This window comes from Triturus cristatus, chromosome 4_2, assembly GCF_964204655.1.
Source record: "Triturus cristatus chromosome 4_2, aTriCri1.1, whole genome shotgun sequence".
Taxonomy (NCBI): Eukaryota; Metazoa; Chordata; class Amphibia; order Caudata; family Salamandridae; genus Triturus; species Triturus cristatus.
In genome coordinates this window covers 716,394,933-717,357,824 of record NC_140586.1, presented here as the reverse complement: position 1 = coordinate 717,357,824, position 962,892 = coordinate 716,394,933, and the positions used below count along the sequence as shown (strand labels likewise).

Here is a 962,892-nt window from a genome sequence, read left to right as displayed (position 1 = left end):
TCTTTTGGCTGGAAATGTAGCAACATTTGTTTAGTTTTCTAAAATAATTACAGAGCACAACACAATAATATACCACAAAGTAACATAACAACACAGCAAAAACATAAAAGAGGAAAAAAACACAACCTAACACCACACAATTGCAAGTTTTTGTTCTTTTGTGTTGGTGTTGTATTGTGCTGTGTTGGTATGCTGTTATATTGATAATTAGTCTGATGTATTTTGTGCAGTGGCAGCCTATACTTTTGGCAAGGGGAGGTTGGGGAACAACCGCAAAGATGAACACGCATCCACTCACAACACACACTCCCATATATTCAGGCACGCTGGAATGCACCAAACATTAAAAATAAAATCATATCTACCTGCGCAACTCTGCCTTGGAGATCCCACGAGGTTTGGGACTGCACCCTTCTCTCATTGGCTGTCCTTAGATCAGCCAGGGAGGGAAGGCAGCAATCCCTCACTCATCACAGAGTGGGATGGGGTCCTTGAGACTGCTGACCCCACCCCACTCTGTGACAAGATGTGAGTATTTGACACTCAGCCCTGGGCACTTCAGTGCTTAGAACTGCCCAGGTCCAAGGCAATCAGCGATGCAAGGGGAGGTGCTTTGCCAGGCAGAAGATGTCACGCCCACAGGAGCTGTGACTTCTTCAGCCCGGCAAAGTTCTGCTCAGGCAGCCAGGAGCCAGCATATTTAGCACATGCTTAACTCCTGGCTGCCTCACCTGAAAATAAAGAGAGTCTGTCAGGCTGACCATTGCCCAGCCTAGCCAAAAGGCGACTGGTTTTGTGGTGTCAATATGTTTTGTTGGTGCTTTGTATTGTGCTGTATATGTTGTGTTATTGTACTTTTGTGTTTATTCCTGTTAATATTAAGTGGTAGTGTGGTGCTGCTGATCTACTGCTGCAGACTGCCTATTCACATATGCACAAATATTCCTGTCATATGTTAGTACCCCAATAAATCTGCTATTAAAATAAAACAGTAAAAGGTGTTGGCACACAACCCTGATCATACTTACACCCAGGAAAAGCCATGGCATCAGTCAAAATGTTTTGCTTTTGGGCCACGAAAGAGATGTTGATAGCTTCACAAACATGTGTCCTTTGTTTTCATGAAAATACAGCTTGCAGGGTGCTTCCTCTCAGTCTCTGACACGAGAGGGGATTATGAATATGCACTGTGGAACTTGAAAACCATGCCTCAGTGTTGCATGTATATAGGTGACAACATCACGATGCCTCTCTGCTCAAGCTTAAAAAAGTTTAATAAAATCCTGAAGTGTCTGAGAGCAATGCAAGGCGCAGTGGCCATCGAATACCAATGATTTCCCAAAAACGTTAATCTCTTTCCTATCTCTGGCTCACTTCTGATTACAGATCTAAGTGCATTATATAAATCACTCATTCTACCAGCCATGCTAGAAATGCATGTAGACAATATCCAGGAAAACCTTACATATAGGTGTGTGTAATTTAAATTGACAGCAGTAGGACTCCTGCAAGATCGCACTGTGTAGAAGGCTCAGGTATCTGTGTAGAAGGCTACAGTGCATGATTTGTGACTCCAGATCATTACCAGAAGTTACCCCACCAACATTTAGTCGAGCAAAGGGGTGGTCCAACAGCCACTGCTTTTTGTTACATCCCACACACTGCAGATGTTTCCTGATCTTGGCTCTACTTGTGATTTAGAACATCTGTAGTCCAGTCTCGTAATCACAGCATTGTCAGCAACTCTTCCTCCAACAGCAAGCATTTCCCCTTCCAGAAGGTGTCTCTGAACTAAGAATTGTTTCAGCACATTGGTTATGGATTCATCCACCTTTTATATCTTGTCAGATTTATACCACTAAAGCTCCAATCTGCAATCTCCAGATTGAGACAGTTTCATTTTTCTTACATAACAATATGAATGACATAGAAAACTTCTTCAAGAAATATCAACAAGGTTGTATGAGGTTTGAGTATGCATATAAAGATGTCCATAGAAAGATAGGGATAGATTGTTGTGCGAAAAAGCTATATTTTAGTCAAATCTCTTGGCAGCAGTATCATGCTTGAAAAATTAGGAGATACTGTGCAAAATCGATTAGCATTTGGGAGTTACAATTTTGATCTTTTTTCTTTTTCTATCTTGTGCGTATGCTAGATATCTGATCTTATTTACTGTCAATTGGTTTGTCATCTTCTATGTACCACAGCACCCATAGATGTATGCCCTAATTAAGAGTCAAATGGCAAATGCCAACTCTGATCCTGCTTCGGTAAATACCGCAGAGAGAAAATTGCTTATTAGGAAATTTTGCTCCCTCCAACAAAATCAATATTTTACACAGGCACTATATACTTTGCATGCAAAAAAATGAATATGGAACTTATTGCCTGTGATTTTTAATGCGTGCAATATTTACAGCATGTTAAATAGTGCTATTAATACTTATCACTTGATGATTATTGCATGCCATAAAATCACTAACCGTATATACCCATGTGGAAAATATTGCTGCCTATATTTTACATGTATAGTAACTGACTTATGCATTTTCAGTATGTAATTGAGTGAAATGCAGAGGCATGTGGTAATTACCAAGATATGCAGTATGGGAGATACCCCAGGATTCCAAATTGATTCCTTAAAGTAAAATATATACAATTTAGTCCCATTTATAATGTATTCTCCCTGGAAAATCTTTAAGGTAAAGGAAAGTCGAGGGCAACCAAGTTGTCAATAGTGGCAACAGCATGAAACATCACAAACATCAAATTCACAAGGTTTGAATTACTACCTTAATCTTATTTTCCACCGTTAGAAACTGGGTTTCTGAATGGCAGAGGTATGCACCCTGCCCAAGCGGGAACCACAATCCGAGTCAGGGTAAGTCAGAAACACACTTTAAATTACAATGTACTCATCCTCTGGTAGCTTGAAACAGAGCAGTCAGGCTTAACTTCAGAGCCAATGCGCAAAGTATTTGTGCAACACTTCAAATAGTTACACAATGAAACCACCACAAAAAGACTCCACACCAGTTTAGAAAGATAGAGAATAATTTTATAAATAAAACACGACCAAAATGACAAAAATCCAATCAGTATAAGTTGAGCTACGAATTTTTAAAGATTAAATGTTCCTAAGCACTAAGGGTTAATTGGTCACGCAGGCAAAGTCAAGAGTTCACGGGAACGCAATGGAGCGTGGGCCAGATACAGGACCCGCTGATCAAAAGTACCTTAATCCTGGTCACCAGCAATGAGATGTGTCAGTGATCTCCCTGCAGTTGGGGGTGATGATTTCTCCATGCAACAACGGTGATGCCTCGGTTCCGTGAGCGTTGCGCCTGTTTCTAGGTGCAGTGGTTCCAAATGCGATGCTCCGGTTCCCCATGTTGTAAAGACGATGCGGCGATCTTCCCCATGCAGTGGCGATGATGCGTCAGTCCGGAGGCAATGCAGCGGTTCCAAGTGCAATTCATCAATCTGGTTCCCGCAATGGTGGGGATGCATAGCTCCCAGTCGGCACAATAATGTTGTTGCTTGGGTGTTGGCAGATGCAGCACTTTATACTCACTTCCAAGGGCCCAAGACTGGATTGGCACCACTTGGCAAAGCAGAACTCACAGCATAAAGAGTCCCAGTGCTGTTTGCAGGTTGAAGAGAGAAGTCTTTGATATCTCTGAGACTTCAGAAAACAGGAGGCAAGCCAATCAGCGCTTGGAGATACTTAGGTTCTGGAATGTAGAGATGCAGATCTTGTCCTTCACACTTCCAAATATGAAGGCAGAAAGCAGCAGACAAGCACAACAAAGCAGTTCAGAAAAGTGGCATCCCCCTCCAGCAGCACAGCAGTCCTTCTTCCTGCTAGAATATCCTCAGTTCCAGAAGTGCACACAGTTGCTTTTTTTCCTGCCCTTTCTCCAGATTCACTACAGGGGGGAATGCAACCTTTTGTGTGGGGACAGGACTCAGTCCTTTCAGGCGTGTCAGCTTCTCCCTCCCATCCTGCTCAGGCTGACCCATCAGCATGCAGATGTCCACTGAGTCACACCTACCCTTCCTTTGTCTGTGACTTTCTAGAGGGAATGCAGGATGCCAGCTGTCACCTAACCCAGATGTGACCGGCAGAAGGCACCAATTGTTACAGTAAGAAAATGCCAACTTTCTAAAAGTGGCATTTTTAGAATTCTAATTTAAAATCCAACTTTACCATCAGTTGTATTTTTAAATTGTGATTCCATAGACACCAAATTTGGGAGTGTCGTCTCTTCCCAATTGGAACTTACATTTCTCCGATGTATTAAGACAATCCTAGTGTTATCGTATGGGAGAGATAGGCTTTGCAGTAATGAAACACAAATGTAGGAGTATTTCACTGTCAGGACTTGTAAAACTTAAAAAGACATGCCCTACTTTTTAAATACAGTGCACCCTGCCCATGGTCCATGGGCTGTTCAGGCACTTCCTTAAGGGGGACCTATATGTAATAAATAGGAAGGTTTGGGCCTGGCACGTAGGCTTACTTGACAGTGCGACATGGCAGTGTAAAACTACACACACCAGATCTGCAGTGGCCGGCCTGAGACATGTTTAAAGGTCTAATTAAGTGGGTGGCCGAATCAGTGCTGCAAGCCCACTAGTGGTACAAAAGGGGGTGGTGATGGACGGAGCATCAGAACCAATCAAACACTCGCACCCAGTCAACAGATCTGGGTTTGATCCATCATCGTTCTTTAGCCCACTCTGCCACCCCAGTTCAGACATGGCCATATGCAAATCAGTCTGACCCTGTGCCTCATGGGAACAGTCCAGCCCGAACTGCCAAGCCATGCCTTCCCTGGACCGGAAACAAGCTTCCTAGGACCGGCTTCTGGCATTTCAGCCGTCTTCAGCCAGGCTTGCTTGAATCCAGTGGCAAAGTGAGAAAGGGACTCACGTCTGAGCATACCCTGCCAACTTATGGCGAACAAAGCGGTACAAAAGGGGGTGGTGATGGACGGAGCATCAGAACCAATCAAACACTCACACCCAGTCAACAGATCTGGGTTTGATCCATCACCGTTCTTTAGCCCACTCTGCCACCCCAGTTCAGACATGGCCATATGCAAATCAGTCTGACCCTGTGCCTCATGGGAACAGTCCAGCCCGAACTGCCAAGCCATGCCTTCCCTAGACCGGAAACAAGCTTCCTAGGACCGGTTTCTGGCATTTCAGCCGTCTTCAGCCAGGCTTGCTTGAATTCAGTGGCAAAGTGAGCAAGGGACTCACGTCTGAGCATACCCTGCCAACTTATGGCGAACAAAGCGGTACAAAAGGGGGTGGTGATGGACGGAGCATCAGAACCAATCAAACACTCACACCCAGTCAACAGACCTGGTTTTGATCCATCACCGTTCTTTAGCCCACTCTGCCACACCAGTTCAGACATGGCCATATGCAAATCAGTCTGACCCTGTGCCTTATGGGAACAGTCCAGCCCGAACTGCCAAGCCATGCCTTCCCTGGACCGGAAACAAGCTTCCTAGGACCGGTTTCTGGCATTTCAGCCGTCTTCAGCCAGGCTTGCTTGAATCCAGTGGCAAAGTGAGCAAGGGACTCACGTCTGAGCATACCATTGTATGACATTGTTCTGCATTCTCTCCATCAATTGTTGTTTTTGTTTTTTGCTTTTGCTGCAAGCCCACTAGTAGCATTTGATTTACAGGCACAGGTAGTGTGCTTTACTAGGGGTTTATTAGTAAGTATAATATGTAATTGTGGATAAACCAATGCTACCATGTTTTACCTAAAGAGTGCATGCACTTTAGCACTGGTTGGCAGTGGTAAAGTGCCCAGATTCTTAAAGCCGGCACAAAACAGTCAGCAAAAACAGTCAAAAACAGGGGGTTATATGGCAAAAAGTCTGAAGAAACAATGCCAAGGAAGCCAGGAAAGTGGGGAGAGCTACCCGACACCTTGGGAGTTCCCTTCAATGCAGTGGAAGAACCTGGGGAGACTATCAGCATTGTCGTGGTCTGTTCCAGGACGGTGTTCCACCGTAAAGGCCATTCCCTGTAGGATTCCCACCCCTCATTTGTATTAAACATCTGAGAGGCCTTTGGTCTGTCTGAACCCAGAAGTGAGTGCCAAACAGGTATGGCCATAGCTTCTTCAGTGCCCAGATCACAGCAAAGGCTTCCATTTCTATTGCGCTCCACCTCTGTTCCCTGGGAAGTAACCTCCTGATGAATACTACAGGTTGATCCAGGCCCTCTTCGTTCAGCTGTGAGAGCATGGCCCCTATGCCGGGTCTAGGAGGGTTCCCAAACAAGAATGCTTTCAATTTTTAGCTGAAGGGGATGCACCTTGCTGCCCCCAACTTGGCGACCCAAGTGGAGCACAAAACCCTGGCCTATATGGCACTTACTGGCCTTGATAATCAACCTGCACTCTGCAGAGCCCGAAGCACTTCCTGGAGGTATTGCCAAGTGGTCCTTCCAAATAGAAATTAAGACCGCAGTATCATCAGGTAGGCGGCATTAAAGTCCTCCAACCCAGCCAGAACATGGTTGACCAGCCTCTGGAAGGTGGCAGGGGCATTTTTCAACCTGAAAAGACATGACCATGAAGAAGGAAAAATAATATGATAATAATGCAGAGTTATTATCATTTTATTTTTCCTATTGCAGTGGATCAGTTGGTTATGTGCTGTTGGAGCTGGGATCCGTGACACCAGAGCACTGCAGGGAGAGGAGAGGAGTGGTGGGCACACTAAGTACGCAGGACGCTTTGGCCAGCTGTCTTGGGCCGACCAAAGTGTAATGCACACCTTGCATGCTCTTCAGCCTGGGTGGAGAACATGCCCAGGCTCCCACTGTCTGTCTCTGCACTCAGACAGGCAGTTGGAGCCTTGGTATTTGCTGTGGGGTGCTTGGGAGCCCGGGTGCTTCCTGTTGCCGGACTTGAGATTAAGAGGACGGAGGAGAGGAGGTGGCCGGCTTAGCCAGGTAAGTGTGTTTTTAAAATAAAAATCTTTTTCAATTCCTTGCCCCACTACTCATCGTCCGGTAGCAGCCGCTACTGGGTCAAAGCAGGGGATAGGCTCACACCCTCCACTGACCTATCCTGCTCCCTGGAGGAGGTCGGGGAGAGGTTCACTCTCCTCCTCCATCTCATCATCAGACCTCTCGAAGTGGGGTGTGAGGCAATAGACATGAAGGACACTTAAAGGGTTCTTGGGAGTCTTCAGGTCCACCAGGTAGGTGACATCACTCTTGCGTTCCTCACCTCATAAGGCCCAGACCACACTGTTTGACCAGGCTAAAACAAAACCAGATTGGTATTCTGGTCATACCAGTGTTTTATATGCTCCTGGCTAGCTTCCAGATTCTCCTGTGCAAGTTTCCTAGAAGCTGGCTGTCTGGTTGCGGAATTCCAGCATGTAGCTAACTACACCTTGGGGTGGCTTCTTGGGAGCTTGCTCCCAGCCTTCCTTCACCAAACTGAGAGATCCTGTCACAGGGTGCCCAAACAGAAGTTCAAAGGGGCTGAAGCCAACCCCCTTCTCTGGTACCTCCCTGTAGACAAACAAAAGGCATATCAGGAGGACGTTCCACTTACTCCTCATGGGTTTGGGTAGACCCATAATAATGCCTTTGAGGGTTTGGTTGAACCTTTCAACCAACACATTGGTTTGGGGGTGGTAAGGAGTGGAGAACTTGTAGGTTATGCCACACTCCTTCCACATGCCTTCATGTACCCAGACCGGAAGTTGGTACCACGTTCAGATACCACCTCCTTGGGGAAACCCACGTGGTTAAAGATCCCCATCAGTGCCCTGGTCATAGCAGGAGCAGTCACAGTCCCTAGAGGGATAGCTGGCAGGTACCGGGTGGCATGGTCTATCAAGACCAGAACAAATCTGTTTCCATTGCTGTCTTGGGGTTCAGGAGCCCAACAATGTCAACGCCCACCCTCTCAAAAGGGCTGCTAATAACAGGAAAAGATTGTGTTGGCCTTGCACTTCCCCCTGGCTTGACACTCACCTAGCAGGTAGGGCAGGACCTACAGAATGTACCTTATTTGAGGCCCATATAAGTTGGTGAGAAGCCTGTCGAAGGCCTTGTCTTGCTGTGGTAAATAATTTAATTACCGGGACTTAATTTGATACAGAACATAATAAAAATAGCTCAATAAATAAGAGGCAGAATCCGTGGTATTAGAGGTTCGGAATGGGCTTTATTCCAATGGACGATTCGGAATCGTGGCCTCCAGGTTCCATCACCACGGAGGTTCAGGAAGTGAAGTACATACATTATTGATAATTAATCACTTTTATACAATAGGCATTACAGTGAAGCAAATGCGAGAGGCGTAACAATTGATAAGGAAGATAACATTATACATGCGTAATGAAAAATGGGCGTGATTGGGCGTAACAAAGGAACGTCATCAGGCATGATGTCATAATGGGGTGGTTCCATGAAAGAATTTCGCAATGTCAGCAGAAATACTTGGCAGAAATGCGCGCAGAGCAGCATGACGTGTGATTGACGTGCAGCTAGGGGGTGAAGGGGGCTTGACATTTAGCTCTACATGTGGCGACAGATGTCTGGAGGGTCAAGTCAACCTAATCCCAAATCATATCTAACATCCTATGTTTAAAGAACTATGTTATCCAAAAGAGAGGCCTTCTTGGAGTAGAATCTTATTCTATACTGACTATACTGACTGTTAGTGCGTGTACAAGCGTCTAAGTGTCTACACTAGATGCGAGGGCAGGAATCTTCCATAGTAACAGGGCTATGAATTACTTGCATAAAGACAGAGAAGCCGGGCCTTTGCTCGGTAGCTAGCAGAATGTTTACTTAAACTACTAGACAGGAATGCATTGGGCAGGGAGCGGAGCAGATAATTTCGAAGGTGAAATACAGTTCTTGGCAGGCAGCAAGCTGATGTCAGGCATCGTGAGCCGCACAGAGGATGAGACAAAGTTCATGGTCACAGATGCAGGCTCGGACTGGAGCTTCAGAGATAGAAAGCAAGAAAAGCTTGATGACAGAATCAGGGCCTACTCGTCTGAACTGTAAAATGGCATAAGTGAACCATATAAAGGCGGTGGCCTTTCGTACTTGGGAATGGAATATCCGGCCCATTCATGGCGGATCTGAAAGAGGACATGTTAACGGTGGACGCACATGTATTCGCGTCTTCATAACTGGAACTGGAGGGAACATACATGTACTTGTAACATGCACATAGAACCGTTGGGGTCCAAGATAGGGGACATAACTGACCAGAAAAATCCATATTTCCACATTCCCTCCTTGTCCCCTACTTGCCCGTCAAGAGATATCAATCTTCATTAATCCATTGATCTGTTCATATAGCATCATTTGTTCTTCTTTCTTCTTCCGGGATCTTGAACGAAAATCTTGATGTGGAATACACGATGTGGCACACAGACCACAAATCGCTGGTCCACATTGCAGGCATAGACAGCAACTGAATAGTATGAGAAGGCCAATACCTAGGAAGGATAGAACTCTCCATCCCCAGGCTGATAACACGCTCCAAAACCAACCGGACCAAGTCCAGGTGCCTGGATTCTGGTGTATCTGGCTCACAATCTTATGAAGGCGGGTTATAGCTTTATATACAGATGGCGAATTTTCTGGTATGAAAATGCAACAGCTTGATCCGATGACCCTACAAGCTCCGCCCCTATCGGCCAGGATGACGTCAAGGACAAGACGATTTTGAAGCACAACAATCCGCATAGCAGACTGCTCTTCTGTTAAATTGCCTAAGGCGGAAATAGTTTCGTTCACTACTGCTTCAAGGGTTCTAGTTAATCTACGTATCAGCTTACTATTAGTAACGGTACCTATATAGGGAAAGAGACCTTTATTGAAATCTGTGTATTTTTCCCATGCTGTTTCAGTGTAATCGACTATTGGGAGATCTCTCCTTTCTCTATTGTGTACTAAATGAGTATTTCTGTGATAATCAGGAGGAGCTAGAAAAACAGGTGGCAAAAGGAATCCAATGTAGCAGGTACCATCCCAATCTAGAGGCAAACGTACATATGCCGTCTGACCACATATAAAATAGGAATGGCGGGAAGCTCTAAATGTCGACTTGCCTTGATCACTGAATTCTATTACAGTGGTGCATCTACTATGGCCCATATTTATGGAACCATTCTTTCTTACACATAATTCACCTTTTACTGGAAATACTGACATGGCGGGCAAAATTGGAGTAGCTTCGGATTCGATATTTAGGATCATAAGATTAAGCGTAAAGTTACCTAATCCATATACTTCATTTTCTAGATCAGTTCCTGTTCTTTTGGGAAGTCCCTCCTTGTTGGGGTGGCAGACTTTAAATAAAACTAAGTTCAGATTTCCCCATACCCAGTTGTCTTGATAAACTGCAGAATTTGAATCTAAGGAGTTAATTAAACTAAACCATGCTCCACAGGAGCCGTTGTGTGTGAACGGGTATGGAAAAAGAGGTAGAATTCCTTTATAGTTCTGATAGGGAGGGAGTCGGCCACATATCCAACAATCGGTAGCATTGCTAACCTGATGGGAATGATGTAACATACTAATAAAAGTGTTATTGCGCAGCGCAAATCTGTATGACAATTCATGCGGAGGTAATTCACTAAAAGAATGTTCAGCAGTAACATTATAAACATGTCTAGAAATAGGATAATATATGTGCAACAATATACTTGCAATAATTATTAAAAGACTTAAGAAAAACAAAATTAATAACGTCACTGTGCAATGACTACGCAGTGATTTACAGTATGCATGTCGTTTCAACATTTTTCGGGTTTTTTCTCTATTCAGATCTAAGGGATACATGTCAGAGACAAATTCAACCGCTTCACCTTGGAGAGGACTTAAACAATCAAATTGCCCGACTGATTAGATCTGAGTTTTAGTTTATAATGTTCGTGACTACTTGTTTCAACCAAAGGAAGTTTTGAGTCAATGGGTGAAGACACACGAGGTGTGGCCTTTACATCCGATGGTAGTCCATAAAATTTCTTGATATGACTTGAATGTACCCAGCCTTTCCTGCCTTCGATCTTCACGGCTGTCCTTGTGGTGAGCAAGACCAATTGCGGCGACCTCCACCTAGGATCCAGCTGAGTCTTTCGATCAAAGTTCCTCACTAAAACGAGATCCCCCGGAATTACGTCATGGGGTTTCACCTCAGTGTTGTCAGGAAAAGCTGCAGCTACCTGTGAACGACAAGATTGTAGTGCAGACATCAAGGAAGCCAAATAATCTGTCAGCATATTACAGTCAATATCAGTTATTTTACGTGGTATAGGCGTCCCCCACATATTTGGTGGTCTGCCAAAGATCACCTCATACGGGGATAGCCCTGTTCGAGAGTGTGCTACCATTCTCATGTAAAAGAGTGCAACTGGTAATGCTACTACCCAGTCGACACCTTTCTCCCTGCATATTTTGGACAATCTAATTTTCAGGGTCTGATTATGTCTTTCCACGAGACCTGCTGCCTCGGGGTGTCGGACACAGTGGAATTTCCACTGATAGCCTAACAAAAGTGAAACGTGTTTCATTAGTTCGGATGAGAACGGCTGGCCGTTATCTGAGTAGACAGCACGTGGTAAACCGTATCGTGGGAAGAATTCTCGAACTAACTGTTTGGCAGTAGTCGGGGCAGTGTAATCTGAAACCGGGTATGCCTCTGTCCAACGGGAAAGAGCACAGACAACTACGAGAACATATTTGAATCCTCGAAATCGTTCCATCTGGATATAATCCATCTGGAGAATTTCAAAAGGGTGATCAGGAGGCTGAAATCCACCCTGCTCTACGGGAATGCTTTTTCCTGGGTTGAACTGACAACAGATCATACAGGTACGAACTTTTTGTTTCGCTGCTGCTCGTAAATGTTTGTTGAACCAAATGTGTTGAATGCTGTCTAGCATAGCTTTCTCTCCTAGATGCGCTGGACTATGGACAGTGTTAATAATGACTTGGACCATTGAATCAGGAAGGAACCACACAGATTTTTCCTTCGTCATCCATCCTTGATCCGTTTGGATCCCTCCTAATTCAGTCCATTTCCTTATTTCGTCTGGAGTAGCATGTGTCTGTATGTCAATTACATCAAGAGCGGGATCCTTAACCATCATGCAATGTGTTGGTGTCTGGACTATTGTCTTTGTCATGTCGGATGTTTGAGTTTGAGCAGTCTGTTTAGCTGTTCTGTCAGCTAGATCATTGCCTTGAGAAATGATATCAGTAATTTTCGTATGAGCTTTGCATTTCATAATCGATATTGCAATGGGTAGATGTATTGCATCTAATAAGGCATGAATGAGGGGTCCGTGCTGAATGTGGGCACCGTGAGAAGTTAAATAACCTCTCTCTCGCCACAGCACGCCGAAGTCATGTACAACTCCGAATGCATAACGTGAATCAGTGTATATGTTGACTTTTTTATTTGTGGCTTGAATACAGGCTTGTGTCAGAGCGACGAGCTCTGCTGCTTGAGCGGACAAGGTATTTATACACTTGGTTTCAATAATTTCAGTGTCTGTTGTGACTGCATAAGCGGCCGCTAACTCTCCTGTACCTGTTCTCATACATGAACCATCTACATACAACGTCAGATCTGGGTCTGACAATGGGACATCTGTCAAGTCTTGTCTGGGTTTCGTCGTTATTGTAATAACTTCAATACAATCATGAGCTAGTGGGTCTGTTCCATTTACAGGTAAAAGTGTGGCAGGATTCAATGTGTTACAACGTCTGATTTCTATATGTGGCTGAAACAATGTTAATTCGTAACCTGTAAGTCTTGCTATGGTCAAGTGTTGTTTTTGCGTTCGATTCACAAGAACCTCTACTGCATGTGGTACTTGGACTGTCAACGGATGTCCTAACACTATGGCATCGCTTTGTCTGATTGCTAAAGCTGTCGCTGCCACTGATTTCAGGCACGCAGGCAGAGCCTGAGCTACGGGATCTAATGTACTAGAAAAATAAGCACACGGTTTGTGTGATCCTGCTTGTTCCTGTGTGAGTACTGACAAGGCAGTACCTTCTCGTTCTGTAACAAAGAGTGTAAAATGTTTTCTGTAACATGGTGTTGCTAAAACAGGTGCTTGGCATAGAGCTTTCTTTAAGCTTTCAAAAGCTAGTGTGTGTTCCTGAGTCCACGGGAGGACAGTCGATGTGGCTGCCTCCTGTGTTGTCAATTGAATGAGTGGTTTTGCTAGAAATGCATACTGAGGGATCCACTGCCTACAATATGAAGTGAGGCCTATGAAAGCCCGCACCTCCTTTTGTGTCTTGGGTATTGGCATATTTGCAATTAGCTGGATACGATCTGGTGTAAGCTGCCTTCCCTCCTTGGACAGCGAGTGACCAAGGTAAATAACTCGCTGGACACAGAATTGCAGCTTAGAAGGGGACACCTTGTGCCCCTTTTCGGCTAGAAATTGTAAAACCGTCAGTGATGCTTTTTCACATTCAGGTTCGCTTCGGGCGGTGATCAGCAGATCATCGACATATTGGAGCAGAGCAGTGTTGACTGGCATGTGTATACTGTCAAGTTCTCGTTTCAGTGCTTGGCTATAGATGCTGGGGCTTTCTGTAAATCCTTGAGGTGCGCGTGTGAATTTAAAGCTACGTCCATTTAAACTAAATCCGAACAAGTATTGGATCTATTGGGACGCTAAAAAAGGCATTCTTGAGATCAATTACAGTAAAGAATGTTGCTTCGGAATCAATAGCTGTCAGTAATGAAGAGATGTCTGGAACTACGGGATATTGTGGTACAATACATTTATTTAATTCGCGCAGATCAATAACCAATCGATATACGGGGGGAGCCTTTGGATCAGTTCGTTTAAGAATCGGAATTATCGGTGAATTACATACATTGGAGTCGGTCTCCACAACCACTCCTTGGCCAATAAGCTCGTCAATGATTTGCAGTAAAGCCATTACAGCATCTGGGGGTAACTTGTATTGTCGCATTCGTGGTAGTACCACTCCTGCCTTTAGTGTGACTCGATATGGTGTAATGTTCATGCAACCAACATCTGTAGGGCCTTGTGCCCATAAATGTGTGGGTAAAGTCTGCAGTCGGGAATCCATGTCTCGAGACACATAATGACCTTTGAAATCACGCAAAAACAATCTTACTCCTTCCGGAGAACAACATATTATAGCTCCTAGAGCTTTCAGTGTTTTTATACCTAACAAGTTTTCTGGACATGATTTAGTAAGCAATAAATCTGTAGTTCTGGTCAAGGGTCCTATCGTAAGTGGAAGAGGCTGTGATACTTCATTAACAATAGGTTTTCCTGAAAAACCAAGGGAAATATTCTGTGAGCCTGAGAGGGGTGCCCCTGGAACTTCACTACGTTTTATAGTTGTTCGACTTGCCCCTGTATCAAGTAAAAATTTTCTATCTTGGCCTAATAATTCACTATGTACATAAGGTCCTTCTTGGTCTACAGGGACCTCGATAAGGGGTAAGTCAACTTCCCTCTCTAGGCTGGTTCATGTATATCGTTGATAATCAGGATAGTCATACTGTGCGGTCTGGTACAGCTGTCGTGTCGTGGTTTGTGTGGCAGCAGCAGGCAACGCTGGTGCGGCTGGCACAAACTGTATAGACTGTTGTGGAGCTGGCATGGACTGTGCATGCTGCGGTGCTCCTTGTTCATTCTGATCCTGTCTAGGTGGCCGTGGTCTTTCTTTTGTAATACCTGTGGCGATATTACGCTTCAGGACTGGGCAATCGTGTATGTAATGTCCTGGCTGTTTACAATAGTTGCATGTCCCTTTTACAGGTCCTGCTGAATCACCGGAATGTGTCGTACCCTTTTTATGTCCTTCAGCTGGAACTGTCTGAGAGACTAGCATTTTCATTTTCGTGTCTTTCATGCGTCTTTGTTCATGTTCTTGTTCCTCTCTAATTCTATTGTAATGGTACTGTAACATTTGTAACATTTGTGATGGGGTATTACCTTGCCAGGTACTCTCGAATTTTAATACTCTATTCTTCACTTGGGGCAAGGAATTTTCAACTAATTTTGTCACAAACAGATGTGGGTATGACTCGCTACTTGCTTTTATACCACTATTTATACCAAAACATTTTTCGAATCGGGCATAGAAATCACTAGTGTCTTCATCTTGCTTTTGTTTACAGGCTGAAATTGCACCCCAGTCTTCCTTTTTCGTGGTTAATAAACGTGGCAGTACCTGTACTAGTAAACCTGGTAGTGCTTTAGTTTTGTCCCCAAGCCCCGAACCTGGACCTCGGGCCTTCTCTTCATTTTCTAATGCTGTCCAATCTATCTTTTGGTCTCCTACCTCCCACTCTTTTTCCTTGAGTTTTTCATAAATGCCAGCAGGCATTAATACCTTTAATATTGTCATAATGTCGGGATAGGTATACTCTCCCATGAGTAACATGTCTTTAATTTCTCGGTGGAAACCCGCTGGGTCTTTGTCATGACTGGGTACCACCTTCTTCATTTCTAACAATTCTATTTTTGATATGGGCGTATATACAAATACTCGTTTAAACTGATTGTCCTCGCCCTTTATTGGGTGTACTTCTCGTAAGGGATTCTGTCTGTCCATGTAATACATCGGTCTTTCCTTGATGGGCAGTGAATCATGTTCTGGACATACAAAAAGAATGTACTGCTTTCTGGATTCTAGTATTTCCTTAATTAACTTAGTACCTGAACCTTTCCATCTATTCGTGAGTAATTCAGTCAATATATCAGGTAAGGGACCAGGATCTGAATGTTGGCTTTTATATAGTATAAGAAGTTGTTGAATCATATAAATCCCAGCTAAACGCTGTTCATCTGGGGTGAGGTTCAAAAATGTGTGTGCTACTGTATCATCACCATATTTTCCGGGACTGTCAACCCAATGAACGGCTGACCTGGCTAATTCTTGTTCATCCATAGAATCGAGTAAATGATAACCCCTTCGTTCTTGCAGTAATTTGTCAGCGGTTTGGAACGAATGCTCGGGGGATCTCATATTTATTATAGGTGTTTGAAAATTCCTGTTATTATCTGGACATATCGGACGTATCGGGTCAGTAAAACATCTAGTACTATTACAAGATCTTCCTCTACCTACATAGGCTATAGTTTCTGACTGTCCTGTGGACGGTCCTGATCCTTCCTCCTCCTCGTTTTGTTCAAACTGGTCTACCGCTAATCTCTCTTCGTGTAGGCGTTCTATTTCTTTACGGATCTTTCTGCACATGGCTATTATACATTTTTGCCTATCATGTCTCCCTTCTGATATATTCTGGCTCCATCTGGTAAGAGTTTCCATTGTTTCCGGGTCTACCCCCGGTCGGTCTTGATTTCTGATCACACAATTTATGAGGAAACGTAACAGTTCCCCCTGTATCTCCACTTTCTGGTATTCCATAGCTCTGTTAATACTTTCAGAATCTCGCCCTGTTTGGACATAATGATATATATTGTCTAAATGCATAGTCATTCCTGGTAGCTTTCCTAAATACACCGCAGCTCGTCTGATACGTAACGATGCCATGATCATTTCGTCCTCTTTGCCGGGCACAGGGTCATATCTACAATCTATAAGAAGTTCCTTAAGCGTGCGGGAATTTATGAGTTTGGGGGTACGTGAATGTGCTGACTCTTGAAAGGTAAGTTTATTTACTCTGGGTGGCGTAGAAAAAATATTGGTAGCACCTCCAGTAGCCCCGTCTGGGTTATCAGGCGTGAAAGGATTCGTTGAACGCGATACAGCAACTATAGGTGTGGACACAGCTATAGAAGTAGCTGTAGGAACAGATGTGGAAACGGACGTGCTTGCCGGATTTTGTGTCAGGTTTTGTTGTTGTAGAGATACAGATACAGGATCTTGGCGTTGAACCTCCCCGGTCGACGGTCTATGCGGGGCGGGGCTAGCATACTCGGGAGCTGCGTCATCTAAATATGAGGAAAGAAAAACATCTTCTGCGGTTCTAGGATGCCCCTTAGGATGTACCTTTATTGGAAATAACGGGGGTGGCCAGTCTTTTGGTATCCCCGGAGTAGCCTTAGGTAATCCCTCGGCCAGAAGGGGATACATACCCTTCATGAGGGCATTTCTTTGTCTGTCTACTTGTTCTGATTTCACTCGTGTACCTTCTTCAATTAATAGATTTTCTCGGACTTTAATTGAATTCTCTTTACTCTTCTCTTCTTGTCTACGTGCTTTTTCTGTGCGTCTATACGATTCTTTACGCCATAATTCAATGGCGTCTTTCTGTGACTGTCTGGCTTTCCTTTTCCATAACTCTTCCTCTACTTTAACGATGCAATCTGCATCCCAGGTCCCAGCTGCGGGCCACCTCTGACTTTCTGGTAATTCCTTAGTGTAGTCTACCCATAGATCAAGAAATAATATAGCGTCTAGGCCGTGTTTATGATACATGAAGTACCCTGGAGTGTCCCTAGGAGGAATGGGAACAGCTTCTTCGAGTACCCCTTTTCTAGTTGTGATCTGTCTTAGTTTCGAAAAGAGCGGCATGTTGAGAACTGGTCTGATACTTGATCTTGAACAAACTTAATACAATAAAAACACAATAATGAACAGTCATTCACACCACAATATGCAGGACGTATTAATACATTTAACATTTAACATTTAAATGAGCAACGATGATGATGACGATGATCTAAGAAAACTTAATCACTAAACATAATACTCGGCATTAACTGATTTATTCTGAATTTATATACCTGATATACTAGATATACTGCTAAACAGTACAGATACACTGCTAAAACAGTGCAGACCGGATTTGTGTACCCAAACCCGTCTGGACCGGCACAACTTATGTGCACGCCAGAACGCCTCCCCAGTAATGGTACTCACCGGGTAGCTCGGAACGGAAGGCCTCGGAACGGAACTGAACTGAACTGGACCGGACTGGACTCGACTCGACAACTTCGGACACTTCAGGACATCGGAAACCTGGTGGGCCTCTGTATACCTCGGATCTTGCTCTCTCAGCTAGGCTCTGGTCGGGATACTTCGCACTTCTCACCGCCTCGTCTGGGTGTTGATCGCAGCCTCAGTCGCCCCCGCTTGACCGGAGGGAGATACAGGAAATCCTGCTGGTACGCGTTGTTGTCCGTCCAGCTGTGGCAGGAGACCGGGCCTGCAACGCACCGCCGGCGCGTGAGATGAGAAAGTGTCCCTGTTCGGGCGCCATTTATGTGGTAAATAATTTAATTACCGGGACTTAATTTGATACAGAACATAATAAAAATAGCTCAATAAATAAGAGGCAGAATCCGTGGTATTAGAGGTTCGGAATGGGCTTTATTCCAATGGACGATTCGGAATCGTGGCCTCCAGGTTCCATCACCACGGAGGTTCAGGAAGTGAAGTACATACATTATTGATAATTAATCACTTTTATACAATAGGCATTACAGTGAAGCAAATGCGAGAGGCGTAACAATTGATAAGGAAGATAACATTATACATGCGTAATGAAAAATGGGCGTGATTGGGCGTAACAAAGGAACGTCATCAGGCATGATGTCATAATGGGGTGGTTCCATGAAAGAATTTCGCAATGTCAGCAGAAATACTTGGCAGAAATGCGCGCACAGCAGCATGACGTGTGATTGACGTGCAGCTAGGGGGTGAAGGGGGCTTGACATTTAGCTCTACATGTGGCGACAGATGTCTGGAGGGTCAAGTCAACCTAATCCCAAATCATATCTAACATCCTATGTTTAAAGAACTATGTTATCCAAAAGAGAGGCCTTCTTGGAGTAGAATCTTATTCTATACTGACTATACTGACTGTTAGTGCGTGTACAAGCGTCTAAGTGTCTACACTAGATGCGAGGGCAGGAATCTTCCATAGTAACAGGGCTATGAATTACTTGCATAAAGACAGAGAAGCCGGGCCTTTGCTCGGTAGCTAGCAGAATGTTTACTTAAACTACTAGACAGGAATGCATTGGGCAGGGAGCGGAGCAGATAATTTCGAAGGTGAAATACAGTTCTTGGCAGGCAGCAAGCTGATGTCAGGCATCGTGAGCCGCACAGAGGATGAGACAAAGTTCATGGTCACAGATGCAGGCTCGGACTGGAGCTTCAGAGATAGAAAGCAAGAAAAGCTTGATGACAGAATCAGGGCCTACTCGTCTGAACTGTAAAATGGCATAAGTGAACCATATAAAGGCGGTGGCCTTTCGTACTTGGGAATGGAATATCCGGCCCATTCATGGCGGATCTGAAAGAGGACATGTTAACGGTGGACGCACATGTATTTGCGTCTTCATAACTGGAACTGGAGGGAACATACATGTACTTGTAACATGCACATAGAACCGTTGGGGTCCAAGATAGGGGACATAACTGACCAGAAAAATCCATATTTCCACATGATCTGCCTGTGGCACATCATGAGCCAGACCCAGTAGGGAGGCCCTGAAGCACTGGGGTACCACCAACACACATGTTGCACCAGACTCAGGAGCCTTAGGCTCACCATACAGGAGACTATTCTCCCAGTAAATCAGGAGTTTGCCAGAGGCATCGCCAGCTGCTTGGATCACACCCTGCTGCAGAAGACCCACAAGAGTAGAGGACTCTTTCTGTGCCTTGGAGGACTTCTCCCTGGTGAGACCTCAGTTCTGCTGTTAGTTGGACAGCTCAGGCAGGGTCCCCAGTTCGGCCACATCCTACCCTGTAGGTTCTTGGTCGTCCCCCTCAGGGTCAGCTTCCTCCTGGACCATGAGAGTTTCAGGGGTGGGATACCCGTGCCCCTTGCCCTTCCTCTTCTTTATAGGCACATGGGCCATTCTTCCAGGCTCCGGGTCCTCCTTACTACCCTCTCGAGCTGCCATGGACCGTGTGGTCAGGCACACTTACTTAGGCAACCCCAGCATCTCTAAGTGTGACCTGATTTCCACCTCCTTCCAGGCACTATGCTGCAGGTCATTGCCAAGCAGACAATCCACAGGCATGGATGGGCTGCCAGCTACCCTCAAGCAGCCTGAGACCCCCTCCCCCCCCCAATTCAAAGGGAACCAGAGCCATTGCGTAGTGGCTCACACGGTTGTCAGCACCAACAACTTGGTGGAACACATTAGGGGCTACCTGCTCTGAAGATGCCAGATGACACTGGATGGTAGTCATACTGACTCCTGTGTCTCTCAGAGCCTCCACCCTCTGTCCATTAATGGTGAACCACTGCCTGTACTTCCTACTATTACTAGGCACATGGGTTCTCTGCACTATCTCTCAGTCACCTAGTGACACTAAGGTAACTTCAAATGTGTCCCCACCACTAGCTGGGACAAACTCTTCCCCAAGCGCTACACTAGCCAACTCCGTCTGGTGGGGGACTGTGCCTGCTTGAGACACTAGGCATCCCGTTTGTAGTTTTTGTCCTGTTGACACTCATAACGCTTTGGGGGTGCCCTCCCTGCTGATTTACTGTCAGGGAACCATTTTGTTTTCTTCTCAGCAGGGGGATGAAGTCTTGACACGAGAAACTATTTTGGGGCCCTTTAGAGAACTCCCTGCTTTTGTCCCCACCCTTCTTCTAGAAAGGACCCTGCCCACCCTTGTGGTGATCCCCCAGATACTTTCTTGTGGACCCTGGTGCTGACCCAGGGGTCTGCCTCCTTTGCAAGATCCCTGGGATCAGAGAATTTACTAATAATCAAGTGTTGGCGCAGATCTGGAGAAAAAAGACTAAATGTGCTCTTTTTTAATCAAGTTATACAGCCTCTGATAATCCTTAACATCACTGCCCTTCACCCAACCATCCAGTGCCTTGCAAAAAGAATCAGCACATTCCACCCAGGTATGGGGGGATAGTTTCAGACTGCCCCTAAACTTCTGCCTGTACTTCTCTGGAGTCAAACATATTTCCTGGTTACAGATTCCTTCATGGAGGGATACCTCATTCTGTCAGTCCAATCTAGAGCCAGTAGGGTATCCCTTCCCTCAGTAGGGATATGCTTTTACAGACTAGACCCCCAAGTCCCCTCAGGGATCTTGTGCATCTGTAAATCGATCTCATAAACCTCAGACATCTATCTATTTCATCTCCCACTCCATAGTCATGCACCAGACCCTTGGTTATGTTTACTCTCTTGTCAGAGGACAGTGAAGAAGTGTTGCCACCATCTTGGCTGGACTCAGCCCTCCTGGCCTTTATGTCCAGCTCTTTCAGTCTCACCTCCTAAGCCAATCTTTTTTCCTCCAATTTCAGCTTAGCTCCAATTTAAATTGTATCTGCTCTCTCCTGTTCTCTAGCTCTTCTGGGGACAGGCCTCTAGTTCTACCTGCCTCGTGAAGCCTTAAGTAGAAAGCTCAACCTACTTGCAGACATCCTTGAGCTGGGCCTCTCTGTAACTCTTAAGTTTGGCCAGCCCAAAATTCATTTTTGCAGATGCAATTGCTGCTCCTCCAGTCAAGGACCGGATTTGGGAAAAAATGAAAAATGCCAATTAGGGAAAATTGTAAAAGGTTTGAATGGGTCTTTGATTTGGAAAGTAGTGTACACCAATTACTGTATAGCACTGCACAAATACAACTCCTATCCTCACAGCTGATCACCAGTGTTAGAAACTGGATTTCTGGTTAGCAGAGGTATACACCCTGTCCAAGCAGGAGCCACAATCCTAGTCAGGGAAAGTCAGAAACACACTTTAAATTAACCTGTGCTCACCCTCTGGTAACTTGGCACAGAGCAGTCAGGCTTAACTTAGAGGCAATGTGTAAAGTATTAGTGCAACACTTCCAACAATAACACAGTGAAAACACCACAAAAAGACTCCACACCAGTTTAAGAAAATAGAGAATAATTTTAGAAATAAAACAAGACCAATCCTACAAAAATCCAATCTGCAGAAGTTGAGATATGACTTCTTAAAGATTAAAGGCATAAAGAGCACTCGGAAGCAATAAGCGCTAAACGGGTTAATTGGTCGCCCAGGACTGGGGAAATGTCAAGAGTTCAGGCCGACCGCAATGGAGTGTGGGCCGGATGCAGGACCCACTCAGGGTCTTCTGTGCAAAAGTACCTTAATCCTGCTCATGAGCAACAAGATGCATCGGTGATCCCCAGGCAGTAGTGGTGAGATGCCGGCTTTCTCCACCCAACGGAGGTGATGCGTTAGCTTGTGAGCAATGCACTGGTTTCCATGTGCGGCGGTTCTGAATGCAATGCGCCTAGTTTCCCCATGTTGTAGAGGCAATGTGTTGATCTTCTCCACGCAGTGGAGGGGATGCTGCAGTTTCGATGCAGCGGTTCCATGTGCAATGCATTGATCTGGTTCCGACAACGACGGTGATGCGTCAGCTCTGATCGGTGCATAGATGTTGATGCGTGGGTTTAGACAGATGCAGCATTTCATACTCACTTCAAAGGGCCCAGTACGGGATTGGCACCACTTGACAGAGCAGGACTCACAGCCAGGAGAGTCCAGGTGCTGTTTGCAGGTTGAAGAGAGAAGTCTTTGATATCACTGAGACTTCAGAAATAGGAGGCAAGCTAACAAGCCCTTTGATATACTTAGGTTCTGGGATGTAGGGATGCAGGTCCAGTCCTTCTCACTCTCAGGCAAGGCGCAAGCAGGCAGCTGGCCTACACAACAAGGAGGTTCAGCAAAGTGGCAGTTCCTCCAGCAACACAGCAGTCCTTCTTCCTGGTAGAATGTCCTCCGTTCCAGAATTGTTCTGATTTGGTGGTGTCAGAGATGCAGTACTTATACTCAGTTGGGCCTTTGAAGTGGGGGAGACTTCAAAGAGATGCTTTGAAGTGCACAGGGTCCCTTTTCTCCTTCCCTGGCCCCAGACTCACTGGGGGTTGTATGCGACCCTTTATTTGGGGACCGGACACATACCTTTCAGGTGTGTCAGCTCCCCCCTCCCATCCTGCCCAGGATGTTCCATCATCATTGATATTTGATATCAATATTAACAGCTCACGCGGGCAGCCTCAACTTCGTGCACGAAGTTGAGGCTGCCCGCGTGAGCTGTTAATATTTGACGACCGCAGTCATCAGTGGGATGCGCGACCAATAGGTGCGGGATCCTTATAGTGGTGGTGTGCAGGTACGAGAGATGACAGCACCCACTCAGTTCGGTGTGATGTACCAGTGAGGTGAAGACTGGTTCCTCACCAGCCCTGATGAAGTTGTCGTAAATAAATTGGCAACGAAACATGTTGGCCTTTCGTCTTTGAAAATGGCCAAATACATGCCATTCTTTTAACCTGAGGACCATCATGGCATCAAATAAAAATATATTTTTGCAAGTGAGTCTTACCTCATTTTAACTTAGTGAACTAAATCTCTCTTTATGGGGGCCAGTGAGTACTGAATGACACAAGCACTTGATGATGATAACGTGGGCAAACTGGTGAGTACCAACCAGCAGCTCATCTGGTGATGCTTACGTGAGGTACTTTCTGACCTCTCACTCATTTTTTTCACCAATCTTTCATATTTTTCTCTTGACACTTGAAATGTAATGTGGTGTATTGACGAACTTTGAAATTGAACAATTGGACTAATAGGTGAATGGCAGTGAGTCCGTCTCGTGAGGGAAGTTTAATGTTTTAAAACTCCCCCTGTGTGCCAAAAGAGATAACTGTTCATAACTAATAAGGTCTTTTTGGGTTCATAAGTTACTGAGAGGGGGACAACCTGATTATTAACCCCCTGATGCTCCTTTTTTGTGTATAAGTAGGTTATCTTGCCAGGTCGACTTGGCAGTTTAAAACTGCATGCACAGGCTCTGCAGTGGCACACCTGAGAAATATTTAACAGGATACTTATGTGGGTGGCACAATCAGTGCTGCAGTCCCACTAGTAGCATTTGATTTACAGACCCTGGGCACAGGTAGTGCACTTTATTGGGGACGTATAAGTAAATACACTATGCCCAGATTCCTAAAGCCAGTAAAAACGAAGTCAGCAAAAACAATAAAAAACAGGGTTTCCGAAGGCATAAGTCAGGGGAACCCACGCCAAGGATACCAGGTCTAACACACACTAACAAATGTACTATCTGAACCTTTTTCTCTAGTCCCTGCCATCACCTGTGAATGAGACATGAATAAGAGATACAGGGAGTTTGTGAGAGTTTGTATGATTATGTGACTAAATAGCTGGTGCGACACCAAACTGAAATGGTAATTCTCCAATTGATCCTTTGTGCTGGAACGTTATTGTTTTTTTTTAGTGTCTAAGATCGGGGCCATGACAAGCTCATTTGTTGTTGAGATCATAAGCTCACGCTCCTTATAGGCAAGTGTATGGCAGCACTTTGAGTATTGTATGGTGATGTGACATGTTTTTGCCTGGCAAATCTGAAGTCTATTTAGATGAAACCATTATTGGTAATGTGTAATGTGGTACTGTGTGTTAAACAGTATTTGAGAGCTGAAGAGTGCCTGATGGGAGTGGGAGTTAAGGATCAATTAGTACAGAGAGTGTAGGCGATAAGGTTAGGGTAATATCTTAACTTATAAATTTCATGTCTTTGATGTGTTTTGCTGTTGCCATTATTCATTAGTAACATCCTCATCACCCATAACCTCCAACTTTAATTTGTTTTTCGCACAGAATTTAAATGGTTTCTATAGATGCTTAACACCTACAATTGCTGAAGGGAGCTTAGTTTTTATGTTTTTTTGTGTGAATCCAGATGTTTGCGAACAGATGTTGTGTACTGTCTTGAAATAAATAGTTTTTGTGTACATCACATTAAGGCTACCATCTTTCTAAAGCTCGACATTACTGGGATGTGTTTAATTGAAGTTTGCAAAATTCAGATCATGCATCAAATATAACTTGTGGTGTGTGTATGTATGTAAGAGGTGAAACATTTAGACGTGCCAAGGTAAGCACTTTGCGCTTGCTGAATTTGTTGATGTGTTTTTTGCAATGTTCAGGAATATTAAAGTGTTTGTGATTTGCTAGCTAAATATTGCAGGTGTGATAGTTGGGCTGAACAGATAGTTAGGTGCACCTAAGGGTGCACCTAAGCTAAACACCTGCACAAGTTGATTGTTATGTTCACAACCCTTAATGGTCATGACCGTAAATGTTCCTTACTGTTTCAGCTAAGTAGAAGAATGCTTTTGAACTGACTTGCTATATGTGCAGTGTCATCAACTTTAAATTTTTAATGAAGAATTATCTGTTGATCACAAACATTTACTGTCATACAGTGCACGGAACAATTGGTTTCAGATTATTAATTCAAAAACAGCTGGACAGAAATTCTCCAAACCAAGAAAAGATTCCCAATGGACTTTACGGAGTGTTTTTTGAGTTCTTAACATGGAAGGTTGCCTATGGTGACTTCAATTTTATTTGGACATGTTAGTGGATTGAAGCCATCTCCTTTAAACTTTTTACCTCTTTAATCTATATATACCAAATATTTCAAACTAAAAGACTGAACACCATAGGCCAAGTCCCCCAGGTCTGGTTCAAATTCGTCAAGAGGTCTCGGTAGGGCTGGCCTACAAGGCAAACAAACAGTGCCCGATGGGGCTAGTGTACCAGGTCAGTGTGTAGTCGCATTTTACGGCTGTTTGTGGGTCTGTTTTATGGTCTGCTGGGTCAGTTTTTAATCTTGATTTCCCTGATATTTCAACAGACCGCCTGCAGCAAGCTCAAATCCATGCACTCTTCCATACCTTGCAAAATACTTATACAGCCTGTCCCTACAAGTTAGAAACTGCCCCAGTTTGCAAACATGGGCCACTTTTTTAGATATCTAATTCACTAATGGGGGCAACTTGTATTTTTGTATTTTCCCTATGGTTGATAGAAGACTACTGTTACAAAGAAGAGACGTACAGGTAAGTTATCAGGAGTCTTCTTTATTCAGTCTCAACACCATCACAGGTTCCAGTGAGCTGGAGTCAGCTGTGGAATGTTCACACGTTCTAGCCTGGGCTGTACCAAGGGGTGGAAGGGTAGAGGGGTGGTGGGGCATACCAAGAGGAATTACAACACATCTCCTTACCGAGGGAAGGAAGGAGGAGGGAGGAAGGACCGGGGTGCAGGGCAGTAGCAGTACTGCCTAGAGGATCAAACCTATTAAATTGAACGGGGTCAGAAGGACCTCATAACAGAAGGTCAAAACAATACCAGAAAACAGATCACATAAAGTTCTCATGTGACACAGTAGTCTTTTGTCCACTTAGGTGCAACTGTGGGCCTTAATGACCTCCTTGGGGCCACTCTAGTCATACTACACATTTGTGCCTCTACCTGGGGGACAGACACTTTTCTGTGAGGGACAATCCTGTCCATGCTCCACGTATGTCTGTTGGCCAGCTGGACAACATTTCTTCCCACCTTAGTTACCTTCATGGGTTCAGAGAATCTTGTGGCCTCCCTTCTGCGTGGTTTAGGAAGGTCTAGTCGGACCCAGTCGCCTTCCCTGATCGTGCGAGCATTTACATGTTGGTTTGCGTCATACCTTGCTTTGTACTTGGCTTGGTGATCTGTTACTCGCTTACCAATCTCTTCACGGTTTACATGACACCTTTTCTGCCTTTTTATAGGTGGCGAGAGTCTGGTTTTGGGAACCCTCCCTTTTAATGAGCTAAAAGGAGATACCCCTGTGACTAAGTTGGGAGTCGTGCGATAGGCCCAGAGTGTTTCTTGCAGTGTCTCTTCTGCCGAGATGCCTAAAATCTCTGCGTGCTGTATGCACTCTTTCACCAGGCGGTTCATACGTTCCACCAACCCGTTGGCACGGGGACAATAGAGGGCGGTTTTATGGTGGACGATACCCATGTCAGTTAGGAATTCCCTCATGTTTTCTGAGGTAAACTGCACCCCGTTATCGGTGACCAAGATATCCGGGATGCCTTCTTCAAAGAAGACATCCTTTAAGAAGCTTATGAATACCTTTGTGTCTATTTGGTGGACACATTTATAAACCACCCACCTCGTGTGGTAATCCACCATGACCAGTATGAACCGTTCCTTAAAACTCTTGAGGTTGAGGGGGCCAATTATGGCGAGAGCTAGCTTGGACCAGGGACTGTCAGGCACCAACACGGGGGATAGTGGGGGTCTGTTGCATTTTTTCAGATTTGCTGCATTCACTGTGTGTTCTGCCATAGTATCCATCCCTGGCCACCAGTAATCCAGTCTTATCTTGTTCTTAGTGAGGCTATGCCCCAAGTGACCAATGTGGGCCAGGTCTACAATTTTCTGTCTGAGAGATATAGGTGGGACAATTTTCTCTCCTCTATAAACCATACCGTCCTGAATGTTAAGTTCCAGTTTCACCTCCCAAAACCCGCTCAATGGGGTGGCGACCTTACTCCTTTCGTTAGGCCACCCTTTGAGAATTAGGTCTTTTAAGGTTTGCATATCTATGTCATTGCGTAAGCACTCCTCCCACTCCTCCTTGCTTAGGCAAGACAGCTTTAGGACCCTTTTCTCTTCTTCGGCTAGGGTTGCACAATCATTTGTTTCAGTAGGTGAGCGATACAGGAAATCTGCTACCACATTTTTTGAGCATGGCATATATTTTACAGTGAAATTGTAGCCCTCCAGTTCCAAAATCCACCTTGCTATCTGTGGTGTGGTTTTTTCAGGCCCTTTGGTTGTGAACGCATACATGAGGGGTTTGTGGTCGGTCCTCAAAGTGAAGGGAATGCCCCACAGGAAAAAACAGAAATGTTTGATGGCCCATGTGCATGCCAGTACTTCCTTTTCCACCACGGAGTAGTTTACTTCTGCCCCTTTGAGGGCACGTGAAGCAAAGGCAACCACCTGTTCCTTACCATTGACGATCAGGGTGAGGCTAGCCCCTAACCCTTTATTACTTGTGTCAGTGCATAGGACAGTGAATTTAGTGGGATCGAACCTGCCCAACGATGGGGCGGAGGCAATGCTTTCCTTCACCGTGATGAACGCCGCTTGACAGTTCGCGTTCCATACAAAAGGGGTCCTTGTTTTGAGTAAAGCTCTCAAAGGCTCCACAATACTTGCCTAATTTCTCACAAACTTGGCATAGTATTCGGATAGCCCCAAGAATGATTTCAAGTCTTCCACACATGTTGGAGCGACCGTTCCTTGAATGGCCTCCACCAGGTCTACTTTTGGTTTTATACCGTCCTCAGAGATCGTATAACCCAGGTACTCTACAGATCCTACCCCTATGCGGCACTTCTCTTTCTTTAATGTCAAACCTGCTGCTTCCAATTTGGTCAACACTCTCCTCAAGATGGTATTATGTTCCTACAGGTATTTCCCGTAGATGAGGATGTCATCCTGGAAGCACATAGTACTGGGAAGGTCCTTCAGTACATGTTGCATGATCCTCTGGAGGGCAGCGGCTGCTGATGCCAACCCGAAGGGCATGCGAACATACTGGAAGGCCCTAAGGGGAGTTATAAATTAGGTTAAATGGCAGGAGTGTGGGTGCAGAGCTACCTGGGGTAGGCAGACGAAAGGTCCAATACGCTGAAACAGCTAGCCCTCTTGATTAGGGTAAGGAGCTCATGTATGCGTGGTAATGGGTGCCTATCCACCCATATATTACTGTTTAAGTCTCTGAGGTCCACACATAGTCTGAATTCCTTGCTTGATGCTTTGGTTGTAAGGACAATCGGGGCCAACCACTGTGAGCTTTCTATGGGTTCGATAACCCCTTGTGACAAACGTTTGTTTAACTCGGCTTGCAGGGGTGCTTGCATCAAGTGTGGTATTGACCTAACTCTGTGGGCTACTGGTTTGGCATTACTTTTTAATTTGATGGAGTGTTGGTAGTTCTTTAGTAGGCCCATCTCCTTAGTAAAGACTTTGGGGAAATCATCACAAACCTCAGTTCCCCCCCCCCACTGACTGGCCCACCAGGAGTACCTGGTCAGGGCTATTAGGGTCTAGCTTGATTCCCAGTTCCCTTTGGTGCTTCCACCCTAACAAGTTGGATCCTTTCTGTGTTATGTAAATCTTACCTAACGTACTCCTACCTTTGAACCCTATATTCATGGTTGTCATGCCTAATAAGGGTATGGGGTCCCCATTATAACCCCCGGAATGTATGTTGGGAGGCTGCATGCTTTGTTGCCATGAGGGAAACATTTTGGTAAACATCTCAGCTTCAACTAGAGTGTAGGGTTAGCAAGAATCGGCAAACACTGTCACCTCTCTTTTGTCCAAGGTGATAGTACAAGACGGGAATTCATTAGTCTTACTGTCATTTTGTAACTGGAACACCAGTTTGGCTTCTTGGGGAGGTTCTTGCTCAATAGTCAGAACCACTTTGGGTTGGTGATCTCTACAGAGTCTGGCCAGGTGAACCCTCCTCTCACACTTGTGACAGGTGACTAATCTAGCTTGACACCCTGTGTAATTGGCCAAGTGGCTGGGGCTGCCACACCTATAACACTTAAGTTTAGCCCCTGTGGGAAGGACACTGGGTCCCTTATTCTTGCTCTCCTTGGTGACTTCTTGTGTGCTTATGGCATTTACCTCAGCACTTTTCTCCCCATCTCCCTTCATGGCTACCATGCAATCTGCTGTGTGTTCAATACCCACTGCAATGTCAATAGCTTGCTTAAGATCAGGATTTGCAACTAGGAGCCTTTCTTGTATTTTGGTGTTGTTGGTGCACCTTGCCAACTGATCTCTAATTAAAGAGTCCTGCAAAGCATCAAAATCTCAAGGGTTTGCCAAACCCTTCAAAGCCGCAATATATGTCTTAACGTTTTCGTTTTTTCCTTGAACCCTTGAAAAAAAACTTGTGTCTTTCTAGTACGACGTTGATGGTTTTCCCAAAGTGCTTTTCAAGTCTGTTGACTGCAAGTATGTATACATTTTCCTCATCATTGCTATCCTCCTCCGCTTCTGCTGATGCTGTGATGCTGTCATAAGTCTTGCGCCCTTCAATCCCTAAGTTGTGAAGTAGAGTGTGCAGTTTCCGCAGTGAGGAAAACTTCTCCCCACCTATAGCAATAAGGTAGGACTCCAGCAGTCCAAACCACTGCTTCCATGGTAAGAGTGGCCCCCCCACCTCGTTTAGGAAAGGGGGTGGTTGCGACATATTTGTGATGGCCATTATGTGAACTTCACACAAATACACACTCAGATACTCTGAAACAAACTACAGAGTTAGGCTCTACTTTGACGTTATGCTGCCAGAAAACTAGGACGTGAGCGACTTAAAGCCAATTAAAACACTGAAAATGAAGTTACATGTAAGCTGTGCCTGTCAGCGTGATGGGAAGACAGGCGAACTCATTGCTCGTTGGAAAAAAACAACCTGGTAAGTCACATGTAAGCTGTGCCTGTCAGCGAGGAATGGGACAGGCTTATGAGAGCCAGGAAGACTCATGGATGGCCGCCTCAGGAAACGTTGCACCGCCTCATCAGGTTGGGGAAAATGCGGTGAGGAAAGGGTTACACTCTCATAGCTTCACGCTGAGGGAGGCCTCCATTGCTAGGAGCGTCGCCTCAGTCGATGACGGGGAAACGTTGCACTGCCTCATCAAACTGTGGGAAATGCGGTGAGGAAAGGGTTAAGCTTCAGATCAGCTCTCTGAGGGAGGTCTCTCAAGCTAGCAGTGCCGCCTCAGACGATGACGCCCTTACCCGGAAGGTAGAGGCGATCGGGCTCCGTCATGAGGAAACGCCGCTCTCGCTGGGGCCCTTTCTTGAGAACCCCCCCGGGGATGCCACTCACAAAGGCTGCGATGTTGGGCTAATTTGCCCTCCCAACGAACTCTTCAACTGCGCGGGCACTGGATGAGGCTGCCGCTCACCTAAAAAAAACAAATAAGAAGTTTGTGAACCCCCCCCCCCCCTCCCCTCCCCCCGGGGGCTGCTGCTCACAAGGGCTGCGATGATATGTTAAATGTGCCCCCAGCAAACCCTTCAACTACGCGGGCACTGGCTGGGGCTGCCGTAAAGTTCTTTCATGCTGATACTTTGCACAGGGGCACAATGCTTGGGCAGCCAGTACCTACGATCTGCCGGAGGCTGCTCCTTCTCCTTGCCGATCCCTTCATGGTGGAGTACTCACATTAGCGATGCCACTTAATGACCACCGTCTGCCAGACGACCGGCTTACGTCCCCGTCAGAGTACTGCAATTGTGACAGGACCGCTTGCGACACAGGGGTGGCGCTCTGCTTCTCTGTTTACTGGACAGCAGGGCGATCAGATGCTCTGGACGGCTGGAGGGTCATAGGATGAAATCGACTTCCCAGACACCGGTGGGTTCCTGGAGAACTGATAAGAAGCGTTGTGATACCCAAAGATTCAAGTATCATGAGGCAGAGGTCCGATCATCAGCACCAGGTAAGGTAGGAACCTTATAAAATTACTGGCTGTCACTGGAGTACGTATTGGGGGTGATGGTGTACCGTCCCCACACGGTTGTGCGTCGCCAGTGTTACAAAGAAGAGACGTACAGGTAAGGTATCAGGAGTCTTCTTTATTCAGTCTCAACACCATCCAGGTTCCAGTCAGCTGGAGTCAGCTGTAGAATGTTCACACGTTCTAGCCCGGGCTGTACCAAGGGGTGGAAGGGCAGAGGGGTGGTGGGGCGTACCAAGACGAATTACAACAACTACACTGCTTTGTAACTCTTTGCCTGTGACACTGCCTATCTCAGAGCCCCCCCTGGCCATCCTTCAGTATTGAATACCGATTGGGACATGTTTGACTAGTGAGATTAGTCCTGTGATCAACTGTATGTTCTCATTGCAGTAAAACTGTAGGATTTTTTCTCCCTCAATTTTTTCAACAGAAATATCCCAATGAGAAAATATTCCTCTTTTTTATATACTGCTTCTGCATGTTCTCTCAACCCCATGGAACTAGGGTTTATTCCCTAAATAAGCCTCTCTTTAGGATAAGACACCCTCTGATCCAAGGTGTTCTAATTCAGGGATGTAAGGCAATAGCTGTAATATGTTGTTATGATTCAATATGGCACCTCAACCCAGGGATTTATTTTCAGGTCTGAACTAAAGTTAATTGCTGTGTCCAGGTAATTTGATTTGCTGAGAACTGATTATTTTTCGATGATTTAATACATCATTATTTGCCAAATTCTAAGTGGAGCAATTTGTCTATCATTGCCAGAGGTATCCTAGATATTATCTGGAACCTCCTTCTACCCCCAGGCTGGAAAATCTTCAGTAAGTAATGTACTCAATACACTTGATAAACAAGTTCACCTGTTGTAGGTGTCCCACTCCAACAATGCACCCATGGCAATGAGTTATAATGCCATACATGAGCATCATATTCTTTTGTAAATATTTTGGCCCTGTTGGTCCAAATTGAATGGGATTTGTTGCTTCTTTGCTACTGGTGAAGTGCTTCAGACATTTACGGTGCTTTTGCATGCCTCCTGACCCCCCAATGTTTGATGTTATATTACAGATTCTGTACTCCATGCATTGGTCCATCTTTCTTATTATATGGTTCCTCTCCTCTCTTCTCAAAGGTCCTTCCCTAGTGCAAGGGTTACACAATTGAGATAGATTATATAAAGAATCTAGAGATGCCACATCACCCCTCTGGCACTGCCTGTTATTTCTTGGGAGCAGTCCCTGGGCTGCCCACCCCCTTCATAGCATTATGGAAATGTTTGAAGTGGCAGTGGAAGCACAAATATGAATGCCCTCTCCTCTGAGACATACTTACTCCATTCAGATGCGTTCAACCTTCCTTGACTTTAAATGTTACGGCTGTGATGACTGGTTCTAGAGGTCTACTTGAGCTGACTTTGTCTTCTTTGAGAGCATCCTCTCTTGGGTTGGTTGAGAGAGGGAGTTAATGACCTTATGGTGATTTCTTCCTGCCTCTCCTCCTCCCATGAGAAGGCTTATCCCTCCAAACCAATCTATTGGTCAGGATAAGCGTTGAGGTAGATTCTAGCCCAAGATAGTAATTAACTTGGCCCAACAGCGTAACTCACAGCTTGCATTACCTTACGCGTGCTTCAGGGAAGTTTTTACATTTTAAAGAACATAAACAAACGCAAACAGGACAAACCTGACTCTGCATTTAGGACCTAGGATAATATAGGAAAAGCCATGTCCATGATTTTCCTATGTAATACCAATCTTAAGTTGCATTTTAGGCACATTATACCCCTTTTGTAAAAACAGTTGCAAATTACATATTCTACCCTTAAGTTAGGCAAAAACAGGAAATTTTTTCTTGGATGCCCAACTAAATTATAAGGCTGTAGCAGGCCATAATCGCAATTCTGTCTGTAACAGTGTTAGCTGTGTGCAGATACTGGACCCAGACAATCAGTCCCTCTTTCAGGCTCTACACATGTGCGCACGCATGTGGACCTATAATTTTGGCAAGCAACCATAAGTCCCTTTATCCTAGCTGTACCCAGCAGATAATCCTATGTTAAATGGTGGACACTAAGAATTTTAGCTCAGGTCAATTTTAATTTGGTGCTTAAAGTAAGTGGGGTTCCACAAGGGAGACTCACTCAGAGCAGAGGTCCAAAAACACGGACGTTCAAAAGAAACTGGGGAGTTTTATTGGTCAGTGCTACATTTATTCCCCAAAATTAACAAGCCATGCAGTAGCCCTGGTGGATTTCCTTCAGAACTCATAAGGAGTGCATGTGTCTGTACCTACAGAACTCTGGTTTTCAAATCATGCATGTTTAATAGTAGTGAATACTCTGCTGAGGCAGACCCTACTCTAGCTTTATCAACCTGTAGTATTGGTATATTGCCTTTTGGAGAATGTGCATGTGTGTGAATGTTTGTGCAATCTTGGGAATGCACTGTGTAGCCCTAATAACACATTCCACAGTGATTTTCGACAAGGTAATTTATAACCAGCCTGTAGACTGACGGCTTGACAGACCTTCGCTTCCATGCTAGACCACAGTTCATTCACTATCATCCACCAAAATCTAGTTTTTTTTAAAGATATTTTGCTATGCATTCATAGATTCTTAAATAACAACTGCTAAACTGAGTAATAATGCAGATGTTAATGTTATGTTATGTTAATGTTAAAGGTTTTGTGGAATGTGCGGATACCAATAAGGTGTCTTGAGACTAGAGTCCCAGAAACCAGAGCAAAATTGAAACAATGGTGAGAGTTAACAATGGATCATAACTATAGACACCAGGAACCTAGAAAATAAGGTGAAATTAAGCTACGAAGTTTAAAAGCCAGGTTTTTAAACCCTTCCTTAATTTCAGAAGATTGGGTTGGAATCATAGATGGTTGGGTAACAAATTCCACCATTTTGCTGCAGAGTAAGAAAGACGTCTACCACCCCAATGGGATTTTCTTATTCTTGGGACCCATACATTGTTTGCGGTACTAGACTGTATGGTACGAGAAGGGGAGGACCAATTGAAGATGTCCTGCAAGAAGGACGGACTGATGTAATCCTTTGTGGACTCAACAAAGTGCTTTAAATTGAATCCGTGACCAGATGGAAAGCCAGTGAAGTTCCCTGATAGAGTTGGAAACCAAGCAGATTCACCAGAACTCTGGCGGCCCCTTTTTGAAGTGTCTGGAGTTTTTTATGCAGACGGCTTTGAGATCCTATAATAAAACATTACAGTAATCAATTTTCGAAATAACTAGGGCAAGAATCACTGATTTTCTCTGCTTAAGTAGAAGAAACAGTAGCATTTTTTAAAGGATTTTGAGCATGAAAAAGCAGGAGGAGGTAATCTGTTTCGAATGCTCGGGGAAGTCTACTGTGTTGTCAAAAATGACACCCACATTTCTTACCATCTGCACCGGAGCCGGCAAGGGGCCTAGATTCGGTGGTCACCAAGTATTGTTCCAGAAAGAAATATTTTTGCAGAACATTAGCACCTCCATTTTATCGGAGTTGAGCTTTAAAGGGTCCTACTCCTGCTAACACTGATATTTTGCTCGCCAGTGCCACTAACTTCTAGTGATTCATGAAAAGTCAAGTCTATGATAGCACAGAAGTGCACAACTGGCACAATTTGCACAATTTGCCTGTTATTTCCAGGATGGTGTATCTCGGTTGTCTAGTACGACGTTATAAGTATAACTTAGGATTGGTTTTTTTTTTCAGTTTATCTTTTGTTTCCAATGCACATTCCTAAATCTCCTATTCATGGTGCTACATCACAGCCAATCACTGCTAAGAAATTACTTTATGTACAAAACACTGTCACGTTGTAAACCCTCCGCTTTCAAAATCACCGGGCTTGCGACCATAAAGGAGATTTAGGAATGAACTAAACACCTTTTGTGAGTCAGAAAAATCTTTTTATTATGATGATGATTAATATGATGAGGATGATAATGATGATGATGATTGTCATCATCATCATCATCATTATTATTATTGTTGTTGTTTTGTTGTTGCTATTGTTTATTATCAATATTATTAGCCTTTAAGTCATTTGGCCTCAAGCCGTTTAAACATGGAGGAAATAGGTACAACAACAATAAAAAAAAAAAAAAACCTCCATATATGATAAATAGTTCCTAATTACTTACAATTTATACATTGAAAGGATACTAAACTTGAGTATCAAAAATATAATTTTATTAAAACTGTCCATTGGAGGTCATCAGCCCACAAAGACGTTCAGTGCACCACTCCAATGTGCGCAGCACTGACACAGAATCGTGTGACACTAGACCAAAGTCGGTCACCTCAATAGATGCATGCGGATTCCCTTTGGCAATATTGCAGATGGTGAAATTTGCATGCTAGGACTTTTGTCTAGTTTAATGGAAACTTTATAGCTTTAAAAGAGTCCTACTCCTGCTTTAGTAAGTCTTCTATATTCAGGTGAACAGTGCAAATACAGCCAGCAGGCAGGCTTCAGGCCTTTTAAGACTGCCTGCCGATTGACCAAATCGCATGTCAACTGTTGTTATTGACGGTGATACACCCTTTGCTTTCACTCCTCCTGCACACTGCTAGGCAAGCAGGCTATTAAGCATGCATTAGCATCCAGCCACAGTTTCCGGTCCTCTTGAGCACCCCGAGATGTACAGGCATATGTGCATTACATAACATGCAGGCAGAACAAAGCAGCCTATAGAGCACACCACTGGTCCCATGTTTTAAGTTTAGCGGATGGCTGGTCCACCTTTGTTAGATGGGCTCCAATCCCACAAGAACAGAACAGACTTCTTCATCTCACTGAAACGGGGAACAAACTTAAGGTTCCTGAAGAGCTACAATGCTTTCCTCTATAATCCTTTTCTGGGGCCTGCCTTAAGGTATCCACATACTGTATGTACACAAGCCTCTTCACTTATAGGCTTCGTAAATCTAATGTGAGACTTTCCCAGGATTTCAACGCGATGGCAAGATGAAAATGTGCTTAAGACGTCTTTTGCTGTTGTGCCAAAGACTTCTTGGTATATCAAATAGATCTCATGTCTTATGGCAGAACACAGGAAGAGGTTTACTTTTTCTAGAAGGAACAAAATGGCTGACGTATGAAGAATTAATGACAAATGTCCTTCCCAGGTCCTTAATTTCAAGCAGTTTGACCCTCTGTGTCAACTGGTTGTCAAAGTCTCTGAAAGTCTGCCTGCTTCTGCTTTTGAAGAACGCAGCCTCCTTTTTCCAGATGCAGTTTTTCCACTCTGTTTCATCTGGTGCACAACATTTGCATGCAGCTTGTTTACTGATTTTAGTGTAATTAAAGTGGTTGAAGCACTCACTACATCTAGTTATATGTTGTAGTTGTATTCCTTTTATCTCATTGATTTTCCATTTCAAAGTCCTATCTGGTTGTGCCAGACCTTTAACTGTGTCTTTAGCTCTGGTTTCTTGAGAATGGAACATCGTAGCTCACCCTACGAAAGCCCAAGAAACGTTTTGCATAGCACCAATCCTAAGTGTGAAGGGTCAAAGAAACTAGGAGCACCCTAGGCTGCACATGCATTTCCAAGCACTCCCAAGGCTGGAGCTTTTGCTCTACAGCTGGGAATGCAATGCCTTCTAGGGTCTGAGTCTATACTTGCAGGTTATTTGGCCTGAAGGTTGGCACTCCACCCATCCCGACTTCCAAGGTCAGGAATCTGGGAGTTATCTTTGACGACCATCTCAACTTCATGGCTCATGCTAAAAAAGTAGCAGCCACAGCCCACTACAAATTGAAAATGATAAGAAAAATCATCCCATTCCTCCCTGATGCTGCTGTCAAAACACTGGTCAGTTCCCTAGGCCTATCATCCCTGGACTATTGTAATGCACTTTTCTTAAATACCCAAACCAGAGTTATAAAAAAACTACAAAATATACAGAATGCGGCAGCCCGTCTCCTGTCCAGAACACCCAAGTTTGTACCCACTGGTTAACGATCAAAAATAGGATCAAGTTCAAATCTCTCTGCATAGTCTATAAGGTACTCCATGATCAAGGTCCACGCCCTCTTAAGGACCAGCTCAAACTCTATCGACCGACTAGACAACTTAGATCCACGACTCTCAATCAACTAGTGGTTCCACGTTCTAAAACAGTTTCCTGGGGTGATCGCCGCTTTGCGGTAGCAGCACCCAAGATCTGGAATACGCTGCCACTACAAATCAGATCCAGTAAATCACTCCTTCAGTTTCGCAAGAACCTGAAAACCTGGCTGTTTAACCAGTAAATCTTTCTGGTCCCTCCAACGTTGGGGAGAGTCAGCCGCCCAGTCAAGCGCCAAGACGCCCACGGGTATTCGTTCGCGCTCTATAAATGTCAGAAATAAATAAATAAATAAATTAGGAAAACACAGACATATTGTTGATGGTTAAACAATTGTTAGGACAATGCTCTATATAAAAGTATTATTCACAATGTTTTATTCAATCCTTTATTTAAAAAGGTTACTCACCATGCTCTATTTAAAAGAGTTGTTGATATTGATAGTATTGCTTATTCCTGAAGGGCTGCACTACTATATCAAAGATGTGAGTACATTAACACAATCCTTTACGGGCCAGATGTATGACCATTGATGATTGAGACTCGCAAATTGTATTAAATTGCGAGTCGCAATTTGCGAGTCGCAAATATCAATGTGCAACAGTGTCAGAGACACTGTTTGCGATTCCCAATGGGGTCGCAAATTGCATGCCTCATGTGGTGCCGATTACGATCCGGCAAAAACCGGGTACGAACCGTCGGACGGAGCATATTCTCCGTCCGACGCGTACCCGGTCGTCAAAATATACAAACATGGAATTACGATTCGCACGGGAACACCATTTCCGTACGAATCGTAAAAAACCCCTACCGAACAAAATAAACCTACAAATGCGATCCGGGAAAGCGCCGACCTGACGTCGGGGCGCTCGCAGCCTGCCATTCACGAACCAGGAATCACGATTCGCACCGACGTCATCCCGCACGGTGAATATTTTCCGGCAGCCAAAAACTGCCGGGAAATCAGGACGACGCGAACAAGGACTACCAGTACGCGACGGACAGACAGGACGACGCGAACAAGGAGGACCAGTACGCGACAGGATGACGCGAACAAGGAGTACCAGTACGCGACAGGACGACGCGAACAAGGAGTACCAGTACGCGACAGGACGACGCGAACAAGGAGTACCAGTACGCGACGGACAGACAGGACGACGCGAACAAGGAGGACCAGTACGCGACAGGACGACGCGAACAAGGAGGACCAGTACGCGACGGACAGACATGGACCCGAACCTACGAGTCATCCCGGCCCTCATAGCAGTCGACCTCCTCCACAGGTTCGGACGCAGACGCCGCAGAAGGTCAGAACAACTAAGGGAGGGGGGAAAGTGGGGTGGGGTGGGGGTGGCAGGACCAGGGCAGGCCACAAACCCCCCACCAAAGTCACACAGCACACATGCCCTGGACATACCTGACTCCCATGCCCTGGTCACTACGAAGGGGTGGGGGCGTGTCCAGCTAATCCAGCGACCGCCACAACGGAAGTCCGTCACGACGCGAACCGGCAACACAACAGACAGGTACGTCCCGTACCCACGCCTGAAGAGCGTGGGTACGAGTCGAACCACGCCCACACCCACGTCACCCCAACAATGGCGGGACGGCTCGTACCCACGTGGCAAAGGCCTGGGTACGGCCCGCACAAGCATCACATAGCGTGGGGACGGATATGTACGGACCCTACCCCCACCCCGTATGCATGGAGCGTACCCCCACCCCAACAGTGTAAGTACGACCCGTACCCACCCGCGTACGTATGGAGCGTACCCCCACCCCAACAGTGTAAGTACGACCCGTACCCACACCCGCGTATGTATGGAGCGTACCCCCACCCCAACAGTGTAAGTACGACCCGTACCCACACCCGCGTACGTATGGAGCGTACCCCCACCCCAACAGTGTAAGTACGACCCATACCCACCCGCGTACGTATGGAGCGTACCCCCACCCCAACAGTGTAAGTACGACCCGTACCCACACCCGCATACGTATGGAGTGTACCCCCACCCCAACAGTGTAAGTACGACCCGTACCCACCCGCGTACGTATGGAGCGTACCCCCACCCCAACAGTGTAAGTACGACTCGTACCCCCACCCGCGTACGTATGGAGCGTAGCCCCACCCCAACAGTGTAAGTAAGACACGTACCCTCACCTCGAATGCATGGAGCGTAGCCCCACCCCAACAGTGTAAGTACGACACGTACCCCCACCTCGAATGCATGGAGCGTACCCACATCCGTGTATGTCATGAGCGTACAAATTGTGAAATTGGAGAGGTGGGTGCAGAGTCCTCCCAGCAGTGCCCTGAGACAGGAGGGGTGGGTGCCTATCACTCCCAGCAGTGCTCTGAGACAGGAGGGGTGGGTGCCTATCACTCCCAGCAGTGCCCAGAGACAGGAGGGGTGGGGGCCTATCACTCCCAGCAGTGCCCTGAGACAGGAGGGGTGTGTGCAGAGTCCTCCCAGCAGTGCCCAGACACAGGAGGGGTGTGTGCAGAGTCCTCCAGCAGTGCCCTGAGACAGGAGGAGTGTGTGCAGAGTCCTCCCAGCAGTGCCCAGACACAGGAGGGGTGTGTGCAGAGTCCTCCCAGCAGTGCCCAGACACAGGAGGGGTGTGGCAGAGTCCTCCCAGCAGTGCCCAGACACAGGAGGGGTGTGTGCAGAGTCCTCCCAGCAGTGCCCTGAGACAGGAGGGGTGTGTGCAGAGTCCTCCCAGCAGTGGCCAGACACAGGAGGGGTGTGTGCAGAGTCCTCCCAGCAGTGCCCAGACACAGGAGGGGTGTGTGCAGAGTCCTCCCAGCAGTGCCCTGAGACAGGAGGGGTGTGTGCAGAGTCCTCCCAGCAGTGCCCAGACACAGGAGGGGCGTGTGCAGAGTCCTCCCAGCAGTGCCCAGACACAGGAGGGGTGTGTGCAGAGTCCTCCCAGCAGTGCCCAGACACAGGAGGGGTGTGTGCAGAGTCCTCCCAGCAGTGCCCAGACACAGGAGGGGTGTGTGCAGAGTCCTCCCAGCAGTGCCCTGAGACAGGAGGGGTGTGTGCAGAGTCCTCCCAGCAGTGCCCAGACACAGGAGGGGTGTGTGCAGAGTCCTCCCAGCAGTGCCCAGACACAGGAGGGGTGTGTGCAGAGTCCTCCCAGCAGTGCCCAGACACAGGAGGGGTGTGTGCAGAGTCCTCCCAGCAGTGCCCAGACACAGGAGGGGTGTGTGCAGAGTCCTCCCAGCAGGGCCCTGAGACAGGAGGGGTGTGTGCAGAGTCCTCCCAGCAGTGCCCAGACACAGGAGGGGTGGGTGCCTATCACTCCCAGCAGTGCCCTGAGACAGGAGGGGTGGGGGCCCATCACTCCCAGCAGTGCCCATGGAACGCAAAGGGTGGAGTAGTCACAGATACCATGCCCACAAATGTCAGTCAGGTGCACAAAGACCCTGCAGTACATGTACCACATGTGTTCGAGGCTGGGAGTATACGCATGCATAGCGCAGAAAAGAAAACATGTACACATGAAGTCATGTCAATAGGCCACATACACAAGTACAATGACTACCAAGGATGCCACGAATGACGCAGGTGGAGACATCGCTCAGCATGCATGTGCAAAGGTGAAGGACTACGTCACACACCCAGCTAATGGACACGCAGCTCTGTGCCAAAGTCAGGGGACACCCTGCAGGGAAGAAGTCAGGGTACACAGAGGAAGGAATACACCTTGGGACAATTGCAACATGCAGCAAATGCTTACATGAATGGAGAAAGGTAGCTAACACCGTGTGATGGCACACAGATCCCAGGGTCCCCCCTATGAGCAGCACACTACTACATTTCCCACACACCCAACACATGACCAACACCCACAACCATGTAGCAGCCCCACCAACAGCAAGGCCAGCAATGCAGGAGTGTTCCAAGGGCAAAAATAAATAGCTTTATTCAGCATGAGAAAAAAACTAGTATGACGTGAGTCCAATTTTAACAAAGGCCATAGGGCAGTCCAGGAGTCCCAGCTGGATGGGGGACACAGTGGGATGCGTGTCCCCTAGCTTGCCTGCACAGTTACAATCCGTCGTCTTCCACAGGGGTGAGGGCATCATGTGGGGGGGAAGAAACAGGCACCGCAGGGACAGGAGGGTGAAGGGTAGGCGTCGTGGGTGCAGGGATGGAGGACTCCACCACAGGGGGTGGGGCAGGGCCAAAGGCGGAGGCCAGGATCTCACTGCACACCTTAGCAAGGTCCTCCAGGGACTCCCCTGCACCCGAAGGAACCACAGGCCCCAAGGAGGGGGGGGGTCAGAGGGATGGGTCGCAGCGCCACTGTGGGAGGGTGTGGACAGGGGGGGGACTCAAGCACCCTGACCGTGGACCTCCTTGACCGCTTGCGGGGTGGTGTCACTGTGGGGCTCAGGGACAGAGCGGCCATGAAGGAGTCTTTGGGGGAGATGTGGCCAGGAGAGCTGAGGGGAGGGGATTTTGGAGGGAGTGGATTGGGTGGAATGCGGACTCCCACTCTGGCTGCGTGTCACACGTTTGCCCCCCGACCCAGTGGGTGTGCCTACTGCACCCTGTGTGTGCGTGTCAGGAGGTGTGCGGCGGACCTTCCCTGCTGGTGTGGTGCCTGTGTCTGTTGTGGTGGGTGCATGCTTACGTCTGGCGGTATGTTGGACAGGCATGGGAGTGGGAAGTGTGGAAGGAGCAGGGGTAGGGGGTGGGACGTAGCGCTGCAGGAGACCCACTGCTGCAGTCAGTGTGGAGTCTATGGACCTCAGCAAGTTGCGTTGGTCAGCCTGCGATGAATGAATGCCCTCCAAGTATGCCTCCATGTTGTTGAGGACCTGGCTGTGGCCATGGAGGACATTAAGGATCGCAGTCTGACCAATCTGCAACTGCCGCTGGATGTCCACAGACTCAGCATTGGCGGCAGCAGTGGAGACAGGGGCAGGGGGTGCAGTGCCTGGCAGGAAGGAGACATGTGGTGACCGGGCACGTTGGGAAGGGACACGAGCACGTGGGAGGCGGCTGATGCCAATGGAGGGGGCGGTGCCAGATGTAGGGCTGCTGTCAGATGGTGGTGCAGCCACCGCCCACTCGGAGTGATCATCCTCGGACCCGTCCGCTTCATAGTCTGTTGTGCCAGTCGACAGGTCCCCGGGTTCACTCTCCACCGCCTCTGTCCCACTCGAAGTGCCAGCCCCGATGTCACCGCTGGCACTGGTGCTCGGTCCCTCCGCGCCGTCTGTGTCCATGTCTCCCTCCGTGTCCCCTGACGATGCTGTGGGCAGGGTGAAGAGACAGAAAGTAATCATACACCTGTATACATATGTCACATGAGTAAAATCTACGTAGGTTACAGTGCATAGCCTGAAACAAAGGATGAGTTACAACTACAAAACAAGGTACATACGTAGGCCCTGCAAGACACAGTTGTGTGACCCACCATGCCATGGAAAAACTATGGAGAGCATGACACAATAGCAAATGAGATGACATGGCATTCTGACTGAGGAGCAAGGCCCTGGGGACAATACAGCATTGCATCTGCACCACACAGCGTGGCAGGAAATTGGGATGAGCAGGGACAAAATCCAGGAACTAGAGGCACATGCAGCATAGGTAATACTGAGAACATGCCCACCCTGACTGGCACGCTGCACCTTGAGTGTATGTCCAGACAAACATCACACACTGGCCAGTCCGAGCAAGGAGATGACAGGTCTTGACATGTAGGCCATGGCCGCCCCACCCACCCCCTACATGAGACACATCTGTGGAGACACAGGAAGCACTTACATCTCTTAGTCTGGGTGAAATACACATGGGATGCAATAATTCAAGATTGCACACCAAATACCCAAGGTGCGCCTGTCCAAAGAATCATGTACGAATGGGCATCATCAGATGATTGCTACAAGACACACAGGCAATGGCCACCCTGAGTATGTACTTGGAAAATCAGGTCAGGCTGGACAGTGGACACTTGTAATACATCTCACGTCAATAAACATGGTGCCAGGGGACAATGGCACAGAGCACAACCTATGCTGTAGACACAGAGATTGTCGACATTCTCGGATTACACACATGATACCTAGGAAAAGATGCCCCTGGGGACAGTAGTGGCTACACAACTCCATGCTCCTGAATGGGAATGACTGCAACACACGCTAACATCCCTGCACTATGCGTAACGCACACTCATGCACATCATGTCACAGGCCACCACATGGGACATGCCTGCTGGAAGGCCTCGCACTCAAGAGATTAACTCCCATGTCTGAAATCAGCATTAGTGCCAACTGACATGGAACCCACAAGTCCAGAACTGGACAGGGCACAGGCAAGGTCACTAAACCTCTTACACACCACCCCCACACATGATGCTGCAGGCATTGTACACTTGGAGAAGGTGTCAGGCTACATAACTTTGTGATGGAGTGACTACACAGAGACCAGGGAACACATTGCAAGGTGGGGAAGGGAGGCAGGAGAGGCCTGCAACACTGTGGGTAACAGGATCGGCACAGAACCATAAACCCTGGAAGTGTATCCATGGAACAGTGCACTCACAAATGCTGGTGAAACACAACAAACACACACATGTACCTACCCCCTTCCGGCTGCTGCATGTCCTGTAGACGCCTGTCCAAGTCAGGAAAGACCACCGCCAGCACACGTTTCTGGATGTGGGAGAGACGGCGGCGCCCGCGGTTCTTGTGGCTCTCAGGTGAGTCCCCCAGCAGGACCCGTGCGATCCTCCGCGTCCAGCACCGGATATCCTGCCAGCGTTTCCTCACCTGGGACAGGTGCCGCCTCCGACCATCCGCACTCCTCACGGCGCTGACGGCGTCCAGCCATATCTGCTCCTTGGCAGAGGCGTCTACCTGTGAGGATGAACAAGTGACACTACATCAATACACCTTGCACATGTCACGGGGACACAGATTAGAACACATTTGCTGTTTACAACAAGGCATAGTATGCATCCAACGCATTGCACCTTTGTCATAGGGACATGATCCTGTGGGGGAAGGCCAAAAGCAGTACGTGCCATTGAAAGGACACAGGTGGAATGAGGGCAACTACACAATCAATGATCCAGGCTCACACTGTGCATCACACCCACCCCTCCTGTCTCAGGGCACTGCTGGGAGGACTCTGCACACACCCCTCCTGTGTCTGGGCACTGCTGGGAGGACTCTGCACACTCCCCTCCTGTCTCAGGGCATTGCTGGGAGTGATAGGCACCCACCCCTCCTGTCTCAGGGCACTGCTGGGAGTGATAGGCACCCACCCCTCCTGTCTCAGGGCACTGCTGGGAGGACTCTGCACACACCCCTCCTGTCTCAGGGCACTGCTGGGAGACATCAGGCATTCCCCCCCCCTGGCACCCCCCCTACAGTACATAGCATGTGTGTCACACCTGGACACAATGGCAGAAGTCACAGTCACTAAAAAGGGACACAGTCTGTGCCAGTGGACACTGAACTCACCTGATAACCTGGTCGCCCATACAGCATGGGGTACCATGGGAGGATCACATCCACCAAAGCCATGTTCTCCTCCAGGGTGAATGGCTGTGACCTCTCCACAGCCCTTGACATGGTTCCAGGGAATCAGTAGCAGCAGCTGGGTCGTGGAATACAAAGATGTGCAGGCAAGTGCTCCCTCATGGGACCTGGCTGCCTTATATCTGCCTTGCTGGCCCATCTCATGCACAGGAGTACAGAGTGATTGGTCACTCACATTTGCATCCTATGTTTCCTCCAATCCCTTCAAACCTAGCAGTCTGTGTGTTCTCTATCGGTTTCATTCTCCTGCATGATGTCAGCCCCACAAACACATTGCAACAAAGTAGATAAATTCCAACTGACTACTGCTGTGCACCTACCAGAACACATTCAAATTTTGAACTTGGTCTCCATGACAACCAGCATGCAAGTAGGCCTTAATACTTGTCCCTCATGTGTCCCCTATGTAATTTGGAGCTCCACACACAGGTACGGTGCGTTCCGGGGCCCTAGGGCACCCCAAATGCATTTCAACGGCCCGTACACGCGTGCCTACGTTCACTATCACTATGGGTGGCCTCGCGTATGCGTACAGTAGTGATAGGGAGCGTACAGGCGTGTGTACGGCCCGTACCACTACGAGTACGCATACGCGAGGCCACCCATAGTGATAGGGAGCGTACAGGCGTGTGTACGGCCCGTACCACTACGAGTACGCATACGCGAGGCCACCCATAGTGATAGGGAGCGTACAGGCGTGTGTACGGCCCGTACCACTACGAGTACGCATACGCAAGGCCACCCATAGTGATAGGGAGCGTACAGGCGTGTGTACGGCCCGTACCACTATGGGTGTTCTTGCGTATGCCTACTTGTAGTGGTACGGGCCGTACACATGCCTGTACGCTCGCCATCACGATGGGTACACATACGGCAGCACTCCCATAGTGATATGGGAACGTACACATGCCCTCTTCGCAGCAGTACAGCGGTTTTCACACATCACAGTGGTGACAGGCGGCACACAGGTAGGGATAGGGCGGACATACTTGTCCATGGATGGACATACTTGTCCATGGATGGACATCAAGGCATCGTCTGTGCATTACTACATGTGTGGGGCACAGGTGTGACGGCCTGTGATGTGGAACATTACTCCTGAGTGGAGAAGGCACCAGATGTATGATGAGATGTCTACAGATGTACTGTGTGATGGTGCAATGTGTGCCAGGCATGCCCTTGACTCCTTTGACATGTGTGCATGTCGTACTGCACACTTGGGGTGAGCGTCACTGGCATGGCACGGACACCAACACACGGAAGTGTCCCCTGATGCCCGGTACAGGGGTTATCACACCTGACTTGTCACTACCCACGGTGCACAATGTGACTATGTCATGTATGTGTGGGGGCTTCCCATCAGGTTGATGTTGGAGCACCCTCAAAAGCTGCAGCCGTTGCAGCAACCAACATGTGTCTGTGTGTAGATTGTCATTGCACACTGTTCCGCACACCATGCCACATGTGGTATCGGATGTGAGGTGCACATGTATGCATGGGACACGGAGTAGCGTGACAAGGACATGTCTGCATCCTCACAATGAATGTGTGGTGAGTCATGACATGTGCACCTTCATGGCAAGGTGTGTGGGCTGTCCTAGTGTAATGTCAAGTGACCTGTGGCTCTAGTGTTCCGCTACCAGTCTCTGCAATCGGCATCCTACTTCTACTGATGTGTGGGCGTATGTCACTCCTGTCTTGCGTCTGGCTGTTCACTTGCACTGGGACACAGCTATTCCCATGGCATGGCATGGGGAGGTTCTCAATCTCCGTGTGTAGCTGGGTCTTGGTAGGAGTGTCACCTTGCATCCATACGTGTCCTGGGCATGTAGCACATACCTGAATCCCTATGTAGCATATGTGTATTGACAGATTAACATGTGCTCAGTACATATGAATTGTTGTCGTAGTGCACTCACTCTTCCTTGTCACTTCCAAATTACTGCAGAGCGCCGCCTCTTGCCCGACCAATTCCGGACTTGGCTGCCATGCGGGAGAATGACAGCATCCGGCTCTACCGCTTCACCCAACCGTTGATTCTGGAGTTGTCGGCGAGACTGGCACCACACCTGCAACCGCAGCACAGGTATCCTACGGCACTGACACCCCAGCTGAAGGTAATGGCTGCCCTACATTTTCTTGCCACGGGTACCTTTCAAAATACCATAGCTCATGTTGGTGGCATGTCCCAGAGCATGTTCTGCCGTGTGCTGCATGATTTCTTAGAGACCATGTTGATTCACCTGGATGACTTCATCAAGTTCCCAACCCCTGAACAGTTGACTGCGGTCAAGCGTGGATTCTATGCCCTGGGAGGGATGCCCCATGTCATTGGGTCCATAGATGGTACACATGTAGCTTTGGTACCACCACACGCACGGGAGGTGGCGTACCGCAATCGAAAGCACTACCACTCCATCAATGCCCTTGTGGTGTGTCAGTCCAACATGGTGATTTCACATGTCTGTGCTCGTTTTCCAGGATCAGCACACGATGCCTACATCATGAGGCGTAGCAGGATGCCTGAAATGATGATGCAGCTGCGCAACGAAAGAGCATGTGTTGTTGGTGGGTACAGTCTGTCTGTCCTGTAATTTGCATAGCCTACCAGCACGACCGCTTCACCAGTTCTAACGATGTCCATGTGCTTCCCATGTAGGGGACGCTGGCTATCCCAACATGCCATGGCTGCTCACACCTCTCCGCAACCCCATCACGCCGGCCCAGCTCCGCTACAACACCGCCCATGGCCGGACAAGGCGAGTGATAGAGAGGACGTTTGGCCTGCTGAAGAGCCGATTTAGGTGCCTCCACAAGACCGGCGGCGCGCTCCCATATGCCCCTGCAAAGGTCTGCAAAATCTTCATGGTCTGCTGCATGCTGCACAACATGGCAGTTGAGAGAGCTGTGCCACTCATCCTGGATCAACATGACGAGGACCATCCACCCGTGGAGGACGAAGGGCTTGGCAATGGGGCTAGTGATGTGGAGGATGTGGAGCCGCAAGAGGACATCCGGACTCGGCTCATACGCGACTTCTTTGCTTAGTGGTGAGTACCAGTGTCTGAGTGTGCACGCATTGGTCCCCGTGTGTCATGTGTTGTGATGTGTGTCTCCACCTGCATGTATGGCACGTGAGTCAGAGGTGTGTGTGGGTGTGTCACTGGAGTGATGGTGGCAGTGATGGTTGTATTTCCCCAGTCATAATTGTGACCTAGCATGTTGTCATCCATACATGTGTCGAGTAAATGCACATGCAAGTGGCTGTGCTTTTTGTGGCTGACTTCTTGTGTGTCTCTCTTCCCCAGGTACTTGTGCATGCCGTCTGCTGCTTGCATTGTTTTGGCACTGCTATTCCTCATGGACACGTCATCGTGGGCTGACTCAGCGTTACAGGCACGGACACGTTTGGAAGTCTCCATAGGGTAAGGGATGCATCAGGGGTGTATTGGGTGTGGCAGTTGTTCACGATGTATGCACACTGCCCCTGTCGATGTTTGGTTCCTCTGCAGCCATGTAGCATCCCCATGGGACACGACATGCAGCTGTGTACACCTGAATAGATGGTCTGCCTGGTTGACAGTCATCAGTGATGGGATAGTGGATTGTGATGATGGCATCAATGTGTGTGACACTGCCCTCGGACACATACGGTTAGCATTGGCTTGACATGGTGTGCGACTTCCACATCAGCGGATCAATGGTGTATGGCAGTCTCTCCGTGAGCAGCTGTGGGTGTTTAGCTGTTAGCCGACAATTGTGTGCCAGTTCCATGGCTAACACGCATTTGTGCTGCAGAAGGGGGGTGCCAGTGTTGGACCCACATGTTACTCCACAAGATGTGTTCATGTGTACTTCAAGTTGCCTCTGCAATCCCGAAAACATGACTAATAAAGGTGTCCCTATGCCTCCAAGGTGCCTCTTCTCCGTCAATGCTGGTGTGTTGCCACGGTGCATCCAGCATGTCTGGCATGGTTTTCCCTGATAGTGGCTATGTGTCGATGTGTCGAGTAGCAAGATGCAAGCTGTGTGTGTGGGCTGAGACTGTGTATTGGGCATGATGTCCATGACTGTGTGGGTATTGTGACATGTGCCATCCCCATGCATCCAACGTTGGCCAGGCCCCCATTCTCTGCATCCACCTGACTCAAGCTTGCAGGACATGGTTCTGCCACCTGTCTACACATACCTGGGTGCCCCCCAGGACCCTGGACATGATCCCTGACCTCTGCGCATGACTGTTGCTGTACTCAATGTGTCTGTCAGCACGGTTGTGCGTCCACCCCCTCAGCTGGTTTGGCCCATCACGGGTGTGTATGGTGCTCCATGTCTGTCTTGCCTAATACACTGTGACCCGTGTGTCCTGTGCCAGACTCAGGCCCCAGGGTGTGGATGGTTGGAGTCAAAAGAGAGCTCAGGCATGTTTAGACTTTACAACACACATGTAAGGTAATAATTCAACCAGCAGGCATCTTCTCTTCATGGTGTGAATTTTTATTTTGGGGGGTGGGGGGGGGGATGAAGTGAGGTGCTTTCCAGGAGTTTGGAATCCAAAGTTCAGTAGGGGAGTTGGTGTCCTTGCCAATGTAAATCCTCATTAGTCCATGCCACAGTCTTTGTCAACATTGGTCAGACAGTGACCAGCAGGGCCATGTGGCAGAGAATGTCTCTTGATGCTGTGATGCTGTTGCTCCAGTGGGCCAGGTGCCAGGCCAGGTGTCCTGGGAGATGGTGATGTAGCGCCGACCCTCACGGTCCTTTCCGTGGACGACCCGGCCTCCTGCGGGGACCCTCAGCAGCAGGCCGTGACGATGTTTGGGATGCTCCGTCGGATGTCTCCTCCTCCTCCTGATCCCTCCCTGTGGGTGGTGATGTTCTACGCCGTCTGGCACAGGGAGGGTTGCCCATGTTGTCGGCCATCCGACGGAGTGTATCGTGAATCCCCTGGAACACCGTCACTTGCTCAGCCTGTCTGTCCTCCATCCTCCGTTGGTGTTGCAGTAGACAGGCATGTTGCTCGGCATGTTGCTAGGCCTGCTGGGTCTTTATCTCATCGAGGGTCCCCTTGATCTCATTGAGGGTGGACACAACCTGGGCCATGCCCGTGGTGTCCTGCCGGTATGTGTCCATGATGTTACGGACATGGGCAAATACCGGTTCCCCAGCCAACTGGTCAGGCTCGCGCCTCCGCCGTCCTCCACTCCCACCACCCCTGCCCACTTGCACCTGGCCTGCCCTTGTGGGTACATCGGGTCTCCGGGACCCCTGAGGGGTGGCATTGGCGTTGTCGCCTGCCTCCTCCTGGGTGCCCGGGACACCGTGTCCCTCCTGGCCAGCCTGGCTGCATTGTGGTGGTGGGGCAGGGATCCTGGGTGTCTCCTGGGATGTGGCAGGAGTGGGGGTGGTGGTTGGCACAGTTGTACCTGACGCAGGTGCTGCAGGTGGTTGGACACCAGAGGTGCCAGGTCGGTCGGGGTTGTCCACAGAGTGGTGAGAGTCGTCGCTGCCGGTGGAATCGGGCTCCCGCAGATCCGGGTCCTGTGAGTCTTCCCCCCCAGTGTTGGGGGGTGAACCACAACGTTGACCTGTGTGTGAGAGAGACAATGTTAATTTTGGTCCATGCAACATCCATGTTTCATCAGTTTCAACGTTGGCACATTTCCTCTTGGAATTAGGATCTGTCTTGCATTCCACTCACAGTGCACTTGTGCATGGGTGTGTCCCTTGGGCACCACTTTGGCCCCCTTAACTATGTGTGGCACAGTCTTACTTGCTGCGTCAAGTGTGACTGCAGTCAGCAGTGGAGTGGGCAGGTGTGGCGAGCCATGCATTGGCGCCTTCCGTGTAGCACTGTACATGTGCACATGGAGTGGATCCACACACTTATATAATGCAGGTAGCTGTCGTTGTGCTTCTGAACAGGTTGTCACATGGCCCTGTGTTTTGCCATGGTGAAGAGGGGGGGTTCTGGCACTGGCCACCCTTGGCTACATACACGCAGTCTACCTGCTGACGAGCAGACATTCCCACACACCACACGGCTGATTTGCTCTCCCTGTGTCTCCCTCCCTCTCTGTCCCCCTCTCCCTCCCTCCGTGTGTCAGCCTCCTCCCTCTGTCCGTGTCCCTGTGTCTCCCTCCCTCTCTGTCCCCCTCTCCCTCCCTCTCTGTCCCCCTCTCCCTCCCTCTCTGTCCCCCTCTCCCTCCCTCCGTGTGTCAGCCTCCTCCCTCTGTCCGTGTCCCTGTGTCTCCCTCCCTCTCTGTCCCCCTCTCCCTCCCTCTCTGTCCCCCTCTCCCTCCCTCTCTGTACCCCTCTCCCTCCCTCTCTGTCCCCCTCTCCCTCCCTCCGTGCGTCAGCCTCCTCCCTCTGTCCGTGTCCCTGTGTCTCCCTCCCTCTCTGTCCCCTCTCCCTCCCTCTCTGTCCCCCTCTCCCTCCCTCTCTGTCCCCCTCTCCCTCCCTCTCTGTCCCCCTCTCCCTCCCTCTGTGTGTCACCCTCTGTCACCTCAGCCCAGCTTCCTAGACACACACTTTTTCCAGTCCTTTGAATGGCCCTTGGCTTGTTGCTGTGAGTTTGTTTCTGATCTCCAGGCACCCATTGGGTGTAGTGTCTGTGTGTGCGCTGCTGCTGTGGTTGTGTGTGCTGCCACTCTTTCACAGTGTTGGCTGTTCATTAGCTGCTGTCATGTGCAAAACAGTGCCTTCACCCCCATGTGTTGATGCAAGGCGTCCGCCATTTGCTGGCGAGTCTTTCCTGTGTGGGGACACACTGTTTGTCTGGCTGTGACCTGGGCCATATGGGCAGAGGGCATTGTTGTCTGCTTCTGAGTTGCACTATGTGATTTTTAAGGCCCACCCTCCCGCCATCCGGGTTACCATGTCATGTGTTGGTGTCTTCTGTGGCCTGTGACTTGACATTGTCCTGCTGGGTGCATGGGGCATGGTGGCGGCAGTGGCATGTGCGTGTTCATGGAGTGTGGTTGAGTCATGCGATAGGTTGGGGTGGTTGCGTGCCTGTTAGTGATTTTGGTTGTGGATGACGTTCCCCCCATGTGAGGTGCGTTGTTTGTGTACTCACCCGGGTCTCGGAGTCCTCCTAATCCTTCGACTGCCTCCACCGGCTGTATGGCCATCACCCTCTCCTCCCAGGGCTGGTAGTGTACGGGTCTGCGGGAGGGCCCTCCTCCAGTGGCGTTGGCCTGGTTGTGTTCCTCCAGCATCTTGGCTCGGACCCTCCTCCGCAGATCGTACCACCTGGATTGGCATTCCTGCCTGGTCCTTCTGGTGTCCCCAACAGCATTCACAGCATCGATGATGGTCTGCCACATGGCTGTTTTTGCTGCCATGCTGGTGTTTCTGACCAATGTTCCAAAGAGCTGTGGCTCGACTCTGAGGATTTCATCGACTAGAACCTCCAACTCTCGGTTACTGAACTTTGGATTCTTGGTAGTGGGCATGGTGAGGGGTGTGGATGGTGGGGGGGGTGTGGATGGTTGTGGGTGTGTGGGTGTGGTTGTGCAGGTGTGTGTGTGTGTGAATGTGATGAGGGGGTGTTTGTGAAGGTGGTTGTGTGAAGGTGTGCAAGTGTAAGGTGTGGTGTAGCTTGTAGTATGGTTCTGTGGTGTCTGGCAGCAGTGAGTCTGTTGCAAAGGCTCATGGTTTGTGTGTGTGGGCCCTTTTTATTGGTCTATGGGTGGGTGTGGCTGTGTTTGAAGTTTGGGTGGGTGTGTTATAAGGAGTGGTGGTGTTTTGGGCCTCTGTTTGTTTTTGGCAGTTGCAGGTCAGTGGATGTGTTTTTTTTAGTGTTTGTTGGCCATGTTTAGTGGCTTTGTGCCATTCGAATAGTGTATTCTTGTGTTGTTTTGTTTTGTCCTGGTTGTGTCCGTGCGTTTTGAGCGTGTGTACGGTGTGTACATGGGCCATTTGGTTGTACGGTGCTGTCCTTGTGTGTGGCTTGGTACGACTCGTACATGCGGTTGGGATGTTGGGGCCTGGGGTGCGCTCCGTACTTAGGAGGTTGTGGTGGGGGTGCGACTGGAACGTACTGGGGTGTACATAGACGGTGGTACGACACGTACAGGGGTGGGGGGTGTACATAGACGGTGGTACGACACGTACAGGGGTGGGGGTACGACTTGAACGTACTGGGGTGTACATGGACGGTGGTACGACTCGTACAGGGGTGGGGGTACGACTCGAACGTACTGGGGTGTACATTGACAGTGGTACGACACGTACAGGGGTGGGGGGGTGTACATGGACGGTGGTACGACACGTACAGGGGTGGGGGGTGTACATAGACGGTGGTACGACACGTACAGGGGTGGGGGTGTACATAGACGGTGGTATGACACGTACAGGGGTGGGGGTACGACTCGAACGTACTGGGGTGTAGGTACACGGTGGTACGACACGTACAGGGGTGGGGGTACGACTCGAACGTACTGGGGTGTACATAGACGGTGGTACGACACGTACAGGGGTGGGGGTACGACTCGAACGTACTGGGGTGTACATGGACGGTGGTACGACTCGTACAGGGGTGGGGGTACGACTCGAACGTACTGGGGTGTAGGTACACGGTGGTACGACACGTACAGGGGTGGGGGTACGACTCGAACGTACTGGGGTGTACATAGACGGTGGTACGACACGTACAGGGGTGGGGGTACGACTCGAACGTACTGGGGTGTACATGGACGGTGGTACGACTCGTACAGGGGTGGGGGTACGACTCGAACGTACTGGGGTGTACATAGACGGTGGTACGACTCGTACAGGGGTGGGGGTACGACTCGAACGTACTGGGGTGTACATGGACGGTGGTATGACACGTACAGGGGTGGGGGTACGACTCGAACGTACTGGGGTGTAGGTACACGGTGGTACGACACGTACAGGGGTGGGGGTATGACTCGAACGTACTGGGGTGTACATAGACGGTGGTACGACTCGTACAGGGGTGGGGGTACGACTCGAACGTACTGGGGTGTACATGGACGGTGGTACGACACGTACAGGGGTGGGGGTACGACTCGAACGTACAGGGGTGTACATACACGGGTGGGGGTGTACATACACGGGGGGTACGTGTCGGACGTACGGGGGCTGGGGGGAGTGTTGGGCGCATATGCGGGCACATGTCTCCATGGTTGCTATGGGAGTTCGGTGCGGACGGTGTTTTTGCCATACGGTTGTTGCCTCGGACGCACGGGATGGATCGTGATTCCTCGGTCGGACTTCACCTTTCACATTTGTACGGTAAATCGTACGAGGACGTGTCGGACACATTTTCCGACCCGAGGACGTGTGGGGAAATATTCCCAATGCGGTTCGTATGGACTTTTTACCATGCGAATCGTGATTGCCAGTTCGTACAGCACTTGTACGATTCGTACGGTTAAAAGACCGGATACGAGTCGCACGGGGAATTTTTTTACCGGATCGTAATTGGCACCATAATGTTTGGAGTCACTATTAGGAAGGAACGCCCTTGCAACGCCTCTTCCTAATAGTGAGTCGTTAACCCTATTATGTGAGTCGCTAATTGATTAGCGACTCGCAACATAGGGTTGGCGCATGGGCCACGCCTATTTTGCGGTCGCAAACGGGCCTAAAACCCCTTTGTGACCACAATAAATGGTCGTACATCTGGCCCCAAATGCCTAATAAGTGCAGAGGGATTATGGTTACTGAAGTCAGTGATGCAATGAAGCATTATCATGACATGTAATTCTGGTATTGAAATGTGGTAACATTGATCTGATGTAAACTGACACCCCCTACATGGTTACGTGCTGTCTAGTGTTTAGAAGGGGGAACTGTGAGGTTTGGGGACATGACCTTTTAGGGGTCTCTTGTAATGTTGCCAAAGGTTTTTTCCACCAATCTTAGGTATATTTGTAAATTACTGAGTAGTACTGAGTAGTGTGTGTGCAACAAATGTACCTTTCCTTTTCTAAAGAAAAGGCACAGACTGGACAATCATTTATTAAGTGTTATTATTGAGTGCCAGAGAATTGTGGTTACTAGCCCAAACCAACTCCCTTGAATAGGCCTTGGACTGCTCTGCATCGCTACCCTGAGAGTGTCAAGCGCTACAAAGGGATGTTGGTTCTCAGTGAAGGGCTTATGTGGATTCATTACTTGTGCGGGCTACACATCTAATGGCCTGTTTCCTGACACTGCTCTGCTCTGTAGCCCTGTCTTCTGGAAAAAAGGTATCTCCTGACCCAAATACAGTAGCCATCTACTGATTTATCTCCCACCGCCATCTCTTAGCAGAATCATAGAGAGGTAGGAGACAAGTCAGCTTCAAGAGTGTGCAGACCTAACCACCTTCTCTGTCATGACCAGTCTAGATTCATCCCTGGAAGGAGCGCCAAAACCACTTTGGCTAACATGTGGGAAACAGTCCTACTGCACTTCAGTGAGAACTAAGAAGCGTGTGTGATGTCTTCGGATACAGATTTGTATTCTGATGCATGTACATGTGATGATGCTCTCGGAATGGGAATGGGAGGAGAATTCTAAGGAGAGCAGTTGTCTTGTGCATCTGAGCTGGAAGTTTCCTACTTGTTATCTTCTGATGAGGAATAAACCTAGTACAACATTAAAGGAATCTGCGTAGATTGTTGCATATTTTTGGCGTCGAGTGTCTGCTCAGGGAATAGATAATACATGGTGACCTCCACCCCTGGATAGATACCTAGATACCAACTGAGAAGGTATCACGAAGAAGGATTCTAGAACAGGAACAGTGAGTTGCCTTTTGAGCTCCGTAGGGCAATTGTTTAGATTATTCAATCACGTGAGTAAGACATGACATGTCAGCGTTTTACTTGGTAATGCAGCTTCCTTGACTCGATGCCTGGAATTGAAACTGTACTTCCTACGCTAATTGAAATATAGGCAGTGTTGTATTTGTTTAAAATAAACAATGTGCACTCTTTTCTCCTGCACTTTAAAGAAATATTGGCTTTATTGTGATTGTTTAAGGTATGATTGAAAGAAAGTTTTTACTAAAATACATAGTTGTCACATGTGCAACGTTAATGTGCAACGTATTTTAAACTGACACAACATTAAAATATGTAAAAACGCAGTATGTAGTCAAACCTATTAGTGCTCGGCCTTAAAATGTTTAAGCAAACTTCATTTTACAAATGATTAAAACAAATGTGCTGAGATGAGCTCAAAGGGGCTTATTTACAAGCCCTTTACGCCACCAGTGTATCACTTTTTGCGACGCACTGCTGGCGCAATCTCCTGCCCCATGGTTACAAGGACATGTAAAGTCACCCTGCGTGGCTTTTCGTGTCCTTGTAAATATGGTCCATTCTCGCAAAACTTTGAGTGAAAGGTGTGTGACATAGGTGTTGCTGTGGGTGTTCCCACACAACACCCATGTATTCTGTGCACTTCCAGATTGACAAGAATTTGTAAACCTGGAAATGTGTCAGAATGCTACGCCACCCCAGGGCCTACAGCTTAACTCCGGTAAATCAGAGATCCTGGTATTTGGGAAGGACAGGGAGCTGTGGTCCGATCTATATTGGCCGGACCACCTAAAAGCTGCCCCACTTCCTAAGGAAACCGTAAAAAATCTTGGGGTATGGTTTGACCAGGGATTGACCTTTGAGAAACAAACAAAAGCTGTTGCGGGTGTTTCTTTCGGACTCCTGCGGGGTCTAAAGCCTCTGCTCGGGTTCTACCCCCCTTCGGTGCGCCAGACTATCATCCAGGCATCTGTTCTATCAAGACTGGACTACGGCAATTGCCTATACCTGGGAGCAACAAGGGCCAGCGTAAAGCGCCTCCAGAGGGTCCAGAATGCAGCAGCACGGATTCTGGTCTCATTACCCAAGCACTGTTCAGTAGCGCAGGTTCTCCCCAAACTCCATTGGTTGCCAGTGGACAAACGGATAAAATTCAAGGCATTGTGCATCTCACACAAGATCTTGTCAAGACAGGCTCCACCTGGCCTTCTCCATTTGTTGGAGGCCTATGTACCCAAGCGCCCGTTGCGATCTGCTGACCTAGCTATGGTCTGTACTCCTCGAGTGTGGAGGGCTAGGGCAGAAGGGCGCTCTTTCCGTTGGCTGGCGGCAAAATTGTGGAACTTACTTCCGACCCCTGTTAGAACTATCTTCAACCACCTGGCTTTTCGTAAGGCCTTGAAGACATGGCTTTTCCCCACTTCTTCCATTTAATTGCCTCGATTCTCTTAGGTTCTCGTTTCTGGTCCTTGTACTGCGCTGGCACGCCTCGTTGCAGTGGCAACCATGTGCATTATAAATCTGTAATAATAATAATAATAATAATTAGAAGATTAAGAATATGGTCATGCCCATGGGAAAGGAGGTCTAAGAATCGAAAGTTTGAAGAGGCATACAACGTATGTTGTTTTACTTGAGTAGCTTAATCTCTGTTCTTTATCACCCACAACATGAAGGATCCCACTGACAATTGCTATTCGAACCCTTATCAGTGTCCGCTCCATGCGCAAGTCTAAGTTAAAACATAACAATTACACATTACACAGAACAGTGCAGGGAATGTCGACATACACGAGAAGCATGTTCAACACAACATCACATTACATCGCCTTCCCCCTTCAAAACGAAACCACATAAATCATATAGGTGTACCATTTAATAACTATTGAAGTCATCAAACTTTTCTAGGAACCTTTCTGACCCGAAAACTATTCATACTTCTCATACTATTATGACTGGGATCAACCCGTTTGGAACCTGAAGTAACCACCTGTCCGGTGCCATCATCCACACCACCAGGCACCATCTTATCCTCCACAGCAGACTGCAATCAGTGCTCCCAATCTTGGCCATTCAAGCAACACTTCTTCTGTTGCATGATGTTAGCTTGCTCCCAAGTAACCTTCACAAGTTGTCTCCTGTTCCACCAACCTTTACCCACCACAAATGCTGCCCCCTTGCTAACTTTATTCACTTTCTCTGGCATGGATAATGTAGATTCCCCTTTCCTTACTTTGAGGGGTTTCTTAATTAAAGCCCAGTCGCTGACTGACTCTTCCCTGCCCCCAATGCGACACTACTTGTCAAAATTCATAGCAATTTGCTTCAAAGCAACCCTAGAAGATAACTTTTCAGTACTAGACTTACCAATTCTGGGCACAGTTTTCATCTCACTCAACCAAGATTGCAACAAAGACATGTGCACATCCCTGCCCCTAAACAGAGCGAATGGAGCAACCCTGGTGGTGCAGTGTGTTGGCGTATTAGAATTCCGCAACTTCTGTTCAATGAACTCCCTTACATCCAATCTAGAAGCGATGGAAATCTGTATAACCTCTTTCATTCTTTGTTACCATGTTCCACTAGACCTTTGGAAGTGGGTGAGTATAAGGCAACATTTAGGTGTTTTATGTCCTGTGAGCTCATGAATTTACACATCCTTTCTGGCACGAAATGTGTGCCATTATCCTCAACTATGACTTTGGGTGCCCTTTCGGCTAAAAATATTTTACTCAGGTACTCAATGGTTGAGTCCGTAGCTGGTGTTTCCACAAACCTATTGTACATCCATTTTGAGATATAATCAACAGCCAGAATTAAATACCTCATATTTCAGGGTGATACTGAATATGGACCTTAAAAGTCCAAACCCACCTTTTCCCATGCTGTGCTTGGAAATTGAGTTGGGTGCAATGGAGTCCTTACCGTCCTCCAATGTTTATTTGATATTAGACATTTATCGTTTAAAATTTTAACCTGACTATCAGTAGCTGGCCACCAATAATGCTGTTTTATTTTCAGACCAGTTTTTGTGGAACCAAGATGTCCGTGGTGAGCTTTATTTATGATTACATTACGCAGATCAGTAGGTGGGACTAGCCTGTCACCACGCAGCACTTTGTCATTTTCCACAAATAACTCATCTGCTATGTGTGCAAAATGTTTCAAATCCCCACTAATGCATCTTGATTATGGCCATTTGTGAGTAATATACGCGACCACCTTAATAAAAGTCTGATCCTTCTTGCAAGACTCCCTCCAATCCTCTTCAGCTATTACTGAGTCATACTCTGCCAAGGTGTCCAACACTGATACACACTCAATGTCATCAACATGCGAATCATCCTCATCATCATCTTCCATAAGAATTCTGACAAACAATCAGCCTGAAAATTCTTTCCCCCAGGGTGCGTTTGATCACAACTTTGGATTCTGTGAGCTTAGCCACTAATCTTGTGAGCCTGGCAGATATGTTATTGCTGCTAGCCTTACTAAAAATATAGACCAGTGGCTTGTGGTTTGTATATAACTCAAACCTGCGCCCCCATATGTACATTTTAAACTTTTGCACTGCCCATACACATGCATGAGGTACCCGTTCGATCATGCTGTACTGGCATTCAAACTACTTGAGTGACCTTGATGCAAATGCCACAACTCGCTCACGACCACCCTCCGGCTGAGCACAGCACCCAGACCATGGATGCTAGCATCAACAGGTGTAATCCTCATGAAATGCATGCAGAGCTTGTGCCGTTATGATTAACTCCTTCACTTTTCCAAACACCCTTTCTAAATCTTCTGACCAATTAAACACTTGGCCCTTCCTGAGTAAGGTACGCAATGGTTCCACCGTTTGAGCATAATTAGGCACAAACCTGGCATAGTACTCTGCCAAACCCAAGAAATGAATGAAGAGTATTCTTATCCGTGGGTGTCTCAGCATCGCTAATTGCTCTAACAACAGAAAACTTGGGTTTTATTCCAGCGTCCGACACGTTGAGCCCTAAGTATTCCAACTCCTGCAGAGCAAACTTGCACTTGTCAGCCCTGACTGTCTTGTGTCTTTAATATAGATAGCACTACCTTAAATATAACATTACGCTCCTCCAAGGTCTCTGCATATATCAGGATATCATCCAGATATGCTTGTACCCTCTGGTGCCCGGAAATAATGTATCCATAAGTTTCTGGAACACACTGGCGGATGAAGACAGACCAGATGGGAGCCTCAGAAACATATAGGCACCAAAGGGGGCACAAGCATCATCAAAGTCTGAGACTCAGCCGTCAATGTCACTTGGTGATATGCTGACCTCACATCAGGTAAAACCACTTGGCCCCCCGAGATTTGGCAACAACTCATAAATTCTGGGCAGTGAATGGCAGTCGATGATAATATCTTTGTTTAGGGCACGTAAATTAGAACAAAGTCTGGTCCCTCCTGACCATTTACGTGAGACGAATATGGGTGCTACCCACTGCAACAAATCCGTAGGTTGAATAATCCCTTGCAAGCATAAATTTTATAAAGTGATCTTCAATTCTTTCCTGAAACTCATAGGCACAGGTCATACATTCTGTGCTACTGGCTGTGCATCCGGCATCAACCTAATGTGGCATTCCACGCCCTTCACTAGTCCAACCTGGTCACTAAACACGGATTGGAATGCAGATAAAATGTCCTTAATGGAACAAACCACACAGTCCAACTGACAAATCCCACACCCTTACTGGGTTCTCATCCCCCAGAACCAGACACAGGCCCACACGTGCCAAGTCTCTCCAACCAATGATATGCTTTTCCTTCACAGCTTCATATACCTTTGTATTAGTTTCTCTGCCCAAACATTGTACTTTGGTTAAGAAAAACCCAATCATCTCAATGTCTTTTCCCCAAACGCCTTGGGGTTTACATCTAACTGAGACAACGGAAACTCCTTCCCCCATTTTTCATAAAAGGTAGTGTCTCTTAGGATGGTTATAGGCGACCCCGAAACGGCCATGACCTGCAAAGAAATATTTTTAATGATGGCAGTACTTAATAGACCTTTGACTACTTTGGTTCCATCATCACAGTCCAGTGTTAGAACCAAGTTATTAAGAGAATCTGAACATGTATCGATCTCCACATCAACTCTGTCAACCTTTCCTGGTTTCCTATTATCCCTGCAAACATTCTGAAAATGCCCTAATGTTTTACAAATGAAGCAACGTTTGTTAACAGCTGGACACCCAGCAAAATTTCTTATATGACTTTTGGAGCTGCATCTGAAACAAATAATTGGCGATTCTTTGGAAATAAACTTTGACGATTTTCACATCGCGAATCATCCTGGTCCAAGTCTGCCGAAGAAACCAACATGATAAGAGTGATGGAATCTGCGTGCATGTCTTTAGTAGAGATAGCAGACATTTCTATAATCAGAGCCAAATTAATAACTTCAGACAGTGATGGATTTTTGCAGTTTAGTAATCTTTCCTTAAATTTCTGAGACACACAGTTAAATAGAAATTGATCCCAAATGTAGTCATCCGACATAGAGCCAAAACCACATGTAGTTGCCAAAACCCGAAGCGCTGAAATGTACTCCTCTACCTTTTCATCCTCCATTTGCTTTCGTTTATAAAAATTATGGCGTTTCAACATAATGTTAGGCTCATCTGTAAACTGTTTCTTGAGTCTTACTACTGCCTCCAAATACACATTCCGTTGCCTTTCACCAGTTAACATAATCAATTAGCCGATATATTGATAATATGGGAAAACACTATTGCAAACCAATAAGACATGAAAATGCAAGGAGTGTGTTCCATAAAGAAGCATCTTATTCTAAATAAATGAGGATTGAATGCAATAAGGAACAAAGCTGTAAGTTCAGATACCGATGAAGGGTTTTGATGAGAGAATTGAGCATAAGCATGAACCCTTTGTCCAAAACTTGGTAGAATTCTCAGCTCAAGTAACAGCAGCCCAAGAAATAAGCTAAGACTTTTTATTAAGAGATTTCTACAAAAACTCAGTAAAGAGACTCCTTCTCAGAGAGTTAGGAAAGGGACAAGCATGAAATGCTGTTCTCAATCTGAGGAATCCAAAATGAGGCCTGAGCCGTCTTAGTCTAAAAAACGGAAAGGAATTGAGTGGATTTCCTAGTCTCAGAACACTCTCTAATATAAATACACCTGTTGTATGTAGCGTTAGCAGTAGCAACATTTATGTTCTTTCGTCTTGACGTTGACCAATAGGATTTCAGCATGCTCCTGGGAGCAGGTTTACTCCCCATCTTCTCACCAGAGTACAATCTTCATTCAGACATGTATCCGTGAATGTTACAGGCATAACCTCCTTGTTTTCCAAAATTACTTCCCATGAATCATTCTCCCTGTTGTCTGCATCTTTTGCAGTGAGAACCTCATTATCAGTCATCTAGTACAACAAATGTCTATTCATTAGCTAATAAACAGTATCTTCCAAAACTACAACATCCGCAACAAAGAGAAAAAAAACATCCTGCCCAACGGTAATTAAATGCGAAAAACAAGCATTTAAATAATAATAATACTCTTATACATGACATTGCCAGTGATGTCAAACTTAAAATCCAATCCTCATTTCTATGTTATAAGCCTATGGTTTATAAGTATGGTGGCCTACTACAATTTTTTCATTTAATTCCCTTCAATTTTAAACGAAAACTCCGCACATTATGAATTTTAATAAAGCAATCTGGAAATAACTAAATGCGCCTTAGCAATCACATCCAAAAAGTCAGTATCAATCATTTAAATTGTTAATAGGCCCAGTATTTGCAGCATTCCTGAAACATCATCCCTCTCTGTCTTATTCTGACATCTACGTAAGTCCTCTGACAGAGCTACTTGAACAGTATCAGGCGACCTTTTAAATGTATGGTGATGACATACAAATCCCCTTCTGCTTGGAAAGCATTCCAGTGAACCATTCCAACATTTCTTCATGTTTGGATCAAGTGTTCCACTAGATGACGGACAGCTTCCTGTGCATGAAGACCAAGATTCTAGTATTTGCAGACACTGACTGCAACCCACTACCTTTGAGAGGCCCTTATGCCTAGGTACCCCTCCATCTGCCTTGCCTAAAGTAAGGAACCTAGGGTCTTATTTACAAGCGCCTTGCCACTCTAGTACGTCACTTTCCCCCATATTAAAAGCGAAGCACTGGTGGCGCCAGGGGCTTGTAAATAAGCCCCATAGTTTTTTTTTACACCTAATTCACTTTTTCCTCAGTTGCAAAGAAAGAAAATATGCAGCTCTGTCTTCTGCAAAAGATCTTCTTTCTTCTACACACAGACCAGAGAATCAAACTGGTGACAGGTCTCGTTCTGGTATGCCTCGCCTGCTACATTATCATCTACTCTGGTCACCACTCATTCTCAGGCTACAAAGACTACATAACAGGCAGCCAGAATGTGCCCCAACTTTGGTAAGTGAGACCACATCTTGCCCTCTTTAAAGCACTCCATTGACTAACAGGGAATGCCTGCAAGGAGTTTAAGGTTTGTCTACTGGGGAAAAGGCCCTGCTTACCTGCGTCAATGCTTTAAAAAGTTAAAAGGATTGATGCACAGGATCGGGGTTGTGTGAGCCCTTAGAATTATAAATAGAAACCTTTGTTTTACACAATTTGGTCAAAACTATAAAAGTTTGTTAAAAAGTAAGAATGCTATTGCGAGAGGGTAAACATAAAGTCCAATCATATGTATAGTTAATTCAATTCTAAGCAAAGGAATGTCTAAGCACAAACAATCTGACATAGAGACTGCCTTCCAAAAAAGAGCTGAATGAACTTGGGGGCATATTATCAAGAAACTGCGTTAAAATTATCGCCGCTTTAGCGGCAGAAAACTGCTGCTAAAGCGGCGATAATGGGCTTGATAATATGCCCTGGAGAATTCCCATAGAAGCCCATGTTCTGGTGTCAACATGGGCTTCAATTGGAATTCTCTGCGACATATTATCAAGCCCATTATCGCTGATTTAGCTGCAGTTTTCTGCTGCTAAAGCGGCGATAATTTTAACGCCATGCTTGATAATATACCCCTAAGTATAAAGTCAACAGACAGACTAGCACTGTCGTTGCCTTTGATAGGGTAATCGAAAAGGTCTGGCGCACAGACTAGGAAGAGAACAGATTTTTAGACAGTCCTAGGCAACTCTTGACATGGTGTGAAGTGAGATCATAGGGCTAACAACAAATAATAATTCCTATAAACAAGAAACATTTAGTAACATCTCCTTTGCATGCATAATTAAACATTACGTCATGGAAATAACTTTGCAACACCAACCAATAAGAGACTCAGGAAATTAATAGACTACTAAACAAGCCTGAGCAAAAGACCTTGAGTTGAGTTGTAACTGTACTAGTACACCCTGACAGTGCTTCCTTCTAAGGCACACAAGCAAATACATCTTATTCAACACTAGAAAAACAACACCGTAAAACTGATTCACTGGAGGGAAAACATACATTTAGAAAGCTTTTTGACAAAACAATGAACTGACATTTATCTACAGCAGCTTTAAAATGGATGCCAGTGCGAGCAGGCTGATGCCAGTAATGCTAACTTGAGGCCTGGTTATTTCTAAATGTGGCTTATATTGAAATAAGCATTATATTCTAAACAACAAAAGCGCTCTAACACCTACAAAACCTGCACCGTGCTACACCACTACTAAAAACCTTAATTTAACATTTAAACAATTGTTCAAAAGAAAGAAACACAGAGGCAGATCACTGGGCATGGAAGGACCCAGAACCAGGAGCCTCTAACCATTTCACATGATGTTCAGGAACATCTGAAAACGGAACTGTTCAGCTGTCCTTGAACTAACTTCTTCACAGAAGAAGGTTAAAAACTGATGAATTTTGGACTTGGCTCTCTTAACCTGTCCAGTTCGACTCCAATCTCCAATCCAATAAGTAAGCTCTAGTTCCATCCTGGAAAGTGCTCTAAAGAAACCGAAAGCTGACACACAGCTCTCTTCTAAGCTCCCACTAAACAACTAAACACATACACTTGTAGTTCTTCTCATGCATATCAAATTGAGTTATGAACTATTAATCTAAAAGGGTGCTGTACTCAGTGGCTGCAATGAACTCAGCAGCAGCTACTTGGCTGCTGCCATAGAGCATGGATTGGCCCAGGCAGGAATCGTCACTGTGAAGAGGAGAACTGCCCGGGCACTTTTAAAATCGAAAATTTTAACTTAAGGCTGTCCCCTGCATCTCCCCATTTAAGAAAGATTCACCATAATAGCCTTGTTGCCCAACTATTTGCAGTGCACCCTAATAGGTTCGCCTTGGCGGGTAAGTCTGGGGTCCTAAGCAGGCTTAGCGGATATTGTGTAGGCCAAGGCAACCTGCCCCACTCTGTTGAACCTCTTCACCCACTCTGTGTGCATCTTTTCTCAACCCCAGATCCTCCCACATCGTCACATTGTCAAGTGCTGCTGGCTGTGCCTATCTCAGCTCTCCAGTGCACAGATGTTACTGGCCTGGGGGATGCAGTACTCTCTCATTAGTGCTACTGTCCTGTTGGAATCTTGTGGCAGGCTTGGCAGGAAGTAGCTGGTTCAGTGACAGCAAAACATCAAGCACATGCTCCTGGAAAAGGGCACCCCGGTGGGTAGTGCACAGCCATGACCCTCCGGGGTTGGGTGTCTGCATGTTTTTTGGTCTGTGTGAAAATTGGTGTCTGTTGGTTTGGTGGTCGGCATTCGTGGGTGCAAACTGTACGTATGCATTTGTACCTGTTCACTGTGCAGTTCTCTGTTAATGCACAATACAAAGCAAAACCTGATGGCACTGTTATTTTTGGGTCTGGCTTAACATCACAGCTGTCTGCAACATGTATTTGTACTCTTAAAAATATACAGAATTGTCTTTGACTCCACCCAGTGGAGTATTACTGACTCACCTCATGCTATTGGCAATTTAACTTAGAGTTGTGCCACTGTGAAGTGCTTACATTAAAGCACCATTTTACATCTGAAAAACGCACTCGATCAAAAAAAAGTCAGTTCATTATCTCATCCATGCCGTGTATACAGAAAGCAATCCATTTGGGTTGATTTGTTTACTGCAGTAGGCCTCCTTACCTGTTTTGTCAGGACTAAAGTAAACGTTAGGACCACCACCACCTATACAACCGCCATCATTGTCCCCACAATTCCCAACACCACCATAATACCACCTTTGCCACAACTATTGCCATCAGCACTGTTACCACCCATCACCAAAACAATTACCACAAGGCAGACAATCGGCAAAAGTTACCATTTACTTATACCTTTTGGTCCTCTTCCATAAGGCCTCCTTCCTCCAACATAAGCAGGACCAGCAGAGGTAGCGTAACAATTTACTTTAAGCATTTAACTAATTTTAACTAATTTCTTCGGACAGTACAGACTCTAACGCAAGACCACAGTGACACCCTTATATAAACCTCCACCTGCTCCTTGATTTGCACCTTAGCAGCACTCTACTCCTGCGTTCGGGAGGCATCTTCACTCCTTTTTATATTAATCTGTGTTTTAATTTACTCATTAGCAGCTCTTCACCCGATGATTTTGTAAAGTATGACACTGATGCATTTGTATGAATTGTAATTGACAGCCACTGATCACTCTTAGCCAATGCCCTTTATAGCAGATGTATTTTAACTCATATGAGCTGCATAGTCATGGAGTCTTAAAGCCTAGTGTGTTGAAACTAAGTGTGACCGTGTATTTTATTAAGGATGTGTGTTTTTAAGTATGATCTTAGTAAAAATGCTTTATTCTGTTTTGCACCTTAATAGACTTCATTGTCTAAATAAAGTATTTCTCTACTTCCATTACCACCCTTACCACACCACTTATTATCGCTATCACCACCGTTATTACTGCGCCACATTTGTGAAGGTAGTTGTTTGCACGCTTTTCAACATGAAAGCCAGATCAACTGACTTTGTCAATTCATGTTTTGCTTGTATTGTTATATGTTTGACATAATAAAAACATATACCACGTTATAAATAATACCCCTGACTGTCTGGGTCCTCTGAGGGCGGCGTGGGAGACGGACGTGGGCCTCCTGGAAGATGATGACTGGAGGCAGGCCATGCAAAGCCCCAGAGAGATAGCTATACGGGCCAGGTTTAGACTGATTCAGCTCCGCATTCTACATAGATCCTATGCCTCACGGTCTGCGCAATACCATATGGGCCACTGCACGTCAGAACAGTGCATGAGGGGATGAGGGGAAACAGGAAAGTTTTTTCATATATTGTGGGAATGCCACAAGATCCAAACATTCTGTAGACAAGTGGCCCAGGTAATAGCAACGGTAGTGGGCGAGCAAGTCCCTGTAGAGGCGAGGTGGCATATCCTGGGAGTGATGGGAGAGGCGGTCTGGCCTAAATGGGCCACAACGTGGCTAGCTCTTACAGGAGCGGTGGCGAAACGTAGTATTGCCAGAGCGTGGGGCGCCCAGACTTCCCCAACAGTGCGAGCCTGGGAGAGCGACTTGAATTGGTGCCAGCGGGCTGAGCAGACAGCATATCAGAGTAGGGGGTGCCCGCGCAAATGGGAGAAGATATGGAAGGCATGGATGGCCTTCAGAACTGAGCAGTCCACACCTTAATGTGAGCATTGTTGATAACCTATGCTACACGTTTTACGGCCCGACCCTGCTCTCCTTGTGGGAATCGGGGAACACTAGGGGGGGTCTGATTCGCTCTGCTCTTAATGTATCTGTGTATGCTGATATAACCATTAAGTATGATGTAATGATTATTGAAGCAATTGTTATGTTTCTTTATTTGGTTAATAAAAAGAATTGAATAAATATATATATATATATATATATATATATATATATATATATATATATATATATATATATATTCCCAACAGAAAATAGTCACCTTGCTTGAGAACGCCAACACAGTCAGAGGTAAACCCTTCTTTATTGCAGGTATGCCAAACAGCGCGTTACTCCTCCATGACACAAAGCGCCATACGAGTTTCGGGCATCTGCCCTTGATCACTGGCATTAACACAAGCCCCCACAGCTGCTCATACTTATAGTCTCCGCCCTCATAGCAAGTGCATTATTGGTTAGGGAGTTCTTTACCATAATGGAGTGTTTCTTTCCAAAGTGGTAGCGGCAGGTGCTGTGTCCTTTTAACAATATATCCCAAGTGGGCTGACATGGAGGAAAACTGCACAGTCTCGCAAAATAACCACGCCCACAATAGATGGACCTCAGACTCCACAAGACCCCAATGACGGGTCCGTGGCCAGCAGGATATTCGAGGGGCGTTCTCGCGACGAGGAGCGCCGCTTTTAAATTCCCAACAGAAAAAAGTCACCTTGTTTGAGAACGCCAACACAGTCAGAGGTAAACCCTTCTTTATTGCAGGTATGCCAAACAGCGCGTTACTCCTCCATGACACAAAGCGCCATACGCGTTTCGGGCATCTGCCCTCGATCACTGGCATTAACACAAGCCCCCACAGCTGCTCATACTTATATTCTCCGCCCTCATAGCAAGTGCATTATGGGTTAGGGAATTCTTTACCATAATGGAGTGTTTCTTTCCAAAGTGGTAGCGGCAGGTGCTGTGTCCTTTTAACAATATATCCCAAGTGGGCTGACATGGAGGAAAACTGCACAGTCTCGCAAAATAACCACGCCCACAATAGATGGACCTCAGACTCCACAAGACCCCAATGACGGGTCCGTGGCCAGCAGGATATGCGAGGGGCGTTCTCGCGACGAGGAGCGCCGCTTTTAAATTCCCAACAGAAAAAAGTCACCTTGCTTGAGAACGCCAACACAGTCAGAGGTAAACCCTTCTTTATTGCAGGTATGCCAAACAGCGCGTTACTCCTCCATGACACAAAGCGCCATACGCGTTTCGGGCATCTGCCCTTGATCACTGGCATTAACACAAGCCCCCACAGCTGCTCATACTTATAGTCTCCGCCCTCATAGCAAGTGCATTATGGGTTAGGGAGTTCTTTACCATAATGGAGTGTTTCTTTCCAAAGTGGTAGCGGCAGGTGCTGTGTCCTTTTAACAATATATCCCAAGTGGGCTGACATGGAGGAAAACTGCACAGTCTCGCAAAATAACCACGCCCACAATAGATGGACCTCAGACTCCACAAGACCCCAATGACGGGTCTGTGGCCAGCAGGATATGCAAGGGGCGTTCTCGCGACGAGGAGCGCCGCTTTTAAATTCCCAACAGAAAAAAGTCACCTTGCTTGAGAACGCCAACACAGTCAGAGGTAAACCCTTCTTTATTGCAGGTATGCCAAACAGCGCGTTACTCCTCCATGACACAAAGCGCCATACGCATTTCGGGCATCTGCCCTTGATCACTGGCATTATCACAAGCCCCCACAGCTGCTCATACTTATAGTCTCCGCCCTCATAGCAAGTGCATTATGGGTTAGGGAGTTCTTTACCATAATGGAGTGTTTCTTTCCAAAGTGGTAGCGGCAGGTGCTGTGTCCTTTTAACAATATATCCCAAGTGGAGGAAAACTGCACAGTCTCGCAAAATAACCACGCCCACAATAGATGGACCTCAGACTCCACAAGACCCCAATGACGGGTCCGTGGCCAGCAGGATATGCGAGGGGCGTTCTCGCGACGAGGAGCGCCGCTTTTAAATTCCCAACAGAAAAAAGTCACCTTGCTTGAGAACGCCAACACAGTCAGAGGTAAACCCTTCTTTACTGCAGGTATGCCAAACAGCGCGTTACTCCTCCATGACACAAAGCGCCATACGCATTTCGGGCATCTGCCCTTGATCACTGGCATTAACACAAGCCCCCACAGCTGCTCATACTTATAGTCTCCGCCCTCATAGCAAGTGCATTATGGGTTAGGGAGTTCTTTACCATAACAAGCAAGTGCATTATGGGTTAGGGAGTTCTTTACCATAATGGAGTGTTTCTTTCCAAAGTGGTAGCGGCAGGTGCTGTGTCCTTTTAACAATATATCCCAAGTGGGCTGACATGGAGGAAAACTGCACAGTCTCGCAAAATAACCACGCCCACAATAGATGGACCTCAGACTCCACAAGACCCCAATGACGGGTCCGTGGCCAGCAGGATATGCGAGGGGCGTTCTCGCGACGAGGAGCGCCGCTTTTAAATTCCCAACAGAAAAAAGTCACCTTGCTTGAGAACGCCAACACAGTCAGAGGTAAACCCTTCTTTATTGCAGGTATGCCAAACAGCGCGTTACTCCTCCATGACACAAAGCGCCATACGCGTTTCGGGCATCTGCCCTTGATCACTGGCATTAACACAAGCCCTCACAGCTGCTCATACTTATAGTCTCCGCCCTCATAGCAAGTGCATTATGGGTTAGGGAGTTCTGTACCATAATGGAGTGTTTCTTTCCAAAGTGGTAGCGGCAGGTGCTGTGTCCTTTTAACAATATATCCCAAGTGGGCTGACACGGAGGAAAACTGCACAGTCTCGCAAAATAACCACGCCCACAATAGATGGACCTCAGACTCCACAAGACCCCAATGACGGGTCCGTGGCCAGCAGGATATGCGAGGGGCGTTCTCGCGACGAGGAGCGCCGCTTTTAAATTCCCAACAGAAAAAAGTCACCTTGCTTGAGAACGCCAACACAGTCAGAGGTAAACCCTTCTTTATTGCAGGTATGCCAAACAGCGCGTTACTCCTCCATGACACAAAGCACCATACGCGTTTCGGGCATCTGCCCTTGATCACTGGCATTAACACAAGCCCCCACAGCTGCTCATACTTATAGTCTCCGCCCTCATAGCAAGTGCATTATGGGTTAGGGAGTTCTTTACCATAATGGAGTGTTTCTTTCCAAAGTGGTAGCGGCAGGTGCTGTGTCCTTTTAACAATATATCCCAAGTGGGCTGACATGGAGGAAAACTGCACAGTCTCGCAAAATAACCACGCCCACAATAGATGGACCTCAGACTCCACAAGACCCCAATGACGGGTCCGTGGCCAGCAGGATATGCGAGGGGCGTTCTCGCGACGAGGAGCGCCGCTTTTAAATTCCCAACAGAAAAAAGTCACCTTGCTTGAGAACGCCAACACAGTCAGAGGTAAGTATTTTGCGAGACTGTGCAGTTTTCTTCCATGTCAGCCCACTTGGGATATATTGTTAAAAGGACACAGTACCTGCCGCTACCACTTTGGAAAGAAACACTCCATTATGGTAAAGAACTCCCTAACCCATAATGCACTTGCTATGAGGGCGGAGACTATAAGTATGAGCAGCTGTGGGGGTTGTGTTAATGCCAGTGATCAAGGGCAGATGCCCGAAACGCGTATGGCGCTTTGTGTCATGGAGGAGTAACGCGCTGTTTGGCATACGTGCAATAAAGAAGGGTTTACCTCTGACTGTGTTGGCGTTCTCAAGCAAGGTGACTTTTTTCTGTTGGGAATATATATATATATATATATATATATATTCACTGAAAAAACCATAGGTTTCACACACGTTATAGTTAGGAATTAGCATTTAAAAAACCTTAGAAATTCAGTGAAAAAACCATAGGTTTCACACATGTTATAGTTAGCTGGACATTTTACTCGTAAAAAACCAATGAAATTGCCCCGTTATAGTTAGTTCAGCTAACTATAACTCGCGCGCCCGCAATGCACTGCTGATGACGTCACATATTACATCCCTCATGACATGGTCAGTGACATCACTCATGACATCACTGATGACATCTCAAATGACATCACTGATGACATCATCCAGTGAATGTGTTTTTCTGAAAAGTAAATATGTTTTATATATGTATATCTCAAGGTTGATAGAAGAATAAATGGGTATATTACTGTCTAAATGGATGATTTCTTTTTGAAAAATTGATTGTGTAACTGACTGATTAAGTGTATCATAGTGAATACATGGCTTAGTGAGTAATATTTAAATATGTAAATATCTGTATCATTTTTTCACTTTGTGTATAAGTGGCTGCATGGGTTGGTGAGTAGCTACATGGGTGTCTATATAGGTTATTAGTTGGTTTTTTTGAGTATTAGTCTGAGTGTCTGCATGGTTCGGTGGGGGGTATGACGTAGTGCATAGGTGCATGAATGAGTGACTCACTGTTTGTATGTGTTGAACAGAGCATGTGTGCAGGACTGCATGGGTGGATGCGTGTGTGTATTGGTGTGTTAGTGAGTGAATGACTGTCTCAATAGTGTCTTTATGAGTAACTACATATGTTTTAAACTAGTATATGTGACTATTGGTGTATATATGTGAGTATATGTGAGAGGGAGAGATTGAAAGAGTTCCTGTATGAATAAGTATGTGTTTCTATAAGTGATTGTTTAAAAGACTAAGTATGTGTAAGTTTCCGTAGAAGTAAGTGTGGTGGTGTGTGTATAACTGTATATGCAGGTGAATGTATGTTTGATTCTTTATTAGCATGAGTGACTATGTGTGTGAGTAACTCTATGGATGAGTGGCATTATGTAACAGGATGTATAGGTGTATGAGTACATATGATGAGTGAGTACATGTATGAGTGACTGTATAGGACTGTTGGTGAATGAGTGGATGTGTATGTTGATCTTAGAATTACTGAAGAGGTTGTTGTAACTGGTATTGGTATGTCCATTGTTTTGAAAATTTTAGTCTCTATTTTTGAATGTGTGTATCAAAGCTTATATTAAGGTGAGAGGAGGTCTGCCACTCTATCACAAGGATGATGTCATCAGTGATGTCATCAGTGATGTCATTTGAGATGTCATCAGTGATGTCATGAGTGATGTCACTGACCATGTCATGAGTGATGTAATATGTGACGTCATCAGCAGTGCATTGCGGGCGCGCGAGTTATAGTTAGCTGAACTAACTATAACGGGGCAATTTCATTGGTTTTTTACGAGTAAAATGTCCAGCTAACTATAACATGTGTGAAACCTATGGTTTTTTCACTGAATTTCTAAGGTTTTTTAAATGCTAATTCCTAACTATAACGTGTGTGAAACCTATGGTTTTTTCAGTGAATTTCTAAGGTTTTTTAAATGCTAATTCCTAACTATAACGTGTGTGAAACCCATGGTTTTTTCAGTGAATTTGCAAGGTTTTTTAAATGCTATTTTTTTGTTTTATTCTTCATTTTTTTCAAACATATTTTTAATTTAATTTTCTTACCTTTTATAAAGACTATGCTTAAATTTTTAAAATCATTAAATATTTATTTTATATAATTTTTTTAAATTAAACATGTAAAATTTATTTCCAGATTTTTTTTTTTTTTTTTTTTTTTTTTTTTTTATAGTACGCGTACCGTAAGCTCACGGTAAGCGTACGGTTTACGCAACGCCCGTAATCTATCTACGCTGCTTGCGTATAGTTACGTACTTTGCGTACTGCGCGTGGGTCGCGTGCGCGCTTACGCCACACGCGCACGTTACGCGGAAGTGCCGGGGAGTGACTGTTATGCGCATGCGCGCAAGCGCGTGTCTTTTTTACGCGCATGCGTACTTTTTGCCGTAAGCGCACCGTAAGCGTACCGTAAGCGTACGGTAGGTCATGTGATCATGAAACACAACTTTTGATTGGTTGAAAGTACTTTCAGTTCTAGAACTCTCCTACACCACACCCATTCCCCTCATTTCTGCTTGTGATCCCTTGGGAGAAGGAGCTGGTTTGTCTTTGGGATACGATGGCAGAACAGCAGAGCTCTTCTGAGAGTGAGGCTAGCACCAGCAGCACTGTCTTGAGGCAGAGAGCGAGGAAAGTAAAGCCTTCTTATGTTTGGGATTATTTTACTTTTCCAGAAGGCCAGCAAAAGGTGAATGCACCCTTAGTTACTTGCAAGCTGTGTAAGCGTGTACTTTCTAGAGGTAATCCTAACAGGAAGTATTCCTTTGGGAATCACACCATGAAGAGACACCTCCAGGATGTACACAGAAGGACACATGGTCATCTTTTTGGAGGTAACTCTTCAGAAAGACGAGCCAGTACATCCACAGCAGCTCAGCCTGGACCATCACCTGCAGGGCTTACTCCTTCTTCTGCAGGTCAGGTGAGCCCTTCATCTGTGGGGGGAGAATCTCCTTTTGCTGGCCCTCTGGAAATGAACCTTCGATTTCGGAAGGTTGATATTCATTGCACATTTTGTAAAGGTCTAATTTGTCATAGGGAGACCAGTGTTTCCCTAGTGAACAACAAAATAGATCAGCACATTTGTAGCTTTGAATGATTTTCCCATGCTTCCTTTCCTCTGTCCCTGCATGAACACAACGGTTCTTTTAAGAGCCAACCTTATCTTCCATCTTTTTTTTACTTGTTTTTAAAAACTTTTTTTTTTTTTTTTTACCGTACGCGTACGGTAAGCGTACCTTTTTTTTATTTTTTTTAAAAAAACACTAAAAATCATTTATCACATTACAAAGTCCTTGAGAGACTACAATTTTTATTATTGACTTACCATACTCACTCAAAAAAATATTTATTCATTTGTTTTTTTAAAAAATAGTTTTTAAAATGGTTGTAGTTTCCGAAAATTTTCTATATCGATCTGAAAATAAAGAAAAAAGTATTAATATTTTTAAACCATTTTATAATACAGTACACATATTTACATTTTTTACCAAAAAATATTTTTGCCTTATTTTTGCTGTTTTCAGAATATATTGCATTTCACTATTAATTGTGAAAGCAATTGCATTCATCATTTTACAGCGGGCAAAAAAAATTAACAATCACAAAGATTGTATTAAAAAAGCCCAGAATCTCTTCTCACTTAAACTTATCATTACAGAAATGCATATTATTCTAAAAAAATATCATCTAAAAACAATACTTTTTTCTTTAAAATACCATCTGATATGTTTGTTTGAGAAGTATAATCACAATATTATATCTCAAATAACTCCAAAATACATCTGATTTTATTTCCTTTAGGCCAAATAGTATTTTTTTTTTTTTCCTGGAATAAATTTCCAAGGGAAATCCATTAAAATTCTAAAGTTTAATCTGTCCAGATCTCACCGATTCTCTGTAACATTTTGGTTCACGAAAATTTTTTGAATAATTTATTTAGTCCACAATAGAATTGCTTACTTTTCCACATGGCCAAATAGTAATTTTTTAAATCATTTTTGAAAAAAATTTCCAATGGCAGTTCAATAGCATTCCAAAATTTAAAATGTGCAGAAGTTACCGATTATCTCTAAATTATTGGTTTTTCAAAATTGCATTAAAAATTTAAAAAGTCCACATTACAATTGGTTATCTTTCCTTTAGGCCAAATGATAATTTTAAAAATATTTTTTCTACAAAATTGCAATGGTAATCCAGTAAAATGGTAAAATTATTTTGTCCAGATCTTGCCAAGTCTCTCTAAAATTTAGGTTTCAGGAAGATTAGATAGGAATTTGCTAAATCAAAAGGCAAACGTTGTTTGAAAATCAATTGGGAATCATTACACAGTGTCCAGCCTTTTTCACATTTTAGATAAACTGTGTAATGTCCAGAAGTAACAGTAGGTCCATCATGGAAAATTATTGCAACAGTTACAAAAGTTTTTCCTGAAATTGATAATTGCTGTCCTGTAAACTTCTTTATTAAAGTATCCAATTTTGATCCATCAGCTCTACATCGTTGCATCATTAAAATTACATACTGTCCGTATTCCCTTAAAATTAAAGTTGATAACATGTCAGAATTACACTCACCACATTTCATGCTATGATTAGCATCTTTAACTAATTTTGCAAAAGTGACTGTTTTACTCTCTGGCAATGTCAAATAAATAAACCTTTCATTATCAACAATAGAGCCACATATATTATAACAATTATCACAACTATGTTCCCATTTATAAGAGAGACCAAAAAAAATGTCAATGGGAACTCCTTCTTCTTCCACTACCTGAAGAAAATACATCAAAAATTCGTGTGCATCTTGCTGTTCATTTTGAGAAAACTGTGTTCGTCCTGAACATACATCTAAAAGTTTTCTAATGTCAGTAGCACTTTCTATTTGAGTTTTATCTTTACTCAGCTTTTGAAAAAGGAGACTCAGCTCTGAACAGAATCTTTTTCCCTGATTTACTATTATCTGCTCTTGCAAACTTTCCAGATAAAATGCAACATTCAGCACTACATTTGCATAGCAGTTGACACCAGAGCTATTTTCAAAATGACATCCTACAACCTGTTCTTCATTTTCCTTTTTCTTTTTGCTTGCAATTACATCACTCCTCTTTTTTTTCCTCTTCTCTATATCTTCATTACAGATATTCTCATTTCTCCTTTTACGAGAAACTACACGTTTCTCCAACACAGGATACTGACCTAAATGAGGAGCATAGCTTCTTCTTAATCTATTATACTCCTTTACACAGTTTGTATCAGCACTAACTTTTGAGTCATCAAAGTCTATCATGAATAAACCTGATAATGTTTTGACTCGTGACAAAGCTACATATGCCATACCTTCTTTGAACACAGTTGAACCAATGTTCACAAATGCACAATCTACAGTCAATCCTTGAGACTTGTGAATAGTTACAGCATATGCTAGAGAAAACGGAAACTGCTTCCTACGTACATATAAGTCTTTCACAAGCATAAAAAGAACTGTACAACGACAAATATCTTTAACTTCTTCTATCTGATCAAATTTTATTTTTAAACATTCAATTCCTTCTTTTTTCTGATAATTAATAAAACCCACAACTCTTCCCATTGCTCCATTCACTAAGCCTTTCTCAACATCCAAATTTCTCCTTAAAAACACTCTACAGTTCATGCAAACATATAGATTTTTTTCTAATCCTGCTGTTTTGGAGATGTTCTTCTCTAGTGAGTCCAATTTATTTTTCAGTTTGCCTGTTACTGTGACAGTAATTCTTCCATCCTCAATTTTGTCCACTGCTTCCAATTTCCTGATGTCTTCCTTTTCCAATTTCAAAAGCTCCTCATTAAATATTGAGCATTCACGTAGAGTTGGCATTAAGCAGATGACACTTTTGTTTTCTGCAATATTCTTGTATATTTTCTCTGCAACTATTTCTTCCTTTGGAAATAAATTATGTAGCAGCCGACTCTGTAATGCTTTTTTCCCAACTTCTGTGAGTATTCCAATCCTGATATCTTTCAGAATACTTCCATATTCTTCATCGTTTGCTTGCCTCATATTAGTTGTAAGTTCCTTGTACTCAAAGAAGGACCAAATATTTGTATTTCCAATGCTTCCCAATGACTTCTTCGTGTCTTCATGTGTCACAGTATTAAACACTGGTTGTCCTTTAACTGGAGTAAGTTGCAAAAGATCCCCAAAAACTATGACGTGTTTTCCACCAAATAACACGTCATAGTCTGTCTTCAAAATTTGCTGCATTCTTAAATGCACAAAGGCAAGCATTAAGTTCGATACCATGCTCACCTCATCAATAATGAGAACTTGCATCTTCTTCAATACTCTTGAAACTTCCAAGGATGCTTCTCCAGTTAGCTTGTTGAATTGTATTTTGTTCTCATGCTCCACTGGTAACATTAGCAAACGATGTAAGGTGATTCCTTTTATGTTATATGCTGCTAACCCAGTTGGAGCAGTAACCACACAAGACAAAGTAGAATCCGTTTTTTGCTTTAGGTAGCTTCTGATGACTTTAATTAGGAAACTTTTTCCAGTGCCAGCTTGTCCGCTTACATACATCCTGATTGGATGAAATGATGTGCATGAGCACTCTTTTTTGATATGTAGAAATCCGTGATCAATTTTGTTTTTGATCTCTTCATAAATTTGTTGCTGCTCTTGATTCAGTTGTCTTTCCAAATTTTCTAAGTCTATAAATTCTTCTTGACCTTGATTCATAGCCGTTTCCACTTCATTCATGGCTATTGATGCTTCCTTTTCAACGATTGGTTGTCCTAGGGGATCTTGACTGTATGTTCCTGAACTTTGGCTGTCCTGAGAACTGTCTCTAGCTATTTCTGCTGCAATTGTAGTTTCCTGTTCAATTTCTTCATTTAACATTTGCAGATAAGTTGAGAATGTACTGCATTGTATGCTGTCTTTACAAGCATTAAAAGAATCTTCATAGCTCTGGAATTCTCCCAGTAGTTCATCCTCTGTACGCCATGGTTTAAACAACTGTAAAAGAGCCAAGTAGTAAAATTCTTTCTTGTCGGTAGTGTCGCAACTCAGCTTCCGGTGATTTATCAAACTTCCTTTGGTTTGCTTCCCCAAACATCCTTCTTCACCAACAACTTTATATTTTCCACTGTTGATGTCTTCTGCAGCTTTCCGTGAATAAATGTAGTTCTGTAACACTTCATAGAGACACATGTTCTCCAGATGATGACTTCTCTTGGGATAATATGTGTCCAACATGTTTGTTTTCAATATATCTGTACTTTCTGGGTCATTCTCAGCCAAATATTCAATTTCTCCAACAGATTTCAGTACCCGATTTCTCATTGCTGCAAGGCCTAAACTTGCCCAAATTATTCTTCTTGACTTCGAGTAGAGACTTGCAGAAGATAACCTATCTGAACATTCGTAGGATCCAATTTCTCGATGCGATAACATCTTCAAACTGAAACTGTACAGCTTCTTACTGACAGTCTTCTCGTGAGAAATCTCTTCCCACATTTCCTTCAATTCTGTTTTTTCTGATTTCGTAATGTAAGACGTTACATATCGAGCAACAGCAATGGAATTGTCAGCAACATACTGTATATCCATGTTAGCGTTCCACATGGATAAAATGACTGGGTTGTAGTCATTTATATTTTTAGATTCTTCTTTTCTTTTAAGGTTGTAGGTATTCTTAGGTGATTTTCTTGTGATAGTATGTCTCACAGCTGACATAAAACTGTTGACTCTTCCATTTGAAAGAACAGGTCTAGGAAATCCAAATCGACATTTAGTGTAGTATTTTTCTTTGCTCTTGTATTTCCGTCGACAGTATTTTCCACACCGATGACTTTGGAAACGTAGAACTTGCTCCTTTAACTTGTTCTCTTCTGTGCTTTTTGGTATAGCACATGTTGCATATTCTTCAATGTAAGATAACACTGCTTCATCAGTATCTGTTCCAAACTTTGGGGCATCCTTGATCCACAGCAGCATATGAATATGAGGAGCACCTCTTGCCTGGTACTCTTTTCTCCAAAAGAAATCCACTACTTCTCCAAGGGGTGGATTTTTTTTATTGCAGATGAAGGACATCATAGCCTCAAATCTATGATTGAAATATCTGCAAACATTAACCGGATCCAATGAGCACAGTTCTCCTGCTGTCTTGTATTCGATGTTTTTAATGTTTGAATTGGCCTCTCGTAGAAAATCCAGTAAATCATCCCAAGCGTACTCGGCACAGCTTAGGGTAAGGAACCATGTTGGTGTTCCTAAATTGCGTAACATGCATTTTAGTTCACCATGGCGTCGGTACCAATATTCATTTGTCCCACGCTGACAAGCCATCAGATTGATCAGTTGTGTTTCCAAATGATCATCTCGGTGCTGCACTTTCTCCATAAAATCCTTAGCAGACACATTTTGTAAATGTACTCCACTTTTTAAAATGTGATTTACTGCATAAGACAGTGCAGACAAGTCGCTTTCAAATAAAAGATGGAACAAATAAGGAATACTTTGTCGAAATCTGGGATCTTCAGCATATAGTCTTGTAGTTCGATACTCTGAAGCTGGAATCTGTTCTGGACGTTCATCGTATCGTCCTCCTTTTCCTTTAGGAAACAGCTGGGGAAAACATCGAGCTTCCAAGCTCTCCTCCCATACACTCACGGGATTTCCTTTTGCTTTCTTCATCTGAAAGAGATCAATATTGTCTCCCATAACTTCTTTCGAATGGAGAGGATGTATGCTAAAATGTTCATAAATTTCTTCTTCCTTTGACTTGTCCACTTTTTCAATTTGTCCAGTTGGTGTTTCTGTGTCTCCTTGTAAATCTTCTTCTTCTTCTTCTTCTTCTATATAAATTGATTCATACCATTTGTTATTTTTTTTCAAATACAAATTTGCTCTTTGTACTTTCCGCACATCTACCAGCTCCTGCCAAATCTTCTTATTCTTTGTAGGTACACCATTAACCAGAATAATTAATGGTTCAGTTTCCAAAGTATCCGCATCAATAGTTTCCATATTTTTTTTCAAATCCAAGGGCAAATACACCACTCTACCTTTTAAACCTCTCAGTAAATCTGAAGGAGGTAATTTACCAGTTTTGGGCTCCATACGTACTATGGTCTGGAACGGATGAACACATTGAATGAGTATAGACTCATATGTATTTAATTCAGAAAGTTCAGCAGGAATAGCATCCAATTCTAAATTATTATGTACAGCTCTGGTCGGCATTCTATTTTCCTCTAACTTGTTATAACAGTATTTACAAATACGCTGATCTTCACCCAATTCAAAACAATTTTCTAGAAATATATATGTGGCAAAATCCTTCCACTTATAATTATCTTCATTTTCACTCTTTCTGTAGAGATCAACATTCCTAGTTTGTTTTCTATAATGAGTTCTGCGGCAACAAATACAAGTAAAATTTGGTCTTTCATTAGAGACTATTGCAAATTTTGTTATGTGATCATTAAATGTGTTACTTACAGAGGGTTCTACATTCTCTTCCACTTCTTCCTCATTTACTGTGTCCTTCTCTGCACTGTTTTGTTCAGGACCAAAGTAACAAAACTGAATTTCATCAACAACCTTCTCTACATCTGATACCGTTCCTCGGAACAGAGCCCTATTCAATTCATTTAACTTTATTGCTGGACTTTTGGCAAAATACAACCGTCTCACAAACTTTCTCATTTCAGTATGATGAACAGCCAGCATCCTAAAATGATGGAAAACACTATTGCACACTTTTCTAGATAGACAAGCAAGAGAATGACCCTGCAAACCAGTATTCTCTCTCACTCTGCATGGATCCAGACTTTGAAGCACCTTAATCTTTTGTTTTACACTTTTTTTACTATATTCTCTTAGAAACTCTCGAAATCTGTCAATAGATTCCTGACGCACAGTGCAAATACTACTACAATTCCAAGTGTACACTGGGGCTTTAGGACGTCTCCCCATTGCCTCATCTGCCATCACTTGTACCTCATCTCTTGGAACCATTATCTCCTTCTCCATTATGCAACCATTTTTTACTTCGTATGAACGACCTCTGGTGTCAACTGCATGCAGCAAACTATTACTTTGAAAATAGCTCTCTTCATTAAAAAAAGGTTCACTACTTGAACTATGCATCCACTTTCCTAAAAACACTTTACAAAAGTTTGTTCTGTTCACTACTCTTTTGCTTTTGCTTTGTGATTTCAGTACATTAACCATTTTATCTAATGTACGCATCCTATTCAAAATTAATATGAATAGTTTCCTTTTTAATTCTAATGCTTTTGCTGCAATGGCTTCAATTTCTTTTTTTCTCTTGTAATATTTAGCCTTTTGCTTATATTTCTTTATATCCTTTATCAAATTGGACATAACTCTTCTCTGAAACATTTTTCTACGTATCTCTTTAAATGCTGTTTTTCTGTTTATGTTAAACTTTTCAATTGCAGAAGGTATATTTGCATTAACTAAATTCTCAATTTTTTGCTGTTCTCTATGTTTTGTTACATTTTTCCGAGAACAGACATTTTGTACATTTTTCTTTGTTTTAAATATTTTGTTTAGGAATTGTTTTTTTTGCTTACCAGAAGATTTTTTCTTTTTCCCAACATCAGCATCTTCTACTAACTTTGGTCCTCCAGTTGTCTTCAAATATAGTTTTTTTTTTAGCGTTTTTTGAACTCGAGATTTTGTAGGCATCTTAAATTTTGTTCACTGTTCTTCAGCAATACCTGAAAAAAACTAAAAAAAAAATCTGTTATTGTATTTAAATATATTACTACATTTCTTTTCACAATAGTCACAAAACGAAATTTCTTTGCCAATTTGAATGCACACAAACTGCTCTTTTTTTTGGGCAAGTGAAAATCTCTTTTACAAACTGTCACATTATGAAACCACTTTTCAGATTTTTTAAAAAGCCCATGTCCACAGTGCTACACTCCACCAAGGGCAACCAGCCTTAGTGATGCTGAATGTATTTGCATTACAGACTTAAACCTGAAAACCCCACTGGCTTGTAAATACTGTGCATGACTATACACGGCAAGGACATGGGTGTGTGCTAAGCCTCTGCTTCTTCCCCCAATAATTCGCTCCCCCTTTCCATCTAATGCAACTGTGAAATCACCAGAGCAAGACGCAATAAATCTCTGCCTATAATTCTTCTATGCACACAGAGTCATGTTTTCACATTAGTCCCAAAACGAAATTTCTTTGCCAATTTGAAAGCACACTTACTGCTCTTTTTTTTTCGGGCCAAGTGAAAATCTCTTTTTACAATTTGAAATCACTTTTACAGATTGACACATTATGAAACCACTATTTTTGATTTATTTAATTGCACGTGTCCAAGCTGTTTTTTTTTCAGACCACCACCATGTGCATTCTCTGTGACTGCCTACACTCCAGCAAGGGCAACCAGCCTTAGTGATGCTGAATGTATTTGCATTACAGACTTAAACCTGAAAACCCCACTGGCTTGTAAATACTGTGCATGACTATACACGGCAAGGACATGGGTGTGTGCTAAGCCTCTGCTTCTTCCCCCAAAAATTCGCTCCCCCTTTCCATCTAATGCAACTGTGAAATCACCAGAGCAAGACGCAATAAATCTCTGCCTATAATTCTTCTATGCACACAGAGTCATGTTTTCACATTAGTGCCAAAACGAAATTTCTTTGCCAATTTCAAAGCACACTTACTGCTCTTTTTTTTTCAGGCCAAGTGAAAATCTCTTTTTACAATTTGAAATCACTTTTACAGACTGACACATTATGAAACCACTATTTTTGATTTATTTAATTGGACGTGTCCAAGCTGTTTTTTTTTCAGACCACCACCATGTGCATTCTCTGTGACTGCCTACACTCCAGCAAGGGCAACCAGCCTTAGTGATGCTGAATGTATTTGCATTACAGACTTAAACCTGAAAACCCCACTGGCTTCTAAATACTGTGCATGACTATACACGGCAAGCACATGGGTGTGTGCTAAGACTCTGCTTCTTCCCCCAAAAATTCGCTCCCCCTTTCCATCTAATGCAACTGTGAAATCACCAGAGCAAGACGCAATAAATCTCTGCCTATAGTTCTTCTATGCAAACAGAGTCATGTTTTCACATTAGTCCCAAAACGAAATTTCTTTGCCAATTTGAAAGCACACTTACTGCTCTTTTTTTTTCGGGCCAAGTGAAAATCTCTTTTTACAATTTGAAATCACTTTTACAGACTGACACATTATGAAACCACTATTTTTGATTTATTTAATTGCACGTGTCCGAGCTGCTTTTTTTTCAGACCACCACCATGTGCATTCTCTGTGACTGCCTACACTCCAGCAAGGGCAACCAGCCTTAGTGATGCTGAATGTATTTGCATTACAGACTTAAACCTGAAAACCCCACTGGCTTGTAAATACTGTGCATGACTATACACGGCAAGGACATGGGTGTGTGCTAAGCCTCTGCTTCTTCCCCCAAAAATTTGCTCCCCCTTTCCATCTAATGCAACTGTGAAATCACCAGAGCAAGACGCAATAAATCTCTGCCTATAATTCTTCTATGCACACAGAGTCATGTTTTCACATTAGTGCCAAAACGAAATTTCTTTGCCAATTTGAAAGCACACTTACTGCTCTTTTTTTTCGGGCCAAGTGAAAATCTCTTTTTACAATTTGAAATCACTTTTACAGACTGACACATTATGAAACCACTATTTTTGATTTATTTAATTGCACGTGTCCAAGCTGTTTTTTTTTCAGACCACCACCATGTGCATTCTCTGTGACTGCCTACACTCCACCAAGGGCAACCAGCCTTAGTGATGCTGAATGTATTTGCATTACAGACTGAAACCTGAAAACCCCACTGGCTTGTAAATACTGTGCATGACTATACACGGCAAGGACATGGGTGTGTGCTAAGCCTCTGCTTCTTCCCCCAAAAATTCGCTCCCCCTTTCCATCTAATGCAACTGTGAAATCACCAGAGCAAGACGCAATAAATCTCTGCCTATAATTCTTCTATGCACACAGAGTCATGTTTTCACATTAGTGCCAAAACGAAATTTCTTTGCCAATTTGAAAGCACACTTACTGCTCTTTTTTTTTCGGGCCAAGTGAAAATCTCTTTTTACAATTTGAAATCACTTTTACAGACTGACACATTATGAAACCACTATTTTTGATTTATTTAATTGCACGTGTCCAAGCTGTTTTTTTTTCAGACCACCACCATGTGCATTCTCTGTGACTGCCTACACTCCACCAAGGGCAACCAGCCTTAGTGATGCTGAATGTATTTGCATTACAGACTGAAACCTGAAAACCCCACTGGCTTGTAAATACTGTGCATGACTATACACGGCAAGGACATGGGTGTGTGCTAAGCCTCTGCTTCTTCCCCCAAAAATTCGCTCCCCCTTTCCATCTAATGCAACTGTGAAATCACCAGAGCAAGACGCAATAAATCTCTGCCTATAATTCTTCTATGCACACAGAGTCATGTTTTCACATTAGTGCCAAAACGAAATTTCTTTGCCAATTTCAAAGCACACTTACTGCTCTTTTTTTTTCGGGCCAAGTGAAAATCTCTTTTTACAATTTGAAATCACTTTTACAGACTGACACATTATGAAACCACTATTTTTGATTTATTTAATTGCACGTGTCCAAGCTGTTTTTTTTTCAGACCACCACCATGTGCATTCTCTGTGACTGCCTACACTCCAGCAAGGGCAACCAGCCTTAGTGATGCTGAATGTATTTGCATTACAGACTTAAACCTGAAAACCCCACTGGCTTCTAAATACTGTGCATGACTATACACGGCAAGCACATGGGTGTGTGCTAAGACTCTGCTTCTTCCCCCAAAAATTCGCTCCCCCTTTCCATCTAATGCAACTGTGAAATCACCAGAGCAAGACGCAATAAATCTCTGCCTATAATTCTTCTATGCACACAGAGTCATGTTTTCACATTAGTGCCAAAACGAAATTTCTTTGCCAATTTGAAAGCACACTTACTGCTCTTTTTTTTTCGGGCAAAGTGAAAATCTCTTTTTACAATTTGAAATCACTTTTACAGACTGACACATTATGAAACCACTATTTTTGATTTATTTAATTGCACGTGTCCAAGCTGTTTTTTTTTCAGACCACCACCATGTGCATTCTCTGTGACTGCCTACACTCCACCAAGGGCAACCAGCCTTAGTGATGCTGAATGTATTTGCATTACAGACTGAAACCTGAAAACCCCACTGGCTTGTAAATACTGTGCATGACTATACACGGCAAGGACATGGGTGTGTGCTAAGCCTCTGCTTCTTCCCCCAAAAATTCGCTCCCCCTTTCCATCTAATGCAACTGTGAAATCACCAGAGCAAGACGCAATAAATCTCTGCCTATAATTCTTCTATGCACACAGAGTCATGTTTTCACATTAGTGCCAAAACGAAATTTCTTTGCCAATTTGAAAGCACACTTACTGCTCTTTTTTTTTCGGGCCAAGTGAAAATCTCTTTTTACAATTTGAAATCACTTTTACAGACTGACACATTATGAAACCACTATTTTTGATTTATTTAATTGCACGTGTCCAAGCTGTTTTTTTTTCAGACCACCACCATGTGCATTCTCTGTGACTGCCTACACTCCACCAAGGGCAACCAGCCTTAGTGATGCTGAATGTATTTGCATTACAGACTGAAACCTGAAAACCCCACTGGCTTGTAAATACTGTGCATGACTATACACGGCAAGGACATGGGTGTGTGCTAAGCCTCTGCTTCTTCCCCCAAAAATTCGCTCCCCCTTTCCATCTAATGCAACTGTGAAATCACCAGAGCAAGACGCAATAAATCTCTGCCTATAATTCTTCTATGCACACAGAGTCATGTTTTCACATTAGTGCCAAAACGAAATTTCTTTGCCAATTTCAAAGCACACTTACTGCTCTTTTTTTTTCGGGCCAAGTGAAAATCTCTTTTTACAATTTGAAATCACTTTTACAGACTGACACATTATGAAACCACTATTTTTGATTTATTTAATTGCACGTGTCCAAGCTGTTTTTTTTTCAGACCACCACCATGTGATTTCTCTGTGACTGCCTACACTCCAGCAAGGGCAACCAGCCTTAGTGATGCTGAATGTATTTGCATTACAGACTTAAACCTGAAAACCCCACTGGCTTCTAAATACTGTGCATGACTATACACGGCAAGCACATGGGTGTGTGCTAAGACTCTGCTTCTTCCCCCAAAAATTCGCTCCCCCTTTCCATCTAATGCAACTGTGAAATCACCAGAGCAAGACGCAATAAATCTCTGCCTATAGTTCTTCTATGCAAACAGAGTCATGTTTTCACATTAGTCCCAAAACGAAATTTCTTTGCCAATTTGAAAGCACACTTACTGCTCTTTTTTTTTCGGGCCAAGTGAAAATCTCTTTTTACAATTTGAAATCACTTTTACAGACTGACACATTATGAAACCACTATTTTTGATTTATTTAATTGCACGTGTCCGAGCTGCTTTTTTTTCAGACCACCACCATGTGCATTCTCTGTGACTGCCTACACTCCAGCAAGGGCAACCAGCCTTAGTGATGCTGAATGTATTTGCATTACAGACTTAAACCTGAAAACCCCACTGGCTTGTAAATACTGTGCATGACTATACACGGCAAGGACATGGGTGTGTGCTAAGCCTCTGCTTCTTCCCCCAATAATTCGCTCCCCCTTTCCATCTAATGCAACTGTGAAATCACCAGAGCAAGACGCAATAAATCTCTGCCTATAATTCTTCTATGCACACAGAGTCATGTTTTCACATTAGTGCCAAAACGAAATTTCTTTGCCAATTTCAAAGCACACTTACTGCTCTTTTTTTTTCGGGCCAAGTGAAAATCTCTTTTTACAATTTGAAATCACTTTTACAGACTGACACATTATGAAACAACTATTTTTGATTTATTTAATTGCACGTGTCCAAGCTGTTTTTTTTTCAGACCACCACCATGTGCATTCTCTGTGACTGCCTACACTCCAGCAAGGGCAACCAGCCTTAGTGATGCTGAATGTATTTGCATTACAGACTTAAACCTGAAAACCCCACTGGCTTGTAAATACTGTGCATGACTATACACGGCAAGGACATGGGTGTGTGCTAAGCCTCTGCTTCTTCCCCCAATAATTCGCTCCCCCTTTCCATCTAATGCAACTGTGAAATCACCAGAGCAAGACGCAATAAATCTCTGCCTATAATTCTTCTATGCACACAGAGTCATGTTTTCACATTAGTGCCAAAACGAAATTTCTTTGCCAATTTGAAAGCACACTTACTGCTCTTTTTTTTTCGGGCCAAGTGAAAATCTCTTTTTACAATTTGAAATCACTTTTACAGACTGACACATTATGAAACCACTATTTTTGATTTATTTAATTGCACGTGTCCAAGCTGTTTTTTTTTCAGACCACCACCATGTGCATTCTCTGTGACTGCCTACACTCCACCAAGGGCAACCAGCCTTAGTGATGCTGAATGTATTTGCATTACAGACTGAAACCTGAAAACCCCACTCGCTTGTAAATACTGTGCATGACTATACACGGCAAGGACATGGGTGTGTGCTAAGCCTCTGCTTCATCCCCCAAAAATTCGCTCCCCCTTTCCATCTAATGCAACTGTGAAATCACCAGAGCAAGACGCAATAAATCTCTGCCTATAATTCTTCTATGCACACAGAGTCATGTTTTCACATTAGTCCCAAAACGAAATTTCTTTGCCAATTTGAAAGCACACTTACTGCTCTTTTTTTTTTTCGGGGCAAGTGTAAATCACTTTTACACACTGACACATTATGAAACCACCATGTGTAACTACAACAAAAACAATTCCCATTTCTATTATTCATTTCTTAAGTTACCACATACATCCCCTCTCAAACTGTAAACTCACCTTTAAAATTAGTTAGTTGTGAAAGAAATGTGACACTCAAACAGCAGATTATCAGAGCCAGGATCTCTGTTCTGTTCACCTCTCTCCTCTCAGCAGAACCAGATAATGGCAAACTTTCCCTCTATTTTTCCACACATATACATGTAAGTTTCAAATCTCAGTGCTTCCCCCTTTTTTTCACATGTATTCACACATTTCTATTGGTTGAAAACCAACCCTTTTCCAAAAGTACCCTGCCCCCAACTTGACTTCTGCCTAGTACCCTTCCCCCAACTTGACTTCTGCCTGCTACCATAGCAACAGCTCATGGAACACTGCTGTGTGCAGTTAGGTCAGAAGTTCGACACACAATGTTTCAATTCCACAGAGCAAGAGTGCTTGACTTTTCAAACCTTACAGCAAATCCATAGTACTGTTCTTTGGTTACACATTTTTTTGTACCAATACAAAACATGCTTCTATTAATTTTCACATACAGCCTAGTTTTTATTCTAGAATGGTATGAAACAGCCAATCAGTTCTTTTTGTTTTAAAAAAATATGTATGCCTCCATTTCCAAACTGTCTTTCTTTTCTTATTGCCATTCTACTGAAAGACACCTCCTGAGTGCATCCAGTTCTCCTTTGAAGATGTTCACAGTGTGGATTGTAGGGCACAGCTATGTCTTCTGGAGTGAAAAGTTTGCAGAGAAAACAGATATGGTGAGAGACCTTGCTTTGCCAAATGTAGACATTAAATGGATTGGTCAGAGAGGGTTAAAGTGGCACCAATTGATGCCATTGGTGAAATCCTTCATTCAAATCCAACACCCTGACCTCATAATAGTGCACTGTGGTGGCAATGACCTAGGCACTTTGACTGGGGTAGGTCTGGAAATGCTTATGAAGGACACCTTTGCACAACTGTTTACACTTTTCCCTAAAACTGCCTTTGTGTTTTCCAACATATGCCAAAGGCAAAAATGGAACTGGTCCAATCATTTCTGTCCACAGATTGACAAAGCAAGAAAGCACGTCAACAAATCTGTTTCTGCTTTCCTCCGTGACTATGGTATGGGTGCCATTTACCACAACAACTTGCGTTATGACATGCAAGACATTTATAGAGGAGATGGTGTGCACTTCAATGATGAAGGGAACAGAGTCTTCCTCTTGAACCTTAGACTCTGCATCGGTACTTACTTGTAGGTACCACTAAAAAAATGACTTCATAAACACAACAGCTCTTTTTAGAGCTCCCTAATTTCTAAACTCTTAAATCTGCTTTTCATTTATCTATTTTTTTTTTTTTTTACCGTACGCTTACCGTAAGCTTACCGTACGCGTACCCCGTGATTTTTTTTTAAATCAATAAATGTTTTTTTTGTACTTTTCTGTCCTTCTTTGACCCCCTTACAAATGTTAGGGGGTCTGTAACTCTCCTCATTGCCCCCTTTCCTTGTTTTCACTCTTTTTTTTCAGAGTGAAATACACAAAATGGCGGCCGCCGCTTCCTGGTTTCGACCGATTCGAATGTTTACTAAGATCTAACAGCCAATCAGAATCGCGCTCGCGCACGCCGCCGTACGCTTACCGTAAGCGTACGGTAAGCGTACCGTAAGCGGGCTCAGATATATATATTGATTTAAAGGCTATTTTCTCAGAATCTACTGAACAGATTTACACCAAACCTACAAAAGGCACTTCCTTGACCTGAGGACTACCTCTCTGCCAAATTTCAAGTAATTCTGTTCAGCCGTTCGGGCTGTAGCTCGTTCTAAAGGTCCTATGGAAAAATGCATGGGAAAAACGCGTTTTGGGACCCCCCTTTTATCTCAGCCCCCGCTTGACGAATCCCCCCGAGACTTTCAGGGTAGGAGCGGAGCGTAGCGCCCCACCTATTTTGAGAAATTCGCGAGGATTCGTCGACCGGCGCCAAAGTTATTCAAAATAGAATGTTGAGGTTTTCCTATGGAAACGTGGTCCTAACTATAACTACCTACTGGCGACCGCCAGTAGGTAATATATATATATATATATATATATATATATATATATATATATATATATATATGTAATTATTTTTATTAACCAAATAATGAAACATAACAATTGCTTCAATAATCATTACATCATACTTAATGGTTAGAAACTGATCCATCTCTGCATTATAGCAGAGATGCTTCAGTTTACTTGCGTCACTTAAAAAAACCCTTGCGCCACCATGGATGCATCGCATTAACAATGCGGCGCATTATGGCGCAAGGATTGACAGATGCATCACGCATCTGTTGGCGTAAAGGTAAGGCATTGCTGGAGTTGTGTCGCAAGCACAAGGCAACTCCAGCAATGCTTAGGAATGCCTTTTCCTATTGTGCTGCGTCACTCCTTACGCCTGCTTCAAGCAGGCGTAAAGTTTTTTACGCAGTGACATCGTAGAAGTGGTGCAGTGAAATCTTGTAGATTTCACTGTGTCACTTTTACAAGGCTTTCTTGCGTCGGAACGCCCCCCCTGCATACATTATACCTGACGCAGGTATAATGTGGCGCAGGGCTTTAGAACATGACGCATCTCCCTCGATGCTTCACGTTGTAAATGTGTCGCAATGTGGTGCATTGTTTACACCGCCGCTGCGTCACAAAAGTGCCGCAACAGCGGCGTAAAAGTGTCGCAAGATGCCTGTAAATCTGCCCCACATGTGTTATTGTCTCACCAAAAATTGTTATCCATAATATTCAGCAGTAATTTGAGAGGCCGGCACATCATACTTTTTAAGTTTACCAGAGCTTCACTGCACGTGACGGGAAACATCAACAAGCATTTACAATGCAACGGTCTCGGCATTGTTAAAGTTAGAGCTATTGGCATTGCTCATGACAATGCCGTTTCTTTAAATGTTTTAAAAACAAAAACATAAACAAAAATAATTTCATAAGCAATGCCAATAGCTCTAACTTTACCAATGCCGAGACCATTGCATTGTAAATGCTTGTTTACTGGAGTTCTCGTGTTTTGGCAGCTCAGAAACTTCGTGTGCTTGTCTGAAATGGTAATACGAAGGCCAGTAGTGTCCAGACTGGAGGTACTGTCATTTCTGTCCATATCTTCTAAAATCCTTTCCTTGCATAGAAGCGCAGAAGAGTCAGTAGTAATAGTTCTGCCCATCGTGACGACCAATGTTTGTTGTAATTCATACAGACACCATGGACGTAGCATACTCCCCTGCAGCCCCAGCGCTGCGAGGCGCTACCTTGTACAGGGTGGAGGCTTGGCAGCCCCTTAGTCCTCGACCGGGCAGTGTTATTACAACCTGTGGTCCTATTGTGGCTGGTATGGTAGGTAGCATCAGGGGCATAGCTATCAATAGTGCAGCAGGTGCAGCGACACCGGAACACAGCTTACTGAGGGGTCCAGTGCACCTCCAGTTATAGCTATTGTTTGCAGACCCACTTTGCATTAGGCCCCCTGAGACCCTTGCTATGCCACTGGGTGCACAATAATGTTTGATCAATAACACCAAGAAGTGTGAGGGGGAGTGTTCCTTCGCCATACCTGGGACTCCCATCATTCCAAGTTACATCACTGGCGCACGTTTCACCAGGGAGTGATATGGTTTTCATGGTCTGTACTGTTTGTATAGTTAAGAAAGTTCGAGCTTGGTAATCCCAGGTCACGCAGTTGCCAAATAGTGTGAGCCTCGGCAAATGACTTTGTTTTAAGAGGTCCCATTTAGTTATCCAAAACTGGGTGTGCTTAGAAACGTGCCAATCTCCGATGTGAAGTGCTGTATAGAAAAAAAATGATTAACGTTTCCCACACAATATACCGTGTATTGCTACACTTCAATGCTATGATGACACGTACATGGATAATGGCGCCATGAAGCAGAAAAGCTCACGCTACCACCGCTATCTTCGAAATCACACTGAAATATGGTTTTAGGGTTTTATTTCACCCCATGTCAGGGTTTTTTTGAAGGCCTCTTGAGTTCCTATCGAGCTTAGTAAAAAAAAAAAAAGGGCGTGTATGGAATGGGTTGTGTTTTTGTCTGCTGCATACAGGAAATTAGAAGTGTCTGCTCTGGGAGAAGTGTCGCGCTTTGTTTACGAAATACTCGAGTTTTTCGTCACGCCTGGATAAATAAATAATGTTCCTGCTCGAAGGCAGATAAATGGTTGGGGACACCTAGGAGCCACCAGTGACCCCAGGAGAGTCCAGGAAGACGGATGGCCCCCGCCCCTGCCTGACACCCGGCCCGGCCGCTTATCTGCATCTTAAAGTGGCTCAGAATGTTAGCAGCGGTTTATTTACCCCCCTTCTGTGTGGAGACTTTCACTGATTAATCACTTTCTGGTAATTCGCTCTGCTAACTAATGTCAGAGTAAATTACCCCAGACTCTTTCAAGCTCTGGCCAGGGACGCAGGGGTCAGCGGCACCGCTGGGGCCTCCGACGGTCACACTCTGCCCAGCCGTTTGTTTGCTTTCGAGCTGTTTGCTGTTCTTGCAGCTAGGCCTGGCGACAGCCTGCTCGGGCTCACATCTCGTCTAATTGGCCTGCAGCAGCAGCGAGCACACGATTTAGCAATGTTTTCTTTAAAAACTTCTGGTCCTACCGACACTTTGAGATCGGGTTTCCGGCAGCTTAAATCACACCGTCGTCCCTGCGACTTCCCTGAGAAATGCTGTAAGAAAGTATTAAAAAGAAACATGTCTCCGTGGTTCGCAGGGACGGTGGCCAGGGGGCAGTGGCGTGGGAGGCTGTAGCGTAGCGGGGGCGGCATCCGTAGAATCTGCCGAGGATGCCAACATTAACACGCGCGGTATTTGGTATCACAGTTTCAACAATTTGGCTCCACAAACACGATACCGGTTGCAACAAGGCCAGTAGCAGAGCAAAAGGCACACCACCGCCTTTCTCCGAGGCAGAGCAGAAATGCCTCGGAGAAAGGCAGCGTCCTTTTCGGATTCGGGGGCGTGGTTTGCTGTTGTCTCCTCCTTGAGACTTCTTTCAAAAAACACGGCCCCCGATCCGAAAAGGACGGGGCCTGTTTGGAATGACTGACCTCTTCTCCAATGGCTGGCCAGCATTCAAGAGGCCAGCCAATGGAGAACAGGGGAGAAGAGGGGCGGGTTCAAGCCCTCTTCTCCAAGTCATTAAATCTCCAACTTCCGGTTCTGCCTTTCGGCAGACCGGTAGTCCTCGACCTAAAAAGGGGGTGAGAAACGAGGAGGGGTGTCTGTAGATCGCAAGCACTGTTGTCAAATGTACCACAAAGAAAATAACAAGTCCGGAAACAACACAATCCATGTGATTTGGGTTGATTTACTTCCCTTTGCTGTGCTTCTGTTTCTCAACAGGTCATCCTGTACTGATAAATAAAGATGAATCAGCACATTGTACCCTGCTACGTAATTGAATGAATTAATTAATGAATGGCGATTTTTAAAGTGCACAGCTACCTCAGCGGAGGTGTCCCGGTGCAAGCAGAGCACTAAGGTGTGGGTCGTGAGGTCGTTATGTCTCCCCGAAGAGCCAGGTTTTTAAAGCTATCCGAAATTCAGTTTCTGATTCCAGCAAGCGCAGGTGGGGTGGGAGGGAGTTCCAGGGTTTTGTAGATTGTACCGCGAAAGATCTACCACCTGTACCACCCAATCGGGGTTTGCATACTGCACTTGCCTACATCCCGATTCTTCAATTTGTGCTGAGTAATGTCCTAGTGTTTTTAATGTTCCAGTGGTAATGTCCACAAAAGAAAAATACCTTTGTTTTAGCAGTATCAGCAGTGTTCTGCAGAGCTTGGTAAGTTGAGACGCTCCTCAATTGAAAATTTTTGAAAAAGTCTCAATCATTGCTTCCCGAACCTATTTAAATATTACTGCTAAATCACACAGAAATACAAACAAGAAAAATATGCGCTCTGTTCTTCCAAACTGAACAAGCTAACCATTTGGAGTGCAGAAAATGATACCCATTCCTTGTATTCTTGAGAAGGGAAAGTGTCTTTCTTTTATTTCTGCACATGATAGCCCAAGGTGCATTTTTTTCAGAGGGCACTGCAGCTCCCCCCGGTAACTACGATCAATAATTGCATCCAAGGGTCCGGACAGTGGTGCTTAGGGGTGATTAGAACCCTCCTTGCTCCTCCCAGTGTCCCCTAACAATTTGAGAGAGGTGCAAAATGTAGACTTCTGAGCATGGTTTACGGTAAACATTCCATAACACATTAATTCTTGGAAATGTAAATCGATTAAGTAGGCATTTGTTTCTAAATCATGCACCCATGTCTCAATTAGATTCTCCTATTTATTGCCCTTGTCCATCAGAATATTTTGTGACTCCCAAAATACAACTATACAAAATACACATTCAGCTTAGCTCTGATTCACTACTGATCATGGCCCTCATTTATGGGGATTGGGGGTGGGGCAGCAAAACAAGTTTGCTTGCTGCGCTACCCTATGCCAAAGTGAAAGGGCAGGAATGCACCGCATTTATGCAATACGGTGCATTTCTCTTCTGCCATTATGGCAGCCTAGTGCCAATGCAAGCACCCTTGCACCATGGTGCAAGGGTGCCTGTGTTGTCGGCAGGATTGTTTTTGTGCAGGAAGGGGCAGCTTCCTGCACAGAAACAATCCCAAGAGGCATTTTCCTCTTTCTATGTGTGCTGCAAAATGAAGATATTTCTCCTCGTTACGGCTCACCTTGGAAGGCGTAAGGTTTTTTGGCACTTACTCAGGCTTAAATGCTCTCGTCAATCTAGGGAAGTGTCAAACCCACTGCAGCACCCATGGAACACCTCCTGAGTGCAGAGTAAGGCAACGCAGTGATTTGCACTGCGATTTGCACGGCATTGCTTTACTCCATATCCATGATTCCATTCAAAGCGACGCTTTACATCATCATGTACAACTGGAGAAGCGCCAAATCTGAGGCGTGACGAGGAGAAATATGTTTCTTTCTCCTGATTTGTTCCTCTTTCTATGTGTGTGCATGCCTCTGGGGATTGGGGATTGTTTTTGTGCAGGAAGGTGTCCCTTTCTATACAAAATAAATCCTGCATTCAAATGAGGCACCCTGGCGCCAGTGCAGGGAGAAAAGACAGGAATGCACCTTATTGCATAATTATGGTGCTTTCCTGCCCCTCTCACTTTGGCTTAGGGCAGCACAGCAAAGTGCCTTGCTGCACTGACCTATGCCAAAATACCATAAATGAGGGTCTCAGTATTTTCAAATATCAAACAATAAATTTTTGCAGCATGGCTGCCCAGGAATAAGATTAAAAGTCAGGGTATGGTTATAAAAGTTCTGAATATATTCCTTCAAAAGATATTTGTAACTAATATTTATTATTATATATAATTGATTCATTATTCTAATATTCAGATAAGTTGCTTCCTTAACAATACGAGATTCGTTCTTCTATTCAACATAAAAAATAATTATTTAAGTTTTGCTTTAATTTAATTTGTACCCTGACACACTGCCAAATTGTTCTACCATATCTTGAATATCTTGAATAATTTTGTGGTTTGCCAGCAGCTGCGGCTCCTCCGTAATGGTGGAGGAGCGTCGCCCCGCTGCTCAGCGTCAGCAAATTAAAAATAAAATTATAATAAAACAATTTTATTATCATTTTATTTTTCATTCCCTGATTGAGTGAGCCGATGCTATGAGTGTCGGGTGGGGTGTGGTCAAGCCATCCTCCATGGATAGCAAGGAGGAATGGTGGGCATTGTAAGTGCGCATGTCGGTTCGGCCGGCTGCCTTAGGATGGCCAAACCAACATGCGTACTTAGATTTCTCCAAGCTAGCTGTGTTGTACAGCAGGGTGGAGAAAAGGCTCCCTGTGCCTGAGCGAGCGTTAAGCCAGCCTGCTCAGGCCAATCCCAGCGCTGCTCTCATGCTGGGTAATAGCATGAGAGCAGCATCTGAATTGGGTGGGGTGTCTGGGAGCCTGTGCTGTGTGGCCACCGGGACAGAGGAGCACTGAGACGGCCAGCAGCGGGACCAGGAGCGGCAGCGGCAGGTAAGTGTTTTTTTTAATTATTATTTCACCACACGCTAGCCCACTACTTTCTGTTTCCAGCAGCCGCCACTGATGCCAAGACTTTAGGGGAGTATACTGCCACATCATCTGCAGAGACAGAAATGATAATCGGAACCCCGTTCAATTCCACCGACTCCAGTGTCTGAGTGCAAAATATCCATAGAATACATGGCTCTAAATAAATATCAAATGAGCAGCGGAGAGGTGTTGCATCCCTGTCAAGTGCCCCTGGAAAAACGTATATAGTGCAAGGTCGATTCTGTAGATATTATTTGAGCCCTAGGTTGTTGTCTATAATATTGTATAAGCTCTATACATTTTCTGGGGAAAAGACTTTAGTCCAAAACTGCCCGTAAAAGTATTTATGAGACCTAATCAAATGCTGTCTCAACAGCTAATAAAATCATCCCAACAGGATGCTGAAAGGTATTGGCAGCATTGAACATGGCTATTGCCTTATTGAAGCGCTATGAGGTGTCTCACCCAGCAATAATGCTGTGCTTTGTTCCTGGCTATTATCTTCAGATAAAGTATTCAATACTTTTGAATATATGTTAGCATTGGTTTTGATCACGAATATTGGTCAATATGAGTCACATTCAGGTTTTTACTGAAGAATGAGGAATATTGGAATTACTGTGTAAATCACACTTACTTTCACAAGTATTTCCATCAACATTTTCTGCCAGGTTTTACCTGGCAAACTGTACTTCCTTGGAGAACTATGTGTGGTATTGAGTTACCTCACATCTCAGAATTCCAAATAGACCGTGTAAGAAAATGCCTATTTTTGTAAGCCACCTCCATTTTGTGGACTGATGCCGCTGGTCATGTGCTTTGACCCCTAAAACATGTTAAAATTGGCTATATCCCTAATTGGCCTATAGCCCTAATTGGCATATTTAATGTACCTATAAATCCTGAGTATATGGTACAAAGAGTGCCCAGGGCCTATAAGTTAAATGTCACTAGTGGATTACAAGACAGTGGGGGATATTCACAAGAACGTGTGATAACTATCGCAAGAGTAGCGTAACGCAACTTCCAATATCGCAGCCCATCGTGGGAAAATAACCCTGTGTCAACATGGAATTCACAACATGGCGGTACCATGCGACAGTCCGCCGACACCGCATACAATGCATGCGATACAACCACCACAATGGAGATAAAAACACAAACCACAACACCAAAAAACGCGCGATGGGCCAAAGCGCGATGAGGAAATCAGCAATAAGCAGCACCAGGCCTGCAACACACACCTGGCAGGCCGAAAAAAATCACCATAACAGCAGAAAAAACACCTACACCCAAACTGACCTACACCCAAGCACCATGGAGGCAGCTGGAGCAGGCGCAGAGGACGAGCAAAACCCCACAAGCACCCTGGATGACCAGCCCGGGACATTGGGGACACGGAAAGGCAAGGACAAGAAGACGAGGAAGACAAAGTTCAGTCCGCAGGCGAACAGGATCATGGTCACGGAGGTGATGGAACACCATCAACAACTCTTCGTCTCCTCCAACGTGTCATTGGACACCAAAACTGCAATATGGCGGGACATCGTCGACAAGGTTAATGCCGTCGGAGAGCACAAGCGGACAATGGACGAGGTCAAGAGGCGATGGAATGACATCAAGCGGAAGACAAAGGAGAAACTCTCCGCCAACCAGAAGGCAGCAATGCAGACCGGAGGTGGGGGACCAGCGCCATAGCTCGTGCTGGATGACATGGAGGAGCTGGTGTCGAGAGTCATCAGTGTGGATACTGTGGCCGGAGTCGGGGGACCGGACACTGCTCGACAGAACACAACACAACACAACCGCAAGAGGGTGAGTGACCACCAGGTAATGGGGGGATGGGTGGAGATGGGCACGATGGCACACATGCACAATCAAGCAGGGCACAGTACAAACCCACAATGACCCTGACACCTCGCCCAGACCCACAGACTGTCAGAATGTACAATGCCATGCTGTCAGAATGTCAACCTGTACCATGTGGCTACATACATGTGGACACATTGTAATACACCATCTCCCCTTCACATCGCAGGGGCATCGTCAACACCTCCTGCAGAGCAGTCCCAGCCACTCTTCACTGATGATGAGGAGGACAAACACCAGCATCGCGACGCACAAGCACTCCTAGACATCATTGACATCATCCGCGACTCACCTCCAGGATCAGGGCAGCCCAGCTACATCGAGGCGACCCCACCCACCACCCAAACCACCCAGCAAGAGGCACCCACAGCCCCGGCGCCCTCCCCAGTCTCCCAGGAACAACAAATGGCCTTCCAACTCCGTGTGCTGGAGGGCCAGAGGCAGACGGCTGAGCATGTGCTGGTGGGGTTCGAACTCATGGCTGCCAAACTGGACGCCATCCTTGGGTGTCTATGTCCGCCCCATGGTCTCCAACGAGCCCTGACTGACATCGCTGGAGTCATGACGCGGAGAGTAGAACAGCTGTCTGCTCAGAGTGGCTCCAGCTATACCAGCCCTGAGCTGGCACACATGCGGAGGCTCATGGAGGACATGGTGCATATGGAGGCGGAAAGGATGGCAGCCACCGCTGCACATCATCGGAATGTAGCTGGGATCTATCATGCCCTGCAGACCTCCATCATGGCATTGCTGCCACAAGGCATGGCGCTGATAAATGCTGCTGCCCCCACACCATCAACATCCCCGCCCCCTGGTGTGTCAGTGCCTCACATGTGTGGCATACGTATCCACCCAGGCCCCTGATGTGTCAGTGGCACACATTGTCGCAGCCGGGACTGCAACACCCACAGGGGGGGCAGGGCACACATCCGGAGGACGTGGATGGGTTTGTGATCAGGAGGCACTAGCATTCATTTCAGCCACCTGGCCTGTTTTTGCTTGGTGCCGCACATGGCCCCATGACCTTCCACTGACCCCCGATACACTCCGATGCACTCACCTTGGGCAGCGACATGGATTGCCACTTCCTGTTCGACGACCAATGACACAGCGGACTGACAGCGGACTGTACCCTTCCTCTTCCGCAGTATATGTCATGCCCGGATGGACTCTGTCTGGCCCACAGCGGCCCATATTGTGTAGTGGGCTCGGCATTGCCCTGTACCGCTCCAGCTGCAGATCTGCACTGGATGTGCAAATAAACATCCAGTGACGCACTGCTGTGTCATGTCTTACATAATTCAGGTATGGATGTGTGGATGAATGTGGGGACAGTGCCTTCCCTTGCGTCAATGATGTTTATCCTGTGGGATGCGAGTCAGAGGGTGTGACATTGCATTTTGTGTACCTGGTCCCGTGAACACTACAATAGAGACACACGCATCAGTCAGTTCCTTGTCCGGACATGGACTGTACCACACCCGAGCCCACGAGTCATTGTGGCAAGCCCTGCGCTGGTCCGGCGTACAGCAGGCCAGACCACTTCGATGACGCACCGAGGGGGGCCATCATTGCTACCCATCGCAGGTGTACTCGCTGGTGGTATGCAGGTCACTGGTCTAGTCGTCACAGCCACTCCCTGAGGGCAGGTTTGCACACAAACCACACCCTTCCGGCACAGGCGTCACTGGCCATGTGACTCTGCCAACATAAGGGGCTGACGACGTCACATTCCCCTCTTCCGGTGGTGACTGGATGACGGCCGTTCCATGCTTCTCATTCATAAAGGGCCCATGAGTTGTTGTGCACAGGGTTGGTGGCATCTGAGGCCTGATGCACGACACGGGTCTACCGCCACGTGGCGCTGACTGGGCTTGCACAGGGTTAGTGGCACCCGAGGCCTTGCGGCCGGCACGGGCCTGCCACCACGAGGCGCTGACTGGGGTTGCACAGGGTTAGTGGCATTTGGAGCATTGCGGCCGGCACCGGCACCCCGCCACAGGACGGTGACTTTGGGTGCACTGAGTCAGTGGCACCTTAAGCTGCTGAGCGGGTGTGCAGCCTGCGATGATGCCCCATCCTGGCGGTCCGGACAGCTCAGGTTTTGTGTGCCCTGCTGGACCACAGTGTAGGCGAGAGCCAGCGGGCAGAGCGGGCCTACCACCACGTGGTGTCGCTTCCGGGATTCCAGAGTTAGTGGCACCCATTGGTCTGAGCGGGTGTACAGCCGGCGATCGTGCCGGGTGCATTGGTATGTCCTTTGCCATGGAGTAATCAAGACCCAGCACCAAACGTGAGACCTGTTGGCCTGCGGAGCGTGGCTGCATGGTGTGGACGGTGCCATGTTTGCGGGCACCGGGCTTGTGGCTTGCAGCGGCACGTGGTGGGACCTCCCATATAAGCGCCGGTTGCGGAAGGTGATCAGTGAGGCCTGGGTGTGCATGGGTGGGCATGCTCTGAGGGGCGGCGGGAGGGGTGGGGGTGCCTCTGCCTGGGTGTGCATGGGTGGGCATGCTCCGATGGGCGGCAGGAGGGGTTGGGGTGCCTCAGCCTGGGTATGCATGGACGGGCAGGCGATGTTGTCTTGTGCAGGTGTGTGTACTGTGCCAATCATGTATCTGGACTCTGTTTCAGCTGGCGGCTCTGACTCAGATGTGTGACCTGGTGAACTGCGATACATACCTGCACGTGGTAGGAGACACACCGGTGGCAGCAGGTGAGCAGTGTGGCCTGGGTGCGCAGGAGTTGCACTGTCTCTCTCTCCCCCTCTCTTCTTCTCTCTCTCCCCCTCTCTTCTTCTCTCTCTCCCTCTCTCTTCTTCTCTCTCTCCCCCTCTCTTCTTCTCTCTCTCCCTCTCTCTTCTTCTCTCTCTCTCCCCCTCTCTTCTTCTCTCTCTCCCCCTTCGCTCTCTCTCTGTCCTTTGATGTGCAGAGGACACACCTTCTCATCATGATTTTTGTCTTTGCAGGCTGGGACCTACGGATTGTCCCGAGGGGAGCGGCCATGTGTCTTCATTTCATTTCAGTGTTCATTTTAATAAAGTTTCATTTGTTGCTTCGAAAGTGAATGATGGCTGCTCTTTTCTGTGTCGACGCATGCATGTCACCAGTTGTGATTGTGCAACGTCAGGCGGATTATTTTGTGCATGTTTAGGTGTAGCTGATGTGGCATGTCTTTGGTCGGGGGGTTGCCAGGGAGGGGTGGTCCTGGGGGTGGTGTCGGTGGGTGTTGTGGCCCTCTTGGGTGTCCGGGCAGCATGATGGGTGGCTCCATGGCTTCTGTTGCCCTTCGGGTGTGGCCCTGGGCTGGTCTCCCTTTTGTGGTGCAGGCTGCCGTCCGACTTTACACCAGTTCAGAGCAGGTGTAGATTTCCTGGTGCTGACGCTCCTTATCGCCTGTTTTGTGTTTTTAGAATGTTGTGGTGTGCTGTTGTCGTGGATATTGGCACGGGAAACGCCCACTCTGCATCTCACTAGCGATAGTTGTGCGGGTCCTCTGTGGCGATGTTTTTTGCGGCTGCTATGGTGCTGTGGGCTGTTACCACCAGCTTGTGAATGGGGAGATGGATTTATCGCAACTCTGGCTGCGATAAAGTGCTGTTGACTCGGCGATAGTTTCTTGTGAATATGCCCCATAGTGTGCCGCCACTAAAGTAACAATGAAAAACATGGCTGTAGGCCTCCAGTAGCCTGGCTGTACAGGTTTAAACTGCAAATTCAACCAGCCAAAATAACTCCTCTTGACAGGCCTAGACCCTCCTTTAAATATTAATAAGTCATCTAAAATGACCTTAAGCCAGGGTCCATGATATTTAAAAGTAGGACATGTAAATGTTTAATATCAAACGTCCTTACAGAGACAATGCTCTAAAGCTATTTTCACTGTAGCAGAGTTAGCAGGTCCATAGGAAAGCATTGGGATACTTTATTAAAGCCAATAAAGTTATCTTTGCCTAGGAGTCAGATAAAAAGTTATTTCTTGTGCTTTTTAAAATATTCATTACAAATCCAACTTATTGGCAAAGTTGGATTTGTAAGAAATATTTTTCAAAAAATACTTTAAAAAAATCACCTTTTTCTTGCCTAATTCCTCTAAAGCACATTTGCATGAGCCTTCCTTTTGTCTTCCTGGCCAGCCAGGCTCCAATCCCAGTGGGAGAGGAGATGTCCCTAGAACCGGATTTGAGTGACCACAGAGGAGGTGTTGCTCATTTCCATGGCCACACCTCTAGGATGGGCATAGTAGTTCTGCACAGGGGAAGGAAGGCTCTGCCATGTTGGATTTTGTTAGGGAGCAAGACTCTGGGATTGTTTGCAGTAGGGCACACAGGAACTACTGCAAAAGTGGATAGGATTGCCCCTGGGAACATTTTTCATATTGAAACGTTGTCAGGTGTCACCCCCACCCACAGGCTAGTGCAAGGTATAAGTGTGACACACCTGAGCACGCACTTCGGAAGACTATGGGACCTGTGGAAGCAGAAGAAGGCCTGTACCTACTGTTGAGACCTGTGAGAAGAACCTATGGGCTTGACCTGCTCCAACTTGTACCTGGGAGAAAGAAGTAGACTCCAATCGTCAGTTGGCAGACTTCCTGTTAAATTACAGGGACTCAAAAGCTGCAAGAAGCCCACTTTCCCGAAAGAGCCCTGGGGACTATTTTCAACTGGACCTGCCATGGACCCTGCTTTTTGCTTCTGTTTGATTGAATTCTACCCCCAAGTGCTGTTTCTGAGGTCCTGGAACACTTGGCTGGTAGCAGAGTGAACTCCTCCTGCCTGATCTTAAACGATGGAACTTAGAAACTTTTTGAAAACATTTTGTCTGGAGAACCATCTTTAGATGAGGACTAACCTGCCAACTGATCCTCCAAGGCTGCTTTACTGGTGGGCCTGACTTCGCTGCAGCTCTCGCTATGTTCCTCTCTGCAGCAGCAAATCTGATTCAGTGGGCCCAACGTCCATTGTCTGAAAGAAGATATCTTTATTGGGTCCGACAACGAGCAGCATCCTATTGACATAAACAGTTTTACCTGGCCTTAGTTGATGGTGCTGCCCCATCCTTGTAAATATGGGACAGTTGAAAAAGTAATGGCTGTTGTTGAGGAACGCTCACTGTAACTCCCATTGCACAGCCATTTCATGCTAGGTGAAGCATGGGAAGGAGCCTCATTTACAAGGTGGCGTTAACCAACGTTAAGTGGCTTCATGCTGCATTGAAAATAAGGAGAAGGGGATTTAGCCACCAGAACATTGTTAAAAGTGATGTTCTGGTAGCAATATCACCTTGTATGTATGCCCCTGGGTTTGTGGATGAATGCAACCTCTGTACATACACAGAACATGGTACATATGTAAAGTCAAAAGTGTCAGGATGCCAATGCATACAGATTGGTTTGTGTCAACAAGACTCATTTCACAAATGCATGGAAGGGCCATATACACTGGAGTATGTGTCATCCCTGTGCACACCCCTGTACTGCTGTAAAAAGGTCAGCTGTGCAGCAATGCAGCCGTCCTTGAACCTTGCCTCAAAGTTGTCTGTGTTGCTGCTTGCCTGTCTTCATCATTGCCAGTGCAGGGGAAAACACAAGGGGAGGGCATGCTCATTCTGGGTACGGGGATGTCCTGTGTATGTGGAAATATGCTGGGTCGAAACGGAGGTGATGATCGTGGGAAAAGCTCCCACCATTTGGTCATTAAGCCTGGTGGCCGGGGACACTGGGACACATACTAACACCTAAAGCGGAAGTAAAAAGCCTTGGAGTTTGGTTTGACTCCGAATTGACTTTCGACAACCAAATTCGTAAGGTAGCAGGCAAATGCTATGGGACTATGAAAACCCTACGAAAGATCCTTGACCTCTTGCCATCTAATGCAAGGAAAACCATAGATCACACCGTGGTGACCTCGCAAATGGATTACGGCAATGTATTATACTTAGGAGCTTCCAAAAAAGGGTTGTCCAAATTACAAACGGTACAGAATGCGGCTGCTCGCCTGGTATTAAGCCTCCCGAGAAGAGCCTCTGCCAAGAAAGCTCTGGACAAATTACATTGGCTACCAGTGGGAAAAAGAATCGTTTTCAAGGCAATGTGTCACTGCCACCGCATTTTATTAAGGAATGGCCCACGGTACCTGCAACCACTGTTAACACAGTATACACCAGGCCGGGTTTTAAGATCACAGGGTAGGGCACTGGTGTCAGTACCCAGAATATTTAAGGCCAAAATGGGCGCATGCTCCTTTAGATACCTCGCGGCAAAAGCTTGGAACTCACTACCAATGAATCTAAGAACAGAACAATGCGAATCTAGATTTCGCAAACTACTGAAGACCTGGTTGTTCTCAACCAGTGACTAAAACACAGTCTAAGGGTCAGGTATGTAAATGTCGCATATATTCTCTACGGTGAACCGTTTTAGCGCGGGGACACACCGGTGGTGTAACCATGCGCTCTACAAATGGCAAACTAAACTAAACTAAACTTGCATAGATAAAGTTCCTGCTGCGCCATGTCTAGGCAGAATCTTGACAAAAGGACCCTCAGTAGGTACATCTCACCACCCCCCCAAAAAAACATATTCTGGGGTGCTGCTTGACACATGTCACCTAGTAACAGTTTGCGATATCAGTCTGTTGGGGACAGCCACACATGATGCAAGGAAACAGGATACAGGATAAACCACTCATGATGATGGTCACATCACTGTGTGGCAGTAAGTTGGTTGTCTGGACCTTTATCTTGAAAGCACAGACGAATCAATGCACACAGACAAGTGTGTGAAAGGCATGCATACGATGTCTTACACCCTACAGATCACCAACACGGCACACAATGAAATAGAATGTATGTCAGTGATTCTTATATGACTACTTGGATAGGGCTTGGCCACTTAGTGTTGGGATACAGTGCTAATGTTATAATCCTGAATTCTTGACATGTAATATTTATGGACTGTGTAAACTGCCATTCACAGCTTAGTGTAACAGGTGTACCATGTATCACAGGAGAATGGAAAGTATCATGTATTTTGAATGTCAAATGCTTAACAACATGTAAACATGTAGCAGACAAAAACTATAATATTTTCCCTTTCCATTGCAGAGGATGAAACAATTACCTCCTGGTCAGCACCCTGTAGCAGACATCACCGATGATGATGATGAAAACCTACTAACGATCGACCACAAGACCCTCCAAGAGCTCCTGGACTCCATAGGAACACCATCTCCTAACCTGGGGAGGGTAAGAGGTGTTGCAGCATCTCCACATACCCCATCAAACAACCAACAGGCCTGGCACCCAGCCACACCCCAGGACTCCGAAGACCCACAGATCACCTTTCAACGGACTGTGGTAGGAGTCCAGCGTGAGCTCGCACTTCAGGTGCGGGCAGGGCTGGATACCCTGGCAGCCACAGCAGAGGGGGTCAGTGAATGCCTCAGTCCTAATAGGGACAACTCGGTAGCTATCAGAGTCACCTACTCTTTGCTTTGTGGCCTTTAGCAGTCCCTGGCTGACATCGCTGGTGTCATGAGGCAAAGGCATCAACAACTGCCCTGCCAAAGTTGCACCAGCAATGTAGCCAAAGAACTGGGGCAATTCAAAATATCTTTGAGACCATGAAGCAGAAGCAGGACTCCCACATGGCTGCTATGGCTGCCTACCACCACGACTTTGCTGCTGTGTTGCAAAACCAGCAGATCCTCCTCACTGCAGTGATGCCTCATGTGTTGTCACAGATGAATGCTGCTGCAGCCAAGGCATGCACATCTTCTGCCCCTGCTGTGTATGTGTCTCCCTTGCCTGCTGCATGTACACCACCACCCACACAGGAGACACTGCATACATCCAAGGAGGAAGATGTGGACGGTACATCTTTCCAAAGGAAAAGTCTGCGGTAGCATTCATCTGTGTCAAATGTCTAGTTTCTGCTTAGCCCTGTGCTCACCACCATGCCTGGGACCATCATCTATCACTGTCCTCATTTTGACTTTGCCATGTTCACCTTGGACATTTTTGGACTACCAATGTGGCCATTCCTTCCCAAGGACACTGCGGTCATCCTCCTGACTGATATTTTCCAATTCCTCAACATGTCTCTTGACATGTTCCCCACAAGGACTCTGCCTGGACATCCACTGGCTATATACATTCTTTGGGGTTGTTGTCAAATGAACAGTCCCTTTGTGACCAAATGTGTTTTGCACATGTAAATAAAGGCACCTTTAATTGCCAAATGTGTGTTGTCTGTCACCATGAAACAAGAGAAGTGTCAACTATGGCTAATCTGTGTAGCTACTACATCAAATACAGAGTAAATTTGAAACTTTGGGGTCTGCAGACTGTAGGACCTTGATAGGCAGTGAGATGTCAAAACATGTGTAAAGGACATAATGTCAGATATACATTGAGTGCTAAATCTAGTTGGCCACAATAATGTTTAACTGTTAACATGCCCTCAAAGTTTAGGGTAAAAACATTCTATCTACAGGTGTCATGTACAACCATGGTAACTAGTAAAACATACCTCATTGGGGTGACAAGCAAATGTAGTGACTGCTATCGATGATGAGGCAGCAAACAGGGAATCACCCAACATACCAACATTACGTGCAGAAGTAATGAGGTGCACCAATCCTCCAAGACCTATTGCTTTCGTAAAAACACAATAATCTTGGATAGGACAACTTATTTAGCACCCTATCCAGATGAACTGAGAAAAGGCACATATTGAATTCTACATGGTATGCATGTCTGATCATGTCACTCAATAAGCTGTATGATAGTACCCTGTTCCTAGATCATGAAGCTACTCACACATGCTGTGCAACAATTCAAGCTAGGATAAAAGATTAAATCCAGATAAGTCTTAGCTCAATACATCTCTGATACATATTAAATGTTACTAACACCACAATGTAGAAAAAGGTATGTTTATTTTAAACAGAAACTACCTAAATCTAACCCTATCTACCGTATGCTAAAGTCCTAACCTAACCTATACTGCACTACCTTTTCCAAATTAGCCTTAACACTACCCTAACAAACCTTATCCTACTCTACACAGTTAACAACAAATATTAAACATCAACCCCCCACTCCCCTTAAGTCACAACAAAACAGATAGACAACATATACTACATCTAAACATAAACTACACATGTAAGCTAAACAAATATATGTACATATACATATATTTAGGTGCCGATTCCGATCCGTTAAAAAAAATTACATTACGACTCGTATCCGCATTTTTTTATGTACGAATCGTACAAGTCCCGTACAACCGGTGAAGTACGATTCGTATTTGAAAAATACATACGAATTGCTTCGGGAAAAGTCTACGAGACGTACCCGGACAGTTTTACATACAAATCGTAAAACTGAAGTCCGAGCGCGCAAGTACGATCCGTATCGCCCTTCCGAAAACACAAGCGCATGGAAAAGGCCCCGTACAGAGCGAACGCCGTACTACTCGTATCCGGGTAAACTTGTGCCCGGGATACGAGTCGTACAGCCCCCTCCTCCCCCGCATATGTCAGCACCGTACCCCCCCATGTCCGCACTCTACCCCAGCCCCGTACATGTACGCGCCGTACCCCACCACTGTATCCCAGCCCCGTACGTGTACGCACTGTACCCCACCACCGTACCCCAGCCCCATACATGTATGCACCGTACCCCACCACCGTACCCCAACCCCGTACTTGTACGCACCGTACCCCACCACCGTACCCCAGCCCCGTACTTGGACGCACCGTACCCCAGCACCATACCCCAGGCCCGTACTTGGACGCACTGTACCCCAGCACTGTACCCCAGCCCCGTACCCCAGCGCCGTACCCCAGCTCTGTACATGTACGCACCGTACCCCAGTGCCATACCGCAGCCCCGTACTTGTACGCACCGTACCCCAGCGCCGTACCCCAGCCCCGTACTTGGATGCACCGCACCCCAGCGCCGTACCCCAGGCCCGTACTTGAACGCACCATACCCCAGCACCGTACCCCAACACCGTACCCCAGCCCCGTACTTGGATGCACCGTACCCCAGCCCCGTACATGTATGCAGCGTACCCCAACACTGTACCCCAGCCCCGTACATGTACGCACCGTACCCCACCACCGTACCCCAGCCCCGTACTTGTACGCATCGTACCCCACCACCATACCCCAGCCCCATACACCAGCGCCATACCCCAGCCCCATACATGTACGCACCGTACCCCAGCGCCGTACCCCAGCCCCGTACTTGGACGCACCGTACCCCAGCACCATGCCCCAGCCCCGTACTTGGACGCACCGTACCCCAGCACCGTACCCCAGGCCCGTACTTGGACGCACCGAACCCCAGCACCCTTCCCCAACACCGTACCCCAGCCTCGTACTTGGACGCACCGTACCCCAGCCCCGTACATGTACGCACCGTACCCCAACACCATACCCCAGCCCCGTACATGTACGCACCGTACCCCACCACCGTACCCTAGCCCTGTACTTGTACGCACCATACCCCACCACCGTACCCCAGCTTCGTACTTGGACGCACCGTACCCCAGCACCGTACTTGTACGCACCATACCCCAAGACCGTACCCCAGCCCCATACTTGGATGCACCGTACCCCACCACCCTACCCCAGCATCGCGTATGTACGAACCGTACAACAACATTGCATATGTGAGCACTGTACAACAACATCGCGTATGTACGAACCTTACATACGCTAAAACGACTCGTACAAAACCAGGACACTGTAAAACAGCACAAGGAGGGTAAATTCGACTCGCACAACACCACAAAACATGTCTACAGTAGAAAAAACATCTAAATGACTGACCTGGCACATCCAAACAGGCAAACAGAGGCCCAAACTCACAACCACCTCCTATAACACACCCACCAAAATTTCAAACCTAGCCACACCCACAAATGGACCAATAAAAAGGGCCCACACACTAACCATGAGCCTTTGCAACAGACCCACTGCTGACAGACACCACACACAAACAACTGCACCCATACACCTTAACGGACACATCTTCACACAACCTCCTTCACACAGACCCCCTCTTCACATTCAGACCCACACCGTCACATTCACACCCACACACCCACAACCAACCACACCCACACCCCACACCATGCCCACAGACAAGAATCCAAAGTTCACAAGGGAGGAGCTAGACATCCTTGTCAACGAAGTCATCAGAGTCGAGCCACAGCTCTTTGGAACATTGGTCAGACAGACCAGCATAGCAGAAAAATCACGCATGTGGCAGAGGATTGTCGATAAGGTGAATGCTGTTGCGCCCATCAGAAGAACCAGGAATGAATGCCAAGCCAGGTGGTACGATCTGCGGAGGGCAGTCAAGCGCAAAATGAACAAGGACTACGCCCAGAGCAACATCACTGGAGGTGGGCTGCCCCGCAGACCGGTACATTACCATCCCTGGGAGGAGAAGGTGATGGCCCTGCTTCCGCCGGTGGGATTACACGGAGTCCAAGGAGTGGCAGAGCCTGGTGAGTGCACAAACAACTTACGTAACATGGGGGTAATGCCATCCACACCCCAACTACACCAAATGCACGCAACTACCCCCAAGCCCTCACCTGACACAACCACACACAAAAACAACGCTCATGCCACTAACATGTCCATTCCCCATTCACAAAGCAAGGCCATGCCATGTCCCAGGCTACACGAACCACAAACACAAGACTGGATGCCCGTGATGCTGGGAGGGTGGGGCTCAAAAAACACATTGTTCAACTCAGAAGCAGACATCATTGCCCTCAGCCCATATGGCCCAGGTACATACTCATGCACCATGCTCAATGTACAGGGACTGGCTAAGTACTGACAAGGTAGCTGAGACTTAGCCCTGCTGTAGGCAGCACAAGGCCCTCCTGTGACAACTGGAAACTCAAACACCAACACCACAAGCTCAGATATCTAGGACAGGAACTCACACTCACTGTCATGCCAGCATGCTCCATGAGGGGACAGACACATCACCTGGGAGACCCAATGCCAAATCACACTACACCCAACAGCAGGCCCTGTCACACACACCCCTTACCCAAGCACACACCCCCGGGGCAGGCAATGGATTTACCCACTCTAACAATGGACATGTGACATAACAAGATCAATCCATAGCCAAAGAAGCATCACAGCCAAAAATCTACATGCCAAACACTCACGAGAACATATCAATCTGTCCCCCGCAGCATACCCATCCACAAGTGAACATTGAGAGGAATGCTAGGCACATCCAACTACCTGGAGGAACTGTGCCAACTTGAATATGTATGAAACATGGATGTCGCATGAAACAGCATTAACATTGTCTCTCTCTCACACACAGGGCAACGTCACTGGGGGGGAAGAATCACAGTCCCAGGCTCGGCAGGAAACTGATCCCACTGGCAGCGACGACTCTCAACACTCCGTGGAGGACCCCAACCCACCTGGACCCTCTGGTGCCCAAGCCCCTGCAGCACCCGCTTCAGGTACATCTGTGCCAACCACCACCCCAATTCCTGCCACATCCCAGGAGACACCCAGGAGCCCTGCCCGCACTGAACAACTGAGACAGTCTGACCTGGAGGGACAAGGTTCTCCGGGCACCCAGGAGGAGGCAGACAACCCCACAAATGCCATCCCTCAGGGGTCCTGTAGACCCGATGTGTCCACAACGGCAGGCCAAGCTCGTGTGGGCAGGGGTGGTGGGAGTGGTGGCAGGCGGAGGCGAGAACCTGACCAGCCAGCTGAAGGGACCGGTATGTCACACGTACGTCACATCCTGGACACATACCGGCGTGACACCAGGGCCATCAGCCAGGTAGTGGAGATCCTCACAGAGATTAAGAACCAGCAGGCCGAGCAACACGCCAGTCAACAACAACACCAAGGACGGATGGAGGCAAGACTGGCTGAGCTCCTGGCGGTGCAAACGGACATAAGCCGTTCACTCCATCGGATCGCCGACAACATGGGCAACCCTCCCTCTGCCACCAGGTGAAGACCACCACCAGCCACAGGGAGAGAGGAGGATTCGTCCGACGGAGCGTCCCAAGCATCGTCAAGGCCTGCATCTGAGGGTCTCCGGAGGAAGGTGGGTCATCCACGGAAAAGACCGTGAGAGGCAGCGGACCATCCACATCTCCCAGGTCACCTGGCCTGGCACCTGGCCCTCATGCGCAACAGCAGCACCTCATTCAATGACATTCTCTGCCACATGGATTTGCTGGTCACAGTCTGACCAATGATGCCAAACACTGTGGGCTGCACTCTGATGACTTCAAATGACAAGGATCCCATCTCCCCCTGTGAACTTTGGATTCTGTGCACACTGTATAGCAACTATTTTTCAACACTAAACACGCCCCCCATCTAGAATAAAAGTAAATTTCTTTAATTAGATGTTGCAGTCATTTTGCATGAGTACACAACCTACATGTGGGGAAATGTCAAACTATGCCTGAGTGTTGAACTAACTCCAGCCATCCATACCCTGGGATCTGAGTCTGGTACAGGAAACACATGGGTCACAATGTATCATCCAATACAGACATGGCGCACAATACTCACCCGTGATGGACTCAAGCTGCTGAGGGGGGGGCTTGCAATACTGTGCGGACAGACCAATTTTGAAGAGTATCATTAAGGCGTAGAGGTCATGGCTCATGTGGATGTTCCTGGGGAGGGAGTACCAGGTATGTTTGGCCAGGTGTGAGAACTATGTCCTGCATGCTGGAGTACGGTGGATGTGAAGAATGGTGGCCAGGGCAAGGTTGGATGCACCGAGTTGGCCCAACGGGGTCTCGGATGACAGACGTCCAAGGTTTGTTTGGGTTCTGGGGTTGTGGACTGCCTCCTGAGTGTGGTTGAGGAGTCTGAAAGTCATCCTGCAGCATGCAGTGATCCATTGCAGCTATCTCAGGTGGACGGTGATGTGGATGGGGTGCGGGATGTTGAAGCTGAGGTGTGCAGATGCACCCTGGATGTGGACAAGTTTCCCGTAAGTTTGGATGTACTTGCTCCGTAGAGGGCGGGGCAGTAGTTGACACGGCTGGTGTCGTGGACCTGGGGGATGGTCTGTCTTACCTTGGAGTGGATCTATCTGTGGATCATGTGCATCATGCAAAGGGTGTTGCAGCATGAGGTACAGATGCTGGTGATTTGCATGGCAAATGTGAGTGACAAATCCATGATGCACACCATCTTGTGTGCGTGGCCACTGGGTGCTTGTGTAGGGCCCCTGTGGGTGGGACACAAGGAGTTGAGCCAGCTGTAAGGGGACAATCCTCAGATGATTACCTCAGTCCTGTACAAGTCCAGCCTCAGGTGGCTGATGTTCAGCCATTCATCCACGGACCTCATGCCTTCTTGAATGTTGGAACTGGCAAGGCCTGCGTCTTTGGTGAGGGTGAGGAGCACCTGGCTGTCAATGGCATACGACATGATGATGAGGTTGTGTGCGCATGTGATGGTGGAGAGGGGGGTCCTGGACACATTGAAGATTGACACGCTGAGAGATGATCCCTGGGCCATGTGCCAGATGACGCCACTATACTACATGCTGAAGTCCCACTCCCATGGCCTTGCTGGTGGACGGAGCCGGTGTGGAGTAGGAGGGACATGACCTGGTTGGTGTGACAGGGCCTGGAAGGCGGGGCAGCACTGTGTAGGCAGTTAGAGTTGCACACTCAGCATGCAAAGGTGTCTTGTGTGCGCTTAGGGTATGCCTGAGAGCAGGCGGGTGATTTTCGGATGGACATTGCTTGGCGGGTGGCTGCAACATCAGACTGTAGTGTGATGTGGGTCATGCAAGGACATGAGGGTCGTGCAATGTGCACGTTGCATGTGCTGACGGTCCTGCCTTTGGCACCGCGTGTCCGCGACAGTGGCACAGACAAGATGATGACAGCCAAATGAATGGGTGGAGGGCGGAGCATTTTGGAGGCGTGTGTGTTGCCGAATCCCGCTACTTTGTGGGCCCTTGCTGCAGGGGCCGTAGCAGCAGGTGGCATGTCCTGGAAACTATGCCAAAAGTAGCACACAAAGACAAGGATGTCAGAAAGGACAACTGCAACAGGCGTATGTAAAGGGAGGAGTGTCTAGTTACCCATGGCACACCCAGAGAAAATGGATGCACAGTCACCAAAGATGACTGACACAGGATCAGGAAACAGAAGGCCGAGCTGCGCACAGGAGACACACCCTCAGCAGGCGTTGACGGCCCGTTGTGGGGACCAACATGCCCAAATACATACACAACCATGGACTTCATGCACAATAGAGATTCTAACCCATGAAGAACTGCATGCATGTTGCCAAACTACACATAGACTCATATGCACAATCTTTGACAACTATGCCAGAGATGCCGCATGCAAAGTGGCAAGAGACCTGCATTGACAGAGATGAGGCACCTTGGAGGGTGAGGAACACCTTTATTACTCAGGCTCACACTAAGGGAAATGCATCAATATGAACAGACTCACAGGTCATTTGGCTGAACATGTGGGACCTACACTGGACACCCCCTTCACAACACAGATGTTGTAAATCCAAATGGCCTGACACACAAGTTAAGGGGATGAGCCAAACACCCCCTGCTGCACACGGAGAGGCTGCAAATCCCCATTGAGCCTCTTATGGGGATGTCCCACACTATATCCACCCGTAGCATCCCGTATGTTTCTGAGGGAAGTTTTACACACATTGATGCCTTCATCAGAATCCACAAACCATTACAGATGACTGTCACAAAGGTTGACTATCAATTCATGGGAGTCATGCTACATGTCATGTGCCTCATGGTGAGTCGACATGTATGCATGGTAACACAACATGCACAGGAGCAGTCCCCACACACTCCAAACACGTAACACCCCCAAAATGCCTTGCTGCAATCCTCACCCAAAATGACTTTTCCCCATGTCCGTGCATGGAACGCTGATTCAGCACACGTTGCAATACACATGAGGAATAGCAGGAGGCCAACGATGACACGACCAGACAATATGCGCAAGAACCTGTGGATGACAGACACACAAGAAGTCAGCTAAAAGATTGTTATCCGCATACATGGTCATTTACAGGAATAATGTTGTCACCATGCGAATTGAAAATTTAGTGTCTCAGCTAAAATGTGTGGAATGACATCATCACTCGAGTGACACATCAGAACACCCATCTAAGTCACTTAGCATACAGTCAGCTGGACACACACATTGCAACACATGCCACACAAGGCTCCAAGCGTGCACACTCAGACCCAGTGACTCATCATTATGAGAAGAAGTTGCGTATGAGCTGACTCCGGATATCCTCCTCCTCCTCCTCACTTGCCTCGTGACCAAGCCCTTCATCCTCCACGGGTGGATGTTCCTGCTCATGCTGCTCCAGGATGAGTGGCACTGCTTTCTCCACTGCCATGTTGTGCAGCATGCAGCACACGAGGAAGATTTTGCAGACCTTTGCCGGTGCATATGGGAGGAACCCGCCTGTCTTGTGAAGGCACCAGAATCGGCTCTTCAGGAGGCCAAACGTCCTCTCAATCACTCGCCTGGTCTGCCCGTGTGCATTGTTGTAACAGTGATCTGCAGCCGATCTTGGGTTGCGTGTACTACTAGTGCGTACCCGTACGTGTAGGCACTGGTAGTACATGTACGGGTACGTGTACTACCAGTGCGTACCCGTATATGTAGGCACTGGTAGTACACGTACGTGTAGGCACTGGTAGTACACGTACGGGTACGCACTGTACCCGTACGTGTAGGCACCTTTTTTTTGACTGTCACTTGTGGCATTGTGTCCAGGTGTGACAGACATGCAATGTTGTTTAGAGTGGGTCCCAGGGGGGGGAATGGCTTATGTCTCCCATGCAGAGCATGATGTAGTTCATGTTCAGTATGCGGTCGGCGAGGCAGCTTACTAGTAGGTGTTTCCGGCGGGTGGCTGGACGAGTACAAGTGTACGAGTGTCCAAACCCCCCCTCAGTCGACCATGAGGCACAGTTTTGCCTTTTAAAATATTTTCATTAGACGTACATTACGTATGTATTTTTGATCAACGCATGCAAATTTTGCACAGCGTTTTGTGTTTTTTCACTTATTATTGCACCAAATTAGGTCTTCTAGGAGTGGTACTTACACTGGGCTGGTCCCAGTGTAGTCCTGATGAAGAGCTTGGGAAGCTTGAAACTAGTCGACCGTATGCTAGGTACACTCACCCATTATAGTAGTTTTCTCTAGCATATTACCCACTTTTTAATTAATTAGCTAGGAGCAACATTAAAATTTATATTGGCCCACTAGTTGATTATTTTAACTCACTTTAAACCACTCCACACCACAACACTTGCACAACACATAGTCTTGTTTAGTGCTCCTACGCAAATCCGTAAGTCGCAGCACGCCTCAGCCCGTAGAGGACTGAGAGGACCCCAATGATGAAGCATGTCACCGTGGGGAAACCCTGGTGAGTGAGGGGACTAAAGAAAGGAATTGCCCTTTCTTTCTTTTGCTTGGGTGTTCTTTCGGGAAACAAGTGCTTTCCTTACACCCTTTTTGGTTAGGTTCTCATAATCTGAAGACTCGGATTATTTATTTAGTCATATACATTATGGGAGGGTGAACCTAACCGTTAAAAAACCTCTCCTTCCCCCTTCTTTTTGATATATGTAGTTCATGTGTGCACTCCTCACCTGCATTGTGCTTACTGTGACATTCACTGCATAGTGCATGACACATTCAGCCTGGCTAATCCTTTGTGGCATTTTTTGTCTATAGTCCTGAGGTGATTCAGTGGTCCCCCCGGTGTGACAGGTGACTGTACCCACAGATGTGTGTGAGTTGAGTGGAGCTGTGGTGAGAGTGTCCAAGTGATGTGTACACCCCCTGGACATTGATGTGTGTGAATGTTCCTTGTCATGTGGGTGAGTGTCTATGTGAAGTGTTGCACCACAGCTGCATGGAGGAGGCAACAGCTCTACCCATCTGATGTGAGAAGTAAGCCGTGCTGTGTGTCTGACTTGCTGAGCTAGCCCAACACCTGTGACACCCCACAGGCAAGTCGCACATGTGCAGAGTGAGGTTTGTATCCGCTGTTGCCAATGGCAGGTGGTTGATCTGTGCCTGTGTGTGTCTGTGTACTCTGCTGAGGTTGTGTCTCTCTGACATGGAGCAGGTGTAGTGATGTCGTCTCACTTTGTCATCCTCACAGGTAACTGCCTACGAGAAGGGGGAGATCTGGAAGCGGGCAGTCAGGGCCGTGAGATCGGTGGAGGGTCGCAGTCGGCGCCTAGCCCAAGTCCGAAAACGGTGGCAGGACATCCGGTGCTGGACCCGGAGGATTGCCCGGGTCCAGCTGGGGGACTCACCTCCACGTCCCCACGGCGGGCGCCGACGCCTGACCCACCAGATGAGGCGTGTCCTGGCGGTGGTCTTCCCTGACATGGATAGGCAGTTACTGGAGAGACAGCAGCAAGGAGGGGGTAGGTACATGTGTGTTTGTTGTGTGTCACCAGCTTTTGGAAGTGCTCAGTCTCATGGATACACTGCCAGGGTTTATATGTGCAGTGCATATCCTGTTCCTCCAAGTCAACCGGTGCTGTTCTTCCTCCCTTCCCCTCCTTGACATGTGTTCCCTGGTCTGTGTGTAATCACTATTGCACATGGTCATCTAGGCTGCCAGTTAATCCAAGTGCACATTGCTTTCTGCATCATGTGTGGGGGTGGTCTGTGACATGTGTTGGTACCTTGCCTGTGCCCTGTCCTGTTCAGTCATTTGGGGGTCCATATTTGTTGGCACTGATGCTGCGTCTCAACATAGGAGTGTGAGGTTTCAAATGAACAGACTTGCAGCATGCATGACCGATGTTGTGGCCTCAGACATGATGTGCATGAATGGGAGATATGCATAGTGCCAGGACGGTTGCTCATGTTACAGTCAGATCATTCCAGGACCATGGAGCAGTGTGCCCACTACAGTCCCCTGAGACACCCTTGCCTCGTAATCATGTGTGTCATCCAACACTGTGCCCATTCTGTGTGTGTTCAGCATAGGTTGGCTTCTGTGGCATTGTTCCCTGGCCTCATTTGTATTTATCTAAAGTGTGCTACATGTGTCCACTGGACAGGGTGACCCCATTTGGCTTTTGCATACTCACACTGGGCAGTGCCTGTGTGTCTATTCACAACTATCTGTTGATGGTTGTTTGTCACAAATATGTGTTGGCAGCCTCACGAGGTGATGTGGAGTACATTTGGGAATTCTTGATGCACATTTTTGTAAACCCTGATTAAGAGGTTTCACTTCTTGATCTGTCTCAATCACATTGTCTCAGGTATGGGGGGTTTGTGCGGGCGAGGCCTACATGTCCAAACCTTATGTCTCCTTGCCAGGTCTGACCTGTGTGTGATAATTGTCTGGACAGACACTCAACATGCAGTGACCCAGTGATGTTGTGCAGGGTTTAATGTTTGTGCTTTGCAGCATGTGTCAATAGTTTAAATACATGATTCCTGCTCATCCATTTTTGGCACCAGTGTGTGGTCCAGATGCTACGTAGTTTTGTCTTTGTGTGCTGACATCTGTGTGGACATTCTGGCTTGCCATGAGGGTGTCTCCTCAGTGCAGGTGTGCCTTATTCCAACACAATTTCAGGCCCATTAGCTTATGCATTGTCCTGTGTTTGGACATGTGTGCCACTCCACATGACAGGTAGTGGGTCAGATGTGTTGCCAACTGTGTCATCATGGTACGGATGGCCATGTGACAGGTGGCATGATTCAAGTTGTTAGTCAAAAAGTCTTGTACCTTGGCACTCACTACACTTGTCAACATGTCTTCATGTTTTCAATGCTTGACTTTGATGTTTTGTTGTGAAGGACAATAATGTGCCTGCATGACAGACGTCTCCCAAGGAAGTGCACAAGAAACCACCTTTACACTTTCAGGGAACACGCTGGCACATTTTAAAGAAAGGCACAGTTCGAATAAGACTGTTTTTCAGATTATACATATCCATGTTCCCACAGTGTGGTGGCATTTGGGTAAGTCCTTGGTTGTTGGTGATACCAACTTACGAGTGTCAAGTCATCCAGACCGCCGTGGTCCCATGTATATGTACTTTCTGAAACCCCATTTCTTTCTAACAGTGGCTTCTTTGAATAAGGCTGGCAGCTCATACAATGACTGTGTAAATGTAGTTTTGTGTGCACCTCCTTGTGTGACTTCTTTTATACAGGCACATGTGTGTTCTGTTCACAAAGTGGCACATTCACACATTCTAAACATGTAGATTGTGTAAAGTGGTGTGATTCCCAAGGGATCAAAATGTATTTCGTTTGGGTTTCCAAAGTACTTACAGGTCTCTAAGTGTGGGGACACCTTTAGCATTGAGGTCTGTTATTTAGCCTTGGGTGCACCAATACTGTCTCTTTCACAGTAAACAAGAGGTGGCATGCCTTCATAGTTTTGCTGTGCTCAACTGTTCCCAGACACTAGCTTCTCAGTATATTTCTAATTCAAGTTTTTGGCTGTTGTGTCCTATTTTTCCTTGTTTCCAAGTGGCATGGTGGGTCAACCAACTGGGGAGTACAGAGCTTACATATGTGCGGAGTAATCTAGATGTTACTCATGATGCATTGCCTGATATGCACTGTGACCTATTTTGTTTTGACTCATGTGTCAGATGTATACAGGTGACTGATTATTTTCTGTATCTTCACCTTGCCCACAGCATCATCGGAAGAAACCGAGGGAGACACCTGCACGGACCTGGAGGAGGGATCCAGCACCGGTGCCACCAGTGCTGGCGAGTCTGCGGGAGCAAGTGGCACGGAGGGCGAGGGGAGTCAGGCGGAGTACCTGTCTGGTGGCGAGACCAACTACGACGCTAAAGGGTCTGAGGCTGAACTCATCGAGGGGGCGGAGGCTGCTACAACACCTGCTTTGAGGGCGTGGGTACGGTCCGTACCACCATTGGAGTGGTGCCGTAGGGGTACGCGTGGTACGGACCGTACACACGCCCTCAGAGCGTGGGTACGGTCCGTACCACCATTGTAGTGGTGACGTAGGGGTACGCGTGGTACGGACCGTACCCACGCTCTGAGGGCGTGGGTACGGTCCGTACCACGCGTACCCCTATGGCACCACTCCAATGGGGGTATGGACCGTACCCACGCCCTCAGAGCGTGGGTACGGTCCGTACCACCATTGTAGCGGTGACGGATACGCGTACACGTCCACTTCCGTTGTTGCGGTACGCAGGGATTGGTGGTCACGCCCCCGAAGTGACCAGACCCTGGAGGTAATGTATGTCCTCCATATTGTATGTTTTAATTTGGGAAGGGGGTATGTTTCATGCCCCTCACCCCCCCTTGACCCATGGGTGTTGTTCTCACCTTCTGCGGCGTGTGCGTCGGGTTCGGTGCACCAGGTCGTAGGCTAGGAGGGCCGGGATGACACGTAGGATGGAGTCCATGGCTGTCCGTCGCGTACCGGTGCTCCTTATTTGCGTCGTACTCAATTTCCCGGGAGTTTTTGGCTGCCGTAAAAAATGAGCCGTGCGGAGTGACGTAGGCACGAATCGTACTTGCTGGTCCGTAAAACATTGCCTGACTCCGTACGGACGTCACGTACGCGATGTCCTGGATCAGAATAGTTGGTATTTTTTAGCCGTACGTAGTTTTGTTATTTCTGTACGAATCATACTTGCTGGTTTGTAAGGTGGATTTCCCGGGTACGAGTCGTACGGAGAATACGCTCCGTACGACCATTCGTACCCGGGTTTTACAGGATTGGAATCGGCACCTTAGTGGTGTATTTTTGGATTGTTTTAAATTTTTATCTTTAACAACTACTAAAACATCAACACCCTACCCAAACCAAAAGGAAACTTAACCCATTACACTATCAACAATCTACCCATACCTAAAATAACTATCTACACCTAACTCTAAGAATATCCTAACTATAACATCACACAACATTAAAACCCACTTTACAACTATAAGTTTATAAAAACAGGAGTTGGGCCTCCATTCAAATGCTGCATCACAACGGGATGCCCATTGCTCCCCTAATGTCCTCCAAATGGGTGAGTACCTGGTCCATTTTATGCTGAAGTGTCGCAATCTGCAATTGCATCATGGATAGTTCTCTCCTGTCCTCCCTGCTGAAAGCTGATGGCTGTGCTGGTGGGGCAGTTGCAGCAGGTGTGGCAGGTGCAGCTGAGGCAGGTGTGGCAGGTGGTACAAGATGTTGGGTTCCTAAGGTGCTTGGCACAGGGTTAGCTAAAGCATGCTGCCCTGCAGTGGCAGACTCCCTTGTTGTGGTAGCTCTTGGGGCATGTTGGGGGAAACAGTGCCAGCTTCCTTATCCTCCTCATAGAGCATTTGCATTGCACGGTACCCCATGGCCATCTTCTGCAGATGGCGATACCTGTCCTTTCTAAGCTTGAATGCTTTGGCCTCCAGGTATCATGTTGTCTTTAAGAAAAAACATCACATGACAAGCTGTAAGGGACTGGACAAACACCAACTGGTAACAAGGCCATCTCATCACAAGATTACACTAACAGTAAGGTAACAGTTTGTAACAACTTTTTACAGCTAGAAGCTTGGTGGGACCATTCACATGTGTGGTCTTTATCAACTCACAACATCACATGTAATGAACGGAATTGCACATAGGAATGGCAGAGCTCTACAACATCAGTGTATGGTGTCCCAAGTGAAATAATAAGTCAAACGTATACTCAGACTGAGTCGACCAGGGGAATGTACACAAGGAGACGGATTTGTAAGCCCCTTGTGCCCCCGGGGCATACCATTTACCCATACAAATAGGATGCACTGGGTGTTCTAGGGGCATACAACCAAGCATCAAAGTGTTTCAACTGTACAAAAGTCCCTCATCTGCCAGCTACAATGCACTACATTGTCTGAATTGTCTCCACAGCTACATATCCAGGGTTCCTCTCGTAGTCATCTACCCGAGGCCTGTGAGTACTTGTATGCCACAGCGCAGCTTGGCGTCCCACAGTGCTAAGTAAGCTGTGCACATGGAAAGTGATACAGGGTGCAATGGGGAATTGGACACATCACAATATTAGCCCCTTGTGCCCCCGGGGCATACCATTTACCCATACAAATAGGATGCACTGGGCGTTCTAGGGGCATACAACCAAGCATCAAAGTGTTTCAACTGTACAAAAGTCCCTCATCTGCCAGCTACAATGTACTACATTGTCTGAATTGTCTCCACAGCTACATCTCCAGGGTTCCTCTCGTACTCATCTACCCGAGGCCTGTGAGTACTTGTATGCCACAGGGCAGCTTGGCATCCCACAGTGCTGAGTAAGCTGTGCACATGGAAAGTAATACAGGGTGCAATGGGGAGTTGGACACATCACAATATACAAGACAATTCTCAATTTCAGCCTGTTGTAGGTCTGGGGTGGACTAGTCATCCAACCATCAGATATACTACAGGTCCCAACATGTGTAGAAAACATTCTCATTGTAGCAATCGCTGTCACAGACATGTGTAGCTGCAATGCTCAGATACTCAGTTATCCCCACATTCTACCAGTGTGTACATGGCACCCCATCTGGTCATACACATCACCAACCTCCCTTGCTGGATTATGTTGCCTGTATGTAACTGTGAAACACAGATGCAGAGGCAGATGTCAGATAGACCTGCGACTCATTTGTACAAGGTGATGGGGCTACAGGAACTACACAAGGTTACCATACTCCGAGTCACAATGGCCTAAACCATGTGTATTAAGTAATGTCCACTCTGGACAAATGCTGCTATGTGCACAAACTATACTACCAAGCAAGCCTCTTTGCCTAAGGGTTAGCAATGGATTTTGCTGTTGACTTCACAACACTACTTGCTCATTTAAGGTACATGGTGTAGCAAGTGAACACAGAATCAAGAACCGTTGCAGCACCATCAGGTTACAGCATCATTTGTAGTGTGGAGGGATTTGGCCAATGGGAGACATAGTACTGAATATCTGTGTGTGAACTTATACAGGGGCATATTTTCTGCAGAATAACGGAACGCGGTGTCATGACAAAATTGGTTATGCTGCTCTCTGACATCCTGAAAATGTATGCAAGCAATGTATTTACAACAATATGGGGCACCCCTGCGTTTTCTTTAGCACCGGTGCCATATTTAGCTGCCTAGCGCTAACGCAAGCACCTTTGTGCCATAGTTCAAAGGTGTCTGCCATGCAGGTAATGATTGTGTATATGTATGAAGGTGTCACTCCCTGCACATGAATGGACACAAATGCTTGTTTAAGGTGCCCCTTCCAGCACATGTATAATAATAGTGAAATGATTAGTACTTCTACATGTGCTGCATTCTGCAGAACACATCCATCGCTCCAGCCTCATGTTGAAACAGACTCAAAATGCTCGTATATCCTCCTGTGAGCACAAGTCAATGAGATCTGGATCAATGGCAAGATTGTATGTGTTCTTCACAAGATATATCATCCTCCTGGGGATAACCTGGTCTTCATAGAGCAAATTATGTAGTCCATTTCCGCTTGCTCGGTCCTTCACCCTTACCATATCTTTCTCTGTGATTTCAACCTTCACTAGAATGACACAAATTATCCCTTAGTTTGCTCCTTAAAGGCTTTCCTCTCTGACCTCAACTTCATCCAGGCCTGCAATGGCCCCACCCACAACAAGGGTGCTACCCTTGTCCTTATCATAGCTAGAGACCACACCATTCAACTTGATGACATTATACCCTGTGATTGGTCAGATCATCACCAAATCTCTTTTCACATCTTGGAAAAGGTCTTGCTCAGACAAGGTCAACAGATTAAAACCAAACAGCTGGTTCTCAATCTGAGAGACATCAACATCAATAATCTAACTAACATGAGCAAGAACCTTCTTGAACCTCGCCCTAACATGACCAATGTGGACGAGCTGATGGATCATTACATCAACTCTATGTCAAGTATTCTTGACTCTATTGCTCCAAAGCAGCTCAAAAATATTTCGATCAAGCAATCCAAACACTGGTTCAATGGTTCCCTTAATGAGGAACGTTGCAAAAGTAGGCTTTCTGAGAGACAATGGACAAATTCTCCCTCAACTACTAGTCTCAATCAGTTAAGGGGGTTGAGATGCGCTTACAACAGACATATTCGCAGTGCTAAAACAGATCATTTCAGGGCTTAGCTTGACAGCGCTAAAAACCTACCCAAGAAATTGTTTGAAATCATCAAACAACAAGCTAACCACTCTACTCATCTTATCTTGGCACTCAGGACTCCCGGTCCCAGTGAGGTGGACTTCTCAGCTCACTTCTCAGAAAAGTCTAGGATTATTGAACTGGATCTACAACGTGCCACTCCTAACTTGCGGTCTTTGAGCTCCCTTGCAACTGCGGTACCTACTGCAGCGAGTGCACCTTCCTACCCTACAGTTTGCACTCCCACAAAACAATGCCTCTTGGGATTATTTCCTGCTCCTGGATGTTGCGGAGCTGTTACAGTCTTTGGTATTTTTAAAACCCTCCAATCATTTTAGTGATCTCCTACCCACCTAAGCTTCTCAAAGATCTTAACTCGGCCATTCTACCACTCTGGGCCCGGATCATTCAAGAATCTCTCTTGCAGGGGAGGATTCCTGACTGCCTTAAGATGGGACAAGTCACGCCCATCCCATGAAGCCTAATGCCGACTTAGCGGACCCCAACAATTTCCGTCCGATCACCAGCATCATGACTTTAGCTAAATTGCTCGAGAAATGCGTTCACACACAGCTTTGCAACCACATTGAAAAATTACAGCTCCTTGACCTCTACTAGTCAGGTTTCAGGGCGGGGCACAGTACAGAAACAGCTCTAACTCATGTTGTTGATGACGCCTTGAGATCTCTTGACCTAAATGTTCTTTGTCTTCTGATCCTTCTTGACTTGTCCTCTGCATTTGACACCATCTAACATGTTAACTTGATTGCTCTTTTCAACATGGGATGTGGTTATCTGGCCCTGTCTTGAATTGGTTTGCCTCTTTCCAACATAACCGTACCCAAAGAATCAAAGTTAACCCATTGCTTGCTGCTAATACCCCGGTTACTATTGAAGTACCTCAAGGTTCGGCACTCTTGCCCACGCTCTTCAACCTCGTCATGGAACCTCTCTCTGATATTCTGAACTGCTCTAGCATTCAATACGATATGTATGCTGATGACACTCAACTTTATTTGAAGATCTCCTCTCCAGATAACCTTTTGATTCACTCCTATGATCCCTTCCAAGCCTTAACAGGATTCGACAGGAGACAATGCTTCTTGTTGAAATAATCTGTGTCCGATTGCATCATGATGAATGTTGTTAAGCGCTCAGATACCATCGGGTCTGGCCAGCGCTATATAAGACTCTTAAATAAATAAATACAAACTCTTAATGGTGCGCTTCCAAAAACTCAACAATGGCTAACGCATAATCATCGCCTATTAACTACCCTCAAAACAGAATTTCTCCTGTTTGCCCCCCATCACCACTCGACATCTATGCAAGACTAGATCAAACAACTTTCTGAACTCAACTGCACCCCTCATATTGTTGACTCTGCTAGATCTTTAGGCGTGAGCCTGGACAAACACCTAAATATGCAAGTGCACATCAGTGCCACTACTAGGAGTGCCAATCATCAGCTCAACACACTTAGGAAAATCAAGCCTTTCTTACCTCCTGAGGACATCCAGTCAGCAGTCCAATCCCTAGTTATCTCACAACTGGAATATGGTTTGGTGACCCTAGCTTGGCTTCCTAAAGCTAGTTTAGCTCTGCTAAGAGCCACTCTGAACGCTTCTGCCAGACTCATCATGGGCTCCAGAAAACATGACCATATCACACCTGACTTAATTCAACTTAACTGGCTTTCCATTGAAGTAAGGATCTATTTCAAAGTAGCCTGTCGGACGAACAAAGCTATTCGCTACAACACCCCAATTTACCTGGAAAAAAACTTGAGCTCTCCGGCTCTAGTCGGAACTTAAGAAGCTCTAATACTCTACTACTGAAAACACCTAAATTCAAGAAGAAAAGAACTTACAAATGTGCCTTCTCCGGGCTTGCTCCAAGTATTTGGAATGCCCTTCCTCCTGAGATCAGAATCAGATCCAGCCCATTGACTGCTTCATTAAATAAAACATGTCAGGTGGCTCCTCCTGAATGACCTTCATCAGCAATAGCCCCAATGCCATTTACAGTTTACTTCCTTCTCCTGTTTGACAGTCTTTTTACATTGTGTTCAAAATGTATTTGGGTGTCCTTTTGACATTCTGCTCTGCTAGAACTGACAGCGCCTACAAGTTGGGCCGATACCTGTGGATCTCTTTTTTAAAAAAATGTATGTCGTCGTCCTCTTGCTCCCCCATGACCTTTTTATGTTTCAGGTACTTATGTTCCATATTGTACTGCACTCATGCTGTTACCTCATGCCAATGTTCGTTCTGTTGCACAGCGCTCTGATACCCGTTTGGGTCTTGTTCGCGCTCTATAAAACTTTTCAAATAAAATAAAATAAACCCACAGAAGTTACAAGTCAACATTTGTGTCCATTCATGTGCAGGGAGTGACACCTTCATGCACATACACAATCATCACCTGCAACACATGCACCCTTGCACTGTGGTGCATTAGTGCCTGCGTTGGTGCTAGGCAGATAAATATGGCAACGGTGCTTGGGAAAAAGCAGGGGTGCCCCATAGCAATGTACATACGGGGCATCCCTATGTACATACCTAACCTACATCACTTGTATTTCAACCACAGCAAGGTGTTGCTGTTTTCCATCTCACTAGCACATCTGACTCTAGGACATCAGTCTACTATTGTAATTGCATGTCATCAAGGCCTGTAACTCCGGTTACATTGACCCACTAACAAACATGTCTGCCAGTACCATGTTGATTTCTTCCATGTTACCAACATGTTTAGATTGCATATGTTCAAACTCACATTGTAATGTGTGTCATGTGTGGTAAGCTGTGGCCATAGATGCCACTAACGCCCATAAAAATACTTGTATCAGGTATGTTTTGTCATCTCTGACATATCATGCCCTTACTTCACACTGACATGTGTAAATGAACAGACATATGATGAGAGGTCTACTATGTTTGCTATCATGGATGTGTGGTCACATAAGCCTGTGGATTGCACTGCGGTGACATGGTCAATTCCAAGGCATACTCCCATTGTGTCAGTCCCTCACGCATAACTGGTACATAACTTGCAGAGTGTAGTGTGGTTGAGTTACATACTTCAGTGTTAGGTACTAATAAAGGACGAATTTACATTGCACCATGCCATTCTTACTTTGGGGCATATTACCAATTCCCATATTGCCAACGGAGCATCAATTGTTTGACGGTCGGGTGGCGATGTGTCATGTCTAATATTTACAAGGTGGCACGGTGCCACTTAGCGTTGCTTAACTCCACCTTGTAAATGCAGCCCTTACCACTGCAATCCGCTGCTGTTACATGGGGCGGGCAATGGGTGTTTTGGTGGGCGTTCAAACACAACACCCATTTCTTTTGACGCTGCCCCAGATTTGCAAGTCTGGGGCAGCCCCAAAATTAACACCTCAGAAAAGGAGGTGTTAGGGTGGTGATACAAGGAGAAATGTTTCTTTTCTCCACGTATTGTGTTCTATCTATGTGTGCTGCATTCTGCAGCACATAGAGGAACAGCAAATCACAGTGAAATATTGTTTGTGTGCAGGAAGTTGTCCCTTCACGCCCAAAAACAATCAATCCTGCAGTGCAGGCACCCTCTGAACATATGGGCAGGGTGGCTGTGCAGGTGCTAGACAGGTAAGTTAACACACACCGTATGGAATACACATGGGTAGACCTTATCTCATATTCCTGTGCTGTAAAAATGTTGGACTGTGACACTGCCAAATTTGGCACAGCTCCATAGTCTGAGATTTTTGGTTACATATGCCCCTATGTTCTGTATGACATGACACAACACTTTGCACATATCTATTTTCCACAGTAGACATGGAGGTTTCTGGCTGTATCCGGCCTGACATATCAGCATTGTAATATGGTGTATACATGGGACACACAGTGTGAAGGCGGACTAAAATTACACTACTTACCACCTCGTCGGCCAACAATAAGGTCCAGGTTGGCCAGGAGGTCGTCTTCTCACCCAACACAATCCTGCCAGCGATACTTCAGTTGGTGGAACGTGCTGCCCAATCCAAAGATGCATTGCATTTGCCTTTTTATCTTATCCCATTGAACATTCCATACCTTGACTGGGTATCCCACCAACACTTCTCCTCAGCTGTCCACCATCCTGAGGAGGTAAAACTGGATCAGCCAGAGGAATGCCCAAAATGCATCCTCCGACATGCCAACCTCCCTTCCTTCACCATACATCTTCTCCCACAGACCTTTGCACAATATAAATTAAAAACCCCAAACTAATGCTAACTACCCAATAAACAATTATATACCCAGTAGAAAGACACCCGACAAGAGTACAAACGCAAAAACACAACAAATATGCAAAACAGGACTTGGCAGGGACAGTTGGGACAGCAGACTATATATAACAACTACACTTTTACGGCACACAATCACCAAACAACTCCAGACACAACCACGATGCACAAATGAGACTAACAATGTGAGGAAAAGTGAAAGTGTACAACACAATTCCTGGGTACAGGATACATGCTTACATCACTTCCTGGGCGTTTACGGCATGTTTTTGGAGAGAGCGTGAATTTGTTTGCTGCTAACAGTCTTAAGTCGCTTTTCCATTGACAACTCATGTACTTTGCTAGCTTTTTGTATTTCGGCTATCGAAATTTCCTGCTAATGTCAAAAATGTCCAGCTAAATGGTATTTGACATGTAATTGTACAATTTGTGTAGTTGTTGCATGCCTGGCAACAGTCTACGGCTATGGCATGTGACATCTGTTGTGTATTTGGTTTACCTTGGTCATATGCCATAGGTTCAAAATTTGACTAGGCGCTCAACATGAAAACCTTTTACAGATTCATGCTGTGCCATACCTCACAATGTTTGATTGGCAATCCATGCAATTTTACAAGTTAAACTGTATCCCACATGTTTTATGTATACCTATATATGTGGCAACTACTTACCCCATTCCAGTAAGGTGTGTACCACTGTCATGGGGTGGTGACACACATACATGTGTGACATCCAAGCATTTTCTACATGTGCCAAAGATTTGGGGGCATATATACGAGGCACAAACGCCAACAGACCATCACTTTTGTGCAGTCTCCAGTGGCGTTAAAGCCTTCTCCATTTTATAAGGTGGCACTAACCCATTTTACGTAGCATTTTACTGCACTCTAGAATATCGTCCCATAATGCTTTGCAGGGCCTTTGGTTGGGATTGTATTTTTGCCCATAACTGTGCTTGGGGTGGTCCTAGCGGTATGGGACCACCACCGAATCGTTCCGCATAATGTGCTATTTTTGTTCAATGCATCGGCTTGGTTCTCTCCCTAGGTTAGGGAGGACCCCAAAATCATCACCTCTCTCACTGCTTGATATAGTTTCATCTTCACTTTTGTGAGATGACTATATGAATTTTAGCATGTAAAGATAGAATTATTTATTGTTTAACTGAAGGTTACTGCTTGTTATAGTTTCATTTTCACTTATGTGAGATGACTTTATGTATTTAAGCATGTAAAGATAGTTATTTGTTGTTTTACTAAAAGGTTGTGAGATTTCTGTTTTATTAATATGCATTACATTGAAAATACAATATTTCTGTCTTATTAAAATGCATAACATGGAATTCAGGCACAAACTCTGGAGTAAGCTATTGCACCCACAACCCTTTGATAAAACAACTTTACTTTTACATGCTCAAAAGCATATAACCAATTCACAAAAGTGAGCTTTGAAAAATATTAGGCAATGAGAGAGTTGATGATTTTGGGGTCCCCCCTAACCTAGGGGGAGGACCAAGCAGATGCCTTGAACACAAAAAGCATATCATGCTCAACGATTGTGGTGGTCCCATCCTCCTAGTACCACCCCAAGTTATGGGCAAAAATACAATGCAAACCAAAGGCCCAGCAAAGCATTATGGGGCGAGATTCTAGAGTGCTGTGAAAATTAAAATATCGCCACAGAGTATCCCCGCAACTATCGCTAGTGAGATGCAGAGTAGGCTTTCCCGTGGCAAAAGCCACGACAACACCACACCTCAACATTCTCAACGACAAGCTAGATCGGCGACAAGAACACAAAACCGGTGATAAGGCGCGTTAGCACCAGGAAATCTACACCTGCTCTGACCTGGTGTTAAGTCGAACAGCAGCCAGCACCAGAAAAGGGAGACCAGCCCAGGGCCACATCGGAAGTGTAACAGATGCCATGGAGCCACACATCATGCGGCCCGGACACCCAAGAGGACCACAACACCCACTGACACCAACCCCCGGACTACCCCTCCTTGGCACCCCCCCAATAAAGACATGCCACATCAGCTACACAAAAACATGTACAAAATATTCTGCACGATGTCGCACAATCACAACAGTTGAAATGCATGTGTCGTCACAGAAATGAGCATCCCACATTCACTTTCGAAGCAACAAATAAAACTTTATTAAAATGAACACAAAAATTAAATGAAGATACATGGCGGCTCCCCGCACGAGAGTCCGTAGGTCACAGTCTGCAAGACAAACAACATGATGAGAAGGTGTGACCTGCTCGGGAGAATATAATGCTGGGGGAGGGTGAATTTTTGGACTTCACCATTGTCTTTTTGGCTCAATCCACGCTAGTTTACAGGCCCCCGGGCTCTGCGGGGCCCTTTCTTAGTGGATTGGAAGATGTTATTGTCCCCCGTGCCCTGCGTTTTTTGCAATATCTCTTTCTGGGGGATCTTAACATCCACCTGGACCAGACGGAATTAGGAAATACCCGTGACTTATTGGACTCTCTGAACATGGCACAGCTCACCCAGTGGGTTAGCTTACCCACCCATAGTGGTGGCCATATCTTAGACCCCATTTGTTCCAATTTTCCATCACTATCGAAGACCCGCTCCCGGTCCCTTGGTCAGACCATTGTTTATCCTGTTTTACGTGGGCTGTGGAAGGAAAGTCAATGGATCACCCGTCCAGACTTAGCCCTGCCACCGCAAAAATCGATCCGGAAGCCTTTTGCCTTGTCTTGAAAGAATCAAGACCCGCCCTCCCCGCTGACTTGAGAGGGGCTTTGGCCAGCTTCACTGATTGGATCTTGCAGGCAGTGGACAGTCTCTCACCACCCTCGTGCCGCATCCGATGCAGGGATTCCCCCTCTAAACCCTGGTTCTCAGCTGACGTGAAAACACTTAAGCAACACTGTAAAAAGCTGGAATGTTGCTGGCGTATGGACTACTGTCCAGGGGCTAAGAAGACACTCAGAGAAGCCCAGAAAAGATACTACACGGCCATTAGAGAGGCCAAAGGCCTAAGTAAGCCAGAGACCACTAGACTTCCTACATCAGATGCCTGGTGTGAAAAGCTTTCTAATTTCTTTATCAATAAGATTCGGGCCATCCAGGCAACGTTCGCAAGCCAGACCTCACCTAGGCTGGACATTGTTTCCTCAGATGAGGCACTAGTTCCCGCTTCTATGCTGAAAACCTTCTTCTCCGTCGACTTGTCAGAGTCTCTTAAAATCTTGAAATCCATGAAATCCGAGTCGCCATCAGACCCGTGCGCGGCTAGGCTCTTGGCCTTCGTCGCAGAATCGGTCAACCTTGAGGTTATTACACTCATTAATCTCTCCCTCCAAGAGGCAGTTGTTCCGACGGAATGGAAACAGGCGAAGATCCTCCCACTTCTAAAACAAACATTGCTTGACCCTGGGGACACAGGGAATTATCGCCCTATTTCTCTGCTCCCCTGTGTGGCAAAAATCTATGAGAAGGCAGTTAACAAACAGCTCACTGATTTTGTGAAAGGTGCTAGCCTACTCCATCCAGCGCAATCTGGTTTTAGAGCTGCCTACAGTACTGAGTCCGCCTTAGTCCAAGTCTCTGAAGCAATTCGAGACTGTTTGGACTATGGTGGAAGTGCAGCCCTCATAATGCTGGTCCTGACGGCGGCATTTGATACCGTTTCCCCTTCGCTGCTTTTGGCCCGGCTGGCGGACATAGGTATCTCTGGGCTGGCTTGGAGGTGGCTGCAATCCTTCCTCGAGGGGTGTTCACAACAGGTTTGGCTCCCGTCTTTCTCGTCTCCACCTCAATCTGTGACCACTGGAGTGCCGCAGGGGTCCTCTCTGAGCCCCCTGCTCTTTAATATCTATGTCACTCCTCTGGTCCAGTTAGCGGAAGAGCAGGGTGCCAAGATCGTTGCTTATGCCGATGATACCCAACTTCTGTTCACCTGGGGTAAATCGGAGTTATCCACTTTGAAGGCGAAAGAGTGTCTGACAGCTGTTTTCCAATGGCTCTGTGCTGCTCATCTCAAATGTAATGAGGATAAGTCTGAAATCCTTCTCTACGGAAAGTTTCCCCCCCGGTTCAGGGAATCTCTCTGGCCATCCGACTATCCTATGCCATCTTCATCTGGATTACCAGTAAAAAATCTGGGTGTTTGGTTCGACGAGCAGTTGTCCTTCTCAACCCAGATAAAAAAATTGTCTGGGAGCTGCTTTGGGATATTAAAGTCCCTTAAGAAATTCCTTCCACTGTTGCCAAGGACAGCGAAGGAAACAGTGACCAGGGCACTGATCCTTTCTCGAGTTGACTATGCCAATGGGTTGGATCTGGACCTTCCTGATTACACTCTTAAAAAACTGCAGGTGGTCCAGAATGCAGTAGCTAGGCTGGTACTTAACATTCCCATTAATAAGAGCGTCAAGCAACATCTGCGTATGCTGCACTAGCTACCTGTTATGAAACGCGTCAAGTTCAAGGCCCTGGTCATAGCGCATTGTGCTTTGTATGCTGTAGGACCTGCATACCTCAGGAAGCGTTTTGCTTTCTACACGCCTGCCAGACACCTGAGGTCGGCATCTCAGCTGCTTGCTCAGATACCATGTGTGCGCCTTCAAAGAATGGGGGGCAGATCTCTTGCCGCTAGTGCAGCCATGGTCTGGAATTCCTTGCCTTTTTCTTCACGCAGCATCCAGGATCTGGGGCAATTTAAGAAACAGCTCAAAACTTTTCTGTTTTAATCGCTTTTCAACAAGCACCTCATAGGCTCACGCCGGGACACTCCCAGGAGTAGCTGTGCGCGTTATAAAAATCCAATAACATAACATAACATCAAAGGACAAAGAGAGAGCGAAGGAGAGAGAGAGAGGAAGAGAGGGAGAGAGAGAGAGAGAGAGAGAGAGAGAGAGAGAAGTAGAGAGGGAGAGAGAGAGAGAGAGAGAGAGAGAGAGAAGTAGAGAGGGAGAGAGAGAGAGAGAGAGAGAGATGGAGAGAGAGAAGAAGATAGAGAGAGAGAGAGACGTCCTTGCGCACCCAGGCCACACTGCTCACCTGCTGCCACCGGTGTGTCTCTAACCACGTGCCGGTATGTATAGCAGTACACCAGGACACACATCTGAGTTGGAGCTGTCATCAGAAACAGAGTCCAGATACATGACTGGCACAGTACACACACTTGCACAAGATAACATCGCCTACCCACCCATGCACACCCAGGCAGAGGCATCACAAAGGCACCCGCCGCCCACGGAGCATGCCCGCCCATGCACACCTAGGCCTCAATGCTCACCTTCAGCCACCGGCGTATAGACAGGATGTCCCACCACGTGCCGCTGCAATCCACAAGCCCGGGGCCCACGAAAATGGCACCCTCCACACCATGCAGCCATGCTCCGCAGGCCACCACGTTTGTTGCTGGGTCTTGAATACTCCATGGCATAGGACATACCAGTGCACCTGGCAACATTGCAGGCTGCACACCTGCTCAGTTTTGATTTGTTCAGCATTACGTACATCAATTGTGTGTCTTTTGCACACCCAATCAGCCCAATTGGTGCCACTAAGTCTGTGACCCAGAAGCGAGGCCACGTGGCGGTAGGCCCACGCTGCCCGCTGGCTCTGGCCTACACTGCGGTCCAGCAGGGCACACGAAACCTGAGTTGCCCGGACCGCCAGGACGGGGCATCATTGCAGGGTGCCCACCCGCTCAGCAGCTTAAGGTGCACCCAAAGTCACCGTCCCGTGGTGGGGTGCCTGTGCCTGCCGCAATGCACCGGGTGCGACTTACCCTGTGCAACCCCAGTCAGAGCCACGTGGTGGTCAGCCTGAGCCGTACGCAGGCCTGGGTTGCCACAAACCCCGTGCAACCCAAGTCAGCGCCACATGGTGGTCCGCCCCTGGCGTACGCAGGCCTGGGTTCCCACTAGCCCTGTGCGCAACAAAACTCTTGTGCCCTTCATGATTGGGAACCGTTGCGTCCTTCATCCAGTAACCACGGTCATAGGAGAATGTGACGTCGTCGGCCCCTTATGTTGGCGGAGTCACATGGCCTGTGACGCCTGTGCCGGATGGGTGTGGTGTGCGTGCAAACCTGCCCTCAGGGAGTGGCTGTGACATGCTGGCAACTAGACCAGTGACCTGCAAACCACCAGCGAGTACGCCTGCGATGGGTAGCAATGAGGGCCCCCCCTCGGAGCATAAGCAAAGTAGTCTGGCCTGCCATACGCCGGACCAGCGCAGGGCTTACCACAATGACTCATGGGCTCGGGCGTGGTTCAGAACATGTCCGGACAAGGAAGTGAGTGATGCATGTGTCCCTGTTGTAGGGTCCACGGGACCCGGTACACAAAATGCAATGTAGCACCCTCTGACTGGCATCCCACAGGATGAGCAACATTGACGCAAAGGAAATCACTGTCCCTACATTCATCCACACATGCATAAATGACTGATGAAAGACATTACACAGCAGAGCATCACAGGATGTTTATTGCACATCCTGTGCACTTCTGCAGCTGTAGTGGTACAGGGAAATGCCGAGCACACTACACAATATGGGTCCTTAGAGGGCCAGCCAGAGTCCAATCAGTGGATGACAAGTCTTGCTGAAGGGAAGGGTACAGTCCGCAGCCTGGTCGTCGTGTCATTGGTCATCAATCCACAAGTGGCAGTCCATATCACTGTCCAAGGTGAGTGCATCGGAGTGTATCGTGGGTCAGTGTAAGGTCATGAGGCCATCTGCGGGACCAAGCAGAAACAGGCCAGATGGCGGTAATGAATGCTAGCGCCTGGTCCTTCTGACTACAGTCCCATCCACGTCCTCGTCCCTGGGTGTGTGCCCTGCCCCACCTGTGGGTGTTGCAGAACAGGCTGCCGCACTGTGTGTCACTGACACATCAGGGGCCTGAGTGGATCCGGCTGCTTCACTGGGAGGCACTGACACAACAGGGGGCAGGGATGTGGATAGTGTGGGTCCAGCAGCATTCATCAGTGCCACGCCTTGTGGCTGCAATGCCATAGTGGAGGTCTGTAGGGCATGATAGCTCCCAGCTACATTTCGATGATGTGCAGCGGTGGCTGCCATCCTTTCCGCCTCCATCCGCACCACGTCCTCCATAAGCCTCCGTATGTGTGCCAGCTCACGGCTGGCATCGCTGGAGCCACTCTGAGTGGACAGCTGTTCTTCTCTCCACGTCATGACTCCAGCGATGTCAGTCAGGGCTCGTTGGAGACCATGGGGCGGACATAGACACCCAAGGATGGTGTTTAGTTTGGCAGCCATGATGCCGAAGCCCACCTGCACCTGCTCAGCCATCTCCATCTGGCACTCCAACACACGGCGTTGGAAGGCCATGTGTTGTTCCTGGAGGTCTTTGGAGGGTGCCGGGCTGTGGGTGCCTCCTGCTGGGTGGTTTGGGTGGTGGGTGGGGTCTCATCGATGTAGCTGGGCTGCCCTGAGCCTGGATGTGAGTGGCGGATGAGGTCAATGATGTCTTGGATGGTTTGGGTGTCGATGCTGGCGTTGTCCTCCTCATCATCCATGAAGAGTGGCTGGGACTGCTCAGCAGGAGGTGTTGACGGTGCCCCTGCGATGTGAAGGGGAGATAATGTATTACAATGTGTCCACATGTGTGTTGACGCATGGTACAGGTTGACATTCAGACAGCATGGCATTGTACATTGTGACAGTCTGTAGATCTGGGCGATGACCCAGAATCATTGTGGGGGTGCACTGTACTCTGCTTGATTGTGCATGTGTGCCATCGTGCCCATCTCCACCCATCCCGCTAGTACCTGGTGGTCACTCACCCTGTTGCGGTTGTGTTGTGTCCTGTCAAGCAGTGTCCGGTCCCCCGACTCCGGCCACAGTCTCCACAATGATGACTGTCGACACCAGCTCCTCCATGTCATCCAGCTCCAGCTGTGGCGCTAGGCCCCCACCTCCGGTCTACATTGCTGCCTTCTAGTTGCCGGAGAGTTTCACCTTGGTCTTCCGCTTGATGTCATTCCATAACCTCTTGACCTCGTCCATTGTCCGCTTGTGCTCTCCGACACCATTCACCTTGTCGACGATGTCCCGTCATATTGCAGTTTTGGTGCCCAGTGACACGTTGGAGGTGACGAAGAGTTGTTGATGGTGTTCCATCACCTCCGTGACTATGATCCTGTTCGCCTGCGGACTGAACTTTGTCTTCCTTGTCTTCTTGTCCTTGCCCTTCCCTGTCCCTGAGCTCCCAAGCTGGTCGTCCGGGGTGTTTGTGGGGTTGTGCTCATCCTCTGTGCCTGCTCCGGCTGCCTCCATGGTGCTTGGGTGTAGGTCAGTTTGTGTGTGGGTGTTTTTTCTGCTTTTATGGAGATTTTCCCCACCTACCAGATGTGTTTTGCAGGCCAGGCGCTGCTTATTGCTGATTTCCCCATCGCGCTTTGGCCCATTGCAGGTTTTTTGGTGTTGTGGTTTGTGTTTTTATCTCCATTGAGGTGGTTTTATCGTAGACATTGTCCGCGGTTTCGGTAGACTATCACATGCTACCGCCTTGTTGTGAATCCCACATTGTCACGGGGTTATTTTCCCGCGATGGGCTGCGAAATTGAAAGTTGCGTTACGCTACTCTTGTGGTAGTTATCACACGTTCTTGTGAATATACCCCAAAGTCTTTTATTCTAGTGGCAGGCCAAAAACAGCGGATACAGCCCCAAATTAACACTAAAGGGGGAAAACTGGGAGTTGTTGATTCTTTTAACTACCTAGGTATTATGTTTGACCATTAAATTAACTGGCAAAACATGATTGTAAATAGAGGGATGCAGATGGAAAAGAATATCGGGGCTCTAACTAAATGTATTTAAAAAACTAGTTTAAAACCTGTAGATGTAATAAAAACAGTGTATGAAGCTAAGACGATATCTGCTGCCAGTTATGGAGCGGCTGTTTGGGGAACCAGAGATTGCGCGAAATTGTAATCTATTGAAGATAACTTTAAAAAAAGTTACTTTCACTGCCAAAGTCATGCGTCAATTTTAAACCATATGGAATTGAGAGCCTCTTATATATTACAGATAAAATCTCTGTGGCACCTATTTTAATGTGGCACTCAATATGGCGAAAGGAGACCCTCTCACTGACAAGAGACATTGTAAAGGACGTTCTGAAATGACATGGGGTGGGTAATATCTGCTGGCTATGATAAGTCGAATCTACTTTGAAAGCAGGTGGGTTACATCATCTCTTTTTAGACCCTACAACCTGTTGGTCCATTTCTAAGAATGACTTGAAAGTTCATTTGCTATCTGATTTACAGACAAGAAGGGAGGCTCTAATTACCAAGCTGTCGACAGTTAAAACATACCTGGCAGCCCCTAGCACAATGCAAATGGATATAAACTCAACATATCTATCGTTCGTCACTAACCTACAACACAGGTATATCTTGATGAGATTCCACTTACATTATATTCCTTTGATGTTGGGTCTTCCCTGTAATATCTATGTTGCCTCCGATCTCCCAGTTTGTACCTGTGATGAGCGATGCATACAGAATAATATGCACTTTTTGTTTTGCTGTAAATTTTATTGTAATGAAAGGAAAAAGTTTATTATCCCCCTCATGCGCAAAATGAATTTTAAACAGTGTAGTGTGGCCCTTTACTATCTGCAGTTATTATCTGACTCTCTTACATGTTTATCTTTGGCGTCTTTCTTTTTATCTGCCCTAAAAAAGAGACGTTCAATTTGCTGAATTTTTATCTTTACAAGAGGAAGCAATTTATTGCATTGTGTTAATAATTATGTATGTATACTTTCTTAATGTGGAAATTCTGTATAATCCTTTGTATTTTAACTTTATTGTAATGTTGTGGAATGTTTTTACATGTAGCATACTTTTTATGCCTTCATTCTGTTAGCAAAATAAAATTATTCTCACTGACTGCAATATGGCAGGACATCCTGGACAAGATGAATGCAGTTGGAGTAAGGAAGAGGACAATTGGAGAGGTCAAGAGGCGCTGGAATGATGCGAAGCGCAAAACCAAGAAGAAACTTGCTGACAACCTTTAGGCAGCAATGCAGACTGGAGGTGAAAGCCCAGCGGAACACCAGGAGCTGGATGAGATGGAGGAAATGGTGTCCACAGTCATCAGTGGGGAGACGGTGGCAGGACTTGGGGGTCCGGACACTGCTCGACATGACCTGACACAACAGCACCAGGGTGAGTACCGAACAGGGATTGGGGACGGGGGGAGATGGGCACAATGGCACACATGCACAATTAAGTAGAGCACACTGCACACCCACAATGACTCTAGAGAATGTCCCTGATCCCCTTGGCACACTGCAGCACACATACAAACAGTAAGTAGGCCCACGTCCACTATGGGCATAAAGGTGTCTCCCCACACTACTAATCGCACAACCAACCCATGCACATATGTGAAAACCAGCAAATCTGCGTGTCTGTGAGCCACACTGACAATGCACGTGACACTGCATGACAAATGGGATGATTGCAGCCCAATTATCATGATATGCTGCACGCCACGACACTGAGGTGGCCGAGTGTGGAACACATCCAGAAAGGAGCAGGTCACACCCTGACACATCCACGTGCACACACAACCCCTGACGGCAACAACACATCTGCGGATAAACCATGCCCAAGAGCCCAAATCAGCCAAGTCTGCAACATTTCAGCACTGTAGGAGCAAAGAAGTCAAAGGCACACCGCCCCAAAGGGATAAGGGGCAGCAAAATCACAGCTGCAGGGACGACTCACCCACAATGCTGCACACACACAAAGCAATAACAGCACATCAACATTGATGACAATGTGGTACGAAGAGCAACACTTCCACTGCAGAACAGAGGACACAACTGGTTCCGCATGTGCGTAGAAACTGGTCAATCACATCTGGCAGAGCAGGAAACTGTGAGATGATAATGTACGTGTACAACCTCACATCCCTGATTTTTTTTTTGTCAAACCATTTTTATTGCAGGACCAAGTACAACGTACAGCAACTAGGATGCATGTCAATAATGCAGGTTTCCCGTCCTCCCCTTAACCGTTAGTCCGTGCAGTATACACAGCCGTACTGCCCACATCCTGGAGGCCGGGCGGCGTCACATAGACCCATGGCACATTAATACAAAACTGTCAGGAGCATACTTCCGGAGGGGAGCCCCGCTGCCCGCTTTTGATCACTGTCCCTCTGCTCCCCCAGATGCGCTCAGAACTTACACTCTACTTCCAGAAAACCTTAAACTTATAAACTCCCCCTCCACCCACCCCTCCCTAGTGCCCTCCCCAGTGCCCTCCCCATTGCGCCTAGTCAGGAACAAATAGCATGTGTGGTGGGTAGCAGGAAAAATGCAGTAATCCCTAATCGTGTGTGTTTGGCAGGGGGGCCAGTGGCACAACTTCGTCCGCTGCGTCCTCAGAGTTCTCACCCTCCTCCCCACTGGCTAGGCTATCCCGCAGGGCCTGTACCATCACCTCCCATACCATTGCCGCCGCCTGAGCCCGGTCGTCCGGTTTTCGGTGAGCTAGTTGGTATCTGAGTGTGCTCTCGCTAGCCGCCCATTTGAGAAATTCATTCAGCCATCTCCGGTGTGTAGGCCCCGCCTTCGACTTCCACCCTTTCGTCACCTCTCTCTTTGCTAGGAGAAGGCCCATGTCTATGAACTTGCTGGACATTTTATTCTTGGGCGTATGCGGGAACCAGTGGAGTATACAAACGGCCGCGTCGTATTGTAGGTCTCTATCTGCCACGTCATTCAACGTGTCGCCGACCCCCTCCCAGTACTCCTGCAGGTTTGGGCAGGTCCTCAGCATGTGGACCAGGTCCGCTCCCACTCTGTTGCATCTAGGGCACGCGGCCTCCGCAGCGCCGAAATATTTCCTAATTTTGTCTGGGGTAAGGTATGCCCTATGGAGCACATAAAAGCAACCTCACATCCCTGATGTAGTTAAAATGTCCACTGTCCAGCACGAAATAGTCAGCAACTCCCAAACAGTCACAATGCACATTGTCATGCAGTCTGTATATAAACATGTACAATGCGTCAACATACATTGAACACACTGTCAACCAGCATCTCCCCTTTACATTGTAGAGGGACAATCAACACCTCCTGCAGAGCAGACCAGACATCTCTTCAGTGATGATGAAGAGGACTCCCTGGACATTTTCCCCGACACCCTCCAACGGCTCGTGGACATCCTCCGCACCTCATCCCCAGGAGCAGTGCAGGACAGCTGCATCAAGGTGACCCCACACCCTGCACAGATCACACAGCAGGAAGCACCCACCACCACGGCTGGCTCCCAGCACCTCACCCAAGAACAGATGGCATTCCAAGGCCAGGTGTTAGACTGCCAGAAGGAGGTGGCTGAATAATGTGTGGGTGGGCTTCGACAACATGGCAGCCAAACTGGATGACATACGTGGGTGTCTGAGTCACCTCAGGTCACACTTACACTCACTAACGGACACCCACAGTTGGCACCATGATGTCCAACAATCCATGGCCGACACCGCTGGAGTCATGCCTCTGAGAGGAGAACAACTGCCTACTCAGAGTGTCCTCAGCGATGTTAGCCGAGAGTTGGCACAGATGATGAGGATAACGGAGAACATGGAGCATATGCATGCGGAAAGAATGGCTGACACGGGTGCACACCAGCGAAAAGTTGTTGGGATCTTCCATGCCATGCAGATCCTCATCATGGCATTGCTGACACTAAGGCAGTCGCAGATGAATGCTGCTGGTCCTTCCACACACACATCTCCGGCCCCTGATGTGTCAGTGATAGAGATCAGGGTGTATATAATATCCCTACTTCCACGGATAGAGTAATATCACAGTTACACGCACATACATTCTTCATACACTAGGGCCCATTTCACTAACATACGCTCAAATACTCTACCAGCAATAACCTGTGGAAAGAAAACTCCTAAACACCCTGCATCTATATCGGGGTCGATAAGATCTGGTTATTGAGACTGCCCTTAAACATAATTTAAACAATCTATACAATAATAATCAAAATAGGATACTCAATAATTGACAAGAAATAATAACCAACACCATGTTCAAAATTATATTGCTTTATCTAAAATTAGTCAAAGGAAATCAATCAGAATAAATCATTTTCCTCATAGTTACCTATTCTAGCTAAATGTCAGAACGGGTCAGGACCAGTCTCTCGGTAAAGTCTCTCAAGACGAAGTCCTCTCAGCAACGATCCTCACCAACGCAGATTCGGAACGCGGCAAAAGGCAAATGGCAAGTGGCAAAGCCCTCTCTAGGCTAACAATTCTTATAGCAAATCGAACAAAGGAAAATATAATTTGTATTAACTTCTTCCGTCAAACCTCTGAGCAAAGCGAGAAGGAAAGGATGTAGCATCGCTACATTTGAAAATCTCCGCTCAGGAAAAATCACAAAATAAACATAACGGAACAGGAACCAAAAAATACATTTGTATCTTGTAACTTCCACGTCTCCTCGGCAATGAGATCACAGTTCAGAGTCTTTCTTTAAAGCTCCTTTGTTTCCCAAAGCTGCCAAGGACGCTTCACTTCATTTGGAGATCGCCCAAAACTGCTGCTGTCCTCACGGAAAATTTCAACCAGGCAAAGCAAGGACTGTGGTCAGCTGACTTCAGGACCATATTCAGCAAGGCTCTCTCTCGTCACAAATTCTACTCGAGGCCAGGCTCTACGTATCGGCCATCTTTGTTTAGGCCACAATAGGCCACAATAGACCATCTTAATTAAAAGAGACAAAAACAACGTTACCACAGCATAGTGATTGAACAGCGTTAACCCCACTAATACCCTTATGTGTATGCAATTATCTAGCTCTTGCAACATAGAAAAGCATTAATTCGAAAAGCGTTTCGTGCTTAAAAATAAACAGCACTCAGCAACGTTTAAACATGAAAACATGCACATTATTGTTAAACAGCACACTTATGCATTCCCACGTGTAATTCTCTCTTGTTAAAACATACGAGTTGATTAGTAAGTATAAACACTTACACAAGACAAATAATTAATAATTAATAATTAATAAATTAATATAACAAATAGACATGCCAGAGCTTCAAAACCCAGTTGATTTTCAAACTGAAAACTCTGCTCTAGCAATCCCCCCTTTGGTGATTTTATCACCAAATAAACCCAAAAAAAAAAATTAGTGAAAATTTAGTCCCATTTTAGGAGAAATCGGAAATGTCTTTTTTCTCCTTACACAACACTACACACCAGTCACTCTTTCATCATCCCTTTTTGTTTCTAAATAAACACTCTCCCTCAATTCTTCTAATTCAATTTCTTGTGGTTCTCTTTTCAACCTTTTGTTTTTCTTCTCTTTATTCAGTTTCTTCTTCCCTCCCCTGTTTTTACAACACACACACACTAATCTCAGTATCAGTAAAGCAATAATTATGCAAGTTAAAGGAAACAATATTCTACCTATAATAGTACTACCTATTTTTGCAATAAAATCTTTAACAGCTATCATTTTATTAGCTATTTTAGTCCATAAACTCTCAGCTTCAAGTGGTACTAATTCTTCATGCAAATCAGTAATATTTTTGATATAGACCTTCAGGTCTTTGCTTTCGTCTGGAATGTAAGTGCAACAATGTTGAACTTTCAGCATTCCACAAACTCCACCCTCCTTGGCCAATAAAATATCAAGGGCAAGTCGATTTTGCATTGACATGGCACGTACGGCACTTAATTCCGTATTCACTAAAAGAAACCCTCCAGCGGTATTTGTCGATAAGCGATCCACCACTGTTGACAATTTCCGAATTCCATAAGCATTTAAAGAAATTCCCACTGCTGGAATTAAAACCCCAAAAATATCACCCACTATTTCAGACCATGTTTCTCTTTTGAAACGCATTAGTAAATTAATATGTTCTACATCTGTTATTTTATCTATATGAAAAATCTTTGGAAAAACCAAACCCACATAACATGTGCCATACCAATGGTCAGGCAACTTGTAATAAGCCTTGTTCCCACAAACATAATACACTCCTGGGAAAACTGTATCTTCTCCACCTCTAAAACCCCAACCTGTTGCAATGAAGTATGTATCATGGCACTCACTAGTCCCAACAAAATATGTTTCATATTGGGATTTCCTTCTTGTAATGCATAGTTTACCCTTCTGTGGTACATCTAGAGCTAAAGTTGGACTAGCCCCATTTCTCAATTCTTTCCCCATCTCAATGTCCCAAATTGTCTCACTCACTTCATATTTCCCTGCTTTCTCATGCATGTTCAATCTCCTTTCCTCTACCATATCCAGGAAAGCTTTCTCCTCTTCTTTCAAACTGCAAGTTAAATTATTCTTAAAAATGTAATCTAATGTTAATCCTTTCTCTTCAATAAAAATTTCACCAAAAGTGTTAGCTTCTTTAGCTGGATTCAGCTCTTTATTCATTGGCAAATGCCCAAAAATACTTTCTCTGTTAGACATTTTATAATCTACTTTCCCTAACAAATAAAAAACACTACTTAATATACTACATGAAATACCATATGTAGCTGGCAAATGATGATAAGTAACACCCTCTGAAACGGATGCAGGTAATTGCATACAAACGTAGCAATCCCTTACTTCCATTGTTTTCACATATTCGTACAACAACTTCGAAAAAACATTACTAGAAAAATTATTAATTGACCTATCTTTGTGTATGTAAGTATTACTAATTCTATTCAAAACTACTTTTTGCGAATTCTTCTCTATATTTGTCATGTTTTCTGTATGCATCTCAAATGTAACTTTAAAAGCAACTAATAAAACTAAAACTCCCCACAGTAGCATTAATAATCCAGTACAGCAGCAGCACATTCTACACCATTTTTTAAAGAAGGCACATCTACTTTGATTATCCTCTATGCTAGCCATTTTATTACTTTGACCTTGTCTTTTGACTTAGCCTCTACTACTCCACTACTATTATGCTTTGGATTACTTCAGACAACTGAATTTCAGACTTTCTCTTTTCACTTTTCCTCCAAGTGATTTTTCAGTTCACTCAATTTGGATATTCATCAGTTTTCACTCCTTCTTCTTCAGTAACATCAAATTGTATCAGATCATCAACAACATCTTGTGCATCTGACTCTTCTCCAATGTCAGTCAGGATAATTTTTAAGATTCCTTCTTTTTCCTCAACCACTTTTCTCAAGATCCCCTCCGGATTATCTCGAGTCACTGTTTCTTCTTCTTCTTCTTCAGACAGTGCCACATAAGACCATTCCGGTGATCTGTACTTTTGGTTGGGTCTTCTTATTCTTTTTATTTCCTCAGGTTCTCCTGATTCTTCTTGCTCCTTTCTTTTTACTTCATTTTGACTCGATACTTCATTCACTTGTTCAGCTTTCGATGCATTTGTTCTTATTACTCTGTATCTCAATCTCTTTACTCTGTTGTTAGGCCAACGATCTCCTTTTATCACCTTCTTCGGCCTAATTTCTTTATTGTTTCTTTCTCCAATCCAAGTTCTCTTTCTCAGAACTCGACCTTCTGTTTGTTCATTCTCACTCTCATCCAATTCTGTTTCAAGTGCCTTCTGTTTTCGTTTTCTAGCAGTTTTCTTTTCCTCCACAGTTTCTTTCACCACTATTTGAGACTTCCCTACTTCTGTCCCTCCTCGGGTCTCCGACACGCAATCTTCTTGCTGTCTACTTGTCCCTTCACCTAGCTTATTAGAAAAGTTCCCTACACCTCCTCGGGGGTCTTCTGCAATCTGTCCCTCTCTATCTTCTTCTGACCCTACTTCTTCAAGTACAATCTCAAGTGGTTCTTCAGTCTCCTCCTCTTCTGATTCAGGAGTAATCTCTGTGGAATTGCTCTTTTCTTTTCTTTTTTCTTCACTGCTTTTTGAAATCTCAGGCTCTCTTACAGAATCTGATTTCCTTTCTGAGACTCCCAATGGTTCTCTTGGAGTTTTTTCTGCTTCTTTTCTCACTGGTTCTGGGTCTTCATCATCACTGGAATCTGATTCTTCAAAATACTCTTTACCAGTTCCCTCTTTTGGGTTTGGAACTCTCAGAGTATGACTCGCATGCACCCAGTTTTTCACACCAGCACACTTCACTGCAGTTGTCGTAGTTAGAATGACTTGTCTCTGCCTTCCCCACCTTGGAACTAAGCAATTTCTTCTTCTGTGCACCTTAATCCTCACCCAGTCTCCTGGACTCAGATCATGAGCTTGCTTCTTCTCAAGTGTGGTAGCTTCTTCTCCAACCTGGTGAAACACAGAATGAACTGCGTCAGCCAGGCCTTTACAGTAATCCAAAATCATGTCATCAGTTATTGTCATCAACTTATTGACAGGTACAAATGCATGGCGCATTGCACGTCCCATGATTATCTCGTGCGGACTTAAACCAGTAGTTCTATCTGGAGTAGATCTAATAGTCATTAACACTAGAGGCAAGACATCCGGCCATTTCATGCCGGTGGCTAAGCACATCTTACCAATCCTGTTCTTGATTGTGCCGTTTATCTGCTCAACCACACCAGAAGCCTCTGGTCTGTATGCACAATGTAGCTTCTGCTGTATGCTTAATGCTTCACAAATCAAACTCATGAGTTCATTATAGAAGTGTCCACCTCTATCAGACTCAATCGTCACTGGAAACCCGTACCTAGGAATCAACTCCCCTAACAGTAATTTTGCCACTGTCACTCCATCATTTCTCCTAGTCGGATAGGCCTCAACCCATCTTGAAAACAAACAGACTACCACTAGAACATACCTCAGTCTGTTCACTTGGGGCATTTCAATGAAATCAATCTGCATTCTTGTAAAAGGACCTCCTTCTCTGCCTATTGTTCCCAGACTCACCACTGTCTTTTTCCCAGTGTTAAATTGCTGACAAATCAAACACCTTTGACAGATGCTCTCTGCAATTGTCCTGAACTTTGCATTGTACCAGGTCTGCTTGAACGACCTTATCATCGCATCCCTCCCCAAATGTCCCTGGCCATGATACATCCTTGCCATTGACGACAAAATGGAGTTGGGCATTACTGGTCTGCCATCCCTATAGACCCAAACATGGTCTTTTTCTCTTGGGGCACATCCTGCCTTAATCCAATCTTTTTTCTCTTCCTCTCCTGCCTCATCCTGCAACTGCTTCACTTCATCCCATGTCTCTAAGGCATTAGTAAACATCACAGAGCAAAAAGACATTTCCCCCTCTCGTTCCCTATTAATTGACTGATTTGATTTTGCACAGTATTGAGCAATGTCATTTGCATACCGGTTTCCAACCGTGATAAAATCCTCCCCTTGTCCATGGGCAGCACACTTTACAACTGCTAACTCCTTAGGCAGCTGTATCGCCTCAAGTAATTTCCCAATTGCTTCAGCATTCTTTATTGGAGTTCCACTCGATGTCAAGAAACCTCTTTGTAGCCAAAGCTGGCCAAAATCATGCACCACTCCAAATCCATACTGACTATCAGTCATCACAGTCGTCCTCAAATCTTTCCCAATTTCACAAGCTCTTGTCAATGCCACCAATTCAGCAACCTGTGCAGATTTCACTCCTTTCAATGGTGATGCTTCCATAACCTCTGAAACTTTGCACACCGCATATGCTGCACATAGCACACCCTCATCATTTCTCAGGCATGAACCATCCACAAACAACACATGATCACTCTCATGTAAGGGAAGATCCCTTATGTCTGGTCTCGGTTTTGTACAGTACTCAAGCACATCCAAACAATCATGATCATCTTCTGTTTTCACACCCACATTTCCAATATCCGGCAAAAGTGTCGCTGGATTCACATTTACACACCTCTCAAGAGTCACATTTGATGCTCCTAGAATGACTTTCTCATATTTAGTCAACCGACTATGTGACATGTACTGAGTTCTGCTTCTTGTCAAAAGAATTGCCACATTGTGAGGTACGAATACCCTTACAGGATATCCCATTATGATTCCCTCACTCTGTTCTAGACTCCTGCATGTTGCAGCCACAGATTTCAAACAACCTGGTAAACCCACAGCTACAGGGTCAAGTGTCGATGAGAAGTACGCAATAGGCCTTCTCAGTAATCCATGCTTCTGAATTAACACTGAAAGTGCACATCCATTTCTCTCACTGCAGTACAATTCAAACTCCTTTTCGTAATCAGGCATACCCAAAGCTGGAGCCTCACACATTTTATTTTTAAGCTCTTCAAATGCTGCCATTTGTTCCCCATCTAGTTCCAATGGGTCTGTCATCTCACTTTTTGTCAGTTTAATCAGTGGCTTTGCTATCAGCGAAAAATTAATTATCCACTGACGACAATAACCCACCATCCCCAGAAACATCCTCACTTCTCTCTGGGTCTTTGGAGCTTTCATTTCCCTGATAATTCTGATTCTGTCATCAGTTACTTTTCTCAGACCTTTTTCAATATTATGTCCAAGATAATGCACTTCTTTCTTGCAAAATTGCAATTTGGCTGGAGATACCTTTAACCCTCCATCTGCCAGATGATTCAGTAAAGCTATGGTATCTACTTCACAAGCTTCTCGTGTCTTTGATGCCACAAGTAGGTCATCAATGTATTGTACTAGTACTGAACTTTCAGGCATGATCAAACTCTCCAACGATTTTTTCAACAACTGATTAAATATCGAAGGACTCTCTGTATACCCCTGTGGGATTCGACACCATGCTAAAATACGCTGGCCAAACCTAAATGCAAAAATCGGCTGGCTGTCATGATGCAATGGAATTGAAAAGAACGCATGACACAAATCAATCACTGTATACCACTCAGCATCATGTGGAATCTGATACAGGATCACTGATGGATTTGGCACAATAGGACAACATGCCACCACAATTTGATTAACTTTTCTCAAATCCTGTATGATCCTAAATTTCCCATTAGGCTTCTTTAGCCCCATTATCGGTGAATTACACGGACTACTCAGTAGTTCTCTCAGGACTCCCTGCTGAATCATTTTCTCAATTATAGGAGTTATTCCCTCAATTATTTCTGGTGTCATTTTGTACTGAGGAATGTTAGGATATGTAATTCCCTCTTTCACTGCAATTTTCACTGGATCTACATTATTCATCAATCCCACATCCTCTCCAGTAAAATCCCAAACTGTCCTTTCCACTGTGTCCCTCAGCTCTCGAGGCAAATCCTCTGGATCAAACACAGCAAATGCACCAATTAACTCACTTTCCCTATTTTCTAGAGTCACTCGGTACAAAACATCCTCATCTGGTGTTTCAAAAGCTATTCCATCCGGTGTACAGAAAATTGTGCAGTTCATCTTGCATAACAGATCCCTACCTAACAAGTTCACTGGACTCGTGTCACAGACAATAAATCTGTGCATGTCTGAAAATTTCCCTATCTGTACTCTTACTGGTTCCGTAAGACGTGTTCTGATTTGTGTATTGGCTACACCAACTACTTGGATTGCTTCATCCGAGAGAGGAAGATTTCTAATATCTGTTGACCTGACAGTTGATCTTGTCGCACCTGTGTCTACTAAAAAAGTAACACTCTCTTCATTTATTTTCCCATCCACAAATGGTTCTGCCTGGTCTATTTCTAGAGTTGCACCAAGTATGCACTCTTCTTCCTCTCTTCGGCACCGTCAATAATCACCCTCAGATTCACTCCCTTCATTCTTTAACAAGTACTGTTGTACCTGATTAGAACGCCTTGGTTTGTTTACCTGCTCATCATTGTAGAATCCCGAATCCTGATTATACTTTTGTGCTCCTCTATTCTGCGGCAAGGGCGGTTTTGGCTCTTGACTCTGCTGTCTCACAACTTTCTGCTGTTGGTGCTGTTGATTATTCCCCTCGTTCTGCACCTGTTGATTTAAGGTTTTACCCTCATTATTCACTAATGGTGGATTCGTACAATCATTCCTCCAATGTCCCAATTGGCCACAGTTGTGACAAGGAAACTTTTTTTTCGCTTCCTCAAGATTCCCCTTTCCTTTCCCTGCATATCTAGGTCTATTCCCTGCATTATTTCCTGGATTATTCGCCTGTTCCATCAACTGTGCTTCCTGTCTTTCTGCAACTTTCACTTGTGCCCACATTGCTTTCTCTTTCAGCTTTCTTTGTTTTGCTTCAATTTCATCACTGAAGTATTTAGCATGTCTCAGAATCTCATCTATTTTCTTACTCTGCCAATCCACTGTATGCTCACGAATTCTCTCACCAATTTCAGGTCTGAGACCATATACAAATCTGTATACAAAATGACTCAAATCTTTGTCACCTAGGTGTTCATCTCCACTGAATTGTTTAAACGCCAGTATCAGCCTCTCGTAAAAAGCATGAACCGATTCTTTTGCTTCCTGTTGTGTTCTATCTATTTTTACCCAATCTGTCTCTTTTGCAGGTACTTTACTCTTCAGGTATACCATCACCTGATCGTACTTTCTCATTACCTCTGGATCTGGTGCTCCTGTTCTTGGATCTCTTGGATATTCCTCAGTAGGCCAACTCACAACTATTTTACACTCAGTCCACAAGTCTGCTGGAACAATTATATCAAACAGACTATTCAAGTCAATCCACAGCACTTTTGACAATTTCACAAACCTATCTACCTGCCTATACCACTCGACGGGCTTTTCTCTCAATCGAGGGAAATCATTCGTAAATGATAAAATATCCTGTCTGGTCCATGGAACATGTACATATCCTCCTCCAGGTATTTCTCTCATAGGATAATTATCCACTGATTTCTCTTTTTCTCTCACTGGAAAAGCTGAATAAGTTGTTCTATCTTCAGATTCCTCTCTTTTCTTATACCACCTATCCTTCCATTTTTCTACATCTCCCCATCTTCGCAATAATGCAACCATCTCTTTAATCTGTCCTGTTCTACCAGTTGCATTCAAATTTTCAATATCTTTTTCTGAAAAATCCTTCCTGTAGGTTTTTTGCAAAGCTTTAACCTTATCAATGTCAACTCCCTGCTCATTCGCTATTGCTCTTAACCTGTCATGTGTATTTCTCGCTCTCCAGGTAATGTTTTTACACATAAACATTAGTTCACCATCATGATGACTTTTAAGAATTTCTGTTGGAACTGTCCCTGTAACAAGCTCTTCTAATTCTACCCGTAACCTAGCCACATCAATTGCTTGTGAATCTTTATCCTTTTTCTGAAGAACTTTCATCCAATCATTCAAATCTTCAGCTGTTATTGCAGTAGTTTTTCTCACTGGAACCACTCTCTTTTGCGGTTCTAAAATTGGCATCCCTGAACAACTAGCTTCACTAGCATCTAATATTTCACTACATGTGTCATGTCGGGATTGTCTCAGGTCACTATTTTCTGTCCTTTTTCCTGAATCTCCTGAAGGACCAACTGAACTTATCAAATTATTCCCAACATATGGAATCACCAAACCATTTTCACCTATTCTCTGCTTGTCAAACACAGGCATAACCGGACCTATTGTTACAGGCACCGTAACAGCTTCTAGATTTTTCGTTAACTCCCTAATCTTTTCAGTCAGCTCTGTTGTAGTTCTAGCTAACTCTCTTGCATTTTCGTCACCACTTCGATTCACTTTCTCCCTGAAAGAATTACCACTTCTTGATTCAGATGTCACATTTTCTGTCTCAATGAGACAAACTGTATCTCTTATTGGAGAAACAACTGGTGTACTCTCTTCTGGTTCTGGTCTATTTGGAGGTGGTCTTTTGTAAATCATGTCATTCAAGACTTCATCCTCATATTCATTAACTCCATATCTTCTCATTTCTGACTCAGGAACCCTCTCTGCTCCTTCTTCAACTGTTCTCATTGGATATAATCCCTCTGACATACTAGCATCTCGCCACCTTTTCATTCGATCATGATGAGTCTCACGATCATGTCTCCTCCCAAACACATACCTGTACTGTCCTCCAGATCTCTGTTTTTCTCGCTCATGTACTTCCTCTTCCCATTCCACTAAAGCCTCAAACTGTGTAGGTCTTGGTTTCGGGTCAAGACATAACATCTTTTCCCGTAAATTTCTCAACACGGCCAAATTAAATGAACCATGTTCTGGAAATGCTAGAACACCATCCTCTTTAGTATACCTAACCCAATTCTCCAACCATATACAGGTATGATACCCATATCTTGCAGCCATGTAGGATGCAGGTGTTTTCGGTGGAGGTAACAATTCACCCTCTCTCGTCTTAACATCTTTATCCTTGTTAAACCACTTTTTAATTTTTCCAAAGAATGTTTTCTTCTTTTTCTCTTCTTGGTAATACATTTTAGTTTTTTTTCAAAAACTCTCTACTCTTTTCCGTATTATAAATATACAATACAGATTTTCAACCAATAATAGCGCGACTCACACTAACGCACCAATCCTGGAGCGTCTACGTCACTAGAATAGCTCTTCCAATCCTTGCGCGGCTCACACCAACGCACCAATCCCAGCGCGAACACTATTCTGATCTATTATCCAATCAGAGCGCGTTCTTCCTGACGTCAGCAGTCGCTGCAGTCGCTTGTCTCCTGTCTCCTGTCACTCGTCTACCCCTCCTTTACAAAATCTTTTCAGTAGACTTCGTGTCAAAATTTCTACAAAATCTATTAGTTACAACATATAAACATCTCCATTGTCTGCTTCGCTAACCACAGAATAGTAAAAGAAATCTATTTCACAAGAACCTCTCGTTGACACAGTAGCACATCCCTCTACTCTGCCCTTCTAACATACATTCATTAATTGTTTCCTCTAGGACTTGTCCAAAGAGTCTTACAATCAACTAAATGTATATGCATTCACGCACATTCATACAAGAAAAATATAGTACATACATACAGAATCCTGCTTTTCCCGAGAACAGCGAACAACCTGCTCCACTACAGAATTATAACACACATTAAACAAGCAGTCTACCCTGCCCAGTTCCTCAAACAAGCTCAGAGAATACCTATTACTCCTCCCGCGATAAGCTTTAACGGCAAACCTTACGGATCCCTGGGACTTAAGACCAGAGTTTCACAGATAACCTTCACTACCATACACACTCCTTATATACCAGAAATATATTCTAATAGTAACATACAATAATGTCACTGATTCCGAACCCAGACAATGTGAATTTTCCTGCATACATACAGGACCAACAATCCCGTCTTTCCCGAGAGCAGCATATACTTCCCTCTGCCCTACTACGGAACTGCTACCAGCTTCCAAATTCCAGAAGCACTACATATAACTCAACATGACAACTTCAACATATAGTATTAGTACATATACCAACATCAATAATCAATAATCAATATGTAATCTAATCAGATCAAGACAATCATCAATAACCATCCTCTGCTACCAGGAAATTGATAGAGATCAGGGTGTATATAATATCCCTACTTCCACGGATAGAGTAATATCACAGTTACACGCACATACATTCTTCATACACTAGGGCCCATTTCACTAACATACGCTCAAATACTCTACCAGCAATAACCTGTGGAAAGAAAACTCCTAAACACCCTGCATCTATATCGGGGTCGATAAGATCTGGTTATTGAGACTGCCCTTAAACATAATTTAAACAATCTATACAATAATAATCAAAATAGGATACTCAATAATTGACAAGAAATAATAACCAACACCATGTTCAAAATTATATTGCTTTATCAGAATAAATCATTTTTCTCATAGTTACCTATTCTAGCTAAATGTCAGAACGGGTCAGGACCAGTCTCTCGGTAAAGTCTCTCAAGACGAAGTCCTCTCAGCAACGATCCTCACCAACGCAGATTCGGAACGCGGCAAAAGGCAAATGGCAAGTGGCAAAGCTCTCTCTAGGCTAACAATTCTTATAGCAAATCGAACAAAGGAAAATATAATTTGTATTAACTTCTTCCGTCAAACCTCTGAGCAAAGCGAGCAAAGCGAGAAGGAAAGGATGTAGCATCGCTACATTTGAAAATCTCCGCTCAGGAAAAATCACAAAATAAACATAACGGAACAGGAACCAAAAAATACATTTGTATCTTGTAACTTCCACGTCTCCTCGGCAATGAGATCACAGTTCAGAGTCTTTCTTTAAAGCTCCTTTGTTTCCCAAAGCTGCCAAGGACGCTTCACTTCATTTGGAGATCGCCCAAAACTGCTGCTGTCCTCACGGAAAATTTCAACCAGGCAAAGCAAGGACTGTGGTCAGCTGACTTCAGGACCATATTCAGCAAGGCTCTCTCTCGTCACAAATTCTACTCGAGGCCAGGCTCTACGTATCGGCCATCTTTGTTTAGGCCACAATAGGCCACAATAGACCATCTTAATTAAAAGAGACAAAAACAACGTTACCACAGCATAGTGATTGAACAGTGTTAACCCCACTAATACCCTTATGTGTATGCAATTATCTAGCTCTTGCAACATAGAAAAGCATTAATTCGAAAAGCGTTTCGTGCTTAAAAATAAACAGCACTTAGCAACGTTTAAACATGAAAACATGCACATTATTGTTAAACAGCACACTTATGCATTCCCACGTGTAATTCTCTCTTGTTAAAACATACGAGTTGATTAGTAAGTATAAACACTTACACAAGACAAATAATTAATAATTAATAAATTAATATAACAAATAGACATGCCAGAGCTTCAAAACCCAGTTGATTTTCAAACTGAAAACTCTGCTCTAGCATCAGTGGCACACAGTGCTGCAGACCAAACATCAGCACCCACATGTCAGACAGATGACATAGAGGACCAAGATGCAGGTGATTCCACCTGTGTAGTGGTAAGAAGGAGACAGTAGCAATCCTCTCCGCCACATGCCCTGTCTCATCTTGCTGCTGTCCTCTGCATCATGCCCTGTAACAACACCTCAAACTGTCCCCCGAAACACTCTGCGACACTCACCTTGGACCTCGACATGGACTGCCATATTCTGTTTGCTCAACAATGACACAGCAATCACACTGCGGACTGTCCTCTACCTCTTCTGATGTACTTGTCAATCCCTAAATGACTCTGGCTGGCCAAACCCTGGTCTACAATGTAATGTGGTGTTTGCATGGGCGTGTACTGCTCCAGCTCCGACTACCCCAACGAATGTGAATCAAACCTTCAAAATGACACAGATGTGTCATGTCCATAATCGATCAAGTCTGAAAGTATGGATGAATGTAAGGACATTGATTGAACAAGAAGGGACACCGTGGGAAATGAAAGCAATGCGCATGTGTGACCATGACACACATAGGCAGTGAGATGACTGGGAATGTGTGCACTAGCTGTGGCCTCAATGCACAGAAACAACACTCGCGCACTTTCACGACTTGGCCCCACGCAATGTTAGGAATAGGGCTGTGTATGTAGGGCCCGATTCACAGAACTAACTTAAGACAAAATCCTAAACTTACTACCATTTTGGTATTCACAGAAGGCACTTACACATTTTGGTATTCACAGAAGGCACTTACTCATTTCGGTATTCACAGAAGTTAGGAATCGTAACTTTAGGACTCCTAAATGCCTTCTGTGACTACCGAAAGTCTTAAAATTAGGATTTTTCTCAATTTAGTAGTAGTAAATTTAGGACTCCTAGCTTTAGGACTCCTAAATGCCTTCTGTGAATACCGAAAGTCTTAAAATTAGGATTTTTCTCAATTTAGTAGTAGTAAAGTTAGGACTCCTAACTTTAGGACTCCTAAATGCCTTCTGTGAATACCGAAAGCCTTAAAATTAGGATTTTTCTCAGTTTAGTAGTAGTAAAGTTAGGAGTCCTAACTTTAGGACTCCTAAACTGAGAAAAATCCTAATTTTAAGACTTTCGGTATTCACAGAAGGCATTTAGGAGTCCTAAAGTTAGGACTACTAACTTCTGTGAATACCGAAATGAGTAAGTGTCTTCTGTGAATACCAAAATGAGTAAGTGCCTTCTGTGAATACGAAAATGGTAGTAAGTTTAGGATTTTGTCTCAAGTTAGTTCTGTGAATCAGGCCCGTAATGTTTAAGTCGTTGGTAGGCCTAAAGTAGGGGCCGATTCACAGAACTAACTTTAGACAAAATCCTAAACTTACTACTTTTGGTATTCACAGAAGGCATTTAGTAGTAGTAAAGTTAGGATTTTGTCTTAAGTTTGACTTAAGACAAACTTAAGACAGACTTAAGACAAACTTAAGACAAACTTAAGGCAGACTTAAGACAGACTTAAGACAAACTTAAGACAAAATCCTAACTTAAGTCTGTCTTAAGTCTGTCTTAAGGTGTGTGACCTTGTGGCACAGGGTGCGGGGCTGCATGATGTGAAGGCTGCCAAGGTCGCGGGACCGGGGCTTGGAGCTTGCGCCAGCACGTGGTGGGCCCTCTTGGAGACACGCCGTTGGCAGAAGGTGAGCAGTGAGGACTGGTTGCGCTGGGGGGGCCAATCACCGCTGGGCGACGGGAGGGGCTGGTGTGCAGCAGACTGTGTGCGCAGGTGCGGCCAGGCGCTGATGGCGTGTGCAATGATGTAGACTCCACCATTCATTATTCGGTAATCTGTTTCAGATGAGGGTCCTGGTGGACTGCAGTGTGTACCGGCACGTGGTTGGAGACACACCGGTGGCAGCAGGTGAGCAGTGAGGACTGGGTCCGCAGTGTCGGCACACTCTCTCCCTCTCCCCCTTTCGCTTTCTCGCTCTTTCTCTCTCTCTTTCTCTCTCTCTCTCCTTTTCTTTCTCTTTCTTTCTTTCTCGCTCACTTTCTCGCTCTTTCTTGCTCTCTTTCTCTCTCTCTTTCTCTTTCTCTCTCTTCCTTGCTTCCTTTCACTCTCTCGCTCTCCCTTTCATGCTCTCTCTCTTTCTCTCTCTCTCTGTCCTTGGATGAGCTCATGACACACCTTCTTATCTTTAAATTTTGTCTTGCAGGCTGTGACTTACAGATTGTCCAGAGAAGACCCGCCATGACTCTTCCACATAGTTGTATTTGGTTTAATTTGAATACATTGTTATGTTTTGAAATTAAAAGATGAATGACTGATTCTCCTTTTTCTGACCACACATGATTGTTGATTGTTGTGATTTTGCAACATCAGGCGAATTGTTTTGTTCCGGATTTCATACAGTTGATGTGATATCTCTTTTTCCGGGGGGGGGGGGTTCCTGGGGGTGGTTGCAGTGAGTGTTGTGGTCCTCTTGAGGCTCCGAGCTGCATGATCAGTAGCTCCATGGCATTTGTCGTTCTGCAGGTGTGGCTCTGGGCTGGGCTCCCCTTCATGTTGCAGGTTGTCGTCCGACTTTACACCAGGTAAGAGCAGGTGTTAAATCCCTGCTGCTAATGCGCCTTATCGCATGTTTTGTGAACTTATCGCCGATCAGGCTAGTCGTTGTGAATGTTGCAAAGTGGTGTTGTCGCGGCTTTTTGCACGGGAACGCCTACTCTGCATCTCATTAGCGTTAGTTGCCGGTGTCATCTGTGGCGATGTTTTTTGCGGCTGCTATCGCAGGAAAAGTGGTCATATCGGCTGTTAGCACCAGCTTGTGAATAGTGCGATGAATTTATTACACTTAGGCGGCGATAAAGTGCCGCTAACTCGGCGATAGGTCCTTGAGAATATGCCCCTCTGTTTTAAGTGTAGGGAGTATGTGCAAGCATGGTGAGGAAAAGGAAGGGCCATCTACTAAGATTTAATTACCGCCCATGCATGCTTTCGATTGGCTCAAGTCTCTCTGTTGCACAAACTGGAGCCCAGTTGGATTCGCTTCTTGGTGCTTACTTTAAAAGCTTTATTACTTGGGTTGAGAGACCACCGTTCACTTGCTGATATTGTAGAAGGCATTCATTAAACAATGGATTGTGTGACCCACTGGAATTATTGATGCTGATGTCGGTCCATAACAGGAACTCAAATGAGCCAGCCCAAGTCTGCTTCAACTTGTGACACAGGTTAAGAAAGGCCTCCACACTTTGTAAAGAGTAATTTACAAGACCAATCTCTGGGCAAATCTGATGAGGTTTTTGGTAGCCGCTGCACCTTTTTGTAGATTTTATTCACATGTTGGTTAAGTGCAACCCTAAGCTTGCCCAAAGAGATCTCATAGCCATATGACAAGGTAGGACCTATCTTGGCCCACATTACCTCCAGCATTGACGCTAAATAAGGACCTGTCACTTTTTTAGCGAGTTTAGAAAGACTGACTTAAAGTACCTGGGCTTTCATGGCAATTTGACTACGATGTTTTAATAAAGTGTCCCTTGAGTCAATGTAAAAACCCAGATATTTGCAGGTTTTACCCATCCAAATTTGAAAGTTGTTGTATGACCAGCTGCCACTTCTATAACACTTCCTGCCAAATATAACTACTTGAGGTGAACCTCCAAGTTGTTTATGGTGGTGTAGCTGTATAAGGTATTCAGCAGGAGTTGCTGTAATACTCTCGTAAGACTAAAGAGAGCAAGGTCATCACCATATGATAGACTGCTGATCTGTGCACCACCAATCCTCGGAGCGTGGCTATTTGTTGCATCCAACTCTGCTGAAAGGTCAGATAGAAACAGGTTAAAAAGCAGGGGGGCTAACACACATCCCTGTTTTACTCCCCTGTGACGTCTGTATTTTTCTGGATGGCTGTGAACCAGTACCTATCTTAACTGGAATCCAGGTATTGGTATGGAGCTGAATGATTGAATTCAGTAATTTGGATGGATTTCCCCATTTAGTTAGTTTAGTCCATAGAGCCTCCCTTGGCACGTGATCAAAAACAACTTTGAAGTCCACAAAGCAGCACAAGAGTGCCATAGAAGAAGTGTTTGCTTTATCAGTGAGGATGGATAAGGCTAGGAGATAAGTCAGTGTGCCTGAGTTAGCCACAAAGCCTGTTTGATTTTTTGGTATCAGGCCATTTGAATCGGACCAGCTTTTAAGATCTTCAAGCAACAAACTGGTGAAAACCTTTGCCTCAGTACCCATTGGGGCTATCAGCCTATAGCTGCACGGGGCTGATCTAGAGCCAGTCTTATGAATCAGGGCAGAGTGCAGTGTTTCCAATTTTGGCTTAACACTGTCCTCAAACATGTCTTTATATATTTCCCCAGACAATCTGAAAGGCGATTTGAGGAAAACGCAATGATTTCTCCTTTTATCGCCATCCTAACACCTCCTTTTCACAGGCATTACATATCTTGGCGCAGCCTCAGACTTGTAATTCTGGGGCAGCATCATGAGGCTATGTGTGTTGTGGCGGAATGCCTACTGCAACACCCATTGCATGCCCCTTTCATACTAAGTGGAGCCTGTACATGTGCCTAAATTTCAATGCAGCGTTCAGTCATGTTAAGTGGCTTAATGCCGCTTTGCAAATCAGGAGAAGGGGAGATCGCCACCAGAACGTCAATAAAAGTGATGTAATGATGGCGGTATCCCCTTGTAAATATGGACCAAAGTAGTTTCCTCAGATTTGACATGTTCTTTTACATAGGGTAATATGCATATGTGTGTCCTACATGCTGTTGCAAGAGTTGCTTATGTACAACTATGCTTTTGAGGCCATATGTGCATGGATGTGTGGGGAGATGGCAGCATAGGATGTTGCGACCTCCATTTGACACATGATGCCATATGACATGACAATTTCCTAGGAGTGCATGCTCTTACTTGTGTTCAACTATGCAGGTATACATATAGATATGTTGACAGGTGTCGAGCTAACAAGTACCTGGATTACATTCATGAACCTATCAATGTTTACATTGGTTGTGTTGTAGTTTAGATCTATATAATGCCTCTTCATTGTGGTTCCAATTGCACTTGGATAGTTCTAACTACATAGTATTAGCCTTCTATCATTTGAAAAGTTGTATGTCACCTTACCTATATTGTCCATGCTTTTTGGGATCCCTGATGCACTCTACTCATATGACTTTCATCAGATGTTTAGTGGAGTGATACACACAATAAGTGTGCTGTGATGACGATAGCGCCAGTTATCGCTTGTGAGTGCTATTGCATATCATGGTGGTCACCTTACCTATATTGTCCGTGCTTGTTGGGATCCCTGATGCACTCTACTCATATGACTTTCATCAGATGTTTAGTTGAGTGATACACACAATAATTGTGCTGTGATGACGATAGCGCCAGTTATCGCTTGTGAGTGCTATTGCACATCATGGTGATGGCCATAGGATAGCCACACATTGTCATCATCGCATTGTTATCCTGTTTGGGCTAGGTACAAATTGTACTGCAATTGTATTGTAATTGCATTTATATAGCGCTTACTACCCCTGGTGAGGCGTCAAAGCACTTTTACGTCGAGTAGCATGCTGTTGCTTTCTCAGGTATCACATGGATAACCTATTTATCAGTGATTGCCATGAGTGTTGTAGGGCAATTTCATGTTAGCACAGTGTGGAATGATGAGTCATTCACACTGTATTTCAAAACATATGCCAACATATATTTACAGTGACACAGGTGTGAGGTTTAGTGGAAGTATCATCTACAACTCAGGACATCAGGTTAAGAATTGTTGAATGATGTTGTCCCTTCGCTATATTGCTGCAACAGTTGGTCTGGCTACATTATCCTCTACTTCTTCATCCCCATCTTCCGACTGATCCTGCTCACCATTTGTGATGTAGCCATGGCACATTTGTTCTCACCCATATATTATGTAAGACACAGCACACCAAGATGATTTTACACGCCATTGGCGGTGAGTACAGCAGTCTGCCCCCAGATAAATCTATGCAAACAAATAATGGGGGAAATGCTGAATAAATCATACATTCACCCCCAGTGAAGAGATCTGGGTTAAATCCATTGTTCTTTTGCTCACCATGCCACCCCAGTTTAGACCCATCCATATGAAAATCAGTCTTGACCCTGTGCCTCATGGGAACAGTTTAGACCTGTCAAGCCAGGTTCTCCCTGGACCAGAAACAAGCATCCTGGGACCGGTTTCTGGGTATTACCCTTCATCAGCCAGGCTAGCTTGAATCCAGTGGCACAGTGAGCAAGGGACCCACGTCTGGGCATACCCATCACACTAAGGGTGAAAAGTGCTACGCAAACAAATGATGGACGGAATGCTGAATAAATCATACATTCACCCCCAGTCAAGAGATCTGGGTTAAATCCATCATTCTTTTGCTCAACATGCCACCCCAGTTTAGACCCAGCCATATGCAAATCAGTCTTGACACTGTGCCTCATGGGAACAGTCCAGACCGAACTGCCAAGCCAGGTCCTCCCTGGACTGGAAAAAAAGCATCCTGGGACTGTTTTCTGGTTAGACTGATTTATATAGCTGGTCCAAACTGGGGTGGTGTGGTGAGCAAAAGAATGATGGATTAAAACCAGATCCTTGTGACTGGGGGTGAATGTTTGCATTGTCCAGCATTCCGTCCATCAATTGTTTCTTTTGCCCAGAGAAATCTAGGCACCGGAAATGGGATTTCAGGTCTCCAAAATTCCACTCAATGATGGACCTGGTGCTGCATAGGGCACACCACACCAAGATCATAGTAGCTCCCAATAGTACCCCATCTGCATTTTGTAGTAGGCATGCACTAAAATTTACTAATACCAGATTATGTTATAGTTATTGTCATATACTCTGCTAGATGATTAGTCTGTGCATCAGACATGAGTGGATCAAACACGTTATGCCAGAAGTGTAATTCTCACAAGATGTTAGTGTTGTTATTTATATACATTCTCACATTTCTCAATATACAACATTTCTAATTTATGAACTATGTTACATCTTAGACTGTGAAGAAATTGGTGATGGTAGCATTCCTTCGCCTTCTTGCTGCTGATGTACTTGCATGTTGCCTCAGCTCCTCTTCTCCTTCCTCTCCATCAGCTGGAATTTCTGGTTCTACATTGTCTTCTGGCAATGGCACATTTGTCCGGAAACATATGTTGTGCAGGATGCAACATACAAGGATGCTCTTACAGACCAGGGGTGGGGAGTATAACAATCGACCCCCTGATACATCCAGACAGCGGAATTGGGACTTAAGGACAACAAAAGTCCACTCCGCAATAAACCTGGTGTGGCCAAGAGCTAGATCGCAGGTCATCAGTGCTTGGGTTTTTGGATTATTTACCGGTGTCATCACCAATGGCGTGAGTGCATACCCTTGGAGAAAAAGGTGTTAGATTAGTCAGCAATCATGATATGGATGAGAAGTACATTAGTCACCATTGTGTCCTTTGTCCAGCTTTCTACATTCACCTTGCACACTGTCATGTACATGCCATGAAACCGCAGCATCAAATACATCCAACTGTCAATTGGTAATAGCTATGATGTCTCCGTTTCTTGACATTCAGCTAAGTGGCAATGCTTCATACGATTTTATTAGTCACCAATAACAATTTCTTAGGCAATTGTCTAACAAGCTTTGATTGTGTGGATACATGGGTAACATTCCAAAATGTGAACCCTCATTTTTACAATTACATGACACGTGGCAGTAGCTATTGGAGTTTCTTCATTCTGACACACATCTTTAGTGCAATTTTTAGTGCATTAACATGTTTCAATGTGTCAGGCATGACATGAAAGTGGATGTATGTGACCCTGTGACATGTTTATCTACACATGGTGGGGACACTATACAGAAGTTAGTAGATGTGTTGTGAGGTTGAGCAGAACATTTGAACAAGTAGACTGCGTACACTGCAATGCAAGACAGTAATTGGTAACCATTCATTGTACGTCTGCACTGGCAGTAGCAGTGCATATTTCTTCTATGACAATCACAATATGCTCTTGGAAACGTTGCTGTTTGCTGCCATAGGAGATGTGGTGTGTGCATAATGGGGCACCTTGCTGCATAGTCTGAGCGCTTGGATGAGAGCGGTGGTGATTCAGTCACCACAATTCATTACATGTTGTGCACATTGGATGTGATGTGTGTCTTTGATGTGTGATGTGATGCTGCATTGCTGAGACTAACTATTGCAGTATTAATGTATGGCCATTTTTTGCAATCTCACAGAAGTGTGTTATATCTTCTCTCCTTTTGACCATGGGAATGACTTGTGGGACACAGAGATCACACAGGGATTACCTTGCTTTCTTAATGTCTATTTGTACCTGATCATTACAATGTATTGTTACGTGAGTATCCTAGAAAAGAATTGGGTGTGCACATGGGTACTTGTGTTGTTGTTTGGCCACTGTACGCTGATGAGTGTGGAAAAGGCTGATTTAACCTGTTTCGAAAGCGAAGTGGTGATATGTGCATTTCTTTGACATACACCACATCCATGTTGTTCTGTGTCCAATTCATGACATAATGGTGTGTTTTGGCAAAACGTGCAGCCACCATTGCACATGTCATCTTGTTGTCTGGACATAACGTTATGTTTTGATTTACAGATTCCAAAAGCATTGTCATGGTATGTGTGCTTCTCCCTCTTACAATGTGTGCTACCGAATACGGGTCCAAATCATATTGTAAATGAGAATGAGCCCTATGCTTATGTATCCTCTTTGGTGATTCTCTAGGGTGACACACCACTTGCACACTGTAACATGCTCCCTGTATATTGGATGTGTGTAATTATGTTGCAGTCTACATTGTGCTTAACTGGGAAGGGGTAGCTCATTGTCACAGTATGCAATATTGACATTTGAAAAATGTGTGATGTCCTTGTAGTGGCCTGCCTAACTTCATACCTATTAGGCCTTGCAACGTTATGCAGACATATTTCACATGACAAGGTGGACACGACATGGGCATGTGCTCCACCACAGCATCATGATAAATGACAATCCCTCATCCCATTGGACTGGGTAATGTGGGCCACACTGGCTTCATCAGTGTCAACATGTGCGACTTGTTAACTATGTTGCACTTTTGCCGTAGAGAAATGGATGGTGGCACAGCAACAATGTATGTACAGTGGATTAAAAACATGACCTATTTGAGAATGTTTACCAACATGATTTACTGTCTTTTGGTCTGTCATGTGTTAGAGTTGTATTTACCAACAAGCAGGCCATTCCCATAGGTCCTATTTGGAAACTTTGGTTGATGGAAGATTGGCAGAAGATGTAGAAGTCGTACACAGTGCCAGGGTACTTTGTAAGTACATTTATGAATAAGCTCAGATGGTCCACAATTGCCTTAACATTCATGAAATAGGTGTGCTTCCTGTTGCAATATATGTGTGCAGTATCTGCAGGAGGCACAAGTTGCACATGTGTGCAGTCCATTACACTCAACACATGCAGGAATCCAGCAATGGCATAAAAGTCTTGCTTGTTGTCCTGTTGTTCTTGCACAGTGTTGAGGAAATAGAGGCACTGTGGTGTGAGGTTTACAATGGCATCCTTGACAGTGGGAGGAACCTAGAAGGATGCCTGTGATGCTTCTGCCACTCTGGCGGTGGTGGGCTGAAAAGTTTCTGGCGCCAGCATGTGCAGGACAGCGAGTAGCTTGGTCTGCGGAGGGATGTTGGTGAAGTGCTGGGTTGTTGGCTGCAGCTTTGGCGCAAACTGGTTTAGGAGGCAGACAATAGACCCCCTCTTGAGTCCGTAATGAGCTATGACCGCCTCTTGTCTGAGGTCAATGTCGGTGATCCTCTGACGGTATATCCACTCCCTTCTCCGGCATTGCCTTTGTGGTGGTGGTGGTCTCCTTGATGCTCCTAGCTGCAATAGCAGAAGATCAATAGTGTAGTTGAGCTCACCAAGGATGATTCGGGTCTGTTCTACTTTTATACAAGTGTGTTAGCATCATTTTTAAGACCAGCTAAATCCGAGTGGTAAAAATCTGCCGCCAATGAGACTTAGTGGTAGTTTTTCATTTTTAGCGACGTTCAAGGAAATCCTTGTACATATGGCATTGTGTGTTTTGCAGATGTTTTAAAGTGGGAACGCCTACCATGCACATCATTTTCAGTAAGTCATGCTAGCCGAACTGGCGCTGTTAAAAATAGGTACTAACTGTGCGAAAATGTCGCTAAAGTGGCTTTACGACACTTTGCAAATATGGCGATTGAAAAAAAGGTGCCATAGCATCAAAACAATTTTGCTACTGCAGCGTTAAATCCTTGTAAATATGCCACTGGACCAGCTCCCTTCATACCAGACTGCCTGAGTGAAATCAAGGGTCAGTTGACTAACCTCTTGTACTGCACTAGAGAGGCCTCCCTGCAACTGCCCAGCTGACCTGCTGCAACTGACCTGACTGGACCTGGAACTGGACCTCCCTGATTTCTGCTGGCCTCTGTTAGAGTGAGTCCCTGATCGCCAAGAACTGCCTCCCCACGTCCTGGACACTTGGCTGGAATCTGAGTGCACTCCTCTACAAGAAAATGAGATTTCCTAAAGTTCTGGACTCTTTGCCCCAGACTTTGAGAAGAAAAATCCCTAACCCATTTAGAAAAATAGTATACATTTTAATGAAAATGAGACCAAAATGACAAAAATCTAATCAGTAGAATGGGAGATCTGCAATTTCAATTTCAGGTAAGTATAGTGCTTGAAAGCACAAAGTGCCACTCGTGGGTATCTGGTCACGCAAAATAGAGTGAAAGACAAAAGTTTAGGCTGAATGCAATGGAGTGAGGGCTGGATACAGGGACCAGGTAAGTCCAACTGAAAAAGTTACCTTCAAAAAGTCAAGCACAGGAGGAGGAGCCTAGCGCGCAACCAAGATGGCCGCGTAGGTGCGAGGCTCCCGAGGACCTCCGCGACCTCCTACGTTTATCCTGTCTTCATCCTGCATCGGTTGAGGGGACTGTGTCGGTGAGCCTGAGCCGAGGTGGTACCCGTTTCCCGTTCTCGAATCGGACCTCGGGTGCCGGAGTGAGCACCGATTGAAGTTTGCGGCCTCCTTCGCTCCTGACCCCGGACTCGCGTTTGGGGGCGACCCGGTGGCAAAGTGAACAACAACGGCAGGCTGGGCCTGGCGAGTCGCGTACCCCGCACTTTCACTTTCACTTTTGCGCCCCCTTGCCGTCTTTGCAAGTGGGATCACGGCGCTCTTGGTGTTGGGGTGGCCTCGCTGGGTGACCCAGCCTGCCTGCCTGCTGTGGCCCGCTCCGCCGTCCTGGGGTGACCCCCCCGGACCCCGTGGCCTTGATTGCTTATCTTTTACTGCGTGGCTGGTGAGGGGGTGAGACCCGCGACGATGGCCACGAAACAAGATGGCGATCGGTCGAAGAAGGCCAAGTCGACCCGGCGTGGCACCGCACATCAGGCCAACATCATGGACCGCTACACCCTCCCGAAGGGATCTCCCGGTGGACCGCACAAGTCCTCTGAGTGCCCTCCGGATGCCCCGGATTTGCCCACAGAGTTGACTCTGCAAGACGTCATGGGCGCCATTGCTGAGATGAAGGCCTCGGTGGGCCAGCAGTTTGACACCTTAGCCCACAAAATCGACGCGATCCTAGTGGATGTCAACCTGGTGAGGGCTGATCTCTCCAAAACCAACGACCGGATCGATTCTTTGGCCCACACCGCGTCAGGCCTCACGACTGAGGTGGCGGCCCTCCAAACGGAGGTGCGCCGACTTCGTCAGGCGAGTGTGCTTATGGATCGGCGCCTGGAAGATTCCGAGAGTCGGGCCCGGAGGAATAACATCTGCATCATCGGAGTACCCGAGGGACGGGAGGAAGCGGCGGCGGATCTTTTTGTGGAGGACCTGATCGTTACCCATCTCCAGCCTAGGGGACTGAGTAAATTCTTTGCAGTGGAGAGGGCCCACAGAGTTCCCGGGGAAAGGCCGAGGGTCGGAGCCCCTCCGCGGCCTCTCATTGCCCGGTTTTTTAACTTTCGGGACAGGGACGCGATCTTGCAAGCCTCCAGACTGCAAGGGCCGATGAAGCTGGAAAATATGGAGGTGAACTTTTATCCCGATTTCACTCAAGCGGTCCAGAAACAGAGACTGAGTTTCCTGGGTGTTAAGCGCCGGCTCCGGGACATGAACTTAAAATACGCCATGCTCTTCCCGGCCAAGCTGCGGGTAGAGGTGGATGGTCGCACGCACTTTTTTGATCGTCCCGAGGCGGCCGGGGACTGGCTGGACACTCTGTCTGGGGGTAGTGCTCGGGACGGTGGGGGGGGGGCGGCGGGAGGAGACGGCCCACTGGATCGGGACTGAGGGGTGGATATCGGACCTCACTCTGGACGATTATGATGCCACTTTCGACCAAAGCTTCTGTCTTTGTCCTTTCCCCTCTTTTGGAGGTTGTGTGGGGTCTAGAAGGGGTGCTCTTTCCTCCTCTAGGGGGTCTAGCTAGTTTCACTATATAGGGGCGACAGGCACACTGCAAGTTGGGGGGCTGTCTGGGCTCATGCAGGGGTGCAGGGAGGGGGGAGTTTTGTTGGGGTGGGTGGGTTGGGGTGGGGTGTTGTTCGTTTCTACCACAAGGCAAAAACATCGTTGTATCATTTCTAAAGTGCTCTCTGGGGGACGAGTGATGGCTTCTGTTTATGATGGGGGGTAGGGGACTGAGCTTGTTGTCCTGGAATGTTAATGGATAGGGGGACAGGATAAAACGAGGTGTGGTCCTGCAGTTCTTGAAGAGAATCTCGCCCGATATAGTTTTTCTGCAGGAGACACACCTCATTGGCAACTCCTTTTGTGCCATGAATAGACGGGGCTACCGCCTTGTGGCCCATTCGGGTTTCACGTCTGGTTCAAGGGGTGTGGGCATTATGGTTAAGAACTCGCTCTCGTTGGAGATTGATGAGGTGCACCATGACGACAGGGGACGTTACACGGTTTTGGTGGGTAGAATGGAGGGCAGAGTGGTCGTTTTTGTGTCTGTCTATGTCCCGCCGGGGCTGCAGACGATCACCTTTGCGGATCTGGGGCGCCTCCTCCTTGGCCTTCCGGAGGGGATTCTAGTGGTGGGGGGGGACTTTAATGCTGTGGTTTCCGGAACTGTGGATCGTCACCCCCCTAGGGATCTCCCCCGTGCCCAGGCCTGGTTGTCTGGCCTCTTGGATACCTTGGGGCTGGTGGATTGTTGGCGTTTGAAACATCCCACGCAGCTGCAGTACACCTTCCATTCAGGGGCTCATGGTAGTCTCTCACGACTAGATTATGTCCTGGTTCCGGCGGCACACGTTTGGAGGATGGGGGAGGTGCGCCATTTGGCACGGGGTATTTCGGACCACTCTCCACACTTGTTGCACTTTGATATTCTTCCGAGGGGAGAGGGTAGGGTGGTCCCGATTAATCCCTGGTACCTGCGTGACCCCACCATTCGCGCAGAGCTGGTTAAATCCCTTAAGCGCTACTTTGACGAGAATGTGGGGTCTGTGTCATCAGCGATCTCATTGTGGGAGGCGTTCAAGACGGTACTCAGGGGAGAGGCCTTGTCCCTTATTTCCCATTCCCGGAGGCGCGAGCGGGAGGAGGTGACTCGTATTGAAGCGGAGATAACCGAGTTGGAGGGTGATCTAGAATATGGGGTGACGGATGACAAATTACATGTTCTTCGACTCAAGCAATCGGCTTATAAGGCCCTCGTCACGGAGGCGGCCAGGGGCCTCACTAGAGAGCAACAGGGGAGATTGTATGATGTGGGTGATAAGGCTGGTAAATTGATTGCATGGTTGGACAAAAAGGAGAGAGCGAGTCGAGTTGTCCCCTTGATTGAGAAACAGAATGGTGTGTGTGTCACTGAACCAGAAGAAATTGTCGCCTGCTTTGCAGACTATTTCCATGGGGTGTATTCCCCGGTGTCCTCCCGCTCTGAAGAGGATTCCCACGCCCTGCTCAGGGATATCGCGCTGCCTTCCCTTTCGGAGGAGGACAGAGTGTCGTTGGACGCTGCTCCAACTTCCGAAGAAATTGCCCCCGCCATACGATCGGTCGCTTCCGGCAAGGCCTTGGGCCCTAATGGTCTTCCCATCGAGTTGTATAAGTTGCGACCGGATACGCTGGCGCCACATCTCCGTGCTATGTTCCTCGCGGCCCACTCGGCGGGTTCCCTCCCGCTAGACCAGCGTCTCGCTACTATCGTGGTTATCCATAAGGAGGGGAGGCCACGGGACCGGGTCACATCCTATCGGCCTATTTCGTTATTGAATGCAGAGCCCAAAATCCTCGCCAAGGTGTTGGCCAATCGGCTGGTCGGCGTAGTGTGTGACTTGATTCACCAGGATCAGTCCGGCTTCATCCCTCATCGCAATACAGCGCTTAACCTGTGGCGTTTGCATGGGGTGCTCGCACGTTTCCCAGTTCATACGAGAGCCGGCCATTTTGGCGTCCTTGGACGCCACTATGGCGTTTGACACGCTTGAATGGCCCTATATTTGGGCGACGCTCGCGAAGTTTGGGTTTGGCCCAGGATTCATCAGTTGGGTAAAATTGTTGTACTCGGGCCCGCTGGCGCAGGTCGTGGTCAACGGTAGAGTGTCGGCCTCGTTCGAGCTGGGCAGGGGCACGCGGCAGGGCTGCCCGTTATCACCGCTCCTTTTCGCGCTCGCTTTGGAGCCCCTGGCGGAGTGGCTGCGGTGGGAACCTTCTATTCGTGGTCTCCGCTGGACCCCCGAGTATGAGGACCGCGTATCTCTATATGCTGACGATATCCTCCTGTACCTGGCTTCCCCACGTAAATCACTGATAGTGCTGGTTGATGTATTGCATTCATTTGGCCTTAACTCCGGCCTTATCATCAACTGGGCTAAATCGTGCGTCTATGTTCTCTCTGGGGAGGACCCTATCCTTCCGCGGGGCTGTCCTATCCAGATCGCCCCGCAGGGATTTCGGTACCTGGGTGTCTTCATTACCCTGGACGCGGAGGCCCGATATAGTCAGAACTTGCTTCCCCCCCTCCAGCGCCTGAAGGAGGATGTTGCGCGTTGGAGGCGCTTGCCGCTCTCGCCGCTCGGCCGGGCGGCATTGTTTAAGATGATGTCGCTGCCGCGTTTCCTGTACGCTCTGCAGAACACAATGGACGTCGTCCCGGCGCGCTACTTTCGCGAGGTGGAGAGTTTGCAGCGCCGACTGCTCTGGGAGGGTAGACCGCGTATCGCCTTGGCGAAGCTGACGCTCCCGTGGTATGACGGGGGGATCGCCCTCCCGGATATCAAACGGTATTATTGGGCCTCCCAGCTGGCTGCGATTAATCACGGCCTGTACGGGCCCGCTCTAAACCCGGCTTTTGAAATGGATAAGATTTTACTGCCGGGTGGTGATTATAACCGAGCGCTGTACTCCGGCTTGCTTGACGCACGTTTGACGGGCCCCACTCGTGTCATGGTACGAGTGTGGCACGCGGCTAATGTGGCGATGGGGTGGAAAGGTCGTTTGACCCAGGCGTCGCCACTATACGCATCTGAGCAGTTGGGCTCCCTGTGGACCTCGAAGGGCTTTGAAAAGTGGGACATGATAGGCATCAGCAGGGTGGGTGATCTCTGGACGAGGGGGGGATCCAAAACGTTCGAGATGCTACGGACAGAATTCCAGTTGCAGGACAGGGAGTACTTTCGGTATATGCAGATCCATCATGCGCTATGCTCCGTATTCCCGGACGTTGCCTCCATCCCGGAGTATTCCCCTCTGGAGGATAGAGTGCTAGACGGACATGTACCGGACAGCACGATTTCATTGATCTATAAAAAACTTATCAATGACCGCTCGGGACTGCTGACTAACCTTCGTGAGGCATGGGTGGCCGATGGATTGGAGCTGGATGACGAGGACTGGGTATCGGCGGTGGCCTCCCCGAAAGAGGTGGCCATACCGGCCCGCCTTCGCTTCGTCCAGCTCAAGGTACTCCATAGGGTCTATGTCACGGGGCCAAGGCTACTGCGTATGGGATATGCTGTAGACGGGCTGTGTAAGGGGACCTTTTTTCCATATTTTGTGGGAATGCCCGGAGGTGGAGCGATTCTGGCGTGGTGTGCATGAGGTCCTGCGGGTGGTTACGCGTGTGTCGCTGCTGCCCGAAGCGAGGAGATGCCTGTTGAACGTGTGGGAGCCAACCGATTACTCGGTACCACAGACGCGGTGGGTGACTCTGGGATATATGGTGGCCAAACGCGACATAGCTCAACTGTGGGGTTCCCAGAGGTCCCCGACTGTCTCGGCATGGAAGGACAACATGGATTGGTGCATGTTTCGGGAAAAAGTGGTGTATGTTGCGAGAGGTAAGCCTGGGACATGGGTGAACGTATGGGGCCCCTGGAACGCCTACCACGGGGGAATCTGCACCCCGCCGTTATTGCCCGATCCGTCACCGGCCCCATCCCCTTAGCCAGTCTATCTCCCCGGTCCCAGGCACTGAGTCCACCTAATCCCAGTCTTGCCCTTTTTCCCCCCTTGCTACTCATATGGATTGGTAGGGTCCCCCCCGCTAGGGGAGCACATGCTGCTGTTTCCGATTGTGGGTTGCCTTGTGGATTTGTTCTTGTGTTGTTGTTTATATTAAAATGAAACCGTTATGTGTGCTCGGATGGTGTGGCTACCACCGCTTTTAACTCCTGTGCATTTCCCTTCGCCGCGGCATGGGCGCTATTGTTTGTATCCAATGCTCCTCTTGCATGCTAGCGGCCGGCCTGAAGGTTGTAGGCCCATCTCTGTATATTTTTTTAATTTTGTAATAAACGGTTGCAAAAAAAAAAAAAAAAAAGTCAAGCACAAAGAGTTCTCTTCACATTGGAGTAGACTGCGAGGGGCAGGGAGAGCATGGCCGATGGTCATCGCTGTAGCGTGAAGAGCAGGCCGGGTGACATGAGTGCTCATCGCTGTAGTGGAAGTCCTATTGGACATCACGGATAGCCATTGCTGGAGATTCATGTTGGCAGTCTCTGCGAGCTGTTGACAGTGTAGCATGAAGCTTTGTGTTGGGGGGGTGGTGTGGGTCTGTTTCTCAAGAGCCCAACATTTCAGGATTTCGGCTTTTACTCAAGGAAGAGCACAACTGAAGCACAACTGATGCCACACCAAGGGTTCAGGGGTCTGGTCTCAGACCTCTGGTCTGAGAGCAGCCCTCTCCCCAGCAGCTTTGCCGTCTATGCATCCGCCGCTGACTCCGAGGACCTCCAGGAGGAGGCCCAGGCCCAGTATTGTGCCCGTTCTCCTGCTTCGGTTTTCTGCGTGCTGTAATTTGTGCCAGTTTTTACTTTTATCGTGCCTTGTTCTCTGCTTTTGCCATGATTGTTCCAGTGTTATTGTGCCCCGTTTAGTCTGTTTTTTAGTCTGTGCCTTGTTTAGTCTGTTTTTGCTCCTGCCCGCTTTCCTTCCTGCCACTGCTGCCCCTGTGGCGTCTCCCCACCTGCCGGTTCCCGCTCCCTCCTCCCTCCTCCCTCCTCCCTCCTCCCTCCCCTATCTAATGGCAGCAGCAGACACGCGCAGCGGGCGCGCCAAAGGCAAGCCCGTCTGCATCCGTCCGCGACCAGCGCCAGGGTCCCTGGCCCACCGACCATCCACCGCTACGACGCAGCTGCCCTCCGAGTACTGAACCCAGGAAGGAGAAACAACTGCCAGCAGTCTATGCCGATCACCACCCACGGACAACTCAACTGCCGTTACTGCCGCCAGACCTTTGCCTTCAATCATGCCCCCCGCAGACACCACCCCCACGACGAATGCAAACACCTCCGGAGGCCTCAACTGCATCCTCCTTAATATACGCTCCCTGCACAGACATGCCGTGGAGATCTGGGACCTCCTCGACACCCTCTCACCTGACGTCACTTTCTTTACAGAAACCTGGACCAACGCCTCCTCTGCCCCCGACATCACCACTGCCATCCCCAACAGATACAAGATCCAGAGGATGGACCTCCCCAACCGCCCAGGAGGAGGACTCGCCATCGCACACAAGAGCTCCCTCTGACTCTCCACCTCCAACACGAGCAACTCCTCCCCCACCACCGAACACCTCCACTTTCAGGTCCAGACCATCCCGAATACCACCCTACATGGCACCCTCATCTACAGTCCGCCTGTACCCTGTGCTCCATTCTTCACCGTCATCGCGGACCTCATCACACTCCATGCCGTTGCCTCCATGGACTACATACTCGTCAGGGACCTGAACTTCCACCTTGACAACCCCAACGACCCCAACTCCACCACCCTCCTGGACAATCTCGCTAACATCGGACTGCAACAGCTCATCACCACGCCTCCCCATAAAGCAGGACACACCCTCGACCCCATCTTTACGGGAGGCAACAACATTCACTTCAGCCACACCACGCAACCCCGTTGGACGGACCACCAGTGAGCACACTTCCAAGTGGACAACGCCATGCAGCCCAAACCAGCCCCATGCCCTCCACGAAGGAACTGGAGCAAAGTCACTGAAGAGCAGCTCCTCTCCAACCTCAACGACTCCCCCACCACCTCGACCAACGCTAACCTTGGAGACAAAGAACTCCACAGATGGATCTCCAACTGCGCAGACAAGCTTGCACCGCTACGCAACCAACAACGCCCCATGAATGTTCTCCTGGTTCACCACCGACCTCCAAAAGTCCAGACGCACCAGCAGACACCTTGAGAAGAACTGGAGATACAGCAAAACTGTGGAAGACCGCACTACCTACAAAAACACCATGACGGAATACCACCAACGCATCAGATCCACCAAAAGGAGATTCATGCAAAACAAGATCCTCACCTACTCCAGCAACTCAAAGGAACTCTACAGCGTCATCCAGGAATTTACCAAGCCCCCCAGCAAACCAAGGAGACCACCCCCTCCCAGGACCACTGCAACAAGCTTGGCTCCTACTTCCATCTGGAAATCAAAAGCCTCTACGACAACTTCAACGATCAGACACTCGACTCCGAAACCAGTACCCTCTCCAGCAATGCCAGCCAGCCCACCATCTACTCCTGAACCCCAGTCACCACCGAAGAAATCATCTCGACCATGAAAGGCATCCACTACGGGGCCCCCACGGACCCCTGCCCACCACACATCTCCCACAGAGCTGCCACAGCCATCGCTCCAGAACTACGATGCACCATCAACACCACCTTCAAGACCGGCACCTTTCCCGACGACTGGAAACGTGCAGAAGTCAGACCTCTGCTCAAAAAGCCCTCAGCTGACCCCACGGACCTCAAGAACTCCCGGCCCATCTCCCTCCTCCCATTCGCGGCCAAAGTCACAGAGAAGACCATCAATGCACAACTAACCAAATTCACCAAAGAATACTCCATCCTTGACCCCTCCCAATCCGGATTCCACAGTAACCACAGCACCGAGACCGCCCTACTCGCCGCCACAGACGACATCCACGCCCTTCTCGACCAAGGACACACCACGGCCCTGATCCTGCTCAATCTCTCGGCAGCATTCAACACCGTCTCTCACTGCACACTCACCGCCAGACTCCATGATGCCAGCATACAAGGAACAGCCCCCGACTGGATCTGCTCATTCCTCAACAGAAGAAGCCAAAGAATCAGACTACCTCCCTTCCTCTCCGAACCCACTGAAATCAACTGTGGAGTACCCAAAGGATCATCACTCAGCCCCATGCTCTTCAATATATACATAGCCCCCCTCGCCGCCATTGCCCGATAGCACGGACTCAGCATAGTATCCTACGCAGACGACACCCAGCTCATCCTCTCACTCACCAAGGACACTACTACCACCAAACTCAACTTCAGGAAGAAATGAAGGATATCACATCATCGATGAGCAGTAGCTGCCTGAAGGTCAACTCGGAGAAGACAGAGCTCCTCATCCTTGGACCCTTCCCCTCTGCATGGGACATCACCTGGTGGCCCACCGCCCTCTGCAGTCCTCCCACCCCCACCGACCATGCCCAAAACCTCAGCAGCATTCTCGACTTCTCCCTCTCCATGACCCGCCGGGCCAACACCTCACCTCCAGCAGCTTCAACACCCTACACATCCTCCGAAAGACCTTCAAATGAATGGATCCCCCCCGAATCAAGAAAGACCTTCACCCACACACTCATAACTAGCCAACTCGACTACGGCAATGCCCTCTACACCGGGATCAACAAATCTTTACTCTGCAAACTCCTGACCATACAGAACACTGCAGCCAGACTCGTACTTGGCATCCCTAGACACGGACACATCACCTAACACCTGCAGAACCTTCACTGGCTCCACGTCGAGAAGAGATTCACCCTCAAGATACTCACCCACGCCTACAAATGTCTTCACAACACCGGACCCCAATACCTCAATGAAAGAATCTCCTTCCACCAACCCAAAAGAAACCTCCGATCCACCAACCTAGCCTTCACCGAAACCCCTTGCATCTGCAGAGCCGGAACAGGAGGAAGAGCCTTCTCCTACATCATGGCCAAAACCTGGAACGAGCTCCCAATCCACATCAGAAGCGGCCCCTCCCTGAACATCTTCAAGAAGACACTCAAAACCTGGCTCATCGACTGAACGGAGCTGCTATGCCCCCCCCCAGCGCTTTGAGACCCTCACGATGAGGAGTGCGCTTACAATCCCCCTGATTGATTGATTGATTGATTGATTGATTGATTGATTGATTGATTGATTGATGAGACCTGGGAGGCACCTCTTGAGGATCATAAATGCACTCCAGCAGAGGCCAGCAGGGCTCAGGCAGGTCCAGCTGCAGGTCCAGACAGGTTCAGTTGCAGCAGGTCAGAGAGACCTTTAGAGCTTATTGTGTCCCTGTAGCTCAGAAAAAGAGGTAAGTCAGCTGACCCTTGGAGTCACTCAGCCTGGGATGAAGAGAACAGGCCCAATCTTCCTTCTCAGAAAGCAGGGCAGGCCTCAGGCAGCGGGGCAGCAGCGCCTCCTTCTTATGCAGTATCCACAAGTCCAGGTTGATAAGTGATATTGGTATGTAGTTTGTGGCTCTGTTAAATATTTCCTTTTTTGGTATGACCACTATGCTGTCTTCTGCTGTTGTATCCTGTATTTTCCCAGAGAGTGTGAAGTGTTGAAATGAGTAAATCACTTGTTTTCTTAGTTGATATCAATAAGTCCTATAGAATCAAGCTATGAAATTGTCTGGAATTTGTGCTGCCTACATTTTGGAGTTGTATTATGTTAGATAAAGTCTACTGAGGAGTTGGCCTGAGGGTTACAACTTTATACCTCTTGCCCAGTTCAAAGTGGGAGAAGCTTCTGGAGGTGCCTAGATTTTCCTGCCTCCCTTCCTGTGGTTCCAATCTTGTTTGGGAAACATAGGCTAGTGCGAAGTTCTTTGTGTGAGAGCTGAGCCATTGCCTTTGAAGTGCAAGTGTGGCAGGTGACAGGTTTGCCCCCCCCCATCCTGCCAAGACAAAGCCCCTCTATTGTGATGATGTCGGAGAGGAATACATAAAGGACAATTGCCAACTACACCTAGTCATGTGACCCAGGAAACAGGCTGCAGGCACTAAATGGTTTGGACAAGAAAATGCCAACTTTCTAAAACTATTAGTTAAAGAACTAATTATCTTATACAATAGAACAATTACAACAAATGATACTTTATAAACAGATAACATATTAATAATTATCAGAAAGATTAAAGTGAGAAGAAAGAAGAAAGAAAACACAAAGTGAACACGACCCTTATATATACATAATTATCAAAAATACAAATTTATTACAATAAATAACAAAAATTTAAAAGAAAAAAGAGACAATGGAGCTCTATACAATGCCTTGGTAGGATTAGTAAATGTTTACAGACCAAAAGCAGTGGCAGACAAAAATACGTCACAGAAACAAGGAACAACATAAAAACAAATAATGTGTCCTCAATTAATTCACAGGCCATAAATACGTCGACGGCGTTTCAACCGCTTTGTCAATATACGGTCATCATCAGGACAAAGACAAATTGACAGAACATCCAAATTCTAATTTGAGAAGGCACTCCAACGTCGTTTCACAGAACATTTAGTAAAGGACATCCAAAATAAGAAATATATATGGACACAGATAGAAATAAACGGTGTCGTAGCATGGTGTAATTATTCCATGAGGAGAAGATTTCTAAGATGTACTACGTCTGTGGTACAATAGATCCCAAATCAATTAGCCCAATCGGTACTTACATTACCGATCAATCAACGGTCCCCATTAGGTGCAGGCACTGCCTCCTTGCTCGACACAATCAGGTGGGAAGGTAACACACTTGGTTAGCCGGACGGCTTCAGTTTTTTTGGCGGTAGGGGTTCTAATCATCACCCCGATCAGGAATGTTTAGTATTGTTTTTTCCATAAAGTATTGTTGGTAATCGTATTATAGTATTTTATCTGACAAACAGAAGTCATAGGTCGTTTTAGTTTTTCAATAGTTTCAAGTGAAGGTTGAAACCTGTTAGCAGTTGAGGGACGGACAGTCTGTTGTTAATATCGATGTTCTGGCACGCATTAGCACCATACGCCGGTTTGAAATTAAATACTTGTGGTTGACGGCTATGACGCAGGAGGAGTACTCAGAGGAGGCGAGGACCATATAGCAGTAAGTTAAAGTTCTTCTTCCACGCTCACAGCCAGATAACACCTTTTTATGATAATAATGGGTGCATTTAGGTTACAGTGGACATTTTCCTGTTTTTCAGCTATGAATCGTCCAGAATGTCATAAGGAAACAGGCAGTCTATAAGACACAAGGCAACTTTGGGGTAAAACGTTACATTGGGTTAAAAATATAGGTTAAAGACAGTCAAATAATTGAAAGCTCCAACAGATTTTACAGTGATTTTTAAATTTTTCATTTATTTTTGTAGTGGTGGTTTGAAGACTAGATGCAATTTATTTGACGATTTTACTACTGATGGTATATTTGCCACAACCCTCAGGACAGTGGTTGAGGTACAACAGAGGGAGCGCCTTTAGCTTACGTGAGTTACACCTTTAAATATTTTTCAGTTAAACATTAAGGATGTTTTCCTATAAGTGGCACCACAGATTCATGCTTTGGCTTCATTTTTGTTTCTATTCGTAGTCCAATAGTTTGTGTGCTTCGCCCGAGGATAGGTGAGCTATTATGGATCATATGTAAATACCACGCATCTCGGGGGTTATAAAGGGCCCTGCACTCATTACATTAGGTGCTTTTTCTAATGAACTTGCCTATGGCTGATACTTGTTTACATACACTTCCAGGTGGTTTGTGCTTACATTCACTCTGGTGAAAAGCTTGAATCTTGGTATACATTCTTCTTGCCTAGTTTGGATGCACCTATTTATTTGCGGATATGCGGTATATTCCTGAAAAGCCTAAAAATTCAATTACAGCATAAAAGCATAAGTCTGTTAGTATTACAGTAACAATAATGCATTCTATTGATTTTGTTACTTTTAGTGTGCCCCTGATGAAGGGTTATCCCGAAATGCATTGGGACTCATAACACAACATGGGAATTGTAACGCTACAATGAATTTGAAATTGAAGATTACATAAGCAGATTGACTTAATGCACAATTAAAGAAGAATAAAAAGTGTATTAGAAATGTTGTTGAACTGATGAGTTTTGGTACATGTAGATGTGACATTTTTAAAGAACTGGTGGATGTGATTTCACCTGTAAGTCTTTACATCACTTTGGCATATTTTGCTTAAAAATTGAAGAAAGTAATACCAACGAGAGGCTTGTGAAAAGTGCTCCTTGAAATTTGGTGACATTTGTGTGTCTCAATCGATTGTGATTCATTATGCCTGACAGGAACTGGTCAGGAACTCAAGGTAGCCCCATTTAGAAAATTGTTTAAATGTGGTTACATTTGTTTTACTTGTAAAAGTTTTGGTGTGCAGTTTATAACCATTTCAGTTCAACGTTTATTTTGCCAGGTTGAAATGGCAGTTTAAATTTCACACACAGGCTGCAGAGGTAGGTAGGCCTGGAACATGTTTGAAAGGCTACATAAGTGGGTGGCACAGTTAGTGCTGCAGGCCCACTAATAGCATTTAGTTTACAGGCTCTGGATACCTCTAGTACAACTTTCCTAGGGACTTACATGTAAACTAAATGTGCCAATTATGTGTAAGCCAATTTCACCACGTTTGTAGGAGAGAGCACTAGCACTATAGCACTGGTTAGCAGTTAAAAGTCTGCAGAGTTCTAAGGCCAGCAAAAAGGAATTCAGCAAACAGGAGGAGTGATGGCAAAACATTTAGGAGGAGACCGCCCTAAGGCTGACAGGTCTAACACAGAGGAGACAACACTATTGCATTTTATATGGTAAGCAGATAGTAACATCTTCAAAACAGGGAGTACCACACAAGTTGTTGTTAATGGGCAAAACATAACTTTTTCTTTTACTGTGGCAAGAATGAAATGAGCTTATTTGCAAAAATTCATTGAAACATGCTGACACTCCATAAAGAACATCTGTTAGAACTTCTTTTAAATTGTAATGTTATGTGGCAAATGTATTTGTTGCATGTGTGGAGAGTGCATGTGCGCCAAAACACAGTGCTTATACATAGCTGTTGATGAATTTCAATTAAATGTGATTCAAATAAAGAATAAATCTCTGGGTAGACTTTCCAGAAAAACAAATTTAAACATTCCAAGGAACCTAATCTGTCTGAGCATCAGCTATGATGATAAACTTAATCACTTGAACAAAGTTTTAAAACATTGTGTCATTTTAAGACATGACACAGGACCAGTGCCCAGTTTCTTAGAGGAGCTTTGATTAGGGGCTCATCATACATCTCCCTGAGCCCACAGGTCTTCCAGGAACCTCAAATGTTGAATAAATATAGATTTGTTTTTAAATGCTAAGCTATTTTATTTTTAGGATGGAAGAGTCTGATTTGAGTATGCCCCTTCCTGGAATGTTTGTAGAGAAGGATTTCTTATGTTTTGTTAACCCATTGCAGTGCTTAAAAACGTGTCCAATCATGGACAATGTATTAAAACATATATTCTCAATGTGTACGATTAAATAAGGTAATAACACCATTTTGTGTTTTTAGCGATTGGAAATTGCACACACTGAGGCATGAAGCACTAAATAAAAACAAAGTGGGAGATTTATTAAGATTTTTGCGTCGTGTTTGAGTCACAAAAGTAACGCAAAATCTTTTTTTCCAAATTAACTTTCCAGCGCTAAACTAGCACGGGAAATAACGTAATAAGTAATGTGAAGCAGCGCATTGCGCCACGGGGGCATGCCAAGGGTGGTGCATGGGCGTTCCCATTGAACCACCCAAGGTTTCTCATGCTAAACCCAATTTACTAAAAACAGTAGATAGGGTTTAGCGTGAAAAAACTGCGTCCTTTTCAGCTGGGTGCAAGGAAGGAGAAATGCTTTCATTTCTCCTTCCTTTTCCGACTTTGCATGTGTGCTGCACTGTGCAGCACTCATACAAAGTGGGAAAGCTTTCCCTCGTGTCTAGCATAGTATTTGTACAGGAAGGGTAACCTTCCTGTACAAAACCTATGCTACACTCAATCACACACCCTAGATCTGCAGTGCTAAGGTGTGTACATGGCGCATGGCTGCTGGGAAAGGGGAGGGGAGAGCCATATTTTTAAAGATATAGCGCCCCCCTGCTCCCTCCCTGTCACGCAATGCAGCGCAGCCCACGGGGGGCTGCGCTGCGTTGCATGACTTTTGTAAATCTCCCCCAAAGTATTATATTTCTATATGGGGGAAAGACAACACACAGCTTACTCATGGCAATGCCACTGTTCAACTGAATAATTAGCGATACTGAGCACTGGTTCAAGAAATCCAGAACATGCATAATATGCAGAAAGGACTAGAATGTCTCAAAGGCTTTTTGTTTTAGTGGGTTAAAGTTATGAAAGTAGCAGCCTCTCACACCAAGAAAGCTTACTGAGCTAAGAGCACTGCTGTTTCTTTATGGGTTCCTGCATTCATTATTCATGTTCTTGCTGAAGGCTAAGATAGGCATGTGTGATCTGTTGAGGAGACTAGATGCCAGTGCAGGGCACATCTTTATGCTATTGTGTGTGCGTAAACACTGGTGCTGATGAAGTGACTGTTCTGTGCTTGCACTTCTGCTGACTGCACTTTGACTATTCTGTGTGACAGGATGCTCCAGTCCTGATCCCTGTGCAAGTGAGTAGCCAGGCAAGTAAATCCCTTCCACCATATCCCATTATATACAAGCGAGCAGAGCAAAGTAGCCTGGTACTCCCTAGTAAGATATGACAGGTTGTCTGTCCTACCTAGGATAGTTTCAAAACAAAGGAGACAAATAGTGCATTTCACTGCTGCAGTTGCACAGAATATAGGGCCCGCTGTACAAAGCATTTTACGGGTCGCAACATTTGCAACCTGTAAAATGCATTTTGCCATGTACAAAAATCAAAATACGATTCTGTAACTTGTTACCGAATCGCAATTTGCTTTTGTGTTTCGTTATTAGGAAGGGGTGTGTTTAGGGCATCCCTTCCTAATACTACATAGCACTGGTACGTATGAATGTTTTGCTTCTGGAATGCGGTTGCAAAGCATTCATAATTTACTGACTCTGTAGATGAGACAGTAACCCATTCGCAAACAGAAAGGGGTCCCCAAGAGACTCCTTCCCCTTTGTGAATGTGGTGATATTTTTTAAGAGCAGGCAGTGGTCTCACGGACCACTTCCTACTCTTAAAAAATTAAAAGAAGACTTTATTTTGAATTTTGTTATGCAGTCCATTTTCCTTTAAGGAAAACCGGCTGCATTACAACAACGAAAATATTGCTTTATTTACAAAGCAGTCACAAACATGGTGGTCTGCTGACCCCGGAGGCCACCATCCCTGTGATTGTAGCGGTTCCCAATAGGCGCAAATTGCGAACTGCCTCATGAATATTGATGAGGCAGGTCCATTTGCGACTCATTAGGAATCACAGTGTCTGAGACACTGTTGTACACAGCTATTTGCGATTTCATAAATCGCAATTGGGAAATCGCAGACTGAATTTTTTGTACATGTGATCCATAAACAAACCTACCAGTTTTCAGGGCATTCTGTGGGTATGCTAATAAAAGAATCTAGAATGCTATGCTTCCAGGACATTGTGGGCAAAATAGCAGGATATAACAAAGCCTTGTGGCCAAAATATTGCATACCAAAATATTGTGAAGTTAAGTATAGATTTACTATACTTAGTATACTTATCTCCACATACATGTATCTTGATGATATATACTCAAGATACAAAGAACCGGAGAAGGAAACTTAGTAACAAAAAATGAAAAGAAAAACTTTTATTTTTATTTTTGTAATGCAGCCCATTTTCCCTCAGGGAAACCAGGCTGCATTACAAAAACAAATATTGCTTTATTTAAAAAGCAATCTCAGACATGGTGGTCTGCTGACCCCAGCAGGCCACCATCCCTCTGATTGTAGCCATCCCCAATGGGTTTCAAATTGTGACCTGCATCATGAACATCGATGAGGCAGATCCATTTGCGACCCATTGGGAATCACTGTGTCTGAGACACTGTTGTACATAGCTGTTTGCGATTTTAAGATGGGACTGATATTGTTTTTATTGTACATAATTTCTATCTTCCGTCTTCTTTCATTTAACCACCCTGCCCCCTCCAAATAGATGTTGAGTCTTAAGTTATCCCAGACATTCTAATCCAATCTAAATAGAGGAGTGATTAACAAGAGCCAGCGACCCTTTTCATGGAAAAGGGGTTAGCAGTTTTGGTTTTAGGGCTTCTGGAAATTTCTAAAGTACAGCAAAGAAGAACTGCTGCAAAAGGTGCTGGGCAGAGGGATAGATTTTGGAATCCATTTATCTTACTATGGTTGGTACGCCATCTATTTTATGATATTATGAGGCCATAAGGAAGCATGGCAAGATTTTTGCATTTTTACGGCCTTAGTAAGACTGGGACTTAGCCATGTTTTCAAAAGTCAGTTTTGAGTGTTTTAAAAAATGAGTCAATCGTAATACATACAAAAATACCAAAGAGAGAAAAACAATCCACCTTGTCCACCCCGACCCCCGGTACCCTAACCTATCACCTGTACCCTAATTCCTATCCAAGGCAAAGAAACATACATCTGTAGAAGTCCTTGTTAGTCGAGCCCGACTTCTCCCAGACATGATCATCTGGGGTCATAACCCCTCGTTTCGGTATCAGTTAAAGTATTGTTGGAGGCAATCAAATCTATCACAATCTCTCTGTATTGGCACTAGCCCAACCAAATATTGGTGTTTGTGGGGCCAACCTATGGCTATGTATACGGACATTTCCATGCTCATGCAGAGTTCTAGTCCGTTCTTTCACTCCCCCAACTAATGAGCAATTCCATTTACGAGCAAGGTCTCCTTTGGCCACTGACAATACATCTTGTTAGAGGCCTTCTCATCTGACTTTTTTATATTAAGGGTATAGCTTGATGCAAGGGAATATTGTTTAACAGAATGGATCACTGTAGGAGTGGATTTTGGGGTGATGGTGAGTGATTTGCATTTTTGATGATATCATAGAAGAGTTTTGGGTTGTAACTAGAAAAATAGTTTGTCATGAATCCTGTTTGTGTTGGGGGTATACTGCTGGGGAGAAGATTCTCCAATCTGTTGGACAGTACCTTGGAGTAAAACTTGATTGAGAGGATGTGGTCTGGTGGCTAGAGCTGCAGACTTTGGTGCTGGAAACCAAGGTTCGAGCCTCGGGGTCACTTCCACATCCTGTGATTCTGGGCAAATCACGTAGGCCCACATGCATCAAGAAATGTTTTTACGATTCCGAAATAGCGAAAAATAAGGAATCGGTATTATGGAATTGCAAAAACAAATGCAGCAATGAATTCGGTAAATATTTGCGATTCGGTAAAAATCGCAAATATCTTTACAGATTCCGTGTTTACCGAATCTGTAATTTCGAATTCGCAATTACACAATCGGAAATTGTGAATTATCCATATTGCTGCAATGCGATGACATCACAACCAGGAAGTCTTCCACTGATCCAACACACCTGTACACAGGGAGAGGAAGAGGAGGAGGAAGACTTGTGGAGCACACCCTGGAGGAACTGTTGCTGAACAGGAGCTGTGAGAAAACCGCACCATGGCCACTGAAAGAGCACAAAGAAAAGGAGAAGGCAGGAAGAGAAAAATCAAGTTCCGTGACAAGGAACTTGAAATCCTCACTCAGGAAGTTGTCCAGAGACATGACCAGCTGTTTGGGAAACAATCCCTGCATGTTGCAGAGTCAGTGAAGAGGAAGATTTGGCTTGGGATACAAGCCAAGGTAAATGCTGTGGAGGTGACACACCGTGACATAACCTGCAGAAGAGATGGTATGACCTGCGCAGCCGGCCAAAAGAGAGGGTGGTAGACAGGCTAGCCGCAGCCAAGAATACAGGAGGGGGACCATCCAGCGAGCGTCAAAACACCCCATTGGAGGACATGGTGGAATCCACCTTGCAGCCAGAGGCAGTTGTTGGTGTGATACAGATCGACACCTCAGGACATGCGGGCACCTCCCAAGGTAAGAGCACAGCTAAACATGTTTGTATGTCAAATGTAATCACAAACTGTCACAAATGCATACCCTGCGTAGTGTAGCACACCTGAGTCCAGTCCACCTTTTACCTGCAACACCGTAATGCATTGTGGGAGTTGTATGCAGACAAATGTAAGGGCAAAGCATGGAGGGACTAACAAAGCTCTAGTGCAGCAGAGTACAGCAAGGAAGTGACAACAGTAGACTATTTACATTACAGAGGTAGATTTAATATAACTGCGCCGGCGCAATGTTACAAACAAGTGCAAACACAAACTAACTGAACTTGCACTGTTCCAATCACAGATGCAACACAGGACAGTGATGTGGCTGACGACCACGAGTCCGAGGCACACATGGAACAGCATGATGAGGGACAAGATATGCCAGCATCCTCACCCATTCCTGCTCCCACTCACCGCAGGAGAAGAGTACTCCCTGATTTGGAGAGTGATGAGGACAGCAACACAGGAGCTCACACACAGCAGCCTGCACATACACCACCATCACCACCACCAGAGCCAACACTGTGGCGCAGTTCCGTACAGTTTCGCAGGGGAAGGTCCAGGGCATTGAGCACACCTGTTGAGGACGATGGCGAAGCCACCGCAAGTGTTCGTGTGCTGAAGGTCCAGCGCCTGCATACGTATCATGCAGGGCCAACTTTGATCAATGTCAAGACACATGGGTGGTATTCATGACTGCCTGAGGGAGCTAACTACAGCAGTAGTTGAAGGGCACAGGGCGAACAGCGAGAGCCTAGACATGGTTGTGACTGCCATTGAGGATATGTGCAGGGTCATCCAGCCTGAGCATGTCTCAAATGGCAGGAGGCATCAGACTTCCATGGGACGCATGCAACGTTACACAAGGGCCGAACATAGGCTGAGTCATACCACAGCTCAGCTTTCAAGGCGTGCAGTCAGCATGCAGGTGGAGATGGCCCACTGCTGCAGGAATGTGGCCAGGGGCCTCATCCAGGTCACCACTGCTGTGGAAGGACTACAGACTGCAGCAGCTAGTGGAAACCTCATACGTGCAGGAGGGGACATTGAGGAGGGCTCCAGCCTGAGCAGCCTACTGGTACCTGTGTCACATGGCAGGAGGCGCAGTACCCGGAGTCAAGTCGGCACAGAGGGGTCAATGATGGGGGTAGCAGAGCCTACTGACAGGACCACAGGAGCGCGTGGCAGGAGGAACTAGACAATTGGACATATACTAATCTGGTGACAGAACCAGAAAAAGGCATCCTGTCCACACTGATGTTGCAGTGCCAAGACAATGACATTTGATTGTCTGCACCCACACTGCACTTGTCTGATAATGGTATGCGTGCATCAACACAACTACCCTTCTAACAAAATAAACCTTTCTGAAAATACTGTGCTGTGTCGTGATTACTCACCTTAGAAGTAATGTTGCGTGATTTATGCCCGTCTCCGTCTCCCCTCTGCTGCATCTGGTCCGTGTGCTGCTTGTTGTGGTTGTCTTGGCTGGATGTCTAGTTTTGGCTTGCTATCAGAGTCTTCCAGGGTAATGCCCCTATTAGTGGCAACGTTGTGCAACACAGCACACTTAGCAACAATTTTACAGCATGTCTCTGGCCTATACTGTAAAGCACCACCAGTTTTGTGGAAGATGCGAAACCTGGATTTGAGTACACCAGATGTCCTCTCAATCACATTGCGTGTCGCAATGTGTGCATGATTGTATTGCTGCTCCTTTTGTGTCATTGGATTCAGATAGGGAGTGAGGGTGAAAGACCTCACAGCGTACGCACTATCACCTACAGGGAAAAATAGATATACATTAGTTACTGCTATGTTTCACCATGGTGGACAGGTGTGCAAGACAGAATTACATCTGTTTACCCAGCATATATCCTTCTCCAAATTCACCCGCCAGCAGACATCTGTGTATGCCTCTATGCCGGAAGATGTAGGAGCCATGTGCAGTGCCAGGGTAACTTGCCACTATGTCTGTGATTATTGTTTTTGAATTGCAGATTACTTGAATGTTCAGTGAATGGTATGATTTCCGGTTCCGGTAGATATGCTCATTCACTGAGGGGGGACATATGGGTACATGCGTCCCATCAATGCAACCAATGACATGTGGAAATTGTGCAACCTGATAAAAATTTAATTTAGTTTGCAACAATTCCTGTGGTGTTCTGGGGAACCTAATTTGGTGGCTAGAGTTACCCGCTTCTATTGGTGTTGCATACCTATATTGTTTTTTGGTTTGTGACCCATATGTTGGCTCTGAAACTGAGAATTATAATTAGGGCTCCTGGTTTTATGGTATTTATTTTTTTAACATTTCCATCTGTTGTTATCCATATTTATTTTCTGCACATTTTTTCTGTATTTATCCATTTTTATTTTGTGTTTTCTGAATAAATGAAACTGCAATGGGTATTTTTCCACATTTAATTAACTGATAAATGCATACTCTCATTTGAATGACCAAAAGGTTTTCACAGTATACAGCGTAATAGCATTATGTGAAAACACTTGCATTGTAAAATAGAATGAATAAATGTAGATCTGCATTTAATTAAGCTTTTAATTGGGAAATCTATTGTCTTTTCTCATCCCTCCAACCTCTAGATCTGTACACCTACTCGCCTGGCACTCATGACTGACAGTAGAAAAAACACATTCAAAGAAGGCCTATTTTCCGTATTTTTCTGTATTTAAAAATAAATAAAGACAGGAAAATAAATAGTTTTCTGTCTGTATTTATCCGTAAAAATCAGTAAAAAATGAAAACTGGGAGCCCTAATTATAATCTATTCATATTTTTCTTAGTTTAAAATTTCTAGTAATGCCGTTAGAGTCTAAATTTCTCTTTGAGTTGTATAATTTCTCTCGTTGAGACAGTCTTATATCAGCCACCCATTAAACCATTCATCAGGCCTCTGAAAGCATCATTAAAATCATCTCACACAATTTGGGAGGTAGAGCTGTATTGTACATTCTCCACTAAGCAGCCGAGATGGCTTTTTTAATTGAATTTTTATTGCCGTGTTTATTTAGCATGTTTTTGTTCATTCTGTAGTATGCATGAAGAACAATATCACCTTCCCACTGTATAGTCATTAAAATGCATGCATGATTGGCTACTCACTTGGGTTTTATAATAAAGGTGCCCTCTAATAGGTCAAGGTGAGGCCCAGGAAGAAGGAGGTAATTGATCCTAGATTATGTTTGGTGAGTGAATGGGAAGATCTTGAACTCATAAGTTTGAGGTGTTGAAGTCTCCAGCTGCCCTTGGGGTCAAATCAATCCCACATCCTACGCATAGCTTTATGTGCTTTTGTGAACAAAATGTACACATAGCGAGTCTGTCAACAGACCCATCAAAAGAAAGGCTGTTGCCTCCTAGCATCACTAAGGCATTTTCATCATATGAGATTTATTTCCTTCTCAGGGTTGACAAAAATAAAAGATTGTCACCAGCTGATGAATAGATATTGATTGCATAGCGTTCATTATGAGCTTTTAATAAACCTAGGCAAGTGTCATCTGCCATCTTCATCACAGCAATTATCAACATATTGGATTTTGTTTTTGATCAGAGTTATAACACCAATATTTGTGTTTAGCAGGTGAGCAGTTAATATCACTTAACCAGTTATTTTTCCTTGTCATTGCTTCTTTTAGGCCTATTTTGGTTTCTTGAAGAAACACAATGTCACCCTTTGGTTTGTAGCAGTATTCTGAAATTGTCCTTTTCTTCACTTTATGATTTATTCCCTTAGTTTTGAGGGACAGGATTAAAGCTACATTCTTTGTAGTATTCATTGAGAACGAGTGAATACAGTATCTTGAACTGATGAAAACCGCTAGTATAGACATTTATTACTAAAGTGGTACATTGCAATTGAGAATGAGAACTAAGTCGAGGTGATTCAGTGGACTCTAAAGGAATCATCCAGGACTATGGGAAAGTTCTGCTGCTTAGAAGAAACACATGGACTGACTGAATGCTATAGAATAAAGATAAATAAGAGAAAGAAAAAATATATAGTTTGAGAGAACGAAGAAAGAAACAGTTTCCAGAACTACAATTGCACTCACCTACCCAGCTACCACATAGGTATGGATAAAACAAGTAAGATGTTAAGGGATGAGAGGATTCTTCTTCAGAGCATCCTAGAACCAAGGTTTTGAACCCTTAAATCCACCTAATGGCTGATGTGGCTAAGTGATCTATGTACCAGCGCAATCTTCATTGGACCTACTCCCTTTGTGCTATTCAAATTTTCATGCCACCAAGATTCAGTCATCAGCAGATCATGCAGTTCACAATTTGTATATGTTGGATTAGTGGATTTCAGGGAATCGCCTTTGGTTTTGCGACCTATCTCCTCCCGGATTATGTGGATTGCTTCTATCGGGTGAAGAGCTCCATAGATCTGCCACTTTCTTCTCTTATGTACATGTCAGGACCCTGTTTCTTAAACAATCTCTTAAATGCATTTGTAGAAGGAAAAGTTGATTCATCATTTGTCTTCAATTTTTTCCGTTCTCCCAGTAAACAAACCATTGCAAAAACAAATGATTTTACACTTTTATTTCAAGATGTGTATTTTCTTTATATAATGAGTAAAAAAAGACTAATATCTATTGTTTCAGAAAATGTGTTATATCCGCTGCTGCTTCCTACACACATTTAAGAAATCACATGGAAAATGCAAGAACATTACAATAATGTGTTTACAATACTGCATCCACATCGAAATGTGGAAAACAAGGCTCATATTTTGTTTTCTGATTTTCTCTTTACTTTCTCTGTTAACGCTTTGCTGTTTTATATTTTCATTTTCTTCCATCCAATTATTATTTCTCGGTGTGAAAGCTGTCCCATATCATGATTTAATCCATTTGTTTGGACAAGAAGGCAGGAGATTGAAATGCCTGGACCAACTTGTAAATATTTATAAAAAAATTAATTGCAGAAAGGTAACTGACTCATTCATGCCTTTTGATCCTGGCCAAACGTGCTGCTGGCCCAGTCTCTCCAGTTTAGTGGCCCCATCTCTCCAGGTTAATAGTAACTGCATCACGTTTCTCTTTTTTTTCCAAAGTTCCCATCTTTGGAACAGTTGTCTGTCCTCCAGTTCCCAAGGAGGCCTTATGAGAATAGGTTACACATTTGTTTCTAGCTCGTTGATCTCTATGGTGCAGTGGTCCTTACTGCTGGAAGGCTCAATATGGTTCTCCACCGGATCCACTTCCGGCTCCATGTCTATGTGATGGGATTCTTTCACTGTATCCTGCTGGGGCACATCACTCATGTTTTTCACACAGCCATTTCTCTGATATGCCATGATCTGGTGGATGCTGATATTTTTGGTTTCGCAGATCAGCGGCACCTACAGGTACAAGTAAGATGTCCATGTTAAATCAGCCATCAAGGTTTCAGGTCTATTATATATTAAAGCTCTCTGTGATCTTTATAAATGCAGATAACTTAAAGAAGAGGTTGAAATGTCAGACATCTTGTTGGCACTGTTTTTTTAACATTATTAGACATGCAATACATAGAAGGAAAACTCCACAAGGTTTTGTAATGCGTATAACTTATGAAAAATAGAGGACACCATTAACGAAGGTAAATTTGATTGTTAATGCATGTTTACAACCTAAGTTACCTTTTTAGACCTGCTAGAAATTTACAAAGAGATTCCTGGCAGGCTTAAGTTGACTTATGTGTGTGCAGATCTCTGCATGCATACATCTTAACCAAGGGCAAGAAAAATGGGTGTTCTAATGCAAGTCATCCTTGGAACTTTGTGAACACTCATAAACATGAACATATGTCCCCATTCACTAAATCCCTCTGTCCCCTTTTTTACCATGGAACGGTTGGATTTTTACTTCAGCCAATGGCTGGCATAAATATCTTCCCTGGGTAGGATGAGGAATTGATATAATCCAAATTTGGTTGGACAAGAAGTTTCTAGGGAGGGAAAATGTTTTCACTGTGGAGAAAAGAAAATGTGCATTTGAACAGGTGATCCAATTATTCCTTACAAAGTTGATCAGTAGGGTGCACTCTGCTTGAAGTCATTGGATCTAGCTGGGACAGTCGCAGGATAACACATGAAAACCTGCACCTGTCACAGCTGCTCATGCCTATTTCTGGGAAAACTCGAACAAAGGTGTAAATCTGTGAGTGAGGATTAACCACTTTCTTTGTGAATCGGGTTCTAACATCTTTGTATTGCTACCCTAATTTGTTTTGTAGCCCAGGATACCAGTGAATGGATTTGTCTCTGCTTGAGTGTCTTTTTCAAGTTTTATTTGGAGCTATGACAGCAAAGTTTAAAATGTTGTGGACTAAAACTGCAGTCGTCAAAGGAGGCTGCCACTGAATGGAGGGCAAGGCTCCATATGTCAACAGTGCCAGTAGCGTAACAAAAGAATGGACTCCCCCCAGCAAAATGTGATGTGGGACTCCTGAGTCTCCCAAATCTTAGAGCTATTCCTTTCCTTTGGCTGTTTCGGAGACCCCTCGAAGGGATGGGGGCTCCCTGGAGGGTTGGGGTCCCCCTGTACTGCAGGGGCTACAAGGATGTGCATTACACCCCTGCACTGTGCTAAACGACATCACTGTATTCACTCACAGGTCTCTGGAATGCTTCCACTACAACAGGAAGCAAGGATGTGCAACTCAAGATGTACTGACATGTCAAGCACCTATGTGCATCTGTGTGTGTATATGTGTGTGCACGCATGCATTTAGGTGTGCTCTTTTAGTTGTAAATGAGGATTATTTCAATTAAATTGGGAGCCCTCTGTATTTAAGTTCTTAAATTCAATCGAACGAGGAATGTGGAATTTTAGGGTAAAACAATGGTCTCAAAGACCTTGTGATGGTCACCAACTAACAGTCTGATTTCGAGTTTGGTGGGGAGGCGCTGGGTCCGCCAACGCCACCGAAATGCCAAACCTGTGGTTGGGCCGCCTGCCAAATTATTAGTATTTATCGCGTCTGGTGGGCTTTTTTTTAATGTTCCCAAGGTGGTGCCCTGAAAATGGGCACGCCAAAACAGTTACTGCACGACATGGACTGTAAAGTCCATGCCATGCAGGAACTGGGGTGCATGCTCACAGGGGGTCACATGTTGTGCCCCTTGAATGCATTACATGGTGCAGAGGCACAATATCTTCTCTGCCACGGTTTTCATGGAGGTGGAACTGCCATGAAAACCGTGGCGGACAGGAAACTCGTAATGAGCTTGGCAGGACCGGGGCGATCCCGCCAATCATATTGTGGCCTCCTGGCCGATGCATCACCACCAGGGAACCGCCATTGGCTGCGGGGCAATGGAGGTCCAACCGCCCTAATTGTAATAGAGTGGTTGGAAGTTCTTTTAAAATATCGAAAAATAAAAACACAAATGTTACTGTGGGAGGCAATTTTTTAAATTATTGTATAAGAAATATTATTTTCAAATTAAATAAATACATTTATTTAATAATTCAAAACAAATGTAAATGCTAGATAGACAGATAGACAGAAAAACAGACAGATAGATGGATAGATGGATAGATGATAGATAGATAGATAGATAGATAGATAGATAGATAGATAGATAGATAGATAGATAGATAGATAGATAGAGAGATAGATAGATAGTTTTATTGCACAATTAATTAAAATCATTGCAATCATATTGAATTAAAATCAAACGTAGTGAAAAATGTCCAATATTATAAAAAAGTATATAACAGTTTGTCATACTGTGGATTCTTGAGATTAAATATGTGGACACCATTTTGTCAGCTGTGAAAGCATGAAGGTAAAAACAATTGATGTGGCGTTGTGCCTTACAGTTCTGTGTGGTTGTCAAAGTCCGGCATAGCTTTAACTGCTATCAAGAATTTCATGAAGCGTGCTGCCAGTTGCACTTAGTCACCTTTCATGCACACTACCAGCGCTTCTTGACATGTCCGTAAATTTAAAATGCGCCAAATGGGGTGAAGACATTGGATTCCCAAGGTGCGCAGTTTCTCACAGATGCACAATATGTGAATTAATGTTTTCTTTTCACCCCCGCATGCACGTCACTGTATGGCTATGTTTCTTTCATACCCTTTGCCGTACTTTTATGCCAACAGTGGAATCAAGTTTGTCATCAAAAAAGAAAGGATCACTTGTACCTGTTATCCAGGGTTCAGTGGTTTCTCAACTGTTCCTTAAAAAACCCTCATTCACGTTTTAAGATGGTTCATGTGGTGGTATATCTTGATTCTCCGCCTAAATAACGTGACTGCATCATCATTGAGTTTAGTGTTATGCTTCCTCCACCCGGAGGGAACAACTGGATATGCGCAGTAGTGATCAAAAAAAATTTACGGAAAAAGGTGCTCGTGTGCTGTGAATACAGTGTGATTAAAAAGGATGTTCCCTCATGCTACCTGGACTATCGTTTTTATTGTTGTCTGGTGCATGGGAAAAGAATAAAAATAGAGAAAGTTGTGCAGATCGGACATCAAGTGTGTCCACTGTACAATCAGTCTAAGGGGTGGGTCGACATGTTTCAGCTCCTCATTAGCCCCGTAGGGTCAGGTGAGCTTTCTTCAGGACCTTAGGGTGTTCGTGTTTGAGGGGGGTATTGTCCCCTATCTAAATGAGGAATTCAGGCGTAGATTAGCTGAACTCCTAGTAAAAGGTTATTACCTTCAAGGGCTCCGTTTTGGGGCTTCTAAGGAAGAAATCAGCGCAGTTGAGCGAGATTGTGCTCTGCACGACTTGTGCTGACTCTGTCTTCCTGTTTGCAAGGAAGACAGCATCAGCACAAGTCGTGCAGAGCACAATCTCGCTCAACTGCGCTGTTTTCTTCCTTAGAAGCCCCAAAACGGAGCGCTTGAAGGTAATAACCTTTTAAAAGGAGTTCAGCTAATCTACGCCTGAATTCCTCATTTAGATAGGGGACAATTCCCCCTCAAACACAAACACCCTAAGGTCCTGAAGAAAGCTCACCTGACCCTACGGGGCTAATGAGGAGCTGAAACATGTCGACCCACCCCTTAGACTGATTGTACAGTGGACACACTTAATGTCCGATCTGCACAACTTTCTCTATTTTTATTCTTTTCCCATGCACCAGACAACAATAAAAACGATAGTCCAGGTAGCATGAGGGAACATCCTTTTTAGTCACACTGTATTCACAGCACACGAGCACCTTTTTCCGTAAAAACATTTTTTAATCTCTGATCACTACTGCGAATATCCAGTGGTTCCCTCCGGGTGGAGGAAGCATAACACTAAACCCAATGATGATGCAGTCACGTTATTTAGGCGGAGAATCAAGATATACCGCCACATGAACCATCTTAAAACGTGAATGAGGGTTTTCTAAGGAACAGTTGAGAAACCACTGAACCCTGGATAACAGGTACAAGTGATCCTTTCTTTTTTGATGACAAACTAGTAACTGGAAGGTGAATGGATCACGTTTCCTTCTATCTCCCTCACAATTGATTGGTTACAAACAGTGGAATCAAGCCAAACCATAGTCTCATTGGTTGGCGCTTCATTGTTGTCTTTAAGGGAGAGGACAGGTAGAATGGCAGGCTCCCTGTGGTGTAAAGTTTACCCACCCAACTTCTGTGACTTAGATTTTTCAAGAATAATGCGCCACTTCCAGCCAACATTATATTTGCTTGTTTGGTTAATTGTTTAGCTTCTGCCGTTGTAGGTATGGAGGCAGACCCTATTTTGCGATCATCCAGTGCTTCCACACAGTGTGTTAAGAATTCTTGCCAGGTTGACCCCTGGTTGTTTATCATTAATCAGTTGTATTTCTTTAGTGTTTGGTACCATGCTTGTTTAGCTTTCAGGCAATAGGCTGTGAACCTGGCTTTTAGCATCCACTGTTGCAAAGTCAAATTGAATTCAGTACAGATTTGTGCATGGGAGGTAGAAGTTGGTAGAAAAAACTACTCTAAGGAAGCAAGCTGACTGAGCTTTGCCCTACCATGGTGACATTTTGTCTTTGAAGACTATTGTGCAATGAGCCACTGACGGTAAGAATTTTGCCCACATAGTTCAAATTAGGGGCGTGAGATCAGGTGAATTCATGGCTTTCCTTGCTCTGCAGAACGCCCCCTCTAACGGCTGTGCCATTCCTTGCATTGCGGTGATATGAGTAGAATGCCTTTCTTTGTGGTCGATCCATACTCCCAAGTACTTATATGCAGTAACTATATCAATCAGCTTTCCTTCAACATGCCATGAGCCTCTCCTCTTTATTTGTCTGGAGATAATCATCACCCTTGTTTTTTTTGTCAAAGTTGTATTTATTTTCCAAAGTGTAACATTACACACCGTATACTTGGTTCTTACAATGTCCTTACTCCTGGTTACAAACAATTTGCTATTGCCAAGAGCACAGTGTTCTGACAGCCAGGAGCAAGAAAACAGAGCACTAAGAAAAAACGAAAAGAAAAGGAAAAAAGAAAAAACCCTGAAAAAACATAGACCCACTCCGACGCAAGGTGCCACCCTTCCCTCCATCCCCCCCATCAACAAGTATTAAACACACTAAACAAATTGTAGTACAGCAAATGAAATGTATAGTCCAGGGGAGAGAAGACTCTCGTCAATGCCCCAGCAAGTCCTGAACTTTCTGATGCCCCCCTAAGATCGAACCCTTAAAATTGAAACAAATGGAGTGCTCTTGATCTGGCCAGGCACGTAAACAGGGGAAGACCCTCCGAGAGATACGAGACCAGAGGACCCCACACAAATTCAAAGTTTTTGTAAGAGTCTGCCATAATATCCGCTAAACGCTCCATTGTCAACGCTCTCCACAAGCGGGTGTGCCATTGAGTTAATGAGGGAGCCTCCGTCTTCTCCCACTCCGCCGCTACCGCTAATTTTGCTGCTCGAAGGCACAACCACAGAATAGATTTATCGCCATGTGTCTGGTGCCGCAGAAACTCATTCTGTAGACCCAAGAGCACAAACCCTGAGTCGTCTGGTAGGGGGTAAACCAGGATTCCTTTAAGTTGTGTCAATATTTCTGTCCAGAATGGTCTAATTTTAGGACAGTCCTACCAGATATGCTGGAAGTCCCCTAGAAGCCCGCATCCCCTCCAACAGAGGTCTGACGTTTGGGGGAAGATCTGTTTAAGTTTGGCTGAATGTAAATACCAATCGAAAAGCACTTTATAGTGTGCTTCCCGTAGCCACATTGAGTGATTACATTTCGTAATGTCCCTAGCCACTCCAGACCATTGAGTGTCTGTGATGTCGCAGGGAAAGACCTTTTCCCAGTGTGCTTTATGTCGGGGCTGATGTGTGTGTAGGGTGTCCAGCAGCAGATTGTATAGAAATGTGATGTTACCCCTTGTCCCACTTCCACTCTTCGCAAATTTCTCTATGGGGGTGAGATCTCTCATGCCGCCTCCCCCACAGAGGGGTGAGATACCCAGTGTATCAGCTGAATATAACAATGGCGTTCTGTAATGGGGAGCTTATAGTCGCGGACGCAGTTCTCAAAGGTGCATACATCACAATTATGAAATAAGTCCGATATTGTCAGACACCCTCCCCCCCCCCTTCCTCCAGGCCTTAAAGGGACCTTGCTGTAGGGCCGGAGGAAATGCCGGGTTGAAATGTATTGGGGTGAAAGGTGATGGAAAGGATTTGAGAGCCCCATTCCCTGTGACCGTGTCCCATACCTTAAGTGTAGTACGAGTAGGTGTGCTCAGATAAGCGTTTGGCGGGCGATCTTTCCGTGGCTTCCACAGCACATCCCAAATATACCTTCCCATGAGTGCTCTCTCCATGTGGAGCCAATGTTTGTCTGACTCGTGGGACGACAATTCTGGGATGACCTGTAGTTGCGCAGCTTTAAAGTAGAGATTAACATCTGGTAGAGACAAGCCCCCCTTGGCTTTAGGCAGTCTGAGTACCTTATAAGATAATCTTGTTCTTCCCCCTTTCCAAATGAATTGTGTCATCAAGGAACGTAGGTTAGAAAAAACACTGCGGTCTACTTCGATTGGGAGCCCTTGAAAAAGGTAGAGTAGGCGCGGGAGTACTGACATTTTAATGGCATAAATCCTGCCTAGCCAGGACAGATATAGTAGAGCCCATCTCTTTAAGTCTGCCTTCAATTGCCGGAGCAATGGAGGATAATTAGCACGGAACAATTCCAAAAGTGTGGGTGTGATTCGAATGCCTAAGAATGTGATCTCGCAGACAGCCCACTGGAAAGATGTAGAGCTCCTGAGGTCGGCTACCATCGTTTGGGGGATCGTCAGATTAAGCAAGTGCAATTTAGAGAGATTAGTACGGAATCCTGCCACCCCTTCAAAGTGGTGATCACCTTTGTTTTTGACGTGTTTATTTTCAAGTTGTTTATTTTACAATATGATGTCAATGTGGTCAGAAGCCGTAATGTATGCAGTGTACCCGGATTCTTCCCTCACTGAGATATGATTGTAATTGATTTTCTTCTTTCCCCACTGTACATTTCCCCCCCCCCCCCCGGATGCCACCTTTTGTCCTATAAGTCATTGATACTGTCAACGATGTGCCTACAGATGCTGATTTGATGCCAAATGTTTCTTTTTTTTTTGTATTTGTAATTTGTAAATTCCCCAAAAAAAGTTTATTAAAAAAAAAATGTGGTCAGAAGCCGCTGTAGCCCAACCGAGTTTGATCGAGCAATATAGTGTTAGCCGTGTATTGCAGCGATTGAATTTTAGTTCCAGCAAATTTGGGGGGGGGGGGAGCTTGGGTGTCAGCCAGACAGTTGGTTAAATATGCCAAGTATAGAGCGTGGGGGCCAGTATACATCCTTGCTTTAGTCCCTTGTTGGTTTTAATTTTTTGGGTCGTGGACCAGCCAGAGGAGACTTATTTTGACCAAGGTTTCCGAGAATAGGCCAACAGTGCTGCTAGTAGTGTAATGTTGTTGATGCCCTAGTTTTTTAATTTTAAGTACAATCTCGGGCGGGCCACACTGTCAAAAGCTGTTTGGAAATTGATGCATGCTAGATACAGAGACCTCTCTTTTTTTTACAAGCGTTCTCTCAATCAGGTGGAACATACAAACACGTTACCTTCAAAGTGAGTTCCCTTTTGGAACCCTGTTTGCGTATATGGGATCAATTTACACGCTTCTGCCCAAGCCATCAGTTCTTGTAGTAATATACTGGTATAGCACTTATCATAAACATCTGGGAGTGCGATCATCCAGTAGTTTTCGGGGTTCGATCGCAAGCCTTTCTGGTATATTGGGACCAAGAGGAAGCCCCTCCATGATTCGGGGATACTTCCTCCCAACCTATACTCCCAAAATAAAGGAGCCATTAATAAAGACCATTCCCGTGCCGTACCTTTGTACACCGGGGTGGGATGCGATTTTGGCCAGCCACCCCTCCAGATCGCATTTTTTTGATGAGGTGCATAACTGCGTCTGGAGTTATTTCTTTTCGGTCTTGGCATAGCTCTTGTGACTCCTTGATCCCAGGTACGTTGTTCATTTCGCTCGTATTGATGTTTGCGCAATTATCGCTGGATAACTCAACATAGAGAGCTTCTATGTGGTTTTCCCAAGGTGTATGCGAGATGATAGGTGTTTTAGGTCGCAAGTTTGATCTAAAGCAATTATTCATTCAGTTCCAAAATCGCTTCTGGTCGTGTGACTTTATGATTTCATGTGCTTTCTCCCAGTGTTTTGTACTGTAGGAGAGAATCTTGCTTTCCTATAGCTCCGGCAAATTGATGAAACCTTTGCCTGTAACGATCTGTGTCCAAAAGGGTCATTGGTGTTTTTACGCATGATGTTGTTTAATGTACGTTTTGTTAGCACCATTATTTCTTTTTGTTTTATTAGGCGATCGTCTTTTAGGGATAATTTTTTTCATCTTGGGTTCATCCTGGTGGTTTATTTTTCTCTTGGGTTAATGTGCTATAACATTTTATTCTATTAACGCTATATTACCTAACCATAATTAAATTTTTTCTTTTCTTTTTTCTTTTAAATATTTTTTATATTTTGTGTAAGAAAAAGAAACTTTTATAATGTTTCCTATTCTTTCCCATAGGGTCTCTTCACCACAGTAGCAGATATCGCCCCTTAAATGTGAAAAATTACTATTAGTAACTTTGCACTTAGATGTCTGCATTACCTAAGCTTACAGGGAGAAGACATGTAAGTCTACACTTACTGGCTAATAGCACTAAAGTGAGCATTTGTACCTAAGTGAAGGAGTAGATTTAAATGAGTTCATTTACACATGTAAACCCACCTTTGTGAATGGCCAGTTCTATAAGAAACTATGTGGCACAAATATGGGAATACTATTTGCTCCACTGTATGCATATATATTCATTGGATGGTTGGACGTATAATTGCATAGAAACAGGAGTATACCTCACCATTTCTGGCCCACACAAAGTCAACCTAACAGTTCATTTTCTTACTTGTCACTTCAGTTTGTGACACATGGACAGCTCTCAGGTGCTTTGGTTTTACAAGGTTATCTTAAACATTGTCTCACCTTGCAAAGACAATGAGGCCTATTCACAAAGGTATTTTGGAATATGTAAAGTAGTACGTTTGTAAAACTCATTTACAGAACGTGTTTATCTACTCTTAGTTGGCTTTGTGAATTGGCCTCCAAAACATCTAAAATGTGAATATTCAGGAAATATGTATATACATTTAGTACAAATAGACAGTACAATGTCCTCTTTACATTTTTACTTATAGGGAGTTGGATGTTTCTGGCTACGTGACAAAGGCTTGTAAGAGTACATACACAAGTATTCCTGGTGTATTCATTCCCATACTCATAAATGTTTTTGCCAGTCAGCCCCAATAATTCTAAGTAGCCAAAGAACAACAAATTGTTTTCCACATTTAAAATACTTTGTGAGTCTGCTTTCTACTCCAGACACAACTTTTTTATAGAACTGAAAGGCAACAAGCATGTGATAGAATATTATGGAGAGGACACCCTCAACAATAAAGTAATATTGCCAAAAGAAGTTGATTTCTGGCATAAGATGGTTGCCGTGCTGCATCAAGTAGACCTTCTTCATTCCTTCGTTGGGGTCTTGCCAACCGTGAGGTAGTTAACTTTTTTCCTCCATGGCTGTCTGTTGCTGACACTAGTGCACCCATGTCTCATATACATAACAATGGCACAAGGGGGCTCATCCCAAATGATAACCTTATATTTCCATTACAGTGCTTAATCAGCACAAACTACAATGTCAATGTACAGCTATGGACTTACTCCACAAGTGCTACCCAGTCAACAAAGATCAACACAAGGATGGAGTAAAATCCTGTCTCTCTACACTGCTTTTCAAAACTTCTTTTGTGATTGCATGACATCTGTAAAACGGCTGTGCTGTCCCGCCTGACCAAACATCTATTGAAGGGCAGAATTAAAGGTGCTTTTGGGGCCTAGTTCAAATCAGGAATTATAGGTAATTAAAATAATATTTATCAGAAACCTACTAGTGTATCATCAGTTTCATAACAAGTCTTTATGGAAGTGTGGAACATGGAAAGGTCTCTTGCATTCCATTGAAGAAAATATTCACATTACTATGTCTCGTGCTACAGTTGGGGATTTTATAAGAGCTTAAAAAAGCTTTAAATAAAGTAGCTCCAGATGGTTGGATCAAAAACGATCCTAAACCACAAAGAAGCTGTAGGGTTTCCAGTTACTTCCAATTCATAGAGTAAAATGCCTCAAATTTGAATGGTAAATACACTAATTCCAGTGTGATATAATATAACTGATACTTTAAATTACTGTTTGCTCTCCTTGCTAGGCCAGCCAATCACAATTACTTTTTTAAACAACTTAATACACAAAAGGACATTTCGTATCTTTTGGAGTACATGCTTGTTTCAAGAGCAGGATGTTAAGATTGTCCAACTAGCTTGGTTCTAGCTTGTTTGAGGAAGAGGTAACACCTTCTGGTAATCACACTTCCTTTGCAGTAATGTGCACTGAGTTTGGATCATGTGCCCACGGTGGGGAGTACAGGAGGAGAAAGCCTTAGAGACATAGAAAACTTCCTGAGACAGTCCAATCCAGAAAAGACAGGAGAAAATAAAGAATGAAGAAAAGGCACAAGAATGATCCGGTACAACAGACCTGGAAGAGATCTGCTCCAACATTGTCAGCCTTATATATACTAGACAAGGAATGTAACTCTTGTTCTGAATGTTAAAACAAATGGAGTCCTGTTGAATTGGTGATAGTACACAACAATGTAGTATAGGAGGACTGTAACAATGAGGGGAGTCAGAGTAGTGCTCTGCAACATAATGCCAGAATTCTTGGCAATAAACACCTGAGGAGGCCTCCGCCCAAAGGAGTTATGCCCCATACATGCCAGACATGGTGCCAGAGCAACATGGAGACCTCAGGTGGGAACACCACAGTGAGCCAGAGATCATATGCCTATAAAGAGAAAACTGGAATAACATGCCCTGGGAGCTTTGACAGACTGCATCCCGTGCAGCAAGCAAGGTACGCTTCTGCTGGTTTAGCGGATATAAATAGGCACTTTTGAACTAGGCCTCTTTAGTTTACTATCTCAAGTTGGTGATTTTGAAGTCATACTGGCAGCAATTACAATGAACCCTTCACTCCCAGACCCAGGAAAGACTTTTAATTCACCAATGCAATAGACATGAAGCTTGCTATTATTTCACTTTATTCATCTTACGCCAACCAGAATAAGCAGAAAATAAGTTTTGACAAATCCCAAATTAGGACTTTTGGCTAATCCAGATTTTACTGGGAGCTCATTAGCAAGAAATACTCATCCTCCTAGCACAGACAAATTTAGACACCGGGGGTGGTTATGCTAAACCTGTAATGAAAAATAAAACCTGTCTGCTTCAGTTGCTGTGCAATAAATACCATCCACAGATGTATCCTAATTCAACATAAGTTACCTCTCTGTTAGTTATGGTGCTCGGATCTGGCTCCTGGTAATCGACAAGTGCACTGATCATCAGGCAATTCAGTAAGAATGAAGTTTCAAGGAGTCGGAGAGCATACTGTGCTACGTACCTTAGTTTACTACAAGTAAACCATTTAAACGTTGATGCCACTATATGCTCCTTTCTTATGGAAACAGTCTCCTTTCTGGCTCTACATTGTAAGTTAAAAGAAAATATTTTTGGTGGTGGTTGAGGCAAATCGATGTTCAACATTAGGACACTCATGACATGAGCAGACATCTCAGTACAGATTTCAAGTATCATTTATTTGATGTATTTGCATGTCATCTCCATCCTTTGTAAAGCCTGTATTCCAAGTATGACATTTTTTATAATCAGATGTTGGTGAACATGTATCAAGCATTTTCCTGATCATTTTTTAAACATTCACACCATCTTACATGGAACCTTCACTAGCTGTCTTCTGTCTCATTTTTCCCTATAAAACCATCGATCTGAAAATGACTGTCTATACAAAGAGGCTCCATTTTAGTAAACTTGTGGTTAATCCATAAGCAGGCAGTAGAGCAAAATTCTAAGGCATGAGCTGTTTGGCAAAAAAGAGTAGACAGACAGAACTCTAAATTTACCTGTTGGCCATCTTCTGAAGAAGGGGGATATTTTTTCAGCGATTGCACTGCCAAATGCCAGGGTTGTCAAATACCAAGGCTACCTAGTTTTGAATTAATCTCATGCCTCTTTCATTAACCACACTACAGTCCCTGCCTCTTGATCTCACTCTTGCAGTTTATTTTTCACTCCTACTTTCTGCCTTTTTCATTGTTTCCCTCTCTTTCTAACTATTTTTTGCCTTTCTCTCTCTTGCTTTAGGTAAAGTTTGAGGTTGAGAAATAATTCCGGTGTCAGCGTGATTTACTGCTTTGTCTATAGTGACACTTTATTATACACATAGGGAGATAATTATCTTAATTATCTTAGAGTGCAGTTTCGCTTCCCTTTGGCCTACAGAACAAGGTTGCCAAGCTTTCAAATGCCATAACTCTGGCCCTGTTGGGCTGATTTGGATGGTCCTGGGCTCATTTTACTCATGATGTCGAGCTTCACTGTATCCATCAAGCAATTCCCCATGGAATGGGCCAGGACCTAGGAGTCTGCACAAGGAAGATGAGCCAGGATCCATGATCCTCTGAGATAAGGCGTGCGTGGCCCCCCCCTGTTTATTCTGTCCGCCCGGGGACCCCATCTCTAGGTGTGTTCCTGTTTCTGGGGGGAGGCTGAGACCCCATTCCGACCCCTGAATGCCGCCAAGAAGAAAAAACAGGCGATGGCGGTAAGGGGTACATCCCTGGGCCCCAGTGTTGTTAGGAGTGAGTGGGGAGTGCTGCTGAACTCCCCGATGTGTCACACTGGAGTGCTGCCAGCACAGGGAGCCAGTGTGGACAGCGGAGGTGGGCTCCCTAAGCTGTGTCCGGGTAAGACGGGGCACCCCGAGAGGTAAAAGGTGTGGTGCGAGGCCGCAAATCAAAAATGGAAAAACAAGGGAAATCAAGGTGCAGCGGGAGAGCTGCTATTCTAATAAGCACAGCTCTGAATGAGCGTCTCATAATGCCCTGTGGGGCTTGGTTATTTACACACTAATTCTGGATATTTCTCCCCTTGTGGTGGCCCAGGATGACGGGGTCACCACCCACGATAACACGAAAGGTGCTGCTTTACTAAGGACAGCTTTGTGAAGTTCCCACTTTAAGTTGGGTGGGACCCAAAACATTAACCTCTGCAGGAAGTTTTCTATATTTTTAAACAAACCTCCCAAACCTGGACCTTTCTCTCTAGAGCTGGATGTGCTGCTCCCTCTAGGGGCTATCGGGCACATGCATCAATGTAGCCCTTTGCGATTCCTTAATTGCGATTATTAAGGAATCGCAATTAAGGAATTGCAAAAGCCGCAAAACGTCAGGTTGCAGTGCACTGGGGTGGGCGGAGGGTGCCCTCCGTCAAGGAATGGGTCAGGGACATCACATACGGTCACACCCAATTAAGTACATATTGGGAGTTGCTGCCACCAGCTTCCAGACCCCGGAACATCTGGGATCCATTCTTAACGTGATCAACTAACTCACATGGGGGGCTGAGACGTCGGAGATGGCGGCATTGTAGTCACCCTTGTAGATATATTATATAATTGCCTTGCATTTATGTTTACTGTTTAATACAGGGGACACTAGTCTGGGTGACTAAAGGGGTGTGTTACTCTGGAACTGGCCCTCTCAGACAAAGACAAGTCAGGTAATCATATGTTTTTAACACATCCGTTATACTGTGAGTATACTAAGACATTGGAATTCTATGCACCATGTATGTGAATTTGGAGAGGCAGTTGTAATACGTCATATCATTATTATTGTGTACGAAGTGGACTCATTTGCAAAGGTCTGTTGCTTATTTGATATGAAGCTGGCTTGTTTGAGTGGTTTGTATTGTTGAATTGAAATGCCAATAAAAAAAAAAAAAAAAAAAAGGAATTGCAAAAGACGATGCATGTAGGAATTGCTATAAGATTAGCGATTCCCAAACATTCCAATTAAGGAATGCCTTTTTATTCATTCCTATGGGCCTACAGGCCTACAAGTCCATAGGAAAGAATAGGAGATTGCATGCGCAATTTGCGAGTACCAATAGGTACTCGCAAATTGCGCATGCAATTTCAAGGGTGCAAGGGTGTCAAAAGGACACTCTGTTGCACCCCTGAAATTGATCTGTGCACACATGTTGCGCACACACATGCCCCAAGGGCATGTGTGTGAGTAATGTACAACTTAGAAAAATAAACTTTAGTACATTTTTCAAAGTTTTTGCAAATTACCATCAAGTACAAATTGATGGTAATTTGCGCACACTATTAGCGAAATCGCAATTTGCGATTCCATCATGCATTGCATTTAAGGAATCGTAATTTGCAATTCCTTAAATGCAATCGCAATTTAAGAAATCTCAATAATTTGCGAATTCTTAAATTACGAGAGGCTGACAGGTTGATGCATCGCAGAAGCCATTTTTGCGGGTGCAAACGACCGATTTTTGCGATTCACACCGTTCGCACTCTCAAAAATGATTGATGCATGTGCCTGTAAGTGTATGATTATACTCTTTACGGTCTGAAAGGCCTGAGGGTGATTGAGAGAAATACGTTTTGTGAAGCGCCCTCTAGGCTCCAAGTATATGGTTGCAACGCAATGTCATTACGATGTGCAGCCCTCTAGGGGCTGCTTTTAAAATTGCAGTGTGATGGTTGAAAATGTTTAAAAAATACATTACCACCGATTTTAGTTTTAATAAATGCTTTATAGGTTTCCAATAATGATGACAATTATTACTGCTCACAGTATATATGTTTAATTAGCATTATTAGGTCTGTTCACGCAGGATTATTATTTGTAATAATTGCAGTCAAGTACAACATAATGATTTTAAATGTGTTTGGTTGCTCTTGAACCTTGACAAAACCAATAGACTCACTTTATATATTTGTGTAACGACTTTAGGGGGTCAAAGGTGGTTATGTGATATCATATGTGGTATTTTCCATCTGCCAATGTACATATTTGTAAATTATGGTGCAGTATATAGTAGTATGTGAGCAATAAATGGACTTATCCTTTTCTAAAGAAAAAGTAATGACTGGACAATAATTTGAGTGTTATTATTGCATGACAGTGAAGGGTGATTACTAGCCCACACCATCTTCCCTGAGTAGGCTTTGTACTGCTCTGCCTTGCTACCCTGAGATAGTCAAGTGCTACAATGGGGTGCTTGGTTCTCAGTAAGGGGATTGTGGACCTATTACTTGTGTAGGCCACACAACTGATAACCCTATTTCCTACATTGGTGGCAGCGGTGGGATAATAGTACCAGTTCCAGTATGTATTGAAAACATTTGATCAGTTCAGTTCTTCCACAGATTACCTATGCATTAATGCGCAAATACCAGAACGCAAGACTATGAGAGGGGTTCAAAGTTTGGTTGGGTGAACTCTGGATTTAGGAGAGAAAAGCCCCCGGACACATATGTCATATGAAAACATTGATTGTTGAGAAATGTATTACTATGTTTGTTATGACCAGCTTGCATTCTTTTGAAATTATGTGATGGCGGGGTGGGCATTCACAGTGTTCCCAATATAGTATTCCAGACCAGAGTGTCCTTTGAACCCTTGAACAACACAGTAAGCCAGTATGAGAAGGTTTCATCTTTATAGGTTTAGGGTCTACAACAGGTACCCACACTATAGATCTGGGTGTAGGGGTGGGCTCTGCTTCTGGGGGTGTAGGAGGTGATTGGGGCTCCAGAATATTCTCATGCTTGCTCTGGACATTGCAATTGTCCTACGAGAAAGCCCACTGTGAGTAATTCTTTTTAAAGTTTTTCCTGTCATTGATGCAGGCTAGAAATGACTAGGAAGGTGGTGCGGGAGAATACCCAGGAGTAGTTAACCCCCCCTAGAGGTTCCCGCAAGAAGAGTGGGAGTCCCCCGAGAAATTTTCCCATGGTGTGGGTGCAGGAAAGATGTGGTTTTCATGGTCCCCGCTGATTATCTGTGGGGAAGAGGAGCTAGCCAGGGTGTCTCATAGAGGTGTGCGGCCCTGAGGAGTGATGGTCCTCAAGACTGGAGGTGTAGTAGCAATAAGTAGGCGACTGCCCGAGAACAGCATAGGATGGCATCCTTAGGACTGTTTAGGTCTCGCCTGACCCAGCGGATGCGCTGGTCTGGCGAGACTTATTGAGAGGGCTCCATAAAGTGGTACCAGGAAGCCTAGAGCTACAGTGCATGTGCGCTGGCGCGCGCACCGCACTTGACCACGTTTACTTTCACTTTCGCTTTGATGTTTGATCGCGATCACTTTCGCGGCCGCTTGGCATAGCCAATAGGTCTCGCTTTTGCGACCTTATAAGTATTTAGTTATGCAACTGTTGCATGGCTAAACACTTACAAGGTCCCAAAGGCGAGACCTATTGGCTATGCTAATGCTTGTTTTTTCCTGCATCTGAGGAGGCGGCTGGGTGATGTTTAGTTGGATGTCCAATCAGGTAGGTCCTGTGGGTTCAGATTCCAGGACTGAAGGTGGAGGTTCTGTAGCTGGTGGGTGCGACCCCCAGCATGGTGTGAGGGTGTGCAGGAGGTGCTGCCCAAATCAGGCCCCTGCCTGGTGCAGTACTGGTGTACCAACCTTGGGGTGGATGCCCTGAGTCCCCTCGAAGCCCTGGGTTTACACGCGTTGACATAACTGGTGAGTGTGGCCCCCAGCAAGGTGCAGAAGATAGTTCTGCTCTCAGTGACCCCGGGGGCCAGGTAAGGCCTATCTTAAGTGAAGAGATCCTGTGCTTTGATTGGCTTGGTTTAGTCACTTCTGTCTAGAATTGTTACTCTGAGCTACTAGTGAGGCAGGCTGTGGAGAACTTTGCCTGGCAGACTTCTGGTGGGTGCACTTTAGGTGTACTGGAGGAGGGGATACCCCTGCAGTGCTTGTACCAGGTGTCCAAGTGAGTCCTGTCCAAAGGGAGGGGACCCTGTGCTTGAGTCTAAGATTGTCTTAGCCACTTCTGTCTGGGAGGTTGCTTTTGGTCTGTCAGACAGGCAGCTGTCGAGGACTGAACCCAACAGACTCCAGCATGGTACACTTCAGGTGTGCCAGTCTAGGGTGCTGCCCTAGACTCCTCAGTGCTCTTGGTTTGCCAGGAAATAACTCAGTAGGAGAGAGCAAGCCCTCTGCTGAGTGTGGTGAAAAGAGGCAGTGTGAGCCTTAAGGTGACCTTTTGAACCTTTCAATGGGGGATCTTTATGGTTGTGGCATGCAGGCGAGGGAGTCCACAGGTGAGGGATTCCTATGGTGGGAAATGCCTTGGGGTGACTCCTATCTGGGAGCACTCTGTGATTGGGCTGGGGGTCCCCCTAGGGGACACAGTCATCCCAGGAGTGTGTGATGGTGGCATAGTACCCAGAGTAACTACTGAGGGTGATGGGTAGCGGCTCGTTCAAGGGGCTTGTGTGACACAATTGAGTGAGGGTACTGTGATGTGTATTTTACAGAGTTAAACAACCGGTGACCCATTGGACAGGTTTTAAATCTGTCTGTTTTGTTGGAGTCAGTGCTAAGGCACTGAACCTTTGCCAAGAACTGTGTGGTGGCGGACGCAGCATTGCATAACCCAGGGCAAGGGTGGGCCTAGACCAGCTCAGTCCATATAGATGGTGAGTGTCCTGAATGCATCTGATCTAGAACCAGAAAGGTTCCTAGTGCAGTCTGAGTTTCCAGTGGGGATCGACGGCCACATGGTTGAGTGTGGTGGTTGGTCTTAGCATAGGAAGGCCAGTGGAAGTTCTCAGTAGTAGTAGATGACAGGCGAATGGTGTATCTGGTCAGAACCCAGTGTCACTTTTTACCACTGAGTAGGTAAGAATATCCATGAGTGATAGTGATCCCTTGCCCAATTTCAGCTGCCAGCGGCGCATGTTACAAAGGAGTTCTGTCCATTCAGCATGCCTGGATTTTTTACTTTTGAGATCACCCAGTTTTGGACTTTTTACTGTGGGTGAGTCTCACTGCATGTGTCTCACCCGCGGTAATCACATGTCAAACGGACAGCGTACGTTTACGGCCAGTGTTTGTCTTTTAAGATAAGGCCCCTGCGAAGCAGCACGGGTAAGAGGCACCCGGCTGTTGACACGTGAACATGGGTATACACACGTGTTAATTAATTATCATGGTCGGGGTAGTTCCTCCTATGGCAAGTGGTCACCAAGGGTTGAACCAGGTAGCTGTTACTTCTGTTGAGGAAGACCTGATGGTCAGATCTTGGTGCCCTCACACACCTGTTGGGGTGCCATGCTTCATCTTTGGGCGCTTCTCGTCAGGCCGGTGCTGCAATGCCTGACACGTCTTCAGGCTTTGCGTGGGAGACTACAGTCGTGCACAGCCCAGTAGCGTCACACAGGTAGCCTGGCACAATGGGGACTGCCGAGTTAGATATTCACCTGGGATAGGCCTTATAATGGGAGGGGACTATTTATGGGAGCCTTGCATAATTTTACAATACCTAACGTAATACATGTGTGATTCAGGGGACTGAATCAGACTTATGAAGCCACGCATAGCCACCCTGCATGGCTTTGATTTTCCTCTTAAAGCTTGAGCAAGGCAATGCAGTGCTCGTGAGGTGTTCCATGGGCATTGTGGTGGGTGTTACCACACAACACCAATGGATTTTGATGCTGCTCCAGATTTACAAAATCACACAAACCTGCGGAAGAGCCAAATCCTTACGCCTCCGAGGTGTGACGTACGAGGAGAACTATGCTTATTTCTGCCTGTTTTTACTTCTTTCTACGTCTGCTGCATCCTGCAGCACACATAGAAAGAGGAAACATGCCTCTTAGGATTGTTTCTGTGCAGGAAGGTACCAATTCCTGCACAAAAACAATCTTGCATGCAATGGAGTCAACCTTGCACCCTGCTGTGCCCAGCTAATTGCATTTCTCTTCAGCAGCAGGAACAAAGGCCTCCCCACACAAAGGGAGCAATGAACAATACTTAACCCAGCTCCTGAGGAGGAAAGGGGTGAGGCGAAATGATCTGCATAAATTACTCAGTTGTCACACTTACCAGGAATGAGCCTGCCCAAGTCTACAGAACGAAGGAGAGAGCCCAGGCAACTGGAGCCAACCCAGGAGGAGGTTCTCTTTGAACTTTTAGTGTGCAAGACCATAGGAGTAATGTAATCGTGGGGCGGAGCTGAGACATCAGGAGCAGATGTGACCAGTATCTACCGGATGAAGCCATTTTGAACTGTCCTAACGTGCTGTTCAGGATGGCTGGGGCAGGGGTGAAGAGGTGACATGGCACCCTAGGATTAGACAGGGGTGCCTGACTTCTGGAATCCTCCTCTCCCCTGCCATGGAGAACTTGAAGGAGGAACACCATAACGCCCACTAAGGACTCTGCCTAATTGACTCCAGGATCAGTGGGTCTCCCCAAGGACCAGTGAGGCTGGCCCTCTTACACCCCCTGAGGACCAGTTGGGGGAAAGCCCTGGACTTTTGCACCCAGAAATTAAGGCCGGAGGAAGAGTCGTTCATGGAGCCAAGAGAACCAGCTCCTTGAGGACTGCACCACTTTGAAGGTGTGGAAGGTTGCTGCAACTACTACACTAGAGCTCACCATTAGGAGTAAACTGAGCCTAGGATCGTCCAAACTGTCCCAACAGAGCCCGAGTTATGTCATTTCAAAGTTTGCCAACTTTGACCTTTTCTGCACCATGCACGTGGGGTTCTGCTGCATTGGCCGTCTAATTCCTCTGGAGTTGGCCAGGGCCCAGGGGTTGGCACAAGGAAGATGTGCCATGATCCCTGGGATGTGGGCTTGAATGGGTCCCCCTGCCCTGAGTGTACTCCTGTTTCCGGGGGGGGAGGGTGGCGGGACCGCAACCCCGACCCCCGAAAGCCACTAAGAAAAAGAAAAACCAGCAGATGGGAGGGAGCTCCATCGAGCTCCCCTGCGATGCCATGACCGGGCCCAGGATCCTATCCCCGGGCCCCAAAGGTGTTAGGAGTGAGGGGGGAAGTGCCACTGCAATCACCTGTATGGCCAGACCACCCCACTCCCCGTGTCCTTGACTGGGGGGAGCGGGAGGCCAGCCACAGCCAAACGTGCTTGGCCACAGGAGCGGGCAGGTCAGAAGAGTGCTGCCGACTTCCTCTGCAGCACACTGGAGGGCTTCCGCAAAGGAAGCCGGTTTCGACAGCCAGAGGTGAGCTCCCCGAGCTGCCCCTAACGTGCGACTTCCATACAGGGTACAAATCAAAAATGGATAAACAAAGGAAATCAAGACGATGCTCTCCCCATCGCAGCAGGAGAGCCGCTAATCTAATATGCATGGCTCTAAAGATGCGCCCCGAAATGCCCTACAGGGCTTGGTTATTTTTACATTAATTTTGGACATTACTCCCCTTGTGGTGGCCCAGGACGCCGGGGTGAACACTAACAATAACAGGGAAGGTGCTGCTTTTCTCAGGACGGCTTTGCGAAACCATCACCCTAAGTTGGGGGGTCCCCAAAACATTCACTTCCTCAACTTTTCCTATATTTGTTTAGCACCCACAAGGCTGGAGCTTTCGATCTACATTTGGGAGTGCTGCACCATCTGGGGGCTATGTGTATCTTTACAGTCTTTACAGTTTGAAAGGCCTGAAGTTGATTAAGAGAAATATATACTGTGAAGCGCCCTCGGTGCCAAGTGTATGGTTGCAATGCAATGTCAATACAAGGTGATGCCCTCTACAGGCTGCTTTTTCAATTGCAGCTTGATGCTTGAAAATGTAAAAAAATATATTCACAAACACGGTTTTTACTTATTATAAATGCTTTATTGGTTTCCCATAATGATGACAATGATTACTGCTCACAGTATATATGTTTAATTAGCATTAATAAGGATGTTCACTCAGGATTATTATTTCTGATAACTGCAGTTAAGTACAAAATGGTTATTTTATTTTAACATGTTGTTGGTTGCTCTTGAACCTTGACAAAACCAATAGACTCACTTGATATATTTGAGTAATGACTTTAGGGGGTCAAAGGTGATTATGCAATGTCATATAGGGTATTTTCCATCTGCCAATGTACATATTATTGTGTAGTATTTAGTAGTGCATGAGCAATTCATGTACTTATCCTTTTTTCTTTTTAAAGTACTGACTGAACAATCATTTGTTGAGTGTTATTAGTGTGTGCCAGTGAACGGTGAGCACTAGCCCACACCACCTCCCCTGAGTAGGCTTGGACTGCTCTGCCTTGCTATCCTGATAGAGTCAAGCGCTACAATGGGGTACTTGGATCCCAGCAAAGAGATTGTGGACCTATTTCTTGTGAAGGCCACACAACTAATAACCCTTTCCAGAACACACCCTACACTTATGGAAAGTTTAATTAGGCACTGCTGAATTTGAATAGGAACAATTCAAAAACTGATCAGTAGAGTCCAACACCAGTACTCATGGGCAAAACAGTGACCATCCTAGATGATCTTTTAGATTTGCCACAGGTGACTGTTTCTTCTTATGGTTAGTAAACTAAAGGAACTGGGGGACATAGATGTGTTGGCAGGAGATACATAGCTCCTGGGACCAGCCAGTGCTGTCATCCACCTCAGTTGATGTGTGTCAGATGGGTAGTGTATGACTGGCACCATTGTTTAAGGGACATGGGCTGCTGCTTTTACTGTGAAAGTTGATGAAAAATGTTCAAAGAGAATAAGGAGGCACACCATTGAGGGCCACCAGAAGACAAATACCGGACTGATGGTTGCTGATCGCAGGGGCACTCCACCAATGAGAAATTCACTTGTCTGTCACAACTTTACATTGTCTTTAATTGGATCCTAAAACAGTGTAGGTGCAGTCCTGCAAAGAACTGAATTGCAGATCAACCATACTTGAAAGGATCATTTTCAGGATTTCAATAATGTATTTACTCAGTTTCCATGGCAATCATCGACTAAGGTGCAATTGAACAAGTGCTGAGCTAATCTGTACCCTAAGGGCCTGATTTTGATGCCAGTCGGAGCACACACCGACAGGCCGTTGGTGGCGGTCCGACCTCCGACAGGCCTTCAGTCCGACTGCTGCATTTCAGTGCAGGCAGTCGCACCCAAAAAGGTACAAGGGAAGACTGCCCCCTCCGACAGAATCAGTGATCCCGTCGGGGCAGCATTCAAAATCGCAATCCAGAATGGAGACAGTGCCAAGGCAGGCACCGCCGTCAGGATTACGATATCCCTTTCTGACAGCCTTTTCATGTTGGGAAGGCTGCCATGAAAAGGGATTCGATTTTCAAGCATCTGAGCTGGTGACGCACCCATGCCCTATGAGGTAAGTGTGCCCGGCCGGGAGGCCATTCATATACTCACCTCCCTGCTACTTCTCACGCCGCCCCCATGAATCGGTGCTGTGGCACTAGAGCCCCAATTTTTGCCTGAACTTCTCTTGAGGCCTCAAACCTGGTCACACTGGCTGCCATCTTGAAGTCAGGCGGTGGCCCTCGGCAAGACTGTGCTTCTCTGTTTGCCCATGGTTGGGCCATCTATTGAAAAGCACCAGTGGCCACAGAGTCAAACGGCCACTCTCAGTACACCTGCAGCCTCTGCTTGTCCACAGATGGGCCAAACATATGTCCCAACGGCTGCCATCTTGGAAACAGGCAGTCGCCTCAAGAGAGACTGCAACTGCAACTCTCTGTCCACACACAACTGGGCAGACACCTGCCCTCCTCTGGAAATGTCAGTCCCTGCCTGAGGGCCTCTAAGCTTTTCTACGGCCAACCCCACCAGAGATCCATCTGGAGGTGGTTGAGGGAAAAACAAACCATCAGCCCCCCACACTTGAACTGAGACTACACCTTAGAGCTTAACCCCTGTTAAAACTGCTTACTCTTCGGACATTGCGTACACATACCCAATGCACCATCCCGGGGTGAATGCAAGGACTTCATTCCCCCCACAACTACCCACCCTTCTTATCTGATGTTTAACATTACAGCCCTTCCATTACTCTGTTAAAATGGCAGCCTTCTTTAAAGGGGCAAAGTCATCCTTTAGCAATGTCCATTTCATGACAGTAACTACCCTTTGAAAATCACTGCAATGGAAAGAGGGCTTCACTAATCCCCAAAATGGCGTCCATCTTGAAATGGATATGATCTTATCTTCTGTAGAGTTACAAATCACAGGGGCCATACTGATATGGCTGGTTCTTAATGTCTGGCACTCCGACCAAACAAAACTAGCACAACCAACTTCATAAAACCGTCCAATCCAACCAGATCGACATACCAATGACATCGGGATCATGTCCCTCTACCTCTAAGAATGCAGTGCACTTCGCAAGTCGGCAAACGAGCACGCACCTACGGATGCCCATCTTTATCCTAGCAATGGTTTTTTAAATCATACTTATTACTTCCCCTGTATCAGCCTCCAACATGATGGCGATGCCCGTTGCCCCCAGCTCTCCCCCATCATGCTATCATTGTCTGGCATCTATAATTTCACAACCAAATACCCCCTCAATCTTTCCAAATACACAATGAAAAACCTGAAATATAGAACCCTTGAGACACTACAAGGAAACTCTCCACGCAGACCAATACCATTGCCAACACAAAGGCGCCCTCAAAACTGACCTCCTCCTCTTGACATGCAACACTGACACAAGGCCTTATGCAATTTTCTCCCATCCTCCTCCCTCTCTAACATACACTTTGGACACAAACTCAAATGCTTTTACACCTTTGGCCTTCGGACAACCTTTCTGTCTCCATCTATAATCCTTGCCCTGATCGACTTTATTGATCTCACCCTCTAACCCTCGAACAATGCTCCATGCTTCCCTTCTCCGTTCATACATAACACCCCTCACCCACTCTCCTCCCCTTATGGTCCACCAAGACAACACCTTTCTCCCCGGGCTTTCCTGCAATCTGATATGCCCCCCTCCACCTATTGCTCACCGCCAACACTGGACTTTGAACATCCCACCTACAGACCATCTCCACATCGTTCATCTCTAACATTCCACAAGCCATTATATCCCCCTCTGGTCGCCTCCTCCACCCTCTTCTCCACCCCACAGTCAGCCCATGTGCCTCCCCCTCTCTCCCTTCCTTTATCACCAGTGCCCTGACTTCTCCCAACGCTAGATACCAACAACCAACGTCTCCCCAACCATAATTGATTACCATAACTGGCCTCTAGTCAACAAGCTCCTTTCCTCATTCTCTCACCCCTCACAAAGAATTTACCTCCTCTCATCGGCTCTAACCCATCAAAGCATCTCTCTGTCCTCTTGTTTCTGCTCACCTCATCAACCGCCTCCCAGCCCTCCCCCAAACTTTCCAGTATACCAAGAGGCAGCCATCTACCAGATCCAAATGGACACAATCTCCTCTAGACAACTCAGGCTTATCCTATCTCCTAGAGAGTTACGCATCTTCACTTTCCGCTACCCCCCCTCCTCTTCCCACTGTTGTCTGCCCGATTTCCACCATCATCTCAGACCGCAGCCAAACTCAAACACACCATCCTGGTGTAAGATCATCCCCTCTTAACTTGATACAAATCCCAACTTCCCTCCTGGAACAGCCAAGTGAGAAAGATAGCAGCTTCTCCCTGAACTGCATGCTACACAATTGTCTGTAGTTAAACACTGTCTAGAGATATCGGACTTGATCCTAGCCCATAGTCTTGATATCCTGACCCTTGCAGAAATGTGGCTGAATGACTAATCTAACCACGCTCTAGACCTTCTACTTCCACCCAATTACTCCATTTTGCATCAAGACTGGGAGGATAGACAAGGTAGAGGTCTCACACTTATTCACAGAAACTCCCTGAGATACAGAACCCTTCCAACAACTCATTTTTAGTCTTTCGATTGCATGTTGGTGGAAATTCCCACATCCACTACCTTCAGCATCAGACTGAATGTGATTTGCCATCCACCGTGTCAAAACAACTCCTTCATCAAGGAATGCATGGATATCTTCACCTCTCAACTTATCAGCTCGTACAACACTATCTTCCTCGGAGACTTCAACATCCACTGGGGAAACAGGTTAACAGCTATGTGGACTCTTTTACCTCCTTTGTGAAAGACTATGATCTCCAACAACACTGCCATAAAACCACACACCACAAAGGTGCCATTTTGAACCTGATAATCCCCAATTCCTCCGACCTACAGTCATACCACCTTGTTAGAACTGGGGGTCTCTTGTTGGCAGTGGTAGGTACCTTTGACCAAATAGGGACCCTTGCTTCTAAGTCAGGGAAAGGGGATTACACTACTGGATAACCCCTGCTCACCCCCTTGGTTGCTTGGCACGAGCAGACAGGCTTATCTCAGTGTGTTAAGCATTTGTGAACACATACAGTAATACAGTGAAAACACTACAGATGGACACCACACAGGTTTTAGAAAAATAAGTACTCTTTATATAGACTTAACACAAGACCACAAACGACAAAAATCCACAATATTGTACTCAAAATAGACTTAAAGATGGTAGAAGTCACTTAGTTGATGATAAATGCGACAAAGTTCTCACAAAAGTTCCTGGATGCGTAACGCAAAACAACAAAAGGTTCGCAGGGATGGAGATGCGTCGGTTCCTTACTTCGGGGAAGACAATGCGTCCCACCTCAATACTTGCGCAGAGTAGGGGAAGCGTCTTGGTCCTTACCGGAGGGGAGGTGATGCGTTGATTCTCGTACTGCATTCCGTTTACAATGAGACAAGATGGCGCCTCAGTACGATTTGACATTGCGATGCGATAAGATGGCGCCCTTGATGCGACGACGTGAAGACGATGCGTGCACACCCGGCGGCGAACTCTGTAACTTTGGAGCTGTGACAGCCCTGCGTCACGCTTCTCCGGTGATGCGACGGCGACCTCTGCGGCAGTGACACGCTTCTCCGGTGATGCGTCGGGTAACAGCTTTGACGAAGGCACGCTTCTCTGGTGATGCAGCGGCGACCTTTGCGGCAGCGACACGCTTCTCCGGCAATGCGATGGCAACAGCTGCGACTGAGACACGCTTCTTCTCGTTGAGACGCACTTCCAGCTCCCAGCGAAACGCAGGTTTCTGCAGACAGAATTCCTAGCAAGGAAATTCAGAGGGGAGCTGGTGGTGAAGTCTTTAGTCCTTGAGACTTCAGCAGGAGGCAAGCACAAGTTCAAGCCCTTGGAGTAATATTCTGCAAGATGATGAAAGTTCTTTGAAAGTTCCTTCTCCTCTCCTTGGCACTGAAGACACCACTGTAGGCCAACCCAGCAACATAGCACACTGGCAGGGGGGCAGTCCAACTCCTACAACTTCCTGGGTTCTTCTCCTTGGCAGAGGTTTGTCTTGTTGTTATAGAAGTGATCTAAAGTCTTGGAGTCTGGGTCTCCATATTTATACTATTAAATCCTTTGTCCTCTGGAGGCAGAGGGGCCTGTACCTAGTCCAAACCAGTTCTGTGCAGTCCTGGAACACTTTGTTTACAGGGCTCCTTCTTTCCTTTGACAGTGTGGGACAGGGACATCAGACGCACCACAGGAGGTGGAGCCAGCATTGTGGAAGATAGGTCTATTCAGCCCTGTGCTGACTCACCCTGTCTCATGGAATCCCCCAGCCCCTGTCACTCACAAAACCAGACACACAATACACAAGCTACCAAAGGCAGGCTGGATGGTTAGGTAAGAAAATACCTACTTTCTAAAAATGGTATTTTCAAACACAGACTGTTGCAACCAATTTTACTGAAAGATGTATTTCATCATTCTGAATTCAGGCATACTAAACTCGAATTTCCACCATGTTCCCTGGGTCAGTTAGGATTATAAAATGTTATAATCAAACTGCCCATTCTGGCCTATGGGGACTGGTAGCCTTGCAATAGTGAAAACGAAAATGGCTGTAATTTACAATTAGGACATGCCACACACACCAGCCTTGGCCTACCTTAGGGATATCTGATATGAAGAAAAGGGAAGGTTTGGGGACTGGCAAGTGGGTGCACTTACCAAGTCGACATGGCAGTACTAGACTGCACACAGGCTCTGCAATGGCAGGCCTGAGACACATTTTAAAGGCTGTTTCTGTGGGTGGCACAACCAGTGCTGCAAGCCCACCAGCAGAATTTGATTTACAGGCCCCGGGCACCACATGGTTCACTGTACTACGGTCTGACAAGTAAATCAAATATTCCAATCATGGAGTCACTAATCAATACATAAATTTACAATAGAGAGCATATGCACTTTAGCACTGATCAGCAGTGGTAAAGTGCCCAGAGTCAAAAAAACAGCCAACAACAGGTCAGAAAACATGATACAGACGGAAGGCAAAAAGTTCAGGGATGACCCTGCAAAAAGGGCCAAGTCCAACACACCCCATACCAGTTGACTTGTCCAACCATCTGCAGATCCCACTCTCCCTATCCAGCTTGTATATGAAAACATACGGGCGATCGAAGAAATAGAAAATATGGTTCAGGGACACACCCAACCTTGACACAGAAGCCATGCCCATCATGTCCCTTCCTACCGTAATTTCAATTACACCTCACCTTGATAATGAGGCCACCAACAAGTACACTTCCTGCATCTAATCCCTTATCAACAAAAATGCACCCCTAAAATGCAAATTATCCAGACAAAAACCCTCTAGGCTTTGGTTCTCTAAAGAACTTTATGAAGATTGACAGCTTATCAGAAAATGTGAGAAAGAAGGGAGACTAGAAACCTCTCACCTGAGTATGAATTAGCTTTGCAAACCGCAAAAACAATACAAAGACCGAATGCTCAGAGCACAATCTTCCCATATCAGAGCACTTGTGACTTTTGCAAAGAACGGACCAAAGTACCTGTTCAAGGTTATCGCACAGACTACAAAACCCTCCACCACTTCAGGTCCCAGTGGCTCGCTGCAACACCTTAGTGGATTTCTAAGAAACATTCATATCTCGCTACCCTCCAGCGAATTCCCAGACATGGAGATTCTATCATGCTAGGTGCTGCATTCGTGGTCTTCTTTCTCCCCAATTTCAGCAAACAATTTCCAAAGTGAAACCCTCGAATCACCTTCAGGATGCCATTCCTGGTTCTATTGGCAAATCTCTTGCCACACACCTACTCACCATATGGACCAACATGGTCAACTCCTCTCTCCAATAGGGCCTATTTCCAGAAAAACTGAAAGTGGATCAAGTCTCTCCTCTCTTTAAAAAACAATCTCTCAATCCAGAGAACATGAGCAACTGCCATGAGGTAGCCATACTCCCCTCGGTTCAAACAACCTCCTAACAGTCCCCAGTTAGGTTTCCGCCAGGATCACAGTACAGAAACTGCAATCCTCCAAATAGTCGATGACTCCCTTAGAATCCGCGTCTCCAGTAACTCCTGCCTCATGGTCCTCCTGAACTTGTCCACTGTATTTGTCACTGTCAAACATCTGGACCTCCTCTGCACTCTTGAATAACGCATGGGATGTAGAGGCACAGTTCTCAACTGGTTCTTCTCATACTTAACCGTTCCCAAATTGTGAAATGGGCAACTCACTCTTGAGACCAGTCAGTGTAAATTAAAGCTCGATCCTCTCCCCACCCCTCTTTAACCTCTACCTAGAACTCAGAAATTCTGGGATTCTCTTCCACCTCTACATCACCAGTCAAATATACATGAAATTCTCATCCCCTGAAACACTGACTTCCTTTCAAACATGATCCTAAAGATTCAGAACTGGATGTTTACTACCATCTAAAACTCGAACTAACTACAGGATGGCCAACTTTACAGCCATGGGTTGCTGCCCTGCCACTGTCCAGAGTACTTGCTAGATCACTTGCTATCACCCTTGACAGTCATATCAATCTCCACACAACATTGCAGCCACGGCCAAAAGCACATGACAACAACTTAGGCAGCTTTGGTGCATCAGATAATTGATCCCAGAACAAGACCTCAAAACAGTGGTGCACTCTGTCGTTCTCTCCACACTATATCATGGAATTGCCCTTCTCTCAGGCATGCATAAACTTCACCTAGGCACACTGAGAACAATACTACATGCCGCAGCGTGCTCCGTTTTAAGTCTCGAAATTTGACCACATTTCCCCTGCCCAACTAACCTTCCAATAGATTGGGGGGCGCTAGAGGGCGTACGGCAAGATGGCTGCGCTATAGAGCAGCTCCGCCGGCCGATCCTGCAATCCTCGTAAGATCCTGCATATCCCAACATAATCTATTGCCGAAAGAAACGGGGAAGGGCAGTGGATGCAGGAAACGGGGTGTAGGAATGAAAATACAACACCAGACTGGCCTGCGAGGCGAGTAATAAGCAGTGAACACAAAGGCCCGTGACGACAACATGGCGGCCCGACAGACCCGCTGACTGCCGACTCGCAGAAAGTAAACTGCCGTGAATTACATGACCTGTGACCGAAGACAAGGACCGGTGCCGCTGCTGTCGCAATCCTGATTCCCATAGCGGCTGGTGAGTGCGCTGCACACAACCGGCCGGAGGGCGGAATACCGGCTGAATGACGTCCTTTATCCCAGACCGCCTGGAGGACGGCGTGGGCGGAAACACTCCTGCCGGCAGAGCGAGGCGACATCCTGGGCCTGGTAGCTGCTGCCAGAGGTGAAAACTGCGAGATTGAGGCAACCCGGGTGATTGCTGGGTCAAGACCGAGGTACACAGCGGGAGGCCTGACCTGCTAGCGCTGGAACCGGGGCCCCGGAGACTGCGGCCAAGCCCAGGCCCATTTTAAGACCCACGACGCTGATATAAACGGTGGTCCCCTGCTGGGTAGCTGCAACATTGGTGGGGGCGTGGCAACTGTGTTGCAAACCACCGACACACGTGTGGACTAATAAAGAAGAACACCAAAAACGAAGACCTGGAGGCCAGAACTAGGCGAATAACCTGAGGATAACAGGACTGCCAGAATCCACAAACACTGGTCGCCTGGAGACCTATATTGAAGAGCTTCTAAAAGAGATTTTCGGTGCGGAACAGCTATCACCAGTGCTAATCGTGAAGCAGGCGCACCGCTCTCTTACTACTCGTCCCCCCCCGGGCCCTCCCCGCCCCATAATCTCACGGCTGTTGAATTACAGAGGCCGGGTCGCTGTACTTCGCATGGCAAGAGATAAGGGAACTATAAACCACAAAGGAAACAATCCGGCCTTCTGACCAGACTTTACCGCAACAGTCCAAGCAACCAGGAAAGTCTACCAAGCGGTCAAGAAAGTCTTATTGGCCGAAAAAGTGCCTTATGCCATGCTCTACCCTGCGCATCAAAGTAGAGGGGAAAGCAAGCATGTTCACCACACCAAAAGCTGCAATGGACTATGCCAAGACACTCAAGTCAAGTCATGAAGAAGCTACACAAAATGCGGCAAATGAATAAACCGTCTGTAAGAAAGACTGACCTTTACCCTGGTGTCACAGTCTACTGCCCTTCTGAAGAGAAGAATGGAGTAAATGGACATGAACTATTCGGATAAAATATAACTTTACTGTTCAACCCAATGTTATTAACTGTACCTATATAATATGCATTGATAACAGGTTGGGTAAGCCCATTATAAAGGATCGGCCACCTCCCTTTACAACTGGGAGGTTATTTGTGCTCCAGCGTTCCCCCAACGGGTGCTCCCCATAGTTATATATGGTTCTTCTTGTTGCATTTGGGTACTATGTTCAGAGACATGGGATGGCTTTAGCAAGTTGGGGTCTGCTAAAGTGGGTGGGAGGTGGAACTGGGAGGACGGGGAAGGGGGAGTGGTTGTATGCGGCTACACACAACTTAAAGATCGTTAAAGGTACAGTGCATGTGTCTCCAATATCAATGACATCACACAGACCACAAAATGTGAATACATGGCACAACTAGATAGTGAATTAATAAACTGCCTGATGTGGAATGTTCGGGGATTGAACTCACCCAAAAAAATAAGACAAATGGTAGCATACTTAGATCAGCACGATATTAGGATAGCCATGATATAGGAGATGCACTTGACAAAACAATCCAAGACCAGAATAGGCGCACAATGGGCTGGGTACAGATTAGCATCCTCATATTTGTCATACGCTAGAGTGCTCACATTATTGAAAAAGAATCTCCCTTATTCCATGATTAAAAGTCACATAGATGTGAACGGCCGATATGCAATCACACACAGTAAGCTAGCTGGTAAATTGATCCCTATTGGGAATGTTTATGGCCGGAAACACAGACGACCCGGATCTATTCAAGAACATCTTCACTATATTGAAAGACTGGCCCAATGCGGAGATATTATGGGGAGGAGACCTCAATACCCACCTGTACCCTAGCAGGGACAAATCAAGCAGGAGGGCTGGGCAATCACCCAAAGCAGCTCGAGTTATCAATGAGGGAATGACTGAGCTGGGCCTAGTAGACGGATTATGTTCACGCAATGCAGAAAGCTTAGAGGGCACCCACTCAACCATGGCACATGGTAGTTTGTCAAGAACAGACTACTGGTTACTTAGTGAGGAAGCGAATTCTTGGGTTTCTAAAATCGAGGCGCAACCCAAAACACTATCAGATCATAGCCCCATTAAGGTCCAACTGCACATCCCACAACATATACATCGACAATTCACATCGCGTTTTCGCTCTCATGCGCTTCTATACCCACTATATGTGTCCACGATAAGAGAGGAAATCACACAATACTTTGAGCACAACAAGGGCTTTGTTGATAGCACAGCAATATATTGAGGGAGGCCTTCAAAGTTACGATAAGAGGAAAGTGCATTGGCACAACAGCAGGAATATTAAAGGACATCTTTTTTTTTTTTTTTTTTTTGGAGTGTTTTATATAGCGTGAACTTGACCCGAATCCAATCAGTTATCAGAGCGCTTTACATAGCACCAGTTACGTTACATGAGGACACACATTCATTTTTTTGTTAGGCACGGCGAGATTAAGTGATTTGCCCAGAATCACAGGATGTTCAGCGTCATTACCGAGACTCTAAACCAGTTCCCCAGGTCCGAGGTTGAGCGCCCTAGCCGTTAGGCCAGCTCCTCAGCTATACAATGTGCAAAACACACTAACCAACCTTGAGAGAACATATGAGCGACAACCATGTACGCAGATGCTGGCAGAAATTAAAGAATCAATAATTGAATACAATGAACTCACAAACGAAGAGATCCGATATATGTCAAAAAGATATATACCACGTGCATATGGGGAGGGAGGCAGACCTGGCCACAAACTGGCAACTAAAATCAAAGCCTGTATAGAAAAAGAGACAATCACCAAGATAACGTACGAGACAGGAGGGGATCATTATACAACACAAGATATCATAATGCAATTTAGACACACATACAAGGAACTATACACATCAAAAGGTGGGGCCAGTAGCTCGGAAATAGACAACTATTTATCTGATGTTGCCATTGCGTGGCTATCAGATGGACAAAGAGAATATCTAAGTCAACCAATTACTGAGACTGATGTCCGGGAAGCAATCCGCCCGCTCCCGAACAAGAAAGCACCAGGTCTGGATGGCTTAACTAGTGAATTCTACAAAGAATTTGCAGATTAATTAATTCCTTATTTATTAGAAATGTATGATGAAGCCTAAGAGATAGGCAAACTGCCGCCAACGCTCAGAGAAGCGTTGATAATTGTTCTGCTGAAAAAATACAAACCACCCACCCGCTGCAAATCCTACCGACCGCTGTCACTTATCAACATAGACGTGAAAATACTAGCAAAAATTCTGGCCACGAGACGTCAACCCCTGAGGCCGAAATTGGTCCTTCTGGACCAATCCGGTTTCATTCCAGACAGATCAACATCATATAATCTCAGAGCGCTGTTTGCCATGTTTCACATATTAGATTCTAACCTACAAGCTGTGGATGTGATGCTAGACGCGGCCAAAGCTTTAGCTTCTATAGAATGGAGTTACTTACTCCATATACTTCAGAGAATGGGATTCCCTCCCATATTTATTAACTGGGTGCAACTGTTATATACGGACCCTACAGCACAAATTTGGGCGGAGGGGCACACATCGGACCCCATTAAGATAGGCAGAGGAACCAGACAGGGATGCCCCCTGTCACCCCTCCTCAGAACCCTGACTATGGAACCTCTTGCCTGCATTATACCGCAGCGACATCGAGCGGCGGCATTGAGATTTGCACATCGCCCTGTCAGCATTTATACTACCTTTGTGCCCAAGCGCAGTACGCACATTATTAGTATAACACTCACAACTTCATACCACACGTTGTGGTTGAGGATGGTGATGCACACCCCGGCCCCTTACGATCAATACTGACACACATCAAAAGGGGCACGTCCAAAAATGAAATAAACTCACTAGACACAATTATAGCGGCATGGCAGGCGCTAGGCCATATAACTTCGAAACCACCACTATATGCTCCCCTGTTACCAATTGCGCATCATGCAGACCTGTCAGTGACACAGGAACCGGGAGCCATGCTCACATTAACGCGGGCTGGGATAGACAAGATGCAAGATCTATATATCAATGGATATTTTATCACGGAAAAAGACTTAAGATATGTGCAGAATAGAACACCGCTATTTGTGTTTAACTTCCATAGACTAAAAAAAGCACTACAGACACACTATAACACATTCCCTGCCGAACCATCGGTGTCACTGACTCTCCAGATCTTGCTGATCAGCCCAACTAGACATAAACTAATCACTAAACTATATCGGTCAGCTAGGGAGGAGAAAAGCACAATCCGTAACAAGAGCATGGATCAATGGAACACGAGACTGGACACGCAGATGACGCAAAAAGAGTGGGAACACTGTTGTCAACTAACAAGTGCACTCACACCAAACGGAAATCTACAAATAATCCCTTTCAAATACCTTCAACAAGCATATCACACGCCACAGAAACTGTTCAAACATAGTCTCAGAGATAACGATGCATGTAAAAGGTGCGGGATGGTGGGAGCAGACTTCTGGCATCTAGCCTGGGAGTGCAGACGGGTAGCAAACTACTGGATTGAGGTGATACGCAAGCTAAACGCTATGACTAATATTACACTAGAATGCACACCGTATCAATGTCTGCTCAGCCTTGCACCATCCTTGAGGGAGGAATAGGTAAATTTGTATGGATAGCCTTGCTGCTAGCAAAAAGGAGGGTAGTGATAAAATGGGAAAGCACGGCTGCCCCATCCCCTGAACACTGGCTGAAGGATTTAACTTATTGAAGGGAAAACCTTGTACTATATGCCGAAGAACTACCTGCTTCATCAAGAACGAAAGATATCTGGCAACCGCTACTACAATACTTACGATCCACCGCACAGGACACGTCACTCGATAATGAAGAGTCATAATGCTGTATATGTAAATCTGATATGTGGAATCTGGGTAACTAGAAAAGTGACCTTTGTTGACAACTGTACTAATGCAAAATGTAGCCTCATACTGTTTGTTGGTTTGTTTATTATTATTATACTGCATATTGCAATATATGCTATCATCTTATTTGCACCATCAATATACCTACGATGTAACTCAAAAACATTTTATAAATACAAAAAAAAAAATAACCTTCCAATGGCTTCCCATTGAACCGTGGGCCCAATTTAAAACGGCCTGCCTTACCCATAAAGGGCTCCATTCCTCTTCACCATTGTCTCTAAACAAGAAACTGAAAATCTCAAGGGCACATAGGGGTTCTAGAAATGTCCAATCCCTGCTCCTGGAACCCCCCACCTTCAGTCACGAATGGTACATAAGCCAGTCATTCTCTGCTAGTGCCATAGGAATATGGAACTCGCTACCTTCCTCCCTCCACCTAACCACCTGCCTGGTCACCTTCAAAATGGACTTTAAGTTCCTCCTATTTGACAGACACCTTGGTTAATCATCCTCAACCATACTTAAGTACTCTCTCCACCAGGATATGAACTACCTTTGTTATGTGACCCCACCATCTTAATTGATGCTTGAAATGTGTACTGCCTTGGACCAACAGCTGCAATTGTCCTTAGTCACATCTACCAATGCAAATGTCTGAGTTTCATTACTTTAATTGTAACTCGCTGCAACCTGTGTGCCCTGCTACTGTTGTAAAGTGCTCTGATCCCATTGGGACATGTCTGTGCTATTCAAAATGACAAAAATAAAATAAAAGCAGCTTGTACGGCTTATGCACCTGATAACTGACCTGCACAAATGTCAAATATGCCAACTATAGAGTCAAAAGAGACTGCATGTTTTTAGGGAAATGCACATGCACTTAGGACCTGATTGGCAAGCTGAACTTGCCCAGAGGGAAAACACTAACTATCCAGGTCCACAATAATCACATATTCAGGAAAAGACATGGCAGAAAAGATTTAGGCTAGGTCCAAACTGGGGTGTTGTGGTGAGCAAAATAACGATGGACTAAACCCAGATCTGTGATTGGGGGCGAGTGTTTGAAAAGTTTCAACACTCCATCCAACATTTTATTTTGTGATGTTGCTATGTGCGCCCTTAGTGGTTATGGGTATGCCCAGATGTGGGTCCCTTGCTTGCTGCACCACTGAATACAAGCTATCCTGGCTAATGAGGGGTGATACCCCGTAACTGGTCCCAGGAAGCTTGTGTCCGGTCCAGAGATGACCGGGCTTGGCAGTTTGGGCTGGACTGTTCTCATGGGGAGCAGGGTCAAGACTGATTTCCATATGGCTGGGTCCAAACTGGGGTGATGTGGAGAGCAAAATAATGATGATTAAACCCAGATCTATGACTGGGGGTGAGTTTTTGAAAAGTTTCAACACTCCATCCATCATTTTATTTTGTGATGTTGATGTATGCATCCTAAGTGACTAAGGGTATGCCTAGACATGGGGCCCTTGCTTGCTGTGCCACTGGATTCAAACTAGCCTGGCTGATGAGGTGTGATACCTCAAAACGGGTCCCAGGATGCTTGCTTACGGTCCAGAAAGGACCTGGCTTGGCAGTTTGACAGTAGGGTCAAGACTGATTTGCATAAGGCTGGGTCCGAACTGGGGTGACGTGGTGAGCAAAATAATGATGGACTAAATACAGATCTGAGACTGGGGTTAGTGTTCGAAATGTTTCAACACTCCACCCATCATTATATTTTGTGATGTTGCTAGAAAAGATTTGGGGCCAGATGTATGAAGGTAAGTGTTTGCAATTACCAAATAGCAAATTTTTGCAATTCGCTATTTGGTAATCACAAACAGCAATTACAAATGTGTGTTTTACACATTTTGCAATTCCCAGTGGGTCACAAATAGACCTACTTCATTAATATTAATGAGGTAGGAATCGGTTTGCGACCCATTGGGTTTCGCAAAAATTACAGGGATGGTGGCCTGCTAGGGTTAGCAGACCACCATGTCTGTGACTGCTTTTCAATAAAGCAATCTTTTTTTTTTAATGCAACCGGTTTTCCTTAAAGGAAATCAGGATCTGTTTCCAAAATAAAAATAAAAGGTTTTCTTTTCAATTTTTAAGAGTAGGCACTGGTCCATAGGGCCACTGCTTGCTCTTAAAAAAAAAAATTCCAACCGTTCTCAGAGAGGAAGGGGTCCCTTAGGGATCCCCTTCCCTTTTCCGAATGGGTTACCACCAACTTGAAGTTGGTGATGAAATGTGAATGTTTTGCAACTGCATTTCGTTTGCAAAACATGGGAAGGGATGCCCTAAACACTCCCCTTTCAAGTACTGAATCGCAAACCTAAATTTCGATTCGGTAACAGGATACCGAATCGCAAGTTGGGATTGGTACATACAAAAATGGCTTTTTGCGCTTGCAAACGGCCCGATTCTGCAAATCGGACCGTTGCAAATGTAAAAATGCTCAACACAGTCGCAGCCCGTGCAGGTAAGAGTGGTGGGGCCGGGGAGGGGGGGGGGGGGGTGTGATTTTGACGGGTGATGAAAGAAAATGTAAAAAAAAAAAGATTTTTCCTTGTCGTTGCTTGTCGAAATCCCCCGCAACCCCCCCCCCCCTCCCACCCCCCACCGCTATTACCTGCACGGGCCGCGGCTGACGCTCCATACATCTGGTCCTTATATCCTTACATGCACCGCAGGGCTTCAAGAGTTTTGTGGCTTTAACCTTGACTGAGAGTAGTGCCATGCTCTTTGTGACACTAATAATTAGCGTCGATTTGATGTTACCTATTGGTTGGTTTTACTACAGCACTCTCATGAATGTAACAAGTAGTCCCATACACAGTATGTACAATGCTATTAGAGGGAATTGGATACAAGTTTAAACCACTCAACCCATGTAAACTGTTAAAGAAAATGGCAACTGCAAAATTAATTGCTCAATCAGATTTCTGTAGCCTGCAGCACTTGTAGTTTCCGAGACGGTTCGGTTTCCCAAAACCACCCTCACAGTCAGAGGTAGTTCTGGGTATAGAAGAATACCATAAAATGTATTGTAAATGTTTACATGTTTATAATCTGATAAGAAAGGAAAAATTAAGGTAAAGTTTCTAATTGTTGTCGATAGTATAGTAACCTATCAATGCCTTTAGATAATCTGAAGCCAATACTTATAAAGTTATTTGTCTATTAAGATCGTCTGCTTCAATATTAATTAGTACTCTATGAAATATGAATCTGTTTTAAGGTAAAACTCTCACACTTGTTAACAGGCATCATCTTACCTCGTCGTTCTGCTTTTCAAAGTCCTTTCTGCAGACGTGGGCCATGATACCAGCTGCCAAGGCGTCTCCCAACACATTGATCATGGTTCTAAATCGATCTCTGCAAAATAATGCATTTCATTTGATTATCATCATATATTCCAATGCAATGTTCAATGCCACTAAACTCCAGCCAGTACCCGCCCTTTATGTATAGATAGATCCCATGCTTTCCATAGTATCCCTTCAACTAGATGTACAGCCATCACAATGTATCTGTACCATGTCCTCAATATAGGGACAAAAATGAAATACAGATTAAGCCAATGTGATTTCATTTACATTGTTAAAAATAAATGGACATTGCACTACCTAAATCACTCGGTACTTCTGCAGTGCCCTTTCCTGTCAAAGACTTTATCCTCACTTGTACAGTAACCCAAGGTGAAAAACTGAACAAATAAAATTTAACGAGCAAATGTTTTATCCAACATTTCATGGAAAGTGAATGAGGATTTTCTACACACTTCTAGTACAATACTAATACATGAATGAATGAATAATTGCAACTAACCAGAGATCTTTACTAACCGTCTCTATTTATCTATTTCTGGTGAATCCTGCCCTAACAGCCTGCAAACCCCAAAGTGTTATTGCATGATTGATCCCTGTGCGAGTCTAGGTGGGGAATAACGGACAGGAGCATTGTTACTGACGGTGAATTGTGCATCTTTACGAGTCAATTTTCCATCAAACTTCAGCTTGTGGTAGTCACTGCTGAAAATTAATGCAGGATTTTAAATTCAGCAGAATCGTAAAAATGCCAGGTAATCCGACATTTTGATGCTTCCATACAAGTACATTAGCAAATGCAGAGAAGTAGTCAGTCCATGCATATCCTGATATACAGTGATGTCCCATACAATGGATACAAGCAGATCTTGAGTTGGATAAGTAGCGTACTCAGTGTATTTATTAGATGACCTTCGTAAGGAAGAGATTTCCAACCCCTCTGCAGCTGGTAAAGAAACCTCCTCTTGTCTCCAGAATGTAGTTTAACTTTGGGGACTAACGCAGAGCAATCTGTGGAAACTATACGTTTCAAACGAGTTGGAAGGGATGCAACTGAAGTGTGCGATATGAGGGCGAGACAGAGAGTGTGGGGAACGTAAGAGGACGTATATTACATTTCAGACCACAAATGACCTCTACACCCCCTCGTGGCAACTCAGCACAATAGATGAGATTTTAAGACATTTTAAAACAGTTTATTTAAATAGACACTGGGTACTGGTTGCTGGACCAACAGTTAACCCATTATTGCCTATTGTGAAATCTGTGTTCTCCAACTACAAGTGATACTTCTTGTCCAAGGTTCGTGTTACAGTCGATGTCTAACCTCCCCTATCCTTTAAGTCTCGTACATCTCACAAATTAACAATTCCATAAAAATACTATATCTTCACAAGAAAACGTTTTCAAGTATTTCCTACACAAAAGCACAGATAGTTCTAAAGATGCTCAATTTACTTACAGTGCCCAATCAACGGCAATGATCAGGGTGATGTCATCAGTGGGCAGCCCGACGGAAGTGAGCACGATGACCATTGTCACGAGACCCGCTTGTGGAATGCCTGCGGCACCGATGCTGGCGGCTGTCGCTGTGATGCTTTCGAGAAACAAAAAGGCGCATTTAGCGTTTAATGTGCATGTTTTCTTTGCTGTCATGAAATGCCAAAGGTATGCGAAACGAATGGACAAATTAGTACTTTTTTCATAAATCCTGCTCAAATTAAAGAGCCCAAATACTCTAAACACGTGTTTGTTTGCGCATTCCTCAGTTCCGGGTTAGTCATCTGGTAAAGTAATGATGGCCTCTCCAAAATGTACATGAGTGCAGTGCTTAATTATAGCCGGTGGTTGCGAGTGAGGCCCAGTGTCATTTTTGGGGACTGCACTTATTTTTCCTCATAAGATGTTGACCGGGACCAAGAGAGGGGCAAAAAACACAAACGGGAAAAAAGGGGGAACACATAGATGGAAAAACCGGCACCGAGGGCGGAAGCAGGGATGACAAGGCTGAGAAAAAGGCGGAGCAAGGGACTAGTAGTCAGTGGTCGAAGTGCATTAAAAAAGTATGGGAACTGTGATCCTGAGTCCAATGGGGTTGGGGTCCATGAGCTTGGGGGCGGGGTCAAAGTCATGGATAAAAAGAACACAATATTCGGTAACTAATTTGCTGGTCTTTCACCTTCAAGTAACTGCATACAAAATAGCACACACCTTAAATGAAAAATAAATGCAAGTTAAACTAATCATTAAGAGATGCACTTTTTTTGGTTAGTGCAGTGGAAAATAGTGACTTGTGAGTTTTTAGTGTTAGAAGGTCCTAGCCTGTGACAAAAGCACTGTGAATAGGCACAGAGTTACACATGGTATATATAAGATAGCCTTCCGCCAAGTGCACAAAAAGATTTATGTTTAAGATAAAAAAAAGTGATTCCAAAATAGAGTACTGAGTAATATGCAGAACTGTTTTTGTTAAATTAAAAAAGTACGGACACGACATAACCCTCAGATTCTGCCTCTTTCAACCTCTGCTGGTAGTGGACTAAAGAGGCCTGAGATGAATCGAAGACTCTACAGTATTCAGTGCGCTGATATTTAGCAGCACTGCCGCAGCACAGCTTTGAACACCGGCACCCATTCTTTTACAAATTAAGTACTTTATGAGTACAATACTTTGGTTAACTGTATAAGAAAGATAATATCCTAATTAAGAATATATTGTCAACTAGACACGCAATGTGAAAGAAGTCACAAATGACGTTCCTTAGAGGTCGCATTGACAGTAACAAAGGCTCTAAATGTAGGTAAAGTACCAGGACCACACTGAGTCATGCTAGTCCTGGTAACATTGAACAGGAATATTTGGGTGTTTAAAAGGATTTTCAGACCTTAGGGGATGATTACGATAGCGGTCGGTCAGAGCGCCGCCCGCTATCACGGCAGTCAGGAGACTGCCTGACAAGCATATGGTAGTTTGACTGACACATTACAAAATAATTTAAATTTGAGTTAGCATATTTAAATGAATTAAATATTTATTTCAAAATTATGTTAATATTGCTGCAGCATTTTCATTTTGTTCTACATTTAAAATAAATATGTAAAAATAATTTACAGTAACATTTAACACAACAAATATTCCATTAATTCTTTGAAAAAGTTTAAGTAGCTTTTAAAATGTTACCATCAGAAGATCTCTGCCCCGGTGGCAGAGAACTTGGCCCACATGTGAAAAGAAAAGTTACTTGTAGTAACTTTACATTGTTAACTTAATTTTGAATTAAATATGTATTAATTTAAATATATTACATTAAAAAATAATTTTTAAAACTGTATTGGAAACATCCCACCTAAAGTGAAATATTTTCTTTACCTATTATGTGTTAAAAATTACAAATATAAATATTTTAAAAAATAAAGGTAGACACTTTTTTTACTTAGCTAGTATTACCTATTTTGTCAAACAGTCATTTTTATTTTATTTTATATATAAAGTTTTAACATTGAATTAAATGCAAAATTCAATTTTAAAGATTTATTAAAAAATCCCACCTAAAGTAAAATCTTTGAATTCACTTACTGATTTAAAAAAGACAAATATTTATGTACAGGATGATTTAAATTAATGTAAGTATTTTTAGAAAATAGTTCAATATATTTTTACATTAAAAAAGTTATTAAAATATTTTTATCATAAAATATTTCTTTTTTATTTATATATGACTGTTTAACATTGATTTAAATGGATATATATTTTCAAAGCATTAAAATAAATTAATTTATGTTAACATTATTTCCAATGAGGTTCTGTTTTAAGTCCATTATTTGTTGCAGTACCAGTGGCTGGCCTTGTGTGGTGCTGGACTTACTCAAGGTCTGAGGAGTAAAGGCATTACTGTTTTGGGTGCCTTGTAGATGTAATAACTTTATACACGTAAATATGGGTCAGGATGAAGACATACAAGATACATCTTATAGTACATATTTACACTCAGAAATGGTGAAAGCCCAAAGAACCAAATCTGCTACAAAATGGAAGAGTACATTTATTCACATGCTAATTTTCTTTTTTGAATAGGCCCAGTCATGATGAGGTAATTGAGTGGTTCAAGTACATTGCTTTTTAATGTGATTTTATGGACCAACTCTGGAATAGGTCGTGCTCACATTGAGTACGCCTTGCAGCGTTTCAAACTCATTCAATGCAGATCACACTAGGGGTCAGCAGTGAGTGTCCATACAATTAGGGCACTTGGTAACAAGTTACTAGCCTGTGGACTATCCTCCATAAAATATTTCCCATCCTTGTTGATTTGATTCTAGTGTGGTGTGTTTGTGTTGGGGTGTGACACAGAAATCACTCACCTGTTCCTGGCATCCTGCTGCATAGGTCACAAAATCACTTTTACTCTGGCTTCTGTGATATGTAAAAACATGCCTATGTATTTTAGACCCATCCTTAATGCTCCTACCAAACGATCTTGTAACAGCAATGCAGTTATCTCGATAATACTACCCAGATCCCACTGTAAGACAGACCAAGAGCTTTGGACAAAGTCTGAATAGACAGACATTGAGAAAAGAGGAGGACTATAATACCTTCTTTGTATGTTTCACTTGCTCCAGTGATACATTCAGAGAGAACTCAACTGCATACTAATCTCAAAATCAAGAAAATCTGTAAAGCCCACTGCTTCTAAAATGTATGAGTTACATCCTCTCAGAAGCCTTGTTCATCATGGGTCATAATCAAAATGCCAACGACATAAATATTGAGCCTTATTCCACCAACCTGAGCAACATTACTGTGGGCATTTAGTTCTTGTCAAATTAATGAGAGGGAGAGGCGGCTAACCTCAGGGGAGGCATAACGGAGGCAGAACGAGGAGAAATATGTTTATTTCTCCTCGTTTTTAGGTCTCGCTGAGTCAGCGTGCATGCGCTGCTCGGAGAGACATTTTGTACATGAGTTTTCAAAGTGCTGCTGGCTGGCCTAGCGCTTGCGTTCACGCGAGCGTGCACGCGCGCAGACGGCCGCCAGCAGTCTTTCACGGGTCATTAGTCCGGCAGCCCCGTCCCCATGGAACTGTGAGATCAAAGCGGCCGCGTCACGCCTCCCACCTTACCCTGAAGCAGAGCGATAAAGAACTCATCACGTCTTCTGCGTAACGTATGTCACCGCACTATTGTTTTTCATACTCTACGTTATATGTATCCTCCTCCTTTCGTATACGCTACACAAATATCACTCGGACACGCTACGCTACACAAATATCACTAGACTACTTGGTCACAAAAACATTTCCTGTGCAGATCTGCCCTATAACAAGCCAGACCAAGAGTAACGTAACGATTGCGTAGGGGGTGGGTTCTTGTCAACAACCACTGAGCCTATAGGCAAAAAAAAAAAAAGAATTTCACCTTATCTTTTTGTAATCTCGAGGTTTCTTGCAGAGCAAAGCAAGCATCGCCCATTCTGGATTCAGGAGCTGTGTTCTGTTGACAGGGTACGACTGGATAGTGCAGAACTAAAGCACAAGCTCTTGTTTAAAAGCACAGAACCACTTCAGGGGGCAGGAGGCGGGAGTGTAGGAGGAGTCAAGGGAAAGCAGTTTCACCATGATTGGAGGAGGCAATGTTTACCACACCCAGCAAAAACAGTCTGTTTAATACAGTCAGCGATTCATGAATGCTCAGGCACGGTGGTATTCACGGTTTAGATTGCAGTATACTTTATTTCGGGGTTGTATCTTTTTTCTTCCAAGTCCTATTGGCATCTGTCTTTTCATTGTTTCGTGTTCTTATCTAATTTTTAAAGTGTGCCACATAAGCCCGCAGTCTATTTTTTTAGTCAATTAGAATATAAAATATGCTTGAATACATTTGTTTAGTTACAGGTTTCCACGTAGCCTGTTCATTTAGAGGTTTGTGCTTAGTTAAAGATAATAAAACACAATAATTGAGTTACTGCAGCAAAGAGATGTGTTAAAAAACAATTATTGTGGGTTTTTCGTACATGAATGGGGAACAGTTAGCTGTAATCCTGTTTAATACAAGTCTACATTTATGACCATTTTGCTGGTTAACGATCACGTTGTTTCCATGCTCTAAAACTGATTTTCCACATTTCATTTATGGCGTAATACCACATGTATTTTCTTCAGTAAACACTGACACACTTCTTTAGGTACAGCTAACTCCATACTTACACTTCCTAAAACACTCAAGTATGTGTAGCCTCCAATTTGCAGCGACATGGTTTGAACTTTCTCTGCCTTGCATGCTAATCACAAAACAAGCATTGGCATAGCCAATAGGTCTCGCCTTTGGGACCTTATAAGTGCTTAGCCAAGCAACAGTTCAAGTTGTTGCACCAAGGATATTGTGCTGCATAACTAAACACTTATAAGGTCCCAAAGGCGAGACCTATTGGCTATGCCAATGCTTGTTCCTCTTTCTATGTGTGCATCATTCTGCAGCACACATAGAAAGAGGAAAAAGTCTCTTGTGATTGTTTTTGTGCAGGAAGGTGTCCCTTCCTGCACAAAAATAATTATCTCCGCAACGCAGGAGTCCTTGCACCATGGTGCAAAGGTGCCTGTGCCGGCACACGGCAGCCCATTGTGCGCCGGTACAGGGGAAAAGGACAGGAATGCTCCATATCTAATAGATACAGTGCATTTGTGCCCTTTTCTTTTACCGCAGGGCAGCGCAGCAGCAAGGCCTGTAATGCCTGTAAAAATAATGGATCTCTGTGTAACTAGTGCTACACTGGGAACTGCAAATCATGTGTGTCCTATTCAGGGAGTTGGTGCGAAAGGGTTCTCAGACTAAAAATTGTGTAACCCAGTGGTTCCCAAACTGGGGTCCGGGGACCCCTGGGGGTCCCCAAAGCCTCCTCAGGGGGTCCACGAATACTTTGAAAATCGAATAATATTAACAGATCAATAAAGTGTAGATATATAAAGAGTCTAAATGTACAATTGAACATTTTAAAACATACTGTAAATGTGAAGTAATTTGAAACTGGAGGCTAAAAATTAAATTAGTATCCTCAGATTGATTTGCGGGAGCAGTGCAAGTGCATCTAACTGAATATAGTATGGATGATGAGCGGCCTCAATTGAATTTAGAAAAGCTCCAACCATTCTATTAAAATTACATTTTGATTTCTTCTTTATTTATATGTTTTCTAATTAAATAAAATGTGTTATTCGTGTATTTGTTTGATGATTTTTTTTTGTATTTTTGTGTATTGTTTTGTGGTTCAAAACATCAACATTGCTTAGGCCAGGGTCCCCAACTTCCAGTAATGACATGCGGGGGGTCCCTGGATTCGAATAATGTTTCAGTTGGGGTCCCCGGCTTCCAGTAATGATTAAGTGGGGGTCCCCAGAAGTCAAAAGTTTGGGAACCACTGGTGTAACCCATTAAACGCACCTAGACATTTTTATAATAGGAGTAATCTGCGGAACAAGGTGTAAGACCAAATACATGTGCTCTGGAATCCTGTGCTGTACATTATTTGGGGAAATGGTAGGTTATCTACAAGATCACGTACAGGTAGGAATTACACAAATCTAATTCACACTCTACATTTTGCATTTAGGGCACATGGAGATTAAGTGACAATGTTGAAGCAAAATATCAGGCCGGGATTCAAAATTTGGCCCCAAGATTCCAGAGTTGGCAACTCTAACCGCTAGGCCACATCTCCATTCTTATTGGCACAATGCATCCAGCACACTGCCACTTTTCACCTATCAAAAAAGCAGATGACAGACACTGATTTTGTTTTCAGAAGAGGCCCAAATAAAGGAGATGTTATTTACAAATCAACACACATTTGTTTTTCTAAAGCTTAGAAGCAGCTGATGCTGTAACTTACAAAACAGCACTCACTTGCTAAGCAACAATCTTCAACTGCCAAATTGGTCATGCTAGAGAAAGTAGTGCACATTTTCCACAACCGAGCACATGGGGCAGGCATTGTTCACAAACCCAGAACTCCACACGTAAAGCAGACAATGCCAATGCTCTAATACAAGGCCTCGATCCAGCATCTACAATGGGGCAAGTCACCAACTCCCTCCAGGAACCCTGTTTTTTTCTCTCTCTCTCTCTCTCTCTTTCTCTTTCTCTTTCTCTCTCTCTCTCTCTCTCTCTCCCTCTTCCATTCAACTCTAGCTGAACTAAACCCAGTGCACACACCTAGAAGTCACTAATGCAATGCTTAGTGAATAGGCCTCAATGCCTAAACTCTCCTCAACATTAGTAATCACCTTGCCTTCATTTTTCGTCCGGATAAAGACTTTTCCAAATGCATGCCAAAGGGATTTTCATGGTCACCTTAATTTAGGATACTCTTAATTTCACTCTTTGATGGCAGGAAGCATAACAGTTTGGATCCATCTGGCTCAGATCCTTTTCAGAAGGGTTGCATGGATCATATGCTCTTTCATTCATGGTGTTTACAACATTGACACAAACAAAAGAGAAGGTAGCCAGGCTAAAATAGGCACTCACAGGATGTGGGGAACCAATATCAATTCTCAATAGTTTAGTGGTGATCTAGAACCAGGCTGGCTACCAAACAGCCTCAACATACAATCCCAGGATGGGGTAAATGCACTAATTAAATCATGAAAGTTTTGAGCACTCACAAAAGTCCCACAAATTCCAGAAGATGAAATGATTCAGGATTTCCTTATTCAATTTCCCATCCAGTAGTTCTTCACTTGTAGGGGCGAAGACAAGCACTTCCGTATAACATCACAAGAACAACCAACACATATTTCGTCGTGTGGCTAATGAGCTTCCGACTTCCTCAGGGCCGGGTTCATTCCTTCAGTTTTGAATACTATTGAGTCTGTATCAGGTACGGTCAGTAAATGCCAAGTGTAAAGGTCACAGATCCTTCCTGCAGTGTCCAGTATTGTCTCTACTGACTGCACGAAGTGAGTGGTAATTCAGTATAATGATGACAAGTTTGTTAAAAGCATTTAAACGTCCAGTTCCCCGAGTGTTAGGGTCATCAGACCGAGAGTGCTCCCCATAACAATTTTCGGTGTTCACCCTTTAATGTAGTGCCGCGGAAAGTGCAGGGCCTGCAATACTGAGGTCACCCATCACACTGGAGAAGCATCTGCACATCCCCTGTGCAGCCAAGGAGAGAGGAGCCATGGTCTAAATCGGTACTTGGGATATAGTTAAAGAAATCCCTTAAAGTGTCTGGGGAGAAAAAAGAGGGAATTCTAGCATATGTATGGCACATACATCTGCCAGCTTCTCACCCTTCGACAAATGCCTTCTCAAATCATTTTATTTCTTGTATTTTTCTTTCTATACCTATTTATAGGTGCATTTTAACATAACCGAAAAACAATGAAGGGTCCTTGACCATTCAGGAGCCTCACCTGTCATTATTCTCAGTCCCAAAAATCTGGGGGCATATTTACAAGGGCTTTAACTCCGCTTTTTTTGGCTTAAAAAGCCAAAAAAGCGGAGATAAAACTATCACCCTATGTACAAGAGGGTGCTAACATGCATAATCGCATGTTAGCACCCTTTTTCCCAATGCCTCCCTTTGCATCTCTAATGAGATCCAAAATGGGCGTCACTGGGCGTACTCCGGATGGACAACCTTGCAAATATCGCTGATGTTCACATCGCGATATTTACAAGGCTGCCCCAGCATTTTAGCACACGTTAGTTTTTGGAGAAAACAGCTGTTTTCTCCAAAAACTAACGTCTGCTAAAATGCAGACTTACCTATCCCCAACATTGGGGTGGATTATGCTGATATGACCCTGTGGATCGTATCAGCGAGGTTATCGCCATTTTGCAGGGAACATCGCTGGAAAACCAGCGATTTTCTCTGCAAAAGGGTGACAACCTCGCTATGTCTGGAATTTTTATCGCCCTGGAGTAACGCGTTGTTAATAACGCGCTACCAGGGCGATACATTCCAGAGATAGCCTGCAATAATATAATTATCGCTAACCACGGCCGTTGTTAATATGCCCCCTGCTTCTTTCTGTTTTGAAGGAGGTGAACTGGTGTTGAAACACACCAGATTTGTCTAGCAAAGGGGCCTTTCACAGACTGAGAGACTTGGATTACTAATGTCTTTTGGGAAAGGTGAGAATTGCCACAACTGAAGCACAGAAAGATGAAAATAACTCTCATGCTTAGAAGGTAACTTACTCCAAGACAAGATAGCATAGGCACTGGAATCCCTTCATATTCTTACTAGGATCAGCAGTCACAGAAAACCACCCCAGATTTTGCACAACTCAGATCAGGCAAAGTAGGGTATGCATTTGATGTGTAGCCCTAAAAAATACAGGGAGTTATAGCAGGTGGATCCTTGGCTTTGAGAATAAGACACCAGGCATCAACTCGCTCTTGAAAGAGAACAGCCATGGCTTGTATATATGTGTGTGTATGCATGTGGTATTTATCAAGGCAACGAAGTACTCTACAGGGCCCAAGGCACAGATACAGTAAACTTGTGATTGGAGGGGTAGCTGGTTTCTAAAAGCTAAAGTGGATTGTTACTGCATTATGCTGTAATGTTCTTTAAAAAGATGTGTTTTTATCACTTTGCTCAACTGGAGATGGGTTGGGAAGTCCTGATGGATAAGCGTAAGTGAAGTGACCACAATCACAACCGGTTTGTGGAGGAAGACGTATTTATTACTGCTCATCACAACGACAGCTTCCAGGGAATGAATCTATGCTTCAAGCACAAACATTCCATCACCCAGGAGCTATTAGAACATTCAAGGTGCCATGACATCACCACTGTAGCTATTACAATATCTCCCTTCTTTGCATAAACAATATAGAAAAACAATAAAGAAAAAACAGCAAAACAAGATAAATAAATTTCATACAGAAAAAAATGAATAACAAAAGATATCACTTAAGATACAAAAACTAGCTTGATAACATCTACAAATACTGTAACATTTTACAAATCCATGCGTTTGGGAGCAATTCTTTTGCGCGTACTCCTTCTGATCGATACAGAAGATCCCTCTGGAGACCTTTTTTGGGAGGACCCATTACAGGACAGACTTTTCCCATTCAACCCCAACATATCATCCTCTAGGGAAACATTATCGAAACGAGATACCGAATTTTCCCTTAAACCCATTCGCAGTGCAACCTTGTCAGGGATTCTATTAACCCTAGAGACATTCCACCAATTTTTTCCCTTGACTTTCACAGCATGCCGCGAGACCACACACACAGGTTGACTGAATTTAGAAAGACCTTTGGGCACATTGTGCGGGATCTTTATCTTGACCCAATCCCCTTCTTTGATATTGTGAGACCACTCCTCTTTAAGAGAACTCTCTCCAGAAGGATAAGAAGTATTTTCCTCAACATAATTTTTATGGCATACCTGTGAAGGCACAGATTTCTCAAAAGAGGAAGACAAACCTGAACTAGACAAAAGTCCCCATTGCCTCATCCAAGCTGGACACATATTGAACGTGGCAATTCTCCCTCTCAGTAATTCAAATGGACTTTTCCCGAACTCAATACCCGGTGTGGTCCGATGTGCCCACAACATACTCTGAACAGCTCCCCCAATATCCATATTTCCAGAAACAGCCCATTGCACACAATCAACCAAAATACGATTCATGCGCTCAATGAAACCATTTCCCTGTGGGTGATAGAGAGCCACACATTTATGAAGAATGCCAGATTGACTTAAAAAACAAGACATTTCTTTGGAGACAAATTGCACTCCATTGTCTGACACTAATTCTTTAGGAAAACCTTCCCTTGCAAAAAGGCTTTCCAAAAACTTGATAACTTTTGTCGTATTAGGCTCAGTCATAAAACACACTTCCCACCACTTACTGTAATAATCCGCAACCACCAAAGCGAATGTATACTTGTTAGATAAGACATTGAACGGATCAATGAAATCTAAAGCCAGTTTCATCCAAGGCCCTGAAGGTAACTCAACTCTTACTTTGGGAGTAATAACCGTCTTGATTACTTTATCACTGGAACAACATGTATAACAATTCTCAACCATACTTTCTATATCCCGATCCATTGAAGGCCACCAATAAATGGAACGAACGCTGCGCTTGGTACAAGTCTGCCCCAAATGACCTTCGTGCCCTGCCTTAATTATGCGATCTCTCAAACTCACTGGAGGTACGAATTTGTCACCACGCAAAATCATTTCGCCTTCCTCTAGAGAAAGTTCATCAGCCACTTTGGCAAAAGGTTGTAATTCAGAGTCTAAATGTTTCTCCTTTGGCCAACCCTGAATGATATACCTTTTAACCTCCCTAAGAACAGAATCTGCTTTTAACGCATCAAACCATTCATCCTCCTTGAAACACCCCTCTTTACAAACATCAATACTTGCAATTAAGCATTCCTCATCTTCTTCAGCAACAAATTCTTCTTGCACCACCGGCAACGGCAGTCTGGAAAGAAAGTCAGGTCTAATATTTTTTTCCCCAGGAATATGTTCAACCATAAAGTTATATTGAAGAAGCTTAGAACTCAACCTAGCAATCCTGGGCGTGTGATCTTTTACAAGAACACCATTGAGAATGGGAATGAGAGGTTTATGATCAGTCATGAGCTTAAAAGATCTACCCCAGAGAAAACCTTTAAACCTTTCAAATTCCCAACAACAAGCGAGAAGTTCCCTTTCGATCACAGATTAGTTTTTCTCACTGGGACGCAATGATCTAGAGATGAATCCAACCGTGTGTTCCGACCCACCTTTCATTTGAGTCAACATGCCACCCAGACCATCCAAACTAGCATCCACTGACACAATGGATTCTAAAGCAGGGTCATATGGAGTTAAAATGTTACAGTGGTTCAACTCATTCTTGATTTTGTCAAAGTCATTTTGACATTCCTGATCCCAAAAAAACACAGTTCCCCTCTTCATAAGCTCTCGAAGATGGGCAGTCTTAGCTGAAAGGTTAGAAATGAATTTGGCATAAAATTCACACATGCCAAGAAAAGATGAAACTTGTTCCTTGGATCTAGGGGACAGAACCTTAACAATGGCTTCAATCAATCCAACTCTAGGAAGGATGCCTTCGCCTGAAATACAATGCCCGAGATACTCAATGGACTGCACTCCAAAAACACATTTGCTTAAATTCCCTACAATACCCTTTTCTTGTAATCTGTTTAACACCTCAGTTAAATTCTTATCATGTGATGACCTGCAAACACCAGCTACCAGAATGTCATCCTGAAAAACAACTGTATTCTGCACACCCATCAGAACTTTTTCCATAACACGCTGGAAAACAGAGGCAGCGGATGCTAACCCGAAGGGCATCCGCTTAAATTGGAAAGTTCCAGATGGAGAAACAAATGCAGTCAAGTGTTTGGATGACCCATCCAATTCCACCTGATGGTATGCCGAAGACAAGTCTATCTTTGAAAACCATTTAAAACCTTGAAACTTTGACACTATGTCATCAATACGGGGTAGTGGGTGTGAATCCACCCAGATATTCTTATTGAGACTGCGCAAGTCAATGCAGACTCTGAGATTCCCATTTTTTTTCCGTGCGACGACCAAGGGACTTAACCAAAGGGAAGACTCAACCGGTTCGATCACTCCTGTCTCACACATCCTTTCCAACTCTTTTGCTAAGTCATCTCGAACACTCAAAGGTACATTGCGCAGTTTGTGTTTGCAAGGAATGGCTCCATCTTTTACCTTGATGAGATGTTTAAAACCCTTGATTAACCCAAGTGACTCAGAAAAAACTTTGGGAAATCTGCTTCCCCAGCTAGAATATTCATTAACACCTATTGACTCATTCACAATTTATACCGGTTCCTTAGTGCCTGGCCTAAGAGTCATTCCAAACAAGGCTTGGTGGTACCACCCCAAGATATCTAGTCCTTTGATAGCTACATAAATTTTTCCAGTGATAGTTTTTTCTTTGAACATTAAAGTGCTTTCAAAGAAACCTTTTAGTTGAATCTTTCTTCCTTCATAGGACACGGGACTTCTATCTGGAGGTTCCAAATGCCTGTCACCCCATACAGATTCAAACAACTCTTCCGTGATCATCGTCATGCGTGCTCCCGAATCAACGAGCAATTTTAAAACTTTACCATCCACTACTATATCTGCTATCGGGTCTGCACACTCCTCACAATCATCCTTTACTACTAACATGAAATCTCTCATGGAGTGGAGAAGTGTAGCTCACTGGTTAGAGCAGGCATACCCTGAAGCAGAGGTCAGACCCGGGACCAGGGTTCGATTCCCGACGCGGCAGGGTCTGGAGCCCAATTGTCCACGGACTTGATAATTCTCGCTTCGGTGCCTACTCTAAGCATGAGTTCACACTAGGCAGCTCTGGGCAACTAGCTTGCTTAATCTCCACAACGGCCCCCCCGCGGCGGGATGCCTGGCTTTCACCTTGGGGATGCCCAGTATGGATTATCTCACAGGGAAAAACCAGGACGGGTTCCCAATGCAAGCGCTGGGATGCCCAAGGGTAACCGTGCGCGATATAAAACTCCTAATAATAATAATAACTCACAACTTCTGTGTTGTTTCCTGGATTATCGCTCTCTTCCCACACAACATTGATGTTCCTTCTGGAATTACACACTTTTGCAAAATGACCCTGTTTGCCACAATTTCTACATAAAGCATTACGAGCAGGGCACACTCGTGAATTGGGAAAATGTGCAGAATAGCCACACTTTGAACACATATTCTTCTTCTGTAAATAGAATTGTTTCTTATCTTGTTTTACAACTTGACACTTCCCTTTAACCTCATTGCTATTTTTTTCACTACTGTTTTTTTCAGGTATGCTATTCTTGTCTGCACTATTTTTGCCTTCATTTACAACACCAACAATTGCTTTATCTGATCTCAGCTCATTGGACGACGATTGTGATAATTCAATGCTTTTAACAATGGAAATTGTTTCCTCAAGAGATGGGTTTTTCAAAGTTAATAACTTTTGTTGAACTTTTTTGTCTCTACACCGTACTACAATTTGATCTCTTATGAGTTGAGACGTGAAAGTCTCGAACTCACAGTCAGATGGCAAAATGCGTAGAGAAGCAACGTATGACACAATGCTCTCCGAAGTTTGTTGTTCCCTCGTGAAAAACTTATGCCTAGCTACTACTAAACTCTTTTCCACATCAAATTGTTTTTCTAACATTTGAATTGCTTGATCAAAATCATTAAGTGGTTCAACCCCCTCTGCTAGCTCTGGCAAAGGTAAATGTTCAAGTACGGCTTGGCCCTCAAAACCCAAATTATGTTCAAGAATAAATCTTTCACGTTCAGCACTGAATCTGAGACCCCCAATGGCTCCTAAGTACTTCGTGAATGCCCTGTACCATACCTTCCACTCTACTGGTGGGTCCCCTGGAAGCTGTAGAAAAGGAGAAGGTGCTTGTACATTCTGCATGATGAAAAAAAAATTGGCTGAAATAACTAACTAGTCAATAACCAAACAGTTCTACACAATTTTCACTAGCACTATAAGTTTTCCCCTTTTTCCCTGACCATTAAAATGACATTTATGTTGTAATATAATATTTTCCATTACATTACATCTTATGTTTGTACCGATTTTTCGTTTACAAAAGTTGTGCCTGAATTTGTACCCTATATTTGACCATATGTGCTATAATCGATTAAGTGCTGCAGCTTAACATGAATCCTTTGCTTAAACAACCATCCACAAGATGGCGCTAAAATGCCAGTGGAATGATAACAATTAAAGTAATAAAAAAAATGTTCATCCGTTGGTTGTGCTTTAAATGTTAAACTGCATGAAATAGTACCTTGAGCACAACTAACAGTCAAACGCCGATGACTTGTCCACTATTCATGCCAAAAACTCGATCACTTTCATGGCGTAGTTGACACTGTGGAAAAAAGGACACTGTACCCTTTGATGCGTGATGGCCAATAGGGATTGGGCGTATCTTACGTATCTGCGTTGACGTCAAAACGCACAGAGACGTATGCCGTATGGCTCAAGGCGCGCTCCTGCTGCTCTGCGTGAAGGAACTGGCACGAAGGACGCGAACACCATGGAATCCTGGTGATGGACTCCGCGCGACTCAATAAAGGCAGTGAGTACGCGAGCCAGTTTCAAATGGCAATAGACGTAACTGACACAACAAAAATGTGGCCAGCACCTTCGATACGAAACTTAGACAAAATAGATCCGTTGACATCTAGACTTCCGCTCCATCGACCGTCAGACCCCCTCAGTGCCGTTCACCATAAGAACAATCACTGCTCATGCACCTCGTCCGTGCACACACTCCCGATGACACTCCAGGTGACACTAGATCGGCAAAACACCTCCAAAGGGTCTAGTTCAGGATCGTGGATAGATGCCCAGACACAATCAGCAGCCCAACACCACCTCTCTTTGTGGCCACACGTTGCTGACAATAACAACGTTCCGTTGTCAAGCAAGTTGTGAAATTGACTTCAGATATGCCCGTAACCGAGACGGAATGTCCCATCGGTTATACGAACAAACGTGGCACAAAACAGGTGTTAAATGGTAGCGGCAGTTTCAGTCGATAACCTTTCAAGTATTGCCCGGCGGTAATCGCCTCTCATACCATTCAATAATTTACCAATGAAAGAGGCAGGCGCCGGAGACTGGAAGGCAGGAAACAAAGTTTTTATTCCGTCGGAGCAGAACACATCAGATCAGACAGCAAGGTATCGTCACGAGGTGCTCTAACTGCATCTCTGAGGCCTGGCCTCTTATACATAGGTTTATGACTTTATTGCAGGTTTATCATACATGGCACATTCTTGAGATCACTTTGATGCATGAAAGAACGTCTTCAGAATCCTTGGCTCAGATCCGATCCCACGCATAGCTACAATAGAAGTTCCCACCCCACCCGCAGTAGGAGATGGCTATCACACAGCAGGATATTCCGCCAATTCCCGGGGGTGTGTGTGACCGGTCGGGTCTCAGGGGGTGGGGGGCCTTGATCTACTGTAATCACTTTGATGTGGGGCGTTTCCCTTACAGTAGGGACAATAAACTGCATCCGCAGGGCTAGGTGATGGCCTGGGATCGGTTCGGACAATGGGGCGCAGAGGAAGGGGGTTATCAAAGAGATGCATGACCAAGTATGGGATGTCGGTCAGGCGTGGGATGCGGTTCCATGGCAGGTTCGCGCAGAAGGAGAGGGTTTATGGCCCGTGTATGAGAGAGCGGGGGTGGCCGGCGCGCGGGGGATGCTTGCAGCGCCAGGGGGACGCGCTGGCGATCGGCAATGAGCAGGGAGAGACCAGGGTGCCTAAAATGGCTGCCGTGCGCTTTCCTGTGTGTCGCGCTGGGGAGAGACAAGATGGCGCAGATAATGTTCAGTTTGCAAGCTAAATTTCCACAGTCCTCCCTTTTAACATATCTCGCCAGCTTGTCTAGTTCGGATCTATCCCCATAATACTACGAACTTCCACCTCATACAGAGCTTTCATTCGTTCCGCTTCAAAGTTCAAAGTCTTAGGGCAGATGCAGTTCATAAAAAGCGAACATAAAGGTGGCAGACACTGAATCCCCAAGCAACATCCACATAGTATCACAATCGGTATTAGGATAAATGAAATCAGCCTCCATCCCCAACTTTTAATAGTGTCCCAAAACCAACTCCCAAGGGACCATCCTTCTTGCTCCTGATGAACCTCTGCGGAAAGTCTGTGGAGGTGTTCAATTGCTTTGTAGACTGAGGGTGAGTTATCCGGTACGTAGGTACAACAGCTGGACCCAATGATGCGGCATGCTCCTCCACGATCAGCCAGAACCACATCTAGAACGAGGCGGTTCTGAAGAGCCACCAGGCGGACGGCCTGAAGCTCGGCGGTGTTGTTGGCGAGGATGCCAGCCGTAATGTTCATCGCCGTCTCGACTGCCTGAGTTAAGTGGCGGATGGCACGGCTGTTTGCCATTGGACCCCAGAGTGGAACAAGTCCCTTTACTGCATCCAGGAACTGTGCCCCGGTGGAGTCGGCTTGTACAAGGTCTTTGGCACGTTTCTGTCGGTGATGGTTTGCTGGAGCCACATATGTCGGAGGAAGGACAAAAGCGATGTAGCAGGTGCCTCCCCAACCTTTCGGGAGCCAGGTGTAGGCCTTAGTACCACAGATGAAGTACATATTCGGGGAGGCAACAAAGGAGGGTGGATCAACTGAGTCCAATGTTCGGGTGATGAGGCAGGAGCTGTGGCCCACCAGCTGCGCCCCCAGGCCTTCGAGGCACACAAATCCAGTGATGTTGATGACGGATAGGGCCACTGTCAGGGTGGCGGCCGTTCATTTCCGGAGGTAAGAGAAGGTGGGTCTGGCTGGGTTGTTGAACACTTGCATTTCAACTCGTTCTTTGGCAGGGATGTTCATGTGAAAGGAAGTGTTTGATCTCAGAGGGCAAAGGGGGCAGAAGTTTTTCCAGTTTTGTTCAGCCAGAACCCATGGTAGAAGTGTGACACAGTTTTGCCGGAAGTGGCATTGTCCTTGTAGCTTTCCTGCAGGAGGATTAGCCAGGCGAGGCAGGAACCATGGACAGAAAAAGGTGAAGGGATGAAAGGGATAGAGTGTCCAGTGGCATGTGGTAGCAATCCACAGATCCAGCAATTAGTGGCGTTGGCGGCAAGATTGTGTTGGTGGAGCAACTGCACAAAAGAGTTATTCCAGAACTCCTTACGCCTTTCTCGGAGTTGGGGTGAAAGTGAGATCAGATGGTGTTCTTTCATGGTGGTAGGTTGAACGGTGGTCAGCAATGTCTTATGAGCGGGTGTGCTCTCCTCCATGATCCAGAAGGTGACCACGAGGAGAAGGCAAAAGAGAAGGGTAATGAAAAGTGCAATAGTCTTTGAGCTGTGCATTCTGTCAGTCTTTGGGTTTTTGTAGTGGATCTTCGGACGTCCGGTTGCTTCCATCATCTTCATGTCGGGCGCTTCCATCACCTTCAAGGGACTCGGTAGCGGGCAGAACCACAGACTTTGTTTAGTTTCTCTCCTGGTGGCCTTTGAGGTGACTAGGCTACCGCTCTGAGATTTCCACTTAGTTTGTGGTCTGCTTAGCCGAAGTTCTCTCCTTTCGTCGCAAGTTATACCCTTCTTTGGATGGCACGGTGGGATCGGGATATTTCACTAACTCAAGTGTCTCCGTATCTGGGCAGCGGCTCAGGGATGGTCGGTCTTTGTCCAGAAGTTCTTCTTGGGCGGTGATGTTATCCGTGGTCGTCAGGGTCGGTGATACCTTCTTGCAGTGGTGTGCATGCAGCCAATTGCGTTTCCCCTCCACTCGAAGAGCTGTTCGGGTGGTGATCAGGACTTGCAGGGGGCCTGTCCACCGGGGCTCCAGACTCTTGGTGCGCTGGAAGTTACGCACTAAGACAAAGTCACCGGGTTGGATGTCGTGTCCGGGGCCCCTGGAAACATCGGGAATGGCTTGCAGCACCTGCTGATGGATAACAGACAACGTTTTAGTTAGGTTATACAAATAGTCAGACATGAGGACGTCCGGGACGTCGTGGATGGATGTTGGCTTTGGTGCAGTCCAAAGGTTCATGGGCCGCCCGAAAACGACCTCGTAGGGGGTTAAGTGGTGTTTAGTGGGGGTGGAACGCATTGATAGCAATGCTAGCGGGAGAGCGTCTGGCCATTTCAGTCCTGTGGTGGCAACTATTTTTGCTATCTTAAGCTTCAATGTGGCATTATGTCGCTCAACCAAGCCTGCAGATTGGGGATGGAAGACCGCATGGAATTTCTGTTTTACACCCAGCCCCTTTAAGATGAGTTGGATAACCTCGGCTACAAAGTGGGGGCCGTTATCGCTCCACAAAATTCGACAAAGGCCGTATCGGGGGAAGAATTCTTTCAGTAGTACTTTTGCGGTAGTCATAGCGGTGTTGTCGTGGGTTGGGTAGGCTTCCACCCACTTGCTGAAGGCACACACAACGACAAGTACGTACTTAAAACCTTGGCACCTTTCTAACTGGACATAGTCCATTTGTAGGACTTCAAAGGGGTGATTGGGAACCCCAAACCCTCCCCGGGGTACAGCAGTTCCTTTCCCAGGGTTGTGTTGGAGGCATACCAGGCATTGTTGGACCAGACGTTTGGCTGAGTCTGGGATTTTGTCGTTGTGCCAGACTTTGGAGATGAGTTCGATCATGGGGGCAGACCCTATGTGTGCGGGGGAGTGTGCCATGGTCAGCATGGGGATCAAGTATGAGTCGGGTAGCAACCATTTGTTCGAGTCTTTAGTTCGCCAGCAACCGTCATCGTCCTTCAATCCCACCCGGGCCCATTCAGTTAATTCGTGTGGTGTGCTGGCTAGTTGGATATCCCTAATCGTTTCCCTAGCATCCTTCCATTTCTCAGTTTGTGACCTGGTCACGTACATATGGGTCGTGGACCTATTCTCGGCTGTGGTTCGGGCAGTAATGTCAGCTAGTGCATTTCCCTGTCCTATAATGTCTGTCACCTTCTTGTGTGCCTGGCATTTGATCACAGCCAGCCGTGTGGGGAGGAGGACTGCTTCGGTCAGGGCAGAGACTAGATCTCCATGCAGGATGGGTGTGCCATGGGAAGTCAAGAATCCCCTCTCTTTCCATAAGAGCCCAAAGTGGTGAACTACCCCGAAGGCGTACTGACTGTCTGTGTAAATGTTTGCGGTCGTCCCTGCTGCCAGGATGCATGCTCGTGTGAGAGCAATTAGTTCCGCCGCCTGTGCGGATAGCTGTGTGATGCGGGCTGTCTCAACAACTGTTCGGGCTGTGGTGACTGCATAGGCAGCTGAGGTGGTGCCATCGGGGAGCTTGATACACGAGCCATCCACCCACAGTTCTCCGTCAGGGTCCGGGAAGGCAGTATCCCGGAGGTCAACCCTACTCTTGGTCTGTTCGTCGGTGAGGGTCACGCAGTCATGTATAGGGGACGCATTGGGGTCAGCGTCAGGGAGAGGTAGTAGAGTAGCTGGATTCAGAGTGGTGCATCGTTTCAATGTGATGTGGGGTGCAAGCAGAGTTAGTTCGTAACCAGTCAGTCGTGCGCTAGTCAGGTGTTGAGTCTTGGTTTGGTTCAGGAGGGTGTCAACCGCATGGGGTACCAATACTGTGAGGGGGTTCGAGAGCACGATCCCCTCACTTTGCCGGATAGAGACAGCAGCGGCGGCTACTGCTCGAAGGCAGGCGGGCAAAGCTCTGGCTACAGGGTCAAGAGTGGCAGAGAAGTAGGCACAAGGGCGTTGTTTAGGGCCTATGGACTGGGTTAGGACAGACAACGCACATCCCTCCCTTTCGTGGGTGTAGAGGGAGAAAGGTTTAGTGTAGTCTGGGGTTCCTAGGACTGGGGCCGAGCAGAGGGCGTCTCGTAATTCTTTGAAGGAGGATTGGCATTCGGGTGTCCAGGGGAGGGGGAAGGGGACATCTTTAGCCAGCAGGGAAAGCAGAGGTTTTACAATAAGACTGAAGTTTGGCAACCATTGTCGACAAAAGGAGGTGAGGCCTACTAGAGACCGCACTTGCTTCTGAGTTTTGGGAACAGGGCTTTCTAGGATGGTCTGAATTCGGTCAGGGGTAAGTTTCCTCCCGTCTTTGGATAGTAGGTGGCCTAGATATGTCACTTGGGGTTGGCAGAATTGCAACTTCTTTCTGGAGACCTTGTGACCGTTTTCCGCGAGGAAGTGGAGGAGGTGAATGGTGGCTGTGACGGCAAGTGGAGTGGTGTCGGCCGCCAAAAGAATGTCATCGACGTACTGTATTAACACCACTCCATCGGGTAGTTGGACTGCATCTAGTTGTCTCTTGAGGGCTTGGCTATAAATGCTGGGACTCTCAGTGTAGCCTTGGGGTGCCCTACAGAATCTGTACGAACGGGCTTTTAAAGTGAAGCCGAACAGGTAGCGGCTGTCTGGGTGGATGGGGATGGAAAAGAATGCGTTCTTGAGATCAATAACGGTAAAGGTGGTGGCAGTGGACGGAATCAGGGTGAGGATGGTGGTGATGTCTGAGACCACGGGGTACTGAGGTATGACTACTTTGTTAACTTCTCGTAAGTCAACAATAAAGCGGTATGCTTTCTCATCTCCCTCGCCTTGCTTTTTTACAATGGGTAGGATAGGGCTGTTGCAAACATTACTGACTACTTCTTCTACCACTCCTGCATCGACTAGGGACTCGATGATTTCCACCAATGCCTTCTCGCCTTCGGGCGATATCCGATACTGTGGAAGCTTTGGGAGCACTGCGTCCGGTCGGACGGTTATGTGTACTGGGTCGATCACCATGCGCCCTACATCTGAGTCGGTTTTAGCCCATAGATGTGAAGGTAACGTGTCGAGTAGGGACAGGTCAGCATCGGTTATAGAGAGCATACGTCGTGTGTGACAAGGTCTGAACAGATCTGGGTTATCGTGCAGGATGACTCGAACTCCGTCTGGGGAGCATCTGATGGTAGCTCGAAAATGTTTTAGCAAATCAAGTCCCATAATAGCATCGGGGGTGTTGGAGGAGAGCAGAAAGGTCGTGTCAGTGGCGTTATCTTCTAAGTCAAAGGAGATTGGTGCTGATAAGGGGTTAGTGGAGGGCGTTCCATCGAAGCCTATTGAGGTTACATGTGAGCCAGACAAGGGTGCCCTAGGAATCAATCGTTTAGATAACGCACTACGTGTCGCCCCAGTATCTACCAGGAATGGAGACTTGGTGCCCAAGACCTTAGCAGTGACGTAAGGACCTTGCTGGTCAACACGGAGTTCGACTGGATCCCTCCCTTGCCCCTGGCGGTCCTATGCGAAGTCATGGGTGCTTTCGTGGTCGGACTGCTGACACTGGTTTTGGCGGGGGCGATCAAAGGTGTTTGGTCTGCCTGGCCTGTCGTTGATGGCGTCGTTCGTGTACCCTCGTCCCTGTCCTCTATTTCTGGGGTCATATGCTGTGTCTCTGGGGTCCCTATTTTTGTTCAATTCCAGAAGGACCGGGCACTGGGATTTCCAGTGTCCGAACCCTCTACAGAACGCACATTGGTTCCCATCTAAGTCTCTCCGTCCGTTGTAGGGTGCAGGTGTATTGTCTCTAGGGGGTAGCTTTCTAGGGGCGGTTGGTTGGTAATTCCCTTTCGGGGGTTCCCTTCCTATGGTCACCCCTTGCCACTGTGCTATCATTACCCTCTCCTTCAGTTCCTTTTTCTTCATCTCTGACGCCCTATCGTTCTCATTCTTTTGGTTTTCGTAGTATTGGGCCATCTGGAGGATTGCTGCGGGTTTGGAGGCTGCCCAACTACTCTCGCTGGTCTGTAGCTTCTGGGAGACTTCTTGTGACAGACCCTTCACATAATTCTGGACAAAGAGGTGATGTCCAGTTGCAGTGGTCATGTCCTGGCCACTATAATCGGAAAACACAGTCTCGAATCAAGAGAAGTATTCAGACACATCCTCCTGGGGTTTCTGGCGACAAGCCGTCACTATCGACCAGTCTACCTTTCTTTCTGGGATTAGAGTCTTCAACTTCTGTACAATCTTGTCTGGGAGCTCCAATATGGCTTTCGGGGGTTTCTGTCCCGGTTCTCGCTGTTTATCTATGGTATCGAGTTGTACCCAGGTATATCCGAACGGCTCAGCGTGGTCAACTTTCCGGATTTGCTTCCACACATCAGCCGGCAGACATAACCCGAAGAACAAGTCGATATCTGCTAAGGTCATTATTGTTGAACCTAAGGCTGTACCTAGTTCGGTGTAGAAGGCAGTCGGGTTCTTTCTTAAGTCGGGTAGGGTTTTTCTAAAGGTCAAAATGTCTTGTCGGTCCCATGGCTGGTAGACCCAATTATATACAACACTTCCCTTCGCATCTTGGTGGTTGATGTCGTCATGTGTTCCCTGACCTCGTGGGGGGACCCAGTAGGGGGCGGCCTCTTTGATGGGCCTCATGGTATCAGTCCTTCCTTCCTGGGGCTTAGTCGCTATGGGGGTTTCTGCTTTGGTTGTCTGTCTGTGTTCTTTAAGGTGTCGATAGACCTCGAGTGTACGAGTGAAGAGGTTCGTCACATCGCCCTCTCCTTCTTCCCCAATGTCTACCTTCCTATATAGGGCCGCTAAGCCTTCGGGACCTTTATCGTGGTACCTATCCTCATATGTATTCAGGGCGTGATAACAAAGTCGTACGACAAAGTGTCGTCTGCGGCTGTCGGCATACGAGTTATACACGTCTGTTATATACTCCTCACTTTCCTTTCGCTCCACCAGTGTCCCTACTATCCTGTCGATTCCTGCTCGTTCATCCTTTGTTAGTCGATTCATTCTGGTGGAATCTTTCTTTCTCACCTCAGGGTCATCCAACGTTATTGCCGACGTTGTGTTCAGTACAAGAGGCTCGGCCGGCGCGGAGGCCGTGAGGACCGAGGCCCCTGTACTGCTTTCGCTCGTGTTTGGGGGTTGTGGGTGTTGCACTACCGATTGGGAGGGTGCGTATGGAGGGGGCATGTAAATGATCGGGGGACCTAATAGTAATTCGTCATTCATTCGTTGCTTAGAGGACAACTCAGGGTAGAGCATAGAGGGGGTCCTAACAGCGTACTGGCCTGATGTTTCGGGCTCCTGTCTTAGTTTAGTTTCCCTTCTCTCCTTTATTTCTTCTTCTAACTTTCTAGCGGCAAGGTGAGCTGCCTTTCGTAATTCCTTTTCTGCTTTTACTTCTTCCCTCTTTTTCCGTTGTGTTGCTTCTTTGCGCCACATGCCGATACTGTCAAGCATAGTACGCGTCGTCTTATTGCTACGCAGGGCTATTTCTAGCATTTCTATCTTATGGTCGTCGAAGGATCCCATCAGTGGCCACTGACTCTCGGGGTCCTTCCTTGTATATTTATGCCATAGCTTGCTATAAGCTACGGCGACTAGTCCATATTTAGTGAACATGTCCTTATTAGGGGTGCCTTCCAGTGGAGCCGGATGGTCCACCTCTAATAAGCGGTCCGGGCAGAACCAACTACCAATCAGTGGGGAGAAGATAGGCATGACGGGTTTCAACGGGGACAAAAGTCAGCACTACCTATCCTTTCACTGCTTGCAAAGACTAGACAGAATATCTCTATTCCTCATTATTTGAAAGCAGAGAATACCTCCAAAGAACCAATATCGAACAACTAGTGTTCGGACAATCAATCAATCAATGGGGAGATAAAGATAGGCACGACGGGTTTCAACGGGGACAAAAGTCTGCGTTACCTACCCTTCACTATTTGCAAAGACTAGACAGAATATTTCTATTCTACGTTATTTGCAAACAGAGAATATCTCAAAGAGCACTATTCTTCAAAACAATCAATGTTCGGACAATCAATCAGTGGGGAGATAAAGATAGGCACGACGGGTTTCAACGGGGACAAAAGTCTGCGTTACCTACCCTTCACTATCTGCAAAGGGAGAGAGAGAGAGAGTATTTCTACTCCTCCCCGTTTGTAGACAGCGAATATCTCAAAGAGAACAATCAATAAGCAATACTAGTATTTCAATCAATCAATCAATCGTTTCGCAATTTGTCGTGTTTCACGACCTTACCCGGACCGCGTGGACAGTTTCTCGTCTTCCGCCTCCAGCGCCCGATCGTCCTCTACTCTCCGTATTTGCCGCGGCACTCCTGATGGTTCCCAGTCAGGACCGTAGATCACTCGAGAGAGGTCTGCTCGGAACCAGTGAAGTTCGGATGATCGGCTGCCAGACGAGGGTCTATCGGGCAGGAGCTCTCCTGATCGTTGCAGTCGTTCACTCTGTCGTCGGGACCTCTCCCACTGGATCCACGTGTCGCTGATGGGCCCCACGCTTGGGACGCCAATTGTTAAATGGTAGCGGCAGTTTCAGTCGATAACCTTTCAAGTATTGCCCGGCGGTAATCGCCTCTCATACCATTCGATAATTTACCAATGAAAGAGGAAGGCGCCGGAGACTGGAAGGCAGGAAACAAAGTTTTATTCCGTCGGAGCAGAACACATCAGATCAGACAGCAAGGTATCGTCACGAGGTGCTCTAACTGCATCTCTGAGGCCTGGCCTCTTATACACAGGTTTATGACTTTATTGCAGGTTTATCATACATGGCACATTCTTGAGATCACTTTGATGCATGAAAGAACGTCTTCAAAATCCTTGGCTCAGATCCGATCCCACGCATAGCTACAATAGAAGTTCCCACCCCACCAGCAGTAGGAGATGGCTATCACACAGCAGGATATTCCGCCAATTCCCGGGGGTGTGTGTGACCGGTCGGGTCTCAGGGGGTGGGGGGCCTTGATCTACTGTAATCCCTTTGATGTGGGGCGTTTCCCTTACAGTAGGGACAATAAACTGCATCCGCAGGGCTAGGTGATGGCCTGGGATCGGTTCGGACAATGGGGCGCAGAGGAAGGGGGTTATCAAAGAGATGCATGACCATGTATGGGATGTCGGTCAGGCGTGGGATGCGGTTCCATGGCAGGGTCGCGCAGAAGGAGAGGGTTTATGGCCCGTGTATGAGAGAGCGGGGGTGGCCGGCGCGCGGGGGATGCTTGCAGCGCCAGGGGGACGCGCTGGCGATCGGCAATGAGCAGGGAGAGACCAGGGTGCCTAAAATGGCTGCCGTGCGCTTTCCTGTGTGTCGCGCTGGGGAGAGACAAGATGGCGCAGAAAATGTTCAGTTTGCAAGCTAAATTTCCACACAGGAGTCTTTGATCCAAGGCTGCAAACGGTTTTTCTCCCAATAGAATTCACAGGCCAAAACAAATATTTAAAAAACGGCACAACTCTACACACACGTGGGTACGAACTAAGGATGAGCAGTAAATCCTCAAACGCGTCGCCAATTGAAGTGACCACAATCACAACCGGTTTGTGGAGGAAGACGTATTTATTACTGCTCATCACAACGACAGCTTCCAGGGAATGAATCTATGCTTCAAGCACAAACATTCCATCACCCAGGAGCTAATAGAACATTCAAGGTGCCATGACATCATCACTGTAGCTATTACAGTAAGTCACTTCAGATCCTGTGTTCATAAATGGAGAAGGCAGGATGCCTTATTTTTTCTTTTGTGCCATTATTCATCTCCAGTCTGATGATACCCTGGTTAAGGAAGTGCTAATTTGCCGGAGATAATGAGATTGTGAACATGATAGCAAAGAATCCGCCATAAATTCTTTGCGGTTGAGGTAGCTGGTTTTGAAGATGGTGAGTGCTGGCAAGGGCAACTATTGATGTTCCTTGAGGGTTGGGGTGATGCAGTCATATTCCTTCAGTCCCTTTATGAGATGTTCTGCTGCTACATTTATTATACTTTCGGGCTGGGGGGAGGTGAGGAATTCGGGAGACCATGTAGAAGGGCATCACCAACATCCAGATCTTAGAGTATAAAGGCTTGAACAGTAGTTACAGTAATTCTGAAGTCACATTCTCTGAGGAAAGGATTAACTTTCTTTAGTAGAAGGAGCTGGAACCATGCCGTCTTGGTTATCTTGGCGATGTGTTCCTTAAGGGTGAAATCAGTGCTCAGGGTGAATTCGAAAGACTTGGCCTTTGGTGAAAGTTGGGGTTTGAATCTATCCAGGTTCATATAATTGAGCCTGGTCTGGACAAGTTGTTGCTTGTCATACTTTGCAAACGCCAAGAATTCAGTTTTGGTAGGGTGAGCTTCAGGTACGAGCTGGACATTCAGGTCTGGTTATGGTGCAAACAGTGTTTATGTTTTGTTACAGAGATGTATATGTAGAGTGTGTCCTTCCATTTCTATGGCCTTACAGAACTGTCAGAGCTTTGCTACTTCCCCTCCATGGTTGCAAGGATTTTGTCACAGACCAGAAGCTGATTTATGTTTGTTGATAAGTGCTTTATTACGACTTGAGTGGTCCTGCAGCAACACCACCACCGTGCTGTCTGCTGGAGGGCAGCCAAGGCCATGGTGTGCCTGCCAGATTACGATTGTAATCAATGGCAGGTGGGAGGAGAAGCGGCAGTCTGACAGCAGTGGCTTGTTAGGCTCATGGGAGATATGCAGACTGCCGCAGGGAGAGTACAGACAGCATGTTCTACACGGCATGGCATGCATGCCACACCATGCAGGAACTGGGGTGCAAATCCAGTGGGGCACAACATGTGCCCCCCTGCTTGCACCTCCAGGCCTAGTAGCGGACTTAGTTGCCTCTCTGCCACTCTTTTCATGACAGGCTCACTGCCATGAAAGGGGCCATTGAAAGCCACTTCATAATATGCTCTGCAGTGCTGCAGAGGCACCACCAGCATATTGGAGCACCCAACTGTTGTGTGACTGCCGTATGATCCTGGACCCCCAGCGGATGCAGTGGTCCTGTGGCAGTCCGACCTCCACACTCGTAATACTGCGGGCGGGCCCGCAGTGTGCAAGTGGTCAGCCGCCACTGTGAGTACCATTAACAACAATGGGGTAACCCTATGTCCCTCGTAACCTGGGTAATAGTCATAAGAAGCTACAAGTGGTTCCAAAGAAAACGACTTTTTACTCCAAAAAACATTGATTAATGCAATCAATTATTGTCACTATTTTCTTAAAAATGAAAGTAACACACCCCGGATGATGTACAATAAATGAAAATTCAAATACATTTGTTTTTCCAAAGAAACTAATTAGAACAGGCTGTCAAAGAAACACAAAAAGAACAATGACATCACAAAAAACACAAATTGATAAGTGATTACAATGACAAGTAGTGAAACAAAAAGCAACATGCCAAATTCAGACAAAAAAAGAAGAAAAAGAGCACAATAACATAGATTTCTCTGTCCTCCCCTAGGTTCCAACTGTAACTTGCAATGTCCGTTCAGCGTATAGTAATAGTGGACCTGGACATGAGATTGTTATACGTCAATGTTTCGACCCTTTAAGGTATATGTGCATAATACATCCAGTAGGGTCTTCCCCAAGACAAAACACCAAAAGACAGCCCCAGGAGTCCATATGGCCAAAGAAAAAACCGCTCCTCTGTACACGGAAGGAGTGTGTTCAAGGAGAGGGAATTATTCACCTCTGGGCAACCATCAAATCCTGGTGGGTTCGAAAAGCGCCTAAAGGAGACTTCATGTGCACTATGTTCTGTCTGGCAACATTGGCACAAGTCACTCCTTTGTGATAAAGGTAACAACTTCCCCATGTGTAGTCCCACAGGTGAGAGAGGGGACCAAATCTTAATAAGGCCACAATCTCAATGAAAAAGGTTCCTTTAGGTTGGAGGCAAAAATCCCCTTTCAATGATAAGGACGTCTGCATCACCTGCAGTCAATGTCTTACACCCGACGGCATGGCGTGCTCGGTCCCGGCTGATCTCAGCATAGGACCACTGCACTCGTAATAAGGCCCTTAGTGAGTGTGCTGCCCAACTTAAGGTTTGTGCCTGATATAACTGTGAGCACGGTGCCTTTTGAGGAGTGCATACTATCCCTTTCGCTGGGCATACTGTGGAGTGTGAGGTGGATATCGGTGTTAGTGGTTATACATTGTAGTGAAATGGTACATTGTTTTGTGAAGAGTGGGTTGCTGTTATGCTTGGAGACTAGAGGTCTCACTATATAGAACCCGCGAACTGCAGTTGATATGTGCATGGTTTTCTGTATAATGGTTCTGTATGAAGGTTTGTTTGGAGGTTGTGATTGTAATTATGGTTAGTACCGTTCTGAGCTCAAACAAACTTTAGGGAATGTTAGAACTGTATTGAGTGTTATTCCTAATGTGTTCTTTGCATGTTGTGTGTCGTTTCCAAGAGGAAGATGGTGCCGTGTGTATCCACATACTGTTGCCCCACTGTGGTGCCACACCCATGTGTGCAGGCAGCCTTGTCCAGTGTGCTCTGTGGTATGTCTGTTGTTTATTATTGTGTAAAGTGTTGTAACCTCATTGTTTCAAAAAACCTGCAGAGTATCCCAGCTGCATTGGATTGTAGTGCCCGCTAAAGGTTAATAAGGTGTATCGAATATTAGTATGTTATTGAAGGGGCTGCTATTGTGAGTGTGATGATTCTTAGTGTTGGATGTGTGAGATTGTCTCATGACGCCTCTTGGATGCTGGGAGTTAAGAGTAGAGATAACCAGTGGTGTCAGCTTATGACTTGCCCTAGCGTGTCTCAGTATGAAATCCCTGACAAGAGGTTTGAAGGCTGCCACGAGCCCCTGAAGCTCAGCTTCCAGTGTTTGTCACGTGAATTGAGACCTGGTCGGACAGGCAGTCTTTTTGTCCTGGTGCATAAACCTATTGTCGTCACCCCCATCCCACCGCGCAATATGTCGTCACCCCCATCCCACCGCGCAATATGTCGTCACCCCCATCCCACCGCGCAATATGTCGTCACCCCCATCCCACCGCGCAATAACTCTCCCACTGGGGGTGGAATATGTGCGTCAGTAGACTGTGCTGCAGATAATGAATGACTAGCACACATGTTCCTTTATCCTGTCATCTCCATGCGTTCATGACTGGGCGAGAACCAAGGCGCTGCTCTCCTTCCAACTCTGTTTGATCTTGGCTGGTGTCTCCTCACTCCGTCAATGGCCTTCTAATCCTCCTTCATTCCCCTGTGTCAAGTGTTGCTACATCAAAGCCATTTGTTTGGCCTGCAGAAAATGTGTCCTGCCAGCAGATATGCGATCTGTGCAGTACCTTCCAGGAAAGTAAGTGGATTAGAGCCCCTTTCTGGGAGGGTACATTTCTTGGCATTTCTCTGTGGCAAGCAAAGAAAAGAGCTAATAATGAGTCAGAAACAAGATCATTAACTTCATGTGAGTCTAGTTACTTATTTACCCGTCACAATATTTGCAATCTGTCGTTTTTGGCTCTCTGAATGCAATATCTCCTATGTTCCCTTTTTTCTATCTTGGGAGGAAATTGTACTTTGCCCATTTCATTTAAGTCGGAGGGGAGACTATGCAATCCTGAATGTTGATCGGGAGATGAGCAGAAGAGAAGGAGATGGGAGTGTTTGGCGCCTGTTGTACCGGTGCTGCACCCTTTCATGCCTCTATCCGACTCCTGCAGCTTCTTGCCCTGAATGTGGTGCTGATAACTTCTGTTGTAAACCCTAAACTCTCACACAGCAGCAGTTATTTATTACGTTTGTGCACAATTATGATTCTGCTGGTGGAATTGGGTGAAATGTGTTATTTTGCACTTGATGCAATTGCAAAGTTATGAACTCTTGCGCAACTATGCCGCATACAATACTTGACATCATTCTCTTTGGCAAAAAGTCAGTGCGCTGGTATTTCTAAAGTTTTGTTTGAAACCCTCCTCGGACGTTTGATTGATTTCTTTTGAGCCACAATAAATCTGTGTTTTTTTCCCATCAATACATATTGTTTCTCATTTTGAAGTATTAGCCGCCTGTTCTAAACAATATACATAGAGTGGGCTTCAGGTCCGCTCTATACTGCCATTGGCTTACTTGGTTCAGCCTTGTCAGTTTCTTGTGTGGCCCATTTAGTAAATTATTGTTTTCTTGCCAATTTTATGTGTGTAAAAGTATATGCTTCTACTTGTAACAACAGGTACATTTTTTGTGCTGATTTTGCTCTGATCATTTTTTTTTTGTTGCTTGGTGGGGCCACAGTTAGGAAAGCTGAACTGCCCGCTTACTTTATGAGCTCCAAATTCATGTATGTGGGAGTACTTGCTACTTTCATCTTGATTTTAGTGTGGTGGTGAAAAAGGGTTGGTGGTTGACTGGGGTGTGAGCCCTAGTCAAGCAGCAGCCACAATCTTAGTCAAGGTGAAGCACAAGCCAACCCTGAATTAATCTGTGCTAAACCCTCTAGTAGCTTGGCACAGAGCAGTCAGGCTTAACTCGGAGGCAATGTGTAAAGTATTTATGCAACACTTCAAGCAGTAATAAAGTACAAAAAAAAAAAAAAAAGCACAAAAAAGGATCTCACACCAAGTTAGAAAAATAGAGTAAAATATAACAAATAAAGTAAGACCAATTTAAAATAATCCATTCACTGGAACCAGAGATATGCAATTTTAAAGATTTTAGTGAAAGTAGCACCACAAAGCGGCAAATGTGCCTATCTAGTCACATCGGACCAGGTCAAAGTCACAAGTTCAGACCAACCGCAATGGAGTGTGGGTCAGCTACAGAGACCAAGTTAGGCTCACTGAACAGAGTACCGTAAATCCTGGGTTGCGGAGCGTTGTGAGGATCTGTGTCAAAGATGCGTTGTGCAGCAAAAGCGATGGGTCGATTCCGAGGTGCGGTGAGAGTGTGAAGCAAGGAGCCTGCATTGTCATTAAGGATCATGTCAACGGGGCAATACGAAGTCCGTGATAGAGTATGCGGCGCGCAGTTGTGGCGATGCGTCGGTTCCTATGAGAGCTGCTAGGATGTGATGTGGAGTCCGGCATCATTGTCGAGGCTGCCGTCGATGAGGGATGTGGTTGCCTGCACCGAAGATGCTTCAAATAGTCGGGGCGATGCGTCAGTTCCGAAGGGCGGCAATGCGCATCTTTGTGACAGGTTCAATCCATGCAGCAGAGTTGATGGTTTGGTTCTGCTCGGGCTTGTGCCAAACACCAGAAGAGATGCGTAGGCTCCACTGAATCCACAGAGTCTGGCAGATCATCTTAAACCCACTTCCAAGGGACTGAGGTGGCACCACTTGGTAGGGTTGACTCAGAGAGTACAGTCCTTGTGCAGATGCAAGGTTGTTGGAAGCTTGCTGTGTTCCTGAGGCTTCAGATCAGCAGGCCAGTAAACTAACCCTTAGAGTCACTCTGGGTTCTGGGTGCAAGAGATGCAGGTTCAGTCCTTCACCCCCAGGCAAGAGGCATGCTTTTGAAGTGCACATGTGCTCTGCCTTCTTGGCCCTAGCTCCATACTAACTACAGGGGCTATGGAGACAGGACACAGCCTATTCAAGTGTAATTGGGGCTGGCATCAGCTTCCCCTTCCCATCATGCCAATGATGGTTCACGCAGTCAAACCTTAGCTCCCCATCGGGTCTGGCTGTGTAGGAGGAACACACAAAGCTGTTCTCAGTAGGACATCTGCTGGGGGGCAAGATCCAACAACACCAGGATGACCCTGTTGCCCATGGCTGTTTTGGGGTCCAGAGGCTCAACAAAGTTGATGACCACCCTTTCAAAGGGGGTGCCAATAAGAGAAAATGTTTGCGTTGCAGCCTTACCGCTTACCTCCTGGCTTGCCACTAGCCTGGCAGGTAGAAAAGGACCTGCAGAAAGCATCTGAGGTCCTCCTCATTTGATGACAATAAAAGTGAGTGACAAGCTTGTCAAAGGTCTTGTCCTGCCCCAAATGACCTGCAAGGAGTACATCATGAACTAGCTCCAGTAGGAAGGCCCTGTAGCATCAGGGGACAACCAACACACATGTTGCCCCAAGTTCAGGATCCTTAGGCTCACTATAGAAGACATCATTCTCCCAGTAAATCATGTAATCAACAGAAGTGTCACCAGTTGCCTGGCCCTTTTCCTGCTGCCATAGGCCCTCAAGAATGGAGCACTCCATCTACACCTTGAAGAACTCTTCCCTTGTGGGACCCTCTTCCTGCTGCCAACTGGCCAGCTCAGTTACGTTCCCCAGCATGGAAACATCCTTCCCCATAGGCTCCGGGTGTCCCCTCAGATTCAGCCTCCTCCTGGACCGTGGGAGTTTCAGGAGAGGTTTTCCCCACACCCCTTGCCCTTCCCTTTTTTGCAGGCACCTGGGCCAGTCTTTTAGACTCAAGGTCCTCCTGGCTACTCTCTCTGGCGACCATAGACCGGTGATCAGGCACACCCACTCATGTAACTCTAACATCTCCAAGTGCAACATGAGTTGCACCTTTTTCCAGATGATGTGCTACAGGTCATTACCAAGCGGACAATCCACAGGCATGCAGGGACTCACAGCTACCCTGAAGGACCCTGAGAATCCCCAACACTAAAAGGGATCCAGAACCACTGGGTAGTGACTCTCATGGTTGCTAGCTGCAACAATACGTTGGAACAAATTAGGGACTACCTGCTCCGAGGTCACCAGATGGATCTCTGCCATGCTTACAATCTGGGAATAATGGTATCCAACAAACTGACCTTTACAGAACATGGAAAAAATATCTGGACTACTAGTTTCCATCACCTATTTATAATAAGGAAGATTCTCCTTTCTACATCCTGCCTCTAGAAACGATTTGGTGCAAGAGCTGATTCTGTTCAGAATGGACTACTGCAATGCTTTACCAGTTGGTCTACTTAAACACCTCCTTTAACAATTGCAGCTGCTCCAAAACACTGCTGCTAGGTGGATTCTAGGACTAAAGAAAAGTGCATCTATATCAAAGTCTCTGCAAAAGCTTCACTGGGTGACAAGAGATGCAATGTTAAGTCCTGCTGTCTTTAGCATAAGACCATCTATAACACTGGAGAGGACGCCTACATGGCATCTTTTTTTTCCTGGCACAAACCTTCACAGGATTTAAGATCTAAATATTTATCTTTGGTCAAAATGCCAAGATTACAAAAATCCAGATTAGGTGAATGCTTCTTGGTAGGTGTGACATCTAAGGCTTGGAATTTGCTGCTAATGTCCCTCCGTCCAAACCAATTAACTCAATTTTCAGAAAACAATGCCAGAACTAAGACATTTCTGTACAGACACAATTTCTAGTGAAAGGTAGAGTAAGGTCTTTGCAGTTTTGTCTTTTCTGTTCTTCTCTCTTCTGTACTCTTCTCTTTCCCCTTCTTATACATGATTGGACTGTCTCTGCTTGTTTTCTCAGGAGTACCAGGTCACATCTTCCTGAAATAGCTGTTGGCACTTTGTAAATGGTTTCAATTACAAAATTTCTGTTGATCTCGCTCCATCCTCTTTCTCGCCTAACCAGACCAAATTCTGTCAATTGCCATCATTTGAACCCCATTGGAATTAACAAGCAACTCACTAGGGCCGGTCAGTCGTCCTACATCAGCTGTAACTATGTAGCATTTTATGATTCTGTCGGAAAATTAACTTAGGTAGATTGTTGTTTAGAAAACATATTTTTAAGTTCTTCACCAATTTATTTAGAGTCAAAAACATACTTTACCCCAGCTGTTTTGTAAACTTTTTTTGTTTAAGATTTAAAAATAAAGAGCAACCGTTTATAAAAAGCTCCAACCCACGACAATGTTTTCAGTAACATATCAATGGTAAAGTTGGCTTCATGAATTCAACATGGATTAAGATAGTGTGAAGTTATAAGTAATGTGCAAAACTATTTAGGTTTATACTACATCTGCAGATGTAAATAAGTTAGAAGTAGTTAACAAAGGAAATAACTAAAAACAAAACATTTCAAACAAAAATGAAGTTTTGCCATGGCAATTAATTTTTTTATGTGACAGGGAATGTTTCTACCTCTTTCCCCAAACTCACAACCATGAGTTGGCGTTCACATCTTCATTGCAACTGTGATAATTTTTAGTTGGACTGTATCCAGACTCAACCCTACACCATGTTTTTAGAAATAAAAGTTGAGTCTCGTCCAATCCCACCCTGATAATAAAGGGGACTTCGGAGGCAATCTTTCCATCACAGACTGAGGGCCTCATTATGATGCTGGTGGGACTGGCTTCTGCGGTCCTTTCGGAGGCGGTTGGACCGCTGCGGTCTCAACGGAAGCGGTCGGTCAACCGCAGACTACAATGCATGCATCGTGTCGTTTGACCGACCACTGAATGACCACCAACAGCCTTTCTCTGACCGCCGAGTTGGTGGTCAGAGAAAACCAGCATCCATAGGACAGTACAGGGATCTCGGACAGCCGTCCAGATTACGATGTGGATTTCCGATGACCTGACCATGGCGGTCCGACCGGCTGCCTTGAGTCGTTGGATATGAAGGATTCGGGGTGCATAGTAACCCAAATCTGCTTCTCTCCAGCAGTCTCCACCGTGATTCCCTTCCTCTAGGTGCCCCCTACACCTAGACAGCTGAACCCTGATGACTCCGATCCTGTGGGCGCCAGAATCCAGGTAAGTCATTCTGCAGCATGTATCCCCATTGACTGGACTGTGCACATTCTGCCACCCTTCAGTAACTGGGTACATGGTGCACAAGGCATATCCCCACATGTCATGCATGTGTGTACAATTCATATGTTTAATGAGTTTTGTATGCATTTGCAGTGACATGATATGCGCTCCGCTGTAACTGTGACCGCTGAGGTAGCAGTGATTGCATCATAATTTGGTGGGGGACCCTTCACGGCCTCGGCGGTTGGAAAGGGCTTGTAAGGCCGGCAGTCAGACGGTCAGTCTGATCAGCATCGTAATGACACCCTGAGTGTTTAGTGTCCTGGTTAGTACAAAATACCAAAATATCAAAGGGGAATGGATCACTTGTACATGAGTAACTAGGGTTCAATGTTCTTGCCGTCTTTCAATGAAACCCTCAATCATGTATACAGGCCGTGAGGCGGTATATCTTGGTTCTCCGCCTTGTTAAGAATGTGACAGCATCATGATTGGGTTTCTTTTTTGTCGTATGCTATCCTCCACCAGGAGGAGTAACCACTGGTTATTGCAGTAGTGATTAGTAATGAAAAGAGTGAAAGTGCTCAAGTGAGGTGAGTTTTTTTAAAAGAAAGCCACACATTCACCGAACTGTACCTTTATTCATTTCGGAATAATGTAGTCAGCTAAAAATAGTGTTGTGCATAGGAAGACAAGTTACCGGTCTAACGCACCGGAGTGTCTATGTGAAGGGTCGACATGTTTCAGCCCCATTAATTACATATATATATATAGATAGATAGATAGATAGATAGATAGATAGATAGATAGATAGATAGATAGATAGATAGATAGATAGATAGATAGATAGATAGATAGATATAGAGAGGGAGAGAGAGAGAGAGAGAGAGAGATATTAATTACCCATATATATATATATATATATATATATATATATATATATAGATAGATAGATAGATAGATAGATAGATAGATAGATAGATAGATAGATAGATAGATAGATAGATAGATAGATAGATAGATAGATAGATAGATAGATAGATAGATAGATATTTCGTGCATATTTTTCATTTTGCAAATAAAATTCCCGTACACTCCGGGATGCTACAAATGATTTATTGGCAAAATATCTCTCTATCAACGTGTTTCGCCTTTCGGCTTGTTCACGGTATCCGTGAGCAAGCCGAAACGTGCTGGTAGAGAGAGATTTTGCCAATAAATCATTTGTAGCATCCCAGAGTGTCCTTGAATTTTCTTTGCAAAAGGAGAAATCTGCACGGTATTTGATAGGGTTACCGGAACCCTTCCAGAACCGCCTCGCTTGAAGCTCTGGACTTCGGAAACTGTGATATATATATATATATATATATATATATATATATATATATTACCTACTGGCGGTCGCCAGTAGGTAGTTATAGTTAGGACCCTGTTTCCATAGGAAAACCGCAACATTCTATTACCTACTGGCGGTCGCCAGTAGGTAGTTATAGTTAGGACCCTGTTTCCATAGGAAATCCGCAACATTCTATTTGGAATAACTTTGGCGCCGGTCGACGAATCCTCGCGAAATTTTCAAAACTAATGGGGCGCTACGCTCCGCTCTTACCCTGAAAGTCTCGGGGGGATTCGTCAAGCGGGGGCTGAGATAAAAGGGGGGTCCCAAAACGCGTTTTTCCCATGCATTTTTCCATAGGACCTTTAGACACAGCTACAGCCCGAACGGCTGAACAGAGTTACTTGAAATTTAACAGAGAGGTAGTCTACAGGTCAAGGAAGTGCCTTTTGTAGGTTTGGTGTAAATCTGTTCAGTAGATTCTGAGAAAATAGCCTTTAAATCAATATATATATCTGAGCCAGCTTACGGTGCGCTTACGGTGCGCTTACCGTACGCGTACGGTGACGTGCGCGAGCGCGATTCTGATTGGCTGTTAGATCTTAGTAAACATTCGAATCGGTCGAAACCAGGAAGCGGCGGACGCCATTTTGTGTGTTTCACTCAGAAAAAAAAGGGTGATAACTTGAAAAGGGGGCAAGGAAGAGAGTTACAGACCCCCTAACATTTGAAAGGGGGTCAAAGAAGGACAGAAAAGTACAAAAAAAACATTTATTAATTTTAAAAAAAATCGCTGGGTACGCGTACGGTAAGCTCACCGTACGCGTACGGTAAAAAAAAAAAGAAATGAAATGCAGATTTAAGTGTTTAGATATTAGGGGGCTCTAAAAAGAGCCGTTGTGTTTATTAAGTGATTTTTTAGTGGTACCTACAAGTAAGTACCGATGCAGAGTCTAAGGTTCAAGAGGAAGACTCTGTTCCCTTCATCAGTGAAGTGTACACCATCTCCTCTATAAATGTCTTGCATGTCGTAACGCAAGTTGTTGTGGTAAATGGAACCCATACCATAGTCACGGAGGAAAGCAGAAACAGATTTGTTGACGTGCTTTCTTGCTTTGTCAATCTGTGGACAAAAATGATTGGACCAGTTCCATTTTTGCCTTTGGCATATGTTAGAAAACACAAAGGCAGTTTTAGGGAAAAGTGAAAACAGTTGTGCAAAGGTCTCCTTCATAAGCATTTCCAGACCTACCCCAGTCAAAGTGCCTAGGTCATTGCCACCACAGTGCACTATTATGAGGTCAGGGTGTTGGATTTGTATGAAGGATTTCACCAATGGCATCATTTGGTGCCACTTTAACCCTCACTGACCAATCCATTTAATGTCTACATTTGGCAAAGCAAGGTCTCTCACCATACCTGTTTACTCTGCATACGTTTCACTCCAGAAGACATAGCTGTGCCCTACAATCCACACTGTGAACATCTTCAAAGGAGAACTGGATGCACTCAGGAGGTGTAATTCAGTAGAATGGTAAAAAGAAATGAAAGACAGTTTGGAAATGGTGGCATACATATTTTTTTATAAAAAAAAGAACTGATTGGCTGTTTCATACCATTCTACAATAAAAACTAGGCTGTATGTGTAAATTTATAGAAGCATGTTTTGTATTGGTACAGAAAAATGTGTTACCAAAGAACAGTACTATGGATTTGTTGTTAGGTTTGAAACGTCAAGCACTCCTGCTCTTTGGAAATGAAACATTGTGTGGTGAACTTCTGACCTAACTCTACACAGCAGTGTTTCAAGAGCTGTTGCTATGGTAGCAGGCAGAAGTCAAGTTGGGGGAAGGGTACAAGGCTGAAGTCAAGTTGGGGGAAGGTTACTTTTGGAAAAGGGTTGGTTTTCAACCAATAGAAATGTGTGATTACATTTGAAAAAAAGGGGGAAGCACTGAGATTTGAAATTAACATGTATATGTGTGGAAAAAGAGAGGGAAACTTTGCCATTATCTGGTTCTGCTGAGAGGAGAGAGGTGTACAGAACAGAGATCCTGGCTCTGATAATCTGCTGTTTGAGTGCCACATTTCTTTCACAACTAACTAATTTTAAAGGTGAGTTTAGAGTTTGAGAGGGGATGTATATGGTAAATTAAGAAATGAATAATAGAATTGGAATTCCTTTTGTTGAAGTTGTGTTTATCATTTTCTGTTTTGGGAGAAATTTAAATGTGAGGAACATGTAAAATAATATGGACTATGTTTTCACAATAAATTAAGGTGTACTGGTATAAATAAGGAATACTTTTAGGGTTTGAGGTTGCACTCAGTAATGCAAATACATTCAGCATCACTAAGGCTGGTTGCCCTTGCTGGAGTGTAGTCAGTCACCCAGGTTACACATGTTGCTGGTCTCAGAAAGCTGTTTGGTATTGCTCTGGTGATTTTACATTTGAATTAGATGGAAAGGGGGAGGTATTTTTTTATGCAGAAGCAGACTCTTAGCACACAGCCAGCTGCTTATCCTGTGGAATCATGCACAGTATTCACAACCGAGTTGGGTTTGAGGTTTCAGTCAGTAATGCAAATACATTCAGCATCACTAAGGCTGGTTGCCCTTGCTGGAGTGTAGTCAGTCACCCAGGTTACACATGTTGCTGGTCTGAAAATGTTGTTTGGACATGTGCTTTTTTAAGAATCTGAAAAGTGGATTCATAATGTGTCAGTCTATAAAAGTACTTATCACTTGCCAAAAAAAAGAGTAGTAAGTGTGCTTTCAAATTGGCAAAGAAATTTTGTTTTCTGACTAATATGAAAACATGACTCTGTGTGCAAATAGGAATTACAGGCAGAGATTTATTGCGTATTGCTCTGGTGATTTTACATTTGCATTAGATGGAAAGGGGGAGCTATTTTTTTGTGCAGAAGCAGACTCTTAGCACACAGCCAGCTGCTTATCCTGTGGAATAATGCACAGTATTCACAACCGAGTGGGGTTTGAGGTTGCAGTCAGTAATGCAAATACATTCAGCATCACTAAGGCTGGTTGCCCTTGCTGGAGTGTACTCAGTCACCCAGGTTACACATGTTGCTGGTCTGAAAAAGCTGTTTGGACATGTGCTTTTTTAAGAATCTGAAAAGTGGATTTAATATGTGTCAGACTGTAAAAGTATTTATCACTTGCCAAAAAAAAGAGTAGTAAGTGTGGTTTCAAATTGGCAAAGAAATTTCGTTTTCAGACTAATATGAAAACATGACTCTGTGTGCAAAGAGGAATTACAGGCAGAGATTTATTGCGTACTACTCTGGTAATTTTACAGTTGCATTAGTAGGAAAGGGGGAGCTATTTTTTTCTGCAGAAGCAGACTCTTAGCACACACCCAGCTGCTTATCCTGTGGAATTATGCACAGTATTCACAACCGAGTGGGGTTTGAGGTTGCACTTAGTAATGCAAATACAAATATGTAAAATAATATGGACTATGTTTTCACCATAAATTAAGGTGTAGTGGTATAAATTAGGAATACTTTTATGGTTTGAGGTTGCAGTCAGTAATGCAAATACATTGAGCATCACTAAGGCTGGTTGCCCTTGCTGGAGTGTAGTCAGTCACCCAGGTTACACATGTTGCTGGTCTCAGAAAGCTGTTTGGTATTGCTCTGGTGATTTTACATTTGCATTATATGGAAAGGGGGAGCTATTTTTTTATGCAGAAGCAGACTCTTAGCACACACCCAGCTGCTGATCCTGTGGAATCATGCACAGTATTCACAACCGAGTGGGGTTTGAGGTTGCACTTAGTAATGCAAATACATTCAGCATCACTAAGGCTGGTTGCCCTTGCTGGAGTGTAGTCAGTCACCCAGGTTACACATGTTGCTGGTCTCAGAAAGCTGTTTGGTATTGCTCTGGTGATTTTACATTTGCATTAGATGGAAAGGGGGAGGTATTTTTTTATGCAGAAGCAGACTCTTAGCACACAGCCAGCTGCTTATCCTGTGGAATCATGCACAGTATTCACAACCGAGTGGGGTTTGAGGTTTCAGTCAGTAATGCAAATACATTCAGCATCACTAAGGCTGGTTGCCCTTGCTGGAGTGTAGTCAGTCACCCAGGTTACACATGTTGCTGGTCTGAAAATGTTGTTTGGACATGTGCTTTTTTAAGAATCTGAAAAGTGGATTCATAATGTGTCAGTCTGTAAAAGTACTTATCACTTGCCAAAAAAAAGAGTAGTAAGTGTGCTTTCAAATTGGCAAAGAAATTTCGTTTTCTGACTAATATGAAAACATGACTCTGTGTGCAAATAGGAATTACAGGCAGAGATTTATTGCGTATTGCTCTGGTGATTTTACATTTGCATTAGATGGAAAGGGGGAGCTATTTTTTTGTGCAGAAGCAGACTCTTAGCACACAGCCAGCTGCTTATCCTGTGGAATCATGCACAGTATTCACAACCGAGTGGGGTTTGAGGTTGCAGTCAGTAATGCAAATACATTCAGCATCACTAAGGCTGGTTGCCCTTGCTGGAGTGTACTCAGTCACCCAGGTTACACATGTTGCTGGTCTGAAAAAGCAGTTTGGACATGTGCTTTTTTAAAAATCTGGAAAGTGGATTCAAAATGTGTCAGACTGTAAAAGTGTTTATCACTTGCCAAAAAAAGAGTAGTAAGTGTGGTTTCAAATTGGCAAAGAAATTTCGTTTTCAGACTAATATGAAAACATGACTCTGTGTGCAAAGAGGAATTACAGGCAGAGATTTATTGCGTACTACTCTGGTAATTTTACAGTTGCATTAGTAGGAAAGGGGGAGCTATTTTTTTCTGCAGAAGCAGACTCTTAGCACACACCCAGCTGCTTATCCTGTGGAATTATGCACAGTATTCACAACCGAGTGGGGTTTGAGGTTGCACTTAGTAATGCAAATACAAACATGTAAAATAATATGGACTATGTTTTCACCATAAATTAAGGTGTAGTGGTATAAATGAGGAATACTTTTAGGGTTTGAGGTTGCAGTCAGTAATGCAAATACATTGAGCATCACTAAGGCTGGTTGCCCTTGCTGGAGTGTAGTCAGTCACCCAGGTTACACATGTTGCTGGTCTCAGAAAGCTGATCTCTGGTGATTTTACATTTGCATTAGATGGAAAGGGGGAGCTATTTTTTTGTGCAGAAGCAGACTCTTAGCACACACCCAGCTGCTTATCCTGTGGAATCATGCACAGTATTCACAACCGAGTGGGGTTTGAGGTTGCAGTCAGTAATGCAAATACATTCAGCATCACTAAGGCTGGTTGCTTTTGCTGGAGTGTAGTCAGTCACACAAGTTACACATGGTGCTGGTCTCAAAAAGCAGTTTGGACATGTGCTTTTATCAGAATCTGAAAAGTGGATTCAAAATGTGTCAGACTGTAAAAGTACTTATCACTTGCCAAAAAAAAGAGTAGTAAGTGTGGTTTCAAATTGGCAAAGAAATTTCGTTTTCTGCCTAATTTCAAAGCATGACTCTGTGTGCACACAGGAATTGTTTTTAGATATTTAATTTGTGAAGGTGTTATTGTGATTTTCACTTCTAGGAAAGGGGTACTTAGTATTTTAAGATTTGAAAAGATCATAAAAAATGTAGTAATATATTTAAATTAAAAAAAGGAATTTTTTTTTAGTTTTTTTCAGGTATTGCTGAAGAGCAGTGAACAAAATTTAAGATGCCTACAAAATCCAGACTAAGGAAAAACCACAAAAAAAAACTATATTTGAAGACAACTGGAGGACCTAAGTTAGTTGGAGATGCTCATGTTGGGAAAAAGAGAAAGTCTTCTGGTAAGCAGACAAAAGATTTTTTAAAGAACATCTTCAAAAAAAATGTACAAAATGTCTGCACTGGAAAGAATGTTTTCAATAGAAAAGAACAGGAAAAAATTGAGAATTTAGTTAATGCAAATATACCTTCTGCAACAATAAAGATTAACTTAAACAGAAAAACAGCGTTTAAAGAGATACGTAGAAAAATGTTTCAGAGAAGAGTTATGTCCAATTTGATAAAGGATGTGAAGAAATATAAGCAAAAGGCAAAATATTATAAGAGAAAAAAAGAAATTGAAGCCATTGCAGCAAAGGCATTAGAATTAAAAAGGAAACTATTCATTTTAATTTTGAATAGGATGCGTACATTAGATAAAATGGTTAATGTACTGAAATCACAATGCAAAAGGAAAAGAGTAGTGAAAAGAACAAACTTTTGTAAAGTGTTTTTAGGAGAATGGATGCATAGTTCAAGTAGTGAACCTTTTTTTAATGAAGAGAGTTATTTTCAAAGTAATAGTTTGCTCCATGCAGTTGACACCAGAGGTCGTGCTTATGAAGTGAAAAATGGTTGCATAATGGAGAAGGAGATAATGGTTCCAAGAGATGAGGTACAAGTGATGGCGGATGAGGCTATGGGGAGACGTCCTAAAGCCCCAGTGTACACTTGGAATTGTAGTAGTATTTGCACTGTGCGTCAGGAATCTATTGATAAATTTTGTGAGTTTCTAAGAGAATATAGTAAAAAAAAGTGTAAAACAGAAGATTAAGGTTCTTCAAAGTCTAGATCCATGCAGAGTGAGAGAGAATACTGGTTTGCAGGGTCATTCTCTGGCTTGTCTATCTAGAAAAGTGTGTAAAAGTGTTTTTCATCATTTTAGGGTGCTGGCTGTTCATCATACTGAAATGAGAAAGTTTGTGAGACGGTTGTATTTTGCTAAAAGTCCAGCAATAAAGTTAGATGAATTAAATAGGGCTCTGTTCCGTGGATCGGTATCAGATGTAGAGAAGGTTATTGATGAAATTCAGTTTTGTTACTTTGGTCCTGAACAAGACAGTGCAGAAAAGGACACAGTAAATGAGGAAGAAGTGGAAGAGAATGTAGAACCCTCTGTAAGTAAAACATTTAATGATCACATAACAAAATTTGCAATAATCTCTAATGAAAGACCAAATATAACTTGTATTTGTTGCCGCAGAACTCATTATAGAAAACAAACTAGGAATGTTGATCTCTACAGAAAAAGTGAAAATGAAGATAATTATAAGTGGAAGGATTTTGCCACATATATATTTCTTGAAAATTGTTTTGAATTGGGTGAAGATCAGACTGTTACAACAAGTTAGAGGAAAATAGAATGCCGACCAGAGCTGTACATAATAATTTAGAATTGGATGTTATTCCTGCCGAACTTTCTGAATTAAATACATATGAGTCTATACTTATTCAATGTGTTCATCCGTTCCAGACCATAGTACGTATGGAGCCCAAAACTGGTAAATTACCTCCTTCAGATTTACTGAGAGGTTTTAAAGGTAGAGTGGTGTATTTGCCCTTGGATTTGAAAAAAAATATGGAAACTATTGATGCAGATACTTTGGAAACTGAACCATTAGTTATTCTGGTTAATGGTGTACCTACAAAGAATAAGAAGATTTGGCAGGAGCTGGTAGATGTACGGAAAGTACAAAGAGCAAATTTGTATTTGAAAAGGAATAACAAATGGTATGAATCAATTTATATAGAAGAAGAAGAAGAAGATTTACAAGAAGACACAGAAACACCAACTGGACAAATTGAAAAAGTGGACAAGTCAAAGGAAGAAGAAATTTATGAACATTTTAGCATACATCCTCTTCATTCAAAAGAAGTTATGGGAGACAATATTGATCTCTTTCAGATGAAGAAAGCAAAAGGAACTCCCGTGAGTGTATGGGAGGAGAGCTTGGAAGCTCGATGTTTTCCCCAGCTGTTTCCTAAAGGAAAAGGAGGACGATACGATGAACGTCCAGAACAGATTCCAGCTTCTGAGTATCGGACCACAAGACTATATGCAGAAGATCCAAGATTTCGACAAAGTATTCCTTATTTATTCCATCTTTTATTTGAAAGCGACTTGTCTGCATTATCATATGCAGTAAATCACATTTTAAAAAGTGGAGTACATTTACAAAATGTGTCTGCTAAGGATTTTATGGAGAAAGTGCAGCACCGAGATGATCATTTGGAAACACAACTGATCAATCTGATGGCTTGTCAGCGTGGGACAAATGAATATTGGTACCGGCGCCATGGTGAATTAAAATGCATGTTACGAAATTTAGGAACACCAACATGGTTCCTTACCCTAAGCTGTGCTGAGTACGCTTGGGATGATTTACTGGATTTTCTACGAGAGGCAAATTCAAACATTAAAAACATCGAATACAAGACAGCAGGAGAACTGTGCTCATTGGATCCGGTTAATGTTTGCAGATATTTCAATCATAGATTTGAGGCTATGATGTCCTTCATCTGCAATAAAAAAAATCCACCTCTTGGAGAAGTAGTGGATTTCTTTTGGAGAAAAGAGTACCAGACAAGAGGTGCTCCTCATATTCATATGCTGTTGTGGATCAAGGATGCCCCAAAGTTTGGAACAGATACTGATGAAGCAGTGTTATCTTACATTGAAGAATATGCAACATGTGCTATACCAAAAAGCACAGAAGAGAAAAAGTTAAAGGAACAAGTTTTACGTTTCCAAAGTCATCGGTGTGGAAAATACTGTCGACGGAAATACAAGAGCAAAGATAAATACTACACTAAATGTCGATTTGAATTTCCTAGACCTGTTCTTTCAAATGGAAGAGTAAACAGTTTTATGTCATCTGTGAGACATACTATCACAAGAAAATCACCTAAGAATACCTACAACCTAAAAAGAAAAGAAGAATCAAAAAATATAAATGACTACAACCCAGTCATTTTATCCATGTGGAATGCTAACATGGATATACAGAATGTCGCTGACAATTCCATTGCTGTTGCTCGATATGTAACGTCTTACATTACTAAATCTGAAAAAACTGAATTGAAAGAAATGTGGGAAGAGATTTCTCACGAGAAGACTGTCAGTAAGAAGCTGTACAGTTTCAGTTTAAAGATGTTATCGCATCGAGAAATTGGATCCTACGAATGTTCAGATAGGTTATCTTCTGCAAGTCTCTACTCGAAATCAAGAAGAATAATTTGGGCAAGTTTAGGCCTTGCAGCAATGAGAAATCGGGTACTGAAATCTGTTGGAGAAATTGAATATTTGGCCGAGAATGACCCAGAAAGTACAGATATTTTGAAATCAAACATGTTGGACACATATTATCCCAAAAGAAGTCATCATCTGGAGAACATGTGTCTCTATGAAGTGCTGCAGAACTACATTTATTCACGGAAAGCCGCAGAAGACATCAACAATGGAAAATATAAAGTCATTGGTGAGGAAGGATGTTTGGTGAAGCAAACAAAAGGAAGTTTGATAAATCACAGGAAGCTGAGTTGCGACACTACTGACAAAAAGGAATTTTAGTACTTGGCTCTTTTACAGCTGTTTAAACCATGGCGTACAGAGGATGAACTACTGGGAGAATTTCAAAGCTATGAAGATTCTTTTAATGCTTGCAAAGACAGCATACAATGCAGTACATTCTCAACTTATGTGCAAATGTTAAATGAAGAAATTGAACAGGAAACTACAATTGCAGCTGAAGTAGCTAGAGACAGTTCTCAAGACAGCCAAAGTTCAGGAACACTCAGTCAAGATCCCCTAGGACAACCAATCGTTGAAAATGAAGCATCAAACGCCATGAATGAAGTGGAAACGGCCATGAATCAAGCTCAAGAAGAATTTATAGACTTACAAAATTTGGAAAGACAACTGAATGAAGAGAAGCAACAAATTTATGAAGAGATCAGAAACAAAATTGATCACGGATTTCTACATGAAAAAAAAGAGTGCTCATGCACATCATTTCATCCAATCAGGATGTATGTAAGCGGACAAGCTGGAACTGGAAAAAGTTTCCTAATAAAAGTCATCAGAAGCTACCTACAGCAAAAAACGGATTCTACTTTGTCTTGTGTGGTTACTGCTCCAACTGGGTTAGCAGCATATAACATAAAAGGAATCACCTTACATCGTTTGCTAATGTTACCAGTGGAGCATGAGAACAAAATACAGTACCACAAGCTAACTGGAGAAGCATGCTTCGAAGTTTCAAGAGTATTGAAGAAGATGCAAGTTCTCATTATTGATGAGGTGAGCATGGTATCAAACTTAATGCTTGCCTTTGTGCATTTAAGAATGCAGCAAACTCTAAGGACAGACTATGACGTGTTATTTGGTGGAAAACATGTCATAGTTTTTGGGGATCTTCTACAGCTTACTCCAGTTAAAGGACAACCAGTGTTTAATACTGTGACACATGAAGACACAAAGAAGTCATTGGGAAGCATCGGTAATGCAAATATTCGGTCTTTCTTTGAGTACAAGGAACTTACTACTAATATGAGACAAGCAAACGATGAAGAATATGGAAGTATTCTGAAAGATATCAGAATTGGACTACTCACTGAAGCTGGCACAAAAGCATTACAGAGTCGGTTGCTACATAATTTATTTCCAAAGGAAGAAATAGTTGCAGAGAAGATATACAAGAACATTGCAGAAAAGAAAAGTGTCATCTGCTTAATGCCAACTCTACGTGAATGCTCAATATTCAATGAGGAGCTTTTGAAATTGGAAAAGGAAGAGATCAGGAAATTGGAAGCAGTGGACAAAATTCAAGATGGAAGAATTACTATCACATTAACAGGCACACTGAAAAATAAATTGGATTCACTAGAGAAGAACATTTCCAAAACTGCTGGATTAGAAAAAAATCTATATGTTTGCATGAACTGTAGAGTATTTTTAAGGAGAAATTTGGATGTTGAAAAAGGTTTAGTTAATGGAGCTATGGGAAGAGTTGTGGGTTTTATTAATTATCAGAAAAAAGATGGAATTGAATGTTTAAAAATAAAATTTGATGAGATAGAAGAAGTTATAGACATTTGTCGTTGTACAGTTCGTTTTATGCTTGTGAAAGACTTATATGTACAAAGGAAACAGTTTCCGTTTTCTCTAGCATATGCTGTAACTATTCACAAGTCTCAAGGATTGACTGTAGATTGTGCATTTGTAAACATTGGTTCAACTGTGTTCAAAGAAGGTATGGCTTATGTAGCTTTGTCACGAGTGAAAACATTATCTGGTTTATTCATGATAGATTTTGATGACTCAAAAGTTAGTGCTGATGCAAATTGTGTAAAGGAGTACAATAGATTAAGAAGAATCTCTGCTCCTCATTTAGGTCAGTATCCTGTGTTAGAGAAACGTGTAGTTTCTCGTAAAAGGAGAAATGAGAATATCTGTAATGAGGATGTAGAGAGGAGGAAAAAAAGAGGAGTGATGTAATTGCAAGCAAAAAGAAAAAGGAAAATGAAGAAGAGGTTGTAGGATGTCATTTTGAAAATAGCTCTGGTGTCAACTGCTACGCTAATGTAGTGCTGAATGTTGCATTTTATCTGGAAAGTTTGCAAGAGCAGATAATAGTAAATCAGAGAAAAAGATTCTGTTCTGAGTTGAGTCTCCTTTTTCAAAAGCTGAGTAATGATAAAACTCAAATAGAAAGTGCTACTGAAATTAGAAAACTTTTAGATGTATGTTCAGGATGTACACAGTTTTCTCAAAATGTACAGCAAGACGCACAGGAATTCTTGATGTATTTTCTTCAGGTACTGGAAGAAGAAGGTGTACACATTGAAAATTTGTTTGGTCTCTCTTATAAATGGGAACATAGTTGTAAAAACTGTTTCAATACATGTGGCTCTAATGTTGATTCTGAAAGGTTTATTTATTTAACATTGCCAGAGAGTAAAACAGTCACTTTTGCTAAATTAGTTAAAGATGCTAATCATAGCATGGAATGCGGTGAGTGTAAATCTGACATGTTTTCAACGTTAATTTTAAAGGAATACGGACAGTATGTAATTTTAATGATGCAACGATGTAGAGCTGATGGTTCAAAATTGGATACTTTAATAAAGAAGTTTACAGGACAGCAATTATCAATTTCAGGAAAAACTTTTGTAACAGTTGCAATAATTTTCCATGAAGGACCTACTGTAACTTCAGGACATTACACAGTTTATCTTAAATGTGAAAAAGGCTGGACACTGTGTAATGATTCCCAATTGGTTTTTAAGCAATGTTTGCCGTTTGATTTAGCAAATTCCTATCTAATCTTCCTGAAACCTAAATTTTTAGAGAGAATTGGCAACATCTGTACAAAACAATTTTACCATTTCATTGGATTACCATTGGAATTTTCAAATTTAAAGATTTTTAAAATTATCATTTGGCCTAAAGGAAAGGTAACCAATTTTATTGTGGACTTATATAATTCTTAATTAATGTTTCGGAAAACAACATTTTAGAGAGAATCGGTAACATCTGTACAATTTACATTTTTGTATTTTATTGGATTACCGTTGGAAATTTAATCAAAAAAGATTTTTAAAATTACCATTTGGCCTAAAGGAAAGGTATCCAATTGTATTGTGGACTTAATTAAATCCTAATTAATCTTTCGGAAACCAAAATTTTAGAGAGAATCGGTAACATCTGTACAATTTAAATTTTGGAATTTTATTGGATTATCGTTGGAAATTTAATCAAAAATTAATTTCAAAAATTAACATTTGGCCTAAAAGAAAGGAAACTAGATGTATTGTGGATTTATTTGAGATATATTATTTTTGAGATTATGCTTCTGTAAGAAAATTGTCAGACGGTATTTTTTAGAAATAGTTTTTGTTATTAGATGATATTTTTAATGAATAATATTTTGCATTTCGATAATGTTATGTTTAACTGAGAAGAGATTCTGAGCTTTTTTTAAACAATCTTTGAGATTGTTATTTTTTTTATGCCCGCTGTTAAGTGATGAATGCAATTGCTTTCACGATTTATAGTGAAATGCAATATATTCTGAAAACAGCAAAAAAAAGGCAAAAAATTGTTTTTGGAAAATATGTAAATATGTGTAATGTATTATAAAATGTTTTATTAAATATTAATACTTTTTTCTTTTTTTTTCAGATTGAGAAAGAAAATTTTCGAAAACTTGAACCATTTTTATAGCAAATAAAATTATATTTTAATTCATAAATAATTTTTTGAGTGGGTATGGTAAGTCAGAAATTTCATGGTCCCTTTTTTCCACTTCTCCACAATCACATTTTCAGTTTTTCATTGTAATCTCTCAAGGACCTTGTAATGTGATAGTTGATTTTTAGTGTTTTTTAAAAAAAAAAAAAATTACGCGTACGGTTAAAAAAAAATCAAAAAAAAGTTTAAAAAAATATTTTAAAAAAAGTTGAAAGGTAAGGTTGGCTCTTAAAATAGCCGTTGTGTTCGTACAGGGACAGAGGAAAGAAAGAATGGGAATATTAGTCGGTAGGACAAATGTGCTGGTCTATTTTATTGTTAACTAGGGCAACACTGGTCTCCCTATGAGCAATTAGACCATAACAAGTGGCGCACCGCATTGTAACCCTCGCAAACCTGATGGTTAATTTCCAGAGGACCAGAAAAAGGAGATGCTCCCCCCACAGATGAAGGGCTCAGCTGACCTGCCGAAGATGGACTCGGCCCTGCAGATGATGGACCAGGCTGAGCTGCTGTGGATGTGCTTGGGGTTTCCTCCAGTATGTCGAGCATATGTCCTACCGTGTACATCATGAAGGTGTCTCAACATAGTGTGATTCCCGAAGGAATACTTCTTGTTAGGATTCCCTCTTGAAAGTACACGGTCACACAGCTTACAAGTCACTAAAGGTGCATTTACCTTTTTCTTGCCCTCTGGAGAAGAAAAATACTCCCATATGAAAGAGCTCTTTTGTTTCCTCCTTCTCTGCCTCAAGGTAGTGCTGCTAGCCTCACTCTCAGAAGAGGTCTGCTGTTCTGCCATCGTATCACAAAGACAACTCAGCTCCTTCTCCTAAGGGATCACAAGCAGAAATGAGGGGAATGGGTGTGGTGTAGGAGAGTTCTAGAACTGAAAGTAGTAAAAACCAATCAAAAGTGTTGTTTCTTGATCACATGACCCAACGTGCGCGTACGTTACGCTTACGGTGCGCTTACGGAGCGCTTACGGTAAAAGTACGCATGCGCGTAAAAAAGACACGCGCACGCGCGCATGCGCAAAACAGGCACGCCCTTCACTTCCGCGTAACATGCGCGTGCAGCGTACGCGTTACGCGCCGCGTGCGTGTGACGCGCGTCTACGCAAATTGCGTAACTGAACGCAAACAGCGTAGAAATCTAACGTACTAAAAGCAAGACGTGCGCTTACCGTACGCGCACGTTAAAAAAATACTAAAAAAAAGGGAAAAAAAGATTCACTATGTTATACTACTATATCTTACCGGTTTAGTTTAAAAAAAAGGTAAAAATAAAAAATATATTGTAGAATTTTTAAAATTTAACCATAGTCTTTAAAGAGGATATAAATTTAAAATAAAAATATGTAAAAAACATTGCAAAAAAAAAAAAAAAAAGGTAAATAATATAAGAATTAGCATTTAAAATTCACTGAAAAAACCATGGGTTTCACACACGTTATAGTTAGGAATTAGCATTAAAAAAACCTTAGAAATTCAATGAAAAAACCAAAGGTTTCACACATGTTATAGTTAGCTGGACATTTCACTCGTAAAAAAACAATGAAATTCCCCCGTTATAGTTAGTTCAGCTAACTATAACTCGCGCGCCCGCAATGCACTGCTGATGACGTCACATATTACATCACTCATGACATGGTCAGTGACATCACTCATGACATCACTGATGACATCTCAAATGACATCACTCATGACATCACTGATGACATCATCCTTGTGATAGAGTGGCACACCTCCTCTCACTCTAATATAACCTTTGATACACACATTCAAAAATAGAGACTAAAATTTAAAAAACAATGGACATACCAATACCATTTACAACAACCTATTCAGTAATTCTAAGATCCACATACACATCCACTCATTCACCAACAGTCCTATACAGTCACTCATACATGTACTCACTCATCATATGTACTCATACACCTATACATTCTGTTACACAATGCCACTCATCCATAGAGTTACTCACACACATATTCCCTCATGCTAATAAAGAATCAAACATACATTTACTTGCATATACAGTTATACACACACCACCACACTTACTTCTACGGAAACTTACACATACTTAGTCTTTTTAACAATCACTTATAGAAACACATACTTATTCATACAGGAACTCTTTCAATCTCTCACTCTCACATATACTCACTTATATACACCAATAGTCACATATACTAGTTTAAAACATATGTAGTTACTCATAGAGACACTATTGAGACAGTCATTCACTCACTAACACACCCATGCACACACTCATCCACCCATACAGTCCTGCACACATGCTGTCTTCAACACATACAAACAGTGAGTCATTCATTCATGCACCTATGCACTACGTAATACCCCCCACCGAACCATACAGACATCAGACACTTATACTGATACTCAAAAAACCAACTAATAACCTATATAGACACTCATGTTGCTACTCACCAACCCATGCAGCCACTTGTACACAAAGTGAGAGACTGATACAGATATTTACATATTTTAAACATTACTCACTAAGCCATGTATTCACTAAGATACACTTAATCAGTCAGTTATACAATCCATTTTTCAAAAACAAATCATCCATTTAGACACTTATATACCCATTTATTCTTCCATCGACCTTGAGATATACATATATAAAACATATGTAATTTTCAGAAAAACACACATTCACTGGATGATGTCATCAGTGATGTCATCAGTGATGTCATTTGAGATGTCATCAGTGATGTCATGAGTGATGTCACTGACCATGTCATGAGTGATGTAATATGTGACGTCATCAGCAGTGCATTGCGGGCGCGCGAGTTATAGTTAGCTGAACTAACTATAACGGGGGAATTTCATTGTTTTTTTACGAGTGAAATGTCCAGCTAACTATAACATGTGTGAAACCTTTGGTTTTTTCATTGAATTTCTAAGGTTTTTTTAATGCTAATTCCTAACTATAACGTGTGTGAAACCCATGGTTTTTTCAGTGAATATATATATATGTAAAACTTCGCCACCACAATCCCAGGAATCCTCAAGTATATTCGAAGACCGGAACAGACGATAACAGACCACGAAATAGGTGCAGGTAAGTAGTTTATTAAGAGTTCAGCATGCCTGCCATGACACATTCTAGCCTACTAGAGGCCTTGTTCACATAGCACCTTGTGAGTAGTATGCTTGTATTTAAAGTGCAAAGTGCATAGTAACAGCTGACATGATTGGTTGCCTACCATGGACATAGAAAAAATACAAATACAAATTTCTCCATATCAAAAGTAAAAACCTGAATAGCAACGAGCACCTTTTTAAATACCTAAAAAAATACATTTCATTAAAAGACACTTATTATGTGCAATTAATCTGTATTCTAAAGTATGAGCAGTTTTTTTTTTAAAAAAGGGCATTTAAATACAAATATCCAATTTAACGCATAGTAGAAATATTCGTGCAAAATATGTAATATGCAAAAAATGTAAGCCCTAGTGGGTTGAAATTGCACATGCAGCTTTGGCTTAATTGTGTCAGAATATGTGACCAATCCCTCAACAATAGGACCCAAAATTTTACAAATACACAGCAAAGCCATTCGATCAATAAACATATCATTGCCAGATGCAATACCTCCTAAGATGTTAATGTATATATCTTTAAAAAATCTGCTAAAACATATATAGGTGCTAGAGTCGTATGGAACAAATAAGTGCCCTAATGGACAATAATTGAACTATGCCCAGATAGCAAATGTCAGTGCTTAATAAAGTGCAAAAAGTGCAAAGAAATGTTACAATGTTAGTAAATTAAAATAACATAGATTTAGAGGGCTAGGCCAAAATTTAAGGACATGTAGTATTGGTGCAGTTGTTTGACAGAAAGAGCCCAGTTACAGACATGTGTAGAAATCTTCACTCGAGTTTAAACCGCGTGGCGTCTTGGTGTCAAGTTCAAGGATGTATTTTGTCTCAAGAGCTCGTAAAAGGGCTTCTCGATTGCCTCCACGTCTGAGGGGCAAAACTGAGTTTATGACAAAATATTTGAGAAGCTCACTTTTATTCTCATGGCATTCCTTAAAATGACGAGCAACTGGGTAGGATGCGTCACTACCATTAATTGCCCTAATGTGCTGGAGTATCCGTTTGTGGACCTGCAACTTGGTACTCCCAACATATTGCAGGCCACACGGACACTCCAGCACATAGATGGCAAAATCAGTTTTGCATGTGGACATCCTGTAAATGGGTTTAGGAATGTCACAGAAAGGGGTCTTATATTCTGTTTTGTTAACACCATGTCTGCAGGCTTTGCAGCTAGTGCATCTTCTAAAACCCTTACTGGAATGGAGCTATGATTTGTTGATGAGTAACTCTGGACTAGTTTTCACCAGAGCATTGCTCACGGAGCGTGCTTTCCTGAATGTAATCTCAGGACTGACTGCCATTAGATTCCCAATGACAGGGTCATTCCGTATCAGGCTCCAATTTTTCTTAAAGATCTTACAAAGGGCCTGATGCTGGCAATTACAAGTCAGGATAAGTCTGGTAGGCTCCCTAACTTGTACTGAGTTAGCAATGGATGTTTTGTTTTGCAAAGCCATTTCCCTGGGAACACAGTTGGCTTTGACGATGGCTTTGTCAATCATAGTGGCTGTATATCCTCTGGCCAGAAATCTAACTTTACTGGCTTCCTGTGCCAAAATACACTCAGAATCAGTGCTGCAGATAGGTCTAATGCGCAACATCTCGCCATATGGGATGCTGCGTATAAGATGTGCCGGATGGTGGCTTGCGGCATGTAAGACTGTGTTGCCCGCAGTAGGTTTCCTAAACAACCGAGTCTCAATTTTGTCACTTTTGATAAAGGTCTCTAAGTCTAGAAAACAAACAGATTCCTGACTTAAATTGGCCGTAAACTGAAGATTAAGATTGTTTACATTGATCAAGGCAATAAAATCCAAGGACTGTCGTTTGGTACCTTGCCAAATTAAGAAGATATCATTAATGTAGCGATACCATCGAAATACATGTCTGGTAAAGATCACGTGGTGTGTGCCATAAAGGACTTGCTCCTCCCACCTGCCCATTTGAAGGCAGGCATAACTTGGAGAGAAGCAAGCCCCCATGGCGACTCCTCTGACCTGTTGATAAAATTGATTGGAAAACATGAAGAAATTGTTTAGACATGTAGCAATCATTGCAGACAACATATATATATATAAGGCCACTGAATGCTGTCGAACACAACAGGTGCCTCCTCGGTGAAAGTGGCATTTACAATTAAATTTTTGAAGCAAACAGGAGCTCTCACGGGTCTTTTTCTTTGATTTAATGCCAACAGACGCGTTTCAGCATAGTCGCCTTTCTCAATGTTGGTTGCATCAATTTAAAACCACATCACTGAGCTTTAAATACATCTTGGTTGCTCGCTATTGAATGATTCTTTTACCAAGCAAAAGCGAACTGTTCGATAGTCAACCATTGTTTTATCAGCATGCATTGGTCTCTTTGCTCGTGAATGTTTCCATCTTGTGGTAATTGTTTCCTCACAGTGATTTACGAGTGCACATGCTGACTTATGTTATGTTAGATTTTTTTTTATTGAGCGCACATTTCACCCGAAGGTCTCAAGGCGCTAACCTGTTCCAGGAAACTGTGGAAAGGAGAGAGAAAAGAGAAAGGCTGGACAGAGAGAGTGTCTGAAAAACAACCAAGTTTTGAAAGCCCTAAGGAACTTTCTATGATCGGTCTAAGTACGTAAATATAGAGGGAGTGAGTTCCAAAGGGTAGGGGCAAGGTATGAAAGGATCTTCCGCCATTCCTGGCGGTACGGATCTTGGGTGAAATGAGAAGATGTTTGTTAGCCAATCGGAGGGTTCTAGAAGGTTTGTACCTAATCAGTTTCTTATCAAAATAGAGGGGACCAAGTCTATTGAGGGTTTTGTGGAACAGACAGTTGATTTTGAATGTTATGCGCTTTCTGATTGGGTGTAGAAGGGGATCGAGATGGTAAATTTAGTACCAATCTCGCTGCAGTGTTTTGAAGGATCTGGAGCTTTGTTAGATGTTCTTAGTTGATGGAAGCCAAAAGTGCATTACCGTAGTCCAGCTGGCTGATGATTAATCCTTGCATGAGAGGCATTTGTGATGACAGTGGAACCCATTTAAAGATCTTACGGAGGCTGTGCATTAGTCTCTAGCAGATGCTGGCTACATGATTGACATGATTGAACAAAGAAAGATGAGTGTTGATCAGTACTCCTAGGTTACGAACGGCCGACTTAGGTGAAGGACAAGTGCCCAGAATGGTAGGCCACCAATCACTTGACCACTGGGTTGATGCTTTGCTAAAGAGAATGATTTCAGTTTTACTAGCATTGAGTTGTAAGTGGTTATTTTGCATCCAGGTGTAGATATCGGACATACACTGTCTAAATCGAAGTTTGGTGTCAGCAAGATCCGGTCCTAGCGTGATTAACAGCTGAGTATCCTCAGCGTACGATACTGTTTCAAAGCCATGAGAATTAATCATGCTGCCCAAAGGTGCCACATACAGATTAAAGAGAGTGGGACTCAGAATAGAGCCCTAGGGGACACCCTTGTCAATGAGTTGGCTGCTGGATACGAAAGTGCCCATGTGCACTTTCGAGGTGTGGTTGGTCAGGAAGCTGCATTGCCAGTCCAATGCGGCGCCCCTGATACCCATCTCACGTAAGCGATTCACAAGAGTGATGTGGGAGAGGGTGTTGAAGGCAGCCGACAGATCAAGGAGGACCAGAATGGTTGACTGCCTGGCATCGAGGATGAGTCTTATATTATCTACAATTTCAAACAGAGCGGTTTCGGTGCTAAGAGAAGCCCGGAATCAGGATTGAGAAGGGTCCAATAGATTGTTACTCTCGAAATAGGTGGTGAGTTGCTTGTTAATTAATGACTCAAGAACCTTCCCAAAGAAAGGTAGGAGAGAGATGGGCCGATAGGTATTGGGTTGCTTAGGGTCCAGGGTGGGTTTCTTCAGTATGGGTTTGACCATTGCCGCCTTCCACCTTGTGGGGATAGTTGAATGCAATAAGGATAGGTTAAGAAGCTTGGAGAGGCAAGGGAGGAGGGCAGGTCCAATTTTGAGCAAGATCTGAGGGGATATAAAGTCAGCGGGGGAGCCAGATTTAATCTTAAGGAGGGCAGTTCTGACTTCCTCTTGAGTGAATTGAGTGAATTCATTTAGGAAGGTGGGGTTTGTAAGATCATTGTTGGCCGGCCCCTGGTGGTGGTGTACGACATCGGTGTAGGGGAAAAGTCTGCTGATGATGTTAATCTTGTCCACAAAAAAAGAGGACAAGGTGTCGGCCCACTCTTGGGATGTAGGCTGTTTGGGCTGACATGAGTTTGGGCAGGAGAATTCTTTTAATATTTTAAACATTTCTTTATGGGAATTGGAGGCCTGATTAATTCTGGCACCTAAGTATGTTTTTGGGCCATGTCTATATGGTCAAGATAGAGTCTGTGGATAGATTTATAGGCCTGCCTGTCATGGGTACTTTTGGAATACCTCCACTTACTTTATGACTTTCTAGCTGCTGTTTTGTCGGATTTTATATCGGCGGTGAACCAGGGTGACGATTTGTGGTGACCTTTAGCTTTTATGACTGGGGCTATTTTGTCTAGGGCCAATCTGTTTGCTGCCTAAAAAGACTCGACTGCAGCATCGGGGTTATCTGTATCAAGTTGGGAGGGAGTGGTGAAATGAAGAGAAAAAGTGGCAAGGTTGACTTTGTTCCACTGTCTGCTCAGAGTGGGTTCTTTGCGTGCGTGATTGGGAACAGGGGTTATCTGTACAGAGAATTTTTATATAGTATGATCAGACCAGAGGGTTGATATTGGGGGCTCCCCCTGATGAGGGGTGAGTTAGTGAATAAAAGTTCAAGTGTGTGGCCAGCTGAATGAGTAGGAACAACTACCCGCTGAGTGAGCCCCAAAGTGTTTAGACCCGAGATGAGGATGTTGGTATGGGTGTCAGACAGGAGCTCGGCATGGTGGTTAAAGTCTCCCAATAGGAGAAAATTAACAGCAGCCAAAACATGCGGTGCAATGGTCTCGATCAAATGGTTGGTGAATTGAACTTTGATTCCCGGAGGGCGATAAAGTAGGGCGCCTCTTCAGGATCCCTTAGTTAGACAGTCCATTTAGAAAAGGCAGAGTTCATCCCAGTCTGAGAGGAAAGTATCCATCATGCTTAATTTATAATTGGCTCTAAAGGCAATGGCTAGGCCACCTCCTCTCTTGTTTTTCCTATCGAGTCTGATCAGTTGGTAATCCAGGGGAAAGGCTATCGCGATGTTGGGGAGCGAAGACTCATGGAGCCATGTTTCTGTAATAAAAAAGATGTCAGGTTTGTCAGAATCTAACAGGGTCCAGATTTCTAAAGCGTTTAGAGATGGAGCGCGCATTACAGTATATCCCAGTGAGATGGTTAGATGGGTCAATCAGGATGTGTTTAGGGAGGTCATGGGACAGGATTCAGGAAGGGTTTGGCAATCGTCAGGGATGTCAATTTGACCGGTCGTGGGCCATACTAACGGAGGGAAAGTTGTGGAGATGTCAGAAGGATTTGCTCTGTTGAATGTAAGGAGCTCTTGACTGGTATAGCGTATTCCAGCCATGGATAATATCAGCTTTTGGTGGAGTAAGTGAGAGAGACGGAAAGAAGCAGATAATAAGAAAGGAGGAAAGAAATGGTCAGTGTCCGGCATCCAGCGGTAGCCAGGCACGGACGGGCGCAGACGGGCTTGCCTTTGGTGCGTCCGTTCTATGCACTTCCTTTTAAACAGGATGGAAGTGGTCAGATGGTGAGGGCTGCAGTGTCTACAACGCTAACCCTGGAATAGGACTTCCGGTGAGAGGTGAAAAATGGTGGTGCGTGTCCCTCCGCTCAAGCGGCACCAGCTGTGGCGGAACGGGACTGCATAGCTAAGTGAACAGGAGAAGAGGTAAGGGCGGCGCACAGAGAGGTTAATAAAGGTATAAAAACAGTATGAGGTAAGACGGGTAGTGAGTAGTGGCATGCCGCGTCAAACCTTGTTTCCGAGTTAAGGCTGCACGCGTCCGCTCTGTACACTTCCTTTTAAACAGGATGGAAGTGGTCAGATGGTGAGTGCTGCAGCGTCTACAATGCTAACCCTGGAATAGGACTTCCGGTGAGACTTGAACCATATTATTATTGTTCCAAGAAAAGTCATCATATTTTTTTCAATTCAAAGTCAAATTAACCCTGTTTCTACTGAAATTGCCATATTGCAAATAATATACCTGCTGGCAGTGGTTTGGTAAACCTTCGCTCCTCATTTGGTAATGGAAACTCAATGCTTACCTGGCATATTCTTGCTTTCAGGTTTTGGCGGTTCTGGCAGTCAAAATAAACATGTAATTCTAAAAGGCCACTAAATACTGCCGAACACTATACACAACAGGTGCCTCCGCGGTGAAAGTGGCATTCACAATAAAATTTTTCCAAGCAAACAGGAGCACTCAAGGGTATTTTTCTCTGATTTAATGCAAACAGACACGTTTCAGCATATTCGCCTTTCTCAATGTTGGTTGCATCAGTTTAAAACCACATCACTGAGCTTTAAATACATCTTGGTTGCTCGCTATTGGATGATTCGTTTTAGCAAGCAAAAGCGGACTGTTCAATAGTCAACCACTGTTTTATCAGCATGCATTGGTCTTTTTGCTCGTGAATGTTAATGTTGATTTTGGATTTGCTATAAGATAAAGATAACACAGTACCTTCAAGTAAAGTACTAATCATTGCAGTCTGTGTGCATTTTAAAATGCCTTTTCGACCTGCCAAAAAATACCTCTTGCCAGGCCTAACCCTTCCTTGTCACCCGTAGGCTAGGTACGAAACAGCCCATATTGTACAATGCATTGTATTTAAAAATGTGTACAAGTGGTTTTAAGTTTTACATGTCCTAGTAGTAAAAAAAACTAAATGTGTATTTCACTATTGCAAGGCCTACCTCTCCCATAGGATAACATGGATTACCTTATTACATTTCATGACTGATCATTTTTGATTAAAAACAGATAGAAATGTCATGTTTGGTCTCCAGAGAATTGTAATTTAAAGTTCTCTTTTATGGTAAATAAAAAACATAATTTAGTGGCATTCAGTCACAGGTCTGAAAATGCCACCTTTAGAAATTTAGCATTTTCTTGTCTTAAGTATTTGGTATCTGCAGCCTGTGTCCTGGGTAACATGACTAGTTGTAGTTGGCAGTTGACCCTTGTGTATTCCTCCAAGACAGTATCACAAAGGGGCACTGGGTGTTGGCAGGATGGGGCATCCTTGCCTGATGGGAGGGGCGGAGCTGTCACCTACCACACTTGCAGTTCGAAGAAGCTGCCTTAGCACATCCACAAAGGACTTCGCACAAGGCTTTTGCCTCCCAAAGTACTGGCTCCTTAATCATAGTTCACTTCTCTGAACCCAAAGGAGAAATCCTGAAGTTCTGGGCACTCTGCAACCACAAACGGGCCAGTTTGCACCAAGGTCTCGCCACACACCGTGACTACCAACATGAAACTACGGTTGACCCCACTATTCACACTACAGCGACTGCCAGCGGCAACCACCAATGCAAAACTCTAGCAACGGCCATCCTCGATGGCAGACGGGATCTTCGGGTTACAGCGATGATCATCCATGACACCAGGCCTTCTCTTCACGCTTTAGTGATAATCATCTGTGACGTTCTCTCTGCTCCTAGTGGCCTCTCTGCTCCTTGTGGACCCCTCCACTGTGAACTGGACTGTTTTTTGTGTGGAGTTTTTTTAGTGGGACTAACCTGGTCCCTGTATCTGGCCCAGCGACCAGAGGGTTACGCATAGGCTAATTTAGTGACTTTTTTGTGTTTCATACTGACAAAGCATTGTGTTGTTGCTTGAGTAGGGTTCCACCCCCCTTAACCAATAACCCAATTTCACACACATAGGTGTGAATTTTTCCATTATCAATTACTTAGTGCTTATTTAAAAGATGCCTGCATTTAGGGACAGGGATGCCAGAGGGCTAGAATCTTGAATTCTGGCTGGTATCCCCATTCCGCACAACTAAATCTTACCATTAAAAGTGAGTTTTGGTCCCTTGAATGGGGAATAACTTTTCAGGCCTAGAATTGCTGGGTCCTTTTCAGCTGGTTTTCCCTGATCCCAGGAACAAATCCGCTGATATTCGTGAACTGCTATGAGCAGATGGATAATGAAAGTGTGAGGCCGGTGCAGGTAAGGGAGTATGGTTGGAGACCAGAAAGGGCTTCCGAAATGAGTGGAGGCTGTTTCCAGGATGGGGGAGTGCAGTCTGCTAGCCCTGTGGTACTGATGGGGTCAGGCTGGTGGTTTGAGTGGTGTGGAGCCTGCGTTGTAAAACTAATTTTGTTAATTTATTTAACTACTTCGCATTAAATGGATTACCCAAAATTATTTTTGAAACTCGACCTCAGAAGAGTAGAATTTTTTTTCTTCTTCATTGGGAGGCAGAGATCTGGAAGCCTACAAATCCTAGACTGCTTTACACTATCATACAAATGAAATAGTAATCATTGAATAGGCAGCCCAGCATGCGTACAGAACCAGCAAGGGAATCCCCTTTTGTTGCAGTGTGCTGGATCAACCCAGGGAAGGTAAATCTAATGATTTATCTGCTGTTGTGGGTCCACTGAAGCTCAGGGGAGGCTTCTGTTAATATTCCCACAAGGCAGTCCTGCAGGTCCATCGTAGAGAACAGAAGCCTCAACATCTCATACATCCATGTTGGTGTTTGGCACCTCCCCATCATTCTCCTGCCATGGCTCTGACCCCCTGTAATTAAGAGAAAATTCCTCCACAGCTGGGGCAGAAGAATATTATGGAGGTGGTGTTGATTCAACCTAACTGGAGGAGTAGCCTCCACCAAGGTCGACCTAACTAGGGAGTAAAGGAAATTTGCTTTTTCCTGATAGGGTGAAAGTCATCATCATTATAAACTTTATTTGATTATTAGATAATAATCATAAAGAACAATAAATTGCATCAGACATTATGGGCCTGATAACGAGGTCAGTGGTCTTATCACCGCGGTTTCCCACCCGCCGTGTTACAATGTTACCGCTGGCCCAGCAGCTGTGTTTCTGATGGTGGTGTATATTCTTTCATTGTGTCGATGCATGTATGTATATTTTGACTGAACAAGTATTAAATGTACACATATGCATGATACATGTGAAAAAATACCTACTACGAGTACTTTTCCACTGCTGAAGTCTGGCCCATATGTGCCCAGTCCAGTCAATGGGTAAATAGTACAAAACTGACTTTCCTAGATTTTTGCACCAACATGGTCGTTTTCTTAGGGATCAAGATGCTGCTGTGAATAGGGGGCCTGGAGTAAGGGATTTATGTGGGAGACTGAAGGAAAGAAAAGGAAATTGGTGAATATGCACCCCAATTTCTAGAGTCCGCCAACTCGATGCAGGCGGTCTTCCCGTCAAGGTCGGCTCATCGGATAGCCATCTCGTAATTCAGACGGCGGTAAACTTCTCTGTGCTGCCTTCTGACAGTTGCTTTTCCCCTACTAACGTCGAGGCAGTCGACAAATGGTTGGCAGTGGTGGCAGTGTTCCGGCGGTCTATGTTCAGCAAACCGCCAACATCGTAATACAGTGTGCAGACAGCCTAGTCAGCGGGTGGTGAATTCGACACCGACACGGTAGACCACCAAAGTCATAATCAGACCCTATATTTCCAGGCAATTAAAAAACATAGCAGTTAATACAGTTAAGATCCGTCAACAATAAAAACAAATGAGAAATACTTAATATTTACCCTAAAATGAATGTGTATAAAAGCAATGAAAACATCCAAGAATATCGGTGGTGTATAGAAGATTTTCAAAATAGGTATACTGTACTTCATACTTAAGCAGTAGAAAGGTTTAGAAAGAAAATTAAGGCAGGTTTACATTTCTTAATGCCCATTACTTTTAAAATCAGAATTACAATTCGTTTAGAGAAAGCAAGATAAAAGTTCCAAAAAAAAGTGAAATGCACTGGACTCTGAGGTAAACATTAATCACACGAGCAATGGCAATTGACCCAGATTCAAATTGTTTGAAGTGAAAAATCAACAGCCACCTAATGGAGCCAAATCTGAACCTTGTAAGCAAAGAGGGTGCCCTGGGATTGATTGCCAGGTCCAGATAGGCTTCCCAGCCTACAGTAGTTTGGATCGCATCATATTCAATAATAGAGGACATTTTGCATTTAGCCGTTAGTCTAGCTTTGTGTTGCATCGAAAAAGGCATGTTTTAACCAGGCCGTGTCTTTATTCTTAGCAAACACAAGGAGATGATGGACGGAACTCCGTCCACCATCTCCTTGTGTTTGCTTTGTTTGCCCTGAGTTGGCAGGGTATGCCCAGACTTGAGTCCCTTGCTCACTTTGCCACTGGATTCAAGCTAGCCTGGCTGATGAGGGGTGTTACCCCAAAACGGGTCCCAGGATGCTTTTTTCCAGTCCAGGGAAGACCCATCTTGGCAGTTCGGGCTGGACTGTTCTCATGAGGAACAAGGTCAAAAATGATTTGCATATGGCTGGGTCTGAACTGGGGTGGCGAAGTGAGCTAAAGAACAATGATGGACTCAACCCAGATCTGTGACTGGAAGTGAGTGTCTGAAAAGTTTCAGCGCTCCCTCCATCATTTCCTTGTGTTTGCTTTGTTTGCCCTAACTTGGCAGGTATGCAGGCTTGCTCACTTTGCCACTGGATTCTAGCTAGCCTGGCTAATGAGGGGTGTTACCCCGAAACCGGTCCCAGGATGTTTTTTTCCGGTCCAGGGAAGACCCAGCTTGACAGTTCAGGCTGGACTGTTCCCATGAGGAACAGGGTCAAAAATGATTTGCATATGGCTGGGTTGGAACTGGGGTGGCGAAGAGAGCTAAAGAACGATGATGGATTCATCCTAGATCTGTGACTGGGGGTGAGAGCTCTGTCCATCTTCTTGTATTTTCTTGTCTTTATCATTGACTTTGATTTGAAAATAAAGTCCCCAGCCCAATCGGTCAAGTCCTGATATAGGAAAGCCAAGGTAGCTCAAGCTCATGGTCACACGCTGGACAATCTTCATGAATAACAAAATTGGGGCTGCTCAGAGGCACCCAAGGAGGCATGGCAGAAAATTATTTACTACAGAACATCAATGGGGGGGAGGGAAAAGAAGCAGTGGTCTATTCAGCTTCCAATGGTTAGTACAAAAATCAACAATGAGGGGGGGAATAGACCACTTGTCCTGTGTACCAGGGTCTCATTTAACGTGGATGGTTGTCGTTAAAAAACCCTCATATACGTACACAAGTCTCGGGCGGTATATGTTGGTTCTCCGCCTTCGTGTGTCGTAATAGCATTATCATTGGGCTTTTTTTTGTTCAAATGCTTGCCTCCCCATGGAGGAAGACATTCCAGGATAACGTCAGAGTCAGAACAAGTGGGTCTGCCGGAGGAACCGCAAGAGGTTTCCCACCACCTGACTAACATCCTGAAGAAAGATGTCCAAATCTAAAAAAAGGAACAGGTACTAAGAGATCCGACTCCTTACATCAAGGGTGGTGAGTACACTATAACCGCCCCCAGAATTCACAAGGTGAGCCCAGCATAGCTCCCCTTAATCTACCTTGGTCCTGACGAAAGCCTCTAGACTCTGCACGAGGCTGAAACATGTAGACCAGACCTCTTAAAGACTATAACCAGTGCATTAGACCAATAACTAGGTCTCCACATGCACGTTCACGATTTTAATTTCCCAAGTCAAATATCTCAAGAATAAAGGAAAAGAGTTTTGACAACCGGGTTTTTTTTCTCCAGAATCACTTTTTCACTGAGCACGAGCACACCCTCTTTTTATCTCTCTGACCACTACTGTAGAACCAGTCGGTCTTCCTCCATAGGGAGGCAAGCATTTGGACAAAAAAAAGCCCAATGATAATGCTATTACGACACACGAAGGCGGAGAACCAACATATACCGCCCGAGACTTGTGTACGTATATGAGGGTTTTTTAACGACAACCATCCACGTTAAATGAGACCCTGGTACACAGGACAAGTGGTCTATTCCCCCCCTCATTGTTGATTTTTGTAGAAAATTATTTACCTCAACTTGAACGCTACTAGCTCCATAGGTCAACACCAGAATACATTATCTGTTATGAATTTCAAACAATGGTACTAATGGTCTGTTGCCTGTGTTCGCTGCCAGGTTAACAATGAACTCTATGGATTGAACAAACAGTTGTGTCCTGTGCCCACACTATGAAAAGTCACGCCTAAGTATGGAAACTGATAAGTCCTTTAATGTGATGGCCCTTTATTTGAAGAGTCTTGGTCTTTAGGTTGTTATGCCTGTAGTCCATGTAAGATGCCTTTGTAAGGTCAGTTTCAAGTTTCAATTCCTTCAGAAAGGTAATGGAGACTTAGATACGAGGTATTTAAGCCATTTGCAGTTTGGGCTATCAGGACCGCATCGTCTGCATACAACAGAATTGGTATAGGCTTAACCTTGACCACCTGCATGTCGTACCCCCTTTCAATTGAACATGTTTCTAGGCCATTGATATATAGGAGGAACAAAATTGGAGCTAGAACACATCCTTGGAGCATCGCAGGTCTAATTTAAGAAAACTGATGCATTTTCCGTTCTCCTCGTACCTGACTATAGCTGATAGACTGCAATTTGGAGCCCATAAAAAGTCCACCAGTTCTTTTTTCAAGACCTTTAGCGAGCACAATTGACCACAATTTGGATCTATTAATGCAGTAAAAAGTACTCAATAGAGCCATAAAGGACAGGTATAGGGAATATGAGTTTGATTCAGAGTATTTATTCATTAAAAGGAGTAGATTTAAGCATTGTTCAAGTGTCCCAACACCTGTCCAAAACCCAATCAACACAGCAAGACTGCACATAGGGTTTTTCACAAACATAGGGGTATTAGCAGCCTTCAAAAAAGCACCTGTATCTCCTGATTTACAAGAGGACACCTAATCTTCCCAGGCCTCAGTCTGAATTTCTTTTCGTCTGTTTTTTAAGGGATTGTTCATGTATGGACAAACACTTGATTATCGAATCCCTATCTCTAGGCTCTATTCTCAATGCCTGGCATAGCCTTTTATTGGCGAGGCTGCATGCTTTGTCAAACCAGGCACTTGGATCTTGGCAAGTACGTTGTATAGGCTTTAATAGTAGTTCCCTTTTTTACGCCCAGCAAAATAAAAACCTCAATCACCTTTGCTGGACTTCCATCCAGAAAAAACCAACAATAGATAAGCTCAAGATTGGCTATAGCCAGTTTGTTCACCAAGGAAGCCAGGTCAGCGGATTTCTAGGTTAGTCAAATTTTCTTCAATTCTTAATCTTAATCTGACAAAATCCCCTGTTTTTCCCTTTACATAGCCCTTTGGAATAAGGAGGGTGATGTATAACAAATTGTGGCGCAATGCTGAGAGCATCTGCATCTAGGATATAGTTACACAGGTTTATATATATAAAAATATATAATCAATAATAGACTTTGTGCCATGGCCTATATAAGTGAAGGCTGCTGAAGCTCTGAGAATAAAAAAATAACCAACATCATGTCCCCGAAAATTGCTTTATAGTATGGCCCCTCTTAGATCCTGAGCATGTATTAACTTCTACATAAAACAGGTTCATAGCCAGGGACCGAGATCTGCCCCCAGCTTGGCATTGACATCACCTCCCACCACCTACGTTCATAGTAAGGTTAGGCAAAGTCACTATGAGCTCAAATAAAGTAGAAAAATGACAAATATTTTTATTTGAGAAATGGTTATTATAGAAATTAATCCTCACCATGCACAGGTTGCCTGGCCACTTTAGATGAAAAGCCTGAATAAGGGGGCCTTCAACGGGTATCAAAGTTATAAGACAAGGTAGAGTAACTCATAACCATTGCAGAATATATTACTTGTCACCCATGTCTTCTGCATGAACAAACTATCAAAATCATGTATGAATTCTAACCAAGACACCCGGATGTTCCAGCTGCCAACTTAAATGATCGATGAAGTACCCTTTTAGTCCTTGTGGAGAAAGATGAGGATGCGCTCTTCCATTATGTGAATCATTAGAGCTTACGTCTGAAAGGGGGCAAACCTATCACAGGTGCCTACCTGGAGAATGGATTCTGCCGAGAGCTGGTATTATGTGTTACCCGTGAGACGCAAAGCTCACCACTTAAGTACATGTAAAAACAACCTTGTGGCAGTGTCCTTATCTGATGACGTCTCGCTTGATTGTCAGAGAGCACTCCTAAGGCGAGGTGAGGATATATACCGTTTATAATCACACAGCCCCCCACAAAAGAGAGTGCACAAGCCCGGAGAGCTCCCAGTTTGGTGGTGGAGAGAGGCATCAATGCAGCATCCCCTCCAGGCCAATAAGACCCAAAGTCAGCCCCATTTTTGCAGAGCTACTGAAAATGAAATATCCCATTGGTCGCTCCCTGCAGCATCATCACAATGGTTGGTGCACCAAGACGAGCTCTACTGCAGCTTATACTGACCATTATAAAGGGAAACAAATAGGAACTGGCTTATTTGCAGATTCACACAACACAACAACTGTTCCAATCAATTCATGAACAGGAAACACTCCATACATCATGGCAGCCAGGTACAACAACCAATCGGCTGATGAAAATTTCAACACCACTTACAAAAACCAAGAGAGGAGCTGTCTTACTGCATCGCTGACCCATACCATCATTGTTGTGTAGTGACTACATAAACTCTGCAAAACAGTTAAAGGTTTCCATAGCCAGACCTAAAAATTCCAAGTCAAAGCATACACACACACATAAGTACATATATAATTAACTATGTATAGCATTCGAGCATCGTAAGTGTTTCAAACCCAAATGTAGTCCCAGCTTGTATAAAAAAAGAGAACTGCTAGAGAATTCAGAGGAAAATAGTATTCCAACTAGTACCGTGCTACAGTGCGCAAAATTGTATCCACCACATTAAAGTAATTTCATGGAAAAACTTGATTAGAAACAGAATGGTCATGAAATACTTTTAAAGTCTTGACAGTTTTACAAACAGAGAAAGGCAGAAGGGGGTTAGAATGTTTCACATTAAGAAAGAAGCTGAGGAGACAGCCAAGTGTTAAGGTTTTTGAAGGTAAAGAGCCAAAACTGAGTTATTTGCTTAATCGGGGTGACAGAAGGTTGAACAAAACGATTTCCACTTGGAAAGAAAAATATTATTGACAATTAAAATGTTAATGAAACAGTTTTCATTTTTCGGTCAACAAAAACTGAATATTCAGCTATGAACACTATAACGACTTATTTCAGTAAGACAGAAAACTATATATTGCAACTCAAGAGACATTATAAACAGATTATTAAAAACAAAACAATTAAGAAAGGCCAAGAAGATCTTAATTGACTTGCATAGTTATATTGTACTAAGGTACTGTGAGAACCGCCCTACAGTGCATCACCTCTGTCTGTCCCTCAAAGCCTACTAATGCAACATAGCTTTCTACATACCCACCCCGACCAACATCTCCCTTGGAGTGCCACAAAACCAAACACTTTCATAAACCCTTCTCAATCTCAATGCGCTCCAACTGGTGATCATCTTCAGAAACGACAACCTTGGATAACATGTGAACAACGATGACACGCAAATCTACTACCGAATCTCTACCACGCTGAGCGACTGTAGGCAAACACCGCACTACCAGGCAGATATTCAGTGATCGATGAACTGCAACTGGAATTTCTTGAATGCCTCAAAAATGGAGATTCTGGTGATCAGACTGAAAACTCCCACCACTGTATGTAATCTTAGAACCAACTTATTCTCAGATCAGCAATGTCACCAAGAATGCATTCTTCTTCCACGCAATGTAGGCCAATTTCTGTCCCTCTCGAACCTGTCCAAATGTATTGCCTTCCCTCTTTCAGCGGTGCTCTACTGCACGGAGTGCTGCAATGGAATCTATATAGGATTCTCCATCAAGACTGCAATGTAAAAAGTGTAAATTTGATACTTGTATAGCGCACTACTCACCCGCAAGGGTCTCAAGGCGCTTGTACGAATACCGCTGTGGAACCCATCCTGGCTTTCCCTGTGAGGCGTCCACTCCTGGGCAACCCCAAGGTGGAGGCCAGGCATCCTTAGCGTTGTGGGGGCCGTTGTGGAGATTGAGCAAGCTATTGCCCAGAGTTGCAGAGTGGGACTCCATGATTGGAATAGGTACCGAGACGAGAATTATCAGGTCCGTGGAATTTTTGAGCCCAAGACCTGCCGAGGCGGGAAATTGAACCCTGGCCCCGGGCTAGACCTCTGCATCAGGGTCTGCCGCTCTAATCATTGAGCCACGCAATGGCGCCTGAACGTTTCCAATAACAAGAGGCCCTCCGCATTCTTGGATTTAAACCTATAGATCACAATAGCCCTACATTGGTTACCCTTCACTGGCTCCTTTTCAAGCAGAAGGATGAATTTCAAACACTTTGCATTGTGCACAAGACCTTGAATCTTAACGTGCCTAATCACCTTTCCAATTTTACAATACCATCCAGCCAATCCAGAGCTTTATGACAAAACAAAGAGACTATGTACATACCAGGGACACTCTAATGTTTTGTGACAGGAACCTAAGGGTCCAAGGTGTTTCCTCTACAGATTTCTGGCCATATCTATATGCCATATACAGGACTGAAGAATGTCGGAGAAGTCTCAAACAAGAGTAGGCGTTTGGAATTCTTTTCAGCTAAAAGAATAAATTGAAGAATGCCAGGAAAATTTCAAATTCCGCCGGCACGGAAAGGCTTCCTTGCAACTGAAACAGTAGAATTACGCCTTATACACTTACCTTTTCAACACACAGGTCCTGGAGTAGACGAGGGAGAGGTCAGCGCAGCTTTCCAAGCTGCATAACTTTAAGTTCGAATTGTAACGAAAATTACCCTTGCTATTCCTTACTAGGTGCGGTTAGATTCCATTTAAACTTGTCTCTTTTTGAAAGCAAAGAGCCTTTGGATATAACCATAATTTAAGTAAATATGGCGAATATTCTGGTTTCATCCTTGATGGAACTATAAGCAATGGCGGCCATCTTGAGCATAGCCTGCAGGAAAAAACGTTTAAATCACAGAAGTCATTTTGGACTTGAATGGTTTGAAATTAATGACAGCTTCACATACAATGTTGATAAGGCAATGAACACAATAGAGAAGAATCTGACAAGCAATCTAATTATGGCTTTAACGGTGCGGGAGCGGGGCACTGACGTTGCGGCCTGCTCCCACACCATCACAGTGATATAATAAGGCCCCTAGTTAGAACCAAATTTCTATAGGAAATAGATTTTTTGGTTCACTAATCATTTTGGGGCTATTTGATGAATCTTCACAAAACTTTCCACAAAGAAGATGAAGCTAACTCAGCTCCTTCCTGAAAGGTTTTGGGATGATTTGTCAAGTGAGGGGGGCCAATAAAAAGGGGGTTCCAAAACGTATTTTCCCCATGCAGTTTCCCATCAGAAAGTTGAACAGCACTACAGCCAAAATAGCTGAACAGAACCACACCACATTTGGCAGAAAGCTAGATCTTTACCCACAAAGGGGCAGATTCCGATCCGGATCGGAAAGCACTCTGACCAAGCCGAGTCCGGAGTGTTTTCCGACCGAGCCGGAGTCCTGCAGTCCGACCGAGCGAGTACGATGCGGCCGTATGCTGTCAGACTCGGTTCGGTCGGACTCCCATAGAAGTCAATGGGAGCCGGTCGTACGACGCATACATGGGCTCCCATTGACTGAATGGGTAGGTCGCGGACAAGTGCGCCCCCTACAGTGAGTACGCGTCGGTGCCATCCGCACCGTACATGCCTGTGTTGGGGAGACCCATGGGTCTCCACCTGTGTCCGAGTCGTAGGGCTGCGGGTGACAGGGGGTCCGACGCAGACCCCCAAAGGCAACCATCCGGACGATTTGCGAGCCGGACACTCCGGCTCGCACAAGCTGTCCAACGCGTGCATCGTACTGGCTTGGTCGTGAATCACATCCATTGCACGCCACGGTTAGCTTACGACCGAGACGTACGGTGAATTTCATGTCGCTCGCTTCGTACTTGCTCGCTCGTACAGCTGTACGAGTCGGGCGGAAAACACGCGTATGGCGTGTAGTTTTTCCGGCCAGATCACGTTCGGTGCCCTTCCGACCCAGATCGGAATCGGCCCCAAAGTGTGCTTTTTAGGTCTCGCCTAGGCAGCGCATGCACTGTCTCATCAAGAGATGCTGCATACAGTATAGTGAGGGAGGCTCCGCCTCCCGATTTATTCTTCAGTTGTTTTTTTAAAATCTGCTTCTTGCTATTTGTTACGTCCCTTCTTTTTCCCTCTTGGGCACACCTTTAGCTATTGGCCCCTTTACATGGTATTCTTACTTTTGTTTCGTGGTTTTTTTTTGTTCGTGGATCTCTTTTTTTTTGTTAATGTGTACTTCAAGAGAAACTTGATTTCCTTTTGCATTTCGCTCGTGGCGATGTTTTTGGTTTCGTTTTCTCTACAGCTTTTTCGCATTTGCCAGCTCGCATTATTATTGCTCCGTGTCTTTGCATCAACGACTTTGCGTTTAATATGAGGCGATGTTTTTGATTTCGTTTTAGCTACAGCCCCCCCGCCGCAGTAACAGGTTTGCTTTCGGTGTGAGGCGATGTTTTGGTTTCGTTTTATGTCCAGTCCCCCGCCGCAGCAACAGGTTTGCTTTCGGCGTGATACGATGTTTTTGGTTTCGTTTTAGGTCCAGCTTCCCCGCATTTGTTAGCCCGCATTATTATTGCTCCGTGCCTTTACATCAACGACTTAGCGTTTCTCCTGAGGCGATGTTTTTGTTTTCGTTTTAGCTATAACCCCTCCACCTCACCACCTCTGTGCGACCGCCTTATTGTTACTATGTGGCAATGAAATTACTGTATACTGTTGGGTGTTTGTCATATTCTTTTCATAGTTATAGACCCTGCCAGTGAACTTAAAAAGAAGCTTGTTTTACTTTTGCATTTCGCTCAAAGCAATGTTTTTGTTTCAGTTACAGCTACACTGTTGTTTTCATTGGTGCTTGCTTCTGAGCGGTGGCTTAATTCTGCGCTGTGTTTTCTATTACAAAAACTGTGCAGCACCAGCTTTGCTTTCTGTGTGAGGCAATGTTTTTTTCTTCGTTTTACCTACAGCTTACCCGCATTTGCCACCTCGCATTATTATTGCTCCGTGCCTCTGCATCAACCACTGAGCATTTCTTGTGAGGCATGTTTTTGTTTTTGCTACAGCCCCCCCCCATCTCCCCCACCTCCCCCACCTATGTACAACCGCCTTATTGTTACTAAGTGGAAATAAAGTAATTGCAGACTGCTTGTTGTTTGTCGATATTATTTCATACTTATGGTAATGCCTAACTGGTATTACGCCCTATTATATTTCGGAATGGGTATGTATTTAGCAATGTGACTTATGTACTAATAGGCCACTTTGGTAACTTTACATTCGCAAACAAAAACAAGATCACCTGCCTAATAATTATTAGGTAATGCACGTTAAGGGCCAAATTAAGAACAAAAAGCTGCAGTGGCACTCATGTTAAAAACATCCTCACACTCTTCATGCCTTTTATTTGCCTCTGTTTTTATCTCCACATTCAACTATCCACCAATTCATTTATCCACCCATTCATCCAGCCAGCTAGCCAGTAACCCACCCACCCGTCCATCCATGCCCCAACCCAAAACCCTCTCTCTCTCTCTCACTCATTGCTAAGGGAACAACTTTTATGCTCTATATTCTGTTCACAAATATTACAACAGAATTTGTTGATTCAAGAATATTTACATATTTTTTAACCTAAGCTATTTAGAACATATTGCCTATTAAAAAAAAATTGCTACTTAAATGTTTGAATACTTTGCCAAGTGAAAAAAAGTAAATTGATGTTCAAATAAAATGTTGCTACAAATTACTAAAGCACTGTCAGTTATTTATTTAAAACTGTATATCAAACACTCTGTATTATTACTATCATATTTTCATACAACACTAATATGGCAGGACCGATTGGCATGGCCAATACTTGTTCTATTTTGGTGTAAATCTGTTCAATAGTTTTGGAGAACTTAAAGTTCAAATTTTAGGTATATCTAGAGACGCAGTAGTATGGTAGACCGGCAGAGTCCCTGTGTCCTTAAAAAAAAAAAAGAACATATAGTCTGAGTCCCTGTGTCCTTAAAAAAAAAAAAACATATAGGGAGGCAGCGTTGGCATTGTGGAGGGGTTCCAGAGGAACACCCAGTGGGGCCATAAGTTGGGTTTTTTTGCGGCACCACTGTACTGCAGCAACTTTAAAAAAAAGGGTGCGCCTTTTCAATTTGAATCACCCCACGTGGGCCAGGGCTGGGGGTCACCATACATCAATATAAGGGGAGAAGCCCAATTAGGCACAGATCTTGCTTCTACTGCCATCTAGAGAGCTGCTGCATGGGGCCCAAGTAATCCCTGCACAGTGACGAGTAGACTCCATGCCACATATTACCAGTGAACATATCCAGTGCATCTCTCTCTTCCGCATGCAGTCTGCAAGCCTGCAAGGGGCATGGGTAGGGTTGCCACCTTTCTGCCATTTGTCATTGTTTTAAGTCTGCAAAGGCCCTGACGTGATACTAAATAGGATTATACACACAATCTTATGAATTCATTTGTAAAATTAAACTTCTGTATTTGTTTACTTTAATTATTAGTCTTGGATCATTAACTAAGTTCATATAGCCGGGACATTAAAATGCCGGTGGTATCAGCAGAAAAACGGTCAGGTGGCAACCCTAGACATGGGGCATGGGAGGCATAACAAAACAGGTCACTGAGAAGAAGAATATTCTACATCATTAGAGGCCCTGTAGTGTTGTAGATGGCTGTAGGGTGCATACCTGCCCATAGACCCAATTCCAGCAGGAGACTCCTGATTGTTGAAGCCATAAATGGCTTTATTGTAGCTGTCTCGTGCATGAAATTTCCTCTGCTTCGAAAGAAGTCAACAGGGGAAATACATTCCCCCAATTTTGTTTTTTAAATCTCCCACATTCATCTTCTAAAATGTTGGCATGTATTAGGATAGTGAAATTTAAGTTAGGCTCAGTTTGTGGTAATACCTGCAATTGAATGCATGCAGAGCAATTCTACAAAAATGCCATTTACTGAGTATCTGCATCCTCTATAATGCATGACAATGCTTTCGGTGGAGAAATATACTACGGCAGCTGGGAGTTCAGACTCTGCTCCCACAGGTATACAGAGTTGGTTTCCCAGGTACTGAGACCACAACACATTAGCAATTACCAGTCGGGCGGAGTTGAGCGATTGAGAGGGCCTCGGCAATGATCTCACAGTAGCACCATCAATGCTATGTTCATGCTACTCTAAGCTTGCAGGTGTGGCACTGCAGTCACCCTACCACCTGTGCCACCCACAGGAGCTCCTTAGCAGTCGGTGTGCAGTGTACCATGGCAGTGGGTGCAGGTAGACTCCAATAATAAACAAGCAAAATGCCATAATTGACCTGGATACCCAATGGCTGTTATTTGGGCTTACCAAAAATTTGACTAAGACTGGCTTCAAAGTCTAAGGCTGAAGGGCGCTCACTCCTTGTCCATTCGATATATGCTGTTATGTGCACAGATCCAAAATGTGAATGCCAGTACAAATGAACAATGGCTTAAAGGGCTGCACAAAACCCCTCTAAGTACATAGCCCTGTGTGACTCCCTCACCACTTTCTTCCACCACAAGATAGCAGACATCCATGATAGCTTCAACACCCAGACAGCCCCAACAGACAGCAACACAACAGACTCTCCGCACACCATCGACCACGACCCCCTGCTAGCCTGGACCAGTGTGAGCATCGATGACACCATCAAGGCCATGAGCACAATCCACTCCGGCTCCCCGTCAGACCCATTCCCGCACCACATCTTCAACAAAGCCAGCAGCTCAATTGCACCCCACCTGCACAATGTCATCAATCTCTCCCTCGAGACCGGGACCTTCCAAGAGAGCTGGAAACACGCCGAGATCAACACCCTCCTCAAAAAACCCAAGGCAGACCCTATAGACCTCAAGAACTTCCGGTCCATCTCGCTGCTCCCGTTCCCGGCCAAAGTCATCGAGAAGATCGTCAACCGACAGCTAACCCGATACCTCGAAGAAAACAGAATCCTGGACCCTTCCCAGTCAGGGTTCCGCAGTAACCACAGCACCGAGACCGCCCTCATTGCTGCCACCAACGGCATCAGGACGCTGCTGGACAAGGGTGAGACCGCAGACCTCATCCTCCTGGACCTCTCCGCCGCCTTCTACACCGTCTGCCACCGCACACTATGCGCACGCCTCCACGCCATAGGGATCCGAGACAAAGCCCTGGAATGTACCACCTCCTTCCTCTCCAGCAGAACCCAGAGAGTCCACCTCCTGCCATTCCGATCCGAAGCCTCCGAGATCATCTGCGGTGTACCCCAGGGAACCTCCCTCAGCCTGACACTGTTCAACATTTACATGGCCCCGCTTGCACACGTCGCCCGACAGCACAACCTCAACATAATCTCCTACGCCGACGACACTCAACTGATTCTCTCCCTCACCAAGGACCCTATCACTGCCAAAGCCAACCTCCACGAAGGAATGAAGGCCGTCGCCAACTGGATGAAGACCAGCCGACTGAAGCTGAACACGGACAAAACGGAGGTCCTCATCCTCGGCTCCAACCCTTCAGCCAGGGACGACTCCTGGTGGCCGACGGCAATGGGGGCAGCCCCGACACCCACCGACCACGCACGCAACCTGGGAATCATCCTCAACTCAACGCTCTCCATGACCAAGCAAGTCAACGCAGTCTCCTCCTCCTGCTTCAACACCCTCTGCATGCTCCACAAGATCTACAGGTGGATCCCGACAGATACAAGAAGAACAGTCACCCAGGCCCTCGTGAGCAGCAGACTCGACTACGGAAATACCCTCTACGCGGGAGACCTGACCAAGCTCATCAAACGACTGCAACGCATCCAAAACGCCTCTGCACGACTGATCCTCGACGTACCACGCCACGGCCACATCATCCCCATCTGAGAAACCTGCACTGGCTGCCCATCAACAAGAGGATATCCTTCAAGCTCCTCATCCATGCACAAAGGGAATCCACAAGACCGGCCCATCCTACCTCAACAAACGACTTTCCTTTATCCCCAACCGCCAGCTCCGCTCCGCCGACCTCGCACTCGCCACCGTCCCGTGCATCCGAAGAAAAACCACCGGCGGGAGACCCTTCTCCCACCTCGCCACCAAGACCTGGAACACCCTCCCACTGAGCCTACGACAGACCCAAGACCTGCTGACCTTCAGGAGACTACTCAAGACCTGGCTGTTCGATCAGTAGCGCCCCCCCCCCCCCACCGCCAGCGCCTTGAGACCCTCACGGGTATGTAGTGTGCTCTACAAATGTTTGGTTGATAGCTGTATATTTATTTTAATATGTATTTCCAAGAGCCCGGCAGACAGTTAAAACAAGCAGGCCAATCCTAAAAAAATGGTGGGCACAGAACAAATGACCAAACTTCATGAGGATCCTCCAACGCCCACAGACAATGACAAAGAGCTGGCCCGGGATGGAACTGAGACGTAAAACATGAATCCAAATAAGAAAAGAATCCTGGACCCTGCCCCACAATCACTTCAGTCAGCATAAACACCACCGAGGATTACCATTCTAGTAGACTAGAAACGACCATTAAACATATGTCTACAGAAATGGCACAACATTGAAACTTGTCACACTGAAATCTGAGGTCTGAAAGGCAATAGCAAAGAAAAAAAAAGAACAGAGGTGCAGCATGCAACCCATAATTGAGGAACCACCCCATGGAAAACCATTTGTGTTAATTAACACAAAAAGGTGGGTTTTCTTTCAGAGGAAAGAAACCAACCGGAGGGAAGGGGAGACCTTCTAAACAGTTAAGGAAGATTTGGATACATTCTCCTGGAACCTGAACTTCAAACCAATAAAGTACCTGGCTACCAATGCAAAAGAAACCGACAGAACCGAAATAACATTGTTGGGCGTCTTGAGATTCAGGGGAGGAAAAAGCTTTCCCTTTTATATACAACCCTCACTCACTCTAGTAGTGACACGCTTCATCATCGGGCTCATCCTGGCTGCTAAAAGCTAGGGTGGGCTAGACCATATTCAAGGAAGCTCTTGTAGATATACTCTTTTTAAATAGTGACTGGGGGTTAATATTAAAAATGACTCATCCACGCCCAGGTATCCCTTTATTAGCAGAGTGGATGGGCACTATAGAAATAATTATACTAATGATAATTATAGGAAGAGGCCATCAAAGAGTACAATGGTCCTATTACCCTCAGCTTATCAACATGTTTCTGCCCTATTCTTAGGGCCAAAATTGGCCCCAGGCATTCATCATGACAAAATGAAAATCCAGAATGGAAATTGTTTGTGATTATCCTGACAGGTGTATGGATGTTTACTTACTTTGTAAGGCAGTCTTGAATTGGGAAAGCCCACTAACTGCCCCTTGAGGCATATGTATTTCTACATGATATTACATCATGCTACTACTATATGTGTGAGCAACTCAATTTACGAGTGTAAATTGCAGCCGTAAATTTTGCTCTCACAAATCATACTATTTGCATACCTAAGTAGAACTGAGATGTATTTAGTATTGGGCCCTACCTGTGATATTATTCATTAACTACACCATCATGCCTCTTAAAACTGGTACCCTTTAAATATTAAACTATGTGACATCAGTTGCGTCAATGCATCACAACAGTGTCTGCCGACTGGTCTTGGACACATTTTCTTCTTTTCTTTTGCCGAACACTAATTGTGCCAGGAACTGCCTTTTTGCAGTTTTCCGTATCCGTACCGCACCTATGAAATATCACTCATTTGTGGTGGTTCTTAGTGGACCGTCGGTACACACGGTACAGGAGAGTGGTGAAACGCTGTAAGGTTTGTGAAATCGCTTCCAGCGGAACAAATTTACAAAAACATGGCAAATTTGTTGCAAGAAGTGTAAGGTTTCTGCGGGTGAATTTAGCGATTTCACATTTCAGTGAAGGGTTTTACCCATCACTACTGCTGACTTGCACAGTGAACCGGTTCTGAAGTACTGCAAGAAGCCACGCCCTCTCAAGCAATGAATGGATGCAGGGCTGCCCGGCAACCTGGATTTGATACATATTAACATCTGCAAGCAAGCACCAGGAATGTAGACGTGGAACAAATAAATGTTTGAATCTGGCTTCCTGTTGCAGATCGGGCATCTCACGGTTCCTGTGTTATTTGTTAATCTTTTTCCAGCCCCTGAAGAAGTCTGTCAGTGTTCTCCGTTATGTGCCTAATAGTGTATAATTAAAAGACGCACTGCTATACTGTCTCTAAGTAAATGTAATACCAGAAAGGGCCCACTTCATATTCTTTTTGGTGCTCCATTCACATAGTCCTAGAAAGACACCCCCCTGCATGATTCCAAGTGTTAACACGTGGGGCCACGCAGTGGTAGTTGGGGGCCGCACACGGAAATGGGCTCTGCAATTCCATGTGCTACATTCTGGCCGGAAATACATGATGGCCATGAAATGGAAATGAAATTCTATTACAGGACCGGAGGCTTCGTATTATGCTTCTCTTTCTATTTATTGCTACTCACAGCAGCCAATGAAAACTTTTCTTATGTAAAACAAACTAAATTTCCCATGATGCATATACCACATCACTTCCTGCAGGGCCCCATAAGAGCCAGTAACACCGGAACCAGTCCTCTTTCTTTGCTGCTCACGCAGACAGTTAAGTTGAGAGCTCCGTTACTTGCATTATTGATTGTTGTGATTTGTATTGCATTTTAAATGCTTTGACTGTGCAAGCAACGCGTGTGAGGGGTATGCGATATTCGCTTATGGACGCGCTAGTATGCATATGCACCGCGTTGTGCTGCCGCTGGTAGCGGTGTTGATTTGGGGGCATTTCTGATGCGAGCGATGCACCGCTGCTTAGCGCGGTAGTTGGGTGACAGACGCGGTGCTCGGCCGCTTTCTCGGTGGCACCTTCAGCACATTTGCGCTTGATTTCATTCCCTCAGCACACGGTACCGCCCCGCCTTCGGTGGGTGTCTATTTCACAGATTGTTGGCGCGAAGGCTCCCCTGGTCTGCCTGTGACGCCGGGAGCCTGCTAATTTCGGTTTTGGATCGTGTTTCCACGTGCGTAGCCCAATTGGGCTGTTTTGGTAGGATTTGGGCTAAGCACGTCGAAACGGCCCGTTTTAGGTGTTTTACTTTCGTTTTTAGTCATTTAGGCTGCGTTTTTCACCTGAGGGCACTGCTGACGCCTGGCTGGCTGAAAAAACGACCTGAGCCCGGAGGGAGCACACCTCCTTGAATCTTTATTCCTGCTCTCTGGCTCCACGACGCCCTGAAGGGCTGTAATAATAGAATCACAGCTGTTGCTGAGGAGCTATGTACCGGTGCTGCTGTGCTTGGGTTGGCTCCCCCTTTGGATTTTTCCCTCCTGGCTGTTGCCTTATGAGCAGATACGTGTACAAGTTTGGTTCTGCCATGGAGAATTGGGTGCATTATGAGGAGGATGATACCTTGTATGAGGAGGAGGTAGGGGGACCTGCCATTGAGGATAATATTGTTGAGGCCCTGGACGCTTCGGTGCAGGAGTCAGTCAACAAGGCCCTGGAAAAAGCAGTTCCGGGAACTGTGCAGCAAGCTTTGGCGACTGCTTTAAAGCCTATCACTAAGCAGCTGGATGGATTTGCGAAGCAGCATGGCTTCACTGCCCCATCGGAGGGGCCGGCAGGAGAGCCCCGGACTGGGTCTTGGCCGCATTCCGATACTTATGAGTCGCTACCGCGCCCGGCCAGGGAGCGAGAGAGGGTACAGGATACTGACTCGGAGTCTACTTCCACCTCTTCTGACACCCCTGATGACTCCGCCCCCAGAAAGAAGTCTCGGAAGGTCAAACATGTGGAGCCTTCTCCGCCGGCCCCCACGCCCTTTACATTCAACCCCTCGGATATCGTTCACCCCAGATCCTCGGACTGGTTGCCTGCCCCCGAGGTGGCTGCGTATTTACACGAGAATTTGCGCAAGGGCTTTGATAAGGAGGTGCGCAACAGGCTGCGGTCCGAATGTCCCAGACCGGACCTCTCGGACAAGGTGGCGGAGACGCCGGACATTGATCCTAGTATGCTTACATTCCTGAAAAAGTTCGCCAAAGACCCCAAGAAAGGTATAGATCGCGCTTGGCGAGGGTGCCAAGATAAGCTCCTGGACGTGGTCGGACCCCTAGCGAAAATATTGGAGATGGCTCTGGAGGCACAGGAATCGGGGAGCACGATTGATTCCCATGTGCTGGCAGGCTGGACCCAACGGGCTATCTGCCTACTCGGGAATGCCAACTGCGCGATTTCAACGGAGCGCAGGAAGTCAATATTGATGCGCATGGACTCTAACCTTACAGAGTTGGCTGCGGCGGAACCTGGGCCGTTGGCGGACGGCAACCTTTTTGGTGACCGATTCGTCAAGGACGTTGCAAAATACGTGGGCACGTTCACGACCCTGGACAAGGCTGGGATCAAACGCGTTTTCCACGCCGGTGTTTTCAACAGGGCCGGACGAGGTCGGGGACGCTCGTTTGGCCGTCAACATTCCCAAGGTCCTCAGCGAGGAGAATTTGGACGCGGCAGAGGAGACTGGGACTCCACCCGCGGTGGCACCTTCTACCCCACCAGGCAGCGCTTCAACAAGCGGCGCTTTAACAAGGGATCCTATCGTGGAGGATTCCAAGCCACCGAGTCTTCAGGTGAGCGCTCCAGATTTACTTCCTCTTCCCTTGGGGGGGCGTATTCGGCATTTCTATCACAATTGGGTTCAGATCTCACAAGACGCATGGGTGTTACAGACAGTTCAGGTCAGGGGTTCCACCTAGAGTTTTTTCAGACTCCCTGTCAGGTACATCGTCCCAGACAGCTTTCTTTTTCCCAACTCGAGTGCGATTTTATAGATTCAGAAATAGAAGAGTTGCTGCGGAAACGCGCGATAGCTCCTTGCAACGAGGGCCCTCGCGGTTTCTGCAGCAATATTTTTCTGGTGCAGAAGAAAGGCGGTGGTTACAGGTTGGTACTCAATTTGAAAGATTTCAACCACTTTCTGACCTACAAGCACTTCAAGATGGAGGGCATCCATCTGCTGGCAGACTTACTAAAGCAGGGGGACTGGTTGGTCCGGCTGGACCTGAAGGACGCCTATCTGTCCGTTCCCATATATCGCCCCCATCGCCGCTTCCTTCAATTTCAATGGCGGAACCGATGGTACGAATATTTGGTCCTTCCTTTTGGACTTTCCTAGGCACCGTGGTGCTTCACCAAGGTTCTGAAACCGGTCGTTGCTTACCTCAGAGAACAAGGGGTTCGCATGATTGTCTATTTGGACGACATGCTCATCATGGCACAATCTCAGGAGTTAGTAGCGCTCCACTTGCGCATGACCATTCATATTCTGCAGAACCTGGGGTTTGTGGTCAACGAACCGAAATCGGTCTTGTCTCCCACACAGAAGATAGATTTTCTCAGGTTCGTCATAGACTCGCAGATGGCCCAACTCAGTCTCCCAACTTCCAAGCTTCGGGATATAAAGAAGGAGCTTCGCTCGTTCCTGACCAAACAGATGGTCTCGCTCAGGGGGATTGCCCGGATAGTGGGACTTCTTGCATCGTCCATTCAAGCGATATTTCCGGGTCCCCTGCACTACAGGGCCCTTCAACGACTCAAGATTCAGCACTTACAAAAGGGCCTTTCCTACACGGACGTAGTCCCTCTTTCTCAAGAAGTGAGGGAGGAGATGCAATGGTGGTTAGCCCACGTCGAGGCATGGAATGGCAGAGCAATTTTTGGCTCCCTCCCAGAGGTAGTCATAGAATCCGACGCCAGCCGTTGGGGTTGGGGAGCGCGCTGCGGAAATATTTCCACAGGGGGATCTTGGTCCCTAGGGGAGTTAGATCTTCATATAAATTGTCTCGAGCTCCTGGCAGGTTCGTTTGCAATCCGGACGCTGGCTTCCAAACGGATCTCATGTTGCATCCTTCTTCGGATGGACAACATATCGGCGGTACGGTACATCAACAAACTGGGGGGCACGAGGTCCTCAATGTTGGTGGAGATAGCGAAAGCCTTTTGGCATTATTGCCTGAACCAGCAGATCTCGGTGATAGCGGAATACATTCCGGGTCAGTCCAATGTGGTGGCAGACTGGAATTCACGCCACCTCAGGGACTACAGCGATTGGCAACTTCTCCCACGAGTGGTCCTGTGGCTACAGGAGGTTTGGGGGATTTGCGAGATAGACCTGTTTGCCTCCAGACTGAACCGTCAGATGACGAGTTTCTTCAGCTGGAGGCCGGACCCTCTGGCGCTGGCGACGGATGCCTTTGCGCAAGAGTGGACTCAGAAATTGAATTACGCGTTCCCACCATTCATCCTCATTTCGCGCGTATTCACTCAAGTGATGCGCCAGAAAGCAGAAGTGATTTTAGTGACTCCCTTGTGGAAGTCGCAGCCTTGGTTCCCATTGTTGCTGGAGGCGAGCTGCGACTTCCCCAGGAGGATCCCATGGTCCTCGACGATGCTCCAGGGCCCTCAGGGGGAGAGACACCCGATGGTCCTATCGGGGCACCTGTCCCTGATGACCTGGAGACTTTCAGGCAATGTTGGCAAATGCCAGGATTTTCGGACCAGGCTGCAAGCTTTATCAATCAAGCGTGGGCCCCCTCTACCAGGAAGCGGTATGCTTCAGCCTGGGGAGGCTGGGTTCGTTGGTGCATGGGACAACATGTGGATCCCGTGGGGGCAGGATTACCCTATATTGTAAATTTTCTGTCAGAAAAGGCGGCGGAGGGTTTGGCGTATCGCTCGGTTAATAACTTCCGTTCCGCCATCTCGGCAGGCCACTCTCAGATTGGGGGCAAACCTGTCGGAATGCATCCTTTAATGTGTAAACTTCTAAAGGGTATCAGAGTAGCTAATCCACCTAAACCTAAGTACACTTCATTGTGGGATGTCTCACTGGTTCTGTCTCTGTTTAATAACTGGCTGGACAACAACAGGTTGTCCAGGAAACAATTGTCGGCAAAACTGGCCATTTTGCTTTGCTTAGCGGCTTGCAGACGTTCCTCAGATGTTAAAGCACTGGATATTACAGGTAGAGTATTTACTCTGGAGGGAGTTTCGTTTTCTATTACGGCTAGGACTAAAACAATGTCACGTAGTGTGGATTATCATGCTTTTCCCGATAATGCTAAACTTTGTGTGGTTCAATGCCTCAAGGCTTATGAAGAATGTACCAGGTCTATTAGGCCTGATGGTGTGGCGCAATTGTTAATAGCTCTGCAAAAACCGTACAAACCTGTGACTGCGGCTACCATACCCAGATGGCTCAAAGATGTTATGCATGAAGCAGGGGTGGCTACCCAAGTGTTTGGTGCACATTCTGTTCGAGGCGCCATGGCCTCTAAGACTTTCATGCTGGGTTCTACGGTGCAAGATATTATGCATTCTGCAGACTGGTCGTCTGAATCAACGTTTAAGCAGTTTTATTATAAACCGGTGGGTGATATATCCTCTGTTGTTTTTAATCAGCGTTAAACTAGCATAATACGAAGCCTCCGGTCCTGTTATGGAATAAAAAATTACCTAGCATTCGCGCCAAGAATTTTCAATTCTATTAAGGACACGGAGGCGAGGATTATTCCACCCGGTTAAATTACTGTAATGTAATTTTTGCCCACCCGTTGTGTATATATTCTGATTATACAGAAGTTACGGGTTGTTTTATCTCTGGTCTTTCAGGATCTGACAAGAAGATGGATTAATCCGGTGTGCAGATTGACGTTCTTCCCAGCTGGTCTGGTGTTCTTCCACGTTGGAAGCTGTTGTTGAACTTTAATACTTATTGGACTTTTGTTCGGAGCAAAGAAAGAGGACTGGTTCCGGTGTTACTGGCTCTTATGGGGCCCTGCAGGAAGTGATGTGGTATATGCATCATGGGAAATGTAGTTTGTTTTACATAAGAAAAGTTTTCATTGGCTGCTGTGAGTAGCAATAAATAGAAAGAGAAGCATAATCCTCGCCTCCGTGTCCTTAATAGAATTGAAAACTCTTGGTGCGAATGCTAGCTAATTTTTTATTCTGGCTGGAATGGGTAGCTCAGGCCGACAGCTTCGCATCCAGTGACCTGGGAATGAGGGCTTAGCTGGCTAAATTGTCACAAGCTGGGGTATGATAGCTGCAATAGTTCAACAAGTGTCAGAAAAACAATTCCGAGAGTTTCTTGCTGGTTCGCTTTTCAAGAGTATATTTTTCAATTGATAATGTGAAGGATTATGTCCTGTTGAGTGACCTGTTATTGCTTCAAACGCCATTGTGACATAAATAGAGAGTGATGTCACAAACAGGAGCGCTTGTGGAAAACGCTCTTAACAGAACAAATGAGCCCCTGTCTTCTGTTGCATCGCTAGAGTGCTGCGGCCTACAGCCCGGGCTGGCCGTAGTGGGCACCAGGCTTTTCCCCGGTGGGCCGGAGGCCGGTTTTCTGGCCATGGGGGCCATTTTTTTTCACTGCAGGCCGGTTTTGCAGCAGTACTGCAATATCAGCCCCCTGTAACAAAAGTGGGAGCGGTGCTTCTCACTAGCACCCCCCGCTCCCAGGGCTGATCCAGCAGCAGTCTGCCAGGGCTGGTTGCTGTTCCCAGTCCAACCCTGGCGGCCTAAGCCAAACAATGTTAGTGACTGCCCTCTTCTGAATCTTCCAAGAACACAAATGTTTGTGAATGCTGAAATCAACCCTCATCTCGTCATTGGAGCCAGGCCAAATGCAAACAAACTCTGGTGACAAAATACGAGGAAGATGTTGCAACTGTATGCTTCAAACCTAAGCATTCTATCGGGATGGTCCAGCTGGAGGGATGAGTGACATTCATTGGAGGGACAGGATGGGGCTGTGGAGAGAAAGAGATGTACATATGAAACTGATGTTCTTACATCACAAGTTTCTTCCATGGGGGTGTGGGTGAGTGGAGAGATGTTAATAAGGCACACTTGAAAGGTAAAGAGATTTCCATGCAGCAGAATGATGCTGTGGGTGTGTTTACTGGGTAGAGATGTTTATGGGTTATAGTGTGGCTGTGGTTCAGGACGGGCTTTAGAGAGATGTTCAGGCGGCACACAACCTTTGAAGACTTGTCCATGGGATGTTGGGAGTAGGGCTGTGCATGGACGTTCGTGGCAATGCAGGTGGTTGTTTGATACTCACAGGACAACTTTAACCCCTGGAGAGCTGTTCACCGTACAGATGGCTAGGAAGAGATGTTTGAAGTGCCCTATGGACTGTTGAGAGATGTTCAATGGGCAGGCTAAGCTTGGGGAGAGATGTTTATAGAAAAGGTGGCGGCTGTGTAAAGGTGTACATGGGATGAGCCTGGACTTGCTGACACAAGTTCAGAGTTTACAGAGGCTTAGAGGAGGTGTTCATGGGAAATGTTAATGGAAGAGACTTGTCTTCTGAGGCAAGACACAGAATTGAGAAAGACGTTCATAGGACAAGGGCTGAGGAGACCTGCTCCTCAGACTCGGTTAGCCTATAAAGAGATGGTCACAAAACAAGTGCTATGGAAGAATACTCTTAGTGGGAAGGGGGCTGTGAAAAGGCTGCATTCAGAAGTATGGGGAGGTGGTCTAATCGGTATAATGTTCATTTAGAAGAAATTGGTGCTTTCGGTACAGCAAGTTGGTCTGCTGATATGCGTTCTGTTATTGGTAATGGTACCCTGGTTATTGCGACTGATACAGTTTGACGTCTGGTCCTCGTCACTACCCTCGGGCCCAAGTGCTTGTCTCGACATTGGGCAAAAAGTGTCGCACCCATTTACGCCCTGGGTGCTAATGCGTAACAACATTTTCAAGCTAAACACTCCAGCTCATTCACCCAAAACAATGTACTGGAAGGAGAGGAAGCTGGGGAATTACAAATAGTCTTATTCAAAAGAATAGGCACAAGAAACACAAATAAAGCTAAAGGCCTGGTGCAGGCATCCAACTTGTGTGTTTGTTCTCTCTGGTAGACTTGTATTTCTGAGGAAAAGTTCATTCCTCAGGGACAGGGGTGTGATCCGGTGTTCTCCAGAGCGCCCCTGATTGGCTACTTCAGTTCCCCTCTCTACTTTTTCTCAACCCCCTTTCACCGCCCTCATCCATCGCAGAAGCGACAGGACCAGTAAATTCTATCCCATTTATGCAGAAAACAGAATCAGTTTTAAAGGGAAACACAAAACCAGTGAACTGAAATGTTCTACTTTTTTGCTGAAAACTTGGTGGAATGTAGCAGACTCGTCTGGCCAGTCCTGCTGCCAGAATGATTGAGGGACTGGCCTGTACTATTGATATCACAGATTGCGCTCAGTTCAGCCGATAAATGTGAAGACAGCAGCAGGGGCCGCACAGAAAAGGGTGGCATGGTGTAAGAGGAAAGCGGGGTAGTACCGACTCACAGAAAGACAAAGAGAAACACTGGCTCTGTCCGAGAGTCGAGTCTTGGGAGCCTGACAAAAATGTTTGGGGTGGGGCATGGTTGCTTTCTCGAACTCAAGAGCACAAAAATTAAGTCTTAACTTATGAGACTGAATTTGCGAAATTACACTGCAACCAGCGCCCGGCATTTTAACACGTTGTGCTCTATCTTATCAGCTAGGAGGCGACGCATTGGTCTCAGACCCCAATACTTCCCAGGACATCTGTTATGAAGGCAAAGAGTCCTGATAACGTGAGGACATCGCCACCGCTGTCCCAGCAGATCTGCCGAGTCAGCAGAAAAGCAGCCCCTTTCTACACTATACGTCTTTGTGATACGAATAGAGAGCGATGTCAAAAACAGGAGCGCAGGTGAAAAATGCTCCTAACAAAATAAACTAGAGTACAGAACTAAAAAAGTATTCCTAAACAATGCATTAAAATGGGCACAGAGTATGTTCAGGAGAAGTTGGTGCGCTCAGGGAGTGCTAAAAACCAGAAGAGGCATGAAGTATGCATGCCCTTAACAAATGGGGAGAACACAAATTGGAGCGACGATCGTGCCAGCGAATGGGAATCCTAAGGGCTGGATGTAAGTCCCAAAGCAGGTACAGCATGTCTCGGTTCAAGAAAGCGCAGGTGCGCCGTCTAGAGCCCCAACCCAAAAAGAGTACATATATAAAGAGCTCCCTAGAATACGGTTGAGCCCATCCTGGCTTTTAGCAGCCAGGGTTAACCCAATGATGAAGCTTTTAACTCTCCTGAATCTCAAGACACCCAACAATTTTATTTTGGTTCTGTGGGTTTCATTTGCATTAGCAGGTGGATAGTTTATTGGTTTGAAGTCCACCAGACAATACGAGAAGGATGAATTTATATGCAGACAGGAAGTTGAAGCATGTCCATTGGACATAGACACACCTGTAAACTATAGACCGGATGGTAGAATGATAACAATAATATAAAGGGGTATTCAGGAGCAATGGCTACTTGTAGAGATTGCCCATGGAAGAGGCACAAGGCAGGAACATCCACCATATGGACACTTGTAAATACTGAGGAGCATCATTCTTAAATGAGGATCATATTATAGCAAGCACAACACCACCAAAGCCCATGCAGTCAAAAACTGCTCGAGTCACCAAAGGACAGGAACTGCAAAGTGGACCCTGGAATAGTGCTATACAGGATACACTCATCTAAAAAGTACCAGAATTGTCCAGTTTTTTGGGCTCAAATTCTGGTGGCAGTAGGAGTCAGTCCAACTACTCTGTTGACAAGCACTTTGGAGCACTAAGGACATGCTCCACTCATGCAGGGTTTTAACACTGACATATCCTTTTGTACATTTACTTTTACGTTTCTGTGATTTTTAGAATCACAAATATATTCCTGGAACTCTAAAGCATGTGTGTTTACATTTCTAGTACTCTTCCAATTCACAGGAGTTGATTAGGAATCTTCACAAGTAACTTTTTTTTTCTGGGATAATATTTTCTCACATTGCTTGGCTCCCCATTACATTTAGGGATGACCTCATACCTTTCCCACACTCAAAAGGCACTTACCTCAACATGTCCCCCTCTTTGTGCAAGGTGTCCTACCGAGCAACACCTCCTGTTCTGTCACAATAAATGTAGGGGAGTGGAAAATTGATCTTGCCCATGCCAGTGGATTGACTGAAGCAGATGAAGGTGACTTAAGGCAGGCAATTTCTCTCCTGCAATTGGAAGTAACTCCTTCTGTCAGCTTTCCGAATGTGGAGTAGCGAGCATGGAGCACGGCTGTTGGGGCATCTCTAGTACAGTGTGAAAAATGGGGCAATTGTTTTGTATATATTTTTGTGTGGTGACACTATAAACAGAAATATGTTCCAAAGCATTTTTGAATGGCAGTGTGGTCTATGCATTGTTTTCAAGATGAGTTTGTACTAGCTTGCCACAGTGAAATTGGTAGACTTAACAGTTTGTGAGCGTCTGACCTTGTTCTCTTGGTGGGTTTTTTATGGTTTTATCATTTCCATACGAATGGAGATTTTCCATAACATTTTAATATTTTGTTCCACAAGGATGTGTTTTGCTAAATTTGTGAGGATTAGGCTTTTGGCACATATTAAACCGTAATTCAATAAAGACGAAAAATGTTAGAACTTGCTCTATTTGATACATATTTAACTTAATTCAATAAAGAAGAGTCTTCGTGGTAGTCAGGGTTTTGGTACTTCTGTAACTTAATGTGAAAAAGATGTGCCAAAAACATAAAAACAACAACACTGTACGGAGGCACACACCTTTGCAAAAGTGGATTCTGATTTTCTTGTTCAGACACCGGTTTGTGAAAACGACATATGCAACCCAAGTGTGGATTGGCAGTGAAATAGTTACTATCACATTAGGAACTTTTGGGACTTTGATGAATGATAACCACTTTATTATTGAGGTGTGTCTTGAAACTGACTCTAAAACCTTTAAGCGGCACACTATGGATTTAGCCCTTTATGATAGATTTGAATGAGGGCGATATGGAGAATTACTTGTTGGGAAAATTGGGTGCTTGCCAAAAACAACGTTTTTGGGATTATGGTTGTTAGAGCTGGCATGAAACATGCCAGGCTCTACTTCACCTTTTAGGCAGAGGCAGGTTGTTATTAATTTATTTTATCAGCTCCCAAACCTTAATAAAGAGTTGTACAGTAAATACAAAGATAGTACGGATGTAAAACCATTATCAAGAGGTGGAAATACAGCCTAAATGTAGTCTGAGGAAAAGCATTCCATTGATGGGTGAAAAAGAGTGTACCATGTCCCTTACATTTAGGAGAGAGCACTGTATGAAAGCACTCAGCACTCTCGGAACCCACATCAAAGCAGCAAAGGCTGGCAAAATAAAAAGTGGACAGCAAAGGAAATACATAGCTAAAGACGAGGAGACAAGAGAGGACTTGCATGAATGTTTCTTCAGTTTGAGGGCCTTATGACCTTGAGATAGAAATATGATTACCGATCAGATGAAAAGATGACGTTTCGAGTCTTTTTTGAAAGTCATGAGTGAAGCTGTCAGGTACAGCTTAAAGTGAGGAGTTCTACAAGCAAACACCAGACAAAGCACAGAATTAACCATATGGCAATATTTCTATTTTGTAAATATACGTTCTAGTTGTGCGCGCCTTCTACACGGTTTGGGTGTCCACTTTCCCATGCAATACTATTGCACCTGGCCACCTCTCTTTGCATCTGCCTAAAGACTACCTGGTCTTCATAATAAGCTCCGCCCACAGCGAGCACATACAGAACACACCTTAAATGTACGGCTCATGTCACAAACACCAGGAGACAATGCCAAGTGTCCACTGCAGAAGGCCCCACCAAACAAAAAACTGTTAAAAGTGACTTTCTTAGTCGCTGTCTTGTAGGCATACCTCCTCATCTGCTCAAATTAAATACCCCTGTACTAACAGTAAGTAGTAAATGAACTAACATGCACCTGACAAAAACACAAGGGAAATAGCTGTGCGCATGTATGCACTAATATGAACAGGGGCGGCTGGTGACATTTGAAAGTGGTGAGGCGTAAAATGTGTGGTGGAGCGCAAAATCCCCTACGTCTGAAACCCTCTAGTCCAGGTCAGCCGGTGTCCATCCAAAAACACCGTACTTTTTAATTTTAGCCATTCCGTGCCTCACCCCAGTCTCTAAATTCTTACTCTAATATGTGCCCCGCAGTTATTGCTACCACCTCGCACTACACGCCCTGTAATCCATGCCCTCTGAAAGGACCACCAACGCCTCCGGGGCAACACTTCTTAGCATTGAAATGTGTCTTACAACTACAAATGTCTTGAGAGTGGCATGCGGCCTTATATATTTCAAACAAAAAGGATCTCTTTGGAAAAAACATAAAAGATCACGGTAAAGCCAAGCAAACACAACTGACGTCTACTCCATGTAAAAACAAAAATGCATACCAGAAGCACATACAGAACACACCTTAAATGTACGGCTCATGTCACAAACACCAGGAGACAATGCCAAGTGTCCACTGCAGAAGGCCCCACCAAACAAAAAACTGTTAAAAGTGACTTTCTTAGTCGCTGTCTTGTAGGCATACCTCCTCATCTGCTCAAATTAAATACCCCTGTACTAACAGTAAGTAGTAAATGAACTAACATGCACCTGACACAAACACAAGGGAAATAGCTGTGCGCATGTATGCACTAATATGAACAGGGGCGGCTGGTGACATTTGAAAGTGGTGAGGCGTAAAATGTGTGGTGGAGCGCAAAATCCCCTACGTCTGAAACCCTCTAGTCCAGGTCAGCCGGTGTCCATCCAAAAACACCGTACTTTTTAATTTTAGCCATTCCGTGCCTCACCCCAGTCTCTAAATTCTTACTCTAATATGTGCCCCGCAGTTATTGCTACCACCTCGCACTACACGCCCTGTAATCCATGCCCTCTGAAAGGACCACCAACGCCTCCGGGGCAACACTTCTTAGCATTGAAATGTGTCTTACAACTACAAATGTCTTGAGAGTGGCATGCGGCCTTATATATTTCAAACAAAAAGGATCTCTTTGGAAAAAACATAAAAGATCACGGTAAAGCCAAGCAAACACAACTGACGTCTACTCCATGTAAAAACAAAAATGCATACCAGAAGCACTTTAAGTTGACAGATTCTCACACTTAAACAATATGGCCATTTACGCAAGCTCTGTACAGTGGCATGCCCACCAGGGCTTCAACCCAGGACTTTAAAACTTTCACTGTGTGCACTGGGACAAGGCTTTGCCATTAACAGGTTAATCGAGCAGCAGTATTTACTGAACAGGAAACAAACAATTTTTAGAATGGTATTGCTTTTTTACACATCCTGCAAGATGCAACGATTTACCTGAGTGCGCGTGATACCAAACAGTACAGAGTTGAGTTGCAACCATTCACCTGAGGGAGCGTGCTACCGTACTGTGCAGAGTTTAGATGCAACCATTCACCTGAGTGCGCGTGATACCAAACCGTGCGGAGTTGAGATGCAACCATTCACCCGAGGGTGCATGGTACCGTACCATGCAGAGTTTAGATGCAACCATTCACCTGAGGGTGTGTTATATATGTTTAGCAGTGATACACAATTATTTCCCATTTTTGTCCTTGTGCAAAAAGTATTTCTGAAAAATGGGCTGCGGCAAATTGTGCTTGCTTCAAATGCTTTACAGATGCAGCAAAATAGTTTAAAACGTATTTGCCTTAAATGCATTGCTATCATTGATAGACAAAATGAAGTGGCACCTGGCCCCTAAGTCTTTTTACTTTTAGCCTATGATATTTTTTTAGATTGGCAAAGGTCCGGTAGTTTCCTTCCCCAGTATTAAAGTTTTGCAAAAACAATGTGTTAGAAATGGGATTTCTGGTTGGCTAGGGCTTGCGCCAAAGCCAGGCAGAAACCACCACTCTAGTCAGGGCTGGGGAGTTACACGCCAAAGATAACCCCTGCTCACCCCCTTGGTAGCTTGGCACGAGCAGTCAGGCTTATCCCGGAGGCAATGTGTAAAGCGTTTGCGCGCGCACCCAGCAACAACACCCAAGGCCCACCACAAAAGAAACTCCACACAAGGTATTATATAAAAATAGCCTTTGTATTATAATAAACACATTAGATGATAATCACACAATTTACACTGTACCAACTGGCACTGGGCAGAATTTTACAAGGGACTATTTACACGGGACAGGGCCACATGGGCGACTGTCAGAATTAGCACAAATCACCAAGTGTACATGTAGAACATAACACAAATTAGCACTGTAGAACACAACCAGTAACTACTGGCGCAATAATGACCTTAGCGTCATCACACTAGCAACAGGTATAAAACCTATCCTGCATCCATCACAGGGGCATAAACACCGTATGCAATTTCTCCTTGGTCTAACGCATCAGACCGAACCACCTAAGTATACCTACACTAGGGGCGTACATAACACAGGGAAGTACAATCTCCCTAACACCAACCTAAACAGGTAAAACAACCTCCTAGGCAGAAATGACCACATTTAGAGGTATAAGACACAGGGTGCGCAAAACATACTATACACAGTACATTTCCTAACACCATAAGCATGAACACAGGGTGCGCAAAACATACTACACAGTACATTTCCTAGCACCAAAATCACATTAGAGTCCAGGTTGCGCTAGAACCTAAACGTAGCAGCTGCCCACTACTTGCTGGGCAGCTGCGGACAAGCACAGGGCCTAAACGCAGCAGCTGGCACTAAGTGCTGCGCAGCTGGGGAAGTCAAAATAGGCATGGGCTCTCAAGGGCCCCTAAAATGATGTCACAGACGTTGGAGCCACCTGGGCTCAGAAACGACATGTCCCCCTGGAGCACACCGGCTCCTTTGAGTCATGTGCGCCAACCGTTGGAGCCATCTAGGCTCAGAGAACAAACTGGCACACGTGCTGGAGCCACTCAGGGCTCTGAAATAACAATCTGCCCCGTCGTTGGAGCCTCTCTGGGCTCTAAAATAACCATCATGCTCACGTTGGAGCCACGGGGCTCTTAAAACAAACAGGCACCCGTTGGAGCGGCCCGCTGCCATCCAGGGCCGCTCTAGACTTTATACTGCAGTTCCTGCTGAGCCCCCCACTCCAGCCCTGTACACTCACCGGGCTGTTCTCTCCATCTGGGACCGGGACTTGCTGCACGCCTCGCGCTTCTCACGGGGCTCCCGAGGCTCCCAGCTACTCAAGGGAGCCCCGCTGGGACGCGAGGCAGCTTCACCTGGGTCCTCTCCTAGGGCCCAGGACTTCTCTCCGGTGCGGCGCGCGGGGCTTCCCTTCACAACCGGGAGCCCCTCGCGACCCGGCACTGCCTCTCGCCTTCTGTTTCCAGTTCCGTCCGGCGGCCCCGCTCACAACCAGGCGGGCCGCGGACGGCAGAGTGGATCTCGGGGGCAATGAGGGGTAGGCTCCCTCGTAACCAAAGAACACGGCGCCGCCATCACGGCTAAAGTCGCGGGGTGGGCACCCGCGCCCCACAAATACGGCAAAGTCGCGGGGTGGGCACCCGCGCATACAGTTAATCAAATAAACGGGGTAGGCACCCGTATTGGCACACAACCAGCTGGGTGGGCACCCACGACACGACACGATGAGGGGGAATCCCTACGCTGGGGATTCCCTCTAAGGAATTCGCAGCACCGCAGGCGGCAGAGAGGCGCTCGGGGAAACCAGGGAAGCGCTCTTCCATAATAATAAAGCGCTCCTCAGCAGATAGGAGACACAGCGCTCCCCAAGCGATAGGGCAGCTCAGAGTCCACAAGGCCAGCCAAGGAAGTAAAGGAAAAAGGTCCAGGGAGTCCACCTGGCATCCAGGGGTTGGGCAGGGCCCAGGGAGGCAAGCCTTCCCCTGGGCCCCAGCAGCAGCACACCCCTGGTAGATTCGAGTCAGAGCAAGAACATTTTCATGGGGTCACAGCCCCTCTTTTATACACCAAATCCTTTTGTCTCAAAGGTGCAGGGAAGGGGCGAACCAGATACAACTGGTTCCTGAGCACTTTGTTTTGCTCAGCCCCTCTCCCTATTCACAGAGCAGGCCAGGGTCATCAGTCGCACCACAGGGGGCGGAGCCAGCATTGTGTGGGGGAAAGCCCAGCCCTATCCAGGTCCTAGGTGTACCCCTCCCACTCATCAACCTGCAGAGCTCTCCACCCACCACTGGTGCAGACCCATCCTGACTCCTGGGGCCAGGCACACCAGCCAATCACACGCCAGGCAGTCACTGCACATTTATGCCAGCGTCTAGAAGTGGCGCTTCTGTACTAGCTACAGTAACGCCGCACACATCATCGCGCAGCATTTAATCACACGAGTCCGTACATACCAAACTCGCACCTGCACTCCCCACGCATCAGGAACCACCAGGGACACATAAATTCCCCCATGCATTCCTATGGGAGGGCAGGCCAACCTCACTCAACCACAGAGCGCACGCGCTTTCCACTGGGACACAGTGTGAAAGCGCCTAGAGGCCTAAAACCACTAGTACAACACAGGAAAAAGGCTAGGATACTGCAAAAAGTTCTAGGGGTGAACTTGCCAGAAGGGCCAAGTCCAACACAATGACAAAACAAACACTGACAAAGTCAAAAGGCATGTAGCTGATATTGGCTTTGTTAATTACTTTTTCCCCGCAAGTGCTAAGTTTCTATAATATGTCCCTTAGTCATATTGCTCTGCTAATCTCCCCTGTCCTCTCTAGTGCATGCAGAAATGTTGAAAATAAACAGGGCTGCGTTGTTCCGTATGCGACACGCCTGTCTGTTTACTCACCGCTCTGACCTGAAATGAATGTCACGGCCCTTGAAGCCACTAATGAATGCGCTAGCGCTTTAAACAATCTGCCTTATCTCCAGAAACAGCCCCGCGCCTCCCTTCTCTTCACGTCCTGGAAGTCTGTAAGTTTCCTGCTATATATATATTTTTTACGCTGCTATTTTTATACTTCACCTATATCTGGAAATCAGTCGCGGCTCGCGGGGGGGATGTCGTGCGGGGGGATGTCACGTGCGGGGGGGATGTCGCGGGGGTGTGGGGAGTGTTAAAATACATTTTTTTTAAATCCTACCTGAGGTCCTCAGCACGACGCGCCTCGGGTCCGTCCATTGGCGCATACAGCCCCTCTCAGGCTCTCAGCCAATCCTGGCGCTGCCAGCAGCGCCAGGATTGGCTTAGGGCACGGTTACTGCTCGCCCGCCTGTTCATTAGGAGACCGAGGTTTAAGCCTTGGCTCAACCCTCGGTCTCCTAATGGGCATGCGCCAGCCAGAGCAGACACTGGTGCGCATGACTGGGCACGGAGCGAAAATTCGCTCACCTTCCCCAATCATGCGCACTTGTGCTGCTGCCTGTTGCCCCTGCCTGGTCGGTCTGACAATCATGTCAGTCAACATGACGCCTGACCGCCCACCCCCTTCAGACTCTGAAGGGGGTGGGCGGTCCGACGTCATACTGACTGACATGATTGTCAGTTCTCCCTCTGCTTCTTTGAACTTGAGTAAACTGATTCAGTTTACTTAAGTTCAAAGACAGCAAACGCCAACGCTGCGGGCGGGGGGGGCTACGCCCCAACACCCTAATGGACGCACCGCGCCTGAATATGAAATAATATATGAAAGAACTAAAACGTGTTTGCAGTAAGCTTTGAAGAAAAGGAAAAATAAATGCATGACTAGGCCGCATTTGCATTTCGTAGTTGCATGCTGCATTAGGTCTCAAACAATGAATAATGCTGTTTTGTGCTTAAATCTTATGCTAGGTAACTTTAATAAGAAATAGTGCAAGGGAGGGGGATACACAGTGAAAAACACATTGTCATATAATGAATAAATGTCCGTTTCCATTTTTGCTATAGTATGCGGGATGAAAACTCCATCTTGTCTTAAGTTATCCTGAGTGGGAGGGTGAGATGAGGAGTGGATCTGAACTGTCACCGGTAAGGCAGACACGCTGTGCTCAGCAGAAAGAATGCCAGAGTTGAAGGCCAACATGATGTTCATCGGTGAAAAGATGGAGTCGACCGTGGGACCAGAGTCATGTTCTGCGAATGTTGTCTATTTTATGAATAAAGATCTATAAAAGTATCATATGAGAAAAAACTTGACCACGCGTTAGAACTGAACTGTGAGAAAAGAATGTTAACAATAAAGTGTTCAGAATAAAAGTGAAGTCACCAGGGTTTGACAAAACCACCCCTAAGCCCACCAATCATTTGCTTAGATTTTAGTAATGTTTCAATCTATGTGGGATGGGCATGTAAGTTTAAGGGTATAACTGGGGTGTTATTAGGGGTGTGGTTTAGACTTGCGGGGAGGAAGAGAAGAAGGGTGAATGCGTCACTGTTTGTCAGTTTGCAGAGAGGCCTAGCTATTTCCTGTCCCTGTCCTACCTTTGGGTCCTGTAATCTTTGTTCCGCGATCCTATGTCAGAGAACCCCCACCATCTCCTAGGCCGAGGGGGTGGTTTTCCACAAACCGATAGGTTTGTATTTGTCTCTGACTCATACATGCAAATTGTTTGCAAAAATATTTTTTTCCTGTAACTTTTGTCTCTCAACCTGCCCACTCCGTTGTAGACACACTGAATGTATTATTTTAGATGAAACTATTGTCTCTTCATCTATCCCCTCCGTTAGGTGTATTCAGTTTTCGCAAATGAATTTGCTGAAACTTCTGTCTCTTAATCTTTCCACTCCTTCATGCATAATTGTCATTGTTTAAGAGATGAGTTTGTATTCATTTGATGTTGCTGATGTTTATCTCTCCCTTTGTGAGTTTCATTATTTACATTTGTGACTGTATGCAATGAGCAATCCACATTTATATTAAGATAAAGCTTCATAACTTTACCATGTGTCTGTGGTTATTTAGTTAACTGTAAGGTTAATTTAGATAAAATAAGAGGATGGGGAGAGGAGTTGGCCTAATGGCTAGGGCGGTCAACCTCGAATCTGGAGAACTCGGTTTGAGTCTCGGCAATGACACTGAACATCCTGGGATTCTGGGCAAATGACTTAATCTCCCCGTGCTTAACAAAAATGAGTTTGTCCTCATGTAATGCAACTGGTACTATGTAAAGCACTCTGATACTCGATTCGGGTCAAGTTCGCGCTATATAAAACTCTGTAAAATAAAATAAAAAATAAATAATCATTATCATCAACTATTCAAATAATTGGTCCATCGACCAAGTAGAAGGAAAGTTGATTTATTAAATTAGTAGGCATTCCAATGACGTTAAACATGGTTCTCAGAAAAGAAAAGCAGTGAACGTAACAAATTGACCCCAGCGCATCAGGGATTCTGGGTGAATGTGTATGGGCCATTGTAATAGTATGAATTGAGTATTGATCCCTGATCAGGTATTGACCCCACACTGGATCACATATATTTTTTAAACCTCGCACCTGCACTCTTGCCCCATCGCTGAATTATGCAGTTAAGTGCTGGGTACAAACAAGCATGATGCTTTTAAGTAGAATTGCCACAGCATAAAAAATTCAGATAAGACTCTTCACTAATACCAATCACACGTTCCGATGAGAAGGATCAGCTGGGCTGGCTAATGTAAGAACCAGTTCTAGGATGGTCTTAAAATTGTGTTCCACGTTTATTTTTAGGAGCTGTGGTCAGAGACATTGTAACAGTGCTCAACCCCTCATGGATAATGACATAAATGACTGCATCTCTTTATTGGTGACCTCAAGAATGCTCATCAAATGCACAGAGCCGACCCAGTAGGCCCCACATTCTGAACCAAGAGGGCCAGTAACTGCCCGAGATGGTCCCCCCCACGTATAGACGATCACACGGTGATGTCACACTACGACCAGCCACATATCTGACATTAGCAACTCATATCCCCCACTTACAGCTTTCCCAGTTCACCCCCCCCAATGCTGAATTTAACGCTGTGCGTTGGCAGTTCCAAGGCCGGTGATTATTAATAGGGAATGCACTCCTTATTTCTCGCACTACATAGCACCCATCCGTCATCATGGGGATAGGCACACCCTCGGACTCCTGGGAAATGCGCTCAACCAGGCTCTTGCATGTGCTTATTAATGTATCCGGACCTGCTAAACAGGTAGCACCTGGTCTGTACCACCGGTAAATGTTACTAGAACATTGTATGAATAGTTATTACAAACTCGATTTCTTGTAGATGTATTCCTGTTTGTCCGTATTACGAATACGAATTGCTCAAATATGTCTTTACTACGCCAATCAGCTATGTATGATGTTAAAAACCAATAAACAAATTTAAACAAATCAAATGCACAGTAGAAAGCTTAGTTACTGAACAAACTCTACATAAAAACATAAGAGCATTTCATTCCCGCTAACAGGTACAGAAATCGTCGCTCCCATTTTGACCCACCGTCTTCAATCATGCCCTCATTGACGAGCCAACAGTAAGGGAATTTCACACCACGGTCCCATGTTATTCATTGACTTGCAGCTCAGATGAGCTGAACACTAAATAAATAGAAATGTCAGCCATTTAATTGCGCTTCTTAGCATTTCAAATGAATTTTCTTTCCAAAGAGGATTTTTCTGGCCCAAAAATGTTTTTAAAAAGCAAAAGAATGATTGTGGAATGCTTGCAAAAGTTTCTGACACTGGTGATTACGTGGCCTGCATCCCACTAACCTTATGCCAAAACTGATCATGCTGTGTTCCAGCAAGAACAGTCCAGCACAAACATCATGGACTTGTACCATCTGAAATAGAATACCAGCTACTCCCAACTGTTTGTGAGGTTGCTTGACCTTATTTGTGAGGTTTCACTTGAGTCTTGGGGCACAGCATGGACAAGTCCCACATCTGGGCATTGTATCACACTCAGGGGTTCAGCTTGGTCTGTAAGACTGGGGGAGTGTAAGCTTCAGATTTTCCGACAATCACACTGGCATATCATGTTAACTATTATTTGAGGAGCAATGCATGGGGGGGGGCATAAGGAACAATGGAAAGGGAAAGGAGTGTGGATTGTGAGAGGTACTTAAAAAATAGGCATTTTACAAAATACTGTGTTTTAAGACCTTCAAAACACAAGAATGTGTGGTTTTTTTCTGAGTGAGTGTATAAAAATCCCAGGTGATATCCATAGACACCTCACCATACCCGACTGAAAGCTCTTGTACCCAACTATTTACTAAATATTATATTTATTAGGCGGGTGTAACACCCTAAACACTCTTCTTGAAGCTGCTCCCCTGATCATAATTAGGACATAAGGTTGAGAAAAACCAAAAGTGATGGGTGGAAGAATTGCAAAAATCTCACTCACTGGATATTGCTTGGTGCCACATTCCAGCCCAAGATTGTTTGCACTACCTATGCCACGCTAGATAGGGACCAGACCCGATGCAAATCAGAAAAGTTCCTACACCAAGAGGAATAGTTCATTCTGAAATGCTAGGCCATGGTCCATCTGAAAATTGAAACAATTATGGCAACCAGTACTGGTTGTTTCAGTCGCATAGACAAATGTAAATGTTTCAAAACTATCTGAGAGTAGGAAGGGCTGAGAAAGGAATCAATGGCTGCCCACAGAGAATCTAAATGGCATTTATTTATATTGATCTAAAGATGAGGTTTAGTCCTTTCCTACGGGTTCCTAAACGTTATCAGACATGGTAAGTGAGGCCCCAGTAGAGGCAGTGATTTAGTCAGGATCACACTACATTCAAATGGAAAAGAATGGCCTAGAACTCTGTTCTAGTTTCACAAACAAAGGACTAGACCACATCACAAATTCTCAAGAAAAACTGGAAAATAATGGCAAATTTGACTTAATCATAAAGAAGGCTGAGAAAATAAGCAAACTAGATAGGCAGAGTGATACTTTTCTTTTATCACATTCCATTTCCTTTGCTTATATTTTTCAAGCATATGAAAGAAACATGGCATATTCAGTCAGGACTGTTAAAATGCACATTTCTACATCATGCCTATCCCAAAGCACAATACTAGACCTAATCAGCCAACGGGGCTAATGTATACCTTATGGTAATAATCTGCCCAAAGTCCAGTTCATAGTTGTTTACTTGAGCAATAAAGATGGCCGCCACAGCTTCATAGAGAGCAGTTCCGTCCATGTTGATCGTTGCTCCAACAGGCAGCACAAACCTGGCGACTCTCCTGTCGATGTGATTATTCTCCAGCAAACACTTGAAGGTTATGGGCAAAGTAGCGGAGCTGCAAGACATAATAACACAAAGCACTTTACTGCTAGAAGTAATATTTACAAGAAACTCAAGCGTGGACTCCTGCCACACATGGTGGAATTTAATAGCTCACTTGGCTGCCATTTTGTTCGCTCTCTAGTGAAAGGTTCTTTTCTACTTCGTTAAGTTTTGCAAATACTGCTGGAAACAGATCAGGACATTACACGGAGTTGCCAACCATAACAAGATGATGGAAAACACGCTCGGTTTCTGGATTTTAAAATTAGTGAGGATTTGCTCTGTTATTTTCTGCATTATCCTCTGTGGGCTTGCTCCAAAAGTGTATTGATTTGAGTTTAATGAGTTTAACTTACGCCAGAACATGGCAATAGCAGTAAATAAAGTCAAAATAAAAAGAATATCTAAAACTTTACTAGAAAGTAGGGGCTAGGGCCAGCGAGTAATTGGGCGATCTACACCTTTATTTACAGGCAAGCCTCAGGGGTTATGGTGAAACAGAAAATGGCCGCCCCCTGCTATGCTAATGAGCACAAGTCTGTCTCCTGTGGGGCACAACAAGGTACCATTGGAATCAGTGCAAAAGTACCTCACATCTTAGAAGATAAACATACTTTTTACAGCGCAGAAGTCACCCTGTTTGATTTATTTGAGAACACCTGTAAAATGAATACTACCAGCTGCTCAATCTGTCGTCCAGCACCTACTGCAGTAAATAATACACACAGAGCAACATTTATAATACAAAACAATTCAACAGTCAGCAGTTGTCAACCAAACGCTTAAATGAAAACAAATGACTAGGAAAAATCATTTCACGTTGACTTTTCAACTGGTATATCATTTACTTGAAATGCATTTCATTTTCACAGTGAACCAGGGGGCCCAATGTACTTAACACTTTTGCAGTGACAAGCCCTGCGATTTGCAAAAGGGGTCCTGCGACTCAGTCTAAATTGCAATTAGAAGGGTGACAAAAAAGGGATCTACCCTCATAATTAAGACTTGTAAGAAATGTATCAATGGCTTGTGACATCTATTGAGGTAGGAAAGCCTTGAAAAGGTACCAACCCCCAAGTTGGTGTGGTAATTGATTTGAAAGGGTGAAATTGTCTAAGGGAAGTAGGTGGTGGTCCTAGGGGGAGCAGACAGTGGTCCTTTGGTGTCTTCTGAAATAAGGGTGTATTCACAAGAACGTGTGATAACTACCGCAAGAGTAGCTTAACGCAACTCTCAACATCGCAGCCCATTGCGGGAAAATAACCCAGTGTCAAAGTGGAATTCACAACAAGGTGGTACCATGCGATAGTCTGCCGAAACCGCGGACAATGTCTGCAACACAACCACCTTGATGGAGATAAAAACACAAACCACAACACCAAAATACCTGCAATGGGCCAAAGCGCGATGAGGAAATCCGCAATAAGCAGCACCAGGCCTACAACACAAACCTGGCCAGTGGGAAAAACCTCCATAAAAGTAGAAAAACACCCAAACACAAACTGACCAACACCCAAGCACCATGGAGGCAGCTGGAGCAGGCGCTGAGGACGAGCGCAACCCCACAAGCACCACAAGCACCCCAGACGGCCAGCCCGGGACCTCAGGGACAGGGAAGGGCAAGGACAAGAAGATGAGGAAGACGAATTTCAGTCCTCAGGTGAACAGGATCATAGTCACGGAGGTGATGGAACACCATCAACAACTGTTCGTCACCTCCAACGTGTCATTGGGCACCAAATCTGGAATATGGCGGGACATCGTAGACAAGTTGAATGCTGTCGGAGAGGACAGTGGACGAGGTCAAGAGGCGATGGAATGACATCAAGCGGAAGACCAAGGAGAAACTCGCAGCCAACCAGAAGGCAGCAAAGCAGACTGGAGGTGGGGGCCCAGTGCCACAGCTCAAGCTGGATGACATGGAGGAGCTGGTGTCGACAGTCATCAGTGTGGATACTGTGGCCGGAGTCGGGGGAACGGACACTGCTCGACAGGACACACCACAACCGCAACAGGGTACTGGGGGGACGAGTGGAGATGGCCATGATGGCACACATGCACAATCAAGCACAGCACAGTGCACACCCTCAATGACTCTGGGTCATCGCCCAGATCCACAGACTGTCACAATGTACAATGCCGTGCTGTCTGAAAGTCAACATGTACCATGTCGACACATTGCAATACACCATCTCCCCTTAACATTGCAGGGCCACCGTCAACAGCCCCTGCAGAGCAGTCCCAGCCACTCTTCACTGATGACGAGGAGGACAACCCCAGCATCTACACTCAAGCCCTCCTAGACATCATTGACATCATCCACAACTCACCTCCAGGATCAGGGCTGACTAGCTGCATCGAGGGGACCCCACCCACCACCCAAATCACCGAGCAGGAGGCACCCGTGGCCCCGCCAGTCTCCCAAGGCCCCCAGGAACAACACATGGCCTTCCAACGCCGTGTGCTGGAGGCCCAGAGGGAGACGGCGGAGCAGGTGCAGGTGGGGTTCGACCTCATGGCTACCAAACTGGACGCCATTCATGGGTGTCTAGGCCCACTCCATGGCCTCCAACGAGCCCTGACTGACATTGCTGGAGTCCTGACGCGGAGAGAAGGACACCTGTCCGCTCAGAGGGGCTCCAGCGATAGCAGCCATGAGCTGGCACACATGCGGAGGCTCATGGAGGACATGATGCGGATTGAGGTGGAAAGGATGGCAGCCACCGCTGTACATCACCGAAATGTAGCTGGGATCTACCATGCCCTGCAGACCATCATCATAGCATTGCTGCCACAAGGTGTGGTGCTGATGAATGCTGCTGACCCCACACCATCCACATCTCCGCCCCCTGGTGCGTCAGTGCCCCACAGTGCGGCAGGTGTATCCACTCCGGCACCTGATGTGTCACTGCCACACAGTGTCCCAGCCGGTACTGCAACACCCACAGGTGGGGAAGAGCACACATCCGGGGACAAGGACGTGGATGGGTTTGTGATCAGGAGGCACTAGCATTCATTTCCACCACCTGGCCTGTTCCTGCTTGGTGCCGCACATGGCCCCATGACCTACCACTGACCCCGATACACTCCAATGCACTCACCTTGGACAGCGACATGAACTGCCATATCATGTTTGATGACCAATGACACCGCGACCACACTGCGGACTGTACCCTATCTCTTCCGCAGGACTTGTCATCCCCGGATGGACTCTTGCTGGCCCTCCACAGGCCCATATTGTGTAGTGTGCTCGGCATTGCCCTGTACCGCTCCAGCTGCAGGACTGCACTGGATGTGCAATAAACATCCAGTGTTGCACTGCTGTGGTATGTCGTTCATCATCCATGTATGAATGTGTGGGTGAATGTAGAGACAGTGATGTCCCTTGCTTCAATGATGCTCATCCTGTGGGATGCCATTCAGAAGGTGCAACATAGCATATTGTGTACCGGGTCCCGTGAACACTACAACAGGGACACACGCATCGGTCACTTCCATGTCCGGACAAGGACTTAACCACGCCCAGATCCCACGTGTCATTGTTGCAAGCCCTGCGCTGTTCCGGCGTATGGCAGGCCAGACCACTCCTCTTACGCTCCGAGGGGGGGCCCTCATTGCTACCCGTCGCAGTCATACTCACTGGTGGTGTGCAGGTCACTGGTCTAGTTGTCAGCATGTTGCAGCCACTCCCTGAGGGCAGGTTTGCACGCACATCACACCCATCCGGCACAGGCGTCACATGCCCTGTGACTCCGCCAACATAAGAGGCCGACGACATCACATTCCCCTCTGCCGGTGGTGACTGGATGACGGATGCTCCACGGTTCTCAATCATAAAGGGCCCATAAGTTGTTGCACACAGGGTTAGTGGCACCCGAGGCCTTGCGTCTGTCAAGGGTCTGCCACCACGTGGCGCTGACTGGGCTTGCACAGGGTTAGTGGCAACCAAGGCATTGCGTCCGTCACAGGCCTGCCACCACGTGGTGCTGACTGGGCTTGCACAGGGTTTATTTATTTATTTGTGTATTTTGTAGAGCGCAACAGCTGCCCCAACGGGGCGTCCCGGCGCTGATAACTCATGGAACTAGAGGCTAGAATCCGAGGAGCATTATATGGGGAAAAGATGTGTTTTCAAAGACTTTCGGAATGCTAATTCTGTTTGGCAGGCTCGTAATGCAACCGGAAGGTTATTCCAACACCTGGTGGCACATACCTCGAATGTTTTCCCTCCGGCGCGGGTGCGTTTAAATCTAGGGGTTTCTAGCAGAAGTAGGGAATTTGAGCGTAGTGTCCTGATGTTGACATACGGTTTCAGGGTGCTTCTAAGATGGGCCGAGCCTTTGCCCTTGGAGGCCCGGAATGCCAGGGTCATGGCCTTAAAAATGCATCTCTTGGAAATGGGGAGCCAGTGGAGTTTACGGAGGGTTGGGGAGATGTGATGTCTGGCAGGGATTCTCTCCACCAGCCGGGCAGCAGCGTTCTGGACAGTCTGTAGCTTGTGACATAGACCTGCTGTGATGCCAAGGTATAGAGCGTTAGCGTAGTCCAGATGAGAAATTATCAGGGCCTGTACCACAGTCTTACGGCAATCCATGGGTAGGTAATTGATGAGCCGTCTAATTGTCTTGATCTTGGCAAAGCAGGATGACGCTACTGTTTGAACCTGGGCGTTAAAACTGAGATGATTATCCCAGCGCACTCCCAGGTTCCTCACCGAGTCTTTAGGCGTGGGGGCATGGCTGAGATCGGTTGGCCACCATAGATTGGAATCAAGGGGGGATGTAGAATTAAAAAACAGGATCTCTGTCTTTCCTGCGTTAAGTCGGAGGGAATTGGCGTCCATCCAGTTAGAGATGTCTCTAAGGCAGTTTTTCAGTGGGTCAAAGGCGGAGGCAGTGGGGGTATCAAAGGTAAAAAGTAACTGAATGTCATCAGCGTAGGAGGTGGATTTAATCCCAGTTTGCGCGATCAGTTTAGCCAGGGGGGAGAAGTAAATATTGAACAAAAGCGGGCTCAGCGAGGAGCCCTGAGGGACTCCCCATTTTAGTGGTCTAGCAGTGGAGGTGTAGGGAGGGGTGTATACCTGCTGAGTGCGGTCACCCAGGTAGGAAGAGAGCCATCTCAACACTGTGCCGCCAAAGCCTAGATCTCTCAGCCTTCTCAGCAGGATCTTGTGAGAGACGGTGTCGAAAGCTGCTGAGAGATCCAGCAGCACTAACACCGCCCTTGATCCTCGATCCATCGTCCATCTCACAGAGTCGGCCATTTCGACAAGGGCCGACTCTGTGCTGTGGCCTGACCGAAAGCCGTGCTGAGAGGCGTGCAGGAGCCCATGAGATTCGATGTAGTTGGCAAGCTGGGAGTGCACCAGTTTTTCCAGAATCTTAGCTGGGGCAGGCAGGAGAGAGATGGGCCTGTAGTTATTAGGGGTACCTGGGTCAAGGTCAGGCTTCTTGAGGATGGGGACTAGGGACGCATGTTTCCATTTTGCGGGAAAAATACCCGTTCTCAAGGATTTGTTCCAGATATGGTTAAGGTATGGATTGAGCAGGGGTGCCAGTTTTTTGTATTGTTTGGCTGGCAGAGGGTCGTTAGGAGAGCCAGATTTACAGTTGAGTAATTCTATCAGTGTGTCAGCCTCAGAGATTTCTGAAAATTCTAGCAATGAGGGTGACTGTAGCGGATACGTGGTAGAATCCTCAACCGACCCTTCATTATTGGTGATGGGAAAGGAGGAATAAATAGCTTGAATTTTTTCCTCGAAGAATTGTGAAAGTTTATCACACAGGGACTGGGAGGCTGGGCGTGTACGAATCAGGGCGCTAGGGTCCGTGAAGGATCGGACTATGTTGAAAATCTCCCTGGCGCCGTTACTGGCATGTTTAATTCTGGAGGCCAGGAAGTCCCTTTTATGATCCTCAATCAATCTGCGATATTCTTTGAGAGCTGTTTTATAGGTGATTTTACTGTCGAGGGAGTAGTTCTGCCTCCAGGAGCGTTCGAGGGCTTTGCATGATGCCTTTTTCTGGCGAAGCATGTCGGAATACCAGGGTGCGGATGGGGTGGCTCGGTAGGTTTTGATGGGTTTGAGAGGGGCCATAGTCTCTAGGGCTTGGCTGATCCAGGCGTCAAGGTGGTTGATACCGTCGTCAGGATCAGATGATAGGGAGGGTAGAAAATTGTTTAGGTGTTCCTGGAGTGTTTCAAGGGTGATACGACTCCAGTTTCTACCTGATGCTTTGGGGATGACGGTAGGTCTGATAGAGCGGAAGTTGACAATCTCAAAGGGGATGAGAAAGTGGTCTGACCAAATGACCGAGATGGGGGAGGCTACCAGAATGCTGGGTAGGTTGGAACAAATCAGGTCAAGGATGTGACCCGCTTTATGAGTGGGGGAATCTATTTTTTGCTCTAGGTTGCAGGTCGCCAGTGTAGAGATAAAATTATTGCTGTGCGAACATGATGCATCGTTTACGTGAAGGTTAAAATCTCCTAGAGCAGTAAAGTTGGTGTAGCGAGTGCTAAGCTGAATAATGTAATCCGTCAAGGCCGGCAGGAAGGAGAGGTTGGAATGGGGAGGGCGGTAGATAAGTATTCCAGAGCAGGAGGTTGACGAGGAAAAATGGATTGTAAAAGGTAGACCCTCAATGCAGTCAATGGGGTCATATGTGGGGAAGGAAGCCGTCCATTTGGATTTATAGATTAGGGCAACTCCACCTCCCTGTTTACCGTTGGGTCTGTTGGCGCAGGCGATGCAGTAGCCGTCCGGTAAGGCAAGAGTAATGGTGGGGTTGGTGGTCTCATTCAGCCAGGTTTCGGTTAAGAAAAGCAGATCCCAGTTATTGTCCTGGAGGGACTGCCAGATGTCGATTGCGTGTTTGTTCAGAGACCTGCAGTTAATCAGTGCCGCTCTGAGGGCGAGAGAAGGGTCGCCTCCGAAAGAAGAAGCAGAGCGCCGAGCGGGGGCCGGGCCAAGAGTAGAGTCCAGAGAGGGTAGTGAGAACTGGCAGGTTTCACATACAAGGACGTGACTCTGGACGTCCGGGATAGACCAAAGGCGGGTAGGACAAGGGGAGGGTCTCAGGGACAGCAACATGGTCCGGGAAAGGATTGTGGGGGTAGTGCTGGTGCATCGGGCAGAGGGACCGGCCCCGGTCGCGTCGTGATCGCGGACGAGCGCAGACGAGCTTGCCTTAAGCGCGCCTTCGGCGCGCAATCGGCGCGCCCGCTGCGCTCGTCCGCTGCGCTTCCGGTAGATACACATGTATAAAGTGAGGGGGCGTGGCCTCGAAGTGGGCGTGTCCCTGTAGCCACGAGGATAATGGCGGGAGAAGAGGATCGGCGATTACGGCCGTTTCCAGCGCTCGTTTTGGGTACAGAGGGTTGCCTGCACACTGAGCTCGTGTAACAGGGAGTGAAGGTGGGTGCAAATTTAAAAGCACAAAAATACAATTTTTTTAAAAGTAAGAGCTGTGCAAAACACTAACTGCTCCCGGCTGTGCCTCAGGAGGTTCCGTAGGTGATCTGCCGCGCTAGTAGTCGGCGCGCTCTTTGTAGGGTTTGCAGGGGGCGTGGCCTCGAAGTGGGCGTGTCCCTGTAGCCACGAGGATAATGGCGGGAGAAGAGGATCGGCGATTACGGCCGTTTCCAGCGCTCGTTTTGGGTACAGAGGGTTGCCTGCACACTGAGCTCGTGTAACAGGGAGTGAAGGTGGGTGCAAATTTAAAAGCACAAAAATACAATTTTTTTAAAAGTAAGAGCTGTGCAAAACACTAACTGCTCCCGGCTGTGCCTCAGGAGGTTCCGTAGGTGATCTGCCGCGCTAGTAGTCGGCGCGCTCTTTGTAGGGTTTGCAGGGGGCGTGGCCTCGAAGTGGGCGTGTCCCTGTAGCCACGAGGATAATGGCGGGAGAAGAGGATCGGCGATTACGGCCGTTTCCAGCGCTCGTTTTGGGTACAGAGGGTTGCCTGCACACTGAGCTCGTGTAACAGGGAGTGAAGGTGGGTGCAAATTTAAAAGCACAAAAATACAATTTTTTTAAAAGTAAGAGCTGTGCAAAACACTAACTGCTCCCGGCTGTGCCTCAGGAGGTTCCGTAGGTGATCTGCCGCGCTAGTAGTCGGCGCGCTCTTTGTAGGGTTTGCAGGGGGCGTGGCCTCGAAGTGGGCGTGTCCCTGTAGCCACGAGGATAATGGCGGGAGAAGAGGATCGGCGATTACGGCCGTTTCCAGCGCTCGTTTTGGGTACAGAGGGTTGCCTGCACACTGAGCTCGTGTAACAGGGAGTGAAGGTGGGTGCAAATTTAAAAGCACAAAAATACAATTTTTTTAAAAGTAAGAGCTGTGCAAAACACTAACTGCTCCCGGCTGTGCCTCAGGAGGTTCCGTAGGTGATCTGCCGCGCTAGTAGTCGGCGCGCTCTTTGTAGGGTTTGCAGGGGGCGTGGCCTCGAAGTGGGCGTGTCCCTGTAGCCACGAGGATAATGGCGGGAGAAGAGGATCGGCGATTACGGCCGTTTCCAGCGCTCGTTTTGGGTACAGAGGGTTGCCTGCACACTGAGCTCGTGTAACAGGGAGTGAAGGTGGGTGCAAATTTAAAAGCACAAAAATACAATTTTTTTAAAAGTAAGAGCTGTGCAAAACACTAACTGCTCCCGGCTGTGCCTCAGGAGGTTCCGTAGGTGATCTGCCGCGCTAGTAGTCGGCGCGCTCTTAGTGCCACCTGGAGCATTGCGGCCGGCACAGGCACCCCACCACCGGACGGTGACTTTGGGTACACTGAATCAGTGGCACCTTCAGCTGCTGAGCGGGTGAGAAGCCTGCGATAATGCCCTGTCCCGGCGGTCCGGACAGCTCAGGTTTTATGTGCCCTGCTGGACCGCAGTGTAGGCCAGATCAAGCGGGCAGCGCGGACCTACCGCCAAGTGGCGTCGCTTCCGGGATCACAGAGTTGGTGGCACCTACTGGGCTGAGCGGGTGTGCAGCCTGCGATGAGGCCGGGTGCCCTGGTATGTCCTCTGCCATGGAGTAATCAAGACCCAGCACCAAACGTGAGACCTGGTGGCCTGCGGAGCGGGACGGCATGGTGTGGAGTGTGCCATGTTCGCGGGCTCCAGCTTGTTGCCTGCAGCGGCATGTGGTGGGACCTCCTGTCTCCACGCCGGTGGCGGAAGTTGAGCAGTGCGGCCTGGTTGTGCGTGGGCGGGCATGCTCCGATGGGTGGCGGGAGGGGCTGGGGTGCCTCTGTCTGGGTGTGTATGGGCGGGCAGATGATGTTGTCTTATGCGATTGTGTTTACTGTGCCCAACATGTATCTGGACTCTGTTTCAAATGACGGGTCTGTCTCAGATGTGTGACCTAATGGACTGTACTACATGCCGACAAGTGGTTGGAAACACACCGATGGCAGCAGGTGAACAGTGTGGCCTGGGTGTGCAGGGGCGGTGTTCTCTCTCCCCCTCTCTTCTTCTTCTCTCTCTCTCTCTCTCTCCCTCTTCCTCTCTCTCTCTCCCACTCTCTTCATCTCTCTCTCTCTCCCACTCTCTTCCTCTCTCTCTCTCACTCCCACTCTCATCCTCTGTCTGTCTCTCTCTCTCTCTCCCCCCCCTTCGTCTCTCTCTCTCCCACTCTCTTCCTCTGTCTCTCTCTCTCCCACTCTCTTCCTTTCTCTCTCTCCCACTCTCTTCCTCTCTCTCTCTCTCCCCCTCTCTTCTTCTTCTCTCTCTCTCCCCGTCTTCCTCTCTCACTCTCTCCCCCTCTCTTCTTCTTCTCTCTCTCCCCCTCTTCCTCTTCCTCTCTCTCTCTCTCCTACTCTCTTCTTCTTCTCTCTCTCTCTCCCTCTCTCTGTCCTTTGATGTGCGCAGGACACACCTTCTCATCATGATTTTTGTCTTGCAGGCTGTGACCTACGGATTGGCCCAAGGGGAGCCGCAATGTGTCTTCATTTCATTTCTGTGTTCATTTTAATAAAGTTTGATTTGTTGCTTCGGAAATGAATGTGGGATGCTCATTTTTGTGACGACACATGTATGTCACCAGTTGTGATTATGCGACATCATGCGGATAATTTTGTACGTGATTGGGTGTAGCTGATGTGGCATGTCTGTGGTCAGGGTGGTGGGGAGGGGGGGTCCTGAGGGTGGTTGCAGCTGGTGTTGTTTCCCTTTCGGCCCTCTGGGCTGCATGTTCAGTTGCCCGGGTGCATCTGTTGTTCTTCAGGCGTGGCTGTGGGCTGTGCTCCCTTTTGTGGTGCAGGCTGTGGTCCGACTTAGCACCAGGTCAGAGCAGGTGTTATTTTCCTGCTGCTAACGCGCCTTATCGCCTGTTTCGTGTTCTTATCGCCGTTCTGTCTGGTCGATGTGAATGTTGTGGAGTGGTGTTGTCGCGGCTTTTGGCACAGGAACGCCTACTCTGCACCTCATTAGCGATAGTTGCCGGGGTCTTCTGTGGCGATGTTTTTTGCGGTTGCTATCACAGGTTAACTGATGCTGTGGGCTGTTAACACCAGCTTGTGAATGGGGCAACAGATTTAGCGCAACTTTGGCTGCGATAAAGTGCCGTTAACTAGGTGATAGCTCCTTGTGAAAACGCCCCATAGTTTTTAAAGCAACACATGCCTCTTTAAAGAACATGTGTGGCTGAAAACAAATCCTATTCGGAATTGCAATGGCAGAGACAGTATTCCGCAGTCCCTTTCCGGCAACGATTCTTCCATTTGCAGCCAATCACAGGGCACTTGTTTACAACTAGTGACTTGCTTCTTCAATATTCATTAGGTAGATCACTTAATGAGCTGCTGGGAATGGGCATTTTGCAATACAACCTATTAGAATATAAGATGCCTCTCAAATTGACATTCAGGTCACAATAAGTTAGGGAGCAACTTACACCCACTTTTTATGACCTGCCTGCATCTTTATCAGACCATTCATTTGATTTGATTAGGACCTCTTCTTAAATACACATCTAAGGGTATTCTGCTAAGCATCATTGTATTGGGATTAAAAAAACAAACTGCCTATAGTTACTTGTCTTTCACAAGATATGCGTGTGCGCACACAAACACACCAACCCACACATCCACAAACATACACACACAAAGTGAAGAATACATCACATTTCAAAAATAACTTCAATTTAGTCCTCAGATCTTCTTCACATTTCAAGATAGTATTACTAGAATAGAAACTATCTAAAGTACCCACTTCCCTGAAACTGCCCCCTGTATTATTATTATTATTTTTATTTTTTTAAACAAAATTTATTGCGTTTTTCTGGTCTGCACAAACACACGCTGTGTACAGTTTAATAACAAGATATATACCAAAGGGAGGCGATGATACAATCATGAAATGCACAGTTATATGAAATCTTCTATGCATGGTATTAGTCCTCCCTCCCGCCCTCCAAAACAAAAGGAGAAAGGTGAAAAGAACAAATCCCACATTGTGTTGCAATCGCATGGCACTCATTTCAGTCTTACTTCAAATCCTAACTCTAATCTAAACTCCCAAATCCTCCCCACTCCCATCCCTCCCCCAAGCATGTCACTCCCAACTCTCCATAGGTAATGCAGTGTAGGTCTACTGCACTTAAGCTGCACTAACATATCAATGACGGATAGCAGTGTAATGGTTAACGCACAGCAGTTGCATAATCATGTTGCATGATATTTCTAGGGGTATTCTTTCAGGACACTCTCAGGTGCAATCATCCTAATCCACTACCGCTGGTGCGGCAATCACGGGATCTTCATCGCTGTCAGTGTCTGGGATCTTTAGGAGCACTACTAATGTTTCCCACGCCTTTGCCGCTTCTAGTGCCTTTTCACTACCTGCCGTCTTCGCCAACTGCATCCGCACTACTCCGTCACACTCCGCCCATTTAGTGAATTCCTTCTTCCATCTGGCTATGTTGGGGCCCTTCTGCGTTTTCCAATGCATAGTGATTTCCCATTTAGCCAATAAAAGAATTTACTAGTAATCTTGTTTTTGGCCCTATGGGGAAACCAATGCAACATACACGGCCCTATAGCCGGTTCCAATTCCCTATCAGTGACGTTGTTTAGTAAAGTCACTACTTCGGGCCAATAAGTATCTAACTGCAGGCACCCCCAGAACATGTGATGGAAGTCTGCCCCTTCCCCACGGCAGCGCGGACATTCATCTGAGTTATTGTCAAAGTATTTATTCATTTTCGCTGGGGTAAGGTAGGCTCTATGTAATATGTAAAAGTGCACTAATTGAAAATGGGTGATTCTGGTGCTCTTCCACGCTCTTTCCACTATATCAGCACAGGTCTTTTATGTGATCTCTGCCCCCACATCCTCCTCCCATTTGTACTGCAGTGCATTCAGGGGTAATAGCATCTCCTGTGTCCTACGTCTATACAGGCACGTGACTGCCTTAAAGGTTCCCGCCGCTGTCACTATGTATTGACACCCCAGTGACGTTTTTAGTTCAATGAGGCCCTCCCTCCAATGTTTACGGATAGCCGCGGTAAGTGCAGCATGTAATAAAAAGTGTCCTCCCCGCAGGTCAAATCGCTCCTGCAAGTCATTAAAGGGAAGCATAGCGCTATCGTCATATAAATCTCAGACGGTAGACTGGCCTTTCTCTTTCCAACGTGCTAGTCCTCTCCAGGTACCTCCATGGGGTAATACCTCACACATAGATAATGGGATGTCAGACGCATACGGAACTGCAATCCTCGCCCTTTTCAAACTCCTTTCCCAACAATGCCTTGCTGTTTTGAAGTCCCCTGGGAGGTCGCCAGCGCGAACGGGAAGGTTCAGCACAATTTGGGAGAGCACACTCAGCGCCGGGGCTCTGTCCCTCATCTCTTCAGTCCCTCGCATCCTAGCTGCTACGTTTTGTGTGAGCCATTGTAATTGGGCTACTAGGTATTAAGCCTCGAAATCAGGAACTGCCCACCCCCACCTCTGATCGTGAGTGCATCAAAACAGCCAACGCTACCCGCCGCCTACCGGTACCCCACAGGAAGCCTGTGACCATGGCCTTAAGTTGTTTAAAAAATCGCGCCGGGATCTAAATCGGCAAGGTCCTGAAATAGTACAATAGTCTTGGGAGGGCCACCATTTTAAGAAAGACCACTCGCCCAGCCACTGATAGTGGGAGCGTCCCCCAGAAATCAAAACTATCCATCAGACCTCTGATTGCTCTACCGATATTGCCTCCAACAGATCTCCCTGTGTATTATATATCCTTGTACCTAAATATGGCAGGCATCTATACTCCCATTTCACCCGGCTATATCTTGCGTTCCATCTTTATCTCCAAATGGTCGGGAACAAGCAGGACTTTGCCCACTTCACTCGAAGTCCTGCCACCATGCCAAGATCATGAAGCAATTCCTTTGCCCCTCGGAGCGCCTCTCTCGAATTTGCCAGAAACATTAACAGATCGTCTGCATACAGGGCTATATGGTGAATTTGCCCATTCACGTATAAGCCTTGGTAATGTTGCCATGTCCTGGCTTTGGCCGCTAGTCTCGTGGCCCGAGTTACGTCACAGGTGTCAGAAATCAATCCACCAGTTTTAACCCTTGCCGTAGAGTGCTTGTATAATAAGGCTGTCCACTTTATAAATTAATCCCCGAGCCCAAATGTATACATTTCTTGGAACAAGTAGGGCCATTCAAGGCTATCAAATGCTTTTTCGATGTCAACTGCAAAAACAGTGGCTATGTCCTTCGGGTAGTAGTCAGCTTCTAAGATCTGCAATAAGCACCGAACATTAAGAGCCATGTTTCTGGTCGGGATGAGCCCGAATGTATCCTTATGCACTAAGGTCGACATGTAAGGGAGGAGTCTGGTGGCTATAATACGGCTCAAAATCTTGTAATCGGTGTTAAGCATGGATAGCGGGCGACACGCAGATCTGACCCATGGTGGTTTCCCAGGTTTAAGGAGCGGGATGGTAACCGCCTCTTCCGTTGATGCGGGGAGCTGGCCTAACCGCTTGGCGTCGTTATATAGCGTTACTAATATAGATGCCAATTGATCAGTGTAGGTTAGGTAGAATTCTATCAGGAGCCCATCTGTCCCCGGTGTCTTGTTCTGTGCCATATGCTTAATAGCCCCCTTCACCTCTCCGATCTCAATATCCCTCCCTAACAAATCCGCCTGGTCTCTGACCAAACGCGGCAGTCTGACTTTGTGTGTAAATCTACGCAATTCGTTCTCCGTCAAGGTCGATTTACTCTTATACAAGTCTGTATAATACTCAAGAAATACCTCATTTAAACCCTGTTGAGTGCAACAAAGCCAATCCATGGTGGTCTTGGAGCTCCAGGATCACTTATGACGGGTTAGCTAGCCATGCTAATTTGAGCCCCAGATTTGCCCCTTTCTGCATGAGCACGCGTAGTATATGCCTTAAAATCAGCGTAGTCGCTCTACTTGTGCCGCTACCGCCTCCTTTGCTTCCAAGAGCTCCCCTTGCTTATCTGGTCTCCCAGGGCGATCCCGCTCTACCTCCCGAAGGCGCTGATCCACTTCCTGTACCTCCGCCAAAAGCACTTTACGTACCTCCAGTACCTCAGAGATACAGCGACCCCTAACAACTGTTTTAAAAAACATCCCACTCCACTGAAGAAGATGTCGCCATGCAAGCGTTGTTCTGGAAGTATTGAGTTATGGTGGTGCTCACTGTTTCACAAAAGACTTGGTCTTCCAGGGCCTCTGGGCGCAGATGCCATGTAGGTACTTAGCCCGCGTGCGAGACCACTGCATTCGAAGTAAGATGGGGTGATGATCTGATAATGTTCTAGTGAGGTACTCACTACAATGCACTCCGGCATGCACGTCCGGGGAGTATAAAAAGCATCTAGTCGTACGTGGAGATCATGCATAGCAGAGAAAAAGGAATAGTCCCGGTCCCCAGGGTGTTGAGCCCTCCAAGTGTCCACCAGCCCCTATCATCCCTGCCAATTTCGCCTAGACTCCGCTATTTTATGAATGGGTGCATTAGGAAGCAAGGGTGCGAGCGATCTAGGACCACATCAGAGATAAAATCCCCCACAATCAATACTGATCCCGTAAGGAAGGGCGCCAATCTCCCTGACATTTGTGAGAAAAAGGCAGGCTGTTCTGTGTTGGGAGGGTATATGCTCCCCAAAACTATGTCTCGACCATCTAGTTTCCCAGTGACCACTACGTATCGACCCTCTGAATCTGTAATATGGTTCGTGCATTGAAAGGGCACACCCGCCCACACCCAAATCAATACTCTTCTAGCGAACGCTGAATAAGAAGTATAAAACACTTGGCCACGCCATCAGCATTGTAATGTTGCTCCTTCCTGCGCCTGCAAATGAGTCTCTTGAAGTAGTGCAATCTGAACTCCTCTGCGGATTAGGTATGCATGTATTTTATGACGCCTCTACATTGAATGCATTCCCCACACATTCCATGGTATACATTTTAAGTCATTAGTGGAACCCATCGCAATAATTTTAACAATTCTCCAGAAAGTTCTTCCCTAGTGACATTCCTGATCCTAACTAACCCTGTAAGTAACCAAAACCCCCATCTCCCCCTCCCCAGGACAGTTACTATCAAACTAGCACCCATCCAAACTATTGAAAGATACACAAAATCCTCTGGTAGCTACAGAGGTGCAAGGGTGCGCGGCTGACTCGAGGTGTTTACACTAATCGTGGTGCATCAGTCCCATAGAAGTAAAGGTAGTCCGGGGCCTCTAACAGTCATTGTGAGTTCAGCTCCCCTCTAATTACACTAGCCATTCTAGCTTACCACAGCCATTCAAATAATGTTGTCTGCAGTATTAGGTGTCACCACTGGCATCTTCACACTATCGCTGTGGGAGTGTCAGTTTCATTATCTGACGATTCTCTGGAAGATCTGGCCTCTTCTTCTGGGGTAGGGCTCCGACCCAGAGCCAGCACCACCACAGCCTGTAAAGCTTCAGCCCTTTCTTTTTCAGTCTGAGATGATGACGGTTTCTTCTGAGTCCTCCTGCGGGGTCGACAGTTCAAACATTTCACGGGGTCCGTGGATCTCCATCCAGCGGCTCCAAGTTTCTAACCTCGCGGTGTCTCACCTTTGTAAGTCTCTAGCCAATCCCAGGCATCTCTGGGAGAATCAAAATAGTGTGTGTTCCCCTCCAGGATAATGCACAAGCGGGATGGAAACATCAGAGAGTACTGTAGGCCCTTGTCTCTTAGTGCTTTCTTGACCTCCACACAGGAGGCTCGCCTCCTCTGTACCTCCAATGTGTAATCTGGAAAAAGGGTAACCATGTTGTTATCCACAGTGAAGGGGCCTCCAGTTCTCGCTCTATGCAGCAGTAAGTCCCTATCACGGAAGTGAAGTAGACGGGCCACCACAGGTCTTGGAGGCCTCCCCGTGGCCAATGGCTTGGCTCTCTCCCGAGTATAGCAGATAGACCCTCTGGGGCTACTACACTCCTGAACCATGTTTCCAAGAAGGACACCATATCGCCCCCTTCTGTTCCTTCCAGCAGGCCCCAACACTGACATTATTTCTTCGGTTGCACCCTTCCGCATCTTTAGCCCTGCACTCTAACAAGATTACCCTGTCCGTGAGGGCCCCCATCCGCTGCTCCATAGCCTTTTGCACCGGTGTTCATTCTGCAACGCTGGCCTCAGTATTCTTAACCCTCTCCGAGAGTGTTTTATGCTCATCCTACTGTAGGCTAAGCCCAACCACTTGATGGAGGGTAGCCTTCGTGTCCGCTATGGCCTCCAGTGTTTTATTAAGCTGCTCCTGTACTGGGTCCTCCTGAGTAGTCTGCGGCTGTTCTTGAGCGCCCTAGTCTTGCGGCCCCTGGGTTTACCCATGATGGTGTGGTTTTGCCCGGCGAAGCATCCTTATCCCCACTGTGCCTCCTTCAAGTCTCAAGACAGTATCTCACAGGTGATAACCTGCAGTGCACAGGTGCCCCACCTCAGATGGATATCAGTGCCTTTCTCCACAGTTTCTCCCCAGTTTCTCCCATGACAGGTGACCCCTCCACGTTCTCCCAATCAAGTGCCTTCAGCTATCGCCCCAAATCGTCTCACCAGGGGGGGTACTGCTAATCACCTTCCCCGGTGGATCGCCAGTCACGGTATTTGGGTCAGCCGCCTTGACGTGTCAGTTCGGCCATGCAAATCGCCCTTCAGATATCATCCTGCTCTCAGTACCCTTTGAGCCAGTACTCTCTTCCACTTCAAGTTCCAGGCCCTCTCCAGGAGCTGAAATCGCCGTTGCCCACAGGGCTCCGGGCCTCACACCGCCTCCCGCTGGATCAATCCCACCTGCGATCACCGCAGTTCTGCTGTATGTGGCGGCACTCAGGTTCCTGCCACAGGTCGCTCTCATGTAGGTCGCCGTTCTTATGAAAGCCAGGGAGGTTTCAGTGCGGCCTCCTAGGTGCACCGGTCCGCTCCGGCAGCGCAGCACACGCTACAGGGCCCCACTACACATTTTACACTGCTGCAGTTTTCAATCCCAGGTATACAGCTTTGCGTATCAGCCACAATCTTTTATTTTCAACCCCAGGGGGCCCTCCAGTCACAGGCAAACTCCTCTATACCGCTGCCCGCTTTCTCCATACGCCCGGGGCTCGATTCCGCTCTCAGCCACAATGCTACTGTTATCTGCCAGGTACATTTTTGCCACCCCTTGCTCTTCCTCACCGGGTCAGCATTCAGCATCCCTCAGCGGCAGCCTCAGTTGGACTATGTAGATCTTCCGCTATGATCACGTCGGGACTTAGATCTCTCAATGTCGGCCTCCGCTGCCATTTTGTGCAGCCTCAATCGCCCGTTTGTCACCGCTAGCTGCAGCTCTGGTCTCTAGCAGTCGGCAGAGTTGTACCCGGTCCACTCCTTGTGGCTCCAATCTCCCAGAGGGCGCTGATGGTGTTCAAGGCGGCCCCGGCTGTGTGATTGTTGAGGAAAAATTACGGGCTGATGCGGAGCTCTCTGGTCATGCGTCCGCCATCATCCTTGGCCAAGCCACGCCCCCAACTGCCCCCATATCATAAGGGTGATATTCATCGAGCAGTGGTTTTTTAGGCATCAGAACTAAATGTGCAGGTAAAATCAGAACTGTTTGTAAATGACAAGAAACCAGCTGATAGCTAAATATCAAGTAGATCAAGAAAAAAATGTGTTTTTATTCGATTATTCGAAGAAAAAAAACAGCTGGAGAAGATTTTTGTAGTGTTTCTCCTACATTTCACTGATTGTCATTATAGCCTTAGAACCCAATGTAGTGGGCTCTACTGGCCATTAAAGGCCTGCTCTAGCGTCTAAGGCCCAAGTTGAAGGTGAGGGCCTTTAACAAGGGAGCGGGCATTTAATGGCTCACACATTGGGTTTCAGGGGTTTTGATGTCTCTTGACGGGTGCTTACTTACTGGGCAGTTGGTGTCCGGATTGGACCCTTCATCTCTGTTGCAGGTTGTCCAGTACCTCGGGCATTGTTACGGCACGGCTTCAGGTAAGACCTGGTGTCCTCTCACTCGTTGATAGGACAGATCTAACCCTCTGGAGCTGGTGTACTTCTTGCTTGCTTGGGTGCTGGGTTGGAGTCGCTGGAGAGCAGCAAGTCAGTAAACACAACTCTGTGAGTTTGGTGCCTGCGGACTGCATGGAGTAGTTCTTCTACTGTAAGGAAGTTTTCTGGCAATTGGTGGAGGGCTGGTGGTACTCCGGGGTTCATGGAGGCCTCCCAGCAGCAGGATGAGACAGCACACCACGACTGTTGAGTGTTTAAGGCAGGGCTTCATGCCAAAATTCTGCAGCTCTTCTTTGTCCGTTGTCTTCTTTTCTGTTGAATCTAAAGTTCAGGGTACCGAGGTGCCACCTAAATGCGAAATTTAGTGGCATTACAGGGGGAGACAGGTAGTAACCAATGGGCTACCTACCTTTAGGGTGTCTACAGCCTCTATGTGACCACGTTCTTCCCAATTAACATAAGAAAATAGGGGCAGGTTTGCTATTACAATGAGCAAGTGCTATTCCCAAAAGGACCACTAAAATGGAGGGACTGTGAGGTTTCTATGACATCCACGAGTCCTGACTCAAAGAACCCCTGGACTGGGGGTAGTGCTGGCATGTGCGGGTAAACTAAATGATCATAAAGGAGATGTTAATGTTCCTATATACATTATTGCAGTTTTCCAACATCTCCATTTCAATGGGTTGGAAAATGATTACACTTAAAGTATGTCTAAGCATTGTCCCCACAGACATATCCCCGAAGTAGAAGGACCATGGTAGTAGTAGGGGCTAGGACCTTGGGGACAGCATTTGAGGGGGGGGGGGGCGGTGCATCAGGACTCACTCCTACAGAGGCTAGCAATGGAGACCAGGTCAGGTCTGATTCGGTCTGGTCAGCTGGAAAGCAGGAAAAGCCTCTTGATGCTTGTGGGTGTCATCCGTGTAGCTCAAACAGGAGACTGTCCACCTGACCCTTTGAGTCACTTCTGGGATACAGGGTTCAAGGCAAGCAGGTCCAATCTTTCTTTTTCCTAAAACAGGGCAGTCCTCCTTCTGAATCTTCTCAGGTCCACAAGTTTTTTGATTAGAGGTTCTTAGAGTACAACTTTTATATCCAGTACCAGCCTGTGTGCGGCGGATACACCCTTTGTCCAACCTTCCAGTTTCCTTGCGCTTGGCTCCAATCTTTCTAGAAACACTAAGGGCCGGCATTTGTCAGTGGCATGATAGGCATCTTCAGAAGTCAGGAAAGGGCTGGGTACAGCCCTCAGGTTACACTTTGAAGCACAAGAAGGGCTGAGTACAACCCCCCCAGGCCATCCTTCTCAAGAGAGGAACACCCTTCCCCGCACCGAAGGCCCTTTTGTTCCCTGTCTGAAAAGAATCCACATCACATCACTGGAAAGCCATTAAGAGTAATGTGACCCTGGCAGAAAACCACATTTGGTTTGGGCAGAAAACTATCAACTTTGTGCATGTGGCATTTTCAGATTACAAACTGAAGTTACCATTATAGAGGATAAAGTAACCCAGTGTTAGATTAGGGGAGCAGTAACCTTGCTGCAGTGAAAAATGACTTCAGCGTTTTTTTCACTGTCAGGACATGTAAAACTTAGGAACATATGTCCTACTTTGAAAATACCATTCATCTTGTCCTATCAGCTTTTAGGGCCTACCTTTGAGGTGATTTATAAGTATTAAAAAGGAAGGTTTAGGCCTGGCAAAGGGTTTATTTAAACTACACCACAGGCTACAGTGGCAGATCCGAAACATGTTTTTCAGTGCTACTTTAGTGGGTAGCACAATGAGTGATGCTGCCCACCAGTAACATTCAATTTACAGGTCCTGGGTATATGTAGGTCCATAGATTAAGGAATAATAAGTAAATTAAATGTTAGAATCAGGTGTATTCCAATTCTACCATATTTAAAAAGGGGAGAGCACCTGCATTACACCACTGTTTGTCAGGAGCAAAAGTCCTAAAGCCAACAAATACAAGTTCAATAAGGGAGAGCAAAATTCAGTGGTGACCCTGCAGAAAGGGCCAGGTCTAACAATGATGCTAAGAAGAAGCTACATCTTTAAGGTAGAGAACCAATTGCCATGGTTCTATACATTGTGTTGTATGGTGGCTATCTTCAGATGTGAAATGGTAAATCATAAGCCCAACTTCAATGAGTTGATGTTGACATCACTCACAAATTGGCTATATGCAAAATAGACTGAATTTTATCATATATACACACGGCTGCTCTTGGTTTGTTGATGTATTTCATAGGAATTTGATAACAAATGGAAAGCAAGGAATATGGGCCTCATTCTCAGTGGCACAGTAATCTCGAATTGGGTGCAAGCAGGTGTTTGCATCAATATGAAACTATAAGCAGTATATTCGTTGCACACTCCCAAGAATTTGACCATACATATTTCACCAGCAAAAACGTGGTAAATTGTTCATTGGAAGAAGAGAAAGTAACTGGATCCAATCTCTATTTATAAAGCAAAGGCCATAACTATCCTTAGTGCAAAGGTACAACGGGACTGCATCAAAGGGGTGTGAAGACTGCATCCAAAATATGTTTCTTTTACTACCCAACAAGGATGTGCACCATGCTATACCACTGGAACAGCCATTGGGGCATTGGATGGTTTGTAGTCGTGGAAAAGCTTACTCGGGACTCAAACTGTAAAATACATAGAGTGGGCTTTGATTCAGCTTTTATCAGCCATTTGCCTCTTTGGCTCAGGACGCACCAGCCATTGGATTGAGACATTGTCAATTACACCTTGGATCAACCCACAAGATTATTTTAGTCTCGCCATCTTTCTATTTGTTGGTTTTGTGTATCCTTCCACCTTCCTTGTGATTAATGAGGGACTATTTGTTATCTGAAAGGTATAGGTAATCATTACATTTTTGCCTCATTCAATTGGTTATGTCAGGCATGCCTTTTTTTCATAAAACAATTCTGTTTTTTAGTGTGGCATCCATTATTCAGATGCTTTTGTAAACACTCAAGTAGGAAATTCGCTGACTGGTTCTCAAAATGGTGGATAGGACATTTCGCAATGGAAATGTACACAGTGAACTATTGTTTTACTATTACAAGGTGCCATATAGAATTAATGTGTTAGTGGTGATGTAGTGTCACTATTTTTCATTTGCATTTAATAACACATTATTATTCAACATGTATAGTAAACATTTTCATTATGTGCACAAGATATTTACATTTAGGTTAACAATAATGAGTAGGTTTCAGATAATGATTAACCACGGTTAGTAAGTTATGGTAGGCCTTAGAATAACTGACTCCAATTTAAAATGTATTGTTCTATTTCTGCTTGTTATGTATAATCTTTTATCTTCTTGCAGGCACCCAGAGCTACTGTGATCCTGTTAGTCTGGAATGTTATCATTGAAACTTTATGCCAAGGTAACCCAATGAATTTAATGTAAGCTTTCTGTCCCTGGGAAGAGAAGGAATCAGAGAAAAAGAAGTCCTTCCTTTCTTTGACGTCTCTGAAGGCCGTGGGACTGGAACTGGCTGTTAACAAACCCTGGGCGTAGCACTTCGCGAACTGCGTAGTACCCTGTTTGCACTGTGCAAGATGTCGTTTTCAATGATTGCACAGTGCAGACAAGCATCCGGCACTGTGCAATAATCATTGAAATCGGCAGTGCGAGCTGTAGTTTTCTGCCGCTCGAGTAGATTTTTACTCGAGCGGCAGCTTCCTCAACGCGGACTGGTAGTTTCTTATAGCGAGCGGTCGCGAGCATACACGACCACTTGCGATGAGAAACCTGACCTCCCCGCGTTGAGAATCTCGCCGGGAGGTTTATTTTCCATGCTCGCGATCGCCAACTTGATGTTGCTGATCGCGAACGAGGAAAAAGTCTCGCCAGAATGTCATTTTGCTTGCTCGCGGTCGCCATCTTGACGTTGAGGACCACGAGCAAGCAAAAAATGACCTCTGCACTACACAACGCTACGCTCCGCGTGTTTGCACTGTGCTACGTGCAATTCGCGTAGTGCGAAGTAGCGCAAACTTCGCAAACTACGCGAGTGTAGCGTAGTGCTTTGCCCAGGCTTACTGTTAACTTGATCGTGGGAAGGAGGCTGACACTGAGCTCACAGTCAATGTTTAATTTTGATTGGTCTTACTTGGTGAGGACCTGCATAATGTAACACTTAGATGTAATTTTGTGTTGAACTGTGTGGCTCTGTTTTAAGTTAGTTAGACTTGCCTGTTTTTGAATTTATGATTTTAGCCTCAGTTTGAGACAAGATACATCCCCATGGACAAAGCGAAACTCAGAGTTTGCACCAAGTTATCACAGTGCAAACACCAACCACCCTTAACTTTTCCTCTATCAGTAGCCATCTTTTAATGGTAAACGATGATATACTTTGTAAATAGCCAATCCGTCTTAAAATCAGTACCGGAATCACAGAAGTCTATTTATTTTTAATATATAAAACAAGTATTGGCAAAGTAATCAGATCTAGTTTTAATATGCCAACACGCACACACAGGCATAAATGCACACTTGTGTATGCCTATGTTTGCATGTGTTAGCAAGTTCAAGTCAGGCTTGCTGGCATTGCCTATGCTTGTTTATCTCTTCGAGCCCCCCCCGAACGCACACTTTAAGAACTGTCTAGAAAACAGTGCATCCTGCATTAAAGCTAAGACAGCAAGCATTTGCCTACAGAGGTCACTAACTGAAACGAGCTGTCGACACCGTTGACATTTGGGGGCATATTACCAATGCTTTGCAATAAATATCGCAAAGCGCGCTTAGCGCTCATTTTCTTAACGCCAGCTATCGCTGGTTTTCATCGTGAAGATAGCACGTTATCAGCAATGCGTACCTCCAAGGCGATAAGAAATCCAGCGATTGGGGCAAAATGCCTGATTATCGCTGGTAACCCAGCGATGAAATTCCTGCGATAGTGAAATCCTTGGTAATAAGCCAAGGTGGTCTCAGCCTGACAATCCATCTCCCATTGGAAATAGGGCTAAGTCAGGTTTCTAATCGATTAGCGCGAGTTATTTCATCGCTTCGCGGCCATTGGTAATAGGGGGAAGGTGAGCAAGCGACTGCTTTCAGTTGCTTTGAAGTTGGGAACGCCTCCTTTGCATGTCATTAGTGATAAATATCGCTGACATGCAAAGCGGCACCCAAACCGGTCGCTTTCACCAGGAAGCTGTCGCTAACAGCTGTTTGCGACAGCTTGCTGATAGGGCGATGGAAATATCGCCGCTTTAGCGGCGAAAAGTGCCGCTAAAGCGGCGATGACGCCCTTGCTAATATGCCGCTTGATCTCTTAATATTCATTGTACAGTTGTGTATTCAATGTTGGCATTAATATAAAGAAGCCGTGATTGTGGAACATTGGCAGACCCATCGCTCACCCCACTGCTAAACTAGCCCGTCTGCACAAGAATGATGCCCAGACGAGAAGGTTAATTGTTTAAATGAATGATAGGAGAATATAGACACGCAAACAGTTTTTAAATGTAAACAATTTTATGTGACAAACCAGGCACTAGGAGTTTACATTTGCAAAAGACAAGGACATGTTCGCCAGTAAAGGGTTGATTTATTCTAATAAGGCACGCACGGCACAGAATCCTTACTGGCAAACACTATGGAAACCTCTTCTGGCAGAAGTGCAAGCACCTGCAGTAATTGGAAATAAACCGCACGACATGGTTCCTTATGCCAAAGCACGTGTCAGTGGCTGCAGTGAAAACAGCCCCCTGCAGCACAAAGCCGGGACGGGAACTCTGTGCAAAAGAAATGTTTGGACTAATAAAATACAGATCTGTTGTCCTTCAGGGAAATTTCCAGGGCTTCAAGAGCGCCGGGTCCCTTGGGGTCCTCGGCCCGTTAGTAACTAAAAACGCACATTGAAATGCGTCCTTACCAGCCCCTATGTTCATTCATGCCTTCAACTTCACTGGCAAATAACATTGGTCGACTTCTGAACAATTTAATGTAAAAAACATAAAGGCAATCCATGGCAGTGATTAAGTTCCTGTTTATATTTCACGTTTTACTTAATGTTGCCCCCATATAACGGTCGGGTGCACACTATAGAGATCACAGAAACGTAGATGACGTGTTTAGCCATGCCCTTAATGACACAGGCCAAAGACCCCCCTTTTTTTGCTGCCCACTAAAAGCTCTGAAAATTGCTCTTGAGTTACAGTAATCTGCGATTCCGCGCAGACCCTCTTGTGAGAGCGGCAACAGGATTTATATGAGCAAACTGTGTCTTAATGATCATCGGGTTCAAATATCGTTTCTTGTAAATAAAGAAGTGTGCGAAATTCACAGTTTTGTCGCACAAAAAATGAAATTTACATGAAATACCGTTGGCTGCTGTCACCCGTGAAAACGGCATGGACGCGAAGGAATGCCTTGGGTACAGTGGAACCGGTCTGGCCCGAGTATGACATGTCTCTCAGTCTTACACAGCCTACTCATCCCAGTATCTCTTGGGCAGAAATCATGCAACATTTCCTGTTATGCGAAATGGTGAAAAGATCACGCCCTGTCATGCGAAATTCTAAAATTACACGAGGTTTCGCCAGTGTAAAAGGTATTTCGCACATGCCTAGAAGCATCTCATGTGTGTTTGAGAAACTAGGGGGCATATTGCAGATATCATGCAGCGCAGTGCAGTGCAGCTGCACTGCGCTGCGTGCTAGAGAAGGAGCAGGAATGCACCGTACTTAACAATATACTGGGCATCCCTGCCATTTTCCAGCGCTGGAGTACAATGTGGCTGGAAGTCTATGCAGGCACTCTTGCACCACGGTGCAAAGGTGTCTGCGTTGAAAGCAGGATTGTTTTTGTGCAGAAAGGGTCACCTTCCTGCACAAAAACAATACCCTGAGGCATATTCATCTTTCTCTGTGAGCTGCAGAATGCAGCACACAGAGAAAGAGGAAGTAATGAGGAGAAATAAAGACATTTCTCCTCGGTACGCCTCACCATGGAAAGGCGGAGCATTCTGACACATTCCCAGGTCTACTAGTAATGGTAAATCTGGGAATGCTTCTGAATCCATGAGTAGATTCGTGGGAACACGCAAGTTCCACCCATGGAACGCCTTCTCAGGGGGGGTGGCCACGCAGGCAATGGTGTTGGACGTGCTCTGCTAGAGCTCCGTCGCTGACTCCCCACCATCCGTCAAATATATCCTTCAATGCATATTGCTGGGGACAGCAACTGGCCTCAATGGACACCGGCAGGACCAGGAGCGTGTTGCCCAACTCCTGGAGTCCAGGGCTGCTGTGGGCCGCGGCTGGAGCCGCACACCGACTGAAGGGCCCTGGTAGAAGTGCGGGCAGCCCGGCTGCGAGTCTAGGGCAGCACCAGGGATGAGCCACGCCCAACAGGCCGCAAAGAGCTGCAACCGCCGATGTGCCATCACAGTAATTCCCTCCTGGCCATTACTTGCATCGGCGAAGCTGTGGGGCCGTGTACGTTTTAGCGAGTGCAGGCATACGGCGACTGGCACCTCAGAAGCGAGGCAGAACGCAAAGTCGAAGTGCACGCATAGAGCTGGCAGAACAGACCTGAAGCTGCGTTTGACCGACGGTGATCCCTGCCACACAGGAGAATCCCAGAGACACAGATGTGAACACACGGGAGGCACCCCATAACAGGCAAAAGTTCCTCAGCCACCGAGGAGAGTTGGGCGGAATTGCAAACATTAGCCATATGCTCATAACGGCCTGGGAGCAGAGAGAAAGTGAACATCGCCGAGGCCCGCAGCGGTACCATATGCACCGGGCTGTGGCCTCTAACACTTCGGCTCCTGCCTTTCGGACTCCTGAGATCCCAGTGGGACAACACGTGTTTTCTCATTTGCGCTCATTAACAAGCCCTATGCTGTACGTGTATCCCTGCTGATGCAAAAGAGAAGCAAACCTGTGAGACCTGGGGCCTAACAACCGCGGTCAGATCGCAACTGAACAACCTTTGTACCTGGACACACGACGCAACATAACGCCTGCTTGGTCGGCGGGTCTCAGGAACGACCTCTCCCAGCCACCAGAGCACCAGCATAACCATGAGGCTGCTTCCACATGCTCTGTGGTGCCCATATTTCACACAGGAGATGGCCACGAACAGGCATAGGGGGTCTTTCTACTCAGCCCCCCTTGACTCACGCACAGTCGGACTAGATTGCTGGTGAGGGGCCAACTGAACAAATGTCCGCCAAATCGGCTGCTGTCCTGACAGCAGTAGAGAAGCTGAACACAACTATAGATCAAACACGTACCTCTCTCGAAGGCAAGATTGATAAGGTGGCAATTGACCTGAACCTCCTGCATGCAGACCACCGCAAACTTGTGGACAGGACATCTCAGATGGAAGCCACGCTGGCGGAGGCACTACCAAAAACAACAGCTGCGGACAAACGTATTAAAGACCTTGAGACCCAAGTTGATCTCCTGGAAAGCCGCGCTGAAGACACTGAAGGGCGGTCGAGGCACAACAATGTGCACGTGGTGGGTCTTCCAGAAGGTGAGGAAGGAAGGGGCACAATAACATACGAGTCCTGGCTCCACGACCTGATGCCGGTGGGTACACTGTCTCCTCACTTTGTTGTCGAACGGGCGCACAGAGTCCCAGCCAAGCCTCCGCCACTGGGAGCCAACCCTAGACCACTTTTGATCTGCGTGCTGAATTACAGGGACAGGGATGTAGTCCTTCAGGAAACTAGAAAGCTACAGAGTGCAATTGGGAAACAGCACAGTCATGTTCTTCCTTGATTTCACGGCAGTGGTGCAGAGGCAAAGATACTCCTTCATGGAGGTGAAACATCGACTCCGGCAATGAGACCTCAAATACACCTTGCTATTTCCAGCTTGTCTGCGAGTGATAGCGCAAGGTAAATCACACTTCTTTATTCCACGGGAGGCACCTCAATGTTGATGGGACCGAAGGAGAAGATTTCCAGTGACCACCCCGGAAAAAGCAGGAGAGAGAAGAAACATATCAAAGCCCGAATGTCACAAAGCCATGGACCCAACATAGAACAGATGAAACAGGACCAGCGTAGCGCTCTCTAAGCAGCAGCGGAAATCCGAGGGACACAAGGCGAGGTATCATCCGAAGCTCGCCTGCCTGAGAGAGATCGTGAGGGGGAACTATCAGACGAGACCCTCAACTCACAAGACTCAGACATCCTTCTGGAGATTACTCCGCAGACTACTGATGGCCTGATCTAATTTTCTTCGGCATGGAGCTTGGTGAACATGTCGACCACGATATGCTCTGTTCCACGCAAGTACAAACAGACTCAATTGCAATTGTCATATAATAATGCTCCGCAATATTGTATATACATTACAACCGGATGCATTAATGGATGCAGCATCCCGGGAGTCGATAGGAGAGGCTGTGGAGCAATATTTTGAGGTTAATGCAGACACCGCCTCGTCACCTTTGATAGAATGGGATGCTTTCAAAAGAGTCATCAGGGGCCACTGCATTGATACACAGGCGGGTATGTGCAAACGATTGGAGGTGGAGCTCACTACCCTGGAGGGGGCACTAGCATTCCACAAGAGAGGGGCAGTTGAGGGCTTGAACAAGCGAGTAGTTGACAGTAGGAAGGAACATGCTTGATTACTAGATAGACTCCACTGCCTTAACTATGCAGCACATTCTGCACGCACACATCACTCAGGTGAAAAAGCTGGTAGACTCCTAGAATGGCTGATCCAACAAGAAGAGACAACCTCGCCGGTCACTTCTCTCCATTTCATGCAAGACATCACACTATATTCACAACGGGACATACACCGAGAGTTTACAGTGCACTACACAGCGCTTTATAAGTCCTCCACCTTGACTACACCCGAAGATATCCAAGAGTACCTGACAGATTTTAGCCCACCACAGATCACACCCGACCAAAGACTGAAACTAGATGACCCCATTATCCTAGATGAAATCAGAGCAAGTATACGTGCACTAGCAACCAGTAAAAACCCCCGGTCCGGATGGTCTACCGGCAGAATATTTTAAGGTTTATGCAGAGTCCCTGGTGCCTCAGCTCAAGAAAACATATGGTGCCTCGCTAACCAAGTCCATTCTCTCTGCTACACAGAATGAGGCACTACTGATTTCTCTTCCCAAGCCTGGTAGAGACCCAGTAAGGTTAGGGTCGTACAGACCATTAGCGCTACTTAATACAGAATACAAGATTCTTGCGTCCATAATGGTACGGACCCTGGTGTATACGGACCAAAATGGGTTAGTCCCTACTAGAACCACAGCGCTTAATATCCGCAGATTCTTCAGGGTGCAACAATATGCCACAGACGCCTGGACTCGTTCAGGCTGCATGATGTTAGACCTGGAAAAGGCCTTTGATTCACTAGTGTGGCCATATCTATTTGAAGTGCTGAGTAAGTACGGGCTAAGGGGCACATTCCTACACATGGTCAGACTACTCTATATGCAACTCTTTGTCAGAGTTCGGACAGGCCGTTTGCTGTCAGAAAGCATAAAGATCAACAGAGGCACTAGACCCTGTGGCCGCTTCTCTTTTCCCTTGCTATGGAACCATTGGCAACACGGCTTCGTAGTGAAGGTGTAGACTGGGGTATTTGGCTGGGAGACGGTTTATAAGCTGTATCTCTTTATGCAGACAACCTGCTATTATACTTGAGAGATATACATAACATACCTGCCACTATAGCAGATAATCTTAAGAATTTCGAGAAGGTGTTGGGTCTTAGGGTAAGCTGGATGAAGTCATGCCTGTACCCCTTCTGGGAAGAGACCACTGATCTGAATTTGCATATAAATAACTTTCCCCTCTATTGGCAACCATCTACTTTCCAATACCTGGGCATCTTCATATACCAAGATCCCTCTGATATCTTGGAGGGAAACCTGACTAGGGCTGTGTCGGCCATCAGGGCACAGGTTAAGTTCTGGAATACATTTCCTCTAAATGTGATGGGCAGAATTGCCCTGACCAAGATGGTTGTGTTTCCCAAATTACTATACTATTTCTCCAATCTCCCGGTCTATAGCCCAGACAGAACATTTTGAGAGCTTGAGCAGCTCATCCAAAGCCGCATTTGGAGCTCATGTCGCCCCAGAATAGCACTATCGAAACCTTATGCTCCACTGCTACCACTTCTGGGGACCCCTAGAGGCAGGACAGGTACCTCCAGAGGGGTGCTCACACACTGGCATGCAGCCAAGTTACACACACTGGGAGACCTATACAGTGACGGAAATCTGATACCTTTTGAGAATCTGGCGGAGGATCACGACTTGCCAACAGGCCAATTCCTGTTACATAATCCCACCACGAGATCGCTTTCAGCGGTCTGGGAAGACATAACCACAGAACCAGAGATGCGTCTCCTAATACAATACCTGCATGTGATGGGTAATGGATCACACATAGTAGACTGGTTAGCAGAGGCACTACTAACCCATACGACAAAACCTATGGTGGCCCTGCGTTTAAAATGGGAAGAGGACAGGAGAAATCCATGGACAGACCGTGAGTGGGACATGATTCTAGCCAACCCCACATAGATATCGAGAAACTCTAAATTCCGCCTTATGCAAACATATATCACACAAAGGGCATATCTCTCGCCGGACAAACTGAACAAGTATTTTCATATGACCACCTAGGCATGCCCCCACTGCCTACAGACAAATGCAGACCTCCTCCATATGCTGTGGTCATGCCCCTTTCTGAATATATATTGGCAGGCAATCATAACAGCACTCGCAACATACCCTGTAAGACCGCCACCAGAGACATGGGAGGCATGTATACTTGGCTTTTACCCCAGACTAAAAAAACATAAGATCACTGCTCGGTTTATTGACCTATGCCTCATAGTGGCCAAGAGACTGATTACGAAATGATGGAAACACACCGACCCCCCTCCCTGCTCTTAGCAGCTAGAGAACTCGCTCATAGTATTGGCCCAGGCGGAAAGCTCATCATTACACAGGAAGGAAATAGCCGGTCTACTTAAATATCCCATTGCACAATATTGGAATGCAATACTTGCGGAACTGAAGTACACAGATAGAGAGGCTAAGAATAACTCCTCGCAGATGGCGGAAGAGCAAGGCTTGGACACTGATCTCCAGACACCTCACACTCCAGACTCATGATAAACCCAGCATTGGCACGCGAAAGAATGATTTTGAAAGAGACACAGAATGCCAGGGGATAGAGCCCTGATCACTTATCCCATGGGGAACCGATAAGAGGGAAAGATAAACATATTAAAGTATAGATGAGAAGATGGTCTGCTTTCCTTGCATAACATGACACAGACACAGTAGGTTGACAATGTTTTTTTTCTTTTCTTTGATTGACTGTTTGGTTAATACCTGTATCACATTTGCATTAAAATGTAGTCCCGAAACAGGTAACACGATACGAAAAATCATAAGGCATTCCAGATGAACATTCAAATAAACGGGAGGGTAAGGCAAATATATTGCCACCCTAGAGGACATACGTGTGCAACTCACACTCAGTATACATTCGACAACATGTATGAATATAATATGCATATGTATACTTGTCTGATATACAGAACGGGAACTGGTTACAAATTTAAGATGTATGGGCAAATATGCATGATGATGCCCAATGCACCAGCTATGGTTGATGTGTTTTTCTTGGAAATTGAAAATAAGACATTCAAAAAAAAAATGCCAAATGCACCTGGGAAGCCTAAAATGTGCAAAACACTTGTAAGAGCTTTGTTTTTAGGTTTGGCCTTGATTACCTCATGTTACCAAATAAGTACACTAGAGTACGTGCATACAGGTAGTGGCTCAGTCATAGAATGCACATTTGGTATGCAGCAGGCCACTGGTTTGATCTCAGCATACCTCTATTTTCTGTTCTCGCCCCTCTAATTCCATTTCTTCCACAGACTCAGCTGACCAGCCCTTGAGATTAGCATGGCCGTGCCAGAGACTGAGCTGAGGTACTAATACACTACTCGTAAAACTAGTCGTATCTCAGATGCTTGCCTGAAGCCAGTCAGGATTTGGGGGGGTAGACCCACTATGGGCCTAATTACCAATCTGGTGGTCCGAGGACCCCTAGACTCGTGGTGGCACGGCAATGGTGGTCCAGCCACGCCACATCGGCAGTCCGACTGCCCTATTACAAGTTGGGCGGTTGGACTGTAATTGGACCACTGGCCCTTCCAGGGAACCACCGTTCCCTGGCAGTGGGGCGACGGTCAGGAACATAGTAAGATGCAGGGGGTGCCCCTGCAGCACTGCCAAGCATATTACAAGTTCAGGACTGCCAGCATTTTCATGAGGTCTTTCCTCCATGAAAAGGCTGGCGGTGCTGAAACACCTGCCAGGGGATGCATGCAGGGAGGCACAACATGTGCCTTTCAGTGTGAATGAGCCTCAGTACCTGCATGGCAAGGACTATAAAAATCCATGCCGTGTAGGAACCTGTGTGGCGTTCCCATTGCTGTGCCTTTTTCAAAGGCACCGCCGCCTTTGAAAGAGGCACAGCCACAGGAACCACCATGCCGCCCGCCAGACCACAAAATCACTTGTAATCGGGCAGGAGGCAGAGATTGTTGGCGGTGCTGTGACGCATCGGTGGCAGGCCGCCCACCCTCACACTGCCAAAAGCCATAATCAGGCCCTATGTATACACACAGCCCTGTTCTCTGTTGCAGTCAGTGGCAGCTAATGGAATTTGAAAGTGCTGGGGTGTAAGAGCTGTTAACGAATTCTGGTATGCGAACGAGACGGAATTTTATTACGGGTGATCTACCGTGAAAAAATATTTTAAAATTGGTGTACAAATGTGCAATTTTCAGCACTATTTCTGTGATAAATGGGACAAAAATACAGTTCATATAGGCATTTATTAAGGAAAATGAATAAAAATATTTCTTACACAGAAGAGATATGAACTCGACCTGAAGGTATTGGAGCGCTGTACATTACATTACACAAGATCATATTTCTTTTTTTTTTAGGCTCAGGAAGATTAAGTGATTGAAATTTGTCCAGAATCACAGGATGTTGAGCCAACGCAGAGACTCAAACAAGGTTTCCCCAAGTTCCAAAGTCGTCAGCTCTGGCCTTAAGGCCACTTAGTCAAGTACATTGTAATGCAATATATATGCCATATTAAAGCACTCATTACCAAAACAGTGTTTTACCATTAGAGAGTGGAGCCCTGTGTTTACTTGCAGACGGCTTGGATCCCACCCATTACTAACTATTGGTTGACTCCATCATCACTCTCATTTCCTTGCTTCTCATTGACCTGTGGGTGAGGGCTTCATGTCATCTTATGTTTGTCTCATCTGGGAGCATGGACCAAGTTCTAATTAGTTCAGGTGCCCAGTGTCCTTCAACTGATCATGGTCGGAGTGAGGTACTATTTCCTGTCTCCCCGCCCCCTCATTTAAAACTGCTGCTAAAATGCTGCCACAAGGCGCTTCTGCCAGGGACACTCCGCCATTTTGAATGCATTTATTTTACAGTTTGCATCTCTAATAATGACAATAATAAACAGGGATGAGAAAAATGAATTGAACATTTCGGACCTCCCTTGCTGCATGGCGAAGTTTATCGTCTGCCCTGACGGAATGGATCAAGCTTTGAGGTTACAGCATAACTACAGCAAACAAGCAGCAGCTTTGAATGGACAGTGAGGTCATAAAGAGGGTCAAATAAAGGACATTTCACCTTCCAGCGTCCGAGACGCTGAAAGGTTCAATTAACTCGGCCTATGATTAAATCTAATCTGCTTCCCACCACGGGCTCATGATGTAATGAGGACACTTCACGGAAACCACACGCATTGTGCAAAGTACAAATTACTATGAGTCAACGCCAAGGTTTTTCCCTATCCCAGATGAGACGCTGATGCCTGCGTGACATGCTTTTTAGGTGAACCTTTTCCGGTTTGGACAGTCTGCTTTATAAAAGGTTTGTTTCAACATGCCTCATCACCTAAAACACGTGTTGTGATTTCCTTTGTAGTCCCAAAATATGACACGCTGTATGACTGCTGTTACTGCTTCTGAAATTGGGATGGATAAACCAACACATTGTTCAATTGCCTTAGAATAATATAAATTTTGTAACAATTACACTGCCCGTGAAAAACAGCATGCTGCCCAAAAAAGTGTTAAATCGCACACATCTCGGGAGCAAGAGAAGCAGCTGTTTCCAGGTAACCCTGTCTAACACTCACTCATCTGGGGAGTTCCACCAAATGTGGGGAGCGGATGTAGCATCCTTTGATCCTGGGCAAATCACTTAATCTCCCCGTGCCTACCAAAAACGAATGTGTACTTGTGTAAGGTGACTGGTGCTGGTGTATAGCGCTCCAATACCTTCGGGTCGAGGCTGCGCTATATAAATCTGCAAAAAAGAAAAAAATGTAAACTGGGTGAGATTTTTCTAGCACTTTTATGAAAGGAATCACACCGGCTTGTCTTCCTTCAAACTTGCTCAGGTACACCTGTAATTGCATATACTACTTGCAGGGGCTGTGGCGGCGATCCACTATTCATTTACAAAAAGTGCCTAGAATCACAAAATGGGTCAAAGGCCGTAGGTAAAACTGAGACTCGCCACGAGGGATGGGAAGAATTCAGCAGACGCACACCCCGACCCCCCACCCCCCACCCCACGCCTCAGCTCGGGCAGAGTACACACAACATTGTAACCAGTTACTAGCAGATTTTATCAAAAAGTGAGTATAAAAGCAAAGAACTCTATGAGTTTAACCCTGATTGTATTAAAGGGTATGAGAACACCTGTAAGGACACATGTACATGCCAGGGCGGGAAAGGGGCAGACTAGAGACCACTTTACATGCTGCTGCCTCCCGGCATCTGTTCCTTCTTGAAGAGGCGTGTGCACTAAAGAAAACAAGCATTTGCAGTGCAATAGGTCTCGCATTTGGAAGACTTAGTGCTATTGGCATTGTACATGATAATGTTTTTTTTTTAAGTGTTTGCCTTTGGGACCTTGTAAGTGTTTAGCCATGCAGCACATTATCCATAACTTCTGCACACCCCCACAGATCGGGAGGTGCACAGCAGACGGAGTATTGCTTAATGTAATGGAGTTGCAATGTTGGCAACTTCTTCCTTCCTGTTCTAATGCTTGTTTGTTATAGCTTTTTTTGGGTTATGGGGGATATAAACAATGGGAGAGTGGAGGTTAGGAAATAGTCCTGAATTACAACCGGAGCAGCAGATGGACATCAGGGGGGAATAAACAGATGCCAGATTCTGAGGGCCCCCCACTTATGTCAATGGGGCATGTTAGAAACTGGGTGGATAGTCTGTAATCTATGTAAAATAATATATATATATATAAGAATTAAGGCCAGAAATAGAGATAGAAACACTGAAGTAAGAGGGTTTGTGTAGGGGGTAGAAATAAACAGGTGAGATAGACAGACTGAGTTAGTACGAGAGGAGAGCAATAGAATAGAAAGAATAATACTCACAGGAAGGACAAAGGGTGACAGAGAAAAGAGAAACAAGAGAGAGAGAGAGTAATTGTGTGTGTGTATGTGCTTTAGAGAGAGATGGGGTGGTGCTGTGCTGGTGTTGTGGTGGTGCTCAGGTGCTGCTGAGTGATCCTCAGTTGGTGCTGTGGTGATGCAGCTAAAGTGGTGCTGAGAGACGCTGATGGGGTTGCAGTGGTGCTGCACTGATGCTGAGGTGGTGCTGCAGTGGTGCTGAGTTGGCCCTGAGTTGGTGTTGCACTGATGTACTGGTGCTGAGGTTGTGCTGCGCTGATGCTGCACTGATGTTCAGGTGGTGCTGTGCTGTTGCCTAGTAATGGTGAGGTGGTGCTGAGTGTTGCTTAAGTGGTGCTGATGTGGTGTTCAGGGGTGCTAGAGTGGTGCTGTGCTGGTGCTGAGTGATGATGAGGTGGCGCTCAGGTGGAGCTGCACTGGTGCTGAGTGATGCTGAGGAGGTGCTCTGAACATGCCTGCAGGTCATCGACAAAGTTACTTTGTAAAGAGCTCATAAACTTGTCCCTTTTGACAAGGATGTGCCTCTGAGTATGAGTGAGGTATTCCAGCTCAGATGGACACACCAGCACAGACGTTCTGGGACAAAAAAAGAAATGATGCTGCACCCCTTATGCCTCATCTGCAATAAGCACTGCAGTCGGCGCCAGAAGTGGGCAATGATGTCAACATGCACAGTACACTCAAAGCATCCGAATGCACAGCCTACAGATATTAGCTGGCTAACTGTAGGCCATTCTATCCAGCTCGACAAGAGCAGCACTATGCATCCGTAATCTTGCTCAAGTTAAATTAAGACTATGGACTCCGGGCGGTGACTAAGCTTCAAACCGCGCTAGGGAAAACATTGACCCTCACGCCTCGGATAGGCCTACTTAATATATGGGAAGCCACAGACCTCACTGAGATCGAGCAGCAGATGGTAACGCTGGGCTTCACTTTGATCAAGCGAGAGATAGCACGCCACTGGGGGGCTGTTGGGGCACCATTCATACGAGTGTGGGTACAGGAGCTCGACAGATGCATGATAGCTGAAAAAGAAGTGTTTATCATTAGAGGGTGCCCTAGAAAGTGGGAAAAGAAATGGAAGACATGGAATAGCTATAGAGGGTCCCTATGCACATCCCCGTTGGTAGACCTGACATTAAGACGGAAGAAACTCAGAGAAGTGTTAACATTGTGAATGCAATCTTCTTTATGTTATTCATATTGGTGTGCTATGGTGCTGCGGACATAAATGTGAATATATTTGTTTACTTGACAAAATCAATAAAATGTTATTCCAAAAAAAAAAAAAAAGACTATGGACTCCATAGATTAAACAGGCTGGTGGTTGTAAAAAACTAGTGTGGCTGCTATTCAGTCCAGCTAAAAGTTATTTGTGTAAAGGGGCATGGAGTGAAGGGTTTTAAAGTTGAGTAGAATCGAGTGGCGTTGCATAGAGTGGCATGGCTTTGAGCGGCTAGGGGGGCAATGAGTGGTGTGCAGTTGCTTGGAGTGGCATTGTGTGGAGCGGAGTGAGGTTGAGTGGAGTGCAGTTGTATGGAGTGGGGTAGAGTGAAGAGCAGTTGCATGGAGTAGCATTGCGTAAAGCAGAATGGTATTGCATAGAACAGAGTGCCATTATGTGGAGCAGAGTGGCACTGCGTGGAGTAGGAATGGCATTGCGTGGAGTGGTATTGCGTAACATTGTGTGGAGTGGTGTGGTGTAGCGTAGAGTGGAGTGCAGTTGTGTGCAGTGGAATGGCGTTGTGTAAAGTGGAGTTGGTTTGCATAGAGCGGAGTTTCGTTGCATACAGCGTGTGCATTCTATATAAACTTTACGGGAGATAATATGCGCTGTTAAGTCTGCTTTGCAAAGAAATGAGTGCACATGGAAAAGAACGTCATCTGCCAGAGACAACACCGTTTTATTGAGGTGAGTAGCCGTGACCAGAAACCATGAAGTGGAAACAAGAATTTGCAGTCAAGGTATTTTTCAACCCCAGCGTTCAATAGTGCCAGTGGCCGGCTCCTAAGAAAAACGTTATGCCCCTGCAATTTTTTATAAGAAATTAGAGACCAAATAAATCTACAAATATTACCAAGTGACGAAAATTAAATTACATTTTTTAAATGTCATGAACTACAAAGGGAGGGACCGAAGGGGCTTTTTCCACTCACGAGGGAGTGGGAGGTCCAGCAAGAAAAAGTGCCCCAATGATGGGAGTTACAAAAAAGAGAAGTTTCTGCTGTTCCTCTAATGAAGAGAAAGAAGAGTCACAAAAGAAGGCTGGATCCAACTAAGTCTACCATGTGTCTATGGTTGGTAATCCATTTGTTGGATAATAATGCCCTTACACACCCTTTCAGGTGTCATGCTTCATCATATGGGCTGCTCCTCGTCGGGCTCTTTGGCGGAGTTCTTCAATCCAACTGCCGTATGGTGAAGTGCGGGTGTGGGGGCCAAAATAGTGTAGATGTGAAAAAGTGATGTAAAACAGGGTTGGGAGTGCCTAATAGGAAACAATTTTATTCTGAGGGCCTCCTTCCCTGATTAAAAACGTGTGTGTATAGCACTCAACAGAGTGTAATGTCTCATGTAAGAGTGGCCTGTATTAATAATTAATGTCACCACATCATCGTTACCCCAACACACCTGAGAAATCTAAATGCAACAAATCATTTATGAAAATACAGAGCTACCAATTTTGCTTCAAACCACTGTCTCCACTTCCTGCACTAATTACATGCAGACAGTAACTAGGAACGTGAAAGAGGCATGCCCATGAAAGTTCATGAAATAGGTGGCACCGCCTGATCTTAACCTAACAGGTCCTATCAGCTGGTTGTTCTGCAACACAACCAACACCACTGCATACAGCACGAAGTGAAAGAAATTGAAGAAGGCTACCTGCTTAAACAATGGTCAAACATGTAATATTGAAAATGAATAACCCACGGAGTAGGATAAGCATGGAGAATCTATGTACGGTTCTGGTTAATACACGTTGCCCCCGCACCACCACCCGCAAAAGAAAAAAAAGGCTTTGAAAGCCAGAGCTAGAATTTGCATTGAAATATAACCACAGTGATGTTTTGCCAACACTGCTGTGGCAGGACATTACGATGCTTGGCAAAGCCAATAGGTTGTGACACATTAAATAAGTCCCTGAACATTAGTTATTGTGGATTACTGTCTTCTGTCTGTCTGGAAAAAACAGAAGTCAAGATAAAACTCTCTTATCAGATTGTTTTTTAGGTAGCTGCTCAGAGATAAGCCATTCCAAGCCATTCTAAAATTGAAGTTATAGATGCTGTTCTGAGACGAGTTCCACATCAGCTGCATGCCCACTTCTGTCTGCACCCAAAAGCAAACGAGATCTTGTGGCCTGTCCAATAATTACACTGGCACCAGAAACAGGAACCTCAGTCAGCTCCCCACAAACATGTCTGTTACAAAAAAAGTCAAGGGACTCCACATTAACAGCACTCTCCCCAGCCACGCGTGCACTTAAGCTCAGTTTAATAACGAATGGTGTAAACAACACTATTTTGTGAAAAGTTAATGTAACAGTGGGCATGGGAGCAGAATGGCACCTTTGGGTTTGCATCCTATATTACAGTTTGATACGTGTTTTCTATGCACATCTGATAATAGCTGATTTAAAACTGTACATATGTTCAACAAGCATTTGCAATGCAATCAGTCTCGCCTTTGGGACATTATATGTATTCAGATATGTAGCACATTAGCCTAGGTGCTGAAATATCTACTGTTCTTTAACATGGAGGGAAAGTAAGCACCAAATTGAGTGACACACCAGGTATGGTAACACATGGAGGGAAATATTGCCTTTCAGTGGGAAATGGTTTGGTCCAAAGCTCTGTTTTTAATATAAAATCAGGGCCTTCGGTGGTCATGTCACTGAAAATACAAGATTTGAAGAAAATATTGTCTACGGGTGCTCGTGGAAGACAATTTCTATGGACTGGAATCTGGACAATGCTAAGGTGATTCTGGTATTTTACTGACCTCTGCTGGTCGTTTTGTTTCAAGAAAGGTAAATAGAAGCAGTTGCCAGAAAAATTAAAAAAAGAAAGTCAAAGCAATTCTGGTATTTTACTGACCTCTACAGGTCGTTTTCTATCAAGACAGTTAAATAGAGGCAGTTGAACAAGCCGAAAGCAATTCTAGTATTTTACTGACCTCTACTGGTTGTTTTCTATCAATAAAGTTAAATAGAGGCAGTTGAACAGAAAAAAATCCCTAAATGGAAGCAGACAAGTCCTAGGGCTGATCTCCAGAGCCCACAAATTACATACACATATAATTATATACCAAAGTATATACAAGAGGTCTCAAATGCTCGACCTAAAAAGTCTGTGCATTTCAAGAATATATTTTGATGTAACTATATGCAGCAGTGGAGCACTTTACTAACAGTTGCGTAGCAAAAACAGCCCAGAAATCATGCCTGCTGCTGGGGGAACCGTAACAAAATGAAATTGTCCAGCATGCAAAATGCCGTCACTGGCGCTGTGCATGAGGGGAAAGCATTGTGTCACCCTTAAAGAAACATACCCAATCATTGTGTGGCTTAGTAATAACGCTACACTGTGATGGGTTATGTTCTTTAATTATCCAGCCCCCACACTTCCTTCAAACATGAGACTGCAGGAATGGGCTAAACTGAACACAACCAATTCTGAATTTGCTCTCATGCAGCTTCATGTAGAAAAAGCATGACAGCAATGTCAGGATTGATGTGAGCAGGTGAGCCCAGCACCTCAACGGAGACAGGGGGCCTGTGCTGTGTTCCTCAGTACCCCAAAAAAGAAAGTGGGTACTAGGTGCGATGTCGGGCACGACACAGTCAGAAACCTGTCCAACCCCACATGTGCACTGGACCTCAGCTTGCTGCCATTGAAAATCATCAGGATTGGCGTCGCCCTGGCCCCACCTCTGCCAAACAAACATATCAGGCGAACCCGTCCTTTAAAGAATCTGGACTGAATTGGGAATTTTTAAAATTATATGCTTGTGACTAACTGGCTGCACTCAGTAGGGGGGTCAGCGCCCCTATGCCCCCGAAGAGGAACCGCTGCTGGTTGCTGAGCACCAGCCTCTCTCACAGTAGGCAGAACCTTAAGGTTTCCCAAGTTCATGTGGGAGAGCTGCTGATCCCCATCCAAACCCCCACAACCACCAAAACCTTCAGGTGTCTCTAGTTCAGAGATGGCCTAATTTGTGTATTGTTTGCCACCAACGGAAAATGTACACATAACGTAAACTGCCGTGAAATGCTATGGAAGATTCAAAACATGACGGACAGCACATCAAGCCAACGACTGACGAAGGTTGGCACAGAACTCCTTTCTGCATGTATGCTGTATATGTGTGTGGTTTGTCTAGATATGTCTGTGAGGTGCTGACATGAGAGCTTGGGACACCAATCTATTTTATTGGCTTAAACACTGAGCAAACCCTGTTTTAAATTATTTTGGACTCTATAAACTCTATTTCAGTTTTATGATGCCTGCCTAAAATTGAAATTAAAGTGGATGGATTCAAACGATTTTGATAGGAAAAAGTCTGGAATGGGAATTTACGGCACACTGCATAAATCATTCTTTGTAAACTACATCTTTTTGGTCAGGGTGCAGAAGTGTACTTATCAAAGTGTTAATAAGTAGAAATGTTAACTAATTAATCATAAGTTAGGAATGTCCCTAGAAGCATGAATAATCTGAACTAAATAAATATTACTTCTCTAGGTCTTTGTTGGTCAGTTGTCTTGCTGGGAGCCATTATCTGCACTCTGTTAAATTGAAAATGTATCACTTTACTAAATCAGAAACATGTGTCTCATAATTGGCATTATTGCCGCCATCACCAAAACCTTTTTCTAGATCGAAACAATTTAGTTTATACTGATGTTCACCAACCTGTACGGAATGCTTAGCTTGGCTCAACCGATCAGATTTCATATACTAATGGCACTTACAACTGTTATGTGCCTGCATTCTAAGTTCAGTGACAGTGTGAAGTCTACCAGTGATGGGTGAGATTAGGTGGATGGCATCTAACAGGCTTATTGGACATAGGATGGAAATTCCCAGATTTGAGGCCTTATTACTATCTTGAAGGAATGGTCCCTTAGTTGCTTTTTAGGCTAACAATGACTTGTACATTGTCACAAACTGGAAAATTACCTGCCAGTTGCATCTGTGAATGGTGGTACAGTTGCCATTTACAATAAACTACTCATAAGGTTTGATGGTAAGACGCCTTTTGGAGCAGAATTGTCAACACAAGAGTGCATCCTGCTCTCGCACCATTTTAAGAAGCACAATCTAATTTAAGTATTCAATGGCTTTATTGAAGAGATGAGGTGCATACAAACCCAAGCAGGCTCTCCACGTCTCTCCAGTTCCTGAACTCCTTGACTTCACTGTAGATTTCCCAGCATTAAAACATAACAAAATCGAAATACAATAAGGAGGACTGGGAGACTCCAGACAATAGAAAATAGGTATGAGTGTGAACCCATTGTATAGAGCGAGCAGGCTCAAAAATAGTGTGGCAGGAGGAAATCCAGTACCTGGAGCACAGTCCCTTGAATGAAGAATATGTGAGAGAAAGCTCAGATCTAGCCACCCGCACCTTCAAGAGCCCCTCCAGGGGTTGACTGATGGTTTATCAAATACAGGGTGATCTTTGGGTGCGAGTACATAACATCTTCATTTCCTTCTTCCATAAGATAAGTTAAAAGAAATATAACTGAAGTGGACCCTATCCTGTTTTCCATTTCCTATCCTACCTCCCTCAACGGGAGGATCACTGGCATAATATTGATGCATACAATATCGAAACACAAAAATATCAGAAATTAAATCTCGATAACAAAAATATAGACTTCCTATACTTAACTAGCAAAACCACAAATACTGAGAACACAAATATTGTTGTTAAAAATATCAATTTTTACTTATTTTGGTAACACAAATAGTGAAAACAAACAAAGTGTTGCCTTTAAATAAACATATGTGTCAAAAATATCGATTTACACAATATCGACCACAATAATATTGCTAATATAATTAATCATTAATATTAAAAAATCCCTTTTTATGTAAAACAATAATGCGAAATAAACCTAGAACAGTTATACACATGCTTAAAATAAATATAAATATATTATATCACCAAAGTAATTGCCATTTATCCCAATATATTATATAAATAAAATCATAACAATACAACCAAAAAAATATTACCATCAACTCCAAATATTTAGATAACAAACTATTAATAAATACATACGCAAAAATATATTTATATTTAAAACTATCAAACTCTATGTCATCCATTATAAATTAAAAATAAATTAGAGTTCACCATAGAGGAACATAACTGATAAAATAAAATTCTAACTAAAACTATCCCAACCAATAAAATAAAAGTATAAACAACTTTAACCAGTAAAATCAAACAATAAATCAATAATATAAATGGCACACTAATTTAAACAACTAAATACTTCAAAAACAACAAACGCTGCAAAACAAGGAAACTGCTGGATTCTCTAACCAGACCATTAAAGAAGAAATATATAAATCTCAACAACTACCTAAGTAAGTTATTAAAACTTATATTTAAACTAAACCGTACTTGTTAATATATTTAAAAAATATGAAATACCAATTAATTAGTAAAACACTCTCCAACTTATATATCTTTGAATAGGCTTCCTAAAGGAAAAAAAACACAACTTGAAAGAATCACACAGTGCCAGAAAAAACACAAGTATCACAAACCAGAAAACAGATATAAGAAAGTTATAATAGTTAACTCAATAATAAACTAAAAGCTCCCCCAAATAGCAAGTAAAAATAAACCTAATGACCTCAACCTCAACATACTGCCAACAAATTAACATTTAAAATGAAACTAACATTTTGTTTTTCATCTAACAGCAAAGAAAGCACCTGCTCCACATTAGAACACCTCCATCAGAAAAGCTGCAAAACAGTGTGAAACATCTAAACAGAGCATACATGTAAGAATACAAAAAAGATGTAGTTGCATATTTTTACATGTAAATAACAAGCGATCAGACTTTAAAATATTGTAAATATGTATACAATTAGACTACTTTCAGATACAATGACAAAGGCAGCAAAATACATAACATTGCAGAAAGGAAAGTACTTACTATATCACACAGACTACACATAAAGCCAATAAAGTGCATCAATAGAAAAAATAAATAGCAAATGTGGCAAATTTTCTTAAGCATGCTATGGGAGGGCAACTACAAAAGATGATGCTGTAATTCATGTAAGAGAGACAAAACACCCCCAAATATATCCCAGAAATAAAAGTAAGGGAGGTTTTGCAGGATATAAGAGAGGCAGGCACTAGCTCCTAGGAACCCACAACAAAAATCTTTAAAGATATACTGACTGAAGTCCCTGAAAACATCACAGACCAACTATCACCTATTCTAACTTTAAAATTGTAATTGCACAAACTAAAAAAGCCACCAGAGATACTCCTCCTACCCCTAGAAAATACCAAGGCATAAAAATACCTGAACATCTCACGATGACACTTAGACCCTGATTACGAAGGCGGTCTGATGAGCATCCAACCGCCATTCCCGCAGAAATGGAACTGCCCGACAAATACTCAGCAGTTCCACCTGCCTAATTACAATGCAATCGCCATGTAGGAAGTTGGAAAAATGCCTTTTTCCATTGCAGCTTGTGCTGCAGCCGAAAAAGGACTGCAGCACAAGTCACAATGGAAAAAGGCATTTTGCAAACATCCATGAACCATATGCCATGCACCATGTGGTGCTTGGCACACGGTGCATGGGTGTTTGAGGATGGCCCACATGTGCTCCCCCGCCCCATAGCGGAGGCCCATGGGGGAAGTTGGCCCTGCTAGGGGCACCCAAAGCCCCTTTTTGTCTGCCTTTACATCTTGGTTGGACTGGCATGTAGGAAGAGGGAACGGGATATCTTAATATTAAAGCAATTGAAGTTCCTTAGTAGGAGTTTGGGTCGATTGTTCTGCACCATCCCGTGAAGAAAGGAGAGGCTGCATGGTGGGAATTACACCATACCTGATGTGAAGCGCTGCTGTTGTGGCTTACAAGGAATGAATAATCGACCCAAACTCCTACTAAGGAACTTCAATTGCTTTACAGAAAACCTTCAGAATCCACTGTGGATTGAAAATACTCCCATCAATAAACTACAGATCTCAGCATGCACCTACTAGAGGTTTAACAATCATGTACACAGTAACGCCCACGATGGGCGGGTAAAATGACTGCATGCAACAAACGTTTTTTTAACTGGGAGGTTTCTGTTGGACTTTCGTCAAGCTGCCCAAGAAGAAGAGGTTCTTACCTTGAAACGCGACGGCATAAGAGACAAGTCTGGATTGATTTGGTTTGTTTGCCTTAATTAAATAAATCGCTAGGTTTCAGCAGTAGCTGAGTGCGTCTAGGAATGCTTTAGGCCTTTGTTTAGAATATATATATGCCCTACTACCAAATAAAGAAAGCAGCACTTACTACGACCTCTTAAACCACATTAAAAATAAAACAAACTACTACCCCAAAAAAATAGTCATAGACTTTGAGCAAACCATTGTATAAATAAACCCCACACAACCATACAAAGCTGTTGCTATAATTTCAATCAAAGCATATGTAGACACCTCCAACAATCTGCACTAAGGGCCTGACTATGAGTTTGGTGGTCTGACTGCCCAAACGTCGCGGTCTCTAGAACACCGCACCGCCGGTGGTCAGAAACACGAGTTTTCCGATGGGCCGGCGGTGGTCTTCCTGGTGGCGGTCAATGGTTTTCCATATTGTGTGCATATTTCAACTGCACATGTGTCAAATATACACATATGGATCATACATGTGTTATAATACCCCCTACCCATTGCAGTAGCCTGGCCCATATGTGGCCAGTCCAGTCAACAAGTACATTGTACAAAACGGACTTACCTGTATTTCGCCACAAACAGGGTCGTATTCTTTGGGTTGAAGGCACTGCTGTGAAGGGAGGACATGGAGAAAAGGATCCACGTCAAACCCTGACAGGAATAACAGGAAAGGGATGAGTATGTACCCCAAATCCATCGATTCTGCTGAATCAAAGCGTGTGGTCCAACCGCCACAGTCAGCTTATCAGATAGCCAAATCATAATACAGGATGTGGTGAATTTCTCTGTACCGCCCTATGGCAGCTGCTTTTCTCTGACCGCTGCTGTGGCAGTCTGCGGATGGCTGGCGTGTTAGCGGTTCAGCAGCGGTTTTTCCAAATGCAATCTGGCAATCTCGTAATACGGCGGTCGGACCGCTGAGGTTGCGGTGGTTGGACCACAACCACAAGTATGGCGGTCTTGAGACCGCTGTACTCGGAATTAGGCCCTAAGTGTAGAGTATGCTACAAATTGCCAATTCAGCTTTAAAATAAAAATATTTATAGCACTAGCTTACCACTACAATTTACTAATAAAAATACCTTACTACCAACAAAATGAAGACAAACTAAGCCCCTAATGGATTATTTCAAAGGCACTTGGGTGGGCAGACTGCATCACTCTGGACACACACGCCAAAACAAATTCCAAATACCATGGTGGAATGTCCAGTAGCGGCCCATGGAGGTAGTTCTGTGGGGCAGTGAGGCGGGGCAGGGGAGGGGCAGGGCAGGGGTTATAGTAAACACCGGAATATTGATGAACTGAGGAAAGTAAACAATTAAATAAATAAAACGAATTTTGTTGCGCGCCCTGCATCGCATTTTGCCCCACCTCACCGCCCCACAGAACTCCCTCCACCGGCCGCTACTGGGAATGTCCATGACAGCGCCATGGCACAGAAAGTTTTAAAAAAACAACACAGTAGAAGGATGGCACAATGCCTTCCAATCCACCATAGGCAGAATCCAAACTACATTCTATACATTTATAGAAGCATTACAAAAAGACTTAAGTTACCAGCAACTAAGAATTGAGCAATCTGTTAGCCAGATTGCCCCTAAACTTAGCAAACAAACCAGAAGAATGTACAACATGTTACACTTTAAAGTGGAACTCTTCATAAATAACAAAGGAGTAGATTACTTCAAAATGATAGCCAAAAGCATTAAAACATTTTTTGTAAACAACCAAGGTTCCAAATAAAAACTCAACCAACATGACAAATTATTTTTTTATAAATAATAAATATCCAATTCATTGAATCAGTCTAAAGCTTAAATACAATTTCAATGTGAATGAAGACTCAGATAATAAAATAATATATAAATTATTTAAACAAAATATGTACCCGCAAGCAACCAAAAAACTAAAAAACAAACTCAATCCATCACATAAATTAATTAGAATATATAAACCATAAAATTCTAAATAACAACCACATAATATTAACACAAACAATGAAACATAACATTTCCCACGCAAAACAAACAAAATAAATAAAACTTACTACTGTGTAGCTGCAGATCTTCCTCTGTATCCATGTAGTAAAAAAATAATAACCCACCAAAAATAGGGAAAGTATTATCAAAAAGACCAAACAATACTAAATTAAAATGAATCCAATAGAAATCCCTTAAAGCAATCCAAAATATATATGAACCATAAAAAAACACAAAATACCCTTAAAAAAAAGTGAACGCTCCATGAAACCTGAAAAAGGAAAATTGATTTCTGAAACTCTCAATGCCCATAGGACATGTTGTTGACATAAACCTGTAAAGTAGATAAGAAAACCCACCCGTAAAATACATTACAATCCCAAAAATACATATGCATCACACTTAGGGCCTTATTACGAGTGTGGCTGTCATGGGGGCCACTGTACTGGCGGTGGAGGTCCGAGCATTGAGATCTCGGCGGTACGACCTCCGTATTACGAGTTGGGTGGATTGCATTTGCGCAGACCACAGCTGGACCGCCGAGACAGCCAGCACACCACCAGGTTCATGGTCGGGAGGAGGCAGCCACCATAGGGCGGTACAGTGGAGTTGCATCGCCGTGCGTATTACGAGTTGCCTTTTCCACGAGCTGTCCACAACAGTCCGACCACCTGCTTCAAGGTGGCAGACATGAAGGATTTGGGGTGCGTACTCGCCCTTACTTGACCTTCAAGCAGATGTTGATCCCTTCCTCCAGATCCCCCCTTCACAGCAGGATCTTCACCCCAAGGAATACAACGCTGCGACAATCTACAGGTGAGTCCTTTTCGTGCCATATAACTATTGCCAGAACTGCCCACATAAGGGTCAGACTCCGGCAATGGGTAGATGGTATTTTCCACACGTATCATGCATATGTGTGCATCCGACACATATGCAGTCGAAACTCACACAAAGGCATCGATATAGTTGGTAAAAGTACTCACCAACCCCTCAAGTTCTCCGCATCCCCACTGCCAGCACCGTGGTCAACTCGCAATACGGCGGTCCTTGGACTGCCACCGCTGTGAACTACTGGCGGAAGCGGATGCGGTCCTCGGTCGGTCGGACCGCCAAACTTGTAATCAGGCCCTTAGTCATAAAAGTTACATAACACAATTTAACATAGCCTAATGATACATGACTAAAATAATATACGAGAACCCAAAACTATAAACTAGTGAAAAATAATACTATTATACATCTTAATATACGAGAACCCAGAAACAACACTATAACTAATTTGTACCTCCCCCCACTCTCGAAACTCTTAACACCAACAATACTAATGAAATAACAGAAGCTACTTCTACCACATACAAATAAAATTAAACAAAAGGTTTCAGACTTAGATTATAAAATTAAATACACACTCCAACATAAACTATTTTTAAGAAACTGGTGGAAACATAGGCCCTGATTACGAGTCTGGGGGTCCACGGACGGCCAGACTCGCGGCAGCAAGGTGGTGGCGGTCTCCTGACTGCCCTATTAAAAGTCAGTAGAGGAACCGCCACAGCCCCCCACAGCCGCCAGGGAGCCGCCATACTCTGGCAGTGTTGCAGCAGTCAGGATGCAGTAATATGCTTGGTGGGACATCTGCGGTTCCGCCAAGCATATTACAAATTTCCTCTCCACCGGCGGTGTCATGGAGCTTCCTCCTCGATAAAAACAGTGGTGGAGAGGATACAAAGGGGGCCCTGCAGGGCCTCCTGTGCCTCTTCCGCATGGGAATAAACACAGGGGATCACAACATTTGCCCTCCTTTGTGCATGCACCCCAGTTCCTGTACGGCATGGACTTTGCTGTCCAATCCGTGCAGGAACTGTTTTTGGCGTTTTTAGAAGCACCGCCGTAGGAATGCCAAAAAACAGCCTGACCTACAGGAGGAAACTTCTAATCTGGTGGGCGATCTGACCACCGCTTAGGCAGTGTGGCGGAGCCCAAGTCCTAATCAGGCCCCAAAAGGGTTCCATTTACTATTTCCAGTCCAACCTATATCAATTTGGAGAAGATGTTGGACACTAAAAGGGTAACATTTACTGTTCCCACTCCAATTTATACTAATTTGAAGAAGGTGTGGGACACCAAAAGGGAGGAAAAATGCTATTCCCACTCAAATCTAAACCATTTTGGAGGACAGTGTTGGACACTAAAGGGGTGACATATACTATTCCCACTCCAATCTAAACCAATTTGGGGACAGTAGACACTGAAGGGGCGACATTTACTATTCCCACTCCAATCTATACCAATTAAAGGAAGGTGGTGAACTCTAAAAAGATAACATTGACTATTCCCGCTCCAAATATAACAATTTGAAGAAGGTGTTGGACACTAAAGAGAGAAATATGCTATTTCCACTCCAATCTAAACCAAATTGGGGACAGTGTTGGGCACTAAAGGGGTGACATTTACCATTCCCACTCCAATCTCAACCAATTTGGGGAAGGCTTTAGCCACTAAAAGGGTGTAATTTACTGTTCCCACTCCAACCTACACCAATTATGGGAAGGTGTTCGACACCAAAAGGGTATCATTTACTATTCCCACTCCAATCTGACCATACTGGGGAGGTGATGGAGACTAAAGGGGTTACATTTACTAATCTTATTCCGCTCTAACCATATTAAGAGAAGGTGTTGCCACAAAATGGGTGGTGTTTACTATTTCCACTCCTATGTAAGGCTATTTAAAGAAGGTGTTGGACCCTAAACAGGTGAAGTTTACTATTTTCACTACAATCAAAAACATTCAAACACAGTGATACTAATTAACTATTTTATAGAGGCAGGCAATACTCCATACTCACACACATTTTTTAACCATACAATAAACTACAACTTAATCTAAAAACACACTAATCAAAACTACAAACAAATATATTGATATTTAAAAAATAACATATAAAAAATGTCTGTATTAATATTGATAATTAATATAGTTTTACCTTACAATATTTACTACCTTTCCTAAACTTTAAACCATAAATTAAACAATTTAATCATAATCCAAAATCAACAATCATAATATAAAAAATAATATATAAAAACAATTTCTATTTACAGATTTTTTAAAAATAAAATGATAATTTAAAAAAATTAAAATATTTGTCATATTTCAATTAATTTTCAGCAAAGATTTTAAAATGTAAAGCTTGATATAAAAACACTCAAATTGCATTACTTTGTTAAAATGCATGTTTATATGTTTGTGATATTCACATCACTTTTATTCATGTAACTTTTTTTATATTTTCATTTTTTTATCTAATACCATTGAAATATATTTGGATTATTTTAAAAATTAAGGTGCCGATTCCGATCCTGTAAAACCCGGGTACGAATGGTCGTACGGAGCGTTTTCTCCGTACGACTCATACCCGGGAATTTCACCTTACAAACTAGCAAGTACGATTCGTACAGAAATACCATTTCCGTACGAATCGTAAAAAACACCGTAGGGCTCAAAAATACATACAATTCTGATCCTGGACAGCGCGTACGCGCTGTCCGCACTGAGTCAGGCAGCGTTTTACGGACCAGCAAGTACGATTCGTACCTACAGCACTCCGCACGGCTATATTACGGGAGCCAAAAAGTGCCTGAAAAGCTAAGTACGCTGCGATGCACGACGAAAAGGGGGCCGCTACACGACGTACATGCCATCACCCTCATCGTACGTGTCATCATGTACGGTGCGTACCCCAACATTGCATATGTACGGACCGTACACCCCACCCCCACCGTATGTACGGACTGTACCCCCCACCCCCCGGATGTACGGACCGTACCCCCACCCGCATATGTCGGCACCGTACCCCAGGCGTACTCCCACCCGCGTCTGTCCGCACCGTACCCCAGGCGTACCCCCACCCACGTATGTACGGTCCGTACATACGTGGGTGGGGGGTACGCCTGGGGTATGGTGCCGACATACGCGGGTGGGGGGTACGCCTGGGGTACGGTGCGTACATACGCGGGTGGGGGTACGCCTGGGGTACGGTGCGGACATACGCGGGTGGGGGGTACGCCTGGGGTACGGTGCAGACATACGCGGGTGGGGGGTACGGTCCGTACATACGGGGGTGGGGGGTACGGTGCAGACGTACGCGGGAGTGGTGGGTGCCTGAGGGGGGCCGTACGACTCATAGCCCGGGCACAAGTGTACTCGGGGTAGGGGCCGCACAAAGTTCGCTCCGTACCGGGCCTTTTCCATGCGCTTGTGTTTTCGGACGGGCTGTACGGATCATACTTGCGCGCTCGGACTTCAGTTTTACGATTTGTATGTAAAACCGTCCGGGGACGTCTCGTAGACATTTCCCGAGGCCATTCGTATGTATTTTTCACGTACGAATCGTACTTCGCCGTTTAACAAATCCAGTTGGCCGCACACTGCTCGTCACACCAGCATGTTGCCCCAAGGAACATCCCGTGTCCAGGGATGGCTAATGCGATGGCTAATGCGACACATACTTTTTTTCAACACTGTGGCATAGGCGTACTCGCCGTCGCCACTACATCTACCAGAGTTCCTTGGGGCAACATGCTGGTGTGACGAGCAGTGTGCGGCAACTGGATTTGTTATATAAAGGCTCCCTTGAGCCATTTGGGCTGACGAGCTCTGGACCAGCACCTGCGCGCCATGAGAGGTACTCTACCTGTTTTTACGTTATTGGCAGTCCACGCGGCACCCCTTTACACTTACCTACTCCCTGCTGACGAGAGGCAACTACCTCGAAACACGTGTCCAGGGATGGCTAATGCGACACATACCTGTTTTTACATTATTGGCAGTCCACGCGGCACCCCTTTACACTTACCTACTCCCTGCTGACGAGAGGCAACTACCTCGAAACACGTGTCCTGGGATGGCTAATGCGACACATACTTTTTTTCAACACTGTGGCATAGGCGTACTCGCCGTCGCCACTACATCTACCAGAGTTCCTTGGGGCAACATGCTGGTGTGACGAGAAGTGTGCGGCCAACTGGATTTGTTATATAAAGGCTCCCTTGAGCCATTTGGGCTGACGAGCTCTGGACCAGCACCTGCGCGCCATGAGAGGTACTCTACCTGTTTTTACGTTATTGGCAGTCCACGCAGCAACATGCTGGTGTGACGAGCAGTGTGCGGCCAACTGGATTTGTTATATAAAGGCTCCCTTGAGCCATTTGGGCTGACGAGCTCTGGACCAGCACCTGCGCGCCATGAGAGGTACTCTACCTGTTTTTACGTTATTGGCAGTCCACGCGGCACCCCTTTACACTTACCTACTCCCTGCTGACGAGAGGCAACTACCTCGAAACACGTGTCCAGGGATGGCTAATGCGACACATACTTTTTTTCAACACTGTGGCATAGGTGTACTCGCCGTCGCCACTACATCTACCAGAGTTCCTTGGGGCAACATGCTGGTGTGACGAGCAGTGTGCGGCCAACTGGATTTGTCGTACTTCGCCGTTTGTACGGGACTTGTACGATCCATACGTAAAAAAATACGGATACGAGTCGTACGGGAATAAAAAATCCAGGATCGGAATCGACCCCTAAATGTATGAAATATATTAATGTAATAAAATACATTTCAAAACTGGAAAATATTATCTCACACCATATGTAAAAGAATGTTATGCTATGCATCCTATATAGTATTCACACGTACGTGACTATGTATTACCCCGTATGCAATGTAATGAAAAACCAATACTGCAGAATGTTCACTGCATTATCTTATGCACAGCCTATACCCCCTCCCTTTGATGTCTCCTACCTTTCCTACTGTGTATTTATTTCGTTTGCCACTGCCTATCTCTGTCTGCAAAAATTTAATAAAATACTTTTAACACAAAACTAGCGAATATTAATTTGCACATCATGAACATAACATAAAATGTATTTTAAATTAATCATCTGTTTTAAATCTCCCCTCCATCATCCCTTAACAACCCAATAGCCTACAACAAAAAGGGTATAAAACCATTATTTTTATTTATTAATACAACCAAAAATATAAATCTCAACAATTTCATAATGAATACATTATCAATATAAAAACACAAATAAAAAATAATAAACACATAGACTCAAACACACTACAATAAATTACACACTAATTAACACTTACAAATGATATCACATACAGCGATTTTTTCTACACTGATATTTTTTACAATTATATTAAAAACAATATTTTTACCTTCAATATTCCTGTTGGTGATGTTTTTGACATCTCAAAATTCTTGACATGATATTTTTGTATCATGATAATGTTTTACCAATATTTTGTCCAAACAAGCTGTGGGCCAAGGCCTGCAGATCTTTTCCCATTAACCAGCATGAGAGTGGATATTGAGAAAGTTGCGATTGAGGCAGGACAATCTAAACATGTCAAACCTTTTCCGAAAGCAACTCCTGCCCTTACTATATGCCGCCAATATTGTAAAAGCATTTTCAAATACTTAAAGAATACTTAAAGAAGATGCTGGGGTTTACTAATGAGGATGCAAAGAAGTCCTTTCCGGAACATGGTATCTTCAACACAAAACACTAAGAATAGATGCCCCTCAGTGCCTCTCTTTATACAGTGAAATGAGGAGGCACACATGCAGCAAAACATGAATCCAAGATCCTGAGTATGATAAATACTCAGGAGAAGCTGGAATATCAAATCAGCCACCTTAAGAATAGAGTCAGGGTGCTCTATCTGCTTCTCCTCCTGTATATCTATTCCCACAGATCACTGAGCCACAGGCAAAAGAGAAAGAGTGCAGGAACCCAAAGGAGAAGAATCTGTTAGACATATTCTTACTTCCAGGCGATAGGCTTGCGGGGTGCCAATAGTGTTGCACCCAGAAACGGAGCAGCACCTGTGGAACTGGCGCACAAGAGGTTAATGTGAGTGAGCCAATTGGCTAACATCAAAGCACACAGGTCAGAGGGTGATTCTACTTCTACTACACTACTGTTGATCAGTCTAGAGCATGCGCATGCTCTGCCCCGAATAAGGACCAGCAAGACTGCAGTCCCACGATCCTTCACAAAAGCTTAGGACACACTGCAAATCGACTACCTAGATTGTTTCCTCCTTCTTCTAACTAGGTGATGCTAATGATAAGCACCTGTTCTCCACCTTTCTCCTTCTTAGGGACTACCCAATGGCCAAAGACACACTTGAGGTCAATGTTCTATTGACCCCACTCTGACTTAATGAGCATAAAGAAACAATTACGAAGCATACAGCAAAATCTTACTCAAATTGGAGAAGAATTACAGACTGTGATTGAGGTGCACAGTGTACATTGGGCTGATGTGAAGCAGTTGTGTTTGATAGTGCCAAATTAAGTGAGAGAAAGACTGGTGGTGAAAGCTCCATGGCCAAGGGAGGCCCCTGGGCATGATGGGGAGTTGGATGCCATAAAGGATGCACTGTTGAATGAGATTCCAGAGATGTGCCCACTGAAAATAGATTGGACTAGATTTTCCAATTGTAAGCTGGACATGGTTGAGACACCAACTGACTATTTGGACAGACTTAAGGATGTGTTTGAACAGTATTCATGTATAGCCCTTCAGATAGAGATGGGTCAGAAAGCGTCCGGTGCTACTTTTGTTTGTGCAGGGGTTGTTGCAAAATGTTAAGAACTAAGGGACTGATTACGATGGGGGGGAGACCGCAAATGACAGGGTGTTGGTGGTGGTTTCTCAACCATGGGATTGATGTTTCCTGCCCGCCATATTACAATGGCAAACTGGGGAGAGTCCAACTGCTAAGCATCTGACAAGCTCCTTAAGCCCGCCGATGCGTCAGGGGGAATTGTATTCTCTACAATGGTGGTGGTGCCTGCCAGGCACCGTCGTGGGGATTACAATGTCTTCCCACCAGCTGTTCCATTGCGGTGAACCCGCCATGAAAAGGCTGGTAGAAAGGGACACTTTGGGGGCCCGTAGCAGGCACCACTTCCCCCCAGGCACCCAGACATGGGACCTCGGGGGCACCAATAGTGCCCCCCACATATCACTTCCCCATGTGGCAGGCACTGCAAGGTGGCTGCCACGTAGTGCAGGATATGTAAAATGTCCCTTTTTTACATTGTGGCGAGTGCTGCAGCCAGCAGCACACGCCAAAATATAAAAGATAAGCATTGCGACCGCTGTTGTGGCGGTCGCGTTGTAATGCCTATTTTAGGTCAGCCAACTTGTAGATGGCCTGTCCCATTCCCCCATACGATGGCTGACGGACTGAAGTCCATCTGCCATCGTAATCAGCCCCTAAATGACAACCAAATGTATTGGAATGCATACTAACAAGCTAGCAGAATTAGCAACAGTCTCCAATCACTGCTTCGCTTCTCAAGAGAAAAAAAAGAGCTTATTGAATCAAAATAATTATCTCTGGAATTACAGAAAATGCAGCCAGTGGTTAAAAGATTGGGGTGAGGGATTCAGTAAAGGGGGCAATGCAAAGGAGGACAGGAAGTTGTGATAAATGGTAGGGGAAACAGGATGGGCTCGGGAGAGGCTGAGGATCTAGGACATTCTGACTTCTCATGTGGTCAGCTTGAACATTGGAAATGGGATTTCCCAAATACAACTCTCAATGTTCCCAGACTCTCATACCAACCTAGGTTTCATCAAATTGCTCAGAATCCATACCCTCAATTTTAGGACAGCCCAGGAAGTCCAGACTGTGCCACGAATAAGCCTGGAAGATCAAAATTACCCTTATGAAGTTTGTGTCATTAATGGTAATTGTACTACTTGTCTTATTGACAAGGGTGCTAGTCACTAGGCTCTTAAAACATTTTAATTCCCATTGTTACCTCTCTCAGCCCTGTCCATAGATGCAGTCAGTATATCTAATCAGAGAGTTCCCCACCATAATAAAGACCCTATGTCAATTTCTTTAGGACCCATTTCCTGCTCACCCAAACATCTCACTCAAAATTGTTAGGTCGAGATAGCTTTTGAAAATTAAACAATATTGTATTTCTATCCTGGAATGGGTGCTCTTGAACATACCTCAATGATAAGAAAGTAAACTGTGCGCATTACTATGTGAAAGCTTAAGTTGTTCAGATGAATTTGGCCTCACAGAACTGGCTAAGTTAAGAAGGGGCACAAGACTTCAAATGAAAAAAATTAATGCGGCCTTCCCAGAGTGCAATGTCCTTGTCATGAAATTTCCGCTTGGAGGGGCCACTTGTCCTCTACGCAAGTTGAAGCCATCCATAAGTTGCCCCACCCTGTAACTGTTTCCCAGGTAAGTACCTTTTTGGGAATGGTGGGATACTGCTGTAGTGCTGGAGTTACTACTGGTTTTTTTTTGTAGTAATGTGCACTGGGAGTTTGTGAATACCGAAAAGTAGTTAACTTCCTCAATAGTGTAAACCTACTCAAAAGTGTTAGATACCTTTGTGTATCGGGGCCCCATGGTCAAGTTCATTCAGATGTTACAAAATATGTGCTACAGACCCTCATTATCATCTGTAATCAACATACCTTGAGGATGTAGCCAGAGCTATGAGCAAGGCTTGAAGAACACCCCTGATGAAGACAATTGGGTTCTTCTTGGTGATGAAGAGATACATCATTGGCAAAATAAAAAGTCCATGCACGACTAGTCCACAAACCACGGTGATCGCATAGAAGCCCAGCTTCTTCCCAATAGCTGTGGGGTCATCCATTTCAAGTATCTTTCCAGCAATAAGAAAAACAATGCCAAATGGGAAATACCTATTGAGAAGAAAAGGATGTCATAATGTTAAAATGTCACACAAACTAGTCAATAAGCAAAGGGCATGCTTTGAGGAGACCAGGGGGAGGATAACAGTAACAAAATTACCACAAAAAGAAGAAATTGTGATAAATATTTCACATGTTGGCAAAGGGATGGAAATAAATGGACATTTCTTAAAAAAACAACTTATCATATAAAATTTGTTAAAATGTATTATGATTTGATAATCCCCTCTCCTGCACAAAAAGTTCACTTTCTAACCACTGTTAAACAAGCTTTGACACCGCCAATAGATCACCAATAGGTCCAGTTTTCTTGTGGTTAAACATACCAACAGTGGCATGAACAAATGCTGTAGTGAAGGTAATGGTGGTAATAAAGGTATTAATATTAATGGTGGTGGCAATAGTGAAGGCACTGGTTATAATGGGGATAGTGAAAATGATAGTAAAGCTGGAGGTGTAATAGTAGTACGCACGAGTCCTGACAAAAGCATTAAAAAACTGCTTACTGCAGTAAATTACAAACAGGCATTTTGAAAACCAACGAGTGTCACATTTTACAAGCAATTATTAACTATTGACTTCATTGATTTATTGCTGATTCTGTTCCATATTGGCAAAAGGAATAAATGTGCCTCTAACGATGTTGAACAGCATCGACAAATAACAAAAAAAAAGTGTGATGATGTGTATGTGTGCATGTCCACCAATGCTAATGCAGCCCAGTATGATGCAGCCATCATTTAGCCTTTTTTATTTCCTGTTCTAAGATGGCAAATGGCTAACTTAAAGTGGTAAATAAAAATAAATTAAGTTTGTGCAACATGTGCCACAAAAGGAACAGCCCAGCATTAAATTGGTTAGCACTGATGTGATTTAGAGTTGAACATTGACTGCTTTTTCAATAATCTTGCCAATGAATGGTGGGTGAGTGATGGATCGGTAGCTGGTAAGGTCCTAAGGGTCTACTATAGGGGTTGAGTAGTGAAATAGAGAGTTATGGTTGTGTTGTTCGCCATACCTGGGAAATTTCAGTGGGGTTTATTGTTTTGTAATGTAGCTATACTGGTTTGTCACCTGAAGATTTAATTATAATGTTGTTTGGTTATGCTCTTGGTAACTCATCATACGTTCCATTAACAAATACTGTTTTGCTAATATTCTACATTTTCGCATATATTTTGAGTCAAGAAAAAATACACATTATTGTTATATACCAAAATCTTGTATTAATCTTGTCCGGGGTAGGTGAGGGTAGTAACTGACTAAACACATTTTAGATTCTTGCTCTGAAGGGGTGAGATCCAGAGTGTCTGACGATGATGAGTTTTATGGGTGCACGTGATTTGGGCAGGACATTCTGTATTGGTGTGAGCAGTATTGGAAGGATGCTCTCTTTCATGAGTGTATGTTGTGATGGGGGAACGCAATGAGATCATTAGACTTAAAGGTCAGTTTGGTGAGATGGCACTTTAGTTCTACCTTGGGGGGTGTATACAAATGATGACCACAAGATAACAATTAGAGCCCAAACTGCCATTTGTTGTTCCTTTGACCTTTACACGCTGACCAACAGTAAAATCATTCACAAAGAAAAAGCTATCCCTCACCATCATGGTTCCTTTACCAGAAGTTTCCTACTGGATGCTTCGTTTTTCAAGTGCACAGAAGTTGTTATAGAGTTATGCTTTTGTGCGCCAGTGGGTTCTACACTCTTGAATCTTGAAATGTTTTCCAACTAATTCTTCTACTTTGCTAAGTCCAAGGTATTTCTGCCTTTGCTCAGTTGCAGCAGTACAGCAATTCTAACCCTGAGGATCCTGATCCAAATTTGCTCGACCCGTTGAATGAAGAAGAACAAACAAAAATTGTAAAAAACAACTGTGCTGTGAAATGGGTTAGCGCCCAGAAAGATAAGCATTTTTACTTCATCATTGACATTACTTTCTATGTTCCATCCCTCTGTTACTCATGCCTCTGATTGGACAGGTAGGTTGGCTTCTACAAAGTATATCCTTTCTTCGAGATGGTAAAGTATTAACCTGTGCATTGAACCATTGACCTGTTGTGAGACCAAAGACTCTATGGTCCTTTTGGTATCAATTATCAACTCTATGGGCCCGATTCTGATGCGGTTTGTAAATCTTACCAACTGAATCGGTTTGGGAATGGTTTCCGACCGACTCGGATCGGGAGAGTCCGACCGAACGATTACGCTTCACCCGGATGCTTCCAGATACGATTTGGTTGGACTCCCATTGACGTCAATGGGATCCTATGTTCCGACCGAATGCATAGGCTCCCATTGAAGAAAGGAGTGGCTGGGGAAAATCGGGCAGCCTGTGGTGGGCACCCCCTGGTGCCTGCCACACTGTGCATGACTGGTAAGGGGGGACCCATGGGTACCCCCACGGGCCTGATTGGGAAGGCTCTGGGTTTAAGTCTGATTCTGACCGCTGATTCGAGTCAGACGGCATGATTCAGAAAGGCTGTCCGAATCCAGCATCGTAATCAGTCGTTCGGAAACACGGCCTGTAGAGACGTACGATTCTGCACCATACGGCTCGGTCTTTCCGAATGCCGTTGGGTTCGGATTGGGATAGTCCTTACGCCTCTTACTCGCTCGGTCAGTCGGAAACCTTCCTGATTCGCTCTGAAAGATCCGATTCAGATGGAGCAAATGCCATTAGGAAGCCTTCCAAACCGCATCGGAATCGGGCCCTAGGTGTTAATGTTTACTGCAATGTGACTTGATTAATGCCTTGCAGACAAATAATGCTACTTTGAAACAAACCCTACATGAATGCTTACGAGAAGGCCCTAGTTTAATGGAGATCCTTTTAAGATTATGCAATTTTTGCATGCCATCCTGGTTCAGTTTAATCTCTGCTTCTTTCAGGTTGATATTGATTGAAAAAGTGTCTCTTACTTGATAAGCAATCAGACTGGTGTGCCTTTATCATGTGCTTCACATGTTGGAAATTGAGGATGAGTGATGGGCATCTTCCCTCTGTGACGTTGGAAAATGTTGGGTATTACCTGATTAAGAGCTGGTGCATCTGATAAGAATGCAGCATCCATGGATCATTCAAGTGATGGCTTTTGGACAGTTTCTAAGAGCCATATTACCATGGCGGTCGGACGCATCGCTGTGGGATCGATACCGGCCGACAGGTAGTCTGCGGTCCCGCCTGCCAAAAAACGATCTGACCGCTGTGTAAGCGGTTAGAAACTTGCCTTTTGAGACAGAGGCTTGTGTTGCAGCCAGGAAAAGGGCCACAGCACAAGCACCAATGACAAACATTCCTGCACCGGGTGCCAGGCACCATGTGGTGCCAGGCACAGAGTGTAAGGGTAGTTTTATGTTTTTACAAAAGATTCACTTTTATTTTGCGATAATTTTTACACTTAAAAATCAAAGTTTTCCAGAACAGCCGGAACAGCCGACGCGTTTCGTCCACCAAAGGACTTCTTCAGGGCTGTAACAGATATATACAAAGACGTATTGAAAACTTTGTTTTAACAAACAGACAAAACACAAGTTGACATAAAAAAATGCTTAGGATAACATCTAGGTGTTACCAGGCACATATACAAATATTTTCTTAAAAAGGTTATTCAAACCCACACAGAAAAGACATGACAAACTAAGTATGAGCCATTACATGTGGAAATCTATAAATTACAATATACAACAATAGTTTAAATAAGAGAGAAATGCATAGAATCAGTATACATATAATCATCTGTGAAAGGCTTATGGTCAAAAAAACTTTTTTTTTTTTGTGTATCAGAGCACTCCTCTCAAAATGTCTCGTCCTCAGTCTGGTTAAATTATCTGCCAAAACGAGAAAAGATGACCAAGGGAAGAGAATGAAAAAGAATTACAGAAGTAAGTATAAAAAAGTCTGAAAAAGGGGGGGGAGGAGAAAGGATAGGATGGTAGTGAAGAGGTAACGCAGGAAAAACACTGCCAAATGTCAAAAAAATCTAAACGGCCATGCCAGCACGATGAGAATATAAAATATATACACACCAAGCGAAAATAATCAGTGTGACGTGAAAGGTATCTCCATAGATGGTTCTTGATCTTATGTTTTCAACACCAGTGCCGATATACCCAGTGATGAAATCTAGGGTCAATGTATCTAAGGAAAACAAGTACAATATATGTACGTCCATAATTAGATCAGATGCCCGATAGAGAATTGCACCAACAAAATGTAATCATGTAAACCAGGCGAGCAGAACTTACTTCATATCCAAAAAATCAATGTCATGGTTGCAAAGCCAGTTAATCTATGAGAGAGCACACATCCAAATTTGGATCAGACAATGAGGATCGATTAAAGGCAAGTATCATCCAATCAGTTTGGCTCATGTAGATCAGTGAAGATACCTGTGATGGAAGACAGACAGCATATATGTATTCCAACGTGACCATGAATATAAATTTGCAAGAAATGATAATTGAATAAAAAGTCTTATCAATCGGTGAAGGTACATGTATTCATAAAAGAGGGGGGGGAAAGAGGAGGAGGTAGCAAAATGAAAAAGGAGATCCCTAAAGCTGAGATCGCCAACATGATACGATCTGTGGGGTATTTAACGCAGAAAAAGCGGTCCTAGTCTAACGGCCGCCGTCTTGGAATGGTATTCGATACCCCTATCAGTGCATCTATAATCACAAATAAACAACATCTTAGCGCCTCCATTCGGAAGAGTTCGAGAAAGTCGATGGAGGCACAACAGGAAAAAGCCTACAGATACCAACCATACGCTCATGAAAGCCTTAATAATGTTATAAGAAACGCGCTAAGGGGCGGGTTATATCAAACATTATGACGGTGTAAAATGTGAAAGAAAGACGTTGCCTATGGCCACACAGATACACAAACACTCGTATGCTAATTCAAAAACGTCTACTCTATTTTGGATGATAAAAGTTCACCGAGCGTTACTTTCAAAGAAAAAGATTAAAACAATGGATCCTAGACCATCATACATCCAGTAATTAACGCTAAACGAGTATCTACTGAACAAGCGAGCGCTTACCAGAATCCGTATCTCCAGAGGAGGGTCAGCCATCCACCCATCCAATCAGGTAGCCATCAGTTCTCCAATCGGGGGGTTCCATATATATAGGCCATGTAATTCGTCAAAAATGAAACGCACCTGGTTGTTCAAAGACCCACCCAAAGGTTGCCGAGCGACGAGAATGGCAAAGAAGCCCCCAATATCATGGGCGCCATCTTAGAGATATCGGAACGTCAATGAATGTTGATATGTGTGTACCGCAAATGTTAAAAATATAGTTTCAATATAAGTCCCCACTCAAAAGAGGAGATTCTTATTGTTAAACAGCGTAGGTCGAACAAAATGAACGTACCCCCAGTGTGTTAGCTGAACATACAAAAAACCCCGTAAAGGCAAACCACGGCGCGCGATATTACAAGCAAAAATGACTGAGCGACGAAGTCAGTTAATAAAAACTTATGAGTGGAGATAAGAGGGGAGAGAGGAATGGGAAATCACTCGTGTTGTGATCTCCATAGTAAAGCCGGTATGTGGACCCAACGGAAAATACTCCTTAATACATGCCGCCATCTTGGAATGGCCAGCGGGTCTCTTTGGGTAAGAATATAGTCCGTGTTTTTTTGCCCCTCCTAAGCCCCTCAGTTATGTGATATCTATTTAAGAGCAGGCCGTATCCCTCAATACATAAAGTAGAGGTGTATTCATGAAAATGCTGCATTAAAAACGTCATTATCAATGTGTGAAGATGCGTGATACCTGATAGCAAAACAGATATATATATACGACGGAAGGGTCAAACCTAGGATAAAACGGCGTGATCCATCCCCACATAACTAATGTAGTATGGTCAGTATAGGGAGATTTCGAGTCCCAATATCACTTCAGATACACCCATAAGAATAAGATTACTGCCTAATGTGTTTGATGGTGTATTCAATACAATGCTAAGTCAAAACGTCATTATCAATGTGTGAAACTTAATGATGCATGGTAACAGAACATATACATATGTGTGACGGAAGGGTCCATACTAGGATAAACGGCATGACCCATCCCCGCATAACTAGTGTAATACAGTCAGCATAAAGAAAAAACAACAAGTCCCAGTATCTCTTCAGATCCATCCATAAGAATAAAGTTACTACCTCAGAAAAGGATGAGAAACAACCCTTCCCAAAAAAAGAGGTGAAATAGGTTCTTGTAAGAATAGGTAATAAAGCGTCAAAAAAAGTGGGGAAGGGGTTGAGTCTAAGGATGAAAAAACAGTATAGGGGTCCAAATGTTAAGCGCCCTGTAGGTGGGGGGGGGTAAGGATATCAGATTGCAATAAATGCATGGAGGTTCAATCGTAATTAAAAACTAGATCAGGGAATGTGACATGTAAAGAGAGATGCTCTTTAACAGTATAGAAACGATCCAGATTTTCAGAGAACACATCAACCCACTGCAAGAGAGCATACAGACATATCCCTCTTACATATATCGTAAAGGGGAGATGTACCCAGTCAGATGATACCCAAAGTATATGCCTCTAAACCCTTTTGAGATGTTAGGGTAGAGGTGTCTCCAGAATGAAAGCAAAAGGTCTGAGGGCATTTAGAGAAAATAGTGCATCTCTGATTCGCTATTATGGCCCATCTCGACACAGCGGAGTTTGCAAATCCAGCCGGCCTCATTCCTTCTCAGGGCAAGTTCCCTGTTTCCTCCTCGGGGTGACACTGGTATGTGGTCTATGCCAAAGAACCATAGTTCATTGGACTTGTGTTGTTTTTCTTGGAAGTGGAAAGTCAGGGGGTATCTGGAGTCACCGTTGTTTATTGCCCTTTGGTGTTCCTGTATGCGGGTCCTAAGTTCCCTTTTAGTACTGCCCACATATATTATGTTACAAGGGCATCCTAAAATGTATGTGACAAACGTTGTTCTACACGTTATGATGTGTCTGATCTCGTATGTCCTTTCACTGTTGAATTGGAAAGTGCGCATTCTGTTTTTTCCAATCCTACAGACACAGCATTTGGTACATGTGTAGAAACCCCCTTGGCCCTCTCTCATCCAGTTAGAATTGTTTGGCGATCTGATCAAGCTCGGGCAGAGCATATTTCTCAGGCTACGACCACGCCTGTAGGTAATTTTGGGGTTTCGTGTGATCGAGTCCTTAAGACCTGGAACATCCTCCAGGAGTCTCCAGTGTTTGCGGAGGATATTATAGATCCTGCTACTGTCTCTGTTATACCCCGTCACCAGGGCCACGGGCAAATGTTCCCCCCTCTTTTTACGTGGAGTTCTCTCCTCTAGTGTGCTTTCACGCTTGATGTTCAGTGCCCTCTTCTCTGTTTTGTTCATGAGGGTCACTGGATAACCCCTAGCCAGGAATCTTTCCTTAGTCTCTGTGATGTGGTGTATGAATGAGTCTTGGGTGCTACAGATCCTTCTCATTCTTACCATCTCCCCGAAAGGGATGTTGTTTACCACTTGTCGGGGGTGGGCGCTTTCATAGTGTAAAACACTATTACAGGCGGTGCTTTTTCGGTGGACTGTACTGTGGATCACATTGTTCTGCACAAAAAATTGGATATCCAAAAAATCTATTTTCTCCTTGTTCCAGTTTAAAGTGAACTTCACATTATACGGGTTATCATTAAGGTAGGTGTAATAATCCAAAAGGTCTGGGACAGGTCCATTCCAAATGATAATGACATCGTCGATGTACCTGCCCCAGAACAAAACATGCTCAGTCCATGTGGTTGAATGTCTACCCCAGGCATGCACCCGCTCATACCAGCCCATGAAAAGGCCGGCATAAGCGGGCGCAAACCTGGACCCCATGGCCGTGCCCTGTATCTGTTGATACCATCTATTGTCGTGGAGAAAAAAGTTTTTTGACAGAATTATGTCTGTCATCTCCATGAGCATGTCATTGTGAGCCAGGTGATCAGCCGTACGCTGACCCAAATAAAACTCCAACGCCCTGACACCAAACTCCTTCTTTATGCAGGTATAGAGACTGGTCACGTCCAGTGTGACAAACATCATTGAGTCCTGCCACTCCAATCCTTCAAATTTGGAAAGAATGTCCTTACTGTCTTTGATGTAAGCAGGTAGTCTCTGTACCAAGGGTTGCAGAAAGCCATCCACGTATTGCGACAACCTCTCAGTAGGGGAGTTGATTCCAGAGATTATGGGTCGCCCTGGTGGAAAGGGACCACCTTTGTGAACTTTCGGTAGGACATAGATGCATGGAAATGTGGGCTCCATGACTGACAAATATCTATGTTCCTTTTCATCCAAAAGCCCAATTTCCCGCCATTCGAAAAGTCTGTTATTGATATAGTCGCATAGTTGTTTGATGGGGTTAGCGGTTAGTCTCGTGTAACATGTGGTGTCCGAAAGTTGTCTCTCTATCTCCCCCATGTAGTCTGTTTTTTCCATGACGACCACGTTACCCCCTTTATCGGCCTCTCGGATGACTAATGTGGAATTTGCTTTCAGTTCCTTAAGGGCCTGATTCTCGGCCAGAGATAGATTGAATGTAGTCGTGTTATTTTTGGTATATGCAGCCTTCATGTCGTATAAATCGTGGCATACCCTATCATAAAAGATGTCAATATTGGGGTGTGTCCCCATTGGTATGAACTTTGATTTCTCTTTAAGGTTGCTGTTTACATTTAGATCTTCCGTCAAATCTAGTTCAATACGTAAATCCTCCGTATCTATTTCTGTTTCAAATTCAATCGAAAGCATGGCTTTGAGGGCATTAAACTCTGAAACCGTCTGTTCAACATGGGGTTGTTCGGAATTAGTTTCCACACGTGGAGGCAGAGTGTTTGCAAAATGATCCTTTAATTTTAGATTACGTACAAATTTATACACATCAACGAAGATATCAACATCATTCCCCGTTTGAGTCGGGCAAAACCCAAGCCCCTTACCAAGAACAGAAATTTCGTTGTCAGTGAGATCTTTTTTTGAGAGATTAACTATCTTCAATTCGTCAGTCCTGTTTATCCCAGATTCCCCTATTTTCTGATTCCTCCCTTCCTTGTTCTGGTTGTCCTCTCTGGGATTTCGTTTGCGGGTTTGTTTAAGGCGCTGTTCCTGCCATCTCCTACCCCCCCTTCTTGTCTTGTGTCTTTTCCCAAAGTCCTTCCCCCTACCCTGACTTTCTCCATTTCTAATAAAAAAGACGAAGTCTGGATGTTCTCTGCTGGTTTGGGGGTTGGCGTCTCCGGGGTTATGGAGCTAACAGAGGATGAGACTGATGACACACTGCCCGTGAATGATGATGATCCCAGGGTATCCTCACGTTGTCTCTTTCCCTCCCCTGTCACCTTGATGTTGTCGTATTTCCGAGCAAACGTGTAAACCCTTCCATCCCTATAGTCTCTATCATCCCTTCGTATTTTCCTCACTTTCTTATCTTTCAGGTAAATTAGATGATCATCCAAGATTTTGTTTAGGATTTCATAATTTTTCCCAATCGTCTCCTTGGGATCCATGGAGGCTATTTCGGTCTCAAGTTCTGTAATCTCTTGTTGTAGTTTTTTCCCTTTCCCCTCCGCATTTTTTATGAGGATTTTCATCATCACGAATGAGGCATCGTGAAGATTTTTTTCCCAGTCCCTGAGGTCATCCTCCTCTAAATTCTCAAAGGTGGGGAAAATTAAGATTCTTAAACCCCTTGGGATTTTGTCATTTTCCATGTATTTTGCTAAGGTGGTGCCATCCCACCACCTTGCCATTTCCGCCTTTTTCAGTCTCTCAAGTTTTTGAAATTTAATTTTTAAGCCCTCAGGGCTCGGGGTTGCAGTTGTAGTACCCCCGGCCCCCGGGTTGTTACCGAATAGGTCCTGTGCCAACTCATGTCTTCTGTCCTTAAACTGAGCCATATATGTACTAGGATTGGAAAACTAATTAAACGTAACAGAGTGTCCCACTAAACAGTATGTGAGCTAAAACCGTGCTAACAGGGGTGACAAAATATATAGAACCAAACACAAGGCTAGCGGTGGCCCTCTAGAACAGCACCGGTTTTGAAAATTACCCAATATCAGTTATGGTGATATAATTCAATCACCGCAAGTGTGCAAACTTGGTAGACACCCGCCAGCACAATGTCGTTCCAAAAAACTGGAAGATATATGTACAATCACCAAACCAAATGCACCACTTAAACACTGTAAGTTAAATCATATTCAGATTCTTGAGTAGTTTTATGTTTTTACAAAAGATCCACTTTTATTTTGCGATAATTTTTACACTTAAAAATCAAAGTTTTCCAGAACAGCCGGAACAGCCGACGCGTTTCGTCCACCAAAGGACTTCTTCAGGGCTGTAACAGATATATACAAAGACGTATTGAAAACTTTGTTTTAACAAACAGACAAAACACAAGTTGACATAAAAAAATGCTTAGGATAACATCTAGGTGTTACCAGGCACATATACAAATATTTTCTTAAAAAGGTTATTCAAACCCACACAGAAAAGACATGACAAACTAAGTATGAGCCATTACATGTGGAAATCTATAAATTACAATATACAACAATAGTTTAAATAAGAGAGAAATGCATAGAATCAGTATACATATAATCATCTGTGAAAGGCTTATGGTCAAAAAAACTTTTTTTTTTTTTTGTGTATCAGAGCACTCCTCTCAAAATGTCTCGTCCTCAGTCTGGTTAAATTATCTGCCAAAACGAGAAAAGATGACCAAGGGAAGAGAATGAAAAAGAATTACAGAAGTAAGTATAAAAAAGTCTGAAAAAAGGGGGGGGAGGAGAAAGGATAGGATGGTAGTGAAGAGGTAACGCAGGAAAAACACTGCCAAATGTCAAAAAAATCTAAACGGCCATGCCAGCACGATGAGAATATAAAATATATACACACCAAGCGAAAATAATCAGTGTGACGTGAAAGGTATCTCCATAGATGGTTCTTGATCTTATGTTTTCAACACCAGTGCCGATATACCCAGTGATGAAATCTAGGGTCAATGTATCTAAGGAAAACAAGTACAATATATGTACGTCCATAATTAGATCAGATGCCCGATAGAGAATTGCACCAACAAAATGTAATCATGTAAACCAGGCGAGCAGAACTTACTTCATATCCAAAAAATCAATGTCATGGTTGCAAAGCCAGTTAATCTATGAGAGAGCACACATCCAAATTTGGATCAGACAATGAGGATCGATTAAAGGCAAGTATCATCCAATCAGTTTGGCTCATGTAGATCAGTGAAGATACCTGTGATGGAAGACAGACAGCATATATGTATTCCAACGTGACCATGAATATAAATTTGCAAGAAATGATAATTGAATAAAAAGTCTTATCAATCGGTGAAGGTACATGTATTCATAAAAGAGGGGGGGGAAAGAGGAGGAGGTAGCAAAATGAAAAAGGAGATCCCTAAAGCTGAGATCGCCAACATGATACGATCTGTGGGGTATTTAACGCAGAAAAAGCGGTCCTAGTCTAACGGCCGCCGTCTTGGAATGGTATTCGATACCCCTATCAGTGCATCTATAATCACAAATAAACAACATCTTAGCGCCTCCATTCGGAAGAGTTCGAGAAAGTCGATGGAGGCACAACAGGAAAAAGCCTACAGATACCAACCATACGCTCATGAAAGCCTTAATAATGTTATAAGAAACGCGCTAAGGGGCGGGTTATATCAAACATTATGACGGTGTAAAATGTGAAAGAAAGACGTTGCCTATGGCCACACAGATACACAAACACTCGTATGCTAATTCAAAAACGTCTACTCTATTTTGGATGATAAAAGTTCACCGAGCGTTACTTTCAAAGAAAAAGATTAAAACAATGGATCCTAGACCATCATACATCCAGTAATTAACGCTAAACGAGTATCTACTGAACAAGCGAGCGCTTACCAGAATCCGTATCTCCAGAGGAGGGTCAGACATCCACCCATCCAATCAGGTAGCCATCAGTTCTCCAATCGGGGGGTTCCATATATATAGGCCATGTAATTCGTCAAAAATGAAACGCACCTGGTTGTTCAAAGACCCACCCAAAGGTTGCCGAGCGACGAGAATGGCAAAGAAGCCCCCAATATCATGGGCGCCATCTTAGAGATATCGGAACGTCAATGAATGTTGATATGTGTGTACCGCAAATGTTAAAAATATAGTTTCAATATAAGTCCCCACTCAAAAGAGGAGATTCTTATTGTTAAACAGCGTAGGTCGAACAAAATGAACGTACCCCCAGTGTGTTAGCTGAACATACAAAAAACCCCGTAAAGGCAAACCACGGCGCGCGATATTACAAGCAAAAATGACTGAGCGACGAAGTCAGTTAATAAAAACTTATGAGTGGAGATAAGAGGGGAGAGAGGAATGGGAAATCACTCGTGTTGTGATCTCCATAGTAAAGCCGGTATGTGGACCCAACGGAAAATACTCCTTAATACATGCCGCCATCTTGGAATGGCCAGCGGGTCTCTTTGGGTAAGAATATAGTCCGTGTTTTTTTGCCCCTCCTAAGCCCCTCAGTTATGTGATATCTATTTAAGAGCAGGCCGTATCCCTCAATACATAAAGTAGAGGTGTATTCATGAAAATGCTGCATTAAAAACGTCATTATCAATGTGTGAAGATGCGTGATACCTGATAGCAAAACAGATATATATATACGACGGAAGGGTCAAACCTAGGATAAAACGGCGTGATCCATCCCCACATAACTAATGTAGTATGGTCAGTATAGGGAGATTTCGAGTCCCAATATCACTTCAGATACACCCATAAGAATAAGATTACTGCCTAATGTGATTTCCCATTCCTCTCTCCCCTCTTATCTCCACTCATAAGTTTTTATTAACTGACTTCGTCGCTCAGTCATTTTTGCTTGTAATATCGCGCGCCGTGGTTTGCCTTTACGGGGTTTTTTGTATGTTCAGCTATCACACTGGGGGTACGTTCATTTTGTTCGACCTACGCTGTTTAACAATAAGAATCTCCTCTTTTGAGTGGGGACTTATATTGAAACTATATTTTTAACATTTGCGGTACACACATATCAACATTCATTGACGTTCCGATATCTCTAAGATGGCGCCCATGATATTGGGGGCTTCTTTGCCATTCTCGTCGCTCGGCAACCTTTGGGTGGGTCTTTGAACAACCAGGTGCGTTTCATTTTTGACGAATTACATGGCCTATATATATGGAACCCCCCGATTGGAGAACTGATGGCTACCTGATTGGATGGGTGGATGTCTGACCCTCCTCTGGAGATACGGATTCTGGTAAGCGCTCGCTTGTTCAGTAGATACTCGTTTAGCGTTAATTACTGGATGTATGATGGTCTAGGATCCATTGTTTTAATCTTTTTCTTTGAAAGTAACGCTCGGTGAACTTTTATCATCCAAAATAGAGTAGACGTTTTTGAATTAGCATACGAGTGTTTGTGTATCTGTGTGGCCATAGGCAACGTCTTTCTTTCACATTTTACACCGTCATAATGTTTGATATAACCCGCCCCTTAGCGCGTTTCTTATAACATTATTAAGGCTTTCATGAGCGTATGGTTGGTATCTGTAGGCTTTTTCCTGTTGTGCCTCCATCGACTTTCTCGAACTCTTCCGAATGGAGGCGCTAAGATGTTGTTTATTTGTGATTATAGATGCACTGATAGGGGTATCGAATACCATTCCAAGACGGCGGCCGTTAGACTAGGACCGCTTTTTCTGCGTTAAATACCCCACAGATCGTATCATGTTGGCGATCTCAGCTTTAGGGATCTCCTTTTTCATTTTGCTACCTCCTCCTCTTTCCCCCCCTCTTTTATGAATACATGTACCTTCACCGATTGATAAGACTTTTTATTCAATTATCATTTCTTGCAAATTTATATTCATGGTCACGTTGGAATACATATATGCTGTCTGTCTTCCATCACAGGTATCTTCACTGATCTACATGAGCCAAACTGATTGGATGATACTTGCCTTTAATCGATCCTCATTGTCTGATCCAAATTTGGATGTGTGCTCTCTCATAGATTAACTGGCTTTGCAACCATGACATTGATTTTTTGGATATGAAGTAAGTTCTGCTCGCCTGGTTTACATGATTACATTTTGTTGGTGCAATTCTCTATCGGGCATCTGATCTAATTATGGACGTACATATATTGTACTTGTTTTCCTTAGATACATTGACCCTAGATTTCATCACTGGGTATATCGGCACTGGTGTTGAAAACATAAGATCAAGAACCATCTATGGAGATACCTTTCACGTCACACTGATTATTTTCGCTTGGTGTGTATATATTTTATATTCTCATCGTGCTGGCATGGCCGTTTAGATTTTTTTGACATTTGGCAGTGTTTTTCCTGCGTTACCTCTTCACTACCATCCTATCCTTTCTCCTCCCCCCCCTTTTTTCAGACTTTTTTATACTTACTTCTGTAATTCTTTTTCATTCTCTTCCCTTGGTCATCTTTTCTCGTTTTGGCAGATAATTTAACCAGACTGAGGACGAGACATTTTAAGAGGAGTGCTCTGATACACAAAAAAAAAAAAAGTTTTTTTGACCATAAGCCTTTCACAGATGATTATATGTATACTGATTCTATGCATTTCTCTCTTATTTAAACTATTGTTGTATATTGTAATTTATAGATTTCCACATGTAATGGCTCATACTTAGTTTGTCATGTCTTTTCTGTGTGGGTTTGAATAACCTTTTTAAGAAAATATTTGTATATGTGCCTGGTAACACCTAGATGTTATCCTAAGCATTTTTTTATGTCAACTTGTGTTTTGTCTGTTTGTTAAAACAAATTTTTCAATACGTCTTTGTATATATCTGTTACAGCCCTGAAGAAGTCCTTTGGTGGACGAAACGCGTCGGCTGTTCCGGCTGTTCTGGAAAACTTTGATTTTTAAGTGTAAAAATTATCGCAAAATAAAAGTGGATCTTTTGTAAAAACATAAAACTACTCAAGAATCTGAATATGATTTAACTTACAGTGTTTAAGTGGTGCATTTGGTTTGGTGATTGTACATATATCTTCCAGTTTTTTGGAACGACATTGTGCTGGCGGGTGTCTACCAAGTTTGCACACTTGCGGTGATTGAATTATATCACCATAACTGATATTGGGTAATTTTCAAAACCGGTGCTGTTCTAGAGGGCCACCGCTAGCCTTGTGTTTGGTTCTATATATTTTGTCACCCCTGTTAGCACGGTTTTAGCTCACATACTGTTTAGTGGGACACTCTGTTACGTTTAATTAGTTTTCCAATCCTAGTACATATATGGCTCAGTTTAAGGACAGAAGACATGAGTTGGCACAGGACCTATTCGGTAACAACCCGGGGGCCGGGGGTACTACAACTGCAACCCCGAGCCCTGAGGGCTTAAAAATTAAATTTCAAAAACTTGAGAGACTGAAAAAGGCGGAAATGGCAAGGTGGTGGGATGGCACCACCTTAGCAAAATACATGGAAAATGACAAAATCCCAAGGGGTTTAAGAATCTTAATTTTCCCCACCTTTGAGAATTTAGAGGAGGATGACCTCAGGGACTGGGAAAAAAATCTTCACGATGCCTCATTCGTGATGATGAAAATCCTCATAAAAAATGCGGAGGGGAAAGGGAAAAAACTACAACAAGAGATTACAGAACTTGAGACCGAAATAGCCTCCATGGATCCCAAGGAGACGATTGGGAAAAATTATGAAATCCTAAACAAAATCTTGGATGATCATCTAATTTACCTGAAAGATAAGAAAGTGAGGAAAATACGAAGGGATGATAGAGACTATAGGGATGGAAGGGTTTACACGTTTGCTCGGAAATACGACAACATCAAGGTGACAGGGGAGGGAAAGAGACAACGTGAGGATACCCTGGGATCATCATCATTCACGGGCAGTGTGTCATCAGTCTCATCCTCTGTTAGCTCCATAACCCCGGAGACGCCAACCCCCAAACCAGCAGAGAACATCCAGACTTCGTCTTTTTTATTAGAAATGGAGAAAGTCAGGGTAGGGGGAAGGACTTTGGGAAAAGACACAAGACAAGAAGGGGGGGTAGGAGATGGCAGGAACAGCGCCTTAAACAAACCCGCAAACGAAATCCCAGAGAGGACAACCAGAACAAGGAAGGGAGGAATCAGAAAATAGGGGAATCTGGGATAAACAGGACTGACGAATTGAAGATAGTTAATCTCTCAAAAAAAGATCTCACTGACAACGAAATTTCTGTTCTTGGTAAGGGGCTTGGGTTTTGCCCGACTCAAACGGGGAATGATGTTGATATCTTCGTTGATGTGTATAAATTTGTACGTAATCTAAAATTAAAGGATCATTTTGCAAACACTCTGCCTCCACGTGTGGAAACTAATTCCGAACAACCCCATGTTGAACAGACGGTTTCAGAGTTTAATGCCCTCAAAGCCATGCTTTCGATTGAATTTGAAACAGAAATAGATACGGAGGATTTACGTATTGAACTAGATTTGACGGAAGATCTAAATGTAAACAGCAACCTTAAAGAGAAATCAAAGTTCATACCAATGGGGACACACCCCAATATTGACATCTTTTATGATAGGGTATGCCACGATTTATACGACATGAAGGCTGCATATACCAAAAATAACACGACTACATTCAATCTATCTCTGGCCGAGAATCAGGCCCTTAAGGAACTGAAAGCAAATTCCACATTAGTCATCCGAGAGGCCGATAAAGGGGGTAACGTGGTCGTCATGGAAAAAACAGACTACATGGGGGAGATAGAGAGACAACTTTCGGACACCACATGTTACACGAGACTAACCGCTAACCCCATCAAACAACTATGCGACTATATCAATAACAGACTTTTCGAATGGCGGGAAATTGGGCTTTTGGATGAAAAGGAACATAGATATTTGTCAGTCATGGAGCCCACATTTCCATGCATCTATGTCCTACCGAAAGTTCACAAAGGTGGTCCCTTTCCACCAGGGCGACCCATAATCTCTGGAATCAACTCCCCTACTGAGAGGTTGTCGCAATACGTGGATGGCTTTCTGCAACCCTTGGTACAGAGACTACCTGCTTACATCAAAGACAGTAAGGACATTCTTTCCAAATTTGAAGGATTGGAGTGGCAGGACTCAATGATGTTTGTCACACTGGACGTGACCAGTCTCTATACCTGCATAAAGAAGGAGTTTGGTGTCAGGGCGTTGGAGTTTTATTTGGGTCAGCGTAAGGCTGATCACCTGGCTCACAATGACATGCTCATGGAGATGACAGACATAATTCTGTCAAAAAACTTTTTTCTCCACGACAATAGATGGTATCAACAGATACAGGGCACGGCCATGGGGTCCAGGTTTGCGCCCGCTTATGCCGGCCTTTTCATGGGCTGGTATGAGCGGGTGCATGCCTGGGGTAGACATTCAACCACATGGACTGAGCATGTTTTGTTCTGGGGCAGGTACATCGACGATGTCATTATCATTTGGAATGGACCTGTCCCAGACCTTTTGGATTATTACACCTACCTTAATGATAACCCGTATAATGTGAAGTTCACTTTAAACTGGAACAAGGAGAAAATAGATTTTTGGGATATCCAATTTTTTGTGCAGAACAATGTGATCCACAGTACAGTCCACCGAAAAAGCACCGCCTGTAATAGTGTTTTACACTATGAAAGCGCCCACCCCCGACAAGTGGTAAACAACATCCCTTTCGGGGAGATGGTAAGAATGAGAAGGATCTGTAGCACCCAAGACTCATTCATACACCACATCACAGAGACTAAGGAAAGATTCCTGGCTAGGGGTTATCCAGTGACCCTCATGAACAAAACAGAGAAGAGGGCACTGAACATCAAGCGTGAAAGCACACTAGAGGAGAGAACTCCACGTAAAAAGAGGGGGGAACATTTGCCCGTGGCCCTGGTGACGGGGTATAACAGAGACAGTAGCAGGATCTATAATATCCTCCGCAAACACTGGAGACTCCTGGAGGATGTTCCAGGTCTTAAGGACTCGATCACACGAAACCCCAAAATTACCTACAGGCGTGGTCGTAGCCTGAGAAATATGCTCTGCCCGAGCTTGATCAGATCGCCAAACAATTCTAACTGGATGAGAGAGGGCCAAGGGGGTTTCTACACATGTACCAAATGCTGTGTCTGTAGGATTGGAAAAAACAGAATGCGCACTTTCCAATTCAACAGTGAAAGGACATACGAGATCAGACACATCATAACGTGTAGAACAACGTTTGTCACATACATTTTAGGATGCCCTTGTAACATAATATATGTGGGCAGTACTAAAAGGGAACTTAGGACCCGCATACAGGAACACCAAAGGGCAATAAACAACGGTGACTCCAGATACCCCCTGACTTTCCACTTCCAAGAAAAACAACACAAGTCCAATGAACTATGGTTCTTTGGCATAGACCACATACCAGTGTCACCCCGAGGAGGAAACAGGGAACTTGCCCTGAGAAGGAATGAGGCCGGCTGGATTTGCAAACTCCGCTGTGTCGAGATGGGCCATAATAGCGAATCAGAGATGCACTATTTTCTCTAAATGCCCTCAGACCTTTTGCTTTCATTCTGGAGACACCTCTACCCTAACATCTCAAAAGGGTTTAGAGGCATATACTTTGGGTATCATCTGACTGGGTACATCTCCCCTTTACGATATATGTAAGAGGGATATGTCTGTATGCTCTCTTGCAGTGGGTTGATGTGTTCTCTGAAAATCTGGATCGTTTCTATACTGTTAAAGAGCATCTCTCTTTACATGTCACATTCCCTGATCTAGTTTTTAATTACGATTGAACCTCCATGCATTTATTGCAATCTGATATCCCTACCCCCCCCCCACCTACAGGGCGCTTAACATTTGGACCCCTATACTGTTTTTTCATCCTTAGACTCAACCCCTTCCCCACTTTTTTTGACGCTTTATTACCTATTCTTACAAGAACCTATTTCACCTCTTTTTTTGGGAAGGGTTGTTTCTCATCCTTTTCTGAGGTAGTAACTTTATTCTTATGGATGGATCTGAAGAGATACTGGGACTTGTTGTTTTTTCTTTATGCTGACTGTATTACACTAGTTATGCGGGGATGGGTCATGCCGTTTATCCTAGTATGGACCCTTCCGTCACACATATGTATATGTTCTGTTACCATGCATCATTAAGTTTCACACATTGATAATGACGTTTTGACTTAGCATTGTATTGAATACACCATCAAACACATTAGGCAGTAATCTTATTCTTATGGGTGTATCTGAAGTGATATTGGGACTCGAAATCTCCCTATACTGACCATACTACATTAGTTATGTGGGGATGGATCACGCCGTTTTATCCTAGGTTTGACCCTTCCGTCGTATATATATATCTGTTTTGCTATCAGGTATCACGCATCTTCACACATTGATAATGACGTTTTTAATGCAGCATTTTCATGAATACACCTCTACTTTATGTATTGAGGGATACGGCCTGCTCTTAAATAGATATCACATAACTGAGGGGCTTAGGAGGGGCAAAAAAACACGGACTATATTCTTACCCAAAGAGACCCGCTGGCCATTCCAAGATGGCGGCATGTATTAAGGAGTATTTTCCGTTGGGTCCACATACCGGCTTTACTATGGAGATCACAACACGAGTGATTTCCCATTCCTCTCTCCCCTCTTATCTCCACTCATAAGTTTTTATTAACTGACTTCGTCGCTCAGTCATTTTTGCTTGTAATATCGCGCGCCGTGGTTTGCCTTTACGGGGTTTTTTGTATGTTCAGCTAACACACTGGGGGTACGTTCATTTTGTTCGACCTACGCTGTTTAACAATAAGAATCTCCTCTTTTGAGTGGGGACTTATATTGAAACTATATTTTTAACATTTGCGGTACACACATATCAACATTCATTGACGTTCCGATATCTCTAAGATGGCGCCCATGATATTGGGGGCTTCTTTGCCATTCTCGTCGCTCGGCAACCTTTGGGTGGGTCTTTGAACAACCAGGTGCGTTTCATTTTTGACGAATTACATGGCCTATATATATGGAACCCCCCGATTGGAGAACTGATGGCTACCTGATTGGATGGGTGGATGTCTGACCCTCCTCTGGAGATACGGATTCTGGTAAGCGCTCGCTTGTTCAGTAGATACTCGTTTAGCGTTAATTACTGGATGTATGATGGTCTAGGATCCATTGTTTTAATCTTTTTCTTTGAAAGTAACGCTCGGTGAACTTTTATCATCCAAAATAGAGTAGACGTTTTTGAATTAGCATACGAGTGTTTGTGTATCTGTGTGGCCATAGGCAACGTCTTTCTTTCACATTTTACACCGTCATAATGTTTGATATAACCCGCCCCTTAGCGCGTTTCTTATAACATTATTAAGGCTTTCATGAGCGTATGGTTGGTATCTGTAGGCTTTTTCCTGTTGTGCCTCCATCGACTTTCTCGAACTCTTCCGAATGGAGGCGCTAAGATGTTGTTTATTTGTGATTATAGATGCACTGATAGGGGTATCGAATACCATTCCAAGACGGCGGCCGTTAGACTAGGACCGCTTTTTCTGCGTTAAATACCCCACAGATCGTATCATGTTGGCGATCTCAGCTTTAGGGATCTCCTTTTTCATTTTGCTACCTCCTCCTCTTTCCCCCCCCTCTTTTATGAATACATGTACCTTCACCGATTGATAAGACTTTTTATTCAATTATCATTTCTTGCAAATTTATATTCATGGTCACGTTGGAATACATATATGCTGTCTGTCTTCCATCACAGGTATCTTCACTGATCTACATGAGCCAAACTGATTGGATGATACTTGCCTTTAATCGATCCTCATTGTCTGATCCAAATTTGGATGTGTGCTCTCTCATAGATTAACTGGCTTTGCAACCATGACATTGATTTTTTGGATATGAAGTAAGTTCTGCTCGCCTGGTTTACATGATTACATTTTGTTGGTGCAATTCTCTATCGGGCATCTGATCTAATTATGGACGTACATATATTGTACTTGTTTTCCTTAGATACATTGACCCTAGATTTCATCACTGGGTATATCGGCACTGGTGTTGAAAACATAAGATCAAGAACCATCTATGGAGATACCTTTCACGTCACACTGATTATTTTCGCTTGGTGTGTATATATTTTATATTCTCATCGTGCTGGCATGGCCGTTTAGATTTTTTTGACATTTGGCAGTGTTTTTCCTGCGTTACCTCTTCACTACCATCCTATCCTTTCTCCTCCCCCCCCTTTTTTCAGACTTTTTTATACTTACTTCTGTAATTCTTTTTCATTCTCTTCCCTTGGTCATCTTTTCTCGTTTTGGCAGATAATTTAACCAGACTGAGGACGAGACATTTTGAGAGGAGTGCTCTGATACACAAAAAAAAAAAAAAAAGTTTTTTTGACCATAAGCCTTTCACAGATGATTATATGTATACTGATTCTATGCATTTCTCTCTTATTTAAACTATTGTTGTATATTGTAATTTATAGATTTCCACATGTAATGGCTCATACTTAGTTTGTCATGTCTTTTCTGTGTGGGTTTGAATAACCTTTTTAAGAAAATATTTGTATATGTGCCTGGTAACACCTAGATGTTATCCTAAGCATTTTTTTATGTCAACTTGTGTTTTGTCTGTTTGTTAAAACAAAGTTTTCAATACGTCTTTGTATATATCTGTTACAGCCCTGAAGAAATCCTTTGGTGGACGAAACGCGTCGGCTGTTCCGGCTGTTCTGGAAAACTTTGATTTTTAAGTGTAAAAATTATCGCAAAATAAAAGTGGATCTTTTGTAAAAACATAAAACTACTCAAGAATCTGAATATGATTTAACTTACAGTGTTTAAGTGGTGCATTTGGTTTGGTGATTGTACATATATCTTCCAGTGTTTTGGAACGACATTGTGCTGGCGGGTGTCTACCAAGTTTGCACACTTGCGGTGATTGAATTATATCACCATAACTGATATTGGGTAATTTTCAAAACCGGTGCTGTTCTAGAGGGCCACCGCTAGCCTTGTGTTTGGTTCTACAGAGTGTAAGGGTGTTTGGGGGGGCACCACATATGCCCCTCGGGTCCCACAGAGGAGCCCTTTCCGTCTGCCTTTTCATGGCAGCCTGACCACCATGAAAAGGCAGAGGGAAATGGATATCATAATCTTGATGGCAGTGCCTGCGCAAGCACTGCCGCCATTCCGGCATTACTAGTCTGACCGCTGTCCCGATGGGATCTTTGATCCTTTTGGAGGTGGCTGTCTTTCTCCCCAACCACATTACTCCGACCGCCAGCATCATAATCCGGCGATCAGACCACAGCCCTGGATGTCGGGCATACCATCACCGATGACCTGTTGGAGGCGGTCCATCTGACATCGTAATCGGGCCCTAAGTTCGAAATACAATTCGAGTATGCATTTCTATTGTTCTGGATTCTAAGTGCGCAACAATTGTACAGAGCTGCCAACACTTTATTGGAGCTGCTGTGCCTCCACTTCTGCAAAAAGTCATAGCAATATCATAACCCGTATTGTCCCTCAAGACCATTATTAGCTCGGTGCCACTGAAGGTCTTCTTTCTAGCATTACACAGGGGAAAAGTCTCTCTATAAGTTATCTTTTTTGTACACACACAAAGGGATAATGTTCCTACTCAACTTATTGACGTTTTCTTTTTCTTTTCTTAAAAACAGAAGACACATTGTACTAGGGAGCAATTGATCAATAGGTAGATCATTCAATCAGAATGAAAGATGATCAATTTGCTTCAAATTGAAAGGTATTTTGGCTGACAATAAGGTATCAAAGTATTTAGGTGGATATATTTTGAACCAAATTTGTGTATGGTTAAACGTACCAGTCACGTCCATTGTGCTGAAACAGGGTGACAAAACCTCAACATACATCAGATAATATTTGTCAAAAAGGCATTATTCAACAGGCAGAGCAAATATGCATTGACGTCCATTACTGTGATTTAGGATAGAGTACTAGACCAATAAGGTCGGTGAAGCTAAACTTCTACAGCAAAGAGTGGCTACCCCAAGATGTCTGCCAAAGAAGGATGAGACATAAAGCTGCAAAGCATCAGCTCAAGAGTTTTCCCCAGTTCTACTTTGTGGCATCTTTAGACCTGAATGCCACAGACAAACGCTGAAACAGGCAGACACCATCCGAAGATTCAGGACTTCTGGCTGACATGAAATGGAAATGAGAGGTGGTGTGCAACTCCTGAGTGGTGGTGTACAACTCCTGAGTGGTGGTGTGCAACTCCTGAGTGGTGGTGTGCAACTCCTGAGAGGTGGTGTGCAACTCCTGAGTGGTGGTGTGCAACTCCTGAGTGGTGGTGTGCAACTCCTGAGAGGTGGTGTGCAACTCCTGAGAGGTGGTGTGCAACTCCTGAGTGGTGGTGTGCAACTCCTGAGAGGTGGTGTGCAACTCCTGAGAGGTGGTGTGCAACTCCTGAGTGGTGGTGTGCAACTCCTGAGAGGTGGTGTGCAACTCCTGAGAGGTGGTGTGCAACTCCTGAGTGGTGGTGTGCAACTCCTGAGTGGTGGTGTGCAACTCCTGAGAGGTGGTGTGCAACTCCTGAGAGGTGGTGTGCAACTCCTGAGAGGTGGTGTGCAACTCCTGAGTGGTGGTGTGCAACTCCTGAGAGGTGGTGTGCAACTCCTGAGTGGTGGTGTGCAACTCCTGAGTGGTGGTGTGCAACTCCTGAGAGGTGGTGTGCAACTCCTGAGAGGTGGTGTGCAACTCCTGAGAGGTGGTGTGCAACTCCTGAGTGGTGGTGTGCAACTCCTGAGAGGTGGTGTGCAACTCCAGAGAGGTGGTGTTCAACTCCTGAGTGGTGGTGTGCAACCCCTGAGGGGTGGCAGGGTGGCTTTCAGCCCTGTGCTACAGTAAGTATGGTTTTCATTGTCACACACAGGCTCCCATTACAGCTTTTGTTAGTCAACTTCACCAGGTACGTATTGTCAAACCTAACAATAGTTTTAAAACATATACAAAATGTAGTTGTCTATGGTACCTCAGACTCTTCATCAAGTTTCCTACACTGCTACTTTAGCAAGATTTGTAAAAGGTCCTTGAACTAAGAAGACGAAGAGGTACTTTGAGCTTTGCAGCTCATAGTGAGAGATGTCACAGCATCCTCTACTCGCCTTTGTAAGATATGTTCCAGTCTGCAGACGGGCTGCATTCATCAAGTTTTTCAGCATTGCAATTCTCGCTCAGTGAGCATTCCTCTTTGTAAGTGACTGTCAGGCTTTGAAGGCGCAGAAAATGCATGCCTTGGGTCTTGCTATAAAATCATGACACAAAGCTGAAATACAACCAATCCATGTGGAACAAAGCAAATCAAACCTGGCAAAGGTTCAAAACACCAGGCGACTGCACATACTCTTACATAAACAAAAGACTTTAAAGCAAATACATGAATCATATCAACCATTAATTGAAGACGCTAATCCCAAAGGACTGATTCACAAAGGCCCAATGACGCAGACTACCATCATTTTGTGGATTCATAAAAGGATCTACAACAGACATATACATTACAGGAGAGTTCATGCCTCCCAGATTTTATTCCTGCAGATTTTCCCACTAGGTGGAATGTTTGCTTGAGTTAAGCATGCAGAAATATGCAACTGCTCATTTAACGTTTTTCTTTCCAGGAGCAATACTTTTTTCCCTGGAGAAACACATTCCTGTAGCCCACGGAAGCACCCCTTTCATATTGGAGAGGTACCTACACCTTCTTTAAACAGGATAATCTTACATATGTTGCCCAGGCGCCCCTCCACCTGAAAAAAAGTTGTCAATACTCCCAAAAATCCATACTTGTGGATGTTCACTGCATTTTTCATGGGCTCACCTCATCAGCACTTTTTGATTCATATCCCTTTATTTATGATAGTGGAAATCGGCCACACTTGTTGTTTTTTTCACCATTGGTAATGCATTTTGTGCTGTTAAATTACTTTATTATTATTAACATTTGTTAGGCGCAAAACCAATCTTCCCACAATAGCAGAGGATCCTTTATCCCTGAATGTGTGAACAAGGACTAGTGGAATCTGAAAGCTCAATGGGCCTTCTTTCGCACCTACATAAAAGTTTCATCTGCATATCCCTTTGTCAATTTAATTTCAACAGCCCTCTCCAGTAACACTGTATTTCCCTTACACCTTGGGGGCAGATACATTTTCTATGGGAGTCTACTACACCTTGTCTTTAAAAAGTCGTTCTAGACTGGTCACCATGCTAGAAAAGTCACAATTATACTTGAATTAGCTACGAAATACTAAGATTAGGATGAAATGAGGCAAGCTATTTTCTATCAAGGTTGCACGTTTTTTGATAACTGCTGCAACAGATTCCTTGAAGAAAGAAATGTTTGCATTTTACCTCATCATTTATTGCTGATTTAGGGAAAGCAATTAAGATAGAGCATCTTTCTGGATCTTTCATAAAAATAACACATTATTCAGTCATTAAGCTACATACATCGTCGTAATAACCACGCGTAAGGCCCATTTGCTTGTATCCATTTAAAACCACCTCTCTAGATGTGATTTTACTTTTGAAAAACATCAAATCACTCTGAAAACAGGAAACTGTTACTTACCACACAGAAACGGCTACTATCTTCATCACAGATTCATTTAGACACTGACAAAAACTGACCACAGGGACACCACTGTTGCCCATCCTTCCCAGCATTATACCTGTAACACAAAAAGAGAGGTGTACTTTTAATAATAAAGTGGTTGGAAGGAGGCAACCATGGGGTATTTAAGCAGGTGGTGGGGCAGGCAGGCAGGCGTGGGGGAGGGGTTTGAGTGACTTTGGTGCTAGGGTTTCTAGGGAAGAGTAAGGAGGGAGGATGCCTTTTTGATCACTGGCCACCCTCAGCAGTTCTTTCTGTTGGAAGGTATGCCTGTGTGGGTTGGAGAGGATTGGTTGATAGTGTCAGGTTGTGAGTAGGGGAGGTTGTATTGGGAGGAACGCAGTATTAGAGAATCACTTGTGGCAGTAGTAAGCGGGAGGTGGCTGCGGTGTTAGTGCTGAGAAACGCCGCTTGAGAGGATCTCTTGTTGCCGCATGGGTGGAGCAGGTGTTGATGCCCTTAGGTGGGCTGTGTCACAACGACAGTCGCTGCAGGGGGTGGGTGTTGCATTTTTGGCCTGTTCACCTCTGTGGCAGTACCATCATGGGGTCAAGTGGGCTGTTACAGCTGAAGCATGGAGGGGTTCCATTGGTTCGATGTTGCACGGGGAGGACAAAAAAGGAGAGAATGTGGACTAAGGTATGGGAGAACACAATCTCTTCAAAGAAGCCAAAAGGTTAAGCCTCATGATGGAACCAATACAGAGACCGACACGCCGCAGGCAGCAATTGACGCACCTCCAGCGCAAAACGCACCTACGCTGCAGTACATTCTCTCGGCTGTCACAGCTGTGCGCACATCACTTGAATCTCGCATCGATTCCGTCTCCATAAAAATTGCCCTCATCCAGGCAGACTTTTGCAAAATGGACGAGCGAATGAAAGAAGTGGAAGGAGTAATCCAGAATCTCGCCAATACCTCTAAGAACTTTGAGAAACAGATCCAGGAACTACAAGCTACCAGTTGGGCACTTGCGGACCAGCTCGAAGACTATGAAGGCAGGGCTAGAAAGAATAATGTTAGAATTATTGGGGTTCCTGAGAAAGAGGAAGGTCATGCCGCTGATTTATTTGTGGAGTAGTTGGTCACGCAACGTCTGCAGCCCAAGACTCTCTCAAAATGTTTCTCTATTGAACGAGCGCAACGAGTACCTGGGGGTAAACCTAAACCGGGCCAGCCTCCCAGGTCCATACTGGCCCGGGTTTTCAATTTACGTGACAGGGATGTGAGCCTGCAGACTGCGCGGTGTGCCCCTCCTCTAAAATCAATAACAGCACCATCATGTTTTTCCTGGATTTTACAATCAAGGTCCAAAGGCAACGCAGAAGTTTCCTTGAAGTCAAACAGCTCTGAGGGACAGAGCATTGCCTTATGCTATGCTATTCCCCACGAAAGGGTAGAGTCCAAAGGAAAAGCACGGTTCTTCACGGAACCACTGCCTGGGAGTGGCTTTATGGATGGCGGCAGGTGGGAGACCCAAATAACTCATCAGGTGTCGGAGGCGGACAGGGAAGAATGGCAAAGTGGCTACACAGGATCGAGAAGAGAGTGACACCACCCACGCCGATTAAATGGAGAGCGGATAAACTGGCCCGGCATGACACAGCGGCTGTAATTACTCACTCAGAGACACAGATGGAAGGCCCAGAGACTATGTATATGAACTTTAAATGCGCATGGTTAAACAGTGTTACGTGAGAGACATGACCGACCCACGTGATCGCTTGTCAGTGAACAGATGGAGCAGAGGCGCTCTCGAGCCGGACCGGCTGAGTATACAATTTGTAAACAGATAATTACAGACTGTTTGATATAATGGCATGCGGGTCCTAACGGATCAGGGGATCTAGACTCAATGGTTCACATCTCCCCCGAAATTGGGAAGGGAGGGCGATGGGTGCTCTGCAAAGTTGGGGTGGCGGATAGTTTGAAGTTCATCTTGCAGGGAGGCAGGGAGTGGGGATGAATGGGCAAGTTAAGAGGGGTTTATCACTGTTCAATTGTTTTGTACAGGTTTTCAATTGGTCACAGCACGTACTGGTTACTGGTTCCCAAGCATTCTGCCAGACATACGTACACTGCCACATATAATATAGGCATCTACTATACATGCTAACAAGACATCTTTTCCCCCAAAACATACTCGCAGTGGGCAGTAGGAATGAAAAAGATAAACAACTAAGGGAACTAGAGCAGGACATCCTGGCAAGGGAACAGGCCTTGGAGGGCACTCAGGACGGGACTGAACATCACATTTTAGAACTCAAAAGGAAAGAATACAAGGACTGAAAGAGCCAGAGGGAAGCAGCGGGCCAAAACATATAGAATATATGAACAAGGCGACAAAGCCAGTAAGCTCCTGGGATGGATAGATAGAATGGAAAGAGCAGAGCGGTGGATTAGAGTAATACATGGGCAGAGTGGGACGTACCTGCGGAACCCCGAACAAATAGCAGATGGGTTTGCGTGTCATTATGCGCAACTCTATTCCCCCGGCTCAACGGCCACCATAGATGAGGTACGGGAGATAATTACTGACATACAAATCCCAAAATTGACCACAGATGATCAGAAGGCACTGGATGCGGACATCACCACAGAGGAAATTACTCAGCATACGGTCAGGGAAAGCTGGAGGGCCAAATGGCCTCCCAATCAAGCTCCTCAAAACCACATATTCCAAAGTGGCACCTCATCTCCTAAATGTGTACCTTGAAAGTAAAACTGTTTGTGAGCTGTCCAGGGACCAGATGATTGCCTCCATAGTCCTAATCCGCAAGACAGGTAAACCAGAAGAGGAATTTACCTCTTACCGGGCAATATCCATGTTAAATGTGGAAGCCAAAATACTTGCTAAAGTATAGGCCAAAAGACTGCTCCCCATAGTCACACAAATGGTCCACCCGGATCAGTCTGGGTTCATGCCTGGCCGTAACATTGCACTAAACCTACGCCGGCTAAACGGAGTACTTACGAGGAAAAGCACCATCAGTGAAAACACAGCCATACTATCTCTAGATGCCCGTATGGCTTTCAACACCGTCGAGAGGCCGTATATGTTTGCAGTCCTCGAGCGTATGGCCTGGGGATGACATATCTCGAATGGGTCAAACTCCTCTATGATGAGCCACTTGCACAAGTGGTAGTAGATGGGCATGTATCCAAAACATTTCCCTTGCGCCGTAGTACGAGGCAGGGTTGTCTGCTGTCCCCCCTTATCTTTGCTCTTGTCCTAGAGCCTCTCGAGTGCTGGATATGTGGAGACCCATTGATACGGAGGCTGAAATGGGCCAACGATTGGGTGGACAGAATTTCACTTTATGCAGATGACATCCTATTATACATTGCCTCCCCCTTGCCTCAATTAACAAAATACTCCAGATCTGCTCTAATCACGGCAGATATTCCGGGTACACTACTAACTGGTCTAAGTCGGTTGTGTATTTGCTCCAGGGGCCAGCGCCGTCCCTGCCGGCAGAATGTGAAGCCATTGTAGTTACAGAAGGGTTTCGCTACCTAGGCATATATGCAATGCCTGACCCATCACTCTTCTACGACCAAAACCTTCTCGGCCCTTTGACTCGACTGCAGAGCGATGTCCGTCACTGGCGAGCGCTGCCTCACTTGTTGTTAGGAAGTGCAGCGCTATATGAAATTACGGCTCTGCCTCGGCTCTTGCACATGCTACAGAATACCCCTTACAGCGTGCCTGAGACATATTTTAAGGCAATAGAGAGGGAAGTTAGAAGCCTGCTTTGGGATGGTAAGCGGCCACGTACTGCAGGGCCCAAACTGGTCCAGGGACCGTATGACAGGGGAATCGCATTGCCAGATATCCGCTACTATTATCATGCGGCACACCTCTCAATCATAAACGAATGGGTATATGGCGTACAACTGGACCCAGCGTGTCAGATAGATACGTGGCAGATGGGGGTGGAGGGATATAGAGAGGGACTATACACAAAACCACATAGACAACAGTTCACCGTCCCTACTGTCCTAACAAAGGCACTATGGCACTCCACCATTAAGAAACTAGGCTGCTGCAATAGACTGACACAAATGACGCCTCTATGGCACGCAGCTATATTGGGCAACTTAAGTAAAAGTAAAGGTTTCGACAAATGGGACACCATATGCATATTGCAAGTGGGCGATTAGTAAAGAAAGGGAAAATACTGACGTTTGCAGAACTACAAAAGGAATATAAATTGTCCATGTGCGAAACCTTCCGATACCTGCACATACGGCATGCCTTGCAGGAGGCAACTAAAGAAGTAGACGAGGTCCCGGATTCGACACCACTTCAGGATAGACTGCTTGCAGACCCCATGGAAAGTAAAGTAATCAAACTCACTTATAGGGAAGTAATTAATAATTCACCAGTCCCGCTGGAGCGCCTAAATGCACGCTGGCAGATCGATCAGCGGGAATTAGAGGAAGGGGATTGGTGGGATGCGCTCTCCTCACCGTGAGAGGTGGCCATACCATCACGACTGCGACTGGTCCAGCTAAACATTTTGCACTGCACATACATCGCATGCACCACACTGTTCAAGATGGGTCGATACAGTAATGCAGAATGCAAACGGGGGTGTGGGGCAATGGGCACATTTTACCATACACTCTGGGAATGCCCAATTATTCACATATTTTGGGAAGCGGTTAACGAGGTGGTCAGTGAGGTATATGGGATGACTCAGACTATGTCCCCCAAGACCTGCTTGCTTAATATTTGGGATGCCACCTAGACCAACTGTGGGCGGTCACGGGCTATATCCTTGCAAAGCGTAACATCGCTCATAGATGGGGTGTTTCTGAACCGCCAACAATAATGGAGTGGGAGCGAGATGTCGATTGGTATATGTTAGCTGAGCGGGCAGTTTACACAAACAGAGGATGCCCCAAAAAGTGGGATATGGTTTGGGGGAAATGGAACACATATAGAGGCAACATCTGCACCTCCCCGGCAGCACAGGGGAACAAGCCATTAAAGTTAATGCATGACACTATTCCTGTAGCGGGTGGGGGTGGTGAGTGGGATACTGGGATGTTTAGTGACAAAACTAATTGTCTGTTAAGATCCGATGATTATATACATGTTTGTTCCGTATTATGCAGTGCCAAAACATGCAAGAAAAAGAGTTTAAAAAAATGCCAAAAGGTGACTGGTTAAGAAGTGGGACAAAGGGAGCAGGGGGGTTATCCTCAATGCCTGATTAGGAAGCTAGGCAGAGGATTTCTGCTGGCACAACTGAAATCCCTCCGAGTGTGGCTCATGGGACCAGTTGTCAGGTGGTGCTGCAGGCAATAATTAGGCCTGCCAGTGCAGAAGCACAGGAGTGGCAGCAGGTTGCACTTTATCAGAGAGCGTGGCCCACAGAGAGGATTGGGAGAGGGAACAGGGGAGAAAAGGAATGCAACTACAATCACCCAGGTAGAAGGAGCCTGGGAAAGAATGTTGACATCAGAAGAGGCAAAACATTAGCTTAGTATAAGAGGCACTAAGACTGAATGGAGATGAGGTATCAAGGGGCAAGAACCCTGCTCTTGTCAGTGCAGGGTAGGAGAGTTTTTCACCACTAACGAAGGAAGTGGTAGGAAGAGAAAGCTCAGGAAGGAGTCTAAAAAGAAAAGGAATGGGCAAGGATGGGGAGCAGGATGCTTGGGTCTGTAGCACGGGTGTTATGAGGAAGTAAGGTGGAGGACACCATGACTAGGAGCTGTGTTGAGGGGCATCGTAGAATGCTCTGCGGAGCCTCTGCGGGAGGTTTTCTCCCTTGTCCCCCTATGGCTTTGTGTGGCGGCTGTGAGACTCAGCAGAGTAGAGATTTCCAGGCGACTGTCACCTTGGAAATACGCTCTGTGGAGGCCTGCTCCTTTCGCCCCTAACTCCCACTTTACCCCTGCACTTGATTATGGCAGCGGTAACGGATGACATAGTGAGTGCCTCACTTGACTTTCCACGATGTCAAAGGATAAAGATCTCAAACCACCTCACGAGTGGAAAATTAACAGGTACACTAAGGTGGTTGATCCTCCTCCGGATGACCAAGTGGCTCCCTCAGTGCCCGATAATGCAGCCATACTGGCTGTGATTCAAACATCTAGGATGGCCCTAGAAGCCAGGATTGGTGAAGTACAGTCTGAAGTCTCACTTCTGCAACAGGATATGCGAAATGCCACAGACCGTGTGACAGCTGCAAAGAATAGGGTGTCTGAGCTTGAAGATATAACACCTTCCCTAGGAAAAGACCTGGCGGAAATGAAGGCCATCACAAAGGGCCTAGTGTGGAAGACTGACGACGCTAAAAACAGGGCACAGCACAACATTTTGAGACTGGTGGGATTCCCAGAGGGGGTTGAAGATTCTATCACTGTCAGCTTCTTGGGAGATTTACATGGATGATATTCTCCTTTATGTCACGGAACCCCAAGCCACGCTTCTGGAAATGTTCAGCTATTCTGGCTACAAAATAAACTGGGGGAATGTGTGCTTTTCAACCCTTATGGGCTCCCGGAAAGCACTGTCCTACCAGGTAGATTGCGTGCGCATACCTGAACAATGCATGCCTGTACCACGCGGTCTGTACCACGACTGCTTCTTTAGCACGCATGACTTTACCACGCATGCCTTTACCACACAATTTCATGGTAAAGACCTGATGGGTAAAGGGGCATGTGGGCTAAAGATCATACCCCTGCCCTGTAAACTGTCCCTTGTCCTCCTGACCCCCCGCCCTAAGGGCTAAACTATCCCCTACATCCCTAAACTACCCCTACCCTGTAAACTGTCACTTCTCCCCCTGCCGTGAACCCTAAAAATTAACCCCACGCATCAAAAATGACCCCAACCCCAGGCCCCCTGCCCTGAGCCCTAAAAAACTGTTCCCTACCTCCATGCAGTACCCCGACCTAGCCCCTCACCCGCCCTGAGGCCAAAAATTGTCCTCTGCAATAAAACCTATCCCCTACATCCCTAAACTACCCCGTCCTTGCCCTGTGAACTAGCCCTTCTCCACCTGCCCTGAACCCTAAAAATTAAGCCTATGCCCCAAAAACTACCCCGACCCCAGCCCCTCTGCCCTGAGCCCTAAAAACTATCCCCTACATCCCTAAATTACCCCGAACCTGCACCCTGCCTTGTAACCTGTCCCTTTTTCCCCCGCCCTTAGCCCTAAAAACTGTCCCCCACCCTAATAACTACCCTGAACCCATCCTGAGTACTAAAATCTACCCCCACCCTGAAAATCTACCCCTCCACCCCCCAAGACCAAGCCCCAGTCCCACTTACCTCACTGTCCCCTCTCCCACTTCCCGATAATCCTTCCTATTCCTGTCTTCCCCTTCCTGTGCCTCCGCTTGGCAACTAAACAGCGCATTGCTTTAACCACGCATATGCTTTGTTAAGGCAAATGCTTTGTGGAGAAACGTCGCGCGTGGCACAGCCCCCATTGTTAAGGCCATTTCCCATGTCTGACTGCTAACCTGGGGATTTGCATACACTGCCTTTCGAGGAGATGCGGAACGGTGGCGTGGGCTGCCCCTGACTATCCTGGGGAGATCTACCACCTTTTAGATGATTACACTTCCCAAGCTGCTGTATAGCCTCCAAAATATGTACAACACAATTCCAGAAGAGATGTTTAATAAAATAGAAAGAGCGGTAAGGCTATTCCCATGGGGTGGGAGACTTCCGAGAGTGGCTTTGCGAACACTACATCGGAACTCTTACAATGGAAGAATATCCCTTCCAGATGCCCGGCCTACTATTGGGCTGCACACATCTGATACCAATTAACGATTGGCTGTTGGCACCACGGGATCACCCGACTAATATTGGAGAGGGCCTGGTTCCCGCTGCCCTCCCCTTTACATTATATATATGAAGGTGCCGGGTCAGGTAGACTATCACTGGTAACACAGGTGATGTTAGGAGTGCGATGTAGAGCCTCTAAGACGATGGGCTGGGGGGACATGGCCTGGCAGTTCGGGCTGTACTGTTCCCATTGGGCACAGAGTCAAGACTGATTTGCATATGGCTGGGTTCAAACTGGAATGACATGGTGAGCAAAAAAACGATGGATTTAGGCCCAGATCTTTGTACTGGAGTGAATGTATGACATTGTTCTGCATTCTGTCCATCAATTGTTGGTTTTGCTGTAATTTGGGCCCGATTGTTGCAAATAGGGACGTGGACAAATACTGGGGTGTACAGGAGGCCCCCTACACTGCGTGAATGGAAGGCGGGTATAGCTATGTATATGGCCGCAGTGAGGCATATGATTTAAGTTTCCTGCCCGAATCGTACCGCCCCATAGTAATGCAGTTACAGGTTTTATTAGGTATTGGGGACACAGAGTTCTATACCTCTACCGCAGCAGAGAGTGTATGTGTTGATGCTATTGATATGATCGGGATTCATGGGCTTTGATTTCTGGATTTCTACAATTCTCGATGAATAAGACTTGAACTTTGGTACCAATGACATAATCTTCATTGGATGTAATATGTTCACTGTGTTACTCTGAGATAATATTGTGACTATGTTTTGATAACTTGGGATTGCTTGCTCATATCTTTCCACCTTCTCCAATGAGGTATATAGAATGTTTTGAGTTTTAGCTTTAGTGATACATTAAGGACAATATTTGTTTTTAGTGTGTGACTGCAGGAGTGCTCCCCCAACGTGGCGACTCATTAATTCGGACCCTGGAGGTCACAGGGTAAGTGGTAGCACACGTGTTGCATGCTCACGTGCTTTTGCATGAAATCTTTTAAATAAAAGTGCATCACATGTGTGACACGTGCTAGTATTTTCTTAGCTGTCTTGGGTAAGTGACTCACCTCAATTTTTTCTGTCACTTACTGTGGGCAGATTACCCAGATTGGATTAAAGTTTCATTTCTTGTCCTTCTTCTAGGAGAGGACGTTGATGTGATGGTTAGGGGTAAGACATATTCTTGCTCGCGCAGGACAGACTATAGCGGTACTGTTCCATGCGCTGACGAACGCCCTGGAGCCTCCCTTTTATCGAAGGAGGGATCCTATTGATGGCCAAAACATATTGGCACTAAATTGATGTGATGAGACATTGAATCTCAAAATCTCCCAGGTTGAACACTTTTTAATCCTGCCCTGGGTGCCCTCTGAATAAAGGGAATCTCCTGGGTTTATGCAGAGGTAGCTTTTTAATATGATATCTGGACCCCTTGATCAACCAAAACTACTTTATTCTGAGCTCCCTTGTACAATGGCTAAGACCAACGTGTTGGCACTGTCCTGACACAGTGGGGCAGACTGGCCACTGATGAAGCATCCCACAAATAAGTGGGTGAAGCCTTTCCAGCCATAAAACTCGGCTTTCTTTGTTCAAGGAGAACAGGAATACCCTTAGAGTTGAGCCGAATGAGTAGCTGCCATGCAAGGTGTGAATATATTTCAGTATGCTTCTCTCTACCCCTCTAGTTTGTTGATCAATGTTGTGGATGAGCCATTGGATTACCATGATGATTGATCAGAAGAGTTGGAAGAAGGAGAACTGGAGGTGTGCTAGAGAAAAGAAGCAGTGATAGCAGTGCACAGTGGGAAGAGCAGTGGTGGGTACATGAGTTGGTTTCAAGAGGAAAGGAGGCAATGAAGGTTAACTGACTGAGCGGGACCACTGTTTTGCAGAATGTGGACTGGTATTTTATTTTATTTTTTTATTTTACAGTTTTATATAGCGCGAACTTGACCCGAATCGGGTATCACAGCGCTTTACATAGCACCAGTTGCATTACAAGAGGACATATTCATTTTTTTTGTGAGGCACGGGAAGATTACGTGATTTGCCCAGAATCACAGGATGTTCAGCGTCATTGCCAAGACTCGAACCCAGTTCCCCAGATTCGAGGGCGACCGCTCTAGCCGTTAGGCCAACTTCTCTCCACTGTGAAAATCTGGCACATAACAGAGGAAATTCTGAAAAAGGCCTGGCTACCAGGAAGAGGCCTGCAGAGATGACAGCAGGGTTAAAACCAGGTACAGAGAAGATTTTGACGATGGCTGAAGGAGAGTGAGATGTTGAGGGTGGTAAAGAAGTAGAGATCTGTGGGAGGTGACCTGGACATTTTGGAGAGCAAAGGGTTGGCAGAAGACAGAAAAAGATGCAGGACCAATAGATAGGTACATAGAAAGCTAAGGAAAATGCAGAGGATGAGTAAGCACAGAAAATGGAGAATAATGGGGTGGCTAATTGTGTTTAAGGGAGTAATAATCAGGATGGGGCAGAACAGAGTAAAGCACAGAGAGTGTATTACATGGGGATAACCAAGCATTTGGGAACACATTTCATGGTATTGACTAAAGAGAAATTTTAAAGAGGGGAGTTCACTTAGGTTTTTCACATTTGCATAGGGAGTTGAGAGTATTGGGAAGAAAAAGAGTGAGTGTTAGAAACGGGGCTTAAGGTTCCCGTGATAATAGAAAAATGGATGGCAGCCTTTTTGATCCATGCCAGTGTGTAATATGAATAGGTCTATGTGAAGAATGTGGCATTATTTAAGTACATGCATGTAATATGAAAGGCTAAGTTGAGTTTTGAGAGTTTTGTCTGTGTATGGTACGATAAAAAGTTCAAAGCACCATTGACGGGCGAATGTGGTGGGAAGCGGGGTGAGCTAGACACTGATTTATGATTACTGTGGATGGCACCTACAAGGCTGGGCCAATCAGGTTTCTGAGACCTCCACTGTAATGAAACTGCCCTCTCTCATATGTCTAATATTATCTCATCCGTCCGCTTTACAAACTATTGTCTATCTTACCCTTATAGACCTCTCAGCTGCCTTCAATACCGTTGATGACTCCATGCTGTTCCCACCCGTTCTCACTCTTCATATCACTGACAAAGCACTTAGCTACAGTCCTGCTCCTGACTTTAAAGATAAACTTTTATCACCCTTGTGGCGCTCATTTTTATCATCAGCAACTCCATAATCAGTTGGTAGCCCACTGGGTTTAGTTGTCAGCCATCATTTTTCTGGCTCTGTTCTACATCCATCAGTAGCTTTATTTCCCTTTTTGCTTTTTCATAGCATCTCTATGCAGATGACACAAAAATTGTCTCTTTTCGAGCTTTAACCTTTGCCCTTCACGACCGAGTTTCCAACTGGCTCACTGCCACCCAGCACTATCTGGTTCTCTGGTCTCATATGCTAAACTCTTCTATGATGGAAAATAGCTACTTCCTGGCTACAAATGCACCCCACCTCTCACATACCCATAACATTTACGCCTCACTCCCTCATCCTGACTCCATCAGGAAGAAACGTTGGCGTAGTATTCAACCGTACTCTGAACCTGGAGCCCTCCATAATAGCCACCGCTAATGCTGCCAGATGTCAACTTCTGCCCCTTTGCAAAACCTGCCCTAGGATCCGCTTCAACACTGGACTAAAGCAACAGCTTATTAATAGGCCTCCCCAGCATTCATTTCCCCCGCTGCATAAGGTAATACATTTTGCCTCCAGTATTCTCCATAACCTCCCAGAAACACACTTACTTCAAAGTATCCTTCCCAGGTTAGAAGGATAACTGCCAAACAAAACAGGGCCTTATATAAACTACTTGTCCTGTATTTTCAATATTACAAGCAAGACCCTTTTTCTAACTAGCACTTAGCTACCTAGCTGACATCCTTGTTACGTACTCACCCTGAGGGCCAGCTTTAGTGCTGGTGGCACCCGGTGCGACAATCGTTCTCTGTGACCCCCAGTGACTTACTTCTCTATAGATTCCCTCACTACCACCTTCCAACAGTGCCCCTCATCTCTCCATAGCTCCTCTCTCACATGTACTTATTTTGTTTTATAGCGCTACTCATGCGAGTGCAGAGTGTCAAGGCACTTTACAGCACACACACATTATACAGTGACAATGAATCATGCGTGTGTAAACCAGTATGTAAGAAATGCTACATGAGACAATGAGGGTTACAAGGTGTTGGAATCACATGTCATCCATACTACTAGGCAGTATATGTTAAGACTGTTTGATCTGGAGAAGCAGAAACTCAGGATTTAAAATGTACCAGCGTGGTTAACATTGGCTTTACTAATAAGAATGTATTTCTACCCAAACGAACCCTTTTAAGCAACATTAGGATAATGAAATACTGGGAAAAAATACATAATGTTCTAACCGATACAATGCAGTTTTCATGCTGCTCTTTCTTATAGGTGACTGTGCTATATTAGGATTGTAACTCATGAACTGCAAGTAACAAAAGGATCCCTGTGACAAAAGCAGTAACCCACTGAGCTATTCACATAAACTACAGCTCTGTGATCTGCATGGTACACTTTCTTTGCAGCAGGCATATTAAAAGACTGCCCCTCTTTATGAAGAGTCAAAAGTGTGCCGTGACAAAACTCTGATCCCTCCCCTGTAGGAACATTAATCACCAGATTTGTATTCACATTTTTTTTGCCTGAAAACTGATGGACACAAAAGGAACTCGGCAGCAGGTGCTTTTAAACCCATAAGTTATTTTGAAACACAGCGCCCTCTTAGCGTGGTGCCAGGTGCGGCTGCACCTGTCACACTGGCCTAAAGCGGGCCCTGCTCACCCTCCCACAGTCTTCACTCAGCTAACCAAAATCTTCCCTCTCCATATTCAACATAGACATTAGACACCAATCCCTTATAGTATTTACATATATTCCAAATGAAGGGGCAAGACAACAGGTATAATGAGTTGTGGGCAGGAAACCATGAATTATACAGAATAAATTCTTGATATCCCATGGATAATCACAATGCAAGATGGAGGCATGGACCACAATGATCGTACGAAAGAAAATCTATCTGCATTCTCATGGCTCAATAAAGGCCAAGTGACCTCTCTGCCCAAATAATGATTCCATATTATTTGGGGTAATTGTTTTATGTACATGTATTTGCACTTGTCGTAGGGTGTCTTATTTTATACTGGCAAATTATACATCTGTATTAATAATCTCTTAGGGTTGGTTACAAACACCCATAATGCATTTGATAGAAGTATGAATGTCTATGTTGACGATCCATGGGTCTGTAATTAGAATCCTTATATATGTGTATATATGAAAGAGGAACTTGTTCAGACAGAGACTTATATCACACAGGTTTCCATAAAACCTTAGAAGTATGTCACTCAATTTCATGGATTCTTTTAAAACTTACCCATTGTTGCAGAAAAGATGACAATGCCCAGCACGTTCATGCCTTCACTGAAGCCTGGTTCCGATTTGTAAATCACCTCTGGAGGGGGAGTGATGTCCAGTGCAAAGTTCTGGATGTTTGATCCATTCTCATCCTGGATCCCATAGACCAGAATCCTATGAGTGATGCTTTCAGAATGAGAAGCCTTTCCAGATTTGACTATGGGACTGTTCTTCGTACGGTACTGGAAAGAAAAAAAATATTATCACAGGGCATCCAGGGGTCCTTTAAATAGCAAAAAAAATATCGGTAGTCAAAAAACATTATGGTCTGAGATTAGTTTAAAAAAATGTAATTCTTTCCTTGAAACCCATATCTATTTACCATTTTAATGTCTTAGTATTGACATATTAGTGGTTGTATTAACAATGAATTTAAATGTAGAACAACAAAAAGAAAGAGAAGATATATAGACAAGTAGGAAATTAGACTAGAAACATATAGAATTTATATAGACGTCAAAACAAATTGTACAAAAAGCATGTGTTGGATTGGGTTAGGTTATGTTTCGGAATTAGTCTAAATCTTAGAGTAATATATGAAATGTAGGATGATGTGAGGTAAGAGTTAGTGTTAGGATAGGGGATGAAGATTGGGTTTGGGGTTAGGCATGGGATGAAGGCTTAGTTAGGTTTTTAGGATTGTGTAATTGATGGTGTAACGGGTAGTGTAAGAAGAAGGTGAAATAGGAGGGTGGCATTGGAGGCGGTATGTGGGCACAACCAGTAAAATAGCAGATACACCACAGGTAAATGTAGGGATAAAAATCTAACTTTTTTGACTATTTTTGTATTATCTATAGATATACAGTAAAAAAGATCTATATACTGCGAGCAGTGTCGAGTGGGAGGGCAAGCTCACATTGCCCATTACTTAACGTTTTAGACTTGGGATTTACTGCCCTTAAGTAGCCAAGGAGTGTTGGCATTCAGGTAAGGGCGACTGACATCCATTTATTTATTTAGTTTCATTTATTGTTGTATTTTGCAGAGCACCATTTACCATCTTGATGAGTAGAAACGTGAGGAAAAAGCAATGTAAATAAATCATTAGGGCAGTGGAGGAATCAACTTAGTAGAGTAGAATATGGTAAACACATTCATCACACATAATATTCCTCAATAGAATGACATCTATATTAATCTTCATAAAATTTAAAGAATGTCACAAATCGTCTCTTTTTTATTTGAAATGTAATGACTAATACTTCGCTCGAAATATTATTAGCCGAGGAAAGAAAACAATTGTTTTTGCATGCTGCTTCATCAATTATGCATTTTTTCAGTATAGGAAAGGCATGAGAGGGGCGTTCTTGGTGACTCTGCAATGCGTATTAAATGCCCCAGAAGGAATATATACCTAAAACCTAAATAAATGCTGTTGAAATACAGAAATACTATTATTTACAAGGTATATTTTATGTTAAGTGATGCCACATTCACAAGAATACCTGCACAGTTTAATGTGATTCTGAGATCAATGGATTACTTTCTTAAGGCTTCAAAGGTGTCCTTTATGAGCACATTTCCATACGTGACGGTGAGATATCCGGTGAGGTATCCACTGATCGCACGTCTTTCAGACCCTTTGAGTATATGGTAATTTCCAGCTTGTGAATGTGGTATGGGTGAAAGTAGTGCTTAATTTGAGCTGGTAGTTTCCGGTGCTCAGCACCAGCACTTCATTTTCAGCACTGGCACTATCTGCCACAAGGTGGTGCTGTCTGGCTAATTCAGAGGTGACCACAACAACAATTAATTATTAATCCAATATAAATGAAAAATTACTATTACCTGCTGCCCAAGCCAATCCTATAGCTTTGTGGACCTGGAACAGTTTGAATTGTTAGACTTGTAAGAGTGTAATGGCTCGTAGTTGTGTTCTTACTATCATTGGCAGTATGGTAGAGGCAATGGGCGGTACAACTTGCAGTGGCCTCTTGACGAGAGCCCCAGCATTTATTTATTTCACAAATGAAGTACTGGGTGAAAGATATACACATGGTAAAGGTAGCAAAGAAAATTCACTATCTTTGCTGCCTTAAAGAGGCTGTTTGCCAGGTTCACTTCTCCGCAAATAATACGACAACTGACACAATGCAACAGAGGGTGGGTCTATGTAAGGAGAAGAGAGTTCTAAATTATATCAGCAGAGGTTGTAGAAAAGGAGAAAGGAGAATGAAAACCACTCTCACGTCCCCAATTAAATAAGTACATCAACTTGACTGCAATTAAAGTGAAATCAATGGAAATTGATTAATAAGATTCCTAAGAGGTTATAAAGCTAATGTAGCAGCTTATTTAGATCAAATATTTAAAGACACAGGGACCCATGTACAAAGCAGTTTTAGGTCGCAAGGGTCAAATAGGAGCATATTACCAAATCACAATTTGGGTTTGCCAGTAAATTAGTATTTGGGAAGGGCGTGAAAAGGGCAGCCGTTCCAAATAATGATTCCTTAAATTATGTATTAAAACAATAATATTTGACCACCAAGTCGAAGGAGGTGGTAACCATTCACAAACAGGAATGGTTCCCAAGGAACCTCTTCCCCTTTGTGAATGTTGACACCGCCTGCTCCTAACAAATGGCTGTAAAATGTTATCTTTTTTATGTGTGCTGCTGTCTTTTTAGGAAACACTTTTAATAATACCACCATTTTGTATTTTGCAAGTCCATTTCCCCTCACCCTAGAGCCCCACCAGAATTTATGTGTTGAATGGGAATTAGGGCCCATTTCTCCTACCCTATGTAGCCCTAAGGCCTTAATTGTTTACCTATCTGACTTGGCCACAATCCACGTGGACTATGGCAGGGACAGTACACAGTGCTTAGTTTGTAAAAAGATAAGTGCCAGGGCCATCGTCAGGACCACCCATTGCTTATGCCAGCTCTACCAATCGCAGTACAATACAACTACTAACCATCACACTCCTACAAGTTTGACAATTCAGACTATTCCAGGCCATCAAAGCTTTAAGAATGGCTGGGGCAGCAGGCATTAGTCATTTTTCATTGGATCTTGAATCAATAAACAACTGTTGACGTGCTCTTCTATAAATAAGATAAACAGTGCCACCATTTGGCAGACTTCCATTGTGCTGGTTTAGACAATTAAGTGTTGGTGCCAAGCACGGGAAACCCAAGATAAAATTAAGCACTGACAGTACACCTACTCTGAAGCGCCAGGGTGTTCCTATATATTTTGGAGCTGCTCTTTCTACATTGCACACCACTCTGCTCAGGAGTTGACATGTTGCTGTACTAGAACGACCTCAGGTCTATGTGTCTCATTGTGAGGTTTTACGCTTCACCTTCTACCTCAGTGTGCTCAGCATATAGAGCATAGACCTCTCCTGCCTCGGTGTCCTCAAAGTCTTCTTGCTCCTGATCGGGGGGGGGGCAACAAAGTCTTTTCAACCTATTTATTTGCCTTGTCCCTTTTTAGGTTGAGCATTCAAGACCTCTTGTATATACTTTAGTATATACTTATATCTTCTATATACTTTAGTATTTACTTACATGTGTATGTACTTTGTGGGCTCTGGATAGCAGCCCTAGGACTTGTCTACTTCCGCTTAGGGACTTTCTTTTCTGTTCAACTGCCTCTATTTAACTGTCTTAATAGAAAACGACCACCAGAGGTCAATAAAATACCAGAATCACTTTAGCTTTCTCTAGATTGCAGTCCATAGAAATTGTCTTCCATGAGCACCCGTAAACAATATTTTTTTCAAATCCTGTATTTTCGGTGATATGACCACCGAAGGCCCTGATTTCATATTAAAAACAGAGCTTTGGACTATACCATTTCTTGCTGAAAGGCAATATTTCTCTCCATGTGTTCCCATACCTAGCATGTCACGCAGTTTGGTGCTTATTTTCCCTCCATGTTAAAGAACAGTAGATGTTTCAGCACCCAGACTAATGTGCTGCATAGCTTAATACATATAAGGTCCCAAAGGCAAGACCGATTGCATTGCAAATGCTTGTTCTTCTTGCTTGTCCTTTTTTCCGTCCCCTTCCGCCTGACCATTACCCCATTTCCTGTCTGCCTTACATGAGCTCCGTCTTGTTTTGCCAGTTGGTCAGGCCCAGGAAAAAGATGCACGAAACCTTCACCTTCCTCATCATCAAGTAAATGATCTGTCTTCCATCCACACCCACACATATCTGAACATGCATCTTTCCACTCATTCACAATTTAGCATTTATCTGCCCAATAATCTACACACATTGATTCGTACAAACATAATAAAGTAAAATGCCTGTTTTCCAGTCAAGCTGTATAGATTCAAAAAATGGGTTTCTTAAGTGCAAAACATAAGGATGGCAAACATAACTTTAAGGAAATTGGTCTCCCCAGATTTTTTGCTTTTATGGGGTCGGATTTGTTTCTTATACTTTGGCCCTTAGCACTGGAAGACTGCTGAACACCTACCAGTGCATATACTGTGCTGTTTAAACATGGTAACAATTAGCATATCTGCATCCTAAGTAAAGCCACAGTAGTCTGCCTCAAAAAGTGAATAAGTGACATAGAGTCAAATGTCACATGTGTGCTGCAGAGTAGGTTTACACCGTCCAAAGAGTGACTCTAAAATGCAGCATCAGCACTGCCTTACAACCCTCAGTTGCTCTAAACAGAGGCTGCGGTAAACATTTAATAAAGTAAATCTTTTTGACATGTTTAAAATCCTCCTACAAATAATAGTGCTTTGGAGCCCATTAAGCCTGGGTGCAGAATGTGTAAAAGTGAAACACCTAAAACACAATTCTTTAGACTCTACCTCTCTGCTACCCTTTTTTCCTACTCCTCTTTTGTTATAATGTTCTATGTTATTCGTTGGTCTTTTGCTTAGAAAGTGCTCCGCTACAACTGTGACTGCGCTATAGAAATACTAAAAATAAATGAAATAATTAAAAATATTTTCCTAAGCGAGATGACTTTCTTAAGTGAGATGGACAAGAAAAAACATACTGATATTTAGAAAAATCTGATCCATTGTTGAACAGAGATATTTGGTGAATGTGTCCCAAAGATCACTTTTTATAAAAATGTGTTCACCCTTGCTTGAAGACTACAGCAGTGCCAAACTGGTTCTTCCAAGTTCCCCTTCCTACAGTGACAGTAAATAGATTTCCCCAGCAGAAAGGTGTCAATGACTCCCATGGAAAATCATAGGGCTTTTGGGAGCCGGTGGCCAACTAGCAGATCTCTATCAGGAAGAGATGGGGTGTTTAATTACAGGACCTTCCACCCCTAGTTATCTCTCAATGTGATGGAGTGAACAGATACAGAAGAGGAACCCAACAAAGGGTAAGGAAGAATTCTGATTGCCGCACGTCTTTGCCACATAGGACTCTAGTCTGACGCTTGGTTCTGAAGTGGTACTACCTATAGCCAGGCTGACTCCTGCCACTCCAGAAGGTAATCTGGGTCCAGAAGCTGCCTGTGTGTGTTTTTTCACAAGTAGAAAGGGAGTTACCACATTGTAAAAGTCCATTCAGCGGGTGAAATGATAGAGACCCAAACAGTGTCAAGAGCTCATGCTATCTTGGAAAACCCTGAATGGTTCTTTCTGGGATTGTTTAGGGCTAGAGGAAATGTGGCAAAAGACAGATGGCCTGAGTGTGGAACTTTTCTTAGGGTAGTGTGAGGTATTATCACCATCAGTAGCCAATGACTGAAATAAGAAAGGCTGCCCCACAGGGATTTGAGAACAAAGCTGGGCAGGGAAGAATAAATGCAGAAGGAATAACCTGTTACGGTCTGCTGGGAGAGGGCTGAGGCTTGGATCTTGCTTTGACTTGTACCCAAGGTTTTTTTTTTTTTTTTTGTGTCCTCATTTTGCCCCTGGAAAGTCGCATAGAAGCTCTAGGAGAGAAGAGAAAGGTAAAATACACTGTCACAGGTAAACTGGTAGTGCTATCACAGGCAAGGACAGCACTCAGTGTTATTCAAAAACTCTCCAGAGGATGCACCGCGAGATATTGATCCATACAGGGGCAATGTTGCTGCTATTGAATACCCATGATCGGTTTATGAAAACCGTACTCTGAGTATGTCTATATCTAGGAGGGAGATCAGACCATGCAGCGTTAATCATCGGACGATGGGGGGAAAAAAAAAAAAAAAAAAAAAATACCCCAACACACACCTAGGACCAATTCAGAAGGTGCCAAAAATCTAGTTTTTCGGGGTTACCAGATTTTACTAGGTCCATTTTTGACGTTCGCAGTACTGATGAACGCCAGTCTAGCAAGGTGGATGGCAGTGGATCCTTCCATTTCCTGCAGATCTCTCTTCTTGCAAGTAGGATACAATAAAACAAGAGTTTTTTAACAGGACCTTGAATTTCCAAGATGTTCCAAAAATTACAAGCAAGGTGTTGATTGCAATTGGATGCCCCACAGATGTTGTCAACAAAGAGCCTTATAGCGTCCCAATAAGGTAACACCAATGGGCAATCAAAAAACATATGTAGATCAGAAGCTTCTAACAATCCGCACTTAGGGCATGCCACAGTGGATTCAGTAGAAAATTTGGATAACTGCTGTGGGGAAATATAAGCCCTGTGTAGCGTAAAGAGGTGATTCCTACGCAACCACGATGGCTTCACTGTATCCCATAAGATTTTAAAGGAGGAATACCAAATGTTCTCAAGATCTTTCCCGGGGAGAGAGGAACTCCACAATGTCTCAGGTAAGACGAACTCCCCGTCAACCTCATCTAGTAACAAGTTATACCAGAACGAAATCTCTTTAGGTGCAGGAGGTCTGTCCATCATCAGGGTCACTATACTACTCTCACCACCTATTTGAAATCTACCCTTGGCAGAGCTCTGAGTACGGGCCCAACTTGCCATCTGTAAATATTTGAATTTAGAGAGACCCGACCCCACTCTAGCTAGTATGTGATCCCAAGATAGCAAAACTCCATCAAAAAAGAGATCTCCCCAAATTTCCAGACCAGCCTCTCTCAAAGGTGCTGCCAAACTATCAAGAAGCCATGCCGGGGAACCGGGAGAGTTCCATAATGGTGACCTACCTGAAAAATAGCCCACCTTTATTGCACCTCTTAGTTTGACCCATGTTTTTATAAAACCCAACAAAATCTTCAACTTAATCTTTTTAAAAAACTTAGGATCCCCAAATTTAAACAGAAAACCCTGCTGGTCTACACCCCCTCCTCTCAATAATGCAGCAAACATGCTTCCTATACCCACGTTAATCGGCATCTTTAGCAGCATCCTAGCATGGGAAAGTTGGAAAGCCCAAGCATATAGTTGTAAATCGGGTGCTGCTAGTCCCCCCTTTTCTCTTCGGCGCCTAATCTTTTCCCATGCTATCCGAGGTATATGCTCGTTCCAAATAAAAGAACTAATAAGACCTTGCAACTTTTGTAGAATAGAAGGTTCAAAATACAACAGGATATTGTTAAACAAAAAAGAAATTTTGGGGAAAATAAACATTTTTACCAAATTGGCTCTACCCAAGATGGAAAGGGAGAGCAGAGACCACGACCTCATAAGCTTTCTACAATCTCTCATGACCATATCTAGGTTCAGCGGTACGATTTTATCTATGTCCCTAACGATGGTAAGTCCGAGATACCGCATGGAACAGTTTGGCTGGACCCCTGCCACTGGCTCAGCCTCATTCCATGTCATCATCTCTGTTTTAGATGCATTAATCTGGTATCCTGACATACCACCATAGTCATTGGCCTGTGCAATGACCGCAGGTAGTGCTGTACACAGGTCGGAGGAAAAGATGAGAATGTCATCTGCATACAGGGCCACCTTCCTCTCCCATCCCCTATAGATAAAAGGCTTGATATCCACATCATCCCTCAGTCGTTGGGCAAAGGGCTCGATGTATAAATCAAATAGGAGAGGGGAGAGTGGGCAGCCCTGTCTGGTACCCCAGGTTATATATTTTTTTTTTTTTTTTTTTTTAAAAAAACCTTTATTCGTGCATCTTAAAAGAACAAATACGGGCCTACAACCGTCAGGCCGGCCACGATACAGTAAAGCACTGATACCCACATTACAGCCCCCGTGCATCAACGGTCAGGATTAACAACAGGTTATGAGTCACATACTGGAGATATCTTTGAAACCCGGGGAAGGAGAGGTGAAGGTTAATTTTAAGTTTTGATGATTTTATCAGAGAAAAAAGTCAATGAAGGATAAGAGCAAAGGAGATTCGAGTCCGCAAGATAGCTTCACCACACGGGCGAGCAGCAACATCAGTAAGAACAACAATGGAAGTAAAATCTCAAACAGTGAGGCGGTGCAGAGATATATCAGGATAGTCACATGAGCAAGTACGCGCCCCTCCAGAGCCGCCCCCACTCGATCCACCCCACACCCGGACCCCGAATCGAAGAAAGTAGAGCACAGAGACATAAAAGAAGAAAGGCCCATAGAACTAATTGAGAACAGAGTATTACCCCCCCACCCTACACCAATGCGGAGGCTACGGCCTACCCCCCCCCCAGCATAGTGCCTGTCGCCCAATGAACCCGAAATATAGAGAAGAGAGAAAGTAGGAACAGAGTAAAGAAGGGAAGAAAACAGAAAAGAAGGTGGGGAGGAGCCCACTGGACACCAGAGCTCCCCGAACCATCAGCCAGTTATGGCCCCCACACACTGAGAGCCCTCTACTCCAAAAAACGGCATGCAAAGATACCATGGCACCACAGTTTAAGCGAAGGGATACAAGTCGCGACGAGTGCGCGCAAAACATACATACAGTTCCAGTCCCAGGCCAGCCCGTCCATAAACCATAGCGATAGAAGTCAGTCTAGCCCTGGCCCGATCGCGGGCTTGGGATTAAACCAGCTCCTGCGTGAAGGCCCCGTGTCCCGAGCAGACAAAGACAAGATGGCCGCTTGTGAGAGGATGGTGAAGTAGGATCACGAAATGGCCACTGACCATCGATTGAGGTCCCTCGTTGCACCACATAAAATCCAAACCTGGCAAGTAAGGTACAGGAGTTCCACAAAAAGGCAGCAGTGGGCCACCGCGGACGGTCCCTCGAAGCCGTCAGGTATCGCTCAGCAGGATAGCCTCGCGAACGCGGTGAGGCAGGGAACAATGAAGCAGGCAGCCATGACCAGGGGGACAAAGTATCCGCAGTTGAGGTGGAGAGCGGTGGACCCTGGGCGCCGGGAGCGCTAGATGAAGGCACCAGTGTAGCACAATCATACACCGCCGTTGCGTCCCCGCAAGAGGACAAGAGCACCGGGAGACCCACGCCCCGTGGATGACAAACAGTGCGCTCACGACCCGCAGCCGACAGTATGGGGTCAAACCGCTCACTCAGCGCCTGCAGGCCAGCGCACATCTGTAGTTGAAAGTCCCGCAGGACAGCCAGAACGGAGCCGCATGTCAGCGGAAGCTGGGCCCCAACATCGGCAGCAATCCGGGACGGCACTGTGGAGGTGGTGTCCGGAAGAGGGAGGGCGAAGTGGGCAGCGGGCGAGACCGGAGTATCACCCCCCAGCCGCGAGCAGGCACTCAGCGCCATGTTTTGCCGCTATACGTTGCAATGGCCAGGGGGGGGGGGGTCGTGGCAAGGGGTCAATTCCCCTCAGGTCTACGCCGCAACAGGAAAGGCCGACAGTCGCTTCTCTTCTCGCCGGTCCCCCTCGCCGCTGGCTAGGCAATAGGCAAAGGGGGCAGCAGCCTCCCACAGCTCGGTCCTCAGAGCGGGGCAGGAGACCCACCGCACCGGGGCCCACCCCACAGCTCCAGCCCGTCAGGCACAGGGTGCAGAAGGTGTCCGGCCGTCTCTCCCCGGGCTCATCCGGCAACGATCCATGGTGCGAGGCGAGATCGGGACCGCGGGGCTCAGGTTAGCGCTAGCTGGTCCGGTAACTGCGGAGCTTCCAGGAGGCCGGCAAAGGCCATAAGGGCGCAGGGTTTCAGTGCCGAGGACAAAAGCACCCAGAACTCGGGCATCCGGGCGGGTTGAGACTCCGGGAAAGCAGCAGCGCGGTCAGCGCGTCTTCGCACACGGTGCACCTCGAGAATCGGCGAGGATGGGCATCAGGATAGTAGTCCGAGGCCACGGACCGACGGAGCCGGGCGCTCAAGCGTCTGCTCCGGTCGCCATCTTGGCTCCTCCCCCCCAGGTTATATTAAAGGGATCTGACAACTCCCCATTGACCAACAAGGAAGCTGTAGGGTTCCGATACAGCAAACTGACCGCTCCACGGAAAGCCTCCCCAATGTTAAACTTCACCAAGACCCCCGACAGGAATGTCCAATTCACCCTGTCGAAGGCCTTGGTGTCATCCAACGTGATGACAGCTAAAGGCAAGGAATCCGCGGTCGCCATGTCGATAGCACCCATCAGATCATAAGTCAGCTCAAAGAGCTGGCGACCCTTCACAAAACCTCGCTGATCCTGATGTAAAATACAGGGTGCCACCACCCCCAGTCTTTTGGCCAGGACAGATGTAAAAAGCTTATAATCTGAGTTTAGGATGGAAATTGGTCTATATGACCCACAACTATCAGCCTGTTTACCAGGCTTTAATATCAACGTAATAGAGGCATCATTCCAAGATGAGGGAGGGTGCACTCCCTCCAAGAAAATCTGATTGAACAACTGGGTTAAGAAGGGAACTATTGCTGGTAATAAAACCTGATTGTACCCAAGGTTTGGAAGTAGTTCTCATAGGTTCAACCGGCTGCCCTGCTGTGGTCTTACGGAAGTATAGGACAAACGAAGGACATCCTGTGAAAAGATTTGGTTAGCCCATTTGGACTGGACTTTGGCTCAGACCTCTCAAGACCTGTTTCCCACTAATATCTGTGAACTGGTATCCTAAAATCATAAATGCTTTTGATAGCAGCTTGTGAGCTCCAGGACCAGGAGGAAGATATCAAATGATCTTCAACAGTTAAACCTAAACAACGTTTAACCTCCTGAGGACTGGGAAAAGCTTTGAGGTTACCTGATAAATGTTAAACCTTGACAGGCAAGATTTCCTTGGCCATCCCTCTGAGAGTGTTTTGCTACAACAAATAAAGCTTTAGTGAGACCTCATGCAGGAAGCATCTGACATTGATCGGCTCTAGATCCTAGCATTGACCTACTGGGCAATGAGAACCAAGCAAGTCTGAACCTAATCTCTGTCGCAGGGTTAAGATGACAAAGTCATCCCAGCGGCGAAGAGACATCAGTGTCTACAAATTTCACATTGGTGACACTTGGTGCTTATGGCACAAAAACTGATGGTGTCAGCAGATTCTGCTTACCCAATCTCGTGGAGGCCTCATCAGCCACAGCATCCTGCTTTGCCCATTGGAGGTTTTTAACTTCCACGAGGCTAAGTTGAAGTTAAAACTGCTCATCAGGGACCCTTTCCGCATTGTGGTTGGCCTAGAAATGTACCTCGGTCACAGCTACTGATCTTAATAGACTTCTTTTGACTTTTACCTTCCCTTTGTACCCTGCTTTTGGCATTCTCTTAAAAAAGTTATAACTCTTGATACCCTTGACTGATTATGACCATGACCATCTTTTGTTTGTTTTGCTAAATTGGTTTGGAGATTTTACTCTTCTAATTCTGCTCTTCCTGTTTTTGTACTGCGTAAATACTGTGAGAGAAACCGATTACTTGAGCTACTGCTAAGAGGAGCGAGCTTAAAATTTCCCACTGAAATCCACAATTTGCTTCTTTGGAACTTATTTACTTTGTGGGAGATCAAACCTTGCTCTTTTCTCCAGCCAATAATTGAGATTTCGCGAAAATGTATGAAAATTTGCATCATTTACATTCCAAAGGTGTAATAAGCAATTGATTAAGCTATTGTATGCAGGCCCTCATGCCGCCATCTGTCCTCCATTAACATTTACTGACCATCTATTTGCCGAAAATTAATGTTTTGCTGATCCAACAGATTAAATGTATGTATTTACCTTCCATCATATTTAGACCTTTACTCTGAAAAGGGAAGTTTAGGATTTATAATGACAGTAGTGACAGTAACGTGGAACCAGCTAGGAAGTAGAAGATGCTTGAGGGAATATTATAAAGCAAAGTAGAAGGAAAAAGAGAATTTGGTGTGAAATGACCCATCAGATTTCAGTGTAAATTTCCTTTTCCTAAGTGAACACCAATTTAAATTCTGTTGACATTCTTTTGATTATACAAAGAGAAATGTCAATGTCATAGCAAAGAACAATGAACATTCCTTGCACATCCCCCATTGATGCAGCCCCCCCAACAGATATCATTATTCACCTTTAAACCTATGGATGTGGATAATGATGTAAAGCCGTAAACAAGGCATTCAGCATGCCTGAAGAAACTTGTCCAGAAGCCTGTATTGGGTACTTTTCTTAGCACTTACAAATGCAGTATTTTCTCGCTGTCAGACACAATCCTAGTAATAGAAGTGAAATCTCATTCCCTGATGATACTTAGCTGTTTGCAACATGCCCTGTTTTGCAGGCCAGGCCCTTTTCTGCTTGCATTCTCTGGTCGCTTCTCTTTCTTTTTAGGTCGAGCTTGTCAGCGTTTGCTCTGTCGCTTAGTGACCTGTTGTTGATGGTTTGTGGAGTTAAACTCCACCCACTAGTTGCCCTTGCTTTTTTATTTGGCTGTGCCACTGTCCTTTGAAAATCCTTTTTTGCTAATGGGCAATTGTTCCTTTTTTCCCTCCTTTCTATTTCCGCTTTCTAGCTATGCAGCACCGTCCAAGTGCTATCTCCCTACGCTGTCAGTGTTTAAGTATTCCTCTGAGGACTACTTTTTTTTCCGTGGGTCAAGTTACGTATCTACACAACGCGCCGTGCATGTGCTTTCGCTTTTAATATGGGGGCTTCCGCTTTTGCATACATAATTTTGTTTAGAGTGCTGTGCTTTTCACAAGCACTACTGTCTACTTGTTAATTCGCGCTACTCTATTAACATTACTTTTTAGTATCTCGCCAGTCCTCAGAACAGCTGGTCTATCTACTACTCTGCTGTCAGTACTCTGCAAAGCCCCATACGGCCCTTGGTTGCAAACAAAGTCTCCTATGCAACCACATAAATGGAACTGTAATTCGCCACTCGCTATTTTCAGAAAACTACAGACAAACCGGAAAAGACACGGTAAATAACTTCCAGGTCACTGTGACGTTGCGATTGACTTCGGTGACTAACTGGCACATGCATCAACAAAGACTTTTGCGATTCCTAAATTGCGATTTTTAAGGAATCGCAATTAAGGAATTGCAAAAGCCTATGCATGTAGGAATCGCTATAAAAATAGCGATTCCTACAAATTCCTTAATTGCGACTCGCAAATTGCGAGTCGCAATTAAGGAATGCCGTCCCAATCATTCCTATGGGCCTCCAGGCCCATAGGAATGAATTGGAGATTGCATGAGCAATTTGCGAGTACCAGTAGGTACTCGCAAATTGCTCATGCAATTTCAAGGGTGCAAGGGTGTCAAAATTACACCTTATTGCACCCCTGAAATAGATCTGTGCACATATGTTGCACACACACATGCTCTAAGGGCATGTGTGTGCGCAACATGAAACTTTGAAAAATGCACAAAAATGCATTTTTCAAAGTTTTTGCAAATTACCATGAAGTTCAACTTCATGGTAATTTGCTCCCCCTATTAGCGAAATCGCTAATTTTTTAACTTTAATGCATTGAATTTAAGGAATCTCAATTTGGGATTCCTTAAATGCAATCGCAATTTAAGCAATCGCTATTTAGAGATTCCTTAAATTGCGATTTTTGCAAAAATACCGGTCGCAAAGGGGCAGATTCTGCTAATCTGCCCGTTTGCGACCCGTTTTCTCATTGATGCATGTGGCCCAAAATGAGATGAGATCCTGACGGTTGTCATAAAAATATCGAAGTCCAGCACAATGTGGCGAACTGCACCAGCCTTGGGGAGCAAGGAAATGCATCCCCCAGCGCAAGCGCACCTAGCGGACGACCTCTGCGCTGCCAAACGGACACTTCTAAGCACTAAAAGGCTGTCCCTGTTGTTACTTCCTTCCCGGAAATAAAAAGGGTACTCTGTTTTCGGTGTTGTATCTGTCCTGTGGCTGGCGCGTGAATTACCTGTGAAAGTTGATGCATTCGCAGGTGTATTACAGGCACGTTTTCACACTATCATCAGATATGTAGTTCTCACACCCGACCTTGTCTGCGCTTCGCCTGCTCCATTATGTTAACAGAAAATATCTAACGGCCAAGGTCAGTGGAATCAGGCTGAAGTTGCCAGTTTGGTTTCCGTGAAATTTCATGTATTTTAAATTATGTCGATCTGTGTATGAGTGAACAGCAAATGCAGGCCGAGGCAATGGCCGTCAGGCCTTTTGACTTACTTGGGACACACTCGGGGCTTTAAGTGGGCCGGGTCTTGCCGGTACTGAGCACCGGCTGTTCTTAAAAGCAGGTGCCAAGAAGGGTCCTTATCGGGCTCTCCATTTTCGTCCTCACTCTCAGAATGGAATCAAAAATCTTAACTCTGCAGCAGTTCACTGTTTTTGATGTAACTTTTATTTGTTTGCAGTTCTATATTGCAAAACTCAAAGTGCTTTACATGAGCATCAACACGGACATATTAATTGATTTTTTGGTAGGCATGGGTGATTAAGTGATTTGCCCAGAAACACAGGATGTTGAGCCGACGCTGAGGCTCAAACCTGCTTCCTCAGCTCCAACGTTGGCATCGCAAAAACTAAAGCATTTTCAATTTTATAAGCAATGAAGCCATAGCAGTATGTATGCATGTAGTATAATTATCTTATCCAATTTACACCCTTTGACAAAGCCAATAGTCCTGGTTGGTTGTAGGTGTAATGTTACTTGTTGTATTATATATGGGGAGCCAATGAAAGAAGCAGCAAAATACCAGTCGGGCGGCACATTATGCTGAGCACATATTTTTAGCATAAATGTTTTAAGCCACGCTCTTAATTATATTGGCCGTGCCCCTTTGAGAGACCCCCCATTTTTTTCATCCCACTCAAAACCCTAGACACACTCCATTTTTCCAGCACAAAAATACATTATTTTGATTGTGCCGCTTAAAACGTTTTGATTGCACTGTAAGACTGATCTCCATTCAAGGCCTACTCAAATGTTGGCATACTGTATGAATACAGAGCCTCCTTGTTATTGCCTATATGGCATTGCATACGAAGTTTCAGCAGCACTATGTTACAGGCATAAACATAAACTTCTGCTTGCCAAACAATAAATCAGAATGGAAGCTTTTATTGTGAAAATGAAATCTACAGCATTTAAGAAGATGCAGTAAAGAACATTTAATAAGATACGCTAAAGTTATACCTCAAATGTTACCAATAATGTAAGGTGGTAAATACCATGGGCGCAACTAGACCCGAACTTCAAGGGGGGGGGGGGGGTTTCAAACTCCCGGCCAGGGCGGGTAGTCTGTCGCTTTGAGGTCCCTGTCTGCCTGTGCCCCCTCCTCGTGTGTGCACATGCGTTTTATGGATTATAACCCATCTCCTTCCTTTCTTCTAAAATGAATATTTTTATTCTTACACTTTACCGCTAGCAACCCCTTGCGTGTTCAGTAATTATAATGCATGCACTGATTAATTGACAATTCCAATGGACAGTGGTAGGATGAAAGACCAAGTCAGCCCTATTTGTCCTCTCTAAACTCAGTTTTAGTAGATTAGGCTTGTGGAGCTGGTGATGTGTAGGTGACCAATTTTGATGGGATGAAAGATAGAGTGAAAGGGTCGCTGGCATTGTATTAGTTTGTCATGCACCCAATTGTTAGCAATATACACCGTCATCAGTCTTATCATATTGTATAATTTCATGATTGAGTTTCATGCAGTAAATATTTTGCCCTTTACACATTTAAATCAAAGTACATAACCAGTTAGTGCGGCAAACTATCCATGATATCTTTAAAGGACAGTTTGGGCAACAGTTTGCATTCAAGACACATCAGAACAAGGGGATTATGCATTCTGAAACACATTTTTAGAATTTAATTCCATAACGCCCTTTTAAAATCAGGCCCCTTTAAAAAATATCTCTTGGCCTGATATTTAGCGTATCAAGTTTAATTAGTGTGTATCACTTTCCACATAATTGCCATCACATACATCCACTTCACTCCAAAACACATAAGCAAAAAATGTTTACATTACAACGCCAATAGCTCTAACTCTAAAAACAATGCGAGACCTATTGCATTGCAAACGCTTGTTTATATTTTCTGCTCTTTTACCAACTTTCCTCCATTAAAGTTCTATGCATTTTATACCCTCATCTGCTTTGATGGCATATGAAGGTACTTTCATTTAAACAGGTTTGTCCAGAGCCACTGTGATTTAGAGATCAAAGGACTGCTTCCTTTAGGCTTCAAAGGTGTCCTTTATGAGCACATTTCCATACGTGAGGGTGGCCGTAGTGGGCATTGGGTGTTTTCCCGGGAGGCTGGAAGGGTGTGTCCGGTTTTACAGCAGTTGAGGCTGGTTTTGCAGCGGTGCTGCAATATCGGGCCCCAGTAACAAAAGCAGCAGTGCTTCACACTTGCACCCCCGCCCCAGAGGGGAGGGGGGCTGGTCCTACAAAATTGCCAGTGCTGTTTTGGGTTCCCAGTCCAGCCCTGCTACTACGTCTAGCCTATTAAAAGTTATAGACAACCTGCACTGCGTTTTTAGTATGAGAAGAGTGAAAGTCTTTGCAGGTGATCCTAATGTTTTAAACACTTAACTACATCCAGTTAGATATAGAATTGAAAATATCACTGACCTGTTTAAATGTAGCCTCAACAAGGTTCGACGGAAACATGTTCCTGAAAAACAAAACAAAAAAACTGTGAGGATTTTCAAAATTCGAAGCAGTCCAATTTTAGTAAAGCTTTGCGATGTTGCTAAGTTTGGGATGTGAGACACTGTGGCTCAACATTATAAACAGATGGGCAACCAATTCATGCTTGGAAACTGCATTTACATTTAGTGCAGTAGCATGTGCATCATCACATGCTCAGTGGTTGACTTGAAAACAGGCCTTGTTTGTATGTAACTTTGTATTTAAGGCTCTAGTAAACACAATAGTGCAAAACCCGCAGCTTCGCACCTTCTGTGAGCAGCAAGCCGCTTTGAGTGTGTGTGCGAGGTGCGAGGTGGACGAGATCACCGGCACCCGAGATCGCGGAGACCAAGAGCGAGACAGAGAAGAGCGAGATCGTCGAGACCGCAGGGATCACCGGCGGACCCCCGGCTGTTTCTTACACAGCGGTGGAGTGGGGGCTCTTCCCCGACTGTATCTAACCCCGGTTGACACCTATGGGGGTAACGGTTTCGGATCAGCATCAGCTGTGCAGAAGCAGCGCTTTCATCGCTCCTCCGACCCCGGCCCATGGAATCCCCGAGTCTCACCGCACCGCTGAACTGCGTGAACCTCCTGGTGGTGAGTGCAGCTGTGAGTGCAGAGGCGGCAGCGGGAGTGAGGGCTGGTGCAGTGTAGGCACAGTGGGAGAGCCGGGACAAAGCTAAGACCGAGATACAGGGGTGCTATAGTGCAGTGCAGTGTGGCACGAGGAGACGGCGGCTACCGCTGTGGTAGCAATAAGGCGCGGCTAGAAGTGCGGTCAGGAGCCACAGGAGAGAGCTCCAACGCAACCATGAGCCACACAACTTACTGCACAACTTATTGCACATCTTGCTACGTACACCCAGCTGTTGGTTTGCTCTCCCAGCACGGGCATTGACAAAAGCCGGGACCCAGCCAGGACCAGCCGGGATTAAATTGGGACTGGGATTGCAACAGGCGGTCGCTGGCTGAGCGCGGAAGCACCATTGCACGACAGTATGACAGTAAAAACAGCTTAATACAGCTAAATACAGCTAAGCCTCAACTCAGAACTTGAAAAAATCCAAATAAATCTTAAACCCAGTCAGTCATCCACGGAGGATGAGATCGGGCAAGGTTAGGCGGACCCCAAAGCAGCCTAAAAAAACCCAAAAGGTGAGGAAAACTTCTAGTGCCAACCAAGGGGACAAAAAACAAAACTACAACCAAAACATAACCCAGACAAAAAAGGGGATAGCAACAACCTTACAGACTCCACTAATCTCTCTAATCGCAACCCTGTTCAGGAACCAGAAGGGGAGAGGCACAACGGAAGTAAACAAGGCCTTCTTTTTCTTGAAAAATCCTGGGGCCACACTCTTTTTGACTCCACAAGCCCTGCCTGGTCTGCCTGCCCCTCTAAACCCTCAAAAGACGAACCAAACCAAAAGATCAGACACCACTCCAACTACTCAGACATCCTTGGGACTAACAGTTCCTTTGTTGGACCAAGTGGATCCAATTGGACACGACCCAAATCAGGTCTTCAGTAAAAAAAAGCCATACGAGGAAACTGAAGAGAACAACCAGATGAAAGAAACTACCCTGGTAGGGGCTGGCACAGGGGAAATAACAGCACCAGCCAACGAGCTGGAGACACCAGCAGAGGGCCGTGGTGAATTGATGGCAACAGCCATGACTCCTCCCGTCAAAGACATCAAGTTGGTTAAGGAAGGGGAGAAGCAAGGAGTAAGGTCCACCACACCAGTATCATACGCGACTCCAAAAACCGCTTCAAGTACCACCTTAAAACCCACATCCCCCTGCACACTTATAAAGCCACCTGAGCCGAAACCGGCACTGAGAACTGAAGCCCAGATACATAGGACAAGAGCAGCTGAAGCTAACAACCTGAATGACTCTGAAAACTCATGGTTGAAGTTCCTAAGCCCCACATTGAGCCCAACATCTAACAAGGAGACTTCACAAGAGTTAACCAAAACCAAAACAGCAGTAGCCAACAAACTCCCCAAGCTTAACAAAGGGAAGCTGACCATCCGGGGGGAAAATCTGGATAAAAATCTGGATAAAATTGGAACGGTAATGACATCAACCCTGAACACCAGTAATAGCTTGTCATTTCAAGAACAGAACTCGAGTACCAGTCATACATCACAGCAAGAGAATAGACATAGAGCTGTTACAATTCATCCAGAGCTTCTCACGTCTGTAATAGGAATACTCCAGTCCTCTGCAAAGGCACTTAATTGGCAATCAGACAAACTGGACATTCAAATAGACCTAATGAACATTATAGTCTTCCATATAGCAGGGATAGACACTAAACTGGACAAACTGAATAAGCTAATAACAACAGCACAATCAAAATACACACTAGAACAAAGTCCCTGCGCCTGCGCCTAATTACAGGCAAACTGAGCCTCCTTCCAAATCTTTTAAAACAAATTATAGCGCTCAGACAATCATGTCCGCCACGTTCCAAGTCCAAAGAAGCTGAAATCAAAACACATCCAGCTTCTCCCAAACAGGAGGACAAGGAAAAACAAAAAAAGACAAACATAGAAAAGCCAGGCCCCATGCTAAACTGGCCTGTCTCACTCAATCCAACCAAACTAACAAGAAGACAATAAAAACGTGAAAGGAAAGCAAGGAACAAACTATCAGTAGGGAACATGGAGGACGGACTCAAAGTGCTCCCTATATTTGCTACAACTAGAAAAGTAGATCACACATTAAACACTACAAGATAGTCAGAGGGCCCAACGGGCACATCAACTGAGGCCCCAAAAAAGTGGTCCCCATTAAAACCAGGAAGGGAGGAACAAATACCCAAGGAACAAAGAGTCTCTAATGCAGATAACATATTAGAACCCGTGCAAGACGGAAAGGAAAAAGCAGCAAGGAGCAAGAAGAGTGTAGACCTTGTAGTGCAGAAAAAATTTAAATCAAGTCTACAGAGCAGTATTCACATAGAGAGTGAAGAGAAATCAAGCGCATTTAAAGGCAATATAGGAACCCATCAAAGAAGTGCATACCACGTCTGTCCACAACCTACTGGGACAAGGCAACAAGAAAAAAAAGAGGGGCTAAATAAAAAACTTACGCTTCATGGCCTCTATCTCTGCGCCAAACAGGAGAAGCGGATGGAAAGGACAAAAATTACATTACCTGTAAAAGAGTCAGTAAATTCACAACAAAGCAAGAAACAAAGTGAGGGACCGGGGAACAAGGAAACTTCGAATATCATACAAAGTCGGAATGACTTTGCGGGAAAAATCCCACAAGGCAAGGATATCAAGACACCCCCAAATAAGATCACCAAGAGCACACCTTCTATCTCAGCCACAAAGACTGTCCTACCACACGGAGGCCCGAGAGTAACCACAAACAACAAGGGAGAAGCCACCCTCTGGGAGGGTGTACATGCGACCCACACAAGGGCAACAACCTTTGGAAAGGAAGTAACACCCCAAAGTAACTCCTTCGGCGTAACCGGGAAAGAAAACAACCAGGCCAGTAGGCCACCACTAATAATCACACTACAAGGTGCCAAAAGGAGTAATAAGCCTGCTGGAGAAAAGCGCAGAATACAAATATCTACCCTGTCGGGAACAGACAAAGAAGTCAGCTCCAGCAGCAGCACAGGGAAGGACGGACATCTTCTACAACAACTGCTATTAACACCAGAGTACGAATCCCAGGGGTTGCACGACACATTAAATAGGGGCAACATACTCAAACTGATTGCAACTATCCCAGGGCTAAAACATCTAAACTCAGCCCATTTACTTTCAGTGGAATTCTGCAAGGCAGGACACAACAAGACCCCGGAGCAAACACTCACGACATGGCAAACTGAGGAGATCATTCAGCTAATCATGACTTTCAAACAACAATTTGACACATGGGTCATAAGACTCTCGAGACCGGCAAAACCACGGTACCCAGGCCTACTTAGGGAGACATCAGTGGTGAAGGGAAAAGCGGGGATCACCCCGGAGACAAAGGATCAGGTTCATTCAGTCCTCCGGAATGCAAGGGGGCACAGCCCGCCAACAGCAAGATGTAGCGTGAATAAATCCGGGCAACGAGAAAATACTGAAGGCGTCTTGAATCGCTGGAGCTGATTAGCAGGTACGCTGAACAAAGGGAAAGACAATTGACCCTTACACAAACAGCGGCCAAGACACCTTTCACCTCATCTCATGGAACATAGGAAATGGCTAGAAGATGGCTGGCCCCTTCAAAATTGGGCATCATGCGATGTAATCGCCTTACAGGAGACTTGGGCACTAGAGGAGCTGCCGCTCATCGGGTTGCACACTTCAGCACACCAGCAGAAAAAGACAGCAGGTTTGCCGCCCAAAAGGGGGATTATCAGTCTACGTCGTGACTGACATTAACATCAGATCTGAGCAAATAGCTCCTTTTGGATCAAACATGCCACTAATAAAATTGTCTTTTCCTGGCAGAAAGGCACTTAATGCCATACGAAACAGCAACCCCTTCTGGGAAATCATCTTAACAGGTGACTTTAACTCAAATGTATTCCATACTCCAGGAGAGGACGACAAGCTAGCAGCAGACAATGAGTTCTGGAACGTACAACCTAGTAGGGCAACAACTGGTAACAACCCTGGAATACCTGGGTCTGAGGCTCCTAAACGGTAGAACACCAGAAGACTACCCTCCAAAGCACACCCATATTGGAGGGACCTTGCGATCTAGGCTTAACTACACAGCAGTATCACTTCCGTTACTGCCTTTCCTCAAGCAGTTCTTAATTTAATTTACGACTAAAAGTGACCACTCATACTAGCATATCTATTTCAATCAAAAGCTTCCTAAACATCAAAATAGTATGATAATTACAGACCGCTCACTCTTAACCGACTTGAAACGACTGAAATGGACAACCGATAACATTAGAGACCTTCAAGTAAAAGTTCAGAGAATTAAAATGGAAAGTGAAACAAGTCTACACAACCAGATAAAAGACTGGGAAAGTTTCACTGACAAGTTAACAACAATTATGTCCGTTATACACAAAAAAGCGGGGGAGTCAAAAAACACCAAGTCACTTTCAATTGAACTGGTTAAACTTAAGCTAGAAATAAGGAAAAACGCAAGGATACTGAAAAAACACAGTGACGTCATGCCTAGACTGGGACCGAATACGGAATCTTAAGAAAAAGTATAAAAAGACACTATGGGAACACAAAAGAAGAAGGGGGGACAACTTTTGGATCAAATTACTATTCACGGCGAAAAATACCAACTCAAGTGCATTTTGGGGAATAATAAATGGGCTAAAGCACCCTGCGAACTCAATTACCTCAAGCGTACAAGAAGCTGATTGGGCCACACTATTAACAAAGAGATTCACAGACACTGAACCATTGAACCACTTAGAATGGAGGGAGAGGATGCAAGTGTCGCCCAAGGTGCGCGAAGAACAATTGAGCGAAGACAGGAGTGTCCTACAAACTGCAAACAGCGCCCCAACTTGCCGATGGCCTATACTGCACAACACAGAAGAGGCACAACTGAGAGAACACTGTGGGGTAGAACGCGGATCTGGAAATCCAGGCCTCAGCGACGCAGAGGTAAGGAGAATACTCCTGGAGGGCCGTGGTAATGAGGCCCCAGGTCCAAATGGCATTCCCCCCATAATCTTCAAATCAGCCCCAGATTTCTGGAGCGGAAGACTGAAAAATCTGTTTAAAGAAGTGGAGAGAGAATGTCAAATTCCGGCAAGGTTCAGTAAATATTCTGATTTTTAAAGGAGGAGATAGAACGTCTCCTGAGAACTACAGGCTGATAGCACTTTTGGACGTGGATGTGAAGTACTATGCCTCACTACTACTGGAAGACCTGTTTACCTGGTCCGACAGCTCAAAACGGATCACACTTAATCAAACAGGTTTCAGAAAAGGGTGCGGAACCATAACAAATATTTTATCACTCTCACTGATAGCTGACAAATACATCCGAAGGAAACAACAGCTGCATCTCTGCTTTATCGACCTAAAGGCGGCTTTTGACAGCGTGGACCATCTCATTCTATGGGGAAAACTGCACACATGGAAAATACTTAGAGGAATATTGCATTTATACTCCAACACATGGATGGGAGTGAAACTGGGAGATGGCGCAAGGCTATCAAGAAAAGTCAAAACCACCAAAGGGCTCACACAAGGATGTGTCCTGGCCCCCCATCTCTTCAATCTTTTTATGGCAGACCTTGCACCAAAACTCATCAAGATCATATCCCACCTACCTAAATTAGGTACCTTACCATTAACCCATTTATCATACGCGGACGATGTTGTCTTGATGAGCCTAACCAAGATTGGTCTACAAAGATCGCTTGTTGGAATGCTGGAATTTATAGCCAACAACAAGCTAGAGATAAACATTTCAAAAAGCAAAACAATGCTCATTAGCAGACGTCAGACATCCAAACAACAAATCCACCTAGAGGGCAAAAAGCTGGAAGTAGTACCAAGCTACAAGTATCTGGGGTTCTACTTTGACAACAGACACAACCATCGGGAGCAAAAAGGCTACATGACTCAGAGAGCAAACGCCTTAACATTCGCCTTCAGGTCTTTATAAAAAAATCTTAAGAGGCCATCATTCAAACCCCTACTAGCAGTAATAAAAGCCAAAATGCTACCAAGGCTATCATATGGCAGTACAGCTCTACACGGGAAAGACGCTGACCTGCTAAACAAAGCACAAGTTACAATCTACAAAAGAGCCTTTCAAATTCATCAGGGAACTTCCCCAGCACAGACTAGACTAGAATTTGGGGTAACCAATAAAACGCTGGGGAGCATGTACGTAACCAGCAAGCAATGGTACAGCCTGAAACAAAACATAGTAGTCTCGGAACTGAACTAGACTCTGTGGGACGAATTAGAGAAAGATGCAAAGTCCCCATATAATCATTACCTACAAAAGGCACTACTAGATACCTGCACAGGAGATCTTTGGGAAACCAATCTGCCCTACACTGCCTTTAAGCAAATTATAAATAAATCAGCAAAGCTTCAGTCGCTGCTAGTTGATAAAAACACTTTCAGTACGAGAAAACATGCCTGGATGGTAATGACCAACTACAAGACACTCACCCAGCACCATATTTAAACATCAATTTCTCGGCCAACAGAAAGATACAACTAATGGCCTTGCGTCTAGGTAAACTGCCGTCTATTATCTTGGGTCCACGACGGGCTGAAATAATGTAGACTATGTGGGAGCAGCAAAGAAGACCTTGTCCAACTTGTCTGCATTTGTCCTAAATTATCATAAGCACGAGCCACTTTATTAAAACACGCCATGAACATTAGAGGCATAAGGACATGCAGATCGCAATTATAGCTGCCTTGGATCCAACAGACACTTCATTGAACTGCCAATTAATAAAGTTCCTCTCCGTTCACGCACAAGTGGTAAAACGGAACCCTGCGCCTTGCTCGCCAACACCAAATAAGACGGACTGCTCAGAGGCAGATCGTACTTCTGAACATACGGGAGAAGAACATTAGAACACTGGGAGGAACATTCTTCAATTTTATATAGAGGCCTAGCTGTCAACAGCGCTCCAGTTTCACTATTGTAAACCTCGCACGTTGAAATGGTCTGCATTTTTTTTTTGTTTCTTTTTAAACAATGATATTTCTATACATGTAATAATAGTTAAGCAAAAGATTTTTATGACTTTTAGGAAACAAATTTTTTATTGCGGTTCACTGTTTCAGTAAGTGTATTGTTATGGTTTTAATTAACTGAAACAATAAAAATGTTTGACTTTTTTTGACTTTGACAATAGTGCAAATACAAGATAACCATAGAAACTGCAATAATGTACATATGTTTTCTTAACCATTATCTTATAATTCAAATCAATTACACACGTTTTTAAGACACCAGTGACCATTAGATGTCAAGCAGAGTGCATAATAGTGTATAACACCTGGATACCATGCTTACATTTTTATAAAAATGCTTTACTTACCAAATACTAGCATAGTTACATAATGTGCCAATGAAAAGAGTAATGTGTTCTCAGTTGTGCTTTACAGCAAATAAGCATTGACAAAGCCAATTGGGTTGACTTTTATTTAGTGCATGCACACATGCAGACAGAGTGGACATCATACTCCATGTCATACATGACATTGTTTCCAATCTTAAACTTCTATAGGGCAACCAAATACATTTGCGGTGATGCAGGCTTGTTTTTTTCATCATTGAACTAATGAAGAACAGACGTGAGACCTGTGATTGGGAGGTTAGAATTTTGAACAATACAGCGCATACTAAGAGCATCAACATTTTATGAGGTAGGAAACTCCACCATTGATCAGAAAGCAATAATTTCTATGCAGCAGCTATACTTTTTGTCTGCTCCCGGGAATTCAGCGAATAGATGTATGAATAGACCACTAATAACATTTTAGGAGACTCTCATATTCATCTGTGCATGTATTACACTTATCAAGAACAGTAAATGATGTCGGTCAAAAAAATGAATCAACCACGTCGTTATGACGTCAGGATGCAACTCACACTCTGAAAACAAAAACAACCAAGCATTGGCATAGCCAATAGGTCTCGGCTTTGGGACCTTAGAAGTATTTAGCCATGCAACAGTTGCATAACTGAATACTTCTAAGGTCCCAAAAGCAAGACCTATTGGCTATGCCATGCGGCCGTGTGGCCGCAAAAGTGAAAGTGATCGCGATCAAACATCAAAGCGGTTAAGCGCGGGGCGCGCGCCCGCGCACATGCACTGTAGCTCTAGGCTGGCCTGGTAGCACTTTTTGGAGCCCTCTCAATAAGTCTCGCCAGACCAGCGTATGCGCTGGGTCAGGCGAGACCTAATAAATACACACTCAGGATTACATTACAGAAGCCCTTTTTAGGTCTCGCCTGACCCAGCGCATGCGCTGGTCTGGCGAGACTTATTGAGAGGACCACACCTCATAGGAAGTAGGGTCTTTCAGTTTGTGATGCTTGAGTCCCATTCCTTTTCAGGTTTGACTGCAGGCAGCTTTAGCCGTCTGGAAATCATTAGGTTGTCAATTCTACAAAAAGAGAAGGGGTATAGAGATAGAGTGAGCTTTTGATCTTCCCCTTTTATTCCTGCTGGAACAGTTAATTGCTCTGCTATCTCAGCTGACTGATGAACGTGCCTGGAATACAATGGGCCCATGACAGGGAGATTAAGCTTCTCTTTGCAGAGAAAGGGGGCAGGTAAAGAATCTTCACTGCTGTTAGCATACCTCCCTGTAAATTGACTAGGGGGACACTCTCATATCGGATAAAGAGTAGAAAGGAAGATTTCTTTGAAGCCCTGGAGGTAAATAATCATGCTTGGTTGGGTGGTGATTGTCTCAAAGAGGCAGATGTGCCCTAGGTGTGCTGTGTAGGTGTGTGAAAGCCTATGGTATCATCTCTGGCAGTGACAGTTAGAACTGGAGGGATGATGTTGTCTCACCGGATTGGGTTAGTGATTCTAGTGTTCTAGAACTTTCTCCCCTATTTAAACCCCCTGCATATAAAGGAACAGCTAAGACGAGCATGGACAGGGAGAAAGACCAATGCTGCTGATGAACCTGTTTCTAAAGTTTGAGAGCCACCACTTTGGACTTTTATTCCTGGACTCATGCGGAGAGTGGTAAGAGGTTCCTGGCTATCTTAGCCACATTCGAGGCTGGCTTTGCTGGATACCCTGAAGGGAGGGGCTTTCCTTGAACTTCTGTTGACCTGATACACTGCCTTGAAGAGTAGGCACTATGGACTTATTTTTATATATTTATTAAGCAGTTGTATATAACACAGACCAGACTCACGGGTGAAAGAGTACTTTATGTTCTAGGTAGAAAAGCGGTTCATGAGTTACAGTATTTTGCCGAACACACAGATACCTTGCAAGTGGAGGAAGGCCTGGGTGTCTGGGGATTAAAGTCAAATAGGATTGACTGCCATGGAAACTTGCTGAGCTACTGCCAGGAAGAGCCCATGACAGAAGACTGTCAGGGCTAGATAGGAGGGTAGGTCCATGACCCTACAACCAAGTGCTGCTAAGGATGAGGAAGCAGCAACACCAGAAACTGCAGAAAGGTTGCAAATAATCCTCACATGGAATTCTGGAGTCTAGGGGCACAGAACCATAGCCCTTTTGGCTGGAGCATTTCACTAGTGCAAAATTCAGAAATCCCCTTGGCTTAGAGATTTCTGTGTTATCTTAAAAAATTCTAGTGACTCGTGGGTGGCTTGGACCTACAGAACTTGTCCTGAAGTTGAGGGATCCCAAGTGGGATCTTTAGTTGTCCACCAAGGAGACAGTGTGAAATGTAGTTGCTGGAGCAGAGTTTTCTGTTGAAAATGTATCGAGTTTTAAGCTCCAGTTTCGTCTATATGTTATGATTTAAATTACTAATTTTAAAACATTAATTAATAGTTTGTTTTTGTCCGGATTAACCAACATTACTAATAAGAGAAACAACACGTGGGATGCATATATGTTGCTTAATAATAATGTGCGGTTTTATTAAATAAGTGTTGCAAAAGTGCAATTAGTTTTGTGTTTGTGCGTTTAAAATAACGTGTGCTAATGCTTTATTGCGTTGCAGAAGGCTAGATAAATACATACACATAAGGGTATTAGTGGGGTTTAACACTGTACAATCATTATGATGTGGTAACGTTGTTTTGTGTTTCTTTTAATTAAGATGGTCCGTTTTGGCCTAAAACAAGATGGCTGCCATTTACAGCCTGCACTCGAATGACCGAATTTTGATGAGAGGCTTTGCTGAACATGGTTGAGAGTCACCAGACCACAGCCTCTGCCTGGGTAGAAAGTTTTCCGTGAGGACAGCAGCTCTGGGAATGATTCCAACTGTCCTTGGAGAAGGATAAAGCCACAATGAACAATGACCAGTCTGCGGTGGCTCTGCTAAGATATCAAGGAAGAGCATTTACGAAAGAAACATTTGCAAACTTGAGTTTCCTTCTTCCGTGTTTTTATTTTTGTGATTTTTCCTGAGCGGAGGTTTTCTAAATGTAACCGAGTGACATCCTTTCCTGCTCGCTCTACTCAGTGGCTCAACGGATATCCAACATTTGTTAGTAACTTTTTATTTGTTATTTTCCCTATAAATATGTTAGACTAGAGAGGGTCCGTGTTGTTCGTTCTTTGCGCTCATTACATTCATTGTGTCCCTTGCGGTCATCGCGTCTTGGACTTCCTATGCTGAGGACAGCGGCTCGAGAGACTTTACCGAGAGACCTGTCCTGACCCTTTAGCTAGAATAGGTAACTATGAGAATAACAATTTTGCTAATGATTGACTTTCCATTTGAATTAATTTAGATAAACAAGCATTTGTTTGAATTCAAGTGTAAGGTGTTTATTCCTTGTCATTTATTGAGCATCAAATGTATTTCCTATGTTTAAAATCATGACTCAGGACAATGTCATTAAGGTCGCATTGACCTCATTGTAGATGCAGATTGGTTTAGGTTTTCTCTCCTATATTCAGTGTGAATAGAGTAATAGTGTGAATTTAGTGTGATGGGCCCTAGTGTATGATGTGTGATTGTGTGTATGACTGTAGGTTTACTCTGTCCGTGGAAGCAGGGAGAATTTATATGCGCCGATCTGCAGCAGTTTCCTGGTAGCAGTATGATGGTTTGATTATTGTCTTGATCTGATTAGATTGCTAGTATATAGGTTTTGTTGATTTATTGATTTATTGGATTGATGTTAGTATATGTACTAATACTATATGTTGAGCTCATCGTATGAGTTCTATGTAGTGTGTACGGCTTCTGGAATTTGGGAGCTGGTGACGGTTCCGTAGTAGGGCAGAGGGAAGTGAGTGCTGCTCTCGGGAAAGACGGGATTGTTGGCCCTGTACGTATGCGGGGAAAAACGTGTGACAATTGAAGTTGCGCGTCACATTGTCTGGGTTCGGAATCAGTGACATCGTCGTGTGTTACTATTAGGGACATATTTTCGGTATAAAAGGAGTGTGTATGGTAGCGAAGGTTATCTGTGAAACTCTGGTCTTAAGTCCCAGGGATCCGTAAGGTTCGCCGTTAAAGCTTATCGCGGGAGGAGTAATAGGTATTCTCTGAGCTTGTCTGTAGGACTGTGCAGAGGTAAGCTGCTTGGTTAACGCGTGTTATAATTCTGTAGTGGGACAGACTGTTCGCTGTTCTCGGGAAAGGCAGGATTCTGTGTGCATGTGCTACATTTTCTAGTGTAAAAGTGCGTGAATGTATGAGCATTTAGTTGATTGTAAGACTCTTTGGAGCAGTCCTAGAGGAAACAGTTAATGGATGCATGTTAGAAGGGCAGAGTAGAGGGATGTGCTACTGTGTCAACGAAAGTAATTATTCCGTGGTGGAGCAGAGGTAAGCGCTGTTCTAGAGAGAAGCGGGATTCGTGTGAGTAAGATTTTCTTTACTATTCTGTGGATAGCGAAGCAGACAATGGAGATGTTTATATGTTGTAACTAATAGATTTTGTAGAATCTGAAACGAAGTCTACTGAGAAGGCTTTGTAAAGGAGGGGTAGACGAGTGACAGGAGACAGAGCAGAAGCGACTGCAGCGACTGCTGACGTCATTCAGACCGCGCTCTGATTGGGTAGTGGATCAGAACAGTGCTCGCGCTGGGATTGGTGCGTTGGTGTGAGCCGCGCAGGAATTGGAAGGAGTACAGGGTGACGTAGACGCTCCAGGATTGGTGCGTTGGTGTGAGTTGCGCTGTTATTGGACAAAAGATCGTACAGTTGCGGAAGGGACTAGAGAACATTGGTAAACGTTAAAATGTATTACCAACCGGAGGAAAAGAAGAAAAAATCCTTGTTCGGTAAAATAAAAAGGTGGTTTGACAAGGATAAAAACGTAATAACTAGAGAGGGTGAATTGCTACCTCCGACGAGAACTCCTGCATCCTTTATGGTTGCGAAATATGGGTATCATACCTGTATATGGTTGGATAACTGGGCTAAGTATACTAAGGAAGATGGTGTCTTAGCGTTCCCGGAACATGGTTCATTTAATCTGGCCGTGTTGAGAAATTTACGGGAAAAAATGATGTGTCTAGAGCCTAGACCAAGGCCGACACAGTTCGAGGCGTTGGTGGAATGGGAAGATGAGGTGCATGAGCGAGAAAAGCAGAGGAGTGGAGGCAATTATAGGTACTTTTTTGGGAGGAAATATGATTGTGAGACTCATCACAATCGAATGAGGAGATGGCGAGATGCTAGTATGTCAGAGGGATTATATCCTATGAGGACTGTTGAAGAAGCGGAAGGGAGGAAAGGTGCAGAAAAGGTGCCTGATACAGAAGTGAGAAGGTATGGAGTTAATGATTATGAGGATGAGGTCTTGGATGACATGATTTACAAGAGACCACCTCCGTATAGACCAGAACCAGAAGAAAGCACGCCAGTTACTACTCCTGTAAGAGATACTTTGTGAATTATTAAAACTGAGGTTGTGACACCTGATCTGAAAAGTGGTAGCTCTTTCACGGAAAGAGAGAGAGAGAGAGAGCGAGAGAGAGAGAATCGAGTCAGTGACGAGAAAACAAGAGAATTAGCCAGAACCACATCTGAGCTGACTGAGAAAATCCGAGAGCTGACGAAAAATCTTGAAGCAGTTACAGTGCCTGTAACGATTGGTCCGGTTGTGCCTATTTTTGATAAACAAAGAATGGGTGAAAATAGTTTGACAGTTCCTTATGTTGGAAATGGTTTGGTTGGTACTTGTACTTTGGAGGAATCAAGAATGAGAACAGGAGGAAATGATTCGAGACAGTCGAGACATGACACATGTGGTGGAGGATTAGATGTGCAGCCTAATTCAGGATTGAATACTGGTTGTTTGGGAGGAACAATTTTGGAACCACAGAGGATGACAGAACAAGTGGGTGCAGTGAAAAAGTCTACTGAAATAACAGCTGAAGATTTGAATGATTGGTTGAAAGTTCTTCAAAAGAGGGATAAAGATTCACAGGCAATTGATGTAGCCAGGTTGCGCATAGAATTGGAGGAGCTTATTGCAGGAACAATTCCTACAGATATACTCAAAAACCATCATGATGGAGAGTTGTTATTTATGTGTAAAAGTATCACCTGGAGGGCTAAGAGTACACATGACAGGTTAAGAGCAATAGCGAGTGAACAGGGAGTTGACATGGATAAGGTGAAAGCTTTGCAGAAACCTTACAGGGTGGATTTCTCTGACAAAGATATTGAAAATCTAAATGGTGCTGGCAGAACAGGACAGATTAAGGAAATGATTGCCTTATTGCGAAAATGGGGTGATGTGGAAAAGTGGAAGGATAGGTGGTACAAGAAAAGGGAAGATTCAGTGGACAGGACTTACTCAGCTTTTCCCATGAGAGAAAGAGAGAAAACAGTGGATGCTTATCCTATGAGAGAGATTCCTGGAGGAGGATATGTACATGTCCCATGGACTAGACAGGATATTTTATCATTTACGAATGATTTCCCTCGGCTGAGAGAAAAGCCCGTCGAGTGGTATAGGCAGGTAGACAGGTTTGTGAAATTGTCAAAAGTGCTGTGGATTGACCTGAATAGTCTGTTTGATATAATTGTTCCAGCAGACTTGTGGGCAGAGTGTAAAATAGTTGTAGATTGGCCTGCTAAGGAGTATCCAAGAGATCAGAAAACAGGAGCACCAGATCCAGAGGTTATGAAAAAATACGAGCAGGTAATTGTGTTCCTGAAAAATAAAGTACCCCCGAAAGAGACAGACTGGGTTAAGATAGATCGAACACATCAGGAAGCAAAAGAATCAGTTCATGCTTTTTACGAAAGGCTGATACTGGCTTTTAAACAGTTCAGTGGAGATGAACACCTGGGTGATAAGGATTTGAGTCATTTTGTATACAGATTTGTATATGGCTTGAGACCTGAAATCAGTGAAAGAATACGTGAGCATACAGTTGATTGGCAGAGTAAAAATATTGATGAAATCTTGAGACATACAAAGTACTTCAGTGATGAGATTGAGGCGAAACAGAGAAAGCTGAAAGAGAAAGCAATGTGGGCACAGGTGAAAGTTGCTGAAAGACAAGAAGCACAGTTGATGGAACAGGCAAATAATCCAGGAATTAGACCCAGATATGCGGGAAAAGGAAAGGGGAATTTAGAGGAGGCCAAAAAGAAGTTTCCTTGTCACAACTGTGGACAATTGGGGCATTGGAGATCCGAGTGTACCAATCCACCATTAGTGAGTAATGAGAATAAACCCTTAAATCAACAGGTGCAGAACGAGGGGTGTAATCAACAGCAGCAACAGCAGAAGGTTGTCAGACAGCAGAGTCAAGAGCCAAAACCGCCCTTGCCGCAGAATAGAGGGTCCCAAAAGTATAACCAGGACTCAGGATTCTACAATGATGAGCAGGTAAACAAACCGAGACGTTCTTCTAACCTGGTACAGCAGTACTGGTTAAAGAATGAGGGGAGTGAGTCTGAAGGGGACTATTGACGGTGCCGAAGAGAGGAGGAAGAGTGCATACTTGGTGCAACTCTAGAAATAGACCAGGCAGAACCATTTGTAGATGGGAAAATAAATGGGGAGAGTGTTACTTTTTTAGTAGACACAGGAGCGACGAGATCAACTGTCAGGTCAGCAGATAGTAGAAATCTTCCTCTCTCGGACGAAGCAATCCAAGTAGTTGGTGTAGCCAATAACCAGATTAAGACTCGTTTTACTGAACCAGTAAGGGTAAGAATAGGGAAATTTTCAGACATGCACAGATTCGTAGTCTGTGACACCAGTCCAGTGAACTTGTTAGGTAGGGACCTATTGTGCAAGATGAATTGTACAATTTTCTGTACTCCGGATGGAATAGCTTTTGAGACACCAGATGAGGATGTTTTGTACCGGATGACTCTAGATAATAGAGAGAGTGAGATTGTTGGTACATATGCTGTGTTTAATCCAGATGATTTGCCTCAGGAGTTGAGACACACAGTGAAAACAGCAGTTTGGGATTTTACTGGAGAAGATGTGGGATTGATGAATAATGTAGATCCAGTGAAGATTTCAGTGAAAGAGGGGATTGTTTATCCTAATATCCCACAGTACAGATTGACACCAGAAATAATTGAGGGAATAACTCCTATAATTGACAAGATGATTCAACAGGGTGTTTTGAGAGAGTTACTGAGTAGCCCGTGTAATTCACCGATAATGGGGCTAAAGAAACCTAACGGAAAGTTCAGGATTGTGCAAGATTTGAGAAAAGTTAACAAAATTGTGGTGGCATGTTGTCCCATTGTGCCAAATCCTTCAGTGATTTTGTATCAGATTCCTCATGATGCTGAGTGGTACACAGTGATTGATTTGTGTCATGCTTTCTTTTCAATTCCATTGCATCATGACAGCCAGCCGATTTTTGCATTCCGGTTTGGCCAGCGTATTTTAGCATGGTGTCGTATCCCACAGGGGTATACAGAGAGTCCTTCGATATTCAATCAGTTGTTGAAAAAGTCATTAGAGAGTTTGATCATGCCCGAAAGCTCAGTGCTAGTGCAGTATATCGATGACTTACTTGTGGCATCGAAGACACGTGAAGCTTGTGAAGTAGATACCATAGCTTTACTGAATCATCTGGCAGATGGAGGGTTAAAGGTATCTCCAGCCAAATTGCAATTTTGCAAGAAAGAGGTGCATTATCTTGGACACAATATTGAAAAGGGTCTGAGAAAGGTGACTGATGACAGGATCAAAATTATCAGAGGAATGAGAGCCCCGATGACCCAGAGAGAAGTGAGGATGTTTTTGGGGATGGTGGGTTATTGTCGTCAGTGGATAAGTAATTTCTCCCTGATAGCAAAGCCACTGATTAAGTTGACCAAAAGTGAGGTGAGAGACCCATTGGAATTGGATGGAGAACAAATGGCAGCATTTGAGGAGTTAAAGAGCAGAATGTGCGAAGCCCCTGCTTTGGGTATGCCAGACTATAAGAAAGAGTTTGAGTTGTACTGCAGTGAGAGAAATGGATGTGCACTTTCAGTGTTAATTCAGAAGCACGGACAACTGAGAAGGCCGATTGCGTACTTCTCATCGACACTTGACCCTGTAGCTGCGGGTTTGCCAGGTTGCCTGAAAGCAGTAGCTGCTACATGCAGAAGCTTGGAACAGAGTGAGGGCATAATAATGGGATATCCTGTAAGGGTGTTCGTACCTCATGATGTGGCAATTCTTTTGACAAGAAGCAGGACTCAGTACATGTCACATAGTCGGCTGACTAAATATGAGAAAATCATTCTGGGAGCATCAAACGTGACTCTCGAGAGATGTGTGAATGTGAATCCAGCAACCTTGTTACCAGATGCTAACAATGTGAATGTGGGAGATGATGTTGATCATGATTGTTTGGATGTGCTTGACTACTGCACAAAACCAAGACCAGACATAAGAGATTTGCCATTGCCTGAGAGTGATCATGTGTTGTTTGTGGATGGATCATGTTTGAGAACTGATGATGGTGTGCTGAGTGCAGCATATGCGGTGTGCAAGGTTTCAGAAGTTATGGAAGCTTCGCCTTTGAAAGGAGTGAGATCTGCTCAAGTGGCTAAATTGGTGGCATTGACAAAAGCTTGCAAAATTGGGAAGAATCTGAGAGTGACTGTGATGACTGATAGTCAGTACGGATTTGGAGTCGTTCATGATTTCGGCCAGCTTTGGCTACAGAGAGGTTTCTTGACATCGAGTGGGACTCGAATAAAGAATGCTGAAGTGATTGGAAAATTGCTTGAGGCGATACAGCTGCCCAAAAAGTTAGCAGTTGTGAAGTGTGCTGCTCATGGACAAGGAGATGATTTTGTTACTCTTGGTAATCGTTTTGCCAATGACATAGCACAGTATTGTGCAAAGAACAATCATTCGATTAATAGGGCACGAGAAAGGGAAATGTCTTTTTGTTCTGTGATGTTTACTAATGTCCTAGAAACGTGGGATGAAGTGAAATAGTTGCAGGATGAGGCAGGAGATGAGGAAATGAGAGATTGGATTAAGGCAGGTTGTGCCCCAAGAGAAACAGATCATGTTTGGATCTATAGAGATGGTAGACCAGTCATGCCCAACTCAATGCTGTCGACAATGGCAAGAATGTATCATGGTCAGGGACATCTGGGAAGGGATGCAATGATTAGGTCTTTTAAACAAACCTGGTACAATGCAAAATTCAGGTTGATTGCAGAGAGCATCTGTCAAAGATGTTTGATTTGTCAACAGTTCAATACTGGGAAAAAGACAGTGGTGAGCCTAGGAACAATAGGCAGAGAAGGAGGTCCTTTTACCAGAATGCAAATAGATTTCATTGAAATGCCCCAAGTGAATAAATTGAGGTATGTTCTAGTGGTAGTCTGTTTGTTCTCAAGATGGGTGGAGGCCTATCCGACTAGGAGAAATGATGGAATAACAGTTGCAAAGTTACTGTTAAGAGAGTTGATTCCTAGGTACGGGTTCCCAGTGACTATTGAGTCTGATAGAGGTGGACACTTCTATAATGAGCTGATGGGTTTAATTTGTGAAGCATTGAGCATACAGCAGAAGCTACATTGTGCATACAGACCAGAGGCTTCTGGCGTCGTTGAACAGATGAATGGCACAATAAAAAACCGAATTGGTAAGATGTGTTTAGCCACTGGAATGAAATGGCCTGATGTCTTGCCTCTAGTGCTGATGACTATTAGGTCTACTCCAGATAGAACCACAGGTTTGAGTCCGCACGAAATCTTAATGGGACGTGCGATGAGACATGCATTTGTGCCTGTCAACAAGTTGATGACAATAACTGATGACATGATTTTGGATTACTGTAAAGGCCTGGCTGACGCAGTTCATTCTGTGTTTCACCAGGTTGGAGAAGACGCTACCACACTTGAGAAGAAGCAAGCCCATGATCTGAGTCCAGGGGACTGGGTGAGGATTAAGGTGCACAGGAGAAGAAATTGCTTGGTTCCAAGGTGGGGAAGGCCAAGACAAGTCATTCTGACTACGACAACTGCAGTAAAGTGTGCTGGTGTGAAAAACTGGGTGCATGCAAGTCATACTCTGAGAGTTCCAAATCCAAAAGATGGGACTGGTAAGGAGTATTTTGAAGAGTCAGATTCCAGTGATGATGCAGAAACTGAACCAGTGAGAAGGGGGAAAAATCCTGAAAGGGGTGAAGGAGAAAGAGAGTTGAGTGATTCTTTTCCTTTTCCGAGAGAGGCTTCAAGAGAAACATTGAGAGTCTCAGAGGAGAGATCAGATTCTGTAAGAGTGCCTGAAGTTTCAACAAGCAGTGGAGGAGAAAGGAGAGCAAAGAGCAGTTCCACAGAGACTACACCTGAATCAGATGAGGAGGTTGAAAATCCACTTGAGATTATACCTGAAGAAGCAGGGTCAGAAGAAGATAGAGAGGGACAGATTGCGGAAGACCCCCGAGGAGGTGTAGGGAACATTCCTGATAAGCTAGGTGAAGGGACAAGTAGACAGCAAGAAGAGAAAAGTGTCGGAGACCCGAGGAGGGACAGAATTAGGGAAATCTCAATCGGTGGTGGAAAAGACTGTGGAGCGAAAGAAAATTGTTGAAGAACAAGAGGCAAATGAGACAGAATCAGATGAGAGTGACAATGAGAAATCAGAGGGTTGAGTTCTGAGAAAAAGAACTTGGATTGGAGAAAGAAATAATAAAGAAGTGAGACCAAAAAGGGTTGTAAGAGGAGATCTTTGGCCTAACAGAATAAAGAGATTGAGGTACAGACTGACACGAGCAAATTCATCGAAAGCTGAACAGGTGAACGAGGTGTCGAGTCAGAATCAAACAAAAGGTAAAAAACAAAAGGTTACAAAAGAACCAGAGGAGATCAAGAGAATCAGAAAACCTAACCAGAAGTATAGGTCACCGGAATGGACGTATGTGGCACTGTCTGAAGGTGAAGAGGCAGAAAGTCAGGGAAATCCAGAGTGGACCGTACGAGAAGTGGTTGAGGAGAAAACTGTTGGAATCCTGAAAGTTATCCTGACTGACATTGGAGAAGAGTCGGATGCACAGGATGTTGTCGATGATCTGATACAATTTGATGTTGCTGAAGAAGAAGTGAAAAGTGATGACAATCCAAACTGAGTGAACTGGAGGAGTTACTTGGAGAAAAGTGAAAAGAGAAAGTCTGAGATTAGCTGTGTGAAATAATCTAGTGTTCTAGTGTTCCAGTAGTGGAGTAGAAGAGGCTAAGTCAAAAGACACTGCCAAAGTAGTAAAATGGCTAACACAGAGAATAATCAAAGTAGATATGCCTTTTTGAAAAGGTGGTGTAAAATGTGCTGCTGCTGTACTTGATTATTAATGCTATTATGGGGTGTATTAGTTTTATTAGTTACTTTTAGAGTTACAATAGACGCTTTTGGAATACATACTAAGAATGTGACCAATGTAGAGAAGAGTTCACAAAAAGTAGTTCCAACTAGAAGTAGTAACATTTACATACATAAATCCATAATCATGCAGCGCGGGCCCGAGGGGGCCCCCGCAACCCCAGGGGACTGCCACGCTTTTTTATAAATATGCGTCGGGGGGCTCCTGCCCACCAATGCTGCCCCAGGGACCACCACCTCCCCGGGGATTATATTTATTTTGGGTGGGGGACCTCGTGGGCCCCCCTAGCCCAGAGGACCGCCACGTCCCCGGGGTTTCAATAATGTAAATTAAGTGTGGGGCTGCTCCTGCCCTCCCCACACTGCCCCGGGGACCGGGGCACTAATTATTCAAATACGGGGGTCCGTGGGACAACCACCTCCCCAGGGCTATATACATTTTGGGAGGGGGGCAGCACGGACCCCCTCCTAGACCCCTCCTTGGCCTTGGGGATCGCCTCCACCCAGAGCCGGCTCCAGCAATGTTCCCACCCCCGGGCCTTGCAGTTTGCTATGACAGGGCGGGAGCATAGCAAACCCTCCATGAAGCAAAGCAGAATTGCTTTTGGGCTAAGGGAGCTGCATGTTGGGTTGGGGGATTAAGTCCCCTTGAATCCCAAGGGTCCTTAGGGGCCAACTAGCCCACCAGGTACCTCCAGTAAGCCCCACACAGTGGGATTGCTGAGAGGTGGTCTGAGGCCATGCCCCTTTTTACACCACTGAGCACTGCTGGTGGGGCGATGAGGTCCTCTTGTGCCCTGAGGACCTCAGGACAAAAGTGGACTTCATCCCCCCCAGCAGCAGTGCGCCAAGAGGCGCGTTTGCAGAGTGGTCTGAAAAGGGAGCGTGGCCTCGGACCACCTCTCAGCAATCCCACTGTGTGGCTTACTAGAGATAACAGGAGGACTAGTTGGCCCCATGGACCCTCAGGAGGCAAGGGGACGTCCTCCCCCAACCAAGAGCATGCCAGGAGGCGCGTTCTCAGAGTGGTGAAGAAAGCACTTGCACTTGTAAAACTCCACAGAAACTACTTAACTGTGTTTTGAACCGAATGTACTTTTTATTCTCTCAATGTGTAATTTTGTATTGTGGGAAAGTGTGTGGTAATTGCCTTTGCATTACTCTGTGCTAGCCAGCTGCTCTCACATGGAACACCCTACCTTAAGGACTCTAGAATGTAAAGAGTGCTTGGTCTGGTTGCCAAGTGCTGAGAGTCAGTTGCTGCTGGCTGCCTTGTGGCTAGGACGTTGCTGTACCTTGACCCTAAAAGAAAGAAGATCTGCTTTGCTGTTATCCTGCCTGCTTGTACTTCACATTCTGCATGATGAGCGTTAATTCAGGAGTAAATGTGGAATTCCAATATATTTACCTTAAACTTTTGGGGGGAAAACTCTTTAAAGATTACTGTTTTTTTTGTTGGTTTTTCCCAAATAGATGAATAAATGCTATATTGAATAGTTAATAAAAATAGTCTCCATTTAATAAGATCTCTCAACCTGCTTCTCAATATAGAATATTAAATTTAAAAAAAAGTCACAGCCAAAGATATTCTGGAGGGAGGATGACTCTAGAAATACTCTCAAAAGTTTGTCTTGTTTGCTTTCTTCAGCCGCTCACTCCAATACTGGCTAATATTTTACAACCTTCCACCCCCCTCTCCTAATCCACCTTCTGAAAGGTTCTTAGCCCTGCTGGTTTATTAATGTTGTCTGTTTTTATTTTGATTTCAGAATACTGTTTATGTGTGCCATCGAGTTGTTGTTGTAGTTAGGTTTGTGATTAATAGGTCCACATTCATACATATATATATTCTTTATTCTCACACAGAACTAAAGTGACGCACAGCCTCTAAGCCTTCCTTTTGCCACCAGGCCAGTATGGAAATAGAAAAAAACAAACCCAGAGACTCACAAAGAGTCCATGAATGTTGTCATATTTGTGTTTTCCGTCCGGAGTCCGTGCGATATGCCTGGTATTCCTGTGGCTTCTTTCGCAGTGTTCCTGAAGCCACAATTAGTAGCATTTAGGTAAATTCCAGATTGCTCCAAAAGCAAATGACATACATCTCTGGGGTAGATTAACTGCTACCCAAATTTGTCGAGGATTTGAGCCTGTGTTTCTTATCCATCGCTGGCCCGCACGGACAGCTGCCTGCTAATACTGGCACTGGGACAGCCTCCAAATAAATACTTTAATATGTTGTTCCCATGACCTACTTTGGTTGTCCGACTTGGCCGCTGCTGCTATACAACGCCGGCTGGATTGTTTCAAAATCCATTGCATACCTGTGTGTTGAACTATTTGTTGTTTTGTTTAACCCATTTCTTCTACTGTGTCTGACCCACAGTTTTGTTCTAGAATCAGTGCTTAAAAATAAAACAACAAAAACACAGCACTAGGGCAGATTTTTACGCCAGCTCCCAGGCTGTCTACCGTGGGTGTGGAGTATTGGAGAGATAGCCTTTCAGCGACAAGGGGGACTGTACCATAAGTCTTTAAATGATGCATATCATTGTTTTGTGTTGTGCCCTCGAGCTGTGTCTTGAGCCTGTTTCGGTTCTTGTGGGATTCATGTTCTGGATCGCCCAGGAGAGTCGGGGTTATTATAACAATTGCCAGTGGCGTTTGGAGACTCGTCTTTACTGGATGCGCAAAGAGCCGGGCTCTCTTTATTCAGAAATGAACTCTACTCAAATTCACCCATTTAGGTGTACGGATCACTCATTACATAACCGCGCAATAACCACACTCCAAGCTGTTATTGAAGCGTAAAAGGCCATTTTATTAGGACAAGGTTGCAACAATTAAACTTTATTAACAATGCATCACTGTAAACATATAACTTTATCATAACCATACCTCTTGTTCTCCCCCAGCCATTCTCAAACCATCTCACCAGTTTCACTCCACCCCTTTCATTCTGCGATCTCCTTCATATCCCCATTCTCCCGTCACTTGTCCTCCAAACATCCTCTCATGAATTTTTTTTCGTGCATCATTGCATCCCGCGCCCCACTATCAGTCCCCTTTATCCCCTCCCCCCCGAGGGGTGGATCTGCCCCTATGTGACTCACCACCCATCTAAAGTACCGCAATGCCTATGCCCCGCAACCTGTCCTAAACTGGCACGCTAAACAACCAACCCTGTACCCTGGCCTACAATGTGTAGGGTGGGTGGGTGGACTAACTTAACCAAAAATCCTATCCTCCCGGTGGTGCTAGGTGTCAGAAAGAGGCCGACTCCTCCCTTCCCGACACCTTTATACCCCAACCCTTACTCCCGCACCTTCCCTTGCTCCCAATAACCCCCTCCCCAACTTGTCCTTCAGGCCCTGCGCAAAGTGCCCTGAGGGAAGACTGGTCTGTTACCTTCACTTCGCCTGGGGGCCGGCATTGGCGATGAAGAACTCCCTGAGAGCCCACCCTGCTGGTCGCACTTTGACGCTGGCCCATTTTTTTGGCAAGCGTTCTGTTGTGAACACACATTAGTTAATACCAAAGTTTAAAATTTCTATTCCTGTCATTTCACTGGTGTGAGGTACAGTTTATTATTTATTTTCATTTTGATCTAGTGTTTTCCTTGGTCTCTAATCAGCTGGTACAAATACAACCTTTTCTGCAACCCCAGGAAAACCTCCTGTACACTAGTTTTGATCCCAAAAGGAAAGCAGTGTTATTATTCGGTCATTTAGCTCAGGACTGTCAGCAATTTTTAAATATTTTACCTATGGCGCAAGCTCATGTTGGTGGTGGTGTTGGCTGGAATGAGTACGAGCAAGGTTGGAATAGGTGCAGTATTGTCGCAATGGATTGACGATAAAAAACAAACCATGGCTTTTGCTTCTCACTGTTTAAGTTCAGCTGAGCGTAACTACAGTACCATTGAAAGGTAGGTCCTCTCCTGTTGTTAGGCTGTAGAGGAATGCAAAACATTTTTATAGGGTACTGAGTTTGAAATCTATATGGATCACAAACCATTTATTTACTTGCTGAACGGTAATGGTGTTGGCAAATCATCTTCGAGGCTTGTGAGACTGCTCTCACGTCTACTGGAATATATGTTTTCCATTAAATACATTCATGGAGATAAGAACGAGAGATCAGACTGTCTTTACAAAATGCCTCTAGAATCAGACTTGTCAACTGATGGTTCTGATGAAGTTGAATGTGTTGTGTCTGAAGTGGATGATTTAGTTGAAGGTAAAGTAGCTATATCTTTGTCTGATGGTTGGAAGCTTTGCGTGCAGATGGAATTTTGCCAACAGTTATTACATTTGTACAGTCTGGTTAGCCTGATGAAAGAAATCTGGACCTGGATGCTAGATGTTTTGCAAAGCTTTCTCAGGAATTATCTTCTATCAAAGGTTTTCTATGAGGAACGATTTGTGTGTACCCCCAATTTCGCTTTATGATTCCCTGATCAAAATAACCCATGCAGGTCATCTGGTTTTTGTGTGTATGTCTAAAAATGTGAAACAATATTTTTGGTGGCCTTCATTGGACAGTCAAGTCAGCATTTGGGTCAATAATTGTCGAACGTGTCTCCTCTCTGATCAATATTGGAAAACGTATGAGTCACCCTTGCCTTTGCCATTACCTGTTGATGTTTAGATCAAAGTAGCCTTAAACTTTGCAGAGCCTTTTGAGATGTTACCTGCAGGAAAGTTTTTAGTGGTCTTGACTACTTTTCGAAGTGGGATTATTTTGAGTTTGTGGCAGCTCCCAATAGCACTTCAGTAGTCACGTTTCTAGAAAGAGTGTTCCAGTTTGAGGGGGCACCTAAGGAATTGGTTACGAATAATGGAATGCATTTTACCACGATTGAAATGAGGAAGTTTATTGAGTGTTACTCTATCAAACATTTACGAGTAGCGTTTTATTCACTCACTTCAAATGGCTTAGTGGAGAGAATTAATATATTTCTGAAAGAAGGTGTGCAAATAGTGATGGTGATTAGTGTGAATATAGAGGAGTTTTTTGGGCAGAAAGGTTGAGCGTATTCCATTACTTCACAATGCACTACAGGTGTGTCTCCATTCACTTTGTTGCGTAAAAGAGTATCCAGGGTGGATTTGTGTCCTGACTGGCTGAATAATCTTGTTTCCAAAGAAGATGTTGCTTGTTCAGATAAGAATGTGACTTACAAAGTGTCATGCAAGCAGAAAGCTTCTAAAATTATTTTGGACAAAAAACATTGAGTCAAAGAAATTCCCATTGATATTAGTGATTGGGTCCTTGTCAAGAAACCTTATAGGGTAAAAAATGTGGAATCTAAGTTTACATCTCCGTTTAAAGTATTGAAATTGTCTAAAGACGCTGCTTTGATTGATGGTAGAGGCTGGTGGAGCAGAAGATGTTTGGTGAAGGTGATGTCCAAGAAAGCTCAAATTCTGTTGGGTGTTAAGAACAATGAGCTTGTCCCACTCTGAACCAAGTTATATATTCTAGTGATGAGTTTACTGTGCTAGGGGCTGGTCAGGAGGACAGTCAGGGGCTCCCAATCAGCCCACTTTAGTAGATAAGCTTGCAGTTGATACAGCTACTGCAAAAAAACGTGCTTATGTTGTGATGTTTCAATCACAGGTTTGTGAATGTGCTGAACAATGTTTGTGGACTCTGACAACGATGGCTGTAATGGAGCAACTGCACATACTACTGAATAGGATCAAGATAGGTTGAACTTCTTTATTTGTTTGAAGCCTTTTATTCTTTAAACAACAATTAGCAATCCTGCATCATTACTCGCCAGAAAGGTGGGAAATCTGTTAAATGCAGGAAGCACATTTGATAAGAAAGACTAGCCCCATTTGTAATCAAGGTGGCTATCAATATTTTGCCTCTGGCCCACACAAAACAGGAGGGGTGGCAATCCTTTTAAATCGTAAATTCTACGGAGAAGTGAAATACATTTGAGCAGGGAGGGTGGGAGGCTGTTGGTACTTGCCACATGTCAAGGCCATTACAAAACGACAACTACCTCAATATATGCGCCCAACATTAACCGTGAAAAGTACATCAAGCCTGCTCTCGAAGATGTCCTTAAGAGACCTGCGGGTGATATTATAAATAGGGCTCCCAGTTTTATGGTATTTTTTTTTTTTACATTTCCATATATCCATATTTAGTTTTTTGCTCATTTTATCTATATTTATCCATATTTATTTTTGGTTTTGTGAAAAAAATGAAGGTGAAACTGGTATATTTCCACATTTATTTGACTGATAAATATGCATTCATGCTTGAACGCCTGCCAGGCTTAAGTGATATGACCACCCGCAGAAGATAAATCAATGCACTTATATCAAAATATATGCAAATTTAAGCCATGTGCATATCTATGTTTAAGCCTCTTTACTAAAATGCCTTTCTTTTTTAACCACTTACCTATCAATCCACACAGCTATTGGCCTGGCAGTCATGGCAGAGGGTATTTAGAATCACTCAAAAAGTAACCCAATTTCCGTTTTGATCCACATTTAAAAATAAATACAGACAAAAAATATTTTGGGGTCTGTAATTATCTGTAAAAATCAGTAAAATGGAAAACAAGGAGCAATAATTATATTGGGTGGCAATTTGAACTTGGTGGTGAACGGGAATAGAGACAGGTCCTCGAGGAGGACAGGACAGATGGGATACACTTCAGAATTTTTTTTAATATAGTTACATCAAATAGGATTTGTAGATATATAATTGAAACACCACCCAAATAGTATTGGCTTCACACAATAATCTGCAGCACGCAAGACCTATGCACGCCTCCATAATATTCTACAACAAGCTTGATGAAGCCTAGCATAGAGTCACCTAATACTTTGCTGGACCATGATCAATCACACCGACAATCCATCTTCCTCCAACTAACTATATGAATAGGGCTTGGAATCTGAGAGATGCAATTCTGCTCTGCAGGGAGCGTATCACTGCTGTGGATAAAGTTATCTTGAATTTCCTTACGGAAAACAGGGAGGGCGAAATTAGTGAGTGTTAGATGGGAAGCCAAAACAGTGATGAGGGGGCATTTAATTTCACACACTGTGTGGCCCAATGTAGAATGGGGAGAGAATTGTAAAATTAGAAAATCAATTAAAAGAGCTTGGAACAACACCTGACAAACAAACTCATAGAAAACATTTAACTTTTTCCATTAAGAGCACAGGTGGAAGCCTTAGACATTGACAAAGCTGAATACCTCTTACTCAGAACTAAGCAAATATTATATATTTTATATTAAATAAAGATAGGATGCATAGTATACAGAATAATAATGCTCAAGTTAAAATTATGGACCAAGAAGTAGCCGGAATCTTTAGAGACTTTTACAAGAATACTCCTCTGAAAGTGTATCTATTGTTGAAATATCTCAATATCTGATGAACTTCCCAATCAATCCTCATGCCTGAGCAGGCAAAATCTTTAGTAGACCCCATACAAACTGATGAGGCATTAGGAGAGATTGCTAAACTCAAATTCAATAAAGCACCAGGCCCGAATGGCAATATGCCCTGCTTTATTTATTTATATTTTTTTTATTGAAAGTTGTTTTTGTATGTGCTACAAGCCCCTGCCTTGGACGCCTGAATGTCAGCAGTCTTTTGAGCAATCGAAAACTGCACTTTGTTCAGTTCCAGTACTTGGCACTCCTGATTATAACAAGATGTTTGTATTGTTCGTCCATGAGATGGCTGGTTGCGCGCTTTCTGTTTTAACACAAACATTTTGTGCTAAGCAACGGCCTGTCACAAGAGCACGCCCGAGCTGTCTTAGAGCGGTCGTGGCAGCAGCAGTCTGGATAAGACAATCGGCTGGACTCGTACTTGATACTAATCTCACAGTCATGGTACCCCATGCTGTGGATACCCTTTTGAATCTTATATTGAGACTCTTGTCTGTTTGACACTCCCTAAGAAATTAGCCATAGTAAAGTGCCCACCAAAAGGTTATAGATGATGTGGGAAGGGGCAATGCATTTGCAGAACAGATAGCTAAGGAAACAGCCTGGACTAAAATGAAAAGAGTGTTTGTAGCAGGCCCCGCCAAGTGGATGCCTGAAGTTACCATGTTTGAAGACACACTTGAGAATGTAAAAGAGATACAAAGTGAGGCCACCACAGAAGAGTTAGCAATGTGGCAGGAAAGCACAACACAACTGAATGATGAGGGATGTTGGATTGATAAGTCAGGAAAACAAAGATGGATGTTGCCGGATGCATATGTTCTTCCTGTAGTAACAATGGCCCATGGCCCAGCCCATATTAGTGCTAAGGGTATTTGCACGTTCTTAACCCTGTATGGCAGAATGATAACATTTCAAAAACGGCTGCACATTTAGTGAAGTATTGCATGGTGTGCATGATGCACAATCCTGGTGAGGGTACTCCTACACTACCTGGAAATTGTGCACCACCCACTTTTCCTTTTGAAGTTCTCCAGGTGGATTATATAGAACTGGAGAGGTGCAATAATTTGAAGTATGTTTTTGTGGTTGTTTGTGCTTTCAGTAAATGGGTTGAGGCTTATTCTACCAAAGATAATACAGCCATTACGACTGCAAAGGTACTCCTGAAGGAGTTCTTTCCTCGTTTTGGCTTGCCTCGTTTGATCTGGAGTGATAACAGAAGTAATTTCAATGCCAAGATGATTCAAATGATTTGTGATGTGTTGTGTATTAAGCAGAAGTTTCATGCTGCCAATCATCCACAGTCAGCAGGTTTAGTTGAGAAGTACAACTAAACTCTCAAACTGAAATTGGCAAAAAATCAGGAGACCACGGGGTTACAGTGGCAAGATGCTTTACCACAAGTTCTTTTTTCAACTAGAACAGCAGCACATTCTAGGACAGGATTGTCACCGTACGAGGTCGTGTTTGAATGCCTGGCAAATGTCTGTGGGTCGTGCGCCCTCGGCAGTTCAACGATATTGAGTATCCATTGTTGATAGATTACCTCTGCCAGTTAACTGAAAATGTGCTTTCTATTCACCAACAGGTCCGAGAGTCCCTACCCGCTACACCAGAGGGGCCCGGAAACGATATTCAGCCTGGAGACTATATACTGATATGAAACTTTCAGCGGAAGAAGAGTTTGGAGCCATGGTGGAAGTGACCGGAACATGTCCTCTTATCAACACGCACTGCAGTCAAGGTTGCCAGCCGTAAGAACTGGATCCATGCGACTCACTGTTGCAGGGTCCCACTGCCTCTGCCCTATGATCAATGGGCGAAAGATGGAGTAGGGGACTCCGAGTGTGAGACGGTGCCCCGGTTTGTCCCCTTTAGTTATGCAAGGCTAACCTGGACCAAAAGAAATGAAGAAAATTATCAAGTGTTGAGTGCAGCTATTCCTCCGGAAATCAGAGTTGTTCAAGAGCCCCTTTTTGTTTACCCTTCTGTGCCTGGAGTCACTAGGTACAATTTGCCCCCACAGACGAAAGACAGTGCACCAAAGGAGAAGTCAGATTACTTAGGGATGGACTGTGTAAGTTAAGGTGTACTTTGCTACAGTACCAACCGAGTTAGTTTAGGGTGATGTGAGATTTGAGCACTGTTTGTTCATTGGACAGGATAGCTTACAAGTATTCCCTTGAAGGTGGGTACCTTATCCTGATCAACGTGGGAGCCCGAGCTTAGGACAAAGCAAGCTCCACCGCTGGTGCTCAAGAGCGCTAACGTTTTTGATGGACAACAGGAGCCTGTACCAGTGAGGCTCTGTGGGACACTGGGAACTTGTATAATCCCCTTGCGGCATTCTTTTCCCCCTGGTCCCACCATTTGCTATGCACCCCTTTGGCAGAAAGGTTGCTGACGAAGAGCAGCCAGTGATCCCCCTGGTCCATACACATATATTTTGGTCTACCAAAAAGAAAATATTATGCATTGTTTTTGTGATCTTGCTGTTATTGATTCTGGGGGGGGGTGTCCTGGGTTTTGGAATGTGATCAAGATATACCATCATGTACTAAGAATAAGGTTGCTTCACAGGTCCGCACGAAAAGGACAGTCCCGAATAATGTAGTTTTAGAACGCATAAAGGATTTTTGGGAGAAGGTATAACTTGCTATCTCACCGAATCTGTTACAAGTTTATGGACTGCCTAAACATTGTCACTTGTCAATTATACGTATACACGTCCAGCCCACTTTATAGAAGTAAGGGGTGAGTTTGGTATGGGGTATCCTGACCCTTATTTGTATCACCGAAAGCCACGAGGAAAGGGGTATCCGGGGTGTGATAATAATAAGCATTGTGATAATTTGTACAAGAGAGAGCAGAACATCACTTTAGTGGGCTGGCATTATCAAGATTTAACGGTTACTCGAAAGGCTGGTTATTACCCTGCATGTTGCCCGATAATTAATAGTACTGATGCATTCCTGTATGTCAATTGTTGTGGAGTAATACTGTTCAAAAATACAATGTCTCTAGTGAAAAAGAAGGACGAGCACTTTCTGAATGAATACCAGATATGCTCCTGTAGATACCACTTCATGCACACCCAGGATTCTATTTTTTGTCCAATGGCACTTACTCAAATGTTCATAATGGTACAGATGATGTTGCTTTAGGAATGGTGCTCCCTCTAGGGGTGCCATGTAGGCATAATAAACCGAGTGCAGGATGGGTAAAAAGATCATTGACCGCAGAGTTTTGTGATGGGGTGACCGATTTGGAAGTCAATAATTATAGGAATGGTATTACCTTTGGATACATTCTCTCCTCCATTATTAGCTTTGGCGGTGCAGCTATGTCCAGGGGTGAAAGTGCTAGAGAATACTTTGGATGTAAGCTACAGATACTGTCTAACTCTACAGTGGCTGCCTTGCGTGACATCATAACCCAATTGGAAAGTATGCAGATATATTCCGAGCAGACTAGATATGCTGTTGATCTCATTCTAGCTAAGAGCGGTGGTGTGTGCGCAGTATTGGGCGACCAGTGTGTAGTCTGGATCGCTAATATGGAAAAGAAAATTACCCAACATATTTTAGACATTCTAGAAAACGTTAAGGGAATGGAAAGTGGGAACTGGAGTTGGTCACTTTTTGGTAGTTGGGGTTGGATTCTTGAGAAGCTGATTTATTTCATTGTGATTTTGATTTCTTGCTGTGTCCTGGTCCAGTGTCTCCCCTTCTGCTGCTCTTATTGCACCACCCTTCTCGCCCCTAAGAAGGTATGAATACATGATACCAATGCAACAATGATGATACAGAAGGAGGTGGATGAGCTTATGCACATAGGTGAGGGTATTTTTGAGACTTGTTCCCTCCTTACTGTTTCCCTTCCTGAAGCTGAAGATATTGAGTGCCCATAAAAAGGTTTACATATGATTATATGTTTTATTGCCTTTTATGCTTTCTTGGATATTAATAGAAAATGTTAGCTCATGCTAAAAGGAGGGTCTGCTAGAATAGAAAATATGTTTTAGCATTGTTAATTTAAAGTTAGCATTTGCTGCACCATTTCATGTATGGCCAGCATTTTAAATTGTAACTAAAACTAATCCTTTGCTGTTTCCGAGAAATGGCCTTCACTAGGTTATGTTTCTTCTGGGCTGAGTTCTGCTACACTAATGAATACACTGTTCTTTCTTGTTAGATGTAGGCCTTCTCCACTAGTCTAGCGGTGGGCACAGGCAGAATGACCTTGAAAAGCAGATAATGTGTGCCCGGCCTCAGAATCGAAACTTACTCCTTTGTAATTTACTGTCCATCTGCATCTGCTTGAAAAATTCCATGGTGGGCATGCTTTTATAAGTTTCGAAGTGCGCATAATATATCGTTATGCTTGCTGATGTCAGTCCCTCTGCAGTACTCCTAGGTGACTGGGCAGACCGGGCTACACTCTGAGTGTATTTGAATAAACTAGTATTGGTTTTTATTCTCTTCTGTCTGACCGACTCTTCATTTGGTATGGAAGGCTGCAAGGTGGTCGTGAGTGACCCGGGTGACCCTATTTGGGCCAGTTCCTTCATCTCAACACTATGGCTAAAGGTTGGTTAATGCTGCAAACCCTTCCGCCTGATGCCTCTCGCAATGGTCCAGATCGATTGGCCAGCCAGGAATTCTTCAAAACATAAGTGTCCCTTCAAAATGTCTATCGAAACATGGCTTTTTCGGAAACTTCGTTGGGAAACTCTGCTGAAATACGCACCATTTTGAACTGTCGAAATAAATCAACGGAGGAAATCTCCCCAACCGTAAACTACCTTTGGGGAGAAGGGGAAATGAGCTTGCTCATACAATGAAGCTTATACCCCACCACTTTCCAAATTTGGCTGCTAGTGGTATGGATCACTCTTTAAAAGATGTATATTAAAATTAAGTGGCTGGAAAAAGAGAACAGTTTAATGAACTGGAAACTGCGGAAGCAGCTGGTAGAGCAAGAACTTAAGCTGGATATATGTTTATGTGTCTCAGTACCCATTAATTTCAAGAGTATATATTAGCATGGAGATAAATGGACAATTACACCATTATATCGAAATCAAACAATTGCTAGGAGAAAAGCTAAAGGAGCAAGTACCCAAAAATCAGATAAATACGTCATTGAATCACTGCAAATCAAGATATTGTTATCTAAAGAGGAAGCTTACCTCAATAAGTAGACTTAAGGTCACAGACTCTTTCAAATTTTGGGCCAGTCCCTAATAGAATTCGGCCAATGCTGCGATATGGGATACGTTTTCTTCCAGTTGTTTGCAGTATTAATTACTGCAGTAATGAATTTCAGATGTAACTGAGATGCAACCTAGGTATGACCGAAGATAATTTTTAATATTGAATAAAGAAATCTCAAGAATATTATCCCTATTTGTCTACAAGCCATTCTTCTTTAGAATGTTTGAATTCTTTTTAAAGATGCTGTTCCACTTCACAGAGACAAAAAGAACTATTGATGGACAGAATGCATAACAATGTCATACATTCACCCCAGTACAGAGATCTGGGCCTAAATCCATCGTTTTTTTGCTCACCATGCCATTCCAGTTTGGACCCAGCCATATGCAAGTCAGTCTTGACCTTGTGCCCAATGGGAACAGTCCAGCCCGAACTGCCATGCCAGGTCCTCCCTAGACTGGAAACAAGCATCCTAGGACTGGTTTCGCGGGGTTTCACCCCTCTTCAGCCAGGATATCTTGATTCCAGTGGCATGGAGAGCACGGGACTCACATCTGAGCATACCCATCCCACTCGGGGTGACAAATGTGAAAAGAACTATTGATGGACAGAATGCAGAACAATGTCATACATTCACCCCAGTACAGAGATTTGGGCCTAAATCCATGGTTTTTTTGCTCACCATGCCATTCCAGTTTGGACCCAGCCATATGCAATTCAGTCTTGACCCTGTGCCCAATGGGAACAGTCCAGCCCGAACTGCCATGCCAGGTCCTCCCTAGACTGGAAACAAGCATCCTAGGACCGGTTTCGGGGTTTCACCCCTCTTCAGCCAGGATAGCTTGATTCCATTGGCATGGAGAGCACGGGACTCACGTCTGAGCATACCCGTCCCACTCGGGGTGACAAATGCAAAAAGAACTATTGATGGATAGAATGCAGAACAATGTCATACATTCACCCCAGTACAGAGATCTGGGCCTAAATCCATTGTTTTTTTGCTCACCATGCCATTCCAGTTTGGACCCAGCCATATGCAAATCAGTCTTGACCCTGTGCCCAATGGGAACAGTCCAGCCCGAACTGCCATGCCAGGTCCTCCCTAGACTGGAAACAAGCATCCTAGGACCGGTTTTGGGGTTTCACCCCTCTTCAGCCAAGATAGCTTGATTCCAGTGGCATGGAGAGCACGGGACTCACGTCTGAGCATACTCGTCCCACTGTTTCCGGTCCAGGGAGGACCTGGCTTGGCAGTTCGGGCTGGACTGTTCCCATGAGGCACAGGGTCAAGACTGATTTGCATATAGCCAGGTCTAAACTGGGCTGGCATGGTGAGCAAAAGAATGAGGGATTTAACCCAGATCTCTTGACTGGGGGTGAATGTTTTGATTTGTTCTGCATTCCGTCCATCAATTGTGTGTCTTTTGCTTGCTCGCCCTAAGTGCGCCAGGTATGCTCAGACGTGAGTCCTGGGCTCACTGTGCCACCGGAATCAAGCTATCCTGGCTGAAGAGGGGTGAAACCCCGAAACCGGTCTTAGGATGCTTGTTTCCGGTCCCGGGAGAACCTGCCTTGGCAGTTCGGGCTGGACTGTTCCCATGAGGCACAGGGTCAAGACTGATTTGCATATAGCCAGGTCTAAACTGGGGTGGCATGGTGAGCAAAAGGATGATGGATTTAACCCAGATCTCTTGACTTGGGGTGAATGTTTTGATTTGTTCTGCATTCCGTCTATCAAGTGTGTGCCTTTCACTTCACATAGACAGCAGAGGATACAACGAGCATATGAAGATGAACTACGTCCTCATTATGGCAACCAGTGAGAAGTCTATAAATAGGTACAGTGTACTGCAATATACAATGGGCAGTGCTGCTTTCAATACACATTTACACATTTTTAAAATGACATCTTATGCAAAGGCAGAGCCCCTCATTCTGAAGTGGTAGATGATATTGGGCACAGAAACTTACTGATAATTCCCTACGTGTGTTTCTTATCGCAATTCAGAGTTAATGGTCAGGGAATGAGGACTCACATAGTCTTTCTTACTGGTAAAACCACATGGTATTCCGCTTTGCCCACTGCTTTGGCCATGCAAATGTATCTAGGTAACAAGCAGCTAAATCCGTGGTACATTTAACAAAAAAAGTTGATAAATGCCTCAGTTACACGAGAAAAATTATTTTGAACAACTTCAAGGCTTATTTGTACATTGAGTGTTTACAGTCATATTCAATGAGTATCCAAAAAACATGACGTGTGCAGTACGCATTGAAGCTATTGCCAATTAAAGGTCTGCATGTTCGGATAAGAGCTATCTAGACTGAAATAGGCATTACACAATGGAGCTCATATGAAGGTCACTTCATTAACTATCTGGAACACATGAGATTGAGTTTAAACAAATGTAAATTCACTGGACTGATAAATGAACGACATTCTATCCAGTGCATATTTGACACTTTGGATGTCCAGTTGCACCAAACATGTCAATGAATGAATATCCTCAGAAGCAACTGTGCATTCATATAACATCTGGATCTGGAGTCAGTAAAGGAGGGGGGCAATTGGGAAAGTGTTCCCCCATTGATGAGGTCCTGGTCTTTTGTGTCTTCGTTTAAACATCAACCTTGGAAAGAACGCCTCATTATAGACGGTCTATGGAATAAATTAGCGATATCCTCAGGGACCTCTGCGACGTTTGCGCGTGTACTTTTGTAAAGCAGGAAGAAGAAGTGCACTTACCGAATGAGGTCTAACAAGGCATCGGCTGAGCTCATGATGGGCTTTCCACTCTGGTCGGTGTTCTCCTTCTGGGCGGCGCCTCCAGGATGAATGATGGAGACCATCACGATGCCCACTATCACCGCCACAAAGGTGGTCCACAGGTAGTAAGCTATGGTGAATATGCCAAGGCGGCTGGAAGTCTTGGCATCCAGAGCAGCCAACCCTGACATTAAGCTGCAAAGAAGAATAAGACAGTTATGTCAGCATGCATATAGCTATTAAGGTTGTCATACCATATATGTTAAGAAACAATAACTGAAGTCAATGATTATAGACAACTGCATGGATTGCGTTGCAGGGAAATAATAAGCCCTAGGCAACCGATCAATGACTACTAAAGTGGGCATTACGAATTGCGAATGTAAAGCATAAACTTCAATTCACCAAAAGGGAAGGGGTAGCAGCAGTGGAATAACACATCATTTGACATATGATGAAATCACGAGGGACACAGGGTGTCCTACCATCAGCCCCACAATCTGCTACTAGGACTAGGGTAAAAACAAGGAATGTAAACTCCAGAAATAAACAGGGCTCTGGAAGGTTGTTGTCCTTTCCATTCCTACAACAGCCATCACAATCCTTTACACCATAGGAAAAATAGACAGTTTCAAGGGTACCGAAATACAAATTAGCAGTGATATCTGCTACACAAGGCTAACCCTGGTGTGAATGCCCATGATGCAAAGCATGTTAACCTTATCCAAGATGATTGTGTTTTAGATTGTGGAAGGATAACTAGTAGCTTAAGAGAGCAATGTGTGATTGAATGTTACTTCTGAACCTAAATGATACAAAAGTGAGAATATTACAGAGGTTATTACAGAGTCTCTATAGTTATGATTAGGTCTAACTTTACATTTAAAAGGAATATTTGTTTTCTTAACAAATTGGCCCTGTTCGACAAATCTGCACAGCAACTTGTAAAAAAAAAAGGTAGGTCCAATTTGGCATTTGGCATGCCAAGTCAGGCAGCTCTATCGAGTGGGGGCAATGAAAAGGATGGGTCAATAAAGAGACATTTACAATTATAATTCCTATAGGATTCATTGCTACCATATAAAGGGCTGAACTGAATTTCACCAAGCTTGGCATGACAGTAGAACTTGGCTTGGCTTGCTGTCAATCCGTTCAGTAGTTTTTGAGACATTAGCATGACAAGTATTATTCTTAAGCCTCAAATTGAGCAGAGCTTCCAGTAGGGATAGAGCTATCTGGAAGTTAATCCATGAATGATTCCTGGACCCACCTTAAAAAAGTTACTCAACTCCAATAGGACTACGGACCTTTTTCTGGACAGAAAGAGCTTTCAGTATAACCCTTGCCAATGGAAAGAAAATATACTAAGTGACTGAGAAAAGTGAATAAATAGGTAGAATGTATGTAGACAATATGGAGTTAAAGATGAGTAATTCAATAATATATATGTCTATGGCATTACAACATTTAAAATGGTATCAAGGAAACATTCAGACTTTCGGAACAGCCAATACTTGTTTCGCCCGATGCAACTTGAAAGCGTGGACTTCTTCGACGCTTTGTATGGCACCAGAAGAGACATGTTATTTGGGATGGCCCTTTGATAAAATTTCCATCAGCCTTTTACCTGTTCAGGTCCATCGTGTACATCATGGGAGTCACTAATATGAAAAGTGCACAAATGTCCCCCACATGATTGGAGAAAACTCGAAGTCCATTAGACATTATTGCTGTTTCCCAGTACTGCCCACCACAACTTTAGGGTCTGTCGTTGGGAAATCAAAAGTGGCAATTAGTCAATGATTGGGTTATAGTACATCATTTACATTTGTGTTGTTTCCAAACAGTGCCCCCATTAGGGGGCCTTCTTTGGGAAAATCAAAAGTACCAGTTGGTACCCCTTGGCTCCAGGCTTTGGTAACTTCCGTCCTGGAGGCGGGAACCACTTTGGGTCAAAAAAAGCTTCAAGCACAGTGGCAATCCCCTAGACATAGCTGATATTGGAAAAGAGATTCATCCAAGAAAAATAAATACAAGGCCTAGAAGAAAAGAGTCTGGATGGCCTCTAAACCTCATGAGAAAGTAAACACCAAAAATGACTCAAAAGGAGACGGTCCATGCTCCATTTTCAATTGCACTCCTGAAGATAGAAATTGAGTTCATGACAGTGCAGAACAACAGCTCTTTTAACAGCACCAGCTGTGATTTTGGCAGTGGCTACCCCTTTCCCCAACAGGCAGGCTAGTGCTCCCCAAAATGATTGCCCTTTCCCGCCCCCTATATCACTTCATAAACGTACTGGTGTTTCCCCACCAGCGCTTCTTTCGAGATTTGGACCAGATGCTGGGAGACTTGCTGTGCGATGGAGGGAGGCTGCGTGTGGCCCTTTATAAACTCCAATTGCCAGTGGGTCATGGAGGGCTTGGGTGCCATCCTTTGAAACTTATTACCATCGCAGCACAACTCCAATGGGTATCCCGGTGGCTGCCAGGTACAAACCTCTATGAGACAAGCACATAAGAAGGACCTCGCCCCCAAAATGTAGACTGTTCCTACTTGACCTGTATTTCTTCTCATATATCTTACAATTGCTGTTGGTTCTGTTCCCGAAATGAATTTATACTACATATATAAAATCTTTTTACAGACTATGTTAATTAGTCTTTCATCATCTTCATTAGCCATAATGAGCACATATTATACGAAAGTCTACATGTCCATTTCATCATTTCATTCCATGTACTGTGACATAATCCTGTTTTTTCACCATGAACAAATAGCTATAATTTTTAACAAAAAGATACAATAGCCCCCCACACACTCGACTCCACTCATTCATACACTCACCCAAGGTCACTCCTTGCCATACACTACATTCACTCTGTGACCCAGCGTTCTATACATACACTGAACAAACAACAATGAAAAACAGAATTTATTTTTTTCCGTTGTGGCGTTGTGGGCTTAGATCACTTTTCCAAATACGGTCAACGCACGTTTTGGTGTGGGCTTTGATAATGTCCAACCACCTTCTTCAGGACCACACAACAGAACTGGTACTTCAAAGGGTGGTCATGGGGAGGTGGGGGGGATTCTTTGTCACAATGACTGGTCTTTACAGAAAACGGCTAATGCTGGCCAACAGCATGTCACCTCTAAGTCTGATAGTCAATACCACACTACTCTTTACAAATGTACGGTAGAAGCCATATCCTGATGCATTCTCAGGCCAAGGCCCTTAGATAGTGTATTACTGGACTGAGACACCACTCAAATACTGCGCCGATCACAGTAGTAAAATTCACTTCGAGAAATCCTGATACAAGTGTGATGCGTCCTCAAAGTACTTCTACTGATTCCAAACAAATGACGTACGGGCCCCTATGTCACGATTGAAACCACTGGTCCTTCTGCAGAACTCTCTCCTCTCCCTCATCACACTGCCACAAACACTGTCCTTAAAGTCTACTCAAACTGTGTTGGCTTTTTATTCACCACAACTGGTATTCCCATTTCACGTGCCTACCCTTGTGACCCTGAGTTTTACATACACCCCAGCACCCCACACCCCAAACTCATCCCCCATGGGCGTGTGCTCATACCAAGCTCTTCAGAGCTGAGTCAAAATGCATCACCAGACCTAACATTTACAGTAGGTTTAGGTTCTCCCTGAAGGACTTTTATCAGATGAACAACACGCTTTGTTGTCTGACTTGCAAGCATTAGACCAGCTGGCGGTGGCATTTCTGATTCTGGCTTCTGGAATTAACAGTGGCTGGTAGTGCCTTCTATGACACACTTTTCCAATTTCCATTAGTGCCACCTAATAGTGTGCAATGTCCGGGGTGCCTCCACCCTTCATAGCAGGGTCTCCTTCATCCTCACGCAGCTCTTTTCAAGCGGCCACGGTAAGGAGGCGTAAATACACTTGAAGCTGCAGATAAGTTCAGTCAACCGGACGGTATGTTCTCAGTCATAAATCAGCCAGTATTTGTTCTTTGGGCTAAACAGGCTCTAGGGCTAAACAGGCTCTAGGACAACAGTTAAGGAGGCCAGTGAATAGATCTGACTGACTATATATTAGGTGCAAATCATTTTTGTTAAAAGCCTTGAGGGTGAGAAGCCTGTCTCTGTGGACAAGGCCGGGCACACAATGTGTTTCTGACAAAACCATCTTTAAAAGAAGAAGCCAATCAAGAGGACTTCATTTCCCATCATCCATGTGCACAGAAAGTGACATCACAGATTTCCCACCAAAATGTCATTAAAAGAAGAAGCAAAGCAAGAGGACTTGATTTCCCATTATCCATCTGCACAGGAAGTTTCATCAATGGATTTCCCATTAGCCATCTGCACAGTAAGTGACATCATTGGATTTCTCATTATCCATCTGCACAGGAAGCAACATTACTGGTTTACTGGCAAAACCATCTTTAAAAGAAGAAGCCACGCAAAAGCACTTCATTTCAAATCATCCATCTGCATAGCAAGTGACATTATTGCATTTCCCATCATCCATCTGCAGAGGAAGTGACATCACGTCCTTCCTTCTCTCTATTTCAGTCAACATTTCAGGCCACCCCATTGCCCAGGCATCCAAACGAAAGGGCGGACACAAGCAAGGGCATTGCCTGTTTAGGCCTATTAGGGCCTCGAAGGGCCTTGGCCTATAACACCTGTTATAGTGAAACCTATAAGGTTAATGAATCAATCAATCAAGCTGGATTTGTATAGCATGGCTAATCACCCGTGAGGGGATCCAGGCGCTGAGAGTACTGTTACAGGGAGCTAGTTGAACATCCAGGTCTTGAATCTTTTTGTGAATTCCAGCAGAAATGATGAGGCAATTGGGAGACTATGGCAGTCTCAGATACCAGCTAGCGATTGGCAGCTGTGGGGGAGTGGCACGCTGACCAAGAGGTCAAGGAGAAGGTACGATTATAATCATGTGCATCACTCAGACTCTCATTCTGCCAATCTGCACGATTAAAGGAGAAGACTAGCCAGGCACCCACATAGCTTTTGAACAACATATTGATCCTACCTCCTACACATCCCATTAACTACTACACATCATCAAACTACAGAATACACATTCCAATTAATGTTTGTTAATGCTCACACTGCTGTACTCCATGTACCAGACATCACAGACCTCATTACCTATCACAAGCTTGATGCCCTTTTAATCACATAAACATGGTTCACTCCCCTCTCACATCTTCACACATCCTAGACGTCCTTCTTCCCGCAGGCTACAGCATCCATTGTGTAGATGACGCACATAGGAGGGAGGAGGCCTCCCTGGAATCCATAAGTCTTCCTAGGCAGACATGTAACATTAAATCCATGGAGTTGCTGACATGTCATTTCCTTCTCTGTGCAACTCAGGCTGCCACATTCCATCTAATTTTCTGGCCTCCAGGGCAGAACAAGGACTTTATTGATGAATTCTCAGATCTCCTCACTACCTCCTCCATCCGACAAGCCCACACCGCCCTCTTGTATGACTTCAACCTCCCAGACAATAGAAGCTCAAAAAAATGAGAGACACCTTCTTCTTTTTCATCGATACACTCAATGTGATACAGCATGTCACACAACCAGCACACTCCAAATGCCACATACTCGATCTTGTCTTCTCAACAACACCCACAATCCAATGTAAACCACCTATAAACTCGTACTGGATTGACCACTTTGCCATTCTCATCTCTCTACTCACCATACTACAAACAATATCAACAAACCAAGGCCAACACAAAAAAGAAGACCATACTTTCCGATCCTTCAAAGACTTCTCCATAGACAGCCTAATGCTGGAACTCATCTCTCGTCCCATAAACTCCACGCCAATGCCAACACCCTTTTAAATAACTTAAGCAATTGAGAAAACGCAAGCACAAGCCAAAGCTCTCAGAACCCTGGTATCCTACAGCTCTTGCTGACAATAAATGATCCATTTGTAGACAGGAAAGAAAATGGAAGAAAAACAGAACTCTTGAGCACCTCTTGATACTGAAGACCCCCTGTGCAAATTCGGACAGACCATGGTTTGACAAAAGCGTAGATTACTCCTTCTCCGCTGTGGTCATACTTCTCTGACACCCCGACAGAGTGCGGGCCATAAGAGGTTTGATTGAATGTCCTCCCACCATTTTCCAAATGCCTCCCACTGCCAGAAACTACCTGGCGGTAGGGGGCAATGAAACGTGCCCATGGCAAGTGGGGCATAGCTTTTTTTTCATTTTCAAAAGAAAATCCAGCTTTGGGATTTATTTTATTTTTTTAAATATAACACAATTGTAAGTTTGATGCACGACTGTTGCGTTGACGGAGCAGTCCATCCACTTACAATTCATTGACAGGAACTTCTGTGACAATGGTTCCTGCCATCGGATAATTCACAGTTTTGTGAGTGGCTACTTTGTCAGGGTAACAGAGTAGTATACTCCATCACCCTGACAGAGGATAGGCCATCATCCAAAATTGAAATCGGGCATAAAGACAGCCTAGTACCAGCTCTCTCTTCTAAAGAAAAGCAAAACCGTTTCTTTCAGAAAGAAACTTCAGAACTGCTTTTCAAGCCCATGTACACTTGCATTTGGGTGATGGTACTGCCCTCCCCTATTGCCTCTTTGACTCCACACAGGCACCTCCTACATGCCAGTATATGTACCATCCAGGGCCTGAAGAAATATAATCACATCAGCTTCCACACAGATTCAACTCCATTGGCTCCTCTTGTCAGCCAACACCATCTTCAAAACTAGCTGATGATTACAAAGCCATCAAACCAGAACCCTGCTTATCTTGCAGACAAGCTCGCCATCTCTGGTAGTTCTCGTCATACCCTCAGCCAGCACAATATCAGACTGCATACTAAATAATGTAAAAAAGAAAAACACAAGACAAAAGGTCTTTTCCATCTATGCATTCAGGATCTGAAACAACATTCCTGTATCCATCAGGTCCACCCCAATACTGCGTTATAGAAATCACATGTACATTCATACTGTGAAAAAGTGGATTATTAGTTGGGGTAGATTGTAGTCCTCTAAAAGCAATAAAGCGACTATCCTTGTTAGGGTTTGTTCCTTTAAACCTGAGCTCAAGCCCTAGTAGCCATGGCACAGAGCAGACTGGCTTAACTTAAAAGCATGTGTAAAGCATTTAAAAGTACCAAAACAGTTGAAAAGTCGAAAACATTATAAAAATCCCACTCCAATTTTTAAAACTAGAGAATAATCAGAGTGAACAATATGATACTAAAACAACAAAAAAAACAATAAAGGGAACCGGAGATATGAATTTTTAAAGTTTGAAATAAAAATAGTGCCAAAAAAACCTTAAGCCCCAACCGCAGAGGTGCCATCTGTAAGGATCCCGTCTGCTCTGTTATGTTGCTTATGCTGTTCTTTGTTTTGACTTCTACTGTGAGCCTTGCCCCCACCACCCATCCACCCCCATGTACTTCTCCTAATGACTAAACTTTCACTCATACAGTCGATGGTGGTAAAAGTAGTGTGACCTAATACCAGGGAAGCCTATTGGACTGTCCTTGCACTATTTATTTCAATAAAACTTAACTTACTAATTGTGCTTCTAGCATGTGGTCGTACAGTCTCTGTGAGACTTGGGGTACACTTAAAGGTACAAACAAGTCTTTTCACCCGCCTGTACCTGTATACTTGACTTCGCACGCACATGTAACACTTGCGTTCAAGAGGTGTCAAGTCTCAAATCACTGCATGAAAAAATAGAGATAGTTTTAAAGTTTTTCTGCCTCCAGCTCAGGTTTTATCAAAAGGAAAAGTTATATAGCAATTGGAATTCTGAAATTAGCTTTGTGTGAGCTTCTATATTATCGCATTGCCATAAGACAAAGTATGAGTTTAATTTAGGTAATTCTAATACACAAAGTTTAACTTGAATGAACCAATGCACTTGGTCATAAGTAGTGCAGGAGACTCCTTGAGGCAGGGGGTAAATTCTGTTTCACAACTCACGCATCAGTTTAGTTTCTATCAGCATTTTAAGAATAATGTAAGAAATTGGGTTGTTGGTTGACTGGGGTGTGAGCCCTGATCAAGCAGGAACCATAGTCCTTGTCAGGGTAGGGCATAAGGCACGAGGAAACCCCAAATTAACCTGTGCTCAACTCTCCAGTGGCACAGATCAGTCAAACTTACCTTAAAGGCAAAGTGTAAATTATTTGTGCAGCACCTCCAATAGTATCACAATGATAACACACCACAAAAGGATTCCACACCAGTCTTGAACAATAGAGCAAACTTTGATAAATAAAACAAGACCATAATGACAAACATCCAGTCAGTAGAACTGGAGTTATGAATTTTTTAAGAGTTTAGCTTAAAATAGCGCCAAAAAGCATAAAGCGCCAACTGGGGATATCTGGTCAAAGGTTCAGGCCGACCACGGTGGGGCGCAGGTTGGATACAGTGACCAGGTTAGGCCCTCTGAAGTTTTACCTTCTAAATTACATGCCAAGAGTCAGGAGGCTACTGGCGCAGAGCGAAGAACAGGCAAGCGTTGCAGGCAGACATTACTGGAGCTTCGAATTGGCAGACCCCAGGAATGGTCGATGCTGCAGTGTGAAGAGACGAGCTGCCGGAGCTTTGTGTTAAATCTTGTTGCGAGCAGGCCCTTTCACGGTCACGAAGAGCAAGTAAGAGTGAATTTATCACATGTGAGCCACACCAAAGGTCCAGGACCTGAGCAGCACCACTTGGGGTCAGGAACGCTCTGCAGCTGGTTCCAGGGCTGGTGCAGGATGTTAGAGTGCCTTTTATGTCCCTGAGGTTCAGATCAGGAGGTCAGCAGACTAGCAGGTAGGCCGTCAAGGCGTGGAACAAACGGGCATGTGTTCGGCAGCATGACGCCATAATCGGCAAACCAGCATGCAACGCTGTATGGGTGATGTTGCATGTGGGGCCTGTTAGGGCGCTGAAAGCCAGCATGATGATTCTGGCGGCGGTGTGGGGACTTTGAGGGCTCAGGCTAATTCGACCGCAGCAGGAGTCACTTGGGAACTGGCCGATGGGAGGCAGTGGTCTCAGGCCTCGCAGTCCTAGGATGGGATGAAGGAAACGGGCGAGTGGGATTCTAACATTTTATGTTTGTTTTCCATGTACATACCATAGCAGTAGTTGCAGCAGCTGCAAAACAGACAGGCATACATGGAGCAGTGTATGTTTTTCCCGGGGAAAAGATACAAATGTGGAGATCATGCAGGACCCATTGTACAGGGGTGCAAACCTGGGCATATTGGCCTTGCAGATCCCCTTGAGGGGAGTCGTCTGCAATTATACAGTTATCTAAAATCCATTGCTTCCCAGCTCTGGGTAGGAGCAAATAGTATTGTCTCTTATCAGTTTAATATCTGGTACATCAGGGGGGGACTATCTAAAATCAATTGCTTCTCATCTCTTGACTAAGTTCAAGTGGTGTTAGTTCTTATTAATATCTATTACTGCTTCTATATGGGACAATATCGGTCTGATTTACAATCACAAAAGTTGGGGCGCATGTACAGCACCTCGATAATTTCCAACAAAGGACCTGGTTTGCGCTACATAGGACTAAAAATTTGATCTTTTATGAAAACATCAACTAATTGGCTGTGTTTTCATTGACAGTCATGGCATCAAAACGTGTGCGTTCATCCACCGACAACTGGGCAACGCAACAGGAACTTTGCTCTTTCAGCAGCTGTGAAAGGTATTCAAATTCATGGCATTGACTGGGCACTAAAGAGCATGTTGGCGGCCTCAGGGATGGAATAGCCAGCACGGACAATGCAGCATAGGAGTGTGCCCACGCGGTACAAGGGCGCCCTTCCAGCGCCGGCATCAGTGGTCAGAAATCAGTCTCAGGCAACGCACATTGCAGAGGGTGAGTCTGCAGGGCAAGTGGCACCTACTCCCCTGGTGGGCCAGGGCACCACATTGCCGGTTTACAATACAAACGTGGGGATGGTGGGGCAAAGTAATGTGGTCATATTCCAGACGCTGCAGGTTAAGGCCATACCCGCAGCCGTGATACCCCCGTCACCTCGCAAACAGCTTCAACCGCATCCCTACCACACAGTAGGGAGTGTGCCCTCACAGTTGTCCATGCCTGTATCAGGTACAGAACCAGTGGTGTTGGCTGGGATAGTGGTGGAGGGTAGTAATTCCAATGCCGAAGCAGCACAATTTGGGTGCAACCAGGGATGGGGATGCCCCCTGCTAAGGGTGGCGGAGCACAAGCCTCATTGAACTCCAGCCCTGCCCTGTTCAGCAAGGCATTACCCATCGTGAGTCGTGACTCCCTCATTGTCAATAGCATGGCACATACCGCAGAGACGAGGTACAAGATTCGCAAGGGGGGGGTTCTGTGATGTGTTTGATCTAATTAATGCGGGTGTGATCCCCGGGAAAGGTAAATTGGGGAAGGATGGTGAACAGAAAGCAAGGTATGGGTGGAGTGGTCCCTGAAGAACAGGGTGATGGACTTCTCCATTTATTCAGCTATCTTTACAGAGAAGTTCCCTTCTTTAGCACCACAGCTATTTGGGTACGTCTTTGCAACACAGCCCGACGTCAGAATTCCAAGGCACGGGGGGTGTGGCTTGCGCGCCGAAGGAAATGGCGGACCCGATGTGAGCTCCGCTACGTCGCGGGACTCCGACCTTCGTTTTCGAGCCTCACTTGGTATTTATTTATACGGCGAGTGACAGTTACATGTTCCTGCAGATGCGGTGAGTCTGGACACCGCTTCCTGAACTGTTTCCTGAGGTTTTGAGTCTCTTTTCGACGATGGTGATTTTTTTTCCCTCAGAGACGCGAGCGGCTGCCATTTTAGGTCGCTGCACTCGCGTCTTTTCTTACTAATGGATTGTGTTACTACACTCTGGCATTTTTAATCGCGGAGTGTTATAATCAATACACAATTAAATAGAGCGCTATCAAATACCACCATGGTCTCTGCTCTTCAGCTACACTTATGAGGAGAGTTATACTGACTGGACAAAATTACCAAAGAGCCATTCAAAGTTGGTCATGTAACTGAATTTAATGCTGCATCATTACTTACGCTCTATAGTACTATTTTAATGGTTACTTCAGCAATTATTTTTCTGACCATCACACCTCGTTTCTCACAGAAGGATGAATGATTACTGTGCCCCACAGCACTATTTTAATTATGAAAGTCAGGGTCGTGGCTTGTTTGCTGACAGGAATGAAGGTCCCATTGTGATCTCCACTGTGTCTTGGCATTCTGACTTCCTTTTTTGAACCCGATATCCTGAATCTACATAGCAGCAAATGTCAGTTGTGTCACACAGAAGATATGGTCTTCGTTCTTGGGTCAATTTTATGTTACATCTGGAACCTACGTCCACCAATGGTATGTTCATGATCCTGTCAAATATACTATGAGGGTGGAATAGCATTCTTACCAAGAATGATTCCCTGTATTTTTTGAGGAACTCCGCATATTGTTCATTTGACATTTTTGGCTTACTAGCGCTTATTCCACATCCATATTTCCTATCGTGCGAACTATTACCACAACCTGGCTTCTTTTTTTGACATTTGCTGGTTTTACTTCATTTTTACTTTCACTTTTTGGTGATCGCTATTGCAAATCACAATGTCTACAGATTCGCATACTCCCAGATCCTCCGTATCTGGAACAAAACCAAAGCGACATAAAAATGATCCGCCTTCTCCTATCCACTCGTCTCAAAATCCTATTCTGGACTCAATTCTAGATGAAGTACGTGGTCTCCAACCCTTCATGTCCACTACAAATGAAAAACTGAAACAGATTGAGGAAAGATGGCTTGTCATGGAAAGTAAAGTTTTAGACTTGAAACAACGTGTTAGCGATCTGCAGGATGTCTCCACCAAAATTCCTTTACTAGAACAGGAAATTCACAAGTTAAAACTTCATACTGAGGATCTTGAAAATCGTAACCGTAGAAATAATCTACGCCTTTATGGCCTCCCGGAAAATATTGAAGGCCCTGACATGGTCTCCTTTCTTCAAAAACTCCTTCCAGAGCTCCTTGATCTTCCAGCTTCAACAAGTCCCCTCAACATACAAAGAGCACATTGTTTGGGACATTTAAACCCGTCCGCTAATAAACCGCGGGGAATAATTATGCTCTTTCTCGAATTTACAGAGTTGATGCAAGTTTTGAAGGCTGTCAGACTTAAAAGGCGTCTTATTTGGTCGAACCACACTCTCTTCATCTTGCAGGATATTTCTAATGCTACTAACGCCCGTCGCAAAGAATTTCTTGCTTTACGTCCTACGATGAGACATCTCAACATCCAATATGGAATTCTTCATCCATGTCTCTGCAAAATTACACATGATGGCCGATCACGCTCATTTGATGTCCCGGAAAAGCTTAAACTTTACCTTCATAGTCTACCATCACATGGAATGGATACTAATCCTTGACTTCTTTACAGTTCAGGCTTGTTAATCTAGCCTCCTAATGTATTTGTTTCCTTAATGTTTTTCTGATTGCTTAAATTTACTTATTCTTATGAGGTTCTCTTTTTCCCTCCTCCTTTATACCTTATATAGTGGTCCGTGTCCTCTGGCGTCACTATGCTCCTTCTTTTTTGACTTCCTTCTCTTTTGTCAGGTCTGGATGTTAGTCCTTGATCTGTTTGCTTGTCTCTGTCTTTCCTGTCTATTTCTTTTTTCTTTCCGTTATTCTCTTCTATATATTTTCTCTCACTCTTAATTTTGTTTTCTAATAACTGTTTTCTTGTTGATAGTATGTCTTCCCTATCACATATTAATCATTGTCTTTCCATTTTTTCTCTTGTTGATTATACAGTTTTGTGCTCCTATTCCCTCATGTACCCCTTCATCCAACGTCATGGTTAATGTGGTTTCGTGGAATGTTCGTGGTCTTGGTCATCCTGTCAAACGTCAAAAGGTATTGTCTCATTTAGCTAAACTTAACACTCAGGTTGCTTTTTTACAGGAAACCTATTGTAATGACAAAGAATCTCTTAAACTCAAATGTCAATGGGTAAATCAACTTGTTTTTTCTCCTGCTATTGATCGTTATGGTGGTGTTGCTATTTTGTTTCATAAATCTACAAACGCACAAATTGTATCATCGGATTGTGACCCATTTGGTCGCTGGGTAATGGTTGATGTTATCATTAATAAAAGACAAATTACCTTCTTTAATCTATGGGCCGGTTAAACCAGATCCGGAATTCTGGCAATCTATAAAGTTCAAATTAATGTCGGTTTCCAATTCTAATATTGTGGTTGGTGGTGATTTTAATAACTGGCTAGACCCTTTTTCAGACAGACAATCCAAATGTAAATTTAAACCAGATAAAACCCATAAATCATTTCAATCTGCCATTTCCTCTCGTTCCCTATTTGACTCATGGAAAACGTGTAATCCAGATACCTCAGAATTCACTTTTTTTTCACCTGTACACCATACTAGATCCCGTATTGATTATATTTTAATTTCCAAATCATTGCTACCTTGTCTCCAGTCGTCTGACATTGGGTCTATTTTTATTTCTGACCATGCTCCTGTTTCCACCTTTATTGATTTATCTATCACCACTTGCAAACAAGGCCAATGGTGTTTTAACAATCACCTTTTATCAGATCGTACCTTTGTTTCTGAAGCGACCTCCTTTATTAAGGAATTTTTTGTATTTAATAATTATTTAGATACCTCCTTACACAATAATTGGGATGCATTTAAAGCATCCTTTAGAGCCTTCTCTATTGCCTATTCTTCAAAGAAAAAAAAACAGCTGCATGATAAATATAAACAAACCCTAACCCTTCTCAAAGCATTAGAACATAATTACTATTCTTCTAAATCCTCATCATCACTACAAGAATTAATTAAAGCTAAATCCAACCGAAATAAAATAGTTACTACGGATGCATGTAACATCCTCCTTCAGATTAAATCGAAATACCACAGAGACCAAAATAAAGCAGGAAAAATGTTAGCGAATTATTTAAAAATTAAATCAGAACGTAAAGCTATCGGTCCTATTCATTCAGAATCAAATAATGCACTCTTCTCATCTGATTTGGATATTATTTCCACATTTCAATCATACTACAACCTCCTATACACAGAAACTACAAAGCCCTCTGAAGAAGACTTTATTTATTTTTTCCGTAATATTCCCAAACCTACAACTGCCCCGGATATTTTCAAACCGTTTGAAGAAGATGATATTTCTCTCCAAGAATTAACTGATGCTCTTAAATCTTTGAAAAAAGAGAAGGCTCATGGTCCTGATTGCTTCTCAGTTGAATTATTATTAGCCTTCTCCTCAATTTTTGCTCCTAAATTATTAGAACGTTTTAATTCTTTTATATCCAATTCTAAAGCCCGTGGCTCTTTTTTGGAACCATTATTATTGTAATCCCTAAACCAGATAAAGACCCCTCTTTTTGCAAAAATTTTCGTCCTATTTCACTAATCAATTATGACTGTAAACTTTTTGCTAAAATCCTGGCTTCCCGTTTAGAGAAAGTTATTTCCTATCTAATTAACCCGGATCAAGTTGGTTTTGTTAAAGGACGTCTTGCGTCTGATAACGCCAGAATGTTTTCAAATATTCTTGCTCTTAGCAAAAAATATCCTTCTCCATTAGCTGCACTATCTTTGGATGCAGAAAAGGCCTTCGACCAAATTAACTGGAATTTCATGATCCACACATTACAATGGTTTGGGTTTGGTCCAAAGTTTATTTCATATATCAAATTGTTATATACAAATCCAAAAGCATGTGTTTTTGTTAATGGTCTCTTTTCCCCATATTTTTCTCTCCAAAGAGGTACACACCAGGGCTGTCCCCTTTCTCCATTGCTTTCCTTGTTATGCTTAGAACCATTTCTGGAACGCATTAGAAGTAATCCTCTTATTACTGGTTTTAATCTAAAATCCCATCAAATTAAATTGTCTGCATATGCAGATGATGTTCTTATTTATATGTCCAACCCTGTGTCTTCCTTACCTCCTTTTTTGCAGGAAATTTCGTCATTCTCTAATGTCTCTGGCTACAAATTAAATTTCTCTAAGACCGAAATTTTACCCTTAAATCCTTCATGCTATAAACATATGTTTGACTCGACCAACTTTACATGGTGCCCTCAAAAAATTAAGTATCTAGGCACATGGTTCTCCTCTAACATTCGGGATACATTATCCCATAATTTTAATGCCTTAAAACTTAAAATTACCAATTTGTTAAACCTTTGGTCACCTTTATTTTTATTATGGTGGGGCAGACTTGATACAATTAAAATGATGATTGATCCCCAGATACTGTTTATTTTGTCTATGTTACCATTTTCAATCCCTAAATACTATTTTACTCAGATTACTTCATTATGTACTAAATTTCTCTGGAATAACAAGCATGCACGTATTGCTCTATCCATATTAATTCGACCCAAGAACGAGGGGGGTGTAAGATTTCCTGATTTTAAATTATACCACAATGCCTTTTTGATTCGCCAATTTTATGCTTTATACAAAGATTATCAGGATTTACCTAAGCCTTCCTGGGTCAATGTTGAATGCTTATTGTTAAATGACTTTTCAATACGGGATATTGTTTACATGACTAATTGTACTTTTATTTCTAAATACCCAATTTTGGAACACTCTCAAATTCTATTGCATACACTTTTCTTTAAGAATTTTGACACATATCAATTTTTTTTAGCTTCCTCACTATGGTTTAATAAATATATCAAATTTCGTCACAAATCATTCTACTGCAAACAATGGAAAGAAAAGGGCATTTTTTTGTCATTCAAATGATTGTTAATAATATGGTTTTATCTTTTCACTAGTTGCAAGAGACATTTCATTTACCTGATTCATGTATTCAGCAGTATGACACTTTAGCCCCAATACTACAGGGATGTGTACAGAACTTCCTTTCTCAACCAATTCCTACTTCCTTTACTCCTGATACTCCTTTATATCATATCTCTTCTGACACTATTCCTAGTGCCTCTTTTATCTATAAAACGTTATCTACTCATGTTAACACACGGAATAAATCTAACATTGAACTAGAATGGGAACAGGATCTATCTCAAACTCTGTACACCAATGGGATAAGTTTTGGCAGAAACTTTTTAAGACATCTAAAGCTGCTAATATCACACAGTCCTTATATTTTATTTATTATAGAGTTGTTATTACTCCCCTTCTTCTACATAAATTCAACCACTCTGTCACATCTTCCTGTTGGTCATGTCATACTGCTGAAGGCTCTTTAATACATTTACTATTCTATTGTCCTAAGGTACACACTTTTTGGAAAAATGTATGGTCAAAATGTTAATTGATTTTTCCTTATAAGATCCCATTAAATATTCACAATGTATTTCTGGGCACTTTGTCACCTGATCTTGATCACATTTCTTCTAAATCAATTTTATATGACTTATTCCTCGCTGTGGCCTTTAAAGTTATACTAACTTGTTGGAAGGACAACTCTAAATTATCCTTCTTACTTTGGTGGAATTTAATATGTGATGAACATAGGATCGCTTCTGTACCACAAACTTCAATCCACTTACAAATCAAATCTGATCTATTATGGTTACCTTTTACTTCTTTTCTGTCATCGTAACTTTAATTCTTATTATTCTTTTCTCTATATATTTTTTCTTTCTTTCTTTCTTATCTTCCCTCTTTTCTTTTTCTCATTTCTTTGTCTGTCTTCTTCTTTCTTTTTCCTTTCTTCTATCCTTTTTCTATAAAAAATGTAATCCTTTCTTTGTACAATACCGTATTCACGTTATTATCTACACAGGTTCTTAGTATACATTTGTATTATGTTTTATCATATTTTGTAACCTTGTTCGCTATATATTACCTCTTTAATAGTTGTTACTTCTTTATTATTGTATACTTATGTTTAGATCAAATTTTTATTATGTATTCCTGTGTTATTTATCTTCAATAAAAATTATTTAACAAAAAAAAAAAAGAATTCCAAGGCACAGCCTGGTTGCAATTTGACAAAAAATTCGGGCCGATGAAGGCAATCAGACCTGAGGTGGCATGGGACCAGAGGGAGATTAATATTTGGCATGGAGAATTCAACATGGGGTCCCCCCAAGGGAGGTACTCCCTGCCGCAACCGTTTCGGGCTGGGAGAAGAGCAGGGGACAAGGAATTCAGCCTGCTGGCAGTGCAACAAGATGGAGTGTCATAGAGGGTCGGCATCTACGTTCAAGCACTTATGCACATTTTGTGGCACACAAAGGTCACCCCAAAACCAAGTGTTTTAAAAATCACAGCAGGGCAAGGGAGCAGCCCATCCCCAAGGGGCACTAGCACCCACATTCCACTAGACAAGGCCTGCTCCTCTATTCGCTTGAACATACTGGCACATTTATTGGGTAAATACAAAATTGGCCTTGATGCACACCTGCTTTATTATGGGTTTAGGGATGGATTCTGCATCCTGTCAAGTGCTGCGCCGTCCTAAGACCCCCTGGGAATCAACAGTCAGTAGTGAGGAAGTCAGAGATAGCAAGGACAAAGATACTGAAGGAGGAGCATCCCCTTGGGTAGGCGGGAGTGCGGGAAGTAGTGTTCCCAGCTTTGTCTAAGGTGAGGAAGAGCCTCCCAGGAGCCACAATATGGTGGTCGGAGGCGATTCAAAGATAGGTCTGATCTGGGGGTGGGGTGGGGTGGGGACACCCACGAGGGCAATGAATAACTCTGTTAAGAAGCTTATTCAATCTGTGGAGAAGATATTGGTACCCTCTTCTATGAGCATGATTCGGCATAAGTTGCTTCACAGCACATTCTTGAGGATCCCGGCGGAGGTAATCCAGCATTGAAAGGGAAGAGGCCAAGTTCACGAATAATCTCATTGCACTGTGGTGGAAGGACTAGATGCAGAGAAAAGGGGGATACCTCAAAAGTGGACTGATTTCATGGACTGATCCCTTGGCGGGGTAGGGATTTGAGGGCACGGGGCAGGCAGGATGGGGACTGACCTGCTGGTGGGCCTGGACCTTTCCAGCCTAACCCTGAGATGCCTGGATGTTAATGTTTAAGTGGGGCTACACTTGGTCATAGGTACCCCGGCAGGGAGATATCGCTATGTGGTGCCCTGGTGCTCTGTGTTGAGATCAAATGAAGGGTCTTGCCCATCTCTCTGGGCAGAAGAGGGGTAGTACACTGCAAATTTATGTCTTGAGGAATTTGATGTATATATGTATATGAAATTGTATATGGAATTGGGGCCTCCTGGCACTGTTTCCAATAAGGTGCATGCATGCGTACCTCTGTTACCTGGAGCGCGCAGTGCCGTGTGCGGAGCGAACACACACAGCACATCCTGCGAGAGCGTTCACACCGCTGCTTTAAAAAGTGGGCGGTCCGTAAAACAGGTGTTTCCTGGTTGTGGAGAGCGGCGAAATAGACTGACTTCAACAGAAGACGAGCAGCGACAAGTAAGTCTTGCGGGAGCCTGTGGGCACTTGCTTTCTTCTTTTGAATGTAGAGCCCGGGTGTGGTGCATACTGTGTGCTTTTTTTAAGTAGTCATGTTAATTTCAGCACCGTCACGAGCTGCGATTAACATGAATACTTTAAACAAAAGCACACAATCTGCCCCCAGCCGCGCTTTAGTAACAAAAGAAATTCAGCAAGTCTACAAACACAACATGTAAAGCTCACGCCGTTTGTAGACTTGTTGAATTTCTCTTCTTAACAGAGCTGGGCTGCAGGGTGATTGTGTGACTTTGTTAAAGTTTTCAGGTTAATTGCAGCTCCAGACGGGCGCTGCAATTAACCTGAAATCTTTAACAAAGGCCCACAATCACCCTGGAGCTGAGCTCTATTAAGAAAAGAAATGCAGCAACTCTACAAACATGGCGTGTAAAGCACACACCATGTTTGTAGACTTGCTGAATTTCTCTTCTTAATAGAGCTGGGCTGCAGGTGATTGTGTGACTTTTTTAACTTTTCTGTGCTTGGCATAGTGTGCTACCCGACATGTATTTTCCTGTTTCTGTCATTGCATCCAGATATATGATACAACAAGTAGCAACATACCTACAACAAGTCGGACTATTGGCTTTGTAAGTGGTTGCTAGTTACATAAGATAAATAAGCAGCAACTATGGCTTGTATAAATTTCATCCATCTGAATTTGAAAACAGCAAAACTCTCCAGCCATCTTTCTAGTTGTTATGAGGCAGCCAATGACAGAGATCTGCTTGAGTGTCTGTTAGGGTCCTGCTGGTAGTACAGTTTTAACAACCCCTTTAGACAAAATGTGACATTTTAAAAATAAGAAGTTTGACTGTTAATGAGATTCCCTTTTTGTACTTGCATATATTAGGGCAAAAGGGGGTGATCTTCTGTACAAAACTCAGTTCTAAAGTTCATCAGGTTAAGCAGACTGTCTGGTGATAGGAGCTTGCCATACATCTAGTAGTGCAGCTTCCGTACTGTCGTTGGGACAGAAAAGTGACTAATGGGAATTCAACAGTTGGCTTGCGTCTAAATATTGTTCAAATTGTAAGGTGATTATTCTTTCTAGGTTTAATGGGGTCAGAGGAAGGAAGAAAGGGAAATGTAGGTGGTATTTCTTTGCTTTTTTAATGTAGGTGCTAATTATGGCAAATCTGAAGAATAGCCGAGATGAACCTTGACCCAGTGAGACACTGATGATGGTAACAGTAGTCTAGAGCAGTGGAGGAGCAGAGTCTTTTTTAGGGTCTTAATTATTGTTCTTTTATTGTCTTGAGAAACTGACATCTAGAAGGAGTGTGTTTTTTATGCATGATGAGCTGTGACCTGAGCATTCCACAGGACTAGGTGATGTACCAGTGGAGTGATGGTGCTGGTTTTCACAGATCTCTTGTCAGCATTGTCATGTTGGTCTGAGTTTGTATTTTTTCAAGGAATCGAAAGTTGCGTGGCAGTTCACTCACATATAAAAGCCTCTACGCGCACTGCCCAATCTAAGTCATCCCGTTTCACTGCATCTGAAAGTTGTTTTGTTAATTGCAGCTCCAGACGGGTGCTGCGATTAACCTGAAATCTTTAGCGAAGGCCCACAATCACTCTGCAGCTGCGCTCTATTAAGAAAAGAAATGCAGCAACTCTACAAACATGGCGTGTAAAGCACACGCCGTGTTTGTAGACTTGCTGAATTTCTCTTCTTAATAGAGCTGGGCTGCGGGGTGATTGTGTGACTTTTTAAACTTTTCTGTGCTTGGCATAGTGTGCCGCCCAACTTATATTTTCCTGTTTCTTTCATTGCATCCAGATATATGATACAAAAGGTAGCATCATACCTACACCAAGTCGGACTGTTGGCTTTGTCAGTGGTTGTTAGTTGCATAAGATAAATATGCAGCAACTATGGCTTGTATATAATATTGAAAAAGCTTCCACTTAAAGCCCTGGTGACACCACGACAATGTTGCTGCCCCTGAGTTTCAAAAAGAGAAGGGAAGCAAATGTTAGTGAAGAAAATACTCCCGATAGATGGATCAGTTATTTACACATTTGCAGCTGCCATCGGCTCAGACCTGCATCTTGGCAAGATTAAAAATCTTGGCAAGGCCTAACCAGCCTTCCACCCTTCTTAGTTCGTTCAGGTGAGCACAGTTACATAGAGCGAGTGTTTAGAAATGACAAATTCGCAAAAATGGCTCCATATAGAACCCCCAAAGTCGATATGCAGAGACGCTACTTCTGAAGCATTGCCATACCACACTCGCTGTCTTCTCTGAAAAATCTTTTGTCCTTTTTTCTTCCACTCCCCAGCTGCTCTTGCCGTCTCCTTCTCTACTTTTTCCTCTTCCTCATAGCAGTTCGGCTCCACGTTTACCCAATTTCCCCTTCTCCCCCATCCCATTCTTGTCTCCATGTCCCTCTCGCTGCCTGTTCTTTGCTTTCTTTCTCACCGGTTTTCTATTCTTCATTCTCCCTCCCAATTCTTCAACGCCTCTGGCTGCCTTTCTCTCTCCGTCCCTCTCTTACCAATTTCTCCATTACCCCCTTCTTCATTTCTCGACATGGTGCCCTGACTTTTTTTCTACTTTGTTCCTCGCTCCCCCTTTCACCGCCACTAAATCCTATTCCTCACTAGTCTCCTCTCCTTTTCCTTCTGGGTGCTATGCTACAATTTTGAAAACACATACCACTATCCCTGAATATTAGATGGAAGCACATTTAGAATTTGGACCAGTGTGCCTCTGCAGTGTCGGTGACCTGGCCAAAAAGGACATGAAAAAGCTGAAATTGGATCATAAATCCAAAGCTGATCTGATCAAGGGCCCCAGAAATACGTATGGCCCAGGGCCCTCAAAATCCTTAAGATGTCCCTGTGCATTTGCTAAAGTTTTCATGTTAATCGCAGCACTCATCATGAGCTGCAATTAACACGAAAACCTTAACAAATGCACACAATCACCCTGCAGCCCAGCCCTATTAAGAAAAGAAATGCAGCAACATAGCTGCCGAGGTTTCAAATTGCAATGTGGGACGTTTTCAAAATCTCACTGTAATTATTAGTGCCATTTGAACAGGCTTTGAACACCATTATTTGGCGCCTGGTGTAACAAGGTTTGTTGCCGCTCCAATGACCACTTCCGCCACGGATACTCTCATTATCATCCTTTAACAGTGCCCCTCAAGTCCATAACCCCTCTCTCTTTCATATTTATTTTGTTTAATAGCGCCACTCATACCAGTGCAAGGTGTTAAGCACTTTACATCGCATACACATTACACAGAGACCCTGAATCATAGTGTGTAAATCAATGTATAGGAAATGTCACATCAGACAGAGGAATACAATTTATAGAAGGCACAAGTTATCCACACTGGTAGACAGTATGGTTTAAAAGTTCTTGGACTGAAGAAGCACACACTGAGAATTTAAAACGTAACACCATGGCTTTACTGATAAGAATTGATTTCTACCCAAGTGAAACCTTTTTGCAACATTAGGATAATGAAAGACTGGGGGGGAAATTCATAATGTTTTAATCTATACCTTACCATTTGCATGCAGCTCTTTGATAGTTAATAGTTCACTGTCCTATATTAGGATTTAAACTTGTATCAAAAGGAGCTCTCTGACAGAAGCAGTATCCACTGACCTATTAACATTGCATGCAATTTGTGATCTGCATGGTTCACCTGCTTTGCATCAGGCATTTTAACCTTCTGCACAACTTTATGAGTCAAAACTTCCACTAGATGAAACTCAGATCTCGCTGCAGCAGGCCCATCAATCTCCAGAGTTATCTTGACATTTTTATGGTTGCCTGAAAATTGCTGGAGGCAAGGCACACAGCAGCAGGTGCTTTTAAAACTGTATTGTACTTGAAAACACAGCGCCCTTCCAAAGACAGCGCCCGGAAACATATAAATATCAGAAAGAACACCCCTCTCTCCTCCTTTGGAATCCATTAGGGATTATTTTAAAACACTGAAAAGTTTGTAATTACACATGCAATTTGGTATGTCATCGATGTTTATTATAGGCACAGCAATTTATTTTAAATGCACTGCTGCAAGCATGTTTTCTTTTGCTGAAGTTAAACATTCAAACATAGTTCTGTTGCAAAACCTTCCTTTTATTTCATCTGCAGCTGTTTTTGAGAGGTTTTAGCATTTCAAAGACCCGTTCAATCACTAATGTCATTCTCCAAGCAGAAACCCTAGTAAAATGCTGGTCGTATCGTTCCTTCTTGCCAAATACTAATAATGTTGTAAATTAACTTGTCAAAAATCATAAATTACCAGATCTGAGCGGTCAACAAGTGAGCTCTTCCTTTCAGCATGGCTCTGGAGGCATTCACATCTTTTCATATCCTGCCTCTCTCTCTGTAGAGATGACTGTGGGACCTCCTCTGCTCTCCCAATAGTCACACATGAGGACAGGCAGTGGTGTGCAAATAAATATAATTGCCGCTGTGCCTAACTAGTGAGTTCCTGTTGGCAAATGGACACATTCACATGACGCCAATGTCACGTGATGCTGCTGGCTCAGGATGCGTGACTCTCAGCAGCAATATGCAGCCAGCCCAAGTCAAGTGGAGAAGGCAGTATTGATCCCAAGTTTTCCGTTACCACATTGTGCAATTTAATTCAGCCACTAAGTCTACATGTCCTATTCTTTGTTTGTAACTCTTAGAGCCCTTGCTAACAATCTTGTATTCAATTGCAGGTTTGCAGGCTGTATGTTATTTGAATTTGAATGGTCAGGCGTGAGTACCCACAAAGACAAGGTAATTCTGTTTACGTTCCTTGTTGGATTGGGGGTTGCTGGGTAAATAGATTCACAATCTGCACCCCTTTTCTTTTGCAGGTTTGTGGATCCGTACTACAAATACAATTGCACTGGCAGAATAAACAGGTAATTGTTTGGTAGAGTTAAACTGGTGCATCTTGTACATTGTAGTATAACACCATACCTTACCAATGTTTTCTTCTGTTGCAAGTTTCGCAGACAGCACCACACACATTTAAACGGGCATACGTGAGTACAAGCAGAACAGGTAATTGTTGGGAAGAGTTAAACTAGTGCATTTTGTACATTGTGGTATAACAACATACCTTACCCATGTTTTCTTCTGTTGCAGGCTTTGCAGACAGCACCACACACATTTAAACAGGCATACGTGAGTACAAGTAGAACAAACAGGTAATTGTTTGGTAGAGTTAAACTGGTGCATCTTGTACACTGTAGTATAACAACATAGCTTACCCATGATTTCTTCCGTTGCAGGTTTTGCAGACAGTACCCCAATCATTTGAACGGGCGTACGTGAGTACAAGCAGAATAGGTAATTGTTTTAGTAGAGTTGCCTTATGGTGCACATGGTATATTGCTGTATCACAATGTGCTGTAACAATCTTAACTTCTATTGCAGGCTATACGGACCGTGCAACATATAAGTTTGGAAGGGCAGGGCAGAGAACAGAAAGATCCAGGTAATTACACTCTACGTTTTGCCGGCGATGCCTCAGTACTATGTGACAGGTAGCATTCGTGATCATAGGTATCAACTTTAGCCATGTTCCTTTATTTTGCAGGCTTTGTGGCACAGCAGGATAAAACCGGTTTGCACAAAAATGCAAAGCTGTAACTTCTACAGAGTGCGGTGCTCACCACAAAGGAAGAAATGTTGCCTTGTATTCAAAGAAGAGTGGATGAAAGAAATAGTGGAGGCTGAGACACAGAAATCACGAAGTAAGGTTCCCGTGCAACTTGGGGAACTATTTCAATACAGTCCTGAGGTGGGCTTGATTTGCAAAGCATGTGCCGAAGCCAAGGTTGTTGGGGACTTTTCTACAGGGAAGAAATGGAGTGATGGCTGGAAACTGGATTACATGAAACGCCATCTAATTAGCAACGTTCACGAGTCTGCCTTGTTGATATTGAGAAACAGAAGTGCTGCTGCCAGGTTTGGTTATGGAGTGCGGACAATGCTGACAGAAACTGACACCAGCAAAGCAAACAGAATGGAAGTGGTTGAACGACAAAGATCCCTGCTTTAGGAGATAAAGATTCTCATCAACAACGTGTTGCTGGCAGTCAAGATGAATACTTCAATGTTGTCTGTCCAAGACATCCATGACCACCTAGCTTTGTATGTGAAGATGCCAGACAGCTGGAGTAGCAAGAACTATGCCTTTGAGTTACTTGAGGCCATCAATAGTGTGATACACTGTAAAGCTACGGCAGAACTTTGTAACGTTTTGTATCACACATTGATAAGAGCACAGATATTTCTGTTACAAAAATGCTCATCCTGCACTTCAAGTTCCGACCTGTAGCATCAACAGGGCACAAAACACTGTTTGGGGGCATAGTGAAGCTGATTAGTTGTAATGCTGAGGCTATCACTACTGTGAAAGAATTCTATGCTGCCAATGAACTGGACCTTATGAAAAGGGTCATGTTGATATCCGATGGTGCGTCTGTGATGCTGGGTAAGAATAATTGTGTTGCCACTCTCCTCAAAAAATCCATTCCTCATCTAGTTGAGCAGCATTGTGTCGCCCATCGAGAAGATTTGGGAGTTAATGATGCCTGGAAGAGGGTTCCAATGATTAAAGAGACATTATTGAGGACTGTCTACACTTTGTTATCCAGATCTCCTGCAAGCAAGTCCAAGCTGGATGAAATCACATTGGTCACTGAATGTGAAGTGGTCTCTTTTCTACCATTGAATGAAGTCCGGTGGCTTTCAAGGCATTTTGCAGTTGGTGCACTTATTCAGAATTAAGGTTCTGTTCTTAAGTATTTTGAGCATGAGAAAGTTGAAGAGAATGATCAAGTTGCTAAATATTGTTACAAAAAGCTATCGGACTCAAACTACCATATTTCCCTTGCAGTACATAATGACATTCTGGGTGAATTTGCATCTTTGCGCAAACTGTTCCAAAAAAGTTATTTGACTACTGTTGAAGCTGTACAGTATGCAAGAGCAAATATTGGCCAAATTAAGGAACAGTATTTGGGGGACACTGTCTTTTGGAGCAGCACAGTAAGAGATCTGATGGTGTTGTACAAGGAAAGGCAGGAGTTTGACAGTGGGCCTGTTTTGTCTTTTGTTTCCCTTCTTTGTGAGCACATTCAAACAAGGTTCCAGGAAGATGAACTGAAAGAATGGGCAAGTTTTGAATTCCAGGCAATTTCAACACAATCACATTTTGATTTTGGGACTGAGAATGTACAAAGACTTGTTAAAAAGTATAAAAATGTCTTGGTCCTGGGTGATTGTGAAAAACTGGAAGATATTGTTCGACAATACATAGAATATTAATATGTGGTGGTGGAACATGTAAAGGGTGGGTTATTTACCACCTTTCAAGACATGGTTAATTTCACTGTATGCAAAGGTGCTCAGTATAGTGTGCCGTCTCAGCTTGTTGATGTCTGTGCAACATTTCAAGCATCTAGTGCAGATTGTGAACGAGGATTTAGCCTCATGAACACTATCAAGAGTAAATCGAGAAATAGACTATAGCAGAAGCATTTGGATATGCTGATGAGGACAAAGGCCTACCTCCTGAACGGGAAAGTTGAGTCTATCAGCACTGGAAAAATGGCAAAGATCGACGTGAGACGCAACCATGTCACCCATCTAGTGATGGCACTTGACTTGTGTGAACGGCCCTCTCCCACAGTCCATGTTTGCCTGGATGTCACATATTTCACAAACTATCTCTGACGGGATAGCCCGACATTACTCAGTAGCTTGCACATCAAATTGTAAACATGTAAATATGTTATGTAATTTTGTAACTTATTGTGTATATGTAATCTTGTTTAGGCTCTCAACATTTCCCCACCCAATGTACAGTGCTCCAGTTAAAAATCTTTATTAAAACCTTATGATGGTACCACAGTTGGAGTCTTGTGCTTTTCTAAACCTGAAGTGTACTTGCCTGTGTAACTAATTATTGTATGGCGTGTGTATCCAAATTGCAAATCTGCCTTAAGCCCCTTAACGTGACACTGTATGTGTGGAAATGCTCTGTCTTTTAAGTTTTTTAAGCAAATGTTTGGAGTGATATTTGGCGCTGCGCACACGCGCTGTCTGGTTCCTGGCGCACATAGCCATGGCTGCAGTGCACAGAGACCCTACACTGCGGCACACAGATGAAAAACATTCGAGGGAACATTGCCTACTGGCACAATGTGTTTTTTAACACTTGCGCTCCAATGTAGAAAGTTCAAGACGGTGAGGTCTTGTTGTACAGCCCATGTGCTGTGGCTTCTACTATATGCAGTATCTAATGAACCAATGCCATTGTTTCAGCTACTTCTTTGGGGAACCATGTGAATAATGGCTACGTCCCAGTAAACCACCATAACCCGGAGTTGAATTCTTCAATGGGACAACGGAGGCAGGGGGCTGAGTCAGCAGGGGAGGGGCAGCGACTTGCTGGTTGTGTGCGTACAATCGAGGCAAAGGGAACTTTAGGTATTTGCCCAGGATCAGAGGATGCTGAGCCCACACCGGGATTTGAACTTCCTTACCCAATTCCAAAGTTAGCAGCTCTAGCCACAAGGCCACATCTCCTTCAGGTGTTACCAGGTGTCCAGTCCGTGCAAACATGGACGCAGCGAACTGAAGCCTATTTAAGTATCGAGGACACAAACATTACTTGCAGGTCATAGTGTCGGATATTGTAGAATTTCCACCCTCCTGCAAACTTTGCCAGGGGGGTGGGGGGAAGCCAGGGTCGGATTGGTAACGCAGGCACTCGGGAAATGGCCGAAGGGCCGGTAGCCGACTTCTAGCCATGGGCTGTTTTTTGGGGCAACTGGGGGCTGTCTGTGCTGTTAGGATGCCGCCAGCGGACTAGTGGGTGCCTGAGTGGCCTTTCTAGAGACAGATGGGCGGAGGTATTACTCCCTTTCTCTCACTGGGCCGGCCCATTAATGTATGCTGATTGAGCGGGGAGCAGGTGGCCTGAGCAGAAGTGCTCTCGCTTGCATTATGTGTGGCTCAGTAATGTGAACTAATCTGTGCATTTTTTTTTTTATCTAAGTGAGGTTAATAAAACATGCCCCCACCCCCTTTCTTTTCATAAAACTTCACTGAAGCAGTGTTTTGCGGAAAGGCAATATGCAAATGTGGGCCACTTTTTTGGGAGTGCCCGGGTCGATTTTTATCCCAATCCGACCCTGGGGAGAACCTACGTACGACTCTTGTGAATGAGGGTCTTGTCAATATTGTAATCTGAGTGCAGGTCTGTACAGTTTACAGATTGTAAATCCGCCTCCGGACTGCGTAATTAGGTCTCAAATTGGTTTTCGTCATTGCACGAACACGGTGGAAGGAATTTTCAGGATGCCATAAACGCACAATAAACTATGTTTGTATAACAGATATTCAGATGATTTTAGCATTACAAAATATGACGAACGAGTCGCCCACTGAGCAAACAGAATAAATTTGTTCCATCGCGTTTTATAAATATTTTGGAAAGTGGTTACTTTTATTCTAAAGCCAAATCGCTGTAAGTAAACAAAGCTGGTCAAAATGTTTCCTCTGTCTTGTAAAAACTACCCGGCACTTTCAGGTGTTTCCTTTGCTCTCAAAAAGTCCACAAATTACACAATTTTCTGTGAAGCATAGCAACTATTTAGTGCGTAAATAAACACTGTAAAGCGCAAATGGAGCTAAAACCTCTGCTGTTATCCTGCATTCTGTGACTCGGCCACGTTCTTGTGAAGCATTGTACTTGCAGGAAGCCTTTGTGCGCTACCCGGAAGTTATTGAGTGGGGGACCAGTCGGTGCGTCCTGAGGTGAAGCCAAGGACTGAACACTCTACCGGTCATTAACACTGCCAAGATTACATAAAAAGATTCTTGGCCGTAGTAAATGATTTTACAATTGAGGATTTCATCACGCAGGAGTGAGACGTACAATTCACCAATTTCAAGCAGGTGTTATAAATCAACTATGAGCGGGATTACCACTAAGGCCCCCAGTTTTCCGTTTTTACAGATTTTTACAGATATATACAGACAGAAAACAATGTGTTTCCCGTCTGTATTTATTTTTAAATGTGGAAAAATACAGAAAATGGTGCTTCTTTTGAGTGACTCTGTTGTCCATCATGAATTCCAGGTCAACAGCTGAGCTGATAGACAGCATTGGGGAGTTAAACAAGTATTTGCAATGCATTGGTCTCGCCTTTGGGGACTTATATGCATTTAGCTATGCAGCACATTAGCCTGGGTGCTGAAACATCTATTGTTTAATATGGAGGGAAAGAAAGCACCAAACTGCGTGACACGCTAGGTATGGGAAAACATGTAGAGAAATATTGCCTTTCAGCGGGGAATAGTATAGGCCAAAGCTCTGTTTTTCATATAAAAGCAGGGCCTTCGGTGGTCATATAACTGAAAATACAAGATCTGAAAAAACTATTATTGTCTCTTTGTGCTTTGGGGATAAGCCTGTCTGCTCGTAGCAAGCTACCAAGGGGTTCAGCAGGGGTTATCTAAAGTGTGTATCCCCCTTACCGTAAGTAGAAGCAAGGTCCCTACTTGGACAAAGGTACCTGACTGGAAAACAAACGGGAAATATTTTCTCCTACAAATTCATGTACCTCTCAATGGTATTACATTAACTGTGTTAGTAGATATAGTTCCCATAAGCCCAGTGGTTGTGAAGGTAACTTTAGAATGCACTATTAGAAGTTGCAGAAAGGAAGCACACGCACAAACACAAAACCGCATGGTGTTCACCTGACAAAGAAGGAACCCTACAACCACGAGCACCCATTCGGTGTACACCATGTTGGGCCAAATCCTCACTAGACCACCCTCGAAGAGATGCCAAACCGGTTTCTCTAACAACATAGATCATTTATTGTTTATTTTTTAAAAGCGTAGGGTGGTGCCACTCCGTTTCGAGAGTTTTTTTTATTTTTAAAATAATCAACGTACCTAACCCCTTTACATTTGTCCTACCCAATGCATGTTTGTGAGGAAGTTGTCTGCAATATTGTGGGTTCTGTAAGAGCCCTGTCCGGATTCCACCGATGTTCTAAGACCACACAAGGGAGACAGTGACAGACAGGCAACAACGAGTAAACGCAGCCATGTGAAACAGAAAGCGTTAAAAAAAACACAAGTATAAAATGGTCAAATCAAGATAAAAGCATTCTCGCATATGGGTATGTCTTGTTTCGTTCCCATCTGTGACCCCATGTATGCCCTCTCTAAAAATTTGTCCCAGAGACACCACTGGTTCAGTAACCTAGAAGTAAGTTAATATGATACCTGCAATGCTTTTCCTAAAAGTATGTTATTAAGTCGAGGTGCCGAATATGCAAGTGTTAAGCTCCGGGTCCCCCTTAACGAGTTTTACATCTCCTTTGTGATTACACTTGGGCTGGTGTTTTGAAACGATGAATGATTTATCCTAGCAGCTTCCTATAACTGGAACATAAAATGTAAGTGGAAAGCTAGCTGCTAAAAAGTGTGCTGGGGAAATGAATATCAGCTGTCTTGATAAGTATTGTATTGTAATTGCATTTGTATAGTGCTTACTACCCCTGACAAGGCGTCAAAGCGCTTTTTAGGCGAGTAGCACGCTACTCCAGGACCCATAAAGGATTAGTGTTGAATTAGTATAGAGAAACATGCAAGTAAATTTTAAGTGGTGGATATGTTAGTCAGAAATTTTGAATTTGGAAGGATAGAGGAGAAAAGGTTTGTATTTATGTAGCGCTTGTTACCCACATGGGGTGTTGAAGCATGCTACTCTGGAAACCCATAAAAAATTAGTGGTGTATTAGTATGGTGAAACACCAAAGTAATTTGAGTGGTGGATATTAGTCAGTTATATCGAGTGAGAAGATAGCGGAGCGATAGAAGGGGAAGAAATGCTTGTATTCAAGCACCTGTTACCCCTGATGGGCGTTGAAGCGCTTTTCTGGCGAGTAGCACGCCACTCCAGGACCCATAAAGGATTAGTGTTGAAAATTAGTATAGTGAAATATGAAGTAATTTAATTGGTGGATATGTTAGTCAGTTATTTGGATTGAGAAGGGTTAGAAAAGGGAAAAAGGCTTCCATTTATATAGCGCTTGTAATCCTGATGGGGTGATGAAGCGCTGTATTGGCGAGTAGCACACTACTCTGGAACCCATAAAGGATTAGTGGTGAATTAGTATAGTGGAATATGGAATTTGAGAAGTGACAGACACGGTCAGCAAACATTTTATAGGGATGAAGATCACCTCAACTCCTGAGGGCTATTTAAACACATTGCCCCTTAACTCTTGAACGAGCACTAGCAAAGCCAATAAGCCTAGCTTATAAATAGAATTGCCTCTTTGATCACTGATGGTTTAGGCTCCCAAAGTCATCCTTGCACACATTCTTTTATTCATCCGCATGACTAATTGTTGCATTTACCCAAATAAAATAAAACATATGCAAGCTAAATTAAAAGAAGAAATAATATCGGTCAAAATATGGCAGGCATATGCTTGCAATAACAAGATAAAAGTCAAATCAGCTGTTGGCCATCTTTGAACAGTAGGGCAAATAGTGTATCTCTGTTGTAAAGTTCTGGCATTGCATGGCCAATACTATTCCATGATGGTTGTAAGATGTTTAGAGGCAGTGGCTGCGAGCGACAGCAGATGAAATGAGCAGCAAGCAAATGTCTCATTACCACTGGCAGGGGACATGTAGTGCGCACCCAATAAAAAATTACAATGAATCGAAGGGGACTTATTTATTGTTTTTAAAAGGGGGAAAAGGAAAATTCCTTTACTGGCACACCAGCCATTGTACGGACGTGCATTAATTTCCACACAGATGCACACGCAATCAAACGCATTTACTCAACTGGAAAGTCAATGTTTGTATGGTTTCATAGATAAAGTGTAAATGGCATCCATATGGGGGACCATTGGTTGAACTGAAGTGCGCGTCTATCCTGGTGGACAACTTAGCCAGTCAGGTTTTCCTAAGAGTGCAACAATAATTATTACAGTGCAAATCTTGTAACCCTAATCTGCTACAGTATTCTGACCTTTAGTAGTAATCTATCAATCCACCCCATAAAGCCACTGTCCAACGCATGCTCTTCACATTAAGTCAGGCCTACTGCCTTGTCAAAACTATTCATAATAAACATATTGTAGCCTATGAATGGACATGGCTTAACCAGTAAGCCTATAAGGCGTATAGCCTTTACACTGATTTAATGCCATAACAGGCCTACTGATGTGCGGGTTAAATAGCAACTTCCATGCGTATAGCTACAAGATTAAAAATATATACAAAAACAGTTGATATTTGTATATTTTCTCTCAAAATGGTGTAGCAAGGATCACAATGAAAATCTTCTACTCTCCCCACCCACGGTTTGTTAGAGGGCGACCAACACCAAATCGCCTGCCCTTATTAACCCGTGCGAGTTCATGCGACAACAACCTACCAGGAATATTAATACAAATTACAAATGTACATATTACAGTTGGCAATACAAAATACTCTCTCCTCAGAGGGCCCAACAAAGATTAGCACAGATGTAAAGCCGCGGTTTGTCACAGGGAGCAAGTAACACCAAAAAGCCCTTACCTACCACATCAGTGACCGGAGTAACAAAATATAGGCTTCCAGCCTTTAAAACCGAATAATAACATCGCCTTAAATTGTCACTGACTTCAATGCTTTTATTAATGAATGCCAAGCCTACAGCTGACATCATTACATAATAAACAGACCAGACCCATTGCCTTGGTAATTGACTGTAACCACGTTCTGCAGTATTGGGTACCGAATTTTTCCAGAAACCAAAAAGTAACTTCTGCATAACTAAATGCTGTACTTCAGACAAGACGTGGGAGGAGCCAAAACTCCTTTCAGTAGTACTTTTGAAAACTGATGATCACAATGTATGACAGATGCACAGATAAACCAGACCTACAAATGGAGCGGTCACCTTGCATATTTACAGTTACCACTAGCTGGACCACCTATGGGCATCGATTCCCGGACAAGCCTCCAAACAACCACATTACAACAGGTTTACGTGGGACCACAAGCGCTTCCACATCTTAGAAGCGAAACAAAAGGAGCACATCTTCCTTTGGTCTTCAAGCGCAGCATCTAACTATTACAACTAATACCAACTGAAACCTTTTATTTCTATCCTAACCGAAGTGTAGAACTTGGGACTCCATCTCACCTCTTCCGGACACATCAAGCTTAATCAGGGAGAGGATGTGGTCCGTCGGCTAGGCTGCTGACTTTGGTGCTTGAAACCAGGGTTCGAGCCTCGAGGTCGCGTCCATACCCTGTGATTCTGGGCAAATCACTTAATCTCCCCGTGCCTGAATATGTAATGTAAATACGGTGCTATGTAAAGCACTCCAATACCTTCGGGTCGAGTTCGCACCATATAAAAGAAGCAAAAAAAAAAAAACAAACATAAGACGAAACCCATCACAACACAATCAGAGCGCATCTCTATCTCGCATAACCTACGCTTAGCAGACTTCAGACAAGGCAACGGTTAAGAATTAATTTACTATACACAACATATTACTACCGCTTGGCGAATGGTCACATTAGTTAAAAGTGATCTTCAGGATATTGGCCCAAAAATGTGACGTGTCAATGAACAAGGTAGCCACAGATATCTAATGAGCTAAAAATGCAAAGAAATCTAAACTTCCGCAACTGCCAAGCTCAACCATACCAGTAGTAAACAAGGCAGCATGCTGCCACGCTTCCGAAGGTGCAGGTAGTGACTTTCTTTTGATTCGTCGCAGGGCTTGGTAATCAATCTGTTGCTTTGTGAATCAAAGGAAAGTCCCTACGTGTTACCTAATCAGAAGTTCCCGCGCTCTTACAGTGCACTCATTTCTCTGCCATTAGAACTGCACCAAACACGTTAATAGCTTAAAAGAAAACATCGGCCCATTTGTAGAGGTTATACATTACGTGAGTAACTAGTACAGCGTTGAGTTCGGAGACACTGCCAGTGACTCAGAAATCAAATGGCAGAGAAATGGCTGAGAAGGAGATTTACAATTAGCTTCTTCCATCCTCGCCCTTGCTTCTGTGGTGCAGTTCCTGTGCAATTAAAGCTTACCTTAGTGACGGGCGTCCACAGGAGATACCATGCGCTCTTCCTCCCCAGCACCTCTAATGGCAGGCTGCATGGCATGGGCACCGCCATTCTGTTATTCTCTGAGCCGATGTCCAAGCGGCGCGCACACGCACTGCAGCCAATCTGCCTTCCCTGAACCTGCCCTACCCGGAAGTAAGTGTGAAGCGCATGAGCTTCACCTTCGGAAGCGTGGCAGCATTCAGTTCATGATGCTAGCGCACTACGAGTGCGTGACATTTAACGCTCTAGGGCAGCAGGCGCAATAGGGAAAGGAGAACAGGGCCAATCTGCGGGGCTCTCCTTGGTGCACGGGAGCCCCGCCCACACTGAGGCACCAGACGCCGGACTTCCGGTCTTTGCGCACAATGCGCGCTACTTTAAAACAAGCATTTGCAATGAAATACAACTCGCATTTACGCGAGATGTATTGCTGTACAAATGTGAGTGCAGCTTTTAAGAAGGCATGAACGGGAGTGGGAGAGGGTGAGGGGGGTGCAAAAAGTCAGAACTGCAGGAGGGGGCTGGGGGGGGACACAGGGCAGAAAATAGTGTTGGAGTAAAGGGGTCAATAGCCGGGGAAGGATACAAATGACAAGATGGTCGTCAAGAGGAGGGACTAACAAGCTGAAACCCAATCAGAATGCAGCATTTAGGATGTAAGCCAATCCAATAGATGGGCAGAGAGTGGGCGGAGCTTAACCCCTTCGCCGCGGCACGAATTTTGCCGCGGCGCTGGGGGGAGGGTTCGGGGTGAGCGCGGCGCCGCCATTCTCATGACGGAACCACTCCGTCATGAGCCACGGGCGCGCTGTGCTCATGACGGAGTGGTTCCGTCACGACTCCGCCCACTTGCATTATTCGCCTGCACAGGCGGGGAATCAGCGCCGCGTGGGCGGAGCGGCCGCAACGGCCGCAGAATGACAGAACCACTCCGTCATGAGCACACGGCGCCCGTGGCTCATGACGGAGTGGTTCCGTCATGAGCAGGCAAGGGGTTAAACGAAGCTTCCCCTGCTATAGTATATACTGCATGTCTCAACGAGACAGCGCAAGCGCTGCCTAGGCGAGACCTAAAAAGGATGAGATTGTCTTAAATACAGACATATGTTAACCCCTTCCCCGCTCATGACGGAACCACTCCGTCATGAGCCACGGTTGCGCTGTGCTCATGACGGAGTGGTTCCGTCATGCTGCGGCCGTTGGCCGCCGCTCCGCCCACGCGGCGCTAATTCCCCGCCTGTGCGGGCGATTAACGCAGTGGGCGGAGACGTGACGGAACAACTCCGTCATGAGCACAGCTCAACCGTGGCTCATGACGGAGCGGTTCCGTCACGAGCACAGCGCCGCCGCGCTGCCCCCAAACCCACCCCCCCAGCGCCGCGGCGGAATTCCTGCTGCGGCGAAGGGGTTAATATATATTTGTATATACTGTTAATATTTACCTGTGGCTGTAGGATTTTGTTATATTTGGCTGCTTTATTTGCTAAAACGAGACTGTATCGATGTATAAGTGCATGTTCATCAATTCAATAAGTGTGGAAATATACAATTTTATGACCATTTATTTTCAAAACATAAAATAAATCTGGATAAATAAAGACGGAAAGGCTGGAAAAAAACATAAAACTGGGAGTATTGTAACTAAAATCAGTGGTATATTCTTACCATACATTAGAAAATAAAATACACTAAAGTTGCCAGATGATTGCTTGTCACTAAAGATTCAATATTCCAGTCCCGTGCTTTTCCCAGAGCAAATTATTCTTTTCAGGCGGTCATGTTTAATTGGATGCACTGAAATGCATCACAACTACAACTCCCAGAATGCATTTAGCTGTAAATCAAATCCCAGCGCTGAAGCATTGCTGCCTTGATGATATGGAGTAGTCTTTTAACCTTTGAGCACACGACGTCGATGCCTTCTTTTCAAGCTGAGCTTCAGATTCGAAATGAAAGCATGCTCCTGAAATGAACTGTGTCCTGATGCTAAACCCCAATCCCACGCGACAGTGTAAATCTAGTGAGCTGGAGGCCTCTGCATAATCACCGACATCTTTGTCTGCTGAGGTCACACGTCTCCCGGGTTAATTTCTGAAGGTAAACAATACGCTTGTACAGGGTTGTCCGATCAAACCTTTCCGTCACTGCATCCCTACACCAGCAAAGTGTTGTAAAGTAGTGCAAATTATATAAATAAATGTATGCACGCACATTTACACAAAACACCGGCAGCTGCCCTCAGGTGAGGTAACAGCAGAGAGAGAGCCTGTGCAAGGCAGGCCTTTGTCCCTCACAATGCGGCGCCATCTGGATATTGCTTTGAAATAGATGGATTACGGATAAAGCTATCAAAAGGGATTGCTGTGATTAGGAAGACGTTAATCCTGTCAAGAAGTAACGGTCAAGTATTAACCACCAGTAGCCGTTACCGGCATCATGCCTGCTTTCGCTCACCCTCCCCCACCGCTCATTTCGTAATTGCTCGCCATGAAAAGCCCTTCCCGAGGGAGGGATCTCCGGCTGACGCGGCCCGCTGAGCACGCGGGGTGTGCGCGGGATTCAGTCACTTCACCCGGTCCCGCACGCGCCGAGGGGATTGTTTAATAGGAATTTCCAGTTGTGTGATAATTATCGCCTGCCTGCTGTTTCCCTTTGACAGATTTCAGCAAGCAAACTACCTGAATTAATCACAAGGGAAAAGGCACAATATGAGTATTTATTTGTGTTAAATACCGATTCCTCACCCTATGCCTCCTTTCTAAGTGAAAAGCTTGGAACTGCAGGTGTTCATTTATTTATTTAAAAATTTTTATATAGCGCTTGCTTGACCCGTGGGTATCAGAGCGCTTTACACACACACTTTAGGGGACAGAAGCAACATTGCATTACATAGTAGGCAGGCGGTAAGGAAGCAAACAGAGATGTAAGTACAACATAAAAACAAGCATTTGCAATGCAATAGGTCTCGCATTATAAAAGTGTGAGCAGTTCGCATTGCTAATAATAATGCAACACTAGCTATTGGCATTGTAAATGATAATGGCATTTATTTATGTGTTTGTTTTATAAAATAGATAAAAAAGGCATTGTCATGAACAATGCCAATAGCTTAAACTTTTGCAAATGCGAGAACTATTGCATTGCAAATGCTTGTTTAGGTATGCTGCTGCCGTAGGCGGCTATGAGGACAAGTGGCGCGATCTGTATTTAATGACCCACCTGCCCCGAAGTCGCTTTGATTCTGTGGTGCATGGTGATTTTTGACACAGGAAAATGAAATCTCACCAAATTCTCTTGACTATCCTGGAATATTCACCAGGATGCATCACTATTTGACCCGCGTCAATGTAAAAAACAAAAACTCCATCTAAATCTGTACAAAATCTGGCTGTTCATATTTTCATACATTTTCCTTTGATGTCCAGGTAATTAATGTTAAAAGCACATTTTTTTCTATCTCTAAATGTTTGAAATAATCCTGTCCTGCCTTAACCTGCATTTCATACTGTGGCCGTAAAGGCCTGAGTTTAGTCACAGTTAGATTATGGAAATAACATGTACTTGGCTTCGTCTGAGCGAGATCTAAAAGAAAACTACAGTTGGTTCAAAGATGCAGCAATCGACCTGATTGTGGGCCTGAAAACGATGACAATATATTAGCCTTGCTTCGTAAATTCCTCTGGCATCCATTCATAAAATACGTGTGCCTGAAAGCCATGAACTTGGCACACAGAGTTATACATGCCACAGGTTTAAATATGGAATAACCCATAGTTTAGCCTTCTAAAATGAGGTGATGTTTTCCATCCCTGGTCTTAAGTTCGGTAAACTAAAATCTTATAGGGTGGCAGTCTTCTCATTACTAGTGCCCATATATATAACTGGTAACTTTGACCCTCCCCACCCCACCCATGATAGTGCCAGGTGTACCAGTAACTCGATAGGTGTGGAGTTGCTGAAGATTAAAAACGAAACCCTGAGTTTCCGCTGTGAAATTAGGAATTCCGGGCAGAAGTGAGCACACTCTGAAAATCTGGCTTTTTAGTAATGTTTAGAGGGTGTGAGTAAAGTCTGTTGTACTGTTAAATATCCCTTAGCGCCAAGAAGCCTTGGTGTATGCCTGCTTCAGGAGCAAAACAGAACAATATGTAGAGGAGCAGTGGGAAAACATGGGGGAGTAGTCATTTTGTGGCACAGAGACAATGGCGGTCAATGAAAATGAAAGTGGAACATAAGTAGGAAACCTAGTGAAGAGGAGGACTGGCTAGATGAGAAAAAAGACAACAGAAAGAGAGAGCGCAGGAGTGAGTAATTTAAATATAGGAGCATAAAAGATCCAGAGGAGGTACACAAAAGAAGCTCTGACTTGACATTTCGGCGCTGATATAAGCTGCCTGAAAATATCACTTTTTATATGCGTGAACGTCTGCAGTGAATCATATCTCATAACATTAAAGCCAATCCTTTTAAGGATAATATTTCAACGTTCGCCCCAGTTTGCATCGCCAGATATCGTCAAAGACTCACATTGCTCATCCCTACGGCTCTTCTTGGCGTTTCTTTATTACACGATGAGAAAACACGACAGTGACATTTGCGGGGCTTCTGATTAACATTCGTGTTTCCCTCCGTGATAGGTTCGCTCGCTATTTGCCTGCATCAAGAAGCATGCTCACGCCCGGCTGGCAATCTTGGAATTGTGTTTTTTATTAAATAAAACCCATTCCAAGATGGCAGTCAGTGTCTCATGATGTGTGTTCATTAGTGTGCAAATACCTGTGCATGGGTCTCGATGCAAACGGCCGGTTTTAGTTTGCATTTCTAACAGAGCAGATGCCCATATTAGAATGGTTAAATGAAATTACAATAAATAAAAAAATAATAGTGCATGAAGCACAAACAATGACTCAAGCTGCCCAAAAGCACATTCCTGCTGCACAAATAATTAAATAAGTAAATGGGAGTGAGGTGAGAAACAGTCCCGGGAGCATCAGGGAGTAGTAGAGGACACAACTTACCCAATCAGAACAAAGCACAAAGGGTACAGGAGGAAGGAAGCGAGGAAGAGAGGATCACGAAAGGCAATGATAGAGAAACAAATACCACAGGAGCAAGTAAGGACGATAAATTGGCATGAAGGAAGGAGAGCTTAAGAAACTAATGGGGAGAAGAGAGAATGAGAAGACATAGGAACTTTGTCAGCATGGACAAGAGGTAAGAAAAGGAGCATGGCACAGAAAAAAATGCAGGCAGGGTCGATACGTAAGTTCTAAAAAGGAATGAAGTAAAGTAGGTAAATAGGGAAAATAAGGAAGGTTAAGAATGGAAGGCATAGACGAGAAAGCGGATGAAGGAAGGATGAAAAAAGTAAGGAAGGTTGTAAAGAAGGAAGGGAAGAGAGCAAAGAATATACGGTGAAGACAGATTAAAAAGAGAGGAAGGTAGAGGGGAAAGGGCAGGAAAGTAAGAAGCAACAAGTGACGTTGAAGGTGATTCAATGAAAATAGTGGGTGTGCCGGCAGAGGAGGCTGGATCTAAGCAGCGAGACCTAAAAATGCAATTAGTAAATCCCCAGGAAACGACTAAACTCTGTACCTCCACTGCAATGTACGAAAAAACTCTAGTCGGGTCCACTGCCCGTGCGCATATGTTAACTGCCCCGTAACTCGGAGCGACTGGTACAACCAAGGAAACCTATATAATACAAAGAATATACAACGTTCATAAGCACACTAGCTACCGCCATGCCATTGCTTAAACACAAACCAAGAGTAAATACTATGTAAAGCTTACCAATTAATTAGTGGTATGCAGAATATAGGTAGGCACTAGTAAACCTAAAGTACTAGTGAAAATTAATGTCCGTTCCCCTGTTTGCCTGCTGACCGTTATACTGAAAAGGACAAGGAGAAAACGCTCATGAGTCCCGTCTGTACCATAACCATAATCAATAAAAATGATCCGATGTGTGTAAAAAATATAACTCAAGGCTTACCGAAAATGTAAGTTGGCCAGAGAACGCTTAATAGTACGTAAGACCGTAACTTGATATCTTGTCTCCTCGTGAATCACGTTGCATACTGAAAAGAGGAAACGTGCATAAGAACATTGTCTACTGCAGTGTATTTTCTGCAAGACCGTGACAAAATAAACTTACCAAATTGGCGTACTAAAGGTGTCTCACAATCTTCTAAGAACCCGGGTGTAAAACTTCCACGGGGCATATTTAAAGTACCACGATGTCTCCGATTCATCACGTCAAGCGTACATGAACGTAAGGAAGGTTAGAAGTACAGATAGAAATAGGACTAAAGCCTCTGCAAATACTAATCATGGAATCATGTTAACATTCATAGAATAAACATGTCGCATTCATAATGATTCTTTAATGTAATTGAAAATTATACTGCGCTAAAATGAATAATTGTATGCTCATACGAGCCAAATAGTGGGTGTGCCGGCAGAGGAGGCTGGATCTACGCAGCTAAGCGGCCGCGCGAAAGTGAAAGTGATCGCGATCAAAGCGGCCGTGAATGTGAAAGTAAACGCGGCGCGCGCGCCCGCGCACATGCACTGTAGCTCTAGGCTGGCCTGGTAGCACTTTTGGGAGCCCACATATAAAATGTCTCTTCGAGCCTTTGGCTCGCGAGACCTAATTAGGCAAACAGTGCAGGAGAGGGAGCGAATTATTGCTGCCACTAAATACCTCACGCCTGTGTGACCCACTCAGAAGGCCCTGCCTGGCCTATTGAGATTTTCTATAACGTCAACAAACGTGTGCATCACATTTATGTACACATCAGGCAACTGCCAGGTGTTTTATTCGATTTTTTCTCTTCGCCCCCCTCATTTCCTCTGTATTGCTTTTCATTATTTAAAGAACTAATAAAGCTTCTTGAACAAAAAAGATAAGAATGCTGTAATGATAGTTCTACATCAAATTCTTTCGGCGCTGTAAGAGTAAGGACCTATTGTGATGTGTGGGCCGCTGGGATTTGTGGCTGGCCAAACAACAAAGGCACGTGACAGGTATGTTTCAGGAAGGAAGTTTGGATGTTGCCTGTCACCATGGAGTAGATGTGTTTGTTGCTTTCATTGATGGTGTGGGCTCGTTAGGTTTATGTCCTCCCAGTTGATATGTCTCGAATGTAGACACGTTTTTCGTTTCCTAAAGAGACGTTCATGTTATTGTCTCACAAAGACGCAATTTATGTGCGTCATCGGTGTATACTCTCAAATTTAAATCGTTGATCGCATCTTTCGTAAGCTGCAGGCACATCCTTGTTGAAAATGAAGAACACATAAACGTTACAGAAAATTTTAACTACATTTGCAAGACAAACTTTGAGATTTTTTTTTTATTTTCCACCGATCCATGTGCCAATTAGACCCACGTTTCATGTGAAACCATAACTAACCCCTTTCCAGCTTTTTAGTCAATAACACTCCAACTTCCCATTACACATAATGCTACTGGCCAAAAATGCAATACTGGACGAAGATGCCACACATGACACGAGGCCCCTTGACGGCTATACATCTGCTCATCTGTGTCTGTTATTGAATTGTGTGTGCCCTGAGAGGTGCATGGACATAAGAGAGCTTGTGGGTATCACTTGTATGTCTGTACTAGTGTTGTCTGTATGCATTGCTTCATGTACGCTTGTATGAATTCATGGGTACAGAAATGGAAACCCCAGCACTCTAATTATTTACATATACAATTTTTATATGTGAATCTCTCAAAACAAGAAAACAAAACGATGTAGGGAAATAGCTCCTGACAGAGAACATCCAGGAGAGCATATGTTGATCATTCAAACACTGATTTATTCAGTGGTAAATGACCAAAAGCATGATCGATAACATTATATCAAGTCAAGTCAAGTCAAAGATAGCTTTATTCGATTTCATTAAAAACCATAAAAGCACAGAAAATACAACAATCACATATTAAAAAGAATATACAAGTAAATCCAGTTAATTGTATCTTAATAAAATAATCTTATTTGAATATAAAATTGAGGGGTACTAGGACATAGAAGATCTGCATCTAATTACATATTTCAAAAATTTAGATACGGCCTTAATAGTCATTTCATCTTCAAGCATAAGCAGTTTTACAAAGGCTGGTCTGCACTGCCTTAGACCCCAGGTTTTCAGTAAAGGTATCAAATGTCTCTTCCTGCCCCACGCATAAAATTTGCAGAACAAAAGACTATGAATAGATGATTGCTCAGAAATATCATCACATGGACATTTGAGTAAGTGGGGCGACCAATTATTTGTTTCAGGAAATGTGATTAGCCTATAATAACAATCAGTTCTCAAACGGGCCAGTAACATTCTGTCATAACAGGTATAATCAGGCGATAGATAAAACTGTAATCCAAAGCCCTGAAGGAGTAACTGATGATGTGAAACAGATTTTTTCGTACTCTCTTTAATCCACCGACTGTTTTCTAAGAAAGCAAGACATCGGTCTTTAAAATCCTTTCTTGAAAGCGTGGATAATAGAGTTGGATTATTAAAATAATGTGGTAGGCCCATATTTGTTAGAAAAGCCTTTATGTATGCTAACCATGGAATGTTTTTACCTCTTTCGAGGTTGATACAATCAGATAGGACAGTTCTATTTAAGGTAGTAGCTAGTGAGGTCCATATCTTATACCACAGTAACAAGGGGCTAATTCTGATCAAATCAGAGATATAAGTTATGTCCAATTCGTTATGGCACACATACGTGGAGATAGACCTGGGGACTGCTAGCAAGTACCGGAGGAAAATATTTTCCCTTACTTGAATTACCCGGCAGTCTGCAATACCCCAAAGACCGGCCCTGTATGTGGCAATTGAAACACATTTAGCTTTGTAAATGTCCATTAAGATACGGACAGGTCTACCTCCTAATTTGTTTGCGAACTGTTTCAGAGCTCCAAGTGAGCGTGCAAAAGCTAAATTCCTAGTGTTAACTGCTGGTGTCCAAGAACCCCTGTAGTTAAATAAAATCCCTAAATAAGAAAATGAATCTGTTAATTCTATCTTAGACTGATTTAAAAAAGTATTACAAGGAACTTTGGACGCTGATGAACAGCTCATGGTAAAAGTTTTTCCAGTGTTAATTTTTAGACCCCTAGATGACATAAAAGTTGAAAAGGTGGTTAACGCTTTTTGGAGCCCTAGTTGAGTTCTGGCCATGATGACCGCGTCATCAGCGTATAATAAAACAGGAACGGCCTCGCCATTTATCTGGGGATAGTCTACTTTCTGCTTCAATAAAAACTCCGCCACTCCATTTATGTATAAATTAAAAAGAAAGGGAGCCAGAATGCAACCCTGGCGTACGCCTTTCATGATAGGAAATTTGTTTGTGCATTCACCATTTTTACCAAAACGGACCTTTGCTCCTGCTCCACGATATAGCTCTTTGATAAAATTCAAAATATTCAAATCAATGCCTAATAAGGTTAAAGTGTCCCACAAAAATTCATGGCTTAAACAGTCAAAGGCTGAAGTTAAGTCGACAAAGGTCATAAAAAGGTTGCCCTTCTTAGCTATCGTGTATTTTGCAATTATAATAGCTAGATTAAGTCCTTGTTCGACTGTGCCTAGTCCTTCTTTAAAACCGTATTGAAATTCAGAAAGGATGTCGCTGTCTTTAGCCCATAATTGTAATCTATTTAGGATAAGTCTTCCGGCTACTTTCATCAACGAATCCAGCAGCGAGATAGGCCTATAACATTTTGGATCATTACGATCTCCCTTTTTGAAAATGGGGACGATTATTGCTTCCTGCCAAGTCAAGGGGAAACCCTTTTTATTGTAGCTGTTTAATAGGTTGGTCAGGAGCGGGGCCCAAAAGGGGATATTTTCCTTAAATAGATCTATGGGAATCCCATCCGGGCCCGGAGCTTTGTTATTTGAACTTTCAGTTAGAGCTAGCTCCGTTTCCGTTATAGAGAACGAAATATCCAGAGGGAAACCCACAGTTAAAGTGGACAGGCTATTATTCAATGTACTTTGTGTAGGAGTTAATAAACTAAACAGGTCATCCTTCTTATACAGTTCAGTGTAGTGATCTACCCAAGCAGATTGTTCAATTGCCAGATCTATCACATCAGTTTTTCTATCCACAAAAAAAGGAGCGTTAACTGCTTTCCAGAATGCAGTATTGTCTCTCAAACAAGACGCCTTTACTAGGGTAGTCCAGGCATTCTCCTTAATCTCTTGTTTTCGCTTTCGTAAGGTAAGTTTGTAAACTAGTCTGGCTGCTCTAATATCTAAATAATTCCTAGGCGTGGTTTTTAGGTACTGTTTCAGATTTGCATGGGCTTTGCTACATTCAGAGTTGAACCAGCCCTCGAGTTTTGTTCCCCGTCCTTCACTGGGCGTTCCAGTCAGATTGTTAGATATTTGCAACGCAATCGACTGGAAGGCTTTAATAACCATGTTAGGATCTGGAGAATCTGCCAAACAAATCATGATGTTAGAATACTGGTCAGTAATTAGGCTATGCAAGAAGTTTGCAGAATCAACCATTTTCCATTTAATTGCATATCCATTTTTCCTCGCCATTTGAATAGAATGACCATAGAGATTTTCCACTGTGTTTGGTAGTTTTCCGTTCCTCAGTCCAATATCAAAGATTATACTGATGGGAAAATGATCACTCATAGCAATATCCTCTGTATTAAACATGAGGATATTGTGGCGATAGCTGTTAGTGATTAAAGTAAAGTCTATCGTGGAATGTAGTCCATGCCCAAAGAAGGTAGGTTGAAAACTAATTTGTGGGTTGCAAAGCTCGTTAGCATAGCCCAAATTCCAATCGTGAATTAAAACATTTAGTAGATTACCTAACGTTGAGTGCTCGAAATGAGTACAACTTTCGCCCAAGGGATTTGACAAACCGCATGTACCCTTACTGCTGTGTGGGCATAAGTGACAGTTAAAATCACCGGAGAAAATAATACACGTATCTTTATGACCCCGGTCTGCCCCACGATAAATCAAATTGTTTATATCCTCGAGAGTATGCTTGTAGTCTCCCTTGGGAATATTGCTATATAAATTCACCAGAATAATTTGTCGTTTGCCTCCAAAAACGAGGGAAAGAATCTGGTAAAAAACATGACCACCATTAGTCAAGAGCTTTATTGTTGTGGTTACCGCGTTGGAAATATACGTACAGAGACCTCCCGAAGGTCTGCCCCTCCTAGACTGGACTGCAGGGGTAGTGAATGTGCGGTACCCTTCAAGATGGATCTCTTTAATTTCCCAAGACTCTTGCAAGCAGATGATATCATACTTGTCGATAAAGTCTCTAAAGCTGGGATCCGTTATTTTGTTTGATAGGCCCGCAACGTTCCAAGTTAACAAAGCTAGTTTGCTACATTGGGGGACTATTATCGGATCCGTAACCAATGGATTCTCGAAGCCATCTGTTAGATCAGACTGTAGGGGATTAACTCCTGTGGTCTTTCCTTGGCTTGATCGCGGATATTGGGTGGGCATAGAGTTTTCGGGAACGATATGTGTGGGTCCTGCAAGCTCTCTACAGGGTACATCTTCTGTAGTAGGTCGAAGGAAAATATGACTCACTGCTGTTTCAGGGGCTATTCTCTCAGTTAAGGACCCTAGGGTGTCAGTTGATGGGTTGGTTCCTCTTTTGATTTGCTCACTAGAAACCCCACTAAGGGCGCCCTCGGAGGTGGTGGATAAGGGGCGTCAATCGACCGATTCCAGGCAGCTAAACCGGTTGTCGGTCCGTATTCCTCTCCAATTGTCCAATGGGCACACGTCTCTGGTTGTTTGCCAACCCCGCACCCACCTGTCGACTACTCTATCTTGAGTGCCTGCCACGCCCCTGCTTCTATCAAAGTCTGGTTCATAGGGATTCCTAGGTGGGTAAAAGAAAGACAGTCGCATTGTTGCAATATCTTCATTGTTAAGCTGGTTGGGCCATGAACAAATATAGTCAGCGGTATCCGGGTCATCGAAATTTACCAATATACAATCACCCTTCGTGGTTTTTTTGCCTTGCCCTACCCATGGTACTCTACGTACCATAAGGATCTTGCTCGACCTATTGGGAGGCAGAGGCCGTCTTGAATTGAGCCAATGTTGTACCTTGTTTTTCAAAGATCCTACAGACTCCTCTGCATCCTCCCTCAGTTCTGGCACCCCAGTCAGGATCACCAAATAGGGAGTTACTTCCGGGGGCAAATCGATGAATGGTTTCTGTGGTAATACTTTTCCATCAAGATTTGTCTTTGGTAAAGGAGCAGAATTTCTGGGTGTAGTAGCCTTCTGCTTACTAATTTGAGAAGGTTTGCTAGCATTACTAAATAAATTATTCTCGGAAGCGGGAGGATCAGTGACTAAGTTAGGATCTTTTAAAGATGTGCTTTTATTAGGTCGTGAGACCCCCGTTGAATTATTATTAATGGTTTGCTTCCTTACTCCGTCGTTATTTACTCCAGACTTACTCAGTGGTTTAATAAAAGCAGTCAGTTCGGTTAGTTGTTTTTCAACGCCTTTTAATCTGGCCTCTAATGGGGAGAGGTGTAATTTGAGTAATTTACTCATCTGCTCAAGGATTTTAGTGTCCGCCTCTATGGCCATGCTAGTTGAATTTAAACTGGGGGAAACAGTGATACAATCTGTGTCCATCGTAGCGTTATGCGAGTCTAAGCGAGGGTTACTATGCGTAGACTGTTTATGGTTTTGTCCCCCCTCTTGATCACTTAATGGTGGCTCGTGGGTCTCCTTATCTATGGGTCTTGGCAATTTCTGATACTTTTTAGGTTTCTTAACGTATCTCGATTTTCTTTTTTTGACGAGTTTTAGAGATTTGGGTATTGCTCCCTCCCTGCTCCCCCTCCGCTGGGTATCAGTTGATTCGACTAACAAGGGATCGTGTGGGTGAGTCAAGGACCTGTCTGGTTCTAAGACCGAAAGGAATTCAGAAGCTGATACTGATAGGTAAACCATGTTAGGGAGGCTCTGGCGAGCCGGTAGAATATCTGTAGGGACCACATCATTAATTAGTTTATTTGGAGTTTTAACTGAAGCAAAATGACCCAACGAAGATCGTTTTGCCCGTGCCAACTCCTGAGAGACTCTACGTTCCATGAGTGCGATCCCTTGGTCAATCACAGAGTTCGCTCTAACAATGAAGTTATCCAAGGGGCCAGTAATACTATTTAACTCCGTAGCTGTTTTGTTCCTGCTACCTCTTGCTCTTGTGGTTGCCATAGTTTCAATAAGTGACAAAGCACTAAGTTGCCCTAAAACAAACAAAGGATAACAAAGGTATTTCAAACTATCAGATAACAAATCTTAGGGGGATAGCCCGGCCCGGTCTTAATTGGTCTTTAACGGGCTTAAACGGGCCCGCCCTTGGCCCGGGCTTCGCCCGGCGCGCGTCCCGCGAGCGTCCCGCGGGGCGTAATGATAGTTGACCTTTATGGCGTGCCTGATGGAAGAAGGGGGTGTGTCCGGGAAGAGACCTCAGGTGATCGTGTTTTCTCTGCTGAAAGGCCTCGCAGTCCCTCACGCCCACAAACAAGCACAAACAAGCACTGGCAATGGCGATGTGGATGAACGGAGCAGAGTCCCAAGCTCGAGCAGCACCCGCGAAGCGGGGGCCGCGAGTCGTTTTAAGGTAGGCCGGTGATCAGGGGGTGTGTCCGGGAAGAGACCTCAGGTGATCGTGTTTTCTCTGCTGAAAGGCCTCGCAGTCCGTCACGCCCACAAACAAGCACAAACAAGCACTGGCAATGGCGATGTGGATGAACGGAGCAGAGTCCCAAGCTCGAGCGGCTCCCGCGAAGCGGGGGCCGCGAGTCGTTTTAAGGTAGGCCGGTGATCAGGGGGTGTGTCCGGGAAGAGACCTCAGGTGATCGTGTTTTCTCTGCTGAAAGGCCTCGCAGTCCCTCACGCCCACAAACAAGCACAAACAAGCACTGGCAATGGCGATGTGGATGAACGGAGCAGAGTCCCAAGCTCGAGCGGCTCCCGCGAAGCGGGGGCCGCGAGTCGTTTTAAGGTAGGCCGGTGATCAGGGGGTGTGTCCGGGAAGAGACCTCAGGTGATCGTGTTTTCTCTGCTGAAAGGCCTCGCAGTCCCTCACGCCCACAAACAAGCACAAACAAGCACTGGCAATGGCGATGTGGATGAACGGAGCAGAGTCCCAAGCTCGAGCGGCATTATATCAAATTTCAAAGTGTTCATGAAAATGATTTTTTCTATGAAGTTCTTGGAAATCCAATTCTTGTCATGTAGAACGTCAGAAACAGCCAACGCGCGTTTCGTCACCACTGTGACTTCGTCAAGGCTTAAGTAATGCTCGCACAGGGGCCTCAAAATATCTGCTCCCCTGTTGACTCAATTATCCCGTATAAACGCAGATTCCTAGGTCCACATTCGAATCCTCGAACCGATTTCAAATCACTAAATCCTTTTTCGCATAGTCTGGAGTCAAAATTAAATAGAAATCGAATCAAATGCAGCCGCGGTGCGTCCATTGGGGCGTAGGGGCGTAGCCCCACCAGCCCTGCTGCTTGGACCCGCGTTAAATAATTAAAATAAATGTTTTAAACTTTTACGAAATTACCATTTACTGCGCAGCACCGGCGGCGCCGGGCAGCACCCGACTTTATCGGGAGTGCGCAGGGGGGGGGGAGGGGGGGGGGGCCGGCCGGGCTGGCTGGTGTGGATTGACAGGTCTTTAAAAAAAGTTTTTTTTCCCCCGCATGTATGCTTCGGGCAGCAACTTGCCCGAGCATGCGCACCCAGGCTGGCCCCATTAGCTAGTAGGGGGGGGGGGGGGGTGCAGGACCTGCTGGCGGCAGCGCTGGCAGCAAAAGGGCGACAGGGCGAGCAGTCACTGTGCCCTCCAAGCCAATCCTGGCGCTGCATGCAGCGCCACTGCGCCAGGATTGGCCGGTCACCGCAGGGGCAATCCATATTGGACGCCGAGCGCGTGACGTAAGGTAAGCGTGCTGCTCGGATCCGGTAACGGTCGGGTTCACTTCACTCTCGTCTCGACTCGTGCGCGTCGCCTGAGCCCAGCCTCGTGGTCGTGAGGGACGGTGTGTGTGTGGCTACTGCTTGCCCGGCAGGACCTTCATTAGTTCCCCCTAATAGGTAAGGTAACATTTGATGACTGGTTAAAAAATAAACTTTCCACTGCATGTCCTGTCAGGCAGGGAAGGTCCTGATTTGCATGACATCTGAAGAGTGATTTACAGGTTTGGTCGTTCGGTGGCTGGGGTTCACGTCCGCCCCCTCGGCTCGTCTTTTTCTCGGCGCCATGAATGTGACGGCTTAGAAAGCAGGACTCCGGATGATGGGCCCCAGCCGCGGCGCGGTTGTACCAGGGGCCCCAGACGGCTGGGTCTCCACTTAGGCCTCATGTACCCCCTCCCCCACGTGCATTGGCCCCAGGAACGGTGGACGTGCTGCCCCCGCCATAGGCCCAGATGTCGCGTGGAGCTGTTCTGTGTATGTTGGAACGCGCTGATGGGGCTTCGTCCCGCGTTGCTCTCCCGATGGGACCGCAGCGGATGAACATAACAGAAGCTGCCCTACTGACCCCTGGTGCGGGTCCAAGCCGAGAGGCAGGCAGCGCCGCTGGCCCCAGTCAACAGCCACTGAAGGGGGCATTTTTTGGGTGCGGTGGATGGGGTTTGTTTTTGCAGTTAATTCAAGTCACCTTAGCCTCACTTTCCACAAATCTGCAGACGCCGCCTTTGTTTCCAAATTTCTGTGTCGTGTTGAGGTTGCGAGAGCTTACCGCGAGCACTGTATATGACTCCTCTAGCATACACGCCGCGGTATAATTGTGTTCTTAATCCGTTTTAGCACGTAATCGGGCACACTTCTTAAAAGCCTGCCAGAGAAGGATTAATCCAGACGCCACAGCCATGGGGGACCACCATTTGCCAAAGACTTCGCCGATCTGCAGACTTGGAGTGAGGTCGCTCAAAAATAAAATCTCACTTCAAATTAATTTTTGGAACACGGAACAAAGAAGCTTAATGGACGCATAACACAGCCTATTTTACTTTGCCCCTAAATTTTATGGCATTTCCCCCCATTTCACAGTATCTCTGCTCTAAGTGCCTGCAGGTGTCAGGGAAGTTGAACCGTCTCCATTTGGAAGAGGTGTGAATTGAAATGCAGCATATAGATAAATCATTAGTTGGAGAGGTTAGTTGTGCTAAGTGTCTGGTAGAAGGGAGGTGAATATGGGGCCGAGAAGGGAAGGTGGACTTTGAAATGGATTAAAAAAGGCCTGCACAAACGCCTTTCCATAGCCCCTCTGTCACATGTATTTAATTTGTTTTATAACATCTCTCATACCATTGAAGGATGTCAGAGCACCTTAAATCACACACATATAGGGGCAGATTTACAAGCCCCTTGCGCCACAGGTGCGTCACAAAAAGTGATGCACCGGTGACGCATTTTAGTGCCCCATATTTCCAAGGCAGGAAAAGCAACCCTGCGTGACTTTTCCTGGTCTTGTAAATATGGCCCAATTGCACACAGCACTTTACGTGAAAGGGACGTTCCATGAGTGTTGCTGTGGGTGTTCCCACGCATAACCCATGGAACCAGACACATTTCCAGATTTACGAGGAATCGTAAATCTGGAAATGTGTCTGAATGCTACGCCACCCCAGGGGAGGCGTAGGGAGGGGCAACTTGGAGAAATGTATGAATTTCTCCTCTTTCTATGCATGTTGCATTCTGCAGCACGCATAGAAACAGGATATTACCTCTGGTGATTGTTTATGTACAGGAAGGTGTCCCTTCCTGCACATAAACAATCAGTAAAACAATGACGTTTTGCAAGTTCTATGTGTGCTAATGCAGCACACTTAGAAGTTGAAAAACGCCATTTCTGATTGTTTATGTGCAGGAAGTAACCCTTCCTGCATGTAAACAATCTCCCCACGACACAGGCATCCTTGCACCATGGTGCAAATGTGCCTGTGCAGGCGCATGGCAGCAGTTTGTGCGCCAGCACAGGGGGAAGCACAGAGATGCAACATATTGTTGTAAATATGTCGCATCCCTGTGCTTCGAAAGTGACTCAGTGCGGCGCAGCCAAATGGCTTGCGACACACACAGTCAATTTCCTTGCAAATTTGCCCCATGGAGACAATGATTCATACGTGTAAATCAGTGTATAGAAAATGTTACATAAGGCAAATGCGACTACAGGGTGTAGGATTCACATGTTATTCATACTGGTAGGCATTTTTAAAGAGTGCTTGGTCCGGAGAAGCACAAACTCAGGATTCAGAACATAACAGTGGTTAGCATTGACTTTAACAATAAAAATGTATTGCCACCCAAATAAACCTTTTTAGCAGGATTAGGATAATGAAAGACTTGAAACAAACATATGTTTCTAACTTGTATCATGCAGCTTGCAAGCAGCTCTTTGATGACAGTTTATAGGTCACTGTGCTAGATTACTATTGTCACTTATGAACTGCACAGTAACAAAAGAATCTGTGACTAAAGCAGTAACCCACTAACCTAGGCACATAAAAAATGTTTTTCAAAATGCATGGTACACGTTCTTTGCAGTAGGCATATTAACCCTCTGTGCTACATTAGATAAGTCAAAGCTGCCACTTGACACAACTCTCATCTCTCTCCAGCAGGTACATTAATCACCGACGTAATCTTGACACTTTTATTGTTGCTGGAAAACTGCTGATTCTACAAGGAACTTTTTTGTGCTTTTAAAATTACTGCCTGAGGACCCCCTGGGAATGTGTCACGGACCCCTGGGGGTCCGCGGACCACAGTTTGGGAAACACTGCTTTATACCATTTATATTTGGGGTACTTGCGTGGGCCTATGTGAAGTGTGTGTACAAAGTTCAGCTCAACCAGAATCACGGTAACAGCGCATTGCGCTGCCTCTTTTATATTCAGTATATTGTAAGACTGTTTTTCTTCCCCCGCCTTTCCTTGTTTTGTTTCCCTGTTTTCCCCTTGCTTGCCATTCGTTACTCTAGAGTCTAATATTCAGTATGTTGTAAGACTGTTTTTCTTCCCCCGCCTTTCCTTGTTTTGTTTCCCTGTTTTCCCCTTGCGTGCCATTCATTACTCTAGAGTCTAATAGAGTCGGAAGGCCGTAGGGGAAGACTGTGGACTTTTCTTCAAGTTCCTGACGCTCCTGCGGAACGAGCCTGGCAACCATTACACTGCTGTGCAACTTCTTCTACTCTTAGAGCTGAGATTTCCATGAGTCTTATAGTCTGAATTCAGCACCTGAGCATAATAGGACAGAATGTATGAAGCTCTGTGGTAATACTGAATAAGCAGCTACCTATGTTATGCCATCTATTAATGTAATAACTGCACTTTCACAATTGCTTTATTAACCTTCCTGCTTTCTCAAATTTGCTTGAAAATGCACGATTTTTCTTCAAAATTTTCTGGGGGGGGGGGTAACCCCCCCAAACCCCCCTTTTGGGGTTCGGGCTCGCTCGCTGCGCTCGCTCGCTACGGTGCTGTATGCTAATTCGTTTGCGCCCCACCACTTTAAAATCTCACCCACCGCCCCTGATCAAATGTCCATTGATACTGCAAAGTAATCACTCGATAGTACAAGGTAATGGTCGCGCTGTCATCAGCAAATATGTATTCACAGGTTAGGGAACCATGATAAGGCCCTGGGAAATTAGTCCATGTAGTCACGGCAAACTAACTCCCTGCCGTACGTTATATCAAAACAAGTGTTTGAATGATCAACATATGCTCTCCTGGATGTTCTCTGTGTCAGGAGGTATTTCTCTACATCATTTTGTTTTCTTGTTTTGAGAGATTCACATATAAAAATTGTATATCTAAATAATTAGAGTGGCGGGGTTTCTATTTCTGTATATATTGTACAAGTCATTTGGTGGCTTGTGTTATTACATGACTGTGTTTAATTGACCTTAATACCATAATATTTGATAATATTTTTTTGAAGTGCGACAACGTATCCACCTCTACCTTGTGTGGAATTTTGATGAATTCATGGGTGCTAGTCTGTGCGTGCCCCTGAAAGTCTGCAGTTGCAGTGGCATCTGCAGTCTGTGAGGGGAAGGGCAGTGCCTGGGTGTCAGGAAAATGCAGTGTGTAGGGGCAAAGGCAGTGTATTGGAGCAGGACAATGAGTAGGCAACGGGTAGTGTGTGTGAGAGTGCCAAAGGGCGACATGTGGGGGTAGAAGTGTGGGAGACAGGTGCACACTACAGCAGAGGGGCAGTCATTGTGATACAATGTGTACAAGGGATTGCTCAGTGTGCATGTCTGTGTGTTTTGTGGGAATGGAACCTTGCTGCGGACTCCTCCTTACCCCAACAGCAGACCTGTTCACTGCAGGCGTGCTGCCCTTAGGAAAGAAACTGATAACATACCTACCAACTCACACGGTCCCACCGCGTGACACACGATATCGGCTCCTATCACAGTGTCTCCTGATGAGACGATATCACACAGAGGCAGGGAAAACGAGCTGAAAAACACTGTAAATATTGGTTTGCCAGCTCGTTTTTCGAGGCTTTGAACTGCCTATTTTCATTAAAGGGTGAAAACAACCCAGGACATCAGCACCATCCTCAGCAAAAAAAATTGGGGGGGGGGGGGGGGCGAGGGGGGCTTGGGGACAGGGTGGGCTTCAAAAGTGCCTCATAGGTGCTTATCGGCACGAGGCCCGCCCCCTCCTCACACCTGAGATTGTTCTTCAAGTTGGCAGGTATGGGATACTCTTTTTCTCTGTATTAAAACACAAATAAACTGCTCCCATGTTTGATCGTACAAACAATTGATTATTTATACGCTACTGTGCTTGGTTTTAGGTCCCTGCATGTTAATAGTGCAAGTCAATTGAACGCTGTCAAACCTTTGGTGATCGGCACCTTAACGGGCCCAACTCTGCTCAGTGATGTATATATTATGTCCCCAAGTCTTTGAAATCCAGGGGAGAGGACCTAGAATTCTGCACTGTTCAGTGAGACATACAGTGGTGTCTCTAGAAGTAGTTTTTAGGAAGGGCACACTCTGGTTCGCAGATACAACTTTTGTGTCCACCCATCATTGGCAGTTATGAAGGTTGTGTGTGTTTGTTGACACACATGCAGGTATATTTATATTAGTATTATGTCATTGCATTTATATAGCACTTAATACCCCATTGTGGGGAGCGGAAGTTTGGTATCAAAAGGTGAACAGTTTTCATGTGTTTTGGTGTCATGCATAAGTGACCAGAGAGGCGTGCCTATCTTAGTTTGTCTTGGGACTGAGCTGTTAGTGGTGTGATGGAAGTGGAGGTGTGTGACACAGCTTATAGTGTTCTCTAGACTTCAGTCCACTTCTGATATTGTCTTTAACAGTTGGGTGGATCACTGTCAGTATTACGAGTCTGGGAGGGGGGTGCCAGGCAGAGTTGGGAGGAAATAGAGAAAGGCAGCAATATATATGCATTACAGGCATTCTTTATATAGCTTGGAGGTAGGCAGTCCTGTTTTCAGTGTTTATTTTGTGTGGATTCAGTGGGGTTTTTACACTGTTTTTCAAACCCTTGGAAAAGAGATCTTATCAGATTCAGATTTAAAGTCTTTATTTCGATAATAAAATCACAAAAGACAACGAGGTTTACACAAACAGTTAAGGTCATACATTATAAACACCACATACTGACCAATTTACACACAATAAAAACTCTACATTTAAAAATAATCCCAGTTGAACATCCCATTTGTATTTAGACGATCCGTTTGTGTATACAGTTCCTTATTAAAACATAAAATCAATAAATAAAACCATCTTAAAATACAGTGCAATGTCCAATTTTAGATTAAAACTTTTAAAAATGAATCGTATGATCAAGCAACTCCTTGCTATTTATGGGCTCTAATAATCCAAGCCCAGCCCAAAAATTTCGCTGTGCTCACCACAAACAACTCTGAAGTATTGGTCTTTAGTACCCGAATAGCCTCAGCGGACCTACCACAAGTAAAGCGTTGGAACAAAGGTTTTAACCATTTTTTGCGGGGGTCGTGGTACTTGGGGCAGGCAAATAAAAGGTGGCCCTCTGACTCCTTGTGGCCAGGGCACCATTTGCAAAATTCGGTTATTCCTGTGCCCCAATATTTAACAAATGTATTCAGGGGCAGAGAACCCACCCGAAACTGATGGTAGAGTTTCTTATCCAACGGCCTGGTAATAATGTCCCAATAGTTCTCGCGGGAAGGGTCCAGCTTGTTAGCCAGGAACCTGCCAGTTAGACTAGTGGAGCTGGAAGCAGACACTAGGGTTTGTCGGACCGAGGCCCAGTACAGTGCTTTAAATTCTGGTTTGGAGGGAAACACATTAGTTCCAGGAGACAACCACAACTGTTCCAGACCCATTTGGACCAAAATGGTTCTAACCGTACGTAGCCATGGAATTCTCCCGGATCCCTCCAGGGACCTAACTTCGGCAAGCTCCTTAGCAAATGAGACAAGGTCAGGGGAAGACCAAATCCGTCTCCAAAAGGCAACCAATCTGTACCTCGCCATCTCGTTGATTGGATTGCATCCCAAGTCCAAACAAAGGGGTATAGATGGAGTTGATTGAGGAAGCCCCACTAAATTCCGCAGGAACTTGCACTGTGCTTTAAACAGGCTAGATAGATCCGTGTACGCCCAAAGATCCGCTCCATATAAAATAGCAGCGTTAATCTTTGCATCGTAGATTTTTAGCGCGGGGTGCACTCGTTTAGTGATGGATCTCTTTTGTTCCCTGACGAGACAGCCAGTTAGGCGGGCCAGTTTAAGCTGCTGTACAACTACCTGCTCCTTCCATCGCAGGCGAAAATCTAATGTAACCCCTAGGTAGGACATGTGGTCTACTTGTTCCAAGTTGACACCGCCCATCATTACCGAGCTCCGAACCGAAGTATTCCTTGTGAATACCATGAACTTAGTTTTGCTCACGTTAACCTTCAGGTCGTTGATGACACAAAACTCCTCGAAGCGGTTCAATGCCCGTTGTAAACCGCTTCTGGTCTTAGAGAGGAGCAGAGTGTCATCAGCGAAGATGAGCATAGGGAACTTCTTCCCGGCCAGGGAGGGAGCGTCTGTTGGAAAAGTATTGAAAAAGTTTACTACCTGGTCAATAAATAGCAAAAAGAGAGTGGGCGCCAGGACGCAACCCTGACGATCTTATCAGTGTTTACTCCGCTGCCTGACCCCAAAAATAGTCAAAAATGGTGTTTGTCCGGTATATTCCAAACGTGTTGATTTTTTTGTAAACAGACTTTATTGAGTTTCACAAAAGTTGCAGGAGGTCGTTATGCCACAACCCTGTCATACAGCACGATTACAATCAGCCAGCTTGGAACACAATTAAGGCAGTATACCAAACGTGTTGATTATTATAAAGCACATATTTAATTTAAAGAGATAGTAATGCAGGGCATATAGTGTCTTCTCATTTGCAGTGTGTCAAATGGACACATGTTAGACTGCTTCAAGCATCGAAAGTGTGTGTATTGCACTCTCATTCACATCTCACCCAGGCTCATTACCCTATTTCACATCTCATTACCCCTCACACTCAGTCTGTCAGGACTACATGACTATGAATGGATTTAAGAAGTAAGAGTTCTACATTCAAATATTTTAATAAACAAATTCTTGGACACATTTGGGGGGGTCATTCACATATTCCTTACAGACTATCATGGCATGGTAGGGGTGGTCAAACCTGCCAACAGCACTGTACCTTGCGGAACCTTTAAAATTCTGAATTACACCAGATTTATCTGTAGCCCTGCAATCTAAGGCACCTGAAACTAGACGCTTTAAAAATGCTCGCCGCTTCTTTTCTGAACTCTTTGCCTAAATACATTCAGGTGGTGCTCTGTTGAGTGGAGATTAAGAGCTGCCAAGTGTCCCCATGGCAAGTGTCCTACTTTAAGTCAGTCCTGACCTCTTAACAGACATCACATTGCATTAGGCCCCCTGCAGTAAAGTGCAGTTGGGCCAAAGTCAGGGATAGCTGAAGGTATCACATATAACAATGGGCCACCTTGCCGCTATGAATTTTGTTGGTATGTGGATAGTCTTATGTCATGTTTTGACCGATGTGCATGGTGACAACAGTCTTTTCATAGGAACCTGTCACTACACCTTGCATTGAATGTTTAAAGTCTGGGGTGTTGGGCAGTCGACCTGCTAGCAATACCGACTTGTTAGAAAAGGGAGCTGATGTATCAAAGTGTATACCCATTCTGTGACTGTGGGTAAATGTGATAGTATATATTTGCCAAGATTCGTATGAGCCAGTCATTTCCCTAATCAGTGAAAGATTTAAACACTGCCAAAAGATCAACAATTTCTAGAGACAATTTCTAGAGACTTTGCAGTGTACAAAAAAATTAGACCTAAAAGATGTGTCTAAACCCTACAACTTTAATCCAAGCACACAAAACTGGAGGAAACAAAAGGAAGAAAACCAATATTTTAGTGACATTCCTAGCAAAACTCAAGTAGAATAATCTTAGACCAGTCTTTCTTGCCCCTACCTTGTATAACAAAGTTACATTGTGTTACTCCTTCAGGAAGAAATTAAAATGGCTTTTTCTCTCTCTTACTTTACTTTCTTTGAATGGCATTTTAGTTATTGGTTGTGTAGGTGTTTATCATCAGTGTTTAAAAAAAAATGTTATTGCATTTTTCAAGAAATAATACAACCAAGCAGGGATTGAGAAGCAAGTGACCCGCGAACTGCCCAACCTGTTGCGTTATTATGACAAATAGAAAACATTCTCTGTCATCCAACACAAACAACAAATTACAGAGGAGCAGCACACAAAAAGAAAATCTAGTAATAATTACAGTTCTGCAATATCCCAGTAGTCAATCATAATATCATTACCGTTAAGCACTCTTGGACATTTCTCGTAATGGGAGTCATTCAGTCAGCGCCTATTTCCCAGTCCTGTTGATAGTTATATACTACCTATGCATAGGTGTACTCGTTTCTTTTGCTGTCTATGGAGTGGGCTGGTAAATAACTTTTGAGAGGTTGCCAAATATCTCAGGGGCGCAAAGTGACCGGTAGAAGTGTGGCATATATGTCACTCATAGTATCACAGTAAGTGAGGTCCTGAAGCCATGCCCGCACCGACGGTGTTTGCGTTCTGCCCCAGTGTAAAGAAACCTGTTGCTTAGCTATCAATAAGGCAATTGCCGAGAACCTTCTAATGCTTCTCGAGTGGCTTGACATATCCCAAAAGGGCCGTCAATGGTTGGGGTGGGGGGTATAGTTTGTTCCACCATGACGGACAGATGCCTAAAAATATCCTTCCAGTATGTGTTCACAGGCGTACAGTACCATGCAAGGTGTGAAAATCTGCCTCAGGAGTACCACATCTCATACACACGTTTGATACTGTTGGGCTTATTTTTGGATAATAGTTACATAAACTCTATGAAGAGATTTAAAATGTAACAATTTATGTCTATAGTTACTAGAGACGTAACGAATCTGAGCACAACAGTAACACCATATGTCATCAGTAATAGTGATATCAAGATCCTGCTCCTAGATGTGCGTACTTTAGTGCCCACAGGTGGGCGAAGGGAGAGTGACAAGTGGTAAATGAGTGAAACTAAATGAGCACTATCAGGGGAGTTTATAACAAGTGTGAGTGGTGGAAAGTCATCTGGTTCGGTCGAGGCGTCTGGTAAAATCATTAATAAAGAGCCACGAATTCTATGGAGCAAAAAATTGTCCATGTGTGTGGCGGCTCCACATGCGGCTAGTTCGGCAGTCAAGCATGGTCTGGAGTCGCAAAACAGGTCGCCCATTTTTAAAAGTCTATGTTTAAGTAGTGTTCTCTTAGTGAGCGTTTCCATGGTAGGAGGTATCCATGGGTTATCTGCTAGTGGTAACTTTGGAGAGTATAGGGACTCATGTTGTAGGTACCTCCGCAACTTAGTCTATGCCCAACATGTCATGGGCACTGTTTGAATTTCTGTAGGACATCGTGGAAGGCCTCGGGGGAATAACGTCGATAATGAGTGGGGATCTATCTGTGATCTGTCAGGTTTGAGAAATTGAAGGCGGGCATCCGGGTGATACCAGTAATACGTAAAGTGGACTTGGGCTACCAGGTAGTATAGATAGAAGTCAGGAACCCCGAAGCACCCCCTGTTTAAATGGCATCGTCAATGTGGCCTAGTTCACTCGTGGTTGTTTACCCGCCCAGACTAGTCGTATCAAAAGCGACCGGAGTGTATTAAAAAATGTCACTGTTAGAGGAATGGGGATATTTAAGAAAAGGTATACAAATCGTGGTAATACCACCATTTTTATGATAGCAATCCTACCCACAATAGAAAGCGGAAGTTTCGTCCATTTATTGATTTGTGTCTCAAGACGGTCAATCGTGGGACTATAATTTAAATGGATGACCTCAGGGGCACGACAATGTAAATAGATGCCCAGATATTTAGGATGATCAGTGCACCATAGTAAGGGAAATTCAAGGTCACACTGAATGGTGGCAGGGGTCAATGGAAATATTTCGGACTTGGTCCAGTTGATGACCAAGTCCGAGTGCACTACAAAGTGGAGCACCTCTCGCAAAAGAGGGGGCAAATTATCAGCAGGTTTGCGCACAAACAGCATCACGTCGTCTGCGTAAAAGGATGCGATGAGTGGGCCTGTATGTAATTGCAATCCACGGTGTAAATGCCGTTCCTGAATGTGACGAGCAAGCGGGACCATAAATAGCAGGGGTGGAAGTGGACACCCCTTCCTGGTGCCCCATGTTAAAACAAACTGAGGTGTAATCATGCCGTTTATTTTCAGTCGCGCGACCGGATTAGAATATAGTAAGCAAACCAGATTTAAAAAACCAATGGGGACATCCAATTTTTGCATAACAGTATATAGAAAGGACCATTCTAAGGAATCAAAGACCTTCTCGGCGTCCAGCATCACTGCTGCCGCCGGCAAAGTAGGTTCCATTTGATTTATCCTGGAATAAATCTGTCCTGAAAGGGGCATAGTGTGGTGTTGACTAGCAATGCCAGCCGACTGGCAGGTATTTTAGCGAGGTTTTTATAGTCGTGGTTAAGTAGTGATAATGGCCTAAAGGACTGACACTTATGGGGGGGCTTGTCTGGTTGGAGTAGTAGTGTGACAATAGCTTTCCGCTTTGTTGGTGAGAGTGACCCGCAGTACCTCGTCATATACCTCCAAGAGGCGAGGAGCTAGTTCGTGTTGGTAGGCTTTATAAAAATCCCCAGAGAGCCCGTCAGACCCCGGGGCACGGCTGCTAGCTAAATCTTTTATCACCTGTTTGATTTCGTCTGCATCTATCGGGCAGGCTAAGAAATCCCGCTGTCCTTCTTCAAGCCAAACCATGGCTATCTCTTGTAAGTAGCATTAAGGGCCTGTCCAGCAGGTGGGTATCTTGATTGGTATAATTTGGTATAATAATCAAGACAAGCTGTACTGATGTCCTTTCTCTTCATTAGTGAGTCCCCCGAGCCAGTGTCTAGTTGAGTCACAAATGTTGATTGGTACTGGGGTCTAAGGAGGTGCGCATGTGTTCTGCCGGGTCTTTCCCCCTCCCCGTATACTCGGCCCTCGCGTATTTTCCCATATACTTGCACATTCCCAGGCAGCAGCGTCAGTAAATTCAGCCATTAGATTGGAACTGTGAGAAGTTGGCCTGGCATATGCTGTCCACTAGTTATAGTGGGCACCCTGTACCAGTCCAAACAACCCCTTATTGGTTATAGGTTAAAGACAACCTTTATTGATGGCTATCCTAGTGGTAGCTATGGAGAGCAGCCTTCAGGCTAAGTCTTGAAGGAATATAAAGCAGCTTGTTTGACCAGTCTATAATCTCTTGAGTGCCTAAATGAAAGACAACCACACCAGGTATATATATATAAAATATATTTATTTATTTCTAAACACACCCTCCTAGTCTCTTTATGAGACTAGAGGTCAAAACACATAAGTTACACTTCAAACATCACAGTAATAAGCACAAATACACGTCAGGCCCTAGGGGCGAGCCAAACCATATACTAAAATAGTGGTATAAGAACCATGACTTAACTAGACACAAGGCCTAGAGCCTGTAGAATCACTGGGACTCCAAGGAACCACCCAAGGTAGTGACACAGGGGACCCACGGGGGCCGTGTACATTGTGAGAACACAGCCGCGAGCTCTGGTTAGTTTCTATAGGGAAAGTCGCGGTTAGATTTTTAAAGAGTAGGGACACTTAGAAACGAGTCAGGACCAAACCCTTTGGGACTTAGGAAGTTCTAGGGCCAACACCCACAGGAGCACCGGAGTACTCGTGTTACCTCACCCAGGGAAGCCGGGTGCATAGGTGTCAAATGGTGTTGGGTCGCGTCGTCGATTTCAATGGGAGCTGGCAAAGAAGTGCTGCTGCCGGGAAGATGCGAAGTGTCCGAAGAGATCCAAGCCTGGATCAAAGTCGAGAAGAACCTGAAAGCAGAGGGGACAGAGTCTGGGTCACTTGCCAGTGACCAGGAAGGCGATAGGCGGATGCCCACCTATGTCGGTGATTTTAGGTGAAGAAGGTGAATCTTGACTCTTCAGCCATGAGGACCGGGAGGTGTCGAGGATGACCAGGAGCTGGCTTCGAGCTGTCCCACGAAGGATGTCGAGTGCTGCAGCGTCAGTGCCTGGATTGGACACAACAAGCCTTGGCAACAGCAACCCACGAAGAAAAGAGAAAGATGCTTCGGTGCAGACCAGCAGGGTCTGAGGGATTCACCACTTGGTTGGGAGTCAGGGCACGTCTAAAGCAACCACGGAAGCCCAAGGAAATTCAAAGTTACCACCTAAGGGACCTACCAGTCGACGGACCAGGGATCACAAAGGGACCTCGAGAGGAAACACAAAATGGCGGCCCACGGGTCACTCGGGGTGACTAGGCCGACAATCTTCGTGGATCTTCTGCTTGAGGTGGGGGCTACACGTAACCCCAAGCAAAACTTCAAGAGATGTCGAGAAGTCAATGCACTTGCAAAACTGCACGGTGACCAGGAGTTCCGGTTCCACGCTACTCACAAGGGCTGCGTGTCTCAGCTTTGATGGGGACTCAGGTCAGCCTCTGAGATGTCTGGAAATCCTCTTCCTGGGCTGCAAATACTTCGGAGTCCGGCGGGAGCTTTGGAGATGCAGACCGGCAAATTGCTTTGTTGGTGCCTGCCAAGCAGGGGAGTCACTCCTTGACCTGAGGGAGATTTCTTCAGTCCTCTAGTTGTTAGTAGAGCATCGAAGTTCCAGGATTCAGCTTCACAGTGATGTACAGGGATATCTAAAATTCTGGTTACAGAGGTTCCTTACTTATACTAAAGGAAGAGGTTGGACTAACTCTGGGGACCCACCTATGGGAGGGTTTGGAAAGAAGGGTGGCTACACCCATTTCCATTGTCCAGTTTCACGCCAGAGCAGGGTCTGGAAGCCCCTGAACCGGTTTGAGCTGGACTATGCACAGGGACACCAAATGTGCCCCCAGTGCAGGACTTCAAAGCACTCAGAGAGTGCTCCCACCCAGCCCCAATACACATAAGCCTGTCTGGGAGGTGGTTACACCTCCCTGTGACAGGAAACCTATTGTCCATGCCTCCCCTGCCAGAGTTTCGGTCAGCTAGAGGAGTCCAGACCCGTGTCTGTGGCTGCAGCATCCATTTTGTGATGCCAGGGCTCTATTAGATTTCTACCGGGTATACCAGTACTGTCATGCCTCTCCCTCTAGAAGGGTGGGATCATATTCTCACATCAAGAACTGATGTGGGGGTATGATTCCAAGGTGTTTGACACCAAACACGACATGTTTCCATGCAGTCAGTCCAAAGTTAGCATTAACTGTTTAAGATATAATGCACTTAAGAGTATATGGTCAGGCTGCACCACTGACAATCCCGGAGAAGAGATTCTGAAGGCTGCAGAGGGGCTCAGCTCATGCCTGGGCACCTTCTCACATATAACCAAGCACCCTGCCTTCAGGATTGATAAGGCCTGCCATAGGGGTGACTGATAAGTTACTATGTGCAGTGATAGGTGAGGTATAGTGAACCTATACCTCAGTAAGGGGTGCATGCACCACCTTACCCAGGCTGCAGTAGCAGACCTGTGGTGTCGTTTTGCATGGCTTTCCAGGGGTGGCACAATACATGCTTCAGCCCCTTTTAGGCCTCTGGGGTACCTATGCCCTGGGTACATAGTATACCATATACTAGGGACTCACAAGGGTACCCCAGAATCCAATCTGGAGTGTACCTAAAGTGCATGCAATCAATTTAGAGAGGAAGCAGCTAGGCTGGGGCCCTGAATAGCAGGGTCCCAGCCAGACTAAAGTCGAAAAACAGGGAAACACCAGCAAAAAGTGGGGGTAAACATGTGAAGCAGATCCCACTCTCCTACAGGAACGACCCCGGAGCACTGTCAATGATGGGGTACTTTGCATTGCAATGTCAAAATCTTTTAGTTTCCGCTCTATTTTTTAATTCGTTCCGAATGGAACTCAACACACCGGCATGTTTTGAAATGCAGACACCCCGGATAAAGGCCTTAAAGGCATTCCAAAGCACAAGTTGTAACTCAACGGTGCCCTCATTGAATTCAAATAATTCTGTAATAGCATCCATCACCTCACTGGGAAATACTGAATCTAGTAGAGCATTTGCAGCGAACCTCCGTAAGGGACGCTGCTTGGGGACCGAAGGGAAAATCATGTCAAGCAATACCGGGGAATGATCAGAAATAGTGTGGGGTAAATATTCAACCTTCTGTACGTCTATGAGAAGCTGTGGTGTGAGATACCAATGGTCAATTCGGGACCAAGTGCCAAGTGGGGCAGAGTAAAAGGAGTAGTTTCGGGACCCAGGATAGTTAATGCACCTGGGGTCTGACAACAATACTGCCCGCAGTAGAGTGAGAAGGTCTTTCGTAGCCTGTGGTTTCGTGACACGCCCAGGTCTGGTAGTATCAGTGGTAGGGTCCAGTGTGAGGTTGAAATCCACTCCCATTAATATGGTGTCCGAGTTTAATCGGTCAATGTGCAAAGCTATTGTGGAGAAAAAATCGGATGTGTCAACATTGTGAGCGTATATGTTAGCAAGAAGTATAGGCACACCCCCAAGAGATCCCTGAACTAAGATAAATCTGCCTTCTGGGTCCGTCACCACTGATATGGTTTGGAAGGGAAGAGAGCGGTGTACTAGGATGCACACCCCACATGAATAGGTACTGTAACAGGAAAAGAACCGATTTTGCCCCCATGACGCTGCAAACCCATGGGTTGGAAGTGGCACTTAGTGCGTCTCTTGCAGGAACGCAATCTGAATGGAGTGTCTTGCTAGATAGGCCAACATCTGTCTACTTTATTTGGGCACGAGAGCCCTCTTACATTCCAAGATAAACATCTAATGGGCAAGTCAGTAGTGTTTAACTCCCTTGCACCCATTTAACCACCAATATTCTGTTGAATGCAATTGGTAAGATTAGACTGCACCTTGCCATGCTGTACAGAATAGTGTGCTCCAGACAAATTAAACGACTAATAAGAAACAAACTAGAATGAACAACCCTTTTCAACCACCGCACCAACCCCCATCGGATACACAAATCTGCGGCACCAATGAACATAGGGAAAAAAGGGGGAGGAGAATGGTGGGTAGGAAAGAGTGTAGGAAGTCATCCCGAGGGGAATAGCAACGCTCAGACAGAGCCGTCACGTATCCAGATAGTCACTGCTGAAGATATGTCCACTCAGCACGGTTTCATGATTAGAGTCTAGGTCTGTGCTGCTAGATAAAGAGGTGGAATGGCGATCACAGTCTTATCACATATAAGTCAACTGACAATCTCAGTTCAGTCAAGACAGTCAATACGCCACCGGTTTGGCAGTGCAGAAAAAGTTCCATAGATGCGGCACCACAACAGATTCCGAATAACATCAAGCTTCAAGATTGAGTCATCCATCTTTTTCTTGTCGCTGCATCGTCTGCTGATGGTTTTTCCAAAATGTGACAGCTGCATCCGGCGTGTCAAAAATATCTGATTTATTCCCAACCTGCACACGTAGTTTAGCCGGGTATAGTATAGAATATCTCATGTTTGCTTTGTGAAATGAGCATTTCATGTTGGTGTACTTGCGGCGGGCTTCTTGAACTAAGGGCGTAAAGTGTGGAAATAGTGAAATGTTTGAGCCCTGATAGGTGAGCAAACCGCTCTCTCTGGACAGATGGAGCGCATTGTCCCAGTCATTGTAATTGAGGAGTTTAGCGATGATTATCCTAGGGGTCACCTCAGGTCGCGGAGGGTGACCCAGCGATATATGTGCCCGCTCAACTGCGAATGTGGCAGAGAAAGATTCCCTCCCAAACAAGTCCACCAGGATGGATTCAATAAATCTGGACATGGGGCCTGTGTTAGTCGATTCCGCAATTCCAGCACAGTTTATTTCTGGGCGAGCGCACTTCTAAATCTTCTGCTTTCATTGCGAGTTGTTACGTAGGCCGTCTGTCCTATCCAATCTTTTCTGGATAGAGGGGTGAATGTCCTCCAGTTCAGAGATCCGATGCTCTGATTTGTCAATCCAGGCTTCCTGTGCCTCTAAGCGGCCATTGATATCATTGAGACGACTGGTGAGAGTGTCCAAGCGGGCGTTAATAGATTGAAAACCCCCACTAAGTTCGGCCATGATGGCTGCCGCACCCTCAAGCTGACCCTGTTCTGGTTCAGTGGCGCCATCAGTCTCCTCTCGTCAGGGAGTCTTCCCACCCTCAAAGTTCAATTGCCGCTGCTTGAGGTCAGTGCGGCCCATTGTGCAGTCTCAGTGGTGGGAGAGAGGCTCTGAGGGAATACTGCCTGCTTTGGGATCAAAAATATACGTTGTGTATAGCAGTCAGCACCAGGATGCAGTCTATAGGCCCAGTCCACCACAGCACTGCAGGTAAGTTCAGATTTTGTACAGAGGTCGTGATTGCTTATGCAGATTATTCAGCGCGATATAGATCATAAGCCAGCACCTAGCAAACAGACAACCACACAGTGGATCAGCTGAACGCAGTGGAAATCAGCATTAGTGCGCATGTATGTGTAAAGCAATTCCGGCGTCTAGGGCACATTTTATGGGAGTTGATATATGCCTCACGTGTGTCTCAGAGGCAGCGCCATCATCAAACAGCCATGTTCTGCAGGGCGATTAATGCCCAAATCTCTGTGCTGCAGCACTACCTCCGTGTCGCGACCCTTACCGCCATTGTTATAAGTAGATAAATGCTGCCTCAGCTGTCATCACGGTGAATCGCGTCCCCGCTGTCTACGGGGCGGAGGCGCTGATGGGAACAGCGAGGCAGCCGGGTTCACGCTGCAGCCAGCGCCGCCGTCAAGAGAGTCGTCACAAGCCCGGATCAGTCCAGCACGTTAGTGCGCTCCGAGCCCTGCCCTCAGGCTCACCCGAGTCCCCTGTCGACTCAGGGCCTCGAAGGGCCGCGTCTGGCTCGGATACGCGGTGCCTGGATCTCTGCACCACCGGCACATCCAATCGCCGTTTTTGGGGCAAGTGATCCCTCACATCTCCAGTGCCTCCAGTAATTTGCAGATGACCATCTCACAGCATATATGCGCCGGTGGGTGGAAATTAAGCTGCGACGATTCCGGAGCTTTCGAGTCAGGCGGCCATTTTAGTCGCCGGCTCGGCCACGCCCCTGTTTATCATCAGTGTTTATATGTTTACACTAAAGAGACCTGTTTCCCTTTCATTAGGTTTTTTCAGTTATTAAAGGTTTAAACTTAAAACAGGATAACCTAATTTTAGAGTTTAAAATGGCTGGGACCAGCAGGAATATACTACATTCAAGCCCTCTCACATGCACTTTTCACAATCTGACACTCATGCACACATTCTGGACTAAATTTACTAAGGTTTGCGTTGGCACTTGTGCTGTGCAGTTTGACACTGCACAAATGTCTGCAGTACTTGCAAGCCTGTTCAATGTTAAGTAAATTGAGCCAATACTCTGCACCATGCAAGTATCTACACAAACGCTAGTAAATAAAATAACATTCCTGTCACCCTCCCCCCCCCTCTCTCTCTCTCTCTCTCTCTCACTCACACACACATACCCTCTCTCTCACCAACTCACTCACTCACTCTCTTATCAACTCTACCACCTCAGTATAGTCATAAAAAGACATGGCTGCTTGTAATCTCACACATGCTCTTATACACACTTTCTGACATTGCTGTCTCAATCTTTAGCACACACATGCATACAAAAACAGGTTGAGATTAATGCTAGCTGTCACAATAACTTTCTAGAGTGGCTTGCAGAAGAAAGAGATGGAGGTCGTAGAAAATCAAAGAGGGATAAGGGAGGCTGCAGGATTATAATAAATAAAATAGGACAGCTTACTATGTCCTTAGAAGAGGAGCAGGCAAGAGTATAAATGCTAGATTTATATTTACTAGTATGGGCTCTCTGTACAATGGGATGAAATTATACCCAACTGTCTTAAGGGCATGCACACTGTATTTCAATTTCATTGGCAGTGCAAGACAAACTTAGATAGACCAATAGGGCTCACTGCGAGGGTTTTAGCAAGGGGTTTTACCAGTTTGGTAAAGAAGCGATTTACTACCACTGTCAGTCTCACACTGGTCTATAGAGCAATCTGCCGGTGACTGAAGGACTAATCTGACAGGTTAGTGTGTGGGTCGTTTTTTGGGCTGTCTGCTGTCCTGTTCTTTTGTCTGGTGAGTACTCTTGATTTCACTGATATTAACGCAAATATTGCCTGCAGCAAGCACAAATGCATACAGACTCCCATACTTTGCAAAACTATTTTTCATTGTGTATAGTTCAAGCATGCCCTGATTTGCAAATGTGAGTCACTTTTTTGTTGTTTATACCTGATTCGCTAGTGGGTGCTACTTTAATGTTGGTGCCTGGGCCTATTCGCTACCCCAATCCAACTCTGACCACTGTCACATAATTTTAACACCCTCCCCTGCAAATGGGTGCAATTTCCCATAATAAAAGTAGAAGTGATGAAAAACCACAAAACCTGAGCTGCTGATGACAAATAGCTAGCCACTATGCTCAAGCCACCTGTATTATGTCAACTGCCCTCACCCCAAAAAATTTCCAGCTCAGCATTTTTGATCATCTGCAAGAGACACTAAATGAAACACTTTGAAGGGGTAGATGCATGCATGTAGCCTTCTTCAGATGTAGTCACTCCCACCCGCTGCAGTAGCTCATAAAATGCTGAGCATAAGGCAGTGTCACGCTGGTCTGGAACATCACTCAATCAGGTACCACTTCACCCCTCCACATCTGAACCGAAAAAAAGACTAACACAAGAGAAATGAGGAGCAGAGAACACATATTGCCACACAAGAGGTAAAGAAGATGGGAAGTGAAAGTGCATGAGAGAAAGATATAGAATCTCTGTTAGAGGAGAAATAAACTTGTCAAGGAGAGAGTGATGCAGAGGAAAAGAAAGTGAAAGAGCGGGATCGAGGTGCTGAAAGGCAGAATGGAGATATCCGGGGTCAAGCATGACCATCACTGAGAAGAGGAGTGAATAAAAGTACGATTGTCAGAAAAGAGGGACTTTCAGAGAGAGTGCTGGAGGCAACATGGCGGAGAAAGGAAGAGGCTAAGAGCACATATATAATTTGGTGGGAGTCAGGGCAGGGGAGAGTAACATAATAGTGTCCTTCAAGGAGGATAAGTGAAGGGGGCGAATGAGAGAACCTGCACTTTAAGAGAAGTAGCCTGCAGAATGGAAAGAGGGATACCAAGAGGGAAGGGAAGGGGTGCTGGTGGGGCTGCAGCATATTATATGGGTAATAAGTGACACCAGGAGAAGCACTAAAAGTGCGGCACAAAGCAGTACAATGATGTCTTTCCTACGCAGTTTACCTCTTCCACGTGTGAGTAGCTGGCCCACACTATGATTTTTTGTTTTATTCTCAAAGTTGTAGTACTCTTAAACCCATTACAAAATCAGGACCACAAGTCCCAACACACAAAGACAAAAGTTGGACGGAGTGAGCAACTCACTGGAGGATCTAAGAAGCATCACAACTCTGCATACCCTATGTTGCAGCAGAGCACGGAGGGAATTCACCTACAGTTTTTGTCAGTGTTCTGTTGTAGGATCTAAACATGCATTTTAAGGACATATAAGTCGTGGTTAGCCCGTGGAAAACCAAGTTGCCCTCTCCTTCTACGCACGTTCCATGAATTATAATAATATTGTATCATCCATGGAAAACCAAGCTGCCCTCTCCTTCTACACGTTCCATGTATTATTATAATACTGTATGATGTAAAGAAGCAGTTCGTAAGCCCCTGCAAACCTGCAGCCGTAAACATTAGTCAAAACAGAACTGGTTTGGACCTTGAAACTTCAATGGCAGTACAAACAAGCATTTTCAATGCAATAGGACTCGCATTTACGCGAGACCTACTGCATTGAAAACGGGAGGGAGGGCGGAGGGCAGGGAGCGATAACACATGGACTGGGGGAAGGGGGAGGCGAGAACTCACAGACTGCGGGAGGGGGCAGTGGGGGAGAAGGCAAAAGGAAGAAAATAGTTAGAGTAAAGAGGCCAGTAGCCTTGGAAGGATACAAATGACGACATGGTCGTCATTAAAAGGGACTAACAAGCCTTAAACCAATCGAAAGGCAGCATTTAGGGCCTAAACCATTTAAAAAGATGGGCGGAGAGTGGGCAGAGCTTCCACAAAGCTTCCACACTATACTGAATACTGCATGCAGTGCAACGCTAGGCAAGACCTAAACATGTCAAGTTCTTTCAAGTCCTCTTTCAATCCAACCTGATGACTGGCTAATGATAGGCCGATCTTACCTCCTCCCGTATTTATTTCTGAAATGCTATCATAAATATTCCTCCCCTCGACTCTCATGTTATGTAATAAGCGGTATTTTTTTTTAAACAATTTTTTATGGGTTTTTCGATTCTTCATATTGCTTACATTTTGACACACGTCTTGCAGCTTCTCCACTCTTTTATGACAGGCAGATTGTTAGCTGCAGAGGCTTCAGACTAAGGCTTTCGGCCTTCCTTGTGGAGTCCCTCAGGGTTCCTCAATAAGCCCTACCCTTTTTAGCCTCTATATGACTCCTCTGGCCGATCTGGTGAGATCTTTCGGATTCCAGGTGCTCCCCCATGCGGACGACATTCAAATCATTATGTCCATCACCAATGATTTGTAATCAGTCGCAGAGAAGTTAAATCAGTGTATGTCAAGCATTATGTGCTGGATTAAGGGCAACTCATTAAAGATCAATACAGACAAGACTGAGGTGCTAGCATTTGGCTCACAGAATTCCATCTGGTCTAATGTTGGTGGCCTGCAGACTGTGGGCCCCTTCCCGTCCTGGTAAGGACAACAAAAACTGGGGGTTATTTGTGACGAGGGCTTAACCTTTGATGCCCAAGTCTGCCGCACAGTCAGCCCCTGTTTCTACATTCTAAGAACTCTCAGAAAGGTGTTCCCATATATTCTATCTGAACTTCACCGGCCCACCATCATTGCACTGATCACCTCCCGTCTTGACTACTGCAACGCCCTGTACCTTAACATCAATGCGATATCACTGACTAAGTTCCAGGTGGTACAGAACGTAGCGGCAAGACTGATTGTTAAACATTCCTAAACATCAGTCTGCCAGAGAGGGGATTCGAACCTTGCACTGGCTCCCTATCAGGAAGCATATCTCCTTCAAGGTCCTGAGCCCGGTATACAAGGCCATGCATAATAAAGGTTCGCCCCAGCTTAAATTCATGTTTCAATGGTACACTCCCGGGAGGACCTTGAGATCATCCACACAGAAAAAACTGGCTTCGCCCATATTTCACAGGTCCAGATTGGGCGGCCACTCCAACTCTGTTGCCGCCACCAAGCTCTGAAATTTGCTGCCCCCTTTCATTGTCAATGCAGGCTCTCTCTCTGTCTTCAGAAAACTTCTAAAAACATGGCAATTCCCTTCTTAATCGGCAGATTGCACTTTTCTCTTTGCTTCTGTCTGCCCAGCACCTTGACACCTTCGGGTATAGTGCGCTTTACAAATACCATCCTATCCTATCCTATATGTTGCATAAAAGTACAAGTAATTGGCATCGTTATGTTCTACTGTTTCTTTCGTTCTGGATCAAATGGGTGCAATTTAAGCTCGAGGACGATCTGTGGAAGATGGACGAATATTAAATACTAATATAAACCCTTACTTTGGACATATGAAGGGTCAGTTGTTCTTCAGCAAGAACTGTCTAAGACTTAACTGTACCCACCCCCAATTTCTTCTTCCGATCTCCATTGATTTTATTATCTATACTGTGCTCTGTAGTCCGAGTGAAAAATGTAATATGTAGGTTAAAATGTATAAACTAAATAGTAACAAAAACCTTTCCCCATATGATTTATGCTGTGCAGGTAGAGGTCTGCCCCATCCTTCCTCCTACAGCACCCTGCTGTGTTTGCTGTGGTCAGAGCTCAGGCTCGTATGTTTTTTTTCTCTATCCATTGTTTACCAAACTCTAACTAACCCATGTCTGTGATGAATCGCCTGCCTGTCTCTGATGTAGAATATCCAGACACTTTCTCTGGGATGTAGTTTTGGAAAGTAGGGACACCTACATGCAAAAATGGACTTGCTAGCCATAGGGAAATAAACATTAAGAGGAAAAAATGCTTGGAGCAAGTATGCAGTTATCAAAAATTATACAATTCAAGGCAACACAACAATAATAATATATAAAACAATGTGCATTATTGTATGGTGAAAAACAATACCATCGTAAAGTTGAAGATATTGTCGATATACCAGTAAATACTGCTGTGCATCTGTAACACGAGAACCAAAATTACCAGCACCTTTAAATATACCCATCTCTAATACAGGGAATACAAATCTACATTTCCATCTAAAAATATGAAACATACTGTTCAATTATTAGGAATCCACACTATACAGATAGAGAGCACGCCGAATTCTATGACTGGTGTGCAGTTGTTTTAATCTTTTAAGCTAAATACAATGACACCATTCATAACATCTCTGTTTTCCATAACATCTGCAGGAAGTGAAAATAAGAATTTTGAATACATGGCATCCAACAGAACTTTTAGATCGGTGCACAGGAATTGAAAAAGACCCTGTCCAACAGAAGATCCTGATTCCATATAAAACACAGTTACTATTAACCATCCCGGGTAGTGATACATATTGATTGAGAGTCTGATACCTATGATGATTAGTTCCAGTAAAAGTCATTTGTGTTTTTCCTGTTTTTTCCTCAATATAAATAGGCACTTCCCATGTATAATCCAGTCAAGAAGTAAAGGCTATATCTTTTTGCAGCCCTCTGTCGATATAGGAATAGGTAAACATATTTCTGGGCAGCCACCTCTATAAGGATCACATACTGGATAAGAATGGGATATCACCGATCAGATGTTACCACAAGTAATGCATGAGTAGTTCACCAGTTAAGATCTCATTCAAATCTCAACTCATGCCGCTTTGACCCACCCTAACACTGCACTTTATATTCCTTGGTACATAAGGTAACTGCTCTAAAAAAGCATGCTAGTAAATGTATCTAGTATGCATACTCCATATGACTATAAGTGGAATATGCTTTTAATTTTCCAATTTCTTCATTCATCGTGTTCCCCACTGATCTGTACAGAACATAATCTATCAGGACGATTTAATTTATTTAATTTTAAATGTTAGTAAAATACTGAAACTCATTTCAGGCAACTAACATACATATGTGCACACATATCCTTATTTTTGCTTACTATGTATTTCATGCAGAGAAAGTTGAGACGGTCCCATGATGAAGGCACCCCAACCGAAACGCGCGTAGCTTCCACCTACCGCCAACCTTCCCATTGTTCACAGCGAATTTGGATCTCCCTACTTGGTCACAACATGCAATGACACAAATGATTACTTGTCTAATTCAATTGTATTGTTTTCTTATGGACACATGATTGTGTTGTTTTGTTTTCTATACATTGATGATTTCAGCTATTTATCACAAGTTAAGAATCATTTTTTGATATTGGATATAAATATACCAAAAAAGAAACAACAATTTAAAACTAAAACAAAAAGATTTGATAATAAATATATTGACATGGTCGTGTTTTTCACCTTACAATAATGCACGTTGTTTTATATATTATTGTTGTGTTGCCTTGAAATGTATAATTTTTGTTAACTGCATACTTGCTTCAAGCTTTTTTTCCCATTAACCTTCTCTGGGATGTAACAGGACAGCTTGACTGCATGTTTGGGAAAACTTTTTTCCATAAATGGCTTTGACTTAAAAACAAAATAATTTTCAACACTGGCCAACAAAGATTCCCCAGCCTTAGTTAAAAAACAATGGCGGCAGCTGGCTCCAGCTATGGGTTTAAAACCACACGATTATAAACAATACATTAATGCAATACGTTAATAAAAAAAACGAACAAAATAAGTCAAAATTAAAATTCAATATGAACAACGAACAAGACAGACCCCAATAGTTTCAGATGAGTTTTCTCTTAAAGAGATGTGTTCTCAAATGTCCGTTCAAGTCAGTGAAGTTCACAAGAATAAACATATTCTTTCTTCTCCACCTGCAATTGTTGATGCCAATTACTCAGTCAAAAAAATCCAGCACCTAAAAACAATGTCCAGCGCTCCATGAACAGCAGATTGAATTCCAATGTATTGATGACACACACTTCGGTGTAGACAAATTGGTCAACACAACTCTACAATGAGGGGAGCCTGACCATGTACTGTCAAGTGGCTCAGTACTGCATGGGCTCACCCTTCTACTTCATACTCTGCTGTACCTAGAACTGTGTTCCTGGTGCTGTAAAAATGTTTTTTGACCAAGTGACTCATGATGATGGCAGGGGTGGCTTCTGCATCATAGCGGATGAGCATTCCACACTGAAATGCCCCCAGAGACGAAAAAGAATCATTACCATTTAATGTTTCGTCACTCCATCCCCAACATGCAGCAGGGAGAAGGGTGGGCTGCCTTTGCACTTGGTTAAAGTGTGCATGTCCCTTTGGCCGGTTGTCTTGCAATTGCCAGTCAGACATGCACACTTAAAACAAACCTCTCATCCCAGCTGTATTAAGACAGCTGGGTTGATATGAGTGCATGCCTTCAGTGCGCTGTGGAGCGTGGACACAGGCTGCTCCCTCCAATCAGGGCGCTGCTTTCATGCTGGTTAACAGCATGAGAGGAGGCCAGGATTGGCTTGGGAGCCAGCTTCGAGGAGAGAAGTTGATTGAGGACGTTGCGCTCATTGAAGAAAGGTAAGTGTGTTTTATTAAATTTAATGTATCTTTTATTGTGCCTCCCGCCACACCACCCTTTTGGACATGCCAGCCACCACTGGATGATGGATGTCTGTGTTTCAAATCTTTGATACAACATCAACACATTAATTATTAACATGGAGCATTCTGGCCAAATACCCAATGTCCAGCACATGCGCATGAACGAATACACATACCAACACATGTACTGTCCAACAATAATGTGCGATGTGGGGGGCGTGGCTTGGACAACAAGGCAATGGCAGCATAATTCTGCCACTCCCGTTGGTGCAGATCTTCAATGTGGATTTACATTTTTTGTTTTTGCATGAATTTGATCACTGACGATATCTACGGTGATTGGAAGCTCCTGGGAATGCAGTAATATGGAGAACTTTTCTGCACCGTTCTAAGACCCGTTTTATTCTGGGAACTCTGTGATGCCTCCACCCTTGAGATATGCACCACAAAATGGCCGCTGCTGCCGATACAGCCGATCTCAACAATACAAACCTGCAGTTACCCACACTAACTGAAGGCAGCTGATAATCTTTTTCCTACCTTAGCACAAAACCGCTTCAGCATGTCACATCTCCTGCATTGCCCACGGTGACGACTCTGGCCGACAGTACTGAACTTGCTGAATGTTCACTACAATAGCCTGCTTGACTCTAAGGTGGCGCCAGTGAGGATCCCGTTTTCATTTCCGCTCCATTTAATCTAAATATGGGCACAAAAATATAGAACAAACATCGCCCTACTAATCCAGCACGATCGCACCTAATGTTGACTCATTCATAGGGGCTTTCTCTAAATCAGCATAGTCATGCTGATTTATGCCAGTCTGTTGACTTTGCCTGACCCCAAGTTGACATTGCAGAGCTCGTTGAGCGCGAGGCCCTAACTTGCTTCCAACTCACATTTGTCCTCCATGATCTTCTCCTTGACTGGCACCAGGGTGTTCCAGTGATTCTGAGCTACTTTGAACTGATTTAAGGCGAATCTAAACTCCTGAAGGACAGTGAGTGTCTTATGCTCCCTAAAGGTACCCTGTTTTGTGTCTGCTGCTGCACCATTAAATGCTGCGAGTCCTTGAACCATCTATTCATCTATACTCCACCTGCAGCTCTACAACCCATAGAATATCGCACTAGCTCTGAAACCTCACTTTCTACTGCTAACTGAGCATTTTGGAGCGCAAATGTTTTGGGGCATATTCGCTCTTTTCTGCTCATCTTGCACCATCTCCTGCACCGGCTACCACTTTATGTTCTTGCATCTGGGCTCCTCCAAACCCCAAAACTCTAAGCTCCTCTGAACGCCTTCAAATGCCACACAACCTTTACACCATGATGGAAAAAGACTTTAAAGCGTCACTAAAGCTAATCACCCAGCTCCAGAATCATGGATAAAAGGGAAAATAGACATCAATGCAACCATGAAAAAGATTCTAAAGAAGCTGGCTGATGTTCATGAGCTGGGCAAGTCTACTAAAATGAACAGGGACACCATGCAATAGGAACTATATACTATAAGTGTGAACATTAGCAACATAATAAACAAACTCTCAAATGCAGACCAACGAATCAGTGTTGTGAAAGGCGCCTTAAACAGAAAAAGAACTGAAATCACTCCGATAATCCACAAAAACACCAAAAACACCACAAAACACTCCATAAAGAGGTCGAACAGCTGGAAGACAGGAACCGCAGGGGCAACCTGCTTATCTTTGGCATCCTGGAGCGTTCAGAGGCCTGTAAGCCCTCCTGTCTAATTTTCCTGGAGAAATGGCTTCCACAAATTACTGACATAAATTTTCCCAAGGATTCTGAGCTTGAGCATCCCTACCGTGTACCTTCTTTCAAACCAGCTAACAAATCCACAGCTCATTAGATCATCTGCACACCCCATCTCTTCTAGAACATGGAACTGATCCTCAACTACATGCGCAGCCATAATCATATTGCCTGGAATGGCCAGAAAATATACATTTCCAAAGACAACTCCAAAGCAACCGTTAGGACAAGAAAAGGCTTCCTGTCCCTGCGCCCTCTTTTAAAGAAACTAAATCTCCAGTTCTCCATTGCTGGCCCAGCAAGATTTAGAGTTCTGGTGGAAGGTAGACACCACATTTTCCCAGAAGCAAAATACCTCTCTACTTTTCTAGCAGAACAAGAGGAGTACTCTATGGAAGTTCCAACAAGCGTAAAATTTGGCATTATGGTATTGTTATACTGAATGACTCTTGCTGACCCTAACATCACTTATTGACTGATAAGTTTCTATTCCTTTTGTCTTTTTGGTTCATTTCAACAAACATGTTGGTTGTTTGTGACGTGCTTAAATTGGTCTAGTTGCACATTGACAGCTCAGTTACAGCTCAGTTACAGCTTTTACATGCTCATTTGTCACTTTCTCAGTTTATTCTCCTCTACTTCATTGTTTAGGAGCCTTACCAGATACCTTCATCACAAATATTCATTGAGACATCTTGTGCATTGTTTTACCATAAACTTACTACTCCCTTCCATTCCTCTGAGTGTTCTAACACCTACATCAGACCTCAATTTGCAGCATAAAAGCCATGTCTTTCTCTCATGCTTACAGGCTTTCAAATACCACGTACCACGAAACTCTTGCTGCTATTTACCATGCTCTGATCTAAGAAACATACTCCGTTATTAAGTATCACTCACCACATTTGTTAAACATAATGACCTATAAGGATGTTCTCGATGACCAATAAAGTTGACTTACAAGGATATTCTAGCATGAAACTGTTCTTTAATAACTGCTTTTTACTTCCAGTTTCCTTATGATTGTAAATCTTCCTTCCAATTTGTTTACCAAAAATGTTACTGTTTTACTGGTTTTGCAACCGTGGGTTGATGTGATGTTGTCACCTCCTCCTATTTACCTCTTGTAGGTGAGTTGGGTGGGGTGAAGAAGGGGTGGGAAGTTTTGGGACATTTTTCAGCTGTTTTTGCAGGCATTTACTTTCATTCATCTTCTTATGTTTCCTTATGTTTTGTTTCCACATTGTCTTCTTAGTTCATTTCCACTTTACCAAGGACTGTGTGAGCAAAGCTGGCCTAGGTGGAGTTCTCGGAGTCACGGTATGCGGAGCTCCGTGAAGTGACAAAAAGCCTCTGCCATACTACACGGAGTTTCGCCAGCGGCAGAGTCCGGTTCATATCGCTGGTCGTGCTGATTTTTAGCGCCAGGAGTTTCTTCCGTGCTGCAAAATCAGCGCAAACTGTATCATGCGGAGTGCCAGAGGGTGCTGCTTCCCTCTGCTGCATCTTGAGTACATTTTCTACTTCAATGGCAGCTTCCTCAACGTGAGCTGCAGCTTTCTCAACGCGTGCTGTAGCGACTTGCCGCAACCGCCCACATTCGAAATTTTGCCGGGAGGTGGCCTAGTGCGCAACTTCTCTCGCTGACTAACCTAACGTTGGTGAGCCGTTCAAGAGAAAAACAGCATGGCACTGCAGCGGAGATTAGACCCGCTTGTGCATGGAAAAGGTCGACATATTTCAGCCAGTGACCTGAACGGTGTTGTGGCTTTCTTCAGGAAAAAAGGAAGTGCTGCTGCTTATGGTGCTCAACAAAATGAAGAATAACAGGTGTTTATACGGCACCCGCCAGTGATCCCATGAGGCCTCAGTAGGTGAAGCATTCACTGGTGGTACCCGCTGTTGTCGGGTGTTTCACCTCAACCGACCTGGGCATGGGGCACATGGAAGGGAGGGGTATTTTACCTCGATTCCGTTGTGTCGGCAAATGGCTCAACACGTGCCGTCAGCAGTGCCACGCTGTTTTTAATCCTAGCACAGAGAAGCCTGAATAAAATACTGTATCTGTGAACCCTGGTTCATCAATTTTGGATTTAGAATATACCTTTTAGCTTCAAAACATCCCTGTGTTTCTCCTTCTTAGAAAGGGTGTTGTAGCCCGTGTCGTGACTAGGTTTCACAACACGAGGAGGTTCCCCAATGATGAAGCATGCCACTCTCGGGTAGCTGAGGGAAACCGTACTCTAAAAGAGATGCCCCCTTTTCCTTGTAGTCTCTTCCTGGTGTTATGGGTATGATTCATTGACTAGTTCAATAGACCCAAAGGTTCTAGTTCTATGTTTTCTGATTCTTGATAGGGGAGTCAACCTTTGTTGGTCTTTAAATCTCCTCTGCCCCGCCCGTTGTGTTAGTTACCAATTGATTTCACCAGGCTGGGTGCCTTGTTACAGGCACTGCCCAACATCTACAGAACAGACAAGGAACTAAGCCTGTTCATGGTCACCTTTGCAGTGGCCTCTTTCAGAGCATACAGGGTAAGTAAACTTTCAGCAGCATCCAGGAGCAATCTGGGCACTGCATGCCTGCGTTTGAGACATGTTGGCATGGGGTAGGTGCTCATAGTGCTAAGACTGAGGCAGTTTGAAACGGTCAGAAGGGGAAGGGAAACTCACACGCCTCAAGGGCACCCCATCACCCGAGTTCTGCCCGGTATGCCTAGCACAGGACTACCTATGGATAATACCTCAAGAGGGCACCCCACTATTTGTACGAGGGTAGTCTCAGCATGTTCAGGTTCACGGCAGTACTGTGTAGGGTGCTAGCGTGAGCATGTTTTCCCTCGCAGTGTTTTGGGTCTGGGGTAAGATAGCATCAAGCGACTCGCCAGGTGGAAATCCATGCCTTCACGGTGTACATTATTTCTATCCTCACATATGGCTGGCTGCAGATCAAAGAATGGCATCTCGTGACTAATGGTCTGCGCCAGTAATTGTATGTAATGGGTTCTTAACAAGCCCTGTGGGATAATTTCACAATTATTTGAACCTTCTGCGCATGCTTCCCTGTGCAGCTGAGGTGATTCTGCGCAAATTTAGGCGTGAATATTAAGCGGATTCTGTCTGACATGGGCTCATGCATCGAAGCGACTTGGGGGCCTATTCGCAAAGGCCCTTCGGTGAACGAGTTGTAACTCCGTAGTACTGCTTTACGTATTCTTACATGCCTTTCTTTGTGAAAATGGAAAAATCCGGGTCCAATGTATAAACAGCGCACACAGAAAGGACTATGCCCTCTTTGCACTATTACTAATAGGGAGTTGGATTTTTCGGAAACAATTCACAAAGACATGCAAGAGTAAGTAAACGGGTACCCTATACTATTGCAACAAATACTCATAATAAATTCTTTTGTGAATCAGCCCTTCCTTTGCTAACTTCTAAGATTCAGACTTACGGAAGAACCAGGCCTTTATGACAAAAACAGCCTGAATGTAATGAAACTCATAGCTGTGACATGTCAGCTGTACTGACCATCACAAATAACTCTCACTCGCCTGTTTCCAGTGGTGCCGGTGCCACAGAAAGGCCATTGAACAGAAACCCCTTCAATCCTGTTGCTAAATATGACCAGAACCGGTCAAGGAACTTGTGCTACCAGAATCAGAGACATTGCAAATATCAGAAAGGAGTAGAGAGTCAGGAAAAGTACTTTGAGTAGAAGAAACCATCTGTCTATGGCAGAAAGAGGAAGGGCTGGATTACATAGAAGAGCAGTGGTTTTCTTGGTATATGTGCATGGACGTAGGTGACTTTCTGAAACTTGTGGAACACATAAAAAGTGATGAGAATGTGAGGTGTAGTTTGGTTCCTGTGGCACACCAAGGTGGCCTAAATAGGTCTAAGGTAGCTTGTGGTCCTGTTCAAATGGGACCAGCCCTGGAAGTTTAGGTTGGAATGTCCCTTTTGCAGCACGACCAAGGCTGACTTGCATATGGATAGTTCCTATTCGAAGTGGTGTGCTGGGCAAACAAACCGATGGACTGAGATTAAACCAGACATTTTGTTTTCCTTATATCCTGACACCTGGCCACAATACATTGGCATGTGTCCAAGACAACAGAACGAATTTTGATTGGAAGAGACCTGGTCCCGGAACCGAACAAGGACCTTGCACAAACTCTCTGTGTGAAGACAGTGCACGAGAAGATCAGAAAATGCAACACCGAATAAAGTAAGAAAAACACAGGGGATGAGATCTACCTCCTTGAGCCAAAGATTTACTAAACATCCACAGTAAACTCACTGAGCCGGCCGGGGCATGTATTATAAAAGTTATCACGGTACTTGAAAAGCAACAGTAAAGAACTGGTAGAAGTTGATTTACAAAATGATTGGCCCTTATAGAAACAGTTAATTCTAAAATGGCATTAACATCTGGGGGCTGATTCACAAAAGCATTTATGAGTTTGGGAAGGAGTATTACAGGAGTACTGCTTTACATATTCTTACATTCTTTTGTGAATCGGCCTGAAACATCCAACTCCCTTAGTGAATGTGTAAAGAGAGTGCAGTCCTTTTACTTTGTACAAATGCAAATTGTTCATTAATTTTTCCTGAACATTTCCATTTTCTTCCCATGCTAAAAACAAAGTCGGACGCAAGGTAAAAGCTTCCCCGACGTCCCTACATTTTTTTGTTTGCTGTGACTCAGAGTGTTAGAACTGGGGGTCTCTAGTTGGCAGAGGTAGGTACCTTTGACCAAATAGGGACCCTTGCTTCTGAGTCAGGGAAAGGGGATTGCACTACTGGGTAACCCCTGCTCACCCCCTTGGTAGCTTGGCACGAGCAGACAGGCTTATCTCAGAGGCAGTGTGTTAAGCATTTGTTAACACATACAGTAATATAGTGAAAACACTACAGATGGACACCACACAGGTTTTATGAAAATAATTATTCTTTATATAGACTTAACATAAGACCACAAACGACAAAAATCCACAATACTGTACCCAAAATTGACTTAAAGGTGGTACAATTACCTTAGTTCAAGTTGATGGTAAATGCGACAAAGCTCTCACAAAAGTACCTGGATGCGTTTGAGATGCGTCTGTTCCTTGCTTTGGGGGAGATGATGCGTCGCACCTCAATGCTTGCGCAGAGTAGGGGATGCGTCTTGATCCTTACCGGCGAGGAGGTGATTAATAGATTCTCGTGATGCGTCCCGGTTGCGATGCAACAAGATGGCGCTTTGATGCGACGATCCTGTGCGATGCGATAAGATGGCGCCCTTGATGCGACGATGTGAAGACCATGCGTGCGCGCCCTGGCAGCCGTGCGGCGAACTCTGTACTTTGGTGACGTGACAGGCCCTGCGACACATTTCTCCGATGATGCGACGGTGACCCTCACGGTGGCGACACGCTTCTCCGGTGATGCGACAGCAAACAGCTGCGACGAAGACACGCTTCTCGGGAGATGCGGCGGCGGCGCGCTTCTCCGGCGAAGCGATGACAACAGCTGCGGCGGTGACACGCTTCTTCTCATTGCGTCGCGCTTCCAGCTCCCAGCGACACGCAGGCTTCTGCAGATAAAATTCCCAGCAAGGAAATTCAGAGGGGAGCTGGTGGTGAAGTCTCGTGGCCCTGAGACTTCAGCAGGAGGCAAGCACAAGTTCAAGCCCTTGGAGAAATATTCTGCAAGATGATGAAAGTTATGTAAAAAGTTCCTTCTCCTCTCCTTGGCAATAAAGACACCACTGCAGGCCAACCCAACAACACAGCACACTGGCAGGGGGGCAGTCCAACTCATACAGCTTTCTTGGTTCTTCTCCTTGGCAGAGGTTCGCCTTGTTGTTCCTGAAGTGATCTAAAGTCTTGGGGTCCCAGGTGCAGCTCCTCCCACCCATCTGCATGCAGATCTCTCTATTCAGCCCTGTGCTGACTCACCCTGTCTCCTGGAATCCCCCAAACCCTGTCACTCACAGAACCAGACACACAATCCACAACCTAGCAGACGCAGGCTTGGACAGTTAAGCAAGAAAATACCTACTTTCTAAAAGTGGTATTTTCAAACACAGAATGTTAAAACCAACTTCACTAAAAGATGTATTCTATCATTCTGAGTTCAGGCATACTAAACTCGAATTTCTACCTAGTTCCCTGAGTCAGTTAGGATTATAAGGTGTAATAATCAAACTGCCCATTCTGGCCTATGGGGAACAGGTAGCCTTGCAATAGTGAAACACGAAAATGGCTGTAATTCACTATTAGGACATGCCACACACACCAGGGCATGTCCTACCTTATACTTACAATGCACCCTGTCCTTGGGCCTACCATAGGGGTGTCTGATATAAGGAAAGGGAAGGTTTAGGGACTGGCAAGGGGGTGCACTTGGCCAGTCAACATGGCAGTCAGAGACTGCACACAGGCTCTGTAGTGGAAGTCCTGAGACACACTTTACAAGCTGCTTCTGTGGGTGGCACAACCAGTGCATTTGATTTACAAGCCCTGTGCACCCATGGTGCACTCTACTAGGGTCTGACAAGTAAATCAAATAACCCAACCATGGAGTCACTAATCAATACATCAAATTAACATAGGGAGCACTTGCACTGTGGCATTGAATAGCAGTGGCACAGTGCCCAAAGCATCTAAACCAGCAACACATATAAAAAACAGAGGAGGCAATCAGAAAAAATGGAAGGGAGACTCACGCCAATGGTACTAGGTCTAACACACAGCATGTACAGTGCACTGATATCGCTGTAAATAAAGTAAACGCAAACCGCACAGCTAGGCACAGTCTGCTTTCACTTTGATTGGTGCTTACAGGGCATAACTCTGTCTCTCTGGCCTTTCCAGGAGTACCTCTCTAAAGTGGATTCCTACTGGAGGATCACCACAGGACCATGGTCCCCAGCTAAAGATGCAACCACCAGACCACGGGTGGGCATATGCTCCCCCCTCCTAATTTTAAAAATAGTATAGAAAGCTGATTTCAGGGTATTGAAGAAAATAGAAACAGAAGGGGTGGTGGTGGCCAACCCTGTCATCTAGCCATCCTCCACTCCCAAAAAAAGCCCCTAGTGTCTGTGTGGCTAGGCCTAAGGATCACAACAGGAATAGAAACTGTGATTGTATAAAGTCGATGTGGTCTTCTCATGGTCCCTGGTGTGGTCAGATCCTGGGCTGGCTGCTAGGCCAAGCCAAACAAGTGGGAGATTTTTTATCAGGTAAAGAGTGGGAATCCTGAGTGGTTGGAATTTTGTGGATCCCAAGTTTTCTGGACTTTCCCCCACAGAAATGTGAGAAAAATGTGTGATTTTAGCCAAAGTATAGTTTTTGAATGGCATTCTGAGTAAGAAACATAGTGGGACTCATGAAAGTCAAACCACACTGGACTCCCCTTAGTCTCTAGTTGTTAGAAATGTCTGTGATTAGTAGGTTTGCTTGGATGTTGTCCTAGCGCGAGCCCAAATACTGAGGCTACCCACATTGCTAAAATATTAGTGAAAATGTTATGCCTCCATTTTGTATTTTGTGGCCTTTCCTGTTGCCGGGCAAAAGAAACACCCACAGTAGTGGGGTAACATTTTTATCAGGAGAAGTGTGGGAATACAAAATAGTAAGACATTTATTATTACAAATTTAATTTCTCTTAAATGCCCTAAAAACTACATGACAGTACGTGTAACCCCATATTCAGAATTGTACAAATCACCACTATTCCTAAACTCAGTATCTAGGGCACATTTAAAAAATGCCTATGTCTCTTTCAGGGCCATTTTTCATTCATTGGATTTAATGATATGATGGTCAGTACACAATGAATAATCACTATAAACTGTGTTGGAGGGAGGACCACCAGGGAGTCGGAGGGACTACTCCGGCCACCTTCCTACCGCCAAGTTATAGCCGAGCGCCGCTGAGAAGCCTCCGAGGAGAGGTCCTTCTCCTATAATCGTACTAGGCCCAGTAACACCACCACACAGGACTCCGTATCAGTTGCTTATCTTGGTTCTTTATATAAAAAGGAGTGGTTCGTGAAGGTCTTGTAAGCACGATGGAGCCGCGACGTCGTCAGCAGGGCTCAGTAGGTAGGTTCAGGAAGAGTCTTTCTCCGTAGGGTCAGCCGCGATCCGATCAGCAGGGCTCTTGACTCCGGGATACAACTGTCATCTTGTTGTCGGGTCGCCCCAGATATAGGTCTTGAGCCCTTTGATGTCCGGACCCTTGCGCCCAGGAGGGCGGAGAGGCCGGGTAGGGCGCGGCCAGACGCCCAGCAGGAGAGGCGCCAGGCCCCAGAGAGCTGTGGGGCGATCGCACCTAGGTGTGGAAGGACGGTTGGGGGTCCCATCGATTCTGCCCTCCGCTGGGAGTGGGAAGGGCTCACGTGGTATCCCCCGGGCCAGGGGTTGGCGCCTCGATGTCGGGCCTCGCTGGGACCGAGGCCGAGTAGAGCAGGGTCACGGAGGTGGTCACGTGGAGTGACGTGTAATCCAAGATGGAGGAGCCCCGAGGTGCATGGGACCTCGTGCGGCTGAGCGAGGGGGAACAGGACCACGCCACGAGGCCGGCTCCAACACGCGTCCCCCCCAGCTGAAGGCAGGGAGAGTCACCCATCTCCTTGGGGGTTCTCCTCGCCGAGGCGGAAGAATCGGGACAGGCCGTCAGCATTGGCGTGGTCGTTGCCGGGCCGGTGTTCCACGGTGAAGTCCATCCCTTGCAGCGAGATGGACCATCGCAACAGCTTGGGGTTCTCGCCCCGCATTTGCATAAGCCACCGCAAGGGTCGGTGGTCAGTCTGGACCCTGAAGTGGGTGCCGAAAAGGTAGGGCCGGAGCTTCTTGAGGGCCCATACCACAGCGAAGGCTTCCCGCTCGATGGTGCTCCACCTCTGTTCACGTGGCAGCAGTCGGCGGCTGATAAAGGCCACAGGTCGGTCGTGGCCCTCGGCGTCCATCTGGGAGAGGACCGCCCCGACCCCGTACTCTGATGCGTCGGTCTGCACCACAAACTCCTTGCTGTAGTCAGGGGCCTGTAGCACCGGGGCAGCACACATGGCCGCCTTGAGGGCTTCAAAAGCGGTCTGACAGCGGGGTGTCCAGTGTACCACCTTGGGCTGTTTCTTGGAAGTGAGCTCCGTAAGGGGGCCCACGATGCTGCCATAATCTTTAATAAATCGCCGGTAGTAGCCTGTGAGGCCTAAGAAGGCCCGGACAGCGGTCTGGGTTGCGAGGGGCTCCCACGCCTGGATGGCATCGACCTTCAGCTGGAGGGGCGCCACCTGGCCACTCCCCACCTGGTGGCCCAGATAGGTCACAGATCCTTGACCGATCTGGCACTTGCTGGCCTTAATTGTGAGCCCGGCCCTTTGGAGAGCGGCCAGGACTTCGCGGAGGTGTCCCAGGTGCGCGGCCCAGTGGTCGCTGAAGACTGCAATGTCGTCGAGGTAGGCCGCGCTGAAGGCTTCTAGCCCGGCCAGGACCTTGTTTACCAGCCTCTGAAAGGTCGCTGGGGCGTTCTTCATACCGAAGGGCATCACCCGAAAGTGGTAGTGCCCATCGGGGGTGGAAAAGGCGGATCATTCCTGGGCGCCGGGAGTGAGCTTGATCTGCCAGTACCCAGCGGTGAGATCAAAGGTGCTTAGGTAGCGGGCGGCCCCTAAGCGATCGATCAGCTCGTCTGCCCGGGGCAGGGGGTGGGCATCGGTCTTGGTGACTGCGTTCAGGCCCCGGTAGTCTACACAAAATCGGAGTTCCGGAGAAGTACCGGGGGCGGCGGCCTTCGGCACCAAGACCACCGGGCTGGCCCACGGGCTGTCTGAGGGCTCAATGACTCCGAGGGCGAGCATCTTGGCGACCTCGGTCTGTATGCAGGCCCGGACTCGGTCAGGTACTCGGTAGGCGCGATGTCGCACAGGGGGGCTGTCCTCGGTATCCACGTCGTGTACGCACCAGGGGGTCACCCCGGGCGTGAGAGAGAAGAGGGCAGCGAAGGGTTGCAGCAGCCTCCGGCAATCATGGCGCTGTTCTGGGGTCAGCGTGTCGGAGAGGTGGACTCCCTCCAAGGAACCGTCTTGGTCCGAGGACCCCAGGAGGTCTGGCAGGGGCTCGGAGTCGCTTTCGCCCCCATCATCAGTAGCCAGCAGCAGGCTTAGTTCAGTTCGGGCAAAGTGAGGCTTGAGCCGGTTGGCGTGCAGGACCCGGAGGGGGTTCCTCGGGGACTCCATGTCGACTAGGTAGGTGACGAGGCTCTTCCTCTCAACCACCTTGAAGGGCCCGGCCCACTTGTCCTGCAGGGCGCAGGGGTCCACGGGTGACATGACCCAGACTTGCTGGCCTGGCTCGAACTCGATGGTCGAGGCATTTGCGTCATACCAGCGCTTCACGTCTTCTTGGCTGGCTTCGAGGTTGGCTTCTGCCAGGGCCCGGAACTTCCGAGTCTGGTTCCGCAGGGTCAGGAGGTACCGGTAGACGTCGGGGGGGGCATCTTGGACGTTCGCTTCCCAGCCCTCCTTGACCAGGCTGAGGGGCCCTCGGACGGGGTGCCCATACAATAGTTCGAAGGGGCTGAAGCCCAGGGATTTCTGTGGTACCTCTCGATAGGCGAACAGGAGGCAGGGCAGCAGGACATCCCACCTCCTCCGCAGGGGCTCTTCCAGACCTTTGATCATCCCTTTTAGGGTCCTGTTGAACCGCTCGACCAGTCCGTTCCCCTGGGGGTGGTAAGGGGTAGTGAATCTGTAGGTGACCCCGCATTGTTGCCAGAGGGATTTCATGTATTTTGAAATAAAGTTCGTACCCCTGTCGCTCACCACTTCTCGGGGGAACCCCACCCTGGAGAAGATGCCCATCAGGGCCCGGCCCACCACTGGAGCTGTCACAGTGCGGAGTGGGACGGCCTCAGGGTATCGGGTGGCGTGGTCGACCAGTACCAGGATGAAGCGGTGTCCTAGGGCGGTTCGGGGGTCGAGGGGCCCCACGATGTCGATCCCCACTCGTTCGAACGGGGTGTGGACGGCTGGAAATGGTTGGAGGGGGGCTTTAACTCGACCCCCCGTTTTTCCGCTAGCCTGGCAGGTCTGGCAGGACCGGCAGTGGTGGTCCACGTCTCTCCGCATTCGGGGCCAATAGAAATGGGTCACTAGGCGGCTGTAAGTCTTGTCCTGCCCGAGGTGTCCGGCGAGGGGCACGTCATGCGCCAGGTTCAGGAGGAACTCCCGGAACCGGAGGGGAACCACCAACACCCGGCCGGCTCCCAGCTCGGCGACTTTCTGCTCGCTGTATAGTAAGTCATTGTCCCAATAGACCCAGTGGGTTCCCGTGGGGTCCCCCGAGGCCTGGGCGGCCGCTTGCTGTCGGGCCCCCTCGAGGGACGGGCAGGCCTTCTGTTCTTGCTGGAATTGTTCGCGGGTGGGGCCCCCATCGTGGCGCCACTGAGCCAACTCGGGGATCTCGCTGAGGGAGGCGGCCTCGTCGGGAGACAGTTCGGATGGCCCGGCCTCATCGTCGGGTTCCTCCGTGCCGGAGGAGGGTGATAGTTCTGGGCCCATAGGCTGGTCGGTGGCCGCGGCAGCGGCGGGTTGGGCGGTCATGGACCGGGTGGTGGCGCAGGCCCACTCGGGCAGCCCTAGCATCCCCAGATGCTCTCGGCGCTCCACCTGGGCCCAGGGGGAGCTCTCTAGGTCATTCCCCAGGAGGCAGTCCACGGGGGCGTCGTCGCGGACGGTCACTTTTAGGGTGCCGGACACTCCCCCCCACTCGAAGGGGATCCTGGCCATCCGGCACATGCTTTCGGTGTTGTCCGCGGTCCGGACAGGGCATAGGACATGTGGCAGGATTTGTTCGGGGGTCACTAGGTGGCAGCGGACAGCGGTCACGCTAGCCCCAGTGTCCCGGAGGGCTTCGGCCCGTCGTCCGTTGATGGTGACCCACTGCTGGTACTTCTGGGTGTTGCTTGGGATGGCCGCTCGGGGCACCATTTCTCGGGAGCCCAGGCAGACGAGCGACATGGCCGCCGGTTAGCTGCAAAATCGGCCCTGTAACAAAATCGGCCAAAAACCGGCCCTGGCAAAGAGCTCGGCGGCACCCCCAAGCCCCGAGGGGGGGCACCCGAGCACTGTGCCAGGGCTGGTTTTGGTTCCCAGTCCGGCCCTGACTGCATCTCAGTTGTTATCGCTGAGTATCTTGGGGCTTATTTACAAGCCCCTTGCGGCGCCGGCGTGTCATTATTTGTGACGCACCTGTGGTTCAGCGGCGAATTTTCCTGCCCCATATTTCCAAGGACACAAAAAGCCACCCTGCTTGGCTTTTCCTGTCCTCGTAAATATGGCCCTTTACAAGTAGCACTTTGTGTGAAAGGGGCGTTCCATGGGTGTTGCTGTGGGTGTTCCCACCAACACCCATGGAACCTGACACATTTCCAGATTTACGAGAAATCATAAACCTGGAAATGCGTCTGAATTCTAAGCCTCCCAGGGGATGCGTGGATAGGCGCAACGAGGAGAAATTTTTTCATTTCTCCTCGTTTTTTCCTCTTTCTATGCATGCTACATTCTGTGTGGTAGGCTTGACCTTAAAAGGATGGAATGTAGTGCTAGCCAGACGAATTCCCAGCCTATTATGATTTCTTCCATCAGTTTGTTTCTCTGTAGGAATCTCCGACCAGATTCTGAAGTCTGCACTAAAGGCATTAATCTGCACCTCAGAAGCCCAGCAACACTGAATCTCAACTGGGAATGCTTGTGTTCCTGAGCAGAGGGAGCGTGGCCTGTTAGTTCTGGCAGGACGGAACAAGACTGATTTGCATATAATTAGACCTGTTCTGTAGTGTCATACATGAGATAAAGAATGGACTGCTACCCAGAGGAATTTCCAGTGTTTGGCATCGGTTCAAGCATTTCTACCCATAACTGATCTGCTGCCTTAGTCTTCATAATACCCAATTTTGACATAATGACTGCATTGAGACTTGCCCAGCGCTGTGCTACACTGGAAGTCTAGGGCCCGGGTAAGCTCCCATGCCGCATTTTAAGGCGGTTAGCCTTTGTGTTTATTTTTTATCAAGGGAGAGGTTTAATGTTGCTTCTGAACACATAAATAGCTGTAGCATGTGTCCTACAGGAATTGTGAGCTTTGTTGTGTGATGTATTACTTCAGGTGAAATTCAGTGCACAGGGTTCTGTCACGAAAACATTTCAGCCGATCAGAGCTGCAGGTCTGCACTAAACTTGAAGTTGTTTAGATAATACTTTGTGGATTATTTTTTTACATCTTCTGTAAACATGCAATAAGAGTAAGTGGGCATAGTTAGTATTTTCTGACAAAGCAGTTATTTGAATGAAGACTTTATTTTATGCTCAATTGGGGAGCCTGTCAAAGCTATCCTTTCACTTTTATCTGTGAAGATGTGGAGACGGTGCTCACATGAAAGACATATATCAATGAAAGCACTCTAAATGTAGGGGCTTATTTACAATCCCCTTGCGCCGCCGGTGCGTCACTTTTTGTGACTCAATTTCGGCACGTCACTTTTTGTAACCCACCGGCGGCTCATTTTGCTGCCCCTAAATAACAAAGACATGAAAAGCCACCCTGCGTGGCTTTTCCTGTCCTTGTAAATAAGTACCCGTTACACGCAGAATTTTGCGTGAAAGGGGCGTTCCATGGCTGTTGCTGTGGGTTTTCCCACGCAACACCCATGGAACCTGACACATTTCCAGATTTAAGTGAAATCGTAAACCTAGAAATGCGTCTGAATGCTACACCTCCCCAGGGGAGGCGTAGGGAGGCACAGCATGGAGAAATGTTTTCATTTCTCCTCGTTTAGTTTCCTTTTTCTATGCTTGCTGCATTCTGCACCACACATAGAAAGAGAAAACATCTCTTGTGATTGTTTTTGTGCAGGAGGTGTCCCTTCCTGCACATAAACAATCATTACAAAAAATGACGTTTTACAAGTTCTATGTGTGCTAATGCAGCACACACACAAGTTGAAAAACGCCATGTCAGATTGTTTATGTGCAGGAAGGGAAATCTTCCTGCACATAAACAATCATCCTTGTGACGCAGGCATCCTTGCACCATGGTGCAAGGGTGCCTGCGTCGGCGCATGGCAGCTAATTGTGTGCCAGCGAAGTGGAGAGCAAAGGTCTCTGTCATATCCTTGTAGATAGGATGCATCCCTGTGCTTTGAAAGTGCGCAGCGTGGCGCAGCCACAGGGCTTGCGGTACAGCGCTCGGGCACTGTCTTGTAAATGAGGGCTGTAGTGTTTGCAATGAAGGAAGGAACAGAAAAACAGAATGTGTTAATTCAGTTGCAGAGAAAGTCAGAATATACAGGAGTTTAGGGGAAGGAAAGGAAAACAAACAGTGTCCGAACCAAGACAGTTCTACAAGAAACCGGTGATTCATTTTAAGTAACACGTAATACGATTTACTCTTGTTTTTGCCTGGAAATATTCCTGCTGAATGAGGTCAAATTGGGTTGATGGAGCATGTTTATATATGTTATATCGTATATGAAGATAGGGTATCAAATGCAATTTTCCATTTAGTTGGTAGGTTGGCAGCATGTAACCATTTTATTCAAATATATACTTTAAACAAGCATTTCAAACGCAATAGTTCTCGCATTTATGAGAGTTTGAGCTATTGGTATTGTAAATGACAATGCCTTTTATTTATGTGTTGTTTTTAAAACAGATAAATAAAAGGCATTGTCATTTATAATGCCAATAGCTTAGAACTCTCGCAAATGCGAGGCCTATTGCATTGCAAAAGCTTGCGGCGTATTCTACCTCCGTGATTTAGGCCTGTACCTTGGTTCTGCCTCATAATTCCAAGTTTCTGTTGGTGCTAGTTTTTCGCCTGACATGGTGCCATGCTCAGTCAATCAATCAATCAAAAGACTTTATTCGATCATTATCAAATAAGATCATAAAAGTACATAAAAACAGGAAAAAGCTTGGAGTTAAACCCATGACCCGCATACTGCAACATTTCATATATTCCAGGAATACAATAATTATTAAAAAAGGTAATAAATTATTTAAAGAGTTCTTTATGTACATACACGGAAGCCCAATTAAGATTTACGTTAAAATAAATTATAGTTAAAAAGTAGAGGAAATCTAAAACAGTAGACACCAAGGCCAGTTAAAATCCCAGAGACTTTGTCGTTTTCACACAGGCCCATAAAAATGACGCTACTGCAAAACAAACTAAGGGGTCGGGAAGTGATTTTAAAAAGTACAATGCCACCCTACATTGTTTAAAATTGTGGGGCACGTCGGAAAATGTAATCTGTAGAGGGTGTGGCAAGACAGCCGAAACTCTGTTACATGTGGTTTGTCTTTGCCCAGCCTTTAATTCTCAACGCAGGTGCAAACTCAAATTAGAGTGGAATAGGCTGGGTGTTCGGACATGTAGGCAAGCCATTATCGCGGCCCTGAACCCCGAAAATACAGATTTAAACCTGGGTTTAATAACCTTTATTCAGCAAGCATATTGTAATTTTGTGCAAAAGAGGCCTTGCTAATAAAAATTTTAGGGAAGATGAAATTAAATGATTATCATGCTCTGCAATCTGATAGGTTAACTCATCAAATTGTATTCCAAAGAACACTGCCTTGTCTTTAATATGTATGTTGTATTTTTATAGTCAGTGTAACAAAAAAAATGTCTGAACAGTTTTGTACATTACTTTTTAAATGTCTGCTATTATCCAAATGTCATTGAATCAGGTGGTTCAGGATGTAGAAGATCTCTACTTTTATTATGGTTACTGAACTGCTGCTTGCTTTTTTTGTATTTTAAAACAGTTGGTTTTTAATGTGAATTTTGTAATTTCTTTTAAAGATATCTGTGTTATATCTAAATAAAGATTATTACTATGATGTACTTTTTCCTTTCCCTCTGGTAAAATCCACAGAATAATATCAAGTGGAGGTCGGTTTGAGGAGAGTTCATATCACAGGGACAGCGGGACAGCTCTGAGTGGTTAAACCTTTTCACTGGGAACCCCAGCATCAAAGGTATCACATTTAGGTGAAATTGCAATAATATGAATTTATGTTACGACAGTGGAACTTCCTCTAGGTAGAAGTATCCTACCTCTAAGATAGATGGAACTAAATGATAGGTGAGGACTGACTTTTTACTATGATTCTTCTCCCTACGGTTGTATTGGGCCTTCAATATAAATGTATCCTCTAACATTTGTCGTGACGTCAGGCTACAGGCCGCTGGGTCCTTAAATAGATCTTTCATCCCCATCACGTTTAGTTCTAGTTCAACATAGTTTAACCATCTGATCCTTTTATAATTTTCTAATCTTAGACAGTCCCTTATTATATTTTTGGTTAAGGACACTTTGTCCCTACGCCAGATGGAATGCCACACCAAGATCGGGGCTAGTCTAATTACGTCTGTGATATAAGATAAGCCCAACTCCATGTGTAATATATAATGTGTGGAAGATTGTGGAAGAGACACCAGTGATTTAAAAAATGTATTCTCAATGGATTGGAGTCGATCGACATGGGCCATGCCCCAGACACCAGCCCCATAGGTGGCCGCAGACTTAGTTTTAGCGTGGTAAATATGTTTGATGGCGGCTAATGGTTTCGCACCCATCTTAAATATAAAAGCTTTTATATCGCCGCTAGGCTCCTTTCCATTCCCAGGGCCCTCCCCTCAACTAGTCGTGACCATATTTGTTTATTATCAAATAGTACCCCTAGGTAAGGGAAGGACTCAACTACATCTATTTTCCCTGTTTCCGTGTACAGATAAGGAGGTTTATCGAGAACGCCCCCCTGCTATAATTGCGCATGACTTTGTTTGGTTAACCTTCAAGTCTAATGTACTCATGAAGGCCACATAGGCAGTGATGAGACGTTGAAGTCCTATCCCTGTTCTGGCGATCAAGACCTCATCGTCAGCATAAGCCAAAATTGGCAGCTGAGTAGAGTCAGATACGGGAAGTTCCAGGGTTGCACCGGGCAGGGCCTTCTCCATACCGTTTGTGTAGATGGAAAAAAGGAACGGTAGCGGACACAGCCCTGTCTAACTTGAGGCATCGGTATAAAGTTGCCGGATGAAGTCAATTATGGGCTGAGCAATCCCCATCTCTTCCATAGTATGCCAGAGCTTAGGATGGGAAACGCAGTCAGTGCTGCTGAAAGGTCCATAAAGGCAAGATAGATTTTCCCACCCTTAGATACGGCAAACTTTTCCATAATCAATGAAAGGTTAAGGCACTGATCCACCGTACCTTTGCCTCACCCAAACCCATATTGGGGCTGCATTAGTACTTCCTTATCCAGTTCTCAGGCCTCCAACCTGGATAGGAGAAGTCGGCCCATTAGTTTTGCTGTTGTATCTAAAAGTGATATGGATCTATAATTTTTGGGACTTTCATTACCACCTTTTTTGTGAATAGGAACAATTACGCTAGTTTTCCACAAGGGGGGTGGGGGTCCTACAACAGCTATATTATTAAAAACATTGGTCAGTAAGGGGATCCACAAATCATCATGATTGTCCTGAACAAAATCTATTGGGACCCCATCAGGTCCAGCGGCCCTCCCTGCAATAAATGCCAGTAGCCCATTTCTTACTTTAGTAAGTGAGAATGATAAGTTATCCTGCATACTTGGGGGTGCTAAGATTGGTGAGTAGGCAGTAGAGGTGTTGGGCGATAAAAATATTGACAAAGTGTTCCACCCATTCCTCTTCTCCTACATTGGTGTCTAACGTGGGGTCCTTCTGGGTTTTGAAATACGGTGAGTTAATTATACCCCAGAACTCTCGACTGTTACCTGAGGAAGTTGCATGACCAAGCTTTTCCCAAATCTCCTCCCTCAATGTCCTCTCCCTATCCCTTCTAGCCAGTTTGTATTGAGTATAGAGTAATGCTATCTGGCTTTGGTTTCTTGGTTGTGTTTTAATGGCAACGTTATGGGCCTTCCTGGTAATTGAACAGGTGGAATCAAACCAACCTTTGACTTTAGTTTTTTTACCCGTTCTCTGATGAGTCAATGCCATCTTAATATGTTCTAATAAATCCATAAAAGAAAAGACCAGAGCAATTGGGGTGGTTCCTACATCTAGGCATGTACTAATGCTAGTCTGAGTAGATGTTATTATTTCCGGGACCAACTTGAGCTTATCTTTTTGAGCCCATTTGAGTTGATAGCCGTTTTCCCTAGCCAGTATAGGGAGGTCTATAGTCTGGAGTCTACTCTTTACACTACTAGTCAGGGTTAGTTCACAAGTTAAAATTGTATGCTCGCTAAAACCAGTGAATTAGGCATCTGTGTTTCTAAAGTTATCATAAAAAAGGTTAGAAACCATTATAAAATCAATTGTTGATTCCTGGGCTTCCCGGTGGAAAGTTTTCATAGGGGAGTCCTCTAAAGTTGTTCCAGATGTTAACTATGCCCATATTCCTGGTGGACATAGTCTTATTCAGACTATTTCCATAATTACTGTGGTGGAAGTGGAGGACAGGGTTTCCCATCAGATCAGCCAGACCACAGACAGTATCATGGTTATATTTACACAGGTGAATATTAAAATCTCCCATCCAAATTATGGTTGGTACCTTAGCTTTCTTATTAAAAACGAGTGCCTCGTCAATCGCCAAATTTACCTCATCTATGACCATATGCATGTCTAAATTTATTAGAACCCAAGTACCTTCGTTTGGGTATTCAAGAATAAGGAGATGAAAAAAGGGGCTCCTACCATCAAAAATCCTCACTTTCAATTTCAGTGGGTTTGGGATTAGCGGTAGGAGACCCCCCTTGGATCTCCCTACAGCTGACGGGATTGCATTTGTCTGGAAGGACCAGAAATCATTGATGAAGATAGGCTCCACAGCCCATGTCTCCTGAAAACAGGAGATGTCATTGTCCTGCCAGAGTTTTTGCCAATGCGCGTTACCCAGTTTACTGGTAATGCCTGCCACATTCCAAGATGTTATTTTAAATAAACTGGTCATCCCTTCTGTGGTTCCATTAGATTTGATAATAACTGGGGTGACAGGGTATAAAATATTCTCTACAGCGGACCTCTCAATTAATGGCGAGGATAGTCAATGGCATTGATCCAGATCAGTGGTGCAGATCTATTCCTAGTAGAGACCACCCCCACCTCTTCTACACCACCTTCCAATGTGGACCTCAATGTGCCACCTGTTAGATTCGCTCCTGGGGCCTGGGGCAGGGTCTGAGGAGGTCTATAAAAATAATCAAGGGGGAGTCCTACAATCTGTGTGCCCTTAGGAGGGTTTCGGTGTAAATGAGCTAAAATGGTTCGTAAAACTAAGTGATTATTGAAGTTTATCACTACACATTCACCATCCGTCGTTTTCCTAGATGGGCCCACCCAGCCTACCCTTCTGGCCATAATAATTTGGTTAGCCAGTGAAGCACCCCCTCTGACCATGGTAGATGTATGACAAGACAACCAATGTAGTGATTTGTCCATCAGTTGTGCAGTAGAGTCAAGCTGGCCCACCCTAAGAGTCAGAACATTACCCAGTACCAGCACAAGGGGAGAAGATGCTGGAGGGAGGTACAGCATCTGATAACAGGAAGAGGCTGATAAACCCAGATTTGTCCCCAAATTAGGTCCTTGCTATCTTAGTGGGTTAGGATTTCCTTTATCCCTTGATGGTTTTGTCCCTGTGTTGGTGGCGGACCTACTCGGAATCCTTCTACGATCTGAATGTGGCAATGTGTCTCCCCCCAAACTGGTAGTATTAGTCGACTTAGTGTGATAAGTATTGAGTGGTAAGGGAGGGGCTTGTTGGGCATTCACAAATGTCTTCTATGGGTAGATTGTATTGTTTGGGTGAACATGTCAGAAAGTAGAACGGCCGATGAAAATCTGACACGTTTTGTGGCTCAAACCTGGAGCAGTGGTAGAAAAGTATTCTTGTATGCTGCGTAAATCAGGGACAGGATGTGGTAAGTAGTAAGTGATGCAGGGTGCATCGTCGTCCAGCCCAAGGTACCTGTAGGAACGAGCACCTTTGCAGTGACCGAGAACATATCCGTAATCAAAAGTGAGGCTGTGTCCGGAGAATGTTAAAATAAGTGTCAGAATTGAACTGCAATATAAAGATTGTTGACTATGTATCTGAAACAGTGAGGCCTGCTCCAACATAGTCGGGCCGAGCTCTTACAAGGCCCAAGGTGAACGTGAACTGTAATGCCTGTAGTTCTGCCAGAGGCAGCAAGAGGGATCTCTAGGCTTGGGCTGTGTGCCCTCTGACCCACAGTGATGAAGTTGGGATATGCGTTTCTGAGGTCCACAGAGTGACCGGGTGCCGTACTCAAAGTGGAGGAGTTGTGTATGCGTCCACAGCAAGAGGGGCCGGGGCTATGTGCCTTGAATGCCCGCAATTGAGGAAATCATGGTATGCGTTCGGGAGGCCCCTGAAACTATGGGGGGGGGGCTGTTGGCAGGCCCAGAGTGATGGATTATACAAATGTGAGGCCCACAGCATGAGTTGCTGAGGTAGTGTGTCCTCGAGGTGCACACAGAGTAGTGTATTGTGAGCCTCCGAGGCTGCAACAAGAGCGCCTGGGCTTTGTCCTCAAGGCCCACAGTGAGGTGTTCTGGATGTGCGTCCAGCAAGAGGCGGTTGCCTTCCCTCAAGACCCACAGTGGGGGAGTCGGAATGTCCGTTCTCAAAGCGTTCCCTCCATCATATGTGGTTTTGGGTCACAGCATTCTTTTACAAAAGTAGGTTGGCTTCACTAGTGATCCTGAAATGTCCACATTGCTTTTTGACAAACTGTTAAAACCCTCTCTGTCCAAGGAGCTGCGCTGAGCAATGTTTTTTGAATTATAGACCTAAATAGTCATTATCGGAAATGCTGCAGATTCCTCTAGGAGGGAAAGTTATATCCGTGGAAATAACAGTTGTGGTGTTTCCACTGATTCGGCCATTTTATGAGGCTCTATGGATTGTTCCTTTGCTGTTCTTCCAGCAATGAGATGACAATACCAGGTGTGATAGAGCACTTGTATTGGTGCAAAGTCTGTACCCGTCTGGGTACAACATGGACAATGGGAGCGGGCGGGAACAAATGGAATGCAGACAACGGGAGGGGGGCGGGAGCATGGTGAACACGGAAAACAGGAGGGGGTGGGAGCAAAGTAAACCTCAACAGAAAATTAAGAAACAAGCAGACGCAAAAGAAAAAGTAGTGCACTTACCAAAACATATGGCCCATATCGAAGGATCCATGTAGCAGGGGCGGTCGCCTGGGTGGGAACATAAGAGCCACAAGGCAGGACAAGAATCTCTATTACCCAACAAAATGTATGGAATTTGTAAAGGCGGACCAAGCAGCCAATCAAAAGTGGTGGGTGTGTGCTGGGTGTCTTCAAACTTCTTAGAGGGATTACAGTATGCCTCGCAGAGCAGCGCATGCACGCTGCCTCTAGGCTCGACCTAAAAAGGGCTCAGCATCAGGGATAACAAAGCAGCAGCTATGATTTTCTCATGACAAAAGCTGCTACTTGCATGCCCACTGTACCTACAGTAAATGACAAGTAAGCAACCATTATACTAATGGATGAGTAAGAGTGAGCATGAACTATGAAATAATGCAATCATATTTTTCCCAGAGGCACAAATTCAGGCACCAATCAATGCATTGTTTAATACTTAATAGTAATTTAAGTATGAGGAACAAGGAGCTTTTTTTGGTAGGTTCAGAACACACGTTCCTTATCACAGTAACTTAGAAATATAGAATTGTGCAGTTCCTTTGACACAAACAGCGTGTAAATGGTGAGTCAAGTCAGTGGATTATGCTCCAATAGGAGCAAGTGCCCTCACACACCCCAAAAGGTGTCATGCTTTGTCATCTGGGCATGCTCTTCATCGGGCCGGTGCTGCAATGCCCAACAGGCACCCACGAAGGGGCTCTTTGCTGGAGATCTTTTGATATACTATCAAAAAGAGAAGGGGGGACCTGAGAGCCAGTTAATGGCCCAGTGCCCATGCTCCCAAAATTACACAAAACATAAATAGAAGGACACTGTTCCAACAGTAGGGCGCAGACAAACACCCATGTGCTTAAAGATAAAAAAGGGAAGAATTCTAGGTTAAATGGACCCACAAAGTGAGGGAAAGAACGTGTCTTGCCTCTTGTTGCCCTCACACACCCCAAGAGGTGTCATGCTTCATCATCGGGCAGTTGCTCCTCGTTGGGCCGGCGCTGCAATCCCCAATGGGTCCCTCGAAGGGTCACTTTAGCCTCTTTAATTTTCTAGGCAGCAATTGTGACAATGACTCTATGGACCTGTGTTCACCAGGGTCTGTTGGCTGGACACATTCTTCAGCATTGTTCACTAGATTCAGAGAAGTATGAGACTGTATCTCTGTGACAAGTTCCATCCAGGAACAAATGGCTTGGTGGCTACAAACTCTAACTTTGGAACAGGGGACTCCATTCTACTTCAGAGATGCAAAGACTAACTACAAATGCTGGCAGGGTGGGGTGGTGTGCTGTGTTGTGGATCTCTCTGCGAAGGGACTTTGGACAAGGGATGTAGCAGGCCACTCTTCCACGTGGAAAGAACTGATGGACATTTGGAGGACTTTTCAGGCCTCTATATTCTGCCCTACGTCACCTAATATTTCAGATTTGTCTCAAGTGGGGAGTCTCAGAGACAGCTCTATTTGCAGATCAATTAAACTAAAAATATCCCCTGTTCTTTTCAAAATCTGCTGATCGAGAGGCTCTGGGCATTGTCAGTTGACAGTTGCAGGTCTTGAATGCTGGATGTGGTCATTTATCCTCTAACTTCTTGTATAAATAAACTTATACTTTGCTTCACGCTACGCTGCTACTTTACATCTTCTACATTTGGCGACGACTGGAACTAACCACTTGTGCAACAAGGACCCCAACACATCGAGCCAACCTTCAACCATCTCACTTCCTTGCTGTAATTCAGCTGTCTCTGCGCTGATGTGATCCACGTTTCAGCTGGTGTCTTCACTCGCCCTCTGGATTCCCCGACGCACGTCCTCGAATGCGGTGATCCCCCTCCTCCTTCACTGGCGATTTGGTGAGGTACAGGGATCGTGTGCCAGTGAAATCTCTAAACTGTTTGTTGTGGGGAGACTGGGCCACTCTGCCTGGACTGACCAAAAGTGAGTACTGCCTTTGATTTTAATTTTGGAGGTCCACATTTTTCACATAGTTAACCCCTTCATGCCCACCGAAGCCCCTCTTTAAATACACATTTCTTAAATACAGCTGAACAGATTTACACCGAATTAGAGAAAAGCACACTTTCTGAGTAAAGTTCAAACTTTGTGCCGAATTTGCTGTATTTCTATTACAATTCAGCTGTTTTTCTGTACCCGAGAGCAAACCTTCCTATGGGATTTTATAATGGGAATTTGCACTTTTGGAAGCCCCCCTTTTTCTTGGGCCCACTTGAAAGATCATGGCAAAGCGTTTTATGAAGGAGCCAAAGAGGATGTACTTTATTTTATTTTTTAAAGTTCATGAAGCCATGTAAACGTTATTAAGAAAACATAAACATTTAAACACACATATTCATTGAAAAATTAAAGGTTAAAGCAATGTTTAGTTGTGTCAGGTAATAATATCATACTTTATGTTGAATAAGATTAGACATTCATTGGAAAAAACCCAAAGATTAGTTGGATATAGTTAGATAAGGTACTAAGATTTTAGCTTACAACAAAAAAAAATAGAAATTCACTGAAAAAAGGTAAGGTTGAAGTGCAGTTACAGTTAGGTCCTGTAATAAATATAAAAAAGCAAGCATTTAAAAACAAAAGACAACTGAAATTCACCAGTTATAGTTTACTGAGCTAACTATAACCATCACCATGCATTGCATATGACCTCCCATATTACATCCCTCATGACAAGTTAAATGGCATCATTGATAATATCATACTGACACCATCCGATAGAGTTTGGGGACTTGAACTGATTCCACATATTACAGGTGTGGAGAATTTTCTATTCATCTAATATGATTACACACTTAAATACTTCACGTGACCTAAATTTTAAGTCAAGAGGTTGACAGGTATGTACTACACTGTGTAGTTTAGTAAGATACTTATCAAAAAAAGATTCCTTTCTGTGTATTACTCTTTTAGTTGGTGGCCATGAGGCCTACACATTTAGATCAATAACCTTTGATTTTTGACTGTGACACTGGACAAATATTATTACTCCAGACTAGAATATACTTTTTGTTACTCTCAAAATTTATTTTTCATAGGAAAACACTTATATTCAATAAAACCATATTTTAAAATTGCATTCAATATATACTCTGATTGGGTGCTCTGGTACACTCTTATATATGCTATCTAACAATTCCGTATTACGGTATCTATCTCAGAGTCACACACAGTTCAAAATCATGTACTTTCAAAATTGCAAATTAAATACTACACAAATACATTTCATATGCTTTAAAAAGTCCCACTGTCGACGCGTTTCGGTGCATAGGTTACAATAGTAGCACCTTCCTCAGGACGGACGAGAATTTAAAACCAAAGTTTTGTTCTTCTTTTTTAAGTGTAGGTGTTGAAGTCCTTCTGTGGGTGTTCAGGACGACTTTATCACCTCTCAACTTTTGTGATTTTAGACCACTTGCATCATAGTCAGTGGAGTCATAGAATTTTTTAAAAAGTCACGTTGACACATGTTCAATGGTGTCTTAAAGCAGGTACGTCTTTCGATATGCACCGCCTGTATTCAGTTGTTTAGCTGTGCCAATAGGTTTTTCGCCTAATGTTTAAGTTCAGGCTGTCCTTCCCTGCACCTTTTCAAGTGGTGTCCTGATACCAGTTAGAGCCTGCAATATCTTGTGGCAGCCTGAATCTTGACAACGCTGTCTTCTTTTCTTTAAGCGCTGTCAGCCACACTGTAGGTTTTCTTGGGGGTGTTTTTACTTTTACTCCCAACCTTTAAAAATCGGCGAGCCTGCTTGTCACAGCGTCCTTCTTCCACCGCAACTGGCGAAAAACCTATTGGCACAGCTAAACAACTGAATACAGGCGGTGCATATCGAAAGACGTACCTGCTTTAAGACACCATTGAACATGTGTCAACGTGACTTTTTTAAAAATTCTATGACTCCACTGACTATGATGCAAGTGGTCTAAAATCACAAAAGTTGAGAGGTGATAAAGTCGTCCTGAACACCCACAGAAGGACTTCAACACCTACACTTAAAAAAGAAGAACAAAACTTTGGTTTTAAATTCTCGTCCGTCCTGAGGAAGGTGCTACTATTGTAACCTATGCACCGAAACGTGTCGACAGTGGGACTTTTTAAAGCATATGAAATGTATTTGTGTAGTATTTAATTTGCAATTTTGAAAGTACATGATTTTGAACTGTGTGTGACTCTGAGATAGATACCGTAATACGGAATTGTTAGATAGCATATATAAGAGTGTACCAGAGCACCCAATCAGAGTATATATTGAATGCAATTTTAAAATATGATTTTATTGAATATAAGTGTTTTCCTATGAAAAATAAATTTTGAGAGTAACAAAAAGTATATTCTAGTCTGGAGTAATAATATTTGTCCAGTGTCACAGTCAAACATCAAAGGTTATTGATCTAAATGTGTAGGCCTCATGGCCACCAACTAAAAGAGTAATACACAGAAAGGAATCTTTTTTTGATAAATATCTGACACCCAGTCCTTTCTGGTCCCTGGGAAACTCTCTTTTTTTTTAGATAGTTTAGTAAGATACACTATACACATTCCTGAGATGGGAACAGTGGCTTGCAACCTTAGAGCAATGCTTTTAGTACCAGTGAGAAACAAATCATCTCTAAATGGAGCACCCCTACGTTCTGCATTATTCAACACTCAAATACCTCAAAATACTCACCCACTGCAATCACATTTTTATAAGTGCCCTCACTATGTAGAATTTGTCTAAAGCACTGTATTTATGTGACCAGGCCTGTGGTCCAAATCCTGCTTGTCTCCCTGCTGGGTGAGGGGATATCACCCTGGGAATACAAGACCACCTGCTCTGGAGCTTGGAAAACCTGCACCTGCCTGCATGCCAAGATCATTGTGCCCTGTGAGGAAGAGGACAGCCTTGGAAAGAGTGAAGTCCAGTACCCAGTTGAGTGCACTCCTGGTGTGAGGTGTGAGAGACAGCTGCTGCACCGATCGGTTTGTTGCTCTTGTGCAGAACTGAGTCAGGGACCTCTGTATGCCAGGAGAGGGCCGCAGTGAAGATAGCTATGTAAAAAGATTGCCGCGCGGTAAGGCAGATTGCGGCGACCCTCTGAGCCAGGAAGGGCCGCTGTATAAAAGACTGCCTTGGGATGAGGGCCGAAGCCTGTGCGACACCATAGTGGCTATCCCGCATGCCAGGAGGGGCCTCTGTGGTAAGGACTGCCATGTGGTAAGGGCAAAAGCCTTGTGTGGTGCGGCAACCCTGTAAGCCATGAGGGGCTGTCAGCAATAAATGTGCCATGCGAATTGGGCAGGAGCCCTTGAACTGTGTGCAGCGGTGACCTGTAGATCACCAGGATCAATAACAACTGTAACGGACCCCATCCTGTGGACCGATTAAGGATGCCGTGGCAGCATTGCCACCTAAGGGGGATCAAGATCTGGAGCATCAGAATCCCACCCCCTCATTCACTCCCCCCCCATCCCCGGGTGGGGGGGAGCATAGAATCTTACCCTGCAGGAGGTGTTTGGAAACACCTCTGATCGGTGCTGGAGCACAACCGCATAGGCCGCAAAGACCGTGTACAGCAGACTCACCTGAGCAGTACAGAATCTGTTGAGAGTTCCCACGGACGGGGCACCCTCTCAGACGCTGCACGCTTACTCCCTAAGACTTGTTACCAGGCCCTGGGGGACTCTCAGCTTGAAGCGCTGCAGCGCTAAGATACTTTTGGCTGTATTCGAAGAGTCAGAGTGGACTGTGGAGATAAGGCCAATTAGTGAGCATTACCTAGATGCGACCACCAGGGAATGGGGAATAGCCCTAATCATATTGTGAGAAAGGGATGGGACAGGGACTTGCCAAGTTAGAAATAAAATACTTATTTTGGTTATAAAAGTAGTATTTGACTAGACATTGACTTATTGCTGCTGCAGTGTACTTTTTGAGTTAGGAGCTGTGTTCACTAATATGTGTATTGCTTTGTATAAACATGTAGAATAATTATGTTTTTAAATAAAAAAATTAATACATATTTATGTACAACAACACTTGAAAGCCACAGTTTATCTAATGCATCTTTAATCTACATATACTTACCTACTTTATGCATCTATATACCTTCCATGTACTTGGATCTATACATCTATTACTTTTCTCCTAAAAAAGCATACAATGCAATACCCTATTTCTCACCCTATACCTCTCTCTCTTTTTTTCTTTTTTTGTGTCCTCATTACACCATGGTTACTGCAATCTGGGCCGGTACGTAAAGCGAAACACCCTTGATCCTTCTTTGGTCCAAGCAGTTACATACAGTGCCTTCCACGGCATCCAACTGTCCTTCATTAGAAGGGCGAGGGGGGAGCGGCCTAGCCTACTCACCACCCCAATCCATGGCTTGATGTAATCATTGGACTAAGTTTCCGAATTAGATTTCCAAATTTGTTGACCATGGGTACCTTTCAATTCAGCCAATTCAAAAAGGGCTCCCACACCTCATCCGGAGTACTTTTATCCCTTTTAATGTCAAATCTACATGTCCATTTAACCACATTCAACCAGGTTATTGCATTGGGGGGTTGAGGGTCTAACCAATATTTACAGATTTCCCTTCTAGCCAGAAGGATTAAATAAAACTACAACCCCCTCTGTTTAGATCTTAGGGCCTGTTGAGTTACATAGTCCACTCCTAAGAGTACCAAAATTTCTGTTAAGGTTATATTTTCTCCTAGAATATCCCTTATACTAATTTCCACAGAGCTACAGTAATCCTTTAGCCCTGGTTATGTAAAAAAGACATGTAGATAATTTGCTTTAAGAAGGTTACACCTTTTACATCTTGGAACCGGCTGTTGCACAAATTTTGATAGTCTATGTGGTGTCCAGTACAGCCTATGCATGACGAAGAAGTGGTGTCTTTTTAAGATTAGCTGGAGTGACAATGTCATAGAGGAGCTTAACTGAGTCAGACCACAAAACCTTCATACTTCCCTCCTGCAACACCCCTGTCCAGACCTCAGATGGATCTTGTCTTTTCCTCCTCCAAAAAATGTCTGTACCATAAAGCTACTTCTTTAGCTTTCTGTGAGGGGTCCTGTATTAAGGTCTCAAAATCCCAGTTACCTCCAACTTCAGTCCCTGCCATCGTAGGCCATGAAGTGAGCTGTATGCATTTGAACCTTGAGAGCCCGCTTCCCGTCTTAATATGCAAAACTTCCCATGGGACCACTCCGCCATCTGATGTTAGGTCGCCCCATTGTTTGACTCCTGCCTGCTTCAAAGGTAAGCTCAGGGCATCCTGGAGACATTCCGGTGTCCCCGGGGAATTCCATATTGGAGCAAACTCTGAGAAGTAGCCAATCTTAAGGATTCGTCTCACTGCCATCCATAGACTTAAGGCTTCTTTCAGCACTTTCAATCTTACTTTCTTAAAATATTTCTGAGCTCCAAATTTATAGAGAAATGCACCACCGGCTTCTTTGGTCATCTCACTCAAGATTAAGCCCCACGTAGTACTCTCAGGCTCTCCTACCAGCATACGAAAGTTCTTCGATTGAAAGGCCATGCAATAAAGCCTAATGTCTGGCAATGCCAGTCCCCCTTTTTTTAGACATCTTCTGAGTTTTTTCCAAGATAGACGGATCCCCCGGGAAGCCCAAATAAATCTAGAAATCTTTCAAATTTACCCTCCCATATATAGACAGTGGTAGATTTTTCCACCTAGCCAAATTCCTATCTATTTCCTTCATAACGCGCTTCAAGTTTGCCAGGGGGATCTCATCAATCTTCTCTACAATTAATATCCCTAAATATTTAATCTCCAAGGAAACTCTGCCCCCTCATCCATCCATATTCCAACACATTACCTCTGTTTTTTCTAAATTAACAAGATATCCGGAAAGTAAGCCAAATTCGGCAGTCAGCTGTTCTATTCTTAACAATGTTTGTGTTGGGTCTGAGGTGTAAACTACAAGATCGTCTGCGTATAATGCTATTTTACTGTGGGTCGGAAGTTGGTGTATGGGAATGATCTTATCATCTAACCTTAGTTTGTGGTTCCATGTATATATCAAAGAGAAGGGGAGACAGGGGCAACCCTGTCACGTCCCCCTCCTAATTTCGAATCCCCTTGTTAGTACTCCGTTTGTTATGACCTGCCTTGAATGTGTATTTACTATTGGTGACATCATAGAGAATGTTGGTAAGTTGCCAGGTTACAAGATCGTTTGTATGCTTTTAAAACAGAGCTGGGGAGTTGGAGGCTGCTGTATATCGGCCGGTTCTCTCCATTTCGTGTGGCTCTTTGTACTAATAAACCTCGACATTACTTCAATCACTTGGGTTTCCAGCTCATCACTACAATTATTGGCGACGATTTAGAGCTACACAGCGACTTCCAGAACCCTGCGTGCATCGCAACTAACGAGAAGCGGTAAGACTGTTCCGATTCCGCCTCTAATAACGTCTACAGTTTGTCTTGTAAGAAAAGGAAGTTGCATCTTCTCACGCTACCCTTCTATCTCGGATAATCTTCGTTTATTCATCAAAAAAAATAAAATATATAGACGCTATTTAATCTTACCGATCGTAGACTCATTTCCGATAATTCTGCTTGAGCCGCCGTTCCCGCATGAGACCGCCAAATGCATTTTCGGAAAATATCTGCCACAAATCTACAAAAAAAAATGGGTTTTCCGATCATGCGCATTGGTTGCTAGTCACGCATGCGCAGTAGAAGGCCTCAATCTGTTTCAACACGAAGCTGTTGCTTAGCAACAAGAAGCTTGCTGCTTCAAACGGAAGACATAATCTTTGCCGATCTCGACGATCGGCACGTCCTTTCATAATAAAAGTTCAAAAGGTGGAATTCACTAGTGCTTCAAAAGGAAGGCTTAATCTTTGCCGATTTCGACGATCGGCACGTCTTTTTTTTTTTTTTTTTTAACAAGTGTTAGTACAGCGCCTCAGCGCCTCAGCAACATCGGAATCCAAGAGAAGGCACTGGAGTGGATCATCTCGTTCCTCGCCGGAAGAACCCAGAGAGTCCGCCTCCCCCTGTTCAGATCCGAGGCCACCGAAGTAATCTGCGGCGTACCACAAGGATCATCACTCAGCCCCACCCTCTTCAACGTCTACATGAGCCCCCTCGCAGCCATCGCATGCCAACACAACCTCAACATCATCTCCTACGCCGACGACACCCAGCTGATCCTTTCCCTCACCAACGACCCAGCCACCGCCAGAACCAACCTACACGAAGGGATGAAAGACGTAGCCGAGTGGATGATGAACAGCCGCCTGAAACTGAACTCAGACAAGACGGAAGTCCTCATCCTTGGACCATTACCCTCGGCCTGGGACGACTCCTGGTGGCCCCCTGCCCTGGGCAGCGCACCCAAACCAACAGACCACGCACGCAACCTGGGCTTCATCCTGGACTCCTCCCTCTCGATGACAAGACAAGTCAACGCCATCTCATCATCATGCTTCAACATCCTACGCATGCTCCGAAAGATCTTCCGATGGATCCCCACCGAAACCAGGAAGACGGTCACCCAGGCACTCGTCACCAGCCGACTGGACTATGGAAACACCCTCTACACCGGAACCACAGCCAAACTACAGAAAAGACTCCAACGCATTCAGAACGCCTCCGCACGACTCATCCTGGACATCCTCCGACACAGCCACATCTCCGGACACCTGAGGGACCTGCACTGGCTCCCCGTCAGCAAGAGAATCACGTTCCGACTCCTCACCCACGCACACAAGGCCCTCCACGACCTGGGCCCCAGGTACCTCAACGACCGCCTGACCTTCTACACTCCCACCCGCCAGCTACGATCGACCAGCCACGCCCTCGCCGCCGTTCCACGCATTCGAAGAGCCACCATGGGAGGAAGATCCTTCTCCTACCTGGCAGCCAAGACTTGGAACTCCCTCCCCATCCACCTCCGCCTGACCCAAGACCACCTCTCCTTCAAGAAGCAACTCAAGACCTGGCTATTCGAACTGTAGCGATCCCCCCTCCCCCTAGCGCCTTGAGACCCTCCGGGTGAGTAGCGCGCTCTACAAATTTCTTGATTGATTGATTGATTGATTGAGTGTTTAAAAGCTGAGCCTCTCAAGGGTCAAACTGTGCGAAAACCATCATTCTTCACTAACGGTGACTCGCACACCCTTTGAAAACATCATTTTATTGATCAGACAAAAATATACAAATCTAGACGGTGATTCGCACACCTTTAAAGTGCGTGTACCATAAACATTCAAGAAGGATCTTTATATGTATTTCCCTTCAAGGAGAAGGGAGGATATGTTATGACCTGCCTTGAATGTGTATTTACTATTGGTTCCGAAGATGAGTGGTTGAAAGCTCTTGCTGACGATCTTTCTTTACAGCAAGTGTGTGAATTTGTGAAATCGGGGTGGCCAAGGGAGCGTGTTCTTCTTCCTAGCCTACAACCGTATTGGAAAGTTCAGTCTGAAATTTCATTAGAAGATGGTATTTTGCTCCGTTCTGACAAGCTTATTTCGCCGCAGCAGTTTAGAGGAGGAATTATTACACGTGCTCACGAGTGTGTATTTACTATTGGTGACATCATAGAGAATGTTGGTAAGTTGCCAGGTTACAAGATCGTTTGTATGCTTTTAAAACAGAGCTGGGGAGTTGGAGGCTGCTGTATATCGGCCGGTTCTCTCCATTTCGTGCGGCTCTTTGTACTAATAAACCTCGACATTACTTCAGTCACTTGGGTTTCCAGCTCATCACTACACCGTTCAGCAAAATCTTCGCCGTAGAGTGCTCGTACAGTTTTTGTGCTGCACTGATAAAGTTAGAGTTAAATCCCATTATGTCTAAAACGGCCCACAGAAATGCCCAGCTTACCCGATCAAACGCTTTGGCGGCGTCTATTGTGATCACCGCCAAAGGGATCGATCTTTCGACCTCTAAATCTATTGTTCCTATTAATGTGAGTGTCAGATCTTGTATCTATCTCTTAGGGACAAATCCTTTCTGATCGGGGTGTATCAGTTGTGTTGCCTCCTTAGCTAATCTCCCCGCCAATATACCAGTGTATATTTTTAGATCCACATTTAATAAAGATATAGGATGATATGAGTCGGGATTTTTCGGGTCCTTTAAAGGTTTTAGGATTAACATAATGATAGCCTCATTCCAAGAGTTTGGACTTTTCTCCCCTTCTTATATATAGCATTGAGAAGAGACATCAACTCTGTAACTATCTCTTCTGATAATAACTTATAAACCTCAGCTGGAACTGAGTCGGGGCCTGCCGCCTTACCGTTCTTCATACGCTTTAATTGTTCTCTTATTTCAACCTCCGAAAACGGGGAATTCAACCTATTCCAGCCTTCTGCTGTTAGAGCTGGGAGGCCAATGTTACTCAGCCAGCTCTTTAAAGCCTCTGCATCGGGTCTTTCTGACTCTGAATAAAGTTCTGCGAAAAGAGTTATCATTCTTTCCTGCATTAACTCCTCATTATTGGATACATCCCCCTCTGGAATTATGAGCATCTCTCTAATATGGTTTCTTTCCCTATCTGCCCTCGCCTTCCAAGCTAAAAGAGCCCCTGCTTTTTCCCCATATTCAAAGTGTTGCTTACAACTTGCCTCCCACCTTTCCCTGCTCTTATTTTCCAATTTCAGCCAATAGCTCAATCTAGCTTCATCTAGCTTTTTTACTGCCTCCTCATCGGGATATTTATCTTGCAGAAGTGTCCTTTCCAAAATCCCTATCTCCTCCTCCAAATTTTGTAATTCGACTCGTTCCTCTTTGTTCTTATATGCAGCAAGATTTTGCAATACCCCTCTAACATAGGACTTGTAAGTATCCCATACAATGCTTATTGGCGCTGAATTGGCATTAATAATAAAGAATTCCACTGTTTTTTCCTTCAAAGTGGAAGAAACTCTAGGATCTAATAAAATTGCTCTCTTCAGGGTCCATCTGCCAGATTTCCTTACAGTGATCCCCCCATTGTAATACTGACCATACTATGGTCCGATATATGCCCTGGGGATATACAACGTCCTTTATTTTCCCTGCCCATTCTCTATCAACCAATATGTAATCTAGCCGGGAAAAAGAATGATACTTCTTACTATGGAAAGTGTAAGCCCTTTTACCCTCCCTAAATGTCTCCAGGCATCCACCATTCCTAACTCTTAAAGCATATGTTTTAGAGCTTGTCTTGTTTTCAGTGCTTGGGCCTGTGCCCCCCTCCTGCTCTTTGATCTGTCCTCTATTGGGTCTAATAATGTATTGAAGTCTCCTCCTATTACTATGGGGGATGATTTCTCTACCAACCTCATATGCAGGTCCACTTAATATTGGGGGTCGTCCGTATTTGGGCCGTAGAAACCAACACATATAAACTCTATACCTGAGCATCTAAGCGTGACCATCACCCATCTTCCTGAATCATCAGTGCCAGATGTCATCAATTCCACCCCTGATCCTTTCCTCACTATTATAGCAACTCCTTTCGTATAGTTCAGTTGGTTAGATGAAGCATAGCTTTCTATCTAATTATATTTAGAAAACACCCCTCTACTCTGTTATGTTATGTTATGTTAAATAAATTTATAGGGGCGCAACTAACACCATTAGGTTTCTTGGCGCCAAAGTAAAGAGAGCAGAAGATAGCGCAAAGGCCGTTTATTGATAAGATTCTGTGAAAAGAAAAGTTTTAAGGGCAGATCTGAAGCTGGGGTACGAAGTGGTCAATCTCAGGGACAAGGGGAGGGAGTTCCAAAAAGTGGGAGCCAGGAAGGAGAACTTGAGCCCGCCGTGTTTCTTCCTCTTATATCTAGGGATGGAAAGCAAGACCATTTGGGAAGACCGGAGAGTGCGGGAAGGGACGTAGGATTGAAGAAGGGAAGAAATAAAGAGGGGGCCCTGGCCGGCTAGAGATTTGTAAATGATACAACCCAGCTTGAACTTACAGCGGGCGGCTACAGGGAGCCAATGAAGGCTCTTTAGGAGGGGACGGACATGATGATCTCTAGGGAGGCAGTGGATCAGGCGGGCAGCCTGATTCTGGATCAGCTGAAGCCGCCTGAGTTGGTAGGCTGGGATGCCTACATAGAGCGCGTTGGCGTAGTCTAACCTCGATATTACAAGCGCCATCAGGGCCAAGGTAAGAGCCTCGGAAGTAAGTAGCCGGGAGATTTTCTTAATTTTCCTTAATTGGAAATGGCTGGAGGAGACTACCGCGCTAATCTGGGGCGTCATGGAGAGATTACTACTGATGACGACTCCCAGACTTTTAACACAGTTGGCGGGGCTAGGTGGACTGCCAAGGCTGAGAGGCCAAAAAGAAGAATCCCAAGGGTTGAGGGGACCCCCGACAAGAACGAGTTCGGTCTTGTCGGGGTTGAGCTTCAGATGGTTTGAGCTCATCCAGTTGCTGATAAAGCACAGGGTATTTTGAAAGGTGGCAATAGAGTCAGCAGAGGAGTTGATGTTAAAAATTAGTTGTATGTCATCAGCATAATTGAATGCTGTGACATTGAACTGACGGAGGGCGCGGATAAGTGGGGAAAGATACAAATTAAAAAGGAGGGGGGAGAGGGAAGAGCCTTGTGGGACACCACAGGACAGTTTGACCTGGGAGGCAGTAAACTGGGATAGTCTGACAGCTTGATGGCGTTGGGTCAGAAAGGATCGGACCCAGGCCAGAGCGGTGCCCTGGATGCCTGCCTCCCTGACACGATCGACCAAAATTTGATGGTCGACCGTGTCAAAGGCGGCCGACAAGTCCAGGAGGACCAAGGCCTGGCAGATGTTCACGTCCGCGCCCCTGCGCAGTTCCTCCATAACAGAAAGGATGACGGCTTCTGTTGAGTGCGCAGGTCTGAATCCAGCCTGCTGGGGGTCCAGTACACCAGATTCTTCCACAAAGGAGCTGAGAGCGTGAGTGGCGTGCGACTCTAGAACTTTGCTAAGATAGGGAAGAAGAGAGATAGGGCGAAAGTTGCTCATGATGGAAGGGTCTGCCGAAGGTTTTTTGAGGATGGCAACCACCTCGGCCTGTTTGAAGGGTCCCGGAACCTCCCCTATGGCTAGAGAGTTGTTCAAGAGGGCAAGGGGGGGGTAAGGACAGGCGGTAAAAACTTCTCGAAGGACCGAGGGGAGGCAACAATCGCTGGGAGAGCCAGAAGAGACGTTGTGTAGGAGTGAGAGAAAGTTATCCTTGGAAATAGGAGGGAAGTGAGTAAAGGTGTGTGTGGGAGAATAACTGGGGACACAAAAGGATGTAGGGGCAGGTGGGGAGGTGGAAATGCTAGTTTTAATTTTGGTGATTTTCTCCACAAAGAATTGATTAAGAGAGTCGCACAAGGATTGAGAAGGGAGAGGGGCTAAGATGACTCTTTCCGGGTTGGATAATTCATCCACTATAGAAAAAATATCTTTAGATTTATTGGATGAGTTTAAAATTTTGCCTGAGAAGTAGCATGATTTAGCCACAGTAATAGCGTTCTTGTACTCCTTCAGCCGAGACGAGAAGATAATTTTCGATTCGGGGGAGTAATCCCGGCGCCAGCGTCTCTCTGCCTGGCGGAGAGTAAGTTTGTGTGCGCGGAGCTCAGCGGTAAACCACTTTTGAGCATCGTGCCTGCGCCTTGTCTTAAGCGGTTTTAGTGGTGCCACAGAGTCGGCCGCGGCGGTAAGCCAGTGTGTGAGGGTTTTGGACTGAAGGTCGATAGAGATGTTGGGTCCAGTCATGAGTGGGGGTGAAGAACTCAGGAGAGCCGTAAGTTTGTTAAGGTCGGCTTTATTCCAATTGCGCGCCAGGAAATTGGATTGGTGGGCAGCGGTGATAGGGGAAGACAGGAATACGGAGAAAGTGATGAGGTGATGGTCAGACCAGAGACAAGGGGCGATGAGGGGAGCAGAGATGGCAAGAGAGGTGGTCCAGACTTGGTCTAAAATATCATCTGTAATATGAGTTTCTTGTATAATACATACTTGGGCTCTTGATGCTTCTAAGTGTCCCAATGCCATCCTCTGTCTTTTTTTATCTTAAACCCTTCACATTCCATGTTATGATTTTTATTTCATTGCCCCCTCCTGCCATTATTCCCTGTAACGGTACCCCTTGTACCAAAGGATCTTCCGGTTTCTCAACATCCAATCGGACCCATATAAGCTATATGTTATATCAACTCTGTCTAATGAGGACTTATTTTTTTTCCACTGCTCCCCACCCAGTGTAACCTTGAACCCTCCCCATACTTTCAGGCATAAAGCCCTACATTCGAACTGTCGGAAGGAGGAGCTTAGTGTCATATTAGGTGTGTTTTATTTGCATTTATAATGTAAAACTCTGGCACTGATTTATTTGCCTTTTAAAAAAAAAATATATATTATTCTTTATCCCCTATCATATTATTTTATGCGTATATAAAATCCTAGAAAGAGAAAGAAGAGGAGATATTCTCCAGATTGGCAAGCTTATCAACTCGATGTCTCTCCTCCCCTAATAGCATTTATAAGTCTGTCTGCTTCCTCTACTGTCTGTATATTGCTCATTTGGTTATTCCACATTACCCTTAACGTGGCAGGGAATTTTAGTTGAGCTTTGGCCCCCAATTTATTCAGCTCACCCATTTTGTTACCCAGCTCCCACTGTTTCTGGGCGGTTGCATGGCATATACCTGATCTAATGATAAACTGGGTATCTCGAACTGCATAGGGGCCATTTTTTCAATGCAGATGACAGAATAACATCTTTTACCGAGTAGGAGAGAAAGTTAATGAGAATCTTCCTTGGCTTAAGACGGTGAGGGTTCTTGTTAAAGGGGTCTCGATGAACCCTCTGTATTTCTCTATTCAGGTCTATGTCCGGTCCATCCTTCAGGACTGTCTCCGATAGTAATTTTACCATGAATTCTTTAAGATTTGAACCCTCTTCTACCTCTGGGATACTTAAGAACCTCAAATTATTCCTCCGGGCACGATTTTCTAACCTCTCGAGGTCATCTCTGAGGCTTGCGTTCTCTTTTGTCAGAGTCTCTACTCCTTTTGTATTCTTCAGAATGTCGTTCTTCATAGAGCCGACTTTCTCTTCAAGGTTACCTGTTTGAATGGCCACTTCATTCAGTTTTTTAGTTAGCACTGAATATGAGGCCTGTATGTCTGCCTGATTGGCCTCCGACACCTCGAACTGGCCTCTGAGCTCCTTTTTCAGCTCCATTAAGATAGTAGCTAATGTGGCTCCTGAGTTTTCTAGCTGTGACAGCTGCGGCGCTACAGGATCCACTCCTGTTGATATCACTGATGGCCCTGGGGCTACGTGTTCCACAACATCTCTAATTCTGCTTGTCTGGTCTTCCTCCCCCAGCTCCTTCCCCTGTAGACTATTCAACCTATTCTGGGTTGTGATATGGAGATGCGGCATGTTGATAGCCCCGTCTTGAGGTTCTTTTATTCCTTGTTCCTTGCTACCCTTCAGGGACTCACCGGGATTGACTACATCCACCAGATCCTCCCTACTCTGTCCAGTCTGTCCGTTGCCCCTTAGGCCATTTCCTGTGATAATACCTTATAATAGGCTTTTAAATAGGGGGTTATTTTGGTTAACAGGGGTGAGATCTTTTTATTTTTCCCCCTTGGGCTCTTCCCCTGGTTCCCCTGATTCTTCTTTACTTTCCCTACCTTTGTGGGTTTTGTAGGGGGTTTGCCGACAGATAAATGTCCTTCGTTAGAAGAGGGACCTTGACTTACCCCCTTAAGGCTATCCACAGCTCCTGGGGCACGGGTGCGAAGAGTATACCTCGTAATTTGATCTGTGTAGACAGTCAGAGGCTCCCCCCGCTTCTTACCTGCTAGCGGTAGCGTGATCCCCTTCTCCATGGAGGGCTGGACTCTACTTACCCGGTCCCCCTTCCGACACTGCCCGCTCTTCTGGGGGGAATCCCTTTGCCTGATCCACGGGAGATCCGTCCTCTGATGGTGAAAGTATTGATCGAACGCCGCGTTCAGGCTTGTGCTGCCTCTGCCTCGCTGTGCGTGCGCTGCTCTCAGTCGGCGTACTGCCGCTAATGCCTCCCAACACGTCAACTCCAACGGGCCTGATCCGGCCAGTCTCGGAGGTCCCGGAAGCTCCACCATAGAGGAAGCCTCACGATGTATGTTTTCTATTCCTTATTTCCAGGGGCAATACAGACATAAATTCTCTCCACACGGCATAATTCAAGGACAGGTTTCCTAATTCTGGGGGTTGGGGTGGTTTGCGACGCCACAAAATTGAACTAAGTCGATCTAAGCCCGCATCTCCTTTCTGGCGGTCCGCGACCGTTTACCTCGCGGCCGCCATGTTCCCCGTCAACCCCACCCTATACCTCTCTCAATATATCCTCTACTTCAACTCTCTGACTCATCTCAAACCTCTATCTACTACTCTTTCCAATGCACTACCCTATTTCTCACCCTATACCTCTATCAATGTCTTTAATCTACATATACTTCCTTTATGCATCTATATACATTCCATGTACTTATGGATCTATATATTTATTACTTTCTTCTACTTCATCATAACCTATGCACTACCCTATTCTCACCCTATACCTCTATCAACATATCCTCTACATCCACTCCCTCATTCATCCCAAACCCCATACCTCCACTATGATCCCCAAAGTAACCCTTTTTAAACTCTTCCCTACTCTACCTTGCATCATCTGATACCTCTTTACTATACCGATCCCCCCCAAAAACAATCCTTTCTAAACTCTTCCCTCTGACTCTTCCCCTCCACATCCCTTTTTACTCATCCCAAGCCTCCTCCTACTGCTGTGACCTCCAAAGCGAAAAAACACAAAAAAATCTAAATCCTTCACTCTTCTATCCCTCCACTATCCTTTCAATCAAAATAGCAGACTAACATGTGCACTTCTCAAATTTCATATTTCACTAGACTAATTCACCACTAATCCTCTATGGGTCCCGGAGTAGTGTGTTACTCGCCGAAAAAGCACTTCAACACCTCATCAGGGTAGCAAGCACTATATAAATGCAAACCTTTTGTCTCTCTCCTATCCCTCCACTACCCTTCTCAATCCAAATAACTGACTAACATATCCACCACTCAAAATTCTTACATATTTCACTATACTAATTCAATACTAATCTTTTATGGGTTCTGGAGTAGTGTGCTACTCGCCCAAAAAGTACTTCAACACCCCATCAGGGGTAAAAAGCACTATTTAAATGCAAACCTTTTTTCCCTCTTTTTATCCGTCCGCTATCCTTCTCAATCCAAATAACTGACTAATATCCACCACTCAAATTACTTTCATATTTTCACCATACTAATTCAACACTAATCCTTTATGGGTTCCATGGTAGCGTGCCACTCGCCAAAAAAAGCACCTCAACACCCCATCAGGGGTAACTAGCGCTATATAAATGCACACCATTTTCTCTCTTCTACCCCTCCGTTATCCTTCTGAATCTAAATAACTGACTAACCTATCCACTACTCAAATTACTTTTATGTTTTACTATACTAATTCAACACTAATCATTTATGGGTTCCGGAGTAGCGTGCTACTCGCTCAAAAAAACGCTTCAACACCCCATCAGGGGCTACAAGCGCTTTATAAATGCAAACCTTTTTTCCCTCTTTTATCTGTCCGCTATCCTTCTCAATCCAAATAACTGACTAATATCCACCACTCAAATTACTTTCATATTTCACTATACTAATTCAACACTAATCCTTTATGGGTTCCGTAGTAATGTGCTACCCGCCAAAAAGCACTTCAACACCCCATCAGGGGCAATAAGCCACATATAAATGGCAAAGCTTTTTCCCTCTTTTATACGTCCGCTATCCTTCTCAATCCAAATAACTGACTAATATCCACCACTCAAATTACTTTCATATTTCACTATACTAATTCAACACTAATCCTTTATGGGTTCCGGAGTAGCGGGCTACACGCCGAAAAAGCGATTCAACGCTTCGTCAGGGGTAGTAAGCGCTATATAAATGCAATTACAATACAATACAATACAATTACAAGTATTTATTATGGCCATGTGACCAAATACCCCCTGTTGGATAATCTAGTGTGAACAGGTTTGGCCATTCTCATAGATTTTTTTTGGAATAGGCTTTGGCTTTAAGCCTCAACATACTTTCAGAAATACCTCTGCAACCTACATTAGGTGAGCTCAGCCTTTATCTTGTTCAACTGGGAGTAATACTTGCACCCTAAATTTGGTGATTGTAAATGGTGCACCACATAACGTTCAACATGCACAATCATGCTCTCTTCAAAGTTTTATGCTTTTTCCAAGGTTTAGACCCACACATTTCCACTCAGTACAACAAATCACTATATTTTGACCTATAATTTCTCAAAAACAACTGAACAAATGTACACCAAATCACCAGGTATGCTTTCTGAGTAAAGATCTAGCTTTCGGACAAATTTAGTGTAATTCTGTTCAGTCGTTTTTTTCTTTATCCTTTTCTAAATTTCCTATGGGCAATTCCATGGGGAAAGCACATTTTGGGACCCCCTTTATCTCAGCCCCCTCTAGATTGATCACCCTGAAACTTGTTGAAAAGTTTTTGAAGATTCTTGAAATGGTGTCAAAGTTATTAACAAAACAAAAAACGGTCTTTTTCTAGAAAATGTGACCTAATTATACCCACATCACTGTGTTTTTGCGTGTGTGTGTGTGTGTTTGTGTGTGTGTATATATATATATTTTTTTATGGTAGGAATAAAGGTGAAAGTGATGCTGTTAGTTAGGTAAATAAGTCAATATGTCAGTGCCAACATTACGTTTTGAGCTAAAAAAAAAACAGAGTTTTAGTAGTAATAGTAGAGCTAACTATAATTTGTGCCCTACCATTCATTGCTTATGACCTCACATATTGCATCACTCATGACATATTCTATGACACAATTTATAACATCACTGATGACATCTCAAATGGCATCTTTGATGACATCACTGATGACATGATCCAACGAGTGTTAGTTCATTTTTATAGTTGGTGGGTAAGTACCATATCACTCCTCTATCTAATTGTAGACACCCTGTGTCCAGCTAATGAGAGTACGTGTTAACAAAACACATGTGCTCCTAATGCATCATATGTGTGTAGAGGTACTGAACACATTATAAATCTTTGTATTCAGGAGTTACTCTGTGTGCAGGTGACAGTTGATCACTTGTGTCCAGTATGTTCGACTCAAGATTTTTGGTTCTGCTGAAAAAGATTCCAATGAGGCAAAGCTTCTACGTTGCAGATATTAAGTATTGTCAGCAGCCTTGAGTATTTTGGCAAAATCGTTTCAGCATGACAATTTATACATAAGATAGAAGATTGTGTCCATCAGGTACTAACCTATGTACATGTGTTTGATTAGCTTCAGAAGATGGGCCACCTGTAAAGTTTTCACCACAGTATGAAGACTGCAGGTAGTTTGACCATTAGATCTAGCTTTCTGCCACATTTGGTGTAATTATGTTCAGCATTTTTCTGTACCTATTGGCAATTGCATTTGAAAAACAACATATTTTCTCTGCCCCCTTTAAATGGATTGAACACCCTGAAACATTCTGGAGAGGAGCTGAGGCAGATGAACTTTAAAAACAAAAAAGTGTTGGGAAGATTCTTCAAATGGTGTCAAAGTTATTAGCAAAACAAAAAACGGTCTTCTTATGGAAATTCTGACCTAACTATATCCATACCACTGTGTGTGTGTGTGTGTGTGGAGTGCATATATATTTACTGAAAAAAACAAAGGTTAAAGTGACTCTATAGTTCGATAAATATGCCAGTGCCAACATTTAACTAAAAAAACACAGAAATTTGCCAGTGAAAGCAGAGCTAACTCTAACTTGTGCCCTACCATGCACTGCTTATGACCTCACATATTGCATCACTCATGACATGTTCTATGACATCATTTATAGCATCATTGATGACATCTTTGATGACATGATCCAACAAGTGTTAGTTCATTTTATAGTTTACATAGTGGCGGGTAAATACCATAAATTTATAGACCCTGTGTCCAGTTAACAAAACACATGTGCTCTTAATGCATCATAGGTGTGTAGAGGTATTGAACACATTATAATTTTTTTTATTCAGGAGTAACTCTGTGTGCAGGTGACTCGAGTTTTTTGGTTTCACTGTAAAAGTTTCCAATGGGGCAAAGCTTCTACATAGTAGATACAAAGGGGTCTATTATGATGTAGGGCAGATCGCCACTGCCCGCATGGCGGTGGCGATCCGCCCTACATCATACCCCGCCTGCCACCCATTTCCCCCCGCCATATTAGTATGGCGGGGGGGACCCCAGCGGATGGAAACACCGCCCGCCGATTTTCCGCCGGTCAACCAGTCGACTGGGCGGAAAAGGTGCTGGATATGGTGGCAGTATATTGGAATGGGCAGCGGTGCACGGCTTTCCATGGCGGAGACCCAGTCATGGAAAGCCAGGCATATTTTGCTGTCGGGGGCCCGTTGCGGTGGGGGTGCACATGGGGGGTACCTCTGGTAGCCCCCTACATTGTCGCGGACAAGGTGGCAGGCACCGCGCAGTGCCTGTCACCTTGTGCATGGCAATGCACAACGTGCATTCCCAGCATTGTGGCGGGCGGTGCTGTGAGCACCGCCCGCCACAATGCTGGGAATAGAGGATGCCATTGCCACGGTGGCGGTGACATCCTAATTGCCGGTGCGGGACCGCCGCGCCACTGGCGGCCGGTCCCAGCACTGCTAGGATGGCGGGCGGACAAAAGTCCGCCCGCCATCCTAATCGGCCCCTAAGTATTGTCAGCAGCCTTGAGTATTTTGACAGAATAATCTCAGCATGACAATTTCTACATAAGAAAGAAGACTGTGCGTATCAGGTACAAACCAATGTACATGTTCTTGATTAGCTTCAGAAGATGGGCCATCTGTAAAGTTTTCACCATTATGAAGGCTGCAGGTAGTTTGACCTTTAGCACCTTCAGATTTGGGGTATTTTAAATGAATCGTACCTCTTTGGACAACTGTTGCATAGAGTGAACACTGTGCTTAATAGATACTTTCTAATTCTCTGTGGTGCATTTCTCATGAGACTGTCACTGCCTATAAACAGTGTGGTACAGAGTAAACTTTCTCCATAAGGTAAACACTTTTTACGGTATCCATTTTTTTACTCATGTCCACTTCATTTCTTACTGTAGGTTTGGTGACTGTGCAGGGTTTGATAAAGATAAAGACTGTCTGTAGCAGGGCATTGGTTATGTAACAGAAGTTGAGTATCTTGTGACGCTGGTTTTCTCTGAGCAATTGTACACAGATTGAAAACTGTGCAGTTGGAGTTACCCATCTATATGTGGTTGCTTGTTAATATGAACTCAGCTACCCATGAAGTGTATGGTATAGGGTCAGTGTTTTACATAACACAAGATTGCTTCACCTTCGGGGGGTTTTTGTGTGATGGCATTAATGATGCTCTATGTTTTTCTGAGCTATTTGGTACTTACTTTCAACCATCTAATACCATTATCCTTTATAGAGTAATGTGTACAAAAAGTGCTTAGATGTTGTCATCAGTGAAGTCACTTGAGATGTTATCAATAAGGTCATAAATGATGTCATATAACATGTCATGGGTGATGTATTATGTAAGGTCATAAGTAGCGCATGGCATGGGTGCAAGTTATAGTTAGCCCTTCTAACTATAACTGGTGAATTTCTGTGTTTTCTTAGTTCAAAACATTATATGGTACTGACATATTCAGCTAACTGTAATGTCACCTTAACCTTTGTTTTTCCCAGTGAATTCCTAAGGTTTTTTAAAAACAAAATCAGATCTTTTTATCACAGCCATCTATGACGCCACATTAACTTTTGTTTTTTTCAGTGAATTACTAGTTTTTTTTTAATCGTAAGTAATATTTTATTACCATACATAAAGCTAGTCCCTGCCGCGCATGGCCTGCAAGTTGCACGGCATAGCCTGGTGTTTGAACCTACGGCAAACCCCTCACAGTCAATCAACCCAACGCCATGCATGGCCTTTGGCCTTGTATGGCGTGGGTTTGGCCACAGGGCCTGGCTGCAGCCAGACCTTGAGTCCAACCCCCAGCAAGCACCCAACCTACCACCGGAGGAGGGGGTTCCACAACCCCCAAGATACTATTAACGTTGAGTACCCCAAAATATATATTATTAGGGGAGAGGGTCACATGGTCTCCCTCACCAAGCCCTAAGAGGCCCCGGTTAAACCATCCCCCATGGCCAAATATATTAACATTAGGGGAGAGCACACTTAGCCCTCCTTCCACAGCCCAAATGGGCCCCGGGATCCCCCTTTAATTATAAGGGAAGGGGCACACGGTTCAATCCCTGAGCCTTAAGAGGCTCCGGAGACCCCATCCCTGGGGCCAAATTAATTTACATTAGGGGATGGAGGCATGAGGTCCCCCTACCCACGCCCAATGGGCCCGAGAATCCCATCCACCAGGGACTTATTTCAAATATAGATTAGGGGGCACATGCCCCTTCCCCAAACCATAAGAGGCCCTGGGTACCCCACCCCGGGGACAAATACCTTATTATTTGGGGAGGGAGCATGTTGCCCTCTTGCCAAGCACAAATTGGGCTCATTAGACCCCAGGGACCCCATCCCCCGGGGGCATTTGCAATTAAAAAGGAAAGGGGTCCATGCAGTCCTCTACCCAAGACTAATTAGGCCCCCGAGACCCTACCCCCAGGGTCATATTTTAATTATAGGTGAGGGGAGGTGCGTGGTCCCACCCTCCTCAAGCCCTAGGAAGCTCTGGGGACACCATCCCCCGGGGACAAATACCTTCTTAATTGGAGACGGGGCATGTTGCCCTCCCTTGCCAAGTACAAAATTGCCCCGGGGACCCCATCCCCCAGGTCCAAATGTAGTTATAAACGCGAAGGGCCACGTGGCTGCCTCCTTGAGCTCATTAGGCCCCAGGGACCCAACCCCCAGGGCCATTTGCAATTAAAAAGGGGAGGGGCCACATGGCTGCCTCCTTGAGCCTCATTAGGCCCTCGGGACCCCATCCTCCAGGACCAATTTCAATTAAAAAGGGGAGGGGCACACATCAAGTCAAGTAAAAAAATACCTTTCTTGACTCTTTAAAAATCATAAAAGGATGGCAGACCATGATAAAACGCAAAACATTAAATGAGCATTTTTTAAAAAAACATAAGAGAGAAAAGAAGACCTTAGAGTCGTGACCACAGTTAAAAGCTGGCAAGTAGAGCGATGCAGTAAAAAAAAAAAAAAGTCAGCCAGTAGGTTATTTGTTAGCTGCTTGGCTTGAATCAATTTCTTCCAGTTCCTTTGCTGCTATTTTCCAGAATTTTATGGCGCTACAGGAGAGAGAAATCGAAAGCCCTCCAAGACACCTGATGACCGCAGCTCTACATGTTCTAATCTATTCATTCCTTAAAATCTCCTGAAGACTGGATTTGCGTGTTTTCAGTAAAAAAGGGCATGTACATAATAAATGTAGTAGTGACTCCTCCCCTTGACAACAGAGGCGGCATTCCTTCTATGGCCATGTGAATTTCCATTTAGGGGTCAAATCCTTTGAGGGGAATGATCCCAGTCGTAGCAACATCAGGTAATGCTTTTTGTGGTAGGAAATGTCTTCAATCAAATACTGTTGCTGCTTTAGCCTCTGATAGGCCTGCATCACAGCCCAGGCGTAATTTCTTTTGCAAAAATAATGTTATCAGTTAACAAAGAGATCCGCTTGATTGCGGTGTTCACCATGCTTTTGAGTCCAGAATACGTTACTGGTATTGACCAGACCTCCTCTAGCTGTAATGCCGACAAAGATTCCTGCAGGATTGTCGTGGTCGAGTTAGCTTGTCTTGCTTGACTTTCAAGCTCAACCCAACAACGGTGGGCTAGAGTGTTATCTTCTGCGTCCCTCATCCTCCAGTAATACTTTACTAAGGCACCTTGTCTGGCCATGATCTGATTTTTTAGTCCGAATTCTAAACGGATTTGTTCTTGTGAGATGTGTAACTGTATTGAGAACAGTCTTTTGAAGAATGTAGATTGTGCTGTATTTAATGTTGTAGCATCTTTAGTATTCAGGATTTCTGAGCCATACGAGTTGGAGGGTAGGAATTTTGCGGTGATCACTTGTAGCAGATGACCGGTGGAGCAACCTATGAGCTTTTCCTTCAGGATTTTGAAGGCGAATAACAATTGTTTTGCTTTTGTGCATCCTTGTTCCACGTGTTGCTTAAAGTTGAGCTTGCACTCTAGCAAGAAGCCTAGATATTTGTAGGAGGCAACGCGGGCCAATGGTTGTTCGCCCAATTTCCAGGAGAAGGTGTGCCTGTACAATGTTTTATTATGTTTAGAAAAACGCATGACTTTTGTCTTTTGATGGTTAATCTTGAGTTGGTTTAAGGTGGTATAGGCTCCTAGTCCTGTGATCAGTTTCTGCAGGCCAGCTGGTGTTTGTGCTAGCAACACAATGTCATCTGCGTATTGAAGGCACGTTGTCGGAATTTTGCCCAGTTTTGGAGGGTCAGCTGGAATTGACTGAAGGCATCTGTCAAGATCTGACGTGTAAATGTTAAGCAGACAAGGTGCTAAAACGCAACCTTGTTTTAGCCCATTTGATGTTGGAATCTTACCGGTTACGCTTGACCCGTCTCCTTTCTTGATTTGCACCCACGTGTGAGAATACAGATTGATAATGGCATCCAGGAGTCTGGGCGGGACCCCCCAGGCTTGCATTTTAACCCATAGAGAAGCTCTTGAAACTTTGTCGAAAGCCGCTTTGAGGTCTACGAAGCAGGCATACAGGGGCCTTGATTTTGCAAAGGCATGATTGGCTTAAAGAGTGACCGCAGAGATGTTCGTTAGGGTGCCCATCCCCGCCCGAAATTCAGTTTGCGTAGGAGGTATTAGGTTTATTTGACTGACCCAAGCCTCTAACTCTACCAGGAGATTAAATGTGTAAATTTTCGCCTCTACGTCTATCAGCGCAATCAATCTGTAGTTGGAACCCCCAGGGTCATATTTTAACGGGAACCCGATTTATAGACTGGATTAGGGATGCTTCCTCTCCAGGACTCAGGGATCAAACTGTCAGCTGTAACTTTGGAAAAAAGAGGAGTCAGAACTTGAGACCAGAATGCGGGGTCATGCCGAAACAGGGCATTTGGTAGTCTGTTCGGACCTGGGGCTCCCTCGGATTTTAATTTTTTTATAGTTTTTAGCACTTGAGTTTCTGAAAACAACACTAAATCCTTAAGGGATTCGTGGTTCTTGGTATCATTGACTTTATCTCGACCTCCAGCCTCCTTCCCTGTTGATGATTCGCAGTTTGGGGCCGATAGGGGTGTAGTTTCATTATATAGGAGTTCAATGTGAGCTCTCCATTTGGCCTCCAGTATATCCGAATAGCGATGTCGATTCCGGCCATTGGTTAGATGGTTGATTTGTTCCCAAAATAGCCTGGAGTCCCCCAATTTGCAAGCATAATGGAGTTTTGCCCAAATGTGTTCTTGATACTCTTTTTTGGTGAGTTTTATGTCCTTTTTTTACTGTTTTCTTGTTTTAGAAATTAGAAGCAGGAGTTCCTGGTGGTATTCTGGTCCCCGAAATCGTAGTTGTCTGAGGTATTTATTTTTTTGTTGGTTTTGTTTCCTCAGGTTATTGTTGAACCAGGCAGCCCTTTTTACGTTTCGTGCTTTGCGGACATGGGCGTTTTTTGAGAATTTCTTATTAATTTCATAAGTAAAGGACTCCCAAGCTTTGATGGTCAATGTTTCAGAGTTGGATCTTTCCAAAAGACTGGTATAGGTCCTCAATGTTATCCTTATTCCAGTGGAGGCGTTTTAGGTTATAGCATTGTGTTAAAGATGATAGCGCCTTTGCTTTCTCTGAGGTTGTGAAAGATTTTAATAAAGTAAAAGATTACGGCTGGTGGTCACTTTCCGCCCTGTCTTTTATCTGGAAGTTCGCAATGTACGGGAGGAGGTTGTGATCCGTGAAGGTAAAATCAATAGTAGAGTGTGTTTTTTGTGTAACCCTGGTGTATGCTGCGGGCCGATCGGTCGAGCCTTGACCATTAAGTATGCACATTGAGAGGTCTTTCAAGCGGGCTGCGCATTTCTTACCAGAAGTGTCCTGTCGGTTAAGGGCTAGTGTGGGCTCCGTTTTACCCTTACCCCTGGCGTGTTGTAGATTCATGTTAAAATCGCCCGACAGGATGGTTTTGGCATCTGGATAGGCGAGTTTTAATGTTTTTAATGAGGTGATTAATTGTTCGATTCTTGACTTCTTTAGTTTGGATGCGGGGTGAATGTAGATGTTGAGTATGAGCAGGGTGTAGGACTCTGGGACGCCTATTTTGACGCACAACATTCAGGAGCAATCTAAATCTATGGTGGAAGCATGCCATGGAATTTCTGTTGAAATAAATCTAGAGAGACCCCCTTTTGCTCTTCCGTATTTTGTGGCTCTCTTGGCTGGGTTCAGGAATTCTTTAAAACTGATTATTGGGGATGAGGTTGTCTGCCAGGATTCTTGAAAAAGGAGAATGTTGTATTGTGTGATAAAGTCCATGAAATTGGGGTCTTCTAATTTTGAGTGGAGGCCGTGCACGTTTCAGGAACAGATGTTACAACCTTGGTGTAAGTGTGGCACACAACCACTCCCTAACCTCATTAGGCCCTGGGACCCCATCCCCCTGTGGCAAAATGCAATTAAAAAGGGAAGAGGGGCCACTCAGACTAAATGACCCCGGGGATCCCATGTCCTGGAGTCAAATACAATTATTAAGGGAAGGATGGGCATGCCCCACCAAGCCTTTTTCGGCCCGGGATACCCCATTACTTTGAGGCCTAAAGTCAGTGCCCCAGTGCCCATTAGCATCACCCACCAATCAGCACCTTGGAGGCCGCAGGGGGTATTCCCAAGGCCCCACAACCGCAAGCAGCTATCCGCACGGTGCGGAAGCCGGCATTTCTCCCGACCAGACCTATTGAAGGCTTGCTTCCTCTGGTTGGGCTGCTCCTTCTCTCTGTGCCAAATCACTTGCCTTTCTTACTGTTTTCGATGTCACACCACTGGTATTTTATTGATACTTGATTAGTTTCACTCCCTGATGGCACACCTCTATTCTCTCTCTTTCTCTTCTACTTACTCTTTTATTGTTATTTCACTGCGCTTTCTCTTTATGCCAGTCAACTGTGCTGCATCTCTGCCTTTCCACACCACTATTTCCTAACCCCTTCGAGCTCTTTCGCTGTCATCTATATGTACTGTACTAATGGTCCCTCCTTTCGTCATAGTGTAACTTTTTCCTTTTATTGGGTCTATTTCTTCTTGCTTCTTTGCTATTCGTAACTCCCTCTACTTCATGGCCAATTTTCTGCCATTTAGTTTTCCTTCAATGCATTCTCTGCTCCTAGTCCCGTCTGTTATCATTCATCCTAAACTTACAACTAAAAAAATATTAATAATCACATAAGCGAAACCTGTTGCATTTACCAATGCTTGTTTTGTTTGTTCCTCTGGTTACCCCACACAGAGCATAGGGGGGCAGGGTATCCCTTCCCTGCCCTCTTATAATATTTTTATTTTTACACTTCAGAATAGAGGACTAAGTCCCCAAGTCCTGCAATGGCTGCGAGCAACATTTTTCTCATGTTGCTGGTAGCCAATCAGAGCCTTGCTCCCACAGGTGTGCACAAATTAGTTACATGAAAAAATGCTCTCAATAAGAAGGCTCTTTTTTAAAAAATTGGGTTGAGGGACTCTCTTAAGAGTGCCCTGAACCCAACCATCCAGCTATACAAATATATTTTAACCATAATTTCTCAAAAACTACTGAATGAATTTACACCAAATCACAAAACACACACTTTCTGGATCAAGATCCAGCTTCCTGCCAATTTGGTGTAATTCTATTCAGTAGTTTTGGAGAAATTAAGGTTCAAAATCTATGTATATTTCACATCACAGGGAATCTGTAGAGCTGACAGATCTAGAGATAAGATCTGATTGGCAGCCACTGCATCAACAAAGGTGTGATGGCAGCCATTTTAGGACTTGGGGATTCAGTCCCCTATCCTTAAAATAAGTATTAAAAAATAAAGCGGGGACAGGGTATAGCTACCATGTCCCTCTAGGTGTAGGGTACCAAGACTCATTTAAAAATGAAAAAATACATCAAATTTGCAGAGAATCCGTGGATCTGCAGTAAAAAAGATTTTTTTTAAATGGCGGGCTCCAGCCTTTTAAAACAAAAAAGCCCAGGGAGGGCAATAGAATGAGGGGGTGGTGCTACATATTTTGAATGTGTGTGGGGGCATGTGGCCCCCTTCCTCAAACCTTTTCTAGGCCCTGGGTACCCCATCCAATTGATATTAAAAGGGGAGGGGGTGTGCAGCCCCCTTTTCCGGGTAATTTCTGGGCCCCCATCCCCTGGGACTGATTGATTTTAAAAAGGGGAGAGGGGCTTGTGTCATCACAACTCAGGCCATTGCCAGTGAGTGTGTGTTAACTATAACTGGTGAATTTCAGTGTTTTCTTATAGTTTAGAATGGTATATTTTAACTGACATTTTCACCTAACTACAACGTCACTTTAACGTTTGTGTATTTTCCAGTGAATATAGCTCTGCACAATGACCCTAGTGCCAAGGGACGTAGACAGCTATTTGGCAATATTAAGAATATTATAGGAGTCATATAAAAAACTCACACACCCAAACTACAAGACCAGAACCATACCAAAAGTAGTACACAGAAGTACCTAAATACAACACAACACCGAAATAATAACAAAACAGAAGATACCCCACTGAAAACAAAAACATTACACCTAAACAGCACGGCACAACAAAACTAATATATAGAAAAATAGCACACTGAAAAAAATCTCAACACAAATAGTACAACTTTACAACAACACAGCACAACACAAAACACAGCATCACAATAGTGTAGCAACACAATACCAAGTCAACAACACTGTAGGACCTAACAAACACAAACACACAACACAAAAGATCAGTAATGTTACACAAAAATGGCATAAAATGAAAACAAAACAAATAGGACGCCGTAATATAACATCAATTATCATCACAGCACAATAACATAATGGCATCAAAACCATACACCACAACATCAATGATTAAAAACACAAAACAAACAGCAGTCGCAGAATATCTGAACAGGCCTAGAACACAAATGCAAAAACACAATACAACAAAATACCAACACCACAAAATTGCAATGCATTCAACATAACAATATGATACAAAAACACAAAAGATCGAAAACCATGTAACAACAGAACACACAAAAAAATCACAACACCACTACAAGACAGCAATACATCAAAATATTAGCAAAAATGCATTACACAACAATAGCAAACTCCATCCACCTCTGCAGCCATGTTCAGTTTGATGTGGCAAAGGAACAGTGTTGGGTTTCATATATGAAATAAGTAATGCACATTTTGGTTACAATATGTATATCTATGGGCCCCTTGAAGGTCACAGTTCTCATATAATGACTGTGATCACCCTTGTGTTGTTAAAATACAGTCCATGTGTGTACACCAGTCGAAAGCAGTTTACCGAAATGCATAGACCTCAAACGATTTTGTAGTGAACTGTATCATGAACTGACAAAAAATATTCTTTAAGTAGAAAAAAAACATGTAAGATAGATAGATATATAGATAGACAGACAGACAGACAGACCGACGGACAGTGGTAGTCATGGTTCAGCCACACTTTCCATTGAAAAGCTATTTTGTGATTTGCTTATCACCTTGGCCTCCATCAACGGATCTGCAACAAATTTGGTACTCTCTTTGCCAATTTATTTGCAGTTCCGTACAGGGAAATTATAGTTAAAGGAGGTTAAAACAAGCATTTGCAATGCAATAGGTCTCGCATTTGCGAGAGTTTGAGCTATTGGCATTGTAAATGGCAATGCCTTTTATTTTTGTGTTTTGAAAACCTGCAATCAGTGCATAAACACACACTTTGTACTTATAGTAGCAGTTGCTTACGAGAAGCAAGGCTTCAGTAACAGTGCCTGTTTTACTGACAGCCGTGCATTTCATAAGCAAGGACTATAAGTACAAAGTGCATATTTACACGCGCTTGCAGGCTTTCAAAATACATAGATAAAAGGCCTTGTCATTCACAATGCCAATAGCTCAAACTCTCACAAATGCGAGACCTATTGCATTGAAAATGCTTGTTTATACACGTTTGGACGTTCGTGTATGGAACGGACGTGGTTTATGTTTTTTGCCAGGAGGAGGTGAGGGGTGGGGCGAAGATGCCAAGGCCATCAACAAGGATGTGTTTTCTGCATAAACTATCCACATGCCTGGAGGCAGTGGCTGTTACTCAAGGCAGGAGTCCTGCAGGAGGTGTGCAGGCTGAGGACAGTGTTTCAGATTTAACTTTTTGTCCTACAGCTGATGAGCATAATGTTTGCATTTGTGCAAGAAAATAAGAAATTTGTGAGGGTTCACAAATACCGCTTTTAAAAACAGTACTTTCTTTCAATTGTATATTGGGTTAGGACTTCTTGGTTACAAGGTCTTACAGCTGGACAGGCAGGGATGGAACTGGGCAGGTGACAGTCTTTGCAGCTGTGCAACGTTTTTTCGGGACGCTTATGTGTTGAATCCCAGCCACTCCCCTGACTAAATGGTGTGATCCTAAGCAAGTAATATTGCCTTCGTATGCTTCAGTTCCCATATCTTATTGTGAGTGTCCTGCAGGAATTCATTTGTATAGTATGGAACCGCATGCCCTTTGACTGAAGCTACAACTAACAAGAAGAAAGCAGGCATCAATGAAACAGGAACATGTTTTGTGACTTTTAAACTTTCTTTAATCACGTACCACTATAGAATTCATGGTGGTTCATAGCTGCAGAAAGATGTGGCGACGGCACTTGGATTTAGTGCAGACTGTTTGTCATGAATGCGGTTTCATTTTTGTTAGTTCGCAACAAAGCCTTTATTCTCTTTGTTTTGAGGAGCTACACATTTATTTTTGCATATACGGGGGTTCTGCTACATAACCTTTTTTCGCATTTGGAGATTCTGCTGCACGTTTGTTTCCACACATTTGTTTGCTGAGATGGTAAATGGATAACTGCTTAGGTGGCCTGGGTATGACTTCCTATATTGCACACCCTCCCTTGGATGTATCAACCCCTTCCCATTGGTTTAGACCTCTCAGCCACCCCACAAGTATCCCCCATACGCATTTCTTCAATGACCCATTTGTCCATGGCACACACGCATTGTTTTTCCAATGAATTTTAATAGTTCCCAGTCATTCATGTGCACCAATATTTCTGGTACTTAAGTCAATATATTATTGCATCCTAAGACTTTGTACGCTTAGATTTTTTAGTTTATTTATTACCGAGTTAAAAGCAAAGTCGCACGCCCCAGAATGCACTTGCGTTCAGGTAAACTACCAGGACTGGGTGACGGCATAACACAGGACATGGATCTACCTGTCGCAGTGGGCGGTTTGGGCGACCTCAGGCGAGAAGAGTCACATGTCGTTGGGAAACATGTTTTACTGCAGCCCCGTGGTGAGGACCATATATGCGGGTGCCCTGTGCAGTCCAAGGGGACAGGCAAAAGCTACAATCAGTCTTCCTTTAAACCAGCAGCAGTGAGATGGTTTAAACAGAATCATGAGGGTTTAGAAGCAATTTAGAGGGTTGCAAATGGGCAGCTTTACACCCTCCGTGATTCAAAGAAAATATGCCTGGTTTGTGTTTTTGTATCAGGTGGAAATGTGTACTTGTCATCATGCCATGGATATTAACATGCTTCAGTCTATCGTTCTATAAAAGTAGGTAGAAACAAATCCTACTAGGACCACCTTCTGTGTCTAAAGTAGTGTCCAACCATTCCACTTTTTGTGGGATTGTCCAGCAGTTCTTATGTTTGTCCACTTTCCTAATTGTAAGCCTATTTCCAATGGTGAAATATTTGATGCAGGAAATGCTATCTGCTAAGTAGTTGTGGATTTCAGTAGCGCAAGGAGTTAATGATATTCAATTAAAGCTTCAGTGGCCGTGTTTTTGCATAATGGTGTTGAGGAACTTTGGTATGTTGTCCTAAAGCTGAAAGCGCCTTTTCTATCCATCCAGTGGCTTCCTCAGTGCCATATATATGCTGATGACATCACGTCCTGTGAAATCACTTCTGATGATGTCACAGAAGTCAAAGGTTGAGCCCCATAGGTGGTTCGGAAGTTGGTTCTCTTGGAGCCTGGTTAGGGTGATAAACAAGGACGCATCCATCCAGCATCAGAAGGAGGGGAAGTGAACATTAAGGTCACATGTGCTAGATTCGTATTTAAGTTGCTTGGCCGCGCCTCTTGGAAACATTGTTTGTTTTCAGCCCACGCCCCCTTTAGCAGGCTCATTTCCAGGATAGTACATCACCTCGGTGCTGCGTGTCTCTTTTAAAACTTGATTTTCATTTGATGTATAATTTCTTAAAATCTTCAGCTGGGAGTAGGAATGGGTGAACCACTGAAGGCTGGAGCCTGATGCCCGGCTCTAGCTCAGCTCGAGGTCTCCCTGGACCCTCGAGCCCAAAGTGCGCAGAGCGTTCATGTGGCTTCTGTCTGCCGCCCACTCTCTTTTTTTTTTTTTTTTTTTTAACATTTTTTTATTATTTTTGTACCAACACCCCAATACAATTCCACAACAGCCCCAGCCCGCCACCGGAGAGTGACATGACATTGCAACTAGTTGTGCATAAGAAAAGTCACCCTTCCCGCCTGGGCTCCCCCCACCCTCTCCCTCCCTCAACCCATGTCAGTGTGCCCCCATCTACCTATCCTCCCCCTGATGCGACCCCCCCATTACTATGATTCGTGTATGAGTACTCAAACCTATCTCTGGCAGCTTGGGCTTTCCCCCATGTCCAGCCGCGTCTCATGTGTCCACCCATCATCCTGGCCCCCCTCCTACTCCCCACTTGTCGCTTCCTCCTGTCGATCGGGTATACTCCCTTCTCCTCCCGTGTCGGTTGCCGCCCACTCTCTTACCTACTGGGCCACGTATTACAGGCAAAGCAGCAACATTTGATGTGAAACGGGCAAGAGGAAGAGATACTCCTGTGTGCCTGAACTGTACAGCGTGGAGCTAGCAGGCATGGACTCAATCCTGGCTGCCCGCTTCATAAGACTGTGTGATCCTTGACAAGTATTTTATTTTACGGAGTCTACTTTTTAGTATCACAAATGAGAGCACCTTCCAATATGGAAGTTTAAGACGTGCGTTGTAGGAACATCTCGTGTTTTATTTAATAGATCATACCATTGCTTCAGTTAGGAATCTAGGCCATATAGCATGGTGTGCACATGACAAGCGAGTCGCCCCTAAGCGCATTACCCTCACTCTTATCCCATTACCCCGCACACTCAATCTGCCACGACTGTCTGGTTTAAAGGATTATTAATGAAATTAAAAATGAAGACTGCTACATTCAAATGTTTTAATTAAAAAATTCCGAAACACAGTTGGGGGAATTCACCTACTCCTTACTGGATATTATGACACTTTAGGTGTGGGCCCCCACCCCAATCAAATAGAAACCTGTAAGAGTTAGAATTACATCAGACTAATTTTCAGCCCTGCTTTCTAATCCACCTGAAACCTGATGCTTTAAACATGCTTGCGCTGCTTCTCTGCACTCTTTGCCTGACTCCATTGAGGTGGTGCTGCTGTTAGTGGACCTTCATAACTGCCAAGTGTCCAGTGTTTAACAAACATCACACAGTATTTTGGGACTTGAAATTTTTTTTTTATCATCGAAAGCCAGGATTTCATTTATTACATAACTATCCACAGATAGTTGGCACTACACCTTTCATTGAATGTTTAAGACATGGGGTGTTTGACTGTTGACCTGCTATCAATACTGGCTTGCAAGAAAAGGAGGCTGATGTATCAAGGCAGTTTACCCATTCTGTGTCTGTGAGTAAATGTGATAGTACATATCGGTCAGGATTCCTAAGACCCAGCCATTTCAACAATCTGTGAATTTATTAAACACTGCCAAAAGATGAAATATGATGTGAATATTCACAGGTTCTCTACAGTGTATAAATATTTAGATACAACATAAAACATGCTTCTAAACTCTGCATCATTAATCTAAGAATACAAAACTGGGGGAAATGAAAGGAAGAAGGAACAATATTTGAGTGAGATCCCTAAACAAAAAAATGAAGAAGAATCTTAGACCAGTCGCTCTTGCTGCTACCTTGTATACCAAAGTTACATTGTGTTGCTGCCTTCAGGAAGAAATAAAAATGATTCATTCCCTCTCACTTTTTTTTTCTTTTTATAGCATTTTAGTTTGTGGTTGTGCAGGTGTTTATATGGTTACACTGATGAGGGCTGTTTCACTTTTCATGAGCTTTTCTAATTTATTACAGGTTTAAACCTAAAATAGGACAGCCTATCCATTTTGAACAAAAAAACAGCTATACACAGTCCTTGCTCTGTGCCAAAACACCATCCCCTATCGTATCCAAACCAGTAGCACCCATCCTTCAGCCACCCACAATGGCTTCTGGGTCTTGGCCAGTGGCAAAGTTAAAGAGAGGGATGAAAATGGTGGGAAAAATATTCATGTACATAGTTAAGATTGTTCTGGAATTTCGGACCAACAACATAACATAATTTGCTTTTTTTTTTAAAACAAATTCTGAATGTTGAAGATAGAGATTGTTGAAGGTATTCTCTAACATTGGGCATGATTGAAATTAGAATATTCAGGTTCTGTTTAACTTTCATGATATGAATGTTGTTTATCGCCTTACTTGCTAAAGGTACCCTCTCAGTGCTGAGCCATTTTTAGGCCAGTGCTAAAGAAACCATTAGCTGTCTTGTCAGTTTCATGTTTTCCTAAATGTAATGAAATGCCTTTTTTTTTTGCATGTTCACCCCTAAATTTTTTAACAGAATCAGGTGGTTTTTCGACTCTGAGAGTGCACTGAGACCTGCTAACCAGACCTCAGTGCCAGTGTTCTGACCCCTTACACAGTATATGTCGATTTGGCTTAACAATTGGCAAGTGCTGACTCACTTATAAGTCCCTAGTATATGGTACCCAGGGCATATAAGACAGAGTGTCCACCCAGGGCTGTAGCACTGTTTGTGCCACCCTGAGTCTGACAAAGGACAAAATGGCTCCCAGCCTATCACTGCAGTCTGGAAGGGCAGTGTTTGGACTTTTAGTTTGACTTTGTCATTTAAAATCAATGTCAAAGCAACCACGCCCCTTAACCCTATATGTAAGTCTCCCTTAAGGAAGACCTATGGAGATCTATGGCAGGAAGCGCTATATTGTTAAGTAAGACATATACTTTCATATGTTTTAACAGCAACACTTTGAAATTGTTGTTTTGCTACGGAGAGTTAGTAACACCATTTGTTGACATAGAGTTACCGGCTAGCATCCCAGCCTGGCTAACCTCTGATTGGGACTACCTAACTGGGTACTGTAAGGTATCAAATTAATTGTGGAATTAAACACAACATGATGTCCAAGTCGAATTTAAAGTCACAATTAAAGTTCTGCAACGTTTAGAAAGTTGCCACTCTGTGCCCAGGCAGTCCAGTGGCCTGCCAAAGACCCTGACACACAGACAGCTTTCTGCCTGCCTGGGGAGACATGTGAATGACTCTCAGGCTTAGCAACAAAGGCAGGTGCCACAGAGTAAGGTGTGAAATCCTCTCCCAGAAAGGCCACTCAGAGAGTTAGCCCAAAAGGTGAGCTTTAAAGAGGAAGCCTCCTTTGAAGGGTCGCTAGAGATAACACTCCTGAGCAGGCTGACTTTTGTTCATGCAGACAACTTGGAGACAGGGACAGAGAGGGAAAACCCATCCCCAAACCTGTTTTCTCATAGACATGTAGCCCACAGGTAGCCACACCTCTATGGTGGGCTACCAAGCTCCTAACAACTGAAGAGGGGTCCCGACATCTTGTGAGTGGCTCTAATAGTACACTCTGGGACAGCCAGATACTACACATTGCAGGAAACAGATCACCAGGTAGGAGAGGACCGAGTAGCCCATTGGCTAGTGACTGCGTGGTCCCCTTAGAGCACTTTACTGAGATACATATCGCACCCCTGACTCCCTGCCCCTCAGTTCATGTTGAAATTGCAGAAAGGACCAAACAAAGACTGCCCTGTTGCCCTTGAAGCTGCACCCTCAGACGTATTGCACCTGCTGCAGTGGCGTAGCTAGGGGGGGGCGGTGGGGGCGGACCGCCCCAGGCGGCAGTATTTTGGGGGCGGTGGCGGCCGGCGGTTACGCGACCCTCGTGGCACACGGCAGCGGGCAGCAGCGTTTGTTGTCACACACTGACATACGTCACCGACCCAGCCAGCACCCACCCCACACACACCACTGAGTCCGAGGAACCCTGTCTGTCTACACATGTGACATGCAGTGCCTGCAAGCGCACCAGTTGCATTGCACGCACGCACCACCTAGCATAGTGGTGGTGGTGCGTTGCGCGGCGTAACCCTGTATGTGGTTCCCAGGGCCGTCAATCATGTAGTACGCGCGAAAGCGCTACGAATGACGGCCCTGGGCTGCTGGGTATCATGTTTTGGACAGCCCCTGCGCAGTGCTGTTAAAATGCAGCAGTAACGCGAGCCACCTCCTCCACGCGCTGACGTGAGGGACCTGACAAGACTAGAGAGGTTACGTTACCCCACGCTACCCATCACCGGCCTGAGAGAAGGGGGGAATTATCCCGGATCGCGTCAGCAGAAGGCATGGTGGGAATGGGTATGTTACATCAGACGGGCTGACTGAATCCTTGCTAAACCATATCCCTGGATATCAGCAGACTCCCCCATTTGGACTAAACTGGCAGAATATTTGGAAAAAAATAAACCCCCATGAATTCCTGCTATTCATTGAGTTAATTTATCACCTTCCCACACTGTTGGTTGGGCAGCAGCCGTGTCCGGTGGGCCCAGGCTGTAGCAGGATGTTCAGTTTCCTGCCCGCCAGCTGGGCCCCAAGCAGCACCCAGGAAATTACTCGCTGTTCTGCTGCATGGCGAGAAAAGGAGGAAGCCGGTGTTCGAGAACAGATCACCTCCTCCTGAACTCGCCATGTGCTGTTGCTGTGTCCTGCCCAGGCAGAGCCTGACTTGTGCCCCGGACTCACCACTAACAGGATGAGTCGCATAGGGAGCAAGTGGCACAGGATGAGGCAGTGCAGCACGGCTCGCTCTGACGAACAGACAGGCAAGCAATCTCCAGGGTCCCCCAGCAGCTCCTCTCGGTGCATCATTCTATCAAGAGACTTGGTAAGTCACATTTAAATATAATTTACTCCTGCCATTTAAAATATTTGTTACGAGAATGGGGAGGGGGCCCCAGCACAGCACAGCGCCGTGCAAATGGCACACTAACGTTGTCTGTGCTGTAAATACAGGGCCATCTAAGGAGGGAGTTTTGTCTAATTAAACTAGTAGTTGTTGTGCCGATTTATTAGTTCAAAGGGTTTAATATTTTTGCTAGCCAGTACGAAGCAGCAGGTTTTATTTTCGCAACACTAAGAGACTTGCTAAGAGGAAGTCACATATAAATCGGGTGATTAAAGTTCCCACTGGACAGCGGTCATACTGTTTTCTACTGATAGTTTTCACTCTCACAATTAAGTAGCGCAGACAGTTAATATGCCTGCTATAAAGAAAGTCTACCAGCATATTACAGAACTGTATTGTATGTGTATAGTTCAGTGGGTTGCTGCTTTTGTCACAGAGTTCCCTTTGTTACTTGTGGTTCCGCCTCACCTGGAGCTGAGGTTGGGGCGGAGGGTGCTGATTATTTAGAAATTAAAAAATAGCTTTAAAAGCACCTGCTGCAGAGTGTGACTTTCATGTTGCACAAATGAGTGTGTTTTCTGATATTTGTCTGTTTCCATGGACTTCATTGTGTGATTCTGGTTGCAAGAAAGTGTCACTTTAAGTGTCACAAATTTAGTCACTGAATGTCTCTCCACTAAATCTATGAAAATGTCACACATAAGCAATCTGGAATATTAGCAGCTGTGCTTTAATGGGTGTAATTTCTGATATTTATAGGTTTCCCTTGTCTTCATTGCTTGATTTGCTTGCGAGAAAGTATCTCACTCATAGTCGTTGAAACGTCACTCATAATTACACTGAAATTATGAAAATGTCACACATAGCAATCTGAAACCTTGGCAGCTATGTTAAATCCGGAGCGGGGCCCCTCTGTGTACTGTGCAAGGGGGCCCCCTCAACTTTCACTACGCCACTGCTCTCCGTGCCAATGATGACTTCGCCTTCCATGTCGGGGTGTGGCCACATGATTCATGGAACCGAACGGCAGGTTGGGAGCATTGTATCAGAGCCCGGGCCAAACAGCAGGAAAAGAAAAGGGCCTGCTCCGCACACCACACAAGTTAGTTACATCAGGTAGCTACTGCTGTGAGGCCTAAGAACCAGGGCTACTATAAGATATCGTAGCATGAGGAGGCAGCGGCGCCTGAGCACAAAGACGTTGCGAGCACTGACAATCTTTATGAAGAGCGGACAAGCACCAGTCCCTCCGAAGACAGAGGCCCAAGAAGGGGAAAAGGGCTACAATGGATAATTAACCAGGTGATTATACATGATGTGAGAAATATTTGTGCCCAAAATTTGACCGTGAGGAGAGTGGTAATTATATTTGGAGCAGGCCGCCGAGGTGATTGCTAGTGACGGGGGAGGAGGAAGCTGTACAGTACAGCTGTTCAGGGGCCCTCACAGTCAGTCATTTTAATGGAAACTGTTTGTCACGTGTATTTAAACAGCATGCTTTAAAGGCTTCATTTACCTTTTTTTTATTACAGATATACACTAACATTTGCAATGCCAATTGCTCTAAATCAAACAATTGCGAGACCTATTGCATTTCCAATCATAAATCAAAACGTTTGACCACTGGCATATTACACCACTTAGCATCAAAAATTTAATTGACTAAAAAGTAATCACAGACATGGTGGTCTGCTGACCCCAGCAGGCCACCATCCCTGTAATTTTCTCCAGTAGTACTGTGTCGCAATTTGTGATCTACCTTAATTTTCAAAAGGTAGGTCAAATTCTGACCCACAACGATTTGGATTTTTAAGAATAAACCTATAGCACATCTTAACTGTTCACAATATGCAGCCAGTACTTTGTGACCAGATTTTTGTGCCTATGGCCCATCGTTTTCTAAATGCATTTAATCCTAATATCTCTGTTTTGAACCCAACAGTGTGCTTTAAAGGCACCTGATCCTTGCCACTTTTAATAATGTACACTCATGCTTGTACCAACTTTGATTCACTGATTTACTTCTGTATATATCAATATATTTTAGATTTTAAAGGACTACTTCCTTCTGTTATTTGTGTGCATACAGTTACCGGCCGCAACTTTCTGAACACAAAACAACCTGCATTGCAGAGGACACTTGTAGTCTGATGTTGGGGCTATGTGAGTCTACTGTCATGTATGCCTAAAGGAGCTTTCAATTTTTCTCACACCTGGTTTTGTTAGGATTTAATGTTTCACTGTTAGGTTTAACCCTATTTGTGAAGACCTCTGAATCTTTAAACAAGCTATTTGGTGTTTTTTAGGGGTTTATAAAATGTCCGTTACATCCTTTATCCCCTATGGATGATCAAGTAAAGCTATGAAGTTTCCATTGGTTTTTTAAAATCTCACAAAGATTATTTCTTGCTTATTTGTCAGCCACATTTAAAATGTAATTCTTTCCTTCAGTTACTTAATTTGTGAGAGGAACCTAAGCCTTTCCAGGCTTCGACTGGTTTGCTTTTGACTCACACTCTAACTCTATCAGGAAAATTGGCATTCCCTAAGAAGCTTTATTTATGATGCATGGTTAAATTCATTGATGGATCTCCAAGAAAAAACTCAGAACTGAATGGGGTAAAGAAGCATGGGGTCCCAGATACAGAAAGAATTAGCATAGGTTTCAAGCTAGCCTTGGTTTAAAAGACAGCCTGTCATGCTGCTGAGCACCGAACAGCAGGCGATAAAGAAACTGAAGTTTGCTTCAGGTCGAAATTCGCGATTGCGGTCTTTGGTGTTGTTGGCAAGTGATAGGAACAATTTCATCTTAGAACAATTACTTACTTGTGTTATCAAATACATGTTAATAGGCATCTTTACTCCTTATTTTGATCTTCCATAGCCACCACCTTATAAGTGAAATTTCTGGTCTAGAATGTGTGTAGGCTCATCACTAGAGTTCAGCATTTACAAGCATGTGTTCTATGTTAATGCAAGTCACGTTTTACATGCATGGCTCCAGAGTAGCCATAGTCACTCAGAATGCAGGGTGCAAAAGAAAGGAAGGGAAACCAGCTGCCTTTACAAAGGTTTCTTACTTCCACTCACCAAAGGCCACCAAGAACGCTCATGCTTTCTCAGTGTGACACTGGATGTTAGGGCCACTTACACACGAAGGCGGGACCTTAAAACTTTAAAGTGACATCTGATTCCTAGACATGTTCCTCTTACATCTTTGCAATGGTTTGCAACGAGAAAAGGTTTTGACTGCCCTTGGACACTCACCACAAGTGAGCTGCTGTGAGGGCAAGCCTGACCCAGGCCGGAGACAATGGCTCCACAGCGAGCAACTCTGGCATCAATAATCTCCCAAGAACAAAAAGCCAACAGCAAGCTGTGGGAAATCAGGTCAGCAAGCTGGACAGGGGACGCAGTGTGCATGAAAGTGAAAGTGTCCAGTCATATTTGTGAGTCATCACCGAGGAAGGCGCAGCCACCGTTGTGAATAAACACAACACAGATCTGAAATCATGTTGGTTAGCAAGCATCTGACAGTCATACAACACAATCATGAACTTTTTAAAGTCCTGAGGAGTACTCAAAAGCAGAAATAAATTGCGATGAGTTATTAATAGCCTCAATTTAGGAAGGTGTAATAACATCTATTCAGACCAACACATTGCCACTGCATATAGGACTCTGGTCATATTTTTGGTTAAATATGCTGGAGGTTGCAAACAAGTCAACCTTGATACCTCTGAACTTACATATTATTGCAAAAAGAACAATTAATGGACAGAATGCAGAACAATGTCATACATTCACCTCAGTACAGAGATCTGGGCCTAAAGCCTTCGTTTTTTTGCTCCCTATGCCATTCCAGTTTGGACCCAGTCATATACAAATCAGTCTTGATTTGCATATAGCCAGGTCTAAACTGGGGTGGCATGGTGAGCAAAAGAATGATGGATTTAACCCTGATCTCTTGACTGGAGGTGAATGTTTTGATTTGTTCTGCATTGCGTCCATCAATTGTATGTCTTTGTACTGCCGGTGTATTCAACTGTGTAGCCTTGGCCTGTATCATGTATGTGCATGTAACTTGCATGATCGAGGTAACTATTAGCGGCGATATCACGTGTCTCTAGGACCTCTTTAAAGTGCTCGCCGTTCTTTTTACCCAGCATCGCCCCACCCCCCGCTACCTGCCATGGGCGGCAATCTGAGGGATAGCCCCGGGCGCCGGAAGCTCTAGCTACGCCTCTGACCTGCTGCACTTTGGCCTAATAAAGTTTGGACTGTGCCTGCAGCTCCTGCCTTGGGAAAAAGTTGATTACAAGCTCCAGATCAAAGCAGTGACTCCAAGGATCAGTTGGCTGACCCCATGGAACCAGCTCCAGGGACATAAGAGCTGAAGAAGACCAAACCAGCAAGCTGGTAGCGACCACAGAGGTTTTACCACCTGCGGCCCCGCGTACAAAGTGATCAATCATCAATGGCCAAAAGTGGTACCTAAGTTCAATGAATCAGGCAGTGCCATCAGAGCCTGGATCCATTACCCAAGATTGACACTAGCCCCTGCCAAAGGATTTTGCCCCAAAGGTGGTGCAAGGAAACCAGTAGCCCAGCATCGGCTGGCCAGCTGCTGCTAACAAGAGGACTACGTAAGACTCCGACCTCCATGGCCAAAGTTGTCCCACAACACTTGTGGACCGAACACTCTCCACAAAGGCACTCCTGTCGACAGTACCTTAACCGGAGGATCCATGAGCATCTTTTTGCCCTTATCCTCGGCATCAGGACTACTCCATTACAGTCTATGGCAGTTGTACTATAAAGCTTGGAATTTGATGTAAAAACGCTCTGGTGTCCAGGCAACTGTCCAAAGTATCCGATCTGGCCCCCCAGACCTCCATCCTGTCATATTTGGTAGCCCAAGCTGAGCCAGAGTTACCGAATTAAGTATTTCAAACTTTTTGTTGACCAATGCTTGTTTGCAGTTGCTTTTAAAAGTATTTAAATCATTAAAAATCTGCATCTCCGGAACCCTCCAGTGAATTTTGATCATCAAGGTCTCAAAAAATATTTATAAATCGACTCTATTTATATAAATTGTTGTCTGATTTCTTTTGTGTTGTGTGACTTTCCTATTTCATTGCTTAGTACTGTTAAATGCTTTACACTGAGTTCCATTGTCAAGCCTTGCTGCCCGAAGCCACATCTATCCAGGGTTGAGCAAAGGTGATACAAACAAGCCTGACTGGACCCAAGACATTTTTTGTGAGTGTATTTCACGATAAGGCACACAGCCATATTATATAAAACACCCAAATCCTCGCACTGGTGCCTAGCGGTGGGATCCAGAACGTGTCCTTAGCTGTACCAGAAAATTAATAAATTAGTACCCACTGAAAGAGATTGCTATGTTGAAATTGAGAAAAATTTCAAAGGCACCTGTTTTTCAGAAGAAAAAGTTAAAAAAGCAAAAAAGTTTTTGGTTAAGTCTTCAAGGATGGGGGTTAGGGGAATCGACTTGGCTGTCCTTCCCATGCTCAAGATTAATACCCTGAGGTCACTGTGCAGGGGGAGAAACAATTTCCCAGGAAATACTGTAACTAAAGAGGATCTTGAGAAATCCTTTAAAGCTTGTGAGAAATCCAGGAGGGACCAGGCTCAACTGGAAGAGGAGATCACCCCTACGGGCAGTGGGATGATGGAGGATGTTGGAGATTATTTGGAAATTGTCAAGCATTGTTGCTCGAAGCCACAGCTACACAGGGTTGAGCAAAGGTGAAACAAAAGAGCCTGACTGAACCCAAGACAATTTTTGTGAGTGTATTCCACGATAAGGCGCCATATCATCTAATACACACAAATCCTCACTCTAAACATATCATACAAAAATACATACTTACAGAGAGGCTCCCAATCAAAAGTCTTTCACCATTGGTCTGTTGACGTGTCACTCAAATTATACTCCCTCAGACCTCAGCAAAAGTTCTAGATCAAAAGACCAGCCCAGCCCAGCCATTGGATGCTTTCACTTTGACTGACTGCATTTTGCCCTTGAACATTTGCAAATACAGCGAAAAATAGTTTCTTAAGAAGAGAACTTGTTAGACACTTGCACTTCCCAATAAGCAATAGTCCTTATGTATAGTCGTGTTTAATCAACTATTTCCATAACTCAAGCAATTTATTGTAAATTACGTTGATCCCTAACTTTAAACTAGCTTGGTATGTTTATTTATCCTACAGAAAATGAGCATAATTCATTACAGTATCTAGAGTGTATAAGCAGCTTTTTAGATTGAAGCCACACCCCCTCAGGTTTGAAATTGACAATTCAGCCACTTGTACCTCCTCTCAACTAGTAACAGAAAACACTCACTAATTTATACATACCTAACATCCACTTAAAAAATAAACAGTTTAAATTAGTTATCTAAACACTTGAACTTCCCAGTGGAAACAAAACTGCTATATATTGTGCAGTGTAATCACTACAGAAATGTATTGAAATCTCTAATTTTGACTCGTTATTATGAACCAGCTTTGGTGAATAATCCTAAGAAAAACAAGCACAAATGATTAAAATACCAAAAGAGTATATGCAAATGTATACATTAAAGCCACACCCCTCAGCTTGGTGCAGGTCATTTGAAGCAGCTGCACCCGATTTGAGCAAGACTTCTATTAGCAACACGTGGAACTGCAGCTTAATGAAAGAATGCTTAAGCATTTGACATAAGACAGACACCTAGTTACACTAATGGAACTATGGCTTCATGTCAGAATTTCAGTGCTTTTGAATCAGACTTAATAGTGACACCTAATAACGACTAGTGGAATTGCAGCTTCATTAAAACATTTCAGTGCTTTTGCATCTGACTCAATAGGAACACCTAGTAACGACTAGTGGAACTGCATATTCATGTATTCATGCCTTTTACTTGTGAGGGACACCTAGTAGCAGACTAGTGGAACTGCAGCTTCATGTATGAATTTCAATGCTTTTACATTTGAGTGGAAAGGCACACCTAGTAACAAAATTGCAAATTCATGTAAGAATTTTTAATGCTTTTGTGTTTGACTCCAGAGGGATATCCAGTAAATCCCTTGCTTCAAGAAAGAATTTATTTTCAATGCCTTTGTGTATTACTTGAGAGGGCCACCTGGTAAAGATTAGCGGAACTGCACCTTTATGGAAGAATTTCATTGCTTTTGTATCTAGTGGAACTGCAACTTCATGTATTAATTTCAATGCTTTGGCCTTTGACTCAAGAGGGAGACCTAGTAACGACAAATGGAACTGCAGCTTCATCCAAGAATTCCAATGCCTTTGCCTTTGACTTAGAGGGACACCTTGTAACCACTATTAAAACTGCACATTCACATAAGAATTTCAATGCTTTTGTATCTGACTCAAGAGGGACTCCTAGTAACAACTAGTGGAACTGTGGCTTACTGTAAGAATTTTACTAGGAACCAGCTTGGCAAATAATGAATCCTATGGAAAACAAGCACACATGATTAAAAAGGCAAAAGTGTGTATGCAAATTCATATCTTAAACCCACACCCCCTCATCTTGGTGCAGTTCGTTTGAAGCAGCTTCATCTAACTTGGGCAGGACCCCTCTTAACAACAAGTGAAACTGCAGCTTCATGTAAGAATGGCAAATGCTTTGCATGTAACTTGAGAGGGGCATCAAGTAACGACTTGTAGAACTGCAGCTTCATGAAAGAATGTCAATGATTTTGCATTTTACCTGTGAAGGACACCTAGTAATGACTGATGGAACTCAAAGATTTTGCAGTTGACTTGAGAGGGACAAATAGTAAAGACTGTGGGACTGCAGCTTCATGAAAGAATTTCAATGCCGTTGCATGTGACTCGAGAGGGACACCTATTAACAACTGCAGTTTCATGTAACAATTTCAGTGCTTTTGCTTCTGACTCAGTACCTAGTAACGACTAGTGGAACTGTGACTTCATGTAAGAATTTCACCGAGAACCACCTCTGGCAAATAATTACACCTATAGAAAACAAGGGCAAATGATTAAAATAGCAAAATTGCGTATGCAAATGTATATATTAAACCCACACACCCTCAGCTTGGTGCAGGTAATTTGAAGCAGCTTCATCTGAGTTGAGCGGGACCTCTATAAACCACAAGTAGAACAGCAGCTTTATGAATGAATATCAGTGTTTTTGCATGTGACTTGAGAGGGAGACCGGTAACAGACTAGTGGAACTGCAGCTTCATGAAAGAATTTCAACGCTTTCACATTTGACTTTTGAGGGACATCTAGTAAGGATTGGTGGAAATGCACTTTTATGAAAAAATATCCATGCTTTTGCATTTGACTTGTGAGGGACATCTAGTAACCGACTAGTGGAACTGCAGCTTAATGTATGAATTTCAGTGCTTTTGCATCTAACTCTATAAGGACTCCTAGTAATGACTAGTGGAATTGCGGCTTCATGTAAGAATTTCAATGCTTTTGCATCTAACTCCATAGGGACACCTAGTAATGACTAGCGGAATTGCGGCTTCATGTAAGAATGTCAATGCTTTTGCATTGACTCCAGAGTGTCATGAAATGAAATGAAATTGGGTATTTATAAAGCGCGCGGATACTCACATAGAGTGTCCTGACGCTAATCACCAAAACCGTAACAGAAGAACCCCGCCCCACCAACCATAGTTTTATTGTTGGAACAGCCGTGTTTTAAGTTGTTTCCTAAAGAACAGCAAGTCTTGAGTCAATCTGAGATGTAGAGGCAAGTCGTTCCACAGGTGAGCCACTAGAACCTGAAAGGAACGTCCTCCTATCTGAGATTGAGTGAACTTGGGAATCACCATTAGGGATTGTCCAGAGGACCTTAAGACCCGTTTAGGCTGATAGCGTTGGATCCTACTTCTCAGGTAAACCGCACCCGTATCATGGAAGGCTCGATAAGCAAGCACTAAGGCCTTAAACTAGATCCTCTTTCTCACCGGGAGCCAGTGCAGCGCCTTCAGGTGAGGCGACATGCGCATTCTGGGGTTTACCATAAGAATAGCTCTGGCTGCGGCGTTCTGGACAACCTGCAGCCGATTGAGCAAATATTCCGGAAGCCCCAGATACAAGATATTTGCGGAGTCCAGCCTAGATGTAATTACAGGGGCGTAACAAAGGCCCCCGCAGCCCCCGCGGTGCGGGGGGGCCCCGGGCTCCAGGGGGCCCCCTCAACACTTTACCCTGACCTGACAGCTCCTGAGGAAGCCACTTCCAACTGAAATGCATTTTCATTTGCGCCTGCCCCCGGAAAGTCAAACCATAGCATTGCTAATTGTGCTACAATGTAATAATTTGCGCCCAGTGTCAGCAACCGACTTTTGATAGTCGTGGTACGTCACGTCCTGCTGGCGCCTGTGGCGCAGGAGGGCAGGGGTCAGGCAGCAAAGTTTCTGTGCGGCAAATGGTAGTTATGCTCTCATCTCCGCGGTCAAATTTATAATGAATCTACGTAGAGATACCCGACGACTGGGGTCTTGACCGGAGGCGGGTGTGACAGAGGCGTGAGGAGTCTGAGGCTTTCACCAGGGCAGAGCACTGCTCTAGCGCCATGTGGCAGAATTCATCCGAAAGCTTCGGCGCTGTACAAACCAAATATTTTGCGAGGCACAAAGGCGAGGTGAGTTTGGTCCGCAAACCTTTATGTAATGTAAGGTGTATTTGTATGTAGAGCACTGCCTGTCACCGGGGTCGTGAGGGTATCCAGGTGCTGGTTCTTACAGGCTCATCCCAAATGCACAGAGTGGCGAAAACCCCACAATGATTTACTTTTTTATTGCTGTGTTATTTTCATCTAACGCAAACCCTAACATTGACTAAAAGAGAAGCACAACAGACCAATAAATCAGTGCGAGTGTAATGACTTCAGTACAGATATTAATCAACATGCAGACAGTTCTGTTCATTAGTGATTCGCGCATGTACATCCAATCCCACCGAAAATGGTGATGAAAGAGCGATTTGGACACCTTCGAACAATGCCCCACACCAGACTAAAAAGTATGAAGCAATGAGTGTGGGTTCACGAGGGGTACTCCGAGGGTGGTGCGGTATCGCATCGGTGGAGGGGGCAGAGTAGGGAGCACACTACATCCCTGGCGCTCCGTCACAAGGACTCCTACCCCACATGCACGCCAAGCAGATAGAATGGTGGGTTGATGCACCCATGATCCATGGAAAGAGTGACGCCCCTCTTGACTCACGGGACCGTGGCAGCCGTGATGTAGCCCAGAGCAGGAGAGCACACACCATTCACAGACTGTGCAGCTGGTGAGTACCCTTAAAATCATTGCCCGGGTGGCGCCGCAGTAAGTGATTACTTATTCACTCTGGGGATGGGTGGGGTTCACAATGCCATGCTGTGGTACGGAAAAGAAAGGTTTTTTTGAAGTTTACAATGTGAACCCCAGCAAGACTTCATTAAAAATTACCCTCCACATCCCCTTGACGTAACAATCCTTGCAGAGTTTAATTATTATCAGCATCTCTACTGCTGCCGTTGCAGGTCCGGACAGGCGGGAATTTCAAAGTTATCAGAAGGGTGCCAGAAGGAGCTTGTTTGGTGAACAGTCTTTTTTCTATCTTTGCCCTGTGTCTGATCGTTCTATACTCACTCAGGGTCACTTAGTTGATCGCCCATCTTTGGCTAGAGTAGACTGTCCCACTGAGCGCCCCCACAAGCACCAAGAAGTTGCAGCACAAGCACTTAAAGTTACTTGATTTTTACCGCTGCACGCCTTTACATTTATTTCAGCAGTGACGGCTCTCTCACGTTCCGTGTCTGCCAGGTATGTCATTGCGCTTGGTTGCTATAAAATTGGATTCATTCTGGGCTGCCTACGATCTCATTTACTCTAGGAATTATTGTGCAGCAAGCAGCCTCTCTCATCTTCAGCAGTGACACATTAGTGCACAGTACTGTAGTGTAACAGCTTCGGTCGGGAGGGGGTCCCGTACTAATCGACACGCATTTTGCCTCATTACTGCACCATGGGCGGCGCCCTGCGCCAAATAGAACAAGATCTCTCCAGCAGGGGGGCCGTCCTGCCCAGCTTTACAGTACGATCAGATTACAAGGGCACTAGTGCCCTCTAATTTCTAGTGATGCTTTGCAGTAGTTTTAAAATCTTTTTCTTGTTGTTCATATGGCTGTAAATTCTGATATTTATATATTTCCCTCTTATTCATTGCTGTATTTTGCTCTCGAGCTAGTGTCACTCCTAATCACACTGAAATTATGAAAATGTCACACATAGCAATCTGAAACCTTGGCAGCTATGAGAGGGGGGGCTCTCCATGACACGGCTCTACACATTCTACATATAAATATATCCATTACCTTTCTTCTACTCGAAGTTTCATTTGGTCTATAAATTAAAGAAACAATGTTGTTTGTGATAAACGTCATAGAATGTAGTCAGGAAATCGAACTGGCAACCACTGCTCACGCCAGTCAGGCCTAAGGTCACCCACGGAAGGCTGGAGCTCGTGCCCAGTCCCTGGGGATTGGGAAACAATGGGACTATTCCCCTAGGATTCATCATTGGAAAGTTAAACATGGAACTTCGAGGGAGTAAACGGACAATAACTTATGAATGATCTCATGGAAGGTAGGTAAACGAATCCACGACTTAGAGGTGAGCGATCCAACAAATTAACAGTGCGAGCCAAGACAGAGCCGAGCCAAAGGTCTGGGTGGTTCTTGGAGCCCGTGCACGAGCCGAGCCGCGAACACTTTTGCGATGTAAATCATACTTCTTGAACAAGTGGAAGCTGACATATAAATCACATGGAAACACTGTCTGAGACGTACTTATCAAAAGTGATAGTTTTTAACTTGAATTTATAACCATTTCTGCCCCCACCCTGGCAGTAGTGCTATTAATGAACTAAGAGGCAAGACAGTTTTCACGTTTTTGAAGGTGCTTTTATATGCAATAGTGAAGAAAAAGCAGGTAAAAAGAAATATCTGCCTAAGATCACACAATTGAGTTACGGGGGATGCCGCAATGAATCCAAGTGTTCTGGTTCCACTTTGTACAGATCATTCACTAAATGGGTATCTGTTTGTCTCTCCTTTTTATCTCAAATATTAAGGTTTTCTGTTTTCACCTCTTTGTCCATAAAGGTAGAGCGAGGGTGGCAGGCAGAAGGCACATGAAGGCTCGGCTCGTTATGGGCTCAAGGTTCCAATGGGACCTCAAGTTGAGCCAGATCCAGGCTTCAACTTTCAATGGCTCGCCCAACTCTATCTCAACTCAGCTCACAACATTCCTCTGCACCACTTTAGTACTCCTTTTGAAGTAACATGCAGTTTCACACTGCATCAGGCATTACTGTTTCAGTTGTGAAATGTGCATTGCATATATTTCACCAACATAAATGATTAGATTTAAACACCATCACTTCGTTGTAGGAATAGTATATGTCGACAGAACCCTTGAAGGATGACGAACAGACAAAATAACTTTCCATAATTCATAATCATGATAATGAAAAAACATTGGAAAGAGAACAATGAAAGGGTACATTCCATTTTAAAGCATTCATTTACCAAGCCTAACACAGCGCAGGCAGAGTAACGGGCAACAGTAATGTACGGATGGCTGCCAATTAGAAAATGAGACAAGAAAAGCGGTCAAGGTGATGTGTAAATGTTTTCATTTCTATGTTTTTAAGATTTAACTGTGTGCCGGAGCTTAGACGATTAAGAAATAAAGCAAAATACATACATCCCTCCCTCTATCTCTCTCCCAAGCTATCACTACCCGGGATACCAGTAACTCTGGGTGCAGAGGTGTTAGGGTGTTACGAGTGACAGTTAAGTGGTCCCTTAGAAACTTGCACTGGTAGAATCAGACCGCTCAAGCCCAGGCTTGAGCTGAATGCTTATGGCAGTGAGTAAAGATCTCAGTTCTCTGAAAAGCGTGCATTCAGCCAATATTTCTCAGCAAAGCTGCAAAACTGATCATGCGCAAGCTTTCTAAGTGATGATTTAAATCCATGCGTAAAATAGAATTCGAGTGATGCTACAGACTGGACTAATGTAATGTGTTATAAATCGGAGCCACACAAGGGAGGTTGAGAAAGCTCCAGAGGGTGCAGAATTCGGCAGCAAGATTGCTGCTGAACATCACGAGACGCTCCTCCATGGGACCAGACCTTGCTAAACTACACTAGATCCCGCTAAGCAAGAGAGTGTCCTTTAAAGCCACGTGCTTCTGCCATAAAATCTTGAATTATAAAGTACCTTATTACCAATATTCTCTGGTGAAGCCTTATCGAGCCAGAAGAAGTCTTAAGTCTGCAGGAGCTGCGTTCACCATAATCCCCATCATGAAAAAAGCACCCATGGAAGGATGTTCCTTTAGTTTTCTGGCTTTCAAAATGTGGAACACCATGCCTCTGGATCTGAGACAGGAATGCTCAGGATTAGTCTTTCGGAAGAAACATAAGCTTTTTAAACAAATTTAGGGTGGGTAGACTGTGCATTTTGGCTCTATACTGGAGAATTAATTTCTAGCGCAGGAACACTCTGTATGGAGTAACCAGGCGCTTTATACATTTTGTATTATTATTATTTATTTATTTTACAAAAGAAGGTTCGTGCTTGTCATCCCAGGAAAAAGATAAACCTTTGAAAGGTAAAGTGGCTTATTTTAAATATAAATGAAACACGTGGAATATGTTACAATGTAAGGAAAAGTCAGCCTAATTATTGAAAATCACATTTAAAGATTGCAGCAATAGAAGAAAGGATTGTGGGACTGTAGATGTGACATAAAGGTTTGCGGGTATTTAAATATCCTGCTCAGCTACCTTCCCTTCAGGGAAAGACTGGATCTTCATCCACTCTGGATCAGATGCTTCTGAGCAGGTAAAAAGGGACTCAGCTCAATACTTTTATTAGTAACACAGATCAATGTTGACTGGGTGTGGAGTTGGAGTCCTTTAGAGCAGTCTCATGGGTTATTGCTCAGCTGAGATAGGAAACTAAGGCTGCAAGGGCTGAGCACACAGCATTGTCTGGGGAATAATGTGTGAAGGCTGCAGCTCCAGTGGCAGCCGCTGGCGGTACCTTTGGTGATGGCATGTCTAATAACATGCACAATTGTGGTTAAGTGTTCTTTGCTTTGTTTAAGATGTGAATATTTTTGGGAGGTGCTTTACTTGATAATACCAGTTTGGTTACTGTGAACAATCTGATAGGCCCTCTCAAGCTGCCTACTTATGATGATCTTGTTTTCGTTTAACAATAAAGTACTGAAATAAGCCCAACCCCAGCAATGTAATGGCCCCAGGGCTATATTAATACATTCTGAAAGTAACAACTCAACTAACTTGGCAGGATCTTTAAGGTCAAGTGATGGAGTTTCAATGCACTGCTGACAAACATTAACCGGGTTGTAAGTGTCTGACTCCTAAGGCAGCCAAGAACAAGAAACAATCAAGGAGAGTCAGGTTGGATGTAACCGGTAGGAGTGCTTTCAGCTCATGGGCACTTTCCTTCGCGAGTACTTGGAATGAAGCAGAAAATACACAAAGGTTTGGGATCCAAATTTGTAAAAGGCTAAACAATACTTAAGTTAAGAGGGCACCTCTCAAGCAAACGTTTCTCAGATTTGTACTTGTAAACCTGCAAAAGCAACCCTCTACATTCCCAGTTTTATAACATATGCCACATCACTTTAGTCATCTAAAATAGGGGACATAGCTATCATTAGAGCAGCAGGAACAGTGTCACCAGGACCCAGGGACATAAGGGTTACTGCACTCTGATTAGGGCTCTCTTTTACTATACATATGAGCATTTTCTAGATAACTCTAGAACACGGAGTTCGGTTTTCTAGAAACCTAGGCAATAAGCAGTGGGGTAACAATAGCCCCTGCAACCTCCACGGTGTGGGGGGCGACGTCCAGGGAGCCCCTCCGGCACTGTGCATGGGCGGTGGACACGTGGCCTGCAAGCTCCTTACTTGGTTCGGAGAGTGGGGGGGCCCCACTCCATGTACTTTGCAGGGGGGCCCCCTCACGTTTCGTTACGCCACTGTGTAATTAGGGTTTGCACTATGGTGTTACGGGATTCCACCGGGAGTAGAGGAAGAGCGTTTTTTACCATTCTTATCAATCCAATACAAGTGCCAGCAACAGTTTGGATTTGGGACTTCATCGCTTGACCAGTGTCCAACTTAACTCCCAAGTTTTTTACCGTGCTGACTGGGACCGAAGGAGGGGACATGTCGCAAGGCCACCATAAACTCCAGTCAGCACATGGGGGCAGCCCAAAAAAATTATTTCAGATTTTTCTGGATTACACTTAAATTGGTTAAGTTGCATCCAAGAAAAGACCTCCGTTAGACATCTGTTTATCTCCATTCCACGAAAGCTCGCCCCTTTGTCACACGTGAACAGTAGTTGAGTATCGTCGGCATAAGAAATAATCTTGTCTCCGTGTGACTCAGCCAGGCGTGCAAGTGAGGCCATATAAATATTAAAGAGTGTGGGACTCAAAATAACGCCCTGCAGGACACCCACTTGCATTGGAGGAATGGCAGCTGTAAAGGGCGGAGGCCGGATTTCCTGATGCCGCTCAGTCAGAAAGGACTTGGTCATCTAGTAAGGACTTGTAGAAATGCAGCTTTATGAAAGAAATTCAATGCTTTTGCACTTGAATTGTGAGGGTCACCTTGTACTAGTGGAGCTGCAGCTTCATGTCCGAATTTCAAAGCTTCTGCATCCGACTCTGTAAGGACACCTTGTATATCTAATAAAACTGTAGCTTCTGGTAAGAATTTCAATGTTTTTGCATTTGACTCGAGAGGGACCTCTAGTAATGACTTATGGAACTGCACCGTCATGAAAGCTTTTTAATGCGTTTATGTCTGATTCAAGAGTGAGCTCTAGTAACAACTTGAGAAACTGCAGCTCTGGGAAAGAATTTTAAAGATTTAGCATCCGACTCTAAAACAGTACATAGTATTAAATATAATCGGATTCAAAATATTTATGCAAAAATCACATAAATAGCGGATCTAACTTTAAAATCTCATACTATACATAAAAATATGTTATAAGATGCATATACAAAAAAAGTTAAAGAAGAGAAGCAAAAAGAAAAATGAGCACAATATCCCTAACTAAGCCTAATAAAGCACTTACCGTCATTTAGAAGCCACTGTCAATTAGTCGCAACAGATTCTAAGCCTCACAGCTTATTTTAAAAAGGTAAGAACAAAAAAGACAATATCACCAGACAACAACTGTAAATAAATAAAAGCTGGTCGCACCCGCTTGAACTCCAGTCTTTTTAAAATAGGGATGATAAAGGTTTTCCGGGAGTCACATAATACTTACAAAACATTAAAAGTGAAGCATGTCCTGTGGAGACCTCTACTACACCTGTGTGGCTGTGCCAACAGAAGGTGGAAGAGATCAAAGCAAAACCTGGTCAATAAGAAGCGCTAATAGGTACTGAGTCCCTAAAAGGTATAACTCAGTTGATTGTACAGTTTTCAGGATAATGAATTTACGGACACTAGGTTTCCTCAGTTTGCACTCTTCCCTGCCTAGTATCCTCTGTTCTTGAAAAGTCTCCCGCACCCAGCCCAGGTCTTTCTTAGTCACTTGCGTCTGGGTTAGTAAATAAGTCGGCACTTCCCAGTCTTTCAAAACATCTCTTTATATGGTTAAGCCAGGGAGTGTGCGTGGTCAAGAGTCATACACTCCTTCAAAATTAGTTTACTTAAAGACGGACCTAACTTCAACCAGGTCTTCAACCATAATGTTAAGAGATGAACAGCCAACAGGTCGGAAAGGTAGGGCACCCCCAGTTCTTCATGTACCACCATGTTAGATGTTCCCTGGGGCACACATAAAAAAATATTCACTGCCACTTGTAACTTATCCATAGCAACATAACCCTATATTTCGCTACCAAAGCTTTAGTGACACATTTAGCCTGACATAACTGCAGGAGTGTGGCAATCAGTCTCCTGCCTAATCTTGAAGCGAAATTAAAAATAGCCGAATTAGCGTGCACTAAGTCTCCCCTCTTTCTCTGTTTTAGTGGCCCCCATTTCATCTTTTGGTCTATCAGCACACCAAGATACGAGAAAACATCTGTACGGGGAACTTGAGCAGATCCAACCGTAAACCGATAAAGTTTTCTAGAGCGATGTCCCACCTGCATCACATGGGATTTGGAATCATTTATTGACAGGCCCAGGTCCACCATAGAGGAGGAAATAGAGCTAAGCAGTACTTGCAACCCTTTTGCGGTCCGAGACATAAGGACCACATCATCCGCGTATAATAAAACCAGTAGGCCATGCCGACTCACCTGAGGTTAATCTACCTATGACTCTAACAGAACCTTTTCCAATTTGTCAATATACAAATTGAACAGAAAGGGGGCTAAGATACACCCTTGACGTACTCCTCTTTTTGTTGAGATCTGGAGGGAGACCCTGAGATCTTGTGAATATCTAACCTCAGCCTTTGTGTCTCTGTGGAGGTCCTCCAAGAAATGAACAATACCACCCCGATGGCCAACATGGTCTGCCAAAGCTTAACTCTGTTCACACAATCAAAAGTCACGACAGATCCATGAAGGCCAGATAGATGGTACCGGGGCAGACAACCGTATATTTATTAAGAATCATAAATGAGTTAAGGCACTGGACTGTGGTGGACTGCCCAGGACGGAACCAGTATTGGATGTCAGTCAGAATATCACCATCCTCTGCCCAGCTAGTTAATCTGTCTAGGAGAACTTGACCCACCACCTTAACCACAGAGCCCAACAAAGATATTGGTCTATAGCAATGGGTGCGATCTCGATTACCCTTTTTGAATACTGGCCCTATGGTGGAGATGGCCCAAGATTCAGCGGGGGCAGTTTTTACCACTGTATTAATAACCGCTGTGAGGACGGGTGCCCAAAAGTTTGAATCAGAGTTATAAAGATACGGCGGGATACCGTCAGGGCCCGGGGCTTTGTTGTTTGACAACCCGACAATACCTTTCCTAACCTCTTTTACCTTGAAAACCAGTGCTGAGTTCCCACCTCCAATTAAATCAGGAGGACACTGTAACATAACTTTAAAGTGGAGCACACAAACCTCCTCTCTGATGTGGGTGCCCATCGCATTTCCTAAATCTTTATTCAAAAAGGGACTATTTATTATGCTACAAAACCTAGAGCTGTTCTTCAGAGTACTAACCTCAATTAGCTCTCTCCATATTTCCTCCTTTAACGTTGCCCTGCATCTGGTTAATTCTGTCTTATACTCCCTCAAGCTCTAACTAGAGTGATATCTCTTGGACTCTTGCTTAGTGCTTCCTTTAATTTCCTGACCACACGGGAACAATCAGAATCAAACCATCTAGGAGCCTGAGTAATGGGTTGCCGTGCGGGGGCACTGAGAAAGTCTTTTATTAGCATCCGACTTGAGAGGCAGCTCTACTAGTAACTTGAGCAATTGCAGATTTGTGAATTATGTATAGTACTCAAGAGGGAAATTTAGTAACAACATGAGGTATTGCAGCTTGGTGACAGACTTGTTAAACTGTTGCTTCTGACGTGAGAGGGACATCTAATAAAGCTTTAAAGGGCTTCAGTCTTGTTAAAATCGTCACACTATATCTTCTAACTTGAAAATGACATTGGGTAATTACTTCAGGAACGGTATCTATGTGAAAGGCCAGACTGATCGGCTTTGCCAATTCTTGTTTGACTGTTGCAGCATTTCATGGTTAAGCCTTCATAACTTTAGTTCCTTGAAACATAGCAAGTAAAATTTGCATCCTTTTTCCCACAAGTTGAAGATGTTAAATTGGAGATGTAGTGTATTATGTGTCATGTGGATTTTGTTCTAGACTCCAGTGAAGCCAACAGTGAGACAGGGAAGGCTGTCAGCTGAGGAGCTATGTAGACGGTTTAATATATATGTTGTGATCATGGATCTCTACACAATAAAGTAATGCACTGCTACTGCGTATATTGTGGATCCTTCATGGAACAGTAGGGCAGTGTACCACTGATACAGACTCATTTGTATGAGTGGGCACTTTAAATTATCATGGGAACCAGCATTAGGGCACAAAATGGCATTGCAAGGGGGGGTCAAACAGTGGTGTAAATTGCAAAAAAGTGTGACTTCTGAGAAGTTAGGGATATTTTCAGTGCCAGATAGTTGCAAACAGGGAAAAATAGCAGGGTTTCTCACTTAACAATAATTCGAGGGAGCTCAGGAATAACTGAATATAACAACAAGAAGCACTAGACCCTTACAGATAGAAGCTGCTGGACTATGTGACTTCAATATGATCACCATGGACTGGATAAAGTAGGTTTTATCTTAGTTGGTCATACATTATGCAGAAGGTAGAAAAAGAAAATCTTTCTTCCTTACACAGTTTTGGCCGAATAATGTCTTTGAGTAATTGGGTTGTTGGCTGACGGGAGTGAAACCCTACTCAAGCAACAGCCACAAACCTTGTCAACCACTAGAAGTCATTAAATTAACCTGTATTTAGTCTTCTGGTAGCTTGGCACAAAAGCAGTCAGGCTTAACTTAGAGGCAGTGTGTAAAGTATTTATGCAGTACTTAAACATTAATAAAGTAAAAACATAACAAAAGAAAAATCCCACACTAGTTTAGAAAAATAAAGTACTTTAAAAAAAAATATTTACCACCAAAATGACAAAAGTTTTAAAATGATAAATAGCACATAAAAGATCAAAACGTCAACTGTGAAAATGTAGTTGCACAAGATAGAGGCAAAGTCGATAGTCATGACCGACAGCAATGGAGTGCAGTTAGTATATACAAAGTGGAGTTGGCCCGGTTTCCACTTACCTTTGGCCTTAGAAGAATTTGTGATGAAATGTCTGAGAATTTAAAGTTCAGCTGGGCAAGGCAGCCGGTTGTGTCCGAGGAGGGGGAGTTGTCATCGGGGAGCCACTGTACAAAGTCACTCTGAAGATTTCTAGATTTGAATTTAGTGTCTTTTATGGAAGTCGAGAATATCCAGAAGAACGAAGCTGCAGGCTGTAGTGGACGAGGGCTCCATAAGTCTGAATACCCCTTCTGTGAGGAGCTGCTGAACAGGATTTGCAGCTGCGGTGAATAAAGTAGTAGGAGCTGTCCCTGAAGTCAGGCCAACAGGTGATGCACTTTGGGCGGATCGGCAAGCAGGTAGACTCCAGTCTCCTCTGAGGTCGCAGAAAACTTTTTTTTGTCAGAAATCTGTTGGATTTGGTCTATCTGAGCACCTTTAGCACCACTTCCAAGGGTCCATAACTGGGGGAGAGGGGAGGGTCAGGAGTCACTCCGGTTGGGTCCAGGTGGCATTCAAAATGGTTGGAGCCTTTTCTGGCCCTGGGGCTCTGGTCAGGAGGCCAGCCACCTAGCCCTTGAAGTTACTCTGGATGTCTTGGGTTCAAACTGAAAAGCAGGTCTCAATCAGCAGGGCAGTCCTCTGAGGGCACAAGACAGGCTTCAGGCAGCATGGCAGTCCCGCTGTTGCAGCAGGGCAATCATTTGAAGTACAGAGCAGGCAACAGGGCACCCCACTGAGAGTTCTTCTGCAGGTCCAGAAGTGAACTGAAGCGTGGATCTGAGAGCCTTATTTTTATACCTGGTGCCACCTGTGAGGTAGAAGAAACTTCTGGAGATTTCTCCCTACAGAAGCTTCCAAGTCTGTCTGCTGGCACAATAGGCTAATGTGAAGTTCTCTGTATGTGAGCTGAGACAGTGTCTTTGAAATGCAAATGCTGTGCACAGCTCTGCCCCACTATTCTGCCTTGGATGGGCCATTTTGCCAATATCCAGTCTCTCTATTGTGTGGCTGTCTGGTGCGGAATACACAAAGGCAAACTGCCAAGTCATGTAACAAGCAAGCAGGCTGCAGGTACCATATTGTTATGGCAAGAAAATACCAATATTCTAAAAGTGCCATTTTCAGAATTGTGACCTAAAATCCAACTTTACCAATATATAGGAATTTAAATTAAAATCTTTTAGGCACAAAACATGATATTTCTACCTGTTCCCAAGGAAAGGTTATCACTTATTAAATGTGATAAGGTGACCCAATGTTATCCTGTTGGGAGAGGTAAACCTCACAGTTGTCAAAAAACGAATTTGCAAGTTTTTTATTACCAGGACATGTAAATCTTGAAGGGCTGTTTATAGCCTATCTTACGGGTGACTTATATCTATTAGATGGGTAGTTTTAAGCTTGACAACATGTTTATTTTTCCCAGTCAAATTGGTAGTTTTAACTGCATACAGGCTGTAATGGCTGGCCTGAAACATGTTTTTAGAGGCTAACTAAGTAGGTGGAACAATAAGTGTAGCAGGCCCACTAGTAGCATTTAATTTACCAGTCCTAGGTATATGGTATACCACCTTACTAAGGATTTATAAGTAAATTAAATATGCCAATTAGGTGTAATCCAATGTTATCATGTTTTAGGGAGTGAGTACAAGCACTTTAGCACTGGTCAAGCAGTGGTAAAGTGCTCAGAGTCCTAAGGCTAGCAAAAGCGCCTTGAGCAAAAATAGGAGGAGAGTAGCCAAAAAGCTTTGGAGAAGACCACCCTAAGGCAGACAGGTATAGCAATGTCCGATAGTGATGACAGTGAGACCTGCACTTCAGCTATGAGTTCCAAAAGGGGTACGGCTGGTGCTAGCCAAAAGAAATCCAGAGAGAAGAAAACTGAGGCATAGTACTATTGAAATAAGTAGATGCAAGCAGCACAATATAACGTTAGTTAAATGATGTTATATATTTAACCTTTGCTGACAAATGTTATCCTTTCTATTTAAATACACTTGTTCGTTGTACTGTTACTATGCTGCATCCTCAGTATGTCCTCAGTTGTAAATTGAGTTTATGCTTTGCAAGTAAATTCACAATGGCAACTGTTTTTATAAATGTTTCTTTCCCATTTTATTTTGAAAACGCATAAATGTGCATTTATATGCTAAACAGACTGAATACAGTCACTCAACATCCTGGCACTGAAAGCATCCAATGGCTGTACTTTGAGTTGACCCAAAAAGTGGAATAGCTTTCACATAAAAACCAATAGTTGAAATGAGCTGATCCACTGGCCACTGTATACAGGCTTTCATTTGGGCCGCACCAATAACTGATTGACACTTCAAAAAAATTACAGCAAAAGAAGGCTGACACAAAGCCCCTTTAATTATGTATTATTACTCTGGCCCTCATGTATAATTTTTTTGAGATTACATTAGGCTGAAAATACAACTAAAGCTCCCTCTATGCCTGACTTAAAAACAGCACACTGTATAATGTCCAAATTTCCTATTGTCACTGCTATCCACTATAGCTCTGGGATGTTAGAACATTTCCCAGTGTCCTACAAACTAATCTTAATAGGTGATGTTTCCAGAGATTCTGTTCCCTAAAGATTCATACTCCCTTCTGAGTTGGCCTATGGCCAAGAATGTCACAGTGCCAGAAAAAGGCTACTTATGTCTTCCTTTTGCGAGGAAAACAAAACCTGTCCCTGTCTTCGAGACACAGGAGTTCTTAACTCTGTGTAACACCTAATCCGGGATTCACACCTGGCAGACTGATGAGATTTTGTGAGCTAATCCTCTTCTTAGTGTGGAGCCAGGGCATTTGCTGCTATTGTTCTGGCAGTTCTCTTAACAGAAGCAAAATAAAGCGGCCATCTGACTACGGAAATGCTCCTGTTTTTTGAGGGGGGGATTTGGAGGGTCCGTAAGGTCAGTTCAGATATAAGGATTGTCAACTTTGTGTTTGTAATTTTTATTTCCAGACATGATAAACCCATCATTATCAAGCATTTGAAAAAGCAAATAGGTCTGGCTTCATCTTCCAGCCTTTTAGCAATTCTTGTTTTGTTTTGTTGTGGCTTTTGCAAAACTTTATTGTTTGTGAAGCTTACATGGAGTTTGTCAATCTTAACAAAATATTGACTAAAGGCAATAATGTTTTTTGTCTCAAAAAAGTACACATTATCATAGTACTCCCTGGGCCTAAAGGGAACTACTTTGTGTGTGGATGTACTCCTTGTGAATGGTCAGCATGCCGTAACTCATAGTGAAGTCAGCCAATGGATTAAGTGGGGTGACGTGTTGCCCCTTGATGCATGCTCGAGTGGGTTGGAGATTACTCCATTTTTCTGATCTCGTTTTTGCTGGTAATAAAACTCTGTGCACCTTCCCCCTGCTAACCAGTGCTAAAGTGCATGTGCTCTCTCCTAAACATGGAAATATTGGTTCATCCCCAACTGGCATATTTACTTATAAGTCCCTAGTAAAGTGGAACCTCTTGGACCCAGGGCCTACAAATTAAATGCTACTAGAGGGCATGCAGCACTGATTTTGACACCCACTTAAGTAGTCCCTTTAACTATGTCTAATGCCTGTCATTGCAGAGCCTGTTTGCACAGTTTAAAACACTGCCATTTCGACCTGGCAAAACAACTCTTTTGCCACGCCAAAACCTTCCCTTTTTACACATATACGTCACCCCTAAGGTATGTCCTGTACAACCCACAGGGCAGGGTACAATGTATTTAAAAGGCAGGACATTTATGTTTAAGTTTTACATGTCTTGGCAGTAAAAAACTCCCAAAGTCGTTTTTCACTATTGCAAGGCTTATCTCTCCCATACAATAACACTGGGATTACCTTATTACATTTTATAAGCATAATTTCCACTTGTGAAGTGATAAGACCTCCAAGTCTGGTGTCTCTGGATTCACAATTTAAAATCACAACTTATGGTGAAGGCAGATTTTAAATTGCAGTTCTGAAAATGGCACTTTTAGAAAGTTGGCGTTTTCTTACATTAGCCATTTTGAGCCTGCTACCTGTCTCTGTTCAGCTTGGGGTGGGTGACAGATGAACTTTGTGTATTTCCCCTAGGCAGCCACACACAAAGGAAGATTAGGTTTGACCTGATGGGCCATCCTGGGTGGATGGGAGGGAGGAGGTGGACCCAGCCTCAGGTGGATCCAGCCTCATTAACACCTGAATGGGCTGTGTTCTGTCCCCAGACAAAGGGCTGCATAACCCTCTGTAGTGAGTCTGGAGCCAGGGCAGGAAGGGAGGACCTCTGTGCACTTCAAAACCCTGTCTTTAATGTCTCTTCACCCTTCAAAGGCCCAACTGGGTGTAAGTACTGGACCTCTGACACCATGGCTTCAGTACACTTCTGGACATATGACCACTCTGCCAGGAAGAAGATTTGCAGTGTTGCTGAAAGGACTGCCACTGTACTGGACTACTGTTTGCTAGACTCTTGTCTTGCTCTGTTGCCTGCTGTTCTCTCTTGCCTGGTTGAGAGGGACTGGACCTTCATCACTTGAACCCAGAGTGACTTGAAAAGCTTGCTGGCTGGCCTCCTGAGCTGAAGTCTGAGGGACATAAAAGACCTTCAACTTACCTGCTTCTGGACTCTGTAATCTGTGAGTCTGTCCTGCCAAGTGGTGCCACCCCAGTCCTGGACCCTTGGGAGTGATACCTAAGGTGCTTGCTTCAGCAAAAGCCATGCATCCTCTGTTGAACTGGCACATCAGCACCGTTGCGTGGAGCAGAACCAGCGCATCGCCCATGTTGCATTGATCAGAACCAGCGCATCACTCCTGTTGCGTGGATTGGAACCAGTGCATCATTCCTGTTGCGGGACCAGAACCGGCACATCACCTCTACTGCATAGATTGACTCCGATGCATCGCCTTCAGAATCGCCACTGAACAAGGTCTCCCCATCTCCAGAGATGGCATCCTCGATGACAAATCTCTGCATCGCAGCTCTTTGCTCATTGAAACCGATGCTGCACAGATCAGGGTCGGCGTATCATCAGCACTGCGTGGAACAATACAGACGCATCGCTTTGGTGGTGGCCCCCATCTTTGATGTCGATGCAGCCAGGAGAAAGGTACTTGTGTTCAGCGGACCTCACTGGGTCCCCGTAGCCATCGCAGTTGGCCTAAACATTTGAGTTTGTCCTGGTCCAACACTACCAGATATCCCAAGTAAGCGCTTATTACTTCTAAGCTCTCTTTTACAGTTTACTCATTAAAAAATCATATCTCAGGTTCCACATATTGGATTTCTGTTGTTTGGGTCTTGTTTTACTTATTAAATGAAGTCCTATTTTTCTAACCTTGCGTGGTATCTTTTTGTATGGTGTTTTCACTGTTTTACTGTTTGAAGTGTTGCACAAATACTTTACAGACTGCTTATAAGTTAAGCCTGAATGCTCTGTGCCACGCTACCAGAGGCTGAGCATAGGTTAATTTAGGGTTTGCCTGACCCTTACCCTGACTAGGATTGTGGTTGCTGCTTGACTAAGGTTCACACCCCAGACAACCAACAACCCAGTTTCTAACAATGTCTTACACATAATTTTAGTAAAATCAAATGTTCTTGGCTAAGACAGATCTAAAACGACCAATACTTGTGCCATTGACTGCCAGCCTTTTGCTTTTGAGAAAGAAAAATGCAAAGAAAGAAGGAAAGGAAGAAAAAGATAAGAAGGAAAGCAGTAAAGAAGGAAGGCAAGAAAGAATGAAAGAAAGAAGTAAATAAAGAAAGAAAGATAAAGAAAAGAAAGACGGAAAAAAGCAGAAACAAGGAAAGAAAAAGGAAGGAAAAAAGTGAAAGGAAAGAAAGTAGGCAAGAAGGAGAGAAAGTAGGCAAAAAAAAGACCAAAAAGAAAGAAGGCAGAAAGAATGCCAGGAAGAAAGAAACAAAGACAGAAGGAAGTCAATAAATTAACTATTGAGGAAGGCAAGAAAGAACTAAAGAAGAAAGGCAAGAAAGGAGAATAGGAAGACAGAAAAAAGAAGGAAAGAAAAAAGAAAGAAGGATAGAAAGACAGATCCTTGCGAAAGAGCAAAATGCAGTCACTCAAATTGAAGCTATTCAGTGTATAAAGTGGGATGATCACCTGCCCCATGCTATATGCTGTAGTGGGCAGAAGCAAAATGTGAATGACATATCAATAGACCAATGAATGAAAAAGCTGACTGACAGCATCTTAAAATAAGTATATTGTACATATATATATTTTTTAAATCAAAAGGTCTTGGCTAACACCAGACCTAAAAATGTGCGTTCCACTAGCCACTTAAATATAGACCCTGCTTGAGTGACCACCCTACAGGTTATTGATGCTTGAAATGTATATTTAATTTCTGCTGATAAGTACAAGGCATACGAGGTTAACTTTACCCCAGAACTTCATTACTTGAATCCATTCTTTGCTGTGCATGATGACAATTTACTTGTTTTGTACACTGCTATCCAAGGTGACCTTCGTCTATTTCGTCCACAGTGACCCTCCACCCACATTCTTTCAACCCAAAATAACCTTTACCTATTTTATTTAGAAGGGTGTTGTCTGTTTTTGTTCCTGTGTGGCAAGTGTATGCATGTCATATGTGATGACCACCAAGGTGCGGTTATCATACTATCAGAACTAGCACTTAGCAGTGTGATGGATGAAGACGTGGGAGAGACAGGCAATCAGATTTTGGTTTTCAGTAAACTAGCAGTTTCAATCAGCTCTGCAGGCCTCTTTACTGTATTTCTTCTGGTCATAGTCCGCTATGCTGACTACTGCACAGAGTAGTTCATGCTGAGATTTACAGGATGTGTTTATGGACCTGAGACAGAGGTGAGAAGAAAAGATTGTCAGGAGATCTGCTGGTGTGGACTTTTGTTACATTCACACCATATGTGATTGTTACTATGAAGGGTCAGTGGTGTTCTCCTTTAAGGTTTTAAGAGACTTTGAGCTGTGCCTTGGTTCTTGAAGGCCTTGTTGAAAAGGTAGAACTTTTCTGGTCCATGGGCCAATCTTGAGGAGCTCTCTAATACAAGAAATCTGAGACTAGCAAAGGGATGCCATTTAGGGAAACAACAGCCTGGAGTAAGGAGATGATCTAAAGGATGTTTTTCTCTGTCCTGTGTGCTTTGTTGATTTTGTGAATCGATAGTGAATAGCGTTACAGGGTTCCACTTGCTCTAATGCAATATGGCCGCACTCGTGCTCTGTGTAAGCTGCGCGCGTCTGACATTGTGCCTGCCTAACACCTAACGTTTATGTACCACTGTCTTCACTCCTAACAACCCTTCTCTGCAGGACATTTGCATACACTTACTGAAACTGATTACCATTTAAAATTGTATTTCTATTGAAATATCCAGCATTAAGCCCTATTTACTAGCCTAAAACACCGATTGCTACTCAACTCCACATTGCTCAATATGTACACCATGGAACACTGAAGAGACAAAAGGGTGACATGATACAAAACATCAAAAGGAATCATTAAAACTGAATGTATACCATCACATTGGATCCCCCTTCCCCCGAGTGCCATTCATAGGGACACAATCTATTCCATTCCTGGGTACCATCATCAGTCCAAGCTTTCGCTTTTGATGCACCAGGCTAAGAGTCATAGGGGCTCAGAGCAGCTGATGGTTCAAGGGCACCTTGCTCAAATGTTGAAGCTTTCTTGGTTAATTTATTTGACTGAAGTCTCTGCCATGGGAAGTCTGGGACTTGGTCGCTAATCAGCATCTTAGTCTAAGCATAAAAGGACAGACAAGACGGCCCTTATTTACAAATGGCATGCAGGGATTGCTTACCTGTGAGAAAGTAGGTTGTTGGTTGAGGAGAGTGTGAGCCCTTCTCAAGCAACGACCACATGCCTTGTCACTAAAAAGTAAAAAGTCACTAAATTAGCCTGTGCTTAACCTTCTGGTAGCTTGGCACAAAAGCAGTTAGTCTTAACTAAGAGGCAATGTGTAAAGTATGTATGCAGCACTTTAAACAGTAATAAAGTGAGAACACAACACAAGAAAAGTTCCAAATCAATTTAGTAAAATAGAATGAAATCAGTAGACCCAGAGATATGGAATTTCAAAGATTCATGATAAGTATAGCACCTAAAAGCACAAAGTGCCAACTGTGGTTACCTGGTCTCCCCGGACTGGGACAAAGTCACAAGTTCAGGCTGGCTACGATGGAGTGCAGCCAGATACAGTGGCCTGGTTAGGCCTGCTGTGAATTGTACCTTATGTCCTTGATGAGAGCCATTGCGTCGCGCAGTGTCAGTTCCGAGAAACTATGAGAGGTCCTCCATGCTGGGTCGTACCTTTATTCACCATTACTTCGGGTGAAGTGGTGCCAATGGCTCCCGCTCAGTTCTGAGAGAGGTGCGATTAGAGCACTTGAGTCATTACATATACGAGAGAAGGGGGAAATGTTCGTAGAGGGGAGGAGGTTTCTGAGGGAGCGGAGTCCCTATCTGCTCTTACACAATTTTATTTTTTTAGATTGCGACACTCCTTGCGTGCACTGTTGGGTGAGGAAACGTTGGAACCCCTCAAACTTCCCGCTCTGTCTATATTGATTCGCTCCACCACACAAATCAAATTAATCTCTCGCCTCTACACCTCAGCGCAAGAGTCTTTCCATACGGCGTACTCTAAAGCAAGGTTAGATTGGCAATCTGAGTTAGGCTTTCCGATCACGCACAAAATTTGGAAGTATTGCTGTGAGGTAGCACATAAGATTTCTCTTAATGGTAGGCATAGATTGGCCCATTTCAAATTTCTTAACAGAGTGCACTATACACCATCGCGTCTATTTAGATATGGGTTACGGGACACAGACAGATGCAACAGATGTAGCATGGTAGGGGCTGACTTCCTCCATGTTGCCTGGCTTTGCCCAACTATAGAGCAGTTTTGGAGACTAATATTTCACGCACTTACTGATATCACCGGAGTATCGATTGAACCTGACCCCTTGCTGGCATTGCTGGGATATACTAAGCCACTTCGGATGGGAATACGCAAGTTGGTGGCTATGGGTCTATTATTGGCCAAGCGACTAATTGCCATCCGTTGGATGCGGGGCCCCGCACTCACTATATCAGAATGGGACAGTGATATGCTGTATTGTAATACCCAATCAGATGCATACAATGAATTATTGCCGCCTAGCAATAGTCCGAAGAGCTTTTGGGGGCTGTACACGCAATATAATCCAGCCCGTCAGTGCACAACAGATGATCAGGACTGATAGGCTTTCACTAGTAATCAGTTAATGAGGGCACTAGACCATTCTATTTTGCTTTGGTGTGCGGTGAGTGTTGTATAGCTAATGTGCAGAGCTTAAGTCCATTAAGTATTGTTTGTCTATAGTTGAGAGAGCAATCGTTGCAGCATTTTGTTCTTCCGCACAATGATCCCTTCTGATGGGATTGCGCTATGTTCTATGGATGCTGTTCTTTCTTCCAGGGTACACTGTGTGGACATTGCGATTATACTTCCTTTTGGATCTTATGAGAATGTTGTTGATCATGCCCGGATGCTGTTATGCTCTAAATTCACCATGTATTTTTTTCTTCCTACTCACCTGATTCTGTCAATATGGGATATTGGTTTTCTCATTTTTTGTTTGTAAAAAATTCAATAAACAAATAACATTTTTTTTAAACTATGAGAGGTCCTGCATCGAGTTGCTTTGCGCAGCATCGGTCCGAGGAGCGAAGAGGGGTCATGTGTTGAATTGCATCACGCAGCATCGGTTCTGATGAGGTGCTGCAAGGGCAGCGATGTGAGGTTGTGTGTCGAGTTACGTTCTGCTGTGTCCATTCTGATGGGGAGCTACGAGGGCTGCGATGTAAAGCCCTGCATCGAGTTACGTCACTCTGCATTGATTCTGATGAGGAGCTGTAAGGGCTGCGATGCGAGATCCTGTGTTGAGTTGCGTCACGCTATGTTGGTTCTGATAAGGACCACAATTGGGCTCTCACAGCACCTTTATCCAGACTACCAAGGGTCCAGGGCTGGGGGGCACCACTTGGTGTGTCAGGACTCACGGAAGGCATAGTCCTGGTTCAAGGGTGTTGGAGCTTGGTGTGTCACTGTAGGTCAGGCCGCAGGACAACAGAGCAGTCCGTCTTGCAGCAGAGCACCAGGGCAGTAGACCAGTCCTTCTTGCAGCAGAGCAGAAGGGCAGCAGAGCAGTCCTACTTCTGAGTTTTCTACAGGTCCAGAAGTGATCTGAAGCATGGGTCTCAGTGGCCTATTTTTGTACCTGGTGCCCCCTTTGAAGTGGGAGAAACCTCTGGAGGCTGCCCCCCACAGTGCCTTTGAAGTACAAGTGGGTTGTGTGAAGCTAAGCCCCCCACCCCATTCTGCCTGAGATGGCCCATCCAGGTAACACCCAGTGCCTCTATTGTGTGGCTGTCTGTAAGGAATATATAAAGGCCAACTAGTCATAGTCATTTGACCCAGGAACAGGCTGCAGGCACCAACTGGTTAAGATGGGAAAATGCCAACTTTATAAAAGTAAAAACAACAATTGATGGACAGAATGCAGAACAATGTCATACATTCACCCCAGTTCAGAGATCTTGGACTAAATCCATTGTTTGTTTGCTCACCATGCTATTCCAGTTTGGACCCAGCCATATGCAAATCAGTTTTGACCCTGTGCTCAGTGGGAACAGTCCAGCCTGAACTGCCAGGCCGGGTCCTCCCTGGACTGGAAACAAGCATCCTAGGACCGGTTTCGGGCTTTCAGCCCTCATCAGCCAGGATAGCTTGACTCCAGTGGCATGGAGAGCACGGGACCCACATCTGGGAATACCTGTCCCAGTCGGGGTGACAAATGCAAAAAGAACAATTGATGGACAGAATGCAGAACAATGTCATACATTCACCCCAGTATAGAGATCTGGGCCTAAATCTATCGTTTTTTTGCTCATCATGTAAAAAGAACAATTGATGGACAGAATGCATAGCACTTTTCACCCTAAGTGGGATGGGTATGCCCAGACGTGGGCCCTTGCTCACTGTGCCACTGGATTCAAGCTAGCCTGGCTGTTGACAAGTAATACCCAGAAACCGGTCCCAGGATGCTTGTTTTCGGTCCAGGGAGGATCTGGCTTGGCAGTTCGGTCTGGACTGTTCCCATGAGGCACATTGTGAGGACTGATTTGCATATGGCTGGGTCTAAACTCGGGTGGCATGGTGAGCAAAAGAACGATGGATTTAACCCAGATCTTTTGACTGGGGTCAATGTATGATTTATTCAGCATTCCGTCCATCATGTGTTTGCGTAGAACTTTATAAAAGTGGCATTTTCAGAATTGTGACTTAAAATCTGACTTTACCATTCAATAGGATTTTAAATTACAATTCCTAAGACACCAAACATGACATTTCAACCTGCTCCCAATCAAAAGTTGTGTTGCGGCAACAAACGATGTACGTAATGCTGAATAAATTGAACATGCTCCACCAGTCAAGCAATCTGGATTAAATCCATTGTTCTTTTGCTCACTACGCCACCTGAGTTTGGATCCAGCCATATGCAAATCAGCCTTGGCCCTGCTCCTCATGGGAACGGGCAGCACAAACTGCCCAGCTGGGTCCCCCCTGGACCAGAAACAAGCATCCTGAAACCGATTTGGGGGTATATCACCCCTCATCAGCCAGGCTAGCTTGATTCCAGTGGCACAGCGAGCAAGAGACCCATGTCTGGACATACCCATCCCACTTAGGGAGAAAAGTGCTGTAGCAACAAATGATGGACAGAACACTAAATAAATCAAGCATTCTCCCCCAGTCAAGAGATCTGGGTTAAATCCATTGTTCTTTTGTTTACTACTCCACCCCAGTTTGGACCCACTCATATGCAAATCACTTTTTGCCCTGCTCCTCATGGGAACAGTCCAGCATCTACTGCGAAGCCGGGTCCTCACTAGACCGAAAACAAGCATCCTGTAATTGGTTTCGGGGTATATCACCCCTCATCAGCCAGGCTAGATTGAATCCAGTGGCGCAACAAGCAAGGGACCCACGTCTGGGCATATCCATTCCACTAAGGGTGAAAAGTGCTGCGGCAACAAATGATGGACAGAATGCTGAATAAATCAAACATTCTCCCCCCCACTCAAGAGGTCTGGGTTAAATCCATTGTTGACTACGGCACCCCAGTTTATACCCAGCCATATGCAAATCAGTCTTGGCCCTGCTCTTCATGTGAACGGGCCAGCACGAACTGCCCAGTCGGGTCCCCCATGGACCAGAAACATGCATCCTGAATCCGATTTCAGGGTATATCACTCCTCATCAGCTAGGCTAGCTTGAATCCAGTGGCACAGCGAGCAAGAGACCCACATCTGGGCAGACCCATCCCACCTAGGGCAAAAAGTGCTGTGGCAACAAATGATGGACAGAATACTGAATAAATCAAACATTCTCCCCCAGTCAAGAGATCTGGCTTAAATCCATCGTTCTTTTGCTCACCACCCCACCCCAGTTTGGACTCAGCCATTTGCAAATCAGTTTTGGCTCTGCTCCTCATGGGAACAGTACAGCCTGAACTGCGAAGCCGGTCCTCCCTGGACTGGAAACAAGCATCCTGGAACCGGTTTCGGGGTATATCACCCCTCATCAGCCAGGCAAGCTTGAATTCAGTGGTGCAGCAAGTAAGGGACCCACATGTGGGCATATCCATTCCACTTAGGGTGAAAAGTGCTGCGGCAACAAATGATGGAAGGAATGCTGAATAAATCAAACATTCTCCCCCAGTCAAGAGATCTGGGTTAAATCCATCGTTCACTTTGGCACCCCAGTTTATACCCAGCCATATGCAAACCAGTCTTGGCCCTGCTCCTCATGGGAACAGTCCAGCCTGATCTGCCAAGCCGGGTCCTCCCTGGACCGGAAACAAGCATCCTGGAACCGGTTTCAGGTATATCACCCCTCATCATCCAGGCTAGCTTGAATCCAGTGGCACAGCGAGCAAGGGACCCACTTCTGAGCATACCCATCCCACTTAGGGCAAAAAGTGCTGCGGCAACAAATGATGGACGAATGCTAAATAAATGAAATATTAGCACTTATAAAATGTAATAAGGTACCCCAATATTATCCTATGGGAGAGGTAGACCTCACAATAGTAAAAAAAAATAATTGTGAGTTTTTCACGACCAAGCTATGTAAAACCTAAAATTACATAGCCTATGTTTTTAATTACAATGCACCCTGCGCTACGGGCTGTTTAGGGCCTACCTTAAGGGTGGCTTATATGTACTAAAAAGGGAGTTTTAGTCCTGGCAAAGGGATTGTATTGGAAAGTCAAATTGATAATTTAAAAATGCCAACTGGCTGCAATGAAAGGCTTGAGACATGGTTTAGGGAGCTACTAGTAAAGCGGGTGGCACAATAAGTGCTGTAAGCCCACCAGTACTATTTCATTTACAAGCCCTTTGTATATGGTGTACCACTTTACTATGAACTTATGAGTACATTAAATAGATAAATCGGATGTAAGCCAATTTTGACATGTTTTAGGGAGTGAGCACAAGCACTTTAGCACTGGTTAGAAGAGGTAAAATGCACAGACTCTTAAGGCCAACAAAAGCAGCTTCAGAAAAATAGGAGGGGAAAAGGAAAAATGTTTAAGGGTTACCAAGCAAAGGGTACCAAGTCTAACATTACGAAAAATAATAGAAAATGCTACACCCATGAATGCACAGGTGGCAGTGTACTACGAGATTAGAGGCAGTTTTAGATTTCTGGATTTTATCACACAGTAAATTGAGATTTCTCTCTTGATGATAGCTCTGTTCTTTTATGTACTAGGAACAGAATCGCTACGTCTTAGAGTTTAACAAGTGCCTTACTCTCAATTCACACTACTGTGTACTTTATTTTGGCATCCATTCCTGTTCTATTTGCTGTGTTTTGAAAACAAAGTATATTGTCTTTCTTCTTGGCATTTGTGTTTTTTTCTCTCAAAATGGTATTCTTAATAATCGAATATATATGTAGTTGTTGTAATAAAATACATATTCCCTATGTGCACACCTCATTTACTTCATTCATTTAAGTTTATACTAGTCCTATTCCAGTTATAAAGATGGCCTGCACAACACGTAGCAATTCAATACAATTGATTTGTCGTGGTCTAGAGATCTCTGTAGATGCTTGAAGATTGATCTATACATCAAAACTATAACGCACCATTTCCCTTGAGACTCAATTGTGAGGGAGTTGAATTACATCCAGATCCCTTTGGGGGTATCTGGCTGCCCCATAAGTGTTTACTATGCCAAGAGCCTGGACATACTTGACTTGAAAAGAAAAAAAGCAAGAAAGATAGAAGACACTAAAGGCTGCCATTCTCATTCAAAGTTTAACAACTCCTCTCTTCAAAGAACACTTGCCCTAACACAATTGCCACCTGTTACCTGCCTCTCTGGAACAATTATTATCTTTCTTGCAGGGCTTCACCCACTGTTCAACAATGTGTGTCTACGTAGGCAGCGTAGTGTTATAAACAAACCCTTGCATGCATACATACATACAAACATACATATATGCATATATGTATAAAAAACCATGCAAACAAAACAAACATGAACTAGAATACAGATGGGACACACCTTAAAGCTAATGTCATAAAAGAAAATATTACACAAGCTAGACTTTAACTGTTTATGAGATCACAAATAATATGTGTGTAGTTTTAGCCCATTGAAGAAAGCAAACAATGATGGGTGGAAAGCTTGAACTGCTACCAGCCACTTGTAATTATTTGGGGGCCACATCCCAGGCCATCTTTTTTTGCCCACCATGCCACCTCTGACAGGAACTCCTGCACACCGACCACAAACCATTACTAAAAATCCTGTCACCAAGTGGAACAGGGAAAGGGTCAGCTAGGCTGGCTCGCTTAGCCTCCAAGTTACAGGAATATAATTTTAACATTGAGTTCATTTCAGGCTGGCGCAATTTCCAAGCTGATTGTATGTCGCGTCTGCCCTTAGCCTGGGAAGAAGTAGACAAAAGTCGTGTGTCTAAGAGTGAGAGAGAAGGAGCCATCTCCAGTGTTGATGATGTGGTTCAGTGGAGTCGTGGTGTAGTCAGTAAGGAGGAATGGGCGGATGCCATGTCTCAAGATGAGGACCTGAAAGGAGTTCTCAACCTCATTTTGAAAGGCAGACGTAGGGAGAGCACTTTGCCCATCAGCGTTAGAGTTTGAAAGATTGAGAGGGACCCCTTGAAGACCAAGGGAGATAGGGTACTTAACCCAAATACAAAAAGGATATTCCCTTGATCCACCAATTTATAGAGCATAAAGTATTATGTCAAAGAGAAAGTTTTCTTAGGGAAATAAATTTTATCTTTATTTTATAAAAACATATTCATCTTAGTCGATCATACAAATTCATTTACATATCATGAACATCAAAATGGTTAAAAACCTCCTAAAATACAATACAGTTGAATTACAATCACATAAAAATATATAACACCATTACGACCAGCGTAATGTGGAGACAAAACACAAATTGTAAGATTCAAATATTCCTCTTTACGAGTGCACATCAGATTCAATTTTTAGAGATACAGTACATTATACATTGACAAATTAGATTGAGCTCCGATCCGGAAATAAGCAGGACGACGATAATACAGCGAAACAACCAGACTCGCTGATGAAAGAAAAGTTTTTTTTTTAAATACTCGGCAACGCAGGAATCCCGAAAACTACCATAGATTGGGCTGCGACCCGGAAATTAACGGGAAAATTATAAACCAGCAAGTAACCAGACTCGCTGATGCAAGAAGAACAAATTTTAAAAATACCTCGCAGTGCAGAAAGCCGAATAACATAACCATAGAAAGAGGCTCTTCGAAACGAGCAAGCCCGCATTCACAACGACAAGAAAAAACTAAATATACCACTCTAACTCACGAAGAGGGTGATAGAAGAAGAATGTGGTTTTTCTGAAACTTAAAAAGGAATAAGGAACACAGAAAGATACCCCACCACAAAGGAAAAGTATTGAAGTGAGAGACAAAAGTATGTGGTCTTGATAAAGATGGCATTATCATTCTGAAACCATCGAAACGCGTCGACGCTGTGGATAGCGCAATCAGAGAACCAATACAGATTACGTATATACAGATTTGTCAATGTATAATGTACTGTATCTCTAAAAATTGAATCTGATGTGCACTCGTAAAGAGGAATATTTGAATCTTACAATTTGTGTTTTGTCTCCACGTTACGCTGGTCGTAATGGTGTTATATATTTTTATGTGATTGTAATTCAACTGTATTGTATTTTAGGAGGTTTGTAACCATTTTGATGTTCATGATATGTAAATGAATTTGTATGATCGACTAAGATGAATATGTTTTTATAAAATAAAGATAAAATTTATTTCCCTAAGAAAACTTTCTCTTTGACATAATACTTTATGCTCTATAAATTGGTGGATCAAGGGAATATCCTTTTTGTATTTCCATCAGCGTTAGACCCTTCAATGCTGTCATTGACGAATTATCCACTGTCGCTGGACATGTTATCATGCGCAGTGATAAGATAATTCCCCTGTTTGGCATTCGCAAAAGACTCTTCAACTTAGCCCACGAAGGACACTTAGGCCAGACTATTACTAAAAAATGCTTGAGGAATGAACTCTGGTGGCCATGTATGGACAATGAAGTGGTCGATTGGGTTGAGAGATGCAGTGAATGTTGTGAGTGTGAGAAGAGACTGAAGGTTGGACCACAATCTGTCCCGAGTTCGATCCATGATCCCGGGGTGGTTTGGCATAGCATTTGCCTTGATTTTATTGGACCTATGCCAGGTGTTCACCACAGTAAGAGATTTGGCATGGTCATAATGGATGTCCACTCTAGATGACTTATTGTGTATCTGCTTCCTGAAATACCTCTAGAATTACCATTAGAGTACTGCTCACCATTTTCAAAGAGGAAGGTTTTCCCACTGTCCTTATTATGGACAACGGCACCCAATTACCTTCAAATGAAATGTGGAAGTTTCTTCGTGAGTGTGGTATTAGACATTCACTCACCACATTGTACAACCCTCAATTCAATGGGATCGTAGAAAGAGCCAACCGTATGGTTAAAGGAGCCATAAGTCTGGCTCTCACCAATAATCTTGACATTGATGAAACCTTAAACGAATTAGTGTGGGCCTACCGCACCACTGAGAATTTCACCACCGGGGTAGTTCCCTTCATTGCCATGCGAGGTAGAAAACCATCTTCTAAATTTGTACCTCCGTGGGTCAGAGAGTTGGTAGAAGGCAAGAATGTGAGTGGAAGTGGTAAGAGTACTACCATGCATGCATCCTCACTCGGACACACCCAAGAGAAGACTTCGGTTAACATTCAAGTGGGTGACTGGGTCAAAGTGAGATCCGGTCGTTGGGTCAAAGGTCTATGCAAGTTTTGTGGTCCTTTCAAAGTTCAGGAGGTGCATCCTTTCTATGTTGTATTGGCCAATGGAGAAAAATGGAACTTACGGAGAGTAGCTAAGTATCGCTCACGAGACCAATCTCCTAATGCCATTGTCAGAAGGAATTCATGTTCAGGTTACATGTTGGCTCATGATCATCAATTACTCAACAGTACTCGCTCCGGTGCTGAGACGAGAGTGCCAGGTCCCGGTGGTGACAATTTGAGTACTAGCCAAAGGTCCAATACAGAAGATACGGAGTCTCATGGTCCTCAAGACACTCTACCATGTCAGAGACCCTTGTGGGTCAGGAGACTTCCCCAACATTTGCATGATTTCATGGTGGGGTGATTGCCACCTGTATTATCTCTTTCTCTTGTTGTCAGTGAGGTGGTTGCGTTGTTTTGCTCACTGCCCCCTGCCTTGCTTCCTTGTCTCCCTGCCCCGGCCCTTCCCTCGCTCTCCCCTTCCCCCTTTTTCAGTCAATTAATTTGCTCTACCTGCGTGTAGAGGAAAGGGGGGTATGTTATGATCTTGCTGTTACCATGACCACATTCCTCGCGCCACGGTGGAATGTTGAGAATTCTAATGTTCTAATGGGTTGACGGTGCGCTCGCGTCCTGTCAGTTGAGCGGCTGCTGGCTGAAGGATGCAGTGCGCTGATGCTGTGTGTGTCGTGACCAATAAACCTTTGGAACCGACTTCCTGTCTCCGTGTCATGTTGTGATTACAACAAACAGGCTGTATGCAAATGACTTGGTCTTGCTCTGTATTCCCTTTCTGCGGGGTCCTGGCCTGGCAGTTTGGGTTGGAGCAGGACCAAAGCTCGTTTGCATATGGTTTCTTTCTGAACAGGCTTTTTTGTACAAAATATTATGGACTAAATATTCCTTGGTTTCATGTAATTTCTCCTTGCTAAAACAAAGAGAGACTGGACATCTACAACAAATTTGCCCTCCAAAGATGGTAAAGAGAGATGGAGTCATCACTTTAAGTTTAACAGATGCCATATCGTTTACGTCCACTTTGAATTGAGTGCGCTCTATCTCAAAGCCTTTCTTGGTACTTTAAATTATTTATTTATTTATTGTTTTTCTGTGTTGTGCAAATACATATTATTCCCCTTTAGATAATCTTGGGAAATTTGCATAATGTTATGCATGTGGAAACTCTGTAAAACAAAATGCAGTGGAAGGGAGTTTGCACACTCATAGGCTGGGCAAAATATTGCATGAGTCAGTGTGGCTAAAACACATATATTGTCACTTCAAGCACAAACGTTTTTTCATATATTGCATATATTGTACTGGAAAAATGGCTATCCTTTGATGCACTACTTTAGTCCAAATAGGCATTCACAACACTAGGGCCCGGGTAAGTTACACTTTTTGAGTACGTTTATCCTTTGTAGTTAGTTCACTTCTTCGGTATTCATAAGCTTTGAGTATAAATTTACTACAAAATCATAAGTTACATCCTTGGTCCCCCAGACTCATGTTGGCTTACTCTTGCGAGGGTGGGTGTCATCCCTCCCTTAATCCCTCCCTGATCCTCCTTAAACCCCTCTTGCTGCTCCCTAATCCCAACCCCTTTAGTAGTGAATCTGCCACTTTCCGCACCCACTACCGTGTGTCCCTCCTACATTTGCTAGTCAAATCTATACTTACAGATGCAGGGATTTTGCAGTCTGGGTGGAGAACTCTGTGTGTATTAGTATGGGCAAAACTTACACTTTGTCGAAGTTTTTGTAGCACTAAAAATTTACTACAAAGTGCAGTTTGTAAATCAGGCTCAAAATATCTAACTATTGATCCCAAAGAAAGCTCACCATTAAGATTTCGTGTTGTCTGAAGTGGGGTTGTACTTCATTCACAAATCTTACAGCAGCACAATCCTTTATGGAACTCCCCTCACGTCCACTGACATTATGTACACCACTGGGCAGTATAATAGCACTTCTTAACAGTGAGTATTGCATTGTATTGTATTGCAACATTTATATAGTGCTACCATCCCTATGTGGAACACAGAAGCACTTGCCTACATGTGCCACATCCTACTTTGAACAGGGTGTATGGCAAGAAGGGTGTAGTCTTTGATTTGATCTGAAGTTGGGAGTATTTCCATGTCATATATGATGACAGCTGTAGTGCAATTATTATGTTATGGAACAAAGCACTGTTCAACCACTGTGATAGTGGAAGAAGTGGAAGGTATAGGCAGGCAGTTTATGGTTTGCATTAAGAGGCATCTTTGAGTAGCTCTGCAGGTCCCTTTATGGTATTTCTTATGATCAAAGTCTACCTAACTGGTTATTCCTCTAGGTTGTCCTTTCTGAGATACTTTGCTTAGGGTTTATACTCTAGATCAGGCATAGGTTGGAGGGAGAAATGGTGGCGAGATCTGCTGGGATGGACTTTTTAATATCATCCTATATCTGAATGCAATTGTGAGATATCGAGAAGCAGTATGTAGCTTGGTAGGACCTGCAGTGGTGGACTAAATTAAAATCCTCCATTGGGCAGCAGTATGTGGCAGATTTCTTCAGTTATTCAATGCCTGTTCAGTTGGTGATGGGTGGTTTATTGTTGCGGGTTGGCACAGTTCTAGGTGATGGCCATGACTAGTAGCAAGTTTTGTCTCATGTAAGTGTAAGAGTGTCAAGCAGTACAAATGAATTATTATGTAGGTTGTATGAATTACAATTCACTGCTCAACCGCTGAGTGTTATGGTATTAGTATTAGTGTGGGCCATGTGGATTATAAATTGTATTGTATTTAGATAGCACTTACCACCCCCGTCGAGGCATTGAAGCACTTTACATTTGGCTACAATCTGCTCCCAAACCCAAGGTTATTGGTTTTGTCAGTGGTTATTGTTTATTATTGGGATTACTCTTGCGCTCCTAAGTAAGCCATTCCATGCATTTACCCCAGTTTCTATGGGATAGATTACATAAATAGTGGTTAGGTGTGAACTTTAGTGGAGTGGGGTATGTGAATTCATGCAAATGGGTGGTGACATCCACCACCTATCCAAAAGTAGATTACATCTTAGCTTGTTCCACTCAATTTCCACACATTCAGAGCTGTAGATTACCGAGGTTTGAGTAAAATACCCTACCTTGTAGTTGAGGCAGCATATCTTCATGAAGAGCTGTGTAGGTGCTTGGGGTCACAGTTTTGAGTACCAAGCCATGCTGTTCCAATCTCAAATCAGGGCCACCAGAATCAACTGTGCTCAGTCCTACCTGATTTTCTTCAGAATCTGCTGAATTAGCAGCAGATGTGCAAATGCATATAGGAGGCCTGAATCCCAACAAAGACCGAATGTGTCCCTTAAAGATCCTTAAGGAACAAATTCTAGTATGTAAAAGGTGTAATATTCTGTGTGTAATATTCTGTGTTTTACAAGTTACCAAAAAGATGTATAGGTTGAAGGTACCATGTGCCACCCCCAGGTGCAGATGCATTCATGATCTGCAAGAGGATGACTACTGATCTCACCAGTCCTGATGCTGAGGGACCCTGCAGTGTGACTCACTGTTTAGGAGACCTTGTGGAGGCAGGGGTCAGGCAAGCCCAGCAGCCTTTTTTTAAAAATTTCCCTGCCTATCCTTACTCCTACCCCTCCGATGGGGACAAATTCCTCTTCGCCCTGGGTTGTGGAGTAGGTGTATTCCAATGCACCAGCAAACTTGTTAATGATGCTGCCCAGTTTTCACTTCCAAACTGCCTCATTATTATGCTTGTAAAGCCTCTAGTAATGCCACACACATATAAGGAAGGATCTAAGAGGGATTCCCTAGCTCTTCCCATGTCCCTTCATGGACCGTGCGGATGGGCAGAACTAAGGACTGAGGGTAGTTATTACTTTTTTCTGTTGGTGGGAGAGAGGGAGGTGGGAGATATGAAGGAGCTGGGGGGGGGGCAGCCCAGTTCATCCTTCCCTCCCTCCAACCACCCAAACCAATCCACTAACAGTGGGAATTGGAAGGGAGGGACTAGGATTGCTTCTAGTCCCTCCCTTTCATTCCCCACATTCTTCTTCACATCAAGACAGCTCCAAGTGCTTCTCTGTCAAAGTGCTGCTGGTCAGATTTGTTTTAGCCACATAAAGAATCCAAATCAAAACAGCACCTCGCTGCTTCCTGGAAAGAAACTGCGGATATGAGCAGTTCCTGGCTCCTGACTGGTACTCAGATGCACACATATCTGAGCATCAGTGAAGAGCCTGGATCTTTCCTAGAATCAGAAAAAATCCAAACAGCACCTGGCTACACAGTGCCCAGTTCTTTGTTGATGCTTGTTTCCGGTCCAGGGAAGACCTGGCTTGGCAGTTCAGGCTAGACTGTTCCCTTGAGGCACAGGGTCAAGACTAATTTGCATATGGCTGCATCTGAACTGGGATGGCGAAGTGAGCTAAAGAAGGATGATGGATTCAACCCAGATCTGTGACTGGGGGTGAGTGTCTGAAAAGTATCAGCGCTCCGTCCATCATCTCCTTGTGTTTGCTTAGTTCTTTGTTAGGGCACAGACACACACATGCCTGCATGCCAGCAAGGAGCCCAGATGTTTTTTAGATTTTGTCTTACCCTCAGAAAAAATCCAAACAGTATCCAGCTCTTTGCTGTGGCTAAGACACACATATTTGAGACAGCGTGGAGCTCAGCCACTGTTTGGAGTTTTTCTCAACTTAAGGAGAAATCCAAACAGTGCCCGGCTCCTTGCTGGGACACAAGAACACATGTCTCAGCATAGGGTCATCCAGCACCTAGGAAAACCAACCAAGCCCAAACCATCAGCACCTGAATTGGGACCAACGTCAGAACCACTGGTTCTTCTTGCCCTACGCACTGCTGCCCTGCAGAGCTCCCCTGTGCTGTCAACCATGGTCGCCGCTTGCTGCACTGCTGCCAAACTTCACAACATGGAAGGAGTGTTCACATGCACCTCCTTCAAGTTCTCATGCAGTCTCCTACACCCTAAACCCACCACTCCTGCACCAGCAGCACCCCACTCATTCACACTCGCACAAACCAGCCTCCTGCTCAGGCTCACACAGACCAAACTCCACTGACACAACACGCCACACTCACATCCATTCTCCTCAGCACCTGCTTGCTCACCCAACAGATCACAGAGATATGGGACCTGTTCGTCTTCACGGAAAACACAGGACAGCACTACAGACATACCCACCGGTTTGAAGATTGACAGGCAGGACTGTCAGCACAAGTCTGGAGGTGGTGTCACCATAATATTCAAAGATACCTTCAGCTGTCCACCTACACGGACACCCCCACGAGCTACATGGAACACCTCACGTTCAAGATATTCTTCACAGTCAACTTCTCCATGGGTGAAACCCTGATATACAGACCACCAGGACCCTGCACCAGTTTCGACAGTGACATCATAGAGTTTGTCGCACCCCGCATCTTCAATGACAGGTCCTTCATTCTCCTTTAAGACCTTAACTTTCACTTAGAAGATTGCACCGACTCAAACTCCACAGCCATCTAAAAAATCTCAGAAACCTTGGCCTCACCCAATGCGTTACTGAACCCACCCACACCACCAGACATCTATTGGACATTATTTTCTCCTCAGTCAGCAACATCGTAGTCGACAAGCCAGCAACTATGACCTGGACAGACCACGCCCTCATCAGTTTCAGCATACCCATCCTGTACCACCACAGAGCTACCACTATCAAAAACTCCCACCGCAGCTGGAAAGCAATTGAGTACTGAACCCTCTTGGTGCACTGGTCCGAGCACACCAGCAACTTGCAGAAATCCACCATGAACTTCAACAGCTGGATCACTGCATGTGATGACACATTGGCTCCCCTCAAGTGCAACCCAATGGCAAGAGCCATCATGAGACTCCAACTGGTGGACGGGTAAACTTGGACCCACACCCAGCACCCACACCAGGAACCTCTCGATAATCATCATCAGCAAACTGGTCACCGCGGCACAAGTCAATGCTGTCACTGCATGCTGCTTCCACACCCTGAAGATGCTGAGGAACATCTTCGAGGAGCAGCTTCAAAATGGCGCCCAAGCAACACTAGAAAAACTCTCACACATGCCCTAGAACCAGCAAGTTGGACTATGGGAACACCCTCTATGGCAGGATCACAAAGTAACTCACTGAAAGACTACAAACCATCCAGAACTTGAAGCTAGATTCATCCTCAACCTCCAACACAGAACTCATGTCACACGACACCTTATTGAGCACCACTGGCTCCTGATACACAAACATAATTATTTCAGGCTCTTCACACACACATCCAAGGCCCTACACAACGTATGCCCCACCTACCTGAACAACAGCACCTCCTTTCACCAACCACATAGACACCTCCGCTATATAGAACTCCTACTCACACACATCCCACCTATACACAACCAGATTGGTTCTCATACATCGGTCCTAAAGCATGAAGCAGCTGCTAACTCCACATCAGAGCTTGCTCCTCTCTTCTTGAATTCTAAAGGCAGCAGAAGACCTGGCTTTTCAGTTAACCAACACCCACCATAGGCAGGGCAAGGAACACACACCCGCTGAGCACCAGGACACCCTTGTGGGTGATAGTGGGTGATAGTGGCCTTTACAATTACACACCACATAGCAAAACATAGCATTCTGAACGAAAAACCTACCAAGGAGCTGCATGTGGCAAACGTAAGTAGCTCCTGTTTCTACCATTGAAAATCCTACTGCGATTCTTACCCTTTCGTGACTCTCAGCACCGCCATATTCCTGTGTTTAATGTCTTCATCCAGTCCGCTTTCTGTTACTCAGACTGCCCTTATAAATGATCCCCAGGGCAGTGTGTAACTGACTGTAAACACACTCCCACGACCTGTGCATCAGAGGCATGGTCAATGACACCCAGGGAAGCTGGGCCCCTCACTGGGCCGCCCGCACTCCAGACATAGGGTAACATACAAAGTACACATTTTATTTTGAAATGAATAACGTGTTTCATTTACAACAGTTTCAGAGATCGAACAAAGCTGTTCCATTGTCTCGTTTTCCAAAACTTGCTTTGCTTATTGTAAGAGTAAATCTTAGGCAATTTGAAGCCATTTTACAAAAACATGCGGTTGTGGAATTCTGAATTAAATTGTGCTTCGGGAAGGTGTTCGTTAAGTGTTTATTCTCCCTCTTAAACATTTCTCTGGGTGTTTGCATGAATCCTACATTCCCAGAACTATGGCACTGAGCGTATTTCAGCTTTAGGCTGGATTATGTGTGAAATACATTTACAATCACACACACCTCTAGGTGTTTGAAGGCACATAATGCAGTGCTTTTAAAAGTACACACCGTTTACTACCTAAAACAATTGCAGAACAGAAATAGCACATCTGCAGTTTGGTTCCAGTTTATGAGCATATAAAACGTGCATGTAATAAACCGAGACACGTGCGAATGAAGACTCGTGTGGCTTTTAGGAAAAAAAATGAGAACGTCCATGATTTCACACTTTGCTTTTGCAGGAGTTCAGCACTTATTGTTTTATGTCCTACCTTTATAGAACACGACGGGGCTCATTAAGAGTGTCATGCAAGTTCCCATGTGTCCTTGAACTGGGATTAGCACAACCCTCAGAATAACCTGCACTGTACTTAAAACGTAAACTCGTTGGCTGCGAAGGATAAATAAAAACTTATACAAAGAACGCCAACAGGAAAAGATATTGGACCATAGAAAAAACGTGCCAATCCAGTCTCCAGGTTATCTATTCTATGACTTTGAAATTTATTATCTTGTGTTCTCAGATCCGGGACCAAAATCAATAAAATATTTAGACTTTTTGACTTGTGGCTGTCCAGTGCTATCCTGATACAATGCCCTGAGATATGCAGTGGAAGAAGTATAATTCACCAGATAACTAACTTTTTTCTAATTTTCTACAAAAAAAAGGCAATTAAGAGGAAGCAAAGGGTAACTTTATGCCTCTCTGTCTTGCTGTAAAAGAAACACGTTAGTAGGCAAAACAAACAGGCATATGCATAGAATGAAACATCAATAGCCGTATTTTTATGCATCTTTGTTTAATAATCAAAAGATGTGTAAAAAATGAGGGTAAAAGAACAGCACACGATCAATACAGATGCAAAGCTTCTTTTCCTGAAATGGCAGAACCTCATTGGCACTTGGGTTGGCCCAGCGGTGGCTGGACTAACCCATATAGCGAGCCCAACCCGGCTGGTGCAGTTATTGGTAGAAACTGATCTTTCCCACAAGGCGGGAACATCTTCTGCAAAAACAAACAACAACAGATGCTCTTCCGTACCATGGCATGCTGGTGGGCATTTTGTTGCCCCAAAATAAATCCCCATAGCAGATGGTGGCTTTTGGTAAATAAAAAAGCTAAGGGCCTGATTTAGATCTCGGTGGAAGGGTGACCGATATCCCGTCCTCCGAAATATAAAACTCATTATATCCTATGGGCTTTTTATTTCGGCAGACGGGATATCCATCGCTGTTGTGACTGAGTAACCCGTCCGCTAACATCTAAATCAGGCCCTAAGCCCATAACAAGATATAACATCTCCTCCAACGTGTTTGCATCATGGGCATTGATTCCCCAGGTGCCAGGGGTAGCGGAAGTTACATCATATACCCTTTGACCTAAAAGACATCACAGGAAGTGACATCTTAGGACCCTTTTCCAGTGAGGCACATCATAAAGATGGAGCTTTTATCCCATTAACAAAATGTGGTAATGCCACATTAAAAAAAAGAAGAATCAACAACCAGTGTCACGTCGGTCCCCAGCCAACCATGAAGCAATAGGACCTGGGCAACCGGGAGACCATTGCACCATTCAGGTCAGTGGATACCACTTCCTTTGTGGAAAGGAGGAAGAAGTTTTGCAGAGGAAGTGACTTGCAGGCAGGCCTGCACAAGGACATTATAATTACAGACATTCTTCCTCAGATTTAGAGGAACCAATACCACCAAGGAATGCTAAGTTAGGACTAGCTTTGTAATACTTATTAACATCCAGCTGCTGTTTATGGGCGAACGCAGTACCACTGGCAAAGAAAATGGCTGCAGCAGACATCAATGTGGCATATATTAAAAGTATGAACTACTGAGGCTTACTTGTATGGAAACAGAAAGCATGGAAATGCCCACATGACATATACATGTTGAAACTTGCAGTACATACAATTATAGCCAGTTTTTCTCTACACGTCTATGAAAAACCAGAATCAGGAGAAATAGAACTGATTCTAAATATGACAACATAATTACTGCATTACCATGCTACGCCTTCAGCACCTCTCTGTTCTAAATGAAACCCAGAAAGTACACTAAATTCAGAATAATATTGAGAAATGTAATAAAACAGTTTCACATTTCGCTCAAACCGTGCGTCTTCAAAGTTCTTCCAAAACAATCCATTACAAAAATAAACAATGCAAAAACAATGAATTTGCAAATGCTGTTGATTCAATACTGTAGGTGAATGCCTTCGCTCAGGACATTATGTCTTTGTAATGTAAACGCTAAATCCTGAAAACACTCTCCCCAAACCCGCTTACCTGGAGACGACCAACGGCAGAATCAACATTTTCAGCATCCGCATCAAGAGTTCTCCAGGAAACTGGAAGTAATTAATTTCCTAAAAAACATAAATGGAGGCACTGGTTTGATAGGAGCTGTCTCCAGGTGTGGTGGAGTTTCAAACACATGACAATTAATCAACATTGCATTCTGCTTCCATAATCCACATATACCATGAATGCACATCACCTGCTTGTGCAATCAAAGACTCTGTGACACTACTAAAACATATCTCTGGAAAACTCCTGGTGCCTTTTTGATACCTCCAACTCTAATCTCCAACTCTACTTTGCATCATCCTCACCCTCAACCCTTTCCAGTCTGGTGCTTACAAAGCCATTGTCACCGTTACCAATGGCCTTCTCCGTTTGAAGCACTCCATCTTGGATCAATCATGCCTTCCACCCTTTCGACCAAAAGCGCCTTCTCCACCCCATTGCAGTCATCACCTGAATGTCCGATCAACCGTCTCCTGCTTTGAGTTCAATCAGCACAAAAGATACATGAGGCATGGCAAGGTCCTTTTGTGCTTTTCTCTTCAAGTCCCACAGGCAACAGTTCTTCCCCTCTAAACCCACCTGCTCAGTCCTCCTTAGCTTTTTCGGCATATCATTTGGAAATTGTACTGTAAAATGCACCATTAGGACCTATATGTGAAATAAATTCTTCAAAGGGGCAAACCTTCCAAACCCATCTAGAGAACAAGCATTGGCAATGCCAACAAGTCTGGCTTAAATAGAAGGTTGTATGGTACTGTGAAGCGTTACATATAGATGGCATGGGAATGGATTTGAATTTGTGTGGAAGCAAAGAACTGTAGTATAATATTGGTGTAAGTTAAAAGGTCAGGTGACAGTGGCACTGTAAAGCCAGACCTAAAAATCATATAGATTAATGATTACCCTCCTCCCATCTGTTTGCTGCCAGAGAAAAACACCATAAACTATCTTGTTATCTAAGACACTTTACTAGCATTATAATGCCATGTGTGTGCCCCTGAACGTTTAACCCCAGGCTGCTGGATGAATAAACAAACTGATCACAGTTGTGTGGAGGACAAGCATTTTTTGTAGAAGCAGACATCATTTCTGGTCAATGAAACATGTACACCTGACTCCCAACCTGTGGACAAAGACCTCTCCTGATGATTCTCACATAATTGGTGAATACTGTGCTGTCAAGACAGACCATAAAAATGGGCTTGCTTGCTTTGCTTGCTCATAGCCATTCCAGATGTGGTTGAAAATGGGGGTTGTTTATTTTTTCTATCCACTGCCCTGCATCAGAGGACCCTTTCCTTAGAATGATTTCCAACAGTACCTAAAGACAATTCCAACTTCCCCTCTTTTCAAAGACTATTCAGAGCGTTTTTTTCACTAAAACATTTGAGAAAGTTCCCCTCTCCGTTCCATGCTGTCTCCTCCACGTCTCCAGATTCTTCGAGTGTTGTGCTCTAGATTATGCCTTATATGCGTCCCACCTAATATATTAAATATTATAGAAAGGTATTTGCTGGTGGAAGAAAACGATGAAAAGGTCAATCCATTGCACCAAGTGCCTTTCCTACTGCAATATGCCAATCTTCCTTCAATGCCATGCTTCTCCGAAGCTATCCTCAGGTAGCCACCATTTGCACCCATGACCTTTACTGACTTCATTCCCTTTATGCCAAGCACTATAGATGAATGCAGTTGGCAGACTGCACTCCTCATCTGGCATTGCAGGACCAAAATAATGGCAAAGCACATTTGTAATCCAGAGAGGAGTACTTACTGCAAATATTCATCTAGAACATTGTGGAGTGTAATTCTGAACTTGTCCACCAGATTTTTCAGTAACGCTTTTGTATGCAGCAGTACTGGGAAGCCTCTGTAATAAAGCAGTGTGACCCTCTGGATATCCCAGCAAAAACACCCTTGAGAAGACGACAGACGTTGGATTGTTCACCCACTAATAGGGAACGTGAGCTGGGTTTAGACCGTCGTGAGACAGGTTAGTTTTACCCTACTGATGATGTGTTGTTGCAATAGTAATCCTGCCCTTCCGACAACTGGACAACGTCAAACATTCATGCTTCTGTACAAGTAGATACTATATTGTATGTCGGCCTTGAGAGGAAATGCTTCATAAATGTGAATTTAATTAATGTTTACAGCACTGATATTGAAGCAAATGGAGATTTGCATTCATCCAGGTGCCCCAGTTCTACTTCTCAAGTGACTAAGAGATAATGTTAGTCTGACACAGCAATTAACAATTCTAATAGTTTCTCACTTTGGTGTCCCCAAGCATGTCTGCATTCGTATAGCATTAATATAGAACATGAAGAAGAACGGACTATATATCCAATGACACAGCAAAACACTTGCTATAGAAAATGTGTGTGCCCATTACTGAGAAATCACTGATTACAGTTGCTGAGAAGACAGGTCCCTTTGGATATTTCATCTGAATATACTAAAGGATTTGACAAACAGTGCAGTCTGGAACATGAAGGTACATCACAGACTAGAGAGTGACTAACCTACTAATTGCTACATTTCAAGCTTCCATGATTATTCCAGACATGCAAGAGGGATTTGACCTAAGCCCAGAAATGGGCCAACGTCATGAAAAGGTGATTGGGTACTCGCCATTAGATAGCCCATTTATTGTCACTATGTAAACGTATACATGTTTCAGATCCCAAGCCCTCCAAAATCCCCTTGGGCTTGTACGATACCTTGAATGACCAAACATGCCATTCCTGATGAATCACTTAGTTTAGCCACAGAATTTCAAACTACCAATACATAGTTTAACAGCAAGTGAAGAAAATAATGAAAAATTGCTTCCATGTCGAAAATTACCGAACACAACCTAAACACTGACACTAAGTACACGCATAGGAGAAGTAGGTCTTTGTACTGGGACATCACACAGATGTAAGTGCTTTAGCTTCTGCTAATTTCATGGTGCATAAAGTGCTATTTAATGATTGAAATTGAAAACTGAGGCTGTTGAACACATCGATACATTTGGATAACATGAAGCAAATTAGGCTAAACAATGAAGACAGAGAATGGTTAAGATTTTAAATGATAAAGGTTTAATTAATTTAAAAAGTTTACAGAAGGTGAAATCCTCTAGTTAGTATCAATCAATAATCAATATATGGAAGCATCAATTAATATGAAGTTCAAATCAGTTCAAAGTTATAAAAGAAGAGGACGAACTAGCATAGAGACGCCTCAAATTAAAGGTTTAGAAAGTCAGTTCTCCCATAGAGTACCCTAAATCTCCTTCTCTGCTCTTAACTGCGTTGGAAAAAAGACAAAGGCCTGAATAGTATCTTGGCTGACATTATAAACTATGGGAACTTGTAATACGGCGAACAGGATACTTGACACGTTTATGATGGAGTATCCCTTCCGTCAAGATCGTAACCGAGCCCTAAATTATTTTGTCCTATACTCTATTGTGCGCTAGCTCAAATCACACAATTGTAACATTTGCTACAACTACACACAGTTTCAATATAACAATCCATTTAGGTTAGAGTGAAATGATACAATTGCGGGCTCATTCGCTTCTCAGGATCTGCCACAATACAGCTTTTCTCAGTATTCTTCAAACTTACATTATTCACAACAAAATAAGAAAAGGGACCAGCCTGAACTCTGCAGGCGTCTCTCGTGTTCCATGCTCATCATAACATTACACAATGACTACAATTAAAATAAAACATTTCTTCTCCTGAGAAAGTAAGAAACAAGACTCCATGTCCAACAGCATTTGAAATTCTGGTGGCCTATAAATAAAAGTTCACGCACAGTATGAAGCAAGATGGTAACCAACGTTATCCATTCTAAAATGCAGGTCTATATCAATTATGGCCAATCTAAACGTGAATAAAACATAGTTAATAACATTTGTTTGTTTACGTGTTACTGTCATTTTCAATGCAGAACATTTAATAAGAAAGACCCCTAAACAGACATGTACTAAAATGAGCTGTGTGTCTACTAAGATTTGAAATCGAGATTTGTGCATTTTCAGCACAGAGAGGACATAGGGTAGGGCCATGGATCTCAAGCAATAGGAAGTTTTAGGAGTTTGTGCCTGAAATGTGACGTAAAAGGCACACAAATGTCATTCGTGTCGAACGTTCCTACTGGATGAGAAGGTGAATACTGGAATATCTAACAGTGGGGAGTTTCAAGTGCCGTCATTCGTGGATAAATGGTTAATGAATAATTTAGAATGGTGCAGAGGTAAAATCTGGAAAATACTGTAATTGGTGCAATTTTCGAAGAGTAGACTTTTCTTTGGGATGAAATGTGTCTTCACATGAACAGATGTCAGTAATTGTTTGGCAGAGTGTGCTGTGTTCAGAGGTGTGATCAGCAGGCCGGATCTTACAATGGTTCAGCCCATGCGCGCATTTACTATGGACGGCAGCTGTAACAGGAGCGGGTACTGTCGAGGTGCTGTTTCTGGAAAACTGCCACCTATTCAACAGTATGAGCAGGTAATGTCTCTCTGTATGGGTACAAAAAATGAAGGTCACCCACACTGACATAGCACCTGGTTAAGCCTGGTGAATCTGTCCCACTCACCGGAAGAGCCTGGGGACAGAAAGTGGTTTACCAAATTTGGGCATACAGGGTGTGCGTGGCTATGGAATTTGTTGCCAAAGTTGGCAGGTTCAAAGTTAAGATCATTTAGCAATTAACTGAAAGAGTGGTATGGTTCTTAGGGCAAAAAAGTCATTAGGGGTTGTCAGGTCTACATCGGGACTAGTCCAAGAAGGAACCGGTAACAATCGTTCTGAAATTTCTGATTGTGATAGCCTCATGCTTACCAGTGACCCACAGCTTTTCCATAAACAAAATGTTCTGCGCTCTCTAAATAACATCAGTACCCTCGCACCTGGAAGGTGATGGGCACTTATAGAAACTGACAGCTTATGAACACCCGTGCCTCCCTCAGCATCCCCAGATCCACAGACACAGCAGATGCAGGCCCTGTATGTGCATACCAATGATGATTCCTGTGAGATGGCTGCACATCCATGCCCATCTAGGAGCAGTTGTTTAGGGTTTAGGGATTGTCAGACTCCATTCGGGGGGCACATGGCAGGATGGGACTATTGGGCTACATGAGTGGGGGTTGGGGTTGTTTGCCTCTGCTATCCTGTGGTCTATCCTACTATTTTAGCAAAGAAAGTAGAGTTTGGGGAGAGGAGTTGGCCTGTCAGATGAAACAGGGCTAATCAAACGCGCGACTTCGCAGTGCAGCAAGTAAAACCACAATGGGAGACAAGATAGCCCCTCAGAACACAGGTTGATGCCAACATTGCTCCCACCTTGTGGCTGCTTCTTCTGTGTGTCCCACACACCAGGGACACGGCTGAGCTTCTTCTGGACAGTTATTCCTCCCACTGGGCCAGGCTATCCCTGTCCCTCTCTGAGCAGGCAGTCAGGCCTGTAGGTGCTAGGTAGAACCACAACTCCAAGTTGCAGACTTCAGGTGATATCCGGTTTATTTCTGGGAGAACGGCCATCAGACAGACACCAGTTCTGGTTTCACAGCATCTGTTAGTTTTCTGCAGAGCACTCCATTCCTTGCAGAGGAAGAACTTGGAATTGCAACATGGCAGGGTGATCCTGGCCTCACTTTTACACTCATTTTCAAGACAGGGGATGTGGATCCACTCTGTCTAAGCTCATGGAACTGGTTTTGATGGTTCCCTTTCAAATGTCATCTTATGGCTGCATTCTAGACACAGCCTTTGTGCAAGGTGATGGCTCTTGCAGCATTTAGTGATGTTGCTAGGTCAAAGTAGGAGCACCCAAACCATGGGCACACTGAAGTGTGAAGACTGCACCTGGATGTCATCAGCTTTCCTGGGGTAGCAATCAGGGATAGGCAAATGGTCTGATCCTACTTAGGAACTTCCCCAACTTAAGAAACAAAAACTGCTGACCCACCTTTTCTCCACCACCATCCACCAAATCTAATTGGTAATCCCCTGCTTAAAGGTCCTTATAGAATTTCAAAGTTTAGCTCTGTCTTTATAGCTCTCTCTCTATCATTCCTAACTTCACTATCTAGCTCCCCATTCCTTGTCATTAAAAATGCAAGCAAAACATTTCCACTGTGTAAGCAAAGCTGCATCCATTCTTCATTGCGTACCATGCTAAGTCAGGACACATCTAGAATGGATCCCACTGGCTCCTGCAACCATATACACATTGCCCATAGTGTCATTCTCATTTGATGCCACACATATGCACTGTAAACAAGCACTCAGGACACAAACACATGATGTCAACACAAGGGCCGTTGTGCTACACGCAAGCGGAACATTTAACCAAGTATGGCCATTATACACTGAAATTAGTTCACACATCACATCAACACTGGAGAATTACTGGACGATGTAATGAGTTCCCTTCAGGATAGGTCTACTCAGATTCTGATTATCAGATAAAAGTGTATATAGCTTTTGTTTTTAACTAACTGTGATGGAGGTGTGTGAGATTTTAGAACAACGGATTACATATATTTTTGATAAAACTGAATAAAAGTGAAACTTTATTGAAATAATGTTGTTGTGTGTAGATTTAAGATTCTATATATAGGTTTCCCGATTTATACCCTTATATAGGTACAATTGATATTGCCCTTATTTAGGCATAGAATATCCAGCCCTTATTTAGGCACTGTCCATGCTAACCAAATACAGGCATGGTCTCCTACATCCGTCCATCCACGTCACAACGAGTTCTTGGAAAACCAGACTCATAAGCCTTCAGGAATTTCCCTTTCTTGACTATTGATTTCTCCAAGGACTCATTTAGTATGCATGAACATCTATTCCTTAGGGATTCATTCATGACTTTCCGATGCCCGACTTTTACGTCAATATAGGCATTCCTAAACACCTTCAAGGTATAAATATACCTGCACTTGCCCTGGCAAACCACGGTTCCGGTACGATCCAGCTCGACTGCCTACTTGCGGTTCACCACGGCAAGTTCGGAAGGAAATCGAGTTCCAGCCTGACGCACTGACCAGACGCTGGCATCCTCCTCGCAGAGAATCCAGCTCCAGTGTTTCTGTCCCCCTTGCGGGGTGTTAGATATCGAGTCCCGGAAAGAGATTCCAACCTCGCACATTATAAAGGTATGGAGCAGACTAGAATTTAGAGAAACTTTTGGCAACTCTTGACAAAACTAAAACTATAGCTATAGCTAGCTATACTTTAGAAAACAGCACTTACTTCCTACCTTGTACTACACTTAGGTTAGGTACACTGGGGTCGAACTATTTTGAAGTATCAGATGAGTATTCACATTTTAGCCTGTGTTATTTATGTATGTATTTTAATTAATATATGTCATAGCTACAAACCATGCTATTGCAGTGTTATTTTATCTTACTGCTAACTCTGTACATATTGTACTTCGCAGCCTGTCTTTCGATTGTAGCAGTTCATATCTCTTGCATGAGAAATAAGACTGTTCAATAAACCCTTTTTATTGAAATGCCCGTCTCTCTATTTCTGTGCAACTCTGTAGAAATGAAGCATGCACGAGTGAAACTGTTATCTATTGTTTCCACGGTTCTGAGATTGTTCCGACTCTAATGGAAACAAAGTTGTCATGTTTATGCAGTTGTCAGAAACTAATCCCTTCTTGTATATTCGAGAAGTTTCTAGTGAGCTCTGAGTTAGCTGGCACACACAAGTAATTAAGTTTAATGTACTCGATAGAGACATACTGACCTCAGTCCTATGTCAGATTTATAGTGTATATTATTCCAATGCGCAGAGCCTATCAGGGATATCGGAACTACACTACATGGCCCAACGTTTGGTAAGGCACTAATTTAACGCTAGATACTGAAGTAACTCAGTCGTGCTTTTCTCAGAGACCCATACTCATAATACTCCATAAGACGTCTGGAGTGGGTAGGGATAATATCCGCCATAGCTGAGTAGGACAAAAGTCCTATGTATTAGCTGTTTGGTTTGTTCAACGTTGAAGGATACAGTGTTCCAAAATATTGTGCACCTTATCTTTGTTCCCTTGAAACTTGCTCTGAAAACTTTCATTAAACAATGACCGAAAACGGCACAAACACCGATGCTGGTGGAGCTGCGGCTGACCAAGTCACAGCAGCTTTTAATCGTACCAGTTTTAAAGAAACCGTTGAGGATGCGATAATCATCCATCCAAATTTAAGAAGAGCTATCACTCTAAAACGTATAGAACATGGCCTAACACCAAGAGGTGGTAGAGCAGTTTTTGTGATAGAGGCACATGAATCTCACCAGACAGAGGTATTCTATTCATGGATTGTATTCCCAGAATCAAATCCAGTAACACACTTGTTTCACTTCTACAAAGAAGATGATCCACCTGAGGAATATATTCCTTTCGAGGATATTGAAATTCCACTCACATACCAGGAGCATGAGCTCTGGTTTAAAGGCGCCCTAAAATATTACAATCACATTACCAGGCTCTGTCCACTAGGTAGACCAGGAGCAACATGGCCGATTTTAGCCGGTTACACACCTCATCCTGACATTGAAGAAATGTCAGATGTAGAACTACTTGCTCAACTCAAGGAGTTAATCAACATCTACAGACAATTAGTTCAATATGTCATGCGGACTTTCACAGTCCAACCACCATCAACCAGTCACAATCCAGCCCCTCATCAGGGGAATACACTAAAAATCACTCCACAGACTTTACATGCAGTCATGGGTAAAATGCCCACATAACGTGTACAAATTCCATTCTGGATAGCTAAAAAATCACTCAAAACGAAACAGTATTTCCTAATACCAGCCCTTATGAGAAACACAGAATTCTAACTATCTGTTTACCAATGGGGATCACACCACATCTGGAAGACTGCACCACTTGGGGCACAGTTTTTGCTGCAATCTACACAAAAACACATGGTATTCCGTCCATGGCGGTAATACCTGATGTCTTGAAAAAAATTCAAGATGAATACGGGGCAGAGCCTGCTCTGAATTTAGGTATGAAGTTACTGAAAAATTTCGACCAGGTCTCAACAATAATATTATCTAATATTAGAGGAGAAGCAGCATCAGTGGCAATCCGCCAGAAATTAAGGGAATTTGATGTAACAGAACAACCACAAGAACTAATGAGAATAATTTAAAAATCTTATGAAGAATTAGGCAGAGACAGTTTGGGGGGGAAACCAGTTAAACCACAACTGTCTGAAAGTCCTGATAAGGTCTTTCTAAAAAACACTCCTACCTCTTCTAAAAGGAAGTGAGAAAATAGCAAACAGCATTCCAAAAAGAAGCGTTCTCAATCCCGAGGAGGTCTGCTCAAAAGGAGCCCTCTGAAAGGAGGTACAACCTCAGGAATAGGGATAATTTGAAGAAAACCTGACAGATATCAAGATACTGATACACGTTCCTCTCGTACCTTTCAGATTTCATCACAGACATCCGAAAGAAGAGGACGGTCAGAGAACAAAGAAGAGCGCGTGAAGTCCAAAGACGATCAACACGATCAGAAAAACAAACAAAAACCTCAATTCTCCAAGAAGAAGGTAGCAGGTCTGAAGATCAGACATGCCGAGGATTCTGAGAACGCAACTCAAGAACGGAGAAGGGGCTCAGACAATGTTGGACAGTGCAGTAGAAGTTACAGTAGCTCACCAGAACATGAAGGGGCTTCTGGAGACAGTGGACATGAATGAGGACATTCAAGTTGAAACTGCAGATACCAGGGTTAGTTCTTCTCATAGGTTATATGAAATAACACTCCGGATGGAGGGAGACATACCAAGAAAAGTGAAAGCACTCTTTTGGGAACATCTTTCAAGGGGTTATGATATACTTCTAGCAGAACGAGACTGGCCACCAGAATTTGTCAGGGAGTGCCCACAAGGCGAAGACATCATTATGCCAGCCTTCTCCAACGATGTTCCAATACATTTAAAATATACTTATGCAAGGAAATGGGCAGTGGCCCAAGCCCCAGCATTATACAAGAATCATGTAGGATGCGATGAGTACTCACCTCACCACAAAATCCAGTTAAAAAATCAACCAACAGCACAAAGGCAGTACCCAGTTAAGCAAGAAGCTAAAAAACAAGTCAGGGAGATCTCAGATCAACTTGAATACCAGCGGGTGATTGAAACATGCACCTCATCAATGAACAATCCTTTGTTTCCAGTTTCCAAACCAGACAATACATATCGTCTAGTTTTGGATTACAGACACCTAAACTCATGTTGTAAAACATTTGCAGTGCAAAACGCACACAGTACAGCATTAATGAATTACCTTGAGCGTAAAAAGTAAAAAACCACATTAGACAGTTCAAATGGTTTCTTTTGTTAAAATATTGCACCTGAAAGTAGATATTTGACCGCTTTCTCAATAATGGGGACCCAGTGTCAATTTTGTCGACTCCCAGAGGGGTTCAAGAACAGCCCGGGGTTATTCTCAGCAAGAGTAACAGAGTTACTACAAATTTATAATGACGAGGCATTGTCATATGTCGATAATATCCATCTGACAGACGATGACCTGGACAGACACTTGAACAGGGTGAACATCATTATATTGGGGTTCGCCTCTGAGGATTACAAATTAAACTTTAAAAAGTCTAGAATTGTCCATCTCAACGTCCTTTTCCTAGGATATGAACTTTCAAGTGAAGGCAAAAGCCTGGTAGCTAACTTTTTAGAATGGTGTGCGCTGATCCAACCTCCAAAAACGCTGAAGAGCTTACAGTCAATTCTAGGTTTCCTAAATTTTGGAAGAACATACATTCTGAACTATGCAGAGAGGGTTAAACCTCTCTACAAATTAATCTAACCTGATTTCAAAGCCACAACTTGGACACAAGGACACACAGAAATTCTGCGTTCACTTCAAACAGACATGTTAGCAACTAAACACTTGCGAACATGCGTAAACGTACGCAACTTAGTGATCCGAATCATTCCGGGTCAATGCGGATTCACCTACTTAACTTTTAACGAAGGTGAAAAAGTACCAATTGCATACAAATCACACTTGTATACAGGAGCAGAAATGAAATTCACTTCTACAGAAAAGATTCTGACAGCAGTTCAAACTGCTGTAGCAAAAGAAAGAGCCCTAGCACAGGGGAAACGCATTATGGGCGTGACTCCTGTACCAGCCTTAGAGGCAGTTACTTAAGCTAGCATTTTGAATGCAAAAGCTTTACATCCGAGATGGATACAATGGGTTAATTCTCTTGCTGCAACTGATGTTGAATATGTTTATGATCCTTATCTAAAAACACAAGCATTCCTGCAATATGAACACGAATGTCCTCTGCCTACTGAAATTCTCCCCCTTGATCAGTACGAATTTATAATTTATACTGACGGATCTGCACAACCCGCTACGGAGAGTAAACAAGCTTACAGTGCAGCTTGCGCGATCGTTAAAGGTCGTATGCGCGATGGCAAATTCAGACCAATGGTCACAAAAACACAATCTCTAGGAGATTGTACAGCTCAGCGAGCTGAACTACAAGCATTCAAGATGGCACTTGAAAACACGGATCGCAAATTCCCCACACTCATAGTGTGCGATTCTTTTTACTGTGTTCAATCTTACAGTGAATATTTACAGAATTGGCTTCAAAATGGTTTCAAAGATGCAAAAGGTGGCACAATCAAGCATAAAATGCTTTGGGAGCAAGTAGTTCAGTTGAGAAACAGACTACAAAACACTCATGTGATACACACGTTGAGTCATCAACGTGATGGCGTTCACGTTGAAGGGAATTCATTGGCTGATGAAGCCGCGAAAGAGGCTGTGCAAACGGCTTCCGTAGCTGCAATCACTCGTTCAAAAACGAAAATAGACTTATCCGGTTTCACCATGGATTGAACTATGGATTGTTTTGGGAATATAATTCTTTGTACTTTGGTTAGCTCTGGTATTAACTCTGGGTGTGCTGATAAATGGAAGATATATTCAAATGGACACAGCAAGTAACTTACTTCTCCAGCCACACAAATCATCCCATCGTGAAGCAAGAGACTTGTCAGCAGTGAACATCACAGCCGTTCCTTTACATGATTGTATAGTTTGGACCAAACCGAATATGACATTTTTGGCCCGTCTGAGCTTTTGAAGATTCCACATTTATTTAAGATTTCATTAAGTGACTTTATTACTTCTAGTACCTTTTCTGATGATTGGGACTTCGAGACTGTTAATAACATGATGTCTGATCTAGAGATGTCTACTGTATTCACAAATCATGAATATTTAGAGGGTTCAATAGACTATGAACAAATGTATTGTTATAACCACTATGGTCATCATTTCTTGCATAAATCTGCAACACCTAGAAATGTATTTATGTATAACCAATGGGAACATTGTCCTCCACCCCCAAAGGGTAGTTCAAAAACTTTTGCAATGAAATTTCCATATTTTTCAGGCTACATTTTGTCTAATCCGGAAACGTCTTAATTTAAAAATATGAACAAGACAAGAATGAAAAATATGTTAACAAATACGAAACAGATTTATGCTGCAGCCTTTATTGCCCGACTGTCTAGACAAGGTTTCGACTTTTGGGAAGACAACATTGAGACAAAAACTGTCTGGGGTACAAAAGATTGGCAAGTACAGGGGGTAGACAATTTATTTAGAGCCTGTATCATCCCTGAGCAAATTATGTTTTTGAATGACACTGTCCAGCAAACGTCTTCGCTTGGATTAGCCAGGATCAAAGACATGAACACTCCGACCATACCTATACCTGCAAGCAATAGCACTATACGGGGGGAGGTAGACGTACATAATATTTTGCATCACAACACATCAGGTCCAGAATGGAAACAATGGTTGCTCTGGCCCACAGACACGAATACCTTTCAAGATCGATTCCTGAACAAAACACAGGATTTCACTATCAATAGGCCAGACCCACGCTATGTTCAAAGACAGCATCCAGTGGTAGTAACAACATACAGTGTAGGGAAACTATGCCTTGATTGGCTACAGAAAGCTACACTGAAGGATGTTAAACAACACTTATCTTTACTTCAAGAATGCGCAGACCTTAGGGAATTCTTGCTAGGACCAAGAAAACCGCGTCACAAACGTGTCATATATGCTGGTATCTACGCTGCTTATAATGAAGCATGGAAGGTTACCCAAGCAGAGACTGCAGAATGAATACGAGAAATTGATCGTATTCATTTAGAGAAAACTCTCTCTGTAGTAGACAATGGGTTAATGACTCTGTCATCCAGAAAATATTCATTGGACAGCATTGTGTCTTCTGTCATAGACATTATGGAACAAGACTTGGTCATGTTGCAACATGGTCAGTCTCAGCTACGTTCTATCATGATATTGGGCTGGACGCTACAAAACTTGTGTGCAGGCTATGTGCCTTGGCATTTAATCAATACTACGTCACTGTTTTCAGAATTCAATCTCACTGATAAACAGACTGGCACAAAGGGGAGCAGACTACACTATGCTGAGCATTGAAAAGCTGGAAAATTTACCATTCACGGTGGCAGAAATACCAGCTACTGAGTGGATCATACATGGTAAAATTACTCTGCCTGTTACAACTTTCCATTTTCAATATTGCCTAAAACATATACCAGTTGGCAAATATGAAAGGTTGGGTAAAGGATACATCAAGACATCCTGGGATTTACCTTACACACATAGATGTTGGAGTGGGGAACGTGAAGTGTTTCTTAGCGATGAAAACTGTGAACACACACTAAGCGGTTCTCTCCTTTGTCAGGGTATTAACTTACACGGGCCTGTGATGGTTCCACTACAAACTTATCCTCTCACCTGCAAGGTTCACCGGCTGCAGTGATTAATCCAATTTTTGGCCAACTTTCTAATGTGAGTTACATTATGTTGAATGATCACAGCTGCTGTGGCATGTTGCCAGTTATTCCATATCTAGTTACGGTTACATCCAGGGTCACTTGCTGTATGCAAGTCTTGTTTCCACAAATAGACACAGTTAGGGAGTCCCCTTTGTGGCCTTCACTGAACATCTCTTCTATACGAATTGATACTCTAAGCAGAATGAAAGCCATTCTTTTACAAAAAACAGTGCCACTGACCTCGGCTAGAGAAACCTATGATCTCCAAGTTGCAAGGACATCTGCGGAGATACATACCCTTTTGTGTACAAACTGCCCTGTACATTTCTCAGAAATGTTAGGTTGTATCTTAAACATGTCTGATACGAGCGGTATGATACATGTATTTAAGAACGTGTGTGCAGGACTGTTAGCACCTTTTCAAGCACTCCTCGGAATTTTTCCAAACTTCGTGCACTCTGTGTTTGGCGGACTGCCGCTCCTTTCAGCACTCGTTGCAGGGATCCTATTTCTGCTCCTACAGCTACGATATGGCAAGCCTCATCACCAGCGTCACTCCAGGCACCATAGAGAGAGCTCTATTGGAGATGAAGTGTCATGAGCGCATCGTCCAAATTTTGGGTTTACCTCGTCCACGAGAATTAAACACCACATGGTTTCTGTCATTCAGACCAGTCTGGCAAGATTGCATCTTACCTGTTCTACACTGCCTGCTCTGCGGTGAAGAATGCATGCTAGTCATCTGTCTAACACTCCCATCAGTCATGCCTACGGATATCGATACTCTGCTGGACCCAGTAACGGCCCATGCTCTGTGTTGTCCCCAGCGGCTACCAATCCTGATGACGGCATTCATTGAGATTTTACAGACGCAAATTGCTACTGCTGAGGTACGAGAGGAAACAACAGGCACGCAGGTAACATCCGATTCGAACATTGCTGATGCAACCAATGCTGAAGGCGATAGTTCACATCTATGTGCAGTTAATCTTCTAAACGAGGTATTCAAAATTTCACCTACAACGGTAGACAACTTTTTGTCTATAAGATTAGAAGATTTCATGTTTTCTCCAGATCCACACACTGACTTTTGAGTCAGGCACACAGTGTTTCAATGAGACTCTGAATTTGGCCTTCATTCTTTTCAGACAAGGGACTAACTTTGGAACTTTTTCCTATGATTAATTTTTTTTTCCAAATTAGTATTTTTTCATTTTTTGACACAGTAATCTGCTTATAGTAGACCTGTTCATAGAGAACAGAATTCTTTGAAAATCTTCCAGGTACATTATGCCACCGTGTCACATTAACAATTGATTTGATTTAACCTGATATGAAATGGTTACGGCCCTTTATTCTTCTGTGTTAACCAGCCATTTCATCATATGTATATATTTCTGGTTCATTCTTGTTGGCATTTTAAATGCACGCATACACTTAGAATGAAACATTGCTTTTTAATATGTACAGCACCTTATGCATAGCAATGGGTTTGTAATGCATTTTTAGGACATATGTTTTTAGATATGGAGCATGTTTTCGATTATCATGCGATATTCTTTTTTAGACATGTTTAGTATGTTTAGGATTTAGTAATGTCATTCATACAAAACTGGAGTGGATGTTGTGTGTAGATTTAGATTCCGTATATAGGTTTCCCGATTTATGCCCTTATATAGGTACAATTCATATTGCCCTTATTTAGGCATAGAAAATCCAGCCCTCATTTAGGCATTGTCCATGCTAACCAAATACGGGCATGGTCTCCTACATCCGTCCATCCACGACACGAGTTCTTGGAAAACCAGACTCTTAAGCCTTTCGGAATTTCCCTTGCTTGGATATTGATTTCTCCAAGAACTCATTTAGTATGCATGAACATCTATTCCTTAGGGATTCATTCATGACGTTTCGATGCCTGACTTTTACGTCAATACAGGCATTCCTAAACACCTTCAAGGTATAAATATACCTGCACTTGCCCTGGCAAACCATGGTTCCGGTACGATCCAGCTCGACTGCCTACTTGAGGTTCGCCACGGCAAGTTCAGAAGAAAATCGAGTTCCAGCCTGACGCACTGACCAGACGCTGTCATCCTCCTCGCAGAGAATCCAGCTCCAGTGTTTCTGACTCCCCTTGCGGGGTGTTAGATATCGAGTCCCGGAAAGAGGTTCCAACCGCGCACATTCTAAAGGTATGGAACAGACTAGAACTTAGAGAAACTTTTGGCAACTCTTGGCAAAACTAAAACTATAGCTATAGCTAGCTATACTTTAGAAAACAGCACTTACTTCTTACCTCGTACTACACTTAGGTTAGGTACACTGGGGTAGAACTATTTAGAAGCATCAGATGAGTATTCACATTTTAGCCTGTGTTATTTATGTATGTATTTTAATTAATGTATGTCATAGCTACAAACCATGCTATTGCAGTGTTATTTTATCTTACTTCTAACTCTGTACATATTGTACTTCGCAGCCTGTCTTACGATTGTAGCAGTTCATATCTCTTGCATGAGAAATAAGACTGTTCAATAAACCCTTTTTATTGAAATGCCCGTCTCTATTTCTGTGCAACTCTGTAGAAACGAAGCATTCACGATTGACTGAGTGAAACTGTTATCTATTGTTTCCACGGTTCTGAGATTGTTCAGACTCTAAGGGAAACAAAGCTGTCATGTTTATGCGGTAGTCAGAAACTAATTCTTTCTTGTATATTCGAGAAGTTTCTAGTGACCTCTGAGTTAGCTGGCACACACAAGTGATTAAGTTTAAAGTACTCGATAGAGACATACTGACCTCAGTCCTATGTCAGATCTATAGTGTATATTATTCCAATACGCAGAGCCTATCAGGGATATAGGAACTACACTACAATGTATGTGTTAAGTGCTGAGGGTTAAGAACTGAAATAAGTAAGGTCATTATATGACTGGGATAGTTATCAAACAACATGCAAGAGAGCAATGAGTTTGCTTCCCGCGTGGTGTTGTATGAGTAGTGGCGGTTAGTATGCAGTGGGATTTCAGGGATTCAGCAGTAGATTGCCCCAGTTTCTAGCCCCTTGAATTGAACAGTCTGTATAAGGTAGCCAGCAGGGCATGTTGAGGATGTGCCTCTAAATGGATGGTTCTCTTGTGTGCATCACACTTGGAGGTGTAGATGCACTGAGCAGCGTGAGCCTCAATGTATGATGAATTAGGTTTGGTTGGGTTGGGTTAGGTTGGCAAGTTTTAGGTTCTTTATATGAAATTCATACACTATGAGGGTTGTAATTCATGAAATAGTCAAGGCGTTGGACTTAGTAAACGGCCTTTGTAGAAGTTTCCTGAAGCAATTCTTCACCTGCATTGTAGAAGACAGACTTTGCAAATGCAGAAACCTTCGTTGTTCCAGAAGTTGTGAACAGGATTCTCTCATTTTACTGACTGCTTATGATTTTACAAAGTACAAAACTTTGCAGTTTGCTCAGCAGTTGAACAATTTTGTGGTATGATCATAAGCACTCATGAATCCCGAGGTCAAACAACCCTATAAGTATCAGGGGCCATTGATGTTTACACTTTACATCCATACATGAGCTTGTGGCTTTCTTAAAGCAGGTAGTTGACATTTCATGGCACAGGTCATAGTGCTCTGGGTTAGTTCATGACTGAAACGGGAAAGGATGTATGTACCTAAGACAGATGTGCATGGAAGTGGAAGCAGTGCTTATTTCCTATAGGAGTGCACTGCACAGATTCCACAAAATTGAATTTTAAAATATGGTCACAACTCTGTCCAAGGCGCTCCTCGCCCGTGCCCTTTTAAATCTGATGGCGCCCCCTGGAATAGTGAGATCCGCAGTACCTTGCGGATCGCCTGATCTTCGCCCACAGGCTCCACTCACAAGGAAGTCATTGTCAACAATCATCAGCTTGTCACTCATAGCCTAACGTAATCATCTATATGGCCTATTGACAGAGGCATTTTTAGCATACATAAAGAAGTACTCCTGCACTTTTACGGACTCTTACATACCTTTGTGAATTGGTGCAGAAATTCAAAAATTTGAATACAATGGAAATGTTCAGAGAATATTCATATACAAATACTGAAAACAGAAATGACTGTACCCTCTGGACGTTTACTAATAGAGATTAGAACATTTTGCGGCCCATTCGCTAAGGCATGTAAGAATATATAAAACAGTGCTCCTTTGATACTATTTCCCCTGTACTGGTAAATTAATTTGTGAATCAGCCCCACGATGTTTCTGGGTCAAGCTTCTCAAACAGTGCTGCAACCCTCCTCGTCGAGGCCCTTGCTCAATTACAAAATATTGGGTATCTGATACAGACTGTACTTATGTGCTTTTTAGGTACTTCCCAATATGTCAGTCTCAGAGTGGGTTGCATACTCCCCAAAATGGCAATGTCTGGGTGGGGTGCAGACTCTCCAAAACGGTATCCTCAGAAAGGGTGGGAACTCAGAGCGGCAGTCAATGGCAAGGAGCGGGACAGCTTTTAAAATGGGGGTGAACCGAGGGAGGTGGTCATTGTGCGAAATTGAGGTGTTAGTTGAGGGGCATATCAGCCCTTCTCAAGCTACCGCCACAATCCTTGTCAGGGTGAACCACAAAAGTCACTAAATTAACCTGTGCCCTCTGGTAGACTGCCACAAAAGCAGTCAGGCAATGTGTTAAGGTATTTATTCAGCACACAAACAGTTATGAAGTGAGAACACAACACAAGATCCCGCACTAATTTAGAAAAATAGAGTAAAATGTTATAAATTAGTTGACCAAAAAATGATAAAAATCCTATCAGTTCAACTGGAGATAAGCAATTTTAAAGATGTATGGTAAGTTTAGTGCCTAAAAGCATAAAACACCACTCACTGCTATCTGGGGCCGTATTACAGTGAGTATCCCAGGAGCGCAATGGGCATTTGCGCCTGCTTTGTGCACCCCCGGAGCACTTTGGTACTACAGAAGGGGCCGCAGACGCTTGTGCGGCTCCTATGTAATACCGATAGTGCTGGCAAACATAAGGCGCCAGCGCTATCTGCAGGAGGACTCTCCTTCATTTGCATGTGGGTGTGCCGCATGCAAATGAGCGAATCCCTTTGTCTCTCCACCCACGTCGTATTACAGACGTGGGCGCGGAGGCAAAGAAGCTATCAGGAGGCGCACTCACAGTGCGCCACTTAAAAGGTGGCACACTGTGAGTGCGCCTCCATATGGCAGTCCTCTGGCAGGGGAAAGGCGGTTCCATGGACCCTGCCAGACATCCCTTTGCAGGCGGGTGCCGTCACTGACTGAACCCGCCTGCAAGGGGATCTTTAATTCCCTTCAAAAGTGCAGAAGGGTGCCGCCTGCATAGTGAAAACACTGAGCGGTTGTGAAGAGACTGCTCCGGTTTTCACCTGAATGCGCTGCCCCCAGGGCAGCACAAGTTTGCAGCTGCCCTGGGGGCAACGCATTCATGGTATTAGAGCGCATTTTCACTGTTTGCACCCGGCGGACCTTTTTAAAGGTACAACCGGCGCAAACAATTAAAATGCGCTTCTACCATAATACAGCCCCTGGTTGTTTGAGAGTCACAAGTTCAGGCCAACTGCAATGGAGCGCGGGCCGGCTACATGGACCAGGTTAGTTCCGCGGAAAAAGTTACCTTCTCAAGTCCAGCACAAAGAGTTCTGTTCATGGTGTAGGCCGCTGCAAGGAGCAGGGAGAGTGTTGCAGATGGTCGTTGCTGTAGCACGAAGAGCAGGCTGGCGTCGCGGATGGTCGTCACTGTAGTGTGAAGATCCTATCAGGCATTGCTGGAACAAATTTGGGTGTTCTTCACTACCAGGACCTGTAGACCTTAAAAGTACATGTTCAACTTTTTAAACACTAGACACCCTGCTCTAAGGGCTGTTTAGGCCCTACTTTAAGGGTGGCTTATATGTATTGAAAAGGAAGGTTTAGACCTGGCAAAAGGTTTATTTTTCCAGGTTGGATTAGCAGTTTAAAACAGCCCACAGAGGCTGCAGTGGCAAGACTGAGACTTGTTAAAAAAGGCTACTTAAGTGGGTGGCACAGAACGTTCTGCATGCCCAATAGTAGCATTTAAATACAGGCCCAGGGTACAGGTAGTACCACTTTACTAGGGACTCACAAGTAAATTAAATATGCAAATTGGCTTATAGGAGCGAGTACAAGCATTTTATCACTGGTTAGCAGTGGTAAAATGCATAGAGTCCTAAAAGTCAACAAAAACGGGTTCCGAAATAAGGGGGGTGAAGCCAAAATGTTTGGGGATCACCCTGCAGAGATAGCAGTTCAACAGTCATCTTCCACATAGAGGGGGGGATCCTTTGCAAAGGGTGTTGCCGCATTGAAAGATTGCTGTTACTTTCTTTGAAAGATAGTCAGCTCTTCCAAGGCTCCTGCAGTTCATACCTGGATTATAAATCTTACATGTTTGCAGTTCTCCTGTCTTCAGAGCCCTGTGGGGTTCTACAGAATACTTCTCAGTTCCCTCTTTGCTATTGTAAAAAATCGTCAGTCTGCGTGCTCCTGGAAGTTCCATCCGAAAGAGTCTGTGCATCCTACACCACGTTCTAGAGCACTGTTGTGGGTTTTATTAATGTGCTCCCTCTGCAGGCCCATTTATGTTCTCTGGATTTCCCTCCCTTTCCTCATCTCCCTCTGTGTCTTCGTCCTCTTGTTAGGAGGTGGTCTCCATGTGAGTGCCAAGACATTTGGGATGTTGGAGATTGGCAACACTGCTGAAGGCTTGTTTCCATCAGAGTCTGGCACATCCTCTGGTCATAACATGTGTTTTCAATCAGAGAAAGGCGCATTGCTTTCTCAATAGGGCTGTGAAATTAGATACTCAACAAGAGAAAACATATTTCACAATGAAACTGAAAGGACGAAAACCACCCATGTTGCTAATCTGAGGACACTGTCTCACCAGCAACGATTAATTCCGTAAACCACCACCCATCGCCACGTTATCAAATGTAAAGTCGTGAGCTCCAAACCCACATACTTTGGAAATAAGAATGACACAGACACATGGTATATGGTACTTAGAACTGACAATGAGCACGTGCACTTGGACTCTTTTATTGGCAGGGTCACCTGACTGGTGACACCTGTGTTGTGTAGTGATGATACCTATCTCCCTATGTACAATGCTAAGTTAGCACAACCGCGTTAGATGTTAGAAAGCCATCTTGCCGCTTCTGCTGCTTTTGCACGCGACACTGTTGTCACATGTTATTAATTAAGAAATGCTTACTCGACTTTGCTTCACATGAGAACTGTCTGTTGTTTAACATCCTTAACAGTGAGCAGTGACCTTGGTCTGTACACCGTGTAAAGAACGAGTCTGGGTCACTAGACGGTGCATGTTGTTGTGTTCAGGTTGATTGTACCACTATTTAGCCATAACATGCACGCAGCTGCAGATACCTGAAAGACGAGTGCTTTTTAATATTGCAGTGCGGCATGTTTTAGAGTCAGTCGGCAGAAGAGTGTTCCCAGGAGAGAGCCTAGCTGATCCTGTGATGTGATTCCACTAAGCTGACGGATTTTTTTAGCGCTGGGATACCTCCAGGTGACTACGCGCTCTATAAAAATTTTAATAATAATAATAATAATAATACGGTATGGGGTTCCCCATTCAAGCCTAGAGACCATCTAATAGTCTAATAATAATACTAGTAGTTTACTAGCGAAAGGAGGGTGGCTGCTTTCCACTGTCATTTTATTATGACTGCTCCTTTCATTTTCTATGGTATTGTAACAATGCTGATGGTTCTGATCTTAACCATTTGTCTGCTTATGTTAGCCAAAATACTGCATCTTAGGACGCGAGGTTTATAAATTAAACTCTTTAAACTTTAACTGTGTCTCTGTTTATTCTCTTGTGGACTGATATGAGAATAATAACGAAAAGGTATTTCTGATTCCCACCATTCCTGAGAATATTCTAAGTCGCTTGTTCTGGGTTGTCTATACATTGGGACCGCCGAGCTAGATCTCGGATAACGAATGGGACACTAAGCTAGTCGGATAAGGGGTTCTGGGTTCTGAGGGGAGTTTTTGGTACACCACAATTCTCGGAGGTCCTGGGTTCCTGCGCATAGTTCTGTGCATAAGCAGAATCCCTGCAACATGGCGCACCTAACGTTTGGTCTATTTGAGACGCCTTAGTAGTGCTTTAATTAGTCCACAACACCCTCACTCTGGTTTCCGGTTGACGGGAGTGACGGTTTAACCTACCTAGGTTTCGACTAATAGGTTCCTTCAAGCTTGATCATTAAAAAGGTTATTTTTCCTGAACCCCAGTGCTACACTTGATATCGTTGTTACGCTTTAGTGTGTCCTGATGGCGGTTGATATAGCCGCGCATAGTCGTACACCTCTGCGCCGTCATTTGACGGCGTATGGGGTGCCAGTTGAAGGGATGGCTGTTATTTTTGTGGTCAGTGCTGATGCGTCATACCCGTATGAGTTGTTTTACTCATAGGTGATCTTTCCGGCGGTGGATGACGATGATACGTTTCACACCTATACTGCCACTGCGATTCCTGCGGTCTATACCCCATATAGGACACAAGAAATTCCTATCTCTGCCTGGCAGCATACTATTTGGTTTAATGGCGCCCTTCCCCATGCGGTTACACCGGCGAGAATGGGCCCGTTGTCCATTGCAGGGGCCACATGGCCGGTGCTAGCCGGATTTATGCCTCATCCCCGCTATCTCACGGTGGCGGTAGCTGAGTTGCGTGTGCTCCACACTGCCCTTATTACAGTACATAGGGCTTTGGTGCAGTACGTGTCACGCACCGTGCAGGCAGGGGCACCTGCTGTTGCGGGACAACCTACGGACCATCACGCAGTGGTTATTAGTCCTGTTATGGTTAATTCAGTGGTCGGCAAGCGCCCCACCAGTAAGGATGAATTTCCTTATTGGCTTGCTGAGAAATTTGATCAACTGGAAGCAGTTTTTCCAAATACTGCTCCTGTGGAAAAACACAGGATACTCACCATTACTTTGCCTAAAGACCTGGTCCCGGACATTGCCGATTGTGACAACTGGGGGAAGGTCTTTGCGGCGACCTATTCGAAGTGCTATGGCACTCCGTCTATGGCTGTACTACCCTCCGTCATCAAAAAGGTTCAAGAGAACCATGGGGCGGAGGCGGCTATTGAATTGGGAATGAGGCTTGTCAACAGCTTCGATGTGCTTTGTTCCATGGTGATGGGCAACCTCAAAGGAGATGCCATGCAGTTCCAAGTTGGTAATATGCTGGAACTTGTGGATGTGAACGACAGGCCCAGGGAATTCGCAAAAATTATTGCGAAAGCCTACAGAATGGTGAGTCGTAGCGCCTGATGTAGTACAACAAACTAAGGTGAGTTCGTCTACTAAAGACGAAAAACCCAACTTTCCAAAGCAGAGTTGGAGAGCAAAGAAACAGGGGAAACAGCAACAGAAACAGGGTTCTCGTTCTGCCTCACCCGACCGGTCGTCCAGTGACCGCACGTATGATCTGCGCGATCGTTCTCGTATTAAGTCACCTGAGAGATTTCAGGTTTCTGAACAACGCTCTACTCGTTCTTCACAGGAAACATCGGCTTCACAATCCGGTGGCGGAGACTGTGGGAAAGGAAGAGGTGCTCAAGGTCGTGAGCAACCTCGCCAGACCGACGGTAAAGGCAAACAGGACGAGTCTGCACGTCAACGGCCCCCGTTTCAGAAAAAGAAAGTTGCTGCTCTAACGGCGAGGTATGCCTCAGATGGTACAGACACAACTTCTGAACCTGACATGGGCGCTAACGCTGCTAGACAGAGCGGCGGAAGTTACAGTAGTGCGGCAAGCACTGCGTCCATATCTGGAGGTGACAGCAACTGATACATTTGTAAGTGTTGAAACTGCTGATACCCGCGTGGCTCCCCTGAAAGACTGTTTGAAATTGTCCTTTTAATTGAGGGTGACATACAACGTAAAATTAGAGTGGTTTTTTGGGATAATCTGACCTCCACCTATGATATTCTTTTGGCAGAGGGTGATTGGCCCCTGGCTTTCGTTTTAGATGCTCCTCGAGGGGAGGACGTGATCCTCCCGTCCTTTGGGCACACAGTGCCGACGGAACATTCTACGAGGTTGGCCGGGGAGTGGGCGCAGGTGCTTGCGCCTGCGTTGTATCGTAATCAGGTCGGCTGGGATAAATTTTCTCCCAACCATGAGATTCCGTTGCGGTCCATGCCCCAGCCACAACCCCAATATCCCATGCGACGTGAGGCACGACCTCACGTCGCTTCCATCCTTGAACAATTGGAATATCAGGGAGTAATTGAAACATGTGTGTCACCTATGAATAATCCTTTATTCACGGTGACGAAGCCTGACGGATCGTACCGCCTAGTTTTGGATTACCGGCATTTAAACTCACACTGCCGGACATGCGCGGTGCAAAATACCCACGGTTCGGCTCTCGTCGATAGTCTCGTGAGAAAACGGTTTAAAACCACACTTGACATTTCCAATGGCTTTTATAGTCATAACCTGGCCCCTCTCAGTTATGAGTGGACAGCGTTCACCTCGGGTGGCATACAAAAACAGTTCAAAAGGCTCCCGATGGGCTATAAAAACAGCCCTGGGGTCTTTGCTGCTCGAGTGGTCTCTCTCTTAGAGATGGTAGACCCGGAGGGGTACTCGTATGTCGACGATATATATCTAACGGACGACGAGTTGCTTCCACACCTTGCTCACGTGGATAACATAATTACTATGTTTGCTGACTTCGGTTACAAGTTCAACTTTGCGAAGTCCCACATTGCCGAGTACACGGTGTTGTTCTTGGGGTACGAACTCAACAATGAAGGTCGAGGATTGGCTCCGCACTTCCTTGAGAAGTGCGCACGCCTCCGTGCTCCTACTACACTGAAAAAATTACAATCCCTGCTGGGCTTTCTGAATTTCGGTCGCACGTACATTCCTGACTATGCGCAGCGTATCAAGCCGCTTTATGCCTTGGTACAACCTACTTTTTCCAAATCATGCTGGCTGCCGGAGCATTCAGCTGCATTACAGTTATTGCAGGCTGACCTTCTTGCTTCAAAATACTTACAAACCCGTGATAACCACACTAACCTGGTCATTAGAATTGTGCCGGGTGCAGTGGGTTTCACATACTTAACGTTCAATGAGGGCGACACCGTACCCATTGCATACGAATCACACCTGTACACTTCAGCTGAGCTGCGATTTTCCGCTGTCGAAAAAGTACTGACAGCAGTTCAGATGGCAATCCTGAAAGAACGTGCGCTATCACAAGGGAAACGTATGCTGGTGGTGACACCATATCCTGCCCTCGAGGCAGTGACGAAAGCTAGTGTACCAAATTCTAAGGCTTTGCATCCAAGGTGGATACAATGGGCCACTTCCTTGACTTCACCGGACGTTACATATATCTTTGACGCGGCATTACAGACACAGGAGTTCTTGCAATATGAATTCGTTCATCCACCTCCCCTGTCTTTGCGCCCGCTCGAGGATTACCATTGTGTCATTTACACTGACTGGTCTGCGCAGCCCGCAACTGGATCAAAGCACGCCTATTCAGCGGCTTGCGCAATTGTGGTTGGTACATTCGTAAATGGAGAGTTCCAATCCGATGTTGTACATACACAGTCATTGGGTGATTGTACCGTGCAGTTGGCGGAGCTTCGTGCTCTGGTGCTTGCACTGGAGTTTGCTGATCCTCGAGTCACTACTCTTATAGTGAGTGACTCAATTTATTGTCTCCAAGCCTACAACGACTATCTCCGTTTTTGGTCTCAAAATGACTACTATGATTCCAAAGGTAGCACGATTAAGCATAAACTGCTTTGGGTTCGAGTGGCAGATCTTAAAGAACGTCTGCCTCTCGTGAATGTAATTCACACTCTTGGTCACCAACGTGTTGGCGTCCATGCTGTCGGTAACAGTTTAGCTGATGAGGCAGCAAAAACCGCAGTGGCGACATACTTAGTAGCAGCAGTTACAAGATCCAAAAGTAAGATCGATGATGACATCTTGGCGGCTATTGCTGCTACAGAGACGGGGAAGGGCTTTCCAAAAGGCTTCCCCTCTCGTTACCATTATCACTTAAGTCCTGATAACGTCCTGTTAGTGAGGATTAACGACGTTGGTGACAGATTGATTCCCAACGCGGACTGCAGACCATCTTTGATATCAGCAGCCCACGAGGGCATGGCGTCCACGCATGCCGGCGTTGCGGCTACGGTATCTTTATTACAGCAACGTTACTGGTGGTTCGGCTTATACAAAAAAGCACGCGCCTATGTTCTTGATTGTGACATTTGTCAGCAGATCAAACCTTCATCTGCGGCGCGTCCACCACAAACGCAGTTGTATATTTCTAATAAACCACTTGTTTGCGTTTATTTAGATCATTGCGGTCCTTTTACCTCTGATACTGCGTACAAGTACATCTTGGTTGCAGTGGATTCGTGCACACGTTTTCTGTGGGTGTGGCCAGAAAGGAGTGCTGATGCCCGTACTGTCATCAAGGATTTGCGTGTCTTTGTTGGAAGTTTTGCGTGTGGTAGCTTTCATTCTGATCACGGCCCTGCGTTCGCCTCTAAGGCGTACAAAGAAGCTATGAGAAATTTGGGGGTCCAATTCAAATTTTCGTCTCCATACCGGCCTGAGGGCAATAGTGTGGTGGAGCGGATGAACCGTGACTTAAAGCAATCTTTGACAGCCAGGGTTTTAGGTACTGGAGGGAACTGGCTAGCCCACTTGTATGACGTTCAACGTGCACTTAATAATCTCCCTAGAAGGTCTCTGGGTGGGCAGACCCCATACATGATGCTCTTTGGCATACAAATGTTTGTCCCAGACCTTGATGGTCTAGACATGGCGGCGTTGGCCGCACCCTTTGACCTAGATGATCACTGTGCTGTATTGCAGAATCTTCAAGAAGCCAGAGACACTATAGCGAAGGAACACGTACCCTCCACATCTGATGCTGCACTTCAGATTCCGGTAGGCTACCTCGAGTTGGTGACCTGGTCCGTGAGAAGGTGGAGAACAAGAAGGAGTTCGGCCCCTCTTATCGTGCACCAGTTCCGGTGCTTGGAGTACAGGGTACTCGTACAGTCATTTTACCTCCACTTCCTTGCCTGATGTTGCCGTCGAGATGCATGCAGTCACTGGTCCTTTGTTACCACCGACGGCTAGTGATCTGCCTGAAGATCCTGAGTATGCTTATCCTACAGAAGTCCCGGTGCCTCTTTTGCAATCAACTGCGATTACCCAGTCACATTCTTCCTTTGACAATAATTCCATGACTTCCATTGCCCCGTCGAAGGTTTCCATTTTTGCTGCCTGGTTCAAAAGACATTTTTTGATTCCCCCTTGGACTTACATTTGGCTGGTGCTCATAAGTATTTTTTTGTTTATGTCCATTGGCTTTGTGGTAGTGTTTTTTAGACTTATCAATGGACACTACCTGAAAGAAAGATCTACAATTCGTCTAATTGATGGAACTTTGGCCTCCCACTCCTCATCACATATCATGAAGAGAGACCAGACATTTGTGAACATTACCGCCTGGCCTGTCCGTGATGGGATTGCTTGGGATGCTGTTAAATTTCAAATTCATGGCCCCACTGAAGTAATTAATGTGCCGAATGTATTTCGTGTTTCTATGGGTGATGTGGTTAAACAGAACATCCACTCAGATGATTGGGATGTCAAAGCCATTGAAGCACTATTTTCTGATTTGAAATATTATGCTGCATTTGATGCTGAAGATTTGTATTTAGATACTGCAAATTATGATGAGCAATTCTGCTATCAACATTATGGCACACACTTCCTGCACAAAGCAAATACGTTTAGGAATTTTGTAAATTACACTCAATGGGAACACTGCCCCGCACCTAGGCTGGGCAGCTCAGCCACGTTGGTGCAGAAGTACACTTATTTTTCTGATTTCAGTGTATCAAACCCGGCCTCCTTTTATTTTAAGGTAGCGCCTGAGTCTGCTTGTAAAGTTAGACTGACACACACCAAATTGTTGTATTCCAAGTCCTTTATGGACGAATTGGCGATTGGAGGATATGATCTGTGGAAGGCAACTATTGATCTTAAATCGGTTTGGGGTTCTAAACCGTGGCAGGTACAGGGAACAGAGGCTTTGCATCGTGCCTGTCTTATCCCGAATCATATGTTATTTTTAAATTCTTCAATTTTTCAGACCACCTGTTTTGGATTGGGTACTACATAAAAATTAAATACACCCTTGATTCCGGATCTGGGTGCTTACCCTGGTTGGGGTAATCATACAGATCTTCCCCTTTCTAACTTGCAGGCATACGTGTCCAACACATCCTTCAACATTACTGATTTGAATCCGGAAGGGTGGTTGGTGTGGCAGACAAGTTCAGATGTCTGTCAACATCGGTTTCTAGGTTTCAAACAAGGGTATACACAAGTTCGTGTAGACCCACGTTTTGAATCCTCTCATAGTGTAACTACCTACTCTGTGGGGAAGTTATGCCAATCATGGCTGCAACATTCTACTTTAGCATCTGTTAAACTTAATTTATCAAAATTAAACGACAAAATCGATTTGAATGATTTTGTTAAGGGCCCTGCTACTGGCAGGTCCAAAAGATGGGTATATGCTGTTTACAACGAAGTTTGGAAGCTGTCACTGATTGAGGCTGCATCCAGGTTACGAGCTATTGACCAAGCCAATATGGAGAAAGTTTTGGCTGTAATAGATAATAGCATGTCTTTCAGAATTTATACCTTAGATAATATTGTGTCATCTGTGTTAGACATTGTGCAAGATGATTTGTCTGTATTGTATCATGGTCAAAACCAATTGCGTTCTATTATGCAGTTTGCATGGACCTTGCAAACGTTAAAGGCAGGGAAAGTACCTTGGGATTACATGAATGTTTCATCTTTGTTCCTCCCTTTTAATTTAACTGCAAAGCAACAGTTTATGTCCATGAAAGTTGCTACTTACTCACTGCTGCACATTGAGAAGTTAGAACCTTTACCTTTCTCTGTTGCTGAATGAAATTCTGCCGTGTGGCTTATCCACGGGTTGATCACGTTACCTTTTCCCCTGTTTAAGTTTAGTTCGTGCATGAAACATTATGCTCTTGGCAGATATGAACAACTTGGTTCTGCCTTCCTGCACGAAGTTTGTTCACTCCCATTCACGTATAGATGTGTGAGAGACAGTGCAGAGGTTTACTTGAAGGGGGAGGAGTGTACTTCCACTCCAGATCACTCTGTAGTTTGTAGACATATTCAGTTACATGGTGCTTGTAATGTACAGGCCCCTAATTTAGCGTGCATCCTGAAAGGGATTCCCGTGCCAGTTATAACACCGTCTTTTACGCTGCTTGCTAACGGTAGTTATTTGATATTAAATAATGAAGCTTGCTGTGGGATGTTAGTGGGAATTCCTTACATAGTGACTGTATCACAGCGAGTAGTTTGCTGCAATAACGTCCTTTTCCCACCCCCGCATGGCCGGCTCGATGTTTCTATCTGGCCTTCTATTCCAACCTTGAAAGCAGAGTTCAACAAGATTAGCAGAATAAGGGCTCTTTTGCCTCAGAAAGAAGTCGCGTTGACTTCATCCCGTGAAACATTTGTCCTTCACGTAGCTAACACACGCATGGAAGTACAAGCTCTTTTGAATACTGATCTCCCACTACATTTTGGAACCCTGATTCAGACTATCTTTAATGCCTCGTCAACTAGTGGCTTGGTTCATTTTTTTAAAATTGTGGTCTCCGGCCTCGTGACCGCCTTTCAAACTATTTTTGGTGTGATCACCGCATTTTTTCATTCTATTTTTTCCAGCGTCTTTGGAGGTCTCCCTTTGCTTCTCGCCCTTGTAGCTGGGGTGCTTCTACTGATTTGCGTGCTGCACAATGGATGCACTACTTGCGTACCAAGGCAGCATGCCCAGGCTGCTCCATCTGCGTAACCGGATGCTTGATAACTATGGCACTTTACCGTTGGCGAACTTAAGCAGCGCCTATGGATTGTCGTTCCGGTTTCCCTTCTTTACTTGTGTGCAACCTGTTTTTCATTGCCTAGATTGTCCATTCCAGTGGGCTCTGGATTTGTGCTTGTCGTCATCGGTGTCTCCTGCTCCGGATTATGGTCAGCTGATGACCCCCTTGGTGGTTCATGAGTTGGACTGTTCTGGCATCGGGATTATGGCCTGTGCGACTGCGCATTGAGTCCTTGGGAATTGGGACATCGGAAAGGCGGCTGCTGACTTCTTGGAACGGAGTTATCTTGAAGAACCCGCCTGTTGTCCGAGTGTGGTTCTTGAGGCTCCTTTAGTTGAGGAGCACGTGTGTTTCTTTCCCTTGCTTAACTGGATGGCAGATAATTTTGTGGACCGTTCCAATGATTTTCTCTTGGAAGCTGTTGCAACTTATTGTGCCTACACCCTGATGGATTGACTTTGTGCCCTCGTCATTTCATGGAACGGCTATCGATGTTTTGCTTTTTTCCCTTTTAATGAGGTTTTTTCCTAACAACATCATTTTTCTTTTTATTTTTTTCTTCGAACTTTTTCACTCACCTTATATGGACCTATGGTTCAGGCCCTTGGTTCCGTTCTATCGAACTTGAACTCTGCGTTCTTGAAAGTGCGCCCCTAGTGGTTAGTGGTCCGATCAAAGGGGGGTGTAGTGATGATACCTATATCCCTATGTACAATGCTAAGTTAGCACAACCGCGTTAGATGTTAGAAAGCCATCTTGCCGCTTCTGCTGCTTTTGCACGCGACACTGTTGTCACATGTTATTAATTAAGAAATGCTTACTCGACTTTGCTTCACATGAGAACTGTCTGTTGTTTAACATCCTTAACAGTGAGCAGTGACCTTGGTCTGTACACCGTGTAAAGAACGAGTCTGGGTCACTAGACGGTGCATGTTGTTGTGTTCAGGTTGATCGTACCACTATTTAGCCATAACATGCACGCAGCTGCAGATACCTGAAAGACGAGTGCTTTTTAATATTGCAGTGCAGCATGTTTTAGAGTCAGTCGGCAGAAGAGTGTTCCCAGGAGAGAGCCTAGCTGATCCTGTGATGTGATTCCACTAAGCTGACCTATACGGTATGGGGTTCCCCATTCAAGCCTAGAGACCGTCTAATAGTCTAATAATAATACTAGTAGTTTACTAGCGAAAGGAGGGTGGCTGCTTTCCACTGTCATTTTATTATGATTGCTCCTTTCATTTTCTATGGTATTGTAACAATGCTGATGGTTCTGATCTTAACCATTTGTCTGCTTATGTTAGCCAAAATACTGCATCTTAGGACGCGAGGTTTATAAATTAAACTCTTTAAACTTTAACCGTGTCTCTGTTTATTCTGTTGTGGACTGATATGAGAATAATACCGAAAAGGTATTTCTGATTCCCACCATTCCTGAGAATATTCTAAGTCGCTTGTTCTGGGTTGTCTATACATTGGGACCGCCGAGCTAGATCTCGGATAACGAATGGGACACTAAGCTAGTCGGATAAGGGGTTCTGGGTTCTGAGGGGAGTTTTTGGTACACCACAATTCTCTAAGGTCCTGGGTTCCTGCGCATAGTTCTGTGCATAAGCAGAATCCCTGCAACAGTTGGATGGGTGTGGGTGGGTGTATGGGCCAGCCCTCATGGAAGTGGCAGCAGGACACAACATTCCTATGAAATCTTATTAGAAACAAAAACAAGTCCAACCTGTGGGAAGAAATGAAAAACAACCAAAACAACAATTAGTCTCACAGCCTCAAGAGGCAGTCCGCAGGACAGTGATGGGCAGGTGCAGCTGGAAGCACCCAAGCATATCCTCAAACATTTATAATTTATAATTTAACCAGCTACCTCTGGACACTAACACAGTGCTGATGAAGTTCGGGTCCCTCAGCATGCAGTTGGGTGACAGTTCAACTATGTAATGTTGATCGGTCCAGCATGCTCTTGCTGTGATGCAGTGGGTGTTTTACAGTTCAAACTTGGTGCATCAGGCGCATCAGGTGAGTCTATTGCGTATGTTTGACAATGGTGTTGCTTGATCCACTGACACCAGTCTTGGCATGCTGTGACCTGTTGAAGTCTCCGTAACACTGCCTAGCTACCTCCTGGAAGCCCTAGGTGGGGCAAAGTCAAGTCCATCTCTTGCGCTTGGGGGAGGCCCCTTGGTTGGGTTGCCACGGGACTGCCAGTGGGTCGCACTGGGGCTGCATATGTGCCTGCATCTGGCCAGCCACAGGACCACCTCAGAGCCACTACTAAATCGCTTGTGCAACTTCAGGGGTAGATGTGTCCTGGTCAGAATGTGCTCGCACTTCCGGGATCAGGATGCAAGCCAGGTGAGCAGGTAACTGGTTCTTCATATCATTACTGTTGCTTCTTGTCACTTGATATGACAATGGTCTAGGACTCCAGTCGGGGTATTTGATGCTCCAGGGGTGGTGGTGATGCACATGTCACAGATCGAGTGGTTGCCATTAAATAACCTGTGCGACAGGTGGCAATGACTTGCATGGAGTAGGGATGACTGGATGGACTTCGCAGCCACATAGCTTGTTGCATAGTTGGTGCAGTTCTTCTTCTTTGGCATGTGCGTTTGCAAGCAGGGATGCAGTTTACTTCAAGCAGCCAGAGACAGGTGGCTAGACGGTCACACTGAGAAGCATGGGGTAAGATGTACGGTTCGCGCATGCAGGTGGCTTAGGTTTTGGCACTCCCACTGAGCTATCTCCTGTGACATCATTGCACCCCGGTGGCTGGCTTGTGTTAGTAGGTGCACTCAGATACTGGTACGAGTCCTTGGCCTTGTCCCCTTGTTAATTCCTCCTGCGCACCTGTGGTAGTCCGTTCTTCAGTGTGACAGGATTGTCACACTCCTTTTTTGTTTCATCTACTCAACATGGCAACGTGCCATGCTCTCTTTTTCCTCGGTTCTTGCTTGCGGTGTGATGTGGCATCCAGCCACATGTCTTCTCTGCACATGCTGCGAAATGGCGACAGGCCACGCGTTGCATGTCTTCTCTGCACATGGTCCGAAATGGCGTCAGGCCACTTGCTGCATTTTTTCACTGCACATGCTATGAAGAGGCATCAGGCCACATGTTGCATGTCTTCTCTGCACATGATGTGAACTGGTGTCAGGCCACATTTTGCATGTCTTCTCTTCTTCGTGTTGTGGTGGTCGCAGCTTGCCCATTGGGATGCGCAACTCTCCTATTGGCAGTGTTTCGAGATGTAGATGCTCTCTTTCCTGCATTCAGGCCATACTAGGTTTTATCCCTCTCTTCTCTGGGGGAGCCCTAGTGGCGCTAAGCATGCGCAGCATCTCTTTCGCGGGTGTCTAAGAGGCAACCAGGCTCTCTGTAAGCGACATTGTCTCTTGGTGGGTGCCCTCTGTTGGCTCCTGGTGTACTTGCTCTTCTATCTTGCAGTGGCAGGCACTTGCCACCAGGGGCATGCAATGCTCTAATTGCCACCTTCAAGGCGAGAGAGATGGTCAGTTAATCCTTTCAGCCGAAACAGCGTGGGGTGGTGGCTGTTCTGAGAGGGCATGCAGTGCTCTTTCTGCCAGTCTCTGTTTTCTCCTATCACTGTGGTCTCAGATACAGCATGGGAGACGATATTCATGCCACTATTTACCTCTGGAGAGTTGGTGTTCTGTATAAATGCTTTGTATAGCATAGCTGAGGTTGCCTCTTTCAGATCGACATTCTTAAATTACTGTGGCCAACTGCGGTGCGGCGCTACAGCGAATTTAGCTGACGGACCACATCCTCTTTTGTGGATCTATGGCATAACTGGGGCCTCCTGTGCGTGGACTAAAGTATGTGAGGTGCCGCAGGCTCGTACACATGCCGGGCGACAGGGTGGCATGTCCCCACTAAAGTTTGAGCCCCATCGGGGCTGCTTCATGCCGATCACTGCTGCCAGGTGGCGCTGCAGCTTCAGGTGTGGGGATTTCACATATGCTGGTGCGGCCTCGGTTTTCCGTTTAGCCCCGGCCGAGGCCAGTGAATATAAGGTGCTGTAGTATCCTCATGTAAGGTTATTACTGTTCTCCTGTATCTTGTAAATAGCTGCTCAGCCAGTGTGAGAGTTCCATGTGGAATGTTGACGTGACTGGAATGTTGGTTGTTGGTGTGGTGTGAGACAGTTAGGAGAGGATGGGCTGAGCAGCTAGCAGGCTGCTCTTGGTGGGGCTATACCATGGACTTAATTAACTTAATAAATACACTCAAGATATATACTGGCTATGTCTGGTGTGTCACATCAACCTATGGAACCAGGTCACTTCAATTGGCGACGAGTTGGACTAAAGAAACCGTGCGTGCAACCTGGATAGACTGATGTGTAACTGAACTAGTGTAACTTGAAGAAAATGGATTTAATGAAAAGAAACTCCTCATCTGGCGAAACCACCTGGCACCGTGAGCCCCACCAGTGACCACAACACCGGTCGCCCAAACCTCTGTGTGCCAGGTGGAGTGAGGAGTGGAGCTGCAAGTTGTTCCCTAGTGCAGCACAGAGGTTTGCCCCAGTCCTGTGTCTACTTCGAGGTGTTGTGTCCCTGAGCCGTTTGCTGAATGTCTTCGCTACCAAGATCGGTGTCTTTGGAAGGATGCTGGCCCCTGTGACAGTCGTGTAAGAGAAGTGCTAGCTGTCTCTTTGTGTTGGACCGTGGAGGGCCACTTGACGGTCGTGAGGTGAGCGTTTGGGAGCTGTCACCGGAAGAGGGGTCTGGCGATATTTGTAATTTCAGCCAAGGCGTGCTGTGTCTTCATCTTGGTATCTTATACATCTTTACATACGTTAAGAAAGGCTACCTACATCTTTCAGATGGTCTTGTGCCACAACAAATATCTCCAGGGCATCAAACAGCGACTGTGCCACAGGAAGCTGATTTTTGTTTTGTTATACTGCCTTGGGAAGCAAGGTACTCTGTATCTGCGTGTATTTTTAACAGCATGCTGTTCAAGTGAAAGTTCAATGACTGTCATCTAACCTTTTGGTCATCTTTTTATGGGTTTTTGAAAGCACTATCAGCACAGGACTTGTTTTGCTCGACTAGTGACAGTTTATTTTATTAGTCATGTTACTTTGGTGTATGGCTTTTCCACGTGTGCCAACTGAAAGTGATTTGGATTTGGTTTCATCTCCTTCCCTTCAGCATGAGGAGGCCATCGGAGTGAGTAATATTCAGTTTTTAATTGGTTTTTCGTGTCAATGGTTTTCCCTACAGGGAAGCTGGTAAAAACTGCCTCTCTGCGTTTCAAAACTTGAAAGAAAGCGCGCGCTCCTCACCTCTTCACATCCAGCACCTGTGGAACCATTTATGACGTTTTCCCTGCTTGGCAGTCAGATGCTTCGCAGGCTCGCAGCAGGAGCGTGCCTGCAGCCACCCGGCACACCGTAAATTACGTGCCTCCATCCTATGTTCGGCGCCGCTGGAGCACATTGTACTCGAGGTATTCTGAAGTATCCTGCCTGGCTTTGTGCCTTTGCCAACCACGTTTTTCAACGTAGTGCGTTCACTGTTTCCTTTTGCTCAGGGCTTCTACAGCAACACTCTGGCTTCTACTGCTGCACACAGTATGTCTAGCGGACTACCGCCACACCATTTGATGCGTTGGTTGTTCACTATTAGTGTACGGGTCTACTTACAGAGGACAGTGGATGATGTGTCTTTAACTGTTGGTGAGTGGCAGCTTGTTCCTTCCGTTGTCTGCCTTCCGGTGTCAGAGTTGGAGTGTTTTGTGGCAATTTTACATTTAGACATAACAAAAGAGTAACAGGAATATTTTTAAAAGGCTTATTAGACATAACGAAAGAGTAACGGGAATATTGGAGCGACGATGACTTTCAACATCACTGTGTTTCATTATTTTATTCCTCTGCACAAGGTTACGTTGCCATCTAGTGTCCCAAGTTGGAATTCATCTTTTAAATTAGAGACCTGTGTGTGGGTTGGGTTTCGATTTACCAGCAATGTTTGTTCCTGTCAAATGTTTAGTGGAGCTCGTACAAAGTACTATTTTGTTCATGGCAATGCCTAGTCTTTGTTATCATCGTGGTGACAGGCACACCATTGTCATTTTTGGTGCATGTCTACAATATTCAATGCTAAAATGTTTTATTTTACAGGAAAAGTAATCTATACATTTACAATGTCTTGCTATTGCTGCATTCCATCTTTGTTAATTTGCCTTTCACACGTACATGTTTTGTTGGCATGGGAGTAGGTACTTGTCCCATGTCTCTTACTTACGCAGTTTTTAGGGGGTTATTGTCCCACCTATGTCAGTAGTAATTGGTGGTAGTCCTATTTACTCAGTTTTTAGGGGGTATTAGTCCCACCTACGTGAATGTTTATGGGTGTTAGTCCCGTGTACTTAGTGTTTAGGGGGTGTTAGTCCCACCTAGGTCATTGTTAATGGGTGTTAGTCCCATTTACTCAGTTTGTAAGGGGTGGTAGTCCCACCTACGATTTCGGTAATGGGTGTTAGTCCCATCTACTCTGTGTACAGGGGGTGTTAGTCCCTCCTATGTTATTAGTAATGGGTATTAGTCCTTTTTACTAAATTTCAAGGGGGTGTGAGTCCCACCTTTGTCACGTTAGTGTTGTGTGTGTGGGTAGCCGTCTTTTGATGCCTCACTGTGCTGCATTACATTTGGGTGTTAGTCCCTTATACTCAGAGTTTAGGGGGTGTTAGTCCCACCTACGTTTTAGTGATGGGTGACGTCCACCCATTGTGTATTTGTTCTGGGAGTGTTTTTTCTTCTGTATGTTTCTTCAATGTCTAGAGTATTTGTAGTCGTTCTCTATTGTGATTCTCTGTGTTTTCTTTCATATGTATCTTATGTCTTTTCAATCTCCGTTTGGTAGTTTAACGCTCTTTTTGTGTCTTATTAAAAGAGGAGGTTGGTGATAGTTTATTCTTATTTTTCATCCTTTTCTTATCCTTTTTCTTCCGTTTTATAGTCTGCTTCCCTTTCGTGGTATAGTTTATTCATCTTACCTTTGGGTTTTGGACTATTTATCTCTGGTTTATATTTTGGGTTTCGTTGCTTTGTACTTTTAGTATTGTTTATTTTATTGTCAATTGTAAAGAAGGGAGATATTGTAGTATCCTCATGTAAGGTTATTACTGTTCTCCTGTATCTTGTAAATAGCTGCTCAGCCAGTGTGAGAGTTCCATGTGGAATGTTGACGTGACTGGAATGTTGGTTGTTGGTGTGGTGTGAGACAGTTAGGAGAGGATGGGCTGAGCAGCTAGAAGGCTGCTCCTGGTGGGGCTATACCATGGACTTAATTAACTTAATAAATACACTCAAGATATATACTGGCTATGTCTGGTGTGTCACATCAACCTATGGAACCAGGTCACTTCAGGTGCTCAATGCTGCCAGTGCACAGATCGGTCACATCAGCCGCTCTGTGCATGTCTCTGCAGGGGGAAACAGCCGTGGGCCGAGCCAGGATCTTCTCCCCTGTGGGTGGGGCATCATTAGGCTCGCAGGGCAGCTGAGGCAACGTGCAGGCCCCTAAAACACAGTGCTGTGGACGCGCACCACACCGGGGCCAGCTTATATAATTCCCTTAACGTCACCTCCTCCTCCTCTATCCCTCATGGGAAACAGCTAAAAATGTCCCCCTCTGCGTGTTTCAATGGCTCCCTCACTATCTCACTCTATAACGGTACTGTCATGATCCAAGCCAAAGACACCTGTCTCTCTCTCTTTGACCACCTCTTCCCGTCCCTCCTCCCCTCCCCTGTGACCGGGTTATCCCTTGACTCTTCATCTAGCTCCACCCATTACTCCCTCTCTCCTCCCCTGACCCCCCTACACTCCAAAAGGATGCCCCCTCGGGAGGCACAGGTCGACCCTCTTCCCTCCCCCTCCCCTGGGCCCTCCTCTCCCATTCTTCCCCCTCACAGTATGCCCCTCCTTCATCACTTCAGCCTTACCTCTAGCTAATACGCTCCTCGTCCAATCTGCACCGTCCCGGTACTCCAATCTCATCTCCTCCCCCCACCCCTACCTGCCACCCCCCTTTTTAGTCCTTCTCTCCTCCAACCTTCTCCCCTAGTTAACTTTCCTTACGTTCCCCTTATTCCTTCCTCTTCTCCTCTACCCCCTCCTCCCCTCGCTATGTACCCTGATTTCTCCACAAACCCATTGCATCTCTCTCCTTCCCCCCACTCCTCCAGCCATGCTGTGCTACCCCCTTTCCCCCTTGGTAACCCTTTCCCTCTCTCGGGGCATTCAGAACCACTTCCTTTCTTCAACTTCCCTATCTCCCAACCCCCCTCACTCTGCCAGATGCCCGTTCCCTCACAGCCACCTCACCTAGCTGACAGCACCTCTCCAACCCCCTACCCTCTTTTCCTCCCAAACCTCCTTCATTCCTATGACTCCACACATTCCTCCCCTCTCCTTCCTCCCCACCGCCTCGCTCCTCACCTATCTCCCCTTAATTATGTCCTTAATTCCTATCCTTCTTGTAACGCCAACAAAGACAACTCTCCTTTCACCTCTGATGCACCAACGCCCACTCTCAACCACCACCTTTCCCCACCTCTGAACCCTGTACCCCAACTCCCCTCCCGTTCCCCCACCTCTCCCTGCCTTCCACCGCCAATTGCACCCCCTCCTGTTTCCATCGAGCCACCCAACATGCCATGCTCTGCCCTAATCTTTCTGGAAAATAAGCTAGGCTCTCTTATCACCTCCATCTCCCAACTTGAAGCTACCATTTCACTTTTAAGCTCCAAGATTTACACTTTTCCATACACCTCAATTCCTTTGGAAAACACTCACCTTCCCACGAGAGATGCACCTCGCCCCCACACCCCATAAAGCCAAGCATAACCTGTTGTCTGCAAACATCGCAAACTCACACAAGCCCTCGAACGCCACCCTTCTACCACTATCATCTCCAAGTAATGCTACTATCTACACTATTCCGACCATCTCCTCTGTCAGAACCACTCATCCACCTAAACCCTCCTGAGCACCCTCGTATAAGTACAATATCCCTATCACCCCTCATAGCCCAAGTGCCCCGTCACGAAAACAGTCTCGACAGAGCTGCGCTGTCTGCTCCACAACTGCAGATCTGCAATAAAACACAAAGTTGAAATCTCTAATACCATCACCCTTCACAATATTGACATGCTCTTCTTCACAGAGACCTGGTTCAACGATACCTCTCACTCTATGTTTGATCTCTATTACCCACAGGTTATTCTATATTTAGAAGTGACAGAATTGACAAAGTTGGGGGAGGTGTTGCAGTCATCTTTAGAAACTCCCTTCAATTTAAGGTTTTTCCTAACAGCTCCTTCCGCACTTTTGAATGCCTATCTCTTGAGCATCTATTGCACCACCGCCCACCCCTCAGATTCCATGCCATTTACCGCCCGCCTGGTAGCGGCCCTTCGTTTATGGAGGAACTCACTGACTTCATCAGCGACCAATACTTGCAAAGTGACAATCAGATCTTCGTGGGTGACTTCAATCTCCACTTGGGCTCGCCTCAAGACTCTTCTGCGAATTTGCTGGCCACCTTCCTCTCTGCAAACGATCTTATCCAACACAGCACAGAAACAACACACTCTAAGGGCTCAATCCTGGACCTTGTTATTTCTAAAGCAAGCATGCTTACTATCGCTACCCCTATTTATGTAGACTGGTCTGACTACCTCCTCATCCCATTCTCTTTTCACCTATCACACTCTATATCTCTCGGCTACCTCCTGGTTCCGTGACACTAAAAATATTGACCTCGGTACCCTCTGTGAATCAGCTTTGCTATCACTTCCAAGGCTAGACCCGAACCTAGATGTTAACGAACTCACCTCCCAATGCCTCACAGTCCGTGCAGACGAAATCAATAATGTCGCTCCTCTCAAAAGCAAAAAGAAAAAGCCTACTCCCTCAGTACCTTGGTTCAACAAATTCCTCTATGAAGAAAGGAAATACCTAAGATTCCTGGAGAAACAATGGAGACAAGCGCCCTCCACCGATAATATGGCCACGCTTCGTTCAGCAAGATCCAAGTACCACAAGCACATCTTCCTTGGAAAAGCGTTGCACTTCAGAACCCTCCTCGACTCAGCCAAAAATAGACCCAAAAAACTATTTGATCTCATCAAAAATCCAAACTGCTCTCCACCAACCTCCAAGTTGGAGGATTCCACAAAGAAAGCAGCGGAATTCGCTATATTCTTTGATGAAAAAGTGAAATCACTTGTGGATCAGGTCATTCATCCTACCCCTCCAGAGGAGCGCAAATCCTTAGCCATTTGGCAGAACTTTGACCCCATCTCTGAAGATGCCCTCCTCAAATGCATCCTCGAAACAAAGCCCTCCAACCATTCTCTTGACCCCATCCCTAGTTCCATTGCCATTGACTTCTATACCCATTCTCTTTCCTATTGGACCACTCTGGTTAACTTCTCCCTCTGTCAAGGCTCCATTACTGTTTCTTTCAAAACTGGGCAGGTCACCCCTCTGCTTAAAAAACGCACCACTGATGCGAACGACCTCAACAACTTCCGCCCCATCACTAACCTTCCTTTTCTTGCGAAAATCACAGAAAGATGTGTAGCGAAACAACTCTCTCGTCATATCAAGGACAATGATCTTCTTGACAATTTCCAGTCCGGCTTCATTCAAAACTGCAGCACTAAAACAGCCCTGCTGCACGTGATTGATGAAGCACTGCAGATACTCGATTCGGGGGAGCCTTGTCTTCTAATTCTCCGTGACCTTTCTGCAGCCTTTGACACTGTCAATCACAACACTCTCCTTAACACTCTTCAACAGAGAATGGGCATGGAGGGCACTGTGCTTAAATGGTTTGCTTCTTTCCTCTCTGATAGATCCCAAATGATCAAAATAGCGAACAGTCTTTCATCTCCTTTGGCGGTAGGTCAAGGTGTTCCTCAAGGCTCTATCCTTGCACCCACATTGTTCAATCTCTATTTAGAACCATTGGGAAATCTCCTAAGTAAATCAGGGATCCACTATCATCTCTATGCGGACAACACCCAAATCTACCTTAAGGTGGCCTCCACTCACGATCTCTCCATCCTAAGCTCTACTCTCGACTCCATTCAAAACTGGATGTTAACTCATCAACTGATTCTGAATCCCTCCAAAACTGAATTCCTCCTCCTCTCCTCCTCACTTTCTCCTCCCCCGGTTCAATCATGGATGGATCAGATGAATCTACTTAACAATAAACCCATCATTGTCGACAGCGCAAAATCACTTGGTGTCATACTCAACAAAAAACTCAATCTACTCTCCCACATCAATTCCATTGCAAAGTCTGCTCGATACCAACTGCTCCTTCTTTGGGGGATTCGTCGCTTCTTCCCGGAGCAAGACCTTAAAACCCCGGTCCAAATCTGGTTCTCTCCAGACTGGACTACTGCAATTCTCTTCTTACTGGCCTCCCCAAATCCCACCTGTCCCCCCTTAAATCTGTTCTCCATTCAGCAGCTCGTTTCATATATGGGGCCAAAAGAAGCGACCACATCACACCCATTTTATCCACCCTCCGTTGGCTTCCCATCGAGGCAAGATCTATCTACAAGACTGCCTGTATCACCCACAAAGCCATGCACTCCTCCTCTCCTCGCTACCTGGCGAATAAACTGAAACTCTCTGGAGGCTCTAGACCATCACGTAATGTGGAAAATGTATTGCTTGAACCTCCCACTTTCAAGAAGGAAAGATCGATGGTCCAATCCTTTTCAGGCAACGCGGTGAGAATCTGGAACTCACTTCCGCCTCTGCTTCGGACTACCACCTCTTCCTAGGCCTTCAAAACTGATCTCAAAGTTCTCCCCCTTCAAAGACACTTCCAAATTTAATTCACGCCCTCTCTATTATCTGAAGGAAGTCCTTCCATTATAGGAAATTCTGTTCTCCATGACTATAGAAATTCCTTCCCAGTGTGTTCTTGTGGTTTGAGTGTCTGCCATTTATTGCAGTATTATACTTCTACTTGTATTGTATACTCTTTTGTAACATGCACACATCACTTTTCCTCTTGTAACGTATCGTTTGCTACCTCTTGTATTTTGTTTGCTTTTGATACATGCACAATTGCCACCATTGCCTCATGTAACGTAACGTTTGTTCTTGTGTTTTGAGTGTCTGCCATTTATTGCAGTATTATACCTCAACTTGTACTTTGTACGCTTTTGATACATGCACACATGTCACTTTTTCCTCTTGTAACGTATAGATTGCTACCTCTTGTATTTTGTTTGCTCTTGATACATACACAATTGTCACTATTGTCTCATGAAACGTAACGTTTGCTTTTGTAACATGCTCACTTGTAATTTTCTCCTCATGTATCATTACTGTTCCTATTGTGAAGCGCTCTGACACCTTCGGGTTAAGTCCGCGCTATATAAAAACGCGTAAAATAAATAAAATAAATAATTTTTTTTTTTTTTAAACCTGCGGAAGGCAGCCGCATTTGCTTACAGGCCTCACTGGAGTTTGCCTGTGGCTATCTCTTCATTGGGAGGGCGCTCCTCACCCCTCCCACCGGAACAGATGGTGGCATGCAGGAGTAGCTTGCTGGTGTCTCTCAGGTAGGGGCATGACGGTGTGGGCCCGGTCCTACCTGGAGGGGTCTGGACACTTGATTCTCGGCATTCCACCGATAACTATAATCCACCCTTCTCTCTCTCCGAAGCAGTCTTTTTCTTCTAACCCCTCAACAACAGAGGGCTACAGCCGCAGTGCTGAGCCCGATCTCCTCCTCGGGGCAGTTGATAGCAGCGGTGCAATAATACATGCGTCCTCTCCTTTCACGGTGGATGACCACTGGCATCACGGCGTGGGGGTTCTGCATCACTCGTCTCCAATGTAAAGTTGTGGGCTCTAGGCCCACGTACTTTGGAAATAAGTATGACACAGACACATGGTATATGGTAGCTAGAACTGGCCATGAGCACGCGCACTTGGGCTCTTTTATTGGCGGGGTCACCTGACCAGTGAGTGATGCCTGTGTTGGATGGGTGTGGGTGGGTGTATGGGCCAGCCCTCGTGGGAGTGGCTGGTAAAACACTGGACTGTGTCCAGCAGGACACAACATCGACCACACCATTGTTTACCCAAAATGCATTGGCAGTATAGCCAAACAAACTCTGTGCTGGGTGTTTTACAAAGTGACTGCACAGAAAGCAACAAAAACAACCTGTAAAGCTTACTTTGTTTCACATGACGACAGTTGAATTTATTCTAGTACCAGTCTGTGTGTCGAAGAAAAAAAAAGGGAATTTTTCAGGAAAGAACTGTAGTAACTTGTGACTAAAACTAGTTTTCCATATGAGAGCCTCACATGTTTACGCTTCTTTTTCCATTTCACTTCCTTGGAGTTGTGCAACCTCCTCTGTGGATGAAGAGATGCTCAGATTTCGCCTCCCACTCACCAGGGGAGGCAGGCACCGGGCCAATGCACGTTTGCAGAACAATGACTTTTTTTTATTCCCAGATGCACAGCTTTGGAAAGTACTTGGATTAACTGTACATTTCCTGACGCTCGCACTCCAAAAGGTAGCCAAGAGGTGACATTTTAGACCTAGAAGATGACAATTATGACCCTGTCACAATATAAATCTTAAGCTAAACAGCAGGACAGGAATGCTAAGTAGAAACTTGGCATGTATTATTTATATAACATATATGACTATATAAGCTCTCTAAGGGGAGATGAGTGTTGAAACTCAGTGACACTTTTTACTCGATGTTTTCTGCAGCCGTGATGCATTAGACCTAAAGAGTATTTGTATAGCGCACTATACATAGCATGTATCTAGGCGGTGTTCATAGCTGAGATCATTGGGTAGAGGTCATGTTCAGAGTGAAAGTAGTTATGTAAACAGATGCTTCATACGGATGCTCATGCGCAGTGGTGTCGCATAGTCTAATCTTGGGTTGACTACTGAGGCCATCACTAAACTCCTCAGAGTTGTTGGAATGGGTTGGGTAACTTTTCTCTTTGAACAGTAAGCAGAAACTGTTACTTGCTGAGGTCACCCAGGTTCACATGGAAAGGCAAAAATCTAAAGGCCAGAGACCCATAGAGAAACAATGTCACAGGCTATTGAACATTTCACCGCACATTTTGCTACATATTTGTAAGTGAGAGCTGCAATATTTATTTTTATATTTGTGATAGAGACATTTGGAATAAATAATAGAATTGTTTCACTAGCCCGCTGATGGGTATTCATTTACTGAACTCTCACAATAGCTACATTGGATAAATCATAGGGGTGCTCTGCATGTTTATTATTAAATAGAGAATGGCATTTTGTAATGTAATCATAACTTTTATTAAGTGTTTTGAGTTCCTAGAATAACAAAGTGAACTACTTTGTAAGCTACATAAGACGCCGGTACTTGAACTTGTTTTTCTCCTCGTGTCGAAATCTGTCTGTGGTCCTAATGTTGCCACTGAGACTGTCCTTTCTGGGGGGTGGGGGGGGCTGCCGTTGCCATTCAGTCATTTGTGTTCAGTCTGGATGTCTCTGTGAGGTCACAGAAGCTGCTTCCCTTGCATTGCTTCCAGCATGGATTGAGAAAGAACAACACGGAAGTGAAGTTTAACACTCTAATGACGAGCAGATGTTCATAAAAGATGGTTTACTTTAGTGCCTTCTGTGATACAATGGTGTTTAAAATATCACCCGGATGACATAATCTAGTGGGAAATAACACCAAGGCGACGTCACCAAGTGAAACATATATATACTGCAGAGAGAATTAACAAAATATGAATTTCCATTAAGAAATAATAATACCCTGGCGTCCTCACCTTCAAACCATACACACACACAGGCAGCCACACCTTGTGCCTCATTGCAGTTGGGCTACTAATTCCATTTCAGATGCAAACTCTCATTTGTGTCCCTAAAAATATTACAAGTCAAGTGCACATTGCTCCTGATGTAGGTGTTTCCCCTCTTGGTTTTAGCCTCATAAAACCTAGTGGAATCTGGGGGCCAACTATAGTAGCAATAGTACAATAGTGGCAGTAACAGTAGATGCCACTTTGGCATGTTGGGAGCCAAATTCCTAGAGAAGGAAATGGGATATAAGATGTGGATGTACCTATGACAAAGCTCAGAGAGTTGACAGGGTTTGTGGCAAAAGTTATAAGTGAATATTTTCAGAGAAGTTCCCATTTGTTTAGGGGCCTCACTAAACAGGCTAACCTTTTCCCATTGAGCCATTTTGCAGTCTATCTGGTCCTTTTGTTAACTAACAAAGGATCTTGCTTGCCATGCAAGACTATAAGTTGATTTTCCAGTGCAATACGATCTTACCCTTGACTCTGTCGAGGAAACAGTAGGGCCTCCAATTGTCAATGGCTTTGGTGATGGTGTTACTAGAGCTCCAAGCGCCTAGAGGTCCAGAAAGCAGCGCTTGTCAAATGTGGCGCCCTGCCCGGGCCTTTATATTCAGACAGAAGAAGTCCCTCATAAGCATGAGGGTATTTAGCAGAAAACAGACCTCTTCAAAGACCAGAGCTGATTCCTCCAGGTAATATGTCAAAGAAACTGTGCAATCTGGGTCTTCACGAGCATCAGAGAGCTGCGAGAACAAATACTGAGCAAGGTTATGTTGTTTGGTAGCAGAGTCCAACAAAGACCCACGTCTGATTGAGATGATGTGAACTCAAAGAGGCTGTCTGACCAGTTCCACTTGTGTCAAAGCCCTTAGCTTTATCCAAGCCCTGCCACAACCATTAAACACCTGCAGTAAAAGAAATATGGACACTTCTACCCTCACATGACAAATATCACGCAAACTCATTAAAAGACCACATAAAAAGGTCTACTTGTCCCCCTTCACACTTTGTGGCCACTGGTTACTACACTATTGCTATCAAATTGTTGAATTTGTCTTTTTCTGCACATTATTTTCAAATGTCTTGACTATATGGAATTGTACCTGCTGATTTAAATATCGCAAGTACCTCTCCCAGGGTTAGGCCTTGAGGTTGGCCAAACTACGCCAAGGCAGAGTCAAGGATGATGCATGATGGGTTTGGCTGCACCTCTGTCTGCGGGGGTGTTGTAAAAGCACATCCGTCGTGTGCGAAAGGTTCCGTTTTTTCAATGTCCAGTTTGTTTAAGGCTTCCGTGCACATACATTTCCATTACATGGATGGTTATAGATTTCACACAAACATTTTTCATTTAAAATTCCGCAACTTCCCAGAATGACATAATAACTGTGAATAAAAAGGTAAATTCCCACGCATGAAGTCATTCTAGTGAACTACAAATTAATATCAGAGTCCTCACATTCTTTATTAAGGGCAATATCAAAAGACACAAACTATAACATTTGTAGTAATATATTTTAATAAATGTGAGAGTATTAGCTCAGCATTAATGCTGGGTCAGGTTCTTCTCCTCATTTATGCCTTCTGATATCTAAGCATGCTTCCCATAAGAAAATCAACAACTCGCTTGTGTAATACCTTATTACAAGTATGTAGTGATGTCAGGATTCTAACTCCTATTCACCAGTGGTAGTTTCTGGGATGTTGTCTTTTCCAGCTACAAGAGCCTAACCCCTGCAGCTCTTGTTACTGGTGAGGCAGTAGAAAGTGAGGTGGTCAGATGGTGGTGTGCGTGTAGGGCATCTGCCATTTTCATTGCGCCAGTCTGCTTGAAGCAGGCATTGCATAGCCTGGGTTTCCCTGGGTTGGTCTGTTCTTCCATCTCCATTCTCTGGCTTATTGGATTCCTCGCCATCTGACACACCCACTGTAGTATGAACTCCAGTTACTGCAGATACGCATTACGGCTATAATGGCTGCTCAAGACCTAAGGAGTATGCCCTACACTCCTTAGTAGGGACGAACTAGGGTCAGGTCCACAAATGTCTGGTATGAAAACGCACTGGCATCAGTGAAGGCACTCATGCACTGCCCACTCACCACTGAGCATTCAGCCTCAGGAGGCCTGGTGAATGACAGTGGGAGTAAGAACCATCTATAAGCAGGCATTGGCAAAACCAATAGGTTTTGCCTATGAAAAATCTATTGGCTTTGTCAATGTGTTTTTTTACATGTTGTACAGTTTTTAAAAAAAGCAACAAAAAAGACCATTGTTGACCACATCATAGCACTTTGTTTCCCTTTAAGCCATGTTGAACATCAGCCCATGCTAAATACATGTAAAACAAGCATTGGCATAGCCAATAGGTCTTGCCTTTGGGACCTTAAAAGTGTTTAGCCAGAGCAATTGCCTCTAACGAGACACTTTCAACTGAGTTTGTATCACAACAATGAAAAAGAAACATAAAATTCTTTTTTTTTGCAGAACTGACCCTTTGATCTAGCTCCGGTCTGCAAAGAAACTATTAGCAGGGGATTTTAGATCTCCGAAGCCAATAGTGAAGAAATCCGGCAGTAAGCAGCATAACTGCAGAGAAAACTGTATGGGAGAGTGTCCACTGACCCTGCGGAGTTGGGGGGAGGGCCTTTGGTTGAGCCAGGGAGTTTCCGATTTCATGCCCAGGTGGCTGCTGGAGGAGCGCCGGAGGAACTACTGCTGCTGCTATATGTGTAGGAGCCGCGGGCAACAGTAGTGCCCCAGGACAGGGCCGCAAGCATGGCGTTGGGAGGCCGAGGGTCACATGAGAGAGACAACATGGACAACGGGATGGGGGCGGGACCAGAGACAACATGGACAACGGGAGGGGGGCAGGACCAGAAACACAGAAACAAAGTGAGTCTAGTACTCAAAAGGAAACAAAACAAAGGCTGCAACTAAGCAAACCTACCTGTATAGCGACGATTAAAACAGATGCCGCACCTCTTCCCAAGCCAGTTACGGCTGATAATGTGCTTTTGTTCTTAGAGAGAAGCACAAAACAATGTTCACAAGGAACTCATTTATCTTGAACAGTACATAATCTGCAACTAAAGTTGTTGCTCTGATTCAAAAATAGTCAAGGTTATCTGGATTCATTAATGACCCTCTATTGAGTCACAGTATTAATCATATGAATTTGCAATCCTTAAAAAGCCCACAAAATCTTTTCTTTAAAGGTATACCTAACTTCAGCCAAAGTAGGTAATTTTATTTTGCAGTTGTGGTCTGTACCACAGACGTGTTCCTTAAACATGAATCATTTGAGATATTTGCATATCTTTGCACATTTGAAGTGGTATTGTGAACCCCAGTGAGGTGACCATAACCTATTTTAGTGAGTATTGTGTGACATGGTGAGAAAACTGAGACGGTTATTGGTGAAATTCAAAAAGGACGAGCTTAATACAATATACAATAACTTAATTCAAGCTCTCTTTTTTGTATGTTGTCAACAGCGTTTCGACCCTCTTTAGATACAGAGTCTCTTCAGTACTGTGTTTCTGGGGACCAAGAAGGGGAAAAGGGTGTAACCATGATTGGTAAGATAACATGATAACAAGATAAGGGCTTATTAAGGTGTGTGCTGTGGCTTACCAGTACAGCACAGACACGTATCCATGTAGGATCCAGTATGTTAGTTGACAATGATGCAGGGATGATATTTATCTGGACCTGTAATCAGGGAATAGACTATTATAATATCTTATCATTGATAAGGTGCACACCAAGGTGATTTAAGGGGAGGCAGACTCACATTGTTCAGTTCCGCCAGGAATAATAGGGATTCTTCAGAATGTGTGTAGAACCCACACTGTTGGTTCCACGCATATCTACTCACACTTGTGGTTGATGACCCAAGCTGTAGAATAATATTATACAATAGTTGGCGTGTTTCTTAGACGTAGCTGTACTTACCCAGCTCACAAGGATGTATGGGTTGCTCTTGTTATTTTAAATTTGTTCTTAGAGAGAGCTTCCTGCCACAAGCGGAAGATTTACAGAATAAATCGTAAGTGCAAAAGGCTCACAGAGTGATTGTTAATGTCTCAAGCAAAAGCGAAAGCACGGCGCGTTGCATGTAACCTGACCCACCTGGAATTCAGCTGCCACACTGTGCGCCGCTGCTTGCTCCCGACAGCAAAACATCGTGGCAGTGAATCTTTGGAGAAGGGGTGGGACATGCACCCGCCTTTGGCCATTTACGTGCTTTCATTATTGAAAGCCACATGCAAAGGCCAATCGAATGTGTGGGAGTTGTCAGACCTACACGGAGAAGTTTCGGGGAAGTTTGGAGTGCTCACAAGAAGCCTTCCATAGAGCAGCGCATGCGCGCTGCGCTAGTCTCGACCTAAAAACAGTAGTAGGGTATTTGACAGGGTTTGGGGGAGGTGGGGCAACACATCAGAGAACAAACAAAAAGGAGGGCGGAGGTGATGGGCAAACACATGCGGGATGAGGGAGAGTTATTTTTGGACATGCACTCAATACGAGTGGATGTCCAAAAGTAACAGAAGATTACCTGCAGAAGCCTGCAGCCACTAGAAGGACACTGACCACAGAAAGCTGTACTTGGCAGATGCTCCATGGCATGTGCACTCAGAGACGCTCCAATAAGAAGCCGAGGAAAGGATGTGAGTGACGTGGTAGCCAACCAATGGTAAGTGGAGGTAAGTAATGGGTGGGGTCTATATCCTTTTAAAGATTTTAGAATAGCTTTCACAGGCAGCTCATGTGTGCAGTAGGTGAAAGGCATGGCAGGATAAGGCTCTTGAAAAATAAAAACTATTTCAAGCTAAATGGAAAGATTGCAATTCGCTTGCATACGATCCGAAAACAATAAGCCCATTTGACTTGAATAGCAACTGCAAATTGAAACATGTATTTGCTCTCTGGAAGGAAATAACCTTACAAACTTAGAAGGGAAGTAGGAAATCTGAAAAGTCTTACCATTCATTTTATAAAAGGTGTGTGATAATCAGACCCAACCGTGTAACCTGGCACACCCAGAAACTTGCTTAGGGTAGCAGGAGACAAGCGACGAGAACTTTAAGTCTACCAAGGAAGCCGTTTCAACTCAGCTTGATTGTTCTTTGCCTGTGTCTTATTTTTCAAAAGCATTTAAAAGCCAAAGCTGCTATTCAGACATGTAAATGGCTGTGATCCAACCCAGCAGTCACACAACATACAACTTTGCATCACCACCCATAACACTGAAATTGTTATTGTACTTCAATATTAAGGCAAGTAATTTACATTTTAATATGCATTATTAAGTTACTTATTTTTTGTTAAAAGACACAGTTGTATCACAGGGGGCTGGTGTTCTAGGGCCACCATAACGCAGACATTCAGGGGGGATTACCTAACATTTTGCACTGCCTGTGTGTCATAAATGTTACGCAAACCAGGACAAATCTTTTTTAAATATTTACTTTCCAGCGCAAAATTTGTTTTGCGCTAGAAATTAACCTAAAGTAACCCAAAGCAGCGCATATTGGCATTACTTAGTGTCAAGGGGGCGTTACATGGAGGATCCCATGCAACTACCCAGACTTTTTTATGCAAAACTCTATCTACTAAAAATGAGAGAAGTTTGCATAAAAAATAACCCCTTTTGAAACCAGGTGTTAAAAGGAGAAGAGTAATTTCTCCTTTCTTTCCAACCTTGAATGTGTGCTGCACTTTACAGCACTCATACAAAGTAGGAAAAGTACTGGGGTCTAGGTATAGTATTTTGTACAAAACCTATGCTAGACTCATGCACACACCCTTGCACCGTAGCCCAAAGGTGTGTGCGTGGTGCATGTCAGCAAAATTCTGTGTTTGCGATAGGAAAAGGGGAGGAGAGAGAGTCATATCCCTGTAGATGTAGCGTTCTCCTGCTCCCTCCCTGTCACGCAACGCAGCACAGCATTTTTGGCTCTAGCGATGCATTGGGTGACACATTAGTGAAGCTACTCCTCAAACTGGGAACCAACTGCCTCTTTGTGTACTGGAGAGTCAAGCAGAGTAATCCAATGGTGACTCAGGAAGGCGTTATGGCTAGAAACGTAGGGGCTTATTTACAAGCCCCTTGTGCACTTATAAACACTGCCCCATATTTATAAGGGCCTGTAAAGCCACCCTGCGGTGGCTTTTTGTGCCCTTGTAAATATGGCCCCTTTACATGCAACACTTTGCGTGAAAGGGGTGTGCCATGGGTGTTGCTGTGGGTGTTCCCACCAACACCCATGGCTTCTGACGTATTTACAGATTTATGAGAAATTGTAAACCTGGAAATGTGTCAGAATGCTACGCCTCCCCAGGGGAGGCATAGGGAGGCGCAATGAGGAGAACTTTTTTAATTTCTCCTCGTTTTTTCCTGTTTTTATGCATGCTGCATTCTGCAGCACAGATAGGAAGAGGAAATCACCTCTTGTGATTGTTTTTGTGCAGGAAGGTGCCTCTTCCTGCCCAAAAACAATAATTCCCTTCCAGCAAAAAAACAATCATCCCCGTGACACAGGCACCCTTGCACCATGGTGCAAGGGTGCCTGCGTCAGCGCATGCCAGCTAATTGTGCACAAGCAAAGGGGAGAGCAAAGGGATCCGTCATATTGTTGTAGATATGACGCATCCCTTTGCTTCAGAATTAGCGCAACACAGCACGGCCAAATAGCTTGCAGCATCATGCTGCGTTAATTCCTTGTACATAAGGCCCACAGAATTCAGCAATACACATAAATAATACTCAATACATCTGGCTACAGCCAGTAATACTATGCACAAAATGACCAATATAAATAAAATTAAAGTGGGCATTAACAAGATAAAGCCCTCCACAAATGATGTTGCAGAATAACCTAGGTGCAAATCAACATAAGGGGTAAGTAACTCCATATACCTACAACTTGCACTCCTAATATTTATGTGTTAATTTGAAAGACAAAGAGAAAGAAAGGAAATAGAAACATATGCATGTTATTATTGTAATCCTTTGCAAACAAAGAGTGCATAGAAAATTCTGCTTCCCTTTGTTTGAACCCACACAAACCTAGTCTTATCACATTATTTCCAAAGTACAATTTGCGTGCTGACAGACCCTAACCCTGGAAACCAGTAATTTCTCACTGCATATCTATCATATGTCGTTTTTTCCCAATTCCAGGCATTAGACCTACAGCCTTTGTCAGCTGTTTTCATAATTCACAGGAAGGGTCTACAGCCTTTAGTAATACGTTTTCCACAATTAAACCCATATATCTGCTGGCTTTTTCATCAACCCGATTTCCCACCTAGGGAGAGTAAAAGCAACATTTTAGACAGACCTAAAACCGAGCAACATAGCCACATACACTGTATCTCTATAGACAACACCCAGAGCCGGCTCTAGGGCGGTGCCACCGGTGCCACCGGTGCCACCGCACGTTGACTTTGTGTGAGGGCGCCAATATTTATGGTTTTAAAAGCACCTGCTGCTGCTTCCCTGGCCCCCAGCAATTGTCAGCCTACAATGAGAATGTCAAAATGACTGCAGTGATTAATGTACTTCCTGAGAGAGAGAGAGAGAGAGAGAGAGAGAGAGAGAGAGAGAGATTGATTGAAGGTTTGTGTTATGGAAGTTTCTACTCATCCTAAGGTAGCGCAGAGGGGTAGTATGCCTGCTACAAAGAATGTGCATATCACAAAGTGCATATAATGGAATGTAAATAGGTAAGTGAGTCACTATTTTGTCAGAGAGACCATATTGTTGTTAACTCTTTATGAGTAAAAATCCTAATGTGGAACAGTGAGCAAGTAACTGTTATAAAAGAGCTGCATGAAAACGGCAAGGTAAAGGCTGGAGCGTTATGATCCCCCCCCCCCCCTTTTCATTATCCTAATGTTGCAAAAGGGGTTTATCTGGTTAGAAATCAATTCTTATTAATTAGGAGAACCCCCTTAATCATGGTGTTGGGTTTTAAATTCTAAGTTTCTGAGTCTCCTGACCAAGCATTAAACCATCCTGCCTACAAGTATGGATGACCTGTGACTTCTATACCTTCCTGTCTTCTGTCTTATGTAACATTTCCTATACACGGATTTATACACTTATGATTGATTGTCCCTGTGTAGTCTGTGTGATGTAAAGTGTTCTGACACCATGCACTGATAGGAGTGGCACTATAAAACGAATTCAATGCATCTGAGAGAGAGTGGCTATAGAGGCCTGGGGGGCACCTTGAAAGGAAAGTTATGAAGGAATCCGTGGTGGAGGGGTTACCTGGGGGCGCCAACAAGCATTGTCGCACTGGGCGCCACCAGCTGCACCACATTCACAGGGCTGGACTGGAAACAAACATAATTCCTGGTAAAAATGTTCAATCCAGATCTCCCTACCCCCCCCCATTGTAAGAGACAGTGGCTAGAATGCTCCAGGGGTGCATGATCATGCAGCCCACCCTGCACTGAAATCAGCCCCACAGGCTTCAGCCTATAATAGAAATGCCAAAGTGGCAGAATGGCCAGTCCAGCCCTTCACATTCCCTTAGTCAAAACTAAAAAATATGGGGCATATCAGCAACCGGCGCTAATTATCGCTAAGCGCACTTAGCGCTAGGATAATTATCGCCGGCTAGTGTGGATTTTTATCGCTGAGATAGCGTGCTAATAGCAATGCTTATCTCAAAAGCGATAAAAATCCTTGCGCTAACTGCCTAACGTGAGATTATCGCTGGAAACCCAGCGATAATCTCACGCAATGTGTCGTTAGTTTGTTGATAGGGCCTCACAAACTTAGCCATGATATCCACCTTCCATAGGATATCCTGGCTAAATCAGTCCTGAAGCAGGCGTAAGGAACGTAGCGATAACAGAGGTTATCACTACTTTTCTTGCCGTTATGCTTCGTAGCGTGGGGCTTGATGATAGGAGAAATGTCGCTTAACGACATTTCTCCTGTCATGTCAGGTCAGGAACGCCCACTTTGCATCTCATTAGAGATGCAAAGCTGGGCATTAGGAATTCCTGCGCTAACGCAAGTTTTCACGCGTTAGCGTGAGCCTGCTAATTAGGTGATAACATTATCGCCGCTTTTCGGCCGAAAATGGCCGCAAAAGCGATGATAATTCTATCCCCTCGCCTTGCCGATATGCCCCCATATGTCATGTTAGCATGTGCCCTCTCCCTATGGAGAGTATCCGGCCTTGTATCTTCCATTGTTCACATTTGGGGAACTCCTTTCTGATTTTTCTTTCAGCGCTGCATGAGTGCACATGTTTAGCTCCCAGTCCACAAACCCGCCACACCCGATGCCTCTTCCGTGTTGCTTTCTCTCGTGCGCTGCTCTCTCCTGTTTCCTTCTATCCCCACTCATGTCATTTGCTTTTGCGCAATGATGCCCAATGCTGGGGCAGATTTCATTGTGCCTATGCCGTTCTGCATCCAAAGCATTTTTTTCTTTTCTATGTGCGGAACAGCAATTGTGAAAAAAATGCTTGTGCTACAAAGCCTGCACAGTGAAGGGGTACAGGAACTACGTGTTCCACACATCGCAATATCCTGTGGTGGAAGTGATAGGCGCCTGACTCTTTGTGCTTTCCTCGCTCCCTCCTTCCCCCTACTGCTTCCTAAAACCCCTGCTCGCCTGAGCCTCATTTCCATGGAAAGCGGCAGATTTATTTTTTCAGGTCAGACTGGCTGAGCTTTGCAGTTCCATTGGAAAGCATTAGCAAGCTCTCTACCTCTCGGCCCTTGATGCACCATTGTATATCCCTCCCTCCTGCTCCTCGGGCTCCAGTCCTGCCTCTTTTTATGCTGCACACAAAGACAATTACTTTCCTCATCTTACAGAAGCAATGTTAGAAATGGGTTTTTATGGTTGGCTAGGATCGGCACCTAAACCAGGCAGAACCCACTGCTCTAGTCAGGGCAAGTAAGTTACACACCAAGAATAACCTGTGCTCACCCACTGGTATCTTGACACAAAGCAGTAAGACTTATCCCCAGAGGCAATGTGTAAAGCGTTTTCGCAACACACTCACACCAGCAAAACAGTAAATACACCACAATAGAGACTCCACACAGTGATATATTTACAAGCCCCTATCACCACCGTAGTGTCACTTTTTGTGACGCTCCGGTGGCATAGCGGCATTTCCCATATTTACAAGCTGGTGCTAATTAACGTCTCTTTGTAAATATGCCCCTTTCCCCTGCAGTCCTCTGCGGGAAAGGGTGTTGCAGTGGACGTTACACCGCATCACCGATTGCATCACAGATTTACAAGGCTGAAGCAGCGCCAAAACCTAAGGACAGGGAATACCAGGCCTTAGAATGGCTATTCGAGGAGAAATTATAAACTTCTCCTCGTTGTATGCTTTTTATATCTGTGCAGCACACATAGAAAGAGCAAATCACCATTATTGCTTTTTTATGTGCAGGAAGGTGTCCCTTCCTGCATGTAAACAATTGCCCCTGCAGCACATGCACCCCTGCAACATGCTGGCTGGGTGCCTGCGCTGGCGCTGGGCAGCTTTTTAAGCACCAGCGCTAGGGGAAATACCGGGGTGCACAGTATGCTTGTGAATACGGCACATGCCTGTGTTTTGTAAATGTCAGAGCACGGCGTTGCCAAATTTGTCGTAACACCGTACTACGAATCGTTTTGTAAATATGCCCCATAGTGTATTATGCATATAAACATAGACCACAATGACAGAATCATAAATACTGTGCAAATTATGCAAATACTGAGGTAGTACTCATCATAATGACCAAACAAAAGTCAGAACAACACACATTATAACATCAGGGCATGAAATGCAACAGTTAAATTATAGATGAAACATGTGAATCCCCATGTATCATTAGTACTATGCATACCATGAAGGTCCCGACATAGTACTCGTTATCCTGGCTAAGCAAGAATGAACACGGCATACATTACAATCTGAGAGCGTGACATGCAGTAGCTTGATTAGGGACATAAGCCATACATACCCAAATCACCAGAAGCACCTAGATCACATGGCACTTGCGCTTTTACGGAATTTGGAATGGTAATCAGGAAAAACTGGGAACCTCCCTTGAGGCTACTCCATGAGCACCAAGGAAGTACAAACTGATGCCCCTCAAATCTCAAAAAGGCGGGTGACATCAAGAACGTCAGAAGTTTCTAGAAGGGCCCTCCAACCAGTGTGCAGCCAAAAGTAGTGATAATAGTACCCCCAGTTGTGAGGAGCAGGTCTGAACGGTCCATCACAATGTAACCAGGGGGCCTGCTCAGGTCAATGGAAATGCGGGACCTCTCAGGTCAAAAAGGTGCCAACGACTCACCAGGACCTCTTGTGGCCCATCAGGAGAAGTCAAGCCGATCTCTGGTGTCCCGCTGAGACTCCTCGGGCTGGGCCTTTAGCGGAGGCCCCTCCTGCAGCAGCCGTAGTCCACAGTTCTGTGTGCGAGGAGGGGGCCATGCTGAAGGGGGTTTCACATGGCTGACTTGTTCTCTGCTAGGGCAGCTTCTCCATGGAAGGGGGCCCCACTGGGGACTTTTGAACAGCCAGCAAATGACAATCCTTGGCAGCAGGGGAATGTTGCCCCACAACAATGCATCCCCATCATTGGGCATACGTCGTGGTCTGATCTGTCCAGGAATGGAAAACGTAGTGCCTACTATGTGCTACTTTGTAGTAAAACACAGATGAAAAGTATGCGCTTTTCCCACGTACTTTCTCACAAGAGGTGCTCTTCACGCGCTGGTAGAAAGAACAAAGCGCACATCAAGGGCTGGATCACATGTTGGTGCAGGAGATGCTGAAAAAGCCTGTCATTCTTTACCCCAAGAGCAGCGCTGTCCTGAAATTCTTCAGAGATCCTTAGCTGAAAAAGGTGGGAGCCAGCACTCCCTTCCCTGGAGAACACTTGGGGACATTGATTGGCAGGCAGACCAACACACAAAGGCAGATGAGGGTGGTTCCTCCTGGTAACCCTCAGCGTCTTGGCAGAACAAAGTCAGGGAGTAGCTGTCAGCGGGACAACAAACAGAATAGCAATCCAGTGAGTCCTTTAGGCCACCCACCAAGTAGCAGGCAGCAGGCCAACAACAGAAGAGCAGTCCAGATGAGTCCTTTGTGCAGTGCAGCAATCCTTCTGGCAGAGATTCAGTCCCAGTTCCAAAAGTGCTCTGAAATCATGGGGTCAGAACCCATGGACCTATACTCCAAATGTCTTTGATTTAAGGGGCACTTCCAAAGAAGCCTTACAAGTGCACAGTAGGGGGTAAACAAGCGGTTTGTGTGAGGCAAGGATCCAGCCAATACAAATGTATGTGCATCCCGCCTCTCTCTCTCCCAGCCCAGGAAGACTGTCAGTATGCAGATGGATGCAGATGCCTCTCTTGTCACACCCAGCCCTTCCTGTGTTATGGCTGTCTGGAAAGTATGCACAAAGTGTAACTGTCAATCTGCCGTAGACGTGGATGGGAGGCTGCGAAGCACAAAGAGTTATAGCACAGAGAAATGCCCACTTTCTAAAAGTAAAAAGAACAATTGATGGACAGAATGGAGAAAAATGTCATACATTCACCCCAGTACAGAGATCTGGACCTAAATCCATTGTTCTTTTGCTCACCATGCCATTCCAGTTTGAACCCAGCCATATGCAAATCAGTCTTGACCCTGTGCCCAATGGGAATAGTCAAGCCCGAACTGCCAAGTCTGGTCCTCCCTGGACTGGAAACAAGCATCCTATTACCGGTTTCGGGCTTTCATCCCTCATCAGCCAGGATAGCTTGACTCCAGTGGCATGGAGAGTACGGGACCCACGTCTGGGCATACTCGTCCCACTCGGGGTGACAAATGCAAAAAGAACTAGCCTGGCTGATGAAGGGTGATGCCCTGAAACCTGTCCCAGGATACCTGTTTCTGGTTCAGGGAGGACCTGGCTTGGCAGTTCAGGCTGGACTCTTCCCATAAGGAACAGGGTCAAGACTGATTTGCATATGGCTGGGACCAAACTGGGGTGGTGTGGTGAGCAAACGAATGATGGATTAAACCCAGATCCTTATAACTGGGGGTGAATGTTTGCATTGTCCAGTATTCCGTCCATCAATTGTTTGTTTTGCATAAGTCGCCCTAAACGGGAAATCAATTGTTTCTTTTGCATATGTCGCCCTAAGTGGGAAGGGTATTCCCAGACGTGGGTCCCGTGCGCACTACACCACTGGATTCAAGCTAGCCTGGTTGATGAAGGGTGATGCAAACACAAGGAGATGATGGACGGAGCGGTGTAACTTTTCAGACACTCACCCCCCAGTCACAGATCTGGGTTGAATCCATCATCATTCTTCAGCTCACTTCGCCACCTCAGTTCAGACCCAGCTATATGCAAATCATCTTGACCCTGTGCCTCATGGGAACAGTCCAGCCCGAACTGCCAAGCCAGGTCTTCCCTGAACCGGAAACAAGCATCCTGGGACTGGTTTCTGGGTAACTCCCTTCATCAGCCAGGCTAGCTTAAATCCAGTGGCAAAGTGAGCAAGGGACCCACGTCTAGGCATACCCTGCCACACATCTTCCTTCCTAATCAAGAATGGCCAGGAGCCTTCTCCTGCATGTCTTCACCTGCAGTTAGGACTGTGCAACAAGCTTCCATAGTGTTAAGGTCCAGCCTTTTCCTCTGTGCCACTTCACACTTTAGTCCTTCCATTGGCCGGGAGAGTCAGATTTTCTCACTCTCCTGTCTTCCCACTTTGATTATCCTTGGGTGCAACGCTTCAGGTCTCCACACATGTCACAAACAGCATGTCCAGTCCTCTTCAGGTCTTCCAGAGATCCATAAAGTGTTCTAAAGAGCTGGAGGTGAAGCGTCTCTCTTGTACAACACACAAGGTAGTAAATAGGAGTGACTCCTGGACACTCACTAACCAATGGGCAAAACATTCCCCAGGGCAACCCTCCTACTTTTGCTGCACACCCTGTTTGTCATACTGCAAACTATACTGTCCCACAGTGCACGATTTCTAAGAAAAAAACAAGATGGCAGGGCCTTTCTCCCCTAGAGGAAGATGGTCGCCCATCCTGGGGTATGTTTAGGGAAATAAACAGTCCCTTTCTCCTCAACTACACCAAACTGGTTCTGGGACCAGCTTCTAACATAATGGGTTTGTGGCAGTAGAGCTACACTGTGCCCTGGGATCACAAGGCCTCTCGTCCCCGGGTTTCTCTTTACAATTAACTATAGATGGCGAAGGCCTCATTCTGGTCCCCTACAAGGTAAGGAAATTCCTGGACCCAGACAAGTTTCCCTTCTTTGGAGAGGATGAGACACAATTCTCACACCCAGGCCTTCCTGTCAAAAGGCCAAAGCTATTGTTCCTGCACTGAGAGCATTTTTCACACCTAATTAATGGGAAAACACTGACAGGCGGCAGATGCTGGCAAACTAATGCTATTTAGCCTCCTTAAGCTTCAGGCAGTTAAAGTCTAACTTTTTTAAAGTTACATTTCCTTTATATGCATCACTCCTCCAAGTTCACCATTTTCAAATATATTAAAATCAGTGGTTGAATCATTTCTATGGTTTATCCCTATGCAAAGTTAGCAAAAATAATATTTTAATTGCACTTTCGTTTCTCTCATATGTTCAAATACAGCCATATGCACTGAAAAAAGCTTTTTGGACCATTGACTGTAGGAGCATGTCAACATAAAATTCCTATATGTTCCACTTTTAAATACTAGATACCTTACCAGACCTATGTATTTAATATTTAAAAGAAGGTAGGGTTCACTCCTGCCAAAAATGTTTATTTTAACAGGTTTGACTGCAGGTCTAAAAGCTTCAGCAGTCAGGCTACACATGTACGCCTCAAGCCATGTTTCTCTTTTATCAGTCCAGTTGCTGACACTACAGGTTCTGCAGTCCCCAAGTGATATTTAAGTTTCCATACCATTGGTGCATTTTTCAGCATCTTATATCATGGGCTTACTGAAACGTTAAATATGCCAACTGGTCATTAGGCAATTTTACAGTGTCTAGGGACCATAGCACATACAATAGGGACTCAGCAGCAGTGGCCCAGTGTGCATGTTTCAAAAATCAGCAATACCAGTCAGCAAAAATAGGGATGATCATGTAAAAAGAGGGGTTTTCCCACAGGACTCCGCCTTTAAATTAGGGCTAACTCTCATAAGGAAATAGGCTCCCTAAAGATGCCTCAACCACAAGCAAGGGGGTTCGAAGAAACTGAGGAGAATTTCTTTACTTAAAGCGAGTCTAGAGATAGTGTTGACTAAACAGAAAGGCTGCTTCAGCCTACACAGTAAATAATTCTTTTGAATATTTTTACTGCAGAAACATGCAGTTCCATACTTGCCATTTCACACTTCTGTAAATTATGCACATAGACCTTGCAGGCAACAATGTACTGCAATGTGCTGCTGACAAGCCACTTAGTGGATGGCAGAGGTCAACATGGCAGCACACATCTGACACTTGAATTGTGATTACTAATGCAACTGGTCTGTCATATTTCTATGATCTTCCTTAATATTCAGATATGTCAATCAGGATTAGCCAATTATTTACCATGCTATGTGTCAGAGTCAGAGTCATGCACGGTACATGCACAGTGAAGTATTTAGTGGTCTCATAGAACCAAGTGTTCAATCTGCTAGTAAATCCAATAGAAAAATGGGGAAACGTTTCTATGAGCAGTCTAGGATTAGTTATAAAATGAGGTTTATGTGAATGAGAAAATTAACATTAACATTGAATTTTAAAAGACATTTCTCCCTAAGGGCCTCATGTAGGTAGCCAAATACCGGTCGGTAACGGCCGATTTTCGGTAATTATACCGTTACCGACCGGTATTTTGGCTATTGGTATGTAGGGGGACAAATTTTGGTTTCGGAATTTACCGAATCGGTAAAATTACCGAATCGGTAATAATACCGAATCGGTAATGTTACCGAATCGGTAACTTGTCCGATTCGGTAATTTTACCGATTCGGTAAATTCCGAAACCAAAATCGAGATGTAGGGGGAGTGTGTGGGTGTTTTTAAGAGTCGGTATTTACCACCAACTTATAGTTGGTGGTAAATAATTAATGTATGTGTATGGGCATTTTGAAGCGCGTAGCAGTGTGCAATGTGGCATACATACATGCCCTTAGGGCATGTATGTGTGCCACATGTGCACACATGGCCGAATCAGGGGTGCAACAGGGTGTCAATGTGACACCCTGCCACCCTTGCTTGTTCTCCACCATTACCGAATCGGTATTTACCGATTCGGTAATGAGGCATGCCTTCCCCTCAATGGGAAGGTATGCCTCATTACCGAATCGGTAAATACCGATTCGGTAATTACCGATTTGTAACGAATCGGTAAAAAATACCGACTCATTACCTACATACGAGTTACCACTTCTAAAATACCGATTCGGTAACGTTCGGTATTTTAGAAGTGGTAACTGGTATGCTACCTACATGAGGCCCTAAATGTGGTAGAGTTCTGTAAGACATATGCAATAGAAAATGTGTCGGTCTTTGTAAAAGTAACTACAAAAGACCCGTACACCAGCAAAAGGACAGGACCAATTTAACTTTGTAGCTTTTAGAAAATAAATGCAATTCAATTGTGAGCATTTTGCCAGAGAACAGCAGGATTGTGAAAAAAGCTCATATAAGGAATACATTAGTTTTGTGGCTTTTAGAGAGTAGACAAGCCAGTATAAAGCTAAATAGATTCTGCATGCATACTCAGTGGCTTACTGCTTATATCAGTATTCCAAAATGTTCTTTATGTGCAATGTGCTACTTGCTACACATTAAATCATGTGTCCACAGTATTCATTTCTAGTTGCAGACACTTTTCAGGTGTGGCATATCCAAAGGCTTTATGTGAGCAGTATACAGACAGTAGGCTTTCAGCCAACGCTAGTCAGATATTGGTTTGTTTCAGTCTGGCTTGTTTCAGCCAGACACCTTCAGCAGTTGCTTGATTCAAGTGGCTGCCACATTTGGATTGGCTTACTGGAGAATTGAGAGCAGGTATAGATTTTACAGTGTTGATTGGTAAAGGAGCTCTTTTTATCCTACAGGAAATGCTACTTTTCACATTGCCTCATCTCATCTAGTCTAAGCGTGACCTCATACTTGAGACTGAGAAGGTTGGGAGCTATGTCCTAGCTGCCCCACTCAACTGCTGTGACTGCAGTTGGCACCATTAAAAGTTTTCAGTTTTAATAGCTTGCCACTCAAAAATGGCTAATTCTGAAAAGCAGCCACTATAACCCATCTTCCTGTCCTGATCCACCATAAGAAACAGCAGCTGCACGGGAGGCAAGGGTAAAGCAGCAGAAAGTAGGAGACTCAGTGGATGCATCTGCGATCAAGATGGAGGGCACCGGCCTTGATGGACTGCAGAGGCAGGAGGGGCAATCTAAATCCTCATAGCAGGGAGGCTCAAAACGCATGCAACGGCATTAATTACAATGCCACATTCGTAAGGAGCTGGCTGCAGTGTCCCATTGAGGTTACATTACATCATAGTCGAGTACCCGCAATGTGGCCCGTCCATGTATGTGGCATCCTGGGGGCAGATCTCGATGCTGTTTTTTGATGACTGTACCCTAGTGATGTGGCGCAAAAGCTGATTATTCTTTACACAGTGCAACTGCTGATTAAGACACAGATACCTTAAGGTGCACTTCGCACAAGCTGAGAAAAAAACAACACAGAAACTGAGAAAAGTGGAAGTAACAGTAAATAAGAAATGCTTACTTTAAATGCGTTTAATTTGCTCTCTTTCCTATGCAGCATTATTTCATAGCTTGGTACAATGGACTTTTGACACATCTCTATAAATATTGCTATCTCTGTTCTGTCTATGCAACATTTTTTATGAATAGGAAATGTTTCTATTGTTTATTGTGGATTGAATATGTGCGAACCTAACCTTTGTACTGAAACTATGAAGAGAAACAAAGTAAATAGCATTTTGTCAATTAGCCTGTGAGGATTGAATGGACAGTCATTTCTCATGAGCAGCGTGGAAAAGTATGCTGGAGTATCAAAATTATACCTGACAAATGGAAGAATAACGACATGATTATCAGATCATTGTGGAACGACGACTGATGTCAGATGCGAATCCTTTGAAATATAAAAGGTGTCTCCCCAAAGGAGGGGGGACTCTCTTTGGAACGCTTTCGTTGAGAACTTTTTCACAGACTCTTCCTTTTTTTGCCTTTCTACTGCGGTGCTACTGTGGTTGCTGATCGATTTGGAGTCCTTCTTGCGACAGCCTATTAGATTACTTTTCTATGCCCATGCCATTTACTATTTGCAATGAACTTGCCTGCTGCACTATTTTAAGCTATCTGGTGAGAGACCATATCTGAACCTTCCTGATTCTTGACTGAAATACTTAAAATGCTGCTTATATGTATTGATTTTTGATCATTATTACAATAACCAAATTATCTTAAATTGCCTCAGTCTGTTATTTTGTCTTAGTGTTCTTTCTTTAGAAACTGTGTTATTGGACATTGACTCTAAATGTGTGACAGGGAAAATCATAGATTGTTTTCAGAGCATCAAGTTCTGCTGATTTTATTCTGTGTTGCAACTGCAGAATATTAGTGTGTATAGTCTTGGTTAAACTTCTTCAGGAGGCTGGGTCTTCCCATTACAATACTTTATTTCTATAGCCTGGTTCTGAGAGTAGTGCACTTGAAACTCATCTCTAACTTGTTAGTGAGATACTAATTAATGGTGCTCATTGGGTAGCCAATTGTCTTGGACATCCAGATTTCTCACCCCTCACTATGGTGGAAAAAGATCCATCAGAGGTCCATTGCCCCTTTGGTAAAATGTAGTGATGTGATTTGTCAAATCATAATAAGGGCCCAGTACGATTAGAGAGTGAAGTTTAAAAAAACACTTGATCTGAATCACTAGTCTGCACTCATTCTAAATGCAGCATCTAATTATAGTGGAGTGGAGAGATGTTTGGATTATTGTCATAGCGTGTATCACAGGTAAGTAGAGTGAGTTGTCAGTATACAGTACGGAAGAGTAACAGTCTGCTCTTCCCTGTGGTATAATACTAGAGGACGGCTACATTAAATGCATGAAATGTGTTAATCATGTTAGTTGTTGACATTATCCCTTGTAAAATCGATCAAATTTGTCAGTTCAGGTATGTTCCGGAAGAAGATCCTGTTTCAAGCTATTATGCATCACTCACAGAGCAATAAATGACAAAGGATCAACATCTCTTTAATCAAAAAACATCAAACACTTCAGAGTGGTAGTGAAAAGAAAAGGTTTGGAAAGAAGTGACACAAATGTTAGACACCCAGACCTCTGCTCCCTAAGAGTAGCCCCACACAGTAAAGGTAACAGTTTTATGTCCAAAGTATAACAGTTGGAGCTGAAACTAGCCTAGAGGAACATTGCATTACAGTGAAAAGTTTCAGCAGCACCAGGTTTTAAAACCTAGGAGGTAAACTTGATTAGATGGATAGCTGTGGAATGTGGAATGAGGAGACAATTGCAGTATAAACAAGCATTTTCAATGCAATAGGTCTCGCATTATTAAAGTTTGAGCTGTTGGCATTGCTAATAATAATGCAACACCAATAGCAGCTCAAAGATTCAGTAATGTGAGACCTATTGCATTGCAATTGTTTTTTTTGTGTTTTTTTTATATAGCACGAACTTGAGTGAAAGGTGTGTATTTATGTTGCATTGAGTACAGTGTAATTATGTGTTGTGTTATTATGTGGCACAGAGTGGTATTGTGTGAGGTGTGTTTATCTTGCATTAAGTAGAGAGTAATTATGTGACGTGCAATTATGTAGTACTGAGTGGTATGTGGAGTGTATTTATGTTGTATTGAATACAGTGTAATTATGTGATGTGTAATCACACAACCACACTCAACCACACAACCACACACACACAACCACAACCACACACACAACCACACACACAACCACACACACAACCACACACACAACCACAAACACAACACACACACACAACCACACACACAACCACAACCACACACATAACCACAACCACACACACAACCACACACACACAACCAGACACACAACCACCACAACCACACACATAACCACCACAACCACGCACACAACCACAACCACACACACAACCACACACACAACCACACACACAACCACAACCACACACACAACCACATACACAACACACACAACAACACACACACACAACCATGCACACACAACCACACACATAACCACACACACCACACACACAACCACAACCACACACACAACCACAACCACACCCAACCACACACACACACACACAACCACACATACAACCACACACACACAAAACCACACAAACACACACAACCACACAACCACACACACAACCACACACACACAACCACACACACACAACCACACACACACAACCACACACACACAAACACAACACACACAACCACACACACAACCACACACACAACCACACCCAACCACACTCACACACAACCACACACAACCACACACACAACCACAACCACACACACACACACAACCACACCACACACACAACCACACACACAACCCCCCACACACCACCACACACAACTTAAGGGAATCGGGTAACGGAAAGAGAAAGAACTCTATCAAAAATCACACGTTTTCAGTCCAGTCAGAAAGTATGACTTAGCCCCGAGTCCATGTTTTGTAGCTAAGCAGATACAGTCAATTATTTCAGTAAGCCTGACACGACATTAGAAAAAGAGAAGTATAGTGCAATTATTAGGCATGCATTGTTTACCTTGTAACCGCCTTCATTTATTTTACCTTGTTACGAAGTAAATATTTGACGCGCATTTTCGTTTACTTTGCCTTGTAACAGCCTTCATTTATTTTACCTTGTAAACGCGTAAAGATTAGCCACGCATTCCTCCCAATTAAGCAACAAACTGTATTGCAGCCGCAAAGCCACAAGTAAAGTGATCGCAAAACTGAAAGCAAAGCCACAAGTAAAGCGATCGCGAAACCAAAAGCAATTGCTTTTGGAAGCAGAGGCAGCCGCCAATGGTGCACGCGCGCACGCCACAGACAGCCATATGCTTTCAATTAACGCGCCCGTGTCTGGGCACGATAATTGAAACCAGATAGGCTTTAGTGCGCATAACAGACACCAATAGGCCGTGGGCAGAGTGATGCGCCTGCCTTTGGCCTATTGCGTGCTCTGTCTAAAAAATACAGCCACTAAAAGCCCAATAATAGAAGACAAAACAAAAAACACACGCACAAGCGTGTACGATTCCAGGGTCCATTTCTGAACCCCTGACAGAAGGACTCTCGCTGCGCGAGCACTGCTGCGCAGTGCAACGCTAGGCGCGAGACCTAAAAAAGGGAGGCAAATGAAGGCATGGTATGAGAAACATTACTGATGGAACACCAAGGTGCTGCATCAGAACACCAAGGTGATGAGTTAGATGAAACATACAAGCAGACCAATACAGAGAACTGAACTCCTCACCTGAGAGTTGACACTCAAGAATGAAACAGGAGATAGCATGATGATATATGTAAATGTGAAAATGATGACAGAAGCTGCCACTATAAATCTGTATGAATCAATTTGAAAAAGTAACATGTGATGACCTTCTCATTAATGTTTAGAATGGTTGTTGTAAGCAATGTAATGTTGATAAGTAAAGAAAATCTATACAAATTGTTTTAAAAAAAATTAGCAAATTCATCAAACCAAAGAACGTACATTCCAGACTGGCATTGTGTGTAATATTTCCAGTTTACAGGAAGAAAACCATGGGTGGCACTACTTTGTCTTTTAAAGCTGCCAAATTTTGGAATTCGCTACCTGCAAAGATTAGAGCCAATGAGAGTCACTTGGAGGTCAGAGGAATAGTTGATCCTTGGTTATTCTCAACGTGATTCATCAGGAGAACCTATATTATCTCATTCACAAAGATGAGTGACAACACAAATTCTGGCCTGCCAGGCTACAGACAGATGGCCCGGCAGTACTTTCTAATGATCAAAGGAGATCCAAATCCCCTTACTAAAGTCAAGGGAGAAGCAGGCCAACCCAATTCCACTGCAAACATGCCATGCAAGCCTCTATTTCAAACATGAATGTACTAGAATGATCAATACAATCCTCCGAGTCTTACTTGTCACACCCTCAGGGCCAGCAATTCAGACATACCACATAATACTGTACTTACAAAGAGCCGAGAACTAATCAAAAAGAATGGCAATCATCTTAACTATCTATATTACCTGTCAAAGGATGAAATTTCAGAACCATTGACAGCCAACGGAACACCAAAAATGCTACAACACCCACTTCTCACACATGCGCTACCTCTTATTAACCTCCACACACTATACACACACTATAACAAATTCATTTCTAACCCTATATACACCTTCCCACAGGACATATTTCCTAACCACATAATAATCCTGCTCATCTCACTATGCAATTACATATTTTGTATAAAAATTAATAGTTGTATTGAGTTTTCATACTAGATTATATAATTAATCGCTCACAATTCTATCCCCTTAACTAACCAATCAATACTAATTTTCCCTAAAAATAACATAGATATAAGGCATGAAATTCATCCTAAAAATACAATAGAAAAAGCTACAAAATGTCAAACATGCATAAAACACTACTATTATTATTATTACTACCAATACAATAAACCTTGTCTGTTCTGTTCTCTATTACAGTATCTCTGTAAAGGGGACACACCTTATTTCACAGATCACAACCTCTCCTTCTTTAAATCATATCCCTAGAATCTAACGATAGCCAATCTCCTCTCTAGTCACGGCACCAAAAATTGGCATGAACTCAAATATCCTCAACTAATGATCACACTTAACTCCTATTAATTTAATTTACCACAAAGAAAAATGAAATAAATGCATGGAATAGTTTCTTTGAGAGCACAAGACTAATCTCAATAACACAACCAACCATGGCACTGGACTAACTACTAATGTGGGGGTCTGGAGTAAAGTGCTATGCACTGTTAAACACGGCAACACTGCAATTTCAATCCAATAGAATAATTTTTAAAACATATATATATATATATATATACATATATATATATATATATATATAAATATATATATATATCACAAAATACGTAGCCGATAGATGCGCTCTCAGTAACTTAGAACTCCACAGCCAGTCTCTTCAAGAGGTGTTTTAATACGATGCGTTTCAGCTCCTTGCAAAGCCTTGATCACGTAATGACTTGTGCAAACACAGAGGGTGACTGATAAAGTTAATCATGGACATCGACAAGGGACAACATAAACAGATACCATACTATCGTGTGTATGGCAGACATGTTGGAACGGTATGGTAAAGATAGAAACTCATCAAAGTTGTATCCTATATACTCAAGAATCCTCGGAACATAATGTCCTTATATATACATAGTATCAATACCAAGTATGTCATAAGACTAGGGTGATAAGGACAATCCTTAAGACCATAGGCGTGGTGTCACAACACACGAAAAATGAATATTTAACGGCCAAAACCACAACAAATGTTGAATATTATGGACATAAAGACACATAATGACACAAAATGAAATGCTCCCAAATCGTATACATATAAAGAGGCAAGATGATGTAGAATACATCATGAGCGCGGGTCAGCTCGTGAGCTAGTGCATGCACTAATAGTGCTGTTGCCACGTGTAGGAGCAAAGGTGTCCCTGTCTGCCAGCCTTGAGCTAGTGCATCTGTGCAAACTAATAGACAGTATGTTGTGTTGTGGGAAGGCGATATCAAAGAAACTCTATATGTGAATATAGGACGTATTTGTGCTTGACCACATTGTGAAGGTAAAGTGCAACTGCATTACAAGTGTACATGTTGGACCAGTGTCCAGACTACTCAATGGTAGTCTGGACACTGGTCAAGCACAAACACGCCCTATATTCACATATAGAGTTTCTTTGATATTGCCTTCCCACAACACGATATACTGTCTATTAGCTTGCACAGATGCACTAGCTCATGTCTGGCAGACAGGGACACCTTTGCTCCTACACGTGGCAACAGCACTATTAGTGCATGCACTAGCTCACGAGCTGATCCGCGCTCATGATGTATTCTACATCATCTTGCCTCTTTATATGTATACGATTTGGGAGCATTTCATTTTGTGTCATTATGTTTCTTTATGTCCATAATATTCAACATTTGTTGTGGTTTTGGCCGTTAAATATTCATTTTTCGTGTGTTGTGACACCATGCCTATGGTCTTAAGGATTGTCCTTATCACCCTAGTCTTATGACATACTTGGTATTGATACTATGTATATATAAGGACATTATGTTCCGAGGAACTTGAGTATATAGGATACAACTTTGATGAGTTTCTATCTTTACCATACCGTTCCAACATGTCTGCCATACACACGATAGTATGGTATCTGTTTATGTTGTCCCTTGCCGATGTCCATGATTAACTTTATCAGTCACCCTCTGTGTTTGCACAAATCATTACGTGATCAAGGCTTTGCAAGGAGCTGAAACGCGTCGTATTAAAACACCTCTTGAAGAGACTGGCTGTGGAGTTCTAAGTTACTGAGAGCGCATCTATCGGCTACGTATTTTGTGACATTTCAGCCGGCATGCTCCGCCGGCATATGCGCCACCTCCCTCGGGTCCCATATGGTCAGAAGGAGCGAGATTTTGGGAATATAATATATATATATATATATATATATATATATATATATATATATATATATATATATATATATATATATATATATATAAACTTTTACATTACAAAGTTGAGCCAACACCAGACCTCAAATGAGGTTCCCCAAGTCCAAAAACAGTGGCTGTGCCCATTAGGCTAGATCTCCTCCTTTAACAGTGGACCCCAAATTATTTCACTTAGGTAAAAATGATCAGAATTCATTGGACAGATGGATCTCTGTCCAATGATTTTGCCTTTGCACAGATGCATTATCTCTCGGATCAGTTTTAAGGGTCATCCCGTTAGAAAAACTGAACTGACTATTCAGGAGAGGCCCTGTGCAAAGTGCGTCCATTAAGAGATATAACGTAAGGGAGGCCGCAGAAAGAAGAAAGCTGATTCTGGGTACATATAATGGCGTATGAGGACTAAAAAAAAATAAAAAAATAAAAAAAAAATGATCAGAATTAAAATGTTAATTTAAAAATAAAAATATAGCATTCAAATGCCCCAATATATATGTAAATTGATATTCGTTTTGATGATAAGCTACTCACCCAGCACATATTGTATTTGCCAGCACTAAGGATACCTCACCCAAGGCACAAAAGGCAAATTCGCAAAGCTTGGTACAGACAAAGAGCCCCAAAAACAAATGAACAATGAGAACTCCTAAAGCTAACCCCAACCAACCGGTAAGTATAACATTTTTTTACCACTAACACAATATGTTTTCTTCTATGCGATTGATTATGAGCACCATCGCCCAAGGACTGGCACAGCTCTCCATAATTATGAAATAGAAAAACTCTTGATAATGTAGTAGTAAATACAGTGGCATCATTACAAGCAAAGGGATACATTATGATCTCTGCATACAGGGATTTGAATAACGAGTTGTGTAAAATATATCACACCTCACAATTGTCCCCCTGCAAGATTGTGGCAGTTCAGACCTACTGAAATCTATTACGGGCAAAGTCCTCTAAAAAAAGGCAGAATATGCGGGATTTAGAGTGTTAAATACAGATTCTGCCCATTATGTCTCATTTTGAATTTGAAAACTTGGAATAGGAGGTATTTCCCATATGGAGTAAACACACCATCCAGGGGTAATGATATTTGCCACATGTGGTAAATACCCCGCCCTATTCCGCCCACTTGTAATGAGAGCCAAGGGTTTAAATAAAGACATTCCATGGAACTTCTGACAGTTTTTCCTCTTGAGCATAACACAACCGGAACCGAGCATTGGCAAAGACAATAGGGCTCGCCTATTATAATACGGTATAAAGCTATTGGCTTGCCTTGCGTAAAGAAAATTCCAAAATGGCACCCAGTGCATCAGTGCACATGCATGAGTGGCCATCTTGGAATAATTTTTCTCCATGATAAATTCCACTACATGATGGCTGCCTAGGCAGAACACACAAGTCCGTGCATGGATGGCCATCTCAGAATGCGTTTTGTTATAAACAAAAAGCATGTGTGTAGGTGCATATATACTGTAAAACTGGCGACTATTTTGGAATTTTCTATTTTTAATTTAATCTACCATTCCAATGTGGTAGATGGGAATTTAAGAACAATAAATGAAAAAATAAAGTTAGCAGAGTATGCTACACAAAGTAAAAGAATCGTACAGCCTGGTAGAACTGTACAGGTGTACCAGGCTGTACGATTCTTTTACTTTGTGTAGCATACTATGCTAACTTTATTTTTTTCATTTATTGTTCTTAAATTCCCATCTACCACATTGGAATGGTAGATTAAATTAAAAATAGAAAATTCCAAAATAGTCGCCAGTGCATCAGTATATATGCACAAAGAATTTGTAAAATGTTACAAAAATATAAAGTGGGGGGGGGACGGAGGAGCAATGAACAGGTGGGTGAGCAATGAAAAGCAAAGAAGTAAATAGTATGGCATGAGTGTGCAGCTGTGGGGCCTTCGGAAAAGCACTGTGAAAAAAGGCAAGAAATCAATGAAGATATGTGCTCCCATGGAGTGAATGAAAAAGTGAAAAAAGAAAATGTAGTTCCCTGATGTCAGCAGTGGAAGGATACAATTCACACAATCAAAGGAATGGTAAAGCTTCAATGCTCTAGCTGTGGGACAAAAGGAAGGGAGGAAAGTAATTGAAAAGAGAGCAGGGAACTTAAATATACCGGAAATCCACAGAATCATGAGCAACAACCTCTCTACGCATTCCGTTGTTCACAATGTTATGTTATTGATATTTGCTAAGCACAACGATTCACCCTCAGGAGGGCATCTCAGAGCTGTTGCAGCCCACACAGGTAAGAAATAAAATTTGCAAAGATTAAAATTTAAAAGAGGCAGGTTTTCAAGGAATTTTTAAATAGGTAATGTCTATAATAGGCTTTGACAGCAATAGGGCAATAGGGCATTGATAACACCCAGCAAAGGCTGTCTTGCAGGCAAGACCTAAACTACAGACAGGTAAATCTGTCCGTAGGCGACACCTAAAAAGACACTTTTAACAACCCACAATCCTACTGGATCTCTAGTCGAATTGCCATTGATCAGAAACCTTTACCAAGATGATCCTGTCAATAATTCTAGACTGGGTGAGAGATAATCAATTCCTTAAAATTCTTCAAAGAAAATCTGTCATTAGTAAACCAAGTAATGAAGTTTCTGTATATAGTCAACAAATACCACTATAGAAACTGACAACATCTATATGAGGCATTTCAATCAGTCAACAAAGTGAGACTCTGGCAAAAGACATAATCACATGGTGGGGATTAGCACAGTACTAGAAAGCTTAACGAGGCTTTAGCTTGTTCATCAATTTGCACACGTTCAGGGCTGGATGGTCAACTCAGAAAAAAAAACACCCAACAACAATACCTAGACAAACAGGGCTGCATGCTAGCACCAACACTAAACATTATGACCCAGGTTTACAAAGGTTTAGCGTCAGGGTTGCATCATTTTGTGATGCAACTCTGATGCAAAATACTTTTTGATATTTACAAAGCCATGTTTAAATGTCGATTTTATGTATTTGAAATTAAGGCATTGTAGTGCATTTCATTGCCTTGTGTTACTTTGCATCAGGTAGGCATTCTGCAGCACATATGCAAAGAGGAAATAGTATCAAAGGACAGTTTTTGTGCCGGAAGGTCCCCTTTACTGCACCAAAACTATCCTGACCATAACGCAGGCAGCCTTGCACTATAGCACAAGGGTGCCTGCATTGGCGCTAGGCAGCCCAAAGTGCCCCAGCTCATGGAGACAGCAGAACTGTGCCCTTTCTCTGAAGATCTGGTGCAGTTCTGGTCTCTCCAGGTGAGGCAACACAGCACAGCAACTTTTCTTGATGTAATGCGTTGTGTCACTTCTTTGCGAATATTCCTCTATACGTCAGTGATATCTATGATGTAGCGAGGGCAGCATCTGAGTATATTTCAAAGACCAGCAACTTTCCAGTCCCCATCTGTTTTTATGCAGATTCTGCCACAACTGTAAAAACTACCAGGGCCCTGGAAAAAAATCAACCATCACACGAAAGGAGAACTGTCTGGAATTGAGCAATAAAGAATACACGATAAAGCAGTGGGGACCAAAAAGTGGCAAAAACACATCAAGAGCAGGGGCACTGTCCCCTGGCGGGCCCAGTGCCAGTGCATCTGATTACAAAAATGCACTGTTCCCAGTGCAGGAGTAAACCCACTCCACTGGGAACAGCACATTAGTGAAAGACCAACCAGTAATGTGGACTTGCCGTCCTGGCTTACATTGCAGGAGGCAACCTGCAATGGATCCTTGTGCAGGTGGGTGCAGTACATGACTGCTCCTGCCTGTGAGTGGATCCTTTTGCAGGTGGGTGCAGTACATGACTGCTCCTGCCTGCAATGGATCCTTGTGCAGGTGGGTGCAGTACATGACTGCTCCTGCCTGCAGGGGATCCTTGTGCAGGTGGGTGCAGTACATGACTGCTCCTGCCTGCAATGGATCCTTGTGCAGGTGGGTGCAGTACATGACTGCTCCTGCCTGCAATGGATCCTTGTGCAGGTGGGTGCAGTACATGACTGCTCCTGCCTGCGAGTGGATCCTTGTGCAGGTGGGTGCAGTACATGACTGCTCCTGCCTGCAGGGGATCCTTGTGCAGGTGGGTGCAGTACATGACTGCTCCTGCCTGCAGGGGATCCTTGTGCAGGTGGGTGCAGTACATGACTGCTCCTGCCTGCAGGGGATCCTTGTGCAGGTGGGTGCAGTACATGACCGCTCCTGCCTGCAGGGGATCCTTGTGCAGGTGGGTGCAGTACATGACCGCTCCTGCCTGCAGGGGATCCTTGTGCAGGTGGGTGCAGTACATGACTGCTCCTGCCTGCAGGGGATCCTTGTACCTCTATCCCAGGATCCTTCGAAGGAAGGACGATGACACCTCCTCAGAATGGCATGCAATCAGTACCTCCTAACAGCCTTCTTGCCTCTGCATCTGTAATACAGCACAGGCACAAAGGATTATCTTATTTTCATGGGGCCACACCACCATGCAAACCAGGAAGTGCCCCCTTATTATTGCCTCAGTGCAAAATGTGCGCCGGAACAATCTGTATTGCAGAAGCGACTACACGGGCATCTACGGCCCCCTTCTGTAATGGAAAAGTGTCCCCAAGGGTGCAAAAAGTGGGCATACTTTGTATAATAGGGTCGATATAGACAATATCAAACTTGAAAAAGGGGGACAATTCCATTTCTTGATGCTGACAGTGATAGAAATCCTCTCATTGCGTGCCTGCATATTTGCAACATACTGAAAGGAGAGCATTGTAGCAAGAGGTATGTCCCTCTCATGCAGGCAAAGAATAACTAACCACTTATACACATCATCATCATAGTGACCAAGTCTGGAGGCACACTGACTCAGTGAAGTGAAACATGGGGGTTAGACTCAACATCTCAGCTGCCAGCCTAATACAAGCACCATAAGGAAAAGCATACTGCACGTGTCCATGGATACCCAACAGCACCACTGAGGTCAATCATCCACCACTGATGCAGCTTAAATGACGCTGACTCTTTACACGATACATTAACATATAGTGAGATGAGAACATGAATGTGCACCTTGTACACGCTTTAGAAAATGACAATGATTACGAGAGAAAATATAGTAAAAGCACTGTAAAAGCAAGCATAGGTTGTTGAAGTAGTGGAAAATCATATAAGATGTGTCTAATATAGGTAACAATTGAATATTATTCAATGATCAATAAGAATGTATATGTGTCATAACTGAAATGCATTCCTAGGCTTTACCTTCGACTAAAATGAGTCATATGCTGTATTACTATGACAAACGTAAATATAAAATATATTACTGAAAACTGTTCTTTTTCTTATCATCGTAATGTATTAATGAATTATGATTATCTGGTGCAAAATCATCTTACTAGTAGGTAAAAAGCTCAAACTTTCCAAATGTGATGTTTATATGTGTAGTGTCCCAAATTTCCGAAAACGATATTAGGATTCCCTTCTATGCGCATATGTTACATGTAAATGTTTTCTTATTGCAGTAATTGACTACACTTGCTAATGAATATTTACATGTGACAAAATATATGATTGACTATCTGATAAGTTACAGTAGTTCAGAGATATATTTGCATATTAATAGTGCTATATTACCTTTAAATGAATTTAACTTAACACTCATTTCTAGGCCTGTACTTTCTCATGATGTCAATGAGAAAGTATTTTATTATCGCTCTTGCAGCATTCTTGCACTTTCCCATGAGAGCCTAGAGGAGTTGCAACAATATATTAAAATATTGATACTGTTGTGAGAACTGGACTCTAGAGACTAGCACACGGGAAGCTTGTGAAAATGAATAGCCAAGTATGATTTAACCTGTGTGCTCATGACGGGCACTCATTCCCATACTCCATGTGGGAAAATCTCTCAATGTTGCTAGTTTGGCACCTTTTGAGCGGAAGATCACCTTATGATTGATGGACGATGATGGTGTGACACAGTGGGTGTCATCTCCAAACACATGAGCTACAATACCGAAATCTGCCTGGACCGGCGGGTCTGGAGTCCGGATCTCTTGGAGGTTTCTTGTAGGGTGTCAGAGGAGATGCTTCCAGACTTTGACCAGATTCCATTCTAAGTGGAGAGAACTTTGCAGACCTTTTACCTGCCAATGCAATGGCAGAAACCCTTTGCTTAGTGAACTTTCTCTGGACTCCTTGTCTGAACCATAGCTTTGCAAATGCCTTGCCTAGTTTTCCCCTAAACTTGTCCTTCTGACTATTATGAACAATTTCTTTATGGACTTAAAAAACTCTAACTCTTTAGACTCTGTTTGATATGTAGTTTATGCTACACATGTGACTTATGCAAGCCTCTCACTAAGCAATGTCTTGCTTTATTGCTATTACTCCTAATGAAACTCTTTAAATGTCTGAGTCTCTTCAGTTTTACGAATGTTATTCCCACAGGGACTGAGCTTGGGGCTGTGTATAATAGAGATAACCACAGATTTTTTACTGAAAACCAGGTTCTGGTGCTGCTGTTCTGTATCACGCCAGCAGGGTTGTAAGTCTAAGTGATTCCATCTTGTTTTAACTTTTTCAGGAGATTAGAACTTCCAGTTGCTATCCTATATCTTTATAGTATAATCCTACAGGTTGTATATTTGAATCGGATTATTAATCTGTAATTTGGTTACTCATTCCTGGTCCTCATTGGGTAACCAAAGGTAACTTTTAGAAAAAATCTGAAGACTTGGCTATTCTCAGCCTAGTATCCGACAAGGCTCCTGGGGGTGGGGATTTCCAGGTAAACAGTGTGTACCTCATAAACAACTCCCAGAAGGGAGAAATAGGGTCTTAGGGAAAAGTTTAAAGACCAACTTTCAGTTCCAATCCCCAATACAATTTGAAAAAACTACAACAGAAACTGGTGGTCAAAAGAGGCAGTAAGGAACAAACAACCTATCTCTTAGCACCCAAACAGGCTATCCTTCCTACGACAGTCACTCTGGAGCTGAAATGTAGGTGAAGTGTGTACCGCCAGGACACCTTCGGGTAACAGTGCACTTTATAAACCTATATAACATAACATAACCCTAAATTCCTTCACCCCTCAATGCGATAAGCAAGTTTCATCAGAGGACCAAGTGAAGCGAATTGAGATAGAGAAGATAATACATTTGAGGGCCCAGTAAACACTGAATCAAATCCTCCCAATAGACAAAACCCCATCCATTCTCTATTCAGCAAACCATGAAATTAGCCATGATATAAACCTAATCACCAAAACCTGGACAGGGCTGTAGCATCAGAGGGGGAGGGGTGTTTTGGGTCTTTCACCCCCACACCCAATAAATGAATTAACTACTTTGTAGTTGGGTTCCGAGATTCTCAGTTCATCTGGCAGTGTCTGTGTCGGATTACCTTTCTCTTTAGCAGCACTGGAGAGCCAGAGGCACGTCCATCTAAATGATTAAAGTATGTAATCAGTGGCTGCTCCTCCGCTAAGGCAGAGGAGCGTCGTCCCACTGCTTCAGCTGCAAGCTGAATACAAACAGTAAAATTATAATAACGTTAATTATTATCAATATGTTTTTTGTATTCAGTTTGCCACCTGCCGGCAGGCGGGGCTGTGCTCCCGGGGTCACAGGGGGAGGGGTGGTGGCAGCACCTAAAGTGCGCATGGCACTTTGGCTGGCCATCTCAGGACGGCCAAAGCGTCATGCGCACTCTGCCTGTTCTCCACACAGGCTGTGTGCCAGCCCCTCACAACACTGAAACAACCTGGGTCTGGGACTGAGTGAAGAAAGTACACAAATAAGCCAAGGTAAACCCCGAAATAAAGGTGACAACTCTTATAAGAGAGCCGCTCCCAAAACAGGACCCATCAATCACTTAAGGTGGTTATTTGTTATTATCATCTGGGTCTGCCGGCTCCAACCTGCTGGACCAGTTCATGAAGCAGTGAACCGGTCACTAGCATAGAAGAAGCACCAAAGGAGGATGGTCACCTGATCCCTCACGGATGATATCTGTGATGAAATCCTACCTAAGGAGCCAGAATGGGAGATCCTAAAAGCAGCAGTAAAAATAATAAAGTGAATTTAAAAATGACTAAGGATGCTCAAAAAATCTTTATTGGTAGAGGATCCTTGTCAAGATTAAGAAGCAAAATGGCAATATGGCATAGATAATTTTGTCATTATGCTATTGTCCATAGCATGGTCGGTCAACATGTTTCTGCCCACTCAAGATCAAATGTATCAGGGCATTCGTCAGGACCTAGATTACTGCTGTGGTTGAGTGTGAAAACGTGTCAACAAAATATACAAAAAGGTATGTGAATAAACTCATCCTACCGCACCGGTCAGGTCAGGAACATTCAAAACCGGATGCCCATAACTAGTGGGCACTGCCCTCGCCTCAACCTGGTCTCAACTCAGGGAAAGGGGCCCCGCTCTGTCCGTCGGTACCCCGGGGCGGTCTTTGAATCAAGCCCCTGTCTGAGAACCAAACCATGGCGGTCAGACCAATCACAACATAGCGTTGTGATTGGTCAGGGGATTCTGGGAGGCTCTGTACTTACTGCTGAGAGGAGGACGGAGAAAGAACAGTCGGCGGCTGGCTGGCGGCGGTAAAGAGGTAAGTGCTATTTTTTTTTATTATTCCCCCGCTCCTTTATTTCCCCTCCCCCACACCACTACCACGGGTCGTTAGCAGCTGCAACTGCATGTAATACAAACTTTCATTCCTTCTCCCTCACCACACACACGTAGAAGGACATGAGAAACAAAAAAAACACTGAATGCCTGGAAGTCCTATTATCAACAAATTTAGTTATTTGCCACCTGCTCCTCAGGTTGGGCCGAATTCCCAGATAATGAGTAAGTATGCAACTGAGATGTGCGGCTCTACATAGATTTGAATGAATTTGTTTTGGGTATTCACAGACATTTTTTCAGGTTACTCTTGAAAATGTGCCCCAGTCACAGGTTTCCAGATGTATTGATTGAAACCTTTGGTGAAATCTAATTTTGCTCTTATGCTTTTCCATGCAAACACATTCAGAGGAAGTGCAAATACACTTAATCACTTCTTTCTCCACTGGGAACTATTTTTCACCCTGGAGAAAACCCTTTCACTAAATACCCACTAGTTTTGTGGGTGCTCCATTGGCCTTTCAATCAAGGAAATGGATTTACTTTTGCCATTGACATTAGTAAATCTTCAACCTTTTTCAGAGGGGGAAGGGAGTTAGAGAGGAGTTTGTGAACACTGACATACATGTTAGGTTGTGGGTGTGTATTAACGTATAGGCCATTTGCGCCCTGTAACACTCATTCCCCACCCTCCTCAACAAACCTGGGCAAAGATTTGCTATCACAAAAACCTTTGTGAGAGTAAAATCATATACATGTGCAAAACTATGTTATAAAAAGTAGATTTTCACTCATAAAAAGTGCCAGTTCAGTGTGTGAGTCTGACTTGCATGCACAAATCACTTTGAGAATAATGTCCATTGTGGTGTTGGATATCTGCTTTCACCCAGACTACATGCACCTTTCAACCAGACCACATACACTCATTAAGGTGAGATGCTCCTAACATAAAAAATACACACACACACACACCTTTCCCATTTTACTAACTTTGGAGCTTGAAACCCGTAGGTTTCACAATCTATTGGGCTGACTCAATGGAATTGACGAATGTAACCTGCAGATAACAAAGAACTTTCATCTAGACCATGGCAGAGGCACCACATCGGGCCTGCTTTAAGCCCCATCACCACTTCACCATTCCTGTGCCACGGCTATTAGATGTACCTGCTCTTTATTACAGGGACAGGTTGGCTGTGGTGGGAGCACAGCAGGGTTGGAAGACATCAGCATGGGAGTGTAAAATGTTCTTTATGCTTAGTGGCCCTGCAGGGACGCTTAGAGGAAAAAGTATCTTGCAATGAACTCATGGCCCTTTGGCTGTGGGATGTTTAAAGGATTCCTCCATGCACGGTTCTAAGGAGCCTTTAAGATTACCCACACTGTTTTATGCAAGCACATCTCCTCCTTTAGATAAAATGAGAATCCAATGTATTGCTTTGTAAATACCATGCATACCCCCTGCATCCTCTTTTTCAAGTTGGTTCAGGGATGGTTATCCTAAGGATTCCCATGATGCCTTGGGTTGCTGGAGTGACAACAGCCATTTCTCTTACCCCCAGGGGCCCAGGGACTCCCTAGAGGTACCCACAGGGTGTTTTAGGGCTCAGGGAGGGGGGGTGGGGTCAAAGTAGTTTTTAATGGGCTAAGTTTTAGGGTCCGGGCAGGGGACAGGAAAGGGGCAGTTTTCAGGATGAGGCGGTTGGACTGGGGCAGGATGGAGGTGTGGGTAGGTTTTGGGGGGTAGGGACTGTTTTTTAGGGCTCAGGGAGGGGGTTGGGGTCAGTCTTTTTTTTAGGCTAGGCGTCGGGTTTTAAGGATCAGGATAGAGGGTCAGGGTAGTTTATAGGGCTGGGGCAGGTAGAATAGACTTGAGGAGGTCCGGATATTGGGGCTCAGGGCAGAGTGCAGGACTATGATCTTTACCACACATCTCCCTTTACTAATCAGGTCTTTACTACAAAATTGTGTGCGAAAGGCATGAGTGGTAAAGATGCGGTTGTGGTTAAGGCATGCGTTGTTGAGGTATGCATTGTTCCATTACACAACCACCCACAAGTGCACCAGCCATGTGTATTAGGTTTGGGGAACTCTAGGAGATCCCTTGATCTTTGGCGAGGGACAATGTGGGGAACCACATCCAACTCTGTGATAGGAGACCCCAGCACCATCTCCCTGCTAGCGCAGGGAAAAATAATGACAAGTCATATTTAGAAAGAGTCATGAACTCTGCAAAAAAATGTTTTGCATGATGCTAAGCATTGAGCTGTGGTACAAAGTTGAGCTACTGTTTTTGGAGAGGAATTTGTACTTAAGGGAGTTCTTTCGGTGAAAATGTTGCACAATGGCAACTGTTGAAAAGTAAGTTACAGAAAATGTGTAATGGAAATTAAACATGTTAGGGCTGGGAATAACATGCAATATTCTTCTTGCCCCTTGTTTGTGCGTGGTTCATTTTGGCACTAGGTTTTCATGCAAACCATATGGCATTACTTTCACAGATCTGGCTTTGGTGTGCAATGAAATGAGTTTCTGTACAATTCTTGCCCAGTTTTGCCCTTGCTACATAGATAGGAGGACTTGCACTCCATACTGAAAAGCTATTTTGCACTGTGCTCAGGTCAAGTCCTCAGCATAGACTATATTAAATAGGTTTTGATCAATGCTGTTGCTTGCATCGCGACCCGCTACTTAGCGTAGTGCTACATAATAGTAAACCAGGGCCTTACCTGGGTACACCACGGAGACTGCTGGGAAATCTCACACTAACACCCGCCCAGTTCCTGCCCCCCAGCTCCTCCCAATTTCACTGGCCAAGCTTAGCCCCTGCATCAGGACTGAAATGAAAGCTCACAACCCTAAAAATCACTGCTGGAGCTCACCAGTAGATAGACAAAGTTAAAGAATATCGTGGCCTAAATATCGTCTGTCAAACAAATAGTGTCCTAAATATAGTTTATAAAAAATATAAAAATATTGGGCAACTAGAGATCACAATAAAAAATATACATTCAGTGGAGTGGTATTTCTGCAAATGGATATGTAGGCCACAAAATGTATGTCAAGCAATGTTTTTGATATTCTGACATACAACCGATAGATGAGACCAATTCAAGCCTTTAGACCGTGCTATTTAAGTCTATAAAGGGCAGTCTGTTTATGAAGGCCATAGTGGAGATCCGCAAGGTGAGCAACATAAGTTTATGCTGGTGCAAGGGTTGCCTGTGGGAGAAATGAGCACGAATCTAGAAAAACGACTTACTCACTGTGTTAGAATTGCACTTTAAAAATGCTTTAAATGCTTACGCTAGAAAATGACTCATAAGAATAAGCATAAACGCATAATGTTTAGAATCCTAGTAAATAAAGTGTGAAAATACATTAGCTAATCACATGTAGGATTAAGAATGTTCTTAAAAGGTTTGTAAATGAATGCGTGTTTCAAAAATCTTTGCACCAGGCAACGATTTCTTATCGTGTATATTAACAAGGCCCAAAAGTCTTTTCACTCGACTATTGCTCACTGTCATATAAAGAAAACATTTAGTAAAATTGCTCAGCATTAGTGACATCCTTGAGAAAAGTGCTGACTATAAAATCCTGTTCATCCAGCTCCTCACCCCATGTTAGATCATATGTTGGAATACAAAGAACTGCTTATGTTAAACAATAACTTAGAAACTTTTATGAATGTTTTTTCCAAATAACATTGATAGTTGCTTTTATATTACTGACTAGTCATTGTTCACACATCGAGCTCATAGTGCATCCTTTGGCTTAGGTAAGAGGTTTCTCATGAGAACCTTCCCTCATGTAACAAATGCGGTAACAATTGTATCGATCATGCCGACGAGAGTACAGACTGTGGGAATTGGAAGAAGCTTCATATGACTGAGGACACCACCACATGAACTATTCTCATTGGATTGCGGAAAAAGACCCCTACAAAATTCTTAAGAAAGTAAGAACTTATATTATTTAGTGTTCCTAGGTAGTTAGCGCCATCTGTTCCACATTCTCATTCTCTTGCACTTACGACCTCCACCCATCTTTTCATTGACTTTCCTGTGGTCCTGCTGCTGCTGGATCTTTCCTTGTACTGAGACTCTTCTCTTCTTTATGGAGAGTTGATTTCCTCAGCTGTTTCCCTTTTGGATTATTAGTGATCAATGCTACTGCAAGGATCACACTTTTCTTTACAGTTGGTACTGCAGCTGTATGGAACTTGGCTAAGTTTCCAGAACTACTCTTTATGAGAAGTGCATCTCTTACTCGCTAATCTCCAGAGGAACTCTTTATGGGTTCTATTTAGAATAGGTCCTTTAGTTAGATTACTGGGTTCCTTTATGGAACATTGTGCATTTATTTAATGCTGATTTCTAACCAAATCTTTTTTATATTTCTGTAAACCTATCACACTGAATAAAGATAATTCGAGATTCTAACTTGAGGATAAACAAAAAAAAATTGAAACCTTTGCCAACTTCTCATCATTAACTAATCCCCAAAATCTAAACGTCATTGATGTTTTCATTATTTTGAAAGAGCTCCAGTTTTCCTGCAGTGAGAAAGGTCCATCGACCTCTCCGGACCTGCAAGGATTCTCCACGGTGGAATTTGTAAGTGCGTGTATATTAAGACTGAGCCATCTTGGTGAGTGCTTGGGCTCCCGCACCAGTACTGGTAGAAGCAAAGCAATAGAGCACCTACTATTCATTTTCAAATGCTCTCGGCACAACGGAAAGGTACAAAATAAACTCAACCCCTTCTTGAAGCCTGACAAGTGTCAACATCAGACCGTCAACAGTAGCGTGCTTCAAAAACGCCACCAACGAGAGTGAAGAAGGATAAGCACCACCCTTAAGCCCATGAAGGAGCAGGCAAATCCAGGTCAGACCTAAATAAAAACTGGAGGCCACTGAACTTTATTCAAGGTGGTTGCAAGCTAAACCTGACAAACAGCCAATATTTGTGATGAGATTTTCTGTTGTGAGACAACAACAGTAACAGCCCAGAGTGCAATTCAACAACTCGGTAAGGATTGGGAAGGTGAAGTCTCAAGAGTGATACCATCTTCTCCAGGCGCAAGCACAAGGTCCAGCCTATGAAATGCACACAAAGGGCCCGCCTCCTTTAAGTTCTATCACAAAGGATCTCCGACTTTCAATGTCCAATTTGGACAATGATCCACTTGTTTCTCACTTGGTCACAGTGGCATAATGACACATGAGGGGGCTCCCCTGCACTATCCGCTGAGGGGGCCCGAACAATGTATTTGGTCCTTCCATTTCCATAAAATCCCTGCTATTTACAGCACTCAGCTACCACAGAAGTGTGCATTAGGAAGCACTACATAAAAATGAAGATAGGTTGATTTTGAACTATTCTGAATGTATGTTACTTGCCCCACAGACACACGCAAACCAAAATAGTGAAAAAGTGATTTTTTTTGTAAGCTGAGAATTAAGCCACTAAACAGAAGCTGGCACAGAGAATAAGATTGCATTGAAAGGAGGGACATTTACAGAGTGATGGAGACTAATTGGAGAAGAGAGGGAGAGGTGGAGAGGGCAGGTACATTGTAGGAACAACAAGAGAGAAGGAGAAGAGAGGAACTCAAGCATGAGTTTAAATGGGAAAGAAATAGAGAAAATGAGGAGGCAAAGTGCACCTTAGGAGAAGAGGGAGACAAGATTATCAACAGAATGGAAAGTGAGCAACCAATGAGAAAAAGGCTTGGTCTTTAGGGTGGGAGCCATCTATTTAGTGGTCATTGGGGTTTACTGATAAAGCACACGTCGACCAGAGCTTCTTGGAGCTAAAAAGAAAGAAAAAGTAAGACCATGAGCATAGAAGAATGTTCATCTGACTAAACAGATAGGACTTCAGGGAACAAACCCTAGAACTAGATGAGCCCATCACACCCATGGAGATTGGAGCAGCGATATGAGCATTGGCTACCGGTAAAACCCGGGAATGGATGGTCTTGCTTCTGACCACTATAAAACTTATGCAAATATTGCGACAATGCATCTTCAGCAGCTGTATGATGCAGCACTGGATGTGGGCATTCTCCCTCCCTCCATCCGTGAAGCATCCCAAACCAGATAAAGATCTGATCGATACTGGATAATACCGCCCGTTAGCCTTGCTAACTACGGACTACAAAATATTAGCTAGGGGATTTGCTATCCGTCTGGCCCAGCTGGTGCCATTGCTGGTGGGCACTGATCAGAGTGGCTTTGTCGCGGCCTGTATCGCGGATTATACTTACTTGTTGGGGGTGTTGACGGACGCTCTGCTGGCCGCTCCTGAGGTCGCTGTCCCCCGGCTATTCTGGGCTGCGTGTCTCCCCCGCCGCCGCCGCCACAGCATCTCGCGGTTCGGAGCGGGGGGAGACTACAGCCCCCAGACTCCCTTGGGCCACCGACGTCATCCACGCGCCCCGAGGCGCTTAAAAACCATCCGCTACCGCTGGGGAGCGGGAAGCTTGAAACGCGGATTATACTTACTTGTTGGGGGTGTTGACGGACGCTCTGCTGGCCGCTCCTGAGGTCGCTGTCCCCCGGCTATTCTGGGCTGCGCGTCTCCCCCGCCGCCGCCATAGCATCTCGCGGTTCGGAGCGGGGGGAGACTACAGCCCCCAGACTCCCTTGGGCCACCGACGTCATCCACGCGCCCGGAGGCGCTTAAAAACCATCCGCTACCGCTGGGGAGCGGGAAGCTTGAAACGCGGATTATACTTACTTGTTGGGGGTGTTGACGGACGCTCTGCTGGCCGCTCCTGAGGTCGTTGTCCCCCGGCTATTCTGGGCTGCGTGTCTCCCCCGCCGCCGCCACAGCATCTCGCGGTTCGGAGCGGGGGGAGACTACAGCCCCCAGACTCCCTTGGGCCACCGACGTCATCCACGCGCCCGGAGGCACTTAAAATCCATCCGCTTCCCCCGCGTCGCGGGACGCGCGCGGGCGGCGCCGGGCTTAGCCCGGGCAAAGGGCGGGCCGTCTGAGGCCGTCAGAGGACGAAGGAGGTCGGGTTGGGACTACCCCTTAACATTGTGTTACATTTGTCACATCTACTGGATCTACTGGAATTGGGGTGAGTCCTGTAAAGTACTGTAAGCAGTGTCATCACATACTCATATCTGAGATGACGAAGGGGCCTTCTAAATCAAGCACAAGGGCAGCGGGCATGGGGACTTTGGACAATTTTTTAAAACAGGCGGAAACTGCTGTAGTTAATGAAATCGCCTTGGTTGAACGGCGACTGTCTCTTGACCCCACTGGACACCCAAATATTCCGCTACCTTCGGTAGATACTCCCTCTTCTAGTGCACCTCCAGCTGCATTGTATCCCCGTGTGATTCCCAATGGGTCAATTGTGGAAGATTGTCAACCGATAACTACTGCTCCCTTACACATAGAAAGCACAGCCCCCTCACCTGTGGCCATACACACCAGACAGTCTAGGGCTAAAAGCGACTTGCTGATTAAAGGGGGGAAAATTGTCACGGGTAAAAGGAAGGCTAATAAAAATCCAGAGGGCAATCGGAAACAGGCGAAACAACCAAGGACTAATACAACAACCAGTTCTTCCCGCTGTGACTAACAGTTTGGGATCTAATATTCTCCCATCATTAAAAGACACACTGGGAAACACACATGGAAAGGAAGGGCAAACACAGATTAAGGGGGGGGGCACATTCTTTAGTACCCCAACGTGGAGGGGATTTGTCATTACATTTACCGGTAGAGGCATGCCCTTACACTATAATCCTAGCTAACGTTCCTAAATTGGAGGCCGATAAAAAAGAACATTGGACCTCCCTGAAAAATAAGGCTCTCCACTATTTGTCAAATAAAACGGTCTTGGGCCACCATCTTGACAATCATTTTATGATGATTAGAAGGGTTCCATGGGTGGGCAAGACTGCTAAACACCTGGAGGGAGACTGCATAGTTGTAAGTTTCAGATCCCCAGGGCTGGTGAATGATATACTGAGACAGGCAGGGTCATTGAGAATCCATAAAGAGTTTGTGAATGTTCTCCCCTTGGGTTTTTTCTACCCCCCATTTTATACTAGACCGATGGTTTTTGACCAACCCAATAGACTTGGCCCTAATAATTTTGCTGTCCCAGTCTCGAATAGATTTGATGTCTTTTCCAATTTGGAAGAAAACGAGTGACTAGGAACACGCGAACAAAGTATTACCCCTGACATACGGACTGTTGTCCCTGAAGCCGTGATATCGCCAAATAGTGTCCCCACTTCAGTAAACCTGAATCAGGGATTATTGGGTCCCTCATCTAAACTGATCACCTGGAACATAGCAGGCCTAAAAAGTAAATTAGATGACCCTGCTTGGAGAGATCTAATCGGCCTGGGCGATGTCATTGGCCTGCAAGAAACATGGGACACAGAGGACACGCTGAGTATTGATGGGTATGTTAGCTTTTTTGCATCTGCTACCCCGACTAGTATGGGGAGGGCGAAGGGTGGGTTGGTCACTTTAATTTCGGCAAGTATTCCCGGGTCATTGACTCAATTAGAAACAGGCTCGCCAAATTGTTTGGCAATCCAAATTTCAATGATCGAGGGATTTGACATTTTAATTGTTAATTTTTACAACTCCTATGATAGAGTTGCCACGACTGATCACCTGGCCGCGTTAAACTGTTTTTTGGTTAATCATAAGGAGAACAACAAAAATAATAGTAAGAATTGTCTAACCGTAATAATGGGTGATTTTAATATTCATGGTTGTTCTCTTAAGTGCTCTTCCTCGGATCCCTTGGGTCCGACTGAGTTAGGGGATGCTCACTTCGAACACACAGTGGCGGGTGATTTTCTGGAAACCATACTGGCAGACCACGGTCTGCTACTCCCTTTTATGGAAGATGATAATATACCCACTTTTAAAGGAAATGGGAAAAATTGAGTTATTGATTATATTTTTGTTAGCTCAGTTTTTGGGGTTAGTATTAACAGCTACATGGCGACTTGGACCCATTTCAGTGACCATAACCCCGTGATCCTTAGTATTTTGAACCTCTTTAAAAAACCTGTTAAATCCCAAGTTAGCGTAGATAAATCTGATATCCGTCCTACAGATCAGGATCGCAGAATCAGATGGAACAAAGTTATTCCAGGCAATTTTTACAATAATTTAAAAAGTAAAGTAGGACCTGAGCTAAATACGTGCCTGGATTTTGATGCAGGGAATGATGAGGTTCTGGTGGCATACTCTGTAATCTGTTCACAGATCCTTGCAGACCTGAGTTGCCCAGGTAAACATAAGGATAAGGCCGAGCTGGGGTGGTTTGACAAAAACTGCTCAAATGCAAATAGAAAGCTGAAGGCCGCCCTAAAGTCCAAGCCAGTGAATAGGGTTATTGTTGCTGGGCTGAGGAAAGAATATAATAAAATCCTGGATATTAGGAAAAAGAAGATTAGGGAGGACGCGTGGGAAGAACTCTCTTGCGTGGATGTTCTCAGAAATAGCGCCAAGTTTTGGTCAGTGGTAAACAAACCCTTCTTTCGTGACACATGCAATGACCAACTAGATTGCGGTATTGGGAAACAATCATGGCACTCTCATTTTAAATCAGTCTATGAAATGGGCACCTGTGGGGATCCGAGTATTTCTTCCCCTATTGTGAACCCATATAATTTATTAGTCTCTAAGACAGAGGTGGCTGAGGCCATTGGGAAAATGACAAGCAACAAGGCTCCAGGTCCCGATGGTGTCCCAGCGGACCTCTTTAAATCTGATCTTGAGACTTGGTCCATAGTATTAACAAATGTTTTTAATAGGGTATGTATCGCAGGAATTCCGGACACTTGGTCCGAATCTGTGATCATACCTATTTTTAAGAAAGGTAACAGGGGGGATCCTAGCTGTTATTGGCCTATCTCCCTTATTGATTCAGCAGTGAAGGTTCTGGGGCGTGTGGTCCTGGGCAGACTAACAGACTGGCTAGAAGATACGGATACCCTTTCGTGCCTACAATATGGGTTCCGTAAGGGTCGCGGGACCATAGACCAAAGCCTGAACCTTCACCTTTTAATAGGTAAATATACCATTGCTAAAAAAGGGACGTTATATCTAGCATTCATGGATTTGTCCTCGGCGTTCGATCGAGTAAATCGTTCGAAACTATGGGGGCTACTCCTTAAATGTGGCATAGATGCAAATATTGTGTATTTCCTTGCGGATCTACATAGAGATCTCACTGCCACTGTCAGATATGATCGCCTTGGTAACTGCACGGATAAGATCGGAATCACTAATGGCGTTAGGCAAGGTTGTATTTTAGCCCCCCTGCTTTTTACACTTTATATTAATGATTTGGGCTCTGTATTAACTGAGTCATGCAAGGATATCCCTAGGGCAGGTAAATACCTCATCCCGGCATTATTATATGCAGATGATGCCGCCCTTTTAGCACGAACAGCAGTAGGGCTCCAAAATCTTTTAGATTCCTTTGCAAAATTTATGATTGCACTTGATCTTGGCGTGAATTTTTCCAAATCCCATGTGATGATCGTGGGTACCAAACCAAAGAAAGTAAAGACTATGTTTTGTGAAGGCCATGTTCTATCCCGGGTTACCAGATTCCCTTACTTGGGGGTCATCTTTGATGATAAGTCTACTTGGGCCCCACAACTAGCAGCTAAATGTAATGCTTTTGCAAGGGCAACACTCGCTGTCCTAGAGTTTGGACGTAAATTGGGGGTGAAACCTATGCAAGCTATGTTGAACATCTATGTAGCTAAATGTACCTCGATTGCATTGTACGGCGCTGATTTGTGGGGAATTAAAAACGCTTTAGAATTACAGGTCGTAGAAGACAAATTTTTAAAATCTTTATTATCCCTCCCCTGTTCAACCTCGGGCTATATTGTCCACCAAGAATGTGGGATAGACCATCTAGCGGACCGTATAGCTATAGCCCCATTTTTGAAATGGATTTCAATTTGGCTAAACCCTGAACTAGAGTTGAACCATGCGATCATAAAAGATTGCCTATCGCTAGAGTATGGTAAAACTATTCCCTGGTTGAACTATATCAAGAACTTAGCCAGGGAATTGGGTCGGCCAGATATATTTGATTATCCTAGTAATATATTAAAGGGGGACCTAAAATGGGCTAAAGATATCCATAAACAGAGGGCTATGCTAATAAGGGAAGAAAAGGAGTTACTTAAACCCACTGTAAGGGCTCATCAGTTGATTGTTACATCTAATAGTTTAGAGTCGTACCTGGGTATTGTTAACAACATGCATCATCGTTTTTTATTGATTAGGTTCAAAATGAACAAGTTCCATCTTCTACTTACTGATTCTCCTGGGTGGACGAAGGAGAGGGATCTGGAGATCTGCTCCTGTGATAGATTTTCTATCAAAGACACTACGCACTTTATCTTTTTTTGTAGCCACCTGTCTTTAATTCGCAAAAAATTTATTATCCCCCTTATAAAAAATAAAGGATTCAGACAGGTTAAACCAGCACTTTTGCATCTTCAGATGTTGGGTTCTCCTTGGGAGATTTTTAACATAGCTAATTTCTTAGTAATCTCAATGAGGTTAAGGAAAAAAATCACGTGGTCATAGTGTAATTAATTTCTGATTTGTGAGTAATTTTTATCAAATTATCTTTTAACATGTATGTAATACCTTTTTAAATGTTTTTATAATGTTTGTATTGTCTTATGTTCAGTGTACTTTTATGGTTTTTGCTATGAACCGAATAAAGTAATTTTGACTGACTGACTGACTGACTCTTCCGTTTCTTTAGGGTTGACACCTATTCCCTCTGTAACTGGCCACACTCTGGTTGCCTGATGCTGGATCTGGAGAAGGCATTCGACTCCCTGGCATGGCCTTACTTATTTGTGGTACTTAGTAAATTAGGAATCACAGGACTCTGTCACCGTCTAGTCCAATTATTGTGCACACAACCAACGGCAAGAGTGAAATCAGGTACTTATATTTCCAAACCCATACCGATTGGGGGCAGAACCCGTCATGGGTGCCCTCTGTCCCTACTATTGTTCGCCTTAGGGATGGAGCAACAGGCTGCGTTGCTTACAAATCAGGGGGTTGAGTGGGGCATTCCGGTGGGAGATGGCGTACACTCAGTATCATTGTATGCAGATGACATTATGGTATACCTTAAAGATGTGCGCACTCTCCCACTTGCGCTTATGAACACGCTGGCAACCTTTGCTGATTTGTGGGGTTGAAGGTCAACTGGAGTAACTCCTGCATCTACTCCTTTAGTCATGCACAACTGGACCCTGTACTCCGATGTTGTGATGCAGGTATACCCTGGCGGCCTGATACCTTGGGATGCACATATATCACAGTCAGGAGGACTTGATGGCGGGCAATATAGGCAGAGCAATCACTGCACTGCGTTTGCAAATGTACTTCTGGCATATGCCCCTGCTATCGGTTGCAGGCCGTATTTGTGAAGATGGTGGAGCTTCCCAGACTATTATATCATTTTACAAACTTACCCGTCTACATGGCCCTAGGCATTTTTAGGAGATTGGAAACTACCCTATGGGAATTTATATGGAACGACTCCCACGTGCACCTCTCGAAACTTTATATTCCGATTGACCAGGGTGGCCTAGCAGTCCCTAACATGGAACAGTATTATTTAGCAATTGAGAAAAATGGGACCCCCTACAGAGAATACTAAATCCTAGGGCAGGGAAAATGCATTTGAGAAAAAGAGACATAGGCAATTAACTATTCATATATAGACCTATACTTAACTCATTGATATGAACATTGATTCAGTGTATTCAACATTTGCATTAAAAACTTCATTTTATTAATATAAATTCATGGTAAAAAGTTATTGTAAAACATCTAGGGCATACTATAATTGACAACATAACATAGATATATATTTATAATACAGACAAATATAACACAATTCGAACCAGGTATTTCAAACGTTAATATAGAAACCAAACATGAATATAAATGTTTGTTTCATGTTGGAACGTAGTGGCTTAATGATGGAAAAATTCTTTTTTTCTACGCGCTTTTCAGCGTGCTCTGCGCCTTCTTCAGGACAGCCACAGAAATTCCTAAACAGACAATAAAATAAACATATATACAACAAATTACAAACATACAGTGTACACTGAGTCTAGATAACACATATACTTTTTGTTAATTGCAATATAGCATACAATGATAAAAAACTACTTAATCTCTGTGTGGAAATTTAAAGAGGAAAAAAGCAAAAAAGAAAAGATGTGTATAGAAACAATTAAACGGAAGTGAGTAAGATAGGTGAGTATCATTTAATTATTTGATAAAAGTATAGACCCTACAGCAGCACCAGAAATAGGTGAAAGCTAGAAGCCAACAAGGTCTTGATACCAAATTTCGTAGAGCCCCGTGTTAACTAAGGGCAATAAAGTAATATGGCAAAAATGGGTCCAAGTGATTATACGGGGAGCTTACCTAAATTAGCTTTTTAGGTGGAACCACAATAGATGTTTGGAACCAGTGGAGGTATACAAATTACCTATTCTGAGGAGAGAGAATGACAAAAGGAAGTTAACACTTAAAACTGGGATAGTGAAAGGTAACATTTTAACAATGGATAAGTATTTAGTCTGATCCAATGGATTACCTATATTTGAAAGCAGATTAAATGCTTGTTAATAGATGAATAAGGACTTACTTATAATATAATATTCTTTGGATGATATAAAAAGAGAATATATATATTGAGACCTATATATGGCTCCTAAACAGAAATTTATAATTGAAAATTAAAAAAGTGATCACCTAAAAACAGTATATACATATGGGGTCCTTGTGTGAATCAATCAATGAGGTACTGGTACTTGATCCCAAGTCAATTATTTTACTGAGCTAATTAAATCATCTTAAAAAAGAGAAATGCCATATAATTTATATCTACCGGAACCGGCGGTAGACGTATGAGCAGTAAGCTTTGCGGCCATTTACTTACTTGGAGTCAACGCTTCAATCCGAGCAGCCGTACAGCTTATTTGGCATATCTCTTTTTTAAGATGATTTAATTAGCGTGGTAAAATAATTGACATACTTATCATTCTCTCGATTCAGAATAGGTAATTTGTATACCTCTACTGGTTCCAAACATCTATTTTGGTTCCACCTATAAAACTAATTTAGATAAGCTCCCCGTATAAACAGTTGGACCCATTTTGCCATATTACTTTATTGCCCTTAGTTAACACAGGGCTCTAAGAAATTTGGTATCAAGACCTTTTTGGCTACTAGCTTTCACTTATTTCTGGTGGTGATGTAGGGTCTATACTTTTATCAAATAATTAAATGATACACACCTATCTTACTCACTTTCTTTTAATTCTTTCTATACACATCTTTTATTTTTTATTTTTCCTCTTTAAATTATCACAGAGATTAAGTTGTTTTTTATCATTTTATGCTATATGGCAATTAACAAAAAATATATGTGTTATCTAGACTCAGTGAACACTGTATGTTTGTAATTTGTTATATATATATATATGTTTATTTTATTGTCTGTTTAGGAATTTCTGTGGCTGTCCTGAAGAAGGCGCTTAGCACGCCGAAACGCGCAAAGAAAAAATAATTTTTCCATCATTAAGCCACTACCTTTCAACATGAAACAAACTTTTTTATTCATGTTTGGTTTCTGTATTAACGTTTGAAATACCTGGATCGAATTGTTTTATATTTGTCTGTATTATATATACGTCTATGTTATGTTGTCAAGTATAGTATGTCCTAGTTGTTTTACAATAACTTTTTTTAATGAATTTATATTAATAAAATGAATTTTTAATGCAAATGTTGAGAACACTGAGTCAATGTTCCTATCAATGAGTTAAGTATAGGTCTATATATGACTAGTTAATTGCCTAGGTCTCTTTTTCTCAAATACAGTATTATTTAGCTTCACAACTCCAATAGGTGACGAGATGGCTGCTGGGACTACAACTGGCTGACACTGCCGCGGAGGGCCCGCCATGGACTGTGGGGGACATACTTCACCTATTTCACATGTGCACCAGGCGCCGTCCACCGAGTCAGCTGCTAATACAGGTTGCATACAAAAATAACAAAACATACACAACACGCGCAACAACACCATACGCGCTGGCCTTACCATTACAGGGCACGCCTATTAGTAATGGCTCAGTGACTGCTGGGGAATTATCGACCTTCCTAAATATGGGGGTGCAAACACTGGGGGACTTCTACCAGGACGGGACACTTACTCCATCTGAGGAACTGGCGGAGGCAAACGAATTGCCACCTGGTCAGTTTCTACTATATTACTCAGTCCTGGCAACGCTTAGGGGCAGATGGGGATCCCATGTATCACACTATACAATATTTGCATGTTATGGGAAGGGGCATTTACCACACCAGTTGGTTTGTGGAGTCACTCCGTCTCCACATGGCAATCCCAATGACGTCTGTCAGACAGAAGTGGGAAGCAGATAAGGGGCAGCCATTTACGGACAAGGAATGGTCTGAACTTCTGCTTAGTCCCACATACATCCCACGTAACTCACGCTTTAGACTCCTACAACACTATCTAGTCCAGAGGGCCTTTCTCACTCCAGAGAGAATCAACATAATTTATGTGCGGACAGACAGGCATGCCCTAGATGCAAGCACATGGGAGCTGACTTGCTGCACATGCGTCTACGGATCATCAACTAGAATGCAATTAGGAGGAGTGTATTTTGCATCGCTACCCTGGGGGCAAGAGACTAAGAGCAACCTCCCATTTCCTGGATTTGGGTAAGCTAACTACAAAGTATCTGTTAACTGAGAGGTGAAAAAAGCCAGACCCGCCGGCAATATCAGCATACTTAGTATGGGCTACAGCGAAAGGTAAGGCGCTCCGTGTAGAAGATACCCAGGGCCTTCGCAAAGTACTGATAGTGATGAAATGGGAAGCAATGCTGCAGGACTTTCATGGTTTATTGGAGGATAGTGACAGGGACTCAACCACTGCCCCCCCCCCCGGGCTGTTATACTAGACGGGAACACACAACCAGTAGCTCCCACTGGAATATAATAGACCAGAGGGGTTGCCTCTCCTCCCTGTTCCTACACCTGGTCTCCTGTGGTCCTGGGATTGGAGAGCTGATGGTTGGGGGGCGATTATGGAGTTGCCCAGGCAAAGGCAATTCAAGCAAATATGCGTACAGTACTCCCTCACATTCCAAAATAACATAGTGGCAATGCATTGTATAATTATTGTAAAGGAATTACCACTCCCCACTCCCAGTCTTACATCATTTGTAAAAAACATAAAGGAAACAAAACTTCAACAGAAATGTTTATACATGTAATGTCGTATATTGCATCCACACTGCTACTACAGTACTGTGTAAGTGTAGGGGGGAACAACAAACCTAATGTGATCATATCAGTGTGCTCAGAAGTTCTTGTTACACATGTTCAAATCTGTTGCACAATGTGCGGACAGACAGGCATGCCCTAGATGCAAGCACATGGGAGCTGACTTGCTGCACATGCGTCTACGGATCATCAACTAGAATGCAATTGGGAGGAGTGTATTTTGCATCGCTACCCTGGGGGCAAGAGACTAAGAGCAACCTCCCATTTCCTGGATTTGGGTAAGCTAACTACAAAGTATCTGTTAACTGAGAGGTGAAAAAAGCCAGACCCGCCGGCAATATCAGCATACTTAGTATGGGCTACAGCGAAAGGTAAGGCGCTCCGTGTAGAAGATACCCAGGGCCTTCGCAAAGTACTGATAGTGATGAAATGGGAAGCAATGCTGCAGGACTTTCATGGTTTATTGGAGGATAGTGACAGGGACTCAACCACTGCCCCCCCCCCCCCCGGGCTGTTATACTAGACGGGAACCCACAACCAGTAGCTCCCACTGGAATATAATAGACCAGAGGGGTTGCCTCTCCTCCCTGTTCCTACACCTGGTCTCCTGTGGTCCTGGGATTGGAGAGCTGATGGTTGGGGGGCGATTATGGAGTTGCCCAGGCAAAGGCAATTCAAGCAAATATGCGTACAGTACTCCCTCACATTCCAAAATAACATAGTGGCAATGCATTGTATAATTATTGTAAAGGAATTACCACTCCCCACTCCCAGTCTTACATCATTTGTAAAAAACATAAAGGAAACAAAACTTCAACAGAAATGTTTATACATGTAATGTCGTATATTGCATCCACACTGCTACTACAGTACTGTGTAAGTGTAGGGGGGAACAACAAACCTAATGTGATCATATCAGTGTGCTCAGAAGTTCTTGTTACACATGTTCAAATCTGTTGCACAATGTTTAACTAGTAGTCCTAGCAAGTCTAGGCTACCAGACCCCAGTGGGAACGACTGGTAATATCACTAATATACTGCACTATATGATCAATGGGAGGACACGAGCTGACAAAATAGTTGTAACTAGCAATTGTGCATTAAACCTTTAAGATCCTGTATTATTGTTCAAACCACATATGTAGTACATGTAAGCAGATGTTTATTAACAAAAACTCAATAAACAGATGTTTTAAAAAAACAGATAGGACTTCGGAAGTTTTCTAAACTGACGATGGTTAGGTTCAGACGTAGGCAGGCAGGAAGAGTGCTTTGTGTCTTCGCCATGGCCACTGAGAAAGATCTGTCCATATATTTTAGGTGTGTGATCTTGGGACTGACAACAAAAGTGGCTGGGCTGAGAGCAGAGTATGCTTAGGTGAGCACCATTGACATTTGCCGGAAAGTCTGTAAAATGCTGTAACACTGCTCTGCCCTGTGAACTTTCACCATTGTTTAAAAAAATGACACAATGTTTAATTTGAAGGCAGCATGCCTGGTGCAAAATGAGATAAATATGCTAGAATTTGGAGGCATTCACAATACATCCAGAAGCTAAATCCCATAATTTGATGGAATTGTATGAGGGCATTTGATTGGGGTGGGACACATCGCATTGAGGAAGGGATGTGAGGACTGCGAGTTTTTAATTGTCAAAAATAAAATTTGGCCACATTGGCTGTCTGGGTTTTCAACGAAAAATCTGCAATGATATGAGAACTAAGGTTTTGGACTCAGTTTGGCTGCTTTCGTTTTTGCCACATAACTGGCAGCCAGTCCAGGAAGGGTGTCTTAGATAGCTCCAATGGATTCAAGTGGAGTTCAGCTTTGAATTAATAAAATGTTTTTGCTATTCATCATCGGGTAACCAATGGGCAAATCACTCCTAGGAGCCGGGGAAGGCCACTTTACCAATGGGTAAACCAATAGGCAATTAGTCAGGGAATCTTGTGGGAAGCCCTCTTCCTCCAATTAACACAGCCTTAAATTGGGAAACAGAGAAACCAGTAACAAGAACCCTAAATGCAACTACATTGAACAGAGGAGCTGTGGGAGCTTTCAAGTACCAGTTATCATTGCTCTGTGACAGGAATTAAAATATGCATTTTAAAGATGTGCAGTATAAGTCATCAAGATTGTAGTTGGCAGGAAACTGGAGAGCTATCCTGGCTGCCTGGCCTCTTTCTACTGTCTTCAGATACGGCTGTAGGCCACATACTTCAAAGACAGGCACACTCTGCTGCAGTACTAGGACAGTGGTAGGCCCTGTGAGCAGCACTTACACATCTACTGCAGTGGAGAAAGTGAAGCTATCTCTGTTTCCCGTGATAGAGCATAAACGTTATCTTTTATCTATCTCTCCAATTTCAGCCTGACAAAGATTTGTGACATAATTTCACGATAATGACAAATGTGTGTCCGGTTATCAAGTTTAAGAAAACATACAAATAAAGCTTGATTTAGATACTGCATCGTAAAAGCATGCAGAATGTTAGAAGTAGGTTTTGGTAACACTTAACAGTCAATACGCTAATGTGAAGTTTAACAATTATATTGATATATGTTTTTATATGCCAGGATGAATGAGGTAAACAAACGATAACATAACGAAAATTGGTTAATAATAATACTAGAACATGTAATGTGAGCACTGACATTGACGAGAAAAATAGATGCTATAATTCATACTATGTAAAAGCTTACTTTAAATGTGCCTTTCAAACCTGAATGATGTCTTAACTGATAATGTGGCAAAGAGCCTATATGTGAGATAATAGTGAAGTATTAAAAACTTTTATGAGTACCCTATTCTTACGTGAATAAATTACAAATTTTATTGAGATGATACTAACACATTTAATTGAAGAACTAATGCACTGTTTTATGTAATGTGAGATTCATATTTTAGCACACATTTATCGTGCACAAGCTGTGTTTCATGAAGGTCTCAAAACTTGCTTTTTTCCTACTATGAATTGATGAACTGAATAGTTTGAAGCCGATGAGAACCTTTCGTAACGTTTCTACTTGTGCTCTATTACTCAAATATTTCCTTTCACATTTGTAGCTTACTCGACTAGACTTGCAACAAAACTGTTACTTCCTAGAGCACATGCTTGGGAAAGGACTGACAAGGGAAGAGAACATTGACTCGCCTACTTCCTAAGTGTCACAACTAATCATAAGACTAAAGTACAGTGGTCCTAAGGCAAATCCAAGTAATGGATTCCTTAATTCTTCCGGATTTGTATACTTTTACTTACTACATCATCTCATCCTATCAAAACTGACCAATCGGAGAGAGTTGTCTGACAAATTTGGTGATGTCAAGCTGAAATCGATGGAGTATAATTGCCTACACTGTGGACAGGGGCGGTTCCTATCTTGCCCATCTCTCCTCTACCCATCTTGCGGTACAAAGACTGATGATTTGGACTTCCAGAAACAACACGAACTGTGACGAAATACTGCTACCATCTGTTATGCTTGCGTAGTGGAACCTTATCAGCTGAAAGGGTTCCGACAAGCATCTGTGGCATTGATGCTGCAGTGCGGACAGGTGCAGACAGTCCTGTCCATAAACTGGAACTGGTCATTCAGACATTTACTGAATTCCCATTAATTGATTTGGTATGAGAAACTGATTTTCCTAATATATTTACTTTCTTAGATAAAATCTCCCTCGGCAGAGGACAATAGTTCCCTTCATATCCGGATTTCACAAGCCTGTTAATGCTTATTGAATCTGATCGTATTTTAAAATCAGATTGTATGCCAATTATTTAAAGCTAGATGAAAATACAATTCAATTGAAATATCCTGCTGATTCTGTTTCATTATTTGCAGTGGCTAAATTAATCTGATTTATGGTTAACTAACCTAGAGGTAGAATTACCTGTGAAAACGTCATCATAAATAATTGAATGTTGACAATTATCTTGTTCAAGGTCCTCATCAGTCGCGGCCAGCATTAATCGTGGGTGGGTTGGCGGGGGGTGCGTGGGGAGGGTTGCGCAGGGAGCCGGGGCTGGGGGTAAATTTTATAATTAATTTTAAAAAGTACCTGTCCACCAGCCGGGTCCGGTGTTTTCTCAGGTCCTGCTCCTGCTCTCCTGCTCTCCTGCCTCTGGCAGGAACAGGAAGCAGGTAATGTCAGAGTTGTGATTGGTGGGGACGCCACCCAGCCAGGGGCTTACGGGAAGGCCATTCTCTTCATGTAGGCTGCATTGCAGCCTGCATGTAGAAAGGGCAGAGTGCACATGACTGGTTTGGGCGGCCCCAGAGGGCCGAGCAAACAGTAATTGCGCCCTCAGGAGTGGGAACACCACTCCTCCCCTGCCCAGCCCTGCTCCCAGAGCAGCCCAGAGCAACCAAACTCACAGTGCGAGAAGCAGAAACATAAAATGGGAGTTATTGCCACCTCATTCTGTATCATTTGAAGTCTAAGAGTCAGGAAAGCAGGAAGACCCAGATATAGGCGGTTAGCATAATCCAAATGCAATGTCACAAGTGCCTGGATTACTGTCTTTCAGGTCTCTTTTGATGCAATAGCTTCAGCATGTCCGCCACAGTCGCTGGTAAACATGATGAGAGAGCCATTGGTGCAGGATGGAGAAGGTCGCCTGAGTGGAGGCTGGGACAGCCACATAGCTCTCTGGGTTCACTGCAGCTTCAGCAGTGATAGAATGCGGGTCAGCATGGCGAGTGTGAATTTCAGCAGCAGATAGGCTGCAGACATAGCATGATAAGTGCACATCTCAGCATTGGTACAGAGAAGTCAGACAGACTTGGATAGGACTTGGATACGTTCAGGTGTATAGGAACAAGGGCAGGGTCAGACTCAGCAGTGGGATGGTTACAGACTCACCAGTATGTGGCTGCATGCTGTCGCGGGAGGATCAAAGGCGATGCTGCAAGCGAGCAGTTGGAATGATGGCACGTTCAAAAGCCTCTCGTATTTTCAGTGCACAGCTCTCAAGTTTCCCTCAAATCCATGTATAACTTATTCAGGACAAGTTTTTTATTTAAATTCCGGTACATATATGTCTGAAAGAAAATCTTTCTAATTGCCCCAAAGGCAGTGACACTTAGGGGGCTGATTACGTGGCGGAAGGACCGTCACCGCCAGCCATGCGGTGACGGTCCTTCTGCCATCAGACCGCGATTTTCCCCCTGCCAGACTGCAACTGTGGCGGACACAAATACTGTCCGCCACGGAACCGCTACAGGCAATCGTACCAATTGCCTGGCCGAGCGGTCTACATTCATAAAATGGTGGCGTTGCCTAGCAGGAACCGCCCGCCAAATTAGGATGCTGTCTTCAGCCAGCCTTTTCGTTGCGGCGAAACCGCCATTGAAAGGCTGGTGGAGATTGGCTTTGGGGCCCGTTGTGGGCCCCCCTTGTATTGGGGGGGAGATGTGGGTGCACTGACAGGGTACCTATGGTACCCCCCTACATTTTACTGAACTACATGGCAGGCACTGTGTTGTGCCTGCCACGTAGTGCCGTGCACAACATGCATTTTGAACATCGCGGCGGGTGCTGCAGTCAGCAGCACCCACCGCAATGTTAAAGTGCAATGTTATACTGGCGGTCGCATCCTAATTGGGTGTGCGGGACCGCCGCATGTATTGCGGACGATCCCGGTCACCACCACGAGTCCGTCCACCATCGTAATCGCCCCCTAAGTGTGGTCAGTAGCCCATTTGCCATGGTGATGCATTCACCATGGTGAGGTTCCTCGGTGTAGCACAATCAATACATTTTGCACAGGGCTACAGAGTGCTTTACAGAAGGCTCAAAACCAACAGTGTGTCTGAGAAAATGTAAGATAAGCTTTATAAAGCTTAATTTAAAAATGCACAAAGTATGTGACAACACATTTATCAATTAACAGAACAGGGTCGGTTTTAGGTCAATGCGACCGGTGCAGCCACACCTGCAGCGGACGTGAGAGGTGCGCTTTGTTAAAAATAACTTATGGGTTTGAAAGCACTGCTGCAGAGTTCCTTGTGTGCACAGCAGTCTTCAGGGAACAATACAAATGTCAAGATAACTCTGGTAATTCATGTTCCTGCTAGAGAGAGATAAGACTTTTGACTACTGCCAGATGTGACTTATCCGAAAGTAACGCAGGGGGTTGATGTGCCTGCTGCAACCTGAATGTGAACCATGCAGATCACAGAACTGAGTGTGAGTCAACTATGAGTAATGCTGTAAAAAAATAAATGTATGTCAAAGTGGGGCTATAGTGATATGAGGGGCAGTGATGGTGGGTGGTAAAGAGGAAATTCATGGAGAAGGAGGCCAATGGGAGGTCGCCAAGTAGATTGTCACACTGGGGGCCACCAGCTCTAAAGCCCACCCTAGAATGGAACCTGCCGACAAATATATTCCTGCGTGAGGTCTGCAGGAAATCACATTTGATGGCTTCACTTCTGCGGTCAGAATAAAGTTGGGCAGATGCGCTTTGTGGAAGACTTGACATCTTTTTCAACACCCCCTTCAGTGCCACTCTGTTGTACCCTCCTTGTGCGATGCCCTCAGAGCTCTCCTTCTCCTCTGCAGTATTTGACCATCGCTCCTGCCGGGCCCTCCTCAAGTCACATTCCCTCTTCTCTTTCTCTCTTTCTCAGTGCCTTCTCTCTTAGCTGCCAATCAGCCCATATCACATGACATCATAGTCCTGACTTTCTGTCTAACAGCACTTTGTAGGCTGAGTTGTGAAAACTTAAAACTACAAGTACCTGAATGCAAGGTGTCACTTGTCTTTGTTTACTTTAATTGTTAGTCATGGGTCATTAGGGCAGCAGTAGAACACATTTAAAGTGCTTTCTTCTAACATTTACTGTTTAAAATATGTATTGATAATGGGAGAAAAAACGGCTTTACTGATTCTTTTAATTTTTATACCTGCAGGACATAGCTTCCTTTTAAATGAATCAGTGACAGTGCTGGAACCAACGAAAGGAGTTGTGAGGGGTTCACTTAAACGTTGTAAGGATTAGTGTAAAAATAAAAGCAGGCATTTTACACAAGTACAGATTTTGCAATTCTTGGGGTGATTTAGTGATCACTACATACAATGTCAGACCTACACCAGTAGGCCAGATTCAGAGATCAGGGAGCCAATCCCACTTTTTTTTTTACAACAGCAGCATTAGCCATACAGCTAAAGTCCTGCAATTTTCAGTTTCCCTTATTTGTTCTGACCTCAAGCACGGGGGCTCCATTATCTGCTTTTCCAAGTTTCCCAGGTCAATTTCTGAGTAGCTAAACTACTAAAGGTTTTTTTCTTTGTATTCTGGAACTTATAGTCCTGACATTACAATGATATATAGAAGACTACAAGTCCCAGAATGCAAAGAAACAAACTTGGACATGCTCAGCAACTCAAGCATGCATGGACAAAAAAAGTTGGACAGCTCTGTGGTGAACACACTTTGGGGCTGGAAGGAGATCGAGTTTATGTTCTGCACCTAGATGATGCAGCAAGGGTTCTGGGGAGGGCAGGAATAATGCAGATGTGGCAGTGATCCCATGCCTCCCTTTGTTTTTCTTCATTGAGTCCATGAAGGAGTCAGAAAAATAAACGAAACTCAGACTTGTCCTCACCTGTTTGGTCCCACTGCCCCTGTCGAGAGGCATCTTTCTTGAATGTCCAGACTTTCCAGCCCCTGGGCAGCATTGTTATCATGACCTGGGGAAGACTGCCCCTGGCTTGTGTTCAGCAGCGCACACAAATGAAATGCAATGAAAGCTATGCCTGAGCTTGGCTACCACTGCAGCCTGCCTGATAGCTTGTGATACTGAACTCTGACTGAGGGGGCCAGGTGGATGCGGAGGAGCACACGCCCCTAAACTGCAGCCTATCCAGCGCCTCATCAATGCCTTTTGGACTTCAGGAAGCAGCTCCTGGCTGCCTCACTGACTGCAGACACCACAAGCACAAGCTGCTGCTGCTTCACGAGGTCACAGCAGCAGTCAGGTCATGTGCCCGAGGGGCCCCCAAGCACTGGTGGCCCTATGGCTGCCTTAACAGCATTATAGGCCCCCGTGCATAGGAGTGCTCTGGGCCCTGCCTACACAACCACTCACAGGAATAACAATGTTAAACAGAAAATTAGTGTTAAATTCTGGTCTGCATGGGGCCCCTATGCTCGTGGGAAACCCCGGGCCACTGCCCAGCGTGCCCATGCGTTAAGATGGCACCGGTGGCCCCCCACACCGCAGGGGCAGCAATGGTGTTTTTTACGTCGCTGCTTGGTCGCAAGCAAAAGAGTTGGCAGGAGAATAAATAGAGATGGAAGAGGGGAATTTTCTTTCCAGCACTAAGTACTGGCTTTAGGGCGGTGCGACCGCTGCCATTGCTCCGGGCACCAAGGTCGAGGGGGCCCCATTTGAATGACAGGCTGAGGAGAGATCAGAGCAATCAACAGATATCTTCACTTTGTGTGTGCGGCATTTTTCAGATGATAACAACACCATACAACTTTAGCAATAAATGCACTTGATGGAGAGTTCTGTGACTCTAGTGATAGTTTTGAAAGCAGCATTGAGGGTTAATGTACCTGCAGCAAAGCACAAGTGTAGCATGCATATCCCAAATTTGTACAAAGCTCAGTGGGTTACTGGTTTTGTCACAGAGCTTGTTCTGTTACTTGCACTTCATAAATTACCATCTTTCTATAATAGCGCTGTGAGCTATAAACTGGAATCAAAGTGCTCCACATCCATTCACTGTCTCTGTATAAAGTGTGTGATGTAAAGTGCTCTAACACCCTGCATTAGTATAATTAACTCTACAAAAGAAATTAAATAAATGTGAGAGAGGTGCTAAGGAGATATCAGGGGAACCATTGGAGAGTGGTAATGAAGGAATCCCTGGAGAAGGATGTCACTGGGGTATGGAGTAGAGGTACCAACACAGATTGTCCCACTGGGTTCCACCAACCCTAAAACTGGCCCTGCCTCCACTGAATATTACATGACCACATTCTACCAACAAGGCCATGATCACTCATCACTGACTGTCAAACAGGGAGCTGACCTCCTTCTGGTTGTTCTTAGGGTTTGTGAGTGTTATCAACCACAATTGCATTTAGGACTTAGCAGGAGTTTGAGGTTAGACCAGGCAAGGGCTAGTTGACCGGTCCAAGAGGGATTTGGAAGATAACCATGTGCAGTTGTTAAGAATTCCTCACTAATGGGAGTAGCAGGTTTTCACAGATCACAAAGTGGGCAATAGCTGTGTGAAACAGGAGAACTGTGGAACAATTGGCCAGCTTGCCTCACAATTGACCATCTTCAGGCTACAAGGATCACAAAAGACTTATAACCAGAACCTCAAATTAAAAGAAATCCAGGATTTTGTCCAGAGAAAGGAAAATGTTAAAGGCTGTTTTTCATGCAAATGGCCAAAAAACACGAACACAGCAACAAGCGTTCACTTGTACTCACTATGCAACGGTTTGTAAAGTTTTTGGAGTTGGATTGTTCTTTTTGGATTATAGACCAATAGATCGTTTTAAAGACTTAGATCGACCGGATCACCCGACTTGCACATATGGTGGCTATTACCCAATCAATCAAAATGAGTTATTGTTTTTTCGCCTTTTATGTTCCTCCTTTTTCTTCTTTTATTGTATGTGCACACTATTTTCTTCTCGTAAATGATTATTACATGATTAGGTAAATGCAAAATTAGTAGGAACTGCACTTTCCAACGTGACAAGAGGTAAACTGTCAAATCTGCTCTTTACAACAACAGCACAAACTGTAGATGTCCATGAAGCCTCCTCAGGGGGTCCACAACTGCTTAGAAAATTAAACTACATTAATAGATTAATAAAGTGTATATAAATAAAGACACAACATGTCTAAATGAACATTTTAAAACATTCTGTAAATGTGAAGGAGTTTGAGATTGGAGTCTAAAATTTAACTTAGTAGCCTCTCTGTGGGAGCAGTGCAAGTACATCAAGCAGAATATATTATGGGGATCAGTGACCTCAATTTAGAAAATCCCCAGCCTTCCTCTTGATTTTTTATATTTGTGAATTAAATACCGTGTTTCATTATTTGTATGCTTGTTTGATGAATACCTGTATATGTATTTGTTGTGTATTGTTTTGCGGTTCAAATCCACCAAAATGGTTAGGCCGGCGTTTCTCAGCTTCTAATAATGTTTTTTATTTTTATTGTTTATTTTACAGAGTTTTATATAGCGCAAACTCGACCCGAATCGGGTATCAGAGCGCTTTACATAGCAACAGTTGCATTACATGAGGACACATTAATTTTTTTTATGGTTAGGCAAGGCTCAGTAGGGTTCACAGATTCCAAAAGTGATTCAGTGGGAGTCTCTGGGTTCCAGTAATGATCAGTCACGGCCGGCATCACTCGTGGGTGGGGGTGGGGGGTCGCGCAGGGTGAGGGGGGTAATAAAAAAATGTTTTCTAAATAAAAAAAACGTGCCTCCGGTTCCACGTCGTGTGGCGTTTCCTCTCTCCTCTCCACACAGGAAGCAGGCAGCCTCCCTCCCCTAAGCCAATCACAACACTGCAACGGCAGCATTGTGATTGGCTGGGACGCCGACCCCACAGGCGTCTATGGGGACACCATTTCTCTATGTAGGCCGCATGCCCTGTGGCCGACCAAACAGTCAGCGCCCACAACAGTGGGCTAGCCACTCCTCCCCTGCCTGAAACAGGACTGCCCACTTACCCTCCCCCAATCAAACACTGCCTTCTTCTATCTAGCAGTGCAAGAAGCAGAAACATAAAATCGTATTTATAATACCATTTTATGTTTCTGCTTCTCGCACTGCTAGAAAGCAGTGTGGCGACGCTCCTCCGCCCACGTGGAGGAGCCGCCCCTGGTAATAATTAAGTAAGGGTCCACAGAAGTCAAAATGTTAAAAACCACTAATTTAAAACAAGTATCAGTGAATCAAACTGTGCCACGTAACTATGTAACTACTCAGAATAGTCAAAATATGGCTGCAGAAACCTTACTTTTTATGGTTAATACAATGTGGACAGCTGTGGCTCTGAATGTAGTTGCAAATCCCTGCAAATCTAGAAAAACCTTGGAAATATTAAATATTGCTCGATTAATATATCAAGAGCCACACACACATCATGGCACTGATTTTTTTGTAACGTGGTAGAGCCCCTATTTTGAACTGTTAGTGCAAAGATGACAGAGATGGGTTCAGGCAGAACTGAAGGCAACAGATAGATGATATATTAGTGAGAAAAGCAATTTTCTCATCATTATATAACATTGGCAAGACTGACTGCTCAAACATTTCTGTGGTATTTATAAGCAGTACGCTTTCAAGGATTCTATGCATTAAAAGCAGTTTTCTCAGTGGATTTCCCAAGCTTAGTGCGAACATAATCCATTAAAACGTTCCTAAAGCCTATTGCAACCGATAAAAACTGTTAGACTCCTGCTTATTGGCAAGTGAACAAACCAGATGGCAACAGTGCATGTGCACGCAAGCGTGGCGCCATCTTTGAATGCTTTATGCTTTAAAAAATAAAAATGCCACCATGTGTGTGTGAGCGTGCAAAAGGTGTGTCTTGAAAATATATATTTGTTTACATTAATTCACAGATGGCCACTGCATGTGAAAATAGCCAGGATTCTTCAAAGACACATGCATGATACATCCATTTATTTGAAAGGCCACTACGTATATTTAAAATAAAAGGAGATCTATTTGACTGAGATAATCTAGCATTTTGTGTATTCACACATATTTCAAAGATTATGGTTCTACACATCAGGATGATTCTTTTGTCAAAGATTAGTGACCAGAGTTTTGAGGCAGACATATTGAACAAAAATATGCAATTATGTTGGCAATAGTTCTTTTACAAACTTACAGCAGAAATTGTTCCACAATGGTGTGCCCAAAAAACAAACTCATAAATAAGTCACTAAAGTTCAGGACACATGCTGATGGCCTTTTATGGCAAAGAAATGTGCGACTGGGAAAATGAATACTTTGTGCAGAGAGTGTGACGTAATTGAACTGGTGCAGCAAAACTGTTTTCCACATATCAGGAGGGTTTTACGATTTTGTTTTCCCTATCATCAAGATTATTTTTTTGTCTCGCACTCATCAAAAAAAGAGTATAGACAAAGCAGATTTGCACAGCATTATGTCCGACATGAATAAAACTCGTTTGCAATTTCAACGCCTTCGAACTGCAAAAACAAGCATTTGCAATGAAATAGGTCTCGCATTTACGAGAGTTTGATTTATTGGCATTGTAAATGACAATGCCAATAGTTTAAACTCTCGCAAAAGCGAGACCTATTGCATTGCAAATGCAATTTTTGGAAAGCGCCCCATGCCGCGCTTTCACGTTAATGTCAGCCATGCCCCTTTCTTTGGACGAGCCGTGTCTAAAGAACGGGGCGTGGCAACCATTAAAGTGAAAGCTACGCATGGGGTGCTTTTACAAAAAAAAAGCATTTGTTTGTCAAGTTGACAAACAAATTATTTTTTTTGTAAAAGTGCCCCATGCCGCGGTTTTACTTTAATAGCAGATGCGCACCTTTCTTTAGACGTGGCTCGTCCAAAGAAAGAGGCGTGGCCAATATTAAAGTGAAAGCGCTGTACGGGGTGCTTTTACAAAAAAATATTTGCAATGCAATAGGTCTCGCATTTGCGAGAGTTTAAACTATTGTCATTTATAATGCCAATAGCTCAAACTCTCATAAATGTGAATGCTATTTCATTGCAAAGAAGCAGCCACAATTGTCCCGGGCTGCTTAGAAAGTGAAAGCGTACATGGCGTACTGAATGTTGCAGGAAAGCACCTCGTACCTGCATTACTAGAAACTCATTAAACAAAAGAGTGCCTTCAGACTAAATAAACATACCATGTAACAACAGAATTAAAAGAGCCAGTCCTCATGGGAGGTAACACATGAAGACAAGACGGTACCAAGGAGGGACTAACAAGCTTATTAATGAATCAGAAGCCAGCATTAACGAAGGACAATGACACAAGCCAATGAAAAATATGGGTGGAGAGTGGGCGGGACTACAAGCACATACTCGAATACAGCATGCGTCGCAGAGCAGAGCATGCGCTGCCCAGGCTCATCCTAAAAACAGGTAACGCAGCTGCAAAAATGCCTCTATGCCTACACTGACAGCCGCTCACAGGGGACTGACGCTGCACAGCCCAACCTGTTAATGAATACTCATTCACCAGATTGTTTTAAAACACCCTGAGGATGGGTATTTTACAATGTGAGTGTTTAATAGTCAAGTCGCTTTCCAAATCACATACCCATTCCCAAACCAATTGGCACATCTGGTTTTGCCAATGGATCTTAGTACATTAGGCCCCTATATTACTAACGCCAAGCTCTGTACACCTTTGGACAAAGAAAACAATATACTATGACGTCTGCTCTCTAACAGGTCTTGGGGATTCAGGGGTACAGAAATATGCTAGGATTTAGGTGACAGCCTACGAGGACAGTGCGGATAGTGCAGATCGTTCCACCATATGAGGCACTGAATTATGAGGTGCTGTTTTATGTGGTACTGTATTAAGTGGTATTGTGTTAGCAAAATCTAGTAGTAACACATAGTGGTGTTGTAAATGTTATTGCTGTTGTGTCCGCATATGTACTGCAAATGAAAGTATGAACATGTGCATTCACATTTTGACACACATGAAATTGCTGGGACTGTCAGCAACACATAGGGTGCAGTGGATACACATTACCGACCATTTTCTTGGACTCTGTAGGTCTAGTCAAAAGTAAAACAAAAGTCCAGTGGTGAGTAAAGAAATAGAAAAACACTATGCAAAAAGAAACCGCATATATATACCTTAGTATTAATTGCATTGCACTCTAGGTAGATACATTTACATGATTAACATGACCATGTTTAATACAGAGAGCGGCTAAAGAGACCCAAAGAAAAACGTCCCACGACCAGATATTCAAAATCACGAACTGTAAAACTATAGGATTATAAGTTATGTCGGTTTTATGTGCATAGAGAAGAGTGGCAAAATAATTAAATAGATTAAACTCAGAAAGGCAAAAATTAGCGCAGAGAAAGGTGAAAGGAAAATACAAGAGAAAAAGTTAAAAAAAAAGTAGGAAAAAGAAAAAATAAACAAAAGGGAGAAAAAAACAAGCACTGGCAAAGACTATAAACCTGTCTATCATTACTTAACACATGCAAATACAGGTGTGCAGAAATGCTATTTGCATACATTAGCAACGTTAAAGCCAATCGTATTGTCCTTGCCAGAGAGGCAAGGATTTTGAGTGTTCTTCTATAAAGTAGATTTTGCTGTTTGGTAGCCGTCTTTACTCTAGCAACAATGGCCTTTAAAGCCGTATATTGTAATTTGGCACCATCTTGTGGTCATGTGTCATGGCACCAGTAGGCACCGGCTTACAATAGCATCGATATACAATAGGTTGTGGCTAAATCTGTGCAGATGAAGTGTAGTGCAGGTGATGACATCCTAAAAGTAAAAACTCCACATGCATAAAAGTTCGAAGGCGTGTTGCCATTCCTGATGCCCACACACATTGGGGACCTCATGTAAGCACCCATAGTCTGCCCTACAGAGATGCTACACAGGCAGTAAAACACATGCCTGGTCTCTGGCTCTTTATTCCTACTCCTTTGTTCAATGAGAAGATTTAGGGCCATATTAACACGTTTGACACATAGCTGTACATGCGCTATTTTAAGCATTGATTTTGTAATGGAAAGAGACCCTTTAATACTCTCCCCAGTTTGTATGTGAGTTGCTCAAAGTTGAAAAAATAAGGAAAAATTAAAGAATGTCCCCACACTACGCCTGCCTCAAGGAAGCATAAGGGATTAGCTCAAATCCCTGTACTTGAATGCTAATAGATTTGGTTTGCGTCTAAACCTATGGGTGGTTACATTGGAACACCCATGTACCACCTATGGAACACAGCATTGATGTACAGTAACGCAAAGAGGCACGTAGCTCAACTTTGTATTACTTTGAGATACCTTTCAACACAAATCCTGGTGTGGGTTGGATAGTAAATCCCACTCCAACACTTTGCTCTGAGTCTGCATCACAAAAGTGCTACAAATCTGGCACAAAGTGTTAGTAAATCTGTGCCTAAGTGACTTTGGCTCTGAATAATGAGTTGAGGTATTTCACCTTGAGAATTAAAGGGTGAAGTGTCTCAACTCTATACTACAAGTCTCCTTAGGACCATAATTATTGGGTCCTAAAACTCTGTATCAGATACATCAGGCCCAGAGTCACCGGCTCTACCTAGAGTTCTTCAGGGGCAGAGGCTGTGGGCAGCATCACAGCCTTGACCACTTAAACCAGTTGCACTCGTATCCACAGTAAAATAATATCTCACATCACCAACATACAGCTTTCAAGCAGGTGTATTTTGAAAAAGTTTTTTTACCTCTTCAAAACACCATTTTCCACACTACCCCAATTACATTTCTCTCTTTTCCTTGCCATGTTTTTCTACTGCTTCATGAGAACAGCGCACCCACTCACAAAGTAATAATAATAATTACTGAATCCAAATTCAATGAATCTTTATCAGTGGGGCTTAAATCATGGACGCCCTCACTAAATCCTGCTTGGGCTTGACACCTTCAGATAAAATGCAATTTTCAAAGTAGTCTACCTTCACCTTGAAGGATTTGGGTTTATCCTTCCTAATTGTTAAGCCTTGATCTTTTAAGGTACTGAGCATTTTGGCTAGAGTCTTGTTATCCTTTTCTTCTGTGTCGGCAAAAATCAGAATATGTTCCCGGAACACTTTAACTCCAAGAATTCTGTAAACATGACATCCATTACCTTCTTAAATACGCTAGCAACTGATAAGAGACCAAATAGCCATCTGAGATATCTGTAGGCTCCAAAGGTGTCACAAACGTACCACAGAACTATGACTCCGAGTTAAAGGAACAAGATTGTAAGATGCTTTGAGGTTTATTGTTGAGAAGAATTTAGCATTTCAATGATGTGCCAGCATTTCTTGGATTTTTGGTAATTATTGACAATTATCTACTATGCCTCTGATCAAACATCTTAGTTTGCACATAACTAAATCTAGCCTGTTTTTTTTTCTAGCAATGATGATCACTGAAAGCCATTCAGAAGAATCTACAGTTTGAATTATGTTATCAGCAAACATATCAGCTAACAATTCATTAAACTTCCCATGCACACTCAAAGGCACATTTCTTATTTTATGGGCAACTGGAAACACATCTTTCCTCAGAACAATGCGATGTTCAAAACCCTGACAAAACTGACCATATCCGCGAAGAATTCAGTATAACTTCTTCAAATCATCCTCACATTCATGATTAAAACATTCTTCCACAAGCATAATGGGACAATTGTTATCTGGCCTCAAACCTATCACTAACATGCCTTGATCCAGCAACCCCACATCATCTCTGCCTCTAATGGCTATGTATATTTTAGTCAAAAAACTTCAGTCCTTAAACTGCTTAATGACATTGAACTACCTCGACATAAATATGTCTCATCAGATAAATAGTAATGGGTGATCTTAAATCTGCCATTATATTGATGGAGCAGGGCTATTTAAATCTCAATCTCTTGGTAAAATCATCAAACAGTATCCCTCACTGGTCGTATGGACCTTTGATTGTTGGCTTGAAGCATTGAGAGGAAGCTAACATTGGTAATATATTTCACAGTGAAACCAATGTGGTTCCACAATAATGACAGAGAGAATGGCATTTCACCATAAAGGTTTATTTTGCAGGTATTAGTCAAATCATAAATCAGCAAAATTGGTAATGGTTAAGAAAATATAAAAATACGGCCACAATATTGAAATGCTCAAGCATTCTAAATTTCAATATTATAAAATACAGAATGGTAACAACCAATATGGGAAGAATGCAAAATATCCAAATTAGATGTTCCATAACTTGTTCTGTCTAAATTAAGCAATGCAAAGGCGTTGGTGATTTCAAAAGGGGAAAAGAAGAAGGATTCCACATCATGCAAACCTCAGTAGAAATTCAGAGGAAACAAAAGAGTGTCTAGCATAGAGCCTTCCACTCGGGCAACCCACAGAAAGATCTGCTCTCATCAGAGTCAGGATAAGGTCTGCCCTAACTCATTATAAAGCACTAATTAAAAGCACAATCAAAGGTTTCAGAACATCCATATGTCATTCCCACCATCAGGAGTGAATCCAATCCCATGATGGCATTTGCTGGGAGTCAGTAATCCCCCTAAATTCGGATCCTCACACAATTACGTACACATCTGCTCATCCTTGGAAGTTGCATGTTTCTAGTATAATGGGTACAGGAGACTCGTTTCACCATCATCCCTCCACATTAGTTGCCAGCTTTACTTTCTCAGACCTCATTGTCAGTCTAATACATAACAATAATCCTTCCTCTAGCTAACAAGGAACCCAATAATGCACCTGCAGAGGAAAGGAAAACAGCATACTGGCAAACTTTACATGTGCAATGCTTAGCTAAGGCCTAACGTCAAGCTAAGTTAACTCAAGAAACAAAATGGAAGCAAAGTACTGTATTAATAATCCTTAGTACTTAGATCGTTATTAATGAATGTAATAACTTCAGTAAATGCGGTTACATTGATTATTCCTCAATTCTGTACAACTACATGTAATTTCTTAATATGCCCAAAAGTGATGGCCCACTGTAATTTTACACACTAGTTAATGAAATTAATCCCACATTGCATATACAGGTTACATGTAAATGCTCATAAATTACGTATAGAAGGTAAAGCCTGATTTCATGCGGCTCCAATATCAAAATTCACTTTTCCAATCAGTACACTACACAATGGTCCGGTGAATCCTAACTCTTATTCATCCCTACAGTTAAAATTACATTGGACACCCTTATTTCGATCTCCACTTCCAATGCTATTCGCCCTCATAGAATTAATATGATAGTACTACTTTCGTAAAATGTCCTCATTTTCTTTACATTTGACAAATCTTTTCCCTGTTGTAGGATGGTATTCTACATTAACCAAATGTGATACCTATATCAGATACTATTGTCATGGCTTGCAAATGGTCTATTGTCTCTTTAGAATTTGCTATTAACATCCCTGACTTGAGAAGCCATGCCCTTTCCTCACTGCTTAGTGCTTTCCCCCAGTTAAGGCTTCTTCCAAAGTGGAATTTTTTGATCCCAAAAAATTGTTCCTATATCTTAGCAACTCAGAACTATTTGATTTCTTAATAGGTATCAATAGATCTTTCAAAGCTACAGGTAACAGTGAGGACACAACGATGTGCAAAATACTCTTTTCTTCTACTGATTCATGACTGGCTTCTTTCCTTAAGAAGAATCTTTCTTCCACACCACTGGGTTATTTTTCAACATGTTTTTTCCCGTCTGGATGCTGCTTCTTTAAAATCATCCCAATGCTTGATTTGGTCTAAGATAAGTGATAACAATTCTCTTGACTGGCAACTACCAAACACTTAAAAAGAAAAACTTTCTTCTGCTCTATCACATATTCTTTATCCTTAAATAGCTACTAAGTTGTTTTCTAATGCCCTTAACCAACATTTCTCCATAGTAGTTAATATGCCAGGGCAATGGAGGAAAAGGTTAGGTGGGGTAGCACTTTGCTGTGAAACCATTGAACACAGGTTTCTGTAGTTATAAAACATATCAAACCGTTCTTTTCAATAGATCAAGTTACATGTCAAGGCAGGCTGTGAAGCCTAAGATGATGTGTCATTCACTCAGTATACGCATATCTATAATATTGGTTTACTATTTGAGAGTAGCTTAATTCTCAGACTAAATGTTGAATTCAGCACTAAGCAAGATTTGCGATCTTCTCACTATGACTTTCTTTATTGTATACACTGGTCTGACAGCATATGTTCGATCTGTGATTGATCCAATAAATCAGCTGTTTGTATTTTTTAACCTGAATTACTCGTAAATTAGGTTCCCCTGGGTCTGGTTCTTGTCCTGGTCCTTGTGGCTCTGGTCGTCCTAGTGCTCCTTGTGGTCCACCTCCTTGTCCTTATTCTCCTACTATTCATCATCCTCCTGCTACTGGTCCTACTTCTTCCTTACCCAAGGACTTTAGTTAGGTACAGCCTCCAAGTCTGTCACTCAGAATTAATTTTTTATTTTTTATATTTTTAGTTACCAGGTTTTTTTGCTGAGACAGCACTGTCAAGGACAGAAATGAGGGTTCAGTAAAGACAGGGCCTTGCACACTTAAAACACTGCTTAGCAGGTTAAACATTAAAAATACAATTCGCAGGATACATTGTGCAGGTAACTAAAATGTCAATGTGGCTAACAGTCTTCTTATGACATGGGACCAATACAAATCTACACCCGAAACCCACTCTTTTCAGTGAATAACATTAAAAAGTGTGTTTATTCTCAAGCCGCAGAGTGAACTCCTCCTGTCAATTACCAAAATGCATTACCTCTCTCCTGCTTAGACTTCCCCGCTCCACAATGTCCCACTCACTTTACCCCCTGAAAGTGTCCCAAAGCACTTTACCACCAAACAACAATTGATACTGTACGTGTCCATCTCTCTGGAGCACAGATACCACCTGTCTGCATTACCTGTTTGCCGCTGCCTCTCGACTGCTGCTGTGTTGCCAGGTTTGAAATACTAAGCAAGCACAATTCCCCTTCAAAAGAAGCCTAAAGCCACCCCAACGCCTTCCATAGGAAGCCAAAAAGTGCCAAGCCCTCAAAAATCATCAAATAAAGGTGATGAAAACAATGTATTCTCATGAGTGAATAAAATATCTATATAACAACTTTAAAACCATAGTCATTATTCTTTGAAGACAGCCAAATACTCCAGAACAGGATTCCTACTTTTCTTATTTGAATATGTAAATAACATAAATATTTTTATCCAAATTTATTTTACTGTGTTTTCATCTGTAAACAGCTGAGCTTGATTCATTCACTTACCTTTGTACAAACTATCCTAAAACTGAATATTTACTTACTCTCAAATGCTTCATGCTTCTCGCATCCCCATAACAAGATGGCCACCACCCTACCATAACCTGGAGTCCCTTTTTTCTTCATGGCTGGGTAAATAAAGACCTCCTTCACACTATTTATTGGGCCGCCGGTCAAATAGTACATCATTGGTATTTTACCAATCCAGAGCTGTAATACTGTGCCTGGAGTGGTAAAGGGTTTTTCGTGTTTTTTCAGCTCAGTGTGGATGTCACTTTGTTAATCCAATGCTCAAAGGCTTTGCTGTAAAAATGGCAAGAGGCTTTGTCACTTTCTACCTCAATGTGGATGGCACTGTGCTAATACTATGCTTAACCCCTTCAGTGCCACGCCCTTTCCCCGCCCTGTGCCGGGCGTTACATTAGCAGGCGGGGTTCATGACGAGATAGTCTCGTCATGGGCACAGCGCAACCGTGCTCCATGACGAGACTATCTCGTCATGGGCACAGAAGAGGTTAAAAACGTTGCTAGAAAACCAGACATTTGGGGTGAGTAGATTCAGAGTGTTGGTGGTGTTGCAGGGTGCTTCAAATAAAGGAGCTGTCTCCGCCGAACCCTGGGAACTACCCAGAGTTCCCTGCTTCCGTTTTTGCATAATTTACGCAACACTCTAAGCCTGAAATCATATTGTCTTGATCTCACACGCACACACACAGTTGTAACTCCATTGTAAATATGTTTAGTGTTCTTTGTAAACAATGCAATGCTGTATGTGACTATATCAACAGTTAAATCAAATCACTGATTATGATGCAGTGCCGTTTCTAAAGCAAACAGTGACCCTATTACATATAGAGCTCACTTTCTCTGTTTGTCCCATAGCGCACCTTCAAACAGGTGTGTCCTGTGAACAAACAGGAAAGTACACCCGATTATGGTGAATGGGCTGCCCTCAGGGCAACCACAAACTTGTGCTGCCCTCGGGTCAGCGCATTTAAGTGAAATACGGAGCGGCGGCTTCGAAGCCACTCTGTGTTTCACAATGCAGACGGCAACCCGCCTGCACTTTCAAAAGGGATTAGAGATCCCCTTGCAGGCGGGTGCAATGAGTGACTGCACCCGCATACAAGGAGATATCTGAGGGGTTCATAGTACCCTCTTTCACCCCTTGAGAATGCTGCCCTCAGGGAGCGCACTGACAGTATGCCTCCTGACAGCTTCTTTGCCTTTGTGCCTGCGTCCATAATACGGCGCATGCGCAGATGTAAAGAGGTTCCCTCATTTTCATGCCACCCCCAGGCAAATGTGGGTACGCCCTCTTGAGATAGTGCTGGTGCTACATATGTGCCAGCACGATCTGTATTATAGAAGGGTAAGCACAAGAGTCTGCGGCCCCTTCTGCAATACCAAAGTGCCCCCGGGAGCACAAAATGGGAGCACATGCTCGTTGCATCCCTGGTGCACTTTCTGTAAAACAGCACTGTAGGTATCTGTCTCTTTATATAGTGGACCAAAAATAGGTACACCATGTAATGAGTCCAGGCCACCCCAGTTGGCACAAATGATAACCCAAATGCTTTTGTTTGTGGTAGTGTGGGAAAGCGGTTAGGCTTATCAGAGGACAGTGCTCAGCATTTGTTTACACACACAGAGGCAATAAATGAGCCACACAATCAAGAATAAATCCGAGACAAATTTCGAAAAATAAGTCATATTTTTGTATAACATTTTATACCAAGAACTTCGTTATCAAGTAAATATTGATTTTAGCAGGTAAGTAAAATTTTCACTTAAATGCACGTTTACTCACAATGCTTTCCTATTGGAAAAAAGGCAATCATAGCATACAGTTATTTGCGTTCGGTTTCTGTGGGTCTCCTTCAGGAATTCGAATCATAGGGGGGCAAGGTCCACAGTACCACCAGCAGTTACTCGTTACCTGCCCTTGGGCGTCTGGTTGCAGAACTGCTGGTCGGGTTGGTAGCTGTGCACGCTATGCCTGTAGAAAAAAGAGGGGCCACCTGGAAACAAGCTGCAGAGGAGGACAAGTCCGGGAACTCCCAACGAGGGGCTCGGGTCACAATGGTCCTGGGGACAAGAGAGCACAATCGGTTTACCAGTACCCGGGCTGAGGTGCTCAGGTGCAGAGAAGATAGGTCGGCTGGTCTCTGTACCCCTTGGAACCTTGCGGCCGTCGGTCTCGCCGGTTGAGGGTGCAAACATCAGGACAGCTGGGGCACTCTGGAAGTGGGTCTCTGCAGTGTTGATGTCCCTTGATGGCTGCCTAGTCTTGGAGTCACTGGAGTCCCAACTGGATTCTTATAGTCTCTGTTAGCTGCAAGGGGTCCGGTACCCGGGGTATTGATCCAATGTGACTCCTGTTGGTCCTGGTGCCCTCTCACTTGGGGGGACAGATCGAACCTTCAGGAGCGCATGTTATTTTTCCTGGGGGCACTGCATCGGGCTGGCTGGGGAACAGCAACACGGTACTTTGTGTTTCGGTGCCTGCAGTCTCCAAGGGAGATTGCTTGGCAATTTGCAAAGGCTGGCAGTCTCCCGGGGTTCTTGGAAGCTGATCAGCTGCAGTGCGAGACTCTGGGTGGAACTTTCTAGACTTAGTGCGGTAGGCATTATTTGGCGCCAAAAGTCCACAGCAGTCTTCAGTTCTTGCTTTTACTTGTGACTCTTGGTGTAATTCTCTTCTTGATCCATTGACTCTATATTCTTGATGTAAGGGGTGTCAACCTAAATGCTCAATTTAGGGGCGTTACAGGGAATGACAGGTACTAGTCAATGGGCTACTTACCTTAAGGGTGTCTACACCCTTTGTATGAACACTTCCAGTGGGGCGTGGGCATAACCCTGATCCAGAGAGCCTAATTCTACCAAAATTAAGATGGTGGAATTCTGAAAGTTGTGTCCATGTCTAGTAGCCCACCTTAAGGGTGAAAGTAGCCTGAGAGGGGGGCATGCCACTTGACCAGCTAATTTTCCCACCTGTCCTGGTGCCAAATGGGCCTGGAGCAGGGGGTGGCATTTCCCCTGACTGGGGAAGCTTCGGGTGGCATATCAAAGGTGGCAGATGCCTTTGAAGCCTCCTGCCTTGATACTTGATCACTTAGCCGTTCTTCTTGGAGGAGGTGACAACACCTTCAGCTGGAGCAGACATTGTTTATGCCCTCAGAATGCACAGGCTCTCATCTGCAGGGGGTCAGAAAGCTGTCTGTGGTGGCATGCTGGTCTAAACCAGTCAGCCAGCACACCAGTAGTCAGTAGGTTTTCAGGGGGCTCCTGTGAGGTGCCCTCTGGGTTCATGTACTAATAAATCCTTCACTGGAATCAGTGTAGGTTTATTAAGACGAGATGTTTGATACCAAACATCTGTAGTAACAGTGAAACCATTATGTAGCTGTGGAACTCGTAAATACTAGTGTCCACCACATGTACTCAAAATGGCTTCCCTGCCCTCTTGTAATATCTAAGAATCGACTCAGACATCAAAGGGGCATATCTGCTTGTGCAGATATGTCTACACATGTGGCATAGTGCACCCTGCCTTAGGGCTGTAAGGCCTGCTGTAGGGGTGACTTACCTATACTGCATGCAGTGTCTGCAGGCATGGCACACAGGAGGTGTGCCATGTTGTGATTTCACTTTTCTCTGCACAATGGCACGCAGCCGGCAATAGTTTTCATGTTGGTGCTGAGGGTCCCTTAGTGTGGCACAATACACGCTGCACCCTTAGGGACCCTCTTTAGCCTCCTTGCCCTAGGTACCAGGGGTACCATCTACTAGGAACCTACAAGGGGTGCTAAAGGTATTGCTAAATGGGGGTTCAATTGTACAGTTTTAGGGAAAGAGATCTGGCACTGGGTACCTGGATAGAAGGAACCCAATGCAGTTCTCCCAGAAATGCATCAGATACCAGGCAAAAAGAGGGGGTGACCATGTCAAAAAGGGGCACTTTCCAACAGGCCCCAGATGTTCTGGCAATGGGTGAAGTCTCTGATTACACATAGAGATTACATTGTCAATGAGAAAAGCAAGGCCAATGAGGTGTCTCAAAGTAAGCGGAAACAAGAGCTCAGTTAGGAATAATATTTCTGAGAGTTTTTATGTGGCCGGGACTGGTGAACTAGGGGATTAAAGCTTAGGAGTAGTCAAAGATAAAGCCAAGGTTTGTTGAATTAAAGGCCTGCGCAGTTTTAATTTATTGCCTGTTACAGCCTTACTTCTGCACTATTAACTGGAAGCCATAACTTTGTAGCCAGACAGGGTTTGTATATGGGCACTCGAAACATGAATTTGAAAAGTGCTTTGTTTGTAGAAGCCTTGTTCTCGTGCAGATACATTCGAAGGGCACAATCTCTGAGTTTCTCTGAGCATATAATGTCGGAATTGCAACTGTATGTTAGAAAAACAAAACTTAAGTCCATGTGAACCAATCCTAGCATCTTCTCAAACTGGGCTTATATTTGTGTACCATTCTCCTCTTACAGGGCTCCTCTCTTTGGCAAATGACGTCTGCCCAATTTTCTGGGATTGCTACATGTTTTAACACATTTTGCAGTCTCCTTCCAAATACAAAGTACTATAGTTTTGTTTAATACATTGAATGTCTCAGTGACAGGCATGGGGAAAGATATGGGAAGCCGTTCACGTCAAAATTACAGATCCCCATATACGACTCCTTCTGAAATGCATATTGTGATGCAAAATGATTATGAAACACACCAGAATGAATGTAATATCTGTCAAGGTAAATATGATACCTGGCAGAGTGAATTTGACTTGAACCAAAACAAATATGAAACCTGGCAGAGTGAATATACTCCTTAGTGATTAATATGAATAACACACACTGTGAATTGAATAAGAGATATACTGAAATATACATCAATGGTACTTTAATGAGTATGGCCCTCACTATAAAAAATTTAGCAATCAGTGAAACAAATACAATATGCATCAAAAAGAATAGGACATTCCTTGAAATGACTGACACATGCCAAGAGGAATATGACATACATTAAAATTAATATGACAGATTGAAATGAATGCACGTTACTGAAATGAATATATTATATTCTGAAAAGAATATAATGCATAATGAAATTGTAATAACATACAATGAAATGAACATAACACATGTTGCAATTAATATAATTTGAGTTGAAATGAATATTACCTAGATTGCAATGAACATGAGATATACAGAAATCAATAGGAGATGATTTCAAATGAATATGGCTTGTGTTGAAAGGAATATAAGCCCATTGAACTGAATTTGACATGCCATAAAATGAGTATGAACAAAGCTGAAATTCTCATGACATTTGTCAAAATTAATATGGCATGCATTGAAATGAATATGATACATATTTAAATGAATATGATACATGTTAAAATGGATAAGTTGCATCTTAACATGAATATGACAAGTGTTAATATGAATAAAACATGGACTTTAATAAATATAACATTGATTGAAAAAAATCTAAAACATGTTAAAATGAATATGAAATGAGTTGAAATTAATATGAGGTCCATTGAAATTAATTTGACATGTATTAAAATGAATACGAGTAACATCAAAATGAACATGACATTTATGAAAACTAATACAGCTTGCTTTGAAAGTAATTTGATACACATTGACCTGATTATGATAGGTGTGGAAATGGATATGATTCATGTTAAATTAATGTAAGATGTATTATTTTGAATGAGACATCTATTGAAAGAAATATGATATATGCTAAGATGAATAGGACATGCATTGAAATGAATATGAGCCCCATTAAAATTGATTCAAAATGCCTTAAAATGAATATGACCAATACTGAAAATAAAATGAAATTTGTCAAAATGAATATGTTATCCTTTAAAATTAATATGATATACATCAAAATGAATATTTCATGCATTGAAATGAATATGACCTATGTTGAAATAGATGTGACCCATGTTAAAATTATTCTGACAGGTGTTAAGGTGAATCTGACATCTATTGAAATGAATATGACATTCATTGAAAGGAATATGACACATGTTAAGATGAATATGAACCACTTTGAAATTAATATGACACCTGTTGAAATTAATATGGCCACATCAAAATGAATATGGCATTTATTAAAATGAATATGTTATTTTATGAAATGAATATGAAACTATTTGAGATAAATGTAGCATGCCTTGAAATAATAAGCACACATCGAAATGAACACAAGACATGTTTAAATGAATATGACCCCTGTTCAAATGAATATGGCTTGCAATGAACTTATGTTGATTTACTTTAAAATTAGTATTACATATAGAATTGAATATTACATATTCTGAAAGAATATGATAAGGACTAAATTGAATTAACTAAAATTAATATAACACAAATGTAATAGAATATAAAACAAGGAACCAGCCTTTACCATGCATCCATTACATCCATCCATTTGCAACGCAGGTAAGTATTCTACATTTGTCTCACTGTACTTATCACATAGGTAAGTAGTTTTGTAAATAACACAATTTTTTTATGTGGGCGGAGAGGTAAAGGGAGGTAAGGGTGATTTTAGGGTTTAGTGATGGTTAGAGGTAGAGGGAGGTAAGAATAATATTTGGTTTTAGGGGTGGTAGAGGTAAAGGGAGGTAATGGTGATTTTGGGGTTTATGAATTGTTTTGAGGTAAAGGGAGGTAAGGAATAAAAAAGGGTCTCTCATGTACAAAATAAAAAGAAAACCCTCACACATATACATTTATATATATTTACATATATATCCATATACATGGGTGTTCACACAAATGTATATATCTTTATCGTTTGAGGATTAGAATGCCGTCTAAATTATGCAAAAGAGGAAGCAGGGAACTGTGGGTAGTTCCCAAGTTTATATGGAGTTTAGCTCCTTTCTATGGACCACTCTACAACACCACTAAATCTGCTCACCTCAAATGTCCATTTTTCTAGCAAAGTTTCTAAGCATAGGATTTGTACAGTGACTAAGGGCCTGATTACGACTTTGGCAGTCGTGGATCGGGCTGCCACACCAGCGCCATGCTCCAAGACCGCCAAACCCATAGTCTGGCCACTCGCCGTATTCCCATTGGAATAAAGGTCGGGCAGTCCTGCGGCAGCTGGCCGGCCACAGCGGTGCCTATCAAAGACTCATATGTGAACCTTAGAAAGCCAGCGCAGTGTAACTGCCACAGCGCGTTCCAGCACGGAATGGACTGTGAAGTTTATGTTGTGCTGAAACAGGGGGCGCATGCAGACAGGGGTGGAAACCATGTGCCCCCCTGCCTGCATTCCCTGGCCCAGAGGCAACAGGGGGCGCCCTCAGTTTCCACACTTTTCATGGTGGGCTTACCGCCATGAAAACCGTAGCGGTGAGGGAAATTCGTAATATGCTTGGCAGTGCCACAGCAGCACCACCAGCATATTGTGGGCCTCAGACCGCTGCAAGACTGACAGGGATTGTGGATCCCTGTGGTAACAGCAGTCCTATGGACAGTCTGACCGTCAAACTCGCAATACGGCAATTGGACCACTGGTAGCCCACCGCCTCCGCGGGTTTGGTGGTCCATCAGACTGCCAAATTCTTAATCAGACCCTAAGTCTTTTGTCATTTTTAGAACAACGTTTTTAAACATAGGATTAGCTAGCGCCATCCATGCCGAGATATAAAATAACCAAGGCGTTTTACCACTTCAGGCACTGTATCACAACTTTGAATTAAATAAAAGCAACCCTTGACACATGAGTCAATCAGTCAATCATGTGACTTGTAACGCGCAACTACTCACCCATAAGGGTCTCAAGGCGCTGGGGGTGTGTGGGGAGAAGACTGCTGATCTGTCGAAGGCACTGTGGTTCAGTCGAAGAGCCAGCTCTTGAGGTCCTTTCTGAATCGAGGCAGTGATGATGATTGCCTGGGGTGGAGATGCACTGTTTTCTGTCAAGAATTCCTGTCATACGAGGGGAGGAAAACGGTAACCAGCGAAAACGGACTACATCTCCCAGGATGCTTAGCGGTTGAGAGGTTATGTAAACAGGAGAGCTGTTACATAACTCAAGGAAAACACGCCCTTATGTAAACAGGAGAGCTGTTACATAACTCAAGGGAAACACGCCCTTATGTAAACAGGAGAGCTGTTACATAACTCAAGGGAAACACGCCCTTATGTAAACAGGAGAGCTGTTACATAACTCAAGGGAAACACGCCCTTATGTAAACAGGAGAGCTGTTACATAACTCAAGGAAAACACGCCCTATAAAGGGAGGAACCGGGAGGTACAAGGCTGTCGGATATTGTGTTTACACCGACGTACCTGCTTCGTGAAGAGAAGTGTTCCGGAGTGGTGCTCCAGTAAGGCAAGAACGGAGGTAGGTCGAGTCGTTACTCCCTGGGCCGTGTCTTGCCCCATCATCACCTGTGAAGGATCCGGAAGCTCTACCGGTCAACCATTGAGCTTCGCTTTTTGACTCGGCTGAGTCCAAGCGCAGTGGCGCTTTTGCTGGTTGGAGTCGTAACTCCCAGCCCGACCAGAGACACAGGGACTGCCAGCTGTAACGCACACCAGGAGGTGTTTGCCGCGTTACAGACTCGGAAGTCCACAGGATCGATCGAGCGGCTGCTCTCGGTTCAGTCTTCTTGCTTGTGATTGGGGTATCGGTGACGCATCACCAGGAGGTGACTCCGCGTCCCGGTGCAGTCTGAGGAAGAGGTTGAGCGGCTGCTCCCTTCAGGTAGAGACCCCGGCTGGGTGTTTCCCTGACTCCTCGATTCTCCCCAACACTCTTCGTGCCCCTCACAGCCTACCGATTGGCATTGTCGGCCATTTCATTTCTGCCCTCTGTTGGCATACGCCGGGATCGGCGTATATGCAGAGGACGGTTAGGACCATCCGTGCTGTGGGCTGGTAACGTACTTAGCCTGGAGGATTCCAGTGACTATAACTTTTGTTTGTTCTTTGTATTTTATTTGCCTTCATTAAAAGAACTAACCCTTCACAAGTGGTTGCGTCCTCATTGTCGTGTCTGTTAAACGATCCTGAGACGTTCAGGGCGTTACAAAATATCCGACCTTAATAACACTAACTGTCTCCCGGTCGATAACAGACATGGCAACACTTGATGATGTGCTGGCTGCTTTAGCGGCCATGCAAGTTGAAGTGGCTGCCTCTAGGCAAGAAACAGCCGATGTAAAAGCCAGACTGGATGCTATCCAATTGGACCCGCTCACGCCCAGCACCTCCCTCACGAACCAGACCCCTGCGGTAGTAGTGGAAATGCCGGTAGCCATCCCCTTGGCAACACCAGAGAGGTACAGTGGGGATCCTAACACAGTGCAGGTATTCCTCACACAAGTGGCGCTACATTTATCGTGCAAACCAAAGGCGTTCCCCACGAGTCAGGCTCGTGTGGCTTTCCTTATATCCTATTTGGCTGGAAACGCGGCACAATGGGCCGTACCTCTGGTGAGCAGGGACGACCCCCTCTTATGTGATTGGGGTGCTTTTCGCGAGGAATTCCTGAAGGTATTCGACAGAAGGGCTGACTCGTACACGGCGGACCGTGAAATGCTTGAGTTGAGACAGGGATCCAACGACCTGGTGCAGTATCTCAACACGTTCCGAAGGCTGGTTGCGGAAACCAAGTGGCCTGTTGCTAAACAGACGGCGCTCTTCCATCAAGGGCTGTGCGATGAGCTCAAGGACGCCGTGGCTCATATTGACCCTCAACCCAAGACATGTGAGGGCCTTATCAACCTGGTATTACGGCTGGAACATAGGCTAAGTGAAAGAAAGGGGGATCATGGGAGAAAAGGAAAATCCCTTCCATCCTATGTGACGGTGGGAAGTCCTGAAACTTCCACCGCATCCAAGGGAGAACCCATGGACATCAGCGCAATACGAGCGAGCCTCACAGCCACGGAGAAAGAGTCACGCCGTAAACAAGGATTGTGCCTATATTGTGGCAAAAAAGGCCACTACGTACGTGAATGCCCTGCCAAACCGAAGACGTCACGTTATCGGGCCAACCGGTCGGTAACAGCCGTGGTGGACATACCGGCGGAAAACTAGAGGACTCCAAGACCAGAGAAGGGGCATCTCGGAGTCACTCATCCATCCCTTCACTTTCCAACTCGGTCACTAAGGGACAACGACACCTGTTTATCACGGTGCACGTGGGAGTGCATGACCAGTGGATACCCGTTGTGGCCATGGTGGATTCAGGGGCCACTGGCATGTTTATGGACCACAACGAGGCATGCAGGCTAGGGCTAGTGCTTCTTCCCAAAGCAGTACCCGAAGACGTCTATGCGGTAGACGGAAGGCGATTGGTGACGGGGCCCATCGGACAGCACACGGGGGTCCTTCCGATGAGATATGGGAGGAACCATTTGGAACAAATCGATTTTAACATCATCCGAGCGCCCCAATATGGCGTCATATTGGGATTGCCGTGGCTACAGAAACACAACCCCTTTGTGGATTGGCCAACACATCGCATCGAAATGACGTCACCGTATTGCATCCTGCATTGTGGAATAAGAACGGAATCCCTTGACGCAGATGAGAGCGGGAGTCAGACGGTGGCTACAGCGGCAGAAAAAGATGTGGCTCTCCCCCAGGCTTATCACAGTTTTGAGGATGTATTTGATGAGGTGAAGGCGGAAGTGCTACCACCACATAGACAGTTTGACTGCCAGATCGACCTGGTGCCAGGGGCCAGCGTTCCCAGCGGCAGGCTGTATGCCCTGACGGAGCCTGAAAACGTGCATCTCCGGGGGTACCTGGATAAACTCCTCAAGCTAGGATTCATCCGCCCGTCCAAGTCTCCGGCCGCCTCACCACTCTTCTTCATCCCGAAGGCTAATGGGGAGCTGAGAGCCTGTGTGGACTTTAGGGCATTGAATGCGATAACCATAAAAAATCGGTACCCCTTGCCTCTCATCAGTGTACTTCTGGAACAGGTCAAGAAAGCTCGTATCTACACCAAGTTGGATTTGAAAGGGGCATACCATCTGGTGCGCATGAGGGACGGAGACGAGTGGAAGACCGCCTTTAAGACCAGGTTCGGCCTTTTTGAGTACCTCGTCATGCCGTTCGGTCTGTGCAACGCCCCGGCAGCCTTTCAGTACTTTTTGAATGAGGTATTCAGAGAGGAGTTGGATATCTACGTGGTCGTATATATCGACGACATCCTCATCTATTCGTCCAGTGTGGAGGAGCACGTACACCACGTCAAAGCTGTGCTCCAAAAGCTGAGGGAAAACATGCTGTTTTGTAAACTCAGCAAGTGTGACTTCCACGTCACATCCGTGGAATTCCTCGGAGTGATGCTGAGTCCGGAGGGACAGGAGATGGCAGAACGAAAGATCAAGGCGGTGAAAGAATGGCCGGTGCCCCAAAGCGTGAAGGACGTCCAAAGTTTCATTGGCTTCGCCAACTTTTACAGGCGGTTTATAGATGGATTTTCAGGAGTGGTGGCCCCAATCACACAGCTACTGAGGAAGTCCAAGGAGTTTGTCTGGTCCCCTGAAGCGAACAAAGCCTTTGAGGCCCTGAAAAGCGCCTTTGGTAAGGCGCCGGTGTTGGCTCACCCCGATCCGGATCTCCCCTACGTGGTGGAAGCGGACGCGTCGGATGTGGCGCTGGGGGCTATCTTGTCCCAACGCAACCACGACACAGGGGTGCTTCATCCCGTTGCGTACATGTCCCGCAAACTCAACGACGCCGAACGCAACTACCATATTGCGGAGAAGGAGCTTCTCGCAATCAAGGACGCCTTCACCGAATGGAGGCATTGGTTGATGGGGGCAAGACATGTGGTATCGGTGTACACGGACCATCGGAACCTACAGTTCATGACGGCCACTAGACACCTTTCTCCCAGGCAGCTGCGGTGGATGATCTTCTTTGCGGGGTTCAACTTCCGCATCACATATCGGCCGGGGACGGAAAACCGGAAGGCGGACGCCCTGTCCCGTCAATCTGCAGTTAAGGAACCATTGCCTGCAACCGAGCGTTCCATCATTTCCCCGAGGATGGTATTGGGGGTTATCCAACCGGATACTTTCCTGAGGGGAATAAAGAGAGGGATCAGGTCATTCGCATGGCGGAGGTGGCTCCTCAGTCACAGAGAATGGCAGCTGAAGGACGGGATACCCCTGAAGGGCAGGTGCCTATTGATACCCACGCCTAGGCTAAGGAAACAAGCATTCATCTGGTGCCATGACTCTCCATGCGCAGGTCATTTGGGCTTTGAAAAAACGGTGGCTAGCATGGGACGGCATTTCTGGTGGCCAACCATGAGAGTGGATGTCAGGAGGTGGGGACAGGAGTGTCCTACGTGTGCTACCATGAAGGCCGACCATGGCCGAACCCAAGGGCTCTTACATCCACTTCCGACCCCGGATAGACCATGGGATAGCATATCACTGGACTTCGTGGTGGGCCTACCGGTAGACCAGGGGATGACGGCAATACTGGTGGTGGTGGATTACTTGACGAAAATGGGGCACTTCATCCCCTGCAAGAGAGTCCCTACGGCCGGGGAATTGGCGTCACTACTCCTAAAGAATGTGGTACGACTGCATGGATTACCTGGGGTGATCGTGTCGGACCGGGGGTCGCAGTTTACTGCGCAATTCTGGAAGACTTGGTGCACTGCGCTGCATGTTAAGACCGCCCTGTCCACCAGCTACCACCCTCAAACGGACGGCCAAACCGAGCGCCTGAACCAAACGCTCAAACAGTATCTGCGATGTTTTGTGGACCAGGGCAGGGAAGAATGGGTCGACTTGCTATGGGTTGCAGAGATAGCCTATAACAACGCCACTCACAGCTCCACACAGTCATCTCCGTTCTATAGCAACTATGGCCAACATCCCAGGTTCTTGCCATTTCTACATCCGTTCAGAGAGGACAGGATTCCCGCCACAGCGGACAGGGTGGCACACATAAAAGACACGTTGATGCGCTCAAGGGCTGTCCTAATAGAGGCCAAGAGAAGATACAAGGCTGCGGCAGATAGGAAGAGAAGGCCCGGGCCACTGTACCGCACTGGAGACTACGTCTGGATATCCACAAGAAACATGAGGTTTCGAAAGAACAGTGTGTTCCATCCCAAGTACATGGGCCCCTATCGAATTACCAAGTGTATGGGTCACGTGAACGTGAAGGTGTGCTTGCCCCAGTCATTGCGGATACACCCTGTCTTTCATGTATCATTGCTCAAACCAGCACCCTCCAAGCCGTCTGGGACACCTAGGCCGGTATGCGTGGAGTCGGAGGTGGAGTATGAAGTGTCGGGCATACGGGCGTCCAAATGGCGCAGGGGGAAGCTGTGGTACCTGGTTGCGTGGAAAGGCTATGGCCCGGAGGAGCATTCATGGGAACCGGCTGAAGGGGTTCATTCTCCGCGCTTGGTCTCCTTGTTCCATCGGCGTTTTCCTGCCAGCGCTGGACCCGTGGGGAGCCGCTGAGAGGGAGGATGTACTGTCAAGAATTCCTGTCATACGAGGGGAGGAAAACGGTAACCAGCGAAAACGGACTACATCTCCCAGGATGCTTAGCGGTTGAGAGGTTATGTAAACAGGAGAGCTGTTACATAACTCAAGGAAAACACGCCCTTATGTAAACAGGAGAGCTGTTACATAACTCAAGGGAAACACGCCCTTATGTAAACAGGAGAGCTGTTACATAACTCAAGGGAAACACGCCCTTATGTAAACAGGAGAGCTGTTACATAACTCAAGGGAAACACGCCCTTATGTAAACAGGAGAGCTGTTACATAACTCAAGGAAAACACGCCCTATAAAGGGAGGAACCGGGAGGTACAAGGCTGTCGGATATTGTGTTTACACCGACGTACCTGCTTCGTGAAGAGAAGTGTTCCGGAGTGGTGCTCCAGTAAGGCAAGAACGGAGGTAGGTCGAGTCGTTACTCCCTGGGCCGTGTCTTGCCCCATCATCACCTGTGAAGGATCCGGAAGCTCTACCGGTCAACCATTGAGCTTCGCTTTTTGACTCGGCTGAGTCCAAGCGCAGTGGCGCTTTTGCTGGTTGGAGTCGTAACTCCCAGCCCGACCAGAGACACAGGGACTGCCAGCTGTAACGCACACCAGGAGGTGTTTGCCGCGTTACAGACTCGGAAGTCCACAGGATCGATCGAGCGGCTGCTCTCGGTTCAGTCTTCTTGCTTGTGATTGGGGTATCGGTGACGCATCACCAGGAGGTGACTCCGCGTCCCGGTGCAGTCTGAGGAAGAGGTTGAGCGGCTGCTCCCTTCAGGTAGAGACCCCGGCTGGGTGTTTCCCTGACTCCTCGATTCTCCCCAACACTCTTCGTGCCCCTCACAGCCTACCGATTGGCATTGTCGGCCATTTCATTTCTGCCCTCTGTTGGCATACGCCGGGATCGGCGTATATGCAGAGGACGGTTAGGACCATCCGTGCTGTGGGCTGGTAACGTACTTAGCCTGGAGGATTCCAGTGACTATAACTTTTGTTTGTTCTTTGTATTTTATTTGCCTTCATTAAAAGAACTAACCCTTCACAAGTGGTTGCGTCCTCATTGTCGTGTCTGTTAAACGATCCTGAGACGTTCAGGGCGTTACATTTTCCTAGTCTTTACTGGAGGAGAAGGAGCTTCTTCCGGCCGTGGTTTTATGGATACGTGACCAGGGCCAGTTGAGCTGGTCGGAGGTCTCTGGTGGTTGACTGGAATGCGAGACGGTGGTTGAGTTACGCAGGTCCCACGTCATGTAGGGCTTTGCAGGCGCGTGTGAGGAGCTTGAAGGTGATTCTTTTGTTGTGTGGGACCAGTGGAGGTCTCTAAGTTGGTGGGTGATGTGGTTGTGGTGGGGGATATTGTGGATGAGTCTGGCAGAGACGTTCTGAATGTTCTGCAGTTTCTTGAGGAGTTTCTAATTGATGCCGGCTTAGAGTGTTTTGCCGTAATTGAGTCTGCTGCTGATGAGTGTGTGGGTGAACATCTTTCTGGACTTGGTGGGGATCCACTTGAAGATCCTTCGGAGCAGGTGTAGCATGTGGAAGCAGGATGATTAGACTGTGTTGATTTGGTGGTGCATGGTGAGCGAGGAGTCCAGAATGATGCAGAGGTTTCGTGTGTGATCTGTGAGTGTGGGGGGATCCAAAATCTGTGGGCCACCAGGAGTCGTCCCAGGCAGAGGGGGTGGAGACCAGGATGAGGATTTCAGTCTTCTCTGATTTGAGCTTGAGGGAGCTGTCCTTCATCCAGGTGGTGACAGCTTTCATCCCGTCATTGAAGTTGTTCTTGGCGACTGTGGGTTCGTTGGTGAGGGAGAGGATCAGCTGGGTGTTGTGGGCGTAGGCAAAGATGTTGAGTTTGTGGTTCCTGACGATGGCTGCGAGTGGGTCCATGTAGCTGTTAAAGAGAGTGGGGCCCAGGGAGGATCCCTGAGGCACTCTGCATCTGATCTCTGTGGGTTCAGAGTGTAACTGTGGTAGTCTGTCTCTCTGTGTTTTATCAGTGAGGAAGAAGCGGATCCCTTCCAGGGCTTTGTCACCGATGCTGGCTTCATGGAGTCTTGTGCATAGGATGGGGGGGGAGATGGTGTCGAAGATGACAGAGAGGTCCAGGAGGGTGAGGGCTGCAATTTCGCATTGGGCAAGGAGGGTGCAGACGTCATCTGTGGCTGTGAAGAGTGAGGTCTTGGTGCTGTGGTTGCTTCGGAAGACGTATTGGGAGAGGTCCAGGATGTGGTTCTCTTCAATGAACTCAGAAAGTTGGGCGTTGATTGCCTTCTCGATGACCTTGGCTAAGAAAGGGAGCAGAGAGATGGGACTGAAGTTCTTGAGGTCCTTCGGGTCAGCAGAGGGTTTCTTCAGCAAGGGGTTGATCTGAGTGTTTCCAGTCTTTCAGGAAGGTGTCAGAGATGATGGAGCAGTTGATGATGCACCAGAGTTCGGGGCGATGGAGGTGGCGGCTCTGTTGAAGATGTGGGTCAGGCATGGGTCCGAGGGGGCTCCAGACAGAATGCTCTTCATGATCTTGAGGGTGTTTTCAGCAATAAGGGGAGTCCCACTGAGCAGGGTCTGCTGGGGTCCGGTGTCATTTGGTGTGGTGGTTGCGAGTGGGGTGAGAGGGTCTTGGGTATTGAGGCTGTTGTAAATCTACTTAATCTTGCAGTGGAGGAAGGTGCTGCGGATGTTGCAAAGGTCTTGGGAGGGTGGGATGTCTGCTGTCTCTGTGCTGGGTTTGGCACATTTTTTGACCATGGCGAAAATGTATTTGCTATTCAATGCGTTGTTGTTGATCCTTTCTTGTAGGGCAGCTTTCTTTGTTCTAATGAGGCGGTGGTGTGCGATGACAGCGGTTTTGAAGACTGAGTGTTCCTCTGGGGTCTTGCTGCTCCTTCATCACTTCTCGAGTCATCTACAGGTGCATCTGGACTCACGAAAGGCGGGAAAGAACCAGCTGGCTTTTTGGAGTGTTGCTTGCCTGAGGTTTTCTTGAGGGTAGCCAGTGTGTTGGCGCAGTTGGAGATCCATCGGTGGTTGCGTGCTGAGGTATTAGTGTCCGCAGATGTCGAAGGTGGGGTTTCGTTGAGGGAGGTGGTGATCTGTTCTTCGTGACCTTGTTCCAATTTCTGCAAGAGTTTCGGGGGGGGTCACAGTGGTGTACGGTGGGTTTGGATGCAGTGGTGGTCAGTCCAAAGGAGCTCCGAGGTGTGGCTGAGGGTGATGTTGCCATTTGCGGAGAGGATGGGGTTGAGCGTGTGTCCTGCTGAGTAGGTTGGGAAGGTGACCCGTAGTTTGAGTCCGACAGTGGCGAGGTCCTCCAGCAGGGATGATGTGTTGTTAGGGTTGTACAGGTGAAAGTTGAGGTCACCGAAGAGGATGTAGTCTGCGGAGGCCAGAGCGTGTGGTGCGTTGAGGTCGATGATGGAATCGCTGAAGGGAGGACAGGGTCCGTGGGGGGGGGGGGTCTGTAGATGAGGGTGCCACAAAGGGTTGTGTTCGGGTTGGTATGGACCTGGAAGTGGAGGTGCTCCATGTTAGGCGAGTGGTCATCCGAGTGGGTGTGGAGGTGGAGGGTACTTTTGTGTACGATGAGGATGCCTCCATCTGGTTTATTGATGCAGTTCTTGTGAATGATCTTGTAGTCATCCGGGATGGCGGTGGTGATGTCCGTGGCAGAGGTGGAGTTCATCCAGGTTTCAATGAGGAAGATGATGTCGGGGTTGATGGAGTAGAATAGGTCCCAGATCTCCACTGCGTTTTTGTGGAGGGAGCATGTGTTGAGTAGGATACAGCTGAGGTGATTGGGTCCAGTATTTGCTGGCCGTGTGGTAGGTAGGGCTGGAGTGCAGTGGCAGGCGAAGGTACAACTGCAGTTTTGGCAGGTAAAAGGGCCTGGGTGTCATTTGGCGATGTCCGGCGGCAAGCAGTGTGGCTGTCAGTTGTTTAAGGCATGGAGGGTGTTGGTGTCATAGTGGTGAATGGTCCGAGGACCAGGGTCCGTGGGGCTGGGCGTGGTCCAGGAGCCTTCGGCATGCAGCAGTGTGGCTGCCATTAAGTATCGTGAGGGGGAGGTCTGGACAGCTGGGGGGCGGGAGAAGCCGGTAAGGTGCGTTGGAGGAGGGTGGGGCTGCAGGGAAAAGCAGTGGTAGGGACACGGCGAGGAAAATGTACAAAAGTGAACAGAGGAAAAAGTGGAAAAGCGGAAAAATGCAGAAAGTGACAGAAAAGCAGAAAAATGCAGAAAGTGAAAGAGTGAAAGAAAAGCAGATATCATGTAAGGAGTAAAAAAGAGAAGGTGGCAGTCCCAAACAGCGTGCCCCAGCAGAGTGTGTCAGCAGTCACTCACACAGAGTCTCTCGGTGGATTTTCAGGCCCTGCAGGGGCAGCAAGAGCATACCAGGGCCCCACAATGTCAGTCAGGGCGGGCATGAATGCACTCCAGGGCCGCCACAGGTCCCCTCATAGCAACAAGCTCTGGCCAGCCATGGCGAGAAGCGCTGGCCAGCTGTGGTGACCCCACACCCAAGAAGGCAGCTGCGTCCGAGGCCGGCACCAGGCGCAGAATCCCGACCTGCAAGGCCACATGGGTGAGGCACGGCTGGCACACCAAAACCTGGGACACCCCAGCAGGTAGACTCTCAGCTACGCTGCTCAGGCTCCCCACCAACCCAATCAAGGCTGTGTGCAGCCGCAGCAAATCCAGGAGAGAGGTAGGAAAAAATGGGGGGAAAGATGCCCCAGGGAAGTTTGGATAATGGAATAGTTCCTCCGGCCGGCGCAACAAATGTTTAGCTCTTATTAGAGCTCTCCAGAGAGAGACAGCTTTGTCCAAACACAAGACAGCACCCAGTATAGGTGTCTCACACACATATATTTGCATACTTATATAAATATATACATATAGGAGTGTGTGCACACACATATGTATAGATACTATACATATATATAGGTACATATTTATATATATATATATATACACACACACACACACACATATATATATAAAAAAAAGAAGCAGAGAACTCTGGGTAGTTCTCAGGTTTAGGTGGAAGGCAGCTCCTGTATTAAGCACCCTCAACACCAGCAACACTCTAAATTAGATCACCTCAAATGTCTGCTTTTCTATCAAAGTGTTAAAGCGTAGGATTAGCACAGTGCCATCCACGCCGAGATAGAAAGGGACAAAGTCATTTGCCATTTCTACAGCAAAGTTTTCAAGCATAGGACTAGCACAGTGATATTCAAGCCGAGTAATAAAATGACAATAGACTTTTAACATTTCAGGCACAGTATTACAGCTTTGAATGGTAAAATACCAACCAAGCCAACCTGAAATGAATAAAAGCAACCCCTGACATGTGTTTTGCTCTCATTATAGCTCTACCGAGAGGTATAGCTTTGTCCAGACACAAGGGAACACCCAGTATAAGTCAAAACAATACCCTTTCAGGCTTAGAGTGACACATAAATTATGCAAAAATGAAGCAGAGAATTCTGGGTAGTTCTCAAGCTTAGGTTGAAAGCAGCTCCTGTATAGAGCACCCTCAACACCAGTGACACTCTAAATTTGGTCATCTCAAATGTCTGCTTTTCCATCAAAGACTTTGATAGAAAAGCAGACATTTGTCACTATAAATACAACATCCAGAGTAAGAGGAGCAGTCCTCGTGGGAGGCTACAGCAGGAGAAAAAGAGGTACTAAGGAGAGACTAAGAAACAAATTAACCAATGAACAAAAAACAATTCAAAAAGACACTCAAAGGAGCCAATTAAGTACATAGCCAGAAAATGGGCAAGATGTCAAGCCCATATTCTGAAACCAGCATGTCTCGAAGAGACAGCGCAAGTGTTAAGCGAGACCTAGAAATGTTAAAAGGAATACAACACTCAATAATTCATCACTGAGCCTATATTCACAGTGTGGGGATGAAATGTTAGGGAATAGTGATGAAAGATAAATCAGGGCTGATAGAGATCAGAAATGAAAGGGTGATGGATGGGGATAAGGACTGAGACTAAGGCATGAAGAGTAAGTGGTGCGAGATGAGAAGTACTGCATGAGGTATGAGGAGCAAGAGATAAGCAGGGAGAAATGGTAAACGAGGGATGAGTGATTAGGAGTGAAGGCTGAGAAATGAAGACTGAAGAGTAAGAGTACAAAACCAAGGATGAAGGCTGAGGGATGAGGAATGAGAAGTAAGGGATGAGAGTTAAAGAGTGAGTAATTGTTAGTGAGAGATTAAGACAGAGGTGTGAAAGGTTATTGAGGACAAGGAATAATTAGTGATGATAAAGGAGGAAGAGTAAGAGAGGAGAAGTGTAGGACAAGCAGTGAGAGAAGAGAGGTAAAGAATGAGGTAAAAATGAGGTGTGAGGGTTGAAAGATGAGGGATGATGACTGAGGGTTGAGGCCTGAGCAGTGAAAAATGTGAAGAGTGTGGGACAAGGAATCTGGCAGGAGGAGTAAGGTGTAAGGTGTAAGCGATAAGGTATGAGGAAGGAAAGAAGAGATGTAAAGGTCTCAGGATGAAGAAAGAGAAGTGAAAAATGAGAAATGAGGGCTTCGGGATAGGAAGCAAGGAATGAAAAGCAATGAGGTCAGAATGAAAATTGAGGAATGGGAGATGAAGATTGAGGGATGAGAAGTCTGAAGTAAGGCAATAAAGAGATGAAAATGAAACTGAGGAGTGAGAGATGAGGAATGAGAGATAAAGAGTGAGGTATGAGGTGTGAAAGTAGAAGAGTGTCGGATGGGATGAGGAACTAGCACTGATAAATAAGAATTGAATGGTGACGTGGAGAATGGGGGTTAAGGAGGGAGGTTTGATGAATGAGGGGTGATCACTGAGTCATGAGGACAAAGGAAATTGGAGATAGGGATGTGTGATAAGGAATACGTAATAAGAACAGAGGCATGTGGTGTGAGGTATTAGATTGCCCTAAAATAGACAGGGTGGTGAACATTTTAGGATATCATAATTTGTCAATTGCACTTATCAAGCAAAGCGAAAAGAAGAGGTGAAATCCAAGAGGTATAGAATGAGCGATTAGGTGTAAAAGGTGAGGAAGAATGAAGGGAGGATGAGGGAAGAAGGATGAGGGTCCAGGGCTTCTGGAGCATTTAATTGTTGTTAAGGACACACTGAACCTCCAAAAGGACCTTCTTGTAAGAAGATTCAGAAGTTTGATGTCATTTTGAGCATTTTTGTCAAAAATCTCCATAACTTGACCGACCTGTCGTCAACAGCCAAAACCGGCGATATCAAACCGTGACTTGCCCTTGTCATTGTTGTGTGCTCTATCACCGTGGATAGTTCTCCTGCCCTTCCCTAATGGAGAACTCGACCCGGGAGAACCTTTCCTGTCAGGGGCTAGTCACTCCACCCCATTTAGGGCATAAAAACGATTTGAGGTGGGAATTTTAAAAGCAACAGGCCTCATCACATGCTCAATAGGAGTCCTTACAGGGCCAATGCAAAGACATGACCTTTTTTTTGCAAAATTATCACATTCCCTAAAACATAATGGTTTATAAAAATACCCCAGCTGGAATAACCCAATCATAGACTCTGTCCTGAGTTGGGGAAGCTGGCCAAATAACCACTGCCACTACCTGGGGATCTGAAATCTATAATTATGCAATCACTACAATGATCCTTGGGTCCCGACATCAACCACCCCACTCTCCATGTGAGCGAAATCTCATTAGCCATGTAATAGGGGAACTTCCTCTGTTGGGCCAGCCAATTTAAATCATGTATTAGTTAATTCGTCCTAGCCCTACTTACGATTCATTGATTCACATTCAACTCAGGTACTCTTACCAAAACAAGTACATAGGAGCAAGATGCTGTGGTGAGATCGGTCACTGGTTGCCTCTATATGGATACTGGGGTATTTAGAATAGGTGGCTGTATCCCCGCAGCTCTAGTGTTAAAGGACAACGAGGCCTTATTAACTGCTAATGCTGTGTATGTGTGCAAAGTACCTGCAACCTCAGTCCCTTTACCATGGCTAAGTACAGCATCTCTAGGTAAAGTGGCTGTGTAGCTGGTGCTAGAGTCCTTAACCAGTTTGAGTTGGCAGTTGGAGGTCATAACCTGGGCACCATCCTCTACTACTGGTATTGAACATACAACTTGCTTTTGCTGGGATAAAGACCCCTTTGAATGGCCTCCAACCGCACTATCAATGAGGAAAGTTCTTTATGTGGATAGTCTTTAATTTTTTCCAAATTGAACTCTGACATCCGCAGCCCCAGGAGGTGTAAGCTAATCCCCTCTAGGATGGAATTATATGGGTCAATAATGTTCGAGTCAGCATATGGGCTAGCAGGGGCTAGAGGGGACTGAGACGTGTGCTGCTGTTTAGGCGGTTTAGTGGCTCAAGAAGGTCGAGATGTAACTTTCAGGCACGCCCCTGTTGGATTATGGGACAAATTTGCCTCCTGATCACTGGTTTGGTTGTTACCCAACCTCAAATGGTCCACTGCACTATTTGTACCAGTTGGGCTGCATGATAATGAGCCGTCCAAGCTTGAAACATTTAGGACTTCGTGAGACAATATTCTCTCAGTCAGGGCTATTTCTGTGGAAATTATCCCCATAGTCCTCTGCAACATTTTATCGATGCTGGTAGTCTTAGAGGGAGAAGGTTCTTTCGCCTCAACCTCCTGGGGTTTGCGTTTGCCCATTGTAATTTGGCGTTATCAAAACCTCAAGATCATGAGAGGCAGTATCCACAGAATAGCAACCAGGGTAGAGCTATACCCAAACACGTTAACACCTCCATGCTATTAAGCTCTCCAATACAATAATAGATAGACCCCAGGATCACGAGGACAGAGGGTGGGCCCAGCCTCCTCCGGGCTCTATCAGGGGTAAGGACATGCCAGGCCGTGGCCCGCGCTGCAGGAGTTTGGGGATTGCTTTAAGCGCTAAACACACTCCTCCCCTGGCTGCAGGTGCACACCGCCTGGAGCGATGGCAGCTAGGACATGGAGTCCCCAAACAGTGGTGTAAGTCCAAAAGAGTAAAATGGGGGATGGATGGTGACATGGTGGGAATGTTTATACACACTGATTCCTGGACAAAAGCTCTAAATCTAATAGTATCTGAAGCGCCATCTCGACCCCATTGTAGCTTTGATGAATGCCACTATGGTTTGGAGATGCCGTCCTGATGTGTTAAAAATGTTCTGAGAAAAGAGGGATACTGTTGTACTGTTAATCTATTAAAATATATGCTGCCCCATGTGTTAAGGTACTGTATTTACTACAGGGAAGTTTATTGTTTTGTATAGAGTTCATATAACACAAAAGTGAATTTAAAATAAAAAAAAAAAAAAAAAAATTAGAGAATGGTTTAAATATGAGAACTCTTGAAATTGATATAAATAACCGTGAGGCAAATAACACTTTTCTTGAAATGAATATATGCATCACTGGAATTGGATATGAATCACATTGTGTTGCATAGAATACTGAATGAAATGGATAAGGATGTGAATGAATTGGATATGGTGAATTGTGTGTATAACACATACTGAAAAGCACGTGACACTGACAGCCAATCACTGTGGTATCTTCTGACGCCGCATTTTGGCGCAGGGAAGTTAATGGTTCAGGGCGTGGATCCTGTAGGAGGTCAGGGCGCTGTGGCCCTTGCGTTCACCCCATACCACGAGCTCCGCTCGCATTTATGAACGGCAGGGAAATCCTGGAGTGTCCATGCCCATTACCGCTACTCAGTGCGGAGCCTTGATGACCATCAGCGGCTGGAGGAGTGAGGCGGGCATGGCCAGGCTTGCTCCGTGCTTGATGCATCTTTGGGCCCGTGATCCTGGTGGTGTGCCTTTTACTGCCCCTTTGACACGGCGCATGTCCTATAAACTGTCATGTCATGAGAATTTAATTTCCTACGGCTGCGAAGCACTGCAGCCTCGCTCTCAGGTGTCCATCAGCGCCACCCACCTGAGCTCTAGCCGAGTGTCCCTGCTGTATCGTAGCGAGGAGCCACTGCTGCCCCTCGGAGATGCATATTTTTGGTTGAGTGAGGCTGCGGTGGTGATAGCGTCTGCGGCCACGAGGGCGTGGCCGGATGCGCTAGCGGTGAGAACACCGTTCTACTCGGCGTGCCCAGCGGACTCCGCTCTCCCCTTATGAGCCCCTGTTGGTCAGCCGGCCCATGTACGGAGGTAGTACGAGCAGGGCCGGCTTTAGGGCGGGGCGGCCGGTGCCACCTTCCTGGGGGCACCGTGTTTGAAAGTTTATTATGCCTTTGAAGCACCTGCTGAAGCGTTTCTTTCCCCCGGCAATTGCCAGGCCTCGCATAAATGTCAAGATAACTCGTGTGATTAATTATCTTCCTGGAGAGAGATCAGCATTTTGTATAATTGAGGTTTTGACTTGGGTGAAGTTAGTGCAGAGGGTTAATATGCCTGCTGCAAAGAACGTGTACCAAGTAGATTGCAGAGTGGTATGATGTAAACAGATCAGCTGGTTACTGCTTTCACAAGAGACATCCTTTTATTACTTGCAATTTATAACTTAAAGTCCTAATATAGAATAGTGAGCTATTAACTTTAATCCTAGAACTGCATACACACTGCAAAGTATACATTATTAGAACATTGATTAATGTTGCAAAAAGGGTTAATTTGGCTAGAAATCGATTCTTATTATTAAAGAAAACTCCCAACTATGCTGTTTATTTTTCGACTCTGCGTTTGTGCTTCTCCGCACCAAGCACTCTTAAACTATACTGCCTACCAGTATGGATGACATGTGATTACTACACTTTTAGTCCTTTGGCTTATGTAACATTTCCTAGACACTGATTTACACACGTATGATTGATTGTCTCTGTGTAATGTGTGTGTGATGCAAAGTGCTCAGACACCCTACACTGGTATGAGTGGCGCTATATAACTAATTCAATGCATCTGAGAGAGTGTGGTTATGGAGACTTGGGGGCATATCAACAACAACCGGCGATAATTATCGCTAAGCGCACTTAGCGCTCGGATAATTATCGCCGGCTAGCGCCGATTTTTATCGCTGAGATAGCGTGCTATTAGCAACGCTTATCTCAATAGCGTAAAAAAGCAGTGTTAACCGCGCTGCTTTTTTTGTCTCTAACAGGGTTAGTGATATTCTTGATAATAGGAGAAATGTCGCTTAGTGACATTTCTCCTATTATTTTACTCTGGAACACCCCCTTTGCATCTCATTAGAGATGCAAGGGGAAGCGTAGAGTAAAAGGGTGCTAACATGCGAATTTGCATGTTAGCACCCTGTTGTTGATAGGGTGCTAGGTTTATCTCTGCTTTTTTGGGTTTTAAAGCCAAAAAAGCAGAGATAAAGCCCTTGTTGATATGCCCCTTGGTCACTGTTAAAGGGTGCTAGTGAGAGAATCCGTGGTGGAGGTGTTCATTGGGGGGGGCGCCAACAAACATTGTCGCACAGGGCGCCACAAGCACTAAAGCCGGCCCTGAGTACGAGCTACCTTCCGGATCTCTACTGGCGCCCTGGAAAGTGCTACTGTACGAGGCTCCATTGCTACATGATGTCCATCCTGCTCCTAGCCGTGCAAGCTGTTACCACACTTCTTATAAGGCCCTCAAAGTAGTGTGCCATTAAATACTGAAAATGATGGAGATAGACGCTTCGGCATCAGATCAGCGCTCTATAACAAGGTGATGCAATTTCCATCTGGGTCTGCATCCTGGCTAAACACGGGCTGCGCGCTGAATCAGCATCCTGCCAACCCTCCCGATTCAGGTGGGAGACCACCGATTTCAAGGCTAGTCTCCCGCCTCCTGATTCCTGCTGAGAAAACCCCGATTCCTCTGTGGGCTTCTCCAGACAGGCACAGTTTGTGTGACTCAAAGTATCCCTTACCAGTGCCAGTGACCTTCTCTCCCTGCAGGCCAGTGTACATTTTTGTCACGCTCTCTGCTGGCCATGGCACTTTCTTCGTGCTCTGGGCAAAGCAAATAGGTCACACCTATTGTGTACAAGTGAGTGGATTGTGGAAAAGAGAGCTAAGCAGTGTAGTCAGTCAGGGAGCGGAGAGCGTTGAAGACACACAGTTAAGGGTGAAAGTTCCAGAAACAAGCCATTGGCTCTCTGGTGCTCAATAACAAAGAGGGCAAGCAGTTATTTCAAAGATGCTCACTAGCCCAGCTAATCAGCCCTAGTGATGAGCTGGACAAGTGTAGATCACAACCCCCATTAATGAGCTAAAAAAGCAGATAGTGGTGAGAGGCTAGCAGAGTCCTGTAGTGTGCACCTATTCATATAAATCAGCAATTTGGAAGCGGCTTTTGAGACCCTCTGAAGAAAATATAAGTAGATGTTTTGGCACCAAAGCTAATTAAACCTTTATTGACATGATGGCTGAGACCAATATTTGCGGTCTTGTAGTTGTATCTTGAGAGCCACTTTTGTAATCGTCTGTAGAGTGAAAAACGTTCAATGTGATCCTTATCAGCTGTTGTCCTTATTTTAGTTTGTAAAATGTGTACCACGGCTCTGTGTTGAGAAAGTGGTCTTTTTAAACCATACTGCTTATGTTTTGTAATGAGATAAACAAAGGACATTGAAATGGGTCCCTTCCAGGCAAAAACACTAATTGATTTCTGAATGATGAGTGTAAGAGGATAAAGGTAACCATGTTGTTCCTGCCTACATTTCACATGCTTTACTTAACCCCTTCCATGCGGGGCGGATTCCCCCGCTGTGCTGACCGTTACCTGCGCGGGCGTGGTCATGACGGAACGGTTCCGTCATGAGCACAGCTCAACCGACGCTCATGACGGAACCGTTCCGTCATGAGCGTCGAAGGGGTTAATCTTGCATGCCCTATGTTTTCGCTTTTTCCAAGATGGTGGTACTTTTTTTTATGCAGCATAATACTCTTGTCTAGTGCATAATTTTAATTGAGTCGCATCCAGGTGTTTATAGAGGGGCACAATTGGGTTGTAGCTAAAGGCAGTATGAGTTTCTCTCAGTGGGGCCGTATGGTGTTCAGTTGGGGGGGGGGGAGGATGTGGCACTATGGCCACAGCTTCTGAATTTAGAATTGAGAAACCAGGTTCATCCTTCATGACCAGTCCACCAGACCACTCTCCTGAGGAAGCACATTCCCATGCTACACCATAGAAGCCCTGGTGTCTTAGTGTTAGATTTGGTGGTCTCTAGTTGGCATAGGTAGGTACCTGTGACAAATAGGGACCCTTGCATCTAGTCAGGGTAAGGGGGTACACTCCTAAAATAACCCCTGCTCACCCCCATGGTAGCTTGGCACGAGCAGACAGGCTTATCTCAGAGGCAGTGTGTAAAGCATTTGGGAACACATACAGTAATCAAGTGACAACACTACAGATGGACACCACACCAGTTTTATATCAAAAAGAAGTATTCTTTATATAGACTTATCACAAGACCACAAATGACAAAAATCCACAATACTGTACTTAAAATGGTAGAATTAGCTTAGTTCTCTTAAGATGGTAAATGCGACACTCCGAGTTCAATATACCTTAAGATGCGTAACGCAAGACAACGAAAGTGTTGCAAGGATGGTGATGCGTTGAAGATCTGGTGCAAAGAAACAAAGATGGCGTCTTCTTGGTGAGACACGATGCGAGTCGCGACAGGCCCTGCAACACACTTCCCGGTGATGCGGCGGCATCTGATGCGACATCGATCCTCTTCTCCGATCATGCGAGGCGCTTCGGGGACCCTGCGATGACTCATAGTTCTTCTGGGCTGCGACAGGCCCTGCGACACGCTTCCCGGTGATGCGGCGGCATCTGATGCGACGTCGATCCTCTTCTTTGGCGCTGCGAGTTGCTTCGCCATCGATGCGAGCTGCGACAGACCCTGCGACACGCTTCCCGGTGAGGCGGCGGTGTCTGATGCAACGTCGATCCTCTTCTCCGGTGATGCGAGGCACTTTCTCGTTGTGAAGCGACAGTGGCAGTGCAGTGACACACTTCTTGCTCATGAGTCACGCTTGCAGCTCCTTGCGACATGCAGTCCCTCAGAAAGCCTCGCAAAACAGCAGGCACTTCCAAATAACTCTTGGGGAGCTGGTGGGTGAAGTCTGTTGTCCCTGAGACTTCAGCATGAGGCAAGCTCTTTTCTCAAGCCCTTGGAGATCCTTCACAAGTTGAATAAAGTACACAAAGTTCCTTTCTCCTCTCTTTGGCAGTCCGGAAACCACTGCAGGCCAATCCCTCAAGCTTAGGGATAGTCTCTCTGGTCTCTGTCTCTCTGGTTCCGCTCCTCAGCAAAGGTTTCTTCTTGTATGCCAAAGTGATCTAAAGTTCTTGGGTCCCACTATTTATACCCAGTTTCTCTTTGTTCTCTGAAGGCAGAGAGGCCTTTGCCTAGTCCAAACCAGTTCTGGTCAGTCCTGGAGCCCTCTGTTTACATGACGCCTTTCCATTCACAGTGCAGGGCATCAGACGCACCACAGAAGGTGGAGCCAGCATTGTGGAGGGAAGGCACAGCCCTATTCAGGTCCCAGGTGCAACTCCTCCCACCCATCTACATGGAGATCTCTATTCAGCCCTGTGCTGACTCACCCTGTCTCCTGGAATTTCCCCAGCCCCTGTCACTCAAACTCCAGACAAGGAATACACAACCTAGCAGAAGCATCTTTGGATGGTTAGACAAGAAAATAACTACTTTCTAAAAGTGGTATTTTCAAACACAGAATGTTAAAACCAACTTCACTAAAAGATGTATTTTATCATTCTGAGTTCAGGCATACTAAACTCGAATTTCTACCATGCTGCCTGAGTCAGTTAGGATTATAAGATGTAATAATCAAACTGCCCATTCTGGCCTATGAAGAACAGTTAGCCTTGCAATAGTGAAAAACTAAAATGCTGTAATTCACTATTAGGACATGCCACACACATCAAAGATTGTCCTACCTTATACTTACAATGCACCCTGCTCTTGGGCCTACCATAGGGGTGTCTGATATGAAGAAAAGGGAAGGTTTAGGGACCGGCAAGTGGGTGCACTTGCCCAGTCAGCATGGCAGTACCAAACTGCACCCAGGATCTGCAATGGCAAGCCTTAGACACACTTTTACAGGCTACTTCTGTGGGTGGGTCAACCAGTGCTGCAATTCGGCTTACCAGCCCTGGTCACTCCTGGTGCACTGTACTAGGGTCTGACAGGTAAACCAAACCAGGCAATCATGGAATCACTAATCCATACATGAATTTACAATAGGGAGTACTTGCACTGTGGCAATGGATAGCAGTGGCACAGTGCCCAAAGCATCTAACACCAGCAAAAACACGAGGCAACAGCAAAAAATGAAAGGGAGACCCACGCCAAGGTGCCAGGTCTAACACTTAGCACCAGCAGGTGGAACCTAACAGTGGCACGTGTGGGTTAAACTCGAAGACCTGTCCACCACAATCCATACTGAAGTTCACCTCCAGACTTACGGATGAGCCAAAGCAGCACACCCTAGCACGACAGTAACTGTCACTGAGGTCACAGGATCCCTGAGGCCAGTCTGCCTCACCCATTGGGACCTCAATTGGCCTTGTTTTATTAGAAGAAGTGCAACTCGCCAGGTATTGGTAATGTATGATTTGCGCGCACTCCAAAGTACGTGGCTTATTTACAAGCCCCTATCGCCACCTCAGAGTCATTTTCAGTGAGGATGTGATGGCGATAGGGGCCTCAGCTTATTTACAAGGCAGCAGTAAGCCACTTAACGTGGCTTAACGCTGCCTTGTAAATAAGGCACCCCTCACGCTGTATTTAGCATGAAAGGGGAGGGCAATGGGTGTTGCAGTGGGCGTTCCACCCACCCATTGATTTTGATGCTGCCCCCTATTTACAAAGGATGCGTAAATAGAAGGCAGTGCCAAAATTAAGACCAGGGAAAATCTGGTCTTAAACAGGTGAAATGAGAAGAAATGCTTTATTTCTCCTTGTTTTTGCTGTTTCCATGTGTGCTAACACATCTCGAATGAGCAAAGAGGTTAGAGATCCTTCAAATCCCATGCACTTATTAAGTATCATTGCAGTCCATTATCCAAAGCTGACTCTGGGCCAGGATCACATCTAAAGGAAATATAGCAACAATGATACATCATTCCTATGCTATGTGCCTGGCCTTGAACAAACCTCCCTTCTCTCGATAGATCCTAGGATTGGAGGAGGTGCAAGGGAACAAGCAGTGGAAGTAGGGAGGTGTGGGAAACAGGGAAAGTGCAACAAAGGAAAAAGCAGTGGTGGGGTCGGGGGAGGTGGTGATCAGTGGACGGGGCATGAGGGCGGGTGGGAGGGGACAGAGCTTGTAAAAGCATGAGCTCTCTGTAGAGTGCTGAAAAAGAAATAAAAAAATTAGGTCCAAAAGTGATCGTAAAAGCGGGAGCAGTGGTTGTTTTAAAGTACTTGGTCCATACTCTGGTCGGAGGGCTAAACACTAAAAGAGGCATTACCATACATGCCAGGGGCAAATGGTGACAAAGAATATGAGACAGACAATGGAGTGAGTAAATGGGAAGCATGTGGGCTGGCTAAGGCCCACATATTCAACACAGCAGTCTCCTTGATACAGTACATGCACTGTCTAGCCAAGACCTAAAAAAAAACTGGTGTGTGAGCCTCAGTCGTACCAGCGATCCCTGCCTGCCCAGAGCAGAAATTAATATACTTCACCTGTTGCAGTTCCTGCACCGGGTGACTGCTGCTCACATCAGAGAAAGGACCTGTCTGTGCTGGCTCCCGAAACTGATGAGAGGCACATAAGAAATACCCTCCAAAGAATAGAAGAGATGAGGGTTTACTACTCTATGGTAGTCCTCGAATACTTGGTGAGTGTTTGCCAACCTCGCAGTACTTTTGACAAATAGGGAGAGTAAAAATACGGGCATGTTACATACATGCAAACATTTTAGAACAGCAAAAAGGGAGATTTTGAAAACAAAAATCGAGCTAAAGGTTCTTGCCCATTGACTTCTAATGAAGCAGGGGCTATTTCAGGATGGAGACACCTAAAAGAAAGCCATTTTTGGCTTCAGAATCAGGAGTCTCCAAGTCTGTTGGAATGTATGTGTTGGTGCGGATTATGAGCTTGAACAAACATGGGCCAGCAACCCTGGACGTGTGGGCTTCCATTTGTCCCTGTCTATAACCATTTCGTTCTTGGGCACAGAGGAAATGTCAACTGTACTCGAGCGATAATGTAACATAATGCCCCCTCTGCCTGGTGTCTAAATTTTGAAAAAGCGGCCAAGTCGTCCCATGTCAAGTGCGACTCCTTCACCCAGCCCTGACTGTTTATTACACTACTCAACATTGTGAGCCTTGTAGTTTTATTTTTACAATTAAAGTATGACCATAGATAATACAGCATGTTCAGCGCGGATGCCCAAACAGCCAGAGCTTAGGGATTCTGCCGACAGGGACTGCTCTTGTGTGAGTTGGACAACATGTTTGCCACGTTCTCTCTGCCTGCCACAGCGCTTTCTCTGTGCTCCTGACAGGTACAGGAAAAAAATTGTATTTACACTTCTGATATCTGATCCTGCGGAAGCACATTTGCAAGTCCCACACATGACAATAGACCTGATTCAGGCCTCATTAGAAGTCAATGGGATAAAAACATTCTCCCGTTTATTTTTTTAAAAACCTCCGGCTTTCCTCTTCTAAAATATTGGCATGTATGGGAGTGCTTTGATAGTATACACTCCTCGTCGCTTGCTCACATTATCTGCTGGACTCTCAGCGCTGGATTCTGTCTGCGGCCACCATGACTCCTGCCTCTGTCTAGGGTTTACATGCTTTTCACTGCTGACCGAAGGGCTGACGCCTATCTGCTGCCTACACTTTCCCTGCCAAGCTGTTTACTAGCTGTCTCTAACCTTGCTATAATTTCCGTGCCTCCTGAGCATCAGGAGTTTATTCTTAGGAGGCACACTGGGTGCATGAGTACCTCTTAGACTGCTGCCTGGCACCACTGGGGTGTCTCAGGCCTTCCATCTTCTTACCATCGCCAGTGGAGGCATTGTTTCTACTAAGTTGCTCCTGAAGAAAGAGATCACTGGAGGACCCTTGATGAGTGTACACTACTTTCCACAGTGCTCTCTATTAATGATATGCACCCAGCGGGGGGTGGTCCCTTTAGGGCTCCAGGGCTATGCCCCCACCTTGTTATACCAAGAGAGAATAATAATCTTTTATTCACTTTGGTATAAAAAGAGAGGGTTAAGGCAGCTCTGTTAGAGACATTGTCTGGTGCAGGCGCATAAAGGCACCTGCACCAGCCATCAGAGAGTATCTGCAGCTGTTGAAACCCTCAGCTCTGGCCTCAGGCCCCTGACATTCCTTAGTGCCTCCCAATCTGTGACATGGTGAAGTGTCACAGATAAAGTTAGACACCGGTGTTACAGCCTGAAGCCCTGCAGTGCCTGAGGCCACACATCAATCTGCAAGTCACCCCACCCTTTACGAGCTTGTCCCAGAGTTGGGAAAGGGTGGGGTGAATGAGCAGAGTCTGAAAACTCGAATCTGCGACTGCACAGGTTTGAGGTTTCAGTTTTAATTGTCCGAAGCTGAAAGGTTCAGCAGCAAAAGGGACCTGCATAGACAGCAAGGTAAGTAAAAAATGCTTTTAAATAGTGTGTATGTATATGCGAGTGTGTGTCCGTGAGAGTGTGTGTATTTGTGTGCATGTATGTGTAAGTAAAAGAGTGTCAATGAAGGAGTGAGTCAAAGTGAGGACTGTGAGTGATAAGAGTGAGAATGAAGAGTGAGGGAAACAGACAGAGAGTGTAACTGAATGTTACTGTTTGTGAGACTGAGGGAGTCTTAGTGAGTCAGAATGAGTGGGACAGTGAGTCAGTGTGAGAGAGTGATATTGAATGAGTCAGAGTGAGCAAGAATGATTGTGTCTGAGGACCTTTGGAGTTTGTTGAGGTCTCAGTGGCAGGAAGAGACAGTCTTTACGGATTGTCCAGTCTGGCAGTGGCGGGCAAGGTTTCGTGCCCAAATGTCCACAGCAGGTTTTCTGTTCTTGGGGTCAATAGCTCTTCTTTGTCCTTTCTCTTAGGTCCATCAGATCTGAAGTTTAGGGCTTAGGGATGCTGCCTTATATACTAAATGTAGGGGCATTAAATGTAGTACCAGATTGTGAGAAGTTGGCCTGGTATATGCTGTTCACTAGTTAAAGTGACCACCTTGTACCATGCCAAGCAACCCTTATGGTGTGGTTGTAAGTCAACCTTTTCGGACTAGCTGCCCTAGTGGTAGCGTAGGCTAAGCAGTCTTTGAGGCTAAACTCGTTAAAGCGTGTTAAGCAGGCTGTTTTACCATATGTAACCCCCCTTTATACCAATGAAAGGACACCACACAGATATATATTCAAAATATATATGTATTTATTACTCAAAGTATCCCCTAGACTCTTTATGAGCACAGGAGCACAAATTGTTAAACAAGAAAGTATTACAATATACAGAAGTTGCACTTTATATGGATGGGCCCTGGTGGCCACTCAAACCATATACTAAAATAGTGGCATAAGTACCACGAACAGGAAAGGGAAAAGGCCTAGGGCCTCTAGAATCGCTGGGCCTACAAGGAGCTAACGTTAGTTAGTGACCAGGAGGTCCACGGGTCGCGTGTGCAGTGAGGAAAGTTACACGCGGGCTCCCATAGGTTTTCAATCGGTGCGTAAAAGTTCAAAAGTTACTGCTAGAAGGGTCTTCTGGATGGACTACGAACTTAAGACTTAAAACACAGATACTAGAGATGTTTCTCTACACTTGGGCACTGGAGTGCCACCTTTACCTCACCCACAGGAAGCGGGTGCATAGGTCTCGAAGTGCGTCGGGTTTCGTCTATCTGTTCAATGGAGTCTGATGACAAAGATGCTGCAGGCGGTCGGTCCAGAAGAGATGCGGTGGATCAAAGGGCAACTGTCCAGAAAAAGGTCATCTACAAACTCTCACTTGGTTGCCTGAGCATTAGGGTTAGGAAGGGAGAAAAAGAAAGTTCCCAGGAGCAGGTTGTCATGAGAAGCATGCGGCATGGCCTAGAGTGGCGCTCCCCCATCCCTCAAACCTCGGATCAGGCTGGGGAGCTTCTGTCTCATTATCAGTAGCCTGGGACAAACAAGGATGGAGGACATCAGGTTAAAGTGGCTGCCTCAATCAGAAGTTTCACAGTATTTATTGTACAGAAAGTATTTTAAACTTGTTAGCTCGTAGGGCAAATATTGGTTAGCTCAGTCTACGTTGCATGAACCCTCCTCTGGGACAGGAGACTCATGCGGTGACACAAACAGTCTTAGTTTTTGATGCATTTCTGCACAAAAGGTGCAGTGCTTTGAGAAGTAAGGAAAAGGTAGGGCCTGTTGCAATGCATGATCTTAAGTAGCACTGGATACAGCATTGCGCAGTGTATTCCAGCTTGGCACAGTTTTCAGTTAATGGCAAACACCCACACCGGGCCTCTTGGACTGTTAGCGTGAAATCCAGAAAGATGGAAAGAGTGATGTTCTCGTGTGTCAGAACGTCACTGTCTGCTTTTCTCAGGCCAGGTGGCAAACATTCTAGAGATAATTGAGCCCCATGTGAGAGGCTAGGACCCAGGGATCTGTAAGCCCTTTCCACAGCGAACAATGCGAAAAGCTGTCAGCTCCACAAAGGTATTTGAGAAGCCATATTGCCTATGTTTGTTGCCTCAGGCATAAGTATGACTCATAGGTTGTTGCATTATGGTCTGGCTCCAAGTGCTCGCTCTTCACTTTTATGACATTTAGTACTTAAATGATGTTTACTATTTTTTTCATTGTAGTCAGCTGTGTTGCGCTACTTTCAGCTATAGTAATCCATTTTTCTTGCTTGCTGAGAGCAGTGGTTAGCGTGTCCACTCTGGAGTAAAGCATTTCAATCTTGTTATCTATAGATGTCAAGCTTTACTGGATATGTACTAGGTGCAAATTAATTTTGTCGTCATCCGTTTCCATGATGGCTCCCTGAGAGGATAATGCTTGTTCCGATGAGTGAGCTATGTCTGTCCTCTTGGTTTCAAAGTCCAATTTAGCTTACATGGTGTCATCCTTCCCCATCATGCATACAAGGGTATAGGCAATTGGGCACTGCATGAAGCTCCCAGATGCACAGTAGAGGTAGGATATGTGATCATTGGTGGATGCTGTGGTTGCTGCCGGAGCTCAGCTGTGAATAGAGGGCACACTCCCTACAGTACATATGCTGCAGATCTCAACATTCTCAATGCAGTCCACTTCTCTCCAGATCACCCCAACGTCGCTAGGATGAGGGACTGGGCACCCGACAGAATTTTACACAATGAAGGCATTGAAGTCTATGTCCACTTTTGCTCCTGGCACTGGAAATACAGCAGGCTACCCTCAAGGTTAGTCCCAGTAACGATGCACAGCAGCCAATCAATTTGCTTTAGGGTTTCAAGGGGGCCAAATGCAATGCAAGAGCCCATCCCAGGCCAAGCAATTGCAGTGGGGCCAAGCTGTGCTGTGTAGCACCTGTACATACCACAGGGGTACTTTAAAAGGATATATGGGCCTCAGTGGTGGGCATCAGTAACATGCCGAGATGAGGGCGGCCCTGTCCTGACCCAAGACACCCCAAGGCCAAGCAGGCCCCTCTCGAACTCACAGGGCGCTCACCTGTCCCCATGGACATATATATTTTCCTCAGTGCCACTGCGGAGAGTAGGATCTGCTTTCTATGGTTACCCCCACTTTTTGCTGTTGTTTCACTGTTTTTCGAATTTAGTCTGGCTGTGTCCCTGCTATCCAGGACCCCAGCCTAGCTGCTTCCTCTCTAAATTGATTTCATGTACAATAGGTACACTCCAGTTTGGTTACTGGGGTACCCTTGTGAGCCGCTAGTATATGGTACACTAGGTACTAAGGGCATAGGTACCCCAGAGGCCTACCAGGGGCTGCTGCATGTATTATGCCACCCCTGAGAAGCCTTCCAAAATGGTACTACAGGACTGCTACTGCAGCCTGGGTAAGGTGGTACATGCACCCCTTACTAAGATATAGGTTACCTATATCTACCTTTAATCACTGCAAATATAAACCTATCAGTCACTCCTATGACAGGCCTTATCAATCCTGAAGGCAGAGTGCTTGGTTTTGTGTGAGAGGGTGCCAATGCATGAGCTTGGCCCCCATTGCAGCTTTCAGAGCCTATTCTCTGAGACTGTTCAGTGATGCAGCGAGACCATATACTCTTAAGTGCATTATAATCTCGCGGTAAATGCTAACTTTGGAATGGCTGCATGGAAACATGTAGTGTTTGGTGTCAAACACTTTGGAATCCTACCCCCCCCCCCCCAGCCAGTCCTGGCAGCGGGGGTAGAATTCCACCCTTCTAGGGGGAGAGACATGTACACACTGGTCTCACCGGTAATAGTTTAAAAGAGCCCTGGCATCACGAAATGGATGCTGCAGCCACAGACACGAGTCTGGCCTCCTGCTGCTGACCGAACCTCCGGCAGGGGAGGCCTGGACAATAGGTTTCCTGTCACAGGGCGGTGTAACCACCTCCCGGACAGGCTTTAGTGTATTGGGGCTGGGTGGGTGCACTCTGAGAGTGCTTTGAAGTCAGCACTGGGGGCACATTTGGTGTCCCTGTGCATAGCCCAGTTCAAACCGGTTGCAGGGGCTACCAGCCCCTGCTCTGGCTCAAAACTGGACAAAGGAAATGGGTGTAGCCACCCCTCTTTCCAGACCCTCCCATAGGTGGGTCCCCAGAGTATGTCCAACCCCTTTCTTTAGTTTAGTCCATTGTTAATTGAGGCCGTCCTGAAGGGTCGGGGGCTCCGGTACTTGGAGGTTTGTGTTTGGATATATATATATATATGTGTCCAAGGAAAATTCTCCAATCAAAGGGAGCCCCCATCCTGCAGGGCGGCTTCACAGAAAGGGGCATGGAGCATTCCATGATTTGGCAAACCAAAGAAAAAGAGCAGTGAAGCCCAACTCGGTAAATCACTGGCTTTATTGTGTCTCAAGGGTGGCAGAGCATCAGTCCTTACGCGTTTCGGTTGTTGGTCATGGCCTTGCTCACAGGTGAGGAAAGTCTCATTGAATAAACTCGCACCATTTAAATCACAATGATCACGTGACCCGGTGCAATCCTACATTTCCAAAAATGCACCGGGGTGTTGATGCAAACTGTGGTAGATGTACAATAATGCTGAATAGCATCTTGATGCCACAGTCTGATTAAAATCATTGCCCAGTGCTTGGACTGTGATGTAATGTAGATCTTGCTGGATAGCGTCCCAAATCGCAGTTTAAAAGTCTGCATGCAATGTAATGTTAAAAAAATGAAATGTCACATATAAATTGTGTAGCGTTTACCTTCCATGTTTAAAGTCCTCATGATGCACTGCCCATGGTATCACCATATCTTTGAACACAATGGCAGAGAGTCCAAGTTGGCAAGAGGAGACATAACTTCTCTAGTACTCCCTTTCGCACTGCCGTGCAAAAATACCTGGGAAATCCTTTTTGTCTGCATGTCGTCACACGGGACATATATTTATATATCTATGCATATATAGAAATATATATATGTGTGTGTGTGTGTTTATTTTTTAACCTCTACCCACTTCCTACAACCAAAAATTATCCTTACCTCCCTTTACTTGTAACCACCTTTAAACCCTAAAGTCATCCTTACCTCCCTTTATCTCTGTGCGCACATAAAAAATTATCTTATTTACAAAAATACTTACCTGCCTGATAAATTGCTGTGTGACAAATGTAGAAATACTTAATTGTGTGGCAAATGGATGCATGTAATTGATGCGTGGTAAAGGCTGGTTCCTGTGTGTAATATTCATTTTAGTTACTTCATTTTTAGTCCTTATCATATCCTTTCAGAATATGTAATATTAATTTTAATATTTAATATTAATTTATTTTACAGCTGCTCAACATAAGTTCAATGCAAGCCATATTCATTTAAACAGGGGTCATACTCATTTAAACATGGCTTGTGTTCATTTCGTTATGTGGTTTATTCATTTCAAAGCATGCTACATTTATCTCACATAGTTTCATATTTATTTCAAAAGGTGTCATATTAATTTTAATAAATGTCATGTTAATTTTGATGTGGGCCATATTAATTTCACCAGGCGTCATATTCATTTCAAAGTGGTTCATATTCATCTTAGAATGTGTCCTATTCCTTTCAATGAATGTCATATTTATTTCAATGGATGTCATATTCACCTTAACACCTGCCATAATATTTTCAACATGAGTCATATCCATTTCAACATTGGTCATATTCATTTCAGTACATGTAATATTTGTTTTGATGTGCATCAGATTAATTTCAAAGCATTATATATTCATTTTGACAGGTTTCATTTTAATTTCAGCATTGGTCATACTTTTTTTAAGACAAGTTGAATATATTTCAATGGGGCTCATATTAATTTCATTGCATGTCATAGTCATCTTAGCATGTATCATACTCCTTTCAATGGATGTCTCATTCATATTAACACATCTTATATTCATTCTAACATGAAACATATCCATTTCAACAGGTATCATAATCATGTTAATGTGCATCATATTACTTTCAATGTATCCAGTCTTCATTATGATAAATACCATGTTCATTTTAACATTATTTGTATTAATTTTGAAACATGTCAAATTAATTTCAATGAAGCTCATATTCATTTCAACACATTGAATATTCATTTTAGCATGTGTTAAATTCCTTTCAATCAATGTTATATTTATTTCAATGGATACCATATGCATATTAACGCTTGTCATATTAATTTTAGGGTGCAACTTTTCCAGTTTAGCACATGTCATATTCACTTCAATATGTGTCATATTCATATCAATGCAAGCCATATTCATTGTGACAAATGCCATGAGAATTTCAGCTTGGTCATACTCTTTTTAAGGCATGTCAACTTCAATTCAATGGGGCTTATAATCATTTCAACACAAGCCAGATTCATTTTAAATCATCTTCTATTTATTTCTGTATATCTCATATTCATTGGAATCTGGGTAACATTAATTTCACCACAATTCATATTCATTGCAACATGTGTAATGCTTATTTCAGTTTATGTTATATTATTTTCAATGTGCATTATATTCTTTTCAGGATACAATATATTCATTTCAGTAACTTACATTCATTTCAATGTCATATTCATTTCAATGCATGCCGTATACCTCTTGGCATATGTCAGTCATTTCAAGAAATGTCCCATTCTGTCTGATGCATATTGTATACATTTCAGTGATAGCTATATTATTTACAGTGAGTGCCATATTTATTTTAGCATGATTGATATGTATTTCAGTACTGCTCTTATTCAGTTTGTACTGCGTTTTATTTATATCATTCACTAAGCAGCATATTCAATCTGCCAGGTTTCATATTTGTTTTGATTCAAGTCAGATTCACTCTGCCAGGTATCATAATTATTTTGACACATATTACATTCATTCTGGTGTGTGTCATATTCATTTTGCAGCAGGCTATGGATTTCAGAAGGTGTCCTATATGGGGATCTGTAATTTTGACATGAACGGCTTCCCATAGAAAGAGCCAAGAGAGCTGGGCCACAGGTCTCAGATGACACGGATTGAGAACTATTGGGATTGATTTGTGGGTTATATCCTGGTTGAGTTTTTAGACAGCCACAAAGCAACAGAGGCTATTAATTTGTTAAAAATTGTACACGTGTCATGCACGTCCTTCTCCATCCAAAGGATCAGCAGTGTGTCATCTGCACAGGCATAAAAATTAAAACCAGAGGGAATGATGCTGGTGAGAGACACACAACTAAATATTAAATAAGGAAGGATTGAGGTAAGAGACTGCCCAGTTGCCCAATAGACTGCCTGGAGTAAAAATCAGACCTTAAGAGACGGAGTGAACTAGCCTGAAAGTAGCCAGTAATGAAAGATGTATTCCAAACCAGAGTTGTTTTTAATACCAGGACTACAGAGCATAAAACAAGGATAGAGTAGTGGATATTGTTGAATGCCACAAAATAATATGATCATGAATGCAGTCCCATCTCATCCAGAGTACCTCTGAGGTCCTCCAGAGTTGCCTCCAATACTGTGTCAGACCTGTACACAGAGGGGAAGCCAGAAGGTAATTGTGAGACTCAAAGAAAGGTTTCACTTGAGTAGTAACAGATGGTCCATGATCTTGGCACCCAAGGGGTGAAAGAATAGCAGGATCTGCCTAGGGCTTTGCGAGAGCGGTCTTAAAACACATGTATTAATGGCAGTGATGTTAGATGAATTTAGGCAGGCACCGATTCTAGGGGACAGCAGAAGAGGCCACATTTTCTGAACAAGAATGGAAAGAAAATGTCCATTGGAGAGCAAGAATTGATTGAAAGATGTACAATTCTGATGCAGGAAAGGAGGAGAGTGAGGACAGGCTCGAGAATGATGCCAATCATAGATTTCTGGGAAAAACAGACCTATTCAAATCCATTTCATTTATATATTTCTTAAAGTAGGCATTGGACAGGAGGAGAGAAGGATGCATATTCATACTGAGAACTAGCTGAGTTGAATAGTACTTAGCAACTACAGCCTCTTTGGCACTATTGGAGGGCTGATCTATTCTTCATTTTGAAAGCAGATCATATGGACCCGACGATTGGTAATAGAAAATGGCTTTTGCTAAAAACCAAATAGTGAAAATTGACCATAGTACAATAATGAACTCACCACACTCTTTCTGCCCTTTTACAAGAAGAATTAGGAATGGAAGTTAGAACGTGAGACAGGGAACCAAAGAACGTGTGTGGCAGCATGTAAAGTTATCTCACGGCTAGTATATCTATTGCCACCAAAGAGTAAGATTGGGTAAGGGAGAAGTACATGGTGAGAACACAAAAGTGCCAAGGGCTTCTGACGCGCGATGGGAGAGATTTTCTTCCCAGCACCAGAATTGATTGAGGGTTTGCCAATGGACTTGGCAGTAGGTTTGCTGAAAGCAGAAAAGGGCTTGGCTAGGTGCTCTCACCAGCACAGAGGGAAAAACTCCAAAGTCTCGAGCAACATTTTGGAAAAGACAAGGTAAGAACGAGACGTTTAATATGTGTAAGTAATTCCAAATGGTGAGCGCCAGATCCCAAGAATTAGAGACCTGAAATGAGCAGAACAAGAGAGAGAAAATGCCAAGAAGGGGGAAAGGACGGATAGGAAAAGAGTGACAAGGGAAGATTGCAGGATTGAGAAAGAACATGCAAGAGTGAGATAAAGGGGCAGGAAAAGATGTGAGATGGATAATTGAAGGTGTATAATTTTTGTTGTCAAACACTATACACTTTAAAAAATAAAGTTAGAAAGTTAGAGTAATAATGTAGTGCAGCTGCCGCTCCCTTTGAATTATTTGTTAAAATACCGAGTGCCATGGTATTTATTAAAAGTGTAAAGCTTCAGTCAACGGTGATATAAATAGCCAACAACTGACACTGTGTCACACAGACTGGCAGAAGGCGGGGCCTGTGGGGTGAAGTGTCACTTCGGGGAGAAATCAACCTACGGAGGTTTGGAGTGGGATACAGATGGTGCCCGGGAATAAACACCTCTTTCTCTGGTGAATAGCTGGGCTGACACTTAGAAAAGGGCAGCTGTACAGCTGTTCATCGGGTGAGCGGGCACCGGCCAGGGGGTTGCAGAAAGGGCATCCTGAGTAAAACTGCTTCTAGAAGACAAAACTTTCATTCGGATAAAGGTTGTAACACCTCACATCCAAGAGGTGAGGCACAGCTTATTTCTGAAAGTGGGGACACTGCCCATGTAAGGGGAGGGGCAGGGTGTACAGTGGAGCGGCATGGGTGCTTCTGCTGCAAAGCAGTGCTTAATTTGAGCCGTTGTTTTGCGGTGCTCAGCACCAGCACTTAATCAATAACACTGGTGCTTTTCATGAGCACCAGTTAAGGACACATTCATTTATGGGAAGATTAAGTGATTTGTCCAGAATCACCGGCTGTTGGGCTGACACCGAGACTTAAATCTGGTTCCCCAGCTCCGAAGTCTGCAGCTCTGGCCATTACACCACATCCTTTCCCCACTTTCATGGTTAGTAGTTGGTCTGTTACAGGTGGCGCTAACAGGAGAATATGGCTGGTGCAAGCTGCTTCTTGATGAGAGCCCCAGCACATATTCTTTTTTTTTTTTTTTTTTTAAATTAACCACTGCTGGAAAGTGAGAGAAAATCCAATGTCCAGCGCAAGCGCTAAGCAGGTGAATCCTAAAAAGGAAAGACAATCAGAACCTGCAAGCCATTGAGCACTAACACTGTCGTGTTAAATAAAAAATTGTAAAGGGAAACATTATGTCATGAAAAAAGACGAGAAACAATATAAAACTTGGAAAAACAGTGAATCTGAGCTAACTGGGAATGAAGCAGAAAATGTTCATTAGAGAATGAAGTCAAACCCAGAAGAGCAGACGGAAAGCTACTCAAATGTACTGTAAATAGCCACAAAAACAATCGAGTTGTGGATGATATGCCCTGGGGTAACAGAACAATGTTGGCAGAATGCATTGGGTGAGGTAGAACCGATGCCGAGAAGAGGAACTGAAAGGACGCAGGCATGTTCTGAGTGATGTTAAACATTTCATGTGCTGTGCCCTCAGATCTTAAGTGGCCCCTTTATCAGCTGAAGAGAACAGTTGACAAGGATGAAGGATATAGTTCACCGTAAAATTTAGACACACACATGCAGAAAAGATACCTCGCCTGCCGCGAAATCCAATGTTTTGATGAAAAGAAGGTTGTACAATAAAACTCTTGCTAACATGAGCAGACTGTTCACATGAGAACACACTGCAAGTAGGAGGGAATGAAGGGAGGTCAAACCTGAGTGCTTGGACCTACACCTGAGCTCCAAAATCTTCCAGCTCAGATTTGCCATGCGAGCCATGTCCTGCTACCTCCTGGTTCTGTCCTGACACTGAAGGCCACAGTTAACATGGACAGTGATGAAGAAATAGGTACACTGTACATTTCGGCAGTGTAACAACATGGAAGCCAGCTTAAAATGGGCTGCAGCAGGGCTGCTGCGGGGGCTGTGCCCTGACCATGGAGGATAGCACTGGGTAGTGTTGCCGTGAGACGTGCATGCTGCTCGGACAACGGAGCCTCTGCTCTGCCCTTGCCTTCGCCTGGTGAGGTCAAAAGCACAGGGGTGGCGCACTCGGGCCACTTACAGCAAGCCTCCTCTCCCCAGCTCACTCGTAAACGAAGGGCAAGCTGGATATACGCACACAGCATGTGTGATCTACCCCAGTTCATTGTTCTGTGGAGCAGCAGATGTCCTGGTGAATCGAGCCACACATGGAAGAGGGCATAGAAGCCGGGCCAGAATGGGAAGACAAGCTGCTGCACCTGGGTTAGAGATCAGGGGAGGAGGGGATAAGCAGTGGTGCTGACACGCTTGCTCAGAAAGAAGTTTGATGCACATGAAAAGGAGTACTTGGGTCCTGGGATACTGATAAGAAGAACACACTCATCAATAACAGAAAATGGCATGCTACAATCAATACAAACAAAGGAAAAGTAAGTGGCAAGCACACCAACCAATGAAAAGTAAGGGCAGGATGTAAGCCCTTTTTAGGTCTCGCCTGACCCAGCGCATGCGCTGGTCTGGCGAGACTTATTGAGAGGGCTCCAAAAAGTGCTACCAGGCCAGCCTAGAGCTACAGTGCATGTGCGCGGGCGCGCGCGCAGCGCTTTACCGCGATTGCTTTCACTTTCGCGGCCGCTTGGCATAGCCAATAGGTCTCGCTTTTGGGACCTTATAAGTATTTAGTTATGCAACTGTTGCATGGCTAAACACTTAAAAGGTCCCAAAGGCGAGACCTATTGGCTATGCCAATGCTTGTTAAGATTTATATTATATACAATAGATTTCACAAGCATAGCGCAAGCGCTGTGCAGGTGAAACCTAAAAATGGGGGGAAAGGAAGGAGGAAGCAGTAAAAAACAAGGCCCATGCAGGAGAATGCACTTAGAAAAACGGGGAGGAAGCAGAGCGGTGCAGCAGCCCGGGAAGGGTTGGGCCTGTGCCCGTTTAAGAGATAAAGTAATCACAAGGTCAACACAGCAGCCCCAAAATAGCTTGCTACTTGTCCTAGAGTGAAAATAGTTAATTAAGTCCTGTTTTTATTTTTGAAGCTCACACATGTAGTGTGAATGTTATTAAAAGGACTACTTGCCCCAAAAAGCAAAGCAAAACATGGGCAATGTTGTACAAATCCCTAAGGCCAGCAGGGAGCATGACAACCTATAGGTGGGAGAGTACAGCAATAGGTAGCATGATATATGGACCCACCCTCAAAAACATTTCAAATATTTGCTCAGATCCACCCATTGATTGCCTCCTCTCATCACTCTGCTCACAACATCACATATATGGTAGAGGCAGAACCAGTGGGGGGGTCTAATATGTGGCAGGCAGGCAGCCATGAAAATGTAAGTCCTTTGATTGGTGTGTTACCTCCAAAGGATATAATATGATTTCCTCCTTTGGAGGGTGAGGTCAGGCAGGTCATAGGAGGGGAACTTTAAGACTAATGATAGTAACAGGTAAGAAGAGACACAGTGATGTCACAAATCGCTTGTGACAACTCATTGCAGGCTCATTCCAAAATGACATGGCCCGTGTAATAGGAATATGAAGTACAGGAGTTTAGACAGTTATAATACATGGGAGCCTGTAATCCTTGTATTAAAACCTGTTTCTAATTCCCTTATTTAATGCATCTAGTCGCCATTAACAAAGAATTGGCATAGTCGCTCAACTGTAATAAGATATTACAGTTGAGTACTGATGCCATAACTGCTCGCAGCCAGAGTCAGCGGCTAGGCTGAAAGGCAGGCCATGGAGCATAATTGCTGGTGTAGACAAGGAAAATGTGAACTGTATTTTCCGTCTTCTGCTATCATTTTTCAAAAATGAAAAGCATTCAGCCAAAGGAGATATTTATACAACGTGTTTCTTTTTTCCATACTACAGGTCATTACAGGAAAGATAAAATCTCTGCATGTTTCAACACAGCATTTTTAAAATCTTATTTACATGAATTTGACCCTAAAATGTTTTGCAACAATTACTAAACTGACTTTTGGTGTGTTTCACAATACAGATTATGCTTTTATTCTTCATGTCTGCAATGAACATGAAAAAGCAAGGGACTAAGGGGCACATTTATTAAACAATTGCACAGTGCAGCGGAGCAAGTCACCTTGCTGCGCTGCGTCATAGGGAAACAACGTGCTGCCTAGCACCAACACCGGCACCCTTGCACCATGGTGCACGGGTGTCTGCATTATAGGCAGGATTGTTTTTGTGCAGGAAGGGACACCTTCCTGCACAAATCCAATCCATTGAGGCATTACCTCTTTCTATGTGTGTTGCAGAATGCAGCACGCAGAGGAAAAAACAAGGAGATATTAAGATATTCTCTTTGTTACGCCTCACCTGGAGAGTCATGGCATTTGACACATTCACAAGTTTACCAGTGTTGGTAAATATGGGAATGCCCCAAAATCAATGGGTGGATGCTCAGGAACATCCACACTACACCCAAGGAATACCTCCCTGGGGCGGTTTGCACTGCTTTGTGTTACTCTAGATTTATAAAACAATGCGGGGCCTTGGAAGGTGGTCTTGAGTGGCTTGATAAATTTTACTTAGCTGTTGCGTCACCCTTGCGCCCCATTGCGTGGCACAAGGGCGACGCAACTGCTTCATAAATATGCCCCTAAAGATTTAACCTGTTTGTTTGAATGATGATTGTGTGACCATGTATTATATAGAATAAAATACCCTCTGCCTTACATTAAAGTGATATTGCAAGTCACTTCAGAGATTCCATGGCCTTATAAAGGAACTTGGCGTTTGGTGTTGTTCCCTTATATGGTCATGGAACTCCTTGGTGACTTGCAATATCCTTGTATTGGTAGCCATATATTATTATTTTCGTCTTATTGGAGTTCCATTATTCTGCTCTTTGTGTTGCAGGACACTTCACTGAAATGTGTTCCTTGTCTTTGTGTTGTAGAGAGCAAGGTAAGACTCCAGTACTCCCTCTTAGTAGACCCTCCACTGTTTCGAAGTTCTTAAGAGTAGTACCAGACTCAAACTGTCCTGGGCTCTACTGCACCTGCTGTCTCAAAGAAGAGTCTCTTTTATGTGACAAAACGCACAAGACATTTAAAAATACAAGTTTTGATTTAGTTTTTTATAATTTCCCATGTTTTATTTGTTCAACAGCTTTTTGTCTGATATCACCGTTTTTCTGAAATATTATTTGGTAACAACGAACCATCACCTACTTCTCTAAATATAAGCTTAATGTTTTAACTGAAAAGCAGCTGATCTTTGGCACACTTGGTGTCAAGACGAGAAAGGGCAGAGCAATTGATCCCAAGTGGTTTGTACACCCAACTCAGATAAAGATCAAAACAAATCAAGAGAAGAAACAAACGCACACGGTATGGATCTATGTGATTTGTAAATGTAGCACAGAACATGCACATGTTGAAGTATGCTCAAGGGGCCTTTCCATTTTGCATTTTGTGACATATTCAGTTGAGTCATGCCTAAATGAATATTGGATAGGATCAATGATGTCATCAGAAATATCACTAATGATGTCATTGTTAAAGAAATGATATAGCGCATAATTCATAAATAGGTCAATATGTGCAGCTTACCAGGCCCTGTGATACAATTGGACTGAGGGAAAGCAATAGTAGAAGGGTCACTTATGCACCTTCCGGCTGGGCTGCCTAAAGTCCTGTTCTCCTGAGCCTTATGAGGAACGTCTCTTTACTTTTTGTGTTTTACTTTAAATGATCTCAACTCATTTTCATGTTATTTTCCTTTTTTTTCCAGGAACAAAATAATAATTTGAGCAAATGAAGCATTACATTTACATTTTTGGAAAGGTAACTATAGCAGAGAGTGAGGGCCCGATGTATTAATGAGCCGTGCCGCCCTTGCACCATGCAAGGGGATCGCAAGAGCGGTGCAACTCATAAGATAGATCTATCAAGCCGCGCACGGCCCCCTTGCGAGACCCCGAGAGGCTTGATAAATCTAGAGTAACGCAGCACAGTGCAAACGGCTGCTTTGCTTTACTCTGCCCCAGGGAGGCGAGCCATGGGGCGTGCTGGTGTGCCTACGCAACACCTCTGGATTTTGGTGCATTCCCACAGTTATCATTACTAGTAGACCTGGGAATGTGTCAAAATGCCACACATCCCTAGGGGAGGTGTAACAAGAATTAATATCTTTATTTGTCCTCGTTTTCTCCTCGTACTATTCTGAAGCACACGTAGAAAGAGGAAAAGGCCTCCGGAGACTGTTTTTGTGCAGGAAGTTGTCCCTTCCTGCAGAAAAACAATCCAGCTTGCAACACAGGCACCCTTGCACCCTGATGCAAAGGTGCCTGCGTTGGTGCTAGGCAGCACATTGTGTGCCAGCATTGGGAAATGGTAGGAAGGCACCGTGTTATGTTAAATACGATGCATTCCTGAGCTTTTTCTGTCACGCAGCGCAGTGCAGCAAGGTAGTTTACTGCGCTGCATGAGTTTTTGATAAATATTCCCTGGCATCTCTGTTACGTATGTTTTCTCGCAATACGTACGTCCTCTAATGCTGATAGGGCGGGGGTCGCAGGCCAGTGCAAAAGATCTTATAGCGGCCACCACCTGACGCACTTGGTGAAATTTTGTCGGGGCAAAAACAAGAAATTGATCTGCGGAAGCACTTTCACATTTTACTTACGCTGATGTGCCCTCATTTCGCACAAGTAAAGGATTAAGCTAAATCTGGGTCAAAATCTGTGAGGCACATTCCCAATTTAGAAATAAACAAACATGCAAGTACCAAACGTTGCATAACATAAAACAGTAAAAAATATACCCTGTGTGGAGAAAATGAATAGCCTTGGTAGATCGACTCTTACAGAGCGATATCAATTGGATTTCATTATCCCACTCAAGGGCGACGTTGATTTTCTCATGAACTTTTTGGCCCCTGAATCAACACAACATGGCTGCTAGATGATGCTGCTGTCCACTGACCTGCTCAGAGAGACGTCGAGTCCTCAAGAAGAACCCCAAGAGACACCCAATGATGACCGACAAGACCGACAGGATGAGTAGGCCATTCCTCTTGCAGACATCCTTGACCCGGGCCAGTATCGCTTCCAGAGTCACAGCCATGGTGTCCTAGCGGGTCTTTGGGTCCAGGTCAGCTTCCCATGAAGACGCGTCAGCGGCTCCCCTTATTGGAACGGACAGCTCCCCGGCTGCAGAGATCAGGTCAACAAGCTCCCCGCGACGCTTAACTGACCCACAAGGTCGTCCGCCTACCAATAGCCAGCGAGCAGGCTTGCTGCTGGTATTATTCTTCCAAATTAATACCGATAATCCTATTATCGACTGCATCATTAGGAACCTGCAGGGAGATTAGCGAGCTCTAGGAAATGAGATGTGGGTCTGCCCTGCTGGAGGCCTGGGAGTGCGTCCCAGAAGGTAGCCGACAAATGCATGAAAAGAATAGTTGAATCGTATAGCTTAACCTTTCCCAGGCAAAGATAAATGGAAGGCAGTGTCTGTGAAATATTTAATTCTGCTAGAAACTTAGAGGATGAGATTTATAATTGGTGAAAGGTGAAAGGCTCAGTTGGAAAGCAGCAGGTTAGGTGAGCATGTAACTCTTCCCGGCAGGACAACGTGTACATTGTTGCTTTACAAGCATTGCACACATATCACCCATGTGCACATGGTGATAATGTGTGCACCGGCTTGTAAAGCTCTAATGCATACACTTCTTTAAGCACGAGTTCTAATTACAGAGCAACAGAGTGGGGGAGTCAGAGAAAACACATTTCCATAAACAGCATTGACTGCAGTTTAGCACCGTTTTGCCTCATTCATTCACATTATTTTTTAACGTCATTCTTTTACTCCAACTTTCAGTCACCAATAGAGGACAGTGTTTACTTCCTGTCACTCACACAGATGCCTCCATTTTATCAAGCTACAAGCCATTTTGCACACTCTTGTGAATGACACGCTGTCCTTTTTTTCACGGGCTCTGTCACTTTCATCTTCATAAACATAGGGCCTGCCTATCCCTCAACACAGCTCATTATGTCACTTGTATGTTTAAAGCAACAGCATATGGTTTCTGGGTCAAAAGCAGAAGATAATCCCTCATACGGATACTTTATGGCAATCTCTTACACGCAAAGGCGGGAAAGATTAATACACCGCATACAAACATTTTTTCTTGTGAAAGGTAGCCTCTCTCTCCCTCCGTGAGATATAGGGGTAAGCATCACGGCTGTCATGGGTCAGTGAAGTTTCTAAAATGTGTGACGTTCATTTTCAGTTTTGGGGGGAATATCCTTTTTAATCGTAAGCACCTGGAAGCCACAAGCAGCGTGGCCTACTCGTCAGCCGTTGCCTGACCTTGAAATAAAAATCCCTATTTTATCACTGCCCGGTATCAATGTGAAGCCGACGGGCAGCGAGGCCGGTCCCCAGGGGAAGGCTCTGTTCTGGCAGAGTAAATGCACAGCAAATGCACAGCACGGGTGATGCCCAGCCCACAGTACATGTCATAATTCAAGAGCTACACAACTAAGACAAAACCATGAAAACACAACAGGCGGGTGCACTCTCCTTCTGATGCTCGCCCGGTTCCTGATAAAATCCGCTCAGGTCAAGTGGGGAGTTCACTGTCTAAGCAGAACACCCCTCAGTGTTCATCTGTAGTGGCATGCCCTTTGCCAGCTCATTGTAGCACCCTAAACCCAGGCTTTCATTCTCGCCCATCATTCAGCCTGAGTAATATAGTTCCTGTCCTCCCAGGCGAATGACACACGGAGCCGGGGTGGGGGGAATCCATAACAAGCCCCACAGAATCGGAATACGTTGGCCTCTTCACGCTTTGTACCCGCTGACAGGGCCCGCCAGGCTCTCCCTTCGCAGCTGGTACAGACTGGGTTGAGGTGCAGCATGCAGCTGGCACTCGGCGGGCCTTGTGCTGTATATGATGAAGGCAAACGGAGATTTATTATAATTCTTCTTCTTTTTATTTTGCAGTTTTTTATAGCGCAAACTCGACACAAAGGTATTGGAGCGCTATACATGAGCACCAGTTGCGTTACACAAGGACACATTCATTTCTGTTAGCTTCGGGGAGATAAAGTGATTTGCCCAGAAGTACAGGGAGCTGCGCCAACGCCAGACTCGAACCTGGTACCCCAGTTCCAAAGTCGGCAGGTCTGGCTGTTAAGCCATAATCATAATGGTTTGCAGAGTCAGAGGACAAACCTTGTCTCTCAACCGCTTTAAATAGTTGCACTGAGCAGCTGGTCCATGCCAGTCTATGCTGCATTGTAGCTTTTAGCACATCGCTCTAGCAGATGCAGCGTCATTCCAGCTATTGCTTATCTCTGAGTTCTGAAAACTCGAATTAAAAAAAGTATTTAAGAAGTCTCTCGTAAAAGGGATACTGCTCCGTGTGCAGCGCACTCCAATAACGACATCATAGTGGGGAGTAGTATTTATAAACAGCCACAACTTTATGTTATATGGAACCTCCCCCATGGAGGGCTCAGAACTAGAGGTGTGGCACCACGGCCAGGGCGACTGACTCCGGAATCTGAGGATCACAGATCGATCGTCGGCGGCAGATTAGCCCAGCACCATGTGACTCTGGGCAATAGCTTGCTTAATCTTCCCGACGGCCCCCAGCGCCTAGAGACCCTTACCGGTGATTGTTCGCGCTTTACAAATGTGGATATATATATATATATCTTGTGGCTCCGGTTGAATTTGCTTTGCTTGCGAATATTAACAGGAGCTTGGGAGGGTCTTCCAAGGCAGGATAGACTTTGTCACCTATGTGAGACCTGTGCCCAGGACTTAAATCATGTCTTATTTGTCTGTCCCCTACTACAACCTTTACAACGTTGTTATATTGGATCATTTGGGGCAGATTTACAAGCCCCCTGCGCCACCAGTACGTCACTTTTTGTGACGTACTGGTGGCGCATTTCACTGCCCCATATCTACAAGGACAGGAAAAGCCACCCTGCGTGACTTTTCCTGTCCTTGTAAATATGGCCCCTTTACACGCAGCACTTTGTGTGAAGGAGGCGTTCCATGGGTGTTGCTGTGGGTGTTCCCACCAACACCCATGGAACCTGACACATTTCCAGATTTACGAGGAATCGTAAATCTGGAAATGCGTCAGAGTGCTACGCTTCCCCAGGGGAGGCGTAGGGAGGCACAACGAGGAGAAATATTTTCATTTCTCCTCGATTTTTCCTCTGTCAATGTGTGCTGCATTCTGCAGCACATATTAAAAGAGGAAAGGGCCTGTAGTGATTGTTTTTGTGCAGGAAGGTGCCCCTTCCTTCACGAAAACAATCTCCCCATGACGCAGGCATCCTTGCACCATGGTGCAAGGATGCCTACGCCAGCGCATGGCTGCAGTTTGTGCGCCAGCACAGGGGGAAGCACAGAGATGCAACATGTTGTTGTAAATAGGTCGCATCCCTTTGCTTTGAAAGTGACTCAGTGTGGCGCAGCCAGATGGCTTGCAGAATGCACTGAGTCACTTTCTCGTAAATCTGCCCCTATGTTTTTAAAGTATAACATTGCTACAGCCGAGGAGGCCTGAAACTGTTTTCTGGCCCCCCTCTCTGAACCAGTTTGCTTCAAAATGTTTATCTTTTTAAAACAATTTCTAAATATATTTTAGAGCAGGACTATGTTGCCTCGTTTGGTGGAGAGGTGTGGCTCACTGGTTAGAGGCGGCAGACCCATAAGCAGAGAATCAGCCAGGGACCAGGGTTCAATTCCCGACGCAGCAGGGTCGTGGACCAGGGTCAAAACGGACTCGATAATTCTCGCCTCGGTACCTACTCTAACCAGGAACACACTTGGCAACTCTGGGCATTAAGCTTGCCTCATCTCTACAACGGCCCCCCACAGATGCCGGGGATGCCTGGTTTCACCTTGGAGATACCCAGAAAGGGACCATCTCACAGGGAAAACCAGGATGGGTTCCCCAGCGGTCTTCAGCGCCAGGATACTCCATGGATTCACAGTGCGCTTTACAAGTACACCCACATTTACATTTACATTTAGTTGTAGTTGTTGACCGCATAAGTTTCCTTCTGAGCAAAATTTGATGTATCTCATAAATAGTACTTTCAGGGTGGTTTTATCTGAAGGTTGGAATTGTTAGAGAGTTTAAGGGTATGATATGTTTTATATTGACTATGTTATGGTTGCACTTTAAAGGATTTTTGGAAATTGGTGCTATAGTTGCGCTCTTGCATTTCTATTTCTTCATATGCTGCTATGAACACGTTATGTATAACTGAATATCTATTAGCCAGGAACATTGTATTTGCTTTGTGTATGTAAACTAAATAATAATCAGAATTTTTTTTAAAGGATTTTGCCATTTGTTACTATGCTCGAGCACTTGCACGTTTTGTCATCTTTTATGCTGCTAGTTGCTGTGTACTGTATACCGAAATTTCGAATTTTATAAATCTTCTTGTATCCTAATCCTTGTTGAACTAAATGTATCTTTTTAAATATATTTCAGCATCATTGTAAATGCATAGATGAAGTTGTTTAAGAATCTTGTGCTTATATCGCACCACCTTGCAATTCACATGCAACTATGAATTATGCACTATTTTATGAAAACTGTAACTCCCAATGCCTTGTGTTTTTAGCTTGGTTCTAAACAACGCTGATCTGGTAAACTGGAGTTGTTTGTATACATTTTTATGTGGAACTCCTTAATTGAATTTAATTGAATTGCTTATCTCAATGTCTGTTCATGTGGTGCTCACCAGACGCAGAAGTTGGCATAACACCCCCTTCTAATGAAAGACCCACGTCCTTCTTCAGATTCCCTCCACTAACAACACTTAAGCATTTTCAAACAACAGGTGCTGCAGACTTAAACCATTTATTCATTGTTTACGGTTTATTCCTTGCTCCAGGGAAGGTGATGCATTGGTTTCTTACTAATATGCAGGGGAGGTGATGTGTCAGTTCCTTACTAAGAGAGGAGGCGATGTGTCAGTTTCTTACTGCAAGGTGAGGTGATGCGTCGATTCTCTGGGCATGCGTCCTCGGTTCCTACGTGAAGCCCAGCATTGATGTAGACTTGGCGCACAAGTGTGATGCATGGAAACTCTGGATGCTCTGAAATCGATGCAGCAGTTGCGAAACAGGCGCTGCACCAATTCTTCCAGCCACAAGCAGGTGATGCGTTAACTCCTTCAGCTGCACAGCAGGGTTGGAGTCGGAGCGGGGATCTCAGATGTCGGAGACACGGTGCACTGGACTCGGGCGATGCATTGGTTTTTCAACCGCACGCCAAACTTGTGGCAGGAAAAACAGCACTGAAGGGTGATGTGTGGATTTTGAGCTCTCTTTGCAGCAGAAGCCACCTCCAAGGGCCCTGAACTGGAATCGACACTACTTGACAGGTCAGAACCCCCAACAGAGGAGTTAGGGGGCAGCAGATGACGTCTTTGATGGTCCTGAGGCTTGTTAACAGGAGGTAAGCACACACAAGCCCTTGGAGAAACTTCTCAAGCAGGATACCAAAGCAAAAGTTTAGTCCTTAGTCTCTCCAAGACAGAAGCAGCAACTGCAGGCCAACCCAGCAAATCAAACACAGCAAAGGGGCAGCACTCCTCCTGACACTCTCCAGCTGCTCCTCTTGGCAGAGTTTCCTCTTGTTCCAGATGTGTTCCAGAAATGTGGGGTTACAGGTCCAATACTTATACCCCTTTTCGCCTTTGAAGTAGCTTAAGGGGTGCCTTACATGTAGTAAGAGGGAATGTTTGGGCCTGCCAAGTGGGTGCAGTTGTCAGGGCGACGTGGCAGTTTAAAATTGCGCTCACAGACACTGCAATTGCAGGTCAGAGACAAGTTTACAGGGCTACTCATGTGGGTGGCACAACTAGTGCTGCAGGCCCACAAGTAGCATTTGATTTACAGGTCATGAGCACACACAGTGCACTTTACTATGGACTTACCAGTAAATCATATCTGCCAATCATGGATTAACCAATCACCTATACAATTTAGACAGAGAGGATTTGCAGTTTAGCACTGACCAGCCGTGGTAAAGTGCCCAGAGTCCTAAAGCCAAGAAAAACAGGTCAGAAGAAATAGGGGAAACAAGGCAAAATGTTTGGGGATAACTCTACAAAAAGAGCCAGGTCCAACAACAGCCAATATTTTGAGGACTTTCAAAACAGAGAGGGAGAGTGTGTGTGGGTTTTTGTCTCTGTGTATGTAAACATCTCTGGTAAAATCCGACTGACATCTCACAAAATCTGATTGAAAGCACCTGTACTTAACTATTTATCAGAAAATACATTTATTAGGGGGGAGGGGTGTAACACCTCAAACACCCCTCATGAAACTACGCCCCTGTATCTTCTATATACTGTGCAAGCTTCATTTTAATACCTGTGTTAGACCTGTCAGCACTAGGGTGGTCTCACCCTGTTTTTTTTGCCCTTGTCACCTCATTTCTGCCCCCATCTTTTTGTTGGACCTAGGCCTCTGGGCGCCTTACCACTGCCAAACAGTGCTGAGGTGCAGGCGCTCTCTCCTAATAACATGGCTGCCACAGGCCCCTGCTACTGCGGAGTGGCCATTGAATACACACGCACCAGTAGTCAGGAGCAGTCTGGGACATAGTGCTACTGTATCTTTGTCGTCCTGCCTTTTTGTCCCATAGACAGACATGTAGAAGCTCCTGGAGCCTTCCAACCCAGGGAGGAGTTAGGCGTTGCCGCCTTTACAGGAGGGTCACCTAACCTAGGGGTATAAGAGGAAAGGAGGGAAACTGAACTAGTCAGTTGGGGCACCACTGGACCTGGGGGAACTTCTGCCGGAGTATAGGCGGTTGGGCCTAGGGGAGGATCCTACACTACTGGGACTGACTGAGCTTAGGCCCTGCTGCACCCAAGTTAGATGAGGGACTCTGCCAGCCTGCTGATCTTGCCCAGTGAGGGGAACCCAGGGGACCAACTCCAGTATGCTACAGGGAACCATCCTGCCTTTTATGCCTGCCAACTCAACCCCCTTTCCCCCCCAAGAACCTGCAACCAAGCCTTGCCCACAACTAGCGCTGGGACTGAAGTGCTGGGAACCCTGCGAGAACTGCTGCTGCTGGGGGATCAACAGGTAAAGCGCTATACTGCCAGAACTGTGCCCACCTAGCGCTATACTGCTGGAACTGTGCCCCCCTGCGCTATGGAGAAGTAATCTGCCTATGCTGCCCAGCGCTGTGCCCTTTGAGCGCTAATCGCCCCAGATCGCCGCCGCAGCCCAGGTACCTGAAATCTAGCGCTGTGTCAGGAAGTGCGCTATATGCGAAAATCACCACCGCGGCCCAGGCGCCGTGAAGTCCAAAGCGCTGCATGCGCCTCGAGCCTGTGTGTGCCTTCCACTGAAGCGCTGCCTCCGAACGCGCCTTGGGCCCAGGAATCACTGCCGCAGCCCAGGCGCCGCATGAGGGGAATCCGCTGGGGATCAAGAATCACCGCCGCGGCCCCCGGAGTGCAGGGATGGCCGCCGCGGTGTCGGAGTAGGCCACGCTGGGCCGGAGGAGGACGAAGAGAGCGTTGTCAAGTGACTGGGGTGCCGGCCGCATCATCGGCCGCGCTCCCCCCCCCAAGTCGAGCACCCATTGGCGTGTGCGGCCGTGCCCCCAGGAAGCCGCAAACCAATAGGTTCTCGGACTCCAAGACGAGGAGGGAGCCCGGAGCCCGCACCGACATCGGGGAGGAAGGCCTGGGACTCCCCCGGGCCTCTTATCGTAGGAGGAGTGAGCCGCCCCCCCACCCCAGCCAAGCCCTGAGGAAGAGAGTAGAGGCGGGCTGACTGAGGGTAGGGGCATCCCGCGCCTGCAATGACCGGCGCGGAGGCAGCCTTGGAGTCTCCCCGCCTCCCGGACTTTGCGGTGAGTGGAGAGGTCTGGGGCATACGTTTGCGTGGAGGCCCCTGTTACCAGCAGCTGGGACAGCCCAAAGGGAATCAGGGTCCTGGACCGGGCAGCGCAGTACTCTCAGGCTCCTGCCGACCCTGCCTGGGACCGGTTCTTTTCCCCTGCTGCCTGGCCCCTCTGGAACTGCTGGGAGCTGGGGCCTAAATTGGGTATGGAACTGCCCTTAACAATGCTGAGTACTGGTATGCACCATAATCCACAAGAGATGAGTTGTTGATGTTATATGCATGCCCCGGAAGTGTTACCTTGAGGACCATGCTTACAGGAAATCCTGCCTTTATGAGATGAGAACCTCGTAAATGTTGTGCATGTTACCTTGATGTCCCCCTAGCTAGGAAATGTTTTGATGCTGTATTCATGCCCCCAAAGTGTTGCCTCATTGCGGTAGTGCAGAGGGGATGTTACCTCCACTAATGTTTGCTTAAGAGATGTTGCCTATGAAGTCCCTGAACATCAGAAGTGTATTTTTATTGAACTGAGGCCTGAGAGATGTTGACCCCATTAGCCTAGTATCCAAGGAGTGTTACCTGCCTGAACTAAAAATTAGATAAAGAGTCTTGGTTAATAAAACAACCTGATGTGGTGTCTTCTATTGCGTGCAAGTTACTGTCTCAGTGCGAGTGTGTGCTGCACCACTGCTTTACACATTGCCATCTGGCGCCTTCCTGCCTCGCGCCAAGCTACCGTGTCGGAATTGGTGACCCCAGTTCTAACAACCTGGTAGAAATTTCGGAATGTATTCTGCAAATGCAAAGGACAAGAATCTCTTTCTCTTTTGAGTTTTGGTAGGGCTGCATCTTAGCACCAGTTCCATTCAATGCTTTAGTGTTATGAACCCAAATGTACCCCAGTATAGGCCTAGTTAGTTGCATGACCTTTTAACTACATTTGACATACCGTTGTTCTACATAACACTCTGACGCTGACTTTTTACCTAGTTAGGTGATGAATAAATATTGTGTGGTTTTCTCCGAAAACTAGCCTCATTTATTATGCATGAGGATTCTCAGTATCACAGCAGGATTACCATCTTCCGCATAATAACTCTGTATAAGGGTCACCACTAGCGTCATCCTTGGCTGACATGCCCACAGTACCAAGACACATCTATGTAGAAACCCTAAGGGTACCTTTTGGGTTTATAAGCACCACATCTTCGCTGGGCAAACCAGAGGAGAAGAAACTTCCATGCTGATACAAGACGCTGAAGTTGCTGCACACAGACACTCCAGCACGCAGTGGTCTGACATCCCTCGCAGGGTTTCCAACTCAAGACCAAGATGGGGTTCTTCACTCTCTCACATCAGGTAATGGGGTTGGCTCTTTCCTAGGGGGAGTCTTTGTTGCAGGGATTCTGCTCATGCACAAAACTATGCGGAGGAAACCAGGACCTCAGTGAATTGTGGTGTACCAAAAAACTCACCTCAGTACCCAGAACCCCTATCCGACCAGCATCAGTGTCCCATTCCTTATCCGTATTATAGCGGAGGTCCCAATGTGTAGACAACCAGGAATGTTGGGAATCAGAAATACCTGTTCGCTATTATTCATATATCAATCCACAACAGAAGTAATCAGAGACACGGTAAAGTTTAAAAGGTTTATTTTATAAACTACGTGTCCTAAGATGCAGTACTTTAGCTAACATAAGCAGACAAATGATTATAATTAAAACCATCAGCATTGTTACAATACCATAGAAAATGTAAGGAGAAATCATAGTATAAATGACAGTGGAATGCAGCCACCTTCCTTTCGCTAGTAAACTAATATTATTAGGCTAATAGAAGGTCTCTAGGCTTGAATGGGGAACCCCATACCGTAAAGATCAGCTTTAGGTGAATCACATCACAGGATCAGCTTTGCTCTGCGCCTGGAAATGTTCTTCTCCAGAATGTGTTTCAAACGCATGCAAACTGTAACATTAAAGGCTCTCGACATTCAGGTATTTGCAGCTGTGTGCATATTATGACTAGAGAGTGGGACGATCAACCTGGACTCAAAAACATACATTGTCTGGCGGCTCAGAGTGTTTTGCACACAATGTTCAGACCAAGGTCGCAGTGCACGTCTAGGGATGTGAACAACAGACAGTTCTCATGTGAAGAAAAGGCAAGCAAGCAGTTCTCAAATAATAAAATGTCCCAGCAGTGTCGTGTGCAAAAGCAGCAAAAGTGGCAAGATGGCTTTCTAAAGGCTAACGCGCTTATGCTAACATAGCAATGTATGCATCTAAATCGCTACCTTCACTACACCTTGGCTATACACCTACATACATGCTAGGTACACTTAGATACATCCAGTTAGGGTTTGCATCATAATAGTATGCATTATTACTGCTGTGTTTTTATATGCCTGCATATATTCACAGTTTTAGCACTATGGTAGAATTCTACCTTTTATTTACTCTGATGGTCCTTATAATCATATATATCTGTTTCTGTCTCATGGTTGTTGCAACATATGTATTTTATACTAGAATGACACTGGTTAAATATTTATTGAAAACGTCCCCTCCGTTTATTCTGTGTATCTCTCTGAGACAAAGTGAGCACAAGTGATTGAGCGAAAAGTACTGTACTGTTTCCACGATCCCTTAGGGAACAGGGTTATCATGTTTGATAGTTGCCAGAAACTATCCGCTCCTTAATAAGGTTGGGAGGCTCATAGTGGCACTGTGAGCTAACTGGTCTACAGGCTAACATATCCTTTGGCGGTGTCTGGAATCAGTCTGGACACCAATCCCTTAGTTTAGGTTGTGTAAACACAGAGGGCCCGATTCACAGAACTAACTTAAGACAAAATCCTAAACTTACTACTTTTGGTATTCACAGAAGTTAGGATTTTGTCTTAAGTTTGTCTTAAGACAAACTTAAGACAGACTTAAGTTAGGATTTTGTCTTAAGTGTGTCTTAAGTGTGTCTTAAGTCTGTCTTAAGTTTGTCTTAAGTCTGTCTTAAGACTGTCTTAAGTCTGTCTTAAGACTGTCTTAAGTCTGTCTTAAGTTTGTCTTAAGACAAACTTAAGACAAAATCCTAACTTCTGTGAATACCAAAAGTAGTAAGTTTAGGATTTTATCTTAAGTTAGTTCTGTGAATTGGCCCCCTAGATCCTATATAGATTTATAGGAACTACACAACATGGCACCACCAACGTTGGTTTGGTTCTTATTTAAGGGTCAAATCTGAATAGTTCAGTCATTCTTTCTCAGAGACCCCTACTCACATTTAACCAGAGACATCTGTAGTGGGAAGGGAAAAATCCACCACAGCTAAGTAGGTATACATTATGTATTGGCTGTAGGTTTATTCAAGCTTGAAGGATATAGTCCCCCATATTGTGCAAAACTTTCTCTCTTTTTCTATAACCTTCACCCATAATGTCTCAGACAGCAAACACTGCTGCTGATGTCAATACTAGTACTAGTAGGGAGGAAGCTGAGCAGGAAAGTGCTATAAATATTTCAGAAAATTGATTGCAGAAATGCACTTGCTGCAAAATTAGAAAGTGTTGGTCTTTCAGCATTAGGTGGGACCATAACCTTCGTGATAGAGGCGCACCAAGCCTTTAGGACAGAGGTTTTCTGTTCATGGGTTAAATTCCCACCTGCAGATGCACGTCCAAACACATTTCATTCTTCTACTCTGGATGAAATACCAGATGATTACTATCCATACGAGGGCATAGAAGTTCTTCTCGCTTACCAAGAGCATATAAATTGGTTTAAAGGTGCTCTCCCACATACTAAAGATAAAGTGAGACTCGGTCCGCTCAGCAGAGACGGAGCGACTTGGCCGGTCCTGGCTGCTTACATGCCGCATCCCGAAATTGACACACTACCAGTAGTAGACTTACGTCCACTTCACAAAGAAATAATACAACTTTACAGAAATCTGGCAGTTTGTTATGAGAACACTCACACTTCAACCTACAAGGGTCACTCCAGCAGGTCAACTACAAGGGACCGCAACAAAAATCACCCCATAATCACTAAACATGGTTATGGGAAGAATGCCCACTAAACGTGAGTAAATGCCATTCTGGATAGCACAGAAAATAGCACAGCTTGAGGCAGTGTTTCCACACACAGGCCCACAAGAAATACACAGAATACTGACAATGTGCTTCTATATAGCTCCCATGAAAGAGTATTGTACCACTTGGGGTACAGTTTTTGCTGCCATCTACACCAGGATTCATGGCACCCCTTCAATAGCAGTGATACCAAAGGTATTAAGACAAATACAGAATGAGTACGGGGCAGAAACTGTACTGAATTTAGGGATTAAATTAATTGGCAATTTTTCCCAAGTATCTACGATTATGTTGGCAAACATAAAAGGGGAGGCAGCAGCGGTGGCTGTTCGCCAATGCCGGAGGAAATGCACTTCTGCACAACAGGAGCGAGAATTACCTAAAATTATCAAAGATACCTACGCTTCATTGGGTAGAGATAATTTGGGAGCTAGACCTATGAAACCGCAATTAATGGGTAATCCTGAAAAAGAGAACCCCCGAGCAAGCACCTGATTTTTCCAAAAAGAAATGGGATACTAAATAACAAAAGAATAGGCAGAATGCATCACAATCACAGGGTGGGTCTCCTCAACAGGAGCTCACTGACAGGAGGTATAAACTTAGGAACCATGATAACATTAAAAAGCCTGACAGGTATCAGGATACTGATACAGGTTCCTCTCATTCCTTTCAGGGTTCATCAAAAAAACTCTGAGACGGAAGGACGGTCAGAACACAGATCAGAAGAACGAGCAACGTCAAGAAATACACATCGCGATTCAAACAATAATATCAAACAATAAGTTAAACCCAAGAGCAAACCTCAATTTAAAAAGAAGAAGGTAGTTGGCCTTAAAATAAGAAATGCCCAGGCTACTGAGTACTCAACTTCTGAACAGGGAATAGGCTCTGACGATGCTAAACAGTGCAGCAGAGGTAACAATAGCTCACTAGAACCTGATTGAATTTCTGTTGAATGAACATTTCCCAGTGGAGACACCTGATACTAGGGTAAGTGTCCCAGACCAGTTATATGAAATAACACTCCATATGGAGGGGGACATACCCAGGAAAGTTAAGGGTCTCTTTTGGGAGAACCTGACTTTTGGACACAATATCTTTTTGGCTGAAAAAGATTGGCCACCTGAGTTTATAATGGATTGCTCAAAAGGAGAAACAGTAATTTTACCAGCTTTCTCTGACCTCATTCCAAAATCACTTAAATATTCATACGCGTAGGATTGAGCAGTAGCATTAGCTCCTGCATTATACCGTAATCATGTATGGTGGGATGCTGAATCACCTCACCATGTAATCCAGTAAAAACTACTCCAACTCCACAAAGACGGTACCCAATACAACATGATGCGAAAAAACAAGTCAGGAAGATCTTAGATCAACTTGAATATCAAGGTATAATAGAGAATTGCACCTCTTCGATTAATAATCCTTTGTTTCCCGTAATGAAACCGGACAATTCATACCACCTAGTTTTAGACTAGAGGGATTTGAACACTTGCACGAAAACATGTGCAGTACAGAATGCACACAGTGCCGCATTAATGAATAACATTGTGTGGAAGTAATACAGAACAACATTAGATATCTCAAATGGATTTTTCGGCCAAAATATAGTGCCTGAGACAGAATTTTCCGCCCTCTGCTCTTAGCGTCAATTCTGTGGATTGCCCCAAGGGTATATGAATAGCCCCTGGTTGTTCTCAGCAAGAGTATCAGAGTTGCTTCAATATTTTTATGAGGAGGCATTGTCCTATGTAGATGATACCTGTCTGACGGACAATGAATTATTGGATCATTTGACAAGGATGATCAATATAATTTTGGGGTTCACCTCTGAGGGTTATAAATGTAACTTAAAAAAATTAAAACTCGCCCCCCTCAACGTTGTATTTTTAGGATGTCAGCTCTCAAGTGAAGGGAAAAGCCTTGCAGCTAATTGTTTTGAGAAATGTGCACTGCTGCAACCTCCTAAAACTTACAATCCATTTTAGGATTCCTAAATTTTGTCAGAACATACATTTTGGATTACGCAGAAAAGTAAAACTTTTCTACAATTTTATTTCACCTGATTTCTCAGATGGACATTGGACACAGGAACATACAGAAATTCTTTGTTCCCTACAAGGTGATATGATAGCTTCCAAACACTTATATACACGTGTAAACACTATGAATTTGGTGATCCATGTAGTCGCGGGTCAATCCGGATACACTTACTCAACCCTCAATGAAGGCGAAACTGTACCCTTTGCATACAGAACTCATTTATACACAAACACTGAAATGCGTTTTGCATCAACTGAAAAGATATTGATGGCAGTATAGACTGCTGTAGTGAGAGAAAGAGCAATGGCTCAGGGGAAGCGTATAATTGTCGTGACTCAAGTACCAACCTTAGAGGCTGTTACAAAAGCAGGCATTCCTAATGCAAAGGCACTGCATCCATGATGGATACAATTGGCTAATTCTCTCACTGCAACAGATGTAGACTACAAATTTGATTCTACATTAAAAACACAAGCATTTTTGCAGTACGAACAAGAATGCCCTCTATTTATGCAGCACAATATCCTTGGTGCAACAACATCCACTGTTGCATGGCTAAACACTTATAAGGTCCCAAAAGCGAGACCTATTGGCTATGCCAATGCTTGTTTTCAAAGCAACACATCAGGGATAAATCTCACCACTATTTTTATCAATCCAGTGTCTTAGAAAGCTTTGTTCCCTTGCCTGAGGTCCTGCTGGTCATTCCACCTTTCCTGACTTTGACTTCTCCATCATTATCTTCGGTATGAATACATAAGAATTCAGGCATATTAACAAGGAACAGGGAAAATTAACGCTAAGAGTGCTTAGCGTTAATTTTTTTAACGCCCGCTATCGCTGGATAATATCGCCTGGTTATCACGTTATTAACAACGCTAACCGCCTAGGCGAAAAAAAATCCAGCGATAGCGGCATTTTGGGAGGTTATCGCTGGTAATGCAGCGATAAAACTACAAGGATAGGGATATCCTTGTTGATAGCCCATGGTAGACTTAGCCATGTAATCCACCTCCCATTGGATTACATGGCTAAGTCTGAAAATAAGCAGACGTAAGCGACATTTCTCCTATTATTTTGCTCTGGAACGCCCACTTTGCATTTCATTAGAGATGCAAAGGGAAGCGTAGTGAAAAAGGGTGCTAACATGCGATTTTGCATGTTAGCACCCTGTTGTTGATAGGGCTATATTTTTATCTCCGCTTCTTTGGCTTTTAAAGCGAGATAAAGCCCTTGTTAAAATGCCCCTCATAGTCTAAAGCCACACCAGTATGAGGAGGATATTCACATATATTATTGAGCTTCCTCACACGATGGAGATGGATATAAGCATACACTGGTTGCAACAGGTGCATTGTTTGAATGAAGCATGGGGCAACACGGGTGAGTCACAATTGCATGAGGGGGTAGATGTTGACCCAAGGGATAGGTTTTGGAGCATTGGTCTCACCAGTGACGGTTTATGACTCAGTATTACTGTTCATCCCCACAGGATGTCAGCATGCAACAGATGATGGTTCCGAGGGCGTATTGAGAGAGTGAATGATTGTAGTATTAAACGTTATTGCACAAATACATTGTGCGTGTCATGTGTTAAACCCACCTCCTAAACAAACCATTGGAATACTAAGAGAAGCCGTTTCCGTGACAACCTGTTTCATCAACCAAGCTTTAAAAAAAACTGTTCCAAACCGGCATGCCCTATCACATCTCTGATTGGTTCAAATCTGGTTCTGCAGAGGTCGTAGTGCGAAATCGGCATGTTGTTGGTTGCAGAGACTGTAGTTCGCTTCATACAAATTTAACAGTGGGTTTGGGTGCGCGTATAGAGTGTACAGCAACAGATTCGAATCGTGGCGGAAAGAGCGGCAGGGAAAGAAGATACAGGGAGCCATGGACAGACACAGAGCAGGGGGAATGTCAGGTATAGATCGGTGGGAACGTCTGAGTGTGCTGACCAGCACTGGTAAATGGTTCATGCAACACCGAGGGTGGGGGTGTTGGGAAGCAACATGGAGGGCACGGTGGTGGGAAGCAACACAGAGGGCAGGGAAACAGGAACAACATGAGAGGCGGAGGGAGTTGTGTGCGCGCAACTCTAAACCTAAAGTGAACCAGCAGGTCAGTGACACAGCATAATAAAGAATCATACTTAGTTCACACCCAAAACATGAGTCATTTACGATTTAAGAAGACTACATGAAGGAAGAGCCTGCAAAAAGTATTTAAGCGACTACTGATACGTGCTCCGATAATGTACTAAGGTAAGATGCGGAAGTTGTACAAGAATGTTCCAGCGATAATGAATCAGAGAATTAGGACGTGGCAAGCCCGGCTTCGAAAGTGGTGCGTGCGCGTGCGAAAGTGAAAGCAGCGCGTTTGCACATATGTTTACAATTAACGCGAGACGCGGCGGGTGAGGGGCGGAGGAGCGTTTAAAGAGAAAGCGAGAGGAAAGCCAGATGGCGCCTGATCGGGCGCTGAAAGCTGGCAGCTGCGCTCGAGCACGCGCGCGTAACCGCAAGCGCTAGGCCAGCAAAAGCGTGTGGTGGCACTTTTAAAAATCCCCTACTAAATGTCTCGCAGAGCAGCGCATGCGCTGGCTCAGGCGAGACCTAAAAAGGGCTTGCAGCGGGCTCACATGATTCATACGCTATGTCATCAATGTGTTGGTGTGCATGTTGAAGGAAATTCAATGGCTGATGAAGCCGCCAAGGCGACAGTGCAAACTGCTGCAATAGCTGCAATCACTTGTTCTAGCACGAGGATAGACGAACAGATAATGGTAGCTGTCATCGCTTCGCGAAAAGAAACTCAGCCTTGCCAAAAGGTTTTCCACTCAAGTACTCCTACAAGTTAGATTTCCCAAAATATTCCATAAGCTCAAATTCCAGGAGTGGGGGATAGAGTAATACCAAAGTGGATCACAGATTAGGTTTAATTCTAGCTGCACACAAGGGTCAGGATTCAGCACATGCAGGTATTACTGCAACGGTTTCACTACTGAAACAACGTTATTGGTAGCCTGGTCTTACCAGGCAGCCCAAGGGCTTTGTCCTTAAGTGCCACATCTGTCAGCAGATGAAGGGTCCCACTGTAGCATGTCTGCCACAAACACCACTACTGATATCAGACAAACCTCTCTCATATGTCTATTTGGACCACTGCAGCCCCTTACAATCTGATAGGGCTTACAACTACATCTTGGAGGCAGTGGATTTATGCTCTAGATTCGTGTGGGTTTAGCCCCAGCGCTCGGCTGCCACTCAAACTGTTATGAAGGACTTGTGAGTTTTTATAGAGACATACGCAGTTGACACATTACGTTCTGACCGTGGCCCCGTGTTTAGTTAGGGAAGTTTGGGTGTTGCATTGCGGACTGATGGTACTCCATCCGCTAGAGGTTAAATTTGGCCGACAGCCTGGAAGACCTAACTTAGAGTACATTTGTAGGTATACTTTATAACACTTCTATATTCTGGTTGGAGTTACACTTCGTTTCATGGTAGGCACATTCATTACAGAGGATGTAGCCCAACAGCTAGGGTGGTCGATCTCTAATCTGAGGAACCAGGTTCGAGTCTTGGCAATGACGCTCAACATCCTGTGATTCTGGGCAAATCACTTAATCTCCCCGTGCCTACAAAAAATGAATGTGTCCTTGTGTAACGCAACTGGTGTTCATGTAAAGCTCTCTGATACCTGATACCTTTGGGTCAAATTTGCGCTATGTAAAACTACAAAAAACAATTAGAGCTTCTTTCAGTTAGTACATCTCACTGAGCAGGTTGTCGTCAAATACTTTTAAGTAGGGCATTGGCTGAAATAATGAACAGTGAAGGTACATATTGAAATTATGCTGGGTTTTTATTTTTATTTTATGTGGACTGCAGTAATAAATCTGTCAGCATTTTTGATTTTTTAACGTCTTTATTTACTTTGCTTATGATGACTGTGAAACAATCTGGAATGGGTTATTTACACCAAGCAGTTTAGGGTTCACTGATTCTGGAAAGGCCTTAATGACCTTCTACTACTGTGGAAGTCAGGACAAAGTCCATGCAAGCCATGAATCAGGCACCTTACTATGATATAGCTTTATTTCCATCTGCTTTAGTCTTTTTTTTCTATGAATTTCTCTTTCCCTCTAGTGCTCAAGCTCTCCCTGCTTGTCTTCCCTCGTTTTCCTATTCTCTTCTACTGTCCAATGACTGAACTACACAGAGCCCTACCTCGAGTCTAGTCTAGGTCTACGCTTCCAACACTGGCCGTCCCTTGTTCTCCTTCCATTCACTGGATTATATGTAGCCAGCGACCAGCTTTTCTTGCCTAATTTGGTGTCCTGTAATTATGTGTTTCTCCTCTCTCTTCTCCCTTGTGAAAGTCAAGATGAGGTCCCACAAAAACTGTTTTTATATACATGTGCCTCCAATGAAGTTTAGGTAAAGGCTCCCTTATGCTACTACAGCATTGCACACTGTGCTGCCTGCCATGTATGTATGTTGATTTACAAATTTTGCGCTTGTTTGTTTGTCATGTTTTCTTCTCCACTACCACCAGGCAGGAATTAGCTACTTTGCTATGCTGTGTGATTTGGTTTTTCATTTGCATCAAGCCTTCTGTGAGAAGTTGGCCTGGTATATGCTGTCCACTAGTTAAAGTGGCACCTTGAACAATTCCAAACAACGCTTATGGTGATTTAAGAGGTCAAAGATAACCTCAGAAAGCTGTCCAAGAGGTAGCTGTGGAGAGCAGCCTTCAGGCTTAGTCTTGAAGGAATGTTAAGAAGCTTATTTCACCAGAATGCAACCTTATAGTATTGGTTAAATAAAAGGAGAACCTCACAGTAGGTATAAAAATATGTATTTATTATTATAACACTCTCTAGTATGACACAGTATCTTCTACACGAAGATATGCACAAAGCACACAATACTGTAGCACAGAAACAATAATAAATAGCACTAATACACAGTGGGCTCAAGGGGGAGACCAGACCATATACTAAAATACTGGTATAAGAACCACGACTCAAGTCAAGACAGTGTCTAGAGGATGTAGAATAGCTGAGACCCCAAGGAACCACCCAAGGTGAGTAAGTAGGGACCCCACAGGGTACGGGTGCAGTGTCGGAACATAACCGCGTGCTCTGTACAATTCTATAGGGAAGTCGTGGTTGAGGTTTTAAAGTTTAAGGAGCCTTCTCAATGGACTTCGAAGAAACCCCGTGGAAGTTAGGAGGTTGGAGAGCCACCCCACCAGTGCATACCATAGTACCAGAGTTACCTATGCCAGGGAAGCTGGTGCATAGGTCTGACATTGCGTCGGAAACCGCAGTCGATCTCAAAGGGGGACTTTGAAGAAGAACCACTGCTGGAAAGAAGAAAAGTGTCCGTTGGAATCCAAAGGTGGATTCTTGTTGAAGGGTACCTGAAAGCAGAGGGGACAGAGTCTGGGTCACTCAGGAGTGACCAGGGGCTCGATAGACAAAAGCCCACCGATATCGGGTGCTTCAGGCTCGTTGAGGGGGTCCTTGACTCTTCCGCCACGGAGACCAGATGGCGTCGAGGAAAACAGGAGCCGGATACGAGCTGCTTAAGAAAAGGATGTCAAGTGCTGAGGGGTCGGTGTCCGGCGGGAGCACCAACAAGCCTTGGCATCGGCAACCCACGTAGAAGGTCAAGAAAGGTTACGGTTCGGACTAGCAAAGTCCAGGAGACTCACCAAGGTTAGGGGAGTCAGGGCAAGCCTGGAGCAACCAGGGGAGCCCAAGAAAAGCAAACTTGATCCTCAAGTGAACCCACAGGCCGGAGGCACAGGAGTTGCGAGAGGACCTCGAGCACTTTCACCAAACAGCAGCCCACGGAGCACTTGGTGTGAGGAGGCCGGAGTTCTTGATAAGAAATGTTGCCAGAGGTTGGAAAACGCCAACAAGTATATGCAACTGCAAATGAATGCTGTGCACATGGGTACAGGGATTGCAGCCCCCCACGGGGGATTCTGACCTCAAACTTGGTGAGAGGGCAGCTCAGACATCGAGGGATGTAGGAACCCATCTCCTGTACTGCTGGAGCCTTTGGAGTCTGTAGGAGCTCAGGAGCAGCAGACCAGTCAATTTTGATGTGGTGCGTGTGGTTGCAGGTGAGTGACTCCTTCACTCTTAGGGAGATGTTTGCGGTTGTCCTAGATGCTCCACAGGGCCTGCATGGAGATTGTATGGTGCACTGGCACAGACGATGCTTTAGAAGTGGGAGATGAAGTCAGGCCCAGACAAAGTCCAGCGAAGTCCAGAGTGTCCAGATGGTCAAAGTTCAGCGGTTTCTGGTTCAGAATCTTGTCCACGTCAAATCTAGGGTCCTAGGGTCCTAAGCCCTTTTGTACCGAAGGGAGAGGGTTGGATAGATTCAGGGGACTCTCCCAGGGAAGGGTCTGGACAGTGGGAGGTTACTCCCAAGTCCTTTGTCCAGTTTCGCGCCAGAGCAGGAGCCTAGGACTGGTTTGAACTGGATTATGCACAGGGACACCAAATGTGCCCCTCATGCAGACTTTCGGTCGCTGGCAAGCGCACCCACCCAGCCCTAATACACTAAATCCTGTCTGGAAGGTGGTCACACCTCCCTGTGACATGATGCCTATTGTTCTACCTTCCTCTGCTCAAGCTTGGCTCAGCAGCAGGAGGCCAGAAATGTGTCTCTGGTCATCAGCAACCATGTTGTGCTGCCCGGGACAAGAAGGCTGGTACAGGGAACACCAGGGGCCCAACGAAGCTCGCTTCTGAGGGCTGGAATCATAACTCCCACACCGGTTCCCGGTGTGAGGGTATGAATCCACAATGTTTGACACAAAACACGATAAGGTTACTTTCAGCCGTTTTAGAGCTGGTTGGTCAGTACGCGGTCGCATAATGCCACTCTATATGTCGTAAGTGGTTGATACACTGACAACCGGGGAGAATGGACTCTGTAGGCTGCAGGGGTGTTCTGCTCATGCAGTGGCACCCTCAAGTAAGTGGTGCATGCACCAACTTACACAGGCTGCAATGGCAGCCCTGCAGTTCCATTTTGCATGGCCTCTCATGGGTGGCATAATACATGCTTCAGCCCAGGGGAGGCCTCTGGGGTACCTATGCCCTTGGTACATGGGTACCATATACTAGGGACTGACAAGGGTACCCCAGTATCCAATCTGGAGTGCACCTAAGTACATAACGTAACAATTTAGGGAGAAAGCAAATAGACTGGTGTCCTGATTAGCAGGATCCCAGTCAGACTTGTCAAAAACAGTATCACATTTAGCAAAAAGGGGGGATAACCATAAGAAGCAGATCCTACTTTCCTACACAACCCCCCCCCCCCCAAACTGAAGAAGATGAGACTAACCTTGCCCAGATGAGTCTTCATTTTCTAAGTGGAAATACCTGGAGAGTCCTTCTGCATTTGGCATGGTTACTCCCAAGTCTATGTTCCACTGTATAGTCCATCACCTGTAGGGAACTGGACCACCTCACAAGTTTGGGGTTTTCACCCTTTATCTGTTTTAGCCATAGGATGGGCTTATGGTCTGTCTGAATAATGAAGTGAGAGCCAAACAGGTATGGCCTCAGCTTCTTCAGGGCCCAGACCACAACAAAGGCTTCCCTCTCTAGCTGACCAACGTTTCTCTCTGGAGGTCAACCTTCTGCTGATAAAAGCTACTGGTTGATCCTGACCCTCTTCATTACATTGTGACAACACAGCCCCTACCCCCAACTCAGATGCATCTGTTTGGGCAATACATTGCTTGGAATAGTCAGGACTCTGTGGAATGGGAGCAGTGCACATGGACTGCTTGAGATCATCAAATGCCTTCTGACAGCTAACTGTCCACTGAACCTTCTTGGGCATTCTCTTTGATGTGATATCATTCAAGGGAGTCACTATAGGCCCATATCCTTAAACAAATCTCCTGTAATACCCAATCAGGCCCAAGAAAGCTCTGACCTGAGTCTGGGGAGTTGAAGCAACCCAGTCCATGATGGTCTGGATTTTGCTCTGTAATGGTTGAATCTGGCCTCCACCCACAAGATGGCCCACGTACACAACCTTGCTCTGCCCTATCTGCCCTTTGTAGCCTTGATAGTGAGGCCTGCTTTCTGCAGAGCATCCAGGTGCATTCTTAAAAAAAAAAGGGCATTATAATTAATTGATAATGCGCACTAGAGGTTGAAAATGCCGTTTTTGGTTTGGCATCCTCAGCTAATCTGATTTGCCAATAGCCAGCAGTGAGGTCAAATGTGCTCAAGAACTTGGCTGAGGCCAAAGTATCAATCAGCTCATCTGCCCTAGGAATTGGATAAGCATCAGTCCTAGTGACTGTATTGAGTCATCTGTAGTCAACACAAAACCTCATCTCTCTTTTACCACCCTGGGTGTGTCGTTTTGGTATCAAGACCACTGGACTAGCCCAAGGGCTATCGGAGGGCTCAAAAAATCCCAATTCTAGCATCTTTTGGACCTCAGTCCTGATGCACTCTCTGACATGGTCAGGCTGCCTGTAAATCTTATTTTTAACAGGTAGACTCTCACCTGTGTCCCCTTCATGGGTGCACCAGGTGGTCTGACTAGGGTCCAGAGAGAGCATGTGTCTGTATTGATTGAGAACTTTCCTGCAATCAATCTGCTGTTGGTCAGTGAGGCTGCCTGCCACAGCTACACCATTTATTTATTTATAAAGTTTTATATAGCGTGAACGTGACCCACGAGGGTATCAGAGCGCTTTACAGTATACAGTACAAGAACATAAATGGATGAGAAGGTATTCAGTCAATTTGTACAGCAGAGATATAAAATATATGGATGACAAACATAGAGGACTGGGAATCTGCAGGACGTTGTGCAATATACAGTTATTGAACATTAGGGGATTGTGCTAGCAAACAGAGATAAAAGCCAGTTAAGCTTTACATTACATACAGTTATTGAGCATTAAGGGCTGTGGTATTAATCTTACATAAAATAGTCTCTTTCATTCCACCGGAGGTAGGCAATGATAAGTGAGTCTTATAGATGACTCAGTGACAGCCTAGAATTAGGACTTAGGACGAGAATTTGTTCATTAGTAGTATTTTTACTTTCTTTTTTGAATGCGGTAAAGGAAGAGATTCCACGCACTACTGGAGTAAGGAGTTCCAAATCTTTGGAGCAATCCCTGAGAAAGCTCTGCAGCCAGTTCTCTTCTTCTGGAAGGATTGAGGTTTCAGAAGGAAAGTACTCGCACTTCGTAGTTGTCTGCAACCTCCAGATCTTTCCAGCTTTAGAGCCAAGTAAGTGGATGTATTGTTATGAATTGCTTTGTGTGTCATGCAGGCCACTTTTAGGTGAATTTTTGCCTCGTAAGGCAACCAGTTCAGGGCTTTCAAGGTCGGGGAGATGTGACTGTTTCTTTTGGTTCCTGATACCAGTCTAGCAGCAACATTCAGTGATGCCCTCAGCGGAGCCAGTTTGTATTTTGGGAGACCACAGAGCGTGGTGCTTCCGTAGTCTAATCTTGACAGCACTAGGGCTTGTACTGCCGTTTTTAGATCAGCCTGAGGGAGGAAAGGTTTGAGTTTCCTTAGTATACTCAACTTGTGATTAGCTCCCTTGGTGGCATTAGACATGTGCAAATGCATATTCAGATGTTTGTCTATGGTGATTCCTAGGGATTTTGCTGAGTCAATGATACGGGGAACACAGTCAAAGGAGGTTAGGTGTTTTAGCCATAGGTCTAACTTCCGTGTGTGGCTCGGTGGCAAGATGAGGATGAATTCTGTTTTTTGGGTATTCAGCATGCGGTGGTTCTTAGTGAGCCAGCTTTGAGTGTTCAGTAGAATAGTGTTGAGGGCAATGAAGTGTTCTGGGGTAGAGATTTTCAGATACAGCTGGGTGTCATCCGCGTACAGGTGATATAGAATGTTCGCTGATTTCAGTGTGTTTGCCAAAGGCTCCATTAGGAGGTTGAAAAGAATGGGTGATAGGGCTGGTCCCTGTGGGACACCCAGGGTGACAACAGATGGTTGCGAGAATGAATTTGTCCTCTTGATTCTTTGAGATCTGTTATTCAAGAAGGAGAAGAACCATTGCAACACTGTGCCCGAGAGGCCCATCCTTCGTTCCAATAGGGACAGGAGGTTGTCGTGCTTGACTGTATCGAAGGAGGAGGACAGGTCAAGGAGTATCAATAGGCATGACTCATTGCGGTCAAGCATTTTTAGTATGTCGTCCATAATGTGTGTGAGTGCAGATTCTGTGCTGTGACCTTGGCGGAAGCCGGATTGGTGACTGTCTAAGAGGTTGTAGTTCTCAATATGGTTGCATAATTAAATTTGTACACATTTTTCCAATAGTTTCTCCAAAGTGGGGATGTTGGCTATAGGACGATAGTTGTTGAGATCAGATGCAGCGGCATCAGCTTTCTTTAGTATAGGTGTGACCTGCCCTATTTTAAGGCCGTCCGCAATCACACCTTGACTCAGGGAGGCATTTACAATTTTTGCCCATAGCAGTAGGATAGATGTTTTTAAGACTTTGAACAGGGCAAGAGGCAGGGGGTCAGAGAAATGATTGGAGAGGTTGATTACTTGAAGAGTGTTGTCAATTATTTGTTGAGAGATTGGCGAGAAGGTGTGCCATGAGGCATTGTTTTTTGTGGCTTCCCCTGGGTTATTTAAGTGAACTTTGAATAGAGCGCCACATTTAGAATCTTGGACCATAGATTGCGGGAGCGCCATCTTAGATTGGATGTCTAGCTCGATGGTCTTAGTCTTTTCGTGGAAGAAATTGGCCAGCACATCACAGGTAGGTGTGGCCAGGTCATTTAGTTCCCTAGAGTTAGTCGTATTGCATGATTGTTGCTTGACGATTTCAAAGAGTTTCTTTGGCCGATTGATAGCTTGGTTCAGCTGGGTTCTGAAAAAGTCTGCCTTTGCCTTAAGAATCTTCCTATTGTATGAATTCCTTAACCTTCTAAGATGCTCAAGGTTATCAGTGGTAGGAGCAGATTTCCATAGACGCTCTGCAGCTCTTAGATGCTGACGCTCTGAGTTCAGGGCCTCATTGTACCAGGGTTTGGAAATTTTGGAGGAGACATTTTTTCCTTGGAGGGGCGCTGTAGAGTCCAGGATTTCAAGCAAAGTGGAATTGTAGAAGGTTGTGAGGTCATGTACATCAGTCATGTCCGTCAAGAGGGTCAGGGCGGAGTTGCAACGGTTTACCAAGGTGACGGGGTTGATATTTTGTAAGTTCCTTTTCCATTGTTTTTGAGGGTTGGCCCCTTTTTTGAGTGACTTCGATATTGATAGAGAAGAGGATGCAATAATGATCAGACCAATCGCATAGGGTGATGGATTCTAGTAATAGAGTGGTTTGGGGAAATCTGTTCTATGTTGCCATATGGTGCCATCCCGCGAGGACGGCAGGGATAACGGGTGCGTCTGTCAAGATGAGATCACTAGCAAAGCCTAACCCTGTCTCTTCTGAGCTGGGGGATCCAGGTGTGGCATCGCCTAAATAGACTGGGTGGTAGGGATTATTGGGGGTTTCTGCACTGCTTAGGTTGGTGCCTAAGTGCAACCCAGTCTCACCTGGGCCAGGGGACCCATGTCTATTTGGATCAAATGTGTCTGGGTAGCTGGGCACCATGTCAGGGACGACATTAGTCGGATTGGGAGAGTTTGGTGTGGTTTGGTGTGGTACCATCAACTGACCCATCATCAGGGTTCTGAAAGAGGAGATTAGGGAGAGGCTCTCTCTCTTCTTCCTGTCCCTCATCAGTTGCCATGAGCAAGCCCATGTCAGCCCTGTCAATGTATGGCTTGAGCCTGTTCACATGGAGCACCCTATGGGGGCTCCTGGTAGCACAAAGGTCCACCAGGTAGGGGACCTCTCCTTCTGCTCAAGAATGGTATGGGGTCCACTCCACTTATCTGGGGGAGAGCTGCTGGGACCACAGGCTCCAACACCCACGCCTTCTGCCCTGGCTGATAAACAGTCAGAACAGCCTTTTGGTCATGCCAAGCTTTCTGTAATTATTGACTTGCCTCAAGGTTTTTACTGGCCTTCTTCATGCACTCAGCCATCCTGGAGCAGAGACCAATTACATAGTCCACTATGCCTAGCTTAGGAGGTTTGAGAGGTAACTCCCATCCCTCCTTCACCAAACACAAGGGACCCCTAACTGGATGCCCAAACAGAAGTTTAAAAGGGCTGTAGCCAACCCCCTTCTGTGGGACCTCTCTATAGGCAAAGAGAAGGCAGGGCAACAGGACATCCCATTTTCACCTACGTCTGTCTGGGAGGCCCATGATCATGCCCTTGAGGGTTTTGTTGAATCTCTCACCTAGCCCATTGTATTGTGGGTAATAGGGTGTGGTGAACTTATAGTTCACTCCACACTCCTTCCACATTGCAGTGATATAACTTGACATGAAGTTTGTATCTCTGTCAGTTAAGACCTCCTTAGGTAAACCCATTCTGGAAAAGATTCCCAGGAGTGCCCTGGCCACCACAGGGGCTATTGTGGTTCTAAGGGGTATTGCTTCTGGATACCTAGTGGCATGGTCCACCACCACCAGAATATAACTGTGTCCAGATTCCGCAGGAGGGTTCATGGGACCAATGATACCAATCCCAACCTTCTCAAAGGGAACCCCCATCACAGGTAGAGGTATAAGGTGGGCCTTTGTGGTACCACCTGACTTACCACTGGCTTTACAGGTAATATAGGAGCGACAAAACTCCTTTGTGTCCTCTGACATGTGAGTCCAATGAAAGTGAGGGACAAGCCTGTCCCAAGTCTTACTATGGCAAAGGTGTCCTGCTAAGGGAATTCAGATGAATGACCCACCTCCTGGTGGCACCAGCCTTGGGGTCTCTACCCTCTGAGTAAAGGAGTCCCACATCCCATTAGATCCTGTGGGATCCACTGACATTCCCAGCAGCCTCAGCAGCAGCTTGCTGTCTGAGGGGTTCAAGAGAGGGGCAGGTTTGTTGCTCCAAACCCAAGCCTGCCCTGGAAGGGCCCCCTGTCCCCAAGAACTCACCTGATCAGGTTCCAGTTCATCTGGGACAGTTCCTTCACAGGGACTGAAATCATCTCCCTCAAGAGACTGATCCTCACACTGAATCTGGGGGGAAGATACAGTCTTACCCCTCCTGATCTTTCTCTTGGAAGGCTCTTGGTCCATTGTTCCAGGATCCATGGCCTGTTCAGTGTTAGCCAGTTTGGCCTGTGACCTGGTCACAGCAAACACATCTGCAGTGATACCCAGCATTGCTGCATGAGTCCTTAAATCCACATCAGCTCAAGCTGAAGTTTCCAAATCATTGCCCAACAAACACTCCACAGGAAGGTCTGAGCTAACCACAACTTTCTTAGGGCCACTTACCCCTCCCCAGCTGAAATTAACAACTGCCAACAAATGATCAGTCCTGACATTGTTAGAATTGGTCACTTGGTACATTTCTCCAAGTATGATTTGGTCAGGGCCCACAATATTCTCTGTCACTATGGCATACAGGGACACTGGCACTGGTGTCCCTATATGCCATGGCCTCCTTACCATTGATTAAAGGCTGTTGTCTGTATTTGCCGTATTTGCCCAGGTTACTGGGACTGACAAATAAGGTGGCAAGATCCATGCCACCATCACAGACAAGCACAGCTTGAGCTGGAGGTCTGACTAGGCCAGAACCCATCTCAGAGCCCAAGGCTAACCCTACTAATCCCGTGTTCCCTGTACCACCACCTGTACTTGTGTTAGGGGGCGCAGTTGCCTTAGGGGCAGTGGTGGTAGGAACACTTTCCTTTGCTTTTGGACAGTCTACATCTCTTGTCCAATGAGTCTTTACTTTACACAAGTAACACCAAGGTTTCTTTTTGCCTTTACCTTTGTTGGATTGTGACACCCGCCAGATGCAGGTTTTTGGGGCCCTGATGAAGACTGTTTTTGATCTTTACCCTTGTCCCCACCCTTATCTGCAGTTTTAGAATCTTGTTTCTTTTGGTCACCACCATTGTTCTGGTTTTTCTGCTTCACACTGGTTCTGACCCACTTATCTGTCTTCTTCCCTATTCTTGGGGAGAAGTCAGATCAGAGTCAACCAGTTATTGATGCAATAACTGATTTTGGCAGTTATTAAGGGTCTGCTCCCTCATAATCAAACTGTACAATCGCTTGAAATCATTCACTTTGCTGCCAAGCAACCAGCCTTCGAGAGCCTTATTGGCATTATCCACAAAGTCTACCCAATCCTGATTCTGTGTCTTCTGGGTGCGTCTGAAATGAATCCTATACTATTCAGTGGTTAAGCCAAACCCATCAATGAGAGCACTCTTCAAGACTGAGTAGTTATCAGCATCCTCTTCTCTAATGGTGAGAAGCTTATCTCTACCTTTGGCTTTGTCAGCAAAGGAGAGCAACACAATAGCTGCCCATTGTTCTTGAGTGGCCCTCTGAACGCTACAGGCCCTCTTTAAAGCAGTTATCCATTTATGGATGTCATCCCAAACATGGTAGGGAGGGACAATCTTGCTCAGGTTCCTATTATCAAAGGAATGTTCCTTAATTCTAGGGACAATGTTGCTGCCACCATGGGACTCTAGTTCCAACTTTTTTCTAGCTCTCTGGACTTCTAGGGACTCTTTAACAAGGGCCAATTGCTCTTGCCTACACCTAAGCTTAGCTTTCTCAAGCTCAAGAAATTAGTATTCCCTGTCAAAAGAGTGGTCCCTTTTGCTAGAGACAGAGATCCCTACAGACTGTCCTAAGTAAATACTCTCTGAAGAGGGAGATCTAAATCTCCTTGGTAAACTCTGCACTCTTCCAGGAGGAGTAAAGAGAGGGCCCTCATGGCCTCCTCCATTCTCCTCATGAGGATATGAGTTATCCAGGGGAGCACCATCAGGTTCACCCTGGTCAGGGTTAGATTCTAGGTCATAAAAGTTGTCACCTCATGGCCTATCCTCAGTCCCACCCACTCTGTCCTGTTCATCTGACCCAGGAGTATTCCTTAGGTCATCTAACAGTAACACCCCTACTAGGTGTGTTGGCACTTCTCCCTGTGTTCAGCTTTCTAGAGGCACACAGAGCTTTCAATTCTTGATATTAAAGCTCACTGTATCTAGAGGGCAGAGAGCAACTGGCATCTCCTTTAGTAGACACAGTAAGTGTGGTGAGGTGTTGCACCTACCTAACCTAGTGGGAACTAAACTCTCTGAGGTTGGAGAAAGGGTTGACTTACCCAACCCTAAGTTCAGAAAAACTTACTTATTCTAAGCTAGTATTATATGTACTAAGTACTAGTGGTTTTCAATACAAAGATTTATCTGGTAAAACAATGCAGGCTTGAATCCCAACCGCCACACACTAATGTGAGAAGTTGGCCTGGTCTATGCTGTCCACTACTTAAAGTGGGCACCTTGCACCAGTCCAAACAACCCTTGTGGTGATTTAAGAGGTAAAAGATAACCTTAGAAAGCTATCCAAGTGGTAGCTGTGGAGAGCTGCCTTCAGGCTTAGTCTTGAAGGAATGTTAAGCAGCTTGTTTCACCAGAACACAACCTCATAGTATTGGTTTAATGAAAGGAGTGGGCTCCGGGGGAGACCAGACCATATAGTAAAATAGAGGTATAAGAACCACGACTCGAGTCAAGACAGTGTCTAGAGGATGTAGAATCACTGGGATCCCAAGGAACCACCCAAGGTGAGTAAGTAGGGACCCCATGGAGGACGGGTGCAGTGTGGGAACACGACTGCGTGCTCTGTCCAGTTCTATGGGGTAGTTGCGGTTGAAGTTTTAAAGTTTAAGGAGCCTTCCCAATAGACCTCGAAGAAACCCTGTGGAATTTAGCAGGCTGGAATGCCACCCCACCCGTGGATACCATAGTACCAGAGTTACCTATCACAGGAAAGCCGGGTGCATAGATCTGAAGTGGTGTTGGAAACCGCAGTCGATCTCAATGGGGGACTTTGAAGAAGAGCCAGTGCTGGAAGGAATAAAAGTGTCCGCTGGAATCCAAAGGTGGATTCTTGGCAAAGGGTACCTGAAAGCAAAGGGGACAGAGTCTGGGTCACTCAGGATTGACCAGGGGCTCAGTAGAGGAATGCCCACCGATGTTGGGTGCTTCAGGTGCGTTGAGGGGGTTCTTGACTCTGCAGCCACGTAGACCAGGAGGTGTCAAGCATAACCAGGAGCCGGATATGAGCTGCTCCACAAAGGATGTTGAGTGCTGAGGCGTCGGTGTCCGGCGGGAGCACCAACAAGTCTTGGCAACAGCAACCCACACAGAAGGTCAAGAAAGGTTAAGGTTCAGACCAACAAAGTCCAGGAGACTCACCAAAGTCGGAGGAGTCAGGGCAAGCCTGGAGCAATAAGGGGAGCCCAAGAAAAGCAAAGTTGATTCTCAAGTGGGCCCACAGGTCGGAGGCACAGGAGTTGCGAGAGGACCTCGAGCGCTTTCACCAAACAGCAGCCCACGGAGCACTTGCTGTGAGGGGGCCAGATTTCTTCATAGGAAATGGTGCCAGAGGTTGGGGCTACACGAAGCCCAATGCACTTGCTCGGGAAATGCCAACAAGCATATGCAACTGCAAATGACCGCAATGCACATGGGTACAGGTATTGCAGCCTCCCATGAAGGATTCTGACCTGAAACTTAGTGAGAGGGCAGCTCGGACCTTGCGGGATGTAGAAACCCACCTCCAGTGTTGCTGTAGCCTTTGGAGTCTGTAGGAGCTCAGAAGCAGCAGACCGGTCAATCCTGATGTGGTGCCTGCGGTTGCAGGGGAGTGACTCCTTCACTCCAAGGGAGATGTCTTTGGTTGTCCTTTATGCTCCACTGGCCCTGCACGCAGCCTGTATGGTGCATGGGCACAGACGATGCTTTGGACAAAGTGGGAGACGAAGACGGGCCCAAACAAAGTCCAGCGAAGTCCAGAGGGTCCAGACTGTCGAAGTTTAGTGGTTTCTGGCTCAGAATCTTGTCCACATCGAATCTAGGATCCTACAGCCAGGTAAGCCCTTTTGTACCCACGAGAGAGGGTTGGACAGATTCAGGGGACCCTCCCAGGGGAGGGTCTGGACAGTGGAGAGCTTACTCCCATGTCCTTTGTCCAGTTTCACGTCAGGGCAGGAGTCAATGGCTCCCAGGAGGGGTTTGAACGAAACTATGCACAGGGACACCAAATGTGCCCCTCATGCAGACTTTCGGTCGCTGGCAAGCGCACCTACCCATCCCTAATACACTAAATCCTGCCTGAGAGGTGGTCACACCTTCCTGTGACAGGATGCCTATTGTTCCACCTTCCTCTGCTTAAGATTGGCTCAGCAGCAGGAGGGCAGAAATGTGTCTCTGGTCGGCAGCAACCATTTTGCACTGCCCAGGACTAGAAGGCTGGTACCGGGAACACCAGGGACCCAATGAAGCTCACTTCTGAGGGCTGTAATCATACTTCCCAAACTGGTTACCGGTGTGGGGAAATGATTCTACAATGTTTGACATCAAACACGATAGAGTTACTTTCAGCTGTTTTAGAGTTGGTCGCATAATACCCCTCTATATGTCGTAAATGGCTGATACACTCACAACCTGGGAAAATGGACTCCGTAGGCTGCAGGGGTGTTCTGCTCATGCAGTGGCACCCTCTCACTTAGAACCAAGCACCCTGCCCTCAGGCCTAAGGCCTGCTAGAGGGGTGACTTATAGGTTTTAAGTGCAGTGACCCTTAGATATAGTAAACCTATATCTAAAGTCAGTGGTGCATGCACCAACTTACACAAGCTGCAAGGGCAGACCTGTAGTTCCATTTTGCATGGCCTCTCATGGGTGGCATAATACATGCTTCAGCCCCGGGGAGGCCTCTGGGGTGCCTTTGCCCTGGGTACATGGGTACCATATACTAGGGACTGACAAGGGTACCCCAGTATCCAATCTGGAGTGTACCTCAGTACATAACATAACAGTTTAGGGAGAAAGCAGACAGACTTCTGTCCTGAATAGCAGGATCCCAGTCAGACTAGTCAAAAACAGTATCACATTTAGCAAAAAGTGGGGGTAACCATAAGAAGCAGAACCTACTTTCCTACACCTTCTATTTAGGGTCAAGCCTGTGAGAGCATGTGCTAGTGTGTGCTTCTTGCTTGCGACACACCGTTGTATACAGTAAAGGGCTCGGCGCCAGCCCATGCTTGCCATTTGTGCACTTCAGCATCACTCTTCTTTTCGGGCTCCTTAATTGGACATTACTGGTGAAGCGTCAATTCCGGACTTTCTGTGGAGCGGGGAGGAACACAAATTGTTTAAAGTTAATCAGCGCCCGTCTGCTGCTCCCGACTTGATTGGGGTACTATTTCTTTCCCCTAGCCCCTGCTGCTCTCTCCATACTGTTTGTCCATGTGTCTAGAATGTTCTCCAAGCTTCTTTTAAAAAAGTTGTTTCAAGCCTCGCATTCTTGGCATTCGTCCATGCATCTAGATACAAACAGTTAAGGATGAACTAGATCAAATCCTAACCCAGTCAGAGCAGCTAGTTTACCGCTTCGCAGCGCCACTAACCTCTTGGCCCTTTTGAAGAAGAGCAGTACTAGTTACGGCGATGGCTTTCAAAATGTAAAATCAATTTATGGTGATTATTTTAAGTGCTTCAATAAACCAGTTAATATTAAAACAGCCATCAAGCATAATGCAGAAATCCCCAAGGAGGCGCAGTAAAACTGAAATTGGAAGTTGCTCGCATATCCTTCATATAATGAACATCAAATACATCAAGTAAGAACATAATGCAGCAATGCCATGAACATTCTGTTAGAAACATGAAGGACATTTAAAATAAAGGCAATGCACACGATGATCTAAGAAATCGGGCGTATTCCACGGTCGAACAGACAGTCCCTTGAGATGGGAAATGTTTCAATTATATTACTTCTCAAATTAATCAGTGTAATGTGCAAGCTGCATAGAATTACTCTTCTCTCTTTTTATGTTTGCGAACTGCAAATAGTTCGTATTAGAAATGTCAGGTTTGTCAGAAACATATCAGATGCTTTTGACGCCAATTTCTATCACAGCCAAACGCGTACTGTTCTCCAATGGTGGTCTGTTTCCCAAGCTTGCCTTCAGCCGCGGTCTTTCCACGCTAGTGTCGTCATCTCGGTTACTCCGCCCTTTAGAACCCCGATGAGATGATGCTTGAAATAAAAGATGTACTTTGGCCTTTCTCTCTTTTGCTCAGGACGCGTGCCCGCTGAAACTTCTCTCCTAGCAGTAAATTGTTTCCACAAATCCTGCACCGCTGTGTTCAAGGCACAGCACATTGGTATGCTCAAAAGTTATGTTTGAATAGTTATTTTCCTCGAGTGCTTTACCAATCTAGGAGCTATACCTGCCTCATCCTTCAAGCATCATTTTATGTACTTCTGTGTTGTTCGCATTCATTGCCCTGCTTCGTAATCACTGTGCTGTGCGTGTCCACTTTCCAAATGTCAGCAATACTTTGCAAAGAGTAGAAATTACAGCATTCTTTTTGGGTTCCATTGGCCGCTGACTCTATCCCTCATCTTGGAATCAGTCTATCTGGTTGTCACGTTACATGAGTTACATAAAGAAGCACAACCGATTCGGTCTTATCTAGAAAAGAAGTTGTCATAAGTTGTCCCGCTATCTCTTACAAGTGCCTCAAACATGCCCATCGCTGCCTATCCACACAACTAGATAAAATGTAAGTAAAGTAGTGTTGGAATTGGCACTTTTTTCAGGGTCATCCCTAAACTTTTTGCTTTTCTCCTAACCTTTTATTTAGGTCTCGCCTAGCGGTACTGCGCAAATGCGCAGCTCGCTCAGCGAGATTTATTGCTAATGAAGAGTTTCAGTAGAGGGCTTGAAGCGCCGCCCCTCATTTCCATTGGCCGGCATCCCCGTTTATGCTAAACAGTGGCCTGCCATTGGAAATGAGGGTTTTTGGTTGCCACCCTTTGGTCTGCGATCTGGACTGGGTCGCCTGCTTCATGTCTGTCGTGAAGCACTTTCTTATCTTTATGGGGCCATGTGTTTAAACACATGGCCCCATAAAGACAAGAAATCCCAATGCTCCGGCTGCAGCGCGGTCCTTTCACTTTCGGGACCGTGCTTCATTTGGCCGCGAAGAGCGATGCAAATATAAACAAGCAGCGACAGCTTTTATTTTTACACAATGTGGCATCAAGCAACAGCTGAATCCTTGGATGAAGTGCACCACTCTCTAATTGAAGGGAACTGTGCGGGAGGTGCAGTTCCAAAGGTTCGCCATTACATCTGATTACAAGATATTTATTTATCACCATATTTATACTGTAGAGGTGTGCTGTTCTTCTTTACTTTTGCCGCAATCGCTGAACCGCGCTTTACTTTAACATGGTTAAAGGTAAAGCGCGGGTGCCGTGATTGTTGAAAAAGTAAAGAAATTGACTTTTTTTCTATTACTTTACTTTTGCAGCCATTAAAGTGCGGGTGCCGCCAGAGTGTCTCTAATGAATGTCTTCCTGCCTTGTGGATAAAGAAGCAAATTTGTAAAATGTACTGGTCAGTGAATCTGAGGGTCCTGGAAAACCACGGCCTCTTGATCTGAAAATGCGTTTGCACTTCATTATACCACGCCTCACAGACAACTCTCACAAATCTGTTTTTGCAAAATCCCAACCCCCACCTAGCATTACGATAAATTCCTCCACCAACCAGTCCCTAACACAGCAACAGCCAAACTTCCGTAACCTTACTCACACCCCGGGGGTCTGTGGTTTTTTTTGTTTTTAACACCAACTCTCCCAGGCTCTTCCTCCTCCTCCCCCCACTTCTAAGGTTCAGCTGCCTCCTTCCGGGCTCAAACTCAAGCTGCGCAGGAAGATTAACCCTTTCAGGCGGCTACTTTTTCTGCACCAACTCGGACTGTGCTTTAGTAGAAGCCGCACCTTTTCAGGGCAGCGTTACACAGCAGGGTTAATGCGAGTGCCTTAGCGGATCTAGCATCTGGTGCTTATTTTAAACACGGAGCTACATGTTTCTAAAGTGACTGAAGTGTTTTTGTGTAAAGAATGAATGTAGAGATTATATACTGCGTGCTCCCGCCCTATGAGAAAGGAAATTACACTCAATACACTTCCACTCGGTGCCACACATTTTTACAGCACACAATTCAACTTCAAAGCCCCAACCCAAGTAGCGTCTTTGCGACGCCAGCTGCAAACTCATTCATATAAGCAGAAACGGTCCTGGTGAGTCCGCACATCTAAAGCTAAAAAAGGATGCACTTTTAAAGCTGGCATCTATTCTTTTAAAAAAAACTGTTGCCCTCCTCCTCCTCATGCCATCTGATCTTTTTATCACGTTACCTCTGGCTTTCTTTTAACCCACCCCACCGTCCTCCTCCCGCTGTATATTCTTTGTTCCCCACCCTCCTCATTTGTTTTGTTTTCTGGCCCCAAATCACCCCGCTGTTTTAAAACATTGCGCTTCACGTTGTGCAGCAGCACTGTCTGTAAAATTACAAAAAAAACAACAACAAAAGCCATATTACGCGGTCAATACTGGCTGTGTCATAGCACTTTTTCATTATTAAGTTGCAGTTGTACTCTTGTCTACAATGCAAGCATTGTCTCCAGATATAAATATGATTGTTTGTTGACTTATGACCCTTGGGTCTCAATGGTCAATCAGATCACAGGGAAGTGTCCCAGTATCTAACACTTAGAACATTCGTAAAGCCTTTATAAATTTTGAAATATTTATACCAGTACGCTTAAGCACACCTCTTTTATAATCGAGTTCTTCAGTTTACAGTGGGGCTATAGTCCCATACCATCCTTTGCCAGCTCACGGTCCTATAACTCAAGTGTGTTAAAGTTGCAAAATCACTCTGTGTAGTGCTCAATTAAATCACTGAAATAGTAGTAGATCAATTAAGGCAAATACAAAGTCACTCTGTGAATATAATTTGTATTTGTTCGTTTTGCCCCAAAATCTTATATAAAGAGCCTTCAGCCACCTGGGGTTTTTTATATATATATTTTTATTAAATAATAGGTAGTATCTGTCACCTGCTATACATTCCATCCTACATTTTAAGATCCCTTCTTTTTATTTGTATTCATCCATACACACCCCTTTACATTAACATAGCCATACCTTTACTGTACAGTTGCTATAAAAGCTTAGAATATAGTGTGCACTTTCTTTCTTTAAATAATCACTCCACTGCAAACAAAAAACATAAATAAATACATTTGGCATTTACAATGCCAATAGCTCAAACCCCAGCAAATGCAAGACCTATTGCATTGCAAATGCTTGTCTGACATGGTGTTGGTGGTTTTAGGACTGTGGGCACTTTAGCACTGCTGTTCAGTGTAAAGTGTGTGTGCTCTCTGTGATAAATATGGTAAGTTTGGTCTACACCCGTGTGACCTATTTAATTTACCTGTCAGTCCCTTGTAAAGTGGTATCCTATATACCCGGGGCTGGTAATTAAATGCTACTGGTGGGCTTGCAGCGCTGATTGCGCCACCCACCAAAGTAGCCCTTCAAACCAATCTCAGGCCTCTGCCATTGCAGGGCCTGTGCGCACAGTGTTACTGCCGCTGTGACGCAGCACCTAAGGTGTGTGTCATGTCTGTCACCCCCTTTTTACTACATGTCTGTCACCCCTAAGGTAGGCCCTAGCTAGCCCTATGGGCAGGGTGCATTGTAGGTAAAAGGTAGGACATGTACCTTAAGTGTGTGACATGTCCTGCTAGTGACAAACAGCCATTTTGGTTTCTCACTACTTTGGGGCTGCCCTCCCATAGGGATGTATTAGCGATTCCCTGATAAGTGTTTCAGTGGTAATTACTGATATGAGAGGAGCAGCGTGGTCAAGTTTGGTTTGTTTGGAATAGTAATAATAAATGCTACACAATGGTGTGCGCAGACTATTTTAGGAATGCCACTTTTAGAAGTTGGCATTTCTGTGTGCTATGTGTCTGCCTGCCTGATGTGGACGGCATGTCTGGCTTTGGAGTGACAGGGGCTGGTGAGGTGTGTGTGGCTCTAGGAGGGGCAGGGTGAGTCAGCGCTTGGCTGAATAGGGTATCTGCATTTGGAGTAGTGTGTGGAGTAGTCCCCTGACCCTGAATAGACCTGTGCCTGCCTATGTGAATGCTGGCTCTGCCTCCCTGTGGTGTGTCTGATGGCAGAGCCCCCATCTCACAAAGGAGGATGTGAGCACTGTACACAAAGTGCTCCACACCCTGTGTGCTAGATCGCCTGGGCCCAGCCTTTGCCCCCTGGAACTTTGGACTTGAGCGCCCTGTGTGTGCTAAAATATCTCTCCCAGGATGAGGAGAGTGCTGGGGCTTCGCAGTGCGTAGCTGCAACCTATTTCAAGGGTATCCCGATGTGGGGATTCGCCCGCATATTGCTGATCGGAGCGTGATCCCACCCCGCTCTCATGCATCTTTGAAAATCAGGTTCCCACCCCGCATTTCCACTCTTGTGGTGGGTGCCCACCCCGCTTGTGTGCTTCCTTAGCGGGTGCCTACCCCGCTGTGGTGTTTCATGCCGGTGGGAACCCACCCTGCCCTTCGCCGCAAGGAGAAATCACTGCCGCGGCCCGGAAAACAGGCATCTTGCCTGGCTGTGGGCAGAGCTAATCTGCCAGTCAATTGCGGAGTTGCAGCCGGAAGAGGCATGCAGGAAGGAGGACCAGAGCCTACCCTGCCTCCCAGGGCATCCCGGGCCCAACGAAGAAGTCCGGAGAGCCCGGGAGCCAGGAGAAGCCTGACTGTGTGCAGGATCAGCGAGGTACCGGGCCAGTGTCCTCTTTCCTTGAGCCGATTTTGCGCTCCCGGAGGCACCGTGCTGCCTGTGCTTGTTTTCCTCGGGGGCAATTCTGGTGAGAGTCTCGGCATGGGGGCTCAAAGGCCGAGTTGGTGCCAGGCCTCATAATTACAGCTGCACCACACAAGCTCAGGCAGCTGCCACGTTGGGCACATTAGTTTTGTTAGAGTCCCAGTGGGGTACTCAGGGCACAGTAGTGCCAGTGCCATTTTTCCTTTGGGGGCATTTTTGAGATGAAGGAGTGAGATACACTCCCCTGCACCAGCGCTTTGCGCACTTTGCTTCGCTGCATTGGCAGCTACGCCCTAACACTTGGGACATAGGACATTTGAGCCCCAAAGGGAGGCCAGTTGGCCTGGGGGTCATTTCAGTATGTTATGCACCATGAGTATTGCATAAGGTGTTTATGCTGGTGATACCTAATGTGATTTTGCATACTGTGTTTTATGCTAGTATTATGGTTGGGATGTTTAGGCATAGTATGTTTAGGCCTACAGATATTGCATAATGGGTTTGTGCTTATGTGGTTTATTCCTAATATGTCTTATGCCAAAGGTGTTGCCTAATGCGGAAAATGTTCATGCCCAATGTGATGGATGCGTAATGTGATTTATGCCCAGGGTCTTTATGCATAATATTTTTATGCTAATGTGATGCCTACAGAGAATGCCTATGAGGTTTGGGCCCAATGTATTTATGCCTAATGTCATACTATGATTTTTTAGGATGGTGTCTAATGCAAATGTGGTAATGCTGAGGTCATTATGGTACTAGTAGTTACTGGTTGTGTTTTATATTTACTACCTGCATTCTGATGGTTCTGACCGTGGCCCGATTGGCCTGGTCCTGTATATAAACACCTGTGAATATTGCCTAGTGCCAGTTGGCACAGTGTAAATGTGTGATTAGGTTTCTAATGTGTTTAGGATAATACAAAGGCTATTTTTGATATAACCTTGTGTGGAGTTTCTTTTGTGGTGTGCCTAGTGCGTTGCTGCTGTGTGTCTGTTGAGCAAACGCTTTACACATTGCCTCTGGGATAAGCCTGACTGCTCCTGCCAAGCTACCAGGGGGTGAGCAGGGGTTATCTTTGGTGTGTAACTCCCTTGCCCAGACTAGAGTGGTGGTTTCTGCCTGGCTTAGGCGCTTGCCCTGGCCATCCAGAATTCCCATTTCTAACAAGTAGCTAATCATGTGAATCAATGAGTTTTTAGTCAACACAATCGGTTAACAGTCTCAGTGTCTGCTGAGAGGCTTGCAGGTCACAGATTTAAATCCCAATGTGGACCACTCAACTTTTAATACTTTAGAGGCAGATCTGGGTTATTTTAAAATCTATCCAAGTATGAGAAACAGTTCAGCTTGTGTACTTTACAAATTAACTACTGTGTTGGCCATCATGGGGCAGATTCAGCAAAGAATAGGGAATCCTTGCTGACATGGACATGTTTCTAAGATTTATGTTGATTTGCTTTATCATGAGGAAATAGAAAATAAAATTGTGTGTGACTGGAAACCTTTGGCAGTCATTGTTTTTAGGTCAAAGCCTACCAGACAGCACAGCTGTCTGGGTTGCTAAAGATATCTTAGGGACATTTAGAAACCTTCCCTGGGAATGTATTCCGCCCATTGCTGACCATTGGCTCTGTGGTTTGTAACTCATATTTTCTAGCTTTCTATTTCCTGGCTTTATTTCTTTTAGGCTGTCCAGGTTCAATTCATCCTTCCCAATGAGCAAAGCCTTTTCACACTAACTGTCTGTGTATTCTTCCATGAATGCTCCTTTCTGTAAACAGGCCTGGAAATCTTGTTCTTATTTTGTCTCATTTGCTTTCCATTCAAATGCAGAAGTCAAATGTCAGAATCTGTCTTCTGAGGGAGCTTGGTGTTTACTTTTCTTTCTCTGACTTTAAATTGAGACGATTTATGTTACAATGTTGCAAGATACTAGGGGTAGAGGAAAGGGTTTGTTTCTAGCACACAGCAACATTTAAATGAACTGTGTAAGTATTTCAGAATTAGCAAAGTACAAATGAAGCACATAGTTTGTTAAGTCTGGCTTGTGTGGGAAACAAATACTTTAATATGATCAAAACAAATCAATAAACTAGGTATACCAATTCCACACATAATCATTTGTGCGCTGTATAGTTTTATTAGTAAAACTGTATGTCTGTGCAAGTGCAAATGTATTGTCTGTAATGGCAGTGTGCTACCACACCATGAATACCCCACTATACGCCACTGCACTCTACTTTGCACCACTCCACTTTACACTTCGCCACTGCACTTTGCGCCAATGCACTCTACTCCACTTGACACCACTTCAATCCACTGTATGCCACTCTACTCTGCACCACTCTATGCACTGCACTCTATAACACTCTACCCTAGACAACTTTACTCTACACAACTGTACTCTATGCTACTGTATTCTATGCTACTTTAGTCTGCAACACTGCACTGTCTGCCTCTGAACTATAAGCCACTATAATGTACTCCACACCACTGCACTCTATGCCACTTTACTGCACCACTCTACACACTGCACTCTGTTCCATTCTACTCTACACAACTCTACTCTACACAACTGCACTCTATGCTATGGTGGTATTCTATGCCACTGCACTCTAAGCAACTGCACTCTACTATGCACCATTCTAACCTACTCCACTGCATTCTATGATGCTGCATTGTACCCGCTGAAATCTATTCCGCACTACTCTATACCTCTGCACTCTACAACACTGTACACCAATGCACTCTACACCAGTCCACTCCAATCTACACCACTCCATTCTGCTGTATGCCTCTGCACTATACTCTGCACCACTCTGCTCTCTATCACTATACTCTACACCACTCTACTCTACGCCACTGCACTCTGAAACAAAATACTCAAAGCCACTGCATTTGACGCCACTCTACTCAAATCTAAACCACTGCATACTATGCCAGTGCAATTTGTACCACTCCACACCACTGCACTCTATGATATTCTACTCTGCAACACTGTATTCTATGCCACTGAACTCTACCCCACTCTATTCTGTACTACTGTATTCTATACCAATGCACTCTACATCACTCTACTCTGCATAACTCCACTCAATGCCACTGCACTCTGCAACACTCCACTCTATGCCACTACACTCTATGAGATTGTACTCTACTCTGCACCACTCTACACCGCTCTACTCTGCACCACTCTATGCCACTATGCTTTATGCCACTATGCTCTATCCACTCTACTCTGCATCACTGCACTCTACGCCACTGTACTTTATGCCTCACTACTCTACATTACTCCACACTGCACCACTGCCATCTACGTCACTGCACTCTACTATGCAACACTATACAACACTCTAATCTACACCATTACATTCTACAATGCTGCATTGAAAGCTGCTGAATTCTATGGCACTGCACTCTTAACCACTGTACTCTACGCCACCAAACTCTGCACCAGTCCACTCTACTCTACGCCACTTCACTGTACGCAACTCCACACTATGCCACTCCAATACACGACACTCTGTGCCACTCCAATATATGACACTCTACTCCACTCTTTGCCTATACACTCCACGACTCTCCACACCACTCTCCTCTACTCAACTCTACACCACTGCACACTATGCCAGTGCACTTTGCACCACTCTACACCACTGCACTTTACAACACTCTACTCTGTAACACTGCACCTATGCCACTGAACTCTACCCCACTCTATGCCACTCTACTATACGAAACTCTACTCCACTCTTCGACAGTCTACTCTATGACTATCCACACCACTCTACTGTACACCACTAACTTTTAGCCAAGCTGATCAGCAGCTACGTTGGTGTACAACATAACTAAAACACATTAGCAAAGCCTGCATAGGTGAGACCTATTGGCTTTGCCAATGTTTGTTCTCCCTTTTGTTTCCTTTTCTCTTGTATCTTTTCTCCTTTTTCCCCGCAATTTCACATATTTACCTCTCCTTTTCTGCGTCTCCCTTCTCCCTCTTTTACCCTACGCGTACTGAACATACGTTCAGCTGAAAGGTATGAAAATGAAGGAGTTTTCCTAATACGTATTATGTGTTTGGGCCTTAGGGGAAAGGTTAATAATATCATCTTCCTGAAGAACCTTCCTAGTCTTATTTCTTAGTTGTATGTGGTGAAATCTTCTCCCAAGGGCATTAGAGCGGTTTACAGGCACACCAGTTCACATTGCAAAAGGCCAGTATCATGTTTTAGGCACAGGGAGATTAAGGGCCTGATTTACAAGGCACTTTTACATGTTTGTTTAAGTTAATACTTGTAGTAACTTTACTACTTTTCGCTATTCACAAACTATGAGTTTAATTTTATTACTAATAATGTTAGTAGTAGTAAAATCACAGTCGTAGTTTATGAATACCAAAACAGTAGTAAAGTTAGGAAAACCTACACTTTTGTGTAAGTTTACACTTGCTGTAGTTACTTTACTACTATTTTGGTATTCATAAACTGTAAATGTAATTTCACTACTAGCAATTTCACTAGCAGTAAAATTACATTTGTAAAATTACTAGTAGTAAAATTACACTACCTGCCTCTAAAAAATGAAACGAAAACGTTTCATTTTTCTCTTTTTAAATGCTTCCCGTTTTCCTTTAAGGAAAATGGGTTGCATTTAAAAAGAAAAAAACTGATTTATTTAAAAGCAGTCCCAGGGCCAGCCATTCCCAATGGGATTGCAAATAGTGAGTGCCTCATGAATATTGATGAGGCATACAAACTGCAACCCCATTGGGAATCGCAAACAGTGTCTCTGACACTCTTTTACATAGCATTTTGCAACTCACAAATTGCGACAAACAATTGAGCACAATTTGCGAGTAGCAAAATACTATGGTCGTACATCTGGCCCAAAATGCCCACTTTGGCACACAATACCCTTTAAGTGAAAGGGACCACTTTCTGTATGGCTGAAGACATGTTTAGGCACAATCCCATCACTCACAGAGAAAGCAAAACAATGGCTCAAGAGAGCTAACCCGCTGTTATGTTCTAAGCATAGGCACTGTGGAAGTAGAGATGTGGGGGGTGGAGGGTGGGGGTGACAGCACCCCAAAAATAACCATGCTGAAATTCAGAGGGTGAATGAGCCGTAAAGAAGCTGTGTGTTCAAAGACAAAGGTCAAATGTCAGCATCTTTTTTAACAAATTGCTGCTTATTTGGAAACTGGTGTTTACTTTTCGTTCCTTGACTGCAAAGTGAGAGTGCTGGAGTACAGGAAGTGAAAGGAAAGGTTGTAGGATGTTAAACAATTCTAATAGACAATAACTTTGAAATAATGAATTATACACATTTATCAGTAATTTGGAAAGCACAAATGAAGCACATTTGTTTGTAGTTCCGAAGAATGATGGAAAGGAAGATTTTAATAGGATCAAAACAAATCTAGACACTTTGCTTGGTGATGGGCAAATGATAAATAGTCACTGAAATCCTATTTCCATACATTCTCGTTTGTGCGCTATGTACCAGTAAAACTGCATGTCTATTTAAATTTGGTTTGGGAAAAAGGGGGTGGTGATAGACAGAGATTCTGAATGATGCAGAATACTCTTACCAAGTCAAGAGATCATGGTTTTAATCCATCACCGTTTTTTAACTCACTGCACCATCCCAGCTCAGAACCAGGCTACATGCAAATTAGTCTGTACCTGTCCCAGTGCATGATGGGAACAGGGCAAACCAAACTACCAAGCCAATTCTTATACTGGGAAGGAAACAAGCTTCCGGGGACCGGTTTCTGGCATCACAGCCTTCGTCGGCCCGGCTTGCCTGAATCCTGATGGTGCAATGAGCAAGGGACTCACGTCTGAGCATACCCTCCCACACTAAGTGTGGATAAAATCGATTTGGGAAAAAGGGGGTGGTGATAGACAGAGATTCTGAATGATGCAGAATACTCTTACCAAGTCAAGAGATCATGGTTTTAATCCATCACCGTTTTTTAGCTCACTGCACCATCCCAGCTCAGAACCAGGCTACATGCAAATTAGTCTGTACCTGTCCCAGTGCATGATGGGAACAGGGAAAACCAAACTACCAAGCCAATTCTTATACTGGGAAGGAAACAAGCTTCCGGGGACCGGTTTCTGAGCAAGGGACTCACGTCTGAGCATACCCTCCCACACTAAGTGTGGATAAAATCGATTTGGTGATGGATTAAAACCATGATCTCTTGACTTGGTAAGAGTATTCTGCATCATTCAGAAACTCTGTCCATCACCACCCCCTTTTTCCCAAATCGATTTTATCCACACTCAGTGTGGGAGGGTATGCTCAGACGTGAGTCCCTTGCTCATTGCACCATCAGGATTCAGGCAAGCCGGGCCGACGAAGGCTGTGATGCCAGAAACCAGTCCCCGGAAGCTTGTTTCCTTCCCAGTATAAGAATTGGCTTGGTAGTTTGGTTTTCCCTGTTCCCATCACCAGGTTCTGAGCTGGGATGGTGCAGTGAGCTAAAAAACGGTGATGGATTAAAACCATGATCTCTTGACTTGGTAAGAGTATTCTGCATCATTCAGAAACTCTGTCCATCACCACCCCCTTTTTCCCAAATCTATTTAAATTTGGTGGCATTTCAATGATAAATGTGCTGTCTGTTAATTACAGTGTGCTACCTCTCCAGTGCTCCAAGATTCACCTCAGCCTACATACCACACCCATGCTGCTGTGCGACCCTTGGATTTTTCACAATCCCTGTGACTTTAGTTATATAACATACATTGAACTCCCACTGTGAAAGACTGGTCAGACTTTTTTGCGAAGTTTGTTGCAAATCACTTGCGCCTAGATTTACTATGGGTAGCACAGGTGGTAACGTGGCGCTGCAGAATTTTTTGCTACATCCACAGCAGGAGCATAGCAAGGATGCAACGGGCCCTGGTGCATGCAAGGAAATTACCTCCTTTGCTGTTGGGGTAGTAAAGTAAAGCCATTATCAGGGCTCTGGGCTCCTGTGCACTACCCCTGCTGCACCAATGGTAGCTTAGCCCCAGACAGGCGTTTACTATGGTGTGTGAACTGACGCAATGCACTTCATACCACATGAGCAACCACACTAGATCTTAGTAAATGACCCCTTAAGTGCACTGAGGCTGTTGTGAAAGGAGAGACAATGCAGTCTCCAAAGGTGTGCCGCCCCCCCCCCTTCCATTTTTTTCAAATGTCCTGTAGGCCAAGGAGTGATTTTTAGGGTGGCAGAGCACACATACATACCGAGCATTATTAACCAGGTTCAGACTGGAGGGTCTGTCCTTGAGGCACAGTTTAATTCCACTCAAAATGATAGGGGCTCATGGTACCTGAACCCCCACACATTCCATTCCATGCAGGTCAGTGGGCAAAACTCACCTGTTTTAAGAAAAAACATAATGGGGCAGATTTACAAGCCCCTCGCGCCTCCTTGCGCCACTTTATTTGACGCAACGGCGGCACAAACAATGCGGCCAATTTACAATGTGGCGCATCTAGGGAGATGCAACACGTCGTAAAGCCCTAAGTCCAGGGCCGGCTCTTGGTCAGTACGACTGGGGCCCTCGCACCGGGTGCCGGCTTCCTGGGGGAACCATGTTTGCAAGGTTATTATATTTTTAAAGACCCCTGCTGCTGCGTTCCTTTCCTCCAGCAATTACCAGGCAACACAAAAATGTCAAGATAACTTCCATGATTATTGTTCTTCCTGGAAAGATATCGGAGTTTTGTATAGTTGGGGTTTTGACTTATGTGAAGGTAGTGCAGAGAGTGGATGTATGACGTAACAACGCGAGTCATTACAACGCGTGCAGTTACATCGCGGTCGTTACAACGAACGCATGTAACCACGCGATGCCATTACAACGCAAGTCTTTACATCGACTTGCGCTAGATGGCGTGCTAACATTAGAAAAGCGTAATTTACTATTCCAACTCCAGTCCACTTAACAGTAGGGAAGGTGTTGGGATAGTTAACTACACTATTTGTAATGTTAGCACGCCATCTAGCGCAAGTCGATGTAAAGACTTGCGTTGTAATGGCGTCGCGTGGTTACATGCGTTCGTTGTAACGACCGCGATGTAACAGCATCGCGTTGTACTGAATGCGATGTAAACGATGTTTCCCGCAGAGAGTTAATATGCCTGCCGCAAAGAACGTGTACCATGCAGATTATAAAGCGCATATAATGTAATTAGGTCAGCAGGCTACTGCTTTTAAAAGAGACATCCTTTTGTAACTTGCAATTTATACCTTAAAGTCCTAATATAGAACAGTGAGCCATTAACTTTCATCATAGAACTGCGTACACTCTGCAAAGTATACATTAGAGCATAGATTAATGTTGCAAAAAAGGTCAATTTGGATAGAAATTGATTATTAATTGAAGAAAACTCCCAACTATGCTGTTTCTTTTTCTGCACCCTGTAGTCCTTTGGCTTATGTAACATTTCTTATGCACAGATTTACACATGTATGATTGATTGTCTCTCTGTAATGTGTGTGTGAGGCAAAGTGCTCTGACATCCTTTAATGGCATGAGTGGTGCTATATAACTAATTCAATGTATCTGAGAGAGAGTGGTTATGGAGACTTTGTCACTGTTAAAGGGAGGTAGTGAGAGAATCTATGGTGGAGATGGTCATTGGGGGCGCCAACTAACATTGTCGCACTGGGCACCACCAGCACTAAAGCCGGCCCTGAGCCAGGTGTAATGTATGCAGGGTGGGCGTTCCCACTCAAAAAGCCATGTAGAACTGACGCAGTGAAATTTGCAACATTTCACTGCGTCACTCTACGCCTTCACTGCGTCATAATCCCTACGCCTGCCCAGACCAGGCATAAGGAATGACGCAGGGCTTTTTGTATGGGACCTACCTAATTGTTTGTTCACATTGCTGGAGTTGCGTCACTTTCATGAGCAACTCCAGCAAATGCGTCACCTTTGTGCCAACTGATACGTCAGTATTTCTGACGCATCTGTTAATCCTTGCTCCATGGAGCACTGTATTGTAAATACAGCGCATACTTGGTGGCGCAAGGACATTTGGCACTGGCGCAAGGAAACTGACGCATCTATGCAGATGCGCCAGTTCCTTGTAAATTGTGGTGACTTTATTGTCGCCTCTCCTTTCTTTCACTTACATCTTCCCTGCTGCTCAACCAAGATGAGTGCTGGAATGTGTGATGAGGCTCCCGGCATGCGTGGTTGCTTGGTTATGTGTGGAGAGCCAGTTGGTGGATGGGCTGAGCAGCAGGGAGGCTGAGCAGCAGGGAGGCTGCTCCTGGTGGGGCTGCCATTTACCATCTGACTTACCATCTATTTTCCTACTACTTACTTGGAACTGGATTTAATAAACTACATTCTTGGAACCTACTATTTGGCCACATTTGAACTTCTTTTACCCAGTACATAAATCTGCCCCAATGTATGTATTCCAACATGAGATCTGTCACTGGAAGATATGTCTATTTCCGTCGTCATTCTGTGACTATCCTTGTCAAAACCAAAAATGTATTTTTTTGCTTTTCGATTAGACTGCATGATGCCTGGATTCAGCGGAATGCACTTGAGATGAAGTTAGGGGTAAAATGATGTCGCTTGTCACAAACCATGATCTTTATTTAAAGCCCCCTTTACTTTCAAAGAGTGAAAACTGGCGACGTTGAAAAGGCTGATCGCCCGTCTAGGCACAAATATACGTATGATTGCAATGCAACAAGAATGTATGCTGATTATTTAAGATAAAGATGTTGGGTATTTTATCTTCTGTATAAAATGCACCACTGTCCGTAGGATTTCAAAATTAAATCATTAAAACAAAGGAACATGTTTTTCTTGAAACAAAAATAAAATTATTAACCCATGTCATGATAAAAAAAAACTGCGAAACTGTCTTTTATATTTCTCAGTTGCATATACCATCTTCTGTTAACTTATCTTTAAGATGCTTACGTATCCCTATCTACTTTACCGCAAAGCTTGGCTTTCACTGAGGAGACAAAAGATTCAAACTATTCTGTAGCCCCTCGAGTACTTGCAAGCCTCTGACATAATTGACAAACCCCGCAATGACGCCTGCCTTTATTGTACACTGTATTTCCATGCTGTGAGCGTCCTCTAGTGACAAACGAATAAACTGCCCGCCTCCGAATTCATCTTTATTCTTTTGTTTTGTTTTCTCCTGGTACCTCTAGTTATTTCCATTGATGCATTCAGCACATAACGCGCGTGGTTTGCATTTATGGGCATTTCATTAACCCTAACGAGGTGCTGAAGTGCCTAATAGACCGTAGGTTGAGTTGGGCTGGAAGGATGTTAGTTGCAGGGTGCCCTATGTGGGAAGTGTTTCGGCGTCACACGTGATAGGACCAGTGGCGGCCTTCTTATCCTGTTCAGTGTTGCTGCTTAAGTGGGCAATAGAGTGATGAGACTAAGGGGCAGAACGCTTGAGTCTGGCTAGAAGACTGCAGATTGTGGGCGTGGCTTGTGTGGAAAGTGTTAATGTGGTCATTCATGAGAAGTCACTACGGTTTTGTAGGGATGTGCATATGAACATATCCACCATTCTTCGGGGAGATGGGCTCCGGTTCATGGGCGGGCCTGCTTCTGAGTATCTGACGTCCAAACCCTGCTTATGTGGGCGCCGGGTTCTGTTGATTGGGTAGTTCCATCCTGCAGCTTAATTTTGGGAGGCGCTGGACCTCTACCTCATTCCTTAATTCTAGGCGGTCTTTGGAAAACTCTTGTCTTTGCCAGGAGGCAGTTCCAAAATGTTTCTTTTATCCAGTGCTTTAAATGGAAAAAAATAAGTGCAGGTACTCAACAAATTTAGATGTTAGCTAGGGGGCGGGGCTTGGGCGTGGTTAGGGGGCGGGGCATGTGGGTGGGATTAGGGGCGGAGCTATTGGCAGTCCAAAGGGATCCAGCCAGGGGCACACATTTAATGTGATTGAGATTTAATTGGTGTGCAGATGTGCATAATGATACAAAATCATTTCTGGTTTATTTTGATTATTACATTTCCCTTACACATACAAAACAGTACATTTATTATTAAAGTGGGCTTCTCATGGTGCAACACCTAGATCACATTTGACTCGCACAAGATGTTTCCTTAACATTTTTTGGAAAGGTTTAACTATGGTTAACCCTCTTGTCTTTTACAAAGCAACACATGGCCACGTAAGGTGGCCTTCCGGTGCTTGGTAAATATGACTTTAGTATTGCGTTACCCTTGCAACATTTAGCGTGACACAAGAGAAATGCAATTCAATGATAAATCGGTCCCTCTGTTTCAAACATAAGTCCAGTAGGGACAGATTCATGGAAGATTTTCAGGATATTCAATTATGAGGACACATCAGAGGAGGAATAGGATAGTGTTTGTTGCTTCTTGAAACTTGTTGTCCTGCAAAGCATGGAAAGCATGACAGAGACTACAGATCAGGTTAATGTAAATACAACACATGTGGATGCTGTTCGCGGTAGCACTCCGGGTGCTTTCAGGAGGAATCTAAAATAGACATATGTGTGTGCAGATTATATCCACCTAATGTTGTATCCCTGATGCTAAATGAAAAGGCTAAATGTGTTCAGCACTGGTCTCTGATATGTCCTGCGATCTACAGTTCACAAGTTTGAATCTCAGCAAGTCAAACTCAGCTTTTTATCCTGTGAGTTGAGGACCATTAAAATAGGTAGTAGTATTGCTGTAACACAAAAGAAGTGACAATGGGTGGTTTGGATCAGATGATCAGCAGAGAAATCAGTCCTGTTCTGATTATAATGCTTTAAAAATTCCATGTACTGGGTGCCCAGAGAACAGGATAGCGAAGTGATGGAAAGGATGTGCAAGGGGAGGTACAAATTCTGTTGCTTAGCCTTTTAGAGAAGATGAAGACCTCTGCCCTCTCCTGTACAGTGAATTTTAAGCCTACACTATAAACCAAACTTGGTCTCAAAGTGATGTTTTATGATTCCATAACACCCTCAATGGTTTCGACAAACAACAAGGCAGTCTTTGTTTTTTACACATAAAGAAACATTGGTCCCGACTCACAAAATTCTTCTCCTTATAGGCAGGGCCACTAGTGTTATGTGATTGTGCAGCTGTGGCGTTTTACGCATAATTGTAGATTTGACGCACGTGCCACATAATTCATACTCTGCTGCATAATCTGCAGATTTTAACTAAAAGGATGTTTCTTGCTCAAACGGTTAAAAAGTTACTAAAATTGCATCAACATGTGTTGCAGCGCAGTGAAAGGCCCTTTGCAAAGGTTGACTGGCCACCTATCTGTTGCTCATTGCTATATTTGCGTGTTAACTAATGAGGTGCAACCAATGCCCAGACTGTTAAGAAGTGTAAATATGACAAAATAATAAAGTAATACAATCTCAAAATGTGCCACATTATGCCTAATAATATGCTGTATCTAGCTGCATAATGAACTCAACCCTGCCACATAATGTAGCCATCCCCTACCACGTAATTCTAGTGTCCCTGCGTATAGGTGCATTTTGATCACGCACAGATTCTCAAAGAACATTTGGAAGTTCAGAAAATAAGTTGCAAGGCCGGATTAGCATATGCACTCCTTCCCAGGCAAACATTTTGCATGTGAGGACATGCCTACTTGTGTAACAAGCACATATGAAAGAACATCATTCATTAAGAATAATTGTGACACTTCTGTAGTAAACTATCGTTTGCTTGGACTCTAGGAGCTGATAACAGGTGTTACCCAACTCAATGTTACTCATTTTGTTGAGCTCAGTAGGGTAAAAGGCAGAGTGGACCCGTTGAAATTCGAACATAAGACTTTCAGGTGACACAAAGATCTCTGCAGTGGTTGCATTAGTCCACTGAACTATCTTATCATCTTCCAATCAGAAAGGAATGCTCTGCTGCACCTTTGAATTCTCTTTTCTGCATTAATACAGCAGATTAAGGCGTTGCAGTGTAATCTGCAAACCCCTTCCCACAGATGACATCCCAGAGTGGTGGGATACTGACAAATATGAGCTCCTTAGGACATATACATGCCAATGTGCTCCCCTTGGTGACGTAGGCGCAGCGGCACCTGAGATCAGCAGGCTCTGGTCACGGCACCCACAAGGCTCACCTGAGCCCACGCACAATACTACTAATGCATAGAGGGCCAGGCGGACTTCACACGTATAGAATCTGTGCTTGCTGTCTCCAGTCTCTGCACAGAGGCCTCGATTGTGAATTCAGACTTTATTGGGGAGTACCTTGCCTCACTGTGTCACAAATCGGCAATTATGTTTAGACTTTCCTTTGCTTGAAATCCATAATTATTGAACCTGACATGCCGCAGCTAGCACCGGGTGAATTTTTATTTTTTTATTCCTCATAACAGGGAAGTAAAGTTTGACGAAATTCTGTGAAATTCAATTCCACCGACCACGCAGAAAGAGGCCTAAGCCCTGAGAAGTGATCTGTCGGTCAGTTCATGTGGTTTTCTCTAATAAAATCAGACCCACACAGACTACACAAACTGCCCAGTTAAGGGGCATTACAAGCAGCTCGTCTGGTTTGCCCTGGACCCGATTTTTCCACGGAGAGCCACACAATATGCATTAACTGCCAAATCTAGACATTTCTCAAGTTCACCATTTGTGCAGTGTTTGTGGCCCAGTTTTACAAGTTGATAAAAAAGCAGATTGTTCTTGCAATTCTGGTCACTTCTGCAATTTACAGGTATTGCATTATACCTGAGAATAATGGCTTTAATACACTGCTGTTTAATAAACGGCAAACGGAGCTCGCTGTGCTTTCACCTAGAAATTATGTTCTAAGTCCATGTTTTGTCTTAATGGACATTCATTTTTGAATACCCTCCTGGGAAGCACACAACGGCATTTTTTTGTAGGTCATGTTTTTTTAACACAGACATTTGTTGGTACACATTTCTCAAGATTGTCTTAGATCAAAGTTCTTAAAATTGTACATGGAAATGCAACCTTACTGAGGCCGGTGTTCGGACTGTCACCTCCTGACCACGACACTTCCTGCCTTTTTATCCCCTGTCGTGGGGGATCCCTGAAGTCTGTGTCCCACACAGCGTGAGTCTGAGAGCAGGTGCTGTGTGTCTTTAAAAGGCACAACAAGCACGGCTCTCGAGACAGCGGTGCCACTTAGCAGATTATCTCACGGTCATCACTACCAGGTGGACACTGCTTCAGGCATTACAGTGTGAGTCTGGCCCCTCCCAACTCCGAATGAATGCCTACGGGCCGCGGCTTTATTAGCACATTGAAAGGGGAGATTAGCACTCAATTAGAGTGCTTCAGGAAAACGGACCCACTCGTTGTCAGCTGTATTGCTCTTCTTTTTTGTAAATGCCAATATCACTTAGCTTGGCCCATGAGTACCGGTACTCTCTTTGGACAAAGAGAAGTTCCGGTACTCAAGCGCTGAAAATTTCCGGTACTCAGTACCGGTGAGTACCGGCCCATTTAAATCACTGCTTTTATCAGAAAGGAGTTCCTAAACCGCTTTTCTTCATGTACGAGGCAATGATCAGCCAATGCGTCAGCGGTAAGTGGATGGTTTTAATGGAGCACGATGGTGCTCTTTCATTGTACGGGTGCATTATAGTCACGGATAGTCTGCATCCACATATATTCATATGTCGTGATAACAATTTGTCATTAGGTGGTATTTAGCAATAACATGAGAAAAACTAAATGGTAGGAAAAGTGTTGTGCCATGCAAAGAAACAATGTAGCATTCTTGTTATAATATTGTAATTCATACTATTTGATGTCATTTGCCTAACGAAGTTGCTCACATGAGATGTAGCACATTTTGATTTAAATATGTGCCATATTAAAGTTGCACACTAGATGTCATTATTTGTGTTTAACGTGTAGGATTTCATAAGTCGCTTGAAATGAAATGAAAAATGATGTGCTGTTGTAATGCAATGATGTTGAAAGGACAAAATGAAGTGTCCACCCATGTGTGTATTTGAAAGGCCTAGGGGCTTCACTCTTATGTTGGCCGATTTTGGAGGCCTGAAATGTATTTTCCCTGGGGGCTCAAGAGTAGGGCTTGTTAGTAAAATTCATGCACATGTTGAATTTGTTCAGTTCTCACAATTCTGTTGCAGATGGAGAAAGTCGTCTTTGTTAGTTAGAATAACATCTTTTGTTTAGGAGAGTTAGGCTTGGGGAGGATGCAAAACAAATTGTGAGGAGAACTGATAATTGGGAGACGGTGTTCTTTCTCACTGAGGGAGGCCTGGGAATCAAGGTCATCGAGCCAGGAGCTAGGAGCACCGACATGAAAAGGAAAATCACCTGTGGGAAGTGTCTAGCGAGATGAGGTGATCTGTGGGCGTGTTTTACATTTGGTGTTTTTGTATTAGGGACAGCACCCCCGGGTGGAGTCAGGAGAGGAGGTGAGGATATCGAAGGAGAGAGTAGGAGCATCTTAGAAGGAGCTCCGTAGCTTTGGCTACTTGGCCAATACGATGTGAGTGTACTTCTTAGGAAGTCTTCACGCGCTGACACCTTTTCCTGATCTTGCCTGGGGAATGCTAAGTAGGGATGTCAAGATAGTATTAGTGTAGGGATAGACTCATGCTCTTTATTCATTCACCGCAGATGAAGAAGGATCTTGTCATGGGGGCAATGATTACCTGCGTTCTGCTTCTGGAAATTGTCATTCTGTTTATGATTCATCGCATAAGATTAGTAGGTTTGGATTTGTATTAGTTCCCATGTATTTCCACAACTTTGTAATGAGGTGCTTGTATATCCAATTGCTCGTAGTCTCTTTTGATGGGTTATTTCTCCCCTCTACACTTCTCAGCAGGTAAGAAAGGTCCATCGCCATGAGTTCCACAGTAACTTGGTAGGAAGGAACTCAAACCCCATCAGTTTTGTGCTCTGCATGTGTTTGGAGCTTTACATGGGTGAAGGATGGGCCCTTGTAATTAAGGCCCTGTTGGCAACTGAGGCTGGAGTCCCTGGCCACAGGCAGCCAGTGAAGGTCCTGGAGCGCTGGTGTGATCTGCTCCCCGGGGCAAGGGCGCAAGAGTGTCTTGCTGTTGAGTTCTGGATCATTTTTAGGTTGAGCCTGAGCCAGCGCTGCTCTGGCGATCTGTTGTAGTTGAGTATGGAAGAGAAGCCCCGCCCACTCCCCCGCCCATATTTTTCATTGGCTTGTGTCTTTGTCCTTCGTAAATGCAGGCTTCTGATTGTTTACGAGGCTTGTTAGTCCCTCCTTAGTACTGCCTTGTCTTCATTTATACCCTCCCATGGCGACTGGCCCCTTTACTTCGGTTGCTACACGGGGCCTGTTATTTAGTCTTGTAAGCACTATTTCCTTCATTTAACATGGCCTGTGCTTCACTCGCAGCCACGCACGTACCGGGCGCTGCGCTTTTTTCACCATTGCTGCTCGACCTAAAAATACTCAAATTTAAAAGAGTGTGGCGCCGATTTTACAAAGGCTGTGCTTTCATTTTATTTGCAGCTTGAAAGCGCTGCGCTTTAATTTTATTTGCGGCCGTTGCGCTCTTTTCACCATTGCTCACCGACCTCCAACTTTCTTTTTTTTTAAGAGCTGTGATGTCTACAGGCCGTGTCACGTGCTGCATTAAATCACTAAAATAAATAAATAAAGACTCTGAGGCTGACACCGCTTTGAGGACAGTGTACGACCTGGCCCAGGAAGCTTGGATAAAAGACATACATGTATGACAGCATTTCAGTGCACATGCCCACTTGCATATTAGGGCACGAACAGACTGAGAGCTGTGACCTACAGAACACTGGGCGTTCGCCTGACTCCGAGATGGCTTCCCAGGTTCACAGCCACGCCCCCTGAGCTTGGGGCTGTCATTAGTGTTGCAGTTAGCGCTCTAGCGTTAGACGCTAGAGCGCCGGGGGCATAGACCTGATGCGTACGCCACGAGGGTGGCGTACGCTTGTATTTAAATAAAGGGGGCGCGGCCTCGAGTAGGCATTCGTGCCGACACCGGTGACCTGTGTGGTGTCCTTTCTTTAGCGGCGAGCGCGACCCGCTAGGCCTGCGGCCCCTACAGCGTTGGTGACACAACATTGGCGACGAGAAGTGGACCGCACCTCCGTGTGCGCAGAACATCGCACCGTGTCCCGCGGCAGCCCCGCGCGTGCGCACGTGTTGCCGCCTGTCCGGACAGCGCCACGCTCGCTCTGCTGGGGACGGAGCTGCATGATCGGCAGGCCTCAACTACCAACGGTGAGCACACATGTGCACCCAACACTGAGCGCTGAAGCACAGACGGATCCTGTTCCATTTACGCCCGCTGGTGGAAGAGGAGTTGAAGAAACTGGAAGAGCAAGGAGTCATCGAGGCAGTAACTGGACCCACTCCATGGGTATCCCCTATGGTGATAGCGGAGAAGCCCCGCCAACCAGGCAAGATCCGGGTGTGCATCGATATGAGGCTGCCCAACAAAGCCATCAAGAGGGAGAGACACATCACGCCCACGATGGATGATATAATCGCAGACCTCAATGGTGCCCGCTGGTTCTCCAAACTGGACCTCAATGCGGGCTACCACCAGCTGACACTGGCCGAGGAAAGTAGATATATCACTACTTTCAGCACGCACATGGGGTTGCGAAGGTACCGACGCCTTAACTTTGGCATCTCATCGGCGGCGGGAATATTCCAGAACACCATTCGAGACATATTGCAGGGGCTACCTGGAGTACTGAACGTCAGTGACGACATACTGATACACTCCACAACCGTGGATGAGCACTATCGGCGGGTCCAATCCACGTTGACACGGCTTAAGGAGTACGGAGTCACGCTACACAGGGATAAATGCCAATTCTTTCAGCAAAGGATCGAATTCTTCGGATACACGTTCACCAACCAAGGCATCCAGGTAGACCCGAGAAAGTCCCAGGCCATCAAGAACGCCCCGGCACCAATGTCCGCGTCCGAAGTACGCAGTTTCCTCGGGATGGCTACATACTGTGGGCGTTTCATCCCGAATTTGGCTACCACTGCCGAGCCACTCAGGCATCTCACGAAAAATGACACCCTGTGGCAGTGGGGGCAGAAAGAAGATGAGGCGTTCCAAGCCATCAAGACCACGCTCCTTGATCAGGCCACACTAGTCTACTTCGACCCGACAAGGAAAACCGAGCTACTCGTCGACACCAGCCCAGTGGGGCTGGGAGCGGTTCTCACCCAGGAACAAGAACCAGGGAGGTGGGCGACCCTGGCATATTCCAGCAAAGCGCTCACAGCAACGGAACAGAGATACTCTCAAATTGAACGAGAAGCACTGGCCATCCGGTGGGGCTGCCGGCACTTCCACCTGTACGTCTGCGGGCACCCGTTCACAGTTGTAACGGACCACCAGCCGCTAGTGCCCCTCTTCAAAGGGACCGCGCCACACACCCCGCCAAGGATTGAGAGGTGGGCCATCGGGCTGCAGCAATACCAGATGGCCGTTACATATCGGCCCGGCGCCAAGAACCCGGCGGACTTCTTGTCGAGACACCCAGAGAGGGAGGAGCCGTCCCCTACCGGTAAAGAAGAAGAGGATGACGCTGAGGCACACATTGAACTTTTGGCCGCCCTGACATGCCCCCAAGTGCTAAAGATCCAGGAGATTCTACGAGCCGCGGAGCAAGATGCCGTGATGGCCAGAACCCGGGAAGCTCTCCAAAAGGGGTCATGGGCCGACTTCATACAATCCGCTAACTCGTGGACAGAGGATGAGAGAAGAGACCTGCAACAAGTCTGGCGAATACGAAATGAGCTCAGTGCGACCCGAGACAGGATCATCCTGCGAGGGTCCAAGCTTGTCATGCCGACAACACTACGCCGTCAAGCCACACTCATTGCCCACAACGGTCATCAAGGAACAGAAAAAATGAAGGCCCGTATGAGGGCGAAGATATGGTTCCCGGGGTTGGACAAAATGGTGGAAGATGTGGTGAGGAGCTGCCCAGCATGCCAGATGACGAGTGGTCCCGAACCTCCGGCCCCCATCGCGACGGAGGAACCAGGAGCACACCCGTGGGACAAAGTCAACATAGACTTCGGAAGCCTCCCGAACGGGAGAGTGTCACTGGTCGTCATTGACAACTTCTCCAAATACCCCTTGGTGGAAGCATTCCCACCTACAGCATTCACTTTTGTGGGGCCAGCTCTAGAAAAGATATTTAACATGTTTGGGCGTCCCTCAGAACTGAAGAGCGACAATGGACCACCATTCCAGGGCCACGAGTTCCGGGAGTTCCTCCGGTTCCTCCGACACCGGCAGATCACCCCTCAATGGCCGCAGGCTAACGGGGAAGTAGAACGCTTCATGCGAACGTTGAATAAAGTCATACGAATAGCAGGTGCTGAACATCAAGACCCGGAAAGAGAGATCCAGCGATTCCTGGGGGAATATCGGAGCACGCCACACTGCTCCACCAAGCAAGCCCCGTGGACTCTCATGCTAAAGGGGACGCGTCGCGATGGTCTACCTACTGCCCCTGGGTGGGTTCCCCCACCTTTCGAAGCAGAGCGGGCCCTCCAACGAAGAGCGCACCGAAACCAACAAGTGAGCCGAGCAAGAGGCAGTCGGGAACGCGACATCAGGCCGGGGGACAATGTCCTCGTGAGGGACCGAAGACCTGGAGGGAAGTTCAAACCTCGGTACGAGCCTGGGAGCTGGGTAGTGGAACGGAGACGGGGTACGATGGTAACAGCCAGGAGGGGGATGGAATCAACCACACGAAACATCTCGTGTTTCAAGCGAATTCCGGAAGCCACCGAATGCTACCACGGAGGGGTGAACGAGGAGGAAGAAGAGGCCCCGATCCCAGACCTGGAACTTTTGCCAACTCCCGTCAGGCAGGATATAGCCCCAGAGCAGAGCCACCCTGCCCCTGAGGGGGGCGAGGCGGAAGGTGGTCACCCAGCCAGTTCCAACACCCGTGCCACAGCGAGGTATGGTCTGAGGGAGAACCCCCCGCCTAGCAGCCGCCTCAGAGACTTTGTATGCCAAGTAAGTGAGTGACTGTCGGGGACTACAGTTATATTTGTCATCCAAGTTGGAGAGGGATGTTGCAGTTAGCGCTCTAGCGTTAGACGCTAGAGCGCCGGGGGCATAGACGCGATGCGTACGCCACAAGGGTGGCGTACGCTTGTATTTAAATAAAGGGGGCGCGGCCTCGAGTAGGCATTCGCGCCGACACCGGTGACCTGTGTGGTGTCCTTTCTTTAGCGGCGAGCGCGACCCGCTAGGCCTGCGGCCCCTACAGCGTTGGTGACACAACAATTAGGAGACCCTGATGCTGTGAGAATGGAAGAAGGACTCACGGTGGACGGGGCACAAAGGAGTAGGTATCCAGTAAAGATGGCAACGATGGTATTGGATGGGCCGCTGCTCCCTGTCAGCCTCATTGAGCAGGTGTTTACTTTGGTAGTAGGCGGTCTTCCTGTCACCTTTGGGTGGCCGATTGAGGGCCGTGCTGCGACTGCGAGCCGAGCATGTACGCCACAGCCGCTACCATCTTCCTGAACTGCTACGGGCCATAGGAGAAGCAGATTTGCAGTTGTCCGAATGAGGGAGATCTCAGTGCCTAGAAGCAGCTGCAGTAGGAATGCAAGGGGTGGTGGGGATCAATAAGTTGCATGGTTTAACAGATTAACGTTTGGCGGTGTGACTATACTAATGTGTCTTTTAAAGTGACTAATCATTAGTCTGTGAGTGCTAGAATCGCCCTATGTTAGAGGCTCTTCGGATGCTTTTAATGGCTGCAGCTTGAGCCTGCTTACCCGGACGGTGTTTAGGAACGCTGAGTTCCCGTGAGTTCCATGAATGGCCTTCTTTCCTTAACCTCAGCCACAGTTCCAAACTTGAAAATGTTTAAATAAAACGCAACAAATACATTGGATTTCGCTTTTGGTGGTGGTGTTGTCCTTCTGTGTCCAACGGGGAGAGCTTGTTTACAGCAGGTGCCTGATGACTTTTCCATCCGTGAAGTTCACTGAATTTTGGCAAAGAGCTGCAGAGCCGAGCCAGCGGTATACACAGTGCTCCTAGTGTCAAAGTCCTCAAAGCCTCGTTCGAGTTAACAAGTGGAAAGGTTATTTTCACTGTTTCGGCCTTTTTACATATCGCAGAAGATGTGAAATGCTCGTATTGTCTTAGCGGTTTAATAAACATTTTCTGCTAGTCTGTAAAATGTATATATATATATAGTGGCAGTCAGTAACGTTTTCTTTGCACGCCACAACATAGCTGCTTTAAGATACATAATAGAAGTCAGATTTTTTTTTTATTAAAGTGCTCTTTGTATATTTCATGTCATAGATCTTGCCATGAAATTTGAAGGCTTTGATTCAGCTCGGCAGATGGGCGCGCAATATCGCTTGAATCCACTGCTACTTGATTATTCTCTTTTACGTTTTTGTGTCTGGAACTTAGAGCCACCCAGCCCTTTAACGGGCAGGTACCGAGCACCTGCAATTCTTTCATTAGAAAGGAAGAGTACCAAGAAAACCACCACTTCCCAGCAATGGGAGGGCGCCTGCACCTCTCAGCAGCAAACATGCACGCAGGGAAAGTAGGTACCTGCTGTTGTCTGCTTCCATTCAGGGCCGTTTCTAGGTGTTTTGCCGCCCTAGGCGAGAATTGAAAAATGCCACCCCCTCATTGAGCTCTCATGTGACTCCGGCAATATTTGAGACCAATATACTAACTACTACATTATCTCGGTCACTCAACCTGACTGGTGATGACAATCATTAATTTGTTCATTCTCTTAAAAACTCACTCATTCAGTCACTCGCCAACTGATGCATTCATTCATGCAATCACGGAAGGGGGACCAGGAATTTTGAATATGTTAACCCTTAAATAGCTGTGGAGAGGGCCTCGTCACATCATTGGAAACCGGAGGCCCGCTCCGGCAGGCATACATGAAAAATATATGCCAGCCAATGTTTAAGAATAAAGCAATAGGACAGTACATAAGCAATATTGAACACTTGAGTTGTGTCGAAGGACCCAAACGTAAGGCTTTTCTACTATATTTAAAGGAAAATCAGTAAGGCATGACAAAATCCAAAGTAAATATAGTTTATGTTGTCTGTACTACTATTAACAGGTTTGCAGCAATAACCTTTTTTTTGTCAGTGGGGTGAGCACGTTCTCCTAGATAGTCAGCTCACAGATGGTCAGGGCTTACTCAGTTACTCAGCCTTTCACCTATAAGGCGCTAATAAAATGAGTAGAACAAGTTGACTCAATATGTTTCCTAATATACAAGTGCTTTGAGATAATTGTTGCAAGCGCTATACAAGCCATAATTGTCATCCAATCACAAAGAACACTTGGCAGCCATTAATGGAAGGTAAAACGAGGTGTTGCTACAATTAAATATGATTTGGGTGAGCAAGTTACGAAAGGAAGTGGGCTCACTGTGGGTATGCCCTTGCAACCCCCAACCCCCCATTAATGGGTTAAAAACAGAGTGAATGAGTTCTTGGAGAGAGACTGAATTAGTGGTGCCGCATTTTAACCATCCATGTTGGTAGTGACCGCCCCATATAGTGTTCTGGCAGCAGTAGTTGAATTCCGTAAAACTAATTTCCATTTCAGTTTTAGTTTGGAGCAAATTTTCATATAAATCTATCCTTACCTGATATGAAACCGGCCACCAGGATAAAGTCGAGGACTTGGCAATTAGATGTAACCAGAAATGGTCATAATAACAGCATTTTATGTAGTGCTGAAATACCATACATTTTTGTTTCTAAACAGTATTCTTCTACTCAATGGATTAACCCTGGAAGGATGAAAGGCTGAGTAGTCCCTACCGAAGTTTACACCCGTAGTCCGCAGATGGTACACTCACCCCAGCAGCAAACGTGTACTTGTCTGAGCCTCTTGACAGCATCTGGCCATGAAACTATTCATTAAACTATGTAACCTCCAGGAGTAGGCAGCAAAGAGAGTGGGCAATTACCAGAAGTGGTTGGTTACTGTGGGCCATCATGTGTTCTTACGGCTGCTGCGCGCAACCAGCTTTTCACCACTGTTATCGAGTCTGTATAATAAAATCTATGACAACAAGCAGCGTGCCAGACGTCTGAGACCCCTTCACTATGTCCAGCTACATATCATCAGCAACAGCCCCAGGCCTCTCACTGACACTCTCAGCAGAGAGGTCAGGCATTGCATGGGGACGGGGAAAGAATGCACCTCTAAGTGGTCAGGCACTGGCTGTAATGTTGCGCGGGGGGGGGGGGATATGTAGACATATTGTGTGTGCTTTTGTTTTGAAATCAGAACAGTATTTAACTCAGACACGCATAAAAAAACACCCTCCCCCACACGACACACACTTCACAGATTCAGTCAGGTGCAACATACCATTTCAAGGCAGCGCACAATGGAATAGACTAGACTTTACACTTAGATACAGATATATTCAGAGAAGATGTGTTTTTTCTTTTGGGATGTAGTACCCAGCCAAAGAAATGAGGGCGGAGGTGAGGGGTCGCCATTATACCTAATTGTGGAACCGTGGGCAGATCTTTATCTCGCTCTGACACAGTGCCATATTTTAACCAAAATTATGATAACTTTCAAAATTGGCAACCTCTAGTTAATGTTGCAAATGTGCAAACCGAACATTTACACCTATGCAACTGTCTCAAAAACACTTCGCAATTAAAATCGACATTTACCCACCTATCTGTGGGCAGGCACCTTGGGAAGTTGGGGTCAGCACAGGGTGTGAGGTGAGCACGAGCACAGAGGTCCGACTCCGATCGGGTCAAGAGTGCATATTTAGCAGCGCCGGCAGCACGGCCCCCGCCCGCCCGTGGCGCCGAACGTGACGTCACGAAGGCGCGCTGCCCAATGCGCTTTCGAGGTCGAAGGCCGTTCAAGGGGATTCAAATCGAATCCCAAACTCATGTTTTTTGCCGCCCTCCCCCTTTTGCCGCCCTAGGCAGCCGCCTAGTCTTGCCTAATGGTAGAAACGGCCCTGCTTCCATTTAAACCCAGACTTCTGAGACCTATTAAAGTGAAGTGTGATGAAAGTGACCAGAGGCGCACAATCTTTATGACCTTAATTCTGACTGTTGCAAAAGAGCTCGTCGATTGCAGTGGATTGTAGAAGGAATGCTTTTTGCCGATTAGTAAGGACGCAGACAGTCAATTGTGCAATCCCACCCCTCCCCCCAGTTCAGCAGTGCATCGCTTTGTTCCCTTGGTGCCAATCTGTCATGTTAAATCCCCTCTTTACTGTCTGTCTTGAGGGTCCCTCACCTAGATCTTTGTATCTCCCGGGCCTCGCTGTAATTCCATTGCCTCCAGTGAGGGATCGGCCTGTGCTGACCTTCAGTGAGGGATCGGCCTCTGCTGACCTTCAGTTTCTGCGGCCTGTGCTGACCTTCAGTGAGGGATCGGCCTGTGCTGGCCTTCAGTGAGGGATCGGCCTGTGCTGACCTTCAGTGAGGGATCGGCCTCTGCTGACCTTCAGTTTCTGCGGCCTGTGCTGACCTTCAGTGAGGGATCGGCCTGTGCTGACCTTCAGTGAGGGATCGGCCTGTGCTGGCCTTCAGTGAGGGATCGGCCTGTGCTGGCCTTCAGTGAGGGATCGGCCTGTGCTGGCCTTCAGTGAGGGATCGGCCTGTGCTGACCTTCAGTGAGGGATCGGCCTGTGCTGGCCTTCAGTGAGGGATCGGCCTGTGCTGACCTTCAGTGAGGGATCGGCCTCTGCTGACCTTCAGTTTCTGCGGCCTGTGCTGACCTTCAGTGAGGGATCGGCCTGTGCTGACCTTCAGTGAGGGATCGGCCTGTGCTGGCCTTCAGTGAGGGATCGGCCTGTGCTGACCTTCAGTGAGGGATCGGCCTGTGCTGACCTTCAGTGAGGGATCGGCCTGTGCTGGCCTTCAGTGAGGGATCGGCCTGTGCTGACCTTCAGTGAGGGATCGGCCTGTGCTGGCCTTCAGTGACGGATCGGCCTGTGCTGGCCTTCAGTGAGGGATCGGCCTGTGCTGGCCTTCAGTGAGGGATCGGCCTGTGCTGGCCTTCAGTGAGGGATCGGCCTGTGCTGGCCTTCAGTGAGGGATCGGCCTGTGCTGGCCTTCAGTGAGGGATCGGCCTGTGCTGGCCTTCAGTCGAGGGATCGGCCTGTGCTGACCTTCAGTGAGGGATCGGCCTGTGCTGACCTTCAGTGAGGGATCGGCCTGTGCTGACCTTCAAGGAGGGATCGGCCTGTGCTGGCCTTCAGTGAGGGATCGGCCTGTGCTGACCTTCAGTGAGGGATCGGCCTCTGCTGACCTTCAGTTTCTGCGGCCTGTGCTGACCTTCAGTGAGGGATCGGCCTGTGCTGACCTTCAGTGAGGGATCGGCCTGTGCTGGCCTTCAGTGAGGGATCGGCCTGTGCTGACCTTCAGTGAGGGATCGGCCTGTGCTGGCCTTCAGTGAAGGATCGGCCTGTGCTGGCCTTCAGTGAGGGATCGGCCTGTGCTGGCCTTCAGTGAGGGATCGGCCTGTGCTGGCCTTCAGTGAGGGATCGGCCTGTGCTGACCTTCAGTGAGGGATCGGCCTGTGCTGACCTTCAGTGAGGGATCGGCCTGTGCTGGCCTTCAGTGAGGGATCGGCCTGTGCTGACCTTCAGTGAGGGATCGGCCTGTGCTGGCCTTCAGTGAGGGATCGGCCTGTGCTGACCTTCAGTGAGGGATCGGCCTGTGCTGGCCTTCAGTGAGGGATCGGCCTGTGCTGGCCTTCAGTGAGGGATCGGCCTGTGCTGGCCTTCAGTGAGGGATCGGCCTGTGCTGACCTTCAGTGAGGGATCGGCCTGTGCTGACCTTCAGTGAGGGATCGGCCTGTGCTGACCTTCAGTGAGGGATCGGCCTGTGCTGGCCTTCAGTGAGGGATCGGCCTGTGCTGGCCTTCAGTGAGGGATCGGCCTGTGCTGACCTTCAGTGAGGGATCGGCCTGTGCTGGCCTTCAGTGAGGGATCGGCCTGTGCTGACCTTCAGTGAGGGATCGGCCTGTGCTGGCCTTCAGTGAGGGATCGGCCTGTGCTGGCCTTCAGTGAGGGATCGGCCTGTGCTGGCCTTCAGTGAGGGATCGGCCTGTGCTGACCTTCAGTGAGGGATCGGCCTGTGCTGGCCTTCAGTGAGGGATCGGCCTGTGCTGACCTTCAGTGAGGGATCGGCCTGTGCTGACCTTCAGTGAGGGATCGGCCTGTGCTGACCTTCAGTGAGGGATCGGCCTGTGCTGACCTTCAGTGAGGGATCGGCCTGTGCTGACCTTCAGTGAGGGATCGGCCTGTGCTGACCTTCAGTGAGGGATCGGCCTGTGCTGACCTTCAGTGAGGGATCGGCCTGTGCTGGCCTTCAGTGAGGGATCGGCCTGTGCTGGCCTTCAGTGAGGGATCGGCCTGTGCTGGCCTTCAGTGAGGGATCGGCCTGTGCTGACCTTCAGTGAGGGATCGGCCTGTGCTGACCTTCAGTGAGGGATCGGCCTGTGCTGACCTTCAGTGAGGGATCGGCCTGTGCTGACCTTCAGTGAGGGATCGGCCTGTGCTGACCTTCAGTGAGGGATCGGCCTGTGCTGACCTTCAGTGAGGGATCGGCCTGTGCTGACCTTCAGTGAGGGATCGGCCTGTGCTGACCTTCAGTGAGGGATCGGCCTGTGCTGACCTTCAGTGAGGGATCGGCCTGTGCTGACCTTCAGTGAGGGATCGGCCTGTGCTGACCTTCAGTGAGGGATCGGCCTGTGCTGACCTTCAGTGAGGGATCGGCCTGTGCTGGCCTTCAGTGAGGGATCGGCCTGTGCTGGCCTTCAGTGAGGGATCGGCCTGTGCTGGCCTTCAGTGAGGGATCGGCCTGTGCTGGCCTTCACGGCCTGTGCTGGCCTTCAGTCGAGGGATACACGCCCTGCTTTCTCTCACAGTTCTTTTGCAAAGCTCTCAAAAGACATTACTTTTGAACACTGCCGGCATGCCAGGCCAGCGTCTGGAAATGTTGCACTTCTATGGATAATGAAGGATCATCTTGGTCTTGCCACTGCCCTGCCAGATTTCGGGTGTGTGGGTTTGTGAAGCTGCTGCCCTTCCGTGTCTACTTATGACGTGACATAGGAAAAAGTAAACTTATGGCAGTGCGGCTTTAATCCTACATAGTTTGAGGATAGGTCTTTGTAAATTGGATGTTGGACATATGAGGCATTTTCTAAACATACATGACTAGAAGGGAGGAGTAAAGGAATCACCAACTAGAGCTTACACTTTAAAACAATGCAGTGAAAAGCAAAAGTACTCTAGGGTAAGAAGCAACATAGGGACCCTGTTGCTTTGAAGTTAATTCAGTTGTCATATGAAGTGCAAGTAGTCCACACTTGTTAGAATGATCATTTGCTTCCTAGACCTACTTTTTTATTAAAAAAACATTATTGAGTTTTCATTTTCAATCATGGTAAAACAAAACAGAAAATAAACAGGCACGTTCTTGGCTGACAGTATCCATAAAACATAAGCGGTGTTACAGAACATGAGTTTGATTTCAAATTTTTCTCTCATTGTTGATCAGCTCGGAATTAGATGAACCCCCACGTCAGGACATGTGTCGGTGAGTATACTCTCTTAGTCTAGTGGTGTGTGCAATCGGTTGTGTGTTAGTGAATGGGCCCTGATACGTGGATCTTGTGGGTTTCCCTGCATTTGTGGCATTTGTGTATCAGCATTCCTATCAAATGTCTCAAATATTTGCGTGCTTGTGGGGGTATTCCCTATCCTTGTAAAAAAAAATCCAAAAATTGAACAGCAATCAACAATTCTGGCCCACTCTTGGGGTAAAGAGGGGAAGTTCATCTCTCCACTTTCATGTAATATTCCTCTCTGCAATTAAGCAGCCCATTGGTTGTGCAGATGCACCTGATGCTTCCAGTAGTCCCAGGAGAGCAGTTTTGCCTGTAAGGCTAATGTGTAGTTCCACTGCTTTTGTTTTTCATCAGCTTTAAACGTGGGAGGGTTGAGGGTGGCTTTTGTGCCGATTAGTGTCAAAGCCTCCATGTTAAACAACAGTAGATATTACAGCACCCAGCATAATGTGCTGCATCGCTAAATATTTATAAGGTCCCAAAGGCGAGACCGATTGCATTGCAAATGCTTGTTATCCTTTGGAGTATATAGGCTGGACCTACAGATGAAGCTTGTGGATAGTACAGAAGAGACATGACCGGGAAAAACACCCTTTAACTTTTGCAGGAAACGATTATTTATGTATTTTCTTTATTCATTTCACCCATGTTTTTTCACACAACTCAAAACATTTCGATGAGAAATGCTATAGCAAGACGAACAACATCTAGCAGTTGTGGGTGGATGCACAGCGATATGGGTGGGTTAAAATAGCTGCTGTATTACAGCAATAGTGGTTATCACATTCATTAATCATGATATTATATACATTTGTCACATAGTTACAGTGACAGGGCTGCATGGAGAAGCAATTGGTTTTAATTCTTGTAAGATGAGGTGTTCCTCGAGAGCAGATCTGAATGTTGCCAGCAGAGAGATTGAGGACATTTCAGCCAGAAGACTGTTCCAGTGTAGTTACCCGTAAATGAATGTAGGGAACCTCGATTTCGCATATGAAGAGTCGGCTGTGGCTAGGTGGCGTCTGCTTGCTTGTTATAGGTCGGGAGTAGACACGTGACTACTAAGGACTGAGGGTTACAGAGGGGTTTATGAAGGGATCATGCATTTGAAATTGAAACTATTTCTTGATACTTGGCTCACGTTGTGGAGTAGGGAAAGGCTTGCTTTTGTCAGTGGGTACAGTGGGTATTGGTGGTGGTAGTTTTAGTTCCTCGAGCTTCACTATGGGGCTGATTTACTATGTTTTGGGGCAACGCAGTGAAGCAACCAAAAAAAACAGGGCCATCTCTACTATATGGGGCTATTTTTCTCTCTGCCAGCGTTGATGCACTTTAAGCTGCCATGCACCAAGGCACACACCCTTGCATTATACCACAAGGTTGTGGGCATACTATCAAGCATAGGTGTGCCATGGAAGGGAGGCCTTCCAGTACAAATAGTATGCTTTAATACTTTTCCTATTTTGTTTCTGTGCTGTAAGATGAAGCACGCATGCGAAAGAGGAAAAATGGATTTTCCCTCGTGGTCGTCTCTCGAATACCTGCAGCGGCCGCGGCTTTGCCATGGTATGCCCCCTTGACCCAGTAACCTGGCGGTAATTAGCGTTACTTTATGCAACTTCTCAACGCGAATCATGGTTTGTCTTGAAAAGTAAATCTTACCACAACACTTTGCGCTGGGTTTGTGTCACTTTTATGATGCAAACTCAGCGCACAGTGTTAGTAGATATGGGCCTACATGTCTATTTATTTCTGTGAGTCAAATGTACTACACAAATATGTTATACCTTTTCGAAGATTATATGTTGTGTTTATCATTGAAAATAACTTTGTGAATCAACCTTGTCAGCCCAGTCTCCAAGGCCTGTGCTACTGCTGGGATTCTAGACAATCCTTGTGAAATGCATTGTTGCCGTCCTTGCTTGCCTCCAAGCTCGATGAATCGCAATGTACCGCCTGCTAAGGCATTAACTTTCTTTAAGTATTGAGTGAGAGCTGCCAACGTTACTCTTGGAGGATGATGTGTGGTACAATGTCTACACATTTATCAATGTCAAACATTAGAATATCCAATCAGTGTTGTGTTTTTTTTTTTTTTTTAAATAAAAAGACATGCAACTTTATTCATATGAAGATAATTTGATCAATACCTGCATGACGTTTTATGGCATTAATGACACTTCTGAATGCATTTTGAGTTCCTCTTCGACTCTCAATGGGAGGTGCATGGAATTCATAAGGGACACAGTAGCCCTTCCCATGTGAGTGTAGCTAAGCACAGATGTCAATGTGCACAATTTACTTGATTAAACTCTTTTGTCGTATCAAACACAGCCCCCTCTAGCTGTGTGTGGAGACTGCTGACAGGAGTCAGGCAAAGTGTCCACCGTTTCTTGGCTACCAAGTGTGGAAAATAATCAGCAGACACAGGGGCTTATTAACAAGCCCCTTGCGCCGCTGGTATGTCATTTTTCCCATATTAAAAATGATTCACCGGAGGCGCAAGGGGCTTGTAAATAAGCCCCACAGTTTCGATAATGTTTAGATAGGACCATTGGTGGGCGGCGGTACACTGGCCCTTGGACGCTGGCGACTAGTCAACAGGTTTTACCAGTGGCACAGCTAGGTGGGTGTGGAGGGGGCATTCCCGGGCAGCAATGTTTTGGGGCAGCGGCAAGTGCAAGGTAAGTTTGCTTTCTTTTTAGGTCTCACCTACGCAGCGCGCATGCGCTGCATAGGAAAGAGGCCTTTAGTAATCGGCACAGCTTTCCCTGTAAAAACGTGCAAACGTTGCATTGCTTCCAATGGCAACGCGTGCACGTCTGGCCATTCACTTGCGGGAGCATGTTATCAATTATCGTGCCTTGTTGCTCGCTCCTTCAAGGGAATCGCGCAGGCCCCCTCCTCTCTCCCCTCCCCCTGCTGCCGCGCGCGCGCTTGTTGTTTGTTAACCAGAATGTAATTCCTGCCGTGACCAGGGCCCATGGGTGACATGGTTACTCTATGGCGGTGACTTGCTGTGCCTGCGCCTCCGGGTGCCATGACAGTCGATGCTCTTTGGAGTGATGTGCTTTGCTTTGAGCCCCGGGGTGCAGTTGTTACCGCTTGTTTCCCAGCAGTAACCTCCTGCTCCGTCCACATTCCTGCCGCCACTCCTCGCTGCGAGGCCGTCCTCCCCGGAGGGAAGGGGCAGTGATTCGTCGCATAACAACAAAGGCGAGCATGTTGCGCTGCAGCGCAGGTAGTGATTGAGCCGAGGTGCAGCCGCTGCTCCGAGCTTCTGCCCGGCTCAGCCCCCTGCTCCTTCGCACCCGACCCAACCCCAATTCTGACGTACTTTCCGACTTGTGATGATAAACGATCTGCTGGCGGAATACCACTGTGCGATGTACGTATTTTACAAGGCTGCGGGCCTTGTATATAGCTGCAGCAGCGTAGACACTGTGTCATTGGCCATAGTGCAAGGAAGAAATGCTCGGCCGGCCCCCCACCCGGCTGTTTTTAAAATTATAAAAATAAGCAATAATGGGGGTTCAGTGGGCCCCTCGGGCCTCTTGACCACGGTGCTACTGCACCTGGTGCATAAATGGAAGATACGCCCCTATGCTGACTGTATCACCCGGACCCCTTCATTCTCCGTGGTACAGGTGACCCACCAACTATAGGGGGCGGGCCCAGATAGCCAAATGCCTTTCATGTCGAGCTCGCCTCACAAAAAAAACAGCAGCTAAAGAGTTAAATAGCGGGTGGTTGGATCTCAGCCTACCCTGCCAGACCACATGTGTACAAAATGCCTTTCCGCTCTAGGTTAATCCAGCCATCCTGGTGCTTGTTCATTTAACACTGCCTCCCCCCCCCCTCGCCCCACCCTAAAGATGTGGGTTCTCCCGATCAGGAAGGCCTTTCAAAGTGGGCCATGGGCCCTGCACTGCCCTGCAAGGCCCTACGCCAGCTTGCCTTGTTTAGTTCAAGGCCCTGAACCCTCCGGCTACCCCTTTGTAGCACAACCCTACCAGCGCCTTACTACCTGAAAAGCCCTGTTCTCCCACACATGCATTTTCCATCTTGCACTTGACACATTGAGGCACTTCTCTCCTCCACCTACGACCCACCACCTCTCTGGGCACCTTAAAATAGCCCTCAGATACCACGTTCTTTCACTGGTAGCCTCCCCTCTCCACTACTCTCACAGCATGGCCACCACAGAGTGCAATTATAAAAGCACCGGAACTCTACTGCGTCATATCCACATTATTATGCAGCTGCCTTTCGGTGTCTCACTCACCACATCCTCTCCCTCAGATCATATTTTTGTATCTGTTACCAGGCACTACTAAGCTACTCGTGGGAAATATATTGCCTTTAGAACACGAGACTTGGAATTTATTCTCAGCACTCCTCCTTGACTAAACTGTGTGATCCGGGGTAAAGAATTCTGATTTAGTGTCCAGAATCTGCTAAATGCCAGAGCCCCTGCTTGAATGAATTGCATGATCGTGGGCAACTTGTAGCCTTGGTTACCATGGCGTACCCGGTTATACACCTTCTGTATACCTTTTGAAAACCAATAAAATATAAAAAAAAGTTCAAAGTCTGCTAAATACTATGAACGCTGAGGCGGCTCAATGTGTACTGCCCGTCATGCAAGAAACATTAGTTCTACAAGCGTTTTATTTAATTTTTTTTATACAAGATATGTATTAATAAAGATGCAAACACAATCCAAAAATACGTCCATGTCAGCAGATTCGTCGTCCCTTCAGTGGTACAGCTTTCAGTAGTGTCATATCCGTAGTAGCACTGCAGCCCAAAATATTACGGCCCATTGCTCTCCAGTGACTTGACTCCTTTTCAATGGTTAATCATGGGATACGTACCCCTCCACACGTCACCACACTGGCACACAGCTGTGACAAAACTCTAGCCTTTCGACACTATGACATAGTAGCAAGTCATGGCAGTAAAGGAGTGTTTGTCATTAAGTCGAGGGAAGACAGAGCGAACCTACAATACATGGAGTGTTTGAAATAGAGGATGGATTGGTTCCTGTTACTATTTATTGACTGTTTACAAGGTATCTTAGTCCACAGGATTCCATAATAAAGGGCACCATGTTGCACAAAAAGTCCGCAAAAACGGTGGTGTTGCTAGGCGAGAGGGGAGTGACAAATTGACATAATTGCATTTTACATGTGGCTCTGAAAAGCATTCGACCGAAGGCGGGAATAGCCAGAATGCTACAGCAAGGGTTATTCTGAATCTCAGGATGGCTGACTCATTTTCTCGCCATTTTTCAAATTGTCTTCCTAATCACCGCCACATTACAGTTGAGGCCTTCTGTACAGTGCGTCCTGCAGCGTGTGGCATTGCGCCCTAATTTCCCCCCAATTAAGCTTTGGCTATTCCCTTACCCATTTTCTGCACTTCTAGGAACTGCAACTATGTGTTCACGTACTGGGCCTGGGGGAGACCCTTCTGGCTGCTTGCTCCTTCCATGTGAAATACTCTGCCCCCCCCCCCCACCCCCCCTTTTGCCTCTCTTTCAGCAAGACGCTGCAAACGTTTCTCTTCATTTGTCAGTGTAGGTGAATTCACAGTTTGAATTTTCAGCGCCACCAAACCCTTGGTGTTTACACGTTCTGCCTAAATTAAATAATATAAAATAAAATAATAATAAAATGCAACATTCAGGCTCATGTAAAGTATTCAAAGATGGACTTCTTTTCATATTTCTATAGAAAGCTGAGCTAATGGCCTCAGATGTTTGCTCTTTTGGATTACTTGTTTCAAATCATGTACATAAAAGCTCAGTGATGCCATGCCAATGGCAAACTGTGCGCTATAAAAAATACCGTCAATATTACAAATATAAATGAGGGAAGGTACCCTCGTTGCAATTATTGGCAAAATGTAAGCTAAAACGTGAGAATTTGTAGGTCATAAGTGTCGCCCCAAGGAGGTCTCTTAGACTATTGAGAAATAATATGTTTTTTATTGCCTTCTTCAAAGATAATCGTCTTTGGAATGATGAAAGGCTGATTGGACAAGGCAAGATTCGCAGATTCGTTGTGCAGGTGCATCAGTCCACCAAGCTACTAGCGAAACATTATGCCCACCTAAAAGAACAAGCATTGGCATAGCCAATAGGTCTCGCCTTTGGGACCTTACAAGTGTTTAGTTATCCAGCACAATATCCTTGGAGCAACAACATCACCTGTTGTATGGCTAAACACTTATAAGGCCCCAAAGGCGAGACCTATTGGCTATGCCAATGCTTGTTTATTATCCCTGGGCATCTGTCGCCTGCCGCCCATCATCGTCATCTGTTGCCAGCACCCCCCACTCGTTGTCTGTTGCCAGCACCCCATACTCCCCCTGCTCTTACCTGCTTCTGCTGTCAGTAGGCTGCAAACACAGGGATCGTCCCGGGCAGCAAAAGCTCTAGCCACACCACTGATTTTCACAGAGACAGTGCAGAGGTGCAGCCCCCGAGCTTCACCTGGAGTTTTCGATCCAGGGAGGACCTGGCCTGGCAGTTCGGACTGGACTGTTCCCATGAGGAACAGGGTCGACTGATTTGCATATGGTTGGGTCCAAACTGGGGTGGCACAGTGAGCAAAAGAACGATGGGTTAAACCCAGATCTGTGACTGGGGGTGAGTGGTTGAAAAGTTTCAGCACTCCATCCATCATCTTGTTGTGTTTGCTATATACAGTATAGTGCCTGTCAGCCTGCAACCAACAATTCACTCAAATTCAATGCTGGCCCCATAATTTTGGAGGAGGCATTCAAAATGCAGTTACCTTTCAACCTAGAGTGTAGGAACACCTCAAGTTAACCTTATAGCACCTATGAAGAAACAGCTTTTAGACCTCAAATAGAAATTGTCAATATAATTTGTGCATTTTCAAATGATCAGAGAATATTGAAGACCAGAGTTGCAAATCCTTCTTGGAAAACCTGATACCTTAACTACTAAAAATAAAGTTTTCAGAAAAATTTGAAGTTGACAAGGCTCATTGTGTACCTTCTTATCACAAACCACACCATTTTAAGCCAAGGCAAGTGATTGTCAAGGTATTATTCCACCATCATCTGATACTTATCCTGAGGGCTGTTCAAGAGATTCCAACTCTAATGGCGGAAGGATCTACATTCATCAAGACTGCATAAAAGAAACAGTCGCCATGCACAAACAATTCTGAGAACTATGCCTCAGATTGACATAAGCTGGATACAAATATGGTTTATTCGACGCAGCAGTAATGCGCATTTAGAAAAATGATGTTACCAAATCTTTCACTTTCACCAGCAGAACTAATTGCATATCTTGAACTTCAAGCTCCAGTGGCAATGGACGTGCATTCTCCTATCTAATATTTAATTTTTTATGCTGCATAATTACTACTGTTCCTATTGTCCTTCAGCAGGCAAAATGGTGTCGTATCTAATACCTGGATTGTACCTTTGTAGTTTCACTATTTTCTTTAATGTGTTCCTCTTGTAGAATTTATACGTATTATGTAAATCCTATTTGCTTGTCTGTGTTTATATATGGGCTACTTTCTGGTTCTATCTTCCCTCATTTTTCCGGTCCTCTGTTTTTATCCTTTTCTATTGCGATTTATCTGTCCACTATACCTTATATGGCTAATAGCTGAAGTTAAACTTTGCTCCGCTTAAAGTTAAAAGTTTATGCCATCCAGTAAAAAGGTGGAGAATCCTAGATTACTGACATAAATGTAATTTATTGACCTTATCACCACAATACCCATTATACTTAAGCTTATTGAAGATTACACCTTGGTATCCGGTTATACATAGAACATTAATAAGACTGAACTTTTTTCCCTAAATGTCTATTATACAGCTGACATGTTAAGTGGCACTGACATCATTTTGAACTTATCTGGGCCCAAGTATTGAGGAATTTATTTTCCTAAATTCAATAAATGATACTGTTGATATTAACTGTAAACAACTAGTCTCCAAACCTTCACAGAAATTAGACAAATGACCCTTACCCCCACCTCCTCTTCAACCTCGAAAGCGACGAGATCAGCCACCAACTCACCACCATTCTTAACACATCCATCACCACAGCTCCCTTTCCCAGTGCTTGGAAATATGCCGAGGTCAGTTTGGAGAAGGCCGTCAACCTTCAGATCACCAAACACCTCAAGAGACACAACCTGCTAGACCCCTCCCAAACGGGTTTCAGAGCCAACAACAGCACAGAGACAACCCTGATCGCTGCCACAAATGACATCTGTACCCTACTCGACAGAGGAGGTTCGGCCCTTCTCGACCTCTCTGCAACATTCAACACCATCTCCCACCACACATTCATTAAGAGATTAGATCAGGTAGGAATCAAAGATGAAGCGCCCAGATGGCTGGCATCATTCCTCACGGGACGCACACAGAGAATCTGCCCCTCTCCTTCACCTCGCAACCCAAAAGCACCTTCTGCTGCGTCATTCGAGGTTCATCCCTTAGCCCCACCCTCTTCAACATCTACATGACGCCTCTAGCTGACATCGTCAGGTTCCACAACATTAACCTCGTATCGTACGCCGTTGACACCCAGCTTGTCCTCTCGCTCTTGGCAGACCCCACCACAATCAAGACCAACTTTCACAACTGCATGAAAAACGTCACAGCCTGGATGAAGGACAACTGGCTGAAGCTCAACACAGACAAGAATGAAGTACTGATCTTTGGCAACCATACCTCTCTCTGGAACGACACTTGGTTGCCCGTGAAACTCAGACCCAACCCCACACCTAAAGACCACACCTGCAACCATGCACAGATTAAGTTAGGGAACTGTGGTTCAAATGAGGGTTTAGCTCCAGTGCCTCCTGTCCAGATAAGGGTATAAGTACCCAATGCTGGACTTGGCCGTAGTGTAGTCATTTAGTTGCCTTTTCTTCATCTAGGAAGGCGAGGCCCTCAACAGTGGGCGTGAACGCAGGGTTGTAGTGGATAGGGGTATAGGAGGATGGGTAGGATACCATGCCCTGTACATATCTGTCCCATATCTTTAATGTAATGGCTACTGTGGTGCTAATATAGGCATCTGTGTCATTTCTCCAGCCACACCAGTTTCCACAGGGATCTCTGGAGTGTGCCACCAGTTTTTCTCTGAGAACATAGTGAACCAGTCCACTACCAGCTTCAATTGTGCAGTTGCATAATAGCATGGGATGCTAGGAGCTGCCAGGCCCACTGTTGCTCGCAGTTGGGTCATACGCTTCAGCAGAATTCTCAGGCCCTACCCCTCCATAAATGCTGTTAGTTTTCATTGAATTTGTTTTAGATAGAAAGGATCTGGCCATATTGGAAGGGCCTGGGAAATGTAGAGGAGGCAATGTAGCACGCTCATTTTAATCACGTTCATGCGACTGAAATATAAGAGCATTACGTTTCGTGAGGTCTGAAGGTCTGTTGGGATGGTGCAGATCAAAGGTGGGTAGTTAGTAGCAAAGAGGTCCCCAATAGTTTGTGTAAGTTGGATTTCCAAATGTGTAATTCAGGATTTAGCCCATCGGAATTGAAAGCAAGGTCAACGGTCTTTTTGCATCCTCTATTGTAAGGGTCAAATTAAGGATCTCAGATTTATCATAGATGGTCTTATAGCCAGATAATGTCTCACAGGCCTTGAGGAGGTCCACTACCACTGGGGTTGAGGTGTCTGGGGCTCCCAAGATCATGAGAACATCATCAGCATAAAGGAATATTTTAATCTCTTGTGGTCCGAATTCAATCTCTGTTACTGCATCTGTCTGTCAGATTAGGCACTCCAGCAGCTCTATAGATAGGGCAAAAAAGGAGCAATGACAGGGGGGATCCCTGCCAGGTGCCTCTAGCTAATTGGAATGGCCGCAAAAGAAATCCAGTCAAGGTGACTATGACAAGGAGGTTAGAATAGTTAGAAAATATCAATTAGAGGAACCTGGGACCCAGTGAGCCGTAGAAAGTCCAATCCACCCCGTCAAGGGTCTTCTCTGCATCCAACGATAGCAGCAATTATGGTTTGATTTTAAGAGAGGCATTCTCTATCAGATGCCTGGCGTCGCAGAATGAAACCACTCTGATCAGGGTGTATCAGAGTACGGAGTACCTTGTTCAGGCAAATCGCTAGGATCTTTGTGTGAAGCTTAGAGCCGATGTGCAATAGAGCTCTAGGCCGATAGGAAGCACGGTGCTTACCTTCTTTATTAGGTTTCATATGAACTGTCATCACTGTCTCTCACATTTGTCTGAGTTATGGCCTCTGTGATGGGATAGTGGTTGATAATGACACTAATCTTCAGGATCAGCTTAGGTGAGTAGATTTTATAAAATTGGGACATGAGGCCATTAGGGCCTAAGGTCTTATTAGGTTTGAGGGTTTTGATCATGAGTTGCACCTCCTCCGAGAGGATTGGGTTTTTCCAGTGATCCCCTTTTCCATTGTGAGTCTTGACAGATATATATTATCTTGGAAGGTATATTTGTCTGCCATGAGGGGAGGGTTTCCTCTGTAGAGGTTTTCGTAGAAAGTGAAAAATTCATTAACTTTCCCCTCGTGCTATGCTATCCAGGACCAGGAAGCCAAGATCATCTCTATATAAATTCTCCTTCATGTTTACCTGTCAGAAGTTGAGCCGAGGGTGCCCACTTTACATTCTGCAATGTATGATCAATTTTTAAGGTGAGGTAGAGAAAGTTCTGCTTTGTTAGTATAGTGCATTCACAATTACTCTCTGGATGTTTTTAATGGCCAGGTAATCTGAAGAGATGGCTGCTGGAGCAGTTTCTGTTCAAGCTCTTGAATTTCTTCCTCAACTTTCTGTACTTCTAGCCGGTGGACATGCTTGCAAACAGCAACTTAATAATAATAATAATAATACTGCCATTTATAGAAAGCGAACAGCTACCTCCGAGGAGGTGTCCCGGCGCTATAGCAACAGGTGGCGCGGAGGAAAGCCTGCGATAGGTAAATTAATCTTGATTAAAAAGCCATGTTTTAGCTGTTTTCCTAAATTGCAATTCCGAGGTAATCTGACGGAGGGCATTTGGCAAGGCATTCCATAGCATGGATGCCCTGAGCATGAAAGATCTACCTCTCATCCGTGCTTTCCTGACTCGTGGGATACATCGCAGGTTCTGCGAGCTAGACCTAAGTAGACAGTCCTGCTTCTAGACCCCTAGCCTATGCTTCAGATAGCTGGGGCAAGTTCCATGGACTGCACGAAAGGCAAGGGAAAGTGTCTTGAATTTAATTCTATTGGCGACCGGCAGCCAGTTCAGTTCCCTCAGGTGCGGAGAGATGTGTTGTCTGAATGGAACACGTTTGACCAATCTCGCAGCTGCATTCTGAACCATTTGCAATTTCTTTATCTGGTATGCCGGTATGCCCACATAAAGGCCATTTGCGTAGTCCAAACGAGACGTCACTATGGCATGGACCACGACCCGCCGGTGGTTTTCAGGCAAAAGGTGTAAGACTTTACGCAGGTTTCTCAGCCTGCTGAAACATTCTCCTGTCACCTGCTGAATTTGGGCTGAAAAAGATAAATCCGTTTGCCATTTAACTCCCACATTTTTTGCACACTCTGCAGGGGCGGGAGGGCAGCCCATTTCCTCTGGTCACCAGTGATCAGTAATGGGTGGTGGATTTTTACCAAAAAACAACACCTCTGTTTTGTCCGCATTCAGCTTAAGTTTGTTGTTATTCATCCATTGAGCTATATCCTTTAGGCAGCACTTAAAATTCTCAAAAGAGTCACACGACTGGTCTTTAAAAGGAAATACCAAATGGGTATCGTCGGCGTAGGAAATTGCCTTCATCCCCCAGTTGGCAATCAGTGAGAACAGGGGGGCCAGGTAAATTTTAAAAAGTAGAGGGCTCAGGGCCGACCCTTGCGGGACCCCATACCATAAGTGCTTGCGAGTGGACTGATGCAGTGGAAGCGCCACCCTCTGTGTGCGCCTATAGAGGAACGATTTGAGCCACTCCAGGACAGTACCCTGTATCCCAATGTCTGAGAGGCGCTGAACCAATATGACACAGTCCACCATATCAAATGCGGCTGAAAGATCCAGGAGCACCAGTGTTGGACAGGCCACATGAAGGGCTTGCTCCCTCCCCGCATGACAGGGCCCAAGCCCCGGCCCTCCAGGTGTTACCCACAGAAACAACCCGCACCCCGTCTCCAGACGGAACTCCTGCCCCCGGACATCTATGTATCATGGGGCCGAACCACTACCGGCTCCCCCGGCCGGACCGGCCGCCATCTTGGACACTGCACCAAGAGGCCGCGTGGCCTCAGCTCGACCCTAACCCTGGGCCTGGCCAGGCCCCGACATCCCGGCACCACCATCCACCCAGGAGGTGAACGGACCACTTGGCAGGTCGATGGGAGAAAGAAGTGTCGATGGCTCTCCCCCGCCAGGTGCCGATCGCCCTCCAGCTCCCCCGGGCGCTGGCTCCACCCCCCTGCTGGGTGTCTGGACTCCCTCATCCCGGACCTCCCGACCTCCAAGTGCGAGGGTCCGGACATCAAAGGGCGCCAGACCTATAACTAGGGCAGCTCCAGAGCAGGAAGGCAGTTGTATCCTGGAGTCGAGAGACACCGAGAAGAACTCATCCTTGACGGACTACCGGCGCTGCCGTAGCCCTGCCTTGTGAACTATCATCCTGCCTGCTGGCGCTGCCGCGGCCTTCTGCATCCTCCATCCTCGTCGGGACCTGCTGGCGCTGCCGCGGACCGTTGTAACTATTACCTTTGTCGGGACCTGCTGGCGCTGCCGCGGACCGTGTAACGACCACCTTCATCGGGCCCTGCTGGCGCTGCCGCGGTCCGTGTAACGACCACCTTCACCAGGACCTGCTGGCGCTGCCGCGGCCCGTCCAAGCTAGAACACCGAGCTCGAGGATTGTGAGCTATCCATCATCGCATCTACCAGATTGGTAACCAGACTGTCCCGCTACCCCCTTTCCCAAACCAAGAGACTAGAATCGAGGGGACCCCTGAGTCCAGACCTCCTTGTACCATTCCATCGTACCTAAGAAATCGCTTATAAAGAACGTTAAACCTTATCCTTGTGTGGTGTACATCTGTGGGGGGGAAGTTACTCGTCTGTACGCTCGCTGGAGACGGCTCTCCCCGGAGACCTCTCCCCTTGTCCTCGGCCGACCCTCCCGGTCCGTCTAACATTGGTGGCCAGCGGCCGATCCGAATCAACGCGTAATCGTACAGAGAGTAGCTCACCCCACGACAAAACCACAATGTCAACCAAAGAGAGCGGATCCACCGAGAAATTCCAGATGGAGAAATTGGAAGAGTACAGCCATCGTGAATTGAAACAATTCTGCATGGAACTAGGCATTGCTACCACCGGCCTGAGTACTAAAGACGATTTCAAGCACGCCATTGAGTCGTGGGCAGAAACCGGGGCCGCCAGATCCCCGGACCAAAACATTGCAGCATCAGAGAGGAACGCCACGGCTCCCGAGGAGCGAGGAACGGGCCTCTCGCAGGAAGTGATCCAAGAAAGAGAAAAAAACAGACTACATGAGTTAGAAATGGCACGGCTCAAAATGGACGGTGAACTAAAATTAGCCGAGCAAAAACTGAACCTAGAACATCTGCGGCTCCGAGAAGAACGGGAAGAAAAACAGAGGCAGAGAGAGCTCGAAGAAAAGAGATTAGCATACGAACACGAGCGCAAACTGGCAGAAATAGACCTACGGAAGCAGAACAAAGAACCGGAGGTGCCCGAGCGACCGCGCACCCCGGGAGCGACAGAAAAGAAAGTCCACATCCCCAAGGATGTCGTTCGAGAGTATGTCCGAGAGGACGACATACAACAGTGGTTCAAGGCCTACGAGATCGCCATGACCTCCCACCGGATCGATCGAAGTGACTGGGGAGCCGGTCTATGGGGGAGGTTCGTCAACGAAGGCCGCGATGCCCTGCTACAGCTCCCAGACCATCAGATGTCATCCTATGACCACATGAAGGCTGCCCTCCTCACCCGATACGGGCTCACACCCGAAATGTACCGCCAGAGGTTTCGAGACTGCACCCGGATCCCGGGTACAACTTGGGTGGAATATGTCAACTATTTCAGCCGAGCCTTCGAGGGTTGGATCAAGGGAAGCCACGTAACGACCTACGAGCAACTTTTTAATCTCATGGTGTGGGAGCACCTCTCTAACAACTGCTTCGTCGAGCTCAGGCAGCACCTCCTCGACAGTAAATTGACTGACCCACGGCAACTCGCCGCCGAAGCTGACCGGTGGGAAAGCACCCGAGTGGGCCGGAGAGGGCCACACGAACAGCACCGGAACAACCAAGGTCAGCACCGTCCCCGAGGAGGAGGAGGAGGCCAGGGACGAGGAAGAGACACCGTCCCGGCCGCTCCCGCTGCCAGCACCCCGCCCCCGGCCAGCCGGGGCAACCCCCCGATGCGCCCGGGGTTTCGAGCCAACGTCACGTGTCACCGATGCCAGCGAGTCGGCCACTACGCCAATGACCCGAACTGTCCACAGAACCAAACTCCAAAACCCCGCCAGGTAGCTGCCGCCGCCCTGGGGGGAGAACAAATCTCCGAAGAACAAGAAGAATACGAGCAGGCACAACAAGAGTGGGAACCGGCCGCCATGGTTCTAGCGTGCCTAGGGGGAAAAGACATGGTCCCGCGGGCTCCCCTACCCGCCAACACCAGAAAATATAGCCAGTGGGTGAACATTAATGGGCGCCGGGCCGAAGCACTACGTGACACGGGGGCCAGTGTGACGGCCGTCCGCTGTCACCTGGTAAAACCAGAGCAGATCCTGCCGAACAATCTCTGCCCCGTCCATTCAGCCGACAATTCAGAGAGTCTATGTCGGATGGCCTGCGTCCCCTTCGAATGGGGAGGAGTCTCCGGCATGTTGAAGGTGACGGTCCGGGATGATGCCCCCGTGGACTGTCTCCTGGGGAATGATCTTGAGAGTTCCCCGTGGGCCGCCGTCGAAAGAAGAGAACACCTGGGGATGTTGGGCCTCCCGGACTGGGCGTGCGTAACCACCCGGTCCATGGCCGCCCGTGCCATCCCCCGACCAGAAGAACCAGAATGGCCTGCACCTCCTCCCCCGATCGCTCCAGTAGAGGACACCGACTATACCGACCCCCCAGAGCAAACCCCCGAAGGGGTCGCTCAGCCCCAGGACCTTCCCGACCTGGCTCAGTGGCGTCAAGAAGGGGGGCCCACCCAGGAACAGTTCCGTCAAGAACAGAAGACCTGTCCCTCCCTCGAGGGACTCCGCCAGCAAGCCCTCGCCCAAAGCGCAGGGGACACCACCGGAGCCCATTGGATCTATTGGGACAACGACCTATTGTACAGCGAACAGAGAATCGCGGAGTTAGGGGCCAGTCGAGTGCTGGTGGTGCGCCTCCGTTTTAGAGACTTCCTGTTAAATTTGGCCCCCGATGTTCCTCTGGCTGGACACCTGGGCCAGGACAAAACCTACAGTCGCCTGGTGACCCACTTTTTCTGGCCGAAGATGAGAAACGACGTCCTCAACCACTGCCGGTCCTGCCCCACGTGCCAGGCCAGCGGGAAGAGTGGCCGCAAACTCAAAGCACCTCTGCAACCCTTCCCAGTTGTCACCACCCCGTTCGAGAGGGTGGGAATAGACATTGTGGGGCCCCTGGACCCCCGTACAGCACAAGGACATCGGTTCATCCTGGTACTGGTGGACCACGCCACCCGCTACCCCGAGGCTGTGCCCCTGCGAACTGTAACAGCCCCGGTGGTCGGCCGGGCCTTAATGGGGATCTTCTCCCGGGTAGGCTTCCCCCGAGAAGTCGTCAGCGACAGAGGCACAAACTTTATTTCGAAATATATGAAGTCCCTCTGGCAACAGTGCGGGGTCACCTACCGATTCACGACCCCCTATCACCCTCAAGGAAACGTTTTAGTTGAGCGATTCAACCGCACGCTCAAGGGAATGATTGGGGGATTGGAAGAGCCCCTCCGTCGCCAGTGGGATGTACTACTTCCGTGCCTCCTCTTCGCCTATCGAGAAGTTCCCCAGAAGTCCCTCGGCTTTAGCCCTTTCGAACTCTTGTACGGGCACCCTGTGCGAGGGCCCCTCAGCCTAGTTAAAGAAGGTTGGGAGATGGCCCCCCTAAAGACCCCTCCAGACGTCTTCAAGTACCTCCTGACCCTACGCAATCAGACCAGGCGATTCAGGGAAATGGCAAAAGCGAATCTTGAGGCCAGTTAGGAGGACATGAACAAATGGTACGATCAAAATGCCTCCTCCGTCGAATTCGAACCTGGTCAACAAGTGTGGGTGATGTCCCCCACCGAACCATGTGCCTTGCAGGACAAGTGGACGGGGCCCTTCAAAGTGGTCGAACGCAAGAGCCCCGTCACCTATCTCATCGATATGGAATCTCCCCGGAACCCCCTCCGGGTCCTCCACACTAACAGACTCAAGCCTCACTTTGTGCGCTCGGAGCTCAGCCTCCTGATGGCTACAGACAGTGGAGCGGAAGAAGACTCCGAGCCTCTCCCTGATCTCCTGAAGACTCGGGAGAAAGATGGTTCCGTGGACGGGGTCCGGCTCTCCGATGCCCTCACCCCAGAGCAGCGCCAAGGCTGCCGGGACCTCCTGCTGCAGTTTGCTACCTTGTTTTCCCTCACCCCAGGGGTCACCCCCTGGTGCTTGCACGACGTGGACACTGGGGACAGTCCCCCTATCAGACACCGGGCATACCGCGTACCAGATCGGGTGCGGGCCTGCATCCAAGAGGAAGTATCCAAGATGCTCACGCTCGGGGTCATCGAGCCCTCGGACAGCCCCTGGGCCAGCCCGGTCGTGCTGGTCCCCAAAGCTGCTGCCCCCGGCACCACTCCTGAACTCCGATTCTGCGTCGACTATCGGGCTTGAATGCTGTCACCAGGACCGACGCTCATCCCATCCCCCGAGCGGATGAATTGATCGACCGCATGGGGGCTGCCCGCTACCTCAGCATCTTCGACCTGACAGCGGGCTACTGGCAGATCGGTCTCACACCCCGGGCCCAGGAACGGTCCGCCTTTTCTACCCCCGATGGCCACTACCACTTCAAAGTCATGCCCTTCGGCATGAAGAATGCCCCAGCTACTTTTCAGCGACTAGTGAACCAGGTCTTGGCGGGGCTCGAAGAGTTCAGCGCCGCCTACCTGGACGATATCGCTGTGTACAGCCGCCACTGGTCCGACCACCTCCACCACCTCCGAGAGGTCCTGCAGGCCCTCCAGCGGGCCGGCCTCACAATCAAGGCCGGCAAGTGCCAAATTGGTCAGGGATCCGTGACCTACCTCGGACACCAGGTGGGAAGCGGTCTGGTGGCCCCTCTGCAACTCAAAATCGCTGCCATCCAGTCCTGGCAGCCCCCAGTCACGCAGACCGAGGTCCGAGCCTTCTTGGGGCTCACCGGCTACTACCGGCGGTTCGTGAGGGACTATGGCAGCATTGTGGGGCCCCTCACGGGACTCACATCCAAAAACCACCCGAAGAAGATTAACTGTACCCCAGACTGTCAAGCGGCCTTCGAGAAGCTGAAAGCCGCCATGTGCACTGCCCCTGTGCTCCAGGCCCCCGACTACAGTCGGGAATTTATTGTGCAAACGGATGCCTCCGACCATGGCATCGGGGCGGTCCTCTCCCAGCTGAACTCCGAGGGACTTGACCAACCGGTGGCCTTCATCAGCAGACGCCTCCTGGCCCGAGAACAGCGCTGGAGCACAATCGAGAGGGAGGCCTTCGCAGTGGTGTGGGCCCTCAAAAAGCTCCGGCCCTATCTCTTCGGTACCCACTTCCGGGTGCAAACAGATCATCGACCCCTGCAGTGGCTAATGCAGATGCGGGGGGAAAACCCCAAACTATTGCGCTGGTCCATCTCCCTGCAGGGGATGGACTTCACTGTGGAACATCGACCGGGCCAAGACCACGCCAACGCAGATGGCCTGTCACGCTTTTTCCGCCTCGACGAGGAGAGTCCCCAAGAGGATGGGTGACTCTCCCCGCCTTCAGCTGGGGGGGACGCATGTTGGACAGGCCACATGAAGGGCTTGCTCCCTCCCCGCATGACAGGGCCCAAGCCCCGGCCCTCCAGGTGTTACCCACAGAAACAACCCGCACCCCGTCTCCAGACGGAACTCCTGCCCCCGGACATCTATGTATCATGGGGCCGAACCACTACCGGCTCCCCCGGCCGGACCGGCCGCCATCTTGGACACTGCACCACGAGGCCGCGTGGCCTCAGCTCAACCCTAACCCTGGGCCTGGCCAGGCCCCGACATCCCGGCACCACCATCCACCCAGGAGGTGAACGGACCACTTGGCAGGTCGATGGGAGAAAGAAGTGTCGATGGCTCTCCCCCGCCAGGTGCCGATCGCCCTCCAGCTCCCCCGGGCGCTGGCTCCACCCCCCTGCTGGGTGTCTGGACTCCCTCATCCCGGACCTCCCGACCTCCAAGTGCGAGGGTCCGGACATCAAAGGGCGCCAGACCTATAACTAGGGCAGCTCCAGAGCAGGAAGGCAGTTGTATCCTGGAGTCGAGAGACACCGAGAAGAACTCATCCTTGACGGACTACCGGCGCTGCCGTAGCCCTGCCTTGTGAACTATCGTCCTGCCTGCTGGCGCTGCCGCAGCCTTCTGCATCCTCCATCCTCGTCGGGACCTGCTGGCGCTGCCGCGGACCGTTGTAACTACTACCTTTGTCGGGACCTGCTGGCGCTGCCGCGGACCGTTGTAACCACCACCTTCATCGGGACCTGCTGGCGCTGCCGCGGACCGTGTAACGACCACCTTCATCGGGACCTGCTGGCGCTGCCGCGGACCGTGTAACGACCACCTTCACCGGGACCTGCTGGCGCTGCCACGGCCCGTCCAAGCTAGAACACCGAGCTCGAGGATTGTGAGCTATCCATCATCGCATCTACCAGATTGGTAACCAGACTGTCCCGCTACCCCCTTTCCCAAACCAAGAGACTAGAATCGAGGGGACCCCTGAGTCCAGACCTCCTTGTACCATTCCATCGTACCTAAGAAATCGCTTATAAAGAACGTTAAACCTTATCCTTGTGTGGTGTACATCTGTGGGGGGGAAGTTACTCGTCTGTACGCTCGCTGGAGACGGCTCTCCCCGGAGACCTCTCCCCTTGTCCTCGGCCGACCCTCCCGGTCCGTCTAACAACCAGCATAGCTGATGCCCCTGAATCCAGCCCTATCCTGAACGAATCTGCCACCTTTATCAGTGCTGTTTCAGTACTGAAACCAACACGGAAGCCAGATTGGGTGTCGTGCAGGATATCATGACTCTCAATAAAATTAGATAGTTGTCTCTTCAGCATCTTTTCAAGCATCTTATCTGGTGTAGGCAGCAGTTAAATCGGTCTATAATTATTCAATTCAACTTCTGCTATGAAATGGCCTCTGGTAACTCCTTTAAGTGTGTCCCACACCCCAGGGATGGGGACTTCTCCTCCCTCAATGTGTTTAAAACATTCTTTAATCTGGTGATCTATTTCATCTTTGATAACTAGATCCCTAACTAGACTCCCCGCTTCAAGCGCAAAAAACACGGAGGTCTCAGATTTTCCTTTTTGGCACCCTCATTCTGGAACTCTCTGCCGCTGGAACTGAGACTTTCTCCCTTTCACCTTCATTTCAGGTCTCTCCTAAAAACCCACCTCTTCCATGGCATTTACTCATAAATTCTTCTCTCCCCGCTTTCTGCCTCTTGCTGAATAAAGTGAATAGCGCCAAGAAACCGTCCGGTGAATGCCGCGCTTTATAAGTAATTTTTACATTACATTACATTACATTACATTACATCCCTAAGTTAGGATGAGTATAGCCTTCTTTTCCCCGGAATTCTCCTGCTTCCCATCTCTAGGTGGGCCATAACCAGTGCATGGTCTGATATGGAAATTGGCCCTGTTTCGACTGTTAGGGTCAGTCCCATCAGTGCACTGCTCAGCAGTATGTAGTCAATCAGCAATGAGGACAGTGTCCAGGGAAATAGAAGGTGAAAGCCTTGATCATTGTGTTAAGCTCCAGACAGGCATCATGTAAGCCCAGGTCATCAATGATCTTTTTCAGCCTTTTTTGAGAAGGCTCCTGTTTGGGCATTGTGCCCCCTTTCCCGGTCTGTATGTGGGTGCCAAACAATATTAGAATCTCCAGCAAAGATGATGTCACCTCTGGCTAAACTACCCAGAAACCAATCATTGGGGCGTGGCTAAGCATTGAACCATTATGGCCGCTTAGTGTAGCAGCTCCGTAACCCTGAATCCCCCACGTTCATCCGACACCCCGATCTGCTTTGCCTGAAGCGAGAAACGTGAACCGGAGTTCCGACCGCAACGAATCCTACGACTCACGGTCTCGACGGACGTCTGTATCGGAGTTACGGGAGTTGATTGAAGGGGGCCTGTCGGCAGCGCAGACGCCGGAGAACACAGCGCAATCGGATGACGTGGCTGGAGCGTTGCAGTGCCACCCACCTCCCGCAAGAACGCTGGGCCTGGGCTGCGGCGCGGGGAGCGCCTGGCACCGAGGAAGGCGAACATAACCTCTTCACTGGGATCGCCCGACATTGGGACCACGCGCCTGCAGACACCCAGGGCACCAACAGATATCGCGCAAAGGTGCCGGAGATTTGAGCGCCATTAAGCAGCGGCAGCCCAACATCGTCTGGAGATGCCTGCCTGGAGGTGCGGTGAGGTGTGGGGGGCCTTGAGATATAGCCTTTGAGCCAAGTCGGGGGGGACCCCCCACCTCCTGCTAGCTCATCCCCGCTCCGACCAGAGTACGGGAGTGGTACACACTGGGACTATGCCTCCGACCCCCCTCCACACCGTAGCAGAAGTTACTGAGGGGCAAATGCCAGGGCCTAAGTGCCCGTTGGGGAGGCACAGACCCCGACCACTGGAGTGGGGGTGTTGCACTACCCTGTCCGCTGCATCTCCTCGAATTGATGGACCCCGGCACCGTCTGAGTGGTGGAGTGGGTGTCTCGTGACCGCCCTGGCCGAGAACAAGCTGGTGCCACATAATTGATCTCCCCATCTGCCCCGTTTGAATCAGGCAGGGGCCCGCACAGACAGGTATGGGCACAATGGACAGAAACAAGACCACGGGGTCCCGAGGGCTTAAATCAGTACAGCCTAACAAACTAGATCGCTACGCTTTGCCCAAGGACATGCTGCAGAGCTGTCAGTCCAGAGGCGCCTCCCTGGGCGACCAGGGTAAAGACGACCAGGAACTTTCGTTACAGGATGTCATGGACGCTATCACCAGTGTCAAAACCTCCCTTGAACACAAAACGGACACGATGGCAATTGATGTGAATCTGATTAGAGCTGACTTCGCCAAACTTAATGAGAAGGTCAAACAGGTGGAAATAACCACAACCAGTTTGACTGGAGATGTCATGCAGCTCCAAGGAGAGATCCTGGACCTACAGAATTTCCGCAAATGTACTCAACTTAAGCTGGACGATTATGAAGGGTGCCTCCAACGCAATAACCTACGCATTCAGGGAGTTCTGGAACGGGCTGAGGGGCAGTCCCCAGATCTCTTTGTTGAAGACCTCATCCTAAAGGACCTACAACCGAAAGGCCTCAGCAAATTCTTTGTTATTGATGGGGCCTACAGGGTCCCGGGAGGACGTCCTAAGCCGGGAGCTCCCCCACGCCCGATGCTAGCAAGAGTATTGAACTTTTGGGGCAGAAATGTTATTCTCCAGAACGCCAGGACCGGGGGCTCCCCTCCGCTATGAAAACGCAGACATCACCTTTTTTCCAGACTTCACGCAGAGGGTGCTAAAACAGAGGCACACGTTCCTTGCAGTAAAGAGGGAACTCAAGGAGAGGGTCATTAAAAACTCCGTGTTGTTTCCAGCACATCTTCGAGTCGAGGCGGAGGGGAGGACCTGGTTCTTTGAGCATTCAGAAGCAGATGCAAACTGGAATGAGAACAGGAAAGTCTGGAACCCACATGGTCACAGCGGCAGGGACGAAGAGACATCACAACCTCCCGGATGACGAAGCCGAGTCTGCAGTTGAGACTGATTTGGGTACTTTGGGCCTATGGTGGGGCTGGGTCAGGTGGTGGGCTACCATATTATCGATGACAAAAAAGGGGACAATTTTCCATCACTGTTGAACCCCATGAATTTGGTACGTACCTTTCCATTGCGAATATACACTTAAGTCCGGTTGGGGGCAGAGAAACGGAGTGCTCCACCCCCATTTTTCTTCTACTTTTAGTTTTTCACTAGGGCAACAGACACTCTGCAAGGTTTTCGGTTGGCAGTTTTACGCCCAGAGTGCAGGGCAGTGGGTGGGGGGTTGTTGGGAGGGGGAATTCTGTTTGTTTTTTGTTGTAGTTTTTACATCGGCAGTATGTATGATATCGCTCACAGAGGACGCAATGACCTTTTCTAATTCTTCATGGCTACACAGTGGGACAAGAGTGTTAAGATACTGAGCTGGAATGTCAACGGGCTAGGGGACAAGATCAAACGTAGTGTGGTTCTCCAATATATTAAACACCACGCCCCTGATATTGTCATGCTTCAAGAAACCCACCTGATTGACAATGCCTGTAAGGCAATGCACAGATGGGGAAACACTATGTTAGCACACACAGGGTTCACTTCCAGCTCACGAGGAGTTGGTATCATGATGAGAAAATCCTTCCCACTTGCGGTACATGCCACTTGGATGGACGATCGGGGTAGATATATAGGGATTTCGGGCACGTGGGAGGGGCACCCCATCACGCTTATGTCACTCTATGTACCACCGGGCCTACAGGCCACCACATTTAAGGATCTCGGAACCATCCTGCTTGCTATTCCAGATAATCTGCTAGTACTTGGGGGAGACTTTAATTCAGTGGTCTCGGAGCGAGCTTGACCGACATCCCACCCCGGGAGATGGGGTCATCTGCCTGCTGGCTTCCTGATTTCCTTGAGACCATGGGATTGGTGGATGGGTGGCAGACTTATCACCCAGGTAAAGTGCAGCACACCTTTCATTCGGGGGCACACGGTAGCCTCTCTCGTATAGATTACTTCTTAGTTCCTGCATCTCAGGCCACCCACATTCACGAGATTAAACACCTTGCCTGGGGTATTTCTGACCATTCTCCGGCATGGATTCACTTAGTCCTTAACCACAGGCAGGTGGGGAGGCTGGCCCCTATTAATCCCTAAAATCCGCAAAGAACTTGCTAAAGCCATAGACAACTATTTTATAGATAATGACGGATCTGTGACCTCCTCTCAGACGTTGTGGGAGGCTTTTAAGACAGTGATCCGAGGCCAAGCCTTGTCCCTAATCTCCGGAGCAAAGAAAGTAAACCACAAATATATCGCTAACATTGAGACTGAGATTGGTCGAATGGAGAGTGATCTGGAATCGGGAGTCACACCAGACAAACTACACTTTCTGAAGCTCCGACAGCAGGAATATAGGGCATTGGTAACTGATAAGGCCAAAACCCTGGGAAGAGACAAACTGGGAAGGATATACGACCTAGGGGATAAGGCAGGTAAACTAATAGCCTGGCTTGATAAAAAAGAATGGGCAAGCAGGCTGGTGCCTGAACTCTGTGATGGAGGAGACACCCCTGTTACGGATCCGCAAGACATTGCGGACAAAGTTTCCGAATACTTCAGTACTGTCTACTCTGTCAATGCCCCTTACACTGTAGATGACTCCCGCAAATTATTGACAGATATTAGACTTCCCAAGCTCTCGGCGGAGGAATATGACCTTCTGGAGAGCGCACTATCAAATGACGAGATGGCGAAAGGGATCCGATCATTAAACTCAGGGAAGGCCTCCGGATCTAATGGTCTTCCCGTCGAGCTATATAAACTTTGACTCGATAAACTGGCCCCACATCTACGGTCCATGTTTGAAGAATCCAGGGAAAGGGGAACACTCCCTAGAGATCAGAGGATTGCCACCATAGTCACTATTCACAAGAAAGGGAAACCCAAAACTGATTGTGCGTCATACAGACCGATATCTCTCTTGAATGCCAAACCTAAAATTCTGGCCAAGCTCTTGCCCAACCGTTTGATCAAAGTAATTGGAAACCGAGTCCACCCAGACCAATCTGGCTTTATCCCACACCGTAATACAGCTCTTAACTTGCGCAGAGTCCATGGGGTACTGGGTAGAGACGCCACAATCCAAGAGCCAGACATAATAGCCTCTCTGGATGCGACCATGGCCTTTGACACTGTCGAATGGCCCTATCTCTGGGCAGTATTGGGAAAAATGGGGTTTGGCCCGAAATATATCCAATGGGTACAGCTCTTATACAATGAGCCTTTGGCACAGGTAGTGGTTAATAACAAAAAGTTAGCCACTTTCGCACTCAGCTGTGGGACACGCCAGGGGTGTCCACTGTCCCCTCTCTTGTTTGCCTTGGCTTTGGAGCCACTGGAGGCATGGGTGCATAGGGACCCAGTTGTAAGGGGGCTGCGCTGGTCCCCGGAGTGGGAAGACCATATCTCACTCTATGCGGATGACATCCTACTTTATCTGGCCTCCGCAAGAAAGTCTCTGCTAGCAGTCTTAGATATCCTGGCGGTTTTTGGTAAATACTCCAGATACTCCTTTAACTGGAACAAGTCCTTGTTGTTCGTCCTTACGGGAGATCCACCTATACCACCAAAGGGCCGCCCAATATAAATTAACACAGAGGGCTTCAAGTACTTAGGCATTTTCCTCTCCTGAGACCCCTCACTCCGGTATGCTCGGGACTTACTCCCACCCCAGACCAGGCTCAGGAAGGAGCACTTTTTAAAATGATGTCCTTGCCGTGTTTTATATACGCCCTTCAGAATTCTTTGGATCCTGTACCGATGTCTTATTTTAAAGAGGTGGAGGGCCTCCAAAGGGACTTGCTATGGGATGGCAAGCCGCGTTTTGCCCTAAACAAACTTACCCTGAATTAGTACGACGGGAGCATTAGCCTCCAGGATATCAAAAAATATTATTGGGCAGCACATCTAGCAGCCATTAACCACGGCATCTACAGTCGGCCGGACGATCCTGGCTATGCCATGGACAGGTGGCTTCTTCCCGGGGGGAAATACAATAGAGCTCTCTATTCCAAACCTGAACGTTCTAGATTGACTGGCCCCCAAAAACACTCAGTCCACGTATGGCATGCAGCTACTAAATGCCTCGGCTGTGATCGCTGGCTGACGCTAGCGACTCCACTGTGGGACTCAGAACAGCTGGGTAACCTATGGAAATCAAAAGGGTTTGACAAGGGGGACCTTATTGTAATTTCGCACATCAAAGACCTCTGGGATAAAACTGAAGTTAAATCATTCACCACCTTGCAACAGCAATTTGATCTTGCTGATACAGAACACTTTCGCTACACACAGGCCTGACATGCATTGCGATCCCTTCTGCCGCAGGGCACCACCCTTCCCGAGTCTTCCCACTGAAGGATAGGGTGCCCGATGGCCACCTTCCTGAAAAGGCTATCTCCCTGATATACAAAAAAATTATAAACAACATGGTGAATCCTTTCCAAACATTACGGGATAGATGGACGAGGGATGGTATTGAGATGGATGATGAAGAATGGCAGGGGGCAGTATCTTCTCCAAGAGTCATTGCTATTCCAGCGCAACTGAGATTGGTGCAACTCAAAATCCTTCATAGGATATACATGACAGGACCCCGGCTGGTGCAGATGAGGAGAGCTGACGAGGGAAGTGTAGGAGGGGATGCGGCCAAGTGGGAACATTTATGCACATTGTTTGGGAAGGTGACCTCATTCGTCCCTATTGGAAGGAAATACACGGCACCCTCACTGCAGTACTGACCTCACACCTCCACCCTGAAGCCCGCAGGTGCCTCCTGAATGTTTGGGAGCCAACAGACTTGAATATTTCCCTGACACAATGTGTCACTCTGGGATTAACACTCGCCAAAAGGAATATTGCACAGCTATGGGGTGCATCCCAGCCACACACAGTAGAGGCCTGGGAAAAAGACCTTGACTGGTGCATGCATAGGGAAAAGACAGTCTATGTGGCTAGGGGCTTCCCTAAAAAATGGACTCGCATGTGGGGCCTGTAGAACTCCTACCGTGGGGATATATGCCAACCGCCTTGTAATGTCAATTATGATTATCCCCCCTCCCCGTAGATTTTCCATATGATGGACTACTATTATTGTTCTCACTTATTGTCTCCATGATGTATGATTTACTACCTCCTCTGTATCGAATCTAAGATGCCGATGTATGTTAATAAAAAGATTTACAAAAAAAAAAGAAACCAGTCCTTGGCAAAAATAGGGACACAAATTGTGGCTACAATGAGAATGTGAGCGTGCAGCACTCGAGCCAAATTGAGGTATCTGCCCTCCCTGTCAGTGTGGGTCTGTGTGACTCATGGCACGATTACATCTTGAGTATATCACCAACCCTCTCTGTTTAGAAATAACTGAAGAGTATGCCATATGTTTAATTTCCCCTGATCTCTGTGCATAAGATGGTTTTCAGGAAGGTATATAATTTTGGATTGGATTCCCATAGTGCACACCAAACTGCTCCTCGCTTGTTTGGGAGTTCAGCCCTCGGGTATTGAGTGAGATAAGGTGAATCATTGGTCCATATTAATGAGTGATATGCAGGTGTGGTAGAACCGAGCCAATCAAGGGTGGTCTGTGTGGTGGACGCAATGGCATTCCCTACCCCCAGAATTCCCAATTTCCCAGTAACATTCCTAAACTGAAAAGTTAACAGTAATTAACAATCAACCCACAGGCATAAATGGTGTACAGCTTGGAGTGACAGAGGATGCATGTTTAGGCCAGTGGATGAGTGTCTCTCCCATGCACCACTGGATGTGGAGGCAAAAGGTCCATCTCTTCGGCCTGACTGATGCCACCGGAGACGAACAGTTTTGGTCCGTCAGTGCCAGTAAGCCAGGGAGAAATCTGTGGGTCATCCTCCTGCTCCCGCTTAGCCACGTCATATCTAAAAGTGCTTCTTATTCATGACCATCGCACAAACTCAGCCTCAAAAGACATGAGGGATGTTCCCCCTGCCAGGCCATAATATTCTCTTGCCATTCTGCCCCCTTTGTACCTCGTTTGTCTCACTTGTGGGCTCCACTTGGGAGACCATCTTGGTTCCTCATTTCCCTGTCTCTCCGATTCTTCCTATCAAAAGCACGATGAGTTTACTTTAGAATCATTCCTGTAGCCAGGTCATCTATCCTTGTTACATTATGTCCCAGCTGTTCTGGATCCCCTAGGGCACTAAGTGGGTGAAGCTATCAGCCCTTTGTCGGGCGGCTTTGGTGCCAGACCTCCCTCCGCACACTTCTCAGCATTCAACCGGCTGGCAGTCTCTGTCCCACCAGGTCAGCATAGCCCTGTTCATGGTCGCATGCTACTTCGATTGTCTCGGTGCTCTCACGAGGGGCCCGGTGTGGTGTCCCTGGGTTGTGAATCACTGGCTGTAGTATAAATCGTAATGCGAAGCAGGCAGGCCACTTTTTGGATATCTGAAAGGGTATGGCGTTTGTTACCCAGTTCAAAGAAGAGACTGGAGGGATATGTCCATCCGTAGCATATGCTGTTGTCTCGTACCTTCTAAATTATAGGTGGAAATGCCATTTGTCTCTGCAGCATCAGTAGGGAAATGTCCTTGTGCCCGAGAAAACATGGAAGCTCACCTCCCTCGCTTTCCTTGTGTGTTGAAGAACTTCCTCCTTTTCGGAGTAGTAGTGGAACTTGATGAGTACATTGCTGGGACGCTGCTGCTGGAAGGGACACCTAGGGTCTGTGTGATATATCCTATCGATCGTTATTCCAGGGTGGTTATCTCCTTGGGGAGAAAAGAGCAACCCCACCACAAAGGGTTCCAGATCGATATTTAGGATCTTCTCACTCAGTCCTCAGAGGTGGAGGTTATCCCGCTTCTGCAGGTCTTCAAGTTCTTCCAGTTTTTTAACAGCATTTTTGAGTTGAGTTACCAACTCTGTACATTTCTCCGCTGTCGTGATGTGAGTTGTCCACTCCACTTTGAGAAGTCCCTCCGCCACCAGGATGCGTTGTCTCACTGAGTTAACAACTGTTTCAGCTCAGTTATTTTTGTGTCCAAGTCAGCGCGCAGTTCTGTAAGGACCTTGGTGAGATCTTGCCATTGCTCATCAGCAGCTCAGCTTTAAAAGCGCCAGATGGTCACAGTAAGTACTCAATATTTAGTGGGCCGGCGGGAACGATGTTGAAGAGCATCTCACCAGTCCACTATCTTGGCCACACCTCCTCATCTATCCATTTTTAAAATGAGTTGGGTGTCATCTGCATAGTTCTAACAGGTGAGATTGGATGATTTCATCATATTTGGTAAGGAGGTTAAGTAGACATTGAGTAACAGAAGAGATATGATGGACCTCTGAGTAACACCACATTGATGTCAAAGGGCTCAGTAGACTACACTTTGTCTGTCGGTGAGATAAAAAGCAACACATTTTAAAGCATTTTCACGGATTTCAATATTGTGAAGACTTTGCAGTATCACAGGGTGATGGACAATGTCAAATGCAACAGATGAATCCAGAACTAATAAGGCAGCTACTCTTTTGTCCACTGAGATATTTAGAGCATTCCAGATAGATATGATGGCTGACTTTATGCCTTTGCCTGTTTTGAATCCGGGCAGTTGGTCTGACAATATGCCATAATGTTCGATAACATTAGAGAGTTGAGCAAAAACTGCTCTCTTTTTCCCTAAGAACCATCCATTTGATATAGACCTGTGCTTTGCTGAATCAGATGGGTTGAGGTTTTTCTTTTTGAGGAGAGGTCTGATGTAGGAGGTTTTGAGCTCAGGTGGGATAAACATAGTTCTAGGGGGTTGTTGAGTAGGCATCTGACTACCTCTCCTGCAGAGGTTGAGCAAAGGATATCTTTAAAGATTTTTAGTGGTGCTGGGTCTGATGGTGATCCTGATGGTCTGACTGCAGTGATAATATTGAGGAAATCTTTTTGTGGTCAGGTATTGAAAGTATGCACTGATGGATGGTTATTGGTGTAACTTTCTGTGGTGGTTAGGTGACACGTTGTTTTGGCATTGTCTGTGTTCTCCTTCAGGTAAATTTCAATCTTTGTAATTTTATAGATCTAATTATTGGAGATTTTGTCACAGAAGTCTTGTGATCCTGGTGTTTCTGTGTTTAGGCACTCTGGATTGTGGAATTCTTTGTCCTTCCTTCAACGGCCCCTACTCAATCCATCAGAGGAAGTATTCTGTCAACAAATCCTTTTCTGGCTTAGTCGACGGAATACTCAAGTTCTGCCCATCTCTAACTCAAGCAGGCGGACCGAAAGTTTGGCGGCTGGGTTCTCTGTTGCATTTGTGACAGAGTATCCTGTCTGTCAAACTCTAAGTCCGACCTTAGGATGTGTAGTCCATGAAAAGGATTACTGGAATTTGTGGTCACCAAAAACATTAAGGGGCCGATTTACTAAAAATTAATGCAACACACAGCACTTGCCCAGAGTGCCGAATGAAAAGTAAAAAGTAGTTCCCTGAATGTGAGCAGTAGAAGAATACAAATCATCCAGTCTGAAGGATGGTGACACAACTGTGCTCCAGGGGAGGGTAAAACAAAGGAAGAGGAAGGAAAGCCATTGAATAAGAAGCAAGCAAATGACAGTGACAAGCAAGCTTGCCAATGGTAAGAAATGGTGGCCACAAAGTCAACTATATGTTTTTGGCAAACTCACAAAAGGTCTTTCACAAGCTTCTGTTGTCTGGTAGGCAACACCTAAAAAGGTTTCCTGATATGAACAGTGAAAGGCTATAACTCAACCAATCCAAGCTCTCTGAAGGTGAGACCTTAAATTCAGAAGTTGTTGGAAATTAATGCCTCAGAGCAGGAAGTTATCAGAGACAAGGATTCAGAGAAACAAGGCCTCAGACAGTGTGCTTGGGAGAGATCGTCATAAAGGGGGAGACATGAAGAATGAAGACCTAATATAAAAAAGAGAGAAGACCCCAGACAGAAGGACGCAGAGAGGGAAAAGAGGAATCATCAGAGAGGATGCCTCAGACCAGGAAGCCATCAGAAGCAAGGCCTCAGAGAGAAATAGCCTCAGTGAGAAAGCCTCAGAGAAGGAAGGTTTTTCAGAAATAAGTCTTTAGAATGAGTTCCTGAGATGAAGATGGTTTCCTAGACAAGAATAAAAAGCTAAAATAGAAGGCAAGAGACCTTTGAGAGCAGGCTTAACAGAGCGAAAGAAAGAGTTGTAGGGCAAGCGGGAACGGAGAGGAGAATCGTGGACCTCTCATTGAGCAAAGGCCTCGGTAACAGCTTGCTTCTTCATCAAACTCTGTGAGATTTTACAACAAGGGAATTCCTTTAAAAAGGTTTTACAAAATAAACATAGAAAAAGGCCAAGAGAGAGATTGCCAAGAGGGAGGATCTCCAAGAAAGACAGAAAGCCCCATGAGCCTCAGCCTTTACCTCAGGCTTCATATACCATTCCAATACTAAGAAAAAAACGTATTTATGTGGTCACTTCAATCACAACTACTACTCCTGCCATTGCCATACAGAGACCTACACAAATCTCTGCCAATGCACCTCACCCCTGACCTGTAACACACTGTTCAAGCAGCTTTTCACATCTCGATCTTGACAGGTATCACCCCCTGCTGTATCGCTTGTTCTCCTGCAAAGTCACAGCCAGACATGTTATTTGGAAGCCAGCACCTCTCACAGATGTGTACTCTCAGGCACAGTTTGACATGCTGTTGGATTTGGCTATGTGTCTGTTCTCACAGCCCTCCTGGCCACAGGAATCTAACCTCCTTCTAAAGGCAACTTTAAAAAAAACTACTAATAAAAGTCTTTCCTCCCCAGGCTGCAAGAGACACCTAGAGATAAACAGTTGCATCGTCGCTGCAGGTTTTCAGTTGTGTTTGATATCTGAGGAGAATACACAGTTCAGATGCCAGTCTAAATAAACGTGCATGCATTGTTTGCCCAGCACATGTGTGAAAACAAACACACACAGTCGAAGGGTTGGTTCATATTAGAGGGAGTATTTTGTGCATGCAGGTGACTCTGAAAAGTCAATTCAGAAGCATTAGAGACCCAGATCAGGCAAGCGACTGATGAAGGGGAGAAGGGGAGGGGTTTGCAGGCTTTGCACAAGATGCCAGGGCAACATTTCATTGTGGCTTCTTGTCTAGATCAGATACTGGCCCCTTGTCCAGGCTGAAAGAGGCGGCTGCTTCAAAACCACACAACTACTCTCTTCCTTTGCCTTTTCACCTCAAAGTCCCTCCTTCTGTCTCTCTAACACTTACTTTATCCCTTTTCCTCTCACCCTTTCTCTCTTTGTAAGCTACCAGTTCTTGAATAATCTGGTCATGTGCTTTTTTCACTTTGCATATCCGTTTGGGAAGACTGCCAGCCTCCTAATGGAGCCTACAGTAAAGGATAATGTTTGGAGAGGAGAAGTACACCAGGGAGAGAAGAAGTGCTGGGAAGGGGCGTTCATGGAGAGAAACAAACGAGGGAGAGAGCAACATGGAGTACAGGAGAATGGGGGTGTTTTGCAGGGGGGAGAATCATACATGCCAAGATTTCAAAAGCAGAAAGAAGGAGATTCTTAAAAAATAATTGAGAAATGTATTTTTTCCATTGACTTGTACTGAAGTGAGGACAGTTTCAGGCGGGAGAAGCTAAACTAAAGCTATCTTTTGCTTTAAAAATCACGCCTCCTGCCTCAATCGGGTCATTTGGCATGTATGCAGAAGCACTTGAGCGAGTGAGCTGGAAAACACATGCACTGCCATGGGAGTGCTTGATCAAACAGAAAAAAAGAGTTCCCTAAAAGTGAGCAGTGGAAGGATACAAGTCAGCCAGTCAAAATGATGGTAGAGAGTTTACGATCCAGGGAAGGAACAAGATGGGGCAAGGAAAGACATAGAATAAGAAGCAAACAAAGAGGAGTGACAATAAAGCCAACCAAGCAATAGGTAGGGTGAAAGCCCAATGAAGATTCTTTGTAAGCCCCCAAAAGGTCTTTCCTATCCTAACAGCTTGCGATGTCTAGTAGGCGAGATGTAAAAGGGAGGTATGCTTGAGGAGAATGCCTATGATAATATTATAGCAATTTTAGTTATTTAAATTACATTTAAATGAATTCAAATATTCTTTAAGTAATAATAAAAATAAATAAACCCAAAATTGGTTAAGAATTGCAAATCAAATACACAATTGTTATTATTAATATTATTATAGGTAACCTGTAAATCGCATGGCCACCTGAAAAGGTTTCCCAGAGCTAGTCTCCTCACCAAGCCAAGGGCAGTCAAACAGTAACATAATTACATATGATTAAAGATCAGTCTGAAGGACTCATTTTCACCTTGGTAGAGTGGGAGCTCCACAGCGCATTGTCAGGGCTTCCACCGTGCCAAACTCACAGTTTCACAGCCTCAGGTAAAGGTGAGGTAATCACTGATTCTCTGTCTCTGGAGCAACAGTAAATCAATGGGGAAGGCCTGTCAGTCCATGGCTGCTGCCTTTTATGCATAAGGTGATCCTACCTATTTTGAGCAGTCATTATGTTGTATCCTGCCTATTGTATATTTCTATGTATGCTTTTACCCACTTCATGACCTTCCAGTGGAATGCCTCTGCACTGTGATGTACTACGGAATGTTGGGTGTGGGTTGAAGATAAGCCACAGTTATGATGGGGCTGAGCTGCCTGCTGGCTGCTCCTGGTGGGGCTTATTCCAGGCTACTTAACTACTTACAATAAATCTTCATGAAATACCTCAACCAGTCTGGACTACTTTACTACATAATTTTGGCGACGAGTTGATCTTACCTACGTGCTCAACTAAAGAAGTCAAGTTTCAAGAAGGCAACTAAAGAAGTCAAGTTTCAAGAAGGCAACTAAAGAAGTCAAGTTTCAAGAAGGCGAGTTATTCTAAATCTTCATCAATTTATCTTCACGTCAATTCAAGAACTCTATATTCCAGAAGGCAAGATATTCAAACCTCATCAAACATCAAGCAAAGACTCTGGCTTCAGAGCCCCACCAGTGACCACTTCATCGGTCGTCCCAACCTGCATTTGCCAGATTCTTCTTCAATTTTCATCAACTGCTGTGTCTTTTCAACAACTTCAACAAAATCTACACTATTTCAATCTCAGGTAATTCGTTCTCATGGAAAAACGAAATATCATATATAAAAATAACTACTCTACTTAAGTATCTGTCATCCAAGAAAGACTGCTGAGGTTTTGCCCAGATACTACAGAACAGTGAAAGCTGCCTACTAAGTAACGCGGTAATTAATTCAAGACAGAAGAAACCTTTTGGCTGCAGCTCAAGTCTCTGCAAGCTGTGTTTACAGCATCTCTACAAGCAAGTTTTCATCCACACGTCATTGATCTACATGCCGGTTCATCTAAGTGAACAGCGGACTATGATTTGAACACTGGTGGTAAGTGGAAGTTTAATTTTTGTTCAATTGACTGCCATCCGGTGACAGAATCTGTTTGTTTCCTTGCCATCTTGCACGTGGACAGTAACAAAGAGTAACATGAAGGTATACTCTTGTTCAAAACTGGCAGAACATCTATGAGAAACTTTTTGGCGCAGCGGTCATTTTACAACACGAACTGTGACTCATATATTTTTTTTTTTTAAAACAGACTCGTTTTTTTGCTCTAGTGCGGTGAAAATGTTCAAATATTTATGACCCTAGTGACTTGCTCTCAAGAAATCGATTACTCAATATTTTTTATTTATCAATCTACTTGCATGTACACTGTGATATTTAAAACGCGCAGTTTTACATCTCTCTGTTTTACAGGTTGCATGTTTTCAAAAATTCAATTTTTCTCTATTTTTCAATTTGTTGCATGGAAAGTTACTTTTGCATAGTTTGCATAGTTGACATTTACATGCGTGCAGTATTCCCTGTAGGGATTGCACATATCGATTTGTTTTCTCGATTATATCAATGTACATGCATCCGTGCAGTGTTCCTTGCTAGGGAATGTGTACCTCAATTCACTTATCAAGTTGCATGTATTCTGGTTGTATTTCCTAGTTGGAATTACATTGTGTTTCTACTTCTCAACTATTCAATGTTTTTCAATGTTTGACCTTCTCAGGTTGACGATTTGGGGTTTATCCCTCTCAATTTTTCAATGGAGTTTCTATCGAGCCGCACTCCTCTATTTTCAATGTGTAGCCCTTTTACGAGGTTGTCTCTATATGGGTTTTATCCCTCTCAAATGTTCAATAATTTTCAATTTTTAACCGTTTAGGTTGTTGATATGGGGGGTTATCTCTCTCTATTCTTCGATGTCTTCATTGGGGTTTTATTCCTCTCAAATTTCTCAATGTTACTTCAATCTAAAGTATTTTAATGCTGTTTTACAGGGTGGTATGAATGATCTTTTTTTTGTTCTTTCCTCTGCCCCTCTGTTTGCTATTTTTTTTACTCATTGCCTCTCTTTTTTCATACCTTTTTCTTCCAGTGGGTGTGTCTGGAGTAGTTTTTGGTTATATCTTTCTATTCTCTTTCTCGTTGTTTCATTGGGAAGGTATGAAGGTTACTTATTTGTGTTCGTACCTTCTGTTCCTTTTTGTATTAGTTGGAGAAGGGAAGAAGAGTACCTATTTATGGGTTCATACCTATCTATGTGTTCGTACCTTTCGGTTTTACTTCTCAAGTCTTTTTGTTTTATTTTCTGCATTTTGCTTTGCCTTGTGTTCTCAGAGAAGGAATGTGTCTCATCTTTTCTCTCTATTCCTTTTCTGTATGTTTTTGCATACTGTGCATTGCCTTCTGTCGCATCTGTCTGGCCAGTGGGTGTGGTAGCAGTTAATGATCGGTACGCTTTCTCTTTCACAGTTTTTATGCTTCTATGTTCATTGTTCTGTTGTGGAAGAAAAGGAGGTATGTTGTATCCTGCCTATTGTATATTTCTATGGGCCTCATGTAGGTAAATAAATTTTACCGGTTCTTAAATACCGAGCCGTACCGAATCGGTAAATTAGAATCGGTAAGTTATATGTAGGTAAAAATTCGGTAACAGTTACCGATTCGGTAACATTCGGTAAATACGAATCGGAATTCACCGATTCGGTAAATACCGAGGTGATAATTACCGAATCGGAAAATACCGAGGTGGTATCTACCGATTTGGAAAATACCGAGGTGGTATCCACCGAATCGGAAAATACCGAATCGGTATGTACGGATTCGGTAAATAACATCACATGACTTGACGAAACAGCTAATCCTGTGCAACGACAGCCCACCCAACCAGGAACTGCCCACACCCAGGCAGGTGTACACAATTAGCCGACGTGGCCACACCCAGGCAGGTGTACATAATTAGCCGACCCTGGAGAGGCTTGGAGTGCAGAGGAGAGGCAGGGAGCAGTTGCATGTGCGAGCGGGAAACGAACAGCATGTCCAGCCAGAGAACACAGAAAGACGGAGGGGAAAGGAGGAGGAAGCTCAAATTCAGCCCCAAGGAACTCCAGGTGCTGGTGGAGGAGGTGGTGAAGCAGCACCAGAAGCTGTTTGGGAGGCAATCCCTGCAAGTGCCTGAGGCCGAAAAGCGCAACATATGGCTGGCCATCCAGGCGCAGGTCAATGCTGTGGGAGTGACCCACAGGGACATTGAGGTCCTCAAAAAGCGCTGGTATGACCTGAGGATTGTGACCAAGAGGAAGATGGGCGACATCCAGAAGGAGGCCAGCCAGACCGGAGGTGGAACCAACAGGGCACCTGCCCTCACCGAACTGGAGGAGCTGGTGGCGGCCACAATCGAGCAAGAGAGCGTCGTGGGTCTTGGGGACGCCGACAGCTCTGCCAGAGCCGCAACACACCAAGGTAAGACGAAAGCACAGCAATGTAGCCCCCCCTACCCCTATCCCACATCCCCCATTGTGAAACGAGAATCACACTGCAGTCCACACGTGTCAGTGCAGACAGGCAATGCATTCCGGGAGATGTAGTCAGGGCAACACTAACCATGACGTAAATGTCACAGGGCAACAGGGCATGTCACGCACTCGAGGCACAAGGAGACAGAGGACAGATTGGAATGTGAAATGATTTATTGTGACGCTTGCAATGCAGCCCTTCGGGGACACTGAGCCAATGTTGTTTTTCTGTCCACAGATGTGACATCATGCAGTACAGGGCATGCTGCAGGGGAGACGGCACACCTGCCACAAAAATCACCTCTAGCCAGCACGAGTTCAGACCAGGGAGCAGGCCCACTGGCAGCCGCACCACCAACACAGCCAGCCTCGCCGCACACAGAGCCAGCATCACCTCACCGAGAGCCAGCATCACCACAACCACAGCCAGCATCGCCACTCATGTTCGAATCACCGGCCACATCTCCGCTTGCAGGTGTGAGAATGAGGAGGCGTCCAGCAGCCAGGCTACGAGCCTTCGACACCTCGTCAGACGACAGCATGGGCCCAGAAGACCGCACCGGGCACCAGGAAGGGAGCCATCCCACTGTGCCCCACACCTCACAGGCAGCACAGACGGGAGCAAGAGGGCGCCGCAGGTCGCGTGTCCAGAGTCCACCAGCACCCACTGACGGCCATGGTGTCTTCTTGGGGCTCGAGGGCCAAATGTTGAAGCAACAGCGCCTGCAATCAAAGGCAGTTATGTCAGTCCAGAGGCACATGCGGGTGATGAAGACAAGCTTAGTCAACATGGACACAAACATTGGCGGCATGGCTGCGGGCATTCGGGACATGTCCCAGTCAATCCAGCAGTTGTGCAGCAAATTAGATGCTGACATCGAAGCACGGCGCCGGGAACGCCAGAGAAGGGACACTACCAGCAGGGCACTCAACCGTCTGGCAACTGCGACTTCCCTACTTTGCCGGCGCTCTGTGACGATGCAGGAGGGCCTAACACAGTGCTGCAGCGACCTGTCTCGGGGTATGGTGCAGGTGACAAGTGCACTAGGGGTGCTATTGACTAGTCAGGCGTCGACAACTGCTGCAGGGGATGCTGCGGAGCGCATCGACACCAGCAGCAGCATCACACCCCCCGTCCCAGAAGCACGCAGGAGCAGCAGGCGGCTTGGGGTTGGCTCTAGTGAGGATGCACAGGCCGTGCAATCCACCACTGCAGCGCGTATGCGCAAACATTGATGTGGCCCTGCTTAGCCACTTCCCATTGGGTGACGTAACCCTGGACATACTCCTTGTATAGATGGTATATTGCCAGATTGGCCTGTTCATGTGTTCATGGCGTGGTGCCACATTAAACTACGTCATGACTTCTCACAACTCGCTGTGTCCCCTCACTTACTCAGAAATAGTTGCATGTGATCTCTGCCCGTCTCTCTCTCCCATCGATTGTAGTTGGCACTCTAGCTGCGCTGCCCTCTGGCTGGCCTGACTCATCCTCGTTGTCCTCAACATATGTTAGTTCCACATCTGTACCTTTTTTCGTGGCAAGGTTGTGCAGCATTGCACAAGTGGCAATAATCTTGCAGCAGGTGATGGGTTTGTACTGGCGTGCGCCTCCGCTCTTGTGGAGGCAGCGGAACCTGCTCTTCAGTAGTCCAAACGTGCGCTCCACCACATTGCGTGTTGTTTTGTGGGCCACGTTGTATCGTCTCTCACTCTGGGTTGCTGGGTGTAGGTAGGGAGTGAGGATGAATGAACGGCATGCATATGCACTGTCGCCTGGATGAGTAAGAGGGAACCATCAGTTACATGCCTCTATACACTCTGATTTGCAGGTTTCAAGGGGCGTCACTGTTACTTACCCAGCAGGTATCCCTCTCCGAATTCTCCGGCACTCAGTCGTGTGTAGATCCCACTATTCTGGAAGATGTAAGAGTCGTGGGTGCTCCCAGGAAACTTTGCAACAATATCTGTGATGATGTTCCCTGCATCACAGATCACCTGCACATTGATGGAGTGGGTGGACTTCCTGTTCCTGTAGATGTGCTCTGTATCAGCTGGTGGACAGATTGGGATGTGTGTACCATCAATACAGCCGATGACATGGGGGAACTGTGCCATGTGATAAAAGTCTGTTTTTGTTTTCTGCAGTGCAGCCTGTGTGTTTGGGAAGCTTATGTAGTGGTGCATTCTCTGCATCATGGCATCCAGGAACTTCCTGAAGAAACGGGACAGGCAACTCTGGGATACACCACCCACCGCAGCTATCACCACCTGATAACTGCCGGATGCCAGTAGATGTAGGCTGCAGAGCACCTGCACATGTGGTGGTATGGCGTGCGCCCTTCTTGTTGGCTGGTCCAGGAGTGGGTGCAGGTCCCTTATCAGGTCCATGATGGTTTCGGGGTGTAGCCTGTACCTCTCATGTATCTCTGCATCAGTCAGCTGTAGTAGTGTGATGCGCTGTCTGTAGATTTGTTCCTCCCGTCGCCACACCCTCAGTCCTGCTGCCTGTAGACGTAGGCGCCTTGCAATGACGTACATGGCGGCCATGTTGTCCACGCTGTTGCATTTTGGGATTGCTTATGTGCATTGTTGATGGTTACCACCTGCTTTCAATCCGTGTTAATTACCGACTCTTATTTACCGATTTTCCTGGATTTCTTAATTACCGCCTGCTCCTACATGTCATTTTAAATTTTTACCACTTCATATTTACCACTTCATATTTACCGATTCGTTAATTATGTATTCGGTAAACATGAATCGGTATTTTGGAATTCGGTAACTATGAATCGGTATTTACCGCCTCATATTTACCGAAAAGTGGTTTTTGGACTCCTACATCTCACTTGTCTGAATACCGGTCGGTAACGGCATATTTACCGAAAATCGGCCGTTACCGACCGGTATTTCGCTACCTACATGAGGCCCTTAGTATGCTTTTACCCACTTCATGACCTTCCAGTGGAATGCCTCTGCACTGTGATGTACTACGGAATGTTGGGTGTGGGTTGAAGATAAGCCACAGTTATGATGGGGCTGAGCTGCCTGCTGGCTGCTCCTGGTGGGGCTTATTCCAGGCTACTTAACTACTTACAATAAATCTTCATGAAATACCTCAACCAGTCTGGACTACTTTACTACATATTATGATGATAAAGTTTGCACTACCCTGGTCCGCAATGTCAGAAATAGCAAATTCGGGCAGCGAAACAATCAATGTCCCCCCAAATAGCGAAAAAACTCCCTATGCATCTGGACCGGCATTGAAATAGGAAGGGCCTTCTTTTGAGGTTTTTACTTCTGTGAAAAAAAATTACCAGGGGGTTTGGATCCACGTTATGAATGTAAACTTGAAAAGCAAACAATAATATATTGATATCAGAGGTTTGGTCATTATAAGGAGAGTGCTGTAATAATAGCTCTAATAATCAAGAGATGAGAGATCTCTCTACCACAGATACCCAACCTCTTCCCAATCGTTGATGCCCCCACTGGTTCCTGACCATCGTATCTATCCCCTAAGGGCCTAATTCACAAAGAGTCTCTGCACTAATGGTGGAGTTCCCGCACTCCGCGGAGTCTCCACTCTGGGCACTGCAGCGACTGCGCGGTTCGGAGACTCCACCACGGGTGCGCAGACTCTGCCACAAGTTCACAAATTCTTTGTGAATCAGACCGTACGTGTGCACCTCTATCCACACCATATGCCCTCTACCCCTTCTCCAGCCCTCACCTGCCTTGTGTGTTCAGTGCTTATCTGTCTCATTCTTTTCTGCCGAAGGGTAGACTGAGGAGAATTGAGTTTTAACCTCATCTTCAATTGGAATGTCTTATCTCACCAGTTTAGGAAATTGTAAGGACCAGTCTCTGGACACAATGTATCACAGGCCCTACTCTACACACAGTGCCTCATCTTTGCTTGTTACTCTGTAACACACTAACTCCTAGTTTCACCCTCCAAGCTCCGCATGAAGATCCAACTCTATCAAAAGCATGGAATTATACAACTCTACCTCATAATAACTTCATCTGCGTAATTCGGTGTAGCGTAATCACTCAAAATTACCTGAAAATTCTGCAAAATTATGCATTTAATGCTGAAGGAGTAATTCTGCATTTAGCCCTATTTCTTCGCCCAAAAATGCCCCTTTGCGTCTAAAATGGGCACAAGATTGCATTTTGTACTAAGAAAAAGCACTAAATGCAACAGAACAAGCAAACAGAGCAAGTGTGAGCCGCCACTTGTGCTTGCTAAATATGCTCTTGAGGTAGAATTTTCACCCAATTTATTGCCAGCTTTCAGCTCTATTTTCTTAGCTCGAAATACCCCCTCACATCCAAAATGGGCACAAGAATGTATTTTGCGCTAAGAAACAGTACTAAATGTGCTCTCGGAGTAGGACTTTCCCAACTTACTCCCGGCATTTAGGACTATTTACTTATCCCAAAATTAACCCTCACGTCCAAAATAAACGCAAGGATTCATTTTGCACTAAGGAATATTGCTAAATGCAGTAGAGCATGAATAGCAAGGGGGCGCTTGCGAAATGTGTTATCACGGTAGGATTTTTTCCCCTCGTAAATTACTCATAGTTACTCAAGCAGGAGTAATCGCATGAAAGGGTAACGTGGAGTTACCAGAATTAATCCAATTACTCCGTCATAATTGAGATTCTGCCCAGGCCTACTGTTGACCCTCTTCAACAAAATCTGCACAGAAATTCTGCCTGTTTAAAACCCTCTCCTTATCCAGCAGGTACCAGATTCTTTTAAGGAGGGGGTGGTTACAATGGGATGTTCCTCTTCAAGCAAGTGGCCCAAGCTTGATGTCTTTGAGAGGCCCTGTACATTATGAACATGAACTGTGCAAGTTGCCTTGGTGCATTTGTGTTTCAAACATTTGTTTCAAAGTGAATTGGGAGGACCTGCATCACAGACGGTGACCTGCTAAATGTAGCTTTAGAAAAATGTTTTCACTCTTAGGGATGCTAATAAGGAACATGAACATCTTGTACTTATGTGTGCTGATTCTTTACTTTAATTCCTTGACCTTTTTAGGGGAGGCCATAAACCCGACTATAGGTCCAGCATTTGTTACCTTAAAGTTGACCCTCTGTAGGATTTTATAAAATGTGGCAGAAGTAAATTACTACAAAATTATTAAACACACTTCTGCAAGTCATATTAAACTCTTTTCAACTGCAATAATAGTAATTCAGCATTATGTATTAGAACTATCATGAAAATCATTATTCATAATATTTATTTATTCATGAAAATATAAGCATAGAAAAATGCTATCACAGTGCCTCCTGCTGATTATTCTATTATCACTAAATCGCATTAATAAAACTTTATTAATGAGGAAATCCTTCAGTTGCGACCATCATCACATTCTGTTCTTTCTGGACTTTTCCTCTGCCATCTTGATCCGGTTGTAGACATGAATTTTAATACTTTCCATCTCCGTGGATCTTCATCTATTCATCAACTTATTATTACATTTGTTTTTACAATTCTTAATAATACATTCAGAAATTGTCAGTATATGTAATAGAACAATTGCACAAACCATTATAATTATTACAGGGGATAAGATTAGTTTAAGAGTGTTCTCACCTAAATTGCTTATCCATTTACTAACTTTGCTAAAACCCTTTCCTAGCTCACTTAGGGCCTGATTACGATCTTATGGATGAATGGATCCACCCGTTGCTTTTTGGCGGTCTTCATGCCTGCTATCTCGGCGGTCTGACCGCCCAATTTTGATCTTGGCAGGAACTCGGCTACAAGACCTCCGCAGCCCCCCACCGCTGCCGAGTCTCCTGCTCTCACGTTGATGGCAGGCGAGACAAAGGTGGGTCTTGGAGGGAGTCTCACCAAGCTTCCCATCATCCAGATAATCTGCCCTTATGTTCAGATTTTCCTGGCGTGGACACCGCCATGTGCGACTCAGTGGAAAGGTAGGAAGGGAGGTGCAAACTCACCTTTTTTCGTTATCCCACTTAGGAATTTGTGTCAGTCGCCATTGTTCAGGTCCTTCCTGTGCTACTGCCCCCAGGCCATAATGCTCAGTAACCCTGTTGTCACCAGAATAGAAGGTAGGCTTCTCTGTCACTTCTCCTATGTGGTGTATGATAACAGTTACTTTCAGCTCGTGTTATTTTACATACCACAAAACAGACAATACACATAACCTAAATATACATTACGGCACATACACAACATATATATGTATTGTTTGATACCAACACGTAGTACTTACCTATCTTTACAGCAGCGAAACGTCACTCCATCTGGACTCCACTGCCAAATGACCGCTAGCCCATCTGGGACATCTAAATCGGCTCTGAGGTATACTGCCAGTCTGATGGCGTCGGAGTACTCCAGCTGCAACATCTAAATACGGCGAGTAGGAAGGCCTTCAGCTCAGTGGAGTACTCAGTCCTGCTGCTGCCGCGGGATGGCAGGAAGACCGCCAAACTTGTAATCAGGCCCTAAGTCAGGAGCCTAGTTTCCCAAAAGCCAGGTTCCTTAAAAGATTGAACAGCATATGACAGGTTATTAATATAAACAAAACAAGAACTCTACTATTATCAGGTATGTACATACAACAGCTCTTTGCCTTAATTACCTTGTAGACTTCTCCTTCCTTTGTCAGTAGAATATCTAGGGCTAAACAGTTCTGAATAACCATAGCATTAATAGGAATAATTTCTTCATTCACCTGCTTCAATTAAACTAAAGTAAATAAACATCTAATTTTCACATCATTCATTGGACTGCAGTTCCAAAGCTCATTTTTGCTCTTTTCAGGCTCACTAAGAAAAACTAAAGCAAGATAATAAGAACCAACCCAATTTCTCTGCAGATTACAATAAGCATTCTTCCCACAGACATAATAGATTCCTCTCAAAATTAGTTCCCTACCCAACAAATAATTTCACTTCATCTCATAACTTCTTTCACACTCACTCTCTCCCACATCTTCAGTCTTACCATTTTATTTTCCAAGTCTTCTTCATACCATACACAACTCGCCTCTTTGTTCCAACTCCATCCTTAACCTAGGATGTATATTCAAAATTCTTCCTTTTTTTTACTTGTTCCTCTAGTTTTCCCTCTCTCTAATCTCTTTCAATTTTAACTCCTCTTTCATTATAGTCTCTAATTAACCAATTTACCTCTTCACTCAAATGACACACATACGCCACATTAGTAGTTTTAGTGTCATGCTGGGTTTGTGAAATCTTTCTTAAACATTTACTATATTTATCATGAGGTCTTTCCATTCTTACTGGAAGATTTTCTAAAGACAAAATAAAATCAAATAAGGAGAAATAAATTAATCATTATTAAATATAGCAACCTATACATTATAGGACATTTGATAGGACATTGGAAACTGGGAATAAGTTTCTCCCTCGTCAACAGATCTAAACCTGATACTGTTATTAATAATATCTTTATCTCTACAATTGTACAGAATTTTCTGTGCTCTGTATTCTATTTGAGAAAGAAAAAACTATTGTGGTACTCACAAATCGAAAGAAATAAAATGAATTATTTAAAACTTATTTCTTCAAAACAATAATCAAAACAAAAATGAAAAACATTATCTTTTTCTTGTGATTTTTCAAAAGGTTTAGTCATTAGATCTCTTATAATCATTTATCTTTTTCAGTGACTGTCTTTCATTTCAACTTTGTTTAAGTCTCTTTATTCATTCAAGGTGGTTCTTCTTCTGTGTCTGTCTCACTTGCAGATTCAGTCTCAAACTTATACTGACAATGATTCACTGAGTTGCAGTTTTCTAACTCCTGTTGCTTGTCTTCTTCTGATACTGTAGCTAGATATATCCATATCCGTCAGGTATATTTCCTATTTGGTACTCTCTTTCTTGTCAACCTTTTACCCACTGGTGATTCACTCTAAATAGTTTTAGAAGCTGTCTCTCTAGTTTTCCTTCTGGTTCACTGTTCTTGCTTTTGCAAGTTATTATCCTTGGAATATCTTTTTTAACAATTGCCTGTTTCCAAACAGTCTTTGTCAAAGTTCCTTTCTTTCCAAGGAACTTTAACTCGAGCTTGAATCTTGAACAACTTTGCCTGCTTTGTTTACTGCAAACTTCGTTTCTCCTCTGGGGTTTCTTGTGACTCGGATTTTCAACTGCAACTTTTCATTGATTGGATCAGAGACTACTTATTTCTGCAGCCACTTATGGTTTTATCTTTTGCACTGTAACAGCTATTCACTCTGATCCCTTCTTGTAAATAGAACTTCATAAGTTTCAGGTTCATCATCAGAGATTTTACTAACCTTAAATCTTAGAACTTCATTTTTAAAATTTTCTTCACCAGTTTCAAAATGTTCACTTGCTTCTGGATCCACTCTGCAAACTTGAGCTTGGCTTCGAGCTTGACTTTGTGGATTTATGTCTGGTTCATTGTCTTGTTCTTCCACTGCTTCTTCTGCCTCTCTCACTCTCCTTTTGTGAGCAGCATGGATCCACCGCAGCACTCCAGTGCACTTTACTACAGTGTTTGCCATCAATCTCACCTGAAAGGGTCAATGCCACCTCTCTTCAAGGCAGTTCTTCTTTACTTGCTTCCGGACCACAATCCAGACTCCTGGGTTTAGACAGTGGCAAGGAATGTCTTTTGTTTCATCTATTGCCAAATTCACCTGTTGAGAGACAGATTTCTCCATATCAGCCAGACCTTTGCAGTAATCTAACACAATGTCATCGGTTATTGAAACTAGTGCGGCTGAAGGTACATATGCAAGTCTCTTTGTTCTTCTCATGATGATTTCATGGGGCGAGAAACCAGTCTTTTTGTCAGGAGTACTTCTCATGCTCTTCAAAAAAAGAGGAAGTGCATCAGGCCACTTCAAACCAGTTGAAGCACTTCAGCCAATTTATTTTTGAGAGTACCATTAGCTTTCTCAACCACACCAGAAGATTGGAGAAAATAACTACAATGGAATCTCTGATTGATCTAAAATGCTGTGCAGGTTGTTTGCAAAACCTCATTTTTAAAATTAGGACCACAATCTGTCTTAACAGGAAAGCTATCTGATTTGCGGGTGGGTTAGGCATTAACTAGGCCTGAGTGGAGTTTGCGGAGTTCTGGTACGCGAAACTCTGCGCAGTGACCCAAAAACTGAACCGCGCTATACGGAGTTCCACAAGCAGTGGAGTGTGATACGTTGTACTGCTTGTATTGATTTTTAGCGCCAGTGTTTGTCCCACACTGTAGATCAGCATAAAGAGCACCACGTGCAGCGCAAGAGGGTGGTGATTTTTTCTGCTGCTCGAGTAGATGTTTCACTCAAGCGGCAGCTTCCTCAACGCAACTGAAGGTTTCTCAAAGCGAGCGATAGCGACCAGCCGCAACCGCCTGCATTGAGAAATCTTGCCGGGAGCTGATTTGGAGTCAGATTTTCCTCGCTTGCGCGCCCCAACTTAACGTTGCGGGAGAGGAAAAACTCTGCTCTGTGCCACTCTGCTGAGTTTTTTGGAACTCTACGCTCTATGCGGAGTGGGAAAATCTCCGCAAACTCCGTGAGCGGAGGGGAATTTTACGCTCAGGCTTAACCTTAATCGATTTAGAAAACAAGCAGAAAATTACTGAGATGTAGTTCAATCCATTATAAGTTGACATCTCAATAAAGTCTGCCTGGAGTCTTTGTAAATGGGTCCATTGGTTTGCCAATATGATTCATCACTGTCTGTGTTTTCTTTTTCTGATTGTTCAATTGGCATATCATACACCCACTGCAGATATGTCTTTAGCAACATTCTGAATCCTGTGTTTTTCCAGTACTTCTTAAATATTCTCACTAGACTATGTCTTCCTGCATGGCATCTAGAATGTAAATATTTGCACATTGGATACAACATTGGGTCTGGAAGGACATTTTTATTTTACAGTATTTACATACAAATCCTTGTAATTTCTTCTGAAGCCAAATTTTGCCCATTTCTTTTACTCATCATATGGGTCATCTTCCTAGAGAGCTTTCAATTTACTCATAGAAGTTTTGATCCCTTGGCGGTTACTTGTTGGTTTGAGGTTGCAATATGGTGGCACCATCAAGCATATTACGACCTCCACACATTTCATGGCAGTGAGCCCGCCATGAAAAGTCTGGTGGTGAGGCAACTGCTGTTGCCTCAGGGTCATGGGGATTAATGCATGGGGGCACATGGTGTGCCCCCTTTGTATGCATGCACTTCCAGTTCCTGCACAGCATGGCTTTAACACTATGCTATGCAGGAACTTGCTTTGGCATTCCCATTGGGGTGCCTTTCTAAGGCTCACTACCTGGGACTGCCAAAGCACCACACCCCAGACCAGGACATCACTCCTAATGTGGTGGGCAGTCATCGGAAGGGTTTGGCAGTGTGGGAGTGGGGCGCTGACATGGAGGTCTGCTCCCAAATCACAAATCTGGTAATCAGGCCCTAAATCCTTTCCAGTCTTATGGGCAATGCACTTTACCACAGCAATTTCCTTTGGCTTCTGTTTTGCTTTCAACAAATCTAATATGAAGGCACTATTTTTAATAGGCGCTCTGGACTACATTAGCCCCTTTGTGACTACATTTGACCAAAGTCCTGTATAATTCCAAACCCATACTGGTTGCCTGTATAAATTAAATAAACTATCAATAGGGTCTGAGGGAAATATTAGAGACCTAAACGGATTTGAATCCCCCTATTCTTATTAATAAAAATCCGAGGTCTATACAGCGCAACTAAAGATGCAATTCGGAAGTTGCCATACAGTACTTGCATTGAGTGTAAAGTGCAAAAAGTGGAGGTCAAGATCTAGAGTGAAAAAGTGAAACAAGAAAGAGAAGGACTCAATCGGGATTATTGGCATCCCATCATTTCACTTTCAAGTGCCCAGTGTCATCATCTGGGATACTAATCAACTCTTCTACTTCCCTCTTTAGTCACAGAGGGAAAATTTATGAGTTGTATCCTCTTGTCAAGTTCTTGCCAGAGGAAAAAGTATAGAAAAGAACCTCTCTTTCAGAAAAGTGCAGTGCAAGTAGAACAAAGAAAATGTGATTTAAAATAGGATAAGCAATAAAGACAGAAGGTAATATGCTTCTTGCTTATATTATTGAATCGCATTCCTACGTAAAAAAACAGTGCAGGAAAAAACACAGCAGTTATAACTAATCACTGCTTGTGTCTATGGTCGACATTGTTTCAGCTGTTGGGATAAATCTCCCTGCCTTTCTTCAGGACCTCACCCAAAAACAAACTTTGCTACTGCTATATTCAAAATTCGTAGGTATTAATGGGTCACTACTGTACCCTCAGGAACAATATTCAAATCCTCAGTATTTGCTCGATGTATAGGACATCTATAAAACAAACAAGAAATATATAAAAAATAGCTATACATCTAGTACCTCCACCACAATTGCTCACCACTTATGGTATCTTTGGAATCCACTGACTACAGTAGCCTACAATTCCAAGGAACATCCGGTCCTCCCTCTGGGTGGTTGGTGGGATCATTTTCAGAGTTGCAGAAGTACGCTCTTTTGAGACTTTCCTCAGACTGCGGGTCATTACGATGGCGGGCGGACTGCCACCGACAGATTGTCAGTGGTTGTCCACCAGGTCGGTGGCGGTCCACCGGACATCCTGGGCATCGGTCCGACCGCTGGATTACAATAAACGTTTAGAAATATTTTTATGTAAAATATTTACATTGGAAACATTTTGTAACACATTTTATAAAATCGTAGAAATAGTTTACTTTATTGGTTTTAAATTTCAATTCTATTTTAAAAATATTTGTATTCTTTAATTATAAAATATATTTAAAAAAATTATGATTGTTAATGTTGTATTATGATTTTATTTGTCATTATATGGTTTAAACTCTATGAATGGCAGTAAATATTTTGAAAAACACGTTAATTATTAATAGCATTTTTTAAATATTTTAATATTTATATATGTATATACAGGTTGTAGTTTTGGCTAGTCTGTTTTGAGATACGATTTTATTAACTTTTATAGTAAACTAAATGTGTGTGAGTATGGAGTGTTGATTGTGTATTTAATTGGTATTACCTTGTGTAAAATGTTATATTTTGAAGTGGGTATTGTATATTTCACCTCTTTAACATCCAATACCTTCTTAACATAGCCTTAGATTGATTTGGAATAGTATATGTCGCCCCTTTAGTGTCTAAAACCTTCCCCAAACTGTTTTAGATTTGATTGGAGATAGTAAATGTCACCCCTTTAGTGTCCAACACCTTCCTATTTCAATGATTTATGTTGGAGTGTAATTCTTAATGCTTAGATTTTTATTATGAAATATTTAATTTTACTTTTATTTGTATGTAGTAGAAATCCTTTATGTGTTTTGTAGTAGTGTTATTGGTGATTAGAATTCTTATAAAAACAAGGTTTGTTGTATGTTTGTAAGCAATTTTATTTTTAATTAAATTGTATTTGTATAATGAAGACCTGTGACACATTTTTCTAATTTTATTTATGATTCTAAAGTGTATTTATTGTATAAGTTTTACATTTGTAATCCTATATACTTCAGTTAAAAATAAACATTTATATAAAGTTAAGTAAATAAAACATTTTTCATTATTTAAAAAAATACAGTTATGTTTCAATACTAGTGTATGTTTTATATTTTCAACTGTTATGTTCTATTATCTAACAGATTTTTTATATTTCTTAACATTTTTAACATATATTTTTTCAGTATATATTATCAATCAGTCAATTAAAATCTTTATTCGGTTTATAGAAATAAAACCATAAAAGTACACAATAAAAACACTACATTTTATGCAATTATTTTATTTATACTATGCAATGTTTAATTTTTTACAATATTTCTTATTCATTTCGATGAGGAGATAGTCCCTATTTTAGTTTCATTTAGTGGCCATTTTCTGTTTATCACTACCTTCTAATTTGTAAGTAATTTGTGTTATCTTTAGTCTATTTTCTCAGAACCAGGTCACGGTGAGGTGCTACTGTTCGTCAGAACAGGTAAGTCCTTTTTTAAGGATGTATTAGTGTTGCTGTTTTTTACTGGTTTGTAGTTTTGGTTCTTCGTACACTATTTTAATACTGTATTGCTATGTTGTGTTAACTGTGTTATGTTCTGAGCTGGACTGGGAACACATAGCATCCATGGCAATTAAGTCAGTAAGACGGGAGGTCCTTGTAGAAACACTGCTGCTGCTTTTATTACAGGGAACCAAAATTGCAGCACTGCTGCAAAACAGGCCCCCAGTAACAAAAACAGCCCCCACTGGTCCAAAACCGTCCCTCAATCTTCCGGCTCACTGAGAAAACGTCTGGTGCCCACTACAGCCAGTCCAGCCCTGGTTATGTTAGTTATATTTTGATGATTAAGGGCACAGTTATGAGTTTGGCGGTCTTACCACCATCCCTCGCAGCAGAGGTCCTAAGTAGACGCCAAGTCGGCGATCTCCCGTCCGCCGTATTACGATGTTCCCGCTGGCCCAATGGCGATGTTTCTTACGGCGATGTATAACTTTCCCTATGTGTCGATGCTGGTGAGTATATTTTGACTGCACAAGTGTCAAATGTACACATATGCATGACACATGTGGAAAAATACCATGTACGAGTATTTGAAGTCCGGACCATATGTGCCCAGTCCAGTCAATAGGTCAAAAGTGGAAAAAGACTTACCTGTATTTCGATGCCGAAAGGGTAATTTTCCTGTTTTCAAGTTGCTGCTGTGAACGGGGGCCCTGGAGGAAGGGATCCATGTGGAAGACTTAAGGGAAGAATAGGAAATGGGTGAGCATGCACCCCAATTCAGTTGATTCTGCTGACTCGAAGTAGGCAGTCACCCCCCCACAGTCGGCTCAACGGAAAGGCAACTCGTAATCCGGAAACGGTAAACTTGTCTGTACCGACCTCTGACATCTGATTTCCCCCTACCGCTGTTGTAGCGGTCTGCAAATAGCTGGTGGCATCGGTGGGACTCTGGCAGTCTTTTCTTAAGCAACCTGCCAAAATCGTAATTCTGTGAGCTAGACAGGCAGAGAATCTGCCCCCGCCATGATGCTAGGACCATCACTGCCAAGATCTTGATCATGCCCTTAGTGTTATGTATATGTGTTTTTAGGAATGTAATGTGTTTTGCAGGTGGGTTTTTTCATTTACTTTAAAGATTTTTGTGTACAAGCGTATTCTCTGAGCATTGGGAGTTTATGTTTTTTTATGGAAATCATTTTTGGTATATAATAAACCATTGCTTTTTAATATGATTTTCTTTTTTCGGGTTTCCTGGTTGCATGTATCCAGGAGTGTTTCTTTTTTAAAAATGTATTTTCTTTTGGGTGGGAAATGTGATATATTATTGTGTAAACGTTATGCCTCATTATGATGCCAGTTGGACCGAACTTCCGACCGCCATCCCGCAACCACATTCGAACTGCTGAGGCCGGGAAGCTTCGCCTGCAGTTTTATGATACCACTGCTGGTTCAGCGGCGGTCACAGCTACGTTGGTGCACATATCTCTGAATATTTTGAGGCAAATACATACAAAATTCACAGAAAACATGTGAATTGCACACACATGAACGACATATGTGGGGATATGCCTTGTGCACTATGTACCTCATTGCTGGAGTGTGGCAGAATGTGCACAGTTCAGTCAATGGGGATACATACAGCAGAAGAACGTACTTGAATCCTGGCACTCACAGGACTCTAGTATTCAGGGTTCAGCTGTCCAGGTTTAGGGGGGACCTGGAGGGATGGATCTATGTTTGAGACTGCTGGAAAAAGCGGATTTGGGTGAGCATGAACCCCAAATCCTTTGTTTCCAATGACTCAAGGAAGCCGGTCAGACCGCCACGGTCAGGTTGTCGGGAACCCACATCGTAATCCGGACGGCGGTCGGAGATCCATGCACTGCCCTATCCGTGCACTGCCCTGATCACCATCTCGGCAGTCGGAGTAAGGCTGTTGGAGTCGGTGGTCTATCAGCACTTGGTCATGATGTGATTGTTATGTTGAATTGTTATAAATATACGAAATGGATGATAGACCCCTGGTTGGTATTGGCGCTCACCACTTCTAATATTGGGAGGGTGCTCAAGGAAGAAGGGTCATCCATCCTTCTAACTAGTAATCCCTAGAGATCACAAACAATGCCACAAAACCTGAGCACACCCATAAGTATACAACAATATGTAATAATGATGTGATTCAGTTTCTTGAGGTATAAGATCAAGTCTTCATTTATTGATTCTTGCTCCAGCCAACACGTGTAACACGTGTTTCGTCGCCTGGGAGTACCCGCGACTTCCGTAGGGCTGGAAAATGAACAAATATACATAATTTGTTTGTCTGTATCATAATCAGTATCTATATATCTCTCATTCCATATTCACTCATGTCGTGAGAGATAGGTGGAGCCCAAGGTGAGGAGCACATCAGTTAAGTGACATGTATTACAAGTTGTCTGAAAGTTACCACATTTACATAGATCCTAGACACCCACGTTGCTAACAAAGAGTGATATCAGGGATATGTCCCATCAAGGATAAAATAAATAACGTGTAGATCGCCTAGAACGTGTGTATAGAAAATTATCATTGTGAGACACAAGGACCCAGAACAAAGTCACGATGACTATATACATGTATTATGACGAGTGTATCTACCTTACGTAAACAATTGTCTCCTTTGCGTTAAATAGATAGTCGAATGTCTTTCCAATGTCTCGTTCTGCAATAATAAATATATATAAATATCCAAGTACATAATAAGCATCGTAACACTAAGGTTCATGAAACCAAGAAATGTTTCCTAACATATCCAAAATATAATGAGATAGAGCTCCTAATATTTATGGTATCGATAACCAGTCAGGTAAACTGGATCTGAAATACAGTCTCTACATAGACAGCCACGTACTATGACAAGAGTTAAATGACCACATACCCTACACAAACATCATCTGTACTCAAAGCTCAATTCCATGTTCTACAATCTCATTTGACTCAATCTTTAATCATACTGTGTACATATAACCGGCAAACCATCAAAATAAGAATGAATCAGACTCACGTGCTCGTATATTAAATAATAGCCATATCAGGTCAAAAGGTTATTCACATCTATTGGCTAATGGCCAAAAACATCCGACGCTCTGAAAACGGTATAAATCAAAATTTAACTTAAAAGAAAAAACACTGATCTATGCTATACTCTAACAATCCAAACAGTAATATAATGCGGGTCGCGTTAATTGTATAGTAACTTACCAAAGAGTGTATTCACACAATATCGGCATGACTCCTAATTCCAAGTATTCCGCGGAGTAACGTGACCCGGAAGTCTAAGTATTTAAAACCGGTGCCACGTCGATAGCGTCAGATTAACTCTGACTACATTAACGTCCCAGCCTAATGCGGCAGCCATGATGCAACTGTTCACGTTATATGGCTAAGTAAAAGCAATGTTGAAAAAATGCCGTAATTAGATATAAGGAAGATTACGAATATTGTGTTTCTGAATCGAATATATAGTCGCGTGACTGTATATGAATATTACAAAGTGAAGTCACAAGATATCACCATGATTCTTAGTTCAAAATATTCCACAAGTAGTGTAAACCGGAAGTGTATCCATTAACACCGGTACTAGATAGACAACGTCAAGTTGACTCTAAATACATTGACGCACCAGCCTAATACAGCAGCCATGATGCAGTTATCAGTGTTACATAGCTGGGTCAACAACAATGTTACATTATACCGTGAAATACATGAGGGGATAATTCCAAACAATGTGTTTGTAAATAAATTTATCTAAAGCAAAATAAACCCCAAAGCATTGTGAATTACAGTATCGAAGAGAAACTCAAATGATAAAATACTGTCACCATGTGTTAGCATCGCGGATACATAAGTCTTAGTAATTGGAATGGGATAGAGATTGGTCACATGACAGGTATGAAACACATTTGTAAAATGAAATATTACTAAAACAAGTAGACCTATGTTTCGTTGAATAAATGCTTCCTCCATTTAGGTAACATATTTACATAAATATATCGCCAATATAATTCATTGGTGAATATGGTTCTTATCAAAAGAAAAGTTCAACCATCTGAATACCCTGTTTAGGTAGATTAATCACTAATACAATTCATTAGTAGAACATGAAAAACATGTTGCATATCCAGTGAGTGGTGACTGAATAAAATATCTTGCCACCAGTAATTGCTTCATAATCATTACATTATGTACTCAGTAGTTATAGTAGTATATACACAATCAAAATATATATCATTACTCGACATTGGCTATTGTGTCTATATATTGCTTGTGACACACATAGGACTACTGTATATAAAGTATTGTATTCTATTCACCCAAAAAATAGTGTAGCTCATGATCTAAATTGAGCCCATACTCAACAGCTCTCATTTTCATGATCCAAACCGCTTCTCGACGTCTTAATTTTAGCTCTATATTACCTCCTCTGGGGTCATTCTCGATCTTGTCAATCCCACAGAAAGTAAATGGTTTCTGTCTATCCTGCATTGAGCAATCATTAATGTGTACTGCGGTGGAATATCTAGTGTCTTTGTATTTAATCGCTCTTAAATGTTCACTAATGCGTACCTTTAAAGGTCGAATGGTACTTCCTATGTAGAATTTATTACATTTGCATTGTAACATGTAAACTACAAATTTGCTGTTACAATTAATCATTTGACTAATCATAAATTGCTTTCCTTTAGGATTCGTGAATTCTTTTTTCTTGTCCATCGCTAAGTTGCATACTTTACAGCCTCCACATTTGTGGAAACCCTTACAACTTAATGATAACCAGTTCTCTGATGAACTGCTTTTTGGATAACTCGGACTGAGTAGGGATCTAATGGTCCGACGCCTTCTGTATGAAATTAATGGAACTTCACCTAGTTGGTGCTCAAAGTGTTTGTCTGATTTGAGTATATGCCAGTGACGTTTCATGCTTTTCCTAAGCCCTACGGAGAGATCATTATAGTCTGTGATCAATCTGAGAGCCTCTGATTTTTTATTGCATGCTGGTTTATCTTTTAGTGTGTTTGCTCTATTAATTTTACGAATTCGATTTAATGCTTTATCCACTGTATAAGTATCATACCCTCTCTCAACAAATCGATTTTTCATGTCATTCACACAATGATTAAAATCAGCCTCATCACTACAATTCCTTCTCGCTCTAACTAATTCACCATAAGGAATTGAGTCCTTTTGATGTTTAGGATGAGCACTCTGTGCGTGCAACAATGAATTACATGAGGTAGATTTACGATGTAGTTTACTGTGAATATGATTGTTCTCAATGAATAAAACCACATCAAGAAATTCTATTTCTTTGTCACTGCTATTGTGTGTAAAGCGAATTCCCATATCATTGGAATTCAAAAAATCACAGAAGACATTAAAGGAATCATTTGTACCTGACCATATCAAAAGGCAGTCATCTATATATCTTCCCCAATAAATAATGGAGTTGCACCATGTTGAGCCCTTAGGTCCCCAGATCCACTCCTCCTCAAACCAACCCATGACAAGATTAGCATATGAAGGAGAGAATCTGGAGCCCACCGCAACTCCTTGCGTTTGTCTATACCACTGTTGTTCGAACAGAAAAACATTGTTATTAAGAATTAGTTTGATCATGGTTAAGAGCATCTGAACATGTTCCCATTGTTTTGCTAGTCTAGTATATAGGAATTTTTCAATGGCTCTAATGCCCAAATCTTGTCTGATACGTGTGTAAAGCGATGTAACATCCAACGTCGCCAGGATCATGCCCTCCTCCCAAACTACATCCGCCAAAATACTGAAAATATGCTTGGTATCTCGTATATATGACGGCAGATTTTTGACTAATGGCTGTAAAAATAAATCCACGTAATGGGATAAGTTCTCAGTTGGTCCACCAATGCTTGAAATAATAGGTCGGCCTGTGGGAAATTTCTGATGTTTATGTATTTTTGGTAAAGTGTAGATGCAAGGGAATCTGGGTTTATCAACTTTCAAGTATAGAAATTCATCTTGGTCAATTAATCCTTTGTTACGCCACTCCACCAGAAGAGTATTGATTCTGCTTGAGAGTGAGGCAATAGGATTATCTTTAAGTTTGGTGTAACATATAGAATCATCTAATTGTGATTGAATTTCTTGATTATAATCTCTGGTGTTCATGATTACAATGTTACCCCCCTTGTCCGCTTCTCTGATGGTTATGTTCGGCTTATGTGATAGTTCATATAAGGCTTGACGTTCTTTACTTGTAAGGTTATCATTATTTCGATTTGACATATAATGTCCAGATTCTAATAGGTGATAAAGATCTTTAGTTACCAATTTATAAAAGACTTCAATGTTATTGTCACTTGAAAAAGTTGGAGTCCAACATGATTTTGGTCTTAGACCACTAGACAGATTAAGGTCTGTGATTATATCATGGTCCATGAGTAGTTCCTCAATGGACATATGATCCCGATCATCATCAGTCAGTGACAACAGTAATTCTGCATCACGAATATCTTGAATAGTTGTGGAATCAGGAAAGACATCATGGGGGTGTGTTGTTACATCTTTATTTGTGGTTGGCATGAGGGAAAAATGTTTTTTTAGTTTTAACTTTCTCACAAATTTGAAAAGATCAATCATTATGTTACACATTTCACCATGATTATGTGGACAAAAACCCATACCCTTTCTAAGGAGAGACATCATATCACTTGTGAGTGTGAGGTCACTCAGATTAATGACCTCCACACCATGTCCTTGGCTACTCGTTAGGTCTTTTTGTCTGCTGATCTCAGTTTCATGTTGTCTTCTAATTGTCCCACCTCTCTTCCCCCTCCTGGTCTTTTTTGTGTAACCTCCTGACGCCGAGGTGAATCCCTGTTGCCTCTTTTGATTCGCCTGACTTCCCTTAAAAAAAGGTTCTCAGTGTTATTGATGGAAGATATCAATTCTGCTTCACTCTCACTAGAGGGGATAGTATTTAAAGAGGTAGTGGAACTTGAGCTGGCTAAGGTAGTTGGTTTATGGGCCAAGTTCTTATCTCTGTTGTCTGACTCAACCAAGTGATCATATTTCCTGGCGAATGTAAATATACGCCCCTGTTTGTAGTCAATCTCATCCCTTTTTAATTTTCTGGCTTTTCTTTGTTTGATCTCATCCTGATGTTTTTGTATAATATCGTTTAAAATATTATAATTTTTTTCGGTGGCTTCTTTTAGTTTTAGTTCATCAATTTCCAATTGTAATTTACTGATGTCCATTTGCAGTTTCTTGACTTTACGGTCTGCGTTTTCGATTAAAATTTCCATTAATTTGTTGGAGTTGGAAGTAAGTTCCTTCTCCCAACATTGGAGTAAATCATCCTCCAAATCATTGTAGGTCGGTAGGATCTGGGAGCGTAGACCCCTGGGTATTCTGCCCAGTTTAAAATATTGTCTGAGTGTTGCTCCGTCCCACCATTTGGAATTTTCTGCTTTCTTCAGTTTTTCTAATCTGATACATTTATCTCTCAAACCTTCTTTGGTACGTGGGATATCACCAATTGTCAGAGATTGCCCCACTGTGTCACCTCTGGCTAGGCTATCAAATAGGTCTTCTGCTGCTTTTTCTCTATCCATAATATCAAAATTGGGGGAGCCGTCCCACCAGGCTATACAAATACAATAAATATACGAAATGGATGATAGACCCCTGGTTGGTATTGGCGCTCACCACTTCCAATGTGTACTGTATTCTAATATTGGGAGGGTGCTCAAGGAAGAAGGGTCATCCACCCTTCTAACTAGTAATCCCTAGAGATCACAAACAATGCCACAAAACCTGAGCACACCCATAAGTATACAACAATATGTAATAATGATGTGATTCAGTTTCTTGAGGTATAAGATCAAGTCTTCATTTATTGATTCTTGCTCCAGCCAACACGTGTAACACGTGTTTCGTCGCCTGGGAGTACCCGCGACTTCCTCAGGGCTGGAAAATGAACAAATATACATAATTTGTTTGTCTGTATCATAATCAGTGTCTATATATCTCTCATTCCATATTCACTCATGTCGTGAGAGATAGGTGGAGCCCAAGGTGAGAAGCACATCAGTTAAGTGACATGTATTACAAGTTGTCTGAAAGTTACCACATTTACATAGATCCTAGACACCCACATTGCTAACAAAGAGTGACATCAGGGATATGTCCCATCAAGGATAAAATAAATAACGTGTAGATCGCCTAGAACGTGTGTATAGAAAATTATCATTGTGAGACACAAGGACCCAGAACCAAGTCACGATGACTATATACATGTATTATGACGAGTGTATCTACCTTACGTAAACAATTGTCTCCTTTGCGTTAAATAGATAGTCGAATGTCTTTCCAATGTCTCGTTCTGCAATAATGAATATATATAAATATCCAAGTGCATAATAAGCATCGTAACACTAAAGTTCATGAAACCAAGAAAAGTTTCCTAACATATCCAAAATATAATGAGATAGAGCTCCTAATATTTATGGTATCGATAACCAGTCAGGTAAACTGGATCTGAAATACAGTCTCTACATAGACAGCCACGTACTATGACAAGAGTTAAATGACCACATAGCCTACACAAACATCATCTGTACTCACAGCTCAATTCCATGTTCTACAATCTCATTTGACTCAATCTTTAATCATACTGTGTACATATAACCGGCAAACCATCAAAATAAGAATGAATCAGACTCACGTGCTCGTATATTAAATAATAGCCATATCAGGTCAAAAGGTTATTCACATCTATCGGCGAATGGCCAAAAACATCCAACGCTCTGAAAACGGTATAAATCAAAATTTAACTTAAAAGAAAAAACACTGATCTATGCTATACTCTAACAATCCAAACAGTAATATAATGCGGGTCGCGTTAATTGTATAGTAACTTACCAAAGAGTGTATTCACACAATATCGGCATGACTCCTAATTCCAAGTATTCCGCGGAGTAACGTGACCCGGAAGTCTAAGTAGTTAAAAGCGCTGCCACGTCGATAGCGTCAGATTAACTCTGACTACATTAACGTCCCAGCCTAATGCGGCAGCCATGATGCAATTGTTCATGTTATATGGCTAAGTAAAAGCAATGTTGAAAAAATGCCGTAATTAGATATAAGGAAGATTACGAATATTGTGTTTCTGAATCGAATATATAGTCGCGTGACTGTATATGAATATTACAAAGTGAAGTCACAAGATATCACCATGATTCTTAGTTCAAAATATTCCACAAGTAGTGTAAACCGGAAGTGTATCCATTAACACCGGTACTATATAGACAACGTCAAGTTGACTCTAAATACATTGACGCACCAGCCTAATACAGCGGCCATGATGCAGTTATCAGTGTTACATAGCTGGGTCAACAACAATGTTACATTATACCGTGAAATACATGAGGGGATAATTCCGAACAATGTGTTTGTAAATACATTTATCTAAAGCAAAATAAACCCCAAAGCATTGTGAATTACAGTATCGAAGAGAAACTCAAATGATAAAATACAGTCACCATGTGTTAGCATCGCGATACATAAGTCTTAGTAATTGGAATGGGATAGAGATTGGTCACATGACAGGTATGAAACACATTTGTAAAATGAAATATTACTCAAACAAGTAGACCTATGTTTCGTTGAATAAATACTTCCTCCATTTAGGTAACATATTTACATAAATATATCGCCAATATAATTCATTGGTGAATATGGTTCTTATCAAAAGAAAAGTTCAACCATCTGAATACCCTGTTTAGGTAGATTAATCTCTAATACAATTCATTAGTAGAACATGAAAAACATGTTGCATATCCAGTGAGTGGTGACTGAATAAAATATCTTGCCACCAGTAATTGCTTCATAATCATTACATTATGTACTCAGTAGTTATAGTAGTATATACACAAACGCCAATATCTATCATTACTCGACATTGGCTATTGTGTCTATATATTGCTTGTGACACACATAGGACTACTGTATATAAAGTATTGTATTCTATTCACCCAAAAAATAGTGTAGCTCATGATCTAAATTGAGCCCATACTCAACAGCTCTCATTTTCATGATCCAAACCGCTTCTCGACGTCTTAATTTTAGCTCTATATTACCTCCTCTGAAGACTTGATCTTATACCTCAAGAAACTGAATCACATCATTATTACATATTGTTGTATACTTATGGGTATGTTGAATTGTTTGTTTATAAGTTGTAATTTTTTTATGTGATGGATTGAGTTTTGGTGACGATAACATTTAAAAAATATATATATATATTTAATTCAGTCTTCATTACATTGTAATTAATTTTTTAATTAATGTAATACAATTATATATTTATTATTTTAAATAAAAAAGATTTAGTATGTTGGTTTAACATTTGCCATCGTTTTTAAGGACATTGGCAGGTTACTATATATTTTATAATATGCTTTGGATATGATTTCTAATTAATCTACTGTTTATTAATAGCTTGACTTTAAATTTGTAAAATCTCGTACATTCTATAGGTTTGTTTGCTTAGTTTAGTTTTAATTTGGCTAACAGATTGCTCCATTAATATTTTTTGGTAAATTTGTTCTTTTTGTAATGTTTCTTTAAATTTGTACCATGTAAATTGGGTTCTGCCTCGTGCTGTTTGGAAGGCATTGTGCCATCCTTCCACTGCATTGTTTGTTTTGGCTTACTGTGCGAAGGTGCTGTCATAGACATCCCAACATTGTATTTGGAATTTGGGTTGTCATCTGTGTCCAGAGCAATGCAGTCTGCCAACCAAAGTGTCTTCGAAATAGTCCATTAGGGGCTCACATTTGTCTTCATTTTGTTGGTAGAAAGTGCTTTCTAGCAGTAGTTTGTAGTGGTTGGCTACCTCTGTAACAGGGCATAGGCTAGTACCTTAATGTTTTTAATTTCAAAGGCAAATTGCCCTTTTATAGAATATTCCACACTTAGCGCCTCATTATGATGTCAGTGGGATGGCCACTGACAGGCCGGCCGTGGCAGTCCTACAGACATCCAGGCCATCAGTCCAACCGCCGCATTACGATGCAGACGGTTGGACTGTAGCGGTCTGGGGGACAGACCACCACCTCCGGCAGGATCAAGGATCCTGTCGGGGGAGCGGTCAGACTCCTATCTCTACCATGAGGACAGTGCCTGCGCAGTCCCTTTCCGACTGCATTTTATTGGCGGACCTACTGCCATGGAAAGGGATTTTGGGGGCCCCAAGCAGGGCCCCCATCCCTTGTGGGCCACTGAAAAGTGGCATGAGGTGCACATGTAGTGCCCACCCACACATCCATGCACCATGTGCCAAGCACCACATGGCAGTAGAAAAAGGCACTTTCTGACCACCTGCACGGCGGTCCTATCATGATAGGGCTGGGGGGACCGCCGACTTATTGTCGGGCAGTCACCTGCTGGCGACGATGTCCAACCGCCATCATAATCAGGCACTTAGTGCAGATTTTTGGAGGTCTCTCCATATACTTTAGAATGGTTTGAATCACGGCTTGCTCAAAGTCTATGATTATTTTCTGGGAGTAGTAGGTATTTTTTTTATGTTTTATATGGTATAAGAGGTCTTAGTAAGTGCTGCTTTGTTTATTTGGTAGTAGGGCATATATAAAAAGGATATTTGTGTTCTGATAGTCACCAGGTATGGTGTACATCAGAGTGAATGGCTTGGGACACATTTTGAAGGTCCCATCCATTATCCCGGTTTGATATTGGCTAAGTTTTACTATGTTATCTGTTGTAGAGAATATTAGGATTTGTTTCTCATTTTTTAGGTTGTCATGTAAAAGAAAAGATTCCTTGTTATCTACAGTTCTTAAATATTCACGTATTTGTATATCATGGAATCTTACATTGGCAAGTGGGGTATCGTTGGTGGCTTTTTTTAGCTTTTGCAATTACATGTTTTAGTGTGGAGATAGTTGGCAGTTGGCCTGTTATGTGTTCTTAAGGATTTTGGTTGGAGTTTGGTTGGCAGCTTGTGCTCATCTCTCCTATATCCTGCAACATGTTCCTTAGTTCTATTTATTTTACATTTGGGGATGGTTGTGTTCTCTAACATGAATTATAACATCATCTTTTGTAGTTTCACTCATGATGAATACTATTTAGTACCTTTCCAGATTATATTTTTTAATGATGCACTTACTTGGCTGTAGGTGTAGTCTGTGTAATGTAGTAACTGTTTTCCTTTCTCTTGAAGAGATATATTGTGCTGCTTCTGTCATTGTATCTGAAAGTAGTGCAATAGTAAAAATATATATATTATTTTAAAGTTTGTACATTTGTTGTTACAATATGCAACTAATACTATTTTGTATACCTGCATGGATGTTCTATTTAGATGTTTCACACGGATTTGCAAGTTTTTCGTTGAGGGTTTTCTAATGTGGAACAGATGCTTTTCTGTTGGTTGAAAAAAAACCTCAGTTTCATTTTCAATCTTAATTTGTTGGTAGTTTATAGAGTTTGAGATAGTTAGGTTTATTTTTGCTTCCTAATTGGTTGAGTTTACAGTCTTTTATTAGTTTATGTATACTTACTTTCTGATATATTTTTGCTGGTTTGTTATAGTTATTCTTTTCTGGCAGTTTAATGGTTTTTCACGTTGTATTTTTTCTTTTAGGAAGTCTATATAAACAGATAGAATTTGGAGATGTTTTAATATTTAATGGCTATTTTACATTTGTAAGTTTAATAACAATGATATTTTATTTTAAATATAAGTTTTACCTACTTGGTTGGGTAGTTGTTTAGATGTATATATTTCTTCTTTAATAGTCTGATGAGAGAATCCTTCAGAGTTTCCTCGCCCGGCCGTGTTTGCCGTTATTGAAGTATTCAGTTGTTTATAGTAGTGTGCCTTTTGTATTGTTGATTTAATTGTTTGTTTGATTTTATTGGTTAAAGTTGTTTATAACTTAATTCTATTGGTTGGTTTAGTTTTAGTTCAGATTTTTATATCAGTTGAATCCTTCCCAACACTAGTTAAGTTTTTATTCTTTATGTATGATATCTAGTCTTGTAGTTTTGAATGTATATGTATTTATATATATTTATTAATATTTAGGTTGGTATTTAAATGTTTGTAATTAATGGTCGTTTTTTGGGGAGTTGTATTGTTAATATTTTAATCGGAAGATCAGGAGCTTCCCAGTTTCACTGTTACGCTGTTCACTGTTTTCCCGCGGTTCACTGCCGTCGGAGTGGAGCGGAGCGGAGCAGGGTCATCGCGGAATTGTCGCCGGGTTTGATCCGGGCTTGATCCGGAATGAGGCAAGAGGCGTGAGAGGTGAGAGGTGAGGTGAGAGGAGACAAGCGGAGACAAGTCGAGCCGGGTTGAATGGGTTGGAGTGGCAGTCGACCAGTTTCTGTCCTCCCGCTCCCGCTCCCCGTACGGTCCTTGCTCCTTGCTCATTGCTCATTGCTTCTTGTTTCGGCGGACCCGGCAGATCCTGCAGTTCTTGCGGCTCTAGCCCCAGTCCGGCTGAGGCCCCCGGCTCTGGTGATTTCGGTGATTCTCTCGCCTGCTTGCTCCCTGCTCTGCCCTGCACTGGGTGTCAGGTTGAGCTGGGCTGAGCTGGAGCCGAAACGGCGTGAGCGTGCCTGACTGGAGGGCGCGTAAAATCAGAGGCTGTGGATTGTTGTCATCGGAGCAGTCTAGAAAGCAGAGAACGATGAAGCACTAGTTGAGAGTTCAATAACCGTACCCGTATCCGCAACTGGGCTTGAGCTGAGCCAGCATAACGAAAAAATAACAGCTTGACGGAGTAGCATGGAAGTAAGGAAGTAAGGAAGCAGTAAGCAAGGCGAGCAACCTGAAATCTGAGAGAGAAAGAGAGAGTGCTGGCTATTATTAAATACAACGTCACAACGTTATTGAAGTATTACGTTGCACCCTATTCTGAGCACTGCCGGGTCTTACAGTAGTTGCAGCAATAGAGCACTAGTAATCATAACCAGCAACCAGTAACGGGCAGCAGTATTGGATGATAAAGAGCGAACCAGGACCTAGGAGCCAGGAGCTAGGAGGATTTAGGGGTGGAATAGTGGCTTTGCAGATCTAGGCGTAGTTGTCTCCTACCTGAGGTCATCACAGTAATTTGTTTATAGAAATCACAAGAAAGACACAAGAAAGTCATCTGAACAAGCACGGTGGGAGCGGCTCCACTATGCGTTCGGGCAGAGAAAGAGCTCCTGTAACTGTCACAAGAAGAATAAGAAAAGCTCAAGTATTAAAAACACCTAAAATAAAAACAAATACAGTAGGAAGGAATCAATCCTTAATCTCTCCTATTGCACGAATGTTTGAAAAATCTTCAAAAATTTCATATAAATTTGACTTTATGAAGGACCCATTAGAGGCTATGATGTTGATGCAAACAGCAGGAGATGCAAGTAATCTTCAAACACCGATCAAGCCGGATAATAATGTTCAAACCCGAGGTCAAGTTTTAGACGTGCAACCATTGAGTACACTACAAAGGGAAAAAATGAGAACATCAAATACAACAAAGGGTCAAGTTACGGAACTTGAAACACTGTGTGTAGCCCAAGCAACCCTAAAGGAACAGTGTGACTCAGATGTACCTGAAAGATTACTGGATATATTGACTGTCATCAAACAGCTACCTTTGGAGGTAAATATTAAAATTGAGAAAATTAAATGGGAACCTGGCACAGAAACCAATGTAATATTACCAATATTACCAATAGTAAATCAAGACCCTCAAGAATTAAATAAAGATGAAATATCACCAAGCATAGTGAGGAGTGATGTCTTTGTAAGAATTGAGGATGATAACGTTCCTATTAAAGAATCAGACAATGGTAATAGTTTAATGTACTACCTCAACATGGATGACAAGTATGGATACAAAGTAAACAATGGAGAATATAGAAAAAGTAAAGAGGAGATACAGTTATGCAGCACTCCGAGTAATAGATGTTCCTTTAATAACTCAGCATCTCATTGTAATGTAAAAAAAAACTCAGGAAAACCAAATACATAATGACGAGGAGATTGAGAATGATACTCATTTGAATTGCAATACTAAAATGAAAGTTTTGATTAGCCCTCAACCACTGTCATCGCACCCCACCTGCGAGACATCATCAACACATCCTTCGACACGGCCACCTTCCCTGAGAGCTGGAAGCACGCCGATCTCAGCGCTCTACTCAAGAAACCAACAGCGGACCCCACCGAACTCAAGAACTACCGCCCCATCTCGCTCCTCCCGTTTCCAGCCAAAGTCATCGAGAAGACCGTCAACAAGCAGATGGCCGCCTTCCTCGAGATGAATGGATCCCTCGACCCCTCACAGTCCGGCTTCCGAGCCAATCACAGCACCGAGACCGCCCTCATCGCCGCCACCGATGACATCCGAGCCCTGATGGACAACGGAGAAACAGCGGCCCTCATCCTCCTAGACCTCTCCGCGGCATTCGACACTGTCTGCCACCGCACCCTAGTACAGCGCCTCAGCAACATCGGAATCCAGAACAAGGCGCTGGAATGGATCACCTCCTTCCTCGACGGAAGAACACAGAGAGTCCGCCTACCACCGTACAAGTCAGAGGCCTCCGAAGTCATCTGCGGCGTCCCTCAAGGATCATCTCTGAGCCCCACCCTCTTCAACGTCTACATGAGCCCCCTCGCGGCCATCGCACGCAAACACAACCTCAGCATAATCTCCTACGCCGACGACACCCAGCTGATCCTCTCCCTGACCAACGACCCCGCCTCCGCCAGAGCCAACCTGCACGAAGGGATGAAAGAGGTAGCCGAGTGGATGACGACCAGCCGCCTGAAACTGAACTCTGACAAGACGGAGGTCCTCATCCTGGGCTCTTCACCCTCCGCCTGGGACGACTCCTGGTGGCCTCCCGCCCTGGGCACCGCACCCAAACCAACGGACCACGCACGCAACCTGGGCTTCATCCTGGACTCCTCCCTCTCCATGACCAGGCAAGTCAACAACGTCTCCTCGGCGTGCTTCAACATCCTACGCATGCTACGGAAGATCTTCTGGTGGATCCCCACCGAGACCAGGAAGACCGTCACCCAGGCCCTCGTCACCAGCCGACTGGACTACGGCAACGCCCTCTACGCCGGTACCACCGCCAAGCTCCAGAAGAGACTCCAGTGGATCCAGAACGCCTCAGCCAGACTCATCCTCGACATCCCACGAACCAGCCACATCTCCGGACATCTGAGAGACCTTCACTGGCTCCCCGTCAACAAAAGAATCACCTTCCGCCTCCTCACCCACGCACACAAAGCCCTACACGACCAAGGCCCGAGCTACCTCAACAGCCGGATCAACTTCTACGCTCCCAAACGCCACCTCCGATCAGCCAACCACGCCCTCGCCGCCGTCCCCCGCATCCGAAGAGCGACTACAGGAGGAAGGTCCTTCTCCTACCTGGCCGCCAAGACCTGGAACTCCCTCCCGACCGACCTGTGCCTGACCCAAGACCACCTCTCCTTCAGGAAGAAGCTGAAGACCTGGCTGTTCGAGCAGTAGCGGCACCCCCCCCCCCCCCCCCCCCCCAGCGCCTTGAGACCCTACGGGTATGTAGCGCGCTCTATAAGTGTCATTGATTGATTGATTGATTCATTCATTCCATAGCTTCAACGAATTAGGAATTAGGGTCAATTTGGGATATCTTTTATCGTACATCTACTATGACATTAGAGGCCCTGACATTCCAATCAAACAAAATGGAGATTCAAGTGGAACTACTTAATGTGATGGCTAGCTCGGTGGTGAGCATTGATCAAAATTAGCAGAGTTAAATAGTTTAATCAAAAGAGCACAAACGCAAGCCTATACTACAATCATTGATTGCAAATGTGGCCCAATAATAAGTAAATTAATAACGTTACCTGAGGCAATGACTACAATTCTTGAGGATGTAAGTCTGCAAAACGCGAAATATAACGAAGAAGGAGTGTTAGACCTGTCAGCCCTTTGGGTGGTCCCTCCTCATCATTATTTATTTTGTCCCACTTTTGCCTCAAACCCTGTTAGTATTTTTCCTTTTTGGGAACCACCAGACTTTTTAGTATTGATGCAGATTCAGGGAGCCATTTTATCTACCCCTGGAACTTCTGTCTGAGGGCCTGGAGCACAAAATGGTGGCCACCTGTGACATCATCAGAACCCACTGGAACCTACTAGAACCTTCTGCAACATTCTGGAACCCTGTGACAGTTGGAGGCGGTTTAGAATGTTGGGAAGCTAAGCCAGAGTTGACAGTTGGAGGCGGTTTAGAATGTTGGGAAGCTAAGCCAGAGTTGACAGTTGGAGCTGGCAGTTGGCACCTGACTGGTGAAGAGAGAGGAGCAGAAACCTGAAGGAGGAAGGAGTGAGGCAGCAGGGGTGGAAACTTGTGCCTGGAGTGGGGTCCATAAACCCACCCTTGATACTAGTCCCTACTGACTGAGCCCAACCTGGAGCCCTGTGTGGGAGAAAGCAAGAAAAACCATCTTAAGGACCTGGACAGCAGGAACAGGCCTTAAAAGCAAAGAACAGCAAGTTCCTGACCTGGTAACTGGTAACTACCTGAAGTCCGACGTCGAGAAGCCTAGAGACCTGGAGCCCGAGGTGGAGAAGCGGCGCTGACTGGAAAGCAGACGTCGTACCCGGAGCCGCCAGAGGTCGAGAGAGGGCGCCGACGGAGGTCGTAGAGAGTACCAGAGGTCGAGGAGGAAGTCACCTGAGGTCGAGTGTGCGGCGTCGACGGGGGAGTGAAGTCCGCCCTCCGGAGTCGCCGGAGACCGAGGTGAAGCATGCCGGAGGTCGGGAGTGGAGATCGCACTCCGGAGTCGCCGGAACCTGAAGAGAATCGTGCCGGAGGTCGGGAGTGGAGGTCGCACTCCGGAGTCGCCGGAACCCGAGGAGAGGAGCACCGGAGGTCGGGAGTGGAGATCGCACTCCGGAGCCGACGGAAGTCGACATCGAGCCAAGGCCGGCCGACGTCATCGAACCGGAGCCGCCCGAAGTCCACATCGAGCCAAGTCTGCCCGACGTCATCGAACCGGAGGTCTACATCGAGCCGAGGCCGCCGGCATCGAACCGGAACCGCCTACCGGCGTCGTCAAGAACTGACATCGAGCCGAGGCCGCCGTCATCGAACCGGAACCGCCTACCGGCGTCGTCAAGAACTGTCATTGCGCCGAGGCCGCCGACATCGAACCGGAACCGCCTCACGGCGTCGACACGACTCCAGCGGCGTCGGAGCTTCATAAAAAGGGCAGTAAGTGGAATAGAGGGCGCCTAAGGCCCTGTGGAACTCTAAGAGACCATCCTAGGGGATAAAGAGGTGTTAGGACCAGCCTGGGAGTGCCAGGGGTGGACTGAGACTGATACAGTGACCTGTGTGAGGGGTTGTGTAGTTTGGGAGAGCCAGATTCCTAGATTACCCTTGATCTACCTCAGGTTTAGCCTCAGCCTTACTCAAGCTAGGTGAGACATCCTCAGGCCATCCACCTAACCACAAGCTGTGACTGGGCCAAATCAGCCCATAGTATTTTAAATGTGATCTGATTTTACAAATGTCATTGTTGGCTGATATTATTTATTGAGGGTACTGTATTTATTGTATTTATCTAAGTTATTCCTGTAATGTATTTATTGTCCTGAGCTAACTTATTCCTGCACAGTATTTATTCCCTCACAGTATTTATTTGACCTGATCCTATTTATTGCACCTGTAAAGTGTTATTATTTATTTGACCTGCACTTTCTAAGGAGAAGCTTGTGTACTATGATTGTATTATTATTTATTTAATCAGTAACTAAGAGAAAGGAAGATAAACACAGAGATATTTTCATAATTTTTAAGGTGTAGTGTCGTTTTTGGAACGGATGCACGCATGGTTATTGTGTGGGTATGACGTATGCTTAACACGGTGCCTTCCTTACCGCTCGAGCCAAGCTACCACAGCGTGTCTGGGAGAACACCACCACCACCCTTCCGGTGTGGGAGTGGGTTTTTCTAACATGATTGGTGTTCAGCGGCGGGATTGAGCTGTGCCTACGTATACTCGACAATAACTGTGGGTAGTCCATAGGCCTACACCTGGAGTTTTCTCAAAGCGGCCTTCCTAATTGTGAGTTTTTGTTTTTTCCAAATTTACTCTGGTGGTGGGAGGAGGTATTATATAAGGTACCCCCCTGCATTGCTTCTGTCAAAACCTGTCTTCTGTTCTGAGTGGGCAAAATGGAATTTGTCTTAGAAAATGTGGAAAGTTATACTGTGGCCCAACTCAGAGAGTTCTGTCAGAGAGAGGGGGTGTATTGTCCCCCAGGAGCCAAGAAGGCTGAATTACAAACCAGCTTAAGGGCTTGGGGGGAGGCACGACGAGAAAGCAAGGCTGAGGAGGAAGACAGGGATGGAGAGCCTGACAGCGAGGGGGCTGGGATGTACCAACCTGAGGTGGGGAACCTAGTAGCGGGGCCCAGAACCATTTCCAGGAAGGGCAGCACTGTCTCTAGCGGTGGCTTATCTGAAGTGGAGTTAACCGACCGGAGGGAGAAAAGACAGCTCACATGGGACTTAGCAAGGCTGGAGAAAGAGAAGGAGGAACAGAGGATGGCTCACGAGTTAAGGCTGAAAGAGATAGATCTTCAGATCCTAAGAGCCGGGGCACAAACTGTTCCTAATGGTGGCAGCAAAGACCAAGAGTTCACTAGGGAACCCAAACCCTACTTACCGAACGACATAGTAGCTAGCTATGGGGCGGGTGACGATATTGCCAAGTGGCTAGCGGCCTATGAGGTCTCGTTAAGGGCCCATGGGGTTCCAGAGAAGTACTGGGGAGGGGGATTGTACAAGTACATGCCTCCAGCTGGTAGGGATGCATTATTGGCCCTCGAGGAGGATGAGCAGACCCACTACCCCACCATGAAAGTGGCGCTCATAAGAAAGTTTGGACTAACACCCGAAAAGTACAGACAGAAGTTCCGGGGTAGTCACAAACTGGGCACACAGAATTGGGTGGACTTCCTGGACTATGCAAAGAAGGCATTAGAGGGTTGGATTCAGGGCAGTGAAGTGAGGAACTACGAGGGGTTGTTTGACTTAGTACTGAAGGAACACCTGCTTGAAAAATGTTTCCCTGAACTGCGTCAACACCTGGTGGATAGCAAGCTGACCAATCCCCGGAAGCTTGCTGAGGAGGCGGACATTTGGGCTAGTACCCGGGTGTCCACAAGGGGGACTGGAGGGGATACTCAAAAGGCCGGACAGGGCGCCCCCCAGAAGAAAGAGGGAGGGGAAAAGAAAAAGGAGTTCTCCAAAGGCCCCCAAAATAATTTCCAAGGAAAGGGAACAGGATTCACCCCTAGGGCTAACCCACCCAGAAACCCTAATCCTGGCCAGAGTCAGCAGCCAAGGGTTGTCCATTGCTTCGAGTGCGGTGGCGTTGGACACTATAAAGGAGATGCGAAGTGCCCGAAACGACCACCCCCTCCCATTGGAGGAAAGACCCCCGGAGTAGCTAGTGCAGTGCTCGGGGAGGAGATGCCCTTAACTAAGGGAAGGGAGTGGGCGGGTGTCACTTTAGTGTCCCTGGGAGAACGGGAGATGGTTCCTAAGATCCAGGTGCCCGCAAATACCGTAAAGTATGGGCAGTGGGTCACCATCAACGGCCAAAGAGGGGAGGCTCTGAGAGACACAGGAGCCAGTATGACTATGGTACGTAGCCAACTGGTGTCTCCAGAGCAGGTAATTCCTGATGTACTCCACCCAGCCGCGATGGCTGACGGCAGAACAGGCCACTATCCGGTGGCCGAGGTTCCCTTTGAATGGGAGGGGGTTGCAGGTTCACTTCGAGTTGCCGTAAGCCCTGCCGTGCCAGTCGATTGTCTGCTGGGGAATGACATGGAGCACAATGCTTGGAAGGAGGTGGAATACCGGACTCATGCTGAGATGCTGGGTACACCTGACTGGGCCTGTGTTAGCACAAGGTCCGCGACTACCCGGAGAGGGAGTTCGTTTCGGCTGGAGCCTGGAACAAAGGCCCAGCCAGCTGCCAGTCAAGGGAAGAACCGAGGACAGGAGGAGCCTGCCTCGGCGTCCACACCCAGTCGGACGGATAGGCCACCGGAGGTGGTGGACCAGGAGTCTGCGGTGGGGGATGTCACCAAGCTGGAGGACCTACCCATCCCGGCCGAGTGGCACGTGGAGGGAGGCCCGTCCAGGGAGGAATTCTGCCAGGGCCAGAGGGAGTGCCCTACCCTTGAGGGGCTAAGGCGTCAGGCCCAAGCCCAGGCAGCAGGGAACGTTGAAGGGAACTACAGTGTTTACTGGGAGGATGGCCTCCTCTACAGTGAACCCAAGGCACCCCTACATGGATCGTCACGAGCCTTGGTAGTCCCTCAACGTTATCGAGCCTTCCTTCTGGAGTTGGCTCACGAGCTCCCATTGGCAGGACACCTGGGGCAAGACAAGACCTTCGCCCGTCTTGTCCCACACTTTTATTGGCCTCAAATGAAAGTGTCGTCCGATACCTACTGCCGGACATGTGTGTCTTGCCAAGCCAGTGGGAAAACAGGGGTGAAGCTGAAAGCTCCCCTGGAACCACTTCCTGTCGTTAGCACCCCCTTTGAAAGGGTGGGCATCGACATTGTGGGTCCGTTAGATCCGCCTACGTCAGCTGGTCACAAGTTTATCCTGGTTCTGGTGGATCATGCCACACGGTACCCAGAGGCAATACCTCTGAGGACCATAACAGCACCTGTTGTGGCTAGGGCCCTGATGGGAATCTTTACCCGAGTGGGTTTTCCCAAGGAAGTTGTGTCCGACAGGGGGACCAACTTCATGTCAGCGTACATGCGGGCCATGTGGAAGGAGTGTGGAGTGACCTACCGGTTCACAACTCCTTACCACCCCCAGACCAATGGTCTGGTGGAGAGGTTTAACAAAACCTTGAAAGGCATGATCAGAAGTCTGCCTGAAAGCCTGCGGAGGAAATGGGACGTCCTCCTACCCTGTTTATTGTTTTCCTACAGGGAAGTGCCACAGAAGGGAGTGGGCTTCAGCCCCTTCGAGCTTTTGTATGGGCACCCTGTACGTGGACCTCTCAACCTGGTGAGAGACGGATGGGAAAGAACTCCCAGAAAGCTTCCCCAGGACGTGGTGAGCTACATGCTGGCCTTCCGGAGCCAAATGGCTAAGTTGTGGAAGCAAGCTTCTGACAACTTGGAAGCCAGCCAAGCAGTAATGAGGGCGTGGTATGACCACAACGCTCACCCGGTGGAGTTGGAGCCTGGCCAGAAGGTGTGGGTGATCGAACCAGGAGAGCTTAGCGCCCTCCAGGATCGCTGGTCAGGACCCTTTGAGGTGTTGGAGAAGAAGGGTAAGGCTACCTACTTGGTGGACCTTAAAACCCCTCGTCAGCCCCTACGGGTGCTGCACGCCAACCGCCTCAAACCCCACCACGAGAGGCCCGAAGTCATCTTGATGATGGTGACTGACGGAGCAGAGGACGTGGAAAGCGAGCCTCTCCCCGATTTGTTTGCGTCTCAAGAGAAGGATTGGTCGGTGGAGTGAGTGATTATCTCCCCATCTCTAACTCCTGAACAGCAGGAGGACTGCCGCCAGGTCCTGGGGCAGTACTCTTCGTTGTTCTCCCTTGTCCCGGGTAGGACTCACCTGTGCGTCCATGACGTGGACACAGGAGACAGCCCACCTGTGAAGTCCAAGATCTACCGGATGTCAGACAAGGTGAAGGCCAGCATTCACAGTGAAGTCACTAAGATGCTGGAGCTAGGAGTGATCGAACCTTCTAGCAGCCCCTGGTCCAGTCCGGTGGTACTAGTACCAAAAGCTGCACCACCGGGTGCCCAACCGGAACTGAGGTTCTGTGTGGACTACCGGGGACTGAATTCAGTAACCAAAACTGATGCTCATCCGATTCCTAGGGCGGATGAATTGATTGACCGGCTGGGAGCTGCCCAATATCTAAGTACCTTTGACCTTACTTCTGGGTACTGGCAGATCTCTTTAACTGATGGAGCAAGGGAAAGGTCAGCCTTCTCCACGCCCAATGGCCACTACCAGTTCTGTGTGATGCCCTTTGGGCTCAAGAACGCACCTGCCACGTTTCAGCGCCTGGTAAACCAGATCCTCACCGGAATGGAGAGTTTCTCTGCTGCTTATCTGGATGACATAGCCGTCTTCAGTAACAGCTGGGAGGATCACTGCGTCACCTGCAAGCTGTTCTCCAGGCCCTGAGACAAGCTGGATTGACGATCAAGGCCAGCAAGTGCCAGATCGGGCAGGGGTCGGTAGTGTACCTTGGACACTTGGTGGGTAGGGGAGCGGTGCAACCCCTCCAGGCGAAGATCGAGGCCATCATGGCCTGGGAACCCCCCAAGACACAGACTGAGGTCTGAGCTTTTCTGGGCCTCACGGGATATTACCGCCGCTTCGTGAAGGGGTACGGTACCATCGTAGCCCCCCTCACGGAGCTCACGTCCAAGAAACAACCTCGACGGGTAGTCTGGACGGAGGCTTGTCAGCAGGCCTTTGTGAGACTGAAGAAAGCCATGTGCGAGGCCCCGGTCTTAAGGGCCCCAGACTTTTCCAAGGAGTTCATTGTCCAGACGGATGCATCAGAACATGGCATTGGGGCAGTGTTATCGCAACTCAATGAAGAGGGTCTGGATCAACCCGTGGTCTTCCTATCCCGGAGACTACTTCCCAGGGAACAGAAGTGGAGTGCAATAGAGCGTGAAGCCTTTGCAGTGGTATGGGCTCTGAAGAAGTTGCGGCCATACCTGTTTGGCTCGCACTTCCTAGTTCAGACCGACCACAGACCCCTTCGTTGGCTGATGCAGATGAAGGGGGAGAATCCCAAGTTGTTGAGGTGGTCTATTTCCCTACAGGGAATGGACTTTCAGGTGGAACATCGGCCTGGAGTGGACCACGCCAATGCAGACGGTCTCTCAAGGTATTTCCGCCTTAGTGATGAGAACTCCCAAGGGGTTGGGTAGCTCTCCCCACTTTCAGCTGGGGGGGACGCGTGTTAGACCTGTCAGCCCTTTGGGTGGTCCCTCCTCATCATTATTTATTTTGTCCCACTTTTGCCTCAAACCCTGTTAGTATTTTTCCTTTTTGGGAACCACCAGACTTTTTAGTATTGATGCAGATTCAGGGAGCCATTTTATCTACCCCTGGAACTTCTGTCTGAGGGCCTGGAGCACAAAATGGTGGCCACCTGTGACATCATCAGAACCCACTGGAACCTACTAGAACCTTCTGCAACATTCTGGAACCCTGTGACAGTTGGAGGCGGTTTAGAATGTTGGGAAGCTAAGCCAGAGTTGACAGTTGGAGGCTGTTTAGAATGTTGGGAAGCTAAGCCAGAGTTGACAGTTGGAGCTGGCAGTTGGCACCTGACTGGTGAAGAGAGAGGAGCAGAAACCTGAAGGAGGAAGGAGTGAGGCAGCAGGGGTGGAAACTTGTGCCTGGAGTGGGGTCCATAAACCCACCCTTGATACTAGTCCCTACTGACTGAGCCCAACCTGGAGCCCTGTGTGGGAGAAAGCAAGAAAAACCATCTTAAGGACCTGGACAGCAGGAACAGGCCTTAAAAGCAAAGAACAGCAAGTTCCTGACCTGGTAACTGGTAACTACCTGAAGTCCGACGTCGAGAAGCCTAGAGACCTGGAGCCCGAGGTGGAGAAGCGGCGCTGACTGGAAAGCAGACGTCGTACCCGGAGCCGCCAGAGGTCGAGAGAGGGCGCCGACGGAGGTCGTAGAGAGTACCAGAGGTCGAGGAGGAAGTCACCTGAGGGAGTGAAGTCCGCCCTCCGGAGTCGCCGGAGACCGAGGTGAAACGTGCCGGAGGTCGGGAGTGGAGATCGCACTCCGGAGTCGCCGGAACCTGAACAGAATCGTGCCGGAGGTCGGGAGTGGAGGTCGCACTCCGGAGTCGCCGGAACCCGAGGAGAGGAGCACCGGAGGTCGGGAGTGGAGATCGCACTCAGGAGCCGACGGAAGTCGACATCGAGCCAAGGCCGGCCGACGTCATCGAACCGGAGCCGCCCGAAGTCGACATCGAGCCAAGTCTGCCCGACGTCATCGAACCGGAGGTCGACATCGAGCCGAGGCCGCCGGCATCGAACCGGAACCGCCTACCGGCGTCGTCAAGAACTGACATCGAGCCGAGGCCGCCGTCATCGAACCGAGGCCGCCGTCATAGAACCGGAACCGCCTACCGGCGTCGTCAAGAACTGTCATTGCTTTCGATCGTGGGTTGCCTTGCGGGTGTGTGTTTATTTATGTTGTTGTGTTGTATAAAATGAAACCGTATTGTGGGCTCAGAGCCATATGGCCCGCGTTGTGGATACCTCCTGCCTTAGTGTCTATGTAAAACTAAGTGCCTCATTGTATGTATGTCATTTGTTATCGTCACTTTAGCGGCCGGCCAGAAGGTTGTAGGCCCCTACCTGTATATATTTGAGATTGCAATAAACGGTTTCAAAAAAAAAAGAACTGTCATTGCGCCGAGGCCGCCGACATCGAACCGGAACCGCCTCACGGCGTCGACACGACTCCAGCGGCGTCGGAGCTTCATAAAAAGGGCAGTAAGTGGAACTCTAAGAGACCATCCTAGGGGATAAAGAGGTGTTAGGACCAGCCTGGGAGTGCCAGGGGTGGACTGAGACTGATACAGTGACCTGTGTGAGGGGTTGTGTAGTTTGGGAGAGCCAGATTCCTAGATTACCCTTGATCTACCTCAGGTTTAGCCTCAGCCTTACTCAAGCTAGGTGAGACATCCTCAGGCCATCCACCTAACCACAAGCTGTGACTGGGCCAAATCAGCCCATAGTATTTTAAATGTGATCTGATTTTACAAATGTCATTGTTGGCTGATATTATTTATTGAGGGTACTGTATTTATTGTATTTATCTAAGTTATTCCTGTAATGTATTTATTGTCCTGGGCTAACTTATTCCTGCACAGTATTTATTCCCTCACAGTATTTATTTGACCTGATCCTATTTATTGCACCTGTAAAGTGTTATTATTTATTTGACCTGCACTTTCTAAGGAGAAGCTTGTGTACTGTGATTGTATTATTATTTATTTAATCAGTAACTAAGAGAAAAGAAGATAAACACAGAGATATTTTCATAATTTTTAAGGTGTAGTGTCGTTTTTGGAACGGATGCACGCATGGTTATTGTGTGGGTATGACGTATGCTTAACACGGTGCCTTCCTTACCGCTCGAGCCAAGCTACCACAGCGTGTCTGGGAGAACACCACCACCACCCTTCCGGTGTGGGAGTGGGTTCTTCTAACAAGGAGAAAATTGCAAAACCAATGATATCAATTTGAAACATGAGGTAAACCAACACTATGAGTCTGAACAGTGTATCCCTCTTAGGAAAGTGTCCTATAAAGGTAGTTCAACTACGTTAACGGAAAATGATCGGCAACAAGGAAATAAGATCATTGATGAGACAAAGAACCTGGTTAATGTATGTAAGGGAAAAATTATAAAGGAACCAATAATAAATGAATCTGAATCAATGCCCTCTAATGAGATGAAACCATCCAGAAAGAAATCAATAATGGCAATAACGGACAATAGTAGTAAGGAAGCAGATCCGAGTCTACTACATGATACTATTAAATCAGTAAACCTAAATGATGAAACTCGTAGCAAGGGGGGGGGGGGGGACATGGTAGATAAACCACCAGAGTATTGCTTATCGAAGAAACATAAGAAAAAACTTCGTAAAGCAAGGAATAAAGTCAAATCCAGATCGATAATAACACTAAAAAATTCAGAAAGGAGGTCTAATGTTTTGAAAGACAAAGAGCTTAATCAAACTGATGGCTTTAAGGGAAAACAAGCTAAAGAATTTCATGAGGATAGGAGCACACTAATACATGGTAGTAGTAAGAAGTTCTTTGCCATATTTAACAAAGGCACGAGAGAAAACCATCATAAAGTGGATATAAATGATACCCAAAATATAAAAATCAGAGACAGTTCATTATCAAGCAATGGAATAAATATTTATGAATCAGAAAGAACTGGGAAAGACAGTGGAATGTTGGGATCTCACGGCCTAGTTGAAATGACTCCAATGGATCAAAACAGAAAAGAAAAAATAATAAAACCAATGACCAATGTTAGTAATACAAAATTGAAGATGGAGCAGAGTGTGAAAGTGGAAAGACAACATTTACAATCAATTCAAAGAACAATTCAGGTACAGATGAAAAAGATGGACAATATAAAAATTTCAGCTAAAAATGAGCAGATTAAGAAGGGAAGAGAGGATCAGAGTGAAAATCAAATACAATCTATATCTCCAAGTTCAATTCAATCTCAACTCAATTTACAAAACAGCATTTGTGATAAGAAGGAAATCCTTAAGAAGTTAGTTGCAACAGAAAACATCAATGTAATGAGGAAAGAGGACACGGAGGGCCTACAAATAAATAAAACCCTAGGTCCAACACAAGGCACAAAATACAATAGTCCCCAGGTTATCCAGAGGCACAAAACCTCAAGTAATGATGGTCCATGGGATCATGATAAAGAGCCTTGGCAGATTATAAACGATGCTCGTCTGCCTACCATAGATCTTGGAAGACTAAAGAGCTCAGTAAACGACAAACCACAATTGATTTTTGTCCCTGAATATTGCTCAAGAGGCAGCCATGATATTTTAAATAGAGGAAATATTCTTCATCTATTTAAATCTATTCCCTCATTAGAAAAAATCACAAGTGAAAACATTGAATCCATTGAATTTCTTACTAATCCTGACAGTGGCAACGAAATGACATTGATAATATTTGACACTACACTTGTGCTTGAGTTGATTACAAACGTAAAGGAAGTCTTTCTCAGCTGGGGAATAAAAATGATTACGCCAAAGCCTCCAATTTATCCGAAACCTTTTGCTAACCCTCTATCTTTGAATCTTCCACAAGAAAATAAAATAAGTTTACAGGTACACTCTGTGTTAATAAATGCAATTGGAAATACAGAATCATTGTCCAATCAGCTGTTGGATATAATTGAAATGAAAAAACCAATTGGAGTC

The 962,892-nt window shown here is 44.8% G+C and overlaps 1 protein-coding gene across 2 annotated transcripts; it reads right to left on the bottom strand.

The window, feature by feature from the left end:
- Positions 1-187,361: 187,361 nt before the first annotated feature.
- Positions 187,362-820,269, bottom strand: SLC1A7 (solute carrier family 1 member 7). 2 transcript variants are annotated; one of them, XM_085600158.1, is made up of 11 exons: positions 820,009-820,269; positions 657,590-657,669; positions 474,993-475,208; positions 439,105-439,147; positions 422,288-422,510; positions 409,037-409,136; positions 383,066-383,299; positions 326,845-327,039; positions 227,576-227,710; positions 226,063-226,162; positions 187,362-188,180 (listed from the first exon to the last, which is right to left on the bottom strand). In XM_085600158.1, the coding sequence occupies exons 1-11, from the start codon at positions 820,147-820,149 to the stop codon at positions 187,953-187,955; spliced, it is 1,695 nt and encodes a 564-aa protein (XP_085456284.1). In that variant the 5' UTR covers positions 820,150-820,269; the 3' UTR covers positions 187,362-187,952. The 2 variants fall into 2 exon arrangements, with proteins under 2 accessions (XP_085456284.1, XP_085456285.1); XM_085600159.1 differs by lacking the exon at positions 820,009-820,269 and adding an exon at positions 677,174-678,146.
- Positions 820,270-962,892: the final 142,623 nt, after the last annotated feature.

Bases quoted from the DNA above. Each gene is read 5' to 3' on its own strand.
- SLC1A7 (XM_085600158.1), bottom strand. From the start codon at position 820,149: ATGGCTGTGACTCTGGAAGCGATACTGGCCCGGGTCAAGGATGTCTGC. The intron at 227,711-326,844 runs GTATACATTAGC...GTTTCTCGAAAG, and splicing joins GGGCAGATTATTACCATAAG to CATCACAGCGACAGCCGCCA. The intron at 226,163-227,575 runs GTAAGTAAATTG...ATTATTTTGCAG, and splicing joins ATTGCCGTTGATTGGGCACT to AGATCGATTTAGAACCATGA.